At 39.2% G+C, this 1,153,433-nt stretch overlaps 4 protein-coding genes, 3 long non-coding RNA genes and 2 pseudogenes across 29 annotated transcripts; 3 read left to right on the forward strand and 6 right to left on the reverse strand.

Annotated features, from left to right (window-relative positions):
• Nucleotides 1-385: 385 nt before the first annotated feature.
• On the forward strand, nt 386-18,093 carry TMEM184C (transmembrane protein 184C). Its single transcript, XM_016952346.4, is given in 12 exon segments — nt 386-498; nt 767-898; nt 901-1,070; nt 6,827-6,957; nt 7,055-7,091; nt 7,795-8,000; nt 11,266-11,340; nt 12,511-12,604; nt 14,287-14,399; nt 15,799-15,898; nt 16,661-16,832; nt 17,065-18,093. Coding segments are annotated over 11 exon segments (1,410 nt in total). The 5' UTR covers nt 386-498; nt 767-852; the 3' UTR covers nt 17,331-18,093.
• A 3,142-nt stretch (nt 18,094-21,235) lies between these two features.
• Nucleotides 21,236-69,190, reverse strand: PRMT9 (protein arginine methyltransferase 9). 7 transcript variants are annotated; one of them, XM_517474.8, is made up of 12 exons: nt 68,739-69,178; nt 65,261-65,409; nt 58,701-58,937; nt 58,022-58,189; nt 55,711-55,813; nt 53,612-53,718; nt 43,730-43,922; nt 40,678-40,861; nt 36,741-37,455; nt 25,644-25,797; nt 21,823-21,945; nt 21,236-21,606 (listed from the first exon to the last, which is right to left on the reverse strand). In XM_517474.8, exons 1-12 carry the CDS (start codon nt 68,925-68,927, stop codon nt 21,391-21,393), a joined length of 2,538 nt encoding a protein of 845 aa, XP_517474.3. In that variant the 5' UTR covers nt 68,928-69,178; the 3' UTR covers nt 21,236-21,390. The 7 variants fall into 7 exon arrangements, with proteins under 7 accessions (XP_517474.3, XP_024212090.1, XP_024212091.1 ...); XM_024356322.3 differs by lacking the exon at nt 21,823-21,945 and having other exon boundaries at nt 68,739-69,190; XM_024356323.3 differs by lacking the exon at nt 65,261-65,409 and having other exon boundaries at nt 68,739-69,130.
• A 48,321-nt stretch (nt 69,191-117,511) lies between these two features.
• On the forward strand, nt 117,512-458,349 carry ARHGAP10 (Rho GTPase activating protein 10). Of its 13 annotated transcripts, XM_054683876.2 has the most exons (24): nt 117,518-117,849; nt 118,417-118,526; nt 208,306-208,401; nt 208,475-208,536; nt 232,990-233,061; nt 243,373-243,474; nt 250,660-250,770; nt 252,529-252,633; nt 261,127-261,256; nt 265,335-265,441; nt 267,986-268,080; nt 292,802-292,883; nt 295,900-295,945; nt 299,214-299,279; nt 324,062-324,136; nt 330,899-330,986; nt 339,622-339,680; nt 349,311-349,416; nt 350,967-351,126; nt 407,805-407,955; nt 432,535-432,694; nt 448,728-448,880; nt 449,996-450,087; nt 457,566-458,349. In XM_054683876.2, exons 4-24 carry the CDS (start codon nt 208,534-208,536, stop codon nt 457,652-457,654), a joined length of 2,052 nt encoding a protein of 683 aa, XP_054539851.1. In that variant the 5' UTR covers nt 117,518-117,849; nt 118,417-118,526; nt 208,306-208,401; nt 208,475-208,533; the 3' UTR covers nt 457,655-458,349. The 13 variants fall into 13 exon arrangements, with proteins under 13 accessions (XP_063665132.1, XP_054539851.1, XP_063665134.1 ...); XM_063809062.1 differs by lacking the exon at nt 232,990-233,061 and having other exon boundaries at nt 117,512-117,849; XM_063809064.1 differs by lacking the exon at nt 448,728-448,880 and having other exon boundaries at nt 117,521-117,849.
• LOC129143855 (uncharacterized) lies at nt 446,955-450,000 on the reverse strand. The gene is made up of 3 exons (XR_008547795.2): nt 449,023-450,000; nt 447,270-447,389; nt 446,955-447,041 (listed from the first exon to the last, which is right to left on the reverse strand). It is a non-coding gene; the product is annotated as an uncharacterized LOC129143855 (long non-coding RNA).
• Nucleotides 458,350-464,338: 5,989 nt separating the features above from the next.
• On the reverse strand, nt 464,339-830,511 carry NR3C2 (nuclear receptor subfamily 3 group C member 2). Of its 5 annotated transcripts, none has more exons than XM_063809057.1 (9): nt 830,427-830,511; nt 820,317-822,075; nt 645,105-645,256; nt 579,913-580,029; nt 539,747-540,097; nt 537,662-537,806; nt 505,678-505,808; nt 499,627-499,784; nt 464,339-467,063 (listed from the first exon to the last, which is right to left on the reverse strand). In XM_063809057.1, exons 2-9 carry the CDS (start codon nt 822,071-822,073, stop codon nt 466,908-466,910), a joined length of 2,967 nt encoding a protein of 988 aa, XP_063665127.1. In that variant the 5' UTR covers nt 822,074-822,075; nt 830,427-830,511; the 3' UTR covers nt 464,339-466,907. The 5 variants fall into 5 exon arrangements, with proteins under 5 accessions (XP_063665127.1, XP_009446676.2, XP_054539849.1 ...); XM_009448401.4 differs by lacking the exon at nt 830,427-830,511 and adding an exon at nt 829,723-829,891; XM_054683874.2 differs by lacking the exon at nt 830,427-830,511 and adding an exon at nt 829,723-829,808 and having other exon boundaries at nt 645,117-645,256.
• Nucleotides 750,985-753,791, reverse strand: LOC107974023 (uncharacterized). The gene is made up of 2 exons (XR_001716590.3): nt 753,575-753,791; nt 750,985-751,398 (listed from the first exon to the last, which is right to left on the reverse strand). It is a non-coding gene; the product is annotated as an uncharacterized LOC107974023 (long non-coding RNA).
• Nucleotides 830,512-862,686: 32,175 nt separating the features above from the next.
• On the forward strand, nt 862,687-871,161 carry LOC134809813 (uncharacterized). The gene is made up of 3 exons (XR_010156353.1): nt 862,687-862,768; nt 870,492-870,569; nt 871,114-871,161. It is a non-coding gene; the product is annotated as an uncharacterized LOC134809813 (long non-coding RNA).
• Nucleotides 871,162-907,131: 35,970 nt separating this feature from the next.
• Nucleotides 907,132-909,399, reverse strand: LOC741467 (argininosuccinate synthase-like; annotated as a pseudogene).
• Nucleotides 909,400-1,085,259: 175,860 nt separating this feature from the next.
• On the reverse strand, nt 1,085,260-1,085,566 carry LOC129143854 (ATP synthase subunit g, mitochondrial-like; annotated as a pseudogene).
• Between the last annotated feature and the right edge of the window lie 67,867 nt (nt 1,085,567-1,153,433).

The raw sequence follows: 1,153,433 nt of genomic DNA on the forward strand, positions 1-1,153,433 counted from the left end.
CTAGATTGAATAGGAGATGTTTTGTGTAGAGATGGGCCTTCTCTCTTCCAGTCCAACTCTGAAGTAACCGCCTCTTACCCAAGCTTTCTTTAAACTGGAATAACGCCAGCAGAAGAATGTAGTAGGTGTGCTTCAAGTGTCGTCAAATAATTCCCGCAGCTTCCAGAATCCTTGCAATAGCCCGCTGGACCATCTGCGGCAATTCCACCCACTTCCACGCACCTGCTCTTCTTTCTAACCCCAGTACGCAATCCTGCAGCCCCGCCCCCACAGCTGACCAATCAGAGAGCGCAAAGTGAGGCGGATGGGGCGGGCCCAGTTTGGCGCTGACGACGAATCACCTGCCTCAGACAGCAGGGGCGGAAGCGGAAAAGAGCTGAAAGTCTTGGTTTGGCCTTGGGTTCCGCTGTAGGGGAGGTCCCGTGCGAAAGAATGAGGAGATCCTGGGGCCTTACCTACTAGCGGAATCGGGTGAAGAGACGCCTGCCAGTGCGGGAGGTAGGAAGCTCGATCCCCAAAGAAAAGAGTGAGTGGGCAGGCAGCTGCGAGACAGAACCGGAGTGTGCAGGGTCCCTAGAGGCCGGTTCCTGGTCGGTGCTGCTCTCCTGGAAGCCATGGTACAGGCAGAGCTCAGGGCGATCCCCAGGTGAGGGCAGCGGCTCTGCCTGGGATTCCACCGCAGTACAACCGGGTAGATGCGGGGTGGGGAAGAAAGGATGTTGCCTGCACTGCTCGCCAATAGCACCCTGAGCGGCTACATTTGCAGGAGCAGCAGCAGAAGAAGACACAGCGCCGGTCCAGGAGGCGGCTCGAGCTGTTCGTAAAGTCGCCCGACAGCTTTTTCTCCGTAGTATGCGAGTTGACAAAACAGCCAGAGAACAGAGTTCCCCATTACAATCTTTTCGAGATCTTTTCCCTTGCTAACCGGATCTGATTTGTGCGAAAACATGCCTTGCACTTGTACCTGGAGGAACTGGAGACAGTGGATTCGACCTTTAGTAGCGGTCATCTACCTGGTGTCAATAGTGGTTGCGGTTCCCCTATGCGTGTGGGAATTACAGAAACTGGAGGTAAGAGGGTTCTGCACCATCAGCCTGTACACTTTCTTCTACCCATCTATGGTTGGGAAAGAGACACCCTTCCCCCATTTCTGCCCTGATAGTCCTGAAAACCATCTAATGTAAACGAGCCTACTCTTAGGATATAAACCTAATTTCTTGTTCACGGTTCTTCAAGTCATGCTACAGGTGGAGGTGGGACCGGGTCGAGAAAATAGAATATATTAATATAGCTGCTTAGAAGGGCACTGTTTTGCAAGTATTCATCAGTTCCCTGAAAGTAAGGTAATTTTATTGCTGAAATCTGATCTGTTCAGACATTGGACGAAACTAGGTCAAGTAAACTACCTTGAAAACCATGTATTGAATTTTATTAGCTTTTAACTAGCTTCCTGAATCAAAGCGTTCTAGTTGTTTTAACTTTGGTGTCTGTTTTTACTGTGGAAATTAGCTCTTACCCAACAAAGGTTTTGCAAAAAGTCCCTTATATGTATTTTTTGATGTCATATGCTTATTGTGACATCAGTAATGTACTACAAGCTGGAAAACCCCAAGGTAAATAACTCAGATATAAATATTATATAATGAACTTTAAATTCGGAGTTAGTAAAACCCACCAAGTACTTTTACAGAGGAACACCTATTACAAGAACTATAATAAGACCATGACTATTTTAGGCCCTTCTTTATTGTGGAAATGATTTTTACATAAACTGTATTTAATATACATTTGTGTTCTCTATTTACACTAAATTATTTTCTGATGACTTTCCCATACTAGCATAGTCCATATAGTTTTTTGTTTGTTTGTTTATGAGACGGAGTTTTGCTCCTGTTGCCCAGGCTGGAGTGCAATGGCGAGATCTCGGCTCACCGCAACCTCCGCCTCCTGGGTTCAAGCGATTCTCCTGCCTCAGCCTCCCGAGTAGCTGAGATTACAGGCATGCGCCATCACGCCCGGCTAATTTTGTATTTTTAGTAGCGACGGGGTTTCTCCATGTTGGTCGGGCTGGTCTCAAACTCCTGACCTCAGGTGATCTGTCCTCGGCCTCCCAGAGTGCTGGGATTACAGGTGTGAGCCACCGCACCCAGCCCCATATACTTCTTGTTGTTGTTGTTTATTTTTATTTATTTATTTTTGAGACAGAGTCTAGCTCTGTCGCCCTGGCTGGAGTGCAGTGGCGCAATCTTGGCTCACTGCAACCTCTGCCTCCCAAGTTCAAGCGATTCTCCTACCTCAGCCTCCCAAGTAGGTGGGATTACAGGTGCCCACCACCACACCCAACTAATTTTTGTATTTTTAGTACAGACGGAGTTTCACGGTGTTGGCCAGGCTGGTCTCGACTCCTGACCTTGTGATCCACCCACCTCGGCTTCCCAAAGTGCTGGGATTACAAGCATGAGCCACTGCGCCCGGCCCATATAGTTATTTTTAATGGCCATGTAATATTCTGCTACATTCAATATTTCCCATTTGTTAGATATTTAGGTTATTTCCACAATTTGTCTACAAAAACTTAGGTATAAGCATCTTAATACAAATGGGATTTTCTTACTTTGAAATATTTCCGTGGAGTATGGTATAGGAACCACTTTAAAGGTTAATTATATGCATAATATCAGTCCAGTTTTAAGACTTCTCTTAGTTGTTAGTTTCAAATGTAGTTTTTAGGTACCACTAGCTTTTAAGAAAAATTGGAATCTGTAGTCTGTACTTGTCCTAAGCCAAGTTCTCAACATGTCTTGCTTGGACTCTTCTCAACACACCAGCCAGAGTAACCAGTTAAAACTTGGCACATTATGTGTGTCATCTTAAATCACTTCTAGTCCTAGAGTAAAGGCCAATATTCCTCACTGTGGCCATCAAGGTCCAACATGATCTGACACCACTCCCACCTGATCCCCCTCTGACTTTTTCTCCTCAAGTCCTAGGCTTCCACTGCACGGCTTTGCTCAAAAATCCCAGGCATGCTCCCTCCTTGAAACTTTGCACGAAGTTTCCCCTTCACAGAATTTCCTTTCCGTAGATATTATTCTCATTCCTTTATGTTCTTCAGGTCTTTACTCAAATGTCACCTGACTACTCTATTTAACATTGTCAACTTCCCCCCCCAACTCTTCATATTCCTTTCTCTGCTTTATTTTTTCCATAGGACTTACCACCATCTACCACCATACATATTTTACTTTGTTTTCTTTCCCCCTCTTTCTGCCCAAATGACTGAGTCCCAGTGATGAATCAGGCTTTGTATACTATATGAGAGAACATTTACCTCCATAGAACTTAGTGGTGGAGACAAAAGGGACCAACAAAAACAAATCAATAAAAGTGTATAAAATGCTGTGGAAGAAACCAGAAAAGATCTGAGAAGTTACCATGCAGGGCAGTCTAATTGCATAACTTCAAAAGACCACTCTACCAGCTATGGAAAATAAAGCAGAAGTGAAGGGAAGTTAGAAAGCTCTTTATGGTAGTGAGAGGTGGTGGGTGCCTGGGCTATGATGGTTTATGGCCCCGGTAAGGATAGCAGGAGTGGAAATGGAAAACTGAATTGTAAGTATCCTTAGAAGTGAGCAAACAAGACTTAGCAGGAAGATTGGATTCCAGAGGAGAAGCAGTGAGAGAAAGGAACAAATCAAAGATGATTCTGAAGTTTTTTGTTTGAACAACTGTAAATGGTGGTGCTAGTTACTGAGATAGAAAATTGAGGGTTAGGAACAGGTTTGAGAGAAATTGAGTTCTGTTATGGACATTTAGTTTAATAAGAGACATTCAATAGGCATGTCAGATATGCTGTTGGATATGCACATCTAATGCTCAGAAAGATATGAGCTGCAGATACAAATATGAGAGTTTATCTTGGTGTCCCCAGGCTGCCGTGAGAAAATACCATAGCCTGAGTGGCTTAAACTACAGAAATTTATTTTCTCACAGTTCTGGAAGCTCATCCCATGCCCATGGTGGGGCATATACCCATTTATTGGAATGGTAGGGTGACCATCTGCACTGTTTAAACTATTTTTCCCACTCACTTGGCTGACCATGTATACCTGAAGTGAATGTGCATGCTGCTCTAGTCTTTTTACCTCAGCACACTTTTTTTTTTAACCTCAGCACATTTACCTCATGCCCTTAGGTCAGTTCTACTCTCTCCCCTCAGGAAGACCTGGCCCAGAAAGCACTCTCTCCTATTCATCTCCACTCTCTGTTTTGAAGCATTTTGCTGAGGGAGAGTTAACTTATTCTTGGATGCTTGTCTTTAAGGGTTTTTTCTTTCCTCTCTTCTTTCCTCAAGTTACCCTAGAAAAAAAATCTGTTTATCTCCTCCTCATTTCGTGAGCCCAAAAACTCAACTCATGGCTGATAAAGATTAAGAATAATATTACTGGTATCTATATCAATGTGTCTCAAATTTGAATAAATTATTTAGAGGTAAACATAAAATTAAAAAATTATATTGATAATTTCTGCAGATAGCTAGTGTTGAGTTATTCTATTACAATGTTACTTAAATATATACACACATAAAATAGGTTAAATTTCTTGTGCATGTAACTTTTATATAGCTCAAAAATCAAAACAACTGTAAAACCAATAATTAAAATTAATGACATTAATGTGGAGAGATGATGTTTTTCTGAAACTAAATTACCACTTGCACTGTAAAAATGATACTATGTGGTACAGGATTTTAAAATTTGGCCTGCAGTGACCAAGTCTCTAGTCACTTGTTTTATGATTGTTTAAAAAACAAAAACAACTTTCTTCTTTATAGCACACTGAGGACACTTGACCTTCATTAGTCACAAGCACATCATTTTTCTCTTAAGTGTACCACCAAGTTCTAGTTTTTGGAACTAAAGCAATCAAAATAAGCAATTACTTGGCAATACTTTTTTTTCTTTTTTTCTTTCTTTTTTTTTTTTTTTGAGCCAGGGTCTCGCTCTGTCACCCAGGCTGGAGTGCAGTGGCGCGGTCATGGCTCACTGCAGCTTTGACCTTCTGGGCTCAAGTGATCCTCTGGCACCCGGCTAATTTTTTGTATTTTTTGTAGAGATGGAGTTTTGCCATGTTTCCCACACTGGTCTCACACTACTGGACTCAAACCATCTGCCCTCCTCAGCCTCACAAAATGTTGGGATTACAGGCATGAGCCACTGCGCCTGGCCGCAGTACCATTCTTAACGATCACTTTATAATAAAGGAGATCTAGAATATGCTTATCCTATTATTATTTTCTTAGGTCATCACTGAAATTTCACTTCCCTTGGTTTCAGTAACCTGTTGTCCACCATGGTCTGAAAATATTAAATGGAAAATTTCAGAAATAAGTAATTTATAAGTTTTAAATAACTTATTACAATATATAATTGTTCTATTTTCTTGTTAACCACTTACTGTGTGTCCAATTTATGAATTAAACTTTATCATAAGTATATATGTATAGGAAAAAACATAGTATATGCATATAGGATTTGGGACTATCTACAGTTTTAGGCATTCACTGGGGGTCTTGGAACCTAATCCCCACATATAAGTGGGGACTACTGTACTCAATTTTAAATGAAATGGATAAAAGCAAAAAGCCCTGTAATATGAGTGCTTAGACATTCCTTTTAGAGTCTTCACCTCCATATATTTGCTTTTCATTTACTGTTTGATTAACGCCCCCACAATCAGTAAGACTTTGTATTAGCTTTTGGTTTGTTTTTGTTTTTGAGACAGGGTCTCACTCTGTTGCCCAGGGTGGAGTACGGTGGCACAAATCATGGCTCACTGTAGCCTTGACCTCCTGGGCTCAAGCAGATTTCCCACCTCAGTCTTCCTAGTAGGTAGGACTACAGGCACATGCTTCCACGCCTCACTAATTTATTTTTTGTAGAGATGGCATCTCGCCATGTTGCTCAGGCTGGTCTGGATGGAACCCCTGGGCTCAAGCAATCATGAGCCACCTCACTCAGCCCTTTTCAAGCTTTCTATACGTTTTAATGTGGAAATTTGTTGTTGTAAAAATGCATTTGTTCTCCATACTTTTGTTTTCTACCTCTTTTATCTTTGGCCTCTGGTAGAGGAAGAAAAAGTCCTGTTCAAACAGTGAAACTGGGCTGTGCACGGTGGCTCATGCCTGTAATCCCAGCACTTCAGGAGGCCGAGGCGGACGGATCACTTGAAGTCAGGAGTTCCAGACCAGGCTGGCCAACAGGGCGAAACCCCGTCTCTACTAAAAATACAAAAAAATTAGCTGGGTGTGTAATCCCAGCTATTTGGGAGGCTGAGGCAGGAGAATCGCTTGAACCCTGGAGGCAGAGGTTGCAGTGAGCCAAGATCGCACCGCTGTACCCCAGCCTGGGCAACAGAGCAAAACTGTCTCAAAAAAAAAAAGAAAAAGAAAAACAGTGATACTTAAGGTTGTAGACCTTAGTTCTATTTTAATTGTAAACTGCTCAACCCTTCAAGCATCAAAAATAAATGCCCACCTTTTCCCCTTAAAAAAAAAAAGATTCATACTCTTCAAGGCAAGATTACAAGTTAATATAAAAGTCCCCCCTCCCCCGCAAATTTTTTTCAATTTTTTAATTTTTTTTTTTTTTCTAGTGACGGGGTCTCACTTTGTAGGCCCAGGCTGGTTTCAAACTCCTGGCTTCAAGCGATCCTCCCACCTCGGCCTCCCCAAGTGCTAGGATTATAGGCACAAGGCACTGAGCCTGGCCAAGCTCTTTTGTTTTAATATCAGAATTTATACTAACATGTTATTTTGTTTCTTAAGGTTGGAATACACACCAAGGCTTGGTTTATTGCTGGAATCTTTTTGCTGTTGACTATTCCTATATCACTGTGGGTGATATTGCAACACTTAGTGCATTATACACAACCTGAACTACAAAAACCAATAATAAGGTACGTCTTAATAATTTTGATTCCACTACTGTTGTGTTGGCTTATTTCATAAATATGACATAAAATGTTTTAAATTTCTGTTTTCCTTTTCCAATAGGATTCTTTGGATGGTACCTATTTACAGTTTAGATAGTGTAAGTATGTTTCATTTTTATCTCATTAACTAAGAACTTGTTTGATGATACTATAATTACAGAATGCTTAAGATAATGAAAGTATGTTATTGACAAGGAGTCAGATTAATAAGTAAAAAGGTTCACTTGTTTCTCATGATAGAGAATATAAAGTATAATTAAAAATGTAAAATGTGATATTATAAATGTTTAAAAATCTATAGCTGTTTGCTTTCTTTTAAACTTTCAGATTGTTAAAGAATGTAATATTTTAAATTATATTACTACTTTTTATTTATTACGTCTTTTATTTGAATCAAAAATTTAAAAACCTTCCCCAATGGATACACATGAAATTGTTGTAGATGACTGCTTCTAATATGAGTAAATATTAAAGGAAATATCTTTAGCAGCATTATCTATGATCATATTAAGAAAAACTTCAGATTTAAGAACACAAGTACTTACTTTAGCTTCTCTCTTTATTCATTATTTACCCCTCAAACACTTGTTTTTGTTTACCAATATCTAAGATGTTTATTGCTTTTAAACATTCATTTCACAGATTGATAGCCCTCATAATGATAAATTTTAGAGAGTCCCATGTAAGCATATGACAAGACATCTCAAGCATAAAAATTAGCTTATTGTGAGTACCATGAATGGAGTGGTGATTCATTTTATCTTAGCTGCAACTATCTTTAACATCTGTGCTTTTTCATAGTGGATAGCTTTGAAATATCCCGGAATTGCAATATATGTGGATACCTGCAGAGAATGCTATGAAGCTTATGTAATTTACAACTTTATGGGATTCCTTACCAATTATCTAACTAACCGGTATCCAAATCTGGTATTAATCCTTGAAGCCAAAGATCAACAGAAACATTTCCCTCCTTTATGTTGCTGTCCACCATGGGCTATGGGAGAGTAAGTATGTTTGGTTTAATTCTTTTATGTTTTGGTTTTTCATTTAAGCAGAGTTTTTAAGTAGCAATCAGCTCTTTACAAGGCAGTGCATTAAGTATTAATAGCAGAACAATAAGTATAAGACAGCTCCTAATGCAGTTCATAGTTGTTTGAAGGCTAACAAAACAGTTTTGTAATCCCACATATATGTTAGTCTTTTTTACATTATTAATCCCAAATCCAAAAATTAAAGTATTGCAGGTAAAAGCAGTAATCATTTAATCAATATGCTTTTGCAGTTGAGAACCAAGGTCTGCAGATCTTATGTAAGAACACACAGCTAGTTAAAAGACAAAGACAAGATAATGTAGGTTGTAGAACCGCATATGATATGAAGTAGGAGCAATAAGTAACAGTGTTTGGTAACATAATACATCAGCTTGCCTTATTGTATGTTCATGTAGGACATTAAAACTTATGTCATTTCATTTTGAAAAATAAATTGAGTTTACAATTGCATTTATTATAGAAATGAACCACTTGGTATTTTTCAGCAAGCAAACATTTGGAAACAGTGTTTTAGAAAGATTAATTTTGCAATATCATAAAGGATGAATTGGAGGGAAGAAGATTCCAGAGATGGAGAAATAAATTAGGAGTTTATAATAATCTATTTGTGAAATAAAACTGAAAAGGGGGATGAGATTGGAATAGAAAAGAAAGGCAATAAGAGAATGCAACTGAAAAATCAATAGGACATGTCCACTAATGCAGCCGCCCAAGGGGTTCACTTTGCCAGCCACCTAGACAGAACCGATTCATCAAGACGGGAATTGCAAAAGATAAAGAGTAATTCAGACAGAGCCAGCTGTGCGGGAGACAGGAGTTTTATTATTACTCAAATCAGTCTCCCTAGGCATTCAGGGAGCAGAGTTTTAAGGATAATTTGCTGGGTAGGGGGAAGCCAGTGAGCCATGAGTGCTGATTGGAGAGAGGTGAAATCATAGGGAGTCAAAGCTGTCCACTTATACTGAGTCAGTTCCTGGGTGGGGGCCACAAGGTGAGATGAGCCAGTTTATTGATCTGGGTGGTGCCAGCTGATTCAACAAATGCAGGGTCTGCAAAATATCACAAGCACTGATCTTAGGAGCAGTTTAGGGAGGGCCAGAATCTTGTAGCCTCCAGCTGCATGACTCCTAAACCATAATTTCTAATCTTATGGCTAATGTTAGTCCTACAAAGGCAATCTAGTCCCCAGGCAAGGAGGTTTGCTTTGGGGCAGGGCTATTTCTATAGCTTTGGGAGAAACTATAAACTAAGTTTCTCTCAAAGTTAGTTCAGCCTACGCCCAGGAATGAACAAGGACAGCTTGGAGGTTAGACACAAGATGGAGTCGGTTTAAGTTATCTCTTTCACTGTCTCAGTCATAATTTTGCAAAGGCAGTTTCACTAATAAATGAGGAATAAGGTGGAAGTTACAAGCCAAGGTAAATGGAGGTAGAGTGATCAGTGTAGACATACAACATAAGAATGGGTGCATTGCCTCCTATGCAGTACAGGACCATTTGTACAACGTCCTGACAAATTTTGTCTCTATTTACACCCTTGAAATGACAGGGAGCTACCTGGCTTTTTAAAATAATAAGCTACTAATGTGTTCATTTGACAAATATATGTTGAGCACCAAGTACGTGCTAGTATAAAGAAATACCTTAGTGCACAGAACAGACATAGACCTCATGGAACTTAGTTTGGTTAGGAGAGTTAGGAATTAAGACACAAATATATAGTTAGTTATTTCAGGAAATGCAATGAAGGAAGAAGGACAGGAGGCCATGAGAGAATGGTAATGACAAATTAATATAGATTGGTTATCAAGGGAGACAGATTGTGCTCAACTCTGAAGGCAACAAGGACAAATGGGCATTTATAGCTAGAGCATGTTGAGGGGGTCAGCGAATGCAGAATTACGAAGAGGGGACATCAGGGCTAGGAGGATTCTCACTAAACTGAACAGAATTCTTGCTAAAGGCAGGTCAAGGCCTTAGTCATCCAAGGTGGGTGCTGAGGAATTTGATCGGATGTCAAAGGTGATCAGATATCAAAGGGGGCTGGGGAATGACTTAGCAAGATTCTTTTAGATTGACTGACACAGGACAAGGACAAGGCCCAAGGATGAAGCCAAGTTGAAAAGAGGCATCAGAGGCTTGTCTAAAGTTTGTCTAAATGAGAGTCTTTGTCAAATGAGAAACCATTTATAGGATATTATGCAGAGAACCGGTATCTAAATTTCATTTTCAAAGATTACTGTGTTTTTTTTTTTTGAGATGGTCTTGCTCTGTCACCCAGGCTAGAATACAGTGGCGTGATCTCAGCTCATTGCAACCTCCACCTCCCATATTCAAGCAATTCTCATGCCTCAGCCTCCCAAGTAGCTGGGATTACAGGCGTGCCCGGCTAATTTTGTTATTTTTTTTGTAGAGACAGAGTTTTGCCATGTTGGCCAGGCTGCTCTCAAGTGATCCGCCTGCCTCGGCCTCCCACAGTGCTGGGATTACAGGCGTGAGGATGGCTTGAGCCCAGGAGTTTGAGACTAGCCTGGGCAACACAGTGAAACCACATCTCTACAGAAAATTTTAAAATAGCTGGGTGTGGGGGCACATACCTACAGTCCCAGCTACTCAGGAGGCTGAGGTGGGGGCACACACCTACAGTCCCAGCTACTCAGGAGGATCACTTGAGCCCAGGAGGTCAAGAGTAGCCTGGGCAACAGAGTGAGACTCCCATGTCTATAGAAAATAAATTAGCCAGGTGTGGTGGTATGCAGATATAGTTCCCAGCTACTCAGGAGGCTGAGGTGGGAGGATCACTTGAGCCCAGGAGGTCAAGAGTAGCCTGGGCAACATAGTGAGACCCCATGTCTACAGAAAATAAATTAGCCAGGTGTGGTGGTATGCAGATACAGTTCCAGCTACTCAGGAGGCTGAGGTGGGAGGATCACTTGAGCACAGAAGGTCAAGGCTGCAGTAAGCCATGTTCACACCACTGCACTCCACCCTGGGCAACAGAATAAGATCCTATATCTCAAAAAATAAAAAAGGTATTTAGATAATTTGTTTCCTGCCATCCACATTCTTCTGCCACTGCTATTAAGGATGACTACATTGAAAGAATTAACTGTAAATATGGTATCATTCATCAAAGTGATTTTAATTTGGAGGCTTTGGGGAAAATCTGATGCTATTTAAATGAGTAGTTGAAATTCTAAGTTCTTTTTCTTTTGCAGAGTATTGCTGTTTAGGTGCAAACTAGGTGTATTACAGTACACAGTTGTCAGACCTTTCACCACCATCGTTGCTTTGTAAGTACTCAGATTTTATATGAACTTTTTTTTTCATCCTTGTGATCTTATGTGGGAACAACTAAGTAGAAAACATAGTGTTAATGTGCTTATTTATAATGCAGGTCTAGTCTGTTGTAAAAAAAAAAAAAACTATATAGAAACTCACTCTATTAAAATAAATAACATGACCATTTATAGGCAAAGAATCACCACAGGGGTCTTCTAAACATTTACATCCTCTCTAGAGCTAGCTTGCTGTGAAGCACTTTGAAAAAAAAAAATACTTTCTTTTTCAAATACACAGCTTTACAGAAACCCTATTGCATGAAGTTAAAGTATGCTACTTTAGGTTAATTACAGTTTTATTTTCTACATAGTTAATTTAGAATATATTAGAAGTACTCTAAGAAAGAAGCCATATTTTCTTTTAATACATTCTATCAAGGCTTAGAATTGAGGTAAAATGGGGTATCATTAAGCTACCTGGCAAAACTATTCCCTAAAAATTCAAGAACATCAAATACTTTAATGCCAATAGATTACATGTTTTATCTCCTAGTTGTTACTAACATTTTGCATGCTCACAGAGGAAAAGTGGAAAGAAAGACTTGTGAAAGAATTCTTTATTCTGCCTTTGAGCTAGCAATTATTTAGCCATTTAATTATGAAGGCATGCTTTATTTCCCTGCAGCTTAGAAATTGGGTAAGATTATAACAATACTGATGGTAATACTTACTTGAGGGGATCTGGGTCTTCATAAAATTTACCTCCAAGACAATTGAGGGGAAAAAATTAACAACTACAGTTATATACACCTGCATTATATTATGTTTAACAATCAAGCTTTCCCAAAATTAGACAGCATAGTTGGTTTTTTTTTAATTTAGTACTCTTTCTAGTTAAGTGTTATGTGTCTTATTTGGGATTTCCTTCAAGTTGAAGGAATACAGTAATATTTCTAGAAAAAAATGGGTTTTTCATTTTTGAACCACCTCTAGATCCAAAGTCAAGTGATTGTCAATGGATCTCTCAAATAAACTGACTTCTAAATTCTCTGTGTCCAAAGTCAAGTGATTGTCAGTGAGATCTCAAATAAACTGACTTCTAAATTTAAGTATTGCTATTGCTGTATTTTGAAGTACGATTTTGATTTAATCATAGAGATATCTCATTTTTACTATTTTTAGAATCTGTGAGCTGCTTGGTATATATGACGAAGGGAACTTTAGCTTTTCAAATGCTTGGACTTACTTAGTTATAATAAACAACATGTCACAGTTGGTAAGTAAAATGTTCACTTTTCTTAAAATGTACTAAATTTCGTATCTATAACTAAATTTCTTTAGACAAAGTTTCTTCTTAGGATAAGGCTTGCTTCTTTTTAATCTTCCTATAAATTAAATCTGAAATTTAATTTATAGAAAGACTTGAAAAAAATTTAATATATATCTTAATACATATATAAAGATATAATAACATCTTTATTATTTGGCAACTTATACCCTCACATGTTGACCATGTTTGTTCATTTATTTCTGTTGCTCATTGCATAGCTGTATGAGTATGTCATAAATAAAAGCACAGTGCTACATAAAAAAAAAAAATACACACACACGCCCACATATACTGAACATATTCAGAAGAGAAAATATCAAATTGGTATTTGATGGTACAGGGTTTGAATAAAAATGTGAGAATAAAATTCTCTGTTATCATATATTTGAAGTTAAAGGAAAATTGAGAATGCCAAGTTTAAAAAAATGGATGATGTTCTAGAAACTGTATGTTCCAAAGACCTATGATGTAATGTCCTATTTGATCTTACAAGCTTAAAAAAATGTGCATTTTATTTAAATTCTTTGACTAATGCTGTCAGCAAAATAATTTAGATGCAGTGGTATGCATGGTTGGTATTAGAGCTTTATAATAAAAATTAAATGTCCATGTAGCTAAAGTTTTCCCACATGTTCATCCTCTTTGGAACCAGTAATTCTGTTTCTGGGAATGTATTCTAAAGAAGTGTTCAAAAGTATGTTTGCCTAAAGTATCTTTGTATATAAAGCCTATTACTTGTAAATAACAAAAGGCTGAAAGCAATCCAAAACCCAATGTTAGGGACTAGTTGAATGCACTGTGGTCTTTCCATTGGCCAAAATATTAGGCAGTTACTAAAAATAAGCCTGATGAAACATATAGAAGTTATGTATTTTAAGTGGAAAAAACATTAGGCAATAAAATTTTATAATTAGTTCATGACAGTTATTTAAAAACTGGCTTATGTGTAAAAAGGATGATTGGACACCATGAATCACTTTATTCTTTCTTTCTTTACTGGTTTCATATTCTAAAATACTTTGAATTCGCATTTTATATGATTTTAATAGGGAATACTGAACTTTCAGGAAAATATTGTTATTCAGCACTACACTAGGTTATTACAGATTTCTAAAAAGTTAGTAAGTCTTGTTCATTTTAAAAAATAAATCTAGCTGAACTAATACACTGTTCTCAGGAAAAATTGATTCTTTACATTCAGATTTCATAGTCACAATTTTATTGAAATTGTACTTGTTTAATGGGTTAGTTACATAGGATAGACTAGGTAATAAGCTAAAGCCTCATAAAATGAGTGGTCATTTATGTTTAAAAGCCGTTACAGATGGATTTTTTTATTTTGGCTGAACAAGAGCCATTTCTTCCATTTATGTCACTCATTTGTTTATTGTTCCCTTTATGGAACCCAGGAAGTGAACACTTAAAAACATTTTTACGGAAGATGTTGTATGTAGTATATATTCATCTATAGTAAACTATGAAAGCTTGTTAATCTAAAAAATAGAATAATAAAGCCTAGAAAAGTTTGCCTGAAACATTACTCTGTACCAGGTCTCTGGTATGTAACTTTAATATTTCTATTACCATATCTATTACTGAACAAGTTTAAATGTTAATCTTGTTTCTAGTTTGCCATGTATTGTCTCCTGCTCTTTTATAAAGTACTAAAAGAAGAACTGAGCCCAATCCAACCTGTTGGCAAATTTCTTTGTGTAAAGCTGGTGGTTTTTGTTTCTTTTTGGTAAGTGTTACTTTTTTTAAAATGTTCTCATTTTTTTAAGGGCAGTAAAAACCGTTGATTAAGGAGGATTTTTAAACAGTCTTAATGCGGAAGATAGATTAAAATGTCTCTACTTCTCTTTTAAAAAGTTCATCTTTTTAGCCCTTCTACGATTTTCAAAAGAAATAATTAGATGGTCGCTGTAACATTTATATGAAGAAAATAGTTTGAGACAACCTAAATATGTCAATACTAGAATAATTATTAAAATAAATCATGGCCCTGTCATATAATAGAATACTATGGAGTTTGAAAGAAAGCATGATGTAGAATATTTAATTATATGGGAAAATAATCAGTAAATCTTTTTAAAACAGAAGGTAAAACTATACATAGTTCAATATAGTAAAGAGGGCCGGGCACAGTGGCTCACGCCTGTAATCCCAGCACTTTGGGAGGCCAAGACAGGTGGATCACCTGAGGTTGGGAGTTCCAGACTAGCCTGGCCAACATGGCTAGTCTCTACTAAAAATACAAAAATCAGCCAGGCATGGTAGCAGGCACCTGTAATCCAAGCTACTTGGCAGGGAAGGCAGGAGAATTACCTGAACCCGGAAGGCAGAGGTTGCGATGAGCCAAAATCATGCCACTGCACTCCAGCCTGGGCACCAGAGTGAAACTCTGTCTCAAAAAAAAAAAAAAAAAAGAATTTAGTAAAGAGGTGGGTAATAGGGGTCCTAGAAACAAATACACCAAATTTAACAAGCTAGAAACAATACAAAAAGGGAAAAAGAAAAATCCCTGAAATCCCACCACCCAGAAAAGAATGATTAACATCTTGGTAAACCTGTGTCACATATAAAACTCCAGAGAAAGTTTCATACTATAAAAATTTTTGGAATTCGACAATGTTCAGTAGTATATTGTAGATACAGTTCTTTGTCAGTAAACAGAAATATTATTTTGTTTTGTGGGGGGGGTGATTTTTATTTTTATTTTTTTTTTGCTTAGTATTCTTGTTATGTGGATATAACTTTTTACTAATCTCGTTTTGATATTCAGGTTGTTCCTAATTTTTTTACCATTATAAGAAACACTGAAGTGAATATTCTTATGTATACAACTATGAAAGCATGTCCATGTCATTATTTGCTGTTTAAATTTTACCTGGGGCCATTATCTCTAGATTTGCTTGAAATGCTCAGCTTGACTCCCTATCTTGAGACAAAACTACTAGAAAAATGAATTTGTAAAGCAAATTAATATATTTAACATAGAGTTTCTTCAGCAATATGCTGTAAAGGCAGGGTGGTGGTGGTACACAGGTTGCACTGGATTTTTTTTTAATGGCACATTTTTAAAACTACTGCTCATTTTATGCTTGATATAGATTTGGCGTTTACCTTTTCCTAACATATAGGCAAGCAGTAGTTATTGCTTTGTTGGTAAAAGTTGGCGTTATTTCTGAAAAGCATACGTGGGAATGGCAAACTGTAGAAGCTGTGGCCACCGGACTCCAGGTAAGTAGTGCCATCTCTGAATTCAATAGAACTTTACTATTTGTTAAGCATTTTTACATATCTCCACTAAACCTGACAACACACAGGGTATGGGGCTATTATCCTCACTTTACAGGTGAGAAAACAGGGGAACCCTAGAGAAATTGGCCATAATTACTAATTTGTAGCAGATCCATGAATAAAACCTGGATTTCATTATTCCTAAGTCCAATTCTCTTTCCACATTTCTCCTTGTAGTCCTTGGGTGGTGGAATGCAATATACTTGATGTGATTGAGAATGAAATGTACTTTGCTAAGAAATACTTGAGGCTGGCCTGGTGCAGTGACTCACGCCTGTAATCCTAGCACTTTGTAAGGCCAACGTTGGGGGATCACTGGACCAGGCATTCGAGATCAGCCTGGGTAACAAAGAGAGACCTCATCTCTACAAAAAACTAAAAAATAAAATACTTAGCCAGGCATGACAGCACATGCCTATACTCCTAGTTACTTGGGAGGCTGAAGTGGGAGGATTGCTTGAATGCAGGAGTTCAAGGCTGCTACTTGAGGAAGTGCAAAATAGATTCACATTTTGGCATTTTGTCTTTTTTTGAAGGGGTCAAAAATAATTATTTTAGAAAATGGAAAAATGAATATAATCTGAGAAGAAAAAACACAGCTGTTTATCTTAGCACTTTTGAAAAGCAAGTAGAGAAAGATAGCACTCTACAAAACTAGATTTAAATCCAAAGGTGGCTGTTATCTTATTGTTGTTCTCATAGGATTTTATTATCTGTATTGAGATGTTCCTCGCTGCCATTGCTCATCATTACACATTCTCATATAAACCATATGTCCAAGAAGCAGAAGAGGGCTCATGCTTTGATTCCTTTCTTGCCATGTGGGATGTCTCAGATATTAGAGATGATATTTCTGAACAAGTAAGGCATGTTGGTAAGTACCAGCTATTTAATTCAACCAAATAGGTTGGGTAGGATATTGAATTTCTCCTACTAGGGCAATTTATTATCTATTTAGAGATGAAAAGAGACTTTAAAGCAGTACCACAGTGCAGGCTCATCAACTTTGGGGAGTGGGAGAAGGGGAAGTGGGGAGCTTATTTTTAGAATGGTAAGTTTATAATGGTAAAAATAACTTTTGACTAACAGAAAACTTTATATTAAAGGACGGACAGTCAGGGGACATCCCAGGAAAAAACTGTTTCCCGAGGATCAAGATCAAAATGAACATACAAGTTTATTATCATCATCATCACAAGATGCAATTTCCATTGCTTCTTCTATGCCACCTTCACCCATGGGTCACTACCAAGGGTTTGGACACACTGTGACTCCCCAGACTACACCTACCACAGCTAAGATATCTGATGAAATCCTTAGTGATACTATAGGAGAGAAAAAAGAACCTTCAGATAAATCCGTTGATTCCTGAACAGTATGGAAAAGCAAACTGTGCAACTACTACATTATATCATTACCTGGTATCCCATGGATTTTGTGCTTGGGACAGACCATAAATGATGGAAAATGTCAACACAAAAATAGCTGAAAGCCAGGTACAACTACTGCATTTATATATGTAAGTTTTGTATATCAAAAATAATTGGTCTAAATTTCCTAGACTTAGACTTGATTTCTTAACATTAGGGTATCACATACTCAAATGGTAGACAATGACCCCAACTAAATCTTCCTGATGTTACACTGCTTTATCAAGAGGATGGACTTTTTTTTTTTTTTGAGACAGACAGAGTCTTGCTCTGTCACCCAGGCTGGAGTGCAGTGGCGCAATCTCGGGTCACTGCAAGCTCTGCCTCCCAAGTAGCTGGGACTACAGGCACCTGCCACCATGCCCAGCTAATTTTTTTTTTTAGTAGAGACAGGGTCTCACCATGTTAGCCAGGATGGTCTTGATCTGACCTCGTGATCCGCCCACCTCGGCCTCCCAAAGTGCTGGAATTACAGGCGTGAGCCACTGCGCCTGGCCAAGAATGGACATTTTTTAAAAAAACATCAGTACTTCCTACCACTGCTGCATGAGTATAATGCTCCGGAATTATCAGAAAGCATAATGCAGAAATACGAATTCGTGGAACTTAATCATGTGCCATATAAGCTTACCTAACAAACAAACAAACAGTTATATCCCTATTCCTCAACTGAATGTCTTTCAATAAATAAGAATTTATCATTTATTTTCTGCAACTTTTTTATGTCTCATTCTTTAAACATTAAAAACCCTTAATATTTTAACAAAAATTTCTTGATTAGAGGCACAGTGAAAAGTCAAAAAAAAAAGTACTACTTTTCATCAGTGCTATTAAAGGTGGCAGCAAATGTAAATCTTGGCTGAATGGTCTTAATTACTCATTAAACCACAGTCAGAAAGACATATAGGTGCTATTTGGGAAAACTTTTTATTACCTAGGATGGGGTTTCTCTAATTGCTAATCACAACCCCACTGGGTCATGTTTGACATTTTATAATGAAAATAATAAAACAGAAAGTGCCATAGTATGTTACAGAAAGCAAAGATGAGTATTGTTTCTCAAAGCCTTTGCTTTATGTATTTATACACATACTCATTCATATCTATCTATATATAGAGAGAGATATAGTGGTTCACAGTAATCATACAAAGTCTTTATTCCGTCCACTATTATAAACATTTCTATTAAAACTAAAACTGGGCTCTATGTAAAAACCCCAAAGATACACACACCAAAAAAATCTGTTAGAACTCAAGTGAATTCAGTAAAGTTGCAGAATACAAAATCAACATACAAAAAGCATTAGCATTTTTATACATAAATAATGACCTAACTGAAAAATTAAGATGCCATTTATGATAGCATAAAAAAAATACTTAGGAATAAATTTAACACCAAGGCAGTAAAAGATCTGTATGTACACTGAAAACTATGAAACACTGATGAAAGAAAAGAAAGACACAAATAAATGGAAAGATATCCCGTGCTCACGGATCAGAATAATACTGTTAAAATGGTCACACTACCCAAAGCAATTCAGAATCAATGCAATCCTATCAAAATTCCAATGGCATTATTTACACAAATAGAAAAAAATCCTAAAATTCATATGTAACGATAAAAGACCCTGAATAGGCAAAAGAATACTGAGGAAAAAATGTTGGAGACATCACATTTCCTAATTATAAATTATATTACAAAACTATAGTAATCAAGACATTATGGTACTGGCATAAAAACACATACACAGGCCAGTGGGACAGAAGAAAGAGTCCAGAAATAAATCCAAACATATACAGTCAACTAATTTTTGACAAAGACACCAAGAAGACACATCGGGGAAAGAACAGTCTTCATTAAGTGTTCTTAATGAAGATGCTGGGAAAACTGCACTTCCACATGCAAAACAATGAAATCAGACCCTTATCTTAGACCTACACAACAATCAATTCAAAATGAATAAAAGACCTAAATGTAACACCAGAAACTATAGAAGAGAACATAGGAGAAAAGTTCCCGGACACTGACCCTTGGCAATGATTTTTTGGATATCACACCAAAAGCTCAGTCAACAAAAACAAAAACAAATGTGACTACATCAAACCAAAAAGCTTCTGACAGTAAAAGAAACAGTCAACAAAATGAAACAATAGCCTACAGATTGAGTAAAAAATATATGTAAGGCATATATCTGAAAAAGGGTTAGTATCCAAAATTTATAAAGAATTCATACAACTCAATTTTAAAAATGGGCAAAAGACCTGAAAAGACATTTCTCCGAAGACGACACACAGATGGCCAACAGGTATATAAAAGGGTGCTCAACATAATTAATCATCAAGGAAATGCATATAAAAACCACTCGAAGTACTACCTCTCACCAGTTAGGCTAGCTGTTATCAAAAAAAAACAAAAGACAACAAATGTTGTGATGGTGTGGAATAAAAGGAACTCTGTGCACTGTTGGTGGGAATGTAGATTGGTACAGCCATTATGGAAAACAGAATGAAAGTTTCTAAAGAAAAATAAAACTACCATACGATCCAGCAATCCCTCTTCTGGGCATATACTCAAAGCAAATGAAATCACCACCTTGTAAATATATCTGCAGTCCGTGTTCATTGCAGCATTATTCATAGTAGCCAACATGGAGACAACTGAAGTGTTCATTGACAGATGAATAAAGAAACTGTATATATATGCCTACACACAATGGAATATTATTCATCCCTAAAAAAAAAAACCAACGATATCTTGCCATTTGCTACAACATGGATGGGCCTGAAGGACACTGTGCTAAATGAAATAAGCCAGACAGAAAAAAAGATACTGCATAATTTCACATATATGTGGAATCTAAAAAAAAAATTTAAATATATAAAGAGCAAAACTGGTTATAGGGGGGTAGGGAGAAATGGGGAATGTAGGTCAAAGGATTCAAGGTAGCAGATATGTAGGATGAATAAGTCTAGAGATCTAATGTACAACATGAGGATTTTAGGTAACAAATTTGTACTGTATTTGGGATTCATGGTAAATGACTAGATGTCAGCTGCTGTTGTCAAAAACAAAAAATATGTGGGTAACTGAGATGATGGATATGTTAATTTGCTTCACATTGTATACCTTAAATGTATGCAATAAAATTTATTTTAAAAATAAAGCTGGGTAGTATAATAATAGAGGTAACAAGAACAGGTAGTCTGGAGCAAAGATCCGTCTTATTTGTGACTTACAAAGAGCATGCAGTGTATAGGAGGCATAATAATGATCTTCCTTTATTTCAAAAGTTTGTAAAAATTGGATCAATTAATGTACTTATTGTACATCCAAATCAAAACTTTGAAAAATAGTATAGGATTAAGTCTTCCTTCAATTTAACTTTGTTTTGTTACCAGCTTTTAAATGTTCTTTTACCAAAGTAGACCAAGAAAAATGCTGCCTCCTGAAGATTTATTCCCTAACTCCTTTACTGTTTTAATTACATTTAGCTTATAGCTTAAATTCTTTTTCAAGCTTGCATTCTCAAAACAAAACCTGAGATGTTTCAGATGTACACTGAGTATTTAAAGGAAGCAAGATTGGAATTTACAGGTAACCATAACCCTCAGTCTTCAGTGGAAGCCTTTCAGTGTTTCCCAATTACAAGTTTGGATTTAAGAAAAAAAGGCCAAGATGCCTACAAAAGTAAAGTTTTGCTTTACTTACACATGTCAATAATGATAAGACTTTTAAAATCCCTATTCTGTAAAATCGAGCAAAAGAAGTTTCCTAATTTAAAAAACTAGTGATGTATCCTTTTCCAGAAAGCAAATCTGCAGCAGTATTTCTATAATAATGCTACCCTTTTATTTAGAATCTTTTAAAATATGCTTTATTAATGTCAATTTTAAAAAATATTTGACCATTACAAGGAATTTTTATATACCCCCACTAATTAAGACAAGAATTTTGTACTTGTTGACGCTCTATTTACACAGTTTTCATTGGAAAACTGCTCTTCATTGCTTTACTGTGATGCTGACATTGCTTTTGTGATGCTGAATGCTGAGTACAAGTTCCTCTCCCATTTCAACCTGGATGGGATTATCTAAAACAACTGCAGCTTGTTTCCAGTGGGAGGCTTCACTTGAAGTATCCAACCTAATCTCTTCATCAAGGTACATATGATACCAAAATGGAATAGCAGTCAGTCTTCCAGATTTACAAATGTATACCTATGAAAATAAAGAAATTAGGAAAATATCAGAGTGCATAGAGTAGACTTAGATAAGTCTTTCTCTTTTTAGTTACTTTTAAATACAAAAATTTAAAATACATTTCACTAGATTTAAATCTTTAAAGTAGCTAAAAGTATGTATAAAAGTATTACCTAATTTAAGATAATTATTCTAAACAATAACAAACGAAATCACTTTGCATGTTGTCCTTACCTTTACTTCTCTGTTAGAGGTGTTCAAATATGGAGTCATTAAATCTAGTCTTAAGAGTTCCACTGGCTTGCTTAAAGGTATACAGGGCAATGAGGATAGGTCCAAAAATACACGTATAGGTACCTAGAGAAAGTATAACTTTTTCACTTTCACTTTTTCTTTTTGTAGTCAGGGCTCAAGTTTTTCACTTTTACACATTCCTTTTGTGGTCAGGGATTGCTTTGTACTTGACTCAATAGTACTTGATAGAATACTTTTTACATTACCTCCTTTATATTCCCACATCAAGCTAAGGCTGGCTTTCATTAGAACTTTCATTGTTCCAGTACAAAAAGAATGAACAAACCAAGGTTTAGGCAGGTTAGATAATTTGCTCTGGTTTCCATTACCTGTAGATCTTTCATTTGGATGAGAGCAGATTAAATTTTTTCTTAAGCCAAACAGCTCTAAAATTTTTAACCCAAGGATTTGCTTATGAAATAATGGTACAACACTAATTGAATTGTCTCAGAAATGATGCCAGATTCAATCAAACAATAGTTGATTTCATTTGGAAAATAAGTTTATTTCCAGAAGGCAGTGGCTCTCAATCTTGGCTGCAAATTAAAATCACCTGGGGAGCTTTTTAAAAGCCCAACTGTTCAGGCCACACCCCAAACCATCTGGCGTTAGGATCCCCAGATGTTTCCAATGTACAAAGTTGAGAATCACTATTAAGTGTTCTATCAAGTTTAGTAGCAATTGAATGCTACTATTAATACTAATGATTTTTAGCCTCATCCTCATTTGAAACAAAGGAAACTGTCATTTAAAAACCACTTTTCCTTGTATAAGGCGAAACAGGACACAGATACATTCACCTCTCCCTGGGCATCCTTGAAAGCATCCAGCCTTTATTCCCCATAAAAACTCAACAGTAACCCCATACCATTTCTAAGACTCCTTGTTATGCCTTTTGTTCCTATTTTTACATCAAACCAGAAGAAGCCTTAGATTCTCATGTCACCTCTTATCACCTGCCTCCTAATCCCCACACTGCTGAACCCATACCTCATAGTCGGCCCCCACTTTTATTTCTCACACTAACTGGTCCACTCCTGTCTTTTTTTTTTTTTTTTTTTTTAAATATAGGGTCTCACTCTGTTCCCCAGGCTGGAGTGCAGTAGTACGATCACAGCTCACTGCAACCTCCGCTTCCTGGGCTCAAGTGATCCTCCCACCTCAGCCTCCCAAGTAGCTAGGACTACAGGTGCCCACCACCACACTTGGCTAATATTTGTATTTTTTGTAGAGATGGGTTTTTGCCATGTTGCCCAGGTTGGTCTCGAACTCCTGGACTCAAGCAATCTGCCCTCCTTGGCCTCCCAAAGTGCTAGGATTATAGGCATGAGCCACCATGCCCGGCCCTCCTGTCATCTTTGCCAGTTCCTTCTATATAACCAACCAAACCAAGCTCATAACTTTATGAGTTCTCTAGAGTTCAGTTCCCAGCCCTCTCTATCTACATGCCCCCAAGCTATTTCATCCAGTCTTATGGCCTTAAATACCAGCTACATGCTGCTAACTGCCAAATTTAAATCTTCAGCCCAGAGCTTTCTCTGAATTCTTACCCAGTTGCTCAGTGACCACAGCTACACACAAAGCCTGATCCTATTTTCCCCATTATCAGTATGGAAACTATTCTTCCAGCTGCTTTCACCTAAAAAAAAAAGGAGTCCTCTTTCATAGCCCACATCCAACTTATCAAAAATTCTACCTTTATTTATTTTTAGAGACAGGGTCAGTCTTGCTGTTGCCCAGACTGCAGTGCAGTGGCACAACCTTGGCTCACAGCAGCCTCAGCCTCTTGGGCTCAAGCCGTCCTCCCACCGCAGCCTCCCGAGTAGCTGGGACTAGAGGGGCACACCACCATGCCTAGCTAATTTTTGTAGAGAGACAGTCTCACTTTGTTGCCCAGGCTGGTCTTGAACTCCTGGGCCCAAGCAATCCTCCCACTTTGGCCTCCCAAAGTGCTGGGAATTCAGGCATGAGCCACCACACCAGCCCTACCTTTAAAATATATCGAGGATCTCACCATTTTTGCACTTTCACTGCTACCACTCCAGTCAAAGCCACTGACACCTCTCACCTGGATTACTACAATAATTTCATGCCTTTGCCTGGTCTCACCAGTGTTTTATTCCTAACACAGCAACCATAGCAAGCCCTTCAAAACATAAGTCACATCATGTCAAGCCTCTGTTCAATACCCTCCAGTTGTTTCCTACCCCTTTCAGAGCAAAAGCCACAGTCCTTACAAATGGCCAGAAGGTCAACATCTGGCCCCTAATACTCTGACTGCATCTCTCATCACTCTCCCTCTTGGTTGCTTCTTGCAGTTTTTGATGCTCCAATCGTGATCTTGCCTCTAGCTATTTACACTTGCTGATCCTTTGATTTGTGTGATTTGCTCCCTTATTTCTTTCAGGCCTCTGTTTATCACTTACCCATGAGTCCTTTCCTTAGGTGTAATCTATATAAAATAGTATATCCCATACGCCACACTCCCTTAACCTGCTTTATGTCCACAGCTCTTCTCACCATCATAGCAGTCTTTTTACTTGTTTATTGTCTCTTCCAATGTAAATGCTAAATCCACGAGATAGTAAACTTCTCTATTTCATAGCCCTATTCCCCAAATCTAAATGTACATGTAGTAGACATTCAGTAAAAATTTGTTACTCTATCACCCAGGCTGGAGTGCAGTGTCGTGATTTCAGCTTACCGCAACCTCCACCTCCCAGGCTCAAGCAATTCTCCTACCTCAGCCTCCCAAGTAGCTGGGACTACAGGCATGCACCACCACACCCAGATAATTTTTGTATTTTTTGTAGAGACGGGGTTTCCCCATGTTGCCCAGGCTAGTCTTGAACTTATGAGCTCGAGCAATCCGCCCCACCTTTGCCTCTCAAAGTGCCAGGATACAGGTGTGAGCCACCATGCCCAGCCCATTTCTAAGTCTTGACTCCTTATTTCCTAAACAGAGGCTAACCCCCTTTTCCTTGAGCTCTGTTTTCCTAGGCTCCTGCATTCCTGCTCTCTGCAGTCCGATTTCTTAGAAACTGAGCATTAGCTGCTGATACTTATCAGCTGCCAGCCTGAGGTCTCAATGTAAGGGTTCAAGTTTAGAACATAGATCTTTTTTGGACAAAGACCACTCTTTTTCATAAGATTAAAACCTAGGACCCTTCTTCCATTTATGACAGTGATTCGGAGGCGTATCTAAAAACTTTTTTTTTTTTGAGATGCAGTCTCGCTCTGTCATCCAGACTGGAGTGCAGTGGCACGATCTCGGCTCACTGCAACTCCTGCCTCCTGAGTTCAAGCGATTCTCCCACCTCAGTTTCCAGAGTAGCTGGGATTGCAGGCACGCACCACCACACCTGGCTAATTTTTTTGTATTTTTAGTAGAGGTGGGATTTCACCATGTTGGCCAGGCTGGTCTTGAACGCCTAACCTCAAGTGATCCACCCGCCTGGGCCTCCCAAAGTGCTGGGATTACAGGCATGAGCCACCACACCTGGCCAAATATCTATAAACTTTTATCAGCAGTCATGACAAAATTCCTTGGTTATTGTAACCTCTAGGTTGATTTTTACCTATAATAAGTTCCTTTGTTCTAGGAACTTATTATAGGTAAAAATCTAAGTGCTCTTAGTCACTGTGATTAATCCAGCTAAACTTTAGTCACTGTGTTTAGCTAGATTAAACAGTGACTAAAGAGAGAGCGATGGTAGACTGTTCAACAGCATCCTGGTTGAACTTCTCCTCTAGACACTTACCTGAAACTGGTTAATAAAAGGTGCTATATTTAATCCAAGAGTACGTTCTGTTCCTTGAACAGCATTCTCCTCTAGGAGTGTCTGTGATTCCACAAGCAACCCAAACATCAGCACATACTGAGGAAAGATCTTGCCTCCAGATTGTAGTAAACACCTAAGAAAAAAAGTACATATTTTAAAAAGCTCTTGGGGCAGGGTGACAGTGGCTCACGCCTATAATCCTAGCACTTTGGGAGGCCAAGGTGGGTGGATCACTTAAGCCCAAGAGTTCAAGACCAGCCTGGGCAACATGGCGAAACCTCATCTCTACAAAAAATACAAAAACTAGCCAACTAGATCCACAGGTGGCATGCACCTGTAGTCCCAGCTACTTGGGAGGCTGAGGCAGGAGGACTGCTTGAATCCAAGAGGTAGCAGTTGCAGTGAGCCAACATCCCGCCACTGCACTATAGCCTGGGTGACAGAGTGAGACTCTGTCTCAAAAAAACATAAAACAAAAAAAAACCCTTTGTAATCTCCTACATTGTATAAACATCAGTAACTAAGAATCATGATAAATTAGTAAAGAGCTACAGATTACATAGAGTCTAATGGACTTTCTGTTATTCATGGCTGGTATTTCAGAATAGTAAACCACTAGAAATAATTTCCCAAGTCAAAGTAACTACTGATCAGTGAAAGAGAAAAATGACAGGTTAGCTATTTAAATGGACATACGTCTTTAGATTCAGGAAAGAGTCATCAATGGATGCTAAAACTAGTAGGTCAAAGTTTGATTAGGAAAATATCCTTTTACAGTCTCCAAGTATCACCCCCACAAATGACTTATCACAAAGGGGGAAACAGTAACTTACTGAATGGAGAAATGTGTAGATACAACTTAAACCATGTGATTGTATTAACATCAAAAACAATGGGACAGGCTGGGCACGGTGGCTGATGCCTATAATCCCAACACTTTGGGAGGCCAAGGTGAGAGGATTGCTTGAGCCCAGGACTTCAACCCCTGCCTGGGCAACATAGCAAGACCCCATCTCTACAAATAAATAAACTAGCCAGGTGTGGTGGTGCACACCTGTAGTCCCAGCTACTCAACAGGCTGAGATGGGAGGATCGCTTGAGCCCAGGAGGTCCACATTGCAGTAAGCAGTGACTGCACCACTAAAGAGACATGAAAACTAAATGGAATATATGATCCTGGATTGGATTCCAGACCAGGAACAAAAAAGCTACAAAGGACATTATTGTGACAACTGGTGAAATCTGGATAAGATTTGTAGCTTAGATAACAGTATTGTGTCCCTGTAAATTTCCTGATTTTAATAATTGTACAGTGATTATATCAGTGAATGTCCTATGCATTCCAAGGTATTAGGAGTAAAGACACATTGTATCTATGGTTCAGGGGAAGAGCCTGAAATGTTTTTTCCTGAACAATTTAGCAGATGTGGCAAAATAGTAATAGTTTGTGAATCTGAGTGTAAGGTATATGGTAAGTTCTTTGTATTATTCTTTAACTTCTCCAAAGGCTTAAAAATTATTTCAAAATAAAAGGTTAAACACTCCAAATGCAAAATTAAAAAAAAAAAAAAAGTCCAAATACTCTAATACTGGAGGAGAGAGAGTCAAGGGTTAACAAAATCCTTTCTCTTCCTATGTTGACCTTGGGTTTACCTTCTCTTTCCCTGAAAATCTTATAAGAATAGAATGTCAGCTGTGTTTATCAGGAACACTGCTTTTGGTTAAAAAAAAAAAAAAAAAAAAAAAATGCCTCTTAATAGGTAGACTATATCTGGATGGAGAGAACTACAAACAAAGGATAAATGCCTGACGGGAACCCATACCACATGTGGGCTTCCCTGAGAGTGTAACCAGGTGTTCATATTGCCGTGGAAGCTGTGCCCATGGGAGAAGAGTTGCTATATGAAGCTAAGGGCTGTTAAGTCAAGGCAGCTTCCACACCTACCTATATAATCTTGTTTCCTCACACCTGAGCTATGTGCTATGTGGGAAGGGAGAGAAGGGTGGGTGGGCCACCTACTGACATCCAGTGAAATAGAGGTGGAGGATACTTTAAACCAAGTAATTATTTTCATTTGCCACATTTACAATCAAATGTCAAATCTACATTTTTACTGAATATTCCAAGCTTGTTCCTACTTGAATTTCTAGAACAGGATACTAGGCAGGTGAACTTTATATTATCATATGTACATTTCACAGTATGTTCTTACTCCTAAGTTAAATAGAGTAAGAATCCACTTATAAAAATACAGAACTAAACATTTCACCAACACATTTGTTCATATCTTAAAAAGTAATTCATATACATTTCCAAAATTATATACTATGTAGTCTCCCTAAATAGATCATTAAAACCTAAACAAGCTAAGCTATAAAACACCCCATTCCTCAAAACTACTTTGGCACTACTGCTCTTGAATTAGATTTAAATTAATTCTCTGGTCTCTTACTAAACTGATTATCTCAATTTTATAACCACTTAAAGATATCTAAAGCAAGGACAATTAAATTATAATGACAAGACATGGCAACTAAATGCAATGTAAGACTCTTGATTAGAACTAGACTGGGAAGAAAAGCAATGAAGAATATTACTGGGGTAATGGAAAATTTTAATATGCACTATATATTATATAATAGTGTTTTATCAATGTGAAATATCCTGAGTGATAATTTTATTGTGATATGTAGGGGAAAACATTTGTTCTTAGGAAACACATGCTAAATACTAAAGAAAATATGAAGTTTATGATGCCAGCAATCAACTATCAAATGGTTCAGTAAACTAAACAATAATCTAGTGTTCTCTGTTGTTATTCTTGCAATTTTTCCTAAGTTTGAAAATTTTCAAAATAATACATTTGAGGAAAAGTTAACAAGGAAACAGTCTGCTCTTGTAACAGCTCACTCTCTCCTAAAGACAAGCTAACCGGAAGCCATATCCCCAGCCGTGATGTGAGGAGCACAGATTCAGCAAGGAAAGTTAGAGATGACTCCTAAGTGTAATGGCACCAGACTGATAAAGATAAGTCATGTTCCTGAACCAGGATAATCTCTCTTCACCCACTAAATGTAACAACATGATCCTTCTGAGTTGTAATAAATCCTATATTCATAAATTAGCCTAAAAATGGACTCCACCCTGACCCCAGTGCTTTACTCATTGTTGCTATTCCTTTCCTATCAACTTTTTGTCATAATAGGTAGTCTGGTAGAAATTCAGTCTCCACAGTTAGTGAAATTTCACACATCTTAATAAAATTGCACAGCTCTTAACCAAATTCCTATCTATGCCTTTACCAAACTGGCTAAAATTTTATGTCTTCCCAAATCACTGGAAAAATCTTTTTTCCTCAAAAGGATCAAGTTTAATCCTGAAAACTCATGTTATTATCTGAACAATTGAAGTTATCTGCTAACTGTGATCCATTTAAGTGAAAATCAGATCTAATTTTCTTCAAGATCACAAAGGTCTCTGAAAGGAGAGACTAGCCACAGAACTTTATGTTGCTTGACTAACAACCCTCCACTCCCCAAATAGCCAAAGAGGTATCATTCTATGAAATTAGCAAGCTAAAAAAGCACACAGGTTAATAAAAGCTAACCTTGTAGCTATGTAATCTATGGGAGAAAGAGAGTTGGAGAACGATACCATGTGAGTCACTTAGGTAGTCTTAGGAACCATTTCTATTTATAAAACATAGGTTGAGCCCAGGAAGTCAAGGCTGCAGTGAGCCATGATCATGCCACTGCACTCCAGCCTGGGTGACAGAGTAAGAGCCTGCCTAAAAAAAATAAAAATAAAACTTCTGACACGAAGTGGTGGTGGGCGGGGGCGGGGGGGGGGGAAAGGGGGGTGCAGGGAGGAGGTTCCCACCCCAAAAAAATTCTCAGACACCTTTTGAGTGTACTACAATTCAAATCAATTCTGACACTACCTGGAGTTAGCATCAGGTGCTATACAAGCTCAGTCCCACATGAATGCCCCCAGTTCTGATGCCAATTGTAGGTCCTGGACTTTCAGTACTTTTGGCCATCTATAAATCTGAAACCACCTTTGCAAAAATTATGGCAGTGAAAGAAATCTAACATAGCTCACTCCATTTTGCTTCTAACCTCACAAACTGACAGACCCAGGCATAGGGTAAGCTAACTGTGGGAGAAATTTTAGTTTATAGTTTAAAGCATGGATGATAATAGTCCCTTCCTGAAATGAACCCCCTCCTTGTTCAGGGACCAAAACAGCCACTGTAAAACTAAGGAAAGGCCACAAGGTTAGGATTATGGGAGGAGCCTGAATTCTGCTAAAATGTAGGCACAGTTAAATGATACCCAGTCATTGTACCCTAGCTTGTTTTTCTATAATGCCCTACTGCTCAGGAATCATGGAGCCAGAGGTCACAAGATGTATAACTGCCCCAATTGCTCCTATAGATAACATCAGTACTGTAAAACCTAAGATTGGTCTTTGAGACATTTTTCAGACTCAAATACTTCTATGACTCCCACCCAGAAAGTTGACTCAGCACAGGAAGATCGTTTTTGACATCCCTATGATTTCATCCCCAACCAATCAGCAGTATCCATTCCCTAGCCACCAGTCCACCAAATTATCTTTTAAAACTAGCCTCTGAGTTCTCAGGGAGGTGGATTTGAAAAACATGTCCCATTCTTCCACTTGCCTGCCTTGTGATAATTACACTTTTCTTTTTTTTTTTTTTTTTTTGAGACGGAGTCTCACTCTGTTGCCCAGGCTGGAGTGCAGTGGTACAATCTCAGCTCACTGCAACCTCTGCCTCCCAAGTTCAGGCGATTCTTCTGCCTCAGCCTCCTGAGCAGCTGGGATTACAGGCACACATCACCATTCCCAGCTAATTTTTGTATTTTTAGTAGAGACGGGGTTTCACTATGTTGGCCAGGCTAGTCTCAAACTCCTGACCTCAAGTGATCCACCCACCTCGGCCTCCCAAAGTGCTGGGATTACAGGCATGAACCCACCTAAACTTTCCCTACTGCAACTCCTGCTGTTCTCACTGTATTGGCTTTCCTGGGCAGTGGGTAAGAAGAACCCATCAGGCTGTAACAAATCAAGGGTTCCCACAATGTCCTCTTTGAGTTCAATAATTTGCCAGAATGGCTCACAGAACTCAGAAAAACACTTTACTTATATTTACGGATTTATTACAAAGGATACAACTCAGGAATAGCCGAATATAAAGTATACATAGGGCAAATATGATATTGTGATTAAAATAAGATACATATATATCTGGTCTTCATCTTGTTTCCTGCCCCAGAACTCCTAACACCCTTGGAACCTACAGAATGGTAAGAGTGTCTTCTGTATGCTAATGAGATAAATGATGACTAAGGGCCCCTACCTAGCCCTAGGTTGGGGGCTAAAAGACCATGGCAAGATTAGAGGATTGGGACTTTCTATCCAACCCACTAGCCTCCAGAGAGAGGAGACACACTGAAGGTTGAGTTGATCACTAATAGCCAATGATGTAATCAGTCATGCCTACATAACAAAGCTTCCATAAAAACCCAGAAAGACAAGGTTCAGAGAGCTTCCAGGTAGCTGAACACATGGAGGTTCCTAGAGGGTGCCCAGAGAGGGCATGGAAGCCCCATGCCACTTCCCACATGCTTACTCTATGCATCTCTTCATCTGGCTCTTCATCTGTATCCTTTGTAATATCCTTCATAATAAATGAAATGGGCAAACATAAGTAAAGTGTTTCCCTGAGTTCTGTGAACCACTCTAGCAAAGTAATGGAACTCGAAGAGGTGGTCTCAGGAACTTCCGATTTACAGCCTGTAAGAAGTACAAGTGACATACTTGTAACTGGCATCTGAAGTAGGGGGCAGTCTGTGGAACTGAGCCCTCAACCTGTGGGACCTGACACTATCAACTAAGTGATAATCAGTTTAGTTCTCTGTTATCTATGCTTGCAATTTTTTTTTCTCTGTTATTATCCTTGCAACTCAACTTATGTATGTGAATGAGATGAATGGTGACTAAGGCCCCCTCCTACCCTTAGGTTGGGGGCTAAAAGATAGTGTCAGATCTTAGCTATGTTCAGATAAAATGACCATTGCCTTGAAACTCTGCTTATCTTTACTAACATTAAGTGTTTTGTTGTTACTTACATTACTGCAACTGCTAGGCTCCTCAGAAATCTTTTGCAAAGCTAAATGATACTTCAGAACCATCCATGCCTTCAGCAATGAAAAAAATAACGTTGTAACTCAAAAGTCTAACAAACTACAACAGACTGGGTAATTTATAAAGAAGAGAAACTTATTTGGCTGACTGTTCATGGCAGAGGGCAGAGAGAGAGAGAGAGAAGAGGGGGAGAGAGAGAAGAGGGGGAGAGAGAGAGAAGAGGGAGAGAGAGAGAAAGGGAAAGAGGGCTGACCTCATCCTGTAAAAAAAACCCACTCCCATGATAATGGCCTTAATTCACTAATGAGGGCAGAGCCCTCCTGACCTCATCCCCCCTTAAATATCACACCTCTCAACACTGTTGCACTGAGGATTAACTTTCCAACCCATGAGCTTTGGAGGAGACACTCAAACCATAGCCATGGTTTTTTAAAAAAACAAAAAACGAAAGAGCTTACCAAACCTTCAAGCTTTCATCTGTATTTTAAACTAGCATGAGTGAATAGAACTTAAGAATGAACATTTTTTTTTTTTGAGATGAAGTTTCACTCTTGTTGCCCAGAGCTGGAGTGCAATGGCGTGATCTCAGCTAACAGCAACCTCCGCCTCCAGGGTTCAAGCGATTCTCCTGCCTCAGCCTCCCAAGTAGCTGGGATTACAGGCATGCGCCACCACGCTTGGCTACGTTTTTTTTATTTTTAGTAGAAACGGGGTTTCTCCATGTTGGTCAGGCTGGTCTCAAACTCCAGACCTCAGGTGATCCGCCCGCCTTGGCCTCCCAAAGTGCTGGCATTACAGGCATGAGCCACCACATCCAGCAAGAATGAACATTTAAAAACAACTGCAGGCCAGGCACAGTGGCTCACACCTGTAATCCCAACACTCTGGGAAGCCAAGGCAGGAGCCCAGTTACTACACATCACATTAACAGAATGAAGACCACATGATCATCTCAATGGACGCAGAAAAAGCATTTGACAAAAATCACACTTTCATTATAAAAGCATTTGACAAAAATCACACTTTCATTATAAAAGCATTCAACAAACTAGGAATAGAAGGAAACTACCTCAACATAATAAAAGCCATATATGAAAAGCCCACAACTATCATGTTAACATCACCACACTTAAAGACTGACAGCTTTTCTCCTAAGATCAGATACAAGGGAAAGATGCCCACTCTTTCCACTTCTGTTCAACACAGTACTGGAAGTCCTCACCAGAGAAATTACACAAGAAAAAATAACATATCCAAATTGGAAAGGAAGAAGTATAATTATCTCTATTCATAGATGATATGTCATATATAGAAAACTCAAAAGAAAAACAACAACAAAAACCTGTTACAACTCATAAATGACTTCAGCAAAATTATGGGATACAAAATAAACATGCAAAAATCAGCTGCATTTGCATGTACTAGCAAAGGCTAAATAGAAAATTAAGAAAAGAATCCATTTATAATAGCATCTAAAAAATAAAATACTTAGGAATAAACTTACCTAGGAATACTTAGGCAATAGACTTGTTTGTACACTGAAAACTATAAAACATTGCTTAAAAAAAAATTTAAAGACACAGATGAATGGAAAGGCACACTGTGTTCATGGATTGGAACACCTGCAATCCATATCAAAACCCAAAGAGTGTTTTTTGTAGAAACAGAAAAATTTACCCTAAAATTTATATGGAATCTCAAAGAACTGTAAACCGCCAAGACAGTCTTGAAAAAGAACAAAGTTGGAGGCCTCACACTTCCTGACCTTAAACAAACTACAAAGCAACAGCAATCAAGACTGTGGTATGGTACTGGTATAAAGACAGACATACAGACCAACGGAATTAGAAACAAGAGCCCAAGGCGGGCATGGTGGCTCACGCCTGTAATCCCAGCACTTTGGGAGGCCAAGGCGGGCGGATCAAAAGGTCAGGAGATCGAGACCATCCTGGCTAACACGGTGAAACCCCGTCTCTATTAAAAATACAAAAAATTAGCCAGCTGTGGTGGCATGCGCCTGTAGTCCCAGCTACTCGGGAGGCTGAGGCAGGAGAATCCCCTTGAACCCAGGAGGTGGAGCTTGCAGTGAGGGGAGATAGCGCCACTGCAGTCTGGCCTGGACGAACTGGACAAAAGAGTGAGACTCCATCTCAAAAAAAAAAAAAAAAAAGAGACCATATAAACCCACAAATTATGTTCAGAAAACATATCCGAAATATGTTTTCCAAAATATACAAAAACATGTATATTTTTGTATACACCATATACAAAAATTAACTCAAAATGGATTAAACAACTGAATATAAGACCTTAAACTATAGAACTTCTGAAAGACAATACAGGAGAAAAGCTTGAGGACACTGGATTCAGCAATGATTTCTTGGATATGATATCAAAAGCTGTTTTGCAACCAAAGCAAAAGTAGACAAATAGGACTAAATCAAACTTTAAAACTTTTGCACATCAAAGGAAATGATCAAAAGAGTGAAAAGGCAACCTATGAAGTGGGAAAAAAATATTTACAAATCATACATGAAATAAGGGGTTAGTATCCAGAATACAGAAATAACTCCTACAACTCAATAACAAAATAACCCGGTTAAAAAATGGGCAAGACTTGAATAGGTATTTCTCCAAACTATGTACACATGGTCAAAAAGTGTATGAAAAGATGGTCAACATCACTAATCATTAGGAAATTCTGACACATACTACAACATGGATGAACCTTGAAGACATTATGCTAAGTGAAACAACCCAGTCAGAAAAGGAAAAATAAATACTGTATGATTTCACTTGTTTGAGGTCTCAAGAGTTAGTTAAACTCATAGAAACAGAAAGTAGATTGCTGGATGCCAGGACCCAGGGTGGGAGGGGAGTATGGGAAATTGTCATTTATTCAGTATAGAGTGTTTTACAATATGAAAGAGCTCTGGAGAAAATTTATGTAATGAGGTGAATATACTTCACACTAATGAAGTGAAAAATGACTGACTAAATTTTAGGAATATTTTATCATAATTTCAAAACAATTTTTAATAAAATAAAATGTGGCTATAAAGTGATTATACTGAATTTTTTCACACACATAGAAGAATTTGCAAATTCATGTGTCACCATTCTCAACAGTCACACTGCAACTACAAAAACAAAAACAAAAGAAGATCCCCAAAATGGTCCATTATTCAAAACATGTCTGAAATACATCTTTGGTACTAATTTAACCAATTTCTTTACTTTCTAATTTAATTAATTTAAAAAAAACTGAACTTACCAAATTTGAATAATGACATTATAAAAAGGCCTCCACAAAATTTCTGGCTATTTACCAAAAAATAAAAAATAATAAATAAAACCACCTTTGCCACTGCTGTTTCTCCTAATCAATGTATTGTTATGAAGGCAATTTCAAAAACAAACTTTTTGATAAAAATCACTCAATTAGCCGAGATCACGCCGCTGCACTCCAGCCTGGCGACAGGGCGAGACTCCATCTCAAGCAAAAAAAAAAAATCACTCAATTATCAAAACTTACCTAATTGTACACATAGGATTTCATCAGTATGTATACTTTAAAACCTATGAACCTATAAGCAGTGGCACATGCCTGTAACCCTAGCTACTCAGGAGGCTGAAGTGGAAAAATCACTTGAGCCCAGGAGTTCAAGACCAGCCTGGGCAGCACAGTGAGAACCACCACAACCCCACCCTATCCCCACCCCATCCCACCGGACCCCATTCTACCCTACCCCGTGTCTAAAAAAAAAAACGAAAAAACAAAACAAAAAAAACTATAAACTAATACTGAACTCTCGTTGGTAGTTTTGCTTTCCACAGTAGTATGTGTTACCAAGTTTGAAACAATGTTATGTGGATTCTCCCTATGAGCAAATGAGTAAGTATATTCATGTTAGTGAGAGCCAGGCTTTTATTGCTGGAGAAAGAATATAAACATGAAAAAAGGGAACACTATAATGTACCATGTGATAGTGGATTAGAACTGAAGGTATCAGTATTCACTCATGATTTTATATAAATAGATAAATTAAAAATACCTGTATGTGTGATTGTGCACATATATATGGATTCATGCGTGTGTACACGCACACAAAAACACACACATCCTCTTCCTAGCTTTTTCAACTCAGACAGCCTAAAAGCAATGACCAGTAGCAATAAGCATACAGACCTATCATTAAGATCTTGGTTTCAGCCGGGCGTGGTGGCTCATGCCTATAATCCCAGCACTTTGGGAGGTCAAGGGGTGTGGATCACTTGAGGTCAGGCGTTCAAAACCAGCCTGACCAACATGGTGAAACCCCGTCTCTACTAAAAATACAAAATTAGCTGGTGGAGTGTGCCTGTAATCCTAGCTACTTGGGAAGCTGAGGCAGGAGAATCGTTTGAACCCAGGAGGCGGAGGTTGCAGTGAGCCGAGATTGAGCCATTACACTCCAGCCTGGGCAGCAAGAGCGAAACTCCGTCTTAAAAAAAAAAAAAAATATATATATATATATATATATCTTGGTTTCAAAATATAGTTCTCCACTAAAAGGAACCAAAAGGAACCAGAGTCCCTTGGAGAAAGACTAATCCTAAGGCTGGGGTTGAGAAAAATTCAAGATGAAAGTAAAACATCTGGTTGCACCAAAGTAAGAACATGCTCAAAGAATTATGGGAACGTGTCAAAAAGACACAGGAACTAGTTTAGAGGACCTCCCACTGGCCAAACCAGCGATGATTTTAGCAGCAAATGAAGTCACACATCCTGAAAAGTAATGCTTGAGGAGCATACAGTGATCTTGACTTATTTTTACAGTTAAGCGATTAAAGAACTTAAGGAATTTACATAAAATCTGACCTCAAAAAAAAACAAAGCCAAAAGTTATTATTTTGTGTTTTACCTGGATATTGCAGCTTTTTCCATTATTTCCTGCTGAATGAGCCCAGATGGCTCAATGACATCCAATATAATTATGCTCCATAATTTGTCTGATTTTGGCCTTTGTAACATAGCAGATTCATCCTCCACATGTCTCAGCCAAAACTCAAGTGTTTCTTTAGGAAAGTGATTGGCTTCAGATATGAGGTCCAGAGCAATACGATGCTGGTCTTTCTCCACAGAACTGTATGGTTTAACCTGCCCAAGCGTGCCAGCAATAATAGGCAGAATAGAGAAGCCTTCGGACACATCTAACACGTAGAAAGGTTCAAGGATGTTCTGTACAGTATTACTCTGTCCAGTTCCAGAGCTCATCTCATTCTGACAGTGAGTATCCATGGTCTGATACAGTTTCTCTGGAGTCAGTGAAGACAAAACTTTGCTCATTGCCATTTTAAAGCCTTCATGATATGGGATGTTGTTAAGCAAAGCAATTTCTGTAGATTCCAATATACATGTCTGCTCTACAGCATCTGGTTTACTGGTCTGAAGGTTAGCGAGGGCACTACAAAGTTCAGCCTCATTTCCTAACGATAACAAGTCTTTATTCTGGGTAAAACTTTTTGCAACATCCATTTCACATTCCAAACCCAAGACACTAATACTCTGGATTCTTAAGTAACAGTCTTGACAAGATACTTCCATCATCACATGGTCTCCAGGCTTTATCCAGTAGTCTTCATTAAATAGTAAGAAAGAAAAAAAAATATGGAGTACTTATAAGCCAGAGGATCACATAAACATCTCCATCTAGCCCCCCATTCTTTAGATCACTATAGAAAGGATTACAAATACTCATTTAATATACAAAAAACTAGGAAAACTCTACCAGATTTACTTAGGGAAAAACTGAAATTTGAATACTCAATTAACCAGTAGCATAATGGAGACATTTGAGAGCTCCATTATTGACCCTGAGACTATCAGTATGATAATGTTTTTAATGCCATCACTAGGTCTCTCCATATCCCCAAATTGGGGTGTTGGTGGAGTACTGCAGGGGACTCTATCATCTTCGGTAATAAAGGCTAACAACAACAAAGATAAAATTCAGGGATAAATATCAAACCTCACTTTAGCTTAAAGGGACATTCTTTAAGAGAAATTTCCAAAAGAACAAGGTAACACTCAACAGAATCGTATCAGTTATATTTGTTAACTGTAAGTATTTTAGACATTCTTGCATGTCTAGGAACTTCAAAGTATAAGACAATAAAGACCATATGATACTCCCTTCATATATGGGAAAACTTTTGTTTGTTTTGTCTTTTGAGACAAGATCTCACTCTGTCACCCAGGCTGGGATGCAGTGGTGTAACATGGTCCCCTGCAGCCTCCAACTCCTGGGCTCAGGTGATCCTCCTGCCTCAGTCTCCCAAGTAGCTGGGACTACGGATACATGCCACCAGGCCCAGCTATTTTTTTTTTTTTAAATAGAGATGAGGTCTTGCTATTTTACCCAGGCTGGTCTTGAACTCCTGGGCTCAAGTGATCCTCTTGCCTCAGCCTTCCAATGTGTTGGGATTACAGGCGTGAGCCACTGTGCCTGGCCTACATGTGGTAAAATTTTAAAATGTAAATGTATAATCGCAATTCCTTCTCATTAACCCTGGAACCAGTTGAAAATACAAGTTGTTATACTTTTTTGGTTTTTTTGGAGACAGTGTCTTGCTTTGTTGCCTAGGCGGGAGTGCAGTGGTATGATCACTGTGGCCTCAATCTCAGGGCTCAAGCTATCCTCCCCACCTCAGCCTTCAGAATAGCTGAGACTACAGGCGCTCACCATCATGCCTGAATTTTTAAATATTTTTAGTAGAGACCAGGCTGGTCTCAAACTCCTGAACTCCAGCCATCCTCCTACCTCAGCAGGAGGATACCAAAGTGCTAGGATTACAGGCATAAGCCACTGAGCCCAGCCATAAATTGCTATTCTTATGCTTAAACATGTAAATGTCCTTTCTCTAAGAAGGATTAAAAAACAAAAGATCATCTGTCTAAGTTACTACAGGTATAAGAGAGTTAGAATAAACACAAGTAAAAAATGTCATTCACTGAGTGCCAGTCACTGTGGTCGGCATTTTATACCCACTATCTCTAAGAATCCCTAAAACAGTGCTGCAAGATAAATGGTATCATCCCGTTTTTATATATGATACAACAAAAGCTCTGAGAAACAAGTGGCAAGGATGGCCAGGAGGGAATGAATAAGTAGCAGAGACAAGAACTGAATCCAAATCTACCTAACTCCAAAAACAACATACTGGCTACAACAATATACTGATTCCAGGCCTTTATGACCTTGCCAAATTAGATCCTTGATTAAGAAACTAAACAGAAATAGATGTATTAACTTCCAGTTTAAGAAGGGTAGAGTTTTTCTGTGTGTGTGTGTGTGTGTGTGTGTGTGTGTGTGTGTGTGTGTCAGGATGTCCCTCTGTTGTCCAGGCTGGAGTGCAGTGTTATAATCTTGGCTCACTGCAGGCTCAGCCTCCTGGACTCAAGCGATCCTTCTTCTTCAGTGCCCCAAGTAGCTGGGACTACAAGCACTTGCCACCATCCCCAGCTAAATTTTTTCATTTTGTAGAAATGAGGTCTTGCAGCCGGGCACGGTGGCTCACACCTGTAATCCCAGCACTTTGGGAGGCTGAAGTGGACGGATCAAGAGGTCAGGAGATCGAGACCATCCTGGCTAACATGGTGAAACCATGTCTCTACTAAAAATACAAAAAATTAGCTGGGCGTGGTGGCATGCACCTGTAGTCCCATATACTCAAGAGACTGAGGCAGGAGAATCACTTGAACCCAAGAGGCGGAGGTTGCAGTGAGCTGAGATTGCGCCACTGCACTCCAGCCTGGGCAACAGAGCGAGACTCTGTCTCAAAAAAAAAAAAAAAAGAAAGAAAGAAAAAAAGAAATGAGGTCTTGCTATGTTGCCCAGGCTGGTTTAAACTCCTGGCCTCAAGCAATCCTCCCACCTGGGCCTCCCAAAGTACTAGGGTTACAGGTGTCAGCCACCATACCCAGCCTAAAAAGGGTAGTTTTTCTATATAATTCAACTACTTTAAACTTACTGAAACCCATCGAATCACTGTAAAAAAAATTTCCATACAAAAAAAAATCTTTATACAGAACTTCCCTAGGGAAGTTCAGATTCATGAACTCTCTAAAACTGAAAAATTTTGTGCTTATATGAGTGTGTACATTTTTATGATGCAGGGCTCCACAGACGTTATCGGCTTCTCTAAGGAGTAAGAACTCCTGCACTAAAAGCAATACTTTTCCAGTACTTTCCATGAAATAATGGAGCAGGATTTCTTTCATCTACTGATAACTAGAAAAATCAGCCGGGCGCAGTGGCTCACGCCTGTAATCCCAGCACTTTGGGAGGCCGAGGTGGGTGGATCACGAGGTCAGAAGATCAAGACCATCCTGGCTAACACGGTGAAACTCGGTCTATACTAAAAATACAAAAAAGTAGCCAGGCGCGGCAGCAGGCACCTGTAGTCTCAGCTACTCGGAAGGCTGAGGCAGGAGAATGGCGTGAACCCGGGAGGCGGAGCTTGCAGTGAGCCAAGATCACGCCACTGCAATCGGCCTGGGCAAAAGAGCGAGACTCTGTCGTTAAAAAAAAAAAAAAAAGAAAAGAAAAAAGAAAAATCAGAGCTGAAGAAATAATGATAGGTTTTTCAAATGCTATGCAACAGAGTTGTGTTTGTCTCTCTTAACCACAAATATTACCTATTTCAAAGTTCTTTTGAAAAAAAAATGAAGTTCTGAAAGATTTAACCAACCTCCTTTGACTGAAACCTTCATATCCAAAGTAATTTTTTTTTGCCACTGACTCGAATACTTAGAAGATTAAAGCAAGAGGTTAAAAAAAAAAAATGGACAAGACCTACCTGCAAGGTCCTGTACGGGGTAGACAGCCTGTTCCCAACATGTTTCCTCACTAGGACTTGTGGATAAACTATGTTCATCATCAAGCTGGAGCACAAACCAAACCATAATAGCATCTAGTATGCCTTCTTTAATAACAGGAATACCAATCTTATCAGGCTTTTTAGTTGCAAGACTTTTTAATTCCTGAGAAAAATGTAGAAGGAATGAAAGGGTTTTATATATTTCATATATACTTGCCTCAATATCTTACCATTTTCCATCTCTGGAGTTCTTAGTCCTGCCCAGCTCCCTTAGGGATTCAGTATCTTGGCACACCTATAACCATGTAAGGCCCACTGGTTGGGAAGCTCTGACCTATTTTATTGGAATACCATGCAGCTATTATTAAAAAGAATGAAGCAGATATATATTGCTGATATGGAAAGAAGTCCATAATATATTGTTGAATTGAAAAGGTTAAGTGACAAAGCAGTGGAGATTGTTTTGTTTAGAAAATAGAGGGGGATGGAGGGGGGTAGAGAGAGAGAGGGAGTAGTGAGAGAGAGTGTGTGTTTAAGAGAGAGAGTGAGAAAGAGAGAGAGTGAGTGTGTATGTGTGTGTGTGTACAGAAAAGAAAGTCTGGAAAGATGTACTTCAAACTAGTGACCTGGGGAAAGGGTTGAGATTTTAAAAAGGAAGAAAAATACTAGGACTTTTTCCTTTCTATCCTGTATTGCTTGAAAGTCTTAAACAGGCAGGCATGACTTTTGAAATTAAAACCTTAGTAAGATTTGTGTGTGGCTAAGAAAAATTAAAATTTTAAAAAGCCTTAAAATAATAAAAGGATAGTTCGGGGGTAAATGGCAGCTACAAACGTGTTACTTGCTATTGAAAGTCGTAACAGGTAAGGAATGCTCTTGAAGCTCAGAAAGCTCAGCCTCAGTAAGCAAGGCCAAATTGTTAAATTAGTTCCAGATCTCCTCAAGAACAATGTAGTAACGAATAATAAAGGAAAGCTTCTATTAAATTATAAAAATCTTAGGCTAGCTGGGCATGGTGGCTCATGCCTGTAATCCCAGCACTTTAGGAGGCCAAGGTGGGTGGATCACTGAGGTCAAGAGTTTGGGGCCGGGCACGGTTGCTCACACCTGTAATCCCAGCACTTTGGGAGGCGAAGGCGGACGGATCACGAGGCCAGGAGATTGAGACCATCCTGGCTAACACGGTGAAACCCCGTCTCTACTAAAAATACAAAAAAGTAGTCGGGCATGGTGGCGGGCACCTGTAGTCCCAGCTACTCGGGAGGCTGAGGCAGGAGAATGGCGTGAACCCAGAAGGTGGAGCTTGCAGTAAGCCGAGATCACACCACTGCACTCCAGCCTGGGCGACAGAGTGAGAGTCCACCTCAAAAAAAAAAAGAAGAGTTCGAGACCAGCCTGGCCAACATGGTGAAACACCATCTCTACCAAAAATACAAAAATTAGCCGCTCATGGTGGTGGGTGCCTGTAATCCCAGCTACTCGGGAGGCTGAAGCAGGAGAATCGCTTGAACCCGAAAAGTGGAGGCTGCAGTGAGCCAAGATCGCACCACTGCACTCCAGCCTAGGCAACAAGAGGGAAACTCTGTCTCAAAAAAAAAAGAAAAAAAAGAAAAAAAAAATCTTAGGCTAAAATTACCCTCACAAAGTCTTCTATCTCCAAACAGGTTTCACTTACAACATTTATGTACTTGAACATTTAATCTTACTTATTAAAGATCTTTAGAGAATTCTATGTAACTTTTCCAATTTCTTTGGGCACTTTCTTTTTTTTTTTTTTTTTTTTTTGAGACGGAGTTTCGCTCTTGTTGCTCAGGCTGGGGTGCAATGGCGCAATCTTGGCTCATGCAACCTCCGCCTCCTGGGTTCAAGCAATTCTCCTGTCTCAGCCTCCCAAGTAGCTGGGATTAGAGGCACCCGCCACCACACCCAGCTAATTTTTTGTATTTTTTTAGTGGAGACAGGGTTTCACCATGTTGGCTAGGCTGGTCCTGAAATCCTGACCTCAGGTAATCCACCTGCCTCGGCCTCCCAAAGTGCTGGGAGGACAGGCATGAGCCACCTCGCCTGGCTGGGCACTTTCTTTATACAGAACATCCTCACGCCATTCACTAACACACACACTAGAGTGATCAGCTTCTCTTGCTTTTCCTAGGAATGTCTTAGTTTCAAAACAGGAAGTCTCAAGTCTTGGAACCCCCTTCAGTCCTGGACAAACCATGAAGGCTGGTCACCATAATGCACATACAACCTAGAGATTTGGATTATTGTTCATTTTGTTAATTTGAAATGGCAGCATGATATAGAGATAAGTCAGAAAGACCTAGGTTAGAATTCCTGCCCCTGTATTCACATATTGAATAACTTGGGGGGAAATTATTTAATGTGAGCAACAATTTCTTCATCTGTGTAACACAAGGATAATTATAATTGTATGGCAGTATGTCATAAGAGCTGCCTAAGAACACAAGTGAAAGCACCTGGCACCCTATATATTCCCAACAATCTTAGGAGGGGTTTTCTCTGTATTTAAATAAGCAGGCTGGCACAGTGGCTCCTATGCCTGTAATCCTAACACTTGGGGAGGCCAAGGTCAGCAGATCGCTTGAGCTCAGAGTCCGAGACCAGCATGGGCAACATGGCAAAACCGCATCTCTACTAAAAATATAAAAATTAGCCGGGCACAGTGGTACATGCCTGTAGTCCCAGCTACTTGGGGGACTGAGGCAGGAGGATTGCTTGAACCTGGGAGGTCGAGGCTGCAGTGAGCTGAGATGGTGCCACTGCACTCCAGCCTGGGTGACAGAGCAAGACACTGTCAAAGAAAGAAAAGAAAGGAAAGAAAAGCAAGGAAACCAAGAAAGAAAGCAAATAATTTCAGGAAGAAATTCTAATTACCCTTTAATCATTTTCTTTACATACAATAAGTGGAATCTTCATGCAAACTCATAAAATAAAGACTGTCTGTCCTATATATTATTTTAAACAATGCATGAAATTTAATGCTTGAAAATAGTAACTGAATTTTTTTCACCTGAAGGTTGTTGAAATCTACTGTCATAATTTCAAAGCACTCTGTCAAAGCCAAATATCCTCCAGGAACTCGACTCATCTTTTCAGTTGTATAAGGTTCAATTGTTTCTTCAGTATCTACAGAAGAATAAGCCGGACTCTGAAATTTCACATTTGTTGGCAAATGGATACCAGCAATGTCCTTAATACCCACTCTGGAGAGAGAGAAAATAGGGGAGGGGTAGGAAGATGGATTTTTTTAGAATCAAGTAACATATCTAATACTGAGTCCAGAAAAAATAAATACAAAAATGAAATAAAACCTCATGAGCAAAGATTTCTTAAACATAACTACATAATACACACACATATAAAACCACTAACTATAAAGGAAAACAACTATAAATAGGTCTATAATAAAATTAAGAATGTCTGCTCACTAAAAAAAAAAACACCCTGTAATAAAGTAAAAAGCAAGCAACTAAGATATTTGTAATAACTATATTCAATAAAGGGCTCATGTCCAAAATATATTTTAAAATTCCTACATATCAATAAAAAACAAAAATGGGCAAAAGACTTAGACACTTCACAAAAGAACAATCCAAATGGCCAATAAGCACATGAGAAAAGGTGCTCAGCTTCAACAGCCACCTGGGAAATGGAGTTAAAATCACAATGCAGGCCAGGCGCGGTGGCTCATGCCTGTAATCCCAGCACTTTGGGAGGCCAAGGCGGGTGGATCACGAGGTCAGGAGATCGAGACCATCCTGGCTAACACAGTGAAACCCTGTCTCTACTAAAAATACAAAAGATTGGCCGGGCGTGTTGGTGGGCGCCTGTAGTTCCAGCTACTTGGGAGGCTGAGGCAGGAGAATGGAGTGAACCCGGAAGGCTGAGCTTGCTGTGAGCCGAGATCACGCCACTGCACTCCAGCCTGGGCAACAGAGCAAGACTCCATCTCAAAAAAAAAAAAAAAAATTCACAATGCATACTACACATCTGACAGAATGGAAAAAAACAAGTAGTCAATAGCAAGTATGGTAAGGATACAGTCTCATACACCATTGGAGTATAAAATCAGTAAGATCACTTTGGAAGACTACTTTGTAGTACCAATTCGAGCTGAGCATACCTATTCAGATTCATTCTTAATGTAGGAACCTCACAGTGTTTGGCATTTCCACTTCTGAGAATACAGTCAACAGAAATTAATATATTATCACCAAAAGAATGTTCAAGAATGTTTATAGCTACACTGCTTCTGATAGTGAAAAAAAACTGATATAACCTAAACATCTATCAGTAGTATAACAGACAAATCTAGTATAGTCATATAATGGAGTATGATTCAGCAATGAGAATAAACAAACTAAACACAAAAGAAGCTAGGCACGCAAAAACAAGTCACACTGTATGGTTCTATTTGTATAAAATTCAAAACAAGCAACACTAATCTACGGTGTTAGAAGTCAGATAGTAGGTGCTCTAGGGAGAGTGGGACACTGGTAAAGAGATGGGGTTTCTTCCTGCACACTTTATATTATATAGCAGTAATATTCTGGTCCTTGATCTCAGCACTGATTACCCAGGTCTATCAACTTCATGAAAATTCATCAAATCATAAACTTATGGCTTACACACTTGCTATAACAATGTGTGATGTCAACAAAAATTTACATTGGGCCAGGCATGGTGGTTTACACCTGTAATCCCAGTACTTTGGGAGGCCAAGGTGGGAGGATCACTTGAGTCCAGGAGTTAGAGACCAGCATGGACAACACAGCAAGATTCTTCTAAGTAAAATAAAATAAAATAGCCAGGTATGGTTGTGTGTGCCTAGAGTTCTAGTTACTTGGGAGGCTGAAGCAGGAGGATCACCTGAGCCTAGGAGTTCAAGGCTGCAATGAGCTATGATCACATCACTGCACTCCAGCCTAGGCAAGAGAGCGAGACCCTGTCTCAAAAAAACAAAAAAACAAAAAAGAAAATTTACAATGGGTGGTAACATTAGAACACCTCGGTGGTAGATAGAGCTCCCTCTCCCCTCTCCCCTCTCCCCTCTCCCCTCCCCCCCCTCCCCCCTCCCCCCTCTCCCCTCCCCCCTCCCCCCTCTCCCCTCTCCCCTCTTTCCACGGTCTCCCTCTGATGCCGAGCCGAAGCTGGACGGTACTGCTGCCATCTCAGCTCACTGCAACCTCCCTGCCCGATTCTCCTGCCTCAGCCTGCCGAGTGGCTGCGATTGCAGGCGCGCGCCGCCACGCCTGACTGGTTTTCGTATTTTTTTGGTGGAGACGGGGTTTCGATGTGTCGGCTGGGCTGGTCTCCAGCTCCTAACCGCGAGTGATCCGCCAGCCTCGGCCTCCCGAGGTGCCGGGATTGCAGACGGAGTCTCGTTAACTCAGTGCTCAATGGCGCCCAGGCTGGAGTGCAGTGGCGTGATCTTGGCTTGCTACAACCACCTCCCAGCCGCCTGCCTTGGCCTCCCTAAGTGCCGAGATTGCAGCCTCTGCCTGGCAGCCACCCCGTCTGGGAAGTGAGGAGCGTCTCCGCCTGACCGCCCATCGTCTGGGATGTGAGGAGCCCCTCTGCCTGGCTGCCCAGTCTGGAAAGTGAGGAGCGTCTCTGCCCGGCCGCCATCCCATCTAGGAAGTGAGGAGCACCTCTTCCCGGCCGCCATCACATCTGGGAAGTGAGGAGCGTCTCTGCCCGGCCGCCCATCGTCTGAGATGTGGGGAGCACCTCTGCCCTGCCGCCCCGTCCGGGATGTGAGGAGTGTCTCTGCCCGGCCGCCCTGTCTGAGAAGTGAGGAGACCCTCTGCCTGGCAACCGCCCCGTCTGAGAAGTGAGGAGCCCCTCCGCCCGGCAGCCACCCCGTCTGAGAAGTGAGGAGCGTCCTCCCTCCTCGTCCGGGAGGGAGGTGGGGGGGTCAGCCCCCCGCCCGGCCAGCCGCCCCGTCCGGGAGGTGAGGGGCACCTCTGCCCGGCCGCCCCTACTGGGAAGTGAGGAGCCCCTCTGCCCGGCCAGCCGCCCCGTCCGGGAGGGAGGTGGGGGGGTCAGCCCCCCACCCGGCCAGCCGCCCCATCCGGGAGGGAGGTGGGGGGATCAGCCCCCCGCCCGGCCAGCCGCCCTGTCCGGGAGGGAGGTGGGGGGGTCAGCCCCCCACCCGGCCAGCCGCCCCGTCCGGGAGGGAGGTGGGGGGGTCAGCCCCCCGCCCGGCCAGCCGCCCCTTCCGGGAGGGAGGTGGGGGGATCAGCCCCCCGCCCGGCCAGCCGCCCTGTCCGGGAGGTGAGGGGCGCCTCTGCCCGGCCGCCCCTACCGGGAAGTGAGGAGCCCCTCTGCCCGGCCAGCCGCCCTGTCCGGGAGGGAGGTGGGGGGGTTAGCCCCCCGCCTGGCCAGCCGCCCCATCCGGGAAGTGAGGGGCGCCTCTGCCCGGCCGCCCCTACTGGGAAGTAAGGAGCCCCTCTGCCCGGCCAGCCGCCCTGTCTGGGAGGGAGGTGGGGGGTCAGCCCCCCACCCGGCCAGCCGCCCCGTCCGGGAGGGAGGTGGGGGGGTCAGCCCCCCGCCCGGCCAGCCGCCCCGTCCGGGAGGTGAGGGGCGCTTCTGCCCGGCCGCCCCTACTGGGAAGTGAGGAGCTCCTCTGCCCGGCCACCACCCCATCTGGGAGGTGTACTCAACAGCTCATTGAGAACGGGCCATGAAGACAATGGCGGTTTTGTGGAATAAAAAGGGGGGAAAGGTGGGGAAAAGATTGAGAAATCGGATGGTTACCGTGTCTGTGTAGAAAGAGGTAGACATGGGAGACTTTTCATTTTGTTCTGTACTAAGAAAAATTCTTCTGCCTTGGGATCCTGTTTATCTGTGACCTTACCCCCAACCCTGTGCTCTCTGAAACATGTGCTGTATCCACTCAGGGTTGAATGGATTAAGGGCAGTGCAAGATGTGCTTTGTTAAACAGATGCTTGAAGGCAGCATGTTTGTTAAGAGTCATCACCACTCCCTAATCTCAAGTACCCAGGGACACAAACACTGCGGAAGGCCGCAGGGTCCTCTGCCTAGGAAAACCAGAGAACTTTGTTCACTTGTTTATCTGCTGACCTTCCCTCCACTATTGTCCTGTGACCCTGCCAAATCCCCCTCTGCAAGAAACACCCAAGAATGATCAATAAAAAAGAAAAAAAAAAAAAGAAAATTTACAATGAAAATTTAAACATTTTGTAAAAGGAAACTACTCCAACCTCATCTCACCTTACCTCATCTCAGTGGCACTTTTTTAAGAGAATTTGCCTTTATAAAATTTCAAAAGTTCAAATAATCTACTTTTACAGATTATTACACTCTCAAAAGATGAATCAGCAAATGGAACTACTAATGATTTTTTTTTTTTTTTTTTGAGACAGAGTCTTGCTCTGTCGCCCAGGCTGGAGTGCAGTGGCACAATCTCGGCTCACTGCAAGCTCAGCCTCCCCAGTTCACGCCATTCTCCTGCCTCAGCCTCCCGAGTGGCTGGGACTACAGGCGCCTGCCACCACGCCTGGCTACTTTTTTGTATTTTTAGTAGAGACGGGGTTTCACCGTGTTAGCCAGGATGGTCTCGATCTCCTGGCCTCATGATCCGCCCGCCTCAGCCTCCCAAAGTGCTGAGATTACAGGCATGAACCACCGCGCCCGGCCTACTATGATTTCAATAACTCAAAATTAAAAGTCACAAGTTGAAACAAAAAAGATGTGACAATTTTTTGTGTGTGAGACAAGGTCTCATGCTGTCGCCCAGGCTGGAGTACAAAGGTGTGATCTTGGCTCACTGCAACAACCTCCATCTACCAGGCTCAAGCAATTCTCCTATCTCCGCTTCCTGAGTAGCTGGGACTACAGGTGCATGCCACCACGCCCAGCTAATTTTTGTATTTTTTATAGAGACAGGGTTTCGCTGTGTTGCCCAGGCTGCTCTCAAACTCCTGAGCTCAGGCCATCTGCCCACCTTTGCCTCCCAAAGTGCTGGTATTAAAGGCGTGAGTCACTGCGCCCAGCCAGACAATTTCTTGCTAATGTATTATAAACTACGTGAATATATATTGTCAAAACTTCAAGCCATATGGTAAAAAGTCCACCTTCACAGTATTCGTCCTCTCATTTCTTCACTGTTAAAAGTTTAATGTGTATCCTTCCATACCTTTTTTTAATATTTGTATATAACACTCTATTTGTACATTACTGAAACATTCTGTATCATTTGTGAGTAGGTTATATTCATCATGCCTATTTATCTCTCAAAAGATACTTGTGTATCTTTATTAAAAATGAGAATATTCTCTTAATCACAGCAATCAAATTCAGTATTATCTAACCTACAGTTCATATTCTGTATTTGTCAACTGAATCAAAAATCAATAACGCAGGCAGGGCACAGTGGCTCATGCCTGTAATCCAAGCACTTTAGGAGGCTAAGGCAGAAGGATCCCTTGAGTCCAGGAGTTCAACACAGCAAGACAGCAAGACCCTGTCTCTATAAAACTTTAAAAAATTAAGCAGACATAGTGGTGCACACCTGTGGTTGCAGCTCCTCAGGAGGCTGAAGTAGGAGGATCACTTGAGCTTGGGAGGTCAAGACTGCAGTGAGCCATGATTGAGCCACTGTGCTCCAACCAGGGCAACACAGCAAGATCAAAATATATAGTTTTTTTCCCCAATACAGGTCATAGTTTCAATTTAGCTGTCCTGTCTCTTTAATCTCCTTTCATCTTAAACAGTTCTTCATCTTTGCTTTGTCTCTCATGTCACTGACATTTTTTAAGAAGGTAGGCCAATTGTTTTACAGAATGGTCCCAACTAGGGTTTGTCCAAGGTTTTCTCACAATTAGATTGCAGGCTGTACATTTTGGATGTGGTACTATATAAGCAATGCATCCTCAAAGCATCAAATCTGGAGCAATCTTACTGTTGATGTTAGCTTTAATCACTTGGTTAAGATGTTGTGTGGTCACCAGGGCCTGTTGGGGGATAGGGGCAAGGGGAGGGAGAGCATTAGGACAAATAACTAATGCATGCGGGGCTTAAAACCTAGATGATGGGTTGATAGGTGCGGCAAACCACCATGGCACATGTATACCTATGTAACAAACCTGCATGTTCTGCACATGTATCCCAGAACTTAAAGTAAAATTAAATTAAATTAAATTTTTTAAAAAAACAGGCCAGGCACAGTGGCTCACGCCTGTAATCCCAGCACTTGGGGAGGCCGAGGCAAGCGGATCACCTGAGGTCGGGAGTTCGAGACCAACCTGGCCAACATGATGAAACCCCTCTCTACTAAAAAAAAATACAAAAAATCAGCCGGGCATGGTGGCAGGCATGCCTGTAATCCCAGCTACTTGGGAGGCTGAGGCAGGAGAATCACTTGAACATGGGAGGCGGAGGTTGCAGTGAGCCAAGATCGCGCCACTGCATTCCAGCCTGGGAAACAAGAGCAAAACTCTGTCTAAACAAACAAAAAAAAAAAGATGTTGTCTGGCTTCTTCCCTATATACTTACAATCTTTCCTTTTGTAGTAATTTCAAAGATACTTTGAAACTATATAAATGCCCTGATCCTCATCAGATTTCCCTCCATTGATTTAGCATCTATTGATGATTCTTGCCTTCCAAAAACTAATTCTGCCTCATTTTTTCTATACTATTAGTTGGCATTTACTGTAAGGACGAGCTGTACTTTTATCCCCATTTATGTATTTATTAATCTGCTTAAGATACATAGAAATTCAGGGATTCTTATTCAGAGGGTTTCAATCCATTAGGGCCCTTATTTATTTTGGTGATTAAATTGTCCCAGATTTGGCCAGTGGGAGAGTCTTCAAGCATGCTGCTGTGTCCTTTTGCTCCCCTTTCCCCCACCAAATCCCTTTTTGAGCACTTCCTCACTTTCTAATACAGGATGCCCCAGAATCATATTGAATCTATTCCACCCCAGTACTGGAATCAGCCATTGCTCCAAGAAGGTATAATTCCTTTTGGTGAGAAATGGTATTTAAAAACCAAGATCTGAGTTCTATGTATGCTCACTGCTCCTAAGATTATGCCTTGTCTTTCTCACTTAATAGTATGCCATAAACTTCTTTCCTTGTCTATACATGTACCTTAACCATTTTTTTGCATAATACTACATTAGGTGACTGTTACATCATAATTTATTGAAATACTTTCTTATTAATATAAACATTCAGATAATTTGTTTGCTTTGATTTTTCCAATTACAGTATTATAGTGAACATCCTTGTACACACATCACTGCACACATGTATGAGTATTTATCAGGATAAATTCCCAGACACGGAAATGCTAGATCAAGGACTACAAACATCTTTAGTGTTGCTAGAAAAGGCCAAATCAAGCTACTAAAATGTTGCACTAACAGTGTATAAATTTTCCATAAACCTATGAGAAAATAAGATATCAAACAACTTTAATGTGCTAACATAAGCAGTTAGAAATTGTTATCCCATTGGTTTTAATTTCCATTTCTCTGATTAATAGACAATTATATTCATGCTTTGTTATAAAAGTTGCAAATATTTATCTCAGTCTGTCACTTGTTTTTTAACTTTATAGTATCCTTCACCAGATAGATTTTTTTCAATTGTTTTAAAATGTGGTCACATTTGTCAATGTTCTGTGGCCTCTGGGCCCTACTCTGTGTTTTGCTTTGGAAGGTCTCCATCAAATAGATTTTTTGACCCTCAGATGTTTAACTCACCCAGAATTAAAAGTAGGGATCTAACTTTTTTCCCCAAATGAAGCACACCATTTCCATTTCCTGAATAGTTTATCCCTTCCCCAATGATCTGAAATATCACACCTGTATCATATACTAAATCCACATAAATTCAAAGGTCTGTATCTAGATTCTTTATTGTGTTCCACTGATGTATTTGTCTTTCTGCATCAATACATTGCTGTTTTTTACTTCTAGGTTTTTATATCTAATAAGGCAAGTTTAGTTTCCTTGGATATTCTTAAACATTTGCTTATTGAGAAGAGCATTAAATTCAGCTGATTAGGTGCCAAATGGCAATTTTTCTAATAATGATTTATAAATGTTTCTACCAGGTAAAACAGTAGCACTCACATTTATTTTGTCAACACCTTTCTTCATAGTCCTCAACCCATAATGCTGAACTTTGTTTAAAAAAAAAAAAAAAAAAAAAAAGATATTGGCCTCATTCATCCAGACCTACACCTATTCAATCAAACTGTAAACCCTTTTTATTTTTACAAAAGCTCCTATGGTGCTTCTACTGTAATCAGGCACTCATTTGCTAAATAAGTGAGTCAATAATAAAGTTATTCTTTTTCAAAATGTAGATACCAGCCATTTAATTTCTCCTTTGCTTAGACAAACAATATTAGTGGTCTCCTAAAGAGGAACTATTGAGGGAAGGGGTCCAGCCATGTTACAGCAAGAAATCTCAGCAAGACACAATCTAGCTTTTCTGGTGGGCAATGCAGTAAGGCATCCCTACAGCCTGAAAACTGTACATATTCTTTAACCCAGTAATTCCTTATTAAGGAATTTATCCTAAGAAAATAATAGAAACAAGTCCACAAGACATAAGTGCAAAGATGTTTATCCTACTTCTTAAAAGCAGAAAAGTGGAAGCAATCCAAAAATTCTAAACTCCAGTAACTACAACACCAAGAAGTTGATTTTTTAAAGTCATGAACCAAATCTATTACATGAAAAGGCTCACAAAGGAAAAGCAAATATATTTACTGAGTTTTTAAAGAAAATTAAATTTACACACACCTACATTTACTTAAATGGAACTAATATTCAACCAGTACATTCTAATTCAGCCAATCTGCTAATTAAGTCCACTGTCTGGTTAGTGCCCTGTGTCCTACCAATCTCTAAACATTTTTACTATCTCCCTGTAACATACAAAGAAAAAGAGTAAAGGAATATATAACAAAGATGAAAAGTAGTTACTTACTGGTGAGGGGTTCACAGTGGTTTTCATTTTTTTCAAACCACTTATCAGTATGTCCTAAAATATTTATATGCTACATTTACGATTAAGTTATTGGTAGAAGCTTAGAAAGATCCTAAAATTCCATCCAGCCCAACTACAAATCATTACAGTATTAGTGAAATTATTAAGAAAAGGGAAATTGAAGTAATTAAGACCAAAATTTATTTTCACAGTGGAATCTTTCATTCCAACTTCACCTAAAATCAGTCAGAACTTAGTATTTTTCTACATGAATATATCACAACTAGAGTCCTAAGTTGTATCAAAATTAATTTTCCATTTTAAAAAAAAAACTGGCTTTAACCATGAAGTTTCATTTAAAATAGGCAAAAAAAAAAAAGAATAAGACCAGTGTAAGCAGCATGAATTTAAAGGTCACAAAACTACAAATCCTCACCCAAATACATATTTATTAACTAACCTCTGTAATATTCTCTTTACAATTACTATTTTTCAATATTTACTATTTAAATAGTCACTTACTGATATGGTTTGACTCTGTGTCCCCACCCAAATCTCATCTCAAATTGTAATCCCCACATGTTGAGGGAGGGAAGTGACTGGATTATGAGAACGGTTTCTTCCACACTGTTCTCATGATAGGGAGTGAATTCTCACAAGATCTGATGGTTTTACAAATGGTAGTTTTTCCTACACTCACCCACGTGGTCTCGTGCTGTCTCTCTCTCTCTCTCTGCCCCCAATAACCTGCCTGCTGCCATATAAGACGTGCCTGCTTCCCCTTCTGCCATGTTTGTAAGTTTCCTGAGGCCTCCTCAGCATTCAGAACTGTGAGTCATTTAAACCTCTTTCCTTTATAAATTACCCAATCTTAGGAGGTGCTTTATAGCAGTGTGAAAATGGACTAATACACTTACCTATGATGTCTTCTTATCTCTGCACATTCTACTGCCATCCCAAATATAACAGCACTTGCTGGTATAACTTTCCCATACTTTTCACAATTAGCACTTTCACCTTTGGTCTAAAAAAAATAACAATAAGAATTACGTTATCACATGTATGTAAAAATGTGTGTGCATAATGATAAGCTGTGAAAATATAATTTAAAAAACCTAAAAAGACAATAAGTAAGGATAAAGTAAGTTAAAGGTTTTTTTTTCTTCCTTAAAAAATATTTTTGGGCTGGGCACTGTAGCTCACGCCTGTAATCCCGGCACTTTAGGAGGCCAAGGCAGGCGGATCACGAGGTCAGGAGATCAAGACCATCCTGGCTAACATGGTGAAACCCCATCTCTACTAAAAACATAAAAAATTAGCTGGGCGTGGTGGCACGCGCCTGTAGTCCCAGCTACTTGGGAGGCTGAGGCAGGAGAATCGCTTGAACCCAGGAGGCAGAGGCTGCAGTGAGCCGAGATCACGCCACTGCACTCCAGCCTGGGCTACAGAGCAAGACTCCATCTTTTAAAAAAAAAAAAAGTATTTTTGGCCAGGCCTGGCAGCTCACACCTGCAATTCCAGCACTTTGGAAAGCCAAGGAGAGAGGACCACTTGAGGCCAGGAGTTTGAGACCAGCCTAGGCAACATAGCAAGACCCTGTCTCTACAGAAAAAAAAATTTTTTTTAATTAGCCAAGTGTGGTGACATTGTGAGGCTGAGGTGGGAGGGCCACTTGAGCCCGGGAGTTTGAGGCTGCAGTAAGCTAAAAAACGTGCCACTGTGCTCCTACCTGGGCAAGAGAGTGAGACCCCATCTCAAAAAAACAGAATAAGTATTTTCATTGCTATATATGTATGAATATATATTTTTTTTTCTCACAATACAAATGCAAAGGATACAAGAAAAGAGGGAGGATCGGGGGGAAAGGACTGTAAGTCTGCATAGAAAAAAAGACTTGGGTATGACTTTGATCAAGAAATCAGTATCAATACCTACTTAAAAAATAAATTGCTTGGCCAGGAACGTTCGCTCACACCTGCAATCCCAGCACTTTGGGAGACCAAGGCAGGTGGATCACTTGAGGCCAGGAGTTCAAGACCAGCCAGGCCAACATGGTGAAACCCTGTTGCTACTTCAAAAAAAAAAAAATTGCTCTTTTCAACCTTTAACTAGCAATTTTAAATCCAAATAATTTTCTGTTAATATTGAATTTTTATTACATATTAAAATCCTTTCATTGATAACACATATCATATAAACCAAGTCAATGATTTGTGGGCTACAATAGAGGATTTCAATGCAAAATATAATTTGGCAATTATAATAGTCCTGTCCAAGCCATAGCCTGGGTTCAACAGGTACCTGAAAACAGTACCAAACCAGCTATTACTATACTCCCTTCTGATAATTTGCCAAAATTCTAGGCAGTGAGGTCTGTAAGACTGAAAGTACCTCCGTTTTTCAACCCTACTCAAGAATTCCATAGTCAGTCCATCCATAAAGTAATCTCAATTCCTATGAATTCTTCCCTGGAGTATTTTTGCCTGTATATCTCATTCAGGCACATAATTATACATTGAATCATGTTGTTAGTAAATGTTTTTATGTTGTTTTGTTTTGTTTTGTTTTGTTTGAGACGGAGTTTCGCTCTTGTTGCCCAGGCTGGAGTGCAATGGCGTGACCTCGACTCACTGCAACCTCCACCTCCCGGGTTCAAGCGATTCTCCTGCCTCAGCCTCCCAAGTAGCTGGGATTACAGGCATGTGCCACCACACTCGGCTAATTTTGTATTTTTAGTAGAGATGGGGTTTCTCCATGTTGGTAAGGCTGGTCTCGAACTCCCAACCTCAGGTGATCCACCCACCTTGGCCTCCCAAAGTGCTGGGATTACAGGCATGAGCCACTGCACCCGGCCAGTAAAAGTTTTTTGCATAGATTTCTTTCCAACCACGCAGTATGTACACCTTGGCAATGGAAAATATATTTCATATTGTTTTGTAAATATACTAAGGATTCAATAAATCTCTGATGAAATAACGAATTCTTAATCAGTTTTAAGTATTTTCATACTGCTTACCTTTGGCTGTAAAAGTAAATGCTCCCATGCATGAATCAAACTCTCCACAATTCCTTCTCCAAATAAACCTGCATCGACAGTTTCTGTTACAACTAGGGACACTCTATAGAATGATTTTTTAAAGATATATGTAAGTAAAATATCATGCTATTATATAAAGATGTCAAAGCTGAGAGGAGAAAGGAAGAGTATATTATAGAAACAGTCCATATGTAAAATATCCTAATACATTTCATTTTTAAGATCTACTACTGAATCTTGAGGAACTTTACTCGAATGTTCCTTAAGCTCCTTTGTTCTCCACTGGCTCCTTCTCCTTGGTTTGGAAGATGGAGGGTGGGGGGAGGTGGGGAATGACAAACTTCACTTGGCCTTGTTCTCTCTCCAGGTTATTTTTTCATTGCCTACATCTTTAAGAGTGGTTCACACCCATTACCTTTATCAATCTCTTCCTTAATGCCAAGCAAGAAGACTTCCAACTCCAACAGTCTATAAAAATATTCTCTACCATCAATAACTCCCTACTTATCAAAATGAATCCTCTTTCTCAGTTATCATTTTTTTATCTCCAAATAACACTGATTGCAGGAGAGAGCCCTCCTTCTCAAAATCTATCTCTACCTTCTATGATACTGCATCATCCATGTTTGCCTCCTATATGTTGACTGTGCCTCTCTTATCACTTCTCTTGCTTTACCCACTGCCTGAGTCTTAGAAAAAGCCTCGTCCACAGAACTCTGCTCTTCTGTCCATTCTTTCTTTCTAGAAAATTTTACTCAAAGACATACGAAAATAGTTTCTCCCTTCTCTGAACTCCTTCAGCATTTATTGCCAGTATCACTCATTTATGTAGTTAGAAGATAAGAAAAGTTTCATGAATATTCTTTATCTTCCTATCTAGACTGTAAGTTCCTTGAGGGTAAGAATGACTTTGGTATCCTCCAGTGGCTAAACCCAACTTCTTATATACAGAAAATATCCAGTATTTATGACTGCATACACTTAGAATGTGAAAGGTGTTTCAAATCATCTGGTCCAATACCTTGAGGTCTAGACATTTGCTTAAGGTCAAAATAAATTAATAATAGTCTAATATGGAATCCATAGCTCCTGGTTCAAAACCAATAGATCTTTCTACAACATTATCTGTGAGAAAAATGTAGATTAAATTAAGGTAACTTTGATTCATGCTGACTCATGTCCCTCTCAAAATTCATACTGAAGCCCTTAACCCCGAAACTGACTATACTGGAGAAGGAAAGGCCGTGTAAAGACACAACAAGAAAGCAGAATCTGCAATCCAGGAAGAGAATCTTCACAAGAAACCAAACTTGCCAACACCTTGATCATGGTCTTCCAGCCTCCAGAACTGTGAGAAAATAAATGCCTATTGTTAAAGCTACCCAGTCTGTGGTATTTCGTTATGGCAGCCCAAGTGGAACAAGACAACTGAGGACAGTGTTTTAGTGTTTTTTTCTATAAAATGGGTATGACATTTGCATTAATCTAATAGAAATTTTTTCATGAGAATAAATGTAGAGACGATTGAAAAGTGTTAGGTACTATGTTAAGATAAATACTATTATATATATGGAAGAAAACTTTTTAAAGTCATAGTTGATATAAGGCACAAAAACATCTTCTTTCAATACAAACTGAATTGAAGTAAGATTGGAAGTTAAACCCAGAAGAGACAGGTAAAGTAAGTGCTACATAAAGAAAACTTTGTCTCTAAAATGACTAGTGTGGAACCAGATCATTTTCAAATTCCTTCTAGCTCTAAAATTCCATCACCCTTGTGATATGGATCGGAGTGAGAAAACATACTAAAAAGCCAAGACTTATATGACTTATATTCAAATCATTTAAAGGGCCCATGCCAAAATATACTGACAGCTGACATTTCCAAAGCTTTCATTTTAAACAAGTATATTAACACAAAATGTGATAAGTCCATTGAATCTGAACTGCTTGTGTTTTCTTTTTAAGTACAACTTTTAAGCAGTTATTGACCACACAGGATGAATTATCCATTTTTACAAATGAGAACACTGAAATTAACAAAGGTAAAGTAACTTGCTAAGATCAAGTTTATTTGATCCCTTGCCACAAATTTTTCTCAAGATCTTTAAATATTTTTAATAAAGAATATAATTTAAATATGTCTTATAATAAACTATCTTATCCTATATCCATATCTTTACAAAATAAGGGTTTTGTAGCATTTTGTTTGGACTGAAAGCTAGAAATATATCTTAGTTTTTTAAAAATAGAGAAGTATAAACACTAAAATTAGTTTACATGATAATACCTTTCGGGAATATGTTTTGGAATCTCTATGTCAAGTGACTTCGTATGTAAGAGTTTGATCCCTGCTTCCATCTTGTTTGCTGCCACGACATCACAGGCAAGTTCATACATGGTCTTGGATAACTCACAGGCATACACGGAATGTGCTCCAGCTTTTTTAGCAAACATGCTACAAGGGAAAAAAGTTCTCCATCAAGAAAAAATAATCTACTGTATTTTCTCAAATTTTAAGGAAATGATGATGCTAAAATGTGGGGTTTTTCCTTTTATTCTTTAACACAACCATTACTCACTCTGCATTAAAAAATAAACTAATATTCTTGTCTAGAAACAAATCATACAATAAACCATGGGATCTACTCTATTAAAGACACAACTGGCATTGTATCTTTAATGAATACTAATGGGCTTTAACTTAGACAACTGGATTCCATCAGAATGTTAACATAAAAAAGACTCAAATTCATTATTCAAAATTTCAATAATCCCAAATTTTTCTTAGCAGTTATGTCCAGTTCTTGATAAAAGTTATAGTAAAAAACATAATAGTTACATAAATAACCCTAACAAGATTATAAGAAATACTTTTAAATTCCAATGTTAAATTTTCCATATCTGGCAAAATCTTTAATTTACATTAGAATACATGTATATACCATTAAAATGCAATTACTACCAACCTTAGTATTCCAGTTCCTGCTCCAATGTCCAAAACACTTTTGGACCCCAGACAAACTGCCTTTTGGATTGCTGCATTATAAATTGTATTCCTCTTGGTGTCATTAAGCATGATAAAGTGCCAGCGTTCCACCAACCAGTTTGCAACACGATAAAAATTCTCCTTTGCATCACTGAAATCAGGGTTTAGCTTCACTGCTTTATGAAAATACCCAGCTGCTTCATCCCTAAAGCCCATTCTAGAGTAAAAAATGACAAAAGACAAAATATATTCAACTATATGCTACCAACTGCAGTACCTTTGTTTATGCCACTCACTTGGCCTGGGAATTCCATGCCAGCACCCCAAATCCTGCCAATCCAAGTGCTACTTCTTTTGGGAAGCTGTCTGTGAGGACTGCAAGCCTCAGTATTTCTTTCTTTTCTGAACCACTACATTTATATATTCCGGGAGACAAACAAGTACCTGAGTATAAATTACTGTTATACTAATGTATAGCAGAAGCTCTCACAGTCATCCTCCATTTAGCCAACTCCATTCCCTCTGTACAACACACTATTGCCTATGGCTTAGTAGGCTCCTCTTTGTGGGGGCCGGCATGCCTTTTGTCTCAGCAACTGAGTTGAACAGTCATCAAGAGTCAGTTGTATTTGCTGCCAGATCAGTTTATGTCAGTTGTACTTGTTATTATAATTACGTATTTTAACTAAATATCATACTAAGTAAATAAATATCACCGCAGAAAGGGAACCATTGTGCCTACAGACACTAAGCTAAATAAATGCTCTGGAAGAAAATCAAAGGCAAGTCACTTAAAATTAAGTACTATTTAATTATATGTGAGCAAATAAAAAATAAAAGGAGAAAAAAAAACCTATCCAACCCTCTAGAACAGTGCTTCTCAAACTATCTGTAACGAAGAACCTCTCCTCCCTTTTTTTCTTAATTTTTTATTTTTAAGACTAGTCAAGTGCAATACTGAGAAGGAGAGAATCCTCCCTTTCTTAAACATCTAATTGTTTGCAGACTGATATGGCTGTATTGCACGTGATTCATATGGAGCTCACGTAATATCAGATTTCAGCAGCACCCAAACTGATCTATATACTCTCTTCTGCATTAGAGTTTCCTAACCATATGCTTGGATTTACAGCAATGTCAAGTTGCTACACCCATTTCCAAACACTTACTCTCAATTTCTATACTTACCTGTCATTAACCAGTAATCTGTGGGTGAGCACCAATGTGTGGACCACACATGGAACAGAATTGAGCTAGTAGAACCCTCTTCATTCACAGTTCTTCATAAGTACCTTTAAGCATTCTGCCAAGTTTAGAGAAACTTTTTTTTCTTTTTTTTGAGACAGAGTTTCGCTTTTGTTGCCCAGCTAATTTTGTATTTTTAGTAGAGATGGGGTTTCTCCATGTTGGTCAGGCTGGTCGCAAACTCCCGACCTCAGGTGATTCACCCACCTCGGCCTCCCAAAGTGCTGAGATTACAGGCGTGAGCCACCGCGCCCAGCTAGAGAAACTTAATCATACTATTCATTCCAGGTATGGTTTAAGCAAAAGAGACATTCTAGAAGTCCAAACGGGACTGCACTCTAACAAAAAGCAATGGTCCTATGTCAAATAAGAGACATTCATGATTTAGGTGAAAATTTCAATGTTTTCAGTCAATATATGTTATTTTAAGTTATCTTGAAGGTAGAACTATCTTGTTCTTATTTGCAACTACCATTGTACATAGTATAGTACCATGTACATTGTATGTAATCATTATTTTTTGTGAGACTAATTCAGCAATGGGTATTAAACACACCCCTAATAATTTCCTGGGTTTGTGCTTCCCTTAGGTTTGATATTTAATACATTATCAATTTCCTTAAACTGAAACTCTAATCTAAAAAATATATAATCTACTCCATTAAAGCATATCTCATTGAAAGACCCAATATGTATCACTGATATGATACAACATATCAGTGAAGCATAAGAATGCCAGAATGCCCTTTTTAACTAGGAAAAACATTATCTTCTTGATTAGCAATTTAAATACATTTTGTTTAAATCTGATGCTACTGGACTAACAAAAGGTTGTGAAGTTGAGACACTCTAGACACATTTTATTACACAAATAAGTGTCAGGAGAAGCAGCTATCATTTACTTTGGAAATATTTTTCTCCTGGAACAGATTCTTTTGGTGGGGAGTAAATGATACGCTATTTTTGATGACAAAAGGAGTATAGAACAAGAACCATTGTAAGTCAAGAACAAAGGTAAATTCTATAGCAAAAGCCACATTCACACTATCCCGAATTCTGAACTGCTACCGTCCAAATTAGAAATTTTGCTTAGTTACATCTCCCCAAAGCAAACTAATACCAAGTATTTTTGTCTCAATGACTGATAACTGCTCAGACTAATGTCCTACAACAACAGGTCACCAAAAGTTACAATCTGTCAAAAGTATGTAGAGTTCCACTTTTCTGTTAAATTGAGTTTATCCTGAAACATAAGTCTTGGAATGTTATGATCACCGTACGTGTATAATCTGGAAATATAATTGAATCCTATAGAGTAACTCTCATTATATAAAGAACAAAAGAAAACTTTGGAATTAAAATATAGATTTTTTTAACTAATTTGAGGAGATTATTCATAAAAAAAGATTTTTAAAAATATTTTCAAACAAATTTCATTTAGGTGGAAAGAGGTTGCTAATTTGTAGAAAATGGATGCTGTAGCTGATCAGGTTAGCTGTTAACATGAACAAGTAACCCTCAGTTAATTATCTGCCTTATTTTTCTAATTATTAACATACTCTACAGTTAAAAACTATCAAATATTTGTTTTTTAAAGGAGAATTCATTGTCACTCCCTAGGCCATGTTAATTAAGACTATTAAAATGCCTTGCAGTTACATTACTGAGACTAGCTAATAAAGTTTGGCAAAGTGTTTCTTATATAGAACTTTTCATTGAATAAAACTTAATACAACTTGGCTGCACGTCATAGCTCATGTCTTTGGGCGCCACTTTGGGAGACCGAGGCGGGTGGATCACTAGAGGTCAGGAGGTCGAGACCAGCCTGGGCAACATGGTGAAACCCCATCTCTACTAAAAATACAAAAATTAGCCGGGCGTGGTGGCTTGTGCCTGTAATTCCAGCTACTCCAGAGGCTGAGGCATGAAAATTGCTTGAACCTGGGAGGCAGAGGTTGCAGTGAGCTGAGATCCTGCCACTGCACTCCAGCCTGGGTGACAAAGCAAGACTCCGTCTCAAAAAAAAAAAAAAAAACTTAATATAACCAAATAAGGAAAAGAATGATACTAGAGAACAATTACTGAACATGTAAAGGGATCTTTCTATATAAAATAGGACATTATAATCATGTTTCCTAAACAAGAATTCTCCCATTATTTTGTACAAGGCAGTGAAATTAGATGTATTAAAACAAACCCAAAACAAAAATTTTTTGTTTTCACCAGTTTTTCCTAACTATAAAGTTTCTATGGAGAGTACACAAAAATTCCAAAGGAAAAAAAGGCTGTTCTATGAAAAAGTTACATTTCATTTACAAAAACACTTATGTATACATAAAAAACTCACTACTACTTTGTTTATATTTTCAATTTATTAAGCAGCCTCAACAGAAAGTCATTCTGTCTTCTTGACAGGTAGAATTTTTTTTTTTTTTTTTTTTTGAGATGGAGTCTCTCTCTGTCACCCAGGCTGGAGTGCAGTCGCGCAATTTTGGCTCACTGCAACCTCCATCTCCCAGGTTCAAGCGATTTTCCTACCTCAGCCTCCCGAGTAGCTGGGACTACAGACACGTGCCACCACACCCGTTTACTTTTTGCATTTTTTTTAGTAGAAACAGGGTTGCACTATGTTGGCCAGGCTGGTCTCGAACTCCTGACCTCAACTGATCTGCCTGCTTCGGCCTCCCAAAGTGCTGGGAATATAGGCATGAGCCACCATGCCCGACCTAGAATTTTTTCAAATAAGCAATTGTTACAAAAAATTCTACACATCAAATCTCAAAATTTTTTCTGAGGAGAGACATACGATCCAAAATTGTAATAAATATTCATACAACTTATTGTGAATGACCATATAAAGAGTTTACATTAATTATCACAGGGGAGTACATTTGTCAGGTTAATGATCCATGTTCTTCTTAAAAGTTATTTATAAAACATTATTTCTCCACACTGAAAAAAAAAAGCATAATACTGAGTTGATTGCTCTATTAATTTAATGTCTTAAAACTGTACAGAGTACATACACTGCATTCCCAGAGCCCTAGCCCTGCACAGTCTAGTGAGCCACGCAAGGGCCCCATGGGCACCAGAGACAAAGGTAGCAGATTGATTGTTAAGAACTAATGAACTCGAGATACGTTTAATAAGAGAAATTCTGTGGTCACTTAGGAATTTTGTAGTTCATTATTCATAACATTAAGGTTTTTTTAAGCTGGATGTGATTTGAGGGAAAGAGAAAGCAATTAGTGAGGAAATGCATGAAAATACCTAAAAGGAACATTTAAAATGAGATTCATTAACTAAATTCCTACGAATGTGAGCAGTTGTCACTTTCAAACTTGGCAGAACCATGCTGAGTCCCCATCACTCTGAAACGTTCAAACTCAGAAGCAATGTTAACCATTCATTTTATTTCCTGTACTTTCACAGAATTCTTCACGCACATGTACTAGTATGCAGAGTTAACATAGCAGGCCTGACTGCCATCCTTTGAAAGGCCTGATTACAAAACTGTCCCTTGGCTGGCATCTGGGAATTTGGATTTGGGGAGGGTTCTCACTATCCTAACTGATAGTATTCCTAAACTGATTATACAAACAATGTGGTTTATGCTCAACAGCTGACCTGCTTTTCTTCTGGGAATCTAGGATTTTAGTATATGCCAGGCAGAGGGTACCCAAGTGTCCAGCTCCCAGTAGAAACCCTGGGCACTGAGCCTCTAATGAGTTTCCCTGGTTGGCAACATTTCACGTGTACTGTCATAACTCACCGTGGGAATGAAGTGCATCCTGCGTGACTTCACTGAAAAAGGAACTTTGGAGGCTTGCACCTGGTTTTCCTTTACACTTTGCCCCATACACATTTACCCTTTGCAAATTTTGCTTTGTATCCATTCACAGTAATACACAAGAGCCATGACTAGGACTATATGGTGAGGCCTGTGAGCCCTTCCAGCAAATCAGCAAATCTGGGAGTGGTTCCAAGACTCCCAACATGTAAGTTATCAACTTATTGCCAAATTCACCCTTTTTTGCCTGCTCTGTGAAAATTGTATCTGGCCCTTTAATATTCTCCCACCAGTTGGCACAAGGGTAAGCTTTGTTGGTAAAAAGTGCGGAGAGGCCGGGTGCGGTGGCTCAAGTCTGTAATCCCAGTGCTTTGGGAGGCCAAGGCCAGAGGATCGCTTGAGCCCAGGAGTTCCAGACCAGCTTGGGCAACAACATGACAAAATCCTGTCTCTACAAAAAAGACAAAAAATTAGCCAGGTGTGGTGGCATGTACTGCAATTCCAGCTACTGGAGCGCAGGTGGGGGCGCTGCTGAGGTGAGATCACCAGAGCCTGGGAGGTCAAGGTTGCCATGAGCCATGATGGTGCTACTGCACTCCAACCTGAGTGACACAGTGACACACTGTCTCAAAAAAAAAAAAGTGCTGGAGGCCAGGTGCAGTGGCTCACACCTGTAATCCCAGCACTTTGGGAGGCTGAGGCAGGTGGATCGCTTGAGGTCAGGAGTTCGAGACCAGCCTGGCCAACATGGCGAAACCCTGTCTCTACTAAAAATACAAAAATTACCTGGGTGGGGTGGCAGGCGCCTGTAATGCCAGCTTCTCAGGAGGCTGAGGAACGAGAATCACTTGAACCCAGAAGGTGGAGAGGTTGCAGTGAGCTGAGATCACGCCACTTCACTCCAGCCTGGACTACAAAGTGAGACTCTGCCCCCAAAAAAAACAGTGCTGGAGAGACACTGTAGCAAGAAAGAGTTTTGCTTCCTGCATAGGGCTTGTCTAGCACCAAGCTCCTGAAATGCATGGCAGCTAGCAGCATCCAAGGGTCAGCAGCTTCCCCAAGGCTTCTTACCCTACTATACGGTTTTGTAATGGAGTACCTCTGATAAGATACTTCCCCATGAGGCTTTCTCTGGCATCCCAAGAGGCAAAACTATACCCAGGTCCAGAAAACAAATTTACAAGAAGTTCCCTGGCAAGGCACTACAGTGACTTTTCTGCCATCCTAAGAATCACAGCTGTGCCCTCTCCAATAAGGGGTGGCACTCAGCCCAGTGAGGGGAACTCTTCCTTGGATATTCTGTCTTACTCCTAAGGGCAGTGGCTATTATGCCGTATATTACAAAATATTAAAACTGCTATGATATTATATATCTGCTATTCTTTTCAATTCTCCTTAATAATTCTCCATATTAAACTTTCCCTGTTAAAATTACAGTATGGTTTATCCCTATCCAGACTAATACAGAATAATTCTTAACAAGTAATACTAAAATCACTACAAACCTGAAGAGATGCTCCCCCATACTATTGCAAATCACTTCATCATCAGGAAACAGTTCCAAGGCCTGCTCATAGCAACCAAGTAAGTCTTGTATCCGACTGAGAGCATCAAGCTCTTCAGCCCATCTGAAAAGTGTGTACTGAAAAGTTTCCTTTACAAATAAGAAAAAAATTATGAATTAGTCAATAACATAAAAGATGAAAGAATATACATCATTAGTTGAAGATTCCGAGCAATCGAACTTAATCACTATTGAACAATCACCTTAAACTTCATTTAACTTTAGTAGGCACTGTTTTCTGAACAAGTGCACAAATGAATGAATTTTACCACCTACATGGCAATAATAAGCAGAATTAGTCTGACCACTCTCTAAACTCCCCCCATTCTTAGCTGCTGTATCACATTCTCCTTATTCTCCAGAACTGCCTCATTTTTGTCAGCTCTTGTGTTTTTGGAGTTTGTCCTTGGCCCTCTTCTTTTTTCACTCATCCATCCCTAACGCATTTATTATCACCCATGTGTTAATGGATGCTACATTTACATCTCTAGTCAAGACCTTCTCTTCTGAACCTCAGACTCATAGATACGGCTTCCTATTAGTCATTTCAACCCGGCAATGGATCTCCAGCCATCGCAAATATAGTCCAACTCAAATATTTCCTGAACAATCCTTGTGCAAAGAACTGAGGCAACATAAATCTTGTTCTTATCCTCACAGAGGCCCTATAGAGAGAAATTTAATTTTGGAAAAGTTCAAAATGTTCTAAACTGAACTCATCATACTCCTCTGACACAGGCTATAAGATTAAGACACCACTCAACCTCAAACCACAAAGTCACCTTATAATGGTACCTTAACTCCACATACACTGTTTCAAACCTAGCCAATGCTCTCTCAATATCTTTAAATCTGTTACCTCCTCTCCATTCCCACAGTTACAACCTAATCTGGCCCTTGTAACCACTTGCTGGACTACAGCAACAGCCTTAACGCTGTCACTCTAATTCCAATTGCATCTCCCTCCATCCACTCTCCATGCTGCAATACTGTGGAAAGAGGGAAAGCTTTAGTCATTAAAACATTTTAAATCATCTTCACATATTTTATACAAAAGCGTTGATACTTGGAACTGAATCTTGAGGGAGTTTACTAGAGAGACAAGGATAAGAAAGGAGATTCTGGCCGGGCACGGTGGCTCATGCCTGTAATCCCAGCCCTTTGGGAGGCCAAGGCAGGCAGATCACCTGAGGTCAGGAGTTCAAGACCAGCCTGGCCAACACGGTGAAACCCCATCTCTACTAAAAATATAAAAATTAGCCAAGCATGGTGGCGAACACCTATAATCCCTGCTACTCAGGAGGCTGAGGCAGGAGAATTGCTTGAACCCAGGAGGTGGAGGTTGCAGTGAACCAAGATCGCACCACTGCATTCCAGCCTGCGTGATACAGTGAGACTCTATCAAAAAAAAAAAAAACCTGCACAGATTATATGAAATGGATCAGAGGGTCTACAGATAAGTGGCTTGGTGTGGCCGGAGTTTGGGTATGGGGAATAGAGTAGCAGGCAATGAGCATTTTACAGGGGGCCCATACAAACAAACACAGACTTTGTTCAGCAGGAAACAGACTAGTTGCTTACCCTACTGAATGTCAGGCATTGCACTACAAATTTTAAATATACTTTTTTATTTTTTCTTTTTGAGATGGAGTCATACACTGTCGCCCAGGCTGGAGTGCAGTGGCACAATCTGGACTCACTGCAACCTCCGCCTCCCGAGTTCAAGCAATTCTTCTGCGTCAGCCTCCTGAGTAGCTGGGACTACAGGCACATGCCACCACGCCCAGCTAATTTTTTATTTTTATTTTTTATTTTTTTTGAGACAGAGTTTCGCTCTTGTTGCCCAGGCTGGAGTGCAATGGCGTGATCTCGGCTCACCACAACCTCTGCCTCCCAGGTTCAAGCAATTCTCCTGCCTCAGCCTCTCGAGTAGCTGTGATTACAGGCATGCACCACCACGCCCAGCTAATTTTGTACTTTTAGTAGAGACGGGGTTTCTTCATGTTGAGGCTGGTCTCGAACTCCTGACCTCAGGTGATCCGCCCGTCTCTGCCTCCCAAAGTGCTGGGATTACAGGCGTGAGCCACCGCGCCCGGCCTAATTTTTTAATTTTTAGTAGAGACAGGTTTTCACCATATTGGCCAGGCTGGTCTCAAACTCCTGACCTTGTGATCCACCCGCCTCCGCCTCCCAAAGTGCTGGGATTACAGGCGTGAGCCAGCACACCCAGTCTAAATATACTTTTAATACCCAGTAAACATTTTTAAGAGAGGCTGCGTCCCTGTTTCACAGAAGAGGAAACTAAGAAACAAGTAACTGAGGAAAGATCACTTGAGTTGATCCATTTTTCTACTGCTGCCTACCAAGGGAAGCAAACTGTATCTCAACATATCATCTCCTCCTCAAGTAGGACAGCTGGTCCTGAAATTTACACTAAGTTTACATGAACTACAAACATCTAGACGCTACTGACATTTAGTGGGTAGAGATCAAGGATGCTGCCAAACATACTGCAATGCACAGGACACCTCCCCTCCCCCATAACAAAGAATTATCCCATTCAAAATGTCAATAGTGCTGAGGTTGACAAACCCTCAGTCTAAATGAAGCAAAGTAATTGCAATTTTAAGTTAAATCATTTTTCGTAATTTAGATTCTAAAAGTACTTCAAAAAAGAACAGCATTTCAACAGAGTAATTGTTGCAAATAATCCAATAATTGAACTTTAAAGAACGCATCATTAAATGATAATCACTTTAGGCTAATTACACACTTTATTCAACTAGAGGCCCACTATATTCCTACTACACACAATATAACAAATCCAAAAGCCCTCAAGCCAGGGCATGCTTAAATTAGATATAAGGAGAAGAGGATCACGTGAGACCTCATTTCCAATTCGAGGGCCTTTAAATTTTTAAACGAGATGAAAGTTTTGAAACTGAGAAATGACAACATTTGACTTTTGTTGCAAAAAGCTAGCTATGTTGACACAGACTGCAGGAGAGAGCTCAGTTGAGAGCCGACTGCAACAGCTGGCAGATGACTGAAGCTCGAACCAGGGTACTAAAGGGGAAGATGGTGAGAACTGGTAAGATTCTGGACATATTTCGAAGGTGAAGACGGCAGGATTTTCCTCTGGGCTGGTCGTAGGTGTGAATAAACGAAAGGTGTCAAGGGTGAACAGTAAACATTAATAGCAAACACCCAACCAAGCACCCTAGCCCCTCCGCCTTTTTTCTTTTCTTTTTTTTTACGAGGACGTTGGATCGGCCAGCAAGTGAGAGAAAAGGGCCCTAAATATTAACAGCAACCACCCACCCAGGCACCCTAGCCCCTCCGTTTTTTTTTTTTCTATTTTTTTTTTTTTTTTACGAGGACGTTGGATCTGCCAGCAAGTGAGAAAAAAGGACCCTCACCTTCACGTCGTGTTTCAGCTCCGGCGCCAGGCTGAGCACGAGGAGGTAGTGGGCATAGGCAGTGCCGAAGTCCTGGACGCCCAGACAGTGCTCTGCGCTCTGCAAGGACCGCGACACCAGCTCGTCCCGGCCGGCTGCCCCAGCGCCACCCCCGGCGTCTCGGCGGGACCTGGGCCGTGAGTTCGACATGGCAGTCACCACTTGTATGGCCAAAGGGAAGATATTTTGTAAACGTAATTAGAAAACTCTCTCGATGCTACACTTCCAGGGACCAGACAACTGCTCAAAAAACAGTACAGCAAAGTTACCCTCCGCCGCGGGTGAACACGCCAACCCCAGCCCAGGCGGAAGCTCCGCCCCGTCCTGGCTCCGCGGGCGGCGCAGACCGTGACGCATACCCCACTATTGCGCACCTGGCCAGCGGCGCACGCTACGCGAACGTCAGCGCGCCCGACGTGGGCACGTCACTGCCGCCCATTCCCGCAGGAGCGACCACTGTGCGTGAGCATAGGAGAACGTCTGTGGCAGGACCTGTCCGGTCTCGCGCCCTTTTTTTTTCCCGGCTGAAAGCAGATCTTTCTCTCTCTCTTGCACTCCGGGAGTGTGTGGCTTTCGACTGCAAGACCCTGTTGTACAGACCCAGGCAGCGCGAAGCGCCACCCGCTCATGAGAGACGGTCAAGCATTTGTGATGATGCTTAAGACATTTTGGATCGTGATGCACAAAATTTCAAGACCTGAAAGAACCTGGAGATAACAAAAGCATCTCAGACGTGGTAGAGGAAATGCTTTCACAGGCATTTCAAATCATTCTCACAAAACCTGGCTAGGTGGACCTTTGGATCACACTCGTCTTAATGATGGCAAACGTGATATCTTGAGAAGTGACTTGCTCGAGGTCACACAACCAGCTAGTGGCATAGGCATGGTTCAAATCCAAGTTCTCTGACCACCTATCTGTTCAGTTATACGATGAACTTAGGGGTTATTTCACTGTTCCGTGTCTTATCACTGTATAGTGTTTACATTAATAAAAAGTTTTTCCACATTCAAGTGTGGCCTCTAAGATACAGATTCTAAACTCAAAGGGAGGGGAGCATAGTTATTACGGCTGAAAAGTTATTTTTGTCCCCATTTTCAAATTCATTAATGGATAATATCTGAAATCGAGCATTTTGCATATCACACTAATACATTTTGAGGGCTCCTCTAATTCTCAAAAACACGTCATGCATTTTTGCCTTCTCTTCTGATCCAATTATCTGAACTACCCTTTTTTCTGAGCACTCGCCTGTGTAAATCCTAATCCATTTTTCAGGTTCCAGCTCACTACATTGTGAGCTATTCTTAATCACTTTTGTGACCTTTGCACCTAGCGGATTATGATGCAAAGTAAGGACTTTGATTTTTTCTTCTTTCTTTTTCTTTTCTTTCTTTTCTTTTCTTTTTTCTTTTTTTTTTTTTTTTTTTTTTTTTTTTTTTTTTTTTTTTGAGACAGAGCCTCACTCTGTCGCCAGGCTGGAGTGCAGTGGTGCGATCTCGGCTCACGGCAACCTCTACCTCCCAAGTTCAAGCGATTCTCCTGCCTCAGCCTTCCGAGTAGCTGGGATTACAGGCATGCACCACCACGCCCGGGTAATTTTGTCTTTTTAGTAGAGACAGGGTTTCTCCATGTTGGTCAGGCTGGTCTCAAGCTCCTGACCTCAGGTGATCCGCCCGCCTCAGCCCCCCAAAGTGCTGGGATTACAGGCATGAGCCACTGCACCAGGCCAATTATTTGCATTTTTTCGTGGTTTATCTATAACTTCAAGATTTTCTGTACATAGAATAGGTCGTTTGAAAAAATGGAATGACACAAATAACATGGAACATCTGGTCACCTTAAGAAACTGGAATTGGCAACAGCCTTTCATGCTAAAAACTCTCAATAAATTAGGTATTGATGGGACGTATCTCAAAATAATAAGAGCTATTTATGACAGACCCACAGCCAATATCATACTGAATGGGCAAAAACTGGAAGCATTCCCTTTGAAAACTGGCACAAGACAGGGATGCCCTCTCTCACCACTCCTATTCAACATAGTGTTGGAAGTTCTGGCCAGGGCAAACAGGCAGGAGAAAGAAATAAAGGATATTCAATTAGGAAAAGAGGAAGTCAAATTGTCCCTGTTTGCAGATGACATGATTGTATATTTAGAAAACCCCATCATCTCAGCCCAAAATCTCCTTAAGCTGATAAGCAAGTTCAGCAAAGTGTCAGGATACAAAATCAATGTGCAAAAATCACAGGCATTTCTATACACCAATAACAGACAGAGAGCCAAATCATGAGTGAATTCCCATTCACAATTGCTTCAAAAAGAATAAAATACCTAGGAATCCAACTTACAAGGGACGTGAAGGACCTCTTCAAGGAGAATTACAAACCACTGCTCAATGAAATAAGAGAGGACACAAACAAATGGAAGAACATTCCATGCTCATGGATAGGAAGAATCAATATCATGAAAATGGCCACACTGCCCAAGGTAATTTACAGATTCAGTGCCATCCCCATCAAGCTACCAATAACTTTCTTCACAGAATTGGAAAAAACTACTTTAAAGTTCATATGGAACCAAAAAAGAGCCCGCATTGTCACGACAATCCTAAGCCAAAAGAACAAAGCTGGAGGCATCATGCTACCTGACTTCAAACTATACTACAAGGCTATAGTAACCAAAACAGCAAGGTACTGGTACCAAAACAGAGATATAGACCAATGGTACAGAACGGAGCCATTAGAAACAATACCACACATCTACAACCATCTGATCTTTCACAAACCTGACAAAAACAAGAAATGGGGAAAGGATTCCCTATTTAATAAATGGTGCTGGGCAAACTGGCTAGCCATATGTAGAAAGCTGAAACTAGATCCCTTCCTTACACCTTATACAAAAATTAATTCAAGATGGATTAAAGACTTAAATGTTAGACCTAAAACCATAAAAACGCTAAAAGAAATACTAGGCAATACCATTCAGGACATAGGCATGGGCAAGGACTTCATGACTAAAACACCAAAAGCAATGGCAACAAAAGCCAAAATTGACAAATGGGATCTAATTAAACTAAAGAGCTTCTGCATAGCAAAAGAAACTACCATCAGAGTGAACAGGCAACCTACAGAATGGGAGAAAATTTTTGCAATCTACCCATCTGACAAAGGGCTAATATCCAGAATCTACAAAGAACTTAAACAAATTTACAAGAAAAAATCAAACAACCCCATCAAAAATTGGGTGAAGGCTATGAACAGACACTTCTCAAAAGAAGACATTTGTGCAGCCAACAGACACAGGAAAAAATGCTCATTGTCACTGGCCATCAGAGAAATGCAAATCATAACCACAATGAGATACCATCTCACACCAGTTAGAATGGCAATCATTAAAAAGTCAGGAAACAACAGGTGCTGGAGAGGATGTGGAGAAATAGGAACACTTTTACACTGTTGGTGGGACTGTAAACTAGTTCAACCATTGTGGAAGACAGTGTGGTGATTCCTCAAGGATCTAGAACTAGAAATACCATTTGACCCAGCCATCCCATTACTGGGTATACACCTAAAGGATTATAAATCATGCTGCTATAGACACATGCACTCGTATGTTTATTGCGGCACTATTCACAATAGCAAAGACTTGGAACCAACCCAAATGCCCATCAATGATAGATTGGATTAAGAAAATGTGGCACATGGCCGGGCACGGTGGCTCACGCCTATAGTCCCAGCACTTTGGGAGGCCAAGGCAGTCGGATCACGAGGTCAGGAGATCGCGACCATCCTGGCTAACACAGTGAAACCCCGTCTCTACTAAAAGTATAAAAAATTAGCCAGGCATGGTGGCAGGCACCTCTAGTCCCAGCTACTTGGGAGGCTGAGGCAGGAGAATGGTGTGAACCCGGGAGGCGGAGCTTGCAGTGAGCCGAGATCATGCCACTGCACTCCAGCCTGGGTGACAGAGGGAGACTCATCTCAAAAAAAAAAAAAAGAAAAAATGTGGCACATATACACCATGGAATACTATGCAGCCATAAAAAAGGATGAGCTCATGTCCTTTGTAGGGACATGGATGAAGCTGGAAGCCATCATTCTGAGCAAACTATTGCAAGGATAGAAAACCAAACACCACATGTTCTCACTCATAGGTGGGAATTGAACAATGAGAACACTTGGACACAGGAAGAGGAACATCACACACCTGGGCCTGTCGTGGGGTGGGAGGAACGGGGGAGGGATAGCATTAGGAGATATACCTAATGTAAGTGGCAAGTTCATGGGTGCAGCACACCAACATGGCACATATATACATATGTAACAAACCTGCACGTTGTGCACATGTACCCTAGAACTTAAAGTATAATTAAAAAATAAAAAAACAGAGCAAACCAGAAACAGAAGAAAAAAAAAGAAACTGGAATTGGCTGGGTGCAGTGACTCATGCCTGTAATCCCAGAGCTTTGAGAGGCTAAGGCTGGAGAATCACTTCAGGCCAGGAGTTCAAGACCAGCCTGAGCAGCATAGCAAGATTCCACCTCTACAAAAAATTTAAAATAAAAAAGTTAGCTGGATGTGGTGACACACATCAGTGGTCCTAGCTACTCAGGAGTCTGAAATGGGAGGATCTCCCAGGAGTTCGAAGCTTCAGTAAGCTATGATTGCACCACTGCACTCTAGGAACAGAGCAAGACCGTGTCTCAAATAAGTAGATAAACTGGAATAGTAAATATATTTTGATTACTATTTTTTGTTCCTTTATTACCTCAGTACTGGTTGAGGCTGAGTTACTTAAGATTCTTCATCTTTATGAAGATTAACTGAATTTATTGTAATTACCTTTCATGCCTTTTGGAAGAGCCCTATATTCAAAGAACCCAGAAGTACAATGAAAAACAAAGGCAGAATGTAGGTTATACTTTTTTATTCTTTTTTTTTTTTTTTCGAGACAGAGTCTTGCTCTATTGCCCAGGCTGGAGTGCAGTGGCACGATCTTGGCTCACTGCAAGCTCTGCCTCCCGGTTCACGCCATTCTGCTGCCTCAGCCTCCGGAATAGCTGGGACTACAGGCGCCCGCCACCATGCCTGGCTAATTTTTTTTGTATTTTTAGTAGAGATGGGGTTTCACCGTGTTAGCCAAGGTGGTCTCGATCTCCTGACCTTGTGATCCACCCGCCTCGGCCTCCCAAAGTGCTGGGATTACAGGCATGAGCCATCGTGCCTGGCCTACTTTTTTATTCTAAATCAAAGATTTCTTTAGAGACATTGAAAGCATCACTTTTTTGTTGACAATAGCCGTTTTGCCCCTCACAACTATTATCTTTACCTCTGAGAGTCTATTTGGTTCCTTCCTTTGCATTTCCTTTTTACCCTCTTTTAGGATTCTAAGAAAAACCTCAATGATATAGAAGACCACTGCTGACTGGGAGGCAGGTCCAAATGTGGTTGTGTTTCATCATATTCTGGGCACCTTGTCAGCAAACCACACATGCCAAACACAGAAGTAAAACCAGCTGAAGGGCTCTTAGTCAAATTTCCAATGTGCAAAAGTTTAAGGTTAACAGGTGGGAAAAATGCTTGTAGAAAGTGTATTAAAAAGGAGCCGGGAGCAGTGGCTCATGCCTTAATCCCAGCACTTTGGGAGGCCAAGGTGGTCAGATGACTTGAGGTCAGGAGTTCAAGACCAGCCTGGGCAACATGGTGAAAACCTTGTCTCTACTAAAAATACAAAAATTAGCTGGGCGTGGTGGCGTGAGCCTGTAGTCCCAGCTATTCGGGAGGCTGAGGTGGGAGGATTGTTTGAGCCTGGGAGATGGAGATGGAGGTGGCAGTGAGCCCCAATCATGCCACTGCACTCCAGCCTGGGTGACAGAGCCAGACTCGGTCTCTAAATAAATTAATTAATAAAAAAGAAAAATATAGCATATTAACAAGGGACAAACAGCTTGTTGGACACAAACTATCCTGTGTTTATAAATGTGGAAGTTCTTTTTTTTTTTTTTTTTTTTTTTTGAGATGGAGTCTCACTCTGTCACCCAGGCTGGAGTGCAGTGGCGCGATCTTGGCTCACTGTGTACTCCACCTCCCATGTTCAAACAATTCTCTGCCTCAGCCACCCGAGTAGCTGGGATTACAGGCGCCCACCACCATGGCCTGCTAATTTTTTTTTTTTTTTTTTTTTTGTATTTTTAGGGGTTTCACCATCTTGGCCAGGCTGATCTTGAACTCCTGACCTCATGATCCACCCGCCTTGATCTCCCAAAGTGGTGGGATTTCAGGCATGAGGCACTGCGCCCAGCCTGATTCATTCTTTTTTTCTTTTTCTTTTTCTTTTTTCTTTTTAGAGACAAGGTATCTATCACTCTGCTGCCCAGGATGGAGTGCAGTGGCACGATTATAGCTCACTGCAGCCTCAAACTCTTAGATCAAGTGATCCTTCTACCTCAGCCTCCTGAGTAGCTGGGACTACAGGTCCACACCACCACACACAACTAATTTTTTAATTTATTGTACAGATAGAGTCTTAGCATGCGGCCCAGGCTGCCCTCGAACTCCTGGCCTCAAGCAATCCTCCCACCTCAGCCTGCAAAAGTCCTAGGACTGCAGGTGTGAGCCACTGTGCCCTGTGAGGTTTATACATTTTTCTGTGATCTGGTTTGTTTTATTTTTGGTTTGGAGCCCTGTTCGCAACCCTTTGTGCATTTTAGGATTATTTAGGGAGCTTTTAAACAGTATCAGTGCCTAGACCTCATCCCCAGAGATGCTAATTTAACTAGCCTGGAACAGGGCTGGGCATGAGTATTTTTGCTATGGTTATCTATAGATTTAAAGATGTGTGGTGGCTCATACCTGTAATCCCAGCACTTTGGGAGGCTGAGGCAAGTGGATCACCTGAGGTCAGAAGTTGGAGACCAGCCTGGTTCAACAAGGCAAAACCCCGTCTCTACTAAAAATACAAAAATTAGCTGGGCATGGTAGCACGCACCTGTAGTCCCAGCTACTTGTGAGGCTGAGGCACAATAATCACTTGAACCTGGGAGGTGGAGGTTGTAGTGAGCCAAGATCGCACCACTGCAAAAGAAGTCATTAAATATCTGATTAACCTGAAATGGAGGTGCTAAGGAGAACTAGAGAAAGGAAGAATTGAAAAATGTGACAAAAACAAAGACTACAGGACTTAAAACAACTACATGATAGGAGTAGCAGGGACATAAGAAAAAGAGACAGAGTGAGACTCTGTCTCAAAAAAAAAAAATTAAAGATACTCTCTTTAAGAGATATGTTATAAGACATAAGGCCAATGTAGGGAGTGAAAATATAATTTTTATGACCTGTTAGAATTGTGAGGATTCTCTCAATTGAATTATTTTGAATTTAAGTAATTATTATACGATGAGGAATAGAATGTTCATCTTACTGAATTACCTGTTGAGGAGAAAATTTTATAATTGGATCAACAAAATACTATGGCTACAGACCAACTGTTGGGATTGAAATTTACTTTGATACATTCTCACTGCTAAGTGTTTCCAGCTTATTCAATATATTTAACTAAAATTAGGATACTTTATTGTTTTATAACAGCCCTTTTCTAATTGTTCCATATGCAATTTCAAAATCTAGAAGTCAATTTAAATATAAAATTGTAATAATGGCCAGACCAATGCTGGGTTTGGAATCTGAGTGTTCTCAGTGTACAAGGTCCTATAGTAATATGACAGCAGAGTTCAGAGACGATATGAGGGAAAATCCACTTGAGCGCTACTCTGTACCAGGTCCATTCTCACTCTGCTATAAAGAACTACCTGAGACTGGGTAATTGACGAAGAGAAGAGATTTAATTGACACACAGTTCCACAGGCTTAACTGGAAGCATGACTGTGAGGCCTTAGGAAACTTATAACCATGGCAGAAAATGAAGGGGAAACAAGTACCTTCTTTACATGGAGGCAGGAGAGAGAACGAAGGGGGAAGTGCCGCACACTTTTAAACCATCAAATCTCATGAGAACGAGAATAGCAAGGGGGTAATCTGCCCCCATGATCCAATCACCTCCCACTAGGCTCCTCCCCTGACATGTGGGGATTACAATTCAACATGAGATTTGGGTGGGGAGACAGAGCCAAACCAGATCACCTGGTTTAGGCAAAGCATCCTTTTTAAAATTTCTCATTGTCCCCTGATCATAATGCTGTCTCAGCACTTAACCTATTATGTCCAAATGGTCTGTTTGTCCTCCTGACTAGAAAGTGAGTTCCTAGGCCTCAAGGAAGTATGTCTTATTCATTTTTCATCACTAGCATTCAAAATAATAACTAGAACAAAAGAAATCATTAAATATCTGATTAACCTGAAATGGAGGCGCCAAGGAGAACTAGAGAAAGAGGAAGAATTGAAAGATGTGACAAGAACAAAGACTACAGGACTTAAAACAACTACATGATAGGAGTAGCAGGGACATAAGAAAAAGGGAGAATTAGGCCGGGCGCAGTGGCTCACGCCTGTAATCCCAGCACCTTGGGAGGCTGAGGCAGGTGGATCACCTGAGGTCAGGAGTTCGACAGCAGCCTGACCAACATGGTGAAACCCTGTCTCTATTAAAAACACAAAAATTAGCCAGGCGTGGTTGCGGGTGCCTATAATCCCAGCTACTTGGGAGACTGAGGCAGGAAAATCGCTTGAACCCCGGGAGGCGGAGGTTGCAGTGAGCCAAGATTGTGTCATTGCATTCCAGCCTGGGTAACAACACTGAAACTCTGTCTCAAAAAAAAAAAAAAGAAAAAGGGAAAAATTGAAGATGATGCCAGTACTTTTGGCATAAGCAACCAGGTGGTGCCATTAACCAGGATATGAAGTGTAGAGAAGGGAGATGAACAGATTTGAAGAGAAAAATGATTAGTTATGTCAACCAAAATTAAGGCTGTTGAGAGAGAAATAATTTGATAAAGGTTTACTGAAAGCCAAATATGAAGATTGACCCAGGAAGACACATCAACAAAGTTGGGAGTGTTCCAGAGTCTGTTACAAGTTGGAAAGCTTTTATAAGACAGTATAGGAGAAGGTAGGGGGACTTCTCATACCAGAGTTGTGTTTTTTCATTGATGGGTGTAACACAGAGGTTATAATCATTGGCCACAGACTGCAACATATAGGCTAAAATGTCTGCGTGCAATACAATCAGTAAAACTTTATGATTCTGGCCAGGCACGGTGGCTCATACCTGTAATCCTAGCACTTTGGGTGGCTGAGGCGGATGGATTGCCTGAGCTCAGGAGTTCGAGACCAGCCTGGGAAACATGGCAAAACCCCGTCTTTACTAAAAATACAAAAAATCAACAGGGCACGGTGGGGCGTGCCTGTAATCCCAACTACTGGGGAGGCTGAGGCACAAGAATCGCTTGAACCTGGGAGGCGGAGTTTGCAGTGAGTGGAGATCGTGCCACTTCACTCCAGCCTGGGCAACAGAACGAGACTCTGTCTCAAAAAAAAAAAAAAAACTTTATGATTGAAAAATAAATCGGCATTCTTTTTAGTGTTAGTAGGTTATACATTAATCAGTAGGTCAACAATTTGAGGAAGTCATAAGATTCTTTATTCAGGGACAGATGTCACCATGAATCACAAGACCTTAAAGAAAACTAACAAATGCGACCCATAGCTTATCAGTTAAATGGCTGTGTTTGAGGTATCTGGACATCAAGTGAAGATGTCCAGTGGGCAGGTAAGAAAGTATGTTTAGACCTCACTGGAAATATCTGGTCTAGATATAAGTATTTGGATGGGTTTTGTTTGTTTGTTTGTTTTTAGAGATGGAATCTTGCTGTGTTGCCCAGGCTTAGTGCAATCATGGCAAACTGCAGCTTCAACCTCGCAGGCTCAAGTAATCCTCCTACCTCAGCCTCCAGAGTAGCCGAGACTACAGGAACACGCCATCACACCTGTCTAATTTTTGTGGTTTTTGTAGAGATGTGGTCTCTCCACGTTGAATGGGCCGGTCTGGAACCTCTGGGCTCCAGTGATCCTCTTGCCTCAACCTCCCAAAGTGCTGGGATTACAGGCATGAGCCACTGCACCCAGCTGGAAGTTTTAACTAAGTTGATAGGTTGAAGTTGTAGCAATGATTATAATTCTCCTGGAAAAGTGTGTAGAAGGAGGAAATATGCATCACAAAATGCAGAATGAGGAAAGAGTGGCAAAGCCTCCTCTGAAATTGCTAATAGAAGAAAGTAAGATATTGGATAAAATGAATAAGATTTTATAGAAATGAACAATCTTAAGAAATGGCCTATAAATGAGTTGCCAGTAGGACAAGGGTCTCTCATAAATCTAGTTAGAGCAATAGCATATAGAATAAATAAATATTAAAAATGTGAATAATTACATTTTTCTCAATATAGTAGTTCTCCTTATCCATGAAGGATACATTCCATGACCCTCAGGTGATGCCTGAAACCACGAATAATAACAAACTCTATATAGACTATGTTTTTTCTTATACATACATTCCTATGATAAAGTTTAATTAGGCACGGTAAAAGATGAAAATTAGGCTGGGCGCAGTGGCTCCTGCCTGTAATCCTAGCACTTTGGGAGGCTTAGGCAGGTAGATCATTTGAGGTAAGGAGTTCGAGACCAGCCTGGCCAACATGGTGAAACCCTGTCTCTACTAAAAATACAAAAATTAGCTGGGCATGGCGGTGCGCACCTGTAATCCCAGCTACTCAGGAGACTGAGGCAGGAGAATTGCTTGAGCCTGGAAGACAGAGGTTGTGGTGAACCAAGATCGCACCACTGCACTCCAGTCTGGGCAATGGAGTGAGACCCTGTCTCAAAAAAAAAAAGAGATGAAAATTAATAATAAAATAGGATAGTTACAATAGGGCGGGCCCGGTGGCTGACACCTGTAATCCCAGCTCTTTAGGAGGTCGAGGCAGATGGATCATCGGAGGTCAGGAGTTCAAGACCAGCCTGATCAACATGGTGAAACCCCATCTGTACTAAAAATATAAAATTAGCCGGGCATGGTGGTGCATGCCTGTAATTCCAGTTACTTGGGAGCCTGAAACAGAAGAATAGCTCGAACCCGGGAGGCAGAGGTTGCAGTGAGCTGAGATTGTGTCATTGCACTCCAGGCTGGGCAACAAGAGCAAAACTGTGTCTCAAAAGAAATTAATATTACTATTATAATAATATACTATAATAAATGTTATGTGCATATGGCCTCTCTTTCTCTCTCTCTCTAAATATCTTATTGCACTATATCATGGGTAACCGAAACCACAGAAAGGGGGGATCTACTGTATATTATAATTCATCTTTACGATAAGGATTTTTTAATGACTTGATAAAAGTAAAAGTTGGAAAGTTAGAATTTTGTGGTTTTTCTCCAGGACAGTCTGTGTTTTGATTCTAATAAAAAGTGCTAGTTATCTGTATAAAAATATAATTTAATATATTGATATTTATTGAATGCATTCTGTATAGTAGGCAATGTTTTAAGTAATTTAATGTTTGTTTTTTTTTTTTTTTTTGAGACGGAGTCTCGCTGTCGCCCAGGTTGGAGTGCAGTGGTGCGATCTCGGCTCACTGCAGGCTCCGCCTCCTGGGTTTACGCCATTCTCCTGCCTCAGCCTTTTGAGTAGCTGGGACTACAGGTGCCCGCCACCTCGCGCGGCTAATTTTTTGTATTTTTAGTAGAGATGGGGTTTCACCGTGTTAGCCAGGATGGTCTCGATCTCCTGACCTCGTGATCCGCCCACCTCGGCCTCCCAAAGTGCTTTCCCTCTTTTTCTGGGAACTGTTTACATTAGTCAGCTTTTATTAGATTATACTACATAACAAACAACTCTGAAAATTCAGTGCTGTCTTAGTCAATTGGTAAAAAATAGCTGAGACTGGATAACTTATAAATAATAGAAATTTCTTTCTTACAGTTCTGGAGGCTGATAAGTTGAAGATCAGACTGATGGCAGCTTTGGTGTCTGGTAAGGGCCCAGGCTCTGCTACCAAGATGGCACCTTCGATGCTGTATCCTGTAGAAGTGATGAACTCTGCGTCTTCACATGGCAGAAAGGATGGAAAAGGCCAAAAATGGCCTGGGTTGTTTCCACTGGCATTTTTTTTTTTTTTTTTTTTGAGACAGAGTCTCGCTCTGTTGCCCAGGCTGAAGTGCAATGGCACGATCTCCGCTCACTGAAAGCTCCACCTCGCGGATTCAAGCGAATCTCTTCAGTCTCCCAAGTAGCTGGAATTACTGGCGCCCCCCCACCATGCCCAGCTAATTTTTGTATTTTTAGTAGAGACGGGGTTTCACCATGTTGGCCAGGCTGGTCTCGAACTCCTGACTTCAGGTGATCCGCCTGCCTTGGCCTCCCAACATGCTGGATTACAGGAGTAAGCCACCGCACCTGTCCTCCACCAGCCCTTTTAAAGCATCACTAATCGTATTTACAAGTACAGAAGTCCTCATGACTTAATCGATCTCCTAAAGGCCTCAACTTTGAATACTATAACACAGGTGAGTGAATTTTAACATGAATTTTGGACACATTTAGACCATAACAAGTACCTTAGAAAAGAAAGGACTATTTCTTGCTTATATTACATGTAGACTACAAATTGCCTACAATGCTGCTCAGATTTTGAGAAGGCTATGACTCTGCACCATGTATTCTCTCATCCTGGATTGCAGATTAAAAAAGCAGTTCCTATGTGAAACCTGCTCATTCTCATGGCAGAGAGGGAAAGCCATGGAACTGCTAAAAAATCATGATGCTTCTTAAAGTTTCTGCAAAACTGTATGTATGTCATGTCCTCTCTAGGTCGGGTGCAGTGGCTCACACCTGTAATCCCAGCACTTCGGGAGGCCAAGACAGGCAGATCACAAGGTCGGGAGATCGAGACCATCCTGGCTAACACGGTGAAACCCCATCTCTACTAAAAATACAAAAAATTAGCCAGGTGTGGTGGCACGCACCTGTAATCCCAGCTACTCGGGAGGCTGAGGCAGGAGAAATGCTTGAATCAGGGAGGCAGAGGTTACAGTGAGAGGAGATCGCGCCACTGCACTCCAGCCTGGACAACAGAGCGAGACTCCATCTCAAAAAATAAATAAATAAATAAATAAATAAAATAAAAATGTCCTCTCACACTCTATTGGTGAAAGCATATTATTGTGGTTAAGTCCAACCCCAAAGGGAAAGGGATATACACTCTCCCTGCAAGGAAGAGGGCACTTCAGTTTGCATATTCATGGAAAGAACAGAGTGAATACTAGAGGACGATATTACAATTTACTACACTGTTCCTCTGTCAGCTTAAGCTCTGTTCTATCTCCCACTCCTCAGATCAGTAGTAGCATGAAAATAACAGCCCACATTCCTGGTACCAGAGGTGGAAATATGCACATCATGTACAAATTATCTGTTCTGACCTGTTTGGTGGCTCCCTGGAATACTGATTGAAAGGCTTGTCTTTATTTCACCTAACTTCTAACTAGCCTAGGGCTAAAGCTTCTTGCCACAGGGCATTTGCTGAAAATATTTAGTCTAACGTCTAAATATTTTCCTAAGATGTCTAAATAGGTTCCTGCTGCCTGTGGTAATAGACAATAGCTAGGTCAATCAATAGACTAATCAAAATGCTTGGGAGGGAAGGCTGGAGAATGAGATGGTCTATAAGGGTTTTCAAAAGTTCTGACAGATTCCTGAGAATCAAGAAGGTCAAATGCATGCTTAGGGCTATGCAAATGCCCTGGGAAAGCTGGAAAAGACCCTAAACTTACCCCTCCTCCTGACCATGAGGCTCTAAAAAAGTAGCATATGAAGGCTAAGGCAGAGTTATAAAATGCCTGGTGAGTATTGAAAGCATGTCACAACGAATACACAGAGCCCCACTGCAAAGACTGGAAGATTTTTTGGTTCTAGGTATTTAAGAAAATCTGTGTTCTCTCATCAGCTGACCAGTAAGCTAATGTAACAGAGACTTCAGGATCCACATGTAACAAAGAACAGACTATAAAATTAGTTCAGAAAAGTCACTAAACAAACTATAACTACAATACTAGCACAACAACACACCCCAGGGAAGGGGGAGGAGCTGATTTCTAGAATTGCCATATTATAATATTTAAAATGTCCAGTTTTCAACAAGAAATTATAAGGCATGCCAAGAAATAAAAAAAAAATATGGTCTATAAACAGGAAAAATAAATTTATAGAAACTATGCCTGAGAAAGCCTAGACATTTGGGCTTTTTTAGACAGACTTTAAACTGGCTATTTCAAATATGATCAATAGCTAAGCCATGTCTTAAGAACTAAAGTAAATATATGAATCATGTCTTGTCAAATTGAGAATATCAATGAAGAGATAAAAATATAAAACTGTCACGTCACAGTGATTTTTAAAAACAGGCTGGGCTGGGCGCAGTGGCTCACGCCTGTAATCCCAGCACTTTGGGAGGACAAGGCGGAAGGATCACGAGGTCAGGAGATTGAGACCATCCTGGCTAACACGGTGAAACCCCATCTCTACTAAAAATACAAAAACAAAATTAGCCGGGTGTGGTGGCGGGCACCTGTAGTCCCAGCTACCAGGGAGGCTGAGGCGGGAGAATGGTGTGAACCTGGGAGACGGAGCTTGCAGTGAGCCAAGATCTTGCCACTGCACTCCAGCCTGGGCGACAGAGCGAGACACCATCTCAAAAAAACAAAACAAAAAACCAGAGGCCGGGCTCAGTGGCTCATGCCTGTAATCCCAGCACTTTGGGGGGCCGAGGTGGGTGGACCACCTGAGGTCAGGAGTTTGAGACCAGCCTGGCCAACATGGTAAAACCCCATCTCTACTAAAAATACAAAAATTAGCTGGGTGAGGTGGCAGGCACCTGTAATCCCAGCTACCCAGGAGGCTGAGGCAAAAGAATCGTTTGAACCTGGGAGGCGGAGGTTGCAGTGAGCCGAGATTGCGCCATTGCACTCCTGCCTTGGTGACAAGAGTGAGACTCCGTCTCAAAAAAAAAAAAAAAAAAAAAAAAACAGAACCCAACTCCCAACTATATGCTATCTTCAAGAGATTCACTTTAGATTAAATACACAAATCAGTTGAAAGCAAAAGAATGGAAAATGTATTTCAGGCAAACAGTACTGATAATAGAGCTGTTGTGGCTATACTAATACCAGACAAAATAGACTTTAAAACAAAAATTGTTAGACAAAGAAGAACATTATATAATGGTAAAAGGGTCAATTCATCAAAAGACATAACAATTATAAGTATATATGCACCCAACAAGAGAGCCCTGAAATACATGAGGCTAAAACTGACTACATTAAAAAAGAAAAGGACAATTTAAAACAATAGTCAGGGGACCTCAATATCTTACATTTAATAATGGATACAACGATTAGACGGAAAATCCACAAAGAAATAGAAGATATGAACATCACTATATATCAACTGGACTTAAACATGTGTGTAATGATCCACTCAACAACAGAATACACACTTCTCAAGTGCACATAGAAAATTCTCTGCAATAGACTATAATTAGCTCATAAAATAAGTCTAAATAAGATTTAAAAATTAAAATCAGGCTGGGTGTGGTGGCTCATACCTGTAATCCCAGCACTTTAGGAGGCCGAGGCGGGTGGACCACTTGAGGTCAGGAGTTTGAGACCAGCCTGGCCAACGTGGCAAAACCCCATCTCTACTAAAAATGCATAAACTGGTCTGGGGCGGTGGCTCACACCTGTAATCCCAGCATTTTGGGAGGCCAAGGCGGGAGGATCATGAGGTCAGGAGATCGAGACCATCCTGGACAACATAGTGAAACCCCATTTCTACCAAAATACATAAAATTAGCCAGATGTGGTGGCATGCGTCTGTAGTCCCAGCTACTTGGGAGGCTGAGGCAGGGGAATCACTTGAATCCAGGAGGCAGATGTTGCAGTGAGCCGAGATTGTGCCACTGCACTCCAGTCTGGGCAACAAAGTGAGACCCTGTCTCAAAAAAAAAAAAAAGAGATGAAAATTAACAATAAAATAGAATAGAATTATTTATTAATAATAGAACACAAAAATAATAATAAAATAGAATAGACTCTACCTCAAAAAAAATAAATTTTAAAAACAAGAGCAAACTGAATCCAAAGCAAGCAAAAGTGTGGAAATAAATTATTTAGGAAATAGAAAAACAATAGAGAAGATAAATGAAACTAAAAACCAATTTCTTGAAAAGATTAACAAAACTGGCACCTTTAGCTAGTCTGAACAAAAAAAAAGAGAAAAGAGTCAAATTACTAAAATCGTAAATGAAATATGAGACATTACTACCAGTCTTACAGAAATAAAAATAATTATAATGAAATGCTAGGAAAAAATTGTATGACAACAAATTAGACAACCTAGATTAAATGTACAAATTCCTAGAAATACACAAATTAGCAAAACTGACCTATGAAAAAATAGAAAATCTAAATAAACCTATAACAAGGAAAGAGATAAAGCTAATTTTTAAAAACTTTCAGCAAAAAAAGCCAGGACTCGGCTTGGTACAGTGGCTCGTGCCTGTAATCCTAGCACTTTAGGAAGGCAAGGTGGATGTATTGCTTCAGTTCAAGAGTTTGGGCAACATGGCAAGACCCTGTCTCTACCAAAAATAATTTTTTTTTTTAATTAGCCAGTCGTGGTGACATGTGCCTGTAGTCCCTAGCTACTCAAGAGACTGAGGTGGGAGGATCACTTGAGCCCAAGAGGTTGAGGCTGGAGTGAGCCATGATCATGCCACTGCACTCTAGGCTGGGTGATACGGTGAGATCGTGTCTCAAAAAACAAATCCCAGGACCAGATGACTTCACTAGTGTACTCTATCAAATAGTTTAATAAGATTAACACAAACTGACATCAGCAAGACAGCCAAGAGTTGCCTGATGCTCATATTCCCCATAAAAATGGAATAGAACACCATCCTGGTTAACACGGTGAAACCCTGTCTTTACTAAAAATACAAAAAATTAGATGGGTGTGGTGGCACCTGTCTGTAGTCCCAGCTACTAGAGAGGCTGAGGCAGGAGAATCTCTTGAACCCGAGAGGCAGAGGTTGCAGTGAGCCGAGATCGCACCACTGCACTCCAGCCTGGTGACGAAGCGAGACTCCGTCTCCAAAAAAAAGGAATAGAACAATAAATAAACAGCACTATTTCAACTCAAGTGACTGAAGAAGTACACTGGAAAGCACAAGGCACCTTGCATCTACAACACTCTCTCCATCAACAGGATTGGCTCAGAGCCAGGGAAGTCTTTCTATGGGGAAAAGATAAGCTGGAGACTTCATTACCACCACAGATGTCAGTAGTCCTTCCTACAGGAGGGTCCCCCAGTTTTCACAGGTTCCATATCCAGTTTAGAGAGTTGCCAGGAATTTACATGGCTGCATTGCTCCAGAGTAGGAGCCCATATTGTGCACCCACATCCCCACAACCTAAAGTGCTACAGCATGGTGCCATCTTGAATATGGACCCACTGCTAAAGTGTGTCCTGCCCTGGAGGCCAATATCCACTGCCTCTCTCTATCCCTGAGGCCCTGTCATCATTCTACCACAAAAACACAGGTGCCTACAACACCACTACACCAGCTGCCTGGAGTCTAGGCCTGACAGAATGACTGAGACATGGGGGCACACAAACCCATGTTTCACCCCGCCCCGCAAAAGATGAATCTGCACAGTTGAAGGCTGGGCGCGGTGGCTCATGCCTATAATCCCAGCACTTTGGGAGGCCAAGTTGAGTGGATCACTTGAGGTCAGGAGTTGGAGACCAGCCTGGCCAACATGGTGAAACCCCATATCTACTAAAAATACAAAAATTAGCTGGGCATGGTGGCGGGCACTTGTAATCCCAGCTACTCAGGAGGCTGAGGCAAGAGAATCACTTGAACCCGGGAGGCGAAGATTGCAGTGAGCCAAGGTCACCACTGCACTCCAGCTGCGTGACAGAGTGAGACTCCATTTCAAAAAAAAAAAAAAGGAGAGAGTAGAGCAGTGGTTATCAGAAACTGGAGATGGGCAGGAAGAGAGGAGGGTAGGAAGAGAGGAGGAGGGGATGACTTTGGTCGAAAGGTACAAAGCTACAATTAGATTGGAGGAATAATTTCATAACTTCTGGTATTTTATTGCACAGTAGGGTAACTAGGGTTAACCATAGGGTATTGCATATTACAAAATAGCTAGAAGAGAGTGTTTAAATGTAATAAGCACAAAGAAGATCAATGCATGAGATGATGGATGTGCTAAGTACCCTAATGTAATAATTATATAATATATACGTGCATTGAACTATCAAATCATACCCAATCCTTATGTACAATTACAATGTGTCAATTTAAAAAAATTTAATATTAACACAAGTTTTTCTAAAAGTCTTCCAAAAAAATAGAAGGGAAAGGAACACAGAACTCAGTCTATGAGTCCAGTAATACCCTGATACTAAAGCCAGACACAATATTTGAAGAAAAGAAAATTAGAGAATAATATATCTTATGCGTATATACGCAAATATTCTCAATAAAAAGCTAGCAAACCAAATCCAGCAGCATATAAAAAGGATTATACATGATAATCAAGTGGGATTTATCCCAGGAATGCTAGGCTGATTTAACTTATAAAACTTAATCAATGTAACATATCAAAGAAATAGAATGAAGGGGGAGAAAACCCATGCAATCCTATCAATAGACCCAGAAAAAGTGACAAAATCTAAATCCTTTTTATGACAATAGCACATAAGAAACTAGAAATAGAAGAAAGCTTTCTAAGTCTGCTAAATAGCATCTATAAAAAGCCCAGAGATAACATATGTAATAGTGAAACATTAAAAGCATTCCTCTTGAAATCAGAAATAAGACAAGGATGTCAACTGTCACCATTCTATTCAACATTGTGCTGAAGATTCTAGCTAGGGCAATTAAACAAGAAAAAGAAATAAAAGGTATACAGATTTGAAAGGAAGAAATAAAATTATCACTGTTTGCAAGTGAAATAATCTTACATAGAGAAAACTCTAAAGGATCTACAAAAAAAAACTCTTAGAGCTACTAAACAAGTTCAAGAATGTTGCAGAATACAATATTTAGAAATCAGTTGCATTTCTATGCATTAATAATGAACAATCTGAAAATGAAATAATAAAACAATCCCACTTATGAAAGCATTAAAAGAATAAAATACTTGGGAATAAATTTAACATAGTAGGGTTGTACACTAAACACTAAAAAATATTGCTGAAAGAAATTAAAGATCTAAATATACGGAAAGCCATCTACTGTTCACAGATTATAAGACTTACTATTGTTAAGATGGTGATACTCCAAAGTGTTCTATAAATTCAGTGCAATGGCTGTCAAAATTCCAACTGTCGACCAGACACGGTGGCTCACACCTGTAATCCCAACTCTTTGGGAGGTTGAGGCAGGTGGATCACCTGAGGTCACGAGTTTGAGACCAGCCTGACTAACATAGCGAACCCCCGTCCCTAGTAAAAAATACAAAAATTAGCCAGGCATGGTGGCGGGCACCTGTAACCCCAGCTAATCGGGAGGCTGAGACACGAGAATCACTTGAACCCAGGAGGGTTCAGGTACCTCACTGTACCTCACTGCAGAGGCTGCACTACAGCCTGGGTGACAGAGTGAGACTGTCTCAAACAACAACAACAAAAATGCCAATTGTCTTGTTAAGAAATAGAAAAGTTGATCCTAAAATTCATATGGAATTGGAAAGGACACAGAATAACCAAAAAAAACTTGAGAAAGAACACAGTTGGAGTCCTCACTCTTTTTCATTTTGAAAGCTTACTACAAAGCTATAGCCATCAAGAGAGTGTGATACTAACACAAGGCTAGATCAATGGAATAAAACTGTGAGTTCATAAATGAACCCATGCTTTTATGATCACTTGATTTTTGTTTTTGTTTTTGTTTTGAGACAGGGTCTTGCTTTGTCACCCAGGCTGGAGTGCAGAGGCACAATCACAGCTCACTGCAGCTTTGACCTCCCAGGCTCAAGCAATCCTCCCACCTCAGCTCCCCAAGTTGCTGGGACTACAGGTGCATGCCACCACACCCGGCTAATTTTGTTATTTTTTATAGAGACAGGGTTTTGTCATGTTGTTCAGGCTGGTCTCAAATTCCTGGGCTCAAGTGATCCTACCACCTCAGCCTCCCAAAGTGCTTGAATTATAGGTATAAGTCACCATGCCCAGCCAGCGATCGCTTGATTTTTTTTTTTTTTTTTGAGATGGAGTCCTGCTCTGTGGCCCAGGCTGGAGTGCAGTGGCACGATCTCAGCTCACTGCAAGCTCCGCCTACCGGGTTCACGCCATTCTCCTGCCTCAGCCTCCCGAGTAGCTGGGACTACAGGTGTCCGCCACCACGCCCGGCTAATTTTTTGTATTTTAGTAGAGATGGGGTTTCACCATGTTAGCCAGGATGGTCTCCTCGTGATCCACCCGCCTCAGCCTCCCAAAGTGCTGGGATTACAGGCATGAGCCACTGCGCCCGGCCTGATCACTTGATTTTTGTCAAGGGTACCAAAACCATCTGGTGGGGAAAGAGTTGTCTTTTTCACAAATGCTGTTGAAACAAGTGGGTATCCATATCCAAAATTATTCTGAAGTTGAAAACTTGCCTTACAAATATACAAAACTTCAAAGTGGATCAACAATCTAAATATAATAACAAAAACTACAAAACTTATAGAAGAAAACATAGGTGCAAATCATCATGACCTTGGAATTGGCAATTTTTAAGACTTTATTCTTTAGACCAATTTTAGGTTCACAACGAAATTGAATGGAAAGTACAGAAAATTTTCACATGACCCTGACCCAGCAACATGCAGCCTCTTTTAATATCAACATCCCATACCAGAGTAATGCATTTGTTACCATCAATGAACCTACTGTAAAATAAATAAATACTAAATAATAAATAAATAAAAGTTTAGGACTTTCCAAATTTATTTTGATAAAGAGAAAAGTTAAACCCTAAAAGCTGACTCACATAACACGACTGTTTTTCTTCTCTGGTGCATGACCATTGCTTTCTAAACTTTGTGTTGAGACGTTATACATTAACCAGAATCCCTATTCTTAATTCAAACCTAGACTAAATGCTGTAAAAATAGAGACCCTATGACTGTTACAATAAAATGTTAAACAAACCTGTTAGAGTGTAATCAATAGTAGCCCATCAAATCTCATATCTATATGTTAGTCTTCATATAGAAAATGTTATTTTGTTCAACACCTCTATTTTGCCTATATAAACCATCCTCATTTCTCATTTTTCTCCACATCAGGTCACTAATCACCATTCTTTTTTTATTCCCCCCCAGGCTGGAGTGCAGTGGTGCAATCTCGGGTTATGGCAACCTCCATCTCCCAGGTTCCTGGGTTGAAGCAATTCTCCTGCCTCAGACTCCCAAGCAACTGGGATTACAGGGGCCCACCACCACACTCAGCTAATTTTTGTATTTTTAGTACAGATGGGGTTTCTCCATGTCGGCCGGACTGGTCTCAAACTCCTGATCTCAGGTGATTCACCTGCCTTGGCGTCCCAAAGTGCTGGGATTACAGGTGTGAGCCACGGCACCCAGCAACTAATCACCATTTTGTGTGTGTGTGTGTGTGTGTGACAGAGTAGTGCTCTGTCACCCAGGCTGGAGTGCAGTGGCGTGATCTCGGCTCACTACAACCTCTGCCTCCCAGGGTCAAGTGATTCTCCTGCCTCAGCCTCCTGAGTAGCTGGGATTACAAGTGCCAATCACCATTCTTTGGTGTAGCTCTGCTACCCAGATGGCCGCCCTCACACTTGGCTTTTAAATAAACTCTTTTAACTAGATCCTAAGCTTTTTGACTATTTTAGGTTGACACTATATTGCAAATCATCTCCTGCTCTGTTGGTTTCATCATACCTCAATAATAAAAAAAGACATCTTAATTTTAATTTTAATTTTATTATTTGTAGAGATGAGGTCTCCCTATGTTGCCCAGGCTGGTCATTATTGTTTTAAAATATCATTTTAAGGCCAGGTGTGGTGGCTTACCCCTGTAATCCCAGCGCTTTGGGAGGCTGTGATGGGAGGATCACTTGAGCCTAGGAGTTCAAGACCAGCCAAGGGGAAAAATGTGAAAGATCTTAAATTTCTGGCCGGGTGCAGTGGCTCATGCCTGTAATTCCAGCACTTTGGAAGGCCAAGGTGGGCAGATCACCTGAGGTCAGGAGTTTGAGACAAGCCTGGCCAACATAGTGAAACCCCATCTCTAATAAAAATACAAAAATTAGCCGGGCGTGATGGTGCATGCCTGTAATCCCAGCTACTTGGGAGGCTGAGGCAGGAGAATTGCTTGAACCTGGGAGGCGGAGGTTGCAGTGAGCCAAGATCACAATTGCACTCCAGCCTGGGTGACAGAGCAAGACTCTGTATCAAAAAAAAAAAAAAAGTTATGTTTACACTACCGTGTAGTCTATTAAGTATGCAATAGCATTATGTCTTTAAAAAAACGTGCATGCCTTAATTAAAAAATGCTTTATTGCTAAAAAAAAAAAAAGGCAAACCATCACCTGAGCCTTCAGCAAGTCGCAATTTCTGCTCATGGAGGCTCTTGCCTCAATGTTGATTGCTGCTGACTGATCGATCATGGTAGATGTTGCTGAAAGTTGGGGTGGCTGTGGCAATTTCTAAATAAGACAACAATAAAATTTGCTATATTAATTGACTCTTCCTTTCGAGAAAGATTTCTCTGTAGCACATGATGCTGTTTCATAGCATTTTACTCACAGTAGAACTTTAAAACTTGGAGTCAATCCTCTCAAACTCTGCTGCTCCTTTAGTAACCAAGTTAGAATATTTAGATAATATTTCATAAATATTCTAAATGGTTTGTTGTCATTTTGACAATGTTCACAATATCTTCACCAGGAGTAGATTCCATCTCAAGAAACCACTTTCTTTGCTCATCTATAAGAAGCATCTGTTCACGTTCTGTCATGAGATTGCAGCAATTCAGTCACGTCTTCAGGCTCCACTTCCAATTTTGCCATTTCCACCACATCTACAGTGACTTCCTTTAATGAAGTCTTGAACCCATCCCCCCAAAGTCATCTATGAGGACTGAAATGAACTTCTTTCAAACTCCTGTTAGTGTTCATATTTTGATCTCTTTTCATGAATGTCCAGGCAATAGCATGATCTCAGCCCACTGCAACCTCTGCCTCCCAGGTTCAAGTGATTCCCTTGCCACAGCCTCCCGAGTAGCTGGGACTACAGGCACGTGCCACCACGCCTGGCTAATTTTTGTATTTTTAGTAGAGATGGGGTTTCACTATGTTGGCCATGCTGGTCTCAAACTCCCAACCTCAGGTGATCTGCCCACCTTGGCCTCCCAAAGTGCCAGGATTATAGGTATGAGACACTGCGCCCAGCCTGAAATTTAAGATCTTTCACATTTTTCTCTTGCACATAGCAATGATCGGAATGACAGTGGGAACCAGGAGAATAATTTCTGTGCATTTCTTTTTTTTTTTTTTTTTTTTTTTTTTTGAGGCAGAGTCTCGCTCTTTCGCCCAGGCCGGACTGCAGCGGCGTGATCTCAGCTCACTGCAAGCTCCGCCTCCCGGGTTCACGTCATTCTCCTGCCTCAGCCTCCCAGGCAGCTGGGACTACAGGCACCTGCCACCACGCCCGGCTAATTTTTTGTATTTTTAGTACAGACGGGGTTTCACCGTGTTAGCCAGGATGGTCTCGATCTCCTGACCTTGTGATCCGCCCGCCTCGGCCTCCCAAAGTGCCGGGATTAGAGGCTTGAGCCATCGCACCCGGCCATTTCTGTGCATTTCTATAGGAAACTGGCTAAGCAAGTTCAGAGTCAAAATCCTTAAGCCACTTCATGGATTTAGGATACAAGAGGAACCTGAAGTTAAAGGACGGAACACCTAAACATACCTCCTGGTGAGACACCTTGCTTTTCTCCCAAACAACTCAGGCTGGACAGACACAAAGATGTCATGGGGCGGGGCGGTGTGGGGCAGTCAGGCTAGTCCCAGGGAATTGTGCAGAGGAAGAGTCAGGTCTTAGAAGTAAGCAAGTAGGACCTGATGCCTAAGCAGAGGGCCCTGGGGCTGTGTCCTATAGTAACATGGATGGGGCCAGAGACTGGAAAAGCCCCAGCAGAGAAGAATGTTTTTCGTATTTTTATCAGGGAGCTATTGACATTGTATATGGACTTGTTCTGCACATTTCAGTATATTTACTATCCCTGCCCTATGCCTACGAAATGCCACTAAATCCCGAAGTCACTGTGACTAGAAATGTCATGCACAGTTCCAAATGCCCACTAGGGGGCCTGTATCACCCTTGATTGCCATTTATCACATATTTGCTAATAAACACACTTCCTGATTAATGTAGTGGGATACAATCGGATATCATAATTAATATTTCTCTTCTTCACAGGTTTTACAGTTTCTCTCCCAACCACCAGGCATCCCTCTTCACCCACTAAATCAAAGCAATTGGTTGCTTCAGGATAAGGGTGACATAGCCAAGAACGAAGATGACAACTGCGTTTCTGAATGGAATTTTAAAATCAAAGGTGAAACAGTAGGCTTTTTATTATAAGAGCCAGGTTTTTGTTTTGTTTTGTTTTAAGAGAGGAAACAAGTTTTCAAAGTTCTAAATAAGTTAGAGCTGGGAGGACTCAGGGCGGAGTGATTATACCATAAACCACATCATCAGGAGGTATGAAGTTGTTTACCAAAAGAAAATAAAAGTTCAACTTGCTGAAAGAGAATCTGAGGGCATGTTGTCAGAGGCATTTGAACCAGAGTGCCTCCATCTTGAATAGGGGCTGGGTAAAATGAGGCTGAGAGCTACTGGGCTGCATTCCCAACAGGTTAGGCATTCTAAGTTACAGGATGAGATGGGAGGTCAGCACAAGGTACAGGTCACAAAGACCTTGCTGATAAAACAGGTTGTGGTAAGGAAGCTGGTGAAAACCCACCAAAACCCACCAAAACCAAGACAGTGACGAGAATGACTTCTGGTCATCCTCGCTGTTCATTATATGCTAATTATAATGTATTAGCATGCTAAAAGACACTCCCACCAGTGCCATGACAGTTTACAAATGCCATGGCAATGTCAGGAAGTTACCCTATATGATTTTAAAAGGGGAGGAACCCTCAATTCTGGGAATTGCCCACCCCTTTCCCGGAAAATTTATAAATAATCCACCCCTTGTTTAGCATGTGACCAAGAAATAAGGCTGGGAACAGTGGCTCACGCCTGTAATCCCAGCACTTTGGGAGGCCGAGGCAGGCGGATCACTTGAGGTCAGGAGTTTGAGATTTGCCTGTCCAATATGGCGAAACCTCCGTCTCTGCTAAAAATGCAAAAATTAATGGGGCCTGGTGGCGCGTGCCTGTAATTCCAGCTATTTGGGAGGTTGAGGCTCGAGAAGCATTTGAACCCTGCAGGCAGAGGCTGTGGTGAGCTCACTGCATTGCACCACTGCATTCCAGCTTGGGCAACAGAGTGAGACTCGAAAGAGAGAAAGAGAGAGAGAGAGAGAAAGAAAGAGGGAGAGAGAGAGAGAGAGAGAAAGAGAGAGAGAGAGAGAGAATAACCATAAGAACAGCCCAAGCAGCGGCCCATGGGGCTGCTCTGCCTATGGAGCAGCCATTCTTTATTCCTTTACTTTCCTAATAAACTTGCTTTCACTTTATGGATTTCTCTCGAATTCTTTCTTGCGTGAGATCCAAGAGCCCTCTCTTGGGGTCTGGATTGGGACCCCTTTCTAACAATGTGACTAGAATGTAGATGCTGGTAGGTGCCCAGGAAAGAACTGTACCCCCTTCCCACTTTCCTCAATCAGCTAAGAAGGCAGGAAATTCCCCAGGGGGATAGTGAAGACTTTAGAGCAGAGAAGGTCTTCGCCTTGCTTCCAGCAGGCCTCACTGAGAGGCCCCCACTCACCACACACGGAGGAAGGTGTCTCAAACAGATACTCCTCCCCACTCTCCAGGACACTGAACATCCCACAGTTTCAGGAGCCTCCCCACCAAAGCAATACAGAAGTGGGTAAAAGTGGGCAGAGCCTTGTGGTGGGAGTGAGGCTAGCAGACACGGAGCTGCGGGGAAAGGGGCTGACCGCCAAAGGCTAGCGGGAATGGCCCATGCCAGCACATCCTGAGTCAGATGCCTCTGAGGTCTATACAACATAAATCCCCAGGAAAAAAGAAGGAAAAGAAAGATGGGCGAAACCTTGGACCAACTGAATTTAAATATGTAAATTGCAAAGTTCTCATAGAAGGTTAAGTTTTTGTGGGAAAGGAACTGACTTAGTCCATTTTCTATGCTTAACAGAATACCTGAAAATGAATATCTTTTTTTTTTAAATAAAGCCTTTTTATAATTTATCTTTTTTTTTTTTTTTTTTTTTGAGGAGTCTCGTTCTGTCGCCCAGGCTGGAGTGCTGTGGCACGATCTCAGCTCACTGCAAGCTCCTCCTCCTGCGTTCATGCCATTCTCCTGCCTCAGCCTCCCTAGTAGCTGGGACTACAGGCGCCTGCCACCACGCCCGGCTAATTTTTTGTATTTTTAGTAGAGACGGGGTTTCACCTTGTTAGCCAGGATGGTCTTGATCTCCTGACCTTGTGATCCACCCACCTTGGCCTCCCAAAGTGCTGGGATTACAGGCATGAGCCACTGTGCCTGGCCTAATTTATCTTTTTTTTTTAAAGAGCCATCATATGGTGAAGGAGCTGAGCCAGCTCAGGTTTCTCTTCCTCTTCTCTTAAAGCCACTGGTCCCACTTGCATGAAAATCCATTAATCGATTAAGCCATGAATTTGTGAATTCATGAATGGACTAATCATTTCATGAGGGGAAGAGTTCTTAAGAGACTGTCACCTGTTAAAGGCCCTCTCAATACTGCCACATTGTGGATTACGTTTCACCATGAGTTTTGGAGGGGGCAAATATTCAAACCATAGCAGAGGCTTAGCAACCAAGAGCAGTACTAAGGACATAAAGAGTCCATGAAATTTATCCTCAATATACCAATGAGTATTTATACCATCTTTATTTTTTTTATTTTTATTATGACTATTTTTTTGAGACAGAGTTTCGCTCTTGTTGCCCAGGCTAGAGTGCAATGGCATGATCTCGGCTCACTGCAACCTCCGCCTCCCGGGTTCAAGTGATTCTCCTGCCTCAGCCTCCCGAGTAGCTGGGATTACAGGTGCATACCACCACACCCAACTACTTTTGTATTTTCAGTAGAGATGGGGTTTGTCCATGTTAGGCTGGTCTCAAACTCCCGAACTCAGGTGTCCCAAAGTGCTGGGATTACAGATGTGAGCCACCACACCTGGCCTATCCCCTCTTTATTTAAGCCCTTTAAATTCGCAGGGAGTACCTAATGTCAAATATCAGCAGTTTAGTTTGTTCAGGATTAATTATTTGTGTAGTTTTGATGACTATGTATTGAAAACAAGTGCTCCTTTTACTTCTGTGTGATTGCAAATACCACTGAAGTAGCCCCTAACTATATAGGGGCTGAAAATTGCCATTATCTAATCCATTGATCATCTAATCTATTGATAATGGCAATTTTCAGCCCCTATGTAGTTAGACAGATTGCAGTCTGTCCAATTTTATTTTTATTTTTTACACTTATTGAATTAGAAAAGCATGTCCATTTTTAAAGCAATGAAATATCTACTCCATATTTGTGCTAAGTATAGTTTTAAAATTAACTATCACAAATAAAACAGCAACAGCTTAGACTTCAGGGTAGTTTTCTTCCTAAGAAATTCCTAAATTTCTTAGGAATTCTCAATTCCTAAATTGCAAACCACAGTATAAATTCAGAAAATTCCACTTTAGATTTGAATACAGCTCCAGGAGAGGATGATTGTCTCTTTGTTATACTCTTTAGAGGTTTTTTTTTTTTAATCTGTCATTACATTCAGATTTTAAATTCAATAAACATACACGATATACATCTCTTTGGAGGTGACCAAAACAGGCATTCCTCTTATTTCACACACACCAAGTAAGCCTACAGTTAATGTTGCTTTGATACTGATGAGAAACTCGTATTTTATGTTAGCAATTTCTACTTTTCTGTCTCCCCAGAAAATAATAGAATTTTAACTTCTTTTCAAAGAATGCCAAAATAGTCTGGAAAAAAACCCAAAAATCCAAGAAAACAAAACCCCAAAAAACAACAAAAGTCTTAAGCTTTTGGCCGGGCGTGGTGGCTCATGCCTGTAATCCCAGCACTTTGGGAGGTGGAGGCAGGTGGATCACCTGAGGTCGGGAGTTCGAGACCAGCCTGACCAACATGGAGAAACCCCCGTCTCTACTAAAAATACAAAATTAGCCAGGCATGGTGGCGCATGCCTGTAACCCCAGCTACTCAGGAGGCTGAGGCAGGAGAATCACTTGAACTGGGAGGCAGAGGTTGTGGTGAGCTGAGATCGTGCCATCGCACTTCAGCCTGGGCAACAAGAGTGAAACGCCGTCTCAAAAAAAAAAAAAAAGTCTTAAGCTTTCATAAGCACATAATCAGATCTTTCCATCTTTCATGGGGACCGTTGATTGGTAAATTCTGTTTTATGTTACAAAAGAGCAAAGTGGCTGTGTTCTAATACAGTTCTAGTTTTGCAACAAAAGTCTTGTAAAATTTTATATTCTCATTATTAAACGTGGATTTTAAGGGGCAGCCTCCATGCCTTATGACAAAACTAAGTGATAAAGGAATGTGCTGGTCAATCTGTTTTATTGTATACTTGATACCTTTTATGGTTGCATTTCATTACCTGAAATTTGGGGAAAAAAGACTAGAAGCTTGGATTTTAGGTCACTTTTTTTTTTTTTTTTGAGACAGAGTCTTGCTCTGTCACCCAGGCTGGAGTGCGGTGGCACGATCTCGGCTCATTGCAACCTCTCCCTCCTGGGTTCAAGCGATTCTCCTGCTTTAGCCTCCTGAGTAGCTGGGACTACAGGCATGCACCACCATGCCTGGCTAATTTTTTTGTATTTTTAGTAAAGATGGGGTTTCACCACGTTGGCCAGGCTAGTCTGAAACTTCTGACCTCAGGTGATCCGCTCGCCTCGGCTTCCCAAAGTGCTGGGATTACAGGCATGAGCCACTGGGCCCAGCTGCTTTTAGGTCACTTCTGATAGCCTTGTAGTTCATTCGATTGCTTATGAGCTTTGTATTCTGCTTTTGTGTTTGTTTTACTTTTCAGTGAAAATAAATAAATAGCTTAAGTGGGATCTATGCTTTAGTTATGTAAAGAATAGATTGCAGCAACATGGAATCAGCTGGAGGCCATTATCCCAAGCGATTTAACGCGGAAACAGAAAACCAAATACAGCATGGTCTCACTTATAAGAGGAAGCTAAATATTGAGTACACATGGACACAGAGATGGGAACAATAGACACGAGGTTTATTTGAGCGCGGAGGGTGAAAGGAGGGTGAGGAGCAGAAAACTACCTACCGGGTACTGTGCTCACTACCTGGGTGATGAAATCTTTGTACATCGAACCCCAGCAACACACAATTTACCCACATAACAAACCTGCACATGTACCCCCAAACCTAAAATAAAAGTTAGGAGGAAAAAAAAAGAATAAAGAGAGAAGACTTCTTAGACTCCTTAATCATATTATTTTTGTTCTCTGGGTAAAGATGGCTGAGGCCTGATGGCCTGATAGACTGATAGAAAGACAGTTATGAATTTAGAATTTCTTCTCTTCTTTTGATCACTTCATTCAGCAAGTAACGAGAGACACATAAAACAAAATTCTAAGGACTAAGTTAAGCTCAATATTTAAAGTCCAAGAAAACTGTGAGTTAAAAACTGGATATTAGGCACTGAACAGGACAAGTAACATATTTCTTGTACTTTTAACTGCTTTTTCAAACAAATTAAAACGGATAGGAAGCTCTTGGGAAACTCTTTTCAGTCATTGCAAAAAAATAGCTCAACCTATCCTAATCTGGCAAAGATTTAGAGGGCTTAAATTCCTAAAAGCATTAGGGGATTTTTTTTCCCCCTAGTTCCCAAGTATGCTGTATAAGAGTAATTTTTGTGGCTGGTCACGGTGGCTCACGTCTGTAAATCTCAGCACTTTGGGAGGCTGAGGCAGGCAGAGCACCTGAGGTCAGGAATTTGAGACCAGCCTGGCCAACATGGCGAAACCCCGTCTCTACTAAAAATACAAAAATTAGCCAGGCATGGTGGCGCATGCCTGTGGTCCCAGCTACTCGGGAGGCTGAGGCAGGAGAATCGCTTGAACCCAGGAGGCAGAAGTTGCAGTGAGCCGAGATAGCACCATTGCACTCCAGCCTGGGCAACAGAGTGAGACTCAGTCTCAAAAAACGAAACAAAACAAAAGAATGATTTTTATTATACCAAATTCAGAGTTAAAACATCTTTATATTCATTTGATATACTCTATGAGTGCATTTGCAGCCTTTAAAAGAGACGGTTGCTTAAGCTGACACTGTAGAGCATTGCAGGAAGTGTTGATTAAAATCTCCACATTTGTTCTGAGTTTGTGAATTCCAAGGAGGTTGGCTAATAGCAAGTAGTGGCTCTTCCACAGCTACTCAGCCCTGGATCATGGCCACCTGTGTGTCATTCCTATGCAATGACTGTTGTTAATATTTTGGTGCATATCCTTCAAATCTTTTCCTTTCATTGTAGATATTTTTTAATTTGCAAAGTCGATCTCATAGCCTTACTTGCTATTTTATAATTTTTTTCACCAACAACATGTGATTGATTTTTTAAAAACCATGTTCAACACTGTAAGATTATTCATCATCTCTCCTAGTTATAACATAATTTATTAGTTTCCTGTTGTTGAACACTTAGGCTATTTTAAATTTTTGCCTAGTGTAAATATTGTTGTGATTCACATCCTTGAACTTAAATCTTTGGGTACAGCCTGATTATATTCTATAGATAAGTTTCTTGAAGTAATGTTACTGAGTCAAATGGCAAATGTTACCACCATGAGATAATCACTGGAAATAATCTGGTGCATATTTTTGCTCTGTTTTGAAAAATTAATGTGTATGTACACAAATGTAAGTTTATATAACCATTTATTTATTTATTTATTTAGAGACAGAGTCTCGCCCTGTTGCCCAGGTTGGAGTGCAGTGATACGATCTTGGCTCACCACAACCTCTGCCTCCCGGGTTCAAGCAATTCTCCTGCGTCAGCCTCCTGAGTAGCTGGGATTACAAGTATGTGCCACCACACACGGCTAATTTTTGTATTTTTAATAGAGACGCAGTTTCACCATGTTGGCCAGGCTGGTCTCAAACCCCTGACCTCAAGTGATCTGCCCACCTCAGCCTCCCAAAGTGCTGGGATTAGAGGAGTGAGCCACCATGTGCGGCCAGTTTATATAACTTTTATTTTATTTTATTTTATTTATTTATTTATTTATTTTGAGACGGAGTCTCACTCTTGTTGCCCAGGCTGGAGTGCAATGGTGAGATCTCGGCTCACTGCAACTTTCACCTCCCTGGTTCAAGCGATTCTTCTGCCCCAGCCTCCAAAGTAGCTGGGATTACAGGCGCACACCACCACCCCCAGCTAATTTTTGTATCTTTAGTAGAGATGGGGTTTCACCATGTTGACCAGGCTGGTCTTGAACTTCTGACCTCAGGTGATCCACCCGCTTCGGCCTCCCAAAGTGCTGGGATTGTAAGCATGACCCACTGTGCCTGGCCAACTTTTTATTTTTATTATTTATTTGGAGACAAGAGTCTCGCTCTGTCGCCCAGTCTGTAGTGCAGTGGCAGGATTTTGGCTCACTGCAACCTCCACCTCCTGGGTTCAAGAGATTCTCCTGCCTCAGCCTCCTGAGTAGCTGAGATTACAGGCGCATGCCACCACACCCAGCTAATTTTTGTATATTTAGTAGAGACCGGGTTTCATTATGTTGGCCAGGCTGGTCTCAAACTCCTGACCTCAGGTGATCCACCTGCCTCGGCCTCCCAAAGTGCTGGGATTACAGACGTGAGGCACCGCACCTGGCCTATATAACTTTTTTGAAACGTTGTTGTGTTATGTATGGGGGGCTGTATTGAAGGTTTTTAAGCAGAGGAATGACATGATCTGATTTTCATTTTAGAAGAATCATTCTGGCTGCTATGCTTCAAATAGACTGCAGGGAGCAAAGATAGAAGAAAAGATAAAAGCAGGGAGTCTATTTCAGTAATCCAGGAGAGAGATAATAGTGGCTTGCAGCAGGAGACAGCAGTGGTGGGAGTGAATGGTGGTCAGATTCTGGATATATTTTTGCAGGAAGACAGATTGCACGTGGGGTATGAGAGAAAGAAAGGAGTTCAGATTAACTCCAAGTTTTTTAGATTTGAACAATGAAGGATGATGTTGACATCAAGTGACAGGGAAAAGGCTAAAGATGGAGCAGGTTTGGAAAGAGAAAAGAACAAGAGGTCAGTTTGGAGATAATAAGTTTGAGATATCAATTAAGTATCCACATGGAGATGTCCAGAAGGCTGTTGAATAGATGAGTCTGGAGTTCTGGAGTGAACAGGCAGGCATTAGAAATATAAATTTGGAAATTATTAGCATATGGATGGTTTGTAAAGCCAGGAGACTGAGTGAGATTACAAAGGGAGATACAGACAAAGAGAAGAGGACCAAGACTCAGAAGAAGGAGCATTTCAACATGAAGAGCACTTACCATGCACCAGGTAAGGTTCTATGTGCTTTGCATAGATTCTAGGTTGACTCGTTTAATGTCTAAAAGAACTCAGTGAAGAGGTATAGTTTGGTATAGAGGTTCCATTTAGCAGAGGAAGAATCAGAGGCACAGAAAGATTGTCAGTAAATGGATAAATTATTTCATGATATGAGTTGATAAATCAGTTTTACCTTCCTTATTGAATAATGCAAAGTTAATCTGAAATAAGTCATGTAAAATTTTTTTGCACAGGTTTTCTTCAGTATGTTTCAAAAATCTTAGTAGTACTAGAAGACATTTCAGTTATATTTTAAATAATTAACATGACTAATCCGTTCAAAGTACTTTTCTTTCCAGCTGACAACACGTTTTAGGAAAGAAGATTGAAGGGGGTAAAGAAAAAATGCTTATGTTCAAATTAGAAAAAAGGAGAGCCATTTTTAGTGTTCAGCATTTCTAAAAGACACTGTCTTTAATTGCTTTCACATATATCTTCCTTAAGAACCAAGCATTCTCTAATTATATTTAGGGATGGGAGAGGTAAATCAAAAAAGAGAAATTGTCATTACTCCTACTACCTCACTCCATAATATATATTCAGAACTTTGCAAAGGGGCAGTTTCTAAGGCTATGACTTGTCCTTAACACAAATGTGCATTAGGCAGGGAAAGACAAAAAGCATGATGGTGGGGTAGTTCCTACAGAAGGCTTCCAGTTGAAAAAATATTTCAAATCATCCCTTTGGTACTATGGATATTTTTATATCTTGAGACCAAGATACAGGATACATAAATTTGCAGTGCTCTCTTCTACCTTCTCCTCTTCCTTGGGAAAAAGGTTAATGTGAAAGGGGAGGTGGAAAAGGAGAATCTGCAAGACATTTTTTCAGGCAGATCAATTTTGGGAAAAAGGAGAAATAGAAGTTGAGGATCTGGAAATAAATTACCCATACCAGTTGTCCTTGGAAAGTCTTTACATATATTTGGGGATTCCTATAACTCAGGTTAAATACTGTTGTCTTAAATAACCCCAATATGGAGGGAGAAAAAAAAAGAGAGTTATCTAAAAAAACCAGGAGTGACTGTAGAAGCATTCCTCTACTGAACACAAAATATGAGACAATGGACAGGTGTGTAAACTTACCTGATACTAGACAGCAGCATGACCCTTGAATAATAATACCAGGAAAAGCAGAATCCAGGATGAGTTTAGAGGTGTGAAAAATAATCAAAAATCCCCAGAAGAATCTTTTCAAGGTCATGCTCTTACAGAAGAACAAAAACAAAAAGACTCTGTTCAGGGAAAGATGATGTAATATTGAAAAGATAACAGAGAAAGCAGAACTAACATCTCTTTTTTTCTGTTCTCTCAGTAACTATCTTCAAATGGAAAGGTTAAAAGAGGAACGGTCAAGAGTGAAACTAAAGCCAAGGCAGGTAAGAAATAAGAGGAGCTTTTAAAAACACTTAGTTATTTTAATAATGTATTTAATTTATTCCCAGATAAAGTATATCCTAAGATATTGAGAGAACTTGGGTTGTAATCATGCAACTAATGTTAAGTCTTAGAAAGTAATTTTATGGGGGTTGGGTGTGCTGGCTCACACCTATAATCCCAGCACTTTGGGAGGCCGAGGCAGGCAGATCATGAGGTCAGGAGTTCGAGACCAGCCAGCCTGGTCAACATGGTGAAACCCCTGTCTCTACTAAAAATACAAAAATTAGCAGTTGTGGTGGTGCATGCCTATAATCCTAGCTACTGGGGAGGCTGAGGCAAGAGAATCCCTTGAACCCGGGAGGCGGAGGTTGCAGTGAGCTGAGATTGCGCAACTGCACTCCAGCCTGGGCGACAGAGCAAGAATCCATCTCAAAAAAAAAAAAAAAAAAAAAGTAAGTAATTTTATGAACAGAAAGTCAGCATAGATTCATTAAGAATCAATACTGTCAAACTAACCTTACATAAATCTAAGTAATAAAACTTAATAAACTCAACACCTAAGAACTCATTACTCAACTTAAGACCTAGGCTTTGTATCTTTTTTCACTAAACATTATATTGGAGCATTTCTCCTATGTCATTAAGTATTCTCCTACACTGTAATTTCAAAGATCCACATAGTGCCCAATTATATTAATATTTTCTAAGTTACTTAAGCAATTCATCTTGGTCAAGTCTAAACTGTTTCAAATTTTTGGCTTACAAAAATCAAGCTGGCAAGCCAAGCACTGTGGCAGGTTCCATAGTCCCAGCTACTTGGGAAGCTGAGGCAGGAAGACTGCTTGTGCCCAGGAGTTTGTGGCGACAGTGAGCTAAGATTGAGGCTATGACTGAGCCTGTGAATAGCCACTGCAGTCTAGCCCAACCAACATATCGAGACATGGTCTCTCTCTCTCTCTCTTTTTTTTTTTTTTTTTTTGAGACAGGGTTTCTCTCTGTCACCCAGGCTGGAGTGCAGTGGTGCAATCTCAGGTCACTGCAACCTCCACCTCCCAGGCTCAGGCGATCTTCCTGCCTTAGCCTCCCAAGTAGCTGGGACTACAGGTGCGCACCACCACGCTCAGCTTGTTTTTTGTAGAGGCAGGGTTTCACCATGTTGCCCAGGCTGGTCTTGAGCTCCTGGGCTCAAGCAATCCACCCACCTCAGCCTCCCAAAGTGTTAGGATTACAGATGTGAGCCTGTCATTAGTTTTTTTTAATCATGCAGGAGTTATGATCATTTTACATAAAACTTCGTAAATTATTTTTAGAAATTTAGGTTAAATTCTCAGAAGAGGAATAAATGAATCAAAGGGCAAAACATTTCAAAAGTCTTTTAATAAGCACCATCAAAATTGTCTCTAGAAAGATGTACCTATGTATAGTCTCACCAACAATATATGAGTGCCTATCTTTCTAACTCTTATCAATAATGGAAAACTTCGGTAGAAAAACCCTTCTTTGGTAATTTTTTATTGTGGTAAATACACATAATACATATTTTACCACTTTAACCATATTTAAGTGTATAATTCAGTGGCATTAAGTACATTCATAAGGTTGTACAACCATCACTACTATCCATTTACAGAACTTTTTCATTATCCCAGTAGAAACTCTATACCCACGAAACAAAGAAAAAGTTAAAAATATTTCTTCAATTTTGCCACTCTTTTGCTACATGTTCTTCAATCCCATCAGTAGTACTCTTCCCTCTTCCTAAGATATTGGAATTCGAATGAATTAGTCAGAATAGGAAAGGCTATTCTGTGGTAACAAACAGTTCTAAAATCTTCTGGCTTACACTACAGAAATCTATTTCTCACTCAAGTTACAAATTCTGTGCCAGTCAGTGAGTGTCTCTGCTTCACACAGTCTTTCAGAGTTCCAGGCTAATACAGGGTCCAAACATTTCATAGATTTTCTATTGGGAACCGGGGGATTTCATAGTTACAAAGGCAGGACAAGAACATACTGGAGAGCCTTGCACCAGAAATTAAGTGCTTCGGTTGAAAAATCACGCATTTCCCTTCCACTAGAGCCAGAAGAACACAGTTAAAATGAGTAACACAGCAGGGGCTAGAAAGTCTATCCCTCCCTTGGGCCCTAGAAGACAGAACTGGATATGGGTGAGTACCAGAAGTCTCTATATCTTCATTCACATCCGCATTATATAAAGCTGGCTTCATAACTCCTTAGAAAGTTCTCTTTTCTTTCTTTTTTTTTAAGACAGAATTTCACACTTGTTGCCCAGGCTGGAGTGCAATGACATGATCTCGGCTCACTGCAACCTCCACCTCCCAGGTTCAAGCGATTCTCCTGCCTCAGCCTCCCGGGTAGCTAGGATTACAGGCACGTGCCACCACACATGACTAATTTTTGTATTTTTAGTAGAGACGGGGTTTCATCATCTTGGCCAGGCTGGTTTCGAACTCCGGACCTTGTCATCCACCCACCTCAGCCTCTCAAAGTGCTGGGATTACAGGCATAAGCCACAGTGCCTGGCCCAAAGTTTTATTTTCTATTAATGGAGATCACACATTAATGTTTCATTTTTACCCAAGAAATCCTGGAATAAGAAGATAAAACAATTAATTTAGAAGAACAGCCATTTGACATAAGTGAAAAGTCACATTTCACAGAGTGGTATGTAAACATCCTGTTGTAGCTAAACATGTTAAATTGCCATCTTTGGGCCTAGCTTTCTTAATAACTTCTACTTTTTGAAGTAGATGCAGATGTTTTCCAGCAGCCTTGGACCCTCTGGTTTTCATGTGATTAGTCATGTCACAGAAGAAACCCCATGGTGGATGATAAATGTTAAAACTCATTTTAACGGTGGCTCATGCCTGTAATCCCAGCACTTTGGGAGGCTGAGGCGGGCGGATCACAAGGTCAGGAGATCGAGACCATCCTGGCTAACACGGTGAAACCCCACCTCTACTAAAAAAATACAAAAAAATTAGCTGGGCATGGTGGTGGGTGCCTGTAGTCCCAGCTACTCGGGAGGCTGAGGCAGGAGAATGGCATGAACCCAGGAGGTGGAGCTTGCAGTGAGCCGAGATCGCGCCACTGCACTCCAGCCTGGGCTTCAGAGCAAGACTCCGTCTAAAAAAAAAAAAACACAAAAACACAAAAAGCTCTTTAAAAATTCATGAGCAGCTTTTTTGAGAAATGGGATATCAGTACTTCATTTTTCGTTAAATATACACTCTTCCCTTTAACACATTTCTGCCAAAAGCTTTTGTTTTTGCAAAAAAAAAAAAAAAGTATTACCAAACCATAAAGCATTTTAATAGCTGTAGATTTGTATAATATAATAAAGGACAAATAGCTATAGTAATAGGGTTCTACCACTCTCTATGAGCTCTATGGCAGCTCTGCTCAGCCTCCATTTTCTTGTACATCTTACACTCAACCTGTAATTTTCTATGCTTCCTGTTGACCCTGCTGACTGGCCTGGCAACTTCGTTCATCATGCAGGTTACTGCCCGGGCCACTCTGAAACTAGGTACACCAAAATAGCCAGCAAGTTTAGCAGTATCAACTGCTTCTCCTCTGGCCAGTAATACTGCAAGGGGTAGCTGTCTCTACCCGATTGTATCTCAGAGAGCTTCATTTTATCAGCAAGTATCCTTCTTACTATTCTTAAAAATAAGTGTTGGTTACCTTGCTTCTGGAAACGTCAGAAAAAGAAAGATGGGTTGGCTGGGTGTGGTGGCTCACGCCTGTAATCCCAGCACTTTGGGAGGCTGAAGTGGGTGGATCACCTGAGGTCAGGAGTTGGAGACCAGCCTGACCAACATGGAGAAACCCCATCTCTACTAAAAATACAAAATTAGCTGGAGTGGTGGCACATGCCTGTAATTCCAGCTACTTGGGAGGCTGAGGCAGGAGAATCACTTGAACCTGGGAGGCTGAGATCACGCCATTGCACTCCAGCCTGGGCAACAGAGTGAAACTCCATCTCAAAAAAAAAGGTGTGAAATGGGTTATCCTTGGTCATCTGTCAGATTATCCACGTGTTAAAGTGAGAACTCTGTTCACTGCACATGTGTCTCACGCTACTACTAGATGTCACTACTAGATGAGACCATGGTAGGAGTTAAAAACAGAATGATGGTCCAGCAAACCCATCCTGGCCTCTTTTTTCTTTTTATTTTTTTTTTGAGACAGAGTCTCACTCTGTCACCCAGGCTGGAGTGCAGTGGTGCAATCTCAGCTCACTGCAACCTCCACCTCCTGGATTCAAGCAATTCTCCTGCCTCAGCCTCCCAAGTAGTTGGGATTACAAGTACCCACCACCATGCCTGGCTATTTTTCTATTTTTAATAGAGATGGGGTTTTGCCATGTTGGCCAGGCTGGTGTTGAACTCCTGATCTCAAGTAATCTGCCCACCTTGGCCTCCCAAAGTGCTGGGATTACAGGCATGAGCCACTATGCCCTACCTCTTTTTAAAAGCTTCTATGCATTATTTGTAGTAGAACCCCATTTAAAAATGAGAAATCCAGGCCAGGTGTGGTGGCTCATGCCTGTAATCTCAGCACTTTGGGAGGCCGAGGCAGGAAGATCACTTGGGCCCAGCAGTTCAAGGCTGCAGTGAACTATGGTTATGCCATGATACTCCAGCCTGGGCAACAGAGGGAGACCTTGTCTCTTAAAACAAACAAACAAACAAACAAACAAACAAACACAAAATCCAGGGGAAACAGGCCAAACGAAGTGCATGCCAGGACAATAGGTATAAAGCAGACCAGTTCCAAACAAAAGAGGATTTAAGGTCATGCTACTTAGAACTAAATAATCTAAGATGATAACTTAATGACTTGTTTCTCCAGTGTGTGCCATGAACCACCAGGTTCCCCTTTTAGAATATAAATGGGAGTGTTCTGTTTTCTGTTCAATCTCAGCCAGATAATCGATTCTAAACACCCCATGACTTCCCTGAAGGTCTGTTTCCTTCTACTACCAATCTAGGAGTCTACTAATCTCTGGCTGCAAGGAAGAAACACTGATTCTGTCAACTTAAGCAAAAGGGTATTTGATTTGAAGCATACGGAGGTGTTAAGGAAGTCTTTAAAAACCAGCTTTGGAAGAAGCCTGGTAGCCTCCCCAGCAGCAGGTCTGTTTCAACACTCCTGGCTGGAAAAGATGAACTCTGTTTCTTCTGTCAGTGCTTTACTACGTTCAAAAGTCAAAGTCTTGGGAAAGTCTGGTTGGCCAAGCTTAGGTCACGTGCCCAGCCCTTGGCTGTGGCAGGTCTGAGAGGAAAGATTTATAGAACAAACCTCTAGGGATCTCTCTGGATTCCCTAGCATGAGGCAGGCACAGGAATTTTACAAAGACTACATGTTATGTGGGAAAATGATTACCCCGGTGGAAATCATGGTAAAGTTGGGAAGTGGGAATGAATGCTGGGCATTCCAAAATGCCAGTGTCCATTATTTAGAGTAAAAACGATCATTTTAATGGCATCAAAGCACATAAACCCAGGATTCCTATTGAGTTAATATATACTGATTTATTTTACTATTTTCTAATTGTTAAGTGGCTGCTGCATTCTTTTTTTCTTTACTGCAACAAATAGCCTTAAGCATATACTTTTTTTTTTTTTTTTTTTTTTGAGATGGAGTCTTGCTCTATTGCCCAGACTGGAGTGCAGTGGCACGATCTTGGCTTACTGCAACCTCCGCCTCCAGGGTTCAAGTTATTCTCCTACCTCAGCTTCCCAAATAGCTGGGAATACAGGCGTCCACCACCACACCCAGCTAATTTTTGTATTTTTAGTAGAGAGGGGGTTGCACCATGTTTGCCAGGCTGGTCTCAAACTGCTGACCTCGTGATCCTCCCACCTCTGTCTCCCAGAGTGCTGGGATTATAGGTGTGAGCCACCACGCCTGGCCTTTTTTTTTTTTTTTAAAGTTTTTATTTATTTATTTATTTATTTTTTGGGATGGAGTCTTACTCTGTCACCCAGGCTGGAGTGCAATGGTGTGATCTCGGCTCACTGCAACCTCCGCCTCCAGGGTTCAAGTGATTCTCTTGCCTCAGCCTCCCAAGTAGCTGGGATTACAGGCACCCACCACCACGCCCAGCTAATTTTGTATTTTTAGTAGAGATGGGGTTTCTCCATGTGTGTCAGGCTGGTCTCGAACTCCTGAGCTCAGGTGATCTGCCCACCTTGGCCTCCCAAAGTGCTGGGATTACAGGCATGAGCCACTGCGCCCGGCCAAGCATATACATTTCAAAGATTATTTTCTGCTGGGTGTGGTGGCTCACTCCTGTAATCCCAGCACTTTGGGAGGCCGAGGCAGGGGAATCACTTGAGGCCAGGAGTTTGAGACCAGCCTGGTCAACATGGTGAAACTTCGTCTCTATTAAAAATACAAAAATTAGCCGTGTGTGGTGGCACTTACCTGTAATCCCAGCTACTCAGGAGGCTGACGCAGGAGAATTGCTTGAACCTGGGAGGCAGAGGTTGTAGTGAGCCCAGATCGTGTCACTGCACTCCAACCTGGGCAACAAGGCGAGACTCTGTCTCATAAAAAAAAAACAACAACACCTTTTCTTAGGGTAAATTGTCAGGTCTGAAATTACTGGGTCAAAGGATAAGTACACAAATTTTTATATTTTTTCACTTTCTATTTTACTGAGGTGCCAGTGGACTCTGAGAGTATGCCTCTAATAGTGGCAGGTTGAATTTCCAGTGGCTGGATATTTGCCTGGTTGAAAGTCACCTTGTGGAAACCTTTCTCTGGGTCATAGAACGGACATTTGGAGTGCCGCGAAAAACATTCTCTTTAGAGCTCTTCTCTTTCTCTCCATCATTTAAAAAGTCTCAATTGACATCTGAATAAAACAAACTGCAAGGTTCCTGCTTTGGTCTGTTGATCCACATGTCATAGGAAGGAGAGCAGCATTTGCCTCAGAGATCTATGGGCAGTGCGGAATACCTGCTGCTATATGCAGTGTGTGCTCATATATTACTGTATGTGATCTACCCAGCTCCCTCCTCTCCATGCCAAGTCTCTCCAAAAGCTGGGGGCGGGAGAAGCAGTGATTGCACTAACAGGAGACTCCACCTGGGGCAGGTACTGGTTGTGTGCCTTGACCCACATCTCCTTGAGCCAGGTTCTTCTACCTCCAAACTTGAAAAGATAGGAGTCCTAGATTTCTTCAGAGGATATGAATTTATTTTCTCCCTCCCTCCCTCCCCGCCCTACCTCCCTTCCTTCCTCCTTTCCTTCCTTCCTTCTTGAGACAGTCTCACTCTGTCTCTCAGGCTGAAGTGCCTTGGCAAGATTTCGGCTCACTGCAACCTCCACCTCCCAGGTTCAAGCGATTCTCCTGCCTCAGCCTACAGAGTAGCTGGGATTACAGGCACGTGCCACCACAGGTGTCTAATTTTTTTTAATTTTTAGTAGAGGCGGGGTTTCACCATGTTGGCCAGGCTGGCCTTGAACTCCTGACCTCAAGTGATCCACCCGCCTCAGCCTTGCGAAGTGTTGAGATTACAGGCGTGAGCCACTGCACCCAGCTGAGAAGATATGAATTTCAATGTGGGAGGACTGGAGAATCTCCCCCACATACCCACCCTCCCTCTTCCCCATCCCAGTTTCAGTAGGAACGCCCACTTCTCAACCAGGCTGTCAGGCTGGCTGGAGGAAGCAGCAGTGTGCTTTGTTTTAGAATTATCCTCTTGTCAGCTTATTCTGCATGGCTAGAGTATACCAGATTGTAAACGCTTGAGTTGAGGGACTTTTTCGCCTTAGCACTTGCTTACCACAGTGCTTTCCCCACCCCGTGTACTCAATCAATATTTGCTGACCAAATATCCCTAGTTAATTGTACTAGTTCTAAAACTTCCTTGAGGTCCTAAACTCTTCCAAGCTTTGATGCCCAGAAGTACTGGAAAAGGTGAGCTCTCCTGAGAAAAAAAGCAGCGAAGCCCGAGGCCCACGCTCAGTGTTCTCAAGGATAGAAGCAGGGCTGGTGCTGAGCAGGTAGGATGGGCCCTCACTCCCTCTTCAGCCTCATCTCAGCCCGTGCTGCTCCCGCCACATGGCCACAGTTTCAGCTACTTGTACTGGTTCTTCCACAAATCCTCCTCTGGGAACGCTTCTTCCCTCTGCACATCACATCCACTTCACCTCCGTCCATTCACTCTTGGTGCTTCAGGTCTCAGCTCAGTTGTCACATCCTCACTGACATCTCAGAATAGTCCAAAGTCCCCTGAAGAGCAGGCTTCTTCCTAGTGCTTACCAGAGATTTCACTTGACATTTATATTTGCAATGTTTTGATATATTTTCTTTCACTCTGATTGGAGGATATTAGTCCATGAGATCATGAATCATGCTAGGTTTTTGTTTGTTTGTTTGTTTGTTTGTTTTTGCTATTGCTGTCCCAGTTCTAGGATAGTACCTGGCACATAATGGGTGCTTAGTAAATGTTGGAGGCACAAGTAGTAGTTTCTTTTTTTTTTCTTCATGTCTTTTTTTTTTTTTTGGAGATGGAGTCTTGCTCTGTCACCCGGTCTGGAGTATAGTGGCCACGATCTTGGCTCACTGCAACCTCTGCCTCCCAGGTTCAAGCAATTCTCCTGCCTCAGCCTCCCAAGCAGCTGGGACTACAGGCGCATGCCACCACACTCAGCTAATTTCTGCATTTTTAGTAGAGACGGGGTTTCACCATATTGGCCAGGCTGGTCTTGAACTCCTGACCTCGTGATCCACCCGCCTCAGCCTCCCAAAGTGCTGGGATTATAGGCAAGAGCCACCATGCCCAGCACAAGTAGTAGTTTCTGCACACCACACTGCACTGGTGCACCCACTGCAATCCTGGAATATACAGAGATCCTGGGGTGACTCTCAGCAGAGCATACCCAGCTTAGTGTTCATAGCATAGCCTTTCTCAAATTTCATTACTCAGACTGCTAGTCACAAACTCTCAATAGAGGTGGTATGAAGAAAAAGGTTCTTTTAAAAATATAGGTGTAATTAAAATGTCAAACATATTTGGACCATTATTATTATTCTGTGAGACCATATGTCTTTAAGGAAAGGGTATGGCTGGGCGCAGTGACTCACGCCTGTAATCCCAGCACTTTGGGAGGTAGAGGCGGGTGGATCACCTGAGGTCAGGAGTTCAAGACCAGCCTGGCCAACATAGTGAAACCCCGTCTCTACTAAAAATACAAAAATTAGCCGAGCATGACGGCGCATGCCTGTAATCCCAGCTACTTGGTAGGCTGAGGCGGAAAAATCACTTGACCCCGGAAGGGAGGCGAGGGTTGCAGTGAGCCAAGATAGCGCCACGGCACTCTAGCCTGGGTGACAGACAGAGACTCCATCTCAAAAAAAAAAAAAAAAGAAAAGGTTATTATAGGAAGACGAGTGACATAAAGGGGGAGATGAAAGAGTCCTTTACTCTTCCTTCATTATGCTTTCTTTTTAAGCGTGCAGTTCAGTGGCATTAAGTATATTCACATTGTTGTACAAGCATCACCATTATACTTTTGTAGGTTACCAATTCACAAACTCGTTGTGTAGTATCCTCATATCTTGTTGGATCAGCCTGCCCCATGCTCAAAGGTGACCCCTTAATGGCCCAAGCTACTTGGCATTACCCCCTTCTTGGGCTCAGTGATCAATTGAGTGGCAGGCCTCCAGGTCCAAGGGACTCAGGGAATGGCAGTCTCCTGAAATGCTTTGATTCCCAGATTAAAGTAGTTGTGATAAGGGAGCAACTTTCTAGCTCAGGAAGGGGTATTGTCTCACCTGTAGGTGAGTCTGGAAATGTTGATGCTATTTGGTTCTCATGAAGGAAGCTTTCTGGAGGCTGAAGTCAATTCCTAGAAGGCAGGCAGAGCCAAGAGAATCATAGAGAAATGGAGCTGGAGTGCTGATAACTGCTTCAGAAGCTTCAACTACCTCGCTGTGGAGGTTTTCAGTGATGTGTTTCAATAATTAAGCTATTTTGGCATTTTTGTTTCTTTTTGTGTTTTGTTTTTAATACTTGTGAGAGAAAGCAGCTTTACACAGTCTGCAAGAGACCCAAATAATTATTTTAAATTTCTTCTATTTACATAATTTAGTTTTTGGCATAGCTGTAATTTACTTACCTCACTCACAAAGGTGTCAGCCTGCAGCAGAGACTGCTAGGTTCCTGCTCAAAATCTACTATCCCTTTTCTCTTTGTAGGAAAATTCACATTTCACTTATGTACCTGGGAAAAAGACCACATTTTTCATCTTCCCTTGCAGTGAGGTGTGGCCATTTGATTAAGATCTGGTCAATGAGATAAAAAATAAAATGTTGTGTGAGATGCACAGGAATGCTGAGAAAAGAAGCTGATTCAGTGAGGACAGGGGCCCTTCTATCCTTTCCCTTCTTTCCTCCCAGAAGGACCTCTAGGAGCCATCTTGTACCATGAGGTGACATTGAGGATGGAAGCCGGTGCTTCCTTGGGGACTCTGGAATCATGGACTCCTTTTTATGAGAGAGAGGGAAATCTAAACCCCTTATGGTTTAAAAACCAGTGATTTTGGATTTTCTGTTATAATGTGTCTGAACCTAATTCTGACTCACAACCTGAAACATATCCAAGGATTCAGTAGACTCATATTTAACTTTACAGGTAGGTACTTTGTGAGTCATCACAACACAAAAACTACAGTATCGTATGCAGCAGAACCTACATCAAGGGAAGGTTTCCTATATGTTAACCTCTATTTCATGTAGACTGAAACTTGACCAGCTTGCATTGATTCAAATCCCTAACTAATCCAAGCACTGAGTAAAGCATAAAAATGCCATTTGGGTGTCAGTGCCTACCTGACTTAGGTACTTGAATGTCTCCCAGGCATCTCAAACATTTCATGAGTTTATACTGAAACGCATCCTTCCAACCCAGTCATCACCAACACTGCCATGACAGCTTCTTACCTCATGTTATCCTTTCAGTAAGTGGCATATCCATCCACCTCACTTACCATGCCACAAGCCTGGGGGCCACCGCTGACCCCTTCTTCCTCATTTCCAATATCCAGGCTATTGTCAAGTCCCAGAATCTCCTTCTAAAATATACTTCATTTCTGTCTATTTCTCGCTGTTTCCTTGGAGGGTCACCTTGGAGGATTGAGCTATTCTATTTCTTGCCCAGACAACTCCAACCACATTCTGTCTGGATTTCCATTCTCCACACAGCAGCTAGAGAGAAAACACAATCCGGATCATTTTACTACATGCATAAAACTCTTTAAAGGCTCCCAACAGCGTTGGGATATAGTCCCAAATCCTAAATAAGACTTAGAGGCTCTGCACCATCTGACCCTGCCTATCCTCCACCACCTGGCATAGTTGTGAGCCAGTCTCTCTCACTGGGCTTCAGCCACCGACCTGTTCATCTCTTGAGTGTGCCATCTCAGGGGCCTGCACAAGCTGGTCCCATGTCTGTACTACTCTGTTCCTACCCCTATTTAACAGTTAACTCCTACTGATATTCCTGGTCATTGATTAAATTATCATTTTCATATCACTTCCTCAATGAGGCCTTCCTTGACCCAGCCCCAATCTCCATCAGGTGTTCCAACTATAATCTCTCACACACCCTTCACTTTAACTGCATGGTGCTTCAATTTTCAACTGGATATATATGTGTGTGATTTTTCTTTTTCTTTTTTTCTGGGATGAGGCCAGTCTCCCCCAGAGACCAAAAGCACAGTGAGGACTGTTTTGTGTGCTGCTGCATCATGAGCACCTAACATGGTGCCTAATACATATAAATGATCAGTAAATATTTGTGGGAATAATTGATTAATTAAGATGAAACCTGGAAACTCAGTAGCATCTGCTTTTGTGGCCACTTTTCTTGAGTTCTGTCTTACATGGTTTAAAACCATGATTTAAGGGCTCTCCTGCCCCGAAAATCTTTCCCACATTGATGGAATGTAATCTGTCTCCTCCTCTCCCTCATCCCTCTCTTCAGCCCATCCTCCACACTTCCTTCTTCCTTGAGTCTCATTATTATCATAATTTTCAGCAGGCACTTTACAAACACAATTTCATTAAATCTTCTCAAGCAACCTGCAGCTGCAATGTCATCATCTCCATTTCACTGATGGTAAGTCTGAGGTTTACAGAAAATTACCTTTGCTAAGGTTGCACAACTGTTAAGTAGTAAAGCTGGAGCTGGAACTCCTAAATATCTATCTTTCCACTGTCCACTGTACAGAGATTTCTCTTCAGTTAGTTATACTTATTCATTCCACATTTACTGATCACTTGTATACCAGACACTGCATAGGCATAGCTGAATAAAACAAAATTAATCGGGCCCCTCCACTCATGGTAATTATTGTGGACCTATTTGGTAATGAATTAAGATTCATATTCACTAGCTCTTTAACACTGGGTGTACATGTGTGTGAAGTGATAAGTAATATTTTTTATGATGTTTTGACATTGTTTTAAACAACTTTTTTTTTTCTCCAAATATCTAAAGAACTGGGCACACTGAATAAACCAGAGTTTTTACGGCTTGAAGTCTAATGTGGTAAAGGAGAAGCAGTTCTAGAGTAGTTCATCTTAAAAAAAAATTTTTATTGAGATATATTTCACAGACCAAAAGAAATTCACCCACTTATCACGTACAATTGTGAGTCTGAGTATATTCAGAATTGTGCAAACATTACCAAAATGTAAATTTAAATTGTTTTCGGCCAGGCTCGGCGGCTCACTCCCGTAACTCCAGCAATTTGGGAGACCAAGGTGGGAGCATCATTTGAACTAAGGTGTTTGAGAAAAGCCTGGGCAACATAGTGAGACCCTATCTCTATGAAAAATAAAAATATTAATAATTTTCATCACCCTGAAAATAAACTCCTGACTACATATACCCTCCACTCTATCCCCCAGTCTCTAGTAACCACTAATCTTTCTGCCTCTATAGATTTACCTGTTTTGGACATTTAATATAAGTGGATAGTATTGGCCTTTTGCAGCTGGGTTCTTTTACTTAGCATAACGTTTTCACCGTTATTGTGCCGTAGCACGTGTCAGTACTTCATTCCTTTTTATTGTAGATTAATATTTCATTTTATGGACAAACATTTTGTGCATCCATTACACAGCTGACAAAGGACATTTTGGTTGATTCTACTTTTTGGCTATTACGAATAATGCTGCTATGAATATTTGTGCGTAAATATTTGCGTGGACATATATTTTCATTTCTTTTGGGTATATATCTAAGCGTGGACTTGCTGGGTCACACGGTAACCTCCATGTTCAATATTGAAGAAGTGTCAGCAGCCCCTCTATGAGAAAAGGTTTGGGTTTCTGCTCTGAGGATTGAGTGTGGTCAGTGCTTGGCTGTTTCGCAAGGCCCTCATTTTTGTTTACACTCCTTCTCTTCTTGTCTTTCTTCCCCTTTATTTGCCTCTTTTATTCTCTTTTCTGTAGACTCCAGTCTCCTGCTGGTTTTAGTAGGAACTGAAGCTTTCACCGCCTAAAAGTTATTTGTAAAACACTTTGAACTCTCTGGAGGATGGACATTAGAGTAATAATGTTTATCTGCGGGTTAGGCACTCCTGGTGCTGTTTTGTAACAAAAGGGCTTATTGAGTAGGAGGCTTATTTAACTTGTTCGGGAGGGTTACCCTCCTACAACATGCTGTCCAAACAGATTCTTAATTACCCAGCTGAGAGTCTGAACGTCTTCAGGAATTACTTTGAAGTTTCTCGTTAATATTACCATCACATCATGTAAGTCTATATTGCGAGTTTGTAGATGTACGGAGTTCCTAGTGGGTGCCCGGCACATAATAATTGCTTAATAAATTGCGATTATGAAACGTTACTCTAATGAACTATTAGTGGTTTTTTTTTAAGAAATACTTTTTTTTTTTTTTTGAGACATTGTCTCGCTCTGTCGCCCAGGCTGGAGTGCAGTGGCACCATCACGACTCACTGCAACCTCCGCCTCTTGGGTTCAAGCGATTCTCCTGCCTCAGCTGGGACTACCGGCACGTGCCACCGCACCCGGGTACTTTTTGTGTTTTAAGTAGAGACGGGGTTTCACCATGTTAGCCAGGCTGGTCTCCAACTCCTGACCTCAGGTGATCTACCCGCCTCCGTCTCCCAAAGTGTTGGGATTACAGGCGTGAGCCACCACGTCCGGCCTAAGGTATACATTTCAATACTTTAAAATGCCTAACTTTTTTTTGAGACACACTGGAGTTGTTTCAGAACACACAAAATAGGCTTTTTGAGGGCACTGACATAAATTCTCATTGATCGTCACCCCCACGCGGTGAAAACCACACGTTACCTGGCATGTTTTCCGGTGGTTATTTTTAGAAAAATAAAGATCGTCTCTACCTACCCCAGCAAATTTAATGTGCTGAACACAACAGAAACAACTTTTCTGTGGTTTAGCCAGCCCTCTCTCTTCAACTAAGTCATTTAGTGCGGATACGTAGAGAAGTGTAATAGGAGCTGCTGGGCCACCAAGAAAACGCTCTTATAAGGCTTCGATCTCAAGCGGAGATTTACCACGCATCTCACTTTAAACTGGGAAAGGAACCGGGATAAGGAAAAGAGCCCTCTGTGCGAGTTCGTTCCCAGCTCGGGGTTGGGGGCGTCCCAGGATAAATGAGATAAATGAGTTAATCAGCTCCTCCTGCAAGGCAGCCACTTCAGAGTTATGTCGCCCGCCTGCGGGGACTAACGACTGCAATTAAGACGCTCCTTCTCGGTCCCGGTCGGGTTCCGTGCAGCGGGGAGCCGACTGTGAGTCACCCCGGCCCCGGGAGCCCAAGCAAAGGGGGGGGGGAGAGCGCCCGGGGTGGAGGGGAGCCGCGGGGCGAAATTCCAGCCCCAGGACGCCTCGGAAGGAAGAGGAGGGGCAGCTGCGCGTGGGGAAGAGAAGGAAGAGGCGTCCAGGGAAGGGAAGGGAGGAAGAAGGAAGGCGGAGGAAAGAGAAGGGGGCGAGCGGGAGCGCGGGCCCGGCCGGGTGGCGCCTCGGGGAGTGTCTGCCGCGCGGGGGCCGGGCGGGGCGGGGCCGCGGGCGCTCAGAGCTCGGCGGGGGCTGCCGGGATTGGGGCGCCGCAGCTAGCGCTGGTCTCGGTGGCAGCTTCTCCGCGCCGCAGGACTCGGCTCTACGGGACATGTCCGTGCCGCGCTCGCCGCGCGCCCGGGCCTGCTAGCTCCTCCGTGCTCCCTGAACGCGCGGCGCCGCACCTGGCAGCGGCCTTGGAGCTCGGCTCGGGCAGGAGCGCGCGGCCGTGCGCACCGCGCAGCGACCGCTGCCGTCATGGGGCTGCAGCCCCTGGAGTTCAGCGACTGCTACCTCGACAGCCCGTGGTTCCGGGAGAGGATCCGCGCTCACGAAGCGGAACTCGAGAGGACCAACAAGTTCATCAAAGAGCTCATTAAGGACGGGAAGAACCTCATCGCTGCGACGAAAAGTAAGCGGGGACGCGGGCGCGGACGGGCTGCGGCGTGGCGAGGCGGGGGGGGAGCCTCTCTCGGCAGGAGACGGAGGGTCTTGTGTCCGGGGCCAGCAGCCAGAGGAACGGGGAATTCATTCCGGACCAGCCCAGCTCTCTCGGAACCCCGGGGGGGTCCCTGGAATCATTCCTCCTCGAGGCAGCGCGGCGAGTCCCCATTCCCGCCCCTGCGGCTCTGCGGCGGCGGGAACGAGCTGCCAGCGGGCCCCGCCTGGCCTCCGCCGAACACCCCTCGCTGAATGCGCGCTCCGCTGGACCGACCCTAGGCACTCCTGGCCCGGAGTCAGGTTTCATTGCTGCCTAAAGCTACTCACAATCTCTTTCAAAACCGAGGCATCTGTTTGCCTAGTTTTGTTTTGTGACTTCTCAAAAGAAATTTCTTGGGGATTCTTTGAAACCCTGCGGGAGTGTTGAGTTTTCCAGAGTCCCCTTAAGCTTCACCTTTTCCCTCTCATTGTCTGATCTTCCCCGACAGTCCTGTTCCAGGTCCTTCACGTGCCAAACCAGAAAGTCCACCTGGCTTTATGCTGCTTCCGCACATTCCTCCCCTGCCGTGCTGAGGAGGGTTCAAAGATTGGGGTTTGGAAGGGTGAGCGGACAGCCTGCCCTCTAGCCCAGGCGGGCACTGCTTGCAAATAGGGAATTCCACCCCGGTTGGGCTTGGTGCCTTCCTCCCCTGAACTTCTGTCCTTAAACTCGGAAGAAGACACGAGATACAGGAGAGATAACTGTATTTTAGTGTAGTTGAGGAGAGTCTTTCTAGGAGAGAAGGGGCCAAAATTCATGCAGAAATACTGAGTTAGTGATGCTACTGGAAAATGGGGCGGAATTAGCTCCAGTGAGGAGCTGGGCAGCCTGACCATCCCTTGGATCCATAACCCCTTCGGAGGATGGCGGTGAATGTCCCCTTTCCCCTTTTAAAAGACCTGTCCATACAGCAGACAGGGACTTGGGCAGTATCCAGCCTTGAGGGGCTGGGTTCTTAGGGCCTTCATCACTCACCTAGATTCTCAGTTCAGTAATTCTCAGCCTTAGGTATTCGTCCCTTGTACATTTGTTTGTAGATACCACCTCTGGGGAAAATCCCCCATCTCACTGTTCTCCTGACCGCGCCCCGCCCCATTTTTCAGTAAGGGCGATTAAAACATATTGATTATGCTGTCTCGGGCACCCAGCATGGTGCCTGGTACAGTAAATATGCATTTAATGAATAAGTTGAAGTACATTTCTGTGGGAAGAATTTAGTGAGCCATCCCTGTAATTTTGGAGGCAAGTCACTCAACTTCTCTGGATGATCTCCAAGGTTCCTTTTGGTTCTCTGACCTCTTTGGTGTTGCAAAATCAGGACTGGGACTCACTTAGGGTTTTTTTTGTTTTAAGTCTCTGCTGCTTGAATCAGAAGTGGGACTCTGGGACATGTGACAAGTGGGCTTATTTGGTTGAGGGCTCTCCAGGCCCTTGGCATCTGGTATGTGTGTTGGGTGGGAAGTAGGGGGGCGCTATACATATGGAGGAATGAGCATAGAAAGGAGGAGTTGGGAGCGGGGGTGCAGAGTGAACACGAGAGAATGAGGACTGAGGACTCTTTCTGTAACTTGATGTTAACCAGAGTCAGTGGCCGGGAGAATGTACCTTCTCTCTCATTGGTTGTAGTAGTTCCCTCTGGAGCTAGAGAGGTGTGGAGAGAGGCAGAGGGCAAAGCCAGTTTGGCCACTGGTAGAAAGCTATTTCTGTGACAGCATATTAGCTTTCCTACCATCAGGACACATGCGTTAGGTTCCAGCAGCAGCCAGTGCATCTGGGGGGCCAGATGTCAGCTTTCCTCCAGACTGTAGACTTTCTTGAATTTGTGAATTGGTATCTTACTCATTTTGATTCTCGTCCTTTAGCATAAGAAACATAACTTGTAATCATGCTTTGAGAGTAATTGGGAAGTGTCTTTTTTTTCTCGTTATGTTCATTAAGAATTTATGTTTAAATTCTTTCCCAGAAGGTGACAGGAACACAGCTGTAGCTCACATGCCTTTTCCCGCTTGCTCCATAAAGTTTACTTCTAGTTCCTATCAAAGACTAAGAGCCTTGGACTAAAGTCAGGGGACCTGAGTTTAATTCTTCTTCACTGGTTAGGGCGTGGCTATAGGAAAATTGAGCAGGTCTTATTCTTTTGCGTCTAGCTTCCCCTGTCTACCTCTTAGGGGAACTAATAAGGTTCTGCAGCATTTGAAAATGGCTTGATGAGGTTATTTGAAACTGCAGTCTGGGTAAATGGTTCATCTAACCAGTTGAGCTTTTGTATAACATCAGAGAGTCAAGGGATGACATTGGGTGGAGGATCTACAGAAAGAATAAAACCCACTAGGTCAGATTACTTATATTTCCAGATATTTTATATTTTGTTTTACAAAAATGGCCTTTTGAGTATTTCGAGAAGTGTGTATTTAAGTGATTTCTATTTTTAATTGCCCTGCAGGGTGTCTCCTGTTTGCATTACATTCTTGGAAGATTTCAATATGTAATTTTGATGTCTTGATGCTTTGAAGTCTTCCATAAATATTGAGAGTTTTGAGGCCTATGCGACCTGAAGGCTTACTGCTGAATTCAATTAGATAGCAATCTGCAAATATTTAGCACCTACAATTTGCTAAATACTGGAATTAGATACGGATTTATAATGGGGTAGAGGCCCTTGCCCTTGAGTTTACTGTCCTGTAGTTGAAATTACTTCAATCTAAGGAACATTTTTGAACTCTTTCTTGCACTGTGCTAAATTCTTGAAGAAACAAAGGATATAGACACATACCTGTGACAAGGTTAAACATTTAGCGACAAGTATTCTAACTTTTCCAGGGACAAGGGTTTGTATGTTAGAGTGGAGGAGGTTTGTGAAAGTTTTGGAACTCACTGGTGATAAGGAGTAGAACCTTATCATATTGGAAACCAGAAGAAACCAGAACACTCGCAGTGTTTGAAGAGACTAGTTTGGCTGGAATGGTGGTTTTTCAGGGAGTAGTAGACTGGGATGGATGGAGAGGTCAGTTTTAGATTATGGAGGGCCATAAAAACAAGGTTAGGAATGTGGACTTTATCTTGTGGAGAGTTACTGAAGGCTTTTCAGCAGAAGGCTGACATAATAGCAAAGAGATGGTTTAGAGACAGTATCGCACATTTGTGTGTAGGGTGAAGTTGGGGATAGCGCTAGGGGTGGGGAGGAACTCCAGAGAGAAGAGCCAGTCATTTTAGTGGTAGATTTGGAGATTATTCACTCAGTTCAATGAATTCTTTGTTCAAATGGCTTTTTTAGTTTTCTTTTTAAAGTACTTTCTTTTCTTAAAATAACCAGTGTCTTCTTTAAGTGCAGTTTAAACTTTTGTAAGCCTTCGTGATGTCTATGTAGTTTCAGTTGCTTATGATTCATACAGGTAGATAGCACAGTTGCCAGAAACAGCAATAAACCATATATGCTTTTCTCATAAATTTTACGTTAGGCAGTCTTGAGAAAATGTATCTTGTTCTTTAGAGAAAATTTTTTAAAACTAACAGTCCTTACAGTTATTAAGCACTAATACAGTGATATAAAATGCTCTGTAGTAAACTTAAATTGTCTAGCTCTGTGTGTGTGTGTGTGTGTGTGTGTGTGTGTGTGTGTGAAGCTGAAGGGGCCCTCATTAATGAGTCTGCTGTTACTAAACATGCATGGAAAAGGATGTAAAGGGCCTTGTTAGTGGCAGAGCCTGGACAAGAATTTAGGTCTTCCGACTTGGTTTTGGTACTTCTAGCCTCGGCATTTTAATGGTTTTTGCTTTGTTCCTCTTAGGAAAAACATAAAAGTTCTCTTTGGCTGTCTTTATGTTTACTGTTTCAGAGAAATATTCTTTTGGGGAAATTTCTTAAGTTGCCATTACATTAAACCCACCGAGATTTGGAAGACTAAAAATAATTTTCCTATTTTGTAAACTTGAGCCTTGGTTTCCTTTTTTTTTTTTTTGTAAAATGGGACTGATACAGAAAGCCTTGAAGAATAAATAAAATGGTGTGAAAGTGTTTTGAAACACAAATGTAAAATGGTTGTGTAGACACTACTGCTGGTTCAGCCAACATTCCTTCTCCCCTCTGACAATCCAGATTTCATTCAAGTGTCTGCATCCTTTTCAGATGACTCAGGGGAAGGCATTTCAGGGTAATTCTGATTAATCTAACTCAGTGGTTCTCAATCGTAGCTGCTCAATAAAATCACCTAGGGGAACTGTTAAAGCAGTCAGGGTTAAGAAACTATAAGTCAGTTATGATAAACCCATTTTCTGGGTTGGTAATTATTATAAGAATGAGGTTGTATCCCAGTTCTGGCCAAGGAGACATGACTGGAAGTCTGGATACTTCAGGGGGAGGTTTCCTTTTGTCATAGGAGACTTGAAGAAAGATGGTTTTCTACTTTTCTGTATTCTCTCATGATGCCTGGGACTGCTACCCACTATCTTGGGCCTGAGGGTAAGTGGCATAGTGCGCTAACTGAATCTGGGTTCTTGGTGCTGTTGGGAGACCTGTGGGTTTTTCTATGCTTTGAATGTCTTGTTAAATGACATAAGACAGTTTTGAGTTGGGTTTTCTGCTACTTAATGCCCTAGGTTTTTTATTTATTATTATTTTTAGATTTTTAAAATTTTATTTGAGATGTGAGTCTCGCCCTGTTGCCTAGGCTGGAATGCAGTGGCGCAATCTTGGCTCAGGGCAACCTCCGTCTCCTGGGTTCAAGTGATTCTTGTGCCTCAGCCTCCCAAGTAGCTGGGATTACAGGCACGCGCCACCATGCCCAGCTAATTTTTGTACTCTTTTTTTTTTTTTTTTTTTTTTTGTAAAGACAGGGTTTCACTGTGGTTGGTCTTGAACTCCTGGCCTCATGTGATCCATCCACCTCGGCCTCCCAAAGTGCTGAGATTACAGGTGTCAGCCACTGCGCCTGGCCTTAATGGCCTAATTTTGATAAAGTGGTGTAATTGTAAATTTTGTGATTATGCTCCTATCAAGTGGAATTTAGAGAGATACAGAAAATAAAATGCTATTTTAAAAAGTTAATAAATTGCAGTGTAATTTTTTCCCGAATGGAAAGGAATACTCATCTACACTCTTTGCCTTGAAGAAGTTACCACAGAGCCCCTACAATTTGGGGCATCACCTGGGATAAGTCCAACTGTCACTTGGGGCTTTATTACAGTGGCTGGTCTCCAGTGTGAATGTAGACCGGCTGTGAAAATAATTACAATCAGACTTGAGCCAGGGTGGGGACCCAGACAGGCTTGAAAAGCTTGAAATGCTTTACTCACTGCAGGTGGTCTTTGACTCCATTTAGAGTTGTTCCTATTTAGAGCTTCCCACCAGGCCACCAGCTGAGCCATGGTTATTTAGAACAGATTTTTTACTAGCCAGTCAGCAATCTAATGTTCTCAGTGTCTTTTTGTCACATTGCCTTTCTCTGTCCTCCCATCTGCTGGGGTTCCTTTGACCAGCTCCTTGTCGCTGTGTTTTTTTTTTTTTTTTTTTTTGAGGGGACTAGGGTACATTGTAGACTTTTGGATAAAGAATACACAGAGGAGGGTATTTTTGTGTTTAATCTTTAAAATAGCTGATGGAATATAATATAGAAGATTAAGAGCATAAGCTGAGGTACTAGCCTGGCTGGGTTCATACCCAAGCTCAACCACCTGCTAACAGGGGATCCTTGCTCAAGCTGCTTAGCTTTTCTATATCTGTGTTCTCGTCAATAAAATAGAAATTGTAGGGCCGGGCGCGGTGGCTCACGCCTATAATCCCAGCACTTTGGGAGGCCGAGGCGGGCGGATCACGAGGTCAGGAGATCGAGACCATCCTGGCTAACACGGTGAAACCCCATCTCTACTAAAAATAAAAAATAAATTAGCCGGGCGTAGTGGAGGGCACCTGTAGTCCCAGCTACTCGGGAGGCTGAGGCAGGAGAATGGCGTGGACCCAGGAGGTGGAGCTTTCAGCGAGCAGAGATCGCGTCACTGCACTCCAGCCTGGGCGACTGAGCGAGACTCTGTCTCCCAAAAAAAAAAAATTATAATATGACCTACTATATTGGATTAAAAGTAGGATTTGTTAATACAAGTAAAGCATTTAGTATAAGTGCTCAAAGGTTAACAATTATGATGACATAACTAAATTACAGGCATATATTTTATTATCAAGACCCTGTTCTTGCCTCAAAATAGCTGTTCTGCACCCTAGACCAGGTATCTAACCTTTTAGTGTTTATTACCCCTAACAGTATATTTCTCCAAAGCACCATTACCAGTGACCAAGAAGAGAGACAAAATTGTCAAACCCTGGAAAGGCTTCCAAATTTTGTTTGTAGTTCGGGATGCTGGAAAATCTTGAAAACACATTGGTGGCTGGGCTCAGTGGCTCACGTCTGTAATCCTAGCACTTTGGGAGGCCGAGGTGGGTGGATCACTTGAGGTTAGGAGCTCAAGACTAGTCTGGAGAACATGGTGAAACCCCATCTCTACTAAAAATACAAAAAAAAAATTAGCCGGGTCTGGTGGCAGGCGCCTGTAATCCTAGCTTCTCGGGAGGCCGAGGCAGGAGAGTTGCTTGAATCCAGGAGACGGAGGTTGCAGTGAGCTGAGATCACGCCATTGCACTCCAACCTGGGCAACAGAGCGAGACTCTGTCTCAAAAAAAAAAAAAAAAAAGAAAATACATTGGCAAATCAGAGCTCAGTGATATCTTGGGAAAATATTTTCTAGAATTTATTTTTGATTCACAAAGATTTGAAGATAAAGTAGAATGTGTTGCTAAGGTCATTGCAAATCTAGTAAGCAATCTATAGTCGAGGTTCAGGCAGTCAGCAGCAGGCCTTTCCTCCAAGTGACTGATAAGGAAGAGTTGATGACAGAGTTCATCTCAAGGTATTGACATGGCAATATAAGTGACTGCAGCCTTCAGATACTTCAAATTACAGAGATACTTTTTGAGGACGTGAACTCAAAATTAGGGTTTCTAGCGTCTGACATGCTGGAAATCCTAACAGCTTGTATTTGCTATGGTAAATTCACAATAAAAGAAGACAACCAGGGACATCCCTAAGAGGGATTTTCCTAAGAGCTGTTAGGTAATCCTGTTCTCTACAGCGGAATACTGAAAAGTGCTCTGGACAAATTCCCAAAGAAGCTGTTTTGAATTCTGTGACTTCAATAGCTGTTTATCACCTTATATCTTGGGCTTTTTTTTTTTTTTTTTTGACGGAGTTTCGCTTTTGTTGCCCAGGCTGGAGTGCAATGGCGCGATCTTGGTTCACTGCAACCTCCGCCTCCCAGGTTCAAGTGATTCTCCCACCTCAGCCTCCCAAGTAGCTGGGATTACAGGCGCCTGCCACCATACCCGGCTAATTTTTGTATTTTTTGTAGAGATGGGGTTTCACCACATTGGCCAGGCTGGTCTCGAACTCCTGACATCAGGTGATCTAGCTGCCTCGGCCTCCAAAAGTCCTGGGATTACAGGTGTGAGCCACTGCGTCTGGCCTTACTGGGTTACTTTTTTTTTTTTTTTTTTTTTTGAGACAGAGTCTTGCTCTGTTGCCCAGGCTGGAGTGCAGTGGCATGATCTTGGCTCACTGCAACCTCCGCCTCCCAGGTTCAAGCAAGTTTCCTGCCTCAGCCTCAGCTACACACCCTGTAGCTAGTATTACAGGTGTGTGCCACCAGGCCTGGCTAAGTTTTGTATTTTTTGAAGAGATGGAGTTTCACCATGTTGGCCAGGCTGGTCCTGAACTCCTGACCTCAGTGAATTCAGAGAGATTAGTAGCTTGTCTAAATCACAATTTGTCATTGGTGGAGCTGGAATGTGAACCTAGGTTTGTCTTAACTCCAAAACCCTGAACCACAGTAATGAGCTGTCTCTGTAAAGGGGTGTAACCGTTGTCTTCTGCTAGGGAAGTGATAATCAATCTTGATTATCTAGAGTGTGTGTACATTTGATCTAGTTAGGATATTCTTTCTACCTTAGTATGATGACTGATTGAAATTTTGTTAAATTTTAAGACCCCTCTGGAGTCATTATTATAATTTAAACTGATTGCTAACTTGTATTATGAGTACAGTATAGACATTCCAAGGTCGGGTTGATTTAGTATCCATTACAAGACACAGACCTCCACTCTGTCTCTCAATCTCCACCTTCCTCTTTTCCTCCCCATTCCTTGTCGTACCCTTCAGTAGAGTAACTTTTAACTTATTCTTTTAGTATTAGGCTTGTTTTTCCTTTGAAAAGTTTGAGATACTTTAGAAATATAAAAAGATAGTCTCACAATAAATATTCATTTATTTTTTCCCCTCCCCCCAGCTTAATGAAAGCATCTTGTATACCCATTCTTTTCCCCAAGGGGTAGGACCTATCTCAGATCTGGTGTTTATTGTTCCTAGGCATTTTGATACAGTTGGGCACATCCATAAACAATATATAATGTGTTTGCATGTGTTTAGACTTTATGTAATGGTTTCATCCTATACTTTTTTCCCTCTGAATATATTTGTGAGATTCATCCAATTGGATGTATGTAACTTTCATTTAGTTCAACCTTTTTTTCCTACAAGTGACATTTAAAAGGACTTTGTTAATTGATGTTCTGTGATGATGTACCTTCTACCTATGCATTTTTTGGATGATAAAACTAAATATATTTAGGGAATATTCATGATGAAAGCCTTATTGAAATTAGTTTTATAAATTTAGGATACTAGCTTTCAAAACAGTCAGTAATTAATAAATCCATGAATCTTAAAGACATTTAACCCATTTTCTTTTTGATATTTTGTTACCAGCCCAGCATGGATAATCAGAGTAAGCCAGTTCATGTCTCAGGACTATATGAGAACCGGTTTGAGTCAGAAACAAAAAATCTTTAAAAGCCATTTTGCTTCATTGAAATTAGACTTCTGATTAGAAAGAGAAAAATGATGTTTGTATAAACACAATGTACATGGAGAATTCTGGTAACTGTCAAGCTAGTTGGGGCAGATGAACATGATTTTCAGGCAGGGACTGGATGGTATCTTGTGGTAAGCCCCAAAGCAAACACTGGCAGGTCTGCTTCCCTTACTTATCCTAACACAGGAATGTAATTGCCAGGGGGATGCTTTTGTATTGAGAAGGCCTTGATATTGTTCTCTTTATAAACACATACACACACACACACACAGAGAGAAAAACTCCAGACACTTTACATTCTAAAGGCAGGCATCTTGATATCGTTCTCTTTACACACACACACACACACACACACACACACACACACACACACAGAAAAACACCAGGCGCTTTGCATTCTAAAGGCAGGCATCTCTGTAAACTCTGAGATGGACTGGAGTCACACCCCAAGTTGCTGCCATAGCTAGGACTGACTCCCTGGTCCAACTAGAATTTCCTCCCTGTGTTTCCTCAGAAAGACATTATTCCAGTGCCACTTAATATTTCAACGGTGAGTGTGATTTCTCCTGACTTGTTGACTTGTTTACCCACAGGCACCTTCTACCCTCACTCTTGGTGGCAAGTCATGGTGAGGTGTGTGGCTGGAAGAACTCAATTTGGCCACAGCAGTGTCACCTCAGGTCAGAATACAGGATGTGGAATGGTCTCTTAAAAAAAAAAATGAGTGCTTTCTTTTCTGACTGTAAAGTTGGCCTCACCGTTTATTAGCTGTGTGACTTTGGGCAAGTTATTTAAGCCTTCAGTGCCTACATTTTTCTTTATTAGTAAAATGGCCCTAGTAAGAACTCTGCCTCACTGGTGGTGGTATTTAATCCTCACATTACATATTAAAAGATCTTAGGACTCTGCTTGGCTATGGTAGGTGCCTATTATTTTTATTATTATTATTAAAATAACTATTTTCCTTTGGTTGAACTTGAGCACAGTTGTGGCTTTACCCATAGTTACAGGAGAAATAGTCTGTGAACACTTTTTTTTTTTTTTTTTTTTTTTTTGAGATGGAGTCTCGCTCTTGCAGCTCAGGCTGGAGTGCAATGGCACAATCTCGACTCACTGCAACCTCTGCCTCCCGGGTTCAAGTGATTCTCCTGCCCCAGCATCCCGAGTAGCTGGGATTATAGGCACCTGCCACCATGCCTGGCTAATTTTTTTGTATTTTTAGTAGAGATGGGGTTTCACCATGTTTGCCAGGCTGGTCTTGAACTCCTGACCTCAGTGATCTGCCTCTCTCGGCCTCCCAAAGTCCTGGGATTACAGGCATGAGCCACTGTGCCCAGCGCATGTTTTTTTCTTCCAATCTAACCATATTTTGAAGCACAGAGCTGCTGAATATAGGCCTCTCATTTATACATAGGAGAAATCATCCATAATAGTGTTGAAATCTGATGTATTACTGAAAGCCTTTTTTTTTTTTTTTTTAAAGTTTTGGGGACAAAGCCAGAAGTACAAGGGAATACAGTGTCCTTGACATGACATTACATTTATTTGAGAATCGGGCAGATTCTCTGCCATACTGACCGATAGTTTTTTGTTTTTTTTTTTTTTAATTTTTATTTTTGGAGACAGTCTCACTCTGTCACCCAGGTTGCAGTGCTGTGGCGTGATCTCGGCTCACTGCAACCTCTGCCTCCTGGGTTCAAGCGATTCTCCTGCCTCAACCTCCCGAGTAGCTGGGATTACAGGCGTGCACCACCATGCCTGGCTATTTTTGTGTATTTTTAGTGGAGATGGGGTTTCGCCATGTTGACCAGGATGGTCTTGAATGCTTGACCTCGTGATCCACCCGCCTCAGCCTCAAAGTGCTGAGATTACAGGTGTAAGCCACCGCGCCCAGCCGATAGTTTTGTTTTTATTTTGTGAAATGCGAATCAAAGGCAGCACAGCAAACATACTAAAATAGATAGGTCTTTGAAACCAGGTTTACTTACTGTGTGACCTTGGGCAAGTTGTTTAACTTCTCTGTGCCTTGATTTCCTCCTCTCTAAAATGTGGATAATAGTCAGCTGGGCACAGTGGTGCTCGCCTGTAATTCCAGCACTTTGGGAGGCTGAGGCGGGCGGATCACCTGAGGTCGGGAGTTGGAGACCAGCCTGACAAACATGGAGAAACCACATCTCTACTAAAAATATAAAATTAACTGGGCATGGTGGTGCATGCCTGTAATCCCAGCTACTCTGGAGGCTGAGGCAGGAGAATCGCTTGAATCCGGGAGGCAGAGGTTGCGGTGAGCCAAGATTGCGCCATTGCACTCCAGCCTGGGCAACAAGAGTGAAACTCCTTCTCAAAAAAATAAATAAATACATAAATAAATAAAGTGGATAATAGTTACATGTTTAAAATGTTGCGAGGCTTAAATTATTTTTAAAGTACTTAGAAAAATTGCCTGAACCATAGTGAACTCTCTCTGTGTTTGCTAGGCGTAGAAAAAAAATTAAAAATATATTCAGTCATCACTAGAACAACCTTATTTATGACAGTGGTGGAGTGGTGTCATCTTGTCACTGAACTCTAGCTATGGTGGGCTAGTTGCTAGAGGTTTGTGAGAAGAAACGTGTATATTTGTGCAGAAGAGTTCTAGTGCAGGAGACAGCAAATTTATTTAAAAAGCAATTACATTCACATTGTTGAATCAGTATGGGATGTGATGACTATAGTTAACAGGACTACCTAGTTTGGGGGTTCCAAGAAGACTTCAAGAAAATAAAACTTCTAGGCTGAGACCAAAAGGAGGGATCAGAGCTTTCCCTGCTGAGAGTGGGGAAGAAGTATTCTCCAAGTGCAGGGAAAATGCATCTGAGAGGTCAGAGAGAGCACATCCTGTGGATGGAAAAATGGTGCTCAGGTGGGCCAGGGAATCTGCATTGAGGATAAGAATGGTGCTGTCGAGGGGGTGGGGGAGGGTCAAGAAGGCCCTTGGAAAGCAGGTTGAGGGCTTTACTCTAAGGACAGTAGGAAGTGATCAAAAAGTTTTGTGTAGGGGAGTGGTGTGAGTTGAATTGTTGTAGAAAGCTTTCTCGGAGTGCAGTTGTGCAAATGAATCGGAGGAAAGCAGGACTGGAGGTTGGGGGGTCAGTCATCCAGGCCAGAGACTTTGGTGGCAGAAGAGGAGTCAGGACTTAGCAGCTGCAGGCTATAGGGGGTGATTGGGTGTGGGGGCTGCCCTGACACCTCAGGTTCTGGTGTGGGCTGGTGAGTGCAGTTCACTGAGGTCCTGCCACAGCAGCAGCTTTTGTGGGAGAGAGGATGAGTTTTTGGTTTTGGATGTGGAGGCCAAGGTATTTCCTAGTAGCCAGGAGACATGTTCGGTAGTGTGTTTCTTTTATGGGTGTGTATTTCAGGAATGGGGAATACAGCTGGAGATAAAGATTCTGGAGACACACCATATGGATGGGAAACGATGCCATGCAGCTGAATACCGAGGCTGCCGAGAGAGAATGTAGAGGGAGAAGGCAGGGAGAGGGTCAGGGCAAATCCGGAGGAACTCCATCTTTTAAGGGGTAGGTGAAAGAAGAACTTGAAATCTGAGAAACAGTAGCCATTGACAGAGAGATGGAAAACCAGGAGAGGGTCTCAAACGCCAAGGAGAAAGAGGGTTCAGAAAGCAGGAGGGAGTAGACAAGGCCATGCCACAGAGAGGTCAAGTAGCTTGAGTCAAGGTGACATTGTGTTGGCCACACACTGTCATTGGTAATAGTGGGAGAGTAGTTTAGGTGGCCAAGCAGAACTGGGAGCCTGCTTGCAGAGGGCTGAGAAGGGAGTGTGAGGAAAGTCAGTGAACTTGGGTACGGATAGCTCTCCTAAATTATTTGGCCTGCCATCCAAATACTTCAAAACATTCAACCCTGTCTTCAAGCAGGCTTGACCCTGCTTAGCTTCTGAGATCAGACAGGGTTGAATGTGTTCAGGGTGGTGTGGCTGTAGACCCAAATTACGTGGTCAGTGGGAGAGGAGGAGATGGAAGATTCAGGGGTCCATCTCAGAGCACAAAGTGTTTGTTTGTTTGTTTGTTTGTTTGTTTTGAGACGGAGTCTCGCTGTGTCACCCAGGCTGGAGTGCAGTGGCGCAATCTCAGCTCACTGCAAGCTCCGCCTCCTGGGTTCACGCCATTCTCCTGCCTCAGCCTCCCGAGTAGCTGGAACTACAGGCGCCCACAACCACGCCCTGCTAATTTTTTGTATTTTTAGTAGAGACGGGGTTTTACCATGTTAGCCAGGATGGTCTCCATCTCCTGACCTCTTGATCTGCCCGCCTCGGCCTCCCAAAGTGCTGGGATTACAGGTGTGAGCCACTGTGCCCGGCCTTTTTTTTTTTTTTGAGACGGAGTTTCGCTGTTGTTGCGTAGGCTGGGTGCAGTGGCGTGATCTCGGTTCACGGCAACCTCCACCTCCCAGGTTCAAGCGATTCTCCTGCCTCAGCCTCCTGAGTAGCTGGGGTTACAGGCGTGCACCACCACACCTGGCTAATTTTTTGCATCTTTTTAGTAGAGATGGGGTTTCACCATGTTGGTCAGGCTTATCTCGAACTCCTGACCTCGTGATCTTCCCGCCTCTGCCTCCCAAAGTGCTGGGATTACAGGCGTGAGGCACCGTGCCCTGCCACAAAGTGCTTCTTATTTATTTATTTAATTATTTTGAGACAGAGTCTCACTCTGTCGCCAGGCTGGAGTGCTGTGGCATGATCTTGGCTCACTGCATCCTCTGCCTCCTGGGTTAAAGCGATTCTTCTGCCTCAGCCTCCCGAGTAGCTGGGACTACAGGCATGCACCACCATGCCCAGCTAATTTTTGTATTTTTAGTAGAGACGAGGTTTCACCATGTTGGCCAGGATGGTCTTGATCTCTTAACCTTGTGATCCGCATGCCTCGGCCTCCCAAAGTGCTGGAGTTACAGGTGTGAGTCACTGCGCCAGGCCTGCTTTTTTTTTTTTTTTTTTTTTGAGATGGAGTTTTGCTCTTTGCCCAGGCTGGAATGCAGCGGTGCGATCTTGGCTCACTGCAACCTCCACCTCCTGAGTTTAAGTGATTCTCCTGTCTCAGCTTCCTGAGTAGCTCGCTTGCCACCACGCCCCGTTAATTTTTGTATTTTTAGTAGAGACGGGGTTTCACCATGTTGGCCAGGCTGGTCTTGAACTCCTGACCTCAGCTGATCCGCCCACCTCAGCTTCCCAAAGTGCTGGGATTGTAGGTGTGAGCCACCGTGCCTGGCAGCCTGCTTCTTAATATAGAAGGTGGGATTCATATTCTAGGTGAAGAAGTGGTGGGAGGGCGTACCTTTCACCTGTTTCATGACAGAGGAGATGGTAAATGATGTCTACACACTCAAATTGTAGATTTATGGCAGGACATCGAGGAAACTGTCAACTGATGGATTTATTTTCCCTGAGGTAGATGACAAGATTCAGTAATTCTGTTTTAATCTCTCCCCCACCACATTCTTTTTCTGGTTGATATTAATACTACATGACTTGTAAGAGTGGTTTTCCTCATAGTCTGTTTGAACTGAGTGGGATGGCATACAGATGTTAAGCTGAGAAGAGGTAATGGGGTTAGGGGAGAAAAAGGAGTTAAATGTTTGGGTAAACAGCCCTCATGATACCAAGAAAGGCCGCTGTTTCAGGCTTTATTTCACACTTTGTTCTGTTGCACTTAAAAGACCCAAACGGTCCTTCATCTTTTTTTTTTTTCCCCCAAAGTATTAAAACCGATTTACTCTTTTATCTCACCGGAGTCATGCTGATTCTCTTTGGATGTCTACAGGGAATAAAATGCCTCTGGCAGCACCTGGGAAGATTGTAGGACTTCCAAGTGTCTGCCTCTTTGTCCAAGAGAAGAGGAGGAATAGAAATTGTAAGAGTTAAAAATGGAATAATTATCTATTATCTAAAAATATCTTCTCTTGCTCTTTTCTAGCTAACTACTTAGGTTCAACCTAGTTTAAGAAACAATGCCTAGAAGAAATAAATGCTTACAAAAGATACCCATCAGTGGGTGGTATGCAGATAGCCCTTGTCTTCCCTTCAGGGCTGGACACCCTGACCGCCGTGGAGGTGGCCACACAGCATCTCTTCAGGGATGTGGAGTGTGGAGACCTTCAGATGCTTCAGAGGGAGGATATGAGTGGAGAAGTTCTTTGCATGTGTTTCTAGAGCTAGAGTTGGTGTCCTGTTTTTTTGTGGAAAGGGTAGAGTTTAAAAATTAATCTGAACTTTTTCTTCCCCTTTCTTCAGATTATTGTTATAAAAATACTATGGATGCTCATTTATTTCAGCTGCCAGTGAGAGGAATCAGACTAAAACCTTGTTGAAGCAAAAGAGAAAAAAAAGGAATTTTGGCTTGTGGGTGAAGACTGAAGACTAAAGACCTTTCTTACTGCACTGGGAATTCCAGAGAATACTGACTCTTTTTCCCTAGACCAGTGGTTCTCAAATGGGTGATTTTGACTGTCTAGAGACAATTTTGGTTGTTACTTTAGGGAGATGCTATGGTTTCTAGCGGGCAGAGGCCAGTGATGCTGCTAAACACCCTGCAGTGCACAGGACAGCTCCCCTACAATGAAGAATGATCCAGCCCCAAATGTTCGTAGTGCTGAGGTTGAGAAACTCTGCCTTAGAGATAGGGAGCCCATGTAATCTAAACCCAGATACTCTTGAGAAGTACAGTTATGCTAAGACAATAACCATGAACTGGAATTGCTACAAGTATACCTGGACCTGTGGTTGCTCTACGTAAAGGCCTTATCAGTCCTGGGTCACTTGCCCGGCATAGACCAGTCACTGAGATGTGGTGGATGTTGTACTTTGGCCAGCCTGAATCATGTGCCTACCAGTCGGGTGAAGAAGTGGGCAGCAAGTGATTGCTTGGACAGAATGCCACAGCTCACAACAAAGGGTATAGAAACTAGTAGAAAAAGCTGATGTCTTGTACCAAGTTTTAGTTTTAGAAAATAAGATCTGGAGATCTGTATAATATAGAGCATATGATTAACAATATTGTATACTTACAATTTACCTAAGAGGGTAGATCTTATATTAAGTGCTCTTTCCACAAAAGGAAAAGAAAACAAAAACAAAATGATACAGGGAGTGGGAGGAAACTTTTGGATGTGATAGCATTGATAATGATGGTGGCTTGATGGTTTCACAGGTGTATGCTTGTCTGCAAACACTTCAAGTTATGTACATTAAACACACAAAAAGCAGTAGATAGGCTGGGCACTGTGGCTCAGGCCTGTAATTCCAGCAACTTGGGAGGCTGAGGCAGGAGGATTGCTTAAGGTTAGGAGTTTGAGACCAGCCTGGGCAACATAGATCCTATTTCTAAAAACAGGGTTGGGGCGTGGGGGCACACACCTGTAGTCCTAGCTACTTGGGAGGCTGAGGGGGGAGGATTGCTTGAACCCGGGAGATTGATGCTGCAGTGAGCTGTGATCATGCCACTGTATTCCAGCCTGGGCAGCAGAGTGAGACCCTGTGTCTTAAAAAAAGAAAGCTGATGTCCTATACATAAGAGAACTTTTACTTTTGAAACTCACTTTATTAGACCTGTTTTGATCTGGGCCTAGGGACTGCACGTGGCAAAACAAATGAGGACTATATGAAAACAGTGAGTCAAAATAAGTATGCCTTCTATTTTTTTCCCCGTTGCTTGGTTGATTAATTTTAACCATAATAGAGGAGGTGAGAGAGATGAAATTGGCGACAGGGTGGAAGTGAAGACTATGATTCCTGTAGCTTGCCTGGATACAAGGACAAGGTTGTTGGCACAGTGAGGTATCTATGCCTTATAATAGAACCCCTGACCAGAGGAAAAAATTTAGATTAAAATACTTAATATTTATAACACCTTAGCTTGTTGTAGGCCAAGAAAATATTTAAAGAATTAAATAGCAGTTTACTGGCTTAATTTAAATTTCTGACACTGATAGTTCTCCTATTTATTTTTGAAGAAACAAAGCATTGTTAAGAAAAACTAATTTTTGTGGGTATCATTCATCCAGCAGAATGGATTGAATAATTTTACATTCTTTTTCCCTTTAAACAAAGAAAACATTTCTTGAATGGAAATTAGAACATATGTATTTTCTAATTTTGCATGTTCTTGATTTAATTTTAAATTTGAAATCAATTGAGAAATCCTTTAAGCATCTAGAAAAGTTGTCTAAATTATTTTCTTCTAAAACTGTATTATAGTCTCTGGAAATATTTTCCATCTTTCGAGTTTATTGTGTATGCAGGATAAAATCCAACGTAAGGATTTGACAGTAGGTAGCTATTTGCACTATTTTCTGTTCATTGCAATAAGAGAATTGAGACGGTCAAACTAAATATTTGTTATGTAAACTCTGAAATCTTTTAGAATCGACTGTTGTGGCTTAATTGATACTGTCTAAAAGGCTTGAATGGCTATGCAAATTAACCTGTTGATGAACAGCCATGTATCCAGAAACAGAATGTATCACTTAACCACAGCGAACAGTGTTTTGTTTGCAATAAGATGGTTGAGTGCTTTTTGGCAGCGTTTACCTGAGTGTGGCAGGACTGATTTATCTTGACAAGCAAAGAACAAAAAGATTTTAAAAAGTGCTTCTTTGTCCAGAAAACAAAGAGGCAACTTTGTAAAGACCTTTGTATTTTTTGACCTTAAAATTTTCATTCCAAAAGCTTTAAATTTGAAAGTGTAGTTTTGAGTCAACACAGTTCCTCGGTTTAATGTATGCAGTGAGAACAAAATGGAAAGGAGTGGAGAGGGAGTTGGTACCATGGTGGAAGTGAATGCATCAGGGAGCATTTGACCTTTGGAAGGTGTTGGAGGGTCACCTAGAATGAAGGGAGGTGTTTAATTTCTTTCTGACTGTGGCGTCAGTTTAATGAATGCATACCAAAAGTCAGAGTGTACATTAGGAAGAAAGAATGGAACGGGATTAATACATAATTCAGCTTTGTGTGTGTGCATTGTGTTTGTGTGTGCATAATCTAATTGTAGTTTACATATAACTAAATTAAGAGGGATTGGTGATGATTTCTTTAAAGGGAATAGTCATCACCCAACCTATTTGTTTTGTGTGCATTAATATCCATTTTTATGTGTTGGATTTGCTTAAATGGAAGTACATATAAAATATCTTTTTTTTTTTTTTTTTTTTTGGGGTTGTAATCTCACTCTGTAACCCAGGCCGGAGTGCAGTGGCGTGATCTCAGCTCACTGCAACCTCCGCCTCCTGGGTTCAAGCGATTCTCCTGCCTCAGCCTCCTGAGTAGCTGGGACTACAGTCACGCACCACCACGCCTGGCTAATTTTTGTATTTTTTAGTAGAGATGGGGTTTTACCATATTGGCCAGGCTGGCATCAAACTCCTGACCTCGTGATCCGCCTGCCTCAGCCTCCCAAAGTGCTGGGATTACAGGCGTGAGCCACCGGTGCCCGGCCATAAAATATCTTCAATTTAAAACAATGAGCTTTGGTGGGCTCATTGTGGGCAGGTCGCGTGAGGTCAGGAGTTGGAGACCAGCCTGATCAACATGGTGAAACCCCATCTCTGCTAAAAAATATAAAAATTAGCTGGGTGTGATGGCGCGTGCCTATAGTCCCATCTACTTGGGAGGCTGAGGCAGGAGAATCTCTTGAACCCGGAAGGCAGAGGTTGCAGTGAGCCCAGATCTGGCCACTGCACTCCAGCCTGGGCAACCGAGTGAGACACCACCTCAAAACCAAAAACAAAAAAAACAAACAATGAGTAGATCACTATTGTTTTAGATTAGAGATGTTAGATTTTAATTGGCCTGATATATAAGTTTAGCTATTGTTAAACATTATCTGAGAAGTACTAAAACAAGTTTACTGGAATTAATGATAATAATGGTGGTGTTTGTAGTAGGAGTAGATAATAGTTTTTTTTTTTTTTTTTTTTGAGACAAAGTCTTGTTCTTCCACCCAGGCCAGGGTGCAGTGGCGTGATCTCGGCTCACTGCAACCTCCGCCTCCCGGGTTCAAGCAATTCTCCTGTCTCAGCCTCCTGAGTAGCTGGGATGACAGGCGCATGCTACCACGCCTGGCCAATTTTTTGTATTTTTAGTAGAGATGGGGTTTCACCATGTTGGCCAGGCTGGTCTTGAACTCCTGGCCTCAAGTGATGTGCCTACCTCCGGCCCCCTAAAGTACTGGGATTACAGATGTGAGCCACTGCACCTGGCCTTTTTTTGCTTTTTTGGAGCACTTGTGTTTCAGAGACTGTGCCAAGTGTTTTCACAGGAGTTAGCATTTCTCACAGCAGTCCTCTGATAGTTAATCTCGTAATAATTGCCATTTTGCAATTTAAGAACGTGGGTTTGGAGAGGTTGACATTTTCCCAAGGATACTCACCTAGGAAGCTGAGGCTCCTGCAAGTTATACACTTTCTGAAGCCTTTAGTTTTGTGTTTTTTTTTTTTTAAGATGGAGTCTCGCTCTGCTGTCAGGTTGGAGTGCAGTGGCGTGATCTCGACTCACTGCCACCTCTGACTCCCAGGTTCAAGCAATTCTCCTGCCTCAGCCTCCTGAGTAGCTAGGACTACAGGCATGCGCCACCACACCCAGCTAATTTTGTATTTTTAGTAGAGACAGGGTTTCACCATATTGGCCAGGATGGTCTTGATCTCCTAACCTCATGATCTGCCTGCCTTGGCCTCCCAAAGTGCTGGAATTACAGGCATGAGCCACAACGCCCGGCCAAGCCTTTAGTATTATAGAAGAGCATGCATTATTGTCATTGATATAGTATTTCACAGATCTGATTTGGGGTGTTATCTTGTGTAAAGTCGTGGGGTTGTAATGTCTGCAAAGCTTACTTTCGGGAAATTGAAAATTTTCTATCAAGTGATAGAAACTTCCTTTAAGCTATTAAAAGTTATAGGAAAGGAAGTCATTTTCATATAATCTGGAATAGTGGCTGTGCTATTTTATTTGCATTACAAAAAATTGAAAAAAACGCTGTTGTTTGCTTTTAAACAAAGCAGACTTTAAAAAGTAATGTTACTGTTAATGATTTAATAGAGGGTACACAGGTTTAATCTGTACTCACAGTTTGATCTTTTTTTTTTTTTTGGTGACGGGGTCTCATTTGTTGCTTAGGCTGGCGTGATCTTGGCTCACTGCAACCTCCACCTCCTGGACTCAAGTGATTCTTGTGCCTCAACCTCCCAAGTAGCTGGAATTACAGGTGTGCGCCATCATGCCTGGCTGATTTCTGTATTTTAGTAGAGACGGAGTTTTGCCATGTTGGCCAGGCTGGTCTCAAATTCCTGACCTCAAATGATCCTCCCACCTTGGCCTCCCAAAGTGCTGGGATTACAGGCGTGAGCTGCCGTGCCTGGCCTGCTTTACTATTAATGCTGATCTGGGCCCTTGATTAAATTTGCTGCTTATCTCATGCCTGTGTTGCCATTTTATTTTCTTCCCAAATAATAGCCATTCCTTTTATTTTTAGAGGTATTTTTATTCCCTTTGGTGATGGTATTCTCAATGTATTTAATCTGAAGTAAATTTTCTCCGGATTCACCTATGAGGAGCCTGCTACCCAGAAGGTTAAGAATTTTGTCCAAAGTCATATGGCAAAGTAATAGTATCAGTGAAGACACTGTAGTCAATTTTAAAACATTTCAGAGTTTAGCCAGTAAATACTGAATTTAGTAAACCTCAATTTGCATATGGAAAGCTGGAAATAAAACTCGTCCTGTTGGTTCAGGAAGCTCATTTCTAGTGTTGAGTTTACTCTGAAGTCAATTTTCTTTTCTTTTCTTTTTTTTTTTTTTGAGACACAGTCTGTTGTCCAGGCTGGAGTACAGTGATGTGATCTCGGCTCACTACAACCTCTGCCTCCTGGGTTCAAGCGATTCTCCTGCCTCAGCCTCCTTAGTAGCTGGGGCTACAGGTGTGCACCACCGTACCTGGCTAATTTTTTGGTATTTTTTTTTTTTTTAGTGGAGATGGAGTTTCACCATGTTGGCCAGGTTGGTCTTGAACTCCTGACCTCAGGTGATCTGCCTGCCTCAGCCTCCCAGAGTGCTGGGATTACAGGCGTGAGCCACTGCCCCTGGCCTGAAGTCAATTTTCTTATGTTTGTTTGCAGTGAACAAGTAATTAAGGAAATGAACCAGTAAATGAGAAAATTATATTTGAGAGAATGATTTTTTTCCCCTTTCGAAACTATTTTCATGATGCTCACGTATTCATGAATGTTGAAAATTTACATTGGGATGAGAGTGAGAGAGTATTGAGGCTGCACCGTTTAATAATTCCACATGTATGAGAGTCCTTCCTCTTGATGCTTAATTTGTGGTTAGAGAGATTAACAAATTGAGCAAAGATGATGTGACATTATTTCATAGTTTGGGGCTTCCATTCATCTGCTACTACTCGTTCTAAGAAAGACCTAACGTTCCTAAAAACTTTGATACCCCTCACCTTGCCTGTGTTCCAGGTTCCAGTAAACTCCTGGCTTACTGAGGGCAGTGTCTGTCTTTCGTCCTCCAGCAGTGTCTAGAACAGTGCCTTGCTTATAGGCACTGAGTCAGTACCCATCTGGCTCCTGGAATGTTTGAGTTGGAAGTCCCAGAAGTCTAGAATGTTTAGGTTCAGCTAAGAAGCAGATGCAAGTTGAGGGAATTCAGGGCCTTTAATTCTTGTTCTGTTTCCCGGTGTCATTTACATAAGGCATATGATGCCTTTTGTAAATAACTCCATACCATTTGTTGCTATTGTAGTTCCTCTTGCAAATTCCTGCTGAGTACTTTGATGAAAATGATCAAAATCTTAATGCACAGGAGGTGAAAGGGGCTAGAAAGCTGTTTTGGCCTTAGTTGAGTTGATGAAACTTCAGAACGTTAAGACAGGCTTAGAAAGGAGTCAGTGTTCTGGGGCACAGTTGGGATAGTGTTCAAAACTACTGAGGGCCCCAAACTGCCTCCAGATAGAAAGAAAAGCTCAGTGGGGGTTGTTAGAAATTTAGTTCCTTTGGATGAATTTCTGTTGTCGTTCCTTGATGATAGTTTATATTCAACATACTGAATGTAATTGTATTCAATTTTTTTTTTTTGTCTTTCACCAGCTAGAGAATTTGGGTGAAATTTTACTGTTACACATGTGCATTAGCACTGAATTTGTTTAACATAAAGCAAAATAACAGGAAAAAGACAAATATAAATGATTTTGCTACGTAAGTTGTACATTCTTCTGTTAGAATTATAATGAAGTCCCTGAAGAAATATTAAAATCCGGCTGGGCGTGGTAGCTCACGTCTGTAATCCCAGCACTTTGGGAGGTGGAGGCGGCTGGATCACCTGAGGTCAGGAGCTCGAGACCAGCCTGACCAACATGGTGAAACCCTGTCTCTACTAAAAAATGCAAAAATTAGCGGATGCCTATAGTCCCAGCTACTTGAGAGGCTGAGGCAGGAGAATTGCTTGAACCCAGGAAATGGAGGTTGCAGTGAACCGAGACTGCGCAGTTGCACTACAGTCTGGGCGACAAGAGTGAAACTCCGTCTCAAAAAAAAAAAAAAAAAAAAAATTCTTTCAAAATGACTGCTTTAAAAACATTCCAAACGATAAGGATATAATAAAAGCAAACTTATTATTTAAGTAAAACCAAAGATGTAACATTTGAAGTTTTTGTTATTTTAAGAACAAAAATATCATTTTGTTCTCATTAAAATTTTTACTTATTTTTACTTGTTAAATTTTCTCTTACATAACCAGTTTTTTGTGATCAACTCAGTCTGGGCATTCTGTGTTCATGGCATTTCTTCCCAGTTAATTTATTCTAGAAAACTGCAAGGTGTTTTGTTCCATCTGACTGTTTGTAAACAGGAAGGGACCCTAGCTACTCGGGAGGCTGAGGCAGGAGAATCGCTTGAACTCAGGAGGCGGAGGTTGTGGTGAGCCGAGATCATGCCATTTAACTCCAGCTTGGGCAACAAGAGTGAAACTCCATCTCAAAAAAAGGGAAAGAAAAAAAATACCAGTTCCATGTTATCAAGAAGAAAGAGAGGGCTGTTTTGGAAAACACTAACATCATTGGCCTTTTCTTTGGCGAGCTGCTGAAATATTTTAGGAAGTAGCTGTACTTTTGCTCTTATAAACACAGTTAAATAGATACTGCCTCTTGTCCTTCTCTTGCCCTTATATAGTGTAGGTGATATTTTTCTATTTGGCTCTTTTAGAAGCTGGACTATCACGAAAGAAGGTGGGGTGTGGGTGTGTGTGAGTGGTTGTGGGTGTGTGTGTGTAGTGCATTATGAGTCAGCCTCTGTGGCTGTTTGCTGTGTATTTTGTCGTTGTTTTGTATTATTTCACATATGTGTTGAGGAGCAATGCATCAGTAGTGAATGTAACAGAAGAGCTGCATGTAACAGAATAGCCAGTTATCAACTGGCTTTTAGACCTTGACCCTGTTGGTAATTTTTTTTTCTGTCACATAATAAGTCAATAGTAGGTGGTTGCTGGCTAGTTGTCAGTGGTGAGGATTCTAAAAATTTCTTGCCTTTTTCCTCATGGTTGCAAGATGGCCTAGTCATTACACCCACCCACTTACTAGGAGGCAAAAAAAAAAAAAAAAGAAAAAAGAAAGGAAGGATCTGTATCCAAGGCTTTCCCAGGACTCTCCAGTCCATGCTAATACCTCATGGGCCACAGTTCTTAATTGCTCTCCCTAGCCCCAAGTAAGTCTGGGAAAAAGTTGTTTGTGGTCCAGCCCTTGTTGTAGAGGAAGGTGTGGGTGGTGGGGGGAGTATAAAATATTGGAATGGCTGTTGAATAAACCAATTCTGGATCTTCTAAAAACAGTTACACACTCTAGAGTGGGCATCTCAGGAGTGTTTCTCCATTAACTTCAGTTAATCAGCAGGTCTTTGATGAGCACTGTTAATATGAACTATACCATAGTCCCCCTTATCCGTGGTTTCAGTTACCCATGATCTGAAAATAGTACATGAAAAATTCCAGAAATAATTCATGAGTTTTAAATTGTGTGCTGTTCTGAGTAGTGTGATGGAATCATGTGCTATCCTGCTCCATCCCACCTGGGATGTGAATCATCCCTTTGTCCAGGGTATCCACACTGTATGGTTGTATGTATAGGAAGAAATGGTGTATATAAGGTTTACAGTGCTATTCATGGTTTTAGGCATCCACTGGGGATCTTGGAATATATCCTCCCTGGATAAGGGGGGACCACTATATTGTTATTGGTCTTAGGGAGTTAGAGGGAGAGATGCAAATGTGTAATGTATTGTCTTATTAGAATTTACAGTCTGGTTATGGGAATACAACACAAAAGGTTGTGTAATTGTTTTTTTTTTTTCATCAGATTATAAGAAGAGGGAAGGGCATTCATGAATGCCTGGTATAATGGAAAAGGCTCACCTTGAGGAGAGGGGCCTTGGTTGGTCTCGGCTGGTGGCAGTGCAGTTGCAGAGAGAGTGAGAGAGAGGGAGAAATGAATGATGCCAGAGGGAACCTGGGCTATAGTGGCTTCTTTAAATTTACTGAAAAATATAAATCAAAGATGATAATCTTTTCAGCTTAGGAGATGAGGCAAACATTGGATATCAGAACCTGAAAGTTAATGGGAACACAGGACAGTCTAGCCTTTTTTTTTTTTTTTTTTTTGAGGCAGAGTCTTGCTTTGTGGCCCAGGCTGGAGTACAGTGGTGCCATCTGGGCTCACTGCAACCTCTGCCTCCCGTGTTCAAGCAATTCCCCTGCCTCAGCCTCCCGAAAGCTGGGACTACAGGCGTATGCCGCCACGCCCAGCTAATTTCTTTTGTATTTTAGTGGAGATGGGGTTTCACAGTGTTGCCCAGGCTGGTCTTGAACTCCTGAGCTCAGGCAATCTGCCCGCCTCGGCCTTCCAAGGTGCTCGGATTACAGGTGTGAGCCACCACGCCTGGCTGGGGCAGTCTAGCTTTGAGAGAAGGCTTTGTGACCCAGCTGGTCCTCCCAGTTTTGCTGCCATGTCCATCATCTAGATTTCCCTTTACCAGCTTTCCATCTGCTGTAGCATTGACAACTTCCATCCGTTCATAGCCTCTGCTTCCTCCGAACACTGGCTTACTCACGGGCCTCTACGGTGAGTGTCCTCAGCTTCACCTTCCACGACTGCACACCTGGATACTTAACCTGTTCTTCACTCACCTTCCTAAGAGAATCTGGTTGGCCCAGCTAATTACCGTTGTCCTTGTTTCGGAAGAGGCTGTCAGGCCTGGCTCATGCTGGTCATTGGCCAACCTGTGTTCACTTCCCTGGGATCTGGTGCCCATCCCTGTCCAGTCACCTGTGATACAGAACAGGTGTGCCCGAGACTGCTACCTCACCAGGGCCAGGGAGAAGAGGGGCAGGCACCATACAAATACAAGCCTGGTACGTGTGCCATAGCTTGCTTTGTGCACCCCTATTGGTTTTATAAACGTTACATTAGATAAAGGAACTGTTTTCCACCTCTATAAAGAATTTGGTGAGACCAGCCTGGCCAACATGGAGAAACCCTGTCCATACTAAAAATACAAAAATCAGCTGGGCGTGGTGGCACATGCCTGTAATCCTAGCTACTTGGGAGGCTGAGGCAGGAGAATTGCTTGAACCCGGGACGTGGAGGTTGTGGTGAGCCGAGATTGCGCCATTGCACGGCAGCCTGGGCAACAAGAGCAAAACTTCATCTCAAAAAAAAAAAAAAAAAAAGATTTTGGTGTAGTTATGTATGAATAAACCTAAACCTTTGGCTAATTTTTTTGATATTTTAATTCTTTTAGCAGCTTATTGAGATATAATTCACACACCACACAGTTCATCCATTTAAAATGTATAATCAATGGCTTTTAGTGTAGTCACAGATTAGTGCAGCCATCACCACAGTCAATTTTAGAACATATTCATCACCCCAAAAAGAAACCCTGTCCCCTTTTGGCTAATACTTTTTGATGCTGATGATAACAGGTCCATTCCTCAGTGTGTTGCTCAGGGAGGCCTTTCTGACCGTGCTGTTTAAATGTGCGTTCCTTCTCCATTCTTTGTCCCCTGTGCCTGCCTATTTTTCAGGCAGGTTGTTAGAATACAGGTAGTGTATTTTTAAAAAATTTATTATTATTATTATTTTTTAGGCTGAGTGTGGTGGCTCAGGCCTGTGATCCCAGCACTTTGGGAGGCCAAGGCAGGAGGATCACTTGAGGTCAGGAGTTCGAGACCAGCATGGCCAGCATGGTGAAACCTGGTCTCTACTAAAAATACAAAAATTAGTTGGGCGTGGTGGTGCGTGCCTGTAGTCCCAGCTACTTGGGAGGCTGAGACGTGAGAATTCCTTGTTCCTGGGAGGAGGAGGTTGCGGTGAGCAGAGATCGTGCCACTGCACTCCAGTCTGGGTAACAGACTCTGTCTCAAAAAAAAAAAAAAAAAAAAAAAACCACAAAAAACCCAAAAACAGGTGGTGTATTTTTTATGCATCTACTTTAATTATTGTCTGTTTTCTTCAATGCAAGGTTCATGGAGGCAGAGGTTTTTGTCTTAGAATAAGTAACACATGGTAGATACAAAGATAATTTGCTGAACAAATGGTTTATTACTTTGCTGATAGTAATAAACTATTGTAATAAAATAGTGATAACACTGTGTTACTTTGTTAAACTTCCACTTACCAGTTTTATCTGAGAACTCTGTATGTTGTCTCATTGAAGAACTGTTATCTCCATTTTACTCTTAGAGAAACAGAGGCTCACAGGTGAAATAACTTTCCCAAACCAGGAAACTGCCAGAATGAATTTATAAGTCAAAGTGTAGCTCATTGTTGTCTATGAATACAAATATAATGCAAGGCACATATATAATTTAAAATTTTCTAGTAACCCCATTAAAAAATTAAAAAACAGGTTAAGGTGTAATGGCATGTGCCTGTAGTACCAGTTACTTGGGAGGCTGAGGTGGGAGAATCCCTTTAGGGCAGGAGTTCGAGGCTGTAGTTTGCTATGTTTGTGCCTGTGAGTAGCCACCACACTCCTGCCTGGGCAGCATAGTGATACACGCCCCCCCCTTTAAAAAGGGAACAGGTGACATTAATTTTAATATTTTACTTAATCTGGTATATCCAAAATATTATTTCAACGTGTAATCAGCATAAAAATGATTGAGATATTTTGCATGCTCTTTTTTTCAGATAGTCTTTGGACTTCACTGTGTATTTAATTTAATTTGATTAATTTATTTTGAGACAGGGTCTCACCCTATCGCCCAGGCTGGAATGCAGTGGTGGGATCTCAGCTCACCGCAACCCTCGCCTTCCAGGCTCAAGTGATTCTCCTGCCTTAGCCTCCTGAGTGAGTAGTGGGGATACAGGAGCCTGCCACCATGCCTGGCTAATTTTTGTATTTTTTAGTAGAGACGGTGTTTCACCATGTTGGCCAGGCTGATCTCGGACTCCTGACCTCAGGTGACCCACCCGCCTCAGCCTCCCAAAGTGCTGGAATTATAGGCATGAGACACTGGGCCTGGCCTTTCACTGTGTATTTTATACATATAGTACAAATCCATTCAGCCCAGGTACATTTCAGTGCCTACTAACCCCATGGTCTTCCATCTGTAACCTTGCTGCTTCCCTGTATTCAGGCTGTCACTCTTCCAGTTTGGGAGGATAATATGCAGTATCTACACCTGACATTTGTAGAGGCTGACCATTTACAAAAAGCTTAGGTTTACACGCTCAGCTCATTAGATTTTCACAATAACTGAAGGAGGTAAGTGCGTTGGGTTACAATATCCAGTTAGTATAGAAATGTTTACAGATGACTATATCAATATCTAGAGAGATTAACCAGCTTGTCCAGATTTACCAGGTTTCTACTTGGCAAGGTCAGGGGTTGAATCCAGCAGCTCCCGTGAGTCCACATCACTGTGTGCTGCTTGTGGACAGAGCGGCAGATTGGGGAGAGGCAGAGTCTGGGTGGGAAGGTAGAAGGGGAGGGGCCATACTTTTCTAAGTGTGGGGTAGTCCTTCAGCATAAAGGGTTTGTCTGTCCCCCAAGTCCATACCTGGCGTTCTGATGGACTTACTCTGTTGGACATACACAGAGATTCCTTGTGCATGATTTTAGCCTTGGCTCATTTTGACCTCTCCCATTTTTCCCTCTTGTTTTGAACATTGCCCTTTATTCCCTACCCTAATTCATGTCTTATTTCTTCTTTCAGGCTCATTCAGGCTGGTTTCCCTAAGTCCCAGTTGAAGGGGGGCTATGTTAGTCTCCTCTGGGAGGGATAGGAAAACTGCTCTGCTGTGAATGGCCGGTGGGGCTTTCAGTGGCTGAGAGATGGTAGTTCCTGGGTGGCTGCCAGCCTGCCAGACTTGGGCAAACTATGTGTATTGGAACAAAAGGCTGAGTGTGAAATTAATAGCTCTCAACTGAGAACTGTAAAAGAGCTGGTTGTAGGTAAAAAGAGGCAGTTTATTTTATAAGTTAGAGTTAACTTTTTTTTTTTTTTGACACAGAGTCTTGCTCTGTTGCCCAGGCTGGAGTGCAGTGGTGTGATCATAACCCACTGCTGCGTCCACCTTCCAGGCTCAAGCAATCCTCCTGCCTCAGCCTCCCGAGTAGTTGGGATTACAAGCATGCACCACCATGCCCAGCTGATTTTTAAATTTTTTGTAGAGACAGTGTCTTGCTATGTTACCCATTCTGGTCTTGAACTCCTGGCCCCAAGCAATCCTCCCTCCTTGACCTCTGAACACTCTAGGATTACAGGTGTGAGCCACTGCACCCGGCGTAATCTCTATGTAGAGTTAAATTTGTTTAAAATTTTAAATATCTTTTCTAGGGTTTTCTCCTTTTAATAGTAATCGCTGTACTGACCACAAGTGGGTTCTGCGTATGTTTCACATTTGTATGTGGCTTCTTTGGTACTTTTGGGTGGCACCAACAGCATTCGATTTCAACCTTGTGGGTCTGAAGCATTATTTTAGTGGTTCCTCTCTGATTCTCAAAACTTGATATTTGAATTTATCTCTTTCTATTTTCCACAGGTGAAGGAGCAGTCTTTCAGGAAAGGAAGGAATGTTTTTGTTGAGTTAGCAATTATATCAGGCATTTAAATTTACTCTCCATAAAATATGATTGCCTGGAATTCTGTAACCAAATCACAGCAAACAGAATGAATTGGGAAATCTGCCCATTTGGAATATACGGGCTAGTTTACCTTTCATAGTAGTAGAGTTTTCTTAAGATTTTGTGCTGATTGGCGCTAAGTGACTTTGAAGGTGATTTTAAAGAAGGCATTACTAGGAAAAACGAAGGAGAAAAAGTTAAGTGAATTAAATGAGTAGCCACTTGCTTTGGACTTTATGTAGCAGTAACAGCAGCAACAGCATCTTTTCTTGTTCATTCTCTTGACTCTACTTTTCATGCTTACACCCAGATCAGAATCTGCCAGATTCTCCATTAGAAATTCATTCCCTCTTTTTTTATTTTTATTTTTTGAGACAGAGTCTTGCTCTGTCACCCAGGCTGGAGTGCAGTGGCACAATCTCAGCTCACCGCAACCTCTGCCTCCTAAGTTCAAGCTATTCTCCTGCTTCAGCCTCCCGAGTAGCTGGGATCACAGGCACGCGCCACCATGCCCAGCTAACTTTTGTATTTTTAGTAGAGATCTGGTTTCACCATGTTGGCCGGGCTTGTCTTGAACCCCTGGCCTCAAGCAGTCTGCCTTCCTCAGCCTCCCAAAGTGCTGGGATTACAGGTGGGAGCCACTGCGTCCTGCCCAGAAATTCATTCCTTTTGAAATCTAGGTATGCCACAAATTAATGTTATTTCTTACTGGTTATACTCTTTAGCATTGGTAGATCTAAAGAGAATTAGTTTTAGAAGGTATGGAATGATAGCCTAGTGGAGGTTTAACAAAAGGAAAACGAGTTGATTGGGTAGGTGAACTAGCAAAAAAAAGATAATTGCTTTTTTATTTATTTATTTTTTATTTTTATTTATTTATTTATTTATTTTTTGAGACGGAGTCTTGTTCTGTCTCCCAGGCTGGAGTGCAGTGGCGCAATCTCGGCTCACTGCAAGCTCTGCCTCCCAGGTTCACACCATTCTCCTGCCTCAGCCTCCCAAGTAGCTGGGACTACAGGTGCCTGCCACCACGCCCGGCTAATTTTTTTTGTATTTTTAGTAGAGACGGGTTTCACCATGCTAGCCAGGCTGGTCTCAATCTCCTGACCTTGTGATCCACCCGCCTCGGCCTCCCAAAGTGCTGGGATTACAGGTGTGAGCCACCACACCCGGCCGCTTTTTTATTTTTTAACTTGACTAAGTGGACTGTGATGGGGAGTGGGGTAGATTGTTGCTCATCAGAACATCTGTCGCCCTTATCTACTCTGGATCCCATTTGCTAGGGGTAATGAAGGATAACAAAAGACTTTTATGGTTAAGGAGACAGGACATAAACTTTGACAGGTCATAAACATAAGGAAAGTAAAAGCAGAATGAGCTAATTATATAATATGAAAACAGAAAACCCATAATAAAACTGTATAAGATTTATTGCAAGATGGCTACTAAAGAACAGTGGTTCTCAACTTTCATTATGTATTAGAATCACTTGAGAAACTTTTAAATACTAATGCCTTTAAGAAAATGGCTGAGTGATTTTTTTTTGTTATATTTTAATTGGTCTGATAATCTATAAGTTTAGCTATTGTTAAACATTATCTGAGATGTACTAAAACAAGTTTACTGGAATTAATGATAATGGTGGTGGTTGTAGTAGGAGTAGATAATAGTTTTTCTTTTTTTTTTTTGAGACAGTCTCGCTCTGTCGCCAGGCTGGAGTGCAGTGGCACAATCTCAGCTCACTGCAACCTCCGCCTCCTGGGTTCAAGCGATTCTCCTGCCTCAGCCTCTCGAGTAGCTGGGACTATAGGCATGTGCCACCATACCCAGCTAATTTTTGTGTTTTTAGTAGAGATGGGGTTTCACCATGTTGGACAGGATGGTCTCGATCCCCTGACCTTGTGATCCGCCTGCCCTGACCTCCCAAAGTGTTGGGATTACAGGTGTGAGCCACTGCGCCTGGCCTGGCCTGGCCTGGCTGAGTGATTTTATTCTGCTTGCTTTGGGATGAAGGCTGGGCATTGGTTTGTTTGAGAACCCTGCAGGTAATTCTAACATGTAGTCAGGATTGAGAATAATTTTTATAGACAGATGGTGATTCCTTTTTTTTTTTTTTTTTTTTAAAAAACAGAGTTTTGCTGTGTCACCCAGGCTGGGGTGCAGTGGCACCATCACGGCTCACTGCAGCCTCAACTTTCTGGGCTCAGGTGATTCTTGTGCCTCAGCCTCCTGAGTAGCTGGGATTACAGGCGTACGCCGCCATGCCTGGCTAATTTCTGTATTTTTAGTAGAGACAGGGTTTCACCATGCTGGCCAGGCTGGTCTCAAACTCCTGACCTCGGGTGATCTGCCTGCCTCGGTCTCCCAAAGTCCTGGGATATGATTACATGGTGAACCACCATGCCTGGCCCAGACAGTGATTCTTGATCTTTAGTGGGAATCAAAATCAGCTGAATAGAGTTGGATAGGTTTCCTGGAAGGTAGGACGTGAGCAAGTTTCTGAGTAATGTATAAAACTTGTGAGAAAACTGGGTGGGAAAATACAAGGTCTGTTTGGGGTATTGATCGAGCTAATTTTGGTGGGGGAGTAATGTGAGATGAGGGTGGGAAAGTACCCTTCAATACCACTTTGAGTTTAGATTTCATATTTTTAGACTTGGAGATAGGTGAGGCTGGAGACCCTAGTCTGAGCTTGCCAGGAGAGAGGTGGGTCAGTAAACAGCACCTGAAGACCAGGCACACCTAACACTGTAGGAAGTGCCTGTTCTGTGGGAGGTGACTTTGAAGTGTGGCTGATCTCCCATCGGCTCCCATGCAGTAATAGTGACTTTGAGGTAAAAAAAAAAAAAAAAACCTCCAAATCTGGAATCAATTAAAATTCAGCAAACATTTATTTTTTTATTTTTTGAGATAGAGTCTCACTCTGTTGCCAAGGGTGGAGTGCAGTGGCGTGATCTCAACTCCCTGCAACCTCCGCCTCTTGGGTTCAAGGGATTCTCGTGCCTCAGCCTCCCAAGTAGCTGGGGTTTATAGGCGTGCACCACCATGCCCAGCTGACTTTTGTATTTTTAGTAGAGACGGAGTTTCGCTATGTTACCCAGGCTGGTCTTGAACTCCTGGTGATCCGCGTGCCTTGGCCTCCCAAAGCGCTGGGATTAGAGGCATGAGCCACTGCACCCAGCCCAGTAAACATTTATTAAGTGTGTTTTATATGACAGATGTGCTGAGGAGCTGTAAGGTTATTTTTCAGTAACATGCTGAGAGTGTTTTTAAAAGTAATATTTTGGGCCATGGAACCCTTTGAGAAATAAAAGTAGGAGCTGCTTTTCCACAAAAATGCCCAAGTACAAGTAATCTTGCATAAGTTTTAGGGCTTTTGGATACTCTGAAGTCAACTCATAACCTCTGTAGGTGTTCATAGATTCCAAGTTAATTTTTAGAATAGACTGTGGACTAATGATGGACCATGTTGGACAGGGAAATGGGGAAATCTAGGAGTCCACGCTATTTTCAGTTTTTCTTGTTAGGCATAATTTATCATTGTGAGTCATTTAAGATCTATTTAGCAAATATTTTTGAATGAAGTTTACATAATTCACAGCCAGGTGTTTCCAATATCATACCTGGAAATATAAAGTACACATTAGAACAGGGATGGGTGTGTGTGCTGTGGTGTGTGTGTGGCGGGGGGGGTGTGTGTGTGTGTGTATGTGTGTGTATTTCAATGTGCCACGCCCATTTTCATTCCTGACAGACTGCAAAGTAATGGGTGTGTCTATTGTGTTACGTCTTCTGATTAAAACACAAGGTGGGATATAACTCAGCAATTCTGAGCATTTGCTGAAGAATGCTAGTGCTGATAGAAGTTTCATGAGGTTGGGTGTGGTGGCTCATGCCTGTAATCACAGCACTTTGGGAGGCCAAGGTGGGCAGAACACTTGAGGTCAGGAGTTCGAGACAGGCCTGACCAACATGGTCAAAGCCTGTCTTTACAAAAAATACAAAAATTAGCTGGGTGTGGTGGCACATGCCTGTTGTCCGAGCTACTCGGGAGGCTGAGGTGGGAGGATTGCTTGAACCCAGGAATTTGAGGCTGCAGTGAGCCATGATTGCACAACCGCACTCCAGCCTGGGCGACACGATGAGACCCTGTCTCGATAAAAACAAAAGAAGTTTCATGCAAACAGTATCTGAAGTCAGAATTCTTCTATAGCTCATGACATGTTCTATCCCATTTTGGAGATACACAATGCTGTGATTACAGTTATCCCTCCATATCCTCGGGGGATTAGTTCCGGGAACCCCTTGAATACCCAAATCTGCAGATTCTCTCAAGTCCCTTATGAAATGGTAGTATTTATTGGCTGGGTGTGGTACCTGTAATCCCAGCACTTTGGGAGTCTGAGGCTGGTGGATCACTTGAGGTCAGGAGTTTGAGACCAGCCTGGCCAACATGGTGAAACCCTGTCTTTACTGGAAAAATAAATAAATAAATAAATTAGCCAGGTGTGGTGGTGGGTGCCTGTAGTCCCAGCTACTCGGGAGCCTGAGGCAGGAGAATCGCTTGACCCTGGGAGGCAGAGGTTGCAGCGAGCTGAGATCATGCCACTGCCCTCCAGCCTGGGCGACAGAGCAAGACTCCATCTGAGGGGGGTAAAAAAGGTCGTATTTGCATATAACCCACCTATGTCCTCCCATATGGTTTAAATCATCTCTACATTACTTACGATACTTAATACAATGTAAATGCTATGTAAATAGTTATATTGTATTGTTCTGGGAATATAAGAAGAAAAAAGTCAGTATGTAAGCAACCATCAGTTTTTTCCCTCAAATTGTTTTGATCGCAGTCAGTTGAATCCATGGATGCAGAACTCATGGATATGGAGGGCTGTCTGTATAACTGTGTGTGGGTGTATGTGTATATATACACATACATATATTTATGTGTGTATATGTGTATGTATACACATATATATACGTATATACACACCCACCCACACACACTGCACTCCAGCCTGGGCTATAGAGCAAGACTCCATCTCAAAAAATATATATAATAAAAATATATATTATATATGTAACTATATTCATACATATATATTTTGAGCTCATATATATTCATATATTCATACATATATTCACATATATATATATATATTTATTTATTTATTTTGTGATGGAGTCTTGCTCTGTCGCCCAGGCTGGAGTGAGTGCAGTAGTGTGATCTTGGCTCACTGCATCCTCCGCCTCCCAGATTCAAGCGATTCTCCTGCCTCAGCCTCCAAAGTAGCTGGGATTACAGGCACCTGCCACCACGCCCAGATAAGTTTTTTGTATTTCTAGTAGAGATGGGGTTTCTCCATGTTGGCCAGGCTGATCTCAAACTCTTGACCTCAAGCAATCCACCCACTTTGGCCGCCCAAAGTGCTGGGATTACAGGTGTGAGCCACCATGCCCAGTCTACCTGTATGTTAAAGCAAATCCAGCAGCAAAGAAATCTGTTTAGCTTTGTTTAAACCCATCACTTCCTAAGTTTATTTAACCAGGGCCTCTCTTCTCAAAGCATTCTTTTCTTTCTCAAAGGACAAAGATTGGTAAATACTAGTTTAACTTCTAATTAAAGTTGGCTGGGTGAAACATAAGTGAAGCCTTAATATGTGTGGGCTGCAGAATTTATCCTTTTTTTTTTATCCACATGGCAAAAATCATATAGGGGTTCTGAGTGGTAACTTAGTTTTCCTGCATGTCTAGTATCAGAATTTTGAAAAACATTGTGAGGACTGAGATTTACCTAAATAATAACTTTAAAAAATAGCTGGTTTTGCTCCTATAAAGAAGACTGAGCCTATATTAAAAGATTATCAAGAATCGTCTTGAAAATCTAGGCATAAGCGTGCACCTGTAGTCCCAGTTACTTGGGAGGCTGAGGTAGGAGGATCGCTTGAGCCTAGGAGTTCGAGGCTGTAGGGTGCCATGGTCATGCCTGTGAATAGCCACTGCACTCCACTCTGGGCAATATAATGAGATTACATATCTGAAAAAATAAAACATGTTAGTTTTCTTCTAACCTGTGGCTTTTGTCCAACTGGAGTCCTTTCCCTAGCAAAAAGGCAAAATTGAAAATAATTGTGATGGCAGTGGAGGACCAGTGAATAACATATTTGTATTATCAAGGGAATAGCTCTTAAATAACAGGACAGACACATTAGAGCCCTTTAGAAAGGGAGCAAAGATATGAGATTATCAAATTATGAAATGTGTTATATATGAATATACTAGGGAGTACCTTTCCCTGCACCCATGGTGCAGTATAAGTCTTCAGGCATGAAACATATATTTGTTAATGGACTATTCCGGGATGACTTTTAAATATTTACACTGAATAAATACCTGTATCTGGTTGGCCCATGTCCTAGCTGCTGAATATTCAGGAAAGAATAAGGGATGGCTCCTGACCTTGAGAAGCTTAGATTTCTGGTGAAAGTAGCTTTCTCAGTGCAATTATACTGTGAGTGGCATCTTCTTCCTCTCTGGGCCCTCCCTCTGGTTCCTGCTCCCCACTACTATTGCCACAGCTGAGTGTCAGGCTGAATGAATCATGGAGCTATCTGAGGATGGCAGTACTTACATTACTTTATTACGTTGTAAAATACTTCCTGATAAGAACGTACTAGTGGTTTTTTGAGTGTCTGGAAACATTGTAAACCTGTCAAATAATTCTAAAGATTCCGCTGTTAACATCAGCTGAAAGATTTGTTAGTAACGTAACTTGCCAAATTCCTTGCCCCATCACAGTGGTCTCCCTAATTAAAAAAAAAAAAGTAATTAAAGGTTGAGATTTAATGAATTTTACTTACTAAATTTTCTCTGAAGCCAGAGACTTGAACATAATGAAATAATTGTTCATTTTTCAAAACCATAATATTTTTGTCCTTTTAAAGTAGAAATGGATGGTAGAAATTGTAGAAGCTGAATAAATTTGGTGACAACTTTGTTTTTGAGTTTGTTTAAACATTTAAATGCTTAAAAATGGGTGCAAATTTTCTTCTCTTTTTTTTTTTTTTTGACAGGGAATCTCGCTCTGTCACCCAGACTGGAGTGCAGTGGTGCCATCTCTGTTCACTGCAGCCTCCGCCTCCTGGGTTCAAGCGATTCTTCTTCCTCAGACTCCCAAGTAGCTGGGATTACAGGCGCACACCACTATACCTGGCTAATTTTGTATTTTTAGTAAAGACAGGGTTTCACCATGTTGGCCAGGCTGGTTTTGAACTCCTGACTTCAAGTGATCTGCCTGCCTCGGCCTCCCAAAGTGCTGGGATTACAGGTGTGAGCCACTGCGTCCAGCCTTCATTCAGCATATGAAAATTAAAAAAACATAAAAAAGGGCAGAAATGAATTATGCAGCGTGATTTCATTATTGCTGTCAGGAACTGGATAATGCTTTAAGGTAGGACTAATCTGTTTCAATGATGAGACATTTTCTCACTATACATAGCAGTTCTGGTCATTAGGGAAATTACTCAGTAAATGTTGAAGAAGAGGGAAAAATGAAGGTATCCATCATGATCCTAATTACCACCAATGAGGGTAATTAGGGAAATTACTCAGTAAATGTTGTTGAGGAAGAAGGAAAAATGAAGGTATCCATCCATAACTCAAGATGATCCCCTATTTAGAGAATAAGTATACATTCTATAGGCATCTAAGGTTTTCATGTTTCTCTGTTCTGTTTGGTTTTAATGGTATAATATACATTAAAAATTGTGCATCAAGGATTTTATTTCAGGTATGTGCTGCATTGCTTCTCTTTATGTAATAAATTCCTTGTTAACTGACATTGTTTCCTGGGGATTTCCATATGTTAACAAGTTCTTTCTACAGAGATGATTAATACTTACGGTGATCACCCTGAGGTTCCACAAAACCCTCTTGAATCATCAGAGATGACATTCTACTTATTGTAACTTTAATGCCATGTATTTATTGTCTTTTAATTGTTTTGAAAGTTGGGCATCTGTTTGAGATATTTTTTTCTTTTGGTTATAATGACCCGTTTCCTGATCTTTCAGATAAAAAACTATAGGATACTATCATGGAACCTGTTTTCTCCTGTACCCTGGTTTTAAAACCAGTGGCTGGAATTAAGACATGTGTTGAGGGAGGAAAAGGGAAAAGAGAGGAGCCTGAAGGGACTGCCGCTTTTCTCTAGCAGTGGAATAAGGAGTACTTCATTGAGCTAAGAATAATTAATGTGGAGTGTTGAAAGATCATTCTGTATTGTATGCACACGTTCCAGATAACAGCATAAGGGCCTATGAAAAGCAAGAAAAAAGTTTTCTGGGGCTGTCATCTTTGATCACATAGAGATGGAGTGTGTGTTCATACACCAGCCATTCCTGTCCATCCTTGTCACCACTGACTTCGACCAGGTGACACATGGGCCTTAGTATGAATGTTGTAATTGGAGAATCTGCCTCAATTTTGAGCTCAACTCCAGTCTGTAGACTTGCTGATACAGTAGTATTTGTCTATCACAGCACTTAGAAATGATAGCCTGTGGTCAGGTGCCAGTGGTTCACGCCTGTCTGTAATCCCAGCACTTTGGGAGGATCATTGGAGGTCAGGAGTTAGAGACCAGCCTGGCCAACATGGTGAAACCTGTCTCTACTAAAAATAGAAAAATTAGCTGGACATGGTGGTGGGCGCCTGTAATCCCAGCTACTTGGGAGGCTGAGGCATGAGAATTGCTTGAACCCGGGAGGCGGAGATTGCAGTGAGCTGAGATTGTGCTACTGCACTCCAGCCTGGTCAATAGAGCGAGACTTGATCTCAAAGAAATGATAGCCTGTATCCCATTGTTTTATGGCTATATCTCTGTATCCTGTATTTAACTTATAGTCATGTGGTGTTATGAAAAAAAGTAATCAGTATATATTGAGCACTTCTTTGTACCAAGCTAAGTAACTTGGAAAGACTTGTTTGTATTTTGACCTGGATTCAGATTCCACCTCTGCTACATACTGGCTTCATGACCTCAGTCAAGTTACTTAGCCCCTCTGAGCTTCGGTGTTTTTTTCTGTATGACAGTTGTATGATTCTGCTAGGACAGCCATAGCCGAGTACCACAGACTGGGCAGCTTAACTAGCAGTCTTATTTTCTAGTAATTCTGGAGGCTAGAAGTCTGAGATCAAGGTGTTGGCAGGATTGGTTTCCTCTGAGGCACCTCTCCTTGGCTTGTAGGTGGCTCTTGTCACATGGTCTTACCTCTGTGCCTGTATCTTTGTCCTAATCTTCTTTTCTTTTAAGGAGACCAGTAATATTGGATTAGGGCCCACCCTAATGACCTCATTTTAACTTAATTACCTCCTTAAAGACCCTATGTTCCCTGTAATCCTAGCACTTTGGGAGGCCCAGGTTGGAAGATCACTTAAGCCCAGGAGTTTGAGACCAGCCTGGGCAACAAGGCGAGACCCCTGTCTCTGTTTAAACAGAAAAAAAGGATCCCGTGTCTGAATATAGTCACATTCTGGGGGTAAGGAATTCAATATGAGTACTTGAGGGACATGTCCAGCAGCCTGTAACAGCAGTGAAAATGACATGTGCTCAAGTGGGTTTATTTTACTTTTTAATTTTTGTGGGTACACAGTAGGTATATATATTTGTGGGTTATCTGTAATATTTTGATACAGGCATGCAATGTGTAATAATTACATCAGGGTGAATAGGGTATCTATCACCTGAGGCATTTTTATTGTTGTTCTTGCAAACAAATATACTCTTTTATTTTAAAATGTATGATTAAATTGTTTTTGACTATAGTCACCCTGTTGTGCCAGCAAATACTAGGTGGCACAATTTTTTTGTACCCATTCAAGTGTTGTGTTGTTGTGAGGATTAAATGAAATAATATATGCATGTGAGCTTAGTGCATACATAATGTTAGCTTTCTCCTTGCTAGAGCGGGGTAGAATCTTGTTTTCTTTATATTCTATCCAAGTATAAACAGTAAATAAATGTCAGTGAAATTGTGTTTTAAGTATGTAGGTGCCCCTTTTCATAATTCTCATCTTCCTCGCCTCCACTCTTGCAACTAAATTAGTATTTTTTTCTTTTCTTGAGATGGAGTCTTGCCTTGTCACCAGGCTGTAGTGCAGTGGTGCTATCTCGGCTCACTGCAACCTCCACCTCCCAGGTTCTAGCGATTTTCCTGCCTCAGCCTCCTGAATAGCTGGGACCACAGGCGTGCGCCACCACGCCCAGCTAATTTTTGTATTTTTAGTAGAGGTTGGGTTTCACCATGTTGGGCAGGATGGTCTTGATCTCTTGACCTCGTGATCTGCCCTCCTCGGCCTCCTAAAGTGCTGGGATTACAGGCGTGAGCAACCGCGCCAGGCCCTAAATGAGTAATTTAATGCTAATTTAAGGGGATCTCTCCTGAGAAGTTCTCTCTACTTCTGCTCTCTGCCCACTGGGACGTGCCATCTCCACCTTTAAACTGCGCTAGGCCCTTGTTCCCTTCCCAGTTGGCAGGAGTATCTGAGACTTCTCTAGATAACAGCAGTGGACTTCAGCTCCCTCTCCCTAGGTGCCGTGTTTCCACCTGGCGGTAGTGTGTATCTACCAGTTGACACTTTACATCACACAGTTTGTGATTTTTAGGTCTGCTCTGCCTTTCTCCTCTCTCCTCTCTGCAGTTTTTTATCTTTTTTTTAAGCCACAGTTCTACAGACAGATGGGAAGTTTAGGGCAAGGTAGGATAGGCGAGTGAGAAAGCAACATGAGAGAAAAATGAGTATAGGCTTATTGACTTAATGTTCTAGCTCAGACTTGTACCACAGGCCTGTGCCTTGTGGCGAGTGAACTGTAATTCCTCTGAGGATGTCTCTCTTGAATGTTTGACAAGGCATTAGCAATCATCTGTCGCCCAGGGAATTCCAAACAAAAACAGATGAGTTTAAAATCCTAGGGTATAAACGGCCACAGAATCGTTTAACTTGTTGACTTCTAGGGGAAAATATGTATTCTACAAATGTTATTACAGAGTTTTTACAGGCATTTTTATTATTAATGATGGGAAGCTTCCTGGAGCATTCTCTTAAGTCTAGTGGGGTTACTAAATGTAGTTTTCCAACTGGAGCTTGGTTTCCTGAAAGCTATTCTTGGTGGGGTGGATGAGTGCAGCTGTCGTATCTCTTAGTATTTCAGTTTGAGTCATTGGGTGGGCGGAACTGATTAGAATTCCAAAAGCAATACATATAGGAGCTAGGTGGAACTCTTTTGGAATTAAGTAGGAAAGATTTTGACGGAACTCCTGCATTCCAGAGTTCAGTGGTAAAAAGAACACTTTATGTACAGAGTATTTGGGTAAATGTCTTCTGCATTTTGCTTCAGTTTTTTCTTTGTTGGTAGAAGGGACACTTTATATTAAGAAGCTGTTACAATGTATTGTCAAGATAGAGTTATTTGAAAATATTTAAAAATAGCAGATTTCCCTTCTAAACATGCTGACTTCTTGTAGGTTAATGTGACGTTACTTTCATTAATGTACATATGTATGTATATATTATCATGTCTTCTTTTAAACACTTTACGGAGCTTTATAGTAAGTTCACCCAGTTCATCACAAGTTAGAATTTTGCTGCATCCTATATGCCTCACGGGAAGAGACATTATCTTGTGGAAAGTGGCTTTAGTGCTAATAAATAAACATCCCTTGGAATGTTACCCTCCATAGCAAAGGGGCCATGGAAGGCTCTGTGTTTTAGGATTACAGCTGCCCAGAGACAGCTTGGGAAACAGTATTATGTTTTACAGTATCTATTAGAAATCAACTCGATATACACTTAAATATTGTATTCTGAGTTGTAACACAGCAAACTGACATTGTAATGTTTTCCAATATGTGATTTTCATTGTTGCCATGATGTCATAAGTAAGGATTTAAAAACAGTTATCTGTTTTTCGTGGGCAGAACTTAAAACAGTGTTAAAAAGCATGCACTCTGTGTACCAAAAGCCTTAAAGTGGAATGATAGGGAATCCCTATGGGGTAAAGAGAAGATTCTTGATTCTCTACCTTGGTTCTTTAGAATGTGAGTCAATACATTAAGAACCTGGACTGCTCTGAAACAGAGGCACATTTGAGAGCTCCTGGAAACCCCTTTATAGGATTATTTCCTTGTCTTTGTTCTTTAGTCCTTGATTTGTTGTCAAGTGTAGCTTGAGATATGTCTTGCAGCCATTTGAGAAGCAGCACATCTGGTTAGAAGCAGAGACTGGGGAACCTGATTGCCTGGGTGAGTCATTCCTGGCTCTGCCACTCCAGCTTTGTGATCTCAGGCAAGTTACCTCTCTCTGCCCCAGTTTCCTCAGCTGTAAAATGGGATAATAATAATATTCATAAGATAGTTGTGATAATGAAATGAGTTAATAAATGTAAGGCAATTTAGGATAGTGCCTGGCACATAGTTAGCCCTGTATAAAAATGTTGACTCTTATTATCTTGGTACATGTTAAATTCCTATATTTGACCATGTTCAGACCAAGTTGATATCCACTTCCATTTGTTCCACATTCCTGACCTAATTTGTCTTGGGGTCTCCAGCCAAAATCTAAGATTCCCCAGGCTAGGCAAGCATGAACTCTTGTTCTTAGTGGAATCTGTGTGGCAGAATTTATTTCTGCAGGTATCCAATGTTGTTGGATGGGTTTGGTTTGCCTGTAAGAGTGTGCAGGTGGAAAACATGACCTGGGTTTGTGTCTGTAGGGTTTAAAGTATGTGTTTAGGACAAGGGTTATATAAGTACAATTTTGAAGTCAAAGTTTTAATCTCTTTTTCTTCTCCTCAGTTTTCTTTATTCTATAACATATTTACTTATTTATTATAACCTTTAGGGCTCAGCCTCTTTATTTCCTGTGACTTTGTTTATTTCATGAGAGGGTGACCACCCAGGATTTACAAAGCTTCTTGTGTGTTGTGGAAGATAGTATAAAATTCAAATAATGCTTTTACCTGAGCACTAGTGTGTGTTTCGTTTCTTCCTTGAACTTGCTTAAAGAGGTAAGCAAGATTACCTCTTGGGGCAAAGAGAAGATTCTTGGCAGAGATGAGAAGAACATTTTGTCATTGACAGAGTCTCAACAGGACCCCCAGCTGACATAGAAACACTTGTTTTGCTGTCTTCTCCATGCTGATCCTTTGCCACAGCCCTTTCCTCCTTGATGTATTTTTTTTTTTTTTTTGAGACAGAGTTTTGCCCTTTTGTCCAGGTTGGAGTGCAGTGGCATGATCTGGGCTCCCTGCAACCTCTGCCTTCCAGTTTCAAGTGATTCTACTGCCTCAGGAGTACTCTACTTCTGAGTAGCTGGGATTACAGGCTCTCGCCACCACGCCTGGCTAATTTTTGTATTTTTAGTAGAGACGGGGTTTCACCATGTTGGCCAGGCTGGTCTTGAACTCCTGACCTCGTGATCCACTCGCCTCGGCCCCCCAAAGTGCTGGGATTACAGGCGTGAGCCACCGCACCGGCCTGATGGTCATTAAGTGCCCTCAGCATTCTCACTCCTGGAGTCCAGGCCTAAAGCTTGCATCCCTCCTCCTGGCCAGTCCCCAGCCTTTAGAAATAAATAGGCTTTAAATGAGTTCTGCTGTTTGCTGTTCTGCCCTAGGCTGAGGCTAATGGAGGTGGTCTGTCTGCATGAGCAGAGCTGTGTGTGAGAGGCTGCTAGGAGAAAGCAATACCTGTTGTCTTAGGGGCCAGCCTCAGGGGCCAGTGACAGTTAAGACTCTTCCTCAGAGTTGCATCAGGGGCCTTGCTCTCACATATGCAGAATAAGCACCTTGTAGCCTGGCCTGGTAGGAGAAAGGTGATTATTGTCAGTACCCCTGGTCCTTGTTTTCTTTTCACCCAGAAGGCAGAGTGGGTATATGGAAAGATCACAGGCTTTTTGGCTACGCTGACCTGGTTTTGAATTCTGGCTCTGCCACTCAGCCTATTAGTACAAATAAATAATGCACACTGAGTCTTAGTTTCCTCCTCCCTAGGCATGGGGGCTCTAAATCCTTTTGCACAGAATTATGGTATAAAACAGCATGTATGCAGCACATCTGGATAGTGGCAGGCTCTGATGATGATAATAATATCACTAATACTGATAGAATGCTTACTATATACCAGATATTGTCATGAGATATAATGTATGTTATTTGACCCTTCCCACAACAACATCTCCGTTTTACACACTAGGAAACTGAGGCATAGAAAAGTTCCGTAAGCTGGCTATGATGGCACTGAGCACAAAGCCCAGATTTAAATCCAGGCTCCGAAAAGTTAGCTCCACAGTTTTTCAGATGGAGAATTTTTTGAGATTTCTAAGACTTTTGATAATATAAAATACCACTACTTGCAATCATTTATGGCCTCTGCGTAATCATTAACTTGTAGCTGGTGTATTTATCTTGTGTAGACCTGCTAGTGGCAACAGATACAACCTACTGCTAATGAGGAAATTGCCCTTTTGCGGATGAATGATGGAAAAAAAAATTCTAAGACGGAGTCTTGCTCTGTCGCCCAGGCTGGAGTGCAGTGGTGTGATCTCGGCTCACTGCAACCTCTGCCTCCTGGGTTCAAGCAATTCTCCTGCCTCAGACTCCTGAGTAGCTGGAATTACAGGAACGCGTCACCACACCCAGCTAATTTTTGTATTTTTAGTAGAGATGTGGTTTTACCATGTTGGCCAGGCTGGTCTCGAAAGGCTGATCTCAAGTGATCCACCCACCTCGGCCTCCCAAAGTGCCAGGATTACAGGCGTGAGCTACCGTGCCCAGCCTGAGTGATAGAATTTTAATACTTGTTCTGGTTCAATGTGAAGCATATTTCTCCCTTCAGAGACTTACCTGTGGGGCTCCCCCAAGACAGCAAGCTGACTAGAAATCATTGTTCTAGAACTTTTGATAAATGTGCACAAGAGAGACTCTCCTATTCCCTTTGTTTCCTTGCCCATGTGACTTGAAGCTGTGCTGCTTCTGTTGGGTGAAGGTTTGATAGGGAACAGCTGCCTCGCTCATGGGGCAGCATTGGGAGCTTAGTGCACTGGGACTTGTATCGCAGCATGGACTTCAACTTGCCTGTAGGAGGCTGAGACAGCAAAATGCAGTTCGTCCAGATGCTGTGAAGAGTTTCGAGGACTTTCGTTAGGGCGATAGTACTATGGTAAAAGCTTTGGGGTGGGCTCTGTCCTACGAGAGAGCGTGTCTTTCCTTCCTGGTGGCCTGCAGTGACATTGACGCTCTGGAGATAAGTGGCTATATTCATCACTGATCTGAGCAACCTATGACTGGGCGTGTCCTGGCAGCAGAAAATAACTGCTATGCTGATAGCTGTTACAGTCAGTTTTCTTCTTGGACATAAATTTACATTAATGTTAAACTGTTTTAAGGTGCATATGCATGATTTGCGTTTCAGCTATGTATCTCTGGCCTTTTACCATTAGGAAATTTGGTTTTCTGTCTTTGCTAATTGAATTAGAGTCTGTGTGGCTGGATAGAATCGTCTGGGTAGGGTGTGATTTTCTTTTTTCTTTTTTTTTTAGGCGGAGTCTCACTCTGTCACCCAGGCTGGAGTGCAGTGGCGCGATCTCGGCTCACTGCAAGCTCCACCTCCCGGGTTCACGCCATTCTCCTGACTCAGCCTCCCTAGTAGCTGGGACTACAGGCACCCGCCACCATGCCTGGCTAATTTTTTTGTATTTTTTGGGTAGAGATGGGGTTTCACTGTGTTAGCCAGGATGGTCTCGATCTCATGACCTCCTGATCTGCCCGCCTCCCAGAGTGCTGGGATTACAGGCGTGAGCCACCACACCTGACCGGGTAGGGTGTAATTTTCAAAGTTGACCTCACGTTGAACCTAAGGCTTAAAGATATAACCTTCCTGTCAGACGGTCAGATCTCTTAACACTGGATCACACTGACTGACCTTTAAGGGTGACTCATGTCTGTGTCATTTCCAGCAGCATCTTTAGTATACCTCTGGAGGGATAGTTTCCTTCTCTAAGTAGTAAAAGGTGAACCAGGAGGTGTTGGGGGAGTGGACTCTGCTTTTTATTTCTTTGAATAATATACATGAAATTATACATTGTGGTCCTTATTGTGCCATCAATTTTGTGTTTTTAATAATCCAAGTTTCTAAAGACACTCTTTCCTATAGATGGGGAGATAAAACTTGAGGAATTGGAATCCTCATGCTAGAAAGGCACGTTGCAGGTCCAGCCAGTGTGTAGTTACTGTTCATTAGTCTGTGCATGGCACTCAACTAGATGACATGAGGATCCAGACAAGTCTTGCTTTCTGCCTTCAAGTTGCTTATACTTTAGGTGGAGGTATCAGTGATGTAAAAACTACATGGGTTTGTGACAGGGGAGATCCTGCTAGAAGTGTCGGTTTAGCGCTGAGAGGAGCAAAATGATTTGAAATAGATGGCATTTTTTCATGCCTGCTCAGACAGGATTTTTGCATGTGTGTGAATTTCCTCACCTTTGAAAGAGTGGGTGCTGCCTGTTGTATGATGTCTGACATAAAATGCCTCTTTTTGCCCCCCATATCACGTGGCCTAGTGTAACTGGGGGGTTATTCTGGGAAAACAATTAGAAATGCATTGTGTTTACAGTGTGCTACAACTCTTTAACCTAGGACATAACTTACCGAGATCTGCCATGACATGAGCTGCTTTCTCACAGTCCTGTTGGAGACCTGCCTGCCAAGGGCACAGAGCATTAAATGGTGGGCAAAAGTTATGCTAACTGAAGTCTGTTTTGTCTTAGGGTCTTTCACAGCCCTTTTTCATATTTCAGTTTTGTTAAAGCCCTAGAGCAGGGATGAGAAATTTGTAGTAAATATGCACGTGTTCTCTCCCTCATACCCCAAGAAGCTGCTCATAGGGGTGTTGCTAATCAAAATGTCCTATTCCTGCCTGGGTATAGCCTTAGAGTATTTCTTAACACATGCTTCCTGGATGTCACTCCTTTTTGCTCCAAACTGGCACATTTTATAAAATCTGTTTGTAATCTCCTTTGCAGTGTTATCCTCTTGCTCCATTTCATTTTAATAAGTGTTGAGTGAGTGGTACAGGGAATGAATTCTGTTGGAGGCCAAAAAATAAGAACACTAGAATGACCAGTAAAGAGTTTATGGTGGAAGGACTTAAACTGTAATTTGAAGGGTAGATAGGATTTAGGTAGGTGGCGGGGAGGAAGCTGTCCTGTGAACGTTAAGGTACTGAAAAGGAAAGTAGAAATCATGACGTGGGAATAGCGAATATGTGTTTGGTAGATGTGGAGGGTTTCTTCCGGGCAGTGGTTCCCAGGGTTTGTGTGTATCAGTCATCTGCTGGACTGCATCTTCAGTTTCCATTTCAGTAGGTCCTGTGGTAGCGCCCTGGAATTTGCATTTCTAGCAGGTTCCCAGGTGATGCTGATGTTGCTGGTTCAGGGGCTGCACGTGAGAACCACTGCTGTGGGGAGCATGTAAGCTGCGGCCAGAGGAGTCATGCTGGAGCAGAGGTGGAGGGTAGGACAGCCTGGCACCCACCTCCAGGGACCACTCTTGGCAGGTGTGCACTGCGTTGTGACTTGTATGAAGCAGTGGCCCTGGGCCCAGGGATCTTGAGTACCATCCTAAGGAGCTGGCACTCTCTTTAGGCAGTGGGAAGCCATTGACAAATTTTGATCAGGAGAATATTATTGGCATCTCCTTTCAGTTAATTTGGTAGATGGGGAAGGGTCCTGAGGGGGGAAAGCAAGCTGTAGCATAGTGCAGTGTCCCCCAGATGGATTATCTCAGGAGTGCATTTGGGAGAGAGAATTGGAAGGCTGGATGTTCAGTGAGGAAGGTAAGGAAGAGAGAAGAATGCAAAGGTGACCCAATATTTCCTTCAGTTTGGGAGTCTGGGGAATGGTGATCACATTGACAGAAAGGGGAAGTCAGAGCAAGAGCACAAATGATCAGTTACTTTAAAACTGAGTTTAAGTTACTTTCTTCCAAAGATGATTGCCTATCCTGTTTTCAGAAGGGTCTATGAATGTACCATGCCTTTTAATTGTTTTGTCTGTAATGTTTAAGCTTTTCATGATTCTAAATATGTAATCTGTTGACCCTGAAATTTCCTCTTATTCTGAGGTTTAAATGGAAGAATATTGTTTAAAAATGCACTAAGCCATTTCACTGTAATTTTCCCTAGACACTTACACCCTTATAGTCTTGCCCGAGTGTGAGTGGGACAATGTCACTTTTGCTCTTCGTACATAAGCCTTGTTACATGGGATTGCAGTATCTCTTTAATTTTTCTGGAAGTTACTAATTTCTAATTATCTGAACATTATGAACACTTACAGATTTGTTTATTTCAGTTTTCCCCTCATTTTCAAAGTAATATGTGCTCATTGTAGAAAAGTTGGAACATAATTATAAAATTAAAAATCTGTGAGCTACCCATAAATTACTCCTTTGATGGCTGCACTCGTTTCACTTCCCCTTTTCTGTGGCTGTGGGTGGATCTGGGAGCAGAGCTGGTCCCGTGTCTGGATCAGGGCCAAGGCTCAGCATGCCAGTGTGTGGAGTTAGGTGACAGATTCTGCCCTACCTCTCCTCTCCTACCCAGTATCTAGCTACACCCCAACTTTGCATGCGGTCACATTACTGGGAGTGACAGTAGCCCCGCTAAGGGTGAAACAAAATGGTACCATAGTGGAGGAGGGAGCCCGGCCAGCAGGCTTGAAGGAAAGAGGGCAGTGTTTATAGAGGTGATGAAATGCTGTGCTCAGCTTGGTCTCATTTGCGTGTCTTTTTGAGACTTTAGGGCCTTGGGAAGAAGGAGACTAGGAAAAAAAAGACTGAACTGTATTATCAGTGCAGGGAGCAGGCAGCCCTGTTGTGGGATTCCCCTCTTCTCCTTTGCATGGAGAGGGACTTGAGAAGGGGAAGTCACTTGCCTATCCAGAGAGAAGGAAATACCCAGATCATAACAAGCCTGCCTCATCTTGTGGGTGGTACAAGCAGGGCAGCAGCCATGAGGTGACAGAAAAGGCAAGTAGTAACAGAACTTGAGACACAGCAGGGTGAGCAGGTACCTGAAGGAGTGCTGCTGGCATGGCATCCTCTGAGAGCAAGTCCACCTAGGGTGGACTGGGCCGAGGGAAGATGCCTCACTAGGCTGGTAGCATCAATTTTGTGTGGGTTAAGCCGTTTGTCCTCCACCTCCCACTTTTGGGAGAATGAGAGAAGACGCTCCAGAGAATGAGAGAAGACGCAAGGGCTCAGATTTGCATTTGATGGTGGGAAACTTAACCCTATAGATTTAGGGAGTAACTGTTAGTGACCTAACCTAGGACTACTGGCGGGGCTGGGCACGGTGATTCACGCCTGTAATACCAGCATTTCGGGAGGCCGAGGCGGGCGGATCACGAGGTCAGGAGATCGAGACCATTCTGGCTAACATGGTGAAACCCCGTCTCTACTAAAAAATACAAAATTTAGCTGTGCCTGTAGTCCCAGCTACTCAAGAGGCTGAGGCAGGAGAATCACTTGAACCCGGGAGGTGGGGGTTGCAGTGAGCTAAGATTGTGCCAGAAACTACTGGGGGATAGGTAGGTGTGGCAACCGTTTAATTTTTGACCAAACTGGGACATGATTTCATATTTACATTGGGCTGGACCTGGCAAGCCAGGATGTAGGCTCACCCTACATATTGGGAATATGCAAGTCATATATACACATTTAAAAATACGGGGAGCTACTTTTACATCTTAAATACCTCCTTGTCAAGACCCTCAACTGTGTTCATACTATGACATTTTTGTTTTGTTCTCCATTTTTCAAAAAGGGTATAGTAGTCCTTATTATGACTATGTTGCCATACTAAATGTTTTACTAAGAATATCGTTAATGACTAATTGTTTCACCTTCTAAATGTACCAGTTTTCTTTCATTTTTTTCTTTTCTTTTCTTTCTTTCTTTTTTTTTTTGAGACAGTCTTGCTCTGTCGCCCAGGCTGGAGTGGAGTGGCGCAATCTCGGCTTAGTTTTCTTTATTAATTGCATACAATTACTAATCTAGATTTCTTTCCAGCTATTTGTTATTATAAGTGATAGCAAAGTACATCTTTACGCGTCAGTATTTCCATAGTTAAATTCTTAGTCAGATTTGTATAATTCTTGATACCTATTGCTAAACTCTAGGTATCTATTTTAAATCTGAGTTTCCACATTGGAAAACTGACAGTTGAGTTTCATTGATTTCTGAAATACGGTGAAATAAGTGGCTTTTAAAAAGTCGCTGAATAGTTTTACCGCTTAGTATATCTCTTGTGACCTTGCCTTGCAAAGGGGTAATAAAGCGAAGTAACAACTTGAATGAAGAGAACAGTTTTATTGCTAGTGCAGCATTTGCCAGATTGCCATAAGGTGAATGTCCTGCAGAGAGACTGAATCATACTGAATTTAATTGTGGTGGGTGTGTGGGGTTTAGGCATACAAATACTTGACTCTGAAAATTGACAGTTTGGCACAGTATGGTTGAAAGATCATGTATTGGGCGTGTTGAACGACGTTGAGTTTTCATGAGGAGCAAGACTCTATGTCTTTGAAGTTGTGTAGTGTCATGGAGTGCTGGTGGCATTTTCCACATGGCATATGCGTTTTATTATCAGCATGAAATTAATACATTTTCAGGAGTGGGTTCTTCCGGTATGAGTCATTTACTAGTTAGAGAATACTTTGTGGAAACAGTTGTCAGCAGAAAGAGTCGTCTTAACATCAGCAAGAACTAAAGCTGAGAAATCTGCTTTGTGAGAACTGTGTACATCGCTGGGTCAAATGACCTGAAGGTGTTTTGTAAAGCCCTGTGTGGTAATCGGTTCAGTCACTGCTAATATCTAAATGCAGCATGCCAGTCCTGAGATGCAGGGACTGGCATGCTGCATTTAGATATTAGCAGTCTGAGATGCCCAGTACTGACTGTGGTACAACTTGTTCTGAGGGGTCAGACCAGTTTGCAAACAGGAAAGAAGAGACTTCTGGAAAATTTATGTGTGTAAAGACTTCCTGGTTAGTTTGACAGCATTCCTGAGTTATTCACAGCTCAGCTAGTCTCTAAAGACTCCAAAGACCCAGGAAAAATTTTCATATATATGTAAAAACAACATAAAATATATATAACATATATTACATATTATATATAATATATAAAATTATATATTATAAATTACATAATATATAAAATTATATATAATATATAAATTATATAATGTATATTATATATAATATATAAATTATATAATGTATATTATATATAATATATAAATTATATAATGTATATTATATATAATATATAAATTATATAATGTATATTATGTATAATATATAAAATTATATATAATATATAAAATTATATATAATATATAAATTATATAATATATAAAATTATATATAATATATAAATTATATAATATATAAAATTATATATAACATATAAATTATAATATTTAAAACTATATATAATATATAAATTATATAATAAATTATATAATATATAAACTATATATAATATATTAAATTATATATTATATAAATTATATATATTATATAAATATATACTATATGTTAAATTATATATAAATTATATACTATATGTTAAATTATATATATTATATAAATTATATGTTAAATTATATATTATGTAAATTATATATTAAATTATATATTATATAATTTATATAACACATTAAATTATATATTGTATAATTTATATAACACACGTTAAATTATATATTGTATAATTTATGTAACACACGTTAAATTATGTATTGTATAATTTATGTAACACACGTTAAATTATGTATTGTATAATTTATGTAACACACGTTAAATTATGTATTGTATAATTTATGTAACACACGTTAAATTATGTATTGTATAATTTATGTAACACACGTTAAATTATGTATTGTATAATTTATGTAACACACGTTAAATTATGTATTGTATAATTTATGTAACACACGTTAAATTATGTATTGTATAATTTATGTAACACACGTTAAATTATGTATTGTATAATTTATGTAACACACGTTAAATTATGTATTGTATAATTTATGTAACACACGTTAAATTATGTATTATATTTATATAACACGTTAAATTATTATATAATTTATATAACATGTTAAATTATATAATTATATAACACACATTAAATTATTATATAATTATATAACATTAAATTATTATATAATTTATATAACACACATTAAATTATGTATTATATATTTTACATAACATTAAATTGTGTATTATATAATTTACATAACATTAAATTGTGTATTATATAATTTACATAACATTAAATTGTGTATTATATATTTTACATAACATTAAATTGTGTATTATATAATTTACATAACATTAAGTTGTGTATTATATAATTTAACATTAAATTATATAACTTACATAACATTAAATTGTATATTATATAATTTACATAACATTAAATTATATATAATTTATAAATTATATAATACATATTAAATTATACATAATTTATAAAATATAATATATACTAAGTTATATATAATTTATAAATGATATAATGTATATTAAGTTATATATAATATATATTATATAATTTATATTTATATATTTAATTTATATATAATATATACTGTAAAATGTATAATATAAAACATACATAATATGTATTTTATAGTATATATTATAAAATATATATTACGCAATTTATAAAATATATATTATAAATATATATTATATATTTAAAATATAATAAATATAATATATTATGAAATATATATTATAAATATATATTATATATTATGAAATATATATTATAAATGTATATTATATATTATAAAATATATGTTATAAAATATGTATATTATAAAATATATGTTATAAAATATAAAATATATATTATAAAATATATTATGAAATATATGTTATATTTTAAAATATATATTATGAAATATGTTATATATTATAAAATGTATGTAATATATTATATATATATGCAGTTGATTCCAAAATGATGAAATGTATGGACGACTATTTTCTAAAAAAAAAAAAAAAAAAGAATAACATCTAAGCTAAAGGGAAAGAACAGCTCTGAATATTGACTTGTTTAGCTTTCATTAGTACTTAACATTGAAACAGAGTTTTTGAATGTTCAGGCATCACTGAATCTAAAAATAAAATCACAAGGCTGTAGTTTTGCTTTTAGATTTCCCAGTTTTCAAGTGATGGCTTGTTGTGTTTTATTTCTTCTGTTGTGTCTCCAATCCAGTGCTCCATTTTTAGTTCTTTCTGTTCTCTGGTCCCGGATTTGACATGTATTGGTACAGATTCCCAGTTGCTTTCGAAAGGTGCCTTGAGAACTTTAGGCATAAGTGAAAGCTGTGTTATGCCCGTCAGATCAATAGTGTGTAACTTTTAGAACACAAATATTGCAAAGATAGTGTTTATGATACCATAAGTCCTGCCATGAATTCCCTGAGCATCCCATGGGTGTATGTATATGATATCTAGGACATAAATGACATGTAGTTTATGCTTTCAAACAGAAGTCATCCATTCAACCTTCCCTCCCCCTACAACATTAGCATGTCTGAGCTCTTTTTTCTTAAAATGAAAATACTAAGCTGCTTGAAGAAATGTACTGCTAAGAGGGCAGGCATTTGATTTTCACTCTTTCATTGTTAGCTGTGACTTTGGCCAATTAGTGTGGATTTTCAGCAATTATTTCATATAAGGAAGATTGTACTCTGAGATTTTAATATAATAGGTTTCTAAATAATTACAAAGGCATAGCTCATAGTTGACTTAAGTGATGCTCATTTTCTTTATCCTTTAGATAGGCCAACCACTCCCTATTTTCATAATTTGTCACCAAATACATTTTTCAAGTCTCTAGTAGTGAAAAACTGAATGTATTAACTCCTTTTACAGGTCAAACTTCTTTCTGATTTCGGGAAAATTGAGATTTGTGTGTTTATTGACAAGAATTTTTCTGAGGTAGATTGTTGAAAAGCTGTTGGTTTCCTAATTTCCAGGTGCATGGTTGCTTTTTTGGTTAAAAGTAAGACAGAGGGAGACCCTGGGCTGAGGAGCTGTGAAATCTCTAAAGAGGGCCGTGAAGTAGGTTATTAAGAGGAAGTAACCTTATTAGCTGGCAGCTGGAGAGCCTGGAAGCCTCTCTTAAGCAGCTGCATCATATCAAAGAACTGATTTGCATTCATGTTACTATGAAAACAGATCAAATTGTGTCTCTAAATGTGTTTGTTTTGTGAATCTGGAAACACCAACATTCAGGTTATGTGACCACCTGAGTAACTGCCCGGTGACACTGGGAAGTCTAGGAGCCTGCTGCGGCATCCTGAAAAGCAGCTTAGTTCTTAGCAATGGCAGGGAGAAGCGGCGTGAGTCTCAAAATCTGTAGGAAGGATTTTCTTTTTCCGCTTTTTCATTGATCTCTTTCCCTTAACCCAGATACTTTCCCATCTGCAGGAGCAAAAGGGGGGAAAATTCCATGAAACGTTGAGTTTCAGTGTACAGCAGTAGGAAAAAAGTTTTAATGTTTCAAAGGATAATGGAGGATAAATGGTAACTTAAAGCATTGGTAAATATTATGCAGGTTGTGCATATGGGATGGCATACATATGGGATGGCATAGATTAGTTTTTGTGTTGGAATTTATTCAATAGTGATTACTATCTTGAACCCGTTAAAGCTATTTGAGGGTATGGGTGGAGGAAAGGTGGGTTACAGAAATGAGTCTGTATTCAGCCTGTGCTGTCTTTCCTCCTGCCCTTTCTTTGTTCAACACTCCCTGCTCCACAGTTCTCTGCTGTCCTCACTCTTGTGACAGTGGCCTTCTCCAGGGTCACACCTCTGACCTCCCTGGACTCAATTTAGAGGATGCTTTTCATTTCTTATCTCCACCTCTTGGGAGCATGTGATATGTTGTCAGTCACTTTTTTGTTCCTGAAGTGCTTTCTTCTCTATTGTGAAGGGACCTGGAGTGCTCGGCCTGTGTGCTGAAGAATGTGCAGCTCTTCTCACTAGTCATATCTCCTCAGCAGATGACCAAGGTGGAAGCTAGAAGATCAGGGTTGTCACATAATCGGGTGCTGGAGGCTTTAGAAGCAAGGAGGGTATTTTCAGTGGGAGGATCAGGTGTGACATTCTGGTAGAAGTAGTATTTATTTATTTATTTTTTCTTTTCCTTGGGATCTGAGATGCACTTGGCACAGTGAGGGCTCAATATTTGAATGAATAAAGGCAGGGTTGAAACACACAGATGAGGGAGGAGTATTTTCAGTTTAGGAAACACATGAACACAACATCAGCAGGGGGAGAAGATGAAGCTCATGAAGGTGAAAATGAATCACTCTCTTGGCTGAGTGGAGTGATGGAAGCGGGTGGGGGAGGAGGCTCGCAAATGTGTTCTTGCCAGACTGTGGAAGGCTGTGAGGATCAGCTAAGGAATCTGGGGGACTCTGGGCAGGAGAGGTGGTTGGAATTGGGAAAACTAATCTGGCAGCAGTTTGTTGAGTCAGATGGGATTAGAATGAGAAAAACCTCATTTTGGTCTCAGCTCTGGAGGGGACCAAAGTCTGAGCCCACTGCTTTCGTGCTTCCCTGGCTCAGCCCTCACAACCAATTCCCCTGTTGTCCTTCTGATTTCACCTGGCCACCTGGTGCCATGACCAGTGACCACTGAATCCTGTCGCCTTGTGTGCACAGCCTATGGAGTAGTAACAGAACCTCATCTTTGGAAGTCATGATGCCTGGGGGGAAGACAGCAGCAGTGTGGCTGGAGTTAATGTGAGGCACCCGACCCGTGAGGGTTAGAGGGTCTGTGACTTAGAAAGTGAATGAGGAGGGTACCTTTGATAGGATTAGGAATTAGGGGCTTAAGGCCAAATCAGGGCTAAGAATTTAAAACCCAAATAGTTCCCGGATGTGAAAAAACTTCGTGAGAATTTACTTTAGGATTTATCATCCGTTCCTCTCCACATCTCTTTTCCTTATATCCACAAACCAAACACACCCCTGCCGTTCCACATGGACACCATAAATAGCTCCTTTTAAAAAATTTGATTTGGTTTTTTTTAAAAAGCGTTTCTGAAGGGCCAGGCATGGTGGCTTGCACGTGTAATCCCAGCACTTTGGGAGGCCTAGGTGGACGGATCACGAGGTTAGGAGTTTGAGACCAGCCTGACCAACATGGTGAAACCCTGTCTCTATTAAAAATAAAAAAAAATAAGCCAGGTGTGGTGGCATGTGCCTGTAATCTCAGCTACTCAGGAGGCTGGGACAGGAGAATTGCTTGAACCTGGGAGACGGAGGTTGCAGTGAGCTGAGATCACGCCATTGCACTTCAGCCTGGGTGACAGAGCAAGACTCCTTCTCAAAAAGAAAAAAAAAAGTGCTTCTGAGGTCCAGTGAAGGTATGAAGGAAAACTTGTGAAAGCACTTTTGTTTGTGCAGTCCTTGGTGAGATTAGGGGTGAGACCAAGGGTAAGGAGATCAGCACATGGGGCTGGGAAGGGCAGGTTCCTCCATTAACCTCTACCAGCCTGCTCTGTTCCTTTTTACACATTTGCGGTATTTGGTGTGTAGAATTTGCACAGTGGGTTATAAACAGTCTGATTATCTCAAATGATATCCATGCTTGATCTCTCTTGTTGGTAAAAATGGGGAACAATATTCTTGAGGTATTTGCTGAGAGCTCTAATTATCAGTACTTTAGCAGATTCCCATGACACCAGGAAATCTAGATATTTTCACATGCTTGAGAAAACATTCATGCTTTATTAAGCTACAAGCTGTACAGCAACATCTGGAAAGTCACTCAGATGGAATAAAACCAGGTTTTGGTTGAAACATCAGTTAATATTATGAAAGAATTATAAACATGATGTTGATGCCATAAACTTATCTGGTTCTTGCAGCAGCAGCTCTCCTCAGCTAATGAAATTTTCACAGAACTGATGATATCACTGAAAACTGCAAGGTGGTGACTGCTTTTGTGAGTGTGACCTCCCCTCTTAGCGTCTCCCACTGTCTTTGGGAGTGAGCACTGGGGAAGGAGGCTATTTTTGTGAACACTATCTGCTGCTTTCCATTCAGTTGTGGAGAATTCAATTCAACTGTAAGCTTAAGTTTAGCATGGCATAATTATTATTTAAGCAATATTTCATCAAGGTGCATTTCTATTTAAGTGGGCTGAGGGCCACTTGGTTGTGTTTTCCACATATTTTATTTATGTTTGAGTCAGAGTCTCACTCTGTCACCAAGGCTGGTGTGCAGTGGCACGATCTCAGCTCACTGCTACCTCCGCCTCCCCGGTTCAAGCGATTCTTGAGCTTCAGCCTCCCAGGTAGCTCGTATTACAGGCATGTGCCACCATGCTTAGCTAATTTTTTTGTATTTTTAGTAGAGATAGGGTTTCACTCTGTTGACCAGGCTGGTCTTGAACTCCTGGCCTCGGCCTCCCAAAGTGCTGATTACAGGCGTGAGCCACCATGCCCGGCCCACATGTTTTAAATGACATATTTTAAATGACATTCCTAACTAATGTAATATTCTGATTTAGAAACTGAAGACACTTTGGCCACCTGGCCAAATCTCACATTTTAGATAGTTTTCAGGTAAATGGAGACTAACTGGCCTGCCCAGTGCACACAGCTAGGTGGTATCAGAACTCCGACCTTTTGTATTTTCACTTCCTATTTGGGTCTTTACCAAATAAGCAAAGCTTCATCTGTAAAACAGATGGAAGTCATTAAAAATCAGAGCATTCCTGTTGGTCCAGGGAGACAGGATGCAGATGATGTGTGGGAGTCTCATCAGCTCCCCAAGGCAGGGATTTATGAGGGCTCACATCGGAACCTTTCCTATTAGCAATTAAGAAGGTGTGTTCGTAATGAACAGAAAGGTGTGTTGGTGTGTGGATTTTTTTTTTTTTTTTTAAATCCTAGTCTCTTAGCTCAGGCTGCCGTAACAAAATACCACAGACTGGGTGGCTCCAGCAACAGACATTTAGTTCTCACAGTTCTGGAGGCTGGGAAGTCCAAGATCAAGGTGCTGGTATATTCGGTATCTGGTGAGGGCCCACTTCCTGACTTGCACGCCACCTTCTTGCTGTGTCCTCACTTGGGACACGGGAAGAGAGAAAGAGAAAACACATGCTTGAGTCTCCTTCTCTTACAATAATTCCATAAGGTGGGCTTCACCTTTGTGACCTCAACTAAACTTAATCAACTCCCAGAGGTGCCACCTCACATGGGGGTTAGTGTTTCAACATATGAATTTTGGGGGAAACGCAAACATTCAGTTCGTAACACCTAGTAATACCTTTAAAAAAATGGGCTGTCTGGCAGAAAGTATGTTCTCAATTGTTGAGAAGATCCAGTGTATCAGTAATTATTATTCATACTCTCAAATATTCCAAGATGTAACAAAACATTTGAAAATATTCAGAGGTGACTAGATTAATAATTCGACTTTTTTCTACCTGCTTGTCCAGTTCATTAAGCAAATATTTACTTGAGCACCTCTTATGAGTCAGGCCCTGTGCTAGATTCTGTGCCAAAGGGATAATAAAAACCTGAGCTAGAGTAGCCCACATTTGGTGGCCAGTGTTAAAGTTATATGCTGTTATTTTCTAACTATCATATTCAAATAAGTTTTATCAAGTTTCCTTCTGGTCGTGTCTTTCCTTTTGGATGAAATATTGTAAACATAGTACATAGAGAATACTATACTGAATACTTCAGTACTTGCATTTGGCCTTATCAGATTTTAATATTTGAAGGAAACAAGTCAAAATATTTTTTAACATAAGTAAATCTCTGTGAGAGTTGAAGGCTCCTGTGACCCCTCCTCATCCTGTGTCCTTACCATTCTATAAGTAACCACTATTGTGGATTTGGGATGTTTCATTGCCACATATGTTTTTATATGTGTACATATTATACATATTATATATGTATGAGTTTATGAGTAATGTAAGGTATATTGTTTTGAAACTTTACGAAAATAACAGCAAACTGTACATATTCTTTACTTTTTTTTTTCTTTTGAGACAGAGTCTCACTTTGTCACCAAGGCTGGAGTGCAGTGGTGCGATCTCAGCTCACTGCAGCCTCTGTGTCCCAGGTTCAAGTGATTCTCCTGCCTTGGCCTCCTGAGTAGCTGGGATTACAAGCGCCTGCCACCATGTCTGGCTAATTTTTGTATTTTTAGCAGAGACAGTTTTGCTATGTTGGCCAGGCTGGTCTCAAACTCCTAGCCTCAGGTGATCTGCCTGCCTCAGCCTCCCGAAGTGCTGAGATTACAGGCATGAGCCACTGCGCCAGGCCTCTTCTGTACTTCAGGAGGAAAAAAAGCCACATTATTTTTTCCTTTTTGCTACATTCTGTAGTTCTTTTTTAAAAACCTAACATATAGCATTCCATTGAATGGTTATTCCGTGTGTGTGTATATGTGTGTGTGTGTGTGTGCGCGTGTGCGTGTATATATATATATATATTTTGTTTGTTTGTTTGTTTTGTTTTTCCTCCCTGTGGGGCATGGAGTTGCCCAGGCTGGAGTACAGTGGTGCAATCTCAGCTCCCTGTAACTTCCACCTCCTGGGTTCCAGCGATTCTCCAGCTTCAGCCTCCCGAGTAGCTGAGATTACAGACACCCACCACCATGTCCAGCTAGTTTTTGTATTTTTAGTAGAGATGGGGTTTCACTGTGTTGGCCAGGCTCGTCTTGAACTCCTGACCTCAGGTGATCCACCTGCCTTGGCCTCTCAAAGTGCTGGGATTACAGGCATGAGCCATCGTGCCCAGCCTGTCCTACAGTGTCTTAGTCTGTTCTGTTGTCAGATGTTTTTGGAGTGTTTCCAAATTTTCATTAATGTAAATAGCACTGCTGGTGAACATTCTTATACATGTCTCCTGACGCATGTATGATGTGTATGTGCGTTTCTCTGGGGACATCACGTGAGAGTGGAATTGCTGTGTGGTAGCACGTGAGCGTCTTTCACTCCAGGGTTGTCTTCACCTTTACTCGATGGTACACATTGCTTTACACAGTAGTCAGATTACATTCCCTCTGCATTGTACTGGTGATTTTGTTGAGCTGCATCTTTTCCAGTATTTTGTATTGTGAAACTTTTGAGTTTTTGCTCATCTGTTGATGTAAAAGTGATACCTTATTGTTTCTAACTTGAATGCTGCATTTTTCTGATTGGAGTGAGGTTGAATATCTTTTCACGTATTTATTGGCCTTTCAGGCTTTTTCTTTTTGAGCTGCCTATTTATAACATGTCCTCTTCCTTCCCTCCTTCTTTATTGGTGACAGGGACTCAGGTTCAGAGAAGTAGATTAATCATAATCCTTGATTCACAACCCATTATTATCATTTGTGTTTGCATGGCCCTTTTATTTGCTTTATTTATAATATAATGAACACCTACGAGCTCATCATGTTCTGAGACATTACCAACAACTTCCAGTGCTTCTCCTCACTCCGTGTCTCGGCCTCTTCCCTCTTTATATATGCTACCTGAGCTTTATTATTCCTTATCTAGTTCTCTTTGTGGTCCTCTGGGGCCTTGCTTTTCTTATTCTCCATTATTATGATTTATCCAAGTTGTTGTGTTGGCTTTGGTCTCATCCCTGTTCTTTTGTAGTGTCTGCTCTGTTTTGCTTATGGGGGATTTTTTTCTTTTGTGTTTTTAGTTTCACTCTGTGAACTCCTTTTCAGCTGAGCTTTCTCTGTAGGAGTCCTGGGGAATGTGGGTTGAAGGTGTATTAAAAATACAAGGTAGTTGGCCAGGCGAGGTGGCTCACTCCTGTAATCCCAGCACTTTGGGAGGCCGAGGCAGGCGGATCACTTGATGTCACCAGCCTGGCTAACATGGTGAAACCCGTCTCCACTAAAAATACAAAAATTAGCTGGGCGTGGTGATGCATGCCTGTAGTCCCAGCTACTCTGGAGGCTGAGGCAGGAGAATCACTTGAAACTGGGAGGTGGAGGTTGCAGTGAGCCAAGAGATTGCACCACTGCACTCCAGCCTGGGCGACAGAGTGAGACTCTCTGGAAAAAAAGAAAATGTGTGTGTATGTATGCGTGTGTGTGTGTGCATATATGTGTGTGTGTGTGTATATGTGTGTATATATGTATATATGTGTGTATATATGTGTGTGTATATATATGTATGGTAGGTGTTTCAGTTCATAAAATACTTAGCAATATTGGGGTAAAATATAACACACACATATATATATATATATATTTTTTTTTACAAATGTACAGTTGTGATTATAAATTCTGGGAAGAATACCCAGGATGTGCCAGTGAAGAAAGAACAGAATTTCAGAGCAATATCTTAGGAGTTGAACTTGCATCAGAGTGAGAAACAAAATGCCTGGAGCCTTAACAGTTATATCTAGAAAAAGAATGGGGCCTTGAAAGGAGGAGTTGGACCTGGGATCTCCCCGCATAGCTATTTAGCCAAAAATACAAAGAAGTTTGTCCATCTCAGCCTGGACTCAGAGTAGGGAATAAAAGTACTCAGATCCCCTCCTAAAATGAGAAAGTATCAGCCTGCCCTCACTTCTGAGGCCTCGTGTATACTGCTCAACTGTCCAGGAATCACCAAGTCAGGGAGTTAACATAATGCGGAGCCATGGATCCTCCTCTGCTGAGGCGCCTTGCAGAAACAAATCATCCGTGCCTGTGTACGTGCCTTCCCCCTTAACAGTAAGCTTCTTGACCTTTGTACATTGATACGTATTTGTGGAATGAAGAAGTGAACAAGTAGAAACACATAGGCATTCTTAACAGAATCTAAAGTTCCACCCGCAAAGTAGGTTCAGCACCTTAAAAAATAAAGTGTAGAAAGGACATTATTTTGCCCAGTAAAATGTTTAATTTTCAAACAGTTCTACTATTCTTAAAATGTTCTGCAGATCACAGACTGCAGTGATTGAGTAGCCTGCTGTTGTGTGTGTTGTGAAGGATACAAAGACTGCCAAGTGTTTTACCCTTAGGGAGCTGTAAGTGTAGGGGAGGGACAGGCTCGAACACAAATAATTATGGTGGAAAGTGCAAAGTAAGTGCCATAGGAAATTTACAGAGCAGTTATGGTTTTGCAGAGGTTGTGAGTGATTCATTTCACTTCAGAAATTTGTTCATTGAGAGAACACTTAGTAGAGCTTCTTGTGTTGTCAGCATTAGGAGGATTATAAGAATACCTAATATTTATTGTGCACTCACTCATGATTAGGCAGGCAACATTTTATGTCAATCTTTGCAACATAATGTTAATTCTCACAACATTCCTATGAAGAGGATCCTATAATTATCTCCATGAAATTTTTTTTATTGAAATGTACCACATATTTATGTGCACTTTTATGAGTATACAACTGGTTAGGTTTTCATGAGTCACATTCACCAGTGTAAGTAGCATCCAGAGCAAAACAGAACATATACACACTTGACAAGTGTCAGGGCTTCAAAGCCCCCAAGAACCATAATCTTGACTTCTAGTAGCAGATTTTTTGGGATTGGTTTTTGTGTTTTCTGGAAATTGAGTTATATGGTACATATTTTGTTATGTTTCATGCTATTGCATGTAGTTTGGGATTGTTCATTCCCATTGCCATTGAGTATTCCATTATCTCCATTTTACAGATGAGGAATGTTGAGACTGAGATGTTAAAGTAGCCCAGGATCATGCAGTAACAAACATGTTACAGTACCATTTAGTGTTTTTTGAAACATGATTTTAATGTTCTTGTGGTGTTCTATCATGTAAGTATAGGACAGTGTAACCAGTTCCCCTTCTGATAGACATCTAGGTTGTTTCCAACATGTTATCACTCATACTTTACCATAAAAATTCAATATTTAAAGTACGTTTTGAGGTTTCCAGCTGCTTTTGCAGTTGACTATAGTCAGTTCCATATAGTGTGGCAGCTAGTGAAATATTAATTTCCTTTGTGGCTTTCTTTGTAAGGTAGCAGCTGCCAGTCAAGGGTGGCCTTTGTAGTTTTTTTCCTTAGAGACAGGGTCTCACTGTGTCACCTACGCTGGAGTGTAGTTACACCATCATAGCTCACTGCAGCCTTGAACTCCTGGCCTTAAGTAATCCTCCTGCTTTGGCCTCCTGCAGCGCTGGGATTACAGGTGTGAGCCACCATGCTATGCCCATTTGAGTTTTGATATGTAATCTACTTGCCTTTTGAAAGTGCCTTGTAAGAGTACTGCTAGTGTGTTTACTTTTTTACCTTTTATCCCACGTTTGTCTTTTTATACCTCCTCTCCCTTTTTCCTACAAAACTTCCTGTAAGGAGATCTTGGTTCTGCTGCAGTCAAAAATTATATTTTTTCCTTGAGGGTTAGCTCTGCTCTTTGGCCTGCTAATGAGTCTTACAGGGTCTCTGTGGGTCCTTCAGAGGAGATAGATTTTTACGAAACATTCTCTGGTGCAGCAGTTTACAAACGCAACTTCTGGAGTGTGAGCTCTTTGAAGGTAGGAGCTGTGTAGTATTCACCGTGGTGCTTGGTACGTAGTAGGTGCTCAGTAAATGTGAGGTGACTGGATGAGGAGCTGCTGGAGCCTCAGATTTTTATTTATTTTTTATTTTTTAATTTAATTTAATTTAATTTTTTTTTTGGAGACAGTCTCACTCTGTTGCCCAGGCTGGAGTGCTGTGGCGTGATCTTGGCTCACTGTAACTTCTGCCTCCCAGATTCAAGCTATTCTCCTGCGTCAGCCTCCCGATTAGCTGGGATTATAAGTGTGCACCACCACCTCCAGCTAATTTTTGTATTTTTAGTAAAGATGGGGTTTCACCATATTGGACAAGCTGGTCTCAAACTCCTGACCTCGTGATCCGCCCACCTCAGCCTCTCAAAGTGCTGGGATTACAGACATGAGCCATCATGCCCAGCTTTCTTTTGATTGACCTTTACAATATTATGTTTTTTTGCTTTTGGGAACATGATTAATTTTTAGACTTTTCAAACAGAAATAGAAGACCTAGAGCTATTTGTTTATAAGTTCCCCCGCTTCTTGTAGTAGAGGAGGAATTATTTAGTAAGGTGATAGAAAATAAGTTTATAATAGTTTTGTAAAAATATTAAGTTTCTTCTGTTTTCTCCATTCATTGAACATTTGTTGAAACCTTGCTGGGTCCCATGCAATAGGGATAGAAAGATGAATATAATTAATCCCTACCCTTGGGGAATATATAATCTAGTGGGAGAGACAAACACAGGTGTACTTACCCATTGTGGTAAAATATATTTATATATCTGTGAGCATTTTTTAAAAAGCGTAGTGGAAGGAGACACCTGGGAGGTTGGGAGGAGGGCCCTCCTGGAAGAGACAACAACGGAACTTCTCTTAGTCCTCCTCAGTCTGGTACCCAAATACTGGTTCATCTCTTTTGTTCCTTATTTCTTTTTTTTTATTTTTCTTTTCTTGAGAAGGAGTCTCACTCTGTCGCCCATGGCTGGAATGCAGTGGTGTCATCTCGGCTTAACTGCAAGCTCCGCCTCCCAGGTTCAAGCCATTCTCCTGCCTCAGCCTCCCGAGTAGCTGGGATCACAGGCGCCTGCCACCATGCCCGGCTAATTTTTTGTATTTTTAGTAGAGACGGGGTTTCACTGTGTTAACCAGGATGGTCTCAATCTCCTGACCTTGTGATCCACCCGCCTTGGCCTCTTAAAGTGCTGGGATTACAGGCGTGAGCCACTGCGCCCGGCCTGTTCCTTATTTCTGGAATGCTAGTACTGGCCATAGTTATAACATTCTATGATTTCTAATGTAAAAACCTCGTTCCTGTCTTTTCCCTCATGCCGTAGAGCCCTTCCACGGAGCCTTGTTGATTTTAGCTCTGAAATGCTTGTAGGATGTAGTTTTCCTCTTTCTCTTCCCTTCTCTCTGCTTACATTGCTGTCTCCTTGGTTTGGAAGGACAGTGATGGAAATAATTTTTGTGTTTTAAGCATCCGGCCTGGAGCATGGCATATCATGGGGTTCAAAGTTGTTAAATCAAAAGGAACTGAATAGCCTGTAACTGGTTTTCTCTCCTCTAGTGCCTTTTCCTTTCATTTAATTCTATTCAATGTCCTCAAAGTTATTCAATTTTTTTTTCTTTTGGTATCACTTCTGTGTTTAAAATTCTTCCATAACTCCTTATTACCCTCCAGATGAAGATCCAACCTCTTAGCCCAGGTCTTTACACTGACCCCAGCCTGCCTTCTATGTTCCTCACCCTTCCACTGCCACCATTTTACTGTGTGCATGTCTGGAGTTGTTTGTTTTTCTCATGGTCCAACGTACCCTCCTCACTTTGTTTTGTTTTGGTTTTTTTGGAGATGAAGTAGGCTGGAGTGCGGTGGCGCTATTTCTGCTCACTGCAGCCTCCGCCTCCCAGGTTCAAGCGATTCTCCTGCCTCAGCCTCTGGAGTAGCTGGGACTACAGGTGCGCACCACCACACCCAGCTAAATTTTGTATTTTTAGTAGAGACAGGGTTTCACCATGTTGGCCAGGATGATCTCGATCTGTTGACCTCGTGATCTGCCCGCCTCAGCCTCCCAGAGTGCTGGGATTACAAGCATGAGCCGTTGCGCCTGGCCAGCCAACGCGCCCGGCCCCCTCCCCATTTTAAATTTGTCACTTCGGTCTGATGTTTTGAGATCCAGTCTTAACCCTGTGAAACCTTCTCTGCCTTTCCCAGAAAGAGTTAATTGTGCCCTCTGTTATGTTCCCTGAGGGTCTGTACAGTCAGTCTTTTTTAGTGGCATCCCATCTCTTCCAGCTTATCCCACCCCAACCCATCCCATGCCATCTCATCCCATCCCTCTCCTCTTTGTCCTGTTTCCCCATTTCATCTGTCTCTTACATTTTCCTCTGCATTTCTGATTAGATCGAGGACCAGGAATTGTGACTGATGCTTCTTTGTCCCCTGTTCAGGTGTTTCTTAAGTGGCAGATGAATAGTTCCTCCCTGTACTCTCCTGTAAACATACTTTTTGCTTTTACATCTCTCCAGTTTTGCTTTTACTTTTTTTTTTTTTCATAAGGGATACATTCTTTCAGTAGCTTTATTTAAATGTAGTGTGTGGACCGTTTGTTGTGACCTGTCTTTGAAATTTTCTCTGATCATGGCAGCCCAAAATATCGGTACCTGCCTCTGAACCATCTTCGTTGTCTCTGGCTGTGTTACTTATACAACACCTGCTATTATTATTTGTATTTTTGTTTTATATGTTTCATCCCTCCTTAGATTATAAACTCTGAAGTTAGAGGTCATCTTATAGACAATTTTGAATCTTCTGTGTTAAAAAATATAATTTTGGCCAGGCGTGGTGGCTCATGCCTGTAATCCCTGCACTTTGGGCAGCCTAGGTGGGTGGATCACTTGAGTCCAGGAGTTTGTGACCAGCCTGGCCAACATGATGAAACCCCGTCTCTACTAAAAATACGAAAGATTAGCCTTGGCTGGGTGCAGTGGCTCACGCCTGTAATCCCAGCACTTTGGGAGGCCAAGGTGGTACATTACCTGAGGTCAGGAGTTTGAGACTCTCTCTCTCTCTCTCTCTCTCTCTCTCTCTCTATATATATATATATATATAGACTTTTTACCCCCCCACGCTTGAAAAATGTGCTACTTCCTTTAGTCTCCATGGTTTCAGATGGGAAATCCATTGTTAGAATTGGTGTTCCTTACAGATCATGTATCATTTCTCACAGCCTGCTTTCAAGCAGATTTTTTTCTTCGTCTTTAGTTTTCAGAAGACTAGTTATTGATGTTTACCATTGATCCTAGCCTTGGCCTGAATTTCTTTTTGTCCTTTTTTTTCCCTTCGAGATGGAGTCTCAATCTGTCACCCAGGCTGGAATGCATTGGTGTGATGTCGGCTACTGCAACCTCTGCCTCCCAGGTTCAAGCGATTCTCCTGCCTCAGTCTCCTGAGTAGCTGGGACTACAGACGTGCATCAGTATGCCTGGCTAATTTTTGTATTTTTAGTAGAGATGGGATGGGGTTTTGCCATGTTTGCCAGGCTGGTCACAAACTCCTGACCTCAAGTGATCTGCCTGCTTTGGCCTTCCAAATGCTGGGATGGCCTCTCTTTGTTTATTCTGATCATAAATTTGCTCAGCTTCTTAAATCTGTTTATGTCTTTTACCAAATTTGGAATGTTTTCAGCCATTATTCCTTTGAATATTCTTTTAGCCCTATTCTCTTTTTCCTCTTGGGGCTCAATGATACAAGGCTGGACATTTTGCTGTTCCACAGATCTCTGAGGCTCTGCTTATTTTCGCAGCCTGTTTTCTATTGTTCTGATAGAGTGAATTCTGTTGTCTTTCCTCAAGTTCAGTGATTTTTTTTATCCTGTCATTTTCATCCTACTATTGAGCATATCAAGTGAGTTTTTGTTACTGTACTTTTCAGTTGTATAATTCATATTTGGTTTTTAAAATAATTTCACTTCTGAGATTTTCTAGTTTCTCATTTGTTTCAACAGAATTTATAATTGATTATTGAAGCACTTGTAAGAGGGTTGCTTTAAAATCCTCATCAGATAATTTCAACATCTGATTTATCTGAGGGTTAGGGTCAGTTTTTTGGCTAAAATGGGAATTTGACTTGGGATTTTCCTGGTTCTTGGTATGGTGGGTGATTTTTGACTGTATTCTGGACATTTTGCCTATCTTTTTTTGGGGGGTGGGGGTGGGCAGTGGGAATGTTCTGAATCCCATTTAAATCTTTTGTTTTAGCAGTCAGCCACCCAGTTAGTCTTAGCACACAGGTCCTGCCCTACATTTGTGGGCTGTGGTTCCAATGACAGTTTAACTTTCAGAGCCTTTGTGGTGTTCGTCTGCTTGGTGGTTAGATGCTGCTAGGGCTGCCGTCTCATTTCCCCCTGCTGTTATTGCTGGCTGTGGAGGCAGAAGGGATTTCCCTAGGCTGGGCTACTGGGTGTCTCCCAGTGGGGGAAACGTAGTCTCAGGACCCTGGAGACTGAGGGACTTTCCTGACTGTGGCATAGTCCCCCTTCCTGTGGGGGACAGAGAGCTCTTGAGCCAGACACTTGTTGAGATGGAATCTCTCTATCTGTGCCCCACGGTTTTCCTCATGTCTGTGTGCAATGGAAGGGCGTCTTAGGCCTATGTGACCAGAGAGGCTTCCTGGGCCAGGTCACTTGTGGCTGGGCGGTCTTGTGTCTGCCCTATTGCATATGTCGAGGCTCCCCTAGTTATTGTTGGTGGGGCTTTAGGTTGGTCTTTCTTTTGGATGGTGTAGGCCTTATCTGATGTGAGGGGGACTCGCATTTGATCTGGGTCGTAGGAATGAGCCTACCTGAGCTGCCTTTTGTTCTCATGTCATGGGTTGGGAAATGGTGGGTCTGGGTGACCACTTTGCATAGGGGGATGCAAGATACTGTTTCACTGAGCTCTTCTTCCATTTTTGGGGTCACAAACTGGTTTGTTTTCTTCTTACCATCTTTCAGAGTTCTCCTTTGGTTATCTCCTCTGCTATTTCCAGGGTTTATAGTGCTTAGTAGGGAGGAGCAGAGAGACGTAGTTCTATGCTGTCTTGTGCCTTGTCATTCATTATTTTTTTCCTTTTTCTTTTTTGACACAGCGGCTTACTCTGTCACCCAGGCTGGAGTGCAGTGGCACAATCTTGTCTCACTGTAACCCCACGCCTCGTGGGATTAAGTGATTCTTGTGCCTCCCAAGTAGCTGGGACTACAGGTGCCTGACACCATGCCTGGCTAATTTTTGTATATTTAGTAGAGACAGCGTTTCACCATGTTGGCCAGGCTGGTCTTGAACTCCTGGCCTCAAGTGATCTGCCCACCTCTGCATTTGAAAGTGCTGAGATAACAAGTGTGAGCCACCGTGCCCAGCCTTATTCATTCTTAGATGTTGGAATTTTAAAAAGCAATGAAAAATGTCAGCAAAATTTAGCATTTATTTTTCTACATTCAGTAAAACATCACTCAGGGGTCTTATGGAGGTAAGGAAACATGAGAACCAGTTAGGTTAAATGACTGGTCCTGGGGCTCTATTGGTCGTTAATTACAGAACACAGACTAGAGTTAGACTCCTCTTAATGAATCCACTATTTGTTTCTTTGTAGCAAACTAAGTTGAAGACTTCTCTAGAAGAAAAGAAAAGAGAACCATTGCTGTGCTGTAATGCTCTGGGCTTTATAATGTTAATACACAAAATAATTTATATATCAAGTGGAAAACCTCTCAGAATACAAGAAAAGAATCCAGTGTTCAGTTATATTAAGAGTGAATAACATGCTGTGTTTGTTCCAATTTTAGTATTAATCATTTTTTCTAAAGTCTAAAATAACATACCGTCTGTTTTTTACTATAAAATATTTGAATGGCCTTATAAAATGTTTCTTGCAAAAGAAAGTTCTCTCACTGGTTATCATCACCATTTGTATTATACTTCAAAGAGAGTAAAGAATATAATGAAGGTTGGTGGCACCACCCAAGCAAATTAATCTCATAGCTTAGCATTATGTGGGACTTTTCATCAGGTCATCGCTGTTTACTCCACAGACATCAGATACCTCTCAAAATTGTTCTCCATGAAGCTTTTTTTCCTCTGCTGCAGAGATGGAGAAATGGAGAAACCCAGAAGTTAAGTGTTAAGTTGTTTGTAATGTTTTTGAAGTCCCCAGGGATTTTACAGAAAGTGGAGCCGGAGTTGAACTCATCCCAAAACTCTTTGGATGTCTGGGATGGGAGGCATTGATTTCTCTCCCTGAGGCACAGCAAGAACTAGGCAGAGTAAATAGGACTAAACACTGGCCCTGTTTAATGTCACTTGAGTAATGATGCTTGAGTAATGATGACTGACGGGTCAGAGGAGTGGGGCGTATGAGGATGGACTGACTCTGTTTTTCTTCTTTCCATATGGACTTATTCCTTTTGCTTCTACTTTTGTTTTTCCTTCCTGTTCCCTACTTAATAGTCTTGCTGAAAAATATCTCTGACCTGTATTGAAGAATGGAATTAAACATACTGGGTTTTGGAGAACTTTTCCCGTCACTCATAGTAAAACTCCAACATAGGTGATCCATAGGCTAAAATGAGATGTTCAGGAGTTAGGGTGAAGCTTCTTAAAAAAGTGATAGTGTGATGATGGTTGATTTTGCAAACTTGTTTTCTCTAAAGCATAATATAGCTGAGCGATGATCCTAAAGGTAAGGTGTGGTTGGTAGTATTAATGCCAACAATGTACTGACTGTTTACTGGCTCAAACTCAAAGACTGTTAGCATTGGGCAGGGCCCCCTTTGGACCATGTTTGTAGCCTCTCTGTCCTCAGCAGAGTGTCTCTACAATATAAATAGTGGTATTTGTGTCTCGTAGTTACTTGTAATGAAGCAGCCTGTTGTATTGCAGGTGGCCAGTTCTGCTTTGCACTAAACCAGCTCTGCCTCCCTGTAACTTCTACCTACACTGGTTTTTTGTTGGGTCTCTAGGACCATGCAGGGTGAATCTAATAATTGTTCTTGTTAATATCTGTCAAAATTCAGAACAGATGTTGTGACTTTACCTTCTCAAAGTTGTTTCTCATCAATCTTGAAGACTCCTTATCCTGCTGTTTTCTGCATGTTCTGTTTTGCCGGTATCCCTTCAAAATGTGGTCCTCCAAATGAAACATGGCGCCCCCAAAGTTTTGGAGAACTCCTTTGCTGTGTGGAAGTGCGGACTGTGACATGTAAGAGTTTGGGGTCTGTAAATTCTATTTATCAACCTCTCTCCATTTTTTTTCCCTTAGTTTTGTTTATTGCTTTTTTTTTTTGAGATGGAGCCTTGCTCTGTTGCCCAGGCTGGAGGGCAGCGGTGTGATCTTGGTACACTGCAACCTCTGCCTCCTGGGTTCAAGCGATGCTTATGCCTCAGCCTCTGAAGTAACTGGGATTAAAGGTATGCACCACAATGCCAAGCTGATTTTTGTAATTTTAGTAGAGATGGGGTTTCGCCATGTTGGCCAGGCTGGTCTTGAACTCCTGGCCTCAAGTGATTCACCGGCCTTGGCCTCCCAAAGTGCTGGGATTACAGGCGTGAGCCACTGCATCCAGCCTATTTATTTTTCTTTTTTTATTGATACATAACTGTACATGTTTATGGGATACATGTGATATTTTGATACATGCATACAATGTGTAATGATCAAATCAGGGTAATTGGGTTATCTATTGCCTCAAACATTTATCATGTGCTTTGGGAACATTTCATATCTTTTCTTGTTATTTTGAAATATTTTTAATTATAGTCAGCCTTCTGTACTGTCAAACACTAGAAGTTATTCCTTCTGTCTAACTCTGTTTGTACCCATTAGCCAACCTCTTTATTGCCCCTCTCCCATGCTTCCCTGCCTCTGGTAACCACCATTCTTCTCTCTACCTCCATGAGGTCAACTTTATTGGCCCACACCTTTAAGTGAGAACATGTGATACTTGTCTTTCTGTGTGTGGCTTGTTTTACTTAATATAATGACCTCCAGTTCCATCCATGTTGCTGTAAATTACAGCATTTTATTCTCTTCTGTGGCTGAATAGTATTCCATTATATCTATCTATAGACCACGTTTTCTTTATCCATTCATCCATTGATGGACACTTAAGTTAATTCTATGTTTTGGCTGTTGTGACTACTGCTGTAGTAAACATGAGGTGTGCAGGTTTCCCTTTGATATGCCGATTTTCTTTCCCTTGGATAAATATTTGGTAGTGGGAATGTTGGATCATATGGTAGTTGTATTTTTAGTTTTTTTTTTTTTCCTTTCAGGTTCAGGGGTACATGTGCAGGTTTGTTATATAGGTAAACTATGTGTCACGGGGGTTTGGTGTACAGATTATTTTGTCATCCAGGTAATAAGCATGGTACCCAATAGGTAGTTTGTTTTTGATCCTCACCCTCCTCCTACCCTCCACCCTCAAGTAGCCCCCCAGGTCTGTTGTTCCCTTCTTTGTGTCCATGTGCAGTCAGTGTTTAGCTTCCACATATAACTGAGAGCATGCTATATTTGGTTTTATGTTCCTGCATTTGCTTAGGATAATGGCCTGCAGCTCCATCCATGTTGCTGCAAAGGACATGATGGTGTTCTTTTTTTAATGGCCATATATTATTCCATGGTGTATATGTACCACATTTTCTTTATCCAGTCTACTGTTGATGGACATCTAGGTTGATTCCATATCTTTGCTATTGTGAATAGTGCTGCGATGAACATAAATGTATGTGTGTCTTTATGGTAGAATGATTTCTATTCCCCTCTGGGTATATACCCAATAATGGGATTGCTGGGTCAAATGATAGTTCTGTTTTAAGTTGAGAAATCTCCAGACTGGTTGAACTAGTTTATATTTCCATTAGCAGTGTATAAGTGTTCCCTTTTCTCCACAGCCTTGCCAGCATTTGTTATTTTTTGACTTTTCGATAACCATTGTGACTGATGTGAGATGGTATCTCATTGTAGTTTTGATTTGCATTTTTCTAATTATGAGTGGTGCTGAGCTTTTTTTTATATGATCGTTGGCCACATGTATGTCGTCTTTTGAAAAGTTCTTGTCCTTTGCCCACTTTTTAATGAGGTTGTTTTTTGCTTGTTAATTTAAGCTCCTTATAGGTTCTGGATATTAGACCTTTGTCAGATGCATAGTTTGGAAATATTTTCTCCTATTCTGTGGGTTGTCTGTTTACTCTGTTGATAGTTTCTTTTTGCTGTGCAGAGGCTCTTTTGTTTAATTAGGTCCCATTTGTCAATTTTTGTTTCTGTTGCAGTTGCTTTTGGCATCTTCATCATGAAATCTTGGCTAGGTCCTCTATCCAGAATGGTATTTCCTAGGTTTTCTTCAAGAGTTTTTACAGTGTTAGGTTTTACATTGAAGTCTTTAATTCATCTTGAGTTAATTTTTGTATATGGAGTAAGGAAGGGGGTCTAGTTTCAGTCTTCTGCCTATGGCTAGCCAGTTGTTCCAGCACTGTTTACTGAATAGGGAGTCCTTTCCCCATTGTTTGTTTTTGTTGACTTTGCCAGAGATCAGATGGTTGTAGGTGTGAGGCTTTATTTCTGGGCTCTCTATTCTGTTCCATTTGTCTGTGTGTCTTTGTACCAGTACCATGCTGTTTTGGTTACTGTAGCCGTGTTGTACAGTTTGAAGTCAGGAAATGTGATACCTCCAGCTTTATTCCTTTTGCTTAGAATTGCTTTGGCTATTCAGGCTCTTTTTTGGTTCCATGTGGATTTTAGAATAGTTTTTCTAATTCTATGAAGAATGTCAATGGTAGTTTGATAGGAAGAACATTAAATCTGTAAATTGCTTTGGGCAGTATGGCCATTTTAACAATATTGATTTGTCATATCCCTTCTCTTCATTTTTTAAAAAACTAGTTCTTAGAAAACCAAAGCAAAATAATAATTTATAATTTAAATTAGGCCAGGCATAGTGGCTCACACCTATAATTCCAGCACTTTGGGAGGCTGAGGTAGGAGGATCACGTGAGATCAGAGTTTGCGGCAACAGTGAGCTATGATTGCACCACTGCATTGTGGGCAACAGAGCAAGACCCTGTCTCTTTAAAAAGATATAAAAAAGGTAAATTAACTATCTTACTCATGTAATATTGCATACAGTGTGGATAACACGCCGATGAAACTTTATGCTAACACAAAGGGCTAATAATGCCAAACTGTCTCAAATTTAAGATTATTTACTCTCCAACCCTGAAGGCTAAAAAGAAGCCCACAAGTTTGTACTTATACAATATTTCCCACCCAATGAGCCCTTTATTATAATAAAATTTTTATTTATAAAATCCATACTTTAAGCCTTTTGTTTATATTTATTTAACTCACAAGAACTACCATGCACACATGCTGACGGAGCTGAGTGACTGAATCCAGGCAGGGCAGATTTGCAATGCTGAGAGCTCTCCCCACCCATCTTACCACCTCAGTGTCCAGAGTCCAGGCGGCTTTCCAGGTCGGATCAAATTTACTCTAAATTTGTCTAAATCGGCTCTCCAGACATCATAGTTACGTATATCTATTATCTCACTTTTCATAATGTTAGTCTCATTTAGACTTTTGTGTTAGTTTGTCCAAAAGTGTTTCAATACCAGATTATAGTAATGCCAGATTATAGTAATCAGATAACATAAATTATTATATATGAATATTGTATAATTTATTATTAATATAATCTGGCATTATATAGTACCAGATTAAGTAATCAGGGGCTTTTTTTCTGTTTTTGGGGGGGCGGGGGGATGGAGTTGCTGCTTATAGATCAATGCCTGTCTGAAGACTGTTGCTTATGATAAGGAGTTTGCTGCTTTCATCAAGAAAGTATTGCTGTGGGAAAATGTTAGTTAAACAAAGGTGCTTAGTGACTTGGTTAATTTACATTCTATACAGATTCCTTGTCTGGCAGGGACCCTGTGACAAACCCTTCAGGCGCCAGCATATTATCTTTTTTGAGACAAGATGTCATTCTGTTGCCCAGGCTGGAGTGTGGGGATGCCATCATAGCTCACTACAACCTTGAATTCTTGGCCTTAAGTGATCCTCCTGCCTCAGCCTCCTGAGTAGCTGGGACCACAAGTGTATGCCATCCTGCCCAGCTAAAGGGGCCAACATTTTGAATAGCATTGCCTGTAGGTGCCACGAAACTGCCCCTGCCACCCAGTTCTAAGAAGTAGATCCATTGGTTTTCCAAGTCTCTAGTAAGCGTGAAACCCGGTGAAAGGATGCTACACCTAATTCATATGTCAAATTAAACCTAACAGCCCAGTGCCATTTAGTATGGGGGCAGGTAATTCTGCTGAACAGTTTGAGAATGAAACTTTGAAAATGGCAAGGTCATGAGTTAGGAATTGGAGAGACCTGGGTTTGATTCTGGTTTTACTGTGTGACATATTTTGCTTCCCTTGAGGTCTGTTCCCACCCCCCAATCCATGAAATGGAGACATAAGATCTACCTTGTAGGATTTCTAAGGATTAGGAATGATTTTTATATGAAATATCCTGCATAACAGTAGATGCTTACTATTGTTAAGAATTTTGAAATGATAATTAAAGCTCTAAAAAAGAAAAAATATAGGTGATTATATTAGGTAATAAAAAGTGTGACATGAAACTATTGTTCAAAAGGTGATACAAGAAGAAAAAGGAACAGAAGAACTTATATTCCAGAATTATTTTTTTTTAAATGTAGGAAAATTAGAAAATTAAAGAGAATTTTTCTGAAATGGTCAGGAACGTAAAGAGGTCGGTGTATTTTAAGTGTGTAAGTGACAGAAGGAATTGCCTTCTTCAAAATAATGGAAAAACATTTGACTACCTAAAAATAGAGAGTTCAAAAGCATAATCCAAAAAAAGGCCATAAAGAGGAAAATATTTGAAACCAAATTATTATATATCAAACTTGTAATAGAGCAAATAAAGACTGTATATCAATGGCATTTTATACTAGAGACATAATTGTAATCAAATAAGTAAAAAAGCACACAAAATCAGTTTTGAAAAAAGTTGAACAAATAGAGTAATGAACCCCATACCACTTGGTGACTAGAGGATGCTAGCAGTCTCCTGCCTAATGTCCTTTGAACTGGAGCCTGAATTGTATTAATGGTCCAGAAAAAGTTCATGAAGGTCCTCGTCCTCCTTTGGTTGTATGTGTGTATAGGGGAAGAGAGAATCAATGATGAAGTTAAATCCAGAGTATCAGTAATAAAAAGGTAACGGGAAAATGTGCTTTATAGGCATGTGGATCTTTGTTCAATGAATAATTATTTCTTACATGTCTTTGTGTGGTCTTTTCAGTAATCTACCGATTTAGAATCAAAGATAGTTGAAGTTAGAAAGTATGGATCGCACATCCTGCCACTGTGTGCATCTACTTTATATACAACTAACAACTGTGGGACCCCAGTTACAAAGGCTGTCGGAGGTGAGCCCACTTAGAGCTAGCCGGGGGTTTCTTATGCAGGTTGTATTTGGGTTTTGGAGAAGGTGAGAGAAGTGCATTCTAGGAGGAAGGCAGAGCATGTACAAAGACTGCAAGGAAGGAAAAAACTTTGGCATTTTTTTTCCCCCAGGAACAGAAGGGAGGCTGTTGAAGCTGGAGTTAGGTTAGCTTAGGGGTTGATGAGGCTGCAAAGTGAGCAGAGATCAGATCATGCAGGGTCTTTCAGGCTCTAGGAAGGAATTGGATTTTATCCTGAATACAACAGAATGATACTGAAGGTTTTAAGCAGGGGGGTAAGGAGATCCAATTCATATTTTAAGTTAAGTTTTGCTGCTGTGTGGGAGTTGGGTTGGAGGAAAGAGTGGGAGCAGAGTAACGTGTTCACAGTGGAGATAGAGAAGTGAGCAGATCCGTGGGATGTTTGCATGTAGAGTGGATGTGTAGGGGGTTAAGGGAAAGGCAGGAATCAAGCATGATTTGTCATAGAATGATTTCTTGCCAAAAATGACAACCTAAAAACATTTGGCATTTTGGAGCATTCTCAACTCTGGGCCCCCTCTGGTTCTGCACTCTTCTCGGACCTCATTTTAGCTGCCTTTTCTCCCTCTGCCCCCTCCCTTCTGTTCTGCTCTCCATTTGTGTCTCCTTCTTAGTTTAATTCTCTATTTTCAACTCTAGATTTCCTCTACTTTTTCCTTTTAAAAACTATTCTTGCCAGCTGCCCTGGTGGCACCTGTTGTCCCAGCTTCCCAGGAGGCCAAGGCAGGAGGATCTCTTGAGCCCAGGAGTTCCTGGCTGTAGTGTAGTGTGCGACGTTAATCAGGTGTCTGCACTAAGTTTGGCATCAGTATGGTGACCTCTTGGGAGCCTGAGGAGGAGCCAACTGGCCCAGGTCAGAAATGGAGCAGGTCAAAACTCCTGTGCTGATCAGTATAGCATCGTGCCTGTGAATAGCCACGGCACTCCAGCCTGGGCAACATAGCAAGACCTCATCTCTATAAAAAACAAAACACCATTCCTTATTTAATTTTAATCACCTTTCTTCAAATAATCGACAGTCAAAATTTCTGGCCCTGACCTTTATCTGCAACCGTTTGTGGAATTTGTGTAGTTAATCTGCTGCATTCTGAAATAGCTAACATGCATTTTTTTTCTTGACCTTAAATTAGCTTCCTCTCTTGACTTCCCTTTTTCTTTTCAATGGTTCCACCAATCTTTGTCATCCAGACAGGATAACTTAGTAATATTTGATTCATTATTTTCCTTCACTGCAATTCAACATGTAAACTCCAATATTGGTTCTAGGTTGTTGATGAAGAAACTAAAGCTCGGAAGCATTGTCACCTGCCCAGAGTCACACAGCTGGTCACTGGTGACACGGGTTTGTGAGCCCCACTCTGACTTCAGACCCACATTCTCAATCATTGCACTATACTGTACACCAGCAGTCCCCAACCTTTTCGGCACCAGGGACTGGTTTCATGGAAGACAGTTTTTCCATGGATTGGGTTGGGGGATGGTTTTGGGATGACTCAAGTGCATAACATTTATCATTAGATTCTCATAAGGAGTGTGCAACGTAGATCCCTCACGTGTGCATAGTTCACAATAGGGTCACGCTCCTCTGAGAATCTAATGCCCCTGCTGATCTGGGACCCAGGGGTTGGGGACCCCTGCTATAGGCCAAGGAGATTTAGGATAACGCTTTTCCAAAAGATACCTAACTTTACTTTGTTTTTAATATATGCTAAATTTTAAGGTTGAGACTACTGCTATTAACAACTGTCATACTATCATTTAGTATTTTCTCTATAAGTATGTCACATATAGTATCTCTTTATAGAGATTTTCAATTTCTTATAGCAGCTTATTTACATTCACCCTTTTTGAGCGGGAAGAAGAAAGGAGTGATATTGAGTGGTGGGCACAAGATTCTCCCTTTTTTCTTCCCTACCATTACAGGCAAGAGATCATTTACCCTTGCTCCTGCAAATACCATTTCATTGTTCGAAACATAGTTGGCCATCTGGCGAAAACTATTATTTAAAACTTGCATTCTTTTATTACTAGTGAAGTTGGAAACATTTTTTGGTGTTTACTAGTGATTTCTATTTATTTTGTGAATTGCATTCATTGTTCACAGTTAACATTATCCCCATTATTATCATTGGCCCTTAGCTCTGAAACTTGGTAGAGATGAATTAAAAGGTGCAACCAGTCTTCTAACTTCTGCATCAGAAATTGGGTTGAAGATGTCTTACATGAACCTGTGGCTTCTGAGTATTTAACAAACTTTTATATTAACCATCTGAACGTTTACATCTCATCTTTACAAATTCTGGAAGTGGTGGTGCAGAGTTGCCAGTCTGAGAGATTCAGGCTCAGCTGGAGAATGTGTTGGGCCTGAAGTAACACAACTGTAAACCTATTTGTGGAGAACCTAAATGCACATACAGTGCTTTGCCTCCACATCAGAGACCTCTCTGTAGTGCCTTAGGGTATGGTGAGGGCAGTAGTCCAGATAGAGGGCCCTCAGTGACTGTCCCATCTTTTAGAACAGAGCCCACAGGGTTGGGTTCTTGCAAGATCTATCTGGGGAATCTTCCTAAAGCCATCATGACAGGGTCTGTCACTTCATTAACTCAACAAATACTAATTGAGCATCTACTCTGTGCCTCATTTTGTTCTAAACCCTGTGGTTATGGCAGTGAACAAAATGAATAGAAATATCCCTGACCTCAGAGTTTCCCTTCGGGGACAAGTTTAGCTCCCCTGGGGGCTCTCCATACTTGACTTTCTCAAGTCTAACTCTTTCTTTGCTTCCTAGCTCCTTGCCTTAATCCTCTTTTTCCTGTGGCCCTTAGATCAAGCCTGGCTTCCTCTTCATTTTCAGTGTTCTGCTACTAAGTTCAACAGCTTCTGTTAATAAGGGACTTCTTTTATTCCTGGCTTCACCATGTCCTAGCTGCAACCCTGAGTCCCACCCAAGTCAGACTGGTAAGTGCGGGCCCCAGGCCCCCAGTGTCCTCTTGTGAGAATTCTCTTTGTCTTCTAGTAGCTCCTCGTTGGAATACTGGCCATTCTTTTAACACATTGGCTTCTGAAACAAGTGTAGAACATGTGTGAACCCACTGTGTATATTGGGGTTCACTGCTCCCTAGGGAGTTTGGTCTACCTGAGGCATGTGATTTGTGTAGATCCTCAAGTAACAGCCCAGGAATGACAATCTTGACTTGTAAGCATGGCCACATTATCCTGCAGCCCTGACTGTCCTGATAATTGGGTACCATCCATTCTTTTTGTTTTACTTAAAAGCAGTTTATGCTCAGTGAAGAATATTTGAAAAATACTGACAAATATGAAATGGCTTTTTTTTTTAAAAAAACAAAAAACAAAACACTGGTTAAGGTTTTCTTTTGGGGGGGGGAGCTTACCTTCTAAACAGCTGTTTTATGTGCAACTGCATACTTTTCTCCTGCTTTCATTGATGTTTTACAAGTTGACATTTGTGTCTTATCTGTAACCTGCTTGCAGATTGGTCGCTAGCCACTTGCAGAGTGCAATTAACAAGAGTGAGCTCCGATATAAAGACGGTGATTTATTTCCAAAGCTAGCTTAGAGGAAGAAGCACAGGTGTCCCACCTCCAAATGTACCCCTTAGCTTTTGGAGCAGAAAGTGGGCACTTTTAAAAGTCAAGGGAGGGTGTAAGCAGGGTGGGGGATACCTGTGTTAGCTTGGTGCCTTATCAACGAGGCGGCTGAGCTGGTGACTGCTGGGGTCTTCATGGGTGTGACTAGGCCCTAAACCCCTCAGGTGGGAGACAGTAGTGGGAATGTTTTTCGACTGTTCTCTCGAGGCAACCTCCTGATGGGTGAGAGTTCCATAGCAGGCATGCTTTGGTCTGTAAATTGACTAACTCTCGAGGACTTGGATGAACTTAGTAGGGAATGGCTGGTGAAGGAGGGAGTAAAAAGCTATTTTTTAGCATTTCTAAAAGGCTGCGTAGGAAGTGGGGAATGAAAAAAAGAAAACATCTCTTTGAAAAATGGGGTACTTGGTTACATATTTATGTAACACCTTCTCCCTCTTTGAACACAGCTAGTTTTCAGGAGGTCCAGGCCTGTGTCAGTATGCTCTAGGGTGCTGTGGATGGTGTTGATTCTGGGGTCTACCTTGACCTTGCTTGTGAGGAATACTTCACAGACCTCACTACCCAGCCAGCACATTCATTTTCTAACAGCCACATTTCCAGATTTCCTTTCCTTCCTTCTTTCCTCCTGTTGGCTTTGTGTTCCTCATTGTAGCTCTCCGTTTCCTTCCAGTCTTCCTGGGAACTGTTCCTTCCCCAGGAGCTGCCCATAAAGCCTTTTCCCCACCTCTGCTTCTTTCTTCTCTTCTAATATTTCAACATAGTCAAGATATTTTGATTATTCACATACATTTTACAAGGACATTGTAAAGAAAGGGCTTTGTGGCCCAACTGTGGTCTGAGCAGTGTTTGTTCCCCACACCAAGGCAGCATATTTTGATGGTTTAGACTGAGAACTGAACCCAGGACCCAAAGCCTGGCTTTACCATTTAATGTGATCTGACTTCTGTGCCCCTTCTTATGCTTGTCTATAAAATACAGTGTGAAAATGTCCACGTAATTTGTTATAGTGAGCATTAAATGCACTAATACATGCAGAGTACTCACTTGGAGCAGCGACTGGCACATAGGGAGTGCTAAATAAATATTAGATGGTTATTGCACATACTTAACCTGCTTGGAAGCACTGGTGTGAAACAATTTTCCAGTTAATAATGAGTGTTCAAATTTCTTTATGTTGAACACAGTTCCTTATGTTTCAGTGGCCCATCTCATGGACTCAGGTACTGCCTGTTGCAATTTTTTACATGGATTGGTTTCTGCCTTTAGGAGCCTTTTTTTTTTTTTTTTTTAAATAAAGGAATTGTATGTGTTAATGTAGTAAAGTCTTCAAACATAATTTTGGCCTTTAAGGGATGTTTTTATACTCACTGGCCTATACCCGAGTTGTCACTCACGGCCTCTGCTAGCTACTTCACAGCTCCTGTGAAGGACACTGCTCTGCCCACAGCCCCTGCTGGGGAGAAAGCTCTCTGAGGACTGTGTCCTCCCTCTTCTCCTTTTCCTGGGGTGGCTGATTTGATTGGGATGGGACACCAGATAGCTACCTCTGTCATGGCCTTCCGTGGGAAAAACATGAGCCAAGCCAATTTGATTCTCTTGAGAATTTTAATTTGGGAAATCAGAAGGAAAAAGCCGTGGGAGCCGAAATTGAAAGAATGCCATGAACTAATGGCATGAGGACAGGCCTGCCAGGCAGTGACATGGCAGCAAACCCAGAGTCTGACAGCAAGAATTAATACGAAGTAGAAGAGAAGATGTGACAATTGCACGCGACAGAGAAAACTAAACACACAGAGAGAAGCCAAGTTAGGTTAATGGCAGAGGCCCAGGGAGAAGATCTCAGACATAGCTGTACTGTGAGTTTTTTCTCAAAGCAAGTTGCTCACATGTTTTCCTGGTCTCTTCGTAATTGTATTCTCATTATTTGAGGCGTTGCATTCAAAAGGTCCTAACTTAACAGCAGCTATATAGCATATGTAGTCCTTTCCTTTCCCATCGAAAGGATTACTCTCATTTTGTTCTTATTGCCTTAATACCTCTTCTGCAATTTAAAGTGATGTAAATTGAACTCACTTTTTAGTACTATCTTCAAGTCTCCATATTCCATGCTGTGTTTTCCTGATAGCACTAATTTATTTTCTTCTTTTTTTTGGAATATGTCTTCTATTGCACTCCTGTGGAATTTGCAAATCTGGACCCCTCCATTCCTATGCAACACGGGCTGGTGATTTCTCTCAGATCTAGGGCATGGACTCCTTAGGGCAGCAGCCTCACCCTCTTTGTATTCGTACAGCACCATGGGCTGTGCTGAGCAAGTGATAGATGCCCAACAAGTCGTTGGTCGTTTCTTGTGGTTCATTTAGTTCTTATCATCGTGGCTTGTCTTGGATCACAAAAGAGGATGTTTTAGCCCTTTGCTAGGATGCATCTTTTTTTTTTTTTCCAAGCTTTAAATTTATTTGAAGGAAAATAAATATTAAAGAATTTGAGAGAAATGAGGGAGTTATACAGTAACTGTTGGCTTTGATTGGGAACTAAGTTTCTCATTTGTGCCGTGAATGTTGATACTCCAATGGCAGAGGAGTGAACAAACTCATTTGTTAAGCGAGATGAACACCTGACAACTAAATCCCTACTAATATTTGCTTTGGGCCCTAAGTATATTCTGTGGTTAACAAGGTAGCTTGTCTTGACATTACTCCCGCATGTGGGAGTGTTTTTCTTTTGGTATTCCCTTTCTTAGCATATTTGGGAAACCACTTTATTTGCCAAGTTACTATATTTGCTATCAAAATGTTTGAATAATGCTGTGTTTTGTCATTGAGCGTAACTTCCATGATCTTTAAAAACAATGCTTTGAAATAGTGTTCTCATCTGTATATTGTTTCTCTTGTGTCCTAATTTCTTCTTCTTATAAGAACACAAGTCATATTGGAGCAGGGCCCATTCTTAATGACCTCATTTTAACTGATTACTTCTGTAAAGACCCTAGTTCCAAATAAGGACACATTCTCAGGTTCTGGGGGTTTGGATTTCAGTATATAAATTTGGGGAGAACACAGTTCAACCCATAATACAGAGGAACCACCACCCTACTAATTACCATAGCACCCATTAAACCAGGCTTTCTTGGCGTTGAAGCCAAGAAGCTTAAAAGATTTGTTTGCCCCTAGAGTCCACAGTCATTAGGTTGAGACTTCTGAGTCTCACTAGGTGTTGGCATAGTTACCAGAAAATCCTTAAAGGACCCTCCTCATCTCTCACCTGGATCAGGACAGGAGCCTCCTAACTTGTCACCCTGCTGCCGCCCTTGTCCACCTTCAGTCTGCTCTCAACACATCTCTGGGTTCCACTACTTCCTGGTTGTATGACCTTGGGCAAGTTGGGTAACCTGTGTCTGTGTCCTCTTCTGCTGTAGTGATAGTTAACCGAATCTACAAACGTAAAGTGATTAGTAGAGTACCTGATGTTATAAGGTGTGGTAGCCAGAATGGTGGCCCTCCAGTGATGTCCTGTCCTAATCATCCCTGGAACCTGTGAATATGTTATTTTACATGGCAAAAGGGACTTTCAGATGTCATTAAAGACCCTGAGATTATTGGCCGGAGGAGGGGGGGAGCGGGGAGAGGAGGTTATCTTGGATTATCGTAGGGCCCATTGTAATCACAGTGGTCCTTGAAAGAGAGAAGAGATGTGATGACAGAAACAAAGGTCAGGCTGGGCACTGTGTCTCACACCTGTAATCCCAGCACTGTGGAGGGCCAAGGCAGGAGGATCACTTGACCCTAGGAGTTCAATACCAGCCTGGGCAATGTAGTGAGACCCCATCTCTACAAAAAATAAAAAAATAGGCGATAGGCGTGGTGGTGGTGGTTCATGCCTGTAGTCCCAGCTACTCAAGAGGTTGAGGTGGGAGTTTCTCATGAGCCCAGGAGTTCAAGGCTGCAGGGAGCTATGATAGTGCCACTGCACACTAGTCTAGGTGACAGAGTGAGACAGTCCTGCTGACACCTTGATTTTAGCCCCATGAGACTTCCCCCATTTTAGACTTCTGATGTCCAAAAACTGTTAGATAATAAATTAGCATTGTTGTAAGCCACTGCATTTGTGGCAATTTGTTATTACAGCAATAGGAAATGAATACATAAGTGTCAGCTGTTTTATCTGGTTTTCCTGTTCCTACTGTAAATGAGATTTTCTTTAAACAGAGGAATCTGTGGCCAAAGACAGTTGGAAAACGAGTGGGCTAGGTGGTTGCCAGCATTCCCGTCCTATCTCCCATCCTGATGTGGCAGGTACTCTCTCCAGACAGTGCCTAGCCCCAGTAGTTTCTCAGCATTTGTGGAATGTTTAGGGAAGGCTGGATGGTGGTCTCCAGTTTGGAGCTGCCTGTGGGATTCTCTCCAGTCCCCACATCACTCCTGAAGGATTCTTCATAATTATTTGGCTATTTTGGTGTTTGGTTGTCTGTCATGTGCAATATTGGCCTTGAGCTCTGTGCTCCAGGTTTACGGGTTTCTTTTGGGGCCTGTGCACCTTTGTGGGCTCTACTTGTTTTCCTTTTACTCCATAAATTTGTCACTTCAGGTCATTCAAGTGACTTCAGATGTTGTGTATTCTATGATAAGAATTCATTACACAGACACCCCAGGCAAGCTGGACTCAGAGTTAGGGCCAGGAATACTTTACCAGAATAGAGCCAGAGACAATGTTGGCCCATGAGCTGCTTCTGGAACAGCCTGTGATTTGGCCTTTAGGCCTAAACTAGCCCCGTGATGCATTCTGGGCTTATGAGTTGTTTGCAGCATTTTTAAAATCTAAAAAATGAGTTAGTTATTTGCTTTATTTTTTAACCTGTACAGAGAAGCCATAATGCCATTTTTGCATATAGTACCACTGCTGGTTTTGTAAAACAGGAAAACGTGAAGGAAAATATGAAGCTAGTCTACAATCCTAGAGGAATTTCATTTCACTTCCAAGTTACTTGGATTAATGTCAACATTATTTCGCTGGCATGAAGGGTACTAAATTCTTAGAGTCTGTACCCTGTTCCTCTTTAGATAAAACATGAAAGAATTTTGGTGCGTGTTTTGATGTGCAGAGTCAGGGGCAGCTCCCTCAGCAGACCTTTGCGTAGTTGATAATCTAATTATGTGGCTCTCTACATAAAGAATATGAGCTTCCAGGTGCAATTTGTCTATTTTAAAGAGGACTATGGAATCTATTATGATTTATAAAGAATCTTGTATTCAGATTTAATGAGTGACAAGAATATATTTATTGACCATACCCTTTTTCTTTTCAAGCCCAGGATTATAGAACATGCTGCATTTCTAAAAGCATCCCCATTAGTGCTTTCGTTGGTGGGGTGGGAAGTTGTAGGAGTTAGTAGTGACAACTTCATGACGAGGGCTCAGGCTTGTAACTTAAGGGGTTATCCTGCACTGACAGTGCTGCCTAGATGGGCAGTCAAGGTAGGGTGACCCAAACAGAGATGCTCCCCATCCCCCCAGCAGAGTGTCTGTTTGTCTAATATCTCATGGTCTTAACTAAAAATTGTTGATAAATAGGTGGCTCTGCTATAAGAAATAATTTTCTCAGTTGTAGAATCAAGGACAAGCAGTGGCAGTTCAGGCCAGAATCTGGAGGCTGTCCACACCTGAATTCAAAACGAGGTTGGCTCTCTCCATGTGGTATCCTACCTCTCAAACTTAGCACATCTCAAATATAACCCCTCATCTCTCAAACTGCTCCTAACCCTGGGAAGAATTAGATCACCTACATTGTCTCTCCTATTTGCCTGTAGATCAAGACACAAAAATTCAAGTCTGGAAGACTCTGAAGTGGCAAGTTCATTTGAAGGGTGCAGGTCACATTCATTCTTTTATGTTAGCTGTGCTTTTTGTGCACAGTCAGACTTGGCATTATCCACCAATATATAACAGCCTTGAGGGTATCTCAAGAGCAATATTAATTCACAATACTCAGGGATTAGCAGGCAGAAGAGAATAGGGGGCATGGAGTTACAAATAAATGATTTTTCCATTTAGTTGCAATTCTGCACTAGAGTCATTTAGAGAGCCTGATGGTTTCACACCAGTTGAGATCTGGGCAAAAGGACCTGGGAATAACGTGAAATCTCTTGAAAGATTGAATGGTGTAATGGAAAGGACATTGGTGGGAGTCTGAGAAACCAGGGAGTTGATCCTTTGCCTCCAGGACTTATTACCAGCAGTGTAAAGAGGTCTGTGACTTGATTGAGTCACTAAACTATCTCTGAACCTATTTTTTTTTCTTCTTCTTTTTCTTTCTTTCTTTTTTTTTTTTTTTTAAGGTAACAGCAACACCTACCCTGCTGGTGTATTAAGAATAATTGAAATAATATTTGTAAGTCAATTAGCGTAGAGCAGGCGCTCAATAAAGGTTAGTTGGTTAGGCTGGGCGCGGTGGCTCACGCTTGTAATCCCAGCACTTTGGGAGGCCGAGGCAGGTGGATCACCTGAGGTCGGGAGTTCAAGAGCAGCCTGACCAACATGGAGAAACCCCATCTCTACTAAAAATAAAAAAATTAGCTGGGGGTGATGGCATATGCCTGTAATTCCAGCTACTTGGGAGGCTGAGGCAGGAGAATTGCTTGAATCCAGGAGGCGGAGTTTGCGGTGAGCTGAGATCTTGCCATTGCATTCCAGCCTGGGTGACAAGAGTGAAACTGTCACCAAAAAAAAAAAAAAAAAAGTTAGTTGGTTAGTTTCCTCTATTCTCCCTGCCCTGCATCTAATCCAGGCAGAGATGTTGCTGGTCTTTGTAACTAACTTAGTCAGAAACTGCTTGAGTTTTATGTGCAATGATATTGGAAAGAAAATACATTTAATGCACTGCATTAAGTTTAGCAAACTGCCTTATGCTTTTGTTTTGAAAAGAAGAAGACATCTATAAAATATGAACTGCATGGGAAAATAAATTTAAAATGTATAAAGTAATGGAAAGGAAATTACATTTATAATTATTAAAATAAATAGAATATGGTGTGGTCAGATTTTTAACAGTGGAAATTTTGCATAATGAACTCTGGTAAAACCCTAAGAGGAGATCACCAGAAAGGGGAAAATGAGTGATAGAAATGCTTATATTTTAAAATGAAGAAATGATATAACTATAATTCTTAGCACAGGTACAAAGCATGCTCTTTACATAGGGAGAAATACATCAGATTAGTTATGCAAATGAGCCCCAATTTAATCTGTTACAAACATTTTCAACTAATGAAATGAGGCATGAAATGCTGAAAAATTGGTGCATTTCAGTTTTAACTTTCCAGAGAATCTACTATTCTGACCATATGAAACACCATCTTTAAAATAACCTGCAGCCTTTGATCTAGTGATTTTGGATAAAATAATGAAACAGCTCCAATGGAAGACTATATAGCTTACGCCAGTCTATTCATAGCAATATATAAAAAATACATAGGTAAGTAAATATAAACAAACATGTTCGTATATATTATGTGTAAATGTACACATATAAACAAGATCCTGTTGCAATCTGGCAAAGCAAACAGCAAAATAGAATAATGTGTATGTAACTACTAAAAATTATAAGCCCACAAACTATCAGTATTTGGAAATAGGTACATGAAATAAAATCATCCTATTATATCTTTTTTTGTTTTTATTTTTATTTTTATTTTATTATTTATTTATTTTATTTTATTTTTTCTTGAGATGGAGTCTCGCTCTGTCACCCAGGCTGGAGTTCAGTGGCGCTGTCTCAGCTCACTGCATGCTTCGCCTCCCGGGTTCCTCCCGGGTTCACACCATTCTCCTGCCTCAGCCTCCTGAGTAGCTGGGACTACAGGCGCCTGCCACCACGCCTGGCTACTTTTTGTATTTCTAGTAGAGATGGGGTTTCACCGTGTTGGCCAGGTTGGTCTTGAACTCCTGACCTTAGGTGATCCGCCCGTCTCGGCCTTCCAGAGTGCTGGGATTATAGGCCTGAGCCACCGTGCACAGCCTATTGTATCTTATTTACAGGTTTGGCTGCTGTTTCAGGGATGTAGAGAAGCATAAGACTGACAGCCGTCGCTTCAGGGAAATGAGGTTCCGGAGTGGGAAGATAGGTGACAATGCGCAAATATTGACTAAATAAGTTTGGGTGAATGAATAAGTGCTATGAAGGAAATAAGACGGCAGTAGAATGGAGAGGGCCACGGTGCCTAGGACTAGCCCTATCCTAGGAAGGCTGAGGTGGGGAGGATTCCTGAGCTGAGCCATGGTGTTGGAGGAGTGGGCTAGTAAAGATGTAGCCTCGGGGAATAGCAAGTAAAGGGTTTTCAAACTGGAGTGAGTTTGGCATGTGTGAACCAAGAGCAACCAGTGTGTCTAGATCTTAGAGAACAATTGTATGTTTGCCTGGTTTACATTAGGAACTAAGTTATTTTATTTATTTACTTTATTATTTTGAGACAGTCTCATTCTCTCACCCAGGCTGCAGTGCAGTGGTGTGATCCTGACTCACTGCAACCTTCGCCTCCTGAGTTCAAGCGATTCTCCTGCCTCAGCCTCCCAAGTAGCTGGGACTACAGGCAACCGCCACCATGCCCGGCTAATTTTTGTGTTTTTAGTAGAGATGGGTTTTCACTATGTTGGCCAGGCTGGTCTCCACCTCCTGACCTCAGGTGATCCACCTGCCTTGGCCTCCCAGAGTGCTGGGATTACAGGCGTGGGCTACCTCGGCCAGTTTTTTTTTTTTTTTTTTTTTTTTTTTGAGACAGGGTCTCCCTATTGCCTAGGCTGGAGTTCAGTGGCATGATCTTGGCTCACTGCAACCTTCTCCTCCTGGGTTCAAGTGATTCTCGTGCCTCAGCCTCCCAAGTAGCTGGTATTAAAGGCATGCACCACCATGTCCAGCTAATTTTTGTAATTTTAGTAGAGATAGGGTTTCACCATGTTGGCTGGGCTAGTCTCAAACTCCTGGTCTCAAGTGATCTGCCCACCTTGGCCTTCCAAAGTGCTGGGATGACAGGTGTGAACCACCACACTGGTCATATTTTACATTTTAACACAACCAAATTTTATTAATTTTTCTTTATCTTTTCAATTACCCCCAAACCTAATGGCTAAAATAGCAGCCATTTATTCCATTGTGCGCTTTACTCACTGGGCAGTTACATGTCCCTCCAAACGGCCTCATGCATGTACAGGGCTGGCTGGCTGGCTCGCTGGCTGGCGGGCTGCTGCTGCGGCAACTATACGGGGCCACTGAGCCAGGAGTCATTCATCAGTGAGCCGGCGAGCCTGGGCCTGTTCTCGTGAAAGACTGAGGGTTCCATGAGAGTGGAGCAGAGGTGTGTAACATTCCTTGATGTGGAGGCTCTGAATTGGCACAGTGTCACTTTCTCTGTATTCTATTGGCTACAAGACTAGCCCAGGTTCAAGGGCTGGGAAATAGATGAGTTTCCATGGGAGGAGCTGCAATGTCAGTGCACTGAGATGTGCCTGCAAGGAGGGCTGGAGGATTGGTCCATGCTTGCAATCCATCCCATTTCACCTTATGCTTGGTGCTTTTCTTCTATACTTTAGGTGTAAGAAATTAAAATCCTGTATGATCCAAAAGTTTTACAGTTTTGCCTTTTCATATTTAGGTCTTTCAGTGTTTACATATTATTTTTAAAAATTGCAAACAGCACGATAAACATAAATTAGAGGAAAAATGAAGTTTCAGAAACTTACAGTGGGGAATGTTGAACAAAAGGTTAGAGGCTGTGCACGTGGTGGAGCAGGGGCTATATGGGGAGCCTTTGTATCTTCAGCTCAGTTTTACTGTGAACCTAAAACTGCTCTAAAAATAGTCTATTAAACAATTTTATTACCATAATATGACTCAGTCTTCATTATGACAGTAATGTGTGAAGGAGACACACAGGAAGACAGCAGCTGTGTGAAGTGCAGAAATCAGTGAACACCTTCTTAGAAAGTGCTTTAAACCAGAGGCAGGATTGTATACTGCTCAGGCCGTGGCCTTTGGACCAGTGGTTCTGAAGAAGAAGCAAGCCTTTGCTGCTATTGTTTGTAGCTGTGCCAACCTTATGCAAATTACTAAACATCTTTGAGGTTTGGCTTCTTTGTTTGTAAAATGGTATAATAATCTTTATATATCTCTTGAGAATTTTTGAATGAAATGAAATGTGTATCACCTAGCATGGTGCAAGGCCTGTAAAATAAATGTTAGCCTATTTTAGAAGTAGAGTTTTCCACTATTAATCTCCAGTTAAGATGAGGACCTCTGTAGGTCTTTTGCGGAATTAATTCTTCCTACCATTTCTTCTTGGCCTTCAGTTACCTCTCTGATGCTGTTTTCTATGAACATTCTTTTTGAATCTTCTGGGTTTCTCTGGCTGGAGTGGTTATTTGGCAATTGGTTAAGAGCAGCTGGTTGGCTGACCTTGGGCTTTTGAGTTCCTTATGTCTGAAACCATGGCACGCAGCCAGATTGCATCAAGCCACTATCAGGTGTGTGTGTTCCTAATCACAGCCTGAACTTTAGAATTGGGCAAGTCCTGACTGGAGTGAGCAGAGAAAGGGAGAATACTTTAGGGAACAATGTGAAATAATCAGATCTGAGGAAGAAGGAGGTAGGGGAGGGAATAAACATTTTTTCAGCATCTGTTCTGTGGCAGGGTATAAACTAGAAGTCAGAGGCTACCCAGAGCGTGCCAGGTTGAAGATGGCGGGCCATTTGGCAAGGGAGTTGGGTCATGCCTTCTCATAGATTGAGTGGAGGAGAGCTCTACAGCTTTACCAATTTTAGGAGGAATAAATTTCTTTTATGCTTTGACTTAAAACAAGAACCCAAGTCATCATTATACTTTTCTTTCTAGGTCTGTCAGTGGCCCAGCGGAAGTTTGCTCATTCACTCAGAGACTTTAAGTTTGAGTTTATCGGTGATGCTGTGACAGATGATGAACGATGCATAGGTAATTAAACATGATATTTTGGTTTGTTTTCCTTTGCCATGGCCACCAAATAATCACTCCTTTCTTCTTACAGATGCTTCCTTACGTGAATTTTCAAATTTTTTGAAGAATCTGGAGGAACAGAGAGAAATTATGGTGAGTTGAGAGGGGTGTAAATTAATAAGTCAGCTTTCAAGGGGGAAAAAATCTGGATTTGAAAGCTGGTTCTGGTAGAAGTTGTGAAGCATTTGTCTCTGGGTACAGTAGTGCATTGTAATGGAAAGATGAGGTTTCCGGAGCCCTGATTTCTAGTTCCTTGAGGGTGCTGACCACGGTCAGAACTTGGAGAAGCTGCTGGGCCTCTCGACCAAGGCCTTACTTCTTCATCTGTAAAGTGGACAGTGGGACTACATCACTGCTTTCTAGCTTTTTGTTGCAGCAGAGCACTTTCATTTATGTAGGCTCTCATGCAGAAGCTTAATATATCAGGGGGATAAAAGCAGAAAAGCTTATGTAGAAACAGAGGACAGCTGGGCAATGTTAGTGCCTGACTCATACTCCTGTAGATTTCTAGGCTGTGTGGAAAGGGAGAGAACTTGGGCCTTGGAAGTCTTTGAGATCCCACTTTGCATCAAGATTCATGATCATAACAAGAATAAGAAGAACTACCCTTGGCCAGGCATGGTGGGTCATGCCTGAAATTCTAGCCCTTTAGGAGGCTAAGGTGGGTGGATTGCACAAGCTCAAGAGTTTGAGACCAACCTGGCCCACATGGTGAAACCCCATCTCTACAAAAATACGAAAACTAGCCAGGCATGGTGGCATGTGCCCATGGTCCCAGCTACTCAGGAGGCTGAGGTGGAAGGATCACTTGTGCCCAGGAGGCTGAGGTTGCAGTGAGCCGAGATTGTGCCACTGCCCTCCAGCCTGGGTGACAGAGCAAGACCCTGTCTCAAAAAAAAGAAAAAAAAAAAACAAAAAACAAAAAACAGCTGTCCCCCATGGGGTGCTCTTCGTATGCAGTGCTGTGCTGAGTGCCTTGAGTGTATGATCTCATTTGCACTCAACTGTAAATTTTGGGGTTATTGAATATTGTCTGCTTTTCTTAAAAGCTTACATTACCTTCCTAATGATATTCTTTAATTAAACCAGATTTACAGCAGAATTGCTACCAGGTTGTGACACACCATCTATTCTCACCATTTATTTCAGGCTTAAAAAAAAAAACACAGATTCAGGCTGGGTGAGGTGGCTCATGCCTGTAATCCCAGCACTTTGGGAGGCTGAGGCAGGCGAGTCACCTGAGGTCAGGAGTTCGAGACCAGCCTGGCCAACTTGGTGAAACCCCATCTCTACTAAAAATACAAAAAAATTAGCTGGGTGTGGTGGCATGCACCTGTAATCCCAGCTACTCGGGAGGCTGAGGCAAGAGAATCGCTTGAATCTGGGAGATGGAGGTTGCAGTGAGCTGAGAGTGAACCACTGCACTCCAAACTTGGCAACAGAGTGGGACTCTGTCTCAAAAAAAAAAAAAAAATACGGATTCTTTTTTCTATATTCTTGAAAATGAGTACTATCTAGAATTACGTTATAGTGTAAGTGTATGAGTGGGTTTAGATGTGGTAGAAATAATACTGGACAGATTAGCTAAGTTGGTTTACCTTGACTGTGTGCCAGTGTATTAGTCCGTTCTCACAGTGCTATGAAGAAATACCTGAGACTGGGTAATTTATAAAGGAAAGAGGTTTAATTGACTCACAGTTCCGCATTGCTGGGGAGGCCTCGGGAAACTTACAGTCATGGTGGAAGGCAAAGGAGAAGCTGGCACCTTCTTCACAAGGTGGCAGGATGGAGTTGAGTGCAGGCAGGGGAAATGCCAGAACCTTCAGATCTCACAGGAACTCACTATCATGAGAACAGCATGGGGGAAACCACCCCCATGATCCAATTACCTCCACCTGGTCCTGCCCTTGACATGTGGGGATTATGGAGTTTACGCTTTCGTGTAAGATTTGGGTGGGGACACAGAGCCAAACCATATCAGCCAGGAGCTGTTCTAAGCTGTTTACCTAATGCTAAGTCACTGAATTCTCACATCAACCCTATGAGAGAGATTCTGCTGTTGTTCCCCATTTAATGGATGAGGAAACTGAGGCACATTACCTTGCCCTAGATCACATGGCATCTAGGAGGTAGAGCTTGTATGTGTTAAGAAGCAGGCACTCTGAACTGCCCTCCCTGTCACTGCAGCTGGCTTCGAAGGTGTCACTCTAATTTCCTGGCTGGTGGCTGGTGGGGGTTTATGTTGGCTAGGGCTGCGGGAGGACACTGATTTGGATTTAAAAAGTGACAGAGGGCTGGGCGCAGTGGCTGATGCCTGTAATCCCAGCACTTTGGAAGGCTGAGGTGGGTGGATCACCTGAGGTCAGAAGTTTGAGACCAGCCAGGCCAACCTGGTGAAACCCTGTCTCTACTAAAAATACAAAAATTAGCTGGGTGTTGTGGGCACCTGTAGTCCCAGCTACTTGGGAGGCTGAGGCAGGAGAATCAGTTGAGCCCGGGAGGCGGAGGTTGCAGTGAGCTGAGATGGTGCCATTGCACTCCAGCCTGGGCGACAGAGCGAGACTCCATCTCAAAAAAAAAAAAAAGTGACAGAGACATATGTCCTCAAAAGCCCTAATATAATTTGCACTCATTCCTAAATTTTGCGGTAATTTGTGTGTATATATTGTAGATACTGTAGAGGGTGTGTGAAGACAGTGTGGTCCCATGAGGTTTTTCTGGCACACACTGACAGATACAATCATTATTCATGTGATCCTGTAGTCATCAATTTTTCAGCTATTTAGGAAAGACTAAATAAGATGGTGAATAAAAATAGTGCCATGACATCACCTTTCTAGTACATGGAGCAGATGTGTGGGCTGGTGAGGTACGTGTTCTTAGTTTATGTTAATAGTGTCATTTTTTTTTTCTTAACCCTCTTTGATAGTTGTACTTTCCTGGCATCCTGAACATTGAGCACATACCTATTGATCTCTTTTTTTTTTTTTTTTTTTTTTTTTGAGACGGAGTCTCGCTCTGTCGCCCAGGCTGGAGTGCAGTGGCGCGATCTCGGCTCACTGCAAGCTCCGCCTCCCGGGTTCACGCCATTCTCCTGCCTCAGCCTCCCGAGTAGCTGGGACTACAGGCGCCCGCTACCACGCCCGGCTAATAATTTTTTGTATTTTTAGTAGAGACGGGGTTTCACCGTGTTAGCCAGGATGGTCTCGATCTCCTGACCTCGTGATCCGCCCGCCTCGGCCTCCCAAAGTGCTGGGATTACAGGCGTGAGCCACCGCGCCCGGCCCTATTGATCTCTTTTTATGTTCCAGTTGCTGTTGAGAATCTCAGGACAAAGGTAAAGGCAAAGAAAGCAAAAGTCTCTGCCTTCATGGAGGTTAGATTCTAGGCGGGGGTAGTGAAGTAGAAATAAACCTGTAATCCATTGGCAGGCAGTGAAAAATGCTACAAAACAATACAGGGCAAGGAGCCAGGTGGGGCGGGGCTACAGCATATCTGGAGTGGTGAGGTGCTGACTGCCTTTTCAGTAGGATACTGCACAAAGGGCATCATCCTGGTGTCTGGAGGAAAAGTTCTGAGCAGAGTGGTGCTGGATTTTAGCTCTACAGAAATAGCGTGTGACCATTGTTAGGCTCAGTATTCTGTTTCTGTTTTAGGTTCCTTGAAATAGAGCGATGAGGTCCAAAAACGGGAACATGGTATTGGCTCCAGGCTGTGTGGAGTAGACAGCATGGTTTGCAGAGCTGTTGTTAGCCAACTGACTGGTTTAAGCTCCAGCTGTGATGGAGGTTGATAGGGTCTCTGTGTTAGACGAGGTTGGGTTCCCATGCAGGGTAGGAACGAGAATAGGGTGGTGTCTGTATAAGGCCATGAACCTTAGGAGTGGTGTGGTGTGTCATACACAACTCATTGTGGGAACATAAACACCTGCTGGAAAGCAGGACGCTGTCCAAAGCTGGGGTGGGTGGCAGCCACAGCCAACCACGGAATTAACAGGACACCTCCTAATGCTTTCTTCCTTTTTAGCTTGGAAAATTTCAAACATGTACCAAAGTCGAGAGAAATATACAATGAAACTACATGGACTCGACATCCAGCCTCAGACCAGTCTCGTTTCTCCTGTGATCCTTACTCCCCTTGACCCCCTGCTTTCCTCATTATTTTGACAGAAAGCCCAGTTTCATTCACAAATACTTCAATATATATCTCAAAAAGCAGACACTTAAAAAAACACAGTATCCTTATCACAATCAGTAATTTCTTAATTTTGTGAAAAGTTAGGTCATATTCAAGTTTTCCTGATACTCATTCAAATTCTGCCTCTTTCCCTCCCCAACCCCCGCCCTCAATAACAGTTGGTCTGTTTGAATCTGAGTCCAAACATATTACATTTGATTGATACATTTCCAAGTCACTTTAAATCTATAGGTTCTTCTCCTCATCCGCTTTTTTTCTCCTTTACAAGAATTCCTGATCCTTTTATATTTGCCTCAGAAACCTTTAAAATAGTACTTTCCTAAGTTATCAGTGAGTTGCAATAATGAAATTAGTAAAAGTTGAAAAGTTGGATTCTTAACCCATATTGACATTGTTTGGGTACTTCTCATCTTGATAGTCACTGATCACTTTTTTTTTTTTTTTAAAGTGGAATCACTGTGGCTACCTTTGTTTCTTTAAATACCTTTGAATGCTTACTAAAACATAACTGATGCATTACAGAACACTCTCCTGAAACTTTTGAGGAAGAATAGATACTTGCCTCAAGAAATTTCCAGTGTGATACTGGAGAGTAAGTGGTAAAGAGCTAATTAAATAGCCTATACTAAGTGCTTCAGACAAGGAATGGGAAAAGAAAACAATATACAAAGTGCGCCAGCAAAGATAATGTGGCTCACATGGAGTGGGCAGCCCCTAAGCTTGTGGCTGTTAGGAAAGGGTTTATGGAAGAAGTATTGGAGCTAGAGTTTGTGGGGTGGAGACACAGCAGAGGGCCTTTGTATAGTTTAGTAAGCCCATACCCCCAACACCGGGACAAGGAGAAAAGGAATGTCTTTAAGCAGCTAAAATGGTTGCCAGTACATTCTGAGAACTTTGAAAGACTCTTGTTTTACTTAAATTTTTTTTAACTTAAAAGTTTTACAAACCATCAGCATGTTAAAAGCCACAGATTAAGAAAGGAATGCAAAATGACTGTAAAATGGAGGTAGAAATAGTCTAAAATTGGTTCCAAGGATTTCATAGTGGTCACTTAATCTTTTTTTTTGTTTGTTTTTGAGATGGGGTCTCGCTCTGTCACCAGGCCTGAGTGCAGTGGTGCAATCTCAGCTCACTGCAGTCTCCGCCTCCCAGGTTCAAGCGATTTTCCTGCCTCAGCCTCCTGAGTAGCAGGGACTACAGGTGTGCGCCACCACGCCCAGCTCATTTTTGTATTTTTAGTAGAGATAGGGTTTCACCATGTTGGCCAGATGATCTCAATTTCTTGACCTTGTGATCTGCCCGCCTCCTTCACCCAAAGTGCTGGGATTACAGGCATAAGCCACTGTGCCCGTTCCACTTTATCTTTAAAAGCAATTAGTTTAGTATTTTCTGAAATCCTAAATTGAATAATGGTGCAGCATAATATTCATAATTGGATATTCATAATTAAGACTGAGTCATTAAAATGTTAAAACTACATATGTCTATTTTAGAAGGCAAACAGTAATGTCAACTATTTTAAAATGTTTTCTGAATCTTAAGGGTAAGATGAGACTTTAGGTTTTAAGGGATAAAGTCATCTGTGTGTATGCTCAGCAATCCCTGTTGGTTTTGAGCCACCAGTTATGTAAGTTCATACGCCTCATCTCTATGCTTAAATAGGCTGTATTAGGTATACAGTTCAACAAATAGTGTGTGCCTGCCACATGCCAAGCACTGTGCCACATGCTATAAAGATAAAGACATAAGTAGTGATTCATCCATTGGAGGAGATGGCTGAAAGAAGGCATGTAATTTCCAACATGCTTCGTGGTAATCAAGTGATTGAGAAATTCAGGGAAGGCATCTTGGAGAGGTGATATCTGGGCTGAGTTGAAGGATGACCCTTAGCTATGTCTGGTTTCCTCCTTGAGGGGAAACTGTTGAAATTTCGAAAAGAGGGAAGGATATGTTTGCATAGCCCCTTCCTTTTCCCCCGACAATGTCCAGCTTTGTTCCTACTAAAGTGAATTGTTGGAGAGAGAAGTAGAGCAATTGCCAGTCTAAGAAAAAAAGTCAGTGTTTCCCTCCACACTCAAAGAAGTGTAATTTCTATGAATACACATGCCTCACCCTTTAAAAAGTCAAGATAGTTTTTTTTTTTTTTTGAGATGGAGTTTCATTCTTGTTGCCCAGGCTGGAGTACAGTGGCATGATCTCAGCTCAGCTGCAACCTCTGGCTCCCAGGTTCAAGCGATTTTCCTGCCTCAGCCTCCCCAGTAGCTGGGATTACAGGCACCTGCCACCATGCCTGGCTAATTTTTTGTATTTTTTTTTTTTGAGATGGAGTCTTGCTCTGTTGCCCAGGCTGGAGTGCAGTGGTGTGATCTCAGCTCACTGCACCCCTGCCTCCTGGGTTCAAGTGATTCTCCTGCCTCAGCCTCCCGAGTAGCTGGGACTACACGCGGGTGCCACTATGTCCGGCTAATTTTTTTTGTATTTTTAGTAGAGACAGGGTTTCACCGTGGTAGCCAGGTTGGTCTCAATCTCCTGACCTTGTGATCTTCCTGCCTTGGCCCCCCATCGTGCTGGGATTACAGGTGTGAGCCACCGCGCCCAGCCAATTTGTTGTATTTTTAGTAGACATGAGGTTTCACCATGTTGGGCAGGCTGGTCTCAAACTCCTGACCTCAGGTGATCCACCCGCCTTGATCTCTGAAAGTGCTGGGATTACAGATGTGAGCCACCGCGCCCAGCCAGGACAGTGTTTTTGAGTGAGTAGTTTCTGCTGATCATGTTGCCACCCTTGACTGTGGAGGTGAGGAACTCAACCTGGGGAGTCAGATCTGATACAGTTAGTGGCTGCAACTGCTCTACTCACTTCTGCGCGTGTTCTCAGAGTAAAGGGCTGTGTGGTGTGTTGCTGCCAGAATTCCAGAGATGTTCTCTCTGGCATGGCAGGACATGTTGTACTTATCTGAGGTGGGCAGCTGTCCAGGAATCTAAGGACTTTTAAAATAGTGCTGTAGTGTTTATGTTGTTCTTTTAAAAGCCCTTCATATTGCGTTTACTTCTCTGTATGTATTCTTTTATCAGATCATTGAGTTTCATCCCTAGCCTAAAGTGGTTGCTCAGTTTCTCAGGATTCTGGCAAATAAGGGCAATTGGTTGAGACCCAGAGGTTCAGGAAAACTGCGGGGAAGCGGGAGTGCCAGGAGAGAGAAGGTGGAGCTTGCCCGATGGTGCACAAAAGGTGCCTGAGATGGAGCTGTTCCGCCTCCCTCTCATCCTGGGGGTGCTGGGGGCCGACTGGGCTGCTAAGCAGATGTGAGGAAGTGTCTTGTCCACGGCTGCACCCCTTTCCCCATTTGGGCAGGAAAGCCATTTGCCTATGCAGACTCTTCAGGCTTTTGAGACCCTTTTCTTTTTCTGTTGTTTTTCTCTACCACAGACTTTACCCTTGTGAAAATACCAGGCCAGGGATCACTTCCTGGGTGACCTGCCCTGAGCTTTTGCCCCTATAGGGAAGGTACTAAGCTGCTGCGTACCAAAGGCTTTTGTTAGCATTCAGATGGTCGGTCGCAGGCAAGACGTGATGCCTGCTCTCTCAGCCCTGGCCTGCGCTTTACTGCACCCCCTTCTCATCATCCTTTCATGCTCTCAAATCTCCTCCATTAAGTTTTTGGACTTTTGACATGGATTTTTGTTCCAAACTATTAGGTTGGTACAAAAGTAATTGCGGTTTTTGCCATTTTTTTTTTTAAATGGTCAAAACCACAATTCCTTTTTTTTTTTTTTTTTTGATGGGGGGAGCCTTGCTTTGTCTCCCAGGCTGAAGTGCAGTGGTGGGATCTTGGCTCACTGCAACCTCTGCCTCTCATGTTCAAGTGATTATCCTGCTTCAGCCTCTTGAGCAGCTGGGACTATAGGCACTTGCTACCACACCCGGCTAATTTTTGTATTTTTAGTAGAGACGGGGTTTCACCTTGTTGGCCAGGGTGGGCTCGAACTCGTGATCTCACGTGATCTGTGCGAATTGGTCTGCCAAAGTGTTGGGATTACAGATGTGAGCCACCGCACCCAGTTGAAACCACAGTTAACTTTTGCACTTACCTAAATATTTTTTAAAAAGCGTTTCAGAGTATTACTAAAAGAATATATGTTGGTTAAAATGAGTTAAATGCATTCCACCTTTTAGGAGCAAATATGCTATTCTTTCTTTAGTATGCCCTAGGGCACTTGTCATCAAAGTATGGTCCCTGGTCCAGCATCACTTTAGGAACGTGCAAGAAATGCACATTCTCAGGCCCACCCCAGAACTCTACTGAGTCAGAAACTCTGTCAGCTGGTCTTTCATGAAACTCTCCAGGTGATTCTGAAGCAGGCTGAAATCAGAGCTACTGGCTTAGGGTGCTAGTGAAATCTTGGCTGGCAATCCTTTCCTTGGGGTTAGATCTGTCTGGACGTTGGATACGCTCTAAATTGTTTCGTGATGACTGTGTCCCTGTCAGGAGGTTAAAATAGTGATGGAAAGCCTAAGCTTTGACTTCTCATTTCCAAAGGATTTGAGACTATAGCTGGTTTGTGTTAATGGAATAGGTTTAGTAGGATTTTTAGTGTTACTTACTTTGTATTTAATATTGCTTGTGAGTTCTTATAGGATAAGTACCTAAGACGTTAGATGCCATTAAAAAGATTATGCCTTTAGTTTCATCTTATTATATTTACAATATTTTATATGGCATGTGAAGCTTGTTTTAATCAGTTCTTTTACAGTTTATGTGGATTTCTGTTGGCAGGCACATTCAGAATGGAGGAAATTCATCTTGAACTTATTTGTGAGAACATTTCTCAGTTTGGTTTAAAAGTTGTCAGTGACCTAATTTTATGAAGACTTTTTCCTCCTTGAAACTGACCTTTACAATTGGACAGCATTGCTTTTTCTTACAATTCTCTTTTTCCCGTAAGCCTGTTATTCAGTCAGATAGGGATGTCTTTGTAAAACCTGTTTTTCAGGAATGTACTGTTTGAGAGTTTAATTTACTGACTCAGAATCCTATAGAGATCACAGTCAGGAATAACTCAAATCAAAATTCTAAAATGAGTGAAGATTGTCTTAGGCAGGAGGCCTGTCTCCTTCTTGGACCCCTTTCCCTGCAAGGCCTTGCCCTATGACTCAGTGTCCTCTCTGTTGGTGACTCATTATCATCTGTGGCCTTCCAGCCTTGTCATCATCAGATTCTACTTCCCTGTTGAAACTTACATTTCCTGAATTTCATATCCTTAGGGTGTATTCTCTGCTTCTGAGGAATCGGCCAACTCTGCTCTCTTCTTCCCCCTGACTGCCCCGCCCGACATACACACACCCACCCACACACACACAAGGGACCCTAGAATGTAACCAGCCCATTTAATTGTCTAGTCTAGAGGAGTGATTCGATTATTGGGAATGTGTGCAGCTGAGTCTACTGTTTCACTAGGGAAATATTTCGGGATGAGCCAAAGTACCTAGGATCAGCCTTTAGACCATGTCATGAAAATATTAGATGGTATAGCCTTGAAAACAAAGAACTGAAGAGAACTTAGGGAGACTTATATTTGACCACTTAATTTTTTTTTTTTTTTTTTTAAAGAGGAGTCCAGGCACGGTAGCTCACGCCTGTAATCCCAGCACTTTGGGAGGCTGAGGCGGGTGGATCTTGAGGTCAGGAGTTCAAGACCATCCTGACCAACATGGCGAAACCCTGTCTCTGCTAAAAATACAAAAATTAGCCGGTCGTGGTGGCGGGCACCTGTAATCCTAGCTACTCAGGAGGCTGAGGCAGGAGAATCGCTTGAACCTGGAAGGCGGAGGTTACAATGAGCTGAAATCGTGCCACTGCACTCCAGCCTGGGTAACAGAGCAAGACTCTGTCTCAAAAAAAAAAAAAAAAAAGAGGAAATTGGAGCTCATTGAGGGTGGAGTTTCTACATCACTAAATAAGGTCGTGACAGAGATGAAAATAGAATCTTTCACATCTTCTAGTATCCTAACGACATTATGCCTTGCCTTTTTCTCTTTGTAAGACATAATATTTTTCCTTCCACCTTTGAACATTAGTGAAATGGACATGTATCTTATAGTTGCTATCCACCAGGCAGCAGTCATGAAACGGACATGAGGTTACTTCTCTTTTACTCTTTGGACAACTTTAGCTCCTCAGTATTTCGGTCCACAGACCACTTAAGGAAGAAATATGAATCCTGGTGGTGGTTTGAAAACCTTCCGTTGAGACCTGGCTAGGTCAAGGAAGTGCTGGTATCAGTATCCAAAGAGTGGGTGCCTGCCATCATCTTGGAAGAAAATCCTGGATACAAGAATGGAGCTCCTTAAGAGCACCCTTTGAAGAAATGATGCATCTCCAGTATTTTCAGTGGCACAGAGGAAAAATATGTGTGGTGATACAGTTTGGCTCTGTGTCCCCACCCAAATCTCACCTTGAATTGTAATCCCTATGTGTTGAGGGAGGGACCTGGTGGGAGGTAATTGGGTCATGGGGCCAGTTTTCCCCATGCTGTTCTTGGTATAGTGAGGGAGTTCTCACGAGAGCTGATGGTTTAAAAGTGGCAGTTTACCCTGAACTTGGTTTCTCTCCTGCCACCATGTAAGACGTGCCCTTCTTTCCCTTCCCTTGTGCCAAGATTGTAAGTTTCCTGAGACCTCTGCAGCCATGTGGAACTGTGAGTCAGTCAAACATCTTTTGTTTATAAATTACCCAGTCTCAAGCAGTAACTTCATAGCAGTGTGAAAACAGACTAATTCATGTGGGAAAAACCAGATTTTGATGACTGAGATGAAAAGTGATTCAGAGGAGTTGGACTCTGAAGAAGTTTTGGAAATATCTTAACAAATGTAGTTTGCTTACTTCTTTATGCACAAGAGGGATACATGATGAAAACATACCTTTCAAAGAGCTTTTTCAATGTATATAAAAGTGCTAAGTGTTAAGCTATTATTTCAAGATTAGCAGGATTTTTTTGTGGTAGGATATAAAATAATGGAGTCTTTTACAGTTGGTGGTGATTAGATTCAATGATATATATATTAAGTTGGTGGTAGAGATTGTGTTAGAGATTCAAGAAAATGCCAATGTAGTGGGAAAATATGGTTTCGAAGCTGTGGCAGCCATAGGCACCTCTCAGATAGAGGAAGGAGGAGTGACATTGACTGTCAGGCCCAGCTGCTCTGTGGTACAATTGTGTTAGTGTGAAAGCCATGCCTCCCATGTTCTGCCTATCTTTGTCTGTTTTCTGTTGCTTTTAACAGAATACCTGAAACTAGGTAAATAAAAGGAATTTGTTTCTTACAGTTATGGAGGCTGAGAAGTCCAAGGTTGGGGGACTCAGGTCTCTCTTCCTTTTTCTTTCTATAAAGTCACCAGTCCACTCCTGTGATAACCCATTAATCCATTAACTCCTTAGGCTTGGAATGGTGGCTTACACCTGTAGTCCCAGCACTTTGGGAGGTGAGGCACGAGGATTGCTTGAGCCCAGGAGTTCAAGACCAGTCTGGGCAACATAATGAGACCCCATTTCTGCAGGGGCGGGGGGAAGCTAGGTGTGGTGGTGGCACGCATCTGTAGGCCCAGCTACTTGGGAGGCTGAGGTGCGAGGATCGCTTGAGCCTGGGAGGTTGAGGCTGCAGAGAGCTATTGTGCCACTGCACTCTAGAGTCTGGGTGATAGAGTGAGACCCCATCTCAGAAAAATTAATAAAATTCATTAACCCATTAATTCATCAGTGGATGAATCCATTCATCTTTTAAGGCCCCACCTCTCAATAATGCCAGACTGGGGATTAAGTTTCAACTTGTTTGAATGCCCCAAGCCTTCTAACGGCAGCCTTGTCAGACTTACCCCAGAACGGCACTGCAGCCTCACCCACACACACACACATCCACCCACCCACACCCACACCCATACACATACCCACCTCCACCCGCACACCCACCCACCTGCCCCCACCCCCACACCCATACACACCCACCCATCCGGCCTGCTTTCCTTCCCTGTCTCCTTCCCCTGGGTCAGACCTGCATCACTGTCTGATGGCCCCTCCAGTCTTCCCTGGCTCCCTCCCCATTTTCTCTCACAGATGTTTCCCCTAATAAATTTCTTGTGTGTCTCATCCTGTCTTGGTGTCTGCTTCTTAGAGGACCTGGACTAACAAAAATGAACCATTTGGAGTAAAAGATTCAGGGTACTTAGCATTGTCATTCATCGGTTGCTATTATCACTATAAGCAGAAAATGTTGCTTTTATGTAGAAATGCTGTTCTTTAAATTATCTAAATTTATAGGAGAATCCCACTTCATTTATAAATATTTTGAGTGCCTACTATGAGCCACCGTGTTCTCACACCTGAGGATACAATGAGGAAACCCTTGTCCAGAGTGCTCAGCTAGTGGCCACCTGGTAGAGAATGAGTTCCCAAGAGTCTTTCAGCCCTGCAGCCCTCGTTTTTTACTGTTGACTGCCACTTTTTTCTCTTAACCCGTGCATCACAGATGGGCTGGAAAGAAAAGCTTTTGTCATTGATTAAAGCCATTCTTTTCTGAATGTTTCTTTTCTTCTCTCACATTTTTTCTTTTTCTTTTCCTTTTCCCTTAAGTCTCGCTCTGTCGCCCAGGCTGGAGTGCAGTGGCAGGATCTTGGCTCACTGCAGCTTCTGCCTCCCAGGTTCCAGAGATTTTCCTGCCTCAGTCTCCCTGAGTAGCTGGGGTTACAGGCATGTGCCACCATGCCTGGCTAAATTTTGTATTTTTAGTATAGACAGGGTTTCACCATGTTGGCCAGGCTGGTCTCAAACTCCTGACCTCAGGTGATCTGCCCGCCGTGGCCTCCCAAAGTGCTGGCATGAGCCACTGCGCCTGGCCTATTTTATTTTCTTGATTTAACAGTTTATTGCCTTAGTATGCACGAGGTTCCATTTCTAGCTGTGCCACTGAGTCATACCATTCACTTCAGAAACTAAAATTTTCTCTTATGTAAAACTAAAAAAAAATTCAAAATTGCCTCCTGAAACTTTAATTTCTACGGGATTTTTATTTCCTCTCATAATAATATTCTTCCCAAGTATTTATTTTGTTTAAAATATCGAAGTGAGGTTCTTACTGTCCCTTATGCACAGAGGGAAGGAAGATCAAGTTTCAGCATCTGCTGCATATCCTTATTAGGCAGACTCATTCCTTAAATACTCAATAGCTTTTGTTTTACGATTCTCATTTTTTCCTAAGTGTACTTAAAAACAAATCTTTACAGGTAGATTGTGTTTGATTTAAATAATCTGAATAAGATTTCTGCTATCTTTTTTCAGTTAATGTCCTTCAGAATGGATGCTAGCTTTTCTTTTGTGGGAGGCAAACACACCCTAACATACTTGTTCATAGAAGATAGATACTAAGAGAATCGTAGACTTTGGTGATACATTGACCTTTTTTTTTATTTTTATTTTTTGAGAGAGCCAGGTCATAGGCAGATATTCAGGGAATTAAATCAGAGACCAGAAGTTGTCAGAATTTCAGCCTTAATCCTCTTTAATAGGACTAGGTTTCAAGTTTTTCACAGTTCAGGATTGAAAGTTGATAAAATTCTTACTGGGGACATTTTATTCTTGGATTATCTGTATGAAAGCAGAAGTGTGATAATTGCACTAGTCGATTTGGGATATATACTTTAAAATCATAGTTTCTAGCTTATTATGTGAGTCGTCTTTGGTCTGAAAGAATGAGGCATTATTCAACAGCCATTTCCTATTAATCGGCTCCTGATTTTCAAGTTTGAACCCTGTGGAATTAATTTCTAGCACCTGAGCACCTGTGTCCCAGTTAGAGCTTTGTGCGTGGGTTTATTAAATCTAAGTACTAAGTAAGCTAGTACTTAGCTAATGAGTTTGAGCTATTGCCATCATAAAATTGAATTTCCTTTTTACATTATTTTCTCTACTGGGAAAATTAGATTAGCTTGAGCTGTGCTTGAAAATAAAATACCATACTGGGATTTGTTGGGAAGTTACAATTGCTTCAAGTATGATGTGCCTTTTTTTTTTAAAATTGTTTTAGGTAGGGAGAAAGTATTATTCCTGGCTTTATAGTTGAGAATATTCAGGTAACAAAAGGAAATTGTTATTTTCTGTCATGTAAAAATAGAACTAGTTAGGGCAGAGCCAAAATGAAAACACGTTGGCCTCCTATTTTTCCCTGCTGGAGGGCCCTTGTAGCGAAATCGATTGTGAAACTTTTTCACTTTTTGTCAGCATTAGTCTTTTGACTCTTGTTCTTTCTCTTATGTCAGGTATTAAAGTGGGGGAACTTTATTGGCCATCTTAATCTTTCTATTTAAACTTGAGCCTAGAATGATGGGGAAGGTATAGGCCGGGGAGGCTGGATAGATGGAGAAAGAGGTACCAAAGGGTGAGTGTGGAGGGAGAGTGATGTAATTAATTGATAATGAATTGGTTTAATTAGGGGAACTCTTGTGTTAGGAGTATAGAGAAAAGAATACGAAAGCATTTTGTCAAGACTGTTTATACGGTTCTGAAATTCTAAAAAATACTAATCCTTTATTAGTCTGGATTCTCAATTGCAAGCACTAGCTAGTTTGAACATAAAGGAAATTCATTAAAGGGTATTGGGTTTCTTGTAGTATCTTTAAGAGATGTGGGGAACCAGGAATGATGCCCAGGTTGTACCACAGAGCTGGGCTTAGAGCAGATGCCACTATTGCTACTGAATGTGGACACTATAGTTTGCACCAAGAGCCTCACTGCCCTGTGGCTGTTGGAAGAATTTCTGCCTCTGGAAATTAGACTAGTTGCTGCCACCTCACTAGAATCTCTGGTCACTGTTTGTTTGTTTGTTTTAAAGCACTAGCTTTTGAATCAAAGTCTTGGATGGGAGCATCTGATTAGTGGAACCCTAGCTAGGTGTCATTACCTTACTGCAAGCCAGTGTCTGTCATTTTTGGCTTTTATGGTGGGAGGTGGACTTTGTTTCAGTGGGAAGGAGAATTCCTCAAACATAGGAAGGGGTTTCAAGTGCTGGGCAGCCCAAAAGGACTGATGTTCCTGTATGTGCCTGATTGTAAGACAACATTATTCTCCCAGAAGATTAAACATAATACAATTGTTTCAGACAACTTGAACATGTACACTTTTAGGTATGCATATGTACATCTGCTAGATAATCAGATGTCTCCCTTCATCATTTACTTGATTAAATATATGTCCATATTTAAAATCAAATAATAGGCAAAGTCAGCATATGTTTTAGAAATATTTTCCGCACTTATTTAATAAAAAATTTGTCCCAGCTCTTGGCACCTTTGAGATTAGTATATTCATCATGGATACATTCTGAATTTTTCAGTACAGCTTTCCAGAGCATTGATGGCCACATCTGCCTGAGTTCTTTGAGCTATAGCACCTTCTAAAATCTTTCTGATGCTTTCACTGGAAATTTTATCTCAAGCCAAAAGTATATGTTAGCAGCCCATTTGAACAGTCTCTTTAAAAAACTTATTCCTGAACCTGGCACAGTGGCTTGAATCCATAATTCCAGCTACTCAGGAGGCTGAGGCAGGAGGATTGTTTCAGCCCATGATTTCGAGGCTGTAGTGATCTGTTATCACACCATTGCACTCCAAGCCTGGGTGACAGAGTGAGACCCTTGTCTCTTAAAAAAAAAAAACACACACACACCAAAGACTTAACTCTGGAATATGTTTTCATGATTTCTCTTCCTCCTCCTCTTCTTCTTCACAGGGTCTAACTGTTGCTTGGGCTGGAGTGCAGTGGTGTAGTCACTGCTCCCTGCAGCCTCAACCTCTCGGCCTCAAGCTAGCCTCCCACCTCAGCCTCCTGGGTAGCTGAGACTACAGATGCATGCCACCCCACCTAGTTAATTTTCTGTATTCTTTATAGAGATGGGGTTTATGCCTTGTTGCCCAGGCTATGATTTGCTTAATGTAACCACTGATCTTATTCCTTTTAAAGTGAGCTTTATAAAATTACTGAATACAAAATTTTGAAGTCATCTCTGGAATTGTAACTAAATATCTTAAATTTCTTAGTGTCCCTTTGTTTTTGTAACTTAGTCCTGTTTGTAATCTCTAAGTATCTGAAACTAAATGTGATTAGGGCTGTTTTAGGCTAAGATTCCTCAAACAGTTGTTGATCAAAATAATGGGAAAGTCCACTCCTTTAGAAGACTCTTAAGAACTCTTACACGAGGCAAGTTCTTTTTTTTCCTAACAGATCATTTTGGGAAAAAGATTCCTTTATGTTTAGATCTATCTTATCTGTCTGTCTGTCTGTCTGTCTGTCTGTCTATCTATCTCTGTATATATAAAGTTTCTAGGCACCATTTAAGATTCCGTTTCAAGGAAAAACAAGAGCTGTGTTTTTGCTGAATGGTTTCTTTGCTGCTATTCTTGACATTAGAATTGGAAAACAGAATTTTCCCTTTAGTTTAATGAAATGGGAAGTATCTGGAAGGTCATGGGAGAAAATAGGGGAGATATTCCTTTGTTCTCAGATTATGCATTCCTCTGGGGTCAAAAACACTTGGAATCCAGGCTTAAAATAATGAGTGTTCTGGGGAACGGATGTAAAATTCCTTCTGTTTCACTATACTCAGCCTATCCTTGTTAGTACTGAGTGATTAGAAAGGCATGATTTAGTAGTTATACTGACTTATTCAGTTTTACCTAGACTGAGACTTTAGAAAATTGTTACTAAAGATACTATAGGATGTAGGTATGCCTTTGTTGTGTTTATACTGGGTATGGGGTTATAGCCCTAAGTCCTATTGTCTTTAGAATTTATGACATCAGAACTTAGACTTTGATTTCCAGTGTGGGGGAATGTAAAGTTGTTGGAGTGGTTCCTCCCCACAGTGGAGTCTGATTCTCTGCAGGTTGGTTGTTATTCTCAACAGATTTTTTAGCTCTAGCGTGGACTGTGGAGGATAGATTAAGATAACATAACTTTCCTTTCCTTTTTAGACATTTAAGATCCTTACATCCGAATGTCTGACGAAAAAGGATTTCAGACTTGAGTAATTGTGGGAAACATTTTAATCCTCCACACTGTTACATAATAATCTTTTTACTTTGAATTGTGAAGTTCTAATGGATTCTCTAGTTTGCTGTTGTAGCATGATTCTTAAAACTACAGCATGGAAATGTAGTTTGTACTTCTGTGTCTCCCAGCTCATTTAGAATCCCAGATTGATAGAGATGGATGAGGACCTCCGCTGTCCTCTTGGCCAGCTTTCTCCCAGTGCAGGCATGTGTGAGAGGGTATTCCTGGTCATGGGTCATCTAGTCTCTGCTTGGTTATGTGGAGGGAGCTGGAGGTCACCACCTTGCCAGGCAGCCTGTTTCATTATAGTTCTCTTGAGTCCCTATGATAGGAAACCCAAATCTGCTACTCTGCAGCTTCTACCCATCAAACCTGGCTTTGCTCCCTTTAAGCAAATCAGAATGATTTTTTTTCTTCTCTCATGCAGTACCCATTTAAATATTTAAAGACAGCTTTCATGTTTCCACTAAATGTTCTCTTCCTCCCCACTCACATGAAACATCTAGTTTTTTTTATTTCTTCCTCCTAAACCTTTTTAGCATTCTGGTTACATTCCTGCTTTACCCCAGTTGGAAATGGCTGTTTTAAAATGTGGTAACCATGCTATTGAGGTAAGCTCTAATCTAACGGGGGATGCAGTCGAGTGCTTACGTTGTTTGGATTCAGGCAGTATGTGTCATCTGTGTATGTTACAGGGTCAATTTGTGGCTCCATTGACTTATGTTAAACTTTCAGTTAAGAGAACATTTTAGGAGATTTGAGCCCAGTATGAAATTCACATGACCTGTTCTCGAGACATCTTGCACACCTGAGCAGTTGCCTTTCAGCATCCTGTAGATTGCTTATCCCAGGCAAATCCTAACGGCGCTACTTTTGAGTCCCTCTCTTTAGCTCGAGAGCTCCTTGAACTGTGATTCTTTTATCCAGCATTCCTTCTTCCTTCCCAACTTCTGATTGGCTGCAAATATTGTAAATGTATATTTTTAAAAAATACAAGATAAGCGTAAGAGCATTGTTTTGCCATGATACTCAAGATGATCCTCTCAGGCAGGGTTTGGCAAGCAGTGACCCAGGGGCCTGACCTACCTTGCTTCCTCTTTTTGTAAGTCAAGTTCCGTTGGAACACACTTGGACCCATCATTCATATGCTGTCTGTGGCTGCTTTTGTGCTACCACAGCAGAGATGAGTAGTTGGAACTGCAGCTGCATGGCTGCAAAGCCTAAATTATTTACTACCTGGTCTTTTATGGAAAAAGTTGGCTGACTTCTGCTGTGAGGAGAGAGCATCTGATTATTTTATGTTCAAGAAGCTTCCTTTTGTTTCCAAGCAGAGCTATCCAAAACCCTTTCCAAGGCTCATTAGCAAAGGCATTTTGCGACTTCTTTTCTTGGCTGGTTCAAGTATTTTATAGGAATATGATTATGTAATCTGTATGTGTGGTTATAAAATCACATTCTGTACTTGTTCTCTTATCTAATTTCTAATATGTTAGTATTTGAAAACTTCTCAATATTATTACTTCATCCATCTCCTTGACATTGGGAAACTGTCATCACTGTAAATTGCCTTTTAAGTTTTAGGGACAGTCCTAGATTTGATATTCATTTGTTGCTGGGGAAGAAGGATCGTGTTTCAGCATTAGGAAACATCAGTAACACTTACTACTAACAAATATTATATAATATTTCTGTGAAATTATAGCAGGAAGTGAGAGATTCCGCGGAGCTTCCAGTCTATTTTGAGAAAAGGAAATTCTTGTTGCTCAGTTGACATTGCCTTATTGAAACATTTATTGGCTTCTTTATTATTTTGTTCTTAAATATAATTTTTAGGTTCAGTTTAGAAGTTATAAAATCAGGCTTTGCTAAAGAAGGAAAATCATAATTTTAAGCTCTTCAAAGTATTTTTAATAAAAAAGTTTTTAATAAATGAGTTGGATATAGTGTTATTTGCCACAACTACTACTATCCTTGTTTTGGAAATTTGCTTACCGATCTGAAGATAGTAAGGCAGAAACCCTTATATTCTTCCTCCCACGTCACCCCCAAGATGGAGTCTTGCTCTGTCACCCATGGTAGAGTGCAGTGGTGCAATCTTGGCTCACTGCAACCACTGCCTTCCGGGTTCGAGCGATTCTTCCTGCCTCAGCCTTATGAGTAGCTGGGATTACAGGTGCCTGCCACCATGCCCAGCTAATTTTGTTGTATTTTTAGTAGAGATGGAATTTCACCATATTGACCAGCTGGTCTCAAACTCCTGACCTCAAGTGATCCACCCGCCTCGGCCTCCAAAAGCGCTAGGGTTATGGGGTGTGAGCCACCATGCCTGGCCGTGAAACCCTTATATTCTTTTTCTACTCTAGTGTTAGCCTTTGGGGCTCAGACGGATATTGCATTGAATTCTCCAAATGAAGGAAAAATATAATGACCTAAGATTGCTCTTGTGTAATCTTTGTAACCTGGTTCTTTTGGTGGAAGACAGTGTTTACTCCAGAGTATGGAGTTTTGGGGTTCTTATTTTAAAATGCCTTCATGAATCTATATTATTTATAACCTACCTCTACTTTCTGAGCATTTCCTGGGTCCCATTCTGATGGCTAATGGAGACCATCCGATATCTCTAGCCTTGTCTCGTGATCCTCTCTGATTTCCTCATCTGCTTTAGTGACACCGAGCTGCTTAGGTTCCATGCCCTGAAATTGCTGTTTTCCCCTCTCCACATGGAAGGCCTTTGCCTGGAGAACACCGTCCCTCAGTTTCAGGCTGAGCTGTGCATAATCTCCTTCAGGAAGTCTTCTCTTACCCAGGGGGCCTTCCTCCTCTGCTCCCCAGAAGCTCTGCGCAGCTTGCCAGCACTTTGTCTGCCACGTCATACTGTGCTGACGTGTTCACATCTCTTAGAAACACTCGCCTGGGATGAACTCAGCCACCCACCTTTTCCCTTCCTTGCTGGAGAAAATCCCACAATAAGGCAGATGATAACTTCATAAACTCCTCCTCACCTATCTCAAAAGGACTTCTTGTTTCTCTAAGAAGTGTTGTCTCATTTGTAATGATTCTTTCATTCATTGTTCGGTTAGTTGGGAGTGAAACTTCTCATGTCCAAACTCTCTGCAAGTGACCTTGTTTTGTACTTTATGGAAAAAATAGCCATTTGGTAGCAACTCTCAGCTTTTTGTCATGAAGCCCACAAACCCATTTGTACTGGCACCCCTTTTCTCCTTCTATCACAGGGAAGGAAGGATTTTGACTCGTATGACAGGCCAACCCTCCATGCATGCTCAGCATCCCATCTCCTCCCGTGTCAGAGATTTTGAACCATTCTTTCTGGATTCTTCACATGGGCATTTAGACATGCTCTCATCTCTTAAATACCAGCTGTCTTAAAAGAATACATGCCTTTACTTTATGGCATGTTCTCTTTCAGCAGTCATCCTCTCTCTCTACTGCCCCACCTGGTCATTCTTTGAGGAAGGGTTGTTCCCCATGTGGTCTCACCTGTCAGTCATAAATCAACTCCAGCCCGGCCCTTTCTGCCACCTTGCCATGGATATTGCTGAGCTCTCATTCTTTCTTTAAAACGTCTCTGCAGCCCACACAGCTGAACTCCTTTTTTTTTTTTTTTCTTTTTCTTTTTCTTTTTCTTTGAGACGGAGTTTCGCTGTGTTGCCCAGGCTGGAGTGCAGTGGCACGATCTCAGCTCACCGCAACCTCTGCCTCCTGGGTTCAAGCGATTCTCCTACCTCAGCCTCCCGAGTAGCTGGGATTACAGGCACTGCCCGGCTAATTTTGTACTTTTAGTAGAGACAAGGTTTCTCCATGTTGGTCAGGCTGGTCTCAAACTCCTGACCTCAGGTGATCCACCCACCTCGGCCTCCCAAAGTGGGATTACAGGTGTGAGCCACTGCACCCGGCCTGAACCCCTTTCTTCTTTTATCCAACACCTTGGTAGCTTTCTCCAGTTTCATTGCCATCGTTTACCTCTGTTCTTTCATTTCCTGATCTGAGTACTTGGTCTGAGACATTTCCATTTTTCTACCGTCCTACCTCTCTACTTGCATGACTTCAAATGCCATCTACTTGCTGATGAGGACAAAATTGGTATCTCTGACCTAGGGTCTCTTCTAGGCTGTGGACCTGTGTCTCTGACAGCTGGTTTTACTAAGATCTTGGGCGTTTCTCAGCATCTTGGATTTAACATGAGCCCTTAGTGTGTGCTCCCAGCTGCTTTCCCTCAAGATTTTCCCTGTTGCAGTAAATAGTGTCCTTTATTTTTTATTTTTAAATTTATTTTTATTTTTAGGATTTGTGAGTACATAATAGGTATATATATTTATGGGGTTATATTAGATATTTTGATAGAGGTGTGCAATGTATAATAGTCACATCATGGAAAATAGGGTATCCATCCGTTCAAGCATTTATCCTTTGTGTCACAATCTAACTATACTCTTTTAGTTATTTTAAGATGTACAATTAAATTATTTTGAGTATGGTCACTCTGTTGTGTTATCAAATACTAGGTATCATTCATTCTTTCAAACTATTTTTTTGTACCCATTAACCATCCCTACCTCCCCCCTACTATACTTCCCAGCTTCTGGTAACAACCCTTCTACTCTCTATCTCCATGAGTTCAATTGTTTTGATTTTTGCATCCCACAAATAAGTGAGAACATGTGATGCTTGTCTGTCTGTGCCTGGCAATAAGTAGAATTGTTATCTCTTCATTTGTTCATGCCAGAAATCTGGGAGGGATCCTGGAAATCTTCACCTTTTCCATTCGGTCAATCTCTCATTACTTTGACACCACCTGCAAATATCTCTCAAATCTGTCTACTTCTCTTTACTTCTGTTGTTGGTTGCCTTCATTTGAACCACCGCCATCTCTTCGTGTACCACTCTAGAAGCCTCCTAACGAGTCTGTCTTCCGGTTTTCTGTACCTCTCATCTCTCCCTCAGCAGCCAGAGTAATCTTGAAAAGCTCTAATTATCATTCTGTCAATTCACTGCTTGAAAACCCTCCTGTGGCTTTCCACTGTACCCCCAATAAAATGCTAACCTTTCCCAGAGCCCACAAGGCCCGGCACGCTCTGATCCCCTGCCATCACTCAGCATTACAGGCTCACTTCATTGCTCCTTACGCTTCAGCCGTTCTGGCCTTTTGACATTCCCTGTAATGCTCAAACTCCTCACCTCATCCTTTACCTCTGCTGATCTCAGCAGGAAACAATTTCCCTTGCCCTTTGCACCACGGATTCCTTCTCACCTTTTAGGTTTCAGCTTAAATGTCACTACTTTGAAGAAGCTCTCTTTGCACACATTTCTCCTTAGACCTCCTCTAATGCATTCCTCACTGTACTCCTACTTTTCTTCATTGGAAGGAATTACTAGAATGTGCGCTTATATATCTCCTTAGGTGTTCATGTATCTGGTTTACATCTTCTCTACTGAACAGTAATTTCCACGAAGGCAGGGGGCTGTGCTTGTTTTGTTCATAGCTGTATCCCCATCACCTGGCATTGCATGCTTAACAGCTATTTATCTCGTAAAATAGATAAATATTTAAAGTTTATTAAGATGGCAACTTTGGAGAAGCACCTCTTTGGTACTTTTATTGCCATGTTGCATGGTGGTTATGCCTGGTGGGCCCAGACCTACATGACTTGGAATCCCTATTCCTATCTTCTGTGAACTTGAGCAGTTGTCAGCTTCTGTGATCCCTGCAGTTCATTCTGGGCCGACTTCTTTCTTGAGTGTACCAGTTTCACAGAAGACATATTATATGGAGGTTTATTTGGGATCACTAGTTGGGTAGATGCAGATGTGGGAGCTTAAAAAATGACACAGGTGCTCATGTAAGTGTGCCTTAAGTTATCTATGAGACACTGTGTGTAAATTCATGCACCGTGAAAACGTATGCTAGCACTTCTTGTATCTGTACTCTCAAATGGAATGTGGGACATTCCATATTATTTGGGGAGTCAGGATTCCTGGCTGGTGGTGCTTTGTAGGACTCTTTGGTTTGCCATTGCTGTAGGTCACATGGTCTAAAATGTAGAGAGGATAAAATGATATTTTGAAAGATGATCCCTTTTCCCTGACTAGTTGTTGCTCTTAATTCTTTCTTTTAGAGCTTTGTTGCCCCAGCTATTTTACACCCAAGCAGCAAATTATCCAGGTGGGAGTGAGGGGAATCCAGGGGTCAGCCTGGGGTAGAAAGTTGAAACTGAGCATCCTGAATGTGGGCATAGTCGCTTATTTTGAGTGTTCCCTACCTTAGAGTATGAAGGTCTCTTTGGGAGAAACCCTCACATAATGAAACACTGCTGAGGAGCCTTTGGTTACATTAAGAATCTTTTTCTATTCCAAATCACTTATTTTTTCTGTAATGTTAAGCTTGGATTTTTGATCACCTTTCTAAAAAGAGGGATGGCACATTCTTAAATAGTGTTTCGAGATTTTCTTTTCTATTTTGGATATTTCTGGTCTCCTGGAAGCAGAGGGTGAGAAGCCACTACTCTCACCACTATGTTGTTACTAAGTATGTTTTCTTTTGATGAGTATTTTCTTTTATTTGCATTTTCAGCATTTTGTGGCTTAACATGAAAATCCCCAAACCAGCCAACATAAAAAATAAATGTGGTTGTGGCTGGAGTTTTTGTGTGTGGCTTCTCTCATGTGAGCTTCCCTGATGTCATGTTTGCTAGCACGCCCAAGCATTTGACTTTTTTGTGAGCCTCCAGTGACTCTACTTTGCTAATATACCTTAAATCCTTAGGAGGTTTCTGTAATGAAGGGCAGACTGGTTGTATTTGAACAAGTAGCTACAGTCCTAGTTCTTTACATAATGTAGTCTGATTATCAATAAAGGAATGTAATTGAATTTTAAATTTCTAAGGAGGGGGAAGGAAAAAAACAATCTCAAACAGAAGTGTTCTGTTAATGAATGTGATAGACCCCTTTGTTGTTTACAGACAGCCGTCTTGCTGTTTCGTGGAAGAGAGTTGGGGCTGTGTTGTACATTTCACTGGCAATCTGCCCACCTCCTCTTCCCTGAAAATATTTATGGAGTTCTAGTGCTTTAATAAGTTGAGAAGTGATTTAATTGTTGCATTGGCAGAGTGAGATAAAGCCGTTAAATACGTTCATTTTCTTTCTGGGTGGGGTGGAAGAGGGAAATGAAATACTAATTTTTTCCTTTTTGGAAACCTAATGCTGTGCTCTTTTGTTATCACTCTTGTTCTCTAGGCATTAAGTGTAACTGAAACCCTGATTAAACCCTTGGAAAAATTCAGAAAAGAGCAACTTGGAGCTGTAAAGGTTTGTGTCTAATTTGAATACACTCATAAACAGAAAACATAGATGCCTCTGCTGCTTCATGGTACACTTTATTCACATTTGGCAGCTTTGAAGGAGATGCCAGAGCAAACCATCTGTTGTTTTGTTTGAAATGTGCTTTTCCCCCTTTAGGGGATATGGAATTGAAAACAAAACAAAAACACCTGGACAAGGTGGTAAAACCTTTAGTAATCTTCTTGGGCTACACCTTTCCATATAGAGTTTTAAAAATACCTGTAACCAACCAACACATTTGCTCTGAATAGAAGGAGCTTATCACTGGGGGGAGTGTAGTTATTTCTGTGTGCACCTCAGTTTTATGGAGGAGTGTAGCATTACAGTAGGGTTTAAGATTATAGACGCTGCCACACTGTGATGCCATTGAAACTAGGAAGAGACTATTAAGTTACTGGGATGTAATTTCCTTCAATTTAACAAAAATTTATTGAGCCTCTATTATGTGCCAGTATTGTTATGGTATTGTGCATTATATTGTGTGTTGTATAGTACTGTGCTGGGGATTCAAAGGTGAGTGAACCACAGACTTTGTACTTAAGTATCTGGGATTTAACCATGATTTCCAGGAATAATGCAGTGGTTTTGCCACAAGGAGCCTGAGATATATTTAGCAACTTATTTAAAATGTGCAATCTGAGCTTTGAAATTACCCCAGAGAAATAATTTCCACCGGTCTTTCCTGAATTTTGTGTATGTACTTGAGAAAGAAAAAGTAACATTTGCATGCTGTTGACCATTTTTGGCTTGGCCCAAGGAGAGGGGAATTAACATCAATTTTAGGTAGGGAAGGGAGTTTTTATATTTGTATGTTTTCCCCCCATGTGGCTGGGGATGTGAGGTTTTTTTTTTTCCTCTTCCTAAAAGAAATGACTAAAATCCCTTGGTGGAAATAAACACTGTGGCCTCAGTAGCTTAACCACACAGATGAACCCAAGGAGTTCCAGCTCTGTAATTGCTGTTTATGGAATGAATTCTCATTTAAGTGACTTGTGAAAATATTAGACATTTCTTTTTGGCATACCATATTACAGTTTTTAATGAAGGGCTACGAATTGAGGCTCAGACCCTGTGAACAGTGGGAGATCATTGGGGGCACCACCCCAGTCTCCTTCCTTGGATTGTTTGCCGTGCTGCAGGCAGCTGGGTTGTCCCCTCTGGCTTTGCAGCAGGAGATCGGAGGTCAGCTTTCACTTCTGCGACCTTGACTAAGTAATTGGCTTTAGTTTCTTATATGTAAAATGAAGGACTTGGGGGATGTGACTACTGTTTTATAGTTTTATGATTTTGTTTTGATTGTGTCTCTTTAAGCTCTTTAAAGCTTGTTGCATTTTGGTTCATTCTCTTTTAACATTTCATTGGCAGGTATTCCGTGTAAACAACATCCATTTCTTATTTTTCTCATTTGAATTGGATGGTGCTATATGTGTGACGGTTATATTATGGAAATGAAAATTGAGTGCGAGTGAATATATTTACTTTTACTTGCCATCTATTCTACTGGAATTTAGAAATGTCTGACCTTGAATCTTCTATTGACTCATTTTCCCCCCTAAACTTTCCAGCTTCTGATGTTAACATTTGTTCAGAGTATATCCTGCAAAGCAACTTGCACAATAAGTAATCCTTTTAAAAGGAGAAATGGTTACAATAGTTTATTCTGTGCTTTGAGCTGTTTAATGACCAAATTCTTTCCTGAAGTCCTATTTCTGTATCCCTCCCTGTTCTTCTGGCTTCAAGTTTATAAAGAGTTTATGTTATGTGCAGTCTTGCTCAGTACAGTTTGTGTGTTGACTGTTGTACCTATGGATGTCACCTGTGAAGAGCCCGTCATTGTAGGTCATAGGGAGAAGCCCTTTTTCCTGGTAGTTTTGTGTACCATAATAAACAGTAGAGAAAGGTGGTTGTCTGTGTTCTGTAATGATATGTAAACTATGTAAACATCTGTCCTTTCCATTAGGTTGTTAAATCTTTAAAAGACTCTGCTTTTTTTTTTTTAAATTCTCTACCAGCCCCTACCCTGCCTTAATACATAAAGTATCTAATAAATAGCCTATCCAACTGATAATTCTAGAAGAAACAGGAAAGGGTTTAAGTTTGGGTATTTGAATTACTTTCCACATCTGTGCTGCCTAAACATTCAGTCATATTTTGGCAAGCACACAGTCTTGTTCCTCTGATTAAATCTGCTTACATGGGATACTTCAAAAAGACTTTACTCTCTTAGGTTAAAGAGCTTTTTGTAAACAGCATAAAACAGTTTTCACGTGGGGATTTAAGAAAAAGGTCTCTAAAAGTTGACCACATCAGAATTTTTAGATATGGGGGTCAACATTTTGATATTTCCCCGTCTCCTGTTTCCCATCTGATAGTGTTGTAGCCCTTGCCTGAAGCTCTTTCAGTTCCCTGTGCTTTTACCTTCTCCGGTTTCCAGAAGCCCAGTTCCATGTTTAACTGTGGTTTAAATCTATTCTAAGTGGCTAGGTGGTTTTTGTAAATTGGATTTTGAAAAGCCCCCAGGGATTGTCTACTGTTTTGCTTATATTTGGATATGCTCTCCTTGAGCCCTGTTTGGTTTGGACGTATCCCTCCATTTTATGGGTTCTGCTGCATTTTCTTATGTGCTTGCTAGCTTCTAGCTTTTGTTCAGAAAGCCCTTTTGCTATCACAGTGAGAGGTGAAGCTGGCTGGACTTCTGGGTCGGGTGGGGACTTGGAGAACTTTTCTGTCTAGCTAAAGGATTGTAAATGCACCAATCAGTGCTCTGTATCTAGCCAAAGGTTTGTAAATGCACCAATCAGCACTCTGTAAAAACACACCAACCAGCACTCTGTGTCTAGCCAAAGGTTTGTAAATGCACCAATCAGCACTCTGTAAAAATGCACCAATCAGTGCTCTTTGTCTAGCTAATGGTTTGTAAATCCACCAATCAGCACTCTGTAAAAATGGACCAATCAGCACTCTGTAAAATGGATTAATCAGCGCTCTGTAAAATGAACCAATCAGCAGGACGTGTACGGGGCCAAGTAAGGGAATAAAAGCTGGCCATCCAAGCCAGCAGGGGCAACGCTTGGGTCCTTTCCCATGCTGTGGAAGCTTTGTTCTTTCACTGTTTGCAATAAATCTGGCTGCTGCTCACTCTTTGGGTCCACAGTACCTTTATGAGCTGTAACACTCACCGCGAAGGTCTGCAGCTTCACTCCTGAAGCCAGGAGACCATGAACCCAGCGGGAGGAACAGACAACTCTGTTTGCGCCACCTTTAAGAGCTGTAACAGTCACTGCAAAGGTCTGCGGCTTCACTCCTAAGTCAGCAAGACCATGAACCCACCAGAAGGAAGAAACTCCGGACACATCTGAACATCTGAAGGGACAAACTCCGGACACACCATCTTTAAGAACTGTAACACTCACTGCGAGGGTCCGCGGCTTCATTCTTGAATTCAGTGAGACCAAGAACCCACCAGAAGGAACCAATTCTGGACACAACAGGACACAGGTTGTTGCCTGGTGCATCACGTCAAGAGTTTCTCCAAGGCCTAGCTGAGTTCTTGTTTTCTTTTGAAGCTCCTTCACCCTTTTTGAGCTTGGCACTTATTGCCAAATGTCCCACAGGACTTTGTGAGTAGCTACAGGAACCAGTACAGATCCTGAACAACTTAGGGGCCAAGTATGTTGAACAAAAACTCTGAGAAATACCAGAACATGATAAGAGTTAACATGGGATAAATTGCTTTTTTGGACATTAGACCAAGTAATGAAAATGTGGGTTTGGGCAAGCAGCAGCACACAGATGACAGGTGGATGCAACTAACTGGATTGAGAATAGAATCTATTCAGATGCTATCTTGGAAAGAGCCAATTATAATTTTATCCAATAGGAGAAGAATTTTAGGCAGAAAACTTAATAGATGTTCATTTCACAAATTATGACTTATCACCTAAGCTCATTACCAGACCTCTACTCCAAATTTCTTTCCAAGACTATGACTAATAATTTTTTTTTGTTTTGTTAAAGACAGGATTTCATTCTGTTGTCCAGGCTGGGCTGCAGCCTTGAACTCCTGGGTCAGATGATCTGAGCAGCCAGGACTACAGATGCCTGCCACCATGCATGGCTAATTTTAAAATTATTTTTGTAGAGACAGGGTCTCTCTGTGTTGCCCAGGCTGGTCTTGAACTCCTGGGCTCAATTGATCCTCCTGCCTCGGCCTTCCAAAGTTCTGGGATTACAGGCTTGAGCCACTGTGCCCAGCCTAATGAATACATTTTAAATACAGACTTCCAAAGATTCTATAAATTACTACAAAACATGAGTAAAACTTAAACCTGTCTGGATAATTTCTCATATTACATTGTATTTAATAGAGCAGAAACAATATTGATTTAGTTTAATTACATTTCTTTCATTCAGTAATAAAACACACTAGTGCCTATCATACAGCATAGTGTTAGAGGCCCTGAGATACAACTAGGAATTACAACACTGGCCAGCCTTCAGGAAGTTAGCAACTTTTTGTGAGACTGTCAAAAAAGCAATAAAAATATTGTGGAAAGTGCTGTAATAGCGGTAAGCATAGGTGCCCTGGGATGTACTCTACCATCTCATCTTTGGAGCACCAGAAAGTCTTTCAGGAAGAGTTAATTCTTCCTGGTTTGAATCCTCTTTCGGTGCCTTAATTAGCCATGTGATTTGGGACAAGTGACTTAAGGCCTCTAAGTCTCAGTTTCCTGGTCTGTAAAATGAGACTTATGACACTTGTCTCAGGAGGTTATTGTGAGAGTTAAGTGAATTTGATAATGTACCTGAAGTGTCTAGTTTGGGACCTGGTATCCATAGAGTAATTTTATTATCCCATTCATGGCTTGCTCCCCATCACCTTGCCAAACAGGAATTGCTCAGCTTTTTGTCCATTCTCTGCATTCAGGGTTTAGGGGTGACAAGCCATAGCATGTGGCTTATGACCTTTATGGACAAATAGTGCTAAGGCACTGGATTAGTGACTCTGGAGCCACCACTGAGGAACCGAGGTGGCACTTTGCCAGCGTTGGTGCTGCTGCAGTCCTGTGCTGGCCGTTCACTTGTGCTCTGACAGGTGTCTGCCGGGCACTCTTCTGGGTCTGGATTCAAGTGCTCCATTCTGTGAGGATGAAGTTGAATTCTCATCTCTTTAGAGAGGCTAGAGGAGCTTAAAGGAAAGGGGTGGGTTGGGGTAGGATAGGGCAAATGAAGTGTCAAGTAGGAACGAGTGACACTTGCCTTGGGAGTTAAGGGAGGGTGTGCCTTCTCCCTGCTGGAGTGGGGAGTCCTCACTTAACATTATCAGTAGGTTCTTGGAAACTGAATTGAAGCAAAGCAACACATAAGGAAGCCAGTTTTACCATGGGCCGATTGACGTAAACAAAAGATTTTATGTCATATTTCTGGTCTCAGAAACATCACCAAACTTTTTTTTTTTTTTTTTTAAATGGAGCGGAGTTTCACCCTTGTCACCCAGGCTGGAGTAGAATGGCATGATCTTGGCTCACTACAATCTCCACCACCCAAGTTCAAGTGATTCTCGTGCCTCAGCCTCCTAAGTAGCTGGGATTACAGACATGCGCCAGCACGCCAGGCTAATTTTGTATTTTTAGTAGAGATGGGGGGTTTCACCATGTTGGTCAGGCTGATTTCAAACTCCTGACCTCAACATCACCAAACTTCTCAATACCACAACACTTTTAATATTAAATATTGAAATAAATGTGAGCTATACATACATTTAAGAAAGATTAATGAAAACAAGATAATCATTTACTCACTCCTGTTCAGGGTCGCAGGTGGCTGGAGCCCATTTCAGCAGCTCAGAGTGCAAGGTGGACACCAGCCTTGGACAGGGCATGATCCCACACTCGCTCACACAGTACTATTTAGACATGCTGGTGAACTGACCTCAGAGATGTGGGAGGAAATAGTAGATACCCAGAAGGAATCCACACAGGCACAGGAGAACCTGCAGACTCCACACGGACAGTGGCCCTGGCCATGAATCGGTTTTTATTTTTCCCTTATTAATGTTATAATGAAATGATGCTATTCAAGGACCTGCCATATTTAAGTTCTTCTCTAGACGAGTCCAACAGTAAACATTATTTAATTTTATAGTTTGAAAATAAGCCTTTTCCATCTCCTCATCCTAAACAATTGGAAAATAAAGAAAATTCAAAAAAAGTCATCTAGTAACAAATTCTTTCCTCTTCTAAAGCAAAATAATCTGGTACCCTATAGAAAAATGGGCAATTCACAATTATGTTTAAACTTTTATGAATTCTTTGTGTTCTTTATCCATTTTTCAGTGGAAGCATTATTGTGTGTTTTTTGCAAAAAACTGCTTAATGAAGAATATATTTTGTGTTACAAATGTTTCCCTACGTTCTTACATATTGGTTGTAATCCTCCCCCCTTTGCTGTGTGCCCTTTGCTTGATTATTATGATTTTTTTTATATTGGCAAGTTCTTATAGCTTCTTTCTTTCCTTTTTTGCTTAGAAGATCCTTCTCTATTCTGAGATTTGTTGAAAATACTCTCTATGGCTTCGTTGTTTACTTGTGACTCTTTCAGTCCATCTGGAATTAATTTTGATATGAGATGAGGTTCTCTTTCTGCTTCCCAGTAAACAGTCATGCCAGCACCAATGGTTGAATCGTCTCTTCCTTTTTTTAAACCCAGTGATGTGTAATGACAAATTTATATAGTTTTTGACCTCTAATGGTATTCAGAAGATCTGGTTATTTGAATTGGGGTTCTTAGGTTCTTCTCTTCTACCATTTATATAACGTATGTCTTTTTTTTTGACCCAAAATGCTGTTCTAAGTAGTAGCTCTACTTTTAAAAAAGGTTTTGCATGTGCAATTTTATAACAGATTAGAAAGCTGACTTCTACCATATTCAACTTATAAATTTTGTTTGGCTTCCTCGTGTTGTTACAATTAAGAAAAAATGTGTTGCCACCATAAAAATCATTGGATTTTTCAGCAGTTGCAGAAAAATCAGAAGACACGGCCAACATACTGGGCCTGTGTTCTCAAGAGGCAAAAATGTTCTGGCGCTGAGTAATGGCTGCCTTCTTCTCTGGAGTAGACGAGGACTATCTGGTTTTCATTGCCTGCCACTCCTGATTGCATTTCTCTCCCAGCCTGTTTCACTCATTAGATTACTGCCTGGCCCAGACTCATTTCAGTTTTTGTAATGTCTGATTTATAAGAAAAGTTTTCATATTGTATTTAACTTGATCCTTGTTGGAACTTTTTGGATTATGCTGTTACATTTATATATTTTTTTCTGTAATGCAGTATTGGGGGGAAAAAAAAGCTCCATTCTTTATTGAATGCTACTTGAATAGTTTCCTTTGAAATTTGTATCATTTCAGCACAAGAAATCATATGAGCACAAAGAAACAATAATACTCTATAATGACATTAAGAACAAATGCAGGAAGAAATAATTACCTGCGTTTTAAGATTCAGAAACACAACACAGCAGCATTTGTATAATACCATACCATATATGGACGAAGATTTTCTATTCTAAGCTTGGTGGGTGTGATGTTGTTATTGTTGTTTCTTGGCTAAATTCTTTCTTCATAAAGGCTTGATGTCTCCTTTTTCTTTCATTCCCAACTTTACCCACATGTTGATTTTCATAGCCTTCTATTGCTGAGTGTGCTGGGTGTTTTGACTGCTGATTAAAGCGTCACCCCTTCCTCGGCCCCTTTCTGTGATTCAGATTAAATCAAATAAGGTGGTAAAAATGTTTTCCACGTTCCTGGTAAGTACTAGTCTGCAGTGATAGTGCTTCTTACTATGTGACCTTGCTTTGCAGCAGTCTTGTGGGCAAATGCAGGGGCCTGACTTCCATTTGTCTTTTGTTTAAATCTGAGAAACAGATGCTCAGAGAATGTTTGTGACCTTGTTACAGAGTCACAGAGTAATGAGTGGCTAGGACTGCAGCTTGGGTCTTCTGACACCTAATTCAGTGTGTACTTCACAACATCAACTTTTTAAAATAGTGGACATTTTTAGGTAATGGGCATCTGTTTGTTTCAGTTTATTTTGTGTTAGTTGTTAAAATAGTGGAAGAGCATAATGAAAAGCAGAAAAGAGAGTAACTATGTAATATCAATACGTTGGACTTAGTTGTAAATTAAAAAAAAAAACCAATGCGTAAAGAAAAATAAAGTCTTCTGATCCTCTGTATCAACAAAAGAGTGACTATTAAGTAAAAGAGGTTAAAATACAACTTCTGCTTTTTTTTGGTTCCATTTCTACACATGGGTGAACCATAGGATCACAGAATTTTAGGTCTCGATCTATGAGGCAGTTAAAGAAAAGTCCCTGATCTTTTTGGTAAGAAAACTTAGGTTCTATATTGTCAGATGGTTTTTTTTTTTTTTAAGTTGTGCAGCTAGTTGGTAATTAACCTTGGAGTAGAAAAGGGCAGAAACCTCAGTTCCTGAGTCTCTCCTCCTCCATCAGTGTGGGGGAGTTCATTGAGGGCTTTTAGATGACCTGACAGGGGACATACTGTCCTGGGTTTCCAGAAGAACAGCGTGTGGTCCCATGTGGTGAAAAAAGATAAATAAAAGAAGTAGAGAATTAACATGCTTTGTTTAATCTCTTTGCCTAACAGGAAAGAAGTCATACCAGAAAAGGCTGGAATAGTTCATTATTTTTGCTTTGGAAAATACAAGTTGGAAAATTAGGGAAGAGAATGTTCCTTTTTTAGGAGGTGTGGAGAGTTAGGGAGAATTTGAAATTAATGGAAACATTTTGACAGCATGAGGACATGGTGTGCTCTCATTGATACTCAAGAATGTTTATTAAAAATCTATCAAGTTGGCTGACAGCTTTAGGGGAGACAGCCCGTCTTCTCTGCATTTATAAATGTGTATACTTATTTTCTCAAAAAGCTTCTATAGCAAAAGGAATGCAAGTATGTCCTAATTCTAGACAGTACCTAAGAAATGTTTGTGATGTTAACCAAAGGGTGAGTACTGGTATATCAATATTATTTTAGGCCCTGTTGACCTATTGATACGTATTTTAAATAGCGTTACAGAAATCACTGGAAAGGTTTGGGAAAGTAGATGACATTTCTGGTAGACAATCTTATTGCTATACAGGTTGATCATCCTGAATCTGAAATCCGATATGCTCCAAAATTTGAAATGACACTACAAGTGGAAAATTCCACACCTGGCCTCTTGCTCTCTGATGGTTCAGTGTACATAAGCTTTGTTTCATGTACAAAATTATTAAAAATATTGTATAAAATTACCTTTAGGCTATGTATGATAGGTGTATACAAAACAGAAATGAATTTGACGTTTAGACTTAGGCCCCATACCCAAGATACCTCTCTTTGTATACACAGATATTCCAAAATTCAAAAATATCCAAAAATCTCTACCGCTTCTGGTTCTAAGCATTTCAGAGAAGGGATACTTAACCTGTATTCATACTGGACCATTAGGGAAGATCCCAAGATGTTTTTTTTCCAACACTGATTATGTATTATGATTTTTTGAAAATCTAGAGTAAAACATACTGATTGATTGAGACAAGAGTCTCACCCTGTTGCCCAGGCTGGAGTGCAGTGGGTGTGATCTCGACTCACTGCAACCTCCGCGTCTGGGGTTCAAGTGATTCTTGCGCCTCAGCCTCCTGAGTAGCTGGGATTACAGGTGTGTGCCATCACACCCTGCTAACTTTTGTATTTTTAGTAGAGACGGGATTTCACCATGATAGCTGGCTGGTCTCGAACTCCTGACCTCAGGTGATCCGCCCGTCTTGGCCTCCCAAAGTGCTGAGATTACAGGTGTGAGCCACTGGCCTATTATTCCATTTTAAACGAATTCCACGTCTGTGCCAAAATCTGGAGCAAGTTTGCTTTTTTAAGCTTTATGTTATTTTTCTTACGTATTTTGTTTCATTCGGTTGGTGAGGGGTGAGTGACATGGAATTAATTTTTAACACTGCTAAGTCTGAAGAACTGAAAAATAACATAGGCTTGGAAAAAAGTCCATTAAAGGAAGAAATAAAAGTGTCTCTTCTATCCTAATGCTGTCTTGATGATTAAGCAGTAGGCTTGGTACAGATATGTTTTTTTTAGATAGCTTTATCACATTCAGAGTGGTGCTTTGTTTTATTTTCAGATATTTTTCATAATTTGAGCTTCCCAGTGGATTAACCATGTGTATCCTTTTGTTTCTGTTTAATCATAGTTTTTTTTTATTTGTAGGAAGAAAAAAAGAAGTTTGACAAAGAGACAGAAAAGAATTATAGTCTAATTGATAAACATTTGAATTTATCAGCAAAAAAGAAAGACTCACATTTACAAGAGGTATAATTTTTTATTTTTCTGTTAAGTTTTCAAAATTTGATAAGCAATACATGTCTTTTAAAAATGTGCTTTAATTTGGATAACTTTTCATCTGGCATTATATAGAGATAAGAAAAAGTGAACAGGTATTGTCATAAATTAAGAAAAAAGTCCTTGTGAAACAAGACAAAATAATGAATACATCTTATAGTGATTAATGAGGTATGGATTCATAGTAGTAAAATTTTTGTTTCTGAGTATTATTTTACAGGAACATAACTTTAAACCAGCATTAGTGAAGAACAGATATATTATTTGCAGGAATAGATCAATTAATTGGCTTTTGGGAGTTCTTGAAGAAATGAATTGAATTTAATAAGCTCATATACCATTATGCATTTATGTGAAGGCAGCATTAATCTTATTTAATGCTGAGGATTCAGGAGGTTCAACTTAGTTGGAAAGAGAGCATCTGTTTTACTTGTATTAATAGACTCATTTATTTTGGAGGCAGCCATATGTAAGCAGGAAGGAATTTATATTTTATTTTTCATTTTCTCTTTGTTTACTTCTAAATCCCCTGCCATTTGTTTCTCTCACTCACACACTTGGATGGAAACTCAGTTGTTTACAATTCAAAACAAAATGCTTTTATTAAAAATAATGCTGTTTGCCATTGTTAGGATTTAGTCTCATCCCACAAAATTGTATTTTTTTTTTCTTGTTTTTTAACACATAAGGAATCTGGACATTATGTACTACTATCATAAACACTTATTGAAGTATTATCAAAATGACACAGTATTAAGTCTTGTGTAAACCTGGATTATATTTAAATGTTAGCTATTTAGTTACATACTCTGTGTGTGTATGGTTTGTTTGACATTATCCACATGTGACTTTTTCTTTTGTGTCTCTAATACCTTTGACTGACATTTGGATGGCACTTGACAGTTCATAAAAGAGAAAGGAGCTTTTACACCTCTTCGTCCTTACTGCAGTACTTTGGGTAGGGCTCTGTTCTCTCCTTGTTGCATATTATTGTGTGCTCCCTCATCTCCTGCCCTCTGTCAATTTTGAGATGACAGCTGCAGCTTTTACAGGCCCCCTTTATGCTAGCAGTTCTCTACCTGTGTTTGCTCTCACCTCCATTTTCAGGTATCCTAAAAAAGATCTTCATTCCCCAAGTAAATTTCCAAATCCACTTCACTTTCTCATTAGGTATCTCATTTTAAACTTTGCTTAGGCAACATCTTTGGAGTCACCTTGGCCCTTTCTCTTACACTCCCCATCTAGTCCATCAGTATGTCATCTTTAGTTCCAGAATATAATCAGAGTGTGTCCACTTCTCATGACTCGCTCTTCTCCAAACCCTCCTAATGGCTTCTCCAGAGGCCCCAGGGCCACAAGATCCTATATGTTCTGCACCCAACCCAGCTGGGGTCAGCATAGTATATACTCAGGGCCGTTGTATTTGTTTTCCTTCTGCCTGGTATGTTTTCAACAGGGATCCATGTGTCTCAAACCTTCAATTACTCTTCCAAATACTCTCCACTCAGAGGTCAGTTTATTAAAAGTTTTTCCTGACCTTCTTATTTAGAATGTCCCCTTTACTCTGCTTTATATTTTTTTCATATTCCTTTTTTTTTTTTTTGAGATGGAGTTTTGCTCTTGTTGTCCAGGCTGGAGTGCAATGGTGAGATCTTGGCTCACTGCAACCTCCACCTGCCGGGTTCAAGCGATTTTCCTGCCTCTGTCTCCTGTGTAGCTGGGATTACAGGCGCCCACTACCACGCCCAGCTAATTTTTTGTATTTTTAGTAGAGACAAGGTTTCATGATGTTGGCCAGGCTGTTCTTGAACTCCTGACCTCAGGCGATCCACCCACCTTGGCCTCCCAAAGTGCTGGGATTACAGGCACGAGCCACAGGGCCCAGCCTATTTTTTTTCATAGTCTTAAAACTGTTTGACAAACTGTGCATTTGTTACGTGGCTTCTTCCACTAGAATGTAAGCTTCTTGAAGGCAACAACATTGTCTTATTCAGTGTTCTATCTTCAGTTCCTAGAACAGTACCTGTTAGGGAGTAGGTACTTAATGTATATTTATTGAATGCACTAGTGTGGAGATGCTTGTACAGTGAGCTGGGGCTCCAGCAATTTATCAGTCCCAAGGATAATTAACCTCTAGAAACATGAAGAGATCCTAACGATGAATAATTTGTTTCATTTAAATTACATACACTTTTTTATCTTGCTCTGTTTGCTTTTTACAAACTTACATGCTCTCACTGAAGCAGCCTTCTATTTTAAGTGTGAAGCCCTTAATAAGGGGGATGCTTTTTAAAGGGGAAAATGTTAGGTTTGGATATTCATTACTTTTGGCAGTGGTTGATGTAATGCTAATTTTCAGTGAATTGAGATGCTCAAGAGATTCATAAAAGTTGCAGAGAATGATACTGAACAAAGGCTTAGAAACGTACATAATTCATTCTCTCCTCTTGCTTCAATTGAAAATAACAGGAGAAGGCCGGGTGTGGTGGCTCACGCCTGTAATCCCAGAACTGTGGGAGGCCGAGGCGGGTGGATCACGAGATCAGGAGATCGAGACCATCCTGGCTAACACGGTGAAACCCCGTCTCTACTAAAAATACAAAAAATTAGCTGGGTGTGGTGGCAGGTGCCTGTAGTCCCAGCTACTCAGGAGGCTGAGGCAGGAGAATGGCGTGAACCCAGGAGGTGGAGCTTGCAGTGAGCCGAGATCGGGCCACTGCACTTCAGCCTGGGCGACAGCTCCGTCTCAAAAACAAAACAAAACAAAACAAAACAAAACAAAAAAAACCAGGAGAAAATTGTGGCATACACCATGCTGGCTATTTTGGCAGTTCTCTGAGGCCTTGCTGCTATACCTCTATGTTTATTGGGCATAATAGCTTCTACCTCCATCCACACCCCTACATTCTACTTAATAGTTGTACTGTAACAAGTATTGGATATTTGAGAAAATTCCATTTCTGTTTATTTTTGAAGTCTATTTTTTCTTCCCAAGTAGCCAAATGATATTTCAGTATAATAATAATCTACTTGAGAAGCAGATTTCCTAAATAACTTTATGTGAGACTTGTCTACTTTCTTACATATATTTACAGCAGGAATGACTAGAAATTAGTTGATAATCAAATTGAAATTGTGTATTTGTTAAAAACTAGTGATTTGCTTGGAGTAGTAAAACGTATAGTGATTGCCTTTTAGATTTGGTCAGGCTGAAGGAAATCATTTTATGACCCTAGTTACAACTTGGACGTCCATGGCATTCTTGTAAGTGAGGGCTGTTGTCACGGAATTTTTAGGATGTCTCTTTTCCAGCCAGAAACCTCTGTGGCTGGTGATGCCTTTGCCCAAGTTTTGCTCTGGCCCGCTGGGCTTGTTCTGCCTGCTCTTCCTGGCAGGCTGCACTCGGCTTGTGCTACTGGCCTGGATCTCATGCCTGCCAAGGGCGAGCCAGGCACGGAGTGGCGAGGAGTTCGTGAGTGAGTTCAGGGTCCTCCGGCCACTGTGCACAGCCGGGCATGCCGACTGTGGTGGGGCAGGCAGCTCCAGGCACAGGCACTGGCTCTGTGCAAGGCTGTGGCTGGACCAGGCATACTGCAGTTCGCTTCCATTGTGGGCACTGGGAACACGGTGGCACCCGGAAACTTGGAGACACCAGGAACCGCAGAGCCCCAAAGAGGATGTCACAGCCCTGGCTTAGGGAGCCCCTAGGTCTGGGCTCCCCGAAGGGCCGCAGCTCTTCTCTCCTTCTCGTCGCCCACAATGTAGTGAGCAGGGGAGGGGGAGGATCACCCCTGTTTGTGTTACAGCTCTTTCAGTCTGGCCATTCCTTGGGTCCCAAGTTCTTGTCCCACATCCAAGAGGAATGAGGTATGGAGACAACTGGAGGGTGAGCAAGGTACAGGGGAACTTCATTGAGCAACAGAACAGTTCTCAGGAGACCTGAAGTGAGTAGCCTTTTTCTGCAGGCAGGTCGACGTAATGAGTGTCCAGCTCTCAGTGGAGAGGAGACCTGTAGTGCATAGCTCCTTTCCACAGGCAGGTCATCCTGACTAGTGGAGGAGACCCCCAGGGGGTTGCTCCTTCCAACAGCTGGTAGTCCCCATGTCTTTCTGAGTCTGGCTGAGTCCAGAGTTTTTCTGGGCTCAGAAGGGAGGAAGTGTGCTGATTGGCCCATGCGCAGCCATGAGTGGGCCTGGAAAAAGCACCGTAAGTTTTCATCCCAGGCTGCAGACTCGACCCAGAACTGGCAGCCCAGCGGCTCCCAGGCTTCAGGCCATCCCTGGCTTGAAGGTGGGGTTTCACCAGGGACCTGTCCCTTCCCACCTAGGAACTTGTCTCCCACAGCTGTCAACATGTCATCCATGGCGCCCAAGGTATTTGTGCCAAGAGGTGCCTGCAGGCCCCTGTCGAGCTGCTCTCAGCCCCCTGGCCTCCCTCCTGTTCTTGTTGGCATCCAAAGTCCAGAGGGGGCCGAGCTGGAGGTTGGGGTTACCAGGGGCGCTGGCATGTCAGAACCACCCTGTGTGCATGCATACCCGGCCGGGTGGCAACAGTACCTGGGCTTGGCTACAACTTTGCTCCACACTGCATCAGGCGCCGGGAGCCGGGAGAGGCCAGGGAGCAGGAGCAGGCACTTCTTGAGCCTGCTGGTGGGGCAGTGGGCCTTCGCCAGCCCCCAAGAGCACAGGGATGCCCTGGTCCAGAGCTGTGGCTGCACGGCTGCAGCTGTGTCTGGGAGCATGGGGCTCCTGCCCTGATAACTCTGTAGAAGTTGGGGCTCCTGCCTGTTTCTGGCCCCCGTGAGCACCATGGAGTGCGCAGCCCTGGCCGCACTTTGCCCTCTGCAGCTGGTGTCCTCACAGCGGCTGCTCCAGACTGGCCGCTGCTGCCATCATTGCCAGTAATCCCAGGGATTCTGGTGATTTAATCACAGAGCATGTGGCACAACAGTTCTGGATTTTCAGAACATTAAGGGGGTGGTGATAGAGGTTGACTGGTAATGCAAGGGTAATTACAGTAGCAAGAACAACCAGGAGAGAGAATTTACTAAAAGATAAAATCAAATTGATAAATCTGATGCTGGTATAAATTTCTTCAAGAGCCTTTGCAGTAATAACAAATGAGGAAATCACCCTTCTTATGTCTTTATTAAATAGTCAACAAAATTACAGTGTTTTTGCTGGGAGATGTGCCAACTAACTGCTGATGGCTGAACTATCAAACTCTGGTTATTGGAGGCACAAAAATATGATTCAGATGAGTGTTAGGTAGAAAATCTCATTTTAGCTTAGTAATATATATTAAAGTATTTGCTGAAATGTTTTTTATTACATTTTGAAATGTGTTTCAAATGTGTTAAATGCTTTTCAAAAACAACACATTTTTGGTTATAAAACGTGAATAAAATTTCAATAAAATGTATGATTTTATTTTAAAGTCTATGGCCCAGTGGTATTAAGTACATTCACATTGTTTTGCAACTGTCACCACCATGCATCTCCAGGGCTTTTTAAAAAATCTTCCCAGACTGCAGCTCTGTACCTATTAACAATAACTCTCCATTCTCCCCTGCTCCAGCTCCTGGCAGCCGCCGTTCTGCTTTCAGTTTCTATGAATTTAACTACTCTAGGTGTCTCATGTGAGTGGGATCATATAGTATCTGTCCCTTTGTGACTAGTTTATTTCACTTAGCCTGATGTCCTCAAGGTTCATCCATGTTGTAGTATATATCAGAATTTCCTTCCTGTCTAAGGCTGAGTAATATTCTGTTATACATATGGATTGGCTACATTTTATTTACTCATCCATCCATCCATGGGCATTAGGGTCATTTTGCCCCCTGCTGCTATGAACAGGGGTGTACACATATCTGTTCGAGTCTCTGCTTTCAGTTCTTTTGGGTATATGCCCAGCTGTTGAATTACTGGGTCATGTGGTAATACTATTTTTCATTTGAGGGAAAAATTTATTTTAATTTTTTGCTGGGAGTTGTGCCTGTTAACTGCTGGTGGCTGAACTATTGAATTCTGGTTAATGAAGCCACAAAAATATGATTTTGAGGAGTGTTAGGTAGAAATGTTCATGTTAGCTTAGTAACACGTTATGTTTCAATATTATTTTACTTAAAGCACTATTTTTCACAGTGCTTGTACCATCTTGCATTCCCACTAATGATGCACAAGGGTTTCAGTTTCTTGACATCCTCACCAACACCACTACTTTTCTTTTTTGTATAGTAGCCATCCTAGTGAGTGTGAGGTGGCATCTCCTTGTGAGTTTGATTTGCATCCTAATGATGAGCGATGTTGAGTGTCTTTTCACGTGCTTATTGGCCTTTTGTATATCCTGTCTGGAGAAATGCCCAGATAAATATTTTTAAGAGTAAAATTAGCTAAGTTAGGAAAAATATCACATGATACCTAGTAAGAATGATTTCTTGGACATGAGTTCTCTCTCCACTATTCTCTGTGGAGTCCTGCTCTTCTCCCAGTTCCTTTCTAGTTAGGCAAGCTAAGCTGGAAGCTTTTTTTGGAATAGCGTCCTGACCAGCTGGTGCCCCCTTCTGTCCCAGGGGATCAGACGTTGTGAGGGCCGCAGATGGGCGTCCAGCCCTGGCCCGCCTTTGAGAGCCGGGTTCTTGAGATGCTGCCATGGCTGGCTCCTTCTCACCTGCCGCCATCACTCCCTGAGCGCTGAGGTGCTGGGCCCTTTCTCAGGCAGACTTTATTCCTAGAGGATTTGTTCATCGAAATGTTTGTTGATTGTGATTGCATGTGGTTCAGCCTTGGGGCATCAGTTGTGGTTGGGGTGAGTTTTTCACGAAGAGAAGTCCCTTTGATCTTCAGTTCTTGGGGGTCAATCTCAACAAACAGAGTAGGAGTCACAAGCTTTTTCTGCGAAGAAACTGATAGTAAATATTTTAGACTTCTGTGGACCATAAAGTTCCTGTTGCACCTGCTCAATTCTGCTGTTGCAGCAGGAAAGTAGCTGCAGACAATACATAAATGAATTGTTGTGCCTGTGTTGCAATACTTTATTTACAAAATCAGGCAGCACACTGTATTTTGGCCCATGGACCACAGTGTGATGACCTCTGATGTAGCGTTTCACTTTTCACCATCTCCAGTTTGACTAACCTCTGTGATTTTAACATAGGCAGATATCCAAGTAGAGCAGAACCGGCAACACTTCTATGAACTGTCTCTCGAGTATGTGTGTAAGCTGCAGGAAATCCAAGAAAGAAAGAAGTTTGAGTTTGTGGAACCTGTGAGTATTATTGCCAAGTTGTTTGCTGGTGGATTTTTGCAATGTAAGATAAGTATTTATTTTCCTAGATCTGATTTATGGTTTATAGTTACTAGAGGCCATAGTGCATAAACATGAAAGAGACATATTAAAAAGGGCAGACACAGATAGCCATGAAGTCAAGGAATTGCCTCTAAATCAGTGGTTCTCAGCTGTATTTGCACTGATAATACACGTAATATTCCCATTGCTACATGATCTCAAGGAAGGCAACCATGTGCAATTTCTGCCACCTTAGCCTATAGCTCTATCTTTTAAAAATTTCTCTGAAATAATTTATACTAGAATGAGTGAACATGGGTTGTTTATACCGGTTCAAACTTTGGTACTTTAAATAATCGTTTGTAACATGACTTCAAACACAATTCACAATGCTTATGGCAATCTAAGTTTAGAAGCAGGATATGGAACATTTGAGATAATTTTGTGAGTTACTCTAACATTTCTTTTTACTTATATTAGAAACACATGATTTTTGTTTGTGATTATATAGATGTTTTCTAGTAGCTTCAGTTGTTTATATATGAAGATATATGCACATGAATGTATATATCATAATGTAAAGGATATTTCATGTGGATTTCAGCAAAAAAACACTGGAACTCATTCTCAGGATTCATTTTAATTTTAATATTGACTTATTGAATGGTTTCTTTTTCTTAAACAGCTTTATTAAGATAACATTCACACAGTATACAATTTACTCATTGTGAGTATGGTTTATAGAAACAAGAATAACCAAGTAATGATTAAAAATGAGCATTTGTGGAGCTACGGTTTAGTTGGAGCAACAGTCATTAACCTAAACCATTAGAGAAAAACTCAACCTCCTCAAAGCTTTCTTTTTAATGTGAAATAATAATAATGGCCTGCTTTTATTGGGCATTTATAATGCTCAGTCTCTGTTCAAGTCATTGTTCTAAGTGTTGTACCGAACTCATTATTCCACACTATAACTCAATGAGGAGATAAGGAAATAGAAGTAGAGAAAGGCTGAGTAATTTGCCTAAGGTCCCATAACAGGTCACGGCTGACGTTGGGAATGGAGCCTGCTGGGTATCAGAGCCCCAGATTCCTAACCACCCACGGTGTGGCATTTGGAAGAAAATGAATCTCAAGATTTCCTTAACTCTCTCTCCAGATCACTTCTCTTTACTTCTAGATTTATTGACTTACATGTGGAGCAGAGGCAACAGCCCTCTAATTCAGAGACAGGTTGGGAGTTGGTAGAAAAGTAAAGGTTTAATTACGGGTTTGAGGCTGCCCCTGGCAAGTCATGGAATATCTTTGTCAACAAAACACAGGGGTTGCAGTCTGCTGGATGTGGCTGGGGAGAGCCTGGAGCTCTTTGATTCTGTGATTTTACTTTCTTAAAGATTGTGTCAACCTATAGTGATAAGATTTCAATTACAAATATTGGGATTCTCCTGACTAAAGAGGACAAATGGATGACTTAATAATTCAATTTTTCCTGCAGAACATGCCATATAAGCTGTCTAATGGCTGTGATATTTAAGGGAAAAAAGCATCATTTTCTATAAAGACCAATTAATAGATAATATGTACTTGGGTTTACTTGAATATTAGTGACTTCCCTTTAATCAGTTTATTTCAGTGGAATAACAGTGAGATGGCGGGGGGAACACTTGGTTGTTTATATGATTCTTTTTTTCTCCTGAGTTTTTTTGTGCTAATATCTCTTTTCTTCCTGTGTCTTAGATGCTGTCATTTTTTCAGGGGATGTTTACCTTCTATCATCAGGGCCATGAACTTGCCAAAGACTTCAATCACTACAAAATGGAACTACAGATCAACATTCAGAATGTAAGGAAGTGAAAGCTTTCTTTATAAAAAGATGTTTGAAAAGTATTTTTCATTTGTGTGTTGTATGAAAAGCCTTAATTAAATGAAGACAATGCTGATCTGTTTGTACTGAGAAACTGAGGGTATGCTGCCACCTGCTGGTCAACTCTTGGTGTGACCAACTGCTCTACAGTTGGTTGAGGCTTGGGAAATTCTGCCACCTGGCGGCTTTTCCTGCAGTTTCTGGGTCAATTCTAAGGATAAGCTTTGTTATGTTAACTCTAAATCAGCTATGTCTGCTACAGACAAAAGAGCACTCCACTTTAAGGCATTGAATTTATAATGCACTACTTAACTGGGCATCTTGATTTTTGTTCCCAGATAGGCTTATCATTTGAGTAGAATTTCTTCCCTACATTTTATGCATATTTACTAATGCATTGGTGTTTACAGTTGCTATTGGTCTTGAATATTTTCCTTTGGAAAATGTGTGCTTTCTGCCAGGTCTCGCATAAAGAGATTTAGGAGAATGTTATTAAGCAGTATACTATATGTCATTTTGATCAGGTGGTATATGTTTTTCCTCTCAGTGCTAGTTGATCCTGGAAGCGTCCTCATTGACAAGCTGGTCAGGGTATGTTGAGTGTAATTTGAGGTCTCATTAGGAATGTAGTGAGATAGCTTTGTGACAGACTCACAGCACATAGTGAAAGACACACAGGTAGATGGATGGGAAGCTGTGGTTGTTGCCTGCTCTTCATTTCTTTCACAATTAGAAGTTGAGAGTGGGCCGGGCACAGTGGTTCATGCCTGTAATCCCAGCACTTTGGGAGGCCTAGGCGGGCAGATCGCGAGGTCAAGAGATTGAGACCATGCTGGCCAACATGGTGAAACCCTGTCTCCACTAAAAATACAAAAATTAGCTGGGTGTGGTGGAGTGCGCCTGTAATCCCAGCTACTCGGGAGGCTGAGGTTGCAGTGATCCGAGACCGTGCCACTGCACTCCAGCCTGGGCGACAGAGTGAGACTCTGTCTCAAAAAAAAAAAAAAAAAAAAAAAAAAGTTGAGGGTGAATACCTTTTGTGTAGATTTTGTTTCTAACTTTTTTTTTTTATGTACAGTTCCTTATACTAAGGAGTGTAGCTGATAAAACCTTATTTTTATAATTTATGTGTCAACTTGTATTTGAGGATTGTTTGGACATTCAGCTGGGCTAATGATAGAGTTCTGGAGTAGATTCTTTTTCTGCTGCTGTGGTCTCACAATTTGTGAAAACAGTTATAAAATATGTGGTATGACTATAATGTGACAAAACTTAAAAATCCAAAATGGGTATGTGTGGATTCATTCTAGTCACCCCAAAATTGTCCCTGCAGGTAGTAGAATATTGAGTCTAATGTTGTTGAGTTTTTTTTGTTTTTTTTTTTGAGACAGGGTGTCACTCTGTCACTGAGGCTGAAGTGCAGTGGCACAACCACTGCTCACAGCAGCCTCAACCTCCTAGGCTCAAGTACTCCTGCCTCAGCCTCCTGAGTAGCTGGGACTGCAGGTGCATGCCAGCACACCCAGCTAATTTTTTTTCTTTTTGGTAGAGATGGCATCTCATTGTATTGCCCAGGCTGCTCAAACTTCAGGGTTCAAGTGATCCTCCTTCCTCAGCCTCCCAAGATCCTGGCATTACGGGGGTGAGCCACCATGCCTGGCTGATGTTGAGATTATTCAGAATATTTTTGCAGGCAGCAGAAAACAGTTATGTAAAAAGAACACTAGATAGTTCACGTAAGTGGTCCCCAACCTTTTTGGCACCGGGGACTGGTTTTAAGGAAGACAATTCTATAGATGCAGTGGGGGTGGGAGAAGGTAGGGGATGGTTTCGTGATGAAACTCTTCCACCTCAGGTCATCAGGCATTAGATTCTCATAAGGACTGCACAATCTAGATCCGCGTGCGCAGTTCACAATACGGTTCATGCTCCTGTGAGAATCTGATGCCACCGCGGATCTGACAGAAGGTGGACTCAGGCTCACCTGCCGCTCACCTCCTGCCATGTGACCCGGTTCCTAACAGGCCATGGACCGGTACCTGTCGGCAGCCTGGGGGTTGGGGACCCCTGCTTGAGATTATAACTTATGTTTTCCCCTCTGCTTACTGGCTATATAATCTGTGGAAATTCACCTTGTCTGTCTGGACCTCATCTGTCAAGTGCAGGGCTGGCCAGAATGAGAACCTTCAGGCAGGACTGTATATACAACTTCTAGAATCAAGGTAAAATGAAGAAGATAGTGCCCCTTATTTAGAGATAATTAAGAGTTTCAGATCAGAGGCATTTGATCATTAAAGCAAGCAGAAGCTCTTCTGAGCGCAGGGCCCTGTGGACTGCATAGGTGAATGCCCTGAAGCCAGCTCTCTGCCTCAGACTCTGGGGTGAGCTGTGGGGAAACATCAGTCTCTTGGGATGTTGAGTGAAACTCCTTGCACGGCTTGTTTATTTGTGGAAGTGTGTTTATAACACACCTGTTGGGGGGGCGTCTGTTTACCTTATATAAACCAAAAAACTTTCAGAGGCGTTAAATATTTAGATGGGATTGAGCAATATTCTGTCTGGAAATCTTATGAGCAAACCTTGAAGCTAAGCTATCATTTGAAATGTTTCACAAAATGACCTGGTTGGAATCCTTAATATATTGAGAACTTACACAATTGACAACAGTAATCATTTTCTGTAGAGAAATGGGGAAATGACAGTTTATTGAAAAAAAAAAGCCTTTTTTGTATTCTCTGTCACTTAAGGATGTGGTCATCAGTAAATCTCCCTACATTCTCAACTTTTTCTCTAAATATTCCTCTCTTGATTTTATTTGGCTGTTTCTTAATAAACACTCTTACAACTCAGAGTTTCTCTCTGTGTCACCTTCAGTATTGAGAACACCTGATCTAGGTGGCGTCTTTGCTCTTCAAAATTTTAGCTTTTAGCTAATTTTTTATCAGAAACACAAGCACTTATGAAAAGCAGGTCACTCATTCTGTATCATCTGCTATACCTCAGTGATGTTGTAATTTGCTCATTTCTTGGCCATTCATCTCATTCCTTGATGTCAGTTTTTTATTATAATAAAGAGAAAATGCTGGATATATAAAACAACATATTGTTGAAAAAAGTCCCAGTTTTGTGTGTGTGTGTGTGTGTGTGTGTGTGTGTGTGTGTGTTTCATTCATTTATTTGTTTGTTTGAGAGGGAGTCTCGCCCTGTCACCCAGGCTGGAGTGCAGCGGCCCAATCAATCTCGGCTCACTGCAAGCTCCGCCTCCCGGGTTCATGCCATCCTCCTGCCTGTAGTCCCAGTTCATGCCATCCTCCTGCCTGTAGTCCCAGTTCATGCCATCCTCCTGCCTGTAGTCCCACCTGCCACCATGCCCAGCTAATTTTTTTGTATTTTTTGATAGAGACGGCGATTCACCGTGTTAGTCAGGATGGTCTCGATCTCCTGACCTCGTGATCTGCCTGCCTTGGCCTCCCAAAGTGTTGGGATTACAGGCGTGAGCCACCGCGCCCGGCCACATATATGTATTTTAGGAAACATAATCAAATGTTAACTGCCTCTGCATTATAACATCATAAATATTTTGGTCATCTTTTAAGTATTTAATTTTAGTAAAAAAGCAAAACTTTATAATCAGAAAAAGGTAAAAGGTATTTAAAAGCGAAAATCAATTTTTCCCCATCTGATAATACCTATTGTATTGTAAAAGTGGCTAGACTTTTTTTTTTTTGAGAAATTGAGTCTTCATTTTCTATAATCTAGAGTAATAAATGGAAATCAAGAAAGCAGCAAGATGGCTTTTAGGAAATGGGTTTTCCAGAAGAAATTTGGAAATTACCTCAAATTTAAAGAATATTTTAAGAAACTAATTTTGCACTTTTGTGATTTCTGTCTCCCGAAGAATGTGGGGAAGAAGAGACTAGAATAGAATTCTTCCTGGAAGGAAATACAGTGTGCAAAATTTTAGGATTTGTAAAGAGTCCCTAGAAGATAACAAGAATGGGTAGGAAGTATTTAAGAATATGGGCAAAATATTTTTGTCGCAATGTTCTAAGGAAAGTAGAATACCAAAACTACAGACTGTGTGTGTGTGTGTGTGTGTGTGTGTTTGAGATGGAGTCTCGCTCTGTTGCCCAGGCTGGAGTGCCGTGGCCCAGTCTCGGCTCACTGTAAGCCCCGCCTCCTGGGTTCACGCCATTCTCCTGCCTCAGCCTCCCGAGTAGCTGGGACTACAGGTGCCCGCCACCGTGCCCGGCTAATTTTTGTATTTTTAGTAGAGACGGGGTTTCACCGTGTTAGCCAGGATGGTCTCGATCTCCTGACCTTGTGATGCGCCCACCTCGGCCTCCCAAAGTGTTGGGATTACAGGCGTGAGCCACCACGTCCGGCCGTGTGTGTGTTTTTAAAAGAGATTAGAAATGGCCACATCAAAATATAACAGCAGTTACTTGAGGGGTGGGCTTGTGGTTAGCTTTAGTCTTACTTATCCCTTTTGTTTTTGCCCCCCAAATAGGACTATTCGTGTCCGTCTCTCTATTTTACAATGATACGGATTAGTTTCTATAATCAGAAAAAAGTTTTTTAAAGATGTTTTCTCTTTCAATCAGATTTAAAATACTAAAATAATAAGGCTTAATTTAAAGCTAGTTTATTTGGAGATGTATAATTACTAAAGGATGTAAAGAAAACAAGGCAGCAGTGATCTTTTATTGGAAAGATAGCATTAGACAGTGTCCTACCGTATAGATTATTGTGAGGATTAAAGAACCATGTAAATGCTCAAATGTTACCTATTGTAACATTTGGGGTCTAACATTATTGTAATTAGAAGATGCCTTCATATGTACTTGGAACTTATAATTGGAAATTGCAAGGTTTTAGCCATTCTGTTGATTTTATGCAAAGTTTTCAATTCATAATTTACCTAAAAATGGTACATTTAAAAAATAGTGGCTGGGGATGGTGGCTCACGCCTATAATCCCAGCACTTTGGGACATTGAGGCGGGAGGATCACTTGAGCCCCAGAGTTCAGGACCAGCCTGGGCAACATAGTGAGACCCTGTCTCCACAAAAAATAGAGAAAAATTAGCTGGAGGTGGTGGCACATGTGAGTAGTCCCTGTACTCGGGAGGCTGAGGTGGGAGGATCATTTGAGCCTGGGAGGTCGAGGCTGCAGTGAACTGTGATTGTGCCACTTTACTCCAGCCTGAGCAACAGAGTGAGACTCGGTCAAAAAAAAAAAAAAAAAAAAAAGCCTTCCATTCCCAGTGCAGAAAATAAACCTCTGAGGAAGTTGGGTGGTGAGGGAGAGGGGGACCTCATGGAGGCGTCTGCGGCAGGGATGGTGGAGTGGTGATGAGACAGAGGTGGCTGCTGGGGCATTTGGGAGATTGCTTATGCTGAGCAGAGATGTTAAGTGAGCACGTAAGCAGACATGTTGAGAATGAGAACCAGGCTTCTTACTGTCTGGGAAAAAATTCACAAATTTGGAAGGAGAGAGGCTGGAAAGAAACCTGAAGAACTGAAGTAGAATTAGATTTCTTGGTAGGAAGTCATGGGTTTTCAAATATATAGGTAGATAAAGAAGTAGTGATTGTGTGTTTATATAAACACGTGTGCTCTGTGTATACAGTTGACCCTTGAACTGCGTTGGGGTTAGCACCCCTGCGCTATTGGATGTCTGCGTGTAACTTTTGACTTCCCCCAAATTTGACTACTAATCGCCTACTGTTGATCAGAAGCCTCACCCATAACAGAAATAGCTGATTACCACACATTTTGTGTATTCTATGTATGATATACTGTGTTCTTACAATGAAGTAAGCTAGAGAAAAGAAAATGTTATTACAAAAATCATCAGGAAGAGAAAATATACTTTTCATTAAGTGGAAGTGGATCATCATGAAGGCCTTCATGTGTGTCTTCATAATGAGTAGGCTGAGGAGGAAGAGTTGCTGTCACAGGAGTTGTAGATGGGGAGGAAAATCCGTGTATAAGTAGATCCACAAAGTTCAAGCCTGTGTTAAGGCTCAACTGTATGTACATCTATTTCCTAAGGCTGTCTGCTGAGAAGTCCTTAGCTGTGAGCACACTGTGCCCAGATCTTGTCGCAGGAGTTGTAGATGGGGAGGAAAATCCATGTGTAAGTAGATCCACAAAGTTCAAGCCTGTGTTAAGGCTCAACTGTGTGTACATCTGCTTCCTAAGGCTGTCTGCTGAGAAGTCCTTAGCTGTGAGCACACTGTGCCCAGATCTTGTCGCAGGAGTTGTAGATGGGGAGGAAAATCCATGTGTAAGTAGATCCACAAAGTTCAAGCCTGTGTTAAGGCTCAACTGTGTGTACATCTGCTTCCTAAGGCTGTCTGCTGAGAAGTCCTTAGCTGTGAGCACACTGTGCCCAGATCTTGTCGCAGGAGTTGTAGATGGGGAGGAAAATCCATGTGTAAGTAGATCCACAAAGTTCAAGCCTGTGTTAAGGCTCAACTGTGTGTACATCTGCTTCCTAAGGCTGTCTGCTGAGAAGTCCTTAGCTGTGAGCACACTGTGCCCAGATCTTGGTTTCCAAATACTAAATACTCTCCACTAAAAAGAACAAGAGCTCCTTTCCAGGACTGGGGCAGGGAAAGTATAAGATGAGCCTAGGGTACCTTATTGGACCAGAAGGTAAGGAACTGGTTGAAGAATCAAGGGGACCAGTCAAAAGACAGAAGCCAGTTCGAAGGGACCTCCTGCTGCTCAAATCTAGGGCAATTTAAGCATGAACATAAATAATAGGATTATTGGCTTAAATAGAAGTGTGTGTACATGTTCACACCTGTGATAGCATCCATACATGTATGGCATGCACATATATGCATATGTGTATATATATTATACACACGGGGGGAAATGAGGGTTGATGAGGGTTGGAAGGAATCTCAGCAAAATGACCAAGGAGGGGAATAAAGTCAGGGTGAAATTATTACAAAGATGGGGATAAGGGTGGGGGATGGTGGCTCATGCTTATAATCCCAACAGTGTGGGAGGCTAAAGCGGGTAGATTGCTTGAGCCCAGGAGTTGGAGACCAGCCTGGGCCCCATAGTGAGACCCCTGTCTCTACAAAAAAACAAAAAACAAAACACACACACACACACACACACACACACACACTCTCTCTCTCTCTCTCTCTCTCTCTCTCTCTCTCTCAGCCTGGCATGGTGGTGTGCGCCTGTAGTCCCAGTTCCTCTGGAGGCTGAGGTGAGAGGATGACTTGAGTTCAGGAGGTTGAGGCTGTGATGAGGTATTATCATGCCACTGTACTCCAGCCTGGGAGACAGAGTGAGACCCTGTCTTTAAAAAAAAAAAAAAACGGAGATAAGAAAACTTGGAGAAATGGAAGGAGAGAGGGAACCTAGCCGTCAACAACTGAGTTCTACTTTCTTTGCAGGCTTACACTTTCTTACAGGACATAAGCTGATATTTCTCGCAGCTCTTAGTTTGTGTTTTAAAAACAAACCTCTGCAGACAGGTTTTCCCTTTTACAATCTACATTTATCAGACTCTCCATCCCTTTACAAAAAAGATGTGCCATTCTAACATTTTGCCATGCTTAGGACCCTTGGCAGCAGCCCCTTTTATTGTAGGGAGGAAAGAGGAGAAATTTCAATAATAATTTTCTGTCTCAGTTCCTCCACAGTTTCACATCAGCAGTTTTTCGGTGTTAATACAATTATTTTTGAGCCTGGATGAAAGAAGTGTCCAGGAACACGGTGGTGCTGACTCGTCACAATTGCCTTGCTAATTCTGTCACTTCACCTTGTATATATGTTTTCAGTGTAGCCGTTTGACAGATATTGGCACACCAAGTGTCCTGGGTTTCAGAAATGTGATTTATCTCTTCAGATATCAAAGACATTATTTGCGTAGGTGAGATTTTTTTTCCCCCCTTCTGTCTTCAGGGAAAAAATGTCATTTTCAAGTGCAATTGCCATGACCTGGAAAAACTGACACTTGTATTTATTAGTTTGCAAAGAAGAATTAAACTTTTTCAGATTCTGAGTATTTACAGACTGCTAATGTAACAGTAACAAAACAGATTGAGTCAGATTGGTTGTTGCAAAGGAAATTCTTCTCAGGTAGCTATATTAAAACCTAACTTATGTTTTAAACCTAAAATTTAGTAATAGTGTGAGACCTGAAGGCAGGAATTTTTATGTTGAATAATAAAATTATTAATGGTGTTAGAAAGCCTCCAAAGTAACCTGTAGTAACCTTGGCTTATACTCCTCTGGTAGCTATTTTACTGCTATTTTTTTTTCTTTGCACATGAATCTCAGGAGGCACACTGGAAAGAATGGGGGTATTTTGAGAAATTTATAAAAAAGTTATTTAGAGTTAAAAAATATAATTACATTTATGCAGAGACTTTAAAATGTTCATGAGAGAACTCATATGAGAACTTAACATTTATGTGTGTTTTTTAATCCATTTCAGACACGGAATCGATTTGAAGGAACAAGGTCAGAAGTGGAAGAGCTCATGAACAAAATCAGACAGAATCCCAAGGACCACAAACGAGCAAGTCAGTTTACAGCCGAAGGCTACCTGTATGTCCAGGAAAAAAGTAAGAGGCCCTCCAGCAGTGGCTGCGTGGCTGCTTAAAAATGCAAATTATTGAGAACTCTGCTATTCTTGCCATTACTGTGACATTTTGGGCAATTATTCCTACCTCTTTCTCTCCCTGCTCCTATCACCTAATGGGTGTATATTTCATGTTTAGGAGAAACACATTCCAGCCCTGGAGAGAGGGGGTACTGTGAGGTTAGGAGTGGCTGTGAGCACCCTGTTCTTCAGACACCCCACTAGCTTCTGTTTTACACTGTGTGCACCCCAGGAACATGCTTGTAAGAGAGTCAGAATTTGGTGTAAGGCTGAAAATGAGCCAGAGTTACGAGGGTATGATGTTTTTTCTCCTTCCCCCTCACCTCTACCCTCATCACCAATGCACACAGGCACACACATTCATTCATACATACGTATACGTCCTCTCCCTCCCATAACCCTGCCTCTCCGTCATCTTAAGGTCAAGAGGGACATATTAGTATTTTTCTTCTTCCTTCATACCATTTTTGTTCCCACCAATCTGAGAGAGCTGGTTCTTACTAAAATCATCAGGAAGATTGCAGATGGTGATAAAAGATATTCCTATGTGGCATCCTAACTTGTAGGCTTTTTAGTCTTTGTTGCTGTCTTAGCAAATATGCAGTGCATAGATTGTTCTCATTTTGAAAATTAAAAGACCTGTATTTCTTTCAGACTTTGAACATTTGGTCTTATTTTAACAGCTAAGTTCTTAACGTTTACTACTTCAACTGTACAACCCAATTGCTAGTTAGCAGAAGGGATGAGAATGTGAAATGTGTCTCTTTACTATTTCCCTCCCTCTCCCACCCTTAACTGTGATTAGGGTGTTTTACAGTTTTCACTTCATTTAAGTGTGGCTGATTTACAGGACTTTCAATCTGACCTAAAAATTTAGTGGTAGACATGACTCAGGGAACGGTTACAGGGTATCTGTGCTTTGAATAGAAGTTAATGTTCTATGCAGGCAGCAGGATGGTTGTGCCTTTTCCATTTGCCCTTATTTAATCTGGAATCTCGCAGCCTTCACCTTTTGTGAGCAGTTGTATGATATGGCAGAAGTCTCCATTTTTCTCATACAGTATCTTCTTAATCTCAGTTTTTAAAATTGAATTTGAAAGAAGTAAATTAAAACTCAAGATAGGGCTGGGCGCGGTGGCTCACGCTTGTAATCCCAGCACTCTGGGACGCCGAGGTGGGCGGATCACGAGGTCAGGAGATCGAGACCATCCTGGCTAATACAGTGAAACCCGGTCTCTACTAAAAAATACAAAAAATTAGCCGGGCTTAGTGGCGGGCGCCTGTAGTCCTAGCTACTCGGGAGGCTCAGGCAGGAGAATGGCGTGAACCTGGGAAGCGGAGCTTGCAGTGAGCCAAGATCGCGCCACTGCACTCCAGCCTGGGTGACAAAGCGAGACTCTGTCTCAAAAAAAGAAAAAAAAAAACCTCGATAGTCTTGAGAATGTTAGAATTATTTGTATTATATGCCCAACTGAAAATATGTGAAATGCCCACAGGAAACTTTAATTTTTAGATTCATCACTATTGCCTTTGAGAGAAATTGGACTGAAACAACATAACAGTAGTGGTAAAATTCTTTCCTCATTTACTGTATACCCAGCACTGTGCTAAACTCGTATACAACTTGTCTCATTTATCCATAAAACAGCCCTATGAAGTATAAGGTACTATTACTATTCCCCATTTATAAATGAAGATGGAGGCACTGAGAGGTAAATAATGTTCCCTAGGTCATACAACTACTAAATGCTGGAGTTGTCATTCTGAACCTGGAGTCTGTGTTGGTAATGTCTCCCGTAAATTGCTTGGTGCTTGAACAGGCGTGAAAGAGCATCATTAGTGTGTATGCCCAGAGCTGGTTGAATAGGCCCTGTTGGTTGTCAGAAGGGAATGGTGGCTTAAGTAGTGGAAAGACCTTGATATTTGGGGCCAGAGATTCTGATTTAAGGTTCGGCTTTGTCATTTTCCAGGCATTTGGGCTAAGCTTAAATTTTTTTTAGATTAAATAGACAGTATCATCCTCTCTGGGCAGTTATTTTTTTCTTAGAGTTAAATAAAATATCTGTGCAATATTTTTTGTGAACCATAGAACACAGTACAAATGCTGGTTCTTTAAAACACAAAGCAATGTTTCCCAAATTCAGGTCTTTGGACTGATGATGGTCTGAGATAAAATTGATAGTGGTCTGGTAACCCCTTTCATCTATTACCCCTATCCCAAATAATGTAATTAGCTTTTCCTAAAGCTAGCTAAAAGCATTCCTTTTACATGAGTTATTTTTCCCCTCCTGGGCTTTTTTGATTTTTAGGTGTAGAAACTTTGTTTGTTTGTTTGTACATGAAATTACGGTGATAACAGATGTTAATTGCTTTTTTAAAAATGTCTTGACTCAGTAAAGTAAGAAATTGTCAACTTCTGCTGGGCCTAACCTTTAATTTGTTATGGTTGGACTTTTATTGGCATGTGAAGTTCCAGATGCTAGAGGTCCCTCTGACATACAGCATTGTCCTGTGAGCCCTGATGGTGGTACTGCTGACTTAGTAAGAGTGGAAAAGGGGTTCAGAGAGTGTTCTGGGGCATACTTGTACAGTCACTCCTATTGAGTCTTAGATTTCTTATTCTTCATACTTTTTTTTTTTTTTTGGCTGAGATTACAGGCATGAGCCACGAGGCCCAGCCATTCTCTTGGTTCTTAAGATTTTTTAGACCTTACTGATTACAGTAATGTTAAGCCAGACAATACCAATGTTATTTTATTTTATTTTTTGACAGTGTTGCTCTGTCACCCAGGCTGGAGTGCAGTGGCACGATCTCATCTCACTGCAACTTCCACCTCCTGGGTTCAAGCCATTCTCCTGCCGCAACCTCCCCAGTAGCTGGGATTCCAGGCACACACCACCACGCCCAGCTAATTTTTTTTTTTTTTTTTTTTGAGACAGAGTCTCTGTCACCCAGGCTGGAGTGCAGTGGCGCGATCTCAGCTCACTGCAACCTCCGCCTCCTGGGTTCAGCCTATTCACCTGCCTCAGCCTCCCGACTAGCGGGGACTACAGGCGCGTGCCACCACACCTGGCTAAATTTTTTGTATTTTAGTGGAGACAGGGTTTCACAACGTTGGCCAGGATGGTCTCCATCTCCTGACTTCGTGATCCACCCGCCTTGGCCTCCCAAAGTGCTAGGATTACAGGCGTGAGCCACTGCGCCTGGCCCATACTTCATTTTTAAAGGCTAGCTTTCAATCATCAGTAAGAGCAGCTGCTTACCAGGATGCTGTTCATGGACTTAAAGCACTAGGTGGATTTTTAGACTAGATGCTTCTTAGCACTATGATTCTACAATTCTATCATTTTGAGAGGCCAGAATTAAATCCCAAACCATCTCATATATGGGATGGAACTTTTGAAACCCTTGTGAGCTCTTAATACCTAGAAACAAACAAAAAATAGAGCTTCCAATTAAGAGATTTTCAGATAGGACGTAACTGTTGATTTTTCTAGCAAACTATTTAAACAGTATGTCTTTAAATCACTTCTGTCTTGCTAAATCTTAGAGTTTTGTTTCAAAGTATCTCTTATTTTCCCTCTTTCTCTTTTTTTTTTTTTTTGGTCGGAGTCTCGCTCTGTTGCCCAGGCTGGAGTGCAGTGGCGCGATCTCGGCTCACTGCAAGCTCTGCCTCCTGGGTTCACGCCATTCTCCTGCCTCAGCCTCCCGAGTAGCTAAGACTATAGGCGCCTGCCACTATGCCTGGCTGATTTTTTTAGTAGAGATGGAGTTTCACCGTGTTAGCCAGGATGGTCTCGATCTCCTGACCTCGTGATCCACCCGTCTCGGCCTCCCAAAGTGCTGGGATTACAGGCGTGAGCCACTGCGCCCGGCCTCCCCTCTTCTTCTTAGAACTAGCAGTATTGCTGATTTGTTTCATTGATTCAGCTGTATTCGTTGCTGCGTTTTAGACGTTTCCTCTTTAGTAATGTGTTTATAGCTCTGCATATCTGCTTATTTATGAGGGAAAATATAAAGGGCTGTTTTTTTGTTGAAGGGCCTGCTCCGTTTGGTTCCAGTTGGGTCAAACACTATTGCATGTATCGAAAAGCAGCAAAGAAGTTCAACATGATCCCATTTGAGCACAGATCTGGAGGGAAACTTGTAAGTATTTGATTCAACATAGAATAGATTATAATCTGTCAGAGGTAGTGTTTGAGGGTGTCATTTTAATGGTTTATATTTTAATGGTTTATATTCATGGATGGTAAATAAATTGTTAGTATTAAAATCTTTGTTTTGTTTTTGAGTGAAATGGGCCAGAAGACAGAACAATATATATGTTTTCTGAATTACATGCATGGGTTTTAAACCACTAGATTTTTTTTTTTTTTAAAGTTCTGGGATACATGTGCACAACGTGCAGGTTTGTTACATAGGTATACATGTGTCATGGTGATTTGCTGCACCCATCAACCCATCATCTACATTAGATATTTCTCCTAATGCTGTCCCTCCCCTAGCCCCCAGCCCCCTCACAGACCCCAGTGTGTGATGTTCCCCTCCCTGTGTCCATGTGTTCTCATTGTCAGCTCCCACTTAAGAGTGAGTATATGTGGTTTTAACCACTAGATATTTTTTAGGTGAACAATAGAATCCTTTTTATGCCACTGTTTGGAAGATAAAGGTAACACTGACAGCAAGCTTTCATGACTCAGTGGTTCCTCAGCATTTATACAATGGAACTGACTTGCTGTTCATAGCCTGAAAACAAAGAAGAGTGATCTACGATAAATTTTACTGTTGTTCCGTTCATCTTACAAAGTTCTTACATAGGTATTCGCCATTTAGTTAACTGTTCCCCCGAAACTAAAACAGCAAAGCGTGATAGTAAGAAAAGAGCAAGAAGACCTCACAGAGTTGGCTGTGTAGGAAAGGTGATCTTTATGTGTATTTTAAATGGAATCTGCAGCTTATTACAATAATTAATGGCCTAGAGACAAAGCTTCCCACCAATGTTGAACATAATTGATAACACATTTTAAGAAAGCAGCTTAATTCATTGCTTACTGGGTGAATGGGTATGGTTTTGCTTAGGTGAATAAAAAAAGAAAAACCTATGTTCACTTCTATTTACTTGTACTATGCCTTTCCCTGAAAAATATTTAAAGCAGCTTTTAATAAAAACACATTTATATAATAATGAAACAGACATGGAAAATTAGTCATGGTGAGGAGAAGGAAGTGAGGAGATGGCTCTTGAAGCATCAGGTTTGAGACTGAGTTTCCTGTCAGAGCCAGTTCAAGTCCTAAGATATTTCTGCTTAGTGATATCTTTCTGTTTTAGCCTTCAAATAATAATGATAAAATATGTTATGGAATATAACTGTGAGATTTTGAATATTTGTGTATCTTAATGTTTGTTACTTAGAGATCTTCACGTTCTGGAAAATGTTAAAATGTTCAATAAGTGTGTACTCACACTTTATATAGTTGTTCTTTTACTGAGCACTTGTATTTCTGCATTGCAAATTAAGTAAAGATAAATTCAGGGTGATTCACATAGGGAAGAGAGAAATTGCATAGATTAAATGGTTCTAGCTTTAGATTATGAAAATATTTAATCTAGGGTTATTGGTGTACTTTTAGGCTGACCTGTATGGAATTGCAATTTTTATAGGCCAAAAATAGTCACATATTTTTTGTGACATGTGGTAAGAAATACATTTTTACACTAAAAAAAGAGTACAATAAGAGACTAACAGTATTCCAGTATCTTAAAACTGTACTGTTAATCTACCTTTGAAAATTAACATTTGGCCAGGGACACTGGCTCACGCCTGTAATCCCAGCACTTTGGGAGGCCGAGGTGGGCAGATCACTTGAGGTCAGGAGTTCGAGACTGGCCTGGCCAACATGGTGAAATCCTGTCTCTACTAAAAATACAAAAATTAGCCAGTCATGGTGATGCACACCTGTAATCCCAGCTATTTGGGTGGCTGAGTCACAGAGTTGCTTGAACCCAGGATTCGGAGTTTGCAGTGAGCTGAGATTGCACCACTGCACTCCAGCCTGGGCAACAGAGCAAGACTGTCAAAAAAAAAAAATAACATTGGTATTGTCTGGCATAACATTACCATAATCAGTAAGGTCTAGAAAATCTTAAGAATCAAGAGAATGGCTGGGCGCGGTGGCTCACGCCTGTAATCCCAGCACTTTGGGAGGCCGAGGCGGGTGGATCATCTGAGGTCAGGAGATTGACACCAGCCTGGCCGAGGCGGGTGGATCATCTGAGGTCAGGAGATTGACACCAGCCTGGCCAACATGGTGAAACCCTGTTTCTACTGAAAATACAAAAATCAGACAGGTGTGGTGGTGCATGCCTGTAATCCCAGCTACTCTGGAGGCTGAGGCAGGAGAATCACTTGAACCTGGGAGATGGAGGTTGCAGTGAGCCAAGATCCTGCCACTGCACTCCAGCCTGGGTGAAAGAGCGAGACTCCCTTCTCAAAAGAATCAGGAGAATGACAAAAATATTAATATTTTAGATTCTAAATAGCATTTAAATAAGCCAGTTTGAAAGAGGATAGGGTAAAGAGAAGGACTTAAGATCTTGAACCTTGCTCCCCTGCTCTCCAGTATAGAATGGCTGAGTGTGTATATACTTATCCTGTAGGTTTTGAGAATGTTCAAAATGATTATTTGCAGGGGGACGGAGAGGTGTTCTTTTTGAAAGAATGTACCAAGAGGCATACTGACTCCATTGACAGAAGGTTTTGTTTTGACATAGAAGCTGCTGATCGGTAAGTTATTGGAATTATTGGACATGGTGAAAGAGTCGTTTTAAAAAAATGATTTAAAAAAATAGAGGTTAGTTGCAACTGTGATTTCTGTGGCCTGGGAGAATGTTATCTTGCTATATTTCCAGGCTGTGTGTTTATTATAAGCTGTTTAGTCTTGATCACCGGATTTAGCTATGGGGTGATAGTTTCATCTTGATTTAGTTAGGAGTCATTCTAACCAGGGTTGTCACTTAAAAAATAACCTTGGAGGCCAGGTGCAGTGGCTCACACCTGTAATCCCAGCACTTTGGGAGGCCGAGGTGGGCAGATTATGAGGTCAGGAGTTCAAGACCATCCAGGCCAAAATGGTGAAACTCTGTCTCTACTAAAAATACAAAAAAATTAGCCAGGCGTGGTGGCATACACCTGTAGTCCCAGCTACATGGGAGGCTGAGGCAGGAGAACCATTTGAACCCAGGAGGCGGAGGCTGCAGTGAGCCAAGATGGTGCCACTGCACTCCAGCCTGGGCGACAGAGTGAGACTCCGTTTCAAAAAAAAAAAAAATTGCCTTGGAGCTTTTCATTGTTGATCCAAGCCTAATTTGTAGCATGAAGAGAACAATGGCGAGAGGAACTGGGTGACAAAGCTAAAAAGGGGTGATAGGTAGCTAGCTACTAATACAGAACAACATTCATTTGTGTGTGGGGGGGTTTTCAGTGTCTACATCCCGTACGTGATGGAGGGTCTTAGGCAAACTCCTTCTGTTTATTCAAAGATGAATTCTTTTTTTTCCTTATTGCATGACTTCCAGTTATTTAGTTGTAAAAGAATCTTTGCCAGAGAGGAAGAAGTAGAAGAGAAAATTTTGTTCATCAGTATGACTACTTGTCTGGCATTAATTTCTATGTCCTCCAGTAGCATTAAGGAAAATCCTAGTGTTCATAGAATATTTGCTTTTTAATGGCTGACAGTACAGTGATTCCTTGCCAGCCCTGGTTTTGGCAGTGATAGTTTTTAGGTAAGGCTGTTCTATGTTTGTATAATAAAAGCTTATGAGATTTGTTAAAGCAAAAGTTCAGGTCAGAACCCAGGAATACAAAAGTAATTAATGCTGCTTCCTCTCTTAGATGATATAGTTGAGTCTCTGGGGGTAGTGCAGAGAGGAAGGATTAGTGGTTCACTTTGTAATAAATGAATTGAAGACCATTTATTGTACATAAAACCAGGCCCTTAAGCACCATGATAAGTTTGGCACTACTGTGAAAAGGACAAGTGGTTAAATAAGCGTTTTGCCAAGATAGGAAAAATATGAACGAGAATGTCAGTGAAAAAGAGGTTGGGTCTTGCTATGTTGCCCAAGCTGGTCTCAAAACTCCTGGACTCAAGCAATCCTCCCACCTTGGCCTCCCAAAGTCATAGGACTACAGGTGTGAGCCACCATGCCTGGCCTAAATTTCAAGCCAGTAAGAACTCTTCCAAACTTTAAGAAGGGAATTAGTCAGTGTAACACAAGTCGAGCATACATCTGTGCGCACACACCCATGGGTGGCATTGGATTCCTTTCTGAGTGCCACTGTTCTAAATGCTTCTGTGTTTTATCTCAGCTAATTCCTTGCCATAGCTCTCTCAGGTAGTTGTTACTGTTTCCATTTTATGATGAGAAACTGAGGCACAGAGCATTTGAGCAATTTCCCCAAGGTCACGTAGCTAGTGGGTAGTTGAAGAGCTGAGATTTGAGCCCCTGCATTCTCCGCCTAGAGCCCCACATCTTACCTTTTTCTTTTTTCTTTCTTTTTTTTTTTGAGACGAGTCTCACTTTTTTTGCCCAGGCTGGAGTGCAGTGGTGCAATCTCGGCTCACTGCAACCTCTGCCTCCCAGGCTCAAGTGATTCTTCTGCCTCAGCCTCCTGAGTAGCTGGGATTATAGGGGCACACTACCAGACCCGGCTAATTTTTGTATTTTCAGTACAGACAGGGTTTCGCTATGTTGGCCAGGCTGGTCTTGAACTCCTGACCTCAAGGGATCCACCTGCCTCGGCCTCCCAAAGTGCTGGGATTACAGGCAAGAGCCACTGTGCCTAGCTTGAGCCCTACCTCTTAACCACTGTGCCATAAGTCTCTGCAGATTACCATATAATCAGAATGTTTTCTAAATAATTGACAAAGATGAGCTAGCAGTCTACTAGATAATATGTTAAGTGAGGTGAATCTGATTAGTTGTGAAAGCAGGGTACTTCTATAATGCAATTTAATCATTTTATTCATCCAGAGTCTCTGGTTTTCTCTGAGACCTTGATCATCCCCAATTTTCTTTTCTTTTTTTGTCAGCCATGATCCTCGCTATGATTGGAACCACTCTCCACCCCTCAAAGACATTGATGAGGGATTCCTATGGAGGTGCTTACACATACGAAGGATAATACCTGTAGGGAGACTCTTGGAACAGGGGACGACTTTAGGTCAGGGATCTATTCTAGTGGTTTTCAAGTACTTTATAGGGAGACCCTCTTTTCAAATGAAATTTCATGTTAATGTGTATATAAAGCAAAAAAAGTGGGTTCCCTTATTAAAGAGGCATAGGGGCCTGGATTCCTCCCCACCTTTTAGCTTCCGTCTTTTTTCTTGCAGAAGTCTCTAATTTACTTCCATTGAGGCTCACAGCTCCTTTCTGGGAGCTCTTGGCAGGGGGACCTAATCTAGTTTAGGTGGCTAAATAAAGGCACACAGAGGATCTGACATCTAAATTCATAAACTAAAGGGTTATCTGGAGTCAGCTGGGATTGAGAGTCATGTGCCAGGTAGAGTGAGTGTCACTTGTGGAGGCCTGGAGACAGGAGAGAGCATGATGTATTTGAGACACCTAGAGTCACTAGTGCAAGAGCCAGAGAGAGTGGGAGAAGAGGCTTGAGATGGGGCAACGGCCTGAACTTGAAGTTTTTGAACTTAATCCATTAAATAGTTTTAAGCAGGGCAGTGAGTGACAATTATATTTGTATTTCTCAAAGCTCACTCTGGCAGAGTAAGAAAGATTTGGAGGTAGCAAGAGGGGACAAGAGGAAGTAGTTTAAGGACAGGGTGAGAGGGCCAGGATTGGTGTGGTGGTAGTGGGGGTGGAGCAAAGTGGGGTAGATTTCTGGGGATAAACTGGATGTTGCAGTAGAGGGTGAAGGAGTGGGGAAGGTTTCTGGCTTGAGTAGCTAGATGGTACCATTTACTAAGGTGGGAAACAAAGTGGGGGCATAAGGATGGGGGAAGACAGTGAAATTAGTTTGGGTCATTGTATTAGTTCATTTTCATACTGCTATGAAGAAATACCCAAGACTGGGTAATTCATAAAGAAAAAGAGGTTTAATGGACTCACAGTTCCATATGGTTGGGGAGGCCTCATAATCATGGCAGAAGGTGAAAGAGGAGCAAAGGCACATCTTACATGGCAGCAGGCAAGAGAACATGTGCAGGGAACTGCCCTTTATAAAAACCATCAGATCTTGTGAGACTTATTCACTGTCATGAGAATAGCATGGGAAAAACCCATTCCCATGATTCAGTTACCTCCCACCAGGTCCCTCCCACAACATATGGGGATTATGGGAGCTACAATTCAAGTTGAGACTTGGGTGGGGACACAGCCAAACCATATCAGTCATGTTGAGTTAGATTGCTGTGGGTCATTATGAAGAGAAACCTGGGAAGAAATTGGGTACAGAGCTTGGCGGCTATGGCAGCATTTGATTTGTTATTCACGTTTGACCTCCTGAAACTCTCTATCCTTTTACTTCCATGACAGTTAACCATTCTGGTTCTCCCTCAGATCTCTTGGTCCTCTCCAGTTCAGCTGTTGCTCCTTTAAATGTTGCCATTTCCTATCGTTGTTTTTCTGTATCCATCCATTCTCATGGTTTCACACTTGAAAGTATATCTCTCTGTAATATGTAGTTTTCTTACCCTTTTCTGTGTGTTGAACTGCTTCTAGAATGTTTAGCTCCCTAATCCTAAAATCCGAGATCTATAATGCTTCCAAATGCAAAAATTTTTTAGCACTGGCATAATGCCACAAGTGGAGAATTCCATACCTGATCTCATGTGATGGGTTGTAGTCAGAACTTCATTTCATGCACAAAATTATTAAAAATGTTGTACAAAGTTACCTACAGGCTACAGGTATAAGGGGTATATGAAACGTACATGAATTTCTTGTTGAGATTTGGTTTCCATTCCCAAGATATCTCATTTCATATGTGCAAATATTCTAAAATCCAAAAAAAAATGAAATCCAGAACCCTTCTCATTGCAAGCATTTTGGATAAAGGATACTCAACCGGTGCATTGCCAATTCTGCTCTTTTTACAAGTCTTGGTAATTTCAGTATGGCTTCAGATGATGCTTTCAGCACTTGGCATCTTGACTTGTTAAGTTCCTCTCCTTCAGTGACCTTGTTCTTTACCGTACCTCAGCCGTTCTCTCCGGTGTTCATTCCTTACACCTTGTCATTGCAAGGAACTGCAGTCCTCCGCAATCCTGATTGCAAGACTTTCTCTTTCTACCACCTTCTTTCCTAATAAGTACCCTTAGATTCCCCAGTTAAGCCCTACAGTCTGTTGTTCGTCGTGCACTCACTTTCTTCCTTAACTAGTTGAAATTTCATAGTCACTCATCACAGTCCCTTTTTAATACCCTTCACTCCACTGCTTCTTTCCTTCTTTATTTTGCTTGTTTGCACAATCCCAACTTAAGATTCAGTTCTGCCTTCTCTCTTTCTAGAGAAGCAATTTCTACTGTATTCATGGGATCACTTCAAATACATGACCACTGTCCTCCAATAGGCGGCCATTCATGGTAGCCACTGATCATACTGTGTTTTCTTTTTCTTTTTTTTTTCTTTGAGATAGAGTCTCGCTCTGTCACCCAGGCCGGAGGGCAGTGGCACCATCTCTGCTCACCGCAACCTCCGCCTCCCGGGTTCAAGCAATTCTTATGCCTTATCCTCCTGAGTAGCTGGGACTACAAGTGTGTGCCACTATACCTGACTAATTTTTGTATTTTTAGTAGACGGAGTTTCAGTTTCACCTTGAACTCCTGAACTCAAGAGATCCACCTGCCTCGGCCTCCCAAAGTGCTGGGATTACAGGCGTGAGTCACCCTGCCCGGCCCATGCTGTGTTTCCTTAGTTGCTGTATACTCCCAGTTGAATATTTTATATTTTCCTCTCTCTCTTAAGCTCTGACACTGCCTTCCTTTCCTGATGACTTTGTGTCCTATTTTGTTGTGAAAATAGAAGCTGTAACAAGAGCTCTTTCCCGCTCTAGACACCCACCTCCACCCTCAGTGCCCAGACACCCTGCCTTTCCTCCCTGCCTGTGGGAGCTGCCTGTGTTCCTGATGGAGGCCAACTCTTCTGTTCAGGTGTTTCCATTTCCTCTTCCCATCTTCTCTCCACTGCTCCAGGATATTACTCAAGCAACTCTACTTTTTCTTTCTTATTAACATTAGTTTTGGCTCCCGGCAGCAAGTGAAATGCTCTTATTTCATTCATCTTAAAAAAACAAAAGCCACTACAGCCACCATCACCAATGAAACCACCCTTCCCTTTCATTTACTGCCCATTTTTTAACTCCTATAAACATAACAATTCTTCAAAAAGCTATTGTATTTATGGTCTCAAATTTCTTTCCTGGCCAGGTGCGGTGGCTCACGCCTGTAATCCCAGCACTTTGGAAGGCCGAGGTGGGTGGATCACCTGAGGTCAGGAGTGCAAGAGCAGCCTGACTGATATGGTTAAACCCCATCTCTACTAAAAATACAAAAATTAGCCGGGTGTGGTGGCGGGCGCTTGTAGTCCCAGCTACTCAGGAGGCTGAGACAGGAGAATTGCTTGAACCTGGGAGGCGGAGGTTACAGTGAGCTGAGATGGCACCACCGCACTCCAGCCTGGGCGACAGAGCGAGACTCCATCTCAAAAAAAAAAAAAATTTTTTTTTTTTTCCTATTTCTTCCCTCTTCTCTTTTGAGCTGTCTTTGCCCTTTCTCTCCACTGCAGTTTTTGTTGAAGTCATCAGTGGTCTCCCTGTTGGCTGTGCCTGGTGGTCGATTCCCAGTGCTCCTGGTCTTTTCCTCGCAGCATCCCTGACATTGCCCATCATTCTCTCCTCCATCATACACTTGCTTCAAGGACATCACACTCCCTCTCACATCACTGGCTTCTTCACTTTTTGTACTTCTTTGCCAGTTCTTCATTTCCCAGACCCCTGGATGTTGGAGTTCAGCCCTTAGATGTTTTCGCTCTTCACTCACACTTTTTTATGACCTTGTCCAGTCTTATGACTTTATGTGCCATCCGTATGTTGGTAACTTGCAAATTTATTATCTCTACCTGGATCTTGTCCCTGACCTCCAGCTTCTTATATCCAGCTGCCTACTCAGTATTGCTTCTGGGGTGTCTAAAAGGCATTTCAAACAGTGTCGATGTGGTGAATGGTGATTGTTTTTTGAAAGTTTTCCAATAAGTCTTGGGAGTGGGAGTGGGGGTAGTTACATTCCTCTAACATGTTATATAGGTAAATGAATTCATTCCTACCATATAAATACTAATATGTAAATCTTTATTTTTTCTTAAAAGTTATACATGCTTATTTTAAGTCCAAAATTTTCTAAAGCTCCTTGGTTAACTTGGAAAATAATTTTTTTGTTGTGTTCATATCCTTTAGTCTAAAAGATCAAGCTGCTTTTTAAAAACAATTACAGACCACCCGCCCTTTAATGGTTTATTTCCTCATTTCTAAACAGAGAAACATCTATTCTGGTTTGCTGTTACCAGTAGATACTGTTTGGGGTTCCTCAATTTCCTGCCATTCACCACCGTCTGTGTCTTACAGTTAGTCTCATGTGGAGCAAAATCTGCTGGCAGAAGGTGAATGTACTTTGAGATCTGTGATTTTGGGGCTTCGAAAGCATTATTTAGTGAAAAGTGTGAATGAGATAGGCTCTTCTCTTGTCTACTCTCCTGATTCCTAGGTAGAATCAGGAATCAGGGAATTATAAGAAATTTGTTCCTTGTCTATTAGATTATGAATTCCATGAGGGTAGGAACACTGTCTTAGTGTTACTTGGTATCACAATACCACATGTAATGCTTTATACATGGCGGACATTTAACAGATTTGTACTGGATTAAACGAAATTGAATTGTTGCTCAGAAGTGACTGAACTGTGATTAGATTCAATCAAGCAACTGTCAGTCAACTATCCTTTTCTTCTGCACCACACTGCTATACTGTGAGCTCTAGTGTCTTCATTCTGCTTCAAGAAAAATAAACCTAACTTGTTGTGGAGTTTGTAGGTATTATAAATGGATTTCTGATGCAGTTTGTACAAGGTTCGTATTGGGTACCTTCTTTTTTTTTGAGATGTTTTGCTCCTGTCACCCAGTGTGCAGTGCAATGGCACGATCTCGGTTCACTGCAACCTCTGCCTCCCAGGTTTGAGTGATTGTTCTGCCTCAGCCTCCCAGGTAGCTGGGATTACAGGCACACACCGCCATGCCTGGCTAATTTTTGTATTTTTGTTAGAGATGGGGTTTCACCATATTGGCCAGGCTGGTCTTGAACTCCTGACCTCAGGTGATCTGCCTGCCTCTGCCTCCCAAAGTGCTGGGATTACAGGCATGAACCACCACACCTGGCCCTCATATTGGGTACCTTCTTATAGCAATTTCTGAGTTGATTGTATATGTCTAATGTAAACATACTTTGTCTTCTTTACAAGTATCTGGTTTTGCTATTTTTTTTTATTTCCTGTGTTGGGAGGGCAGCTGGGTAGCATTTTGAAGTAGGTGATATTTAATAAACTGCACAGTGGAGGCTGGGCTTGCATTTGATCTGTGTAGATATAAATCAAGAGCTTTTACTTATTTGTGGTGTTATTTTAGATCAGATTTGGTTGCATGTAACAGAAAAAGTCAAAACAAAATGGCTTAAACGGGGTTAAAGTTTATTTTTTTCTCTTGTTTGGGAAGCCCAGAGTTTGCCAGATCACAGCTGATATAATCCTGCTCTCTCGAGCATGGTTTAGTTTTATCAGTCACCCGAGGCACGAGACAGCATATAGCACTGTTCCATTTATCACATAGCACTGTCTGTGGTTGTAGGGACATTTTCCAGTGGTTGCATAGACTACTTTTGCTCACAGACCATTGGCTGGAATGGAGTTATGTGGTTATACCTAGTTGCAAGGGAGGCTTCTAAATCCTAAGGTTGGGAAATTGCTGTCTTTTGTTTTCAGAGGTCCATGTGTTGTTTTAGTACTTTACTATTACTGAGAACCAATGGGAGAATGGCTAATGGAGGGTGGGGCGGAGCCCAGCTAGCCATTACTACTTTGATTATCAATGGTTAGATGGATGTGTGCTTCATTTTTTTCTCCCTCAATTTACCAAAGGGTTACTTTGAATTTTTCTTAGCTAAGAGACAGCATTTAAGACCACAGATTTGAAAATAATGTCTGATAAGGGACTTGTTTCTAGAATATATAAAGAACCATTGTAACTCAATAATATATAGACAAATAACAATGAAATGGTCAAAAGACCTGAATTTAGACATTTCTCCAAAGAAAATATACAAGTGGTTGGCTGGGTGCAGTGGCCCATGCCTATAATCCCAGCACTTTGGGAGGCCGAGGTGGGCGGATCACCTGAGGTCAGGAGTTCGAAACTAGCCTGGCCAACATGGTGAAACCCCATCTCTACTAAAAATGCAAAAATTAACTGGGTGTGGTGGTGGGTGCCTATAATCCCAGCTACTCGGGAGGCTGAGGCAGGAGAATCACTTGAACCCGGGAGACGGAGGTTGCAGTGAGCTGAGATCACGCCATTGGACTCCAGCCTGGGCAACAGAGCGAGACTCCATCACAAAAAAAACAACAAAAAAAACACAAGTGGCCAATAAACACATGAAAAAATGCTTAATATTGTTAGCTGTTAGGGAAATGCAGATCAAAACCCAATGAGATACCACTTTATATCTACTAGGATGGCTATAAATAAAAAGTCAGATAATAACAAGTACTGGCAAGAATGTAGAGAAATTGAAAATCCTCATACACTGAGAGTGAGAATTTAAATGGAATGCTGCTTTGGAAAACAGTTTGTCAGTTCTTCAGAAAACGAAACATAACATTGCCCTCTGACCCAGAAATTGTGCTCCTAGCTATACATTCAAGAGAAATGAAAGCATATGTTTACACAGAAACTTGTGAATGAGTGTTCATAGAAGCATTATTTATAATAGCCAAAAAGTAGAAACAACCTAAATGTCTGTTAAGAGATGAATGGATAAATAAAAGGTGGTATAGCCATATGATGAAAAATGAATACATGCTACTGTATGAATGACACTTGAGAACATAATGCTAAGTGAAAGAAGCCAGTCATAAAAGGCCATGTATATATGATTCCATTTATATGAAATGTGCAGGACAGACACATCTATATAGATAGAGAGTAAATGAGTGATTTTCTAGGTCTAGAGGTTTGGAAAGAAATGGGGAGTGATGGCTAATGGGTACAGGTTTTCTTTTTACTCCCTAGGGTGATAAAAATGTTCTAAAATTGATTTTGGTGATGGTTATGCAATTCTGTGGATATGTTACAAGCTGTTGAACTGTACATTGTCAGTGGGTAAGTTTTATGGTGTGACTTACATCTCAATAGAGCTATTTTAAACAATGGAACACAGCTGCAAATGAATATCTACCATAGCTAAAAGAAGGGTCTTAAATCACTATAAACTATCACTACATGACGTCAGCCACATTTCAGAGACCATGGGCTATGAAATGATTAGGTCTCTCATTTTTTTAGGTTGGAGACATTGTATTTTGTATGGATGTTTTCTCCATGGCAAGTTGTAGTCTGTCAGGAGGTGTAGCTTTCTTCCCTGAAGGGTGGAATATCACCCTTCCCCCGCCCCAACAATTGTGTTATATAACATGCTGTTAGCTTCACTGGCATGCTTGCCACATGCCACTTTGTGCTGTGACCCCCCCACACATTTGCTTGATAAATAATTACCCGTTCTGTGAAAGTTCTCCCACACATCACATTCAGGCACTGCTTAAAGAAAATGCTTCCCGTTTTGCTCTCATTAATCTGACATTTCGAATATTATATTTGATTTCATTTTGCCTGGTTCCCATATCACTCTTGAAAGGATGGCAAGATGCTTCTGACTTGTAGAATTCACTTATTTATATTTTTATGTTGAGGAAGAGAGGAGGAAATCACCTATGTATCTGAAGCATTGGGCGTTTTACAGTGATTTTATACCAGCAACTTTATTTAGTATCTGTTTGCATGATGCTGTACCGTTTCTCAATTTAAAAGAGTGAGTTAAGAGCATGTTGCTTTCAGAAGCCCATGCAATTTGACTGAATATAAGAATGTTTGTATAACACATTAACTGTACTAATATTTGTAAGCATTTTATAGAGCCTCACATCCAGGCACCTAGACAATTGTTGACTGTTTTTGGCACTGAGGATACAGCAATAAACTAGAAATTAAAAGACTTGAAATTGAGGGAACTCACAGACCAGGAGGATTTAGAAGCAAGTAACAGTTCAGAGGTCTAAGGTGCTGTGGGAGTTGAGCAGCATGGGGGAGTGTGGGGTTGGCTGGAAGAGCTTACTAAAGAAAGTGATTTTTAAAATTGACTCTTGAAGATGAGGTAACCAGTTTGGAGACTCAGAGGAGGGGGGGCCCAAGGCAAAAAGGAATCACAGGAAGTATGGAGAACACATGTTGAGATAATCCTTTAAATCAGAGGTTCTCAACTGTGGGCGATGTTGCTCCTAGGGGACACTGGGCAATATCTGGAGACACTGATGTAATGTATTTTAACTGTGTGTTTGGGGGCTGGGGGTTAGAAGAGGGCAGGGAGTTGCTACAGACATCTAGAGGGTAGAGGGCAGCTGTGCTGCTGAACACCCTCCAGGGCACAGGGCAGGCTTCTGCAACAAAACATCATCTGCTCCAAAATGTCAGGAGTGCCACTGTTGAGAAGTCCTGATTTAATGCATGTGATAAGATAGAGACCCCTACAAATACTTGTGGAATTGAATGGAAGTAAACTTTTTTTTTTTTGAGACGGAGTCTTGCCCTGTCCCCCAGGCTGGAGCGCAATGGCGTGATCTTGGCTCACTGCAACCTCTGCCTCCTGGGTTCTAGCGATTCTCCTGCCTCAGCCTCCTGAGTAGCTGGGATTACAGGTGTGAGCCACCATGCCCAGCTGATTTTTGTATTTTTAATAGAGATGGGTTTCACCTTGTTGGTCAGGCTGGTCTTAAACTCCTGACCTCAGGTGATCCACCTGCCTCAGCCTCCCAAAGTGCTGGGATTACAGATGTGAGCCACTGCGCCTGGCAGGAAGTAAACTTTTTAAATGTAAATTTTTTTTATGTAAGTGGAATTATACCTTTTTATTGAAATATATATATTTCAATATATATATTATTATTCTCTCTCTATATAATACTATTTAATATATATAGAAATACATATTTCAATAAAAAGGTATAATAAGAATATATATATTTCAGTAAATATATATCACATGTATTTCACATATTTCATATGTATTTCATATATATTTATATAATCTATATATAGAACTATATATATATATTTCAATAAAAAGTAACCATAGCTTAATTTGGTTATAGTATAAGCAATGAAGTAAAGCCAGATGGAAAGGGCTTTGTGTCTTGACTCTGCCATGTGATTTGTTCAGTGATGATCAGTTACTCGGGAACTACCAAGATACCAGTGTAGAAAGAAGAGCAAAGTAAGTTATTTTAACAGAATTTTAGTGGAACTGATAGAACATGGAGTGGGTAGAATTAGAAACAGCATTTCTAGTATATAGGTCTCTGTATTTTTCATAGAATGTAAGAATTTTCCCTAAAGATGATACTGTTGATGGTGATGTATTGAAAGACACATTTTATATGGGCTGTGATATTTAAATGGAAATCTGAATTGACATTAATATGGATTTATTTTTAAATTGTATGCTGAAGGATACTGGAGCATGGGCCATAGAAAAATTTTTAGCTTTTCTGAAAATAAAGCCAGAATAAAAAGTTTTCTACAAGAGTTTTTGTGGAGATATGTTTTTATTAATCTTGCATAAATACTTTGGTGTGGGAATTGCTGGGGTATGGTATATGTATGTTTGACTTCTCAGGCAATTAAGGTTACAAAGTAATTTTACCCTCCCATCAGCAGTGTATGAGAGTTCTATTTGCTCCACTTCCTTACTAACCTTTGGTTATGTTACTCTTTTTCATTTTAGCCAATTTTGACTAGAGATGTTGAGCACTTCTTCCTGTGCTTATTGGCCATTTATGTTTCTTCTGTCATGAAGTGTCTATTAAAATCTCCTGCCCATTTAAAAATTGTGTTGTTGATCTTTTTGTTACTCAATTGTAGGAATTATTTAGAAACAAATCATTTACCAGATATAATAATAGTGAATATTTTCTCTGATCTGTGGCTTGCCTGTCTTTTTCTTCAGTGTCTTTTGATGAGAAGAACATTTTAACTTGAAGTTGAATTTATCAGTTTAAAAACATTTTATTAAGGGCTTCTTGCACCAAGAAATATTTTTTTTACTCTATGGTTTTGAAGAAATTTTCTGATGTTTTCTTTTAAAAGCTTTATAATTAGTCCATGACTTATGAAGATTTTTGGGGTATATATGGTGTGAGACATGAGGGTTGAGGTTTGTTTATTTTTTCCCCAGGTGAATAGCCAGTATTTCCATCACCATTTATTGATAGACTTGCCTCTCATTTAATTGTTTTGGCACCTTCTAAAAAATCACTTGACTGTGCATCTGTAGATCTATTTCTAGATTCTCTACTCTGTTGCATCTCTTTGTCTGTTCTTTTGCCAGTAACACACTTACCTTGATTACTGTGTCATTAGTCAGGTGGTACAAGTCCTCTGTTCTTTTTAAAACAATTTTGGCTATTGTAGGTCCTTGGTGTTTCCATATAAATTTTAGAATTAATTTATTTTTATAGGAAAACCCCCAAAACCCATAGGTCAATATTGTGAATATAGAACCTTACAGTTCATGAACTTTATTATCCATTTATTTAGACTTTCCATTTATGCCAGTAATGTTGTACAGTTTTCAGCATAGAAGTCATGGGCATTTTTTTTTTTTGGTGTTAAATTTTCCTAAATATTTTATGTTTCTGCATGATAATTTAAAATATTTGTTTTACCTTTAATTTCCAACTGGTCACTATTAGCATGTAGAAACATACTTGGTTTTTGTATCTTACAATATTGCTAAGTGCACTTATTAGTTCTGTTAGTAACTGGCAGTTTCTTTAGGATTTTTAAATGTACACAGTGATTTTATATGTGACAAAAACAGCCTTAGGGCCAGGCATGGTGGTTGACACCTGTAATCCCAGCACTTTAGAAAGCTGAGGCAGGAAGATCACTTGAGTTCAGGGTTAGAGACCAGCCTGGGCAATGTCATGAGATAATGAGACCCTGTCTCAGGAAAAAAAAAAAAAAAAAAAAAAAAAAAATTAGCCAGGTACGGTGGTACGTGCCTGTAGTCCCAGCTACTCAGGAGGCTGAGGTGGGAAGACAGTTTGAGGCCAGGAGGTTCAAAGCTGCAGTGAGCCATAATCGTGTCACTGTACTACAGCCTGGGCAACAGAGAGAGACCCTGTCTCAAAAAAAAAAAAAAAAAAAGACAGCTTTATTTCTTCCTTTCTGATCTGTATGCTTTTTATTTCTTTTACTTGCCTGCCTACGCTGCCTGAGATTGCCTGTAAAACGTTTGGCAGAAGTGGTGTTATTGGCCATCTTGCCTTGTTCCTGATCTTAGTAGGAAAAGTGTTCATTATTTAAAGTGTAACATTAGCTGAAAATTGCTTGTAGATGCCCTTTTCATTTTGAGGAAGTTTTTATTCCCAGTTTTAAGCATGAATTGGTTGGAATTTTGACAAAATGTTTCTCAGTGTCTCTTGAAATGATCATTAAATATGTTTCTTTAATTTTTGGATGTGAATTACACTGAATTTTGTAAGTTAACCTCACATTTCTGAGATTAAACTCTACTTGGTCATGATGTACTAGCTTTTTGTACCTGCTTCATCCATTTTGCTAGTATTCGGTTAAGGATTTTTAAATTTATGTTCATGAGAGATGTGTGTGTTATGATCTTCATTTTTTATGTCCTTCTCTGGTTTTGGTACCAAGGTTAAGATGGCTACAGAAGAATTGGGAAGTTTTCCCTTCTTCACTGTTTTTTCATAAATGTGTGTGTCATATTGGTATTAAGTGTTTGAGGTAATTCACCTATGAAGTCATCTTTGCCTAGAGTTTTCTTGGTGAGAAGTTTAAAAATTTTAAATTCATTTTATTTAGAGGATATAATGATATTCAGATTTCCTATTTTTCTTGGGTTTTGATAAATTGTGGTTTTCAAGGAATTTATTTTCTCTAAGTTGTTGACTTTATTGGCATAAATGTCATATCTACTTGTTCCTTTCATATCTATAGGATTTATAATGGTAACTTATGCTTGGTAGGGATTTTTGTTTCATATTTTCTTGATAAGTCTTGCCTAGAGGTTTATTAATTTTGTTAATATTTTCAGAGAATCCATATTAACCACTTTTTATTTCATTTGTTTCTGAATTTATTTTTTTGTAACTTTGGATTTAATTTTTCTTTTCATTCCCTAAGTTAGAAGCACAGATCATTAATTTTACACCTTGCTTTTGAGATGGGCATTTGAATCTATAAATTTTCTCCTAAGGACTGTTTCAGCTGTTTTTATTATAATTCAGTTAAAAATTATTTATTTCCTTATGTGGTTAGGCTATAGATCGAAAACGTGATATTTAGAAGTATTTTTTAAAAATTCCAAATGGCTGGAGATATTCCACATGTAATATTATTGCTTTTTTTCTACTTAAGTATTCTTTTGGTCAGAGAAAACAGTTTATAGTCTATCAATATGTATTGAATATCGAAAGGATTTTTTTGCATATGTGCATATTGTCTTAATGACCCTTTTATGAAATATCTCTGTGCTAATAATTATCTTAAACTCTACCTTCTAACAGTAATATAGCTACACTTGCTTTCTTATACTGTTTGTACAGCATGTCTTTTTTCACCCTTTTCCTTTTATCTGATTCTTTATGTTTAAACTTTTTTTTATAAACAGCATATACTTGAGTTCTGTTTTTAAAAAATATGCTAGCCATTGCTTTTTAAGCAGAGTTTTAGTTTATATATAATAATTATTATTTTATTATTATTACTATTTTTTTGTAGAGATGGGGTTTTGCTATGTTGCCCAGGCTGGTCTTGAACTCCTGACTTCAAGCCATCTTCCTTCCTTGGCTTCCTAAAGTGTTGGGATTTCAGGCATGAGCCACTATGCCCAGCTGATCCATATATAATGTTTGATATGTATGGGCTTAAATCTGCCATCTCGATTTTGATTTCTAGTTTCCATGTTTGCTTTTCTTAGTTTTTTTGCTGTTGCCTTTTCTAATGATTTTTAGTTATGCCTTTTAATGTATTTTTTAGATAGTGTCTCAGAGTATAACATGCATTTTAAAATAATCATAATATCTGCCTTCTCAAAAATAAAGACCCTTAGAACAGTGGATGACTTCCAATCATCCTTTCGCTCTCTGTGCTCTTGTTACTATATATTCTAATTCTACATACACTATGAATGTGGGAATTACATAGCATTTGAACTACATATGTTATGAAGTAATTATACATGACTACTTTTATTTTATGAAATCAGTAATCAGTGGTCTTTTAAAGAAATTTACTGTTTATTTACATACAGGTATATGCATACATGTGGGTGTAACTTTTTTTGGCTATATGTGTATATATTTTTTTTTTTTTGAGACAGAGTCTCGCTCTGTTGCCCAGGCAGCGTGTTCTCAGCTCACTGCTAGCTCCGCCTCCTGGGTTCACGCCATTCTCCTGCCTCAGCCTCCCGAGAAGCTGGGACTACAGGCGCCTGCCACCACGCCTGGCTAATTTTTTGTATTTTTAGTAGAGATGGGGTTTCACCGTGTTATCTAGAATGGGCCATATTTTTTTTTAACACTAATGTATTTGTCCTTTATGGTTTTCTTTATTCTTTTCTGCAAAACTGGGTTTTTATCTTGTTCCATTTCTTTTAAGTTCCTTAGGCTGCCTTTAGTTTGAGCATTTCTTGTAATGCAGGTCTGCTAGAGAAGATTTCTTTCCTATTTTGTCTATCTGAAAATGTCTTTTATATTGCCTTCATTTTTGATGGATATAGAATTGTTTTCATAGATTTCCCCTTATACATCTTAAAGAAGTCATTTCATTGTCTTCAGGCTTCCGTTTATTTTCTGATGATAAGTCATCCATTTTTCTTATCAGTCTCTCCTCTTTCCTGTGTTGTCTTTCTCTCTTGCTGCTTTCCTTATTTCTTTTTAAATAATTTTTATGATTTTTTTTTTTTTTTTTTTTTGCCTTGCCCAGGGTTCCATTGAGGTTCTTGGATGTGTAGGTTTGATATTTCTTACTGCCCGGTTTAGAAAATCTTAGTCATTATCTCTTCAAATGTGTCTTCTACTCCATTTTCTGTTTATTTTTTGGGATTCGAATTACCTTATGTCAGAGCATTTGATACTGCCCCTGGAGATTTCAGATTCTCTGTTTCACTTTTCCCACCTGATTTCCATTTGTGTGTGTTTGGATCATTTCTGTCCATCTTCAAAACCATTCAGTAGGAAGTTTCAAACCTTCCCACATCTTCCTGTCTTCTTCTGAGCCCTCCAAACTGTTTCAGCCTCTGCCTAGGTTATCTTTAGAGAGAAAGAGAGATGGGGTGGGGTGGGATGGGTTGAGGAACTGCCAAACACTTTTAAACCACCAGATCTTGTGAGAACTCAATCACTATCAGGAGAGCAGCACAGGGGAACCACTCCCGTGATCCATCACCTTACACCTTACACCAGATCCCTTTCTCGACATGTGGGGATTACAATTCGAGAAACCCTCCAGGCAGGCCATGCCATCTCTGAGTAGGACACAGAGTAGGTGGATTAGGACCCCGAGTAGCCCATTGGATCCACCTCAGGGTGGTCTCTCAGTCCTGCTCTCAGACTTCCTCATGAGCGTTTGAGGTCCCACGGACAAGAGTTGGAGGGCGGGTTCAGACTCTCTGTGTCTAGGTCTCCTAGGAATTCTAAACATCACACCAGCCTGTGTTCTACCTTTGAAATTTTGTTAAAATTCCACTGTTTTCTTTGTCTGTGATGGTTTCCTCTTTGTCTTGCTGCTCCACCATGGATGAAAGCAGCTGGGGTGTGTGTGTGTGTGCATGCGTGTGTGTGTGTGTGTCTGTGTCTGTGTCTTTGTCTTCTGTCCAGGGAGTGGCTTGTCACTCTTTGGATTTTCATTCATTAGGTCTTTTTTACATCTTTGCTCTTAAATGAGTTTTTGAAAAACAATGGTTTCATAGGTTCTCCATCTTGTTCTTATTGGTAGAGTGGGAATGATGTTCTCTGATAATTTTTTACATTCCAGGTGGAAGCAACAGTTCTCTAATGATTAATTGCTTGAATTCACTTTCATTGGAACATACAATCTTCTGACTGTCATTGCTCGTGTGCTCTATTTGAAACTTTTTTTTTTTGGTGAACAGAAGAAAGAAGTTACTATAAAGACTTGACCTTGAGTAAAATTAGGCAACATGCTTTTATCATCTCTGGAAAAAATGCATGATTCATAGATTTATACTTTGTTTTTTTCCCAGAAACCCTATGAGAAACTGATTACATTTCTATAACTTTAAAAACTTTTTTTGGCTTCAGCAGTTTCCCCTTCTCATAATAAAATGTAGGGCAGAACTTGTTACGTGCTGGGTTTTTTTTTTTTTTTTCCTTTTCAACATTCCTCTTAGAAAAGCAATAGAATATTCCTGATTGTTACCATTATAAGTTTTGATATCTGCTTCTTTGTTTATTCACTTAAGAGCTACTCTGTTTACAATAATGTCTCCTTAGACTTGTGAATGTTTCTCTCTGCTTTTTTCGTTGTGTATTTTCTGAATTTATAAGCTCAGTAATCTGTCACTTAAAACACAAGGGTAAAGCCTGTCTTCTACATGGTTTGATAGAGCTATAGAACATGCAGTTGAAAGAGACTTAATAGATGCAGAGTGAAATGTAGAATACAGATAATAGGCAGTTTCTTATGCTTGGGCTGAGGGTGGTGCCTGATTGGTGATAGCATGTATTTGTATTTGTATTTTTTTTCTGAATGAATGAATGAAAGAAGTTGAGATGCTGATTTATGAATTTAAGAATTCCTTTAAAAAGAATTTATGAATTTAAGAACTTGTTTAATATTGTTTCTTCAGATTCCAATTCCCAAACTTAGGTACTACAGATAATAATTAGGGTTTTAGATAAAGATTATCCTGGCAGCTTGCCCTTTTTCACTTGGTTTATTTTTTTCATTCATGGAATTTATACTTTTGCCTGTGTATTCACCAGGAATCAGTTCTGACTTGCTGTATGTGATGAGTTATCCAGAGCTTAAAATGGTATCTGGAACTTAGTAGGTACTCAGATTGTAGTGTGGTTTAAGTGAATTATTAGGTGAGTGAGAAAATGGCAGTGTTCTCAGCTGAACCAGTAGAATGCATTGCAGCATTATGGCTCCAAGAACCCCCAGTCGGAACTTTCTCAGTTCTAATTCTTGCTCTAATGGAGTTACTAGCGTTAGCTTCTCCATGAAACAAAGATGTGATTGCTATTTTTTCCCTCCTTCCTCCCTTTCCACCCTTCTCTGTCTATAAATAAATTCAACAACAACAACAATAACAACAACAACACTCCTTGAGACAGGTTCTTGTTATTTTGCCCAGGCTGGTCTCAAACTCCTGGGCTCAAGCAATCCTCCTGCCTCAGCTTCCCAAAGTTTATTTTTTATTTAAATGCGAATAATCCAATATACTTTGTAAAGTTTTCTGTTCTTTACTATTCTGAGATTCACCATATTTCCTTTACATCCATTAAATTTTATTAATAAAATATGTCCTTTGTTTCAAAAACTACAGAATTTTTATATTTTGGTTTAACAGTGTGTTGCTATTGATTTCGGCAGTTTGAAATGTGTCCAATGTTTCTCAAAGTCTCATTCTTTCTTAGTGATGTCCTAAGCAATTGATTATTAGAAAAGAAAAACTTGAGAAATTTGAAATGGTTGAAACATGTTCTAGCAAACGTTTTATTTTTCCTACACTAATACTTTAGAGGCAGGAAATCAGTAAATAGAAAATGAATATGAGCAGTCTTTGTGAGAGGGTGGGAACCCAGCCTTATTTAATACTAGTGGCTGATCCCTTTAATGTTAAAGTAATGCGTTGCAAGTGTGAAGTGTTCTGAAGAATGTAGACTGTGATGAGTTAATTCTCAATAGTGGAACTGTTTTGAGTTATCATTACATTATTTGCCAAAATATAAACAAATGGAATTCTTTCCTTGTGGATGATCCATTTCTACTTAATCTCTCATCTTTCAACAAATTTGTTCTCTGCTGGCTTCCACAAAGGGCTGTGTGGCTCAAGTTTGAGTCGTTGTGCTTGGAGGCAAGACATATAATACTACTTTACTTTTTACGCTTCTTTGGATTTTTATCCAGAAATAATATGGCTGTTTGATCTGAAGCCTGATAATTGCTTTTTCCCTTACTTCAGTATTTGTACTTCTAGTCATAACTCTTTAAGCCGTTCATCATTCAACAGTTATTTCTGTGTTTTAGGTTACTAGAATCAGTCATTCTTCCTGTCCAGCATCTCTATTTGCTGCTCTATGTGTAACTGGTGAAGAATATACAACCATCTATCTTGAGTTAATATTATTTTTCCTCCACATATGAGCATCAGTGGAAAACTTTAGGGGAAAACAAAAAGGAACTAGAGAGGACAAGGAATTTCCTTAGGCTCATGGTCTGACTTTGAGAGTGTAAGTATATGTAAGTATATTAGGTCCTTACTTGCTGCAGTGGTTCGTGATTGTCACTGAATTCCTTTACTAGTTACTGATGGTATATTGTAGTTGATCTGTCTTCTATTTGTTATTCTTGGAGCAACGGCTTTCATACTCATCATTTTGTTGCCCATGACATGTAGAAGCACTTCTGGAATATTTCCCAAGCCCATTCATTGTTTCTTTTTTCATTTTTGCCATTTTGTATCATCCTTTTAGTCTTCTAATATGTTTTTGCAGTCAACTCTTGCCTATCTTCAGTCCATTCTCCACCCAGCAACCAGACTGTTCATGTGCAATTTTAACCTGATCTGGCTATTCCCCTACTAAAAACCTTTAGTGGCACTTAGGATAAATTAAATCCTTAGCATGGTGTATTAATTCATTCTCACACTGCTGCAAAGAACTGCCTGAGATTGGATAATTTATAAAGAAAAGAGGTTGAAGCCGGGTGTGGTGGCTCATGCCTGTAATCCCAGCACTTTAGGAGGCCGAGGTGGGCCGATCACCTTGTCAGGAGTGACCTGGTCAGGAGTTTGAGACCAGCCTGGCCAACATGGAGAAACCCTGTCTCTACTAAAAATAGAAAAATTAGCTGGGTGTAGTGGCTGTGCACCTGTAATCCCAGTTACTCAGAGGCTGAGGTAGGAGAATTGCTTGAGCCTGGGAGGTGGAGGTTGCAGTAAGCCGAGACTGCACCACTGCACTCCAGTCTGGGAGACAGAGCGAAACTCCATCTCAAAAATAAAGAAGGGGAGGGGAAGGGAGGTTTAATTGACTTAGTTTTGTAGGCTGTACAGGAACAGGAGGCATGGGTGGGGAGGCCTCAGGAAACTTACAATCATGGCAGAAGGCAAAGGGGAAGCCAGCATGTCTTACATGGCCAGATCAGGGGGAAGAGAGAGAGAAGTGGGAGGGGAGGGCGGGGGTGTGTGGGGCAGGCTATATACTTTCCAAAAACCAGATCCTGTGAGAACTCTCATGGAAGCAAAAGCAAGAAGGGGGAAGTCTACCCCTATGATCAAGTCACCTCCCACCAGGCCCCTTCTCCAACTTTGGGAATTGTAAATGCTACATGAGATTTGGGTGGGGACCCAGAGCCAAACCATCCCACATGGCCAGGGAGGCCCTGTGTGGCTGGACCCTAGTCTGCCTCCGCAGCTTTCTGTTGTGCCACTCTCCAGCAGGCTTATGGCGCCAGTGAGGAGGCTGATCTTAGCTCCTCCAGAGTGTGCTTTTGGTCTTCTATGCACCTTCTCAGCTTAGGGGACAACTCTGCATTCAAAAAAAACTTTTCTGAGAGACTACTTTTTAAAGAGTAGTTTTCAGTTCACAGTCAGAAGAGGAAGATAGAGATTTTCCTTATTCCCCCCAACTCCCACACATGCATAGCATTCCCCATTATCAACACCCCCACCAGAATGCTGCATTTGTTAGAACTGTGGAACCTACCTTGACATATCATAATCACCCAAAATTCATAGTTTACATTAGGGCTCACTCTTGGATTGTACATTTTATGGGTTTGCCCAAATGTGTACTGAATGTATTCATCATTCTAGTATCATACAGAAGATTTCACTGCCCTAAAAATCTTGTGCTCCACCTGTTCATCCCTTTCCCTCCAGTCCCTGGCAACCAGTGATCTTTTTACTGTCTCTGTAGTTTGACCTTTTCCAGAGTGTCATCTACTTGAATCACACAGTGTGTAGACTTTTCAGATAGGCTTCTTTCACTGAGTAGCATACATTTAAGCTCCCTCCATGTCTTCTCATGGCTCAGTAGCTCATTTCTTTTTAGCACCGAATAATACTCCATTGTCAGGATGTACTACAGTTTATTCATTCACCTTCTGAGGACATCTTGGCTGCTTCAAAGTTTTGGTGGTTGTGAGTCAAACATAATTTGGTAGTTGTGAATAAACATCCATGTGCAGGTTCTTGTGTAGACATAGTTTTCAATTCCTTTAGGTAACTTCCAAGGAATGTGATTGCTGTGTCCTATAGTAAGAGTGTTTTTACTTTTGTAAGAAACAACCGGACTTTGAAAGTGTACCATTTTGCATTGCCACCAGCAATGAATAAGAGTTCCTGTTGCTCCACATCCTCTTCAACATTTGGTGTTGTCAGTGTTTTGGGTTTTGGCTGTTCTAGTGAGTGTGTTGTATTTCATTTTAATTTGCATTGCCTTGATGACATCTGATAGGGTGCATCTTTTCTTTTCTTTCTTTCTTTCTTTATTTTATTATTATTATACTTTAAGTTTTAGGGTACATGTGCACAATGTGCAGGTTAGTTACATATGTATACATGTGCCATGCTGGTGTGCTGCATCCATTAACTCGTCATTTAGCATTAGGTATATCTCCTAATGCTATCCCTCCCCCGTCCCCCCACCCCACAACAATCCCCAGAGTGTGATGTTCCCCTTCCTGTGTCCATGTGATCTCATTGTTCAGTTCCCACCTATGAGTGAGAACATGCAGTGTTTGGTTTTTTGTCCTTGTGATAGTTTACTGATAATGATGATTTCCAATTTCATCCATGTCACTACAAGGACATGAACTCATCATTTTTTATGGCTGCATAGTATTCCATGATGTATATGTGCCACCTTTTCTTAATCCAGTCTATCGTTGTTGGACATTTGGGTTGGTTCCAAGTCTTTGCTATTGTGAATAGTGCCACAATAAACATACGTGTGCATGTGTCTTTATAGCAGCATGATTTATAGTCCTTTCGGTATATACCCAGTAATGGGATTGCTGGGTGAAATAGTATTTCTAGTTCTAGATCCCTGAGGAATCGCCACACTGTCTTCCACAATGGTTGAACTAGTTTACAGTCCCACCAACAGTGTAAAAGTGTTCCTATTTCTCCACATCCTCTCCAGCATCTGTTGTTTCCTGACTTTTTAATGATTGCCATTCTAACTGGTGTGAGATGGTATCTCATTGTGGATTTGATTTGCATTTCTCTAATGGCCAGTGATGGTGAGCATTTTTTCATGTGTTTTTTGGCTGCATAAATGTCTTCTTTTAAGAAGTGTCTGTTCATATCCTTTGCCCACTTTTTGATGGGGTTGTTTGTTTTTTTCTTGTAAATTTGTTTGAGTTCATTGTAGATTCTGGATATTAGCTCTTTGTCAGATAAGTAGGTTGCGAAAATTTTCTCCCATTTTGTAGGTTGCCTGATCACTCTGATGGTAGTTTCTTTTGCTGTGCAGAAGCTCTTTAGTTTAATTAGATCCCATTTGTCAATTTTGTCTTTTGTTGCCATTGCTTTTGGTGTTTTAGACATGAAGTCCTTGCCCATGCCTATGTCCTGAATGGTAATGCCTAGGTTTTCTTCTAGGGTTTTTATGGTTTTAGGTCTAACATTTAAGTCTTTAATCCATCTTGAATTAATTTTTGTATAAGGTGTAAGGAAGGGATCCAGTTTCAGCTTTCTACATATGGCCAGCCAGTTTTCCCAGTACCATTTATTAAATAGGGAATCCTTTCCCCATTGCTTGTTTTTCTCAGGTTTGTCAAAGATCAGATAGTTGTAGATATGCGGTGTCATTTCTGAGGGCTCTGTTCTGTTCCATTGATCTATATCTCTGTTTTGGTACCAGTACCATGCTGTTTTGGTTACTGTAGCCTTGTAGTATAGTTTGAAGTCAGGTAGCGTGATGCCTCCAGCTTTGTTCTTTTGGCTTCGGATTGACTTGGCGATGCGGGCTCTTTTTTGGTTCCATATGAGCTTTAAAGTAGTTTTTTCCAGTTCTGTGAAGAAAGTCATTGGTAGCTTGATGGGGATGGCATTGAATCTATAAATTACCTTGGGCGGTATGGCCATTTTCACGATATTGATTCTTCCTATCCATGAGCATGGAATGTTCTTCCATTTGTTTGTATTCTCTTTTCTTTCATTGAGCAGTGGTTTGTAGTTCTCCTTGAAGAGGTCCTTCACGTTCCTTGTAAGTTGGATTTCTAGGTATTTTATTTTCTTTGAAGCAATTGTGAATGGGAATTCACTCATGATTTGGCTCTCTGTTTGTCTGTTATTTGTGTATAAGAATGCTTGTGATTTTTGTACATTGATTTTGTATCCTGAGACTTTGCTGAAGGTGCATCTTTTCTTAACGCTCCTCTGCCATTTGTATATTCATATGTATATTCCATATGAACCATTAATTCCATTTCTTGATATATACCTGAAAGAATTGAAAGCAGGGGCCTAAACAGGTATTTGTACATCCATGTTCATAGCAGCACTGTTCGCAACAGGCAAAAAGGTGGAAGCAACCCAAGTGTCTGCGGATATTGTGAATGGATAAGAAAAATGTGGTATATACACACACAATGGAATATTAGGCTTTTATGTAGCAATTGAAAGTTATTGTTCAACAGGTACAGAGTTTCAGTTTTGCAAGATGAAAAAAGTTCTGTTAATGGATGGTGGTGATGGTTATGTAACATTGTCAACATATTTAATGCCATTGAACCCTACACTTAAAAATCGTTAAGATGATAAATTTTAGGTTACATGTATTTTACCACACATAAAAGTAAACAAACAAAAAAAATGGTTACAACAGTTAAATCTTAGGAAAAACTTGCCTTTTAGTGGCCAAGGGGTAACCTGATCTGTTACTGGTGTCTTTCAGGCCTGGCGTTTCCTTGACCATGCAGGCATTTTCCGAAGAGGAAAGGAAGCAGTGGTTGGAAGCTCTGGGTGGAAAGGAAGCTGTAAGAATAATCAATGGTTGAGTTTTATTTCAAAGCCTTTAGAGTTGACTTGCATTCATTTTTATGTTATTTTTGTGTAGTATTTGAGAAAAGTTCCCTTCTGTAACAGGTATTCCAAAAATCATCGTGGAAGCATTCAACATTCTAGTAATTTGGCTTGGGCAAGCAGCAGTACATATAAGACTGGTGTATCATTAGTTTTTATTTCTGTATTTTCTTGACTTGCCACTCTGATTTGCTTTGCTTGAGGAGGTCATCTAAATTCTCAATTTCATCTTTCCTACTTGACAGTACTTTGGATGATGAACACAATAAATGCCTGCAATGCATTTTGATCTCAGTGGAGATGGAACAGGAAATGTGAGATAGTGCAGGCAATATTATAGGTGACTGCTGTAATTGTTTTGCTTGATGTAACAATTTAAGGTTTCATCTAGTAGTTTACAGTATGCAGTATTATGTAGCCTTAGTGGATGGGCCTCGGTATTCAGAGTGCTTTGAGGAATAAATTGAAGGTAGTGGTATAGATCCAGAGGCACCAAGATTCAGTCTGTTGGCCACTATTGAAACACTACTTTCATTTTGATGGACTAGTGGCTTTTGAGAGTTGAGAATGTGGCAGATCATGTATTGGGGATTTAGTGAGGATAATTGTAGAAAACGCCACAGAACCAATTTAAATAAACTCTACTTAAAGTATTATGTATGACTCTAAATAAACTGCCATTGCAGGTACCAGGCAGGCTTATCTGGAAAGCATTTGCCAGTTCAGCATTGTTGAGGGAAAAAAAAAAAGAGAGAATGGTTTGAAAGTAGAGGAGGGATCATGTAGAGCAGAAACAGATTTCAGAATAGAGCTTATGAAATGGGCAAAAGCTAATGTTATCTTGTGGTAACAGAGAGCGCATTGGTGAGTGTATAGGAAATGAGAGCAAGGAGGCTGATCAGCAGCGCATGTGGCAATCTTGAAGTACTTGGAAAATGAAAACCTAAATTAACATAGTATAAAAATTGATGCTATATTGGGGAATGTATCACTCTTACACCACCCCCGCCAAAAACAAAGCATCCTTGGTCAGATTTGGGTGTCGTCTTACCATATTTGGGATGCATTTAGCCTCTGTAGTTTTACTTCTATTGATTGATTGATGGAATCTCACTCTGTTGCCCAGTCTGCAGTGCAGTGGCGTGACCTTGGCTCACTGCAACCTCTGCCTCCTGGGTTTAAGTGATTCTCCTGCTTCAGCCTCCCAAGTAGCTGGGATTACAGGTGTGTGTCACCATGCCCAGCTAATTTTTGTAATTTTTAGTAGAGACAGGGTTTCACCATGTTGGCCAGGTTGTTCTTGAACTCCTGACCTCAAACGATCCACCCACCTTGGCCTCCCAAAGTGCTGGGATTACAGGCATGAGCCACCACACCCAGCCTTATTACTATTTATTCTTAATTTGTTGTTGAAATTTTTAGCTGTGAATCAAGAGTATTTACAGTGTTTATGGTTACTGAGACTCCAAAACAGGTTATACTAGTCTTCTTTAGTAAAGACAGCACACTCACTGGAATGTATCGCCCCAGAGATGCAGGAAGTATATTGGATTTGCATCCATTAAAATACAGAAAAAAAATAATGGTACTTTGGAAAGTCAGTTTGCATAGCGAAAAGACTAAGTCATTGAAAAATGAGTCTGTTGGCAATGTCAGTGTAACCTTCAAGACGTATATAACCTCTCTTTTAGAGTCAGGAGCCAAGCAATTAATTCAGAGATACACAGACAAAGGCAAGTCTGCAGAAAAACAATATTCAGCTATGTATTTATATGGGGACACTGAAGGGACTGCATATTTTTGGTGGGTGTTGTAAGCCTTGCAAATAATTTGCCAGCCTTACAGTTCTTAAAGGTTGCCTAGAATTATCACCGTGCTATTTCTGCTGTACTTACTTAAATTATGGGCAGGAGTTATCTCTTTAGGTAAATACTGATTTTTTGATATATTGGTGAAAACATGAGCTCCATCTTAATGGTTAGAATACAGCAGTTTCCTTATCACTCCATAGCTGTACGGCTGAGTATTTCAAGTATACACAAATTTTCAATAAGTCCCTTTTAAGGACCCTGCCCCCTTTATCTTATTTTTGCTTATTTGGTATACCTCAGGGAGAGAAAAAGTAGTCTCAGAGATGTTCCTTTTTGTTATTTATCTTTGCATCTGAGCATATGATAGTGTGTTATTAACTGAGAAAACACAGCACACTATCTGCCTGAAGTTAGTGTTGGATCCCACATGTTTAGAGCTCACTCCCACAAGACTGCCTGAGTTCAGGTGCCCATCACAAGTCTGGACCCTCCCATACTTCTGGCTAACTGGCTATAAATTGGGGGTTCCCGTGAACCCCTCATCAGTTTAATAATTTGCCAGATTAGCTCACAGAACTGAGAGAAATACTTATATTAAGTAGTACATTATAAAAGTTACAACTCTGCAAGGGCCCAGTGGAAGAGATGCATAGGATAAAGTCTGAAGTGAGGTTGAGGTGGGTGCACGGAGCCCCCATGCCCTCAGTGGGTACACCAGCCTCCCAGCACTTCCTCATGTTCACCAACGTGGAAGCTTATCAGAGCTTGTTGTTTCAGAACTCAATTGCCAGCTCACTGCTGAAGAGATTGGTGGGTAGGGCTGAAAGAAATATCACTGGGTCTTTGTGGTATTCAGCCCCATCCTGAGATGTCCTATCCAGGGGCTCTATAAGAAGTCACCTCATTAGCATAAACTCACGTGTGACCAAAAGGATCTTGTTATGAATAACAAAAGATGTTCTTATTACTCAGGAAATCCCAAGAGTTTAGATGCTCTGTGTCAGGAAGTGGGGATGAAGACCAATTTCTTATTCTATCACATTAACCAGAATCAAGCTTATAAAAATGTATTTTTTTTGGTATGGTCCTCAGTGTGCCTACTTGAATAATTTTTGCTGATTTGATTAAAAAATTCTGTTTTTCCATTCTCTTTTATTAGCTGTCCCATAGTTTTAATACAGCCATCATCCCAAGACCAGAAGGAAGTAAGTGCTCATTTATAAAAATGATTGTATCCTCCTTTTCCATCTATTACTTTGTGTACATTATGCATGTCAAGCTGTTGCTGGGAGCTTACTCTCTGCACCCTCTATTAGACAGAGGGGTATTACGTGTAATAATCCTCTATTGCATGTATTCTGTTTTACTCAACGGGGACCTCCTCAACATTTCTTGGACTACTGTAGCCCTTGTTGATCTTTCCCATCTGTGGGCTTTTCTTTTCTTTTTTTTTGATACAAAGTCTTGCTCTGTTGCCCAGGCTGCAGTGCAGTGGCATGGTCTTGGATCCCTGCAGCTTCAACCTCCTGGGCTCAAGTGATCCTCCCACTTCAGCCTCCTGAGTAGGTGGGACTACAGGCATGTACCACCATACCCGGCCAATTGTTTTTGTTTTTAATTTTTTTGTTGTTGTTGAGACGGGATCTTGCTATGTTGTCCAGGCTGGTCTCAAACTCCTGGGGTCAAGTGATCCTCCTACCTCTGCCTTCCAAAGTGCTGAGATTACAGGCGTGAGTCACCTTGCCTGGCCTATGGGCTTTTTTGTGAGTCTTTCTCAAAAAAAAAAAAATTGTACAAAATACTTTCTCTACATTTACTTTAATGTTTATTAACAATCACATAAGAGTTTCAAGTATGCAACCTTCAACTTCTTGTCTGAGTTAACTCCTGTGGGTAAGAGCTGTTTATATCGAGGCCTTGTTTCCTAGCCTTGATATGCTTTATCTTTATAGTGTTTGACTACAGGCTATACAGATAGTTTATCAGTGCACCTTGGACAATAGCAACAACAATTAAATTTATTCAAATATTCGAGGACAACGATCTTCACATGCCACTGCTGTACTTGAAGAAAATGAAACATGCCCAGCTCTGTACCCTTGATTTTTTTTTTAACTTACATAAAAACGTGATCAGATCTGCTGGGTTCCTGATGAATTTACTTTTGACATATTTGGAAAAATTAAGCTACATTTATCAAATGTCCACAGTTTGTAAACACTGTGGTTATGTAACATAGGATTCCAATATAATTGTGATCACTTGAGCCAGTGTTTGAATAAAACACAACTCTTGTAGCCTGGCACTGGTGATGGACAGGATGCCACAAGCAGCACATCCCCTGAGGCACCTTCTTACCCCTCTTCCTTCTTCCCTTCTCCCTCTCTCCTTTGTTCTTTTCTTCTTCTGACACCTTTTCTTCCTTCCTCCCTCCTCCTCTTCCTCCCTTTTCTTTCCCTTTCCTCATTCCCTCCTCTCCCCTTTCTCTTTCCTTCTTTTCTCTTTTTTCCCTTATTACAGAGACGTTAAAACATGTCTTTTTTAGAAAACACAGTTTTGCTAAGCAGAAATAAATACTTCCATTTTATAAAGCTTTGTGAATAGTGAATTCTTGAGCAGAAAACCACTGCCCAATTCATTAAAATTCTCTTCAAGCTTAGCACTATGGGTTATGTATGAAGTTTATATTCATGGATTGTTCTTGTAACCCTTCTGAGAGCCAAGGATTAGTGTTACTGTTCCCTAGGTTCTAAATGCAGTGGCTAAGGGTACTTAACTTAATTTTTGTTGTTGTCGTTGTTGTTGGAGACAGAGTCTTGCTCTGTCGCCCAGGCTGCAGTGCAGTGGCGCGATTTCAGCTCCCTGCAAGCTCCGCCTCCCGGGTTCACTCCATTTTCCTGTCTCAACCTCCCGAGTAACTGGGACTACAGGCGCCCACCATCACACCCGGCTAATTTATTGTATTTTTGGTAGAGACGGGGTTTCACCGTGTTAGCCAGGATGGTCTTGATCTCCTGACTTCGTGATCCGCCCACCTCGGCCTCCCAAAGTGCTGGGATTACAGGCGTGAGCCACTGCGCCTGGCCTCTTAATTTTTGAAACAAGAATTGTCATTCATTAGGATATACAGATATGCCAGCCTAATCATAGATAAGCATCTATATTAGAAAAAGTATAAAAATTGTATTTCCAAAATAGTCTGCTCTGCCATATGAATCATCTGTTTTAAATTTATTATGAAAATAATAAAATATTATTTTAAAACCTTGGAGCATGGTGTAAAATATCAAAATTTTAATTCAAGCTTATTGCCCAAATATTTTTAAAAAGCTTTTCTTAAAATTTTTCCTCCTAGGTTTTTTTTTAAAGGATTGTGTTCTTAGATTCTCAAGTAATTTAAGAACATTCATATATATATATGTGTGTGTGTGTGTGTGTGTGTATGTGTATGTGTATATATATATATATATATATATATATAGAGTTTTCTTTAACTGAGCTGCTGTTGGAATTTTTGGCAAAATATATCTTAACTGTGTCTAGATAGCTTCCCTTAGAGATTTGTATCACTTTCTTTTTGACTTTTAAAATGAATTATAGTTATTAAATTTAAAATTATTTTACATTAGAAATATATATACTATTGGTAAATAGAGATTCTGATATTCCAGCAAGTGCTCTAAATATATGAAATTCCTTCCAGGCACAGTGGCTCACACCTGTAATCCCAGCACTTTGGGATGCCAAAGTGGTCGGATCACCTGAGGTCAGGAATTCAAGACCAGCCTGGCCAACATGGTGAAACCCCATCTCTACTAAAAATACAAAAAATTAGCTGGGCGTGGTGGCAGGCACCTGTAATGGCAGCTACCTGGGAGGCTGAGGTGGAAGAATTGCTTGAACCCAGGAGGTAGAGGTTGCACTCTAGCTTGGGTGACAGAGTGAGACTCCCTCTCAAAACAAAAACAAAAAACAAACAAACAAACAAAATATATATATATATAAAATTCCTGTGTATATTATTTAAATAGGAAATACATAGCCTTAAGCTTTTTTTTTTTTTTTTTTTTGGGGAGACAGGGTATTGCTCTGTCACCCAGTGCAGTGGTATGATCATAACTCACTGCAGCCTCTACCTGCTGGGCTCAAGCTATCCTTCTTCAGCCTCCTGAGCAGCTGAGACTACAGGCACCCATCATTAAACCTGGCTAATTTAAAAACATCTTCAGTAGAGGTGGGGCCTCACCATGTTCCCCAGGCAAGTCAGGAACTCCCAGGCTCAAGTGATCATTCTCCCTCGGCCTCCCAAAGTGCTGGGATTACAGCTGTGAGCCAATGTGCCTATCTGCCTTTAGCTTTTTAATAGTAATCTAAAAATTAGTTTGGATTTAAATAATTTTTCCTATTTTTAAAAGGAAGAGAAATGTGATAAATAATAATTGTACACTTAATGTTTTAAACTGTTTCTTGTAGATGCACAGTTGGATAAGATGGGGTTCACAATTATCAGAAAATGCATCAGTGCTGTTGAAACACGAGGTAATATGATTGAATCATTTCATTCATGAGAGGCTATAGGTATGTAAAATCTAAAAGTCATTAAAAATACTTCTTGCTTTTAAGTGTTACAGAATGAAACGTGTTAACACAAATGCTCATTCTGAGTATCAGAAGGATCAGTTATTCATTTACTATGACAATGAGGGATTTTCCTTTTTATTTACATATTTCTTTCCTATATTAAAACATGAGGTCAGTGTTGAAATGAGAATTGTCTTAGTCTGTTAGATCTGCCATAGCAAGATACCACAGATTGGGTGGCTTAAAGAATAGAAATTTATTTTCTCGTGGTTCTGGAGGCTGGAAGTTCAAAATCAAGGTGTCAAATTCAAGGTTTCTTCTGAGGCCTCCCCACTTGGCTTGCAGGTGGCCCCCTTCCCGCTTTGTCCTTAGATTGCCTTTTTTCCTTTGCACCCATGTCCCTGGTGTCTCTTTTACATGTCAAAGTTTCTTCTTATAAGGGCCTATTAGATTAGGGCCCACCCTAAAGGCCTCTTTAAAGCTCCCATCTCTAAATACAGTCACATTCTGAGAAACTGGTGTTTAGGGCTTCTACATAAGAATTTTAGGGGGATACAGTTCAGCCCATAAGAATCCTTAGAAGAATCAGTAGTGATGTACAACTCATCGTAATCACTTTTGGTTGAAGCACTCTGAAGATACTCTCCACCCTCCATTGTTGTGTGGGTCCCTGTTTAAAAAAATCAGCTTGCCAGACGCGGTGGCTCACGCTGGTAATCCCAGCACTTTGGGAGGCTGCGGTGGGCAGATCACCTGAGGCTGGGAGTTCGAGACCATCCTGGCGAACATGGTGAAACCCCATCTCTACTAAAAATACAAAAATTAGCTGGGTGTGGTGCACGCACCTATAATCGCGGCTACTCGGGAGGCTGAGGCAGGAGAATCGGTTGAACCTGGGAGGCAGAGGTTGCAGTGAGCCGAGATCATGTCACTGCACTCCAGCCTGGGTGATAGAGCGAGATTGCATCTCAAAAAAAGAAATCTGCTTTATTGAGGTATAATTTGCAGTCAGTACAATTCACTGATTTCAGCTGTACAAATGGAAGAGTTTTGAATTGAAAACATACACAATTGTGATACTATTACATACACAGAAAATTTCTGTTTCCCTCACTGAGTTCTTTTCTGGCACCTACCTTCCTCCTTTCCTGTATTTGCTGCGTTGCATTTTTATTTTTATTTTTATTTTTTTAAGATAGGGCCTCACTCTGTCACCCAGGCTGGAGTGTGGTGGTGCAGCCATAGCTCACTGCAGCCTCAAATTCCTGGGCTCAAGTGATCCTCCTGCCTGGGCCTCCCAAAATACTGGAATTATAGACATGAGCCACCATGCTTGTCCCTGAGCTATTTTTTAATCACGCATGTTCTGCGCTCCCCCCACCTTTTTTTTTTTTTAACATCTTCAGCATTTTTGTACAAATGGAATCATGCAGTTCATAGTCTTTTGACTCTGGCTTTGTCTGTGTAATGCTTTTGAGATTCATCGGTTGGGTGGATACTTAGCTCTGTAAATTTCTGTTTATTGCCTGGTAGTATTCCATTATATGGATATAGACCACAATTTGTTTATCCATTCACCTATTGATAAATATTTGGGTTGTTTGTGTTTCTGTTTTAAATTTAGGGAAAACTAATTCCTCCACTGACCAATAACCCAAAACATTTTTTTTTAAGTCTCTAAGCAAAAATTGGGCCCTTTTGCTATGCAGCCATTCCAGCAGACTTTGGAGATACTAAATATTAAACATTGCAAAACAGCCTATTTCTGGAGGTTGACATTCTCTTTGTTTAGCGATCTAGTGAAGTATGTATAAATGGAATATTTAATTCACTCTCATATATTCTGTATTCCAGTCCGACTTTGGATGCCTTAGTGGGGTGAAGTACTGCCTTCACATTCTCTCTCCAAACAAGGTCTTTGTTATAAAGACAGGACTGCCACCTGTGAAACTAGTGTGTAGGATATCGGCGGAGTAGGAGCTGTTGTATGATTTGGGGATTTGCCCATCAATAACAACAACGTATGCCACAGAAAGCCATTCTTCCCACATTCTCTTACAGTGGCAATTCACACTGGCAGGTTTTCATTCATTTCAATCTGCACTGAAGCTGAGCCGGCAATTTGTTTCTTATCCTGGTACCTCGAAAGAATTTCAGAAAAAATCCCTGCAATTTTAGTATCTTTCACTTGACACTCATGTTTCTTTTTTTCTGAGTTTCTTAAGTAGAACTTTGTGTCATTTGCATGCTTATTAATTTGGATAAATTCTTTCCCAAAAGGGCATGTTTTATACATACTTATTTCTGCCTGAATAGATGCAGATCTATCTAGAAGGCTTTCTGATTGGTATGTGTAGTTTTATGGAGTGTTACATACATTGAATGACATAAATATATATTGGAATCTGGAGGCATTGAATATGTTTTTATAAGTATATAGATGTTGAATAGGTCTACACATTTTATGTTAGCTTTTCTCATTTAAAAATAAGAGACAAAAAGCATATATTTTTCTTTTTGAATATTTTTCCCCCCAAAGGTCTTCCATTACTGAAACTTTTGCTTTCAGTGGAGTAATAGACTAAAAATAAGAGTTTAAAAGAATCAACAGAACTTATTATTAAAAATGATGAGGACAGCTGGGGGCACTGGCTCACACCTATAATCCCAGCACTTTGGGAGGTTGAGGTGGGAGGATTGCTTGAGCCCAAGAGTTCAAGACCAGTCTGGGCAACATAGCATGACCCTGTCTGTATAAAAATTTTTTTTAAAAAATTAGCTGAGTGTTATAGTGTTTGCTTGTAGTGACAGCTACTCAGGAGGCTGAGGCGGGAGGATCACTGGATCCCAGGGGTCGAGGCTACAGTGAGCTTGGAAAACAGGTAAAGAGATGGAAATAGTTGGTAAATAGCATTAATAACTATTGTACACTTCTCGAGTCTATGTGACTGATGACCAGAAGCATTTAATGAGATCTAATTGAAGAATTACTTCTAATCACCGTTTTCATGTTCTAAATATGATTATCTAAAAACTAGTATTTCATATGGTTTGGTTAAAGCCATTAGCCTTTTTCTTACCTTTTCATTTCATGTCTTTCTGTTTTTGATCTGACTGCTTAGAACATATTTATTGGAACATAAACATAAACTCAAAAGACTACTGTGACAATACTTACTATTTTATGGCATTTTTCTTAAGCTATCTATTCAGTATGTGTATGACTTATGAAATGTTCCATATTTTCCTCTTGTAACTTTGTCCCATGGGTTGCACCAACCAGAAAAAGTTTTTAGCTTTGAGCACGAAGTAATTTTTCTCTAATTGTTTTTGTGGCCAAAAGTTTATTTGCCTTGGCTCAGAATAAACTGGAGAACTGGCAGTGCCCAGATTATTCACAGGACAAATACTCAGGAAGCCTGAACATCATTAATTGCATTGACAGGAGCAATTTCTGTGGCTCTGTAGCAGAAACTTCAGTGAATGGTAAAGATACGGGATCCATTGCTGATGTTATAAAAGAAAGTGATTCCAAAAGTCCACATCCAGGAAAATTTCTACATGGTATAGCTGCGGGGGCATATCTAGAGGGTAAAGGCACAGTGTACTGCCTGAGAGGAGCTCTTTTCGCAAACCTGGAGCCTGGAAGCCAAGTTCTGAAGACAGTGGAATTGCCCCTTGTTAGTATAATTAACAGATTGTTAGCAAACACCTAGATTCCATTCTTTGCTTGCCCCTACATCTGCCTCCCAGTAATGGTGGCCAGAGGTGAACTGAGGGGAGCCAGGATACAGATTATGTGTTTGAATCTCTCAGCGTATTCTCTGTGATTCTTTTAGAAATGTCCCCAACAAACATACCTCTGGTCATCAAAAATTAGAAATTGATTGTTCCTGTGTCACCATCAAAGATCGTATGCACTTGGAACATCAGCATCCTTTGATTCAGGTGTAGGATAGCTCTCAGCTGGGGCTCTACTTCCTTTATTTGGAAACTGTCTTCCCCAGCTGGTAATTGGGCCTGATGGCATTCTTCAGAGTGACCACAGAGCAGAAGAGCCACAATGAACCTCCCCCATCAGGTTCCTTGAAAATTGAGCTAATGTATTGAAGGCAGCAGACAGAGCCACAATTTAGGGACATGGGTTTTTCAAGATACGATAAACAGACAACACATGTACATCTCTAAATTGTTCTGTCATAGCCACTTGTCTCCTCCACTAGGGTCTCCTGTGTCCTCCAGCTGCTTCCACTGACAGCTCGATTGTGAAGTGAGCTCCACTTACAAGAGGCTTGTATATAGAGGGTCCCTTCCCACTGTGTTCACATTCTACTAATCCTCCTTAATTCAATCAGATTTTGATTTAATTCTGCCATAAGTTAGTTTTTTTCTGAAGCCATAGACAGATTAGCATAAACAAAGGAGATCATTTTAACTTAAGAGTTTCAGAAAGTAGTATGGACAAAATATTATCTTATTCTAGATTAGGTTGTATATTTTATAGATGTTGATAGAAGAATAGGATTATGACTAAAACTTTTGAAATGAAATATTTGACTTTGAAATTAATTTTTATGAATGGAGCTAATTTCATATAGTTTTTGATCATGAAAATAAAATCTCATTTTGATTAATTTATCACATTTACTCAGAGGTCTTTCTTAAAGTTGCATTTATTAAACCAGTCATTTATTCAAAATGATGAATAAGATGATGAAGATACCCACTTAGAAGTTTATTGTAAAAAAATCATAAAACTGTTCACCTGCAATCAGGCAGCCTTAGGAGAGCCTGTATTTTGTTTGGTTTTGTTTGGTTACGGTATCAAAACCAAGATATTTTTATAATCTTACTGCTTCTACAACATATGTATATATAAAATGAGATACATTTATTTAAATACACTGGATTTTGGAGGCTGAATAAGAAAAATAATTTAAACTGTCTAAGATTTTTTTTTTTTTTTTTTTTTTTTTTGAGACGGAGTCTTGCTCTGTGGCCTAGGCTGGAGTGCAGTGGCTTGATCTCGGCTCACTGCAAGCTCCGTCTCCTGGGTTCACACCCTTCTCCTGCCTCAGCCTCCTGAGTAGCTGGGACTACAGGTGCCCGCCACCAAGCCTGGCTAATTTTTTGTATTTTTAGTAGAGACAGGGTTTCACCGTGTTAGCCAGGATGGTCTTGATCTCCTGACCTCGTGATCCACCCGCCTCGGCCTCCCAAAGTGCTGTGATTACAGGTGTGAGCCACTGCACCCAGCCCTCATTAAGATCTTTGAATAATGTTTTTATGATCAGTGTAAACCCATATTGAAAAATGATAACACATTTTGCCAATTGAAATCATTTTGACTTGGTTCCTTTTACTTTATTTAGTATGACTACTAGAAAACGTATAATTGCATAGGTGGGTCACATTGTCTTTCTGTTGGCCATCCCTGGTCTGGACTTAGGGGCCCTTCATCTCCCTAGCTGTCCAGCCTACCTGGGGCACAGACCTATCACGGCAGCTGTGAGGTTGAGTAAGCCAGTTGGGGAAATTTAATTCACTATCACTGGGAGTAGCCCAAGCTATGATTGAGTGAGAAAAGAAAGAATATGTCATGTCTCTCACATGGGTACTGAGAATCTAGTTCTGTCTGTAGCTCCTAGAGCAGAGGACCAAGCATCTCTGAGGACACACGTTGTGCCTGGCATTGAGCTGGCCTCACACAACACTTGCTCTATTAACTATTCAATTATTGGGACCGTACTCTCTCATACTTACCTTTTGTAGAAAACTAAGAATTAGAAATTACATAAGATTGGACTCATTTTTCCTCTTCTACTAAATTCTCTTCTGGCCTCCAATTGCTTCCGAAGGTGGCTCAGTTCTCCTTACCTCTTTCTTAACATGTTCTTTTGAAAATGACATTTGACGTTTTTATTAAAAACTTTATTTGTGATATTATTGCAGTATTTGCAAGGCTTCAGACAAATGTCTAAACTGTACTATCGTTCTCAGTACTCTTAAGATGACATTTTTAGTGTATAACATATCTTAAATAACAAATAATAAATATATGACCTATGGATATTAATATATTTTGGTAGGACTGGCAGTTACTTATAAATTATTCTAGTTTTGAGATAAGAAAAAACTCCATTTCGCTACAGTATCAGCATAAATTAACAAACCATACTTTTCCATAGAGTAGTTTGCTCATGATGTTTTGGCATGTGTGGGAGTCACATCAACTCGTCTTTCATCCATTTACCAAATATTTGCTAATAATACATACCGGCTGTACCACTAGGAAGTGACTGCTTTTTTACACTGAGCTAAAAGACTTCCTAAAGCAGTTGTTCCCAAACTTTGCTGCACATTGAAATTACCTGGGATCTTTTAAAAACAATTTTTTTTCTTTTTTTTTTTGTGGAGACGCAGTCCCTCTCTGTTACCCAGACTAGAGTGCAGTGGCATGATCTTGGCTCAGTGCAGCCTCCGTCTCCGCCTCCCGGGTTCAAGTGATTCTTCTACCTCAGCCTCCTGAGTAGCTGGGATTACAGGCATGTGCCACAATACCCAGCTAATTTTTTTGTATTTTTAGTAGAGGTGGTGTTTCACCATGTTGGCGAGGCTGGTCTTGAACTCCTGACCTTAAGTATCTACCCTCTTCTGCCTCTCAAAGTGCTGGGATTACAGGCATGAGCCACTGTACCTGGCCTTAAAAATGTTGATGCCAGGCTCTCATACCCTGTCAGCCTGACTTAATTGCTATTGGATGTGGACTGGGAAGTAGGATTCTTTAAATTTCCGCAGATGATTCTAATATGTAGCAAAGTTTGGGAGACCACTGTCCTAATGGGAGAGTTGCTTGTGTGCTGGAGAAGTGGGATACACCATTGTTATCTTCATGTTGATAGTGTCCTGCTTCATGGGGAGCTTTTCTCTGAACGTCTTTTAAAAAATAACACAACCTCGCTGGGCACGGTGGCTCATGCCTGTAATCCCAGCACTTTGGGAGGTCGAGGTGGGTGGATCACCTGAGGTCAGGAGTTTGAGACCAGCCTGGCCAAGATAGTGAAACCCTGTCTCTACCAAAAATACAAAAATTAGCTGGGCATGGTGGCGGGTACCTGTAATCCCAGCTGCTTGGGAGGCTGAGGCAGGAGACTCACTTGAACCCGTGGATGTTGCAGTGAGCCGAGATTGCGCCACTTCACTCTAGCCTGGGTGACAAGAGCGAAATCTGTCTCAAGAAAAAAACAAAAAAAACAACAGGCCAGGCGTGGTGGCTCACGCCCATAATCTCAGCACTTTGGGAGGCCGAGGAGGGGGGATCACAAGGTCAGGAGATCGAGACCATCCTGGCTAACACGGTGAAACTCTGTCTCTACTAAAAACACACACAAAAAATTAGCCGGGTGTGGTGGGGGGCACCTGTAGTCCCAGCTGCTTGGGAGGCTGAGGCAGGAGAATGGTGTGAACCCGGGAGGTGGAGCTTGCAATGAGCGGATTGCGCCACTGCACTCCAGCCTGGGGACAAGAGTGAGACTCTGGAAACAAAAACAAAAAACCCCAAATCCCTGCAACCTAAATCCAAACCAATCAGCAAAGTCCCAAAGAAAATAGCAGAACGTTCTTTTTGTTCCCTCAATAGCAGAAGACTTATCGTAGCTAAACCCTAGTTCTAATCAGAAGCCAGTCAGTTAACCAGTATTTATTAGCATCACAGGACATGCATAGTCATGCTCTAGGCCTCTGGGATACGTGTTCAACGTTGGTTACATACAATCCTTGATTTATTAGTGGCTGACAAAACAAAAGATTTGTAAGTAATTGAAGTGTACCAGATGATCAAAATGTTGCAAATTTGCACCGATTAAGAGAATATGAGTGCATGTTGAAGGATTGGGAAGCATGTGATGTTAATTGAGGACTGTCTTTGGGAGTAGGCTTCCTCAGATTTAAAGGATGGGAAAGTATATTTTGGCGTTTAGAGGAAACTCAGCAAAGATACAGAGAAAGGGTGACTGAGAAAAGACAAACTTGGTTGTGAAGGAAACATGGAGAAACAGTAAAAGCAGGTAATCAGGCTTATGCATTTGATTGTAAAGGAACTGGGTAAATACTAGAAGGTGATAGGTAGCAAAGAAACAGGCATTCAAAAAGTAAATATGAAAACTAATATTGGTAGTCATGCATGGGATGCCCCAGGGTTCTGCTTAGGATGCAGTATTTATAAGTGAGGTAACTGATTCTGGATAATAGGTTTGGCAGTGGGGTAGATAGTGCAGATACAGCCGAATGATTTTGCTGAAGTTGTACCAGTCACATTTAGCAGTTGGTTGTATATAGAGGATAGGAATTCTGCAAGGAATTTTACCTTGAAGTGTTAGTTTGGGTAACGAAGGATGTCAAGGAAATTGAGAGGTCCATGATCTCATAACATATATCAGGAGCACTAAGGGTGCTTCTTGGAAATTCAGATAACTGGTCTCAGTCCACATCTGTTGAATCAGAATTGTTGATGATTGGGTCTCTCTGCTTTAGACAGTGAGAGATTCAATAGGAGCAGTCAGGTGGAGAGAAGAATTTTCTGATCTTCTGCCTTTCGGGGACAGAAGATGCCACAGGGGCTTTCCTGAGAGAGTAGGGTTTATGAAGGCCCTGGGTCATGGTGCCATATAGCATTTGGGATAATGACAGAGAGCATGTGGATGTAAGGTAGAACTTCCATCCTAAAATGTGAGGTTGAGGGAAGAAATAACAAAATGGCTAAATGTAGTCATGTTTCATTGTGTCAGAAGCCAAAAGCAGTTACAATTTCAAATGTGTTTTAGGTGAATCCCAGACATACTCAGAAGTGTTCATGGCAGCTCCTGTTCACTCATCCCACCGTTTTACCTCCAGTCCCTCCCACCTGCCCTCTCTGTGTGACATCTGGCTTCTGGTGCCCCTGTAGTCGTTTATTCCTATGTGGGAAAACATTCCCTTATTCTCAAGTAGCTTTACACCACCTTTCCTCCACTGTCTTGGTCTTGCTGAAACCAACATTACTAACATTACTGTGCAGCCACCATGATTTGTAGCTCTCTCATGATGGAGTCATCTGCTCTGCCCACATCTCTGGAAAAAGACAGTGGGCTTGGCCTTCTCCCCTGCCCCTCCTGCACCTCCTGCACCTCCGACATCTCTCACTCTTGAGCTGAGTTCTGCAGGGCAAGAGGAATTGTCCAGGTTTGCAAGGATGTGGGGTGTCAGAAGGAAGGAATTTTGGCAGAGGGATGAACGAGGGTCAAAGGGTAGATGATGGAAACAGTGTGATGCATTTGGGACCTGAGGGCCATCAGGCAAGTTAGGAGGAGTGGTAGGAATGGAGAGTGGAGGGAGGGAGGGAGGCAGGCACTCAGATTACTCTGCTGAAGGGTTGCCTTGCCTTTGAGTGATAAGGACCTGTCAGGGTTAAGTTCCAAAGTGGTGCAATAAGATAAGCATTTGGAAGGATTCTTAACCTCTCAGACCCTTAGTTCCTTTAAAAAAAAAAAAAAAAGTTTATTCATACTACCTCCCACCCAGCTTTGTGAGGATTAAAGAGCGAGTCTTTGCACATAGTAGATATTCATTAAATGCCTATCTTCATTTCCTTCTTCATCCTTCTCCTGCATTGTTTTAATCTTGAAATGTGCATGTGCCTCATTTGGCAGTTATATTGCCTGGTATTTTAAGTTATATTTCCTATGTTTACTTTGTTTCTGGAACTTTACTGTTTACTCGGAGAAAATGTCTTATTTATCCTTTGCTTGCCTCTTCTGATTTCTAAATACAGGCATGCCTTGCACACATAGTAAGCACTCAGTAAGCATTTGCTTTTTGCTTCAGTATTCAGATTTGACTAAAATTCCATATTGGTAATATTATGTGTCTCAACAATTTCTAAAGTTATTGGAAGAATTTATATGTGGTTGGAATTGGTACTTTCACATAACATGTAGGATTGTTTTTCATTCCTTTATGAATTTATGTCAGCATCTTTCTGAACTGTGGGTAATATATTAGACGTAGACAAGTACATCATGTTATGTGTGAAAGAGTCTTATAGTTTCAGATATTGGAGTGTAATTACATCATTTCTTTGAGTAAGTACAAATGAGCCGCCCCCCATGAGCAGTGCATTGTCTCTTTCTGGGCCTGCATGACACCTAGGTGCATGTACTGTATGATATGCAAAAACAAAGTAACACTCTTTTGCTTAAAAACATCTTTTAGTTGCTATTTTTAAAATAGTCATTACCATTTAAAACTAAATTTGGATGCCACTTTTGTTTATGAAGTTTCTCTTAAAAAATCTTCCATATGTGGATAATTTGAATATTCACTGTAATTTTCTAGAGTATGGCATTAAAATGTCGATCTAGGCAAGCTGTCAGTTATCAAATTCAGCATTGTAACAAGCTGTGAATTCATGGGATAGAAGTAGGAAGCCACATACAAGATTTGACAATCTTTCATTTGTTGCATGTAAAAGCAAATTTATCTTCCTTTGCAAAGCAAAGTTTTAGATTTTTGGAAAACCTTACCGCTTGAAGATTGCTTTGCCTCCAGAGCACTTTGGAATTGTATCGGGTTCTCAAGATGGGCTCTGGTAGAAGATTACAATGTATAATTTCAGTATTAATTTCAGGGGTATGGAAAGGAAGATGTCCAGAGTGAACCTGAAACATATTTTACCAATTGTGCATTAATTTTAAATTGCCAAGGGCAATGAAGAAAATAAAGAACAGCTGTCCTCAGAAAATTTACAGCAAGTAAACTAGAGTTTCTCTCTGTCTCTGTTTTAATCAAAATGGGTGTGAGGTGAGTGTGGGTGGAAATAGAGGACAGTCTTCTGTGGGAGGGAGTTGAAGAGTCTTGTGGTGTCTGCAGAAATGCAAATGCAAAATTGAAATAATAAATCCAGGCACATCAGGACTGAATATTCATTTTCACAATTAGTAATCTTATTTGTTTTAAGGAAACTCTGAGAAACTATTTGTTTCCAAATGAATGGTCACATTAAATTAATAGGGGCAGATCCTTCCTCTGAGACGGCGAACCCCGAGTCCTTGCCTTTACCCCTCGCCCATGTGGTTTAGGGTTTGGTTTAGGACTGTTACTACTTTCCTGTTGTCCAGTGACTGTTTTTTTTCAGCCCATGAATTAAACCTTCTTTTCTCTTTGTTACCTATGGTTTTATACGTTTTCCTCCTCTTTAACGCATCCACAGAATAGAAACGAAGAAAATTAATAGGACTTTATTCTATCCTTACAATAAATCATCTTGCTTCTGGGTGTATTTGGGGTTGGAGGTTGGGTAGTTGTCAGAAAATGACAATGGTATATTTTCAAGTAGTGCTGAAGGTGTTTTTAGAACAGAAGAAACTTGGTGGAACTGTCTTGCTACAGAGTAGGCATGCTAGGCTTTGTTTTTGCATTACATTCTGATGAGGTCTGTGACATTTTATGGTACACTGTTAGCATAGTGGTGAAGAACATTAGCCCAAAAGACTATCTTGATTGTAATCTCAGTTTTACTCCTTATTAACTCTGCCATGTAACCTCTCTGTGTCTTTATCATCTGTGAAATGGGATAAGGATCAGATCTCCTTCATGGGGTTGTTGTGAGAACTAAAAGAGAATGCTTAGGACATTGGCACCTGTTGAATAGCCAGTAAGTGTGAGTTGCTTATTTAGAGATAAATCCAGTCATTGAGGCCAATTATAATTAAGTAGTCTCATTATTGATTTAAGGCTCTAGGAGATTGAAGAACTTTCTATTTTTTTTTTTTTAAATAGCAATTTACATTGGGAAATAAATCACCCAAATTCACTTTATCTGTTAATTTTATGTGGCTCTTAGAACAAACAGCAAAATTAACTGGTTTGGCTTTTAACCTCTTCCTCTTCAGTGATTTGTGGACATTTGAGCATTAAGATATCCTGAGCAGTAAAATAGCCAGAGGCTCAGGAAGAACACCACGGTTTTCAGATTATCTCAAGCTTTTCCTCAGAAGCCAAACAAACACCACAAAACACCCTGAAAACCAAAAGCAGGCATTCTTCCTCCTGGGATTTAGTACCTGCTGCTGCAGCTGCTCTGAGGTAGAGAGGCAGAGGGCAGCAGCGAGACACAACATTAGGCCTTTTCTGATGTTTTCCATCTCTGCAGCAGAGGAATGAAAAGGAATCTTGCAAAAAGCAACGGCCCACTTTTGCCTTGAGTTTGAGTCTCTTTTCTGATTTATTGTAGTAAAGTTTTGCTAGTACTTAAACCTGAGCTACATGAGTGATGAGCTTGAAAATTTATTTAGCTGTCCCATCCTTTCCAGCTTACTTTAATACTTACCTATGCCTGGGCACACACATGTTAGATGGATTTTAGTTGTAATTTTGGGGTATTTCTTACAGGGAAGGTATTAGAGGAAAAAATATTAGAAATATGGTTCCTGTTCTTAAAGATGAGCTTCAATCTAAATTCAAGACAGAGATTTTACTCTACTTTCATGTTAACCAGTTATCCTGCATAGTTCCACGGATACTAGTAGAAGACACAAGACTCCTGGATCTTTGACACTGGACAGTTTATTACTGTCAGTAGCTAGAGCAGTGCATTTTGTGCTCATTCCCTGAGCCCTGATTCCTCAGGGCACTGCAAAGATGGCCAGGTGATACTTAGGGATGATACAGTTGGTTGTGTTATAGGAGGAAAAACTCTGAATGCAGGAAACTCAGATCTTTTATAATGGCCAGCAAGGAAGCCTTTTGCTCTAGGAGACACCATCTCTATTTGCTAAGGCTGCAAGCAACCCTGCTCTTTGCTCCAGAGGGTAGATATTGGAACAGAGGGTGCTTCCACCATGCTGGGGTGGTGTTGGTAGTGGTGAGTGGGTGGTATGATGTGGGGAGATGTTTGTGAGCAGTTGTATCCAGAGGGTGGCAGATCCCAGGTGCTGTGCTGCATTGTCTGCCTTAACTCTTTCTGTAGGCTGTGGTGAGCTATTGACAGATTTGGATGGGAGTGTGTCTTGAGATCTTTGACAGAGAATAGAATTGGTGGGAATAGAATGGGGGTAAGATGGAAGGCAGGGCGGTTGCTTGAATTTGGGGAGTAATTCAGATAAGAAATGATGGAGGTTTAAACTAGAATATTTGCAGTGGAAAGAAGGGATGGATAGGAAGAGAGACTTCGCAGACAAACAGAATTTGATGACCTGCTGGATATTGGAAGTCAGGGAGAGGGGAAAGTGAAAACGGACTCTAAGCCTCCCAGACCAGGTGGATGAGACCTTTTAGCCAAGGCAGAATGCAAGATGAGCAGTAGGTTTGGGAGGGATAGAGACTGGTTTTAGATATTCTGAATGCAAGTGGCATGTTATAAGAAATAGAATGAAAGCAAGAGGAGAGATGGCAGGAATTATTTTTAAAGAGGTAAGGTTTTGAGTGTCTAAGTCAAGATGATAGTGGAGAAAAGGACAGAATCTTTGTGAATGCTTCTATTTTGATGATGAGAGGAAGAAGAATAATGGAGACATAAGACAGAGGGATAGGAGGCGAAGGAAGAAGGATGGTTGTAAGGGAATCCATAAGAGGGGAGATTCCAAGAAGGAAGAAGTCAGCTGTGCCAAATACTCTAGAAAGGTCAGGTTGGTGGAGGAACAAGAAACAACCATTGGGTTTAGTGGCTGGAAAGTCAAACTAGATAATAGCGAGGTTGTACTTGTTTTTTTCTTAGGTGTTATTCTTCTCACAAGAACCATGTGAGACAGGTGGTATTATCCCCATTCGCATGAGCCCCTGAAATGAAGAAACGTGATTTGATTTGTCTAAGTCTCAGAGGTAGAGAGCAGTATACTACAACTTGCTTCCAAGACTGTGTTTTAAATACCCACGCTCTTAACCACAGTGAGCATGAGGAGATGGAGACACTATAGTCTGACCTTTTTTTGAGGATGTTGGAGAGATGAAGGAAAGAAAAACAGAAGACAAGCTGTTAAATAACAAAGTTTAAAAGTTTGAGAGTACTGTAGGAAAGGGAAGTTGGGAGGGAAGATTTAAGTATCACCCACTGAAAGTGTTCATCTAGATTCAGGATTAAGCCATTCTAAAGTTAGACCTGCCTTTTTTCCATAACAACTGCTTCATGGATTCTGAAGGTGCATCCTTGGCCCAAGAGAGATGCGCTGTCTTTGCTGAGGATTGCTGCAACACCTCGGGAGGTCTCTTCATAGTAGACAAGATGTCAATACAGAATCTGCATATGACAATATATTAAAAATTTTAACGTATTGCATTTTATGTTTTTGGAGTATATCACACTCTCTCACACAGTCTCCATAAAACTTGGTAGCTGAGCAGATATATATTAATAGGCTCAGTTGCACATGTGGTATCAGAGGCCAGAACAAGGTAGGATAAACCTGTCACAGGTCACACAACTAGGCAAAGCTGGAGTTTGGAGCCTAGTCTCCCGACTCTAAGCCAGACTTATCCTATGGCAGCAGAAACAGGGTGAGAGGAAGAGTTGGTGGACAGTGCAACTTAGTGGTGATAGGGGAGCTTGATCCTAAGGGAAGGCGCAGAGGCTGTGAGATACTCCTTTTGCCAAGGTTCATGCTGTGAGGAAAAACTGAAGGGCACATTGAGTGAGTCACAGCCAGTGCCTGTATTAGATACTGGGATCGGGAGACCTCTGGGAGAGTGTGGGGCCCCAAAGGTTACTAATGAAATCAGAAACTCCCTGTTACTCCGTCGCTTTCCTCTAGGCCCTGTCTCGGCACTTTGCCAGTAGCTTGGGTAGAAAGAATAGCAACAAGTCTAGGGCATCTGGTCTGAAGCTAAAATGCTTTCTCTTGTGTTGCCTAGAAACTGAAAACAAGGCCAGCCACCTGTAGTATACAGTCCATTTTGACCATAATACAGAGGTTACAGCTGGTAAACTTTCTACCTTTCGTATTTGAGACTTGGATTCGGGAGGATGAGACTTAGCATCAAGCCTTAGGTGCATCTTTAGAAGCCTAAAATTGTCAGTACTTCCAAAAATACGGGTTTAGACCCAGAAGTGAGTATTTGCTTTGCACTTTTAAAAATATTTCTCACTTTTCTCCTGGGATGGGACAGTAGTGAGTGGATGTGACAGACAACCCCAGTGGGCACAGCCACCCTTACGTGCCAAACTGTCTGGTTTCTGTGTTGAGTCTCTGGTTTGTTTGGGAGTGGGAAGACTGTGGGAATGAGATCCTAAGACCTTTCCTAAAAGTGCCTGCTGGTGGGGAGGCTAATCATCACAATACAGAAATGCGTTTACACAAAGAGTAGGAGAAGGCGAACATGCCAGTGAAAGCAAGACTTATATAGGAAAGGGAAAAACAGATTAGTTGGTGGCAAATAATAGCTGTCTGTAATGTTTTTCTATCTGCTGTTCAAATAATTGTCATCCGGGGAAGAACTTACAAATGTTATTGGTGAGCAGGAATTGTATATTTTCCATGAGTCATTCTCGTTAAATAAATTTTGACTCTCTTCCCAGCATGTGCTTTATTTTATGAAAATGGGCTTATAGATTAAAGGCCTTGGTTAGGGCATTTATATGTATCGTGCCTGGCTATTTTGAAATTAATTTTGAGTTTTATACTACAATTAAAGCTTGTAATGATTGCTTGGTATGTGTGAAGCTCATGCACTTGCTTTATAAACATTATCTCCTTTAATGTTCACAGCAACCCAGTTCCCATCATTAACCCCATTTTCAGATGAAGAAGCTGAGCACAGAGAGGCTGAATAACTTGCTAGGTCACATAGCTAGAAGGTGGCAGAGTTGGAAGTTTTCAGGATGTCAGTAACCTTAACTTGTAATAATTTATATCTTGTAACCTTAACACATTTGTATTTCCAAGATCTGTTTGTTTTTTATTTAAATGGAGGTACCAAGGTCCAGAAAGTTTAAAATGTTATTCAGTATTATGTTGAATCTCATCTTTGTACAGCTCTACTTTATCTGCTGCCTCAATGCTTAGGAATTATCCCTTACCCTGCTGCTTGGCAGTATTTAATGCACTGTAAGTGTTACAAATAATGCATTCTTTTCCCAAAGCTTTAGAATTATGTAAATACCATATCTTAAATTTATGATGGTGAATATGTCCCTTTGATGGAATAGTGAGAATCATTCTTCTGTCTGCTTATATTTAAAACCATTTTAATATAAATACACATTTTTGACAGATTGTTATAATGTTATGAATTGCTGAGTATCTTGGAAGAGTATCTTTGTGTATGAACCTGTTTATTTTTATGTAACCCAGTGCAGCAGATAGCCTAGAAAGTGCTTACTATACTTAAACAGACATTTAAACATTAGTGCTTACTGAGGACTAGTTATAAATATATGTAAGGAACACATTATCACATTTTTGTAATCCACCTATGATCTGAAACAATATTCATGAGTCTCTTCATTGCTTTTCTTAATATTACCTTCATAATACATCATTCTTAGCCAGATTGCTAGGTGTTTCCTCACAAGTTTTTCTAATTATTTTATGAAGAGTGCGTTTTTCCTTCATTTTCAAGAATATTTCAAGATTAGCTAATGTTAGTAATTATATATGAAAATATATACATATAAGGCATCTAAAATAATGATTAATATTTTTATGTGCATAAAAGCATGTTTGTTTGTTGTATAACCCATAGAGAAATCTGTCTTTACAGTGCTAGAGGCATATGCAAACCTATATTTGCATTTGTGCATACACATGTGTGTATATATATATGCACATGTGCCTCATTAATAATGAAATGTTAGACTTTTGATGTAAATCCTGTGAATGCCAGTATGAACATTAATGACCTTTTGCCCCTGTTGTCAACACACGTGAGTGCAAATAAATGATTCAGTCCCTCCACAAATATTGATGAAGCATCTCATTCCATGCCAGGCAATCTGCTGGTTACTAGATGAGAGCTGAATGTTAGTTTACAGAACCATGAAATTTGAGAATGTATTTCTGTAGAATCATACGGCTGCAAAATCCTTTTTAATCATTTCATGCCTGTTACCATCAAAGGTGTTTATCTTTCACTTTGAGCCCTTCTCCTTTGTTGTTGTATCTTTTTCTGTCTTGTATTTTATTTCCGTATTTCCTTTACTGATTAATCATCAATATATTAATTGTTCATTTATTTTTCAATTCATTTGTTAAATGTATACCATAGGCTAAGGACAAGTTGAGGTATTAAGAATATGGAGCTATCAGGTATAAAAACTGCCCCTGAAGCTGAAAAGATAAGAAAGAACTTCTTGGCCTATTTAGTTTCAAGTTACTCTCTTTTAATTTTAATTGTCTCTTTAATTTTACCCTGTGTCTTCACTTGATTCCACCTCACTGCCTAAAATATAAGTACTCAACAATTCCTGTGAAATTAACAGGAAATTAAATGTTATGTAATTTCTAGCCTATCTTCTCATTTATTTCCAATTTTTCCTCCCTTTTATTTTGTATTCTCCCTGTTTACCATTTCTATTTTTAAAAATTACCTGTCTTTTCTCTTCTGCTTCCTTTATTCTAATGGTACTTTGTTTTCAAATTCATCACATTTATTTGCCAGTTGCAGCTACTCTAGCCTTTATCTCTACCTCTCTCGTTTACCTGCATTTCTCAGCCCTCTTAAGTTTTATTTTTCTTTTGCATCTGATTTTTTAACTATCCCAGAACATCTTATTTTCTGTGTTGCTTCTCCAGCCCACCTACAGGGACAGTGGATGCCTGCTAGTGCTCAGTAGTTCCATGCAGGTGTTTTCTGGAGCTGTATGGTCTCTGGCTCTGGTAACACCGTTTGGGTTTGAGAGGGAAACAGCTGAGCAGAGATGATGATGAAACTTGACTGCTTCCCACTTTTTGACCCTCTCCTCTAGGAAGATGTGGGTGATGTGAGTAGTGCTCTATGACAGTGTTGTGGGAGATTGGAGGAGACAGATGGTAGGAAGTAAGACACATTTGATTTTACCTTATCCATCTCGCCCAGAGACAGCTGTCATCAGCTGCTCATCACTCTAATGGAGATAAGCTTACCTTTTCTTTGCTAACTATCAGAACGAATCTCAATCTAATTTATTAAGAGAGAGAAAAAAAAAACTTCGGGCCTGTAAACACATTGACCAGGTTACAAATTTTTGTTAAAAGTTAGACAATATTGATATCAATATCATCACTGAGCATTTATATCTGAAAAATCACAATAATTTGGATATTTTAACTTTAATTTTTCAGTTCTAAATTGTGATGTCCATTTTGGCCCAAGTCTGTATCTATAGTTCTATATCAAATTCAAGTCAGATCAACCTAGCTATACCTATTCTGTGCCCAACTATTCTATACAAGGCACCATAAAAGCTATTAAAAGCAAAAACCAAGGTTGACCAAGTATCTTTCCAGGCAATACCTCTGTATTTGGAGAGAAGGTGGAATACAGGTTCACGATTCTTCATCTGAAAATTCCAAGGCTAGGTGTGTTTTGGAATTCAGACCTTTTTAATTAAAAAAGATAATAGATCATTCAGAACATAGGCACAGGCAAAGATCTCATGATGAAGATGCCAAAAGCAATTGCAACAAAAGCAAAAATTGACAAATGGGATCTTATTAAACTAAAGAGCTTCTGCACAGCAAAAGAAACTATCACCAGAGCAAACAGACACCCTACAGAATGGGAGAAAATTTTTGCAATCTATCCATCTGACAAAGGTGTAATATCCGGAATCTATAAGGAACTTAAAATTAAATGAGAAAAACAACCTCATTGAAAAGTGGGCAAAGGACATGAACAGACACTTCTCAAGACAAGACATACATGTGACTGACAAACATATGAAAAAAAAGTTCAACATCATTAATCATTAGAGAAATGCAAGTCAAAACCACAGTGAGATACCATCTGAAGCCAGTCAGAATGGCTATTTTTAAAAAGTCAAAAAACAGATGCTGGTGAGATTGTGGAGAAAAAGGAACACTCTATCGGTGGGAGTGTGAATTAGTTCAGCCATTGTGGAAGACAGTGGCGATTCCTTAAAGACCTAGAGGCAGAAATACCATTTGACCCAGCAATTCCATTACTGGGTATATACCCAAAGGAATGTAAATTGTTTTATTATAAAGACGCATGCATATGTTCACTACATTACTTTTCACAATTGCAAAGACATGGAATCAACCCAAATGCCCATCAATGATAGACTGGATAAAGAAAATGCCGTACATGTAATATACCATGGAATACTATGCAGCCATAAAAAGGAATGAGATCATGTTCTTTGCAGGGACATGGATGGAGCTGGAGCCCATTTTTCTTAGCAAAGTAATGCAGAAACAGAAAACCAAATATCTCATGTTTTCACTTACAAGTGGGAGCTAAATAGTAACACATGGACACATGGGGCTGTAGCCAAGTCCCTTGGAGGACTGGACCATTGTCAAGCTTGAATCTAGGAGCAAGCTTGTGGCACGTCAGCCACCTGGATGTTGGTCTGCACTCTCAAAGTGACCCTCCCAGGTCTTGGGCTCCACCAAGGTTTCACAAACTTTTACCTGAATCCTAAGATTCCCTCAGAGAGACTTTGATGGTGGATGGATGCAGAATTCTTACTGTCATATGGGGATATGAGCAGGTTACTTTCTGTGCCACCATCTTGGTGATGCCACTCCTCTATCCGTTAACGCTTTTGATTTTGGGAGTTGTGACTAAGATTGTGGACTTGTTTTAAGATGTACCCTGGTGGGTGCAGTGGCTCTTGCCTGTAATCCCAGCACTTTGGGATGCCCGGAGGCAGTAGGACCACTTGCACCAGGAGTTTGAGACCAGCCCAGGCAACATAGTGAGATCCGCTCTCTACAAAAAATAGATTCAGCCTAGTGTGGTAGCATGTGCTTGTAGTCCCAGCTAGTCGAGGGGCTGACATGGGAGGATGGCTTGATCCGAGGAGGTCAAGGCTGCAGGGAGCTGTTATCACACCACTGCATTCCACCTGGGTGACAGAACGAGACCCTGCCTTAAAAATAAAAAATTTTAAATGTAATCAAGTGTTAAATTAAAAGGAATCAATTATGAGTTATGTTTAGAAGAAGGGAGTATCACTGTGGGCTGGTGTCAAAAAGGGGATTTTTATCCGGTTTTGAAGGTTTAGATGGGAATTTTACTCACTGTCGAATCTTGGGCAACCAGAATAGCACCTGGCACATATCTGATGAATAAATATATGACAGTTGAATAAATCTGTGAAGAGAAGGGGAAGAGCATTCCTGCTGGGGAGACTTCAGCCTGAATGTAGCCTCAGAGGATGCAGTGAACTTGGTTATTTGTGGGTGATGGTCGAGCCGTCTGTTGTGATTAAGTTGAATACACTGCAGTCCCTGTAGGAAGATGAGGTGAGGCCCGTCATGGATGTGTGCGTGTGTGTGCATTACATACTTGTTAAGGCTAGAGGATGTGGGCTGGATCTGAAGGCTTGCTCTTAAATGGGGATCCAGGGGACATTAGATAATAATAGTGGTTTGAAAATAAAAAGATAGAAGACAGTGTTCAGAATGGATTATAGTTGTGTGTTTCTTTTTAGGGATTCCGTAATAAATGTGTGTGCATGAAATTCAGGACTGTGTTCAAGAGGCAGAAATTAGTCTGAAGTTTGAAGAAAGAGTGGACATTGACTTGTTGCATTTGGAAAGTGACAGGGAGGAAGTCAAAGATTTCAAATTTCTAATACTTGTTGATCAGAAATAGTGATCCCTTTGGTTGACGGGGAAATTTGGAAAAGAAGCTGGAAAAGGACATGATAAACTCACTAATATGCCTTGGCATATTGGTTGGTTTATATCCTTAAGATGTATTTGATGCCTTTTATATGAGCATATATGTGTTCATAGATAAAAAGTATGTTCCAGCTCTCATTTAGTTCAGAGCCTTTGAGAACAGTGTAGCAAGAAATAGAAAATCGAACAAGACTTGAGTGTATGTATTTTACGTGCTATTTCCAAGCTGCTTTTGTGCAAGGTTTATTTAAATTTCATTTAAAAATGTAGAAACTGTGTTGAGTAGCTTTAATTCCCCCTTGCACCTCTCAGTATGCATTAGCAATTAACTCTACTTCTCTCAGGTTGATGAATTTGAACTTGATCAATTATTTGATAGTAATTACTGGCACAGAGTGATTATTATTGCCGAAGTGACATTCTTATTTCATCTCTTCATATAATTCAGGCCGTTTTCACAGAGGCATGTTTGCTTGAATGCAGAGTATGATTTGCTCTTTTGGCTTCTACCACTGAGGTCAAACTTTTTAAGGTTTCTTAGCTAGAGTAGTACTGAAACCCTCTGGTATTTTAAACTATCTGGATGTGCCCTTCTGGCTTCCAAAAAGAAGGAAGGATTGAGGCTCAATCTTTTTTCCTGTATCAGGCTCAAAAGGTCTCTGATTTTTGTGTTTCTTGGCAACTTTCTTTTCTTTTTTCCAACTCCTGGTAGGGCTGTGCGGCCTCCTTTTCCTCTCTTGTAGTTGCTGAATGTTCACCCTCAGGAAGGTGTGTCTCTGATGCTGTGACTCCTTAGTGTTCTGAGTAGACTTAGGTAGACTAAGGGCTAGCCGTTGCTCTTCTGGTTCTTTAAGCTCTAATGAGATAGAGAGTAATTATTAGCTTGCTTGGGCTGCCATAATAAAGTATCACAGGCTGGGTGACTTAAATCAGGGGTCCCCAATCCCCAGACCATGGCCTATTAGGAACCAGGCCTCACAGCAGGAGGTGAGCAGCGGGCAAGCCTTATGGCCTCAGCTCCTCCTCCTGTCAGATCAGTGGCGACATTAGATTGTTATAGGAGTGCAAACCCTATTGTGAACTGCACATGTGAGTGATCTAGGTTTTGTACTCCTTATGAGAATCTAATAATAAATGTAATGCTCTTGAATCATTCTGAAACCATCCCCCCACCCCAATCGGTGGAAAAATTGTCTTCCATGAAACCAGCCCCTGGTGCCAAAAAGGTTGGGGATGGGGGCTGCTGAATAAACAATAGAAATCAATTTTCTCACAATTCTGGGGGCTACAAGTCCAATATTAAGCTATCAGCAGGGTTAATTTCTTCTGAGGCCTCTCTCTGGCATGGGGATGGCTGTCTTCTCCCTGTGTCTTCTCATGGTCCCCCTCTGTACATGTCTGTGTCCTCATCTCTTCTTACAAGGCCTCCAGTCATGGTGGATTTGTGCCCACCCTGGTGACCTCATTTTAATTTAATTACTTTTTTTTTCAAGACCTTATTTCTAAATACAGTCACATTTGGAAGTACTGAGGATTAGGACGTCAACAGATGAATTTGGGGGGATACAATTCAGCCTATAACAGAAGGAAAAATAGGACATTTGTAAAACTTAAAAAATAAGGAATAAAAAGCAAAGAGGATTTATATTCCTTTGGGTATATACCCAGTAATATAAATCGTCCTGTTATACACACACATGCACATGTATATTCATTGCAGCCCTACTCACAATAGCAAAGACATGGACTCAGCCTAAATGCCCATCAGTGATAGACTGGATAAAGAAAATGTGGGGTCAGGCATATTGGCTCATGCCTGTAATCCCAGCACTTTGGGAGGCGGAGGCAGGCGGATCACCTGAGGTCAGAAGTTCAAGATGAGCCTGACCAACATGATGAAACCCCATCTCTACTAAAAATACAAAATTAGCTGGGTGTGGTGGCATATGCCTGTAATCCCAGCTACTTGGGAGGCTGAGACAGGAGAATCACTTGAACCTGCGAGGTGGAGGTTGCAGTGAGCCGAGATTGCTCCATTGTACTCCAGCCTGGGCAACAAGAGTGAAACTCCATCTCCAAAAGAAACAAAATGTGGTACATAAAGTACCACGGACTACTATGCAGCCCTAAAAAGGAATGAGGATCATGTCCTTTGCTGGGACATGGATGGAAGTGGAGGCCATTATCCTTAGCAAAGTAATGCAGGAATAGAAAACCAAACACTGCATGTTCTCACTTATAAGTGGGAGCTAAATGATGAGAACTCACGGACACATAGAGGAGAACAACACATACTGAGGCCTATGGGAGGGTGGAGGGTGGGAAAAGGGAGGGGATCAGGAAGAATAATTAATGAGTACTAGGCTTAGTACCTGGGTGATGAAATAGTCTGTACAACAAATGCCATGACACAGGTTTATTATCTATGTAACAAACCTGTACATGTACTCGTGAACTTAAAAGTTAAAAAAAATAGTATATGTAACTATAATTTTTAAAAAAGCAAAGAGAAAAAGAAGGAACAAAATTTGACAAGGAAGAATGAATGCTTTTGTGTGTGCGCTGTGAGTTACAATCTGCAGGACATGTGTTAGTATCATCTCATTTCCCTCCCAGCATAACATAGGGTATAGGATGCAGTCCTTGATCTCAGATACAGCATAGAGACTCTGAGAGGTTTCCTCTCTTCCTCATGAGTGACTGAACTGACTTGAATCCAATTCTTTAGACTCTGACTAGTATTCTTTTCATCACTCCGAGCAGGGAGGTGAAAAGAAAGTAAACCCTCGTGGGCAAATTCCATGGCCTTTTGTTGTGTTATTCTATTTTGGAAACTTTGGGGATTAGAGGCATCATCTGCCTGTCAGCCAGTTGTGTTCTTGTTACCTTTAACATTCGTAGCGGAGAAAATAAACACACAGCCAGAAAGCTGCAACTCATTTGAGAAGTAAATATAAGTCACATTTTTTGGAAGTCATTATTATGAAAATTTTCAAGCATAAAAAAGTAGAGAGATTGGTATAATGAATTCCCATATTCTCATCCAGATTCAATAATTATTAAGATTTTGCCACAGTTGTTTCATCTATCCCTTTTTCCCTCTTAAAGCAAATGTAAGGTTACTTTTAACCCTTTCAGGATGCAACTTTAAACAAATGGAGATTTTCTTACCCTTAATGCTACTCAGTTTGCTAATTGCATCAAAAATGTCTTTTCGTCATTGATTTGTTCAGATCAGAATGCAAATGATAAGGGTATTTGTTCAGCATACCAAATTAGGTTTGACAATACATTTTCTTTTATATGTCTCTTGTTTTCAGGGACAATTTGTTTTCAGATCTCTGTGGAGAGAGAGGATGCATTGATTTGGTTCATTTTGCAGTATACTTTGTGGTGATATTGATTTGAAGTTTCACAGCTCCTCACTGGACAGGACATGTAACAACTTTTAAAAAAAATTACAGTTTTGCTTTAGTTTTGAATGAATTTCTATGGTTTTCAAAAATCATCCAAACAATGATTTCTATGTACTAATCATCACCGTATTTTTAAAAGGCTAAAACTTTTGAAGAAAAACGTAAACAAGTAAATACAGTAAACATAAAAGTTTTAGTGCATCTTTACAAATTGGATTGGTATTCATTTCAATGTATCCATGATACTTAACTAACTTACTAACATTGAGGCATTTCATTTTTGTCCACATGGAACATTGTTTGCTGAGATTATTTTTTTAACCACAACTTACAGATAAAAAGCTAGTAAAACAAGTTGTTAAACACTTGATTTTTTCAAAGGTTATTTTTATAGTTAACAGGAATGCTGCTAATGTTAGTTAGCAAAGATTTTGAATGCAACTGTTTGATGGCTTTTAAAATATGATAGTCTTCTATTTTGCTAATAGTTTGTTTCTTCCCATAGGTATAAATGACCAAGGATTGTACAGAGTTGTGGGGGTGAGTTCAAAGGTCCAGAGACTTCTGAGTATGTTGATGGGTATGCCTCTTTTCTAATCATTTTTCCATGTGTTATTTGTGTATGCTCATTGACTTCACAGCTTAATATTTCATAATAATGTAGAGAATACTTGTCATTCCATTCCTCTACTTTCTACAGGAGTTTTCTGCTGAGCAGAGACAATTGACCCACAGAAGTAGATTAGTATTTGCATCAGCATAGATTGTCTATTACCTCTTATTAAGAAATGAAAAAAGAAGGCACCCCCTGGTTGACTATCTTCCTGTGCTTGCTTCTCACAGGGAAGTGGCAGTCAGGCCTCTATGATTTGCGTGGCTCCCAAATAGCCTGTCCAGAATTGTGACAGTACATTTGGTTGGACAAGACCACTGGGACTCGCTCATTTTTATGGAGCTTCCAAAACTGTCATTTGACAGCAAGGGTCTGATTCTCAGGGATTCATTGGTATTCACAGTGGCTTGTTTGTAGTTCACACCAGGCTCTCCTCCAGAACCATGCATGCTCCATCTGTGCTGATAACACAGTGTTCTTTGGCATCGCAGACTAGAGGAAGCCAGAAAGTGAATTCATTTCATTACCCCAGACATTATGTGAATGACAAAGCGCTTTTACATTACACACTGCTGTCAGTTCATTGCCACCTGTAAGACACTCCACTTCTCCCCCACCCCAAAACAGGCTGCCTCTTGAAGAGTGATGATAACTCATCAGGCTAGAGGGCCTGTGTATCAAACCAATCTGTTATTATGATCTTGCTACATATTAATTTATTTGATACCTTACTTTAATTAATCAATATTAACAATGCCCTCAGGTGTGCTGTGAATGCATTCCAACCTGTCTGCATCTTAAAACATTACAGCAAAGAGTCATTTTTAGGAAGCATGAGCCAAGTTGAATAAAATCAACTGCCATGCTACAGATAGGATTGCTTGTTTGTCTATATTTGAATTAAGGATTTAATAAGCAACAATCTTTTGTAAGCTATTAACCACAGGAGAAATTGCCCGTCATCAGTTGGAGAGCCTTATTAGAATACATTCGCTTCCATAAGCTGTTTTCATTTTCTGCCTCTCTGGTTTAACTTGCGCGTGCAATTTTGGCAGTCAGATTTTCCTTTTTACCAATAGTGGTCTCCAAATTAAATAGACTCAGGTTGCCATTGGTTCAGTGGCAGCTGGAAGAATTTAATGGGAGTACAGCATCTGCTTTTACTTAATTTTAAAATTGGAAACACTTCTTTCATTTCCAAGATGGTGTTATGATGATTAGAACTGGAAGAGTATATTGATAACAGAATGGGAAATGTGGACTGAAAGGCACATTTTGCTGGTAAATTGGTCCTAAGGACCTGGCATTATTTTTATTATCATCTTGTTCCTGTTCAAGGAAAGTTTGAACAAGGGTTTTTCTGTGGTCACCTTGAAGTGCTAAGCTGTCTCAAAATTTGTTGGTCATCTCATAAAATTCTACGTGTACAGCATTGCTGAACTCAGCGTGGTAGTTTGCTCTGCTCATGGGAAATGTCCCAAGCCAGTCCTTAACTTACAAGGTGTTTTTAAATATCTAAACCCTCAAAAAATTCATGACGTGGAAAACTGTTTTTACTTTTCATGGGCCTCAGAGTAGAGAAGCCCAGGATATGAGTGTGACACAACCTCACACATGTTGCTGGCAAGGGAAATGCTTATGTTTTCAGTAATATCATTCTGCAATCAGAGGAAAGTTAGAGAATTGATGTGAGACAGATACTGATTTGTTACCTCCTCATTAAGCCATTCATTTAAGAGGGTTACACAATATACATTTGTTTTGAGTAATCTATAAATAATTCCTAGTGTGAATTTAAGATTATCAGTCAAAAACTTTGGATTTTCTATTAGCATTAATACCATTTTCTTATTACCTTATGCTACCAATACAAACCTTAGCCCTTGACAAAATATGTTTATTTGCTATTTCCTAATCACTTAAATGTTTCCTTATTTGTTTCCTTTTATCCTGATTGAGTGGACTTGTCTCTTTTTTTCTGGTGTGTTTTTTCCCTTCATATTGAACACTGATTGAGTGTTCAAATGGAAATAATTTAACACCTCTTCCAAAAAAAGGGTTTTAGAGTTTCGAATAGTCATGTCTACATAATCTTAGGGGTATTTTTTTCTCCAACTTTTCCCATTTTGCTCGTTGTTAGAGGGTTACATGTGTATCCTGAAGAGGAAAAAATTGTGTGGGTCTGCCAAGTTTTTAACTTTGCTTTTTTAAAGCAATTAGTGTTTATTATTATTCCTGCAGGTAATAGGTTTATTTCAAATTTGAATTTTTTCAAGGAACATTTTGTTTGTAATGCATTGTCTTTGTAGAAATGGGAAATAATTTAATTTTTAAGTATTTGAGAAACAGTCCCAAGCCATGTACTATTTTTTGAGGAGAGCTGCCATTTATCCAATTCTCTGTAGTTCTTGAGAGCTAATTATTTACTTTAGAATTTTTTATTGCCATTTTTACACAAAGTACTTTGTATTGTTTGTTAAAGTGTTTTAAGTCTTATTTAAATACTCATGTAAAAGTTTATAATGATTTCTAAAAGGTTATATGCTTAATCTCTTGCATGTTTTTTCACTTGTCTCTTTTTTCTGGTATGTTTTTTCCCTTCATATTTCATATTAAAATAGAAAAATGTTTCTATTTTTATAGAAACATTTCTATTTTTATAGAAACATATAGAAGGAAAAATCCTTCTCTCCGTCGTCCTTCTCCTGCCCCTTTCTTCCCTCCTTATCCTCTTTACTCTCTCCCCCTTCTTTCCTTCTCCCCTAATTCCCAGCTGGCATGAAATAGCAATGACATTGACCATAGAAAACTGTCTAAATAGAGAGGCAGTTATTCTCCTCGAGGCCAGGTAAAGGAGCAGGCAGCTGCCTTCCTCCATCCGGTGATGAGAGGGTATTCTTAGTTGTCTTCCCCTCTGGGAGCCTAAGGCAGCTATCCGCTGGATTTCCAGCAGCCTCTAAGCCTTTCCCTGGACCAAGCTTCTTAAGCTGCTGAAAGAACATGCCCATATAAGCAGATGCCTGCCTTTTTCTTCCCCTTTGCAGCCTCTAAGACAGGGCGCACAGATTTGGTAGAAGTTGTTATTGTTTTTGTAAAGTAGAAACTTAGCACGGTTTGGAAAGGCAGGGAGAAATGTCAGATGAGTTGTCTTTAGGTGAGTCATGGTTTTTTAGTAAATGGAGTGAGAATGTAAAATATCAATTACAATAGTTCATGGTAGATTAGAACTGATACGAGGTAGAATTGTTATGCATTCTTCCTTCTTCCCTACTTTAGTTTAAAACATCAGAGCGGAAGAAGAGGAAATTGTGAGAAAATGTGGTAGTAGTTTGTGTGGTCTGGTGAGCTCAGTGGTTAATTCTAAATCTGATTTGCAAGAAGGGCTGGATGACCTTATTTTCACACATAAAACCACAGAAAACAAGAAATGAGAAGAGTTTTACTTGAAAACCATTACCTTGTTTCCTTTGTAGGACAGCTTTGTCGCATAGATTGGGGAAAAAAGTGAACTAACGTAGCTGAAAAGTATAAAACATATTTTCAAAATTCATCCATTCACTGTGCTTTTTCAAGTACTTTAAAATTGGACCTAAGTCAGTGTTGAGTAGGGTGCTAGCAGCTGCATAAAATTGCACTTTGCATTTAGGTTGGGCTGCAGATTTTCAGTTTCAAAAAAATGACCAGTGGTTACGTAAGCGTGAAACGTTCACCCAAATAAAAAGTCAACTCTTTTTATCTGTGCTTGTTAGTTTAGATTTTTAACAAACCCGTGAAGTGTCCCTCCTTGGTCAGAAAGGAAGCAAATTGTTTTTATCTTTCTTATGGTAGAACATATATTCTGAATGAACCCTCCAAATGTATTTTCACATTTGAATCCCAAATAATTATTAAATTCTGCCTAGTCCCAGTGCATTCACTGATTGCAAAGGACTGCTAGGGATGATTGAGCTATTTGAAAACAGTGAAAATTTAAGAGAGAATTAGTAACATAGACACTGTGTAGTCATTTGCTTCTGATGTGACAGCTGCTTTTTATTCCATGAATTTAGAATGATGGCTTATTTTTCCATAGACAGAATATGATTCTCAAAATACGGAATCATAATTTGGTAGAAAGCTGGAAATAAAAGATTTCCTTTAGAAGCCTCTTGGATTTTAAAAAGGTGGTTTGCTGGTAGCAAGTTGATTGAAAATGTTATCTGACTTGTATGTTAAAACGAGATTTAAATAATTGATTTAATGAGAGAGAGAATATTCAGTTACTGAAGTAATTGGTTGGCAAAGCCTTTAGAACAGAATTATTTAGTCCTAGTTATAAAGGATTGCACCTTTAATCAGGGTGCTTAATTTGATTTCTTGAATGTATCTGTGGCTTGTCTGACAAGCTCAGTAACAAATGAGTTCAGAATTGTAGGAACTGATCAAAATGTAATCAGTGTCAATTGCCATTGTTGTAGTTTATTGCATATTGCTGTCAGTTGCTGTAATCAAGAAATGTTGAAGTGCTTTAAAAGTCTTCAGACCTTTGAGTAATTGACCTCATATGTATGATGCTATGCCTGTGAAATAACCATCACTTCCTGTTTTACTTTATCTTCAGAAAGTTTCAGCCCAACATTGAGTTGTCATCCACCCTTCATCATCCCAAGCCTAAAACTTTTTAAGTAGCATGCACGACTTAATGTGGTGGTCCCATTTTGACAGGTTTTTCTTTTTAGTGTTTTTAAAAAGGAAATGCTAACAAGATGTTTCCTTCTCTATGAAGACAAATACAGTATAAGAGAGGGAAAAAACCCTGAAACAACGAGGTTTTTTTTGGTCTTAGTTAAGACATCATCGTGGAGTGAGGGAGAAATAGTCTTTTCCATGAACCTCTTACTTTCTCCTTTGCATAGTAGGCGTGTAGAAAACCAGGCAAATTGATATTGATGGCTCAATATCATTCGTCGTAACCCATTTCCTGCCTCCTCCCTTTGGGTAGGTACCATCACTGCTTGCTTATACTTTTTAGTGACTCAGCAGTGGTAATAACCTGCTACGTTTAATTATTTATGGAAATCTGTATACGTTCTTCATTTGCCTTGATGCTCTCAATCGTTCTGTGAGAGCATTTACATTATCTCCATTGTGCAGATGAAGATCTGAAGTTCAGATAGGTTTGCAACTCGCTTGTGGTGGTATGGCTGGGCCAGGTTGTTAGAGGCATGTAAGCCCAGCTTTGTGATACCCATGCTGCATTCCTCCCTGCTGCCATGCCACAGCTGAGTGTACCAGCCCAGAGTTCTAAGAGTCAAAGATGCCATCATACTCCTTTGGGGTTTGCCTTTCCTGCCATCCTTTCATTTTATTTCTACCAGAATTGACACTTTCCTTTCCACAATTTACTAACTCTCCCATCTCCTTTTTTTTTTTTCTTGGTGCCATATACCTTTTCTTTAGAACTTACTAGCCATTTTGAATTTTCTTCTTTTACTTTATAAAGAAGCAACCCTATTAACTGACTTACCATTTGAAAGGATGTTTGTAAGAAACACATCATTACACGCTATTTGGATAAAGAAAACTAGTTTAAGTTAGAATGAATGTCTGGAGTGTTGAACAGAGGCTTCCAATAAATATTTCCCGGATGACTATATTATAGTGTTAATGTGAAAGGTTAACTGTAAATGACTTTTCAAGTCTCTGTGTAGTTATTTTCTGTTTTGGTTGATCATATGTTAATTTCAGAAAGATAGTCTAATGAACAGAAATCCTGAAAATCTGAGACCAAGTTTATCATCCTTTCACCAGTTTGTTGCCATTCTGATAGTCATTTTGCCATTCACGGTGCCACCCTCGGTTTTCTGTGTCATGATGATGCAGGATTTTTTTGCTCCTTGGTTCAGCTAAATCCGGGTTTTTGTGTCATCACCAGGAAAAATTAGACATGCGGACACAGTGAAGGGTGAGGAGAGTGGAACTTATTAAGTTTAAGGGGAGCGCTCAGCAAAGAGAGGGGGTCCCACCAGCGGGCTCCCACCTCTCATATTGAATGCAAGGCCACCACACATGAATTGAAGAGGTCTGGTTCCTCCTTTGCATAAGGCGGGAATTCCCAGTAGCTCCACCCTGTTCCCCCAGTGCGCGTGTGGGCCCTTAGTCTAAGCCACTCCACATCGATTTATTTCCCTTTCTAAGCATGTGTTAAAAGACCGAAATTTTCACCGTGGGCATGTTTAGGCAAGCCTTATGTGCACAATGACCTGGGTGGATCGGAGGTTCTCTGGGGACTCTACCCTACTTAGTTGGCTGTCTCCTGCCTCTGTCAGTACACAGTATGAGGGCAACAATGCCACCTAAAACACCTCAAACCATGTGCATACAACTGAAAGTGCCGCTTGCTATAAGCCAAGGCTACTGAGTGATACTGTTAACGATGATGATGATAATAGCTGTACATGAATTACATTGTGGATGTTGAAATAATATACTATGTCTAATTCTTCCTTACTCCCAACCCATCTCTTATTTTTTGCTTTGATCTCTACTACAGATTTTACGAAGTGCCCGAAGTGTCTAGTCATAGAACATAGCTTATAGTATTTTAGAGAAATCGTACATATAATGTTTTCCTAGGAAACTGCAGGATTGTGGTTTGCCCATTTAAAAATGGAAGCTTTGTGAGCTAGACAAGAGGACCTTTGATGATCAAGGTTTTAATTATTTTTTTCTTGTTTGCTTGCTCACTAGATGTAAAAACATGCAATGAGGTGGACCTGGAGAATTCTGCAGATTGGGAAGTGAAGACAATAACAAGTGCCCTGAAACAGTATTTGAGGTAAGCTCCTCTCAGTAGCAAGAAAGAAGAATGGACTATTTGGATCTGTAACATAAAACAGATGCCAATTGTGTACATAAATATCAATAGTTAAATTAAGCCTTATTTTAAAAAGGGAAAATTTATCAGGTGTCTCAGTGTCCCAGAAAGAAAGGTAACTAGTAGATGCACATCAGTAATTAAGTAAATTGCAACAGAACAGAAATTGACATAGACTTGGGTTTTGAAATAGACATTTTTTGTGGATGTACATTTTAGGAATTAAACACTATGAAACAACTCGTCGAGGCTGATGATTGAATGAAGGCTATTTATTGAATTCATTGTGTCTTTATATTTTATGCTGAAATGATTTTTTAAAGTTTAAATGATTTGAACTTAGGCTTATGACAACATGTCAATGCAAAGCTCTTTGAAAAAGAAGTTTACTTGGTGAGGTTTTAAGATAAAGTTGTTTTCTATTTATCATAGAAAACATTTAGGACTAGAGTTAGAGGGTAGCATTTTTTTATGAGTCACTGTCTTTTTTTTTTTTTTTTTAAAGAAAAGAACTTAATGATAAGCTCAGGGTTAGATGAAGAACAAGTATATAGACAGTTAAAAAAATAATGAAAAAAGATCACAACTGTAATTTTTTATATGCTGTGGTTCTGTTGGGGACTTAGATTTTCCATGACAAACAAATGGCCTAGGACCAGTTCTTTTTTTTTTTTTTTTTTTTTTTTTTAAGATGAAGTCTCGCTCTTTTTGCCCACGCTGGAGTGCAGTGGCACGATCTTGGCTTACTGCAACCTCTGCCTCCCACGTTCAAGCAATCCTCGTGTCTCAGCCTCCTGAGTAGTTGGGATTACAGGCTTGCACCACCACGCCTGGCCAATTTTTGTAATTTTAGTAGAGGTGGGGTTTCGCCATGTTGACCAGGCTGGTCTCAAACTCCTGACCTCAAGTGATCTGCCTCCCTTGGCCTCCCAAAGTCCTGGGATTACAGGTGTGAGCCACCATACCTGGCCTCAGGACCAGTTCTTTTTAACCATACATAGGGTTGTTTTTCAGGTAAAAGCTATTTGGGTTCCAGTGGATACATTCGAGTAAACTTATATGACGTATTTTGTATTTTTAAAAAATTATGAAAAATTTCAGATATATAAGATGAGAGTTTAGTGTAATGAACCCTCATGGCTCTATTATCCTGCTTCTTGAGTTATCAACATTCCATCCTTCTTAATTCATTAATCTTCCTACCTGCCACTGTTTTTTTTTTTTTTTTTTTTTTTGAGACAGAGTCTTGCTGTTGGCCCGGGCTGGAGTGCGATGGCACGATCTTGGCTCACTGCAACCCCCGCCTCCCGGGTTCCAGCAATTCTCCTGCCTCAGCCTCCTGAGTAGCTGAGATTACAGGCACTCGCCACCATGTCCGGCTAATTTTTTGGTATTTTTAGTAGAGACAGGGTTTCGCCGTGTTGGCCAGGCTGGTCTCCTGACCTCAGGTGATCTATCCGCCTTAGCCTCCCAAAGTGCTGGGATCTACCTGCCACTTTTTAAAGATAATACTTTGAAGATTTTCTGAAACATCATATTACTGTACCCATAAATACTTCAGTATTTATCTCAAAAAGTCATTTTTAAAAAGTCAGTCAAAATATAATTATTATGCACAACAAAATTAATATCCAGCATTCAGTCCATGTTCAATTTTTACCAACTGTCTTCAAAAAATCTTTTCATATTTGGTTTAAATCCTGCAGGATTTAAACTGTGCCAACATTTCACTTGGTTGATAGGTTTTAAGGCTATTTTAATCTCTACATTTCCTCCCTTCCTCCACCACTGGCATTTATTTGTTGATGAACCTGGGTCATTTTTGATTATATCTTCATGATAGCATTTAACATGTTTCTTTAGCCATCCTGTGTCCTGTAGATAAAGATTTTTCAAATGGGCTTTGTTAGAGTCAGGTTTTATTTTCTTTATTTCAAGAATGCATTGTAGGCCGGGCAAGGTGGCTCACGCCTGTAATCTCAGCACTTTGGGAGGCCAAGGCAGGCAGATCACAAGATCAGGAGATCGAGACCATCCTGGCTAACACGGTGAAACCCCGTCTCTACTAAAAAATACAAGAAAAAAAAAATTAGCCGGCATGGTGGTGGGCACCTGTAGTCCCAGCTACTCGGGAGGCTGAGGCAGGAGAATGGCGGGAACCCGGGAGGTGGAGCTTGCAGTGAGCCGAGGTCCAGCCACTGCACTCCAGCCTAGGAGACAGAGCGAGACTCCGTCTCAAAAAAAACAAAAAAAAAAAACAAAAAAACAAAAAAAACAGAATCCATTGTAGTGGTGGTATATTCTTTCTGTTGTTTCCCATCAGGTAGCCTGGGTTGTCTGGTTGTCCCACTTTTTAATGATATAAAATTTATCCGTGGGTGATAGTTATGTATTACCTATTTTCAAGTGCTTTGTGTAAAGAAGATGTTTTCAGCCACTGTTCTAAATTTTTTCTGAAACTGTTATGTGCACTATTGTTATTCCTGATTGATAAAGGGATGTATACTTATATCAGTATTGCCACTGATAGTGACTAACTGTGGTTTAGATGAGGATTATGGTAAAAATGAATCTTGTTACTCCCAACTCTAGGATAAGAATTTAAGTTCCCTGAAGATAGGCATCTTTTAAGTCTTGTTCACTGCAGTATCCCCAGCAACTTGGAGCTGTGGCTGAGAAATTAGAACAGTGGTTCTCAACTGAGGATGGTTTTGTCCCTCAGTGGGATGTTTGGCCATGTTTGGAGACATTACTGATTTTCACCATTGCTGGTTTGCAGTGCTCCTGGCATCTGGTGGCATCTGACATCCTGCAGTACATAGGACAGCCCACCCTCCCCCCGACAAATAATTATTTGATTCAAAATGTCAATAATTCTGAGAATTAGAAAGCTGTGTTAGACACATGAAGGAAAGAGTAGGTAAGGGATATAAACATATAATGAATTGCACATATTAACTTGACCAAGAGACGTACTGCCACTCTAGGAGATAGCTTTAAATCCATTTTACTGTTTAGTAGACTCAGCTAGTGCAGGTAAAGGGATTGACTGAGATGACTCAGTTATTGGTGGAAAACTAAGGGTGGAAATCCACCTGTTTGGCAATAAATTGCATTCTTTTTTCCTCCATTCCGTATGGTTCTTTTCTTTTGCTGTGTGGGAGGAATTTGTTTAATAAACTAGAGGCCCTTTTTATTTAGTACATAGGATTTCTTTTTGGATCTTGATATTCTTGGAAGCTGGTTCCTTATTGCCCCTGGTCTTGTGTTGCTTTTTCTGTCTTTTTATTTTATTACCTTGCTTCATCCTATGGAATTTCACTTTTAAACAAACATTGCCTATGGAACGACATTATGAAATGTTATTATTATATAACTTCACTTCTAACAAAATACACATTCTGCCTGAATGTGATAAAGTGAATTATCATAAGATGGCAGATGCCTTGGGAGATTTGAAAGTTGGGTTGCTGTTCTTTTCCCCTATGTTATTTTTAGTGATGGAAAATGCAGTAATTAGGATTTAATTGACCCTTTTTTTTCTCTAAATTTTGGTGATGCATCAAATGGGATAAAACTGGGTTTTTATCTACCTCCATTTTGGCAGCAGGGTTTTGGCCCAAGCAAGTGTATTTCTTTCTGCATGAGAGGTAATACAGTGTGATGGTCAAGAGCAGGAGGTCTGGAGCCAGCCTGCCTGCCAGGGTTGGAGCCCCAGCTCTGTCACTCACGGCACCATGGCGTGAAGCTGAATATAGCTTTTCTCACCCAAAAAAGCTCTTGCCCTTGAATTCTTCTCACTGCAAATAACCCAGCTATCTTATTGGATGGGATGTTGGAGGTGGAGGGAGGAAAACAGCCAAAGCCCCAAAGCACCAAACTAAAACAAGAAGCAGATCCTCCAGGGTCTTGGAGGAGGAAAAGTATGTGCAGTGGACCGATGCGTGGCATCCCTCTTTTTCTTCTACTGACTTGAGGCAATTTTTTTTTTAACTTCTCATGTTTTAGAGAGCTGAATACCAGCCCTCTGAATGATTTCTTATCTATGCAGACCATTATTTTGATTTTCAGCGATGTGTTCATTACAGCAGTTTTCTGTTGTGAGGGGACAAATGAGTGGTTTTGTGATGTTTCTAGTCAAATGATTTTACCTGGAGGAAACTTCTTTTAAGCCTGGAAATTGTAATGGGACTTTTTGGGAGGGAAATGCCAGCTTAGGTAAATATTATGATTTATGTCCCCCAACAGATCCCAACGAGTGGCAAAGAGAGGTGGCTCAAAAACATGTCGGGTGGGAGGCTGAGAGTTGCAGTGACTCAGCATAATACATTCTGTATGGGGAACTTGTCATTTTTATGGCTGCTTCCCTAATGTTAACAATATTTATTTTTTTATGCTGCATTGCCTAGCTAGACATATGGCAATGATATAAGTAACTTGTAGAAGATATTCAGATACAAATTCATTTTTATTGGAAAAGAAATGTATTTCTAAGGGTTCTCATTCCCCTCCTCCCTCGACCCCACTTTTCTTTTTAGCACCCTTTAACTTTCCTTCTCTGCTAGATAACCATTTTTCTTCTTTGTTACCTCCTGCTTGTCTATATTTTGAAACAAACCCCCTAAAGGCTTACTTCTGATTGGCCCTTCTTTCTCCTTATTTAGGCTGTGGTATAGTTGATTTTTTTTTTTTTTTTCATTTTCTTTGTGAAATGGGAATGTAGGGGAAAAAGGAGAGGGAGGGGAAATAAGAGCAGGACTTTTTCACTCATGCATTAAATTTTAGTTTATGGTTGTCATTTTGTGTTTGTATGTATATACTATAGCATCGTAAATTGTATGTAAGGAATATATGTACCTTAACATTTTTTTCTTTTATTTTTCAATTTTCTTTTCAAAACATTAAAAAAAAAATAGAAACAGGGTCTCACTTTGTTGCCTAGGCTGGTCTTAAACTCCTCGTCTCAAGTGATCCTCCCGCCTTGGCCTCCCAAAGCACTGGGGTTACAGGTGTGAGCTACCATGCTTGACCTATTTTTATTTGTTGTTTAAAGACAGCTTTATTGAAACATAGTTGACATACAATAAGCTGCATATATTTGTAGTGTACGTTTTGGTAAGTTTGATATATGTATACCTCTGAAACTATCACCATAATCAAGATAGTGACCCTATGCATTATTACCCCCCAAAGTTTCCTCCTACCATTTGAAATCTCTCTCACACCCTACGGAAGTAGCCTCATCCACTAAAATGTTACTTTGCAATTCCTGTAATTTTATATAAATAGAATTATATAGTATATACTTGAAATCTGTATTATTTCACTTAGAATAGATTCTTCTATGTTGTAGCACATACCAACAGTTCATTCCATCTCACTGCTAACTAATGGACCATTTTATAGATACACCAGCATTTTAAAAAATCAGTTCATCTGTTGCAGGATATTTAACTTGCTTGTAACTTTTGGCTGTTGCACATAAAGCTGCTAAAAGCATTTGTATACCTATATTTGAGTGGACGCAGGCTTTCATTTCTCTTGGATAAATCCCAGGAGTGGAATATTTAGATCATGTGGTAATTATGCTTAACTTTTTGGGAAACTGACAAACTTTCTTCCCAAGTTGATGTATTTCTTTACATCCTCACCAACAATATACAAAGGTTCCATTTCCTTTTCATTCTTGCCAACTCTTAAGCTGGTCAATCTTTTTCATTTTAGCCATCCTAATAGGTATTTGGTAATGTTTCATTGTGCTTTTAGTTTGCACTTCTCTAATGAATAGTAATGTTGAACTTTTTTCCATGTGCTTATTTTCCATCTATATATTTTCTTGGGTGAAGTGTCTGTGCATATCTTTTTCCCAATTTTTTACAACTTAGATTGTCATATTATTATGTTTTAAAAGTTAAAAAATATATTTTGAGTACAAGTCCTTTCTTAGATACCTGCTTTGCAAGTATTTTCTTCATTCTGTGATTTGTCTTTTTGTTCTCTCAATAGTGTCTTTCAAAGAGAAGTTTTAATTTTGATGAAGTCTAGTTCATCAGTTTTTCTTTTTATGGACTGTGCTTTTGTGGCTATATTAAGAAACCTTTGCACTTATTCAAGGTCACAAAGGTTTTCTTTTATGTTTTCTTCTGTAAGTTTTATAGTTTTAGGTTTTACAGTTAGTTCTGTGATCCATTTTGAGTTAATTTTTACATAAGATATGAGGTATGAATTCAAGTTCATTTTTGCATAGGGATCTCCAGTAGTTCTAGTACGATTTGTAGGAGTGGCTATTTCTCCTAAATTGTCTATTGATATGATCATACAGTTTTCTTTTCATTTGGTGAAGTACATTGATTTTTTTTTAGATATTATGCTAGTATTGTATTCCTGTGATAAACCCAACTTATGATATATTATTTTATTTATCTTGTGGAATTTGATTTAGTAACATTTTATTTAGAATAGTTGCATCTATGTTCATGAGTGATATTGGTCTGTAGTCTTCTCATAATGCCTTTCTCATAATGTCTTTAACTTTGATATTAGGATAAAGCTTACCTCACAGAATGAGTTAGAAATTATTCCCTCTTCTATTTTATGGAAGAATTTGTATAGAATCAGTAGTTTTTCTTTCTTAATTGTTTGGTAGAATTCATTCAGTGACATCATCTGGCCCTAGAGTTTTCTTACTGGCAAGATTTTTAACCACAAATTCAATAGGACTACTCAGGTTATCTGTTTCTTCTTGAGCGAACTTTGGTAGTCTGTGTCTTTTCAGACATTTGTCCATTTCATCTGAATTGTTGAATTTATGGGCATAAAATTGCTCATAGTATTTCTTTATTTTATTTTTAATATCTTTAGAATCTGCACTGATTCTGCAGTCACCTTTCTCATTCCTGGTGTTGTTTGCTTTCTCTCTTTTATTTCCTAATCATTCTGGCTGGATTGATCAATTTTACTGATTATCTTAAAAGATATGGTTTTGGATTAATTTATTTTCTTTATTTTTCTGTTTTCTATTTAATTGATTTCTGCTTGATTTTTATTATTTCTCTTCTTTTGCTTACTTTGGGCTTAATTTACACTTTTTTTTTTCCTCATAGCTCATTAAGGTACAAAATGAAGTGCTTGGTTTACCACCCTTCTTCTTTTTTAATATAGGTGTTTAGTAGCATAAAATGTCATCTTAGTACTGCTTTACCAACATCCCTCAAATTCTGATATGTTGTGTTTTTATTTCGTTCTTTTCAGAATACTTTCTAACTTCTCTTTCTTTTGAGTTTTCCAGATATCTTTCTGTTATTGATTTTTAATTCAATTTTTGTTGTAATCAAAAACAAACTCTGCGTGACTTAAACCCTTTTTATTTTTTGAGATTTGTATCATGGCCCAGAATATGGTTAATCTTGGAAAATAAATGGCCTGTATGCACTGGGAATGTGTGTTCTGCTTTTGAGTGGAGTGTCATTTAGGTGAAGGACATGCCAATTGGATTAAGTTGGTTGATATTTTTGTTCAAATCTTCTGTATCCTGATTTTTCTACTTGTTCTGTTACTGAAACAGAGAGGTATTTAACTCTCTGATTATAGTTGTGGATTTGCCCATTTCTCCTTGTAGTTCTGTCAATTTTTGCTTCAAGTGTTTTGGGGCTCTCTTATTAGATCTATTAACATTTAATATTGTTTTGGCTTCATGATGAGTTGACACTTTTGTCAATATGAAATGACCTTCTTTATCTCTGGCAATATTCTTGGCTTTGCATATGTTAAAAAATTTTGTTTCTGCATCTTTGATTTTTTTTTTAAACATTTGAAGCAGAATTTCTGAGTTAACAGGATTGTAACCTTTTAAAAGTTCTTAATATCTTGCGAGATTACCCTCCAGAAAGGCTGTACAGACCGACACTTGTCTAGGTATTCTTTAAGTGTTTATAAAGCTAGTTGCTCTGATCTTTTATAATTTTAAGATATGTAGCAAGGTGGACTGAACTGTAGCATTTCTGTTGATCACAGGATAAAATAAACTACCTTATGTAACTTGTTTTGTAGACTATGAAAATGCTGTGTATATTTTTAAAGTTGTCATCAATTTTATTTCATCTCTCATCTTATAGGAATAAAGATAAATTCTTATTTTTATAATATATTTAAGCAGAGAGGATTTGAGTTTGTTTAATCTTTTCTATGTATTTTGTGTGGAATCTTCAGCTAATATCTTAGAGATGAAGTTTCAAAATTGTTTGCTTACATTTGGTTAGATGGTATGTTTGGCTTTAAATACATTAATGTGTAGAAGGAAGTTTTATATATAAAACCAGATGTTCACAAAGGTACTTTCCGTGATTAGATATGAAATACTGTATGCTTAGGTCTAGTAGGGATTTGTGGCTGCCTAGGCTTTGATAGTGCATGATGCCAACAGCAGTTAATAAAGTGATCTGTTTATGTATCTTTTTTGATATGTAAAGGTATTCCCTAGGGAAGTTTTACACATTAATTAAGAAATGAATAACAAATTTAACATCCTTTCATAAAAAAACTCAGAAGTGACTTGTTTGGATTTATTTGATAATTCTGAGCTGTTCTTTTCACACAGGAGTCTTCCAGAGCCTCTCATGACCTATGAGTTACATGGAGATTTCATTGTTCCAGCCAGTAAGTATTATGTAAAGGTACATAGGAACAGTTTTGTAGTTGGTAGTGAGCATAAACGAAAAATTTCCATATGAAAAATTCAACTTGTTATTGCAGTTTGTGTTAAAAATAGAAATCGCTTTAAATGATGTTTGGTGCCTCCCCTCATCCTTGGGAGGTGAATAAAAGGGACAGTATATTCGTTCATTTGTTCACATACATTAATTATTTCCTATTATGTTACTGGATATGTAAAGCCAAGACAGGATTCTTGTCCCATGAGACAATTCTATAGCAAGTACTGGGGCATACTTCTCATTATACTACAAAATGTACAATAATGGCATGAGCAAAATGCTGAGGGAACACGGAAGTATTTAATTTGCGAAAGGTTGTGGAGATGAACAGATTTGGAGAGATTAGTAGTTTGGAGGTGGCTTCACATAGAAAGATACTCGGATCTAAATTACAGACAGAAGGAATATTATGAGATAATGCCAGAACTCCAAACACTATTTGATACAGACTGAATAATATACGATCAAATGTTAAATGAAAAAGGCCTATAGTTGGTAGAATTTTGTGATTGAATTTTTTGTGAGTCATACTCATTTGAGGCTTTGTTTTCTGTTATATGGCTCACTTTCTATCTTTGACACGTGTTGTTTAATCATCATAGTCTTCTGAAGTACAATGGTGTTAGGTATTTAATAGTGAAGGAAATGAAGGTTGAGACATGTTAAGTAACTTGCCAGATTATAGGGAGCCTTATTTAAAATTCAGAACCCTAGTTCTACTAGCTAAAACCTGCAGTATTGGTTTTCACAGGTGCACTGACAGTAGCTGTAATTGTATTTTCATTTCCTTTTATTTTCTCCTCTTGGATGTATTCCATAGTTTAATCTGTTGAAAAACTTAGAGCATTCCCTTTGGGACCAATGTTACCGCTGCCTGAACATTGCTTTAAATGTTACCTTCTTGTGAGGTCCTTGCTCCAGCCAGTGTAAAGGTTCCTCCTGTGTTGCAGGAAGGAGGAGTGTGTAGGCCCCATTAGACTCTACATATAAAAGAGGCTTTCGGAAAAGCAAAAACTGGTTCTATTCGTTTTTGTTTTCACATGGGGAGAGGATTTTTTAAAAAAGAGAATTTGTGAGATCAAGGGAGTGGGGGAAAATTTTCTCGGCAAAAACTCAAGTAAATGCTTAGTTGTTTTGATTTCTTCCCTGTGGCATTTTTGGCAAACTGGGGAAAGAGAAATTAAACTTAGTTGGAGGACAGTTGTTTCATGTTGTTTGCCTTAGAGACTGGAAAAAGCAGAAGAGTGCCAATTTTAATCTAGAATCCTTTGAGAATTAGAGAAAGATAAAGTGATTATGGAATAAGGTTTTTTTTTTTCCTTTTTTTTTCTTTTATTATTATACTTTAAGTTTTAGGGTACATGTGCACATTGTGCAGGTTAGTTACATATGTTTTAAATGACCACAATCATTAGTATTATTATGCCCCGTAACTGATGGCAGTGTTTTTGAAATTTGAATATCAGTGTGTTTTACCAAATGAAGAGGTTCCTAAGAGGTAGGAGCTTATATCTTAAGAGGTAATAAAATCTATGGTGGTAGAAAATAAGTTTAAAGAGTTTGTTGAAGGCATCTTTGAGCAGAGTGGTGAAAAGGATTGCAGAAATGCAGACAAGATCATCACCTGTTGGACCAGTACCTTGTGTTTTGCTTCCTGACTTTGTGGGAATGCTGTGATAGTCTTCACAGTGATTTGGATGACAGGACCGTCAGAAAGAAATACTGTTTCTACTGTAATCATTGGCATGGATTTGCACCTAAGTGCCGTTGTGGTTGGAATGGGACCTGTAGTAACTTGATTTAATGAGAAAAAGTACATGTACTAAATGGGTGTATTTTAGGGGCCAAGGTTTCCAATGTAGACTTTAAGTTTTTATTTTAATCTCTTGAGTACCCTTCTCTGCACTCATTGCCTCTTTTAGAGAGTGTGGGAACAGATCTCCTAATCTTTTGCATATGGACTTTTAAGTATCGAATAAAATAGTTACAGAAATCAGGTGGCCAAAATTAGTCTCCCCTTTTGAATGCTGTTGGAAAATCGGGATTGTGGTTAAGCTGTCATTTTCCGTGAACAGTGACACAGCTTACCTTGTTTTGCTCAAGTGTCTGTTAGCTGAGCTGACTGCTAAAATTACTAAGCATCACAGCAGTCTTTGTTACCACCTCTCACACCAACTTGAAAACTAATTTTTGATTCTTCTCAGTCATGTGCAGTGGTTTCCATCTGTTCTGCGGTGATGAGATAGTTTCTTCTCTTCTACCCTCCCTGCTGAGAGTTCTCAAGGTTTCTCCTGGGTCCCATTGTTTTCTCTCATCAGTTTCTTTCCTGTAGTTTCCTGTTGTGAACCTCCGTGTTAATTTCTAGGGTTCATGATACAAATATAAATTTCATTTCTATTTTGTCACCACAAAAGGCACATTTGTTTTATGTTCCTTGTTCTGAAAAAAAGATCAACTTACTTTTAAAGGTTGACTGCATTGGAAAAGTTAAAACATTTTTTTCTTTGAGAAAATTAAGAGAGTTAATGTAACTTTCTCCGTTAGCTGAATTCCAAACTAAACTTATAAAAGGAACCTAGTAGACGATCCATCTTGGGGGAGACTATAATGGACTTTTGACATGGAAATTTATAAGACGAAAATGTAGTTACCTAGTCTATGGGGAATACAAAAGATTGTGTCCACCACAGGCAGGCATCTAGCTGGATGTCTTACTGCGTGATGTCTGTTACCTTTGAGAAAGTTGTAGGCTATGATCTGTGTGTCAGCCTTTTGGCCTCAAAGTCCTTGCTGTATCATTTTGATAAGAGTGGACTCATGCCTCAGGGTTGGAGTCATGGTGCTTAGTACGAGAATGACAACTAAAGGCTGAATGCCTGTTGTATCAGAAGAAAAATCTCTTCACTGTCAGTTAAACCAAAACACTTGTGTTGCTATGTTCAGTGTATTTCTTCCTGTAGTCAAGTTAGTTGGGAAGCAAAATGATTACCACAAAGGTCTTTGGTTATTTATCATGAGAAACATAACTATAATCGGATCCAAGACATTGGTGTTTACCTAACCAGAATGTTCTATCGTTTTTGATAAACATATCTGGGAAGCAAGACAAAAATCATGTGATTCTTGCTGGGGAAGGGCTTAGGAACCCAGGAACTAAGGGAACTGAATGCTTAGTGGCATGCCTCCCTCTTAGCTTGATGTATTCATTTCACGGTAGATACGAATGCCACAGGAGAAATGCAACACTTGATGTCTGTTGACTGAAGCCCTTTATCCCTTGGGAAGTGCTTGGATGGTTACTGCTAATGCCTTTCTAAAATTACAGTATCATTGACTTTTGACATTTCAATATTGAAATAATTTAGCATTTATCTGCCTCTGTGTCTTCGATAAGCTCCATGATCACATCTTTTTCAGTTTCTGTTAGTTGGCACAGCATCATAAGCAGATGGACATTACAGTGTGGTAGATGCTGATTTGTAGTTACACAATTAAAATGCCTTTTCCACTACAGTAAGCTCCTAATTCCCTGGCATATTTCAAGAATTTGGTATTATGATTAATTTAGTATCCTAGTTTTTTTTTTAAGGTAGGCTGTTCATTCTTTGTCAATCAGTAGCAATTAAAATAAATTGCATTAGCATAAGCAACTTTAGATGATTTATCTTCAAAAACTTTTTTGGAGTACCTTAAAGGTATTATGTTGTAGCTACATAGAAATGATTGCGAATAGAAAGCTCTGATGATTAATGTCAAAACAAGATAGAGAAAAAAATGGTTTTATTTTAAAAGCCCAGAGTATTTTTTTTTGTTTTTGAAGAAGAGGGAAAAAGACTTGGCAGAAATGGATGTGTGATTTTAAAATAGATTAGGATGGGCTAGCAGGAGAGAGACTGAAGATAGTGAAAGGTTTTGACTCTATTTTTCTTTTTTTAAATTTTTTAAAATTATACTCTAAGTTCTAGAGTACATGTGTACAACGTCCAGGTTTGTTACGTATGTATACATGTGCCATGTTGGTGTGCTGCATCCATTAACTCGTCATTTACATTAGGTATATCTCCTAATGCTATCCCTCCCCGCTCCCCCCACCCCACGACAGGCCCAGGTGTGTGATGTTCCCCTTCCTGTGTCCAAGTGTTCTCATTGTTCAATTCCCACCTATGAGTGAGAACGTGCAGTGTTTGGTTTTCTGTCCTTGCGATAGATTGCTGAGAATGATGGTTTCCAGCTTCATCCATGTCCCTACAAAGGACATGAACGCATCCTTTTTTATGGCTGCATAGTATTTCATGGTGTGTATGTGCCACATTTTCTTAATCCAGGTTTTGACTCTATTTTTCAAAATCAATTCCACTATTTTAAGAAATGAAGAATGTAATTCATAGAGTGTGGGAAACTGTTTCTCTAGCTTCTGTTTCTAAATAATGAACCCTAAAGTATTTAAACTAGGTTTTCACTGGAAAAAGATTATTATTAATGGCAAGATAGACTCACAAGTTAGTAGGTTTTTAGTGCAAAGTTTTCCAGACTTTTTAATTTTTGCAATATAAAATTCTTATCCTCAGTAGTTGTCCTTTTACTCCTTTGGAATTTCTACTATTTTGCAGAGTCTCTGCTTTAAGTCTATTTTTAAAAATCAAAGCTGTGAATTGAAATTGTTATATTGTTTTTATTTTCTCTAGTGTTGATTAGTATCTTGTTTTTTATACCAGATTAAGAACTGGATTATAATTTATTACCTAACCCTTTAGACAGTTGTGTTTTTGTTTCTGGTGATAAATTTAGTTTGTATCTAGAAGTTTTTTTTATGATATAATATGATTTGGTTGTGTTATTTATGTGCCTTTTAATTTCTTAGCCTTTTTGCATCCTTTCTGTTTAGGAACAACTGTCTTAGTGTCCTCAGTTGTAAAATATCATTTCTCATTCTCAAATACTATCATTAGGGGTGTAAACTGGAACAAACTTGTCTTTACAAACATTGGAAACAATCTAAGTGTTCATAAAATCGATGGTAAGGTGTTCCATTTAATGACACTGAAAAATATCTGTGATACATTAAATAAAATATGTTGTTTAGGCATTTCATTACAAAAAAAAGGAAGGAAAACTCTGCAGGATTTATACTTAAAATTTACCAGTTTATTTTAGGATGAGATTTATTATGGGTAGCTTTAAGTGAACTTTTTGTTGAAATATAACATGGGCTCAAATAAGTATACAGCTTAATGAATTTTCACATGTAATCAGCCCCAGATCAAGCAATCAAACATCATCAGAAGCCCTTTCTCTTGCTCATGTGGTCATTATCCACTCCCATGAAGTGTGATCACTCTCTTGACATTGTAGGTTGAGGCTGCAGCATTTGAACTTTATGTAAATGGAATCAGTATATTCTTCTGTATCTGGTTTCTTTTACTCATTTTGTGAGATTCATCTCTGTTGTATGAAACGTTCATTCATTTTCATTGCATTCTGTTTGAAGAAGCCACAATAGATTTATCTGTTCTACTGTTAATGGACATTTGGGTTGTTTCCAGTTTTGGGCTAATAGAACGCTGCTGTGAGTATAGGAGTATGTGTCTTTTAATGAGCATTTATGTGCATTTTTCCTGGTTATATACCTACGAGTGGAATTTTTGGGTCGGTCATAGGGTATGTGTTTGTTCAGCTTTAGTAGATAACTGCCAAACAGTTCTTCAGAGTGGTTGAACCCTTTAATGATTACCATCTAGTTAGCATGTGGAAGTTTCAGTTGCCTCATGTCCTTGCCAAAGCTTAGTATTCATTTAAAGCCATTCTGGCAGGTGAGTATTACTCTTTCATTGTGTTGTTAACTTCTGTTTCACCGATATAGGTTTATTCTGTTTTCATAGGTTTTTTGGTCACTGGAATAAATATTTTGTGAAATTCCTGCCCCGGTCTTTTGCCCTTTTGTCAGTTGGATTGTCTCTTTTTTCCCTGATTGGTTTGTAGTTCTTTCTAATCTGATTGCATGCTGTTTCTTATGTATATATGTATTTCAGATATTTAGTACTAAGGTCATTTTCTCTGTGTTGTCCAAGATTTTAGTATTACAGGTATTTAACTTTTGTCATAAGGAAAACTATTATCCTTTTGAAAAAATAAATGCCCCTTTCTTGATCTGCTTTACCTCTCTTTCCCATTCTCTTGTTTTTTTTTGCTTTCTGAACAGGTGTTCTGAAATCCCACTCTTCTCCCCTTCTCCAGCAGCTCCCTCTTTGTTTAACCTCCTCATTTTAGTAGAAAGGGACTCTCAGTTGATAAACCTGGTGATACCCAGGGCCCCTTAATCCCAGTGTTTCCATTCCTTGACCTCTCCTTACCTCTCGAGTCCACTGGCTGTGCCCAGCCTTTGCAGATTTCTTCTCACTTGCCTTCCTGATGACATCGAACCTCCCTGGTCCTCCCACCTCTTCCTCCTCCTTGGCTGCATTGCCTGCTTGACTTAGCCCTTGACTTCACATCTCCCTGTACATCTTTGGAGCCCTTTTCCCCACAGTGCCCTCAGTTAGCTTTCTGTAGAAGTTCGGCAGCTTTGTCCATGAGCTAGTGGTCACACCTCCTGGAGAACATTTCTAGCCTTGATCTCTAAAGCCTCCTACTGTTTCCAGCTACTGCTAAATACCAGCCATTTGAATGTCACTTCCTCCATTCCCTCCACCATCATCTCCTTCCTCACGACAGCTTTGGCTGCTGTGTTTCTGTCTGTTGGTGGAATTGGCCCTGTTACCAGGCTACCCAGATGTGAAACACTGCTCGTCTCTGCCTTCTTCCTTCTGACCCACTGCTAGTCTGCCGCTAAAACCTGTCAGTTCTGCTTCTTCCATCGTAGCGCTCAAATAATAATAGTAACACGAACAACAACAGTACTAATGGCTAACAGTGATTGAGTGCCCACATGTGCCAGCCACAGAGGCTAAGTGCTTTATGTATGTTACAGCATTGAATCTCATAATGGCCTTTTAAGATATTGTTTCATTTTGCAGATGAGGGAGCTGAGGCACAGAGAGGTTAGTCAGGTAATTTGTTCAAGACCACTCAGCTATCAGTTAGAAGCAACGACTCCCAGGTGTAGCGACGGTCCTGACATACAATCTTTTGACTTTATGAGGGGCTTATTAGGATGTCCCCCCATCATAAATCATAGGGCATCTATATTTCTTTGTTCTACTTCCCTCTTTGTAGTTCTACCACCTACCTCACTCCCTTTATTTTTATTTTTTTGAGATGGAGTCTCTCTCTGTTGCCCAGGCTGGAGTGCAGTGGTGCTGCAACCTCCGCCTCCTGGGTTCAGGCACTTTTCCCACCTCAGTCTCCTGGGTAGCTGGGATTACAGGTGCGCACCACCACACTGGCTAATTTTTGTATTTTTAGTAGAGATGGTCTCACTATGTTGGCCATGCTGGTCTTGAACTCCTGACCTCAAGGGATCTGCCTGCCTCGGCCTCCCAAAGGCTGGGATTACAGGCATGAGCCACTGTGCCTGGCCGCCACTCCTTTCATTTCTTTTTTCTTATCTCCCACATAACTTTTCCCTCCTAATTAGTTCTTTTTCCTATTCTAATCCATCCTTTAAGAAAAATATCAGGCATACCTTCCCCAAATATAACTCTATTCATATCGCTTTCTTGCTTTGTTTTCACTTGACTAATTTAGAAGCCAACAGTGAGACAACTTCCTCAAACTGGCCTTTGCAGACCAGAGTTGGCCTCGGGCTACCTTTCTGTCTATACCCTCGAAGAGCTGTCTCTGCACAGGCTCTGTGCTTTTTGTCATGCTATTTACTGAATTTGGAATGTTCCCCTTGCCCCTCAGTCCTGCCTTTCCTTGAACCCTTCCCCGTTCTTCAGGACCCAATCTTCAAGGGCTCTCCATTATGAGACCCTTCCTGAGCTTCCCTGGCCAGCCCTAAGTGAAACTACAAAACTGTTTCTAACCTTCTTTTCTGTCAGCAGTAAATTTAGAACCTAATTCTCTTTTGTCACTTCTTTGACGCCTGTGAAAACTAGCAAAATCTTCAATAACAAACATTTTATTGATTTATTTGATAGTTTTCCAATCAAGAACACAATAAAGGGAATTGGGGTACACTGTTAATAAGAGCCACGTATAATAATTCCAAAGTTTGGGGGTTAAGGGAATGTGTTTTCCAGGGCTGTTGGAACAAAGTACTTACTACTAACCAAGTGGCTTCAAAGAAGAGGCATTTATTCCGTCACAATTCTAGAGTCTGGAGGTCTGAAATCAAGACGTTGGGAGGGCCGTGCTCCCTCTGAAGGCTGTAGGAGGGATCCCTCCTTGCCACTCACAGCTTCTGGTGGTTGCTGGCCGTCCTTAGCATCCCTTGGCTTGTGGGTCCTTCATTCCAGCCTCTGCTGTGACAGGACAACCTCTGCTGTGCTGCCTGTACACGGTCACTATCCCTCTCTTTGTTTTCTTGTAAGGATGCCAGTCATATTGGATGAAGAGGCCCCACCCTACTTCAGTTATGATCTCATCTAAACTGACATCTGCAACAGCTCTCTTCCCAAATAAGATCGTGTATTAAGCACACCTTTTTATTCTGATGTTTTGACATCTGGGGCCTCACTGACCCGAGGAAACTGCCCCTCCCAGGGCTGGCCCATTCCTGGAGATATTAAACTTCTGCAGGCTTTTCACATGGAACTCTCCAATCCAAAGCCCTGTGACCCGCCTCCCTACGAGCCTCCTCTGCGGGCCCTTACACTACAGGCTGTACTCTCCTGCCCTTGTCACTTCAGTCCCGAGTATCAGCAACTAGGGACAGCCCTTGGGCTGCAGTGCCCACTGAAGTAATTAAACCAGCTGGTCCTCAACCTGCGCACCCTGCCTTGCCCATTCCTTCCTGCAGAAACTACAGTAGAGGCTTTGCCCGCATTCCCCGTTCTTCCTCTGCCTCTTGATCGACGCTGGTGCTTCCCCACGTGGCTGTGCACAACATGCCATGCCGTCTGTTTCTAGGGCTCTGTGAGTCTAAACTTTTCCCTTCCTGACAGTCATTTTCATGCATGCCTTAGCATACCTGATGTCATTAAATCCCAAGTACAGTTTAAAACAGCCACACTGCGAGTTCTAAGGGCTAGAACTTCAACATATTTTTTGAGGGGGTTATCCTGTTCAACCTGTAACATGCAATAGCCTATTTGCTGATATTTTACTTGCATTCCATTGTGGCGTGACCCAGTGACTAGACCCCATCGAGTAAACGATGAACAGACATGAAACGCAGCATGTCAGAAGGAGAAGCTTAGCAGCTGTCCGTTCTGTAATATAAACCAAGGAAAAGGCACCGATTGCAGCCACACTGAAATTACCTCATTAGGGGAGGCATGAGAAGATTCATCATAAGGAGAAAGATTTTTTTTTTCCTTTTAACGGTGGCAAAATATGTTTACATTCTCCATGTTTGATAATCTTGAACAGAGGAGCTGTTGTCATTGTCTTGGGAAATATATTTGATTCTGAGTTCTCTATTAACTATTGTTTTCTTTTTCTTTATTTTTTTATTATTATTTTTTTTTGGAAGAAAGCGGCAGCCCAGAATCTCGTGTTAATGCGATCCATTTCTTGGTACACAAACTGCCAGAGAAGAATAAAGAGATGTTGGATATTTTGGTGAAACACTTAACAAAGTAAGCCTCTTTTTCTTTGTTTTAACTTTCTTCACTTTGCTCTAGGTGCTGGGTAGTGCTCTGGGATTTGTGACGGGTGGAACTGGGGACCACACCTGGAAGGGCAGGCTGGACGTTTGACTCATTGTGTGTGTTTTGGATAAGACTGTTGAAATATGCTTTCATGAAGCTGTATAATTATTTGCTTAACGTCTCTGCCAGCAACTCAGGGTTTGATTTGAAGTGAAAGAAGAGAATATTATACATTACCCTATACACAGATTCTGGAAGTGTGAATATAAGTTTGTTAGAATATTTAGCTTGGTTTCACACCTACCTACCTCTAAATTTGAACATGTCCTTTAAGTTGGCTTAATTCAATAATGGGTAGTTATTTTATAGATTTCATTCTCTTTTCCTCCTCCTTTTAAAAACCGGCAAAATCAAATCAGTGGAGAAATTAGCCCTTTCTTTAAGTATAGAGATCATTCTAACTGTAGAATTTTAGACGTGAAAGGAAGCTGAAGAACGCTTTATTTTAGAACCTTTCTTTTACATATAAAGAAAATGAAGGTCAGAAGATACTGTGATTTGCCAAGGGTCCCACTGCTAGTTTAGCCATTTATTCATTTGGTCAACAAATATTTAGTGAATGCCTTTCTTAGGTGCTAGTGGATACATAGTTGAATGAAATAGTCTAAGTCCCAGCTTTCATGAAGCTTACTTTCTAAGGGAAAATATGAAAAACAGATTACAAATAAAAATATAAAACAGCTTCAGATGATAAATAGCAAAAACACAAAGCAGAGTAAGGGGACAGAATATATTGAGTGTGAGACTATAAAATATGTTATGCAAAGGCTTTTTGAAGATGGTATCTTTGAATTGAGACCTGAATTAAGTTGCAGGGCTGCTGAGAACAGTTGTCTGTGTGATTCACTGCACAATGATACTGGGCTGAAAGAGTGATTGTGGGTGCTCTGACCAAAGTCTGCATGCTTTTACAAAGGTGCTACGCAGTCTAGTATTCCTTGGAAGCAAAAGTATAATATTCTGGGGAAAGAGTGAGTTTTCTAAGAAGAGGGGAACAGTAAACTAAGGCTTTTGGGGGAAGCAAGATTAGCACATACAGTTGGCTCTTTGTGAGTCCTGCATGGGCAGATTCAACCAGCTACTGATCAAAAATCCAGCATTCCCTGTGGACATGAGGGTTGACTTTTTTTTATCCATGGATTTCCTGGGTTGACTTTAGAACTTGCACATCTGCAGACTTTGGTGTCTGCAGGGATTCTGGCATCAATTCCCAGGGGATACTGAAGGCCAACTGTGCATGGAATTATTAAGAAAGCCATTGTGGTTAGACTAGAGCACCAAAGAGAGGGAAGTAAAGGAGTAGGCAGGAGCATCTGCATGGAGGGTTTCTCAGATCTGGTTATTTCAGAGGTAGATGTTGAGGGTGGTTAAGTCTCTTGACCCCTTGCTTTTAAGGAAATACAGAGTTGCAGACTATTTACAGTCCACAATTTTTGCTCCTTTGGTTAAACAGATTCCTCCCCCCTTACCAATTTCAGTGTTTCAAATCACTCCAAGCAGAACCTGATGACCGTGGCAAACTTAGGAGTGGTGTTTGGACCAACTCTGATGAGGCCACAGGAAGAAACTGTCGCTGCCCTCATGGACTTGAAGTTTCAGAATATTGTTGTGGAAATCTTAATTGAAAACCATGAAAAGGTAAAAAATTTTTTTTTCTTTAAGAGACTTTGTTTTCGGCTTGTCGCCATGTACTACACAACGATCCTCTTAGATTTCCCTTTTCTCTCTCTCTGTTTAAAAAAATTCTTTCATTCTCACTATGATGAGCTTGGTTCTAAGAAGTTCTCATTGAGCTTCTGTCTCCTGATGGAGTTCCATAAATCTGAAATTTATCTGGTCTTTTGTTATCTCGCTGGTTTAATGAAGAAGCATTTAATCCAGATATAAGTGAATATCAAGGCAATTGTGAACTATTTAGGACTTTTGTTGCTTTTATTCCCATCTTTGGATTTCTCACTCAAATTCTGTGTGGCACAGCAACCCTGTACTCTTGATAAAGTTAGGGCTTTGCAACTTACAAGAGAAAATAAGGCAAATAAGGTTGAAAGGATGTGAGATGGGGCCAGAGGACCATGAGCATCATTGAGAGTAGGGGTTGAGGGGCAGTGAAGCCAGCCCCTGCTCTGCACCTGGGAAACCGCCTGCCTTGCAAAGAGTCTTTCTGGTTACACCTAGCTGTTGTGAATGACAAGTAAAGGAGGAGAAGTTGGGGAAGGGTAAACTCTTCAAATATGCTTAGGCATTGCATCTGGGGAGCAGGGAAGGGTAAATATTCCTGGGGTGTGGTGGATGGGGTTGACTCAGGTGATCCACGTTGGGGTGAGCAGAAACTGCTTTAATATACTCTTCCCTCCCACCATGCCCACTCAGCATATTAACTACTAGAAATAAGTACTGTTCATGATTGTCACTTTGGGATCACTTTCCCAAATGACTGTTATTTTCTCCTTGATTACATATTGTCTATGGCTACTCTTATGATACAACAGAAGAGTCTGGTAGTTGCAACAGAGACCAGATAGCCCGCAAGGCATAACTATGTACTGCCTGGGGGATCTGCAAGGCTTTTCTGTAAAGGACCAATCTAGAGCAATAATTTTCAACCCCGACAAATCAGAATCACCTGAGGGTCTCTTGTAAGTGGCTGCATAGCCATGCGTATTCTGTTAAATTTTTGCCTTCCCAAGAATTATGATAAGTAGCCAGCAAGAAGAACTGCTAATCTAGGGAGGAAACGTCTCTTCTTTATTAAGAACTTAGGAGAGGACTTCAGTCTGGAACACGAAAAGAAGGTTTCATTAATATTTGAGAGGGTTTTGTTCATAAGAGTTAAAACAAGACCTGAGTATGGCATTTGTTGGTGTTAGAGCTGGCCCATGGCAGTTTGTGTTTGAATTCAGAATTGCAAGGAGCTGGTGTCTATTCAGTTTAGCTGGGCTTCGTTTATAAGTAGGGATGAGATAATCTATGGGGGAACATATGGAAAAAATGGTTTCAGGATGCTTTTGGAGTGCTGTTCTCAATAGGACCACCTTGAGGGCCTGCCTCTCTCCCGCTGTCTCAAGCCCCCTCAAAGTAAAGCTTCCACTTATTAAGAAAACTGATGCTGACTCATAGTTAAAAGTGTACCTTTATTTTTATAAGGATGTAAATACAGTTTTTAAAAACACTTATTCTTTAGGGCAGTACTTTTCAATCTTCTTGGGATCACAGGCTGCTGAGAAGCTGACAGAAGTTATTAACCCTTTTGTTAGTAACCCAGATAAATGCACATAAATCCTTCTTTCCCCTTAATTGTTCTAACAGTTTCAGTGGGCTCACCTGCATTCCTGAATCTGTGGACTGTAGGTTAAGTATTTCTGGTTTAAAATGAATAATCTCTTAAGTGACTTGCTTTCTTACTTGTTTCTCTGTAATCAAGGGAAAACATGATTTTAAATACCACATTATTTTCTTTCAAGAACTTTTAGATTTTTTTTTCTTCAGTCACCTGTAGATGAGCACTTTGCTAATAACGTTCCTGACTTCTGCCTCTAAGATAGGGAGCTTGAAAACTGTTAGAATGCTTGGTCACTCATTTGTTTATTAAAAAGATTTTTTAAAATTGAGATTGCATCATATGCCAGACATGTAGTAGGTGCCGGATGTGCAGATGAATATTCCAGCTCCTGTGGGAAAGCAGGTCGTCATCTGGGGGCGGAAGCCATGTTTTGGGACTCGGATCCTATAAACGTACCCCAGTCTAATATGTTACATAACTTATTTTCTTGTCTGTTTCTCTCTGCTAAGATCCTTGAGGCCAGAGATCTTTTTGTCCACTTATAGTAATACCTGGTACATATTAGGTGTTAATACTTATGGAGTGAAATAATGAATTCAATACATTTTGAGGGGGTTGAAGGACTGGGAAAGAGACAGGCAAACAGAAATGTAGTCCCTTTGGGGAAGGCATAGCAAGAGTATTTCTTGGGTACTTGTTGCATTGGCTGTTTGCTGGAGCAGTTCTAGCTTGTTGCTAATGTTGGGTTCTCATGGAAAAGATAAGCTTGAAAGCTGATTGGGGATTTTCTTTACCATTAAGGTAAAAGCAGCTTGTTTATGGATGTAAGAAGTTTTGTTTTGCCTTTTTTTTTTTTTTTTTTTTTTGCCAGTGGTGGTGAATTTATGCCTCCTTTTATGATCCTGTCAAACTGTCATTAAGCCTCATTAGTGTGCACTAAGCCATCCAGACAGCTCATGGAAAGATGGCTACTGTTCATTTTTAGAAAGAAAAATAATTAGACTACAAGCTTTGAGACAATGTTACAGTAGCTCAACAATCATTTGATTAAATCCTAAGTAGGAAACCTTTATGCAATTTATTTGTGAAAATACTGGCTCTGGGTCTTGCTCTTGGATAAAAGGATCTCCATTTCATGCTGCAACTGCCTGTTTTCTTCCCTTTTTGAAGCTGGGGAGATAAGTACATGATTTGTCTGCTGGGAAGTAGATAGCTGCTTTCACCTTGTTAATAAATCTTACAGGAATTTTCCAGTAGCGTCGGCAAGCCTGTTACAATAGTTACAGCAGACGAAAGTGGCCTCGCTTTCAGAGCTTTATAGAGCTAAGCAGAGGTCTTTCGGTTTTCCTTCTCTTCCTTTCTGTGGCTAGATAGTTCTATGAATGCACAACCAACGTTAATTAAGTGCTCAGGCTTTCTATTCAGAAGGGAGCAATGGACATCGAGTTTCAGATTCTTCACTGTGTGCTTGGGTTTAGGGTTGGAAGCAGGGTTGTGTGGCAGGGTTGGAGGGTTGGAGATGGGGGATGTCAGTTTGGATTAGTTAACGGTTCTGAGAACCTAAATTTCCCCATTACCTCGCCTTGTCTCTCCCATTTCATCTTTGAACACTTCTACTCCCACTCCTGGCTCTTTGTTCCTGCTCAGTTGGACTTCACTGCAGAGTCCAGGCTCTGCTATGAGGAAGAATATTTTTGCTGACAAGGGTGCTTGTGCAGGAAAACTTCATATGGATGCGTGGATCTATGTTAGCCACGGGTTTCCCTGGCAGCTGACCTAAGTATACCCTTCAGAGGATCCTAACATTTGACTGTAGAGTGGGGAGGGAAGGAAGGATCTAGTCCCTCTTAGTGTTTCAGGACAAGATGAAAACGAGAGAGGGAGTAAGGACAGGAAAAGTTGAAAAGAGTAGTCTGAGAAAGGAAAACATTACAGTAGTGGATGGCGGTGGGGGGAGGGGGTGCAAAAAAGGAAGGTTAAACTGGGGAGGAAAGGAAGAGGCCTATGTGTGTCACTGACAGTGGCTCTGACAGGCGAAAAATGGCGAGAAGGAAGTCATTTTCTTTTCCTCGGTTATTTGTTTTTCCTCCCTAGGAATGTGAAAAATGTTGACTCCAGGAAAGTCACTAAAGCAAAGAGGAAACTTCAACATGTAATTAAAGCAAGATTGCTCTAGATGAATTTCGGAGTTAGAAAAAGGCTCCTAGTTAATCTGCTTTGGAGATGACAATTTTTCCTAGCCTCCTTGCTGTTTTTATAAATCTGTGTATACTTTATAGGAAACTTAATCCATATGTTTTAGCTTTATTTACACATAATAAAGATGTAGACTGAGCATGGTGGCTCATGCCTGTAATCTCAGCACTTTGGGAGGCCGAGGCGGGCAGATCACCTGAGGTCAGGAGTTCGAGACCAGCCTGGCCAACATGGCAAAACCCCGTCTCTACTTAAAAAAAAGTACAAAAATTAGCCAGGCGTGGTGGCGGGCGCCTGTAATCCCAGCTACTCAGGAGGCTGAGGCAGAAGAATTGCTTGAACCCAGGAGGTGGAGGTTTCAGTGAGCTGAGATTCTGCCACTGCACGCCAGCCTGGGTGACAAGAGCGAGACTCTGTCTCAAAAAAAAAAAAAAAAAAAAAAAAAGTTCCTGGGCCAAAATATTATTAAGGTCTTTCTTCCTTTGTTAACGAGAAAATTTTATTTCCCAGGTGGCAAAGGGTGCTGTGAACTTTTCAAGGATTTTCAAATTGGGGTTGTGCCTTAGGATTTGTGAGTTTTGCATAAGTTCTGTTCTTAACAGAGTATACTTGTTATGCATTAATTTGGTGCATTTTTTCCCCCAGTGCCTGCTGTGAGTCATTCATGGTGTGAGATTTGGGGGAAGTAAAGACAGTCCAGTAGGGGAAAGAAGAAATGTCCAAAAGTAGCTACAAGATATGGCAGAGAATAAGTGCTTTGAGAGAGAGACAGAGAGAGAATGAGCGAGAAAGTGGCGGAGACTTCAGAGCAGAGTTTATGTTCAACTGCAAGGAATCTGGAAAGTTTCCCCAGTAAGTGTTTTGAATCAGTTTTATAATGGAGTTTGAACAGGTGGAGATGTTTTAAGAGGACATTTCGGGTATGGGAGACCATGTAATCAGAGAAACACAGAGAGGAGGTGCGTGTTCTGGGAATGCAGCTCTTGTTGGAACATGGGCAAATGGCAGGAGATGAGATTGGAAAGAGATTCGGGCCAGGTGTGGGAGGTTGAGAATGCCGCTTTAGGACTTTTGCATTTACTTTTATAGGTACTGGGGCCACTCATAGTTTTCAAGTAAACTGCTTCACAAAACTTAATCTGACAGCAGGATTTGCAGTAGGAAGTAGAGGAATGAAAGGCTAGGAGAGAGGTTATTTGGCATAGTCGAAGGGCATGGGAGTGAGAATGGGGAGTTCCAGGGTGGACAGCATCATTTGGTGAGGTGGAATAGGCAAAACCCGGGGACTGGGTTTGTAAGGGGTCTTGGGGAAGGTGTGATAGAGATTCAATCCTGGGACAATATGGGTGTCACTAATAAAAGGAAGGAACAAAGGGGTTTGGGGGAGGAGTAAGATGAGTTCAGTTTGTCACATGGTGAATTGTAGTTATCTGTTCAAGATGAGTCCATTAGACAGAGATTTGGTGCTCAAACTTATAAGTGAATTTAGGGGTAGAAAGTATAACGTAAGGTATAGTTAAAGACATGAGATTGGCATAAGAAAATATTTATTGGATGCTCATGATGTTACATGCTTTGGGTCTACTATAAAGGGTATTAATGTAATTCTAGTGTATGTGGATGCTTCTTTGTGTATCCATACACTTAAAAATATATATATAAAACATAAAATTCCCATTGCATAAATATATGTAATAGTATCCCTGTGTGGGTGAAAATTCTTATGTATATTATCTCTTTATACATCTGAGAGAAGTGAGGGGTGAGAGCTTAACTTGCTCATGAGCACACAGCTAGTAAAAGTGGCAGTGCTTGGGTTTGGACTGAGATTGACCCCCAAAGCCTTTGCTTTTCATCACTAGGAGAAGACAGTAATATCCTTGAGAAACACCAAGATTTTCCTGTTAGGGGTAATAGAGGAGCCAGAAGAAACCCAGGCAGGATCAGGTCAGTGCTAGTGTCAGGGTTGTCTAGGGCCTTGTCAAGGATGCCAGATACGTCCCATGAGATGGGTGAGTATGAGGACGGGCTAGTGATGTGAGCTCATGAACCAGTGGCGTGAGTGAGCTCTTTCAACAGTGACATTTCTTTTTTTTTTTTTGAGACGGAGTTTCATGCTTGTTGCCCAGGCTGGAGTGCAGTGGCATGGTCTTGGCTCACTGCAATCTCTGCCTACCGGGTCCAAGTGATTCTCCTGCCTCAGCCTCCCAAGTAGCTGGGATTACAGGCATGTGCCACCATGCCTGGCTAATTTTGTATTTTTTAGTAGAGATGGGGTTTCTTCATATTGGCCAGGCTGGTCTCGAACTCCTGATCTCAAGTGATCCACCGGCCTCGGTTTCCTAAAGTGCTGGGATTACAGGCGTGAGCCACCACGACTGGCCTAATGGTGACATTTCTGTTGAGAGCCAGAGTGCGGATCAACTTGTAAGGTGTATGTGAATGAGTGTTCCGGAATGAGTGATATTCAGTGTCAATTTTTTTTTTTTTTTTTTTTTTTTTTTGTCATATGACAAGAATAAAGCAGGAGGAAAAGCCAGAATAGACATGGAGGGGAAGGACAGAGCAGGACCACTAGTGCCTGAGTTTTACATGGCTCACTGGTCACCCTCAGAGTCTAGTGACCTGTTAGCTTATGTCTGAGGTAGGGAGTTCTTTAGAGGAACTTAAACAGGGAGTGAAACCTCTCAGGAGTCACTGAGTCTGTGTAGATTGAGTCTATTATTTATTTTTAATTTTTGTGGGTACATAGTTGGTGTATGTATTTATGGGGTACATGAGATATTTTGATAGAAGCATGCCATGGGTAATAATCACAGCAGGGGAAATGGAGTCTCCACCACCTCAAGCATTTATCCATTCTTTGTGTTACAAGCAATCCAGTTATACTCTCTTAGTTATTTTTAAATGTGTAAGAAATTATTGTTGACTTCAGTCATCCTGTTGTGCTATCAAATACTGAATTTTATTCTATCTAACTATATTTTTGTGCCCATTAACCATCCCTGCTCCCCCCGCCACTGCTCACTACCCTCCCCAGCCTCTGGCAACCATCATTCTGCTCTCTATCTTCATGAGTTAAATTGTTTCAGTTTTTTGCTCCCACAAATAAGGGAGAACGTGTAAAGTTTGTCTTTCTATGCCTGACTTATTTCACTTAACATAATTACCTTCAGTTCCATCCATGCCGTTGTAAATGACAGGATCTCATTCTTTTTTAAGGCTGAATAGTACTCCACTGTGTATAAGTATCACATTTTCTTTATCCATTTGTCTGTTGATAGACACTTAGGCTGCTTCCAAATCTTGATGATTGTGAATAGTGCTGCAATAAACATGGGAGTGCAGACATCTCTTTGATATACTGATTTCCTTTCTTTTGGGTATACACCTAGCAGTGGGATTGCTGGATCATATGGTAGCTCTATTTTTAGTTTTTTGAGGAACCTCCAAACTATTCTCCATAGGGGTACATTCCCACCAAGAGTGTACAGGGATTCTCTTTTCTCTACATCCTTGCCAACATTTTTTATTGCCTGACTTTTGGATAAAAGCCATTTTAACTGGGGTGAGATGACATCTCATTGTAGTTTTGCTTTTCATTTCTCTGATGATTAGTGGTGTTGTGAACATTTTCATATACCTCATTCTTATATTTTATACATTATAATGTAATAAAAACTTTTGTTTATAATTTGACTCCCTCCTCATCTCCCCCCACTTCCTAAGGGCCCTTGAAGATTCTGAAGAGCCTGTGAAAAGCATCAAAGATCATATTAATCAGGGTGGTTTTCTTTTAATATCTGTCTTAATACTGAAAAATTGGCAATTTATAAAGGAATATAATGTTACTCTCAGAATTACTTAATATAATAATACAATTCAGATTACATTGATCTTATTGAGGGTTTTAATTGGATTTTCAATGAGATATGTAAAATGTGCTTTGGTTGACCTTAGCTTTGTGTGGTACTTCAGTGTGCTCTGATGTTTCATTGATTTCCTGATGATCAGGAGGTTTTTCCCTAGTATTAGCCTGTATTAGTCTGTTTTCAGGCTGCTGATAAAGACATACCCAAGACTGGGAAATTTACAAATGAAAGAGGTTTAATGGGCTCACGGTTCCACAGGGCTGGGGAGGCCTCACAATCATGGTGGAAGGTGAAAGGCATATGTTACATGGCAGCAGACAAGAGAACTTGTGCAGGGAAACTCCCCTTTATAAAACCGTCAGATCTCATGAGACTTACTGTCATGAGAATAGCACGGGAAAGACCCGCCCCCATGATTCAGTTATCTCCCACTGGGTCCCTCCCACAACATGTGGGAATATGGAAGCTACAATTCAAGATGAGATTTGGGTGGGGACACAGCCAAACCATATCATAGCCTTTATGTATTACAGTTTTTGTGGATGACTTTGTGCCAAGGGACAATTACATTTCATGTACATTAAACATTTCCTGGACAAGGATTCTTTATAACTTTGTAATAAGCATTTTAGCCTTTGTAATAGGGACTGTGGTAGAATGTGTCTTTTTATTGGTGTGACAGTGGAGGCCATTGTGGTGGTCTTGCTTTGTCGAAATGGCTGATGGCCTTGTACTGCCCAGAGGTGTTTTCATGGCACTTTGATTTATCCTTGTTTGCAACATGTGCTTCAAAGTCCCCAAGTAGTGTGTGTCCTCCAGTCACAGAAGAACCTAGACAGAGCAGTAGGGAGAAGGGCATATGTGTTTCCCATATGTCTTAGTCTGTATTGTGTTGCTATAACAATACTTGAGACTGGGTAATTTTGAAGGAACAGAGATTTCATTTCTTACAGTTCCATAAGCTGGAAAGCCCAAGGTTAATGAGCTGCATCTGCCAAGGGCCTTCTTGATGCATCATCTCATGGCAGAAGGGCAAGAGAACATGTGAAAAAGGAGTGACAGAGAGAGTGCATGCGCAAGTGAGTGAGGGCCAAACTTGCTTTTCTAATGAACCTACTCTTGATTACAAACCTATGCCTGAGATAACGTGAATCCATTTGTGAGGGCAGGGACCTCATGACCTAATGACCTCTTAAAGCTCACATCTCTCAACACTATTACATTGAGGATTATGTTTTCAACATATGAACTCTGAGGGATGCAGTCAGACCATAGCAGTGTCCAGCGTAATCACCAGAATAATGTTACGTGCACATATAGAGGAGTATCACACTGTGTTGTTTTACTCTTGTTTACCCTGCAACCAACTTTATGACCTGCATCTACCTCTCTTTGCCACGATCAGTAGAATGCATTGGTGCTCCTAGGTTCATTGATGTAATTGGATTCCCATTCAGTCTCAACTTGCTGCTGTCCCAGTGACAGCCACATGTGGACTGTTTTTGATGAGGAGTATCCACTGCTCCGTTCCTGTGGCTACAAACACAATATACGTCCTATCCCTCTTACGTAGGTTGGTCTCTGTCATTCTTTAATATATAAAGAGACTGAGTGAGTGGTATCCAAACCGTTTTCCATCAAGTGCAAGAGTCTTTCAGTCTTACAGCATGCTTGCCATTTAATGGGAAAAAGAAATCTCTTTAAAAAACATCTAGCCAAAAATGCTTCTTGATTTAGCTTTGCTGGCACTGGGTTGCTAGGCAGCACTAGTTTTTATGTGAGAGAAAAATAAATGTCTTAAACAACAACAACAATAGCAGCAGCAATAATAAAGCTGCGAAGTTTCTAAAAGCTTTGTGTCTGCCTGAGTATTGACTGTTCAGTGTAGAAGTCAAAATCCCATAGCAAGAATATTTGACAAATTTTCAGACTCCCCCCCATCCCCAGTTTTCATGAATGTTGACTTGTTTGGCATTGCTATGAAAACTTTACTGTTTTGTGTGTGTGTGTGTGTGTGTGTGTGTGTTTTTTTCTTCTCAGCAGGGCTTTGCATTTTCTGGAGTGTTTAAAAAGAGACTTTAAAAGCACAGGAAACTTTCTGTCTTCCTTTCTCCTTCCTTTAAGGAGAGAAGGAAAATAATAATGACATTGTCTTCCTTATTCTGTTTTTCTTTAGCTGTGGCATTGGAAGCTTCTGCTGTCATGTGGCTCTGTAAATGGTAGATTGTATCTTCCCTTGGGACCAGAGTGGTTTGATAAGAGCAAATTTAGGAGAGAGTCATTCTGCATCATTTTAGTGCCCAGTATAGACAAAGCACTGGGGCAGTCTCCAGAAAATTGAAGGGCTCCAATATAAAGTGTGCATAGATTTATTTTGTGTTGTCTAAGAAAGCATACTGAGTACAAGTGAGCAGTACTTGCCAGGAGGTGAGTTTTTGATTCACTAGAAAGAAGAACTTCTTAATATTTATAATAATGAGAACATGTTCATGTTAGGGATGGGATTGAGGTGGAAGAAAGCAGGCCTCTGAGGTCCTGCCCACTCTGAAATTTTCTGCCCAAGCATCTGGAGATGCGGAGCTGCAAAGAGAGCTCCTCGGAGCCTAGCTCAGTGTTTAGAACTTGGCATTCAATCAGTATTTGCAGAAAAAAAAATGATGATGAAGAATATGACCCTATTCTTCATTGCATTTTTAGGTTGTTTATATTCCCAGGAACACCAAGAGTACTTGGAAGGGAAGATAGGAAGGAAAGAATGAGAGGGCGAGTGTGGTGGCGTATGTGTAGGTCGGCTCCAGGGAAGGCACCATCAGATGCCTTTTCTTGAGGGGAGAGGGTAGTTTGGGTATATATGGGCTTGGTTTTTTGCTTTGAGCTAGTGCTCACTATTTATTTTTTCTTTGCAAAGTAAAGCTTTTAGAGCTGTCTCTTTTGTATCTCTCAAGATAAAATTGGAAGCAATAATAATTATAATAGCTAACACTGATTGAAAGATGATTGTGTGCCAGGCACTAGGCTGGGCTCCTTATATGACATTTAATTGGACATTCCATAGACAGTTTAGTATAATATGGCATAGTAGGCTCTAAAGTGGAATTCCTTGAGTTGAAATCTCAGCTCCACTCAATTGTATGACTTTTTTTTTTCCATTTTATTTTAGATTTGGGGGTACATGTACAGGTTTGTTACAGGGATATATTACGTGGTGTTGAAGTTGGAGCTTTGATCCTGTCACCCATATGGTGAACATAGTACTCAACAGGAAGTTTTTCCACCCTTTCTCTCTCTCTCCCCCTCCCCCTCCCCTTTTGGAGTCTCCAGTGTCTATTACGTTCATCTTTATATCTGTGTAAACCCAAGATTTAGCTTCCACTTATAATTGAAAACATGTAGTATTTGGTTTTCTGTTTCTCCATTAGTTCACTTAGGATAACAACTTTTAGCTGCATCCATGTTGCTGCAAAGGACGTGATTTTGGTTTTTTAACTTTGTTGCTGCATAGTATTCTGTGGTGTATATGTACCACATTTTCTTTATCCACTCCACCATTGATGGGCACTCTATTGATTCCATGTCTTTGTTATTGTGAATAATGCTGCGATTAACATACAAGTACTACATGTGTCTTTTGGGTGGAATGATTTATTCATTTATTTTTTTGGATATATACCCAGTAAGGTATTGCTGGGTCGAATGGTAGTTCTATTTTTAGTTCTTTGAGAAATGTCCAACTGCTTTCCACAGGGGCTGAGCTAATTTGCATTCCCACCAACAGTGTATAAGCATTCCCTTTTTTTCCCACAACCTCACTAGCACCTTATTTTTTGACTTTTTAAATAATCGCCATTCTGACTGGTGTGAGATGGTGATATGGTTTGGCTCTGTGTCCCCACTCAAATCTCATGTTGAATTGTAATTCCCAGTGTTGAGGGAGGGACTTAGTGGGAGGTGATTGGATAATGGGGGTGGATTTTCCCCATGCTGTTCCTGTGATAGTGAGTTTTTCTCAGATCTGATAGTTTAAAAGTGTATGGCACTTCCCCCCTTGCTTGCTCACTCTCTCCTGCTCCGCCACAGTAAGGTGTGCTTGCTTTTCCTTCGCCTTCCACCATGATTGTAATTTTCCTGAGGCCTCCCAGCCATGCTTCATGTACAGCCTGTGGAACTGTGAGTCAATTAAGCCCCTTTTCTTCATAAATTACCCAGTCTCAGGTAGTTCTTTATAGCAGTGTGAGAATGGCCTAATACAGATGGTATCTCATTGTGGTTTCAATTTGCATTTCTCTGAAGATTAATGATGTTGAACAATTTTTTCATAGGTTTTTTGGCCATTTGTCTGTCTTCTTTTGAGATGTGTCTGTTCATGTCTGTTGCCCACTTTTTAATGGGGCTGTTTTTTCTTAATTATTCATTTCAGTTCCTTATAGATTCTGGAAATTAGTCCTTTGTCAGATGCATAGTTTGCAGATATTTTCTCCCGTTTTGTAGATTGTCTGTTTCCTCTGTTGAGAGTTTCTTTTGCTGTGCAGAAGCCCTTTAGATTAAGTCCCGTTTGTCTATTTTTGATTTAGTTGCATTTGCTTTTGGGGTCTTCATAAATTTTTTGCCTAGGCGACTATCTGGAAGAGTATTTCCTAGGTTTTCTTCTAGAATTTTTATAGTTTGAAGTCTTACATTCAAGTCTTGACTCCATCTTCAGTTAATTTATTGTATATGATGAGAGGTAGTAGTCTAGTTTCATTCTGCTGCATAGAGTTAGCCAGTTTTCTCAGCACCATTTATTGAATAGGAAGTCCTTTTCCCCCTTGTTTTTTTGTCAACTGTGTCAAAGGTGACTTGGTTGTAGGTGTATGGCTTTATTTCAGGGGTTTGTGTTCTGTTCCATTGGTCTGTATGTCCTATTTTTGTGCCCATACTATGCTGTTTTGGTTATTGTAGCCTTGTAGTATTGTTTGAAGCCGGCTTTGTTCTTTTTGCTTAGGATTGCCTTGACTGTTGAGGCTTTTTTTTTTCATTCCATGTGAATTTTAGAAAAGTGTTTTCTAATTCTCTGAAAAATGACATTGGCAATTTGATAGAAGTAATGTTGAATCTGTGGATGGCTTTGGGCGGTATGGAGATTTTAATGATACTGATTCTTCCAACCCATGAGCATGGAATGCTTTTCCATTTATTTGTATTGTCTGTGATATCTTTCAGCAGTGTTTTGTAGTTCTTCTCATGGACATCATTCACTTTCTTGGTTACATATATGCCTGGGTTTTTGTGTGGGTGTGTGGCTATTGTAAATGGGATTGCATTCTTGATTTACTTCTCAGCTTAGATGTTACTGATATAAAGAAATGTTGATTTTTATATGTTGACTTTGCATCCTGTATCCTGAAACTCTGCTGAAGTTGTTAATCAGATCTAGTAGTCTTTTGGCAGCATCTTTAGGGTTTTCCAGGTAGAGAATCATATTGTCAGTGGAGACAGGTAATTTGACTTCATCTTTTCCTATTTGGAATGCCTTTGCTTTCTCTTGCCTGATTGCTCTGGGTAGGACTTCTAGTATGTTGAATAGGAATGGTGAGAGTGGACACCCTTGTCTAGTTCCGGTTCTTAAGGAAAATGTTTCCAGCTTTTACTCATTCAGTATGATGCTGGCTGTGGGTTCATCATAAATGGCTTTTATTATTTTGAGGTATCTTCTTTCAATGCCTAGTTGTTGGTTTTTTTCTTTTTATCATAAAGACATATTGGATTTTATCAAATGCTTTTTCTGTGTCTATTGAGATGATCATATAGTTTTTGTTTTTAATTCTGTTTATGTGGTAAATCACATTTATTGATTTGGGTAGATGAACCACTGCTACATCCCAGGAATAAAGCCTACTTGATCATGGCAAATTAACTTTCTGATATGCTGCTGGATTTGGTTTACTAGTATTTTGTTGAGGATTTTTGCATCTGTGTTCATTGGAGATATTGGCATGTAGTTTTTTGTTGTTGTTTTGTCTTTTCCAGCTTTTAGTGTTAGGATGATACTGGTTTCAAAGACAGGGTTTGGAAGGATTCCCTCTTCTATTTTTTGGAATTGTTCCAGTAGGATTGGTACCAGGTCTTTTTTGTATGCCTGGTAGAATTTGGCTGTGAATCCATCTCATCCAGGGCTTTTCTTGGTTGGTAGGTTTTTTAAATTACTGATTCAGTTTCATTACTCCATTATCGGTCTGTTCAGGATTTCTCTTTCTTCTTGATTCAATTTTGGGAAGTTGTGTGCTTGTATGTTTCCAGGAATTTGTCTACTTCCTCAAGATTTTCTAATCAGTGTGCATAGAGATGTTCATAGTAGTCTCTGGAGATCTTTTCTATTTCTGTGGTATCGGTCGTTATGTCACCTTTGTTATTTTTGATCGTGCTTATTTGGATCTTCTCTCCTTTTCCTTTGTTAATCCAGCTAGCAGCCTATCAATCTTGTTTATCCTTTCAGAGAACCAACTTTTCATTTTATTGATCTTTAGTATGGTATTTTTGGGTCTTGGTTTCATTTAGTTCTGCTCTGATTTTAGTTATTTCTTTTCTTTTGCTAACTTTGGGTTTAGTTCTTGTTTTTCTGGTTTCTTTAGGTACAAGGTTAGGTTGTTAATTTGATATCTTTCCACTTGATGTAGGTGTTTTGTGCTGTAAACGTTCCTCTTAACATTGCTTTTGCCATGTCTCAGAGATTTTGGTATATTATGTCTACTTTTGTTTGTTTCAAAGTTTTTGATTTCTGCCTTAATTTTGTTGTTTACCCAAAAGTCATTCAGGAGTAAGTTGTTTAGTTTCCATGTATTTGTGTGTTTTTTAGAGTTGCTCTTGGTATTAATTTCTATTTTTATTCCATTGTGGTCTGAGAAGATGCTTGGTATGATTTCAATTTTTAAAAAGTATATTGAGACTTGCTTTATGATTCAGCATGTGTTCAGTCTTTGAGAATGTTACATGTGCAGATGAGGAGAATGACTACTCTGTGGTTGTTGGGTATTCTGTAGATGCCTATTAGGTCCAGTTAGTCAAGTGTTGAATTTAAGTTCAGAATTTCTTTGTTCATTTTCTGCCTCTGTGATGTGTCTAATGCCATCAGTGAAGTGTTGAAGTCTCCTCCTATTATTATGTGTCTGTCAAAGTATTCTCTTAGGTCTAGAAGTAATTGTTTTATAAATCTGGGTGTGCCAGTGTTGGCTGCAAATATATTTAGAATAGTTAAATCTTCTTGTTGAATTTAACCTTTTATCATTATGTAATGCTCTTACTTGTCCTTTTTTTTACTGTTGTTGGTTTAAAGTCTATATTTTCTGATATATGTATAAGAGTAGGGACCTCTGCTCTTTTTCAATTCCATTTGTGTGGTAGATTTTCCTCCATCTCTTTACTTTGAGCCCAGGGGCGTGATCATATGTGAGATGGGTCTCTTGCAAACAGCAGAAGGACGGATCTTGGTTTTAAAATTCAATTTGCCACCCTATGTCTTTTATTTTTAGTCTTTTTTTAAAAGACAGGGTTTTGCTCCATCACCCATGCTGGAAGTGCAGTGGTATGAGTATGGGTCACTGCAGCTTTGACTTCTCAGGCTCAAGTGATCCTTTTGCCTCAGCCCCCTGTCTCTTCTGGTTTATAAAGTTTCTTCTGTGAAGTCAGCTGTCATTCTGATGGGTTTCTTTTTATAGGTAACATGATCCTTTTCTGTAGCTACCTTTAAGATTTTTTCTTTTGCGTTGATCTTGGAAAGTCTGATGACTATGTGCCTTGGACTCGGTCGTCTTGTATCTCACAGGAGTTCCCTGGGTTTCTTTTCTTTCTTTTCTTTTTTTTTTTCTTTTTGAGACAGGGTCTCATTCTGTTGCCCAGGCTGGAGTGCAGTGGTGCAATCACGGCTCACTGCAGCCTTGACCTCCTCCCAGGCTCAGACAACCCTCCCATGTCAGCTTCCTAAGACTGTAGCTGGGACTACAGGCATGTGCCATCACACCCAGCTAAATCTTTTTTTTTTTTTTTGTATTTTGTGTTGAGATGGGGTCTCCCTATGTTGCCCAGGCTGGTCTCGAACTCCTTGGCTCAAGCAGTCCTCCTGCCTCGGTGTCCCAAAGTGTTGGGATTACAGGTGTGAGCCACCACACCTAGCCTGGATTTCTTATATCTGCATTTTAACCTCTCAAGCATGATTGGGGAAATTTTCCTGAATTTTATCCCCAAATATGTTTTCCAAACTGCTTATTTTCTCTTCTTTTCTCTCAGGAATGCCAATAAGGTATACATTTGGTTGTTTTACATAATCTCGTATTTCTCAAATACTTACTTACTTTCTTTTTTTTCTTGAATTTTCGAGACAGGGTCTTACTCTCGCCCAGGCTGGAGTGCAGTGGTATAATCACGGCTCATTGCAGCCTCAACTTTCTGGGTTCAGGTGATTCTTCTGCCTCAGTCTTCCTAGTAGCTGGACTCCAGGTGTGCATGACCATGCGCTGCTAAGTTTTTGCATTTTTTGTAGAGATGGGGGTCTCACCATGTTGCCTAGGCTGGTCTTGAACTCTTGGGCTCAAAAGATCCACCCGCCTCGGCCTCCCAAAGTGCTGGGACTACAGGCATGAGCCACTGTGCCTGGCTGCTTTGTTTTTTTTTTTTTTGAAGCAGAGTCTCACTCTGTCGCCCAGGCTGGAGTACAGTGGCACGATCTCGGCTCACTGCAACCTCCACCTCCCGGGTTCACGCCATTCTCCTGCCTCAGCCTCCCGAGTAGCTGGGACTACAGGCGCCCGCCACCACGCCTGGCTAATTTTTTGTATTTTTAGTAGAGACGGGGTTTCACCGTGTTAGCCAGGATGGTCTCCATCTCCTGAGCTCGTGATCCGCCCGCCTCCTCCTCCCAAAGTGCTGGGATTACAGGCGTGAGCCACTGTGCCCGGCCTGTTCATTTTTTAAAATTCTTTTTTTTTATTTTTTATTTTTGTCTGGGTTCATTTGAAGCACTGATTTTTGAGTTCTGAAATTCTTTCTTTTGCATGGTCTCATCTGCCGTTAAGACTTCCAACTGTATTTTGAAATTCCTATAGTGAATTTTTCAATTCTAGAAGTTCTGTTTTGTTCCTTCTTAACATAGCTATGTCATCTTTTGAATCTTGAGTCGTTTTTGTGTTGTTTCTTGTCTTGGATTTCAATTTTCTCTTTGATCTTGTTGCATTTCTTTGCTATCCATATTCTGGATTCTTTATATGTCATTTCAGACATTCATTCCGGTTAGAATCCATTGCTGGGGAGTTAGTGGGATCCTTTGAAGGTGACAAAACAGTCTGGCTTTTTCTACTGCTGGAGTTCGTATGCTGGTTTCTTCTCATTTGAAAGAACTGATGTTTTCTCTTTTTTGATTTTGTTATTGTTTGGATGAGAGTTCTTGTTTTTTTATTCTTTTTGCCCTTGGGGCTGTTACTGTGGTGTATATTGTGTGTGATTGTTTGGCTACGTTTCTGGGTATTTTCAGAGTTCCAAGGCTGTTTATGAGTTCCTTGGTTGCAGAGAGGTTCCTGCAGTGGCTTTCTCCTTTGTTGCTTGTAGGGGTTAATTTTGTTTGGTGATGTTGTTTAAGCTGCAGTCCAGTAGATGGCGCGTAAGAGTAATAGCTGCCTGGGGAATGGGCAGAGGGAGGCAACAGAGAAGCATGAAAAGCGCCCTCCCCCAGTGCACATTCGCGTTCAGCGGCTGGAGCCACTGGAGAAGCCCCAGGAAGCAGTTTCTTTCAGCCCAAACTCTCCAGGCCCCAGTAGGAGGACGCACTGCCAAGTCCGCCACAGCACATTGAGGAGGCGGGAAGGGAGTATGAGACGACCCTCTCTCCATGTTCGTTCCAGGGCTGTGGTGGTGCCACCTTTAGCGGCTAATGCCATGCCTGTGTTTCCTTTGACCCACGGTGGCCTTTGGAGGCTGTGCTCCCACCTCCCTTGTGGGAGGACCACACCAAGAGTTGGGTCTCCAGATCTGGCTGTTTTCACTGGCAAGGTGTCTGTTTGAGTTCTTTGGTTATAAATAGCATTTCTGTGGTGGCTTGTGAGCAGGCTCACTGCCTCCTGTAGGACCGGGGGGCAGTGGTCTCAGGAGACTTACCTCGTTCCTGAGTGCTGTGTGCTTATGTCTGGTTTCTTATTGTGTTGTGCCATTCAATGTCCAGGCCAAGAAGTGGCTTTTGGGTTAAGAGCCAGCTGTGGCCAATACAGTTGAGTAGAAACTTGATCCTTGTTTACTGGGGAAGCCCTCTGTTGCCTCAGGGCCAATCTGTGGAGTACACAGTGGTCTGAGCGCCCTGCTCCAACCTGGAGGAGGGCTTCAAGATGGGCAGGCCAGACCAGGCAGGCCCACCTACAGGTCCTCCAATGGCAGGTCCGAGCATCACCTTTGAGGGGGTGGTCCAATGGGTGGCTACTAGGCACATAGAGATGTGCCTAGGTGTGGAGCTGGGAGCCTCACCTGGTCTCAAGTTCTCTGCATGAGGCAGTGGAGCTGCCTAATCTCATCCAGGAGAGTGGGTCCTCCAGGTGCCAGGAGATCTGCTTGGGTATGGAGCAGAGAGGGCCCTGCTGCACCACAGTCTCTGCACAAGAAGGGAAGGGTAGCTCTGGCTGCAGATCCAGGCAAGTGGGTGCTCTGAATGCCTGGACATACTCCTGGGTGTGGGGAAGAGAGGGCCTTACTGTACCACGGTCTCTGCACAGGAAAGATGGGTGGCTCAGGCTACTGATCCAGGTGAGCAGGTGCTCTGAATGCATGGAAATCTGCCTGGGGGTGGAGTGTAGAAGGCCTTGCCGCACCATAACCTCAGGAGAGGAGGCTGGGCACCCAGCAGGGACACATGCCAACCAGTTCCAGGTCACCAAGCTGGCTCTGTCTGCATGCCTCATTGCCCAGACAAACCATGGCTACAGCAACTCTCCTCTTACTTTTGGACCTGTGATGGGGGAGAGCACAATTCTAGTACCTACTGTTGGGTTACTTTCTATATTTGTTGCTCACTTTTGGCTGTGGAGGCCTTTCCCCTGCTGCAGAGCAAATGCTGCAATATTTGATCCAAGACTAAATTGTCTGCATGACCACACTGCCAAATTGCTGAAGAATGACTGCCTTGTTTGAGCCTGGATTAAAAATGGCATCCCCTTGTCATTCCTGGTTCTGAGAAAATACATGCAGCTTTTCTCAGTGTGTCCGTCTCAGTGTCTGTAAGCTTCTCCCCAAGTTAGCTCCAAGGCTGAAGAGAAACAAAGTACTCTCCCTCGGCCTGGGTTGCGCGGATCCCTAGCAGTAAGGGAAATGACAGCGGGAGGTCCTCTGCCTCTTATGTATTGAGGCTTCACTCACTTCTACCAGCCAGATGCCATCATGGAGGCTGTTTGCCCACCTTCTCCTCTCTGGAGTCTGGGGTGTCCTTTGCTGTTGAAGTGAATTTCCGTTTTCCTGTTTGAATTAAAGCTCACAGAGTTTATCTTTATGCACTATTTTGTTATTTGCAAGTGGCTGAGGTATGCGGAAAGCCTCTCATCTGCCATCTTGGGAAAAAAAAAGGTCATGTGACTTTTGAGGGACTTAAGTGACCGGTTTAACCTCATTATCAGTTTCCTCATCTATGAAATAAGAAAAACGGAACTACCTCCCTGATGGAGTCGTTACAGGGATGAAGTGAGCTACTCCATGCCTCTCACTGCCATTTCCAAATGAGACACATGAAGCTCATGGAGGGTCATCAACTTGCTCGAGGTTGTAGAACTAAAAATGGCCGAACTGGGATTTGAGCCCACTCTGTTTCCAAAGCCTGTCCCTTAGCTCTTCCACTATTGTTGTCTGATGAAGTATATACAAATATATGCATTTAATATTAAGTGACTGCAATTACTTGTTTGCTTTTTGAGAAAATCAAGGGGTTAACTGATTTTTACAGCTAGAGGGTAATGACAGGAAAGCAAACTCCTCTTCCCTGGTCACCTACCCTCTCCTCATACTGCTTTTAGTGTGCTGTCTCCAGGGTGACGTACACCCCACAGCCAAGACAGTCTCTCTAGGATCTTCAGACAGTGTCAGGCCTCTCTGGTTACCATCTTCCTCCTCATCTTCATCACCATCAATATAATTCATATAGAATAAGAGTATGTCTCACATTTACTAAGTGCTCATATTCTGTAAAGTACATCATGATTCAGATCCTGCTCAACAACTCTGAAAGGTAGACATTACTTTCATCCCTGGTTTACAAACGGAGGAAACTGAAGTTTAGGTGAAGAATTTTGCCAAATTCACACAGTTGGTAAGTGGGGATTCAGACCCAGGCTGCCTGGCTTTGGAGGTGGATTCTTAAGCCCTAGACTCTGCTGCTGCTCCTTCCATTTGAAATGGCTTTAGGTAAAAACCTTTTGTCTTCACTGTGACTCTTTAATAGGCTACACTGATCCTCAGAAACAGCAGATAACGGGATTATTGCGGATTGAACTGAATCACTGAAAATAGAATATTTTGATGTCTCAAATATATTTTCAGAAATCTAAAATTACACTAGATTGACTAAGTGGGGAAAGATAAACATGGAGTATCACATAATATATGAAAAACTAACTTTTCTAAACTGTAAACAAATGTATTGAGAATAAGCTACATGCTTTCAGCAAAATCATTGTAATTAAGAATGATAAAGTATACATTAATACATATACTGTTGAAGCTTCTATAATCATATAGCCATTTACATCAGACTAGGATACTTGTAGAGAAGTTTTTAAAAAATTTTTTCTGGAATGATTTCCTTCCCCTTCTAGATCGGCAGGATTGGGAGAAGGGTATTTTTCTAGACTCTGAACGCATAGCCACTTCCTCTTTTTACCTTTTTCTGGGTCCCTCCTCAGTCTGTAGTGCCCTGTAGTCATTTGGTACAAGTATTTCCTTCAGGCGACAGCCCAGCAGCACTGAGAACTGCTCACTGTGGACATGAACCCCTCCTGCTGTGTAGTGAGGCTTGGTGCCTGTCTTCTCTGGGTCTGCCGCTGACACAGAGCTAAGCACATGAATGATCAGACTGCGATCTGAGCTGAGACAGATTCTCTCTGCTAGAAATTGAGAATTAGGATTTGGGGAGACTGAGCCAGTTACTATGAGGTTGTCTCTGGGCTTTGGGGCTGAAGACATCTCTGTGCTGGGTCAGGTGTAGGCAGAACAGAGAAAAGGCAGTGATGGGGAGAGAATCTGGCAGCTCCTCAGGAGGGAGAAGAGGAGTGGGTGAGAAGTGGAGACTTGCTGCCTTGACTCTTGATGGCCTCTCATTACTAATCCAAGGCAGTCTTGAGTCCCAGCTCTTGTTACTTCCTGCTGATTCCTTTTAATAAATCCACTTTTACTTATGCCGCTTTGGCAAAGTTTTGGTTGCAACCAAATCATCTCTCCAGCAGTGTGAGAAAATACAGAGTGTGAGGCACTTGCAGTTCAATAAAGTTACAGATACATAGTTTACTCAGTGAGTTTGGTTTAACTCAGTGTAGTTTTTATTTCCCTTACTGCAGGTGTCTCCTGCCTGTCCCTGAGGCTGGCTGCTTCTTAGGCCCAGTCCTTAGGAAAACAGATGGAGCGTGTGTGTCTGGTCAACATAGTTTTAGGTAGAAACTGGCTCTTTGAAGCCATTCAAACCTGAGCCTATTGGTTGACTCCCAAAATTTTATGGCTAAAACTTGTTTAACTTTATTTTTCAGTTTTCTCAGCCCACAGTTTAAACCAGAAGTAGCTTTCCTCTGAACTTCCACAAATTTCATTTACTAGATCATGTTCTGAGATCTTAGTCTCTATTCTGTGCCTTGCATTCTTCCACATCTCCTGGCTGGTCCTCTGGCCTGCCGTTCATTTGGTCAGGTAGCATTTTACAGTTCCCTCCTCCATCTGACAGCCTTTTCCTCTATCTAGCTCTGAAGCTTTAGTACATGAAGACCTACTTTAAAAATGTGATGAGAGCTTTGGGTTCTGTTTCCAGAAAATTGAATGTTTATATATACACACACACGAAAAAGTGTATACACTTTCAGGAATTTTGGGGACTTCTCAGGTTAGGAACCTAGAACCATGGGGAAACCAAGAGCTGCAGCATGATCCATAAAAAAATGGGGTCTAGAACATTTCTTCAGAGTCAGCCTTTGTGGCCTTTTAGTGTTGACTTTTCCCCCACACTTCTGTGTAGGAACTGAGAGGAGAGGAGGTAAAGATGCCCCTCACCTCAGATTCATGCTTTATTCTGTCAGTGATGCTGTATTCCTTTCCCCACCTGGGCCAGCCACCAAGGAAACCTCCTATTAAAATAGTCATTCCTGAGTTTGGCCATGGAAGGTATGAGCCTATACCAAAAGACGTTCTACTTAAATAATGTAAGATACCCACCTTCCATTGTTTTGGATGCTCCTTATCGGGGGACCTGCCCCGATAATCACGTAGGTTTTTCTCTATTTTCCTAAGTGTCGACTGGCTTGAGAAATAAAAGGACAGAGTACAAAAGAGAGAAATTTTAAAGCTGGGCATCCAGGGGAGACATCACACATTGGTAGGATCCGTGATGCCCCACAAGCCACAAAAACCAGCAAGTTTTTATTAGGGAGTTTCAAAAGGGGAGGGAGTATACGAATAGGTGTGGGTGACAGACATCAAGTACTTAACAGGGTAATAGAATATCACAAGGCAAGTGGAGGCAGGGCGAGACCACAGGACCACAGGATGGAGGTGAAATTAAAATTGCTAATGAAGTTTCGGACACCATTGTCATTGATAACATCTTATCAGGAGACAGGGTTTTGAGATCAACCGGTCTGACCAAAATTTATTAGGTGGGAATTTCCTCTTCCTAATAAGCCTGGGAGCGCTATGGGAGACTGGAGTTTATTTCACCTCTGCAGTCTCGACCATAAGAGACAGGTACGCCCCGGGGGGGCCAGTTCAGAGACCTACCCCTAGGTGCGCATTCTCTTTCTCAGGGACGTTCCATGCTGAGAAAAAGAATTCAGCGATATTTCTCCCATTTGCTTTTGAAAGAAGAGAAATATGGCTCTGTTCTGCCCGGCTCACCGGCAGTCAGAATTTAAGGTTATCTCTCTTATTCCCTGAACAATTGCTGTTATCTTGTTCTTTTTTCAGGGTGCCCACATTTCATATTGCTCAAACACACATGCTGTACAATTTGTGTAGTTAACGCAATTATTACAGAGTCTTGAGACGATATACATCCTTCTCGGCTGACAGGATTAAGAGATTAAAGCAAAGACAGGCATAGGAAATCACAAGGATATTGATTGCGGAAGTGATAAGTGTCCATGAAATCTTTACAATTTATGTTTAGAGATTGCAGTAAAGACAGGCATAAGAAATTACAAAAGTATTAATTTGGGGAACTAATAAATGTCCATAAAATCTTCACAATCCACATTCTTCTGTCATGGCTTCAGCTGGTCCCTCCGTTTGGGGTCCCTGACTTCCCGCAACACTCCTGATATTCAGCCTTCTGCCTGAATGAGGAGGAGGAAAGAAATTGATTGGAGGGCAGATTAAGAAGGCACCCTGTCCTTCAGGTCAGGTCTTCATGGTGCAACCTCATTATCTCATTTGAATTCTTACGAATGTCTCCCAAATTCAAAACATTCAGAAGCACAAATGCTGCATTTAGTTAGTGATAACCAGTAGGTAAGCGTTTGCACAAATCTCAGTTCCTGTATCTTTGGAATGGCAAACAGTAACATCCTACCTAACTAAACATTTTGACGAATGAATGTTAGCCAGAAAATGGCTAAACTAAGGGCTAACAGTCTTAGCTCAGGCACACTGGGACGTGACAGTTCCAGTTCTGCTAGACTTCAATTAATCTTCCAATTTCCAAGATAACTAAAAGTCAGAGTGGGCAACATGGCCACTTGATGAAGCAGGCCTCTACAGAGGGTCCTCCAAATAGGAGTCTTTCGATGGAATCAATCCAAATGCCCATGAGTGGTAGACCAGATAAAGAAAATGTGGCACATATACACCATGGAGTACTAAAAAGAACAAGATCATGTCCTTTGCAGCAACGTGGATGGAGCTGGAGGTCTATTAAGTGAATTAACATAAGAACAGAAAATTATCACATGTTCTTACTTATGAACAGGAGCCAAACATTGAGTACATAGGGACACAAAAAAGGGAACAACAGACACCAGGTTCTACTTGAGGGACAAGGGAGGTCGGAGCATGAGGATCACAAAACTGCCTATTAGAGCCTGGGCAACATGGTGAAACCCTGTCTCTACAAAAATACAGAAAAACGAGCCTGGTGTTGTGGTGCATACCTGTGGTCCCAGCTACTTGGGAGGCTGAGGTGGGAGGATTGCTTGGGACCAGGAGGTCGAGGCTGCAGTGAGCCATGATCACACCATGCACTGCAGCCTGAGTGACAGAGAGAGACCCTGTCTCAATAGAAAAACAAGAAAAACTACCTATTGTTTACTATGCTTTTCACCTTGGTGACAAAATAACCTTTACACCAAACCCCCGTGACACACAATTTGTCTATATAACAAACCTGCATGTGTACCCCTGAATCTAAAAAAAAAAAAAAAAAAAAAGAAAACAGATAGAAGTCTTTCCATTAGGTCTAGGGCCTGCTTCTCTGGGTATGTTAGCGGTCCTTAGGGCCACGTCTTTGTCTGGAGATTTACTGGAAGGACCCGTGAGACTCTGCATTTAGTTGCACTCACAGTTAGATTGAAGGCAGCCCTGTAGTGAGAATATGCAGCCAGATCATAAGAGAAAAAGACACAGGTGGCATCTGCAGCAATCCAAATCCACATCCCGGCTGCCTCATGTTTTTTCCCGGGAGGGGCCTTACGGAGCTTACTCTTCCCCAGCAACAAAAACGTAGCCCCAAGTGGATGATGTTTCAGTCCAAGAAAGCCCAGGTATTAGAGACTAAGTGCCCAAGGTTTTTGTTGGGAGATAGTCACATGCGCATCCTTTACCTAGTGTGTACCAAAATTCCAGGCTCCCAGAAGGCGAGGAGGTATTCAGCATGACAACTGCACATGCACATTTTTGTACAAACAGTTTGGGCACATGGGATACACCCTAACCATTTAGGGAATGTTTTATATCAGTTTATAGAACTGTGTACCAGCCAAGTTCCCAGTTGCCAAAACAGGTCCAAGTTTGCAGGCAGGCCTTTCTAAGGATAGTAGGCTCAGGCCTGCTGTGTTTACTCTTTTTCTGCACGCTGAGTACCTTTTAACTGCCGCAGTGAGGAACTTAGGAGCAGGGAAGAGGATGACATTCTGGTTCTCCTGCAAGGATGCTCTCTGTCATAAAGATTCATAGCCTTTCCTCTTTTGCTTTGGCAGCGTCTCCCCGTTCGATAGGTGAAGTGCGAATTGTCAGCCACATTCAAAAAGTGCAGGATTAACTTCAGTGTGGAGCCTGGGAATCCAGAAGAATGTGGCCATTACGGGTTAAGGAAATTACAAGCCATGCAGTCTTATGTCACTGGATTAATTTGGCACAGGATGAAAAGTCCCTCAAAAGTGCTCCTTGTTTTAGCTTTCCAGTTGGTTGATTTCTCTTTGAGAGTGACCCTGGAGGGCAGAATCAGCTCTGTGAGCTTTCTTTCTCCTTCCACCCCTAAGCCTGATTGCATGCTGTCGTTCGGTCCCCACATTTTTTGGAGAAGCCAGGTGTTGCCACGTTTGTCCTGCTCTCTCGTCTACATCTGGTCAAACTTCCCCCTTCACACTGAGTCACACTGACCACCCCTCCCAGATCTGCTCCCTCTATTTGTCTTTTGGATTTTTCTCTAAAAAGCGTTTTATTTTGTATTTTTAAATTTAATTTTTTTTGTGAAGGAGTCTCGCTCTGTTGCCCAGCGTGGAGTGCAATGGTGCTATCTCCGCTTACTGCAACCTCCGCCTCCCGGGTTCAAGCCATTCTCTTGTAGCAGCTTCCTGAGAGGCTGGGATTACAGGCGCCCACCACCAAGCCCAGCTAATTTTTGTATTTTTAGTAGAGACGGGGTTTCACCATGTTGGCCAGGCTGGTCTTGAACTCCTGATCTCAGGTGATCCACCTGCCTCGGCCTCCCAGAGTGCTGGGATTACAGACGTGAGCCATTGCACCTGGCCGAAAAAGCCTTTTAATAAAAAGGTTTAAAACAATTTCTAGACTTCTGCCATCCAGTATTAGTGCCATTTTCCTCCTCCCATGAGCCATCTTCAATTCATTTAAGATGGCCGTGGAAGGTATGAGCTTGTACCACGGGACTTTCTACTTAAATAATGAAAGACACCCATCATCTATTTTGCGATGCTCTGGTATTCAGCCTTCTGCCTGAATGAAGAAGAAAGTAAGAAACTGATTGGAGGGTGTATTGAAGAAGGCACCTCTGTCTTTCAGGACATTATTAGTCATTAGTCATTACTACTTCTTATGCAGATATTTGTAGAATTACCTTCTTTCTAATATCTTACCTATGCATACCTAATTCATAATGATTTGGGAGCAGGGTTTGGCTTTTGCTTTTGTTTATATCTTGTTCTTTCTTGACCAGATAGTGATGAATTCTTTTGATTGTCATGCAGTATTCTGTAAGTTTTTCTTGATATGACATAGATACATTTATCTAGAATTCTAGAGCAGAGTCAAACCTAATCACTGGAAGCTCTAAAGATCTGTACTCTGCCTGGAATTTGCTTCACAGTAATTTTAAGGGTGGGAATATAGATGAACTAAGATTGGTCATGAGTTAGTAATTGATTCGGCTAGGTGATGATGTATGTAGGAGTTCATTATATTATTCTTTTTCCTTGCATTTATGTCTGAAATTATTCATAACAATAGTTAAATGACCTGATACTTGTCGCTAGCATCCTTGTATACAATTATTAATTTATTCAGCAAACATTAAGCTGCTATGTGAACAGGTACAAAAGATTAAAAAAGCATGTCATGCTTTCTAGAAGTCCAATATTTAGTGAGAAAGTCAGCTGTGCAACTGTGACACAGTAGAAACCCAGTAGCATGGTCTGGAGATCGTCTGAGTTTGGACCTACAAGGAGCCTGTCGTTTGCTTTGTTCAAAGCCAGGTTAACACCATTTCTGCAATTTAAAGACTTCGTGTACTAAGTATTTATTTGTGAGTCAACATAGTTGTGTCTTCAGAAGATTTACCTATTCCATTCACAGTAGTAGGCCTGCAGAGGATATAATGGATATAATTATGAAATACAAAACTCTTTTTCCTAAGCATTCTAGTCTGCTTGGGGGAGAGGGTAGGCATTAAAGGCTCAGTGAGGAGCTGGTGTTTCAGACATGGGCAAGCTCTAGTTTATGCAAACCGTGAATCAACAGCCAACCCTGAAAGGATAGATAGTATTGATGTATCTGCAGTTTACAGATCAATGCAAGAAAATGAAGCTTGGAGAGCTGAAATTAACTTGCCCAAGGTCACACAGCTTGCTTTATTCATTTATAGCCTGACTTCTTCCAAAAGGGATTTCGGGCAGCTAAGCCACACAGTTAGAAAGTTCCTTGTGGTCTTTCTACTGTCCCAAGAAAAACAAGGCTGTATTTTTTTCCTTTTGAGCTCAAATGATGCATAGTGTTTCAGTCAACATTACTACATGGATGGCTTCAAGTTTAAATTGCACAAAAGTGCTTATGTATGTCTCTGTTGGAATGTGTGGGAGTAAGAAAGGAAATCCCTGTATTTGATTTCATAAAGTCATGAGCTTTATATAGTTGCTTGAGCCACACATGCCAGTGCCTGGCTGTGTGCACAAGAAAGTTCTTGTTAATCCTTGCACAGCTGGTGTGGTGTTTGTCATCATTATTACTTATTCTTAATTACCAAAAGTGCACATGGGCTACAGATTTTAGCCTGTGCCAAAGTAAATCTCTAAAGTAGTTGGATTAATAGGTTATGGGGAAGATTTATAATCCTTTGTGAATGATACTAATTCTATATATGTTCATATAAAGAAACAGTTGACATCAGAAACTCAAAATGTGAATCGTAATCTCAATGTTATTCTCAATATCCATCTCCTGTACTCTTTAATTTGTTGCTGAATCAACATTGCTTTATTCATAGATTGAAAATGGAATTTATTTGTAGGCTATCCCATTCTTAGGCAATTGTCTGTATTTCTCTGCCCCAGCAATACGTAAAAGTTGAAACATTCTCCTAGGAAAGGCTTCAAATACTTGATTTCTCTGGAATGTCATTTATGTTTAGGTGGAAATGGGGGGAAATGACCGCTAAGAGGATTAGTCATTATTTTCATCATTTAATGAAGGAATTAGATTATTTGTGCTTAATGTGCTAATAAGCACAGAGTAAGCTGTACTTATTGATGGGTCGACGTGGAAAGGTCCTCCGAATGAGAATTGTTTCTTGTGTGTAATCGTATTATTCTGTGGTTCCTGCAGAACTGTGTTTCTAGGGCCACAGACAGATCCACAGTGTAACTTTTTTGGAAGTCTATGTGTTTTTATCCACATTGTATGTAACTTAAAACCCTTTTACTTTATTTTATTATTGAGATAGATCCAAACTGTTATAAATTGTTTTTCATTCTCCATTGCTACCCATTCTTGGCAGCCTTCCCATTCGTTCCTCTAGGTCAGTGATAACCAGTTTTTATGTTTCACATATCCTTTTGAGAATTTGATGAAAGATAATCCACTTTCTGAAAACATACCAATGCGTATACACCATTCATATACGATTTAAGGGCACACAGTAACTCCAAAGTCTATGAATAGACTTGGTTAGAAACCCTGGCTCTAGGTGAAAACAGCAAGGGTGATATTAAAATACTGTAATAAAAATATGTGATCTACTTACAGTGTGGAGTGTGGGAGGAGTAGGGAAGCTTATCAAGTTAGAACTTGCCACATGTTACTGTATATTATGTTTTCCTTATGTATTTACCAGCATTATTTCTTGTCTACTTATTATTATCTAAAACAGATATCTCAAACATGTTTTAAGATGACAGAGTAAAGACAGATTTGTCAGCCTTACAATACAGACCACCAGTAGGTTAGAAGAAAAAATAGTAACCTGGTATCAGTCAGAGACAAAGGCTAGAGACCAGCAAACAAAATTTCCAAAAATTTGCATGGTCCATCTCTCTCTCTTTTTTTTCATGACGGAGTCTTGCTCTGTCACCCAGGCTGGAATGCAGTGGCGCGATCTCTGCTCACTGCAAGCTTCGCCTCCTGGGTTCACGCCATTCTCCTGCCTCAGCCTCCCAAGTAGCTGGGACTACAGGCGCCTGCCACCACACCCGGCTAATTTTTTTGTATTTTTAGTAGAGATGGGGTTTCACCATGTCAGCCAGGATGGTCTCCATCTCCTGACGTCGTGATCCACCTGCCTCAGCCTCCCAAAGTGCTGGGATTACAGGCATCAGCCACTGCGCCTGGTGGTCCATCTCTTTTATACTCCCAACTTGACCTTCCACAGGGGGCCTGTATGTGTGAAATACTCAAAAAGCTCTTCTTTAGAAGTAGGTGCAGGAGATGGTTTGGGCAGCTTTGGGTAAAGACTTGCAACTTCCACAAAGGTACAGGCTCCTCCTGATTGTCCTCCTCTTTTCAGAGAAAGGAGAGAATAGCTAGGATGTGGCCTATGGAAACCTCTATCATAAACACCCAGAGTTAGCCATCTCCAGCAATAAACAGAAAGGCAGTCGAAAACAAAACATCAAAATGGAAACTAAATAAAAAATGAATTGCCTCAGGAGAGGAAGGTGGGAAAGATGAACCCTGAGATAGAGGGGGATGTTTCGTTTCCTACCCTCATAACTTCCAATGTGATTGTCTTAACATGACCATCTCATACTCTGTCCATCTTGTGCCTTGAGAATGCTAGGAAGTGGATGATAAACTGGCCTAGACTGGCCATCTGAGACTGAGACTCCCTGGGGGACTGAAGGACCAGAGCTTCTGTTGGAATCGTGTACAGCCCAGTCAGGGGAGTGAACACAGCTTGAAGTGTGTTAGCAAAACCACAGCAATGAGGGCAATGACCAGGCTGCATAGATGCCTGGCTGAATCCTCATCCTCCCTGTACCCATTTGTTATGGACTAAACTGTGACCCCTCCCAAAATTCATATGTTGAAGCCCTGACTTTAACCATTGTAACTGTATTCGAAGGCAGGGTCTTGAAGGAAGTAATTAGGTGAAATGAGGTCATGAAGGTGGGGTCCTAACCCTATAGGCCTGGTGTCCTTAAGAGGTACATGCACAGAGCAAAGGCCATGTTGTGAGGGAACAGGGAGAAGCAGCCATCCACAAGCCAGGGAGGGAGGCCTCAGGAGAAGCTAGCCCTGCCAGCACCATGGTCTTGGACTTGCAGCCTCCAGAAGTGTGAGAAGATAAATTTCTGTTGTTACCCTGTCTGTGGTATTCTGTCATAGCAGCCCCAGCCGACTAATAACCATTCTCTCACGTGACAGAACACTGAGCAGGCAAAACTGTAGTGCACGGAAGAATAACACAGATATCCAAAACACGGGAAGAGATTCAAAAAGTTGTCACCCCTGGTGTAGTGGTGTGAATAAAAAGTGTTAACAAAGCTGTCCACTTAAAATATTTGTGTAATTGAAATTAACTAACCAAAATACCCAGTGTGGAATCTACAAACGTATTGCAGCAGGAGGGAAAAATGTAAACTGTACATCAATAATCTATTTTGGAAGAAACACTGATCTAAGAAAGAGAAGAAATGAACTTACTAAAATTAATCTCTATAACTATTCAGTAAAATGGGAATTCAAAAATAAAGTGACTAAATATGATTCTTTAGGGGAGCTTGCTGAGCTAAGACAACAGACATCCAAAACAACATTTCAAAACAAATGAACAATTTAAAAATGGAAATGAGTAGAATCAAAAGTTAAAAAATGATTGTTGATGAAGCAGTCACAGTGAATGAAAGGAGAAAGACAGATGAGAAGATGGAGAAAGCATTGGATGTGGAGGACAAAGATGGCCCATCAGAAGGCATCAACACAGGTATAGAACCAGACACTTAGAACAGAAATAACTTCAATGGTAAAACAACAGAATTTTTTTTGTCTGAATCAAAGAATAACTTAACCTGGTCAAAGAATCCACTAAATTTCAAGAAAGATTAATTCTGAGGTTGATAAGTCTTGAGTATCAATTTCTGGCCACAAAGGAAAATGCCAGATTTCAAAAGGCAGAAATAATCACTTTTTTCTCATCCATAATAGTTCTCAAATTTAGGAATTACCAACAGTAATAATAGCAAAAAAATTAGTCCCAGTAATAAGGAATTTTTAAAACTTTCATGTTTCATGGATTGAAGTAGAAACCTTAAAAATTATAGAATATCTAGAAAAAATATTACAAAAACAAGCATATCAAAACTGAAATGGCAGGGCAAAACTTACATTCCGAGAGAAGTTTATAGCCTTAAGTAACTGTATAACTGAGTCAGAAAAAAATGAAATAAGCATTCACCTACTCCCCAAATTAGAAGATAATAACACATATAAAAGCAGAAATTAATGAATTAGGAAAGAGAGAAAAAGTAGCATTTATGAATCCTAAATTTCGGGGGGGATTGGGAAGGATAAAAGAGAGAAACTGTGGGCTAGTCAAGGAAAGGGATGGGGAGAGAGGGCCTACATGTATAAAAACAAATACGGAAATAATAGATATACAGTGCATATATTTTTAAAAATCTGAATGAAGTTAGTGAAATACACTGAGAGAATTTTCAAAGAGCAATCATCTATTCCCCAAAAAGCACCAGAGTCAGATATTTTCACTGCTGAATGCTTTAAAACTCGGAAGAAACAGTTAAATCTTTGGATATTGAAACTGGTCTACACCATAGTGAAGGAAAACTGCAAATTCTTTTTGTGACGTCAGCAGGGCACTAATGCCAAGTCTGTGAAAGATAAAGTTGTAGATCAGTTTTACTTACCAATATTATATAGAGTTCTTAAATAATATATCAGCAAATAGAATCAATACTTGATAACATTTCAGTTTAGGTCGTTTTCATCCCTGAAAGGGGATGATATTGAGCCACAAGCATGGCTCAGTATTTGAAAATACATTAGTATATCCTACTATTAAGTGAAAGGAGAAAGTCAGCAGATTCCTAAAAGCATTTGAGAAAATTTACAGTAATTTGTGATACCGTACTTCAATGAAACAGAAATTGTAGCTACTTCCTAAATATATCTTAAAATTTGTATTTTAGCCCTTAATTTAGTATTCTGTTTAATTGTTGAAATGTTTATAATATTGACAACATGACTTACTATTTCTAATTAACTATTGCCCTGGAAGAACTAGACAAGAAAAGAGAAGAGAGGGAAACGAGGTGGTATTTAAAACCTGGAAGGGGAAAATTTTGCACTATCCACAGATATGATTGTGTACATAGAGAGCCCTGGAAAACAAATGGAAGAACTGTTATGCTAACATTGAGAGACAGGACTAGCTGGATTTCCTAGGTGGACTAAGAATCCCTAAACCTAGCTGGGAAGGTGAGGGCATCGACCTGTAAACACGGGGCTTGCAACTTAGCTCACACCTGACCAATCAGGTAGTAAAGAGAGCTCACTAAAATGCTAATTAGGCAAAAACAGGAGGTAAATAGCCAATCATCTATCGCCTGAGAGCACAGCAGGAGGGACAGTGATTGGGATATAAACCCAGGCATTTGAGCCATCGATGGCTACCCTCTTTGGGTCCCCTCCCTTTGTGAGCTCTGTTTTCACTCTATTAAATCTTGCAACTATGGAGCTGAGCTTTTGCTGGCTGTCCACCACTGCTGTTCGCTGCCATTGCAGCCCCGCCACTGACTTCCATCCCTCCGGATCCGGCAGGGTGTCTGCTGTGCTCCTGATCCAGTGAGGCGCCCATTGCCGCTCCGGATCAGGTTAAAGGCTTGCCATTGTTCCTGCACAGCTAAGTGCCCATGTTCGTCGTAATGGAGCTGAACACTAGTCACTGGGTTCCACGGTTCTCTTCAGTGACCCACAGCTTCGAATAGAGCTCTAACACTCACCACATGGCCCAAGATTCCATTCGTTGGAATCCGTGAGGCCAAGAACCCCAGGTCAGAGAACACGAGGCTTGCCACCATTTTGGAAGCGGCCTGTCACCATCTTGGGAGCTCTGGGGCAAGGACCCCTGCCCCGCCCCCCTCGTTTACAACATGATGGGGGATTAAAAGGAATTACCAGAACGGATAGCTTCCTTACTGCAAGAATCAGAAAATACAGTGGGAAAAATAGCTCCTATTACCAGTGGTTTTTTTTTTTTTTTTTAAATTATACTTTAGTAGGGTACATGTGCACGACGTGCGGGTTTGGTACATATGTATACATGCGCCACGTTGGTGTGCTGCACCTATTAACTCGTCATTTACATTAGGTATATCTCCTAATGCTGTCCCTCCCCCTCTCCCCACCCCATGACAGGCCCCAGTGTGTGATGTTCCCCTTCCTGTGTCCAAGTGTTCTCATTGTTCAGTTCCTGCCTATGAGTGAGAACATGTGGTGTTTGGTTTTTTTTGTCCTTGCGATAGTTTGCTAAGAAGGATGGTTTCCAGCTTCATCCATGTCCCTACAAAGGACATGAACTCATCTTTTTTATGGCTGCATAGTATTCCATGGTGTATATGTGCCACATTTTCTTAATCCAGTCTATCATTGATGGACATTGGGGTTGGTTCCAAGTCTTTGCTATTGTGAATAGTGCTGCAATAAACATAGTGTACCTGTGTCTTTATAGCAGCATGATTTATAATCCTTTGTGTACATACCCAGTAATGGGATGGCTGGGTCATATGGTATTTCTAGTTCTAGATCCTTGAGGAATCGCCACACTGTCTTCCACAATGATTGAACTAGTTTACAGTCCCACCAACAGTGTAAAAGTGTTCCTATTTCTCCACCTTCTCTGCAGCACCTGTTGTTTCCTGACCTTTTTAATGATTGCCATTCTAACTGGTGTGAGATGGTATCTCATTGTGGTTTTGATTTGCATTTCTCTGATGACCAGTGATGATGAGCATTTTTTCATGTGTCTGTTGGCTGCATAAATGTCATCTTTTGAGAAGTGTCTGTTCATATCCTTCGCCTGCTTTGTGATGGGGTTGTTTGTTTTTTTCTTGTAAATTTGTTTGAGTTCTTTGTGATTCTGGATATTAGCCCTTTGTCAGATGAGTAGATTGCAAAAATTTTCTCCCATTCTTTAGGTTGCCTGTTCACTCTGAGGGTAGTTTCTTTTGCTGTGCAGAAGCTCTTGAGTTTAATTAGATCCCATCTGTAAATTTTGGCTTTTGTTGCCATTGCTTTTGGTGTTTTAGACATGAAGTCCTTGCCCATGCCTATGTCCTGAATGGTATTGCCTAGGTTTTCTTCTAACTTAGGTTTAACATTTAAGTCTTTAATCCATCTTGAATTAATTTTTGTGTAAGGTGTAAGGAAGGGATCCAGTTTCAGCTTCCTACATAGGGCTAGCCAGTTTTCCCACCACCTTTTATTGAATAGGGAATCCTTTCCCCATTTCCTATTTTTGTCAGGTTTGTCAAAGATCATATGGTTGTAGATGTGTGGTATTATTTCTGAGGGCTCTGTTCTGTTCATTGGTCTGTATCTCTGTTTTGGTACCAGTACCATGCTGTTTTGGTTACTGTAGCCTTGTAGTATAGTTTGAAGTCAGGTAGCATGATGCCTCCAGCTTTGTTCTTTTGGCTTAGGATTGTCTTGGCAATGCGGGCCCTTTTTTGGTTCCATATGAACTTTAAAGTAGTTTTTTCCAATTCTGTGAAGAAAGTCATTGGTAGCTTGATGGGGATGGCATTGAATCTATAAATTACCTTGGGCGGTATGGCCATTTTCACGATATTGATTCTTCCTATCCATGAGTATGGAATGTTCTTCCATTTGTTTGTGTCCTCTTTTATTTCATTGAGCAGTGGTTTATAGTTCTCCTTGAAGAGGTCCTTCACATCCCTTGTAAGTTGGATTCCTAGGTATTTTATTCTCTTTGAAGCAATTGTGAATGGGAGTTCACTCATGATTTGGCTCTCTGTTTGTCTGTTATTGGTGTATAAGAATGCTTGTGATTTTTGCACATCGATGTTGTATCCTGAGACTTTGCTGAAGTTGCTTATCAGCTTAAGGAGATTTTGGGCTGAGATGATGGGGTTTTCTAAATATACAATCATGTCATCTGCAAACAGGGACAATTTGACTTCCTCTTTTCCTAATTGAATACCCTTTATTTCTTTCTCCTGCCTGATTGCCCTGGCCAGAACTTCCAACACTATGTTGAATAGGAGTGGTGAGAGAGGGCATCCCTGTCTTGTGCCAGTTTTCAAAGGGAATGCTTCCAGTTTTTGCCCATTCAGTATGATATTGGCTGTGGGTTTATCAGAAACAGCTCTTATTATTTTGAGATACATCCCATGAATACCTAATTTATTGAGAGTTTTTAGCATGAAGGGCTGTTGAATTTTGTCAAAGACCTTTTTTGCATCTATTGAGATAATCATGTGGTTTTTGTCTTTGGTTCTGTTTATATGGTGGATTAAGTTTGTTGATTTTTATATGTTGAACCAGCCTTGCTTCCCAGGGATGAAGTCCACTTGATCATGGTGGATAAGCTTTTTGATGTGCTGCCGGATTCAGTTTGCCAGTATTTTATTGAGGATTTTTGCATCAGTGTTCATCAGGGATATTGGTCTAAAATTCTCTTTTTTTGTTGTGTCTCTGCCAGGCTTTGGTATCAAGATGATGCTGGCCTCATCAAATGAGTTAGGGAGGATTTCCTCTTTTTCTATTGATTGGAATAGTTTCAGAAGGAATGGTACCAGCTCCTCCTTGTACCTCTGGTAGAATTCGGCTGAGAATCCATCTGGTCCTGGACTTTTTTTGGTTGGTAGGCTATTAATTATTGCCTCAATTTCAGAGCCTGTTATTGGTCTATTCGGGGATTCAGCTTCTTCCTGGTTTAGTCTTGGGAGGGTGTATGTGTCAAGGAATTTATCCATTTCTTCTAGATTTTCTAGTTTATTTGCGTAGAGGTGTTTATAGTATTCTGTGATGGTAGTTTGTATTTCTGTGCGATCAGTGGTGATATCCTCTTTATCATTTTTTTATTGCGTCTATTTGATTCTTTTCTCTTTTCTTCTTTATTAGTCTTGCTAGTGGTCTATCAATTTTGTTGATCTTTTCAAAAAAGCAGCTCCTGGATTCATTGATTTTTTTGAAGGGTTTTTTGTGTCTCTGTCTCCTTCAGTTCTGCTCTGATCTTAGTTATTTCTTGCCTTCTGCTAGCTTTTGAATGTGTTTGCTCTTGCTTCTCTAGTTCTTTTAATTGTGATGTTAGGGTGTTAATTTTAGATCTTTCCTGCTTTCTCTTGTGGGCATTTAGTGCTATAAATTTCCTTCTACACACTGCGTTAAATGTGTCCCAGAGATTCTGGTATGTTGTGTCTTTGTTCTCATTGGTTTCAAAGACCATGTTTATTTCTGCCTTCATTTCGTTACGTGCCCAGTAGTCATTCAGGAGCAGATTGTTCAATTTCCATGTAGTTGATCGGTTTTGAGTGAGTTTCTTAATCCTGAGTTCTAGTTTGCTTGCACTGTGGTCTGAGAGATAGTTTGTTATAATTTCTGTTCTTTTACTTTTGCTGAGGAGTGCTTTACTTCCAACTATGTGGTCAATTTTGGAGGAAGTGTGATGTGGTGCTGAGAAGAATTTATATTCTGTCGATTTGGGTTGGAGAGTTCTGTGGATGTCTGTTAGGTCCACTTGGTGCAGAGCTGAGTTCAATTCCTGGATATCCTTAACTTTCTGTCTCATTGATCTGTCTAATGTTGACAGTGGGGTGTTAAATTCTCCCATTATTATTGTGTGGGAGTCTAAGTCTCTTTGTAGGTCTCTAAGGACTTGCTTTATGAATCTGGGTGCTCCTGTATTGGGTGGATATAGGTTTAGGATAGTTAGCTCTTCTTGTTGAATTGATCCCTTTACCATTATGTAATGGCCTTCTTTGTCTCTTGATCTTTGTTGGTTTAAAGTCTGTTTTATCAGAGACTAGGATTGTAACCCCTGCCTTTTTTTGTTTTCCATTTGTTTGGTAGATCTTCCTCCATCCCTTTATTTTGAGCCTGTGTGTGTCTCTGCATGTGAGATGGGTCTCCTGAATACAGCACACTGATAGGTCTTGACTCTTTATCCTATTTGCCCAACAGTGTCTTTTATCTGAGTGTAAGCCTAAATCAGCAAGTGAAGAACACCTATGTGAAGAAAGCTGCAAAATTATGCTAAGAGACGTGAGAGAAATCTCCTTGAGGGGAGAAACTACGTGGTTTTCTGTACTGCTGGCGGGGGTGTGAACTGGAACATCCTTTCTGTGAGGGTTTGGCAGTGTCTGTCAAAGCTTGAAATGCACTTAGAGCCAGGTCCAGTGGTGCACGCCTGTAATTCCAGCTACTCAGGAGACTGAGGCTGGAGGAGCCCAGGAGTCTGAATCCAGTCTGGACAACATAGCATGACCCTGTCTCAAAAATCAAAAATTGACTTAGGCTTTTAAGGGCATCTCTCTGCTATCAAATACTCTACAGATATTCTCTGAAAATTTTGCAAAAATGCAAAGCACCTTCACTGCCACATTGTCTTTTAATGCAAAAGTCAGAAACAAATAGTCTTCAGCAGGTGGAAGAAACATTCTGTAGCCTTTTGAAAAGAATGAATAAATTTAAATAGTGATAGTGATTGTGGCAGACTCACCCTAAGATGACCTCCAGTGACCCAGGCCCTTGTGTGCAAGTACCTGTAACTTGATTCTACCCAGTAGAATACAGCAGATGTAAATCTTTTATTATATAAGATTGTCTTAGACCAGAGAGAGAAATTCTCCCATTTGCTTGGAAGTAATCAACCACGTGAACTGTCTATGGAGAGGGCCACGTGGCAGGAAACCGCAGGCATCCTCTAGGAGCTGAGGCAGCCTCCAGCCCATAGTCAGCAAAAGCCACGGCCTTTAGTCCTGCAACTGCAAGGAAATGAATTCTGCCAACAACCTGAATGAGCTTGGAAGCAGATTGATCCCCAGTTCAGCGTCCAGAATACAGCTTGGCTGACACCTTGATTATAGCTTTGTGGGCTGAGGACCTCCAGAACAGAAGACACAGTTTAGCTGTGCTTAGCCTCTGGACCCATGGGAACTTTGAGATCATTGATAGCTTTCTTATATAAAGCATGAGTCAGAAAATATAATAAGAGTAAGCATTTTGTTTTCAGCTGCTGAGATTATGCTAATTTGTTGCACAGCAATAGAAAACTAATACACTGAAAAATGGAACCATCTCCAAGACACTGGTATCCTGTCTCACTCTGCATTAAATTTAAAAAAAGAATCTCATGCCACTTGCTGATCCAACTTGCTCTTCATACCCTCACTTATTACACTTCAGGCACACTGGCCTATTTGGTATTCCTGGAACATGCTAGGCACATTTATGCCTCAGGGTCTTTGCACTTATTTGTTTATTCCCAGTGTCTATAACGCTGCATGCCCCATATTAGGCATTCAGTTAGTGTGTGAATAAATAATAAATATTTAAGTGTGGAACCGTATCTACTAGGATCCCTTGTGTATTCACATACATATATAAGCTGGGTGTGCTGGCTCATGCCTGCAATCTGATCACTTTGAGGGCTTGAGGCAGGAGGGCCACTTGAGCCCAGGAGTTTGAGACCACCCTGGGCAACATAGCGAGACCCCATCTCTATTTAAAAAAACATATATAGAAATATATATACAATAGTGAATTTTACAATATTCTGTATGTATCAGTATTATCAATTATTATGGCCCTTTTGTGGTTTTCTTCTTTGACTAAAAAGCCAACTAAATGGCTGTTAAAATGTATATTAAAAAACAAATGTTCTGTATCTCAGAGTGTAGAAATATGTCAATTTGACTAATCTGTTGGGTAAAACTAGAAGTTGCCGGAGGGACCAGGTTTTAATTTGAAGAAACTTTAAACAGTGAATCTGATTCTTCTTTGAGTTTGTACACCTTAAATTATTATGTCCTTTCTCTTTCATGATTGAGGTTCTTGTGTCTTGTCCTTCGATGACAAAAACGTGAAGCAGTGAGAGAAGTATTTACATGTGTAGGATCTATTTAATGTATTATGTTAATTGTGAAGCATTTACATGTTGAAGTTACTTTGGGAATGATTATTTTACTCATGCAAATTACCGTCTCATTACACAATATTAGGTGAAAGAAATACATGTATCTCTTAGTGCAGATTAAAAGTAGCCACAAATTTCTTTCACACTCCTTCCGCAGAGATATGGGGGTCTAAGTATCTCTTTCCCTTAAACCTGAGTAGAACTCGAAACTGTTTTGATCATTATACTATGGCAGGAGTGACTCTTAATTAAGGCCCTAACACTGGCAGCTGCCACTTCTTTCCTCCTGGAACGTTCTTTTCTGGAGGAAGCCAGCTGCCGTGTTAAAAGTTCAGCCACCCTGGGCCTGCCAAGCGTTGAGGAAGCCCATGCTCACCGTGTAGAGAGGCTACAGTGATGGGGAGAGATACCCGGCCTGCCCTAGCTGTTCCAGCTTTCCTGTCCAGGCACTGGACATGTGAAAAAACCTCTTGGTCATCCCAGACGTTAGCAGACATGACGTGGGGAAAACGGAGGCACCCAGCTGACAACGAAAATGGTGGGAATGTCAAATATATGACCCTTGTCAGCCTGTTCCAGCTATTTCCCGTCTTTTGCCTGACCCCAGCAGAGTCTGATCATTGTTGCTGTGCCATGCCCACATTCCCAAGCCAGAATATTCCTAGCATAATAAAATGGTGGTGGTCTGCCACTGTGGAGCATTAGAGAGCTCTTTCATCAACATACAGAAGCTATGTCCCACAGTTTCACTGAAAATGAATTTTGATTTTGTGAATTTGATTTCCCTGTTGACTTACTTCCTATTGACTTCCAGAAGAGAGTACTTTTAAGGGGAAAAAAGGGAACATTTTAAAAAGATTATGTGTTTAAAGAAGAATAACCATGTTATCTGCATCTTTTCATGTGATAAAAAAACTCTGACAGTGAGAATGCAGTGAGAATCTGCCAGGTGATTAGTTACCCTCTCTTCGTATTGTCTCACCCTATCAACAGCATTTGGGAGAGTCAGCTCCATGGCTAAGATTTCCATGCACCCTTTCCTTCCTCCCCATCAGCCCTCCCCAGCACACATGCTTTGCTTATCAGTGGACCTTTGTGGCCTTTTTCTGAACAGCACTCAGTAGTACTATACTACCTGGATAGCTTTTCTTGATTTACATATTTTTGCATAATAGGATGTAGAAAAATTAGACGAAATTGCCTGTAGGTGCGGTGGGAGTTAGCACACTTCAAGGAGGTTAATCATCCTATTCTTGGACAAAAATCTGTATAGAAGAAGAAAAGGGTTACTGTTTAGAGAGCTAAATAAGAATGACTTTAATATATGTGTTTATGAAATGGTTACAGTTTATTAACCTTTTTTGTGTACTTACTATCTGACACGCTTTTCTTTCGGAAAGAGAAAATCAGAATAAAAGGAATATTAAGATGAGATGTGATGACTGTTACAGGTCCTCCCTGAAATGATCAGGGCAACCCCATTGGCATGTTCACATGGTTACTCTGTGGATGTCATCAGGGAAGGAAGGGTGCTCGGATTCCAGCATGGTACAGGGAGTGTTTATCAGGGATGGAGGAAGAAGAGTGTGACAGGTCAGCTTGACAGGATTGCTCAGTAGCGAGAAGTATGAGTCACTTGGCTTACGTAGCTTGATGAGGATATCTTCTGGGGATGGGTATGTATTTTCTCCTTCAGCGATTCATGAGTCAGCTATTCAAGCCCTTCATTGCGGTGTGTGAACCTCTTTGGAAAGCTCCCAGTCTTAACCTTGTAAAACTTTGCTGACACAGAACTCGCTGTCTCCCAAGTTAACCTGCTCAAGCATTGTGTAACTTCAGCAATTCGGAAGGCTTTTCCCCTCCTTACATTCAGCTGAGATATACTTTCTTCTCAAGCTAAATTCCCAGTTTTAACCTCTGGGGTCAAATACAAGGTTTACAAGGTTATTCCTCTTCCACTTGATATGCTTTTGGAACTTAAAAATTGATACTGTGGGTTGCTGGGTTTCTTTCTAGTTCCTTCAGTTGCATGACTTAGCTTTGAATGTTCCTGGTCACAGTCTTCGGAGACACTTCTGTTTCTCAGTAATTCTCTTACTGCAGAACTGAAATGTAATGCCCTAGCGTGTCCCAGTCAATCAGGACTGCAGTTGGGTTAGCATCTTCCTCCTTCTGGATGTGCCCCGTGTTTGTTAATCCTGTCTAAAAGGTTATCAGCTTGCAATCCTGGCCTTTGGTGGCCTCATCCTAGGCTTCCTGTTTATGTTGACCTTTTGCATTGCTCCTCCTGAGGCATACAGTCTCCATTGCTTGTCTTGTGTAGCTGCTTTTTAAAACATAGGAACTGCTTGATAGTTTTTTTTGTTGAATCTAGTATTACTGGTCTCTTTGTTTCCAACCTGCTGAAAGCATCTTGGATGCACTTCTTGCTCAGGAAATTAATCAGTATCTCTCCCAGTTTCATGTCCTCTGCTGATGAAAACAAAGCCGGTGCTAACAGTTACTGAATTAGAGCTCTGACACATGCTATTAGAAACATTTTTGTAGTTTTAAAGTGGTGGATCTCAACCTCAAGCAATTTTGGCCTGAAGGGGACATTTGGTAGTGTCTAGAGACAGTTTTGGTGATCCCCACTGGGGGTGGTGTTACTGCTGGTATGTATCTAGTAGGTAGAGGCCAGGGTGATGTTGAACATCTTACAGTGCACAGGGCAATCCCTCCACAACAACGACTTAGCAGGCCCCAAATGCTAATAGTGCTGAGATTGAGAAGCCCTCAGCAGATTAATGTAGTTCTACTAACAGTGTCTGTTGGGTAGGATGTTTTTAATCTTGTTAATCAGACGTACTATATCAGCATGTAAGACTGAATTCTCAAAGTGTGAACTGGGGTCACCTGAGACCTTTTCAGGGCTCTGTGAGGTGAGAGCTATTTTTCTGATAATTGCCCTTTTCACTCATTCCTTACGATTGTAGTGTGGTGTTTTCCAGAGGCAATGATATTAAGACATTGAATTAAAACATTGAATGCAGAAGGAGACAGAGAATCCGCTGTCTACTGTTAAGTCGGACGTTAAAGAGATTTGCAAAATGTGATAAAATGCCCTTCTTCTCACTAAATTATTTTTGCTTTGGAAAAATCATTATGTTAATATGTAATGGTTTAGTATTAAATAATACATATATTTAAAAGTTTTTAATTTTTTTTACTGTCAAGATCAACAGATAATCCACATGATCAGAAGTTCTTTGGGGGAAAAAAAACAAAAAAGTTATTTGAGATCCTCAATACTTCTCTTTTTTCTCTCTTTTTTTTTTGAGATGGAGTCTCGCTTTGTCGCTCAGCTGGAGTGCAGTGGTGTAATATAGGCCCACTGCAACCTCTGGCCTCCCAGGTTCAAGTGATTCTCCTGCCTCAGCCTCCCATGTAGCTGGGATTACAGGTGCACACCACCATGCTTGGCTAATTTTTGTATTTTTAGTAGAGACAGGGTTTCACCATGTTGGCCAGTCTGGTCTCCAACTCCTGACCTCAAGTGATCTGCCCACCTTGGCTTCCCAAAGTGCTGGGATTATAGCCACGAGGCGCCATGCCTGGCCGAGATCCTCAATAATTTATAGGAGTATAAAGTCTTGAGGTAAAAAATGTTAAGATCCTCTGATCTAGGCTATATTTCTTCATTTTATGTGCAAGGATATAATGTGTTAACAATTTTAAAGGCCTTGTTAGAATGTAGATGTACAGAATTTTGATGTTTCCCAGTCTGGAAGCCCTGTACTGAAAGAAATTAATTCACATGTTTCTAGTGAACTTGTAGTAGTTTCTGGTTATCTTTTTCTACATTTCCAGATGGTCACCATTTTTTAAGTAATCAATCCAGAGCCTAATTTGGGATCTCCATCTAGTCAGATGGACTAACTCAGCTTCAATTTCCTCTCCTCACTTTGTGCATAATTTTTGTTGCAGTTAGGAATGAATGTTTGAAATTGCCTTTGGCCCTTTGAGCCGAGTTTCCTTTTGGGACCTCAAGTGTTGGAAGCATAGGTGACTTTATTCAGAACGTTGTGAAGGCTGCTTTTGTGAAACCTCAGTTTCTGGTATCTGAATAAGGAACAGTTCTGTTCCTTAGAGTGAATATATACCTTGATTCCCAAACATTTTTAATTTTTGAAATTAAATTTCCTATAGTTAACTAATCAAAACTTAATAGATGTCTGTGTTTTGGTCTTAGTTTAAGTATACAGTTTTTAGTTATGTTTTCCATTCCCCCCCACTTTTTTTTTGTCATGAGGTTGGAGGGAGAATGAAGTTCTGCCCTATGAATGAAGTAGGTGAGGAATATAGTGATTAAATGGTACACCTGTGTTAATAACATGATGTTGGAGATTCCGGATATCTCTGGTCTGGTGCACCCCTTTTAGCTGGATCAGGAGACTGAGCTATAGAGAAGTTAAGTTACTCTTTCAAGACCACAGTGCAGTTAAATAGCAATGAACATTATGATCTTGTGTCCTTTTATTAGTAATATTGTATACCAGTGTTTAATCCCTTTAACCATTGGTTTTTTCATCTATATCATTGGAATAAAACTATCAACCTTGTAGGGTTGATCATATTATCTTTCATACCCTTTTTTTGGTTGAAAAATTTTAGACCCACAGAAAGGTTGCAAGAATGTTTACAATAAACATTGTATACCCTTTATAGTATAATTCTATTATTGCTATTTTTGTTGAATAATTTGAGACTAAGTTCCTTTATATCATAACCCTTCATCCCTAAATAATTGAATATGTGTCTCCTAAAAACAAGGACAAATTCAGGAAATTTGACATGGTCACAATACTGTTATCTATATATCATGACTCTTAATTGTGGCCCATAGTCCAACACATTGACATTAACTGGGAATTTGTTAGAATTGAAGACTATTGGGCTGATTCAGAATCTGCATTTGAATAAGAACACCAGGTGATTTGTGTGTGTGTAAATGTTTGAGATGTACTGCTCTAATGGTAGTCCATATTTATACTTCCCCGTTGTCAAATGACATTTTTAATAGAAAAATTGCCCCAATCCAGGATCATACATTATATTTAATAATTGCCATGCCTTCTTAGTCTACTTTAACTTAGAATAGTTTCTCAGACTTAGTCTTTCATGACATTGGCACTTCTGAAGTGTACAGGACAATTGTTTTATAAAATGATCATTACTTTGACTCTTCACAATTAGATTCAAGTTACATATTTTTGGGACGTACATAGATGATGCGGATTGTTCTAAGTGCATCACAACAAGAGGCACATGACATCAGTTTGTTCCATTATTGGTGAAATTGATCCCTTGGTTGGGTGTTACTCTGGTTATTTATCAGAGCATAGCAAATCAACCCAAAATTTAGTGTTTTGAAACAATCTTGTTATTTTCATGATTATAGAGACAAATTCAGGCAGGGCAGGGCGAGTTTAGCTTGTCTCTTCTCCTTGATGTCTAGAGCTTCAGCTGGGAAATTTTGAATAGCTGTGGGCTGGAATCATCTGGAGGCTTCTGCACTCACATCTGGTGCCTAGGCTGGGCTGACTCACAGGCTGGGCTCCCCTGGGACTGTTGAGCACGGCACCTATGTGTGGCATCTTCATTAGCTTGAGCTTCCTCACAGACATGGCTGCCTAAGGGCTCCAAGTGAGTGTTCCAGCAAACAAGCTAGAGACTGTAGGGCCTTTCATGATTGAGCATCAGAAGTCATATATAGTTCACTTTCACATCAGCTATTGATTGAAGCAGTCAGGAGCCTGTGCAGATTTGGGAAATCTGGGGCAGGGAGATAGACTCCACCTCTTGACGGAAAGAGTGTCAAAGAATTTGTGGCCATGTTTTAAAATTGCCACAGGTAGTGACTGCTTTATTTCCTAATTGTAAATATAGCCATTTTCTCTTTGGAATTAACTGTAATCTATCAGGAGATACCCTGAGAATATTTAAGAATCCTGTTCCTTGGCATCTTTAGCCAGTTAGTTTTAGCATTAATTGTTGGCTCCTTTATGTTTATTAGTTGGGATTTGAATTACATAAAAATCTATGTGCTAATCCCCCAGTAACTAAACGCGTAAGAATAACAGATAGTGCTGGGTTCTTAAAATCCCTTCTTGGACAAAGATAAGCATGCATGACCCAATTTGACAGGTGGGCCATGTCTTACTGATGATAGTGCCAAACAATTATTAGCATGTCGACAGTAATACAGATGAAGGCATTCTACCTTCCTGTGTGTGTGGTTCTATGCCTATTATCCTGACTGTTCTCTCTCCTTTCAGTTAAGGGGATGTGCCTGACAGTGTGTCATTACTTCATTTATTATGATTGCAAACATTTATGTCAAAGCTGGTCCAAGGCCTAAGTGAAGTGATACCCATTGAGAGAACTCTCCCCCTGTGCTTTTGGGACATGGCTGCTATGTCTGAGAGGCAGTGAGTTCCAAACCAATAGGTCATCCAAGAATCTAAGCAGGAACATTTATACCTTTTAAGGTGCAGGAGCGAGGTAAAGATTATGCTTTGTCGTCATATATAAGACTTCTTAAACTGAATTGTGCAGTTCACACTGAAGGAGAGGCTGGTGCCTGGCACCAGTATGTGTGACCTCCACATAGACTTAAGTTGACAGGAGTGAGAGGGGGAACAGTGTGCTGTTTGAAATGTTTTTAAAATGTATTACTGCAGATTTTCTAAGCCCTTATTTAGAAACATTTCAGTTGGATGGTAAAATCTACCTGTGTCCTAATGTGTTTAGAAATTGAATCTTGCCTCAAAGTTTAGTCTTAATAGATACATTAAGTTGGTGTAAAAGTAATTGTAAAAACCACAGTTACTTTTGCATCAACCCATATATTGCAGAGGCCACGTCTCATGTATAACCAGGGGATGAATAAATTCTAGGAACCTGAGGTCCATATATAGTTGTATTAAATATATTGACTGTTTTCTTCCTTATGATGACAAAATGTTTTAAGAAAAGAAAAAGACCCTAAAGAATAGTCACCAAAATTTTGTAGAAATGTTCCTGTGTAGGGGATGGTGGGTATCTGTCTGTTTTTTTTCTTTTTTTTTTTAAACCTTCTTTAAAGAGCTGTTTTGTGTTTGCCAGCATTTCTACAAGGAATATAATGTGTATTATCACCTTTGTAACATGAATAAATTGTAATTTGGGAAAAAAATGTTTATCAATTAAAGCAAAGTGTTCCTATACATTTTAGAAACAATAATTCAGTATGAAGGCTGATACTAATCTGCCCCCCACCTTCAGGGCAGCCTGTCCTGAAGTGCCACCATTGACCACTTTCAAAACACGGATTTACTTTAGGCATTTTATTTTTATTAGAGCTGAAATGGAAATGGAAAAAAGAAAATATTGGATTCTCTCTTAAATATGTAAGTCGTTCCTGTAAACGTGTACTTGGAAAAGGTTTCAGATGATTCTGATAAATACATATACCTGCCTTCAAGGGATGTGTTCTTCATTGTGACTAAAATTCACACATTTCCTTTTGGAGAATGAAGAGGTCCATGGCTTATTTTTTCTTTCTAGGAAAAGTTATGCCTGTAATCCCAGCACTTTGGGAGGCTGGGGCAGGTGGATCATGAGGGCAGGAGATCGAGACCATCCTGGCTAACACGGTGAAATGCTGTCTCTACTAAAAATACAAAAAATTAGCCGGGCATGGTGGCGGGCGCCTGTAGTCCCAGCTACTTGGGAGGCTGAGGCAGGAGAATGGCGTGAACCCGGGAGACGGAGCTTGCAGTGAGCTGAGGTTGCGCCACTGCACTTCAACCTGGGTGACAGAGCGAGACTCCATCTCAAAAAAAAGGAAAAGTTACTCTAGCCTACCCAAATGACTAGGGGTCATGGCTTGTATTCCAAAAGAAAAATAGCATTCACGTTGGAAATTTCATGAGATGATGAGTCAGTTAGTTCTAAATGTGTTTACTTATACTCAGTTTAAAGTTTCACCAGTGTCATTTAAGGAAGACTCTTTTTTATCAGGGTTCTCACTAGCCCAGGAGAGGAAGTCCTCTTCTTGGGTATCCTCAGGTCTTTGGGACTGCCAATTTTACATTTACTACGTTTTGATCTTCTGTGCTGCTAGTAGCACCCAGTGATTTTTAAGGGAGGGCTTGAGGCTCAGAAAGAAGGGTGAAAAGAGAGGAGAAAAGGAACCTCAAAAGAAGTTGTAACCAACATCGAAGAAGGAGGAAGAAGAGGAGAAAAAAAGGAATGCTGTGTATGGACTATACCTTATAGTTGACATAGACTATATTTTATTAATGTTAGTCTAGGCGTTTATTACTGAAATGTAAACTTTTTGTTTGCATGTGAGCAAAGGACACATTCAAAAAAGGCTTTGGCTTTTTACTCAGCAAAGAGTATTTGTAGACATTTGGGTTATGAAAGTCAACATTACAGCTATATTTGGGGAAGTGTGTTCTTCTGACTTCAGAAATCGTATGCTGTGTTTTCCAAATGTTTGCAGGTGCAAATTGATAAAACTGCACCTGGAGTGTTTTTAAAGGTTTGCAAACCAGAAAACAACATTTTATAATTGGGGATATATGTTCACACCGTGAACATAACAGTGATGCAGCTTTGGCTTAATCAGGAGAGGTTCACCTGATATAGATGGGGAGAAAGTTTACGTAGTGAAAATTTCTTTAATGCCATTTGGTTCTGAGCATATTATCAAAGTTATTATTCCTTCTGTTGTTCTTTGTGAAACACTGGAAGAAGCAGGGCACTGATGTTGCGTCCCTAGTTAGTGGCACTGAAAATGCTATGGGTGCAATAGGTAGTTCTGGAATGTGTTGTACTTTATAAAGTCTGGTGGATAAAGATTGTCAATATGCTGAAATCTTTAATGCAAAAACCAAAGTCTGCTATGCATCACTCTATTTAGCATATAGAGTGCTACTGAAATCAATATGGTATGTCCCACTGGAACTTGGGAAAGGAGTCTAAAAATGTTTCCTGAAATAAAACGTAAACAAAATTAGAAAAACAGAAACTCTACCAATTTGATATATTGTAGAAAAGTACTTCTTTCTTCTTTTAGTTTTAGTTGTAAACCTAAGTTGAAGTTGTTTTTTGAAAAGCTTATGCTGAGTCAGGGCCTGAGCCTGTGGGATGGGTGACCACTGGCAGGGAAATATCTCCTGTTCCCTTATTCCCTCTCTTTTCTCCTGGCTGCCTTTCTCTAGTCTCCTGTGACATGGTAGAGAGGGCCTCATACTGATAGGTAGCAGCAGGACTCCAAACAGGGCCCTTCATTTGCCCTAATGTCAGCCTCTTGCATCTGTAATGCATAGGAAATCACTATGAGGGATTTCAGCTATTCAGCAAAATCTCCCCAGAAGAGGAAGTACATGCATGAGGGGTACTTTGTTGGAAAGAAGGGGTCAAAGCCGGCAAGATAGGAAGTAGCAGTTGGCTGTGAGGCCTGCTCTGGGAGTAAGGCCCGACTGCCACTGACTAGTGGTATGAATATGAGCAAATCTTTAACCACAGGGCCTCAGTTTGCTCAACTGTGAAATAATGGGCTTGGCCTAAGGGATAACTAGGATACTTTCCAGCTCCAAGATTCTGAGTTTTAGTGAACCAGAACAAACATGAAACTGTAGAATATTTCCAGCCTCAAGCCTGAACCCGACTGGTATTTTACTGTCAGACCCTGTCGTCAATTCTAGTTAAATTTTCTAGAAAAGACCCTCATGTAGTCATGGTGATTCAAGGACAGAGAGTCAGAAAAGGTTTTCATTGCTTTCTTTCTGTACTGTTCACTCTGAGGTTAAGTCGTAGGTCGAAGTTCAGGTTGCCTGGGAGCGAACCTAGTCAAACAACCCCAAGGTGATCAGGGTTTGCTTAAACCTGTAGACTCCAAAGCTCAAAGTAGTATTTGGCCATTTTGTAACTATGCTCTTTTAGAAAGAAGATTGGACATTTTATTTCTGTCCCTCCTTTCTATGTTAACTTAGGAGAGCCTGCGTTGATTTCTAGCTGTCTTCTGGAAGTACCTCTGTCTGCTTATGGATAAGTATAGTTCTGTGAAATAAGACATCAGCAGAGAGGACACACTGTGAATGGGGCTTGGTATGACTGGGTGATGTTGGAGGCAATGGAACACATTGGTTAAGACATGTACAGTGGAGTGAGGGAAGTGGGTTCAAATCTTTGTAAGTCAAGCACTTGGCATAATGTGAGGCATGTGGCAAGTACCCAAAAGTTGCAACTGTTATTATTTGAGATCATAGGAATATACAAACATAATCTTCTATCATAATAAAGACCAGTGAACGTGTTAGTAGAAACATCCTTTTAAAAAAGAATTACTGGAGCTGGATGCAGTGACTCATACCTGTAATCCCAGTGCTTTGAGAGGCTGGGGTGGGAGGGTCACTTGAGACCAGGAGTTTGAGATTAGCCTGGGTAACAAAACGGACCCTGTCTCTACAAAAACATTAAAAATTACTTGGTTGTGGTGGCACACGCCTAAAGTCCTAATTACTTAAGAGGCTGAGACAGGAGGATTGCTTGAGCTCAGGAGTTCAAGGCTGCAGCGACCTGCGATTGTGCCACTGCGCTCTATCTTGGGCAATTAGAGCAAGACCTTGTCTCTGAAAGAAAAAAAAAATTGAGGGAAAAAATGCAAATTGTTTTTTCCTCTGTTCTTATAACACAACAATCAACACAGAAAACCTTTGTGTCCAGATGTGTGGGGGTTTTTCCTACACACCAAGCAAGCAGTCAGCTCTGCAGCAAGCACCAGCTAGGTGTCCTCCCATTCAGTTCCAACACCGTCTACCTGGAGGTAGTGCCAGATGCCACAGATTGAGGGCTTAGTCCCCAAGACTGCCCCCTTTTCAGATGCTAGTCGCAGGTCCGGGCCTCCAGAAATTCTGACTGGCTTCCACTTGGGGTTCCCACAACCCCTGCTTTGGTTTTGATTAATTTGCTAGAGTGGCTCACAGAGCTCAAACACATTTACTGATTTGTTATAAGGGACATTGCATACTTTGGGAAGCTGCAGCAGGCAGATCACTTGAGGCCAGGAATTTAAGACCAGCCTGGGCAACATGGTGAAACCTCATCTCTATTAAAAAAAAAAAAAAAACAACTAGCTGGGTGTAGTGGTACATGCCTGTAATCCCAGCTACTTGGGAGGCTGAGGCAGGAGAATTGCTTGAGCCCGGGTGGCGGAGATTGCAGTGAGCCAAGATTGCACCACTGTACCCCATCCTGGGGGACAGAGTGAGCCTCTGTCTCAAAAAACTAAAAAAAAAAAAAAAAATTAAAGGATATTGCTAGGGATACAGATAAAGAGATGCATAGGGTGAGCTATGGAGGAAGGGGTGCGGAGCTTCCATGCCTCCCCCTTGGTGCATCACCCTCCAGGAACCTCTGTGTTCAGCTCTCCAGAAGCTTTTCATACCCTACCCTCTTGGGCCTTTTATGGAGACTTCATTGGATGGGCATGCTTGATCACCAAGCAGAAATATAATTGTACAAAAAGGGTCTGATCTAATGCTAATGGACTGAAAGAGAAACCCAGCAACGCCTGACTGTTCAGATTCTTCTTGGCCTCTCTGTGCAGCATTCCCTCCTCCAGAATATAGAGCATATAGAGCAAGATGCCTTCCGAAATGGAGGTCTTATGACCTAAAGTCAGACAAGGAAGGTCAGAGAATTTATTTTTTTAATAGAAGATTCCAAAATAAAATCTCTGATTAAATTTAAGTCAAAGCAACATCAAATCATTATACATCAAATAATTCATTCCAAAACTAAACAAGTAAAACTATGTTTACCAGGTATAGACAGTACCTGATACACCCTCACTTGTATCAAAGGTTGTGTGCTACTTTTTCTTTTAATATAAATAATTAATAGGTAAGCCAGGAAGGCCAGCTCTTTAATGCAGGGGAAGATACCTACTTTGGGGAGAGCAGAGAGAGATTCTGTTTTCTGAGGCCTGCTTCCAAGGCCTAAAGCATCCCAACATTATGATGAGAGCTGTGACAGTTATGAGCCAGTAACCATATATATATATATGTATGAGTATGTATGTGTATGTAAAGGAATTCAGGGAGAGGAAGTGTGTTATCATTACATAGATAGATAGATACTGTGGACTTAAGTATTTATTAATTCAGTTCAATCAAATGCAGCAGGTTTAAGTTGTGTGCTAAAGCAAAATTTGCAGAGACCATCTTATATCCTGTTATTGGCAAAGTATTTCTGGCAGAAGTGGTGTAGTCATTTCCACATATGGTCCCTGGTAGCAGAGCATGAAGGACTTGGGGAGGGATTTATATAAATGGCTGGGTCCCATGAGCATAAACATCCATTGTGTTGTGTCTGAGGAATCTGTCACTCTGAACAGCGGTGCCAGACTTCTGTTTGTGCTGGCACTCTTAGGAGACCCGAGTAAGCAAGCACTTCCTTACCTGGCATGCCTACGCGTGGAGTGTTTTTTGTCATTGGATTGTCAGACTTGAGTTTTTCTTATGTTGTAAATATGTAGGTGCTGTGAAGAAATTTTCACCCTGGGAGGAAAACGTTTTGAATAGATGTAATCTCTTGATTCTCAATATTGCTTAAGATGAGTTCATCTCTCTTAGAACAAAGGCAATGAGAGGTTTGATGCCAGGAAAGTTGGGAGAGCTGGGCAATCTTAGAAAGAGACCTGGGCACTAAGAGGAATTTGCATCCATGCAGTGGTTCCAGAATTGGCAAATCAGTATTATGTTTGTGTATATATTATATACACATCTTGGCAATGTAGAACAAGATAAGCTACATTTTCTCTTCTAGAATTCGATAGCCAAAATCACAGGTCAGAATTTTAAAAGTAAACAGTTTTACTATTTCCTCTTCTTGTAGATCTAAAAACAGTGTCCCTTTAAGTCATTCCTGGTGTTTCAGAGAGACCATCAGTGCATGGCTTTGTATCCAAAAAAAAAAAAAAGGCTTCAGAACTGGGGCACTGGAAGACAAAGTAAATGCATATAAAGGTAATGCATTCGTAGAACATGTAGAAGGGGATGGTGAATTTATGTAGCTATTCCCCATTTTACTCTTTCTAAACAGATATAAGACAGTACTAGCTGGTAGTATTTTTCCCTAAGAATTAAATGTTGTTTGTTTCAGAAACCTATAATATTTTTATAGTTTGGCAGCAGTGACTTTGGAATGAAAGCCAACTTCAGATGCCAACTCTACCATTTTGAAACCGTGGAAACTTGTGCTAATTGTTTAATTTTTGAGCTTTGTTTATTTGTAAAATGTGTGGAACAGTACTTACCTCAAAGGCTGTTGAGACTATTAAACTGCTTATGAGAAAGCTTGCTACCTAGTAGGTGTTTATTAAATGTTAAATGTATTCAATGAATTAGGAAGTAATTTATATCCAAAATTTCAGTGCTAAAGTGCAGAAATAAATACAGGAAACAGTTGTTTGATTCCAGGTTACTTGGGAATTTTGAAAAGGTGCTCCACTTGTTACTTTTCTTTAGCCTGTTACTTGATGTCCTTTTCCAGAGCACTTTAGAATAACTTGGCTCAGAGCACTGAATTTGGGGAATATTCAAGACTCCAAGAAATTAGTGCCCTCTAAAATAGCAGTTGAGTGGAGTCATGAGGTCTGAATTCATTTTTATAATTATTTGCTGTTACAATTATATTATGAATACAAATAGCTACTATTTATTTCTGGCTACTGTGTGCCAGGCACTGTACTGAACACTTTATAAACATTACGTCACTTAATCCCTGTAGTACAGGCATTATGGTTCTCATTGTGCACATGAGAAAATGAGATACACTGTGTTAAGAAATAAATCTGGCCCGGCATGGGCATGGTGGCTCACACCTGTAATCCCAGCACTTTAGGAGGCAGAGGCGGACGGATCACGAGGTCAGGAGTTAGAGACCAGCCTAACCAACATGGTGAAACCCCATCTCTACTAAAAATACAAAAATTAACTGGGCATGGTGGTGCGTGCCTGCAATCCCAGCTATTCAGGAGGCTGAGGCAGGAGAATCGCTTGAACCCAGGAGGCGGAGGTTGCAGTTAGCCAAGCTGAGCTGAGCCGAGATCGCGCCATTGCACTCCAGCCTGGGCGACAGAGTGAGACTCCACCTCAAAAAAAAAAAAAAAAAACGTCTAACCTAACCTTCCATAGCTGTTAAGATTTAAAAGCCAGGATAGTGCTGTCTCAGATGAGCATCTGTGATTTGCTACCTGTGTTAATCGGGATGATAGCTTAGCTTTCTGAAATGCTAATACAGGTTGAGTATCCCTTAATGGAAATGCTTGGGACCAGAAGTGTTACGAATTTCAATTTTTTTTTGAGCTTTGAATATTTGCATTATGTGTAATAGTTAAGTATCCCAAATCTGAAAATCTGAAATTCAAAATGCTCCAATGAGCATTTCCTTGGAATGTCATGTCAGCGCTCAAAAGTTTCAGATTTTGGAGTGTTTCAGATTTCAGATTTTTGGATTTGGGATGTTCAGCCTATACAACATAGAGCTTATTGAGGGTGTGGTGTGTATTTAGAATCTTTGACATATTTTATACCTCAGGACTTGGCAAGGTTCAAGGAATTGATTATATATGTACAGTGCCAGATTTTATGAAATAATTTTCCTGGTGTTTTTTTTCCCTTCAGCTTTTAAGTTCTGGGGCTGCATGTACAGGATTTGCAGGTTTGTTACATGAACATGGTGGCATGCTGGTTTGCTGCACATATCAACCCATCACCTAGGTATTAAGCCCAGCATGCATTAGCTATTCTTCCTGATGCTTTCCCTCCCCCTGCCCCGCTGACAGGCCCCAGTGTGCGTTCACCCCAGGTGTCCATGGGTTCTCTTTGTTCAGCTCCTACTTATAAGTGAGAACATGCGGTTTTTGTTTTTGTTTTTTTTTGTTTTTTTTTATTCCTGCATTAGTGTGCTGAGGATAATGGCTTCCAGCTCCATCCATGTCCCTGCAAAGGACAGGATCTTGTTCCTTTTTATGACTGCATAGTATTCTACGATATATATATATATATACACACACACACACACATATATACCACATTTTCTTTATCCAGTCTATTATTGGTGGGCATTTGGGTTGATTCCATGTCTTTGCTATTGTGAATAGTGCTGCAGCAAACATACTCGTGCGTGTATCTTTATAACAGAATGATTTGCGTTCCTTTGGGTATATACCCAGTAATGGGATTGCTGGGTCAAATGGTATTAATATTTCTGTTTCTAAATCTTGGAGGAATCACCACATTGTCTTCCACAGTGGTTGAACTCATTTACACTCCCATTTTCTGGTGTTTTGATTTTGACTTTTGTTCATCCAAGATAAGTGTAAAATAGCTGTAGAATACCTATATCTAAATCACTGTTTCTTAGTCTTGGCTACACAAAAGAATCACCTGAGGAGCTCTAAGATGTAAACCAAAGAAAACAAAACAGACTCCAAAGCCTGTTACTCATTCCCAGATATTCTGATGTGAGCTAAACAGTGCCTTAAGTCTTCTGGAGACCAACCCGGGTTGGACCCAGCCCTGAGATTTGGACTGAGGTGCTGGGAAGGACTGAGATGAGTCCTCTGCAGGGTCTCATTTTGCTTGGTAGTCTGGCTCTGGAGTTTGGGGTTGCCTCCACACCTCACCCCCCACACCCTTTCCGCAACACCCTCACTTCAAACTGGAGGACAGAGGTGGGGCAGTTTTCAGCATTTGCACTGTTCCAGTCAGTATGATCCTGTAAGAGGGTCTGTTTGGAAGGTTTTCATCTGTCCATCACCAGTTGTTGGGATATAACTTTTTCATTGCTAATTTATGCTTTGGATATACTGGCTGTGTGTATGGTTTGGTTTTCTATTCTGGTGACATCCTAGAGGCATCTGCCATATTTGTAAACATCAAACATATTAGTAGGTAAGCCAGGGAGCTGTTTTAAATGTCACAGGTGCCATTTTTTTTATTTTTCCAGTGGAGTCATATTTCCTGGCTTTTCTTCTCTCCTTCACTGTTATCGGACTTCTCAATTTAACTGCTCTCCTGTTCCCACCACCCCACAACCTTCTTACATCTGAACAATGACAGATGACAGTAAATCCAGCTGTGGATAATAGTCCAGGCAGCAGAGGATTTTTTAGGCAGATAAGTAGTTTGCTATTGGCCAGAGTGGTCTATTGGAACACAGATTTTGTGGAAACATGGTGTTGGCAGGTTACCAGTTGGAGCAATAAATTAAATTTTCACTAGCACATATTTGTCTACAGTAACTTAAATCATTTTTTAAAAATTTCATTTACACATGAGGGGGCAGTATGGGACTATAAAGCAAATGCTGTCTTTGAAGTAGCTTATTTTTATTGGTATATAATAGTTTTTAGGTGCGAACTTTTTGACTGTGCAATTAAAACTCCAGCATTGTTGTTAGTTGTTCAGCGATACACATATGTAAGTGATATACCCTCACTTGTATCGAAGGTTGTGTACCACTTTTAATATAAAAAATATAAAACAGTGAGACATTCTCACAGTGCTTTTTGTTTTTAAATTATACATGTGCAGAATGTGCAGGTTCTGGGATAGATGTGCAGAACGTGCAGGTTTGTTATATAGGTATACATGTGCCATGATGGTTTGCTGCATCCATCAACCCGCCCTCTAGGATTTAAGGCCCACATACATTAGGTATTTGTGGGTTTTATATTCATGTTTTGTTTAAAGCTGGCTGGCTTTCTTCCTGTTTTCTGCTTCCACCTGAGGAACGTCAGCCCTTTGGAGATGCAGCTTCTATTAGGTTGATATCTCTAATGTATTTTACTTTATGACTTTATTGAAGAATGAAGGACCTGCAGCATTGCTGGAAGGAAGCCTCTGAACTGGGGTCTCACAGCTATGGAGGGTCTATTATCAGTCACCTCTGTGTGATATGCTTTCTTTGTGGCACAAATCGCTTTTCTCAAAAGAAGAAATTTGCTAAGCAAAGGAGCAGCACATTTTAATTAATGTTGTTATTACTGATCTGTGAATGACATTATAGATAAATCAAGGTGCTAATATTCTAGGTTTCATAAATGAAAGGGGAAATAAAAGAGGGGTTAGAGGGTATTAAATGAATTGATAAAATCTAGAAAACATTTTATGAAAAATGTAAATGGGAAGCTAGAAAGGTAATTTCATAAGCATAGGCTATTTTTAAATGTGTAAAAAGTATTTGCAGTCATATGTTTCTGTTTACGTAGTTTGGAAAAAATTGAGGCCAACGTTTTGGTGTAAATATAACCTTCCATAAAATTTAATGGAATACTTGTTTTTAATGTTTTATCCTGGCTGCTTCCTTTGGAGATGAAGGGCTGTGGTACTGTCTATATCTGCTAAAGATAGTTTTACTTGTTTAGTTTTGGAATGAATTATTTGATGTATAACAATCTGATGTTGTTTTGATTTAAATTTAATCAGAGATTTTATTTTGGAATCTTCTGTTAAAAAAATAAAAGGCTATGACCTCTTCCCTTCATTGGAAGGAATGGATTTTGGGCTCTAGCCTGTCTTGAATGAACTCCAAATCAAATGTTGTGGTGCTGGTTTACTGGAGTAACACACAGGTTTCTGTTCATGGTAAATAATTCCTGTCCTTTATGCTTTGTTGGAAGATTTTTCGGACGCCACCCGATACTACATTTCCTGAGCCCACCTGCCTGTCAGCATCACCCCCAAATGCGCCACCAAGGCAGTCGAAGAGACAAGGCCAGAGAACCAAGAGGCCCGTGGCCGTCTACAATCTTTGTCTGGAGCTGGAAGATGGTAAGATGTTAATGATATTTTTTGCTTGATAGCATGTTGAGAGTATGGCGTATCATATGTCCTCAGGGCAGGCCACAGTTTTCTGTCGTCTGTGTTTTAATTTCTTCTTCCCTTAAGATTATAATTTTGAGATTTACAGGGAGGGTGAAGCTTTTTTGTAAGGGAGAAAATGCAAGTTTCGGTTTTGTGTTTGTCTTTGTTATGCATGGTTCTTTTTTTATTTTTAAAAGACAGCTTAAATTTCTTTTTTGGGAGACTTGTGTGACCTCCTGTGAGGTTACATAACCCTGAGACAAATGGAAGGGGAACTAAAATTAAAGCAGATCTTTTGTGAGAGGAGCGGATGGAGTCTCATGTTAAATGCATCTAGATTAAAGGCACAGTTCACCATCGCACTGGGGTTTATGGCTTGTGTGCCTTACTTGCCCCATTTTTCTGACTTGTTCATCAGGCAGAATGCTTCATCTTATGGCAGGGGTGGCAAGTTGACCTGCCTACCTGGGCCAGGCTTGTGGGAACTGGGCTGCAGTGGAACTCTGGCCAGTGGAAGTTCTCATGTCCCTTCCGAGCCACCCTGTTCAGCTAATCGTTGCCACGTGGCCCTGTTGTTTCAGTGTTGCCAGATTGCCCAGTTTTTACAAAGCCTAGAAATCTGAGTTTTCAACACTGATCCATACAAAACAAGACTGGGAGCCGTGCACACGCCTCCCATTGCTGATTTGTAATCATATGGTTATTGGTGTGGAGAATAAGATGATTCTGGTATCCAAACCTGCGTTTTCAGTATGCAGCCTGAAGCTGTGACTCGTGTTGTGAGGCCTTCCTCTTATTGAGAACATTTGCTGAATTTGAAAGTAGTCTTCATTCTTCTTCTAGTCCTCTTTTTCAAAAAAGAGAATCTTTCATTTATTAGCCTTGAGCTACCCAGGTTACCTTAGTTGGGAAGTGTGAGATTAGCAGAGTGAGGAAGGGGATGAGGATGGTGACAGATACCATGCCTTCATTGTAGGCAGCTGCATGCACACACCAGGTGGTTAATATCCAGAGATCCACGCAAGCAGGTGACAACTGTCTTCAGCTTACCTGACTTAGAGGTATCTCTAGGAAGACTGGGAATGCCTCCTGTAACGACACAGGGGGGCTAAAATGTGGGATTTTTTTATATTGCTCAAGACGTAGGTACATATGATACAAATGTTAGTTTTACAGTCGGATAGTTAATTTCCAGAGGAAGGGCATGAATCATTACAATTAAGCTATAATTTCAGAACTTCCTTTTAGACACTCATTTCAACTTCTGATCCTAGCTAACTTTTTTATTCGGTCTCTTTCTTACGTTCATTCTTTCTCAGCAGAGTTGTTGATAAGGAGTAAAACTGACTGGTTTGAATTGCACCTTCTCTTACATCTCACTTGTCCTCTGATGGAAGTGTTAATAAATAGTGAAATAAGCAAATGTTGGAAAGTAGGAAAGGAAAAAGAAATCAAGAAGACACAGAATACCTCAAATGGCTCATTGGCCCTTGAGCAAAATGGAATTGACTGTATTTCATGAGGTAGATGACTAAAGAAGGACATTTTGGTCTTAGGATCACGTCTACTATTTTGATGTTCTTAGCAATGGAATCGTAATAGCCAATCAAATTTATTTAGTGGATTAACCTTTTGATCATTGGATTGCTAAGTGATTATTAATGTTAAGAAGTTTCTGTAGTGGTATTTAACACATCTCTTATGGGAACACTCAAGCTAGTGTACAATCACAGCCTACCTAACTTGTAGGTTATAAAATAATTCGTTAAAATTACTTGATTTTTAAGGGAAAGGATTGTCAGCTACTTAACTTCTTTAGTCTGGTTTTTATGTTCATTATTTGTATGATGTTTTGTTCTACATTTTGTATTTCATGAAGTATTTTATAGCTTTATATTCATCCTTGGTTGCAACTTTGGGATTTTTTTTTTTAAGTTGTCAGAATCAGGAAAACTCTGAAGTTTGGTCATAGTGATTTAATCTTATGTTAGAGGTTATATGATAAGATAAAGCAACTTAAAACTATTATTCTCCCTTGCCCTCAGTTTTTTGTAGTTAAGATTTAGTTGTGTGAAAAAATAGTTATTTCAGATAGAACAGAGTAGGGTCTATATTTTGTCATAGGCTTTTTATATTTTACATATTCTAAAAAAAAAAGTGAATACATTTATTTGAAAGGAAGCATATAGGAAAAGAATACTAAAAAAACTTTCATGTTATTGAATGTCACTTAGCATATTGAAAACTTTACTGCCAAAAGAAGATGTATTCTTGTCATTACGACTTAATTTTTTTTTAAGTAGCTTGAATCATATAATTGTCAAAACGACTTGAAGGTTTCAAAAAGTTTAATTTTTTTGTATTTTTTTCTTATTTTAGTAGTGAAGTGACTTCCCATGTTAATCTAGTTTGGGTTAAAATATGCATTATTATAGACAACTTTGGTTGATTATTTTTCCAAATGTTCTAGTTTATATGGGACAGATAGAAAATGTGTATACAAATGTGCTTCTCTCTTCCCTGCCCCTGCCCTGTGACTCATTGTAGTGTAAGTTAATTTGACTTAATTAAATACAGGATGAATAGTTTTTGCTTATAAGTTAGGTGTAGACTATCTGCCAAGATTCGAGGAACTGCATTGGATGACTGGAGATGTTCTTCAGGCCTATGATTTGGTCAGAGATTTGGTATTTGAGTGAAGTGGTTTGTGGTATGTTATTTCTTCTTCTGCACTGAGTAGAGTATGAAACTGTGTGATGTCCCAAACAGCCAGTCTTGGAACACACTCGGAATTGGTTTCAGTTCAGCATCAGGCAGATCAAAAAAGCATCAGCGAAGAGTCAGCAAGCCTGTTAGCATGTGTCACAGTAGGATGGGCCTGGATGCAGAAAACCCAGCATGAAGCCGGAGGGGAGATCCTCTGCTGGGAGACATGTTTTCTGTTATGTTCATTCAACCTCACCCCCACTCCCAATTGAGAGATGACCAGTTTAACTAAATAAACCGAGTGTCTTTACTTTAGTAAAGACTTCCATCGGCATTGGTGCATCTAGCCATACTGTGTATGCTCATTATTTTTCTTTGCAATATATGATTAAATGATATTAAATTTATTTGCAAAAGACTGTAAAATTCTAGTTACTTGCTTAAGCTTCTTTATTGATGATTAATATGAACTAAAATGGATATAGTATCTGGCTAGTTTTCTTAAATTAGAGCAGCTGTTAAATCTTTGTGAGATTCTCATCTTTTATTATTTTGTTGAAGCCATATTGCTCATTTTTCATATAACATTTAATCTCAACATCAAAGCTGAGTAGATTTGGCTAAGTCAGTTATGAAAAAGCAAAATATGAGGTAGGCTGCTAAGTGCTGAAAAGATTAGAAATCAAAGGTTTGCTTTCATTTCATTTTCAAGTTATATCCCATGTTTTTATTTCTTTAGAACTACTAGTAAGATAACTCTAAAAATGTTAAATGTATGTTATGTGTTTGTTTTTTCCTGCCCCCACTCCAAGTGCGTGTCCTTACAATCTCTTACAATAAAGAGGGGCTGTTGTGTTTATTGTAATTCCCCCAAATACAAGGAAAGTTCAGGAGGCTCTATGAGATCAAAGTGATCTTTGTTATTTTTCATTCAAGGCAGAAGAAATTTTAAGCAAAGGTCTGGGGAGTTGGGGAGAAGAGGATTACCATCTGAATCTCTTTCTTCATGCTAGCTCTAATTTTAAACAAAACTAGACATTTACAGAACTAGGTTTTATATGTATCTTCTGGTGTAATTAAGTATTCTTTGCCTGTCTTCTTTTGTAACATGATACAGCAGCTTATTTAGGCAACTTAAAAAAATATGACTTATAGTGAGTTGAAAACAAAATCATCTTGCAAGCCAATTGGCAAGATTTAATAACATTTGAGTGTTGGTCTTACTTGGGTATCGTCGGGTTGGCACTTTAACATTTGGATCACGAATGTGCTAACTGCAGCACATTTTGTTGAGCATGTGTTATTGTAGTCCTACAGCGTGGTAGATACCGTGATGAGGATACAGAGCCTTCTCAGCAAAAAAATGAAAATACTACTGTTGAGCGGGGCAGAGATGGATAAACAATGACACGTGATCATTTCCTTGTATCCTAAGTAGGAACATATCTTGATCTAGGTGAGTCTCTAAAATCAGAGTAGGACAAATATGTCATATATAGATGTCCTTTCAACCTGAGTAATATCAAATTAGAACTTTGAATAATTAGCTAAAATTTAAATGTCACACGTCAACGAGAGCAATGCTGATGATATAAATTAGCCGTCTTAGGTAGGTTGAAAGAATTTGGTTTGATTTTGAGGCATGAGCAAGAGAACAGAAAACTAGAAAGCAGGCCACTGTGCGGTCTTTTTAAATGTAGATTTTTAATTCTAAACGATGGAATGCTGTTAGCCATTTGGAAGTTTTTTTTGCCTCTACTATTTATTAGTGGTTTTTATTATACTAGATATGAAAATCAGAATTATACCGCATATCAATTGAAGAGCTTTTATATGCTCCACATCCTGCCACATACGGTTTTTCCTTTCAAGGAGCTAATTTTCTGTTCCCATTCTGTTTGTCACTGCAGTGAAATAAGAAACAACGTGGCAATAAGTGCCCAGTGCTAGCTCTGAGGAAGGGAAGTCTGTAGGGGGTGCTTTCTGGTTTCCTTGAAATGAGCTGTTTTGGCAGTTGGGTGGGAAAGGGTTTCAGATAAGGGGAGTAGCATGACTGAGGCATGGCAGGAGCAGAGAGCTGGAGCCAGGTGTGAGGGTAGGAGATTCCCTGATTAGAAGGGGACAGTGTTGACAGTTGTGAATGATGGGCGGACCTGATGTGAAAGACTTAGACCCAGGAGAGACAGCTTAAGGGACAAATGGGTGGATTGGAGCCTGGGCTGGGGAATATGTATCCTGACTGTATACTCATGGACAAATTGCTTACCCTCTCTAAATCTATTTTATTAGCTACAAAATCAGGGTAATAGTAGTATCTACCACTGAGGATGGTTGAGAAGGTTCAGTTGTTAATGTGTTTAGCCTAACGTCTGGCACATAGTAAGCACTCAAACTCTAGCTGCTGCTGTAGGGTAGTATTCTTAAAGCCAGGGAAAGGTGCTTTAGGTTTAAAATGATGAGAGGAACCACTGAATATTTTTCAGCAAGGGAGAAGAGTTGTAACATTTTGAAAATAATACTTAAGAAACTTAATCTGACTTAATCTGCCATTAGAAATCTGAAAGGCAGCTATGGTAAAAGGCTGATGAAGTAATTTAGGTTGAGGTTGAAGTGGACTTGAATTAGCACTAGAAAGCAAAAATAAAATGGATATCTGGGAGAGATGTTAAAGTAAATTGGGGACTTCTTAACTGACTAGATGGCGAGATCAAGGCAGATAAAGTGGACATTATTCGCCACAGATTAGGCTCATAGGTAAATCTATCATTGTGTTTATGTTTTTGTTTTTATCTTCAGTTTCTTCCTTGCAGCTTAAAAACAGACCATCTTTCCATCAAAAGGAAGGAAACATGCCGTTTTGTTAGTGTGTTCAATATGTATTCTCATGTGTAACTGCTTTGAAAAATAGGTTTAGTAAAAAATGGTGTAGAATGTCTTGGTATAAATAGTGAATATGGAAATAGTGTATATGGAAAGTCAGTGGAAAGAGAGAAATAGTAAATAGTTACTAAAATGTTCCATGTGCTTAGAAAAAGAACAGTCCTATAACTATGAGCAAAGTACAGCTCATTTTTCTCCAATTTTTCCTCACAGGCACATATATCCACGTTCATCCATAGGCTCATATTAAGGGATGGGAGGCCACTCACTCTAGTGAGACCCTTCATTAGAAGCCAAGGATAGCTCACATTCATGGCAGCGGTGCACTCTGTAATCTCAGTTCTCAAGAGAGCATCTATAGAATGCCTCTTTATGAAAATGTGCTTTCATAAGTGAATTGTAACTACTCTGTATTTCCCACGATGTTAGCAGGACACAAACTATGTGGAGGTGTGAGAAGGACAACTGGAAAACCATTGTTGGCATGGATTTTCATTGACATTCTGTAGCTATAGATGTTTCCTTGTAAACATGTGATCAGCTTGATGCAGATTATAATCAATCCAGGTAACTGGACCAAGCAGATTTTTGCCTTAAGATGGGCAGTCTGTCTTTTCTCCGTGCTTACCAATTCTTTTTTGGCATGGCATTTCATGGGTGGGCTCTGGATAATAACTTCCCAAGCCCGGAAGCCCCTTGCCATCTCCTCACAGCAGTGTTATGATTCCTTGACATGGAATTACTGTGTTGTGAAGTTTAATCTAAGACCAGGCTTGAATGTGTGACAGTATATGTAGACAGATTATTTCTTAACTCACTTTTACAATGATGAGATCAATGGGTTGGAAAAGGCAGCCAGAAGATTCAGGGCTATAATTGAGTTGTGGCGTGCCTAGAAATTATGTGGGATGCCTCCCCTGCGTTGGTGTCTCCCCAGAAACCTCCCGTGAGGCTCAGCATCCCCCCCCCCCCACCAACCCCAATGCTAGTGACAAAGTGAAAGGCAACTTCTTCTATTGCTTCCTATGTAATTTTAACTGTGCTTCTGTGTGGGATGAACATTTCCCCCTTTCTCTGGAGGAGGAAAAGAAAAAAGCTTATTTAATGCCTTTAAAAAAAATACATAGCTGCTTCTGTGGTGAAAATAAGTTCATGGCAGGTAACTCAGATTTATAGAAGAGAGAAAAATTCTTTAAAGCTTCTCTCCCTGTGGAGTGGGTTTTTTCTTCACTTCTAATAGCTTTTATTTTAATTTCTAGTTCTGAATTCAAGCAGCTGTCACTCTCTTTATAGCCCCCTTTGAAACTCTTGTGGCGTAGGAGGTAGCTGGGCTGTCTAAGAAACATCTTTTCAAACCAACCAAAGTATTGTTTATCCTGAATGAAATGGAATTTTAAGGCTGTCAAGAGTGACTGATTTGAAACGTTTTCTTTGATAGCCAGGAAGATGAGCAGAAATCTAGAGGGAGAAGGTATTTCTCTGTGTAACCAATTCCAAGTGACTTCTGTTGCTCTGAAAACTCTATGGCCCATGATTAAAATGACCATGATCTAAGAGTGTTGTATACAATTAATAGAACAAAGCCAACCTGTGGCCAGTTCATTTTTACTTACTGAATTCTTACCAGCTGTTGAGGAAAAAGAAATGATGCAAGACTGAGACAATACCAGAGAACACTCCTTGTATTTATCATGAGTTGTCTTCAGTTGGCTTTTCTTAGTTCTGGGTTGCATCTTTGCAGCCTGGTTCCCCTGCATGCTCATTCTACCTTCCTTTGTGCCCTCCTAGGCTGTATTAAGAAGGAGTACAGGGTCACCTTTAGATGAAAGAAAAAAAAGAAAAAAAAAAAAACATTTAAGCCTATTAAAATGGAATTTGGGGCCAGGCCTAGTGGCTCACTCCTGTAATCCCAGCATGTTGGGTGGCCGAGGTGGGAGGATCAGTTGGGCCTGGGAGGTTGAGGCTGCAGTGAGCCGTGATTACACCACTGCACTCCAGCCTGGGTGACAGATCAAGACCCCATCTCCAACAACAACAACAACAAAAAAATGAATTTTGAGACTGGCATTTTGGATCTACTAATAGTCTTTAAAATCAGCAGCACAAGTTTTTGAGCATGAAATGTGCTTATGGTAATGGTTTTTATTTTTCTCTTTAAATAAAGAGAAATAGTGATTATTTAAGTCTGTTTATTATCTTGGCTATATTTTAAAAACGTTTTCTTAAAATCTTTAGTAGTTCATGCAGGAGTATGATACAAAATTCAGAGAGTAATAACTTTGAACAGTTACATATTAGCATATTATATACCAAGTACTGTTTTTGGCAATATTTATTAAACTTAGATAATATCCAGAACAATCCTATGGGTAGTATTATTATCCCTATTTTATAGTTCAGGAAACTGAGGCATAGAGAAGGCCAATAACTCACCCACATCTGTGACAAAGCTAGGATGGAATCCAGGCAGTCTGATTCCAGGGTCTGGGTTCTTAATCACTCTACTAGGGTGCTGAAATAAGGGCAACTGTGAACTTCTCTTCCCTGGAGTCAGCAGACATTGCCATTTGTCTTGTGGTTCCTTTCAGAGATACTCTGTGCATTTCTAACAATGCTATTTATTTTTTAATTTTAAGAATGATTCTTAGTTTTTCCATTTAAAAAAAAAATGGTTAGTGTTGTAAGGGAGTCACAGCTGTGGTCTTGATCCAGGAGATAAAGGAGAAGGAAGAGCCAGAGAGGACTATGATTTTCAATGTGGGACATAAAACACTGTAACAAGCATGGGCCCTCCAGGAGAAAAGTCCAGGCCTGTTTTTTAATGAGAGAAAGGGGAGGGAAGTGACCCATTTTATTTCAGTGATATTAAGTACTGCAAAAGCATTTTATTGTAATTTATGCCACCACTTACCTAAATGAACAAACATGTGGTCATGGATTGGTTGTAGTGAGGATATCTCAGGTACCTTATGCTTTAACAGGCTGTTAGAAAGTGAACACAATTTGGAATTTGATGCTGCCCAAATATATGAGATTTTGCTGTTGCTTTTCTGTTTTCTCCTCCCACTCCTCTCCCCTTCTTTATTAAAAATAATTTTAAAAAAATAAATAATATATTCCCATATTTGAAAACTCAAAAAGTATAAAAAGATACAAAGTGGAAAGATCTATTCCATCCCATTGACTCAGTGCCTGCGTCTGCAAGCCAGATCTGTAACCATTGATGTTCATGGGTTGAACCACATAAAATTGCCATCTTTTAGGTAAAAAATTATCTAATATCGGCAATTTCACCTGTTCCCCCCCTCCCCATATTGTAGACCAAACATTGTAATCATTGAGAATTTCATGTAGTTCAACTTGTGGTTTCTGAAATCCTTCTAGAGTTGAGATGTAAATTGGATTGATGATCAGTTATTAGCAAGTCTGTACCTTGTGAAACTGCTGTAGGTATATGCCAAACATGATTGAATATCATCATTTTTATATGGTTCAACCTATAGTTTCCTGTCCTTCTAGAATTCTTTATTTTTATATATAAGTGTATTAGGGTGCTCTAAAGAGATAGAATGAATAAGATAGATGTATATATGAAGGGGAGTTTATTAAGGAGTATTGACTCACATGATCACAAGGTGAAGTCCCACAATAGGCCATCTGCAAGCTGAGGAGCAGGGAAGCTAGTCCAAGTCCCAAAACCTCAAAAGTAGGGAAGCTGACAGTGCAGCCTTCAGTCGGTGACCAAAAGCCCGAAAGCCCACTGGTGTAAGTCCAGGAGTCCAAATCTGAAGAACTTGGACTCTCATGTTCGAGGGCAGGAAACATCCAGCTTGGGAGAAAGATGACGGCTGTGGAAGACTCAGCAAGTCAAGTCCTCCACCTTCTTCTGCCTGCTTTATTCCAGCTGCTCTGGCAGCTGATTAGGTGTTAATCTCCTTTGGCAACACCCTCACCGACACACCCAGGAACAATACTTTGCATCCTTCAATCCAATCATGTTACCACTCAATATTAACCACCATGATAAGCAAATATGAATATGGATTCTTATTTATTCTCTTCTGCACTGAAGAGTCAGTTTGGTACCTTTTTTGTTTTTTTCAAATTTTATAGTATATCTTGTGTTGCTTTTTATGTCAGTACAAAGAGAGCTTTCTCCTTTCTTCACTGCTGTATAGTACTCTCTGCATTCTATTGTATGGATGTACTTATAAGAGGACCTTGTATTCTACAGCCCAGCCAAACACAGTCAGATAATGCAGACGTCTTACTCATCACACATAGGCTTCCAGCCATCCTGGGATGATAAAGATTTGTCCATAGAAATAATGTACAGTATGCTTTTGAATGAAAAAAGCAAGTTTTAAGATGGAATTTTCAAAAATATTCTCACTTTAAAAGGAAAACCTATATATTTAAATATAAGCATACAAGTAAATCTGGAAAAATAATCAGTTATAACAATGGTTATCCTTAGGTGGTAAGAGTTGGTGATTTTCTTTATACATATTTGTATTTCCTATCTTGTCTATAGTGTATTACTTGTAATACATACATATAAATACACATATACACACATACTGCATACATTTATATGTGTTTAGTTTACAAATGTTTCAGCTTAACTCTGAAGCAAGCTGTGTTTCATGCTAGTGTGTTGGGTATATGTTTAATATTTTGTAATGGAAGGATTGAGAAGCAGAGTCTAGAAAGAAAGGGAATGGAGTCCCCTTAGCATGAGCTGGCCTGGAGAGACTTCATTGGCACTAACTGAGAATGACTGTCTCTCACTGCTTAGTGTTTTCCTGTTAGACTTCCCGTGACTTTCACCTTTTGCCCAGGCTGCTTTCTCATGGTTACGTTGTCCTGGCATTTTGGGGATCCCTATTACTGGAAATACTTAGGCAGCAAAGAGTTTTATTGAATGGTTGACTTGCTTGTGGTTAAGTTTGGATTTAAATTTCTTCCCTCCTCTTGATGTTGTTTATGATCTCAGCAAATCTCTCTCTAAGCCTCACAAGTTTGGACAATAAAACTTTGACATGGTTTTTGCCTGGAACAACTGAGTTAATGGATGTAAACCAGCCAATATATGGTAAATATTGAATAGTTTTCGCTTATATTTTCTTGAGAGCCTGATATCTGAAGCAGAAGAGCTTCAGATACGCTTTCATGTTTGGTATGCTTTCAAATAAAATGTAATTTAGTCTTTTATTTCTGGTTATTTTTGTCCAACATTATACCTAAGTTTGTTGGTAACTAGCATCTCCCTCTGGCAATTACTTATTTATTTTTTTGAGACCATTTCGCTCTTGTTGCCCAGGCTAGAGTGCAATGGCGCGATCTTGGCTCACTGCAATCTCTGCCTCCCAGGTTCAAGTGATTCTCCTGCCTCAGCTCCTGAGTAGCTGGGATTACAGGCCCCTGCCACCACTCCCAGCTAATTTGTTTTTTTTGTATTTTTAGTAGAGACAGGTTTCACCCTGTTGGCCAGGCTGGTCTTGAGCTCCTGATCTCAGGTGGTCCACACACTTCGGCCTCCCAGAGTGCTGGGATTACAGGTGTGAGCCACTGCCCTGGCCTCCATCTGGCAATTAATAATGAACTTTCCTTCTTCTTAGATGAGAGGAATAGGGGAGGACAGGTGAAAAGCAAGGAGTCTGGCAGCCCTCATTGTCTCAGCTGTACTGGAGGTTGTACTCTGAGCACAGTGCTCTAAATTTCCTGAGCTGTCAAACTGGCAGCTTCCTCAAAGTTTATGGAAGACAGTTAAAGTATCTGAGTAGTTTTGGGTTCCCAAGAATAATAACACATGGCTGTTATATTTTTTGTTTATATGGGCAAAAATTTTAGTCTTTAAACAATGCCCCAGGACTGTGATTATGACATAAAAATGCTCTTTGCTTTGTAGAGTAAAACAATTTGCTTTGACTTCTATTGACATTGCAACTGAACTGGTCTTACTTGCTTTATAATTGAATTGCTGCAGATTTCCATCGACCTTTGCAAGAGGTAGAGGTGGTTCCTGGAGTTGTAACCTGATGCCTATTAGCTGTTGCTATAACTTTATAATGGGGTCTTTATTTTTTGTCATGTGATTGGTTTTAACAGCTGATTCTCTCATCAGCTTTTCCTGGCATATACTTTTGGCATATTTTAGCTGTCATAGTAGCTTTTTGGGCAAGCATTATGCTTAATTTCTTTAAATCTTTGGGCAACAGAAAATAAAATGTACTTATTAAGTTTATGGCAATTTCATTACATCTTTTCATGCCTTAATGTGACATTTTAATTTATAGTTCAGGAGTTGCCTTTTTAGTTTTAGGGGGAATGCAGAGCTGTATGTAGTTTTGTTTCTGTGCTTTTGGGATTGGGGAGTAGGAAGCTCTTTTCTTGAGAAGTCACATTTTTCTTTTTCTAGAGAGAATTTCAGATACATTATATTAGCCAAGTGAATTATTATCTAGCAACTGACTGTCATTCATCTGTACATTATTTGGCTGCATTATAGTTCCCATTTTGGCTTGCCGTGTTTCAGAGGGAAAATGAAACGGGAGGAGCGAGGTCGTTCTGCCCCTTACCCTGGATGGCATTACTTGAGCTTGCAGTGTAACTGAGAATTGGGCTAAGTGGAACTTTAGGAAGCTCTACCATGCGGCAGTTATAACCTGTATCTCAGTGCACCTGCCCGTGCTGAGAAACACAGTTAGCTTCTTTCCTTAATGGGCAGTTGGCAGGGTTAATGTCTTAATCTTTCTCCCTTTTTCCCCCTAATGTAAGACTTAAGGAAGATTTTCTGATCAAAGAATCTGGACTTTTTTCTAGCAGTAATCGTGCAATACTTACTACTCTATGGACAGTAAAGAAGAATTTCCTTTGGATGGTAGGGTAGAGTTGATTTTCTTTTTTAAAAAAGATATCTCTAGGTTCACAGTTTTTAAAAGGTTTCATTTTAATGTCAAACTTAGTATTCCGTAACCTATCTTTACTATTCTAATTTGTTTAATAAAGGAACTGCCTCTGTGTGTGTGTGTGTGTGTGTGTGTGTGTGTGTGTGTGTATACTTTTCCAGTTAAGGAAAACTAATGTATAAGATAATACGATATAATTCTGTGACCTAGGTTTTATAGAGGATGAGAATAAATACCTGGGCTGAAAAATATCTCAATTTTAATTTTTATCTTGCTTTGGACTGTTTCTTTCTGTAGATCTTATCTGTTTGGTGCCTCTGTTGATAGTGCTTCATGAAGAAAATTATCTCACTCAATTCCTTAGCCATTTCAGTTGAATTTGTGATATGATTTGGTGTGTCCCCGCCCAGATCTCATCTTGAATTGTAGTTCCTATAATCCCCACATGTCGTGGGAAGGACACAGTGGGAGATAGTTGAATCGTGGGAGCAGTTACCTCCATGTTGTTATTGTGATAGTGAGTGACTTCTCATGAGATCTGATGGTTTTATAAGGGGGCTTTCCCCTTTTGCTTGGCACTTCTCCTTCCTGCCATCATGTGTAGAAGGATGTGTTTGCCTCCCCTTCTGCCATGATTGTAAGTTTCCTGAGGCCTCCCCAGCCATACTGAACTATGAGTCAATTAAACCTCTTTCCTTTATAAATTACCCAGTCTCAGGTATGTCTTTATTAGCAGCCTAAGAATGGACGGATACAAGTTGACTAGCATACGGATAGATGGAGAGGGAGTGCCAGGTTTTCTTTGGCTTGTTAGGGGTTGATTGGGTTTTGGACCTGACTTTGACCCTTCTCAGCCATGCTGCTCGACTGCTCTGTGTACACTGGTCATTCCATGTATAGATTACAACTTCTAGGTACATGAGGTCCTGGAACACCATGACATTTTGGTCCAGCCAAGCATCTGGGTAAGCTGTGAAGAAACAAGGCTGTTCAGTTTTCTTCAAAAACCGAGGAATGAGCTACTTGGAAAAAAAAACAGTCTTAGATAATCCAGCTAGGTGAGATAGGTGGTTTTTCTGTGTTCTTTGGTCATGATCTTTTTCAGTTTCCCTCAGTCTTATGGTAACTTTGGGGATCTGGTCACCCAGTTTCTGAAAGCTAATAATTATTGGAGTACTAGTGACAAGATGCAAAATCAAAATTTTGGACAAAACTGTAATCCTGCCTTTGGGGCAGTAAGAAATCATAAGCTGTTCTGGAAGTCATGCTCCTTTCCTCAGAATTGGAAGTCTTGAATGTTCCACTGTCCATGACAAACTGCTGCCCCAGTAGTTTCAAAACAAGTGGATGTTTTGATGTACTTCTAAGTCTTGGGTAGGAAGGAAGAGGCTGTGGACAACTAGAGCATCTTTGGATGTCCTTGTTAAAACAGAATGCCATACAAGATGAGTCATTGTTCTGATCCAATATGACAGTCTGAGATGTCTCTTTTTGCAGGGAGTAAGTAGTATACTTTGACCTGTATGTACCACATTTGAGGAAACAGTATGGTGCACTCTACTCTTCCCAGGCACTAGATCATTAAAGAATAGATGTTGGCCAGGCACGGTGGCTCATACCTGTAATCCCAGCCCTTTGGGAGGCCGAGGCAGGGGCGGATCATGAGGTCAGGAGATAGAGCTCATCCTGGCCAACATGGTGAAACCCCTTCTCTACTGAAAATACAAAAATTAGCTGGGTGTGGTGGCGTGTGCCTGTAATCCCAGCTACTTGGGATGCTGAGGTACGAGAATCGCTTGAACCCGGGAGGTGGAGGTTGCAGTGAGCCAAGATCGCGCCACTGCTCTCCAGCCTGGCGACAGGGTGAGACTCCGTTTCAAAAAAAAAAAAAACGAAAAGAAAAGAATGGATGTCAGCTATATCCTTTGATCTCTGTCAATCTTAAAATTCAATTGTTGGTTCCATCTCCTATGCTGGCTGAAGCTTTTCACCAGCTCCTAGACAGATTTAACTTTATTTATATAGGTCACCTCTGGATTCATTGTTAAGAATTAGGTTTTATTTACAACATCAAGTCCAAAAGCATTTGAACTGGGGTAGGAAAATACAAATTTTGGTTTATCTTAGTTTTCACTATTCAGTGTAGCATTAGGTACTACTTTTTGACATGGTATAGCAACCCAGACTTTATTTTAGCAGAGTAGAAATTATGCTAGAATATATATGAAATGAGTTTGGCAGTTCTGTTTCTTGGTACTAGACGCCACTCTCCTTTTCATTGCCCTAAATGTCCTGGGTAACATTAGGAGGAAAGGCTGCCATGGTTAGGAGATTTTATTGTCATAGTATTTGCCATGTGGTAGAAATTAGGACATGACTATCTCATGCTTAGTTCAAAGATTATGTTTTAAACAGGCTTATACTAATTAGCCAAACAAAACTCTCATCCTACTGCAGCATTTAATAATCCCCCCCATTTCAGGTTCTTCCTGTAGATTTTCTTCTCAGAGCTGTTAGTCAGTCTGCCACTGTGACTTTTACCCAGAGGTGTTGATTCTTGAGGGTATCCTTTCTCCTCCCCTACCTCCTGAACCCTCCTCTTCCAATACAGACATTCAGCCACATTGTGGTTGCTTTAGTCCTCCTTGGGTACAGCATCATTAGAGGAGACACATCATTTGGGCAGAGAAGCCATTGAAATACTCAAAGCAAGAGATTATTGGTTTTGATTGGGTGGCCCTATTTAAAAGATAGAAAATGCAGGGTGACAGGAGGATGAATTCAGGCACAAGGGGATATAGGGGCATGAGGTGGATGTTAATTGGAGCAGTTGTGCTCACCCTCCGCTGGTGAAAGAGTTCATTTAATTTTGGTTGAAGTCACTCTAAGTACAACAGATGATGTTTAGCCTTCAGATTTATTTCTCTGTGTTTAGAGTGAGCTTTTATATGTCAGATCACATTTCTCATCAATTTTCACTGTGATTTGGAGATTTATTTTCCTCAAAGTCTTACATCAAGTAAATAATAAAAATAATAATAATCGTTTTTCACTATTATGGAGTAAGGTGTGTATTATAGTGTACAAGTAATTCCTGTTGACTAAATGTACTGAAATAAAAGACATCAAATATATTTCAATAAATTCTAGTTTCATAGTCAACTTCACATTGAATTTAATTTCAGTATTTAAACAGTCATGACTTTTCTTTACCAATATTTAGGAAAATTGTCTGATTATATATGGCATAAAATGTTTTGAACCTTTCTTGTTTCCTAACAAATATTTTAAAGCCATAAAGCTCCATTTGGCATTTTTTGGCATGTTTCACAGATTTTTATATGAAATGTTTTTTATTATCATTGAGTTCTAAATATTTTCATTATGATTTTCTTTTTAATCATGTTTAGTTTACCAGTATATGGATTATTTTGCAATATTGGTCTGAGAAGAGAATTTATATACTATTTATCCATTGGAATTTGATAAGACTTTATAGCCTTCCTACAAAAATATTCCATGTGTTCTTGAAAATAATGTGCATCCTCTAATTATTGTGAATTGTATGCGTGTGTATAAAACATATCAGCTTTGTATTGTTGATTACAGATATCTCTATTTTTCTTTTTTGTCAACTTGATAGCAGTATCTGAGAGGAGTTTTAAAAACTGCAACTACAATTGTTGATTTTTCTCTTTTTCTTTGTAGTTGTGTCTTTTTTTGCTTGAGGCTATATTAGGTGCTTATCTTCTCATTTAACTATTTCTTTATTATTATAAAATGATTCTCATGTGGTTTATTAAGATCATTACCTTTCTTTTGGTTCATATTGGGTTAATATATTCATCTTTTGATCTTTTATTTTTTAACCTTTTTGTTTTAAGCATGTGTCTTGTAGTCAACATACTATTGGGTTTAAAAAATACATTTGGAGTGTCACTGTGTTTTAATTGGTGAGTTTAGGCCATTTATATATATATATTGCAATTACTGTCATATTAGGATTTCTGTCATTTTGTTTTTCCCTTAATGAATTTTGATACAATTGCCGTTTTCTGCCTTCTCTTCAAAGAAGCAAATGTTCTTCTGCTTTTTAAAATGACAGTTTTTTTTGTTTCTGAAGTGGTGCCTTTGTTTTGAAACTTAGTGTTATTTCTCTGTTACTTTCTTAAACTATATTTCTCTCCCCACTTCCAATAAGACAAATAATTTAATGGGCTATCAACTCCCTCTGATCTACCCACCCCCACCATGTTGGTATTTTCCGGAATTTCAGTTCTGGATTATTTTGGTTATGTTCTTTTCCTTTTCTTTTGTCTTAGATTTTTTAAAAGACAACAATGGACATGATCAAGTTAGCTGAACATCTTATATTGCTTCTTTTATTTAAATACTTAAGGAATTTCTCTAAGAGTGTTATCAGTACAGTTCTTTGTGTGGCCATCCTTTGGGGATTTTTATATCTGGTAATAGTTTTATTATGCCCTCACATTTGAAGGCAGTTTGAATATATAATTCTCTGCTCAAATTTTTTTTCTTTAATACTTTAAGAATACTACTTCAATTTTTTTTTTTTTTTTTTTTTTTTTTTTTTTTGAGATAGAGTCTCACTCTGTAGCCTATACCATTACAGGCACCCACCACCACGCCTGGCTAATTTTTTTTTTCTTTGTATTTTTAGTAAAGACAGGGTTTCACTGTGTTGCCCAGGCTGATCTCGAATTCTGGACCTCCAGTGATCTGCCCACCTCTACCTCCCAAAGTGCTGGGATTACAGGTGTGAGCCACCGCATCCGGCCTAGGATACTACTTCAATTTCCTTCTGCACTTAGCATTGCTATTGAGAAGTCTGATGTCAATCTGATTCTTTTTCTTTTTATATGATCTGCTTTTTCCATGTGGGTGCTTTTTTCTTTGTATTTGATGTTATTAAATGTTAAAATAATATGTCTTATGTGCAGGATTTTCCTTACTCCTCTGTTTGGCACTCTCAGTCCTTTATAATTGAGGTCTTTGATGTTTCTTTAATTTTGAGACTTTGATTATTATTTAAATATTTCCTCTGAATTTGTTTCTGGGATCTAGATTTTGGCAATTTCACTTCTATTCTCTATATTACAAATCTCTAAATCTCTGAGTTTTCTTATTCATTGAGTTTGCTGTCTTAGTTTTCTGTTTTTAGAAGTTCTAATTTACAAGTCCATGGTGAAGGAGGATTTTTTTGTGTGTATGCATGGTTAGAGTGTGTTGGATCCATCTTCTCCCCTTTCTTTTCACTCTCTGGCTATTGCCTCCACTGGGGTCACCTAGGTGCTGGTTCAGAATCAGGTGATATTATTGCCAGCACAATGTTCTTGTCCTTGGGATAGGCCAAATCATCCCCCAGGCAAGTGGGGAACTTGGTTATAGGTTCTTGGCCTCCATCTAGGGTGGAGGGCTTCTCCCAGTCCCTATTTCCACATGAAGAGCCTGGCTGTAGCCCCTCTGCCCCATGCTTGGTATATTATTAGAGATAATAGGAACCCTACAGGTTTTTTTGTTTTTTGTTTTTTTGGTTTTTTTTTTGAGACAGGGTCTTGCTCTCTTGCCCAGGCTGGAGTGCAGTCATGCGATCTCAGCTCACTGCAACCTCCACCTCCTGGGTTCAAGCGATTCTCCTGCCTCAACCTCCTGAGTAGCTGGGATTACAGGCGTGCACCACCACACCTGGCTATTTTTTGTATTTTTAGTAGAGACTGGGTTTTGCCATGTTGGCTAGGCTGGTCTCAAACTCCTGGCCTCAGGTGATCCACCTGCCTCGGCCTCCCAAAGTACTGGGATTACAGACATGAGCTGCAGCGCCTGGCCAGAACCCTGCAGGGTTTAAATGTCTAGGTGGTTCTGTTGGTTTCAGTTGGTCTTGGAACCATAAACCTTTGGCTAGTGGTCCCTCTGGTTGTTTCTTTTTTGTTTCTGTTCGACAGAAATGTGTAACAAGTTTATCAGGGAAGTTATGTATTTTTATTTATTAAAAAAGATTTGGGGGTGGTTATTTGGTGTATGTGTGAGGGAGAGGTAGGTTTCTCCTTAATATTCCATCTTGGCTGAACATTTTCTGAATGAACTTTATCACAAGAGTGTTTCTGTGTTATAATTGCAGTTACTTTGTTCTCAGCAAAACTTTCTTTTGATCCTATTAACTACTTGATAATTAGAAGTATCTGAGTTTATTCTGACCTGACAGGAAGAGTATTTGTATACCAAAGTAGGTTTCAGCGTCCCCCAGCTAGCCAAATGCATGACTGTGAGGTTTGCTTAAATTAAATTCAACTAATATATTAGATCTTTTCTTTTTATGCATTTTTCTTTCCTCTTTTCTGTCTTCTCCTTTTCTTCCTTACTCCTGCTAATACATAAGCCAGATGTTTAAGAATGAGGAGCATGGGATAGCTTTGCTGATGTGGGGACGGTCCATCTGTGAGGAATAACAGAAACTGTCTGTGATTTTATACCATGCCCAAAAAATCTTCAGCTACGTGGAAGAACAGCAGGGAAGGGATTTCAGGGGGGAACTATCTCTGACGTAACTGTTAGGAAATATATTTGAGAGGATACAAAGAAGAAATGAATGAAATGGCAGGGAAGCCCAAAGCTTTATTCCTTCCAACAATCCAAAAGCAGTTCTGTTCAAGTGAAATGACCAGAAAATGAATGAAGAGAACAGTTTGTCATCATCACAACAAAAAAAGTTAAACTACCTGAAGTGTAAAAGCTTATCATTAGATTAAAATAAGATATAAACATTCTCTAAATTATTAGAAATGGTAGAATTATCAAGCTCTTGTTTCCTCCTCTTGGTCTAATTTTCTGCCAATCTTTGAAGATTATTTTAGTCTGTCCTGAAAATAAAGCGCTTGTTCATGTGCTCAGGCTCATAAAAAATCAGACTAAGTGAAATATGGTAGCTATCACCAAAGACATGTCCTCTTGACCAATTGTGGTCAGTTTTTATGAGAATTGATGTTTGTTCAGGAATCCTAAATATTTGCAAAAGAACACTGTGTTGTATTTAAAACAACAAAACAACAACAATATTGCTTTAAAGAAAAGCCAGCTCTCTTGGCCAGGAGATCCCTCAACGTTCTTTTACTTTTCTCCATCTTCTTCCTTGTTCTCTCCATCCAGTGCTGTGACTTCAGCTCTCTGTGCGTGACTTTCAGATCAATAAAACTATCCCAGGCTTCTCTTCTGAGCTCTAGGGTTGTATAACCAACTCTCCCTTAGATACTGCCACGTGGATTTTTTATTGACACCCCAAAACCAACATGCCTACAACCGGTCTTATTATCTCCCTCACCCAGTATGCTCCTTGTTTTTTTATTCCCTATTTCAGTTAATGATTCTACCATACACCCAGTTCCTAAGCCATGAACCTGAGGCTCATCTTAAGTTTCTCTCTCACCCTTCACCTTTGTTCACTGAGTTCTAATGACTGTCATAACCGAATATCTTTTGAAGCTGTTCTCCAGATCGTATCACTTCCCTGCTTAATCCCTGCAATACCTTCCCAGTGTCTGCAGAGTAAATTCATATGCCTTTACATTAGATACAAAGTTCTTTACCCTACTTCATGCACCTGCTTTCTGCATTTGACCCTGTTCTCCAACAAAATCCAACAACTACTGTGGCTCTGAAAATGGCCACATGCTCTCCTGTTTCTTTTCTTTCAGTTTTGATACTTTCTCGACCAGAGGCTTTTTCCTTGAAACTGGCAATAATTTCTTCCTATTCCTGTTGCTGCACTCCCACCTCTCTTTTGCTCCTGACAATGGTAACTCTGAAAACTCCTTTTTCTGGGTCTGAAAGCTCCTTGACATAACCATATTACAGCAAACACCACCTTGTTTGTCTTTGCCTGTCTTCTGCATTATACTCTGGGCATCTTTGGGTTAGGGACTGCTTGTCTGCCTGTATAATTCAGCATCTGTGGTATGCCTTTGTACATAAGGAGAAGCTCAGTAAATGCTAGTTGGGTGAATAAAGTGGATTAGAGATGCTTGTGGCTCAAAACAGGAGAGGATGAGAATCCAAAACTGTGTGCAGGTTTTGTAAGAATATGTTGGGGTCTTCAGATTTTTTTTCCCTCCTCAATTTGTAGAGGCAGTGGCTCTCCATGCTGATGCTATTTCTTGTGGCAGTGGCAGTCCTGATGACTCCTGGATTGCCTGGCACTGCTTTGTGTTCTCTAAGGCTTCCCAAGACCAAGACGTGGTCTCCACCCTGACAAAATGTACAAGGGAAATGGGCACCTAAAACCAGGTTATAAAACCAGTATATGATGGCGAAATGCAAAATTGATGGCTGCAGACAGCTCTGAGAAAGGAGAAAAGAATCAGGAGAGGAGGGGTTTGGCAAGTACCTTGTGGGAGTTAAATCTGAGGATGCTGCAAGGAAGTCATTTTCTCTTCTAATCGGCGGTAGTTCATTTTCCAGGTGTCTTAGAGTCTGTTCATAAATCCTTTGGTACCATTTTTGTTCACTCACTGGAACAACCCTTTTACCCAGAGGTGATTTGTCTGTTTGTAGATGCCTGTTAAAGGGTAACACCTAAGGGAAGAGATTGTGTGATCACTCAGAAGAAATGATAGGTGAAAAATAATGAGTGTATCTGACTTTAATTCTCAATTTTAAGTTAGCTTTGTGGGATTTAAAATCTTTATTCCCAGCCAGGGGTGGTGGCTCATATTTGTAATCCCAACACTTTGAGAAGTCAAGACAGGAGAATCACTTGAACCTAGAAGTCCGAGACCAAGCTGGACAACATAGGGAGACCCTCTCTTTAATATATATATATATATATATATATATATATATATATATATATATATATATTTAGATATTTTAGATGTATAAATATAGATATGTAAGTATATAGGAAAAATGTATAAGGAAAAATGTAGATGCATTTTTCATATATATATATATATATATATGCATTCATTCCAGAAGTTGTTGAACATAGAATATTTTTTAAGTTTTATTATTTTCATACTAGTTAAAAAATGCTAATTTGATTTTTGGTGAACTAAAGTTTCAGAAATGGTTGTGAGTATTTAATGTTTGTGTACCTGATGATTTATTCTCCCTCAAATTCAGTGATTCTCTCAAGTAGGTAAGCTCATTCCTGAACAGTGAAGGAGGAAGGAACTCTATACACTTGGAAAGTAGGGTGAGGTGTCTTCTCCTTTGATCAGCCTGTGTCAACATTCCCTTCTACCAATATTATTTTCACTTGAGGGTTCAAATTGCCACTGTTTGGCAGGAAGGAAGAGAGAACTCTCTTAATAGAATGTGATTTAATATGTTGAATGACAATTTGTGCTGTGTCAGTCTGCTTGGGAAAAGGATTAGAGGCAGTGTAAATGATCTGCTGTATCTGGTTGTAAAAACATTTCAGGCATCTTTCAAAAGTAACATTAAACCCTGGTCTCCAGTTCCCCAAAGCTGCTTCTCATTGACAGGTTTCTCTCAGTAGGAGTAAGTCAGGGAATAAACCGGTCCCAGACTCTCCTTTGCTGCTTCTGCCATGTCATGCCTTGCCCAACTGTCAGGGCACACAGCCCAGGGAGGACTGAGGGCCTGGGTCCAGCCTCCTGCAGCCAGGGAGCTGCTGGCATCTGACTTGCTGTGAAGGTGATCCTGTTCTGCTTCAGAACTGATGACAGTTTGCTACGTCTAGCTGAGCACTGAGGGCAGCCGTCATGCCAGGTCAACGTTCAGGTTTACTCTGGACTCCGTGCTGGGGTTCCATGTGAGATTCTCTTAATTTTGAGGGGAGTCATTGCTCATGATGAATGAAAGACACAGGGAAGGGCTGGGGAAAGCTGGAGGCCAGCCCCTCGCGGCACTTGGGCTCTTTCGCAGAAAAGAACTGGACGGAGTTGAGCTCGCTGGGCACAGGGGATGACATGGTCTTTGTTCCAAAGTGGATGGATCCCAGAAAGAAAATACATTAAAAAGAAATCATAGCAGTGGTCTACCAGTGGGTTTTGGTCCATTTGCCTGAAAATTGGCCCTTCTATTGGCGCCGAGTTTCTCCAATTAGCTAAACGTTTTTTGTGGTGAAGCGCTGTGGAAAAAGTGGCTTCACTGAAAGAGCAATCATAGTCTTCTAGACTTTATACATAGACTCAGACAAGAAGAACTGCCCTGTGGAGATACGGTTCATCTCTTGCTCAGCCATCTCCCCCACCCTCCCCGGGAACACACTTATGAAAGAAAGAGCTCAGAAAACTCTTCCTTGGAGTTTCAGTGGTACAGTTGGTTAGTGTGCAGCACTTATACAGAAACCTCTTCTTAACAGAATGTTCTGCACAGTGTCCTCCAGGGGTCCCCCTCAATACTCACCATAAACAATTTCTTCTTCCAGCCATCACCACCATCTCTAACCCCTGCTTGTCTGGATTCAGTTGTTCTAGATCTCCATTTCTGAGATTTTCTCTCTTAACCCTTAGTTGTAAGCTGGGTCAGGAGTCAATAATAATTATTCTGGACAATCAGTTTTCAAGATTCCCCTGGAGTCTGGGGAGCTAGCTTAATCAGAGCCTGGAATTTCTCTTATGCTTCGTTTTTAGGAGAATTGAAATCCATCTGGCTGGGTGCAGTGGCTCACGCCTGTAATCCCAGCAATTTGGGAGGCTGAGGCAGGCGGATCACCTGAGGTCAGGAGTTCGAGACCAGCCTTAACATGAAGAAACCCCGTCGCTACTAAAAATACAAAATTAGCCGGGCGTGGTGGTGCATGCCTGTAATCCCAACTACTCGGGAGGCTGAGGCAGGAGAACTGCTTGAACCTGGGAGGCGGAGCTTGCGGTGAGCCGAGATTGCGCCATTGCACTCCAGCCTGGGCAGCAAGAACGAAACTCCATCTCAAAAAAAAAAAAAGAAATCCATCTAAGATGTTTTTTGAGAGCAAGGTCCTTGCTGTTGCTGGTGTTCTTGCTTGCTTTGTTTCTAGGACCTGGGAGTGAGGAAACCATGAAGCTTTAATCAGCTACAAGCTGTTGGGGGCCGGGGTTATGGACCTCTATGTGTGTCACATTTGCTTCCATAGCAGTTTAGGACCATCACCTATAAAATTAAGGCCAAGTCAGTGCCATCTTTATAGAACATTGCTGCCTCTGCAGGGTTGCCTGGAGCAGTTAAAATTTAATGGGGACTGAGGATTAGGCCAAAGGGCCAAGCCTTGATGGGTGCAGATCAGGTGCATTTTATGGTAGCTGGGAGGACTGTGAAAGCAAGAAGACCAATAGAGGGAAATTACTGCTCTTGTGAGCTCTCTTGTCCGTCTTCTGCATTTTCTACCCAAGCCCACAATGTATACAAATATTATACTAAACATATTTAATAAAATGGTCCCCTGTGAATGCATACATTGTGCAACTCATTTAAAAAAAAATTTAGCTTTGGTTTAAATTCATCGTGTGGCATTACCACAAAAGCCTAACTCTCCTGTAGTACCCTCCCTGATATCCAAAGGGAAATGGAAGTTTGTCTATGTGTGGGATTTTAATGTTGGGGTATTAGAAATTATAATCCAAGATACCAGCTCAGTAAGACAAGTCCCTTTCAGAGTTGTCTAATTTATTATGCACTAAGTGGCAACTGAGAATGACTTAAAGAACCAACAGGTGACCAGAAAGGAAGAGGTTGGACCCCACAGGGCTGGTGTGCTGCTTGGAGCTATTCTTGATTTCATTGGTTTATACCTGGACTCCTTATAGTGAGGAAGTCATTGTGGCTGCCATTATGCCTTTTATCTTCCATTATCTGATTTTGATCATTGTGTTTTCTTGTAAGGAAAACATTCCTCGCTGTGTATTATCTGTGGTTTATTTTAAGCATCTTTGATTAAAAAAATGTAAAGACAGGACACCCAGATACTGTCAGGCTGAACTGTAAATGTAATTTTATCATTTGATTGACTAATCAAGTAACGCCATATAATTATTAGTGGAGTTTTTTCTTCTCCGGGTATTTGTTTGATATTCAATGCTTTTTTTCCTCCTAGGTGACAATCCTTACCCTTCTAAGGAGGACACCCCTACCAGCAGTCTGGACTCACTTTCCTCCCCGTCTCCTGTGACTACAGCTGTCCCTGGGCCTCCTGGACCAGACAAAAACCACCTTCTGGCAGATGGAGGGAGCTTTGGAGACTGGGCATCCACTGTGTAAGTAACCGTGCTTCTGTTGGGTGCTGAAGGGAGAAAGCCCTGACTTTGTTCATTTTAAAGTTTCCATGAGCAGTGACCTGTGGGTGCTGAAGCCATTAGATCTAGGAGCCCTTGTTTTCTTATCAGAAGGGCCACCAAAGGGAGAAGGGTCCTTAAAACAGAGCCTTCCTTGAATACTGTCTGTGTTTCTAGTATGGAAGGGGTAGATGGATGCTATGTCAAATCTGATCTAAGTTCAATTCCTGGGCAGTTTTGGATTCTGCAACGGAAATTTGTTACTGTCCCACCCAAGATGTTTCCCCACTAGTTATGCAAACTTTAGAGATGTGAGAATGCATGCTGATGGACAGACTCTTGAAACTGTCTGTAGAATGATATTTTACTTACATGAATTTCTGAGAGCATTATGCTAGCATTCTGCTCTGTTTTGCTCCATAGCATCCTGCAGAGTTGAGACTTGATGGTTGACATATTTGATTTTATCTTCTCAGTTTGGTTTAGTGCCAGGCATGTGCAGATCAGCTCAAGTATATTAGGACAAATAATATTAATACAAATAAAGTACCTTGAACCTGTGAGGGCTTGTCTGGCTGTGTTGACCAAGGCTGTGGAGTAAAGGCAGGATGGTGGTGATGTGGAACCCAAAAGGGCATCACGTTTCAAACAAGTGCTCAGAGAAGAGAAAACTCCACTAATAATTACAAGGCAATACTTGATTAGTCAATCAAATTTTATCTAAAAATACATTTATAATTCATCCAGAGAATCTTTTTTTTTCTTTTTTTTAAAGATGGGGTTTTGCTTTTGTTGCCCAGGGTGGAGTGCAGTGGTACCATCTTGGTTCACTGCAACCTCCGCCTCCTGGGTTTAAGTGATTCTCCTGCCTCAGACTCCCAAGTAGCTGGGATTACAGGTGTCTGCCACCACAGCCAGCTAATTTTTGTAGTTTGAGTAGAGATGGGGTTTCACCATGTTGGCCAGGCTGGTCTCAAACTCCTGACCTCAAGTGATCCACCCGCCTTGGCCTCCCATAGTGCTGGGATTACAGGTGTGAACCACCATGCCCAGCCCATCCAGATAGTCTTCAAAAAATTTTGTTGAAGCCAAAGTTGCTTAAAATAAATTATAGATAATGGTGTCATCTGACCCTAGCTGGGCATTCTGGGGACTTTAAATGGACTGGAAAGTGTTCCTCAGATTACTTGGCTTTTTATAGTTACTGCTGGATTCATGTGAAATGATTATGAACTTATTAAGTATTAAGAGAGGCTGGGAGACATTTGGTATGCCAAAATTTGGGGGTAACCTGAAGACTTTGAAAATCTGAGACTCTAAGTATGGAAACACATTCTCCAGATGAGATTTTTCCTGCCAGTGTTTTCATCTGTGCATATTTTTTATGCTGAGGATTGTGGATTTAAATCGTACATTACTAGGTATGCTTGTCACCTTTACTCTTCCTTTTCCACAATAAAAATTCTGTTTCACCGTAGTACTACAAGCAACAATAACAGTAGTTACCTAGGCACGCAGAATCTATAATCCTGGTTACACTCGAGGTGGAATTTAGCATGTGTGTATGTTTTAGTGAAAACCAGATCTCTAATTACGCCTTTCAGTAAGTGAATATCACAGGCAGTGGAGTGCAGTTTAAGCAGTCATCTTTCTTCTGTAGCAGTTCTGCAGAAAACTGACATTAGGAGCCACGGTACAGCCAACACTCAATTCACAACACGTCCATGCCTGAAACAAGAAGGGCTTGATATTTTTGGTCATAAATCAAATGAGGAGTGAATTCCCCAGCTTCCTATTCATACGCATTTTAAAATGTCATGAAAAGCACTCCAACCTTGAGAGGCCAAAAAGGGGGTTGGGGGGAGTAGTTGAAGCAAGCCTGGAAAGGAGATTTTTTTTTTTTTTTAATGGAGACTTTCTTCTATTTCAGAAACTTGATTTTTTTTTCTGTGCCATGGATGGAATACATCTATGTTTCTCTGAAGTATATACTAAAATGTTTCTTATGTATCTTTTAAAGGATTTACTGATGAGTGAGTATCAGTCCAGATTTGTCATTATGTTAGGAAGTTTGTATATAGATGAGTGCCTCTTGGACTTGAGCATGCACCAGAACCCCCTTGTAGGTCTCACTGAGACCCACACTGCTGGCCCCACCCCGGAGCTGAGGATTCTGTAGGTCCGAGAAGGGTCCTGAGAGCTTGCCATTCTAAGGAGTTCCCAGGTGACGATGAATGAGCCTTGATATGGAAGACCATCCCCTGCTCCTCGCCTGCCTCCAGGGCTGTGCTGAGTATAAGCTGCTTCTCTGAGGAGTGTAATTAGGATAAGTGATTGCTCCACCTCTTTTGTGTAAAACACACTCTTCTAGGGTCATGCATTGCTGTCCTCCCAGTAGCCGGTGTGTGCTTCCCACATGGTCTGGTTCTCTTTGCCTCAAATATCTGTCCTGCTTTTTTGCTCAAGCCAATCCTGACCTATCTTAACGGTCTAATTTAATCTTCACCTCCAGGAAGTCTTCCCCGTGCTCTAATCTACAGGGAGCCTCTAAAGAGATTCCTTGTCTGTATTTCTGCTGACACTCATTATTTGGCGCCAAGAAATTCGAGTTGCCTTTGAGTGTTGTTTAATATTTGCCTTTTAGTATTATTTGATATTTATATGGAATAAATGTTTCTACCTATCTATCTAATCTTTCCCTTACCCCAAGCTAGATCATAAAATTGTTTGTTTTTTTTTTTTTTTGGGCGGGGAGGGGGCGGTGGTGGTGGCGGTGGGAGGGTGGGGAAGACTGAGTCTCACTCCGTCACCCAGGCTGGAGTGCGCTGGCATGATCTCGGCTCACTGCAACCTCCGCTTCCTGGGTTCAAGTGATTCTGGTGCCTCAACCTCCCCAGTAGCCGGGATTACAGGCACGTGCCACCGCACTGGCTACTTTTCATATCTTTGGTAGAGATGGGGTTTCCCCATGTTGGTGAGGCTGGTTTCAAACTCCTGACCTCAAGTGATCCACCCGCCTTGGCTTCCCAAAATGCTGGGATTACAGGCGTGAGCTACCGTGCCCGGCCATAACATTGTTAATGATAGGCATTAGATCTTATATTCTTTGAACTTTTTTGTGATATTGATGTAATTATTAGTGAACATTTAATTTCTTATTTTAATTATGTATTTATAAAAATGCTGCCTTTTGGAAATCTCATTTCTTTCTCTGTGTTACTGAATGTCTCTTAGGCTACTACATTTGGTTTCTTACTCATCATCTTTTTTTTTTTTTTTTTTTTTTTAAAAGATGTAGTCTCGCTCTGTTGCCCAGGCTGGAGTGCAGTGGTGCCATCTCAGCTCACTGCAAGCTCCGCCTCCTGGGCTCACGCTATTCTCCTGCCTCAGCCTCCCGAGTGGCTGGTTCTACAGGCGCCTGCCGCCACGCCTGGCTAATTTTTTGTGTTTTTAGTAGAGACGGGGTTTCACTGCGTTAGCCAGGATGGTCTCGATCTCCTGACCTCGTGATCCACCCACCTCGGCCTCCCAAAGTGCTGGGATTACAGGTGTGAGCCACCGTGCCTGGCTGATTCATCTTCTTTCTTATAAAGATTACAAACTCTTCCTCTAGGAATTCCACACAATTAATCTTACCATTTGCTCCTTACTGTGTTTTGTTTCCTTAGCATTTATAAGTTCTCATTGTATGTTCTCTTCTTGTCTTTTCCCCCTTTATCTCTGCATACCAGCTATACAGTATTAAATATCATAGGTTCTAAGTAAATGCTCATTAAGATTCCTTTTAACCAAAGTTGCTATGGAGTCATTGAAACTCTACTCTGGGCTCTTAATAGGAGGCAATGCCTTTACTGTGGTCTCAGGTCCTAAGGAATGGAGTCCAAATGTATGTGGATCACATAGGACCCCAGTAGACCTGTTGAACAAAAATGCTAAAATCTTGTCCACTGGGAAGCAGTTTGCAGAGGAAAACTTACAGCAGCCGTGGTTCTGACATAGGTGGTGTAGCTGTTGCCTCTGATAGGTAGAAAATAATGCAGCAGAATTGGATTCCTTGGATTTCTGCTGATGTTCATGACTTGTGGGTGTTATTCATTGCAGTCAATCAATCTGTAGCTCTTACTTACCTGTACCCTCAGTAAGGCGATGGGTGACTTCATTGCCAGTGAAGAATTGCTAGCTTAGTCTCCTTGGAGGACATTGCATCATAGGTCAAGGTATTTCGAATGTTCCAAAGTCATTTTTTCCCCACAATAAGGTAGTTTTCGCTAAACAGGTTTTCTTCTATTGTAATTGATGGAGCCAGGTCCTTGACAAGTAATCCTTTTAGATTCTCTGCCACAAAAGAAAATCTCTTTTAAGAAATATCAGGCATTGCTATCTGCTTCCTCTACAGATTTCAAATGAAAAGGAACACCTCCTTTTCTGCTGGCACATTCTCAAATTCAAGATGGCATGGTCTCAGAATAGCTCACTCTAGCTGGGGGTGCCGGCACCCTGAGATGCATCTCACTGTGTGCCCTGGCAGGCCAGGAGGGCAGTAGATTCCCCTCTCCCACCCACCGAGAGGCTTGGCTTTGTTTATCCTGAATGTTGATATCTCTAAAGCATCTATCCCAGCTAGTGCCTCAAGCTGTCGTTGTGCCACTGAGATTTTTGCCTACTCAGACTTGATGTCAGTTATTTAAAATCACTAGATAACACCTTCCTATTCCCATATACAGCCTTGTGCATGTCATCATATACTTTGTGTGCACTCACTGGTAACCATTTTTATTCTCGTCAATGCAATCACTTGTTTCCTTTAAATTGGGCAAATGAATGGGGGGTTTCTCAGAGACAGCTGCTTGGCATTTCAAATTACTTGACTGTTGGTTCCATGATTGCTTTTCAGGAAGTCAATAAATTTTGCTGGGAGATACCAGAGTACCCCCCCCCCCAAATATGATTTGTGGCTTAGTATACCACAGTAAACCGTGAATGATTTGCCTAAAGTTCAGAAAAATAATCATTTTAGATCATTTTTAATAGATTTCTGTGAAGTCTGGTGCCTACTGAGAAATTACAGGGTGGGAGTCACTGGCAAACCCTGTCTTCACTTCCTCCTTTCCTCTCTCTCTGTCTTTCCTTCTTCCCTCTCTCTCCTCCTTCAGAGAGGGCTTCCTCAACCCCAGCACTCCTTGAGGGCCAGGGCATTCAGTTCACCCTAGAAGTTGGTATCTTAATCTGATTATGTAAAAAAAAAATAGATTTATCTTTTAAAAGTGCTTTTTTGCACATTTGCTTTTTTTTTTTTGGGCTAATTGACCAAAATGAACATATACTGCTTTTGTAATAAGAAGTGGGAAGCTCTGTAAATTTCAAGTCAGGAGGGGTGATAAGTAACCTAAAGGAATGAACTTCCCATTGCAAAAACTTCCTGCATCTTTCTTGGTTAGTAGGGGGATGATTTCCTAATAAGATGAGCAGCTTTACTCTGTTTACTTGTATCTGGGCCCTGGTTACAGAATGCAGTGGGTTACACTGCGATCTCTAGTAGAGCCTAGTGCCTTCTTGTGGAAGGATGTGGTCTCTGATTCTGGGTACTGTGAAGAATGAATTGGCAGCCAGTACCTGTTACCATACCTAAGTAAACAGCAGGGTCACTTAGATAGTGGAGGTCTAAGGGAGCTCAAATCTAAGGAAGAACAGGGGCCAAATGAACAGGAGGAACATGCTGCCTTGCTGTGAGCCCACAGCAGCCTGTTAAATTCTGCACAGAGGTTAGCTCCTTCCCCTACCTCTTGGGGGTCTGGGGATTTGAGGGAGTAGAACCTTTTGCTTTAGCAGAGGCTGGTGGTTGAGGCTGCAGAAAAAGTATTAGATACCCTCTTGGCACTTCCAGGCTGAGAGACCATGGAGCATTTAGTATTATGGGCCACCAGACTTTGTTTCAGCTATTTTGTAGGTGACATTTCATCTTAATGCTTGCATCAACCCAGTGCGGTAGATATATCTTCATTTTTAAAAAGATTGGAAGGCACAAAGGACATAGGAAAATTGGCCCAAGCCACACAAGCAGTAAAGGACAGGTGAGTTTGACCCCTCATGTGTCTGCCCAGTGACTTGTTTTACTGTAGAAATTGAAATTGTGCAGTTGCATATGGGGACATTGCTTGAATTGCAGGTATTCTCCACCCTGCCCCGATTCTGAAACCCAGTGAAACAGCCATGGCTGTCAACTGGTCAGTGCCCTTGGTTTGAAGAGGGAGCACTGACCTTACATTAAGTCATGTGGCTGTGGTTTATAATTATCTATGGGGAATAAACACTTGAATCTGGTTGCTGCGCATTCATCATCTAACACCTTGGCTGAGATGCGGGCGGGAGGGCCTTCTCCCCCACAGCAGAGCTTGAGAGACTTGGAAATTTGATCTGTGCAACCAGGCAGCATCCATAATCTTTTTATGAGTAATATGATATTCAGTTGTCTCCCTTCAGCTTCAGAAACGCTCTGGAAGTGATTCTCAGGGCCTGTGTACTTGGCCATCTACCATCACATTGTCTATTCACATTCAATCTGGGGGTACAACTTTTGTCCTGTGTGTTTCCTTGAATTTCTTCTCTCCAGCTTTGTATAGAAATTATGCTGTGCCGACTGCCTGCCCCCTTACATGCTTCGATACACATCCATTGTGGCTTGCTGGGGTATTTTTGGTATCTGTGTTGTGTACTTGGCACTTGCGTGTGGCCTAATTCGTGCCTTCCTTTGCTGTGCTGTAGCTGCAGGTGCTGAAATTTGGAGGTTTTATTTTTAAGTCAGAATGTTGATAGTCCATGTAACTTTAAAGCCCTACCATGAAAAGATGACTTCCCAAAATAAAGACATGTCTGAATTTTGTAGTAGCTTTTCCACTGCTTAAGACTTAAAAACAATTAAGTCTTGCATCAGTCATTTTTGGTTTTTAATTTAACTGGTTTTTGTTGTTAAAGATTTTCTTACTTGATGCCATTGTTGTAATTTATTATTTGCTATTCATAAATTGGCTGTGTCTCAATATCTAAATAAAGTAAGGACCTCATGGGCTCTCTCCGTAAGTTCGAGACCGTTTACATTGGTAAGTCACTGATTTCAAACAGGCCTGGCTTTGCATCCACGTTCTTTTTCTTACAACCTTGAAGATCTTTTATATAAGTGATTTAAGCAAACCAGGGATTTAAGCAAACCAAGGCTTAGCAAGATTATCTGTAAAAGGGGAATAATAACATCTGCCCCTTTGGGCCGGGGTGAGGTTTCCAGATACCACATGTAATAAAACCCAATCACTGCTCCCCTGAGAGCTCGAGGCAGCCACCTGCTGGGATTTTCCTTTCCTCTGAGAATGTAATTTAATATTCTTAGTTTAACTTGACCCCAACTTCCTGGTTCATCAGTTACATAATCTCCTCACTGACTAGCTCAGAGAGAGAACCTTTCTAGCCTTGGAGAAGCTCTAGATGTTGACCTGAAGTTGTGTGGTTTTTAGCAGTTACTGTATTTATTCCCGGAGGACTCAGCTGGGGCTTCTCTCCTAGCCTCTTGCTTTGGGGATCTGCTTTGTCAGAGCCTCTGAGAATAGACCCTTGGCTATCACATGATCAAAGCATGGGGAGCCTACTGAGACCCAACCACATTTATAACTTATTCTGAGCCGTATACCCAGGTAGCTCACCCATTACAATAAGTAACCCATAAATCTCTTTGTAAGTGATTGGTGGATTTTTCTGAGCGGAGTATCTGTGCCCCTTTAGAGCTGTGCTTGGCCCTGTTGAAGATGTTCAGCCTTCACATTGGGTGGCAGCTGGTCGAAACATTCCTGTCAGTGACTGCAGGACTGTAACCTTCAGACCTCGAATGCCCCCTAATTTTCTGAAATAAAGTTACAGTTCCTTTTCTGTTCAACTAGCAAGCTAAAGTTCAGCCCTCTTACCTGATTCCACACTGATCATCTGGAAGGAAGGTAGGATTCAAGGAGAACTCTTTGAGTGGAAGAGCAGTCAGAGATGTAATTCTGCACCTGTTCTCTTATAGCAAAACCAAGAACTTTTGCTCTAAGAGAGTGGACTTTGGGAGTGAACTTTGTCAGATGATTAGATGGTGATGTCCTTTCTTGTTAAAGGAGGAAATCCATGTAGGAGCCTCAGGATCGCACAGGCTGAGGACTGAGTGTTAAACATGGCAGGCCTTCCTTCATGGGGCTTGAGAGATTTCCTGCAGTGCCCTTCCTCCTCTCCCTGACCGCCTACCTCCTGCAAAAGATATTTGTTCTCAGCTGGGTGCGGTGGCATACGCCTGTAATCCCAGCACTTTGGGAGACTGAGGCAGGCAGATCACTTGAGGTCAGGAGTTCGAGAGCAGCCTGGCCAACATGGTGAAACCCTGTCTCTACTGAAAGTACAAAAATTAGCCTGGCATGGTGGTATGCACCTGTAATCCCAGCTACTCGGGAGGCGAAGCACGAGAATTGCTTGAACCTGGAAGGCGGAGGTTGCAATGAGCCAGGATTGCGCCACTGCACTCCAGCTTGAGTGACAGAGCAAGACTCCGTCTCAGGGAAGCAACAAAATAAAGATATTTGTTCTCAAAGGTGAACAAGTTACTGCTTTTACGTGCTGGCTTCATGTATTGGCTGGCTCCCTGCTGCTTGAGAGGTGATCTTATACAGTTGAAGAAGGCCTCTGCTGCAGGAAAGCGCTGGGTATGTGTGGGTCAGCCCCAGGCACGAACAAGGGAGCCCCGCACCACAAAACCAGTGAAGATGGAGGGGATTCTCCATCCGAATTGTCTTCATATCCCCCAAACCCCACGTCCCTTCCAGGCTTCTTATCTGGTCTGTTTAATCCAGGGGTGAGCAAACTGTGGCCCACTGCCACCTGTCTTTATAAAGTTTTATTGGAACACAGCTACACTTAGTTGTTTACGTTTTGTCTGTGGCTGCTTTTTCACTGACAGTGATAGCAGAATTGAGTAGTTGCAGAAGGCCTGCCAAGCTTGAAGTATTTACTCTCTGGCCCTTTACAGAATAAGTTTGCTGATCTTGAGCTAATCAGTAATCAAAACAAGTCTGTTTGGAAGGGCCCACCTTTCTTAAAACCCAGCTTCAGGAAGTGCAGTTAACCACTGTGGTGGTAGATGGAGAGTGCAGGTGATTTTCAGTGTAAGCTTCACACATCTCTTCTTGTCATTAAACCAACCAGACATTTTCCCTATGGGTTTTGGATGCCCTCAAATGTTTATTTATAATTTCAGAAGGCTTTTAGTGTTTCAGTGACTGAAAAACCTATGTGGGGTTGTTGTTTTTATAATGTATCATTTAAAATAAATTTTTATTTTGGAATAGTTTAAGGTATGCAGAAAAGTTACAAAGATACTACAGAGCTTCCGTAGACCCTTCACTTCCCCTCTTCACTTCCCGCCCCCACCCCACCTCCGGCTCTTAGCATCTTACAGAACTGTGGTACCTTTGTTAAAAATAATGAAATTAGTGTTGATACAGTACTGTTAACTAAACCACAGACTTCATATGGACTTCACCAGTCTTTCCAATAATGTTCTTTCTCTGTTTCAAGCTCAAATCCAGGATGCCATGTTTCTATAAGCAACTTTAGATTTTTTAAATGATGACATATACTTAATATAGTCATACTTTTTTCCCTTTGCATAGCTGATTTGCTGTCTTTTGGTAAATTAAATGGTTAGTGATGATATAACCCTAGAAATCAGAGGTAAGATCTGACCCAGAAATATGTAATAGTAGTGAGGGCTTCGTTTATTGACTGCTTGCTATGCTTCAGTGCTTTACGCCTATCATCTCATTTAAACCCACAGTGACCCAGCTGATGAGTCATGACTCTCTTCACGTTAGCTGAGGGAGTTTAGGTTGCTCAGCCAAGTTTCAGTTGTGGATGACACTAAGTGCAGGCTAATGATGGCAACTGTGGGCCAACCTCTGGGGGGCACTCGTAAGTCATTCGCTTCCTTCTCAGCATAGCCTCTAGCTATTGACAAAAAGAGGAACAAGCCTAGGGGAGGAAGAAACTGCAAGCTGGCACTCAGCCAACAATGGTAGTGCCAGCTCTGGCAACCAGGTCTCTCTGCAGAGTGGCAGAGTCTTAGACATTTGTAATTTGCATGCGTACAATCCTTCAATGGCCCCTCTTTGCCTTTAGGTTATGATTGTGCCTCCTGAATATCCCGGTACTTGCATCTCTCGCCATTCTTTCCATATTCCATTCTAGTCACTGAAAAGGACTTGAGGGTCTGAGATCTGTGCTGTCTTGTCAAAACAGGGTTTACTAGAAACATGACCTTGAGTAAGTTGTTTTCACCTTTCTGAGATGGTCTTCTCATATGTCATGTGGAATAATAGGGTGGTTGGGAATAAGTGAACTAGTGCCTGCCTGTTGCATCTAGCACAGGGCTAGATTGCACAGTTGTGCCTCACATGAGCCTGGGTGTGGGGAGGTGATGACGATGTTGACTATGGTAGCATCAGTTTCAGCATTAGCTCCGCACAGATGCTGCCTCCTCCAGGAAGCCCTCCTGGCTATCCCCATGGTTATTAGGTGCTTCCTCCACTCTTCCTCTGAGGGACCTTGGGCAGATCGCTACATGGCTCTCAGTGCCTGTATTATGGTTATTAATTGGGCATTCTCCACTCACTTGGCTGCAGAGCAGGTGGTGTCACGGTTTCCTGGGTGTCCCCAGGGACTAGCACAAGGCCTGACAGGAAGTCCTCAGACTGTAAATGATGAGCCAGTGGGTCTACTCCGAACCTCCCTGATGGGCAGCAAAGGCCTTCTCCCCCAACCCCGTGGGTTATGGCGACTTGCATGTCACAGGCCTTTGTTTCTCTGCACTGCTGTTGTCCCTCGGTGTGCTCGTGTGGAGCCAAACAATGTGCTTGCGTGTGGAGTTCTCGCTCTCCTGGCACTTAAGGAATAACTGGCATTTATTTGAACAGAGATTTTCCCATAATATACAGATCTACAATATTTCCTTCTGTCTTTATTAACATTTTCAAACACTCTTGCCCAGGACAGCTGTTCTAGACTTATGCTGTATGTTTCCCAGACTGGCATGAAAGATCATTTCACTAATGTGTTAGCTTCTGCTCAGAGACCTGGCAAATGAGAGTTTAGAATCTTTCATTGCAGTGCAAACTTCTGATTTGATCTCGTATTGTATAACTGCAGTGAAATATCTTGGTATTTGGGGGATTTAGTCACTTCAAATAAGCATTCATTTCTTTTCTTAATGCGTATTCTCCTCGCTCTACCCTTTTGAATTTAGATTGCATTCAGTGCTTATACAGGCTGGAATCAGGGGCTTGTATCTCTAGTGCTGCCCAAAGCCTGACCTGTGTATATTATGCAAGAAATGTTTGTTAGATGCAGGAGTTCTCTGGTGATCAGTGCAGCTGGTGTCGAGTTTTTAACAGTTAAGGCCCCTACTCCCTTCCCCCTTTCTGAAATGTTTGTGATCTGCCGCTGCCAGAATGTTTTTAATATGCGTGGAGCGTAGAGTCTGGTACTGGAGGCGATTGGATCACAGTTTGAATCAGAAGCAGCATGGACTGCTGATCTGTTCCATTTTCTAAAAATACACTTTGTAAAGTAACCACATATACAGCACTGTCATAATTTCATGTTTTGGGGTTTGGCCCCACTGCTGCACGTGAAAGCTACAAGGTCTTTCCCCGAAATTCAGGCCCATGTTTCCAAGCAAGAGTGTTGACTCTTTTTAAAGAAGAGAGTTTCCTCATCCTTTACACAGATGCATATTCTTTCCCTGCTTACTGTCTTCCCAGCTCTTCCACCCACCCCACCTAAACACAAGAAATGCCTCCGTGGCGTCAGGAACAGTCAGGTAGACTTTCAGTCTATGTATTTTCAGGAACGTGTTTCCAAGTTAGCAATTTGAAATCTTCATGTGCTTTTGGTGAAACACTCTTGTTTCTGTTTGTCCCCTTTCTTTGAGAAAGAAGGACGGTGACGTGGGCCTTCCGTGCTGAAGATAGAGAGGAAGCCTGTTTTAGGAGAAGCCTTTTGCAGTGTAGTGTGTTAAGGTGGGAAGCTAGCGAGATACTAGCAGTTCTGCATATTTCTTCTGTCTTGGTAAACGCGGTTTCTGAGCTTTTTAGGAGCAGTTGACTTCTTCCTCCATTTTCGCAAACTGCAACTTGGCTTTCAGGAAACTTGTGGCACTGAGGTACTTTTTTGTACTTGGTCAGTAGCTTGGCATTAAACAGAATTGGTGGTTTGTGCTCATGCCAGTCTTACTAATCAAAAATCCATAGTTAAAGGGACAACAAGAAAAAAGGCAATAAATAGATTTTTTAAATGTTTAAATTTGGGAAATGGTAGGAAAGGACTCTCAAAGTATTTCATTATGTTCTAGCACATAATGAGCTTTTAATTATTATTTCACTAATCACCTTTGATCTCTTTCCCAAAGATGTTCTTTGGGAAAAAGCTGGGGCTCTCCCCTGAACCACAGAGTACAAAAAAAATGATCTGGTGAGTGTTTTAGTTCTCCCAAGGATGATACTGTCAAGAACTGTGAAGGATCTGAAACTGTACCCTGCTTGCGAGCTACCAAATTAGCCTACCATCGTTTCCGGGATGCTGGCAGAAGGCGTGGGACTCGCGGTCAGAGCCAACAGCCTCTACTAATCACAGCAATGACAGTATCAGTGTTTTCTTGTGCCAGTTCCCTGAGTTCCAGTTCCTACAAGGCGATGCAGCTTGGGCCAGGTCACACCTACATGCCTCAAGAGAGAAACCTGGAGCTTAGAAAACCCAGATCTTTTATGATGGGTAAAGCCCACTCTTAGAGAGAGAGAGAGAGAGAGAGAGGGGAGAGAGAGGAGAGAGAGGAGAGAGAGAGGAGAGAGAGATGCCTTAGGGCTCAGTTCTCTCTTGGAACCCAGGTTGAGGAAAAGCTGTTAGTCCTTTGCTTATGGGCTGCCATTCCAAAATGCCTCGTGTTCCTTCAAAATGTTTTAAATAAAAGAAGGGAAAGAGAATATCAGAAATTCTCTTTTAAAACTAATACTTTCCTCTACCGTTTTTTGAGAAAATGTAGGTATTACATTTTAAATAATATTAAAAAAATTTTTCGATTCTTCTTATTAAAAAGTAACCCAAAGTTTGGAAGGTAAGAGATGGTTACATAACGAAGCTCATGTTTACATTTTTTTTTTTTTTGGCCTTCCAAAAAATATGCACAGGTTGCTTTTGGGAGACACTGTGAAACATGGCATCATCTGACGTGTACTGGCTTTAGATGTGAACCCATTACACGACTTAAGTATATTTACTCACTTGCCTTACCTGATCCTTCCCGGCCGACAAGCCTCTGAAAAATTTCCTCTATCCAAGCAGCTACTGTGCTGGTTCCCAAACCTTGTTTGGCTGCACAGGTCTCTTCTTTCACAGGCTTCCAGTTGTCCACACATCTCATTGCCTCATCTCCATAGACACTGTCTCCAGCCTTGCACGTTGCCCCGTCTTGTGAATATTCCAGCTTACAGTGTGTCTGCCCTTGTGGGGTTCTGAAATCAAAGGAGTTACCTAGTAGAGGCTTCTGAGACACACCCAGGAAATCACATGCAGAAACTTAAGTCTACATGGGAAGTCTGGGAGGTAATCTTGGTGAACCGGTTAGTGCTAGATCACATAGCGCATGTGTTAAATAGCAACAGAAAGATCACAAAACAACAAAAAAGGTGAATGTGGAGAACTTGACCCTGGACAAGGACTGCTGATTCTGTGTTCCTGTTTTGGGATGAGATGGAGAAAGCCAGGGTGTTGGACAGGCAGGCTTTTCTGTTTCGTATCTGTCATTACAGTGGTTGTTTCACTTTCTAAAAACCGAGGGGTATTTTCCCTAAACAGACACACCCACCCACCCGCGGGTGTTTTCATGGAGGTTTTCTTTCTTTTTTTTTTTTTTTAAAGAAAGATGTGAGGATTAAGCAGACAATACCTGTAAGATTTATGCTCTTTATTTTTCAAGGGCCACATAAGTATAGTCACATAGTTACTTTATCTTCTTCCTGTAACTGTCCTCCCTCTAGGCAGATGGATGGCAGTCATTGACGATTTATGACTCTGAAGAGCTGATGGGGGGTGTGGCAAAACATCTCATCTTCCTCCATTCACACCCTCCAAGCACCTTGAATAATTGCTGGGAGATAACTTGGCAATTGTTTGGCTAACTGTGGCCTTAATTCCCTGCCAGGGCTTCACTCACACCTACCTGTCCTTTCCGTTCCTGATTAGTAAGACAACATTCAACGTTCCTTTTCTGCTAAAAAAAAAAAACGGAGTGACTTTTGTGACTGTTGATACAGATCACTTTAAGATTTATAACGAATCTTGCCTTGGGATAAAATAGATTTTATGACTCCCAGATGAATGGCTGGATAGGGGAATTGTAAATAAGCTCTTAGAAGAATAATGTGTTTTTTTTTTTAATGACCCCCTTTTTTTCCTGACCAAAGCATAGGAAAGCTTCTGTGTATTAAATACCTACCAAGTCAATTATGCACCAGATTTGTAAAATCCAGTTTTGGTTTTAGAGCTTTCTAATTTGGTTGCTCAGATGTTGGCTGATGGCTCCATGTCCCCGCCAATCTGCCTGGCTTCGTGAGATCTGGAAAAAGAGTTAAAGATCTTCCTGTGGAGGCAAGAGAAATACTTGAAGCCATCAGAGAACAACCAGTATCAGTGTGCCCTTTCATTTATGTCGCAGGCCTTCAGGGAAGGTGTATGGGTTAGAGAGGCCACAGGGGGAGTATTGGGGGAGGTGGAACTGGAGCTGAGCCAAGGAAGGGCAAGATTAGAGCAGGGCGGGGAGCTTGAGAGGAAAGGCAAAGCTTGAGGCAGAGGTGGCAGCGCCAGGAAGCAGAGCTGTGGCAGACAGGGTAGGCTGCTGGGGCGGGACGGCCCCTGGTAGGTGAGCAGGTGCAGGAGCGTCGTGTATAGGGAGACAAGTGGGTAAACTTGGCCCTAGGTTGCTGAGTGTCACCGTGTTGGAGGATTGCATCTAGGGGCTGGCCAGGAGACCATGCTGGTACTGAAGAACACGGTGCTAGTTCTCCGGCAGGGGAAACAATCTGAGAGCATGCTGAGGAGTGCAGAAGCCTCGGGAAACTGCTCGTGGAAACTGGTGTACTGGTTTAGCAGAAGACGGGGTATCTTAGGTGAAGAGCACCTGGGTGCTGCAGACAGGGAACACGTGTGTGTTCAAAATGTCACTGAATGAAACGAGACACTTCTCAAGGGAATGTCATAAACCATAGTCGCCTCCAGTTCTGAGGTCACTGAAGAGTAATTCAGATTAACACGCATGAATTATTTGAACTCTCCCTCTGTGCTTAGAGGCCATTCCAGGTGTCTGTTCACTGACCTGTTTACATTAACTTTAAAAAAAAAAGGGAAATATTAAGAAATGCTCTGGTCACCAGAAGTTTTTGCTGTTCATTGGTTTCTAAGTCTTTGGCCCTCTCTAGAGGAAGCCTGAATCCAGTGGCATTTTCTTCTGAATTGCCACACGTGTAGGAGCAGGTGAAAGATCTTTAAATGTTTAGCTGATCTTTTGCAGCTGCCGGTCATGTGCTTGATGCTAGATTCCTGTGGTTTTCCTTATAATTAGAAAAAGTGAATACCTTGAATGTCCCACTACTCCTTTGATCAATTAGATTCTGGTTTTCTAATTAGTGAACTCATAGGGTGCTAGCAGGTTGGACAGATTGGAGAACCTGGAGAAGGACAGTAAGACAGCTTGAGTTTGGGGTTGTGGCTGGTTTCTGGGTTGTTGGTATCCGTAGTTTGGGCTGCAGCCCCGGCAGGATGCAGAGAGGACTCTGTCCCTACTGGTCAGGCATGATAGGGGAATTAGTGACCTAGTCATCTGGGATTGGGATGTTGTGCATTTCGTGTTCTGTGGCCTTTCTGCTATTAATCCTGTCCTTCAAACTCCTACCCCTAGCCCAGGCCAGACCCGATCGTCTATGGTCCAGTGGCTTAACCCACAGTCTCCAACCACAACAAGCTCCAACCCAGCTGTGACACCTCTTTCACCCGGGTCGTCCCCTTTCCCCTTTTCTCCTCCTGCCACTGTAGCGGACAAGCCACCTGAAAGGTACGTGGTTTGGAGTGGAATGTGGAATATGGTGGCAGCACACACAGGGGGCTTGATGAACCTGAGCAGGTTCTTGTGTTCTCTGCTGGCAAAAGCTTGCCCAGATACCCCCAGCATCCCGGACTTCATGGACAGCACTTACCACCTTGTATCAGGGCGGTGCCTCACCCAGTTCAGTAGCAAGGACGTTCTTTGGAGAATTTGCCTTACATGAGACTTGTTTGAGCCTACTCTGTCTTTGTGGTGCTGGTTGTGTATTTATGAAGAAGTTCTTATTTTGGAAGAACTTCTTGCTCATGAGTATAAAGCACATTCTTCATTTTAAAAGTAGGCAAGCTGGCACTGGAAACTTTCGCTTCCATGGCATCCAGTGGCCAAGTCCATAGAGGACAGAGCTGCTGCCCTCCAGCAGCCTCTTCCACCTGTAGTGGCTCAGGTGCTTCTTCCTGTCAGTGGCTTCCCCCACGCCAGTGAGGTGAGGCGTTTCCTTTGGATTTGATTAGACTGGCTAAAAGCATGGTTTCTCTCCTTTCCACGCACGGACACAGAGGTTGCTCTAACAAATGGTGAGAAGCTGGGCCTGGTGTGCCTTTCTTGGGGCGGAGGCAGGGTGTAAATACAGAAGACTCAGGCAAGAGCAACAAGCCCCTTCCAGAGCGGTGGCCACCCGGAGTGGATCTGGGCCAGTGGTTTCTCACCTGTGGAGTGTGGCTGTGCCGCCTCCTTCCGCTCGCTGGCCGTGTGTCTCCAGGTGCATGTGCTTTTCCTAATAGACCAACTGAAGTGCTTGGAGATAAACATGTCCTGTGGTTCTAACAGTGCTGAATGGTAGGAAAGGGCATCCCACCAGGTAGGGAGGAGAATTAGGTGAAGTGGTTCAGTGACAGCTCCTCAGAGAGGCTCCCTGAGGAAAGGCTTGAATTGGAAACCCATCGTTTACTTGAAAATCAAGTACTGTTCTTAGCCTGATGTTCACTTCCACGTTAATTTCTTTTTTGGGAGGAGTTGCCCTACTGGTGACATCAGTGAGATTTGGGGAATGGGGGTTGGGGGGTGAAGTTTCTCTCTGTTTTCCACATTTTCATTGGTGTCTTTTGTATTCTCTTTCTTTTCAGCATCAGCAGTCGGAAGGCTCGAGCCGTGTATCCCTGTGAAGCAGAACACAGCTCGGAATTATCTTTTGAAATAGGAGCAATTTTTGAGGATGGTAAGTGTTAGTGGGAGCTTCGTCTGTTAATCCTGTCCACAGGATTAATAAGTCTGCAGCACGGAGTGAGCAGTCAGCGATGGTGCTGTTGTTGGGAGGGCGAGTCTCCCCCTTGATGCTTTGGACTGGATTAAGCGGCTGCGTTCGGCTCCCAGACCCCAATGCCAGGGGCCTGTTGTTGACGGCTGGAATGCCACTATGCTCGCTTCTTGATTACTTTCCGACCCATCTCATCTTGTGGGTCTTCATTCAGGTCATCTCTCTCCTGACGGGAAGAAGTTAGTGTCACTTGGACTTAAGAAATATTTCTGATTTGCACACTTTATTTTCTTTGTTCTCCCAGAGTTGCTAACCAAGTCCTTTAAATGCTTCGGGTTTACCAACTCTGAGTCAACAGAGGATACTACTGTCCTTAAAAATTTTTGATTTCTATTTCTCTTACCATTTCTGTGCTTTACGTTTTTGCTGATTTGAACAGTGTGTGAGTCTCCAGATTCGGGTATTGACTTTGCATATTGAAACAAGGGTGTAGCTTTTGAGGATTTAATATTCATACACAAGCATTTAGGAGCTATGCCTGGTTAAATATTTCAAAAAGTTCTCTTATGGCTCAGTGTCTTTTTTCTCCTGCTCTTGCTTTCTTCCCTCCCCAGTCCTGCTCATTATGAAATGCATTGGTTGCTGTGGAAACCGTGATGTCGTGTGTGGGTGGAGCTCCTCAGAAGAGTTCCAGGGAAGCAGTAGGAACCTTAGATGCTTGGAATGGAATGGTTGATTATCCAGAATGTTTGGGATATGTGGAATGTATCAACACGAGGCACAGTGGTGTACTGTCAGTAATGCAGCATTTGCCGACGATTGTTTTTTAGAAAGCAAGTTGCCTCATTTAGAATAGATTTCTATATGTGTGTGATATGTACTCTTCAGAGACAGAGACTCCTGGTAGTGTCAGAAAACAAACAACAACAACAAAACCCCACATGGAACAGAATTAGACTTTGTGGAGAAATTTTGTTCTTGGAATAGAAGCAAGATCATTCCTCCATCACCATAACATACATGCAGTTTTGCCAAGAGAATGTGGAACGTAGCTGCCCTGCCCCAGGCCTGTCTCATGTTGGCACACCATATGGCTGAAGGGGAGGCTGCGATGGTAGTATTGAAACGCACTCATTTGAGAAATGTGATGAATTTTTATTTTGTGTGATTGGATTTGTTTAGAAGACTCTGAACTCCCTCCTGCAGTATGGTTTGTGAGATAGTTACCTTGGTAGAAGGTGTATCTACTAGGATACCTTAGGCTGCAGGTAACAAAAATTGACACAACTGGTTGAATCAATCATGAAGATGGATTAAAGTCAGGTGCAGTGGTGCACACCTGTTGTGCCAGCTACTGCAGAGGCTGAGGCAGGAGGATCACTTGTGCCCAGGAGTTCGAGGCCAGCCTGGATAACACAGTGAGACCCCCATCTCAAAAAAAAAAAAAAGGGTTGAGGGGATTAGTTTACACAATAGTAAGTGTGGAAGTAGGGAGCTCTAATTTTAATTCATAGTCTCAAAGATGTTATCAAAGACCAAAGTATTTCCATCTCTCTGTGGAACTGCTCTCTGCTGGTGGACCTGGGCCTCTGTCTGGTTTCCCTGGCGGGAGCGAGATGACTGCCACAGTTCCATGTATCATGGCCACACTCTGGCGGAAGGAGGTGTCTCATCCTTGTGTTCCTTTAAGAATGAGAAAACTTTTCCAGGAATTTCTTCCTAGTTTACCCATCCTCACATCCCAGTATGCAGAACTGAGTCACATGCTTACCCTACATCCATCATTTGCAAGGATTTAGACCAATGAGAATCACACGGGGTATAGGATACCTGCTCTGGGCACACAGCCATGTGAATGAGGGTCAGTGCCTAAAGCCAATGCAGATCTGCCAGTTTGGATAAAAGAGGACAGCCTGGTAGGCATCTGACCCAGGAGACTTACGTTCTCCAGGTCTAAAGTCCCGAGATGATTTGGAGTCTTCCTAAAAAGAAAGTGTGCGTGTACACACGTACACATACATAGTCACACATTTGTACATATGTACACACATGTGCACACAAATACCAGTGTCTCCGTGTGTTTTGGAGGAGGAGAGCCACTGACTGCAGGCAACGTGGATTCTGAACTCTGCAGTTATTTTGCCTGGGCTCACACCATGGCTTTCTTATCTTCTGTGTGACCCGGGACAGGCTCCTTTAGGACTCTGTGCAGCTGATTCTTCATCCTAAGCGGCAGGGATGGCCACAACATTGATGTTGTATTAAGATAGCATTGGGGCTACTAGAAAAAGAGGTTTCTGAGTTGCTATAGACGTATGGGGGAGAGGCTGCTGACCACGATGCCACACTGGGTACATCGTAGTGTGCCACAGACGAGGCTACGCTTTGAGCCAGTTTGTGTCTCCCTCGGTTCTGTGCTCTGCGGTGCTGGTATCCAGCTCTGTCAGGACTTTGCTGGCCGGGGCACCCCGGGTGTCTCAGGAGCTCCTCATTCTGTCCCTCCCCTAAGGCTGGCTACTTGGAAAATACCTTGTGGATGTGTTGACACTCTCTCCCTACCCAGGGATGTGAGCGTCTCATTTAATGTGAGCTACTTGTCTTGTAGGTGCCGCCCTGATTCTTTTGTAGCAGGGCAGATAATAGTGGAAGGTGTTCAGAATCAACAGCATTAGGCTTGCTGCTTAATAGGAACACTTCTTCAAAGGGTACAGTAAGTTTAAAGCCCTTAAGCAGGGTTTATCTGTGTGTGTGTTTGCACCTTACATCTTCTGTGCATAGTTGATCTCTTAGCTAGTTAAAAGCAGGTGCTTGCCCAGAACACGTCTAGTGAAGCCCTTCCTTAAATGGCTATGGGGTCTTCCTGTCTGACAACTGACACTGAGAAGACAGACTGGCAGGTCATCTGACCACGGCTTCTGTGGAGCCAGGCAGTGCTCCAAGTGGCCACTCTAGACAGCTCAGCCCACAGGAGTACTGCCGGGAATGCTCCCTTTCTGCAGACCAGCAATACGTAGTGTCCCTGGAATGCCCAAGACATTTTTCCTGTGTTCACTTATCCATTTGGAGTCTTCCAGCCTCCATAGATGCTCTTGCAGTGCAATTCCTTTTTGTACCTCATGCAGGCAACAAAGGAAATTGGTTTATGCCACCCAGTGGCCTTTGGAGAAAACAAACTGGAGGTCAGAGTGACCCCTGGGCGGCCTCGTCAGTAGTTATGCAGTTTGGGATGTGTGCAGCTGTGAGATATCCTGACGCAGAGTGTGGTTGGCACAGGGGTCTTTAGCAATTGTGTAGCTCCATGACTATCCTTGTTCTTTGCTCTTACTGGGTGGGCCTGGACTTAAGTTATGAGTTCCAGTTCTAGGCGGAAGATGTGTTTCTCTAGTAGACTCACTAATGCCTAGCTGTTTCTCTGGGGCTATGCCTCCCAACTCCCCCGCCCCCCACCCTCGGGAGAGGGCTGTGTTTGTAAGGTCTCAGGGCAGTGACGTTCCTGTGATGGCCAGAGGGACCTTTCCCTTTTCTCTGGGCCTGGGGAATCCTGGAAATAGGTTTTGCTGGTGACCACCAGCCAGTCCTGCTGTGTCTTTCCAGACAGATGCGCTCCAGTTAGATGGGCAGTGGTTGCCTCCTCAGGGGCAGGGTTGGGAGGGGTGCTGAGGCAGGTGGTTTCCAGGAGCGACCCCACGTGGCGGCGGCAGCAGCAGCGGGACTGCTTTCCTGGCTGTCCCAGGCTCTTTGTCAACATCCACATGTAGATGTGGGGGAGCAGGTGTGGCCCAAATTAATCCTTAAAAGCCTCTGCTGATTAAACTTTAAAGGTCTCAGATAGACACAGAATAATCCCTGGAAAACAATTTGGCATTATCTTGGAAAGTTGATCGCATAGAGACCCCACAGCCCAGCGATGTGGTTGCCAGATAGATTCCTAGCACAGGGGAATCTGAGAAAAAAATATCGAGTGAAAAAATAAGTTCCATATGACTATGCGCTTCTGACTTATGTGCTTCTGGTTAAGCTCACATATATGCAAAATAAATAGGATATTATTAGGGATATGTGCTTGTGTGACAAAACTGAATTTTACCCATAGCCATGATAAGATAATGAGAAACACAACATTCAAGCTACTGGTTGCCTCGGGGTGGGAGATAGAACAGAGCCCAGGACGCAGCCTCCCTGTGGGTCCTGTGGCAGTTTTGAAGTTGAGTGTGGGTTCCTGGCACTCACCGTGTGATGATGACAATTCAGTGATTTCAGTACTTGTCACATACACTGTCTACATTATGCTGAAAACTGAGTTGGTGGAAGGGACCTGCCTCTCTTTGGTGCTACTTGGGGTCCCTGCCTCACACCCGTCTTGTTCCCTGTTGTGGTCTAAAGGCTGTGAGAACACCGTGGCTGAAGCAGAGTGAGGTTCCTGGACTGAGACCTGCAGGCATAGGGAGGGTGCGTGGGAAATGACAGACACTGAGACTGCCATGTTCTCCACCCATAAGAATGGAAAAGCAGAGCCCTGTTGTCCACGTAGACACTGCTCTGGGGAGGAGTGGTGTGATAAACTAGGAGAGGAGCCCCAGATGGGTATTTTGGGGTTCGATGCTACTGAGAGAGGTCAGATCTTCAGAGAGGGAGGGAGAGCCTGCCAGCCTTATCTGCAACTGCGGAGCCACTTTTCCTGTGCTTGGGGATGCCTTGCTGTTGGTCTCCAGACCCTTGTAGCCCACCTCGCCCACCGCTCAGCTGGGTCCACTTCCAAGGCTCTTGGATGTTACAGGATCCCCCTTGGTCGCCTCTGTAAAGCAGTGACATCTCTCTCCCTACTGGCTTCTGCCTTCCAGGGAGGGGAGGGCTGGGGAGGTGGTGAATGGGGTTGTGGAGGCGTCTCTCTGGTTTGTTGGTTGGGGAGGTGCAGGATTCCCGGCCTGGCCTTGGTTTCCCCAATCAAGCCTCCTTTCACCTCCAGCATTGTAGAAAATCACCTTTTTCCTCCTCTGTTCATCCTGTCTTTTATTAATACCGAGTCTGTGCTTGCGCAAGTGTGTGGTGTGTATAGGGTAGGAGGAGAAATAGTGAGCATGTGCAGGTGAGACTATATTTGAGACTCTCTTACTGCCTCCTCATAGCAGGTCCTGCAAGCTAAGTGCTAGTAACCCCGTATTGCAGGTAACAGCCGAGCAAGGCCCAGGGGTTAATTTCCCAGATGCATCTAGGTAGCCAGGAGTCTCCTCTAGGGCTCTGACTTCAGCCCTGGGCCCCTTGCCACTCAGGCCCCCACATTGTTACAACCCTGAGGGCCTGTTTTGCATAGAATCCAAAGCTTTTCCCTGATGGTGGCTGCACACTAGTAGCACTGCCAGCTGGGGTGTTTGGATGAAGTGAGAAGTCTCTAAAAATCCTGGTATGAAGAACAATGTCAGAGTCAAGGTCAGTGAAGGCATGAAGGAAGTAACTTGCTGCCAGATCGCTTTGAGAGCATATCTCTGAATTTGCTTATTCAGTCATTACACAGATAATCATGTGTCTGACACGGTGCTAGGTGCTGGGTCTCATGTTATATGTGTTACATGCTCTCATAGTCTGGACTAGAGAATGTCTCAGTGTGTCTCTCCTATATATACACGTATGCCCCTGCACACACGCACACAGAACATGTAGGGTGCATAACTGGGAGCCCCGACCTGGTCTGGAGCTAGGAGAGGAGTCCCGGAAGTGGGGGGATGCTGAAGCTGCTCTTTGAAGCATGAGTAGGTGCTGTCCAGGCATAAAGGCAGGGAATAGCATTCAGGCCCAAGGGAACAGCTCCACAGAGGCCTTGAAGCCAGAAGCTTACTGAATGTAAGGAAAGTGCAGGCGGTTAGTCTGCAGACAGCCGGAATGTGTTCCTATTCATCCAGGGGAGGGAAGAACAAACAGTTACCTTGTTGCAAAGGACAATTAGAATTGGATTGTCCCTGTCTTCCAAACTGTGGGCAGCTATACCTTAGAGGACCATGAACTCAATTCGCTGAGTTGCAATTAGCATTCAAAGAGTAATACTTTTCTACACAAATCTATGGGGAAAAAAAGAGTAGAATACAGAAAGGAAGGCATTGCATGCGCACAGTGAGGGTAAGAGTATTGCTTCATGAAACTTGTGTGTGTTACGGATGTGTATGCCTATACTTGGTTTTTGATATGAAATTATTCTCCTGGGTTGTGATCAGAAGCCACCTTTCGAGTTGGTCCGCTGGAGTAGCTCATGACTCCCCTTTCCTTTATGCCACGGCTGCCACGCCTGCACCTGACCATGGTTGGGGGTTTGAGCTGGGGCCTGCTCACAGCTGGGGGTTATGAAATGCTTCTGTATTGCATTTCCGAACACTGGTGAGGAGTGCTTGGACCTGTGCCCTTTGCTGTCCAGGCTGCAGTTTTCTCGTTGAGTATCACATGAATATTTATGAACAGTCCATTGTGCCAGGCACCGTGCCCAGATGTATAAGGCTCAGGCTGCCTTCAGGAGTTTCCCATACAGTGTGGGAGTCAGACGAGACTCTGAGAGGAGGAGGCATCCCATCAGGTCTCTAAACAGGAGGAACTACCTGGTGAAGAGGTGGGGGCAAGGCATTCCAGGCAGAAGCCACTGCACTTGGAAAGGCCTGGAGTTGCAGTTGGGATTTCTCTGGATGATTCACTGCAGTTGACATGCATGATGTGCCAGTGGAGTGTGAAGAGCTCCTGGAGGGGCGACTGGAGCCAGGTGCCCAGGGGCCTGTGTTACAGACCAGTAAGGAGCTTGAGTTTGAGGCTGGGAGTGGTGGCTCACGCCTGTAATCCCAGCACTCTGGGGGGCCAAGGCGAGTGGATCACCTGAGGTCAGGAGTTTAAGAGCAGGCTGGCCAATGTGGTGAAACCCCATCTCTACTAAAAATACAAAAATTAGCCAGGCATGGTGGTGCGTGCCTGTAATCCCAGCTACTCAGGAGGCTGAGGCAGGAGAATTGCTTGAACCCGGGAGGCAGAGATTGCAGTGAGCCGAGATCGCGCCACTGCACTCCAGCCTGGGCAACAGAGCGAGACTCCCTCTCAGGAAGAAAACAAACAAACAAACAAAAAACAAAAAGCTTGAGTTTGACTTTAAGCAGGGGAGTGATGTGATCAGCTCTGTGTTCTAGAGAGTTCACTGTGCATGTTTGTGCACAGTGGATTGGAAGGGGCCGGACTCTGGAAACTAGGACACTAGTTAGGAGGCTGCTTTGGGATTGTGTAGATGAGGATTGTGGTGGCCAGTGCAGGGAGGCAGAGCCTGTCAATGACCCTGGTGCAGACTTTGTGACCCAACATCCCAGAAGTGGCCCCTGTTCTCTACTGGCCACTCCCTGCTTGAGCTTTTAAGTGAACACCCAGGAGGCAAGTACTTGGGGGCATTTTGTAAAAGTGATTTTTCTCTTCCTTTTCAGTACAAACCTCCAGGGAACCTGGCTGGCTAGAAGGGACTCTGAACGGCAAGAGGGGGCTGATTCCACAGAACTACGTCAAGCTGCTGTAGCTCCTGGCCTCAGAGCCCCTGCTGACCCTGGCACCCAGGGACCTGCCTGGGGGCAGAGAGCTGTCTTCCTCCTCCGAGGCTCTGGGCTGCACCCACAGGTACCTCCACACTTGGGAGTTACCATCATCACAGTCAGCCTTGGGGGTGGGGGGTGGTGGGCAGGGATGGGACGCACCACACAAAACTGTGATTGTGGATCAGGAGGGGAATGTCAGGATTCGCAAAATGGACTTTTCATTTGTCAAGTATCGGGACTTGTGATTTTTAATTATCCAGCATATAGAATGAGAGGGAGGGCAGCCTTCTGCCACCTGTGTTGCCTCCACTGGCAGTCACGCCACCAGAGCCACCCTGGCTCCCTCTCCTCCCTGAGCACCTGCTGCTGCGATTTTAAAGGGAACTGTACTACTCGCAGTGATAGGTTTGCAGAGTGCGTGCTTGGCTGTGGCAGCCTAGCTTGGAGAGGCTGCTGTTGGTGCAAGGGAGATGGTCTCAAGTCAGAGGGAAGGAGAGACGCGCGTCTCAAGCCTGCCCTTCCTAGACGGCCACCTGCAGGACCCCACACTCACTGCACTGGCAGCGTGCACTGGCGTATTTGTAACAGGCTTCTCGGTGCTCCTCACCCGTGTGCTGTTTTCCAAACACCACCTTTTTGCCTCAAGGTCTCTGTAAATGAAATAAACTGTAATTTACTATTTGATTTGTCTGTCCTAAATGTGGGGAAGCGGTTGCGGAAGTCATTGCCCCGTCTTGATTTATGAATTGGCAGCCTACGATGGGGACTCGTCTCTCTCTGCTGTTGGCCTGCTCACAGGTAGAATCTGTTAGCGGGGAGCCTGGAGTATTCGGGGTGGGGCGTGTTCCTGGGGGCAGCAGCAGCCTCTGATGTGTGCAATCCTGGAAGGGCATTCACATCTCCTCCAGTGGCTGCACAGGCCTCTCTACCCTGGTGCCTGCAGGACCTGGAGCAGGGCTGGGGCTTTGGCCCTGGGTGGTTTGTGTGAGCCATCTCAGTGCCCTGGGACCAGCCCTCCTACCAGCACCATTGTATACCCCTCTCCTACACCACCCAGCATGCCTCTGCCTTCCAGGCCTCCCTGCTAATCTCTCCATCTGGATTAATTTCGACGTGGAGGGAGGAGAGGGAGGCAGAGCAGACCTTCCTGGAGGAGCCTTCACCCTTGACCCTGCCCTGCCCCGTGATGATGGCCACCCCCAGCCTGGGCAGGCCTTGCTCTGATGTTTCCTCATTCTCCTCCACCTCCAAGCCACAGGTGCAACAACCTCTTGGGGAAGAGGGGACTTGCCTTGGAATGTGGGGCTTAGTTTTAGTGGCCTCAGGATTCTGAAGCCAGCCCCATGCCCCAGAGGCTGCTCTGGGGCAGGCATGACTTTCCATGCATCCCCATGGGAGGTTCCTGGACCTGTCAGACTTCTCTCAAAACATTTATCAAAGGACGGATGTGTCTGTTGCCTCATCCCCAGATGAACTGACTCAAGAGCTTGCCAGTTAACAGCTTGGAAGTCACCTCATGTGGATCACATGAGGGTGTGGAGTTTGGGAGTTGTATGTGTATGGGGAAATGTGATTCTTGAAAAGTGTCCGTATTGTAAATAAAAATAAGGACAATTTCGATGCAACATAATTTAAAATAATCACGGGTCCCATGAAGAGCATTGAGACCACAGAGGAGCCCAGGGCCACCCTACCACAAGCGGGTCTGAGGTGTGGGCCGGGGCTGGCTTGGCCCTAGGGCTGGGGCAGCATAACCTCCAGTAGCCTGTTTTCTGAGTTGTCATTGCTGCCCTGACTCGTTGCTTGGGATGTAGAAAGGAAACTTGACTCGTGAGAAGAGGTTGCTGGCATGTTCCACTTCTGTGAGAGTCCCTCTGCAGGAAAAGGCAAACCTGTGGGCAGCTAGAGCAGGCTCAGGTTAGTGTTGGGAGTGGCTTCCTGGCAGATTCCTAACTGGTGTATCCCAGGGGCCATTAAAAATCTCCCTGCATCAGGCCTTGATTGATTTGTTTGCTTGCTGGAGATTCCTATTGTTAACAGTGAGATGCACCCAACCAGCCGTTCCCCTCAAAGTGCTTTTACCACCACTTAAAGAAATCACCACCAAGTCTGGCTATCTATGTGACCTTGGGCAAGATCGGTTACCCCCATGATTCTGTTCCAGCCTCCTAAAAATAAAATGATACTGAGAGGTTTGGGGTTGAAATGACCTAATAGAAGCAGCGCACCCAGTATGTGGAGAGGGCTTGGCTAACAGGAACTGCTGTTCCCGTTTTTCTTAGTTCTACGAATAAGAATAGCAGTATCTTGCATCTTTGTCATCAGGGTCTTCTGTGTTCCTTAGGGTGATGGGGTGACAAGTAGTGAAGTTCCACAGCTGTGCCCTGTGGAGGCTCCTGTAGCCTTAAGAGCTGAAGACCCCTCCTGTGGCTCTCTGGAAGAGTGGGGTAGTGCCAGAGGGGAGCAGGGGTGTTTCTGTCTGAGAATGTGACACGTGCACAGCAGTGTGGCCAGGACTGCCAAGGCCTCTGGGCAGGGAGCTTACCCCTGGACATGGCCCAGGATGTACTGAGGAATGGGATCAGGAGGTGTTTTCTTACTTTGGTGGATCATCTTCCTACCCCTAGAAGAGGAGTGGAGTATGTTTTGCTGTTTTAGCTGGATGGGTGCGGCTGCTCCCCAGGCTCTGCTAAGGCTGCCTGGACTTCCCTCAGCCCTACCTTGCTCAGCGACTGCAGCACCAACTGCGGCTGCCTAGACCAGGTCCATAGCCTGTGTTCATTCAGAGGCAGTACGGTGGTTTGGGGCAAAAAAGAGCACTTGGGCTATGTGTTTCTTGTTGACACTGGGGCTGCAGGCCTTGCATCTGATGGTGCCACCCACAGGGCCTTCCCTGGTGTTCCCCGCACCTGTAAAGGAGATGCTAGGTGAAAACAGAGCCAAAGGACTTGCAGGGGCTGCAGCCCCAACTTCCTTCCTTTGTAGTAGCAGCCACACATGCAGTTGGGGGTATGGAAGGGAAAAGCAATGGGTGTCCATGCCAGAGATGGATGTCTAACTCATTCTTTCCTTACAATGACTGCACAAGCCAGGAGATATTAGCCCATTTTATGGATGAGAAAATGGAGACGAGCACTTGCTTGCTCAGGTTCGATAAGCTAGTCACAGAAAGTTCTTTCTGCTGTGCCATCTTGTCCTCAGGGCCATGCTGTTATGAGTTGAATTGTTTCCCACTCCCCAAATTCACATGTTGAAGTCCTTAACCCCTAGTCCCTCAGAATGTGATGTCATTAGGAACTAGAATCTTTGCAGATGTTGCTAGTTAAGCTGAGCACAGTAGGGTTGGCCTTAATCCGATATGACTGATGTCCTTAAAACAAGGAGAAATTTGGACACTGAGACAGACTCACATAGAAGAAAGATGACATGAAGAGAAACAGGGAGAAGACAGCCATCTACAAGCCAAGGGGAGAGGCCTGGAATAGACCCTTCTCTCTCAGCCCTCACTGAAGGAACCAACCCTGCTGACACCTCCATCTTGGACTTCCAGCCTCCAGAACTGGGAGAAAATGCATTTCTGTTTAAGGTGCCCAATTTGTGGTCCTTTGTTACAGTAGCTCTACGAACGTAATACAGTGGTGAAAAGTGCGTGTTGCATTACAAACAAGCTGTTTTGAAATCCTATTTTTGCTATTTTATATCTTGGTGATCTCTGGTAAGTTACTTGACCTTTTTATGGTTCTGTTTGTGCCTGTGAAATGGAAAGAGGGAGAAGCAACCTGTGGGATGTGACAGTTAAATGAGAGTGAATGTCCTGTGCTGGATGGGCACATGGTAGGAAGTGGGGTTTAGTAAATGGAGAGGACCGGAGAAGGCAAGGCAGCAGGACACTGTGGTGGTTGGGGGTCGGTTTCTGTCCCCCTTCTCATCTGTAAATCACCGCCTGCTTCCTGCCAGCATCTCTTCTCCAAAAGCCATTCCATGCTCTTGTCCTTTGCTGACATTGCTCAGCCTCTCCCCTCCTTCCCAACGCCACTCCAGGCTCCTGCTCTCTTGGACTTGCCTTTGTTCCCATTCACCTCCAGACTGGGCATCTTCTCAGCTTCTTAGGAGTTCTCCCTTCCAGTCTCTCAAAGCCAGTTCTGGTTACTCCTTCATTGGCTAGATGTTTTCCATGACTTCTTGAATCTTCTTGAGCCACGTAGCTTTCCTCTGTCCACTCTGAGGATGCTATTCCAGGAGTGTGTCCTCAGACAGCTCTCCCACTCCTAGTTCTGCAAATGTCTTCTCAATTGCTTGTCAGCACTCTTCCTCCTTGACTGGCCTGAGCAGTAATTTATTGCTACCTCATTTGGGCAGCCCAGCTCATTCTGACACTTAAATGTCTAGCTAAAAGTATCTCAATCTATCGGTTAGAAGAATACCTTGGAAAACACTTTCTATCTGAAGATCAACTTGATTGGAAGGACTCCCTATTTTTGGCCCAAGAGACCTGCACTTTAAATTTGGGCAGTGAATGCATGGCAGCTCAGGGCCATGCCTTGGTGTCTGGATTCCTTCTTCCTTGTGGAGTTTAGCAACTAAGGAAACACTGCAAGGTGGAGCAGCTCCCATGCCCGGAGCAGCAGGATCAGACCTAGCCAGGCCAGTTTTCACAGGTGCTGCCATCCACCCTCGGTCAGGCTGGCTCAGGGCATGGAGATCCATATAAAGCGGTTTTTTCAGACTAGGGAAAACTTGGAAACCACTGTCTTGGCAACATACATGCTGCAGCAAAATATCTCAGTAACTACTAGTGTGGTAGACATTTAAAGATCCTGATCTTTCACCCCTCCCCAAACCCATGCCCTTTTGTGGAGTCCTTTCAGGCTGACTCAGGGCTTGACCTCACAACTTGCTTTGGCCAATGGGCTTGGAGCAAACTTGTTTCAGTCAGAGGCATGGAAAGTGTTATATGCCTTTCCAGGCTCTTTTTTAAAGCCCTGGCTTTGCCATGAAAATAAACCCAGACTAGCTTGCTGGAGGATGAGAGGCCACATGGAGCAGTGCCACCGCAGACCAGACAGCTGCAGGCTAACCACGGATATACAAACAATCCCAGCTCAGCCGAGCCTGGCTCAGGTCAGCACACCCTAGCCTGCTTCCCCCAGCCGACTCATAGACACATGAGAAATACTAAATGGTGATTGATCTAAACCAGTAAGTTTTGGGATGTTTTGTTATACAGCAGCAGCTAACTGCCTGCCACTTTGCCCCATCGTTCACTTTGCTTTGGACAGTCTTGGTCGATGATCAATGTTGAGATTGTGCCTTACCCAATCCCAGTGTTGTTTTGGAAGCTACTGTTTTATTTCCAAGAAAATTGCTACAGTAGCAACTGGCTGACTTGAAATTAAAGTGCCAGAGATACTTGTAATCAAGTCATTTTAATCTGTGTACATTTGCAGAGTTTATAAAAAATGTTAGAGCTGATTTGTACATAAAGGAACAATGTTTTCTATTTGCTTGGAGGGAATTCAGCATACAGAAGCAAACAAGCCTCTAAATACATAGGCATCACCGGGCACAATTTTTTCTTTTTTTAACTGCTCTGGCATATAGTGGCTGGCTGTCTCAGTGGCAGAGACACAGTTCTTAGCTAATGATTCCTAACTGTGGGCTGAATTCTTTGGGCCTGAGAGCACTTCTAGAGATTGTGAGAAATAGTCACACTTGACCCAAGAATGAGTCTGTTCAATTCAAAAAGGGCACCCCCTTTAGCCAAGGGTGCACATTGTAGGGGCCTCCTGCCAGCTTTGGGTGGGTTCCCAGCCCAAGATGGCTTTTGTTTCAAGTTAGGGGCTCTCTGTGAAAAGCCCTGTTCCCTAATAGGTCAAATTTCTGAAATTTTTAAATCTAAAATTGCACTTATAGTATTTTACACACCAAAAGTTTGTGCTCCCAATTTTCTTCCTGTGCTGTGTTCAGTGGGTATGCTGTGTTCCAGAAATGGATCTGTTGTGTTTCACAAAGCTGAATTTTACTATCAATCAAATAGTCTTCTCTTGCTGAAAGCAAATAATTTGAACAATCACCAGTTGAGCAACACACTAAAAATGTACTGTACTTTATCTTGTGGGAAATGTTTTCTATTTAAAAACCAGCTGGTGATTGCTTACTGCTCCTTTGTGGCCCATATTAATGAGTGGAATCCAGGGGACAAGCCTGCAGAAATGTCAGAAGCATCATGGCCAATGGGGAGCTGAGCTTCTTGGTGGTGCAAGGGTGCTGGGGGATGATAGGGTGAGACCATGTAGAAGAAGAACTTTGGAGTCATACGGGGGCTCCACTCACATTAGTCTCAAATTCTGCAGAATAAGTTTTCAAGTGGTTGTGAAGATAAATGAGGCAATGTATATATAGGGTTTAGCAACTACATGGCAATAGTTATCCAATGGTTACAGAGTATTTTAATGAACTAAATATCAAAAGTATTAAAAACAAGGTCTCTGATCAGTCCCCCAAAGAGTAGAATTAACATGTGGCTAACATAGGACTCTTTCTAACATGGAAAACCACGTTCTCCATCTTGGATGTAGGCAGAGTGCATACAATCAAGATTTGGGAGGGCACAAAATCCAGGTGTACCTACAGACATTGAAATGAATTTGCTCCAAAACAACAGGTGATTAAAGTAAAGGATTTATTGTAATCTGCTTACAGTCCTTTGCAAAGACAGACATATGTTTTTGCATAAAGATATAAATTGCTTCGTTTTAAACTAATTTAGTGTTTTTTTAAATTATATGAACTTTTGGTGAATTATGAACTGTACCAAACCAAGATTTTTAAGAGCAATATGGTACAAAAATAAGAGCAGACAGACAATTTGGACTGGGACAGGCATTCAACAGTGAATTTAGAATATGGCTTTGCTGTTTAATCAAGCAAAGTTACCTGGAGACACACAAAGAGCCAGTAACTTTGTTAATACAAAAAGCTGATGCAGACCATCTCCATCCCAAACCTGGTTAAGTCAGAATTCCCATTTTATAAAAACTAAGTCTGAACTAAAAGCTGCTTTTGTAAGTAAGCCATTTGTTTGCTAGCAACTCCCAGTCTGCATGCTGTGTATTTATTACCTTCAAAGTGTGGCTTTCATATTGCTGTGCATGTAAGTTGACTGTATTTAAAGATCTGCCTATAAATTAAATTCCTGAAATTGCAAATTATGTAAGAAAAACTCCTCCCTCTGAGTGCAGCTTTCACAGGTTTCCCCTTGCATAAGGCAGGTGTCTTTTGAAAGACAAGGTAATGTTGCCTGCATGGTGAACCCTGGAGAAAAGTGTTGATCTAATTAATTGCTGCTTCCTCGTGGCCATGGGCTTCTCCAGCTACAGCTTTTAGATTTTGGAAAATAATATGATTTCACTGAGTAAACCTGATGATTATCATCACTTTTAAAAGATTAATTTGGCCTCTATTCAAAGTAGTTTATTTAGTGCAATCATATTGTTAGTTTCCCCAAAGATACATATGTTTGTGATTTGGGGCAAGAGAAAAGCCATACATTGCATCAGTGCCAAACAAACAAACAGATTAATGAATTAAACATTTTAGTGCCACTGTCTTGCTTATATGATCTGTAATTTTTCTCCAAAACAAAACAACTGTTTATGTATAAAATTTATTTTTAAAACCTACCTTTTAAAAATCTAAAACCCCTCTATCTCCCGGTCTCCATGCCATTCAGACTGAACCTTGCCAAGATGGGCCGTCCCAGCGCATCCTGCATGATCTGTGCGTTCCTGTGACCGGTTCCAGGAGTGCAGAACCTCTTTCCAAGATCAGAAGGGAATAGCTGATCTTTAACAGAGAGAGTGCATGGAATTTTTTTTTCCCACAGGAGAAAATCTGATTTTCTAAAATGGGAGGAAAAGATGCTCTCTGAGCCATCAAGTTCCCAGTCTCACTCTCGTAGAGCTGGTTCTGCTTCTAGAGGAAAAGGGAAACGAGGCAGCTTTCCTAAAGCTGCAGCACTCCCAGGACCTCCTCTCCCACATGTGTTGTCAAATGACACCTTCCAGGAGCTGCAGACACCGCAGTGTGTCATTCCCCGATGGAGCAGGATGAAGCAGAAGCCAGAAAACGTGCTGGAGTCCCACAAATGCCCCAAGCGGGAGACCAAGAACAAAACAAAAAGTACAGAAAAAGTAGAAAGGTTTCAAGACAACCGAAGAGGTTTCAGTGTGGTTATTTACAACAGAGACTGTAAAATGGTAAATTAGATATGAAGCTAAAAAAGGCACAGCTTTCCCTTTCTTAAATACACTGTAAACGGTTCATTATGCATGCAGGACATTGCACTTTACAAAAAAAAATTACCTTGTTTAGACAAAGATAGTACTTAAATAGTCTCCAGCAAAATAGAATTCTTTCAAAAATACTTTCCCATTCATCCTATTAACCATTAAAGATTTTTTTTTGTATGTGTCTCATTTACAAAAGATCCTTATACCTTATTTCAGGTCCTTCATAATTTATACATACGGTAATGTACAGCACAGCAAAAGACTGCAAAAAATTGTAAAGCCAACACAATAGATACTAGAAATCAAACCAAGGCATTTGTTTTAACATCTTATCCATTCTAATTAAATAAGAAATGGACGCTAACGAGTGTGTATACCAGTGATGCAGAAGACCGTGGACGAGCGAGGGCTCAGAGGCAGCTGCTGCCCCACGCCACGAGTTCTGTTATTACACAACAGGAATCTGTATATATTTTTTATTTTTTTGTGTTTTTTTAATAACAAAAGAATATTAATGCCCCATATTGACTATACGTTTTATGTGCAAACCAAGGGTAAGCTTTAAAAAGTTCGTTAGTCCTTGAACCCTTTTAAAACAAGCGAACGATACCAGAAACTACATGGCATAGTTAAAACTTCTTCCATCTGTGAAAATATCAAAATCAGAGTTATTGACTAGATATGGCTTTTCATCCCGAGGAACAGGAACATGTTTCTAAGCGCTGGGGGATTGGAGGTGGGGAATCCTTCAGACTGCTCTGGTCTCGCCAAATCCACGGAAAAACAGCTTTCCTGGCTCCAAACCTCTGACATGACTTTAAACTTGAGAAACTGTTGAACAAGTGTGAATCAACCATCACATGTTAAAAACAGGTTTTCTTGGGTCCTTCTGGGTGTGGAACAACACAGGGAAACTTAAGGCAAAGTTCTTCTGGGCAGCGGGCAGTCACTTCCGGTGGAAGTAGAGCGGCTTGGCGTTCCCCGACTCCACCTTGGGCAGCTGGTCGCTGATGATCTCCACCAGCATTGCGGGGAACTCTACCTTCAGCGCATGGGACTCTCGGAAGGTGTAGAAGCAGAATTCCAGCAGGTCGCTCACCAGCTGTAACACAGACACAGGGGGCATGATACGGGGGCCTCGTTTCCGGCCCTGGATCCCTCTGCATTCTGACTTTGGTGGGAACTCAAAGGACAACATTTAGAAAGCCTCCCAGGAGACCATGTCTTCGTTAATTGAGCAGAGTCATCTGTCCTGGGAGAGGAAGAAGGGTGCTCACATCACCCATGTCATCTGCCTTTTATGGAAAACAAACGAATTCAGCTGAGAGCTGAATTTTAAGTGCTGAATGTATGAGCTGCAACAGGGACAGTGACAGAATTAACAGTGACTGGGTCACTGAACTGCACTCATCAAAATCTAATTTCTAAATGTGTGCCTACATGTGTATCTTTGTATTGGTGATGGGCCTTCCCAGGGTGTAAGGTGGGCTGGTGGGAAGGGGCAAGTGCTGGCCCAGGGTCTAAGCACCACAGATGCCCAGGAGGGTGAGGAGCAGGACAGAGCACTGCACAGGCAGCTGTGGTGTTCCCCTAACTGGGCCTGACAATGGAGCTGCCACCAAGGGGACAGCTGGCACTTCCACCTGCAGCCCCAGGCCCTCTTTCCTTCTTTGTGGGTGCCTGCCCTGTAGGGGCAGACCTGAGACTCCTCAGCTACTTCCTATTTCAGGCTGATTTTGAGAGTGAAAAACATCAAGGACAAGTTCTGAGGTGTCCCCCTAGCTCATGTTCCCTACTCTGTGAACCAAGAACTTTTCTCAGCCCCTCCAGACCTGACCTACTCCTACTTTACTTTATTAAAAAAAAAAATTGGAGGCTGGCAATACGGCCAAATAGGAACAGCTCTGGTCTGCAGTTCCCAGTGAGATCAATGCAGAAGGTGGGTGATTGCTGCATTTCCAACTGAGGTACCCGGCTTATCTCATTGGGACTGGTTAGACAGTGGGTGTAGCCCACAGAGGGTGAGCTGAAGCAGGGTGGGGCGTCGCCTCACCCGGGAAGTGCAAGGGGTTGGGGAACTCCCTCCCCTAGCCAAGGGAAGCCATGAGGGGGACTGTGCTGTAACGGTGCATTCTGGCCCAGAGACTACACTTTTCCCAGGGTCTTCACAACCCATAGACCAGGAGATTCCCTTGGGTGCCTATGCCACCAGGGCCCTGGGTTTCAAGCACAAAACTGGGCACTGGTTAGGGCAGACACTGAGCTAGCTGCAGTTTTTTTTTTTTCATACCCCAGTGGCATCTGGAACACCAGCGAGACAGAACCGTTCACTTCCCTAGAAAGGGGGCCGAAGCCAAGGGAGCCAAGCTGTTTAGCTCAGCGGATCCCACCACCACGGAGCCTAGCAAGCTAAGATCCACTGGCTTGAAATTCTTGCTGCCAGCACAGCAGTCTGAAGTCGACCTGGGATGCTCGAGCTTGGTGGGGGAAGAGGGGAGGAGCATCCACCATTACTGAGGCTTGAGTAGGCGGTTTTCCCCTCCCAGTGTAAACAGAGCCACCGGGAAGTTCCAAGTGGGTAGAGCACACTGCAGCTCCCCAAAGCCGCTGTAGCCAGACTGCCTCACTAGATTCCTCCTCTCTGGGCAAAGCATCTCTGAAAGAAAGGCAGCAGCCCCAGTCAGGGGCTTATAGATAAAACCCCATCTCCCTGGGACAGAGCAACTGGGGGAAGGGGTGGCTGTGGGCACAGCTTCAGCAGACTTAAATGTTCCTGCCTGCCGGCTCTGAAGAGAGCAGTGGTTCTCCCAACACAGCACTAGAGTTCTGCTAAGGGACGGACTGCCTCCTGAAGTGGGTCCCTGATCCCTGTGCCTCCTGACAAAGAGACACCTCATACAGGAGAGCTTCACCTGGCATCTGGCGGGTGCCCCATTGGGACAAAGCCTCCAGGCAGCGATCTTTGCTGTTCTGCAGCCTCCACTGGTGATACCCAAGCAAACAGGGTCTGGAGTGGACCTCCAGCAAACTCCAGCAGACCTGCAGCACAGGGGCCTGACTGGTAGAAGGAAAACTAACAAAGGAAGGGCATCAACATCAACAAAAAGGAAGTCCACAAAGAAACCTCATCTGAAGGCCACCAACATCAAAGACCAAAGGTAGATAAATCCATGAAGATGGGGAGAAACCAGTGCAAAAAAGCCTGAAAATTCCAAAAACCAGAATGCCTCTTCTCCTACAAAGGATCATAACTCCTCGTCAGCAAGGGAACAAAACAGGATGGAGAATGAGTTTGATGAATTGACAGAAGTAGGCTTCAGAAGGTGGATAATAACAAACTCCTCTGAGCTAAAGGAGCATGTTGTAACCCAATGCAAGGAAGCTAAGAACCTTGAAAAAAGACGAATTGTTAACTAGAATAACCAGTTTAGAGAAGAATATAAATGACCTGATGGAGCTGAAAAACACAGCACAAGAACTTCGTGAAGCATACACAATTATCAATAGCTGAATTGATCAAGCAGGAGAAAGAATATCAGAGATTTAAGATCAACTCAAAGGAATAAAGCAAGAAAAGAAGATGAGAGAAAAAAGAGTGAAAAAGAAATGAACAAAGCCTCCAAGAAATACAGGACTATGAAAAGACCAAATCTACGTTTAATTGGTGTAACTGAAAGTGAAGGGGAGAATAGAACCAAGTTGGAAAACACTCTTCAGGATATTATCCAGGAGAACTTCCCCAACCTAGCAAGACAGGCCAACATTCAAATTCAGGAAATACAGAGAACACCACAAAGATACTCCACAAGAAGAGCAACTCCAAGACACACAATAGTCAGATTCGCCAAGGTTGAAATGAAGGAAAAATGTTAAGGGAAGCCAGAGAGAAAGGTCGGGTTACCCACAAAGTGGGAAGCCCATCAGAATAACAGCAGATCTCTCTGCAGAAACCCTACAAGCCAGAAGAGAGTGGGGGCCAATATTCAACATTCTTAAAAGAATTTTCAACCCAGAATTTCATATCTGGCTAAACTAAGCTTCATAAGTGAAGGAGAAATAAAATTCTTTACAGACAAGCAAATGCTGAGAGATTCTATCACCGCCAGGCCTGCGTTACAAGAGCTCCTGAAGGAAGCGCTAGACATGGAAAGGAACAACTAGTACCAGCCACTGCAAAAACATACCAAATTGTAAAGACCATTGATGCTATGAAGAAACTGCATCAACTAATGGGCAAAACAACCAGCTAGCATCATAATGGCAGGATTAAATTCACACATAACAATGGCCTTAAATGTAAACAGGCTAAATCCCCCAGTTAAAAGACACAGTCTAGCAAATTCAATCAAGAGTCAAAATCCATCGGTGTGCTGTATTCAGAAGACCCATTTCACGTGCAAAGACACATATAGTCTCAAAATAAAGGGATGGAGGAAGATTTACCAAGCAAATGGAAAGCAAAAATAGCAGGGGTTCCAATCCTAGTGTCTGATAAAACAGACTTTAAACCAACAAAGATCAAAGGAGGGCATTACATAATGGTAAAGGAATCAATGCAAAAAGAAGTGCTAACTATCCTAAATATATATGCACCCAATACAGGACCACCCAGATTCATAAAGCAAGTAATTAGAGACATACACAGAGACTTAGACTCCCACACAATAATATTGGGAGACTTTAACACCCCACTGTCAATATTAGATCAATGAGACAGAAAATTAACAAAGATATTCAGGCCTTGAACTCAGCTCTGGACCAAGCAGACCTAATAGACATCTACAGAACTCTCCACCCCAAATCAACAGAATATACATTCTTCTCAGCACCTCATCGCACTTATTCTAAAATTGACCACGTAATTGGAAGTAAAACACTCCTTAGCAAATGCAAAAGAAAGGAAACAACAGTCTGTCAGACCACAGTGCCATCGAATTAGAACTCAGGATTAAGAAACTCACTCAAAACGCACAACCACATGGAAACTGAAAAACCTGCTCCTGAATGATTCTTGGGTAAATAATGAAATTAAGGTAGAAATAAATAAGTTCTTTGAAACCAATGAGAGCAAAGACACAATGTACCAGAATCTGTGGGACACAGCTAAAGCAGTGTTTAGACGGAAATTTATAGCACTAAATGCCCACAGGAGAAAGCAGGAAGGATCTAAAGTTGACACCCTAACATCACAATTAAAAGAACTAGAGAAGCAAGAGCAAACAAATTCAAAAGCTAGCAGAAGGCAAGAAATAAGATCAGAGCAGAACTGAAGGAGATAGGGACATGAAAAATCCTTCAAAAAAAATCAATGAATCCAGGGGCTGGTTTTTTTTTTTGAAAAGATCAACAAAATAGATAGACTGCTAGACTAATGAAGAAAAGAGAGAAGAATCAAACGCAATAAAAAATGATAAAGTAGATGTCACCACTGATCCCACAGAAATACAAATTACCATCAGAGAATACTATAAACACCTCTATGCAAATAAACTAGAAAATCTAGAAGAAATGGATAAATTTCTGGACACACACCCTCTCAAGTCTAAACCAGGAAGAAGTCGAATGCCTGAACAGACCAATAACAAGTTCTGAAATTGGGCAGTAATTAATAGCCTACCAACCAAAAAAAGTCCAGGACTGGGCGGATGCACGGCCAGATTTTACCAGAGGTACAAAGAGGAGCTGGTACCATTCCTTCTGAAACTATTCCAAACAATAGAAAAAGAGAGACTCCTCCCTAACTCATTTTATGAGGCCAGCATCGTCCTGATACCCAAACCTTGCAGAGACACAACAAAAAGTGAAAATTTCAGGCCAATTTCCCTGATGACCATTGATGCAAAAATCCTCAATAAAATACGGGCAAACTGAATCCAGCAGCACATTAAAAAGCTTATCTACCACGATCAAGTCGGCTTCATCCCTGGGATGCAAACCTGGTTCAACATACACAAATCAATAAACGTAATCCATTACATAAACAGAACCAATGACAAAAACCACATGGTTATCTCAACAGATGCAGAAAAGGCCTTTGATAAAATTTAACATGGCTTCATGCTAAAAACTCCCAATAGCTGGGCGCGGTGGCTCACGCCTGTTATCCCAGCACTTTGAGAGGCTGAGGTGGGCGGATCACTTGAGGTCAGGAGTTTGAGATCAGCCTGGCTAAAATGGTGAAACCCTGTCTCCACTTAAAAAAATAAATAAATAAATTAGCCAGGCATGGTGGCATACACCTGTAATCCCAGCTACTCAGAAGGCAAAGGCAGGAGAATTGATAGAACCCGAGAAGTGGAGGTTGCAGTGAGCCAAGATTGCACCACCGCAATCCAGCCTGAGTGACAGAGCGAGACTGTCTCAAAAAAACAGACAAAAAAATAAACTAGGTATTGATGGAACATATCTCAAAATATCTATTTCTGCCAAAACCACAGCCAATATCATACTGAATGGACAACAACTGGAAGCATTCCCTTCGAAAACCGGCACAATACAAGGATGCCCTCTCTCACTTCTATTCAACATAGTATTAGAACTTCTGGCCAGGGCAATCAGGCAAGAGAAAGAAATAAAGGGTATTCAAATAGGAAGACAGGAAGTCAAATTGTCTCTGTTTGCAGATGACATGATTATATTTAGAAAACCCCATCATCTCAGCCCAAAATCTCCTTAAGCCGATAAGCAACTTCAGCAAAGTCTCAGGATACAAAATCAGTGTGCAAAAGTTACAAGCATTCCTATACACCAATAATAGACAAACAGCCAAATCATTAGTGAACTCCCATTCACAATTGCTACAAACAGAATAAAATAACTAGGAATACAACATACAAGGGATGTGAAGGACATCTTCAAGTCTCAAGGAAATAAGAGAAGACACAACAAGTGGAAAAGCATTCCATGCTCATGAATAGGAACAACAAACATCATGAAAATGGCCGTACTGCCCAAAGTAATTTATAGATTCAATGCTATCCCCACCAGCTATCATTGACTTTCTTCACAGAATTAGAAAAAAACTACTTCAAATTTCATACGGAACCAAAAAACAGCCCGCATAGCCAAGATAATCCTAAGCAAAAAACAAAGCTGGAGGCATCCTGCTACCTGACTTTATACTACAAGGATAAAGTAAAACAGATATATAGACCAATGGAACAGAACAGAACAGAGGCCTCAGAAATAATGCCACACATCTACAACCATCTGATCTTTGACAAACCTGAAAAAACAATGGGGAAAGGATTCTCTATTTAATAAACGGTACTGCAAAAACCGGCTAGCCATATGCAGAAAACTGAAACTGGACCCCTTCCTTATACCTTATACAAAAATCAACTCAAGATGGATTAAAGACTTAAACATAAGACCTAAAACCATAACAACCCTAGAAGAAAACCTAGCCAGCCAATACCATTCAGGACGTAGGCATGGGCAAAAACTTCATGACTAAAACACCAAAAGCAATGGCAACAACAGCCAAAATGGACAAATGGCATCTAATAAACTAAAGAGCTTCTGCACAGCAAAAGAAACTATTATCAGAGTGAACAAGCAACCTACAGAATGGGAGAAAATTTTTGCAATCTATCCATCTGACACAGGGCTAATATCCAGAATCTACAAAGAACTTAAATTTACAAGAAAAAAACAACCCCATCAAAAAGTGGGCAAAGGATATGAAGAGACTCTTCTCAAAAGAGACATTTATGCAGCCAACAAACATTTGGAAAAAAGCTCATCATCACTGGTCATTAGAGAAATGCAAATCAAAACCACAATGAGATAGCACCTCATGCCAGTTAGAATGGTGATCACTAAAAAGTTAGGAAACAACAGATGCTGGAAAGGATATGGAGAAATAAGAACACTTTTATACTGTTTGTGGGAGCGCAAATTAGTTCAAGCATTGTGGAAGACAGTGTGGTGATTCCTCAAGGATCTAGAACTAGAAATATCATTTGACCCAGCAATCCTATTACTGGGTATATACCCAAAGGATTATAAATCATTCTATTATAAAGACACATGCACAGGTATGTTTATTGCAGCACTGTTCAAAATAGCAAAGACTTGGAACCAACCCAAATCCCCATCAGTGATAGACTGGATAAAGAAAATGTGGCACATACACACCATGGAATACTATGCAGCCATAAAAAGGATGAGTTCATGTCCTTTGCAGGGACATGGATGAAGCTGGAAACCATCATTCTCAGCAAACTAACACAAGAACAGAAAACCAAACACTGCATGTTCTCACTCATAAGTGGGAGTTGAACAATGAGAACACATGGACACAGGGGAACATCACACACGGGGGCCTGTTGGAGGGTGGGGGGCTAGGGGAGGGATGGTATTAGGAGAAATACCTAATGTAGATGACAGGTTGATGGGTGCAGCAAACCACCATGGCACGTGTACCCCAGAACTTTAATAAAAATTATAAATGCAGCACAGCATTACCATTGCACAGCAGGAGCACTGCTATTCCATTTACTAGGAACAGCACTTCAAATCAGAAAAAAATTCACTCTAATTTTTCTGTAGTTAGTTCTATATTCCATTATGGGAAAAATGATTTTTGGTCATTTCCAAGTGTATTACAGCTGGCAATATGAATGTCACCTGCCATAAAATAACTCTATAGTTTAATAGTCTGGTGAACTTGTATCTGTAACTTACCCTGATGATTTTAAAAAACACCCAATTAGCAAGCTTTAATTGAGTCAGATAGTAAATAACTGTTTGGTAAAGGCATCCAATACAAACCAGGAATCAAGAAAATCTCATCAGGGAAAAAACTGTCATGCTTCTGTTTGTACCTGTGTCACTGCCCTCAGTCTGCAGAGTGGTATTTTCCTAATCAGCTACCAAGGACTGTGGGGTTTAATGTGCTCTGCACCCGCAGGATGTTTGGGCCCAGAAAGCTGGGAAACAGCACCATGTTCACACACACATGCTATGCCTCAGTTTCCTCATCTGTATCCTGGGTATAAGAACAGTCTCTGAGCCTCAGAGTTGTTTCAGAGGAATGAATGAGTGACTCAGGTAAAGTGCTTCAAATTCCACCCGACATGGAGCAAGTTATTAAAGATGGGGAGAAGTACTGCTGGAGCAAGAGCGCTTTGATTCTGTCCTCCCTAAACTTCTTCCACAATAAAACACCATTTCCCTCTATGGAACACAGTTTGTGAAACCTGCTCTGTGCCATTCTGGTGGAACTTGGTCCTTGGGTCCCCCTTCTATAAAATGAGGGATGGGAGAACCTTGTTTTTTGCCTTTTCAGGAATATTTAAGAAACATGCCATCCCATTTCTGTTTTGTTTTTTCTCATGTGGCAGGACCATGGCTGTCAAAGCTACAGCTACACTGGGTGTGGCACTCCAGATGTGCCACCATGAGTCAGCAGTGCCAACTGCTGGGTGGGGATGCTTCCATCAGGCTAGCAGAGTCCTGCACACCCACCGCAGCGCTCGGGACCTCGATGCCCTGGAGTCCCTCCATGTGGGTGCCTGCAGGGCTGTGAGGGGGACTTTTTTTTCTTACAGTTTTAACCCGAGGGTAGACATCTTGGTTTCTAGGCAGTATCAACCACCACAAGGACGAGTGTCTGGTGGCCACACCTTTCACATTTCTAGAATTAAGCCTTGTTCTGGGGATAAAGGTTCCCTGTTCTCAGGCCACAGAGGGTTTGGGGAGGGCCAGCGTCCTTTATCTACAACTCATCCTCACCATCTATCCAGCTAAGTCCCCGAGCACCTGCTCTGTGCCAGGCACTGGGGAAGCTGCAGTGAACAGATCTCTCAAGGCGTCTGTGTTCTTTTCTACTGAGAAGAAATACACACAGAAAGGCAGGTGCTGCTAGTGTGACGAGGGAAGGGAGGAGGTGCAGTTCAGAGGGGCTCTCAGGAAAGATGGGCTTGGCACATGACCTGAAGGTCGCATGGCCATTGGGGGACCAGCAAGTGCAGGGTTACCTAGGGAGTTCCTGAAGAGTGGAGAGGCCTGCCAGCCTACCGACTGACATCCCCAAAAGTTATACAGCAGGGCCATGGAAGGGTTCATATTGGTACACAGGTGACAGCAACGCTGACACATATATACTAAGAAAAGGAACAAGTAAGTCGACCCTTGAACAAGAGGCAGCATGCAACCCAGGCACATCTGTGAACCTGCTAACAGGGGGAGGTCCTAGGCCCTCTCGGAGCCTCTGTCCCTATCACCCACATAAACATGTCCACAGCACTGAGCATCACCCAGGAGATGCTGAGATAACCAGAACGGAGAGGGGCTGGGGTTAGGGGCTTGGCTGTTTTTCCTCACAGGTTGGCTGGGGACAGGTGTCCCAGACACTACTCAATAACAATGCATATTAACCTGGGGTTGGCATTTCCCACCCACCTCTGTTCCGTGTTCCACAGACAGAGAAAGCAGCTCATCCCCAGTCATGAGGGCTTCTGTTTATGCCTCGGTCAGCTGCAGAGGGATGGGACCTTCGTGCATAACCTGGGCCTGGCATTAGAGCCAGCAGGTGGCATTGGCCTGGCAGCCGGGGGCTGGGCATTTGACTCTGTAAGCATGATGTCACCAGTGGATGGGGGTGGTGTCACCACCAACTACTACCAGAAAAGGGCTCAGCCTGTGTTGTTGGGGCGGCTAGGATGCCCACAGAGCTGGGTGTGCAGAAGGCCTCAGCAGCTACTGGAAGTGCTGGCAGCCACAGAAGCCCATCTGGCGCACTCTGCCCTGGGACAAGGCTGAAAACCTCTGCAGCCCTAAATCCTGAGCCATGACTGCAGTTGCTGATGTCAGGGAACATCTGTGAGAATCCAAGCGGGGGCCCCCAGTCACTGGGCGAGGAGAACATGACCAAGCTGGTCCGAGCTGCAGGTCCTGGGCTCCGTGTGCTCACTGGCCTGCACAGCCTTCCCCCAACCCTGGCCTGCTACAGCCAGTGGGCCAGGGAAGCCTTCAGGGCAGAACCCACAGATGCCTGGCCCTTAGCAGATGTTTAAGGTAGGGAGGCGCCGCAGTGCAGAGCCCCATCTCAACTGGAAAAATCCAGGTGCGTGAAGTTAGCAGCTGCAGGTGGTTAGCTCTCAAGGAGGTGGGGACAAGACCAGGAGAGCTGGGTGAGATTCACATATCAAACATCTGGGTCAGCATGGATACTGACCAGCCACAATAGACACTGGTTCCTGTGCCACACCGCTGTGTTACGGCAAAGCATCTAACAGTCACCCTGTACATTCGTGTGGGCACCTCCTGGGTACCAGCCTGGTGGAGTGCATGGGTACACATTGAGGAATACGCAGACTTGGCCCTTGCCTGAGCCTAAAAAAGCCAGGAAATGAGGATACAAATGCATACAAAGAACTTGTACATCATCAGACACTGTCCCCAGTACAGAGCTGATAGAGGCAGGGCAGGCTGAACTCACACCCTGAAAGGGGATGCTGGGCAGGGTAGGAGCCAGGCTGTGCATCTCTAAATAAGCACCGTTTCTAGTTGGAACCCAAACCACTATTCCCACTGCAAAGCATGAAACCACCAAGAAGAGTTCAGTTCATCAGGATGTGTCAGTTTTGGAATGGGGGAAAAAGCCAGACCATCCCAAAGGCCACCTTTCAAAGCAAATTACTTCAGAATGACTGTGTGCACAGCTCTCCCGGGGATGCCCCAGCAATTTCCTCAGACACTCACTTGGCATGGAATCATTTTTGGAAAATGTCATGCTCGTGGGCAGCAGCTGCTTCCCCAGTTCTTTCTCTGCAGTCACCTCTTCCCCGCAGGCCTTCCTGGGGCCCAGCCTGAAGGAGTCCTTTCTGGCCTCTCACCTCGCAGATGACACTTTTTTGTTTTTCTAATTTACTTAACAATTAGCCTTGGAGCCTGGTGACCCCACTTTCTCTTTAACCTGCTGTCCACATCTTTATGGGTTTAACCTGTCCTATTTACAGTGCAGCTCCTTAAACAGCGGCCTGCAAGCTCCTTGATGGAGGAATCACCTGTCTTATTCCCCACGGCTCCCAGAAGTGGCCCCTTCATGTTTCTGCTATGCAACCCTGGTGTGGGCTGAGGGCTAAAGGGATTCCAAGCTACTGTTGCCCAGATTCTCGCTCCTGGGTTTCTCTGACTTATTCCAAGCTCCCAGTGCTTGGGAATGACTCATTTCAACAGTATTTTTTAGGGTAGCATGTTGCTAGTTTTATTCATTGAGCCAAAACAAAAACTGGGCAACCTAAATGAGCATCTTCATTTTGTGGCACCAATATTGCAAAACTCAATACATGAAGCTAACCCCTTTCCATCTTTCCCTAGACTCCGGTTTCCTTCAGCCTGTTTATGCTGAGTTTTAACATGACTCCATCCGCGTGCCATGCCAGGGGTGCTAGGAGCCCCACTCTCTGCTCACTGTGGTTAGAGACCCTGGGGTCGGAGTGGGGAGGGTGGTCATAGCGACGAAGCCAAAGCTCTACCTTTACTTGTCAGCATGAGTGACTTCATTGCAATGAGTCAAATGCAATGATGGCCTGGCCTGCTGTCTCAATGCTGATGCCCACTGGCCTTTCCTGGTAGATCCCAGGCTAGATGGAGAGGCAAGAACCCTAATTACAATCAGCAATAAGAGTCCCGCACTGTTAGAAATCAGAGGAAGATTTGTGCATTGACTTTTCATTCTGTACAGAATCCATCTGCTGGGATCTCAGAAGTTTAGCAGATGCCCAGCATGATTTTTCCAGCCTGATGGGCCACAGCTGTCAGGGTGGAAGAGGAGCCTGGCAAGGTCACAGGGCAACTGATGGCACTTGGCTCCCTCTGACAATGAGGCCGTGGGGCTCAATCTGCCTTTTCCATACTACCCTCACAAGTCATTGCTGGGGCAGGCCAGCGGCCACTCCCCGCTCTCCCTGCTCGCAAAGGAAGGCTTCTCAGAAGGCCTTGCAGGGAGAGTCTCCTCCTTCCTGCACATCTGGAGCCACTGCTGCTGTTCTGAGGTTACACAATCACCTAAGTGGTGATGAAGCCTGAATGATACAGCCTCTCTAAAGTAGGTCCCACATGACTTCAATAGCGTGCTCATTTCTTATATGTTATCTGCTGACTCCAGAATGTTTACCTAATTGGAGTGAGCTTTTGCCTAAAATGAGCATTGGGGTGGGGGATATTGGAAACTTTATTTTCAAAGATCAAAATTTTAGTCAGCGATATGTTGGGGTTAGGGCAAAAGATACATCAACTCAACTATAAATACTCCAACGCTAGTAGTTTCACTGGACACAAATGACTGGCGAGTCTTTAGTCCAGGTGTTCCAGAAATAGCCTTGTGAATATGGGAAAATGACCTGCAGTGATTATATAAGAAGTTTGGCCTTTATCTGAAACAAAACAGTGTTATTCTTGGATATGGCACCAAAAACATAGGCAATGAAAGGAAAAAAGATAAATACGAGTAGATCAAAATTAAAAACTGTGCATCCAAGGCCACCATCAAGACAGTTAAAAGGCAAGCCAAAGAATGGGAGAAGATATTTTCAGTCATATATCTGAAAAGGGGTTAATATTCAGAATAGATAAAGAACAACTACAACTCAACAACAAACCAAACTGAATCAAAAAATTGATAACGGACTTGCCAAAGCCATTTCTCCAAAGAAGATACACAAATGTATCTTTACAAGATACAAGAAGAGATGCTTGACATCTCCAGTCATCAGAGAAATGCAAATCAAAACTAAAACTGCAATGAGATAGCATTTCACACCCATTAGGATGGCTATTATCAAAAAAGGGGGAAATAACAGGTGTTCAAAAAACAGTGGAAAATAACAAGTGTTGACAGGGATATAGAGAAATTGGAACATTTGTATGTCACTGGTGAAAATGTATAATGGTGCAGTGCTTTGGAGGACAGTATGACAGTTCCTAAAGAGATTAAACAGAGAATTGCCATATGACACACCATTCCACTTCTGGGCATATACCCAAAAGAACTGAAAGCAAGTGCTCAAATAGATATTTGTACATAAGTGTTCACAGCTGGGCATGGGGCCCACGCCTGTAATCCTAGCACTTTGGGAGGCCGAGGTGGGTGGACCACCTGAGATCAGGAATTTGAGACCAGCCTGGCCAACATGGTGAAACCTAGTCTCTACTAAAAATACAAAAAATTAGCCGGGTGTGGTGATGGATGCCTGTAATCCCAGTTACTCGGGAAGCTGAGGTAGGAGAATCGCTTGAACCCGGGAGGCGGAGGTTGCAGTGAGCCGAGATTGCGCCACTGCACTCCAGCCTGGGCAACAAGAGCAAAACTCCATCTCAAAAAAAACCAAAAAAACAAACAAACAAACAAACAAAAAAACCAAAATATGTTCACAGCAGCATTATTCACAATTCCGAAAGGTGAAAACAGCTCAAGTGTCCATCCACAGATTAATGAAATGTGGCATACACAGAGAGCTATTATTCAGCCTCAAAAAGAAATGAAATTCTGATACATGCTACAGCACCATGAACCTCAAAAACATTAAGTGAAATGAGCCAGATAAAAAAGAACAAATACTATAGGATTCCACTTACATGAGGTACCTAGAGTAGCCAAATTCATAGAAACAAAGCAGAATAGTGCTTACCAGGAGTAGGGGAAAGGAAGTTAGTGTTTAAGGGGCATAATTTCTGTGATGGATGGTGGTGATGGTTGCACAACTATGTGAATGGACCTAATACCACTGAATTGTACACTTAAAATGGATAAAATGGTAAACTGTGAGCTATGTGTATTCCACAATAAATATTAATTTTGAAAAAACAGATTCTAAACCCCCAACCTGCTCCCAGTGCAGGCTGAAAGGGAAGCTGCCCGCTTGTGCCCAGATGAGCTATGTGGCTCTGCTTTTTCCCTGTCTGGTTACGGCTCAGCAAAATGTGACGTGATATGAAAACTCCATCCCTTACCAATTTAGCAGCATTTGATTTGTTTCTATACCTAAGGAAAATACAACCTTAACAAGGTTATGCTACCACTCACTATGGGCTCCCTTCTGAAAACCCAGGCTCCACAATGCCATCGCTCAGCTGAGTGTTCCTGGCAGGCTCTCTGGGTGAGTTTTGGAGAGTCCTGAAGCCCTCCTAGATCTGACCAAGAGAGACCAAAAGGCCCTTCTTGGCCAAAAGTTTGTCAGTGAGCATGCTCGGTGCAGCAGCTAAATGCTAGGCATGTGAGAGGCATTTGGGGACCTTAGAGGGAAGCTTAGTGATGCTGATGGAGTGACAGAGGCAGGGTTGTCCCATGCAGCCTCCCAGGGCTGGTTCCAGAGTCTAGACTGGTGCAGGCTCAGGCAGTCTGGGTCTGTCCAGTGCCTGCCCAGGAATGGGCTGGCTGGGATGGGAGGGTGGAGGGGTGGAGTAGGTGCTACAGTGTCTCATGAGAAATCAAGGGCATTTCCGAAAACTCATCCCGGCCCCCATCCATTAGCATCTGATTGTTATCGAGACTGTGTTTTAATTTGTTCTTCATCCCCATTTTTATAACAAATTTAACACCAATCACTGATCTCTAGTCAGGGGTGAATATTAAATCCTTAAATCATGTTGTTTGGATGCTGTGCTAAGCAAGATGGGCTCAATTTACTTTTAATTTTTTTGTTTAATTTTATTTAATTTCCACCTTACGTTTCCTTGTATTAAAAGCCTCGTTCTAGACCACAGCTCTGCCTTCTTGAGAATAAGGTCTATTGTACATGTGAAAAACACAAAGAAAAATGACACAATGGAAAAGAAGAAAGTGGAGCTTACAGATAAAGGAGTAATTAGAACCTTGCTGAACAAAGGAAATGTAATGAAAGGGTGGTGTTTGAAATGCATTGGCATGTTACTGTATATAGAAGTATGAACTTTTCCTAATCTTGTTTTCAGTATTTCCTAGATCCTTCTTGCAAATGTACACTATGCTGAGCAAAGTACAAATCTGAGCTGACTTGTGTTTATATGTTACCAACTTTAACATTAGGTTTAATCTAGATTAGGCAGTTAAATCCTTACTTCAATCCCCCCAAAAAAGGAACACCAAGCAATAAGGGGCAGACCCTAGTGGCCAGAGGCAGCCTTAGGTAAGAACAGGTGAGATCAAGGTGTCTCAAGGCAATAGATAAGGACTGTTCTCTTCTCTTGATTCTATGATGCCACAAAAAGCAAACGGTCTGGCAAACTACAGTTGCAGGTCAAATCTGGCCTCATGCTTTTAAGTTTTTTCCATGTTTGTGTTTTTTATACTTTTAAATGACTGAAAAAAAATCCAAAGAATAATATTTTGTGACATGTTCATATGTTATGAAATTGTTTAGAATGCGGCCACACTCATTCATTCATTCACATATATCCTGTGACTGCTGTCATGCTACAGTGGCACAGCTGAGTAGCTGTAACCAAGACTGTGTGGCCCACAGAGCCTAAACTAGTTACTACGTGGCCCACTACAGAAGTTCGCTGACCCATGGATTGGAAGGCATCTCACAGATTCAATAACAGCTTTTGAACGAACAGGTTTTGTTTGTTAAAATATATAAATCAAGTATACAATGTCTCCATCTTATTTAGGATTTAGTAGTTTTCAAAACTACTAAAACGTTGGGGAAAAGAGGTCTCCAAATTAAGTGATATGGTGGTACTTAGATCTGGCTTTCCTGTTACCATACAGATTCTTCTAGCCTTTAGGAAACGCCTTAGAAAGAATCCTAGCACCTATGGGCATAGGGCTAGGTAACCGAAGACATCACGCAACTTAAAGGTTCCAGAATTTGTCATTCAAATAGACAACCTCTGTCATACATGTCTCACATTTTTGGCTGTTCCTTCAGGAGTCATTTCCCTTTAAGCCTGCATTTCCTGGGTGTTACATATATTCACAGTCGATCCTCGATATCCATGGTAGCTAACTATGTCTTACAAAGTCACCTGAACACTGATTTAATGAATACTGAACAATTGCTCCTAGGGGAAATACAGAGTTAGGTTCCCACAGGCTGCTGAGCTGCCCCTGTAGGGTTGACAAGAATTGCACGCCAGGTTCTGGAAAGAAATATAGTTATAATTAAGTATTAATCGTGCTGCACTTTGGCCCACTTCCTACTTGCTAAAAGTCACAGAGCACTAGATACTGACCATACAGACAGGATCTCTTGACACTAGAATCAAAGGCTTTTGTTTAAGGATCGCTTAAGACAAGCCTGTCCAACCCATGGCCCACGGGCTGTATGTGGCCCAGGATGGCTTTGAATGCGGCCCAACACAAATTCGTAAACTTTCTTAAAACATGATGAGACTTTTTTGCGTTTTTTTTTTTTTTTTTTTTTTTTAAGCTCATCAGCTGTCGCTAGTGTTAGTGTATTTTATGTGCAGCCCAAGACAATTCTTCTTCCAATGTGGCCCAGGGAAGCCAAAAGACTGGACACCCCTGGCTTAAGATGTTTTTCAGACCCTGAATTCCAGCAACCGGTTTGAAGACTCCCACAGAGGAACAGGATCAGCATGAGAATATGGCTTCTTCATCTCCCTGTTCAGCGACTTCCCCCTGTACTCTTCAACCAATCAATGACCTCCACACTTCCGCCCACTCCCAAGGCCTTAAAAACCCCTGCCCCAAACTCCTGGGGAGATGGATTTGAGGTTTCCTCCCATCTCCTCTTTTGGTGTGACTCTGATTAAACCTCTCTGCTGCAACCCAGTGTCTTGGTGTATTGACTTGCTGTGTGCATCAGGCAATAACCTATTACGGTTACATTGCTGGTTGCAACTTTTTCAACAAATGACCAATATATAACCTTGTTTTATGCATGTTTCTGTTTAAAGACATCTTATTTAATGTATACTGCCAATTCCCTAACATTGAACTCATGGCCAATAGCACTGTAACTCAGGCCTGAAGGATGCTTCTTTAACACACATATTTTCTCCATAAGCCACATCATAGTTTTCTTGCACTTAGGAACATAGACAGCACTGGGACTCTATGCTTGTGGGCCATCTCAACAGTAGACTCACCAACAAAATGCACAAAAATGCAAAAAAAAAACATGGCATGCAGTAGACCTCAAAAAGGATGAGTATTTACGGCATTAGAGCTGAAACGAGAGCAGAGTCACCTTGTTTGACCTTGCCAGGAACATGCACATTGGTGACAGGCATTTTTCACTGCTCTGCACATCTGGGAATGCCTGCAAAAGTGCCCTGAGCATTGATTTTAGGGCTACAAATACATTTTAGTGAGTAGGTGAAGTTGTAAATACAAAATCTGAGAATGATCAGGATTGACTGTCTGCAGTTTAACCCACATACACTTTCTAGTCCCTTTATGACCTTGATAAACTTAATTGGTCAATTGGCATCTTCCTAGCCTTTTAAATATCAATCATTTAAAACTATCTCCTCTATTTTATAATGACACTGACAATAACACTTCTCTATTGCTTAAGAGTGTCTCACTCCTTATGAAATTCCTTCACTATTTCCTTTTTGTATCAAATTAGGCCCTGGGTTTAAAAGTTCCTTTTTTATAGCATATCAGTGAGTCCCTTGTCTGCCTGAATTCTTATGTACTGCTCCACCCAAACTTCTTGTCTTTCCTATCTCTGCTATCTTCTTCCTTGGCCACACCTGCAAGGTGTTCTACCCATTGCAAGCTGTACTGCAGGCTGAATTCTGACAAACACAATCTTAAACAGATTATATTATGCCTAGGCCAGGCTGCGTAACTGCGTAATTGGTGGGGCCCTGTGCAAAATGAACATAAGGGGTCCCTCGTTCAAAGTTTATTAAGAATTTCCAGATGGGAGCAGCAGAGTATTATGCCAAGAGTGGGACTGCAAGGCCACACCCCCATGACACTTGGCCCTGGAGATGCCCACTTTATGGATAAGCCCAGAGTGACACCTAACCTATCAGCAATGGAGCTACCCAGGTGGAGGGCTGGGCTGCCACCCACAGGAGCCACCTGATGGCTCCCTCAGATGCTTCTTTCCCTCCTGCCTCATTTATGAGCCCGCGAAAATGCATTTAATCACCCCATCTTAATTCCTTTCTCTATAAAAAGGATAAAAATAATCCAAGTAAGCATTACTATTATTTTCTTTTTATAGAGAAAGGAATTAAGACAGGAGGGTGATTAAGTTTAAATAGTAATATTTACTCATCCTCGCCTCATGGAAACATTAGAAGGATTTAATGACAGGACTTAGAAAGAAAGACACTATGTAAATCCCAGGTATTACACAGTTATTATTATATTGTAAGAAGAGGGATTTGAGCTGCATAGGAGCGGGGGATTTATTGACACAGGTGTTAGACAATAAGATAGTTTCCCAAAATCTCCCCTAGATATATTTCAGATCAGGAAAAGATTCCTGTGTGTCAGGTTTGATTTAGATGTGATCTTCTAGAAACATAGCCTGTAGGACCTTCAGTGGTTTTTTTCTCCCTAAAATTTTTGTTTTTTCCAGAAAGATCACCCTGTGGCAGCACAAATCTCGCAGTCAGGTGGGAATGGAATGCCTGATTTCCTCCCATAATGAGGCAAGATCCTAGTTTTTCTGCAGTGTTCTTACAGAAAATTACTTGCTTGTAAGTCTTCAAAACTAGCTGTGAACACAGGCACATGTTCTATGGGTTTGTAACCTGTGAAATTTCAATGATGAAGCAAGAGGAGCTGGTGATCATAAGAAAAATACTTTTTTCCCTTCTTTAAATAAACTGAGATCAAACACAGCTTTTAATTTTTGCCAGTTAAGGATTAAAAGAAACAGACTATTTTCTGTTGTCATTATAAATTCATAAGAGAAAGACGATCTTGGCACCAAAACAAACGAAGTGAAAACAAACAAAAACAGAGAATGGGAGAAAATATTTGCAAATCATAGATTGGATAAGGGGCCAATGTACAGAATATATAAAGAACTCCTACAGCTCAACAACAACAAAAAAATTGATTAAAAAATGGGGCAAAGACTTGAAAGACATTTCTTCAAAGAAGACTTACAAATGGCCATTAGCGCCTGGAAAGGTATTCAACATCACTAATCAGGGAAATGCAAATCAAAACTACAATGAGTTACCACTTCACAAGCATGAAGATGAGCACTAAAAAGAAATCCCAGAAAATAACAAGTGTTCACAAGGATGTGGAGAAATTAGAATCCTTGTTCGCTGTTGTTAGCAATGAAAAATGGTGTATCTGCTGTGGAAAAGTTCGGTGTTTCCTCAAAAAAATAAATGCAGAATTATATGATCCAGCAATCCAGTTTCTGGGAATATTCCTAAAAGAATTGAAAGCAGAGTCTCAAAGAGATATTTATACATCCATGTTCATAGCAGCACTATTCACAATAGCCAAAAGGTGGCAACCCAAATGTTTCTTGACAGATTAGTAGGCAAACACAATGTGGTGTATACATACAATGAAATATTATTCAGCCTTATAAAGGGAGTAACTCTGACATCTGCTGCAACATGGAGGAACTTGGAGGACATTATGCTAAGTGAAATGAGCCAGTCATAAAAAGACAAATACTGTATGTCTCCTCACATGAGCTACTCCCAGTAGTCAAATTCATAGAGACAGAAAGAGGGGAAGGGGGAGTTTTAGTTTTGCATGACAAAGAGCTCTGGAAATTGGTTGCACAATGTGAATGTACTTAACACTCACACTGTACACTGAAAAACGGTTAACATGGTACATTTTATGCTTGTGTATTTTACAATTAAAAATAAAATAATAAAAAAGCATAAACTCCTATATGGACATTCCCCCTCCTCATTTCTGTAAAACATAGTACAATTGCATCTTAGAATGTTGCCTGGCTGTTGACCAACAGTTGGTAAGCACTATGAATTGTCTAAAAACCAGCCGCTGGGAAAACATTAACCTTCTTGAAAGAGGTAAGTATATTACCCAGGTTTTGCATTAAGTCAGCCACGAAAGCTATGATCAAGCACGAAAGACTGAAGAAGACAGAGGTTCTGTGGCTGCAAGTGGAAATGAACCATCATAATTAAGGTGTAATGTGAAAGTTATGGGAGAGGAAGGGCTCAGGACCTGCATCATTGAACTAAATCATGACTTAAAAAACAAGATCAGCTCAGAAGCCTCATAGCTGCCTTTGATGCTGAACTCTTCACATGTGTGATATATACACATCCTCACATATATACACATATATGCATACAGTACATAATAAAGCCAGCCATGGTCTGGAATAGAGTTTCGGGATTATTTACAAAGATAGGCTTGTTAAGCTGATGGGATTTCTTAGCCAGGCTTAAACATATAAACACAAAGACATTGTATATTCTCTCAACCACATTCGAACTGCTCACTTACATACATCCCACCATATAACAGAAAGAGCCATCATTCTCTTCTATTTATTAAGGCAATTTTACTAAGGAGCTTTGCTGGACAACTCTCAATATTAAAAAAAAAAATGGACTGCTGTCCCTGTTCGCTTTGTGGCTTCTAATATAGATACTGGAAACCCCGTGAGCATTACCATGCCTTGAGTCGATCCACTATTCTTCACAACCACCTCCCAGTTGCTATGGCTACTGAAAGTTGTTCAGGCCATTTGCTAACTGACCTTTCTGCAGCTTCTTCCCCTCAGGCCCCTCGTTGGCAAAATGGGGCACACACTCTCTTTTCTGGCTTGTCCTGAATGTCCCCATTCTGCCTCCTTTTCTTCCTTTAGCAGCAGCGCTTTCCCAGACTTTTTGCAGCCACCTCCCCATTTGACCACAGTGTTTCCTCTGGACCCTCTTCTGTTCTGTGCCCTCTTCTCGAGCTGCACCAACAGCTGGGCAGTTCCATCCACTCCCAGCTTCAGTGACCACTCAACATGCTGCCGCCTCCCACATCTGCAGCAGCAGGCTGCCTTCCTCACCTTGATCCACAGAACTCAGTGTCTATCTGCTATTTCCTCCAGAATGTCCTAAAGGTCTTTCAAATCCTGTACGTCCTAAACAAGCTCTTCATCCCCCCTCCCAGATCTCCTGGCCCTGAGCCCCCTCCTCTGGGCAGGTGCTACCTTGCCCAGCTATCTACTTCCAACTCTGGGGAGTTCTCTTTGACTTGCTCTCTCCTCTCTCAACCTCCCCATCCCTTTCATCACCAGGAGTCATCATTCCACCACCTGAACCTCTCTTGGTGCTCCTGCCCCAACTTGGCTCCACCAGCTCTCACCTGAACCACAGCACCAGCATCCCAACTGGGACGCTGCCTCCTGCCCCTCCTGGATCCTCTAGAATCTGTCAGACAGCACCATTCAGCACAACCTTCTGCACAGCTTTCTGTTGTCATTATAAACACAATGGTGGCAACTAGCCACATGTGGCTGTGGGGCACCTGAAATGCAGCTAGTGTGTTCAGGAGACTCCTTTTCCATTTTACTTAATTTAAATGTAAAGAGCCCCACACGACGGTGGAAATGGCGTTGGACAGATCAGCTCCAGATTCTCTACAGATGTGGTGAAAATGCCTCAACAGCTTCCTAGACCTGGCTTATGGATTCCATCACTGTCTCCCTCCTCATTCTCTCCATTCCTCCCATGGCTCTCTTGGATACAAGGACATTCTCTATTTCTCAAAATCAGCATGCTTCTCCCTCCCTTGGGATGTTAACTCCTTTGGCTCAGAATAGCTTCCATCTATGTGGCAAACCCCGACTTGACTTTTGGGTCGCAGCTAAGCAGTCTTTTCCCTGGCCTCATGCCATGGCCCCTTCTCTACCCTGCCACTTCCCTTTCCAGATACTCCACCCATGGTCCTGACACTCCGTATCACACCACCTTTCATGCCGGGTTTTCAATCCAGTTTACGTGTCTATATTCCCCATCAGACTGCAAGCTCTGTCCTCACAGAGGACACAGGCCCCAGGTCTCTCATGTGGTTGTTGTATCCATAGTGCCTGTGCTGTGCCTGGCATGGTAGAGGCTACCACGTGTGCCTCCCCTGCCAGTAGACTCACGGCCCAAAAGCCAGGCCCTCCCTCCGGGAAGCAGGGCCACTCAGTAGCCCTTTCTTTGCACATACCCATAGAGGCTGTTTAGAAGGGTAACTGACAGAGATGGCTCGTTTCACAGAGTGAATAACAACTGGACACTGAAAAATCTCTTTTTTAATGTAGTGTTCTGGTTATGAAAAGCCTCTTTCCAACAAGTTTGGGAGAAACAGTCACTGAGCAATTCTGCTGCCTCTCGCTCTATGAACCTATTCCAAACCCTAGGGGAGCTTCGAGAGATACAACCATGGCCACTGATTGATGCTGCCCTTAAACCATTAATGTGGTGACCGAAGAAGGAACACATAAGGATGCCCTTTCTATCTCTACGCGGAGTTACATATTCCAGTTGGACTCCACGGCCCCAGCTGCAGGCATGTAACAAACACCACTCCTTGGCTTGTCCAGACCTCCCCATACCACACCTCAAGGCATCTAGGCCATGCTTTTCCTTCACACTGAAATCACATTTTCACCTATTATTTCCTATTTACCACCCATTTTTAATTATATTTGTTGCATTTTCCGAATTATACAAATATAAAGATGCTTTATATGAAAATAAGCACCCATTGGCACAAGTCAGCCAGAGCAATGTATTCTGAACTAGGCTATCCTTGTGAAAGAAGAAATTTGTAAATGTAAATGCCAGCTCTTATCTACTTTAGGAATTCAAACTTGGCTCCGCCACCTCTCACTGTAAGCCCTTAGTAATCATTATAGAGATAATGTAAGCCCTTAGCAATTGTTCCATTACCCACTAGGCCATGAGTAAGATCTCCCATGTCAGTTATTCATTTAATTTGAAATCTTTACACCTATGAAGATGTCCTTTTCAAAAAGAGTGAGATTTGTTTGTTTTTTTGTGTGTGTGTGTTTTTTTGTTTGTTTTGTTTTGGGTTTTTTTTTGCATAATTTATGTCCTCCCCTCTCCCTTGGTGTCTTGGAAGAGAAGGCTTTGCTACCAGTTAGCTGACTATGGAATAAATGATTCTTCCTTTACTTAGAGCCTTCTTAGTCATGGCCTTGTCAAAGAAGAAAACAGCATAACACCGCTAACAATTATAATAAATAGTTTAGCTTGGTGAGAGAGAATGTGGCTTTGAATCTCGATCTCTCGATGTCTCTTACATACACATTCATGGTACTACCAGCTCTGGGTACTTTATTACAGACATAGAAGCAAGTAGCCTTATTTCATTGTCACCTGAGCAACAGGAAGAGAGGGTGAACATTTGTTCAGTGCCTGTTATGTGGTAGATGTCTTGGTTCTTGTGTTATTTCATTCACTTCCCCAAACTTCCTACAAGATGGGTATTATTACTGTCTTACAGTTGAAGAAACCAAAAGCCAAAAACTGAAGTAAAGCACCAAGATGGCTGAAAGAAAGGGCAACCTAGCACCAGAGGCCACACTCTTTCTGTTGTCCGCAGTGGTCTCATTTCCATGGCAGGCTCCTATTTTGGCCTCAGAACATTTCCTGAGGAGAAACTTTGCCTGAGTGGAAAGATATAAGACAGAATAAAATATGAAGTGAGTGGGCTATCCAAGTAAATGGTGGACATAGCCAAATGTGCAGCTTCCATTCTTCCATATGAGGTTTAAAGTAGGTTTGTGTCTCCCTCTAAGTCCCCTCTAGTGTGATCCTGAGGGAAATTACCGGGACCACAGCGAGATGCAAAAGCACCCACTAATTATATGAACTATGACTCTCTCAAAATAATGTGTGAATAAAAAATAATAAAGGGGATATCACCACTTATCCCACAAAAATACAAACTACCATCAGAGAATACTATAAACACCTCTATACAAATAAACTAGAAAATCTAGAAGAAATGGATACATTCCTGGACACATATACCTTCTCAAGACTATATTGAATCCCTGAATAGACCAATAACTAGTTCTGAAATTGAGGCAGTAATTAATAGCCTACCAACCAAAAAAAGCCCAGGACTAGATGGATTCACAGCCGAATTCTACGGGAGGTACAAAGAGGAGCTAGTACCATTCCTTCTGAAACTATTTCAAACAATAGAAAAAGAGGGAATCCTCTGTAACTCATTTTTATGAGGCCAGCATCATCCTCATACCAAAACCTGGCAGAGACACAACAAAAAAAGAAAACTTCAGGCCAATATCCCTGAGGAACATCGATGTGAAAATCCTCAATAAAATACTAGCAAACTGAATCCAGCAGTACATCAAAAAGCTTATCCACCACGATCAAGTTGGCTTCATCCCTGGGATGCAAGGCTGGTTCGACATACACAAATCAATAAACATAATCCATCACATAAACAGAACCAAAGACAAAAACCACATGATTATCTCAATAGATGCAGAAAAGGCCTTCGATAAAATTCAACATCCCTTCATGTTAAAAACTCTCAATAAACTAGGTATTGATGGAACATATCTCAAAATAATAAGAACTATTTATGACAAACCCACAGCCAATATCATACTGAATGGGCAAAAGCTGGAAGGATTCCCTTTGAAAACTGGCAGAAGACAAGGATGCCCTCTCTCACCACTCCTATTCTACATAGTACTGGAAGTTCTGGCAAGAGAAAGATATAAAGGGTATTCAAATAGGAAGTGAGGAAGTCAAATTGTCACTGTTTGCAGATGACATGATTCTATATTTAGAAAACCCCATCATCTCAGCCAAAATCTCCTTAAACTGATAAGCAACTTCAGCAAAGTCTCAGGATATAAAATCAATGTGCAAAAATCACAAGCATTGCCATACACCAACAATAGGCAAGCAAAGAGCCAAATCATGAATGAACTCCCATTTACAACTGCTACAAAGAGAATAAAATACCTAGGAATACATCTTACAAGGGATGTGAAGGACATCTTCAAGGAGAACTACAAACCACTGCTCAAGGAAATAAGAGAGGACACAAACAAACGGAAAAACATTCCATGCTCATGGATAGGAAGAACCAATATTGTGAAAATGGCCATACTCCCCAAAATAATTTATAGATTCAGTGTTATTCCCATTAAGCTACCATTGACTGTCTTTGCAGAATTAGAAAAAACTAATTTAAATTTCATATGGAACCAAAAAAGAGCCCATATAGCCAAGACAATACTAAGAAAAAAGAAAAAAGTTGGAGGCATTATGCTGCCTGAATTCAAACTATACTACAAGGCTACAGTAACCAAAACAGCATGGTACTGTACCAAAACAGATATATAGACCAATGGAACAGAAACCTCAGAAATAACACTGCACATCTACAACCATCTTTTGACCAACCTGACAAAAACAAGCAATGGGGAAAGGATTCCCTATTTAGTAAATGGTGCTAGGAAAACTGGCTAGGCATATGCAGCAAACTGAAACTGGACCCCTTCCTTACACCTTATACAAAAATCAACTCAAGATGGATTAAAGACTTAAACGTAAAACCTAAAACCATAAAAACCCTAGGAGAAAACCTAGGCAATACCATGCAGGACATAGGCATGGGCAAAGATTTCATGAGTAAAACACCTAAAGCAATGGCAACAAAAGCCAAAATTGACAAATGAGATTTAATCACGGTAAAGAGCTTCTGCACATCAATAGAAACTATTATCAGACTGAACAGGTGACCTACAGAATGGGAGAAAATTTTTGCAATCTACCCATCTGACAAAGGTCTAATATCCAGAATCTACAAGGAACTTAAACAAATTTACAAGAAAAAAAACCAAAAACCCCATCAAAAAGTGGGCAAAGACCCTTCTCAAAAGACATTTATGCAGCCAGCAAACATGAAAAAAAGCTCATCATCACTGCTCATTAGAGAAATGCAAATAAAAACCATGATGAGATACCATCTCACGCCAGTCAGAATGGCAATTATTAAAAAGTCAAGAAACAATAAATGCTGGTGAGGCTGTGGAGAAATAGGAATGCTTTTACACTGTTGGTGGGAATGTAATTTAGTTCAACCATTGTGGAAGACAGTGTGGTGATTCCTCAAGAATCTAGAACCAGAAATACCATTTGACTCAGCAGTCCCATTACTGGGTATATACCCAAAGGATTATAAATCATTCTACTATAAAGATGCATGCACACGTATATTTATTGCAACACTATTTACGATAGCAAAGACTTGGAACCAACCCAAATGCCCATCATTGATAGGCTGGGTAAAGAAAATGTGGCACATAAACACCATCGAATACTACACAGCTATAAAAAAGGATGAGTTCATGTCCTTTGCAGGGACATGGACGAAGCTGGAAGCCATCATTCTCAGCAAACTAATACAGGAACAGAAAAGCAAACACTACATGTTCTCACTCATAAGTGGGAGGTGAACAATAAAAACACATGGACACAGGGAGGGGCACAACACAAACCGGGGCCTATTGGGAGGTCAGGGACAAGGGGAGGGAGAGCATTAGGACAAACACCTAATGCATGTGGGGCTTAAAACCTAGATCACGGGTTGATAGGTGTAGCAAACCACCATGGCACATGTATACCTACATAACAAACCAGCACATTCTGCACATGTATCCCAGAACTTAAAGTAAAATAAAAAATAAAAATAATAATAATTTGTGAACAGTCTCCACTGCTTGTAGCAGTATCTCATTTGTGGTTATTGTGTCACTGACTGTTTTTTGTTTTTTGTTTTTTTATTTGAGACAGGTATTGCTCTGTCATCCAGGCTGGAGTGCAGTGGTGCAATCTTGTCTCACTGCAGCCTCTGCCTCCTGGGCTCAAACAATCTTCTCACCTCAGCCTCCCAAGTAGCTGGTACTACAGGCACGCATCACCACACCCGGCTAATTGTGTATTTTTAGTAGAGATGGGGTTTCACCATGTTGGCTGGGCTGGTCTCTAACTCCTCACCTCAAGTGATCTGCCCACCTCCACCTCCCAAAGTACTGGGATTACAGGTGGGAGCCACTGCACCCAGCCATGTCAATGATACTTAACGCCCTTTTGACCTAAAGAATGACATCTCCCCAGTGTGTACATGTAGTATTTTCTGTACCACCAGATTTCTGTTCCTCACACTACCCACCTTGCCCCTCTTGGAGCAGGGAAGCCATGGCTCCCAGAGCCTGGCTAGAGAAGAGACACGTCAGCTTCTAGCATGGCCCCTGGAGACACAGAAAGCAGCTATTCAGCAATGGGATCCTCAGAGGCCTTCCTTCTGTCGTGCAGAGAAGAGCATCTGAGTGACACACTGACCCCCACCCACTCCAGGGGTAGGTTCTTATCCAGGTCTAATGGTCGTACACAGAAGCAAACGCCTCCAAGCCAAGGCCTGCTCAGCTCATGTTGAGGCCAACTAACATTTTGTTTTGGGATCTGCTACACACACATGATGTTTTAATACAAAACAAGGTTGACTGCCTTCAAGATGTAACCCTGCACCTCACAGAAACGATGAATTCCAGAACGTGCCAGGGAAGATGCAAACAAATCTGGAGCGCCAGAGGGTGGTGCAGCTGTCCCTAACATTCCTATATGATGGTTTTCTGATCTCTGAAATGCAGCCCAGCCTAAAAACGAGCAGCTGCTATCAGCCACAAGTGTTCTCTCCTCATAATGGTAGTGTCCGGAGCACTCAGCATTGAGTCAAGGAAGTTCTGGCTGCCACCAGCTATCTAGGAACCTTAAGAAATCATTCTGTGGGGCTGTTTCTTCTTCCATTAAATAAGGATCCTCTGATGCCCCCTTGGAAGTTTTCCATGACTCCTGCCCAGCACAGCTCCTCCACGTTCTTCACAAGGCTTGGTACCAATGTAGAATAAATGTCAGTGAGCCCACAACTCCACCTCCTCGGAGGTCCCAGCATGCTGCCCTGTGACCTCCAGGTGCTGTCTGGCTGCCCTGTCTGGGGGTGTCTCCCTCCTATGACACTGCCTGGCACTTTTAGACACGCAAGTATTTGTTGAATGAGATGAATATCGTCCTCTATTGATTACTAAGGACAGACTTTCTGTTTGCATTGGCCCACTGGTCCTGGGAATGTGGCAAGGGCTCACCAACAGATCAGTATATAAACATACATGCTCTCAAGGGTCCCACCATCCAGGGAACTGGTGTGAACACCTGATTACTTTCTACCTTGCATTATGCTCCAGTCGCCTCTGTAAACTAAGCTTATTTACCATTCTACCAACACATATGCATACCATGTGGAAGAAATCCACGTATGTCCCGAAAGTTGTGTGCATGTGTCCTGAGGGCTGGCACACTATGCACACTATTTATCAGGGGTCAGGTTGGTATCTTATTTCTTGTTATCCTCTGCAGCACTGTCTATACTGCTAGGCAGGAGGCGCATTTTTACTAAGTGTGTATACTGACATAAAATTACAACATATGTTTAATAGGAAAAGGGCAATTTTTGCATCGAGGTACTATTAATATCATCTTTGTTACTTACTGTTCTACACAATGACCATAACATAAACAGTCCTTGATCTCTCTAAGAATGAATAGAAGTTAGCAATAAATTCATTAGAAATAAGCTTCTTTCCCTCATAGGAAATTGCTATCCTTAGTAAGAGCTAAAAAATTATTATTGTCAATTCTTTCTAGTAGAGTAAGGATTCTATATGCTTTACATATGACACCTAAACATTTACAATGCAAAAATACATCTACTCCTAGTGTCCTTACCACAGCTGCTTTGTTTGAAATATATTTTGGGGAAAGATTGACATTCAGAGGGCTTATGATTCATTAAAGTTGTTAACTGATTCAAACACTCAACTATCAACCTGTTCTTTCAGAGAATGTTCCTTTCACCCACCTTGGGACCATTCTTCCAGCACATATGTGTACCATGTGGAAGAAATCCACGTGTGTCCCGAGAGCGGCGTGGATGTGTCCTGAGAGCTGGCATACTACACACATGGTTTAAGCAGAACTTTGATCTACAGTCAAAGGTTCTTATGTGTGTGGCCCTTAGAAACAAATGCTCTTTTTTCCACAAGGCGATCAGAACTAGGCTCTGAGTATTGTGTAGTTCTTTGTTCCCTTGAAGAAAATTCCACAACTGTTGATTCACTAATTTACTCTAATGAAAAAGCTGTAGGCAGTCTCAAGTCTGAGTAAGTGTGAATGTTAGAAAGGTCCCTCTAGACTTACAACGCATTTTTCAATGTTCTGTTTGGAATAGGAATATAAATAGAGTATTCAAGATGCTTCTGTCAGGCCCCCTTTAAGATCAAACATTTTTGATATTTCAAAATAAAGCTTTTAGAATTAAAATGATTCTAATGATTCTAAAGAAGTGGTATTCTTCTTCCAGCCAAGGTGGAGTGAGATGAACTGAAACTACCCTTCCATTTGAAACAACCAAAAGTACTCAAAATAAAGACCATGAAAAAATGATTTCCAAGACACAGGCTATCAGTGAAGGATAGTAATGCTAGAAGGAAACATAGAGAAAAGTTCCATGACACTGGCTTACACTAGGGCTTCTCAGATACAGCCCTGAAAGCACCACCCATACAGAAAACAATCATCAACTGGACTTCGTTAAAATTACAAACTCCTGCTCTTCAAAAGACATTGCTAAGAGAATGAAAAGATCAGCCACGCTGGGAGAAAATACTTACAGTCATATATCTGGATTTGTATCCAGAAAATATAAAGAACTCTCAAAACTCAGCAATCAGAAAACAAATTATCCAATTATGAAAAATGAGCCAAAGAGTTGAACAGACACTTCACCAAAGAAGATATAAAGATAAATGAGCATATGAAAAGATGTTCACCATCATCAATCTTTTCGCAAGTGAAAACCACAGTAAGATACCACTATGCAGCTATTAGAATGGCTGAAAGTAAACCGACTAACCACGCCAAGAGTTGGCAAGGGTATGGAGCAATCTGAACCTCATATGCTTCTTGTGGGAACAGTAAATTGTTCAACCATTTTGGAAAACCGTTTGGCAGTTTCTTAAAATATGAAAATATACCTGCCATATTACCCAGGTATTCCACTACAAGGCATTCATCCAAGAAAGGAGAAAGTATATGTCTGTACAAAGACTTGTACATAAAGGTTCAGCATGGCTTTATTTTAATAGCCTCCAAGCTGGTAACAACCCAAACAACCATCAATAGGTGACTGCGCAAATTAATTGGGGGAAAATCCATACAACGGGAAACTACTTTGCATAAGAAAAACACGACAAATTATTTATATATGAAATGGAATGAGTGAATCTCAATGTTACTATGCTAAGTGAAGGAAGCCAGACCAAAAAAGACTACATACTGCATTGTTACATTTATATGTAACACCAGAAAATGCAAACTAATCTCGATTAACAGAGCGATATAGAAAGTAATTGAGGAGAAGGAGTGTAGGTGGAAAGATTGAAGGAAGGCTGGAGAAAACTTTTGGGGTGATAGATATATTCGCTATCTTGATTGTGGTGATAATTTCACAGGTGTGCATAGAAGTCAAAACTTACAAAATTGTGGACTTTAAATTTGTTCAGTTTATTCTATATCAGTTATACCTCAATTAAGAAACCCCCACAGACACTAATTTACTTTGCGAAACTTTGCATAAAATCAGCATTTATGATACAGCCGTTCAAAAAACTATTCATTGAGTTCCTATCTATGCCAAGCACTGTGCTGGTGGGGGAAAAAAAAAAAACTAGCAAAGGAGGTTTTGACCCATGGACCACTAGGTGAGGCCTTAGTGTTTCCATTGTGCTATGCTGCTTAAGAAAAGTCAATTCCAAAGGGCTTTTGAAAAACCAAGTTTAACTTCTGTTGTAAGCCTCATTACATGGAAATTGTTTCAGAATGTTTCATCTATAATCACATGAATTTTGATATTCCACTTGTGCCTAACTGTACAAATAAGAGAATTTAAGAAAGAACCACAAAACCTCCATTCTATTCTCTACTCAGAGGGCCTTTCAACGAAATTAACAGACGAAAGTAAATCTGCTATGTGTTCTCATGTAGATGATCTGTGGTTTCAACATAAAAGGAGTGGGAAGACTTTGCTCCAGTTCCCTGCATTTCCTTTTGTGTGAGTCATGAAGAGCATAATTTGCTGTGTTCCCCAAAGCCTTGCTTGCCATCATCTCCTATTTCTAAGATTTTCCACTAAGTCACACTCTTTAAGCCACTGACAATTAGCAAAACTATTTATCACTGAGTTCGCCTTGTGGGAATTTGACTTCTGTCATATGAAAAGTTCAGATAAAGCAGAGGTAAATGATATGCACAGGGTCTCAGTGTAAAACACTGGAAAGTGACATTCTTTTATCAATTAACCTTATGCCATTAGTTACCACAGAGAGATAACATTCCGCTGGCATAATGGAATTTCTAAAAGATGGACCATTATTTCCATAATAATACCATTATAATACTGGTCATCAAGCCTGTCAACATTTTCCTTAATAGAAAAATATTTTTAAGAGTTTACTACTCAGATCTTACAGGATGAACTTGGGCAATAAATTCTCCAAAAGAAAGTACGGAAACTTCACAAATGTGAAGAACTAAATTAGCATGACTGCGTACAACATCGTTTGAGCCAGAATTGGAGAAGCTGCTTGCAAAATAAAACAAGAAGCATATTTTAAATGACATACAAAGCAAGTTATCCAAATCAATATTTTGTAGAAACTGCTAAAACCACCTCGGCTATATCTATAATTGATTGAATTAGAAACAAGCTTAGAATCTCCTTTCTGTATTGACACAAGACAAGAAAGGTGACTCCTATGAAGAATAATGAATATAAGATTCAAAAGTTGGCAAAGATTGAGATGATCCAGGCTGGCCCTGAACCACTAATAATGTTTTTGAAAGATTGGGTTATTAGATTAACAGTTGTAGAAGATGGACACTATTTATGCAATGTTAAAGCAAACATTTTTATTAACCAAACATTTCCTAAATTGCAAGCAAAAATGTGAAACTCAATCTGACACCTGTAGCAAATCTGAGGGCCTTCCCTGGTCCAGGGCATACTCTCTGCTGCAAATGAGGTTTGTTCCAAAGGTTATTTGAAAAAAAAATTCCTTAATCAGTTTTTAACTCTTGCTGCTTTCTACCAGATGATTTACTCTGATTCTTCCCAAAGCCCTGTGTATGGCAGATGCACCTGACAGCAATAACTCAAGCATACCCTGAGAATAACCCTATGGTTTAAGAAGAATATGTGTTCAGAGTTCTAAGCTAAGGAATCTCAGAGTGGCCAACCTGGAGATTCACTCCTAATCTATAGAGGACATCCGAATCCCTGGCCCATTCTTTGGAATGCAGGTCGTCCAGGGGATCGAGGCCCTTTGTCATGGGTTACATGGAGGTTGCTAGGCAAAAATGCTATATAACCTGAATGCTTTTTATAAATGGGAGTGGTTTTCTGGCACTACTCTTGGCCCATCCTGTATGTAAGTACCCAATAAACCCTATGTCTCATTCCCTGGCTCTGGGTCTCTTCTTCAGCCCCTTGGACATGGTGATATTCTTAATGGAGTCAACAGAGGTCTAGCATGACACCCTGAAAACTCTCAGTCTCTGTTTCCTTTGGTCAGCAGTGTGTATGTGGTTGCTGATCCTTCACTTAGGAACCAAGGAGGGGCTCTACTCACGTCATGCATGGAGTCCAGCAGCTTGGTCAGTTGGTAGAACCTCTGCCAGCTCTGCCCAGAATTGTTGGGACACTTAGTTACCATCTTCCTCAGTTCTTTGATGTAATTTGTCCTCATTTCTTCAAATGCAGCCTGGCTTTTGAGGCCATCCTTTGGAACTGTGTTAAGGAAAACAGACATGTAAATTTCCAGGATGGAAAACAACTTTAGCATCTTGGCAGGTAAAGTCATATACTGATTTTGAGGTTAGATACTAAATCTCAATTAATTGCATTTATGAATAAATATGGCAGCTGTCTACTGGCAAATACTTGTACACATACATACACAAAGAACAACTATTTATCAGATGTGTCTTATCACACACTTTGCACAGACTAGTTCACTTAACCCTGACACCAATATTATGACATAACTGTTATATCATTCTCATTTTACAGATGAGGAAACTGAACACTGGAGGCTGAATCACTTGCCCATGGACACAATAAAAAAAGGCAGAGAAGGGGTGGTATTCAACTTAGGTCTGTCTGTTTCCAAAGCCTGCCTCTTAACCACAATGCCACATTGCCTTGTGGCTGGTCATCCAAGTGTTTATGAATCCTAACTTGCCAATACTTCAAGATAGTAAAATATATTTTGATTTTCCAGGATAACTGAAGAGCCATAGACAATCTAGGTTGGGGCTAGAATTAGAAATCAACATCCTCATTCTCAAGTTCAGATATTAAAGACATTCGGGGGAACTGGCCATCTACGAAGGGGAGGACGCTGCATACAAAGAAGCACTTTCTATCCACTTTGCACCAGGATCTCATGACCACTAAGGCACGTGACCTTCCAGCACAACCCCATAAAGCATCTGTACATCAAAATATATTTTCCTATCTCTGAGGTATTGGCAAGTTAGGATTCACGTACACTGGTTTATGCGTGTGAGGGGGGAACAACAACAGTGGCTCTGCAAGCAAGGCAAAATTTAAAACTTTCAAAGAGAATGAACCATGTTCATCTGTATCTTTGATAAGGTAGAAAACTAAGGACAATATTTTCTTCTTTCCTTTTATGTGGTGGCTAGCTTTCGTATGTTTTAAAAAAATTCACTTAAAAGGAATACTTTGAAATTCAGGACTTGTAAGCTTATCAAGTGCTTCCGTGACCCGCTGAGAAGCAGGTCCCAGGACATTTGTGAAAGTACTTTATTAAGAAATGAAGTCCAGGTTTAGGACAGAGTTTAAGCATTTTTGTTCTACTATAGCCAATAGTTATGTTTATGCCTTAACACTGAATAAGAAAATCAACTAGAATTTTATTTCTAGGTGATAAAGACCTAATGAAAATTCACCTTGGGATATTAACATTCTGATTTTGAAACTGCTCTTACTTTCACTTCTTAATTACCTATTTATTTGCTAATTTCCCATAACTGGTGTAAATAATTATTTACTTTGGTCATCAGCACTTGGAGATGGTGCTGAGTGTTGTGTGCAACCCTGGAAGCCAGGCATACTGCTGTTTCCAAATAAACCCTGTTATCCTACAAAAAGATATGGATTATCTTGCAAATTAGCTTCTACTATTATGTTAATAATCTTCTTGAGTTTAATTGTTGAGACTTTTGATTTGTCATTTATTTGAGTCTATTTTTGTGAGGGGAAAAATAAATCCCGAGTAGCAACTGCACAAATTCCTGAGGCTGCCACAGTATTAGTTGTGGTTTAAAATATTTGACATTCATATTAAATGTTAAATGCTATCCATTATATAACAAATAGTATTTTTTCTCCTGAAAACTTTATTTTAAAAGTAAAAAAACAAAAAGAACAGTAATAACCAGGATGTTAATAGTAAAATCCAATTTCTACCAAAATTTTAATGTTAACTTAAAACCTTCTAAAAGATAGGAAAAGTTTTCAAATATCTTACATTTCCCACCCACAGATTAGCATTTAAGTTATAAAACTGTACAAAGTAAATGTTTAGTTTTTCAGTATAGATACTTATATGGACATCACCCTATACATGAAAAGTTAACTAGTGGTAGAATAAATAAGTTTCACTATTATATTTCAGTACCATTTGGTACATCTAAGATTAACCAAATTTATATTTCTGATAGTGGTAGATCAAAAATTCTAAAAATTACAACAACTTGTCAAACAGTATTACTTATATATTATTGCTGTAACTGAAATATATTGTACCAGTTTCCCAGCCAGATTTTTTAGAAGTTGAAACAAACCCACAAATAAAGAGAACTTAAGCAAAACCTCAAATTTTGGAGTTCTGCCCAGAGTTTCTGAATTTACTTATTAAATGCAGCAGAGCTTTTGGAAATCATCCAAAATCTGGAGAAGAGCAAAGAGACAACTGGGGTAGAAGTCTGTCTGCTTTCCTCAAGAACATGAGAGCCTCTGATGTCAGTCCCGAAAAACTTTGATACACTGGATATCAGGTGTGCATCTGACATTCCTGAGATGAAAAATTTTCATGTGTTCTATCATAGATTAGCAAAACAAGCTTACTAACGCCTGCAGTTTTTATGGTTCATAAAATGCTTTACCTATGTTTTTTCCTACCTTTTTATTTTGCTTTTTCTGCATTGAAAAAAATCAGAATTCAAAGTACCGAGCTACTTGGGGGCTAATAAATTAATTCAAGTAGCTTCAAAATGGTATCAGAATCTATTACGAGCTGAGTGAATATGTAAAGAGATGTAAAAGGATAAGACATCAATTTAGATTGAGTAGTCAACATTCATGAAGAATTAGTATCACAAGCACTTAAAAAAATGTTTCACTTACATTCTATCATCCATTTGTCATAATTTTAAACATATTTTTCTAACCAGTAATGGTTAATAACCTAGCTTGGTAGAGGAGTAAAATCATTTTCAGTGAATTTAAACATTATAGTTCCAAAGTTATACTCCAGAAAGAATAAATCAGGAACAACAGAAACCTTGGTGAAGAGTGGAGCAGGAGGACGACCCTGCAGGTGAGGGGTTGTAAACACAAGAGCAGCGGGAGATGGGGCTGGGTGTAATTAGTGAGGAATGGTGGGGCCTGTGGCAAACTAGAGAGAACATGCCCTGCCCCGGGCAATTGAATTCAATGAAAATAAAACAAAAGGCCAAAAGCAACCCCAAAAACCTGTGCTGGCCAAATAAAACACAGCTGTGAACTGCTGGCCCCACCTCCCTACCAGGACTGCCGGTTTGCCCCCTCTGCTATGGAGTCTGCGATTCTGCCTTTTGGACACTCTGCCCTCGCTGCTGCCATTGTGTGCCACCTGCCATCGCCTGCCTTTCAGCCTCTTGGTGACTGCTCTTAGGGGAGCAGGAATGACGCTGGAGGTAAAGTTCCAAGCCATCGGTTTTAGTCCTAGCTCACAGAGGATACTCAACATATCACACTTATGTGCCTCCGTTTTGTCAACTTTAGAATAGGGCTATCAATCTCCCAGGGTAATTTTAAGCATTAAATTAGATAATATATGGAAAAACACTTTGCAAATTGCAAGGTGCCAAACACAGGTAAAGGAGGATGTTACCCATGTCACCACTGTGTCCCCTCTTCCTGCTTTGATCACTACCTGATTCCAGCTTACTTTCCGTAGACCCAGTCCTCTCTGCTGGAAACAACAGCTCTTCATACGCATTCAGAAATCCTGAGCCCCTTGGCTAGTCTTGGCCCTTTTCTCCAAATGACTTTACTGATCACTGCCCCTTCTCCCACACCTCTGTTTCAGGGGCCCATGGTAAGGGCTGGGCACAGACTGGATACTCCAGGTTGTCACTAGGCACTCTCTCCTCTGAAGTCCATACCACCTGCCACGGCATCCTTGCAGGCTCTTAACATCTGGAACATTTTTCAGTTTCCTCAGTGGCCATTTCATACGGCTCAGAGTTTTCCTCTCCACATTGTCTCCTGTCATCTTTCTGGGTCTCGCCCTCATCTGATGGGAGCTTCCTCAAATTCTTTCCCCTCTGTTGGAAAATGCCTGTGCTGTTGTCAAGAGTTAAACTGCCAGACATCCTTGCCAAAGCTAATCCTGTCCTCTCTTGTCTCCTCTGGCACTTTATGCCACTAACTTCTCTCCTCCCATACTTGGTTCCAGAAGCCCAAAACAGCTTCTCATCAATTTGCAAGTCCCTGGCATGCTGGCACCTGCCCGATGCCTAATGGTCAACTCCAGTGGCCTTCTGTCGGGGTTATCAACTTTCTCTGTGGAGGCCATGCTGTTAGTCACATGCCTTTTGAAAACTCTCACCTCGTGGCTTCCAATACCATACACTCTCCCAGTTTCTCCACCTCTCTGACAGTTCTGTCTCTGTCCCTGCAGCTTCTGCCACCCTCCTGTAACACAGCTCCACTGGCTCTCTCTGGATGATAGTAACCCCACTCACCATTGGAATTATACTACTATTTTCTATAAGGATAATTTCAAATTTATATCTCCATGCTCATACCTGTCTTCACAGTCCCAGTCCCCAGTTCTCCCCATCTTTTGGCTGTTTCTATCAAGACTCAGAGTTGGTATCAAAAAATTAACCTATCCAAAACAGAACTCATTTTACACGCCACACAATCTGCTCCAAGTCCTGATGTTAACATATTCCTACTAATGGCATCACTACTGTGGCTAGTCATTTCTCTGCGCTCAAAACCTGTGTCACTCTGACCCACAGCACTTTTATTTCCCTCCCTAGGCAGCTGCCAAGGCCAACTCTACAATGTTTCTGGACTCCACTTGCTCCTGTCTATCATACTACCAGTCATGGTAATGCCCCCCATTATTTCCACAGGCTCCCAGCAGGTCTCTGTGCTTCCAGCTGGGCTAAGTTCTCTGTCTCTGCCTCTCTCCCATCCTGTCTCTCTCCTCTTGAATCTATTCCGCCAGAGAGACCCTTATAAAGCCATACAATACAGCTTTGATCCTGTCATCCCACTGCTCAAAAGCCTTCAGCATTGCCCTCTTCTGCCCACCTAATGAAGTTCAGATTTCTTCAATGGACATTGAATATTTTGGTCTAATCCACACCCCAATCTTATTACCCACAACTCCTCCATCCAACATAACTTGATGCACCTTTAAAAAATAAATGAATACATAAATAAAATAAAGGATTGGAAGGCAAAACAACCCCTCCCCGCTAAGTGTTGTTACTGCCTATATAGACTTCCCCACAGGTCCACACTCATTACTGATGCTCATGGCAATGCCATCTCACACCTTCTATCCAACCTACGACCCTTGCAAAACCCTCCAAGATCCAGCTGCATCACATGTCCCTCCCAGATCCCCAGAACTGAATGTGCTCTTCCCTTCTTTGAACCACCATTACATTCCTTACCTCCATCATAGTAAATAATTACTTTCCATATGTATTAAAGATATCTTTGGCCAGGCGTGGTGGCTCACGCCTATAATCTCAGCACTTTGGGACACTGAGGCTGGTGGATCACCGGAGTTCGAGACCAGCCTGGCCAACATGGTGAAAGCCCATCTCTACTAAAAATACAAAAATTAGCTGGGTATGGTGGTGCATGCCTGTAATCCCAGCTACTCGGGAGGCCGAGGCAGGAGAATCGCTTGAACCTGGGAGGTGGAGGTTGCAGTGAGCCAAGATCATGCCACTGCACTCTGGCCTGGGCAACAGAGCAAGACTTCATCTCAAAAAAAAAAAAAAAAAATCTTTGAACTTTTCTTAGAGTATAAACTCCATGAGGATAAAGACTGTGCTTCATTAACCCTTGTGTTTCCTGAATTGCCCAATCCTACCATACACATAACAGACACTTTATAAACACTGAGTGGCTGGATGGATGAAGGAATGTTGGGGTATGCTCTTTCACATGCCCAAAGCTTCATACTTTGCAAGTAACTTAGTTCATCAAAGGTCAAAGCCTTCCTCCCATTTCTTCAATGTTTCTGTTTGGTTTCTTTTTGTTTTGGTACCAACTACCTGAATACAATAAATAGCCTACTGCCCTATGGGGAAGATGATCTGGTAATATAGAAACAGTGCCAGAATGGGCATCAATTTACTTGTGCTTAGTAGCAGCAAAACTTTCATGATGGTGTATTCTTCAAAGGTGAGCTGCAGTCGAACGAACTGAAGGCTGATTTGGTGCATCCCCTGGCATAGTTCATACATGGCAGACTGATGCATCTTCTCTCTGCAAAGGAAAAGAAGAAAATGTCTGAGAATGCAAGATTCATTATCAAACCCAGACTGGCAGCCTGAGGCAGCTTAATAAGAGATCTGAGTCAGAATTCTCCTTTTGGCTTCAACATGGAGCAGATGTGTATTTTAAAGACAAGTTAGATGCTTTTCATAGTGATTGGTAAATTGCTTCTAGACCAATACTGCTGGGCCGTTTACTTGTACCCTGTGAGAATGTGTCAGGAGCACTGAAACCAACCCTTTCAAAGTATGCCATGATTTCATTTTATGTCAAGAGTAATACTGACTGATGAGGATTTTAGTGTGTTACAGTGAGACCATCCACAAAGCAGAGAAGCTGCTGTGATCTGACTATTGTTCCTTCTCAGCCACAGATATCCAGCACTTATAGGAAAGGACTGGGCTAGATGCTACGAACATAGGATGGGGATGACCAATCTTATTTCTCCATGGGCCTTCCTTACAGAGGTCATGGAGCATGTTATTAACTATTTACAGCAACATGTTTTAAAAGGGAAATTAAAAAATACTTTAAAAGGTGAGAACGTCAAATGGAATTTTTCTGATAAAGAGAAAAAATGACAAGGGAGTTTGGCACAACATATACAAATACTTCCACACACACAACCAAACAATACCCTCACACCACTATCCAAATGCTTCCATAAAAATCCATGTTATCTAAAAACAGAAGTCATTATTTTCTCTTTGCTTGAGAAGTAAGCAAGCCATCACTATTTTTTTAGATGTTTTCCTTCAAAGTGATAAACCTTTTGTAAGGCCCTGGATAACTATTGGTTCATGGTGACCAGACCGTAAAAAGTGAAAGAGACACTATTGGTGAAAAATGGGAAAGGACTTGCCAAAGGCCAAAGAAACAGAAAACGAGGTCTGGATAGTGGATCCATTAAAGGATGACTGAAAGCAGGCAGCATCTGCAGGAAAGCAATGTGGGGATCTCTTTTCCAGGATGGATTCTGGGGCTCCCCTCAATTGGCAGAAATCTCTTGCAACTCAACTCTGAATGCCAATTATAAGGAACCCATAATGAAACACAGCACATGTTCTCTGCATTATTGTATGTCTTTCCTCTCCCCCAGTAAGATAGAAGCCATTTTAAATTAAGGAAATATTTTAAACACACACATGCTAATAGCATGAGCTTCCAAATCTACCATCCAGAATTAACAGTGTAAACAAATGCTACTATTTTTGCAATATGTGCACCGGATTTTTAAAAATTAAAAACGGCAGAGTTAAGGCCCACTCTGCCTTCTTCCCCGATCCCATCCATCTCTTCCTCTTTCAAGAAGAGAACTACCCAGTCTGGGTGATTATCATTTCCTCTCAGATGTGTCTATTTCACTACACATGTATGTATCTACAAAAACAGCATACAGTACTGCTTTATGTAAATTTGAAATTAGATATGCACATCCTTCTGCAACTTATTTTTATTGAACAGTAACTCTGAGATGTATCTATTTTGATACAGGTAACTAATTCATTTTAACTGCTTCGAGCTTCATTTGTTTGAATGTATAGCAATTTACTTATCCATTCCACTACTGATGGACACTTGGGTTGTTTGCTCTTTATTGCTATCACAAATGATGCCCAAGGAATATCCTTGTCATTTCTATAGGATACAGAATGAAAACAGAACTTCTGAGTCATAGATTTGCACATGTCACCTGCTTTCATTCCAACCAGTAGAGCATGAGCGTGCCCTTACTTCACATCCCCACCAATGCTTGCCATTATCCAATTTCATTTTTTTTCTATTTGATGGGAGGTTGAATGGACAGTACATGGTTGCTTTTATTTCCATTTCCATCATCACCAGTAGGTTCAGTATTTTTTTCAAATGTTTACTCATCATTTGGGGGTCTTCTTTGGTGATTTGACTATTCATATCTTTACCAATTTTACCCATTTTTTCCTTCTCGCACTGAGTAACACCATTTTTATTCCTAATAATTTTTTGCCTTAAAAATATCTGATCTTCACATTGTTTTTCTTTCTCTCTACCTCTTTTTCTTGCTCTCTTTAGAACTTGTCAGGTGTGCTGTCCACCTTTCTTTTGATCCCTTTGTTTCAAACTTCCCACGTAATTATATTTCACACATATTTTCTAAACAGAAAAGGCTGGAGTAAGAAATCGGAGAGTCTCTGTATTTTAATAACTCAGTTTAATCTGTTTTTAGTTATCATGATTACTGACAAGTTTGGATGTTCTCTACCATTTTAACTTACTTTCCTTCCTCTTTCCCTTCTTCCTCCTTCTCTTCCTTTCATTGGATTGACCTAGCTTTTTAGCCCCCTGTTGCTGGAAGTCAGGGACCCCGAACGGAGGGACCAGCTGGAGCCGTGGGAGAGGAACATAAATTGTGAAGATTTCATTTTAATATGGACATTTATCAGTTCCCAAACACTACTTTTATAATTTCTTAAGCCTGTCTTTAATCTCTTAATCCTGTTATCTTTGTAAGCTGAGGATGTATGTCACCTCAGGACCACTGTGAAAATTGTGTTAACTGTACAAATTGATTGTAAAATGTGTGTTTGAACAATATGAAATCAGTGCACCTTGAAAAAGAACAGAATAACAGCGATTTTTAGGGAACAAGGGAAGACAACCAAAAGGTCTGACTGCCTGCGGCATCAGGCAAAAAAAGCCATATTTTTCTTCTTGCAGAGAGCCTATAAACAGACGTGCAAGTAGGAAATATATCACTAAATTCTTTTCCTAGCAAGGAATATTCATATTAATACCCTGGGGAAGGAATGCATTCCTGGGGGGAGGTCTATAAATGGCCGCTCTGGGAATGTATGTCTTATGCAGTTGAGATAAGCACTGAGATACGCCCTGGTCTCCTGCAGTACCCTCAGGCTTACTAGGATGGGGAAAAACTCTGCCCTGGTAAATTTGTGGTCAAACCGGTTCTCTGCTCTCAAACCTTGTTTTCTGTTGTTTAAGATGTTTATCAAGGCAATACATGCACTGCTGAACATAGACCCTTATCAGTAGTTCTGCTTTTGCCCTTTGCCTTGTGATCTTTGTTGGACCCTTATTGGTAGTTCTGCTTTTTTCGCTTTGTCCTGTTCCCTCAGAAGCATGTGATCTTTGTTAGCCCCTTATTAGTAGTTCTGCTTTTTGCCCTTTGAAGCATGTGATCTTTGTACCTATACCCTGTTCTTACACCCCCTCCCCTTTTGAAACCCTTAATAAAACTTGCTGGTTTTGAGGCTCAGGTGGGCATCACGATCCTACTGATATGTGATGCCACCCCTGGTGGCCCAGCTGTAAAATTCCTCTCTTTATACTGTCTCTTTATTTCTCAGCTGGCCAACACTTATGGAAAATAGAAAGAACCTACATTGAAATACTGGGGGCGGGTTCCCCCAATATCCCCCCTCTGCTATGGCTCTACTGGATTTAGAAGCTATACATGCTGTTTTTACACCTTAAGTTATCATTGTTAAATCTAGTTTCTCTCATACACACACACTCCAGGTCTGCTTAGATTTCCCCAGTGTTTCTCTGACCACCATCACTTCTTGCACTTTACTCCTGAGTTCAGTTTCTTACTTATTGAAGAATGTATTTTAGTAATTCTTTCAGCAGTGATTAGTTGATAAATGTTCAGGGGCTGGGTGCAGTGGCTCATGCTTGTAATCCTAGCACTTTGGGAGACCGAGGCAGGCAGATCACCTGAGGTCAGGTGTTCAAGACCAGCCTGGCCAACATGGTGAAACACCATCTCTACAAAAATAGAAAAACTAGCTGGGCATGATGGCAGGTGCCTGTAATCCCAGCTACTCAGGAGGGTGAGGTGGAAGAATCACTTGAACCAGGAGGTGGAGTAATAGTGAGCCAAAATCTGCCATTGCACTCTAGCCTGGGTGACAGAGTAAGACTCCATCCCAAAACCAAACCAAACCAAACCAAACCAAACCAAACCAAAGTTCATGTCTCACGTCTTTTGGTCTCAATTTGTCTGAAAATGTCTTTATTTTATCTTCATTCCTGGATGATAGTTTAAAAAGCTATGGATTTCTAGCTTGGCAGGTGATTTACCACAGTACTTTGCAGATAGTATTCAACTATACCTGGGCCTTAATTGTTGCTTTTGGGAAATTTCCTGTTAGTCTAATTGTCATTCTCCTGAAGGTAGCCTGCATTTTTCTCTTTGGTAGCTTTAAATTTTTTTTCTCTATTTATATGATTGCCTGCAGTTTCATTATGATGTACTGAGGTGCAGACTGATTTTTAATTCTCCTGTTCAGGACTCAATGTCCTTATTCAACTTGCATATGTAAGTATTCCTTCAGTTCTAAAATGTTTTTAGCCATTGTCCCTTCAAATATCACCCTATCCTGTTCCTGTTATTTTTCCTTTTTAAATTCCATTTAGCAGTATGTTGGACCTTCTCCTCATGTCTTCCACATTAGCCTCTCTTTCATATCTTCTCGCTTTTTATCTCTCTGTACTGCATTCCTAGGTGATTTTCTCAGATCTCTTTTCCATATAATCTACTGTTTAATATCTATAGTGTTTTAATTTTAATGGCAGTATTTTTCATGTTGAGGAGCTGAGAAATGCTCTATTCAATTCTCTCTCAAACATTTCTGTTCTTTTCCATAGGTATTTTTCCTTTACATATCTAGATATTTAAACATTTATTTTATAGTTTCTTTCAGATGTTTTATTCAAATTTGGGGGGTGCTAATATGCATATCTAACATGTATTGTTTTGGCATGTATTGTCTTCTAGATGAATCCCATGGGTTCTGGCTTGTGGATGGGACACTACAGAGTTTTAGCATTTGCGACTGCCATGGGTATAAGCATTTTACTTGTTCTGGAGCAGTTTTTATGCTAATTTCTCAGCTTAAACACTTTTTGCAAGACTCATGTAGTTTAAATTTAGACTCCACACTTGATGTGGTGCAGGTTTTTGTTTCTTATTTCTTTCAGCTTCCTTGCCATGCTGGCTGGTTGGTTTAGTTTTATTGTCCTTGTTAGTAGACAGCGAAATCTTTGCCAAGCCCTGGATTTATGCAGGGAGCTCTATTTCAGGTGCTGGCCTTGTTGGAGTCTAGCTTCCTGTCACCTTTCTCTGTCTGTGTTCTAATACCCACTCCTCAAGCGCATATCTGTATTCAATAGTCAGTGGGCCATCTGTGGCATTAGTTCTGCTTTAAAGCACCCTGCCTATGAATTTCCTAGTTTTGTGCCTTTTAAAAACATTTCTTTTGAGCTTGGCTATATATTTAAGACTTTTTTTTTTAAATGCAGAATTTCTGTGTGTTTAGAGCCAAAAAAATAAAAAAATTTAAAAAGCTCAGTTTAGTTCCATCATTTTGATTGGTAACTGCAAACTTCTTCAAGACAGGATCCATGTCTAACTTTTGTAAATGTCAAAAAGAATATGATAAACAAGTGCTATGTGTCAATCTTTGCTAAGCATTTCTCATGAATGAATGATAGAGAGAAGGAAAGGAAAAAAGAAAAGAGAACAGTTAAAGGCTATGAAAACATACAGATTTGCATATGATGATGATAATTAAGGAAAATACTGGCAATTTATAAAAAGTAAGATTATCAAGTGGCCACAAAATTAGATATTGCATTTATGAAGTTCTACAAAATTTTTGAGAGAGAAAGACTGATTTAGATTGTGACATGGGTAAAGCAAATTGGAAAATCAGGATGTCTGTGGAGCATAACACAACATGCATTTCATACTGTGCGGCTTGAAAAATGTGCTCATATGCATTTGATTCCTTAAGGGGGCATCCCTGGCTTTGCCCCAGCAGGTCCTAGAGGGGCACAGCCCATCAGCCTTTCAGCATGCTGGCTTTGTGATCTGGTAGCATGTGATCTGGTAGCTTTGTGATCATGTACCATCTGAGATCTCAGGCTTATCACATATAAAATTGGAATACTAATAATAATTCCAATCTTGCAGGGATGTATGAACTAATTATATGGAAGCTCTTAAATTATACTTCACACATGTTAGCTTTATTTGGAAATCATGGAGAGAATACAATGCTTCTTAAGAGACCAATGATCATTTGGTTGAAACAAACCAAGAAGGAGTCAAGTCTTAAAATAAGTTTTCAGGAATACAGTATTATGTTATTATTTTAAATTATTTCTATATAGAAGATGGCAAATCTAGGGAAAAACCAGAGATAATGTAGGTTTTTAGAAGGTAGAAATAACTTGCCTAGAGTAGAACATGAGAACGGAACACCTCCATGTCAGAGTGTTTCTGTTATCAGATGTGTTAACAAAACATCCACACACAGATTAAAGATTAAAGAGAGACCTCAGATTCCACTTGAAAACAGATTAGAACGTTAATGTGTGACAACACACCTAAAGAAAGCATTTTTTTTGCCACTGCAGTATGAACAGCATCTCTTTTTAACTCTTTGTGAGGTATTAACTAAATAACCTCTACAGTCTCCATAGCTATCATTTATGGATTACCCGCCACACACCAGAGCTAAATTTCTTCTTGCTAAATCTCAAAATGCCCTGTGAGGAATTATTCTCATATTCATGATAAGGAATTTTAGGTACATGTGAAGCCAGGATCCAAACCCAGGTTTTTCACTTCAAAACTCAGGCCTTCTCCTTTCTCTGTGTGCCAAGCTGAGTAATCATTTTTGGCTCTTTTTTCCAGAGTCATACAACTCTATTCAGTACCTCCAGTGTTTTGTTATTACAATCACTCATTTGTTTATTCTTTGCTCACCATTATGTGGTAACATTTTGTGTTTTCAAATTCCATTGCTGTTTCCATTGCATGAAATCGAATTCTCTAAATGAAGAGTACTGAGCACTCAATATAGCTCGAAATTTCAAGAAAATAGGTCATCTTGAAAAAGCATTTTATATCACATCATTTTTGCACAATTTTTTGTGCAATTGTGCATTTTTTTGCACAATTAAATTAAATGTATAGAAATGTACATGCAAGGAAGTTTAAATAAGGACAATCTTTTGGCATAATATTGGTATTAATTTTGCAATATCGCTTTACAGAATATACTCTTTGCTACGTGCTTTTATTCATGTTATAATTTTACCTCATTTTGAATAGAATAATGTAAAAATATACTGACTACTTTGGGAAAGAGAAGCAAGCTCATATAATGCTTCTGTAAAACAAAAGTAAATCCATGACCAAAAGTCACCCTTGAACAGTGGACTAATACAAATGTGGTAATAGATTACTGATGTAGAAAACAGCCATATAGTGAACATCAGACCTGAGTTACTAACAGCTGCTAGTCTCTACTTAAGAACCGTGAATACTAATATACTTGCACATGTCAGCCATTTCTAAATATCTTCTTATTTGCAGGAACAGAATAAAAACTTTACTTTTGGATAAATAAACACAGCAGCCAAAGTGGGTCTAGAGACCCATTCCAGAGGTTGGGTTAAAATGAATAATAGTTCTAAAATATTTTTTAAAAAACACTTCAATAGTTTTGTAAACTTGAAATTTTCTCAAATGAGGAAGCCAATTTTATTTGTAGCTATAACTTCATCTGGTCTTCTCTTAGAACATCCATTGTACTAAACTAAAATCATATCATCATTTGGAAATAGTTTTAAAATAGTAAGTTAAAATTATCTAACTTCTCCAAATCTGATTCACTTGGGACTAAAGTGAATAATGAGAGTTAGACAATATTTTTTCCTTGCTTTGGAGAGAATTTGGGATTAGAAATGGGGTTTAATTCATGTAAGAATAGTGGGAATTAGAAAAAGCCCATTAAAATCCGAGTGTGAGTAGGGCTTTCAAAATTTAAATGACTTCGGTGCTGGCTGCCTGCTTTTAACTGAGCACCTAAACAATCTGAACAACTGTTTTATCTACAGGACCCACCCATGCTATCTTACCATCATTATGTCAACCGTGTTGCCCTATTTCACATTATGAGACTAGTCCATTGAGCCTATCAGCCAATGGCTGTCAGAAGGAACACTCTTGTTTTGCAGGTACTGGCTTACCATTCAGGTATCTGGAAGTCCTTCTAGAAGTAGTTGATTTGAGAAATTATTGCCCCAAATTAAATGTAATCGTAGAATCATATTCATGTTGTATTTTGACAGAAGTAGATATTTGACAAGCCCAAACTACAAAGCATTCCAGGCTATGAATGCCTGTAGAACTCGGGAGCTCTAAGTATGAGTCTAAACACCTTCACGGACACTTCATGCGGTGGCCATCCACCACAGTGAGAACACAAGCAAGGCTCTTCCATCTTCCACTGTCTAAATCTGTGGGATGGTTTGAACTTCCCACTCATTCCAGGTTCTCATTCCAGGTTCTCATCAGCAACCTCTATTCTGAGGTTGCCTTGATCTTGTCAAGGGCTCAGTTGAGTTCACCTTTGAGGTGGCTAGTTTTAGGGGCATGCTTACCACTCAACTCCTTAATGGTCTCCCAAAGTGTTACCCCTGAAATTCGGCTAGACCACTAGGAAGTCACATAGGCAGGCCTCCAAAGCAGTGCATTTTGCAGACATTATTTAACATTATGCCTCCACTGAACTCTGCCAAGAAATAGCCCTTTGCAGAAAAACTGCATCTTTGCAAGATGGCTTCTGAAGATGACTTCCATTTTTTGTTACTCATCATTCTTATTAAGACTCATGTGATACATGGACCTTGAACTTTAGGCCTGGAAAAAGCTTCTTTCTTGATGCTAACTTCTACTTAATGAATCTCTGCAGGAAGTGAAAGCAGGCCATCGAGGGGATATTTGTTGTTCATAGCAGCATTATTCACAATAGGCAAAAGATAGAAGCAACCCAAGTGTTCACTGACAGATAAATGGATAAACATGTGGTATATGTATACAGTGGGACATTATTGAGTCCTAAAAAAGGAAATTCTGACATATGCTACACCATGGATGAAGCTTCATATTATGCTAAATGGAATACGCCTGTCAGAAAAAGACAAATACTGCATGATTTCACTTATATGAGCTATCTAAAGTAGTCACACTCATAGAAACAGTAAGTAAAACGGTGGTTACCAGGGGCTGGGGGTAGGTGGGAATGCAGAATTAGTTCAGTGAGTACAGTTTTAGTTTTGCAAGATGAAAAAGTTCTGGAGACTGGTTGCACAACAATGTAATACTACTACTGAACTGTACACGTAAAAAGGGTTAGAAGGCAAATTTTGTTATGTGTATTTTTTTTATCACAACTAAAATATGTTTTGAAAATTAGAAAAACAAGAATCTCTACAACCCATAATCCTACCTGTTATAACTTTATTTATTTATTTATTTATTTATTTTTGATGGAGTCTCACTCTGTCACCCAGGCTAGAGTGCAGTGGCACGATCTCAGCTCACTGCAACCTTCGCCTCCCTGGTTCAAGCGATTCTTCCACCTCAGCCTCTCAAGTAGTTGGGATTACAGGTGCGTGCCACCACGCCTGGCTAATTTTTGTACTTTTAGTAGAGATGGGGTTTCCCCATGTTGGCCAGGCTGGTCTCGAACTCCTGACCTCAGGTGATCTGCCCCCCCGCTTCGCCTCCCAAAGTGCTGAGATTACAGGTGTAAGCCACCGCACCCAGCCTATACTTTGAGATCGATTAAGAAACTAATATTTGTGTTTAATAATGCAACTTCTGTTAGCATTCAGGTGATTCATTCTTTCTTCTTTTATAATATACAAAATGTCTGTCTTACTCTCTGTTTTAGCTACTTGCTTTTTGTCTTTTTGTGTCTTGAATAGTTTTTAGTTTTACTGTATCTGTGTTTTTATTGCAAGCTACACTCAATGCTTTTGGAAAGCATGCAGGGTAAAAATTATTTAATAAACTATGATTTCAAAAAGTCACTCAGAAACAGTTCCTCAAAGACCTTTCTGATATAGTTTTGGTACCCTAAAGGGGAAGGAAAATAGAACTACCTTTATCACTCTTTTCTCTTTCCACGAACTCACATTTAATAAATGTAATCCTTTCACATCAGCCGATTTTATAAATGCCAAAGCACAAAAGGTTCCCAACTCTTCCACCTATGGGAACCTATGAAAAGTACAATGACATTTTTAAACGTAAGATCCTTTAGTAATATTGCACTGAACTGTACCTTGTCAACTAAATACCTTTTAGGTATGTAAGACATCACTTTATTTAAGAAGGAACTACAAAAAGAAGCCTTTGAAATACTTCACATTAGCCCCTGGATTAAGCTCTACATAGCTCTCATCATTCTGAAGGTCTGTGTACTCTTCTGGATAGTGGGGTGCATATCTTTCTATGACTGATTTTTGTATGGTGCATAGGTCAACAATTATGTGAGTGATAAATAAATATCTGGCAATAAACAGGAACAGGTAAATCAACAGATTTCATAGACTTTCAGCTGTTCTTTTCTTTGTAGATATAAACAAAACAAAGGTTGTTTTGTTTTGCTCAATCAGGGTTGAAGTCTCTGGAATCTCAAGAGGAGGCCTCTCAATGAACACGTTTTTTTTGTTTTTTTTTTTTGAGACAGAGTCTCGCTCTATCGCCCAGTCTGGAGTGCAGTGGCACGATCTCGGCTCACTGCAAACTCCGCCTCCTGGGTTCACGCCATTCTCCTGCCTCAGCCTCCCGAGTAGCCGGGACCTGGGACTACAGGTGCCCGCCACAATGCCTGGCTAATTTTTTTTTGTATTTTTAGTAGAGACGAGGTTTCACTGTGTTAGCTAGGATGGTCTCAGTCTTCTGACCTTGTGATCCGCCTGCCTCGGTCTCCCAAAGTGCTGGGATTACAGGCGTGAGCCATCGCGCCCAGCCAAACATGTTTGTTAGCATACTATTTATTAGTTTAGTAAACTGCCTCTAGGAATGTGTGTGTGTTACATTGTCAGAATGTAGGCAGCAATAGTGTCAATCTCGCAACAGAGAGTTAAATAACTTGACTGGTGTGGTGCACAGACGTAATCACAGCTGACCTGAAAGACCAGACTTTATATCTGATACTGCAAACTGCATCGTGTCTGAATAAATCTAACATCTTGTTACATGGTCAGTATAACAGATGGTCCATGTCTCAGGCTTATTATATTCCTAAAAACAGCATGCAGAAAAACAGGTTTTTTCTTTCAAACCTCAATTAGAATAAAAATGACCCCAATTTGAACATTCAAATTATTCCAGTTTACTGTTAATTTTTTTCATAGTCTTATTAATTTTTCCTCAACTGACAAACAAGATGTATCTGTAGAAGGACCATTTTGCTAGTTGCAGTCCTGACACCTGTTCATTTTTATAGTACTTGCAGAGTTTATTTATAACCAGGATAGAACTCAACCATAAGGTCTAGAAATCACCTGAGAATGCTATTGTGGTCTGCCTTACTGGACTAATGTGTTAGAGAGACTAATGTCCCATTGGTCTCCACAACATTCATCCATTCTCTCTTAATTTTGCATGGTCAATTCTAGTAATAGTTAAAAGCTAATTCAGTATTTTATCACCTTAGTTGATGTTCCAGAAGAGATATGTTTTCATACAACTGCCCTTGGACTTCAACATCAAATATCCACTGACTTTAATTCATGATACACAGATCAGAATAACGTGACAATGTAAAAATCTAGAAGGGGCCTTGTTATATGGCAACTGTAATTTACCAATGATAGTCCTAAAAGTCTGGAAAAAAATTTTTTAAACTATAAATCCTATATATAGTATTCTTAAAAACATTCCTTTATACAGTAGATTTTAAAATAACTTATATAGTCAGCAGTTTCTTCAGGGTACAAGGATATATGTCTTTAGTGCAGGAAAGAAAACGTGTAGCCATAATCCACTGTAAAATTCAGATTTCGAACAAAGTTAAAATTGGGGGTATCTGTGATAAATCACATTACAAAAATGTTTTGCTTGACCAAAGGTTTAAGCTTAGTATTCCTTGAACTGTGAATTTCCCCAGGCAGACCAGTACCAATACAATTCACTTAAAAAAGTGATTTCTAAGCAACTTTTCAGGACTGCTTATTGTATCATGTGAGGCACATCTGTCTCTGAGATATGTGTCTAGACACCACACACTAAAAAAAGACAAAGAGCAAACTGTAGGAGATTAAAAAGGAAAAATAGTTTACTGGACATTATCTATACAGATACTAGGGGCCTTGGTACAGGGAAATCCATGAATACGCCTGGCACTTAATTCTTACTAGAAGAGCCTACTACCAGAGGCCATTCTGGTAGTACCAAATATCACTGGATATTTTAAGATTTAGTAAACTAAATTTTTAAATTCCAGGCTTTGCTAAGACAGTTTATATATGGCTTTGACAGAAGAACAGGCTCTAAGCGTCGACTAGACTATAATGATTTGCTTATTCCAAGAAATTTTTTGGAAAGGCAGTCAAACCTCACTGAAAACAGCATTCTAGGATTTGAATCCAGGCTGTCTTGTTTCAGATTCTGGTCTCCTAACTGCTGTATTAAGGTTAAAACACCCAACAGCAAGCTTGGAGACTCACGATCACTTAATAAATGCTATGTTAAGACTTATTGCCAGAGTTGCTACACCCATAGAAAGAATACAGAAGAACAACATTCTCAATGCCAGGTGCAGTGGCTCATGCCTGTAATCCCAGCACTTTGGGAGGCTGAAGCAGACAGATCACCTGAGTCCAGGGGTTCAAGATCAGCCTGGGCAACATAGTAGGACTCCGTCTCTATTAATAATGTAAAAATTAGTAGGGTGTGGGTCCTTATAGTCCCAGCTACTTGGGAGGCTGAGCTGAGAGGATCACCTGAGCCCAGGAAGTTGAGGACGCGGTGAGCCATGATAGGGCCACTGCACTTCAGCCTGGACGACAGGAGTAAGAACCTGTCTCAAAAAAAAAAAAAAGAAAAAATTCTCTAGTGAAGTATTTTTTTCACTATCAAGCCTCGTATTTGTAGGCTAGGCTATAGATTTTAATACTAAATTTCTGAAAATTTAATGGTATGCAGATCTCAGATGGTTAAACAGAAGACAGAAAACCTTTGGTGAGATATTATTGCTTCATACAGGGACATTTTGGGTATAAACGTAAAGACACTGCTTACTTTCAATAAATGACTATCGTTTCCTCACTTATAAAATGGGGCTGTAAAAAGGTAGGATTCCTTTACTTGATAATTTTGTTCACATTCTTGAAATTCAATAGTTAAATGCTAATTTAGAAACGTTACCAGACTATTGTTCGGGTAAAGGGTGACAGGAAATTACTTTTTCCTACTACAATAAAAGATTTGTATTAACCAACAACTCATGGGGTCATATTCTTGGAGTCATATTCATGGAGTCGTATTCTTCCTAAAGCAAAAGTCGCATTACTCCAGTAACCAGAAGCTGGCACAGGATGGTGTAGAGAAGGACGTTTACTCTGATAAAATCTGGGTGCACAATTGTGCCTCCAAGGCGACAGCAGAGAGTGGCTCACATGGGCAGATGTGATTTTGCAGTGTGCGAATGTGTTGGGGTGGGGACAAGGAAGGTAGAAAGCAGGTGTGCTCACTTTATAGGATCACCGATTCCTTTTTCTATCTTGAAGTCTATGATCCCATAAAGTAAGCACACTTGCTTTCTATCTTCTTACTTTGGAAGAAGAAAGCAGCTAAAGCTCCAGAGACTCTGTTATCATAGACACTATTAAATTCATTAATCAAATTATACCCTAGAAAACTTTTTGGATGCCACAATTCTGTAGGAAAGGTAGTTTCTTCTATTGGAATCATCTAAAAGCTGATACATCATCTGCCTGAATAGAAAAGAAGGGTGATGTCCAACTCAATTAATTTATTAGAGATTAGCCACGTGTCATTTCTTATTACTGATTCTGAACATCTGTCACAAAGCAGATTTTGTTCAGGACATTATGAACAACTGCATCATTCATTACCGGGTGAAATAAGTGTAACACCACCAAGGCCACTATACCACCAGTGACATTCATTTCCCACAAAACATCAACACTGAAACATACACTACACATGCACACAAAATGGCATGAATACAATGATTATTCAATGTATAGTCTAAATATTTCTTATCCTTTTAATCCACTTGTATGAAATTCCTTTTCAAGATAGATGAGGGGTAAAAGTGACATTTTCTAACCTTCTCCTCTACTTTGAAATTCTGTGAACTTCCTCTAATCAGAACTAAGTAGCGGTGCAGTTTCTCTTTAATGATAAATGATTTGTTGGTTTTTTGTGTTCATTGCTTAGAAGCAGTGAGTGTTAAGGACAACACTTTAAAAGTGTTAGCTCCCTGTGATTCTCTCTCTCTCTCTCTCTCTTTTTTTTTTTTTTTTTTTTTTAGAGGGAGTCTCGCTCTTATCGCCCAGGCTGCAGTGCTGTGGCACAATCTCGGCTCACTGCAACCTGTGCCTCCCGGGTTCAAGCGATTCTCCTGCCTCAGCCTTCTAAGTAGCTGGGATTACAGGTGTCTGCCACCTTGCCTGGCTAATTTTTGTATTTTTTTTTTTCAGTAGAGATGGGGTTTCCGCATGTTGGCCAGGCTGGTCTCGAACTCCTGACCTCAGGTGATCCGCCCCGCCTCGGCTTCCCAAAGTGCTGGGATTACAGGTGTGAGCCACCATGCTCAACCCTCCCTGTGATTCTTGAGTAAAGCACTGGGCTCTTGGCAATCTTGTGAAAGAAAGGCAAGTGCAGTCCAAGCCCTCCCTCACTGTGATGCTTTGTACAAAGAACTGGAGGGTGGCAGAATGTGAGAGGGAAGGAAAGGGGGCAGGGGCAGCCACTTGGCAGCAATGTTTTCTGCAACAAGGAAAAGGAAAAGCAGTGGTATGGTTTGAGTGTGTCCCTCAAAATTCATATATTGTCACTTAATTGTCAGTGTGCTAGTAAGAGGTGAGGCCTGTAGGAGGCTCCACTTCTCAATCACCCGCTACAATCACCTCCTGTAGGAGGAGATCAAGTAGTAAGAGCAGAGCCCTCATGGATGGGCTTAGGGCCTTTATAAAAGGGGTTGAGAGGGGGTGAGTTTGGCCCTTCTGTCCCTTCTGCCACATGAGGACAAGGTGTTCTTTTCCTCTGGTAGAAGCAGCAACAAGGTGCCATCTTGGAAGGAGATGGCAGCCCTTACCACACATTGAACCTGCTGGCACCTGCAACTTGAACTTCTCAGCCTCTAGGACTGTAAGAAAATAAATTTCTATTGTTTATACATTACTAAGTCTCAGGTACTTTGCGAACAGTGGCACTAACAAACTAAGACAAGCAGTCAGGGAAAAATAATAATAGTAAAGAAAAGTCATTCCTCTGAGTAACTTCTGCAACTGAAATTTCACTGATTTTAAGACCAAGACTGATGGAGCTGCAAAAAAAAAGTTTTCAATTTAGAGCAACCATCTCAAAGAAAAGAGCACAGAAGTTCATACTGAAGTTTAAAAACAAAAACAAAAAAAACAAAAAAACTTTGTCCAGTCTGTATTCTCTCTCTGGAAAAGTCTGTAAAAGCCTTAACATGCCTAATTTCAAAGACAAGACAATGGGATGTAGCATTTTTATTCAATAAAAAATGATACTGTCCCACTCACTCTACATGAGATAGGGAAGGGCTATAGAGCAAAAGGAAGGGAAAGAGAAAGGGTCAAGCAGAAACAGAAAAATGAGAGGAGAAAGAGTGGGGGACCAGTCATGGAGAGAAGGAAGGGAAGCAGAAATGGTGAGGGAACAAAAGGAGAGGGGGAAAGACACAGCCCCCTCCCTCTGAAGCTTAAGCCTGCAGTTCTTTGGGCCCTGTGGTTTGACAGCTTCAACTCTGGATTGCAGAGACCCACCCCCTTTCCTGCTCAGGTACAGCATCTCACGCCTGGATTGTACCACCCGCTTCACTATACCCATCCAATTCTAATCCTCTCGGAGGACAGCATGGCCTTTCAAGCTACACAGTTTTGCCCGGCAGCTTTCCTTGACCACTGTAGTCCAGAAGAATCACCTGCTTTTTTTTTTTTGAGATAGAGTTTCACTCTTCTTGTCCAGGCTGGAGTGCAATGGTGCAATCTCAGCTCACTGCAACCTGTGCCTCCAAGGTTCGAGGGGTTCTCCTGCCTCAGCCTCCTGAGTAGCTGCCACCTGCTTTTTAAACTCGAGTGCCCATCCATAACACCTGTCACCTGTTATTTGTCTTCACCTTGTTGGGCCACCATTTATGCATTTAGGTCTTACTTGTCCAGTAACTCACCAGCTACACTACAGAATTCTAGAGGATGGAAGTTATATGTTTCATTTCTTTTGATTCTGTACAGTAGCCACCATGGTATAGATAGTTTCAATATTTACTACTGACTGGCAAAATGCTGGTCTTTTAGCTAAATAGTAAAAATAAAGAGAATTTAATCTCACTTTAGGGGAAGTGATTAGGATATTCATTTATAATACTGTACTACTCTTTTTTGAACACATTCTAACCACACATTCTCAAAGCTATGAGAATAAGTTATCTCACTGGTATGGTAGCACTATATAATCATAACCATAGGAAGGTAGAGGGGACCTGTAAGACACTTCCATCTCCATTATTCTGCAGAGAAGAGAAATGCAGTATAACGAAAACAGCATGCACCGTGAGGGGAGTCCTAGGCTCAGACCTGAGGCCCATCTCTCAGTGTGATGTGATCTTAGGTAATTTATTGGATCTCTCTCTGCCAAGGCAGCTGCATCATTTATGAAAGAGTGACAATAATATCTGCTTTAAAATGTAATTGGTCTGTAAATAAGATGATTCATACAAAAGCATCAAGCAGAGTAAATGGCACGTGGTAGACTCTGTAAGTATTTTGCTACTAGACTATGAGCCCTTTCAGGGACTATGTTCTATCTAGCTTTGATTTTCCGGCATCTGATATATAGATTAAGTCTTTCTTGAATGAGGAAACAGATCCAGACCTTGAGTGAGGCTTCCCCAAAGCCAGGCGGAATTAGAGTCTGGATTGGGTTTTAAAGGTCATCTAGTCCAGTGGTTCTCAAAGTGTGGTCTGAGGACACCAGGGTGTCCCCAAAACCCTTTCAAGGAGTCTGTCAGATCCTCTTTTTTCCAACTAAGTATCTGGGTGAGGCTAAATTTTTTTCATATACCTCCCCCAAAACAACCCATCACAACAGACTAAATGTAAGAAGTAGAAGAGAGAATGCCAGATTAAAGGAATTTGCAAACAGGCAAAACAATGCCATTCTTCTCACTTTTTTTGAAAAAAGTTCTTTTTCATAAAAAATTCATGTTTTATATTATTTATAATAATATGTGATGGCTTTATGTTTCTTTTAAAATAAATTGATAAATCAATATTTTAGAAAAGTTGTTTTAATTTCTAATATGGGTAAATATCAATAGATATAACTTACATAAAGAAAAGCTCGTTAGGATTCTCAATGATTTGAGAGTGTAAAGGATCCTGAGAACACACTGTTTACAAACTGCTGGTCTGGGCTAATTCCCTCATTCTGTAGAAGGGAAATGAAGGCTCACTAACTCAACAACATGAAACTCATTAACGACAATGTTAGGGACCAGGGCTTATGTCTTCAACAATTGAGCTCTTAAATACTGTCATGATATCAGAAAGGAAGAAAAACAGATACGGAGAAATAATTTAAAATATGAACCAAAGTTCCAGTTTTTCTAAGAACACTTTATTTCCCATTTGTGTTGTTTATATATTGGGTATGTCTCTCTCACCTAGTTTATTTTTTTGAGACAGGGTCTTGCTCTGTTGCCCAGGCTGGAGTGCAGTGGTGCAATCTTGGCTCACTGTGGCCTCAACTTCCCTGGGCTCAGGTGGATCCTCCTACCACAGCCTCCTGAGTAGCTGGGGCCACAGACACATGCCACCACACCTGTCTAATTTTTGTATTTTTTGTAGAGTTAGGGTTTTGCCATGTTCCCTAGGCTGGTCTTGAACTCCTGAGCTCAAGCAATCTGCCCACCTCAGCCTCCTAAAGTTTTGGGATTACAGGTGTGAGCCAAGATGCCCAGCCATCTCACTTATTTTAAAGGATAATTCTTATGAAAGATGATACATGATTAGTGCTATGATTTGAATATGTCCCCCAAAGTACATGTGTTACAAACTTAATCCCAAATGCAACAGTGTTGAGAGGTGGAGCCTAATAACCGGTGACTAGGTCATGCTGCCCTCATGGATGGATTCATGTTCTGATAGGAGTGGGTTATCTTGAGAGAGGATATGTTATAAAAGCAAGTTTCAGCCCCATTTGTGCTCATGCACATTCTCTTTCTCTTTCTTTCTCGCCCTTCTGCCTTCTACCATGAGATGATGGGGCAGGAAGGTTCCCGCCAGATGTGGGCCCCTTGATCTTAGGCTTCTCAGCCTCTACAACTGTAAGAAATAAATCTTGGTTCTTTAAATTACCCAGAATCAGGGATTGTGTTATTGCAGTACAATATGGACAATGATGATTGGTTAGAGTTTCAAATATATATCATGTCTGAAACCATCATTAGGCTCCAAAGCTCTATACTGTGTGTAACTGCCTGAAAATCCAAATTCCATAGTAAAGGTAGAAGCCTTATGTAGCTGAAAAACTCTGAGCATTGGACAGACAGACACCTGTGTTCAAAACTTTGGGCTTTGGTTTCCTCATCTTTAAAAGCAGGATCATAAATTCCAACCTCACAGAGTTGTGAGGATTAAATAAAATGGAGTATTGGAGATAGTATTTAGCACGACACCTTCTATAAGCTTCCAGCATCAGCTCAGAATCCTTCAAATCTCCCTCTAAACTGATTATCACTTACTTTTGCACTGTAGTGCCCAGGTAAGTGGAGACTGACATACAGCTGCAGTGGACAGGAAGTGGGGAAGTTCTAAACTGCTAATTCCACTGCTTCTGTTGAAGTGATGTCTATTTCAAGGGAGAGGGGCACAGATGATGTCTGTGATGATGATGTTATATAAGGTTGTCACACCTGTAGGTATGTATGTTGGCTCGGGCAACACTCCTACTGCAGCTCCACTGATCCAAGTGCACAGTGCGCTTTAATAAGCAGGCCGAGGGTCTACAAATATGACCTTCTTGTTTGTTTCCCTTCATCCTCCACTTGTTTTTTTCAGAACAGTGTCAGCTGCCAGAACCCAGGGAAAATTAAACAACCTTTTCAGAGCCCTTCCCCACATGACCCTATTAAATAAGCTTGGGGTTCATGGGTGGAAAAGAGGAAAATTATAAAACCAAAATCATCTCTCATGTGATACAATAAAAATAATCGTGTGGTTCAATTTCAGTTCTAGAAATGTCTAAAGACATAAGTTCATAAAATGCTTTAAACAGCAAGACACATTCAAGTGTGTTTCCCTTCTTCAATCCAGAGCAGTGCCAGCAAAGCTACTATCTCTAGGTCTTGTGGCCTGTGTCAAGGGGGGAGTCTGGAGCCTTCCTTTGTTTTAGAGTTGACTGGCCCATTCCTTTCCACCTGCCCTATCTTGGAATAGAATCACTGCATAAAAATAATTTTTCTCCATTTACCAAATTTTCAATAAAGAAATCTACTCCAGGCTGGGCATGGTGTCTCACACCTGTAAACCCAGCTACTTGGGGGCCCGAGGTGGAGAACTGCTTGAGCTCAGGAGTTCAATGTTACGATGAGCTATGATCACGCCAGTGCACTCCAGCCTAGGTGACAGAGTGAAGCCCTGTCTCTAAAAAATACGAAGAAATTAGCCAGTTTGGTGGCACCTGCCTGTAGTTCCAGCTACTTGAGAGGTTGAGGCAGGAGGATTGCCTGAGCCCGGGAGATTGAGGCTGCAGTGAGCCGTTGTGCTACTACACTGCCTGGGCAACACAGTGAGACCACATCTCTACAAAAGTTAAAAAAAGAAAGAAATTTGCTCCAGGGACTTTATTTTATATAGAAAAGAAGAGTATTTTTAGCTGAAGAGACCAAGGCCCTTGAGCATGTTAACTGAAGTAAAAAGCAATATGCTAATATTAGCCACACTAAGCCTTTTGAAGATAATATATGATCTTAAACTGTTTTTGACTTTTATTAAAAATGAAAAATAGCTCCCTCTAGTTAGCCAGAATAAAGCTTGGATGTATTTCTTGCATCATTACTACTCTATCTGATCCCAATATAGTAATATATAGCTTAAACAGTTCATTCCATTTGCAGTCTCATATTTGTTTTGCTTTAATTTCATACTACCCTGGCAATTACCCAGCTTCATTAACTCCTTAGGAAATTTCTCAAGAATGCTACAAGAAATATCATACATGGAATATTAACATACAGCAGTACTCTTGAAGTAAAATTTAAAGAAGTCTGCAAAACTGAATCTTTTTCATTAAGTTTACATGTTAAGTCTCCAAAACATTGTAAGGTCAATCCACATCAGGAAATTGGATTCTGACCCATGTGCCAGAAAGAGCACATATTAACAAACCAAAAACAGTTACCGAGCGCCAGTGATATGTATTTTTGCGGCCAGGTGTGGTGGCTCATGCCTGTAATCCCAGCACTTTGGGAGGCCAAGGTGAGTGGATCACTTGAGGTCAGGAGTTTGAGACCAGCCTGGCCAACATGGTGAAACCCTGTCTCTACTAAAAATACAAAAAATTAGCTGGGTGTGGTGGCAGGCATCTGTAGTCCCAGCCACTCGGGAGGCTGAGGCAGGAGAATCACTTGAACCCAGGAGGCGGAGGTTGCACACACCAGTGCACTCCAGCCTGGGCAACAGAGTGAGACTCCATCTCTCTCTCTCTCTCTCCCTCCCTCTCTCTCACACACACACACACACACACACACATGTATTTTGCTAGACACTATGGATAACTTTAACAAGCATATTTTCTGTACTCTAGGTATTTACAGTATATCTGGAGTAAAAAACATATATAGACACAGTAAGTACCAAATGATTGAGATATAAAAGAAGTACTATAGAGCAGGGGTCCCCAAGCCTGGGGCCACAGACTGTATTACAGTCCATGGCTTGTTAGGAACTGGGCCACACAGCAGGAGGTGGGCAGCAGGCGAGTGAGTGTTACAGCCTGAGCTCCACCTCCTGTCAGATCAGCAGCAGCATTAAATTCTCATAGGACTGCGAACCCTAGTTGAACTGTGCACATGAGGGATCTAGGCTGCATGCTCCTTATGAGAATCTAACTAATGCCCGATGATCTCAGGTGGAACAGTTTCAACCTGAAACCATCCCCACACCCTGCCAGGTCTGTGGAAAATTGTCTTCCACAAAACTGGTCCCTGATGCCCAAAGGTTGGGGACCGCTGCTATAGAGTGTATGAGGGGAACGTCATTCTTTAATGGTAAGACAAGTCGGCAGCGAGAAAGTATGCTTTGGGTTGGGCTTGAGGGAGGGAGAAGGGAAGTATTAGGAGCAAAGGCACAGCAGTAGAAAGACCTAGGAAAGAGAAAGGTTAATTTGGCTGGTGTGGAGTATATGCAGAGAAGCAGCAGGAAATAATGCTGAAAATAGCATTTTAAAATTAATTAGTTTATCAAGTGCTTAACTAACACCAGGCAGCATTCTAGGAGCTGGCAATGCAAAGGTAAATCAGACAGGCCAGGTTCCTGCCCTCCCAGAGCCTACACTAATGGGGGCAGGAGGGTTACTAGGGAGAAAACAGAGATGTGATAAAATGGCGACGGAAGTGGCAGGAGTGTATCCCAGATCTGATGGACAGCTCTAGGATCTACAGATCCTAGATCATACAGTTTGGTTATGTGTCCCCTCTAAGTCTCATGTTAAATTGTAATCCTCAGTGTTGGAGGTGGGGCCTGGTGGGAGGTGATTGGATCTCAGGGGTGCACTTCTTTCTTCCCCACCCCCAAAAGGGCCTCGTTTTGCTCTGTCACCCAGGCTGGAGTGCAGTGGTGCAATCACGGCTCCCTGCAACCTCCACCTCCTGGGCTCAAGTGATACTCCCACCTCAGCCTCCTGAGTAGCTGGGACCACAGGTATGCACCACCACGCCAGACTAATTTTTTGTATTTTTGGTAGAGACAGGGTTTTACCATGTTACCCAGGCTGGTCTTGAACTCCTGAGTAGCAATCAAGCAATCCGCCTGCATGGCCTCCCAAAGTGTTGGTATTACAGGCGTGAGCCACCATGCCCAGCCTCAGGGGTGGATTTCGAATAAATGGTTTAGCACCACCCCCTTGGTCTAAATGCTGTCCTCCCGCTGACAGTGGTCATTTAAAAGTGTGTGGCGCATCCCCCTCCCCACTATCTCTCTTGCTCCTGCTTTTGCCATGTGATATGCCTACTCTCCCTTCAGCTTCTGCCATGATAGGAAGCTTCCTGAGGCCTCCCCAGATGCAGATGCCGGTGCTATGCCTCCTGTACACTGTAGAACCATGAGCCAATTAAATCTCCTTTCTTTATAAATTTCCCAGTCTCAGGTATTTCTTTACAGCAATGCAAGAACAGCCTAATATAGATGATCAGGCAAAATCTGTCTGAACAAGGAATATTTAGAGCTGAGACAAGAAGGCTCGAAAGAGCCATCTTCCTGCACAGAGAACAGACCTCCAGTTAAGAAGGAGTTTGGATCCTCAATGCAGCAAAAGGAGGCCAATGTGGCTAAGCAAGGGCACTAGAAAAGCTCTTGAGGAAATTCACTGAAACGACATATTATTTTAAGTACCACTTTTGCTGTTGTCATATACAAGTATCAGGGATGGGATCCAAGCCCTGCTCTCTAGCAGCACTGCAGGCAGGACTGTTTCACAATGCTGCCTTCACTTTTTCTGCTATGCCACCGACCTACACCTACCACTGGACTGTAAGCCCCATGAAGGGAGGGAATCTTGTTTTATTTACTGTTACATTCCTGCTGCCTAGAACAGTGCTTAATACCCTGAAATTGCTCAATAAATATCTGACAAATGAAAGGACACAATAAATATCACTTATTTCCTTCTCCCAAGAGTAGTCTAAAATGAGAGGTAGGGTCTTATAAAAACAAAACAAAACAAAACAAAAACAACAGGCTGGGTGCGGTGGCTCACGCCTGTAATCCCAGCACTTTGGGAGGCCGAGGTGGGTGGATCACCTTAGGTCAGGAGTTCAAGACCAGCCTGACCAACATGGGGAAACCCCATCTCTACTAAAAAAATACAAAATTAACCAGGCGTGGTGGCGCATGCCTGTAGTCCCAGCTACTCAGGAGGCTGAGGCAGGAGAATCCCTTGAACCCGGGAGGCGGAGTTTGTCGTGAGCCGAGATCGCACCATTGCACTCCAGCCTGGGCAACAAGAGCGAAACTCTGTCTCAAAAAAAAAAAAAAGAAGACAAATGAAGAACTGAGTTAGGAAGTGTCCCCTCAGTTCTCGTCTTAAGTTAATACTCCCCTCTTAGGTGTTTCCACCTTTCTCAGGTACAGGCAGTCCCTATCTTCTGCGTGCTCAGTCTCGGAACTTCTCTCATTATGATGTAACTCAGAAGCACCAATGCAGCAGGTTATCCATTTCTTCCAGAACTTCTCTCCTCTCACTTCCTCTGCTAAAATGTCTGGAAATGACTTTTCTTTTCTTTCTTTTTGAGACAGGGTCTTGCTCTGTCACCCAGGCTGGGGTGCAGTGGTGCAATCATGGCTCACTAGCCTTGAACTCCTGGTTGCTCAAGTGATCCTCCCACCTCAGCCTCCCAAGTAGCTGGGACCACAGGTGCACACTACTGTGTCTAGCTAATTATTTGTAGAGACAGGGTTTTTGTTGCCCAGGCTGGACTTGAACTCCTGGACTCAAGCAATCCTCCTGCCTCAGCTTCCCAAAGTGCTGGGATTACAGGTGTGAGGTACCATGCCTGGCTAAAAGTGACTTTCTACTCCAACTCTAATTCTTATCACTATGATAGATTGACAAAAAGGAATAAATGCTATTTTAAAAAGAAGTAGGGGAAAGGAGGGAAGGAAATAATTCTGGTTTTGGGGACTTGTATCTACCTCTCCTCTCTCCCTGTATATAACTGAATGACTGTTCTTGTTTCTAGCTTATAAAACCTCCTCCAGCCCCATTGCCCCTTCCCCTAGAGTTCACTCTGTCTAGCCTCCTTCAGGTGGGAAGATGGCCTCTAAACACTACTTTTGTAGTGTAAAAACACAATTTCCATTCTGGAGTGCTTCTGCCCTTTGCAGATAAGGATCGACTATTTTCTACTTATGATGTTGCTTTTCTTTATTCAAGAGTCTTGAGCTCCACTGTCTCCAAGGGCCAGGTAGGAATGAAGAGAGCCAGATGCAAAATAGGCAGTGGTGGTGTTATAGTAGGTAGTCAGGCAGACATGATCAGGGCAGGAGAGGTCCCTCTCACTGCCACCAGGAATGTCAGGCGACCCTCAGGTCAGGCAGTTGTTATACTGTTTCTCTAAAATAATAACTGGTGTCAGCCAGTGCCAGGGAAAGGCAGTCTCCTAATAGATAGAAAAACCTGAAACTGGTGATAAGCAGCTTCCTGATAAGATCTCAGGAGTTGGGTGAGTGGGCTCAAGCACGCGCATGAAGAGGCAAAATGGCGGCGTTCAGGTATGGTATGACCTAGGAATACTGGACTGGTAAGGGAGGAACACCTTAAGTGAGCATGCATAGAACTCCAGTAAACACATTGTGCATGCTCCCTCCGAAATGCTGGCAGGCCACCCGGCATGCGGACAGCCCACCCCAAGGGAAGAATCAGGGGAGAAGGGACGCAATCTCCCGGAAAGCATGCCAACGTGTAAGACCCCAAGTCAAAGGTCAAACTGCACACTTGATCTCCCAAGTCACAGAGAGAGTAACCCCTCTTCCAAGGTTACTTTACTTCCTTTCATTCCTGCTCAAAGCTTTTTAATAAACTTTCACTCCTGCTGTGTAACATTTGCCTCAGTCTCTCCTTCTGCCCCTCAAATTCTTTCTTCTGAGGAGGCAAGAATTGAGGTTGCTGCAGACCCAGACAGATTCCCCCGCTGGGAACAGTGGGGCCACAGTGAGACCGGCAGCACGTGTGCCACCTGCAGGGGGGTGCTGCTTTCATGCTCAGGCCGTCGGCTGCAGGCCTTGGCCCTCTAGCTACTGGTGCGAGGCCTGGTTTTTCATAGAGTCCAACGGAAAAATAAGGCACGGAAGGAAGACTTGTTTCCTTCTTTTAAACTTTATTCCCTCATACTTACCCAGAAATTAAAAAAACAATGGAAATCTCAGGAGGAGGTTTCTCAGTGGAAGGAAAAGGGATGTATGGGGCAGTGGGAGGTGGAAGAAGGAGAGAGAAGGGGAGAAGGAAGGAGTAAGAGAGAAGGGAAAAGAAAGGAAGGAGCAGGGAGAAGTGAGAAGAAAAGGGAGGAGGGGCAGACACTGGAAGCTGCAGAAATCACACAACAGTTTCCCAGTGAGCCAAGGAGAAGCAAGAAATCTTAACTTGAAAGAAGGAGAAGGGGAAGTGGGCTGGGGAGAGAGAAGGAAGAACAAAAGCAGCCATTGAAGGAGGAGCTGACCAGGTTCATCCTACATCCCTGACTCCTCACATCAGAATTCCTGTCCCCCAACCATCGCTGGCCCTAACCCTGATGGGGTGAGGGTTCAGGCACAGAAGTCACCTCCAGTGGCTCAGGAAGATCCACCACTCCCTGTGGGAAGGGACACTGGGGCTCGCCATACCTCCAACCACCCCTGGCCTCCATGAGAATCCTCTGATCCCAGCCTCCACCACGGTGGGACAGACTTTGGAACACACAACCCATTTGGAAGCCAGGCCTCCTGGAGCTTCAGAACATTCGGTACAGAGGGACCTCACTGGCACTGTGACATTGGCAGGATGGCCTGGGGAGAACTCTCACTGAGGACAACTGGACAGCGCCAGCACACTGACCCAGTGACTGGGGACACAAAGAAACAGGTAGCACCCCATGAAAACATGGTAAGAAGTAGCCGATGGCAACTGAGTTGTGTACTCGTCTAATGGAGCTGCCCTCACACAACTAGTGCTTCAGATGCAAGATGGTGTGGGTGGGAGTCACCTTCATCCCCGAGAGACACTCAGAGAATCCACAGAGGCATGTGAAGTGCCACTAAGACTTCAACCCTCTCTCACTCTCGCCAACAGTCTGTGAACCAAAACAATCCAAAGTTCAGATGCTGAGGACAGTAAAAGATCATCCAAAAACATTTTTTACTAGGCTACTACTTGAGGTAGTATAAGCAAGTCTTTAATATATGTTTAATTTTAAAATACCAGCCAAGATGTAAAAGAGAGTAATACTGAACCTTCATTTCAGATCTTATAAAAAAAATGAAAAAAAAAGTCATTACAGGCTTCAGTGGGAGTTTTAATATGTGTAGTGAATTGATAAGAAATTTGAATACTTGCAGCGATCTGTAGCAATATATGATAAGCTATTTCAAGGTAAAATTGAATAATTAATCATTTAATACATATTTGAAAAGTTTTGAGTTTATAATAAGAAAAGTTCTATGTTAATTTAAAGTATTAACTAATATCTTCACCCCAATGTTTAGTAAAAAATTAGAAAGAATGTTTCCTTTATTATTCCCTATTTCCCACCTTTCCTCCATCTCCAGTGATGCTAATACCGAAGAATAAGATCTTTGGGAACTTTCAGATCTGTGTCACATTTGAAGGCAAACCCAAAGTTTTGTTCCTCTGTTTTAAATATTGCAATGCCTCTGTTCAGAAAAGCCATGCTTCATCATATACTTCACACTTCATCATAAACTTCATCCTCATAATTAGAAATGTAAACTTAGGAAGCCCCTTCACACTGATTAATAGATTGTTTGGTTCATTTGTTCAATAATTCATTTATTCAGCACATATTTATGGAGTACCTATTATGACTGAGGCACAGTGCCAGCTGCTAGAGATTCAGAAATGATTAAGACAGAGTCTGTGACTTCAGTGAGGTATGCCAGTGAAATAAGGCAGAGATACACGTACTTAAGAGCTGGCAACACCAGGTGGGAGGTGGTATAAACAGCCAAGGGTTGGTGGGAGAGCAAGGGAGGACCACGTCAGTGCACTCTGCCCTCAAGTGAGCGGCATCACTACTGCTCTTTACACAAAATGCCAGACTGCTGCCTTTGCTGTGGTGGAAGGTAGGAAAGCACGGGTAATGGCTCAGGGAAAGCATATAGAACATGTTCAGAAGACAGGAATGTGTAAGGCATTGGCAGGCAATGTGTGAGGCATGCTTTGAGTTTTCTAGTTCACACCTCACTGGGATCACAACAACATATAGCATGATAGGGCAGTCGCATCTCCTTTCTTAAAGTCCTCTCTTTCCTTGCGATCCATGTGACGACATTTGTCCTTTAACCACTACCTCCAAAATGAGCTCAACATTTTTAACTTTAGTCAGGACACCTCTTTAGCTTCTGACCTGTAGAAATAACTGCCTATATAATATGTCTTCTTGGATAATTCTTCAAAGGCAAGTCAATCTTACCTTCAAAACTGGTCCCAGGCTCTCCCTTCCCCTGCCCTTCCAAACCTGAGTCTTCTTCCCTTATTCTCTATCCCAGTGAGGGGCACCAAATCCTTCCAGGCACTTATGGCAGAGGCTTGGAAGTCTTCCTAGACAGCTAATTCTTCCCCTGCTCCAGTCCTTGCCAATATCCAATTACTAGCAATTCTTGTTGATTTCACCTTACACTATCACCTGGATTCCCATCGCAGCCTCCTGTCTGGTCTCCCAACATCTGCTCTGACTCACTTCTAACCCATTTTCCATTCTGCATTTGGAGGGATCTTTTCAAGAAGCAAATCTGGAAATGTCACCCCATCACTTAGAACACTTCAATGGCTTTTCCACTGCTCTTAAAATAAAGAGCCAAGTCTCTCATGTGGCCTCTGAAACCCACAGGACCTGGCCTTAGGCTCCCCTCCAGCCACACTGTCTTGCTTTTAGTTCATTGAAGGCCCATGTTCCTCCCTGACACTGGGCCTTTGCACATGCTGGTCTCTCAGGCTAGATCAACTTTCCTCCTCGTATACTTCCTTCACCTGGGGAACACCAGTTTAATCATTCCCAAGGAAGACTTTCCTGACTAGATCAACCTCTCCCATTAACTGCTCTCAGAGCACTTTTCCTTTCAATACTTATCACAATTATATTTTACTTATAAAACTCAGTATTTCTGTCTCTCTCATTAGACTGTATGTTCTATGAGAGAGGGATTTTTTTTCTCTCACTATTCTAAAACTACTGCTTAGAATACTGACAACAGTTAATAAATATTCCGGGAATAAACGCCAAGATGAAGCATGTATGCATATGCATTCGGCCATCCTCTGTAACTTACTGATTTCCCTTAAAAATACAGGGTCTATCATGGTACCCAGTGATGGAGCTACCACATCAAGCTCTCTTTTTGATGCAATTTGACCAAAAGGCTTTATATAATTTCCAATTGTTTCCCCAGAATAGTATCCACCCTAGCCCCTTGAAAAACACAGCTTTGCTCTATTCTTTCTAGTTGAGAGAAAGAAACCCTACAGAAGTCTGGGTTGGGTTGAGGTCAGAAGTTTTAAGAACAGAGAACAAAATGTTCATTCTAATAATTACATCAATAACATTTAACTACTTTTAATATTAGAAAGCATTTATCTTTTGTTGTTTCCATTTTATCTGTATCAATATTTTCTAGAATAGACAAATACACAAAGCTTATATGACCTTTTCTTTTTTTTTTTGTTTCTTATTCATTTCCAAACCCCTTTAAGTACATTATTCCCAGCCTTCAAATATAAGGTGCTTTCCCCTAAGTTCCATTTATGAAAAAACATTCTTACAATTCTGTAATTGTTTGGAGCCCTTTGTACTCAGATATTTCCAAACAATTAAAAAGTAATAAGTAACACCAAAGAAAAGGCAACAAAAGAAGAGATTTTGACTTCACTACAATTATAAATGCTTGTGCATTAAAAGACACTTTCAATAGAGTAAAAAGGCAAGCCACAGGTTGAGACACATATTTACAAACCATGTATCTGATATGGGTTTAATATCCATAATATATAAAGAACTCCTACAACTCAAGTACAAAAAGACATACAATCCAATTAAAAAATGGGTAAATAACTTACATGAACAGTTCTACAGAGGAGATATACAAATGGCTCATAAGCATATGAAAACATGTCCGACATCATTAGCCATTAGGGAAATGAAAATGAAAACCATAGTGAGATACCACGTCATGCCTACTGGGATGGCTAGTTAATAAAAAGAAAAAAGTGCTGGCAAGGATGCAGAGAAATTAGAACCCTTGTACATTGCTGCTGGGAATGTAAAATGGTGCAACTGCTGTGGAAAGAGTGTGGTGTCTCCTTAAAAAGTTAAACACAGAGGCACCATATGCCTAGGGATTCCAATTCTAGGTACTGAAAGAACTGAAAGCAGCATCTCAAAGATATATTTATATACCCATATTCAGTGCAACGTTATTCATAATAGTCAAAGGTGGAAACAACCAAACTGCCCATTAACGGATGATTGGATAAAATATTTGCTGTAGTCATGTTCTATAAAGTCACAGCAAACACTGAATTAGCAAATATTCAACTATTCCTCCTAGGGGAAGTTTGGGGTAATGGTCCTTACAACCTCTGGTCACATTTCATCAACTGATCTATACCTAATTTTGTTTCATGTGTATTTCTGTTTAAAGACATCTTACTTAACATATATTCCTAGTTTGTTAACATTGAACTATAGCCAGCAGAACCATAACTCATGCTTCAGTAATGATTATCTGACACACCTATTTTCTCTGTGAGGCGCATCATAGCTTTCTTGAGCTAAAGAACACTAGCTAGCACTTCAGCACTACGTCTAGGGGCCAGCCATCTTAAACGGTGAAATCACCAAAAGGCATAAAAATGCAAAACATGTGGCAATAAATAGACTGTGAAAAGGATGACAGTTTATAGCATGAGAGCTGAAACAAGATGGCGGAGTGGCCCCTTGTGTGAGCTCAGCTGCAATGTGCTCTCTTGGCAACTCAAATTCTTTGTTACTCTGCATTTGTCTGTAAATGACCATGAATATCCTGTGAGTATTGACTTTGAGATTACAAATAAATGCAGTCAGTAAGCAAATATGCAACTACAGAATCCACTAATGAGGACTGACTTGATATATCTATGATGGAAAGTTATTCTGCCATAAAAAGGAATGGAATTCTGATACATACTAAATATGGATGAACATTGAAAACATTAGGCTAAGCAAAATAAGCCAGGCACAAAAGGACAAATATTATATGATTCCACTTATATTAAATATATAGAATAGGTAAATTCATAGACTAGAGGTTACCAGAGGCTTAGGGGAGGGGATAAAGGGGAGTGATTGTTGAATGGGTTTAGAGTTTGTTTGGGATGATGAAAAGTATTGGATATCGATAGTGGTGATGGTGGCACAACAATGTGAATGTAATTAATGCTACTGAGTTGTATGCTTAAAAATGAAAAATTTTATGTTATACACATTTTATGACAAAAATTAATAGATGTATTAATAAGATTAAATGGGTTGTTTTAATGTTCTGTTAAAATCAAATGCTGATGGCATTAATAGAGATTCTTATTTACCCACATGTCCTTTTAAAACAAGAACCCTCTTTAATATGTGTTTTCTTCTGGTTTATAGAACATATTTTAAAACGGGCTTACTATTCAATAATATCAGTTGATTATTGAGGAATACAAGTTAATTAAATTGTGCATGTCAGTCATTTGGCCTTACTTCATGCTTTTGGTGAACACTGATGCAGTACTAGAATTACTCTTTTTGATAAATTGCCAAAAGCAGGCCACCTCGAGAACCAACAACTGATGTTTCTAATTTATGTTTGGAATAAAATTGTCTTTGCAGTACATCACATGTGGGCGAACTGGTACTCTTAGGTAAATTACTACTGGTACTACTGAGGTGTGTTGGCACTATCTGTCTATACTTTTCATCTTTTGCATTACTTTTCTTGCTTTCATCACCAACCTATTTCTCATCTGCCTCCTCCCCTACTGAAACCCCTGTTTTCCTATTGCCAGAGAGAGCCATCTGTCAGAATATGGCTGTAGTTACTATCATAATTCAAATATTCCCTTTTAAGTATTTCTTGACCTAACAATTACAAAGAAGCACTGCTAGATACAAACATAAATAAAATGTGCTAATGAGGAATGCAAACAGTATTAAAATGTAAACTTAAAATAGGAAGGAATTTGTGGCCAAAGAAAAACCGATTACCATTCTTTCAGTCTTTTAAAATGCATCATAAAACTAAAAATGTTTCACTACAGAATAACAGTTTGGCTTCTTTTATGATGGCAAAGAAGGGTAATTACGATTGTCATGAAAACACATTGAGCAGCTGTATACTGTTAACAAAAGAACCATTATATGAGCTCGTAAAAGCTGGCACTTTATATATTCACATTTCCTAGAAATTAGATCGTCTTCCCAATTGGAGTCGATACCAAAAGAGACTGTTTTCTATTAATTGTGGCTTTGTACCAGTCAATTTTCAGAGCCAACTGGATCATCTTTCTTTTGGGATATATCCCACATATTATTATGTGGAATTTATATATACTGATTTATATATACTCAGAAGCATACAGTATAATGTTGCAAAGAGTAATTTTTTAAGTTCCCAGAGATCTGTAAATTTTTAACGTTAAAAAATGCCAGTTTCAGTAGATTCTTTCACCAACGTACATCTGTTTAGAAATTATTGAAAGAAATCATAACGCATAACTCTGCACTTTATTTTATGAAGGCTAATTAATAGGTACTTACTCATTAAAGACTAGGTCTGGTGCAAAATAGAGAAATTGGCTGTTCGTATGTTTGTACGATCTCCAGCTCAAGGCAAATGATGATAGACACATCCAAGAATACTGGATTAGGGTAATTTGGTCCTCAAGAGGCAAGTTTTTAAATCCTGAAGAACAAAACAATTAATCACAGAAATACACTTAGCATTTAAGTACATTCCAGGAAGACGCTTCTTAAGTCAACCCCAAACAGCCACCTTTCTTTCACTTTTCTCTTTTCTGACAGACTCAAATCAATTCAACAGTCATTTACAGAGCGCCCACCATTGGCCCAGCCCTGTTCCACATTTCACTTTAAATTCATCCTAAATTCTAGGTGAGGGTAAATTGCCAGGGCAAACTAAAATTGCAAAGTTCAGCAAGTTTCAGTGTGGATGACGGCCTAAAACCCTTGGTTAGATTGAGAGAATTTGTATTAACCTGTAAAACTTGCTTCGTCCCACCCACAATTAATAACACTAAAATAAAGGGTAATTTAATAACTGTCAACCCCTGTGTATCTGCAATAATGGTGGGAGATTTCATTGTTCATGAGTTTGTGGTGCTTAAAAAATGAGCATGTGGTGCCTCCTATGGTCCAGGTTAATACCAGACTTTGATAAAGTTCTATGGTAGAACATGTTTCCCTGGCACCTGTCCTCCCTGCCTGAAAGACTCAAGCTCTTCTTTTGTTCTTTATTTTATTTATTTATTTTTTAAGATGGAGTCTCATTCTGTTGCCCAGGCTGGAGTGCAGTGGCATATTGGCTCATTGCAGCCCAGGTTTCAAGCGATTCTCCTGCCTCAGGCTCACAAGTAGCTGGGGTTACAGGTGCCTGCCAGGATGCCCAACTAAATTTTGTATTTTTAGTAGAGACAGGGTTTCACGATGGTGGCAAGGCTGGTCTCAAATTCCTGACCTCAAGTGATCTGCTTGCCTCGGCCTCCCAAAGTGCTGGGATTACAGGCATGGGCCACTGCACCAGGCCTTCTTTTGTTTTTTATCACCTCCCCCCATCTCCAGGGGCATCATGTTATTTTTCTGCTTGTGGAGTTTCACTGGGCAAGCTCCTCTTCAAAGAATCAGTCAGTGGAGCTTTCCCCAACTTTTACAGCTGCTGTCTGACCACAGGTAATCTAAGAAACTGCTTTAGATTAATGAACTGGGACAATGTAATGGCAATTTCTAAGTGATGTTTCTGTAGATTAAGAGGGGCCTTATTAATTAAATCCCATGAAACAAAAAGATGACTAAAATAGGAATTCCAGGGACAATTTAAAGGGTGCTGGGGGCCAGGTGATTATTTTTTAGACAGAAGAGTCATTCCAGGTCTCTTAAAACTTACTTGCTAGGCCTTGCCTTACTTGGTCTACGCTTAGATTAACCCTCATTATGAGCCGCTAATAATGTGCTCAACTTGTGATTTCATGAACAGAATGTATTTTACCTTATTAATATTTTTGGATGAAATTTTCCATTTTGATCAACATAAGAAGTGTATATGTCATTTTTTTATTTTTAATTTTAATTTCTTTTTTTTTTTTGAGACAGAGTCTCACTGTGTTGCCCAGGCTGGAGATAGTGGTGGGATCTTGGCTCACTGCAGCCTCTGCCGCCCAGGTTCAAGCGATTCTCCTGCCTCAGCCTCCTGAGTAGCTGGGATTACAGGCACCTGCCACCATGCAGGACTAATTTTTGTGTTTTTAGTAGAAACTGGGTTTCACCATCTTGGCTAGGCTGGTCTTGAACTCCTGACCTCGTGATCCATCTGCTTCAGTAAGCCACCTGCCTCGGCCTCCCAAAGTGCTGGGATTACAAGCGTGAGCCACTGCGCCCAGCCATATCTGTCATTTTAACAATAAAATCCTTAACCCTGCATTCTCGGAAGAAATGAGCACATTAACCATATTTTTCCTATACACTTGATCAATTTGCTATCAATTTAAAAAATCTGATATCAGGATTTCATAGAACGCAAACTCCTCCTGCATGGTTGGAGATGGTGAAGTCAGTTGCCCAGATTTGTTAAGTTCAGGATGCAGCCTGTGAAAGGAGAGGCAATCCTACCTGGAAGTACCTTTGCCCACTTCACGACTTGGATCATCTGTTTGCCTGCTAAGCGGTTGAGCGTGGAGAGCAGATTTTCGGCTGTATCTGGTTTTGAGCTGTCATAGCCTGCATATACAATTTCAGGTTCAATGTTTTCAAGGACCATAACGGGGGAAGGTGTGAGCGCTCGTGAGATTGTGGAGAGCTGAGGAACCAGTGCTGTGTTGACCGAGGGTTCTTTTGCAGGAGCGATGTACGTTGTCCCTTCCTCTGGGCTTTGCGGGGGTGGGGGTGGGGGTGGGGGCTGCTGCTGCTGTGGCTGCTCCTCGTGAATCCCTTTTAACTTTCCCAACTTCTTTGACTTTCGTGCTATAAGAAACCATAAATGATAAGGCCAAATTAAAATTATGTTTGAAATATGCTGACTCACACTGGTTAAAGTACAGTTTTCCTCTAAATAGGTCTTGTTATGTCAATAGGAACATGACCGTTTATTCCACTAAGAGAAAATGTATAAAGCTCAATTATTATTACTTACTATTGGTATTAGGAGAACAAACTCCTTCCTTCTTTCATTCATTTTTACTAGTCTTCACTGCCTGTCTCCTATAAGAGACTGTATAAGCTGCATAGGAACCCAGCTAATATGTTCAGTATAACCAAGCCTTACCCGGTCCTCGACAAGTGTTCAGCCTAGTGGGGGAGGACTTAAGAAATGTACCACCAACTGTACCGCAGTGCAGGTAGAGATCGGTAAGGGTATTCAATTAGGAAAAGAGGAAGTCAAATTGTCCCTGTTTGCAGACCACATGATTGTATATCTAGAAAACCCCATTGTCTCAGCCCAAAATCTCCTTAAGCTGATAAGCAATTTCAGCAAAGTCTCAGGATACAAAATCAATGTACAAAAATCACAAGCATTCTTATACACCAATAACAGACAAACAGAGAGCCAAATCATGAGTGAACTCCCATTCACAATTGCTTCAAAGAGAATAAAATACCTAGGAATCCAACTTACAAGGAACGTGAAGGACCTCTTCAAGGAGAACTACAAACCACTGCTCAATGAAATAAAAGAGGATACAAACAAATGGAAGAACATTCCATGCTCATGGGTGGGAAGAATCAATATCATGAAAATGGCCATACTGCCCAAGGTAATTTATAGATTCAATGCCATCCCCATCAAGCTACCAATGACTTTCTTCACGGAATTGGAAAAAACTACTTTAAAGTTCATATGGAACCAAAAAAGAGCCCGCATCGCCAAGTCAATCCTAAGCCAAAAGAACAAAGCTGGAGGCATCATGCTACCTGACTTCAAACTATACTACAAGGCTACAGTAACCAAACCAGCATGGTACTGGTACCAAAACAGAGATATAGATCAATGGAACAGAACAGAGCCCTCAGAAATAACGCCGCATATCTACAACTATCTGATCTTTGACAAACCTGAGGAAAACAAGCAATGGGGAAAGGATTCCCTATTTAATAAATGGTGCTGGGAAAACTGGCTGGCCATATGGAGAAAGCTGAAACTGGATCCCTTCCTTACACCTTATACAAAAATTAATTCAAGATGGGTTAAAGACTTAAACGTTAGACCTAAAACCATAAAAACCCTAGAAGAAAACCTAGGCAATACCATTCAGGACATAGGCATGGGCAAGGACTTCATGTCTAAAACACCAAAAGCAATGGCAACAAAAGCCAAAATTGACAAATGGGATCTAATTAAACTAAAGAGCTTCTGCACAGCAAAAGAAACTACCATCAGAGTGAACAGGCAACCTACAAAATGGGAGAAAATTTTCGCAACCTACTCATCTGACAAAGGGCTAATATCCAGAATCTACAATGAACTCAAACAAATTTACAAGAAAAAAACAAACAACCCCATCAAAAAGTGGGCAAAGGATATGAACAGACACTTCTCAAAAGAAGACATTTATGCAAAGGATATGAACAGACACTTCTCAAAAGAAGACATTTATGCAGCCAAAAGACACATGAAAAAATGCTCATCATCACTGGCCATCAGACAAATGCAAATCAAAACCACAATGAGATACCATCTCACACCAGTTAGAATGGCAATCATTAAAAAGTCAGGAAACAACAGGTGCTGGAGAGGATGTGGAGAACTAGGAACACTTTTACACTGTTGGTGGGACTGTAAACTAGTTCAACCATTGTGGAAGTCAGTGTGGCGATTCCTCAGGGATCTAGAACTAGAAATACCATTTGACCCAGCAATCCCATTACTGGGTATATACCCAAAGGATTATAAATCATGCTGCGATAAAGACACATGCACACGTATGTTTATTGCGGCACTATTCACAATAGCAAAGACTTGGAACCAACCCAAATGTCCAACAATGATAGACTGGATTAAGAAAATGTGGCACATATACACCATGGAATACTATGCAGCCATAGAAAATGAAGAGTTCATGTCCTTTGTAGGGACATGGATGAAATTGGAAATCATCATTCTCAGTAAACTATCGCAAGGACAAAAAACCAAACACCGCAGGTTCTCACTCATAGATGGGAATTGAACAATGAGAACACATGGACACAGGAAGGGGAACATCACACTCTGGGGACTGTTGTGGGGTGGGGGGAGGGGGGAGGGATAGCATTAGGAGATATACCTAATGCTAAATGACGAGTTAATGGGTGCAGCACACCAGCATGGCACATGTATACATATGTAACTAACCTGCACATTGTGCACATGTACCCTAAAACTTAAAGTATAATAAAAAAAACCCGAAAATGGCTAAAATTTATTGAATGCTTACTAATGCCAGGCACTGTTCTAAATGCTCTATATAAATTAACTAATTTAATAATTTTATGAGTAGATTCTATTATGATTCTCATTGTAGAATAAGGAAACAGAGACCAGAAAGTTTAAGAAATATAAGATCACACATCTTGTGTATCTGAAATAGAGTTTAGAGGAAGGGTAAATTACTTCATATGCGAATATGATGGAGGTGGTGGGGGAGGTGGGAAGGTTGGGAGGTAGATGGGTAGATGGATAGATAATTGGGAAGACAGACGAATGAGAGAACGATTAAAAAAAAGTTAAGAAGCACCAAACTGAGCTTAGGTATGTGAGAATTACTTACGTTACAAATGGAACATTTCAATTTATTTAAAAATTCTTGAAGCAAACAGACACCTTCTACTTAACCCTAACAGTCATGAGAACTTACAGGACACAAATTTAACGCAGAGTAGGACTATGTTACACTGATTAACTTGATTTAAAAATAGAGTAATTTGTGTTTATAATTATAGCCATTAATGTTTATCACGTTCATCACAGAAAGTCTTACAATTCAGATAAAAGATAAGCTATCAAACAACAAAAGCTATATTAAATATTGGAACCAGGCTTAAAAGATGAATAAGACATAACTACTGGCTTTAAGAAGTTTAATATTAACAAAATTTTTAAACTTCAATAATTAATTTATAGGCTGTCTCTTTAATAAAAGATTTGAGGCACAGAAATCTGATTTTTAGAACTGTTTATCAAGGAAAAGCAGATGTATCATATTCACGTATGTTAATGGAAGATGCTGACCAAGAACTGCCCAGGAGTGCTGAGCCGGCACTAGTAACCCAGATACTTCTGATGAATGGATGAGTGAACAAATGAAAAATACTCAGCAAAGTGCCTCAAAAACTAGACAAAACAGAAAAGAACAAAGCACCCAGGTAATCTAAAAACCTCGTCAACTGACGACTCTATCAGAGCTTAAGAAAATCCTCAATAGCATTAATTTGTCTTTTGGGCAATTAGATAAACTCTCCTCTAAGTCTCAACTGATTCATCTGAAAAATGGGCATGACAATGTCTCCCACTCTTATCTCTCAGAGAACTAAATGGGTATGACAAATAAAAACATGTTGGAAATTATTATTAACATCTGAAATAACATGTCAATGTCACTTCCATTCTTCCCCCATAATTTTGTAAGCATTAAAAATATTCCAGCACATTAAGATGTTCTCATCCTTTATAGGACCACATCTGATGATAACCATAATTTATTGACTAGAACAGCCAAGGGTGATATTTTCAAATTTTATTAAAAGTGACTTTTTTTGCAAACTAATGATAAAATTCATATTGCTTTAGGCTTTCAGTCTACAATGCTGTGCTTATTCTCACGGCTGATTTAAGGTCAATGATAGGAAATGTCATGAAGAATACTTAATATTTTCTCCAGCACTTACACACAAGGCTGTGGTCTGTAGCATAAACCTAGGGAGCTGATTATCGACATCACATTTAGCATTTCAGGTACATTTAACTTTATACTGTGATTTTGTGAATATATGTAGGACACTTGGAATTGAGTAATAATGCATATTTACTCCAATAGTTCAAGGTAATAAATATCTCCAGTGTATCTTCAGCCATGCGTATTTACCCAATATCTTTTCTAAAAGGGCCAAAAATATGGTTACTTAATTCATTATATCAAAGTAATGTTTCTAAAATGCTTGAATATTTTATACTATTCTAAAACATGCTATATGGTAAAATTTAAGCTTTTCAAAGTGGGTAATAATGTCTTATGTATCCCTATAACATCATATCACTTCCCATGATGCTTATGGGTACTCAATAAAAATGTCTGTTGAATAAATTTACCTTAGTTAAAAATTTTAATAAACGTTAACAAACTATTACATATATAAAGTATTAGTTTACTTCCCTGTGGGAAATGTGGGCAAGCTTCTGAGATTTTATGATAAAATTTCTGAATTGTTAATTATTATTCCTTTTCAAAATTTCTACTGTGTAATGACCCACTTGTGGAGTTATTACTCTTAAAATACCATATCTAAAATAAGCTAAATGTATTTAGCATTTCATGTTCCAAGCACAGTTCAAAAGAGCTTTTACTTGTTTTTAGCATTCCAATGCTCACCATGACCCTATGATAGGCACTATTTTCATTTTTCAGGTGAAAAAACTGAAACACAGAAAGAATAACTACTTTTTCATATTGCAGAGCTAGTAAATACCAGGGTGAGGATTTGAATCCAGCTAGGGCTCAGAGTTCACACCCTTAACCTCTATGCTACACGCAGTCTCTCTTCTAAACCTTTTCTCTTTATCTAATTTGTACAATTTTTATACTTTAAGATTAGCTAGCATAAGCTTCAAATCCAAGTGTATAATTAAGATGTTTGCTAATTACACAGGAACATTGTTGGCTGAAGATACTTAAGGAACATGTTTCTATTAACCAAAAGCATCAGTGAACATACATTTGGGAGCTTACCACTATTTAGCACCTTACTAAATCAATATTGAGTTTATGGCCATTGAGCTTTGTGATCTCATGTTCCCAGGCGGCCAGACCCAAACAGCATTTTCTCCATTGCCAGCAACAGTAGCTGTGTGTGTATCTGTGTGTGTGCACGTGCAGGGTACATTAATGTGACTGTAAATGTCTCCCAGTCCCAATTAAACTCACTTAAAAGAGGAGTTTCACTTGTTCTACCTGGATATTATAATAACTAGTATGTGCTTAGTTGCTGCCCTCAGGTGCCTAGTCCTTAATTACTAGTAACATTTTGGCAGCCACTCTTTCCTGGCACTGCTGGGAGACAACTCCTTAGATTCTCATGAATTGTTCCCCGAGGAACTGGCACTGGGGAGGCCCTGCTTCCTATCCTGACCAACCTGCAAAAGAGCAGGCAGAGCACATCTTGGTGGGACTCTATTAAAACTGTGACAGATTTCTAATGAGATCTCAAGATTCACAAGAGCTTTGAAACATGACATGGCAAGATTTCCTTTTTTGCTTTGCTCCACCCTCCTGAGGCTGGTATGACCTGCTACATACCTTTTTGACAAGCCACTGTTGTGGCCGAATGATGGCTGGCTAGGACTTTCACCACGTAAAGATTCTTTAGTCTTAGAAATGGTAATCAGGACAACTTTCCCCCTCTGGAGTATAGTAAAAGAGTGATATATAGTAGAATATGGAATCTTGTTCAATTACAATATTTCATTAGAAAAAAATAAAGTGAGAATTCTGTGATTGCAGAAATGCTTCATGCCATGTCTCGAAATTTTAGGTCTTGGCAGTAAACATTAGAGCGGTTATATTGAGGTTATATTAAAATATATATATTTTCTGTTCACAGGCCAAATGTAATTACTGCCCACAAAACAGTAACAGCATTCTCTCCCCTTGCCCCCACCACCAACTATCTTCTTTAACAGACCATTTCTCCCGTCACCCTCATACATGGGGCATGAATTTCAGCCCAATAACCCTAATTGTTCTTTCCTCATCTCTTTATTTGCATGACTTCTCTTTGCCTTTCGACTGCCAGAGAAGGAGTACTCTCAAAGACAGGGGGCAACTAAGTAATCTGGCCATGAAACCAAAGGAAGCAATGTCATCCTTCTATAGGGTTAAGAACTAATTTGCACTAATAGGAAAAAGATCATCTAAATCAATCCCAATGCAATAAACACCAGTAGAACTGGGTCCCAGGGCAATAAATAATTAGCTTGTCAATTGATTATAAGGAAGTAGCATTTCAATTGTTTATAAATACTCTTAGAGTGGTTAAGAAAGTTGAATGGTTTTTTAAAACCACTTAAGAGTGGTTTTTTAAAAAGTGTCTTCAAATATTCTCAGATTAATCTACATAATTTAATAAGTTAACACACATTATTGATTTTGTTGATATGGAAAACATGCTAAGGCAAACACAAACCCAAACTTTGATCACTTTAAAAGATATTCCAAATGAGTGAGTATCCATATATTACACTTTTTTTTTTTTTTGAGATGGAGTCTCACTCTGTTGCCCAGGGTGGAGTGCAATGTCACTGTATCGGCTCACTGCAACCTCCGTCTCCTGGGTTCAAGCAATTCTCCTGCCTCAGCCTCCCAAGTAGATGGGATTACAGGTGCCCACCAGCACACCTGGCTAATTTTTAAAATATTTTTAGTAGAGGCGGGGTTTTACCATGTTTGGCCAGGTTGGTCTCGAACTCCTGACCTCAGGTAATCCGTCTGCCTTGGCCTCATATATTGCATTTTAATGTGTATGTAAAGCTATCCACAGATACCTGCATCTATATCTATAATAAATATAAATTTGTTGCAATTGTTGTATAAGTTTATTACTTAGCAAATAACTAATATCCACCCATTGTATAAGAAGTACCCAGTTTGTGAGCAATGTAATGCTGACTAACAAGATCTGAGCCCTGATAAGAGATTACAATCTTAGGGAAGTTGAATCGATATATAATAAAGTAATTAGGTTTATAAAGCTGGCCATGATAAGTTTTGGGTCACTGGCATTTACAAGATATTTGGAGAGAAAGACAATGGCAGAGAGAAGTTGTTTTCTCTCTCCATGGGAGCGCACACTATCCTGTCCCCTCTGTGGTAATTTCCACCAAGCCCTGGTTTGCTTTTGGTGTCAGGCAGATTACACCGAAGGCCTATGAGGACCAGGACACTTTGCTGTATGGGGATCCACCTGGAGTCAAGTGCCATTGACCCACCTAAGAGGAGAGTCCCTTAGGCCAGAAGCCAGAACTGGGCAGAGGGGCTCAAGGGAATCTGAGGGAGTCAGAATAGGGGTTCTCTGATTTTACAGAGACAATAACAAATTTCTGGAAGATGATTCCCCACAACAGAAATATACCACTGGAGACAGACAGGAAGTCAGATAGGGACAAAGCTGGGAAGATGCTTCTGAGGTTCTTCTGGGGCTAGACAGATGGTGAGCATGATTACTTTTATGGCATTTGTATTTTCTGTAGCTATATTCTTTTTTTCTCCTCTAATATGTACATTTTTCATCCCCCCTCCCCTTTTTAATGCCAATCAAACTCAGGAATGTGTGCACACAGAAGGGGTTTTCAAGGTGAGACAACATGTCTTCGAGGTCTGGCCAGGCTGGGGACCTCACCAGACCAAGAAAGAACCTCAGGGGAAGAGGAAACTCAGAACATCGGAGATTTAAATAGCTTCTGGTAATCATCTCTGGGCAATGGAGAAAGCTTCTGGAGCTTTCTTGTGCTCAAGGCCTGGCTGGTTTTGAATGAAAACAAGATAGGCCACTGCTGGACTGTGTCGCATGGGGCTGAGGCTGCCCTGTAATTCTGAAGTGCCCTCCGGCATCTCTTAGGAAGAGCTGCAGCAGTGGTGAGGCAGAGAGGTGGCTCGTGCCTCCCTGCCAGGGTGGGTGGACAGTGGATTGATTACGCCTGACAACTCCTACTTGGGCCCTGTCACTGTTGTGCTGATAGAGACCTTGAGGAGTATCAGAAGGGAGTAACAAAATGACAAATCCTCTACCCACATGTTTTACCCTCAGGACAAAACATGCTTCTGAAAGAAAAAAAGGTGGAAAAGACTGCGGTTGACTTATTCCAGAGTAGAGGATGAGGTCTATGAGAAGCCCAAAAACAGTTTCAAAAACTTAAAGAGACATTGGCTAAATCATGGGGAGCATCTATTTTCTATTTCCACTGAGGTCAAGATAAGATATGAAGGGTTTAAAGGGCATAAGAAGGGATTTAGATTAGACATTAGGAGAATTTCCTCCCAGCATTCTGGAATGTGTTATGGAGAAAGCTTGGAATGTACTACTCGCAAGAACATGTACTATTCTTTTCTAAAAATTCTAAGATAATAGGTAAGCAGGCACCCTGCTTGCCTGAGGGCAGTTCTGCCCTAAGGTAGAAGAAAGTGATTAAATGAGTTATTGAGATCTGGTGGCCCTACAATGCAAGTAAATAAGGCCCTCTGATGTACATTCCAGACTTACATTTGTCTGAAAGAAATCTCTCTGGCTCATACTTTTCTGAAAAACAGGAATAAATCCCTTATATTTATATGTGTGGTAAAAGATAATTTCAGAAATATGTTTCCAAAATATGCACAAAGGGCAAAGACTGCGACCTCAGAATGCCTGTTTGAGAGAATGTCCAGCACCATGGGAAAAAACCAAACACCTAACGTCCTCTGTGCTCTCTTCTCCGCTCTATCCCACCCCCACCCTCCTTTTTTTAAAAGTAGTTTTACCATTATAAAGCAAGCTGTTTGCTCAGTCCTGTATGTAAAAAACACTCTTTGGTTTCTTGTAATCTTGAGATTACATTATTTTATTAGTGGAGAAAATAGTAAAGAGCTATCATTAATGGAGAATCTATATGTCAGGTACTAAGATAACAGTTTTTAGAAATATCCCATTCAATGTCTTCATAAGCACACTATGAGGTAGGTACTGTGTTATCACCATGTACAGAGGGGTAAAGTGACTTATGCAATAACTGTAAGTAGCATTAGAGGGAAGTGACTTATTGTAATGACATGAAAAACTACAATAGAGAAATCCCATTACATTTGCAGACAACATCTAATGACATCTAATCAGAAGGTCAAAGGGGGTGAGAAGAGGATCGACAGCTAAAATGGCTTTTCTAAATTATCTATAAGGTCACCACTGGATCACCTCTGTTGACAGAGATTAGTCTTTTAAATAGGAGGCTTGTAACAACCTGTACCAATACACAAGTTGCTTTCATTTCTAACTCCCTGGGCAGCACAGTCAACTTCTTTACACTGGAAGGTTATTTTACTGTTACAGACAGTTCAGGCTTTTTGCTTTTGCTCCCTGTTGTGACACCTTGATTCTAACTGGAGGAGAATTACAATTTTATCTGACTAGATAGAAATCAATCTAGTCAGTCTGTATAAAAAATAGAACTTACTAAGGAAAGACCCTACTTCTTTTATTAAAAATAAAGTTCCTGAGCTCCATTGCAACTGGTAACTTCTTCAGACAAATATATCATTATTTAGATGTAAATATCTACATCAAATTTACATTCTTTAGAAAATAGAGTATCTGCTTTGTAAATTCTTATTCTTTGAGGATAACTATGCTGAAGACTGATGTATGTGCATGTGTAAAACAAACAAGCAAAAAAGAAAACCTTTAAGTAGTTTTATAATACATTTAAAATAAGAAAAATAGCACTATGATAGCTGTAGTCACACAGCAAATGGCCCCTCCCTCAGTTAAAAAGTTAATTCTTTAACAGCTTCAAGGGCTGCCTTCTTGGCATATGTCTCAGCAGAGAATTTATTACATGAAACACGATCTCATTGGGCATGCGAGGTAAATAGACTCATTAAGAATGTTTTATGAAGAAACATTACTGTTCTAACAAGGTCACAGGGGTGAATAAGTTATGAGAAAGAGACAAAAGGCAGTGACCTGGAAATGGACTGCAGCACCCAGCTTAGTTTACTAGGCCTTCCCAAGTTCTAGCATGATCTTCACTAGGCTTGGGCTGAAAATAACTAGTTAAACGCTGGAAGCTACAGTGGTAGAAATGTGCCAGGAAGGGCCCTATGCATACCTCCTCAAACTGTCAAGTCAACTCAAGCAGGGTCCACATCAAGCAAATATGATATACAAAAATAAGAGCTTACCAAACAGATAGATGAGGGGAACAGTTACACTAAGTAATAGTTTTTTAAAAAACAAAAATTTAAGCCAAAGATTCCTTGAATAAGCACTTAAAGAATATTTAAACTATAATACATGTACATTTGCTTGCACATCACTTTTTAGGGCTGTTTCAATTATTCTGTTCTCCCTCTAAACATGTGTTGCTACTTTAGTGCAGTGGTTTCCACATTTTGGTCCCTTGATTATACCCAGTGACTTGGAAGTACCCAAGACTTCTAAGACAGCTAAGGAAGTTGCCTAAATTTAATTTCAGAATTTTTTTTTATGATTAGTGTAATTTGTGTACTAAGAAATAAAAACTTTTAATGAGGAATTAAAAAATATATACACCAGGAAAGAGTTTTATCTCCAATATTAATTTTCTTCAAAATATTTCTTCCCTCTTAGTTCAACAGTCTTTCTGTGAAATAAATTACTTATGGCTACATCATTATAATTTTAATTATTTCTTAAAGAACTATTACTTAACAACATATATTATCAAAAACTACCTTAATTATAATCAAATCGTAAGTAATCCTTTACATTATTTATATGAAAAGAAAGCTGAGTTTTACTCAAGAATACTAATGCTGCGATTATAACGGAACCATTAAAAACTATTAAAATTGCTTAGTAAGAAAAAGAAATGATGAGCCAGATAACCAAACAAAATAACAATCCTGTGAATTGACACAAAAATATTTTTCACAATTGTTTTAACAGTCTGTATTTCTGAGTACCTTCACTCTATTATTAAGAACATTTTACAAATGCAAGACAAAAGAAGCTAAGCAGAATTTTTAAACAATCTTCAAGTCAGAAGCTAGTACTAACATAAAAAAGGAAAAGCATAGTAAGTATATATTAATGAGTTAACAGGATGCCATGCAAGTTGGAGGGCAAAATTAAATAGGCCCGAGGAAAGAGAAAGCAAACCTTAATAGTTATTGCTTTTATGCATTTAAATATTACTCCACATTTTATTCCACTGACATTATCAAAACTAGTCTAAATTAAGAATTAATAGTAGCCAATGATGCATGTACTTCAAAAAAAAGTTATTTTTCTAGGCTGGGATCTCTTCAGGATACAGACTGAATTGGTCTGGAAACTCCCAGATAAAGCAGAGCCAAACAAAATCGCCTTTTTTGAATAAGTGATTGTCTTGCAGTTGCTTCTCCTGTTTGGATTCCAGCTAGTCTCTGCACACAGGGTTGGTATTGCAGCATCTTGAGGCACTTTGATGATGTCTTGTGCCGTCAGGTCTCAGGGCACTGCCGAGGACCTGGTGGTGGGCAGGGCCACGCCAGAGTGGCCAGAATGGGGGCAGACACACAGGCCTGCCCTGCCCTGCCCAGCTCTGTTTACAAGACTAACTTCTGTTTTTTCATTTGGTATTCTGCCACAGTGTAAATTCCAGAGCTTTGGTGACTCTCTCGAAATCTAATTCTGCACAGCAGGCTGAACAAATGCCTCTTTAAAAGAATGTGCTTCCCATTTTAGTTTCAAAAGTATTCTTCGTATTTCTATCATTTAGTCATACCCTACCACCCTAAAGGAAAAGGGTCCAAGAGAGGATTTAAGAAAGTTCTTAATATGTAAGATACCAACTCATTGAAAATAAGCTTTTGGGGAAAGTTTAACTTTAAAGGTTTTTTATTTTTCATGATTCCTTATAATCTGTATTTTCCATTCATATGAGATTGAACAATAGACTTGGATAGAAACAGTCAGCCGTTATCCATCAAAGCTGTGAAGGACCCGTCCTGGGAGGACTTCCGGAAATTTTAATGGGTAGTTCAGGAAGGGCAGCTGGGTCATTTCTGAAAGTTTTTTTGGGGGGAGATTGGGGGCTGTAATTCACATTTAAATTGCTATTAATTTTTAAAGTAACATCACATTGATAGTACAGAAATTAAACAAAACAGTTTTCGTTTCTTCTCTCAAATTGTTTGCCACTTCCTTGTTACTATTCTGCTTATGTTCTAATGGCAGGTTTCCCTTCATTTAAAACAAAGTCTGCTGCATGTGGTGATTTTCACACTTATATTCCTAGATCCAAAGAATGATAGATCTTCAACAAATGATTTCACTGATGGCTTTGTTAGTGCAAGGACAAGCCTCTCCTGGGTCACAAGGTGGCCCATGGCTGTCACTCCAGTGAAGCTCTTGACTAGGATTGGTTCTTCACTGCTGACTTAGAATAAGGCCAACCTTGTGCTATGATTTTAAAATGGGTGATGTGGTTCTAAGTCATGTACTATGTAAAACTCTCTTTTTAACCCTCATAATAATTTCAACCCCCAAACTTAAATGGGGCTAACAAAAGCCTATATAATCTTCCCTTTAGAGCATTTTTATCCTTTAGTGATTTTTTTCGGACCCACAGTTAAGATTAGACATTCTCTTTTATAGTCAGATATTCTCCCTTCACAGATATGATCATAGAGGATAAAGATCATAAGGCCATGCCCAACATGATATACTCTATACTCGACTCGTTTGTTCAGTTTCTGAAGTATTACGCTTAGAACTTATCTAAGTATTTTATTGCATGGCACACAGTTGGCACTAAATAAGTGCTTACTGAACCAAGGGAAAGACAGAGCAAATAAACCAATAAGTGAATGCTTTGCTGACCCTCTATACCAGGTTACTTTTCTTGATGTGATAACCACAGCCACCATTTTCTAATAACACTGTTAAGAGAAATGGAAAGAGAGGATGTTGGGTTTCACCCCAAACCCCAATGAACTAGGCTAGTCTACCTAGAAAACAATTCCAGGCAAGGCTCAACCCAGCATCACGCTGATAACAAAAGTAAGTCAAGCAACCTCCAAGAAGCAAAGCCAAGTACAGGAGCAGAGGACCTGACAGCCCTGTGGCCAGGGGGACCTAATGCTGTTTTCTCTGGCTGGGCAGCAAACAAGCAGGCGGTCCTGCCACTTCTAACCTTGAGAGAGTCTGAAGAGAGAGGAAACAGGGAGAAGCCAAAAAGAAAAGAGGCCTTTAGCTTCATAGAACCATACTCCAGAAGTAGACTCCAGGAAAGAGGCAGTCTATATACTTAATCTTAGGGCCCAATAAACATCATTAAATGAGCCACAGCAGCATGGGCTCCTTTTTGTGGGTTGAATGATGGAAAGTGTGTTTGACCTTGACCCTCTCTTCCTTATGGAAGGGGCAAGTGATGCACAGAAAGACTAATCTCCCCCTGCCCCAAATGCCCATCATCAATTCAAGGTTTTAGTACCCAAATTGCAAGCACTCTAAGAGAATGAGAGCCTTCTAGACCCAGAAAGGACCTCACGAAACACCCAATTTAATCTATTTTAAATGAGAGGAAATAAAGTTCCAGAAAGATGAACTGGCTTGCCAGGGTTCCAGCTGATAGAGGTGGCATGTACACGGAGACTCACCGTTTCAAGTTCAGTGGCCTGTTAGCGGTGTCAGCACCAGAACTGTTATGTAGGAGGGACTTAGAGAAATGTGTGAAAACACATTTGCTTCATAAGACATTTATTGGTATTTATTTAGGATAGGTTGGAAGGCATTTGGTGAAAATTATGAGGGGAAGACTAAAAACCTCTCCCAAGGCCATCCAACAACCACTGTAATATCTGTTTAATTTGGCATAAACACAAAACCATCCAAATGGAATTTCAGCTTTTTACAAAATAGTTTCTTCAGAATTACCGTGAGAAGCTACAAGTTAGATGACAAAGTTATCCATGACTCTTGGTGACCAGCTCCTTAGCAGATAGCCAGTGAGTTGTCTTACCTGTGTGGGATGTGCCTATGTTTGTAATGTGCCTATGTTTAGTAATCACGTACCAAAAATATGCCTTCATAAAGTACCCAATAATTACCATGCATCACTCTAACTGTAAATTTCAAGAAGACACTAAAGAACTGTTGTAGACCTGACTATCAAAGCCCTGTGAATTGAAATCAATATACCATAACATGTGAATGTTAGATACAAGTTGAAGTCCCTGAAGGCAGGTCACTACGGTGGCATAAACATCAGTTTTTTCTAAGTACCAAGCAGCATCTGGATGAATAGATCTACGATGACCATATTGCCTTCACTATACATGGCCTAAACTCATCTCTCTGGAAAGTTAATCTTTCATAACATTAACATCAGTATGGTTAAGAAATCACTTATATAAATTATTCTCAATATTATCAGCTGTTATAGTCCACACTTTTTTTTTCTCACTTGGTTCCTATGCTTAAAAAGCTAAACAAAATTTTAATCTTGTATTTGCAGGGAGCTCTTGTCAAACAACTTCTTCTGAGAAACACATATGATATATTACAAAAAAGACTGAGAAAAGAAATTAGAAATTTGGGAAAGGAACCCTGTAAGATATACTATGTAGCTACTTCAACAACTCATAAGGATCAAATATGATTTATGATTTTTTATATATATATAAAATCATGTATATAAATATATATATTCATCTCTTTATCCTCAACTATGCTTTAATTTACTTACTTCCCAAAGTGTAAGTAACTACTAAAAGCTATGGCTATTTTAAGGGCTTAATAAAAGTAATGGGATATAACTGAGAAGTTCAAATGATAAAAGATCTAAACAATGATGAAACACATAAAGCCAAAGACTATGAAAACAGAGATGATCATACTTCTTCTCAAACTCTGGTCAATGGGTGATCTTCCTTATAATCGCCTCAGGGCTTACTCAAGATGCAGAATCTTGGGCTGCCCAAAGTACACATGGCAGAGTATCTACAAGTGGAGGCTGGGAGTCTTCATTTTTAACAAACTTCCCATGTGATTTTTCCTGCACTTTAGAATTGAGAACTATCAGCCTAAAGGTTCTGAATGAGATTACAGAAAGCAGGAGAAAGAGAGAAACTGAGAAAAGATTATTTGTTAACAGGAAGGAAGAGAGGGAGGGAGGGAAAGAAGGACAGATATTAAAAATTCGGTCTACACCATGGTTTCTCAACTTCATTGACATTTTGGGGTGGATAATTCTTTGTGTAGAAACGGTCCTGTGTATTGTACAGTGTTAGCAGCATTCCTGGCCCTCTACCCAAAAGATGCCAGTAGCAATCCCCAACCTCCAATTGTGACAATAAAAAATATTTCCAGACTTTGCCAAATGTCCCTTCCGGGGGTAAAATCACCCCTGGTTGAGATTCACTGGTCTATACTAAGGAAGTTGTTAAAGCAAGAACAGTGAACTAGAAAGATCATGAAATCTCTTGGGTATATAAAAAACAATCAAATGAAAACTGAAATAAGAAGCATGCTAATTCATTATGCTCCTAAAGTTAGTTTCCTTAATAACAGAAGTCATAAACTCAAAAGTGAACTCAGCATAATAAAAAAATTCATTTTCATCTTTCAAAATTTAGCACATTTCACACAAACATTTGCACTCCTGACACTGCTTGAAAAAAAATTTTTTTTGAATCTGGCAATACCTGCAACAAATAGGCCTAGGCCTGAAACTGGCCACTCCCTTTGGCATGGCAACAAACAGCTCGACCTGGACTGGCCACTCCCCTTCGATGGAGCATTCACTTCCTACCCCCATGCTTTATAGATGGGTGAATTCTATAAAAATATTCCATAAATATGTCATGGGTGTTGTAAGAGATTGGAATATGTTTTAAATATGTTTATTTAAAACTTACATTTAGTTTCCTAGACGCCAAAGTCTTAGTAGTAGGGCCACACTTTTAAACTACAAACATAATTTACAAGAAACACAAGCACAAGTACACAGTCCACTAGAGAAATATCCAAAGTTTAGTGTAATCATAATATCAGGTTTATTATCACAAGACATGGCCAAGTACCCTGCCACACCCAAAGGGTGTATGTACTGACTGACAAGCACATATCCTGAATGTTATTACACTCATAAAAAAATGAGTAATGACTGGTTGATCTCAACATTCACACTCAAATCAAAATTCAAACTGGGATTTCCACAACAGGCTTCCTTACTAGCCATCCATTAAAAAGAATATTTGTTCCTGTGACAGAACAGGGCTTCTCCTAAACGCACACTTCCTTCAGCTGTGTTGCTGCTACTGGTCCCCAAGCGTCGACTTCCTGCTGACACCACCTGGAGGTAAAAAGGTCCGCACCCCTAGGTTTACGGTCTATGTCTCATCTTTGAAAGTTGCACCTCTTTCCCTATTCCATGCCAATTTAAGTGCACAATTAAACATGACTACAATGTGAAGGAATTTCCAGGTATGAGCTCTACAGAGTTACTTCAATCACGAGTGCAGCTTCACACTCCCCAGTTATCTAGGCACACATTTTTATCAGGGATGAATGCCTTATAGCAGTGGTTCCCAACCTTTTGGGCACCAGGGACTGGTTTTGTGGAGGACATTTTTTCCTTGGACAGCGATGGGGAGGATGGTTTTGGGATGAAACTGTTCCACCTCAGATCATCAGGCATTATATTCTCATAAGAAATGCACAACCCAGATCCCTTGAATGTGCAGTTCACAATAGGGTTCGTGCTCCTATGAGAATCTAATGTGGCTGCTGATCTGACAGAAGGCGGCACTTGCCCATCACTCACCTCCTGCTGTGCGGCCCAGTTCCTAACAGGCCAGGGACCCAGTATTGCTGCCTTATAGGTCCTGCCTGATAATGCTCTCTTTTTTCAGCTGGAAGGCTTCTCTATTTCCCAGAGGTGGAGCTACACCACTGTCTTTGTGTTCATGGTCTTAAACACAGCACTGCTTATTTCCACTCTACTCAAGTGGCCACCCAGACAAGGGCTGAGGCTTCCTGTCAATCTTGAAGTTCCTGGGAAGACAGGTGTTCCTCCCACCTGAAATCAGTACAGATTCCTGACTCTGACCTTGGATTACATGTATTCTAGAAACTATGGAATCCAATAATAATTTAGTTGATAATCCCTGGGAGTTTACTGCACTAAGCTCCTCAACTAAACCTTTCATCTTAACCTACTCATGTCGGGTTTGCTTCATTCTTGGTTTTCTTTTCTTTCTATTACCTCTTATTCTTTGTGTTTTTACATTTGTCTCAGGGGCTTATTTGTCCCTCCTTTACTGTAAGTCAACTCATCCTAATTTTCTTTTACCTTAAACCTAATGAGGTTCAAAGTTCACTACAAACCATCAAACCAGGATTGAAATTCCTGCCTTAACAGCAGCAACAGCTATCCCAACACCCCATTGTCTTCCATTCTGGTGACAAAAATTTTAGTTAAGTAAGCACAATCAAGAAGTTCAAACAGTACTTAGAATTCCTCGCCAAGGACTGAAGAGATATAAGCCTTTCCTGCAGTATATTATCATTTAAGAAGTTGCCAAACTATGCTATGTAAGTCAACAATAAGGATCAAGACTTACGTGTTTTTTGGAAACTGCATTGTCCTGGTGCAGGGATGGAAAAAATAATATTACACTAAAACTTTGTTAAAATACCATCGTTTGGACTCTGTTATAGGACTAGTTTTATAATGAAATCTTTTGTGTCTTTAATAACTGTAGAGCCAAACCTTGTCGTGATTATTATTTTTTGGCCAAACAGGCAAGGTTTAATGGCATGTTTGTTTATTCATTCATTCATTCAATAAGCATTTATTAAGCATCTACTGTGCTAAGTGCTCTGAAGAGAAAGACAAAAGGACAATTCTGTTCTTGTAAGTTCAGACTATTTGGCAAGAAATAACCTATAAACAAACAATTATAATAAAATGTGATGAGTGCTATAATAAAGGCTCTGGAAGCACAGAGAAGGTACTAATCAACTCCATCTAAGGAAGTCATTAAAAGCTTTATAGGAAAAGTCTTAACAAATTATAAACATGTATAACATTGTAAAACTGTCTAAAAGGGAATGAAAGCTTTCCCCACTGTGTAAAGGTTGATCTCTGAGGAGTACACTTAACCTGGAGGTGATGAGTTGATTACAGAGATTTATTAGCACAGGGGGGGAATATGTAGGGGCTATCTCAGAACTGTGTTGACAAAGGCACAAACTAGCAAGAATACAGAGAGACTTCTTGGAAGGGAGGGATGGTGTCAGGGAGTAAGGACAGAGAGGGGAATGAGGTGGGTGACAGAGTGGCAACATGTTTTTGTTGGACATAGGTCATTACATAGTATGGTGGGAAGAATAACGAAGACTTCACCTCCCAATCCCTGGGATCTGTGAATGTGTCACCTTACATGGCAAAAGGAACTCTGAAGATTAAATCAAGGATTTGAAGATAGGGAAGTTATCCTGAATTGTCTGGGTATGTGCCATGTAATCATAAGGCTCCTTATTGGGGAAAGATGGAGGCAGGATCAGGAGAAAGGGAGATGTGATGATGGAAGCAGGGGTGTAAGTGATGCCTTTAATCTGGCTTTGAAGATAGAAGCGGCCACGAGCCAAAGAATGTGGGCAGCCTCCAGACACTGGAAAGGGTAAGCAAGTGAATTCTCTCATAGAGCCTCCTCTAAGGAACACAGTCTGTTGACACATTGAGTTTAGCCCAGGCTGACTCATTTTGGACTTCTGACCTGCAGAACTGTGAGATAATAAACTTGTGTTGTTTTAAGCCAATAAGCTTATGGTAAATTTGTTACAGCAGCAATAGGAAACTAATTCCCACAGGAATCCAGGGGGCTTCCTTCTTGGTCCTCCTATGTGTCTGGCACAAATGAGAGGCCCTTGTTGCAGCTGACAAAGAGGGCCCTGTTACTCAAACCAGCAGTGCTGACACAGCAGAAACTGCTTCAGCACTGAAGCGAAGGAGCGTGGGCGGGAGGAGCCCCCGACTGTGTGGAGAGGGCTGGGGAGGCAGGTATTAGGATCCCTAGCATAAGAAGATTCATGGGAGTGGCTCAGAACCTTTCAAGGGGTGAGGAAGAAGGCAAAGACAAAAATGGGTCTGTGTGTTTCTGGGTTGAAAACAAACTAGCATTGTGTTCAATGCTTTATGGTCAGTCATAGAATCCCATTCGTTTTGAATTTCAAGCAACCTAACGGAAGCTTCAGATTTTGTTTATTAAAAAAATAAGTCAAATGATTTGACAAAAGCAGAGCTAATGGATATGAAAGCCTGCCTGGGAATGGGACAGTTAGTGAGTCTCAGAGTAAATAAAGCAAATAAAGTCAACCCTTTAAAAATTTCCCCTTTGTTCTGGATCTGTTTTTCAACTCTAGAGTATTTTAATCGAATCTCTTATATAATACTCAGAAGTCAGATGAGGACTTTTCTTCACCCATAAAACACCTGGAAAACCAACAATAGCATCATCGCTCAGGTATTATCTAAAAAAGTTCAATGGCATGACCCAAATCACCTCTATGGAGTGACAACGAGGTGGTTCCAGAGGGTATTTCCTCTGAAGAACAAACAGAATGGTGAACACATCTACTTGGGGGCCTGAAGACACTAGCTATGCACAGACATTTCTGTCTGACTGTACTGATGACCAGCACGAGCAAAGGCAACCATGGCGGGAGCCTGGGGCATGGAGCATGTAGGGGGCAGGGCATAACCCCAGTTCCCTTTGCTCTGCGTCTCCCCAGGGGGTATAAATGTCTACATGCGTCCAGGGTCTGAGGTGGGGCAGATGAGTGGAAGTGAAGTAGCACTTAGGGTAGCATTTCCAGGTTGGTTTCCTCTCTCTTAATGAATCACAAGCCATGCCAGGGTCCCTCCTTCTCCTTCTCGGTTTTCATCCTAAGACTGTTCCCCACTCTTGACTTCCCAATACCAGGAAGTAGGGTCACTGTTTCAGTGCTTGTCCTCTCCAACGATATCGGACCTACCTTAATCTTCACGTTTTAAGTGCTCTACTCCAAATGTCTGTAGCATTTAAATGTACAGCTTATCAAATATATTTAAAAGTTACTAGTGAGATACAAAACTGGTAAAGTCAGTAGACTACAAAACTGGTAAAGTCAGTAGTCCCTTTGTAAGGCTATGTTAGGGTTGGCAAGGAAAATGCAAATACATTAACTTGAAACATCGTATTCAGGGACTTCTCCCAATGAAGAAATAGTTACAGAATGCTGATCAGTGATTTCCTCAAAAAAGATAAAATAACACTAAATCAAAAAACAAAACAAAACACACACAAAAAAACAACTAAAGGCCGGTTAAAAAAACCAATGAAAGGACCTTCTCATCCTAAGAAGAATGCTGCCAATGTCAGCAACCCTTGGAGCAGCGGTTCCTAGCCCTGGTGAACTGGTGCACAACAGAGACCTAGAAAAGGAAGGATGCCCGTGCTCCATTCAGATTTACTGTGCGAGAATCTCTAGGAGCAGGGCAAGGGTGAGTCTGTTTAAAAGACTTGACAGATGATTCTGAGCTGCAGTGAGAACTGTTCAACAGGATGGCTTACTTACAGCCTAGACGTCCCATCATTCTTCCACAAAAGCTTTTGAATTTGGCTTAAAATTTCTAATCTGACTCAACTTTATCTAAAAATATGAGTATATATAGGATAGAAAAGTGTTTTTAATGCCATGAAATTTAAGTTTTTTGCTTTAAAAATATATATTTATATGCATGCATTATATATCTAATTAACATATGAAAATGTTTCCAACATGTCTTTCATTTCTTGTTTTTCTATTTTTCTACTGTAGTATATTTTATGCCTTCATATGTAAATAAAGATGAAACAGTTTGAATTTTTACTTGTGAATTAGTCTAATTTTGGAATTAAGAATGGCTTGATTTGAAGACTGCTAGAGTAAGAAAACTGAATTGAAAGAAATCTGAAAGAATTAAAAAAATTTTTTTTAGCCAGGCATGTGCCTGTAGTCCCAGCTACTCGGGAGGCTGAGGCGGGAGGATCACCTGAGCCCAGGAGCTAAGACTGCACCACTGCACTACAGCCTAAGCGACAGCAAAATTCCATCTCTAAAATAAACTAAAAATAAAAATTTTAAATTGTTCATAAAGCTTGCCTCCCAGCTTCTCTAGCAGTTGCTGACCATCAGATGCGAAGAGTTTCTGGGGGGAAACAGTAATGTGTCAAGGTGGTTCCAGAGCTGAAGGGAGATGAAAGAAAGTCAGCTGCTAGAAAGAGGTTACCCTACTCTTAGCCTGCCTCCCAGGCATTTCCTAGTATCTTTTACAAGAGCTAGAAACCTTTACAGTAAAACTGGATTCATTTTTTTGGTAAGAATTTGAGGGGCCGATTTTCATATTCTGAGTTCAGGGAGCAACTCTGTCTACTGTAGATGTTGAAATTATAACTGAGGTGGTCTGCAGTTAGGAAGGTGAGTGGGCTTTCTGCAAGACTGCTTGAGGCAGAGCTGCTCTTTCCAGACAGCACCCATGCAAGCAACACAGTAGATAGCACAGGGCCATTTGATGGGATAGATGTACAAAGGGAGCATCTGGGATGAACCCACCAATGTAGTGAGGGACACAGTCACATGAAGCCATCCTGAGATGCCTCTACCTTTTCCCAGTAGATAGAAGTCAAGGAGTTGCAGATATCACTTTGAAGCAAAGAGAAAGAACTCTGGGGATTTGGGCCATTATCAACACTGAAGGCACTCTTTGAGTCTCTTTGCTAAATTTCCAATGCTTATCAGATCTATAATAAATTTCTTCGTTTTAAAGATTAGCTCCTAGAAAGAGCAAGGCCAGCACCTACCTTCTTATTATCACCATCACAGCATTGCATGGGATGCCTGGCATGTCAGAGGCATGTGATGGGTTTTTGCTGAATAAATGAATGGATTCATCAGAGATACACTTTTTAAACACTGTGATCCCCCTACACAAATTAATCTTAATATGAAAAATAATTATATGATAACAATATACGCTTATTTTCATTCCCATTTAAAATATTTCACATTAGTATGCTGAAGGAAGAAGAACAATTACATTTTGGAGTTTCTTATCTTCATGACCTAAATCAGAAACTGCCTTTATATTGTAGTTAAGTATTCTTTTCAAAATAATGAAGCAGCACATTCTAGTGAAGCCATTTTTATTAGCTCTACTAACTCGGCTTTTAAGAACCTCTCTGTCAAACTGTAAATCATTATTTTTTAAGCAGCAAATGAAGTGCTCAGCAAACACTTGACTCTTACTCCATCTTTATTGCAATTTATTACAAATAACTTTTACTCTCCTTTATTAATCATGGTAATGAGTACGCATTTTATAATTTGACAAATCAATAGTTTTAAAATATGTTAGAATTGGGTTAGTGCCTTTTAAGGTATATTATCTGTCCAGAAAAATCATCATCTGAAAAGATACTAATGATATTGAATATCATACATCTACTACTAAGACTGAAGGACTGTTAGCTGAAGGAAAGTTAGCTGAATGGTTTTCGGTACATTCTAGAGCTGAGAACAGAGGACTTTATTGTAACATAAACAGCTTCTCCATCTTCACAATAACATAATTCAGTGTGAAAATGGGGAAAATAGGATGTCTGTTCAGAAAGCCACAATAATCAGATCATTAGCCACTAGATTTGCAAATAAAAAAACATTAAGTTATATTCCTCAGTGGACACACCTATTCACAGAAAGTAAGTGAATGCAATGTTTACAACTTTGAGAAAAGTCTGAGGCGGATGACACCAGTCAATTCTCAGGGAGCAAGCAGATACTTTACCTAGGATGGCTGATCATCCCTTTCTGAGATGACTGAGTGTATTAACCTATGATGCTTGGTTATAAGTGGTCTGCCCTCCCTTCCCTAATATCTCCACATCCCTCATCTCATCCCTCACCCCAGAGCTTATCCTCAGTCTTAGGGCCTGGGGTCAGTGCTGGCATTTAGTGACAGAGAACAATTTAGTTATAGAGATAATGTTCTACAAGAGAATGTCCACCTTACACATTAATTAGTAATTTTTTAAAGCTTCCGAGATTTGCTTCATTTATGCTTTTCTGTCTTGTTTTGGTTCGTGTGTTTTCAAAGTAGGCATAAGTAAAACGTTTTCGACTCCAAAATAAAGCCTTCAGGGCTGGGCGCAGTGGCTCACGCCTGTAATCCTAGCACTTTGAGAGGCCAAGGCGGGCGAATCCCTTGAGGCCAGGAGTTAGACACCAGTCTGGCAAACATGGTGAAACCCTCATCTCTACTAAAAATTAGCTGGGTGTGGCGGAGCACACCTGTGATACCAGCTAGCTGGTAAGCTGAGGTATGAGAATCACTTGAACCTGGGAGGCGGAGGTTTCAGTGAGCTGAGAATGCGCCACCTCACTCCAGCCTGGGCAACAGAGTGAGACTCTGGAAAAAAAAGCCTTCAGTAGTTCTGTTCCAAGAAGCATGAAGCTAATATTTCGCTTTGATAATCTGCTTATTGAAAACTGATTTTTTTCACTTTTAAATGTATGGATAACATAAAATACATAAATAAAAATTAGGATATTGAAAATTTTGCCACGATTTCAAGGATGTTCTGCAATTAGCAGATGCCTGTAACTGTTATGGGTTTGTAGTAGAGATGTGTTTATTATACTCTGATTGTTACAGTCACAGTTCCTTTCTGAAAAATTGGGTCATAATGTTTCTCAAAAGGTTCTCCCGCTTTCTACCAAAGGGCCCTGTGATCTGACCATACCAGCCTGGGTGAGGAAAGGGCAAGGGGTCAAAGGCAGACATTGTCTATATTCTCTCAGCCAAATCGGAAGCCCTGTTCTGGGTGGTGACTGACCAGTTAATCTGGACCCTCCTCTTGGGAATTTTGAATGCAGGACACTCAGGTGTCAATGACACTGAGAGATAGGCAGAGAGAATATATTAAGTAGAAACCTGTACTGAAAACCACCAGGATGCAAAAGCAACATGTTAGGACAAAGAGAGGTAGAGTGAAAATAGCAGAAAGAAGCAGGTAAAAAAAAAAAAAAAAAACACAACAAAACAAAACAAAGAGAAAGTCCTAGAAATTGAAAGCCTCTTATATCCTGAGTGATATTCCAGCAGTTCACAAAGACTGTGCAATTATTAATACTGTAATAAAACTCCATTATCTGCAGTGACCTGAAATAATGTAACAATGTGAGGTGTCATGAACAAAAACCACAAAACGATTTTAACAGAGTTAGCAGTTGTGTATTACAGAAAATATCAGTGAGTGTGTGAAACTGGGAGGTTGCTGGGGGTCCTGGCCCAAAGAGAACTGTGTATTGAGGATGCTACTTGGAAAGAGAAAGGACAGTTCGGATTATAGGTCTCTTGAGACCACCGAGGACAAATGACAAGATTTCCTATGCCCAAAAAGTCTGAAATGCTAAGCTCTCAGGCCCTTTAAGGAAGGCTAGAATGACAATCTACCAGGACAGACTGCAGTGAAAAAGGTAAAGGAAAACTGAAAGCAACAGAGGGTATCCGTATACCCAATTTTTCTGACATCCCTGAATTTTATATTTAAAAAGACATAAGAAAAGCAGACTCCTTGGGTAAGCTCAGCAAGGCATGAGTGAGTTCATAAAACTGCATGTATTTCTGGGGAGGGATGAACACTGGCATTCAATGCCTGCACTGCTTCTGTTCTAAGATGTCATCATTCACAAAATAAGACACCAATTTAATGAGAGTTTTGAAGGAAACTAACAAAAATTAGATGTATATATTGAGCGCAAATTATAATCACAAGAGTTAAAATTTAAAAGAAAAAAAGTCTTTAAAAGAGATACAGCAAATTCTTTTAAATTCTATCTGCTTTAGAGCCAATCCTGAATTTCCTCCATGAAATTCTGCAGTGTAAAAACACCAGTTGTTTAATTCAACAGTTATATTACTATGACAATTAATATGGCTTAGTTAATATGTGAAGATGAAAAACCACACTTTCACTGACTTATAAAAATTTATTCTTTCCCAACTTTACTGTTCAAAAGTCCCATTGAAATTCTTATTGTCTATAAGCAAGGAGAATGGAAAGAAAAAAAATCTGAGGAATAGTATCTCTTTTATAAAACTCAATACACTTGGGCTTTCTAAACTTCTACAACTACTGCATATCCTGCCTTGGGAGACCCTTTAAAGACATAAAAATTGTTTCTCTTATTGGATTTCAGATATTAAACCTATTCTCTTGCTGGTGTTGATCCTGTAATTTCTCTCACCAGACCCACACTGTGAGTTTTGCAGGTGACCATGCCAACTAGTTGTAGCAAGTTGCTGGCAGGTAAAGCCAATTTTCTTCAAGTAAAAAGATCTCTCTCTGGGTTTGGTGTGGCAGTCATGATTCTTTAATTCTTTGGTCTCTGGGTCTTTTGTTTTCTGCTCACTTCTACATTTCAGTTTTTAAAAGTATTGCACAGCAGGTAACTTACTGATGGCTTTTTTAAAAAATATTTTTTCCTCCTTCCTGTTCAGGGATAACTCCTTTGGCCATCTGTGTGTCTTTACCTCTTCTGCTTACTAACACTGTTAGTGTTAATGCTTCTCTTTTTAGTTCAAAATTATGAGCTTTTTTTCTTTAAATTTCATAAAATATGCTCATATTATTAATAAACTAGAAAGGAGATAAGAAAAAAATGCAGTCATAATGTTACTTCACTAGCAAACCATCTTTGGTGTTCTAACATTTCCTTCTAGTCTTTTGACTCATGCAAACCTTTTAGTGTGGTCGTAATCACAGAGTAAGTAACCTAAATAACTTTGCATACTAATTTTGTATTATTAGTTTCTTTTTTCAGAGGCTGTTCTATGTTGTTATAAATTTTCATGGCCATAATTTTATTGGCCCGTTAATATTGCATTATGTGGATGTATTCTAACATAAGTATTTTCCCCGCTGTGGTTCCATTGTTATCAGTAATGTACAAGAGCATCTGTTTTAGTGAATGATTCCCAGTATCAGCGTTGTTTCCCTTCCCTCTTCCCCTAGTTGCCTTCTCTCCAACCCTCAAAAGCAACCATGATGTCTGCTGTTGCTCCTGCTTCCTGTGTCTTAGATCCTTCTCGCTTTTCCTGTGATGTGTCCCACTCTAAGAGGGAAAGGGGGACGCGATATGGCCACCTTTACAGGATCCTGCTAAACTCAGTGATTTCTGAGATTAAGGAAAACTACAGATACTTGTTCAAGTACATTGGAACCAGAATTAGGAACCAGTTTCAGAAATATGCTGTGGCTTGTAAAGTCTACCTTTTCAAAGTTACAGGAAGCATGATTTTAGTATTTTAGTGTCTTCACTAAAGGAATGTGAAAGAGGACTTCAAGTGCTATCGAAATGTGAAGTGAGAGGGGTAGTTTAGAAAGAAGGGAAGAGGACTAATTAGGATCCTTACACTGTATTTTTCAAGTATCTAATGATACTATCTTGGACTCCAAATTCCTCATCTGTAAAATGGGAGGACTGGAATAGGAAAAACTCTATGATCCCCTCTATATTCTATGGTCAGGGGGCAGTCAAGCTAGAAACCCTTCCAAGGACTCATTCTTGGTCTAAGGGCTGGCTAAATTTAGTGCTATGCTTTACATATTTTAGGAAAAGCTCTAAAAGGCATGTATAGACCACTCCCTTCAGAACACTGGTAAAAGTGAAGTGAATTAATTCCTTTGAAAAAAGCTACACAAAGCAGAAAATTCTCACGTACAGAGAGCCACGGGGCTTTTTTAGATCCACTAATATGGGCTATAGCAAGAGTGGCAGGCTCAGCTTAGGGCCAAAGAACTGTTATTTTCCTTTCAATTTCTCTGTTGACATTCTCACATCTTCTGCTGTATTTTCCTTTGCAGGCTGCCTCCAGCCCAGCAGGATTTTAAGGAAAAAGAATAGTACTAGTGGCAGGAGGGAGGGAGTGGGTCTAGAGAAATGCGAAGAGGCACATTCTATAGCTTTAATTTCTGAGAGATACAAATCTATGCACTCTTTATTCTTCCTTCCTCCCACATTGTAAAGGAGAGGCCAGTTTGGGGACATGATTAGGACTACATGCTAACCAACTAATCAGATAGGAAAAAAATATTCTCTAGTATTTTGGATTTTATTCCAGGAGTCATGATCATTTGCTAAAAGAAAAGGTCTTCCAAGTATTACACTATGTTGCCATATGCCTCAAAAGAGATAGTAAAGAAGAAGGCGGGTAAAAGAAACTGGACCACTTTGCTTTGTTAGGAAAACAGCGGTGAGATCGAAACATGCATAAAAGGGTTTTAATTCATGTTTTTAATTTTAGAAATTGCTTCACATTAGAAGTTAAACTTCACATTCTCTTTTTCAAGTGTAAGACTGCTGGTGTTTCTTTTTCCCAAATTGAAACTAAAAGCAAGACTTCGAAATAAATCATAAAAGAAAAAAAATTACAAAGTACACAACTGGACAACTAATAAAAGTTAATTATTTAATTCATGAACCAGAAGTGGTTAAATTATAACTTAAACCTAAAGTAAATATTGCTTTCATAAATACCAGTTTTCACTCTGCCCATTTTCGATTCACCTACTTTTTTAAAGGACCTCAAGATTCAGAGTAAGCTTTTTTCAGCAAGATTTTTTACCAAAACCCATAAAACCTATCCTGTATAGGCAGAAAACAGTAACAAATTATGTGAATTTTGTATCACATACCGTGCCAAACCTCACTTATAGATAACTGCAGAGGCCAGCTAAACACTTGTACCATGGCTGTCTTTAAAAGATAGCTGAGCCACTTTGCCTACAGGGGACCTGCTGAGTGAGGCCAGGCATAGGCTTTGCTGCCAGGAACAGAGATCTAGGTTCTGGCTCTGCTACTCCCTGGCTTGGTGGCCTTGGGCCAGCTTTTATTACCATTATTATTATATTTTAAGTTCTAGGGTACATGTGCACAACATGCAGGTTTGTTACATAGGTATATATGTGCCATATTGGTTTGCTGAACCCATCAACTCGTCATATACATTAGGTATTTCTCCTAATGCTATACCTCCCCCTCTGCCCCCCACCCCACAACAGGCCCCAGTGTGTGATGTTCCCCACCCTGCCTATGTCCAAGTGTTCTCATCGTTCAATTCCCACCTATGAGTGAGAACATGTGGTGTTTGGTTTTCTGTCCTTATGATAGTTTGCTGAGAATGATGGTTTCCAGCTTCATCCATGCCCCTGTAAAGGACATGAACTCATCCTTTTTTATGGCTGCATAGTATTCCATGGTGTATACGTGTCACATTTCCTTAATCCAGTCTATCGTTGTTGGACATTTGGGTTGGTTCCAAGTCTTTGCTATTGTGAATAGTGCCGCAATAAACATACGTGTGCATGCGCCTTTAAAGTAGCATGATTTATAATCCTTTGAGTATATACCCAGTAATGGGATAGCTGGGTCAAATGGTATTTCTAGTTCTAGCTCCTTGAGGAATCGCCACACTGTCTTCCACAATGGTTGAAGTAGTTTACACTCCCACCAACAGTGTAAAAGCATTCCTATTTCTCCACATCCTCTCCAGCATCTGTTGTTTCCTGACTTCTTAATGATGGCCATTCTAATTGGTGTGAGATGATATCTCACTGTGGTTTTGATTTGCATTTCTCTGATGACCAGTGATGATGATTTTTAACCTCCATGCCTCCATTAACTCGCTTGTAAAATGGACACATGAAGAGTATGTATCTCATAGTGTTGCTGTGAGGTTTAAGTGGGACAGTGCATATAATGGGCTCAGCAGAGTGCTCAGAGCACAGCAAGCCCTCAAAAATGCCAATTGTTTATTCATGTATTCAATCAATAGCCAGTGAACACCAAACTTTGTGCCCTGTACTGTTGCAGTCACCGAGGATAAGGCAACAAATAAACAAACAACAATTCCTCCTCTGATGGAATGTACAGTTCAACAGAAAATAATACCTAATACTTTCTTACTATTATTGCTAAACCAGTAATGCTCCATGGCCCCAAGGGGACATTTGGTAAAGTCTGGAGATATTTTTAGTTGTCACAACTGGAGGAGAGTGAACTGCCGCAGGTATCTAGTAGGTAGAGACCAGGGACACTGATAAACACCCTACTATGCACAGGACAGTCCTCTACAACAAGAACTATCAGGCCCAAAATGTCAACTGTGCAGACACTAAGAAATCCTGTTTTAAGTTACTGACTGAGTTAATCCTTAGAACACCCTATGAGGTAAGAATGATAAGGATAGGCTGGGTGCGGTAGCTCACGCCTGTAATCCCAGCACTTTGGGAGGACAAGGTGGGCGGATCACAAGGTCAGGAGTTCGAGACCAGCCTGGCCAACATGGTGAAACCCCAACTCTACTAAAAATACAAAAAAAAAAAAAAAATTAGCCTGGTGTAGTGGTGGGCACCTGTAATCTCAGCTACTTGGGAGGCTGAGGCAGGAGAATCGCTTGAACCCGGGAGGCGGAGGTTGCAGTGAGCATGCCATTGCACTCCAGCCTGGGTGACAAGAGCAAGACTCTGTCTCACAAAAGAAAAAAAAAAGAATGATAAGGATAGGCATTTTATTTTTATAGTAACCAATAGTAACCATATATTACAGCGTGAATAAGACTATACATTTCATATACATATTTACAATATTTATATATTTTATGTAATATATGCTATTATTTGTAAAGTAGTCCACACATTATATACAGATACATTAAAACATTCCTTCCTAGCAAGTGCTTTTTAAAAAAAATCAACTGATGGATTTTATAAAATAGATTGAGTTTACTTTACAACCAATGGCTGTACCCTTGTGTCATCTAGATTTTAAATTATTAATAATCTCTCCTGATTCTCACTCACATACTACAGAGGGTAATCTTTTGGGCCACATCTGCAATGATTCCAATATCAGACAAGGGGACACGGTGGTGCACTAGAGACACCAGAAAAGGAGCTCAGAAGTTCAAAATCTAGTTTAATTGTCTCACTGCCTGGGCAAGCCACTTAACTTCTCTGGCCACCAGAGGCCCACCATTACCAAAACATGGGGCCATAATGCCTTTGCTGGGGATTCAGAGGCTGGTAGGATAAAATGAGATAATGTGTGAAAGCACTACGGAAGCCACCACGAACCACCCCACATTCACCACCTCCGCCACTGCCAACTAACACACACTCAGTAATCGCTTTCTTCTCACCATACATTTACTCATCAAATCTCATCACAGTCTGAGAGGTAGGTATGCTGATCAATGCAATGTGAGGAAAAAGAAACTGGAGCACAAAGAAAGGATAACTTGCCTGAGGTTACAAGGTCAGTGAGTGGCAGAGCAATGGCTCCCACCCACACAGTCTGGTTCCAGGGCATGCCCCCTTAGCCAGTGTGGCCCTCTCTCTGATTTGGTGTTGGTACTTGGAGCATGTCCTCACATTAGCAGTAAGGCCAAGCTCACTGTTCTCTTGATTTCTAGGAGTTGCTCTACTCTGTAGGAAGTCCTGTTTACTCCCTGGTCCTGACCAGCCAGCCAGTTAATTCATTGATCAAAGCAAAGAAGAATGAAGTCTCATTTAATTAGTTTTTTGAACTACTTTTTTTTTTAAATAGGCAATATGGGTACACAACACATGCTTCCATCACAATACAAAATTCAAAGGCACAGAAGGATCTACAGTGACAATTAGTTTTCCTTATCGCATCTTCTAGCTACCCAAGTCCTCTCTGTAGAGATGACCACCACTACTAGCAACTCATACATCATTCCAGAAATGTTCTATACAATATGCTTTCTAAAATAGCATATTTTGTATGCTATGAGTTGTATATCTATTTTACAACCTGATTTTTTTTCACTAAATACTACTTGGGAGATCAGTCCATATTAGTATATACAGAGTTCCCTTTATTTTTATTAATGTCTGAAGAGTATTCTGTAATTTATTTAATCCATCCTCAACAGATGAATATTTAATAAATTTCTGATATTTAACAACACCACAATGAGTATTTAATGTAGAGATCATTTCTAGCATTGCAAGAATATACATAGGATAAATTCCTAAAAGTGGAATTGTTGAGTCCAAGGCATGTGCCTTTTAACATTTTATTGAAATAGCCAAATTGCTCTCCATAGGGGTTGTACCAATTTATTCTCCCACCTGAAATGCAGGAGATCATCAATGAGTTTAACTTTATTTCCATACTCTCATCAAACAGTGTCATAAAAATGTTTTATCCTTGTCAAAAAAAATAACATCTCATTACATTTTTAATTTGCATTTCTATTATAATGATTAGATTTAGAATCTTTTCATGTGTTTCAAGAACCAATTGTATTTCTTTTATCTGCAAGTGTTCTGTTCATATCCTTTACCTGTTTTTTTAATGAGTTGGGTTTTATTTTCTTATAAAATTATAGGAGCTCTTTATCTGTGAGAAAAATTAACCCTTTGTCTATAAGTTGTATTTCCTCCAGTTTCATATTGTTTAAGGCCTTTGCAGTAATATTTGATTTGTAAGTAATGTTCATTTTTCTCAATTTTTGCTTTTATAGCTTCTGAGTTTATTTCATATAGTCATCTTTCAGCATCCTCAGGGGATTGGTTCCAGGAAAACTTATCCCCTGCTCTGAGATACCAAAATCCATGAATTCTCAGGTCTCTCATATAAAATGGCACAGTATTGTACATAATCTATTTTTTTCCTCATAAGTTATCGGGGTACAGGTGGTATTTGGTTACATGAATAAGTTCTTTAGTGGTGATTTGTGAGATTTTGGTGCACCCATCATCCAAGCAGTATACATTGTACCATATTTGTAGCAGTCTTTTATCCCTTACCCCCCTCCCACTCTTCCTCCCAAGTCCCCAGAGTCCAGTGTGTCATTCTTATGCCTTTGTGTCCTCATAGCTTAGCTCCCACATACCAGTGACAACATACGATGTTTGGTTTTCCATTCTTGAGTTACATCACTTAGAATAATACTCTCCAATCTCATCCAGGTCACTGCAAATGCTGTTAATTCATTCCTTTTTATGTCTGCATAGTATTCCATCATATTGATGTGTGTGTGTATATATATATATAAAGAAACTGTGATATATATATATATGATATATGTGATATGTATAATATCACAGTTTCTTTATCCACTTGTTGATTGATGGGCATTTGGGTTGGTTCCACAATTTTGCAATTGTGAATTGTGCTGTTATAAACATGCGTGTACAAGTATATCTTTCAAATAATGACTTCTTTTCCTCTGGGTAGATACCCAGTAGTGGGGCTGCTGGATGAAATGGTAGTTCTACTTTTAGTTATTTAAGGAATCGCCACACTGTTGTCCATGGTGGCTGTATTATTTTACGTTCCCACCAGCAGTGTAGAAGTGTTCCCTGTTTACCGCATCTATGCCAACATCTACTGTTTTTTGATTTTTTGATTATGGCCATTCTTGCAGGAGTGAGGCGGTATTGCATTTTGGTTTTGATTTGCAGTTCCCTGATCATTAGTGATGTTGAGCATTTTTTCATGTTTGTTGGCCATTTGTATATCTTCTTTCGAGAATTGTGTATTCATGTCCTTAGCCCACTTTTGGATGGGATTTTTTTTTCTTACTGATTTGTTTGAGTTCATTGTAGATTCTGTATATTAGCCCTTTGTCAGATGTACAGAAGATTTTCTCCCACTCTGTGGGTCATCTGTTTACTCTGCTGACTCTCGTCTGTTTACTCTGCTGACTGTTCCTTTCGCTGTGCAAAAGCTCTTTAGTTTAATAAGGTCCCAACAATTTATATTTGTTTTTATTGCATTTGCTTTTGGGTTCTTGGTCATGAAATCCTTGCCTAAGCCAATGTCTAGAAGGGTTTTTTCCAATGTTATCTTCTAGAATTTTCATAGTTTCAGGTATTAGGTTTAAGTCCTTAATCCATCTTGAGTTGATTTTTGTATAAGGTGAGGGATGAGGATCCAGTTTCATTCTCCTACGTGTGGCCAGGCAATTATCCCAGCACCCTTTGTTGAAATGTCCTTTCCCTACCTTATGTTTTTGTTTATTTGTCAAAGATCAGTTGGCTCTAAACATCTGGGTTTATTTCTGGGTTCTCTACTATGTTCCATTGGTCTATGTACCTATTTTTATACCGGTACTACACTGTTTTGGTAACTATGGCCTTATAGTATAGTTTGAAATCAGGTAATGGGATGCCTCCAGGTTTGTTCTTTTTGCTTAGTCTTGCTTTGTCTATGTAGGCTCTTTTTTAGTTCCATATGAATTTCAGAATTGTTTTTTTCTAATTCTGCGAAGAATGACGGTGGTATTCTGATGGGGATTGCGTTGAATTTGTAGATTGCTTTTGGCAGTATGGTCATTTTCACAATATTGATTCTACCCAACCATGAGCATGGGATGTGTTTCCATTTGTTTGTGTTGTCTATGATTTCTTTCAAAACACTCTCAGCAGTGTTTTGTAGTTTTCCTTGTAGAGGTCTTTAGACTCTTTTCTTAGGTATATTCCTACACATTTGGTTTTTTTTTTTTTTTGCAGGTATTGTAAAAGGGGATAAGTTCTTGATTTCATTTTCTGCTTGGTTGCTGTTGGTGTACAGAAGAGTTATTGATTTCTGTACATTATTCTTGTATCCGGAGACGTTGCTGAATTCTTTTTCAGTTCTAGGAGGTTTCTAGGGGGGTCCCTAGGGTTTTCAAGGTCAACGATCATATCATCAGCAAACAGTGACAGTCTGACTTCCTCTTTACTAATTTGGATACTGTTTATTTCTTTCTCTTGTCTGATTGCTCTGGCTAGGACTTCCAGTACTATGTTGAAGAGGAGTGGTGACAGTGGGCATGCTTGTCTTGTTCCAGTTCTCAGAGGGAATGCTTTCAACTTTTCCTGATTCAGTATCATGTTGGCTGTGGGTTTCTCACAGAAGGCTTTTATTACATTAAGGTATATACCTTGTATGCCGATTTTGCTGAGTTTTTTTTTTTTTTTTTTTTTTGAGATGGAATCTCACCTTGCTACCCAGGCTGGAGTGCAGTGGCGTGATCTTGGCTCATTGCAACCTCCGCCTCCTGGGTTCAAGCGATTCTCCTGCCTCAGCCTCCCCAAGTAGCTGAGACTACAGTTGCGCGCCACCACCCCTGGCTAATTTTTGTATTTTTAGTAGAGACGGGGTTTTGCCATGTTGGCCAGGCTGCTCTTGAGCTCCTAATCTCAGGTGATCCTCCCACCTCAGTCTCCCCAAGTGTTGGTATTACAGGCATGAGCCAGTATGCCCAGCTGGGAGTTTTAATCAAAAAGGGATGCTGGATTTTGTCTAATGCATTTTTTGCATCTATTGAGATGATCATGTGATTTTTTTGTTTTTAATTCTGTTTATGTAACATATCACATTTATTGACTTGCATATGTTAAAGCATCCCTGCATGCCTGGTATGAAACCCACTTGATCATGGTGGATTATCTTTTCCATATGTTGTTGGATTCGGTTAGCTAGTATTTTGTTAAGAATTTTAGCATCTATGTTCATCGGGGATATCAGTCTGTAGTTTTCTTTTTTTGGTTATGTTCTTTCCTGGTTCTGGTATTAGGGTGATGAATTAGGGAGGGTTCCTTCTTTCTCTGTCTTGTGGAATAGTGTCAAAAGGATTGGTACCAATTCTTTGAATGTCTGATAGAATTCTGCTGTGAATCCATCTGGTCCTGGACTTTTTTTTGTTGACAATTTTTTAGTTACCATTTCAGTCTTTTTAGTTACCATTTTAATCTGTTATTGGTCTGCTCAAGGTATCTAATTCTTCCAGATTTAAGCTAGGAGGATTGTATTTTTCCAAGACTTTATCCATCTCCTCTAGGTTTTCTAGTTTATGTGTGTAAAGGTGTTTATAGTAGCCTTGAATGATCTTTTGTATTTCAGTGGTGTCAGTTTTAATATCTCCTATTTTGTTCCTTAGTGAGGTTATTTGGATTTTCTCTCTTCTTTTCTTGGTTAATGTTGCTAATGGTCTATCAATTTTATTTATCTTTTCAAAGAACCAGCTTTTTGTTTCATTTATCTTTTGTATTGTTTGTTTGTTTCAACTTCATTTAGTTCTGCTCTGATCTTGGTTATTGCTTTTCTTCTGCTGGGTTTGGGTTTGGTTTGTTCTTGTTTCTCTAGTTCTTTGAGTTGTGACCTTAGATTGTTTGTGTTCTTTCAGACTTTTTGATGTAGGCATTCAGGGCTACTTTCATCTCAGCATTGCCTTTGCTGTATCTCAGAGGTTTTGATAGGTTGTGTCATTACTGTCAATTCAGTTTGAAGAATTTTTAAATTGCCATCTTGATTTTGTTTTTGACCCAATGCTCATTCAGGAGCAGGTTAATTTCCATGTATTTCTATGGTTTTGAAGGTTCCTTTTGGAGTTGACGTCCAATTTTATTCCACTGTGGTCTGAGAGAGTGCTTGATATAATTTCAATTTTCTTAAATTTATTGAGGCTTGTTTTATGGCCTATCATATGGTCTATCTTGGAGAAAGTTCCATGCGCTGTTGAATAGAACGTGTATTCTGCAGTTGCTGGATGAAATGTTCTGTATACATCTGTTAAGTCCATTTGTTCCAAGGTATAGTTTAAATCCATTGTTTCTTTGTTGACTTTCTGTCTTGATGACCTGTCTAGTGCTGTCAGTGGAGTATTGACGTCCCCCACTATTATTGTGTTGCTGTTTATCTCATTTCTTAGGTCTATTAGTAATTGTTTTATAAATCTGGGAGCTCCACTGTTACGTGCATATATGTTTAGGATTTTAACCACTGCTGCTTTAAAGTTTGTTTTGTCTGATATAAGAATAGCAACGCCTCTTTGCTTTTGGTGTCATTTGCATGAAATGCCTTTTATACCCCTTTACTTTAAGTTTATATGAGTCCTTGTGTGTTAGGTGAGTTTCCTGAAGGCAGCAGATGGTTGGTGAGTTCTTATACATTCTGCGGTTCTATATCTTTTAAGTGGAGCATTTAGGCCACTTACATTCAATGTTATTGAAATGTGAAGTACCGTTGCATTCATCTTGCTCTTTGTTGCCTGTGTACTTTGGTTTTGTTTTTGATTTTTAACTTTTTTTTTTTGCTTTATAGATCTGTGTGATTTATGCTTTAAAGAGGTTCTGTTTTGATGTATTTCCAGAATTTGTTTCAAGATTTAGAGCTCCTTTTAGCAGTTCTTTTAGTGATAGTTTGGTGGTGGCAAATTCTCTCAGCATTTGTTTGTCTGAAAATGGCTGTATCTTTCCTTCATATGTGATACTTAGTTTCACTGGATACAAAATTTTTGGCTGATAACTGTTTTGTTTGAGGAGGCTGAAGATAGGTCCCTAATCCCTTCTAGCTTTGAGGGTTTCTGCTGAGAAATCTGCTCTTAATCTGATAGGTTTTCCTTTATAGGTTACCTGGTGCTTCTGTCTCACAGCTCTTAAGATTCTTTCCTTTGTCTTAACTTTGGATAACCTGATGACAATGTGCCTAGGCAATGATCTTTCCGTGATGAATTTCCTGGGTGTTCTTTGTGCTTCTTATATTTGGATGTTGAAGTCTCCTGCAAGACCGGGGAAGTTTTTCTCGATTATTCCCCCAAATATGCTTTCCAGGCTTTTAGAATTCTCTTCTTCCTCAAGTACACCGATTATTCTTACGTTTGGTTATTTAACTTAATCCCAGACTTCTTGGAGGTTTTGTTCATATTTTCTTATTCTTTTTTCTTTGTCTTTGTTGGATTGGGTTAATTTAAAGACCATGTCTTTGAGCTCTGAATTTCTTTCTTCTACTTGTTCAATTCTATTGCTTAAGACTTTCCAGAGCATTTCACATTTCTAAAAGTGTGTCCAAAGTTTCCAGAATTTTTGATTGTTTTTTTCTTTACGCTATCTATTTCCATGAATATTTCTCCCTTCACTTCTTTTATCATTTTCTGGATTTCCTTGGATTGGGCTTTGCCTTTCTCTGGTCCCTCCCTGATTAGCTGAATAACTAACCTCTTGCATTCTTTTTGAGATAAATCAGGGATTTCTTCTTGGTTTGGATCCATTGCTGGTGCACTTGTGTGATTTTCTGGGGTGTTGAAGAGCCTTGTTTTGCCATATTACCAGGGTTGGTTTTCTCGTTTCTTCTCATTTGTGCAGGCTCTGTCAGAGGGACGGTCTAGGGCTGAAAGCTGCTGTTCAGATTCTTTTGTCCCACAGGGTGTTCCCTTGATGAACTACTCTCCCCCTTTTCCTATGGATGTGGTTTCCTGTGAGCCAAACTGCAGTGATTGTTGTCTCTCTTCTAGCCACCCAGCAAGTCTACCTGGCTCCGGGCTGGCACTGGGGGTTGTCTGCACAGAGTCCTGTGATGTGAACTGTCTACAGGTCTCTCAGGTGGGGATACCAGCACTTATTCCAGTGGAGGTGGTGAAGGGTGCAATGGACTCCGTGAGGGTTTTTAGCTTTGGTGGTTTAACGCTCTATTTTTGTGCTGGTTGGCCTCCTGCCAGGAAGTGGCGATTTCCAGAAAGCATCAGTTGTAGTAGTGTGCTGAGGGAACTGTGATGGGTGGGGCCCAAGAACTCCCAAGAGTATATGCCCTTTGTCTTCTGCTACCAGGGTGGATAGGGAAGGACCATCAGGTGGGGGTATGGCTAGGCACGTCTGAGCTCAGACTCTCCTTGGGTGGGTCTTGCTGTGGCTGCTGTGGGGGGTGGGGGCGAGATTCCCAGTTCACTGGAGTTGTGTACCAAGGAGGATTATGGCTGCCTCTGCTGAGTCATGCAGGTTTTCAAGGAAGTGGGGGAAAGCTGGCGGTCACAGGCCTCACCCTGCTCCCAGGCAAACTGAAGGGCTGGTTTCACTCCCACCGAGCCACCCCAACAGCCCAAGTCTGTTTCCAGGGAGAGGGCAAGAGGGGCTTGAAAACTTGCCCAAGGCTATCTGCCTCCCAGCAGCCACAGAAAAGGGCTTTAGTTCTTCCCCTGCCTGTGAAGTCTGCAGGCCTGATTTGGGCCATCCCCCGAGTTCTGGCAAGGAGGCTTCTGGCCCTGTTCAAATTGTTACAAAGTTCAGCTAGAGAATTCCTTCTCCTTGTGGAGTTTTACCCCCTGCTCCTCTGGCCACCCTCCCGATGGATCCCTGTGGTGTCAGGCAGGAGTGGGCTGCTTGGGGACCCAGAGAGCTCCCAGGACCTTGCTGCTGCTTCTTCTACACCTGTATTTCACTGGGCTCTCTAAGTTGACTCAGCTCCAGGTGAAGTCAGAAACTTCTCCCACAAACAGACCTTCAGCTTCTCCAGTGGGGGTGTGTGTCCAGGAGAGGAGGGTCTCCCTTTCCCACTTCTGCAGTACACAGAACTCACAGTAACTGGGGTGTCTCCCAGGTCCTACGGGAGCAGTCCGCTTCCTTCAGAGGGTCTGTGGGTCCTCTCGGGATTGCTGGTTTGTTCTTGCAGTGGATCTGGAGCTAAAATTCACAATGCAAGCCTCCGCATGCTGCTTTTCCTGGAGCTGCAATCTAGTCCTGCCTCCTGTCCACCATGATCCCCTGAATCCAGTATTGCACATAACCTATGCACAACCTCCTGTATATGTTAAATCATCTCCAGATGACTTATAATACCTAATACAATGTGAATGCTATGTTATATATATATGTTACACTGTATTTTAAATTTTGTATTTTTGTATTTTTATCTTTTAAACCAAATGTTTTCAATTCATGGTTGGTTGAATCTGCAATATGAAACCCACAGATAGTGGGATTTGGAAAGGTCTTCTCTACTTGGAGAGTATTAAGAAAAATTCATGTTTTCTTTTAGTACTTCTGTGGCTATTTTTCTAAGTTTAAATCTTTGAAGCATCAGCATTTATTTTGGTGTATAGTTAAGAGCTGGTATTCAACTTTCTTGTTTTCCAGATGGTTATCTAATTGTCATAGTATTTTCTATTGAATAATCTCCCATCCCTCCACTGATCTTAAAAGCCAGTTTTATTGTGTGCAAAATTCCTATATTATTTGGATTTATTTCTTGACCTTCTGTTAATCTGTCTGACAATCGATAAGCAAATACCACAGACTATTTTAATTATTGTAGCTATAATATGCTTTCCTATCTGGTAGAGCTAGTTCCTCTCATTATTTTTCTTTTCTAGAATATTCCTGGCTCTTCTTTAGGAACTTAGAATAATCAATTGGTATTTTTCTTAGAATTATACTATATTTACAGATTAACTTAGGGAAAATTTATATCTTGAGGATGCTGAGTCTTCCTATCCATGGATGTTGTATACTTTCGCATTTGGTTCTAGTTTTTTACCCTCTCCTCCTCTTTTGATGAGCCTCTGTAACATTTCAAAGCTTTTTTCATATATATCTTTCTTTATTACATATACTTCTAAAGTTAGGTATGTACTCTATGTGGGTAATGTTATCACATATAGGTCTAATTTCTAAACAGATGTGGCAATAAAAACTATTAGCTATGGGTTTATATAAAAGTCATTCATTTTTGTTTTGTTTTTTGTTAAGTGCCTAGTTCTTGAAACTTAGCAAACTCAGGCTTGAAAAATTCACTAGAACTATAGCCATAAAACATACCTCTTTTTGACTCCAGCTAATAAATATTTCTCTCCTAAAATGTTTTAGCATGAAAACAGAACTCATCGGATTTTCAGAAACCTTTGCTCCCTGTTGGCTTCGTTTTCAATTTTGAGAGTACACCGATCTTAGTGCTGTTGCATTACCTATTAACAATTTTTATTAAACTAAAAATACAAAACTTACCTCCTAAATTCATTCCAGCTTGAAGACATTTCTGAAGTCTGCAAGCAGGACAATTCTTTCGTCGAATCTTATCAATGATGCAATCATTTCTTCCAGCACATAAATAGTTGTGTTGCCCTGATTAAAATAATAAAAAATAACTGTTAAAATGGAGTAAACTAGTACAAAACATTAATATGTATACTCAGAATATAAAACGACTTCTTTCCTGCCTTGAAATCTCTTTCTCAAAAAAGTAAAAGTACATGATTTGTGGATAATATAGAGGAGGAGATGGTCAGCTTAATGCAGCTGAGACTTTAGATTACATATGATAACATTACACTTATTTTCAAACATGTTCTCATATAAGTAGAGCCATATTTCTCCATTGTTTGAATTTTTTTATAGCTGCATAGGTTCAGACAATAGTGCACATTTCCTGCAGACATCACAACAGCACCAATCTAAACAAAAACCCTACTGCAGCTGTTTAAGCTGCTATGCCTGCCCACCATTTATACATGTGACTTCACTGGGATTTCATAGTAATTTCACTTTCAAATTACACAATTGGAAATGTTAAACTATTTCATTCTGTAAAACAATATGAAACTAAAAAAAATCAGATGTGGGCACAGCACAGGCTTAGAGAGTGGCATCTATTGGCAAAATATGAAATTGTAGCCTAGCTTTATTAGTATTTATTCAAAAATATTTACTAAACACCCACGGGTACTAGGCACTACTAGAGGCACTAGGGATACAGTGATGAACAAGACAGACAAAAGCCTCTGCTCTTAACTTTCATTCGATTTGGGGGAGACATAATAGACAAGGTAATTAGATAAAATGTGTAAGATGTCAGATAATAATAAGCACTAGGGAGAAAAATGAAGGGAACATGGAAGGTGATTTTTAAATAAAGGTCTATAGATCTATCAGTCCTATAGATCCTTCAATCTAACAGTGTGGACATCTGGGGAAGAACATATACCAGAAAGAAGGAAAAGCAAATGTGGTAGAGAGGAAGGTGAGGGCTGATTACCTGGCATGTTCTAGGAACAGCAGGGACACCAGGGTGAATGAGCAGAAGAGAATGAGTAGAGAGTAAGAAAAGACAGAGATAAAGAGCTAATGTGAGCCACATCACATAGGTCCTTAGAGGTGATATTCAAGACTTTGGCCTTTACTCTGAGATGAAGCCACTAGACTAGAGGGCTTTGAGCAGAGGAGTCACTTGATATGATTTACATTTCACAGCATCACTCTGGCTGCTGTGTTGAAACTGACTGCAGTGGACTAAGGACAGAAGTAGAGAGACCAGGGGTAGGAGGCAATTATTGTAACCTACGGGAGAGAGGAAAGTGGGCTGGGTCATTGTGGTACCAGTGGCAGTGGTGAGATTCTAGATGTATTCCAAAAGTAGAGCTGCAAGGGTTTGCTGACAGACCAGAGGAAATGAGGAGTTAAGAAGGCCTTAAGATTCTTGGGCTGAACAAGTAGAACAAAGGAACTGTCATTAATTAAAAGGGGAAGACAGAAGGAGCCAATGGTTTATGAGGAATGACCCCAGGTCAGTCTTGGACATGGTAAGTTAGAGAAGCCTGATCAGCATCCAAGTGGAGGTGTCAGGTCTGCGGTTAGAAAGAGGGCTGGGCTAGAGATGTAATCAGCTTATGGATGTGATTTTAAGCCATAAAACTGGGTGAGATCATATGGTGGGTGAGCATAGACTGGAGAGTGAAGCCTGAAGAGTCATGGGTTATTGAAAAGAAGAGAGGGAGGCCCACTGTTTACTGCAAAGTAGTGAACAGGCTCCAAACCACTCCCTTCAGTGTAGTACCATCATGTTCCCTTGATTTAAGAATTACTAAGTAAATTACAGTAAATACTCAATAAAAATAATGTGCATCACTTGATGTAATTAAAATAATTTAATCTAAAGTATATTCTCTAACATTATAGTAAATCTTAGTAATAATAATAACAATAAAACAATAGTAACAGAATAGGGAAATCTATCAAAGTGAAGAAATGAAACCCTGCCATTATAATAATCTAATGCCTTTTCTAAAAATGGAAGGCTCTTAATGAATATGGGTAGGGGTAGATAATTACACAAAGGCAATCAATATCCATGGTAAAAACGGTAACTGATAAACATAACCTTTCATGACGTTGTACAGCAGCTTAGAGAGGTTTCCACTTTTAAAATAAAATTTTAATGCCACATTAGAGTTCTATCTTAGTTAACCCACAGAACAACCCTATGACATAGGTGAGATTATTATTGCTGCTATTCACCAGAAGAAACTCATACTAGAGTTGATAAAGTGACTTCCCAAAAAGGTAGAGTTGGAAGAATAATTTAGAAAGTCTGATAATATTGCTGTGCCTCAAGGCCAGGAGAGGTTTTTCTAAATACTAATTTGCAATATAATTTACTGTTGGTCTAATAAGACATTGAAGATGCTCTTTGGAAATGAGAAGCAACAGAATGTTGAGAGAAGGACACTCTACTAGCCAGCATTTCTACTGACAACTGACATTATGTGCCTTTTGCATAGTATGAGATTGAATATAAAACCACAGGTTTCATCTTTAATATACACTGAACTGAATAAACTTTAAAGTCCAAAGAAATAACTAAATGTAATTTAAATTTGTTTTAATTCAATAAGTATTTATGGGGAACCTCCAATATGTTGCAAGGTCACGAATCATTTGCATAAGGGTTGGTCTGCTGTAGTCTAAGATTCACTTCTGTGAATTTTCAGTAAATGTAACTAAGACTTTTTAGATTGTAGGCATACAGAACGGAAAAAAATGGTCACTGTCTTATGAACACATTGGAAGATTTTCTTCTATGGGTGTTCAAAAACAGAGACTTTCAAATGCCAGGATTGTTCTAGAAGGATTTTAAAAAATAAATACCCTTCAAAAATTTGTTACTGTAACAACCCAGGATGATTTTCTCCCCAAAACAATACTTCATCTTCCACATATAGGATAGGAGAGTTGTAAGAGACTGTTGCAGATGTGTCATTTTCAGAAAATTTTGTCGTTTATATTTTTAGTTGTGTAAACATTAACAATTTAAATTACACCTACACAAATATATAATGTGTGTCTCATTCCTTAATTCATATTAAACCAACACAACACACAACGAAAATCTGTCCAGTAGGACTCAGGGAACTTTAGTCATCCATCCATCTGTGTACTCGAGTTCAGTGTACCTCCTGCTTGAGGTTGGGGCAGCTTTTTGGGCATAAGGAAGCCATTCTAGAAGACAGAAAGCTTCCAAGGTTAGGATAAACTTGAATGAAGTAGCAAGATGCTCAGGTCAGTTAGTGCACGTGTAAAACAAATTGAAAGACTTGTAGGAAAACAAGATGAACTAAATTAAAGGGAAAATAAAAGCAAAAATGCCTTATGGACTTAAAAAACAATAACAAAGTTGAGTTTAAAAATAAATCAAAGGTATCATTTTTTTCTAATGTTTTAAACTATAGTATTGCTTTTAACTGTAGAATAATTCAGTAAGTGTTTAAAAGTTAATCTCATTATTTTAAAAGTTACTGCATTCAATAAAAATTGTCTTACAATTTTCAATTATTTTGAAATCAAGAAGCAACTTTTTGTTATACTTGGCCTGGTCCCAACTGAGAAAATACAGATTATGTGACATGCAGGTCTCTAAGCATCAATAGCATAAGAACAGAAAAGTAGAAAAACGAAGGGCAGGGAGGAGAAAGCACAATGAAAAGGGGACCAGCTTCGCAACCAGGGTCCATCTGGGTCTCAATCCTACCTGAGTCAATAAGGAGCTATCAGAGCCTCAGCCAAGTGGCTCAATGTTTCTAGCATTGGTATCTTGATCTATAAAATGCAAAGAGTAATGCCTACTTTCTATATTATTAAATGGTTTCAAATGAATAATATACACATAAAGCAAGAAGCACAAAGCCTGGCCTGAAGAAAGAACTAAAAAAAAAAAAAGAAAAAACTAAAAAAAATTTAAAAAGGTGGTAGAGGTGGTAGTGATGACCATTTTGTTAGCTCACTTAAAAAAAAAATGGGGCCGGGCACGGTGGCTCACGCCTGTAATCCCAGCACTTTGGGAGGCCGAGGTGGGTGGATCACGAGATCAGGAGATCGAGACTATCCTGGCTAACACAGTGACACCCCATCTCTACTAAAAATAGAAAAAATTAGCCGGGCGTGGTGGCGGGTGCCTGTAGTCCCAGCTACTTGGGAGGCTGAGGCAGGAGAATGGCGTGAACCCGGGAGGCGGAGCTTGCAGTGAGCCGAGATGGCACCACTGCACTCCAGCCTAGGCGACAGAGTGAGACTCCATCTCAAAAAAAAAAAAAAAAAGCAGGATGAGAAAATCCAAAGAACAAAAATCAACTCGTAATGAAAGTTAAGTGAGTAAAGAGCGTCCTGTGGGAGCAGAATGTCGCCTTTGAGTAGGAAGGCCTCTAGATGAAAAGAGTCCAGCTGAGCCAAGACAAACGCCATTCAGCTCCGAACCCATCTTTAAGTCTTTAGTTTTTTTCTAAAAGCTGGCAAGGATATGAGCGTGTTGAACTATATCTTCAGGGTAAACACAGTATAAAAAGCCAGGACTGTCCTATCTGCAACTCAGCTAAGAATTCTAGATTAGGGCCCAAGACTACAGGCATGGGATAAGATTCTGGAAAGTTATAACTTCCTTGTATTATTTCTCTTGCTATCTCTTTTTTTTAATTTATTACTTAGTATCAAGATTCTTAAAAGTAAGTAGGCACATACACTCAGGGGCAGAAGCAAAGGTGAGCCTGGGAGACTGAATTCCATTTTGCCAGGAGCCTTGAGGAAAACTGTACCCCTGCAGATGAGAGAAGGCAGAGGTAACTGATATTTACAGACAGGCAGGTTGAGGAGCAAGGCCCTCGGAAAACAAGAAAAAGAAGTTCTAGGATTTAACATATGTTCCCAGACAATGAGTTAATTCCATTCCACAAGGATTTTTAAGGCAGAATATAAAAAGGTAAAACATAGTCCATTTCCTCCAAGACCTTATATTCCACGGGTTAGGAGTAGGTTGGGGAAATTAAAATGATTAAGATAAATCTCCCTATGTAACAAACCTGTACATATCATGTGTTCTTGATATGTTCTGACGTAAGGAAGGGACCATATTGGAGTTGGGGGATGAATTGGTCTTTAAGGAGAAGGAAAGCGTCTGGGGTAAGCCTTAAGGAATGTTCTAGAGGAATGTTCATACAATGAAACATGGAAAGGACAGATGTACAGGTGTTCCACACAAAGAATAAGCCCAAGGAAGGCTGAGACACAGTTAAGTGTTCAGTAAGCAACTGGTCTGGCAGAAGCACAGGCAGGATGGGTACAGAGGAGGAACAGACAGTGTCCACACAGTCTGGTAGCCCAGCCACTTCCAGAGGCCGCCAATGCCCTGCGGGCTCCAGTGCCCCTTCCTCTCTTCTGGGTTTCAGCCCCATGCATATACCTGTCCACTGAATGCTCCCACCTGAATGTCTCTGACACTTCAATCCCTCCTTGTTCACTAATCAAATGCCACATCCCCACCCCCCACACAGCCCCCTTCCCGCCTGCTATATGCCCAATTTTAAAGCTACAAGGAGTTGCATGAACTAGAAGCTACAAGTTATCCATGATTTACACCGCTTCTCCCCACAATCCTCTACATTCAACTGCTGGCAAAGAACTGATGATTCTCCCTTCGAAGTGTCTTCTGTGTCCCATCTATATCCATCAGTACTTTCCTCATTGCAGGATCTCTTGGTTAAACTTCTGAATCATGGAGTTTGAATCCCTGTTACTATCTGACTTTAGAGAAGTTACTTAGCCTTTTCATATATGTTTCCTGACTTGTTAAGAATTATAAAACTGCCTATTTCATGAGTTATCATGAAAATAATACACCACACAAAGCACTTAAAATAGTCACTGCTATGCAGTAAGGATAAAATGAATGGTAGCTGTTATTGCTGTATTTCTGTGATTATCATTATTACTATTATCATGTGCTACTGCATATTATCAGTATAATTTCAATGGACTTGTAGCTAGTCTACCTGCCTCTACTAATACACCACTTCTAAATCAAATGATTCTAACTTCAATTTAAAAGTTATTAAATTAAAAAAAAAAACTCTTACACAGACATCAATAGGTTAAAAAAAGAAAGAGAAACATTTTGGCTGAAATGAAGCTAAGGGGTATCCCTGGTGTTTCCCTCCATCTGTACCCGTCAGTGGTGTAGGGGGCACTCCATAGGAAACTGCGGCCTCTATGGCAGGCACTTAGGGCCCTGGGCCTCCTCAGAAGTTTCTCCATCTTCTGTAGAGCCTGCACAGTCATCCCCCTGAATCACAGATCTGATTATGACATCATCTGTTTAAAGGCCTTCTAGGGCCCTTCACTGCTTAAACTGTCAAGTCCGAGCTCTTATAAGCTCCATATTCAATGTGAATTGAGCCAGTGTGGCACAGGGAGGGGAGGTGGGCAGGCCAGAGCTCAAAGATGTGCTTAGCAAAACTTACAACCATTTCAGAAAAAGGAACCAAAGCTTGGTCAGAGGCATCTGACCTAATAACATTGGATTATGTTTATTGGTGGTTTTAGTTTCGGTGTTTTTATTATTGGCATGTATTGTTCCTATTATGGATGTGAAGGACAATATGCTTATGGTTTATTTTAACAAATAAAAGAACTCAGAAGATTTGTCCTTTGCCTGCTTGTATCTCTCTTCACAAGTACAGACATATAGGTTGGTCCTGAATCACAAACACAATTGCTACAGACATCCTCAACTATAGACAGTAGTCAGCATGCACCATCTCCTCTGCCTGCCAACCCTGGCTGATGTTTGGTCATGGGTGGTGGCAGGACTTCTGGCATATCTCCCCCATTACTTTTCTTTTAAGTCTTAGAAGGGAGTCTCATTTCTGTTTTTCTCTGGCTCCACTAATTTCATGTTCTATGACATCTACAGATCCATATACCCTCTTCAACTCCCCATCAGTGTCCCACTCCTCTACCTATATCTGGAAAACATTCTATCCCTTTATACACACGGCTGATCGTCAGGGTAGTACCCTTTTATCAAGCAAGACACTGCGGTTCTCAGGGAGAGTTAGATATGAGATATGAAAAGAACCAGGTTCTGGAAGCCCCCAAACCACAGCAGACACCTACAAATACTCTTGAGAATCTTTAAAGAAGGATTTGCAGAGCAGGAGGTGCTTCAATTACATCTTATGAACAGAATGCCCAAAATTTTATGTTTTAAAAAACTGACTTATCACACATTGGGAACATAGCCTTTTACATATGGGGGACTGAATATGGAAAATCAAAACATACTGAACATTGACATTTGCTCCCGCCCCAGTACCCAGATTCCTTCCCGTCCCCACAGAGATGTGGTGCTGGGGTCTCAGATTGAGCCTCCAGTGGCGAACACCTCTGCCCACCCTTGATCTTTTTTTCCAGGGGGAGGAAGCTCCAAGATGCTACACCACAGGCCTCTCTCCATCCCCTTTACTCAGTCTGCTTTCATTAGTACATTTGAGAAGAATTAATCTGGCTTGCCTGCCTCCACATTGGCTTCGTCCTTTTGTGGGAGAGCTCCCTCTGGGAGCAGGTGCTCAGCCTCCAGTCTTGGGGAGGCCTGTCCTGTTCCAGCTGTTCCCTTGCCTGTACCTAATCTGGGGGCTCAGATGACAGGCCCTTTTGGCTCTTATCACTAAATGATATATTTCAACTTATTTACTCCCAAATGTTGATGTTTTATCTTCCACCAGCCACTCCTTTGTTTTATAACTCAATTTGTTCAGAATCCGGGTGGGAAATGTGCTATTTTACAGGTCGCTTAGAGATGAAGAGAGACAAAGTTAACACCAGAGTCCCTGAGATTCAGATCTCACAAATACGGACCCATACAGAGTGAGCTCCTGAGCTTGAATCCTAAGAAAGGCCCTAAGGTTCACCCCTCATCCCCCTTCCTCTGTATCTTGCTCCTTAATTCCTACTTTCCCAGATCTGGAGCTCATTAAAAGGCAGGGAACCCAGGGAATGTGGTCATTATGGGAATCCAAATGTTGATGACAGTGAAGGCATAGTTTAAACCCTCTTCTGGTGTTTTTGTTTTCCTTCTAAAAAACATTCTTGAACAAATTTCACCACTGAATCTTGTTTTCCTTTAAAATCTTATTTTTATGCTCCCTATGTTATGTGAAATGTTTTCTTTTTCATATCTTGAAGATACAAAGTATTTAAATAAAAGGGACAATAACTTATAAAAATCATTTGATATTTATCACTCTCTGAATGATCTATTGCTTAATAATTTGTTATATGCCAGAGCCATTAATAAATCTGAGGGTTTGGTTGTTGTTGCTGTTCATTCAAACATGGGAACTATATGTTTAGTAGAGCACCAAACTGGCTGCAAGTACGTCTTCACTAACTACCCTGGTCGATACTCTAGAATAACCAGACCTTATGTACAATGTAAGTTTCCCTATTTAAAAAAAAAAAAAAATCATTTATTTTCAGTATCAAAAAGGCAATTTCTCCAAATCCTTTTTAAAATTAACTTTGTGCTTAAATCTCTTTCTCATTTTTAAAGATCCATTTGTTGTCCTGCTGCAAGATTTTTTTTTTTTTTTTTAAGCAGTTGACAACTGCCCAGCAACAGCAGCCTGTGTTTGCAGTCACTATTTTGGGCTACATCACATGTCACTTACATAACCTTGTTTAACTGCTCTTGAACTGGTTCGAACAACCTGGGAAACAGATTAGAGCAGCCCCAGCAAATTCCCGCATTGCAGATTCTGATGGGCGATTTCCCTTCCCCCATCCCTCCCCCCGCCCCGCCCCCATTCTTATAATGTCGCATGGTGAGTTAAGACGGTGTCCAACAAGAACTGGTTATTCATTGTTGGAGCCAACTAAAACATTCGATAATTAACTTCCTCTGCTCAGTTAAAACCAGTTTGGTCTGCCCATAATAAACCAATGAACAATGATCCCCTGCCGCTGAGGTTTATGAGTGGGCCTGGATTAACATGTTTTAAAATGCCAGGGGGAAAAAGAACTGACTTGAGAAGTAAGTACAGGTTGCCTTTGCCACCTTGAAGCACAAATCTTTTGAAATTATGTTTTTAGGATTCTAACATTTTAATTTAGAAGTCAGATTAGCATTATTTTTTTTTCCTGTGGTGTTTCAAGAGTTCTTCCCATGTGGATAAGCACAAAATTCCCACATAAACATTCTTCTTGTTGTGAAAGGTGTTCGTTTTTCATTTTTTAAAATGTACTTTTAATTATCATAAGAATTTTTATGTATATTTTAGTAAAAGATAATCAAAGATAATATTATATGACAAAATCCAAGTGATGTAAGATTTTAACCTTGAGAAACACTTATTATGGTGCGCAGTAAGAAAAAGCAAGTAAGTTACTGACAAGGAACAAGAAACTTTTTTTTCAGGAGGAGTGACTTACATCTCTCACACATTCAATACTAGGAATTTAACATAGCTGCACTTCACTTGCAAAAACATCTGTTATCTAGATAAACTAATAAGTTATTCAGGGCAGTGGAAAGGGAACTAGCATTTGTTGAATTCCTATTATGTGACAGGTGCTTTACCAATCATACCTAATTTAATCCTTTAAAAATCCTATGGGGGGAGTCCTATGAGATTGGTCATATTATCCCCATTTTGTTAATTAAGACAAATTCGGAGCGGTAAAATTATGTGGCTAGCTTAGCTGGGATTCATACTTACAGCACTTTCATTACAGCACTTACTCTGTCTACGGTCCATCCATGTTAGAAGTATACTTAAGATTCTTATACCAACAGGACAAAATGGTGCAGAAACAGAACCTCTGGAATGCAAGACATGTTTAGGCCACCTTAAAAAGGATAATTCAGACAAATACATCACTAACCACTCTGACACTGGGAAAAGAGAACCATATGAATTTGGTCGCACCTATAATTCTAATTACATCATACGTAGGATGCCAAATTTACATACTGCCTGATCCACCACTTTTTGCCTGATCTAAATATACCTCTAAACTCCAGACCTGGAAGCCAACATATGCACAGCCCTTGCAAGAATTTAAAAATCCTACATGCTGGGTTCTCAGTGATCAGATTTTTGCCCAACCAGCTAATCCCTCAAGACCTCAAAAGTAGAAATGAGGCCAGGATAGAGAGAAGGGACTGTTGTTCAGCCACTCTGGCTTCAAACTATTTGTTAAGATTTGAAGGTTTCAACACAGTTCAGTGGGTCCTTATTTGCCATCTCAGGCATAGCCCAGTTTCTGAACAACAATATAACTCTAGACCGAAATGAAACCCAGATGAGAGCAGATATTGGTAACAAAGGACAACTGAATCATAAACTTCTACCAACAATCTAAAATGTTTGCAAGAAAAGTATGAAATTATTTGATATGTGTTTGTTTTGCCACATGCACAAATATTAAATTAGACTAGTTTTGGGTCTATAATGCTATAATATATGCATGTGGTTCAAAATTCAAGATGTACTACAGGACATCTGGTGAAAAGGCTCTCTCTCTCCCCCTCTCCTATCCTCTAACCACCTAGTTTCCTTCCCCCAAGGCAAACCACTGTTATCAATTTCTCTGTATCCTTCCAGAGGTTTTTCTAGGATACATGTTTTTAACCACAGTAAATATGTTCTGTTTGTTAAGTTAGGCATTATTAATTCAATATGTCTGCTTGCTCTTTTATTAATTCAACAAATAATTATCGGGTGGCTATTACATGCCAGTTACAGCACTGGGAAGAGAGATGAATAAGAGATCCCTGTCCTTTAGGGACTCATAATCCAGTGTGGGAGAGTGGCTCCTAAGCAAATTAAGCCCTGGGGCAAGAACGGCACATGAATAAGTGCTAAGAGAATACAGAAGAGAAAGTAGCTATTTTCGCCTCAGAAATCAGAAAAGGCTTCACAGAAGAAATAACAATAGATTTGCATCTTGAGGACTGTTTTCTGGATGGAAAGGGAATTAGAAAGTCTTCCTACCCAGAGAAACATACTAAAAAAAAATGTTGTCAGAGGGCATCATATATTTTGGGATGGGTGAGTTTTGTGGCTGGTGCACAGTGGGGTGTGTGTGTAGAATTAAGAAAGAGCAAAACCGTGAGGACTTGTTAGACCATATAACACAGTCTGGACATGAATCTTAGGCAATGGTGAAGCCAGTCCAGGTCTAATTTGTGTTTTGGGAGTTCACTCTAGTAGTTCAGTGGAAGATGTCCTAGAGTAATGGCAAAGGGACCAGTGAAGCTCAGAATCCAGATGACTCTTTCCAAAGAAAGAGTCTTTGGGAAGACTTTGATTGGGAGATATAATTCCAATTAATCATCCTTGTCTCTGTTACTCTCTGGCTCCAAACTTGTTTTTCCATAGCTGAATTGCCTTCACACCCACTCATCCAAACGAGAAAAGCCAACGCCATCCTAAATCATTTCTTTGTGGCCCTCTATGCAAACACTCACACTTTTCTAATTTTATAACTCAAAGTTGTTTTCTACCTTCTTGGCCCCATCATTGTCTCAAAGAAGCAAATAATATGTATGTTTGAGATAAAAATGGCAGCCATCAAGTTACCTACTTAGCTTGTCAAAGCTGAGTAGATATTTTGTGCTTTCATATTCGAAACCTGCCAGTTTCCCCTTTATCCCATTATTCCCAGTAGAAATAACAAATTTCAGTCTGTTTGAACCAAAATTCTTATGCTTATGATGAAAAAGTGATACAAGGGGTAAAATCTGCATACGTTAGAACTTTGTATATGGTTATTTTATCATGTGGAGTTGAAGATTAGAATCTGATAAGAGAGTGGAAGGGAGAGGAACTGTGTGGGATATTGAGCTGCAAGCCTTTGTTCTCTGAAATAGGACTATCTGCTGAGACTGAGAAGGGCAGGGTTGGAGAAGGGACTAGATCATAAGTGTGCTGGAGCAGCCACGGAAATATGACAGCATGAGCTGAAAGGGAAGAAGACTCAGGCTTGTGGGCTACCAACTATGTTCCAGGTTACTGGGTTAGGCAAGTTACATTCTTATGTTTAATGTTTATGATAATCTTTTTTTTTTTTTGAGATAGGGTCTTTCTCTGTCATCTAGGCCGGAGTACAGTGGCATGGTCACAGCTCACTGCAGCCTTGATCTTCCAGCCTCCAGCACTCCTCCCACATAAGCTTCCTGAGTAGCTGGGACTACAGGTGCATGCGCCCATGCCTGGCAATTTTTTTTGATTTTTAGTAGAGACGTGATCTTGCTGTGTTGCCCAGGCTGGTCTCCAACTCCTGAACTCAAGTGATCCTCCCAAAGTGCTGGGATTATAGGTGTGAGCCACTACTCCTGTCCTTATGATAACCTTTTAAATAGGTGATACTATCCTCATGTCCTGAGCAAGGAAATGGGTAGCTGTCCATGGTGCTTCACAGGGCCAGCAGTGATGGCAGGATTCAAACTCAAGTCTGACAAAAGCCCGTGCTCACTAGAATCACCTGGCCAGTCAAACAGAAGCAGTACTGAATCTTCGCATGCATGAAAAACATCTAGTTCACAATTTCTAAGAAGGCTTTATACATATGTTTTAACCTTGTATATTTGATCATTTGGCTAAATTTGTTTAAAATCTCTTTCTATCTAAAAAATAGCTTAGTTCTTATTTACAGCTGAAACTCAGGACAAGAGAGGTTCCTAATGCAGTTCATAAGGCAGTAATGGGCTTTAGGGTCAGATGCAGTGGGTTATAGCAGACTGTGTCACTTAGCAGCTATGGAACACTGAACAAGCCATTTAACCTTACATTTTTTCATCCATAAAGTCAGTAACAAAAATTATCTCACAGGGGCTTATAAAGATTAAGTCAACAGTACAGTAGTCTCCCTTTATCCATGAGGGACATGTTCCAAAGACCCCCAGTGGATGCCTGAAACCACAGATAGTACCAAAATCTATATATACTGTGTTTTCCTATACACACACACACCCATAACATTTAATGATAAATTAGGCACACTAGGAGATTAATAACTAATAATAACACAGTAATTAAATAATAGACTGTAATAAAAGCTATTTGGATGTGATCTCTCTCTCTTCTCATAATATCTTATTGTACTACACTTACCTATTTTCAGATTACGGTTGACACTGTGGGGACCTGAAACCAAGGAGCATGAAACCACTGACAAACGGGGAACTACTGTACACTTAAAATGCCTAGAACCATGTGTGGAACACAACTGGTGCTCAACAAACTTTCTACTCTTCCCCAAGGTCACAGCCCTTGAGATCAGGAAGCACCTTAGTGCAATGGCAGAGAACTGTTCTGGGAGCAGATGGCTTGGTTCCTGTCTGGTTTCACCACTCACTGACTGTGAGAGCTAGAGTTAGCCTCACCAAGCTCTAGTACGTCCATCCGTAGAATGGTCACTGTAATGGTACCTCCCCGCAGGACTGTATTCAGCCCTGTTCAGGTCAATCCCAACTTTGGGCAGAAGGATCCAGTCCTTCTATTCCAAAGCTGGGATCTCTATGTTAAGTTACTTTTCTACCAATTATGCTTGCATGTTGGGCTCAATTTCTGTTAATAGGTTTTGTGCCTCATTCCCCTGTGTCCCATTCCTTGTGTTAATGCCTATGTAGTACCCCCGTCCTTACAGGACAAAATTCCTAACTCCCTGACTCCCTCGAAAGCCCAGTCCCAAGACTGGGGCTCTGACACCTGCCTTTCTTGAGAGCCCACCTGCTGAGATTTCTAAATGCAGTCTCCTCCTACACCCAAAGACTCTCATGATGTCCTACTCAGACCACCAGCAGTTTCTGCACTCTGCCTTCTGGGCTGGACTTCCTTGTGACACCTGTGCCCATACTCCAGATATTATCCCACCTTGGTCTGATTCATATCCTAGGCCTTTCCAGTTTGTCCCATTATTACCTTAATTTCCAAAGAAATATTTCCTGTCACCATTTCTTGTATATAGAAGGAAAATAATAATAAAATAATACAATAGGGAAAAATAATAATTTAGTTTATTTGGAATTACATGGTGTTTTTTCTCTCTCTCAAAAAGCAACAGCTTTTCATGAAGAATATGCAAAAAATGGCCGGGCGCGGTGGCTCATGCCTGTAATCCCAGCACTGTGGGAGGCCGAGGTGGGCAGATCACCTTAAGGTTAGGAGTTCAAGACCAGCCTGGCCAACATGGTGAAACCCAACCTCTACTAAAACTACAAAAATTAGCTGGGTGTGGTGGCATGCACCTGCAATCCCAGCTACTCGGGAGGCTGAGGCAGGAGAATGGCGTGAACCCAGGAGGCAGAGGTTGCAGTGAGCCGAGATAGTGCGACTGCACTGCAGCCTGGGCAACAGAGTGAGACTCAGTCTCAAAAAAAAAAAAAAAAAAGAAAGAAAAAGAAAAAGCCAAAAATGCTTTATGCAACAGGGTCTCATTCTGTTGCCCAGGCTGGAATGCAGTGGTGCAATCACGGGTGGGCTATCACAGCTTACTGTAGCCTCAACCTTCTGGGCTCAAGCAATGCTGCTGCCTCAGCCTCTTGAGTAGCTAGAACTACAGGTACGCAACAGCACTCCCAGTTAATTTTCTGATGTTTTTTGGGGGGTGGGTGGGAGGTAGAGACAGGGTCTGACTATCGTGCACAGGCTGGTCTCAAACTCCTGGCCTCAAGTGATTCTCCTGCTATGGCCTTCTGAAGTGTTGGGATTACAGGCATGAGACACTCGGCCTGGCCTAAGAAAGCATATAGATTTATAACTGATTGCCTAACTATCATTTCAGTCACTTGTAAAAGAGAAAGACTCATTGATTTTAGAGTGCTATATAACAAAACCACCAGCTGATTTTTAGCTTACCAGGAGAAGCCAATTAGGGCTAGGACGGTTGCTTCTCACCCTTACTTGCCTGCGCCTTCCTCTGCCCTTCCAGGTCTGCCATCTCCAGATCCCATCCAGCCTTAAGTCTTGGTTTAATCCTAATGCTAGAAGTTCCTAGAATGTTCCAGCCTTTTCCCACTCCCCTAATCCATGATACTGGCCTGATCAATTTGCTTAGGGCACCACTGCTGCGTTTCTCCCAACTTGCAGCCTGCCTTTGCTACAGAGCAATGTTCTCTTGCTGTCCAGGGTTTCTCAGGTGCAACTTTCCCTTGGGCCCCAAGTTATATGTCAGCAAGGTCCTTCCCTTCCATTCCCTCCTCTCCTGGGAGGAGGGTCTGGATGGGTCACATTCTAGAGGACAATCTCTTTTTGCTAATGAGAATAAAGGTGGGCAGAAAGAGGCCTGTTTTGGTGTGATACTTCACTAATTTTAGGTGGTTTTTTTTTTTGTTTGTTTTTGTTTTTTTAAGAGATGGAGTCTTGCTCTGTCACCCAGGCTGGAGTGCAGTGGCGCAGTCTTCGTTCACTGTAACCTCCACCTCCCAGGTTCAAGCATTTCTCCTGCCTCAGCCTCCCGAGTAGCTGGGAATACAGGCGCATGCCACCACGCTGGGCTAATTTTTTGTGTTTTAGCAGAGACGAGATTTCACTGTGTCGCCCAGGCTGGTCTCGAACTCCAGAGCTCAGGCAATCTGCCTGCCTCGGGCTCCCAAAGTGCTGGGATTACAGGCAGGAGCCATTGCACCCAGCCACTAATTCTGGGTTCCTAATGTTCTCTCCAGTGGGCTCCAGACCCAAGCCCAGTGAATTAAGACAAGGTAATTTCCTTTCCTACTTGTCAGTGTTCTTTTATGCATATTCCCAAAGGGGAAAAAAACCTGTGGTTTGAGGCAGGGTTGGGCCTTTGCTCCCATCCTGAGTTTCTGTCTGAGGAACCTGTCCTATATTGCTGGTTTGCCAATAAATTCTGAGACATAATAAGTGCAAAGCAATCATAATAAGTTTCAAAAGCCTTTTCTATCCACAAGTACCAATAAATTATTACACTAATATGTTAAACATTTTCATATACAAAACCACCACAATCTGTAAATCACTAACTTGCTGGGTCATCCTGTGAAATTAAAGCCTTTCTAAGTTTCTTCCCTCATCTGTACAATGTAGAGATGAGATTAATCTCTATTGCCCTGTGTGTATATCTCTTTGCTTCTATGGTCCTGAAAAGAGGAATGGTTGACAAAAAGATATAAAGTGATCATTAGAATGAATTGGTAGTAAATCCAGAGATGGCCTTGCCTGTGGCCAGGGTACACACCTATGAAGCCCAACTCAGAGCAAACTGCTGAAGACAGGAAAGGGAGTAATCACTGTCCTTATCCCACATAAGAGTCTTAAGTTGCAAACTAGTTAAAAGAATTCCAAAGCAGTCACAATGGTCTTTGATGAGAATGGCAGTCAAAGATAAGGGAAATTACTTACAAAAAAATACTTCTAAGGCAAGTACTCCAGGAGATAAATAAAACCCGAAAAATATAAGATTGTGTATGCATGTGTATAGATACCTATTGAAACACAAATTTTAAACAGCTCCAACAGTGCTGAAAGCCAAACTGTGATCACACGAGAATCTTTAAAAAGCTTTAGAATTTTTCATTAGGTGTAAGATAATAAAATGCAGACATGGAAGGCTCACTGCCCTTTTTCTCTGCTCACTGCAGTTCTAGATGTTTTTAAGGAGGCTACTTATGTATTTATTTTTATGTTGCAATTATAAAACTGAAAAAATATATTAGGAAAAAGCCTATAAGTAATATTTTAAGTCAAAGAAAAATTAGAGGAGCTTATTAAATTTGATAAACCATGGCGTCACTGGAAGAATATTAAAGAAAGAGGGAGTTTGGTTAACACCTCAGATCAAGTTACGTGAAATAATGTGCCTCTATGAAGCAGGATGGAGATAAACAAAATACAGCTTGCAGGCCAAAAATAGCCTAGTTTTCCCAGCTCTGCATTCCATCTGTCAAAACAAGGTGGATGCCATTCATCAGATACCAGCAATGTGTATATAGCTGGACTGATCCAATCATTTTCTGGTGGACTTAGTTTTATTATTTGTAATAATAATAATCAGCCATCAATTAATGGAATTTGTAAAAATGGTTACATAATGGAGGCTTTGTCAATTATCATCAGCTCATTCTTTTTTCCCTTCTGGAGACTAGAGTCGAAAATTTCACATCCTCACTACCAAGTCTAAGGCCCTCACTGAACCTCAACCTTCCTTCGAACCTTCCCTAACCCTGGTCAGAAATATCTCCTCTCTCTAAAATACCTGCACACTTGATTGAAACCTCAAGGAGCCAGCTAACACTGGCTGAGCACTATCACAAGTTGGGCCCCGCAGCACTGCATTATCTTAATTAAGCTTTGCAAGAACACCATCCGCTATTAAAAGTATTCCCATTTCACATTGTTCTTATTGCTTTGGCAAGTTCTTAGTAGCAATGATTGCTTTCTTCTCTATGTGAAGGTTGATATTTGCATGTCATTTCTTCTTATCTATATCACAGCCTCTCCAAGGTGGGGATATCTTATGCATCAATAGAGCCTCATGGAACCTACATGGCTCAAGTAGTTACACCCTTAGTGTCTGAAGTTAGGACTGAGCTACCCTCAGCAGTGTAGTCCTCTTGTTTAGCAACAGGCTAGTGCCTGGGGCAGGATCAGCTGTCCCTTCTCAGCTGAGGACTAATCTTGTGCTGTGACTCTGGAATTTACTCCCAAACCTGTCAATGCCTTGCCTAGCAGAGTAGTAGAAGTTACTGTTTAAAACCTTGTCCCAGAGGGGTCATTAGCCATTGTATCACCATATAACAAGGCAAACACATATAGGGAACCAAGAAAATATCTAAAAGTAAATGAGATGTTCATTTGAATAAAATGAAAATTTAAATGAAAAGTACATTTCAAATATTTTTACTGGTCTGCAACGGGCAGAAAAATAGATTCTCATTTAATCAAAATTTAATCGCATGATCCATTTGTGATAAAACAAAAGTAGTTTTAATTGTGTGGTTTTAGCCTCTGCCTCTTTATAAGGACCTACTATGTGATAGGCATCGTGTTTATTGTGCAGATGAAGGTTCGTAATAAAAATATTTGCTGCAAGAAGTTCACAGAACTACATACAATTACCTATGATAAAATGTGTTAAGTGCATTTTAAGGTATAAAAACTGTTAAGAGATCACAGAGGAAGAAGAAATTAATGAGGGAAGGAGAAGAGGACAGAAGGTAGTGATCACAAAAGTTTTGTGAAGAGGTCATCTGTCATCTGAACCTTAAAGGAGAAATGCAATTTCTCCAAAGTTGAGAAGGAGAGGAAGGACAATGATGGTTTTTTTTTTTTTAGACAAGACCACACTTCTCTAGGAGGAGTCACAGCTGCCTCAACACAGTGCCACAGCACACACAGTGCCTTCTACATATGACTCAGGATAGACATTAAATAGCTGTACAATAAAATTCAACAAAGCCATGGAAATTCATTTTAAAATCAGTATAATAAAAATCTTAGTAAAGACAATCATATCAGCAAACCCAAGGAAAAGTAGAAATCATTAGACATGGTGTTAAAGTCTAAGGAATGTCAAACAAAAGGTGAAAAACTGACCCCCAATAATGACGGAATTTTTATGTATGTTTAGTGTTACCTAATAACTTACTCACAATTCAGTTTTCTGCTTACATATTTATAGTATTCTGAACTGAATACGTTTATCCCATATGAAATTAAAGCTGAGTATTATTCTGCGGCTGTTCCAAAGGATATGGTCTTTCACATGTACTCAACCTTTAAGTCAATACAATCTAATAGTTAAAGAAGACATTACATTTCAGACAGCCATTCTGCCTAAAAACACTCTAAATTATTTAAATTGAATTCTGATTAAAGTTAAAATAAAATCTTCTTCAATGGGGCATGCAACGTTCTCAGAACTTTTGCAAATGACAGCTTTGTAATCTGATTCTGTTTCATCCAGTAAAGCCATATAATGAATACGCCACGAAACTGCAGTCACTGTAGCTGTCTATGGAATACTTTACAACTTACATAGTCTCCTTTTTCTTGAGCTCCAAAAGGCAGGGAAAAATGGTGCAAATGGTTCTCCTTGAAGCTTGAATATTAAATACTAACTTGAATTATTGAAAAGAAAGTTTCACTTCTTATGGAAGAAAATACAGGGGTTTTCATTCTAACTAGGACTTACCCCAGGTCACAGAGGTAATGGAGAGATGTCAGACTTTAAATCAGAAGACCTGGGGTTGAAATCAAATTCATCTGCTCACTAGCTATGACTTGGTGCAAGTTACTTTACTTCTTAGGGGTCTATTTCCACTTCTGTGCAATTGTAAAAGTATAGTCTACCTAGCTAGATTATTGAGAAGTGCAGAAGAAACATTTTCAGATGCCAAGGGCAGTGCTTAGCAGAATAGGTTGCTAAATAACTTAGCTATTAATATTGATTCTAAAGTTGGGCCTTAAGCTAGGAAAGATCTCCTGTTTGTCAGTCTACATACCATATTGTCTAGGCAGTTTTTATTGGTGTTTTTGTAGAGTTTTTTTTTTTTTTAAAGGAAACCAGAGTAATACAACAACTATGTTATATGCCCACTTTCCACAATTTGGGTTGTCTTTTCAACCTAAAAACAAAAATAAAAATTTTCCAAATCATGATCTAGGTCCCCATGAATGCATTTGGCTCCATGACCATTTAGCCATTCGGATGGACAACTGAAAATTACCTATAACTAAGAAAACAGGGAAGAGAAGACTGCTCCTGAGAAGCTACCTGAGCCGCATCTAGGAAATGTGGGATCCAGCATCTTGCCACAAAGCTGAACCATGAGATGATGAAATGAGTGAAGCAGCAGGAGCCTGCACGCCCTGGCTCAAGGAAAGAGCAGCTGCTACAGCTGCTGTTCAGGGCTTGCCAATGGCTGGCATGCTGGAATGCAGGCTCCGTGTTGCCAGACCTTTCACTACTTCAGGAGAGGCTGGACGTCGAGAGTTTTTATGAAATCTCCTCATTTTTAAATATTGGCAAATAATTAAAAACGTTAAAAAAATTATGCAGGCCAAACAAAACATCTTGGCTGGCCTGATTTCAATCTGGAGAAATCAGATTAAGAGCCTTGAAAGGACAAGAGCACCCAGGCATGCAGCCTTCAACAAGGGGATGGGGGCCTGGGTAAGGAGTACATTCTCCACCGAAGCCCTACTGGGCAGGATTCTAGCCTTCTATTTCCCTCCGTGTTTGGATTCTTATCTTTATGCCTAAGCACAAAAAACAAATCCTGGAAGCTGGCATTCGGATAAATAACACAAAGTCTGTTCGGGGTATGAAAAGGGAAAACAAGGCATCCAGAATACAGGCATGTCCCTGAATGGTGTTACCCTTATGTCCTTGGGATTCACAGCTAGATGCCTCTGGTGTTTCATAAAGTATCAGGAAAAAAACATTAAAATCAACACTCAGTTCTCTGGAAAACTATTCTAGTTCACTAAACTGCAATGTTATTAAATGCCCTTGAGGCGTTTATCCATGAACCGCTGCTGCATGCTGGTGGTGACTGCTGGGCAAGCTAACAGAAGCTGATCCGGGCCTTCCTTATGAGGAAGCAAATGCTGAGGATAAACAGTATGGAGAGCTGTGGATAAACAGTATGGAGAAGGTGGAGGTAATTCATTAAACTGCATCACAGCAATGCCACACGTGACCAAGGATATGCATTTGTAACACTGAGGTTAAAATAGCTATTGAATTTATGTGCCCTTCAACATACCCTGGAAAGTAACACTGGCACCAAAAACATGAGAACATCAAGTGAAAAGTCTTCCTCATTCTTTTGTCCATTTGAGAAAGGTGACAATTAACCTGTTAGGCTCTGAACACTGCAAAGATCTAGGAGATCTCCAAAGGGGTTAAATAGTAAATATTTTAGGCTTTTTGAGACATAGTTTTTTTTTTTTTTTTTTTTTGAGATGGAGTCTTGCTCTGTCGCCCAGGCCATAGTACAGTGGCTCGATCTCAGCTCACTGCAAGCCCTGCCTCCTGGGTTCAACCAATTCCCCTGCCTCAGCCTCCTGAGTAGCTGGGACTATAGGCGCCCACCACCATGCCTAGCTATTTTTTTTTTGTATTTTTAGTAGAGATGGGATTTCACTGCATTAGCCAGGATGGTCATGATCTCCTGACCTTGTGATTCAACCGCCTTGGCCTCCCAAAGTGTGAGACATAGTTTCTGTCACAACTACTCAACTATGTCATTATAATGGGAAAGCAACCATAGATGATATATAAATGAATGAGTATGGCTCTGTTCCAATAAAACTTTATTTATTAACACTGAAATGTGTATTTCATGTATTTTAACATATCACAAAATATTTTTGACTCCCCACCCCCCCCCCCCAACCATTTAGTTCCCAGTACAAAAACAGTCAGGGGGCCAGATCTGGTCCCTGATCTAGGATAATGACCAAAGAAGAAATAGCATTTCCTGGTCAACTGCCGAAGTCAAAAGTGTGCTTAAGCACTTTATTGGATCATTTAACTAAGATAACAATCCCATGAAACAGTCTTAGCATCTCCATTTTACGTATGAGAACACTGAGGCTGGGAGCAGTGAAGTAACTTGCCTAAGTGTTTGCCGAGAGTAAATGAAAGAGCCAAGATTTGAGCCCAAGCAGACAGGCTCTGGCACCCTTGCTACACTCTGAGGGCCACATGTGCATATAGCAGTTCTTAGCCTTGGCTGGGTGTCAGAACCTTACTGGAAACTTTTCAAAATACTTTCAATTTATTAAATCCTTTCAATTTATTAAATCAGACATGGTACCCAGGCATCTTTATACTTAAAAAAGACATTTCCCACAAATGTTTCTGGAGAACAGTTGGGACCTACTATATGCCCAGATCTTTGCTTTGTTGACTAAGTAGTATCAGACATGGTCCTACTGATAAACAACTTATTTATCTTGAATGTCAAATCACCCTGCTATCTGAACATGTTACCTAGCTCATGATCACAACCAGAGGTACGGTCTCCAAAGGTATCAAATTACAGATCAGACCCACAAGCAGCTAAGTCTTAGATGGTGGCCAAAGTCTTTTTTACCAAAGCCACATTTGCTGAAAGCCACCACCACAGAGCTGGGGATAAGCCAAACGTGAACTGAAACTGGAAGTTAAATTATATCAAGAGCAAAAAGTGGCAAGACAGCTAGTAAAGACAATACAAATGACACTGAAGAACTTTATATAGTATGTTTTAACAGAATAAGCATAGATAAACCAACCTGACTTGTGGCAAAGCACTTATTTGCATGACTGCAATGGGTTCCCTGTGGTCAGAGTTCCCCGCTACAGCTCTGGAAAGTATTTAAGTCTCTGGCTGGGAGAAAACTCACCATATGAAGCTTCTGTTGACCTCCCTTGCCAGACCTAACCTAGTGGAAACCACACAGGAAGGCAATCTGTCCAGAGAACTATGCTTCCATTTCAGAATACGCATACAGAAAACTCTTAGGACATGCACAGGAAAAATCTCTCATTTCCCACAGATCCCCACCTGGTACTTACACCTCAGAGATTTTCAGCCTTGGGACAGGGCCAGTCATACCTTCCTGAACTTCCCTGAGTAAGAGGCTACTTGTGCAATGGAGTGTTTGGAACTCACTGGAATGACATGACTGTCCTATTTAATTAAGTCTTCCCAAAACAGATCCACTCTGCTATTGTAGTCTCATCCTACCAATGGAGGTCCTTCCTCTTTCCATCTTTTCTTTTTGCTGACCTATGCTGGTTTGCCCCTGCTGTCTTTTGACCCCAGTTGATGTTTCTCTCCTCTTATCCATTTACATTTTTCTAACACCAAATGTGGATCCAGAATAGTGAATTCTGCGAAAAAGAATAGTCTAAAGTTTTCCACCCTCTGACTGGGCTTGAGTACTTGCTGTAAATCAAGTACTCAAAAAGCCTAGAGCTATAAACTGAGAAGACAAGGAGAAGAACTCTAAACAGCAGGCAGAACCCATGTGTAATGGACTGCAGCCTTCGTAATGAACCCTTGTAGCCACTAGTGAGAACTTTCAACAATGGTATCTTTGAACATAAGGACAATGAAAACCTTTTAAAACCAAGGCAAATCTACTATAACTACATGTCTATAATCGCTGGGAGGTTTACTCCATCAGATAAATAGTTTTGTTGTCTTGTTTTAATTTTCTAAAAGGTAACTTCAGCAGAGTAGTATAAAAGAAAAAGTTACCAACATTTGATTTCAACCTCTTAAGACACTAGGAGTCCAGTGTCTGCAGTGTGTTAAGGCTGTGAATTTGCTATAAGTCTAAGTACAAAAACAAAGGTAAATATCATAGCTACAGTTGATAGCTGTTACATTAATGAGAACAAATAGAAATAAGATCTTAGTGACAAGAACACCTTTGGCAATATCAGGAAAAAGTTGAAAACATAGTTCAAACAGAAGCCTTAAAAACCAACATATTATAGTTGAATAGTCTATCATACAAATGATGCAGGACTCTGCAAAATCATAGGAAATGCTACTGTCTCTATAGCCAAAAGGCTATAGAACATAAACACATATTATCTTACTGGCAACAAGAATCCCATATTCACCTAGTGGTTTTATTGTTTTGGTTTGGTTAACATTTTGGTGTACTTCCTCCATCTTATTTTTCAAGTACACATTTTTTTTTAAACATAGAAGTTATTTTTCCCCATTTTAAGTGCCCAATTAGTCAATTTACAGAGCTTCATAACCATTGTCACAATCCAGTTTTTTAGTATTGCCATTGCCCTAAAAAGGTCTCTTCTGCCCATCTGCAGTTAATTCCTGTTCCCACTCCCCAGTCAACTACTAATCTAGTTTCTGTCTCTTTAGGTTGGTCTTTCTGGACACTTCATATAATTGAAATCATATAATATGGAGTATTTTGTTTTTGGTGTTTTTCACTTAGCACAATGCTTGAGGTTCACTCATGTTGCAGTGCGTGCTGAACAGTATTCCATTATGTGGATATACCACGTTGTTTTTACATTTACCAATTGGCATCTGATTGTTCCCAAGTTTTTCTTGTATTGAATATAAATCTTTGTATGGGCATACATTTTCATTTTTCTTGGGTAGATATGTAGAAGTGGAATTGCTGGATCTTAGGTTAAGTGTATGTTTAATATTTTAAGAAACTGCCAAACCATTTTCCATGCTGGCTACACCATTTTACATTTCCACCAGCAATATATGACGTGTTTTTCCATAACCTCACCAAAACTTAGTACTGTTATTTAAAAAGTATTGTTATTGTAGCCTCTTAGTGTATGTGAAATTACATCTCATTATGGTTTTATTTTGTAATTCCTTAATGACTAAAGACATTGAATCTTTTCATGTGATTATTAGCCATTTATGTATCTACTTTGTGACATGTAGATTATGCACGTCTACTCAAATCTTTTATCTAAAAGAGTTGTCATCTTATTATGGAGTTCTAGGGGTAATTTATATATTTTGAATACAAGTTCCTAATTAATGTCTTTAACTTTGCCTGGAACTCTAAAATTAAATGATCTTTCATTTGTGAGCTAGAACAACGGTTCTCAAATTGTGGCCCAGGGTCTCAGGGACTGTTATGGGGGTTCAAGAAGTCAAAAGTATTTTCATAATTATACTTAGACATTAATTGCCCTTTTCATTCTCATGCTTTTATGAGTATACAATGGAGTTTTCTAGTGGCTACAAGAAGTGTTCACAATTATCTGAAAAGGCTCTTAAAATACTCCTCTCTTTTGCAGCTACATGTCTGTGTGAGGCCAATTTTCTTCATATACTTCAAAACAACAGAAGAATCCAGATGTCTTCTATTAACCAGATGTTGGAAAGGTTTGCAAAGATATAAAACAACGGCATTTTCTCATTATTTTAAAAATTTTATTTCAGAAAATATACGTTAACATGCGATGAGTTTTATTGTTATTTTTAAAGGAATTAACATACATTTTTAAAATGTCTTTTAATTTCTAGCACAAAAAATATCAATAGCTATAACTTACATAAATAAAACCTCTTTGGGATTTTCAATAATTTTTTCTTTTTTTGAGACAGAGTCTCACTCTGTCACCCAAACTGGAGTGCAGTGCTGCAAACATGGCTCACTGCAGCCTCAACTTCCCAGGCTCAAGCAGCTCTCACACCTCAGCCTCCTAAGTAGCTAGGACCACAGGTATACACCACTACACCCAGCTAATTTTTTTTTTCTTTTAAGACCGGGTCTCACTGTGTCCCCCAGGCTGGAGTGCAGTGGTGCAATCATTGCTCATTGCAGTCTCAAACTACTGGGTTCACGTGATCCTCCCACCTCAGCCTCCCAAGTAACTGAGACCACAGGCATGCACCACCAAACCCAGATAATGTTTTAATTTTTTTGTAGAGATGGGGTCTCACTATGTTGCCCAGTCTGGTCTTGAACTCCTGGCCTCAAGTGATCCTGCCACCTCAGCCTTCCAAAGTACTGGGATTACAGGTGTGAGCCACTGCATCCAGCCAGATCTTCAATAATTTTTAAAAGCATGAAGAAATCCTGTAACTAAAAGGCTTAAGAACAACAGAGGGAGAGAAACCATAAGTTAAGCAAATAGTGGACTGACTTCTGATTATAGAAACCATCAGAAAACATTTCCTGGCCAGGCATGGTGGCTCGTGCCTGTAATCCCAGCGCTTTGAGACGCCAAGGTGGGAGGATCACCTGAGCACAGGAGTTTGAGACATGCCTGGGCAACATAGCGAGACGCTGTCTCTACAATTAAAAATTAGCCAGGTGGTGTGCATCTGTAGTCTCAGGCACTTGGGAAACTGAGGGGGGAGGATGGCTTGAGCCCAGGAGGTCAAGGCTGCAGTAAGCCATGATTGTGCCACTGCACTCCAGCCTGGGTGACAGAGTGAGACCCTATCTCTAAAAAAGAAAAAAAGAGAAAACATTTCCATATGCCAAAGTCAATCAACCAATCTCTAAAAATCAAATGAAAGCTTCATTGTAGAATCCAAGGAGAGATGCAACACACAAGGTTTTTAACATCTGCTTCCTTAATTCAGACTCAACCAACATTTCTGAAGGCTTTGAGGCCCTTGCCATCACATGCTAAGAGGAGTAAAATGAAGAAGCTAGCAACTGAAACATGTACCAAGAATATCTGGGGGTGAGACCAAATTTCTGATGAGATTATTGTTGAAAATCTGTTAAACTCTGTACATTATATGGGGCTCAAACAGACCGCCTCTGTGATTATGTTTCCTTATATCTCCCTCAGTGTCAGCTTGCTCATCTATCTCCTGGGACATTTTTGTCAGAATACAGTGGCTGACGCGTTTAAAAGGTAAACTGTAAGCCTTTATTACTATGTGAACCTATCAATAATTTATTTATGAATATATCTGTTAAATCTCAGGATTTCCAGAGTAGTAGCTTTATAAAGTCACACAAAGTGGACGTACAACTCATAGAACAATTCTTTCTCATTCACTGTACTTCATTGTCAGAGAGAAGAGGACTCTTTAATTATCATAATAATGTCATGAAATATTACAAATGAAAACTGGTGGTAAAAAATGAAGCAGTAGGTTGAATAAACCTCTTCAAAAAATTGATGTACGTTTATCTTCTTTTCTATTTATCAAGACTAGAAACGAATAAAACCTCTACTAACTATAAGACTTAAAGGTAAAACATATCTTTATTCTACTGGGAAGTCAGTTTAGAATAAGTGCTACAGGCCAGGTGCGGTGGCTCACGCCTGTAATCCCAGTACTTTGGGAGGCTGAGGCAGGTGGATCACTTGAGGCCAGGAATTTGAGACCAGCCTGGCCAACATGGTGAAAGCCCATCTCTACTAGAAATACAAAAAATTAGCTGGGCGTGGTGGCAGGTGCCTGTAATCTCAGCTACTTGGGAGGCTGAAGCAGGAGAATTGGTTGAACCTAAGAGGTGGAGGTTGCAGTGAGCCAAGATCTCACCATTGCACTCCAGCCTGGGTGACAGAGCAAGACTCTGTCTTAAAAAAAAAAAAAAAAAAAGAAAAAGTGCTACAATCTTAATCTCTAATATGTAATAATTATAGTAACCTAACTTATAAATTTGTGCATACATGTCTGTGTATGTATGTGTGTATATAGTAAAATAGTTAATATAATATGTAAAGATCTTGTACCATATCTGGTACATAATAAGCAATAATTAAGTGTTAATTATTACTATGACTGTTATTGACACCAAAGCAAATTCACTGATACTAAATCGGATTTTCATTTATTTAATCTATGGAACACCAACATTGTATTGCCTTGAAATTAAATGAAGCCTCATTGGAATTCAAATATATCTTATGAAGAATCATAAAATATCATCCAAAATGACACATTTTCTATTATTTGCAATTATGCGGAATGAAGACAGCATGAAAAATTAAAATCCCCAACAGACTTCTTACTTAGGAGGGGGCCCTGTGCTAAGTACTCAAAAGCCTATTGATTTAATAAATGAGTTCAAAGCCCGCATTAGCCAATAATGTTTGCCTGAAAAAAATTCACCTTGGTTATCCAAAGCTACTGAAAAAGAAGATGAAAAAATTTGTACTTTCTTCAACAACAACTCTGCTCTCTGGTAAAAATGGCAATATAATTCCTGAAATTTTCAAAAGATGATAATTGAAAGAGAAGCAATACACCTAGTAATGTATACACTGATTAATTATTAACAACTGAATTGCTGGAAAATCATTTAGGAAATTAACAAAACATAATAAAAGCAATACAATTTAAAATGCGGGTTATATATTCTGTTGGATAGAGACACCTCATTTAATTCAGGTAAGTTTATACCTTGCCATTTGAAATGTTTACATTTCAGAGAAGGAGCAGAGAAGGTAAAAGTTTGCTATTTATTTTACTGAAATTCAATTAAACAAGTGTTTATTGATCATGTACTGTGTGCCTACCAGCTTTTTAGATACTACAGGATTACAGAGCCATTTCAGATAACATCATGCTCTTGGGAGCCGCATGAAGTAGATTAGATATAGTAAGACCTATATACATAAATGCATATATGAGAAAGAGGGAGAGGAGAAACAGCAAGATATTAGTGGTAAAAAAACAAAACAAAACAAAAATGTGGTAAAGATAATATGGGCAATGGAGCAAATGGAAACAATGTAAACTATAATTCTTAGAAATAATATTTTAAAAGCGACACAAATTGAATAGATGAACAAAAAGGACTCTGGTTCCAGCTCCACTTTCCAACCTTACCACCTACTTGGCCCTACACTGACACTCCCCTTCAGCAATATAGAGCTATGCAGCAAGCTCCGAATATTCCTCTCGTCCCCTTCAAATCTCAATGCATTCTTTCTCCCCAGCCTCAAATGCATCCCTACTTCTCCGCTTACAGCCAAGACTCAGCTTAATTAAGACACATAAGGAACCACTCGTTTGACCCTCCCTAAGCACTACCATGTATTGTTAGTGTTGTTTTCATACAGATTTTTTAATTCTCCAACTAGACCATAAACTGGCTGAGCACACAGACTGTGTATTATACAAATCTGTGTCTTTCCCACGGTGCCTGGCAGACTGTCAATAAATATCTGGTAGTTGATTAAGGTGGAAGCTGACTTAAGAGCAAAGTCAGGCTGTTACTGAGCTATGATAAGCTTTTATTAAAGGAAGACATAAAGAAAGAAGTATTGGTGAAATACCAACTGAGTAGTAGTATGGTTAGTTTAGGGATAGAGAAGAGTCTGTCAAGTGAAAGAGAAGAAACAACCTGAATTGGAAGAAAGAAAGAGGTAGAGCAGAGATATTTTGAATGAAGCATTAATAAGACTCAGAGGCTGATTTTTCATAAAGAACAAAGGTGAGAGATGAATCACAAATTACTTTAAGGTTATAAATGTTAGTGCCTGAAATAATCATGATGTTATCATTAACGGTGATGTGAAAGTTGGGAAGAACTGCCAAGTTTGCAGGAAGGCTTAGAAGTTAAATTTTCATCTTGTTATGTTTTAGGTACCTGTAAAATATAGGCATGGGAAGATCCTGTAGGCAAATGAACATATAGAACCTAAAAACTGAAGCTAGAGAGAACAAGATGTTGACGATGTTGATTTGGGAGACATTCACAAACATATGTTGACTCAATGTACTAAAGGGATTAAGTGAAAAAGGGAAAAGACCAGAGAGTCAAGAATCTCAAGTTAGGTGGGAAGAATAGGGATCAGAGAAAGAATGTACAAAGAAAAAGAAAAAAAAAAACAGAGGAAAAAGACCAAACTAGCATAGACAACACGCAAATCCCTAATCTCAGGAAGAAGCAGGTTATCTTGCAGTAAATAAATGAGCTAGAGAGTCAAGAATTTTATGACTAAGAGAAAAATGGAATTTTAAAGATTTTATAAAAGAATATCTATATACATACACACATTAGTCAAAATAGAATGTGTTACACTATTTCATGATATGACATTCAAAGCACAATGATTTTGTCTATTTCATTCCCTCAGCGCTACACACAGTAAAGCTCAAAGCAAGCACTAAATAAATGTTTGTCACATAAGTGTGCAGAATGTTTCTCTCCAGTTAGAAAGAGTGAGGCAGCATTACATTGTGGGGACACAGAAAAACGAAGCTCTCTCAAGTCTATGGCAAAGCCAGTATCAGTATTCCATAGCTGGAGATCATTTTACATTTGTTCACTGTTTACGAATTTCAGCAGACTCTAACCTTCAAGAAATAGTGTGGTGTGTGGGAAAATGTTTGGGCTTTGAAGTGGAACAATACGGGTTAGAATCCCAGGTCTGCCATGTCTTAGAAAACTGTGAAGCTTCTGAAAGCAACAACTTGAATGTCTTCATTTTTTAAATGGTAATACTGATAACAATATCTAACTTACAGGATTGTTATAAGGAGTAGAAGAAACATTACATCTGATAAGGCCTGACTGGATGAAGGAAATTAACAAATGTTTATTTTCCTTCTTATTTCAGGAAAGCTACATCCAGAAAAAACTCCTGGAGTTGGGATTTCAAAATCTTATTTCCATTTTATTCAAGTTATTTCCTCTTTCTGCTGCAGCAAGGCAAAACTGATGAACAAAGAGCAGCTTATTATTAGGAAGTAAGTATTAAGGAATTATAACTTCAGCGAGGATGCCATGTAAGAACTGGAACTTTAAATCTTCCCTGGACAAACTAGAAGACATGAAAATACTGCAGATGAACCATTTATTATTCCTCTCTTTCTCCTGTAGGCCTCCTGGCTTAACTAGAATGCAGTCTCTCTGACTCTCAACCCTAGCTTACTCAAGAAGCTAGAGAATCCTGTTACCAAATCTGTATGGTTCTGGCTGGACTACAGGAAACATATTGAGGTTTGGGAATTTGACGGCGCTTTCTGCTGAATGACAGGTGAAAGAGTGGTTTATAAAATTGTATGAGTTTTTAGAAAAGTTTATCTACCTCCTACCTATCAGAAAATATGAGTTAATGTTTGCTAATATAATTCATTATGAAACAACATAAAATCATGCCTCAGAAGACACATATAAAAACATAAATTCCCTCATCTTTAGAACTTTGTTTTCAAGTTTATACATAACAATGTTATGAATTCTGTAGGAGTTTAATTTTTTCTTTCCTGAAACTGACACAAATATTCATTTAGAAAATATTTATTCCCATCATCTCCTAATGAATTACAGATAATTTATGGATATTAAAATTTGAATAATTTTGAAATAATTAGAGCTTTTTTGAAAAGAAAAATCTCAATATCTCTTCTGTACTAGTAATGGAGTTACTAAGTTGCAGAAAAATGTCACTATAAAAACACAAGAAAAACATTTTTTATTAACAAAAACCACATTCCTAAGGAAATGAAATCAAGGCAAGGTACTTAACAGCAGATTCATCTTGGAGATTATAATCCTAATGTTTTCACACTCTTACTCAAACATCTGGCACTCGACTCTATCACTCACTGGGTCATTTTTCCTCTTTCAACAAGGACTTACTCATAAATGTCCTATCTTTATACAGAAGTTTACTTAACTAAGAGTAGACATTTTCAGATATCTGTAATGCATAATATATTAATAACATTTAAATAAAATATAAGCCTTTATGCTTTCCTAAGATATGTGTAATCAGAAAATAATAACACAGTACAATTTCCTTAAGGCACCTATCACAAAAAAAGTTGCTGAAAGCTTTGTACACATGAATGTTAACACCTCAAAATTTCAGTAAGATCTTAATCAAAACCAGACATTATGCTCCATTCTGGGCCTTTTGTTTAACTGAGGTAAAATGTATCGTACAATATAGTAAGTCTGGATAAATGTTTCCCTGAGCCAAGAAAGCTACCCTGTGCTCTCTCCAGCCAATCCCCACCCACCACTAGGAAACTACTATTCTAATTTCAGTCACATAGTTTGGTTTTTGCCTTTTCTTGAACTTGATGTAAATGAACCATACAGTAAGCACTTCTTTGTGTCTTTTTTCCCTGAAAGTTTTTAAGATCTGGGTTGTATGCATCAGTAGTTCATTCTTTTCATTGCTGAATAGTATTCCATTATATGCATATACATAGTTTACCCACATTATGAATAAAGATGCTATGAACATTCATGTGCACATATTTGTGTGGACATGTGTATTCATGTTCCTGGATAAATACCTGGGAGTGGAATTCCTGGGTCATAGCAATAGGTATGTACTAGGTAGGCCTAGGGTATATATACAGTGACTTTACAGGAAACTGACAAGCTATTTGCTAACGTGGTTGTGCCACTTTATGCTTCCCACCAGTGAAGCATGCGAGTTCCAGCTAATTCACATCCTTTCCAATATTTGGTGTTTTCTATCTTTATCATTGATTTCTGGAGGTATAAAATAGCATTTAATTCAGGTTTTAATTTGCCATTTGTATTTCTCTGACTACAAATGATGTTGAGCATTTTAAAAACGTGCTTATTGGCCAGCATCATTGGTTAAGCCTGTCTTTAAGTCTTTGGGTAGTATTTTTAATTTTTGATTTTCAAATAATTTCAGACTAACAAAAAAGTTTAAGAAAAGTACATAAAGTTCCTGTATAACCTTCACTCAGCTTCTCCAAATGTTATATAACATTATAAATCTTACATAAATATCTTAATCACAGCATAATGATCACTGAATTATAATTCAATACTCTTAACAAATCCACTTTTCTTATATTTCATCGGTTGTCCACCTATGTCCTTTTCGTGGTTCGGGGTCCAATCCAGGATCCTTGGTCTCCAACCGACAGTCTCTCAGTTTTTGTTTTCATGACCTTGACACTTTTGAAAAATACTGGCCCGTCATTCCGTAGAATGTTTCTGAGTTTGAATTGTCTGATATCACCTCTTGCTTAAATTCAACTTAGGCATTTTTGGCAAGAATTTAACAAGAGTGACGTTCTACCCTTCTCAGTGCACAATTCCAGGTGGTACATGATATTGACATTTCTCATTACTGGTGATACTAACTTTGATTACTTAGCTAAGGTCCCTGCCAGGTTTCCCTACTATAGTGTTATTTTTTCCTCTGTTCTTAATAAGTATCTTTTGGGGGGATATTTCAAGACTAGGCAAATATTCTGCTTCTTATATTTTCACCTACTAATTTAGCATCCATTTATCATTCTTATTTGTAACAATTATTACCATGGTGATGGCCAAGTAGTGTTTTTCTATTTTCCTCATTTCTTCTATATTTATTGATGGCATTGCACTGTAAGCTGTCCCTTTTTCACCATTGATAGATTTATTGTGTATGAAATTATGGATATTTAATGCATGCTATGGATTATAATCTATTCACCCTCATTTATTTATTTTGTTGTTCAAGGTATCCCAGATTTACCCACCAGGAGTTTCTTCAGATGGGTTCTTGTGTCCTTTTGAAATACCTCCATCCTTTTTTGAGACCTCCTTACTTTCTGGAGCCCCAGTATATTGCTGCTCCAAGATCATTTGTATTTTCTCTGCCCCTAGTCCTAAATCCAGCCACTGCTTAAAGATCCTGACTCTTTTTGGTGGTGAATGGTATTAAGAAGTCAAGATCTGGGTGCTAGCTATGCTTCTTGTTACTGGGTGTCACTGTATCTGGGCCTTCTCAGTAGACAGAATAAGGAAATGTAGATATGTTCACATAAAGAGACACACATAGGTATGTACGCATATTAAAAGCCAGGAGATCATAGTGCAATTTCCTATTGCAATCCAACATTACAGGGTTCATTCCTAATTTGCAATCAATCCCATTAGCTCCTGGCTGATCTTTCCTGTATTTCTTTGCACAAATATGCAGATATACGTGTATTATATATTTTCTTTTTTCTCACATGAATAGTAGCATTATTTATACACACACACACACACCCAAGTACTTTGCTTTTTCCAGTGACAGTACATCGTCCATATCAACTCAGAGAAACCTTTCTTATTCTTTTATAAAGCTGCACAGTACTCCATTGTGTGGATGTACTATGGTTTATTTAAGCATTATCCTAGGTTTGGGCACTTAGGTTCCTAATATTTTGCAATAAAAAAGCAAAGCTGCAATGATTTTTTTGCCAGCTTTTCATTGGGTAGTCTTTCTTCTTTTAAGCTATATATATAAATATCTCCATTACATATTATGGAAACAGGTCCTCTGTCAGATACATGCTGCAAATATTTTCTTCAGCCTATGACTTCCCTTTGCATTTTCTTAATGGTATCTTTTGGTAAGTGGAGTTTTAAATTTTAATGAAGTCCAACTGATTCATGCATCCAAATTTTGAAAACATAGTAAAGCAGAAGTCAAAAGAACTACTGAAATTTGAGTATCTATTGTTTAAAGTGGCTGGATATGCAAAGCAGGAGACTATTGTTTATGAAACATTATATCCAACCCCATATAATAAAGGTGTTCAGAAAAACATAAAATATCCTTCCACCACAGCCAGACTGTCGGCAGGAAAGAAAGGCAAACTATCCGCAGGAAAGAAAGGCAAACTCCTGTATGATGCCTATAAAAGAGCTGAGAGGCATAGAAGGGATGAACAATTATGGTGAAAGAGCTGATGACTAGTAGTAGAAAGATTCTTGCCCAGGTCCCATAAAGAAGGCAACTGAGCAAAGACACAAGGTCTAGGCCAAGAAACCATCTCCACAGCCTTTTGCTGAAAGGAGATTAAAGCAAATTGATAGATGCAGGAGGCAGATAAGGGAACCTGCACAGGGTCTTACCCAGGCATGCCCGCAATGAACTGGGGGCCCACATGCAAGCTTGGACAATAAAGTGGAACCACCCGAAATTCATGCCTTATGCACTGGGAGAAGCCTGGCCTCTTCAGCTTGTGTGTGATGGCCTGGTATTCAAACAGTGAGGTGGGAGCCTGTTGGCAGAACCCCCTCTTTCTTTGCTGAGAACTTTCTTTTTACCTAATAAATCTGCCCTCCTCACCCTTCAATATTTCCTCATGTCTATTTTTTCCTGGTCATGAGATCAGAACCTGGATTTTAGCTGAACTAAGGAGCAAAATATTCTGCATCAAAATAAGGTTATAGTCCTGTGTGTATGCCAATTTTGGAACTGGAAAGGGTACTGGATCTTAATTCTAAATAAATAAATGATATGTGGGCTCTGGGTTTCTTGGCAGAAGGAGATGAGATACAGTTAGAGAGTACTGACATTCTCAGCCCATAGATACATGTTACCACAGGCCACAGATACTCCTGTGATAGCCAGGTCTCCCAGTTCTAAGACCTGCTAAAGTAAAGCAAAAATACACCGAAATGAAAGTCACCAAATGTCACCTCTGGCCAAAGATACCAATTTAAATAGTCAGAAGATAGTTTACTTTTTTTATAAGCAGCTTAAAGTTAAAGGGACATTGTAGTGGACATTATTGTAGCCTACGTATCACTCATCTCCTTTCCCCCTTCCCTAAAGAACTCTAGGTCTGTCCCCTTTCCAACCCTTCCCCTACAGCTTACTTATGTCCAGGGTGCTAACTCCAATCTCAACTCCAGGGAAATGCTTTGTTATCTAAGGTGATACCAACCCCCTTGTCAACAACTGTTCACAAGTGACCACAGAACTCTGAGGTCAAAGGTTTCCTGAGACCTTCTGTGGGGGTGGGAAAGCTGTCCTTCTTTAATTGGGAGAATTCTCTCTCTCTTCCAGTACATAACTGAGAAGCCACATAAGCTCTAGTACTAGAAATTAGCTTTGGAGTAAAACAGGCACTTACAGGGGAGAACAGAGAGATAAAAAGAACGCACTTTTTGTTTGTTTGTTTTTTGTTTTAGAGACAGCATCTTGCTCTGTTGCCCAGGCTGGAGTGCAGTGGTGTGATCTTGGCTCACTGCAACCTCCGCCTCCCAGGCTCAAGTGATTCTCATGCCTTAGCCACCCAAGCAGCTGGGATTACAGGTGTGTGCCATCACACCTGGCTAATTTTTTTGTATTTTTTAGTAGAGACAGGGCTTCACCATGTTGGCCAAGCTGGGCTCGAACTCCTGGCCTCAAGTCGTCTGCCCACCTCAGCCTCCCTAAGTGCTGGGATTACAGGCGTGAGCCACCACACGTGGCAAGAACCAAGATCTTGACATCGCTCTTCTCTTGTATTAGCCAATCCTGATAGCTGCCTTCCCTCTGAAATTGCAATTATGTGAGCCAGTAATATTTTGTATTATTGAAGTCAATTTGTATAGGATTTTTGAAAAATTATAGGCATCCTAAATAATAGAATATCCTACTTAACATCCAATGCCTTTACCTTAGCTCTAAATTCTTCCTCTGTTTCATTTAAGCTTTCATGCTCAGTTATAACCATGCAGTGGGATGAAATAAGAGTAAGCGGAAGTTCAAGTTTCACACACAAAACAGGAGAATGTATTTATGTTTTAAAGTCTTAGTTCTAAATCCAACAGACCATGTGATTTCCTAGTATCACATTATAGGTTAACAACAGCTAAAGAACAAGAAAGATGCTCAGCAAATTCTCCAAATTTAAGTATCGATTACTGAAAACAAGCTCTTGTAATACAAACTCAAAATGAATTCTAAGATGTGTGTGGTGGTCACATGGCCTAACAGAGAAGACTGCTTTTTATTCTTAGTACCATCTAAAGGATGCTTAGGTCCTACTTGTCAAGGTAATTTTCACCCCTTGGTGAGTATTCCAATCTCTATGACAGATTAATCATTTCAAACAGTATTCTGTTAAAAGTGCAGTGCTCTAAACTGATGACTAAAAGTATCATTTTCTTAGAGAGATAAAATTCTCTAATGCATGTAAGGACCTAGATTCTAGGTCCAGATTAAAAACTAATGATGATATTTCACAACGAACCAAAACTTTCAATTCGGCCTTTTTGCTACAACCATTGATAAATTCTAATATATTCATTGTGAAGATCCAATAACAAACAGACATGCCTTAGAGATATTGAGAGCTCTGTTCCAGATCACCACAATAAAGCAAACATCCCAATAAAGCAAGCACATAGTTTTTTTGGTTTCCCAGTGCATATTATGTTTACACTATTACTGAAGTCTATAAACTCTGCAGCAGTACTGCATCAAAAAAAATCTACACACCTTAATTAAAAATACCTTATTTCTAAAACTGCTAATGATCATCAGCCTTCAGTGAGTAATAATCTTTTAGCAGGTAGAGTCTTGCCTCGATGTTGATGGCTGCTGACTGATCAGAGTGGTGGTTGCTGAAGGCTTGGGGCAACTGTGGCAATTTCTTAAAATAAGACAACAATGAAGTTTGCTGCAAAGATTTACTTTTCCTTTCATGAAAGGGTTCTCTGTAGCATGTAATGCAGAACTTCCTTCAAAACTGTAGGCAATCCTCTCAATCTCTACCACTGCTGTGTCAACTAAGTTTACGTAATATTCTAAATCCTCTGTTGTCATTTCAACAATGTTCAAAGCATCTTCTCCAGGAGAAGATTCCATTTCAAGAAACCACTTTCTTTCCTCATCCATAAAAAGCATTTCCTCATTAATTCAATTTTTATCCTGAGATTGCAGCAATTCAGTCACATCTTCACGGTCCACTTCTATTTCTAGTTCTCTTGCTATTTCTACCACATCTGCAGTTACTTTCTCCAATGAAGTTTTGACCCCTCAAAGTCATCCATGATGGATGGAAAGTTGGAATTAACTTCTTCCAAACTCCTGTTAATGTTGATATTTTGACCTCCCATGAATCGTTTATGTTTTGGACTGTATCATATTATAGAATGGTGAATTCTTTACAGAAACTTTTCAATTTACTTTGCCAGATCCATCAGAGGAATCACTATGCACGGCAGTGATTGCCTTACAAAATGTATTTCTTAAATAATAAGACATGAAAGTCAAAATTCCTCCTGGATCCATGGACTGCAGAATGGATGTGTGTTAGCAGGCATGAAAACAACATTAATTTCCCTGTACATCTGCATTAGAGTTCTTTGGTGACTAGGTGCGTTGTCAGCATGCAATAATATTTTGAAAAGTATCTTTTTGTCTGAGCAGTGGGTCTTAACAGTGGACTTAAAATATTCAGTATACCACGCTGTGCACAAATGTGCTGTCATCTAGCTTTATTGCATCATGTATAGAGTACAGGCAGAGTAGATTTAGCACAATTCGTAAGGGCCCTAAGATTTTTGGAATCCTGGCTTTAACATAAAGTCACCAGCTACATTAGCCCCTAACAAGAGAGTCAGCCTGTCCTTTGAAGCTTTGAATCTAGGCACTGTCTTCTTCTAACTATCAAAGTCATAGGTGGCATCTATCTTCCAATAGAAAGCTATTTCATCTACATTGAACATCTATTGTTTAGTGTAGCCACCTTCATCAATTACCTTAGCTCAATCTTCTGGATAACTTGCTACAGCTTCTCCATCAGCACTTCCATCAAGGTGAAGTGCTGCTTCGCCTTGCACTTGGAGACAGATTCTTTTCTTAAATTTCATGAACCAACCTCTGCAAGCTTCAAACATTTCTTCTGCTGCTTCCTGACCTCTTTTAGCCTTCACAGAATTGAACAGAGTTAGGGCCTTGCTTTGGATTAGCTTTGGCTTAAGAGAATGTTGTGGCTGGTTTGATCTTCTATCCAGACCACTAAAACTTTCTCCATATCAGCATTAAGACTGATACCAGCCTTAAAAGTGAGAATCTGTGAACATACAAATTAAACCAGCCACATGGTTTTCTTTCTTATCATTTGTGTGTTCACTGAATAGCACTTTTAATTTCCCTGAAGAACTTTTCCTTCTCATGTACAACTTGGCCAACTGGTGCAAGAGGCCTATCTTTCAGCCTATCTCAGCTTTCAATATGTCTTCCTCACTAAGTTTAATCCTTTCTAGCTTTTGACAGATGTGCAACTCTTCTTTTCACTTGAACACTTAGAGGCCATTGTTGGATTATTAATAGGAATAATTTCTTTAGGTTTTTTTTTTTTTTTGAAGCAGGGTCTCACTCTGTTGCCCAGACTGGAGTGCAGTGACACAACCACAGTTCACTGCAGCCTCAACTTCCCTTGGTTTAAATGATCCTCCCACTTCAGCTTCCCGAGTAGCTGGGACCACAGGTACATGCCACCACACCTGGCTAATTTTGTATGTTTTGTAGAGATGAGGTTTCACCATGTTGTCCAGGCTGGTCTCAAACTCCTGGACTCAAGCAATCCTCCCACCTCAGCCTCCCAAAGAGCTCAACTCAATTGGGCTAATTTCAATATGTTGTGTCTCAGGGAACAGCAACGTCTGAGGAGAGGAAGAGAGATGGAGGGAATGGCTGGTTGGTGAAGCAGTCAGAACACATACAACATTTGTAATTTATGCTCACTGTCTTACATGGTCATGGTTTGTGGCACCCCAAAGCAATTACAATAGCAACATCAAAGATCACTGATAACTATAACAGATATAATAATAATAATAATGAAAAAGTTTGAAATATTGCTAGAATCACTAAAATGTGACACAGAGACATGAAGTGAGCACATGCTGTTGGGAAAATGGCACTACTACACTTGCTCAATGCAGGGTTGACACAAACCTTCAATCTGAAATTAACAAATGCAATAACTGCAAGGCACAATAAACAAAGTATAATAAACTGAGGTATGCCCATATCTAAAGATCATTGAAATAAGTGGCCCATATACTGAATAATGATGGGGTGACCATCATCCACAAGCAATCTCCCAAAAGTAATTTCAATGTGCAAGTTTGGTTTCTGTCATGCTAAGCATCCTAACATAAAGCTTTCTGTCTACTGAATACACTGTACCAATATGTTCAGTTTCTCTATGCTAGGTGTTAGGAAGGTGACAACTTAAACAATTTTTTTATTTTGAGGAGAAATGCCATCAAAATTTATCAGTGCGCATCAGGCAGAATCACAGAGTGATTGCCCAACATTTCAATGGGTCTCCAGTACTTATATAACCTTATTTAAAAAGGGGAGGGAGAGGCTGGGGGCAGTGGCTCAAGCCTGTAATCCCAGCACTTTGGAAGGCTGAGGTGGGCAGATCACGAGGTCAGGAGATTGAGACCATCCTGGCTAACACGGTGAAACCCCGTATTTGTATTTTTTGTACTAAAAAATACAAAAAATTAGCCAGGTATGGTGGCATGCGCCTGTAGTCCTAGCTACTTGGGAGGCTGAGGCAGGAGAATTGCTTGAACCCAGGAAGCAGAGGTTGCAGTGAGCCAAGATTGCGCCACTGTACTCCAACCTGGGCGACACAGTGAGACTCCAACTAAAAAAAAAAAGAAAAAAAAAAAAGGAGGGAGGGATGGGGAATATAGGGGAATATAGGTAATTCTGCTGAAGGGCAATACATGGGTTACTAGGGAGAATGAATGGATTGCGGAACAGAGATTAACTTGGGCTTTCTCCCTCTATTTTCTTATTTTTTAACTTTTATTTCAGGTTCAGGGGTACATATGCAGGTTTGCTATACAGGTAAACTCATGTCATGGGGGTTTGGTGTACAGATTATTTTGGGTGATGCGTTTAAAACTTAAACTAGAAACAACTGCTAAACATGAAAATATTTTCACAATGTTTTGCACTAAACTATACCTGCTGTTTTATTATATCATGAAAATATTCAAAAGAGCTTTGGAATGGTCAATAAATCACATTTAAAATGACAACTCCTGGTTACAGGAGGGTCCTCATTAGAAACTATTTAGGACATTAAAATGTGTGGTGCTTCCTTGGTTCTTGATTTGTAAAAAGTGCATTGTAAACACTTATAAAAACAACTGTAAAAAGATCTTCATGAGATGATACTAAGGAAATTTTTGAAGATTATTCTTTTAATAATAGTATTTTAAAAATTTAAGTGGCAATTATATATATATATATATTTAAGATTCCTATCTCTTACAGATACATATGGAAGAATTTATCATTGAGTAGGACATGTCTTAAAATAATCCAGTGAGGCAGGAAAAGGGGATATGCCGCTAACTGTAGAAGTGAGGTTATGGATATTTGAGGGTTCATTATACTATTTTATCTTCTTTTGTGTGTTTGTAAAAGTCTGCATATTAAGTTTTAAAAGCTTTTCACAAAAATAAGAATTAAAAGCAGAATTGTTCGGTGGACTTTTCTTAAAGTTTAAAATATAACACAACCATTCTGAAATGTGATTGTATTTTTTTCACTTTTAACTGCTTTATTGGGGTATAATTTACATCTACACAGTTCACCTACTATAGGTGTACAGTCTATTGATTTTTAGTAAGTTTTATGGTTGTACAATCATAGAAACAATAATTTAATTTTAAACCAGGAGAATTTTTTTTAGTGTTAGGAGAAGAGTGTTTTGTTGTTGTTGTGAAACAAGGATCTACTTCAACAATGGTTAGGACAACAGCTTAGCTGTTTTAGAACCATGTCTATTTTTCTCTTCTTGAAATACCAAAATAATTCTAAAACAAAAGAATTTATCAGCAACTAGATTTTGTGACTAAAGCTATCTTTCTTCCTCCATCTTTACTGATATATTTCTTCCTTGCCAACATTTTTTCCTCTTTTCCATATATCTTCTCCCTTGGCAGACGGCCACTGCCAGCAGCAGCGGGCAGATGCAAGATCTGAATTGACTCTTCTGTGTTTCTAAAGCTAGGCCAGTGCAGCTCCAGGGAGGGATCCCACTACCCATCTGACGTCCCCTTGGGAATGGCAGAATTATAACTCATCTTTCCCATTTCTGAGGAAGTGGGAAAAAACCTGAATCCCTAAAGCAGGGCTGAATACCACTGCACTCTTAGCTAAACTGATTTTTGGCTGCTCCACTGTCATTTCTACCCAGGCTTCAAGGTAAGTGATCCCCCACCTAACAATGGCTTCTGGTATGTTTCTATAGGAACTGTTCTGTGTTTACTTCAGTGTCAGCTCTAGAAATCAGCATTTGTGCTTTCATTTTCAAATCTCCAGCCTCAATGGAAAAAGAAAAGTTGATTTTTTAATGAAATCCTATATGCTTTTCATATGGGTGAAAAGATAACTTTAGAATAATTCACTTTGGATGCATAACACTAATACATAATAGTATTAATATATAATAAATAAAATATACAATTAGCAATTGATATTCTTACACTTAAAAAAAGGTCAGAAAAGTTTTGTTTGAAGGTTTAGCATACCATAAATAAAATATTTGAGAATTTACAATCACTAATAATGCTCATATTTCAATGTTTTATGCACTTAAATCAAATACTTTGGGAAATTATATCTAGCTGGACACTCATGGTCGTCACTGATAAGGTATCACAATAGAATGTGCATCATACATAGAATCATTATCCAAACACTTTACAGTGTGTGAAAGGAGGTGATATTAAAAATTACGCCAGGACACAGGTGTACACCAAAACTTTCCCAGGCTAACTGGGACACAGGGTAACTCTAGTTATAAACACATCGATGCAAAAACATTTAAGATTAATGGGATTGAGGTACATTCCCAGTTCTTAAGGGGCTATCATCAATTCTTCAATTGTTCTTCCCAAGCTCCTACTTTTGGAAAGCATTAGCCACTAGTAAGGGAAAGAAGCCAAAGGATTCTCTTTTATAATTTTGTCCCTTGAACTGGGATAATATTTTACCTTTGTACCACAAACATTCTTATCTTTACATTTATATCTCACTGAACTATGAACTTTAATGAATACTGAATTTAGCAAAACAGATTACAATTCATCAAATGAGAATTATGACAATCACCAAACCGTGAAATTTGGGGGAAAAAATCAAATTCTAGGGAAGACATACCATCATTTGCAACTGGACAATTTAATTTTTTAAGAGACAGTGCCAAGAACCTTTATCACTATAAAATATCAACAATTTTGAGACTCTTTGATTATTGAGTAACTTAAATTAGAAATCCAAAATAGAAAGAGTCCACCTGGAGGTGCTCCCCAAAACTATTGATATCATTTAGCTAGTCCTAGAATTTAAATAACACTTCAATTTTCTTTAAGGTCTCTTCGCACTAAAAATGTCATAATTAAAATTCTCAGCAGTACTTACGTCTGTGAACGTTAAAACCAAAATCAAACTAAAAACTTAAAAACCACTGAAATTTATAAACCAGAAGGATTTTCCACTTTAGTAAAGAGATTATGATGAAATATGGCACAATTTTATGAACTTATTAGTCCAACTAAATGAATTTACATTCTGCAGCGCTTCAATAGTAGAAGTTGGAGCACTGCCCAAAAACAAAATGGTTTTTTTTTTTTTTTTTGGAAGCCAAAATGATTTACATTGAAAATTAAATTACTGAATAAAATACATGGTATGAAGCTAAAATGGTTTATAATAGGTGAATAGTAGTGATAGAATTTCCTTCTCAGAAACGAGAAATATATATGCTAAAACTATTTCTGAATGAACTTCCAAAACTATTAACATCATTCATTTAAATACTTTGATATCAAGATGACACCAACTTAAATACTGGTTCTGACAGTTTATTCCATTTATATAAGATATCACAAGGAGAAATTTAGAAACATTCTGATGAACCCAAATGAGAAACCTCAATATAGCTTTTCAACTAATATTTAAAGCAAACCATCTGAGGACACCATCAAATATGCTTCTTTTTTCCTAACTCATCACTACTATTACTACTATTTTATATTTTTATTTAAAATTAGCCACTCTATTTGCAAAAGTATCTATTTTCAGGCATCCTCGCTTAAGAAGCCCTCAGCAGGAAAGACTGTGCAACCACATGCAATTACAGATGGAAATGACACTCAAATTTATCTATGGTATTTGTTTCCCAAAGCCAAAACAATGTTTCCCTGAGCTATATTTCACCATTGGTTTGATCCTGTAAGACAAAAATAACTTCAGTTTCTTAATATCATCTGTAAGAATGGGAGAAATTTGAGCAAATCATTATTAGTCATGCTGGCAACAACAACAACAAAAAGTCATTTTGCCAGACAAACGAGAGGTCAGAGAAACCAACACAGAAATGGACCTGAAGTAAGCTATCAAAAGTATAAGAACAATTTAAAAATCGTAATAAATATAAATGGCATCAAAAGACTATCATTAAATGTTGAATTACAGTGCACCACAGAGACCCAATTCAAAAGATAAGAAGTTTCCATGTTTTCTCTCACTGTTGAGTTTTAAAATATTATAATCCCTAAGATTTGATAAAGACAGACATTTAACAACTGTCCAGCATCTACCTATGACTTTGAGGAGACTCTGTATCTGGGTTTACAGCTCATTCACTTATTCATTCACCTACAGTACACTAGGTACTATGTTATTTGTAGAGATTAAAGCCTAAACAAGATAGAGTCCCTCTCTGCTTTCAGGGGTCTGGTAGGAAAAAATAAATAGGAATTTTAATAAATCATGTTAAAACCTAAGATAGGGCAAATTCAGGTGCCACAGGACACACAGGAGTCAAGGAAGCTTCGGCCACCTCTAAACTGAGTACTGAAGTTCTAGGAAGAATTAGCTAAAGTGAAGATGGAAAGAAGAGTAATCAAACACAGGGAACTCTGAGTCCAAGGGCTGGAGGTGGGGCAAGCAGCCCAACAGACAGATGGGAGAGGCTGGCACTTTCATAAACCAAGTACAGCTGAAGAATAGACGTAGAGACGTGAGTGAAAAGTGATGAAACTAGAGAGGGACAGGCAGAATCCAAAGTTCGTATATGATGCTGAAGTATTCTGAGGAAGCTTGAAAAGTGAAGCCAAGTAAATGTGTGAATGCTGGGTGGGCTCATTTGTCTCCCTGATACCTGTCCCCTAGCATCATCCTCACTGCACAGTGATTCTAAGTGATGTATCAGCAATATTATTAAATGCCATGGGCCTTTCTCTTAAGGCCAGGGTCCCAGTCTGTAAAATGAGTTTGCTCAGCACAGTTGGTAACCCTGGGTTTCTGCAGGCCTATGCAAGGCATGGAGTCTTCAGTTCAGCACTGGGGCTACCTTTCCTTTGCCTGCTGCTTCTGGCTCTCTCACCTACCCACACTCTTGAAGAGTGTCTGCCCCTCTGCCTCTGGTTGAAGGCTATCTGACAGTAATGCCAGAATTAAATAGGGACCATTGGAGGCTTCTGCATACTCCAACTTTCTAAAATGTGAAGAGAACCACAACTACAAAGATGCAGAGGACAGGCAACTGGCGAGTTGCCAGGAAGTGCCTGGAAGCCACCAGGCCACCAGAAGGCACAGTTCTTAAAACTTGCTAATAAGCTCATTATATCTGGCTGTAAGAAGTGGTATGAGGTCCACAGTTTATGAAAACATTTTGTCAGTTTTTTGGTATATGGGAAGATGAAGAAAACACCATGTGAAAAATGAGGTGTGAGGAAAGACTCCCTGCTGTTTGGGAGAATGGAACTTTTTCGAAGTTTTTGTGGACAAATTTTCAAGTGGTTTTCCTTGGTGGTCAAACTTTGGAAGCTTCAGAGAACACATCATAATGGGGTCTGGTTTTCTCCCCTCCTCTTTCACGATGATGGGGTTTAGTTAGTGCACACAGGGCTGTGTGGTGAGAAAGCATAGCAAGAGGTCATGTGTGTGCGTGTGTGGGGGGCCAGAGGGGCAAATAACAGAAGAGCACAGAAGCAAATCATAAATTTCCTGGCACAGCCACATTAAAAAGTAAAAATAAGTAGGTGAAATTAACTTTAGTAGTATATTTTATTTAACCCAACCTAGCCAAAATATTAGCAATTTAATCTGTAATTAAATTTAATGTTATTAAAAATGTAATCAGTATAAAAATTATCAGATTATCAGATATTTTATATATTTATAAATTATGTATATATTTTATATAAATATATATATTATATATATTTATTTTTCATACAAGTCTTCAAACCCCAATGTGCGTTTTACACTTATAGAACATCTCAATGTAGATTAGCCATATTTCAAATGTTCAAAAGTCACATGTGGCCAGTGTCTACCACATTGGACAGTGCATGTTTCAAGTATTTTAACCAGACATTCCACCCGCCTTATATCATAAGGCCATCAGAATACATAGACATTTTTCTTGTAGCAAAAGCAGCCAGCCTAGATTAAGGGGAGGCTCTCATTGCTAGGAGATGCTAGTTTCAACAGGCTCATGCCAGAATGCCCAGGGCAGAGTATGAAATATACAGCGACAGGGGCGGGGTCAAGGGTGAGGTCAGATGGCAGAAGTGATGGACTTGTATCTTAAACCTACAGCTCCCCATTATAGGAACAGAACTATTCCTGATGTAAAATCTGTTGAGGTCTGCTTTCCAAAAACACTTTTTCCATCCACTCCTATTATTTCAGACTAAAGGTCTGGGAACAAAGGAACACATCTGCCCGTCCTTGCTGCTGTGAGATTGCAGGAAGCAAGTCTTCAGCCTTAGTTACCTCACCTGGGAAATGGTGGAAAATGCAGAGCTGCTAAGTGCTGTGCCTGGCCATGTGCCTTTGTAATCTTTCTCACTGCCTCCTGGATTTCCTGTTAGGATGAGGTGCCATACTTCTCTGGAACTATAAAGGATGAAAATCATTCCATGGCTTGCTTCCCAACGCCTTTAGAAAAAAATAAAATCCAGCTGGGCACGGTGGCTCACGCCTGTAATCCCAACGCTTTGGGAGGCAGACGTGGGAGGATCACCTGAGGTCAGGAGTTCGAGACCAGCCTGGCCAACATGGTGAAACCCCGTCTCTACTAAAAATACAAAAATTAGCTAGGCATGGTGGCGCACACCTGTAGTCCCAGCAACTCAGGAGGCTGAGGCAGGAGAACCACTGGAACCCAGGAGGCAGAGGTTGCAGTGAGCAAAGATTATGCCATTGCACTCCAGCCTGGAAGACAGAGCAAAACTCTGTCTCAAAAAAAAAAAAAAAAAAAAAAAGGAAAAAATAAAATCTAATCTCCCTATAATTGTCTTTGAGGCCCTACATGATCTAGTAGAACTTAAGTCTCTGCCCCAACTCTAATGTCACACTCATTTCATCTCCCTCCCATACCACATTAGCCATTGCCTTTTCCTCTGTCATTCTAGTCTCCTTCCTGCCCCAGGGCCTTTGCACCGTGCCAGGGCACACTTTAAGCTCTCTTGTGTCTCATATTCCAAGTCTCAAGCTCCTTTTCCAACTGGGCCTCTGCAGACCACACTGACTGACATAACCATTCCCTTGCACTTTACCTGCGCCATCGGATCATCTTTTCCTTCCCCCACCCATTCTATTTTACCTGTTTGCTTATTTGCAAATTGTCTGTCTTCCTCACTAGAACTTATTCTCTGTGAGGGCAGTGGTAGCCTCTGCCCCCAGTGCCAATGACAGCATCTGACACCCAGGAGATATTCAACAAATATTTCATGATTATGTGAATAAATGGATGCTATGAAAATACAGAGTTTCATCATTAACTACTACAGCAAATCATATTGTAGGGAGTTATTTTTCATCATAAAAATATTTTATTAAGAACATTATGCTAAGCTAAATAAGCCAGTAAAAAAAGGACAAATGTTGTATAATTTCACTTACATTAGGTACCTAGAGAAGTCAAATTCACAGAGACAGAAAGTAGAATGGTGCATGACAGGGGCTGGGGGGCAGAGGAATTAGGATTTAAGTGTTTAATAGGTACAGATTTTCAGTTTTTGCAAGATGAAAAAAGTTCTGGAGATGGATGGTGGTGATATGGTTGCATAACAATGTGAATGTCTTAATGCTGCTGAACTGTACATTTGAAAATAATTAAGATGATAAATCTAATGTGTATTTTATCACCATTGAAAACTGCTACAATGATATACACTTATCAAACAGGCACAAAGTAAGGAGATGGCGGCATCTGTTGCTGGTGGGGATGGAGGCAGGGTCCTCAAACTACTGGAAGAAATGTGAATTATTTCCATCTTTGGAAAGCAATCTGGCAACATTTCTTAAAATAATTTGACTCAGAATCTTAATCTAGAATCCTATTAAATGCAATAAATGTAGGAATATGCATACATATAAAGCATCTTCTGAGCAGCACTCTCTTTCCACTAAACTGTGAGCCACATGTGAGAGGGGTCCACAGCACACATATTTCTTGATTCCTGTGGGCCCCGAATTTACTGGACAAGTAAAGCAACATCACAGCATAATTGGCTGTCATATAATCCCCTGCTATGCTTAAAGGATAGACATTTTCTCTTTCTTCCTCATTCTTTTTCTCTAAAATTTTACAGAAAATATTTTCTCACAGAAGCAGGGGAAAGACCACTTACTAAAAAACTGGTTAACCAATGCAAATGTATCATCAAATCAACTTCTCTTTAGGATAAGAAATTTAAAATCTATTACAAAGAGAAACAGTTTGCATATATAAGAAGCTGAGGTATATCAGTGAGTGAACTGCTATCACATTAAGCTTCAAACATTTGATTTTCCAAGACATTTTGTCAAATCAAAAGTTTTATGTGTACTCAATGAGACTAACTTAACACACAAAAATACTATTAAAATGATTCTAATAAAGGTAGGAACGTTAATTGGTTACAGGACGGTTACTATTTTAGGTGGCAGGATTTCTTCATAATTTTCAGGTTTTGTTTTTTTTTTTTAATTTTTAGAGACAAAGTCTCACTCTGTCACCCAGGCTGGAGTACAGTGGTAGGATCATAGGTCACTGCAGCCTTGAACCTCTTGGCTCAAGAAATCCTCCTGCCTCAGCTTCCTGAGTAGCTAGGATTATGGGTGTGTGCTACCATGCCTGGCTAATTTTGGTTTTTTATAGAGATGGAGTCTTGCTGTGTTACCCAAGCTAGTCTTGAATTCCTGGCCTCAGGCAATCCTCTCCTGTTGGCCTCCCAAAGCACGGGGATTACAGGTATGAACCATTGTGGCTCAGCCCTAAAGACATTTCTTTAACTTTGGGAAAGACGGTCACATGATAAACAGGATCTCCACAAAGACCACTAATATGCTCTTTATTACAACTCAGACTGAAGTTAATTTTACTTTATTTGACTGCCTCAGTGATTACTTTTTAAAAGGCTTTCCAATATCCACCTAATATGCTTTCGAGTTCCATTTGAGACCAGACTTGCTTCACTGGATTTCAAAGGGCTCCATGACACTTCCTTATATACTAAGGAATATTATATGCCACTTGGAGACTCATTTAGTTAATTTTCATTTTAACAAATACAATTTCCACATAGTGGGTTTTCTTTAAATGGGGTACACTTAACAGCTCAGAACAGAGCTCATGAGTAGTTCCCTGCTACCCTGCTGTCAAAGAAAATATACAATGACACATTCATAGATTAAAAACGTGCAGCCGCTCTGATTTCTTACCATAGTATAGAGCATTTGGCACCCATGAAAAGAAAATCAGCTGTGGATTTCAACATCATGCCAAGTATGGCTTTGGTACCATTTCATTAAGAAAACTGCTGTATGATTGCTGCCATAATTTCTGCATCTGAAAAGCTTCCTGTGGTTAGGTCATTTGTAAGTGGTACTATGTACAAAGTTACCAAGACAGGTTGGCTTGAGAGGCAGACAATGGTTTAAGTAAGAGAATGAGTTTATATCACAGTAAATTCTGGCTAATATGTACCAGCAGTGACGTCCACGTACAGGTGGAGCTGGCAGTTAACTCCTGACAAAACTACCACTTCAACAGATGGTGCCTATGATCCTATCCTGAGACATTTATTGACTTCTTTTGTTTAAAACGCCAGTAACACGAAAGCTATCCTCAGTAAACAGTGCGCTCTTTATCTTAGTGTACATATTGGCTTCTTGAGGGCCAGACAGCTACATAGGTTTTGGGGTGAGAAGGGTGTCCATCCCAGGTATTTCTAGGAAAAACTGCTGAAAGTTTAAAAATATGTTTTTAGACAATGTAAATAAACTTCAATTTAAAATTGTTAACCGAAGGCACTCCCTCCCCTCCACTTTTCTCCAATATGCTACACTCGAAATTGTAGCTACTTTGTCAGGATACCAGCAATGGCTCTGAAGTCAGATTCAGGCTTGAGTGTAAGTTTTGTCATTTATAGCTGTGAGATCTTTCCTAAATTACTTACCTGCAAGTGTTTACTAGTATGACCACATGCACAAATACGACTGTGCATAAGGAAAGGGAGATGAGTTTCACTATGCAATTTCATCCTAGGAACACGCATGCAGGGTCTTAACTTAGGCTACTACAGGCTGTCAACAAATCTGGTTACTAAAGACCTGGCCTTGAAGGGAGAGGAAGAGCCTAGTATTTTTTTTAAATCAATTATTGCATTATCTTCTCTTCCTTTTAAAAGTTTTTAAGTATCCATGGTCAGAATTTTGGTAAACTTGTTGCAAGTTAGAATTTAAATTACTCCTTTTAGAAAAATTACATTTAGGACTTTTGATCTCTGCCCATGCCTAATATCATGCAGCGAATCTCTTCTACAAAATAGTGTTACAGCTTTTAATGTCATCCATCACCCTATTTGATAATACAACAGAGCAATCTGAGAAACTGGAAAAGCTGCCTGTGGACGTCTGCATCCAATTTCAATGATTTTTTTTTCTCACCAGGATTCGAAGCAGCCCCTTACTGATTTCAAATGCACATTTTATGTTTAGTGCTTGGAGGAGCCGGGTAGTGTTGGAATCTGACATAAAAATTATTATTCCCCTGACATTTTATATACTATTTCATCAAATAACAGCTTTGCATATTATGTGGCACATGTCCAGTCTGACAAGTAATAAGAGCACTGTGAACAGCGATCATTTATTTAATGTCTACAATGTGCCAGGTACTTGGCACACATCATCTCCAATCACTGAAGCATCTTGATAAGCTAAGTATTACTAGATCTTAATTTTATAGTTAAGAATCAGGGAGAGGCTGGGTATCTTGCCCAAAGTCCTAGGGCCAGGAGTGTCACATGATGAAATAAAATAAGAAACACTTTGAAGTCAGAAAAACCTGCGTGCAATTCCTAGCTCTGTCCTTCACTGTGTAACTATGGACAAACTGCTTAATTTCTCTAATTTCCTCATCAAAAATTAGAATATTGCTTAACTTCTACAGAAATTATACAGAAAATAAAATCACAGAATGTCCATTTTGGTGCGAGACTTACAGTAGCATTTAATAAATGCTAACTGATGACTACTGTAAATGGTGACACTGGAATTTGAACATAGCCTCCTAAAGCTATGATTCTGATGATAACCCAGTACATCTAAACTGAACCTAGGAAATGAGACACTATCCTGTAGTCTCAATTACTATTAAAATGAAAAAAAGCAGGTGTCAAGCAAAACCTTTAAACATTAAGCTTTATTAGACTGAACCTGGAAATACTGTCTTCGATGAAAATTTTGTATGTAGAAAGAATTTCATTTTCGATGGAAATTTTGTATGAAGAAAATTTTGTATGATCTACATTACATATGACAGAACTATTTTACTATAAGATTTTAATCAAATCTTAAGCAGTGGGAAGAATACTTATCTTAGGATTTACTTGTGTAAAATAAAATAAACCAGTGCCTGGGATTAATTTCCCACTGATTTCTTAATTAGCCATCCAATAAGAATGAGTGGGTACACACAATATGTTCTAGAAGCCTAAGTGTAAGAAACGAATGGTGTTCCCTGGTCAGATGCTATAACAACAACAACAACAACAACAACAACAACAACAACAAAACAGAGGGCTCTCTCCATGAGACTATATGAGGCCATTTCCATTTTTAAAAAGACTGGTCTACAACAGGTAGAATGACTGCATTTCAGGTACACACCTTTCTGCATAATAATATTGTCTTCAGTAATTGCTTTTCCTCAAGCAACAAAAAGTCCAAATCACCTATAATGCATAGTAGAATATCATAATACAATTACTAAAGAAAAAATTATTTACAAGGTGAAAATGTTTGCTAATTTTTCAACTTAAACAAATTTCAGTAACTGTAAAAAATATTTAATACAGAGTTGAGGATTTTAAAAAAATTCACTACTGAAGGTATCATATCCACAAGTATCTGAAATCACATTCTTCTTGTAGTCCAGTTAGCAACTGAGGATCTTCAAATAAATCCTAATCAGAAATGTTAGGAGTATGTTTAATTTTATTATTTTATTTTATTTTTTTGAAATGGAGTGTCGCTCTTGTTGCCCAGGCTGGAGTGCAACGGCATGATCTCGGCTCACCGCAACCTCTGTCTCCCGGGTTCAAGTAATTCTCATTTCTCAGCCTCCAGAGTAGCTGGGATTACAGGTGCTCACCACCACGCCTGGCTAATTTTTTGTATTTTTAGTAGAGACAGGGTTTCACCATGTTGGCCAGGCTGGTCTCAAACTCCTGGCCTCAAGTGATCCGCCCCGCCTTGGCCTCCCAAAGTGCTGGGATTATAGGCATGAGCCACCGTGCCTGGCCTAATTTTATAATTTTAAAAGGGAAGTTGCTTAAAGGAACTTTATATCTAAAACCATTTAGTAACGATATTTTATAAGCATTTCTTAATCTAGTCTCCTATAAAAACAGTGATTTTTATTAATGCCTATTAGCATTACTTTTATTACTATTCCTTTTTAAAATGTAATGTCAGGTCATCTTTGATAGTTAAAAAAAGGATAAAGAGAAAAGCACAATTAGTACTTATGTAATGGTAAGTTATGATAAAGACAGAACAGAAAGCCTACTCTGGTTTCCTGCATAAATGGAGAAACATACTTTCATGTTACTTTTCGATGTGCCTCCTCACGATGGGAAATGCAATTTGCTCAAATTTTCAAGTAACTTTAAAAATGCAATAATTTTCTGGTTTTACAGAGAATGTGTTAACGGCTCAATAGAGGTTAATTATTCCTACTAAAATCATTTCTTTTTTGTTCACATCTCATCCCAATGGGTCACTACTATAAATTACAACTTAGTCTGATAAAGAAACTAGCTACCCGTATCTGAAAACTCCAATTTTCTGCCTAGTGAACTGAGTTCAGTAGTGGGCAACTTTGTAAAATGGGAAATCTTTCCTGCTTCTATTTGACTTTTGTGCAATTTGTATTGCTTTACTGAAAAAGACAAAGTTAATTCCTAAGGCCCAATATGATGAGTCTGCTCTACAGGTAATTTTCAAGACACAGTAGATGATTTAAAAAATAGAAGCACACTGCTGAGAATAAAGTCAATTGTGGAATCTAGTATCCGTGGGCCTTTTTATTAGTCGGAATGGACCACAGCACATTCCTGGTGCCTAGTCCATAGTAAGCACTCCACAGCTGTTGCTGAATTGAATGAATGTGCCTGGTTTCTGCTGGCTCTGGACTTGAAGTGTTGCCCTTTCCATTTCCATTTCCGGTTACTGCTTTATCCCAAATTGGCTCTAGCCCTTTTGGTCCCTTACCCCATCACGTGTCTTCTCAGCACTTGCTCATGGGTTGATGTTCTAAGTTCTGAACCTGGTTTTTCATGATTCAGTGTGATCTGACCTCAGTCACTGCTATAGCTCTGGTCAGTCAGATGCCGGTTACATTAGGCAAAGGTCAGCTATTTCAATATTTTAGAGATGCAACATAAGTAATTTTGAATTTTAAGTATCACTAGTGATAACAACTTATGATTTTCAAATAAATCCTAATCTGATGTGTAATTTAAAAAATTTAAATGATGTGATATTTAATTTAAAAAACTGAAAGGGAGGTTGAAGGGATTTTTGATCTAATATTTAGAAATGGCATGACTATAACAATTTCATCGACCATTCTCCTTGGAAACAGTGATTTTTATTTAAGATTTCTAATTAATGGCTAATACTCTTATCATTCCAATTCTTTTTCAAATGTGCTTTCAGTTTATATTGTATTCTAAAAAACAAAACAATTAAAACTTATGTAATCTTAGCAATATCAAATTGCTGAGCCCAGTTCAGCTGGGAAAATGTGATGGTGCAGGCCAGATGAAAAATGACCAACCTAGACTAATCCTGCACTGGTTTTCCAATTAAGTTGTGGGAGGGTAAGAGAATGCAATATGTTTTAGAGATCTTGGTACAGTTAATTAAAGGGAAAAAAGGAAGTAAAAAGTAGTTGTGATCTTCTAAATTGTTTAAGATGCAGAAAGAGCGTGAAAACTATCTTTGTTCTTTGTCTGGTTCTGTATTGGGGAAACTAAATTTAAATCCTGATCTTAAATGCAACGGCTTTCTCAGTTGGCCCTTTAGCACAATATTCATAAACAATAGAGATCTACCTAAACCAGTGACAAGGAAGTAAACACTCCAGGTCTTCCCTAAAGTAACATATGTTTTTCTGCAATTTTTACTTTTTCCCCTTCAAATCAAATATTTAACATGTACATAAAGTAGCCACAGTTTAAATATTCCAAATTTTATTGAGAACCAAGGTGTAATATTACTTAACAAACTCTTTAAAATATAACATTTATAAAGCACTCCCTTGCTGTTTCTAAAGCAGTTTAAACGTATGTGTGTTAATTTTTATCTTTCTAACTCAGAGATGGGCAGGGCAGATACTTTGAAGATTTTCATTTTGTTTACAGACAAGGAAACAGACTTATTTGCTGAGTCTCTGAGTGGGCAGTATCATTCTGTATAACACTATATAAAAATGATATTGGAACCTACAATGGTGCCGCCTTTATTATACACCAGTGATAACGCTTACTGGAAAACTCTCAAAGCAAGGGTTCAAAATGTTAGGCAGCCTTTCACTAAATACTAGTAAATGGTCAGTACGGCTTCTAAGAGGGTGGTATGAATCTCCAAACTAAAGCCCTAGGTCTTCCTTTCAAATTGAAGAAGAAAATAAAATATAAAAAGGGACTGAGAGGAAGGAGGAGGTATTTGCTTCCCCCCGACCAAAAAAAAAATTCTATAGTTTTGATTCCACTGAAACAAGTAAAAAGAACTTAATGAGCCTGTACTAGATCTAGAGTACTGTACATAAGTATGAATTTATATCAGACTTATCAAAAATCTCATACCATCTACTTCTCAGCTGATTTGCTATAAGTGACTTTTCAATCTTGTTGATAGTTATGATGCCCTCCTAGATTTGTATTCTTTCATCTTTTGCTTTATTTCATGTTTTCGCTGTTAGAAAAGTAAACATTTTTATAAAGATGTATTCTGTTGTCGAATGTCAGTGATTTAATGAAGCTAAAGGCTCTAGTAAAGACATTAAAGACTCCACAGAGGTGTGAGTTTAAATGTCTTATACCTGTAAGGAGAAAATACATTTCTCTCTCTTCCTTGGGATTGTTCTTTGCTAGGTGAGGTATAAGAATTCACTGTTAATTAGCAAGACAGCACACACAGGAAGGTGACGCTTTTGTAAATGTAATGTTAGAGTCAACAAATTCTAAGAGCTAGCATTTATTAAAGAGCTTCAAATAGGGCCAACCTGAGGGCAAAATGGCATTGCAAGAGTTGTGAGCTCCATTCTTTGGTGTCAGCCTGTTCTTTTCTTGATGTGGATTTGGTTTATGGTATCGGAAAGATGAGAGGGAGAGAGACAATGTGAGCATGTGCAAAGGTAATTTTACAATAATTTCTGGTGGTTCTGAAGTCTTCTGGCTAACATTCAAGGTTTTGCCTCTGTTCCTTTGCCTCAGAACAGTGCCGAGTGTCTAAGTGGGGCAGACTCTGGAAAAAATGTATTTATATTTTACATATAACTACTTATCTCTAGAAAACTCATTATCAGCTTCTCTTTTTCCTATCTAACAAGTCAAGAAGGGCAGTATATATAGATATTGAGGAATAAGGTTAAAAGGAAAGAACTATTACACTACATGTGTATGTCTTTAAAGAGCAAAATATTACATGAAAAAACCAGGGGCCTTGAAAGACTGACATCTTTTTTTATTTGCTACACAGAAATTTTCTGCCTTCTCAATTATTAATAACTTCATATTGTGGCTTTATATGGTGTCATAAGCTGCTAGAATCATAATTTAGTAGCTCTAACATGAGGACTGACAACAGCACACAATTTCCAGTGATCACGACACCAAGCAGCCCTGTTCCATTGCTACTGAGGGCCCAACACCTTCCCCATGCTTTTAATTTCATTACGTAACTTCCCATACACTGCACCAAATGACCCCAAATGCCGTGGACATCTGGCTAAGCCAATCTACTGCCAAACTACCTAGTAGCTAACTATGTAGTTTCTTTATTTTAAAACTTGCAAGAAAACAACTCCAGGAAGAGGATAAACTTTTTCAAAGTTTTGTCTTTCTGCTCTTGTATTCCTATTTATCCAGACTGCTTCATCCCTTTTGGCAAACTAATCTCTGAAGCCTCAGTAGTTCTAAACCCCACTCATCTGCCCTATTCTTCAACTGTTTTCAGTGTTTTCTTCCTGAGTCTGTCAAAGGTTGCCATCATTCCTCAGAACTGATCCACCATCCAGTGCTGCCAATTCCTCCTTTTTCACAGAGCTGGGTCTGCTCAAGCAGGTGTCCTCAGCCTCCAGTCTCCATCACCTTTTTCTTTTTCTTTTTTTTGGGGGGGAGTGGGGGACAGGGTATTACTTTGTTGCCCAGGCCGAAGTGCAGTGGTGTGATCTCAGCTCACTATAGCCGCAATATCCAGGTTCAAGCAATCCTCCTGCCTCAGCCCCCCAGGAGCTGAGACTGCAAGCATGCACCACCACACCTAATTTTTTGTTGTTGTTATTGTTCTTTTTGTAGAAATGGGGTTTTGCCATGTTGCCCAGGCTGGTCTCGAACTCCTGAGCTCTAATAATCCACCCGCCTAAGCCTTCCAAAGTTCTGGGATTACAGGCGTGAGCCACTGCACCCAACACAGTCTCCATCTAATAGTCTTCCATCACCTGCCTCCTCTCCATGACAACCTAAATGCCCACCCATCCTTCCCATCCTGCCAAGCCTCAATGTTAGTATTTGATGACAGTCAATTTAGCAATTTCCATTTCTGGTGTCAAATCATTCTCAGTAACATCAAATCACACAAGTTATATGATCATAACTACACCACGAGTGCAAGTTCTCTGAGAGCAGCTTCATGTCCTAGGACTCCTGGGTATGGTTTCTGAGCCACTAGGCACAGAGCAGACATCAAAGAGCTGGAGAGCTAGTAGCGTTCAGCTTTGTATGAGGAAGGCCATTCTCCCAATGGTTCTCTGAGCCTGATAGGCTACATCTAATTTTTATCACACACAGGAAATGAAACACAGGAAGATAAAAATTTTAAATAAAGCTTTAGATTAATATCAAGATGTTAAAGAGGTACTTCAGGATAGTAATGGTAATTTTTTTTATATATGAAGTTCATTCCTTAAGAAAAAATAGAGATTACCCAATTTCTTTTCCATTAAGGCAACAGAAATTTAAATTAAGGTTTCAAGTTGGAATGGGTAAGAGTTAATTATTTAGAGTATAGCAAGATAACTGTTAAATTATAATGTGCTCTTCCTGAGTATTCTAAAGCCAGAGTTGTTGCCCTACTTTTTGATGGGTAAAAATAGTTGGTATCTGATATTACTCTGTGAGAGGCAATATAGCTGATGTGTTAAGTACATACAATCAGAAGGCCTGGGCTGCCTGGGTTCAAATCCCAACTGCGTCTCTTCCTTCTTACTGGGTGACCTTGGACAAGTTATTTACTACATGCACGACTCAGTGGATGGATCTCTAAAATGAGGATAGATCATAACCCCACACATTTGATAGAATTATCAAGAGGATTAACATGTGAATAGACAATCAAGTTCCTAGCGTAAAGAGCACAAACTCCTCAATAAATACTTATTATTTTTAAAAATTAAAGGATCATACCTTTAAGTCTTGTTAAGAAATAGTCAATGTTTTCCCTGTGACAACAATTGTTGAGGGAGTTTAGATTCAACGATATTACCTTTCCAAACTCATGAAACTTTGGCTTAAGAAGGCTATTATGAGAAATAAATGAGATAAAATATGAAGTACTTGGCACAGAGCCTGTACCTGGTAAGTACTCAGTAGCTATTCTTATAGGACCAGGTGGGAGACAGAACTAAGTATTTTCTCAAAACCACTACTTAAGTCTATACCAAATTATTCTATTAGTACCAATGGGAGAGTTACTTTTTAAATCTTAGGATACAAATCAGATGAAAAGAGCAGGCACATTAAAACCAAAGTAGTTCATGAAAATTTTCTTATAAACAGGCAATTCCCTAAACTAGTTTTTAAGAACATCATAAGTCAGGTGACTGTTCATTGGCTTTGGGTTGACTGCTAGAAAGCTGAGTGCCAAATAAGTGGCCAGCCTCGACAAAGGCCTTGAGACATATATTCTTTATATCATCTCCATTCTTGGCTCAGTTTTTCCCTCTCTTGCTCTAATCTTCCCTTCCTGTTGTTTTTTTTTTGTTTCACTTAAATTTCATTTTGACTCATGGAAATCTGTGAGCCACCTTGGATTATTTTCTGGAACAAGATGGGTTGTAAACAAACACATAAACTTGGGAAATAATTTTCAAAATTACATACTGTGCTCCTGACTTAGAGTTTTCAAATTTGCCATGTGAAGTTGTACCTTGATTTAAAATTTAAGCTACAAGCAGCTGTCTTTGGATAATACTAATTTACTTTTGGCTCACACATCCCTATTTCAAATCATTTTCTAATAAATTACTTCAACATATTTCCCACTTTGGAGAAACAAGTGGCATGGTGACAGAAACAAGGGCGAACCCCATTCACATAAGTAGTTACCAACAACACATCAACCAGTGTTCTCTGAGCACCTGCTGCAAGCTGGGTGTTGCCTCTGCACTGGTTTGCAAACCAGATTCCCTCAATATCATGTTTGGTTTGGGGCTCTGGGCTGATTAACATTCATAATAATCAAGGCATAATGATAAAGAATCAAACCTAGGATTGAAAACTGCATAGATTCAATAATGTCTGAAGTTCAGCAAAAATGGTGAATCATCAGAGACAAAGTAACTAAGACTTTTCTGTGTGCAAGTTGGAAATAGAAGGAGAGAGACTAGTTATTCACACACGTGTGCCATGCATGCACTCAATGTTCTAGACTTATGTTCTTTAAGGTTCTAACCTTGGCCTGCTCTGTCTCTCTGAATACTGATTTCTTGGCCATCTGCATCCACTTTCATGGATGATGATTCTGAAATCCTTATTTTTAATCTTGCCTTGTTTCCCAAGCTTCAAAATTAGATATCCAACTACCTCTTAGATATACCTGAATGTCCCATAGGTACTTCAAACTTGTCCTAAACCAAACCTCATCCAACTCCCCTTTATCCTAGCAATGGTTTTTTTCCCCCATAACCAATCACCTTTTCATATGTTACATAAATAACTCGTTTGTTATGCTTAATCTTTTCATCACCCCCTCACTAGAATGTAAGCTCTACCAAGGCAGGGATCGTTGTCCAAGATGTCTCCAGCTATGCTTAGAAAGGTACCTGGCATTTAGTAGGTATTGAGTAAATGTTTGCTGAGCAAATGAACCTTTCATCCCTTGCCCTCAAAGCTGCCCCTGCTCCAGTATTCCTTATCTCAGTGAACGGCGTTAGCAGCCAAGCCTGGGGAGTCATTCTAGATCTTTGCTTCTTCTCTTCCAATATAGAGCTGTCCATGCTACTTTTCAGATGGTCTTATTATCTGCCCGCCCTCTCAATCCCTGATAGCGCTGGTATAGGTCCATCCTAGGTCATTTCTAGCTCAAGTGATGAAAACAGCCACCATTTAAACAAGTATACCTCACAACAGCCAGATCCTAAATGCAAAACTGAGCTTATCGTTCTGCTGCATGAAAACATTCAGAGGTTCTGTTTTGCTTAAGGATGAATTCAGACCTTCCTTGGAGTCCAGGACCTGGTCCCAATCTGCTCATTTAATCTCACTTCCTATCACTTCACATATGAAAGTTTATACAGTGGTAACACAAAATTGCTTCTGGTGCCCTGTGCAACAACAGTCTGTTCTTAAGGTCCCTCAGCAAGGCCAAGTCTTATCTCTCAAGATTCAGCATGGGGGTCAATTGTTGGAGAAACCTTCCCTGACCTTTCAGGGTGGCCTAAATGTCATGGCTCTATGTGTTCCCATAACAACCAACTGAAGGGATATCACAAATCTGGGCAAACATTTGCCATTAGCACGACAGCCTTATGCTTATGGAAGGAGGAAAGGAGTGTTCATTAAAATCATAGATATAACCTACTGGGTAGGTATTTATTTAGGCTCTTACAGTAAATAATTAGAAAGAGTCAGGTTACCTGGTTCCTAAATTCTGAAAAAGGAGAAAAGAAAAAATATCTTTAAGGTGTTTCATAAGAAAGCAGTAAGCAGACAGTCCTTGGTTTCCTATATCTGACACAGCAAATATTGTGGTTGTGACAATAGGCTCAGATGCTCATAAGCTTCCTGTACATGATTCATGGAAACACCAGGGACTGTATCTTAAATCATTAATTTAAAACATCTAATAAATATACATTAAATTATTCCCCCTACTTTATCAGTTAACTGTACATTGCCAGCTATAAGGAGATAGCTATATTTGAATTATTATGTAATATTAATATTAATAACATTCTGATTTAGCTTGAGTCCACTACAATGAAGTTCTCTGCTTTGTGGCACAAATGCTCACTGCCCCCCGCCCAACACACACCTCCCACCTGCTGGCACCCTCACTTGTTCTTCCCTCTTGCTCATGAGTGTGTGCACACACAGCATTGACAGGGATAATGTGGTTTATGACACAGTGAAACACACTTTCCTCTGGAACTGTTCAGTTTACTCATTAATTTTAAAGAACCAAAGAAAACTAATGATTCATAAAGCACTACATTTCCTTAAAAATATTTTCTCCCATAGAATACACAATCATAAATTTAAAGATCTTTAAAATGTATGCTGTGAACTGAACTACATGGAAAAGAAATGAGGTACTCGTTCACAGGCTTGGCTGTCTGAAAATATTGCCTATTTGAAAAACCCCAAGATTAACTTGTAATTGTATCTTTTAAAGCCATTTAGTTTCAAGATATAGACCTAAGTCTCTTCCTTCAAGGGAAATGTGTGAGTGTGGAAACTGACATCATATAATTTGGCTGACCTTACCAAAATATGGACTCTTAGGTCTGCTTAAACAATTTAAATCCAGTTGACTTTACATAATAATGAGCTCTCTTTCTCTTTTACAGCCATATAACTATTTAGAGATTTGTGGTAGCTGTGTCTTCCAGACACTGCATACATACTGAGTCTTCAAAAAGGAAATTAGGTTATAAAATAGTGTGCTGAATCTAGACAACTCTGTTCACTGAGGAATCACAAAGTAAAAAACACAGATGAGATGGAACTAATGGCAATTTACAGTTGGAAAGAAACTAAGAAAGTCAAAATTCAGACAAAAATGAGAAATTACAGATTAGAAGTCAAAAGGCCTACACAAATTCTTCAGCTAATTCAATTGACAATTTACTGGGTGGGGGAAGTCATCCAACCTTGATTGCTCTTATGTCACATGGAAATTCATTCAAACATTTATTTGGTGGCTACTAAATATCCACAGCCTTGCTAGATTATTGAGATAAGACTCTGCCTTCTCTAAAAACTTCTAACAGAAGAGGTAAAGCCTGGTTGATGGCTCTCAGTATTTTCTCAACTGTGAGACTCCCAACTGTGGGACTGCCACAGAGGCTTGTTACAGGAGTAAATCTCAACAGTTCAGTCTGCACTGGAAAAGCCCCTCTAGGACATTTCCACAGATCCCCATTCTCCACACACAGCCTTTGAGAACTGCTAGTTTAGAAGGATCTTGCCACCTCAAAGGGCAGCTCTCAGGACAAAATAACATTACAGGAATAATGAAGATCTAACAAAGGAAAATGAAGGACTGAAAAATGAAGACCTAACAATGCAATGTGATTGTATCATTTACATCATCTCTCTACGTGAACATCACCAGGAACTTTGGCATTTGTTCATAGAGGATAGTAATAATCTAGTATTTTGGTGCTACTTTATAATTTATAAAATCTGTACAAACATTTTCAGGTAATTTTTCACAGCAATGTTCGGGTAGGGCAACACTACTTCTCCATTTATAGACAAAGAAACTGAGGCCCAGAGAAGTTTTAAATAACTTGCCTTAATCTCACACCTAGTGAGTGACGTAAAAAATTAAAACTAGGTTTCTGACCCTTGAAGCCAGTCTAGCTTCCAACACAAGGGAGAACCCTTTTTTTAAGTTATTATTATTTCTTTAAGACAGGAAGGTTCTGAAAATCTTCAAGGCAAATAAGTGATTCAAATTTAAAATAAACGTATAAACCATTTGTAAGGTACAATAATATGGCTACTAACTGACATTATTGGCAAATAAGTTATTTTGGAAGACAGTTCTAAGTGTTTTTATATTAAATGTTTAAGAAGAAGAAAATAAGAACACACATACATCCCATTAAACAGAGCACACACACACACAAATTTATACTTTAAAATCATAATTTACAGTCTGCATAGTCACTGCTATGCTATTATAGCAAGCTTTAGGGTGACACACTCTAGATCATAAAGCCTTAAGGACATCAACTCAAAACTCAGGCTGGTGTGTTTTTCCTCTTGTCTGCTCTCTAGGGATTATCTTCATGTTCTGTTCCTGGTGCCATTATTTCCTTTTAGCTTTAAATGACTTCCCTCAAATCAGCTCCCTCTACCCACTTTGCCCAGAATTCTCTGCTTCTGTAATCTAAGGAGGGGCTTAGGGATGTCAAGGGACATTGGAAAACAAACTTAGTAAATATTTAAATATACAAACATACATCCATACATATATATGTATATACATACAAAGTCACATATATACACACAGACTAAGACTACTAAACTGTGCCTTCTTAGTGCTTAGATCACTTCCTTTATTAGAGTCAAGGAGGCATGAATAGACTAACATATAGGGTATAATTTTCATGAACTCAAGAACTGATATGGCAAAATAGCAAGGCTATATTATGAGATTTAGAATCCAGACTTTAGGTTAGGTGTAGGTTTGGAGTCCTATGACTTGAGTAAGGGTCTAACTTTGGCCTTAGGATTAGGAATAGATTGGGTGGACTAAGTTTGATCCTAAATGTCTTCATCTAGAAAAGGAAAATAAAATGACACCTATATACCATTATTTTGTGAAATGAGTTTTACAAATATTATAAAGTTTTATAAAAATAATCTCGTTAATTAAAAAATATTTTATATAAAGATAGCCATCTTTTTCACATATTTAATCTCTCTCATACACACGGGATAAAAGAGTAAACTAACAAAAAATACAAAAACACAAAAACAAATAGGTCTTTACTCTCATGAAATTTAGATTTTAAATTAACAGCATTGTTTCAAGCAGGTGAATGATTAAAGTCTAATTCCCAAATCAATACAAAATAAACTATATTAATACAAGTCTTAAAAGGCATTTACCAAGTTTCATTATCCATGGATCGATCAGCTTTCCAATGAAGGAAAAAGTTGCACCTGCATTTAGGTTTTTGTATGTTTATAACTGAGTTATAAAAATAATTCCCTAGGTAATTCCACAGAAACTACTTAAAACAAGAAAAACTAAGCAAGAACTTCTAGAAACCTTTTGCTTCAGAAGTAGAGAAGGGGCAGATTCTACAAATAGCCAAAATGTGGGTTCTGACATGAAGGTGGATCTATAGGTAGGGCCAGCTGGCCAACTGCCTGCTCCAGAATGTCCTTCTCCACATCACTTTATTTTGACATACCACTTAATTTGTTTACTAATTAAGTGAGCCAGAAAGAGGAATTCTTACATTGGAAAGCACAAAGTGGCCTTAGAAAGATGCCAGATGTAAATTTCACCTATTTATCTTTTACTGAACCAATCATCTAATTAAGGAAAGAGAGAAGGAGGCAGGGGAAGCCTCACAAAAGCAAACTGACTTCAGTATTGTGCAAATTTCTTTTTCCTACTTTCTGAAAAATTGGCCTTCTGGTAACAGAACCCACATTTTCCTAAGGGAAACGTCCTTCCCCATTCTCGGTCTAGATGGTTCAGGTTGTCCGACTCCAGCCAGAACCAGCCTATCTGATCACTACATTTTCCAGCCACAGGCACTGGGGCAGAGGTGGGCATGTGAGCCAAGTTCAATCTGAGGAGATTCCACTGGGAGCTTTTATAGGAATTGCTAGGAACAGAAAACCTCTTTTTAATGGAGGTCTGGTAGCTGTCTCAGCACCATGAGAGAACGTGCATGAGAACAGAGCCAGAACAAAACCAAGTGACTGAGCGAGCGGGATTGAGTTCTAACGACCTGGCTTAAGACCATGGCTTGCCTGAAGCCAAGCCTACGCTGGGACTTTCCAGTATGTGAGCCAATGAATTTCCATTGGTGCTTAAGCCAGTTTGCTGTATTTTCTACCACCTGTAACCAAGAGCTCATAATCCTGAGAAAGAATTACTGAGCTCCTTTTACCAATTCAATGCTAGGTTTAAGGACTACCAAATAATTAATAGTGTAAATAATGTAAAAAATCATGTAATATCAATTAATGCAAAATCAATCTCAAGAGAAAGAATAATTACTTGGTTAAATTTTTCATTCCACAACTAAAGATATGACCTTGTGGTCTCTGGCAAAACACAGGGAAAACATTCAAGCCACTTATGTTTAAGCTTCTGAAGCACCAAGTCATCTCTAAGAAAACTTCTATGAGAAACAAACCTTAGGGAGTCTTCATGTGGAGCCCCTTAGTGAATGTAATTGTCCATTACACAATGAATCTTTTACTAATAGCAAAAATTCCACACTTTGACCAGACATAGTTTTCAACATCAATAAAACCATCTGGTCTAAGTCTGATGGTAACTAACTGCTTATAAGTGAGGATGGGGAAAGGTAAAAATAAATTAAAGACCATTTCTCCTTAAGGAGTACGATTTTGGGGCAGAAGCAAAAGCTAGCCTAACTGTGCATAGTGAATCTCAGTCAGGTTTTTCATTTAATATGCTCATTTGGAAACTTTCAGGAGGAATAAAGGTGAGACTCACACAGGGACCTGGAGCTTGAACCAGCTGGTAAATGAAATTATTCTGTATGAAACACAAATCACAGACTTGATTCTGATATTAACGTTTTAATTTGCCACAAACACATATTTATACAGAAACCCAGAAAAGGCAGAAATCATGTATTCTGTGTGTGCCTAGTAAAACTTCTATTCCAGATCACATAAATTAAATTTACGATGACAAGGAATTATTTTTCTGAGTCTTACTGAAAAACAAACTGTGACAAACAACAAAAAAACCTCTTTGGTTGATCCTTGCTCAGAATTTCAAATTTTGCTCATTAAATACTGCTCTGTGGAAAATCTCCAGGTGGTTTTTATACAAGGCACTATTACTGTTTATCACTGACAGATTAAATCAAAAATCTTTTTGAAGAATTCCCAATAATGCTATAGCATTAGCTGTACAAGTAAACTACACACTAGGAAAAAATATGTAAAAGGAACACCCACATGAACATTTACCTTCCACTGCTCTTTTGAAGAAAACTTTGCAGCTGCCACAGGTGACTACCCCATAATGGCATCCTGAAGCCTCATCCCCACACACCAAACATATTTTTGAAGGTCTTGAAGATCCAGTAGAAACATTTCGTAAAGTAGAGCTGGGGAAAGAAATTGAGATTTAAATAACTACACCGTAAAGGCACATTTAACATGCTGCACAGCTTAGCTCAAAATTTGTCAATAATCATGGTTCGATACAAGAATTCGGTGTGTAATGGCCACATACTATGTGACTTAGCAAAATAAAGGTAAAACCCGATGAGTGGAGCAATGCTATCAAGGTTATTGTGTAGCAAAGCCTCTTCTCAGTACTGAGAAATAAGAAATAATCAAATGTAAATCTCTTTCCTTCTTTTCCTATTTTTGGAGAAGGTTTATCAAAAAACCACATTATTTGCACTTTAAGTGGGCAGGGCAAAGAATCTTGAACCAAGTCATCAGGGATATATTTGCTGTCCTTTTATTTTTGCATCAAAGAGCTACTATAATATTACTCAACACTCTTCAGACTCACAGATCTCAATTATGCCAAAAAAATTTTAAACCTCCCCTTTCCAAAATAATCCACTAATTTAAAAAAATGTTATCTTGTCTCAACTGCCAGTAATTTTATCCCTCTAAGCTCCCGCATTTTTTCATGTTATCTTATATAGATGTGTTCTAATTATTTCATTTTGCTTTCTAATTTGAAGGGACACAGCCAATAATAAAACAAAAAACCAAACAGGGTAAATATCTCAGGTATCTTTCATGGTAAGAAACTGAAGGGCTCTCTGGGAAACAGTTTTTAGGGACAAATGTAACCCTTTAGGCAACAATCTGTTTGAATACTTTTTAAGGGGAATCTTCTCAAGATATATTATATAGTACTGTGTTAGTTGATGACACTCCCTAAACAAAATGTTTTAACTTCTGGTAAGGAATCATAGTTCAGTGACAGTTTACATATGTACCAAGCAGGCAAACAAGTTGATTTTTCAATTTGCAGTTCACATACATTTCTTGAATATTTACCTGCAGGTCCTGTGCAAGATACCAAGAGAAAAAATACAAAAATCCAGTCTCTGCCCTCAAAGTTGGTGGGGGCATAAACTATTATGAAGATCTAGTAGCAACACTTCATAAAGTAGAACTGGGGAAAGTGCTATGGTGCACTACGGTCAGCGCTATGGTGCGCTACGGTCAGCGCTATGGTGCGCTACGGTCAGCCCTATGGTGCGCTACGGTCAGCGCTATGGTGCGCTACGGTCAGCGCTATGGTGCGCTACGGTCAGCGCTACGGTGCAGGGTAACGGGGGCAGCACACTATGAATAAAGGAATTACAAAACACTTCCCGAAATGTGACAGCTAACCTGAGTTTTGAAGCATGACTAGGTGAGAGCCAGAGTAAGAAAGGGGGCAGAGGTGGAAGAATGTGCAGAAGGGGGCTCAGAGAAATGGGAGCTGGATGGGCTCAGAAACTGGATAGAGTTGCTGTATGTCACTTCTATCACCTTGCTGTCAAAGCTTTTGCCTCCAAGCCAAACAGCAGAAACATGGAAAAATGTCAATGAAAAGGCTAAAATGGTTATGTTACAGTGAAGATTTATTTTTCAAGTCTGCTAAAATGTGATAATAATGCGTTAATATTTGTTTAAAGTATTTTGAACTATACTCTCACGAAAAACAGAGGAAAGAACAAGCTATACAGCTGCTTAGAGCATAACTGCCTTTCTAGAAAATGACTTCTTAAATCAAGGACTGAAATAATGTTCTCCAAAGTTGTTTCTCCTTCTGAGAAAAGTGCTCTTTATTATTTTTATTGGTATCCTTTGACTTCTTTATGGCATTCAAAACATTCCATTTCAGCACCAGTAACTTCTTCAACATATTAGCCAGTAAAACTTAATCCATACCCTGTCTGACTCATCTTACACTTCACAAGAAAACGCCACGGCTTTGTAAATATTTAGAATATAACTTAAAATCATCATGAAAATGTAATTGCTTTTTCACAACTATAAGCATAAGTGGGATTTTTATTCGACATTTCTGTGGGCCTTGATCCCAGTACTATTTTATTGGGATCTTACCTTCAGTCTTTGGAACTCTCCTCTTTTTCTATCCCAACTTACTTTCTCGGTGATCTCATCTAGTCTCTTGGCTTTCAATATCACCAATATGCTGGCAACTTCCAAATATTTATCTCTAGCCCAGACCCCTCCCTGGAATTTCAGATCCATTTATTCAACTGCCCACGTGGTATCTCCACTTGGGTGTCTAACACGCACCTCAACCTTAACATGGGCAAAACTTTGCGGATTCCCTGCCTCCAAACGTGTTCATTTCACAGATATCCTCTTCTCAGTTAATGGCAACTACTATGGGTGGAACTGTGTCCCCCCAAAATTCATATGCTGAAGTCCTAGCCCTTAGTACCTTGTAATGTGACATTATTTGGGATTAGGGTTGTGCAGATGTAATTAGTTAAGATGAGGTCATACTGGAATAGGGTGGACCCCAATCTAATAGGACTGATGTTATTATATACAGGGGAAATTGGAACATAGACACCTGCATGAGGAGAACACCATGTTTAGATTAAGGCAGAGAGTCCGTGCTTGGGCTAAAAAGCACGGACTTGTCTCTGACTCTTCTCTTTCTCTCACACAACACCCCCAGCCCTGAATCTGTTACATTTTATTCGTTTTATCCACAGAACATATTCAGATTCTGATCAATCTCCAAACACTCCTCCAGCACCATCTACTTCGAGCTGTCAACACCTCTTACCTGGGATTCTGCAGAAGCTTCCTAGCTGATCTTCTGGTTTCTCTTTGCTCTGTTCCCCGCCACCATCTCCACTCCCTGACAGCCCCTGCCAGAATGACCCTTATGCATTCATTCCTTTTTTCTTATTTCTATACTCTATCCCTTAATGATCTCATCCACAATCCTAGCTTCAAACAGCTCGCTTGGTGAATGACTTTCCAAATCCTTACAGCCAGCTCCAACCTCTACCCCGTGTTCCAATTTCAAGTCTGCCTTATTAGCTTCTTGAGCATATCATGCTCAAAACAATATTTACTTTCTTTCTCCAGATTTTGATGTTGTGAAAGAGTGCTGCCATCTGCTAGTTACCCAGGTTCAAACCTTGTACTCTTCCCTCAACTATCCAATCTAATCAGTTACCACCACGTCCTGCTCAGTCCAGCTTTGCAAACTCTCACATAGCTTCTCTGCATCCCACTGTTGGTAACACTGGTTCAGGCCCTTGTTAATTCCCAAGGGTTCTTCCACAACTCTAGCTTTTCCTTCCAGTTCATTCTACAGTGACTGCTGACAAATGAATCTGAAGATAAAGGTTCTGACTGTATTACTTCCATGCTTAGAAATCTTCAATCATCCCTTCCGAATGCCACCATAAACAAAAATCTTAGTAGGACACTTAAAGTCTTTCTCCCTATTATCAGTCTTCTCCTTCAGGGTCTAATCATAATGCTTAACCTTATGCTCAGCACATGCCAACATCCCTGTTGAAGTGTTCTGGTCAACCACCATTTACAGGACCTAGCATTTCCTCTCCCTCACTCCCACTGGAAACCCTGTCCATCATTAAAGGGCCCTGATGTTCCCCCAGCATGAAGTACCACTCTCCCTTCTCGTAACTCCTTCACATTTTGCTAATCCTTCTCCTTTAGCAGTTACCACTCTTGCTCTTGTATTAGTGACTTGTGCACTTATCCTAATCCCTCGAGGGCAAAAATTTTATTGTATGCATCTCTGTGTTCCCAACGCCTTTAGCCCAGTGTTGGTACTATTTATTGAGGGAATGAAATCACACTCCTAATCTCATTACAGTAGAACATAAACTTACAAAAGGCAATTTTACAGAAGGTAAATTAATGAGGCCAAGGTTATCAGTTCAATTCCCATATGGTTCATTTAGCTTTGCACAGAGGAAAAAAAGAATCCAGGGACAGACTATTGTCAAAAGCTCAGCCAGCTGTCTTGCAAACATATGCATTATTAACACAAGAGACAGGTCACAAAAATAGATGGGTTTGGAAAACTCGAGTCTCTATTGACACACTATCATGTGGTTATCTTTGAAACTAAAAGATGGCACATGGTTGGAAAATTGTTTGCATCCAGTTTTAAGAAACACATTTAGATTATACATACCACAAAATGGGGGGAGGCAGATCTTGAACTCACCTTCTTCTTAGACACTGAATGTCTTTAAAATACAAAGCATGTTTAGTGATTTGTATGTCAAAATTCAACTTTAGAGAATAATAAATTTACCAAACATCTATACATAGCATGTAAAGCCCAAACTGAGGGCCAAACATGCAGGGATCAAAGACAGGAATGGAGGCTCACTAAGGAGGCCTGGGCTCTAGTTCTAGCTCCGCCATTAACTGGTGAAACCTTTGCAAAATCACCTCTCCTCTCTGGGCCATAATTCTCAGCAAAAAGAGGTTCAACAGATGATAGCTAAGATCCTTTCCAAGCTATCCTTTTAAGATAAAAGTATAAAAATAAATGGAATAGCCTGTCCTGATCAAGTTTAATCCAAATTGAGCTGCAAACTCAAATTAAAAACAACGTATTCTGAAACCCAGTAAACATTGTTTGATCTGGATCAAACATAAAAAATGTAATAAAATATTATTCTTTCTAAATCAGCTAATTATATGACACAAAATCTTTTTTACATTGATATAATATCTGTGCTGCTGATTTTGGTTAAAATGTCTGAATAAATGTAAATAATAGATGGTATTCTGCATCCCTCCAAACCATTTTAATATTGAAGAGTTAGAAAAAACTACGAAAACTCATCATTTTGGGGGTTAATAATCAAAGAAACATTGTTCACAGAAAGAAGTTTATCATCAGCAAAGGTAGTTCAGAGGATTTTATACAAATGTTAAAATATTATAAAGCAGAAATGAGTGAAAATTTTATTTCCATTTGTAAAGACAGTATTTCTCTTAGGGAAACACAAGAAAGCTGCAACTATTTTCAATACTAAATATACTCCATCTAAGGACTCAGTAAAGAGATAGAAAAGATTAACCAAAGGTTTATACTGATTTTGGTGACAGTCAGGAGGAAATACACTAGCCAATCATCAAAAACACTTAGTGGGCTATGTTTTTCCCCAAAAGGATGGTGCTTGGGGAGAAGTAACAAGAAGCTACGTAAGAAAAAAAATGATTTTTTACAAATTAAAAAATGCCTGGAGAAATTGGCTCATTGAGACTCTCTAAGGCACCGTGTTGTTCCAGGAATTATCATACGTAAAACTATCTTTCCCATCCTTACAGTAATTTCATAACAAAACAGTAGCGACGGATCCACTTTCAGTGATTAGAAATTCTTCATGTAAAAAATAGTCGTATTTTTTAAACTCACTTAATATGAATTAAAGAAACCTATCTTTTATACTATTACTTAATCAGATAAAAGCTTCTACCACCACCACCACCAGCTACAGTGTTTTCTGTTTTTCCATATGTAATCAATTCAAACATTCATTCACCTATCTTAGAGCACAGAGAGAATTTGGAGGACCATATAAACAGCAGATCAGTAAACATCCTCACATACTGATCTGAACATGCTGGTGTGTTTAAATTATTCATTAACTAGGCCAAGTACTGAAAGTCTACTGTGGGCCCCACTGTTCTAGGCACTGAGAAAAACTAGAAGGAGAAAAGTCCTTATCCTCATGGAACTTCTATAGTCATGGCGAATAGAGAGACAATACAGAAGTAAACAAATAATTTCAGATAGAGGGAAGTATTACAAAGAAAATGACAGACACTGAGATCAGACGGGGAGGGTGGGGGAGACAGGATCCATTAAATAAAATAGCTCCAGAAGGCCGCTTTTTTTTTTTTTTTTGAGACAAGAGTCTCGCTCTGTTGCAGGCTGGAGTGCAGTGGTGTGATCTCGGCTCACTGCAACCTCCGCCTCCCGGGTTCAAGCGATTCTCCTGCCTCAGCCTCTAGAGTAGCTGGGACTACAGGTGTGCGCCACCACACCCAGCTAATTTTTGTATTTTTAGTAGAGATGGGGTTTCACCATGTTGGCCAGGACAGTCTCGATATCTTGACCTTGTAATCTGCCCGCCTCGGCCTCCCAACGTGTTGGGATTACAGGCGTGAGCCACTGCACCCGGCCCAGAAGGCCTCTTTCTCTGGTGATACTGAAATGACAGAGTAGCCAGCCACGTGAAGGTGCCAAAGGTAAGGGCAAGTGCAAAGTCTCTGAGACAGGAATGAATGCAACACATTCCAGAGAAAAAAATGAGGGCAATGGGGCCAAAATGTAGTCAATAAGGAGGAAGGAAAGATGAGAGGGTGCAGGATGTGAGGTCCAAGAAGATGATGGGGCTGGATCCCATGGCTTTGGAAGGCTAAGGAGGCAGACTATTGTCCTGCATGCCATCAGAGTGCTGTGAACTCTGGAATGTTTTAAGGAGTCAGGTCACATGATCTTATTAACATTTTAAAATCTTACGGTGACTGTTGGGTGGAGAATGGACTGCAGAAGTGGGTGACCTTGGACATGGGCACACCAGCCAAAGAAGCTTCTGCAGTTGTCCAGGCAGGAGATAATAATGGTGTGAAGTAGGGTAAAAGTAGTAAAGACAGTGAGAAGTGGCTAATTCAGAGAAATTTTTTTAAAGTAGACAGTATCAACAGGACTTGCAGAAATACTGGATGGTGACACTATTAACTGATATCTAAGATGGGGGGAAGAGCAGTTTGGACAGTTATGGGGAATTTCTTTTGGACCTGATAGTTGCAGAACAGTATATAGAGGATGACATGTTCCTATTTTTGTAGATAACAGAATTATAGTCTACCCAAAGGAAAAACTAGGAGCCATATATGTCAGGTTTATTAACTGTGTGCCACACTTTCCTTACCTGTTAGGTAGTGATAGCAAAGGTCCTACCATATTGCATTGTTGTAGATTACATGACTCAATATATTCAAGAACACTTGGAACAGTGTCTGACAAATAGTGTTATTTAAATTCTGGCTATGATTAATTAGTATTTACCATTCCATCTATAATTCTTTTTTTTTTTTAATTTTTTTTTTTTTAAAGAGACAAGGTCTTGCTATGTTGCCCAGGCTGAATTAGAACTCCTGGGTTCCTGGGATCCTCCACCTCAGCTTCCCGAGGAGCTGGGACTACAGGCACATGCCACCACACCCAGCTAGATCTGTAGTTCTTAATGGTGACTGCCATAATAGTGGACCTATAGGTAATTCTACCATTCTGTATTATATTCTTCTGTATGGCTTTTAATTTGTAAAACAATGGTAAGCAGAAGAAAGGGTTTTTAAAAAAATAATTTAAAATAATACCACAATAGCCATATTGTTTACTGTATACAGTAAACAGAACTTTGTGTGCATATGGATTTCAACATTTCTTCTAAGAATTCTGGCTCCCCTGGTGTCTGCAGTGTATAGGCTGGGAACAGCCACATTATATCATTAAGATAAATAATTACTGAGATTCAAATATATACTCTTTTATATACAGAACACTAAATCTAAGAAACAGAAGGATTTGGAAACCACCAATATTTTAAAAAATACATTTAACAAACGTAAATCAACCTTTAACAGCTGTTTTACTGAAATTCTTATTTTCAATACACTTAAAACATATTTTAAAAAGCTCTTTGCTGCATTTCCTTTTGTTTTGAAAGGCTTATATTTTGAGTCACAGTGTTTTTGTTTTGTTTTTTTGAGACGGAGTCTCGCTCTGTCGCCCAGGCTGGAGTTCAGTGGCATGATTTCAGCTCACTGTAACCTCCACCTCCTGAGTTCAAGCGACTGTCTTCCTCAGTCTCCTGAGTAGCTGGGATTACAGGCACCCGCCACCAAGCCTGGCTAATTTCTTCATATTTTTAGTAGAGATGAGGTTTCACCATCTTGGCCAGGCTGGTCTTGAACTCCTGACCTTGTGATCCACCTGCCTTGGCCTCCCAAAGTGCTAGGATTACAGGCATGAGCCACTGTGCCTGGCCTTGAGTCACAATATTTAACCTGAAGTAGCTCCTTCTAATATTCTCATTATTTAGCGGGAATATTTGAGAGCTGTTTTATGTTATATTTTCTTTTATGATATTATCTTTGCTGACAAATGAATCATTTATGTTTGGAAGATACTTCCTAATTAAATAAGGTTCATCCTCTCAAGCCATGATTCACAATGCACTACAGATAGGAATTAAAGAATTGATGTACACCTTACAACCTGAGCTGTTTGAATAAAGTTACAGCTAAACTGAGAAAATTTGAGGAGATAAATACCTTGGAAAATAATTAAAAATACCTTGGAAAATAATTTAAAGCACAGTGATGACAATTAGTCTTCCACAATTTACTTTTTTGTTTGGGGGTACTGGTGCAAGATAAAATTGGAACTGGGTCAAGAAAAAATTATGCCAAGTGCAGATGATGGCAAAACACACTGAGATCCAAAACTCAAGGAGCTGTACCTTAGAGACAACCATGGAAAATGGCCCAAATCATGGAGGGTCTCTAATGTGAGATTAAGTGTTAATGATTCTAGGACAAAGAGTTGAAATGTCTGGTAAGCAACCAACAACGTGGCATGGAAAATGAAGAAACAGTTTTAAAAATCTACGACGTTAAAGGATACAATTAAGTGACTGATTACAACTTTTAATATGCACAATAGAGACAATGAATGAATAAAGGCCTAGTGAACTGAAAACTCCAGGGACCATTGGACAGGGCAAGCTTGAAAAACATGTTCGACAAGAGAAAGGCTGGAATGTAACTTAAAAGATAGGTTGTCCTCAGAGAGTAAGGACTCCATGTTCTGTTTGTGGAACAATGACTGACTGAGCCTACCCGAAAGCTGAAGTAAAGGGTAGAGAAGATCCTAGATAGAAATCTACAAAAAAACCAACATTTCCAGTTAGGCAGGGAAAGAAGAGCTTGCTAACAAACCTGAGGAAGAAAAGTCCAAGTAGGGGAGCAAGATAAGGCAGAATCTGGGAATCAAAGGGAGGAAAAAGCATCCATGGTGGACTGTGTGTAGTGTCAACTGCCAACAAGAGGACAAGACTGAAGGCTCACCATGGGGATGTGGTCATTGTTGATACTGTTGACCTTATTGACGGTAGTTTTTAAGCATATATGCACATGTATAAGATGCATATGTAAACTATATTAAAGTAAAAAAAAAATCACTCCACATCTTTTCTATTAAGGATTTTCCATACTCAGGGAAGTTGTCTTTGTCATAAAACCATATCCGATAGCATGCACTTGAGCATATACAGAATTTCTAAAAAGATCTAACATCAAATCATCTCCAGAAATATTTACCGAGCATGCATATGCCAATCAGTGGTTGCTGATACAATGACTATATCTATGTACAAAAAACAAACAGTAAAAAAACCCAACAAAACAAAACAAAACAAAAAAAAACAACAAAAAAAAACACCTGTCAGCACAATTTATTTGCCTCTGCAATCTGTGGCATGTGTGAGCATACTTATATTTATTATAAGTTATTCAGAATCCTCAGGGAAGGAATCATGAACTTACTGCCTCATCTGTAGATCAGTACTTTACAACATATATTTTAAGAAAATGACTACTAAATGCTTACTTGAATGTTTTTATTCACAAATACAGTGGCTTTGCTTTTGAAAAAGATTATATATGTACACATGTGTATGTGACATAATGTAACTTTTTCCCCTTTAATATTATCCTTACATTAAGATACAGACTTAGATGCTGATACAGATGGCATGAGATGCTGAGGACTGATGGGTACCGGACCTAATGTGAATCTTGAACACGAGTTATTTAGAGGTTACTGATTTCAGCATTTTTTTTTTTTTTTTTTTTGCTTACCACATTTTCAAAAAGTTGATGTAAAACATGCTTCATCATGCTGACCTTTCTCAGCAACAAAATATGGCTTCTTTCTATAAATGTAATTAACAAATCAAAGCTTCAAACATCTTTTTCCCCTAGTGTTTTTCCTCACATTGTAGAAATAATCATTTTCCTTGCCCTTGGTACTGCCCTCTCAATCCACCTCTTACTGATGCTGTGTGTGACTGAGACACAAGATCACAGACACTGTTCCATCGGTCCACTTGCACCCTCTCTTCTACTTCTCTTACACTAAGTTTTTCACAAAGGATAAAAGGATATCTTTTATTATTTCAGAAATTTACATGAGAACATGTTTACAGAAGCTCATTCTAAAAATCTATAAATACTTCGCAGTCATTAATGACAATTAATGGCAATGTTATAGTGCTTTTGCTGACATGACACCATGCCATATTTATTTCAAACCTACTATCTGACTTTGAGCGGAATTCCACTCCTCAAAATATTTAAAATGGTATGTTAAGATGACATCAAAGAATGTGTTCAAATAAATAATCAGTGAAGTCTTTGGGTATTTTTTCATTAAGAAATCCCCCAGCAGAAAACAGCAGAGGCTTTAAATAAGAGCAACAATAGGGCACTAGTCAGTAGATTTGGATGACTGACTCTGCAAAGAAATTCAGAGCCACCTTTTCTAGTCTAGCCCCAATATACTTCAGGACTGATGAATCATTGCTGCACTATTCCAAAAACGGTTTCCTATGCTCACTTTTAACTGAGCTGCCATAGGAAATAGTTGTTTCCTACCTGTTTTCAAATCCTAATTGCAAAATCAGGAATTTCTTATGGTTCATTTTAACACATTTCTGACCTCTGGCTTTAATGATAAAACAAGATTCTGCTATAGGATAGCATTTCCAATTAGATAAAAATTATTCTTTACTATTATGTGGGCAATAGTGCTCTACTAAGTATGGTGGTCATAGGTCTTCAAGGGTAAACATTAAAGTATGGAGGTGAAGTTGGAAACTGCTTCTTCCACTCCCAGACAGTAGAGTTCTCTTCCATGATCACATTCTCCACGAATTTGAGCTGTTATTTTTAAAATTCTTACTGTTGTTATTATTTTCATATGCTTTGCTTTTTTTTCTGATCCATTTCACTGTTTCCACTTTCAAGGGAAAATGCTCCTTTAAAAATGATTTTAATAAACCAAACTGAATGCTCATTTCCTGACTTGGCATGACCAGAACAATGAAGGAATCCTGAGTACTTTCTTTGGGTCTTTGTTTTTCTCAGGGTTTGAAGTTTGGGGTTGTTTCTTTGACTTCCTCCCTCCACAAATATTTGAAGCCTAAGGTTTCAGAAAGGCTGTTTTTTGGCCACTAAGATTTTCGGCACACACTGAACTAGTGCTGCTCCATGTGGCCACACAAAAGTACATAAAAATATAATATTTATTTCCTTAGCCACCATCTTTTCTAGATGTCTTGCACGCTACTCTATTTTTAAGGAAAATTTTTTTTAAAAAAAGCAAAAACTACCAAATACTCTACCTCTTTCCATCTCTGTCCCCTTTCCACCTGCCCGCATCCTCCTCTCATATATATTTTGGCTTTGAGAAAAAAACTATCACTATTAGCAGAGCCGTGGGTATACTTGGCCCTTATTAGAACAGATATTAAAATTACTTAAACATTTAATTTACATTAAAAGGACTATTTAGACATTTGCCAGTGGTTGGAGTGGAAGAAGAAAGAACTAATCAGGGCCTGGCTTCTTTCTAGCTCATTCATTAGCTAACTAGTACCTCCCTCCTCACCTGATTTCTGTTGCTGTCCTGGTATTAAAGAATAAGGATAGTTACTTCCAAATATCCAACTATTATGAGCAATAAGCAGGTATTGAAACAGTTACCTTCTCCCTCTATTCATTTATTCAACACAACTACTAAGCAACTAATGTATACCAGGCACTGTTCTAGGTCTCTTGATATGTATCAACTAACCAAACACACAAAAGTCCTGATAATTAGAACTCATATTCTAGTACGAGGGAACAGCAAGGGGTGGTGGGGGTTTGCAGACAAATCCCTCCTGGAAAGTAAAGGAATATTAATATATACATTAACTTCTATGACAATTCCTCATTACCTCCTCACTCTTACAAAAATGTATCAAGCCTGTTTAAAATTAGCTTTTCTTGAAAGAAAGAAAAATCAAAATGAAAGTTCCAAATTCAGTTAACTCAGTGTAACTTCTTTTTCTTACAAATGAGATAAAAATCATGTAGATTCAAGAAAGTGCTCTCAGGAGTACTGAGTGAGGATTGAATTAGATACCTTTATTATTTAAGCCTGTGGTGTGTGTGTATAAGTGTGTGAAAGGACCCCTGGAATTTATTTAAGTCTATATTCTAGTCTTTTCTTGCCTTCAGTGTACGTGGTAGTCCTTCAAATAAAAAGACATCCATATTTTTACTACTGGCTTTACTGCTCAATTTAAGTATTTTCCAAGGTTACAAAAATTTGTACTTAAAAACGATAACTGTTAAGTATACCAAAATAACTTTCATCTTTTGCCTAACACTCTTAAAAGCAATTATGGATGTTTTTTTCAGAAGTTTTTAAAATAAAAGTTAGGCTTTTGTCTTTGGCGCAGGTCTGAGAAAAGATGAAAAGGTTTTGAAAACAAGGCAAATGGGATACATATCAAAGCAAACATGATATTGTTTAGGGGTCAGAAGTAAGTAGTTCCACTGGCATTTGCAAAAAAAAGAAAAAGACTTCAGTATACCTATAAATAGTGATAGAAAAAGATAAAGAAGTTGAAGTAGGCTGTTTCTTTTGTTTTAACTGCAAGAAGGCAAGAAATAGTGAAGTCACTTTGATCCGTCTTGCTTCAAATGTCTTCCTGCCATGTACCGGGGCCAGATGAGAAAAAGAAGGACAGTCATCAATACCACCTGACCACCCACCACAAAGATATGAGTGAGCCTGGCCTTTCTCCCTCCATTTTATTAAATGGAAATACCTAAAGTCAGATGGATGAAATCTCCTATGTTTGATTTCAATGCCATTGGAACATGAAATTAGGATTGCTAGATGTTTGGACTAGATTTCAAGGACATTATATCAAGGACATTATATCTTCGTCTATTAAAACTGTACCACCAATGCCTGTTTATGATGAAGATTTTGAAATCTATGGCAATATTCCCTTTCTTGTGCTTGAAACAATGTATATAGAATATTTACTCTGTGAGAAAGAGATTAATATTTTGAAACATAAGTGACAAAACACACATGTATACACACGTATACCTAAGCAACAATTACCAAGCTTTAAAGATTATGGTCACCAAATATTTTATATATAGTAAAATAGTGTTAAGGGATCAGATGGCATGTTGGGTTTTTTTTCTTAATTTAGTAAAACTTACCCAAACTGAAATATAATTTTCAAAGAGCTACAAAAAACGAGGGAGTCAGCCCCAGGGGTGCTGGCTGTGTTCCCAGCACAGTGTATCACAAGGACAGGAGGGAACTTAGAAGAGCCAACACAGACACGAGAAGGAACACAGGGCTGAGACAGCAAGGTAGTCAGGAAGCAGAAAGACAACGAGAAGCAGAGAAGGTACACACCAGTTCAAGGCTAGGAACTAGCTAGAGCCAGTGGGCACAGAGCATGACTAAGGCAAAGCTCCAAGTTGGAAGGGCTATCAGAAACCAAGCAACAGAATCACAGCGATCCTGCAGTGGGCACAGGGGGGTCACGCTGTGGAGCAAGAGATAAGGCAGCTGGTGCAGCTGGGGTGGAGTTGGGGGACAGATGTGGATAACAATGTCAAGGGCAGATAAACTTTGAGGTCTGTAGAAGCCAGCTTCACACTAGGAGCACCGGAACCCAGCCCTGGCCACGTACACTCAGCAAAAGAGAAACCAGTGGGCTTGACAGGTAATAAAAGGCAGCTCATGAGAAAAAAAAAAGGTAATACAGGTGAGAAAAGAAAGGGAGAGAAATAAGAAATAATATCTTTGTAAAAATAGCAAGTAGCCAGAAGCAGCAAAAACTTTCCAAACATAGTAAGTGTTTTACGGGATCTCCTGTTAAGAACAAATGGTGTTCAAAAAGAAAAATGGCAAATAATTTATTGAAGTCTTAGAAAGACAGGTGTATATAGGTTTAGTCAGCAAATTTACCTCACAATGGCATGTATTTTCAAGAAAAATAATGGCACAGATAAATTTGAGAGTGATATGGTTTGGCTCTGTGCCCCCACCCAAATCTCATCTCTAATTGTAATCCTCATAGGTTGAGGGTGGGACCCGGTGGGAGGTGAATGGATCATGGGGGTGGTGTACCCTATGCTGTTCTGATGGTGAGTTCTCATGAGAGCTGATGGTTTAAAAGTGTTGGGCAGCTCCCCCCTCGCTCTTGCTCTCTCTCTCTCCTGCTGCCATGTAAGACGTGCCTTGCTTCCCCTTTGCCTTCTGCCATGATTGTAAGTTTCCTGAGGCCTCTCCAGTCATGCAGAACTGTGAGTCGATTAAGTGTGCTTAATGGACTCAGTCAATTATCCAGTCTCAGGTAGTTTTTTCTTTTTTTTTTTTTTTTTGAGATGGAGTTTCACTCTTTCACCCAGGCTGGAGTGCAATGGCGTGATTTCGGCTCACTGCAATCTCCACCTCCTGGGTTCACGTGATTCTCCCACCTCAGCTTCCTGAGAAGGTGGGATTACAGGTTCCCACCACCACGCCCAGCTAATTTTTGTATTTTTAGTAGAGATGGGGTTTTACCATGTTAGCTAGGCTGGTCTCGAACTCCTGACCTCAGATGATCCACTTGCCTCCGCCTCCCAAAGTGCTGGGATTACAGGCATGAGCCACCGCACCTGGACTCAGGTAGTTCTTTATAACAGTATGAAAACGGACTAATACAGAGATAAAGGGCAAATAATTCTAAAGTACACATCTAACTTCACTGTTTATCTTCTAAGCAGAGAAAACTATTTTTAACTTAAACAATTATAGCCTCACTAAATGGAAAGATCATTAGAAATTTGCTTATGACACAGTTGCAAAGGGTTACTTTAAAGTACACAGGTCAGTTGATGAATTTTTCTAATAAGTGTAAGGAATTAAATGTAGGAAATAGATTTGTTAGGGTGGAAGAAAACTTTCTACTGTACATTTGTAGGGTAAGAAAATCTGTTGAGGTCTAAAATTAAGTCTAAAAGGGCTTACTTTTATTTCCAAAATATAAATCAAAAAAGCAAAGAAGACATTATGAGGAATTCAATTTACTATAAAGTAGATAAGCCAATCTTATATTTTCTTTTTTTTTTTTTTGAGACAGAGTTTGACTCTTGTTGCCCAGGCGGGAGTGCAATGACGTGATCATGGCTTACTGCAATCTCCACCTCCCAGTTTCAAGTGATTCTCCTGCCTCAGCCCCACAAATAGCTGGGATTACAGGCATGTACTACCAAGCATGGTTAATTGTGTATTTTTAATAGAGATGGGGTTTCACCATGTTGGTCAGTCTGGTCTTGAACTCCTGACCTCAGTTGATCCACCCGCCTTGGCCTCTCAAGGTGCTGGGATTACAGGCGTGAGCCACGGTGCCCAGATGCCAATCTTATCTTATAAATAATAGAAAATATGAACCATAATGAAAATAACTAATATTATCATATGCTATACAACTATCAGGGAAAAAAACTGGAGTTCCCAAGAGTTAAGGGACATCAAGCGATTTTGAAGAAATTTCGAATTCATTTCCTGAAATAGGGAAAAGTATTTCAACTTAGGGTTTTTTTTAAACAAACATAATGTATGACACATTATGTATTAACATAAAAAGCCATCATAATAAAGATGGGATGATCTGGGTTACAAAATTCCATAGTACTATTTAAATATTATTCATAAGCCCCCTTACTCTTACAATGTGTTAAAATCATTCCAAAATGTACAGAGCACAGTGAGCCCAATGTAAGATTTTCACCTGACTCAGAATCTTGGAGTCCTTATTGCGAACCTTTTATGAGAGTCTTAATATGTTTGACCCTGAAAATTTCCTGGAATAGGAGAAGGAAGGCACGTGCAGTGGGGGACACCAGAAGAGTGAGGTGCTATTTTGTTGATTTCCTATTAAATACTAGAATTCTGCATATAAATTAGGAATTACAGGTTCTGATTCATTTGGATATATTTGCCTGTATGGTTTTTTCAATGTTATTTATATACCTACAACTCTGATGTGCATCTTATCATTTGCATTTTACAGATCTTGAAGTAGACTCAGAATACACTAATGAAAGACCAAAGGTAGGAGAGTTTGTCCTTACTACTCAAAAGAGTTACACGAAGTTAAAAGACTTAGTATAAAATTAAACAAATAGTGGTATTACAGTACCTTAGAAAGAGATTTCCTCTTTCTAATGATAGGTACAGTCCCAGCAAACTTTACCCAAAATCTAGAAAAAGGGCTATTGTCTGATAACAACAGTTACATAATGGTGCTTATTTAGCAAGTGGAACTGAATGAAAATAGGTAAGTATGGGCAACCTCCTTTTCCCACAATCAGTAATAGGCTGTTCCCAAGAAACAAACGTCAATCATTCAAATGTGTACTACAATCTCCTGTTGTTTGTTCAAGAGAAAAGTGCGGTAGCACTTCCAAAGTATAAGGGGAGACAATGGTTTTATTATTTTTCTTTTATACTATGAAATCCTTCATGGCTAATTTATAACATGAATACCATAACCTAGGGATAAATGTCTTTTATAAAGTTTCAAGAATATTGACAGCTGTCTTTTACTCCAGTTAAAATGCCTGATTACATTTGTTTATTATTTCAAGCAAACGCTGAACACAATTTACTGTGTGTTCAGTAACTTAGTAACATTTAATCACATTTATTTCACTTGATCTTTAGAAACAAAAGAAATCAAAATATTTATCAATATCTTCTGTACTATTCTTTAAAAATAAAATATTTTACAGGAACTGGATATATAGCAGCAAACTGAAGATCGAGATCATCTTTTTCTTTTGGTAAATGTTGGCATAAAATTCTACAAATCAGAATAGTCTCATAAATAAAAGCTTAAATTTCAGCTCTAAAAAAGTTCAAGTCTGTTACTTTGCAATACTAAGATAACGAATACCTGAACAGGACATTCATAAACTATTAAAACAACATGAATCATTGCTGTATAGAAAATAATGTACCTTCGAATCCTCATGGCTACAGATCATCCTCATAGGAAATATGAAGTTAAACTATTCAAATCTCCAGCAAATTGATCTACATAAAAAATATATGTAAGCCCAAGCACAGTGCTGCATGCCTGTAGCCCAGCTACTGGGGAGGCTGAGGCAGGAGGATTGCTTGAGCCCAGGAGTTCAAGTCCTACCCGAGCAACACAGCAAGACCCCATCTCTAAAAATAAACAAGTTCATGATCAGCCTGGGCAACACAGTAAGACCACATCTCTATTAAAACAAATTTTTAAAATAAACAAAAAATAGTATTAAATAAAAAGTGATGTGTTCTTTTATTTGCAATCTAAAGTTCAAGCAAGTAACAGGGAATAAAAGTTGTACACAAATGGTGACCAAATTTAAAATAATCTGTACCTCAGGAAGGTTGCTCCCATGACCCCACCCCACACCAGCATTCATGCCAGACACCCTGCTAGCTTTGTATCAAGGGCCATACTAGTCATCAGCACCCAAAGCCAAATGCACAGGCCAAGACCCAGAAATGCAGGAGACAGCTCTTCACCTATAGGGCCTCATGAAAAGAAGACCCAAAATGTGAGTCACGAAATGAATTATCCTCCAGGGAAACAACATGTATTCTCCAAAAGGAGAATACATTCCTAGCATCCCAAGATGGAATTCCATGCTATTAATAACATTATTTCATAAAGGAAATATTTTTAAGAATACATCTCAAAGAACTTACAGAGTCAAGTCTGGTTTTTTTTTGTTTGTTTGTTTGTTTTTTTGAGACAGGTTCTCGCTCTGTTACCTAGGCTGGAGTGCAGTGGTGTGATCTCGGATCACTGCCACCTCCACCTCCACCTCCCAGGTTCAAGAGATTTTCATGCTTCAGCCTCCCAAGTATCTGGAACCACAGGTGCATGCCTGGCTAATTTTTGTATTTTTAGTAGAGATGGGGTTTTGCCATTTTACCCAGACTGGTCTCGAACTCCTAACCTCAAGCGATCTGCCAGCCTTGGACTCCCAACATGCTAGGATTACAGGTGTGAGCCACTACGCCCGGCCCAGAATCACATTTTGAAATATAACCTATTTGTAAAGTAAACACAGCTCACATTCATATGTACTAAATGATGTGCAAAAAACTTTCCCAGGACCCTAGTCTGATTGCAAATGGTAACTCAAGAAGACTAAATAGGAATGCATGACCATAAACATAAATAAATACACGTGCGTGCACGCACACACACACACACACACCCACACACCCATTTTTAAGTTTTGGATAATGCCTGGTTCTTCTCCCCTACCACACTCCAAATCCCTTACCCTTCAAGAAAGCTCAGTTTTTATGGCTTTGTCAAGAAATTCCTCCTTAAGAAACTTTGGTGACAAACGTACTAGATTCTTAATTTTAAAACACACATATACCCACATTCGTTAACATATGCAGACTACTATATTTCACACTACTAGGTAAAGAGACAAAGTATGTATTTACTAAAATGCAAACTACTCACCAATAACCACCCTTAAAAAAAAAAAAGTGGCTGGGCATGGTGGCTCATACCTGTAATCCCAGCACTTTGGGAGGCTGAGGCGGGTAGATCACCTGAGGTCAGGAGTTCGAGACCAGCCTGGCCACATAAGTGAAACCCCGTCCCTACTAAAAATGCAAAAAATTAGCTGGGCGTGGTGGCAGGCGCCTGTAATACCAGCTACTCGGGAGGCTAAGGCAGGAGAATTGCTTGAATTCAGGAGGCGGAGGTTGCAGTGAGCCGAGATTGCACCATTGCACTCCAGCCCAGGTGACAGTTCAAGACTCCGTCTCAATAAATAAATAAATAAAGTTCTGGCTTTGAAACTAGTCTTGAATTTTGAACACAAGTACTGTCAAAGGGTGAAAAAAATCAAGATTGATTTCTTGGCTTGTGAAATAGGTAAATTTCACCCTAACATTTGGAGGAAAAATTGCGGAAGCTGTTATCTGAAGACAAAATAACGAGTGATTAAATTAGACTGAAACTTGGTGGAGGACAGAACACTAAATGAACGCAAGCTTTAATTCCTTTTCTTCACATTATTGGATGAGCTATAACTATCGAGAATATGCATTTTATGCCAGGCTTATGGAAAGAGGAAACAAGACACTAAAAATTCATGACTAACAATTCAAAATTAAAATATGAGCAAAGCCAAGCCCTAGGTCTTCCATTTCACAGTATCAACCAGAAAGGTTCAAAGTCTTTACATAAAAGCAATGCATATGTTAACAAATTTGAATATAAACATAAAATGCACTTATTATCCTTGAGGTAGGATGAAGAATTTAACTTTAATCAAATCAAGCACTGCATACATTCTGTACTACACTGTTTAAAGTAGTTATTTTATTTTATTTATTTTTTTGAGACAGAGTTTCACTTTTTGCCCAGGCTGGAGTGCAATGGCGTGATCTTGGCTCACTGCAACCTCTGCCCCCCGGGTTCAAGTGATTTTCCTGCCTCAGCCTCCCGAGTAGCTGGGATTACAGGCGCCTGCCACCACACCTGGCTAATTTTGTATTTTTAGTAGAGACGGTGTTTCACCATGTTGGCCAGGCTGGTCTTGAACTCCTGACCTCAGGTGATGCACCCGCCTCAGCCTCCCAAAGTACTGGGATTACAGGCATGAACCATCGTGCCCAGCCTTAAAGTAGTAATTTCAGTTGGCTTAAAACTGACAAAAATATCTTATTTTTACCCTAAAATAATCTGTTTGCATCAGGAAAATGTAAACTTAATAACAGTAAATAAACCTAGCCTTTAACAAAATTTCACCGAGCTCCTATGGGAGAATAAATCTAGTTTTCAACAACTGTTAAAAGAAATCTTAAATATTTTCATAATTTTTCTGAAGTGCACTTTTGGCTAACTACTATCAGACTTAATGTGATCCTATTTCCCTGGAGAAATAAAAATGACTTGTTCTGCAATTTTTCAATTTATAAATACAGTTACTTATTCACCTAGATGGGTTAACATGGGAAGAAAGTTACAAGCAATACTGAAAAGAATGTCAATTACAGTAAAGAAAAAGAAAACAGTGTACACAGAAATAACAAGAATGGGAGTTTTCACATTGCCTTAGCATATCAAGTATGTATTAATAATAAAATTAATTCTCTTACTTTTGAGACAAGATCTTACATTATTGCCCAGGCTGGAGTGCAGTGGTATAATCAGGGCTCACAGCAGCCTCAACATCCTAAGCTTAAGTAATCCTCCCATCTCAGCCTCCCAAGTAGCTGGGACTACAGATGTGAACCATCACACCTATCTAATTTTTTTATTTTTATGTTTTGTAGAGATAGGGTCTCACTATGTTGTCCAGGCTGGTCTTGAACTCCTGAGCTCAAGCACAATCCTCCTGCCTCAGCCTCCCACATGTGGGGATTACAAGTGTGCGCCACTGCACCTAGCCTAATTCCGTTTTAGAATGCGTATACACCTGTGCATGAGCTGTTTCCTCTGGTAAACTCTATATAAAGCTAACAGTCACAGATTAATGTGTGTACTAATTCCTCTTTTAGATGAATCTTTATTAAACCATGTTTGAGAGAAGAGTTAGAGCTTAGTTGAGAAAGCAAGGAGCAAAAAGAGAAACTGAGTCCCAGTCTCCGCTCCTTGGGCTAGAGCTGTGGCACCTGCTAGAGACATTTTCTTGAGAATTCCACTTAGTGTCTGTCCCTCCCTTCATCTCCTGAGACTTCATTCTTTTTCCCCAGTTCTCTAAGTTCACAAGGACCCCTCTCTGCTTTTTCTTTATCCCTGTTCTAATTATAACCTCAAAAGGAGAGGAGCAGACTGTGGTACTAAGAGCAGCAGACTTGGGGAAAAAGCGGGTGAAAGATAAGAGAAAGCATATTTTATTTTCCTCCACGAAACCAGTATCTGCAGTTATACGTAAATGCAGGGAAAACCGTTTGAACTATAGTTACTTATATGTAACTGAAACAAAAGTTTCAAATTATTCAAACATAGTTGAGCACTATGGTTCTAGGAACTAACACAGTGACTTACGTCCTTTCAATGAAAAACAAAATGGGCAAATAATGTATATTTCCATAATTTCAATCACTACCAAATATATTTACATTTCTTCCTTCACAAATTTAGCAAATTTGACTGCAAAACATTGAAATACTCATTATATATCTTAAAACTTCAAAAATCAGTGTTTCCTAAGATATACCCTGTACTTTGCGCTTTCTTATTTAAGGTCCAATCTTTGGCCTGAGCTTCACTGCTTCTTTTTGCCTCATGAGGAGATCTAGCTCAATAACCACATTCTCTGAATTTTCATTTTCTATACTCATTATACCTCTCGATTCAGTCTAGCAAACATCTGTGTTATGTTAAGTCAACAAGTATCCTTGCTGTGCAGGGCATCATGCTAAATGCTATAGGAGACGGAAAGATGCTCCTGTCCTTTGGAGGAACTAATAAGAAGTACAAACATATGTAAAGATAACCATGTATAATATTCATGAGTGCTACAAAACACATAGAAATGGAGTCATGGAAACAGACTGGTAAGAGATTAATTCATTGCAGAGGCAGTGATACTTGAAGTGGGCCTTGAAGCATTGGTAAGATTTTAACATCTAAAAGTTTTCATTAATTTTTATGAGTATCTCTTACTTATTCATATATTTATTTATTTTTGAGACAGAGTCTCGCTGTTGTCCAGGCTAGAGTGCAATGGTGTGATCTCGGATCACTACAACCTCTGCTTCCAGGGTTCAAGCAATTCTCCTGCCTCAGCCTCCACAGTAGCTGGGACTACAGGCGGGCACCACCATGCCAGGCTAATTTTTGTATTTTTAGTACAGACAGGGTTTCACCATGTTGACCAGGCTGGTATCAAACTCGTGGCCTCAAGTGATCCGCCTGCCTTGGACTCCCAAAGTGCTGGGATTACAGGTGTGAGCCACTGTGCCCGGCCATAATTTTTCTGAGTATCTCTTACAGATTATTTATTTCCTACATGGTAGGCTCAGAAAACAATTAGCAATAAACCCATTTTATGTAATAGGAAAATTAAATGGAAATTTGTTCAAGATAAATCCTACAGGCCAGCCTAATATATCTTACAGCATAAGAGTATGTGCATAAAAGTAGGGATAAAATTAGAAAAGTCAGTCTATTCCTGCAACAAACATTCATTGAACAAGTTGTGTTAGCAGAATGCAGAGAGGATGGTGACAAAGTCCCAATGAGAAAGAGCAAGAAAACAAGGAAGAAAGTCCCAGTTAAACACAGGGTGTGTGGGAGTGGGGGAGTTGGAGGGGGTGCAGTCCCAAGGGACAGAAATATCCTGATATTGCCTAAAACTCATTTGGCAAGAGCAGACTAAAGAATTCCAAGAGTGTTGATGAGAGAAGGAAAATAAGAGTGAAGAAAACATGAGAATAGGTAAAAAGGCAGAACACCAAGGAAGGGATATAAGAGAGGGACATAAGCAAAACATGGCATCAATAGGCAGAGTGGGCCTTACTGGACTGCAAAAAAGAGGCAAAGGCTATGGAGGGAAGAATACAAGCTAAAGGACTGGTAGGGAATATGAGGAATACAAAACACAATGAAATCAGAGATGAGGTTAGAAGGAAAGGGAAGGAAACAGAGCTGAGGGGGAAAAATCACATACAGCAAAACCACAAGGAAATGTTATTTAAAATAATCTGTGTGTTATAAGTGCAAACATATAGCACTTTGAAGAAATAAACAATCAGACTAATTGGGTCATTTTAAAGATAAGCAGCAGCAATCAAAGGAATAAGATAGCTTTCATAAAAGTAAGTAAAAATGAAAACAACCTTGCCTAAGAGTGGGGTCAGGTAAGCCAATTTTAGCCATTACAGAGAACTGAATGGATCAGGAAAAACATAAGCACCATTGGTTAGTCTTAAAAATTACAACATTACAAAATTGGTGAGGTTTTTCAAAGGATCACTAAACTTTTAAATAAATGATACCCAGTTACAACCCTCAGAATTTACAGTGTTCCCTTCATGCCAAGTTTATTTTCATAAAGTACCTATTGATAAAGGAATCACAAGAGCAACGGTGACCCCAATAACTCTCAGTGTTTTTCCCATGGTGATCACCAGGCTTGCAAGTGCTTTAAAAACCCTGAAAGGCTCAAGAAATTGAAAAAATGTTAAACAACAATCATCTGAACCTGAGGTTGTTTTCAGTTGAACTTCATTTATAGTCATATATTCAGTGCCTTATCTACCCTTTTCATAGTTCAGTTGGCAAAAGGCCCTTACAATCCCTCTATTGGTTTTTAGAATATGGTAAGAAAAGTGCTAAAAATTATGCAACCTATATAATAAAAAATAACATAACTCATTACTTGGTTAATTCATAAATGCTGCTTAGGCAACAAAGAATGTAGTACATTGTACATTGATTTATATTTGATTTCATCAGTTTCTGGCAAATTATTATTTGATGTTTACCAGTGGTTGCCACAGATTCAAAAGGACATGAACTCTTTCATATCACACGGGAGACAACTGAGACTGCGAGTGATTACCAGGCTCTCCCCACCCTCGTAATGACCACTTTCAAAGTATCATATACCAATTCGATTCACTTCAGGAAAGATTTTCTTGACCTTCTACCACATACCTTGTCCCACGGGAGAGATAAGTCTATAAAGAAGAAAGAGACACTGCAACAGCAAAGGGGTGGGGGCCTAATGGAGTGCGCAGGAGGTCTGGCCTGGATCTGCCTCTACCAACATGTATTCCTCTGGGTTACGTAGAGCCTTATGTATGGAACATAACTCTTTAGAGTAGAGCCTTATGTATGGAACATAACTCTTATGTATGGAATGCTCCCCCCTCTTGCTGGGGATTCAAAAATTAGAAGGCCAACCCTCTACTCTGAAGGAGTTGATAGGCTTATATACCTATAAATAGAGGGTTGGTCTTCTAATTTTTGAGTCTCCAGCAAAAGGGGTATCATATATTAATACTCAACACACATTTGCTGATGAAGGTGTGAATCAAAGGATAAAAGAACATGTCTGAGTGTTGATAGCTCACGACAGTGTCAAGACTAGGTACTCATGCCGTGTTCAGTAACACTAGCAATTTTACTTTTACCTATACAAATGATAGGTTTCTTTTTTTTAAACACATCAGGTAAAAGAATAAATACATTCAAGTTACTATAAAAACTCCTAATCATCCATTTTGCTGTCAAGAATCTCAGTTAGAGCCTTCTTACCAGCAAAGGAGGGTGAGAAAGGATCTATGACTTTGTATCTTGTGAGCCAAGCTTTATGTTACACTGACATGCAGAGAGATCCAATTAGTGCTTTCTGCCATCAGATGGCACACTGGCCCACAGCACTGTAATCCTACGCCACTGTCCAAATTTTCTGACCTTCAAAGAGAGACGAAGGAAATTAATATGTGTTGACCTGAGAGCACTGAGGGGCTGGGGTCTTTGCATGTATTATTTTACTTAGTCCTACAAAAAAGTCTTCTCACTATTGGTCATTGTTCTCATCTCATATACAAAAAACTCAGGCTAGTAAAAGCTAACTATAACTCCCCTCTAGTTACAGAGCAGGTACTGGCAGGGACAGACTTGAATCTAGGTTTGCTGGACTCAGAAGCCAATTCTCTTGGTATCTCTCTGGACTACAGCAACATATGGTTCACTTTCGGAGCCCACAGCTCTTGATGTGAGCTGCAGTTCTGAGGGTCCTACCCTACAACTGTCATGTGATTACACCATACTGAAAAAGTGCACTGGGGGTCTCATAAGAATATTTTCTGCCATAAGAGGAAAGTTATTTACCCCTTATTGCAGCCTTTATCATGGAAATGAAAATGCTAAAAAATATTTAGGGTCTTCTAATCAGTAACTTCTATTGTGAAAGACAGGAAAAACTGGCTCTTTCCCAAACGATGTTGCTGGAGTTGTATAAATTCTACTGGCATCAACAAGAGAAGAAACAAACTGGTTTATAGAAAAGTCCAGAAAATATACTTCTCCTTTTGAAATTTAAAAACTTCCTCCAGGCCGGACATGGTGGCTCTTGCCTGTAATCCCAGCACTTTGGGAGGCTGAGGCGGGCACATCACGAGGTCAAGAGATTGAGATCATCCTGGCCAACATGGTGAAACCCCATCTCTACTAAAAACACAAAAATTATTTGGGCGTAGTGACGTGCGCCTGTAGTCCCAGCTACTCAGGAGGCTAAGGCAGGAGAATCGCTTGAACCCAGGAGGCAGAGGTTGCAGTGAGCCAAAATTGTGCCACTGACCTCCAGCCTGGTGACAGAGTGAGACTCTGTCTCAAAAAAAACAAAAACAAACAAAAAAAACTTCCTCCATTGGCACACAATGCAACTGCTTCCCTGTCTTGTACATGTGGAGATGTGATAAAGTAACTTCAGTGACAGTCAAATGTACTGTTACCTTAAAAAGTGCGATGCTTTCTTGCATAATTACTATCAATGTTCTATTTCACATATGTGATACATTATAAAATACATTTATCTTTCACAGAATTCATTCTAGAGGGAAAATATTAACATGTTAGTTTTATTCAAAGAATGATTTTGCAATATGTGTTTTAAAAGACAATTAAAAACAAATGAAATTTTACACATCATTTGTTTTGTAATTAACATATGACTAGAACAGTCTGGAAGCAATGTATTAAATAGAAATAGTTGAAAAATGTTTGCTTTATCTAAAGTGATATTGCAGGACAAGCCTGGGTGTGTGGCACAAATCATTTTGTTATATAAACTTCTCCGGCAGTTACAGGAATATAATTTTCTGGGGATATGCTAAACCAAGCCCACTGATAAGAGTAACAGACCAAAGGAAACACTGTAAAAACCCAGCTATGTTATTCAACTTAGCTTTAAGCCAGTCTCTGCTGTCTTTTGTAGGACTTTATTTAATTGCTTCTGACTGTATAGGCTAGTAAAAATCAGGCTGTACAGAATTGAAAAAAAAATCTGATTAAATGGATCAGTTGTTTAGAGTCTACAGCAATCAAAATTCCCTGTGATTCACTTCTACAAATAATTACATGGATCTTCACAATAACCATATGGTCACTGCAGAAAGAAAATTCAGTCAAATCTGTTAATTCATTAAGTAAAATAGCCTCAACAGTCATTCTTGGCTCATCCAATGGAATCTGGATGAAGGAGAGATGCACCTCTTTCCTGAATAAATCCAAGAGACAATCACAGATCAGTTTAACCAGGATAAAGAAATCATACAACTTTCAGGTACAAAGATGTTTTCTAAATAGTCACAGCCTTTTTTAAGGCAAGGGATGAGATACAGGGTTAAAAAAATGCTTCTATGATTGTACACAGATTTCAATAAATTCAAACTCTAATTTTATATACATCAACATAACTATACCAACTGAACACAATAACAGCAAAAAAATTCTCATAACATGATTTGTGCCATTACTTTACAATCATGTACAAAGGGAGTCACAATTCTTTTCTGAATGGGAATGTCGTTAGAGAGTCAAGTCCTCTAAACTCTCCAGCGGCACCACATTCTTATTCTGCATCTGTATTTCCTGTTTGCTAGTGGCAGAATACTAATTTCAACTAATTTAAATGAAAGCCCCACATAATGTAGCACTCTAATTTTATTTAAACAAAAACTAGAGATAAGCAGCAAGTAAGGGATGGCCCATGAGGCTGCTCAACCCCAGCTTTCTACCATGTAACAGAATTATTAGCTATGCATGGAAACCACTTTTTTTCTCTACTGTTAACTATTTTTTTCTCTAATGTTTTTGAATTCTGATCAGAGCCATTACTACTGTTTCTAACTTTGTACCCTCTTTTGCAAGCATTCACAAGCCCCTTATTAAAGCTCTGGGAAGGCTTCCTATCTGATGCTCTGCCAGACACTGTCCTTTTGGACACAATGCATTCAGGTTATTAGCTTGATGTGCATCATTCAGCAAGCTGTCTTACAATTTCACTGATCATCATCTAGTAAGACTGAATTGCTGCCTTGCCCATGGCTTTTAGATTTATATAATTAACCAAAATTAGCTCGATGTTTAAAACACAATGCCAGCCTACTCATTTATTTTTGGAAGAACACTTTAGTGAATACAATGAGTGGGCTGATTTGGAATTGCCAACTTAAACTGTCAAAGTTTTCCTATAAATTACTATACTTAAAAAATTCAAATTCTATTAAGGCAAATACCATTAAAAGAAAACTATTTGATAAAACAATCAGGTACCATATTATTTTCATTTTGGTTCACTATTACATTCAATCAAGTTCTAGTAGGAAATATTTCACACAATGCCTTGAGTGTGTATTGTAAATATTTTTTATATATAGTAATTCCTGGACAAGTATATAATAGTTTTTGGTTAAATAACTCTACAAAAATATAGCATGAGCAAACTGTCTCGACTGCATCATTCAGAAGTTCTTAACGTCAGACAAAATAAAGGTGCCAACTACATGCTAAAGTAGATAGTAGATAATACCTACTGAAATACTTTTTAAAAACACTTATATCAAACTTACCCTCAAAATGATTCATGAAAACATTTAACTAACTATATTCTTCATAAAGAGACTGAAGAACAGAAAACCAAAATGATTTCCATAAAATCATTTCCATAAAAAAACAGTCTGCAAACAGCACATAGAAAATTAAAACCCAGCTCTCATTACTGCTGGCTATTTCTGGTCCCATTGATACCACGGTATAAGTGATACACATTTTAGAGGTCACTGGACCTTGTTTTGAATAATTTTAGGTAAATTCAAACTACTCTCTAGCTCCGTGTCTTTCTTGTAAGATTGTGACAATAATACCTACCTCATAAGGATCTAATACATGACTATTTTCTTATAAATTATGTGAGCAGCACAAAGCACAACTGATAGATGCTCTGTAAATGTTAGTTCACTCATAATTCATTTCTAAATTCATTCAGCCAGTACTAATTCTGCATGCCTAAATGCCAGGCACTGTTCTAGGCACCAGGGTGGAAAACCCACATAATGCCTCTACTCTCATGGAGCTGTCATTCTAGTAAAAATAACAATGAAGAGTTTGGCTGGTGACATAAATGCCAATGAGCGGTCCCTCAATCAACCTGTCCTCACCCCTCCATTGAGCACAGGGTTGCTGGGCGCCAGCCAATTGCTCTGGAGCATAGGAAAGGTTGTATTTGAATCCTGCCCAGCTGCTTTACTACCTCTCTCCTATATACTTTATCTGCTCCCTTTTTTTTTCCTACCGTCTTCCAGTCTCAACCATCTATGATTTTAAATAGTATGCTTCAAGTTGTGCCAAACGCTGGAATTCAGCCAGGAAGGTGGCTGGGAGTAGGGAGGCGGCAGGCATGGAAAAACAGTCACTCAGCCATGCCCAAATCAGAGCAGCTGTCTCTATTTTATCAGTGTTATGCCCCCTGCTTAATATACTTCCAGGCTTCCAGTGCAAGTTTCTGGTGGGAGTAAGTTTAGTGCTAAAGGAATGTTTGGAGGCAGAAAAGTACACCAGTTTAAGTATGCCCCATTCTTTAACAAGTTGATGCACAGAAAAAAGAACTGAGGGTGCAATAGGGGAATCCAGTATATTAAAAGAAACTTATGAGACATAAAGACCAAACAGAATATATGTGGTTTTTGAGTGGGTCTTTGTCAGCTATTAAAAGGCGTTTTTGAGACAACCAAGGAAAATTTTAAAATAAACTGGATATGCAATAATTGTTAATTTTCTTAGGTAATCACTAGGATAGTAAGTTATGTGGTAAGACATGCTTTTTAAACAAGATGACTACTGAAATATTTAGAAGTAAAAAAGTCACAATGTCTGAACTTTACTTTTAATATTTACAGCCAAAAAAAAAAACCATGATGTGAATATGACAGCCAACAACTCTGAAATCTTAGTGATAAGTGCGCATTATATACTTCTCTTGGCTTTCTGTATATTTGATGTTTTTCATCAAAGAACATTTTTAAAAGTCTGGTATGCTCAATACCTCTTGGCATTCACAGGCCTTAATATACCTTAAGCCTCCTACAGCGACACATTAAAACTATACACAGGTTGTTACATTTGTACTTAACTACATAATCCAATTATAGTATTTTTAAAATACCAAAATGATTAACAATCATAAAGACAATAGATGGTGTCCTAGTCTGTTTGGGCCACTATAACAACATACCTTAGACTGGGTAATTTATAAACAACAGAAATTAATCTCCTCCCCTTGAGAATTGGGTTGGGCCGAGAGATTCATTTCTAACTAATAGAACAGAGCAAAAGTTACCAGCTGTCACTTTGGATATCATATTATAAAAGACTACAGCTTCCTGACTCTGTCTCCCTTCCTCCCTTTTCTTTTCCTTCTTGCTTGCTTGCTCTGATAATGCGAGGGAACATGTCACATGCGAGCTGCCCTATGGAGTGGCTCGAGTGGCAAACAAAAGCTTATGAGGAAATGAGGCCTCAGTTCAACAGCCTGCAAAGACATCAATCCTGCCTCCAACCACAGGAGCATGCTTGAAGAAAAGGATCCTTCTGCAGGGAAGCCTTGAGTGACTTAGACTGTGAGAGACTCCATGTAAATTTCCTAGGGTTGCCATAACAAACTACCACAGGCTGGGTGGTTAAATCAACAATTTCTGGAGGCTAGAAATGCAAGGTCAAGGTGTTAGCAAACTGAGTTTCTTCCGGGGCCTCTCTCTGTCTTCTTGAGGATGGCTGCTTTCTTTCTGTGCCCCCACATGGTCTGCTCTATACACAGAGGATGCACATGGCTGTATCCAAATTTCCTCTTCTGCTAAGCACTTCAGCCATATTAGATTAGGGTCCAGCCTAACAGCTTCATTTTAACCTAATTACCTCTTTAAAGAGCTTATCTCCAAATATAGGTACTGAGAGTTAGGACCACAACATACAAATTTGGTGGGGAGGGGGCAAAGAGAGAAGCATAAATTCACCCCATGACAGACCCTAAAGCAAAGGACCCAACTAATTTGTTTTTGAATTCTTGAACTACAGAAAATGTGAGATAGTAAAGGTTGTTTCAAGCCACTAAGTTCTGAGGTAATTTATTCTGCAGCACAGATAACTAATATAATGTACCAGGTAAAACCGTTAATCACATTTACTTTCTGGGCCCAGGAAAAAACAACTTTATTACAATTTTTCAAATGAATGTACACACAACAACTCAAATTTTATTCCATATCTTCCTGCTTTTGAAGGCATATATACCTGAAATGGTCAATGTCCTTTGAATGCAAATAATTGCTTAGCTGTCATACATGAACCTGAAATATAACCATCTCATAAACACCAATTCTAAATTTCAAATACCTCTCTAGCGGGTTCTAGTCTATCATCACTTCTGATATTACTTCTCACACCTGAATCATCAACATGCAATATGTGGAAAACTATGAGGTTCATCAGTTTAAAGAGAAGATGGTCGTCATCTCTGTTCTATATTTGAAAAATATTTTCCAGTTTTAGATTTATAATCACCTGTTAGAATGAGCAAACCAATTAATTATCTGTTATCTATTTCCTTTCATTCACCTTTGTATACAAATTTGCTTCCATCTTCTGCACTCGTCTACTTAACAACCATATAAGTGAATTAGTATTCTTATTGCAAGATGGTACCCACAACACATCAGCTCTTTAGACTGACATCTATTCTTTATTCCACTTGTTACTTAAAATGAATGATCCACATTATTTAAAGGCCAAAAAGCATGTTTTCTTTCCATTTGGATTTCATTTCCCTCCTCCTAATTACAAACCTGTAATTAGACTATGACTTAGGATTTTTTTTTCCCTAACCATTCCAAGAAGGTCTTTACCACTTAAATCTTTACATCAAAGATTTTTAGTTTGCTATATAAGGGAACAAATATGAATGACATCACAAATTCAGCCACTTGATATACTGATTTCCAAAAATGTCTCTGTACTTAACGTTTTAGTCAATGAAATCTTAGAGAACTGCTTTGTATGTTATTTTTAATTGTATTGTTTTTATTGATATTAATTTGGAATTTGACAATTTATATCTTTTCCTCTTACTATCAGTATGTCAGTATGTTACTGAACATTAGTCAATGAAATCCAATTCTCTTTCATTCAGTTCCCACCAGTATTTACACACAGTGAAGAGATTCTGCTTGTATTCTTTTCTCTTTGACTTGTTCACTATACTATAATTGATGTCTGATTACTTTCTTAACATTGTTTTAAAAGCTGAGTTTCCCATTGAGCAAATACTACAGAAGCATTTCCATTCTCAACTTTACTCTCTTTTATTTCTACTAATGTATAGATGCCCCCTTCTTACAATGGGGTTATTTCCTAATAAATTCATCATAAATTGAAAACACTGTAAACTGAAAGTTCATTTAATGCATCAAACCTACTGAACATTATAGCTTAGCCTAGGCTACCTTAAATATGCTCAGAACACTTACATTAGCCTACAGGTGGGGAAAATCATCTAACACAAAGCCTATTTCATAACAGCATGTTGAATATCTCATGTAATTTACTGAATATTGTACTGCAAGTGAAAAATATGATGGTTTTATGGGCACTTGAAGTACAGCTTCTACTGAATGTATATTACTTTTGCACCATTGAGGTAATAAGTTGAAATTCTGTAAATCAAGGATTGTCTGTATTTCTTTTTTTTTTTAATCTGGAGTTGCCTTTTTTCTTCAAAAATACTTTCCTATTATGTCTTTTTTTTATGTTTCCAAATTTTTCTTCTTTTGGTCTTTATTATACTTGACTACCACTACCTCTGGGTGTAATTTATAGCACAGAGAGATAAACCACTTTATACACATAAAATCAGCTGTCATCCTGATATTTTCTGTAAGAAATATTCTGGTTCTAGATTTACCTCTTACGCTTTCTTAATTGAAATGCTACCTGGCATATATTAATGTCCACTAAATATTTGTTGCTTTATATAATTATATGGTAAGAAGAAAAATGTAGAATGTCATGTTAATATTGCTAAAACCCTTATGATATATAACACATATTAAAATAGATCGAAAAGAAAAATTCTAATATCTTATACAACATTTTGCTAACAATTTATACAGTTAGAAGGTAAAGACTTACATATGAAAGAAAACTAGTTCCTCTTAGTCCCTATCTGACCATCATTACAGTACAAAACAATCCATTCCATGTTGGTGGCCAGGTTATGAGGTTTCTCTCAGATTATGGTCTGACGGGGAGTAAGGAATCAGAATACAGAGTATTAATCGGGTCTTTAAAAAAGTCAAACAGCAAGGTCCTTGACTATCTCCCAACTATACCTGTCAAAGATCTTTGGACTACTCAGAGCTATTACCAGAACTAGGCAATAGAACCAGTCATCATTCTGATATGAGAGGTTAAAGTCTATAGAAAAATAGATTTGATAAATAACCTTCTAGAATGCATCTATTCTGTATACCCTGTTAAACAAGCAAACTATACTCATGGCCTTCTAGACACCAAGGCTAGCACAGGGAAAGGGGACACAGAGATGATATTGAGTAATAGCTGCACAGAACACTACAATACTTAGAGCTTTTGAAAAAATGCATGATACGAAACAAAGTTAACAATTAACTCTGGTTAGAAGACCTTGAAAAATCTTGAAGTAAGAACATCTGAATGCATGGCAAGCATTTGTCTCTTTAACTTGGAATTATATAAGGAAAGTTTTATGCTCCTTTCCAATAATATATATGTATATATAATAATATCAGAACACTGACCACAGGCAAAATCAAACTAGATATAAGCACCCACACAGAAGAAGCTAAGTCATTTTATAACCATTCATTCAGAAGATGAAATTTCTCACTTGGGCATGTGCAGGGAAATTATTTTGCTTTGGTAGTCCTCAGACTAAACTCAGCACCAGAATCAACCACGTTAAAGGGCATTTAAACAGATTGTTCTGTGAACGGTTTAAAAATTTAGAGACAGTAATTATTCAGAAACTCCCCGGCAGTGACTCTGCTATCTTATAGATGGGGCCTACAAATGCTAAGTTTGGTTAGTGTGGGTATGTTACCTCCTTCAATTCATTACTGACTAGAAATGCCTTAACAACAATATGTATACTCCTAAAATACTCACATTTTAATAGTTATTTTCTTACAATCACAACTGGTCTTGCTCTTCACTATGAGACATTTGTATTCCATGTGAGTGCTTTCTGTGTCATAAATCATTTAGGGTCTGGCCTACTGACTTAATAAATTTCAGAGGCAGAAGAGAAGCTGCAGAGCTCAGTCCTTGACACTGAACTTTCTCACTGCTTCTAAGGGTGGAAGAGGTCAGTTTGGTAAGCAACATGTTTGGTATCATCATTTCAGATTTTCCAGAGGTAATGGTTACAAAAGTCTTCCCAGAAACAAGATTTACCACCCACCAGTGACCTATGCATACATGACCACGGTTTGTTGGGTGCCTATAATTTGCTCTTTGCATCAGAGGGAAATTCTCTCTGTGGGGACAGGGCCCATCTTCCATGCAAAATCATAAAGTTGTCTTGTACTCAAAGCTGCTCTTCTCAACATATCCTTCCCAAGGGATTTGGCCCTATTGGGTATCCTCCTAGATACCTGCACATTCACTCAAACAGTGATCCTGAGAAATTACTGGTGAGTACAAGCACTGTCTCCATGGGCAAAAGGAGCTAGGTTCGAATTGCATTTTTTCCACTTAGCAATACGTGATCTTGAATTAAATATGTACTACCTCACAGCCACAGTTTCCTCATCTGCAAAATGGGGACAGTACTTGCTCATGGTTGTTTTGAGGACTAGCTGAGACAAATGCTTAGCACAGTATTAGGAACATGGTCAGTGCTCAATATTAATCCCGAAATCCATGTCATAGATTTTGACAAGTACTACATGGTAGTTCCATCCTTCATTTTTAATAAAATTCAGGTGATTTCATTTATATTAGACATTATTATATTTACATTTATACATTATAGGTTTTTTTCTGTATATATACAACCTATGTGTTACTATTTTTAACAGTATAGAATTTAAATTATCTGGAAACTTCTTAACCATAATCATTATCTACTCCCTCAAAAAACAGTTTTTTTTCCTATTTTCTATAGTAATTTAATGCAAGTACCTCAACTGCAGATAAACTAAATTTCACTCTGATATTGTAGTACCTGTACCTTCATTCTAGCTCAAAAATTCCTTCTAAAAGTCCTCATTGATATAAAAAAAAAGCATGGGCCAGGTGCAGTGGCTCACACCTACAATCCTAGAAGTTTGGAAGGCTGAGGTGGGAAGATCACTTGAGCCCAGGAGTTCAAGACCAGCTTGGGCAACACAGCAAGACCCTGTCTCTACAAAAAATAAAAATAAAAAATAAAAAGTCAGCAGGGTGTGGTGGCACATGCTTGTTGTCCCAGCTACTAAAGAGGCTGAGACAGAAGGATTGCTTGAGCCTAGGAGTTCAAGTTACAATGAGCTATGATCACGCCATTGCACTCCCACCTGGGAGACAGAGTGAGGCCCTGTCTCTAAAAAAATAAAAATAAAAATCTACTTTCTAGCACCATTAATCAGATGATGATGAAATAAGCATTCTCACCTTAAATATTAATAAAATATGACATTTAAAAATTTATTTAGATATATCTACCAAAATAATGAAAACTACAAAGGTAAAAGAGATGGGGAGGATTTTGTATTTTGCCTGATCTTAGACATTCTACAAAATGAAAGTTTTTCTTCAGAATAAGCTACACTGTCAGATCTTTTTTTGGAAGTCAATATTTAAGATATACTAATGTAATAAGAAAAGAAAACTGCAGAAAAATGAAGAAAACATAATGAATTGAGACCTACATTTAAGTATGTAAATAAGCACTGTCCTGAATAAAATTCAAAAGCCACAGCCAGCCCTGGTTGAGAACCCTCAAAATCAGGCTCCCTCTGCAATATCCAACTCCCCGCATCCAGTGCTACTTCTCTGTGTGCATGCTATACTCTAGAGACTAAATCCACAGATATTTCTGATATAACTGGTCTCTGGGCTGGTATGTATGTCATTCCCTCCATCTAGAATGTCTTCTTCTGCCATCTCTGCCCACCAAAACTCCTGCCTAGCCTGTAAGGCCATGCCTCACTGCCAGCCTCTCCACATGCCCATCTCTGTGCTTCCAAGATACCTGAGCTCATGCTTTCTCATACTCTCACCACTGGCATTACTGTAACTTTGTCTAACACATGTCTACTGCCTCCCATTAGAACCTAAGCTCAATCAGGATGGGAATTAATCCATATAGACTAATTCTTCTTCACATCACCACATCCCCCAACAGAGGCCCTTGCAAAAAGGGTGCAATCACTGAATCATGAAGATGTCACAGTGGCAGGTCACGTGATCCTGCCTACCTTACCCACACAATTTGGAACACATATAGACTGCAGCCCAATAGGAGCTCTAATAATTGCATTTTTTATTACAGAGTCAAACAAATTTCATCCAGAAACATGGCAAACATGGAACACAGAAGACAATTTTATTCAAGTCAATGTTTGCTTAATGCAGAGAGGTCCTTAATATGAGCTGAGGCCAAAAAAAAAAAAAAAAAAAAAAAGAGAGAATGTTCATCAAGACAGGGCTAGGCAGAGCAAGAGTGAACTTAGGAAGGCCATAAAATATCTCACTGGACTCACATCCTTCTTAAATCAATGATCAAAATGTATTTATTTAATGTCTATCATTTTAAAAGATTATTTTAAGAATGAAAGTAATTTTTTTTTTTTTTTTACTGTCAACTTACTTATCTGTGCTCCAGCATCACTTAAGGATGGTACCACATTTCTGGGAATTGACCCAAAAAAAGCAGTAGTCACAATTATTCTTTAAGATCCATAAAATATTTTAGATTGGGAAAAACAGAAACAAGTAATATTTTATTTTGTCCTATTATATTCTACAGTGAAAGAGAACACTGTCTAATTAGAATCTTTTGTTTTCTTTCTTCACACTGAGACATTATACCTTTCATAATCACGTAATCATTGAAACCAAACGACTTCATCCTTAAGAAAACTGGATTTCTAATGATTCACTGTCTTTGTAACTTCAATCTGCTCAAATGATCTGACCAATTAAAAAAAAAAAGCATGTACCTGTAACACAAATGGAACATGTGAGAAAGCTTTCCAATGCCATAAAGACAGGGGAACTGAATCAGCTGCCCATTTCATTTTATGCATAGCAACAAATGACCAGCAGAACAAATGTTTTTATGGGTGGTTATTATTTTAAATAATCTAAGCCTTAGACCTAGTCTACCAAAAATACAACTTCACAATACTCAGGATTTTTGTTTAAAATTCCAAATATCAAAAATTTAAGAGACATTAAAAGCAATGATTACAGCCAGGCTTGCACTTTCTAGTATATAAATAAGGAAAACACTTTCTTTGTTTTACAACAAAAGACCAGATAACACCTAAATATATTTATTTAGACATGCACTATCCAGTAAAGTAGTCACTAGCAATAATTTTTTAAAGAAATTTAAAATCAGTTGCTCAGTTGCACTAGCTACATTTCAAGTGCTCAAGTGCCCCATGTTGCTGGTGGCTACTGTACTGAATAACACAGAATGATCTTTCCATGAACACAGAAAGCCCTACAGGACTGTGCTGCTAGACAATCACAAAGAAAAAAACATATGTAAGTGAATGAATCAATGAAGAAATGACACACCACTGTCATTTGTTGACTAATCAACACATCTATTAAAAACATAAATTTCCATATTAAATGTGAGAATGGATCATAGTTGCCTAGTTATCTTTCAAAATTGATATTGTATTTATCAAATTTCTCCACTCAAACCAGAGAACAAAAATATTTCTGCACGTTTCAAAAGACTATGAATTTTCTTATTTAAAAATACCAAAATACATAGGTATAACTTAGAATAATTCATCACATTTGAATCAACCATAGAATTCTTTTAAACTACACCTATATATTTAAAAATCACACAGGCTGGGCATGGTGGCTCATGCCTATAATCCCAGCACTTTGGGAGGCCAAGACAGGTGGATCACCTGAGGTCAGGAGTTCGAGACCAGCCTGACCAACATGGTGAAACCATGTGTCTACTAAAACTACAAAAGTAGACAGGTGTAGTGGTTCCTTCTACATTATGTTTTCTTCATTTTTCTGCAGAGTTTTCTTTTCTTATTATATCAGTATATCTTCAATATTGACTTCCAAAAAAAGATCTGACAACATAGCTTATTCTGAAGAAAAACCTTCATTTTGCATGTCTGTAATACCAGCTACTCAGGAGGCTGAGGCAGGAGAATTGCTTGAACCTGGGAGGCGGAGGTTGCAGTGAGCCGAGATTGCGCCATTGCACTCCAGCCTGGGCGGCAAAAGTGAAACTCCATCTCAAAAAAAAAAAAAAATCACGTAGTATACATCTACTAAGATGGATAACACAAAATGCTGGTGAGAATGTTAAGTAAAAGGAACTCTCAGGCATTGTTGGAAGGAGTGTAAAGTGTTGTCACTACTTTAGAAAAATGTCCAGCAGTTTCTTCTTCTAAGACTAAACACTTATCTGCCTCATGGTCCAACAATTCCCCTCTTAGATATTTACCCAATAAAATGAAAACATTTTATTACATTTACAGAAAGACTTGTGGTAGCATTCAAAGAAGCAGCCTATAGACAATAAAAGACATATAAACTGTAGTATATTCAGACAATGGAATATTATGCAGCAATAAGAATGACTTTATAGATGACATACATACATCTCAAAAACATTATGTGGAAGAAAAACATACTACATGATTCAATTTACATGAAATTCTAGAACGTGAAAAACTAACCTATGAGATTAACCCAAGCAAAACAAAACCCTAAACAGTGATGGCTGCTGGAAGAAGGCAGGGGAGGGGAACAACTGGAGTGATGGAAATGTGTTGTGCCTTGATCGCTATTTTTAGAATTGATAGGTTTTGGGTTTTAACCAAAATAAAGAAGTGGCATAAAATAAGAACAAATTGCTAATTTACTTTCCTCTTTACCAGTGAAGTCACAGCTAAATTAAAAATCAATAATGGCAAATTAAGGAACTGAAATATGACAAAATGATCAAATGATTTATGTGGATATCTTAGAACAGACAGCTGAGTAATCACAAAAGAGTGCTTTCTGCAGAACTACTACTCCTTATTAGTCTCTTATCATCCACTGTTAGCCCTTGGGCTGATCAGAGTTCAACAACGCACACAAATTCTAGTTACCCTGCTTCAGAGAAATTACAAATGCTATTTCAAATATGCTATGTCTTGTATAAGGCTTTCATATTTAAAATATATACTTGATGAATAAGCAACCTGTACCTACTTTTCTATTTAATTTACCATTGATAGATGCAGGAGGAAGATAAGGGAACCTGCCCAAGGCCTTGTCTGGGTGTGCCCGCAACAGACCAGGGGGCCCACCTGTGCAGTGGGAGAATGGGATGGAGCCACCAGGAATTTGCACCTTATGCAAGGGGGAAGAGTCTGGCCTCTTCAGCTCATGCATGGTGGCCCAGTATTCAATACGTGAGGTGGGAGCCTATTGGTGGAACCTCCCCGCTTTTTATTTTTATTTTTTGCTGAGATCTTTCTTTTAATAAATTCTGGTCTCCTCACCTTTCAGTGTGTCCGTGTGTCTAATTTTTCTTGGTTGTGACACAAGAACCTAGATTTTAGCTGAACTAAGGAGCAAAAAAGCCTGCATCGTTTTCGTGGCCTGTACGGGGACATGAGGAAAGGTAAGTAAAATGCAGAACAAAAAATCTTTTTCCCTTCTTTTTCTGAGGCTTTTGTCCTTGGACTTCTTCTGAGGGTAGAGGAAACTGCATCCCCAACCCTGTCGCTCTGGGGGGTTGGAAATGTCGGCCTTGGTCCAACCCGGACTTTTCTATGGCATTGTCCTTCTCTTTTCGGGACTGTAATAGCACCACCTCACCCAATAGCCACAGACATGCGTGGGATGGATGGGCAAGCAGCGGCTCCCGGACCCCTCACCTCCTGGCTGGAGCTGGGGCACATGGCCCAAAGGCCTGTGTGGCAGGCTGGCCAGCATTCTCCAATACAAGTCCACAGAGTCTTCCCCTCCCCGGGCCAAGGAGTAGAGCTCCATCCAAGCCCCAGGGAAGAAACGGCAATTAGAAGTTCATCTCCCTGTTGGAGAAACCCACATGCATAAGAATAAGAGGTTCTTCCCCATGGCATCTTTCCAAACCTGCAGTTCGGGCTGATTTTTTTTTCTTTTCTTTTCTCCACCCTATCAGCAGTTAACACAGCCTTGCACTTATAGCTGTTTGTTTTTTTCTTTTCTCCACTGGGTCAGGAGTTAACTTTTATAAGAAAGGCCTTTTTTTCCCTTTTAGAAGCCGTTTTATTAGACCAGGACCCCAGCTATCACTGTTTATATTCTCTGTAAAGTTTTGATTATCAAAAGGGATTTATGAGTTGGCCTTAAGCTGTAGCCAATATGGTGTGCTTTCCATGTTTTACTGTATGGTTCTGTCAGAAAGAGGGGTAATTTAGGATGGGATGCGGGCCCAGGACTCTACAGGCCTACTGTTGAAGCTGGTCCAGCAAACTGGTCAGTGGCAAACTTTGCTGCAGGCCTCCATCTTGTTTTACGTCCTTGGAAGTATGACCTGTAACCACATGGCAATGCTTTGTTTGGCCTCCACCATTTTGCGATGGTGGCCCAGGTTCAGTCCTGGCTTAGAAAATGAGTCCTTTCTCGTTTGACATTCTGTGTGATCTTTGCCATTTGTTGATTCTCTTCCCCTCCACAAACAGCCCTGAATTTTCCTCTCTCTGAGTACCTGAAAGGTTACCTTTGGTAAGGTTCAAAAACCAGGAATATTGGCTGCTTGGCACAGCTAAAGTCAGGTAGAAAGGGATTTAAAAGGATTTTCTTAAAGACCGCTCAGCTTAATTAAAAGTGGATATCTAAGTTATAGGTATATTTAAAAGGCCTTTATGTTTTTCTCTTTTTGGATTTTCTTTTTTTGGAGAAAGGTTTTTTCTCAGTCGACTGAATTATTTTTCTCCATTTTGCCTTGCTACTCATTTTTTTTTTTTTTTTTTTGACAGAGTTTTGCTCATTACCTAGGCTGGAGTGCAATGACGCAATCTCCTCCACCTCCTGGGTTCCAGCAATTCTCCTGCCTCAGCCTCCCAAGTAGCTGGGATTACAGGCATGTGCCACCATGCCCACCTACTTTTGTATTTTTAGTAGAGATGGGGTTTCACTATGTTGGTCAGGCTGGGCTCGAACTCCTGACCTCAGGTGATCCACCCACCTTGGCCTCCCAAAGTGTTGGGATTACAGGCATGAGCCACCACACCTGACCTTGCCTTGTCACTCTTAATGCACGAATGAGAGGCCCTAAGATAATTTCTGATGGCCTGGGACTGCTTTGGAAGAACAGAAAAGGTACCACAGTTTCCATTTTGGGAGAGACCTGTTTTCCTCATGGAGCCCCAGAAATTACAGGCAGATAGATCCCTGTCAAAGTCTGTCTTTGTCAGCTATTCCTGTTTATTAGGCCCTAGAGACTACATGCTTTCCTACCCTTGCTCTTAAAGGGCTCCACCCGGAGGCCAATAATCCAATTAGGAGATGGCAAACAAAAAATCTTATAGCTACTGGATCTTCTGCCTGTCTGTGTAGTTATATATGTATTGAGTGTGTAATGTCTATTAAAAAAAAGAGCTCTAATTAACTGACTTAAAGAAGGATAAGCGCTTGGATCAAATATTTCTTAAAGGGAAGATAAAAGCTGTGGTACCTTCTGGCTCATGGGACTTTAATCTTTGAGAAGTAAAAACAACCTTAAGATTATGGGTAAAATGCATATCCCATCAAAATGTAAATTTTTGCCTAGAGTTAAAGGATTGTTTTGAAATAGTTAAGATAAAGCTCAAAGTTTAAACAAGTTATGGAAGGATTGTAAAAATTAATCTTGCAAAAGAAATTCCATGTGTGAACATACTGACTAAATTCAAAAGGGTATTATATGGCTTTTTGATAAATTGAGCATTGAAATAAAAGCACAACAAGTTTCTCTTAAGGCACTAATCTGCTCTTTAGCAAAATTGTTAAAGTGTTATAAAAAGTGTTTTGCTTTTTAAAATTTCTGAGTCATCATTTTGGCAAAATAAATAACTTATGGTAATCTGGAATTCTATTTCACAACATCAAGGGTTTTACACTTGTAACATATTTAACAGGCTTCCCAAAATCAAATTTCAGTTTCAAAGTTGTCTTTCTTAGCTTTTGGATGCTACAGAGGACCCCAGAGCACCATGAAGAAAAGTAAACAGGGTTACCTGACATGTTTAGGTACATGGGATTGGCAAAATCATGTTTAATCTTCTTCAGGCTATATTTTCAAGAATAATAATATATGTTCCAAAATTGTATGGTATTTCTAAAATTCTAATGTCTGAGTATATGCTATCAATCACAATTAAGATTGTTATGTTAAGTTATTGTAAACCACAGAGATAACCAGATTTCTTTGTCAATTTCTGATTATAACTACCATAGACATTTTGTTATTCAGATAATTGTTGTCTTGTTTTGATCTTCAAATGATGGTTTACAATCGCTATGGAACTTTGACAGGCACTCTCAAATGCATGTTTCTGATAACTTGGGAGACTGTGACATTGGAATAAAGAAAAAATACACAGGACTCATGGAGAGCTAAAATGTTCATGAATATCAAGCAAAACAAGAGTTAACCAAATGGACTGAACAACAGAAAACTTAAGTAATCTTTTTTACTTTTGCTTGGAACATTGCTGATCCTTGTTTTGTCTTTCAGAGTCAAGAAAACTTATTTGGAGCTATTAATGGCCTTTAATAATTGAGTAAGGTATACTCCTGTGAACAAAATGTGGAGCATGTTTGTCTCTCTCTGCCTGGCTTCTCCAGAATTTAGAAACTAGTTGTGAGTATTCTTAACTTATGGCAACATAGTTGTTTGCTTAAGTGAAATAAGAATCTGTTTTCTTTTGCAATAGGACACAACTGGAGAAACCAGTTGTTTTACTAAGGCTTTGACTGAAAGGGTATGCTTCCCTTTAAGGAATTAAGCTCAACTTGAAAAGCCGATAAAAATCCCCTTGGTAAAACTGGCCTCATACCTTGTCTACACAGTCCCCATAGGGTCCTAACCTGTGGTGAGTAAAGAATGACACTCTCCTAGCTACTTGGGAGGCTGAGTCAGGAGAACTGCTTGAACCTGGGAGGCAGAGGTTGTAGTGAGCAGAGATCACACCACTGCACTCCAGCCTGGGCTACAAGAGCGAAACTCCGTCTCAAAAAAAAAAAAAAAAAAAAAAGTTACTTTCCAGCAGGCCCAGGAACCACATGCTCTTGAGACCTCAAGAAGAGAGAAGTTTACCCAATTCACAGGTATTTGAGGGTAGAAACCCATGGCTGGGCTCAACTTTAGAAAGTCCTATCTGAGATTCCCTGTGAAACAGAGTTCCATCAAAGCCAGTCTAAAAGGCCTAAGTAGAAATAATTATTCTTGGTGCACTTTATGCAAATAATCAGGCCAAGTATAAGACTAAAGTCTATTTTGCAAACAACTCAGTGCTATCATAATTTTTTTTTAACAAAGATGAGGACTGGAGAGAAATTACATTTCAAAACTTTCACATTTGACATTAAATTCTAGACTCATTAGTTGTTTTTAAGTTTTTGCCTACATTTTAGACTAACCCTGCTTATTCCTGTGAACCAACCAACAATCTCCAGTTGCAGCTGAGAAGGAACAAGAGGGATGGGTAATGTAAATATCTGGATCAACATTCTAGTTCTGAGCAATTATCCTGAAAATCCTGCCAGGTGATGGGAATAAATAGGGTGCCTATCATCCAGAGGTTTCCTTTTTGGGAAAGTAAGACCAAGAGGGCTAACCAAAGCCAAGCCCCATGCACACAAATCTTACCAAGCATAACTATAGCCACCAGTTATCTGGGCGTGTCACATGACATCCTTTTCTCTCCTTTGTTGGAGGGACTCAATTCCACAGCTTCACCTTAGTATTCAGCTTATGATAAGGAGTCCATACAACCCCCCGAGATGCATTTTTGGTCCCAAACTCCATTCCAAGCTTCATGTTGAAGTCCTTGGAAAGAAAACTGGATCTGAGGGATCCAGAGGCAGACGATAATGGAAGTTAAAAGGCACAGCGCAAGTGATCATGACAAATTCCTGCCAATTAAGCCAAGCTTTCCATTTCATGGATAAAGGTCACGCTAGTATCCATGGCATAAATGAGGTCTAGGGAACTCGAAGGCTCCTGACACCAGGGAAGACAAGGCGTACATGGGTACGAGTGGATATTTCCACTCCCTAGATCCCCGTTAACATGGGTTAAAGGCGTGTTGACCCCCATGGGCAGCACCCCGTCATGGTCACCAGGACTCAGGGATGCGAGGACAGAAGAAAGAGGAATGTCTCACTTTCTCTCTCTCATGTAGCCTGGGTATTCAAGGGGAAGAGAAAAGAACCAGGGATGCCTGCTCCTCTCTTTCTAGATGAGTAGTCATTCATTTTCAGTCTGTACCCCTTTCCAATGCATCCTGAACTCCTGAGTTTCCTTTTTCCGCCTCTGTCCTCTCTTCACATATAATTGTGTTGCCATACTGTGGGACACTCCCCTCGGATGCATCCTCCAAACTGGGAAAAGTTAATTTCCCAAACCTTAAACTGGTTGGCTAAGGATTGAGTTCAGGAGAAGGGAACCCAGAAGCCTGACATGCTGGCAAAAGGGTAAAAGTTGTTGCTCTTTTTTTTTTTAACCAGTTGGGCTTTTGGCTTCCCTCTCCCTGTACAAACTGGTAAAAGGCCTCGGGATTTACCCCAGCTTGTTTCATTTTGATATGTGTTTTCTAATAACTCGGTTTGTTTCTTCTCGCCTTCAGGACATTAAACTCCAAAGTGTCATGGAATCAGAGCCTCAGACAATGGCCCCTTCTGCTGGGGACCCTTAGATAGGCCTTTCAGGGAGAACTGACTGCCATTTTCCCAAAACAGCACCTTCTGTCAGCAGGAAGCAGTTAAGATTGGTCTTCATCCTCTTCCTTATCCTTATTCTAATGGCAGTTAGATGTACTACTTTAGAGGGGGGAATGATAGATGCAGGAGGAAGATAAGGGAACCTGCTCAGGGCCTTGTCTGGGTGTGCCCGCAGCTGACTGGGGGCCTGCCTGAGCACTGGGAGAACGCGGTGGAGCCACTGGGAATTCTTGCACTATGCAGTGGGGAGGAGTCTGGCCTCTTCAGCTCCCGTGTGGTGGCCTGGTATTCAGTTTGTGAGGTGGGAGCCTGTTGGCAGGACCCCCTTTTTTTTTTCCCCCTGAGAGATTTCTTTTAATAAATTCCGCTCTCCTCACCTTTCAATGTGTCCACATGCCTAATTTTTCCTGGTCATGACACAAGAACCCAGGTTTTAGCTGAACTAACGAGTTAAAAAAAAAAATCCATCATCATCGCTTGAAGTTCTTAAGTGGTAAATGAAATGATAAAATAAAAACTTAATCATTTGCAAAATAATAGAAAACAAATGTAAAGCTTTTTGGTTTTACTGGAATAACAAAAAATCCTGGTACAAATATAATGAAAAGTAGGAAATCGTTCATTTTTCACCTAATAAATTCTGAATCTTGCTTCAGGTTTTCTCAATTTTTGTTCTAGATCAAATATCTTTTAGGTCCAGGAAGAAATAAATTTTTTCTACTCCATTCTCCTCAGAATAAAACACAATCTTCTTTTAAAGACAGTGAAAAAAGCAGCAACAGTCAGCCTTTCAGAAACTGAGGGTGCCACTTTTCTCAAGAGACGTAGAGTATTTTAGAGGGGACTCTGGGTCTCATCTGCTGTGATCCCACTTTCCAGGTCTGTATACAGGTGAGGCAAAGGGCACAGCACTGTGTTGCAGAACTAATAGAGTCCACTGGATCATTTTGCAAGGATCCCATTCTTTCTTAAAAAAAAAAAAAAAAAATCACGACTTGTGAAACTCCTCTGAAAACCTAAAAATTAAGAAAAGGCTACGCTTTGAGAGAACTTCAGGACAAATTTCTTCTGCAGTTGTGCACATAAAAATTCCTCTCTGAGCAAAGCAGTATATTGTGCATGCATTAAAGGTTATGACTTAGAGCTAGGAAAAGTTGGGACTTGCAGGCGTTAACTCGGTTTGAATTGACAACACAGAAGTGAAGAAACACTGCTACTATTAAAACAGGTGGACGTTCTCTCAGGAATAAGCATGTTTTATAAAAACTCATAGAAGTTATTAATTCAATATGTTTCCTGGCTGTTCCAGCTGCGTTTACTGTACGTGTCAAATAAGCAGCTGCTCCCAGAGTTCTCAGAAAAGAGACTCGCCAGAGCTAGAAGGCCATGGAAAGGATTCTGAGGACAGACTCATGGGGAGGACAAAAGTTGGTTCTATTTTGAAACAGACTATTCCATGATAGCCATCTGGCCAACAATATGTGCCATACCACTGCCTTATATTTGTTTGCATAGTACTTTACAGTTTAAGACATGTTTTCACAAACTGAATTCTCTCTCTGCAGCTTAGCAGGTGCTGTTCTAGGCAATCTTATCTCCATTTTCAAAAAAGAAATGGAAATAAATCAACTAACTGCCTAAGGAAGCAAGAGGTAAAACAGGGTCTTAGATGTACCCCTTTTTTGAAACTCATCATATCCCTCGGCTACAAATTATTATGCATATTTTACAGCTCTATTAGCTTCCTTGAAATCAGAGACACTGTTGTGTTCATTTTCAAATCTACCCCTCTTTCACCTTCTCCAATTGAGTGAATTTTCAGGTGAATCAATTTATCACTCCTATGTCGGAGGGTAAGTCTATCCAGTATATTATTCCAACATATCCCAAAGTTTAAAATACTAAACTACCACCAACTGGACAAATTTATTTCCTCCCTTAGTAAATCAGAAATGTTTATTTTTATAACACAACAATTCTGGAATATGCCAGACTACAAAGCAGTAAAGTTTGAATCCCCCTGTGGGAACACAATAGAACTCATTCTTCAATAATGTTTTTAATCTCTCAGTATGGACTAGGAAGGATAATATTAAATGTTTAAGTCCCCAAAATAGGAAAAAACATATTAATGAAGGAAGCTTCTATTTTCCTGTAAGTTCTAACAGATGGTTTCCAAACACAATCATAGAGTTAAATGCATAATTTCACCCTATAAATATGCTGTAAAACATTAAAAATAGATTATAGCACATATATCTTATGGGGCAAATGAAATGATAAAAGGAATTTTATAGTGGATAAACTCATAGTTAAAAGATAATATTGTTTACAACTATGTGTCTCTTTTAATAGAATTAATGGATTAAATGTGACAGCTTTATAAATAACACTTAAAACTATTTCCTTAATTTACATCTTAATATCTTAGCATAGTATAAGAGGAAAGGCTTTCTCTCCAACGTGAATATTTTTGTGACACTTTAGTGTTTTTAAATTTACTTTTTTTTTTTCTATTTCAGCCTCACTGATAAGAAACCATGTTATAATCAAACACTAAGAGAGTTAGCTATTATATTACATTATTAGGTTAAAAATGCAAAAAAAAACTTGGCAAAGAGAAATGACAACTATCATTCAAAGAATTTTTCCACTTAAGATAATTTTCTCTGTTGAATTCTCTCTGGGATCAGTCATTTTTGACGATTTCAGATCTAACTTACTATAGCAGTTAAAATGTGTTGTGTACTAGAAGGTGAAAATGAAATGGTGAGCTAAGGAAATCAGTTATTCTATTATATTTTAGGATTTTCAACAGAATCATAAGTTATGTTCAAAGTATTAACTCATAGACTCATATGAAGATCAAACGAGATTTGTAGGCTCCATCTGACAAAAGAAGAGGCTCAGAGAATGTGAGATGGATGCATGACACAGAGCAACTACTTAAATATCTTTTATATCTAAATCATGAGAACTTGTATTTTGTGAATGCCTTTATACACAAAGCCAAACATGCCCATGTGATCTTCATTCACGATTTCATATTTATATTTGTTTAACAATACATAATCATCTAGAGATGGTGCCAGCACTACCTTGGGGGTAGTCGGGAAACAGAACAAGCTTCTTCCCCAAAGGGAAGGGTAAAGTCACAAAGGATGAAAACAAGTAGGTCTTTTAAGGATGGTGGGTCCTACTGAATGAAGGAAAATGTTTTAGATAAGCTTACATATGGCAAAAAGAGGCAGTAGAAAGCTAAGCTCTGCATCATTAAACAAAACAAAACAAAACAAAAAAAGGGCACTTGAAGATACTCTAAAAGAAAAAAAGTTAGTACTGAGACAGAGAGGAACTAGAGAAGATGAGACCCCCAGGTGCAGGATCAGAGGAAAACACAAAGCAACAGGACTGAGCAGAGATGGTGGAGAAGGCAACTCTAACTGTGGATTTCTAAGTTTTGCTTATGAGGTTTGTGAGATACAATGCCTCTCTTTTTATCTTTACTACCAAACATTTAAGAAACTTCACATTGTTTGGGTTCTTTACCAGAACCCAAGGACATGTGAAGTTCCAAGTCTGGGTGTCTCTCAGGCTTGAGGGTAACATCTACGGATCTGTGGAGGTGAGCAGCCAGTCCTTTTTTTTCTAGAAAGCGACAAATATAAACCCATACAAACACATCAGCAGCGTCCGTATTAAGATCTGTGCCATTATGTATTATGGAGGAAAATTTCTAAAGAATAAACCTTCAAACATTTTGAATTCTAGCAATATGGTAGGAAAATTTGTTGCATATATGAATCCCAAAGATCTTAGTCTGTTTCTACTTGAAATCCACCAGCATATAAAGTTGATGTATTTACTCTAAAAAACTACATGATGAGTACCAACTTATGACAAGGGAACAGAAAGTTAAACACTGCATTACTCATATGTGGAAGCCAAAAAAAAAGTTGATCTCTCATAGAAGCAAAAAGTAGAACAGAGGATACTAGAGGCTGGGAAGGGTATGGGGAAGGGGGCAATTGGGGAGAGATTTGTTAAAGGATAAGAAATCACAGCTAAAAGGGAGGAGTAAATTCTAGTGTTCTATAGCACTGTGGGATGGCTATAGTTAACAACAACATGTTTCCAGGCCAGGCTTAGTGGCCTGTAATCCCAGCACTTTGGGAGGCCAAGATGGGCGGCTTGCTCGAGCTCAGGAGTTCGAGACCAGCCTGAGCAACACGGTAAAACCCCATCTCTACCAAAAATACAAAAAATTAGGCATGGTGGCACATGCCTGTGGTCCCAGCTACTTGGGAGGCTGAGGTGGGAGGATCACTTGAGCCTGAAAGGTGGAGGTTGCAGTGAGCTGTGATCATGCCACTGCACTCCAGCCTGGGCAACAGAGTGAGACTCTGTCTTAAAAAATATGTATATATTACATAGTTTCAAATAGCTGAAAGGAGGATATTGAATGTTTTCAATACAAAAAAAAAAGTTTGAGATGATGGATATAATTACCTGATTTGATCACTATACATTATACGTATCAAAACATCACTGTGTACCCTCTGAACAGGTATGATTATTATGTGTCAATTTAAAAATTTTTTTAAAGAAAAAGAAGAAAGAATAAGAGATGGACACCACCATTTATAACTACTGTGTGCTGGAAAAACAATACATGAAATAGAAAACAAACGTGATTTCAACCTGTTAAAACTATATTTAAAACTAAAGTTATTTAATAAACATTGACTATGTACTCTATAATTATGAACAAAACACAATTTTGCCCTTAAATAACCCACAATCTAGTAAGAAGAGACACACATGCACATGGATAAAAGATGCAGTGTTTTTATGAATAGAATTAGACTTCAGAAATCTTCATATTCTCTATATACAGTCATGAACAAAACACAATTTTGCCCCTAAAAAACCCACAATCTAGTAAGAAGAGACACACATGCACATGGATAAAAGATGCAGTGTTTTTATGAATAGAATTAGACTTCAGAAATCTTCATATTCTCTCTTTCTATAGTTATCAACAAAACACAATTTTGCCCTTAAAAAACCCACAATCTAGTAAGAAGAGACACACATGCACATGGTTAAAAGATGCAGTGTTTTTATGAACAGAATTAGACTTCAGAAATCTTCATATTATCTCTCTCATTTTACAGACCTTGAAAGATTATGGGGATTGTCCAAGTTCCCATGACTATAAGTAGCCATGTGGTACGTAAACTTAAATTATTTGACTCCTTATTTATCTCATCATAGTAACTATAAATTTCATAGAATGTGTTAAGTGAACAATTAGATGATAATATCTGATACATCATAAGCATTTAATAAATGATGGTGAATAAATAATAAATGAGCAAACAAAAAAATGAAGGCTCTCCAAGGGCGGGGGTGGAGGAAATAATGAGAAAAAAATCACAGGGCTTAAAAAAAACTATCCTACTTACTAAGGTCTGTGAATGAATATGATATAATTATTTCATCATAATAACTAGAATTATTTTTACAATGAAAATTAACAGAAAACTTTTAAGATACTTCCTCCTAAACTACTTACATAGACTTATGCTAGAATTTAGATTACTTCATTCCAGTGTATTTTAATCGCTCCACTTGCATATATCCTCAATTCCTCTAGCTACCTGGTGCTCATTTCATCATACTTTCCCAGCAAAATCCCACCTGTGCTTATACCCAAGGCTCCATGTACTCCACACCTGCATCTATACAGCTGAAAATGGCTAGATAAAACTCAACCAAGATTATGGGTCTCATTTTAAGATCAACAAATGCAAGTGAACCTTTAGTACTGCCTAGAAATCTCCCAGGCATCACAGTACATTTCCCTAGTCTATTTGCTGTCACATGGACCTACAGAACTATGTATATCATCTCCTTTAACCGAGAAAACAAAGGTGATTATAAGATCTTTCATAAGTCTCTACCAGCCAGCATAATTGCTCACCTGTACCTGCTGGGCCTGTGTATTCTGTTCCCTTGGGTTTCTACAGATGATCCAAAGATGCTTCTAACTAATGTCGACTCTTCGCCTGGTAAATCAGCTCCCCACATTCTCATGCCTGCTCATCAATGATGCTCCCCTTAAATTTGCTCCTTTTAATTATTCTGGTTAATTTCTATCAGCATATGAGCATGCCATGACATCTTTAAAATAATTTTTTTAAAAGAACACTTTGATCCCATTTCCCCTGCCAGCTACCATCAATTTCTGTTCTTTGCATCAAAACCACGGACAGAATTCTCTGTGCTCCCTGTCTCCAGTTTCTCTCCTCCCACACTCTCATGATCCCACTCCCTGCACATGGTCAGCCACAGCAAAACTGCTTAGCACGGTCACCAGAGACCTTCACAGTCTAAATCCAACGGATGACTCTCAGTTCTCGCCTTATCTGACCTTATAACCTGCAGCATCAGACACATTTCATCTCACTATTCTTGAAATATGTTGTTTGCTTTCCAGACACTATGTGCTTTTGTTTCCCTTCTAACACCTGGGCTGTACTTTTCAATCTCTTTTGCCAACTCCTCCTTATCTTCCCAGTGGGTTGAATTTCTCTTGGATATTTTCGTTTCTCCATTCTCTTGGTAACCTCATTCAGCTCTATTCTTATGACTCTCAAATTAATAACTCCAAACCAAACTTCTCCCCAAATTCTGAAATCCAACTGTGTACTCATCATATCCACGGAAATGTCTAATAGGCACCTCAACATAGCCGAGAAAACATACTTCTCACCTCCAAACCTGCAGCAATCTTCCCCATCTGGGTTAATGACAACTGCATTCTTGCAGCTGCTCAAACACAAGCCCCGGAGCCATCTTTTTCTCTCTCACACTTCACATCAGCAGATCCAATCAACTACCATCAAAATACATCCAGAATTGGTCACTTCTCACCACCTCAATCACTACCACAATGCTCCAGCAATCACCAAGTGAATTACTGCAAATAGTGTCCTAACAGGATTCCATACCTTGGCCCCTGTCCCCTAGAATCACATAGCAGCCAGAGTAATCTTGAGACATATGAGTCAGATGCCATTCATTTGCTCAAAAGTTTCCAACTGCCCCAGTGACAACTTAAGTCCTAATAGTGGCCTACAGAGGCCTACATGAAAAGGCCCTATTAATCACCTCACTGCCAATTACACTACACTCTTGTTTAGTCTGCACCAGCCATGCTGGCCTCCTTGATGATTCTGGAATGTGCCAAGATACTCCTGCTTAGGACATTTGCATCTGCTATTCACTCTGCCTGGAATGTTCTTCCCCCAGAAGTTGTACAACTATCTCCTTTACAATCTTCACAAGGTTGCTCAAACTTCTCAGTGAGGCCTCTACTGATCCCGCAGTACTCTCTAAAGCAGTACTCATACATGGGCATGCATGCACACACAGTGATGCTTCTGATTTATGCTGTATTTGGTGGCAATATTTATCACCACTTAACATATCACATTTTACTTTATTTTGTTTATTGTGTAGTGGTGTACTGGAGGCAGCTTATACTGGCTCGTGGAAGCCAATTCTTAACTTTTCAGGAATTCTGCGAGCTAGTCATTAAACTACAGCTATTATTAGCAAGTGTAGTCTGTAAAGTGACAATTATATAAAAGACAAAGGTAACAAATACTCAAAACTCATCATTTCCCAATTATTTTACTACATTTAAATTTATGTTTTTTAGGTTATTTACATTTACTTTATGAGTATGGTAGAAATGCTATATATATCTCTTTGCATTCAGTTCAACCACATTGGTAGCTTAAAATCAGTTGTGGTGGGAATATTTACACTATCAAAATCAGCAAATGCTAAAAATCAGGGCCTTTCTTTCCCTGCAGCCAGCCAGTTGTTAAGCATTTACCATTATCGAAACAGCACTGATTGTCTGTCTGACTCTGCTATGGATATATCCTAGCTTCTAGTACAGTATCTGGCACATAGTAGGTACTAAAATACTAAAGGAATGAAAGAATGAATTTCCGTGAAAGCCACCTGCAAAAGTATACTGAGAAGAAAGTACAAAACTATATCTCATTTGACAAGTTATATACAGTTGTATATGATACTCTCCCTGTTAAATAATGTCATATTAATTCAAATAAATGTCTCATAAAATAATTCAACTTAGCTATATTGGCATTTTTCCAAGCAAATAATCAGACTTTCTAAGTTGATACGTTCTTGCTTCAGAGTTATGTTTAGTTTTGCATTTCATTTATAAAAAGGCTTTTTTATGGGAAAAGCATATGTCTTTAAAGAGCAGTAGCCCAATTAAATATTACCAAAGAAAAACGCTTTTTACTTTGAGAATGATTCACCTTTGAACTACTAGAAGCTGTAAGCATAGACAATAAATGCATCATTAACTCACAACAAATAAAATTAACACTCTTCAAAGGCAAGAAATAGTAAAACAGTCCTTTTAATTACTTGTTTAAATGACCCAGGACTTTCTTATTACCAACTGCAGAGAATAAGCCATACCTAAATGAGATAGAACATGATGGATAATTTACCAGAGAAAGGAAACATCTGAGTATTTAGAAAGTCCTTGGGCTACAGTCCAACAGCATTCCTCCTGTGAGGATTATGCAGACTTATTCCAATCTATTAAAACACACACAAAAAACACAACCACTTTAAACATACTGAGTCCTGAAAAACTTCAAATTGTAAATGAGTCCATTGCACTCAGTACAAGTTTTATGCATAAAAATATTTTTGAACCATCCAATGTGTAATATTTGTGAGAAAATTTACATAGTAGAGGACTATAATACGCTTTGGTATGTTCCATAAGAGACCTTTTATCAATTGAAAAATCTCCTTTAATGTTTTGTAAGCTAAAAACTACTAATAAAATATTATTGTAAGTTTTGCAAAATGCTAAAATCTTTTTAAATCTGAGGACAATCCTATGAGGTAGATATTATCGGTCGTGCTTTAAAAATTAAAGAAAACTGAAATTCAGTGATATACTCAAGAACACAATTAGTAAGGTGGGAAAATGGGTCCCAGCTTTTGACTCTGAATTCTCTACCACTCCATTAACTGCTGAATTCTCAAAGGTTTTTCAGATATCATTTTATAAACTTTATTTGCTTAGAAGTTTGCTTTAACCTTACTTACTACAGCCTGGCTTTCTTCCTGCTGTACGTCTTCTGTCTTGCAAAGATGGTGAACACACCCCCAGGCAATTCTCTTGCTAAGTTCAACAGTATTATAAAACTAAGATCCCTAAATCCCACAGCAAGCTTTTCTTGCTAGCATAAACTTGTGAGTTTTATTATAATGGTTAATATAACCTATGCGTTACATCTTTTCAAGGAGGAAGGTAAGTGATGGAAGGGTCTCATTTATAGAAGCTGTAAATACTCTAACTTCGATTCGAAAGAGGAGGTGTATTTTATTATTAGAACAAGTACATGGCACTACAATTCCACATGTGACTAAGGAATCACAAACTCTATGGAGGGCAAGTAAGATTGGACTCAGTTAAAAGAAACCACAAAAGGACTACATGGGGGGAAAGATCTTCAAAAGCTATATGATCACATACTTTGAGGTAGAAATGAAAGAGATGAGTAAGTATGACAAGAGGGAGAGAAAGCACCCACCTTTCCTTACTTCACCAGAAATCCACAGTTGCTGATGCAAGTTATGCTATTTTTAGTACAGTATTAAACTCGGCCATTTTCTGGTTCTGTGAAAAACATTTTTTTTTTAGATATATAACTATGCTTAAAATATTAGAACTCTTTGCATTTGAGAGCTTTATTATCAGTCATCGGAAAGGTGCTGTGCATTTGCTATGCATAGTTTTACAGGTGTTCTTACCATTAAATGGCCTATTTTAAGTAAAATTATATTTTACATTTATATTTTACAATATATACAGTAATGAAAATTGAGTAAGTAAAGCCTTTAATACAGTATTTGAATAAAACTGCATGTATGTCCATATTTTAAATATGATCCTGATGTTATTAATAATCACTTGCAAACAGTTTTGTAATTTCCTAGAAAGGATAACTTCACTTGAAGTATCTAATGTCTACATTGGTTCTGAAGTGAAATGTAAATATCTGACTTCCCAATAATCCAGAAGATTTTAAAAGGAAAATTGAAATTGAAAGACTTCCATTACACCTCATTTATCACAGTTGCAAATTCTACATCTATTTCTGATATCAAAATAATCATAATATCCTCATAACTAAGAAAACACACATCCAATAATTACACAATGAACTTTAACATGATAAATATGTTTACAGTTTTATATCATGAACATGATGCAAAATCCTACCACTGAAAACATGTTCTACGAACATTATGCAATAAATGACATGTATTTTTAAAGTCAAACACTCTTATTTATAATTCAGGCAAATAGAAGTCTCAAATAACCAGTGTTTTGACAGTATCAAAGATGTTATAATAGTTCATTTTTTAAAAACAGCTTTTGCAGTATGTCATGGGACCAGAATAGTTTGGGCCAGCACTCCATCTCCTCCTACACTGATGGCTCACTGTTCAGCCACTTTGATCCGCCAGTTACTCACAAAGTCCAGTAGGGTCTTTCCATGGTTGAGCATACTCAGCTCTTAGTTACGTAGACATTCATTCCATGGCAAACCACAGCCACTCTTGGTGGTTGGAAGCTGTCACTGTGCCTGTACACACCTGTCATGCAAAATGATCTGTGGCATCAACTCCAAGGTACCATGTTAAGTTGTCTCAGTATTCCTAACTCCTAAATGAAACTTGAAGAAGATAAAAATAAACCTCTCTGAGAAACTCGGAACCCCTCACTCTCTGTCTAACCAAACCAATGTTTCTTCACAACGATGCTCTCAGGATGCAAGATTTTACACCCTCTGAATATTTTTCTTGATGTAGCCTATGAGAATGTTTTGCATTCACGTAACTCTGCAAATTAGTTTTTTTAGACTTAATTATCCAAAACACTTCTTCTGACAAACATTCTAAAGAAACAGAAGTATTTATGAACAACAGAATAAAACGCTGTTTGGCTTAGCTGGCATTACATACCCTAAAGACTTATGTATTCTGTTTGAAAAATTAGAATAAACCCTTTAGCCAAAGAATTTTGGAAATTTCCTTTAGGGGCCTTATATGAATCAATCACTACAATAAACCTTCAAGTTGCAAAATGTTATCACAAATTCCTAAAATTCATGAGAATATGGTAAAATACAATTTCTACAATGCTGACAGTAATGTAAATTGTATTGCAGTAATTAAAAGTTTTGTGATATATACTTCCAAAAATCTTTCTTACAATCTCCGTTTTTGGAATTCACCTTAAAGATTCAGAATTCAGACCAGACTTCTATAATATGCATATTTGCACATTATAGAAGTTATATGAGGGAAAACCAATAATGCCAACTAGAATGGTTAAAAGTAGAAAAACATGTTGTAAAACATGACATAGGATATAAGATTTTCAAATAATACAATTTTTTTCATATCGAAAATGCTTATGATATGCTAAGCAAAATAGCAGAAAATAATTGTAATATGAAACATGGTCTCACTTATATGCAATGTGTTAGTACACACACATACACACACAGGATTGTAAGGAAATACATATAATATAGTGGTCATCTGTGGTATAATTGAATAATTTTGGTTTGTTTATGCTTTCATTTTATATGCACTGTATAGTTATGTATAATAAAGTATATTTATATATTTATGTGGAACATGTATTATATTTATTCCCTGTGTATTATTTAAGGAGAAATTTAGATTATTTACTTTCCGAGAAGCCACAACCCAGGTAAAGGTAGCTTTGATTTGCTGAATACAACTTTCTATAAGGCATTAATTACGTACAAACACCAACTGTTATAGAATTTTGAGAAATAAGAATCAATAAGTTATCTGTGAACATTTTGAGAAATAAGAATAGGTATATCTGAAATGCTCTCTTTGCAATTTCTTTTAAGGAGGAAATTTTTATAATTAGCCAAAATTATGCTCAGTTATATAGCTTTTTATTCTATTTATAGATCTGACTCCAATTTTATACTATATATTTATACTTCTCATTATTTTAGAGAACATACATTTTGGTTTTGAACATTCCACTTAAAAATTAAATGCCCTCCATTAGTTGTTTTTTCTTTGTTTTTTTTTTTTTGTTGTTGTTGTTTTTTGTTTGTTTTCTGAGACAGGCTCTCGCTCTGTTGCCCAGGATGGGATGCAGTGGTGTGATCATGGCTCACTGCAGCCTAGACCTCCTAGGCTCAACTGATCCTCCTGCCTAGGCCTCCTGAGTAGCTGGGATGACAGGCGCACACCACCATTTCCAGCTAATTTTTGTAGAGACGGGGTTTCGCTATGTTGCCCAGGCTGGTCTCAAACTCCTGGGCTCAAGCGATCCACCTGCTTCAGCCACCCAAAGTGCTGGGATTACAGGCTTGAGCCACTGTGCCCAGGCCACCATCAGTATTTTTAATGGAAAATCACAGTTTCATTAACACTTATAAATGTATTAACTTAAGACACTAGAAGTTCAACCCATGCATTAGAAAGATTCTCATAAAAGCTAGAGTAGAAAAAAGACGTGGCACATGCCTGTAATCCCAGCTACTTGTGAGGCTGTGGCAGGAGAATCACTTTAACCCGGGAGGTGGAGGTTGTGGTGAGCTGAGATCGCACCATTGCACTTGAGCCTGGGCAACAAGAGCAAAACTCTGTCTCAAAAAAAAAAAAAAAGAAAAAGAAAAAAAAGAAAAAAGAAAAAGACTACCTTAAAATTTTTTAGCTATAAAAATTAAGACAATGCCATTTTGTTTTCTTCATATCCACAATATCCCAACTAAATATAACAAAACCCAGTTGCTTTGTACCTATTTTGAACAACTTATAAAAAGGTCAGAAGCTACATTAAAAAAATACAACTGGTTATGGTTATAAAGAAGATACAGAGAGGGAGTATGAGAATTTGTATGATAAATGCTGGAATAAGCCAAAAGATCTCAAAGAAGATGATGTTTAGTTTTAATTTTCCTTGAAAATACATCCTAAATCATGTAGGCATTATTTTAAATATATGTAGAAATGAAAGAAAAATATTATGGTCAAAAATAAAAACCTAATAGATCTGTAGAAAAAGCTTTTTTTAAAAGGAATGAAATTAAGTCTATCTTTTTTTTTTTTTTTTTTAGTGATTATATAAATAACCTTAAATTTTGAATATCTGTTCTAGTTAAGCTGTTTTTTTTTTTTATTATACTTTAAGTTTTAGGGTACATGTGCACATTGTGCAGGTTAGTTACATATGTATACATGTGCCATGCTGGTGCGCTGCATCCACTAATTCGTCATCTAGCATTAGGTATATCTCCCAATGCTATCCCTCCCCCCTCCCCCCACCCCACAACAGTCCCCAGAGTGTGATATTCCCCTTCCTGTGTCCATGTGATCTTATTGTTCAATTCCCACCTATGAGTGAGAATATGCGGTGTTTGGTTTTTTGTTCTTGCGATAGTTTACTGAGAATGATGATTTCCAATTTCATCTATGTCCCTACAAAGGACATGAACTCATCATTTTTTATGGCTGCATAGTATTCCATGGTGTATATGTGCCACATTTTCTTAATCCAGTCTATCATTGTTGGACATTTGGGTTGGTTCCAAGTCTTTGCTATTGTGAATAATGCCACAATAAACATATGTGTGCATGTGTCTTTATAGCAGCATGATTTATAATCCCTTGGGTATATACCCAGTAATGGGATGGCTGGGTCAAATGGTATTTCCAGTTCTAGATCCCTGAGGAATCGCCACACTGACTTCCACAATGGTTGAACGAGTTTACAGTCCCACCAACAGTGTAAAAGTGTTCCTATTTCTCCACATCCTCTCCAGCACCTGTTGTTTCCTGACTTTTTAATATGGCCATTCTAACTGGTGTGAGATGGTATCTCATAGTGGTTTTGATTTGCATTTCTCTAATGGCCAGTGATGATGAGCATTTTTTCATGTGTTTTTTGGCTGTATAAATGTCTTCTTTTGAGAAGTGTCTGTTCATGTCCTTCGCCCACTTTTTGATGGGGTTGTTTGTTTTTTTCTTGTAAATTTGTTTGAGTTCATTGTAGATTCTGGATATTAGTCCTTTGTCAGATGAGTAGGTTGTGAAAATTTTCTCCCATTTTGTAGGTTGCCTGTTCACTCTGATGGTAGTTTCTTTTGCTGTGCAGAAGCTCTTGAGTTTAATTAGATCCCATTTGTCAATTTTGGCTTTTGTTGCCATTGCTTTTGGTGTTTTAGACATGAAGTCCTTGCCCATGCCTATGTCCTGAATGGTAATGCCTAGGTTTTCTTCTAGGGTTTTTATGGTTTTAGGTCTAACGTTTAAGTCTTTAATCCATCTTGAATTGATTTTTGTATAAGGTGTAAGGAAGGGATCCAGTTTCAGCTTTCTACATATGGCTAGCCAGTTTTCCCAGCACCATTTATTAAATAGGGAATCCTTTCCCCATTGCTTGTTTTTCTCAGGTTTGTCAAAGATCAGATAGTTGTAGATATGTGGCATTATTTCTGAGGGCTCTGTTCTGTTCCATTGATCTATATCTCTGTTTTGGTACCAGTACCATGCTGTTTTGGTTACTGTAGCCTTGTAGTATAGTTTGAAGTCAGGTAGTGTGATGCCTCCAGCTTTGTTCTTTTGGCTTAGGATTGACTTGGCGATGCGGGCTTTTTTTTGGTTCCATATGAACTTTAAAGTAGTTTTTTCCAATTCTGTGAAGAAAGTCATTGGTAGCTTGATGGGGATGGCATTGAATCTATAAATTACCTTGGGCACTATGGCCACTTTCACGATATTGATTCTTCCTACCCATGAGCATGGAATGTTCTTCCATTTGTTTGTATCCTCTTTTATTTCCTTGAGCAGTGGTTTGTAATTCTCCTTGAAGAGGTCCTTCACGTCCCTTGTAAGTTGGATTCCTAGGTATTTTATTCTCTTTGAAGCAATTGTGAATGGGAGTTCACTCATGATTTGGCTCTCTGTTTGTCTGTTGTTGGTGTATAAGAATGCTTGTGAGTTTCGCATATTGATTTTGTATCCTGAGACTTTGCTGAAGTTGCTTATCAGCTTAAGGAGATTTTGGGCTGAGACAATGGGGTTTTCTAGATATACAATCATGTGGTCTGCAAACAGGGACAATTTGACTTCCTCTTTTCCTAATTGAATACCCTTTATTTCCTTCTCCTGCCTAATTGCCCTGGCCAGAACTTCCAACACTATGTTGAATAGGAGTGGTAAGAGAGGGCATCCCTGTCTTCTGCCAGTTTTCAAAGGGAATGCTTCCAGTTTTTGCCCATTCAGTATGATATTGGCTGTGGGTTTTCATAGATAGCTCTTATTATTTTGAAATACGTCCCATCAATACCTAATTTATTGAGAGTTTTTAGCATGAAGGGTTGTTGAATTTTGTCAAAGGCTTTTTCTGCATCTATTGAGATAATCATGTGGTTTTTGTCTTTGGCTCTGTTTATATGCTGGATTACATTTATTGATTTACGTATGTTGAACCAGCCTTGCATCCCAGGGATGAAGCCCACTTGATCATGGTGGATAAGCTTTTTGATGTGCTGCTGGATTCATTTTGCCAGTATTTTATTGAGAATTTTTGCATCAATGTTCATCAAGGATATTGGTCTAAAATTCTCTTTTTTGGTTGTGTCTCTGCCTGGCTTTGGAATCAGAATGATGCTGGCCTCATAAAATGAGTTAGGGAGGATTCCCTCTTTTTCTATTGATTGGAATAGTTTCAGAAGGAATGGTACCAGTTCCTCCTTGTACCTCTGGTAGAATTCGGCTGTGAATCCATCTGGTCCTGGACTCTTTTTGGTTGGTAAGCTATTGATTATTGCCACAATTTCAGATCCTGTTATTGGTCTATTCAGAGATTCAACTTCTTCCTGGTTTAGTCTTGGGAGAGTGTATGTGTCGAGGAAGTTATCCATTTCTTCTAGATTTTCTAGTTTATTTGCATAGAGGTGTTTGTAGTATTCTCTGATGGTAGTTTGTATTTCTGTGGGATTGGTGGTGATATCCCCTTTATCATTTTTTTATTGTGTCTATTTGATTCTTCTCTCTTTTTTTCTTTATTAGTCTTGCTAGCGGTCTATCAATTTTGTTGATCCTTTCAAAAAACCAGCTCCTGGATTCATTAATTTTTTGAAGGGTTTTTTGTGTCTCTATTTCCTTCAGTTCTGCTCTGATTTTAGTTATTTCTTGCCTTCTGCTAGCTTTTGAATGTGTTTGCTCTTGCTTTTCTAGTTCTTTTAATTGTGATGTTAGGGTGTCAATTTTGGATCTTTCCTGCTTTCTCTTCTGGGCATTTAGTGCTATAAATCTCCCTCTACACACTGCTTTGAATGCGTCCCACAGATTCTGGTATGTTGTGTCTTTGTTCTCATTGGTTTCAAAGAACATCTTTATTTCTGCCTTCATTTCGTTATGTACCCAGTAGTCATTCAGGAGCAGGTTGTTCAGTTTCCATGTAGTTGAGCGGTTTTGAGTGAGATTCTTAATCCTGAGTTCTAGTTTGATTGCACTGTGGTCTGAGAGACAGTTTGTTATAATTTCTGTTGTTCTACATTTGCTGAGGAGAGCTTTACTTCCAACTATGTGGTCAATTTTGGAATAGGTGTGGTGTGGTGCTGAAAAAAATGTATATTCTGTTGCTTTGGGGTGGAGAGTTCTGTAGATGTCTATTAGGTCCGCTTGGTGCAGAGCTGAGTTCAATTCCTGGGTATCCTTGTTGACTTTCTGTCTCATTGATCTGTCTAATATTGACAGTGGGGTGTTAAAATCTCCCATTATTAATGTGTGGGAGTCTAAGTCTCTTTGTAGGTCACTCAGGACTTGCTTTATGAATCTTGGTGCCCTGTATTGGGTGCATATATATTTAGGATAGTTAGCTCTTCTTGTTGAATTGATCCTTTTACCATTATGTAATGGCCTTCTTTGTCTCTTTTGATCTTTGTTGGTTTAAAGTCTGTTGTATCAGAGACTAGGACTGCAACCCCTGCCTTTTTTTGTTTTCCATTGGCTTGGTAGATCTTCCTCCATCCTTTTATTTTGAGCCTATGTGTGTCTCTGCACATGAGATGGGTTTCCTGAATACAGCACACTGTTGGGTCTTGACTCTTTGTGCAATTTGCCAGTCTGTGTCTTTTAATTGCAGCATTTAGTCCATTTACATTTAAAGTTAATATTGTTATGTGTGAATTTGATCCTGTCATTATGATGTTAGCTGGTGATTTTGCTCGTTAGTTGATGCAGTTTCTTCCTAGTCTTGATGGTCTTTACATTTTGGCATGATTTTGCAGCGGCTGGTACTGGTTGTTCCTTTCCATGTTTAGCGCTTCCTTCAGGAGCTCTTTAAGGCAGGCCTGGTGGTGACAAAATCTCTCAGCATTTGCTTGTCTGTAAAGTATTTTATTTCTCCTTCACTTATGAAGCTTAGTTTGGCTGGATATGAAATTCTGGGTTGAAAATTCTTTTCTTTAAGAATGTTGAATATTGGCCCCCACTCTCTTCTGGCTTGTAGGGTTTCTGCCGAGAGATCAGCTGTTAGTCTGAAGGGCTTCCCTTTGAGGGTAACCCGACCTTTCTCTCTGGCTGCCCTTAACATTTTTTCCTTCATTTCAACTTTGGTGAATCTGACAATTATGTGTCTTGGAGTTGCTCTTCTCGAGGAGTATCTTTGTGGCGTTCTCTGTATTTCCTGAATCTGAACGTTGGCCTGCCTTGCTAGATTGGGGAAGTTCTCCTGGATAATATCCTGCAGAGTGTTTTCCAACTTGGTTCCATTCTCCCCATCACTTTCAGGTACACCAATCAGACGTAGATTTGGTCTTTTCACATAGTCCCATATTTCTTGGAGGCTTTGCTTATTTCTTTTTATTCTTTTTTCTCTAAACTTCCCTTCTCACTTCATTTCATTCATTTCATCTTCCATTGCTGATACCCTTTCTTCCAGTTGATCGCATCGGCTCCTGCGGCTTCTGCAATCTTCACGTAGTTCTCGAGCCTTGGTTTTCAGCTCCATCAGCTCCTTTAAGCACTTCTCTGTATTGGTTATTCTAGTTATACATTCCTCTAAATTTTTTTCAAAGTTTTCAACTTCTTTGCCTTTGGTTTGAATGTCCTCCCGTAGCTCAGAGTAATTTGATCGTCTGAAGCCTTCTTCTCTCAGCTCATCAAAGTCATTCTCCATCCAGCTTTGTTCCGTTGCTGGTGAGGAACTGCATTCCTTTGGAGGAGGAGAGGCGCTCTGCTGTTTAGAGTTTCCAGTTTTTCTGTTCTGTTTTTTCCCCATCTTTGTGGTTTTATCTACTTTTGGTCTTTGATGATGGTGATGTACAGATGGGTTTTTGGTGTGGATGTCCTTTCTGTTTGTTAGTTTTCCTTCTAACAAACAGGACCCTCAGCTGCAGGTCTGTTGGAATACCCTGCCTTGTGAGGTGTCAGTGTGCCTCTGCTGGGGGGTGCCTCCCAGTTAGGCTGCTCTGGGGTCGGGGGTCAGGGGTCAGGGACCCACTTGAGGCAGTCTGCCCGTTCTCAGATCTCCAGCTGCGTGCTGGGAGAACCACTGCTGTCTTCAAAGCTGTCAGACAGGGACATTTAAGTCTGCAGAGGTTACTGCTGTCTTTTTGTTTGTCTGTGCCCTGCCCCCAGAGGTGGAGCCTACAGAGGCAGGCAGGCCTCCTTGAGCTGTGGTGGGCTCCACCCAGTTCGAGCTTCCAGGCTGCTTTGTTTACCTAAGCAAGCCTGGGCAATGGCGGGCGCCCCTCCCCCAGCCTCGCTGCAGCCTTGCAGTTTGATCTCAGACTGCTGTGCTAGCAATCAGCGAGACTCCGTGGGTGTAGGACCCTCCGAGCCAGGTGCGGGACATAATCTCGTGGTGCGCCGTTTTTTAAGGCCGTCGGAAAAGCGCAGTATTCGGGTGGGAGTGACCCGATTTTCCAGGTGCCGTCCGTCACCCCTTTCTTTGACTCGGAAAGGGAAATCCCTGACCCCTTGCGCTTCCCAAGTGAGGCAATGCCTCGCCCTGCTTCGGCTCGCACACGGTGCGCGCACCCACTGACCTGTGCCCACTGTCTGGCACTCCCTAGTGAGATGAACCCGGTACCTCAGATGGAAATGCAGAAATCACCGTCTTCTGCGTTGCTCACGCTGGGAGCTGTGGACCGGAGCTGTTCCTATTCGGCCATCTTGGCTCCTCCCCTCTATCTCATTTTTAAAGAGTCTTCAATCCCAAGCTTTTCTAAGCCTTATATAATCTAAAATGTTTGTATCTGTCTCCATTTCACAAATTTCTCACCTCTGCCCTCTACGTGGTTCCACCAAGAACAAATCTAAATCCTGGTGCAAATGACAAGCAGCTGGTGAGACCATCATCTACCACCATCACATTATCTTCCTATATGCTCCATGATTAACCAGAGAAAACAGCATCAACCTGAGAAAGACTATACATCCTTAACTGGATAAAGAGCCATACTACGTCTTTAGATTCCATATATAAATAAGGTCGCACAGTATTTGTCTTTCTGTGTCTGGCTTATTTCATTTTATGTAACATCCTCCAGATTCATCCATGTTGTCGCAAATGGCAGGACTTTTTTCTTTTTTAAGACTGAATAATATTCCTCTGTGTGTGTGTGTGTGTGTGTGTGTGTGTGTTCCTGTGTGTGTGTGTCTGTTTTGCACATTTTCTTTATCCATTCATCCACTGACCAACACTTAGGTTGTTTCCATATCTTGGCTACTGTGAATAATGCTGCAAACTCAGAGAGGCAGAGAGTAGAAGAGTGGTTGGCAAGACTGCAGGGAGAGGAAAATGGGGAGTTGTTGATCAAAGAATACAAACTTTCAGTTATAAGATAAATAAGTTCCAGGAACCTAATATACAGCATGGGGACTACAGTTAATAATACTGTATTATATACTTGAAATTTGCTGAGAGTAAATCTTAAGTGTTTTCACCACCAAAAAAACCCCAAACTGATTACCACATGAGGTGATGGATATATTAATTAGCCTTATTGTGGTACTCATGTCATATCAAAACATATTTCATATCTTAAATATGTACAATTTTTATCCATTATATCTCAGAAAAGCTGGGAATGGGGGGAAGAATCATCCTGCCTGCCTTAACAAGTATCGTAGAAATCTTTTTGTTGTTCACTGCCACAAACCAGTAAATTAAAGACATAGCAAAATATCTGTGACAAAAGTCAAACATTGCTTTACAAATTACATGGGCATGAGAGAGAAAACCAATATCATATTAGAGGCATATCTACAAATGACTGGATTATTAGTATAACCATAAATTTATCATGAAAATTCTCTAATACAAGCATCATGAGATCTGTTGCTATAACTAAACAAGGAGCATAGTGGAGAGAAAGAGAGAGAGAGAGGGAGAGAGAGAGAATGAGAGAGAGAGAGAGACAGAGAGTGTGTGTGTGTGGTGTGGGGAGAGTACAAAAATAATCACACATTTTCATCACTCAAAGTTCTCTCAGTTCTACTATCAAATAGCTTCATAACTTTGAGCAAGACATCTTTGGCCTTGTATCCTCATCTGCAAAATGATGTCCTTACATACTACATATTACAATTCACCAAAATTACAAAACGTGGGAGAAAAATAAGCAAAGTAACGAAAGTTGCAGAGCAGCCTCTGTGTATGTGTGTTTTAACTTCTCTCTTTTTTTAATCTCTAGTACTTTGTCCCTGTTGTTTGCCTCAACATCTAGGTAAGTTGTAGGTCAGTGAGAAAGAAATGGATGTAAGGCTAGCATGAAGTTATGACATTACATTAATGTGCAGTAACACTGCTTGAAATCTTAGTATTCTCTCCTGACAGTAGAGGTATTTCATACATGTGATTATCATCTACCAAGTGCGTTACTGCATAAAAAGGGTAAGATCAAAACAGATTTAAACATACATAATTTATTCACTAGGGAGAGAAAACCCAGACTTCTACTTTTACTGTTGGGTACACAGCCGGTAGCAAATGGTAAGTTTTTCCCCAATGACTGTATCAACAAAACCACATACCTCCCCTTACCTATGTAATCAAATGATTGATTATCCTTCAGTATATTTGGGGGTGAATCCTTACAGTAGATGTTATCCAAGATCTTGTTTTATTTTTTCCATTAAGTAGGAGATACACACAGACGTGTGCTAGTTTGGATGCATTTATCAGATTCTGTAAGTTTTTAATTTTGTTCACTGAATCACAAGATTGTTAAGATGTTTGGAGACAAAATAATTTGATCCCCAAAAATATACTTAATTGCTAACTTATTATTCAATTTTAACATGAAATTCAACCAGCAAGATCAATGGATCCAGGTTGGGGTAAAAACTACAGATGTTTCATTTTAAAATACTTTTTGGGCCGGGTACAGTGGCTCACGCCTGTAATCCAAGCACTTTGGGAGGCTGAGGCGGGAGGATCACAAGGTGAGGAGATCGAGACCATCCTGGCTAACACGGTGAAACCCTATCTCTACTAAAAATACAAAAAAAAAAAAAAAAAAAATTAGCTGGGCATGGTGGCAGGTGCCTGTAGTCCCAGCTACTCAGGAGGCTGAGGCAGGATAATGTCATGAACCCAGGAGGCGGAGCCTGCAGTGAACTGAGATCATGCCACTGCACTCCAGCCTGGACGACAGAGCGAGACTCCATCTCAAATAAATAAATAAATAAAATAAAAAATAAAAAATAAATATTTTTGAAGCATCTGTATAAGCTATTTGTAAAGTTTAAAGTTGCCCATGTTAGTGTTCCAAGGTGAGAGCTTTCTTCAGAGAAAAGGAAAAGGTGACACATAGCTAGAGGTGGTCCAGACTAGTGTTTTATTATTGCCCATTATTTTATTGTTTTAATAGTAGGCAAGTTGTCAATCTTTAAAAGTCCAACTCTTCAAGTTTTTTTTTTCTTTAGGGCTTGCAGGATTTTGACACCAACTGTTTACATAACATATAAATTTAAATGATACATTAGAGACAAGGACGACAGAGTTAACCTTTGTGATGGTAAAGCCTCACCACTACTAACAATGTCTTCCTTTCATGAAGGAAGCTTGTGCCACAGGGCTTAGGTATTCCATTGTCTAATTCTCACAGCTAAATATTTTTATTTTTTTCCAAAAAATTAATCTGCTGTGTAAATTAATAGAAAAGGAAAATTCAAAGAGCTCAGTAATACAAATACCACTAAAATATACTTTAAAAACATAATTTTAAAAGATCTAAAATAATACTTAAAATTCTTCTTTATGGATATACCATCCAAGAAAAGTCCACAGTTGAATAAGAATTATTTCTGATTATTCAGTTCTAGAGTTTCAGATCTACGTAAGTACACATTACATAATGGGGAGAAATTAAGATTAAATTGGAAAAAGATGTGAGAGGGGTTAGGGTATTAATCTTCAATAATTGGTATAGCTCAACAGGAATATAAATAAAAATATCTTATTTCCTCAATTCTAAGTCATGATTAGTGGTACAATGCAGCACTGATTTGTCTGGAAAAAAAGAAACCTATATTATGTTCTTATTGACAGAAAGAAATATTTCAATTTCTGAAACGTCAAAAACTGGAGGGGAGGTTTTAAAAGTACAGTTTAAAATTAAGGATATGTAACTACCTTGGTTGAGGATAAGTGAATCCTGAAATGCGAGTTCAACCTTATACAGTCTCAATCTAAAAACAAAAACAAAAAGAAACCCTAATCGGATCCTGGGGACAATTACTGTGGCAACTGTGTGTTCTGGAGCACCTCTAAAGGTATGGCAGTGACGGTTTCTGGAATGCCTGTTCTTCCCCATAGTCAGTAATCAGTTGATAACATCCAGGCACTGGAGCTCCCAAAGTCCCTCTGCAATGACCTCCTAATGATTTTACTAAAGGAAGTGATAAGAGTGATGGAACAGTAGTGCATATGCTTGAACAAAGGGCTTGAACAAGAGTGGGTGCATGCTGTCACAGCAATCAAATACAAATTGTTGTTCTTGCTAGTGGTTGACATATTAATACTACTACCAAGCTGAGATGAAATTGTTTGGTCTCATCTCTCAGCACAGACTTAACCTGCTTGGCTTTAATCTCTCAGGTTCCGTTATATCTGCCCTCTCACATACACCCTCTGACCTACATGCAGGGCTATACAGCTTAACCAGACAGCATCATGTGCACCTGCATATTAATGGCAAGGTGCTTTCCTATTCTTAGCCCTTAAAGCCTCTTCCTTTTCATGGGGGGATTTTAGTCTTTGCAGTTGTCTTTTGTTGCCTTAATACTATGCCCCAGCTTGTCCATTTCCAGATGCAACAGAGGGCCCCAGGAGCTCTGGGTTTACTTCAACACCGGCTTGCTGCCAGGACTCTGCCATTTGTAGCCAAGGCTCCATTTGCTAAACCAATGACTGCAGTGATGAGGAAAGAGGTGGCAGCAGCCGTGGGAGGAATGGATCCTTCTACTGCCCTCTTTGCCTGTAGCAGCATAAACCCACATAGTACAGTGGCATGAAATGGCTGCAGATTCTATTTCCCAATGCAGAGGAGAGGGGAAGGAGGTAGAGGAGGAGGAATCAGCGTGGGAAGAAGGTATGCATAGGGGAAAGAAAGGCATTCATGTGACACAAGACAGATCTGCTCCCCACATGAAAACTTCACAAATTCTCATTCTTACAAGGTGGACACAATTATGTTCAAAAGGGAGAAAAGATACAAAGCCAAAGCCCTGACTTTCAAGTAGATCCTAGCATCTTCCTTGGTCTTCCCCTGCCAAAGAAACAGAAATGGTAACCAACTCAGGTTGGCATAAAAGGAATCAGAGGAGACCTCACCATGCCCCCCTCAAAAGACCTCTCCTGAATAACAGCAACCAAACTTCTTGTCCTCTCCTCTGTATTCAGGAGTTATCTACCCAGCCAATCTAGATTCTTACATTGGTATCCTTTGGTCTAATTAGTAAAGAGGTCATCATTAATACAGAACTGTATTCAACTCTCAATTAACAAAGGGAAGAAATTAATAACAGGTTAAGTACCACCAATGAGCCTGGGGCTGTGCTGGCTTAAAGAATTTATTCAAAGCCTCGCAGCCAGTACATGGTGAAGGATAAATTCTAACCCAGGGCTTTCTGAGTCCAGATGAATTCTTGGTGATTTCAAAGCCAGACTTCAATGTGCAGGTTCACTGAGTCTCCAAATATACTTCTGCTAGATTTCTTGATGATAAAACTACATTATTTTCTCCCCTTTCATTCATTACCATTGTAGACATCTAAAACCTCTAAAACTATTTTAAAAACTAGAAAATAAGATGGTGTGAGGAAGGTCAATCATAGGTCAAAATTGCAAACGCCTTCAGGGGTCTGGAAGCTGGTCACATACATGATGAAACCAGCCTGAGTGTGAGACTCCAGGGCGCATGGGGGCCCTGGTGAATGGAGTAGCATGGTGATATCCCTCAACCCCCAAGGGCACAAGGTCTACAGAATTTTCCAATGTAAGAACCATGAGTGTTGTGTATTTATCCTTTATGCATCTTTCTTTTTCTGTTCTTTCTCTGCCACTGATTCAATCTCAGAATGCACTAAAGTGAATATATATGTATATACACATGCATATATATACACACATATATGCACATATATATACACAATGCACTTAAGCCCCTAACTCCTAATTTTATACAAATCATCTAAAATGGAACATCTTCATTTTCTAAGTCATTCAAAGAACAATTAGGATTTCTTTCATTTACATTATTTACAGATTCTACACTTTTTGTTTCCTTCTAAAACTTCACTGCCCTTTTTTCCACAGTACATATTTTTCATTACAAGAGTTATTTGTTAAGTGGTAATGCTTTTAAGTAATAAAAAAAGGAAAAAGGACAACTGCCATTTGCTAAACATCCACCATGTAGACATTCACATACAACAGCTTCATGCAACTCCTGCAAAAACTTTAAGTTATTAGGACTTTCTACATTTTATAGGTAAGGAAACTAAAGTTGAGAACGTTTAAGCAATTTGCCCAAGATGATGGAGGCTGGACTTGAATTCCGAACAATTCTAAAGGCAACAATTCGCCCAGTTAAAAATACAGAGTGATTTTTCCATGAACTTTAATCGTTAACTGGAGAAGTTATAACTAAACATGTTAGTTTAACTTGAAACCTAAGTCACAAGTAGGTGTTGAATGGGTTGTTCGCTCTAATCACTTGAGCAGTTCCATGTCTGGCCAATGATCCCCTGGTATCTATTTCTGACCAGCCAGGGAGGCTGCACTACAACAATGTCAACATTTCTGCAATGCTATTTTGGAGATAAGTACTTAAAAAATGAATGAGTTGAAAATTCAACTGGGGGTTTCTAAGGTTTAATCTCTCATCTAGAAAATATCTTGGTGTTAATGCAAGTAGAAAAAAATAACAGGCCTTTTAACACCTTGACACTGTTTTTGTCTTCATAAGACTCAGCAAATAGTAACTAATTAATCCTAATGAAAGCCCCACAATACACGTCAGGTTGGAATTCATTCTCAATAGGCATCTACAAACCACACAAGTTGAGGTTTCACAATTGACGACGCCTCTGGCCCACACACACTATGAATTACAGCCTTAGAAGCACAACTGGTCCATCCAAAGTCCTGATGAAATAACCAGCTCTATTTTATCGATTTATAGCCCAGTGATTCACAGAGGTCCCAGCAGGCTCTCTCCTTGCCAATATTGTAGCATCCTAGAAAACAACCCTCTTCCTGTGACAAGCAGGGGCAACCCAATTTAGACATTAAAATGTAGTCTTTTTATATCCTGTAAATATTTTTCTTTCACTGATTTTAGTAAATAAAGACTAAAGAATATGTCACACACTTTTAACCTGTAGGCCTATGTTTTGCACTAATGTGAAATACTCTAACACTGTTATTCTCCCATTTGACTTTATATTCAAAGGTTTACACACATTGTATATGATATGCTTTGGATTATCTGTCCCCTCCAAATCTTGTGTTGAAATGTAATCCCCTGGATTGGGGTTGGGGCCTGGTGGGAGGTTGTCTGGATCATGGGGGCGGATCCCTCATAAATAGCTTGGCACCATTCCCTTGGCAATGAGATAGTCCACATGAGATCTGGTTGTTTAAAAGTCTGGGTCCTTCCCCCTCTGTCTTGCTCCAGCTCTTGCCATGTGACTCACCTACTCCACCTTCACCTTCCGCCTTGATTTTAAGCTTCTTAAGGCCCTCACCAGAAGCAGATACTGGCATTATGCTTCCTGTGCAGCCTCCAGAGCCATAAACCAATTAAACCTCCTTCCTTTATAAAATTACCCAGTCTCAAGTATTCCTTTATAATAATGCAAATGGACTAATTCAGTATATAAAGGAAATACATATATTGTCCAAAATGGATCAATAGATCTAATCCCAAACTTTGTCATCCATAAGGTTACTTGACAAGTGCAAAAGGAAAAAAATATGTCATTTTGCTAGTAGTAAAAGTTATACCTAGAAATCTTTGACATTTTCTTCTTATAAGAAAAAAGCAGCAGGTGGGATAAACGAAAAACTAAAATGAATATGAAAAAAGATTTCCCAAGCATGAAAAGAATTTGCAGAGCAAGAGTTTAGGAAAAATCCCCTCACAGGGCTACATCCATCAACATAATGGGGCAGTATAAAGAGGCAACAATGCCTTTCAAGTGTAAATATTACATTTAATGACCAAGGTAATTCTCCTGATTCAAAAAATAAAGACACATCAATTAGAAAACTTACATATCAGAGGTATTCCCAGGATGAAAGTTACATAAAGTATATATCCACAAAGTACAGTTTAAATTGAACTTTCTCTTCTACACTTATGTAAAAATTCTACAAATCCTATGAAAAACTGCCATTTCCATAAATATATATGCATAGACTTTCATTTTGGAAACAGAAAGAAGCTTCCTAGTAAAGAGAAGTGGTGACAAGGTGAAGAGAGATAGTATCTATATATTCTGATGTTTCACATCCAGATGAACAAAGGGTGTGATAAGATGAAGCATAAAATCTTACAGAGGACAAGTGAACTTGTCACATACCAAGTACCATCTCTTATTACTGAATAATAAGAAAAACTCAAGTCTCACCTTGGTGCTCATTCATTCTTCTTCACAGCTCCATCTCACAAGGTTGAAGAGGTGCAGTAAGACTATCTGCTTTGTACATTATTTGTTTTAAAAAATTCTAAAAGTTTGATGGTTTATAAGAGTATTAAAAGGAAATTTAGGAGAATCATTCCATAAACTCTGAATTGGAAAGAATTTTCTGAAAGCAGAAATCCTAAAGATACTTACAAACTTGAAAATAGTATTAATACAAAATATCTTTATAAAACTATTAAAAAGAAGTATTGTGATAATCAACACACTAAAAATCATTGAATTGTATACTGAGTGAATTGTATAGTATGTGAATTATATCTAAATAAAACTCAGAAAAAGAAATATGTTCAATAAATCTATGCAAGCATATAATCATGGCAACAAATAACTGCAAATAATAACTACATCACTTTTTTTGCCTGAGATTATAGTACTTATAATGATCACTACCTCTGGTAATGTAAATGGATTCAGTCTTTTAGGAGGACATTTTTTGTTTTAAAATTTAAACCATTATAATATAACCTTTGATGTACAATCGACTGGGAATGTCTTTTTTTCCTAATACTTAGACAATATCTCTATGAATATACGTCCCTCCCATTTATCAAGTTTGGGAGAACATACACAAACATTTCTTAGCAATAGTTATCTCTGAGAGGTTTGTTTGCTTTTGCTTTTTTATTTGTGTCAAGATGCTCTGTACCAAAATGGCTACCAGACTGTCCTTGGTATGCTAACATCTGCAAAGCATCTTAGTCAAAACATCTCACATGCATAGCAAGACAAGGGTAATATTTCCATGTAACCTTAGAGCCTTGCCTCTCACACCAAGATACTGGTGTTACAAAGAGCACATGGTGCAATGGAGTGTTAGAGGTAGTCATGGGATACAAGTAGTACATCTTTATGGAATATCAATTTTATTTGGTTTTAGACAAGGTTTTGATTTTCTTCCGAAGAGTTCTTTTGGAGGGTGTGTTAGAGTGTGTATGTGTATGTGTTTCGACATAAGGCTATACATAAAATCCCTACTTTTCCATGTGTTTTAACTTTGTGTATTTTTCATTAAAAAATAACAAGACACACACTCTGGATAAAAAATAACTTTCTGGCTGGGCACAGTGGTTCAAGCCTGTAATCCCAGGACTTTGGGAGGCCAAGGTGGGCAGATTGCTGGAACACAGAAGTTCGAGACCAGCCTGGGCAACAAGGAAAAACCCCCTTTCTACTAAAAAAAGAAAAAAAAATTAGCCAGGCATGGTGATATGTGCCTGTGGTCCCAGCTACTCACGAGGCTAAGGTGGGAAAACTGCTTGAACCCGGGAGATGGAAGTTGCAGTGAGCCAAGATCACACAATGACACTGCACTCCAGTCTGGGCCACAGCAAAAATAAAAACCAAGAAAAGAAAACCTTTCTATGTTATGAAAAACTAGAAAAGTTCTCATTTTTGTATCATCAACTGATCTCTAATAACTAGTCTCCCATTCCTAGGAAAAACAAACAAACAAACCTCTGATTTTAAGCTGGGTACATTGCTGCCTACCTAAAAGACTACATTTACCAGTTTCCTTTGTAGCTAGATATAACCATGTGACTAAGTTCTAGCCAATAAGATATAAGCACAGCTATCTCCTGGAACTTCCAGAAAGTCTCCTTAAAATCTCCCTAGTGATTGCAGAATGAAAAGTTGGAAGGACCACGAGTCTCCAAAGATTATGCCAAGTCCCACATGCTAGTCCCACACAGTCACCTCCTAGGTTCTTCTACATGAGAGATACAATTTTTTTGTATCTATAACTGAACCTACCACTAGCTGATATAAAATCAAGAAAAGCAAGGCAGTATTAGTGCAAGAGTTGTTTCAAAGTGAGCCAGACAAGTTTTTGTCACAAGAACAGACTGTGTCTAGGACCCTGCCCGCTGGACCAGTTCTAGTCCCTGGGAATAAAAAAGCTGGAATTAGCCATTTCAAGGCTAGTCCTAGAAAGCCTGCAAAACTAGCTTTTTCTTAAAACTAGCTTGGAAAGACTGGACAAAAACCATGTTATTTCTACTTTCAATTATACAAAATCTATTTAAAAATAAATTTAAAATTTATTTTCAACTGAGAATATGGTTTGATAATTAGAAAACGAATTGTGAAGTTGAAATAACTTTGGAGAATATGACAGACAATAAGGTGGACTTCCCAACAACCAGATGTCATGAAGTACCGTAACTGACTTGAGCATAAAGATTACAGAAGTCTTCAGAAAAATTATGAAGAATACTAGGAACATTTATGGATAAAATGAGACAGGCTTTGATTTAGAGAAAGTACAAAAGCACACAAAAAAATTTGCTTAAAGCATCTTTGAAGGCTATAGAACTTACACAAATGGGCCAGGCGCGGTGGCTCACGCCTATAATCCCAACACTTTGGGAGGCCTAGGTGGGCGGATCACCTGACGTCGGGAGTTCGAGATCAGCCTGGCCAACATGGCAAAACCCCATCTCTTCTAAAATTACAAAAATTAGCCAGGTGTGGTGGCACTTGCCTGTAATCCCAGCTACTCACGAGGCTGAGGCAGGATAAATGCTTGAACTGGGAAGTGGAGGTTGCAGTGAGCGGAGATTGCGCCACTGCACTCCAGCCTGAGTGACAGAACGAGACTCCATCTCAAAAACAAACAAACAAACAAAAAAACTTACACAAATGAGGAAGTACACACAACAAATTCTGGCATTGATGTGGCCATAATATGTTCTAGATGGCAAAGAAAAGGAACAACCAATGTAAAAGGTTAAAAAAAGTGTCTGTAGCTATCAAACAGATTATCTTAAAACATTCTTGAACTAGTGTATTAGTTTGCTAGGGCTGCCTTAAAGAACCACAAACAAGGTGGCTTAAACTACAGGAGAATTTATTCTCTCTACTTTAGAGGCTAGAAGTCCGAGTTCGAGATGTTGGCAGGGTTGGGTTCCTTCTGAGAGTTATGGGGGAGAATCTGCCCCCTGCTTCTCTCCTCGCTTCTGGTGTTCTGCTGGCAATCTTTAGCCTTCTGGGCTTCTGCTGCATCACTCTAATCTCTGCCTTCATCTTTACATGACATTCTCGCTCCGTGGGTATCCGTGTCCCAATTTCCCCTTTGTATAAAGATTCCAGTTATATTAGATTAGGGGCCACTCTATTCCAGTATGACCTCATTGTAACTAATTATATCTGCGATGACTTTATTTCCAAACAAGGTCACATTTGATATATTAGGTGTTAGGATTTCAATCTATGAATTGGGGCAGGAGTCAGGGTGGGAGAAGATAATTCAGCCCATAGCAACTGGTAACAGACCAAGTGATTCTAATTCTTTCCCATTATAGCTGGATTAAAGCTGGTGGATGTTAACAATGTACCATTTAATTTTGATCATTGACTTCTGTATTTATTTATCAACATCTATGAGACATGTAAACTTACAAAGTAGATGATTGTGAAAGAACTGAAATAAATACTAAAAAATGTTTAACTAAATAGGAATTTCTCGTAATGAGAAAATTTCTAGACATGCGCAGATGGAGGCCACATCCCAAGCAGGTAAAACTACAGGAGTGATCGCCTGCAGAAGAACTACTGTTCAGTCTGGACACAACAGCAGCCATTGAATCATCCAATGAGAGCATCATCTCAAGTACTTCAGAGTGCTCAATGTGTTCGGCTAAATTGGTAAAATTTATTTAAAGTAATATTAGAATTGCTTGAATATTCATTATTTTTAAAAATTTGAAAAAGAAAATGATTTGACAGGCTGCCCTCCTCACTACACAGCTGTACCCCCTGGAATTTTCTAGTCAGTTTTCAATTTCAGGGTTAGAGAACATTTTGGCTATGTGTCTAAAAAGTAATTAAAAAAAAAAACTTTGTAACCTATAATGCTACTTCTGAGACTTTAAGAAAATCATAGAGAAAAATGTTTATACACAAAAATTTTCACTGTAGTGTTATTTACAACACAGAAAACAATGAAAAAAACAGTTGTCAGAGAAAATGGAATGGTTAGAAAACCATAGTATACCCAAGTATATCATGCAAAACCACAGTATACTATGCAACTGAGATTGAATAACGTATGAAGTTATTGATTTTTGTTTTGTGACCTTCCTCTAATTCCTTTTCTCCCTAAAGGCCAAGCATGCTATTTCCCTCTCTTGCCTTGAGTGACAGTGTCTCAGAGAGTCAGAGAGAGCCGTCCCTCACAGACAACCTGATTTCCCGACATCTTCTGGCAGCCTGTGCTCCTAGAAGGGATCAGAACAAGTGTTCCTATGGGTGGCAAGGGAAGCATGCCTTTGAGAGCTGCAGGATAATGGCAGCACTAAAGCGATCTATGTTAAGAATAGGGAAGACCTAAGGCAGTGGTGGCACTCTAGGAAAAAGGGCTACATGCTAGGATTATGCAGGCAGAGCCCCGAGCTCCAGAGGTCACAGATCTGACAGGATTCTCATGCCCAGGAGGGCTCCAAAGACATGGAGCCATCAAACTCCAAAGGATCTCAAGTACTTCAAAGTGCCCAATGTGTTCAGCTAAACTGGTATGATTTAGCCGAACTTGGATAAATGGGAACTTGGATAAATGGGATAAATGGCGGCTTGGACAATGGGGACTTTAGTGGCGAGAGCATAATTGGGGGCCTACACAGTGCTATGTTAAGACCCTCACATACACACACCATGGAATCTTTGCAAGGCCCCAGGAGAAGTAAGCTACAGCTGAGAAATTGAACATCCCTCTCCCTAACCTGACAGAGCAGAGTTTTCTAGATTTTGGATGAAAGCAAGTACAGGTATCTTACATAGCCTAGTTTGTGGATTAAGAATCATATGTATTACCTAATCATTAAAATGATATAAAAACATAATTACGCCAAGTTTTGTTTTGTTTTTTTCTTTTTCTTTGAGACAGGGTCACACTGTGTTGCCCAGGCTGAGTGTAGTGGCATGATCACGGCTCACTGTAGCCTCCAACTCCCAGGCTCAAGCAATCCTCCTGCCTGAGCCTCATGAGTAGCTGGGACTACAGGCATATGCCATTGTGCCTGACTAATTTTTTTTACATTTGTTGTAGAGATGGGGTCTTCCCATGTTGCCCAGGCTGGTCTTGAACTCCTAGGCTCAAGTGATCCTCCCACTGTGGCCTCCCAAAGTGCTGGGACTACAGGCGTGAGCCACCACACCCAGCCACGAAGTTTTCATACTGTAATATCATGGAGAAAAAAGGCAGAATACAAAAATATATGGAAATATGATAACACACATTGTTGTTGTTTTAAAGCACACAGGAAAAAAGTCTATGAGGAAATATATCAAATGCCAATACCTGCTGTTTCCTCTTTTTCAGTGGCATGGGAAGAGGTGACATTGTTTCTTTTTTCTACAATAAGGATATCTTACTTTTAAAAATGAGAAACTATTCAAAATGAACATGTGATTAGAATATTCTTCCCTTTCAAACCTAAGTCAAGTTGACTGTTGGTTTACATGGCATTCTGATTATTTTATTATTCCTGACATTCATAATACCACTTCTGACATAGAAGTTACAGTTTAGGATTGGTTTATCAAATTTTAAGCAGGGATGCTACAAAGTTGAAACATAAAGAAGAAAAGTTCTTTTTATTAATGCATTGAGTTTCAAATATATTTAACAATCAAGATTTGGTGCTAAGTTTAAACATTTATCTATTTTGTTAAAATGATTTAATTTGGTCTAATAAGCTTTGGCTTCAAGATGGGGTAAATATGCAGGTTTGGCTGTCTTTTAACAACTGAAAGGAATATTAATCTTAAAAATGTTTCTGTGGATGAGTAGAAATATATGGTTCATTTCTAAAATAAGCTAACATTTCAGGCAAAGAAAATCCATATCCTCATTAGCACACTTATAATGCGATGATTTCAGTATACAAAATGGGACTTCACTTTCTGTTTTTGTTTTTTTGGGAAAGGACGTAGAATAAAGGGTGTTTCTACTTTTAATTTTGGAAAAATGGTATAGATGTTGGTTAAGTGCTTATAAAAACAGAAAACCTGCACTTTGTATCTTGAATTTCTCACTAGTTTTGTGATCCAGTGTAAGGTTTCCTAAACTTTACATACCTAAGTTTTTCCCTATTTGTAGCATTGGGATTAAATAAAATGGGTCTCATTAATGTACTATGTGGATTAATGCTATATGTACAGGTCATAGAGAGTTAGCACAATACATGACTCTTCTATTATTGTTATTATTTAGGAATAGGATTTGTTCTCAAAAAGGAAAGCATCCCTTCATTACAAGGAACAGAAAAACTATAATGTAACTCACAAAACTCATTTTCCCTTCAGAAATTCCTGTTATTTCTACAGTGTTAATAACTACCTTAGAAGAAAATCACTAAAGTTATCAACTTTTTCCCCTTTATTGGACTATGTAGTTACAGACAGATAATCAATGGTAAAATATTTAAAGAGCTAAATGTTATGGGATTTTAAAAAATGTTATTTCCAAAAAAGGAAAAGTACATAATGGTTTTATTTTTAAATAGTAGAGATGATGAAATCTTACTATGCACTTCATTTTGCCAGTGGTGTAAAAGTTTTCCAATGATTTATCTAGGATTGGTTTATTCATGTAAAAATCAGGTCAAAAATCAAATGATTATAGGGGTTATGCAGCTAAAATACAGGAAGAAAGTTGTCAGGATGGAACAGGGTAAGCCCATTGCTGAATGGCAACAAACCCTTGGTCACGGCACAAAGGAGCAATAGGGAATGGGGTGAATGCAGTGAACTGGAGACATGAGCCCCAAGAGGGTATCTTCTCTGGACAAGCAGGAATTCAAATCCAATAATGCTGAAAGGAATAGTCTGATCCTTCCATCCTCCCAATAACAGAAATAACTTGGTTCTAAAAGTTAGGAATTAATTTAATTAACAATAAAAGCATAGGGGCCAAACAAAACACATCTCAGGGCCAAATCTAGCACTGGTGCCAGTTTGTAAACTACAAAATAAGTGTTTCCAAACACCTAAAATATTTTCAATAACATCCCTTTTGCAGTATTTGAAGAAAAAAAAATTTAATTTTAAAAAAGTCCTTTCACTTGTGACTGAAAAGAAAAAGCCATGAGAAAATATTCAGTTCCAATTCCTATTATTTTAGTATCTGTAAGAATTAAGTATGGAAGTTGATTTAGAGAATGCAGGATTCCACCAAGTTTTACAGCCTTTGGAGGTAGATGGGTAAGACAATCTCTGTCCTAAAAGAAAAGTTAAACCTGGCAGACGATCAGCCTGGAAGGGAGACACAGAGCTATTCCAAGCACCATGGACTTTAGCTTCCCAGGGTAAGAGGATGAAAGGACCACTGTTTTAAGTTCTTAAGTAGGGCTCAGTATGCTCTGTCAGAATTCAATGAATGGCTTGACTTAAATATTTAGATGATATACAACCACAACCTCCAGCAGGATGAGTAGGCAACTCTAAAATGATGGAGATGACATAATTCCTTTAGTAGCTAAACATTAACCCTAGAAAAATTCAGAATTAAGTACAGAAATGTCTAAAAGAATTAAAACAATCTTATTGATGCTTTTGGTCAAGTGCTATGTTCATATTTGGTAATTATAAAACATTAGTAATGTTTAAGAGAATTTGGCATATTAGAGATGAGCTGCATAATTACAACTTAAAATGCATAATGAACTAATTGATATAGACTTGTGATTTAAACTCAGATACAACGTCTATAAAAGCTTTGAAATATAAAAGAGAGAGGAAAAAAAAGTCCTTTCACTGTAAGTCCTAGCCAGAGCAATTAGACAAGAAAAATAAATAAATGACATCCAATTTGGAAGGAAGAAGTCAAATTATTCTTGTTCAAAGACAACATGGTATTTTTAAGAACCTAAAAATTAGATCAAAACATTGTTAGAACCAGTAAATGAATTCAGTAAAGTTGCAGAATACAAAGTCAACATACAAAAAAATCAGTAGCACTTATATAAGCCAACAGTGAACAATTTAAAAAAGAAATTAAGAAAGCAATCTCATTTACAGTGGCTCAAAAAAATTAAATTCCAAGGAATCAATTTAACAAAAGAAGTAAAAGATCTCTATAAGAAAAACTACAAAACACTGACAAAAGAAATTGAAGAGGACATAAAAAGGGAAGACAGCCCGTGCTCGTGGATGGAAATAACTGGTATCATTAAAATGTCCCTATCAAAACACCAATGACATTCTTCACAGAATTGAAAAAAGGCAATCCTAAAATCTGTATGGAACCACAAAAGACTCCGAATAGTCAAAGTAATTCTGAGCAAAAAGAACAGAAGGGGAGCGATCACACTACCTGACTTCAAAATATACTACAAAGCCATAGTAACCCAAACAGCATAGTACTGGTATAAAAACAGACACATGGACCAATGAAAAAGAATAGAGCTAACTCACTTTTGGACAAAGGTGCCTGGAACATACATCGGAGAAAAGACAGTCTCCTTAATAAACAGTGCTAGAAAAACTGAGTAAGTACATGCAGATGAATAAAGCTAGGCCCCTGTCTCTTACCATATGCAAAAAATCAACTTAAATTGAACTAACGACTTAAATCTAAGACCTGAAACTATAAAACAACTAGAAGAAACTATTAGGGAAATGCTTCTGGACACTGGCCTAGACAAAGATTTGTTGGGTAAGACCTCAAACGAACAGGCAACAAAAGTAAAAATACACAAATGGGATCCTATCAGGCTAAAAAGCTTCTGCACTGCAAAAGAAACAACAAAGAGATAACCCACATAAAGGGTTTTTTGCAAAGTATCCATGGAACAAGGGATTAATAATCAGAATATATAAGGAACTCAAACAAATAAATTTAAAAAACCAAATAATCCAATTGTTTTAAATGGACAAAACATTTGAACAGACACTCCTCAGGAGACATGGCCAACCAAAAGGTGTATGAAAAAATAGCATCATGTACATGCATCAGAGAAATGCACATAAAACCACAGTGAAATATCATCTCATCCCAGTTAAAATGGCTTTTATCAAAAAGACAAAAAAAAATAACAGTTGCTGGTAAGGATGAAGAGAAACGGGAACACTTGTACACTGTTGGTAGGAAGATAAATTAATACAGTCACTATGGAAAACATATGGAGACTCCTCAAAAAACTAAAGATAGAAATACCATATAATCCAGCAATGTAAAGGAAATCACTGTATCAGAGATATCTGCACTCCCATATTTATTGCAGCACTATTCACAATAGCCCAAACTATTCAATAGCCGTGATATGTAATCAATCTAAGTGTCCAACAGATGAATGGATTTTTAAAAAGTGATACTAACAGTGGAATATTATTTGCCCATGAAAAGAATGAAATCCTGTGATTTGTAGCAATATGGATGGAACTGGAGGGCATTATATTAAGTGAAATAAGCCAGGAACAGAAAGATAAATATCATGTGTTCTCACTCATATGTGGGAACTTAAATAAAAGTGGATCTCATGGAGATAGTTGATTGGTGGTTATCTAGGCTGAGAAGGGTAGGGAGAGGGAACGACGAAGAGAGGTTGGTTAATGAGTACAAATATACAGTTAGATAAAAGGAATAAGATCTAGTGTTTGAAAGCACAGTAGGGCAACTATAATAAATATAATTTGTTGTATAGCTCAAAATTGCTGGAGGAGAATTAGAATGTTCCCAATATAAAAAGAGGTGAATGTTTGGGGTAATAAATGCCCCAGTTGCCCTGGTTTGATCATTACACATTGTATGCATATATCAAAACACCACATGTACCCCCAACATAGGTACAGCTCTTATGCATCAATAAAAAAAATAAAAACAAACAAACATAAGCAGCAATGGCTACCCAGAAATAAACACCTTGCATTATATACATACAAACACCACTATTTTAATATATTCACTTATTTTTAAAGAACAAGTACTTGAAAACTAGGAAATAACTCATGCACTTATAATTGAGATATACCCAAACCCTGCCTATTTGCAACTTAGTCAAAAACAACTGACAAGCAAAACAGCTCCTGAGCAGAAAATATTACGGTCACAACTTCACACACTGGATTTACATAGTCTCTTCTGCTGCCCTCTTCTGACTTGTCTTACTCTGGTTTTACATGTTTAGCAACCAGCAGGGGGGATGAGGGAGGGGTTGCTGAAGACAGTCCCACTGATAACAACAGAGTTAATGATACAAAAGAAGATGGCTACGAGGAGTCAAACGTCAGAGCCTGAGACCTTTGATGAAGGGTCACATCGCCAGAGCTCAGTGGATAGCGAGGTACTTTGGTAAAAGGCCTTGGTGGCTTTTCTACACAGCACAATAGTTCAAACTAGTACCATAAATAACACACACACACACACACACAGAATCACGGCCCTATGTTCTCAGGACAAAGGTGCGTGACGGTCAGCATTACATTTCAGACAGATCTCTGTTTAATTCAACAAACATTTATAGGAAATTTGTAATGCGCAAGGCCCTGAGCCATTATAAACACCTGATAAGAATTGGTTCAAGAGCTGTTGTTTTTGTAGAGTGCTCCATACATGTATTGTGATAGGTATCAAGTGGCACAAAGTGAAACAATTCTGAGAATACACCTGTATTTCATATCTGATGAAGCTCTGGTTTGCTGATCCATAATAAGCCCCTTATGAGCTAAGCTGAGCTTTCACTATAATCCGTTCCCACATATCTGAACCTGCTGTGGGGATTTTTTTAAACTGCTATTAGCAGTGACTAAAACTTCTAATCCCCTGCTATGCCTTTATTATTAACACATACAATTATTGTGCAGTAGCATTAAAGAACTGTGAAAATTTTTTATCTTATTTCTAAATCTCACCATTTTTATAACAGTAAGATTTTCACAGAAATACTACTTCAGTCGTTTTGTCTGTATTTTTACTAGAAATTGCTTTAGCTATAAGGTTAATTGACATCTCTTACAGGGTATGAGAAACTTCAAAGTGCCTGGAATGACTCCATTACTAATGCAACTACTTCAGATATAAAGTAATCTTTCTTTAGTTTATTAAAGACAAGGACAGATTTTTAGCCCAATCCCGGAAAGAAAAATATAACCCATTTTGGAGATTAATATGGTAGCTGGATACAGAATGAAATTCATCTGACTCCACAATAATTATTAAATCAAATATCATGGCATCTTTTCCCTAATCAAACTCAGGAAAGATTACTAAGCAGCCCAAACTCTGAAAACTACAAAGCAAAGATAGATACTCATTATGCCAACTCTATAGGACTCAGGCAAAAACTGATGGCCTCATGATCAGGTGTAACTTAGCTGTCCTCCATTCTGCTGGTCCTTGTTATTTTATCTCAAGTTCACTTTCTGTGCCATTGAAAGAACTGCTAAGTAAGAGGGTTTAACCCTTTATTTTGGCCCAAACACAGGCTCACTACATCTCACGGATTCAAGTTTCAAGGCAGCAGCGGGATATCCGCCCCCCCAACCCCCCCTTTTTTTTAAATGTACTTAAACTTCAAGGGCAGAGAGGTTAGAATACTGGTTAACCTGTTCCCCAGGATGCCCATTCTGACTGGCATGCTTTTGGTCCCTGGGATTCATTAATATTATTAGGTTCATTCTTTTAAATCAATGTTTGAAGTGGGGTTGGAGGTTATGAAGCCTGGATTTCTCATTGTGATTTGCAGACAATTCAAACCTATGTTTGCTGAAACTAGAACTAAAATTTCCTTTAAATGGCAAACTAAACTCCCCCTAAGAATCATTTTAAAGGTATATGAGAAAGTTTAAAAGGTCAGATTAGGTAGCAAAAGCCACTCAGTGACAAACTCACACGCACAAACACACACTTGAAAAAAATTGCAAAGGAGAAAGAAGGTGTAATAAGTACTATTCTCCTTTTGAGGTCTGGACATTCAGAATCTTGGGGTTAAATTACAACTGCTCCATAGAAAGACAGGTTGCAGAGTGGCCTGTGGTTCAACTGAAAAAAATTCTGAGGCCAGTTGTATTATTGTTTGTTGATCCTCGAGGATAATAAGCAGGACTAATGTTGGTGACAATTCCTGACATAGCTTTAAATTAATTGCTAAATGGCAACTATTGCATAAGCTATATCTAGAGGAAGGGGGATAGACATATGTTTTATTCAAAATGTAAAGAATGGTTCTAAAGTCCTTATTTGTCTTTTTAGGACTGACTTAACTACAACAAGGAAGAGAAACTTCTACCCACTTTCTCTCTAAAATAACATAAATGGCCATTTGCAGGTTTATATTTTCAGAAATATTAATAGCTAGAGTTTTTTAAACTTTCTGAAAATACTCAAATGTATTCCTTATATTGAGGTCAACTAAAACTTGATTAGAAGTATATCTAACATAGTGAAATACTGGAATTATAAGTAACGACAAAGATAATAAATCTAAACAACATAGAGACAGGATGGCTGAAAAAAGCATGAGCGTTGAAGCTAAACATCAGGAATGGAGTTCAAACTCCACTGGGAGCTACATAAACTTGGCAAGTTACTCAACCTCTGTAATTTATAAAATGGAGATACCAATATCGTCCTCAAAGTTGAATGAGATAACATACCTAAATCACCCAGTGCATTGTTTGGCACCTGGTCAGCACTCAATGAATGTTAGCTGCTATTAGCAGGAGCTGGAATACAGCCCACAGCCAGCCAGGACTTGAGTCCACATCTGTTTACCTCCACTGCTTCTCTATTATTAGTGTGAGGTCAACATTACTACTATTGCTCAACATGCTTAACATTATCAAGAGGTTTTAGACATTCTAAAAATCAGACAATTACGTATGAATTATCTTGAGAAAAAACGGGAATGACACACATTATCAAGAGTTGCATCTCTGCTGGATTTGAATCTAATACTGTAAAGAAGAGTGATTAATCCATTAAACTATCCTGTTTCTTTAAACATTATTCCAAGGCCATATAGGATTAGCAATTCTGCTTGTTTACTTTCCACTGACTAGCAGGGGATTAAAGACAAATTCAAGTTGGTTTTCAGATGCACAAAATTAAAGGTTGAGAAAACTTGGTGTTTTCAAAGCATGCATCCATGAAGGATTTCTTTTTAACTGTTCTTTCCAAAACTTTTAAACATTCAACAAAATCTCAATTTGCTTTGCTTTGTTCTTTGCTTCCAAATACTGTAAATGGCTGGATTCCAGATAGAGTAGTTATCCTCAAATGCCTTCCAAAAAGGCCTGCCAGATTCTGTGGTTCAGAAGTAATTTAAAAGTAGAAATGTGTAACAAATGAGACCTAATGGAAAACACTGGATATTTTAGTTAGTTTTTTTTTAATTTCAGAGAGAGACAATACATATACACACGTGCACATGAACACATATAAACACAGACCCATGTAAATAAGACAGAAAATGAAAAATGAGGTGGCAATGTTGTATTTCTCTATTGTAGACAATAATTGGCAAGAGTAAAAAAAATACATTGTTTTTCAATGGAAAATAAAATTCATGATGCATCTATTAACCAAACTCAACAGTGACAAGTTAAAACAGAATACTTAGAATAATACAACCTCTATCTTACGGATTTATTTTTGAGGGGGGTAATCCTTTAAAGTTTACAAACCATTTTCTTACATAAGACATAATTTCTATGTATAATGAAGCAGCTTTTTAATAATGACTTGTTCGAAAGAAGAAATGTTCTTCTAGTTAGTAAACTTTCTGTCACTAGGTATTCAAGCAGAAGCTGGGATGTTCCAAAGGTTATTCATGTGCCGGAGTAAAGGTTAATTAAACCTGAGGACTTTAATACTGTGTTCTTTCTGGGTGTCTTCATTCACTCATCCTTCTAAATATTCACGAAATACTGACTACAGGCCAGGTACCTTACTACACACTACACATATGGTAGAGCAAAAGTTGGACCCAGTCCCTCCCTTCTCAGAGGTTATAGCCCAGTAAAGAAGAAAAACACAAGGCTTTACAAATGATGAGAGCTATGGAGGATGTGAGGAGACTGATCTAGGCCAAGGGCAGTGAAAGACTTCTCTACCAAAACCATCTGAGGGACAAAATGAATGTTGCTACATAAGAGGAGAGGGCAGAATGCTCCAGGCAGACAATAGTGAGAGTGAGAAGTGAAGGAAAGCAAAGATAGCTGAAATGGAGAGAGGGGAGGGTGAAGCCCAGAAAGGCAGGCAGGGAAGTGACCCTTGATGGATACAATAAGGCATGTTTGCACTTTATACTAAGGCAATGGAAACTATGAAAATATCTTGGGGAGACTATTTGAACAATGCAGGAATTGTGAGCAACATTGTGTTATGGCAAGAATGAAGGCAGAAAGAGCAGTTAGGAGGCTAACAACATAGCCCAGATAGAAAACGGTGGTGACATGGTCCATGGAACTGGCAATGATGGGGAACAGCGAACAGACCCTTTGTAGATGAAGGCATCTTTCATGGGATGCAAACACTGGAGGCTGAGCAGGCTGGGGGAAGGAAGAGAAGAGGATATGCTTAGCTGTAGACAGGCCGAGTCTGAAGTGCTTCCTAGGAAACTGGATCATGGGTTTAGAGCCCAGTGAAAGTTATGGACTAAAGACAAATACTTGGTATTTGTGAGCCTCAGACATACAGGTTCCCACTGTGGTAGCCACTAGCCACATGTTGTCTTTGGTGCACCTGGGATACAGCTAGGGCAAAGTGAAATGTACTATAAATAAGATACATGCTACATTTCCAAGACAGTATGAAAAGGGAATGTAAGATCTCAATTTTTATACTGATATGTTGAAATAATATTTTGATATACCAGGCTAAACAAATTATAGAAATTAATTTCTTCAGTTTTTCACTTTTGTAGTGTGGCTACTAAAAAACTTACAATTACATGTCAAGTTTGCATTATGACTCACATTATATTTCTATGGGGCAGCACTGATACAGATAGTAACTGAAGTTTGGAAGAGTAAAAAGAAGCACTAATGAGAGTTTGTCTCTGATAGAATTGTGGGGTTCAACACATGGAATGGTATGACGAGGAAGAGCTGAAAACAGGGAATAAGCCAATAAAGCCAGACAATGTGGTACAGTGGAAGGCAAGAAGGCTCTGAGCAACCAGGAAGTAGACCTAAGGGTCAAATTCTGCTGTGAAGCCACGTAAGAAAAGCACTGCAAAGCATATTTAAGCTAGAACACAGGTAGAAGAACAAATGGCTTCTGAAACAGGAATAAGTGAAAAATAACTATATTACTGCAATTTAATTTTCCTGCATTTTATGTATATTTTTGTATAAATTTCCAACTTTTTATTGCATCACCTTCCAACTGGCATGTTATTTTAAATCAGCGTTTTTCACCTTTTCTTAACCCACCCATGCTTCTTGCCAACCACCCAGAAATGTTCCTCCAGGATTATTTGAAATATCAAATAGATACCATGTCTGAAAACAAATTAAAGAATAGAAAAAGGGAATACTCTATCTTCAACCGACATCCCCTTTCACCCCTTCTATTGGGTCACGTTCGCTTACCACTATAGAATCTTGGATTAGATAATCCCTACAATTCTTCAAATTCTAAAATTATGTATGTCTAGTATTAATTTCCCCATAATTCTTCATTCCATACCCAATAAAATCAGTGTTCCCTCAAGATACGCTGGCCTCAGTAAATGCACCAGTGGGAATAAACATTTGCACACTGTTTCCCTACTAACTTTCCCAAAGCGTTTATTCAACAAATGTTTATTGAGTACCTACGCATGCCCCGATGGGGCTACAGCAGTGAACAAACCAAATTTCTTGCACTCTTTGAGCTTACAACCTCATGACACAAAAATAAATACCATTCCTTCATAGTAATAATAATAATAACCAGCCAACCACCACTGTACCACTGTAGCAGCAGTGGTTTATATGGCTTACAATTTCCAATCACTACATCCTTAAGCACTTCACACCAATTACTTCATTTGAAGCTCACAACAAACTCATGAGTTACAATAGGCCGCCCCTGTTTGCCTATTTTACAGATGAAAAAATCAAGGCAAAGAAAGAGAATACAGCTTCTAAAGACCTTGATCAGGATTATGAATTATCCCAGCACCATGCACTTCTCCTTTACATTACTTCCCACCCCAGGCGTTTCTGAAGAGAAGAGGAATGGACACTCTTGGTTGGTGTCTCTCTCTCCTTCCCTCTGGAGAATTTGAGAGACTGGAGCATGCAATGCTTATCTCAGAGCAGCCCGGTCTCAAGTCACACTCTGTTTTGGTAAGTCTAAATCACTTGGTTGGGGATTTAAGTTACATTCCCCCACCAGCCCTATCAGCCACAAACATGATGTTACAATATGCTCTGTCCTCCCAGAGCAGCACTTACCATGGTGGTAATCTACACTATGTGATTTATGTCCAATTCACCTACTATTCTGTACATTCTATGAAGGCAAGGATTGTATCTGTTTTTTATATCTCCAGCACTTAGAAACTATCTAGAGCATAGGACGTGCTCAGAAAATATTAGTAGAATAAATGAAAGTCAGCTTTCCAAATTCACGAAATTTATTCATGTACCTGCCCAAACTCTTATTTTTACCATCCAAAGAGAAATCTTATTCTTCTCTGCCTTTTTGTATAGCATGAGATAAATGTAATTACACCTTCCCAGGGTCATCATTATGAACTCTAATTTTTGTACTTGGTTGTAAACACAGAGGTGTCATTGGGGAGCTAATGAGGTTTATAGGATCCTTTGCCTGGATAACAGATAGCTCTCTAATTGCTGTGCTAAGTGCTTATGTCTACTTGTAAGGGTTTTAATATCCTATTCTACCACTTTCAGTATGTATGGTCTCAGCTTTTAATTTGCTCCTTCTAATATACAATAATCCAAGAAACCTGTTACTTGTTTATTGGCTTTATCAAAAGGGCCTTACTGCAGACATTTTCTTCTACCTATTTTAACTGCTTGAATGACTCTCCTCCCTTCTTCCGACTTTTCAACCATATTCAAGTGTTAAGGTTACCTTAAGTGTTACTCTATTTTTGCTGCAAATTAGTATTACCAAGCACAAGGAAAATAGCTCTAGAAAAAAGAGTAAAATAACTCAAGAAAGAAAATGAAACGATCATTAGACAGTTTTTCATTATTTGCTGAATTACTCAATTAATTTACCCATTTGTTTCATAGCAGTGGCAACAACATCACAGGCCTGAAGCAGATCCTTCCTTACCATTAACCCAGAACCTGACACAGATAAAACAATGGTTTCACATACTCTGTCACCTCTTGTTGAAAATTCCAGTACAAACAATGCAAAATGAGTCTTCACATTTCTGGTATTAAAAGCATCCTGTGTCACAAGAGTCCCTTTTTGTCAATGATCTTTTTATTTGGCTGACTCTCTATTTTTTTTTTCTAGTTTCATTAAGTCTCTTGTACTATAACCTGGGTCTGAAATGAAGCACTTCTCCAGGGACAACTCATAATTTTGCCTGTTGGAAATGCTGTCAAGGTCAGTTAGAAAACAAACCTAAAAGAAAAGAAATTGTACTCAGAGAAAGAAGGACATATAACCTTCTGCAGGGTAGCCCCATAAGGGTTCCTACAAAATAGATGACAAATACCTACAAAGACACTTCCTGGACTGACGACTAAGCAAACCTTCTTAAATGAGAATTCTCTCCTTTCTGCAAAGGTTCTGGTGGTGGCTTGGGGAAAAAAAATTCATAATAACTACTTTCCTTAGTGTTTATAACACATTTGATGTTTTGTTGTTGATGTTAATGTATGACAAACAGTATCACAGTTAATTTCATGACTTCCATTTCCCATTAGACAATTTTTTCATTACTTGTTAAATTTCTTTGAGTCTCCAGAAAAGTGTAAAAGAAAGGTTTATGGTCTATATTGTTGGTATCAAATAACACTACAGTTTACCGCTCCCAAGGTAATGTTATAAGGCTGCAGGAAAACATTTGGGGGAAAAAGAAAAGAAAGATAAACATAAAATTCAGTAAAAATGCGAAACAAGTGTCCTGTTATGCAAGTGGCAGAGTAAACCAAATACAATATAGTTTTCTTTTCTGAAAGTACCTTATTATAAACAAAAACAAATGGTGCTTAGAAAGTGAGCTAGTATTGTCCCAGGTGCTTTATGCTCAGTGCCTCATTTATCCTCACTAATTCTACAGGCCAGGGAATTCTGGCATATCTCCATTTTATAGATGAGAATATTGAGGTTGAGAAAGATTAATTGCCCAAGCCAATGTACCTAATTACAAAGTATAGAAGGAGGTCTGTTTTCTCCCAAGTTAGTGCCCTTGCAGGCTGGCCCTTTTGAAGTCATCTGTGTACTGACCTTCTGTTGCTGAATATGGGAATTTCCAAGACATTTCAGGTGGTAAGACTGAAACTAATGGGAATGCTATTCATAACATGTAAGACTTTTGATTAATAAGTACTTGGATAGAAAAGACAAACTAGATATCCTTTAATTTTTCAAGCAACTGATACTAATACATTAATAGAAAAAAATCTCAACATTTTAGAAATATCTCTAAAAGACGTTTTAAATCAGTTAACTAAATTTCCAAATTACACCCTGGTTCAGGTCATGATATTTTTTCAGACTACTAGAATAGTCTCCTAACCCATCTCCTCAAATCCATTTTTACAAAGTCACCATAGTAAACCTAAAACATAAATTTAAATGTGCTCCTCCTCTGCTTTTGGAAGCCTTCAGTTGTTCCCATCACATTCAGACCACACTCTAATCTTGTTGGCAAGGGATACAGAGAGAGCCCTTAGTGGCTGGCACCTGTCACAGGTGTCTTAAATGGCTGTGAGCTCAAGGGCAAGAAACAAGTTTTATTGTTCAATAAATGTTTATTGAGATGAAATAAATTAATAGCCCTCAATCTTGCATAAAATATCCTTCTATTATTCTTTTTCCCATCTTGAGAGAAAGAAACTACATTGTATACAACCCTGAATGCTAAAATATGCTTTAGGTGTTCAATAAAATATAATGTTGTTCAATAAAATACATGTTCATTTGAACATATAGGTGTTCAATAAAATATAATGGATTACCAAAAAACCCTTAACCAGCCTCATGTGTCTGTGTTTCAATTTTTAACACTTAAATAGTGTTGCATATGCAATCTAATCTTTTGTTCTAACATTGATTTCATATTCTAGGCTAATCTGTCTTTTCTTTTCTTTTTTTTTTGAGATGGAGTCTCGCTCTCTCACCCAGGCTAGAGAGCAGTGGTGCAATCTCAGCTCACTGCAACCTCCATCTCCCGGGTTCAAGCGATTCTCCTGCCTCAGCCTCCCGAGTAGCTGGGATTACAGGCGCAAGCTGCCATGCCCTAATTTTTTGTATTTTAGTAGAGACGGGGTTTCACCATGTTGCCCAGCTGGGTCTTGAACTTCTGAGCTCAGGCAATCCACCTGCCTAGGCCTCCCAAAGTGCTGGGATTACAGGTGTGAGCCACCGCATCCAGCCTAATTTGTCTTTTCTAATATGTAACATTTGCTTCTTTCTTCTTTCTGATCAGGACCATCTATTACTTCACCTTTCAGCAGATGCCCTACCATTGACCTTTGTCAGCAGTGGGATCCTGGAAAGAGCCCTCTACAGACCCCAGGCCTCATGGCTTAGTAACAGCCTTGGCAGAGATGTGAGCCACTTGAGAGCAGGGCGAGGGCAGCATCTTGTTCAATTTGCATCTCCAGCATCTTCCCAGGACAGTTGGCAAGTGATCAATCAGCAAATGCTTTTTGAGTAAATGAGTGAATAAAAGAGCAAATAAATTGACTCACAGTGATAAACTCAGAGTCTAGGTTTCATCAGTCATAAAAGGGTGATAAATGCCTACCTACAAGGTGACCCTAGATATTGTAGGTGGTATTACTGCCTCAAGAGTGACATTCTTAAAATGCAGTCCCCCCATTCTGTTCTTAAGCCTTGGCTGATTATGTGGAAACACCATGTGTTTCCTCAATATCCTAAACTCAGGATATTGAAAAAGTAGATAGATGAATGTGTGGTTGAAAAATGAGGGAATTCTGGAATATTATTCTTAAATAACCAATGGAAATATAGGTTTTTAATTTTCTAACTTGCTGTAGGGAGAAGGGCTGATAGAGAAATCAGATCTGTTCCCTTGCAGACTTCCTTAAACAATGAGGATGTATTTTGCAACATAAGTCCTGGGAGAACAGTGTACTACCCACTTTCCAGCAATGAAACATCTGTAAACATTTTTCTGGATTCCTCTCTCTGTTTTTGAAAGTCATCTTGAGAAAGGGTGATTTGTAGAGTAAAGCTTATGGGATATTACCTTATGCTTTATTTTTGAGGTCACTCAATATTTGCCTTCTCTTTTCTGTGTTAACTAAAATAATAAATCTTAACTCTACATACAACTCCTATCATCTATCTATCTATCTATCTATCTATCTATCTATCTATCTATCTATCTCCTTGTTCATCTAGCCAAAATGATGCTTGGCATCTTTGAGATTCTCTTCACCCAGGGGTTGCAAACTCACTGCAGGCTGCCACTCTGATGGAATTGAAAGACCCCATCTCAATGTGACACTGTGTATTTTCTCCTACTGGCAACAGCAGGGTGTTGGGAAAAGATGAGACATCATGTATATTTGGTCGCTGATCTCTATTTATCTTATTCCTAAAATCAATCATCTTCAAGTTTAAACAACAACGAACTCCCTCTACAATGAAACCCAGTAGAGAGCAAACTAAAGATTTTTCATAGTTTTAAAATCGTATTTTAATAAATGTTTTGGAAATGCCAACCATCAGGTTCTTTTTGTTTTTGTTTTTAAGTAGAGAGATGCAAATAATCTAACCACTAAACTCACAAAGCAAACCCCTAAAAATAAAGATTCTTATGTAATGTGATTTAAAGATGTAAAGTAGCTAACAAGCTATATAACACATTTTCTAAAATAACATAAAATATAAAGTCAAACAATGAATGAATAAACATTAATGAGAACACCAGAAGTGACAAGGCAGATCTTATTTTAAAAACTTCAAAAGCTGTTTGTATAGATTACAGATAGCAAAAAAAGTGAAGTACTTACTTTAGGGCAATGCGTCAGTTTTTACAAAATTAGAAGGATCTTATTTTTCTGTCTAAATAAGTAGACTCAATCTCAAAATGCTCCCAAGACATGATTAATCCAGATAATATAGTATTTTAGTATTTATTTATAGCCTGCTTTATTCTAAAAAATGTAAGAAGGCTTATAATTAAAACCCTACAGTTAAATTAATTTCAAAAACCCTGATAAAATAATACACTTGAAGTACCAATATATTTTCATTATACAAATTCATTTTAATTTTTAAATTATGGAAATCCACGAGTCTATGGTAAATTTAGTTTGTCAAAACCATCATAAGAAACCACCTAATAATAGAAGATTGTTTAAATACGTCAATATAATTTTGTCAACAATATACATCTTCCATATATACACACATATATACATTTTCTAGAACATATAACACTGGAAAATGTTCATGAGATACCGCAAATGCAAGTGGTTACTAAAGGCTTACACAAAAGCGTACAATTTTTCCTTTTAAAAATATGTATAGACAGGTATAGAGGAGTGAAAGCAAAAATTGGAATTGTAAGTTTTCTACGATGAATGAGTTTTACTTTTACAGAGTAGAAAACCATATTTTTAAGACAAATGCATATTGTTTTTATAATTATATTCCTATATGAAAAGACCATCACTGCTGCTCAGAACAATAGACTCTCTGTACGTGAGTCATATTAGAGGATCTAATATCATTCTTCTTACTGACTTACATGTTTTATCAAGATTTTATTGTTTTGTAGGACAGAGTTTCACCTTAGGCCAACCCACATAAATAAGAAACCATTCCTAGTGATGTCCATTGCATACCTAATGGATTCTACTTAAAGGCTCTTTAATTTAGGGATGAATACCTCTTTCACCAACCCTTAAAAATGGTATTACAGAGCCTGAAAAATTATTCTACAAATCACAGGTCCTAAGATATTATACTGCTAGACATGTATAAAATTACAGTTGACCCTTTAACAATGGGTTGGAACTGCAGGGGTCCTTATACATGGGAATTCACCTCTGCCACCCCTGAGACAGCAAGACCATCTATTCCCTTCACTCTCTTCCTTCTCAGCCTGCTTGACATGAAGATGACAAGGATGAAGACCTTTTCTGATGATCCACTTAATGAACAGTTAAGTATATTTCCTCTTCCTTATGATTTTCTTAATAACATTTCGTCTTCTCTAGCTTACCTTACTATAAGAACACAGTATATTATATATAAACATATAAAATATGAGCTAATTGACTGTGTTATCGGTGAGACTTCTGGTCAACAGCAGGATATTAGTCATTAAGTTTTGGAGGCGTCAACAGTTATATATGTGTTTTCTATGGTGCCGGGTTGTCAGTGTCCCTAACCCTTGCATTATTCAAGAGTCAACTGTATTTTAAACCTACACAATCCAATCCTGCAGGTAGCCACTCACCCAATGAAGATAAATAATTGAAAATATGTGTATATATTTTCCAAAGAATTGTATTAACAAAATGAATTTCACTATTCTTCAGAATGAATAGTTGTCAAGGCATGTTTTTGTTCAGGCCTGTACTAGATAGATATTCTAAAATAACAAGATCCTGATACAAAACAATAATGGAAGATTAATATTTAAAATGCAGATTTTTTCAATGACATTCGTGCATAAAGTATCTCCAAAAGAAACAAATTTCATGAAATTATTTTTATAAAAAATATAAAACTGCTCAACATTCAATCACGAAGGATATAGAATTATCTTAATCAAGGATATTTTCATTTTGGAGGTATAAAATTAAATGGATGTCTTGTAGCTAGGAGAAACATGAAATTAGAACAAAAACATTATACTCCAAATTAGCAATGGAAAGTAATAAGTGATTTCATGATTTTATGCCAATTTTATGCTATTTAAAAAAATAAATATAGCTCACAAAACTAATATCACTAAATTATTTCAATAAAGGGAGGACAATAACAGTTTTAACGGAATTGAACAAAATTAAATTACCACTTGTTTATATAACATTCCAAGGTTTAAAATGAGCTTTCTTATTGAGAAACTAAGTGTAAATGTTCTATGGTAAAGATTCTTCAACCTCTCCCACATCAGAAGGATACCTACTTATACATCAGGCTTCTCAAGGTGAGATCCATATATCTTCTGGGGAAAGTGAGTAGTGCCAGAGATTAGAGGCCCCAAGGAAAACTACAGCACACAACGTTAAGTTTATTTTATGGAATAGAATGCTTCAAAGAAAATCTGACACATAAGCACCAACATATACTTAACGGCCTTGCATTTATCATAATGTTTCTGCCTCTCCATCTTTGCTCAGTCTCTCTTTTGCCCAGAAGCCGCTACCCTACTCCCACTCTGAACCCTCTACCCCACTCCCACACTGATTCTTTTCAGACAGCTGACTGCTTAACTTCAATCCTGGTATAACATCCAGAAGAAAGCCTTCCTGAATTTCCCAGGCAGTGCCACCTCTGTACTCCTGGGGCACCTGGGAACAAAGCCAGCACCCCTCTCTCACTGGATGCTCTGGCATCTGAAGCAGCTCTCATCCCCTACAGGAAGGGCAGGGCCATCCCGTCAGTTGTTTATCATTAGCAAACAACAAATGTCACCGAAACTGAGCTAAAGCTAGGAGGTCCACTATGATCACTGGGAGGATACTGGCAAGTTATCTACTAACAAAGCTCAAAAACAATGTTAACAATAACACTTCGCATAAATAGGTTTCTTGTCAGAAATCTAAAGAGGAAAAGCAAAGTTTCGGTTTTGTAGAACACATCCTGGACCTGCTACCTGACCCTGGCCAAATTACTTAACCTTTCTGGGCCTGTCATTTCCTTGTTTTTAAAATGAGAACAGGGCTAGCACCCGCCACATTAGCTTAGTGAGTATTAAATCAGTCATGTGCATGAAGTTCTCAGACTAGTACCTAACAAGTGGCAAGTGTTTACTGAGTGCCACTATCAATCAAGATCTTGAATGTGAAAAATCACATAATTTTCACATGTAAACTTCAGATCTACAGAATAAAACTCTCATTATGCAAGGGAATGAAAAGAGACAAATTTAAAAAACATTTTATATGTTATATTAATCAAAGAAAGCCACATTGCTGTAATAAAGTATGATCTCTGCATATTTGAGAAAATGTTATTCAAGGTACTAAAAAGTAATTTGATGAACTTAAAATACTGATGAAAACTAAAATCTGTTGTCAATGTACAAATGATGTTGCTAGTTCCATCACATTCTGCGTGTGCCTCTACATGCACGTTATATAAATTGGAAGAAAACTATATGAATGTACAATCAGCAACTTCTCATTTGAAGAAGACAGACATCTGTGAAATAGACATCTGGGGGAGAAAAAAGTGACGTTTTTCTGTAGTGCCATTCATAAAGGTGTCACATCTACGCTATACTGTATTAAGCCACAATTTTCTACATGTAAACGTATCGGGAGCTTCATATAAAACTACTGTAAGTTGGAATTTGCTAAAGGAACACTTAGGAACCATATAAACCTATGAAATTATTTTTCACAATCAAAAAGACAGCTTCTTAAAGTAGCCTAATGTATATGGTACATATCCCAAGGGCGGACTAATTTACAAAAATGCTATCTCAGTAGCCTATGTATGTGTGTGTACATAAAAATAAGTCTTGTTACTAAAATAAAAATTCACTTTCCCACAACTCTCTGATGCAAGAAATCAGAGATAAAATGAAATAGTCATTCAAACAGTCTGTGGTAAAGGAGCCTTTCTCACATATGCTTATATTTTCAATGAACAAAAGCACACACTAAGCATGACTGTGTGTGTGTGTGTGTGTGTGTGTGTGTGTGTGTTACGGGATGCTTTTTGTTTGCAATCTAGAAGGCACAGTACTACAGAGTCCTCATAGGAACACCTGCTATTATGGGGGAGGGATTGATAAACCTTCAGTGACAATTTCATATAGGTTGAACATTCTGAATCAAAATGTTATATATACATAAATACTCTAAAAACCTATAATCTCATGGTAGATAATGGAAGGAATGGTGGGGTGTGTGTTCCAAGGCTGATCTGGCACATGTGGAGGAAAATCCTTAGCAAATACTTTTGAATCAAAAAATACATGTTCTTTTATTTTATAATGAGCTTACAAAAATGATTGTTAAGTCTTCATTTACAAACCTTTAAAATTAGAATCCATTCATTTCTGTAGTAAAAGTGTTAGTATAATCCAAGACAAACTCATTTATTCTACTGAAAAGAGTACCTATGCTTTTTAGTGTTATCCTCATCATTATCATCCTCTGTAGTCAGAGAATCAGATTCCTTTACATAAGGTATATCTCTCAATATAAATTCAGCACACTATGAAATGACTAGACTATACATCTCTTTTAATATGGTAAATATAACATGGAAGTCTCCCCCAAGTCATAACTTCAGTTATGCAAATATAATGCATACACATATTCCTCCAAATATAATACATTTCTGTGATATCGAAAACTTTTAAACTTCTTCCTAGAAGAATCTAGGAAAATACCAACATGACAAGCTTTTATGTTACATACAACAAAGCCTCCGCCAAAGGCCTTCATTTAACATTAATTATTTCTGCTAAATAATACCATATTATATTGATTTTTCTGTTTATCAATCTCCATTATATCTTTTCCTTTTCAGTTGACATTTTAAAAGAAAGTGCAACAGAGATGTCAGCCACTTTAGTTCCTGGCAATGTTAAAAGCAAGGCAAAGGTTTGATGAGGAGGGTTAAAAAAAATGAATAAACATCAGGAATAGAAGTTCTTACCTTTTGATTTATGCTGTTGTAAGACGAAAAAAATACAAATATCTTTAAATTGTGAAAATGCACTGAAAATATCTTCTTTCAAAGGACTATATTTACTTAACTACGTGTTCCTAACACAAGGTAAATCCCTTATTAAAATGCCGTATCTCACCATTGTGGAAGTCAGTGTGGCGATTCCTCAGGGATCTAGAACTGGAAATACCATTTGACCCAGCCATCCCATTACTGGGTATATACCCAAAGGACTATAAATTATGCTGCTATAAAGACACATGCACATGTATGTTTATTGCGGTATTATTCACAATAGCAAAAACTTGGAACCAACCCAAATGTCCAACAATGATAGACTGGATTAAGAAAATGTGGCACATATACACCACGGAATACTATGCAGCCATAAAAAATGATGAGTTCATGTCCTTTGTAGGGACATGGATGAAATTGGAAATCATCATTCTCAGTCAACTATCGCAAGAACAAAAAACCAAACACCGCATATTCTCACTCATAGGTGGGAATTGAACAATGAGATCACATGGACACAGGAAGGGGAATATCACACTCTGGGGACTGTGGTGGGGTGGGGGGAGGGGGGAGGGGTAGCATTGGGAGATATACCTAATGCTAGATGACGAGTTAGTGGATGCAGCGCACCAGCATGGCACATGTATACATATGTAACTAACCTGCACAATGTGCACATGTACCCAGAACTTAAAGTATAATAAAAAAATAAAAATAAAAAAATGCCATATCTCCGTTCTTTTTTGCTAAATTTAAATTATATGAAACTGTTTAATCACTGAGGTTTTAAAAGTAGTAGTCTTAGAATCTCAAGAAAAAAAAGGCTTGCATTTTCAACACACTTATAGCTATGCTTATAATTAATCCATTAGAATACCTGGCTAATAAGTTAATTTTTAATTTGTAATTTCCTTAAAACACAGTAATAACATACCAAGAAGAGTATTTCCATTAGCCAAGTTTGATCTTAGAAAAAGAAAACATCTACAAAAACACTAAGTGGATCACATAAAATAAGCTAAACCACAATTTACACACACGCACACACACACACACAGAGTGCAAGAATCATTTTTCAAGCATCATTCATTCAGATCATTTACCAGGAGAGAGCTGTAAAAAGAAAAAAATTCATGCTTGAATGAACTGATCATTGAAATGCTTCTGCTAATCTATGATTTTGGTCCAACTTCCCTATATAGTCCTCTCTCTTTTTTTTATTTTCTGATCCATTCAACTTAAATATCATCTGAAAAGATTATAAGTTGGCTTCCTTAGAACTACACCCAACATTTGACCAAATGTGTTTATTTCCTCTACCTTGCCCTCACCATGGGTTTTTAAAGGGGGAAAAAAAAGAAAGCTAATAATTTGAACATTTTGTAACCTAGATGTAATTTTTAGAATGTATCAGACCACATAGTTCTTACATGTTCCTGATAGAAGTTAGGATTTTTATCATCATATAGGTGATACACATCCACTTGGGTTAGATGTACGATCTATACCTTCCCCACAACAAAGGATTCTAGTGACCTTTGGTTTTACCGTTCACAAATGGCAGATATATCTACGAAACTAAGGGATAAACAAATGAATATCAATAAATTTTATATGTGCCAAAATAAACTAGTCATCAGTACATCTTTCACTGCTGTCCAAGTATCAGAGTTTAAAGAGTTTTGTTCTTTTAAAAAAGGGGCTATGGTGGTACAGGTGGAAATCTAAGAGTCACCTCCCACTTTCTCCATATTTTATGGTGTCCCAGACCCCTTTGAGAAACACGTGCAAGCTGTGTACCCAGACTCTCCCATGTAGTATGTATACAGAATGTTACGTGTCATTTCAAGAGGCTCACAGAAACCTCCAAGCTGATAATTTATAAACCTTAAGAATGGCAATGTAATGTACGGGAGAGCTAAATCTTTACACACGATCAGCTTATCCCATGTAATTACAGAGGCTGGAGCCAGGTGAGCATTCAGGATGAGAAAATAAGGCAGGAATAGGTGCAAATAAGGAATTGGTGCATAGTGGTGGAGGAGCAACCCCGGGGTTTGCTTTGTTTCCTTCTAAACAGGAAGAAAAGGTAGCAGAACAAAGTGAAAGGAATTTCTTAGTAAGAGTGGCTAAGAAGAAATGGAATTTTCTATAGCAAGACTGCTCAAGTACAAAAACATAAAAGGGATATCCTAAGCCATTTAGAAAATCTTGGCAATACAAATAAATACATTGCTCATCTGCCCCTACTTTATACTTTCTTATCATTTTGCTTATTTAGCATCAAGCACTGTAGAGAACTTTGGAAAAATAATATAATTGACATTATTAATTTATATATACATAAGCATGCTGTATACATGTTCTTTGTCCTACATGACACTATGTGCTTTCTGCTTTCTTCTTTAAACAAAACAAAAAAGCTCCAACTAAAAGTGGATCATAGCAACATAGTCCAAGATCTATACACTGTGTAACTGCCTTCAGTGTGCTCATTACTTTCCTACTCTATGCTCTGTGTATTAAAGGCTCTTACAGTAAAGCTAAAGTGCTTATAGGCAAAACAAACAACTCAGCCAAAAGCATCACAAAAACTATATTAGTATATATTCTTCAGTAACAAACCCATTTTTCCCTTAAGAACCTTTAAAAAAAGTTATAAGTATCTGACATATTAATATCATCCCTATTGGATTTAGGATGTGTTTGGATTATAAAAAGAATCATAATTTGAATCAGTTTGAAATATTTTGATTCTGACTGAAATTTTTCCAATTCACAGAGTAATTAACTCGGTTTATGAGAGAATTAATTAAAAATCTGTAAATCCTATATGCCAGGTATTTTAATAGATGCTTTCAGGTAAGTGTTCATCTTAATTATATAATGCTAACATCACTTATAACACAATATTAAGTATGGGTTGGCAAGAAACAGTAATGGTGAGTTACATGTTACACCCATGAAGTCTGGGGTTCCACGATAATAAAGTGTATGACTGGCCACAGCTGTCACCCTCATAGACTGCCTCCTCAGGATGCCACCCAAGGACCCTTGCAACATTAACACCCTGAATTGTAATTATCTTTGTGTTTTTTCCCCCACTAGATTGTAAGCTCCAGCAAGACAAAGACCATGTATTAATTATGGTGTATTCTAGCGCCTGATAATGAATCTCTGCTAAATAAAAACAGTGAAGTGTTTGTTTTCAGATAACCTTCCAGCAGAAGTTGAGGATTTTTAAAAATGCAAAAATTACACATCCAGTATAAATTTTAAATAAAAATAGAGAATCTCTAAATTGACAGCCCACATCAGTTACCCAGAATCAATTTAGACATAAGAATCCTCAACATCAGAATTAAAATGCTAAACCTTTAATCACTTTGAATAAAAATCTCTAGGCTATGATATTCTTTTCTTTCTTAAATGTAATATAATTTAACATTCTGTCAATGTCTCAGTAATTATTGCCAACATCATCATTAGACAGGACTTTGAAGAAGCCAAAGAATGAGAGTGCCAGATTGAACCTTGCCCAGAAGTAGCTCTGTAAGATACTGCCCTTAGGGGCCTCTGAGATTGTCCTTTTCCATTCTCCTCCAACATTATGTCATTAATAGGAAATTGTGGGCTCTGGTTTTAATCTCAACTCTGACACCTTATTATCTGAATCCTGGACAAGTTAAATCTCTCTGGTCCACCATCTCTCCAGCTGTTAAACTGGAGTTAATACCACCTGATCCGGGACTATCACAGAGTTTCACAGCCTTCAGGGTCCTCCCTTCTCCTTCCATTCTTACAAGGTGTACCTTACTTTTAATGGTTACTGAGGTATAGGTAACCATATTTTCTGAACCAAAAATTGAGGGACATAACCAGATAACTACCCTAAAGTTTTGTTGTTGTTGTTGTTGTTGTTATTGTTTTTGTTTTTGAGACAGAGTTTCACTCCTATCACCAAGGCTGGAGTGCAGTGGCACGATCTTGGCTTACTGCAACCTCTGCCTCCCAGGTTCAAGCAATTCTCCTGCCTCAGCCTCCCAGGTAGCTGGGACCACAGGTGCACACCACCATGCCCAGCTAACTTTTGTATTTTTAGTAGAGATGGGGGTTCACCATGTTGGCCAGGCTGGTCTCAAATTCCTTACCTCAAGTGATCCACAGGCCTCAGGCCACCCAAAGTGCTGGGATTATGGGCGTGAGCCACCACACCCAGCCCCTAAAATTTAATATACAGGTTTCCTAGAAAATTCAAGACATGTGGCATATCCCAAGATTTCAGGCTGTTTGCATTATTTCCTTTTAGGTAAGAGAAATAAGTTCTAGTGTTCTGTACCATTTTAGGATGACTACAGTTAATGATACTGTATTATACAGTTTCATATAGAAGGAGGATACTGAATGCTCCCAACACAAAAAATGATAAATGTTTGGGATGATGAATATATTAATTACCTTGATCTGATCACTATATATGTATTACAATGTCACTATGTACCTCATGAATAAGTACAATTATTTGTCAATTTAAAAATTTTAAAACTTTAAAATTTAAAAATTAACAATTTTAAAAATGAAATTTTTTGAAGTCTGAGCCTTTACCTTCACATTGGCTGTTCTATTATTTCCATTCACTTATGGAATTGTACATATTTACTCCCGCTTTCATCTGCTCAAAAGTTACAGAGTTATAGGGACTGTGTGCCGAGACTATACAGCAGTGAAGAAAATGGGCACAGTTCCCATTGCTATGGAATTTACAATCTAGACTCAAAGAAGACAGAGCCATTCAACCAAAAAATTCCCCATGTAAATAATTACAATTGTAATAACTGCTGTGGAGTATATGAGAGAGAATCTATAATAGGAAAACGTGACTGCAGAGGGGTGGGTAAAGGAGAGAGGGAAGGGCTGACTTAAGCAGGGAATTGTAGGAAGAGCGACTTAGGCCCTCCTCTATGGCTCTCATGGTGTTTCCGTTATGACATCTTTCTACATTCCGTTCAACCACTTTTCATTTATTCCATTTCTCTTTCTCCCATACTACACAACTATAACGGGATGCGGTTGAAAAGTGGTTAGATTTTGAATCAGAAGACCTAGCAGTGAGTGTCATCTATAAAGGTGACAACGTTGCCTTGCCTTCCTGTGCTCCATCCATAAAGTGGAGAGGACACTGCTTTAAACCACCACACCTCAGAGTTCCTGTGAGTAAGGACAATACGTGAAATGACAGATGCCGAAGCCCTGGGTGACCATGAGGGGCTAATCAAGAGTACAAATTTACTTTTCCTACAACATATTGCTTTTGTATTCTTTTCTGCTTTTAGTGATCTCTTCAGGGCTGTTGGCGTTGTCTGAAAAGCAGAGAGATTTTAAATATCCCAAGTCAAAGTCCTGTTTTCTTTCTAGTCAGAATTTGGACCTGTCAGAACACACCTTCCTTCCATTTTTCAGTCAATTATTCACTTCACAGACTTCAAAATATATTTATGTATCAAAGTCACAGGCATCGGGGACAGGATTTTTTACATGAAATTACAGCACTACTCGTAACCATTAAAGTCTAGACTTCTCATAGATCTCTTTTTTTTTTTTTTTTTTTTTGAGACGGAGTGTCGCTCTTTGGCCCAGGCCAGATTGCAGTGGCGCTATCTCAGCTCACTGCAAGCTCCGCCTCCTGGGTTCATGCCATTCTCCTGCCTCAGCCTCCCGAGTAGCTGGGACTACAGGTGCCCACCACCACGCCCAGCTAATGTTTTGTATTTTTAGTAGAGACGGGGTTTAACTGTGTTAGCCAGGATGGTCTCGATCTCCTGACCTTGTGATCCACCCGCCTTGGCCTCCCAAAGTGCTGGGATTACAGGCGTGAGCCACCGCGCCCAGCCGACTTTTCATATATCTCTACATCAAGTCTCACCTATCATTTCAAAGGGGTAAAAATACTCTTCTGCTCAAACTGTATTCAGTCTCTCATATCAATGGAAAATTGTGTGTTACAGATAGAAAATTCTAAAGATCTCACATTTCAAAATTAATACCTAATTTTACTCAGTAATTACATTTTATTTCAAACATATGCCCTTACAATTAGTCTTGAATTTGAATCTAAGTTTCATAACTTCTGGGTAAGATGACCATTTAGTAAACTGCCTACCAATTTTAGTTTACTTATCTGTTAAGCACCATAGTATTTATGATCTATATAAGATTGTAATGAAAACTACATTTTTGTAAAACACCATACATAGCGCTCAGTATGTTCTTCCCTCCTGCCATTTCTTATATTTCTTGATTAATACCTTTAAATAACTTGAGGAGCTTCGCCATACTACTACGCTTCAGTGTGTTGGAAATGAAACATGCGCTTTTCTCCCATGCTTTGCCTGACTGACACACTGCTTTAGGGAGCACTGAAGCCGTCAGTTTGGATTACAGAATTGGAGATTACAGGAATCAATTTTAGAAGAAATATTTAGAGAAAAGTAATCTTCTTTGCTTCCATGAATGGTAATGTTTCTGGAACTATATTGGAATTGGCTTGTTCCCGTAGCAGTTCCCTATAAAGAGTAATGATACTGAGCTACTCTCTGAAATTGTAGAGTGAATGCAGAATTCATATTAGATGCCTCTTAACAATCCTTAACAATATGTGTTAGGTCCTTACAAAGGCAAAAAACAATTCCATTTAATAACATCTTCTGCATGCATAATACTAAAATTTTTCAAAGCTATTTCCTTTGTTTTATCTTTATAATACTTTCCTATGTTGATGGGTGTAGTCATCATGTGGCACAATGTGCCATATGGCCTGACTGTCCAAGGTCACACAGTGAGATGACTGGTTGAGTATCCCTTATGCAAATTGCTCGGGACCAGAAGTGTTTTGGCTTTGGGTTTTTTTTTTTTTTTGGAATACTGGCACAAACATAATGAGATATACTGGGGATGGGACCCAAGTCTAAACATGAAATTCATTTATGTTTCATATACACCTTATACACAGAGCCTGAAGCTAATTTTACACAATATTTTTAATAATTTTGTGCATGAAACAAAATAACGTACACTAATCCATTAGAAAGCAAAGGTGTCACTATCCTGGCCAGCCACCCATGTGGACAATCTGTGGTTGTTTGAAATCACCATCATTCCTGACTCTAAATCTATATGCTACCAATAAGCAATCCTTTTCTTAACACTTATTTCCATGTAAGTACTTAACAATAAAAAATATGAGACACATATCTGGCATGTGCAGAAAAGATACATCACAGTTGAAGGGGGCTAGGAAAGCCTTTCTTCCCTTGGGGATGCTGAATATACTGTGTTGGGGACCTGCATTTTGACTGTGACCTCTCACATGAGGTCAGCTGTGAAATTTTCCACTTGTGACATTATATCAGGGCTTAAAAAGTCTTGCATTTTGGAGCATTTCAGATTTCAAATTTTCAGATAAGGGATACTCAACCTGTACTGGTAAAACCAGCTCTAGAATACTCATTTCCTTGGTTCCCCTACCCAGAATTTCTTAACCTTTTTTAGTGCCACGGATCTTTTGGCAGCCTGATAAAGTCTACATAACCTTTATCAAATTATGTTTCTTAAGTATCATAACTAGATTACTGAGAAATCAATCAGATTGACAGTTATCAAAATATTTTAAAATGTGATACAGTAATATGCTGCTTTATTAGTGTGGGAAATAACAAGATCCAGCTGTAATTAATAAATACTGTAATTTACAGTAGTGATGAACTTAAATATTTTGAGATCTCTACAACCATGTGATATGAAAATATCTATACTTTCTATTAGCAGCAAAGTCACAGTTTTTCTTGTTATTAATTTTTTTGCCTACATTCATAATTAAGGGAAATGATAAATTTCAATCAGATATTAGTGAAAATACAAGTATAACTTTTTCCCATCCAAGCTCACAAACTCCCGGAAATTCTAGGCACTGACCTCACTAAGACTCTTGTCAACTCTCCCAACAAAGCTCACCAATTTATAAGACAGCCACAGAAATTTTTTAAGTATTTCAATGTATAACAAAAGTTATCCTTAATATCAAAATCTAAAAATCTAACAAAAAAACCCCAGAAAACTGTACATCTCATAAATTCAAACCTTTTATTTCCCAACTTCTGCCAATCTTAATATTCCAAATCTTTGTATAAATTTCTAGAAAGATTTCAGGAAGTATGGAGTTATAAACACCTAATCTGTTGAAAATATATAATGTTAGACAAATTTACTTTGGTTTCCAAATCAAACAAAATAACAAAGCAGGTGTATCCACATACAAGGATATTAACAATTATGAAGAAAGATATATTTGTTTCCATGCCTTTCCCCAAATCCTTTTCCTTGGGACCTTCCCTCCAAGAATGTTGTGCAGTCATGGCTTGCTCCCTGGCTTCAGTAGAACCTGTCATAGCTCTACCAAGCGTACCAAGGTACCCCATGTCAGGAGACTTCAAAGCAACCCCAAATTCACTCCTTGCAGATACAGAGAACACAGTTTCTGAACCTGAAATATAAAGACATGATTTGACAAATATGAGAAGCTCCTGGAAAATGCAGAAGGGACAATCTAATGCACACACAGGTGAGTTCTTTCTTCTCCTAATGATAAGGCTGACCATTATGAATTTCAGTTGGTCTACATGCCCACTCTCCACACTGTGCACTAAAGGGAAATTTAGTAATTCTTCATCAACTGTATGACTGGAATGTCTAAGAATTTCTAAGGCAATTTCAGTTACTTTTAAAAAAGAATACTTTCTAAAAAGTACTTTTAAAAAAGAATACTTTCTAAAAAGTACTTTTAAAAAAGAATACTTTCTAAAAAGTACTTTTAAAAAAGAATACTTTCTAAAAAGTACTTTTAAAAAAGAATACTTTTTAAAAAGTACTCAGCACTTTTAAAAAAGAATACTAAGATATTCTAGAAGGGAAAAAATAATTGGCTCTAGAATTCACTTATAAATTTCAAGACACAAGTACCAATTCAACAAAGTCCAAATTGATAAATTCACACAAAATGAAACAACATGTCTCTATTCTCTCATCATTCAAAATCCTTGCATACGAAGCAAAAATAAGACCTGTCAAATAATCAAAAATTCTGCTTTATTTTCTCTTTCCCCACATACTTAAATCCAGAGGGACTACTCTCCATCCTGAATATCAAAAGCTAAAATTACCCCCCCAAAAAAACCCAGGCAAGAATCATAGCAGAAATTAATTTACTAGGCTATCATAACAATAACATGACCTTGTACTATATTAAGATTTTGTTCATAAGAGAATAGCTAGATGTATAATTACACTGGCAACATGACTTCAATAACACCAACCTACAAAAAAACTACTTCACTCCTATGATTTATAAAGGTTTGCTTATTTTCCATGGGGTATGCTAAGCCTGTATGCTATTTTAATAAGTAAGAAACATCCCTCATAAAGGCAGAAAGAGGTGGGTTACACTCTATAAACCCAGAACTGCATTTTATCACTTCTAGGTTTGCCCATTTAAACAAGTGTTCATGTCATCTGAAAAACACAAAAAGGTTTCAGTACCTCTACATTTGAGGCACTGTCCAAAAGAAACAAAATACATAATAAAGTGGATTTGTCATGAGATTGTGTGCTTTGCTACATTTCAAAAGCTGCCCCAAAATTAATAGGTGGTTTCAACGAATGCAATTGCTTGAGCCAATATAGCAACCCAAATATTATACATATACTTTTGGCATACGATAATTGCTCTATCGGTCTATGTCATATTATATAAATACAATCATAATGTTAAATCAACAATGCCATAATTTAAGTGAAAATCATAAAAGATTAAAAAGTTTAAAGGTATATTTAAATGAACTTTAAAAAGTCACGGTATTAAAATTCAGCTTGGGTTGAATATGAACAACGTTATCATACCTAAAGAATTCTAGCTAAGCAATCATGTATAAACATAGATATTAGCCTGAAATTTAAGACAGGCTGCTGGATTGAATGATGAGACCATCAGATTGAGTTCTTCAGTTCATTAGCTTAACCACAATCCCAACCTAATATCCATAAAATCACAAAGGCAAGTGTAATATACCTTCTAAATATAGAACTACACAAAAATTTGTCATTATTCAAGAAAGATTTATGCTCAGCATTACTTCAGTGACAGTGAAGGGGGAACTAGAACAGTCTTTGAGGAAGAAATCCAATTAAAAAAAAAAAAACATTGAAAACCTGTGTTTTTCCTAGGTTCAATGTAAACTTCTTCAAAAAGAAATACATTCTCCCTTTCAAAAAAAAAAAAAAAAAAAAGTCAAGGGGGATTTCTGCAAGTTACCTGCTATCCTTTCACCCAGAGATGCACCAGAGCAACCGTCTTTCACATCCGCCCTCCTGCTGTATTTCCTCTACAACCTGCCCAGGTGCACAAAACTCGTCCCCATATATCATCTTAAACTTCTTCCCCTCCCTTGGGCCCCACCATCCATCAGTTCCATATCTCCCTATTGATTCCTCCTAAATGTCTCTCAGATGCATCACTTCATCACTTCTCCTGATGCCGTTGTGAGGGTGGTGGACCCCTCTCTCTCCACACAATGCCAGTCACCTCTACCTCTTCCTCTCCACCACACTCCCTCAAATCCCATAGCCCCACAAACCCCAGCTGAGATTCTTGCTGTGTCTCTCACCTCTGAGCCTTTGTACACTTGCGGTTTCAGCTTAAAAATCCCTTAGTGTGGGAAGGGGATGCGTAATAATAATAGTTACTTAGTTCTTGGGTTGGGATGTGCTTCAATATTAAGTGTGTACAACCGAATTACTACCTCTTCAAAGAAGAAAATCGAATCGTGGGAAGAAAATAGCTTCCCCACCCTGTCTTTGCTATTGTTATTACATCATAATGACACATTATTGTCATTAGCAGTAACAAATGACAGTGGTATATTTTTATTAATAAAATGAACATGGTACTTTCATATATACAATCTTGTATTTAATCCTTCCCTGGCCCTAGCTATTGCATGCACAATAGGCGTCTGGAACTTTACATCAATATATAATGGTTCGCTGAATTTCAAATGTGGGGAGAAAGGAAGCAGCAGGAAGGTATCTGAAGACTAGATTGGTATGGAAACCAGCAATGGGGAGAGTAAGTCAAAGAAAAGATAGAACACTATAAAAGGCATAAATGAGTATTTATGAGATACCCACAGGGAGACCCCAGAAAGTGGTTAATCTCAATTCATAAATCTTCTGCTCTGTTTGGTCCAGCATGATTTCCCAAAAGACACAGCCATGTAGAGACAGAACTTGTTGACACTAGGCTGGAGACATTTTCCCTCAGGGTCCTCACCAGCTTTCCTTCTTGGCCTTTGTTGAGTTTGCTTCAGTGAGCTCCATTCTAGCTCCCCTCTTCTACCCACTTGCTGCCATTAACTACATTCTGTAAAAAACACCATTAACTACATTCTGTAAAAAATAGAGTATGTACTTTTAGAATTCCTGGGAAGAAGTGGGGCTGGGGCTGGTCACACTTGGCAACTACCTGTCAGCAGAGAAAATAATTATTTCCCTCATTCTGCTTCATGCAAAACTAATCCAGAATGGATTACCAGGGCAAATATCTAACTCATGATTCTGTACATGGCATTGCATTAGCGATTTTTTATGGCTTCAAAATGCTTGTTATAAATTGACAAAATGAAGATCTCTTTAGAAAGTTTGTTTCTTAAAGTACCCATAACATGAATTTCGGAGAAATTACAATACCATTTCATATTAGCATACATAAGCCCCTTCCAATATGTTTAATTTGTATTTCCCCAATGTGCTTTATGATGATAGCATTTGCCCACAGAAATAAATACCCCAAATGGTAGCATTATCAGAAACATATACTTCACTTTGAGGCATGACAAATTAGAGCTAGATTAAAAAATAAATAAAATCAACTGACAAACCTTAACTGCTAAGAGACCTGAAAAGTGATACTTAAATACTTCTTTAGCACTTTGAGTATAATCACTATGCTGTTTCTCTTAAATTCTTCATGGTTTATCTTCATTTTAAAGCATAATCTGCCATTTCTCTATAGCAAATGGATTGTGCCCACTCTGATTTCATTAAATCAACCCATATCCAGAGACATCTATGTGCCCCTCTGGCAGGATCTTAAAGAGGAGAACAAGACAAAACAAATACAACTGTTTTGTAGAAGGAAAGGCAGTGAAGGTGATAAAATAAAAAAGTGATATTGCAAAAGGCAACAAGACTTGATGCTGAGCTCAAGGGGAGCCATGCTGGCTGTCCCAGTCTCTCCATATGCTGCAAAGAACCGGGTGAAATTGATGGGCACTGAGGGGCTGGAACCAAGTGCCACCTTTTTAGAAGTAGTAACTTTCTAAATCAGTAATAACATGCTTTCCTGTATTCCGAGATGATGCAGCCAGCCCATCCACAGGAAGGCATGCACTTTGAAGTGTTTTTCTAGCGGTGGTGATGGATGGTAAAAGTTGTCCCATGGGGATAGATGGCCAGTGACAGGTGCAAGACAACTGGCCAGAGTCAGCCATGCAATGTGACCACAGAACAAAGCAGAGCTCCTGCTTCCTACGAAAGGAAACCTGAACTTTGGGCCCTAGGAGCCCCATTACTGACCTGGTCAAACATGCCATGGAAGATGCAAAAATGAAGGCAAGTGTTCAGAAGGCAAATTTTCTGTCTACTGAATATTTATTTTTCTACAGATAAGTATTTGGAGCAACCTCACTGCACATCAGTTAGGATAATTCAACAGTAAAAAAAAAAATACTAAGCAAGGAGACGGTTGCTATTCACTTTTATTTTGTTAAAGTTTTTTCTGTGAATGTAATCATGAAAGTGTTATGGTTAGATGAAACATATAATTAGCCTTCCTACATAACTTTTTTTCAAATACTGTATGTGCGTGTATTAGTATGTCTACATATGAAAGAAACAGATGTGTATTGTTAGGAGTAAAATTACATGAAATGCTGTCAAAATCAGGAGTTTTGGTTGGAGTTTCTCCAACTATGAAGTTTATAAGAAATTAAAATGGATGAATGGGAGGGGGTGCTAAAATATAGATATCTGGAAAAAGCACATGACACTCCCATAGTCTGGTTAACTATAAAATAAAGAGGGATCCATTTTACCAGTAAGTATTTATTTAGGAAATTACAAATGTAAGGTTCCTCTCATTACTTTTAGAAAAGTTTTCACCAATTTACACTGAGGGTCAGTATCTTCCTTCTCCTCCCCGCCCCCCAATAAGAGATGGAAGTTTCTCTCTATTCCCCACCCAGCCTGGAGTACAGTAGCTATTCACAGGCGCAATCATGGCTCACTGCAGCTTGGAACTCCTAGACTCAAACAATCCTCCTGCCTTGGCCTCCCAAGTAGCTGGGACTACAGGTATGTGCCACCATGTCTGGCTCCCTGTATTTAATTTTTAATTTTTGTAGGTATTTGGTAGGTATATATATTTATGGGTTATACGAGTTACTTTGATAGAGGCATGCAGTGCATAATAATCACATTGGGGTAAATGGGGAATCCATCACCTCGAGCATTTATTATTTGTGTTACAAACGATCCAATTATACTCTTTGAGTTATTTTAATATGTACAACTATATTTTACTACAGTCATCCCATTGTGCTAGGAAATACTAGGTCTTATTCGTTCTATTTTTTTTTGTACCCATTAACCATCTCCATTTCTCTTGCACCCCCTCTTGCCTTTACTTTTAATTCTTATAATCATATGATAGAAGAGACAGCTGATAAACATTTCTCCAGTCCTGTCTGCAGAATGAGCTAGATAAATGCTTGAGACCCCCTTGGGGTTTGATGACTTAATGATTCTACAATTCTGTAAATACAGAAACAGAGGAGGCTCTCAGAGACATTACAACACTTAATTAAATAACCATATCCCATGTTATTGAAAGTGAAAAATTTTATATCTAGTGACCTTGTGTGCACCCAATCCCTTTAAATGTAGTGTCTAATTCACTACAAGAGAAAAAAAAAAGGAGGAAAAGATATTCAAAAGCACCCGAAATTTGAAATAGATACCAAATTTACACTGTACACTTTCCTTAAATTTTTGATAAAATAAAAACAGTACCTGACTTAATCCTCACTAACCTGAGAGACAGGTACTGTGATAGAGATTTTACTGGAAAAGCTAAAAATTATATATATTACACACAGTTGTTGCTTAAAGTCATAAGCTAGTGAGTGACAGAGGCCAAACAGTATAAAATTAGAATGAGTAGAGGGAGACCGACAAACTTTCAACTGTTTTCAATGACAACGCTTATTTCTATGCCCTTGATTTTTTTCATTTATTCATTCCAGGAATATCTGTTACTATCATATACCAACTACAGTTGGCCTCCTAGTCAGAACAGAAATAACAAGGGATAAATTATTGCTCATGTATAAAAATCTCATGTCCATAATTTTAGCGGACTCTATTTAAAACTTGAAGTAAAATACACATGGATGAAGTTTTAGCAAATAAAGATTAGTCCTTTAAACTAGAATGTATTTAAAGTAAGTTCTATTCTTTGGTCAAACATAATAACATTAAATATCATCCTCTTTTCATTAAAAATGTTCTTTTTTGGATAAACCAAAAAAGAAAGATGTCTTAATTTTCTGAAAATGTTCTGATGACTTAATGACAATGACAGGAATAGAATTCTAGATACTATACTCTTATCTTGTTTTTAAAATATGTCATATTCCCTCTCATTTCTATACCCAGTTAATCTTCTCTTCACATAAAAGCCCTGATATTGACCACTGTTTCTCAGATCCTTGAAGGTGATATGACCGGCAATCTCAGCATCCCCAAAAATGAACAAATGAGGTCACAAACCAAAGAGGCATTCTTAACATGTTAAAAAAAAAAACCCACTCAAATTGTGAGAAAAACATTTCCTATTGGCAGCCAGAAATACAATGTGCCTACAAGCAATCTAGTTCACAGCAACTTTATTTTAAATAATACATTACGAAACATTATAAAAAGTGGCTTGTTTCCAAATGGAAGGCACATAAAAGGAAAAACCTGATAACTTCTTTATTCTTCAAAGACATTAACACTTGAAGTCAAACATTCACTGGATCAATTCTAAAGAAAACTTATTAAGTTATAGCATGATTTTAAGGGATAATAACCAAGATTAAATATGCTAATCCTTCCATTGATTTCTGACTATGCTTCAGATAGTTTAACCCCTTTTAAGAACTTTCTTCCTTTAATCAGTTCAAAAGCCAGGAGTGCAACCCTCTCTTACTAGCAGAGGAATTTATATACTGCTTGAAATTGAAAGATGTTTCAACAGTATCTGATTTATACACACACATACACATACCCAAGAAAGTAGATATCTCTGAGAAGACATTAGAGTAAACCAACACTTTATGTAAGTAGAATGAATTTCTAATGGAATTAAACATTACTTCTTAAAGCAATGCTATACTCTGATTTCCTCCTGAATAACTTTTCTTTGTTTGTCTTTCTAAGGGAAGCCAAGTTCCACTAAGATATTCAACCCTCCAATGCTGATGGCACTCTTCCTTCTGCTTAGAAGCCTCTCTTGGCTCTCTCTCCCCGCCTTCTCCCACTGGTAAAATCCTACCAATTGTTTAAGCCTTGCTCAACTCTACCTTCTTAGGCAGTCTTGCACAATCTCACCTATTGAAATCCATTGTTCCATCTACATCACACTCAGATTTTTCTGATTTACAACCAACTATCCTGTATCATGCCTTACATTCTTGTTATCCAGGTAGGTATACGCTTCTCCCAAGCAGGGTACCTTGGGTTCCCAACAAAGGTTTGCTGACTTGAACTAAAGGATGACTTTTTTTTTTTTTTTTTTTTTTTAGATGGAGTCTCGCTCTGTCACCCAGGCTGGAGTACAGTAGCGCAATCTTGGGTCACTGCAACCTCTGCCTCCCAGGTTCAAGCGATTATCCAGCCTCAGCCTTCCAAGTTGCTGGGGCTACAGGCACGTGCCACCATGCCTGGCTAATTTTTTGTATTTTTTTAGTAGAGATGGGGTTTTACTGTATTGGCCAGGATGGTCTCCATCTCCCGACCTTGTAATCCACCTGCCTCGGCCTCCCACAAAGTGTTGGGATTATAGGCATGAGCCACCGCGCCCGGCCAGGATGACATTTTTAATGTTAAAATTGAAGTTAAGTATAGTCACACACACAATCTAATTTAAACTCAGTTAATAGGATATATCTGTGAAATATACATCCTATTATCCTTATTCTAGAAGCAAGAAAATTCAGAATCAGAACATTTTGGTGAGTTATCCTAGGAATGAAAACTCTTGGACAACAGAACCAGGATTTAAATGCAGGTCTGCACTCCAAGCCTTGCACAGACCTCTGAAGCTGCCTTTTGAGATATGAAATGGTATCCTCCATCTAGATTTTATCTGTACTGGAACATCTTCAGAATTACCAAATATCCTAATCTGTAAGCCATTTTTACTCACATTCTCTCTATGAATGATATCAAATAACAATAGCCTATCATAAAAGAAAAATGATCCTAAAATCAGTGGGAACTAAGGATACAAGAAAAATTTCCTCAAGTTATGCAACACTCTACGCCTACATTCTTTGAATATAAATTAAATATTCACTACATTAGAATATCATGTTCTCATTATTCATAAATTCCAGTCTCTTAAAAAGGCAAAATAATCATAGAATTTTGTCTAGACTCTTCACATTGGAAGCAACTTCTAAGAAGGCCTAGTCCTACTCATTATTTCACAGATGAGGAAACCGGGCCCAGAAAGACTCAATATCCTCAAGGTCAGATTATTATTCAATGAAGGCCAGGGTAAGAAGCTTGCCTCTTAACTCTCAGCTTAATAACTTTATCCAGTATACAGGTGAAACTGTACAAGAAAATTCTAGAGAACATAGAAAAAATAACAATTGTTAATTATATATGTCAATGTATAAAAGAACTTCCTGGATGCTCAGACCTCAGTATAATAACCTAAATTTTCATTTGTGTAAGGGAACTGAGGCAAAGTAGCCAATATTTTACCCAAGTTTTAAAATTATTTTCAATCAGTCCAATGAAAATCCCCCTAAAATTAAAAATATATGACACTACTGAAAAATTCATCCCAGTAACTGATAGAGCAGCTTAGTAGAAGCAGGCTCCCTATCTCTGGTTAATCACCTGTGCTTTCTGAAATCCCCCTGTATCTCCCAAAAAGACTGACACGAAATCTGATTATAAACATAACACCCTCTACTTTTCATTATATCTGAAAACAAGACAAATATCCTTGTATTTACATCTAGTGAGATTTCCTTCTTAAAAGAAAACAGATTAATGAGTGAAATGAAAAAGTAAATATGTTGTCACGTGGCTACTGTATAAAATAATTTTAATGGTCAGTGCATTGGGTAAAGACAATAAATAAAATCTTATTTTGATGTTTTGAAAAAATAATTACAATATACATTTAATTTCTACTCAGACCTAGAAGTTTCCCTGTACAAAATTCATCAATAAAACTGCAAAATCAGCTGGATGCAGTGGCTCACGCCTGTATCCTCACTTTGGGAGGCCGAGGTTGGCGTATCACTTGAGGTCGGTAGTTCGAAACCAGCCTGGCCAACATGGTGAAACCCCATCTCCACTAAAAATACAAAAATCAGCCAGGCATGGTGGTGGGCACCTATAATCCCAGCTACTCGGGAGGCTGAGACAGGAGAATTGCTTGAACCCGGGAGGTGGAGGTTGCAGTGAGCTGAGACTGCACCACTGCACTCTGGCCTGGGCGACAGAGCAAGACTCTATCTCAAAGAAAGAAAAAAAAAACCCTGCAAAATTTAAAGTATTTGACAAGATGGTATTTATATCAAAAATTTAAAATATATTTGACAAGATGGTATTTACATCAAAAATGTATCTGCTGATTTCTGACATCTCTCTTTTTTGTGAGAGGCATGTCATTTTAATAATGCAGATCCTTGGTGTTTCGCTCGTCTATTTTAATACGCATAGCAAATAATTCTTTCAAAAAATACAAAATTTCCAAGCTTTTTCTTGAATTAAAAAAAACAGTTTCAAAAGAGACACACCCTACAGCTGAAAAGCAGAACTCCGCACCCTTCCCTGTGCCTCTTTTCAACTCAGTTGCAGCCATACAAATTCCAACACAAGGGGAGGCAAGTTACTAATGTCAGAAATAATGCAGGTGCATTAAAAATGAAATCTAAGACCAAAGTATTCTAAGATCACTATAAGTGAAACCAAGATAATATCTCTGACATTAACAAAAGAGAATTAGGAAGTCACCAATACAAAATCAATTTTTAAAGTAGCATGCTATTAACAAATATTATGAATTCAACTCAGTTCTCATCCCACTTTTCTACTTCAGTCCTTTACATTGGTCATGAAAGGACATAGCTCTTTTAAAATTTAAGAATAATAATGTTATTCTGCTTATTTTAAAAGAAATCTATTCAAGGTCAGGAGTAAGGCAAAAAAAAAAAAAAAAAACCCACGACGACTGGGCATTTTAACCACAACAACTGTTTTTCTCTCTTGCCATAGATGAAACTCTTTGGTGTAGAAGGAGAAAGTAAATAAAAGGAAGGAAGAACTGTAATTCTTGAGCCTGTGCCAGTTTACAGTATTTAAAAAAAAGAATCTGCGCCACAGCTTGGCAGTTGGCCATATTTACAGTAAGCTATCTAGTGTTTTGCCCAACAGGAAGAACAAAGGGCTCAGTGTAGTGCTGCTGGTTTTGTGTGTTTCAAATATTGTAGAAAGAAAGAAGAAATGTAGCCCCACATGCAATAGACCCTTTCCTTTTTACATTTCTCTGTCCTCAGTGACTCTCAAAATATGGCCAAATGAGTCTTTAAAAGGGTAAGAGAGAGCTCCAAGAGTTTTAGCTTAAACTTTCAGTAATCATTTATTTTACTTATAAAAATGCAACCTATGTATTAATTTAGTTTTAACTTTAGCATTTCAAAAGCTTAAGCATGATGTTTGGCAGTACAGGTAGTTCTGCCGTCCAAGGGCAGCTAAACCTGAAACAAAAGCTTTAACTAAAATTTTCTTGGTAAGATTTAATACATATCCTTACGTTATTAGAAATTTTTAAAAATAGACTAAATAACAGAAAAATTATGTTAGAGAGTCAATCAGTATTTTAATACGGGATATTTCTAATTTATTTTCAGTAATGAAAACTTAGTTTTATAACCAACATATTAAAATCAACAACAAAAACTCTTTTTCCTCAAAGTTATACTTTTTTTGAAATTATGCCCAAATAAAATGGAAATTAAAATTAAGTATACTAATATTTCAATTTCTTTACATATTATATCTGGGGTAACATATTTGCTTAGGTCACACTTTTTAAATCTTGACTACCAATATAAAAGACAACATATTCCTAATTTAACTTTTAGTTTTCTCGCTGACATTTTATTCTGGTAGGGAAGGAAGACAAAAAAAAGGTAAATACATATGATGTACAGATTATTAGATAGTGATTGTTGCTAAAGAGAAAAAATAAACAAGGAATGAGGGGATGTGATTTGGGGCAGGAAGAAGAGTATAAAATTTTAGATAAGAGTTCAAGGAAAGTGTCTCAGGAGGTGAATGTGGCATCCACACCTGCATGGTATGAGGGCACTAGCCTGTGGCTAATGTGGAGAAGAAAACTTAATGATGGTGTTTCCTATGGAATAAACATGTCTTTTCAATTATTGTGAAGCTCTTCCCAAAAGTAGGGGACAGCAAAGAGAGTTTTATTTAAAAATAGATGCTGTCCACAAACTGAGACAAGGGATTGGCTCAGTGGCAGAGGGGGCACAGCAACTGGCAAGAATGTGAAAGAGAAAAGGTAAGGAAAAAGCAGATGAATTTGGGGGAAGCAGCAAAGCAGTAGGCAGCTGGGAAATGATGCAAAGAAAAAAGGTTTTGAGGTAGTGTCCTATATCATAGTAACAATCATCATAACAGCAGGACAGTGAACATTTGTAAAGAGTAGATAAACTCTTACAGCCTGGAAGAGGCATCTCATGGGAGCTTGAATACTAAGTAGAGGAATCACCAAGGCAATGTCAGATACTTCTGCAGTAGAGTAGTTTCCTGAGACTTTATTTCTGTTCTGTTTCCATCGTTCTGTTCCTTGCCTTTGGTGGCAGGTGGAGAAGAGATCTTCTCGGGGATATAAGCACTAGGGCCTCCCAGTTCCCGGGAGACAGCAGAACCTGAGAAAGAAATGGGTGTGTGGTACAAATGAAGACCGGGCAAGCATGGCATGGAAGCCTTAGTGTCAATGCAAAGGGTTACCCAGACTTAGATAATAGGCATGCCAGATATACAGGGAGATAAGTGTAAACTTAAAGCCAGAGGGACCTCATCAAATGTTCCACTCCGATTAATCACTGGTTCCTTCACATGAGCCATAGAGGTTGTTATAGGAATATCAATGAGTATGAACCAGGAAGATTCAAATTCTCTACAATCTGGTTGCTGGGGGCTGGCGGGGGATCTTAAGAAAGAAAAAGTAATTGAAAGATAACAATAAGAAAACATTCATCCCCTTCAGACTAGCAAAAAATTAAATTAATAACAGTGTTAGCAAGAATGTGAAACGAGGAAGACTCATACACTTCTGGTAGGACTGTCAATTGCAGAAGAACTGGGCAACAGTGTATAAAACAATGAAGATATACACCCCACACCCACCTCCACCAAAAAAAAAAAAAAAAATACACACCCTGCACTGAATTGGTTTGGATATGGGTTCCCAGCCAAATCTCATGTTGAATTGTAATCTCCAGTGTTGGAGGTGGGGCCTGGTGGGAGGTGACTGGATCATGGGGGTGGATCCCTCATGAATGGTTTGGCACCATCCCTTTGGTGCTGTTCTCCTGATAGAGTTCTTAGGACATCTGGTTGGTTAAAAGTGTGTGGAACCTCCCCTGTCTCTTTCTTCCTCATACTTCAGCCATGTGAGACGTGCCTGCTTCTCCCTTTATCTTCTGCTATGATGGTAAGATGCCTGAGGCCTCCCCAGAAGCTGGGCAAATGCTGTCATGCTTCCTATGCAGCCTGCAGAATCGTGAGCCAATTAAACCTCTTTTCTTTATAAATTGCCTAGTCTCAGGCATTTCTTTATAGCAGTGCGAGAACAGACTCATACACTAGAGAAATTTTTTATCTTTGTACACAGAAATACATAAAAGTATACATTGCACCATGATTTAGAATAAAGATTACAAAGAATTTTCATCAAAAGAAACAAAATTGTGTTCAAATAATAGAATATTATATAGCAATGAAAACGAATTCACTAAGTCAACCTGTACCAGCAAAAACTTCAAAAGAAGGAAGAGCAAACAAAGCAAGTTACAAAAGAGCATACAATATGATACATGAAGATTAAAAACTAGAAGACAACACTAGCAAGAGATTAAGCACTACTAAAAAAGGACTGGAAATTAAAATTGATCTCATAATTATACGTCTAAATTTAACCCTCTAGAAAATCTAGATCTCTTTCAGAATGTGCATATTCTTAAGATAATTTTTTAAATAATTCAATTTAGGGATGTAAATCAAGTGTTTTTTTTTTTTTAAATACCAGAAATGCTCAAATTGAAGTCGTTAGAAATTCATCAATGAATCCTGTCAGGCATATAGCTAGCTGCTCCCCTACCTCCCCACTAGGATGAGAGGAAAGGATTCAAACCATGATATGCAAATGGTCAGAGCAGAACTGCACAGCAGAACGGCAACATGCACAGTAAGCTCACCCTCCCTTCCCAGAGTCCCACTGGGGACGAGCCAGGATATATCTGAAGAGAGAATCAAGGTTGTGGAGAAGCACCAACATGGAACCAGGAGATTTCCTAAGCTGAATTTCCAAAGGGGTCTAAGGAACCATTGATTTGTAAAAGTAAGCTTCTATTCAGAAACAGGAGTTGACAAGAGGTAATAGGCCAATTTTGAAATGAGAGAAAAACAAAATTGTATCATATTAGCTAATAAATAAGCACCTTCCATTTTCTAATGATGCCAATGATAAAGAGAAAGATGAGATGCAGTAAAAGGTTCAAACCATAATTAGAAAATATATTTTCAAAGCTTAACGATAATAAGAAGCAGGATAACATTAAACCTGGCCTCTGCTCTTGTTCTTCCTCACAGATGCTCACTTATTAAGTCCATATTTCAGTTTCAATACACTTTAATATCAACTAATCCTCTATCCCCACCTAATTTGGAAAACTAAAATTAAGGATTATATTAAAAAGTTCATAAAAATACATTTAAATGATTCTTGCATTATTCAAAAAGGTATAAGGGAAAGTTAGGTATATTTTAAAAAATGTAATTAGGGTAAATATAATGGTTGTAGTATTATAAATGCACATAGACTTTTTTGTTTTTTATTGAGATATAATTCAGATACCATAATATTCATGCCTTTAAAGTGTGTAATTCAGTGATTATCTGTATATTCACAAAGTTGTACAACTATTTTATAAGAAACTATGCAGTACTTCACATAAATGGAATCAGACACTATGTGGCCTCTTGTGCTTGACTTCTTTCATTGGGCATAATGTTTTCAAGGTTTATCCATGTTGTAGCATGTATCAGTACTTCATCCACTTTTATGGTTCAATAGTTTCCACTCTTAAAGAGAAGCCACATTTTGTGTATCCATTCATCAGTTGATAGACATTTAGGTTGTTTCCATCTTTGGGCTATTATGAATAATGCTGCTATGAACATTCGTGTGCAAGTTCTTGTGTGAACATATATTTTCAGCTCTCTTGCAATTGCTGGGTCACATGGGAATTCTATATTTAAACTTTTGAGGAACTGCCAGACTATTATCCAAAGCTGTTGTCCATTTTACATTCCCACCAGCAATGCATGAACATTCTAATTTCACCACATCCTTACCAATACTTGTTACTGTCTCTTTGATTATACTCATCTTAGTGGGCGCAAAGTGGTACCTCAGTGGTCCTGACTTGCATCTCCCTGTGACTAATGATGCTGAGCATCTTTTCGGCATGTAGATTTTTAGAAGCATAGTTCTTCTGTATAGTTTAGATTGACCTAACAAGTGCTATAACAATGATGAGTTTTTAAAACTCTTGTATAATTTTGCTTACATATTTAGACTTCATTAACACTTATACACAGTTAATCAGTATTTTGTGACCAAAAAACCATATTTAAAAATTATACACACTGATATAAAATTTTATACACATATAATACACATATACTTTATCCTGCATTACTAAAAACTGTTAATCAAGAGAACATTAGAACTTTGGGAAGCTGAAGTGGGTGGAATGCTTGTGCTCAGGAGTTTGAGACCAGCCTGGCTAACACAGCAAGACCCTGTCTCTACAAAAAAATACAAAAATTAGCCAGGTATGGTTGCACACGCCTGTAGTTCCAGCTATTCAGGAGGCTGAGGCAGGAGGATCGCTTGAGCCCAGGAGACAGAGGTTGCAGTGAGCTGAGATCACACCACTGCACTCCAGCCTGGGCACTAGAGCGAGACCCTGTCTCAAAAGAAAAAAAAAAAAAAGAGGAAGAACATTAGGATAAGAATAAATCTGGAAAAAGCAGTTCAATATCTTATGGCAAACGTAGTAAATGGTGTAAGTGAGCTAGCCCAGTTGTTCAAATGCCAGGTACTGTTTCTCTAGAAAAATGTCCTGATGCTAATCACTGTTTCCTCACTTGTTAAAGTTTCTAAATGCTTTAAAACCTACTTCTGTGACCCTTCTACTTGCTAGACCAAAATAAAACATTAACTTGAATTATATTCAGAAACATTTCATTATTAATTTAGATACCAGAAAGTATACTCTCCCATATGACAAAATATATTACTGTCCACACCCATGACGAACAAGACATCTGTGCAATAAAAGTTCATGTGTAGAGTAATCTTTAAAACATGGAAAATTCAATCAAAATGTTTTTATTTTTAAAAACACAAAATCAGAAATCAAAAGCTCAAAGTACTGCTTATGGCAACAGTAAATTCATTCAGTCTAGGATCACTAACTCACTCAGGGTATGCTCACTTTATCATTTAGTAAATGATACCATAGTTTTTCCACTGAAAGTACCAAACCCATTTGGTGAGCTCTGTTAACGCTTCTGTGTATTTTTCAGATGTTCTGGTCTAACCACCCCAATATACCTTCACCCTCTATGCATCTGTTCATGCAAGTCTCCTTGCCTAGAATTTTCTTTTCTCCAGTTTTCTTTTCCCACACCACTGTCATTTACCTAGATCCAATACAAATCTCCTATTTTATATAAACCTGGTCCTGACCATTCCCTCCACCCAATAGACACAGCATAGATCAGTGTAGGCAATTAAATTCACCGGTACGTAAAAGAAGCTTGATTCTGAAGAATCAAGCCCGACCCTCAGGCTTCCAGCATGGCTGACTGAGGACAAGGCCAAGCCCTTCTACATAAGCCTTTATGAAGTTAAGAGTCAAGTCAAAGAGAACAATCTCCAAATTAGAAGGCAGAAAAGTAGTGGCAGTCCTCTCTAGGATCTCTAATGAGTTAGTTATTATTTATTCATTCACTCATTCAACATTTATTTCACCTCCTCCTCAGTGCCAAACCCTGAACTAGGTGCTAAGGATAAAAATAAGAAGATGGTCCATGCACTTAATATCTAATATTAATCAAGCACTTACTATGTAACAGCTGTTCCACATGCACATTAATTTTAATCTTCACAACAAGACCCTAATGCTATTGTACTTGTCCAAGCTCACAAAACCAACCAGTAAGCAAGCCTAAATGTGAACACAGATCTGTTCAACTCCAAAGCTACCGAACCACAATGCTACAAGTAACTCAGTGGGAGTTATGAAAGGTATCAAATATATATTTTATAAATGCAATAACTGAGTGTTTATAGCACATAAAATTAATGTCTATAATTTCCATGACATCATACATTAAAAGGGCTAGTCTGGGTATTTTAATTAATAACATCTTTTCTTTAAAAAATGCTATATATAGCAGTAATCAATTTAATACTGAGTTTTACAACACAATCTATGTGTAGGTTACCTACTGTCAACTAAGAGATCTGTTTTGGAGAAAAAGAGTAAAGTAAAAGTCACTTTGAGTAATATTAAAAGGAAGAAACAGGATCTCACGAAGGAATTTGAGTTACAAATAAAGCAGTAGAATGGTACTATCTATCCCTTCTCTGCAATAAAAAATAGATCTGCCAGCACCTCAATCCTTAAAAAATGTAAATGGCTGATGCCTCAATTTCATCAGAGAAACCACTGAAAATAAAATCCAGTTTGCAACTATAAATAAATATAATTTATCCTTAGTGTAAGTAAGTCCTATAAATTAGATAAAAACACTCAAAATAATCTCAAAATAAACCTGAGAAAAATCAAATATTCACAACTTGGTATCTTAATTTGTGACATGTAGAATAGCATGAAATGTCATCACACTACATGTTTCATTATACTACATAAAAAGTAGCTATAACAGGATTTAAAGCTGCAATTTTGAATGATTTTTTAGAATTTTCCTTTCTGAGCTGGAAAAAATCAAGCATCAGGCATTAAGAAGAAATAAGTCTACAGTATTAAAGAGGTGTTTTATGTTTATATAAAATCAAGACAACTTACTTTATGTGTTTCCTATGCTCCAGTTTGTAGTACCCTAGAAATCTGGTAGATTTTTGCTTTTGTTAGAGTGATTTCATACTTTTGCCCTTGGTTAAAAATTACGGGTTTTTAATACTTTGAATGTACTGTATCTGAAATCAAACATGATACCTTTGCTGCAATTGTATGAAGTTTTAAAAATGTTAAACAACAGCTGCTTGAGTAGGAATTTACCATACCAAAATGTAAACTAACATTACCAGTGCAAATGGTCTAAGTTTACAACTTTAACACTATAATCCAAGGACACAGTTTAACTTCACAGGGTCTGTAAATAAGCACCTTTTGGACGGGCGCAGTGGCTCACACCTGTAATCCCAGCACTTTGGGAGGCCGAGGGTGGATCATGAGGTCAGGAGTTCAGGACCAGCCTGGTCAACATGGTGAAACCCCGTCTCTACTAAAAATACAAAAATAAGCTGGACAAGGTGGCCTGTGCCTATAATCCCTGCTACTCTGGAGGCTGAGGCAGGAGAATTGCTTGAATCCAGGAGGTGGAGGTTGCAGTGAGCTGAGATGGTGCCACTGCACTCCAGCCTACAGGGCACAGCGAGACTCTGTCTCAGGGAAAAAAAAAAAAAAAAAAAAAGCACCTTTTAAAATTGGATGGCAGCAATAAGGAACTACATATTTAGTAAAATAATTGGGTTTTTGTTGGTTTGTAAGAACCAAGATTCACTGGCAATTACCAGGAAGAAAAAACAATACATTTTATGTAGACTCTACTTGGCATCTAGTTTTCTACATATTCAAAATAGAATTTAAATGATCATTTATAATAAATGATTCATATTTTCTATTACCAAAAATATTTTTAAATTATAAATATTTTCTATACAGTAATAGGAACTAAAATTTTCTTCAATTTAAAATTGATAATTTTCAAATTATCAATATGAGAATACTTAGTAGTGATTTTATTTCTTATTCTTATATATGTCTCATACAGTATAAATCTTATTTATTTAACAGCACACTGGATTTTCTTTGTCCAGAAGAGAGTATCATGAGAATTGTATTACTGCTTTATTTTTTCTAAGAGAAAATACTGAACAAAGACACACTATATATTACAATCCACAAATAAGAATTTGTTTTTTTCAAATTGTACACATAAACCCCACAAATACTATGCATATCAACAACATATGGTTTTGAACTTAATACTCAAGTCTAAGATTCAGTACACATTCCAAACAAACAAGAAACTGTATTTGCTAACTTTAATTTCCCAATACGACAGGTTCTTCTTGTTCTATTTAGTGAAAATTACAGTTTTTTCCCATGTGTTTATCATTCTATAGCAGGCATGTTCTATTATCTGTCCTTCATAAAATACAATATAAATGGAAAAAAGTGAATTCAGTTAATACAACCTTGAATTACTGTTTACCATATATCTCTTCAAAATCAACTATAAAAAACATCAGTAACTAGGCTTACTGAACCACTCTGCAATTCTAGGTCCTGTAGTAGCTGCAAAGGAAGACTGAATAGTAACAAAGGCTACATAACTAGGCCATCAGCACAAAACCTGTACAACTCTACTCATGTAAGAATGATCTTCCAGAATACCATTTTCCTAAGAGTAGAAAGTATGTCCTAGATCTTCCCATGTCCATTTTGTCCAAATGGATAATTGCTCCTCTGGTGTTTGTGGACCATCAGGAGTCAGCAGTCACTTAAGAATGCATATGACATGAGCTCAGAAATCAGCATCACGGCTAAGGAGATCTTCCTGTAGTACAGCAACAATGATACTGCCAAAGAGGGGCTCTGAGAAATAAAATACCATCCAAATGAATGAATAAATTCCCAAGTAAACAGACTTATCACATCACCATTATATAATAGGAAGAAACTCTATGCATCATGTAGGTCATCTAAAATGCTTAGTGATCTCATTCTTACCATAACAAATTATCTGCCAGACAAGACCTTCAAGGTCAACCCTGGCAACAATTAAAAAATAATGAAAAGCATTCATCCCTGAGGCAGAGTTAGAATGTTTTAGTTTGAAGCAATGTGCTGTATATTTTATTAGCTATAACTTGCTTAATTATTCATTGCGACTCCTCTTATATTCCATACAGAAACCTCAGGTTGCTCAGATTTCTAACTGAAATCTTTTTTTCTTATTCAAGGGCAAATGCCTTAAGAGACCAAAATTTTTGTCCACCATTTTCAACTGAACACAAAGATATATCTCCTTAGAATGAAATACTAAATTAAAGCCTGAAAGAAAGTGCAAGGGAGAGAGGAAAGGAGGAAAGGGAGAGAAAGACAGATATACAATTTCATCATCCTAAACAAGAATCTCCACAGAGGTCCTCCTCCTGCACCTCAGCTGCACATACTCCCCCATGCCACCTGCATCCACAGACACCCCATGCTGCTCTCAGCCCCTAGGACCTGCTGCAACCTCGAAGGTTGACCAAAGTGTTGCTGAGGCAAGACCCCCACATTCCTTCCCATCATTACTCAGGATTATCTGAATTCACACCACCACTGCCTCCTTGAGTTACTTTCAGGCACATTTTGCCACTAAAGATGGAGCAATTGTCATCAGTTTAATCATCTTCCTATTTCAGATACGCGGGTGTGTCAGAGGTGCTCTCTGCTGGAGGCACAGACAGGGATAAGGGGAGGACCCAAGGTGGTCCTGTACTGGAATGCCAACACAAACAGAGGAATGCTATTGGTGTGTGCAAGATGGAAACCACTCTAAATCCCTCCTCCTCCCAGCCCCCAGGAGAGGAGCTACTTTAACACCAATGACAATGAACCTGGGAATAAACTCCCCTCACTCACATGAAATTGAGGACTCCTCTCCCCTCTCTCCACAGCTCTGAACATGAGGGTTCAGAAAATAAAATCCAACTTTAACACCAAAATTAACAGGGCCACTCCCTTGTGTGGTCACAGGTCTGAGCCACAGGCACATCTCAAAAGGGTAACATTCCTGAAAACGAGCATACCTCAGCTGTCCATACAAACAACTAAGGCAAACAAGTAACCTGATGGTAATTTTTCATAAAAATGGCCACAAACACTATGATTAACCAACTTCACATGTGGGGATGTCTAAAGAGAGCTGGATTTGGAGTCAAACCGAGTAAACTGTAAACAACAAACTGAGATAATCAAAAAGTCTTTACCTTGGAGGGATCACAGTGATGAGTTCAACGCCCTCATTTTAGAGCTGAAAGGAGGAAACCCTTATGCCAAGAATGAAGCGATTTGTTCAGCAGAAGAAAGTCAGATATTGGCAGATCTAGGGTCAGGCCCCGCGGTCGCCTAACTCAGGGTCTGCAAAATTTCTATTACACTACAAATTGCTGTAATTCAAGAATTCCCTGTGGTCAATTTCAAGAGAAAGGACTATAGAATGTTAACTTCTTTCTACCTTTTGTTCCTAATAGTAGAGTTTTGTCTTGCTCTTAAATCAGTGAGAAAAAAATGTCATTCTCTTATACATGCCCTCTTCCTGGACTTCATCTCGGCCTCTCTACTCCGCAGTCTCTGGCACACAGGCACTGTGGGATGGACTCTTCAGCCTCTGCCTGTCTAGTCTAGTCCTAACCTCCTTTTTTCTTAGTGACTTAACCCAGTTTTGTGCAGAGCAACATTTCTCAGCTAAGAAACTAAATATCTCAACCTCACTGCAGTTACGGATGGCAAAGAAACCTACTTCTGGTCAATGTGATATAAACGGAAGTTACCAGTGGGAGATTCCAGGAAAGCTCTTTAAGCGGATTTGACTTTTCTTTCCTGCAGAAAGCTTAAAGCAGGTTTTATTGGTTTGTACCTTTGACTTTTCACTGACTTTTACCTTCAAGGATCCTGGAGGTGCAGCAGCCAGTTTGTCACCATGAGGCAACAAGCATGAGGATGAAAGCTGAACAACCAAAAAGAAGGCTGAACAGAAAGTCAGAAAGAACCTCAGATCCAACGACATTACAAAGCTACCTACCTGCCCTGGGCTGCCTTCCTCTAAACTAGAGAAAGGGAGACCGCCATTTGATTAAGCCACTTTAGCCTGAGTTTTCTGTTATATACAGCTGGAATTATTTTTTATGGATATATCACATGTTAATAGATATCTCCAAGAACAACAAAAACAAAAAATCACAACTGTATACTCTCAATTGTATGCTTCAAATTGTTTTGGTCACATGTTTAGACCAAGCACTGACTGAATGCTAACTTATTTAAAGCAACATGACAAAATCGCTGAAAGGGAGGGGGTTCTGGAGGCGATAACAATATGTCTCCCTGTAAAATACACTCATCTCAACGCATAAAGTGTTAAAAATGGTTGTATCCTGAGAAAAGATGTGGCAAATTGTATCAGTAACTGTGGTAATCCCTAAGAATTTAACAGTGACAGCGTCATCCAATATATGAACTGGGCATGTTGTTTTCTCAGAAGGATATGTTTTTATTCTACACAACTGTGAATGTCTTAATTATGAAATGTGGAGCAAGCAGTATTTTACAGGTGGTACAAAGAACATCAAGACAACCTGCTACCTATTTACCATCAAGTATTTTGTGGCCAGAAACCTGGTCAGAATATGAACACATCACTGAAAATCTTGCCACTACACTGCATTTCTAATAAGTCAGTTTGTTTAGAGTCATTCTTGAGCTACCCAAGAATTCTGAACTGTCACCTCTTCCAGACACATTCCTCTCTATTTGTGTCTTGTTTGGAAATTCTAATAAGTTGAAATGAGAAAACGGCTTCGGAAAATAATTTACATGCTAGGGTAGCTTACTTTTTCCCTGAATATTAGACAAGTCAATAAAAATCCAGTATTTTAGGGAAAACAATAAAGTACAGACTGAACATGCTACATCCAAAATGCCTGGAAAAGAAATGTTTTGGATTTTACACTTTTTAAAATTTTGAAATATTTGCATCATACTTAATAGGTGAAAATCTTAAACCTGAAAAATCTGAATCCAAAACACTCCAGTGAGCATTTCCCTTGGGCGTCACATTGGCGCTCAAAAAGTTTTGGATTTTGGAGTATTTCAGATCTCCTATTTTCAGATTAGAGAGGCTCAACCTATGTGGAGAGAATGCATCTGCCTTAGTCACTCTCCTAAGTTATAAATTATGAACATTTCAATCTTCCAAAAGTATATTTACATCACAACACATCATCACATCAAACTATATCAACCATTTAACAATTCTAACATATAAAATCAGACAGAAAATTTTTTAAATGCTTAGATATAATAAGTTGGGGAGACTATTAAACACTTATTATTCAGAATTAACCAACCTATTTCTTAAAATTGTTTATCATTTAGTCACTGGAATGCCCAAATACTAATAAAAGGGTAATAAGTGAGAAGACACAGTAGGGGTGGCTGACAATTGGAAAGTACTCTTTAGTCGCAAGGCTTGCAGAAGACCCAGAGGAGAAGGTGTACTTTCCCTACTCCTCTGTAGATCAGCCAACCTCACTTAAGGGACCTGGGTAACATCTATCCATAGCAAGCAGGTTGGAAAGGGACAAATGCTCTCATACACTTTGCCTTTGCAGGACACCCTACAGCCTGCTAGCTTACAGGAGAAAGCTTTGCCTGGCTACCAGATTATACCTAATTGTGCTATGTATCAATTTTGTAAAGACACACGTTATACCTCAATTAACTCAATGTTCAACATAGAGGGCTATCTTTCATCTCAAATTTCCACTTTCATCTACCAAGGCATTACACTTGGCTCTTCTTAAGAGTAAAGGAAAGCCTCTCTCAGCTACACAACCAGGTTTTTTGAAGCAATCCAACTTGTAATTAACAGCAGTGAGGAGCCTGGTCAGGCCCTGCAGAAAAAGCAAGGCCCCAGGTTGAAAAAACAAAAATAAAAAAAAGGGACTCACTGCAGAGAGAACTTGGCCTACCTGTGTAGGAATAGAAAGATGGCAGGTGCTTTGCCAGAATGCTATAGGACACAGGTAAAAGGTGTTCAGCTCAGGATTCACCAGGTAAGAGTTTCAAAGGTAAATGCACTATTTTCGAGATAGCAATTTGGAAAATTTACCGTCTCTCCTCTTTCCAGTATATACAGTACTTAAAAACATACTGAGTTTTTTGTACTTTTAGAAGTCTTCTTGTCCTTTGCTCGTTTCTTTCCTCATTTATCTCCTAGTATTACTTTTGTGGAGTGAGATGGGGCTTTCATCTCTTAATAGTTACAGGAAAAAGCCCTCATTAAAAGAAGGTGCCAGTTTAATAAGAGAATCTGTGTAGAATTTAAAAACTAAACTGTACCAAAAAGCACTTTTTTTGACTGATAAAAATATATCTTATATCTTCTATACATTCCATAGGTGATTACACCGAGATTATCAAGTCTTACATATACATTATTTCATTTAAATTCATAAAAGGCATTCTTTTGGTTACTATAACAGAGCATTAAGGACAAAAATATTAATACTAAAGGCATAAAGAGAAACATGAATTGTGAGATCAAAATTCTAGAGAACATCAGACTATTGAAAAAATCTGACTGTAACACTATGCCTCAACTTTTAAAATCATTACCTTTTATATACACAAATTTAAGAGCGTGTAATACAATCGTTCAAACTGTTTGCGGATTGATAGGAATATGATAAAAGGATAAAACATAGACTGGGGAGGGACACACCAGAGGAGAGGTAACGTCTGGGCAAGGAGGGAAGGAAATATGATCAGGAACCCTTCAAGTATACATTCCTTAAAAAAAAAAAGTCTGCAGGAAATATGATCAGGAACCCTTCAAGTATACATTCCTTAAAAAAAAAAAGTCTGCAGGAAATATGCAAAATGTTGACAATTATATCTGAGAGATAAATGCATGAATGTTTGTTCTATTCTTCTCTAGTCTTTTCCAAACAGAAAAGTATCTTGGGGTGGAGTTATAATATTCTCAGGTGAAAACATGCCCAAATGGGGTTTGGGGTTAGGTAAGAAGTGTGAGACGGTAGCAAGAATTCAAATGTTCTGGGTGGTGGCAGGCAGGAAAGGTATTCACAAGGGCCAAAGAGTAGTTCCAGAATCACCTGAAAGGAGGGCAAGGTAGGGCTGCCTAGGGAGACAGTACACTACGGGCACTGTGTGAATGAAAAATACAACAAGGTTCTATTCAAGTAGCTGCTGTTTACTTGGTGATGTGTGACCCCAGAATTCAGCACTGTATACATCAGCTTACTATGAACCAAATTGGCATAAGACGGTTGATTTGTTGCATAAAATGAACCCTTAATCTTAAATACAGAGGAAACCACTAAAATAATGTTAGCAACAGCAATCCTGAACTCAGATTTTGACAGGCCCCAAAAATTGTTATAAAATACATGCTTACCTATAAAAGTAAAAAATTATGTCTGCTCATAATATGACTTTTAAGAGTGAAGTCGGGAATTTATTTTATCTGGTACACCACAGTAATTTGCTATAAAGCTTTATGAAACAGCTAAAATAATGTTACAGCCAGAAACCAATTGTTGCTAAAATGCATTCAGTTAAAATGGAAAGTATAGGGAAATAAAACACTGTAATTGTCTCTCAACCCACATTGTATATTATGTTGCTAAATTATATACCATTATATTTTCTACATTTTAATATGCTTTCCCATAGAGGAATTGATAGCATAAGGAAATGATTCTCTGCTTTTATTTCTGAAGACCTAAATAATATCCCACACATATTTATAAACCAAACAGGGTCTCAGCCTCTTGTTAGATCCCAAAGCTTATAAAATCTGTTTCACAGAACCATGACATGTAACAGTGCTTGAGTAACACAAACGGTTTTCTGTTCTATTTCTCATTGTGAGTCAGAATTGTACATCTCATATTTAAAGTGAGCTACAATAATATGAAAAAAATCAAGGTTTTCTTAATTTTAGAAAATCTTTTAATAGCATTTGTATAATTCTTACAAATACCGTCTTTGGCCTTGATACTATTTTGTTTAACCTCATCCATCCATTGAATAGTTGGAGCATGTAAAGTAGATATTTCTGCTCCCCAGAGAAAGGAAAGAAAGCCATGGCCTTGATCCAAATTTAGCAGAATGTTGACAAATCACATACTAATAAGTAATATGTGTAGTATTTAAATAAAAGATCAAGGACAGGAGTGGTGGCTCACGCCTGTAATCCCAGCAGTTTGGGAGGTTGAGGCTGGCAGATCACCTGAGGTCAGGAGTTTGAGACCAGCCTGGCCAACATGGTGAAACCCTGTCTCTACTAAAAATACAAAAATTAGCTGGGCATGGTGATGCACGCCTGTAATCCCAGCTACTCAGGAGGCTGAGGCAGGAGAATCACTTGAACCCGGGAGGCAGAGGATGCAGTGAGCCAAGATTGGGCCACTGCACTCCAGCCTGGGTGAGAGAGCAAGACTCCATTGCAAAAAAAAAAAAAAAAAGAAAGAAAGTCAAATGTCTCCTTCACTAGAGACTTGAGAATTTTTTATATAATAAATCATTACAAGTAATAACGTAGTAAAAAAAAAAAACCTTTGGAGAAATAAAAACTTTATGTATTTCAAGATAGTAAATTTTTTTTCAATACAAAATTAATAACTATTACCAAGTGCTTGGTTTAAACAGAAAGCACCACACCTGAAATCTGGGGCAATATTTCAAAGACCTGAAAAGAATCTGGTCAGCCAAATCTATTGAACGTACACAGCTTCCAAAATATACTTAAGATCTGACAGGACAAATAGATCCATTTACCAAATATTAACAAAGAAGCTTGAATTAGAAGAGATAGACCATGAGTAGAAATTCTAAAGAAACCATTTAACAATCATTTCACGTCATATTATCATTTCGGGTGTTCTATGAATGTCCTAAAATATGAAATAGAAAAGATAATAATGTGTTTACCCCCCTTTTAAGGTTCAGACTTTACTGAATTCACTATAGGAAACCAAGTGTCTCTGAAATATTTGCTGTAAGCAAGATTGAAGTTGTGTTTTTCCCACTGCCTTCTAGAGCAGTGACTCAGAACTCTCTCTTAGGGCATTTGCAGTGCACTGTAACTTTTCTCACTGTACCTTTCTTCCACGGCACTTGCACTCACTGAGGGCAGGCATGCTCTGCCAGTCCCCCAGAGCTAGCTCAGCTCTTACTTACTGCTCTATGAACGTGTATTGAACAGAGAGAGAGAACTGGCTACCGAGACTGAGAAGGCAGGTCAAGGAAACACGGTTCTTTCTAAAAAATCTCAAATTAGAGCTCAGTATATCTAAAAAACATAATTTTGACCACTGTAAAAGTATTTTACCAAAATAAAATACTGTAACAGAAGCTGCTTTCTGAGACATGTACATCTGCGAAAATACATGCATGTTTTCTGGTCCTTTTAAAGTAATGTAAGGCTTTCCCCTTGGTTTTGTGGTGAATGATACACCTCCCTAGTATCTTTCATAGGTAGTCAGCAGCTGCTAATGTTCACAGTTCTCTTCCATTTTTATATATATATCTTTCAGTAGGTAGACATTCAGGTGCTGGTAAAAGGATCATTACTAAAATGTATTGTTTCCATACAAGTTTCCTACAAGTGGAAGATCCCTCAGGCTGTAATAAATGCTGAAGTTTTGTTTTTGTTTGTTGAAATATGGAGAAGGTAGAGTTTCAGGAGACAAAATTAGATTTCCCAGCAATTCACAAATTAATTTCCTTATCTTTGTTTCATCACATGCTTTCCTCACAGAGAAATTGGGAAGGGAAATGAAATAAATGTGAACGCACCTGACATTTTTTAGTAGGGAAATAAGTTTAAAGTACAGTCATTTTTCAATGATTCACACTAGTCTGTGGGAATATTATCCTAAATCAGTGGTTCTTGATGACAGGTGTACATTAGAAGCACGTGCAAAGCTTTGTGAAAATGCGTACACCCAAACTGCGCTTGCCAGCAAATAGAACTCCAGAGGTCTTGGGTAGATTCCTGAAATGTGCCATTTTAAAAGCTTTGCAAATGATTCTGATTCACAGCCCTGATTAATGAGGAGCTGTCACGGGGCTCAGATACCTTGGGAGCTGGGTGGGGATCTTGCCCAAGTGAATGGGCAGTGGTGGGGACGGTGATGAACTAAAGAAGACACGCCCCACCTAAAGGTGGCAGCCTACTTAGCTCCAGCTCCTCAGGGACACAGGGATGGAAGCCCAGTATTACCAGGATTTCCATTTTCTTAATAAGAAGACAGAAATCAGGACTCAGCTTAAGGTAAAACCTCCTGATGCTGAAATGTTGGGTTAATTGTTTTTTAAACATGCCAATGATCACACTGAAGCATTCAGTTTGTGATCCCTGGTCTAGAAAATCAACATTATTGAATAATTTTTGCTTCTTGACTGGAATACTCTGAAGGTATGGAATAGTGGGGTGGTAGTTTTAAAACACATGGCCATAGAATTTTCAGCTCCTTCCATAAAGACGAGGGGTCTATTACCCACCCTTTGTGTCTTGGCTGGCCTTGTGACTTATTTTGGCCAGCAGGGCTAGGCAGAAGTGACACTGTGTGTGTCCAGAGACTGGGCCTCAAAGGGCATTGCAGCTCTCACCTTTCTGCTCTTTGAATACTCCTGCTGCCATTTCAGGAGCTTGGGCTAGGTTACTAAATAGTGAAAGAACACAGAGAGAAAAGGGCCTGCCTAGCAACTGCCCAGCACTGGGGCCCCCACCACATGAATGAGGCCATCTGAAACTCTCCAGCCCCAGTGAAGCCATCAGAGGACCAGAGCTGCCTGACTGGGCCCAGCTAAATCCAGAAAACTGTCCAGCCAAGCCCACCCAAAACTGCAGAATTACCAGCAAATAAATAGATGTTGCCTGAACCAATAACTTTGGAGAGTTTATTAAGCAGAAACAGAAAACCAATATAGAAATTGGTACCAGAAAGTACAGTACTATCTTGAAAAAAAAAAAAAAAAAAAACAGCCAGGCATGGTAACTCATGCCTATAATCCCAGGACTTTGGGAGGCTGAGGCAGCAGGAATGCTTGATCCCAAGAGTTCAAGACCAGCCTGGGCAACATAACCCCAACTCTACTCAAAAAAAAAAAAAAAAATAGCAGAGTGGCAGAGTGTGGTGGCACACATCTGTAGTCCCAGCTACCTAGAAGGCTAAGGTGGGAGGATCACTTGAGCCTGGGAGGTCAAGGTTGCAGTGAGCTGTGACTGCATCACTGCACTTCGACCTCAGGGACAGAGCAAGACCCTCAAAAAATAAAAATTAAAAACATGTAGCATCAGTTTTGGAACTGGGTACTGCACAGAAGCAGGAAAAATTATAGAAAGATAATCTGGGGAAAGAACAGTTTATTGTGGTGAAATAATTGGTAACATTTTTGCCTGAGATTACTTGAAAGATGGAAATGAACTTATAGATCTGGCTAAGAAGATTTCTAGACAGGATGCTGAAAATATAATCTGGTTTCTACCTATGATAAAGGCGGGAGGAAAAAAAGATCAACTAAAGACGAAATTGTTCAGTTTGCAAGCAGAATGTAGTGGGGGAAACAGTCCAGGATTTGGTGGGTTGGAAATAAACCTCTCTCTCATTCTCAAAGTTTTTAAAATGATAGGTAACCAATGTGTGTGTTGGGATGGGGGAGGTGAGAGTAACAGTAGAAAAAAAAATAGGATATGTACTTAAATACGCACGTGTGTGTATGTGTGGAGAGAGGAAATGTTTTCCCACTAGTTACTTAAAATATTGTTTTACATCAAAATAAATATTAATTCGTATGTATAGACTCTAAATTGGCATTAATTTTTAAGAAAGAACATACAACTTCAAAGAAATGTTACTCTTATGGCTTGTGGTTTAGGGCTCTGCCCCTAAATCCTCTAGAATATGGACTTTTTTGGGGCAGCAATGAGGTAAGCCATCTAGATGAATCCTCACTCTGGGTTTTGGAAACATGGCATCAGTTAAAGTTCCCAATAAGGTGGGGATCACGGCAACAAGGAGTCATAGTTACAACTGTACCACAAGGGTTATCCTAACCTGAACAGATGCACTTCTCAAAAGAAAAGGACTGAAGCAAATGGCAGAAAAATTAAGTAAAATAGACTTCTGTGATTGAAGCAGATAATACCAAATGTGTGTGCTAAACGTGTTCATACACAGATACCAAGTCAGGCTATTAGAGCTTATTTGCTCTCATTGTACATAATATTGAACCATACTCAATGAAATATTCCAAACTCATAACAGAGTAAGAAGGTATGTTATGTTATGTTGAGCTATACAAGCCAGACAAGATAACAGCCCCAAAGCAGGTAGCAGTGACAGCAGTCTGGTGTTATTTATTATGATGGCAAAGAACACTAAATATATCAGCTGATCCTAAGGGGCACCATATTTTGTCATAATGGTTTCATTCATTCAAGTAAAATGATTGACCATGTGTTGTGCTGGATGTGCCAGGAATTTAAAAATGTTAATCCTGCCCTCAGTGTACTTACAGGCAGCTAGAGGTGGAAGCTATACTTGGGACAAGGCATTCCACTATGCTTACAAAAGCAACTAAGCTCCCAGAGAGCTTAAAATAAACCATAGTGTGATCATTCATCAAGGAAAGGTTTTGGTCAGTACCATCTATTTAAGAAGACAGGAAAACAGGCAATTTATTTTAGACAGATTTCTATTCCAAATGTCTAAAACAAAATAGTCTTGAATTTTAAGCAAATGCTCAGCTCTCTGGAATAATCCCAACACCAAAGTTGTACTGAACCTATCATATGCAATATTTCATGATACATCACATAAATATAAAGCAGCACATAAATTTCATATATAAACAGACTAAAAATTCATATGTTAGTACTTATGAGTAATAAAACTTGAAATAGTTGTGTTTTCTCTGGGGCAAAGTTTCTTCACTTCATCCATTAAAATTTCAAGGCAATTTGAGAAAAATTTATATCCAACCATTCTGTACATGTCTAAATTACCATCAACTTTTTATAACAAAGCACCTCTTGTTAACAAAGACTTTAGAAAGGTAACTGAAGCTTTACTTGAATGTTTTAATTGCAAAAGCAATAAATATTTATTTTCCTTCTATAGTCAACCAAATAAGCTGAGGAGAAGAGTTTCATTAAACTATGAAAAACAAGCACAACCTTCATACCATGACTTGAGATGTTTTTCAACCTGAATAATAACATAGGGACAAAAATGTATGAGTCCCTGAAAACAGGTTCCTATAAAGTTCCTTAATTCATTTAAAAATCACACAACAGACCATTTTAATGTATTTCATGAAGTAAAATGATTAGCTGAAAACATTACACTCTAATAAACTCTGAATAATTCTAAAGCAATTTTGAATTATTTCATTAACTTTCTAAACTTTTCTTTACACAGTAAGTATATTACCAAAGGGAACTTGGTTCTCTCCAATCCCTACTTCTGCATATAAAGGACAATTAAATTTATAGAAGTTGATGTTTTGCTCTTTTTTTTTTAAAGATCTAAGAACCCTTCTTTTTCATGGATTATAAGACTAAGTATTAAACATTAACTTGTACAAATGTTCTCTGGAAAAATCAAAATTTGCCAGAGGAACCCTATTGAAATTTGAAGTGTAAATAGCTACTTAGGCATTATACACCATGGATTATATACAACAGCTGCTTTCACTCAACATCCTTTCTGGGTCCCCATGATGGGAAATGTGGGCAGCAAAGACCAGCCCCCACCATTTCCCCGTGACCTGCTGTTCTGACCACCAGGGAGGGCCCAGCAACCCTGAGGGGGAGGGTGGCCTCACTCCTGACACCAAGGCCTCTGCCTGGGATGTAGACCTGGGTGAGCCATGGGCTTTCTTCTTGATTGTCCTTTCATCGTGGCTGATTGTCCTTCAGGCAGCCTTGTGCAGTGAAAATAGGAAAGTGTCTACAGCCAGAGTCCTGGGTTTTAATCCTAGCTCTAGTGCCTAAGAACTATGAGGCCTTTGGCCAGTCAGATAATCTCTGTGCTGTGGATAAAATACACAGAGCCACCAATCTCTCAGACGGGAATCCTGCCAAAATGTATTATCACACCTTTAGCAAACACACACACAAAGTAACAAAAAGTCTTTCCTTATTGTTATTCTTCATTTTACTTGATAGCATTCTCATAATTCATTAACAATTCTAATACAAAAAACTCCTTTCCTTTTCCTAATCCCCTAAGCACCTTATTTCAATTTTTTAATTGAAGGAATTCTTACAGATGTGAATAGTTCTTCTGCTCTAAACTGAGAGTGAGCAGCTCATCATACATACAGCTAGAGCTCAAAAATGGAAGCTGTCACCTAAACTTCTTTTGGTTTTCAATAAACCTAAAATATCTGGGATACTGTATTCATTTCCCAGGGCTGACATAAAGTACCATACATGCATTTATTTAGTGGCTTAAGACAATAGAAATTTGTTCTCACACAGTTCTGGAGGCCAGAAGTTCAAAATCCAGTTGTCTGCAGAGCCACACTCCCTCTGAAGGCTCTGGGGGAGACCTTCCTTGCCTCTTCCAGTTTCTGCTGGCTCCTCCCATTCCTTGGCTTAACTTCAGTCTCTGCCTCCATTGTCATATGGTTTCCCCTGTGTTTCTCTATCTCAAATTTCCCTTTCCTTTCTCTTATAAAGACACCAGCTATTGGATTTAGAGCCCATCCTAAATTCAGGATTCCCTCATCCTGAGACCCTTAATTTAATTACATGTGCAAAAACCCTACTTCCAAATAAGGTCACATTCACAGATACCAGTAGGACGTGATCATATCTTTTTAGGAGATGCTACTTAACCCACTATAGGTGTTGCTCACAAAAGCTGCATAATTAATTCTCTAACAAGTTCAGGTTAACCTAGAATATTTTAACTCCAGGTCAGCTTTTGCAAATCAAGTAAGTATGAGAAATTGAAGGCAGTACATTCTTTTGATCAGTGTACCCTTAAAGTATCCAAGTAGATATATAAAATATCACTTCTGTGAAACCACTGGGGTGTAATTTTATTTGTAGTATGTGTATTTCTATACAATGATCTTGAATTTGTATACCACCTTAACTCACATTTTATAATCTCAGATAAGAAACTAAGGTATAAGTATCCCAAATTCATAAATGAGAAAACAGATTCAAAAGTAATTTGCCCAAGACCACACAGCACAGAATGGTGCTGGGGACAGAGTTCAAACTCCTGATTAATTTATTCAAAGACATTTACTGAATGCTCCGTATGTAAGACATATAAATCTGTAAACATAACAGATTACCCCTACCCTCATGGAGCTTACATTCTAGTAGAGACAAGAAGTTAAGAAATTCAAAATAATTACCAATTGTAATGCACTAAAAAAGAAGTACCCTGGGTAGTGAGATAAAGAGTAACGATTGTGTACATGTGCATGCGCATGTTTGTGTTTGAATGAGAGCGAGGGGTTCAGAGAGTGTGTTTGGGGAAGGCCTCTTAAGGAGTAATTGGTGAGCCATAGCCTGAGGAAGAGGCAAAGCAGTCATAAAAGACACTGGAAGAATATTTTAGGAAAAGTGAACAAGTGCATATTTAGGATGGCACAGACAAGACTCTTTGTAAACTATGTCCTGGTTATCCCTCCAGGGTCATTTCTCACCATTCTGCCCAACTTAAATTCTTCAGCCATCCATTTAGCATTGCTTTGCATCCCTTAAAACAGTGGCCTCTTGCCTCTGGCCTTTGTGTTAACTGTCTCAGTAGGCCTGCTTGTACTCAGACTCCAGAGATTGCATTCTGCTTCCATATATAGTAAACATTCTCTACACTTGCATGAATGTCATGATTGCATTAAAATGGCAACATAATATTCCACTGAATACTGTCATAATTTACTATATTATCATTCACATACTTTTAAATACTTAACATTGTTTTTCTATATTAATTATATATAATACACTACATATTAAATGACATACATATAGTGTATTATATATAATTAATAAGAACATAATTTTTCAAAACACTACATAATGATAAAACAAATATCTTCATTATGGCAAACTTTTAATTCCTGGAAGGGTTATCCATATCGAATTTTCAAAATGAAATACTAAGAGAAAATAAAATAATTTTAACCTTAGTTTGGAAAATAAAAATTTTCAAGATTAGCATATTTCAGAAAAATTTTATACACCTTACATAAACAAACACTACTCTCCATCATCGACAAAGTTTCTATATATACAGACACACACACACACACACACATACATATACACAAACTCACCAATCACAGATATTAATATTTTAGGCATCCTTCCATGGCTTTTTATTCCTGATTAATAATCTTAAAAAGCGTACTTTACTCAAGCCCATGGACAATCAACCCAGATATGAGTGCTAACACACACTAGGTTAGAACTGTAAATCTGGCACAGCTCACTGTGTGGCTATTGGAATACAGATGCAAACCATAAAGTTTTCTACTTTAATGTCTTCCAAAAACATCAATGAACGGTGATTTAACAGTGATTTAGAATGCAGCTTCTTTCAACTTATCTTAATTTGTCAAGAAACTCTTTGTATTTTAAGCCATACAATTTAAAACGTTTTATGTCTCTCTGTGTAAAGGAGAATTATACTGGCATTTGTCAGAAACTGACGCTTTTTCAAGCATCAAGGAATTCTTTGTAGCCCAATAGTCTGGGATTTGATTAAATGTCCAGGTCTACTTTTTTCACATTCTTAAGGCAAATATCAAAAATTCAAAAACCTTCAAGGGCTGAGCTAGCAGTGTATCTACATGAAGTGGGGAGCTGGGTTGGAAACACAATTAGACTGTTCTCTAGACTGCCTTCTACTTACAGTCATGTATACTAATAGTTGTGGCTTGGGAAGTAGACATTAGCTCTATTTAAAACCTAACAAAGTCAGAAAGCCAGTCTTGATTTTTTGCTCTTGGAGATTGTTCCCAATCCATAAGAGAGTAAGAGATCCAATCTTATATTTTCATACATATAGAGAGAGAGAGTTTACATTATTTTTAAAGACTGTGGCCAGGCACGGTGGCTCACACCTATAATCTCAGCACTTTGAGAGGCTGAGGCGGGCGGATCACAAGGTCAGGAGTTCGAGACCAGCCTAGCCAACATAGTGAAAACCCATCTCTACTAAAAATACAAAAATTAGCCAGAGATTGGGATGCATGCCTGTAGTCCCAGCTACTCGGGAGAATAGGCAGGAGAATTGCATGAACCTGGGAGGCGGAGGTTGTGGTGAGCTGAGATCCATGCCACTGCACTCCAGCCTGGGCGACCGAGTGAGACTCCGTCTCAAAAAAAAAAAAAAAAAAAAAAGAGAAAGAGACTGCTTTGGTGTAGAAATACAAGATAAATTTGCTTTAGCAATTACACAGAATTTTGGGTTCCTCTATTCTGTGATTTGGGGAATCTCCATCCCATAACATCATGTTGCATACCCTAAATACATAGAATTATATTGTATACATTTAATGTGAATGTCTAATATCACACTTTATTGCCTACCAAGTATTATTTACTGAGCTACTAATAACAACATCAAACACCATGAGTATTCACTATGTTCCAGGTGCTGGCCAGATGTTTTACACATTACTTCATTTAATTCCCACAACAAATTCACCAAGTAGGCATTATAATCACCATGGTGGCAACACACTGGTGAGACTCACAGTATACCCACCATGTGAACCAACTAGATGAGAAAATACATCTCTCTCTTTCATTGCATCTACTATGTGGAATCATCCTCACATGGTGCTTACCATCTGATGCGGAAGCATGGCAGAGGCTGCTAGGAGAATATCCATTCTCCTGTCTCCCTACGAGCAGAAGATCTGTTTTGTTCAGGGTGGCAATGTGCTAAAACACTATATTTCCCAGCTTCCCTCAGTGCTAGAGGTGGTCATATCACACAGTTTTGGTCTAAATGATGCAAGCAGGAGCTTACTAAAGACTTCTGATAAAGTTGTCTCTCTTTTTTTTTTTTTTTTTTTGGAGACAGAGTCTTGCTCTGTTGCCCAGGCTGGAGTGCAGCGGCGCAATCTAGGCTCACTGCAAGCTCCGCCTCCTGGGTTCACGCCATTCTCCTGCCTCAGCCTCCCCAGCAGCTGGGACTGCAGGCACCCGCCACCACGCCCGGCTAATTTTTGTATTTTTAGTAGAGACGGGATTTCACCTCGTTAGCCAGGATGGTCTCGATCTCCTGACCTTGTGATCTGCTCATCTCTGCCTCCCAAAGTGCTGGGATTACAGGTGTGAGCCACCACGCTCGGCCTAAAGTTGTATTTCTTGAAATAGACACCATCCTTTTCTCCATGCCTTTTTCCCTCCTAATGTTTGGGACCAGGAGGAAAAGGCCAAAGGGATCACAAAGACTCAGCCCTGATGCTCTTGAGCTTCTAAACCCATGCCAGCAACCAGCTTTTCATGAGTCAAAACCAAATAATCCTAAATCATGATTAAGCCACTGTAAGGTCTCTGTTACAGTCTGAGGTAGGTCCTAAATGGTATGGGGTAACTGTAAATACTTTAAAGGGCTAAATTAAGCAGAAAAATTGTGGTACATGATCTTCAGTATGGAAGTACCCAGATTGTAGGTTCCACAATGGGGCTCTGGTGTCAGGCCATGTACAGGTTTTTAATCTTAGCCCAACAGTGTGGTCAGTGTTATATTACAGTAACAAGCCTCACGGACAGTAGACAGACATAACAATTACCTTCTAGGCTTTGAATTCTTAGCAATAAACTGCCAGATCAAATTATGTTTCAGTAATTATTCTGAACTAGGAAAAACTGGAAGTAGGGGAAGGAGGAGAAGCTAATCAAGGTGAAGCACTTAATACCAAAGGCACTCAATAATTAATAAGGAAAACATCAGCAACTACAACTGCACTGTAGGCAGAGGATATAATGAAATATCTGACCCGGATATGTCTTGTTATATTCAAATCAAGCTGGTATTTACTGAGTTTCAGGTTTACTGTAAGACATAATTTCACACAAAGTATCTGGGAGTGAAATACTTCAGGGACTGGTATAGAGACTGATGAAGAGTCACTGGGCTCCTCTTCGGTATGAATTGCTAAATTCACAGTTAGAACAGGTCTTCGATATTTATATTATTTTTGTATATGAACACAACAATCGCTATATAAGTCCTTGAGGTAAGGAACTTCAATATCTTCATTTCAATATCCCTAGTACCTATGTAGCAAATGATAGGCATTCAATAAATATTATATGAGGCAAGAAATGCCTCAATTTTATTTAAAAGTCTTCAGCATTAAGATTAAAACATACACATACAATGGAAAGCAAAACAAGCTTAAAAGACACTCCCACCTGACATGAAAATAAGTCCAAAATATATTATTAAATTTAAAATGGCAAGCTGTAAACAAGTAAATTTATAGAAAAGTCTTAAGGGATACACAATAGTGGTTCCTTTGGTTTTGAGGGTGTCTTTTTTTGTAATGAGGAGCAATAGGAAACTTTTTAGTTTACATAAAATTCTATGTATTTCAAATATGCATATATATTTGTATGTGTATACATACATATACACATTCATACATTTTTAAACACAGATTCTATAAGGCACTTAAAATAATTGTTTAAATTACCTGATGAAAGTGTATTACCCAAATAGTCTAATTTAAAAAAGGAAATTACAAAAATAGTCTACAGTATAAAATCCTTACATTTCCCCTCATATTACTATAAAGCTTCAATTTTATGTTTCAATAAATTACTACTTGAGATCCAAACACATATTGGATGCTGAAAAGGAAAAAGAAGGAGTTCTCTCTATTCCACTAGCCCTTAATTTTTTACACTTTGTTATGGTCTGCTTTCCATTTGCTGGGTAATATCTTTATTACAGACTAAATCCCTCATGGCTTCAAAAGGAAATTTTCCATTAGAAAGTAGTCAAGTGTTGAAAGGAAGGTGATCAAGCCCATAGAAAAATACAAGTTTAGGGAAATGTTCTATTTTCTAATGACAGGGAGAAAAATATCTATTTCAATGCCTGCCCTCTCTACATAATGTAACTTGATTTTATTTCTGAATATTTTTTACAGATTGCTCCCATGCTTCAGAAAATACATTTCTATGCAGAGCCAGATACTGATTTTAAAATAAGGCAATAATATTAAGACAACCTTTTTCTTATGTTAGATTTGATCACAGTAATTTGCAATTTTAAATGTCCTAAATAATATAAAGAGGAAAGTAAGTACCAGTGTAGAAGTTCAAGATTCTAAAAATTATGAGCACTTTTTCACATTTCCTCTGATAACTAGTTTATGTTTTAAATGAAGGTATGTTTTTGGAAGTAATACCAAAAGTTTTCAAGTTCCCATTTATGTACTTTCTATTTTAAACATACCAGGAGAACTTGGATACCTAGAGATGGCAGTGATAATTTGTTAAATATGTAAAGTTTCACCTTCCACAACAAATGTTACATATGTTATTTGCCTTTTCTTTTTGATAGGTATTATCCCCATTTCTTGGATAAGGAATCTAACATGTCATAAGTTACACATTTTGCTCAGACAGAGAATCAAGTCATATTTTGAACTCAGATGTATCTGAGTTTAAAAGTCTGCTCTTCTGATGCTTTTTATTTGGAACTATTTTGTAAAGTAAAAATTCATGTCCAAGTTGGCTTCATTTCATTTCACAGATCAGGCTTAAAGCCTGGCACACCTGCATAAAATAACTGAAAACTCCAGTTTGAAAAACATTTCAAAACTGAAATTATTCACTGATTATTTATATTAGATAATATTTTTTGTTAGAACAGGATTCACTTAAAAGAAGTGTTCATCTGAATAAACTTGAATTATGACATGTGGAACAAAAGAAGAATAAAAATACATTTGTTAATTAAATGTGGTACACTAATAGTCAAAATTTTGTTACAGGTCAAAGACCATTCTAAGGTTTCCAGAGTCTTTATTGTGTTGTTTGTTTTTTGGGGGGAGTCTAGAGCAGGGACACGTTATCTGTGCACAAAAATGCAAACAAAATATTTTAGGTCTCCTCATAAGCATAAGTATAATGCTAGTGTAATGCTCTGTTAATTTCAAGCAATCACTTCCCAGCACTTATGATCTACCATCTCATTTAGAAATTCAAATTCAAACTAATAAACATGGATCTTGATGAATTTTTTGGAAGCAAAATGATAAAATGATTTTAAAACATAATATCAAAGCACAAGAAAACAATAAAAAAGGAGGAAATGTACTTAGGGGCATACTTTCGGCAATGATGAAAATCTATGTAATGTTTTTAATTTACATTCACAATTTATTTGTAATATTTGCCTCTGAGAATGTTACCTGAAGGAAAAAATTATAATTAAATTTAACTGACTTAAAATAACCAGAAATAAAAGCATATATTTAGGAGAATCTTCAAAGCTTATAAACTTCAATGCATGTGGAGAATTAGATGGTTCCAAACTCATGTATTAGATGTTTACCAAATTATGTCAGTATACAAAGTTACTGAACTATTAAATTTCAAATACTTTATATTCTTGAAGATTAATTTCTAGAAAGATTTTGGTGTTAAAATTGTCTTCTGCTCATATAACATCCAAAAAATCCAAAATAAACTTATTTTTCTTAAAGAAGACCCAATCGATGGAAATAGATCATAACAATGACAATTTGACATGTTATATGTCTTTGTATAGAAAGATACACTAGTCTCACCATAGGGCTACACAAAAAGAGCACTGGACATAGCCATAACCCTTTTCTCTCCAACTCTCAAGGGTAAAGATATCTTGCAAATATTTTGCCAACTATGCAGATGTGCAGCATGTGTACACACACATCTCTTTCTCACACATTCCCAAGCTGGGACTAGGAAAGGGACAGTAGGTTCAAGGCATACCTGTCCACCACCAGGACCACATCACCTCTTGTTATATCCACACTACACTTGTAGGGAACGCACAAAGACTTTGCTTCTCCCTAGGGAAGGATTTCACTTTTGAAAGTTACCAAGTTGAAAAAAATTCCACTGCAACAAGGAGTAAAGAAGACTCCTTGAACTACTTATACCTGAGTTTTACCCACACTAAGAACTGGCCTATTTCCAGCCACGTTTGAATGCTTTATACTGATAAAAATTTGAGAGACCTTTGGAATTTCAAAGCACTTTACAAAATGTAACCTCTCAGGGGAAGTTAGAGAAAATCTCCAAAGGGAAGTAACTGCTTCATACGCAAAGGGCAGGTGAACTGCTGTGGGGGACTCAGAGTCTGTCTGACGCACAGGTGCAGTGTCACTGGCCTTGCTGGCCTTGCCACTATTCTCCAACTCAGACTTCCTAAGTCTCAGTAAGAAGAGTCAACCAGGCGTAGTGGCTCACACCTGTCATTCCAGAAGTTTGGGAGGCAGAGGCAGGTGGATCACTTGAGGTCAGACGGTCAAGACCAGCCTGGGCAGCATAGCATGACTCTGTCTCTGCAAAGGGTTTTGGGTTTTTTAAAAAAATTTTTTAAATTTAGCCAGGTGCAATGGTACCTTCCTGCAGTCCCAGCTACTTGGAAGCCTGAGGCAGGAGGACTGCTTGAGCCCAGGAGACTGAGGCTGTAGTGAGTTGTGGTCACACCACTGTACTCCAGTCTGGGCAAGAGAGGGAGACTGTCTCAAAACAAAACAAAAAAACAAACAAAAAAAGTGAACAAGAGGGTAACAGCACTGTCTTCATGAGGCATGCATTCTAGAAGGGAGGAGAGTTAAACAAGTAATAATAAAATAGCAGTAGTAATAATAACAGTATTAAAAATATACACATTTTGATGGAGAAATATGAAGAGTGGTAAGTATAGAGAAGGGGAATTTAAGGTCAGAGTTTGGAATGCCTTCTGGATGGAGCAGTTTAAGCTGATCCCTGGAGTTCTAGCCGATAGGACGCAGACGTGAGCAAGGACGTTGTGGTGGTTAGGAGGTATGGAAAGATAATTACCCCAGGCAGAGAAAACTACCCACAAGTGAGAGTATATACATACTGCTGGAAAACCTGAAGAAATTAAGCCCACTTGGAACTAAGTTGTGAGAGAGGAGGTAAGAGATGAGACAAAGAGCTCCTCAGAGCCAGGCCAGGGTCTTGCAGGCCCTATTACAAGTCTGGTCTTTTTATCCTAAGAGAAATAGGAGGCCGGTGAAAGCTTTAACTAAGAATCTGACCGATAGGATCCTAAATATTTACATTTAGGAGTTTTCAAATACTAAACTCTAAGAATGTTAACATAAAACAATTCATTGCTGTCCAAGATAATTATTAAGAAAAAATCTGTTTCAATTTCTTAACCATCAGAATGTGTGGCCTAGAAAATGCAAAGTCCAGGATCAGTGTTAAAGTCTGACAGTCAATAGTTTCAGTGAGATGTGAATTTAAGCTGCGTAATTATTGGACTTACATGTTTTAGCCTAAGAAAATGTAACAGCAAGTATTAAAAATATGTCTTAATTAAATCATGACAACCATTTGCAAAGAGTTAACGTTTACAGAAGTGCCAGGCACTGCGCTAAATGTATCTGTGGGTATTATTCATTTACTCTTCACAACTACTGAGTAAATTAAGCATATTATTACAAATGGAGAAACTGAGGCTTATAGAAATTAATAACTTTTCCAAGATCAATACTAACAACTGTCCAGAGCCAGAATTCAAACCCAAGCAGTGTAATTTCAATCCAGTCACTACACAGTACTCAAAGTCACAGATTGTTACGAAGATGGCATTTATAATACAGGAGAAATGTGGTCTAGTAACAACAGAAACCCCTGTTACATGTAGGGTTCACTTGATTGTTTTATTCAACTAAAGAAAGTCTTAAAATCAGAGTCAATGGCCGTAAGTGGTTTATAAGATTGTAAAAATGTATCTTTTTCATGTGTTTTCCCATATAAAAATAATTTTATCATGCTTCTCAAACATATAATTAGTTTTGATTGGTTTACTTTTGTGAAATTTTATTGATCCATTCATTAAACAGCTTATTCTTCAAATAAAACAGTGTTAAAGTCTGTATAAATTACCACTGAGACAGGATTTCGGTCGACTTCCAAGTATGCCAAAAAGCTTTTCTCATAGTTCTAGAATATCATTTGCAAGCATACGCAGATAATGAATCTAAATGAATGTAAATCACTCAAATCTATCAGAGGCCCCACTTCATTAGGAATACATCCTTCTAAAGAAATTAGTTCATCATTCCATTTTTACATTAGTTAGGAGTTCTTTTAATTATTTTAGTCTTATTGAAGTACTGTAAAATGGCACATATCAATATCCTTGTCCTATCACTATTTACTACTGGAATGATGTTCAATCCTGACTTTGAACACTAATATTAGAGTATTTTCTTCCAATAATATATATTAGCAAGTTAACGTAAAGAAAGTCCCGATAACCTGTTAGCATGCTGTCAGTAAAATCTTCCTGGAAGTTAAAAAAGCAACAGTTTTTAGATTCGATTTTCAGAGCACACCAAAAGCAGAAACTACACACGCCCTTAGAAGAGCACTCCCTCCCACCTGCCTCCTCCGGCTATTGTGCTGAAGCAGGAGGCAACCCAACATGGGGCTGAATCAATACCCTTAGCTACAAAATAAAAAGGTTCTTTATTAGCGATCACATTTGAACTAGCAGGACACCACTACCTCTAAGTGAATGTGTTTCAAGTTTTCATCAAAACAGAGGAAAGGGGTGTTACATGTCACAGAGGGGCCAAGCCAGGCCTCAACGAATTAGAGAAAATGATCAAAATAATTAATTATATTGATCAGTGCTAGCCAGTTATCAGGTAACTGACAAAAAACAAATATATGTGCTAGGAACATAAACTAGATTTCCATCCTCTATTTTAAGGTGACTATAGAGGTAGGTTCTCTAAAATTCAGATATTTTATTTGTAGGATTTTCAGTAGAGTTTTATCTTGATTCCCCCACCAAGTTTTATATACCTGGAAGGTAGAGATCATTCTATGTTTCTTTATACTCCACAGCATCAAACTCAGGTTTTTAAACTCATTGAAATGATCTAGTCAACCACTAAAACCTTATAATTCAAAGATACTTTCTTTTACAAAAAATGCTGAACCACATTTCTTGATGATCAACAGGTATCTTTACCAATAGGCAACCATTTTAACTATTTAATTATCTATTTATGAAAACAGACAGTAGAAAACAGAAAATAAAAGTGTTAAGAAAAAATGAAATAACCCATAATATCACCATTCAGAGAAATATTTAGTGTATTTCATCTAATTGATCTATTAATACAACTAAGACTGTGTATTTCTGCATATATAAGAAGTACTGAGATCATGCTTATATATTGTTCTATACCCTGGTTTTTTTCACTCAGTATTATAAGAAACAGCATTTTCCTGTATCTTGAAAGTTATTAGAAATATTTAAAACATCTACTAGTCCTAAATAATAGCAACATACCAAACTTTGTTGAATAATTCTCCTATTAGCTGTTGTTTTCTAGGTCTTGCTAATACTGCAATGAATTTTTGTAAATGTTTGTCCAAATTTCTCATTATTCCCCTAGGATCGTTTCCTAGAAGTGGAGATATTGGGTCAAAGGGTAAAGAAACAAGGCTCCTAGCATATTGCCAAACGGCTTTCCAGAAAGGATATCCCAGTTTAGACTGTCATTAGGAGAATATGTGCATTCTCATTTATAAAAGCAAACTATTCTAAAAATTTTGTCAATATGAAAAGCAAGGAATAGCTTTTATTGTCTTAATTATGTCTTTGATATTGAGATAAAATCTTATGTTTATTAGCCTTTTATATTTTCTCTTCTGTCTCTAAAAATTCTTGGTGTTTTTCCTTATCAAATTGAGCCATGAACTATTCAGCACCTAATTTAAATAACCCATGACTTGCCACCTTCAAGGATAGTCACATGTTCCCAAGTCTTCATCCACTAGACTTAGGCCTTATCTGTCTTGTCATAATGTTATCTTTGTCAAAACTTTTAAACCTAAACTTCACCTTTTCTGATGGACCTTTCCTTAGGTGACAGAAAGCGTATTAGAAATGTTATTTTTCTTTTCCAAAGAATTAGCTACCTAAAAAATTATCTCCAATTATTAAGAATTTCCAAGTTAGCTGTTTGAAAATTGAGCATATAATGTTTATTGAAAATATATTAAAATGAAAATATATCCATATTTAAACTTCATGCAAAATATTTTTTGCCTAGCAGGTCCTTTTAACTATTATATCTCAAATAAGTTCACGGTACAATGTCCCAAAGTAGGTAATTTACTAACTCAGTCCTAAATTCTGTTTTTTAACCAGTGATTTTTCCTTAGGAATGTAAGGAAAATATACTTTATTTCTCTTCGCTAAAAATTCCCCTACACATAATTGAAAATTGGAGAATTTCCCTAAAATCACAAGAGAAGGATGAATCTAAATGACATAATGTCTATAAAGTCCTTTAAACTGTGTTTTTTTAAACTACATAAATTCCAATAACTACCATTATACATGATGTTTTCTATAAAAGCTATTAAGTACGTCACATAAAAAATTAGGTACCTTTAAAAAACAATGTTTATTTTTCAATGTTTGAATTGTTAAATTCAAAAACCATGTCCAACTTTTAGAAAATATGCTAATAATCTTGTATATACATGTAAATTTCCCATTGTTATGAAATGTAAGTTGTAATCAAATGCTATCTAAACTCAGTTCATCTCAAACCAGCTGGCTGCTTCTCACCCATACCATTCCAAGTCAAGTTACCTATGCTTTCAATGAATGAAACAGTGCTTAAGTTATCTAATAATAAAGTTTTGAATACAAGTGATTAAAATGAGGCAATGGACAGAGAAGTCTCCAAGAAACTACACCATCCTCCAAGAATTAACAAATCCAGATTTTCTCAAATCTTCAGTTCACAGTATATTCCCCTTTAGATAAGCAATAACAGTAGTTTATGGGCTTCAAATTTATGGAGACTTAATTCAGGGAACTGTTAACACTACATCCTAGTTTAATTGCAGAAGCTTAAATGAAAGTTTAAAATACAGAAATAAAATTAAAATACAACCTGGTGTCTTGTGACCTATGTACAATGGCCAGGGACCTTTCACTATAACTCAAAGAAGCAGAATCCCTAAAAGAATGTATTTTTCTTACCTATCCGCAAGTTAACATGAACATCTTAGACTGAGAGGGGAAAAAAGGTCACTCCAAGCAGTGAGTATTTGTATACTGGCCATTCAGATTTCTTTCTTACCTAAAATAATTGAGGTAATAATGCTATAATTCATGTGCCCACACAGTACAAGAGTATCACACATCATTTGGCCAGGAGTAGTGACAAAAATATGCTTTACAGACTACTGTCAGGGTTCAGATACACAGAACACATATAGTCACCGAAGACATAAGCCAAACTAAACCTTACGAGGAAACCTTAGATAATCTTCAGTACTCCGACCTTCAACTCAATGTCATCTTATACAATTTGGGAGACCTAAATTGCAGTTTCTTGCTATATTCCAACTACACATTTTTTAGTTGTAGCAAGAGCTTAATGTCTTTCATTTTGGCTGGTTGCATCAACTGCCCGTCCCCCACCCGCCCACCACCCACCACTGGCCCAAACAAAGAATCAAAAAAACTAGTTCTAGGTTCCAAACTATTTTTGTTTTGGGGCACAGCAATTGGTAGCAAATCATCCTGGCTATAACCACCTTTTGTTGTTGCTGTCACTTGGGGAAAAATTTCGAATGCAGAAGAGGACAGGCAATAATATAGCATCTAACAAAATATCCATATACTTAATATTTAGATTTAAAAGATGTTAACATTTAATGAAATCCAAATCCAATTCAAATATTTTTCAAAATAAAATTAAAATATTACAGACAAGGGTAATGTGTTTGTTCCCCTGTCCCTCCCTCTCCAGGGTCAAGCACTAATTAAATTTTGCTTGATATCTTTGTTCTGTATTTTTATACTTCCATTATATGCACACATAAACAAATGGACATATTCTATGTGGTTTTAGATTTTTATATAAACGGCATCACAAGGTCTACATTGCTTGACACTGGTTTTTCTTTCTTTTTAATTCAACACAATGCTATTGAGATCTATCCTTAAACCTTCTGGACAGTGTCGTCCTACTCACATCATCTTCAGACAATGTCACATCAAAAGATACTTATGTAAGGTGCCATATGCATAGACAACCAGAGCAAGCTCTAAGATTAACTACTAAGCAGGCAAAATTTAGTCTTCAGCATTGCTAGAATAAATAGTTTTCCTTTATCTTGCTTCCTCTGCAACACATACCAAGATGAAGGAACTCCAGGCCTCCTCTTCCTCTCCTTCCACATTCTTCCCAAGTAAAGAACAAGAAAATCCACTTATAAAACTTAACACTGCACATTTTAGGGAGACAGCATCAATTTAAAAAAGAGGGTTTCCGGGTTGGTCAGAGCTGGGCTATAACATATCCAGTTGTTGCATTTACTAATTGTGTCATCCTGGCCAAGCTACTCACCCTCTCAAAAGTGTAAGTTTCCTCATCAGCAAAGCAGGGTTATCACACCTGTCTCCTGGGGTCGCCATAGGGACTAATGCCTGGAAAGCACATCACGACTGAGACTCGGTGAACACAATAAACATCCAAGGCAGCACTGACCATTGCTGCACACACCCTCCGCTGCAGACATCAGTGGGTGGCTTTCATTCTTTGCAGGGAGGGGTGGGTGGAGCTGTGCCATTCTTACTGTTAGGAAAGCAATGTATCCCCTTAATCACTTATTTTCCTGGGACTGACTTATTCCTAAAATTACAGTGAAAATTGGTTAAATTTGAGAAGACTGAAACTATATTAGAATACATAAGTGAAGTAAAAAAAGATCAAGCTGGAATTCTAACTAGATTTTTGGCTAAGTATTCACAGTTTGGAGATTCAGATTTAGCCTTTCAATAATAAAATGCAGGCACTGTCTATTGGTAATTTAATTGGAAGAGAGATGCAGAAACAAGAGAAATGTGGAGAAGGAGTAAAAAAAGTGCTCCTTCCTTTATTAGGAACAAGAATTAGCTTCATCTAAGAGTCTTATAATGGCAACTTGAACTGTATTTTCAAAAACTCAACTGTCAGCACATTCTAGGCTTACATTCTTTTACTTATTTATATTTTCTAAAAGCACATAATTTTTATCTTTTAATCTGTGACTGAAATCTCCCTCTCTGACCCAGACCACAACACTGTGAATATGCACATACGTGCACACACAGGTGCACGTGCGCGCGCGCACACACACACACACACACCCCTTAGTTATGCTTCATCCCAAAAGGATGACTGAGTGTCCCATCACACCCCAGGTGACAAACTGTTGAGAGTTTAGAGCAGAAATACATATCACTTGAGCTTTTCCAGTCTGTGTGGCCTTGTATTTATTTTCAAAAGAAGTTTAAGACAGCAATCTCAATCTGCAATGAATAACTGATCAAAACTAGAAGCGTCCCCTATGTTATCTTTCCATACAAGCATAATATTTTCATAAATATTTGAACCTCAAAACCAAATAAGAAATAAACAGCCCCAACTTCTGTATTTTACCTAGTGTTTATTGAAAGCTTCTAAATAGCTATATAGCACTCACTCTTCGTAAGTCACAGGGTATAACTGTATTCTGTTCTTAGCCTCTTAAATATCATAGGGAATCATCCCTATCACTGTGAGGATTATTTTAGAGGATGGTGGTAGAAATGCATCATTTCCTAAAGTAACTACTATGTTTCCAAAAAATAAATTCTTTTATCAACTACTACATGAAAAGCTTTGAGACTTAAAGAAAAATAGAAATACAGCTGTAAGAATACATTGAAAAATGCCTTCATGAACTTAGAGTAGAGAGGGGTTTCTTAGGCAAGGGATATAAAGCACAAACCTTAAGCAGTAAAAATTGAAATTTTGATGACATCAAAATTTAAAGCATCTGTATGAAAAAGAACATTATAACAAAGTTAAAGCACAAGCAGTAGACTGGGAGAGCATATTTTCAACTCACATAACCAAAAGTTTAATGCGCAGATTAATACCTTTGACAAATCAATAAACAGACATTAACTCACAAGTAATATAGGTAAATAGGATATGAACAGCAATTTATAGAAGAGGAAACTCAGTCTGATAAACCTATGAAAATATGCCCAATTTTCCTGTAATGAGGAGATTCACATTTAAATTACAAATGATACACTACTTCCTACCCACAATACAAAGCGTAAGCAAGGATGTGGCAAATCAGTACCTTACACATACTGATGAGAACGTAAACTAGTACAAACACTTTGCATTATGCAAAGTTTATAAAATGCAAGATGTATACATTTCTTCATTACACAGAAATTCTACTTCTAATTATATATCCTAGAGAAATCTTTGCTCTTGGGTATAAGCAGACATTTACAAAATTTGTCTCTGCCGCACTACTTTTATCAGCAATAAAACTGGAAACAATCTAAATGTCCATTAATAGGGAACCAGATAAGCGATAGAATACTATCAGGCAATTACAGTAAAATAAACTACATCTAAATGTATCATCACACATAAAGCTCAAAAATCATTAGATGTTTTGCAAGGGTAAGATTCCATTTATGTAAAATTGCTGAATATACGCATACACCTATATATGCAGGATAAAAACATGGGCAGAAAATACATATGACATTCTTGACTTGGACTGCTTCCGCAAAGACAGGGAGGAAGTGAAAAGGGTGGGGAAGGGATCCAAATCTGATTTGAACTTTGTAATATTCTGTCTCTCATTTAAAGAAAGAAATGAACCCAATGAAAAATTAACATTTGTTAACTCTGGGGAGCAAATTATGAGTACTATAATTTTGCTTTTGTTAATTAATTTAAAAATAATAAAGAGATAAATAAGGCATCATATGAAAATTCCTAACCCCTGTCTAGATGATATGGCCTCTGTTCAGTTCAACTAATTCAACTTTCCAGTAGATAACTATAATCCACCTTGATTGTTACCGATCTCAAATAAATTGCATTTTGACCTTAATGTTATTTTTCAAAAAAAAATACTCAAAAATTATTACCAGTTGGTCAGACTTAAATACATTAAAGACTTGTGGAAAATAATTTGTCACTTATACTGATGTTAGACGTGAGAGCTTCTGAAAGGAAATTTATGTGATAATTATTTTTCCTTTACCTTTTGCCTTATAAAATATTTAGTTTTTACTATAAAAATACTACTTAGCAATAACAGCTGAATAAATCATAAATGTAAATCTAGATAAGTCACTATTTCCATGTCCAGAGACTCCATGAATATTCAGTCAGCAGGCCAATTACAAACCATGAAGTTATTAACAGTATTAGGGTTATTAACAAAAGTATTTTTAAAACAGTTTTTCATGATATGCATAAATGCAAATCTTTAAAATATTTTGCAACTGATTTGCCTACAGAAAAATCTGTTAGGCTCAAAATTTCCAGTGATTCACCTAATACCAATTAATAAATAAAACTCCTCCTATTTACTCAGTTAACTTTGCCTTATCTCACTAAGTGAAAGGATCATTATGTAAGAACAGTGCAACTTAAAATAATAAACAGAAAAGAAAAGAAAAAGCAAAGGATTGTCGATCTAACCTAAGAACCTGAAAGAACCATTCTTACAGGATCGCAGGAACTGAAGGAGTCAAATTTCAGGCCTGATAGAATGATGGAGCAGGAGGAAAGATCATTAATATAGAGGAGAAATAAATGTTAGAAATAATGATTTTTATGTAGTATTTTTATTCTGCCCTAATAGCTCTTTAAAGTTGCTCTATTCGCTTAGGAAATAAACTATACTATGAAAAATGTATTTTATTCATCATGCTTGCTTTTCAGATTATTATAAACAATTTCATTTGCTCTCAAGTGGTTTTAATAGATGTTACAACAAATGGCCCCATAACTTTAAAGAATCTAGAAGCAGGCAAAAACCTGCAAGAAAAAAAGCAGCATTCTCAGGGGGCATGTGCAGGGTCCATGCCTCCCTCCACCCGTCTGTCTAGGGCTGGTTTAGGAAGCAAGACAAATGTATCCATGAAGCCTAGATCCTAACTGAACAAAATGCTCATCAGCCCAGAACTCTCTACTTCTCTGCGAAAATGGTAGTGCCATCTGGAGGCAAAGATGATCTTGTTCTTACATGTGAGAGATTTATTACACTCTCAAATAAAATCATTACTGCTGCTCTTTTAATAATTTTTTGTCCTAGAAACAATACATTCTCATTGTAGAAAATTTGGTAAATACAAAAAGAAAAATTAACAAAGCAGTAATCCTATTACTCATAGACAAACATCACTGATTTCGAGGCATTTTCTTCCACTAAGAAAAAAATACATGCATTTCTTCCCACTGAGAATAAAATATACACATACATAACTGAGCAGATACAAATTCTGTCTATAGAGCTGCATATCATAATATTAAATATAAAAAATAAATTGTAATGATTTCCTATAAATTTTCTTCATAGACATAGCTGCATTTTTATATCATAATAAGAAAAAAATAAGTTTACCAAGATTTGGCTAATCGCCAATTCACTGGGAAAAAAGTTATTTAAATTTTTGTAAATTATGCTAAATTAAAATCATCATACATAAATCTTTTTCCATATGTATAACAACTTCCTGATGACACACTCCTAGAAACTGGATCTTTTGAGGTATATAAAGACAATGATAATAATAATATAGCAAATACATTTATGTAGGACTTACTATGGGACAAGCACTTTTCTAAGCACTTTACATATTCTAACTAACTGAGTCCTTATAACAATACTGTTTGGTACATTCTATCATCTCCATTTTACAGATGAGAACACTGAGGCACCAAAAGGTGAATAAATAATTTGCCTAAGATCACACAGCTGATAAAGTGGTAAAACTGAGGACACCTGGCTGAAGAGTCCATGCTCTGGAATCAAATTACACTACTTCTGATAGTGCATGCTGCCAAATTATTTGTGTCTCTTTCTACTCTCCACTGGATGCCATCCAAGAGCGATGGTCTCTATGCTCCCTATCCACCATTTGCTTTTTCTGAAAATCCAATTTAAAATGATACCAAATTGTTGCTTTCACTTCTATTTCTCTATTTAGTAGCATGATTTAACAGTTTAGAAGTTCATACACTCCATATGTATTTGCTTTTTTTTCTTTTTTTTGAGATGAAGTTTTGCTCTTGTTGCCCATGCTGGAGTGCAATGGCACTATCTTGGCTCACTGCAACCTCCACCTCCTGGGTTCAAGTGATTCTCCTGCCTCAGCCTCCTGAGTAGCTGGGATAACAGGTGCCTGCCACCATGCCCAGCTAATTTTTTGTATTTTTAGTAGAGACGGGGTTTCACCATGTTGGCCAGGCTGGTCTTGAACTCCTGACCTCAGGTGATCCACCCGCCTCCGCCTCGCAAAGTGCTGGGATTACAGGCGTGAGCCACCGCACCTGGCCTGTATTTGTTTTTCTATGAGCTGCCTGTTCATGTCTTTTCCTTGTTTTTTCCCTCCTCGCTTGGAAGTCTTCATGGTCTTCTTATTGATAAGTATTAGCTCTTATTATGGAGATATCAACCTACTCATCATTTCCCAAATTTTGTCTTAATTTTGTTTGGCATATGGGAATTTTGAATTTTTATATAATCAAAATGTTCAGTGTATGTATGCATGTGTGTATGCATGCGTGCACACACGTACTTCCTTCTACTGCTCTCTTCTTATAAAGACTTATAATGACTTCTCTATCCAAGAGTCAGATATGTGTTCAACTCAGTGTTTTTCTCAATTGAGGTTCTCTTTAAACCATCTGGAAATTATCTAGTGTATGGTGTTGGCATTATATCTTAAGCATAGTGAGATTGTAAAGACTTGATACTATAGATGGTTTTATATAATATGTTTTTATCTTCATGCAGTTTTTAGAATAGATGGCAACATATGCTAACTTATTACAACAGAATTACTCAATCTGAGAGAAAGTTATAATCTAAGACACTTCTATTCTGGTTACAGGCACATCAAAAACATCTCAAACACGAAATTTATTCTTACCTTTAAAAACCCACAGAGCAAAAGCTCTCATGGGCCCTTTCCCAAAACAATAATTCCAGCCCAGTGTTTAACAATAACATAAAATCAGATTTTTCATAGCTGATTTAAATCCCTAACAGGGTTTCTTTTGTTTTCATTTCTGTTGTCCAAAGAAGATACTATATATTTTGCAATCACCTGCTTAACAGTGCTTATATTTGAATAGCATTATATATTTAGTGACGTTTAATGTGTGGGGAAGAGGGAGAGATTTCTGACATTTTTACTGGCTTCTCAGGCTTTCCTCTAAAGCACAGGTCCCTATAATCAGAACACTAGACAACAGGGCATGATCAGTTTTGAGTTGTATGCCAAGTAATTTGTTAATAATATTGATGTTTGTGAATGACATACTGTTAAAACAGAAACACAGAAAGGGTCCATGATTCTTCCTATAATAAAGCCACTCTCATTTACATTCTGATGGTGTTCACAAGTGAGAAAAGAGGCGGAGATGAAAACCATCACAGTACATCACTGTGCAGCCTATCTTATCTATGTTATAGTCCATAATAAGCAATTCTTACTGAGTCATATTTCTATGCTGAGTATTGATTTTTATGAATATCACAAAAACAAAACTTGTGCTATTTGCTTTACTGCGCACACACACATACCCACACAATGCTTTTCAATCAAACCACCATGGAGCGTGTGATATATGTAAATGTTAATGTTCATTTGTATTGCTCTAAAAAAAGAGTTTAAAAATCACTAAGATATCTTCATGATAATCTCTATTTTTGAAGTTCAGAGAAGAATACAGTTCTCAATTAAGTTCTCACAAAGAACTAGAAGAATTTCCTCTCTCTACAATAATGTTAGAGGTTGAATTTATTAATACTACATTGTTAATTCATTTCAAAATGGAATCTCTTAGGTCATACTCTCATATGAGTAATTATTTACCCATTGTAGTTCCTATTTGTTCCTATTCCTCTATTTCAATTTTAATTGAAACTAATAACAATCAACAATAATAAGAACTAAGATTTGTATTGAGCACTCTCTACATGCCAGTACTTTACATAGATTAGCTCAGAAAATTTCCCAATAGCATAGGAGGAAGGACTGTTAGTGTCACTATTTTACAGAGGTGGAAGGAAACTCATTCTTAGAGAGGATAGGTAACTTGCTCAAGGCCATATGATGAGCAAGTGGAAGTATGACCTAAAAGTTGGCTTTCCACTCTTCTACATGTTCATTTCTTACATATTCTCCCATTTACCAAGATTACTCTGACTCCTGATAATATCCTCCCTAGAGGATGCTATCTCTTTACCTGCCAACATCTACACACTCTTTAACCCTCATCTTTTTCAAATGTATCTCTAGCCTGTTTACATGGGTCACCTTGCATTCTCTATTTCATGGTTGTTTTTTCTTTTTTTTTCTTTTTGTCTGGCTAGCCATCTTGCATAAATATTTACCACGTTATGAGATGTAAACAAATGCATAACTTAGCATCACTGGTGAACAAACAACTCGAATTGCATTTTCAACTATAAATGTTCTATTGGTAGTGGATCACAATGGTCCTCTTCCTGCTATGTAGTTATATTTTAACAACAACCAAGAGAAAGAGTTCTTAATCTGGGGCTCATGGGTTCATGAAACGGTTGGCGAAGGAAGGGCCCACGAATCTTCTGAAGCTATAAGCAAAATTACATGTGCAAGTATGTATAGCGTCCTGGTGAGCAGGTATAAATTTGTTAGTAATTCTCCCATATTCAGAAAAGATTATTTGCATCGAGAATGGCACAGGCCCTCAGTGAAAAGGCCAAAGAAGACATGATATAAAATACTTCTTACGTACTCTTAGGTGGATAATGATAATGAGCTGGATAGTCTAGAGCCATATTTATTCGTGGGACCAATTTAATGAGCTTTTTAGAATAATATTAATGGCAACATTCTTTACATATCAGTGACTGATGATCAATCTGCAGTGTACTCTTTTGGAAAACATTCTGATTACCATTAATTTTTCTCATTATTAAAGCATCTGTAAATGTACTTTGTAAAAGAAACTATCAGATCCTCCCTCCCAAAAACATGTTGCTTTTGCCCTTTCCAATCATTAATTTTCTGTTCTCCACCAGCTCACAATATTACCAGATAGTTCATTTCAATAATAATTAAGTCTTACTAATGATAATGCTTAGAAAAGCAATGTGACCAACCTATTTAAATAGGGAATAATTAATGACTGTGTGATCAGTTTTTGAAACTGATGTAGGGTACAGTTTTTGTTTGGCCAGACCCTTTGAAGACACATCTTCCTGTGTTCTTAGTACATGGGGTTGGGTGAGACCAAACCCCCACCACCTACATGCATACACGTCCACTCACGTGAGCACACAAGCAACACCCCTACTTAAGGCTGGATGAGTGACCCAAGCCAGATCAATCAGAATCTGTCGAGAAAGGTTATTCCTTTTAACCTGAACAACTAATGAAAATAAAAGCCCAGAGTGACGCTGGCCAGAAAATATAACTGAATAAAAAAAGTAAAGCCCTAGTAGATGCAGACAAAGAAACTATAGGATGACACCATTCGAAACCTAGGATCTAACCAAGCCTGAGGTGTACTTCCTGAATTCCCATTTGTTTAAGCCAAGAGATTCTATTTTCTTCAAGCTAATATGAGACGGGTCCTTGTGCTGTTTGCAAACCAAGAGTACTGACTAATCATATTACATTCACTTATAACTATCACATAATTTTATTAATGAAATTAGTATTTAATTTCTAACTGTTCCCTCCCTATGTTCTCAAAACATTATTTGGTACCTCCAGAATAACACCTACCACAACCTACTTTGTAACGGGATCTTGAATATTATATAGATTGGGTGTTCCTAAAAGTGAGGACTTCCTCATTTTCCACTCTGACCACATACCCAGTGACATAGTTTGGATCTCTGTCCCCACCCAAACCTCATGTCAAACTGTAATCCCCAATGTTGGAGATGGGAGCCTGGTGGGAGGGGATTGAATCACAGGGGTGAATCCTTCATGAATGGTTTAGCACCATTCCCTTGCTGCTGTCTTGTGATAGGGTTCTCATGAGATCTGGTTATTCAAAAGTGTGTAGCAGCTCCCCACTCCTTCTCTTGCTCCTGCTCCAACCATGTAAAATGCCTGGCTCCCCTTTCACCTTCCACCATGGCTGCAAGTTTCCTGAGGCCTCCTCAGAAGCCGAGCAGATGCCTCCATGCTTCCTGTACAGCCTGCAGAAGTATGAGCCAATTACCTTTCTTTATAAATTACTTAGTTTCAGATATTTCTTTACAGCAATACAAGAACAGACTAACACACCCAGGACTAGGCTTTGACCAAGTCAAGTGCTTATATAAATGCTTGCTGAAAGAAAATCAGTACTGAACAGAGCACATATATGACACTATACTTATTAGACAATGTAGCACCTCCCTATTTTTAGGACTCAACTACCTTTTTTATAACAAAATATACATAAAATTTGCCATATTCACCATTAAGTTAAGTGGCATTAAGCACTTTCACACTGTTGTACAACCATCACCACCATCCATCTTCAGAACTCTTTTTGGATTAAGTGCTTTTAATGTGCACTGTTGTTTGTTATAGGTTCCAGGGAGTTTACTGAGTAGAACTGGTATTTCACATAGCAGTGTATTCGTCTCTTTAAAATGTCCATGTTTTCTGTCTTAATATAGTCTTTCTTTCTTCTCTTGGGCAAGGCCCAGGGAAGGGCACTCCCCTTTTAAAGACGAGTAACTGAAATATCAAAAGTATCACAACATTCTAAGAATAAGTATGATGAGAAAACATTTACCATTCTTCATGGATTCAACGCCTGGAAATAACTCAGCTTGCTTAATATCAGTTACATTTCTGGAGGATACTGACAATGTACTGACTCTGACAGTCATGGACATCTAGCCATTTTCCCCATTAATTTCAACTTGTTTTATGTCTAGTTTCATTAAAACCCTCAGAATACTAGATTTATTTATTCCTGCTAGAGTAAAATTGGCAAGAATTTAACTTTTTAAAAAAGCATACTTCAGCATTATGAAATCACAGAGGCTAGGCCATGTTCACAGAATTCTATTCTTTACCTCTTCCATTCTCAGGTACTGGCAACAAATTCAGCCTTCAAAAAATGCACAGTTCATGAAATGCACAGTTCATGAAATTATACTCTCTCATAAAAATCTTTTGCTTGTTAAATGAAAATTAGCTCAAAAATAGAGGTATTTGCTAATAGACATCCAGTGGCCACCCATGGATCTGAATGTTTCAGAAGTCATACAAATGTAGGAGCTTTAGGTTTTCACAGTGAAAGGTTGCTATGCTCATAACTCCTCCTTCCTCTACTCTAGGAATCCATTAATTTCTTCAGTTCCCTAAAAAACAGTACTTAAGAGGGGGAAAAATGCTATTTTTCACCTTACACATAGCAACCAAGTCCAAAATACAGGGTATATGTCAATGAAATTATCATTTCTACCACATATAGAAAGCCCAGAATGCTTTTAGAAGTTTCAGGGGAATAACTCATGTATACTTACCCAGATCGGGTATGAAAATGACAGAGGAATTGAGGAAAAAAAAAAACCTTTGTATCATATGATCATAAATTCTTTAGTCATACCTCAAATTTCCAAGAACAAAAGCCTCTCAGGATATAATTTCCATTTCAAAAAAAATAGTGAGAATCCAAATTGGCATAAACTAAAGAATATCTACTCCCAATTCCATTTCTATACCCTGAAACTTTGCATCTAGAATTTCAAACATATCGGAAAAATATTTTTTAAGTAAAAACAAACTCTACCATGTGACGGAAGAAAATAAGCACATTTCTACTTCTGGAAAGAGTACTGTGAATTCAAACACCAGTTACTTGAGGACACAATTAATAGACTTCCAAACAAGCCTAGATCTTGTATGCATATCAAAATCCATATGTCACTATTTCTAATTCATTTACATAATCTTTCACCAGTTTGCTTTCCAACTCTGCCAAACCAGTAGTTGGCTCTTCCTGTTTCCATTTCCTGGGGGTATTTTTTTCTGTAGTCTAATAAAAGGTATTCCATTTTGGTACTGAAATTATCAAGTTTTACCTTCATTCAAACAAAACTATTCTGCTCCTCTTCTCTTACATTAGAGCCATAACTCTGCTTAAAGTTTCTCCTTGTTCCTATAAACTCCTGTGTTTTTCTTTCCTATACTCCTTGGCAATCTACTTTTTGTGGTGCTGTTAACACACACGGTTTAGTCATGTAGTTGAAAAGGAACAGGTTTTGGGTCCAATAACCTGTATTCAATGATTTCTTCCTTTAAATTGTCTCTAGTATTTACCTCTCGCTCACCATCCCAACCAGTTGGGCTCCTATCTGCCTAAATTACCAATATGACAGCCTCTACACTGTGCTTTTGTCTCAATCCTTATTTTCTCCTTCGCTTACCAGGTTAACCTTTCTACCCCCTTTTATGTCATTCCTGAATTTAAAAAAAAAAGTTTAATGTGCTATATTAACAGTGCCCAAAACTTCATTTCAGCATTCACCAATGTCTATAATCTAGTTTTCCCTAACTACCATTAAACCCATCCAGGCAAGTTTCATTTGTCCTGTCTAGCACTTGACTTGTGCTATTACTTATTCCTTGAATACTCTCCCGACTTCCCCTCAAGTACTACCAATCTTCAAACATCTACTGAAATCTTCACCTCCTGTATGAAGGTCTCCTTGACTATTCTAGCCCACATGGAACTCTTCCTTCTCTAATCTTTGGTGACAACTTTTATCTCCATCACACAATCAAACACATAATTGGTGAGGGGAAAAAAGCTGTATACACTCATGTGAGCTATCTTCCCCAACTAGATGGGAATACAGTGGGGACATTTGGTTTGTTTCATATTCATTTTTTTGTTCACCCACATTAAGGACAGAGTGGGGACTAAATAATTTGAAAATTGCCTATTATTATTATTATTTTTGAAATAGAGTCTCTGTCACCCAGGCTGGAGTGCAGTGGCACGATCTCAGCTCACTGCAACCTCCACTTCCCTAGTTCAAGCAATTCCCCTTCCCCTGCCTCAGCCTCCCGAGTAGCTGGGATTACAGTTGCACGCCACCACGCCTGGCTAATATTTGTTTGTATTTTTGGTAGAGACGGGGTTTCACCATGTTGGCCAAACTGGTCTCAAACTCCTGACCTCAGAAAATCTGCCCACCTAGGCCTCCCAAAGTGCTAGGATTATAGGCGTGAGCCACCACGCCCAGCCTGCCAGTACAGAATTTTAAATATCTATTGTACTCTTAGTTCTAGGTCTTCTATCAAAAAGTTTACAGTAAGGTACATTGATAATAGAACTCAAAAAGATGAAAAACACACAATAAAAATGGGCAAGAGTAAGCAGGCATGAAAGGGAGGCATATGAATGGCAAATAAGCACATGAGAAGATGTTTGGTGTCTTTAAGATATTAGGAAATGCCAATTTAAACCACAATGAGATATCCCTACACATGTACTATAATGCCTAAGCTTAAAAAGACTATCAAGTGTTGGAAAGGATGTAATGAACTGGGCCTCTAATACACTGCTGATGGGAATATTAAAATGGTACAAACACTTTGTAAAACAATTTGATAGTCTCTGAAAAATTGAAATTACCCCTATTGTATATTCTAATGATTCCACTCCTAGGTTTTTACTGAACAAAAAAAAACATATGTCTATGCAGATATTTGTATGTAAATATTTATATTGGCTTTAACTGTAGTAGCCAAAACTGGAAACAAGCCAAATGTCTACCAACAGGTAAATGGATGAATAAAATGTGATATAGCCATAAATGGAATAGTACTCAGCAATAAACAGAAACTACTGAAATAAGCAATAATATGGATGAATCTCAAGTGCATTATACTGAGTGAAAGAAGCAAGAATCAAAGGCTACATAGAGTTTATAGACAACATAGAAAAAAAAAACAAAATTATACCAATAGGGCATATACAGTGGTCACTAGGGTTTGGGAGTGAGGAAAAGGATTGACCAAGAGAATTTTAGTGAATGATAGAACTCTTCTGCATCTCAATTGGGTGGTGGTTACATGACTACACATTTCACAAAACATGTAGAACTGAACATCAAAAAGAGTGAATTTTATAGTAGGAATAAAAATAAGTAATCTCATTGTGCAGACTAAGAGTGTAAGTCATCAATTATCTTGGAATATATCATTACCAACTACTGTATTATACTGAGATGAGAAAAAGGAAGAACAGTATTTGTTAATTATTTTGTGGAAAATTCTAAAAATATGCTGACAGAAGTCAAAACAATTTTTTTTGCTGAACTCAGTAGAATTCTGTCATTTAATAATTTTATTAATATTACATAATCACCAATATTTAGTCATGCCAGATATATACCCACCCCCTCTGCTAGTCAATCCATCCATTCATTCTCTCAGTATTTACTGAACATGAACAACAGACCTGGCACTGTTTCAGGTATGGAAAATGTACAAGTAACAGGCCAGATGAGGTCCTTCTCTCAGGAGGCTTACATGCTAACTAGCAGAAATGAAGTAAAGAAAGATCATTCTGACAGGTACTGCTATGAAGAGAGACAAAGAAGGTGATGTGTTAGAAGGCAGGGGATGACCACTTTCAATAAGAAGATCAAGGAAGGCCTCTCTGGGAGGGTGACATTTGAACTAATCCTAAGTGACAAGAAAGAGGCAGGAAACCAAAATCTGGAGGCATAGCCTTCTCGGCAGAGGCACCAGTAAGTACAGAGGACCCCAAAAGGAAGGGGGCTTGGTTTGTGGAAACCACAGAAAGGTCAGTGTGGGGAATGAGCAAGGAGGAACAGATACGAAATATAGCAATCAGGGGCCTGGTAATTTAGTGTCTTACAGACCCTAAATTATTTTACTTTCTGCTGCTTGCAATGAGAAGCCACCAGAGGGCTTTAAACTATCAGCCACATAATCTGATTTACGTTTTTAAAAGATCCATCTGGCTGCCTATTATTTAGGATAGTCTGCTTTCTTCTTCTCTATCTCAAATACCTGTTTCTTCATTGGCCTTCACTATAGGGCCTTAGGCAAATCACGAATACTGTCTCCGTCTCAGTTTTCATATCTGTAAAATAGTGACGGCAGTCACCAGCAAGTGCCGAAACTCTCACAGTTAAATATTTAACTCTGAGGCTGACTGCAGTCTCATTTCTATTCTCACCTTCCCAGGACACTGCCTCATCAATCCTCTTGTCTCTCTCACATTTTCAGTCTCAGCACAAGTCCATTGCCCTCTTCATATTTCACCTGCCAAACAAAATCCTTACTCTGAACCTGCCATTTCTTTGCACTACCATCTCCTCCCTTTAACCACTTTTGCTGTCACCAAAACAGATGACACAGCAAATATACTCCCAAGAGTAAGCATTGTGCCTCCACCCCATGCCCCAGGTTCTCCTCTTCAATGTTCATTTACTCCTTAGCCAATCACAATCCAATCCAATCCCTTCTTGAAAATCACCAGCACCCATCTGTCAACGGCTCTTAGGTTCTATTCCTGGTCTTCCCAACCCTCTGATAGAAAACCACTATCTCCCACTGGAAGAAAAGGATAAGGTAACAAAGACAAAAAGGCAGGATTCTATTCCCAGCTGTGTTACTAGCTACTTTGTATGATACTGGAGAAGCCATGCTGTTTCTCTGGGCATTAGTTTCAGTATCCATGCCCATAGTGGGTCAGATTTCTAGATAGTCTTGGAGCCCTTCTACTGGAAATTCTAAGACTACCTGATTCTTCCCTTTGGCATCTATGACTTAAGCACGATCTTGGTTCTCTACATAATTCTGTCTCCTTCATTAGGAGGCGTTGTTCATCTTCTCAGTGGTGCACTATTCCTCCAAGTTCCTAACAAAATGCACTTTAAACTGTACTTGAGTCACTATATACATTCCCTCCCTGGGTAATATTACTTTTAACAGCAAAAACCACAATTACTTTTGCACCAATCTAACAGCATCCACATGGACTCCCTCAATTGCAATTTCTATGAAGAGGCCTCCCTGACCTCCAGACCAACATTGCCACCTATATAAAGAATGTTTCCAATCATAGGTAGGTCTGGCACTTAAAACTCATCTAGCCAAAGTAACAGTACTTCTGCTCCAAACCTATTCTTGACCTCTTCATTTCTTTTTCTTTTTCTTTTTTTTTTTTTTGAGAGAGAATCTCGCTCTGTCACCCAGGCTGAAGTGTAGTGCATGGTCTCGGTTCACTGCAACGTCCACCTCCCACGTTCAAGCGATTCTTGCGTCTCAGCCTCCTGAGTAGCTAGGATTACAGACACAAATCACCATGCCCTGCTAATTTTTGTATTTTTAGTAGAGATGGGGTTTCACCATGTTGGCCAGGCTGGTCTCAAACTCCTGGCCTCAAGTGATGTGCCCACCTTGGCCACCCAAAGGGCTGGGATTACACTGTGCCTGGCTGATCTCTTCATTTCTCTTACTCACCATTATCCATGAGAGTTAAGCTCATAACATGATGTTTTTGCCGATTTTCCACATACTTTACTATTTCTACTCAAATATCAACTCCTCCCCTTCCTCTTCCTTAACAATTTAGTCCTAAAATCATTACATAAGACACAGCAAAGTAGGTATCCACAGTGGAGAAAGGGGGTGGCCAACTGTGGTGGCTTATAGTTGGGTCTATTAAGCCCAAGGGTGGCTCAGAAATCTGATGTGGAAGGTCAGAGTCAAGCAGAGACAGGAGGGCACCTGTGTGTTTGTGTGGTCTAGTGGAGGGTGTCCGAACCCCAGCAGGGTGAGGACAGCCCAGCACGGGAGTCTGTGCCTGGGTGGGATAAGGAGGGCAGCCATAGAAAGGGGGGGTGTCCCTATGACCCAGAATGTGGCGTTAGACTGTAATCAGAAAGAGGAAAAGTGTCTTCAGGGATGGGAACCCTCCTTGAAGAAATGGCCAATTCCAGATCTGGGTCAGGAAAAGTACGAGATGGGCCTAAAGCAAGGATGTGCTCAAGGAATGATAGGGACAAGGCAAAGGGACACAGAAACCACTCTCAATGGGCTTCCATTGGCTTAATCAGGAATATTCTGACCATCAAAAATTAGGACAGTAACAGTATGTACGTAACTCACTTCACAAAACAAAAAACAATGACGCCATGCTGATATACATAAATATCTGAATAAACAAAGTCTGATGAAGAATGGGGTGCTTACACAGTTTCAAAGTACCTTCCACAAAATATATTCTAATAGCAAAAGGAAAAGAGTAACTTTATCATGGAGACACCCTGCAAACAGCACCTGAATCAAGTGGTCTAAGTATAGTAATAACCCAAACAGAAATCACATGCCACCTGACAGGATGCAATGAGAAGAATGCACAAAACAGAGCTGGGAGTAGAATCCTGCCTTTCTGTCTTTCTGTTACATTATCATTCCATTCCAGCGGGAGACAGTGGTACAAAAGCTGATGCTAAGGTTGGGGAGACCATGGTATTCCTGCCAAAGGTACATCTGTTGAATCTAATCATGAGGAAACATACCAGAAAACCCAATGGAAAGACTTTCTACCAAATAACTGCCCTTTAATTTTCAAAAGCAGTATCAAGTCATGAAATCTAGAAAAGACTGAGAACTATCCCAGACTAAAGAGACATGACAACTAAACACAATACATAATTCTGAACTGGATCCTTTTGCTATAAAAGGCATTATTTGGACAAACAGCAAAAGAGTAGATGCCAGTAACTTATCCATACTAATTTCTGGATTTTAATGGTTATATTCTCATTATGTAAGTGAATGTCCTTGATGCTAGGAGTTCTCTATAATATACTTTCTTTTTTGTAAATTTGTGATTATTTCAAAATCAATTTTTATACAAAAGATAGACGCTTACATAGGCTTTTTCTGTAATATCTCAAACCTGTCCCCTTCTATTACCCCCAACATCTTTACTCCAGAGAGCCTAGCTCTCATCCTTCTACACAGCTGAAATAATTTAACAAGGCTCTTTATACTCCTATCCACCCTACAAACACGCTGCCCAATAAGGTTTCCCCAAGTGCACTTCCTCTCCTGCCATGTCCTGCTCCAATACTTCCATAACAACTCACTACCTACCAAATTAAGTACAAATTTCTTAGTGTAAGTTTCAAATTCAACTCCCTTCTAGTTCCAACTAGCCTCTTCCAGGTTTTCTCACCCCCAACTCCGACATCACAGCCCACCACGCGGCTCAACCACACTCAGTGTTTTCTCCCCATCTCCAGGATTTTGCTCACAGAGCTCCCTCCTCCAGTAAGTACCCACTACCCACTCCCTGCAAGATTTTCAATGCTAAGTGTAAATACCAACTCTGATCATCCCCCACATCCCCATTTTCCAAGACTTGCCCATATAACCTCTCCCTGCCAGAATATCTAAAGTCAATTTTGCCACTTACGAGCCAAATTTCAGTTTCATATCAGAGTTTTCATATATTTATCTCAAAAACTCCTAATACATAAGGTGAATATTCGTTACATACCAATGAAGTATTCATCAGAAATGAAATTAAGTCATAGCCACAGTTATGAATCCAGATGGCCAGCTATTATCTCATACTCCCTCCCTAAGGTATTAACTTTTTAAGCATTCAAATTACTTTTTGTTTGTCCTGTTTCCTTCCTTAAACTACAGTTTTCTATTTCTAGCAAAAAATACAATTTCCACCACTTTTCTACATAAAAATTTTGGCCTTAGCCATAACACTAACAATCATAAATCCAGAAGTGTCTAGAGCATAAATTAACAAGTGCTCATATGTAATTACATTTTAACTTCATCACTACCTTACTATATAAGGAACAAAATAAAACTCTTAAAACTAAAAACAAATCCTATACTTCACAGTTTAAAACCAGAGACCCTAATGTTTAAAATGAAGACGCTATCCATTTAACATGCTTTTATTTTTCCTCGGTTTTCATTAATAAATGTTGGAATGTCATCAAAGATATCCAAGTTAATGGCTATATTTAAATGTAATCAAGAAGCTAATATTTTTCTCTCAATTTGAATTTAGTAAACGAAACAAAATGATATATTATTTAGCAGTGGGGGTAAATTTTTATCAGCAAATGAACAGTACAAAACTAAAGCAACAGCTGAAAGTGAAGAAAAAAGTATTACTTTGCAGAAAAACATAATGACATCAAAGTATGAAGAGAAGCAAAGTGTTGCTCCTAAATTAGTGGTGATCAATATAACATCTGCTATTACTGTAACATTCCAAGGACAGAAAAGGTCAGACACACCTAGAATTTCAATATTGCAAAAGACAACATGGAATATCAAATCTATAAGTAATATCTCCATAGTAAGAACTTTACATTCAAAAGTCTAAGTCCGTAGTATGTCACCGGTATGAAAATTGCATTAAGTGGAATAATTTGAGGTTATCTAACTGAAACCATGGCTTTTATCTCAGCATCATTTTTAAAGTATGATGTAAATAATAAACCAATATTTTAGATAAGAGGCAGACATACTGACATATAAACCTACGATATTTGTGATGTTTAAAAATGAAATTCACAAAAGTACACTGTACATAGTGATTTGTGTATCATAAAACACTTAATTTTTTTATTATCACCACTCTTCCCAGAAATACAAGTGAATGAAAAATGAATATCAGGAGAAACAACTCTCATTTTAAAATAACTTACAAAAATATTTAAAATATTTACCTGGTGAAATTCTAGGTACATTAGCAATTTCAAAATCAAAATATTATGAGACAAATAATAAGTAAAAGAAAGTTACATGTTTTCATTCCCAAATGACCTAAGCAATGCTGTAATGGATTTATGTATTAGAGTAAGCACCAATACACTCTCTCTCTCTCAGACACACACCCCACCATTCTTTCAGACATTGCATTACATGGAAATATTTCCTTCTCAACTGTTTATTCTGAAAGTTTAGTAAAAGGGCAAACTTTGTCACAAACTCCCCGAATTCTGATGTTTGGTTTGTCATATAATGTGAGTTTCAAGGAAACTTCAGGGGCAATTGAAAAATAAAAGAATAAATATAGGTTATTTACTAAACTGTTTCATTCTATCGTGAAAAAAAATCAGCACATATTAAGATAAAGCCTAATTACTGTTCTTGTAACCTACCAGAATATGCCCTTTGAAATAGTAAACTTTACATTTAAAAGTCTAAGTCAATGTTAGCCCTGTGTTATGATGCTATCAAAGTGACTATGACTATCGCCATAAACAGCCAGTGTTATGTCAACAGAAATGCCCTGTTTCCATGAGGAATTGTATAAATAAGAAGAACAAGGAATTCATAGTAAGTTTCAGAGTTTATTTTTTCTTTAAATCTGGTTTTAAAAAAACACAACTGCTCCTCTTTTCAAGTAAAATCATAGATCGCCCCTCCTCATTTTTACTTTAAAATGGTAAACGGAAATGATATTTTTCTCCCCAGACTACCCTGAAAACCATGAAGCTAGACTTGAGAATACAAAATACTTGAAACTAAATTAGCAAGTATGTTAAAGGATACTCTATTTTGATTCTTCAAAGGAAATTACACTGGCAGCTCTTGGGGCATATTAGTGATCAGCAAAATGATTAGTTCAACTTAATCACTTTAAAATGAAGAAACTGAGGCTCAGAGCGGTTTTGTTGATGTCCAAGCAGACAGGGGAGTTCTAATCCACCTGACACAACTAGGTCCGGCGTCCATTCTAAGGGCTTTACATTTAGCTTTGTCATAATTTACTTTACAATTTGGTGCTCAGACAATCCATTCACTGGAAATTATTAACAGATGACTTTCGTCACCACTCTCACTGAATGCCCACAGACTGAAATAAAGACAACACACACCTCACAGCCATTACTCATTTCTGTCAGTTTAAAAAATTAACCTGAGCAAGAATCATTTTTCCTATTTGAATAGAACACTTCTTCCTCAAAATAATATTCAGTAACACTAATACAAATAATGTAATATCTTCTTTCTTCATTAACCTCCAAAGGGTGTATAGAAGAGAACAGACCAGCAGTTCTCAGCTTCTGGATCTCAGAATTCCTTTTCATTCTTAAAAAGTATGAAGGATCCCAAAGAGCATTTGTTTATGTGAGTTACAGTTATTGATACTGTATTGGAAATTAAAACTAAAATTAAATTATTTAAATTAAAAATTAAAACTAATATTAAATTAGTTTAAATTAAAAATTAAAACAAATGTTTTAAAATCATTTAAAAATAAGTGATTGCATATTAACATAAACAATATGAAAACTGTTTATGAAACAATATTTCCCCAAACAAAAATCCTTAGTGAGAAGAGTGGCACTGTTTAACATTTTTGCAAGACTACTGTCACACTTAATAGAAGACTGCTGGATTTTCATTGCTACGTGTGGTGCTATGTTTTTCTTCAAGTACATAAAGAAAATCTCGTCTCATATAGATATGTTGTTGGGAAAGGGGAAGAATATTTTAATGGTCATTTCAGATAATTGTCGATATGAATCTTTGATACTATACTGAAAAGTAACACTGAATAGTTCCTTAAAGGTTAGTTTCAATGTGGAATCTGAAACAACATCAGTGAAATTTTCATACAAGATTATATCAAAATCCATTGATCTGTGTTCCATTTTGGGTGGATATTTTAACAAAGCATGATTTCTGACTGTGTGAACTTCCTTGAAAAGGTCTCAGGAACCCTCAAACCATGATTTGACATCTACCAGAAAATACTGCAGTTCAAGGTTCAACCTAATGATGAAGGATACTATTAAACCTAGAAGCAGTATACACTGCCTTGATCCTTTATGATATTTAATTCATTAACCTATTCAACATTCCCTGAAATGAGTTATCATCATATTTTAAGAAACAGGCAAAAAGGTTGGGTTTTTTGTTCAAAATAAGAGACTAAGGATGATACTTGGACAAGGTTAAATTAAATATTATAACATGTAGACTGAACTCTAGAAAAACAACTAAATTTCCTCTGATCCTTGAGCTTTTACTCTGATAATCATCAAAACAAATAGGTTTGGATAGTATTCACCAAGAAAAGCTGTAAAGAATCATTAATCTATAAGAGATATCAAATCATGTTAAAGCTTTAAAGTTTTTAGGAAATTTAGCTGGCACAAAACTAGTATGTATATAAGCAGAATGAATCCCTGTTGACTGTATTAACAAATACATAAGGAATTTTGGAATACTCAAGAGGAGACACAAGACAATGCTTCCTGTGCCTATGAATGCAGGATAGGCTCAAGGTCACTAATTCATACTAACATGTCTAAGGCTATGCATGGGTCATTGGACCATCAGGAGGGCTTCTTGAGTGGAGCATGAAAACTACATTTAAAATAGTAGAAATAGGGATATAGAACAAACATAAGAGACAATCATTTGAGCTTACTGCATCTGTAATATTTCTACCAGAAACATCATTACTCAAAGCAATAGTTTTCAAAAATAAAAAAGCATAAATAGAACTGTAATAACAAAGGTATAGTGCATAATCATTTTTAAAATATGAGTTTAATCATAAGAGATTATCAAATATTTACTTTAACAAGTGCTTAAATATTTTAAGTATTTCTTTATAAGATTCTGTGGAATTTCATACAATGAAGAAAAAGAAAACTAAAAATATGAAAACTAAAAATTATAAAACCATTTCATAATAGCAAAACATATACAATGCATACTAACATACTGGAAGGAATTCAAAGTATTTCTCATAAATTTACTCATTTAAATTGTCTTAACTACCTTTTAGATGGGTACTATTTAATCCCCTTATACAGTTGAGAAAACTAAACAATTAAGTAGCAGAGTTGGGATTTCAACCAGTTATGCTGTTAACTACCAGGCTATACTACCTCATACCAGCTCACTAAAAACATCATTTACAAAAATATTCACAACACATGAAAAAACGTCCTTCTCTAAAAGTAAAGCAAAGCACTAGCAGTAAAACACATGCTCAGTTTGGTTCTGATGGCAGCCATGCTATCTCATGACTTGTGTTAGAGCTTATAATTTAAGAGACAGCATTAGAATATGATTAAATAGTTCATGCTGTGGGGAAACTATAAAAATGTATCCTTTATGAAATGTTTGCTTCCATAAGCAAGAAAAGCAAGGTTTGAGGCAATGACAATGAAAAGAATACATGAAGTTTTTGCTTTTGGTTTGGAAAAAAATAGAATAAGAGATAGCCACAGCAATACATGTAAACCCTATATCCTGTTAATGGGATGGACATATTCCCCACAAAATAATTTTTAATGAAATAAAGGAAACTATCCACATAGTTCTGGATGCCAAAGGAATGAACTATACCAAGGAAATCTATTCTTTATATAGTCCATAAAGGAATAATTTATCACAACCATGTAATAAAAACAGTACTGAAGCAAAGTCCAATCCAAGTATTCACTGTAAAACTTAGAACCACCCTTTATAGTCATATCTAAAACCTCTTCCTTGTTTTTTCTAAATATATACAACATGCTATCTGCAACAAGGAAAGCCAAGAGATATTTTACAGTAAATAAAATATGTCTTCTTGCAGATCTGAAAAGTTATAAATATACCAATTCAAAACTGCAGTGACATATTTCACTTCCAATATAAGTAAGAAAGCAAGATTGTCCACTTAGTAATTTTAGATATGCTGAGTCTTTAAAAGCTCTCAACAGTTAAGGAAATGATTTATTTGTACTGAAAAACCACAACTTTCATATAATTAACCTACCTAGAAAAGGGCAGAAGGGAGGGAAGCCTGTGGGTAACAGATACAGGATTCAATTTTAGTTTTCACAACCGATGAAGTGATGATTAATAAAGAAAGCCATAATAAAAAAAAAGGACTAAGACCACAAATAAACTAACTTAAAGCAATTTTAGTAAACCGGCAAACAGCTAAAGGAAAAAAAATCTAGTACTAGTCTGCTAAATTACTGTATTTACATAGTAACTGGCAGTAAAACATAAATTTTCCGAACACCTAAAACAGGCAATGGGGAGTGGGGGACACCTACATATGCCCCTTCAAAATCAATGCAGATATTTTCTAAGACATTTTAAGAATGCTTTTTCCCTCTACTTCAAAAAAATAACATTATATCGACATGCAAAGGGGAGCAACATATGACCATCCTTAAAACAGTTATCTGAAATGTGTTTAAATTTATCGACTGTAAAGATAATGCTAACCTTCAACATGTATAAAGCCATGACTTCCAAAAAAATGGAGAAAACCAACTTACCTTGATACATTTTCTGGAATGTATTCTAAGACCGGATACCCATCACTTCTTCTAGACGACAGGTCGCCGTGTGATTTCCATGACTCCACTAAAGTATTGACAGGAGGAAAGGAACTCAGGTGTTGGAAAGATTGGTCTCTAGCCGATCGTGATAAAGATATTGTACCTTGAGCACCAATCCTGTAGTGGAAGGACTGTCCACCTGAATTCACCCCAACAATAGCAGAGGAAGGGATGCTGGCCTCTGGGTAATAGCTCCCGTCATCTGGTTCTTGTTTAATACCCACTGGGAATCCGCTGCCTTCACAGTTACCATCAAAGCCGGGCACAGGTGGTCCTAAAATTCCTGATAGGGAATAATAGTCTTTATCATCCATAAAGGAAAAATACGAGCCATCCATAAATGGAAACGGGTTTACTGTTGGATTCCCTTTAAAAGAGGTGCCTGAACATGAATGCTTGGTTGATTCTTGCTTTATTGGTACTGAGAATGAAGAATCCGAATTTATTTTGCTATTTCCTCCTAGACATGAGCTGCTAAAAGCTCCATCTGGTTCTGGTTTTATGTACTGGACAATATTAAGCTGGCCAGTCACACCATTTGAGATGGCACTCTCTACTTCCTCAGTCTTAGGAAAAGGGACCTCTTGAGCACCTTTCTCCTGCGTGTCTGGACTGGGAACCACATCCCGCAATGTACTGGATCCAGCAGAGGTGCCAGAAGCAGTGTAGCTGAAGGCATTGTTTACAGGGCTACAGATAGATCCCACAGTACTGGCTGCCGGACTGGAAAGCGTGGATCTGTTATTAGTGTTGGAAGGGCTGGAAACAGAGCACCTTGAGTTGTTAATATTTGCAGGGCTAGACACAGAGGATCTCAGAGTGACATTATTGGGACTGGAGACTGGAGATTTTACACTGCAGTGACTTGGAGGGCTGGAAATTGAGGATTTCATGCTACTTAACGGACTTGAGAGAGGAGAGCCCACATTGCTAGCATGTGCAGGGCTGTGCGACCTGGAGCCTCGATTTTCAACATTAGGGGAGCATGTCAGAGGAGTTCCCTGGGTGATTGGGCTGTGCACTGGAAAATTGCCAAAGCTGGCTGTGGTGGAGGACACAGAGTTGATTCCAGCAGGGCTGCAAACCGAAGATGTCATGTTCAGAGGGCTGCAAACAGACGGGCTTTTCTCATGACACATGATAGGGCTTTTAACAATGGCGCGCATGACGCCACCATTCACGGAGCTCCCAGAGTCAGACATAAATGATCTCAAGGGCCTGTTCACACAACTTAGAGTGGAAGGACGATGGCCATTTCCTTTGTAAAATTTCACCAGCTGTTCAACATTCTGATAAATCTTAGCTGGACTCATGCTTCCTTGTTGGTTCTGCTGCTCATAGGAATAGTCAGCATCTCTTACAGAATCCATATATAAACCCATGGACTCAGCTACAGTTGCTGAAAGTTCCTTAGATTCCAGCTCAGTTTTAATATCAGATGTTAAAATCCCAGGCCGATTGTTGTCTTGCTGAAGGCAAGGGAGTAGTTCGTGTTTTTCTTTGCTGCTTCCTTGAGTACTGTTGTTTGGAATAGCACCGGAAACACAGCTTACGTTGACAATCTCCATGTAGTTATTCTCATCGGTCCTCTCTGTAGGTCCCAGGGAAGAATGCTCCACAGCCTGAGAAACTTGACCCCACCGTCTTTCCATATCTAGACCTTCAGGGAGACTGTGGTAGCCTTTGGTCTCCATCGCTAACAAATAAATTTACATTAAAAAATTAGAGTCAGTTATAGCAATATTACTCTAAAAGACATTCTAAAATTGCATTTACTAAGCCACAAAACATATTCTACTTATTATGAGCAACATTTCTAGCTAATTTAAAACTGTTACCTTTTTGGATGCTGACATAACAGAGTATTGACTACAGCTTGTCGAGATGTCAGAACAAGAGAAGCGATCATATAAAACTGTTTTGGATCTAAATAAAAGTAACATGTTTGCTATAATACAGTCTTTAGAGTCTGCAAAAAATATTTACAAATGTTAACTTATTAGATATTCAAAGTAATCCTGGGAATTATTAAGGCAGGCAAAAAAAGGTAACTGAGGACTTAGTGAAGTGGGTGGCTTGCCCAAAGTCAAAGACATGGTGACAAAGTTGGGTTTAAATCTAAATCTTTTGACTCCAATGCCTTTGGAGTCTTTGGATCATATAGAAGCTGCCTTCCATATTTAATACATGGCCTTGTTAAAAACATATGGAAATGTAATTAAAGTTACTCTTTCCAAACATAAACATACCAAGTGAATTATCATAGGAAAAATAATTTTTGATTTTTTTAAAAGTAAGACTCTCTTTAGATTAGTGATGAAAATAATTTAATGTCAGTTCTGAAAAGATCTATACATTCTGATAAAGATGGTCCATATCTCAAAAGGGCTGTATGACAATTCAGGAATGTCTGGTGTCTTCTCTGTATTTCAGTACTGGCAAGGACTTTGACATGCACCCTGACCTGTGCATGGTACCAGTGGTACCTCTGCTAGAACGACTGCCAACAACCAGAAATGTTTACTCTCAATGGTAAATGGTGACTTTTGAGAGGAGCCCTGAAAATTTAAGCATTCATTCATTCATTCAACAATATTTACCAAGTGCCTGCTACACCCTTGGCCTTAGACCAGTCAGTGAATAGCCAGTGATAAACAAATGAGACACAATCCCCATCCTCAAGCAACCCACAAGGTTGTTTCAGATATATAACCATATCCATGCGCTCTATAGATCAATTTACTTCACAGACAGAATCTTCATAATAGGCTATATTGATATAATTCTTACCCATATAATTTAATGCAGTATTGCAAGCTTCTTGCATATATTAATTCATTTATCCTTACACACAACCTTGAATGACTGATAAAAGTATTATCCAAATAATACAAGTGTGAAAACTGAGGCACCAGACACACAACCAAGTGTTGGAGCTGCAATTTGATCGCAAGTCTCTCTCTACACAGTTTCTCAATCTTGGCACATTGACATTTTGGGCCTGATAATTCTTAGCTGTGGAGGTCTGCCCAATGCATTGTTAAGGCGTTTAGCAGTATCCCTAACCCCTACCCACTAGATGCCAGTAGCATTCCACCTCCCCAGTTGTGACAACTGAAAATGTCTCCAGACATTACCAAATGCCCATGGGGGGCAAAATCACCCTTGGCTGACAACCACCACTCTAAAGAAACATATCTTAAAGGAAATTAACTCACTCACAGTAAAATTTTATTTTTACATTTTAGTATTTTAAAACTCCTAAAATCTGTATTATGCATTTTTCAAACATTTCAAAGTCTGTAAACAATCTATGGCCCAATAAAAGTCCTGATCTAAAAGATGCTGTTTCTGCCATTCTATACACAAGTTTTATTTTTGGCCTCTCATCCTTTCCCCTCTTTGTCACTATCTCCACCCTGCCTACCTTCCCTTCATTTAAAAAAAAACAAAAAACACGAAGTCCTTTTGTTACAGAATATGTATTAACATTGAAAAATAATGCTACTAAATAAATTTGCATTAGATAAATCTTAGCTGGACTCATAAATAAATTTGCATTAGATAGCACAAAGCCCTATGAAGAAAATTAATGTCCAAATTGTCCAAGTATTATAATTACCTCTTACTTTTCTGTGTTTTACACTAGAGTTTACCTTCTCAAAGGGCAGAAATGATCAATTTCACTACAGTATCCCAAGTGGATACATTGAAAAAATTTTCAACTATTATAATATCAATACTCAATTTCCAAACATTAAAATCTACCAATTATGTAGTATGTTTTCACTTAAAGAACATCCTATGAATTCCTAATCAAAAATCAATCACAAAACAGTAGAAAATAAATAAAATTACAAAGGTTGAGGTAGTTATCTATTAATAGTAATTCCAGCCAAAATGTTTGGTGTGGATGAAAGCCAAGTAAAAGCTGATAGAAAACTAAACTAAAAAACAGTGAATTGGGATCCAAATAGCTAAGACTGGCCTTTTATGCTTTACTAAAAAACCATTTAGTCATAGCTATGTATTGAAAAATAGCAGTAAATATTATATGCTGCTTCTATTTCTACCTAAGAATATTTTGTCTTCCCCATACTAAAGATAAATGACTATATAGCTAAGGTATAAATGGTTCAGATCCAAATCCGTTAAACAACACAATAAATATGTCTATTTGTATTCAAAACTGAACACTTTCTACACATCTCCCCCCCCCCCACACCCCCAAATTCACATTCGCTTTCTTGGCAAACTGCACCACCATCTAACCAGATGCCTGGAAGTTACTCTTGTCTCAACAGCTTTACCTGAAGGCCTTCACTGGCACACTCTGCGTCACTCACATAGCCTCATTCTCTTCGTGGTCATAGTCAAGAGGGCTCTCTGTCCCGTGTCTGAAGGGGACCCCCACCCAGACCCCTCTCCAAAACCCATTCTCCAAATTGTCTTTTGGGAAGGGCGGTCCACTCTTGGCTTTTTTGAAATTTCCCTATATAAATTTGCATATCAAAACCTCTGGGAGATTCTGTTTACTTTTTAATCCAGCATTCCTCAAATAATTTGACCACTCCACCTTTTTCTCAAAGAACATCTACTAAGATTCTGCACTTTTCGGCACTCTGCCCTAAAGCAAGAACCATATCCCACATTTGTGAGGCTACGGAAGACCTGAAGAGAATCTATACTGGAGATGATGGGTACCAAAGACAGTCTTAAAGCCCTGGACAAGGTAGCACCTTACCAGCTAACATCATATAGCTGATCACAACTTTCCAAGTCCTGTTTGGCTAACCTTGAACTCCCTTAATAACATAAAATAGGCTGTGTTTCACCACATTATTGACAGGAGTCTCATTAAGGAATTTGCAAAAGGCTTTGCTGAAATCTAAATTACTTTGTTTAAGGTATTCTCATCTACCAACCTAATGCACCTCTCAGCAAAGGAAACTATACAGATTGGCAATAGTCAAACACAAAAGAATACAAGATATCTAGCATCTGCACGGCTTCTACACAAACTTTTTTTAAGATCAGATATTTTTCAAATAGCATTATTGAAATATTTTATGTTGAGTCTCCCTAGTATTTTAATTAGTCTTTTCTGTAAACAAATGGGTCCAGTTAGGAATTTATTTACTATGTCATCCAGGAAACAGAGGTTATCTTTTTGCAACTGGCACAATGACCATGGCTTGAGCAGAATTTCAGTCAACCTGTACTTACTAGTGAATACTGAAAGTACTAGTCGATGAATATGATCCTCATAGAACTTAATATCTAGAGGATAAAGAAAAAGTTTATGTTACTAAAGTATAAAATGAAGCAGATAGAGGTATACAAATCTAACTAACAAAAATCAGGCTTGCCTGCCTCACAATGGAAACCATACCAAAGATTCTCTTAGGACAAATGCAAAAAACATTATGAACTTTTAATTTTCATGCAAATGGGCCTCGCCCCGAAACATAAAAAAAATTCACTAAAGGAAAAGCACTGGTGGAGGTGCTACTTTAAGCCATACATATGCTCTCAAACACAAAAGAAATGCTGTTTTCACAAAGGAAAACCTTAAAGTTTTACGTTTTACAGTCTGTGTTAAATTGCCCTTTTCCATAAAGAAGTACTTTTTTCGGGAATATTAACAAATATCCTTGCGAATTTGTATTTTATCTGGAAACACTTTCACTTTTAGTAACCCCCAAAACCCAATCTCATCATGATGGAAATGATAGAAAAGGCATCATTTTTTATATTTATTTGGCTATAAGATGGCACTTTAAAGACTAAAGCTTAAGAATCTCACAATCATCTATAGACTGCATAGTTGTAAAAGTTCACTATATGTAACTATTTTTTGTCATTCCCCACTACATAACTATTATGTTCCTCTCTTTTATAAATGAGGTAAATGATAGAAATCTGCCCAAGGTCACCTAAGAGAGCGGGAGAACCAGTTAGAACTGAGCACACCTGATTTCTATTCACTCACCTAATTTACCGAGCCACCTGATCTTTCCAAAAATCGCCAAACAAAACTATGCCTCCCTTAAAGGAAAAAGCTCCACTTTAAATTATTTTTTAAAACTTCTCCTCTCAAGCTTTTCCATGATAGCTGCCACGATGTCAAACATAAAATTTAAACTTCACAGCAGGACTTCACAGATGGAGAATGCTGTTATCATTACTATGTAAATATCATCAATAACAGCACCTAGAGAAATGGCAATACAAAATGTTAGGAAGCAATTTGGTGCCTTTAAAATTCGGCGGTTTCAAAAGCTCGTCTGCTATCAAAAGTTTTCCTAACTCCTATGTCATAATAAATAATTAAAACTGATGGTGCCATAAACCATTATTATTTAAACCTGGTCTTTTTAAATTGAGTAGGCAAAGCCACGCACCTAAAATTCAGTAGCAGAGTAAGGATGCCACCAAAAGAAGCTTCGTCCCCTTCTCCCTTGCCCTTAAAATTCCAACTGATGCCATAGGAAGCGTAGCCTGTCTCAAGAGTTTCGCGAATGCTAGCGAACGGGAAATGCACGAATTTCCAGAGCCCCTTTTATACAGGATCTATTAGGATCTATATCTCCTTCAACTGCCCTTATGCGCTACACCTCCGGCTGAGATTTGGGAGCTTCCGCAATTGATAAAGGAAAGAAATATTATTCAAATGTCCTTTAAAAATTGTACAGGGAAAATGATCCGAAATTCATCTTTGGGTAAAGGGAAGGGTGGTAGACCTCCCACTGCCAAAGGCAGTTAAAAGCTGCTAGTTAGAGGGCATTTATCCAAAGTGGCCAAACTTTCCCAAAATAGTCCTCTGGCGGCCAAAGGGGGAGAAAAGTGGAAAACCAAAACAAAACAACAAGCACACAGCACCATACTGACTGTGCCTCCGGATTACGCAGCCACTTCTCCCTGCAAAGTGCACGCTCCCGCGCCGCGGCCGCACGCCGAGCAGGGCAAGCGGTGCCCCGCCGCGCGCCCCTACACACCTGCCTCGGCCGGGGTCCGTCTCTCGCCGTCTACCTGTTGCAGCGCTTGCCACCGCCACGAAACCCCTGCTGCGGAGCCCCCCTAAATCCAACCACATCCAGGCCAGCGAGTGCCGCTCTCCCTGCAGCGGGAGAGCCCGAGGCAGCAACGCTGTTGCACCCAGGTGACTGACTGCACGGGCTTCCTCTGAGCAGCCTGAAGTTGGCTCCCGTCTCCCGGGCCCAATGACACCCCGGGCGCGGAGGGGCTGAGAGGAGGGGGCAGGGGCAGGGGCAGGGCCAGGGCGGGCAAAAAAGGGAGGGAGAGAGGGCGGGCGAAAGCCCGGAGGGGGAGTGGGCCAGCTGGAGGGCTGGCCCTTTTAAAAGCGGGTCACATGTCCAGATAAAGTTCAGGTTGCTATCCCGCCCCCCTGAACCCTTCCTATTGGCCCGAAGAGAAGCAAGGCTCCACGCCGCACGGGTCAGGCGGGCTTCTTATTGGACAATCCAGGCTGTCAGTCACCAGGCGGGCGACATGACTGATACAAAGTTGCTGCGACACAGCCTGGACTCGGCAGCTTCCTTAAAGCCGCAGCCGCGGCGGGAGCTTGGGGTGCCGGGCGGTGGCTACATCAGGCGGCCTCCGCACGCTGCCCCCACCCCCATCGCTCGGCCGCCCCAAACTTGCTTACGTCCACCCTGCTCTCCTTCTGACCGACCCCAGGATATCTGGAGAGATGTGAAAAGTGTGCTGACGCGGAAGAAGTCGGTTTTTCCGCGAGCAAAGTGTCGTCCCCTCACGCTCTCCACCTGCAGCTCCAGGTGAGCTGCAGCCCAGACCCTGGCGCCGCCCAACAGCGTCCGCGCGCGGGGAGGACTCTGGGTGGGCTTCACCCGACCCTCGAGGTTCTTCTCCCAGCCCCTTTCCACTGTCTCCAGAGTTACCTCTCAGCAGAGCAGCAGCAGCCTTCGCTGCCAGCGAGCAAGACGATCACGTTCACTCGATTTGAATTTAGTTGTTTTAACCGTGCTGGAAAAACCCTTTAAACACAGCTTTCCTCCCATCCCTTAGACCCCTAACACCAAAAAAAAAAAAAAAAAGAGAGAGAGAAAAATGAAAGAAGTGCCAGGGTCAAGAGCTGCTCCTCTACTTCCTTATAATTTTGTCACTGTACTTACTACTTTAGTATTGGATTTTTCCACTAGTTCAATTTGAAAGCAAGCTTACCATCGAGGATATTCACGTTATAATGGGTGGAGGGGGTGGGTCACATAAGTGGGAGAAACAGACAGGAGGGGGGAAGGAACCAAACTGTTTTCTAAGGATCGGTTGTCTGCATGAAGAAATTTCGGTTTCCCTCCAACCGCCCCCTCCTCGATTCTCCTCCCGCCCACCCAAATGCTGCAGTTACTGAGCAAAAGGATGGGGTTCCTAACTTTGATTTCTAAGGACTTTTAGGCTTCTCATATAAGGCCCCGTTTTAGGCTCCCCGCTGGCCCGGAGTCAGCATCAGTGACGCATACACCTAAATCTGGTCCCCCGGCCCTCGGCGACCCGCAGCCCGGCGGCGGCAGCTGTGCGGCCTCCCGCCTCACCCTCGCTTCGCGCCCGCCAAAGCCCGAGGCGGGGGACTGGGGGACACCCTGTGCCCAAAGGCCCCTCCTCTCCTTAACAGTTAGTTAAGCTTCGGGATTCCCGACCCCTAACCCAGGGCTGAGACTTGAACTCTCAGCCGCTCCAGTCAGGAACTCCCTGGAGATAGGGGCGACAGCGGCAGCGCCGCGAGCTGGTCCTGACCCCAGACTCTAATGCCCCTCGGTCTCCAGCGTGGAGCTGCCCCCGGCGTCCCCGCAGCCAGGAGTCCCCGCCGAGCGTCCCAACTTTCCCGCGGGGCCCACCGTCACGCGCACTCTCCCGGCCCAGCGAACTGGGCATCGATCGCACGCCGGCAGAGCGCGGGCGGCGGGCGGGAGCAAGGGGAGTCCCGGACCTAGAGCCTGGGCACGCGAGGCGGCGGCGGCTCCGCAAGCGTTGCCGAATTACTCATTATTAAAGGAATGGACGTGTCTCTTTTACTAAGTTTTTATCTCCTTTGAGGAGGGCCGGTCTTGCCCTGGATCTCAGCTTCTTGCAAAATCTAGGTTAGAACCGTGCAGGGGCAGCCGCCGCGATCACTCGCCCGCCACCCAGCACCCTTGCCCCAGGGCCGCCAGCGGGCAACTCGTCTCCTGCCCGCATCCCACCTCCGCTCGCCAACCCGCGCCCTCTGCCCTGGGCGCGCAACCTGCCTTGCCCGGGGCCGCCCCTGCGCTCTCTGGGCCCCCTCTCGCCGCTGTCAGCGCAAAGTGACTGTCGCTGCACTCACCTTTTCTAGGACATGGTGGTGAGGCTGGGGCGGGGGAAGGGGAACGGCTAGACTCCCGCCGCCGCTGCTGCCGCCGCCACCAGCAAGTCCAATATTGGCTGATCGGCGGTGAGGATGGAGAGGATGATAATCCCGGCAGTGGCAGTCGCCCTGCTGACGGTGGGTAGAGCAATAGTGCTGTTACCCTACAAGAGGCGGCGAGGCAGCGGCGCCAAATCGCGCAGAGGGGGACGCGGGCACCCGCCCGCCCCCAGTGGCGGCGGCCGGGCCTCTGGCGGGCCCCTCTCCCGGGGCTGCGCGTCCGCTCGGCGTTGACAGCGGCGTCCCTGGGAGCCGGGAAGTCCGGCAGGAGGATCCCGCGCCCGTCGCTCCGCAGCGCCACTCTCCGCGCCCCCTCCCCGGGCCCTGGGTGGCCGGTGACAGCTCGGGCGGCCGAGCGCGTGTGTGAGGGGGCGGTCGCAGGGGGAGCCTGCGCCCCCCTCCCCGGGTCACACCCTCACGAGCGGGAGGAGGCGGCACCGCGTCCCGCCACCCGCGGGTGGGAAACGGGCAGGGGCGCCGGCGGCCGCCCTCCCACTACGGCCACTGACAACCTGGAGGCCAAAGGAAAACTGAGCCCAAATGCACGCACCCCCTTCAGCCCTGCCCGCAGCCCTCCAAAGTCCCGCCCTGACCTCGCGCCCGGCCTCAGGTGCAGTTCCCACCTGCGGGGGGAGGCGAGGGCTGGGGACCTCGCGCGGGGGGCGGGAGGGAAAAGTTTTCTTTTCCTGCTCCTCGGCTGCCCACCCCGCCAGGCTGCTCCTCTCCCCGCTCCTCTCCCCGCCCCTCTCGGGCTCGCCGCGCCTCTGCCCCACCCCCGCCGTGGGGGGGCGCCGAGGAGGGAGCGGGCGTCTGTGCGCGGAGGCGTGCGGGGAGCTGGCTGGGGCCCTGCGGTCGCGACCGGTCCCCTCGCTCTGACGGCGGCTCAGACGCCCGCGGAGGCGGCTCGGCGGGGCAAGCCGAGGAAGGGGCCGAGCGCCGGGACCCCTCCTCCTCCGCTCGCGGCGCGCCGCGCGCCCCCGCGTCTCCTGGCGCGCCCCCGCGCCCTCGAGCCCGCTTGGGCAGACACCTACGCAGACGCGAAAGTGAAAGGGGGGCGACTGGGCCCGGCAGGCGGGCGGCCGGCGGCGCGCGGGCACGCGGCGGGGGACAGAGGATGGATGGGTGAACCCGGATCCCGGGATTGTCCCGCGCCCGCTGCCCCTCTGCGGAGCCTCCCCGGAGTCCCACGCCCCCACCCCGGCCACGGAGATCACCACGTCAGGAGATATGTATGCGTGTGCATGTGTGTGCGCGCGTGTTCACGCGCGTGTGCGAGGTACGCTTCTGCCCCAGACTCTTCCCCCGCACCGTTACACACACCCTTAGATGGAAGATTGGGGGTTTGGGAGGGGGGAGAAGTGTGAGTGTCACTACCATTTACCGGCTCCCCTGCTGTGGTCCCTTTTGACTCAGTTAAACCCCACGAACTGACCACACACACACCCCTTTTCTGGCTTAACACTCCTTTTTCTGCAGGCTCTATTGCCCCCTTCCACCCCCGCCCTTCTTTGGGTTCTTTCCCGTTTTATTCCTAAATAGCTGTGAAAGTTGCTAATCCCTTCCCACATAGACCCGTGTTAAACACCGAGGTGCCCTGTTAAAACAATCACTGCCTTTCTCCTTCCACATTCCCACTGTCCTGACAGCGAGCTTCCCATTGCCTCCATCACCTACACAGTTTTGGCACGACTCGGTTCTTAGCTGGCTCAAGGTAACAATTTGGCCTCTAGGAAAACAACCTTTTGGCTTTTCTTATTTGTAGGAAGGGCTTCTAGGTTCATATTTACTGCATTCTTAAGGTATATCTTAAGATGGTGATCAAGAAAATATTTACGTATCAGATATTTTGAAAAATAACATTCAGTGAGTTTTAAAAAGAACCATTTGGAAGTGTACTGATGTCTGCAAACTAATTTGGAAATGCGTGCATCAAAAATAAAATGCAGCAACATTGGTGGATTGATAAAATGGACAGAAGGATGGATAGATATGTGATAAAGCATGTTGATAGTGCAATATTAATAGTAGAATATAAGTGCTAAGTATACAGGTGTTCACTGTAAAGTTCCTTCAGCTTTTTTGTGTGTTTGAAATTTTTCATAACACAATGTTGGATAAAAAGAACCCCCCCACTTAAGGTAACGTATATAATGTAAATTGTTTCCAAAACTTACAAATTGGGCATTGATTATTGTTTCCCCCTTTACAAAATGATTTTCTATAACAATTCTTAAGCTAGGTACTCCCACCACTATTTTAATCAATGATTTCAATTAAGGACAATTTGATCAAATTAGGGTGTACAGTGGGGTTATTATAACTGCAACATTTTAGGAATTTATAAGATTTCTTCCTGTGTTTCTTTCGTCCATTTTATACATACACACACACACACACACACACACACACACACACACACACACACACACAAACTGTTCTCAAATTTTCATCTTCCCTGCTTTTAAAACAGTTTGGTATTACAAAGCTAAGATTGAATTTTTAAGCAGATATGGATATTCTTTTGAAACTTTTTCACAAAATAGCTTGTGGGGAGTCCATTTGCCCTTATTTACAGTATCAGCTTATCTTACCCTTGGGAGAGATGTTAGGGGATCTTGCAATTATTAATAGGCAAAGCTTTATTTGTTTTTTGATATCTGAGTCTTTAAACATTTGCCCAAATATTTGAATGATTAAGTTTCCCCTGGGTAAACCACTTTTATATTTTCCTCTGCTGACTAAGAGACAAAAGGTGGTCCTGTGACACCCTGAAAAGTGAACAACTTTGGGATAAGATCTGAGTCTCCCTCATCTGAAGAGAAGGTGACACTGGTTTTGCTTGGAATCACCCCACAAGTGATGCCTCAGAGGGATCTCTTCAAAGAAGATGGGTTTTTAGAAGGTTAGGAATACTCTTCATTCCAATGCCCATTCATAGAGAGCCCGATCAACTCAGAAATATGTGTGCCTAGTAAATGTCAATATTTAGTTGTTTTCTGAGATGTCTCTTAACAAAGTTTGTTGCTTTCGTCTTTTTATGTAAGTGTATTTTTTCCTTGCAAAAGGATAGAAATTTTTTCAAGAAAAATAAAAAGAAAGGAGAATTATCGCACGGAAAAGGACGTTAACTTCGTCTCCTATGTAGCTGCCAAATAGCTGAAAGCTTGAAGCAGCATCAGACATCTCCCTTTTGACAATTGCTCTCCCTCTATTCACAGTCGCTGAACCTCGGGACACCTCCCTCCCCCCCATCCCATTAATGTCAAACTCCCTGAGGTTTGCCACTAAAGTGCACGACTCAGCGTTTGCAATTTACATGTGTGACATCACATCCTCTATTATGTAACTTCAGATACAAAGCCTAATATCATCTAAGTTTGTGTTGGAAAAAATCCTCCCTAGCTCTCTATTTCAGCTTTAGCAGAGCCACCCCTTAGTTCTCTGCTCCAAATCCATTCCTTCAACAGCTGACACTGAGGGGTAGGGGGAAAGCCATGGAGTTAAGCTGTAAAATTATAAGCCAAAAAAAAAAAATTGAACACGTATATGTTGAAATGTATTATGTACTTCTCCATTATCTATTTACTGACAAGAAAGTAAAGACCAATAGGTATCATATAATTTAATCATATTCAATAATTTTTAAAAGTTAAAGGCTAAGCATTTGGTCCTAGTTAACTTCATTAATAAGCCTAGCCATGCTGGCATTTTTTTCTTTCTTTCTTTCTAAAAAGCTGGGATTTTTTTTTTTCAGTCTCTTACCAGCTGTTGGAAAGAGTTGAGAAAGACAGGGAGAGTCAGAAAGAGAAAGGAGGGGGGTGTTGATGAGAGAGAGAAGATGAATAGAGGAATAATATAAGATAAAACTTCTTCTTTGTTTATTGCAAAGCACACATGTTACAGTTTATAAACACTGCAAGTAAATAAGAAATTGTAGACCAGAAGATAAATACAAAACATATCAGGGTTTTTGTTAATATCCAAAATAGCCCAAACTCAATTTTCTAGACTACTTGGAATATTTGTATTAGCTTTGGTTATTCATTAATTTCTGTATTTGTTTACCTTATTATTTATTCATCTGGCTACCTTAATTCCATCTGTAGTCATTTTAAATAGAAAATATGCAAACTTAATACATTTTTATGGCCAGATTTTGAGATGACAGAGCACCAAACAGCACATGCATCACAATTAGTATGCCATATTATTAGAAGCAAATCAGATTTCACTGTGCCTACACTGATGTTCTAAATTTAGAAATAATGTACAGTAGTTGAAAAAGGGGAGGAACTTAGAGCAGTATATTTTAATAAAAATAAAGACATTTTCAATTTCTCCTCTTTTTTTCATATATTCTTGATTTAGTACAAGAAATTCATCACCTTTAAATAACTGTGCTAATCTTACATAAATAATTGCATGATTTGTGTGCTCATTAAAATTATGCCTTGAAGCTGTTTCTGCAATATTATGTACAGTAACAACCACAAAAAAAGTGAGACAATCCAGTGGGTCAGGTGTGGGAAATGTAAGTCTCTGCTGAACTTGATGAAACACTCATTTAGAATTTCTCATTAGGACTTCACAGGAGCAGTTAGCTTTTCAGTAGTTGGCACTATATTTTTAGCAGCATTTTAACAGCTGTCAGTAGCAACTAAGACAACATCTTTGTCAACACTATTTTTTAAACTCTAGCAAAGATGATTGCAAAAAAATGCTTCAGGATTTAATCTTTAGCCATAAAAAAACTTAGTGTGATATAAAATGTTATTAATGCATTGCGGCAGGCAATAAGGTATCCACATAAAATGAGTCCACTTGAATTTTTATATTTTAATTTTCTCAACCCGGGCAACATAGCAAGACCCTGTCTCTAAAAAATAGTTTAAAAAATTAGTTGAGTGTGGTGACACACACCTATAGTCCCAGCTACTTGGGCAGTTGAGGCAGGAGGATAGATTGAGCCTAGGAGGTTGAGGCTGCAGTAAGCCATAATCGCACCACCGTACTCCAGCCTGGGCAACAGAGTAAGACCCTGTCTCAAAAACAAAACAAAACAAAAATTAATTTTCTGATGCCTAAGTATACATAAGAAAGATAATTTAAAAAGATAATTCTTAAAATGTGTGTTCAGTGTCAGAAACAGACACTATAATTCTAGGTTAAGAATAGCCATGTAGATAGCCAAAGTGAATAAAACCTTCTCCCTAACATTAGAGTTAATAGAGGGAGGTTATCACATGTCAGATATGTGACACTGGAAGCAGCAAACAAAAAATGTAAGAAGCTTCATGACAGATGTCATCTTTATTCCTAAAGATAGAGGTAAATTTGCTATGGGTAATGCATTACAAAGCAAACTAAAACTAAATATCTGCAAGTGTCAAATTTCCCTTTCACCTATAGTCTCCCCAAATCGAGTGATTTTTGTTCCAAGAGAAGTAGGGGTAATGGTATAAAATTAGAGAAGCCTACTGAATCCTCTTATTCATAGGTCATCTGCTCATTTCAAAGACCTAATCCAACTTTTGAGTTTGTCCCAAGTAAGGCAGCTGAGTATTTCCTACTTCATCTAACTGGCACAGTGGAGAGTTTATGCATTCTTATATCAAATGATATTTTTATTATATTGCATTTGTGTTCTCTAATCCTTTTGGGGTTGCTAATCTATTAGCTCTTTCAATATGAAGCATTTTTTAATTGCTTCTTGGGATTTTTTTTTCAAAAGACATGTACAGTTTTAGTAAAAGTCAAGGTTAGCTATCCCTTCCTCTAACCAGGTGCAAATCTTTCAATGCTGATAGTTTTTCACAGAGTACTATATAGTTTTATTAATATGTACATTTTGACATTGAATATCCGTGTTTAAAATGTTTAAATGTTTAAAATGAACACTTTCTATATGGAAGGTATATGACATGTCAATTCTTAAATATTTAAACTATAAGCTATTTTGAAGTGTTTAGTGCTAGTTATAACTAGACCTTAATATTTTATCAAAACAAGTAGACATGTTTAGAAATAAAACTAGTTTAGTACTTTAAAAAATTTCTTGCCGGGCATGATGGCTCACACCTATAATCCCAGCACTTTGGGAGGCTGAGGCAGGCAGATCACCTGAAGTCGGGAATTTGAGACAAGCCTGACCAACATGGAGAAACCCCATCTCTACTAAAACTGCAAAATTAGCCAGGCGTGGTGGTACATGCCTGTAATCCCAACTACTCGGGAGGCTGAGGCAGGAGAATTGCTTGAACCCGGAAGGCGGAGGTTGTGGTGAGCCGAGATCGCGCCATTGCACTCCAGCCTGGGCAGCTAAAGCGAAACTCCGACTCAAAAAAGAAAAAAAAAAAAAAAATATATATATATATATATATATATATATATATATATATATCTTTAATGGTGTTTACCATGAATGTGGTAGAACCATATCTCGTAAGCAAAGGCTGGGTAGACTTAACAATGCTAATGTATGATGATAGCGTGATAGTGTTGATTGCTTCCTTGTGTAAGGGACCAAATAAGTACCTAAAGGGTTGGGATTTTACTAGGACCATGTGTGCACGAAACATTTCCTTTTTTGTTTTTAATACAAGACACATAATTTTATAATAATTGCATATCTTAAAGAAGAAAAAATTCTAAGAAAATTATTTTTATAACTGATCATTTCGAGATGATCAGTTGTATACTATTACCTTTTCATTTATAAATTATGTTGTTTTTATTTTGAATTTGAGTACCACTGAATGGATGTTTTGTCTGAAATATAATTAACAGTTTTCTAATTACCTTTATTTGTAAACAAAATTATTGTTATAATTCAGTAACAACTGCCAAGGAACAAAATGCAATATCATATATACGTATCTTTTTATCTACTATGTTATTTCCATGACATCACAAGACCAGTACTAGAAGGCAGGTAATGGTACCTTAACAAACAAACAAGCAATAGACCCAAGAAGTAAATCAAGATAATCACAGCAAGTATACTCATGAAGAAACTCAACCAAACACTAACTTTTGCAGAGAATTCAAAAAGCCCAAGGTGCAAGAAAGGGTCCTAAGTCTAGGTCTTCTTAATAAAAAGTCTAAGCAGAAATTTTCAGCCTAGAGATGTGTTTGTTCTTTTCACAGGACAAGCAAATCAAGCAGTACAGTAGAGTCAGATTGAATGGCTTTGAATTCTGGCTTCGTCACTTACTTATGACCCACGTCAAATAACTTATTCTAAGTTTAAGTTTCTTTATTTGGGAAACATATTGATTTTTTTTTTTTTTTTGAGATGGGATCTCGCTCAGCCACCCAGGATGGAGTGCAGTGGTGTGATCTCGGCTCACTGTGACCACCATCTCCTAGGTTCAAATGATTCCCCCATCTCAGCCTCCTGAGTAGCTGGGATTACAGGCACTTGCCATCATGCCCGGCTAATTTTTGTATTTTAGTAGATATGGGGTTTCACCATGTTGGACAGGCTGGTCTTGAACTCCTGACCTCAGGTGATCCGCCAGCCTCAGCCTCCCAAAGTGCTAGGATTACAGGTGTGAGCCACCACGTCCAGCCATGTATTAACTATTGATACTACAATGGGATAAGTACTTACCACAGTACATGCATCTGGTTATTGCACTCAAAAAATCTTAGCTGTCTACCCCTGAAAGTTTATTACAGAAAACCAAGACCGTATTTCTCTGGGAAATACTTCTTTGGGAGATTGAAGATCACACTGCCAATTCAAAGGGTTTTTGAGGTCCCTTGAGAATCAAAGCCTGAGCTTGGGTCCTGAAGCACTTCACACATCTAAGAATCAAGAACAATGATTCTCCAATTTTAGCATGCATCAGAGTCTCCTGGAGAACATGGTAAAAGAGCATGCTGGGCCTCACCCCCTAGAGTTTCCCGTTCAGTAGGTCTTGGGTGGAGTCTAAGAATTTGCATTTCTAACAAGTTCCCAGGTTGATGTGGATGGGGCTGGTCTGGGGACTACACTTTGAGAACCGTTGCCCTAGAGTATAGCAAACAAAATAATTGCCCTTAAGTTGCTCGTTTGCAGAGTTTAAGTTATCACTGGCACCTTCTGCTGGGAGTCAGGGAGAAGCAGGAGTGAATAGAAGAAAGCAAGTGTCTTGTAGTGAAAAAAAAAAGCGGGGGGCTTTCACAGTCACATAATCATTGGCATAAGGGGACTGGCTAGCTGAACTTGAAGTTGAGGACTTCCCTCTCTCTTTCTTTACACAGCCCTCAGACTATATGTTGATTTTTTTTAATGACCCCTTGATTCTTTCCCCGAATTAGTATTTGGGAAGTACTTTACCATTTTCAGCCTCTTAAAGTACCTATTATTTTATTATATTTTAAGGCACTAATTAACTTTGAATTATTTGGAGAAGTTGAGAACTGATGAACTTCATTCCTTCAGTCACCTTTTTTTTTTTTTTTTTTTTTTTTTTTACAAAAAAAAGTAGGTTTTTTCTTTTGTAGAGACAGGGATCTTGCTATGTTGACCAGGCTGGTCTGAAACTCCTGGGCTCAAGCAATCCTGCCGCCTTGCCCTCCCAAAATGCTGGAATTCCAGGCATGAGCCACCACATCCTGTCAGCTCAATTACCTTTCCAGACAGTTCACTGTGGTCAAGTTCAGATCACTTTTCTCCCTCTGTCCTGAGTATGTCATAAAGATGGGCTCATTACTCTTGAGGTAGATTTTAACTAATGCTCCTTTTTCAGTTTTCACCTTATCAAAAGGGAGGCTTAGATCAATTAGATGTGATACTCTTTTAACAAAGCCAGTGGCCATTCCTAGCTTGTTTTCTTAATTTAGTAACACCTTTTTAAATTGTGGTAAAATACACAAAACATGAAGTTTACCACCTTTACCATTTTTAGGTGTACCATTCGGTGGTATTAAGTACATTCATATTGCTGTGCAACCATCACCACCATCCAATTCAGAACTCCTTTCATCTTGCAAACGGAACATTCCTAAGATTTGACCAACTGTTGTGTGAGAGGATTTCCATATTTATTCTCAGGTACCCAAGCCTGTCTTTACTTCTATAACAATTTTATCCCTTTATTAGGAAACAATGTTGACATCGTAGGATTTTACTTCTTTGAGAAGTTGACAAATGAAATTCAATCAAGATAAATAAAATTTGTTTTTATACAGGCAGACCTGATGAATAATCAAAGAAATTCAACAGAAATAAAATAAAGCTTCATTCCTAGTGTTTCTTAAAATCAAACTTGAAATGAAGTAAGCAGCATTTAAAAAGGAATGCCCAATATTTCGCTTGTGAGGAAAGTCAGTATTATAATTAGTAGTAATCTCTGATTGGAGCATTATCCAGAGATAATCCATACATTGTGGAAACAGTTCTGAGAGAAAGATAAACATCATTAACAGTTTTTGAAAGGAAGGCTTACTTGGAAAAAAAATCAGATTTCTTTAACGTGATAGTGACATCATAGAAAGCTAATTGTAACAAATCAAGTAGCCCATTGAGTTTTATTTTTTGCAATTGTAAAAGTCACTTAGAGTTTTTGATGGCTTCTTTACAAATATTGTTATATTCATATTTAATTACAAATATTAAGCATAAAATATCTCATACGTTTATAAATATTTTATAAAATTTCAATGTTTCAGGCACACAAAAAAATTGAAAAACCCACAGGCTCCAAAGTAGTCACCACCCTCATATTACCAGTTGTGAACATTTTGTCATATTTGCTATGGAAGTATAAAAACGCATAAAAGTGGCCAGGTGCAGTGGCTCACGCCTGTAATCCCAGCACTTTGGGAGGCCGAGGCAGGCAGATCACCTGAGGTCGGGAGTTCGAGACCAGCCTGACCAACATGGAGAAACCCGGTCTCTACTAAAAATACAAAATTAGCCTGGCGGAGTGGCGCATGCCTGTAATCCCAGCTACTCAGTTGCGGTGAACCTAGATCGAGCCATTGAACTCTAGCCTGGGCAACAAGAGCGAAACTCCTTTAAAAAAAAAAAAAAACGCGTAAAAGTGATACGTTCCCATTTCTTGGTGGGGGCTACTGTTGGAGAGGGAGGGAGCAAAAACTACAGCGGGTTAGGGCTTTCATCACCTGGGAGTTTATATCCTTTGTTATAAGCCCTGGGTATTGCAGTCACTCCTTGCCCCAGATCTTGAGGGAATCTCTTCTCAATATATCCAAAACGTGACATGACTCCAGGCATTCAGGTCCAAACAACACTCAGATGGGGACTGCTACATAATCCAGCTCATGGTTTCAGATGAGGGGAGGAATTTAAAAAGCATCTGTTCCCTGTGAGAACAGCAATGAAGATGACCTCAGGGCAAGGAGAACTGCCTACCTAGGGGAATACAGATTCTTAGAGCAAGTCAAATTCAGTGCATTCCAATGACACTCTTTTTGGATCACTTTCCAATCTTCTTTCTTCTTAATTGACTCATCTTTTAGTCAACCAGTGGCAGAGATAATGTAGATCATTGCATGCTGATCTGAAGTTATTAGCAGAACTATTCTGGTCAGCCCAAATTGTATGAATTGCTAAGTCATTTGACTGTCATCCTAGAAAAAAGTATTCAGTCCAGACTGGACAAGGCTTAGGAATTCAGTGAGTTTAACAACTCACTTTATTTGGCAATAAGCTAATCTTTTTTTTTTTTTTTTTTTTTTTGAGACAGAGTCTCTCTGTGATGCCCAGGCTGGAGTGCAATGGCACAATTTCGGCTCACTGCAACCTCTGCTTCCTGGGTTCAAGCACTTCTCCTGCCTCAGCCTACCAAGTAGCTGGGATTACAGGCATGCGCCACCATGCCCGGCTAATTTTGTATTTTTAGTAGAGACGGGGTTTCTCCGTGTTGGCCAGGCTGGTTTCAAACTCCCAACCTCAGGTGATCTGCTCGCTTTGGCCTCCCAAAATTGCTGGGATTATAGATGTAAGCCACCGTGCCCGGCCCAATATGCTGATATTTAACCTAGAAATAATACTGAAGTGTTTCATATATACTGATGTATTAGGTATGGATAAAGCTCCTGTGAAAAGAGACTCTCCAAAAACTACAGAGGCTCAAATAGGAAAAGTTGAATTCTATACCACATAAAGTGAGATAAATGAATGTGGGCCAGAGTGGGTAGGTGTTTCTGCTACATGAGGTCGTTCTCTTGTCTTTTCTTTTCTTTCTTTCTTTCCTTCCCTCCCTCTCTCTCTTTCTTTCTTTTTCTCTTTCTTTCATTCTTTCTTTCTTTCTTTTTCTCCTCTTTCTTTTTCTTTCTTTCTTTCTCTTCTCTCCTTCCTTCCTCCCTCCCTCCATCCCTCCTTCTCTCCTCTCCTCTCCTCTTCTCTTTTCATTTCTTTTGTTTTCTTTTTTTCACTCCTTGCAGAACTCAGTCTAATACATGAGGTCTTTAGGAAGCCAGGTTCCTTGTTGCTCCCCAGTTTCATAGAGTAATGACTTTATCTGTATGGTGGAGGCTGCCTTGCCAGCTCCATGGCCATAATTTTCTATTAAAAAGCAAAAACCTTGACTTGGTAATTTGCATTCGTTAGTTTTGCTTACATAGCATTAGCCAGAGCAAACCTCAAGGAAGATTGATTTGGCCATGTTCCCTAATAAAACTAGAGTTCTACTATAAAAAGAAAAAGGCAAGCATAAATACAGGAGGGCAATTAATGGCTTTTGCCATAAGTGCTGACCAGCTCTGCTGGGCAGATAGGTTTGAACCATGGCATAAGATCTAATGTTATAGCTAAGGAGAGGTGTAAGAAATGATGAGTGGAGGGCGGGATGCATTCAGGGACTTCAGTGCAGACACTGGGATCTGGATGTACAATCTCCAAATCAAGGGAGGCCATCATTTGCAATAAACAGAGGTAGTGGAATCAGGTAGCTAAATATTCTGGTGAAGATGAGCTGATCTTTAATTGAGCCACATGTTAAATTTGCAGGACAGGCTAGATTCAATTAATGGTTTTCTAAAGTGAGAAGAAACATACCCGATTCAAACCAGTCTCGAAAAATAATCAGTGAAAGATAACAAGAATTTCAGCTATATGAGATTAATCAGCAGGGTTTGATATGCAAGTAATACTATTCCATAAAGAGCCAAAAAAAAAAAAAGAAAACCCCACAGATTTTAATCTACACCTGTCACAGGGAGAAAGCAAGTATTTGGGCCTCTGACTGAGTGTATGTTAGCACAGGGGAGAGTGTGCAGGAGGTTACAGTTTCCTTTAGTGTGCCTGCTGCAACACCATCGCACAAGGTTAGGGGTGGGCTGATGTACAGTTGGTCAGTACTAGAACAGCCAGACTCTGTGCTTACAGCCAGTGTCCATTCTCATTGGCTGACACCCATACCTGGCCAGTCAGTGCCACCATACATGGTATTAAACATTGTCAACCTTACCCCAGCTTCCACGGGCTGTTCAGAATGTTCTTGAGAGGTGTCTGGACCACAAGTGGCCAACGAAAGAGTCCTAAGAAAAAAACTCGTAGTTTCTTCCCAAGATGCAAAAACTTGACCATTGGAATGGATACAAAGGAGAAAGAAAGAGACCACACCCAGATTTTTTTGTCAACCCCTGTTTGAGAGAAGTGTGAAAGGTCTGCAGAAAGCATACCTCATTCTGCTATTTTGGGTTTATATGCTATCCAGGATTTACTGGCCTTCCTGGAATTTTGGTGAATAATTCCAGATTTCCCATACATTCCAAATGTAGTGTATCTACTTTACTTGCAGAGTGCCAAACACTGATATAGGTTACAAAGGAAGTTATGAACTTCCTACTCTGGAGGAATTTAAAAGTAAGGTTTTCTTTGCCTGGAATGGCAAGGAGAAGAATGTGTAAGAAGAGTGATGGAGTAAGGTGTCTATCCATTTGGTTTAGCTTTTTAAATAATTACTTTACACAGAAGAAATGAGATAAGGAAGAAAGAAAGGGCCAATATAGCCAATAAATTGGCGGGTAGTAAAGTACATTGGAACTTGGACATTTTTTGAAAAGTTGCCTCTGCGTCATATACCAGGTATCAGATAAAAGAAGAAACCCAGCAGTGTTTGTCTTTTATAGTGGAAGTAAAGTATGAAGGTTAAAAGCATAGACCCTGGAGCCAGACTTGGCCTGGGTTTGGATCCCAGTTCTGCCACTGAGTAGCTGTGTGACTATGGGTCAATTACTTAAACCTTGTGCCTCAACCTCATCATCTGCAAAATCAGATAACACGGTTGACCTCATAAGGTTATTATGGAGATTAACAACCTATATAATGGCTGGCTTATAGTAAACAGTGTTAGCTATGATATTTTAAATATACTGTTAGTCCTAAACCATTTGCTCCTACAGCAGTACACTTTCCTATTCTCCGTTCACTTGGCATCTGACCTTATCAATAATTTCTTCTATTTTTTTTTTTGTATTTTCTTTATTGGGTTATTTGGTATTCTGGGCTATCTGCCTGGCTTCCTCTCACTAATATTCAGGCATATCCTCTTCTGATGTCTCAACCCACCCATTGCAAAACATGCTACTCTTATGGCACAGTTTTATTCCCGCAGTGTTCCATGACATGAACTTGACTTCAACTTTTAGATAATATATATAGGGTTCTTTTGCTATTTGAAGAAGTAAACTCTTAGGTGGTGTGAAACAGACAGTGCTATGGGTTCACCAAATTTGACTTCATTTTCCTCTTTTTGGGCACACAGGATGGCTACATATTTCACCCTTGCTTGCATTTAGGTTGTGTCCAAATGATTGAGTGTAGATCCTGTTGTTTTGGTGGAAGCGATGTGTTCTACTTCCTGGACTGGTCATAACCCGCCCCCACCCCGAATGATTGTCCAAGCTGTTTTCCCTTGTCATGAATGCCTGGGAGGCCTCATGTTTAGGATGGTAGCATCACAGTCTGAAATGGGATTGCACTCCTGCATCACCTCTTGGAGAAAAGCTACCAAAGACAGTTGCCTGCATTGCACTGGACTGGGATGTGAGTCAGAAATAAATCTTTACTGTGTGCACCCCATGAGACATTGGGGTTTACATGTTAATGCATTGCCCTGATTAATTTACATGATACAGAATAAGAAAATGGGGACAGAATGTAAGTCTATAGTGAGAGTATTATAGTGAAGTTCGAATGTATTTCTACTAGGAAACTATTACTGAGCACATTATGAAGTGTCAAGTAGCTGAGCAGTGTGTCGTAGAGAAAAGAATATGGACTGTAGAATCCCACAGAACCAGATTCAAATTCTGTTCCAAACATGTATAAGCTTTGACTTTCATATGTTCTGCCTCTAGAATCCAAATAATAATTTCTAATAGTATTATTGGATAAGTCAACTAAGACCCATTAGGTAAACTCTTCCATCTCCATGCACTTCCCAGTACCCCAATATTTCTAATCCAGTGTTTAATTTCCAATCCAGATTCTACATTCTCAACTACTTTTTAGAAATTTTACTTCATAGAAGCATGGAACTAAAGTCTTGAAAACAAAGGGTAGTAATTTGGTCCAGAAAAAGTACCCATATCCTTAATTTGTGCCCAAATGAAAGAAAATCATTATAAAATTTTATGTGTCGAAAACAGTACTTAGTAGAGAACAATTTTCCCTTTATTTACTGCATTATTCAGAAAGTTCCCGTTAAAAAGCCTATGCCATGCACCACAGCACAATTTTGAAAATATTGTATTTAATTAAAATGGGAATTTCTGAAATGATTACTATAGCATTTATCTTTCAAAACCTCACATACAGTTTTTGACCTATAAAATATTTATGAGTTAATTTGCCTTTTCCCCATGTTATGGCACACAAGAGCAGCTGAGACCCTGAAATTTCCTTTAACACGAGCTGCCTTTCTTTTAAAAAGTTGTGGTTTTAAGCAGCATATTTCCTCAGTACATATAGAATAAACTTCTCAGTTTTACTTACCCTGCCAGGAAGAGAAAGAGAGAAAGAGAAGAATCATGACCTGTAATATCATCTCAGCAATAAGAATAATCTCGATTTTAAATTATTGAGGGTGGGCCACTGGCAGAAACTGTGCCAACAAAGTTAGAGATACCTAGCGACCACTAAATTGTCAACCTTGCTGTTATACACTCACACAGTCACTTTCACCACAATATAAACACGGACTTCAAAAGCACACCTGCAAAAGCTGCCATTGTCACTTGCTGTTTAATATTTAAACAAAGTATTTAGAATTTATGGGATATACTTGGTAGCTTTTTAAATTAAAAAACCAAGTTAACATATATATTACTTAGTAAATTAACAGATAAATGTGCTTAGCTGCTAACATTTCACATTAGGCAAACAGAGAAAGAGAATTAACAATTCAACAGGTATTGCATTGTAAGTTTACAGACCTTGATTCTACACTGCACAGTAATATTTTTGAAAGATCAATACTGCAACCAACTAAGCTCTCTGTGGCACAGCTTTCCTTTTATAAAATTAGCAAACTTTTCAATTATCAAATAGATGTCCCTAAAAATTGATAAAGTAGCAATGTGATCTCTCAGTCCTCTTTACCTTTCTGATGCTTGCTCACCATTCCTTCTTTTCTCTTTCTTATCATCATCCCAGCCTGTAGTATCCCTCAAGGCTCTATCTCAATACCTCTACTTCTCTGCTACTCCCTCAGACCCTCTTCCCTGGTAATGTGGACTTGCATTTTACATAGAGTTTGGCCCTAAAATCATTAAGTGAGGTGAACATTCATATAAATTCAGAAATACCCTGGGGAAAAAAATCCCTTCATTCACTCTTAAAGTATAACATACATGGCTGTTTTTATGCGTCGTGTTTGAGGCTTCTATACCATCCAACTCAGCCAGTTTTTCCTCCAGCATTGGAACAGATTGCTGTTTTCTCAGCTAAACACCTGATAAAGTAGTTGGCTTGCATTTGGGGGCCATGTTGCACAAGGAAAAAAATGTATCTTTAAACACTTGAATCACACTCAACATGGTGAGATGCTCATACTATGAGAGCAATTCAGGAACTGAGACCAACTGAAGGAACATCAGATTCACATCTCCCTTCTCGCGCTCCTCTGGGGCATATGCTTTAGGGAACGTGGGACAGAATCACCCACACTATTTACATTCTCCTATTTCTCTCTTTCTCTTCCTGGCAGAGTTAGTATAATTGAGTATGGATGAGAACTTTATTCTATACGTATTGAGGAAATATGCTATTTAAAACCACAATTTAGAAGGGCAGCTCATGTAAAAGGAAGCTTTGAGGTCTCAGGTGCCTTTGTGTGCTGTAACAGAAATTTCCTTTGATAGAATGGAGGGGACGCTTCATAGGTGGAAAACATACAAAGATGAAGAAGACTGCATATCTGGGAGTATGGAGAATGGAGAGAACTGATTTGCTGTATATCATGGTTTTGCAGTCTTGGCTCTATTGACATTTTGGATTGGATAGTCCCTTATTGTGGCTGGCTGTCCTGTGCATCCTGTGCATTGTAGGATGTTAAGCAGCATCCCCAGCTTCAACTCACTAGATGCTTGTAGTAATCTCACCAAAGTTATGGCAGTCAAAAATGTCTCCGGACATTGCCGAATCACCCTTTGTCAGTGTGTGTGTTGGGGGCAGAGGGAGGTATCACCCATGATTGAAAAACACTGCTCATTATAATAGAGTGAAGAGTTTGAAAGTTTTCAGGGGAAATTCTAAATGGGAGACATGAAAAGGGGATATGGAGTTGGAGTTGGAGCAAGACTGGGCACTATGTTAGGTGAAGGGGCCTTGGAAAATCCTTTAGTCATGGGATGGTTGGAGGCTTATGTAATATATATGTCTAGGCTGGGTGCAGTGGCTCACTCTTGTAATCCCAACACTTTGGGAGGCCAAGGTGGGCAGATCACTTGAGGCCAGGAATTCAAGACTAGCCTGGGCAACATGGCAAAACCTCATCTCTACTAAAAATACAAAAATTAGCCAGGTGTGGTGGTGCATGCCTGTAGTCCCAGCTACTAGGGAGGCTGAGGCATGAGAATGGCTTGAACTGGGAGGTGGAAGTTGCCATGAGCCGTGATGGCACCACTGCACTCCAGCCTGGGTGACAGCGAGACTCTGTATAATAAAAAAGAAAAGAAGAAAGGAAAAAAGAAAAAAAATATATATACAATATATATGTCTAAAATCCCATTTGAAGCAGTTTCCTCTTATATGAACCACCTTCCATTTCTCAAACCTCCAGTCAAGTCTATTGTAAATACTAACATCATATGAGAGCAATTAACCTATGGCTATCAAGGAGGAGAATGAGTCCCCGATCTGGGCTGACATGATGTGGAACAAGGACCCACGTGGACAGTTTACTTAATTCAGATGAAATGGCATCTTGGACCCAACTACAACCAACAAGGATGACATAAAAGCCTTTGACTTTCCATGAGGCATGGATTATGGGTTTGAACGCTCTTATCTGGATCTTTGAGGTGTGGAGGCTTCTCAGTGACACCATGAGTGGTTTCATGACTCCATGACTTGTGGCTTCCATAGGCCAGGGGTCCCCAGGGGACTGGTACCAGTCCATGGCCTGTTAGGAACCAGGCCACACAGCAGGAGGTAGGCAGCGGGGGAGCCAGCATTACTGTCTGAGCTCCGCCTCCTGCCAGATCACCTGTGGCATGAGTTTCTCACAGGAGCATGAACCCTATTGTGAACTGCACATGCAACGGATCCAGGTTACTTTCTTCTTATGAGAATCTACCTAATGCCTGATAATCTGAGGTGGAAGAGTTTTATCCCGAAACCATCCCACCACCCCGGAAAAATTGTCTTCAATGAAACCAGTCTCTGGTGCCAAAAAGGTTGGGGACCACTGCCATAGACCATACAGAGCCACCACCAACCCCTGCAAGGGTTAATGTGGGAGGAAAAGAAGATGTTCTTCTCCTCTACCCGTATCTCTCATGGGATTAGGATTGGAATTTCTTCCAGAAATGGGAGGTGATCCCTTCTCATTGTGAGGATGATCTTTACCTTGTAAGGTGAATCTGCCCCAAGACACTGCTAATTTTCCTGCTCCTCACCCTCAAAATATTGCAGTCTCTTTGACTTCTTCAGCTTAGTTCTTCCTCTATTACCTTATAAACATTGTCCCATAAAGTTGTGTATAAAAAATTTAGAACTGTCCCTTTGTCACGCCGCCTGGCCACAGGTATGGCAGGGTTCCACTTCTCTTGGCCCACTCCTCTTTTAGTCCCAGATTCATCCTGTCAAATATGAACTGTTTCCTGAACACATTCTGCTCTTGAGCACTCCCACGCTATTGGCTCAAGCTGCCCCTCTGTATAGAAAGCCTTTCTTTGCCATATCTTCTGGTCTTAATTTGATCTATTCTATTCTACTTTAAAATATTGGTCCAATGATACTATTTCTTTTAGTAAGGTAAACTCTGAACTCACGGAATTTTATTTATGCCTCCTTAATGGCATTATCATTTTTCTCCATTGTAATAGCTATTTGTGTACATAGTGTACAGAAATAGCTCCTAGACTCAGAGCTGTTTGAAAACAAGAACTATGTCTTAACATAATAATTGGTTCATAACAGCTGTTATGTAGTTGATTTTAATATTTTTCTCTTTTTCTCCAAAAGAATTTAAGGTGGCTTAAAAGAAGGCACAAAATGTTGGGTAATGACTTAAATTAGGAAAAAAGTGAGGAAAAAATAAGGAAGATATAATAGAAACTTAAGAATAGTAGGTTGTCAGCTGGGCACACTGTGGCTCATGCCTGCAATCCCAGCACTTTGGGAGGGAGTGGTGGGAGGATCGCTTAATGCCAGGAGTTCAAGACCAGCCTCAGTATCAGGAAAACTTCATCTCTTAAAAAAAAAAAAATTAGTTGGGCATGGTGGTGCATGCTTGTAGTCCTAACTACTAGGGAGGGTGAGGTGGAAGGATCGCTCGATCCCAGGAGTTTGAGGCTGCAGTGAGCTATGATTGTGCCATTGCATGCCAGCCTGGGTGGCAGAGTAATACCCTTTCTCTAAAAGAGAGAAAGAATAGTAGATTGTCAACAAAAAATGCTTACTGAAGAATAAATAAATTTTCCTTATATAAATTTTGTCAGTGGGTCCAATCTTAGAAACAAACTGTAGTTGCTTCCTCATTCACAACTTTTCCCCTAGTAGTGATGTCTGGATTTGAGGAAGGGAAAACATAGGGAATAAAGAAGTGGAGTGAGATACTTTTTCACTCTCTATTTTCTCCCTTCCGCAGATCTGGTCGTGCTTTATTTATTATGTGGTCCATTAGGAACTGCTGTCTTTCTCCATGAACTTACCTTCCTGAATACCATGATGCTTTTAGGAATGGGCACTTGGTTCAACCAGGACAAATGGAATCTTTCTCTTGATTTTTTGGAGCTGAAGAACGAGGTAAAAGCCTTTTCCCCATGGATAGTGAGCCAGAAATCTGCTGAATCACTGCAGCCCCTGGGTAAAGAAAGCACATTTTCAGGAGAAGAAATTAAAACCAACCTATACAGAGAAGCAGAGATCAGAAACAGACAATTCTGATAGTATTTGGACCCCTGGTTCTTTTTTCTGAGACCACTCCCAAAGCTTCCTTGCTTTCCAAAGCATATTTGTTAGAGCATCTTCTGGTTCTTATTGGATAAAGTCCAAACTCTTGAGTCTGACAATCTGGCATTTCCAGCACCAGTCAGCCTTATCTTGCTTCTAGCTTCCCAGTCGAGAGTTGCCTTCTCCCAGATGCCACGCTCATTTTCGGTTGTGTGGTTTTCTTGAATGACTTCTTGCCTCCTCTCTCTGTAATACTAATTATTGCCTTTCTTCAGGGTCTAGTTCAACATCTATCTGCTCTATTAAAGCCCTTCTTGATTGATCTTTTCCTGCTCTGAACTATCGTAGCCTTTTCATTCCCAGCTTTTCTACATGGTCTGAAACATATTTATCTTTCTGCCTTGGTTTCTTTTGCTATGTATTTTGTGTGTAAGATTTTTTTCATGTGTTTATTTACTTACAAACTTGTACCAGTTATCAGTTATCTTGGGACATAGTACTAACTATAAATGCAATTAAAAGTCTGAGAAGAAAGATAATTGGAGATTGGAAGTCAAATAAGTTTCTTGGAGGAACTCTGTCTCTCACTAGAATTTGAGAACAAGCAGTATTTGGTAGGTATAGAGGAGAATGGAGGGTGTTTTAGGTGGGAACAGTGGCATCAAAAAGGACACTGAGATGAGACTCTCATCTGAGATGAGACCAGTTACTTATGTCTTGATTTGTTTGCGTATGACCATTTTGGGTGAGGAGAGAGGAGAATTGAACTGATCTACATAAAAAAGAGAGCAGAATATGAGACTCTTGTAAGCAATCCAGAAGGGAGAAATGACGACCAGAGTTGGAAGTTTGGGAGAAAGGAGGAGAGTGGAGCAGCGAGCACTGGGAGGTTGTGTATAGCCCAATGTGATCATTCTCCATGTTCCCAATACCTCAGGAAATTAAAGCAAACTCATAAAGTGCTTGGAGAACATGCATATTTTATGGAAACTGATAATAGAGTTTTGACTTGTCAAGGGGGAAAACTGAGGAGACACACATGAATGCAGGTGCTGTAGGCAGAGTGGCCATGAAAGATAGCTGCCCTTGGGGATCTGCAGAAAGCATGAGGAGAGTTTCAAGACTTAACTGTCTGGATTTGGGGGTTCAAGCCAAACGGCAGCATGTCTCAACAATCATCTGGGTTATAAGTGTTAATTCGTTTGGTAGTAGGCAAATTACTTTTGCCTTCCCATGTTGATGATAAGTCCCATGAGTAGAGTCCATGTTGTCTCTCCTGTCTCAAAGTCTCTCACACTGGGTCAAGCTCAACGTAACTGTTTATATACCCTGTCTCTCCACTTTCCATTGCTTCTCTATATCAATGTTGGGCCGATAACTGGTACAATTTTGCTTTTATCAAGTCGGTTTCCAGATCTATAGAAGAAGAAGAAGGAAAAAGAGGAGAGGGGAAGAGGAGGGCCCTGTAATTGCTCTCTGGATGTTAAACTCCTGATGGTGGCCAGATTCCTCCATTATCTGGCTTCATTCCATTTATCTAACCTCATCTGCTTTTGCCCACATGGTTCTCTTTTCCAGGAATATTGAGTTCCACTCTGTCTACTCACATAGCATGAAGAGTCTCATCTCAGTGTCCTTTTTGATGCTGCTGTTCCCACCTGAAACACCCTCCACTCTCCTCTCTACCTATCAAATCCTGCTTGTTCTCAAATTCTAGCGAGAGACGGAGTTCCCCTAAGAAATCTATTTGATTTCCGATCTCCAATTATCTTTCTTCTCAGACTTTTAATTGCATTTATAGTTAGTACTATGTCCAATGACATTCATTATTGTTCTCTTGGTGATTTTATGATGGCCAGTCTTCTCATAATCAGCTTGAGGACTAAAATAGTGACTTGTAATTTTCATGTAGTAGGTACTTAGTACTTACTCAGTGTTTCTAAGTCCCTTCCCTAAATGAGTTCACCAAGGACAGGGGATTTGTTTTGTTTCCTACTCTTCCCCCAAAGCCAGAACTTGCCTGGAAAATCGTGGGTACTCAGTGAATATTTATTGAATGAATTAATGAATGAATAACAGCCTGCCAACCTTTATGAGATCCAGCAGTGCAGAACAATCTGTTTTCTTTCCCACATATTATTTCAGACTTTTTCATCTCTCCCTTGACTCTATTACAATTCCTTTGTTGAAGTTTTCAGCCTTTTAGATAATTTCAAATGCCACTACCTAGCTCCTTCAGTGTGGCATCAGTCAGTCTTAAAGCACAGCACTTATTTCAAATCACATTTGTGCCAAATTTAATCCATTTATACTGAAAGAGAAAACAGGGTAGCCATGTAGATGCATAGCCTGCTCCTTCATGTCCACACTCCCTTGAGTGTATCACAATACAGAAAACATGGGACTTGGGCATGTATATAGCAATGGAATCTCTCTGGAGAGGTACCATTTTCATAAATGGAAATGTTCAATATCATAAAGATATCAATAATCCTCAAATTCATATATAAAAATCTGTTGCAAGTCCAATCAAAATCCCAACAGATAATTTTGTTTAGTGAAAGTTAATAGATTGATTCCAAAATTCACTTGGAACAGAAGATTGTGAAAAGCCAAGACAGTTTTAAAGAAGAATGAAGGAAAGGCAATTTGGTTTTTCAGATACCAGGATTTATTGTGAAGCCATATTAATTAATTCAAAGTGATGTTAGTGCAGGGATAGCAAACATACTAATTAAACAGAGGAGAGGGCCCAACATACATTTCTGTATCTACAGAAGTGACACTACAAATTAGTATAGGGCTGGTGGGCACAGTGGCTTTCGCCTGTAATCCCGGCGCTTTCGGAGGCAGAGGTGGGAGAATTGCTTGAGCCCGAGCATTTGAGACAAGGCCTGGTAAAGACAGTAAGACTTCATCTCTACAAAAAATAAAAAAGTTAGCTGAGCATGGTGGCATGCATCTGTAGTCCTAGCTATTTGGGAGGCTGATGGGAGGCTAGCTAGATGGGAGGCTTGAGCCAAGGAGTTTGAGACTTCAGTGAGCTATGATCATGCCACTGCACTCCAGCCAGGGTGACAGAGCGAGACCCCATTTCTAAACAAAAAAAATTAGCATGGAATAACAGGTTGGAAAAAATTGTGCTATAACAATTGGCTAAAAGTATAAAACAAAAGTATATCTACTGTATTATATACAAAAATAAAAAATTTCAGATGGATTAATTATGCAAATGTAAAAAGCAGAAACTATAAATACATTCGAGGAAAATACAGATTATTTTCAAGGTTTCAGATAGGGAAACATATTATAAACAACACAGAAAATGCATAAACCAAGAGAAAAAAGATGAATAAATTTGACTGCATTAAAATTTAAAGCTTATTTATAAAAAGACATCATAAAAAAAATTAAAAGGCAAGTCAAAGACAGAGAAGATATTTCAACCATATATCTGATGAAGAATGATATCAGGAATATATATATTTTTAAGCTCAATAAGAAAAAGACAAGAATTAAATAGAAAAAATGGGCAAGGGTATGAATAGGCAATTCACAGAAACAGAAAAACAAATCACCATTTATGTTATTCTCTGCTAGTATCCAGAGAACTACAACATCTAATAAAATTGAGAATACAGATCCCCTATTTTATTGCCATTCTTTTTTTTTTTTTTTTTTCAGAGACGGAGTCTTGCTCTGTCGCCCAGGCTGGAGTGCAATGGTGTGATCTCAGCTCACTGCAACCTCTGCCTCCCAGATTCTAGCAATTCTCCTGCTTCAGCCTCCCAGGTAGCTGGGATTATAGCCACACGCTGCCACGCCAGGATAATTTTTTGTATTTTTAGTAGAGACAGGGTTTCACCGTGTTGCCCAGGCTGGTCTCGAGCTCCTGAGCTCAGGCAGTCCACCTGGCTCAGCCTCCCAAAGTGCTAGGATTACAGGCGTGAGCCACTGCGCCTGGCCTGGCATTCTTTTTTAAGGTATATATGTGTATTAGAAAAGCTCTTGTATATGTGAACAAGTAGTTATATCTCTGGAAGACTGTAATTGTAAAAAATTGGGAAAAACCCAAATTCCCACTAACAAAGGAATAGATAAATAACTTGTGGTACTTAAAAAAAAAACAGTTAAAAGTAAACTAATTAGGGCTATGTGAGTCAATATGAATATACCTCAAAAAATATAATTTGAAGAAAGCAAATTGAGTGTATACAGCATTATGCCATTTACATAAAGTTTGAAAACACACAAAACAATATTTTGTATCATTGAAGGACATATGTTGTATAGTATAGCAGACTGGATTCCCAAAAAAGTAAGTTCTAAGATAGAGATTATCAAGGAAGAGGTTCTTTAGTGAGTGATTTTGGGAACAACATCTTGTGGAAAGGAGGTGAAAGAGGACTGCACAGAAGGGAGCTTGGGCCGTGATGCAGACCTAACAAAGACCTCAGTCAACCCCTCTACGGGCCTCTGAAACTGGGATTACCCTTCAGAATTGTCTTGAGTTGAGGTGAGGGCCCTTGCCTTTACAGCCCTGCAATGGTCACTGGATAATAGGAAAATGCATGACCTGGAGGAGGCAGCTGTCCTCTGTCTCTGTGTAATCATTAGGAACATTCAACACCAATATTCCATTACTCTCCTAGAAATGTGGTAGCATTATACTTTCCCATGTCCTTTAGGTTAGAGTTGGCCAATGGAATGGGAGCAGAAGTTGCATGGGTCATCTCTAGGGAGAAGCTTTTAATAGTCCGAATGTAATTCTCCAAATTTCCTTCCCACTACCATGGGATCTATGACATTCTAGGTGGTAGAAGCTCTTCCGGCTGTGTTTCTCAATGAAGATAATGTGGATCAGTGCATTCAGCCATCCTGTAAGCAACATGAGGCATGAGCAAAAAGGAAACATTTTCTTTTGTAAATACCTGATATACTGGGGTTATTTGCCACTGCAGCATAACCTACATGTTTGGACTGATACCACCTTTTGATTGCAAATGTCACTTTTACCATGTCTGATTTCTCTTCTTCTTGCCATATGTATTTACTTAACACTCTTTTTTGTCCTGTTCGAAAATCAGGATTTCACAAAATGTGTTCTGTAGAAAACTAGTCATGTGAGCTGCTCTCCAAAATCTTGGTTTTTATGGTCAACTAAGTAGGAAACCGCGTATTTTATCACTCTCTCAGGGATTTATAATTGCTCATTAGCATATTAAATTTCCTAAGCACTCTTTCCATTAAAAAACCTGTATTAATTAATTTTAATCTTCCATTTCACAAACTCATTTGACTATAGAATCCTAAAAATAACATCTATTAACATCTGACAGAGAAACACATTTTTGGAAAGTATGCCCTAAGCATTCTTCCACTTTCCGTTGCAAATTAAACACATCCAGCGGGTCTACTTGGAAGTGAAGAGAATGGAACTAGGACTTACTTACAATGGGTCCAAGAGCTAACAGCCTTTCTACAGGCATAAAATTTCAATAGAATTGACGTGTAAAGAAACTATTCAACTGGCTTCAAAATCAATCAACACACATGTAGAATATAGAGCATGCGAAACACAAATACGTATGTATTGGCTAAAGGGTCCTTAATTACCTAAGGCTGGCAATATGTTTGCAAAGATAACATGCAAACACATAAAAAGCAAAACAACAAACGTTAGAAAATAACCACTGCCAAATGAGTGGGTGTAGACAGAACATTGAGGTTGTCTAAGATCACACAGTGAGTAAAGGCCAGAGTTAGTAGTAACTACGTTCCATATATTGGATCTCAGAATCAAAGATTCACTGAGTCACACATCATTCTTTGATATTATTCTGAATCTCTTGAAGTGTGATGTATAAGAACTTAAATCTTAAGCACAACCAATTAGGATAATTAGCATCTCTGTATATTTCCATAATGGCATCAGACAACAAAAGGAAACTTGCCAATTTCCCAATCAGGCAAAGTCCAAAAAACGCTTTCCTGCCTGCCTGCCTTATTATTGCAGCAAATTATAGCACCACTTGCTGGCTGAGAAAATGGCTCACTCAGAATGAGGAGGCAGGGCAGACGGCTGCCTGTGCCTTTAGAAAATGTTTGTTGTTTGTTTGTTGTTTGTTTTGTTTTTTTAAGAATTTAGACAAGAGTTAAAGAATTACTTCTTTCTATTGAGAGCTCTATATTTTAATAAATTGGAGTGGTGGACAAGCTGGAATAGATGGAGCAGAATGTTGCATAATCTCTAATCTCTCCCCTGCTTCTTTTTATATGTTTTGAATGAAGAAAGAACTATTTTAGTTGACAGGAAGAAAAGACAAAAACTTTAAAAAGAACACAAAACTACCAAGGTTTTGTCTTTGCCTGTGTGCATAAAAGCTTGAGATTGGAATAAAATTCTTAGTGTAATGTATTAGAGACTCAGAATCTAGATATTTTGGGAGTAGATGGCTCAGCAAAAACACAGATTACTTTTAGACTCAATCTATTATTTATTATTTCAATTTATAAAAAATGCACCCAATGCATCTTTGGGATGAAGAGTTCAAAGTCATTGTGATTGTGTAGTTGGCTTATCTCTCACGTATAGAAATCTGCATATTTTATGTTGACTTGAAGTTGTGTTCTTTGAGAGACTGTCATGCCATAAAGACAAAAAATTAATTTTAAAGAATAAAATCACAGTGTCATCATAGATACATTACTTTTAAGTTATATATCACAGAATGATTTCTTGTCAATAGATGTTTTAGTTAAATTATGAGGAATGGCTGCTGAGATTTGGAGTGGGACATTATTTTTTATCTCTATAGTTAATCATTCCTATTGCCTTGAAGTCAGAATAAAAAAACCCTCCACAGAGTTCAAAGTGTGAACCCCATTATTTATAAAATGAAGTAATTACAGGTTTTTTACTATCTGTGTTTACATTAAATTACGATTTCTAACACTTCCCCTTCTTCCTCCCTTTAGTGCTTCCAACTCCCCTCCCTGACCCCACTTCTAAAACACTTCATTTTGGTCTGCCAAGTAGACTCAGTTTTCCAATTTGATAAAAGAGAAAATGGTTATGCTGAGCTCAAAAGATTCTTGTATTATTTTAGTTGGAGATTGATAATGACTCTTTAAAAGTTCTAATTTTGATTCTGAGACTCTCCTTCCTAAAATAATTCATAATGCTGGGAAACAGCATTTCTTATATTAAAATTTAATTTCAAGTGCTACATTTAATTGAAAAATTACTTTGAAATCAGTTTCTTACTTTTCACTTAAAATATACTGCAAGCAGATAAAAAATGACGCTGTCTTTAAAAAGCTGTATTATAGATATCTACATACATAAATATTCAAATCTTGAGTCAGGTTTTGTTTTTTACTTGATTTTTTGTTGTTTCTTGTGTAATTATATATATCTGGTGGGTTGCACCTATTTTCAATTAAAGTAGAAGCAATCAAAATCTAGCTATGTACTAAATACATTTTTGTATTGCTCTTTTTATTTTTAAAGGTGAAAAACATTAATACATTCATAAATTCATAAATCAGCATCATTTGGCAAACTTCTTATATTAAACTAGGCAGCATTTAATTATTAAGCTAACTAGTCAAATGAGTGAAATTCTAATTAAAGCCCCAGCAAACAGCCGCTCTCCATTCCTGGTTTATAATTCAATGTCCACCAAAAAAGTCAAATAAAGGTCACCATATCACCTCACATCTGAACATTTAGGAAAGGAATCTGCCTGTTCAATCAGCCTCATTAGATCTAAATCTGAATATTTTAAAAAGTATATAAAACAAACAAACAAATATGCTAAAAACTCCATAGACTGAGGTTTCAGAAATGACAAATATATAAGACAAGTTACTTAGAAAAGTACATTTCACATTTTTGTGCAAAAAGTAAAAGCAAAGCAGTATTTTCAAATAGCAGATAAATAGGCATTTGTGGTAAACAGAATTGTATTTCTTAAAATGTGTATTATCAACTCAACATTGCTGTAAGGCGTAAATAGGATGAATAAAGCTGTGTGGTACAGAAATAGATTCTTAAAATTGAGTTCAAGTTTTATCTTGCTAATCATATGAATGTGAATGAAAATAATTCAAATGCTTAATCTGAACAAACTACTTATCATGGAGAACTTAATGAAATACTGGTTTCAAACAGTTTTTAGGACATAAACTACAGAATAAAGAACCAGGGATCCTATTACCTATTACAATGAAGTGTTTCTGAAAGTACTTTACATCTTTCAACCTCCAGTTGATAAAGATGATTGGACCACCTTCCAGAAGGAGGCTGCCTGAGTTCCTATGAGGCTGTTCAATTAGAGATTTCAAGAGCCAAATTCATATCATATCAAACACTGCTGCTACTTTCTCTGCATTGCCTTCAGGAAAGCATAAAGCAACCCACAGGCTATTGTGAAATGCTTAACTGCCCAAAGTATGAGAAATGAGAATTGAAAGGACCAGGTACATTTTCTCTAAGATTTCAACTCTGTATTGTGTTTTTAAAATAGAATTTAATAGGAGTGAAAAATTCGATTAGTCTGTTTCACCTTGTTAATTAAGACAACCTTAGGGTAGAAGGGTTATTTACATTTATTGAATTAATTAGCCTGTGAAACACTTTTTCAGGGAAGCCAAGCACTATGCTAGGCACATACAATAGCCATGACAGTGAGTTCATGTCCCCTGTGTCCATGCTGTTAGCAATGAGATTTCACAGATCTTTTAATCAAGAAGTGGAATCTATCTCTTCATCCCTTTAATTGGGGTTTACTTTGTGATTTGTTTTGACCAATAGAATGTGGCAGAAATGATGATGTGGCAGTACCCAGACTAGCACTTAAGAAATTTCTCAGACTATTCTCTTGGGACTCCTTCCTCTGTCACTAGCTAGGGGATAAGACCACAAGGACCAGAACTAAGTCGGCCCAGTTATGCTAACAGAGGCCCCAGACACGTTAGAGAGCCCAGCCAAGATCAACAGACCTGACCTAAAGCTGATTTACAGCTGAGCATGGGCACATGCGGGAGCCCAGCTGAGATCAGAGCAACTGTCCAGCTGAGCTCAGCCTAAATTGCCATGAACTAAATAAATAGCTGATACAAGTATACCGTAATCTCATAATACTCCACTGTCCTCAATTAACACTGTGGTACCTGACAGGAGTCAAGAAATTCAAAGCCTGAAGACATGAACACATTAAGCCACATCCCTATATGGACTATCATCTTTAGATTATCTGTTGGACACATTACAAGCCTGTGCCTGAATCAAACTTCATAGTCACTGCCTTTCAGTAACTTTTAAACATTATTTATTATATAAAATCATTTACAGGCCAGGTGCAGTGACTCATACCTGTGGTCCCAGCATTTTTGGAGGCCAGGGCAGGCAGCTTGCTTGAGCCTAGGAGTTAGAGACCAGCCTGGGCAACATGGCGAAACCCCGTCTCTACAAAAAATACAAAAATGTTAGACATGGTGTTGCATGCCTGTAGTCCCAGCTACTCAGGAGGCTGAGGTGGGAAGATAAATTGAGTCCAGGAGTTTGAGGCTGCAGTGAACTGTGACAGTGTCACTGCACTCCAGCCCGAGAGACAGAGCCAGAACCTGTCTCAAACCATCCCTACAAAATTTACATTACTATGTAGAACTATACACAAAGTGTGTTTATGCTTGATTAATTGATTTTTTTAACCTGTTAAATAATTTAAAGTTGAGAACCAAATAGAAATGAACCTAACAAGATTCACATATTCACTAAAAACCAGACAATAGTGCAGGCTTTTGTACAACTAGTGATGTGTGTGTATATGATATTAGGAATGATCATCAATTCTCCCTTGTATCTGGGCATTTCAGATCGGTCAAGGATCATTATATCAAATTAGAGCTGTGGCCAACAATGAGTAAGGAGATTGAATTGGTAATAAAAGGTTTCACATCAAGGAAAAGACAGGACCTGATGGCTTCACTGCTTAATTTGACCAAACATTTAAAGAATTGATACCAATCTTTCTCAAACTCTCAAAGCATAATACCAAAGTGTAAATTATCCCTGGATGCAAGGATGGTTCAACACATGCAAATTAATATATGTGACACAACACATTCACAGAATGAAGGACAAAAACCATATGATCATCTCAATAGATGCAGAAAAAGCATTTGACAAAACTCAGCATCCTTTCAGTATAAAAACTCTCAACAAATTAAGTATAGAATGAATGCACCTGAACACAATAAAGGCCTTATATGACAAGGCCACAGCTAGCATTATACTCAGTGGTGAAAAGTTGAAGGCTTTTTCTTTAAAGTCAGGAACAAGATAAGGTTGCTCACTCTTGCCACTTCTTTTCACCGTAGTGCTGGAAGTCCTTGCCACAGTAACTAGGCAAGAGAAAAAAATGAGTCATCCAAATCTGAAATGAAGAAGTTAATTTGTCTGTTTGCAGACATGATGTTATATACAGAAAACCCTAAAGTCTCCAAGTTACAATTAATAAATGAATTTGGTAAAGTTGCAGGAAAAAAAGCAACATACAAAAATAAGTAGTGTTTTAATACACTAACAATGAACTATTTAAAAGGGAAATCAAGAAAGTATCTTATTTACAATAGCTACAAATAAATACTTACAAATAAATTTAGCCAAGGAGGTAAAAGAACTGTACACTGCAAGCTATAAACCATTGATGAAAGAAATTGAAGAAACAACTAAATAGAAAGATATTTTGTGTTCAATGATTGGAAGAATTAATATTGTTAAAATGTCCATACTATCCAAGGCAATATACAGATTCAGTCCAATCTGTATCAAAATCCCAATGAAATATTTCACTGAAATAGAAAAAACAATCCTAACATTTGTATGGAATCACAAAAAATCCTGAAGAGCCAGAGCAATCTTAAGCAAAAAGAACAAAGCTGGAGGCATCACACTACTTGATTTCAATGTATATTATAAAGTTATAGTAATCAAAACAGCATGGTACTGGCATAAAAACAGACACATCAACCAATGGAACAGAATCAGAGTAGAGAGGCCAGAAATAAACCCATGCCATTTACAGTCAGTTCATTTTCAACAAAGATGCCATGAACACACAGTGGAGAAGGAACAGTCTCTTCAATAGACAGTTTTGGAGAAACTGGATGTCCACATGCAGAATAATGAAATTAGACCCTTATCTCATACCATATACAAAAATTAACTGAAAATGGATTAAAAAACATCAGACCTGAAACTATAAAAGTGCTAGAAGAAAACAGGAGGAAAGTTCCATAACATTGGTTTTGCATAGGCAACAAAAACAAAAATAGACAAATAGGATCACAGCAAACTAAAAAGCTTCTGCTCTGTGAAGGAAACAACCAACAGAATGAAGAGACAACCTATAGAATGAGAGAAAGCATTTCAAACTATGCATCTGATAAGGAGTTACTATCCAAAATATATAAGGTACTCAAACAACTTAGCAGCAAGAAAACAAATAACCTAATTTAAAAATGGGCAAAGAACCTGAACAGAGATTTCTCAAAAGATGTACCAACAGCCAACAAGTATATGAAAAAATGCTCAACATCACTAATTATCAGAGAAATGTAAATTAAATCTACAATAAGCTATCACTTCATGTATGTTAGAATGGCTGTTATCAAAAAGTCAGAAGATAACAAGTATTAGGGAAGATGTGGAGAAAAGGGAACTCTTGCATACCATTGATGGGAATGTAAATTAGTACAAACATTATGGAAAACAGTAAGGAAATTCCTGAAAAAATTAAAAATAGAACTAGCATATGATCCAGCAATTCCACCACTGAGTATATATACAAAGAAAATGACATTAGTATATTGAAGAGATATCTGCATTCCCATATGGATTGTAGCATTATTCCCAATAACAAGATACGGAATCAACCTAAGTGCTGGTAAAGGATGAATGGATTTTTAAAAATGTGATATATATATATATATATATATATATACATACACATATAACATATCACATTCATACACACACAATGGAATGTTTTAAAAGTTTAAAAAATGTTCTATATATAATATACATATCACATTTATACACACATACACACATACAATAGAATATTATTCAAACTTAAATTTAAAAAAGAAGAAAATCCTGTCATTTGTATCAACATGGATGAACCTGAAGGACATTATGCTAAGTGAAATAAAGCACAGTAAGACAAATACTTCGTGATCTCACTTATTTGTGGAATCTATAAAATTTGATTTCTAGAAATAGAGAGTAGAATGGTGGTTGGGAGGGGAGGGAGAATTGAGATGTTGGTCAAAGGATACACAATTTCAGTTAGGAGAAATAAACTCAGGAGATTTATTGTACAACATGGTGACTATAGTTGAAAACAATGTATGATGTACTTGAAAATTGCTGAGAGAGTAGATTTTAAATGTTCTTACCACACAAAAAATAAATATGTGAGGTAATGCCTATGTTAATTAGCTGAATTTAGCCATTTCACAATTATGCATGATTCAAAACATCATTTTGTGCAGCATAAATATATACAATTTGTATTTATCAGTTAAAAAAAATCAACAATGACAAGGCCAAGTGGGGTGGTTCATGCCTGGAATCCCAGCACTTTGGGAGGCTGAGGCAGGCAGATCACCTGAGGTCAGGAGTTGGAGACCAGCCTAGCCAACATGGTGAATGAAACCCTGTCTCTACTAAAACTACAAAAATTAGCCTGGCGGTGGCGCACGCCTGTAATCCCAGCTACTCGGGAGGCTGTGGCAGGACAATTGCTTGAACCCAGGAGGCAGAGGTTCCAGTAAGCCTGAGATCACACCACTGCACTCCAGCCTGGGTGACAAAGCGAGACTCCATATCAAAAAAAAAAAAAAAAAAAATCAACAACAACAAAAAGTAGACATACAAAGTCTCCTCATCCCAAACCATTCACATTATTATAGCTGTAGGCCACTATATATTAATGTCCAAATTCATCATGAGCCATAGAGCAGACGAATGATAGAATTTGGAGTTGGAAGAATCTTCAGGGCTTACTGAATGTGGGGGCAAGAACAGCAACAGTATATAAAGAACCCCATTCTCTTCCTAGCTGTGCCACGCATACCTTCTTTAGCCTAAATTTTTTATCAGTAAAGTGAGAGTTGGGGTATAAATGACTTCTTTGTGTTAGAGGGCAATTTAAAAAATTAATTCCTCTCTGCATTCTAAAGGATGGTGAAAAAGAGCTGAATTACATAGGACAATAAGTTTTTGAGAAGCCAACTGGGAAACAGAAGAAGGAAGATGTCACCAGACAAAAGAAGTCTAATGGGAGGAATCCGTGGAATTTTCTTTTGCATGCTTGTGTGAGTGTCCCAATAAGCCTTGCCCATTCTTTGGGAGTTAGAATATTGGGACAGATTGGGAAGGTACCAGGGATGTATTGCAAAGTACAACTAAGTCCATCTAAGGGATCTAATATGCGCCAGGAGTGAGAAGAGAAGCTGTCCAAAAAAGGCCAGTTATCTTTGGGTTCCATGAGATTCTTTGCGTGTCTCAAAATCTCTGGCTGTGAAAGCTATCCCTCCTTCATAGCATTTATCTTAAATAATAGCTTGCTTTTTTTCTAAATTCTCTCAGAATTTTTGATGAGCCATTTGGAACCTGACTGATGTATATCTCTGTGCTATATATAAAGAAAGGATTTGTCCAAAAGAAAAAAAAAAATCACACAAACAGGACTATAAAAACGACACTCAAGAAAAAAAAATTGCTTGAAAGAGCAGTTTTCAAACACCTTAAATACTTTAAAACATGATTTTATCAATTTTCCTTCATGAAATACATTAAAGTTATGACCAATCATCTAAAATGATGTGTCTATATGTTTTTTCTAATTGTGCACAAAGATAATTGGAAGACATTTCCTTTTTAATGTGTAAATTGTAACAAGATTTAGGGAAGTTGGCTAATAATATGGCAGGCTGATTAGATGAATTAGTAAATTAACCCAAGCTGTTACTGTACATATGTAAGTCCTCTGAGATAGGAATTTTTAATTGATTCCTCAAGGGTGCTTGTTAAAGTGGCAAGATGGTTGCTTGACTGTTCATGTAAATAATGAAAAAAAAAAAACTAACATAAAAAAAGGAGCCAGTTAACCTCCATACTGGTGGTAATGAACTTCATACAGACGCCATAATCACTGAACATCAAAGTTCCAGTTGAAATGCAAGCCCAGATAATTTCATTTGCTCTCTTCCTGCTCCCCTTCCAACTCCCTCCATCTCGAGTCTCATCCATCAGCAAGGGCAGACCCCTCTTGTCACATACCCATGCCCACACTCCAGTCCCCTCCAGCTCAGTTGTCCTCTTTGCCTCTATCGTATACTAGGGATTTGTGCATCATTCTAATGCTCATATCCTATTTCCCCTATAAAGTGCTAAATACATCAAAGTTTCATGTAGTGTCATGTAGTAGAAAGGGAATGGGATTTCATCTGCCTGAGCTGGGTTCAAATCCTAACTACTCAATTTTATAAATGTGCAACTTATGGAAAGTGACTTAACTAAAGTCCATGTTTCCTCATTTGTAATTTGAAGATGGTAATACCTATTTTGCATGGTTGCTGTGGGAATTTAAGATGATGTAGATAAAGCTCCCAGGATTTAGCACTTCATTAGTAGTGAAAATTATTTTCTTTGTCTGTGTCCTTTTATTGAAATCCAGCTTTACTTCAAGTGACACTGCTTCCACCACAACACTCTGTTACTACTATATTTTGGCCTCTGTTTTAAATTTTAAAAATTAAAAAAGGAAACTTTTATTTTAGGTTCAGAGGTACATGTGCAGGTTTGTTATAGGGTAAATTGCCATGTCGTGGGGGCTGGTGTACAGGTTATTTTGTCATTCAGGTGATAAGCATATTACCTGATAGGTAGGTTTTCAATCCTCATGCTCCCCTCTCCCTCCACTCTCAGGTGAGCTCTGGTGTTTGTTGTTCCTTCTTTGTGTCCATGTGTACAAAAGGTTTAGCCCCCACTTATAAGTGAGAACATGTGGTATTTGGTTTTCTTTTCCTGTTTTAGTTCACGTAGGACAATGGCCTCCAGTTCCATCCATGTTGCTGCAAAGGACATTATCTTGCTCTTTTTTATGGCTGTGTAGTATTCCATGGTGTGTATATACCACATTTTCTTTATCTAGTCTGCCAGCAAAAAACAAATAACCTAATTAAAAAGTGGGCAAAAGACATGAATACTTTTCAAAGGAAGAGACACATGTGACCAACAAGCATATGAAAAAATGCTCGATATCACTAATCATTAGAAAAATGCAAATCAAAACCAAACGAGGGCTGGGCATGGTGGCTCATGCCTGTAATAACAGCACTTTGGGAGGCTGAGGCGGGCAGATCACCTGAGATCAGGAGTTCGAGACCAGCCTGGCCAACATGAACAAATCCTGTCTCTACTAAAAATACAAAAATTAACCGGGCATGATGGTGCATGCCTGTAATCCAAGCTACTCAGGAGGCTGAGGCAGGAGAACCACTGGAACCCAGGAGGCAGAGGTTGCAGTGAGCCAAGATTGCACCACTGCACTCTAGCCTGGGTGACAGAGTGGGACTGCATCTCAAAAAAACCCAGAGAAACAAAAAACCAAATGAGATACCATCTCTCACTAGTCAGAGTGGGTATTATTTTGGCTTCTTAAAGAGGACTCAGCATTATCCTGGTTCCCCAAAACTGCTTTCTGACAATTTTATGTAGTTTTCACCTAAAATGAAGTGTCCTGGACACTTGCATCTTTTACTTTCAAACACAAACATTTATGCAATTATTCTTTTATTTAATCCTTACGAGAATTCCAGGTGGTAGGGAGGGCCCATGTTATTATCTCCATGATATATTCAAGTTCTTGTTACTGTCACCCCTGGGTCATTTCTTCTTAACCCTAAGGACTTTGGAGCTTGGCTCACAGCTTCTCTCTATTCTAGCATCTACTGTCAACTTTAGTGACATCATGATATTTACTGATGAGCCATCAAATGGCCTGCCCTTACACGGACATTTACCTCCATTTCATTTTACCAATTCCATTTACAGAAGTATATTTTGGACTTTTGTATCACTTTTAACTGCTCCTCTGAAAATCTGAATTTTGGATTGACTTTGTCTGCCGGCAACCTTGTATTTTTTTCTCTTCTCAAACTTTTCCATTTCCATAAAACCTGTCCTTCTGCCTCAGGACACAGTCCTCCTTCTTGAATCCTTCCTAGTCCACTTCATTTCTTCCATAACCAGCCTGAATTTCCAGCATGTGCTTGTTCTTTCATTCGTTCACTTGTTCATTCATTTATTCCACATTTATTGAGTGTATTTTGTGTGTCAGACACTGTGGCAGGAACTGTGCTAAGCTCTCACCTCGATCCACAAGTAGCTAAGGGCAGGCTGGTCAGTCAGTTCTTTCATCATACCCTCTTTGACACTTTTGGATTCGTTATCCTCTTTTCTTTCCTTTGTTCCTAGCAGGCAAACTATCTGATTTATTTCTTTCTTTCCCTGTTCTTAGACCCTCTGGCTCTAATCATCTCTAGGGAACATCTTGTCTCCTTCTGACTCCTTGCCTGAGCTGAGCCTTCAGTGCAAATCTAATTACTCATATATCCCGGACAGTCCTCTTTCTCTGCAGCCTCCGTTATTCCAAAGCTTTACTTTCTCTTCAAACCTGTGGGCACCCTCCACATTCTAGTTCTCCAAGTGGATGACCCAGCCTGGCTTTACTAAGAAAACAAAGACCATCAGTTGTGAACTCCCTCAGTATCCCTCACCAGTTATCTAGACTTCTTCCATATTATTCTCCTGTTTTTTTCCCCTCCCCCACCAAAAGGTAAGATCAATGCTATGGTCTGACTGTGTCCTCCAAAATGCATATGTTGAAACTTGATCACAATGTGATATATAGTATTAAGAAGTGGAGCCTTGCCAGCACCTTAATCTTGGACTTTCCAGCTTCCAGAACTGTGAGAAATAAATTTATATTATTTATAAATTATCCAGTCTCAGGTGTTTTGTTTTAGTGGCAAGAACTGACAAAGACAATAAAGCAAGAGAAGACAATGTTTTCACAGGAAGCATCTTCATAGGTTCTTTGGTCCCATCTCCTGACTTCCACCTTGATTTCTTATATTATGTGTTCTTTCAATCTTCCATGTCACTTTCTTCAATAGATTCTTACCCTTAGCCTACAAATATTTTCAGAGTCTTCTTTTCAGCCTCCCTACTCCCCAAGCTTCCACACAAAATTCCATTAACAATCAGCAATCTTGAGGAAAATGTCTTCACTCATTGCCTTCAGTAATTTGCCTTTTCTTCCTCCAAAACTAACAAAATTGCTTCAATACCTACTAGCCAATTTCCAGTGGCCCTTCAGGCTTCTAGTTCCTGGAAACAATTGCCCACCTCTTGTGTTTATTCTGACCCAGTCTACCATCTGGCCAGAACTTGGCAAGTAGGAGCTCCAGCAAAAATCATAGACCTTTTTTTTTTTTTTCCCTTTTTCCAGTCTTGATCCTCCACCTCCGAGGTTCTGCATTTACTTGGTGTTTGACCTTTTGCTCCATCTTTGACTTCCAGCCAAAACTTATCACTTCAATCTGATGACAGGTTTGCATTCTCTGGCAAATCTTTGGAACATGCCTACAGTGCCTGACAGAGTTCCAGGCACTGTAACCCTACTCTGTGCCTAGTTAGCATATCTGGTTTCCCTGCGGGGTCTGGTCTGACCTCCTCGGCATAAGTGGGAGTCTTAAAATCTCACCTCCCTTGGTTTTCATGACACTTTCCTCTCCTGATGCTTTTTATACTCCTGTAACCACTCTTTCAAATATCTTGTGAAATCTCTTCTTTCTTCTCTTCTCACTCTATACTCTTTTCTTGGCAGATCTCATCCACTCCATTGGCTTAAATACCATCTCTACATTGCCAGCTCCCAAATTTATAATTCCAATTTTGATTTTTTTTCTAAGTTCTACATATGTAATGCAAAATGCCCACTGGATAGCTTCTGTAATTTGGACCTCAAATTCAACATAATTAAAAGCAAATTTATCATCTTTTCCTTCTAATCTGTATCTTTTCTGTGTTCCCTGTCTTGGTTAATGTTACTTTTAACTGATTGTACCAGGGGTCCCCAATCCTGGGGCCAAGGACCGGTATCACTCTGTGAAACTTCATCTGCATTTATAGCTGCTCCTGGTTGCTCACATTACTGCCTGTATTAGTCCATTCTCACACTGCTGTAAAGAACTATCTGAGACAGGGTAATTTATAAAAAGGTTTAATTGACTTACAGTTCTGCAGGGCTGGGGAGGCCTCAGGAAAGTTACAATCATGGTGGAAAGGGAAGTAGGCCCATCTTACATGGCAGCAGGTGAGAGAGAGTGCGAAGGGGGAAGAACCCTTTATAAAACCATCAGATCTTGTGATAACTCACTCACTATCATGAAAACAGCATGGGGAAAACCACCCCCATGATCCAATCACCTCCCTCCCTTGACATGTAGGGATTGTAGGTCCATCCCTCAACACGTGGGGAATACAATTTGAGATGAGATTTGGGTGGGGAAGCAGAGCCAAACGATATCACTGCCTGAGCTCTGCCTCCTGTCAGATCAGCAGAGGCATTATGTTCTCACAGGATTGCAAACTCTATTGTGAACTGCACATGTAAGGGATCTGGGTTGCATGCTCCTTATGAGAATCTAATGCCTGATGATCTGTCACTGTCTCCCATCACCCCCAGATAGGACTGTCTAGTTGTATGAAAACAAGCTCAGGGCTCCCACTGATTCTACATTATGGTGAGTTGTATAATTATTTCATTATATATTGCAATGTACTAATAATATAAATAAAATGCACAATAAACGTAGTGCACTTGAATCGTGTCAAAACCATCCTCCCCCACCCCAGTCTGTGGAAAAATTGTCTTCCATTAAACCGGTCCCTGGTGCCAAAAATGTTGGGGACCACTGGCTTACACCCAACAGCTACTTGAATATTATGGTCTCTTTTATCTGTTTTTGTATCAGTTTCTTCTGATGCAGCCTGAATCCTTCCTTGCATTGTCTCTTGCCTGGACTTTTCCAATAGTCTAATACTTGCCTCTTTCTCACACCAGCTTCCCTCTTCAAGTTATTTTCCACAGGGTACCAGAGTTTACCTTCTAATGGATAATTTTGTTTATGTCACTCCCCAGTTTTAAAGCCTTTTCCTGGATTCTGCTGCCTATAGGGTAAAGTCTAAATTCTTTAACTTGGCACACAAGCCTCTTCATAATCTTTCCACAACTCAATTTTTATCTTAAGTTTCAAAGCTTTGCCTGTGTTTTACTACATATGCCAGTTACTTTAGACAACTTGTTGTTTCTGAAATGTCATGTAATATTTTCACATCTAAAGTTCTATGTATGCTTTCTCTTCTGTCTAAGGTGACTTTGCTTTCTTTTCTTCCAATTTAAACCTTAATTCAGTGTCCATCTCTGCTACCAGAGCTTCTGGAAAGCCTTTCCTAAGATATTCCATTGTGTTTACATGGCACTTACATTCCTCTCCTGCACATGTGACTCAGGGACCCAGGCTCCTTCCACCTTGTGGCTCTGCTGTCTCCTGGAACTCTTAGAGAGTTTTACTAGATTTTCTGCATCTGGTTGGAAGATGAGGAAGGTAAATGGAGGATCACACACGGGAAAGTGTTATGGCATATATCACTGCTGCTGACAACCCAGGGACTAGAACTCAGTCATGCGGCCGTAGCTAACTGCAATGGAGGGTGAAAAGAGTAGTCTAGCTGTGCCTAGGAGGGAGAGGGAAATGGTTTAGTGAACAGCTAATAAAGGTTTTCTACACTGGCACATGGGAGTTGGTTAGTATATGTTTGTGAATTGAATGAATACATTATTATAGAATAGGCATTAGCTAAGGTAATTCTGTATCAGTGTTCTAGCCTTTCAGATTCCTTACTGGCTTCCGACTTTGTAATTCCAAAAATAAAAAAAAAATACCTTCAGGTTTGGTCAGAAAATTGATTGTACTGCTTGACCAAACATTTTCATTAATAACATTTATTATATATAATCTGTACTGACATTGTAAATTCTCAGAGATCGAACACTATCAAAGAACATAAATAGTGTAATGAAGATCATTTAATGTATGTTCCTCCCAATGATTTACAAATCATTCAGAATTACTTCATGGTGTTGCCAGGCTTCAAAGCCATTAAATTCAAATCCATCCAGTTAACGGTTTGCTGGGAATGGCAGACCCTGTGCAAAATGCAATCCTACTGTGTGCAGTAGAAAGAACATTGAGGGTGCTAGTCTGACTGCACTGCTTCCTGACTGGGTGTAACTGATAAGTTACTTAGCAAAAATTTCTTTTAAAATAATGGACTTTTAATGGATGATCTCTTAAGTGTCTTGCAACTTTAACATTCACTACTAGGATTTGTTTGAAAGTGCTGGTTAATAGAGGATAGGCTGGTTAATAGGCTAATAGGATGGTAGTCAATAGAGAGTTTACTATTTCTAAGTGAGTTAGGTTAAATTAAATTGTGTTTAGTATTAGAAGTGTGTTAGTCATCTTTAAAGGCCAAGGGAAAGTACTGCCTAAATTTACATGAGGACTTCTTTATTGCTATACTTATAATCTGATGAAAGCACAGCAGTTATTGGACCCATTTGCAAAGGCTGTTCCTCTTGCCAGTGTTCATGTGATATCGCATACCTGTCATACTGCTAAATGGTCCACTATGAGAATAGCCAATGGCTTTTGTTATCTTAATAGCATCATATCTCAAGATGCTATCATTGTGGAAGAAATCAGTTTGCTTATTGGCAAAGAGTGCTTTGAAATAATTTGCAAAAGGCTTATTTAGGGACCATGGAAGTAAGATTGACACCGAGGAAATGTGCATCGCTTCTTGGTGGGATGCAGATTGCCTTGCCTATGGCTCAGCTTATACGTTTTCCTACCATCCTATCTAGTATCAGTAAACGTGGCCTGCTTTCATTTTTTTCTCCAGGTAACACTCGTGAAGCAGCAAAAGAAGATCCACGTTATTCCAGAAATTAATGCCAGTGAAGTCAATCGTGTACATCAAGTTAGCACAATTTCTTTCTGATGGTCCTGAAAATATAGGGGGACTTAGAATTAACACCTGTGATGCAGAAACTAATCTGCCATTCATTTGATGTGCCATGTTGGTCAAATATCTTAAGCCCACACCTCCTGACTTGTTCTTCATGAAATGGGAATAATGCATTCATTTGTTTATTGAGCATCTGCTATGTGCTAGGTACTCTCCTGTGATTGGAGAAATAGTAGCAAACAAACTAAATTACCACCACCATGGAGTTTACATCCAAGTAGAGAAAGCATACAAAAGCTACATTTTGTCATATGGCAAAAGTGCTATGGGGAAAATTAAAGCAGAGTAAGGTGGGTGAGGGGGAGACTAGGAGATGGTGTACTATTTTTTTTGAGTAGTCAAAGGAGAATTCTGAATAGGTAACATTTGAGGGAAAACTTGAAAAAAATGAGGGAGGAAGCTATGTAGATATCAGAAGAGAGTATGTGTCAAGAAAAAGAGAACACACGTAAAAAAACCCTGAAAAAATAATAATTTCTTTTTGTCTACATTATAGGGTTGCTGTGAGGATCAAATGAAATAATATATGTGATCTGTATGTAGGTACGTGTGTGTGTGTGTGTGTGTGTGTGTGTTTATTTAGAGACAGGGTGTCACTCTGTTGCTCAGGCTGGAGTGCAGTATTATAATCTTAGCACACTGCAGCTCCAAACTTCTGGACTCAAATGATCCTTCCACCTCAGCCCTCCTAGTAGCTTGGACTACAGGTATGCACCACCATACCCACTTAATTTTTTAATTGTTTATAGAGACAGGGTCTTGCTATATTGCCCAGGCTGGTCTTGAACTCCTGGCTTCAAGCCATTCTCCCACCTCCTCCTCCCAAAGTGCTGGGATTATAGGCATGAGCCACCATGCCCGGCCTGATCTATATATTTTTAAGCATTAAATTCATTTTGCTGCTTTTGTGGTTACTATTTTTATAGCTCATTGTTGCAAAGTGAACTCTTTTATGTCTCATTAAAAGAGAGAAATTCTCTGACAGAGAACTTAAAGAATGTGTACCAACTGGCCATCATCTTAAGGTTCAGTAGTGAAAATACACTTTATCTGTACTTTCAGAGCACTTATAAATTACTGGAAGATGTCTGTGTAAAATAGAGCACAGTATAAGAGAAAATAACACAAAGCAAGTGTCAAGTTGATGCAGCAGTCTAGTGAATCTTCTCTGAGATTTGAGAATTCAGTGATTCTTATGACATAAGAGATAGATTTCTCTATTTAGGAATTCTTCTTACATCAGATTTTCCTCTCCCTGTCTCCTTCTCTTTCCTTTATTTCTTGCTTTCCTGCCTTTTACATGCACATTTTGTGATGGTTTAGAAGAAGATCACAAACAGTAAATGGTGGTTGAGAAAGAGGAGCTTGTAACATTGGCATGAATATAGCTAAGAACACATTTCTTAATGTTATATTCAAACACTATTAGATAATTACATGACAAGTTAAGTGACAGGCAACTTTTATAATTTTCTCAGATAAACAGGGATGGGGAAGTCATGGTTCTTTGCTTCTGTTCCTCTAATATTGGGGAACAGCTGACTTGAGTACGGAAACATTCTTGCCACCTATTTGTATTTGTTTTTTGGTTTGTTTTTGGTTTTGAGGCAAAGTCTCCCTCTGTCACCCAGGCTGGAGTGCAGTGGCATGATCTCAGCTCACTGCAACCTCTGCCTCTGGGGTTCAAGAGATTCTCCTGCCTGAGCCTCCTGAGTAGCTGGGATTACAGGCGTGCACCACCACACCTGGCAAATCTTTGTGTTTTTAGTAGAGACAGGGTTTCCCTATGTAGGCCAGGCTGGTCTTGAACTCCTGGCCTCACGTAATCTGCCTGCCTCATGCTGGGATTACAGGGATGAGCCACCGTACCTGGGCTGTATTTGTTTTCATATACAAGTGGAATAAATATTCAAAATCCTTTGTGAAGTAAGGCAGGGTATATAGAAATATATAAACAACACACTTTGGAAACAGGAAAACAGAACTGAAAGAATGTTTGTAAAGGTGCACAATGAAAGAGCAATTCCACAGAGGGATTGTTTAGATTAGTGAAATACTCATGCCTGGGGTAAGTGACATAATGCATGTTTGTGTATATGACTATTATGTATTTAAAATATCATTGAAAATTATAAATATATTCCCCATCCTTGACACTAACCCATACCATGATCTGAAAATCAGAACCTCTTTTGTAATGATTTGTAGACAGTAAGTTCTACATTCTTTCATTGATTCATTTATTTGTTACCTTAAGTTCAAGGCTTGCAATGCTTTCTGAGCATCTGCTGTATAACTTTGGGGTCATGGTTTTATAATGCCTGGGAAAAGAAACAGGGCTAGAGATATATAGAGCACTGGGGTTTTAATTGCTTTAGTTGGCAAAAAGAAAAGGATTTCTGTCTGAGTTCTCCTAGGTCTCTTTTCTCAAGTTTACACCAAGCGCTACATGCACTGACCTCCCATCCCCTTTAAATAATTCACAAGAGATTCATGATTTTTAAACACTGGGATGCTTAAGGCACATCTGGGGTGCTTGCTACAAATGCAGTGACCTTGATTCAGTATGTGTGGGGTGCTGCCCAGAATCTGTATTTTAAATAAGGACCCAGATGCTTCTGATGCAGGTGGTCTGTGGACCACACTGGGAGAAACACTGTTAAGACAAATTTACTCAAAGGTAAAGAAGTCTTTAGAGAAACTAAATGTTGAAGTGAGTGGCAAATGGTTGCAAGGTGGTTCTGCTTGAGCAGGAGACCTAGAATTCTGTGAAATTGGTGGAGGCAGAGGAAAGATTTTAGTAAAGAATTTTTATAACATTTTAATAAAGAATTATGAGCTGATTTAGTTAGAAGGAACTATGGTGGGTATTAGAGAAAAGAACATTGGTTGATAAAGTTAGACGGGCCTTGAAGGCAAGGGGACGATTTCTCCCAGGTAGATATGGGGCCCAGAGGAGGGACATTACTAAGAAATGGTTCTGGTTAGTATAGTGATACACCAAAGTACTCTAAAACTAATTAATAGTTGTTTACAGTTGTGCCCATGGATTAGGAATGTGGATTGAGCACATGGGGGTTAGCTAGTCTCTGCTATAGGATATTTGAGACCTCAATTGAGAAGACTCAAAGGCTAGGAGTGACTCAAAGGATGGGGTCTGGAACCATCAGCAAGCACCTTCATTGATATTCCTGACACCTGGGCTGCACTGATTTGAAAATCAGGACTGACGACTGCAGTGTCCACACATTGGGCTTTCTATGTGGTGTGGCTTCCTCAAAATATGGTGGCCTTGGGGCAGTTGACTTTTTACATGGTGGCTCAAAGCTCTAAGAGCATGAGTGTTCTGGTGAACAACATGGAAACTGCATTATCATAAGACTTATGGTCTAGTCTCAGAAGTCATACAGCCTCACTTCTGCAATACTCTATTGGTTGAAGCAGTCGCAAGCCCACCTAGATTCAAGGAGAGGGAAATTAAACACATCCTGATGGGGTAGTGGCAGTGTCACAAAGAGAAGAGCACATGGTATGAGGAATATTGTTGTGCCATCTTTGGGAAATGAAATTTTTATAGAATTTATAAATTTAGATAAATATTTATAAAATTATACAATTTTATAGAATTTATAGATTATAGAAGGAATCTGGAGAGTTGAGTGATGGGAAGAATGGGAAAAAATGGATCAATCAATTGTGGAAAGTATATTCAATGCAATACTATACAGCAGTGAAAATGAGTTAACTACCACTACATACATGAATGTGGATGAAGCTTAGAAGAAATACTGTGTGTTGTTAAAAGTTTCAAAAAAGTTTCTTATAAAAGCTACCAGTTTTATAAACTTCAAATTTGTTAAAATAAGCAACACAATTTTATCATTTAGGAATACCTATATATGAGGGGTTTTCAAAAAGGTTTTGGGGCTGGTTTACTCTTTCCAACTACACTTTAAGATAATCCCAGGGAGGATGCTCCTTTAAACAGTTTTTAGCCTGACATCTCTCTCTTAGGCTCCAGGATGATATTAGACTCTTCTATTGTGCTCCATTAGGTCAACCCAACATATCTAAAAACCAAATTCAAGAAATTCCTTCATTCTTCCAGTTCCTCAGGTTAGGCCTCTTCCCTCTTCATAATTTCAGTTCCTCAGGTTAGGCTTCTTCCCTCTTCATAATTTCTCCTGAATGTCTGCATCTATACTTTCTGTTTTATTCTCATTGTCATAGTCCAGAACAGATCCAGGTTTAGATCCAGGTTTAGACTCTCTTTCAGACAGTGGCACCATGCTTGGCCAGCGGTCATCTTTTGGTGTATCAAGTTGGTGAATGCTCATCTGCTTGCTTTCAAGCTTCTAACATTTTGTTGACATATCTAAGGTGCTGTTTTCTGTGCTCCTATTCTTTAAGCCTTAGGAGCTTTCTCCTTTATGACCCTGTTAATGTAATTTTGTAGAGTTTTCTAAGCAGGCAGAGGTAAATATATGCATTCAACTTGCCATCTTTAACAAAAAGTACCCATATACCCATATACTGTTTGAAATATTTTACAATATTATTAATGACTGCATAGTGACTCCTGCTCTTCTTCTTCTTATAATTTTTATTTTTATCTTTTAGTTCCATTTTCCGCAAGCTTTTTGAAGTCTCCTTGTATGTGGTATGACCCTTAAGAAAATGCAAGCCGATTAAATAAAGAAAACAAAGTTTGGGATATTGGTGATCTCTGGGGGATACGGATGGGAAAATGAAAGAACAGAGAAGAACACACGGGAAATTTGTAGGTTCCAGCAGTGCTCTGCTTTTTAGATGGGGGGTGGATTCATGGGTTTTCATCCCATTCTTTATTCATTTACTACTATTTTACACATGTTACCTGAGTGAGTAATGTACTTATTCATTCAACAAATATATATTGAGAGCCTAGTATATGTCTGACACGTGTTAGCCAGTGAGAATTGAACGATGATTAAAATAGTCATGGCTCCTGACTTCACAGAAGGGATTTATGATAAAGAAATACACAGGGGAGGAAACAAATAGGGAATGACACACAGTGAGATAAGTCCTTTCATAGGAGGACAACGGCGGTGAGAGGCACATGTCCCAGACTTGGAAGTCAGGAAAGGTTTCTGTAAGGAAAACGCATTTTAATCAAGACCTAAAGGATGAATAAAGAAATAGAAGAGTATGTTCAAGGAAGGATTTGAAGGTGAGAGGGGCCTAACATGTTTGTGGTATTGAACATAAAAGGTGAGATGGGAAATAAACAAAGATGATTTTGGACAGTAAAATAGGGCCCAAGTCATAAAAGTTCTTGGGAACTATTTGCATTCATGGGGACTCTCTGTGGCAAGCACCAGAAGCACACCTCAAACAACTCAAAAATATTTTAATCATAAATATGAAGCACCATCTATAGAGCCCTAGGACAGGGGTGGGGCTAGTTCACAGGGACATCTGACCTTGAATACCATCAGCACCTGCTCGTCTTGGTTCATCCTGTGTATCTGTTTTCTTTCTCTCTGCAGACACCTCTTCTTCTAAGGGTCACATAACAGGAAACATGACCACTGACTCTATTATTCCCAAGTCCTAAAATCCAGAAAAAGAGACTTGTCAACTATGACAAGATTAATAACACAGCTGTCATGGAAACCACATAGATAGATGGGAGCAACAGCTTGGGAAGAGATCCATGTCTCTCTGCTAAGAACTGGTATCTTTTCCTAAAAGCAATAAGAGGATGATAATATAACCTGATTTGCATACTAGAAAGATGACTTTGTCCAGAGTTTGGAGCATGTTTTGGGGTAAAGGGGTGGTGGTGATAGGGCCAAAGATAAGTTGGGAGCTTGCTGCAGATGATAGAGAATGCAGTGTGGGTAGTGGCAGTGGGCCATTGAGGGCATGTGACATTCATTTCATTTATTTTCTACTAGATGTGAGTATTCCAATAAAGTACAGTGTGTTTATTATTATAATGTGGTTATACAGTTATAATGTATATGCTGCACTGTCCAATAATATATTCCTAATGGGACAGAACATCTGTTTTTTGATTAGCTGTCAATGAAAACCAAATCATCCACTTCCAATGTTATACATCTGATGGTTGGAAGAATTTTCCACTGACTTGCTTATGGCTCCATACATTCCAAAATAGTTTTCTGCTTCTATCACCCATTGCCTTTGGGGCCTTGGTGTCTTAGGTCATGGTATGTTGCAATACAGCCTGTGCCTCTGCATCTTCTGGGAGTTGGCACTGGGGGTTAGGCATATTTCTGAAGCCATTTCTATATAGGTAAAGATAATAATAACCTAACTCTTCAGGGAAGTGACTGCAATCCACATAAACATACCCCGCTAAACCAGAACTAGATCTCTCTCCAACACAAATCCCACTAGCCTGATTCCCAAAGTGCTCACTGCCACTCCAGAGCACCAAAAGAGAAAAGTGATATTGAAGGAAGAACTAGGAGTGGAAAGAGACGGTGGTCTTAACCAACTATAGTGTCTTATTTTTGCAAATTTTACAAACCCTTGTGACTCTGAGGGTATGTCTGGGGTTTTTCTTCTGAGGCCTTGGAAGGGTCCCATTCAAGTTTCATGATACATTCATCTTTGGCCACATCTCTGGGATTAGCCCATAGCTTAGACCATTGCATTAACCTAATGAATTATCTGGATCAAGTCTTCCCTCTCAAACAGGTTGCATAACTGCTGCAATCATCTTTCCCAAATATTACTTTCACCATGACCTTCTTGGCTTAAACATTGGATATCCATAGAATAAAGTCTAAATCCCTTAGTCTGATACTCAAGGTGTCTACAATCTGGCTGTAACTTTGGTTTAGAAATTTTTATCCTGTGACTTCCTATACCAATATATATGTATAAAAAAGCAAACAATTGGCCGGGTGTGGTGGCTCACGCCTGTAATCCCAGCACTTTGAGAGGCCGAGGTGGACAGATCACGAGGTCAGGAGATCGAGACCATCCTGGCCAACATGGTGAAACCCTGTCTCTACTAAAAGTACAAAAATTAGCTGGGCGTGGTGGCGGGTGCCTGTTATCCCAGGTACTTGGGAGGCTGAGACAGGAGAATCTCTTGAACCAGGGAGTCGGAGGTTGCAGTGAGCCGAGATTGTGCCACTGCACTCCAGCCTGGCGACAGAGCAGGACTCCATCTCAGAAAAACAAAACAACACAAAACAAAAGCAAACAATCAGTGGGAACCTATGTACTTACAGGCATTTTCCCAAATGTTAATATTTTAAGTCTTTATAACAACCTTTATACATGAGAGAATGCAGGCTCAGAGATAACAGCTGGAATTGGAAGGCAGATAGATGTGTCTGACTCAGTTGTCTTTCTATTGCACTATGTGCTTCTCACTCAGTCCTTGAATTTGGATATAGTTAAAGCCTCCATTTACATCCCATCCTTTCTGTGAAGCTTTTCCAAATTACTTCCTCAACTATGGGCCCTTCCCTACTCTGAACTCTCACAATATTTGATACCTGTATTATTCAGTGGGCATATGTTCAACACTGCCTTGCATTTTTCACTTATTTCACCTTTATGTATCCTAATTATATCTCAGTTCCCAGCCCTCTAGGGGAAGAGAGAATGGCTGATACTTTTGCACATCCTTGTAACACCTGGCAAAGTTCCCTACCCCATTTAATAGATAATTCTGAAGTGAGTATATTTGTCCTCCAGTGGGACCCAGAAGATTAAGATAGCAAGAGGAGAGGAGCCAGCCTTGGATCCAGAAGATTAAGGATAAAGGAGGGGGGAATACCAGCATCTTTGCCTCTTGCTATTTATCTACCCCATTGTTAGATTATTAGGGTATGGAGAGTTGCCACTGGGGTTTGGTTTTCAATTCTTCCCAGAAGTGCAGCTGCTGATTGACAAGACCTTAGAGAATAGGAAAACAGCATGAGCACCAGTTGGCACTAGCTGCCACAGTGATGTTATTCCCCAAAGCACCACTTTGAGGGGTGACTGACACACCCATCAGCTTTCACAGTCATGACAGAAGAAGACAAAAGAGCTCAATTCCCTGGGGTTCTGAACGCTTTAACGGCAGAAGTAGTTGAAATTTTCCACATCACTCTGACACTTGTCCAGTGTTCTCAAGTAGTTATAAGTTGGCCTTTCTATCATATTTGTTGTCAGTCTTCATTTTATTTTTTTTAAAGGAAAGAATGATTTAATGACCTTATCAGAATTACTGTAAAGATTTCTGGTGCAATTTTAAATTAAAATGCAAATTGTGTTTTTTAAATTATACTTTAAGTTCTGGAGTACATGTGCAGAATGTGCAGGTTTGTTACATAGGTATACACGTGCCATGGTGGTTTGCTGCACCCACCAACCCATCATCTATATTAGGTATTTCTCATAATGGTATCCCCCCAAGAGGCCCCAGTGTGTGATGTTCCCCTCCCTGTGTCCATGTGTTCTCATTGTTCAACACCCATGTATAAGTGAGAACATGCGATGTTTGGTTTTCTGTTCTTGTGCTAGTTTGCTGAGAATGATGGTTTCCAGATTCATCCATGTGCCCGCAAAGGACATGAACTCATCTTTTTTTATGGCTGCAAGTGTTCCATGGTGTATATATGCCACATTTTCTTTATCCAGTCTATCATTGATGGGCATTTGGGTTGGTTCCAAGTCGTTGCTATTATGAACAGTGCTGCAGTAAACGTCACTGTTTACTGTGCGTGTGTCTTTATAGTAGAATGATTTGTAATCCTTTGGGTATATACCCAGTAATGGGATGGCTGGGTCAAATGGTATTCCGAGTTCTAGATCCTTGAGGAATTGCCACACTGTCTTCTACAATGGTTGAACTAATTTACACTCCCACCAACAATGTAAAAGTGTTCCTATTTCTCCACATCTTCTCCAGCATCTGTTGTTTCCTGACTTTTTAATGATCGCCATTCTAACTGGCATGAGATGGTATCTCACTGTGGTTTTGACTTGCATTTCTCTAATGACCAGTGATCATGAGCTTTCTTTCGTATGTTTGTTGGCTGCATAAATGTCTTCTTTTGAGAAGTATTTGTTCATATCCTTTGCCAACTTTTCAGTGGGGTTGTTTTTTTCTTGTAAATTTAAGTTCTTTGTAGATTCTGGATATTAGCTCTTTGTCAGATGGATAGATTACAAACATTTTCTCCCATTCTGTAGGTTGCCTGTTCACTCTGATGATTGTTTCTTTTGCTGTGGAGAAGCTCTTTAGTTTAATTAGATGCCATTTGTCAATTTTGGCTTTTGTTCTCATTGCTTTTGGTGTTTTGGTCATGAAATCTTTGCCCATGCCTATGGCCTGAATGGTATTGCCTGAATGGTATTGACTAGGTTTTCTTCTAGGGTTTTTATGGTTTTAGGTCTTAGGTTTAAGTCTTTAATCCATCTTAATTTTTGTGTAAGGTATGAAGAAGGGATCCAGTTTCAGTTTTCTGCATATGGCTAGCCAGTTTTCCCCAACACCATTTATTAAATAGGGAATCCTTTCCCCATTGCTTGCTTTTTTCAGGTTTATCAAAGATAAGATGATTCTAATGTCTGGTGGTATTTCTGAGGCCTCTGTTCTGTTCTGTTCAGATATCTATATATCTGTTTTGGTACCAGTACCATGCTGTTTTGGTTACTGTAGCTTTGTGGTACAGTTTGAAGACAGGTAGCATGATGCCTCCAGCTTTGTTCTTTTTGCTTAGGATTGTCTTGGCTATACAGACTCTTTTTTGGTTCCATATGAAATTTAAAGTAGTTTTTTTCTAATTGTGTGAAGAAAGTCAATGGTAGGTTGATGGGGATAGCATTGAATCTATAAATTACTTTGGGCAGGATGGCCATTTTCACAATATTGATTTTTTCCCATCCATGAGCATGGAATGTTTTTCCATTTGTTTGTGTCCTCTTTTATTTCCTTGAGGCGTGGTTTGTAGTTCTCCTTGAAAAGGTCCTTCACATCCCTTGTAAGTTGTATTTCTAGGTATTTTATTATCTTTGTAGCAACTGTGAATGGGAGTTCACTCATGATTTGGCTCTTTGTTTGTTGCACATTTATTTTGTATCCTCAGACTTTGCTGAAGTTGCTTATCGGCTTAAGGAGATTTTGGGCTGAAACGATGGGGTTTTCTAAATATACAATCATGTCATCTGCAAACAGTGACAATTTGACTTCCTCTTTTCCTATTTGATACCATTTATTTCTTTCCCTTGCCTGATTGCCCTGGCCAGAACTTCCAGTACAGATGTTGAATAGGAGTGGTGAGAGAGGGCATCCTTGTCTTGTGCCAATTTTCAAAGGGAATGCTTCCAGTTTTTGCCCATTCGTTATGATATTGGCTGTAGGTTTGTCATAAATAGCTCTTATTATTTTGAGATATGTTCCATCAATACCTAGTTTATTGAGAGTTTTTAGCATGAAGGGCTGTTGAATTTTGTCGAAGGCCTTTTCTGCATCTATTGAGATAATCATGTGGTTTTTGTCATTGGTTTGGTTTATGTGATGGATTACGTTTATTGATTTGCGTATGTTGAACCAGGCTTGCATCCTAGGGATGAAGCCGACTCGATCATGGTGGATAAGCTTTCTGATGTGGTGCTGGATTCAGTTTGCCAGTATTTTACTGAGGCTTTTCGCATCGATGTTCATCAGGGATGTTGTCCTGAAGTTTTCTTTTTTTGTTGTGTCTCTGCCAGGTTTTGGTAGCAGGATGATGGTGGCCTCATAAAATGAGTTAGGGAGGATTCCCTCTTTTTCTGTTGTTTGGGACAGTTTCAGAAGGAATGATACCAGCTCCTCCTTGTACCTCTGGTAGAAATAGGCTGTGAATCTGTCTGGTCCTGGACTTTTTTTGGTTGTTAGACTATTAATTGCTGCCTCAATTTCAGAACTTGTTATTGGTCTATTCAGGGATTTGACTTGTTCCTGGTTTAGTCTTGTCAGGGTGTATGTGTCCAGGAATTTGTCCATTTCTTCTAGATTTTCTAGTTTATTTGCATAGAGGTGTTTGTAGTATTCTCTGATGGTGGTTTGTATTTTTATGGGATTGGTGGTGATATTCCCTTTATCATTTTTTATTGCATCTATGTGATTCTTCTCTCTTTTCTTCTTTATTTGTCTGGCTAATGGTCTATTTTGTTGACCTTTAAAAAAACCAGCTCCTGGATTCATTGATTTTTTGAAGGGTATTTTGTGTCTCTATCTTTTTCAGTTCTGCTCTGATCTTAGTTATTTCTTCTCTTCTGCTAGCTTTTGAATTTGTTTGCTCTTCCTTCTTTATTCTTTTAATCTCTCAGCATTTACTTCTCTGTAAAGGATTTTTTTTTTCTTGATAGCGTCTCACTCTGTCACCCAGGCTGGAGTGCAGTGGCATGATCTTGGCTCACTGCAACCTCCGCCTCCTGGGTTCAAGCGATTCTCTTGCCTCAGCCTCCCAAGTAGCTGGGACTACAGGTGCGTGCCACCACACCACCACACCCAGCTAATTATTTTTTGTATTTTTAGTAGAGATGGGATTTCACTGTGTTAGCCAGGATGATCTATATCTCCTGACCTCGTGATCCGCCCACCTCAGCCTCCCAAAGTGCTGGGATTACAAGCATGAGCCACCCTGCCTGGCCTGTGAAGGATTTTATTTCTCCTTTGCTTATGAAGCTTAGTTTTGCTGGATATGAAATTCTGGCTTGAAAATTCGTTAAGAATGTTGAACACTGTCCCCTACTCTCTTCTGGCTTATAGGGTTTCTGCAGAGAGATCTGCTGTTATTCTGATGCGCTTCCCTTCGTGGGTAACTTGCCCTTTCTCTCTGGCTCTCTTAAAATTTTTTCCTTCATTTCAACCTTGGTGAATCTGACGATTATGTGTCTTGGGGTTGCTCTTCTCAAAGCGTATCTTTGTGGTGTTCCTTGTATTTTGTGAATATGAATGTTGGCCTGTCTTACTAAGTTGGGGAAGTTCTCCTGGATAATATCTTGAAGTGAGTTTTCCAACTTGGTTCCATTCTCCCCATCACTTTCAGTTACACCAGTGAAATGTAGATTTGGTCTTTTTACATACTCCCATATTTCCTGGAGGCTTTGTTCATTCCTTTTCATTCTTTTTTCTCTAATCTTCTCTTCTTGTTATATTCCTTTGAGTTGATCTTCAGTCTCTGATATTTTTTCTTCTGCTTGATTGATTCGGCTATTGATACTTGTTTATGCTTCACAAAGTTCTCGTGTGGTGTTTTTCAGCTCCATCAGGTCATTTATGTTCTTCTCTAAACTGGTTATTATAGTTAGCAATTCGTCTAACCTTTTTTCAAGGTTCTAAGCTTCCTTGCATTGAGTTAGAACATGCTCCTTTAGCTTGGAGGAGTTGTTATTACCTACCTTCTGAAGCCTACTTCTGTCAATTCGTCACACTCATTCTCTGTCCAGATTTTTCCCTTGCTGGCGAGGAGTTGTGATCCTTTGGAGGAGAAGAGGTGTTCTGGTTTTTGGAATTTTCAGCCTTTTTGCGCTGGTTTCTCCCCATCTTCATGGATTTATCTACAGGCGCGTGCACTTGGTCTTTCAAGTCGGTGACCTTTGGGTGGGGTTTTTGTGTGGATGTCCTTTTTGTTGATGTTGATGCTATTCCTTTCTGTTAGTTAGTTTTCCTTCTACCAGTCAGGCCCCGCTGCTGCAGGTCTGCTGGAGTTTGCTGGAGGTCCACTCCAGACCCTGTTTGCCTGGGTATCACCGTGGAGGCTGCAGAACAGCAAGGATTGCTGCCTCTTCCTTCCTCCAGAAGCTTCGTCCCAGAGGGGCACCCGCCAGATGCCAGCCAGAGCTCTCCTGTGTGAGATGTCTGTCGCCCCTACTAGGAGGTGCCTCCCAGTCAGGATACATGGGGTCAGGGACCCACTTAAGGAGGCAGTCTGTCCCTTATCAGAGCTTGAATGGTATGCTCAGAGATCTACTGCTCTATTCAGAACTGCCAGGCTGGGACGTTTAAGTCTGCTGATGCTGTACCCACAACCGCCCCTTCCCAGGTGCTCTGTCCCAGGGAGGTGGCGGTTTTATCTATAAGTCTCTGACTAGGGCTGCTGCCTTTTTTTCAGAGATGCCCTGCCCACAGAGGAGGAAATCTAGAGAGGCAGTCTGGCCGCAGTGGCCTTGCTGGGCTCTGGTGGGCTCCTCCCAGTTTGAACTTCCTGGCATCTTTGTTTACACTGTGAGGGGAAAACCACCTACTCAAGCCTCGGTAATGGCAGATGCCCCTCTGGGTGAGCTCAGACTGCTGTGCTGGCAGTGAGAATTTCAAGACAGTGGATCTTAGCTTGCTAGGTTTCTGGGGGTGGGACCCGCCGAGCCAGACCTCTTGGCTCTCTGGCTTCAGCCCCCTTTTTCCAGTGGAGTGAACGGTTCTGTCTCGCTGGCATTCCAGGCGCCACTGGGGTATGAAAAATAATCTTCTGTGGCTAGCTCAGTGTCTGCCCAAATGGCCACCCAGTTTTTTGCAGGAAGCCCAGGGCCCTGGTCGTGTAGGCACTGTAGGGAATCTCCTGGTCTGCGGGTTGGGAAGACCATGGGAAAAGTGCAGTGTCTGGGCCAGAGTGCATGGTACAGTCCCTAACGACTTCCCTTGGCTAGGAGAGGGAATTCCACGACCCCTAGCACTTCCTGGGTGAGGCAACGTCCCACCCTGCTTCAGCTCACCCTCTGTGTGCTGCACCCACTCTCCAATCAGTCCTGATGAGATGAACCGGGTACCTCATTTGGAAATGCAGAAATCACTGCCTTCTGCGTTGATCTTGCTGGGAGATGCAGACCAGAGCTGTTCTTATTTGGCCATCTTGCCAGCACCCCTCCCCCCCACCTAATTCTTAATTTTTTTGTAAGGAGTCCTAAATTCAATTTTGAAGTTTTACTTATTTTCAACTTCTATTGTAGAACAATTGAAACATATACAAAAATAGAGAGAGTAATATAATCAACATGTATTCATCACAAGCCTTGAAAATTAACATCCCATGGTCAGTCTTGTTTCATCTTCCCTTTCATTCCCTTCCTGTCCCAGCTCTGAATTATTTTGAAGCAAATTCCAGTAATCACATTATTTCATCCTTTACTTCTTTTAAAAATATGACAGAAGTTTTTGACAAAAGAATCTTGACGTGGGGAAATTTAATGATAACACTTTTAACATGACAGTTTTTAAAAATTATGACATTTGATTTATATTTTATTCAATTTTATGGAAAATAGTTATGCAAAGTATCTTTTTATTATAAGAATCCTGCATGTAGAAGTCCCGACTAATATCAAAGAACACAGTAATCAGTCTTGTCCATCTTGTTCAAACATTGAGAGCTAGCTAACAGGAATAAGATATATAAGGAATACAAATGTTGACCAGGTGTCTTAGCTAAAGAACATTTTCTACTCTGCTTATCTAACTCATGTATTTATATTTTCCCAATCCAATTTCTTAGCAACACATTTGCAGAATTTATTTGACTCCAGAATGGCTACTGGATTATTGAGATTTCCTGAAGTGAATAGTTTTGTAGAGCTTTGGATAAAATTAGAACAATAGAGTCATATGAAAGGGGGAAGAATATGTTGTTGGCAAAATTCACATTTCTTCTCATCTACTCTCTCCTGATATCAGACTTCCTCTTCCTGTGATGAAACTGAGGTTCGTTTTGACACTCCTAAGAAATTAAGAATGGAGGGCAGGTGAGGAAAGTAAAATAGAGACAACTTAAAAGACATTGAAAGAGACTGTAATGCAACTCATTCAATGTCTTTATCTCTGTAGTTTATGATGTCTCCCATTGTCTACTAGAAGGGATTTGTGCTCTCCTCCTGGTTGCTATGATGAGACAGATGTGGAACATTTCATTTTCCTGGACTGTGTAGACTTCAGCTGTCATCTCTACTGAGTAAGTCAGCCTACAAGGCAGCTCTGTTCAGGTCTTTTGTTATTTTTATTTTTTGTAATAGTGAGAAAAAAATGATGGATATAAGGAGAAACATGCATTTCTAAACCCCAATGAGGAGAGATTCTCAGGTAGAGGGCTACATGATAAGGGGAACCAGAAGTGGCCAGGCCGGAGGAAGGAGCCACACTGTTTGCTAAATCTGAGAGGGAGGTAAGCAAGTGGTCTGGGGGCTCCAAGAGTAGCAGAAATCTCTGCTGACTTCCTCCCTCTTATCTTCCTAGGGAGGTGGGACCCAAGGTGCTAGGTTCCCACCTCAGCAGAACCTCCACCCACCTTTCAGCCCTGAAGCCATCATGTGACTCGTACTAGGAAAGTCCACCTGTGATGATGATGACCAGTGAGGGCTAAACACCAGGGGTCTCCCAAATGTTCTCAGCCATATACGAATTTCAGGCTCTACACTGGACCTGGATGAAGAGGGGTGATGGAGCCCCAATAATAACCACAGTTGATTTTTCCACACCCCATTGATCAGATTAAATATAATTTAGAAAAATAACCAATGTGGCATTTTTTAAAATCTGAGATGTAAAATAAAATCCATGACAGCTGTACTGTATACTTTGCCTAATTTACTTTCTCAGAGGTTTGGAAGGAATGCTCAGAAATATTTAGAGGAGTTTCTTTCAGTGAGATTACTTATATTTATGATATTGAAGATGTCTTTTTTCAAAGTGTTACGTACTAAATTTCATCTCCCACAGCCCCCTTCCCAAATTCATGTATTGAAGCCCCCATCCCCATTGTGACTGTATTTGGAGACAGGGCCTTCAAAGAGGGAATTTAGGTTACAGAAGGCCCTAAGGGTAGAGCCCCAATTCAGTATGAACTGTCATTGTAAGAGGAGGAAGAAACACCAGAGATTCACTTGCCCAGAGAAAAGGCCATGTGAGGACAGAGTGAGAAGCTGGTCATTTGCAAGGAGAGAAGCGTCAGGAGAAACCAAACCTGCTGACACCTTGATCTTGGACTTCTAGCCCCTAGAACCGTGAGAAAATACATTTCTGTGGATTAAGCCACCCAGTCTGTGGTACTTTATTATGGCAGCCCTAGCAGACTAAGACACAGTATTTAAGACTTTCATGTATAGGTCTTTATTCTCTGAAAATCTATAATATTTTACTCTAGTAAAAATTCTCTTGCTATGTGGAATTTATGGGCACTCTACTAGCTAAAATCATTCACTTTCTGAAAAGAGTGTTGCGAAGGGCTACAGAACATACTGGATACCATTGACCAAACTAATTAGAAAACTAATGCTGCTCAGTGACTAAAAATAACAGGGGAGTGGGTGCATATGCAGGATGGGGCCCCACTACTGGAAGTTAAAACAGCAAGTACCTTTCCCTGATACCATGGTAATGCAAGCATCATGGTAACCTTTGTTAAAATAAACGTGTTGGGCTCACGCCTATAATCCCAGCACTTTGGGAGGCTGAGGTGGGTGGATCACTTGAGGTCAGGAGTTCGAGACCAGCCTGGCCAACATGGTGAAACCCCATCTCTACTAAAAATACAAAAATTAGCCAGGCATGGTGGTGCACATCTGTAATCCCAGCTATTCAGGATGCTGAGGCAGGAAAATCGCTTGAACCCAGGAGGCGGAGGTTGCAGTGAGCCGAGATCCTGCCACTGCACTCCAGCCTGGGTGACAGAGTGAGACTCTGTCTCCAGAAAAATAAAAATAAAATGAACAAAATAAAATAAAATAAAAGTGCTGAATACATGTTAGTTTACCAGGGAGATGATATTTAATTATAAAAGTTACTTTCCTACACCCATATACACCCCCGTTATAATTCTGCTTGAAATCTTTAAAGAATGAGAGTCAATCTGCTTTATATTCTAGAGGCCTCTAATATTTCTAGTTAAATTTCATATGCTGTCAAAAAATAAGGGAAAGCAAGAAAAACACAAAGACAAGGCATATATATTACTGAACTATAAGTTCCTAAAAATCGGGGATTTATTTTTTCCTTGAGATCATCAAACACACTGTTTTGCACATCATTGGCATTTATGATTGGTTTAATGCATTGTAACTCTGAGACATACAGCTTAGAAAAGAAAAGCATACAGCTAATATGACTGTAGAATAAAGATTAAATTTTGCATATAGCAAGAGAAATCAATTGTATCACTTTGCAATCATACATTGTATATGTGTAAAAATATATGAATAGATTTTAGTTTATTACAGTAATATGCTAACAAAAATCTAGATATTTCTAAATATCTAGACATTTCCAAATACCTATGGTATTAAATATTGTGAAGAACAGACATATTATTTGTCCCAATTGGTCACTTTTTATGCAATTTCCTTTTTGTAAAAATATCTGATATATAAAATTGCCTCCTATGTTTAAGAACAAATAAGAACAAACAAGAACAAAGATTAACAGTGTCCAAATTTTTTAAATAGATCAAGCTGGTAATGTGATAATTTCATCTGCAATTTATCATATGTTAGTCATTAAAACACACACACACAAAAACATTAGTTTTACATACCAGACACACATAAGATTCTACCAAAAGTCAGTGAGAGTAGAACAAAAGTATGTGGTTCTATGTTGTTATAACTAAGTGCATGGAAAACTTTCCTTCATTAATCTACCACTCCACCTCTCTGACACACACCACAAAGTATCCACCACGTGTTAAGGTATAATTGGAACATAGGGGAGGGAATAAAGAACCCAGGAGCCCGGGTGCATAGGAGTGACCTACCCTTGAGTGCTGCCACACAAGTCCAGTGTGTCTGTGTTGGCTGAGTTTTAGCTGTGCTCTCTGCGGGTTGTGCAACCTAATCATAATAACAATAATAACAACCAAAAGCATTTATTTTGTATAGACAAAACATATAATCTTGTGCTAGGTGGTTTAATTCATTATGTTTAATCCTAAGAAAAACTCAGGGCAAAAGAAAAGCAATGTCTAACTTGGTTTCTGCTCATAAGGAAAAGTCTAGCAATAGGGACTTCCTTAACCAGATGGTGTGAGGACTAGAATTGTCATGGTCATGGCTATCATGGATCAACTCAACCATTACCTAAGGTGACTTCCTTGAGGTGATTACATCAGAACTGGACCTTAAATGATGACTCTAAATTTGTTATGAGGAGAAATGCTGAGCACTTAGGACAGAGGGAACAGATGTTGAAAAGGATGTAAGCATGATGTAGCATGACACATTCAGGGATACAGCATGAAACAACATGACACATTCAGGGGTATAGCATGAGATAGCATGACACATTCAGCGATATAGCATGAGATAGCATGACACATTGAGGGATATAGCAAGATGTTGCATGACACATTCAGGGATATAGCATGGGATAGCATGACACATTCAGGGATATAGCATGAGGTAGCATGACACATTTCAGGGACACAGTATGATATAGAATGACACATTAAAGGATATAGCATGAGATAGCATGACACATTCAGGGATATAGCATAAGATAGCATGACACATTCAGGAATATAGCATGATGTTGCATGATGCATTTCAGGGATATAGCATGAGACAGCATGACACATTTCAGGGACATAGCATGATGTAGAATGACACATTCAAGTATATGGCATGAGATAGCATGACACATTCGGGGATATAGCATGGGACAGCATGACACATTCAGGGATATAGCATGAGATAGCATGACACAATCAGGGAAATAGCATGATGTAGCGTGACACATTCAGGGATATAGCATGAGACAGCATGACACATTTCAGGGACATAGCATGATGTAGAATGACACATTCAAGTATGTGGCATGAGACAGCATGACACATTCAGGGATATCGCATGGGACAGCATGACACATTTCAGGGGCATAGCATAATGTAGAATGACACATTCAAGTATGTGGCATGAGATAGCATGACACATTCAGGGATATAGCATGATGTTACATGACACATTTCAGGGATATAGCATGAGATAGCATGACACATTCAGGGATATAGCATGATGTAGAATGACACATTCAGGGATATAGCATGGGATAGCATGACACATTCAGGGATATAGCATAAGATAGCATGACACACTCAGGGATATAGCATGATATAGCATGACACATTTGAGGGACATAGCATGATGTGGAATGACACATTCAAGGATATAGCATGAGATAGCATGACACATTCAGGGATATAGCATAAGATAGCATGGCACATTCAGGGATATAGCATAAGATAGCATGACACATTCAGGGATATAGCATGATGTTGCATGACACATTTCAGGGATATAGCATGAGATAGCATGACACATTCAGGGATATAGCATGAGATAGCATTACACAATCAGGGACGAATTCAAGCAAGCCTCAGAGTTTGTCATATTCCCAGTATATCTCTTTGTTTTTGAAAAGAGAAAACAAAAATAAACACCTCACTAATGTAGTATGTTTTTTAAAAAATTTAATCCTTTCTCTCACCTGTTTGATGTGGTATTATCTTTCTCTGAGGCCTCCAGACGTTCTGGTTTGTAGGGCTGTTGGTGGGCAAACTCTTCTGTTCTGTCCCAGAAAGCCCTAGTTAAAGTTTTTATAAATCTGGTATTCTTATTTGAAAGTCTCTTACAGTCTACATTAAAAAAAATCAATATTTATACATAAAAAATAAACACAATTAGAGATACTTTTTATTCCTCTATATAGTTAATTTATTTTCATTCTGTAATTTGCACAAGTACTAAAGGATAATAAACTTTGGTCCCCAATCAGCTTTCTCATTTTTAACACAACAAGCAAAATGAAATGATAATTTGACTTCTGAGGAAGAAAGAAAACTGTTTTGTGGTTATGTGTATGGATTACTGGTTTTGTTTTTTAAATCCAACAGAGATAGTAGCATCCAGATTTAAACCCTTTAATATTAGCACACTAGCTGGATGTAGTGGCTCATTCCTGTAATTCCAGCACTTTGAGATACCAAGGTGGGTGGATCGCTTGAGCTCAGGAGTTCGAGACCAGCCTGGGCAACATGGTAAAACCCCATCTCTAAAAGAAAAAAAAAATTAACCAGGTGTGGTGGCATGTGCCTGTGGTCCCAGCTACTTAGGAGGCTGCTGTGGGAGGATTGCTTGAGCCTGCAAGGTCGATGCTCCAGTGAGCTGAGATCACACCACTGCACTCCAGCCTGGGTGAGAGAGTGACAGCCTGTCTCAAAAATAAAAAAAAAAAAATAAAAATAATATTAGTACACCATAAATAATGATGTGCATTTAATAAAGAATGTGATGACTCAAAGTTAAAACCAATAATTTTATTATTCTATATTAGAGAAATGCTCACCTTTATCCTAACTTTCCATATGAACAAGCCTCAATAACTGCAATTTTTATGTGAAGCCATACTGTTCCCAAAGCAAGTATAGGTTGGCAAAAGGCTGAAGAGAGAATAGTGGAGACTTGTTTCTTCTGCATGCAATGTGAGCATATCTACTGGTCTTAGACTGAAGCAGTGGGGTGCAGCTGCAGCAACTTTGCAGTATTTCGCTTCTTGGAAGAGCAGGTTTTTAGGGCACATGTCCCAGTAAGGAGTGGCTGGTTCAGTTAATTGCATGGGTGAGGTTTTGCCCACAGGATACTTTGTTTTTGACTCATTCTCTTTGGTCTTTAGCATCTTTCTCATCCCCAGAAGGCTCTGCCTGGAAAGAAGGTTACTGTAGGAACCACAGTGGACTGTACTTCCACAGTTCTGTTTCACAAAGAGCGTCAAGGTCAGTTTCTAGCTATGAAGTATAGAAGCTGACCTCCCAACCAAGAGGAAGTACTAGCTTTATAATTTGTCCAGGAAACTCTAATCTTAATATTTCAAAGATGTACGTGCTTGATAACCTTTTAAACATCAACTAGGTCAATGATGTGTTTAGTGGTAACTACTTTGCATGTTTCTACAATGCAGTGTGCTTTAAAAATTACTGAATCAATGGAAAGAAAAGATTACTATCATTTAAGGAGAATTTCATATTGTGCATCAGAATTCAAGACTGATTTGGCCCACAGGGAAAGGTCAACATATGTCCTGATTTCCCTAATAAAGTCTTGAAATGTAGCAAGACTATTAGTTTAAATAAACTTTCAGGTAAATACAGTTACCTAGGTTATGCTCCAAAAATTGTGTTTAGTTTTCTTGGCTTAATCAATTTCTCTGCTTCTACAGTTTATTTGTGGCTCCAACTCTACAAGCTGGAGAATGTATAAGTTATGCTATGGGTTTTTGCTGGGGAAACCAAGTCATTTCCAGAGTCACAACATGGCCTGAGTGATATGGATTCAACAGATACAAGCTACAAAGCACTTTTTGTGTTGTATATAACCATGTGATGCATTTATTGCAGAACTTCCCAGAGGCTTTTGGTCCTAACATGCTGAAAATTGTCTTGCATAGTAAACTGGAGTAAATGGAATAGGGTACACATAGTGACAGAGTCAGGGGCTCCAGCTTCCCCTTGCTCCTACCCAGAAGCCTGAAGGCTAAGAGTGTCAACATCTTGGGACACTTATAATCTATTCATAGGTACATGGTTGATTTATTTCAAGCTACTTCAGTAGATCATCTGCAGGCCACTAATTGGCCAAGTACTTATCACCTGCAGTCAATCACCATGTTAGAATTGAAGAGGACCTAAGAAAACCTTTGGAGTGACCATTGAATTCACAGATCAGACAACTAAGGGAGAAAGCAGTAACATGATAGAGTAGGGAAGGGAGGGACTTTGGAAAGATAACTACTGTTTCATTCATCTATAATCTTAGTCATGCTCTAAGCCACTCAAAGTCTCCAGGTCCTCACCTATAAAATAGAGATAATTATACCTATCTTGCTATATTATTTTAAGATTAGAGATAATGTATGTGAGTTGCATACCTAGTACAGTAATGGGATACATAATTAATTGCTAATTTGCTAAGTGACTTTCCCCATGTATAGAGTGAGAGTTTGAGCCTCAGTTAAAAATCTGTGCCTAGTTCCCAGTTCAGAGTATTGTTTATCTATTGTGTTATCTTGGATATTTCAAACTATTTTGACCCTTTAGTTCAATGTGCTTGAGCCTACTGATGTTGTAGCTTACCTCTTTAGTGGTTATCAATTGCCTTGCAACTTTATCTCAGCAAGTAAGTCTGGGGCAAGAGATTCTCTTGTAATAATCCTAAAAGCAACCAATATTTGTAGAGCACTTATAGTTACAGCGTGTTTTCACAGACTTGAAACCTCTGAATAACCTTGAGGAATTTCTACAGCCAGTGTTTTCAACACCCTTAATATACAGATGAGGCAGCTTCAGTCAGTTGTCTGGCCAAGGCCTATTGAGTCTATGTGATGAACGCGGAGATCTGCTGTTCTTGATCCTGTGTTTTCATTGCTCTGAGTGTCTCACTGCTGCATCTTGCAGTTGACTGTAGATGGATACGCTAATGGTTCAGACGCCTAACCATACTTATTGGATCAGGATTTTAAGTGATTAGAAAAGCAGGAATAAGGCATGAAGTGTTGGTGGAGAAGGTAGTTAAGAGGTGTGGTGAAAGCGGATGCAGGAAGAAACTGTAGTGCTGGGAGTTAAGAAGGCTTCTCCAGATGTTTTCAAGCCATCCAGCATAATTTTAATTTTCTAAAAAGAATAGTGTGATCTGAGGCCTCTCTAAAGTGGCAGGATGCCACCTAACAGTATCACACTTTACCTTAGGCACAGACTGAGTTTTCTAGTGTTTTGATAAGGTGAAGAAGTATTTTGCTAAGTATTGTTTAGCTCTTAAACTCTAAATAAAGTTGAAGTGAAATATACAAAAAAGTTGAATTGATCCAGTTCAACTAATACTGTGATAATCTAAATTAATATATGTTATAATTATTTGAAGAACTGATTCATCATGTAGGGTTTCTAAGTTTATTTAGCTTGTTTTGAAGACAGGAGCTGAAAAAAATATAAGAGGTTAAGATTGGTATTAAAAAGAGATTACATATTAGCTTTGTGAGGCCTAAGAAAACATATATTGAATTACACCAAAATCAATGTGCAATTAAAAATAGAGGATTAATCCTGTGAATTCTGACCTCGAATTCTTCAGTAGGAATTGATACAGACCCCCTCTCTCCTGGAAAGCATGACTTTTTGATCCTTCAACAAATCACTTGTTCTTGCTAGGTTAATTTTTTCCAGTTATAAGAGGTTGCACTAGTCTTTGGGTTGACATTTTATTTTAAACTTACATTAGTAGAATGGTCTAGGTAACAAATGGTAGAAATAATCTCAATTTATTGCACCTATAATATATATCAAATATTCTCCTGGACTTTGTGTTCAGGTGTGCGCATTTTCTGCAATCTACGTGAGGAGTCCACCCGTTATCTGCATCTTTGCTTTCCAAGGCTTCAGGTACCTGCAGTCAACAATGCCCCAAAATATTAAATGGAATATTCAATTCCAGAAGTAAACAATTCATACATTTTAAATTGCTTGCCATTCTGAGTAGAGTGATGAAATCTCCCACCTGGAATGTGAATAATCCTCTGTCCAGTGTATCCATGCTGTATGTGCCACCTGCCTGCTACTGTAGAGAAAAAAACCCAGCACATATGGGGTTTGAGTCTATCCATGGTTTCAGGCATCCCCTGGGAATGCTGCAATATATTTTCCTCTGATAAGGGTTAGGGAGAGGATTACTGTACATCCAGGCAAAGTGAGCATTGTAAGTCTCATTTTATGTAAGAGGAAACTGAGGCTCAGTTCATTGTGATTGGCTTAGAGTAGAACCCAGCCTTGTCTAACTCAAAAGCCTGTGAAGAAGGATCTTTCACCATTCACATGGTGTAGAGGGCTTGTAGAGATGTTAACATTCAGGAATCCAGTTTAAATACACAGTTTAAGTACACTCATTTATTCCACAAATACTTATTGAGATTTTATTAAGTTCCAGGTATTGTTATAAGAACTGAGTCTACGTAAATAAACAAAACCAATAGAGGGCCCCTATTCTCATGGAGTTCTTCTATCTTGTGGGGGGTACGTAGTTAACTACTCTTGTAAGGAGAAATACATAAATGCCTGTTATTGTAAGTCCTCAAAGTTTACTTTAAGAAAAGAAAAATAATAATTATAAAAAAATTAGAACAGAATGCAGCCATTTGCATTCTTGCATTTTGTCTCTAATGAATAGTTGCAAAGATATTTCTTATAGAGACATACTTTCAACCCCATCTTCAAAAGATAAAATCATTCCTCCCCAGTAGACTTAGTCCCTGAAGATTCTTTCTGAAGACTCACCAAAAGGCATCTCCTAACTCCCCTGTCTTGGAGTTAGGATCTCTGACTGCAGAAAATACTTAATTACACTGAGAACGAAAAATAGCTAAGACTATTTTCATCTTTGTAGTGAAGCCACTTAAAATACTGATTGCATGAGAAACAAAGGTATGCTATTTCCAGGAACTGACTTTTTTATGATTCATATTTCTAACATTGTTATTAGTCAGCAGAGAATTAAACATGATCTCTGAGTGTTTATCTATTTTAAGAAATGCAAACTAATGAAGAGTAACATTTATGTATCTAATTAATAGTTAACATTGCAGTCCCTCCTCAATATACGCTTTCTTTCATTATAAAACATAATTAAACCATCTACTATTTATTGTCCTAGGTACCAACTAATGAGACTTGTGGTACTTAATCTATACTTGATCTCATCTCTCTGGCAGCCTCTCTGCCTTATTCACATTAATTTTGGTTCCAACAGTCACTACAGATTCTTCCATTCATTAGTAACCCCAACTTAGCTTGGATGCACCTGTTCGTATTACAAACGCATCTCAAAGTGAAAGACAATCATACTCAATTTCCACTCTTCCTGAGAGTGAAATATCTGTCAGTCAAGTGGAGAACTTCACTGTGGAATTTTCAGTTTCCTTTAAACTAGGCTTAATGTAACTAGACTTGCCCAGATGTGCCTGAGAAAGAGTGTCAAAAAGAAAATACCAAAATACAGGCACTAATGAAGCCAAGAATAGTTGCTTATTGTTCTTGACTCTTAGATCCTTTTTTTAATGACATGACAGTCTGACAAGAATTTAAGTGCTTGCCTTTCTTGACAAAGGCTAACTCAGTGTGTTGACATAATTGTGCAAAAGTACCTTACTGAAGTGCCAAATACAACAACGAAGTATAAGACCCGATTGATGTTGCATTGACAAATACAATTCAATCTTTCTTAAGATTTGGCAGGTAATAAAAATTATTCCTGAGAGATTTTAGAAATTCACACCATGTGAGACAAATCTTGCCTTCATTTCACTTGACATTTTCATGTTTTATGCTTTCTGTCTTTTGGACATCATCTACTGTGGTATCAACTTTCCATTATTTACTCAACTCTTATTGATATTTTTATTCCTCTTTTTACTCTATTTTACTTATAGCCTGAGGTCTGTAGGACTGGAAGGAAGCCTCACATTCAGAATTTGCAAAAGAGAAAGGTCATTTAAATAAAACTTTCAATAGCCCAACTTCCTGACTTCTGGGTTGGAAGTTATTCTGCCAACTTTCTCCAAGTACAAGAAGTGACCTCAGATGGTAGAGACCATTGCCATCACATTAAATAGATGACTCATGCTTTGTGTATTTCCAGGATGGAGAGTTATTTCCTCCTGCGTTGCTTTCCATGTAGGCAGAGCAGAGAGGTCATCCTCTCACTACTCCCTGACTTCAAAGGAAATTCTAAATTTCAAAGTAAATATTATACATACACACACATATAAAAATTTATTTAGATTTCTGTATCTAGATTTCCATATAAATCTTATCTACATTACTACATATAGAAATTTAAATAAGAAATAGATATAGAAACTTACCTAGAGACATCTATCTATATCTTGAAATTTTGAAAAAAAATGGCAGTTATTCAATTCACAGTGTAGAAGAACAAATACTGAACTGTAAGTTAGAAAACCTGGTCACTTACTAGTCAAAGGTCCTTGAACAACACATGAAACATCACTAAACCCAGAGTAGTTTACTCATTGGTATAATAATGATAATAACTCCTGTCCTATGTACTAGGTTATTGCAATCATAAAATAAAGTAATTATATGTAAACGTGATTTAAAACCCTTGAAGCCCTCTGAAACATTAAAGTTGTATTATTTTTTTTCATTATACTTTAAGTTCTGGGATACATGTGCAGAACGTGCAGGTTTGTTACATAGGTATACATATGCCATGGTGGTTTGCTGCACCCATCAACCCATCATCTACATTAGGTATTTCTCCTAATGTTATCCCTCCCCTAGCCCCCTATCCAATGACAGGCCCTGGTGTGTGATGTTCCCCTCTGTGTGGCCATGTGTTCTCATTGTTCAACTCCCACCTATGAGTGAGAACATGTGGTGTTTGGTTTTCTGTTCTTGTGTTAGTTTGCTGAAAATGATGGTTTCTGGCTTCATTTATGTCCCTGCAAAGGACATGAACTCATGCTTTTTTATGGCTGCATAGTATTCCATGGTGTATATGTGCCACATATTCTTTATCCAGTCTATCTTTGATGGACATTTGGGTTGGTTCCAAGTCTTTGCTATTGTGAACAGTGCTGCAATAAACATATGTGTGCATGGGCCTTTATAGTAGAATGATTTATAATCCTTTGGGTATATACCCAATAATGGGATTGCTGGGTCAAATGGTATTTCTGGTTCTAGATCCTTGAGGAATTGCCACACTGTCTTCCACAATGGTTGATCTAATTTACACTCCCACCAACAGTGCAAAAGCGTTTCTATTTCTCCACATCCTCTCCAGCATCTGTTGTTTCCTGACTTTTTGATGATTGCCATTCTAACTGGCCATGGTTTTGATTTGCATTTCTCTAATGACCAGTAATTATGAGCATTTTTTCATGTGTCTGTTGGCTGCATAAATGTGTTCTTTTGAGAAGTATCTGTTCACATCCTTCACCCACTTTTCAATGGGGTTGTTTTTTTCTTGTAAATTTGTTTAAGTCCTTTCTAGATTCTGGATATTAGCCCTTTGTCAGATGGATAGATTGCAAACATTTTCTCCCATTCTGTAGGTTGCCTGTTCACTCTGATGATTGTTTCTTTTGCTGTGCAGAAGCTTTTTAGTTTAATTAGATGCCATTTGTCAATTTTGGCTTTTGTTCTCATTGCTTTTGGTGTTTTGGTCATGAAGTCTTTGCCCATGCCTATGGCCTGAATGGTATTGCCTAGGTTTTCTTCTAGGGTTTCTATGGTTTTAGGTCTTATATTTAAGTCTTTAATCCATCTTGAGTTAATTTTTGTGTAAGTTGTAAGGCAGGGGTCCAGTTTCAGTTTTCCTACATATAGCTACCCCGTTTTCCCAACACCATTTATTAAATAAGGAATCATTTCCCCATTTCTTGTTTTTGTCAGGTTTGTCAAAGATCAGATGTTTCTAAATGTGTGGCATTACTTCTGAGGCCTCTGTTCTGTTTCATTGGTCTATATATCTGTTTTGATACCAGTGTCATGCTGTTTTGGTTACTGTAGCTGTGTAGTATAGTTTGAAGTCAGGTAGCATGATGCCTCCAGCTTTGTTCTTTTTGCTTAAGATTGTCTTGGCTATACAGGCTCTTTTTTGGTTGCATATGAAACTTAAAGTAGTTGTTTTCTAATTCTGTGAAGAAAGTCAATGGTAGCTTGATGCGGATAGCATTGAATCTATAAATTACTTTGGTCCGGATGGCCATTTTCATGATACTGATTCTTCCTATCCATGAGCATGGAATGTTTTTCCATTTGTTTGTGTCCTGTTTTATTTCTTTGAGCAGTGGTTTGTAGTTCTCCTTGAAGAGGTCCTTCACATCCCTTGTAATTTGTATTCCTAGGTGTTTTATTCTCTTTGTAGCAATTGTGAATGGGAGTTCACTCATGATTTGGCTCCCTTTCTATTATTTGTGTATAGGAATGGTTGTGATTTTTACACATTGATTTTGTATCTTGAGAATTTGCTGAAGTTGCTTATTAGCTTAAGGAGGTTTTGAGCTGAGACGATGGGGTTTTGTAAATATACAATCACGTCATCTGCAAACAGACACAATTTGACTTCCTCCCTCCCTGAGAGAGGCAACCTTGTGAGAGATGGCATCCTTGTCTGGTGCCAGTTTTCAAAGGGAATACTTCCCGCTTTTGGCCATTCAGTATGATATTGGCTATGGGTTTGTCATAAATAGCTCTCATTATTTTGAGATACATTCCACCAATACCGAACTTCTTGAGAGTTTTTGGCATGAAAGGGTGTTGAATTTTATCAAAGGCTTTTTCTTCATCTATTGAGATAATCATGTGGTTTTTGTTGTTGGTTCTGTTTATGTGATGGATTGTGTCTATTCATTTGCATATGTTGAACCTGCCTTGCATCCCAGGGATGAAGCCGACTTGATCATGGTGGATAAGCTTTTTGATGTGCTGCTGGATTCAGTTTGCTAGTATTTTATTGAGGATATTCGCATTGATGTTCATCAGGGATATTGTCCTGAAATTTTCTTTTTTGTTGTGTCTCTGCCAGGTTTTGGTATCAAGATGATTCTGGCCTCATAAAATGAGTTAGGGAGGAGTCCCTCTTTTTCTAATGCTTGGAATAATTTCAGAAGGAATGGTACCAACTCCTCTTTGTACCTCTAGTGGAAATCAGCTGTGAATCCATCTGCTCCTGTGGTTTTTTTGGTTGGTAGGCTATGAATTACTGCCTCAATTTCAGAACTTGTTATTGGTCTAGTCAGGGATTCGACTTCTTCCTGGTTTAGACTTGGGAGGGTGTACGTGTCCAGGAATGTAACCATTTCTTCTAGCTTTTCTAGTTTATTTGCATAGAGGTGTTTATAGTATTTTCTGATGGTAGTTTGTATTTCTGTGGGATCAGTGGTGATATCCCCTTTATCATTTTTATTGTGTCAATTTGATTCTTCTCTCTTTTTTTCTTAATTAGTGTGGCTGGTGGTCTATCTATTTTGTTAACGTTTTCAAAAAACAGCTCCTGGATTTGTTGATTTTTTGAAGGGTTTTTTGTGCCTCTATCTCTTTCCGTTCTGTTCTGATTGTAGTTATTTCTTGTCTTCTGGTAGCTTTTGAATTTGTTTACTCTCGCTTCTTTAGTTCTTTTAATTGTGATATTAAGGTGTCGATTATAGATCTTTCCTGCTTTCTCCTGTGGGCATTTAGTGCTATAAATTTCCCTCTAACACTGCTTTAGCTGTGTCCCACAGATTCTGGTACGTTGTGTCTTTCTTCTCATTGGTTTCAAAGAACTTACTTATTTCTGCCTTAATTTCATTGTTTAGCCAGTAGTCATTCAGAAGCAGGTTGTTCAGTTTCCAGTAGTCGTGTGGTTTTGAGTGAGTTTCTTAATCCTGAGTTCTAATTTGATTGCACTGTGGTCTGAGAGACTGTTTGTTATGATTTCCATTCTTTTGCATTTATTGAGGAATGTTTTACTTCCAATTATGTGGTCAATTTTAGAATAAGTGCAATGTGGTGTTGAGAAGAATGTATACTCTGTTGATTTGGGGTGGAAAGTTCTGTAGATGTCTATTAAGTCTGCTTGGTCCAGAGCTGAGTTCAAGTCCTGAATATCCTTGTTAATTTTCTTTCTCGTTTATCTGTCTAACATTGATAGTGGGGTGTAAAGTCTCCCACTATTATTGCGTGGGAGTCTAAGTCTTTTTGTAGGTCTCTAAGAACTTGCTTTATGAATCTGGGTGCTCCTGTATTTGGTGCATATATATTTAGGATTGTTAGCTCTTCTTGTTGCATCAATCCCTTTAACATTATGTAATGCCCTTCTATGTCCCTTTTTTTCTTTGTTGGTTTAAAGTCTGTTTTATCAGACTAGGATTGCAACACTTGCTTTTTTTGTTTTTTTGCATTCCATTTTCTTGGTAAATCTTCCTCCATCCATTTATTTTGAGCCTATGTATGTCTTTGCATGTGAGATGGGTCTCCTGAATATAGCACACTGATGGGTGTTGACTCTTGATCCAATTTGCCAGTCTGTGTCTTTTAATTGGGGCATTTAGCATGTTTACATTTAAGGTTAATATTGTTATGTGTGAATTTGATCTTGTCATTATGATGCTAGCTGGTTATTTTGCCTGGTAGTTGATGCAGTTTCTTCATAGCATTGATGGTCTTTACAATTTGGTATGTTTTTGCAGTGGCTGGTACTGGTGTTTCCTTTCCATATTTATTGCTTCCTTCAGGAGCTCTGGTAAGGCAGGCCTGGTGGTGACAAAATCTCTCAGCATTTGCTTTTCTGTAGAGGATTTTATTTCTCCTTCGCTTATGAGCTTAGTTTGGCTGGATATGAAATTCTCAGTTGAAAATTCTTTTCTTTAAGAATGTTGAATATTGGTCCCCACTCTCTTCTGGCTTGTAGGGTTTCTGCAGAGAGATCTGCTGGTAGTCTGATGGGCGTCCCTTTGTGGGTAACCTGACCTTTCTCTCTGGCTGCCCTTAACATTTTTTCCTTCATTTCAACCTTGGTGAATTTGATGATTATGTGTTGGGGTTGCCCTTCTTGAGGAGTATCTTTGTGGTGTTCTTTGTATTTCATGAATATGAATGTTGGCCTGTCTTGCTAAGTTGGGATGTTCTCCTGGATAATATCCTGAAGTATGTTTTCCAGCTTGGTTCCATTCTCCTCGTCACTCTCAGGTACACCAATCAAATGTAGGTTTGGTCTTTTCACATAGTCCTGTATTTCTTGGAGGCTTTGTTCATTCCTTTTCATTCTTTTTTCTCTAATCTTCTCTTCATGCTTTATCTCATTAAGTTGATCTTCAATCTCTGATATCCTTTCTTCCGCTTGATCAGTTCAGCTATTGATACTTGTGTATGCTCATGAAGTTTTCATTCTGTGTTTTTCAGCTCCATCAGGTCATTTATGTTCTTCTCTAAACTGGTTATTCTAGTTAGAAATTTGTCTAACCTTTTTTCAAGATTCTTAGCTTCCTTGCATTGGGTTAGAACATGCTCCTTTAGCACACAGGAGTTTGTTATTACCCACCTTCTGAAGCCTACTTCTGTCAGTTCATCAAACTAATTCTCTGTCCAGTTTTGTTCCCTTGCTCTGGAGGAATTGTGATCCTTTGTAGGAGAAGAGGCATTCTGGGTTTTGGAATTATCAGCCTTTTTGAGCTGGTTTCTTCTCATATTCGTGGATTTATCTACCTTTGGTCTTCGATGCTGGTGACCTTCGGATGGGGTTTTTGTGTGGATGTCTTTTTTGTTGATGTAATGCTATTCCTTTCTGTTTGTTAGTTTTCCTTCTAACAGTCAGGCTTTTCTGCGGCAGGTGTGGAGGAGTTTGCTGGACGTCCACTCCAGACCCTGTTTGCCTGGGTATCACCAGCAGAGGCTGCAGAACAGGAAAGATTGCTGTCTGCTCCTTCCTCTGGAAGCTTCGTCTGAGAGGGGCACCTGCCAGATTCCAGCCAAAGCTCTCCTGTATGAGGTGTCTTTTGACCCCTGTTGGGAGGTGTCTCCTTGTCAGGAGGCACAGGGGTCAGCGAGTCACTTGAGGAGGCAGTCTGACCCTTAGCAGAACTTTAGCACTGTGCTGGGAGATCTGCTGCTCTCTTCAGTGCTGGCAGGCAGGAATGTTTAAGTCTACTGAAGCTGTGCCCACAGCTGCCCCTTCTGCCAGGTGCTCTGTGCCTGGGAGATGGGAGTTTTATCTATAAGCCCCAGACTGCAGCTGCTGCCTTTCTTTCAGAGATGCCCTTCCCAGAGAGGAAGAATCTAGAGAGGCAGTCTGGCTAGTGGCTTTGCTGGGCTGTGGTGGGCTCTGCCTAGTCTGAATGTCCGCTGCAGCTTTGTTTACACTATGAGGGGAAAACAGCCTACTCAAGCCTCAGTAATGGCAGACGCCCCTCCCTCCATCAAGCCAAGCATCCCAGATTGATTTCAGACTGCTGTGCTGGCAGCAAGAATTTCAAGCCAGTGGATCTTAGCTTGCTGGGCTCCCTGGGCATGGGATCCGCTGAGCTAGACCACTGTGCTTCCTGGCTTCAGCCCCCTTTCCAGGGAGTGAACGGTTCTGTCTCACTGGTGTTCCAGGCGCCACTGGGTATGAAAAAAAACTCATGCCGCTGGCTCAGTGTCTGCCCCAAATGGCCACCCAGTTTTGTGCTTGAAACCCAGGGCCCTGATGGTGTAGGCACCTGAGGGAATCTCCTGGTCTGCAGGTTGAGAAGACCATGAGAAAAGCATAGTATCTTGGCTGGAATGCACTGTTCCTTAGGGCAGAGTCCCTCGTGGCTTCCCTTGGCTAGGGGAGGGAGTTCCCCTACTCCTTACCTTTCCCTGGTGATGCAACGCCCCACCCTGCTTAGGCTCACCCTCCACGGGCTGCATTCACTGTCTAACCAGTCCCAATGAGATGAGCCAGGTACCTCAGTGGGAAATGCAGAAATCACCCGTCTTCTCTGTTGATCTTGCTGGGAGCTGCAGACCAGAGATGTTCCTATTCAGCCATTTTGCAGCCACCGGTAAAGTTTTGTTATTAAATATGAAAGCTTGTTTTACTTGCCTGCAGTGGTCACAGACTTAGTTTAAGTTCCTTAAGGATCTTGTCTACAAAATCCTATTGGAAGCCAAAGGAAAACATGATTTTATGTATAACAATATTTGTTTTATCTATAAGATACAGCTACAGGAACAAGAAATGCATTTGGGTGGATAATTATGCATAGAAGAATATTTATAAGTGAGGTTAAAAAAATGTTAGCATTATGCCCTAGTTGAGGGGGGGATTACACATTTCAGGGTGAAAAGCGTGAGCTGCAGGAGATCTCTGTTCGTTGGTGCCAGGACAGCTGTGTGTTTATCTCAGTAGTCTGGCCAACTGGTATCAGCTCTACTATCACTGATCCCTGCCTCTCCCTCTGCTGTTCTGTGAAAGCCATACAGAATCTCAGCATGGACTTACAGCAAACTGTAGTTTGAATCTTCTCCTACCAAATACATTGGCAATTGGAAATGACCAATTAAACCGAACACTGAGGCAGATTAAATCTGAACTGATTTGGGTTCACCCCTTTAAGACATTAGGATTAGTACCTATTTTCGTGCCTGTTAGTTCATGCCACACTTGATTCACTAGTAAACACAAGGCTCTGTCTCTTGAAATAACCAGCACACTCTGTGTTCAGCTTGGTTTAGAGCCATTCATCTTAGCTTTCCTTTTTTCCTACATTGGCGAAAGAGACCAAGGTATGTTTGATGGTATTTTTACATTTCCATAATCAGCCTGCACAAATGTGCACTGCCTACTGGCGACACTCTCACACTGGATGTTCCCAGATAATCCCAAACACCACCTACAATGATAAGTCACATGCCCTTTTTCAGGGCCTGGTTCAGAATGGCCAAGTGCTACTGTGCCTGTTAGTTTGTCCATGGCAGCTGGTTGGTGCTATGTTTACATGCTGGTGTGTTTGCTGAAATTCTGCCCAATCTCTGAAGGTGGTGTTTTTTCAATCATAATTTCTAGGTCATATACTATGTATATGTTTAGGGCTTGCAGCAGAGAAGAATTCTTGATATTTTTATAGTTCTGAACTACCTTCTCCAAAATCCAACACCATTTTAGTATTACTCAGTCACCATGTCTCCATTCCAAATATTTTGATATCTCTTTTTTTGAAAGGAGGTAGCAAAATCATTTCTGTCATAGGTAAGTGTGTAGAGACCACTGGAATAAATCTGCGACATGTTCCTGCCAAGATGTGGCATATTAAAAGTTTAATTGAGATTGAATGAAGTCATTTTAAAATGAAGAGAATAGCAGCAAGTAATAAAATTATGGTAGTGTTTTCACACATATTCTGGTATTCATATATTCACAGGTCTACCTTTCAGTTGCTGAAAAGGAAAATGGTGACTCTATCTGTGATGTATTAATTATATTTATGTTTCCTAGAACCACAAATTCAGGTTCAATTACACTTGGTTAAGTCTTACATCTTTGTTATAAATAATTTATATTTTCAAAAATTTCCTGGTTAGAAGTTTTGCATACCATTTGAAAGATGAACCTCTCGCTGTTTCATCCATGATTAAAATGCAGTGGAAATTTTCAGAAAGGTTGCATTCCATCTTAATGTTCATGGGTAGAGTTTCTGGAATGCTGCTAAATATCTTAAGAAGTATTTCTTACAACATATTTAACCTTGTACATTTAGAAGAATTTAGCTTAGTGGCAGTATTAAATATTAAAAAAAATCATAGCTATAAAAATGTACCTTTATGCAATACTTGCATTCTTGAAATTTTGCCTTTCCACATTTCTAGAAATAGAATATTTTTTGAATGACTTAAAACAATTTCAAAAATCTATTTTCTTACAGACTTATTTTTCAAACATTATAAAAGTAATCTTTCAGAAGGTGATGTCTCTTTTCTTCTTTGTGGATTTTTCTTCCAAACGTCTACAATAAATATGAATTGCTTTTGCTATGAGAAAACATTTAATTTCTTATAAATTTTAAAAATTTCAAGCAATCTAAATATCCAACATAAGACTAAACTGTTACATCTTCATACAGTGAATTAATATCCAGTAATTATGAGTTTTAATGGCAGAGGCTATTTAATGACACAAAATGTAAATAATATATCACATGATAAAAGCTTGTTGCAAAATAGGAAAAAACTAAATTTTGGAAAGAAAACAATACAAAGGTACACATAAATAAATAAAAAATACACAATGAATTGTTAACTGTAGTTGTCTCAGAGTGGTAGAAAGGTGGATGATTTTGCTCTCTTTAAAACTTTCTACATTTTCCTAATTTCTCTGAGAATTATGTATTATTTTACATATAGGAAATACATATTTTAAAATAAAACAGTATATATGTAGTGCTTATATATACATCTTTTTTTTTTTTTTCACCCAGGCTGTAGTGCAGTGGTGTAATCTCAGCTCACTGCAACCTCCGCCTTCTGGGTTCAAGTGATTCTCCTGCCTCAGCTTCCCGAGTAGCTGGGACTATAGGCACGCACCACCACACCCAGCTAATTTTTTGTATTTTTAGTACAGACAGGGTTTCACCATGTTGGCCAGGATGGTCTTGATCTCTTGACCTCGTGATCCGCCTGTCTCAGCCTTCCAAAGTGCTGGGATTACAGACATAAGCCACTGCGCCCAGCCATGTACATCTTCAAGAATTCTGTATTTTTGCAGGCATGACAAGGAGAGTGCGGCTGATCCAGGCACTGGGATTCAAACAAGCGAATTCACAGAAGTGTGAAAGAGGACATCACATTCAGTGAATGGCAAGCAAGTCTATATTGCTGAAGACACATATGGGGCTCGATCATATAAGAGGACATGAGCTATGCCAAGAAATTTAGTCTCTATGCAGGGTGACCATACAGACTTGTTTACCTCTCAGAGTCCCAATTTAGTCCTATTATGGCTGTATAATTGTTAATAACACCAAATTATCAAAATTGCCTGGATTCAGATGATAAATTAAGTGGTTACCTTATGTAGCCACTGGGAAACCACTGAAGAGTTATTACCAGGGGATTAACACAGCCAGACTTACATTCTGGAAAGAGATCTTGGCTGCATCCTGAAAAGTGCATTTGGGGGGCTGCAGGACTATAGGAAGGAAAATCAGTTAGGATACCGTTGCAAAGTTTATGGGAACTAAGGCAGTAGCAATAGAGTTAAAGTAGAGACAAGAAAGAAGATGCATATGGAAGAGCAGGTTTGGACATTCATATAAGATAAGTATGAGGCATTTTAAGGTAGAAATGAGTTGTTTTGATGCCGTTTGTAGAAGGTTCTAGAACAGCACTATCCAGTAGAACTTTTGGCATTGATGGAAATGTTTTATGTTTGTTCTGTCCAGTATGGTAACCAGTAGCCACATGTGGCTAGTGAGAACTTCAAATTAAGTTTTAAATTATATTAAGTATAATTAACTTAAATTTATCGAATAGCCATATGTGTCTAGTGGCTTTTGTATTAGACAGCACAGCTCTAGATATTTATCTGCTAGGATATGAGAGAGATCTGGGCTAAAGTGTAATTTTGTGAGGGATCAGTTAGGTGCCGACTTAATAGACGCATTGGCCAGCGGAGTTGGATATTGAGAAAAGAGCAGGGTACCATATTTAAGGGATTGACAGAGGAGGAGAAGATTGCAAAGAAAGGCTAAAGATTAGTCAAAGGGTTGGGAGAAGGCCTAGGAGAGGAAGCTGGTTTGGTAATCAAAGAGAATGACAGTGTCAAGGAGTGCTTAACAGTGATGAAAGATTTTATGCTGTATGTACTTATCAAGTAAGATGAAGACACTTTGGAAATATTGAAGTAAAGAGATTATAGAGGTAGAATTATATATATATATATATATATGTTTTCATCTTTTAATTGTCATTTTATAGTTCCCCACCGCAGCTGCCCTCCATCCTTACCTTTGATGATGACATCTGCAGGCTTCAGGGGAACCAGGGAACAAAGCTGGGGCCTGGCAGCCCCACTACACTGCCAGCTGGGGAGAGCAAGTCACACTTACAAATTCTCACAACAATTAGCGCCTGTACTTGGGGGATCTGCAAATATGAGGAGGCCCCAGCTCCTCATTGTACAGGGGTCTATTTGGCAGTGACCTTTCTCTGGAGATGATATTCCTTCAGCCTGAGGGAATTGATGTTGATGAACCCGGTGGAATCAATTGGCTCATAATCACCGTGCATGTTCATGCTCACCAGCTCCTTGTTGTAGAGAGACAGTGGGGACTCCCGGCTAAGGATGTACACCTGGCCCTTGAGGACAGACACCTGTACTTTCCCTTCCACTTGCTCCTGGGACTTGGCGATGCAGTGGTGGGCAAATTCACACTCAGGGCTGTGCCAGAAACCAGTATACATCAGCTCAGCAAATTTCAAGCTGAGGCCCGTTTGACTTTGTGCACTTCCCAGTCCATGGTGAAGACCTCGATATCTAAATAGGTGTGGTAAAGGATGGTGCCTGCTGGGGTCTCATGGATACCTCGAGACTTCATTCTAATGCAGCGGTTCTCCACGACGTCAGTACGGCCCACACTGTGCTTGCCCGTGACTTGACTCAGGTACACAAAGAGCTCCAAGGAGGTCTGGTGGGTGGTGCCATCCTTAACGTTGGTCATCTTCACAGGGACCCCTTTTTTGAACTCGATCTCGAGAATGTCAGGGGCGTTGGGGGCATTGGCCAGGTCCTGGGTCTTCATGTAGAGACCTGGAGGCGCTTGGTTCTTGGTATTTTGATGGGCTTCAGCGTTGACTAAGAGGAGATATTGTAGGTGAAAACTTTTCTCTGAGAGTAAAGTTATACAGACTCTATAAAGGTTGAAACATGAAAACTCAGCCTCATTCTGCCATCTTCTACCATGCCCAAATCCTTAAGGAACTGCATAGCTGACTTCTTGATGCAGCTATTTTCCTAAGAATTGATGGCTTGTGCCAGCCAGGAAGGAAACCTCCTTCACAGATGCAAGGAACTGGTTTTTTCCCCACCTTTGGTGATGTAAGACAAGAACCTGGAAGTTTGTTCACCATTTCAGTAGGGCAACTGTAGTGAGGGGCCAGCAATGAAAGAAAGGTGGAACCCAAGAAAGGCAGACAGAATCAAAATATCCTCTGCCCTTCCCATCGCCAAATAAGAATAATTATTGAAGCAAAACTTACAGATAAAAGTTTTTTTTAGGAACATTAGGACTGGAAAGATGCAAACAGTTCTGTGTTGATCTGTAAGCTTTCTTTTGGAGGGAGGGTCAATATGATGTGGTGGAATAAATAATTGAACTGGATTTCCATTCAGTAGACTTGAGTTCTAGTGTTGTTTCTATTGTTGATAAAGTAAGTGACCTCTGTATGCATGCCACTTAATTATTTGGATTACAGTTACTCATAAAAGTAGATTGGTGTTCAAGTTTATGTTTTTTTAACTTTAAAACTCTTTTAGGGTAAAGGCCAAGTTAAAATTATATCTAACATGCTAAAATAAATCTGGATGCATGAAACCCATGCCAAATTTTGTTGACCTGCATGATAAAATTTTACTCACTGTTTCAGTGGATGCATTTTAAATGGCTTTATAAGAAACCAGTGTTAAAATGGATAGTATGGAGATACACTGAGTTATGCAAAGTGAAGTAAAATACATAAGGAATTATTTTCAAATTATTTTTTTTTAAAGCCGCTCCACAAATAATGAGGTTGTTTCCAGGCTGAGAACCTGTATGACAAGTTTCAGTTCAAAGAAACTATTGAAGGTTTCTTAATGATGCCTGGAGGGGTAGACAGTGTAGTAGGTTAAAGTATGCAATATTTTTAATCTTTGGTTTCAAATTTTATTCCATTTTTTAAACAAGAAAGAAAAATATTAGAGTTTTCCAGAGAAACAGAACCAATAGGATATATAGAGAGATACATAAGAGGGGGTTTATTATAGAAATTGGCTCACAAGATTATGGAGGCCAGAGGTCCCATAATTGACTGTCTGCAAGCTGGAGAACCTGGAAAGCTGGTGGTATAATTCAATCTGAATCTGAAGGTCTGAGAACCAGGTGAGCCAATGGTGTAAGTCTCGGAGTCTGAAGGCTAAAGAACTTGGAGTTCTCATGTCGGAGGGCAGGAGAAAATGGACATCCCAGCTCCAGAAGAGAGAGTGAATTTGCCATTTCTCTACCTTCTGCTTCTATCTGGCTCTCAAAAGACTGGATCATGCTCACCCATATTGGTGAGGGCCATCTTCTTCACTTGGTCTACTGACTCAAAGTCTCATCTATTCTGGAAACATCCTCACAGATAAACACATAAACAATGTTTTACCAGCTATCTAGTTATCCCTTAACCCAGTAAAGTTGGCACAGAAAAAAAGATAAAGAAAGAAAGAGAGAGGCAGAGAGAGAGAGAAAACAGAAGGAAAGAAGGAAGGAAATTTGGAAAGAAAAGAGAAAAAATGAAAGGAGAAAAAAAGACAAGAAAAAGAAAAGGAAGAACGAAGGGAAAATAAATTAGTCGTGTATTGTTGCAAGAAAAGTTTGGCGTGGTAGAACACAATAACTAGAGTTTTAGTACTTAATCCTCCATTAACTGTGTGACCTTGTGTAAGTAATCACACATCTCCTGGCTTTTTCTCATCAGATGAGGGGTTTGAACCAGAATATTTTTAGAGTCCCTTCCAACTCTACAGTGTTACAACATTGACGAAGTAACTCATATGGCCCAAGACTGTTGATTTGTGTTGTTCAGAAAATGCCAAAAAATAGTACAGTTATATGCCACATAGTAACATTTCAGTCAACTATGGATGGCATATATAACAGTGGTCCCATAAGATTACAATGGAGTGGTAAATTTCTATTGCCTAGTGATGTCATAGCTGTCATAATGTCATCATGCAACACCTTACTCATGTGTGTAGTGATACTGGTGTAAACAAACCTACCATGCTGTCAGTCATATAAAAGTCTAGCACATACAATTATGTACAGTAGATAATTCTTGATAATAATAAACAACCATAGTACTGGTTTACGTATTTACTATGCTTTTTATTGTTATTTTAGAGTATGCTCATTCTACTTATATATAAAAAAGTTAACTGTAAGACAGCCTCAGGGAGACCCTTCAGGAGATATTCCAGAAGAAGGCATTGTTATCATAGGAGATGACAGCTCCATGTGTGCTATTGCCCCCATAGACCTTACAGTGGGACAAGTTGTGCAGGTGGAAGACAGTGATATTCATGATCCTGACCCTGTACAGGCTAGACTTGTGTGTGTTTGTATCTTAGTTTTTTAACAAAAAGTTTAAAAAGTGAAATGAAAAATTAATAGAAAAAAGTCTATAGAATAAGGATAAAAAGAAAGAAAATATTTTTGTATAGCTGTACAATGTGTTTGTGTTTGTTGTTGTTGTTGTTGTTGTTTGAGATGGAATTTCGCTCTGTTGCCCAGGCTGGAGTGCAGTGGTGTGGTCTTGGCTGACTGCAACCTCCACCTCCCGGGTTCAATCGATTCTCCTGCCTCAGCTTCCCGAGTAGCAGGGATTACAGGTGCCTGCCACCATGCCCAGCTAATTTTTTGTATTTTAGTAGAGATGGGGTTTCACCATGTTGGTCAGGCTGGTCTTGAACTCCTGACCTCGTGATCTGCCCGCCTTGGCCTCCCAAAGTGCTGGGATTACAAGCATGAGCCACTGCGCCCGGCCCAATGTGTTTGTGTTTTAAGCCAAGTGTTATTATGAGAGTTAAAAGTTAAAAAATTAGTTTATAAAGTAGAAGAGTTGCAGTAAGCTAAAGTTAATTTTATTGTTGAAGAAAGAACATTAAAAAATAATTTTACTGTAGCCTAAGTGTACAGGGTTTATAAAGTCTACAGTGGTGTAGAGTAATGTCTTAGGCCTTCACATTCACTCACTGACTCACCCAGGGCAACTTCCAGTCATGCAAGCTCCATTCATAATAAGTGACCTATACAGGCATACCATTTAAAAATCTTTCATCCTGTATTTTTTTCTTTCTCTTTTTTTAAGAAATAGGTTTGGAGGTTTTTTTGTCCTTCAGCTTTTAAGTTTGGGGTACATGTGCAGGATGCGCAGGTTTGTTACATAAGTAAATGTGTGCCATGGTGGTTTGCTGCACAGATCATCCTATCACCTAGGTATTTTAGCCCAGCATCCATTAGCTGTTCTTCCTGATGCTCTTCCTCCCCACAACCCCTCCTCTGAAAGGTCCCACTGTGTGTTGTTTGCCCGCATGTGTCTATGTGTTTTTGTCATTTAGCTCCCACTTATAAGTGAGAACATGTGGTGTTTGGTTTTCTGTTCCTGTGTTAGTTTGCTGAAGATAATGACTTCCAGTCCATGCATGTCCCTGGAAAGAACACAATCCCATTCCTTTTTATGGCTGCATAGTATTCCATGGTGTATATGTATCACATTTTCTTTATCCAGTCAATCATTGACAGGCATTTAGGTTGATTCCATGTCTTTGCTATCGTGAATAGTGCTGCAATGAACATATTCATGCAATGAAAATAGCATGTATCTTTATAATAGAATGATTTATAATCCTTTGGGTATATAACCAGTAATGGGATTGCTGGGTCAAATGGTATTTCTGCCTCTAGGTCTTTGAGAAATCACACTGTTTTCCACAATGGTTAAACTAATTCACACTCCCACCAGCAGTGTAAAAGCATTCCTTTTTCTCCACAACCTCACCAGCATCTGTTGTTGACTTTTTAATAGTAGCCATTCTGACTGACGTGAGATGGTATCTCAATGTGGTTTTGATTTGCATTTCTCTAATGATCAGTGATGTTGAGCTTTTTTTCATATGTTTGTTGGTTGTGTGTATATCTTCTTTTAAGAAGTGTCTGTTCATGTCCTTTGCCCACATTTTAATGGGGTTGTTTGTTTTTTTCTTGTTTGTTTAAGTTCCTTGTAGATTCTGGATATTAGACCTTTATCAGATGGATAGACTGCAAAAATTTTCTCCCATTCTGTAGGTTGTCTGTTCACTCTGGTGATAGTTTCATTTGCTGTGCAGAAGTTCTTTAGTTTAGTTAGAGTCGATCTGTCAATTTTTGCTTTTGTTGCAACTGTTTTTCGCATTTTCATCATGAAATCTTGCTCGTGCTTATGTCCTGAATGGCATTGCCTAGATTTTCTAATAGAGTTTCTATGGTTTTGAGTTTTACATTTAAGTCTTTAATCCATCTTGAGTTAATTTTTGTATAAGGCATAAGGAAGAGGTGCAGCTTCAATTTTCTGCATTTGGTGAGCCAGCTCTCCCAGCACCATTTATTAAATGGGGAGTCCTTTTCCCATTGCTTGTTTTTGTCAGGTTTGTCAAAGATCAGATGGTTGTCGGCATGTGGTCTTATTTCCGAGTTCTCTATTCTATTCCATTGGTCTATGTGTCTGTTTTTGTGCCAGTACCATGCTGTTTTGGTTACTGCAGCCCTGTGGTATAGTTTGAAGTCAGGTAGCATGATGCCTCCAGCCTTTTGCTTAAGATTGTCTTAGCTATTGCGGCTTCTATTTGGTTCCATATGAATTTTAAAATACTTTTTCTAATTCTTTGAAGAATATCAACAGTAATTTAATGGGAATAGCATTGAATCTACAAATTACTTTGGGCAGTGTGGCCATTTTCACGATATTGATTCTTCCTGTCTGTGAGCATGGGATGTTTCTCCATTTGTTTGTGTCCTCTCTGATTTCTTTGAGCAGCAGTTTGTAGTTCTCCTTGAACTTACCTTGTCCTTCACTTACCTTGTTAACTGTATTCCTAGGTATTTTATTCTGTTTGTAGCAATTGTGAATGGGAGTTCGTTCATGATTTGGCTCTCTGCTTGCCTGTTGTTGGTGATAGGAATGCTAGCAATTTTTGCACATCGATTTTATATCCTGAGAATTTGCTGAAGTTGCTTATCAGCTTAAGAAGCTTTTGAGATGAGACAATGGGATTTTCTAGATATAGAATCATGTCATCTGCAAACAAAGGTAGTTTGACTTCGTCTCTTCCTATTTGAATATGCTTTATTTCTTTCTCTTGGCTGATTGCCCTGGCCAGAACTTCCAGTACTATGTTGAAGAGGAGTGGTGAGAGAGGGCATCCTTGTCTTGTGCTGGTTTTCAAGGGATATGCTTCATGCTTTTTCCCATTCAGTAGAGTATTGGCTGTGGGTTTGTCATATATGGCTCTTATTATTTTGGGGTATGTTCCTTCAATATCCAGTTCATTGAGTTTTTAACATGAAGTGATGTTGAATTTTATTGAAGGCCTTTTGTGCATCTATTGAGATAATCACGTGGTTTTTGCCTTTAGTTCTGTTTATGTGATGAATCACATTTATTGTTTTGCATATGTTGAACCAACCTTGCTTCTCAGGGATGAAGCCAACTTGATCGTGGTGGATAAGCTTTTTGATGTGCTGCTGGATTTGGTGTGCCTACTGGCAATAAAGTACTTTCATTGAGGATTTTTGCATTGATGTTCATCATCAATCAAAGATATTGGCCTGAAGTTTTCTTTTTTGTTGTATCTGTGCCAAGTTTTGGTATCAGGATGATTCTGTCCTCATAGAATGAGTTAGGGAGGAGTCCCTCCTTTTCAAGTTTTTAAAATAGTTTCAGTGGAAATTGTACCAGCTTTTCTTTGTACCTCTGGTAGAATTCAGCTGTGAGTCCATCTGGTCCTGGGCTTTTTTTTTGGTTGGTAGGCTGTTTATTACTGCCTCAATTTTGGAACTCATTATTGGTCTATTCAGGGATTCAATTTCTTCCTGGTTCAGTCTTGGGAGGTATGTGTCCAGGAATTTATCCATTTCTTCTAGATTTTCTAGTTTATGTGCATAGAGGCATTTATAGATCTATAAAATATATAGATTTTCTAGTTTATTTGCATAGAGGCATTTATAGTATTATCTGATGGTTGTTTGTATTTCTGTGGGGTCAGTGGTGATATCTCCCTTATCATTTTTGATTGTGTTTATTTGACTCTTCTCTCTTTCTTCTTTGTTAGTCAAGCTAGCAGTCTATCTATTTTATTAAATTTTTCAAACAACCAGCTCCCAGATTTGTTGATTTTTTTGAAGACATTTTAACTTCTCTATCTCCTTCAGTTCAGCTCTGATCTTCATTATTTCTTGTCTTCTTCTAGTTTTGAGGTTTATTTGCTCTTGGTTCTCTAGTTCTTTTAGTTAAGATGTTAGCTTGTTAACTTGAGATCTTTCTAGCTTTTTGATGTGGGCATTTGGTACTATTCATTGCCCTCTTAACACCGCTTTAGCTGCATCATAGGGATTCTGGTAAGTTGTCTCTTTGTTCTCATTAGTTTCAAAGAACTTCTTGATTTCTGCCTTAATTTCATTATTTACCCAAAAGTCATTCAGGAGCAGGTTGTTCAATTTCCATGTAATTGTGTGGTTTTGAGCAAATTACTTAATCTTGAGGTCTAATTTGATTGCACTATGGTCTGAGAGACTGCTTGTTATGATTTCAGTTTTTTTGTATTTGCTGAGTGTTTTACTTCTAATTATGTGATCAATTTTAGAGAAAGTGCCATGTGGTGATCAGAAAAATGTATATTCTGTTGTTTTGGGGTGGAGAGTTCTGTAGATATCTATCAGGTCCACTTGATCCAGAGCTGAGTTCAGGTCCTGAATGTCTTTGTTAATTTTCTGCCTCAGTGATCTGTCTAAATTGTCAGTAGGGTGTTAAAACCTCCCATTATTATTGTGTGGGATTCTAAGTCTCTTTGTAGGTCTCTAAGAGCTTGCTTTATGAATCTGGGTGCTCCTGTATCTTTGTTCTCATTAGTTTCAAAGAACTTCTTGATTTCTGCCTTAATTTCATTATTTATGCAATATGAAATACTTTCATTATTTATTTGGTGAAATAAATTTACTCGAATGTAAAGTATTTCATTATTTATTTGGTGCATATATATTTAGGATAGTTAGCTCTTCTTATTGAATTGAATCCTTTACCATTATGTAATGCCCTTCTTTGTCTTTTTTGGTCTTTGTTGGTTTAAAGTCTGTTTTGTCAGAAACTAGGATTGTGACCTCTACTTTTTTTTTGCTTTCCATTTGCTTGGTAAATTTCCCTCCATCCCTTTATTTTGAGCCTATGTGTGTCTTTGCACATGAGATAGGTCTCTTGAAGACAGCATACCAATGGGTCTTGTCTCTTCATCCAGCTTGCCATTCTGTGTCTTTTAGTTAGAGGATTTAGCCCATTTACATTTAAGGTTTGTATTGTTATGTGTGAAGTTGGCCCTGTCATCATGATGCCAGCTGGTTATTTTGCAGACTTGTTTATGTGGTTGCTTCACAGTGTCACTGGTCTGTGTACTTCAGTGTGTTTCTGTAGTGGCTGGTAATGGGTTTTCCTTTCCATATTTAATGCTTCATTCAGGAGCTCTTGCAAGGCAGGCCTAGTGGTAATGACTTCCCTAAGCATTTGCTTGTTTAAAAAGGATCTTATTCCTCCTTCACTTATGAAGCTTAGTTTGGCCAGATATGAAATTCTGGGTTGAAAATTATTGCCTTTAAGAATGTTGAATATTGGCTCCCAATCTCTTCTGGCTTGCGGCGTTTCCACGGTAAGGTCTGCTGTTAGTCTGATGGATTTCCCTTTGTAGGTGACCTGGCCTTTCTCTCTATGTGCCCTTAACATTTTTTCTTTCATTTCAGCCTTGGAGAATCTGATGATTATGTGTCTTGGGGCTGATCTTCTCATGGAGTATCTTACTGGGCTTCTCTGCATTTCCTGAATCTGAATGTTTGCCTGTCTTGCTAGGTTGGAGAAGTTCTCCTGGATGATATCCCAAAGTATATTTTCCAACTTGTTTCCATTCTCCCTGTCTCTTTCAGGTACTCCAATCAGTCATAGGTTCAGTCTTTTTACATAATCCCATATTTCTCAGAGGTTTTGTTCATTCTTTTTAATTCTTTTTCTCTATTCTTGTCTGCCTGTCTTATTTCAGAAAGATAGTCTTCAGTCTCTGAGATTCATTCCTCCACTTAGTCTATTCTGCTATTGATACTTGTGATTGCATTGTGAAGTTCTCATGTTGTGTTTTTCAGCTCCATCAGGTCGGTTATGTTCCTCTCTAAACTGGCTAGTCTGTCTGTCAGCTCCTGTATTGTTTTATCATGATTCTTAGCTTCTTTGCATTGGGTTACAACATGCTCCTTTAGCTCAGTGAAGTTCAATATTACCCATCTTCTGAAGCCTACTCCTGTCAATTCAGCCATCTCAGCATTAGCTCAGTTCTGTGCCCTTGCTGGAGAGGTGTTATAGTCCTTTGGTAGAGAAGAGGCACTCTGGCTTTTTGAGTTTTCAGCATTTTTGCATTGATTCTCTCTCATCTTTGTGGGCTTATCTACCTTCGGTCTTTGAGGTTGCTGCCCTTTGAATGAGGTTAGTGTGTGGTGTTTTTTGTTGATGTTGTTGTTTTCTGTTTGTTTGTTTTTCTTTTAATAGGCCACTCTACCATAGGGCTGCTGATGTTTGCTGGGGGTCTGCTTTGGTTGCCTTGGTTTTTCCATACCTGGAGGTATCTTCAGTGAAAGCCATGAAACGGCAAAGATGGCAGCCAGCTCCTTCCACTGGAAGCTCCATCCCAGGAGGGTACTCACCTGTTGCTAGCCTGAACACACCTGTAGGAGGTGGTTGGAGACCCCTTTTGGGAGGTCTCACCCAGTCAGGGGAAATGAGATCAGGGACCCTTTTAAAAAAGCAATCTGGCTGCCTTTTGGTATAGCAGGTGTGTTGCATTGGGGGTGGAAGTGGGACCCTTCCTCTTCCAGACTGTATTCTCCAAGCCAGCAGGCTAGAGAGGCTGAGTCAACTGAACTGCTGCAGAGATGGCGGCTTCCACGCCCCACTCCCCTCTGTGCCAGGAGCTCTGTCCCAGGAACAGATCAGAGCTCTATCCATAGAACCCTGGCTAGAGTGGCTAAAGCTTCTTCATGAAGGTCCCACCCAGTGAGGAGCAATGGATCGAGGTCCTTCTTAAAGAAGCAGTCTGGCCATGATCTGGCAAGGCAGCTGTGGTGTGTTGTGGGAGACCCTTCCGTCTTCAGATGATTTGTATTCTTCATAGCTGGCAGGCTGGAATGGCTGAGTTTACTGAACCCCAGAGATGTGGCTGACCCTTCCCACCCCCTCCTTTTCTTTTGAGACAAGGTCTCACTCTGTCACCCAGGCTGGAGTGCAGTGGCACAATCCGGGCCCACTGCAGCCTCGGCCTCCTGGGTTCAAACAATCCCCCAACTGCAGTCCCCCAAGTAGCTGGGACCGTAAGCGTGTGCCACCACACCTGGCTAACTTTTGTACTATTTTGTGGAAATGGGGTTTCTCCATGTTGCTCAGGCCGGTCTTAAACTCGTGGGCTCAAGCAGTCTGCCTACCTTGGCCTCCTAAAATGCTGGGATTACAGGCATGAGTCACTGCACCTGAGCTTCATACTGTATTTTTACTATACCTTTTCTATGTTTTGATACACAAATCCTTACAACTGTGTTACAGTTGCCTACAGTGTTCAGTACAGTCACATGCTTTACAGGTTTGTAGCCTAAAAGCAATAGGCTATCCCATGTAGCCTAGGTGTGTACTAGGCTGTGCCATCTAGGTTTGTGTAAGTATGCTCTGATGTTTTTAACAAGGATGAAGAATGTATCCTTATCTTTAATTGATACATGACTGCATTAGGAAAACCTCTCCTACTCATAATTTCATTTTATACTTTCATTCAGTTATAGGAAACTATTTTTAGCAAGACTAAGGTATGAAAAAAGTTTTTACAATTGAAAACTTTCCACTATTCCAGCTAAGATGGAGTGGGGTTGCCTAGAATTACTAAATCTGTGCAGGGGAAGAGTTGTGAGGATTCACCTCACCTATTCCCTCTGCCACCCCTTCCCCAACAGCATGAGCTCTGGGAAGAAGACCTGCTCATCTCTGCTGCAGAGGACAAAGGCAAGACTCTTTTCTAGAGAAGGAATGTAAGGGGAAGCTAAAATGTATCCTGAGACACTGGACTGGTTGAAAGTCATTTGTTTTCTGAAATTAATGTGTTGTCAACAACGATTTTTAAAATAAATAGACTCTTTATATTGAAATAGTTTGATTATTCCTTTGAAGCACTAAGGTTACTCTGTAGTAACCTGAGAAATATCTTCATTGAAGAGATGGCTTGACCTGGTTTTTTGTGCCAATCTCCTTCCTTATACCAAAACAAAAAAAGATTTTCTTTTAAGATACTGCAAGTGTCCAAGACATAGAACTTTTTCCTGGAAGAAAGAGTCTTCTTTTAAAAAATCTCTTTTTGGTGAAGGATTGGGCAATAATTTCACTGTCAGAACCTTTAAACTTATTGAAGTGCTACCTGAGATTCTGGAATTAGGGTGGTCTTTTATCTTTGGTGTTCCCAGAAATCACGTAATGACGGAGTGAGGGTAATAGGAGTTCACTGTGCTCGGTTTCCCAGGGTACACATTACTTCTTTGTTTCATGTAAACATAGCTAAAATGATAGAGTATAATGACTCCTCTTAGAATTGTATTTTTCTTTTATTATAGAGATTGGTAAACACTTTAAGTGATACAAAGAGCCAGAAGAAAAGCAGTGCTTTTTTAAAAAATGTAAAGCCTTGTGGGACTTTAAATATCAGGTTGAAGGAAGACTGGGTTGTTGTTCAAATTGTAATGTCTGTGACCTTTGGGTGTTAGGCCTGGCTCACCTGAAACTGCTTGAATTGTTTATCCTTTTCACATCTTCATTGGTAAGGCTACAGTTTAAAACTTTCCCTTTTTTCATACAGAGACATTTCAACATCTCTTGACTACTTGGTACCACAGCTATTCAGTATGGGCGTTCCTTTGAGATCAGTAGAAACAGCCCAGTACCCACATTTTCTAACTACTTACTTCCTCATTAACATCTCCTACTTTACTGAAACTTCTGTCTTAAATGTTAAAGCCAATGATCTTAATCAGTACTCATTCTTCAAAACCGCTATTCAAATTGGGCATGGCTGACCAACTCTTCCCTCTTCAAACTCCCCTTTGACATGTCTGATGCCATCACTCTAGTTCTACCCCCTACTTTTCGCCTTTCGTATTTTATTTTTGTTGCAAGTTTTTTCCACTTTCCTCCCTCTTTAACTTGGTGCTTTTCACTTTCCATGTTTTTCTGAAATATGAGCTCTTTCTTATGGCTTTATCTACTATTTCCAATCTGGTAACTGAAAATCTAAATCTCTTGCTCTGATTTGATGTCAGAGTTGCACTCTAGAGTTTCCCAGTTGCTGCCTGTATGTTTATCACTTGTGTAATTAGTGCTAGGTGAAGTGTAAGTTGTGTTTCCCATGAGTGAGTTTTATTGTAAAGTTACTAGGAGCTTTTAGCTTCTAGTGGAGACAGACATTCACTTTGGAACAGATCTTTGCTTTCTTAAGTTATACAAATATAAGGCTGATATTTAATCTTGGGGTGGTTCTGAGTGATAGTGAAGTTATCTGTCACGGAGATACCAAGTGTTCTGCTTCAGAAGATAAAAATGTTCTTTTGCATCTGTGTGGATACTGCAGATAAAATTTTATGACAATAAATTTGAAAATTCAGATGAAATAAACAACCACAATTTATGAAAACTGGTGCAAGAAAATAAAGTCTGAATAGAATAGTTATGTTTAAGAAATTGAATCTCTCATTTAAAACCTCCTTGGAAAGAAACATCTAGGTCCACTGAATGCTCTAAATATTTAAGGAGGAAATATTACTAATAGCACTAATAGCCAATTACCAACCCCTTATTTAAAAAAGGATCAACAGGCTAATCTTACTCATGAACATAAAGGCAAAATCCTAATACAATATTAGTCACAAGAATCTCACAGTATGTTAAGCATACAAGTCATATCACCATACAAAAAATAAATTCAAAATAGATTGTGGGCCTAAATGAGATAGATGACCTGATAAACATCTAGAAAATAACATGCAGAATATTTTAATGACTAAGATATTCTTAAACAGGCAAAGATTTCTTAAATAGGACATAAAAAGCTCTAATCTTAAGCATATAGATTGATAAATTGGACTACATTAAATTTAGGACTTTTATTCACTAAAAGATAGCCTTAATAGAGTGAAAAAAGAATGTAAAGCTGTGGACTGTAACATAAAAATCATGAAGAATGGTGTAGAAAATATTTATGTTTCTATGACCCAATGTAAGAATAAATGTTTATATGATATATATTACATAGATAGTTACTGCCTGCTGTGTCTCTTGTTTACCATTCTCTAATCTAATTACTCGCCTCCTCTTTCTATCCCCTAGGGTTAAGCACTTTTCTCAATGTTGTGTTCATCTTTTCCCTGCAGGCTTTCATAGTTTTATAAGACATGTACTTCCAAATAATCTATAATAGTTTAGTAGTTGGGGTCCCAACAGGAAAGTGATGACACACTCAACTGGGTAAATGGAGAAGTGTTTATAAACATACTATTTGCAAAGGTGTGGTAAAGGTGTGGAAACACCAAAGGATAAGGTTAGACTCCAGAACTAGTGGCTTAGGAATTTCATCACCATCCCTATGTCTCAAGAGTAAGAAAAGGTACTTAAAGAAAGAATGTGGTGAGAAAAGCCTGCCTGGCAGGAGCTGGGACCTTTAGTCAGGATAAACATCAGTCTGCGAAACCTTGCAGGGAGGAAGTCAAAAGAATGGACTCTGATCTCATACTCTTGCCTTATAATGCTCTGCATTGGCAGAACTCAGCTGAAATGCAGAAAGCAGGTGAGCCCAGTGATGCAGAGGACAGAGTTCAGCCTCACAGAGCGCAGAGTATAGAGGAAGAGGAGGAGTGCAGCTGACAGAGCTGCACGCCTCTGTCAAACATCCAGCATTAATGCTGTTTGCATGTTATGCCATCATATTAAATGTATCATGCACTCTTTCTATCCTTTGGCCACTTGCTTTCTCCCTAATTTTCCAGAACTTCTTCTGGACTTAGTATTTTTACCAATATACTTTTTTTTTTCTTTTTTTCTTCCTAGACAAATAATGATTCAAGATGCACATTTTGCTCTAGTCAATCTGGTCTTTGTTAAGGTTTTTAGTTGCAAACAACAGAATCCACCTTTACTATTTTAAACAGAGTAAGACATTTTTTAGATAGTGGGTACATCATCAAATCTCTGCCGCCACGTGTGATGGATTGTGCTTACATCCCAGTAATGTGGGAGGCGGAGGTAGGAGGATCTTTTGAGATAAGAAGTTCACGGCTGGGCTTGGTGGCTCACACCTGTAATCCCAGCACTTTGGGAGGCCAAGGTGGGCGGATCACAAGGTCAGGAGTTCAAGAATATCTTGGCCAACATGGTGAAACCCTGTCGCTACTAAAAATACAAAAATTAGCCAGGCATGGTGGCGCACGCCTGTAGTCCCAGCTACTCTGGAGGCTGAGGCAGTAGAATTGCTTGAACCTGGGCGGCGGAGGTTGCAGTGAGCCGAGATTGCGCCACTGCACTCCAGCCTGGGCTACAAGAGTGAAACTCCATCTCAAAAAAAGAAAAAAAAGAAGTTCACAACCAGCCTGTGAAACATAGGGAGACCCTGTCTCCAAAAAACAACCTTAAAAAAAAATAGCCAGGTGTGGCACATGCCTGTAATCCAGGAGTTGAGGCTGCAGTCAGCTATGGTCACAACACTGCACTCCAGCCTGGTGACAGAATGAGACCCTATCTCTAAAAATTATGTTTAAAATAATAAAGTCTCTACAGTAACCACAGAATTAAACTTGCTTACTTACAGCTAGGAACAATCTTCAAATTCCAGTGTGGCACTACTGTACTAGACAGCTTGCTGCCAAATATAGAGGCTGAGAAGTTTTCAGAGGATACTAGAGCTCGGACTACTGTCACGGCAGCCTCTGGCACTGACTGTCCTTGCTGCCCTTGCTGGCATCAACTCAACACTGCACTTTCTCATTCACCTCATCTACTTCTGAACTCATGTCTCACGTCAGTGCATTGGAGAGGCCCAGGTCATGAGTTCCAAGAGAAGCTGGGAAAGCAATTTTTTAGCTTCTGCTTTGGGGAGGCAACAATTCTCCAACATAGGAAGGATTAGAAAGCTCCTGGACAGCCAAGGAAGTGTGACAAATGTCTATCCATCCCTGACAAGCCATCACTTTCAAGCTAATTCCTGCCTCGCCCAACTACAAGGCCTTGAGCCTGGGTCCACCTGTGTACTTCTGGTCCATTTTCTGAGAGTACTTGCTTTTGAGTGAAGCACCTGGACTTCTCAGAATACTTTTGTCTCTGGGTTTCTTCAGCACTAATTAGTGTTGCCATTCAATTAGCCATTGACTGGCTTTTAAATGATATTTGTGATTTTGCTAAACTAGTATAAGATAACATTTTATTATTGGCCCTTTCATATTTTCATTTTATTATTTGGTCTTATTGCTTCATAAAAGTTTTAGGGATCCTTGGCAAGGGGAGTGACTTTTCACAGGAATTAGCATACTGCTGTGAACCTAGGAGGCATGAAATAAGCACTTGGTTTTTATTGTTCTATGGTTTGAGCCTTGAGGGATAGAAATTATACTTAGGTAATTTTTAACAAATATATGCATGTATAATCTGCTGTCCAGACCATGATGCAAAGCAATTTACACAATCCCAGTTCCTAGTTCTCCAGAAGTATATGTATTGCTTATAAGTACATTTTAGAGTTTTCTCCCCCTCTCTTTCAACTTTGTCTTAGATTATACACAGGGTGAAGGCTGGCAATTATGTGGTATTTATAAAAATCTAAGGGGAAATGAAACTTGGATAATATAATATTTAACCTTTTTGAATCCAAATTTATAAAACCAGGAAGACCTTTTGTGGGAGAATTTATACTGAGCAAGAAATATGAAGTTGATTAGGTAGAATCTGTCAAAGAACTTTTGTGGTAGGAATCTATCAGTAGCTCTCTTTGGGATTCCTAAAATATAGTCTTGGGAATAACCAACTGACCAACAAATCTCTAAGATGCTTGATGCTTGATGTTCATTCCCAGAAAGTAGGCAAATGAACAACTGTGTTTACTACTCATCTTTTTTGGTGTCTTGCCTCTAGCTGATGTGGTGTGCTGATGAATATTGGTGTTTGAAAAGCACATGGAGAGAGTGAGCACGAGGCAGTGTGTCACGCCACAGACAAGCCTCCTAAAATCCATGCTGTGATCCTGTACCTGCACTCCTAGAATACATTTAGGGCACTCAGGAAAGATGCTAATGAAACATATTAAAAGCTTGGCAGAATAAACATGGGACCACAGGACTGTCATAAGTCTAGGAAGAGCAAAATCATATTCCAGCTTGCAGAAAGAAAGCAATGTAGCCAGTTATTTTGATTGGCAATAGAGAGCTGAAAGCAATCATGATTTTTGTTATGTAGGTCATGTGGAGATCCAAGAGATCCAGCAAGCAGGAGTGGGAATGGACTCAATCAGAAGTCCAGCATAAACTGAGGGTTTCCAGAATGCTGACCTGTCTATCAGCATTTGTTAAACACTTACTAGGTGCAAAACAGTGGTCTAGGTGATATTAAGGAAGAGATGCTATCCCTGCTCTGAAGTGAAAAAAGAAACATGCAACATGAAACAACAAAGTTCCACTGTGGCAGTGACTGTGTGTATTGCTATATTCCCAGCACCTAGAACAGTGCCTGGTGCTTCAATAAATAGCCAGTAAATATATGAACAAATTATTTCTTGAAAAGTTCTATTACATCCCCTTGTGAGTGATATTTAACTTTAAATAGGTAAGTCAGACAGTGAGGGCCTAAATTAGCTAGTGTGTGTATTTTCTTACTGAAGCACGTGGCTTTGAGACTGGGCAGGTGTAGAGAATGTATGACAATAGGATTCTCATAAAGTTGTGTGCTAAGTAAAGGATGGCAAGCAAAAATAGTGAGCAGAAGAAAAACTATAAAGAGCTCACAAAGTGAAACTTCATATGATTCAGTGTAATTCCGGAATTCCAAGTGAAAATAGGCAGAACAGGTTTACTTGCATTAGTTAGAAGTATAGCTATTTATGAATAATGGTAATGGGTAGAGTATTATTTTAAATAGTGCAGTTACAAATAGCTGTGGGCTCTGCAAATATGGCTACAGCTGCCAACCATAGAATACTCTTTATATGTGTATAGTGTGGAAAGAACAGTTGGTCAGGCAAAGGTTTTTTCAGCCACACCTGTTCACTCAGATAATAATCGCCACCAGTAGTGTTATCTCTCTATATAAAGATAAATGTATATTTTATGCAATCTATGTCTATAACTATACACACAACTTATAAATTATGTGGAAGTTAGATCAGCTGATTTTGTTCTTTTGAAAGAAGAATACAATCCATTTTAGATACTGGGAAGAAACTGACAAATTTAACTTGCACAGAGGGATCTCTTAGTTGAGATGAATCTTTCTGAGTCATTAGCATGGTTTCATTTATGAGTACAATACCAGTAGAACCTTGTTATGAAATGACTCATTAATTATATCAAGTCAGTTATCTCATGGTTCAAATCACATCTCCTGAAGTATAACAACCACATATAATAAAGCCTGAAACAAGGCATTTGGCCCATTAATCATTCACTCACTCAATAATGCATTCATTCACTCATTCAACAAATATATATCAAGAGCCTCCTAAACTGGAGGGATTATAGGCAATACAAAGATGAATAATGCATAATCTTTGTCTGTAATTATCCTATGAAAACTAGTTTTAACTTGTGAGATTGGTATCCTAGAAGAATCCTGTTGAATTTTTTGTGGCGATGTTAATTCTTTTATGAAATATTTTCATCCTAGGTTTTTTGAGAAACTTCTGTGGCATCCTTCTCAAAATAGTTTTTAGGACATCTAAAACATTTTATTAGCAAAAATAAAAGATCAGTAATAAGTATCAGTGTGCTATTTGGATTTAAAAAAATCTCATTATGTGCCTTCATTACAATTACCAAGTTTAAAGATGTGTAGCTTCAGGGTGAAAACTCATTAGAGCTGCTTGCTCTACTCAGAATTAATCCATGCTGTTAACTGTGATTGAAAATCAAGATACTTAATTGTTATGATTTAATATATGTCTGTTCACTCTAAAACATGCTTAAGTGTAGTATGTTTTTCTGAATAAAGTCACAGAAGAGGTAAAGTTTGCCTGCTGTGAGGTTCTCTTCATATATCAGATATATTAAATGATTTCTTATTTAATTCTAGAAGGTGGTGACACTAGTTACTTATTGTTGCATAACAAATCATCCAAAAACTTTGACTTAAAATAATAATCATTTAATTTGATGACAACTTTCTGGCTTAGTTGGGTAGCTCTTCTCTTCTGAGGCAGTTTTGTTAATATGTATAATCAGCTGGCAGCTCAAACTTTGCCTGGATAGTCTAGGATGATTTCATTTGCAAGTCTTTTGGATGGAAGATTGGTTAGATCTAGGGCCTTTAATCTGAGATGGCTCATTTTTGTCCCACATGGTCTCATTCTCCAGCAGGCTAACCTGGGCTTGTTCATATGGTGGTGGAAGATTTCCCAGCAGCAAGAGTGTCGGCTCCAGTATACAGCCCTTGTCAAGTCTCTGCCTGCATCATTTGCATCTTTGACCAAACCAGGTAAAAAACCAAAACAAAAAAAGTCCCTAAAATTCAAGAAAGGGGGTAAAGATTCTCTCGCTTTTTGGGAGGAAAAGTCACATCACATAGGCATATGCTTCCAGAAATATGAGGAATCTGTAGTAATTTATTTGTGATGTACCATAAGGTGTTCTACAATATTATACTTCATTCTCCTCTGTCAATGAGTGTCAATGAATATAATATCATGTAAATATTAGATGATCTGTAGATTGATTCAGGTTCTTGAAATTAAAGAAAAGAAGCAAATGTATTAATTTAGTTCCCTTAGGAGCTATTTTTGAAAACTAATATTTACTTACAATTAAGGAATAAGAAACATTCATCAAGACAAAATAATAAAACATTTAAAAATTATTTTGAGTGGAATAACCAGGGTGAATTGATAGGGATAAAGAAAGGTTGAATTCTACCTTAGCCTTACCCCTTTCAGCCCCACCAAGTAAAACACTTACTATCGTTTAGTTGGTATAATATGTACAGGTCTTTGTTTTGTTTTTGTTTCCCTTTTCTCTGTTTTTTCCTGTTTGTTTCACTCCCTGTGGGCTATGCCTTTATCTGCACCCGCTTATATTATCATGACTCCCAGTGAATATCTCCGGCTTTGATCTGTCTCCTGAGCGACAGACCAATTTAATTCACTTTGTGATGACCTCTATGAAAATATCTCTTAGCATGGCCACATAAGAACTCATTGTCTTCTGCTCTAATCCTTTCTTCTGGCTATAGTCTCTAACAGTGAGAGGTAATGCCAACATTCATTACGTGTTCAAACTAAAATTTATTTATTTACTTATTTTGATACAGGGTCTTGCTCTGTCACCTCGGCTGGAATGCAGTGGTGCTATCATGACTCACTGCAGCCTCTGCCTCCTGGGCTCAAGTGATACTCCCACCTCAGCCTCCCGAATAGCTGGGACTACAGGTGCATGCCACCATGCCCAGCTAATTTATTTTTATTTTTAGTAGAAATGAGGGCTCCCTATGTTGCCCAGGCCGGTCTCCAACTCCACCTGCCTCAGCCTCCCGAAATGGTGGGATTACAGGCATAAGCCACTGTGCCCAGACAAAAAAGATAGCATTTTATTATTATTATTATTATTATTATTATTTAGAGGCAGGGATATCAGTATTTTGCCCAGGCTGGTCTTGAACTCCTGGGCTTAAGTGATCCTTCCGCCTTGGCCTCCCAAAGTTCTGGGATTAGAGGAGTAAGCCACTGCTATTCCTTCCCATCATTGCTCTCCACTCACCAATCTCCAAATTTGTGTTTCTTGCGCCTTCAATATTTCTTGATATTCAGCTCCTCCAGTTCCACAGCTTCTATCTTAATCAGACTCCATGGCTTATTTATCTGCTTCACATTTTCCCCAAATTTCTCCAATCCATCTAGAGCAATTGTCTAAAATATAAAACTTATCATGTCATTACAAGTCTTCCATCAATAAATCCTCATAACCTTTAGGATATGATCCACTTCATTATCTTGGCATACAAGTCTCTCGACGGTCTAACCGATGATGTAACTCTCAGCCAGAGGAAACTCCTTTCTTGTGTCCATCATGATATCTCTCACCTCTTTGTCCAAAGTGAACCCCTGTTCTTATTATCCTTCCTGATCCTCTTCCTTCTCAATGTGGTTAACTCTTACTCATTCTTCCAGAATTAATACAAAAAAAATCTGCTTGGAAAGTATTCCTAAGTTAACACCAGACTTAGGTGAGCAGTCCACTACTTTCCCTTTTAGTATATAACTGTCCTAAATCACATTCCATAGTTTTTAACTGGTGATTTACTTAGGTCATCTCCGTCATTGCTCTGTGTGATGTTAGCAGTTAACTCCGTCCCTGACACACAGTAAGCTCTCAGGACTCGAATGATGACTGAGATTGAACAAATTGACTGAGTGAATGAGTGAGTAGAGGAAGGATGTGACAGGAGTGTAATCATATTACAGCTGGCCATGTGTCCTGGCTGCATCTTACTCAATGCATGCACATGGGGAACTGTTTATTACTGAGAAGTAATTTAGCTAAGTCTGGGTGTTGGAAGGAATGCACTTGGAGTTTAAGTCAAGTTTCAGCACAAGGTAGGAGTAAGATCTTGTTGACAACAAAAACAGATCTAGTTCTGAAAATTTAGGGCTCATTTATTTTTCTGTAATTGGAAAAAAAATCCTCTCTGTTAGAAGTTTGTCTCCTTAAGCCCAGGATTTCGAGACCAGCCTGGCAAGATAAGACCCTCCTTGCTCCCTAATTCTGAAAAAAAAAAAAAAGACAAAAAAGAAATTTGTCTCAATACCATTGTGGGGATTCATTTTCTTTGTCACTTGTTGCTAACTGTTAGTCTCTGGATTCTCTCTAAATTCTAATCATTTTCTAATCCTTGATATCATTGAGTATTTTGTCAGAGAATTTAAACTAGTTTTAATATTTGCATAAGTGAGGCCAATTAACAATGTAAATTTAATGTAAATACTTAATGTTTTTAAGGACCTAATTTAAATCATTTTTGAATATCTGCTGTTTGAGATTATTCAGATCAATGCTTCTAGCATCTAGCTGTGGATAATGGAATTGGAGATGATTAGTAAATTGAAGCTGATTCTCTGAATTTTTAAGGAGTTGAGTGGCAGTGATGCTTTTTCTAGATTCTCATTCTGGAGTATTCTGCATTGAAGGACAGATTATTCTAATATAGATGAAGTTCTCTTTATTTGAATTTTTATAATACATCAAAAATGTTGTTAAAAATATTTCTATCATTGGTGTGTGTATGTGTAATAGTGGTTTCCTATTACTTTAGGAATACTTACTCAGTGAAAAGAAGCACTATATCATTAATATTTTGTCCTACTTTCTTTCCTAGCCACAGTGATCTCCTAGTCAACTACCCTATTCTGTCCAGCAGCTCATTCCTTCACCACTCATCTTGTATTTCTGGCTGCTCTATTTCCCCCTTTATGTTCAGGCAGTTACTTTTCCTTCCTATTTCACAAGAGACCATCTTCTTGCACTTTCTACAGACCTCAGTAACTCTCCATCAGCATGTAAACACACTCAAGATTGTCCCATTAAAATCTCTTTTAAGAACTCAAACAATTCAATAGTAACAAACAACCTGATTAAAAAATGGGGAAAGAACCTGAATAGACATTTCTCAAAAGAAGACATACAATTGGCCAAGAGATATATGAAAAAAAATGCTCAATATCACAAACTATCAGAGAAATGCAAACCAAAACCACAATGAGATATCAACTCACATCTGATATCATGTTTATTATGAAAAAGGCAAAAGATAAATGTTGGTGAGGATGTGGAGAAAAGGGAGCCCTTGTGTATTGTTGGTGGCAATGTAAATGCATATGGACATTATGAAAAACAATATGAAAGTTCCTCCAAAAAAATAAAAATAGAACTGTCATATGATTCAGAAACCCCACCTTTGGATGTATATCCAAAGGAAATAACACCACTAACTCAATGAGATATTTACACCCTTATGTTCATTGCATTATTATTCACAACAGCCAAAATACGGAATCAACCTAAGTGCCCATCGAGGATGAATGGATAGAGAAAACGTGGTGTATACATGCAATAGAATATTATTCAAACTTAAAAAATATGGAACTCGTGTCATTTGTGACAACATAGATGAATCTGGAGGACATTATGCTAAGTGAAATAAGCCAGGCACAGAAAGACAAATACTGCATGACCTCACTCATATGTGGAATCTGAAAAAGTTGAACTCACAGAAGAAAGTAGAATGGTGGCTGCAAGGGCTGGGGATTGGGTGGGGTGGGAAAAATGGGGAGATGTTAGTCAAAGGGTACAAAGCTGTGGTTATGCAGGATAAATAAGTTCTGGAGAGCTATGGGGACTATAGTTAATAATACTGTTTTGTATACTTGAAATTTGCTAAGACATTAGATCTTAAATGTTCTTACCACACACACAAAAATGATAACTATGTGAGGTGACTGATATGGTTTGGTTCTGTGTTCCCACCCAAATCTCATCTCAAATTGTAATTCCTATGTGTCAAGGGAGGGAGGTGATTGGATCATGGGGGCAGTTTCCCCCGTGCTGTTCTCCTGATAGTGAGTGAATTTAAAAATTACCCACTCTCGGATATTTCTTTATAGCAGTATGAAAACAGACTAATACAGTGATGTTTATATTAATTAGCTTGATTATGGTAATTATTTCACAATACATACGTATATCAAAACATCATGTTGTATATCTCAAATATATACAATTTTTATTCATCACTTTTACCTCATAAAGCTGAAAAAAAGAGCTATAAGTTCTAAGGCTGAAAACTCTCGTCTTTTCTCTAGAGCCAGTTCCTTGAAAGGGTTGTGTATGTTCATTATTTCCATTCCTTTGCCTCTGTTCTACCTCCTATTTAGTCTACCACTAATTTCAATCTGGATTCTGACCCATCTCTCTACTTAAACTTATCAAGTTTCTGTTATCTTTGTGTCTAAATCCAGTGGGCATGTTGAAGTTTTCATTATATTGTCTTCTTGAGTATTCAGTACTGCTAAACATCCTCTGTCTGCAGAACCAGATTATCCAACAGGTAGATGAAGCAAATGCTTGAGGCTCTTGCAAAATCAAGAAAACCCTCCATAGGTACATCCAGATGATGGACTATTACTGAGTACTAAAAAGAAATGAGATATCAAGCCATGAAAAGACATGGAGGAACTTTACATGTTTAACATATTACTAAGTGAAATAAGGCAATCTGAAAGGGCTACATACTGTATGATTCCAACTATCTGACATTCTAGAAAAGACAAAACTGTGGAGACAGTAAAAAGATCACTGGTTGCCAGGGTTTAGAGGGGAGGGAGGGATGAGTAGGAACACAGAGGGTGTTTAGGGCAATGTAATTCCTCTATATGCTGTAATGGTGGGTATGTGCCATTATAAATTTGTCCAAGCCTATAGAATATACAATATCAAGAGTGAACCATGATATAAACTGTGGACTTTAGGTGATAATGATCTGTTCATGTAAGTTCATCGATTGTAACAAATGTACCACTCTGGTGAGAGATGTTGATAGGTGGGGAAGCTGTGCATGTGTTGGGGACAGAGGATAAATGGGAACTCTCTATACTTTTTGCTTAATTTTGCTATGAACCTAAAACTGCTGTGAAAAATGAAGTCTATTAGAAAAAAAACCCTCCAGGATCTGATTTCTCTATACTTCTTTAAAATAATATCTTCTTCATTCTATACGTGCTGTATTTTTTCATATGAAATTACTTTGATTCTTTGAACTAGCCATGTTCTTGTTCATCTCTGAGTCATTGCCCATCTTTTTTCCTTTACCTAGGATTCTCCGAGTTTTTCTATTCAGTTGCTACCTTCTTCTCATCTTCTATCATTTATTGCATTTTATTGTTACTGCGTTTTCACTTGTCTGTCTTTACCAGACTCTAAGTTGGGAGTCCACCTTTCTTACTGTAGTATCTCCAGTGTCTTGCATAATGCTGGGCAAATAAAGAACCAAATAAATATTTATTTATTTATTTATTTATTTATTTATTTATTTAATAAATAGGCGATTTAGGGTACGAAACAAATTTCTCCCAATCTTACCTAGACCTGCCTTGGTTTTGTGTTCAACTGCTCTGAGCTCCCACATCTCTAAAAATTAATAATTGCAGGCCCTAGGTCGCCAGATTTAAGAACAACAGAAAATACAGAGAATCCAAATAAATTTTAATTTCAGACAGATAATACATAGTTTTTTAGTACAATATAATCATGTCCCCAAATGTGCAATACTTTTATAATATTTAATTTATTATTTATGTAATATTTGGGAACATACACATAGTAAAATTTGATTCATCATCTAGGATTCAAATTTAACTAGGCTTCCTGCTTTTTATCCAGATCCTACTCAGGCTCCAATAACTGCTTCCTGGTTACTAGAATCACTTGTTTAAACACAGATAATAGAAGTGATAACTGCCTTCATTTTGAGTTATCTGCAGCAAATTTCTGCGAGGGAACCTCCTTTCCCTTTGCAAATTTTTATTTTTTAGGGCTGTGGCAGATCATTTCTATATCTGCCCATGGAGAAAGTGTTTGCCATTCCAGGAGGAAAAGCTTTCACCTTTAAGCTATTTCCCTTTCTTTTGAAATGGTTTTATTTACAGATAATTCACATACCATATAATTTGCCCATTTAAAGTGTACCAGTTGATGGCTTTTAGTATATTCAGAATTATGCAACTGCCACCACAATTGACTGACAATTAATAATTAATAGATTATTAATAATGCATAATTAATAGATTATCTATTAATAATGCATAATCAATAGATTATCTATTAATAATACATAATCAATAGATTATCTATTAATAATACATAATAGATTATCTATTAATTATGCACAATTAATAGATTATCATTAATAGTTAACAATTAATAGATTATTAATTTTAGCACATTTTCATCACTTCAAAAAGAAACCCTGTACCTATTAGCAGTCACTCCCCGTCTGCCACCCACCCTTAGCCCTAGGCAATGGCTAATCTACTTGCCTTCTAGATGGATTCACCTATTCTGACCATTTCCCGTAAATGGGATCAAACAAGATGTGGTCTTCTGGGACTTGCTTCTTTCTTTTAGCACAATGTTTTTAAGATTTACCCATGTTGTAGCATATACCAGTACTTCCTATTACTGAATAATAATCCATTGTATGGATATAGTACATTTTATTTATCCATTCATCAGTTGATGGACAGTCAGGTGTTTCCACTGCTTTTTTAAAGATTAGCATTCTAAAATTGATTTTTGTCAATTTTGTGTTTGGTCTGCTTTAGAAAAAGGAGAGAAAATATTCTCCTTGTTTTGATAGTTGTAGGATTTCATTTTGCTTTTGAAATTTCTATGGATCTCTTGATCTATATCTGATAGTATCTAAATCTTTTTTTTTCCACATGAGAATTACTTAAGCCAATAAAAGAATTATGTCAAATGCTGTGATATGCAGCTGCAGATATTGCCAGGCTGTACCATTCTAAAATGTCATAGAAACTTTAAATATGTGAATCCATGGTGCAACAGGTCTGTTCAATGTCACATTTCCCGTGACTACAGGGAATATCATAGATTTGAGCATCTGGAATGGATTATACTCTTTCACTGGCACACATGTGTAGGTTATGGTGGGAGGCTGGGGTTTTTATGTCATATAATGTTTTTAAGTAAGATATTCTGGGGCCGGGTGCCATGGCTCACGCTTGTAATCCCAGCACTTTGGGAGGCCGAGGCAGGCAGATCACTTGAGGCCAGGAATTCGGGACCAGCCTGGGCAACATGGTGAAACCCTGTCTCTACTAAAAATACAAAAATTACCCAGCATGGTGGTGCATGCCTGTAATCCCAGCTACTCGGGAGGCTGAAGCACAAGAATCGCTTGAATCTGGCTGCCAGAAGTTGTAGTGAGCCAAGATTGCGCCACTGCACTCCAATCTAGGCAATCCAGCGAGACTGTTTCAAAAAAAAAAAACAAAAAAAACAGGGATATTCTGATCTGGGCTGCAGATGACTGCACCCAGGGTGGCAAATCACAAATTTAAAACCAAAATGTATGAAAGCAATAAGGATGCTTGCATCTTCATAGGCAATGAAATGTCATTTTGAAAATAAACAGCCTCTTAGAGAAGGTGAATACATGACAGTCAACACTGATCATTGTGCTATTCAGACATATTAATTATGTTGTCTTGAGTCAAGTGGCTATGTTTACATTAACCCCAAATAATGGAAGCTTTGTAAAGTTAAATATAAACTTACTGTGCTTCTGTTATCACTGCGTGGATTTCTTTTTTTTCTAAAAAATTTTTTCCCTCACCCCAAAAATTATTAAAAAATGGTTTCTATCCAGTAAACTGTTTGTTGGGTAGAATGAACAGTTTAGTTGTTGTTTAAAGGAGCCATTATGCCCTGTGTATTTTTGCATAAATATACAAGGTAGTGAATACAAGGTAGTGATTTTCAAAGTCAGGCTTTGTGATGACCTAGAGAATATATAGTTATTTCAAGGTGTGTGACCAAATCTCAAAATACGGTGAGTATATATTTAATTTTAAAAAGTACATGCCTTAATGCTTGTTTAAAAATATCAAAAATTAGACTGAGCACAGTGGCTCGTGCCTGTAATCCCAGCACTTTGGGAGGCTGAGGCAGGTTGATTACCTGAGCTCAGGAGTTTGAGACCAGCCTGGGCCACATGGTGAAACCCTGTCTCTACAAAAAATATCAAAAAATTAGTGGGGCGTGGTGGTGCACCGCTGTAGTCCTAACTACTTGGGAGGCTGAGGCAGGAGAACCACTTGAACCTGGGAGGCTGTGGTTGTAGTGAGCTGAGATTGCACCACTGCACTCCAGCCTGGGCAACAGCGTGAGACTCTCTCAAAAATAAATAAATAATAAATTAAATAAAAATTAAAAAAATAAAAAAGTAGGCCAGGTGCCATGGCTTATGCCTGTAATCCTAACACTTGGGAGGCTAAGGGAGGAGGATCACTTGAGTCCAGTAGTCTGAAACCAGTCTGGACAACACATTGAAACCTCATCTCTATAAAAAATTTAGAAAATAGCCTTGCATGGTGTAGTCCCAGCTACTTGGGTGACTGAGGCAGGAGAATCCCTTGAGCTCAGGAGTTCCAGTCTGCAGTGAGCCGTGACATCGCCACTGCACTCCAGCCTGAGTGACAGAGCGAGACCCTGTTCCAAAAATAAATACGTAAATAAAATAAAAATATCACAAAGTGAAACAAAAACTGCTAGGATGTGAACTCTTTCAAAAGCTTGAGTGATATCTTCATCCATTGATATAACTTTAGAAATTGTGCTTTAAGCATTTGAAGCACCCTCTTTTTTTAATCACGCATACCTTGTTTATATCTGCCTTTATAAATATTATTAGAGTTGATGCTCAGGGACTAAACATCCAAGAAGCCAAATAGATCTCTGTGGTCCATTAAACTATGTACAGTCAGTCCTCCACACCTGTTGGTTCTGTATCCACAGATTCAACCAACCAGAAATGAAAAATATTTGGAAAAAAAGCAATAAACATAACAGTACCACCGTAACACACAATTTACCTATATAACAAACCTGCACACCTACCCTGAACCTAAAATAAAAGTTTTTAAAAAAAATCAATACAACCATTAAAAAATACAGATTAAAAAACTATATAGTATAATTATTTTCATAGACTTTACATTGCATTAGGTATTATAAGTAATCTAAAGATGATTTAAATTATATGGGAGGATGTGCGCAAGTTATATGGAAATACAACACCATTTTGTATAAGAGACAAACACTGAGTATTTTGGTATCTATGGGGGGCCTGGAACCAATCTCCCATGAATACCGAGGTATAACTGTACTTGTTGTCTGACTTACCATCAGAACATACTGAATAGTCATTGTCTAGAATTCAATATGTTACATTTCTGTGAATCTAAGATTGCATTGATTATGTCCCACCAAGTAAGAAGAAAGAGGCTAATTAATTGTAACAAATGGTGGGATGTATCCTGATGTCAGAGATGTGAGTGTGAGGGAAAACGTCTGTTTTAGCATCAATAAAAAGTATTGGCACTATGGGAAGTATCCAAATATACTCAGAAGGTAATTGCACACTAAAATATATAAAGTAGTGGTCTATTTCCTTTAGCTAAAAATTAAAGCGCTTAATATATGCCTAGCTCCAGGCTAACTCCTGGTCCAATAATTGTTTTGGAACTATTTGACTATCTAGCAATTTATATTTGTTAATCCTCTTCTGTATGCACCCCATTCTAACAGATATTGTAGGTAGCTGCTCATGAAATATAGGTTAAAATCTGCGCAAAAATTCTTTAATCTCAATATTGTCTTTGTGATGCAAGACAATTTCCTGTGTTGTGTTCCTTTGGACTCACATCCTTTGAAAATGTGGACATTTCTGGAAGCATGCATTGAGTATTTTTATCATAAACTTGCCAATATGGATTCATCGATTACATTTTCCTAATGTAATAGCAACCGAGTGTTTTTGCCTTTCTACTGATGAGAATCAGAGCTTCAGAGAGCTCATGTAACTTGCCAGAGACTGCACAGCATAGCTGGTTGAACTGGACTTTCAATTCTGCTGTTTACTAGGTCACACTGCCTTTCATGAATACCTCAACTACATAGAAATGAGGCCTGCAATTTAGCTGAGCTTTTGAAAGATAAAAGGATAAAGAGACAAATTGAGAGCTTAAGGTATTGCCTGAGAGGATCAACCTTAAGTGGGGACTGTATTGGAGGAGAAGATGGTTTGGGCAGTGAGTTGGGAAAATTTCTGAATGGGGAAGTAGAAAGATGCCAGAAATAAACTCATTGGTTCACAATTCCCCCACCTGTTCTGTGCTTATGCCGTAATTACTGATTCCTAGAACTAAGCTCAACCTACCTTTCACATTTGTTGGGTTTGCTTCAAATCAGTATTTTACTGTGATTCTTCAGAAAGACTTTAGGACTTACTTAGGCATCCTGGCAACATTTTTGTCTTGAACCTAGAGCTGAAATTGTACTTTTAACCCAACATCGAGTATTTAAGACTTTGGGGAGGGTGTCCTTTCTTCACTTTTTCTGTGATTGGGATGGGAAGATAATTGAGAATCTGCACAAAATGCTGGGGTACAAACATTGGAACATACTCCCACACCCACATATGTTTTGTAGCTGAATCTTAAAGGCAGTTTATAAAGATCATGGAAAGGCAAGAAATACTAATATCGTTTTTTCTTAACATAGATAATATGCATTGTCTCTTTGCCCTTCAACAACACTGAAGAGTAAGCCATAGCTTTTGATATAAACACAAGGATGACATGTACTATTATTTGTGCAATAGATCCTTGACATGCATAAATGGTACCCGTGCAAACCCTTAAGTTTAATCATCAGATTAGACTAACCAGAGTTCTTGGTTGGAAGCTCTAAGAGGAAAATAACAGAGCTGTTGACATTTGTTCATTCATTTCACAAATATTTATAGAGTTTCTATTCTATGCTACTGTATATGCGCTTTTCTAGGAGATGAATATATAGCAGTGCATTTTCAGACAAATCTGCTCTTACTCTAGAGGAGGCTAGACAAGCACAGTGAAAACAAGCCCATAGACTTAATTAATTAATTAATTAATAATGCAACATAGCCTTTGCATACCTCGGAAATGTCTCACCCAGACTTTCACTAATTCCTCTTCATCCTTTAGATCTCCATGTAGACAGCGCTTCCTCTGGAGGCAGTCCTTGACCACTCAGGTTAAATATACATGCCCTTCTGGGTACTTTCATGAAACTTTGCATTATTTATTTTTCAGCTCTTCTGCTACATTCTTTCCTTTGTGTATTTTCTCCACCAGATTATAAACTGAGACAGTAAGGACCATGACTGTGTGTCCTTGTTTGTCTTTGTACCCCCAGCTCCTTGCACTGTGCTTGGCACAGGATAGTAACTACTTATTTATCTTCTCAGTGAATTAATGATATAGTGAAATGTCTTGTTCCCAAACATCAGTCATAGAGTGTAATTTGAATTCATACTTCCTCATCTTGCTTATATTAGATGGTTGTTTTGGAAAAGTCAACCAAAGATGTGAGATTCCCCCTTTACCAAGTCTACTGCCTTGGGTTCCTAGTCAATGTTTTAGTGTGGTACAGTGGCTGACAGGATTTTAAAACATTCCTGCCTGACGTGTGTGTGTGTGTACATGCATGCATGTGTGTGTGTGTACATGTGTGTTTGAAGACAGTAACTCTGATTTACTACAATTTAGTAAGTTTCATTTAGTATATCAAACTTTTAAGTCAAAGTTTGACTTAGTATGTCAAACTTTGAACTGTACTTTATAATTTAATACCCACAAATATACAGCATAAAAACATTTAGGAATGACATGTCATAAGAAGCAGTGACATGGGGAGATGATAGTAACAATGATAGCATCATTCATTTGCTTATTCTTCCTATATATCAGACAGTGCTATAAACACTTCATATATATTCACTAATTTAAATTTACCCACAATTCTATGAGAAAACTGAGGTTCAAGAAGGTTAAATAACTTGACCACATAGTGAATAAACAGAAGAGAATGTGAACTCAAAAGCTTGACTCTGGAGTTCATCTTTTTAACTTACATATTCTACTCTTCTGATTTGAAGAAGAGATTTACTGATCTGAAAAAATCAAAATGAACACAATTAAAAGAATATAACAGCTAAAGAAACACCACTCATATTGGACCAAGTCATTCTCTTGATGTAGTAAAAACTGACATATTAAAAACTACCACTGATGCCTATTTATTTTTGTCAAGAGAATTAATTGCTTGTTAGACAGATGGAAGAGTTCAGGTTAGGGGGGAAGTGCTAAAGTATATAGCCTATGGGAGAGAAAGGGCAAGTTTTTCATGCAGTGATATGCCAAAAATACTTGCAAAAATATGTCAGCAAGATAGCAGGCAGGTGACTAGCATCCCAAAGTCCATATTATGAAGACCAACATGGGAAGTGAAGGGAAAAGAGAGATGACAGGTAAACAAAAACCTTTTATCTTTTACAAGAAGCCTTGTGCAATGAAATAGAAGAAATGAGTCACAGTGCTGTAATTAGATAGGTAGAACATTGTAAATCACAGATTATTGGTAGAATAAAACACTTTAATGACTTAACCAATTAATATCAAATGATATTTTTGAATAAAATAATTTTTGATGAGCACTTAACAACACTAAAATAGATGTATTAATAACCTAACGACGTATATTGAGGGCTTTTTCAAAGTCCAAGGCTAGATGAGGTTGTGGGGAAAAGAGGGGAGGTTTGTAAATGCCTTGGGGGTGATCTTAGAAACGAAGATGTATGATGTATTGAAGCTTGAACATAAGCAATGTGATTTTTAGAGTAAGGATGAAATTTTTTATTGAGAAAATCTAAACTAGAAAACAAACATTTTTTTCTGCTATAGTATGATGCATGCTTTTCTAAAAAAAAAAAAACCCTCATGTTCTGCAACATCATGTCTAAAAAATAACAGAATGAAAACAATAGAATTGGGATGGGCCACTCAAACCTGTACAACTTTATTGCCAGTGCATGACAAAAAAATTAAAATCCTAATTATTAACACGAATTCGGTTAAAAGGACGTTTACTGTGGTCTTATTTTTAAAAAATGTTCTTTTACATTTAAATTATTTAAAAAAAAATAAGGCCACAGTAAATTTTGAATTTTGCTCTTGGGGGGAAAAAGGTGAATGTAGTTAGATGATAGTGAATATGAGAGTTGAAGCTTCTGTCTACAGCCATACCACCCTGAACGTGCCCAATCTCATCTGATCTTGGAAGCTAAGCAGGGTTGGGCCTGGTTAGTACTTGGATGGGAGACAGCTGAAGCTTCTGAGTTAAGAAGGTAAGATAAGAGAAATAAGTTGCAGATGGAGGAAAAACAGTTGCAGACTTCGTATAAAATGCACAAAAGGAGAAAAACCTCCCTCTGAGCACTTCCAAGACAGTACTTGTTTCATTGAGGACAGGACTGTGTCTGTTTGCTGACTGCTGCAGTGAGCTGTGTTATTGTGTTGTGGTCAACTGCTTTTGCTCGATGGTGCAAAACATTAAGGCGCTAGAAAAATGCATGTATAACTCAAGGTGCCTTTTGCGTATTAGCTGCCACACTGTAGAGAATCATAATAATCACAACTTTGTTTCTTCTTCTTCTTCTTCTTTTTTTTTTTTTTCCAAGACAGTGTCTTGGTCTCTCGCCCAGGCTGGAGTGCAATGGCGCGATCTCAGCTCACTGTCACCTCTGCCTCCTGGGTTCAAGTGATTCTCCTGCCTCAGCCTCCCAAGTAGCTGGGATTACAGGTGCCCATCATCACACCCAGCTAATTTTTTGTATTTTTAGTAGAGACAGAGTTTTGCCATGTTAGCCAGGCTGATCTGGAACTTCTGAGCTCAGGTGATCTGCCCACCTTGGCCTCTCCCAAAGTGTAGGGATTACAGGGGTGAGCCACTGTGTCCGGCCCATAAGTTTGTTTCTATCTCTGTCTTTCTGTCTATCTCTCTAGTTAGCAATGGGGGATTGAGGCTGTTCCTAATGCACGTGACACTGCTTCTATTGTTAACTTTAGAGGTAAGAAATCATGTTGATATTTTTTGGATTCAAATATATAAAAAATTGATATTCTCAATTCAAAAATTGAAAAATCTTCACATGCTCCCAATTCCAATAAAATTAGTCTCTGAAATTAAAACAAACCTTTAAAAAATCTGTCAAATCTGAAATATAAAGTTATCCTATAAAATTAAAGTAAACACCAGCAATTGTCTCCATTGTATTGAACTAAATTGCTGTTAGTGCTTTTTCAGTTCTATTTTGGTAATGAATACTAGGTTATATGAATTTTTATTGCATGCTGCTTCCTTTGCAGGGGTAAAAATCATTTTGAGTGAAGAATTACTTCTCTCAATATAGGTTAATTATTTTCTGAGGAGTTGGCCGGTGAAACACATGACAGGAATATTATTGCTTGTGTTTAGCTTTTAGCATATTTAACACATATAGCTGAGATAATTCGAATGAAAAGAATGCTCATTTTATTTAATGAATTAATGGAAGGGGCATCCAGAAATTGTACTGCAAAAGTTCAACCAAAGCTGCTTAGACCTTCTTCCATAAATCAACTGAGTTGATTCAGTAATTTCATAGCCAATAAGACGATGTGTTCCTTTGTCTTGCTTTTATTTTTTTCCATTCAAGTTATATGCACACACTCACTTGATGTACAACTTTACTTTTTAAGTTTATATAAAAGATGCAACATAATTTTATTCTAAATATGCACTTGACAATATGGATTCAAATTTAATTCACTGATGTGCAACCTTGCGTGTGATATCTGAAACCAGAAATTGTCAAATGATGGATCAAAAAGGTAGATTAGCATTTGCTCAGTGCAACCTGACATGACAGATGGGTAGGAGGAGGGCTGTTATCCCTGAGAAGAGACTAAATATATTATAATTTGGATGTACACACAAACTGGATAAAACTTTCATAAAAGAATTTTAATGCAAAATCTATTTTTCAAACTCATAATAATTAGTTAAGTCCTCCCTTTACTTACTTTTTTCTGTGTGTCTGTGAAATGCCTTGCAAAGCATCCATGCATGAACATTATTTTATAGGGTTTACATTTATTGAAAACCTACTAATTTCAAGACACTATGCTAGGGTATTAGGCTACTACTAGTAGGAGCAATAATAATACTAATAATGGTTAACAGTTATTGAGCACTCACCATGTGCTAGGCATTGTTCAAGTGCTTTACATATAGCCTTATACTCTCTCTCTCACAGATACACACACACCCACACACACACACACACGTCAGCTAACAATAAATGACGAGTGATGTGGACAATATTTGTTCTTGAAGATTAGGAGAGGCTTAACCCCTACAGGGCCACATGGAGAAGGTTGAACTGAGGTAGGACCTAAAACAGGCAACGGTTGGATGGATAGCATGGGGAGGAGAAGACATTCACTTTGCTCTGTGAGCAAAAACTTAGAAGTAGGAAACTGTAGTCCGGATGAAGGAACAGAATTTGCATTTTATTATTAATTAATTTAAGTTGACAAATAATAATTGTATGTATTTGTTGTGGACAGCATATTTTGAAATATGCTTATATAGTGGAATGGCTAAATCGAGCTAACTATTAATAACATATGCATTCTCTCCCATACATTTTTTTGAGGTGAGAATGCTTAAAATCTACGCTCTTAGCAATTTTCAAGGATACAATACATTGTTATTAAATATGTTTGCAGTGGGTGAGGTGGCTCATGACTGTAATTCTAGCACTTTGGGAGGCTGAGGCAGGTGGCTCACCTGAGGTCAGGAGTTTGAGACCAGCCTGGCCAACATAGTGAAACCCCATCTCTACTAAAAATACAAAAATTAGCTGGGTGTGGTGGCTCATGCCTGTAATCCTAACTACTCAGGAGGCTGAGGTATGAGAATCGCTTGAACCCAGGAGGTGGAGGTTGAGGTGAGCCAAGATCACGCCACTGCACTCCAGCCGGGGCAAGAGAGTGAAACTCTGTCTCAAAAAAAAATATGTTTGCAATGTTGTACAATAGATCTCTTGAACTTAATCTTCTGGTCTAACTGAAATTCTATATCCTTTGGCCAATACCAAACTGGGGAATGGTTGAGAAGACCTTATATTAGACTGTATGTTTTTACTGATCACAATAAGTTGCTTGATCTTGTCAGTTGCTTATATTCTGATAGTTTTCAAGTAAGTTAGATTGTCTGGGAAAAAGTAATCATTTATGTCTCTAGGCTCTCAATAATGATATGGGCAATAGATAAAGAAGAAGGACATGACGCTATTGGGGATTCTTTATATTCCTAACTTTGAGAAACAAAATAATCTAAGAGGCCTAGATTTATTTAATAATCTGCTTAAAACTGCTTTTCCCAAGAAAGCCACAGAGTACACAGAGGCTGGTGTCAAACTATACATTCTGTTTTTGAGAAAAGCCTTCCTGTTCAAGAGGTTTTAGCTTTTGTTTGTTTAAATTCTTATAATTTTAAAAGGAAATATATCTTGTTTATGACTCTTGGGATATTAATAAATTTAAAAACATCAAAGTATTTTTATATACTAATAATTAAACTCAAAGTGGGTAACATTCAAGTACTAGTGTTTCCTAGAAAAATCCTATTTTGCCAATCTCAACCAAATAACAAAACCAAACGAAAAAAAAGTGTACTCTTAGGAGATACACCTTTAATTTCTGTGATAATTGGTGTTTCTGTGATAATTGGTGATGAAACTATAAGCCTGTGCAATAAGGTAGGAGGGAATAGCTAAATGTGGCGATTTAAATTTAAATTAACTAACATGAAAGGAAGTTAAAAGTTCAGTTCTTCAGTGGCCCAAGCCACATTTCAAATGCTCAGTGGCCAGCACAGATATAGAAACTCTCCATCACCACAGAAAGTTCTATTAGACAGCACTAGGATAAGCTATAAAACCATCGAAAGCACAGCCTGGTGTCATAACCAGATGTGGAGTGCCATATATAGATAATAATTTCATTTTAAAGGATCCAGCAATATTTCAAGACTGCTTTTGTGTTTGTTAAATCTTGTTACAATGGGGCTTATTTGCTCTACAGTCCAGGGTCAAGTTTTCTTTGATAGTATAAATTGATTTTGCAAATAGCTACAAGCAGTTTTCCAAACAACTGTGAATGGGAGTGAGGGGTAGAGGAAGTAGCAAAAGGAGATGTTTGGAGAACCTGAAAGCATTAATCCTGCGGGATAGAGCAGAGTATTGCTATGTCTGTTTCTCCTTCCAGCCCTTTTCACTTGAGTGCTCCCTGTGTTCTTCTTCTGTATGGAGAATGAAGGCTCCCTGTGAGCACTGAAGGTGAGTCTGTGCCTGGGAACCCCAGGGTCACCCCAGCACATTTTACAGAGTAGTTCAGTGATGTCATGGCATTGTGGATGGGAAGGAAGTAGGCAAGTTAGCATGAATGGAAGAAGCAGGGATGGGAGATGTAAGAACAGGGGTGTTGCCTATTTTAAAGCAGAGATTATTTTGTTGGGTAGCAAAAAGGGGGAAGAGCCTAGAGTGGAGCATGGATGTGACACAAAAGCCACAGCAGCAAAGTGGTGAGTGCATTTGTAAATTCTGTACTCCATGGTTGCATGAAATTGTGGAGTAACGGGATAATCTATATACGTAGCAAGCTACAAATCACAACGTAAATAGTACTGACTGAAAAGAAGATGTATAAAAGGGGGCATGAGGAATGGACATTTCATGAAATCATTGCATCTGACTTTCTAAAAAACTGCTTTCTGGTAATAGTTGTCTTGGTTTGGGTTCTCTTGAAAATAGAATCTGAAATGTGTCATTGGGATAGGTGGTAAATGGAGGGGTGATCTCAGGAAGCTGAAGATGGAGTAAGGAGTAAGATATTGGGGAAAAAGAAGACAATACGTACACTATTGTGGTTGCCACTGTGAGCAAGCGTTCTCGATCTGGTTAGAACCTCCACATTTCACCTCCCGAAAAAGAAGACACTGGCTGCTGTGCACCTTTTGTTGAGGTTGTCAGAGCTCTCACCTCTCCAGCATTTCTTGGCTGCACTTGTAGCTGGGCCAGCAGTGCTCCCAGGACCTGGGGCAGAATGCAGAGGTCAGAGGCGCATGCTCGAAATGGGATGCTGTCAGTGCATCTGAGTCTGAGACGTACAAATCTGGTCCACTCCATCTGTGGTAGAGGTGGGCCAAGCAGATGTGACTCAGCATACTAGAGGCATCTGCTACAGCTGCTGTTCACTGAGCACTCATTATGTGTCCAACACTGTGCTAAGACAAAGCACATATGTTTTCTCCTTTAGCTACAGAGCCACCCATGAAGAGGGTGTTACATATCTGAATTTCGTAGATGATATGGAGACTTAGAGAGGTTAAGTAACTTACCCTGTGTCAAGGACGCAAATATATCAAATGTCTCAGATCACACATTGCTGACACGAGATCCTCACCCTGGCCCATGTTGCCCATATCCTTAGCTCAACTATAATACTTCATTCTTCCTCAATGACTCTGAACTCTGCTGTCTTCTTTCTATCTTTTTGTAATGCTTCCTCCAACACTATATTTTCCCCCATTTACTTTTTTGTAGTGTAGTATTCTGCAAGCTTTGGCAAACATATAGCCGTGTAACCATAGCTACCACCGCCACCACCACCACCACAATCTAGAGAACAGTTCTAGCATCCCCAAACTCCCTCATGGCCCTTTGCAGAAAACCCGCTCCCCATTCCCAGCCTCTCACCACTGCTAGATTTGTTTTGTTTTGTTTGCATCCTTTGCAAGAATGTCATAAGCAAAATCATACCATAAGCCTTTTGTGTTTGGCTTATTTTCTTTACAAGATACATTGTCACCCAAGTTGTTTTAAGTACCAATAGTTCATTCTTTTAACTTACTGAGTGATATTCCATTGTATGGCTGCACCATAGTTTGTTTATCCATTCCCTAGTTGAGGGACATTTGGGTTGTTTCCAGTTTTAAGTAATTACAAAGAAAGTCGTTATAAGCATTTACAGAGGTTTTATGTAAATATAAGTTTTCATTTCACTTGGGTAAATACCTAGGAGTCAGATTACTGACTCTTATTTTAAGTGTATGTTTACCTTTATAAGAAATTGCCAAACTGTTTTGGCAATTTTCCATTCTCACCATTAATGCGTCGTCCCACATTCTTACCAGCACTTAGAATTTTTTTTTTTTTTAGTCATTCTAATAGGTGGCTAGTAAGATCTCATTGTAGGTTTAATGTGATTCCTTAAAGATAGATGATCGTGAATGTCTTTTTATGTATTTACTTGCAATCTGTGTATCTTCCTTGGTAAAGTATCTACCCATTTGTTTTATTGAAACTTTTGCTTTTTTATTATTAACTTTTGAGAGGTATTTTTATTTTTTAGGCATACAATTTAAAAAAAATCAGATATATGTACTGCAAATATTTTCTCCCAGTATGTGACTACTCTTTCCATTCTTTTCCTAGTCTTTTGAGAGCAGTTCTTAATTTTTTGGAGTTCAATGGGTCTATTTTTTTCTTTTATGGTTTGTGATTTTGGTGTCATACCTAAGAACTCTTTGGCTAATTGAAGTTCATAAAGATTTTCTTCTAAAAGTGTTAGAATTGTACATGTAGGTATATAATTCACGTTGAGTTACTTTTTTGTGGTATGTAAAGTATGGATCAAGACACTATATTTTGATAATATGGAAAGCTAATTGTTCCAGAATCATTTATTGAAAAGGCTGTCTTTTTGCCATCGAATTGTTTTGGCACTGAAAATCAATTGACCATATATATGTGTAGGTCTATTTCTGGGCTCTATTCTGTTCCATTGATCTATGTCAGTCATTTCTCCAGTGTCATACTATATTAACTACTGTATCTTTATAGAAAGTCTGGAAATAAGACAGTATTATTCCTCCAATTTTCAAAATTAATTCTGCTATTTTAATGACTTTGCCTCTTCATATACATTTGAGAGTCAGCTTGATAATTTCCGAAAAACCAATCCTGCTGGATTTGGATTGAAATTCTATTAAATCTATTATCATTTTTGGGGAAAACTGGTATCATAATAATAGTCCCCTTATTACCAATTAGTAGTCACATAGAGGGACTGTCCATAAGCACAATAATTAAAGGAAGGCATGTTTATTAAAGTGTGATTGCTAAGTAGTCAGGAAATTATGAATACTTCTGTCTCCTAAGTTTTCATATAATATAAATAACAACAAAATAATACTGCCTTGTGTTGTTGACTGGGAGAAGAGTACTAGTTGTGTTGATTTGGAAATAACAGTGATAGCTGAGGCTTGTTATAGCCCCCTCTAAGTTTTCTAGTTTCCCTTTTTGTGTGACTGAAATATGCATATCTGCTAAGGGTAATTTATATATCATTTGTAGGTCTTTAGGAAATCCCAAACGTTATTAAAACAATCATAACTTAAAAATATATTTTAAAAATGAAGTATTCTCTGATCCTAAAACCAAAAGTTGAGGTTTTTATAAGAAACAAATTCAGTTGTTTATTATTATTATTATTTTAAAGATATAGAATAGTCAAGCAGTGATCAGATTTAATGCAGGTCTCTAACACTGAGTATTTCAATATTTCTGGAGTCTACATATTTTAGTGCCAATTCTAGGGAGTTACTGAAATTTTCTGAATGTCTGTGCATAGTTCTTAATTGATAACTGAAAAAAGCATAAGAAATCAGCTGGGCGTGGTGGCTCACGCCTGAATTCCCAGCACTTTGGGAGGCCAAGGCGGGTGGATCACAAGGTCAGGAGATCAAGACCATCCTGGCTAACACAGTGAAACCCTGTCTCTACTAAAAATACAAAAATTTAGCCGGACGTGGTGACACGCACCTGTAGTCCCAGCTACTTGGGAGGCTGAGGCAGAAGAATCACTTGAACCTGGGAGGCGGAGGTTGCAGTGAGCCAAGATCGTGCTACTGCACTCCAGCCTGGGTGACTGAGCGAGACTCTGTCCCCCATAAAAAAAAAAAAAAAAAGCGTAAGAAATCATTTTGCTACATAAGGAGTAGCTTTCTTCAGTTGCCACCTTTACTTCTGAGCTGCAATTCTCTTTTCTGTTGTTCATGTCCCAAATTCAACTTGCAGAACTCTGCTATTTGGCAGCTCAGATTTTTAGCCTTCCACAGCCTATTGCTGGCTTCTTGGCAGAGTATCAAACCTGTCCAAGCAGGACATCAGACCAGTCCAGATTAAACTAGCTTGATCTAAGAAACAAGCCAGCGCAAAACAGCAAGATACTCGTTAATTTTAATTAACAGTTCCAAACAGAGTTGCACAACAAGGTCATTTTCCCTAAATGAATTATTAGAGATAATATAAGAAATAGACTTCTCCAAGCAGTATTTTTAAACTGCAGGTGTTGGCAAAAATTGTCCCAGAGAATATCTGCCTTTCTAAGTCAATCCACTTACAGAAGGTTGACGTAAATATTCATTGAAAATACTGAAGTCATTGCCTGTAGCTGTTGTTCCTCCCTTTTTCGTAAGATTCAAATTATAAAGTTCAAAGCCTTTCAGAGAATGATACTGCTTCACCTGGCAAAAAAAATCTTAGAAAAATCTAAATAGATCTGGTAATAAATTTTCCTATAAATTAAGAGTATCCCTGGAAGATCCAGGGAACTCTAAATAATGTCCTTTCTAGTTGTTTATGTGCATATTCATTTTATTGACCCTTTTGTTTATTAAAAGTGAATACGGTACATTTGTTATAAATTAAGGCCTTTGGTTTTTTCACTTGTCTTTCCTGTACTTGTGTGTGTGATACCTTAATACCCTCAAAAGGTAAACAATAGTATCTCTATGAAAAAGGCTTCAATTTATGATAAAATGTACAGAGAATAATATTTTTCTAAGCATTTGGGATCCCACTGTTATTGAAATACAATCCAAACATCAAAATAATATTATCGGTAAAAAATACTAAAAAAAAATCTAACTTGGAAATATAAATATCAATCTAGATTGTCAGTTTTTCAAATTTCTCTATAAACTGTCACACATCCTAATCATATACCTAGATAAATATAAATACACATAAATATTGTTGGCTTCTTTGGCAGCCTGATATTCTTTTGAAGAAATAAAAGCTCTTAGCTTAAAAGTTTATCTAAGAAACTCAGATTCAGAGTTACTGTATCAATTTTTGTGAAAAATCAAAACACTGCCAAAAGCAGCTAAAGCCGCTGACCTAGCAGGCTGATTCCAAAAGAGGCACGCACTAAAAGCTGTAGGGGTTGAACTAAACATATGGTATTGGATTACTATTAATCTAGAGAAACAGATCATCAGCAAATTGAGAAAATAATCTCTTATTGCAGTGATTTGTCAAGCCTTTGAGTTTTACTCCTCGCTCTTCCTTTCTGATTTGCCTTCTGGTGTTTGCCTTATTTTCACATAGGGATCATGGTTTTCATAATGAATGAGTCCCCATGCAAATGCTTATGTACATCTTCCACATCTTCCCAGCAATGAATGGTCAGATTTCAAACTGACACTGACATATATGCACAGGTATATACCTGTAGATATAAATATAGCTATGTACATATAATATTATATGTATAAATATATACATTTTTATGTGTATTAAATATTGAATATATTATACATTTATTTCTATATTTTATGTATGTATATAAAGATGCAATCTTTTTTTAACCTCACATCTAATTTATTTAATAATTTGTTAAAGGTAAATCGTAATAGTCTATACAAACTGTGATACAGTTTGGCGATCATGGTTGTTTCACCGTGCAAATTGATTTACTGATGTGTGAGTAGAGTAAGTTGATGATACTGTGTCTGTACTTCTGACTTGATTGGGTGCAAATTTTTGGGTAAGCTTTTGAAACACACAGATATATAAAGATGTAAGAAGAAAAGAACAGTTTGTTCACCTATTTTGGTGTAAGATGACTTAGAGAGGACAAAGGCTAAATTTTATTAAGAACAAAATAACCTGATCATTGGTTAATGTGGTTAAAAAAATCAAATCAAACCAAACCAAGTCAAACCAACAAATAAATTTGTCCCAATACATTCAAAGATCAATTCAATCAGAGTGGGTTCAACTAGTAACTCTGCAGAAATAGTTTCATTTAAATGTGAGATATTCTGACCTGATAATATGTGTCCATTCTCTAAACCATAATAGTATCCAAAATTTACATATCATATTCATTACCGTATTATGTTGAAACACACTGTTTTTGTGTTTGTGTCCCCCATTAGACCCTTGAAAGTAAGAAAAGCCTGTTCCCCCTTATGTTTCCAGTAATTATCTCAGTGCTTAGCACATTGCAGGAAGATTTTGTATAACTGGCCACTGAGAAAGGTGGCAAGTAGAATGAGCAGTGAGTTGTTGGAAGTGACTGAAATGGGACACGTGTCAAATACCAGGAGCTGCAACCCTGGAGGGATCCAGGTAATGCCAAGGCCTGCTTTTCCAGCAGGGCTTCTATACGAATACTGAAATGAAGTTCTTTGCTATAACTGTCTATGACTCCAATTCCCTCCACAATTCCCCTAGACTTATGAATCTCAGAACCTATGATGCAATTTTACTGTGAATATAATTTCTCTCTTATTCTTTTTTTCTATGCCTTAAACTATGCTCTTTGAAAATGTGAGAGCTTTGGCCGGGTGCAGTGGCTCACGCCTGTAATCCCAGCACTTTAGGAGGCCCGAGGCGGGCGGATCACGAGGTCAGGAGATCGAGACCATTCTGGCCAACACGGTGAAACCCCGTCTCTACTAAAAAAAATACAAAAAATTAGCCGGGCGTGGTGGCGGGCGCCTGTAGTCCCAGCTACTCTGGAGGCTGAGGCAGGAGAATGGCGTGAACCCAGGAGGCAGAGCTTGTAGTGAGCCGGGATCGCGCCTCTGCACTCCAGCCTGGGCGACAGAGTAAGACTCTGTCTCAAAAAAAAAAAAAAAAAAAAAAAAAAGAAAAAAGAAAATGTGAGAGCTTTAAGCAGGGACCCATACAAATTCCTATCAGTCTTATATTTGATTATAAGCCACTACTAAGTGAGCATACACTCTTCTCTACAGGATAAGTAAGTAGGAAAGTCATCTTACTTAGGGAAATAAATTGTTAAATCTCAGAGAGAAAGCAGAGGGAAGCCATTATGGAAGGGAGAAACAATCTATGATGTGAAAGTATTACACGCATATGGAAAACGTCATTGTTTAATTCATAAATAGAGGAGTTAAATAGTAGAAGAGAATCTGGTGAAAATTGAACTGATTTAGTGAAAGATTAAATGTGCTCACCCAGAATTCAGAGATTAAGACAAGAAAAATATGAGTGGCATAGATGACTCATCCACGAGATTAACCTACATAAAATAGGACTTCTATGAATAGAAAACAGGATGAATCAACAGCAGTGGTCAAAGGAAAAAGGAAAACACCACCTGAAAAGAAGGATGATTTCATCATGTCCTTTGCAGCAACATGGATGCAAACTGGCGGCCATCACCCTAAGTGAAGTAATGCAGAAACAGAAAACCAAAAATCCCATATTCTCACTTATAAGTGGAAGCTAAATCTTGGATATACATGACTGAGAACAACAGACACTGGGGACTCCAGAATGAGGAAGGGAGAGGGGCAGGGTCTGAAGAACTTCCTAGTGGGTACCATGTTCACTATTTGGGTGATGAGATCAGTAGATGCCCAAACCTCAGCATCATGAAATATCTTATTGCAACAAACCTGCACATGTACCCCTTAAATCTAAAATTAAAATTAAAATTAAAAAGAAAGGATAATTTCAGCCTCAAGAGCAAGAATGTACATTGAAGTAAAGATCAACTTTATAAAAACAGAACCACACCTAGACATGTCCTTATGTATGCCTTAAAAATCCAGCATCACCTGAACATCAAGAAAAACAAAGAACAGCAACAACAAAAAGTTCATCTAGGTTTACCGAGTTTCCAACAAAGGACATTGATTGTCTTTTAATTTTTTCACTCTTAAATGCTAGAATATAAAGGAAGAGGTTAATGGTCAAGATTATGGAGAGACTAGAGCCAGACTGCCCGGTTTCGAAACCTAGCTCTGCTGAATATTAGTTATGTAAGCCTGGGAAAAGTCCTTACCATCTTTGTGCTTCATTTTCATCAACAAACAGTGCAGATAATGAATGTACTTGCGTATCATTATTGTTAGATTAAATGAATTAGTGTATTTAAAGTACTAAGAAGAATACTTGAAACATAGTAAGCAAAACATATATTTTTTTAATTCTGCTTTTCCTCTTCCCTTTTTCCTCCTCCTCCTCATTGTTGTTCTTAATTCAGAGCTTTGAAAATGTTTTATACCAGCTAAGTTAACAATGTGTGAAGGCAACAGAAAGGCATTCTTGATACACATAAATTCAAAATATGCTATTCAGGCAACTTGAATAAAAATTGTTAAATACTGAGTTATACCAACACAAGTTGCATTGAGGATCAGAATTCTTGGCAAAGGAACTAGTGGCTGCAAAGGACCACTAGTTTAAATTATTAGTAAAAATTATATAGACCAACATTAGTCTACATAATTATTAAAGTACCACTTGGATTATAAAATTTGCTTTCCCTTTAAAATAAATGACTTTTATTTTTTTAAATATTAACAAATGAAAAATACAGAGTTGATATCCTAAATTAAATTAATGTCTAGAGATTGGAGTGGTTTCAAAAGCAAAGACACTAGCATTTTCTTTTCCATCAGTGGTGGCTGACAACAATTACTTTGCCCTTAACTCTTCTGGCTTGCTTAATATAGTATTAAGACTGTATTTGGAAAACTTTATAGTAGTCACTTAAGAAATAAATGGAGTTTTTTCTTTCCAAACTAAAGCTAATAAACAGTAGCAAAAAATCAAAACCCCCAAAAACAAACAAAAACAACCCAAGCCCTGCAAAAAACCCAAAGCACACTCCTCCCCCCGCTCAAGTAAACCCCTCTATTCTGGCAAAAAAGATAGGAAAAAGCCAGCCAGAAAATATTTTTAAAAGACAATATGAAAATACATATGAAAGCATGATAGAAGCATGATGAAATACTAGTTAGACTATCAAATGTATATTTGTTAAATACCCCAATGAAAGGACAAATCCAGAGATACACTACTTAGAGTTTCCTGATCTAAAACACATATGTTTGGAAATATGGGCAAGTAAATGCAAGGCAAATGCAAATTTTGAAAACTAATATTACTATTAGATAAAGCAGAATTTAAGGCAAAAACATTAAGTCCTATAAAGAGAGTCATTTTAATCAAAAGAAAGTAAAATCAGCTGGGAACAGCAGCTTACATCTGTAATCCTAGCACTTTAGGAGGCCAAGGTGAGAGGATTGCTTGAGGCCAGTGGTTTGAGACCACCCTGGGCAAAAAAACAAGGTCTCGTCTCTACAAAAAAATTTAAAAATTAGCTGGGGCCAGGCACAGTGGCTCATGCCTGTAATTCCAGCACTTTGGGAGGCTGAAGTGGGCAGATCACCTAAGGTCTGGAGTTCGAGACCAGCCTGACCAATATGGAGAAACCCTGTCTCTACTAAAAATAGAAAATTAGCTGGGTGTGGTGGCACATGACTGTAATCCCAGCTACTAGGGAGGCTGAGGCAGAAGAATTGCTTGAACCTGGGAGGCAGAGGTTGTGGTGAACCAAGATCATGCCATTGTACCCCAGCCAGGGCAACAAAAGTGAAACTCCGTCTCAAAAAAAAAAAAAAAAAAATTAGTTGGGCCTTATGGCACATGTGTTTAGTCCCAGCTACCTGGGAGGCTGAGGCAGGAGGATCGCTTGTGCCCAGGAACTCAAGGCTGCAGTGAGCTATGATCGCACCACTGCACTCCAGCCTAGGCAACAGTAATGAAGACAAAAACACTAAAAAATCCTCATATTCAGAATAATATAATATCACTAATAGAGAAGGTGAAAGCATTTGGAAATTCAAAGGAGTTTTAGGAAAATTTAGTTACTGTGAGATATTTTAACTACTGACTTAGCTCAATTAGACATATAAGTTATTAAAAATATGAATAATTAATTTCAGCATCATTGGAATGAAAATTAAATTAAAATGAGATACTTTTTTCCATCAATCAAGCAAAAAATTTTTGAACATATAATAACCAATGTTAACAAATGTGTGTTGAGATGGATGCTCTCATGGCTAGTAGTTGTGTAAATCAATACAATTTATGTAAAAAACAAGTTGGTCTTATCTTTCAAGAGCCGTAGTAAGTCTCATGTTTTTAATCAAAGTATTTTTGACTCTTGGAGACAGATTGTGCAAAGATTTCTATTTGTGCACATTAATTGCAGAATTATTTGAATAGACAAACAATGTAGATAAAATAAAATGATTAGATAAGTTATTTTGCCATATACTAAAATAGTGTGAGAATATAATAATTTCTTGAAGAATCCTTATTGATATAAGGCAAATGAAAAATAACAATATATGTTAGTGTTACAAAAGAGATTATTACATGGTTTAATAAATAGCATAGTCCAATTTTTGATTAGGAAGTGTATAGAAAATATTTAAAAATAAATATGACTACATGTTAATGGTATTTGTGTTTCGGTGGTGGTACAGATAATATTTCATGCCCATTTTTGTGTATTTTCTTTTTTTTTTTTTTTTTTTTTTTTTTTTTTTTTTTTTTTTTTTTTTTTGAGACGGAGTCTCGCTCTGTCGCCCAGGCTGGAGTGCAGTGGCGCGATCTCGGCTCACTGCAAGCTCCGCCTCCCGGGTTCACGCCATTCTCCTGCCTCAGCCTCCCGAGTAGCTGGGACTACAGGCGCCCGCTACCACGCCCGGCTAATTTTTTGTATTTTTAGTAGAGACGGGGTTTCACCGTGTTAGCCAGGATGGTCTCGATCTCCTGACCTCGTGATCCGCCCGCCTCGGCCTCCCAAAGTGCTGGGATTATAGGCGTGAGCCACCGCGCCCGGCTTTTGTGTATTTTCTAAGTTTTTCATTAAATATTACTGACTCATAATAAAAATAAATTTTAAAAAGAAAGAGCAAGGAGAGAAATGCCAAACAAATGTGTGGAATAGAATGCTTTGAAAAATACATTTTCTGAAGTTTTTTTTGTTTTTTGCTATGAAAGAAATAATATCTGTAAAAAAAGTTAATCTATTGTCTTCCTCCCGAAAACTGAGTATGACTGAAAAAATTGGAATATCAGCCAAATAAATTGAGAGATTTTTCTATTGTATTAATAAATATTAGTATTTGTATAAATTAGGAAATATTTTCATAGTCATTATCTTATTTAACTTTTGCAACTATTTTCTGAAGATGACAACGTTATCCCCAATTTACATATGGGGAAACTAAGAGTCAGAAAAAGTTCCTTGTCCAAGGACACATGGATGAAATCCTGAGCTCTTTCCAGCACTCCACCTGCATTGTTTATGCATACTGATACTTCAACGTACAATCTGGGGCCTCCTTCTCCTTGAGTTTTTATTAGGATCTTGGTATCCCTGTGGTATTGCCATTGTGTCAACCTAAGCTAGATATAGAAACATTTTATTCCTAGCAGTAACATGTTACAAAAAAGCTAACTTAATGAAATAAAATTATAGTTACCAAGAAAAATTAATAATAATTTTGTTTTCATTAGGTTACTAAAGGCACTAAAATAAACCTGTCATTACAGATTTGCACCTATGACCTTGATGTCTCCACATGCTGCAAGTCACATTGGACAGTTTGTAGTTTTGTGACTGAATCTAACATTAAGTTTATTAGGGACTTTGGTCTACATGTAAAACTCACCTGGATGTTAATGGAAGAGCCGCTGGGTATTGAAACAGAATATATTCAGCATTTTGTCTGGTCTAGAAGTCAATCAGAATGCAATTATTCATTAAGCCTCCTGCAAGCAATAGTCACTGTGCTGTGCCAACATTCATCAAGTTAAGGGCCAGGAAATGTGAGTGCCAGGGGCAGATCTCACAGAGACAGCACAAAAGTCAGCTCGTCTCAATTACAACGCGGCAATGGCCTTCTTCCTTGAAACTGCATTGTCAGAAGGGAATCTGAGAGGCAGTTCAGAACTTTTTCACTGGGCTCACTCTCAACAGGAATACCTGATAGGAAACAAACTAGGAGACTTATTTTCCTGTTCTCGATTTTCACAAGAATGTTTGGACTATAGTGCCGGTGACTGACTCAAGAAATTGAAGAAGCAAGAATTAAGAGGAACAGTGAATATTTGGTGCTACATGGAAGGAGAATATTGAAGTGGGAACACTTAACAGCTTTTTAGGAAGAAAGTTAAAATCTTAGCTGTATCTCTTGCTTTACATTTCTAGGCAAGTTCTTTAATTTTTCTAGATGTAAGTATCCTTATGTATAATCTGTCTACTCCATAGGGTTATTGTAAGAAATACATAAAATAAAGTAACTGAAAACAGTGCACAATAAATGAAGCTATTATGATGAAGGCAAAATATCACCAAGATTATAATATTCCCTTTCATTTGGAATTGAGAGGTAGATAGCTATGTTTTTAACAGTCAGATAAAGAGTTAAACTTTGGACGCAAATGACAGTAATCAAGAAGGTAAAATAAGACCTAAGAACTCCTTAGAAAATCTTCAATTCCCATAGGTCTCATTATCCGGTAAGAATGCTATATGCTTCTCACAAAAGCCTGGAAAAATGTTTGAAGCTCACTTGTCAGCATGGAGAGACATCCAGAATAATTACTGAAAACAAATGATGGTTTTGCAAGTCCAAGATGTTTCGAGATGTTTTGACAGTGGAGGAAATGCCTAGAAGCAGGTTTGACTCTTTGTAATACTCATTCATCTACATGGTTTTTCTCTCTCTTTCTCCTCCTCCCCCTCCCCGCTCTCTGTGTGTGTACTACTTAATTTCCCCAGAATAAATATAAATATGTTATAGTTCTTATAAATTAAAATTATGTAAATTTGATCATGTGAATGCTGTTATCAACATATTAACATACTTTGTATCTATTTTCACTGTGATTTACCATGTATTAGTAATTGGCAAAAGGCCCTGTATCATTCCTGGAACAGTCCCATTGCAGTGAGAATTCTAGTTGAGCTCATGCTGTTTCTACCACCATGTGTAAGGAAAGCCCACAGCATAATTCACCATCAGGGTTTCCTCTTTCACTCAGAAGCCTATGGCATGCAAGCCTGTAATTCTGGTATGCGTGACTCCATGGATGAGGAATTGGAGTCTTGCTTGAAGGGTTGGGCTCAAAGTTACTGTACGGCACATGGCCACTGTGTTACTGAGCAACTGGGTTTGTTTTCTCATTGCTGGGATTCCCACTTTGCTCTCATAGATGCATGTAACATAATTTATCTGTGTGGTGTGTTCTAATTCTGTGTAAGGAGGGCTGCTGACAGCAACCCAAGCTTGGCAAGGGTGGGACTTTGGTTATATAACATTTGCCTCTTTCAGTTTTTGTCATAATAAATTTTCCATTATAAAGATGAGCTATATTGATGCTATTGTCACACTTTTGCTTGCCACCACCTGTTCGAAAATCTTCTACCACTGGCCCTTGTCCCACTCTTCTGCTGATGTACTAAGTTTTAATGTCGAGAAGTCTGTGTGAAAGTAGCTGAGAGAGGATAAGGGAATGACGTACTTGCCAGTAAGGATGGCGCTTACTGGAAACGTATTTCAGACTAGTCTGACAGGAGGTGCTTACTGGTTCCACGTGGATGTGACAACATTCTTTAGGACATTGGTCATTTCAGCCAAAAATATACAAATCCACACCTACTTTCATACACTATCCCAGGGGGAACTGGAGCTATTTCTACATGCTGTGATAGAGGTAATTGTGGCTGGAGACAAAAATGATTAGAACTGCATACCACCCAAGAAAAGTAGCATCACATCAATGGAAAATTACCACAATTGTCTCTTCCTGCTGCATTGAATGTACTACTATAAATGTTTCGTTCTCCCCTCAGATTTCTATGCTTGTACAGCAACGTTAATAAGAGGTACCTCTAAACCTCTTTTACTTTCTCAACTTCTACTCTTCCTCAACCTTCTTTTTAGTGGTTTGAAAAATCTTTATGAATACATTTTAGTATGGCGAGATTAATAAAATCTTGCTTTGCTCATGCATTATGTATTAGAAATATAATAAATTTAAAGTTAGTTAGGACCACTAGATTCCAGCTAAAGGAAATAATCTAAAGCAGAATTTCTCCATGTCTTACGTAAATGCTGAGTCTGCTAAACTGTGGTGTGCTGGAAAATATTTCACAGTTGTCACTGGAAGGTAGGTCGTCTTGATTTGTAGTGATTGCTGATTTCCATAGTGTAAATAGTCCCACTATGGCTGATCTTAAGCTACCAACCTGATGTCACTGAACACAAAGTTGGGAGGAATTGTGCATAGGCAGATCTCACAAGCTGTACAAGCTGGCTCCAACACCATGGCTGCTAGATGGTAATAGGAATTTTGTGAAGAAAGCATTCATTCTTTAAAAAGAAGTTGGGAAACACTGGTGAAGTTAAATGTGAAATTTCTAACAACATTTAAAATACAAATTTGCATTTTGAAGTTCTATGATGTTCTTTATGTTGGATTGGTGCAAAAATTATTGCTGGTTTTGCTGTCACTTTTTAAAAATTATACTTTAAGTTTTACGGTACATGTGCACAATGTGTAGGTTAATTACATATGTATACATGTGCCATGTTGCCGTCACTTTTAATGGCAAAAACCGCAATTCCTTTTGCACCAACTGAATACCTTTATTTGACTACTAAACATTTTAATTGGAACACCTATGAACATTTGTGGAATACTAGTGTTCTGGGAGACACAATTTTTAAAATGCTTAAATGAAAGTCTTAGTTTTTGTGTTCTTCATCTTTTAAACTTTATAATTATTTTAAGTTACAAGAGCAATATGTAACTCAAATTAATGTCAGCAATACAAAAGAATTTTAAAAAGTTAAATTCTCTACCAAAGAATTTGAAGAAGTTAAATTCTTCCTTTTAATACCACATTCCTGAGTTAATCAATGCTAGAGATGAATGCCATTTTACACTTTCATTATATAAATATACAAAATGTATACATTATTATATATGTATAATGTATATATATGTATATAGTACATATAATATGTAACACATATATTATACATATATAACAGAAGTTCCTCGTCGCCTTTCTGAAAAACACATTACTCTGCACCTTTAAAAATGTGTTTTAACATTTTTTTTTCAAGAGATGAGGTCTTGCTGTGTGACTCAGGCTGGAGTGCAGTGGCACAATCATAACTCATTGCAACCTTTAACTCCTGGGCTCAAGTGATCCTCCTGCCTCAGCCTCCTGAGTAGCTGGGACTACAGGCATTATCTGGAAGGATTCTCAAAAAAGCTTGTTGGGCCCATCCTGAGAGTTTCTGATTCAGTAACACTAGACCTGGGCTGGGATCTAAAAATTTGCATTTCTAACATGTTGTTGGATGATGATGATGCTGCATAACTGGGACCACACTTGGAAAATCCCTAGCTTAATGAATTATTTCTAAGAGGAACAGGTTTATAAAGGCAATGCAGGTGAAGAAATAGGACTTTGCTGCCACTCTAGAAGACCTTTCCTGTGGCCCATTCCAATAAGAGTTCTCTTTCCCTTCCTAAGTAACCACTATCTTGACTTTTATAACAATCACTTCCTTGCATTATTTTGTGTTATCACTCAAGTGCGAATCCTTAGACACTGCAAACTAACTTGTATGTTTTTCTCCTTCCATTTTTAAAGTGTCTGTTGAAAAGTCTTTGCCATTTAATCTGCAGACTTTCCATAACCTGGATCTTGTTGATTTCATATTCCTGGAGAAGTTTACAGTAATTTGTTCTCCATCTTTCCTTCAAATTGGCAGCTGGATCCAGAGCCTTTACCAGACTCATATCCAATAACTTTGGCAAGAGTGTAGGTGATTTTCAGCTTCTTTAGCAGGAGGTACATAATGTCTGGATTTTGCTCTGTTTTTAAATCAGTTTTCTTGAAGTATGATTCATATATGATAAAATTTACTAATTTTAAATGTGATATTTGATGAGTTTTGATAAATACATATAGTGAAGAAACTGTCACAATAATGATATAGAACATTTCCATTACCCCCAAAAGTTCTCATATGTTTCTTTGTAGTCAATCTCCTCTTGAGCTCATCTACTATCTCCTGAAAACCACTGATTTCATTTTTATCACTATAGTTTTGCCTTTTCTAAAATTTCAGGTAAATGGATTCATATGATATATGGTCTTTTGTGTCTGGCTTCTTTCACGTTGCATACTGCTTTTGAGATTCACCTCTGTTTCTATATGGATTGGTAGTTTCTTCCTTTTTTTATTCCTGAGTGGTATTTCATCATGTAGACTTAGAACAATTTGTTAATCCATTCACCAGTTGATGCACATTTGGGTTGTTTCCAGTATTTTGCTATTATGAATAAAGCTGAATGTGTCTGGCTTTTGGATAAATTCACTGAAACAGGAACCCAATACATATCACTCCTTTCCTCCTACCATGGATTTCCCACCAGAATCTATCAGCCTCTGTTCACTCAGCAGTGCTTTAAAGTAGCTACTTTTTGTATTATATTCAGAATTTATAGTTGTTTCCTAGTCTATGAGGAACTTAGTTTCCCATTGCCTGAAGCACTTGTTCCCCATATAGTGATGTTATATTATTTTATTTTATTATTTTATTTATTTCACTTTATATTATTTCATAAGGAGACAACTCCCACATCTACTGTTCAATTACCCATAGGTACAGTTCATATAGGAAAGGCAGGATAAATGCTTCATTCTTTTCTTTTTACTTAGTTTTCAAGAAAATTATTTGGTGTCTAGTAATTTTTAGAAGGTGACCAATTAATGTTCTTAAAAAATGTAATTCTGATCAATAATTAACTACTTTCCAAAGCAGAGAGCAAAAAACTCAACTGGGTTCACTGGTGAGTTAGTTCTACCTAACATTAAGAAAGCATTTACGTCAATTCTTTATAATCTCTTCCAGAAGATGGAAACAGAGGGAATATTTCCTAACTAATTCTATGAGCCAGCATCACCGTGATAATAAAACCATACAAAGACATTTCAAGAAAACTACAGACCAATATCTCTGATGAACATAGATGCTAAAATTCCCCAAAAAACATTAGTAAGTAAAATTCAGCAACATATAAAACGAATTATATACTACAACCTAGTGGGATTTATCCCAGGTATATAAGGCTGGTTCAGCATTCAAAAAAAGAATATAATCCATCACATTAACAGGCTAAAGAAGAAAAAGCACATGATTATATAATATCGATAGATGTAGAGAAAGCATTTGACAAAATCCAACACCTATTTGTGATAGAAACTCTCAGGAAATTAGGAAGAGAGTGGAATTCCCTCAATTTGGTAATGAACATCTACAGAAAAACCCTACAGTGAATATTATACTTAGTGGTGAGAAACTAGACAGTTTCCTCTAAGGTCAGGAATAAGGGAAAGGTGTTCCCTTCTAGTGCTCCTTTTCAACATCATACTGGAAGCCCTAGCTAATGCAGTAAGAAAGCAAGAATATAATTGTAAAATCATGGATTCAATCATGCTGTATTTGTTGAGTTTTAACATGCTGTAATTATTATTCTTATTGAGGTTCAAAATTTTCATTTTTGGATTGCGAATTCTCTTGAAGCTTGCTTCTGAGTCTTGTTTTGTTTTTGTTTTTTAAAATATTGCCCTAAGAGTTTTTAATAGGTTCCATGACATCAGGTATGTCAAGGTATTTCATACTCATTTTGTTCATTTCCTCTTTCTCAGACAAGAATCAGTCATTGTCTCCAGGAAACACCCCTTCCATCTTCATCGGGAAATAGTATTTCAAGTCCACAATCAGATCTCTATGGATCTTCATTGCTATTGGATTTATCATTCTTTCTAGGCATTTTCTGTGTATAGAATTAGGATATAAACACACTTTATAAAGTACCTCATGTGTTCTTACTGATATATCCAGTTGAAGTTTAGAACTACTGGATTTTTACTTAACCTAGTCTTTATTACACTGCTGTGTCCTTTTTACATTCTAAGAATTCTTCCAAGGTATAGGAAATGTTACAATTAAAATATTTCAGGCCAGGCACAGTGGCTCATGCCTGTGAGAGGCTGAGGTGGGTGGATCACTTAAGGTCAGTTGTTCGAGACCAGCCTGGCCAACGTGGTGAAACCCCGTGTCTACTAAAAATACAAAAATTAGCCAGGCGAGGTGGCATGTGCCTGTAATCCCAGGCACTCAGGAGACTGAGGCAGAAGAATTGCTTGAACCTGGGAGGCAAAGGTTGCTGTGAGCAGAGATGGGGCCACTGCACTCCAGCCTGGGCGACAGAGCGAGACTCCATCTCAAAGAAAAAATTCATACTCATTAGTTTTATTCCACATTATAACAGTACCATAACAATACTATCACTAATTATAATTACAGAAAACAGCCAAAACATTTTAATATGCTACCCTAATCTATCCCTTTTAATGGTTTTAATATATCTACCTGTGAGATTGTATAATCTCTTTGTTTTTTATTTTTATTTTATTATTTCTTATTATACTTTAAGTTCTGGGATACATGTGCGGAATGTGCAGGTTTGTTACATAGGTATACAAGGTATACAAGGTGACTGGTGTAAGACAAATCTCATTGTGGTTTTGATTTGCATTTCCTAATGACCACTGTTGATGAGCTTTTCTTCAAATGTTTGTTGGCCCCATAAATGTCTTCTTTTGAGAAGTGTCTGTTCATATCCTTTGCCCACTTTATGATGGGGTTGTTTTTTTTCTTGTAAATTTGTTTAAGTTCTTTGTAGGTTCTGGATATTAGCCATTTGTGAGATGGATAGACTAAAACATTTTTCTCCCATTCTGTAGGTTGCCTGTTCACTCTGATAATAGTTTCATTTGCTCTGCAGAAGCACTTTAGTTTCATTAGATCCCATTTGTCAATATTGGCTTTTGTTGCCATTGCTTTTGGTGTTTTAGTCATGAAGTCTTTGCCTATGCCTATGTCCTGAATGGTATTGCCTAGGTTTTCTTCTAGGGTTTTTATGGTTTTAGATTTTACTTTTAAGTCTTTAATCCATGTTGAGTTAATTTTTGTGTAAGGTGTAAGGAAGGGGTCCAGTTTCAGTTTTCTGCATATGGCTAGCCACTTTTTCCAATATAATTTATTAAATAGGGAATCCTTTCCCCATTGCTTGTTTTTGTCAGGTTTGTCAAAGATCAGATGGCTGTAGATGTGTGGTGTAATTTCTGAGGACTCTGTTCTGTTCCATTGGTCTATATATCTGTTTTGGTACCAGTACCATGCTGTTTTGGTTACTGTAGCCTTGTAACATAGTTTGAAGTCAGGTAGCATGATGCCTCCAGCTTTGTTCATTTTGCTTAGGATTGTCTTGTCTATGCGGGATCTTTTTTGGTTCCATATGAAATTTAAAGTGGTTTTCTCTAATTCTGTGAAGAAAGTCAATGGTAGCTTGATGGGGATAGCATAGAATCTGTAAATTACTTTGGGCAGTATGACCATTTTCATGATATTGATTCTTCCTATCCATGAGCATAGAATGTTTTTCCATTTGTTTGTGTCCTCTCTCATTTTCTTGAGCAGTGGTTTGTAGTTCTCCTTGGGGAGGTCCTTCACATTCCTTCTAAGTTGTGTTCCTAGGTATTTTATTGTCTTTGTAGCAATTGTGAATGGGAATTCACTCATGATTTGGCTCTCTGTTTGTCTGTTTTTGGTGCATAGGAATGCTTGTGATTTTTGCACATTGCTTCTGTATCCTGAGACTTTGCTGAAGTTGCTTAACAGCTTAAGGAGTTTTGGGGCTGAGATGATGGGGTTTTCTAGATATACAATCATGTCATCTGCAATCAGAGACAATTTGACTTCCTCTCTTCCTATTTGAATACACTTTATTTTTTGCTCTTGCATCATTGCCCTGGCCAGAACTTCCAATACTATGTTGAATAGGAGTGGTGAGAGAGGGCATCCTTGTATTGTGCAAGTTTTCAAAGGGAATGATTCCAGCTTTTGCCCATTCAGTATGATATTGGCTATGGGTTTGTCATAAATAGCTCTTATTATTTTGAGATACGTTCCATCAATACCTAGTTTATTGAGAGTTTTTAACATGAAGCGGTGTTGAATTTTATTGAAGGCCTTTTCTGCATCTATTGAGATAATCATGTGGCTTTTGTCATTGGTTCTGTTTATGTGATGGATTATGTTTATTGATTTGTGTATGATGAACCAGCCTTGAATCCCAGGGATGAAGCTAACTTGATCTTGGTGGATAAGTTATTCGATATGCCACTGGATTTGGTTTGCCAGTATTTTATTCATGATTTTTGCATCAGTGTTCATCAGGGATATTGGCCTGAAATTTTCTTTTTTTGTTGTGTCTCTGCCAGGTTTTGGTATCAGGATGATGCTAGCCTCATAAAATGAGTTAGGGAGGATTCCCTCTTTTTCTATTGTTTGGAATAGTTTCAGAAGGAATGGTACCAGCCCCTCTTTGTACTTATGGCAGAATTCATCTGTGAATCCATCTGGTCCTGGGCTTTTTTTTGGTTAGTAGGTTATGAATTACTGCCTCAATTTCAGAACTTGTTATTGGTCTATTCAGGAATTCGACTTCTTCCTGATTTAGACTTGGGAGGGTGTATGTGTGTAGGAATTTACCCATTTCTTCTATATTTTCTAGTTTATTTGCATAGAGGTGTTTATAGTATTCTCTGATGGTAGTTTGTATTTGTGTGAGATCAGTGGTGATCTCTCCTTTATCATCTTTTATTGTGTCTATTTGATTCTTCTCTCTTTTCTTCTTTATTAGTCTGTCTAACAGTCTATCTATTTTGTTGATGTTTTCTAAAAACCAGCTCCTGGATTCATTGATTTTTTGAAGGGTTTTTCATGTCTGTATCTCCTTTAGTTCTGCTCTGATCTTACTTATTTCTTGTCTTCTGCTAGCTTTTGAATTTGTTTACTCTTGCTTCTCCAGTTCTTTTAATTGTGATGTTAGGGTGTCAATTTTAGATCTTTCCTGCTTTCTCTTGTGGGCATTTGGAACTATAAATTTCCCTTTAAACATTGCTTTAGCTGTGTCCCAGAGATTCTGGTACATTGTGTCTTTGTTCTCATTGGTTTCAAAGAACTTATTTATTTCTGCCTTCATTTTGTTATTTACCCAGTAGTCATTCAGGAGCAGGTTGTTCAGTTTCCATGTAGTTGTGCGGTTTTGAGCAAGTTTCCTAATCCTGAGTTCTAATTTGATTGCACTGTGGTCTCAGAGACTGTTTGTTATGATTTCCATTCTTTTGCATTTGCTAAGGGGTGTTTTACTTCCAATTATGTGGTCAGTTTTAGAATAAGTGCGATGTGGTGCCGAGAAGAATGTATATTCTGTTGATTTGGGGTGGAGAGTTCTGTGGATGTCTATTAGGTCTGCTTGGTCCAGAGCTGAGTTCAAGTCCTGAATATCCTTGCTAATTTTCTGTCTCATCGATCTGTCTAATATCCACAGTGGAGTGTTAAAGTCTTCTGCTATTATTGTGTGGGCATCTAAGTCTCTTTGTAGGTCTCTAAGAACTTGCTTTATGAATCTGGGTGGTCCCGTATTAGGTGCATATATATTTAGGATAGTTCTTCTTGTTGCATTGATCCCTTTACAAGTATGTAATGCCCTTCTTTGTCTCTTTTGATCTTTGTTGGTTTAAAGTCTGTTTTGTCAGAGACTAGGATCACAACCCCTGATTTTTTTTGCTTTCCACTTGCTTGGTAAATCTTCCTTCATCCCTTTATTGTGAGCCTATGTGTGTCTTGGCATGTGAGATGGGTCTCCTGAATACAGCACACCAATGGGTCTTGACTCTATCCAGTTTGCCAGTGTGTGCCTTTTAATTGGGGCATTTAGCCCATTTACATTTAAGGTTAATATTGTTACGTGTGAATCTGGTCCTGTCATTATGATGCTAGGTGGTTATTTTGCCTATTTGTTGATGCAGTTTCTTCATAGCACCAATGATCTTTACAATTTGGTATGTTTTGGCAGTGGCTGGTACTGGTTGTTCCTTTCCATGTTCAGGTTTTTTCTTTTTTTTGTAAATTATTTTTTTTTCTTCCTTGATGATTTAGAAGGACTATCTTCAAACCAGTACAAACATTTTATACATAATTCCTGGCCATATACTAACCAATTGAGTAATGTGTTGCACCGTAAAGGCAGGCCTGGTGATGACAAAATCTCTCAGCATTTGCTTGTCTGTAAAGGATTTTATTTCTCCTTCACTTATGAAGCTTAGTTTGGCTGGATATGAAATTGTGTGTTGAAAATTCTTTCTTTAAGAATGTTGAATATTGGCCCCCACTCTCTTCTGGCTTGTAGGGTTTCTGCTGAGGGATCCTCTGTTAGTATGATGGGCTTCCCTTTGTGGGTAACCTGACCTTTCTCTCTGGCTTTCCTTAACATTTTTTCCTTCATTTCAACCTTGGTGAATCCGACGATTATGTCTTGGGGTTCCTCTTCTTGAGGAGTGTCTTTGTGGTGTTCTCTGTATCTCCTGAATTTGAATGTTGGCCTGTTTTTCTAGGTTGGGGAAGTTCTCCAGGGCAGTATCCTGAAGAGTGCTTTCCAGCTTGGTTCCATTCTCCCCATCACTTTCAGGTACGCCAATCAAACGCAGATTTGGTCTGTTCACGTAGTCCCATATTTCTTGGACGATTTGTTCATTCCTTTTCATTCTTTTTTCTCTAATCTTGTCATCAAGCTTTATTTCATTAGGTTGGTTTTCAATCTCTGATATCCTTTCTTCCACTTGATCAATTTGGCTATTGATACTTGCGTATGCTTCACGAAGTTTTCACATTGTATTTTTCAGCTCTGTCAGGTCATTTATGTTCTTCTCTAAACTGGTTATCCTAGTTAGCAATTCTTCTACCTTTTTTCAAGGTTCTTAGCTTCCTTGCATTGGGTTAGATCATGCTCCTTTAGCTCAGAGGAGTTTGTTATTACCCACCTTCTGAAGCCTACTTCTGTCAGTTCGTCAAATTCATTCTCCGTCCAGTTTTATTCCCTTGCTGGTGAGTTGTGATCCTTTGGAGGAGAAGAGGCGTTCTATTTTTTGGAATTTTCAGCCTTTTTGCGCTGGTTTTTCCTCACTTTCATGCATTTATCTACCTTTGGTCTTTGATGTTGGTGACCTTCGGATGGGGTTTCTGAGTGGATGTCCTTTTTGTTGATGTTGATGCTATTTCTTTCTGTTTGTTAGTTTTCCTTCTGAGAATCAGGCCCGTCTGCTGCAGCTCTGCTGGAATTTGCTGGAGGTCCACTCCATTCCCTATTTGCCTGGGTATCACCAGCAGAGGCTGCAGAACAGCAAAGATTGCTGCCTGTTTCTTCCTCTGGAAGCTTCATACCAGCGGGACACCCACCAGATGCCAGCCAGAGCTCTCCTGTCTGAGTGTCTCCCTGCTGAGAGGTGTCTCCCAGTCAGAAGGCACAGGGGTCAGGGACCCACTTGAGGAGTCAATCTGTCCTTTGGCAGAGCTCGAGTGCTGTGCTGGGAGGTTCACTGCTCTCTTCATAGCCAGAAGGAAAGGACATTTAAGTCTGCTGAAGCTGTGCCTACAGCTGCCCCTTCCCCCAAGTGCTCTGTCCCAGGGAGATGAGAGTTTTATCTGTAAGCCCCTGACTGAGGCTACTGCCTTGTTTTCAGAGATGCCCTGCCCAGAGACGAGGAATCTAGAGAAGCAGTCTGGCTCCAGCGGCTTTGCTAAGCTGTGGTGGGCTCCGTCTAGTTCAAACTTCACTGTGGCTTTGTTTACACTGTGAGGGGAAACGGCCTACTCAAGCCTCAGTAATGGTGGACCCCCCCTCCCTCCACCAATCTCAAGCATCCCAGGTCAACTTCAGACTGCTGTGCTGGCAGCGAGAATTTCAAGCCAGTGGATCTTAGCTTGCTGGGCTCTGTGGGGGTGGGTTCCGCTGAGCTAGACCACTGGACTCCCTGGCTTCAGCCCCCTTTCCAGGAGAGTGAATGGTTCTGTCTCGCTGGTGTTCCAGGCGCCACTGAGGTATGAAAAATAACTCCTGCAGCTAGCTTGATGTCTATCCAAACAGCCACCAAGGTTTGTGCTTGAAACCCAGGGCCCTGGTGGCATGGGCACCCAAGGGAATATCCTGGTCTGTGGGTTGTGAAGATCATGGGAAAAGTGTAGTATCTGGGCTGGAGTGGACCATTCCTCATGGCACAGTCTCTCACGGCTTCCCTTGGCTATGGGACAGAGTTCCCCGACCCCTTGGGCTTCGCAGGTGAGGCGATGCTCCACCCTGCTTCAGCTTACCCTCCATGGGCTGCACCCAGTGTCTAACCAGTCCCGATGAGATGAGCCTGGTACCTCAGTTGGAAATGCAGAAATCACTTACCTTCTGCATTGATCTTACTGGGAGCTGCAGACCGGAGCTGTTCGTATTCAGCCATCTTGCCAGCCACCCAATCTCTTTGTTTTAATTCTCATCTAGAATTCGTTTTATGTGAATTCATATATTTATTTCTTACCGACTGATACTTATTCAAATGTCTCTTTGGTCATTTGGGTTGCTTTAAGCTACCTTTTTCAGTAGATTTTTCAAGAAGGACTCATGGGAATGCCATTCCCTAAATTATAATAGTTCATGCTTTTTATTCTTTAAGACCTGTTTAGCTGGTTAGAAAATAGTTGTTTCACGTTTTCTTTCCTTGCATACATTCAATATATTTATGTTCTTCTGGCATAAAGATATTATATCAAAAAGTCTGATGATAATATACTTTTATACCCTTTCTAAGTTATGTGTTATTTTATTTTAAGTACTAAGGAGTTTTTATTTTCCTTTATAGTCTAGCAATTTCACTAAAATAACTTGGTATTGGTCATTCTGAGTCAATTTTGTTAAGTACGCATTATGATCTTTCAATATTAGTTGTAAAAATTGTTTCTTATTATTTAGGAAAGTTTTAATAAATGTCTAGTTTTGTTACATGGTGATTTCCCTTCTTTGATTATCTATTTATTGGATTTTCTCTTACTATCTTTAATTATGTTACCCTCAAATCCTTTTATTTTTCATTTCTTTTTAAGAGGTTTGTTTTACTAGTTTTTATCACTTAATTTTTAAGACAATATATATTTTAAAATTTTTACTTTTTTTATTTCAATAGGTTTTTGGGGAACAGGTGGTATTTAGTTACATGAATAAGCTCTTTAGTGGTGATTTCTGAGATTTTGTTGCACCCGTCACCAGAGCAGTGTACCCTGTACCCAATGTGTAGTCTTTTATCTCTAACCCCTCCCACCCTTTCTCCCAAGTTCCCATAGCCCATTGTATTATTCCTATGCCTTCGCATCCTCATAGCTTAGCTCCCACTTGCAAGTGAAAATATGCAATGCTTGGTTTTCCATTCCTGAATTACTTAACTTAGAATAATAGTCTCCAGTTCCATCTAGGTTGCTGCAAATGCCAATATATTATTCCTTTTTATGGCTGAGTAGTACTCCATGGTATATATTTACAACATTTTCTTTATCAACTCATTGATCGATGGGCATTTGGGCTGGTTCCATGTTTTTGCAATTGTGAATTGTGCTGCTATAAACCTGCACCTGCAAGAATCTTTTTGGCATAATGACTTATACTTTCCTCTGTGTAGATACCCAGGAGTGGGATTGCTGGATCAAATGATAGATCTACTTTCAGTTCTTTAAGGAATCTCCATACTGTTTTCCATAGTGGTTGTACTAGTTTACATTCTCACCAACAGTGTAAAAGTGTTCCCTTTTCACACATCCATGCCAACATCTATTATTTTTTGATTTTTTTATTATGGCCATTATTGCAGGAGTTAGGTGGTATCACATTGTGGTTTCGATTTGCATTTCCCTGATCATTAGTGATGTTGAGCATTTTTTCATATGTTTGTTAGGCATTTGTATATGTTCTTTTGATAATTGTCTATTTATGTCCTTAGCCCACTTTTTGATGAGGTTGTTTTTTTTTCTTACTGATTTGTTTGAGTTCCTTGTAGATTCTGGATATTGGTACTTAGTCAGATGTATAGATTGTGAAGATTTTCTCCCACTCTGTAGGTTGTCTGTTTACTCTGCTGATTACTTCTTTTACTGTGCAGAAGCTTTTTCGTTTAATTAAGTCCCATCTATTTATCTTTGCTTTTGTTGCATTTGCTTTTGGGTTCTTGGTCATGAAGTCTTTGCCTAAGTAAATGTCTAGAAGGGTTTTTCTGATGTTATCTTCTAGAATTTTTATGTTTTAATGTCTTAGGTTTAAGTCTTTGATCCATTTTGAGTTGATTTTTTATAAGGTGAGAAATGGGGATACAGTTTTATTCTTCTACATGTGGCTTGCCAATTATCCCAGCACCATTTGTTTTATAGGTTGTCCTTTCCCCACTTTATGTTTGTGTTTGCTTTTTTGAAGATCAGTTGGCTGTAAGTATTTGGCTTTATTTCTGGGTTCTCCATACTGTTCCATTGTTCTGCATGCCTGTTTTTATACCAGCACCATGCTGTTTTGGTGACTATGGCCTTGTAGTATAGCTTGAAGTCAGGTAATGTGATGCCTCCAGATTTGTTCTTTTTGCTTAATCTTGCTTTGGCTTTTTGGGCTCTTTTTTGGTTCCATATGAATTTTAGGATTGTTTTTTCTACCTCTTTGAAGAATGATGGTGGTATTTTGATGGGAATTGCATTGAATTTGTAGATTGCTTTTAGCAGTATGGTCATTTTCACAATATTGATTCTATCCTTCTGGTATGGTTTGGCTGTGTCCCCTCCCAAATCACCTTGAATTGTAGCTCCAATAATTCCCTTGTGTTGTGAGACAGACCCAGTGGTAGATAATTGAATCATGGGGGTAGTTTCCCCCATACTGTTCTCATGGTAGTGAATACGTCTCATGAGATCTGATGGTTTTATAAGGGGAAACTTCTTTTGCTTGTTTTTCATTCTCTCTTGCCACAGCCATGTAAGAAGTGCCTTTTACCTTCCACCATAATTGTGAGGCCTCTCCAGCCACATGAAACTGTGAGTCCATTAAACCTATTTTTTTTCTCCAGTCTTGGGTATGTCTTTGTCAGTAGTGTGAAAATGGAATAATACAGTAAATTGGTACCAATAGAGTGGGGCACTGCTGAAAAGATACCCAAAAATGTGGAAGCCGCTTTGGAACTGGGTAACAGGCAGAGGTTGAAACAGTTTGGAGGGCTCAGAAGAAGAGAGGAAAATGTGGAAAGGTATGGAACTCCCTAGAGACTTGTTGAATGGCTTTGACCAAAATGCTGATAATGACATGGACAATGAAATCCAGGCTGAGATGGTCTTAGATGGAGATGAGAGACTTGTTGATAACTGGAGCAAAGGTGACTCTTGTTATGTTTTAGCAAAGAGACTGGCAGCATTTTACCCCTGCCCTAGAGATTTGTGGAACTTTGAACTTGAGAGCGATGATTTAGGATATCTGGCAGAAGAAATTTCTGAGCAGCAAAGCATTCAAAATGTGACTTGGGTCCTATTAAAGGCCTTCCATTTTAAAAGGGAAACAGAGCATAAAAGTTCAGAAAATTTGCAGCTTAACAATGCAATAGAAAAGAAAACCCCATTTTCTGAGGAAGAATTCAAGCTGGCTGCAGACATTTGCATAAGTAACAAGGAGCCAAACGTTAATCACCAAGACAATGGGAAAAATGTTTCCAGGGCATGTCAGAAACCTTTGCGGCAGCCCCCTACCCCATCACAGACCCAGAGGCCTAGGAGGAAAAAATGGTTTCATGGGCCTGGCCCAATGTCCCTCTGCTGTGTGCAGTCTAGGGACTTGGTGCTCTGCATCCCATCCACTCTAGCCATGACTAAAAGAGGTCAAGGTACAGCTCAGGCCATGGGCTTCAAGTGGTGCAAGCCCCACGCATTGGCATCTTCCACATGGTATTGAGCCTGCAGGTGCACAGAAGTCAAGAACTGAGGCTTCGGAACCTCTGCCTAGATTTCACAGGATATACGGAAATGCTTTGATTTCCAGGCAGAAGTTTGCTGCAGGGGCAGTGCTTTCGTGGAGAACCTCTGCTAGGACAGTGAAGAAGGGAAATGTGGGGTGGGCACCCCCACACAGAGTCACCACTGGGGCTTCCTAGTGGAGCTCTGAGAAGAGGGCCACCGTCCTCTATACCCCAGACTGGTAGATCCACTGACATCTTTCACTGTATGCCTGGAAAAGCCACAGACACTCAATGCCAGCCCATGAAAGCAGCCAGGAGCGAGGCTGTAGCCTGTAAAGCCACAGGGGTGGAGCTGCCCAAGACCATGGGAACACCTGGGACCATGGGACCTGGATTTGAGACATGGATTCAAAGCAGATCATTTTGCACCTTTAAAATTTGACTGCCCTGCTGGATTTCAAGCTTTCATGGGACTGTAGCCCATTTGTTTTGGCCAATTTCTCCCATTTGGAATGGCTGTATTTACACAATGCCTGTACCCCCATTGTATCTAGGAAGTAACTAACTTGATTTTGATTTTACAGGCTTATAGGCAGAAGGGACTTGCCTTGTCTCAGATGAGACTTTGGACTGTGGACTTTTGAGTTAATGCTGGAATGAGTTAAGACTTTGGGGGCCTGTTGGGAAGACATGATTGGTTTTGAAATGTGAGGATGGGAGATTTGGGAGGGGCCAGGGGCAGAATGATATGGTTTGGCTGTGTCCCCACCCAAATATCATCTTGAATTGTAGTTCCCATAATTCCCTCATGTTGTGGGAGGGATCCAGTGAGAGATAAATGAATCATGGGGGTGGTTTCCCCCATACTGTTCCTGTGGTAGTGAATAAGTCTCACGGGAGCTGATTGTTTTATAAAGGGAAACCCCTTTTGCTTGGTTTTCATTTTCTGTGGCTCCTGCCATTTAAGAAATGCCTTTCGCCTTCCGCTATGATTGTGAGGCCTCCCCAGCTGTGCATCACTGTGAGTCCATTAAAGCTACTTGTTTTCCCAGTCTTGGGTATGTCTCTATTAGCAGTGTGAAAATGGACTAATACAACATCCATGAGCATGGGACATGTTTCCATTTGTTTATGTTGTCTATGATTTCTTTCAGCATTGTTTTGTAGTTTTCCTTGTATAGATCTTTCACTTCCTTGGTTCAGTATATTCCTAATTTTATTTTATTTTATTTTTTGCAGCTATTTTAAAAGGGGTTGAGTTCTTGATTTGATTCTCAGCCTGGTCACTTATGGTGTATAGCAGGACTACTAATTTGTGCACATTAATTTTGTATCCTGAAACTTTGCTGAATTCATTTACCAGTTCTAGGAGCTTTTTTGATAAGTTTTTAGGGTTTTCTAGGTATATGATCATGTCATCAGCAAACTGACTGTTTGACTTCCTCTTTACCAATTTGGATGCCCTTGATTTCTTTCTCTTGTCTGATTGCTCTGGCTAGGACTTCCAGTACTATGTTGAATAGAAGTGGTGAAAGTGTGCATCCTTGTCTTGTTCCAGTTCTCTTGGGGAATGCTTTCAACTTTTCCCTGTTCAGTATAATGTTGGCTGTGGGTTTGTCATAGATGGCTTTAATTACCTCAAGATATGTCCCTTCTGTGCTGATTTTGCTGAGGGTTTTAATCATAAAGGGAAGTTGGATTTTGTCAAATTCTTTTTCTGCATCTATTGAAATTATCATGTGATTTTTGTTTTTAATTTTGTTTATGTAGTGTATTACATTTATTGACTCGTGGGTGTTAAGCCATCCCTGCATCCTTGGTGTGAAATCCACTTGATCATGGTGGATTATCTTTTTGATATGCTAATGGATTCAGTTAGCTCATATTTTGTTGAGGATTTTTGCATCTATATTCATCAGGGATATTGGTCTGTAGTTTTCTTTTTTTGTTATGTCCTTTCCTGGTTTTGGTACTAGGTTGATACTGGCTTCATAGAGTGATTTAGTGAGGATCCCTTTTTCTCTATCTTTTGGAATATTGTCAATAGGATTGGTACCAATTTTTCTTTGAATGTCTGATCAAATTCAGTTGTGAATCCGTCTGGTCCTGGAGTTTTTTTTCTTAGTAACTTTTTAATTACTATTTCAACCTTGCTGCTTGTTATTGGTCTGTTCAGAGTTTCTATTTCTTCCTGGTTTAATCTACTAGGGTTGTTTACTTCCAGGAATTTATCCGTCTCCTCTAGGTTTTCTAGTTTATGCATGTGAAGGTGTTTGTAGTAGCCTTGAATGATCTTTTATATTTCTGTAGTATTGGTTGTAATATATTGTTTCATTTCTAATTGAGCTTATTTGAATCATCTCTCTTCTTTTCTTGGTTAATCTCACTAATGATCTATCAATTGTATTTACCTTTTCAAAGAACCAGCTTTTGGTTTCATTTATATTTTGTATTTTTTTGTTTGTTTGTTCAATTTCATTTAGTTCTGCTCTTATCTTGGTCGTTTCTTTTCTTCTGCTGGGTTTGGGTTTGGTTTGTTCTTACTTCTCTAGCTCCTTGATGTGTGACCATAGATTGTCTATTTGTGCTCTTTCAGACTTTTTGATGTAGGCATTTAATGCTATGAGCTTTCCTCTTAGCACTGACTTTGCTGTATCTCAGAGTTTTTGATAGGTTGTGTTGCAATTATCATTCAGCTCAAAGAATGCTTAAATTTCCATACTGATTACATTTTTGACCCAATAATCATTCAGGAACAGCTTATTTATCATGTATTTGCATGATTTTGAGGGTTCCTTTTGGAGTTGATTTCCAATTTTATTACACTGTGGTCCGAGAGAGTACTTGCTATAATTTTGATTTTCTTAAATTTGTTGAGACTTGTTTTGAGGTCTATCATATGGTCTATCTTGAAGAAAGTTCCATGTGCTGATGAATAGAATTTACATCTACAGTTGTTGGGTAGAATGTTCTGTAAATCTATGTTAAGATGTTCCAGGGTATAGTTTAAGTCCATTGTTTCTTTGTTGACTTTCTCTCTTGTTGACCTGTCTAGGGCTGTCAGTGGAGTATTGAAGTCCACCACTATTATTGTGTTGCTGTCGATCTCATTTCTTAGGTCTAGTAATAATTGTTTTATAAATTTGAGAGCTCCAGTGTTAGGTGCACATAAATTTAGGATTGTGACAATTTCCTTTTGGACTAGTCCATTTATCATTATATAATGTCCCTCTTTGTCTTTTCAAACTGTTGTTGCTTTAAAGTTTGTTTTGTCTGATATAAGAATAGCTACTCCTACTCACTTTGGATGTCCATTTGCATGGAATATCTTTTTCTACCTCTTTAGCTTAAGCTTATATGAGTCCCTATTTCACAGATGAGTCTCTTGAAGACAGCAGATGCATGGTTGGTGAATTTTTTTTTTATTATTATTATACTTTCAGTTCTAGGGTACATGTGCACACCATGCAGGTTTGTTACATATGTATACACGTGTCATTTTGGTTTGCTGCACCCATTAACTCATCACTTACATTAGGTATTTCTCCTAATGCTATCCCTCCTCCATCCCCCCATGCCACAATAGGCCCCGGTGCGTGATGTTTCTCGCCCTGTGTCCAAGTGTTCTCATTGTTCAATTCCTACCTATGAGTGAGAACATGCAGTGTTTGGTTTTGTGTCCTTGCAATACTTTGCTCAGAATGATGGTTTCCAGCTTCATCCATGTCCCTACAAAGGATATGAACTCATCCTTTTTTTATGGCTGCATAGTATTCCACAGTGTATATGTGCCACAATTTCTTAATCCAGTCTATCATTGATGGACATTTGGGTTGGTTCCAAGTCTTTGCTATTGTGAATAGTGCCACAATAAACATATGTGTGCATGTGTCTTTATAGCAGCATGATTTATAATCCTTTGGGTATATACCCAGTAATGGGATGGCTGGGTCAAATGGTATTTCTAGTTCTAGACCCTTAAGGAATCACCACACTGACTTCTGCAATGGTTGAACTAGTTTACAGTTGCACTAACAGTGTAAAAGTGTTCCTATTTCTCCACATCCTCTCCAGCATCTGTTGTTTCCTGACTTTTTAATGATCACCATTCTAACTGGTGTGAGATGGTATCTCACTGTGGTTTTGATTTGCATTTCTCTGATGGCCAGTGATGATGAGCATTTTTTCATATGTCTATTGGCTGCATAAATGTCTCCTTTTGAGTAGTGTCTGTTCATAGCTTTGCCCACTTTTTGATGGGATTGTTTGATTTTTTCTTGTAAATTTGTTTAAGTTCTTTATATATTCTGGATATTAGCCCTTTGTCAGATGGGTAGGTTGCAAAAATTTTCCCCCATTCTGTAGGTTGCCTGTTCACTCTGATGTAGTTTCTTTTGCTGTGTAGAAGCTCCTTAGTTTAATTAGATCCCATTTGTCTATTTTGGCTTTTGTTGCCATTGCTTTTGGTGTTTTAGTCATGAAGTCCTTGCCCATGCCTATGTCCTGAATGGTAATGCCTAGGTTTTCTTCTAGGGTTTTTATGGTTTTAGGTCTAACATTTAAGTCTTTAATCCATCTTGAATTAATTTTTGTATAAGATATAAGGAAGGGATCCAGTTTCAGCTTTCTACATATGGCTAGCCAGTTTTCCCAGCACCATTTATTAAATAGGGAATCCATTCCCCATTTCTTGTTTTTGTCAGGTTTGTCAAAGATCAGATGGTTGTAGATGTGTGGTGGTATTTCTGAGGCCTCTGTTCTGTTCCATTGGTCTATATATCTGTTTTGGTACCAGTACCATGCTGTTTTGATTACTGTAGCCTTGTAGTATAGTTTGAAGTCAAGTAGCATGATGCCTCCAGCTTTGTTCTTTTCGCTTAGGATTGTCTTGGCAATGCAGGCTCTTTTTTGGTTCCATATGAACTTTAAAGTAGTTTTTTCCAATTCTGTGAAGAAAGTCATTGGTAGCTTGATGGGGATGGCATTGAATCTGTAAATTACCTTGGGCAGTATGGCCATTTTCACGATATTGATTCTTCCTACCCATGAGCATGGAATGTTCTTCCATTTGTTTGTGTCCTCTTTTATTTTGTTGAGCAGTGGTTTGTAGTTCTCCTTGAAGAGGTTCTTCACATCCCTTGTAAGTTAGATTCCTAGATATTTTATTGTCTGTGTAGCAATTGTGAATGGGAATTCACTCATGATTTGGCACTCTGTTTGTCTGTTATTCGTGTATAGGAATGCTTGTGATTTTTGCACATTGATTTTGTATCCTGATACTTTGCTGAAGTTGCTTATCAGCTTAAGGAGATTTGGGGCTGAGACGATGGGGTTTTCTAAATATACAATCATGTCATCTGCAAGCAGGGACAATTTGACTTCCTCCTTTTCTAATTGAATACCCTTTATTTTTTTCTCTTGCCTGATTGCCCTGTCCAGAACTTCCAACACTGTGTTGAATAGGAGTGGTGAGATAGGGCATCCATGTCTTGTGCCTTTTTCAAAGGGAATGCTTCCAGTTTTTGCCCACTCAGTATGATATTGGCTGTGGGTTTTTCATAAATATCTCTTATTATTTTGAGATACATTCCATCAGTACCTAGTTTATTGAGAGCTTTTAGCATGAAGCACTGTTGAATTTTGTCGAAGGTCTTTTCTGCATCTATTGAGATAATTGTGTGGTTTTTGTCTTTGGTTCTGTTTATGTGATGGATTACGTTTATTGACTTGCGTATGTTGAACAAGCCTTGCATCTCAGGGATGAAGCCAACTTGATCATGGTGGATAAGCTTTTTGATGTGCTGCTGGATTCGGTTTGCCAGTAATTTATTGAGGATTTTTCCGTCGATGTTCATCAGGGATATTGGTCTAAAATTCTATTTTTTGTGTGTCTCTGCCAGGCTTTGGTATCAGGATGATGTTGACCTCATAAAATGAGTTAGGGAGGATTCCCTCTTTTTCTATTGATTGGAGTAATTTCAGAAGGAATGGTACCAGCTCCTCTTTGTACCTCTGGTAGAATCTGGCTGTGAATCCATCTGCTCTTGGACTTTTTTTGGTTGGTAGGCTGTTAATTATTGCCTCAATTTCAGAGTCTGTTATTGGTCTATTCTGGGATTCAACTTCTTCCTGGTTAGGTTTGGTAGGGTGTATGTGTCCAGGAATTTATCCATTTCTTCTAGATTTTCTAGTTCATTTGCATAGAGGTGTTTATAGTATTCTCTGATGGTAGTTTGTATTTCTCTGGGATTGATGGTGATATCCCCTTTATCATTTTTTATTGCATCTGTTTGATTCTTCTCTCTTTTCTTCTTTATTAGTCTTGCTAACGGTCTATCAATTTTGTTCATCTTTTCAAAAAACCAGCTCCTGGATTCATTGATTTTTTGAAGGGTTTTTTTTGTCTCTATCTCCTTCAGTTCTGCTCTGATCTTAGTTATTTCTTGCCTTCTGCTAGCTTTTGAATGTGTTTGCTCTTGCTTCTCTAGTTCTTTTAATTGTTTGTTAGGTTGTCGATTTCAGATCTTTCCTGCTTTCTCTTGTTGGTATTTAGTGCTATACATTTCCCTCCACACACTACTTTAAATGTGTCCCAGAGATTCTGGTACATTGTGTCTTTGTTCTCATTGGTTTCAAAGAACATCTTTATTTCTGCCTTCATTTCGTTATGTACCCAGTAGTCTGTGAGGAGCAGGTTGTTCAGTTTCCATGTAGTTGTGCGGGTTTTGAGTGAGTTTTTTTTTTTTTTTTTTTCCTTGAGATGGAGTCTCACTTTGTTCCCCAGGCTGGAGTGCAGTGGCACAATCTCAGCTCACTGCAAGCTCCGCCTCCTGGGTTCACACCATTCTCCTGCCTCAGCCTCCCGAGTAGCTGGGACTACAGGCGCCTGCCACTACACCCGGCTCATTTTTTGTATTTTTAGTAGAGACGGGGTTTCACTGCTTTAGCCAGGATGGTCTCTATCTCTTGACCTCGTGATCCACCTGCCTCAGCCTCCCAAAGTGCTGGGATTACAGGCGTGAGCCACCGCGTCTTCAGTGAGTTTCTTAATCCTGACTTCTAATTTGATAGCAGTGTCGTCTGAGAGAGAGTTTGTTGTGATTTCTGTTCTTTTACATTTGCTGAGGAGTGCTTTACTTCCAACTATGTGGTCAATTTTGGAATAAGTGTGATGTGATGCTGAGAAGAATGTATATTCTGTTGATTTGGGGTGGAGAGTTCGGTAGATGTCTATTAGGTCTGCTTGGTGCAGAGCTGAGTTCAAGTCCTGAATATCCTTGTTAACCTTCTGTCTTGTTAATCTGTCTAATATTGACAGTGGGGTGTTAAAGCCTCCCATTATTATTGTGTGGGAGTCTAAGTCTCTTGTAGGTCTCTAAGGACTTGCTTTATGAATCTGGGTGCTCCTGTATTGGGTGCATATATATTTAGGATAGTTAGCTCTTCTTGTTGAATTGATCCCTTTACTATTATTTAATGGCCTTCTTTGTCTCTTTTGATCTTTGTTGGTTTAAAGTCTGTTTTATCAGAGACTAGGATTGCAACCCCTGATTTTTTTTGCTTTCCATTTGCTTGGTAGATCTTCCTCCATCCCTTTATTCTGAGCCTGTTTGTCTCTGCATGTGAGATGGGTCTCCTGAATACAACACACTGATGGGTCTTGACTCTATCCAATTTGCCAGTCTGTGTCTTTTAATTGGGGCATTTAGCCCATTTACATTTAAGGTTAGTATTGTTATGTGTGAATTTGACCCTGTCATTATGATGTTAGTTGGTTATTTTGTCTGTTAGTTGATGGAATTTCTTCCTAGCATCAGTGATCTTTACAATTTGGCATGTTTTTGCAGTGGCTGGTACCGGTTGTTCCTTTCCATGTTTAGTGCTTCCTTCAGGAGGTCTTGTAAGTCAGGTTTGGTGGTGACAAAATCTCTCAGCATTTGCTTGTCTGTTAAGGATTTTATTTCTCCTTCACCTATGAAACTTAGTTTGGCTGGATATGAAATTCTGGGTTGAAAATTCTTTTCTTTAAGAATGTTGAATAGTAGCCCCCACAGTCTTCTGGCTTGTAGAGTTTCTGCCAAGAAATCCGCTATTAGTGTGATGGGCTTCCCATTGTGGGTAACCCAACCTTTCTCTCTGGCTACCCTTAACATTTTTTCCTTCATTTCAACCTTGGTGAATCTGACAATTATGTGTCTTGGGGTTGCTCTTCTTGAGGAGTATCTTTGTGGTGTTCTCTGTATTTCCTGAATTTGAATGTTGACCTGCCTTGCTAGGTTGGGGAATTTATCCCGGATAATATCCTGCAGAGTGTTTTCCAGCTTGGTTCCATTCTCCCCTTCACTTTTAGGTACACCAATCAAACGTAGATTTGGTTTTTTCACATAGTCCCATATTTCTTGGTGGCTTTTTTCGTTTCTTTGTATTCTTTTTTTCTCTAAACCTCTCTTCTTGCTTCATTTCATTCATTTGATCTTCAGTCACTGATACCCTTTCTTCCACTTGATGGAATCGGCTACTGAAGCTTGTGCATGCATCACGTAGTTCTCGTGCCATGGTTTTCAGCTCCATCAGGTCATTTAAGGTCTTCGCTACACTGTTTGTTCTAGTTAGCCATTCGTCTAATCTTTTTTCAAGGTTTTTAGCTTCCTTGCAATGGGTTTGAACATCCTCCTTTAGCTCAGAGAATTTTGTTATTACCGACCTTCTGAAGCCTACTTCTGTCAACTTGTCAAAGTCATTCTCCATCCAGCTTTGCTCCATTGCTGGCGAGGAGCTGCGATCCTTTGGAGGAGGAGAGGCACTCTGGTTTTTAGAATTTTCAGCTTTTCTCCTCTGGTTTCTTCCCATCTTTTTGGTTTCAACTACCTTTGGTCTTTGATGACGGTGACCTACAGATGGGGTTTTGGTGTGGATGTCCTTTTTGTTGATGTTGATGCTATTCCTTTCTGTTTGTTAGTTTTCCTTCTAACAGTCCAGTCCTTCAGCTGCAGGTCTGTTGGAGTTTGCTGGAGTTCCACTCCAGACCCTGTTTGCCTGGCTATCGCCAGCAGAGGCTGCAGAACAGCAAATATTGCAGAACAGCAAATACTGCTGCCTGATCCTTCCTCTGGAAGCTTCGTCTCAGAGGGGCACCTGGCTGTATGAGGTGTCAGTCAGCCTCTACTGGGAAGTGTCTCCCAGTTAGGCTACACAGGGGTCAGGGACCCACTTGAGGAGGCAGTCTGTCCGTTCTCAGAGCTCAAATGCCGTGCTGGGAGAACCACTGTTCTCTTCAGAGCTGTCAGACAGGGACGTTTCAGTGTGTAGAAGTTTCTGCTGCCTTTTGTTCAGCTATGCCCTGCCCCAGAGGTGGAGTCTATAGAGGCAGACAGGCCTCACTGAGCTGCAGTGGGCTCCACCCAGTTCGAACTTCCTGGCCACTTTGTTTACCTACTCAAGCCTCAGCAATGGCGGATGCGCCTCCCCCAGACAGGCTGCCGCCTTGCAGTTCTATCTCAGACTGCTGCGCTAGCAGTCAGCAAGGCTCTGTGGACTTGGGACCCGCTGAGCCAGGCGTGGGACATAATCTCCTGGTGTGCTGTTTGCTAAGACCGTTGGAAAAGCACAGTATTTGGGTAGCAGTGTCCCGATTTTCCCAGTACAGTCTGTCACAGCTTTCCTTGGCTAGGACAGGGAAATCCCCCGACCCTTTGCACTTCCTGGGTGAGGCGATGCCCCACTCTGCTTCAGCTCACCCTCTGTGGGCTGCATCCACTGTCCAACCAGTCCCAATGAGATGAACTGGGTACCTCTGTTGGAAATGCAGAAATCACCTGTCTTCTGCGTCGATCACACTGGTAGTTGCAGACCACAGCTGTTCCTAGTTGGCCATCTCGGAATGGACCGGTGAATTCTTATCTATTCTGCTATTCTGTATCTTTTATATGGAGCATTTACGCCATTTATATTCAATGTTAGTATTAAGATGTGAGGTACTATTCTATTCATTGTGCTATTTGTTGCCTGAATACCATTGTGTTGTTGTCTCATAGGTCCTGTGAGATTTATGCTTTAAGGAGATTTTAATTTGATGTGTTTCAGGGATTTGTTTAAAGATTTAGAGCTCCTTTTGGCAGTTCTTGTAGTTCTGGCTTGTTAGTGGTGAATTCTCTCAGCGTTTGTTTGTCTGAAAAAACTTTATCTTTCCTTCATTTATGAAGCTTAGTATTGCTTGAAACAAATTTCTTGGCTGATAATTGTTTTGTTTGAGCATGCTAAAGCTAGGACCCCAATCCCTTCTAGCTTGCAGGGTTTCTGCTAAGAAATCTACTGTTAATCTGATAGGTTTTCCTTTATAGGTTATGTCATGCTTTTGCCTCATAGCTCTTAAGAGTCTTTCTTTTGTCTTGACTTTAGATAGCATGATGACTGTGTGCCTAGGTGATTATATTTTTGTGATTAATTTCCCAGGTGTTCTTTGAGCTTCTGGTATTTCTATGTCTAGATCTCTAGCAAGGCTGGGGAAGTTTTCTTTGATTGTTCCCTCAAATATGTTTTCCAAAATTTTAGATTGCTCTTCTTCCTCAGGAACACCAATTATTCTTAGGTTTGGTTGTTTGACATAATCCCCAACTTCTTGGAGGCTTTGTTCATTTTTAAAAATTCCTTTTTCTTTGTCTTTGTCTGATTGGGTTAATTTGAAAGCCTTGTCTTTGAGCTCTGAAGTTCTTTCTTCTACTTGTTTGATACTATTGTTGAAACTTTTCAGTGTATTTTGCAATTCTCTAATTGTGTCTTTCATTTCCAGAAGCTGTGATTGTTTTTTATTTATGCTACCTATTTTATTGGAGATTTTTTCACTAATAATCTGTATCAGTTTTTTTTCATTTATTTAAGTTGGATTTCACCTTCCTCTAGTGCCTCCTTGATTGGCTTAATAGTTGACTTCCTGAATTCTTTTTCTGGCAATTCAGAGATTTCATCTAGGTTTGGATCCATTGCTGGCGAGCTAGCGTGATCTTTTGGGGCTGTTACAGAGCCTTGTTTTGTCATATTACCAGAATTGTTTTTCTGGTACCTTCTCATTTGGGTAGACTATATCAGAGGGACAACCGGGGACTCACGGGCTGCTGTTCAGATTCCTTTGTCTCACACAGTGCTCCCTTGATGTGGTGCTCTCTCCTTTCCCCTTGGGATGGGGCTTCCTGAGAGCCAAACTGCAGTGATAGTTATTTCTTTTTTTGGTCTAGCCACCCACTGGAGCTCCAGGCTGGTACTGGGGAATGTCTGCAAAGAGTCCTGTGATGTGATTCATCTTCAGGTCTCTCAGCAGTGGATACCAGCACCTGCTCCAGCAGTGGCAGTAGGGGAGCAAAGTGAACTTTGAGGGTCCTTGGTTGCATTATTGCTAAGTGCGCTGGTTCTGTGTTTGTTGGTCTCCAGCCAGGATGTGGTGCTTTCAAGAGTGCATCAGCTGTGGTAGTGTAGGGAGGATCAGGCTGTGGGTGGGGCCATAGAGCTTCCAAGAGATTATGGTCTTTGTCTTTGGTGTTCCTCAGCCGTCCCATGGAGCCTGCAGTGGCAATTCACCTCCGTCAGAGGGTCTGTGGATTATCTTGGCTTTCCTGGTATCTTCCTGCAGTAGTTCTTGGAGCAGAAGTTCACAATGTGGGTCTCCACACACTGCTTTGTCCTGCTGAGTAGGAGCTGCAAGTTAGTCCTGCCTCCTATCCGCCATTTTCTTGTAAAGTCCCTAAGACAATATTTGTTATGCTTATTCACTCCTGTGTTTCTTCTAGCTAAGTCTTGATTTCTAAAATGATTTTCTCCCTTATTTCTAATTCTTGAGTTCCATTACCTCAGTTTTGAATTTTTGTAAGTTTAAGTTACACTGTTTTTTCATATTTTGTACATTTTCTTAATGCCTTTTAGCTTGTTTGGAAATAGTACTTTACACCTGTTATCTGTCTTTTGAATGTATCTTTCTGGTGTGTTTTATTGTATACAGATGTTGTCCAGGTTCTTATTCTTTTTCCTGCAGTAATTCTATATAGAATTTGATCTCAATACCTTTATGTTGCTCATTTAATATGATTTCTGTTTTAAATTTTCAGAATGATCTAGGTTTAGATAGCTTTCTGTCTTCACCAATTTTCTTTTTCTTTTTGTTTTTGTGTAGTGTTAAATATATGGCATACTGCTTTCTATGATTTGCTGGCTTTATTCACTTTGCCTAATTTTATTTGGCTTTTCTCTTTTCTTTGTTTCTTGTATACCAATCCTTCTCAGTTTTCATTTTGCTCCCAGAAGTTTCTTCTTGGTGTGTGACCCTGTCCTACAAGGGAGTTTCAAGAGTTCAGAGGGACTAGACTGCTCCAAACTCTTTAGCCTTACCGTGGCTCTTTGCCCTTAAAAACTATTGGAGGGTGCAAAACCCTTCCTAGATGCAGCTGCTGTTTTCAAATTGGTCTGCCAAAGTTTAAGATGACTATTTTGTGCTATCCTGTTCTTAGGTCAGTCAGGTATATGCTTGCTTCCCTCTGTTTTCTCTCATACAGATTTCAATAACATTTAGATCTTGTGGTTATTGGTACTTTGTCTCTGTTTGTATTTTAGGGTTCATGGTGGTACCCTGTTTTCAATTTTTGTTGTAAATATTTTGAATTTTCTCTCTAGTTACTTTGACTGTTTTTACATGAGGTTTCCAGAAGATCCAAAAGCTGTACTGCTGTCATTATCTTCCCAGAATATAGATTAACAAAATAATATTGGTCAATGACCAAAAAATGGTCATTTTTTATGTCAATGCATATAGATATAACTCATTCTTTTTAATAGCTGAGTAACATTTAGGTTTAAAACACAATTTATTCAGTCATTTTCTTTGATTTTAACCTTTGTTAAATATATTGCAAATCTTTTCTCCCAGTCTATCTTTAAAATTTTAAATGAAATTTTAATTTTTATGTAGTCAAATCTTTTGATAATTACGGCTTCTGAATTCCAAAATATTCTTCTTAAATCATCCACCAATCCCAAAGTTACACAAATATTCTTTTAAGTATTCTACTGATAAACTTAATTTTTGAATAGTTTTTAAATTATTGTGTGATTTATTTTTTGTGTGATATCAAATAGGGTATAAGTCTTTTTTTCTGAATGGGTAGCCAATTATGCTTAATGGATAGCTGAAAAATAATGTTATTTATTTCAGGATAGTTATTAAATATAGTTCATTTTATCAAACATATTGTAAAACCATCTTTATTGTATGTAAAATTTCTATGTACTTGAATTGGTTTCTAGACTCTATATTTTCCTATTTGGATATTCCTCTACCAACACATTGTATTAAAGTTTATAGTAACTTGATGGTAATGCATTGTATGTAGTAGGACAAGCATCTCTTTACCACTTTAGTTTCAATTTTTCGTGATAGTTGATTTTTAAAAAGTGTCTTTGTGCATAAACATAGTATAATTTTTACATTACAAAAACACTTTATTGTAATTTATTTGGAAGTGCATTAAGTTTTTATATTAATTTGGGGAGATTGGCATTTATATGCTATTGTCTTTGTATCGTGGAATATGCTACTGCTCCAAAGTTATTGAGGTCTCAATTTAATGACTGTGTGTGTATATAAAAAAGCATAGACTATACATTTTTTCTCTTAGTTCAGGGAATATTTTTAAAAGTTGTTCATGTTCTTGGTCACAATTAAAATTTTACCTTTCAAGAAGTACAGGTTCTGCAGAATATATTCTCCAAATATAGTCAAATAAAAATGGCAAACAACAATAAAAATAATCCAGGATAATTTTTAATACACCACTATTGATTGTATAAATTGTTTAAACAACCATAACTACTGTTTGACAGATTAAAACTGAGCACTGAACATACGTATACTCAATAACCCAACAATATCACAACTAGGTATAAACACCATTTGTAGATGTGTAACAAATGCAATGTAACGGTGTTTATAACAGTACTATTGATAATAACCCTAAACTGAAAACAATCAAATATAATTCACTAGTAAACAGAATAAATTTTAGTATATTCAAACAAGAGAATATTATAGAGCAATAAGAATGAACAAACTATTATTACATGGAAAAACTAAATGACATCCATAGAGACAATATTAAATAAAAGAAACCAGGTAAGAAAGAGTATATGCTGCATAATATTGTTTATATAAAGTTTAAACATAGGCAAAACTAACCTATGGAAGTGGGATAATGGTACCTTTGAGGGAAATAGTGACTGGGAGGAAGTATGAAGACAACCGCTGTACTGATGATATTCTTTTTCTTGATAACTTTGTAAAAATTTATTAAGCTGTACACTTATGAATTATGCCCCTTTTGTATGTATGTCACGTTCTATTATGGCTTGAATGTCTCCCACAACATTCATGTGTTGGTAACTTAATTCCCAGTGCAACAGTGTTGAGAGGTGAGAGCTTTAACAGGTGATTCGGCCAGGTGCAGTGGCTCACGCCTGTAATCCCACACATTGGGAGGCCCTGAGGTGGGCAGATTACCTGAGGTAGGGAGTTTGAGACCAGCCTGACCAACATAGAGAAACCCCATCTCTACTAAAAATACAAAATTAGCCAGGCATGGTGGTGCATGCCTGTAGTCCCAGCTACTTGGGAGGCTGAGGCAGGAGAATCGCTTGAACCCAGGAGGTGGAGGTTGCAGTGAGCTGAGATTGCACATTGCATTCCAGCCAGGGCAACAAGAGTGAAATTCTGCCTGAAAAAAAAAAAAAAAAAAAAAGGTGATTCAATCATGAGGGCTCTTCCCTCATGAATGGTCTAATGTCATTATCATGGGAGTTGGATAATTATCATGAGAATGGGGGTGGTGGGATTATTATAAAAAACAAGTTTGGTGCCCTCTTGCTTTCTTGCCCTTCCTCCTTCTGTCATGGGATGATGCAGCAAGAAGGCTCTCACCAGATTTGAGGCCCCCAACCGTGGACTTCCTAGCCTTCAGAAGTATCAGAAGTAAATTTCTTTTTAAAAATGAGGTACTCAATCTGTGGAATTCTGTTATAGCAACATTAAATGGAGTAAGACAGATAATTGGTACTGAGAAGCAAGGCTGTGGCTGTAACAAATAACTGAAAATGTAGAAGCAGATTTGGAGGTGGGTAATAGGTAGAGGCTAGAGGAATTTTGAGGAGCAGGCTAGAAAAAGCCTAGATTGCCATAAATGGAGTGTTAAGAGTGATTCTGCTGAGGGCTCCGAAGAAGAGGAGAGCTGTAGGGAAAGTGTGAAACTTTGTAAAGATTGCATAAGTGGTTATAATCAGAATGTTGTTAAAAATATGAACAATAAAGACCACTCTAATGAAATCTCAGATGGCAAAGAGGGGTATCTTATTGGAAACTGGAGTAAAAGCGATCCTTGTTATGAAGTGGCAAAGAATGTTGGTGAATTGTGTCCATGTCTTAGGGCTTTATGGAAAGAGGAATTCAGGAGCAATGAACTAGAATGTCTGGCTGAAGAAATTTCTAAGCAAAATATTGAAGGAGTTACATGGCTTCTTTTAGCTGCATACAGTATGATGCAAGAGGAAAGAAAAGACTTAAAGATGGAATTTACAATTAAAAGAGACAAAGAATGGAAAGATTTTGAAAATTTTCAGGCTGGCCATGTGAAGAACAAAAAAGTGTGTTCAGGAAAGCAAACCACAGGTGTATCCAAGCAATCCTATGCTAAAATTAGTGCAGACAGAAGGGACCATCAAGACTTTGGGTGAATGACCCTGAAGGCATTTTGGAGATATTTGAGGCCTGACCCCAATCACATGCCTGAGCTCTAGGAGGGCAGAATGGTTTTGAGGGATGGGCCTGAAATGCCCTCCATAGGCTTGCTGCCCACAAACCTTGGGTTTCTGCTCTCTGTATTCTGGCACAGTGCTCCTTGGCTACCCCAGCAATGGCTCAAGGAGGCATGTGTGCATGTTGACCCACTGATCTGGAAGGTACAGGCCATAAATTTTGGCAGCAACCATGTGGTCCTAATTCTGCAGGTGCATGGAATACAAGAGTTGTGGGGCTTCCTCCATCTAGATTTCACATGGTGTTGCAGACAGCCTAGGGGCCCAGGAAGAGGCTTGTTTTAGAGATGAAGCCACCACAGAGAGCCCTTTCTAGGGCAATGCTGAGTGGAAATGTGGAGTTGAAGCCACCACAGGGAGCCTCCACTAAGACAATGCCTAGTGGAGCATTGGGAGTGAAACTATTCCCAAGACCCCAGAAGTGTAGTTACCAGCTTGTAGCATCAGCCTGGGAGAGTGGCAGGCACAAGACTCCAATCCATGAGAGCTGCTGAGTGGACTGAGTCCAGCAAAACCATGCCCCCACAGCAGTGTGCCCAGAATGTGGAACATAAAATCAAAGATTATTCTGAAACTTTAAGATTTAATGTTGTTTTCCCTTTGGGATTTTAGACTTATTTGGGACCAGTTACCCCTTTCTTCTTTTGAAATGGAAATGTCTGTCCTATACCTGTCCTGCCATTGTATTTTGGAAGCACATAACTTGTTAATTTCACAGGATCACAACAGGAGAAGAATTTGCCTCAGGATGAATTGCGCCTTGAGTCTCACCCGTATCTGATTTAGATGAGACTCTGGACTTTGAACTTCTGAGTTGATGCTGGAACAAGTTGACTTTGGGGACAGTTGGGCTGGAATACGTGTATTTTGCATTGTGATAAGTATATGAATTTTGGGAGCCCAGGGGTGGGATGCTATGGTTTGCATGTACCCCCAAAGTTCATGTGTTGGGAACTTAATCCACAATGCAACAGTGTAGAGAGTGGTACCTTTAAGAAGTAATCAAAATGGATTAACGTCATTATTATGGGTGTGGGTTATTTATCACAAGAGTGAACTTGTTATAAAAGTGAGTTCAACCACCTCTTGCTCTCTGTCTCTCTGTCTCTGTCTCCGTCTCTCTCTCTCTCTCTTGCCTTTCCACCTTCCACCATGGGATGATGCAGCAAGAAGTTCCTCACCAAATGTGGGTTCCTCCACCTTGGACATTCCAGCCTCCAGAACTTGAAGAAATAAATTTCTTTTCTTAATAAATTACACAGTCTGTGGCATTCTGTTATAGTAACACACAACAGAGTAAGACACACTCTAATAACAAATTCACTTAACAATGTGTCCAGGATATATTGTTAAATGTACTTATTTCCTAAACAAACAAAAAGATACTCCCAAATCCATACAACCAAAGAAACACATATATCAATTCCAGCACACAAATAAACATTTCTCCCCAGATGCAACAGAAGGTTTTTGTTGTTATTCATCACTCTTTTTTATCTCATTTTTTTATAATCAAAAGTTTTGACAAATGGCTCTGGAAGAATTACAATGTTGAGAAAAGATGAATATTAATGCAGAGGAAGGCAGTGTCTGGTCCTGCCCATTTCTTTTAAAGTTATCGGGTTGATCCAGTGCCATGTAAACAGTGTCTATCAAGCAGAACTTCCAATCGCCTCACATTAAAGTTTTAAATCTGAATGCTTGGTCAAATCTATCTTTTTTTTACCTTGTTTCCCAATTTCCCACAAATCAAAGTAGCTTCTGACCCCATGATTCTTCTACATTCAGGACTCTTCATGCCTCTTGTACATCTTACTTCTTTTCTTGACCATTATTCATACTCTCCTACTTATTCTGCTTAGGGTCACCCAGAGTAAACAGACGCCTGCCTCTCAGACTCCCACATCTTGGTGCACCTCCCCTCATCTGCCTCTAGATTGCTCCTGATTCTGAAAGAAGTTTCTGAACCAAGGATGCAGCATTTTGTTTTGCTTTTAATCTTTAAATTTCATTGTAACATTTAGACCTAAAGAAAACCTACAAAAATAGTAGAAAAAATTCTTGTATAATTCTCTTCTAGATTTTCTAAATTAATATTACCACATTTGCTTTATCATTCCTCTCACTCTCCTTCTCTCTCTCTTTCTGTATTCTTGTTATTTGTCTTAGTTTTGTTCTTAAAAGCCACTGCAAACACTGAATTAGCAAATACCAAGTCATTGTTCCTAAGGGAAATACAGGGTTAGGTTCCCATGAGTCTCTGGTCACAACATTTTCCACAACTGGATTCAACAAATACAAAATTTTGTTTTATGCGTATTTCTGTTTAAAGACACCTTATTTAAAATATATTGTTGATTAACAGTGAACTCATGACCGACAGCACCATAACTCATGCCTGAACAGAGACTTTCTAACACATATATTCTCTCCAGAAGGCACAGCCTTCCTCCTCTTGGGAACACTAGACAGCACTTCAGCAGTATGTCTGAGGGACATTTTAAACAGCAAAATCACCAATACAAAGCATAAGCATGTGAAAAATGTTACTCTAAATAGATTGTGAAAAGGACATTTGTTTACAATGTGAGAGGTGAAACAAGAAGGCAGGGGATAGCTTGTTTGACCTCAGCTGGATTTGTGCTTATTTGGCAACTCATATTTTCACCACTCTGTGCGTGTCCACAAATGACTCCAAAAGTGTCACATGTATTGATTTTGTGATTACAAATCAATTTTAGTGAGGTATTGAATTTGGAAATATGGAACCCGTGAATAATAAGGATTGACTACATGTATGTATATATGTATATAGGTATATGTATTTAAATATACACTCATACACATGAATACACATATAGCTATATGCACGCAAACATATTTCTGAATCATTTGAGAGTAAGTTGCAAACATGATACTCCTTTAGTTCTAAATAATTTAATATGTGTTTACCAAAAATAGGGATATTGTTTTCCATAACCACATTACAATGATCACAATCAAGAAATTAACTTTAATAAAATGCTATTATCACAGTTAAAGATTTTATTTACCAAATATTTTTGGTAATGATTTTAGTTCACCAAATATTTCACTAAGGGCTGTTATATTTCAGAATGTAATCAAGAATCACGTTTCATTTTGTTGTCATATCCCTTCAGTCTCCTTTAATCTGTAAGAATTCCTTAGCCTTTATTTATTTTTCATTAGTATTGCTTTTTTGGTTGTGTCCAAGATGAAGATGTATTATAAGGAGAAAATTATAAAAATCGTATATTTTTTATATTTATATAAATATAATTTATATCCCAGCACTTTGGGAGGCTGAGGCAGGTGGATCACAAGGTCAGGAGATCGAGACCATCCTGGCTAATATGGTGAAACCCCGTCTTTACTAAAAATAAAAAAAATTAGCCAGGTGTAGTGGCACACACCTGTAGTCCCAGCTACTCAACATGATTATAGGTCATTAGATCTTTAGACTTGTTCATTCTACACATCTTCTAGTTTGAATCCTCTAACCTATATCTCCCCATTTCCACCCCACATCTTCCGTGCCCCTAGTAACCATTGTTTTGTTCTTTGTTTCTGTATATTTAAATTTTTTTTTTAAGATTCCACATATGAGATCATGCAATATTTTTCTTTCTGCGTCTGGCTTATTTCATTTAGTAACTTCCCCCAGGCTCATCCATGTTGTGGCAAATGGCACGACCACATTGTTTTTCAGGAATGAATAATATTCCTTATTCATGTGTCGCTTGATGAACACATAGGTTGTTTCCACATCTTGGCTAGAATAATGTTGCAATGAATATGGGAGTGGTAGTTCCAATTTTAATTTCTTTAGAAACCTCCATAATCTTTCCCATAATGGCTGTATCAATCTACATTTCTGCCAACAGCACACAAGAGTTTCCCTTTCTTCATACCCTCAACCAGCATTTATCTTTTTTAATTTTCATTTTTTATAGTAGCCATCCTAATGATGTGATGTAGTTCTCATGATGGTTTTGATTTGCACTTCCCTGATGGCTAATGATGTAGAACACTTTTTCATATACCTGTTGGCCATTTTTATGTTTTCTCTGGAGAAAGATCTGTTGGGGTCCTTTGCCCATTTTTTAATAGGATTAAAAAATTTGTTTTTCTAGTATTATGCTGTCTCAGTTCTTTATAAATTTCTAATACTAACCCCTTATTTGATAATATGGTTTGCAAGTATTTTTTTTGATCTGTAGGATATTGTTTCATTTTGTTGATTGTATGCAGAAGCTTTTTAGTTTGATGTAATCCGATTTATTTATTTTTGTTTTGGGGGCCTGAGCTTTTGATGTGATATTCAAAAAAATTATTGCCAAAGCCATTGTTCAGGAACTTTTCCCCTATGTTTTTTTCTAAGAGTTTTTATCGTTTCTGGTCTTACATTTAGGTATTTTACCAATTTTGAGCTGAATTTTGTGTATGGCATAAAATGTAAGTCAAATTTCATTCTTTTGCACGTAGAAATCCAGTTTCCCCAGCATCATTTGTTAAAGTGACTATGCTTTCCCCAGTGTGTCCTCTTGGTGCCCGTGTTAAAAATTAGTTGATTGTATGTGGTTGGATTTATTTCTATGCTCTCTATTCTCTCGTGCCTTTGTGTCTGTTTTTTACACCAGTACCATACTGTTTTGATTACTATCACCTTGTAAAAGAGTTTTAAATCAGAAAGTATAATACTGCCAACTTTTGTTTCACAGAATTGTTTTGGCTATCCAGGGTCTTTTGTGGTTCCATATAAATTTTAGGATTATTTTTTCTATTTCTGTAAAGAATATCATTGGGTTTTGATAGGAATTGCATTAAATTTGTAAATTGCTTTGAGTAGTATGGACGCTTTAACAATATTAATTCTTCTAACCCATTGGCATGGAATATCTTTCCATTAATTTGTGTCCTCTGTAATTTATTTTGTCAATGTTTTATTGTTTTCAGTGTGCAGGTCTTTTACCTCCTTGGTTTAATTTATTACTAAGTATTCTAATTTTTTGATGCTATCATAGTCTAGTTTTCTTGATTTTTTTTTCAGTTAGGCTGTTATTTAGGCATGAAAAAATGCTACTGGACTGGGTGTGGTGGCTCAAGGCCTGTAATCCCATTACTCTGGGAGGCCCAGGTGGGCAGATCACTTAAGGCCAGGAGTTTGAGACCAGCCTGGCTAACATGACAAGACCCTGTATCTACTAAAAATACAAAAAATTATCTGGGCATGGTAGCAGGTGCCTGTGATCCCAGCTATTCAGGAAGCTGAGGCAGGAGAATCGTTTGAACCTGGGAAGTAGATGTTGCAGTGACTAGAGATCATGCCACTGCCCTCCAGCCTGGGTTACAGAGTCAGGCTCCATCTCAAAAAAAAAAAAAAAAAAAAAGCTACTTGTTTTTTAATGCTGATTTGCTTCCTGCAACTTTACTGAATTTATTTATTAGTTTTAATAGCTTTTTTTGTGGAATCTTTGTTTTTTTTAACAGAGAATCATGTTATCTGCAAGTAGATATAATTTTACTTCTTTAAATATACATCCTAGTATTATTAAGATGGCATCCAGTGAAACATCAAGTAATCTTGTAAACTACATAACTGCTATGCTGTCTTTACTTTTTTCACACCCTAGCTTCAAATACAAAAACATAGAAACAATACAAGAAAAACAGAATGTGCTTTATCAAAACAAAAACATAAAAACAATACAAGAAAAACAGAATATGCTTTAGCAAAACAAATCCAAAGAGAACGATGAAAGCTTTTCATCAGAAGGAGGGCTAGAGGTAATTTCATTATTATTTTACCATTAGTATTTCCCATGGGTATGCATTTACTTTTATTGTTAATCTTGACTTTTAAGATTTGTGAAAAGCACTATTTACAAAGCTGTTAGCGGGATCTCCCTTAAGGTAGGAGATAAATGGACTTGATTAGTCTGTGTTCTCAGGCATGTTGGAAAGGGAGATATCCTGGGAGTTAAGTTTGAATTTAGGGACTGTAATTCCAACACAGAAAAGTCTATCTTCTTAACTAGAATACTTGTTCTTGTCCCGGCGGTGTAGTGAATATGCTGCATGGTCGAATTGGTTTGTACAAGTGGAAACTGACAATATGTGAGAACACCATGCTGCAGACGTGAAGTTTGGTGGCATTTGAGCTTCTAAATAAGAGCTAAGCAAGTTTCCCTGATTCTTCTGCCTTCATTTGGAAACATATCATCAGAAACATTGAACTGGAGGAAATGTAAGAAATCATCTTGCCTTTCTAATTTTTGAGGTTTTTTTTTCTATTAAAATAGATGTATATTTTTAAAAAGCTAACATTCACAGAGTCTTAATGATGTGCTAGATGTATTTCATTACTTAATTTTCACAACAATTGTCCCAGGTATGTGTTACTATTTACAACTTACAGATGGTAAAAGTGAAGTGCAATAATTTGCCCTAGATCACACAGCTAATAAGTGATCAATTGAAGTCTGAAGTCAGAACTAACGAAAAAGTTTCTGATGATCTCATTACATCACTCTTATTTCCCGGGTCTAATATTTCCATCTTCTCTGAGGGATTTGTTACTATGCTAATAGTTATTAATATGTATTAGTGGTCTTAAGAAAAATTATCAATTAGGTAAAATCTGCTCTTGGTACCTTCCTAGCCATCATCTTAAACAAGACATTTACGTATCTAGCTCATATGTCTTGGTCCAGTGTCTTTAAAGATTTATTTCCATTATCTATCACTCGAATTTTCTCTGATCTGAGGGTGTCACCTAGGTGGACCAATTAGTATTTGTAAATGTGAAAATGGGAAATAACTAGATGAGTACCTTTGGGAGACCATATGCACATTTTTTTCTAAGACAGTGTTAGTATTGGTGTCTGATTCTTTGAGGTGAGATTTTTCAGCCAGTCCATAGAAAGTAGTTTGGTGTCAGGTCTACTAATGAGGTAGAGAGGAGCACATCTGTAAAAATAGATTATTAATGCTCAAAATTTCTCTGTTATCTGTTTTACAACCCTTGACAGGTTAACAAAATCCATGCAGCAAATTAAAATGGTATATTAGGAGATTTAAAGGAGGTCTGAGTTCTGTAGGACCAAGCATGTTTTTATTATTAAATAATGCATAGAGAAGTTTAAGAATGTTTGTGAAAAGGTTTTCATTATTTTTCACCATGAAAAAAATGTAAAATGTAGTTGCAGAAATATCAAAGTTTGAATAAAACAGTTATGATTATTTCAATTGTAAGTTGAAATCATCCAGCAATCTCTAAACCTACAGCATTTCATGTATTTCATTGTGCAGGAGAGCTTCAAATGGCTGGAGAGTTTTACAATACCCTTAGCCAATACCCTTACCTTATGAGATGGAAACACAGAGAAGTTTTTGTTGCATTCAAAATGTCTGAAGATTATTGCATGTCAAAGGAAAATTCACTTCTGAGCTCTATGTGTTTAATGTTGCTGAATGAGAAAAAAATGAAAGATTTGACCAGTTTATTACAAAGCTTGAGATACAATTAGTCTACTAGTGAATAAAAACATGAAAACTTAGGAAATGAAGTGGAAAATCATCATTATCAAATACATGTTACTTTTTGCAATTTCAAAGCAAAAAAGCATACACATATACATATAAATATACATGTGCACAGAGTTTACTATCATCTAGTGCCAAATTAAGTTATATAATAGAGGGGAGGAGAGTCAAATAGCTGTAAGGCAGGACAGTGAAGGTAAATTGCTTTTTTGCTAAGAAAAAGTACTATTTCTGATTCTCCATACTCAGGGAACTGATAAGAAAATTTTGTTAAATAAATAAATGCTTATTAAATTCCAGAATCTGCATTGATCTGCTTCAGTAAAATGATTATATTTCACACAGTTACTGTGATTGGAGCTACCTCCTTGTTATGTTTATAGTACCCTCATCTGCCGTTGTTCATGTGATATTTGTGAAGGCCTAGATGAATTGATAGAGAAATGATGCATCACCACTACATCCTTAAATTCTTTGATGGTAGTAGGCATCCCTGCAATTCTTCATGAGATATGGTATTTCTTCTGATTTACTTACTTTGGATTATTTACCTTGGCCAGGAGACACAAATTTCAGGGACTTTCTACTGTATCTCCCATTCCAGCCAATGTGACCTGCTATATATATATATATATATATATATATATATATATATATCTGCATCAATTACACATTTGTAACCTGAGGAAAGAACCAGAGTGAGTTCAAGGACCTATGGATGTACTATCAGATTACCCTGGGCTATAACTGCATTGATTACTTGGCTTCTATAAGCCCTCTTTAAAATTAGAGGACTAAGATTGTATTTTGCATTGCCTTGGAAAATCTAGATATTACTTGTTCCTAAGTGGCCTTTACCCTGGCAAAATAGCTTAGGGTTTCTTTGGAGCAAGCAAGAAAGATAATTATCATATATTCCTCTGGTTTCATTGCAGGGTCATTCTTCAAAGAGATCTTATCACCCATTCAAACAATATTGACAAATGTAGATCTAGAAGCTGGATGAATATGGTGATTTTCCATTATGGTACCTGACATCAGTTTTCTGCTCACTGGGTCTTAATTTCTTTTTTTATTGCACCAATCAAACAATTTAGAACTTAGCTGTTCTTATATCTCAACTGTATGGACATCACGATTTATTCACCATCACTGGAAATCCCTGTGTGTTAAGCACGCTAAGTACCTCTCTGGTCTTGATGCCATGATATTAATTACATCTACCTTGCCTCTGATGGTTAGGTATTTCCAACAACCTTCTGCCAATCCGGAGGTCATTTCTATGGTAAAGGACAGTAACCAGTGAGCTTCTCAAAAATTCCAGTTCCCCATAACAACAAAACATTGATCCCTGGGCTTGATTCAGAGATAGACAAATAGATGAGAGAGGCCAGAAATAGACTCATATTGGAGAATTTGGTGTAAAACAGTAGTGACCTTACTGGCCAGTGGGGAATCAGTGAGGAAAAGATGTAATAAACAGGGCTTATAAAATAAATAACCAAAAAAAATTTGGCTTGCATTAAGGAAAAAATAATTATATTTCTGGTTATATCCATATCTCACACCATACAAAATTAAATTCCAGATGGAAATATCTTAAATATGGAGAACAATACTAAAAATGTTTTACAAGAACACATAGGATAATTTCAGGGCAGAAAAAGACTTTTTAAATAAGAATACAAGAACTAAAGGCACCACCTCTAACAGAAATGTTGATAAATTTGACAATTCTAACATTAAAACTATAATCTGAAGGGTAAGTCACAGATTTGGAAGAAAATATTTACAATCTTTCAGCACAAGATTCATTCCCAGACTATTCGAAGGCCACCTACCAGTAAGTAAAGATAAAATCTAGTGTGAAATCGGCCAGGTGCGGTGGCTCATGCCTGTAATCCCAGCACTTTGGGAGGCCAAGGTGGGCAGATCACGCGGTCAAGAGATCAAGACCATCTTGGCTAACATGATGAAATCCCGTTTCAACTAAAAGTAAAAAAATTAGCTGGGCCTGGTGGCGGGCACCTGTAGTCTCAGCTACATGGGAGGCTGAGGCAGGAGAATCACTTGAACCCGGGAGGTGGAGGTTGCAGTGAGCCGAGATTACGCCTCTGCACTCCAGCCTGGGGACAGAGAAAGGCTCTCTCTCAAAAAAAAAAAAAAAAAAAAAAAATCTAGCATGCAATAAGTAATATGAACAGTAAATTCACAGAAGAAGTTATCCAAATGGCAAATAATAAAAATTAAAGTCACAATAATTTAATATTTTACACATATCAGACTTCTATAACTTTAAATATCTTATACCTTCAAGCGTTGCAGAGGGTGAGGAGTAACAATAGTTTTATGCACTGCTATTGGTAAAATTCCTAATAATATCTAAGAAAGCTGAATGTGTTCACATCCTATGCTACAGCAATTCCATTTCTAGGATGATTGTAATGGGATTCACACAGAAAATGTCTTCCTCCCTAGCTTGTCATATTTAAAAGTCCTACAAACAGATACATGCCTTTAGATTAAGTTAGTGTTTATAAAAGGTTGTGATTGAAATGCAAACAACTTTCATTGGAAGAATAAATTATTAACCAACAACATGGATTATTTTATGAATGTAGCTTTTATCTCCTACAGAACAGTACTAAGGGAGTGACACGTGGGGGAAGGCCCAAAATAAACATCTTAAAAGTTAAAATTAATATTGCCTGATGGCAATAGAAACATTGACATCTTTCTTTGTTGTCCAATTTTTATTCAGCTATATCTTCTTAGTTAGGCCTCTACTGAGGTCTGTAGGCTCCCAGGTTCCGTGAGGTCTTCAGTTCTGTAGAAGCACCAGCAGAGACTACTAGTGAGGGGGTTTCCCCCATGAGTTCAAGAAACACTTGGAGATCTGCATGGGAGCATGGATGTAAGGATTATAAGGTGAACAATTCTAGAAAGCATCTTGATCTGTAAGCATTATGGATGAGCGTTGTAGGTAACATTGGCTCTCATGAATATTACTGGTCTTCCTGACTTCCAAAGGAAAATAAGTAACTGAGTCATTCCAGCCCTAAGCTTGGGAGACTATGAGGAAAAGGGAGGCTTCCTCAAAGTCAATAATCCATCAGAGGACCAGAAGGGACACTGCTGAGCTCTTAGCCATTTTAGGGAATGCTGCCTCTTAAAGAAATCCAACAACCATGAGTCCCAGTGAGCAGTCAAAAACAAAAACAAAAACACAAAACATCCAAAATCATCATCATCATCATCATCATCATCATCATCTTAGTGGGTCCAAAAGGCTGAGAAAAGTTATGTGATAAACAGACCACATGCGCAGTGAATTGCAACTAGTGAAATAGGCAGATGATAACATAAACAGAAAAACAATAATTGCACTTGAAGAAATTAAAATGGAATTAGAACTACCGAAATAGACAGATGACAACATAAACAGAAAACAGTAATCATACCTGAAGAAATTAAAATAGAGCCACATAGCAAAATGTGACCTAAATGCAGTACATAAGCCAAAAACATAAATTCATAACTAGATAAATCAATGGATAGACTTTATGCTACCAGCAATAATGTAGTAATTGGGCCTAACTTACCCTCCCACAGTAAAAAAAAACAAAAAAAAAACAAAACAGAAAATTGAACAACTATATGGAAAAACAGTTTTATGACAGTGGGCAACAGGCGGTGAAGGTTATAGTGGTCCCAGGAGAAGGCACACAAAAGAGGTGAGCCCTACACTTACAATCTATTAATGCAATTGATTTGTTGCCTGCAGGCATTTTCCAGATCATAATGCATGTATGGTCTTCCAAGCAGAATATAGTAATTTCAATGAATTGAGGAGACAAAAATAAGAATTTGGGGAGTTCAAGGCAGCTAAACATTTGGGCCTGAGTTCCAGAGGAGAAAAAACTATGCAGAAAAGAGATCCAGACATTTTCAGAGGAGTTCCTTTGAATCTGTTGCATTTTTGAGGTGAAACTCCATGACAATTCTTGAAAGCTTACATAGATTGTAAAGATATTTGAGTTCTGACTAGTCAGACCAGAGTGTGCTTGTTAAAAACCCAGACAATTTAGTGGAAATACTAGGAGAATCTTGCCTTAGTATTAGTACAAATCTAGCTCCAGCATAAAGACTATTCTAAATCCATCATAAGAAAGTTTAAAAACAATCTTCTGAAGGATCAAGTATGCATTTAATTTAAGTGAATTTCACAGCAAAGTTCACCACTGTTTAAAGGAAGAAAACATAATCCAGTATTTAACAGTATAAATTTCACAATATTCAGAATCCAATAAAATTACTAGATATGACAAGGCAGGAAAATATATTCATTATAAGGAGAAAAATCAGTCAATAGAAACAGACTTATAAATGCTAGACATAATGGGAATATCAGTCAAAGAAACAGCTATAGCATGTAAAGGGAGCTATTAATATAATGAGGAGAGAAATAGAATATATAAAAATGACAAATAGTATTTCTAGAAGTGAAAAATTGACTGCAAGGAATTAATAGATTAAATTCTGTAGAAAAAAATCTCAGCGATCTGGAAGATAGGGCAATAGAAACATTTTAAACTATAGCAGAGAGAGAAAAGAGGTTGGAAAAAATGAACAGAACAGAAAATAAAAGAAATCAATAACTAGGTCTTTGAGAAGATAAGCAAAATTGATAAACACTAGCTAGACAGATGGTGTAGGAAAGAGAAAAGACACAAATAACCAATATCGGAAATGAAAGATAGGAAATTACCACAGACTCTACAGACATTAAAAGGATAATAAGAGATATTGTAATAAACTCTAGGCCACCATTAGTCAACAAAATGGAAACCTGGATATTTTAATATCCTTATTCTATTCAGGAAATTGCATTAATTCGATAATTGAATTAACCCCCACCCCCAATCCAAGTAGATGTAGTTTCACTGGCTGATTTGATCAAACACTTCAGGAAGAAATAATACCAATGCTATATAAACTCTTTCATAAAATAGAAAAGGAAATACTTCCCAACTTATTTTAAGAGGCCAGCATTATCCTGATACCAAAAGTAGATCAGAAATTTTAACAAAAGAAAACTACAGACCAATATTTCTTACGAACATAGATGCAAAAGCCTTTAAAATACATTTGTAAATAAATGCAGCAAGCAAGAAAAAGGACACTATATTACTATTAAATGTGTTTATTCTCAGGAATGCAGATTGCTTTAATGGTCAAAGATGAATCCATGTATTTGCCAATATTAAAAGACTAAAAAGGAAAACCCACACAATCATATCAATAGATGAAAAAAATTAACAAAGTTTAGTACTCACTTATAATAATACATTCAGCAAACAGAAGGTAGCTTCCTCACCTAGATAAAGAGCATCTGCAAATGAATAAATAATATGTGGAAAAAGATGGCCACTGTTCAGATGCCAATTAATGCTTGGAAGGTTAATTGGATAAAAGATTTAAAAGCACAGAGCAAAAACATGAAGATTTGGAAATCATGAGGGAAAGGACAGAAGAGAATAGCTTCAGAACATCTAACATTAAAAAAATTGGCATTTTGGAAGGGTATGCGACAGAGCAAAACAAGCAACTATTTAACAAAATTTTTTTCCTAAGTGAAGCAAGATTGAATGCAGTATTCATGCAGTATTCATGTAGTATTGAAGATACTTATAAAAATAGTGAATTCTAAGTATAAAGATATGCTATAAATTTTCAAACAAAATAAGAATATTATTCAAAAAGAATGTTTTCTGCCCAAGAAAATGAATTGGAATATCATCAGCCACTTACCTGCAACACTAGAATGCAGAAGACTGGAATAATATCTATGAATTACAGAAAGAAAAAGAGTTATAATTCAGGAGTCTTCTATTCAAACTAGATGTCATGCACCTGTTAAGGAGAAAGAAAAGTATTTGAAGATGTCCAAGAAATTATAAAACTTTTAACATATTATTATAATGTGGATATTTCCCCCTAAACCTCATGTTGAAATTTGATCCCCAATGGTGTAGATAAGGCTTGATGGAAGGTGTTTGAGTCATGGGGGTGAATCCCTCATGAATGGCCTGGTGCCATCCTTGTGGTAATGAGTGAGTTCTTGCTCTAGTAGTTCCCATGATAGCTGGTTGTTAAAAAGAACCTAGCACCTCCCTCTCCTCTCTCTTTTGCTTCCTCTCTCACCATGTGATCTCTGCACATACCAGCTCCCCTTCACCTTCTGCCATGAGTGGAAGTAGCTTGAGGCCCCCATCAGAAGCAGATGCTGATACCATACTTCTTGTACAGCCTGCAGAATCATGAGCCAGATAAAACTCTTTTCTTTATAAAGCACCCAGCTTCATTAACCAATTTGACCTAATTGATATAAGGAAGAATATACACTTTCCACATGGCCATGGGACATTGAACAAAAAGAGTATATTCTGAGTCATGAAGAAGTCTTAAGAAATGTCAAATGATTGAAAGCATACAATATATGTTCTCCTACTAGATTGGAAGTAAGCCAGAAATAAATAGCAGAAACATAGAAAAAAAATCAAAATATCTGGAATTCTCAAATTTCAAATTTTTAATCAGTACTTTTCAAGATAACTCATTGCATCAAATAGGAAAGACCATTTGAAATTATGAGGTATTTTGAACAGACCGGTCATGAAAATAGGACACATCAAAACTTGTAAGACATAGGTAAAACAGTACTTAGAGTATACCATTAGCTTCAAATGTATATATTAGAAAAGAAAGGTTGAGAATCTACCATCAAAGCTTATATCTCATGAGAATAGAAAAGAACTACAAATTAAATAGAAAAGAACTACAAATTAAATACAAAGAAGGCCAAAAGAAGTATATGTAAATATAAAAGCAAAAATAAAGTAGAAAACAAACCTGCAGGTAAGAAAATTTACAAAGCCAAAAATTGTTAATTTTTTGTGTCAACTTCACTGGGCCATGAGGTACCCAGATATTTGGTTAACCATTTTTCTGAGTGTGTCTGTTAGGGTGTTTCTTTATGAGGTTAACATTTGAATTGGTAGACTGATTAAAGCAGATTGCCCTCCCTAATGTAGGTTGGCCTTATCCAATTTATTGACAGCCCAAATAGAATAAAAATGCTGTGTAAGGGAGCTTCATTCTCTCTCTGACTGCCTTTGAGCTGAGACGCCAGTCTTTTGCCTTCAGACTTGGACTTGGAGTCAGACTGGAATTTATATCATTAGATCTTCTGCTTCTCAAGCCTTCAGACTTAGATGGGAACTATACCAGCAGCTCTTCTGGGTCTTTAGCTTGCTGACTGAAGATCTTGGGATTACTCAGCCTATATAATTTTATAAGCAATTTCTTATAATAAATATCTTTTTATGTAGATCCTCTGTTGGTTCTGTTTCTTTTGAAAACCCTGACTAATATGATTACATCCTTGAACATTCCAATAAAATTTTATTAATAACTAGAAAGACTTATCAAAAATAAAAGAAAGAAGCCAATAGTTACTATTAGGGAAGAAAAGGTTTTATCACCATACTCCCTAAAGAAATTAGAAGTATAATGAATCATATTTTGTACAACTCTATGACAATAAACTTAACACCTAAGATGAACTTTTTAAAATCTTGAAAAATACACTTACCAAAACTGACACAAGAAATAATTGAAAAATCTAAATAATTTATATATATTAAAGAAATTAAATCCTCAAGTAAAAACTTTCCCATAAAGACTTCAGGAAGAGATGGCCTCACTGATGAATTCTCCAAAACTTTTAAAGAAGAAAATATATCAGTCTTAAAACAACTTTTTCAGAGACCAGATAAAGAGGTAATACTTCTTGTTTTATGAGACCAACATAATCCTAACATCAAAGCCTGAAAAGAATATCAAAAGAAGGGAAAGTTATAGGCTTATGTCTTTTATGAAAACAGATGCAAATTCTTAAACACAAGATTAACAAATTGAATCTATTAATATGTGGAAACTATAATACCTCATGACTAAATGAAGTCCATCCAAAAAATTCAAGGTTGGCTTAACATTCAAAAATCAATGAATTAAAAATATTAACCTAATTTATCACATTAACAGAGTAAGTGAAAGACAATTCCACATGATCATCTCAATAGATGCTGAAAAACCATTTGATAAAATTTAACCCATATTTATGATAACAACTGAGAGTACAAAAAGCATCTTTAACCTGAGAAAGAACACATATATGTATTTTTAAAAAAACAGCTAATGTAGTCAGGAGAACAATGCATGGGCAAAGTTAGAATTTCACCAAAAAGATATGAAAATAAAGAAGTGCTAAACAGAAATTTTGGAGCTGAAGGATGTAATAACTGAATAACAAAATTTAGTGGAGCAGTTCAACAGCCAACTAGATAAAGCAGAAGAAAGAATTAACGAACTTGAAGACAGGACATTGAAAATTATCCACTCAGAGGAGAATTTAAAAAGAGTGAAGAAAATTTAAGGCACTTATAGAAAAACATTAAGCAGTTAAGCAGACCAATCAAGTCCAGAGAGAAAGAGAGAGAGAAAGAGAGAGAGAGGACAGCAGAAAACTTATTCAAAAGCAATGTCTGAAAATGTCCCAAATCTGGGGAAGGAAGGGGACATGCAGATTTGGAAAGCTCAGTGAATCCTGAATAAGAAGAATCCAAAGTAATCAACATGGAGACACATTATAAGCAAATTGTCAAATGTCAAAGACAAGGAGTAAATTTTAAGAACAGCAAGGGGAAAGGGACTTCTCATGTACAAGAAAATCTCAATAGTATTAATGGATTTTGCAGCAAAGATCTCACAGTCCAGAAGTGAGTGGGATCAATGTGCTGAAATTAAGCAAAAAAAAAAAAAAAAAAAAAAAAAAAAGAAAAAAGGTCAATCAATAATAACATTTCCAGCAAAACTGTTCTTCAAAAATAAAGGAGAGATAAAGACTTTTCAAGAAAAACAAAAGCTGAGGGAGTTCACTGCCACTACATATTCCTTACAAGAAATGCTCAAGGGAGTTTTTCAGGTTGAAATGAAAGGATGCTGAACAGCCGTACAAAAGCCTATGAAAGTATAAAACTTACTGGTAAAGGTAAATATATGGAAATACAGAGAACGATAATACTCTAATAGTGATGGATAGGCCATTTTAAATTCTAGTTTAAAAGTTAAAAGACAAATGTATTTTAAAAACTGTCACTATAAAAATATCTTAATATATATTATAAAAAGATGTAAATTGCAAAATCAATAACATGAAGTAAGAATGTGTGAGAAGAAAAAGTATAAAATCTCTGTATGCTATTGAAGTGAAGTTGTTATTGGCTTAAAGTAGACTGTTATAACTATAAGATGATTTATGTAAACCCTATGGTAACCTTAATAATATACCTATAGGAGATAGATAAAAGAAAAAAAGAAAGGAATTAAAGTATATCAATTTTAAAAATCAAGGAAACCCAAAGGAATAAAGCAAGAGAGGAAATAAGATAAAAGAACTACACAACAGAAAAAAATTAACAAAATGGCAACAGTAAATCTTTCCCTATCAATAATTACTTTAAATGTAAATGGATTAAATTTCTCAATCAAAATACAAAGTAGCTTTGGAGGCCAAGGCGGGTGGATCAGAGGATCAGGAGTTTGAGACCAACCTGACCAACATGGTGAAACCCCATCTCTACTAAAAATACAAAAATTATCTGGGCATGGTGGCAGGCACCTGTAATCCCAGCTACTTGGGAGGCTGAGGCAGGGGAATCATTTGAACCTGGGAGACAGAGGTTGCAATGAGCCGAGATCGCGCCATTACACTCAGCCTGGGTGACAGGGCGAGACTTTGTCCAAAAAAAAAAAAAAAAAAAAAAAAGAAAAAGAAAAAAAAAAAAGAAGGAAACACACACAAAAAAACAAAAAGACAAAATACAAAGTAGCTGAATGGGTTAAAAAAAAAAGATCCAAGAACATGCTGTCTACAAGAAATTCACTGTAAAGTTAAAGATACTCATAGGCTAAAAGTGAAGAGATGGTGTGGTAAGATATTTCATGCAAATGGCAACCGAAAGAGAGCCAGGTATGAGTAGCTATACATATCAAACAAAATAGTGTTTAAGTAAAAAATGTCACAAGAGATAATGAAAGACATTATGTAATTATAAAAGGATTATTTACCAAGAAAGATATAACAATTATAGGTCAATATACGCCTAACATCAGAGCATATATATATATATATATATAGATAGATATTTAGATATATATCTATAGATGTATAAATAATAGTAGGAGATTTCAATACCAACTATCTATTTATAGTCTACTTTTATTGAATTACTATTTCTTCCCTCTGTTTAATCAATGTTTGCTTATGTATATAAACATATATAAATATATAGCAAACACTGATTAAATGGAAGGGAGAAATAGCAATTCAATAATAGGAGATTTCTATACCCATTTTCAATAATGTCTAGAATATCTAGAGAGAAAAATCAATGAGGAAACAGTGGACAATAATATAGGCCAAATGAACCTAACAAATATATAAAAAGCATCCCACTCAACAGCAGCAGGATATATATTATTCTCAAGTGCACATAAAACATTCTTCATGGTAGATCACATGTTAGGTCACAAGATAAGTCTTAACAAACTTAAGAGGACTGAAATCATACCATGTATCTCCTCTGACTACAGTGAAATTAAACTAGAAGTCAATGGCTAAGAAAAACTGGAAAATTCACAAATATGTGGAAATTAAACAGCACATTTGTGAACAACCAATGGGTTAAAAAATCAAAAGTTAAACCAGAAAATATCTTGAGATAAATGAAAATGAAAATTAAACATATTATAATCTATGGAATATAGCAAAAGCAGTCCTAAGAAGGAAGTTTATTGTAGTAAGGGACTTCATTAAAAATGAAGGAAGAACTCAAATTAACAATTTTACACCTCAATAAACCAGAAATAGAAGAACAAACTAAGTAATGGTTAGCAGAAGGCAGGAAACAATAAAGATTAGAGCAGACATAAATGAAACAAATAATGGAAAAACAATTTAAAAATCAATGATATTAAAAGTTGGTTTTTCAAAGGATACACAAAATTGACAAAACTTTAGTTAGATGGAGATAAAGAGAGAAGACTCAAATAAATAAAATCAGAAATGAAAGAGGAGACATTACAACTAATGCTTCAGAAATGTGAAAAAAGATCATAATAGACTACTATGTAAAATTATATGCCAACAAACTGTATGGCTCAGAAGAAATGGATAAATTCCTAGAAACATATACCACATGATCAAATCAGGAATAGAAAATATGAACTGATTGATAACTAGTAAGGAGATTGAGTCAGTAATCTAAGCCCTCCCAACAACAATAAAGAATTCCAGAGCCTGATGGTTTCACTAATAAATTCTACAAAACATTTAAGGAAAAAAATGATACCAATATTTCTAAAACCCTTTTAAGAAGTTGAAGAGTAGGAAATACTTCCAAACTCATTCTAAGATGCCAGAAATACTCTGATGCCGAAGCCAAACAAAGACACTACAAGAGAATAAAATGATAGGCCAATATGCCTGATGAACATAGATGTAAAATCCCTATAGAAACAAGCAAACAGAACTCAACAGCACATTAAAAGGATTATACACCATCACCACATGGGATTTATTCCTGGAATGCCAGGATGACTCAATGTGTAAAAATAAATTAATGTGACACACCACACTAACAGAATGAAGAATAAAAATCACATGATCATCTCAATAGGTGCAGAAAAAGTATTTGACAAAATTAAACGCATTTTTATTTTAAAAACTGTTATTCAACTAGGAATAGAAGGAAATTACCTCAACATAATAAAGGCCATATGTAAGAACTCCACAGCTAACATCATACTCAGTGGTAACAAACTGAAAGCTTTTCCTCTAATATCAGGAACAGACAAGAGTCCACTCTCACCACGTCTATTCAACATAGTTCTTATCTTAGTCCATTTTCTGATGCTGTAACAGAATACCTGAGACTGTTTAATTTATTATAAAAAATTTATTTGGTTCATGGTTCAGGAAACTGGGAAGTTCAAGATCAGGCAGCTGCATCTGGTGAGGTAACTTATGCTTCTATCACTCGTGGAGAGTGGAAGAAGTGTGCTCATGCAAAGAGACCAAACATGAGAGGCATCCTTGCTTTATAACCACCCTATCTCATGGTAACAAATCCTTTCCTGTGAGAGTGAGAACTCATTCTGGCAAGAAAGGCATTAATTTTTCTTAATAATCTAATCATCTCTTAAAATTACCACCTCCTAACACCACCACATTGGGAAGCAAGCCTCAACATGACTTTCAGTGGGGACAAATCATATTGAAACCATACCAGTACTGGAAGTCCTAGCTGGAGCAATTAGGCAAGAAAAAGAAATAGGTATCCAAATTGGATGAAGAAGAAGTAAAATTATCCCAATTTGAGGATGACATAATCTTATATGTAGAAAGCCCTAAAGACTTCACACACACACAAAAACTACTAGAATGAATAAACCAATTCAATAACATTGCAGGGTACAAAATCATCATACAAAAATCAGCTGTGTTTATATACATTAACAACAAACTACTCAAAAAGAAAAGGGAAAAAAATCTCATTTACAATAGCATTGAAAAGAACAAAATATTTAGGAATAAACTTAACTAAGTATGTGAAAGATTTGTACACTGAAAACTATAAAACACTGAAGAAAGAAAGAAGATAAAAATAAATGGAAAGACATATTGTGTTCATGGATTGGAAGACTTAATATTGTTAAAATGTTCATACTACTGAGAGTGATCTACAGATTCACTGCATTTCCTATCAAAATCCGAATGTCATTTTTTTTTCACAAAAATAGAAAAACAATTCTAAAACTTCCGTGGAACCACAAAGGACCCCAAAGAACTAAACATTCTTGAGAGAAAGAAAAAAAACTTAGAGCGTCACACTCCTTTGTTTCAAAATACAGTACAAAACTAGAGTAGTAAATTGTAGTTGCTGGTGTAAGGTGTTGCTGGTGTAAAAACAAACATATTGACAGTAGAACAAAATAGAAAGCCTAGAAATAATCCTTTGAGTTACAATCAACTGATCTTTGACAAATTTACTGAGAATACACAATGGGTAAAGGAGAGTCTCTTTAACAAATGGTCTTAGGTAAACTGGTTATTCACATGCAGATAAATGAAATTGGACGCTTATCCTACATCATTCACAAAAATCACCTACAAGTGTATTAAAGACATAAATAAAAGACTTCAAACTGTAAAGCCCATAGAAGAAAAAAATAGGGGAAAAACTTTATGACATTATTCTTGGAAATGATTTATTGCATATGACACCAAAAGCATTGGCAACAGAAACAAAAATAGACAAATATGAATATATCAAACTAAAATGCTTCTGCACAGCAAAGAAAACTATCAACAGAGTGAAGAGGCAACCTATAGAATGGGAGAAAATAATGGCAAAGCATATACCTGATAAGGGGTTACTATCTAAAATATATAAGGAATTCCTATAAGGAAATAGCAAGAAAACAAATAACCCAATTACAAAATGAGCAAAATAATTGAATAGACGTTTCTTCAGAGAAGACATACAAATGGCAAATAGGTGTATGAAAAGATGCTCAACATCATTAGTTATCAAGGAAATGCAAATCATAACCAAAACAAAATATCAGTGCACATCTTTTAGAATTGCTATTATAAAACAAAACAAAACAGGTGTTGGTGAGGATGTGGAGAAATTAGAACTCTTGTACATTGTTGGTAGGAGTGTAAAGTGTTGCCACTGCTATGGAAAACAGTATGGAGGCTCCTCAAAAAATTAAAAATAGAACTATCATATGTCTCAGCAATCCCATTTCTGGTTATTTATCAAAGGAATTGAAAACAGGATCTTGAAGATATATTTATTCTCCTATGTTCATTGCAGTATTATTTACAATAGCCAAGATGTACATACAACCTAAGTGTCTGTTGATAAAGAAAATGTGATATATACATACAATAGAATATTATTCAAACATACAAAAAGGAAGTCCTGTCATTTGTGACAACATGAAGGGACCTGGAGGACATTATGCTAAATGAAATAAGCCAGGCACACAAAGACAAATACTGCATAATCTCACTTTTGATGTGGAATCTAAAAAATTTGAACACATAGAAGCAGTAGAATGGTGGTTGTCAGAGAATGGGGATGGGGAGAAATGGGGAGTGGCTATTCAGCATGCTTAAAGTTTCAGCCATGGAGAATGAATAAGTTTGCTGTACAAAATTGTGCCTATAGTTAACAAGACTATAGTATACACTTAAAAATTGTTAAGAGGGTAGATGTTATGATCTTAACACAATGAAAAGTTCAGTCACTTAAGTGGAATAAATTTGGCTTTTAGATAAACTTACAATATTGTGTGTTTGTATTTCTGGTTTACTTGTTTAACTTTCTGTAAATTGTAAAACTTAACTATGGACCAGTATTTGCTAACCCTGCCTAATGCTATGTTCTTCCTTTTCCAAAAGATAGAAAAACTAGCAGCTTTGTCGAAAACTGAAACAGGAGATGACTGCAGGTTCCAGAAGAAGAAATGTTAACTTATCATCTGAAATACAATTTACAGCCTTGCTATATTGTTAAGATATTCTGGTACAGCAGCAGCCAAAAGACCCACTTGGCAATGAGTAAATTCATGTAGCTCTTTTAGAGCAAAGACATTGGTAACCCATTGAGCAAAGACAGAGTCATAAGAAATGACTTGTTCTAAAATGGTATCTAGAACTACAAAAATAAAACAGTCCTCCCATGCATCTGCCCATGTGGAAAAACTGTTTATCTCTCTCAGATTTTTAACCTTACCCACATACATGGCAAACAACTCCATTAGTAGTGTTATCTGTGAATGCAAACTACAACAATACATTATATATGTTCACTAACATATTTGTTGAATTTTAAAGTATTCAGCAATGCAAAAGCTGGAGTGAGGCTGTTGTTTATAACATATATCATGAAATGAAGAACAGATGATCTAAGAATGAACATTTGTTGGAATGATCTCTCTGGGCTTAAATATTTATTTTACTTCCTCCACCCCCTTCCCTTTTTGACAAAGTACTATGTTTTCCAAAATCTACAGTATGAAACCATGGAAAGTTTAAGACAAAACCACCTCAAATTGCTACCATAAATTATTACCTCCTACATAGTCTTTTTTTCTGCAATGTGCAATTAATCAAGGAAACAACTTATTCTTTCTAATTAAGGAGCCAGTTCTAAGAGTTTTATTTTAGGTGTGAGAAGGGATGTTCATTTCTGGGGAAAAGAATACATGGTTGCCCTATAAAATGTAATATATTTTCATTTCTGTACCCACGGTTTAGTATATGATGTTAGGAAGGGAAGCCTTTTGTCTTATTCATCAGGAAAAATGGGAACTCATAGCTATTAAAGTTCAAGAGTTTGAAGATAGTCTTGAAGGAAACAACATCTCAATGGATAGTTCACACAGCATATTTTTGGGAGAGACACTTAAAAGAGTTGTCAAGAACCAAGATGCAGACCTCATTAGAGGGGATAAAGAAGACTTTTTTTCTCTGTTAGCTTCTGCAGGGCATGGTGAGGGTTCCATGGCCTATTTTATAGGTTTCCTAGGTTTTTGTTTGCTCAGATAAATTATTTCACCCAGAGCTCACTTATCCTAGGGGTGCAATGATTCATCTGTTTATTCATCCTTCTATCCATTCATACATCCACTCACCCATCCATCCAACCACCTTCTGGTTAAAGAATAAGCATTTATTGAGCACCTACTGAATGTATGCAGTGTGAGGTCCTGAAAATTCACATAGCAATGAGATGATCTCTGCCACTGAAAAGCTCACGTCTCAGTTTAGATGTGCAAAATAACATTTCTTCACTCCTTAAATCATCTTTCTAAAACTGGATCATGTCAAGACATTTCAAAAACTCTGCATTGCTATCAGAATGAAATTAGTCAGTGGGCAATTTTGGATCTCTGATTTTGTTTCCAATTACTCTTGTAGCATCACTGCATACCAAATTCTTTCTCAAGGCCCACACTTTGGCCTAGTCATCTACTTTCCACTCATTACACATTTTGTCCTCGCATTTTTCTGCCTCCTTAACCTTATCCATGCTGTTCTGATAGTCCTAAATAGCCTTTCTCCAATTCCAGGGCCCAGCTCCAATTCTACCTCTTTCAGGGAATTGTACTATTTTTTTATAATCTGACAGTATGCTGTACTTCTACCAAGGGGCTCCAACCTCAGTCTTCTACAACAAATTTTCAGAATTATCTTTCTAAAGCACAAACTTGATCCTATCACTCCTGTGTTTAAAAGCAATTAATGACTCTTCTGTAGCCCTTTCGATAAAGCTCCAGTTCTTCGGCATGGCATTCAAGATTCTTTATGACTAGTTCTAGTGGTGTCTTGCTGCTATTCTGCCCCAGCTGTGCTGAATCGTGTGAAGTTTCGTGAGCACATGTCCTCCTGCATGTGTAGTCCTTTTCCTGAAATATACTCCTTACCTTTTTACCTTTTTCTACCTGATAGCTTCCTGATCTTCTTGCAGGTTGCAATTTTGATGTTACTTCCTCCAGGAAACCTTCTTGAGCCCCCGAGACTGGATCAGGTGTCTCTGAGGTGTTCACATAGTGTCTTCTATTTCCTCTAGCAAGGCAAGGCAGGTACCTTCCTATGTTCACATGCAATGTATACTAGCAATAGGTATCTAATAAACATTTGTTTAGTGAGGAATATTGAGATGAGCCACTGTGATTTCCCTCAGGAAATGCAAAGCTTGCTATTCAAGATTATGGTTTACCATATGGTCAAACTGCATGTGGTACCTGGAGAGAAGCAGATGAGGACTGAAGCTAAATATTCCGGACTCAATATGCATAGCCCAAGTTTTCTTATGCAACTTGATTTGTAGCATAGTTTTCCTGGGGTAAGAATAACAATTCTCTGTCTAAAAATACAGTGGATATAGATTCAATAAGCCAAATAAGAGCTACAAAACCAATTAATGCTTGGGGCCCAAGCAGTTCTTTTTTTATTTAGTTATTTGGGGTGAGGGGTGTTTCTCTTTATATCTCAAGAAACTGCTAAACTCTAGGTTCATCAACAGAACACTTCCTTAGTAGCTGTGCAGACAGCGAGCATGACTCTGGGGACGGGGTCATTTCTGTAGGATATTCAGGTTTCAGTAGTTACTGTTGAAGTAACTCATGGGAGCCATGATCAGCAGGCCAGCTTCTTTGGAAGGCAAAGTTGTGGAGATCTACACAGGATGTCTGACCCACAAGCCAGAATTTAAAAACCTGGAATCTTGCATAATTTGTGCACATGTATGGGGAAGGGGACACTATTATTAATCTAGAAATGTGGAGATTTGGGTCATTATATGTTGCATTTTAACAGCAATGCAACTAAATTTTGTAATCACAATTTGAGAAGGACTGGGGGCTTCTGGGTTGTGTATCATTAATTAAGCCATACCAAATTTTCCCTTGTTTTTAAACTAATTCACAGATTGCCCATTTAAAAAGTGAGTTAATGTAAAACTATAAAGCATAGGACCTTAAGAAATTACAGGTTGATTTCTCTGTGTCCAAGCATGTCCCCATTGAAGGACATGCTTCTGAAGATTTCTAAAAATCTTCAGAGAGGACAATTCCATAACTTCTTTTGGTAACTAGTTCTTTTGTCTTCCTGAAGTCATTTAGTTTACTTCTATAATAGTCCCTCCTGCAGCAATTTAAAATCTTACTTTGTTTTTGTGGTCTTGAATGAAAACAATAGCATTTGCTTAGTGTGCTGTGATAAATGAAATGAACTTCCAATTGTTAGTGTCAATGGGCTGGGCAAGTGCAGAAGGGCATAAATAAATGAAATCTAACATATTCTCCAAACCTCATTTTAGCCATTAATTTTGGCTTTTTCTCCCACAAACCTTTTGAAGAGTCTACTAAAAAGCAGCAAGCTGATTTGAATTTCATGCTTTTCTTTTTCACTCGCTTATTCTCTGGTTGAGGTGATAATGATCATTGAGATGCCCAAAGGAGAAGGAGATGGTGGGAGATGGAGAAGCCGGGGATACGGATAAATTGGAGGCTACATTCATGCATTTATAAAAGCTTTAGGTTTTTGGCTTACCAATCTGCTTATTGCTCTATGACTTCATTTAGCAATGTGAATTGTAAAGTCATTGTGCATGCTTGTCATTTTGGATGTGCAAAATGTATATTCTTTTAAACAGTATTCTGCATTGAGCAATGGAAATGTAGTTAGTTTGAGCTCAAAATCGATGAGTGACTTGACAATTAAGTGCTACAAATGAAACTTAACTTGCTATTGTGTAAAAATGGGACAATAAAATAATAGTTGCTCCCTAGTGATTAAAAATGCAGCCAATTAAAAGCAAGCAAATTTACATAAATGGAAGAACCTTAAATTTTGCATTTCCTGACTGATAGGATTAAACTTCCAAAGAAAGTGTGAATTAATGCAAATGTTAACATGGCATCTCCTAAATCCTTTTCTACTTTTACCACCAAGAACAGAATATAGAAAAGTAAAAATACATAATGATAGGCCAGTCTCTGCTTGTTTTGTCATTTACCCAAAGAATACCACGCATGCTTAGATGTCTTGAAAAACTTAGCAAGATTTCAGGTAGCAAACATAAATAAGGCCACAAGGCAGTCTGTAACCCTTAACCAAATTGTTCTTTGTAGAGAATATGATTAGAGGAAAAGTTGTTGATAAGTCTATGACTTGCAGGCTTATTTCTGAAAGAGCTCTTGTATGAAGCTGGGTTCCAAGGTGTTATGGTTTTAATGTCCCCTCTAAAACTTACGTTGAAATTTAACTGCCATTGTAACAGTGTTGGGAGGTGGAACTTTTCAGAGGTGATTAGGTCATAAGGGCTCTGCTCTCATGAATGGATTAATGCCATTATTTCAAGAATGAGTTCCTGATCCAAAGGATGAGTTCTACCCCTTTTCTCTCTCTGTCTGCATTGCTCTCATCCTCTCTCTCCATGTGGAGACCTTCACGCTCACAAGATGAGGCCCCTTGATTTTGGACTTCAGTCTCCAGAACTGTAAGCCAAATAAACTTCTCTGTTCTTTATAAATTACCCAGTCTGTGCTATTATGTTATAGCAGCAAAAAACCAAGAAACAAACATTTCCATGTCTGTGTTTCTGTATGCATGTATGTTTGTGTAAATATGTATGTGCTTATGTATGTAAGTATATATGAGTGTGTGTCTACACACATATATACACATATTCACATAAATATACATATATATGTATAAATATACATATATAGGAAGATGTAGATATACATGTATACATCCACATATATATCTGTATATACAGCCGTGTGTCCCTTAATAAAAGGGATACATTCTGAAAAATGCATCATTGTGCAAACATCACAGAGTATACTCACACAAACCTAGGTGGTATAGCCTACCACACACCTAAGCTGTATGGTATAGCCTGTTGCTTCTAGGCTACAACCTATACAGCATGTTACTGTACTGAATACTGTAGGCAAATGTAATACAATGGTAAGTATTTATGTATCTAAACATAGAAAACGTACTGTAAAAATACAATAAAAAAGATAAAATTGGTACACCTATATAGGTCACTTACCATGAATGGAGCTTGCAGGAGTGGAGGTTGCTCTGGGTGAGTCAGTGGGTGAGTGGTGAGTGACTGTGACATTGCTGTACAGTATTGCAGACGTTACAAACACTGTACAAACACTGTACACTTAGACTATACATTTATATAAAAATTTTCTTTCTTCAAAAATAAGCTAACTTTATCTTACTTTAACTTTTTTACTTTATAAACTTTAAAACTTTTTAAAAATATTGACTCATTTGTAATAATACTTAGTTTAAAACGCAAACACATTGTATGGCTGTATAAAATATTTTCTTTCTTTATATCCTTATTCTATAAGCTTTTTTTTTCTGTTAAATTTCTTTAAACTTTTTTGTTAAAAACAAACACACAAACACATACACTAGGCCTACACAGGGTTAGAGTCATCAATATCACTGTCTTCCACCTCCACATCTTGTCCCACTGAAAGGTCTTCAGGGGCAATGACAGCATGGAACTACCATCTTCTATGATAACAATGCCTTCTTCTGGAACATGTCCTGAAAGACCTACTGGGGCTGTTTTACAGCTAACTGCTTCTTTATAAATAGGAATACACTCTAAAATAATGATTAAAAGTATAATATAGTAGAATACATAAACTAATAGCATAGTCCTTTATCATGATCAAATGGTATGTACTGTACATAACTGTATGTGCTAGGCTTCTATACAACTGGCAGGATAGTAAGTTTGTTCACACCAGCATCACTACAAACAGATGAATACTGTGTTTTGCTGCAACAGACATTATGACAGCTAATAGGTGATAGGAATTTTTCAGCTCCATTATAATCTTATGGGATCACTATCATGTATCTAACCCACATTGACCATATCGTTGTTATGCAGTGCATGACTGTATATAGCAGGGACCTAATTCCATGAGACAGAACCATGAATTTCTGACTCTCTGATAGGAAATTTCTGACTGGCTTTCTCATTTCAGAGGCTCTTGTACTTGGTGGTCTCAGTCTGTCAGTGAGACCTTCCTCTCTGCTGTCTTACAGAACCTTTCTAGTACGGCTACCTGTTTCCCTCTGTCCCCAGCAGAAGGTTTCTTTGTTTCTTTCTTTGTTCTTCTGTTCCTTTTCTCGTGGGATCTAGGTCCTATGATGGCAATCCATCTTCTTCAGGCATCTCTTCTTTCTCACCGGGCTCTCAGTCTCATTGCCTTGGCCTGGGGAAGCACAGATCTCAACAGGCTGCCTTTGAGTGTCTCTGAAACTCTAAGGTGAAGCACGAGCAAAAAAATCATCCAGATTGGACCTTGAGCTCCACAATGCTAGGTTTATGGTGTAATCATGACTGTGCTGACTGTAGATTGCCTAGGACATTTGAACATTTGGATTCTGGATTGATGTTTATTTACTGGATTTTCTTTGAAGCTGGGTATAAGGAACAGCTCTTTTCTACTTTTCCCTGCCTTTGCTTGTTTGACACTGCTTAATAAACATTCGTGCATATTTCTTCTCAATTTTACCTGCTCATGTATTGAATATCTCACTGACATTAAATATTTCCTAACTGACAAATGCAAAAGCTTATGCTTATTTTTATGAAGATTCATTTAAGTTACAATTTGCAGAAGTGGTTTTGCATTGTAAAAACTGGAATCACCTGTCAGGAATAAATGCTACATGTGAAACCAAAAATAGAGAAAAACACAATGTTTGAAAAATGAATTTCCATAAGTACACAAGTTATAATGACCCATAAAATACAGTTCTTTGCACACCAGCATGTGCAAACTCTTCATTCAGTTTCAAATAACTTTTTAATAGTTTCTATGGCCCACCCTCTCCTACCAATAAATATATTCAAGTTTTTATTTCTCATAGATGAAAATCTCTTGCAAAATTCAGGGTTTTATGGTTCATCAATGTTGGGACAACTCAATGCTAAAAATAGCCATGGTTCATGTTCTATGGGTTCATGGTTGAGGGGTGTGTTCCCAGGTTGTGATCCTAGTTGGCTTGAGTTACCGCCAGGGTTTCTGAGCCCACAACCAATCAAAGCAGAACCTTCCAGTTGTATCCTCTTATGAAGATACGTATCTGTGGTCAGAGATGACTCAGTCTAGTGGCTGACAGGTGTGGAACAGCCTGGGAGCCTCAGGGTGCTGGAATCACAGCTTTTTAGGACAGGTCAATCCCTGTCCTTTTTCACTGACATGATAATGCACTTTTTTTGGGTTTTGTTTTTAAATATCCCAATGTAACTTCAGAGGAAGGTTTTTTTGTTTGTTTGTTTGTTTTTGCCAGCATTCAGCAGGTTTTTTGAGTTGTGAAAACCATATAGCTTTCTTTAATTTGAATAAGCCCCGGTCAATGTCTCAGGGGCATTTCTAACCTGCTACTATAGCTCAGTTCTCCATGCTTTGACATGGAGCCCACACCCACTGATTTTCCCTCAGCACCTTTCTTCAGCAGTTCTGTGGGCCCCATAAACCTCTTCTAGTTCTTTTCCATGTGGAGTGTTAGGGTTCCCCCAATTTTTCTTCTCAGAAGCTTCCCATCCAAAGGAGTCTGGTCTCAGGTTGGATCCTCCAGCAGCCGATGGTGATTCAGAGACTGGGAAGAAGAATGTACATTATGGGTCAAAATCTGCAGAGAGAAGCAGGATTGGGCAAGGGGAGAAGTTGAATTGCAATGCTGGGCAGTCCTCCTATGGAAGCTCTGGAGTGTATTTATCCCATCAGAGTTGTCCCATGGTGGGCTGAAATGGCCAGGCCTTTATGTCCTTGCTGCAATCAGTCATTGGTTGTGGTCCACACCCAGAAGGGCTTGGCCTTGGCTGAGGATGGTGTCTGCAGCTGAAGCAAATCTTGAAGCACCTGGCAACTAGAGGCTGTTTGATGATAGTATTTGCAACAGCTGGGATAGCAGTTCATTCCTTGAAGGTAGATCTTTGCATCAGATCTCTATATCCACACCAAGTTTATCTGGATCACAGGGTGTGCTGTAAGTATCCTATGCTTTCTCTAGATAGATATATGACCTTGAATAATGATCCAATGATTCTTTTGGAATGAGGCTTAGTGAGAAGGAGGAGACTGTCCTGTGCCTTGTAGGATGTTTAACAGCATCCCCAGCCTCTACTCACTAGACGCCAGTAGCAGTTGTCCCTCCCACAGGTTGTGACAACCAAAAATGTCTCCAGATATTGCCAAATGTTCCCTGGAGGACAAAATTGTCCCTGGTGGAGAACCACTGTGTTACATGGACAAAAGGCAAAAGTCAAATTTTGCTTTCATAATTTAAATTAGCTCATCTAATTTAGCAAAAAAGGGAGAAAAAATTTATAATATAAAGAAACATTCACAACTATAGTGCCAGAGGAATGATCACTAAAGTAGTTAGGTAAAAAAAGGAATTCTGTGCTTAGGGGTGGAGGTTACAAGGCATTAAACAACTTTGCATGTAAATAGAATGCTACATTTTTTTTTTCTCCCCAAATGTCTTGCAAATTCTCTAAGGTCTTCTTTTTCTTCTCTTTATTTCTCTTTTTCTTATGGATGTGAGGTTATGGCTTTCATCTTTTCCTTTGATTCTGTGACCTGGCTTTGGTACATCATGTGACCCAAGAAGTCATATTCTAGGTGAAGATATTGGGTGGTGGTGATTTCTAACTAACTAGTCTAGTTAACTGTAACTGAATGGAAAGAAAAAAATAAGCCCCCAAAATTAAAATAAAATACTTTTATTTCTAGCTTTTTGCTCATCTCTAGATGTGGATGACTTTAACTTATATCTAGGTATATTAGTCCATTTTCATGCTGCCAATAAAGACATACCCAAGACTGGGAAGAAAATAGGTTTAATTGAATTTACAGTTCCACATGGCTGGGGAGGCCTCAGAATCATGGCAGGAGGTGAAAGGCACTTCTTACATGGCAGTGGCAAGAGAAAAATAAGGAAGAAGCAAAAGTGAAAACCCCTGATAAACCCATCAGATCTTGTGAGACTTATTCACTATCACAAGAATAGCACAGGAAAGACCAGTCCCCATGATTCAATTACCTCCCACTGGGTCCCTCCCACAACAGGTAGGAATTCTGGGAGATACAGTTCAAGTTGAGATTTGGGTGGGAACGCAGAGCCAAACCATAACATTCTGCCCCTGGCCCCTCCAAATATCATGTACTCACATTTCAAAACCAATCACATCTTCCCAACAGTCCCTCAAGGTCTTAACTCATTTCAGCATTAACCCAAAAGTCCATAGTCCAAAGTCTCATCTGAGATAAGGCAAGTTCCTTCCACCTGTAAGCCTGTAAAATAAAAAGAAAGCTGGTTACTTCCTAGATACAATGGGGGTACAGGTATTGGATAAATATAGCCATTCCAAATGGGAGAAATTGGCCAAAGCAAAGGGGTTACAGGGCCCATGCAAATCTAAAATCCAGCAGGGCAGTCAAATTTTACAGCTGCAAAATGATCTCCTTTGACTCTAGGTCTGATATTCAGGTCACACTGATGCAAGAGGTGGGCCCAACATCAGCTCTGCCCCTGTGGCTTTGCAGGATACCACCTCCCACCCAGCTGCTTTAACAGACTGGCATTGGGTGTCTGCAGCTTTTCCAGATGCATGGTGACAGATGTCAGTGGATCTACTATTCTGGGTTCTGGAGGACAGCATCCCTTTTCTCACAGCTCCACTAGGCAGTGCCCCAGTTAGGGACTCTGTGTGGGGTCTCTGACCCCACATTTCCCTTCTGCACTGCCCTAGCAGAGGTTCTCCATGAGGGCCCCGCCCTTGCAGCGAACTTTTGCCTGTGAATCCAGGCATTTCCATATATCTTCTGAAATCTAGGCGAAGGTTCCCAAATCTCAATTCTTGACTTCTGTACACCTGCAGGTTTAACACCATTCCACCCTCTGAAGCCACAGCCTGAGCTGTACATTATCCCCTTTCAGCCATGGCTAGAGTGGCTGGGACACAGGGCACCAAGTCCCTAGGCTGCATACAGCACAGGGACCCTGGGCCTGGCCCACGAAAACATTTTTTCCTCCTGGGCCTCTGGGCCTGTTATGGGAGGGGCTTCCATGAAGGTCTCTGACATGGCCTGGAGACATTTTCTCCATGGTCTTGGGGATTAACATTAGGCTCCTTGCTACTTATGCAAAGTCCTACAGCCAGCTTAAATTTCTCCTCAGAAAATGGGTTTTTCTTTCCTACTGCATCATCAGGCTGCAAATTTTCTGAAGTTTTATGCCCTGTTTCGCTTTTAAAACAATGCTTTTTAACAGCATCCGGGTCACCTCTTGAATGCTTTGCTGCTTAGAAATTTTTTCTGCCAAATACCCTACACCATCTCTCTTAAGTTCAAAGTTCCACAAATCTCTAGGGTAGGGGCAAAATGCTGCCAGTCTCTTTGTTAAAACATAACAAGAATCACCTTTGCTACAGTTCCCAACAAATTAATCTCCATCTGAGACCACCTCAGCCTGGACCTTATTGTTCATATCACTATCAGCAGTTTTTTCAAAGCCATTAAACAAGTCTTTAGGAGGTTTCAAACTTTCCCACATTTTCCTATCTTCTTCTGAGCCCTCCAAACTGTTCCAACCTCTGCCTGTTACCCAGTTCCAAAGTCACTTCCATATTTTGGGGTATCTTTTCAGGAACACCCAACTCCTGGTACCAATTTACTGTATGAGTCCATTTTCGTGCTGCTGATAAAGACATACCCAAGACTGAAAAGAAAAAGAGGTTTAATTGGACTTACAGTTCTGCATGGCTGGGGAGGCCTCAGAATCATGGCAGGAGGTGAAAGGCACTTCTTACATGGCGGTGGCAAAAGAAAAATGAGGAAGAAGCAAAAGTTGATATCCTTGATAAACCCATCAGATCTTGTGAGACTTATTCACTATCATGAGAATAGCATGGGAAAGATTGATCCCCATGATTCAATTACCTTCCCTTGGGTCCTTCCCACAACATGTCGCAATTCTGGGAGACACAATTCAAGTTGAGATTTGGGTGGGGACACAGCCAAACCATATTACTAGGCATTATTTTAACAGTTGATCTAAAACTAATGTTGATATCTTATATATTTTTCCAAGGTTGCTCTGGGAAAGCAGTTAACATTTTTCTCCTTGTGGGATGTAGAAGAACAAAGTATGAGAAAATAGTGATTTAGGCATGTCTAAGCGCCAGACATTATGTTTCTGTGAGTGTTTCCTTCATGATTGTTGAGAAACTAATGATTAACAATACAGCATGTTTTAGGTATTTTTCAAATAATAGCATGAACGAGAAGCCAACACATTCTCCCAAAAGGGAAAAGACAAGATTTTCTCTGAATGGAAAATTCATATTTGAAATGTCTGCATGAAATATATAAGCTACAATATTTTCATTTTGGAGCAGGAGAATACCTGACAGATGAAGGAAAAGAAAAATGAGTTAAGTAAAATGAATACAAACAACTTTTAGTTGGCAGAAAAAAAATAGATTTTAATTATGGAAAACATACAAACAGACTAATGGCAAATTTGGAAACCTTATGTTTTTACAAATATTTAAAATTGCCTTTCAATCTTTGTCCCTTTACTTCTCTCTTTTAGTGATATGAGATTATTTCTTGGTATTATCAAAACCCATTAAATCAACAGGTATTATGATATAATTCAATGCTATGAATATAAGACTAATACAGAACACCTGATAAAATTATTGATCTTTTCTTTTCCCCCAAGTGTACTACTGCCAGAGTAGCAATTGTTCAAGAGATCTGATTGTAACAAATCTCTTTTAAGACTTCTCTGAGAATATACAATATAATCAGGCTGATAGAAACATCAAAACATTTTTTCCATTGCCTCAGTGTAATTTGGTTTGTTATGGCTGACACACAGTAGAAGTCACACACAGTCTTATTCATGGATAAAACAGGCAATTGCCCACAGTCTGACTGCATCGGCCCAGGGAATACACAACCTATTCACATGCCAGTGAGAGAGCCTGTCCCAGTGCTTTGCACCAGTTGCTTTTTTTAGGGAGATTAATTTGTGTCCCAGCCTACTGCGGACATTGTTACTGCAAACACAGTTGCTAAACAAAAAATTACGGTTACTGTTATGTGATAATTTGATAAGCTTTTTTTTTTAGATTGTAAAGGATCCTCCTATTGATAAAAGATTGGTACTCCACAGAGATTTATGTAAAATTAGGACATTATTAATTTAGAATAATAAATGTAATTTTGGTTCTCTCTTTATGGATGGCTTGCTAAGTATGAGACTCTGAACCAGGGGAATTGGATGGATAATCCAATCAACCAGTGGCCTCTGGCTCAAATTATCCAATTGAGCAATGCTTGCCCTCTTCACAGGACAATGCTAGAGACATTCTCTAACTCCTTTTCTTTAGACATCCCACAAAATCAAGACATTGAAAGCCAGCTTGAGGCTGGTGAAAACCTTTTAAAAACCATACTTCCCAGCAAGGATAGACTGGGAAAAATATTTGCAAGGAATAGTGTCATCAGATGTCATTCTGCTTTTTCTTAAAATATCTAGGTAATGTTGATTATGTTTTGAACTATTCTGAACTTCTTCGATCTCTTGCTTTGTATTATTCCTAAGGCCATTATATTCTATTTTAACATTCTCTTGATGTATTATACATACAATAAAAGGAACAATTAAGTGTATAGCTCACTTACTATAATGAATTTTCATAAAGTGAACATACCCTTGGAACCAGCAGTGGTCAACAATAGAAAACTACCAATACCCCGAAGCCCACCATGCTCACTTCCAATCACTAACCACCTACCTAAAGGTAAACACTATTTTGACTTCTGACAACACACACTAGTTTTATTGAGGGCTTAATAGTTTGGATCGTCAGAATTTTGTTTCTGGACAGGCATGTTGATTTTCACCTTGCTTTTCCCCATGTCCTACCCTTAGGTAGGACACTGCCCAAGGAAGCTCCACTTAAATGGAACTTCTCTAAGAGTGCAAGTGTGCTATGGGCCACCAAGATGCAGGTAGAAGCATGGAGCATGGGTGGCAGTGGGGATGTGGAACTCACAGGGCAAGGCTGAAAGAAGGACCTAGAAACAGTGAGGTCCTTGGTAGGTCGCAAAGAAAAACTTCCCTGTCTTCACGCTTTTGCTTAGGGAAAGCCCTGGGAGCAGAGTTCTCATTTCTTTTTGCAACTTTCCTCTTGAGACCTCTGTGGTTCTTATTGTTAACTTTACCATTAGTGCTTGTTGGAAAAGATTGAGTGTTGCTTTTATTACAAAATATCTTGGTGAGTATTAAAGACATACATACTGAGATTTATAAGATCATTGTGCTCATATGAGTATTTTATTTTAGTGCATTTCCAGGGAATGTCTTTTTCAGGGCTGGACAGGGCCTATATTTTCAATTCACCAACAGATCATTAGTCACTAACAAGAGGTATAAAGATCAGTCAAAGCAGAGTATTGCATCCTTAATGAGAGAGTGAAGGGTGAGTAGAAATTGATGTCTTCAGGTGTAGATTTCTGTCAACTAGTAAAAAATGCTGAGAAAAGACATCAAGTAACTTACAGGATCACCCACCAGCTCTGACTTGCTAAGGGCTAAAGTAATCCTGGTGATTATTTTTTTCTTCTATCTTGAAGGAATATCAGTCTAGAAGACCCCTTAGTAAACACAGGAATCATCAGAAGTACTGACTTACTCAACTTAAGCAAAGACTGACAGCAGCACCATTGCTCTTCATCCCCAGCATGGTTCTTGGAAGATCCAATTTATAGAAGATACATACTCAAGGAAATTCCTCAGTAGCCCCAAATGCTTTCTTTCCTTTTTATTTGAGACTGGGCCCACTCATCCAAACGTAATACTGGTCTCAGGGTCAGAACATATGGCTTGTTAAGGTATCTTAAGGGAGCTATTATGTCTTCTGTCTGTTCTACTTTTATATGGTCCCTGATCTTTCCAGCAGAGCTAGGTCTTGGATTGGAGCAATGGGATGGAGAACTGTGCAAGGCTGGAGACTCACCACTCTGTTCCTGCATGCATGGGAACAAATGGCCACCTCTGCCAGCTGGAAGTGGCTTTAGATGTCCTGTGAAGTTTTGGTAGTCTCTAGGCTGGAAATAAAAGAACTTTAAGATATTAGGTCTCAGAGTTTTCTTTTAGATCCATTCTGAACTCTTGGAATCACACTGGAATTCCCATAAAAAGAATGTTATGAGTGAAGTACATCCACATTTACAGCTTATTTTACATCGTACTTTCTTTTCTTGAACCTCAGTTCTCTTTGCTTTTTCAATTTTGATTCCTCTATGTATTTTTTTTTTCTATTTTGGCTCCTACTCAAATTTTTCTAACTCTTATGCCCAATAGTTTTCTTTTGATTTCTGATCTGATTATGTTCATCTGGTATTTAATTTAGCTCCCACTTTGTGAAGTTTGATCTACCAAGGCTACACTTTACTTGGCAAATCCTGGTTTCTATACCCAATTTACTCCTAAGAGGGATAGCTGAAGCCAGGGTTTATCTCTGGGCTCTTTCTCTTCCTCCTCCACCCCTCCTTGCATCTTTCTTTTTCCATCTGTGCCAATTTATTAAATTATAATGAGAAATACAAATGTCAAGTTTACTGCAGGGTTTATTTTGTTAGACTTTTTTTTTCCTCCAGAGAAAAGAAAATTTGCTTAGTGAACACAGACTCAGACACAGAGTAGTCAATTATTATTGGATTGTTTGATGGCAGGAAACTAAATAATCCATGCATCTTTGAAGCAGGAAAGTGCTTTCCACCCAGATGATATGCTGGTACGTGGGAATCTCTCTGCCATCTTGGATGGTACTGGTGTTACATGTGTTCTGTGCAGCTTGGGGTACCTCCTTTTCCAGACACAAGGCAGTTTGTATGGCTAAAACTTTGGCTTTTCTCAAAGTTTTGCTTTTTGTCAAACTTTGGTTTTTCTCAAAATCTTTTTTTCTCTGCTTTCCTTTTCTGTTTCTTAAATGATGCATCTTTGTACTTCTCTCTTTTTCCCTCATCTTCCTGTCTCTTGCTTTTCCCCTGGACTCTCTCTTACTGCACTCCAGATGCCTTGCTGTGTACTCCTGATGTTGTACCTTCACCTCTGTCCTCTGCTGCTATTTTCCTCTAGTGGAGGGACTCTTCATTTGCCACCAGAAACCAAATCATTGGTGAATATCAACAGATATACTGCAGGATCTATGTTTCTTTAGCATGTCCTGCAAATAGGACCAAGGTACATCAAAGTCTTTTGAAAAGCCTCAGCTAATTGCCAGCCATGGTAGTGACCCATAAAAAATACCACATTGAAGCTCTTAATGCATTATTATTTACAGTTTGGGCTATATAATAACATTTAGCTTTAAAAAACTTAACTGTATATCTCACCAGGTGTGGGGTGGAATGAGGGAGGAAGGGACATCTTATGATCTCTATTTAATTTATCTCCCTCAAATTTGCTCTCATCAGCATTTTCCTGTTTTTCTTAGTAAATGAATAAGTAAGTAAGTGGGGAGATCTCAAACATGATAGGAAAATGACTCAAGAAGAATTAAAGATGGATAATCGTATCACTCTCTTTTGATTTCAGATGTCCAAATTCCATGTTTGTTAATTAAAATGAAGGTTATATAAATGAAGAGAAACTAGAACGAAAAATTGGCACAGTAGAGTATTTTTTAAAGAAAACCTTTGTTTGCATTTTTAACAATGTGAATTAACTCCAATTAGCTGTTTACACCATCTTGCCAAGTAGAATTCCTACCACAACTGTTTCAATGAACAACATAGAGTCGTTTGTAAGTAGTCATTTTTCCCCAAAGGGTATTGTGAAAGTGTGCGTTTGTTGGTTGATCACTTCTTTTGCAAGCGACCTTGCTGATTTACTTGAATTCTTGATACTCAAAGCATGTTTTAGATCAGTAGCAGAAGTATCTCAATTAAAGTTGGCAGAAATGCTGAATCTTGGGGCCCACTGCAGAGCTACTGAATCAGAATCTGAATTTTAATGAGATCTTCTGGTGATTCCTGTGAACATTAAAGTTTGGGAAACATTGACCTAGAAGATCATTTCCCCCAAATTACAACAAGGTAAACTTTAGTGTATGCCTCATGAATCTTTCTGAAATTCTGAATTAGTGGAGTCAAAATTAATCAAATTGTATTAAATTTTTTTCCCATTTACATATTACATTTCACTAAGTTTATTTCACTCAAATTTTTATCTACTATCTCTTTTTCATAGACTCGAGTTATCCCTTTTAGAGGAAAACATCTATTAAAAGTTGAAATCATACCCAAATCCTCTGTCATTCTATTTAGCAAAGCTGAGCTGTATCCATAAGATTCTACTTGAGAGAGATTTTGACATCTTGGCACTTCCTTTTCTCCAGAGTATTGTATTATTTCTTTTAATTGGGTAATTTCCTCTAGCCCTCAGTAGACACTTATGTGTCATGTTTTTATTTCCTGAATTAAGAACTTCCAACAGACTTACAGAAGTACCTAGATATATGTTCAGTTGACAATATTTGGAACCTCTGTAATGAGGTAGCAATTTCTTATATATTATGTAAAACACACCAAAGACAAGTTTCAGCTTTTGAGTCAAATAGGTGTGAATTAATAGAATAGCAGGACAAAATCCTGTTGCTTTTCATGGTATATAGCTTACATTTCTTGTATTCACTTTGTCTTTTATCTTTGTGCTCTAAATAATAGCTTTAAGTAGTTTAAACACATACAAGCCCAAAACTGCAAGGCAAAATAAAAACAGCACAAGTCATATTTATCTGATATATCTTTAAGAGGACAATTTATTCATCAGTCTGTGAATCCATATTATTTATTTATTTATTTATTTATTTATTTATTTATTTATTTATTTATTTTTGAGACAGGGCCTCTGTGGCCCAGGCTGGAGTGCAGTAGTGTGAACATGGCTTACTACAGCCTCAGCCTTCTGGGCTCAAGCAATCTTTCTCCCTCAGCCTCCCATGTAGCTAGGACTACAGGCATGCACCAACATGCCTGGCTATGTTTTTGATTATTTGTTGAGATGGGGTCTCACTTTGTTGCCCAGGATGTTCTCTAACTCCTGGCCTCAAGTGATCCTCCTGCCTCGGCCTCTCAAAGTGCTGGGATTACAGGCATGAGCCACTGTGCCTGGCCTATGTCATATAGTCTCTTTAAATTTACATAATATCGAAGCTATCTGGATGGCATCCTAAATCTTACATATTTATAAATACTGAAGTTCAGGATTGACACCTTATAAAAAGAAGCCTTTTTGGAAATTAATTTTTTTGCAGATGAATCTTCATTTATCATAAAACTAGCATGTAAGCCCTCTGATAGCAGACACTTTTTTTTTTTTTTTTTGAGATGGAGTCTCGCTCTGTCACCCACCCTGGAGTGCAGTGGTGCGATCTTGGCTCACTGCAACCTCCCATCTCCCAGGTTCAAGTGATCCTCCAACCTCAGCCTCCCGAGTAGCTGGGATTACAGGCGTGTGCCACCATCCCTGGCTAAGTTTTGTATTTTTAGTAGAGATGGGGTTTCACCATGTTGGCCAGGCTGGTCTCGAACTCCTGACTTCAGGTGATCCACCCGCCTCGGCCTCCCATAGTGCTGGGATTATAGGCATGAGCCACCATGCCCGGCTGGCAGACACTTTTTATCTGTTTTGCTCACTGTCGTATCTTCCAGCACCTAGGTCAGTACCCTGCACATGGTATGGATAAATACTTGCTGACTGAATGAATAGATGAATGAGCTTAAAAATGTAAAATCTCTTCAGAATTAAACGGTTGGGATTTATTCTTTATCAGTAGGATTTTGCTAAAAGTGTCTTTGAGTAATAGATTCTCCCTGGAAACAAGGTCTATTTATAATCTTATCTAAACAACTAAATAATAGAAGGCAAGAATAATTGAAATTCTTGAATAGAAATGACCTCAACAATATGCCTAGTTTACCTGTGACTCATTTATTACGTGGCTTTGACCTGTGATGGTATCACAGTGAAGTGTTTTTTTCTTAAAGAGATCTCCTCTTCTCACTCTTTGATCAGGACCCACCACATTGACTTCTGGTAACAAAGCTGTCACTCAGAGGAATTTTCTTTCTGCCCCCCATCTGTCCTGGCCCTGAGAAGAAGCCTATTTCCCCTCTTAATCTTAACTCTGGTGCCCTTCTCTCTACATTGTTGGCTGGTGCCATGCCTGTCGCTAAATTTATCTGATAGGTTCATGATCCTGAACTTCTTCCCTCCCTTTTTCCTATGAGAGCACATAGTCTGTGTTGATTGTGGGGTGTATAGACAGGCAGATAGGAAACAACAGAACGCTATTTTCCCTTTGGGTGAAGCTTGAGGTCAGGCTCATTCCTGTTTTCTACTATTTCCTCTGTGTGTTTCCCCCAAAACTTCGCCTTCCCATACCTCTGCTGAGTTCTATAGCCTTTAAAAATTAATACAGATTATTTTAGAAATCTACGTTATAATCTTAAAAGCAAAATGTAACTCTGTTTTTTTCTCTACTGTACTACTAAGTCACAGTTTTCTGGGCATATGATGAGCAACTGCACATTTTTTGTGGACTGACCTAAGAACCTTACCACCATGTCTAACTTAATTCCCACAGACAAATACATCATATTCAATTAGCATGATTTGCTAATGAACTTCCATAAGTTCATAAGGTAAGAACTGTAATATATAGAAAAGCATGCTTATAATCCCAAATCATGGAAGTTATGGAGTGGATTTGAGTGAAATATAATCATTCCTTAAGCTATTTTAAAAGTAATCACTCATCTGACCATTAGTAAAGACAAACTATATGGAGCCTTTAATGTAAGTGCTACATTCACAAAGTGGATATGTGGAACAAAAATAGTAGGGTGGCAAGCAGTTGTGGACTTTGTAGTCGGAAGTCCAATTCAGCTGCTTATAAGTTATTACACTCCATCATCAACACAGACTATATTGTCCCATAGGAAAAAGGGAGGGAAGAAGTTGGGGATCATGAGCCTATCAGATAAATTTAGTGACAGGCATGGCGCCAGCCAATGATGTAGAGAGAAGGGCACCAGAGTTAAGATTAAGAGGGGAAATAGGCTTCTTCTCAGGGCTAGGAAGGTGACAGATGGGAGACAGAAAGATATGAACAGGTTATTCTGCCTCTTGGTGTCTCAGTTTTCTCATCTGCAATAAGAGACATAATAATATAATCTACTTCATAGAATTGTTGTAAGAATTAATTAAAATAGTTTATGTAAAATGTAAGCATAGATTACATGATATTTAGGGCTTAATGCATGCTTACATTGATGCTTACATGCATTAAGCCCTGAATATCAGTTTGAATAGTCTTATACATATCAACACTTTGTAAGTTTATCTATTTAAAAATTCAACTGCCTTGGGATTAATCTAAAAATCAACATCATATTAAGGCATGTTGAGACAGCATTTTATATTATGTGTCTGTGAAACTGGGGTATGAGAGTGAGTTGTTTAGCTAGAGAGGGAGCTTGTCCTCCGCTAGCATCCATCTCATTGCAATTTGTCCTTTTACCTTTGATGCCTGGTACAACTGAGAGCCCTGGAAAGGAAGTCAGGTGCTTTTGTAGGTGATAGTATTTCCAAAGATGCCATGGAAACATTCCTTATAAGTGCTAAAGATCTCCTGGTTATTATTCATTACTCCTAAAAGAATAGGCTACTAGTATCATTCTTATTTTGTAAGTAAATAAAATTCATGTTAAATAGTCCATAACTTGTGGCTATACTACATCAGTGGTGGATCAAACATCATGACTCAATTATTTCTGGCTGTGGTTACAGAGACAGATTCCAATAAGGACTGCTAAGAGATTCAAGGTATAGAAGTAGTTGTGGGGCCAGGTGCAGTGGCTCATGCCTGTAATCCCAGCACTTTGGGAGGCCAAGGCGGGCATATCATGAGATCAAGAGATTGAGACCATCCTGGCCAACATGGTGAAGCCCCATCTCTACTAAAAATACAAAAATTAGCTGGGCGTGGGCAGCATATGCCTGTAATCCCAGCTACTCAGGAGGCTGAGGGAGAAGAATCACTTGAACCTGGGAGGTGGAGGTTGCAGTGAGCCGAAATCGTGCCATTGCACTGCAACCTGGTGACAGAGCGAGACTCCATCTCAAAAAAACAAAAGAAAAGTAGTTGCGACATAATTCAGGCCAACATTGCTGTTAGAGCCAGGCCTAGAATAATAGGGTGCAATCAAAGGAAGGAACTCCACCAGTTATTTTAACAGTGAGAATTTAACATAAAGAATTTTTAGTTAATCAGTGAAGAATTGAAAAGGAAAAAGAGAACACAAAAAAATCTCCAAGTTAACAACTGTAGAAGGTGGCTATCACTCCCAGGGCTGGAAGGGGCTGAGGGCACAAAGTGGTTTGAGTCTTTAAAACTTAAAAGCTTGGAGGGGGCCTCCAAGAGGGCTGGATTTTAGACCTCTGAGAAAGAGTAGGTTGCTGCTTTGCTGCTATGGTGTTTGATGGTCAGAGGAGGGGCCCTGTGGGCCTAAGATCCATATTTCTAAAGAGGGGACACTGGCTACTGCTGGTGTCTCTGAGACAACATGATGTAGTTGAAAAATCTGCAACCTGGATTCAACAGCTAGTACTGGAATTAACTGACATGACCAGGGTGAAGAACAGGCATTGCTGGTCAGTGCTGCCAGGAACAGGAAGCCCACAGGAGTGAACAGAAAGAAGCAATCTCCCTCTAACAGCCCTATTAAAAGAGTCTAACAGAGCCAGCCAGCAAAGCTGAAATGTGATTTGTAGTGTCCCAGTTTCAGCATCACAGAGCAGAGTATGGAATGGGTTTGAAGTTGAGAGACCATAGGATAAGACCTTGCACACATAGGGTCTATATGTTGGTGTTTGAGGGTGGACGGATGATGCAGGATCAGTAATATCATGAGATCTGTGTGTCCTTCCTATGCAAATGAGGCACTACCAGGTAATATAGCCAGGGTGACCACCTCTTGGGGGAAACGTGAACCATAAGTGGTGCTGGGATTCAGAGGCAGTCTTGGAGTCACATCCCTGGAACTTAATGTTCTGGCTGGCAGCTTTATGGGATGCCAGATCCTGTTAAGTGTTGTGCTGAAGCTGTTGTAAATTTTGCTATCTCTGTCAATGACTCAGAAGCTGAGGAGGGTCTGAGTTGTGGGGCTCACCAGCGACGGCTATGAGCCAAGATACAAATGGAGTCTGAGAACCCATGTTGGTGCTTACAGTGTTCCACCATTATAATATTAGCTTTTCATGTAAACCAAGAGGCAGACAGAGGATATTTGTTTTAGTTTCAAGGAGCTGAAGGGGGAGGGAGGGAAGGAAGGGGAGAGAGAGAGAGAGAAATTTTTAGTTCTGTGTATCTTGCATGGAGATGGTAGTAGCCCTCAGGACACTGCATAATTTCATTATGGAAAATTAACACTCATTCAAGTCTCCTAAGACCCTTGTTCAACCAGCAAATCCATGGTGAGGGATGTGGCCCCAGAGCAAGTTAGTGCCTGAGTTTCCTTGGGCTGGCATCTGCGGAACTCTGCAATGTGACCCTTACTCATTCCTCCAGTGCTGCCTGCCATCATCACTGCAACATTCTAATCACCTATGGAATATTGGAGACAGTACTGGTGCTGGACCCTCCCTAGGCCAATTAAATGAGATTATCTTGAGATGGGACAGGGGCGTTAGTATTTTTTAAAAGCTTCCCATGATATTTTAATATTAGCTACAGCTGTGAACCATGAGAATATAAGAATCCTATGCCCCAACTAATCTGGTCTATTTTTCAATTCAGATCAATTCCATTCAAAATTTTAGACACTTACTGAGTACCTTGTATTATGCTAGTTTCTGCATATATAATAAATGAAACAAGATGAGTATCTCATGATTCAGTGTGAGAGACTAAGACATACACATATATGATTTAATCTGGTAAGTATTTTGGATAATTAGTTATTGAGAAAGAGGGTGAATAATTTCACTTGGGTGTGTCTGAAGAGAGAAGATGGGAAAACCTTCACAGAGCAAATGAGAACATGTGTTGAGTATAGATTAGTCTAGATTGAGTTGACTCTTAGAGGATGAATAGGATTTAACAAAGAGGCTAAAGCATAATAGCCTCATAGGTTCAGTCATGATGAATAATTTATCTAACTAGAAAATTTGTTGAATTGGGTGAAAGGCTAGAGATAAGACAGAAAAAGAAAGTAGGAACCACATTAGAAAGGATTTTGAATTCAACGTTAATTGAACATCCATGAGAATCTAAGCATAAGCTATGTTCTGAAGGTATAGAAATGAATAAAAGTCAAGATGCTTTCAGTTATGTGGATGAGTCAGATATGAGGTGGTGTAGGGAGGATTGCAGAAAGAGAGAATTGCATGAGCAAAAACACAGAGGCTTGAAAATGCCTGGTGATTTCAAGAAACAGTGATAAACCAGCACTGTTGGATCTGTGATAGGGCTGGATGGACATCAAGGTGTAAAAGGCAGGCTGAGATTAGATTGGAAGAGCGTTGTGTACTCTATTTAGAAGTTTCGCTTTTATACTATGATTTTAAAAATGGCTATGCAGATTTTAAAGTGAAGATTAATATTATTCATATCTGATTTATAATTGATAACTTTAATGGTATTACATGAATTGTGATTCAGTGGAAAAGTGTGAAGAGATTGGAAACCAAAAGATCAGATAAGGACTATTAAAGAGGTCCAGATAATAGGGTTTCTGATCTAAGGCAGCTAAGTTGGTTTTGTCATTAGTGGAGTTCTGTGTTTCATGGGGACTGGGAAGACAGGGAAGGATAATTTTCTCCTTTGCTTGTTTTTTGGTGAGAAGAGGGAGGACCCTTGAGTTTGAAGTATCTGGGTTATCCAGGTAGAGCAGTGAAGTGGACAGTTAAAAGTATGCACCTAGACCACAGAAGGCTAATTGAAATTAGAAAAGTTTATCTGGTGTCAGCAACTTGTGCAGAGTAGATCAAGCCCAGTAAATGGCTAGATGTGAACTGACTCAGAAAAATCAACATTTGGAGACGAACAAAAGAAAGGAGCTGAAGGAAATGAAGAAAAACAGGAGGAAGCCAGGAGGGATTAGTATTTTACATTGGTCAGCAGTGTCAAACCCTGCAAAGAAGTCACAAAAGGTAAAAAAAACCTGAGAAGAAAAACTTCTGGACTAAGTTCCATGAGGGGAGGAGGCATATATGTGTTTGACACATATTAGCTGCTCAATAAATATTTATGGAATGAATGGATTTACCTTGATTTTGGATTTGTCTTGAGGGACATATACTGCTTCTGTTCTCTAGTTTACTCTTGGTTGTATATAGGTTTACTTACTATTCAAAATGTAACCCATATCAGATATGGATTTTTTTTCTGGTTTCAAACAATAGAGACAAAATTAATCTAAAATGAGTACGATCGTGTTTTTCTAGTTAGAAAATGAACATCATTCTGCATAAAAAGATTTTTTCCCTGATTGTTTTCAAATAAATGATATACATTAAACAATAGAAAATGAAATAGCATGTACTTAATTTCCTATGTCATCCGAAATATGTTCCTTTTGACCTTTGTAAGTTAAATTCAAAAAGTTAATTCAATTTTCTCACTAAAGGCTATTAAGGTTCTGAGGCAAGGATTTAGGTTGGATTCAGAAATACTTTAATGAGTTGGAAGTGGGTCAAAAAACATTTACTACTCATTTTAAAAAATGCTGCTGATTTATCATGACTTTCTCCCTAATATTTTCATAGTTTGTCTTCTCTCAAAATTAAATCCTATTAGCTAAACAACTGCTATCTTAATTTGAAAGTAGACAAATCTCTCTGAAAGGGCATAAAGAAATAATTTATAGATCATTTTTTAAAAAGTTATTTGAAAGGCATTTGACTTAAGTTTTTTCATCAAAACATCTTCAAAACTGCTACAAAGCTAAATGTGATTTTTAAATCTCCACTAATTTGTGTTCTTCCAATTTTCAATTTGATATTCATATGCAATAGGGTGATATTTAGCTTTATATTCTCTTTGATGGAGAGATTTAGGAAGGTAATTAGTAAACTATGTGGAATTGAAGTTGATTAGTATAAACTAATTCAGAGAAAATTCTGTTTTGGAACAGTATAGATACACATACAGTACTAATTATAGATTAGTAGGGAATGCAGATGGTGTTGTTTTATCAGTTGCTTTCAGCTACTGTCTTAGGTTAGTTTCTCCAAAAGCAGGCTCAGAGAGGATTTGTGGCCATGTGATTTATTAAGGAGGAAAAGCTGGCAAGGGAGAGGGGGCAGGCCTAGCAAAGGTGGGATTTCAGATGACATCTTTCTGGGCCTTAGCCTGATCCCAAAGGGGAGGGCTGGGATATTAGTCACATCTCTGTATGTCTTGGCCCTAGGCAAAGAAACTGAGATGCCCACAGTCCAGCAACAGCTAGTCTTTTGCTAAGGGCTATAGTGAGGGTAGGGGGAGGAGGAGTGGGCAAGGAGAATATATTCCCAGGAACTTCCTTTTACCATATTTGGTCAAAGCCCTGCTTCCAGTTGCCTGGGGGCAGGTTTCTGAGAGCAGAGTAGTGGGGGCAGTATTGGCCATTAGAAGCCAAAAGGATGAATGTGAGGGGCGAGGGGTGGAAGTGGGTTGGCACAGAAATGGTACAAGGGATCCAAAGTGATCTGAGTGGATCACCAACAATATGCTACAGGTCCCTTGTGTAATTGAATTCTAACTTCGTTGAAAATACTGCAATTTCCAAATTTCTGTAATGTCAGTTCCAGTTCTGACCCAAAAGTCCACACAAACAATGTTCTATCCAGCTACTTACAGTACATTTGTTGCTTAGTTGGAAAGTTAAAAATGTCTTATCTCTATAGACAAAACCAGGTAGAAATGCATTTAGTGACATACTAGATGGCTAGAAGGAAATGTTCTTTATTGCTCCATTTTTATTTAGAGAGGCTCCCTTCCTGTTGTAGCACAAACTATTCCATGTGACGTGTTTCTCTAGTAGAAATAGGTATGTGATTCACCAAAATAACTTCCATATCACATTTGACAAGTGACTATTTTTCTCATTCAAAAGAAGTTTTCCAGATGCACACAAAGTTTTGTTTTTGTTATGGGTGGCCACTTTTCTTATCTTTGCCTTGCTAAGGTATGTGTTGGTACAAAAATAAAGAAGCTATATAAATGCATATGATAATGTTTTAGCTCAAAAATACTCACAGAAATCTCTAGATCATTAGTTTCTCTTTATCAAGAAAATGAGAAGTCAGTTGGTACCAAAGCTCCTTTATCTATTGGAGTAACTGCTGGGAAGATTAAGAGAAGTAGTTTAAACATGTTGGCTTTGCTTTTGTGGCAAGGTTTATATTCTGAGCTCCAGTGTCCTCTGAAAAAATTCAAATTTTGGTGGAAGAAAATATCATGCCAGAGATCTTAAGGTAATAGCTAGTATTTGTTACTACCACTGAAGGCACTTGTAGCTTCAAACATTTCACTATTGCATTGCCAAGCCATGGTCAACTGACAACCTGAATTAGAGCATGACAGTCATTTCCATCCTAGAGAGGCATGGTCATCTTCTTCTCCTGCCTTTAGTTGCACAAAAAAACCCCTAAAATCAGCACGGATTTACCTTTCAAAGCAGTTTGACAATTGCCTTGGGGTCTGGTGTTCTTCCCTTCCCCCATCTTCACTCCTTCCTACCTTGCTCACTGCAGGTGGAAGGGAAGAGAAGGAGATAAAATAGACTTACTTCTCCTGGAAACCTGACCTTGTCTTAGCTACCAAGAGATTTTTTTCTAGTTTGTTTTATGAGAGTAGTTTACTAACTTGAAGTGAGGTGACCATCACTTTCTCTCCTCTTTTGTCTCACTTTTCATTTCTTTCAACCCAAGCATCTCATTTCTCACCTTCTCAAGTGATTTTTATGGGAGATATTGAGATATTGTGGATACCACAATACCTACTTCTGCGGCCAAACTGCAGTTTGACATCAGGCAAGTCATTGTCTCTCTTGAGTCTGTTTCCGTTACTGTAAAGCAAGGAGGTTAGCCCTTGCCATCTTGCTGACTCATAAGAGTTTAAGGAGGATAAAGTGTGCACAGAATGTTCTAGACATCTAGGTCAAAGGTGCTGCATACCAACGGTTATCTACCTATCTCATGGGGATGTTAGGAACTGAGATAATATGTGAAATATTTCGAGTTCCAGAAACACAAACAGCAAATGCATTTGTGATATAATGATTTATGTTCTAGGTAGCTAGAGCAGGATTTTACTTCTTAATATATTTATTCACTTCATTAATTTCTGTAGCAGACTGCATATGGGACATAATTCGGCAGTGGAAAAAAGAGAAAGTGTTTAAACAATTTTTTCTTCAGAAAATATACAATCATCCAGTAAATATTGCACCCTTGTCTACATACAACCAGTACGCTACTGTGATTTATATTTTCCTTCCCATGAGGAAAGAAGTGGGAGAGGTGGTAGTGAAGGAAGAGAGCAAAGAAAGAAGTCAGAGAGGTTCACATTCAGGTAATTCCAGACCTCCTAACACTCAGCAATGCTGAATGTGCCTCCAGGCATTAGGATATTGAAATGTCCCTTTTGGAGTGACTGATCCAATGGATTTGAAATTCTCTGTTTGCTACAAAATAAAAAGCCGTAAAAATTATACTTTCATGAAAATCTGTTTTAAGAAACATGGGCCATCCAGATCAACCCCCAACACAGCCCAGTCACATTCCAAAGCACCATGAAAAAAATGACTGTTTATTGAATGTTTCAAGTTTATTGTAATTAGCATATTACATTTAGACAGGCTAACAACAACAAAGACTAATTTAATCAACAAAAACATTTTGGGGAGAGGCTGGGCAACCCACACAATCCAAGAAAGAGCTGAACTAGCAGACTTTGAGAAAGACAGGAACATCTGCTTCACCCATCTGATGAGCAGGAGTTCGGGGCTTTCTCTTTTGGTTGGGTCCATCACCCATATCAGTTTCTGTGTTCTGCTCAAGAGTCAATTCCTTGGGAGAGAGCATAATTAAATTAGCTTGGATTAGGTACTCATCTTGGTGGTTGTGGTGGTGGCTATGCAGGGGTTCCTGGGACCAGCAGTCCCCCAGAAACATATGAAGCTAGGGAAGACGAAGTCCCAAAGGAAAGGAGGTTGGGCAGAGAAAACCCAAGACATCCACTGCCCCAAATCTATGCTGTTGTTAAGTTGATTTAAAATTTTCAGCATACGAGACTCCTTGACAACTTTTAAGCTATAGTTATATCCCATTTCTTAAAGCTTATGTAAAGGAGGCAGTGGGGTAAAGTGGTCTGTATATTTGGCTTTTGTCTTGTTATGGCCACTAATTGGCTAAATGACCTGGGCAGGGAGCTTAATCTCTCAGGGTCTGTTTCCAGAGTTGAAAAATGAGAGGATTTATAGGTCTATATTCTATATCATTTTTGTTTATTGTTTTGGTAATTGATCTGAGTTACAGAATTGGGTTAACTATGCACCTCCCTGTGTAGTACTTCATAATATGCTTCCAAACAAGATCCTTTTGTTGTTTAATTTCATTTTCTATTTTATTCCTAATCTCTATTTCCATTCTTTTAATCCCATAGATTACCAATATAATACTTGGATACATGTTTTTGTATATGTAAAGTATATTGTATGATTTTATGTGTATGTGTACATATACATATATACATATACATACATACATATATAAATGTGTGTATATACATATATATACACTCAACTGTTTGCAACTGGTATTATGCTACTGATTTCATTCTGTTTTATTAAAAATAGTTTTCATGAAACATTATGTTTTGTACATGTGGGATCCCATAATACGCACCCATTATCATTGTATTTATTGATTCCTCTTGTGACAAATACATAAAGCAGCAATAGTGAATAGTCTGGTTGTACATGTTTCTTATAGGAGTTTTAAGAGTTTCTCTGGAAATTATTTTTATAGTGAGATTCATATATAAAAATTCACAATTTCATTAAGTATAATAGGATTGCTTTCCAGAAAAACCTTATGACTCTCATTCATATTAGTTTTGCATAAAAGCTCTTATTTCTCTATATTCTCTTCAAAACTTGGTATTATTCAACTTTCTCTCTATATACATATACATATATAGTTATATCTGGATATATCCCTATATATGTGTATATATGGATATACACATATATAGAAAAATATATATACATATTTTCTATATATACATGTATATATTTTGCCCTATGATCACCAAGATATTCCTCTACGTTTTCTTCTGTTTTCTTTGTTTCAACTTTCATACTCAAGTCTTTAACCCATTTGAAATACACCTTTGTTTTTCACTTTATTTTTCCATGTAAACTAATTTCTTTAAGACTATCTACTAAATAAGCCATCTTTCATCTTCTTTCAGTTTTCTTTGGTGTCAGCCTTATAATGTAGCAAGTCACATATCACAAGAATATTGGACTATTTTGAACTCTCTGTTCTGTTTCATTGATCTGTCTTTTTATCCATACTGCATTGTTTTAAATTCCTGTAGCTTTGTGGCATGCCTTAATATCTGAGTTTAAGTCCTCAGCTGTTTTTCTTTTTTTGTAAAATTGACCTAATAGTGAACTGGCTATTCATATGGAAAAAAAGAAAAATATGTTGACTAAAGACTTAGAAATAATAAAAATCTTTGCTAAAAATCTATGAGAAAACGTACACAGTAGTTGAATTTCTGAGATCTTCCTAGCAATACAGGAAATCCAAAATCTGTAATATGAGATAAAAATATTTGACTATATAAAAATTAAAAATTTTGTATGGAAAGACATCACATAAAGATCAATAGGCACTAATGGAACAAGAAAAGTACATTTTCAACTCAGATAACAAAGCATTAATTTCTACATTATCCCATGATGAACAACCCAATTAAAATGAATATAGATGTGAATCCAGAAAACAGCCAATAAATGTGAAAAGATGCACAAATTCAAAAAAAGACAGAAAAATTAACATTATAATAATGAGCTCATTGCACAAGTACGTAGAGGAAAGGGTAGTATGATACATATTACTGGTGAGAATGTCGAGATTTATAGTATTTTGGGAAGGAAATCTGGCAATATCTATAGAAATTAAAAATACATATTCTCTTCTACTCAACACTTCTATTCCTGGAAATCTCTCTTATAGAAATAAAAGTAGAGATCTTGTCCATAAAATTAAAGAAAAAATGTGTATGAATTTATAACATACAAGGATTTTTATTGCACCATTGTTTATAGTCACCAAAAACTGAAAGTAAAGAATATGTCTAATGAAGTGAATATAACAGACTTATGGTTCAAATGCTATGTAGTATTTTATAGCCATGAGAATGATTCAGAACAGTACACATATATGTGTGTGTAGGATATACGATTATAGAGAAATAGAATGTTAACATGGCTACATGGAATTGGGGAAGACAGTGGAGAAAAGGTGTCCATAATAAAGAGAGAATGTATGGTATGATCATACCTATGTAAAATTATGTATGGGCCTGTAGGCCCAAGTCCTAGGATTGCTCTGAGCCCAATCAGGCCTAAGGCTGCAGTGCACTATACAGCCTGGACAACATAGTGAGGTCCCTTTTCTTAAGAAAAAAAAAAAAAGAATAGATTATCACTATGTGTCAAAGGTGGGTATTATAGAGAAGTGTGAAATTCTGACTTCTTTATGTCTTTGTATATTGTTCTAATTTCTTACAAAGACCATGTTTTTCTTTTACATAATCAGGAGAAAGTAATGAAGATATTTTTATTGTAGAAATAAATACAAAAAATCAATTGTAAAAGGAAAAAACAAAACCTGACAACTATTTATAAATCTTTATTCTTCCATCAAAATACTAGAAAAGGTTTGCCAAATTTACAAAAAAAAAATCTTACTGGAATCTTGATTAGCATTGTGTTAAATGCAAAAAAAATTTTGTGCAGTTTTGGTATCTTTACAATCTTACATTGTACTATATATTTATTTAGTCCTTCTCACTTTACGTCCTTAAAAGAGTTTAAGCTTTTTCTCCTTAAAGGTCTTTTTTCATCCTTTATTAGGTACTTTATTGTTTTTGTTGTGTTTATACTAGATACTTTATTGTTTTTATTGCTATTACAAATGGTTATCTTATTTTCTAGTTTGTTTTGGAGTATAGAAGAACCTTTTTCATTTTTATAAGTTAATCTTTATTTTGTAATTGTGCTGAATTATTTATTAGCTCATGTGGTATTTTTATTATCTTAAGTGTTTACTTTTAAATTTTTAAAATAAAATATTTTTATTGTGGTAAAATACATATAACAAAATTTGTCATCTTAACCATTTTTAAGTATATAGTTCAGGGGTATTAAGAATATTCATATTGCTGTGTAACCATCACCACCCTCCATCTCCAGAACTCCTTTCATCTTGCAAAACTGAAACTGTACCCATGACACAATAATACCCCATCCCCCTTTCCCTGCATTTCTGGCAACCACCATTCTGCTTTCTGCCTTTAAGAATTTGACTCCTCTAGGTACTTATATAAGTGGAATCATATAGTATTTGTCTTTTTGTTACTGGCTTATTTAGCTTAGCATAATGTCCTCAAGGTTCATCCATGTTGTAGCATGTGTCAGAATTTCTTTTTTTTAAGGCTGAATAATATTCTGTTCTATGTTTATACCACTCTTTTTGTCTATTCATTTGTTGGTAGATACATGATTTGTTTCCATATTTTGATTATTATGAATGATGCTACTATACACATGGGTGTACAAATATCAGTTCAAGACCCTGCTTTCAATTCTTTTCGGTGTATACCCAGAAATGGAATTGCTGGATGATAAGGTAATTCTATTTTAATCTTCTGAGCAACTGCCATGCTGTTTTCCACAGTGGTTGCATCATATTACATTATCTACAGTACACAACGGTTCTAATATCTCTGCATCCTTGCCAATACTCGTTTTCTGTTTATTTGACAGTAGCCATCCTAGTGGGTGTGAGTGGTATCTCACTGTAGTTTTGATTTGCATTTCTCTAATGATTAGTGACGTTGAGCATCTCTTCATGTGTTTATTGGCAATTTGTATATTTTCTTTGGATAAATGTCTATTCAAGTCCTTTTCCTATTTTTGAATCAGGTTGTTTTTGTGTTGTTGGATTTTAGGAGTTCTTTGTATATTCTGGAGGTTAATATTTTGTCAGATGTATAATATGCATGTATTTTCTCCCATTCTGTGGTTTGCCTTTTTCTCTGTTGATAGTGTCTTTTGATGCAAAAATAGTTTAATTTTTTATTTTCTGAGATGGGATCTTGCTCTGTCACCCAGGCTGGAGTGCAGTGGCATGATCTTGGCTCACTGCAACTTTTGCCTCCTGGGTTCAAGCAATTCTCCTGCCTCAGCCTCTCTAGTAGCTGGGATTATAGGTGCCTGCCTATAGCCTGGCTAATTTTTGTATTTTTAGTAGAGACAGGGTTTCACCATGTTGGCCAGGCTGGTCTCAAACTCCTGACCTCAAATAATCCACCTGCCTCTGCCTCCCAAACTGTTGGGATTGCAGGTGTTAGCCACCATGCCCAGCGGAGTTTAAATTTTTATGAAGTCTAATTTGTATATTTTTCTTCAGTTGCCTGTGCCTTGTGTGTCTATACTTTACTCAGATTTCCTCAATGTTCTCCTCATATCCTTTTTTCAATCAAGGAATTCATCCAAGTTTAGTTACCATGTCTCCTTAGGTTCCTCTTAGTTGTGACAGTTTCTTAGACCTTACTTGTTTTCAAATACCTTGATTTTTTTGACGACTACTAGTCATGCATTTTGTAGAATGTCTCTTAGTTAGGATTTATCTGAGGTTTTCTTATGATTAGACTGAGTAATGTGTTTCTGAGAAGACCACGAAGGTAAGAGGCCATTCTTATTACATCAGATCAAGGGTACCTACCATCAATATGACTTATCAATGTTGTTCGTCTTGATGATTTGGCATATAGTAGTGTTTGTCAAGTTTCTCCACTGCAAAGTTTCTCTTTCTTTTTCTCCCTTTCTATCCTGTACTCTTTAGAAGACAGTCATTAAATGCAGCCCACACTGAAGGAGTGGAGAGTTATGTTGTATTTACTTAAGGCAGGAATAAGAACATACATTATTTGAAATTCTTCTGCATGGAAATTCTGTTTATTATCTCCTATTTGTTTATTAAATTATTTACTCATATCATAATGGACTGAGGGATATTTATACTTTGGGTTATAATCCAATATGCCTTTATTTATTTTGTTGCTAAAATTGTTTTAACTTTGGCCATTGGGAACCTTTTTAGTTGGCTCTTGTATCCCTTTGACATATTCCATCACTGTAGGGTTTTTTTTTTTTTTGTACTTTCTTACTTTCTAGAGCTATAAGATGCTCCAGGCTTATCTTGTATATTTCCTGCCTCATTCCTTAACCATTTCTCCAAGGATCTCTGGTTCCTTTGATGGGAGAATGGTATTAGGAACCAAGATTGGGTGCTAGGTGTTCTCAATGATGGCTATCATTGCTTCTAGGCCATCTCAGCTGACAGAGCAAGGAAACTGTGTACTAACCCATGCATATACATATATCTAAAATATTTCTATGTAACTAACCATCTGTATCTATATGCTAAACATGAGTTCAGACCGATGTCTCCCACTCTAACACAGTCCTTCCTGAATCATCCTAGAATCTTCCCCTTGCTTATCTGTAACCTCTAACAGTGAGAAACCTGGCTCCCACCATTGGCCATCTTTTGCCTTGCCTTGTAAACTTCAAAATCAGTCTGTCTATTAGGTAAGAAATGGCTTACCGAGATTTTATAGGATTGCATTATATCCATATAATTTATACATATATAATTTATAATTTGGATTGCATTAAATCTAATTTTATTTGCATAAATTACATTATGTAATTCATTTAAATCTTTGACTTTTTAAATTAGTTTTTTACAATTTTTCATATATAGGTTGTTTACATATTTTGTTAGATTCATACCTAAGTATTTCCATTTGTTAGGTACTGTTGTAAATAGAATATATTTAAATTTCAAGTTCCAATTGTTCATTGGTAGATTATAGGAAAGCAATTGACTTTTGTATTAACAATTTTCTATTAACCTTGCATCCTGTGACTTTGTTTTATTCTCTTAGGAGGTTGTTTTTGTCTGTTTTCGAGATTTTCTGTATAAACAATCATGTCATCTGTGAATAGAAAGTTTTATTCTTCTTTTCCAACTGATACTCTTTTTGTTTTCTTTCTTGCCTTGTTGCACTAGTTAGAAACTTCCAGTAGAATGTTGAATAGAAGTGAGAGAAGACACCTTTGTCTTGTTTCTGATCTTAGGGGAAACATATGCATTTTCTCACCATTAGGTGGAATGTTAGCTGTAGGTTTTCATGTATGTTCTTTATCAAATTGAGGAAATTTTCCTCTATTTTTGCTTTGCTAAGAACTTTTAATGATAAATAGGTGTGGAATTTTGTCAAATTATTTTCTCCAACAATTGATACGATCACATTAATTTTCATCTTTAATCTGTTGATGTAGTGATTTATGCTGATTGATTTTTAAGTGTTTAACCAGCCTTGCATACTTGGAATAAATCCCACATGGTTGCAGTGTATAATGTTTGATATACGTTGTTGAATTCAATTTGTTATGTCTGTGTTTATGAGATATATTGGTCTGTTGTTTTCCTTTCTTATAAATGACTGTGTCTAATTTTAGTAGTAAGGTAATGCTGACCTCATAGAATGAGCTAAGAAGTAGCCTTCCTGCTTCTATTTTCTGGAGGAAATTATGAAGAATTGATATCATTTCCTCCTTAAAAGTTTGGTAAAATTCATCAGTGAAACCATCTGGGCCAGGTATTTTCTTTTTTAGAAAGTGATCAATTATTAATTATTGATTGAATGTATTTAATATATAGAGAGCTATTTAGGCTATCTATTTCCCCTTTTGTGGGTTTTGGTCATTTGTGCCTTTGCAGAAATTGGTCTATTTCATTTAAGTCATCATATTTCTGAGCATAGAACTGTTAATAGCATTCCTATATTCTTTTAATGCCCAAGGGGTCAGTAGTGATGACCTCTCTTTCATTTTTTTTCTTTTTTTTGAGACAGAGTTTCACTCTTCTTGCCCAGGCTGGAGGGCAGTGGCATGATCTTGGCTCACTGCAACCTCTACCTCCCAGGTTCAAGCGATTCTCCTGCCTCAGTCTCCCAAGTAACTGGGATTACAGGCATGTGCCACCACGCCCAGCTAATTTTTTGTATTTTCAGTAGAGACTGGGTTTCATCATATTGGCCAGGCTGGTCTCGAACTCCTGACCTCAGGTAATCCACCTGCCTTGGCCTCCCAAAGTGCTGGGATTTCAGGTGTGAGCCACTGCGCCCGGCCTCATTTTTGATATTGGTAATTTGTGTATTCGCTTCAATTTTTTTCTTGGTTAGCTTGGCTAGGGTTTATTCATTTCATTGATCCTTCCAAAGAACCAGCTTTTGGTTTCATTAATTTTCTCCATTGTTTTCTTGTTTTCAGTTTCATAGACTTCTTCCTTTTTTGAGATGGGGTTGATCTCTGTCACTCAGTCTGGAGTACAGTGGTGTGATCTTAGCTCACTGCAACCTCCACCTCCTGGGTTCAAGTGCCTCCTGGGTTCTCCTGCCTCAGCCTCCTGAGTAGCTGGGATTACAGGTGTGCACCACCATGCCCAGCTAATTTGTATATTTTTAGTAGAGATGGGGTTTTGCCATGTTGGTCAGGCTGGTCTTGAACTCCTGACCTCAAGTGATCTGCCTGCCTCTGCCTCTCAAAGTGCTGGGATTATAGACTTGTGCAACTGTGCCAGGCCTTTCAATTTTGTAGACTTCATTTTTTTTCTGTATTGTATCAGATGCAGATAACAATTTTATTGGCTTTGGATTCAATTTTAATAATTTCTTTCCTTCTGCTTGCTTTTAGGCTTAAATATGCTTCAATTTCTGGTGGTAGAAATTTAGGTTACTGATTTTAAATCTTTCTTCATTTTAAAAATGTATGCATTTAATGCTATACACTTCTCTTTGAGCACCTTTTTTTTTTTTTTTTTTTTGCTGTATCCCACAAACTTTGGTAAGTTGTATTTTCATGTTCATTTAGTTAAAAAGATTTTAAAATTTCTCTTGAGATGTCTTTTAACTATGTGCTATTTTAAAGTGTGTTGTTTAATTTCCAGATATTTGGGGGTTCTCCAGTTATCTTTTATCAATTGATTTTTAGTTCATTTCCATTGTGGTCTGAGAACACACTTTGTATCATTCTTATTCTTTTAAGTTTTGATAGATGTGCTTTATGGCCCGGAATGTGGTTTATCTTGGTGTGTGCTCCATGTGAGCATGAGAAGAATGTGTATTCTGCTGTTGAGGGATGGAGTGATCTGTAAATGTCAGTAAGATCAAGTTGACTGATAGTGCCATTTTGGGTCAACTATATCTTTTTTTTTTCTGCTTACCTGAACTATCAATTAATGATGGGAGGGATGTTGAATTCTTCAAATATAATTGTACATTCGTCTACTCCTTTCAGTTCTATCAGTTTTTGTCTCATGTGTTTTGACATTTTGTTTTTAGGTATATGCACATTTAGCATTGTTATGTCTTTTTGGATAATTAATCTCTTTTCTATTATGTAGTGCTGCTTTTTATCTCTAATCTTCCTTATTTTGAAGTCTGCATTGTCTGAAATTAATATAGATACTCCAGTTTCTTTTGACTCATTTTATTTTCCCATCCTTTGCTTTTCATCTGCTGGTGTCTTTATATTTAAAGTGGGCTTATTGTAGACAATGTATAGTTGCCCTCTGCTTCCCCTTGGATGAGTCAATATAGTTTTTTTAATCCGTGATGACAGTCTTTGTCTTTTAATTGCTGTATTTAGACCATTGACATTTAAAGCAATTTATGGTATATTTGGATTTATATAAAACATATTTCTGTTTTACAGTTGTTGACAGAGACTTCTTTTTTCCTCTGGTTTTAATTGAACATTTTATATGATTCCATTTAATTTCTCTCATAGTATAATAAGTATAGTTCTTAAATTTTTTTTTTACTGGTTACCTTAAGTTTTACAATATACATTTTTAAGTAATCTAAATCTACCTTTAAATAACACTGTTTTGCTTCAAATACGATGCAGAAATTTAATAACACAGTATTTCTAGTCCTGCTTGCTTTCCTTCCGTGACATTGCTATCATTCACTTCATTTGTATATATGCTGCAACACGTTGTTACCATTATTAAACAGTTATTCTCAGATCAATTACGACAAATAAAAATATTTTATTGCCAGGCGCAGTGGCTCACGCCTGTAATCCCAGCACTTTGGGAGGCCGAGGCGGGCGGATCACGAGGTCAGGAGATCGAGACCATCCCGGCTAACACGGTGAAACCCTGTCTCTACTAAAAAAAAAAAAAAAAATACAAAAAATCAGGTGAGCATGGTGGCGGGCGCCTGTAGTCCCAGCTACTCAGGAGGCTGAGGCAGGAGAATGGCCTGAACCCGGGAGGCGGAGCTTGCAGTGAGCCGAGATCGCGCCACTGCACTCCAGCCTGGGCAACAGAGCGAGACTCCGTCTCAAAAAAAAAAAAAAATTATTTTACCTTTATTTTTTCTCTGATGCTCTTCATTTATTTATATGGGAATATGTTTATATTTATTTATATTTGAATTTCCTTCTGCTTGAAAACATTTTAAAATTTATAGGTGTTTTTGATATTTATTCTACTTTGTGTTCTCCGAGGATCCCATTATAACTTCAAATGTTTTTGCTGCTCTGCTTTCTCTTTGTTATCTTTCTGTAACCCAAGTCTGTGGTATTTTCTTCTGATTTGTTCTTGAGGCCTCTTTCTGGAAAATGGCTATAAACTTTAGCGCTGTCCTGATGGCACTATAGGGGATTTGGTTGTGGATGTCCACAATGTGCCTTTCATGCTATGCGTCGGTATCCTGGCTTATTGCCTAATGCTTGAATGTCTGACCTATGACCAGGCGTCCCTCTCACACTCTCACAGGAAACTTGTTTTTAATGACAGATCTCCTTGTGGCTCTTGTCTGACCTGTGTCCAGTTTATTCCTACTAAGACAGCCACTCTCTAGAAGAGACCTGATCGGGAAAGAAGTTAGGCTCTGGTGCGTTGGTCAAGTAAGACACAGAAGAAGCAACTCACTAAGACACATGCAATAACAGAAGCAGCTTATTACCTACATATCCCAGAGAAAAGAGGGTGCCACATCTCTCAAGTCTGATGGGAGAAATATGGAGCCAAGCATGACAAGCATGCTTGGTGGGAGCAAGGGAGAAGAACCTGTGCATTGAAGCCTTTACTGAGGTCCAAGGCATTATCCAAGCCGATTTCCTGAGGGAAGTTCTAATTGATGGGTTTAAAAGAAGAAGACGTAAGTTCTAGGAGGTCACACTGTGACCGAGAGGTGGCCATTGTGTTATATCTGCATAGTCCACATGGGATGTAGGGGTCAGTGGCGTGAGTCAACTAAGTACTATCCAGGTGTCCCATGGGCATGTGGTCACCAGGAGGTGGTTGTATAGGCCAGATGTCTGGAACGACCACACTGAGGAACTGATAGGAGGTAGAGAACTGGAAACTGTGTTCACAGTGACTAAGCCCTGCTTTGGTATGAGAAAATTCAATTTATATTCAAAATGGATGCCAAGGCAATATAAAATTATGGGAATTCACTACAAATTCCTTTAGAAATTGCTCCAATATTCTTGGGTGTTCCATCTTTTTCATTCATCTTTCTCTTTGCGTTTTAGTTTGTAAAGATTCTATTGACATATGTTTAAGCTCACTGATTGTTTCCTTAGCTGTGCCCAGTCTACTGATGGGTCCATCAAAGGCATTCTTCATTTCTCTTCCAGTGTTTTTGATTTACAGCATTTATTTTTAATTTTTTTCTGAGAGCTTCCATCTGTCTGCTTATACTACCCATCTGTTCTTTTATGCTGCCTACTTTTTCCATTAGAGCCCTCAACATATTAATCATAGATATTTTAAATTCCTTTTCTGCTAATTCTAAAATACATGTCATATCTCAGTCTGATTCTAATGATTGCTTTGTCTCTTCAGGCTGTGTTTTTTCTTGCCTTTTAGTGTGCCTTGCAATTTTTTGTTGAAAGTTGGGCATGTTGTAATTGGTTATAGAAACTTAAGTAACTAGGCCTCTAGTTTAAGGATTTATGTTCATCTGGGTAGGAGTTAGTCTTTGTTTAATGTTTACTGTAGCTATAGATGCCAGAGACTTCTGCTTCCTCTCATGTCCTAATTTTTATCTCCCGTTTTGACTTCTAGCTTCTCTAAGTATTCCTCATCAGAAAGAGTTTATTTCTTGCATTTATTTTATCTGTAAGACATTATCATGCTCCCGGAACCCTGTAGGTCTGGAGGTAAGGCGTGAGAACATTCTATAATATTCCAGTTCAATTGTAATCTTTTAGTAGTCTGGGTCTTTGGCTGGTGACCTTCACAAACATTTATTCTTTTTTTTTTTTTTTTTTTTTTTTTTTGAGACAAAGTCTCACCATGTTGCCCAGGCTGGAGTGCAATGGTGCGACCTCGGCTCACTGCAACCTCCGCCTCCTGGTTCAAATGATTCTCCTGCCTCAGCCTCCTGAGTAGCTGGGATTTCAGGCGCACACTGTAGTCACCCACTTAGGTGAGTTAAGAAGGTTAAAGGGGGCTGAAGTGAGAGGAATCTCCTCCCTCACCTCCATTGGACAAGGTCCTGATAAAGTATTTCTTCATAAGAGTAGGACTTTTCTTAATGGAGAGGGCTCTGGGTATATTTCTTAAAGATTAGTGTTTCTCTTCTGCTGTTAGACCTGCCAAATATTTGGGGATTTTCCAGTTATCTTTCATCAATTGATTTCTAGTTCATTTCCATTGTGGTCTGAGAACACACTTTGTATAACTCTTATTATTTTAAGTTTGGTTAGATGTACATTATGGCCCAGAATGTGGTTTATCTTCACCTTGGTAAAGTCCATGGGGCCCAGGTGATTCTTTCTTCCAAGCTAGTACACACTCAGCCTCCAGCAATTCACTGACATTGCCATTTAAGTATTCCTACCAGTTTATGGCACTAGTGGCTTTTGCCCCAGGTAGGTAGATCTTGGCTGTGAGTCTCTGGATTTGTCTCTCTAGATTTTCGAAAGGCAGTTTGCCTTGCAAACTCAGTTCTTTGATGAGTTCAAGAAAAGTTATTGATTTTCTCTTTGCTTGGCTTTTTCTTGTTGTGGGGATGGGACTGATGACATCCAGGCTCTTTTAAATTTGGGGCTGAAACTTAAGGTTCATCTTTCATCTTACGTTTTTGATACGTATTCCTCTGTTCTACTGTTTTTAGCTTTCCTATATCTGACTGCCCTTAGTGTACCTTCTATACTCAATGTACTGCTAAATCTTGTCCTTTTTAGTCCAGCCTAAAAGTCTTTCTCTTGGCTTGTACATTTACATCATTTACATTGATCATAGTTTCTGTGAAAATGTTTTAGGTTCTTTCACGTTATCTTGTATGCTATGTTTGCTTTATTGCTTCTTTTCCTGCTTTCTACTCTATTGGTTGCATTTTCTTCTGACTTTAAAGTTATACTTTCATTTTTTTTTTCTTCTGGAGGTTACACCAGGCCAATTAGGGCTCATAACGAAATTTATTTTTCTTTATTAATTTTTAAGTTTCTATAGCCTATCTTCCTTCTGAACTAAAGAAGTATTTTTGCACACCTTTAACCCTCAGCCACCTCTGGCTTACCATGACCACCTTCTACCCACCATCCCCTCGGTATTATGTGTTGGTATTCTCCAGGATTAAGTTCAGACTCGAGAGCCTCAAACCCTCCTGGTTGCCATTTTATCAGGTACTGCAAATCTTTGCTGTAACATTGTGTGGGTCAAAACTCCAATTTCTATTCCATGTGTCAGTTGATAGGGGAAACAATGATGCCTTTTGTATATTTGGAGTTCAAATCATATCATTTTGTGCAGGAAGTGGCCTTAGAGCTGATTTTGAATAGTAGTCCCTATTTATTATAGTAGATAAAGAATCATCCTCTCTGGTGCTCTAAGCGGGTTATTCCCATTATGCCCATGGTATGGAAAGGGAATACAGTTCATTAGAAAGCTTAGCTGCTCTACATAGTGTACCTTGAATGACTCCCATCTCCAAATGAGCCTCCAGAAAATTTCAGCTAAAAGGCAAATGTCATTTTAAGTGTAATAAGTGGCCGTCGATTTAATCAATTCCATACTTTTCACAGAAATAAAATTAGAATCAGCATAACATAGGTCCAGGTAATGTAGAGTGTTAGAAGCAGAGCATGTAGAGTGTTAGAAACAGAGTACATCCTGAGCTCTCTGATTGTGCTTGCAGTGCCCAGTCCCTGGAACCATAATAAACTGAGTTAGATTCTATTTTGTGTGGGAGCATATGAGGAAATAGCTACATTTGAGTATGTGAGAATTCCATATTACAATACAATGCTGTGTTAGATGGAGAAAGTAATTTTCATTATAAGCCTTTCCTTTCAGCCATTCAAAGCCTTCCAAAATAATCTGCTTTAGATTTAAATTATCCATGCTTGAAAAATGCATGGTTGAAGCCCAGAGGTAATTTTATTTTGAAAAATTTGGGCAGACTCTTTTCAGATACATCAGATTAGTGAAAAGTTAAAGAAGAAAAGAATGTGGAAAACTCATAGACTTTTTAAGCTTTCATTTAACCCTCAACCTGCTGAACTGGTAACTTAATTTAGTTCAAATTAAACTCCTTATTTTGTTGGGAAAACATATAAAATAGTTGAATAATCTAAATCAGGAGTTTCCAATCTTTTGACTTCCCTAGGCTACATTGGAAGAAGAAGAAATGTCTTGGGCCACACATAAAATACACTAAGACTAATGGTAGCTGCTGAGCTGAAAAAAAAAATAGCAAAAATCTCATAATGTTTTAAGAAAGTTTATGAATTTGTGTTGGGCTGCATTTAAAGTTATCCTGGGCCACATATGGCCTGCGGGCAGTGAGTTGGACAAGCTTGATCTAAACATTTTTGGCCAGTGAATTTTAATTTTTTTAATGGAAATCACCAATAAGCATCATGGCCCCGATTTTTATTGTTTCAGGTAGCATCATTTTTTCTTTTAAAATCGCACAAATACATACAAAAACGTAACCACACTCAGATAATTTAATTTCAAGGAAAGTTCAAACTTATCTTTAAATGGATCATTTGAACACTGTAAAGTCAGGAGTTTCCAAATTTAGGGCTCTTTTGTAAAATTGAACACAATTTAAATATTTCTTGCTATTTCTTTCTTCTTGCTAAATATTAGGCATTTTTGTTTTGGTTGAAAGGAATAGAGAACCACTCTAACAAAGCAGGCAATAGGGGCTTATGGGAAAGATAGAGGTTTTCTGGAACTAGAAGAGGAAACTCATTGAGCAGGAAAAGTTCTGAACTGCTTTTTCTTAATCTCACTCGTGGAATCTTAGCTTTTCTCTGGGTGTCTGTTTTGGCTTTCTTCCTTCTAGAAGATTTCTTCCGTTTCTTTAAAGCTTCTGCTCCCTCCTGACTTCAATGTCATTGCAGTGTCTCCCTACATGTCAAGACTTCATCTTCAGAGTATCTTTATGCAACAGAAACCACCCACCCATAGGTTGTGGTGATGTCTACCTTGATGCACCTGGTCTCACATAGGTGCCTGTGAGGTCACGTAGTACAAGCCATGGCTCCCTTGGCTTAAGGAGCTGATGGAGGCTATACAGAGCTCCTTATGTCTCTAGTACAAATATGCACTTTAGATACTTACATATTTAACTAGGGATAAGAAGTGGATATATATACACATTACCACTTTCTAAAGGTATTTACTGTAAATCCCTTAGCTGGATCTTATTATTATAATATATTTATGCAATCCAGTCACAGAATATGGATCTCAATGTATACAGTTGCTTCACATCACCACACCTAAGGAGGTTTCATTTACAGTTTTAGTGAGGGGTGTGAAGAATCCATGGTTGAAAAAGAGAGAGAGAGAATCAAGGAACTCCACTTATCAAATGCTTGTTGTAGTTGATCAAGGCATGTATAGAAATGTAGAAATTATTTGGTGAGTCTTATTTTCCTTGGGATTTCCTCCACCTAGTTAATTATTTTCAGTTGCCTAGATTGGAATCCCTAGCAAAAGACAACCTAAACACTGAGCTTGACCCTGGTGTTGTTGTGGACTTTCACTGGAACTCATGGACCCTCTTGTCCCAAACAGGCTGTAGAAAATTAATGAAAAGGGAAAAGAAGATCCTGTCCTTGACATTCTGTACCTTCAAGGGAACAGGGATGCAGGGAAGCAGGGCAAGAGGGAAGATACAGCTAGAGGCCCGGTTACTTTTGGAGTAGGGTTCTAATGATGGAACAGTGAAGGTCAGGGACCCGAACCATCAAGTCTTCGTCTTCCTGCTTTGAAGTTCCCACAGTCTGCCTAATTCACCTAGTGGTTCATGTGAAAACTGTAATACTATGGTTTGAAAAGCTCCATTAAGACGCTAATTTTATATTGACGTGAATGCATCTGGTATTTGTACATCTTCTGCAATAGCAGAGGCTTTGGGCTGAGCACATTTCTAGACAGCAGAAAGATTGACTGTAGCACATGGGGAAAACTCTGGAACAGGCATCAAAGCTTCGGAACCTGGATTGGTCCTGATGAGTTGTTTGATGGTCCCTTAAGAGACTGGGTTCTTTGAGAAATTTAGATGCCTCTTTTTTTTTTTTTTTTAAACAGTAGAACACTCTCCTTACGTTTTTTTTTTTTTTCCCAAATGAAATCATAAGTAGAAACCTAATATATATAAGATTTAATGCTGAGTTGGGACAGCCATTAAGCTCTCTTTTCCAGCAGTCCCTAAGCCACTTCTGCAGAGCCCCAGGACACAGAAAGTAGCTTGGGAATGATTAGATAATCTCAGTGGTTCTTGGACTGTGCCCCCAGAGACTGATTCAGCAGCACTGGGCAATGCCCAGGAATCTGAATTTTAAACTTCCCCTCACCCACTGAGTGATTCTGGTGTAGGCCTTGATGATTTAGTCATTTCTCAGAGTCTCTTACTCTAAGTTGCTTTAGCTTTCTGAAATTTCATTGTACTCATCTGCAGACATGATTAAAATATCCTACTTCAAAGGTTTTTAAATAAGATCAGATGAGATAATGTATACAAAATTGTGACTTTTAAAATGACATCTGTTGAAAGATGATCTAAATACCTGACAGACTATAGAATACTGCAGTGTTCTAAAAATAGCTTCCTGTTAAAATGCAGTCCAGAGAGTGTAAAAATGTCTTTAGCTACAAAACTTCTATGTTAAGATCTTCTAGAAAGAAGAACTCTTAATTTGGGTATTTTTCTTCTAACAAGAGGAAAGCAGTACACATGCAATCTGATTAAAGTAATATAGCTCTTAAAAGAATAGTACTTATTTTTACAAGAGTTCTTTTAGGAGTTTTATATATGACAGGGATAAAAAGGAGAATTTCTCTATTAGATATATACTCATCCAGCAACAGATCTCCAATTTGACAAGAGATTGAGGATCTGCTGCTAATTTTCATGGGATATAAAGAACATTGTCTCTTTTGGGTAAAAGACAGACTTGTACATATTTGAAGTTCAGTTCTAGAGTATGTTATGTTCACTTTGATGCTCAAAGCACTTGTTCATTTCAACATTCTCTGAACTTTATTTCCTCATGTATGAAATAAGCAGTCAGATGATTTCTATGTCTCTCTATAAGCATAAGATTTTGCAGTTTGTAAACAGCGCTCAACAGGGGATATGTTACCTCCAAACACCCATGCAGTCAGGAAGAAGGTGAAGCTATTGCTTGATTAAGTCATGTTAAATTTCATTTTGGCATCACCAGTATTTTCTGATGATTCTGTAGGATTTCCTGATTTAATATATTTACTATTAATTAGCCTACAATTGGAAGATACTCTAAGTCATTAGTCCCAAACCAGGCTTATCCCTGACCTACTGAAGAACAGAACTCTCTTGATTAGCCAGGTTTGAAAACCATTGCACAAGAGAACCATTTTTTGAAAAATTAACTTTTCCTGATGTGATATAATTAATCCTAATCAGTTGATTATTCTCATCTCTATGGACAGTGAGTTTGTTTTAATAGATGTGCTGTATCCACTGTGTGTGTGTCTGGTTTTTCAAAGGCATACGCACTGTTTGTAATAGTTTTAATAACTGTTCACAGGTGGGCAAAATACAATATATCTTGTATATCTTGTAAAGCAAAATACAATGTATCTTGCTGCAACATATACAAGATGTCACTTGCTGCTCTAGCAGTCTGAACTTTCATCATATAATCATGCCAACTTTATCTTTCCAATAATAATTTCCTTTTGACTTTTTAAAAATAAATGCTTTTTTATGATGTTATAGTTATGGGGAATTGAATGTTAAATTGAAGTATACAAATGAGTAAGGTCATATTCTACCCCAAGATAGAATCAGATGAAAATCCTGGCCTAACGGGCTTACACAGATGCAGACATGTGTTTCTATACATCTCCCTATGGAAGCCACATGATAGGCACTGAGGGGCTCAGTTATTCCCCTCAATTCTAGAATTTCTTTTGTGGATGAAGGGGAAAAATTTTAACGGAAGTGAAATAGAAAAATGTGGAGGATAATAAGCTTCTATTGAAATAATTTATTATATTATAAATAACAGCCCCTTTTAAGCCCCGGCACTTGAAAAAAGACTGACATAGGGCTTTTCAGTGAATAATTTTTAAAAATTGCCTTTGGATAGCTTCAACATTTCCTCCTACAGCCTGGACATCTTCCTTGCACCTGTGCTTTTGAATGTTTCTCACAACTGGCTTAGAAAACGTTTGTATTGGTTGTGAGACTGCCGGTAGCCTTAATTTTTACTTCATTATGTTCTTCTGAACTTTGTTTTGATTGCAACCAATGTCCAAGCTCTGTTATTCTGAATCCCATGCAAGCATATACAATATGCACTCTGATGATTTGGGTCCAAGCAATGCTAAGCTATAAAAGACTTCCCTGTCATAAATCTCATATCTGTTATCACAGGTAAAGGAAAAGCTTCAATCTGAAAATTTGAAATAGCTCTTTTCATAGCTAATTATCTTAGGGATGATGTTAGCATAAACAGAAACCCACTAAAACTAGCTTGAATAAATGGCGTGCATCTCATGATCTTTCTCTGGGAGCTGGAAAGTCTGATTTTTCCTTGTTTCCCCTCTCCCTGTCATTATAGGCAGAATGTCTTCAGTTAGTCTCCTTGGCTGCCATTCCCTAGGAGAGAGACTCTGATTGGCTCAGGTGTCATGTAATCAAGTCACCCTTCCTAGGGCTGGGGGTTGGTGGGGATAAGATAGTATAAGAAATGACGTGGAGGCTGGGGAGAAGTGACTGGTAGTTTGAATAAATGACTCTTGCTACTTTGTGAATTTGGGCCTTAATATCTACTCTGTGCTTGTCTTCTTTTTCCTAATGTACTGCCAAAGTTAAAGCATTTTAAAAATCAGATTAGCTAGCCTCGAGAGGCCTTATTCTTATATTTATTATTTGTGTGTGTGATGGCATGCTAGTCTTGGGACAGACGGCCCCAATCCTTTCCCTTCCCTTTATCCTACTCTGGTCTGCATCGCAGGGGCAGTCGATGCTGGCTGCCCATTGTCCAGCCTCCAATGATAGCATGGTTCACTAATAAACAGCACCTATGAGAGACTAAAAGGTGGATGGAGTGGAGAAACATGGTGCTTCTTTCATCTTTCGCTTCCTCAGATGTTACCTAGTTTGGTGTCAGTGCCTTGTCTGTGGCTATAGTTCCAGCTTTCTCTATGGCCCAAGTGCCTGGCTTTTATAACATGTCTTCCTCTCTTTGTCTTTTCAGCTTAGGGAAGTAGCAGCTTCCTCCTATCCTAGTTGGCCTGTCTGTATCTATTTGATTTCTCATCTTCCCCCTTACCTATGTAGCCAATTCTTGATATTAAATTTTCTCTGGTTTAAATACTTGCAGTGGTTTATATTTTCCTGTTCAGACCAAGATTGAGACAGATTGACAGATTATTATCAGTGGACAGTGTGATGTAATAGTATATAATTGATTCTATTTGTCTCTTGTATTTTTTTTAATTAATGAAGTTCATTTTTTTAGAGCAGTTTTAGGTTTAGAGAAAAATTGAGCAGCAAGTACAGAGAGTTTCCATATACCCCACTCCTCCACACACATATCGTTTCCTCTGCTATTAACCCTTTGCATTATTAACAGTAGTGTGGTACATTTGATACAATTGAAGAGACAATATTATACTTTTTATTATTATTATTATTAGAGACAGGGTCTTGCTCGGTCACTCAGGCTGGAGTGCAGTGGTGCCATCTCAGCTCACTACAGCCTTGACCTCCCCTGCTCAAGCGATCCTCCCACCTTAGCCCCACAAGTAGGTGGGACTACAGGAATGTGCCACCGTACCTGGCTAATTTTTGTAGAGATGGAGTTTTGCCGTGTTGCCCAGGCTGGTCTTGAACTTCTGAACTCAAGTGATTCACAAGCCTCGGCCTCCCATAGTATTGGGATAACAGGCGTGAGTCACCACACCCTACCTGATACATTATTATTAACTAAAATCCATGGTTTACATTAGGGTTTATTCTTTGTACTTTACATTCTCTGTGTTTTGATAAATGTATGATGAAGTGTACGTACCATTACAGTGTCATAGAACAGTTTCACAGCCCTAAAAATTCCCTGTCCTCCACCAATTCATCCCTCCCTCTTTCCTTCTGAACTCCTGTTCTGTCTCCATAGTTTTGCCTTTTTAGAAAGTCATATAGTTGGAATCATACAGTATGCATCATTTTCAAATTGGCATCTTTCACTTAGCAATATGCATTTAAGTTTCTTCCACATCTTTTTGTGGTTTGATGGCTCATTTATTTTTATTGCTGAATAATATTCCATCGTATGTCTGTATCACAGTTTGTTTATCCATTTACCTTGTGAAGGACATTCTTCATTACTTCCAAGTTTTGGCAATTATGAATAAAGCTGCTATAAACATTTATGTGCAGGCTTTTTTGTGGACATAAGTTTTGGCTCATTTGGGTAAATACCAAGGAATGCATTTACTGGATCATATGCTAAGAGTATGTTTAGTTTAGTAAGAAACTGCCAAACTGTCTTCCGAAGTTGTTTTATCATTTTGCATTCTCACCAGCAATCAATGAGTGTTCCTGTTGCTCCACATTCTTGCCAGCATTTCTCGTCAGTGTATTTGGATTTTAGCCATTCTAGCACCATTTTTCCACTACTGATGATAACCCAACCTTTTCCTTTTCTGGTGGTGAAAAGATTAGATCAGTGGCTCCATCATGACTATTTGTAAGTATGTTTTATTAATCATTACTATTTCTTAGGTCCTTGTCTGTTTTGAAAGAACCTGGTACCTGATTGCTTCTTTTGGTTCCCATTGCTCTTTGGAGTCATTGTTATTCTTTTATTTTGTTTTTTAATTGTAGTAAAACCAGGAATCAAGGATGCTGTGTGTGTGCTTTCATGCATGCTTGTGTATGCAATGCGCACCTAAGTGTGCATACATGAGGCAGGTGTAGAAAAATATTTCTTATATTTTCTACAAGTTGTTTTTTACTATGGTGGCTGATAACTCACAAAAGATGAAACGGAATTATGTTTTTCACTATTATTTTAGACAGTGTTTCAGGACTTAGCCTATTTTTGCAGTGTCTTTCGTGTCTACTCCCAATACTGCAACCTTAGCTCAAGCCTTGATCTCTCACTTGGTTCATTCCAATATCCTCCTGTCTGGTCCTCTTGCCTGCATGCTCTCATTCATTCACTGCATGAACAAAACATCACAATCTATTGTGTGTCAACATTGTGCTTAGAAGCAAGGATACACAGGCCAGTGAGGTACTGGTCTGCCATCAAGGAACTTACAGTCTAATAGAAGGAAGAATTAGGTAAATACATGATTACAACAGAGTTTGGTAGGTTAAGCAAGAAAGATATCACACAACAAACCATCTACTTATTTGTGTATACCCCCATGTAATTGGTTTTGGATGGGAGACTGCTTACTATACCAATAATTCCCACAAGCAATGGTGAGGACCTTAACTAATTCATAGGCAAAGATTTTAAAATCACTTGGTAGACTAAGCTTCGTAAAGCACAGTGCAGATCATGGCTGTTAAAATCCTTCAGTGGGTTTGCATTTACCATTAAACTACAGCCAAATGCCTTAGCTTGAAAATTAAGGTCATTCATGTCTTGACCTTTACCTCCCCCTCCAGCCTTGTCTTATTGTACTCCTGCAAATATTTTGTACATCCTTGTTAGACCAGAATATTCACTGTTCCCCCACGCAGGCTTCATGTCCCTTCTCTGCTCATGCTACTCTGACTATAAAATTTTCTCCTGCTGTCAAAAATCTTACCCATCTTTCCAGTTCAAATAGCAGTATATCTGTTATTGAGATATTGAGAGATCTCTGGATACATACAATCTCCTGCTTGCTTCAGCCCTGCTAGCCATATACTTCTCCTTTTATGTTTTACCAGAAGTTGATTATTTGCATAATGCACATACTTGGATAGTCTTCTTTAATAGAAGTTTCTTGAAAATTTTTCCTTAGGGCTGTGGACATAACATGACATATTTATTCAGTGAGTGAAAGGATGAGTTCTCCCTCTCTGTGAATGCCAGCTAGGTCTTAAGATTTGTAGTTGAGAAGATATAGTTCCCAGGGAAGCATAAATCTCACTGTCCTTCCAACCAAAAGACCCAGATTTAACTACGGAATAATAAAAAAACTCTCTGTTGTACAAAAAGGATCAAGTCACTGTTTCGAATATTGCTTGTTCTTCCCACAGGTTTCCATTAAGGTTGTATATTACACTCTATAAATATCCTGACCTACAATTGAGTGATAGTTGTTTTCCCCCTGTTAGGGTTCTATCCTGTGTCTAGAGATTCTTGGGATTATGAGGAGACAAGTCAGAAGTCTTCTTTTTTAAGGGGAAAGAAAAGAGGGCTCCCTCTCTGGGAGCTTCTGTGGGAAGGAAGCAGGGAAAATGTGGAGTCACCACTTGGAAATGGCAAAAACAGACACCCACCCACCATACCTGTGTGATCATACAACTGACAAAACTGTTCCTATGGTCTCCCCAAATCAACCTGGGATTGATACGGGGCTGTTATTCACCACTGTTTTTGTGCCTGGCAAAGTACTAGACACTTTTACACGTATTATTGCTTTGGAAAAAACAAGCTACCAAATTTGTCAGCAAGGAGATGGCTTGATTATAGTAGCTTTGGGGAGAGGTGGTTAATATATGGCTGAGTACACAGAAGGGACCCTGCAGTGAAGGCCGTGTTTGAGATAGTAGGTAACAGGGAGACCCAGAAGAGGGAAAGCAAACAAATAAAAGCAATGCTTTAGGAAAATATTCATGGCAGTGTTTCCTCCCATGCAGGGAAGTTGACAGGAGAGGCCAACCTTAGCAAAGAGGACCTGTACTTGGGATGAGCTCAAACATTCTTGGACCCCCCACCCCCAGCACGTTGCTCTCTGGAGCATATTATGGCTTTTGCTGTGTCTGGATTTTTGCATGCTTCACCTTTCCAGTTTGGAGCTCCAGTCAGCTCTGAAGATAGAGATGAAAGCATCAGAAACACAGGTGTGGCAGGTGACCCACGGGAGGCAATATGGTTAAGACAGGAGATGCAAGGATCGAGGACTAGAACTTGGGAAGAGTTGTAAAGAGACAAGAGAGATAGGAGTCAAAGAATCAAAGGGATTTGTGAAAAGTTTGAGAGAGAAACACTGAATCAGGCTACTGTAGTTGCAGCAAAATCAAGTGAGTTTTAAGAAGAATGCTCTTTGGAGTCAAAGGCAGTGGAGCCTGTTAAGAATCTAGGAAGCCTAAACTGCAGCCCTGGTTAAAATGGATTACCCTCTCATCTCTGCTCACGTTGTACAGCTACCACTTTTGGAAGGATCAAATATATAATTGGCACCATAACCTCCCTTACACATATTATCTATTTAAGTCATTACAGCAGGTTTATGAAACAGATATTGTCATCACCAGTTATTTATTTATTGCAGATGAGGAAGCTCTACTCAGTATAAATAACTTGCCCAAGTTTGCCTGGCTAGTAGAGCTGGGATTAAGTCTGAGTTTTTAGTGCTGGTATTATTTTATGCTACTTGATTGCGTGTATGTGTCTCCCCCACATCCCCTCCAAAAAAGCTGACCCTTTTTCTATGGTTTCTTTGGTCTTTATTACTTTGTGCATATAGTAGGTGTGTGATGCAGATAAACTGAAAGAGTGAAAGGAGAAGTGGAATGAAAAAAAGAGAACATCCAGCGGATGATAGAGAACTAATTGCTACCTTCTCAAGTCCAATTGCAAAAAAAGCTACCTCTAACCTAAGCTTGGTTTACTATTCCCTCTCTCCCAGGTGGTCTGTAGGCAGCTCCAGATCTCCATGTCTACTTATCTGACTGTTCTAAGAACTGTGCTGTAGCTACCCCATGACCATAATTATTAAGTGTAACATTCTAAATCTGTAGTAATTTTTGACTCACTGGCCCTTCCCATTTCCTGAACGTGCTAGCTGTGTAACAAAACTTCTATTTGCACAGTTTTCTATAGTTTTCCAAATGCACTGTGGGTTGATTTTGGTAAAAAGAACACTGAAGGAGTGTTGAGTGAAATGGGAGTATTTTGCTCACTCTAAATATAATATTTGATTTATCCCTCCCTGTCATCTGAAAAAGAGACTACCTACAGACTAAAAATACAGTAGAAAATAACTGCAGATCCTCAGATAAATATAATATGCAAAATGACTGAATAGTCAACTTTGTTTACAGACACTCCTGTGCACATCAGACAGATTTTCTCCTAGGTGAGTGAATGTTCAGGGACATGTGAAATACGGGTGGTGGATAGCATTGTATTAAAATAAAAAGGACCACATACAATAAAAGTTTAGAGTTTGAATGAGCCACAAGGATCACTGTATTCACATTGCCTCTCACAGATGAGGAAATGAAGATTAGCTAACTGGCCTTAAAGTCACAAAACTAAGAAGGAAGGGAGTCCATCTAGGCTCTTTCCATCCTATTCTCTGGTTACTGCAGCAAACTGCCACCCAAAACCTTTGCAATCCTCCCCCTCTAACTCTCCTGAAACCAAATACTGAGCTTTTCAAATGTTTCTAATCGTGGGTCTAGGAAATTTATTTTGAGATATTCATGCCAGTATCCATTTCTTGAGGCATATATAATAGAATAACTGGAAGGATAAAGAAAATGATTTCGGAGCTGAGTTGATTCATGGACTGAAGACATGTCTTGAGTGTGCCAGGCACCGTGCTGCGTGGGCAAGACCTAGGGGCTACCATGATGAGCCAGATATGGGCCCGGAACTTTAGGGCTTTAAGAATAGTGAAACTGGCTTCTTGTTCTGCCACTCAAGAACTAGACCTTGGGTTAGTTACCTAACTATTTTAGAGCCTCAATTTCTCCATCTATAATATGGGGATAATAATAACTCACAGAATTATTGCAAAAAGGTATACACAAAAATCCTAGTACACAGGAGCTCAGTGTATGGTAGCTGGTATTAGTCACTTCATTTTATAGGCTAGGAAAATGTGAAACTGGGATCCAGAACAGCCAAGCCATGTGCTGAGGTCCACTCAGGGGTCGGCAATGTGACTTGCCTACTGGTCCTTATTTAGCTGGCTGCGACTCTCTTCCCATGCTCAAGGATGTACCCTTCACTTAAATTTTGTTGAATAATGTCTTGTGTAGTAGCTGCTGTTTGTATTAATTTTTACATTGCAGTCTCTTGGAATGTGGAAGCAGATGAGTGAATGATCTAGCAGGTGTCAAGGGGAAAAAACCCCTGGAATTCTCAAATTGAATTCTTCATCTCTTACAATTGAAGGAACTTCAGAGGCCATTTAATGTATCCTCCACATTTGGTTATAAAAATAAAGTCTTTGCACTGGCTTTCCTAAAAGCTATCTGTTAATTTTAAAGGATGCTTATTATCATGGAATCATTTTATTAAAGCACACTCATGGTTATAGAGCTTGCCATTTTATAAGTTATACATTTTAGAAACTATTCAATACTGGGTCCCTTTCGGACTGGCATGGTGGGTTTACTATTGTGCAAAGGAAAGGAAGGTGAAGAGGCAAATTGGTGCCCATTCAGTATATTCACATTATTTCAGAGAGATTTAAATTTAAGGGCAAATGAAATTTTAATAAGTACTCATATTTTTTGTTATCTATACAAAGCTTCATTTTAAGAAAAAAATAAAGTCTGTTACCTCTTTCAGGGCAGAGTTTTAGTGTGCTCGCTCTGGACCAAGGCTAGGAAGAGTTTTCCTCTTCATTGAAGTTCCACCTCTTGTCTGTTTTTTCATCCTCATTAGCCATATTTTCCCTGGGGTTTCTCCTCCCTCAGGATCACTGGGGAGATTGTGGCAAATGTAGAGCCCTAGGCTCATCCAGATCAACTGAATCTGATCTTCTGGGGCTAGGGTGGGGTGGTTTTGGGAGAATCCACAATTTAAACAAGTTCTCCAGGTGACTTTTCCCTATAATAAAGTTTGGGAACAACTACAGGTGTGTCTGTTTATTGTCTCCCTCTGGTCTTTGCTTTAAACCAGCAGTTCTCAAAGCTGGTTGCATGTACAAACCACCTGGGGAGGCTTGAAAAAATACTGATGCCTAGTGATCCTGAAACAATTGGTCTGGGATGGAGCACAGCCATCAGCATTTCCTCTAAGTGATTTTCATTTGAAGCCAGAGTTGAAGACCAAGACAATCCTTCAAGGATCCCTGCCTGATGTTCTCAATGCATCCTCCCTCTGTCCCTGTATTCTGCCCCTGTTCTATCACTTTCTAATTTGCTACTTCCTTTACTTGCATTGTACATCTTTAATTCCTGACAGATGGGATTCATAGACCATTTGGCATATTAAAAGGGATAGTGTAAAGCACAAAAACAGGAAGTAAGTCAGAATTTAACGTCCGTATTCCTTGCTTGTAACATCCAGGAAGGTGTGTTCTAGTCACCATCCTATAATTCAAATGATGCCCTTTGCACCTGGCTCTGTGATTCTGATCATAGAAGTGACACACCTTAAAGATAAAACAAGAGAAAATGAGTGATCCTATTGCTGCTGATGTTTCAGTTTACTATTATAACATTGGAAAGGGTCCTGGGACACATATTACCATACCATTTCTTATATCTCTTGTTACTTTGGGGGATTCAGGTTGAAGATTGGAGTTGACCCATTTCCTTCATTTTGTGACAAGTGGAGACTTTTCTCCTCTTTTGGATTTTAGTGATTGTTGTTTCATTCATTATCTTCACTTAATAAATAATTATTGGGCACTTCTGCAAGGAAAATGCATGACCACATGCAACAATATGAATGAATCTTGCTGACCTAATGTTGAACAAAATAATTCAGACACAAAAGCAAATGTACTATATGATTTTTGTAAAGTAAAAGGAAATACAATTAATGTATGCTGTTATAAATCAGGATTGTGATTATCCATGGTGGTGTATTGCCTGGAAGGGACACATGAGGGGATTTCTGGGGTATAAGCAATGTTCTGTTTCCTAATATGGGTCCTAGATACAGAGTGTATTCAATTTGTAAGAATGGATTGACTTATTTTCTTATGATTTGGGCATGTTTTGTAGCTATTCTATATTCCAATACAAGTTTAAAAACTAAATAAAGAGAAATATTTACTGGGCACTGCAAGCCACTGGGGATTCAGTGGTACATGAGTCAGACACATACCCTCCCTTTATAATATATACAGTCAGTTTGGGAATACAGGCAAGTTAGAGCAAATACAGTATTACAAGGGTTTCTGGAGAAAATGACAGCTAAGATGAGCTTTGATGTGTGAATAGGAATTGACTAGTATAAGGGCTGGGGAAAGGAAGGGTGTTAGTGGCAGCAGCAACAGCATGGACATAGTTCTGAAGGATGAAAGGGCAGGTGGAACAGACAAACTGTGGTGTGACTGGGACATAGTGAGTAAGGGAGCAAGGGATGGAAGAGGAAAACAGATAGATAAACTAGGGCTCCTTTATAAGCCATTTCACAAAGTGGGCATTATGCTGAGGTCAAACTTTCATTGAGGGAGACATAGAAAAGTAAGTACAGTCTTTATCTGATGTCGCTTTAGAAGAATTACTGTCACAACAGACTACAAAGTAGATTGGAGAGGGCGAGTCTGAAGGCTGGGATGCCTGTAATCCAGGCAAGAGATCATGGGTCTCTAGCGATGACGATGGCAGTGGGGTGGGGAGAAGTATTGGGAGACATTTAGAGAGTAGACTTGCCAGGAGTTGGTGCTAGATTAGAAGTGAGAGAGAAGGAGAGGTCGAAGTTGAGCAGCTAGACAGATTGTGAACTCTGGCAGGAAGTTGATGAGTTCGGTTCCGGACACAGAGAGAATGAGACTGTCCCAACTCCAGCTGAGAACTCGTCTTACAAAGGTGAGTTTTCCTGCTCTGCCTCCAATCTTTCCTAGGAGCAAGAGCTATTTCAAAACAACCACATTAATGGTTAAATGAAAAGGTGCTGCTTGGTTCATTCATTGGGCAACACAAGACGAGTCTCTTAACCACTAGGTTTCTCAGCTTCTTTCCCTGTAAGATGGTGGCAAGCAGCATGCCCCACCTATCCACTGGGAAGTGAGATGACAAAATGGAATTCCAATTCTAATCATGTTACCTAAATGCAAGAAGTTGTTATACTTGTTATTATTGCATCACACTTAGTCTTGGAGAACATTTCCCAGTGTTTTCTTTTAAAACTGATGTTAGATAATGTAAAATGTCTACATCCTCTCTAACTTCATGTTGATATGAAAAGCATTTCTGATATTGGTGGAAAAAGGGGTGGAGTCAGCCCCTCCTTTATTTTTACCTTTGAATTGGGATCTTTCTGTTCCCATCTCTGTCATTTTGTCATTTTGGGTCATCGTGTGTTTCCAACAAGTTGCTCTTGAAGTTTATGTTCTTCCTGAAGCTGCATGAGGATGCTTTAGTTCTATAACTGATACCACCATCCCACAGGTGCGTATGTAGCCCTGTTCTGCAACCAGGAAATCACTTGGGAACCTCGGCCCCTAACTAAAGTCCAAATGACTACAACATGTCCCTTTCCTTCTCTCTGATTCCAATTTTTTTTTTTTTTTTTTTTTTTTTTTTTTTTTTTTTTTTGAGATGCAGTCTCACTCTGTCGCCCAGGCTGGAGTGCAGTGGCACAGTCTCGGCTCACTGCCACCTCCGCCTCCTGGATTCATGCCATTCTCCTGCCTCAGCCTCCTGAGTAGCTGGAACTACAAGCGCCCACCACCACACCCAGCTAATTTTTTGTATTTTTAGTAGAGACGGGGTTTCACCGTGTTAGCCAAGATGGTCTCGATCTCCTGACCTCATGATCCACCAGCCTCAGCCTCCTAAAGTGCTGGGATTACAGGCGTGAGCCACTGCACCTGGCCCCCAAATTTTCTTAGTTGTATGTCTAAGGAAATGAATGAAAATCTTTCTTTTATCATGTGTGCTTTAAAGTTTTTCCAGCATGAAAGGTCAAGTTTAATTATGATTTCTTCACAATTTACGCTAGAAATCACAAAGTGTAAGATTACTTATATGGTTGCCTAAAGTTTCTAAGTTATGTTCACTGTGTGATTTTGAGGTGGTCTGACTTAACCATATATCCTCCTGAAGTTCTGAAATGATTTTGTAATCATCATATATCATTATGAAGGTTTATTATTTTTAATATTAGGCAAAATATAAATAACACTTTCATGGAAATATTAGATGCTAGGATCAATTTATATAGTTCTGTTCCAGATACAATAAATAACCTGGTGGTTGTTGAATATGTAATATTACATGGTGTTAGAAAAGAATCAATCTGACTAGATAATTTATTACATATTTAATTTACTTTCAGCATGTCTGTGTATCCTACTGCCTTTCTGAGTATTGAAGTTGTGCAATGATCTTTATGCTTAGAGATTCCAGATATATTTCTGGTCATTTTCTTTCTTATATCTGTTCGACAGTTCATTAATTCTTTTTTTAACCTGTGCCCAAACCATTCTTTAATTTGTCCACTAAGATTTTTTATTTTACTGATTATAGTTTTTATTTCTAGTATTTCTGTTTAGTTGCTTTTTAAAATCTGCTTGTCTTATTTTTGCTTTACAAATTATATAATTTCATTGATTTAACTCAGCATTGAAAACACTCATAGGTTAATTTTTCCTGTAACTCTTAGGTTGTGAATTATGCTGTTTGCTGTATCAGCTGATTCATTTCTGTGCTGGTTTGTTTTCTTCTGCTGTAATGTCTGACTGTGACCTTACCTATTGTGAAAACTACCACATGCTTTGGCTAAGGGCCGCAACATTCAGGGGGACCCAGTTTCCCCAAGACAGACCTTGTCTTGTACCTTCCTATTTTCGGACCTGCCTTCCTCTCTACTTCCAGAAGTGCCTGGTGCTACTGATTTCTGAAACACTATCCCATGAAACTATACTCTTCTATTTTCATTTCGTCCATATAGTTGTGGATAAGAAACAGCCATATTTGAAAGCTTAAATTAAGAATATTTTAAAACATGAATGTAAAGGACTTTAACTATGACCAAGGGGTGATGGCTTTACTGTTCATACATTAATTAAGCACACATGTATGATCATATAATGGCCATTGGAGACACAAAGCTGAGCAGAGTTTATCTCATTGAGGAGATTGACAAAGGAACAGTTCTTTCACAATCTGATAAACATTATTGCAGAACAAAGTGTTCTGGGAGAACAGGAGATAATAATTATAGCAGCAGTTTATGAATATTTATTTTGTGCCAGGCACTGTGCTAAAGATCAAATTTTAATGAGAGCTCTGAGAGTCAGCTAACAGTGAAAGACACATGTTAGTATCCTCATTTGATAATTGAGAAAACAGAGTTCATCTGTCGAACAAGAGTTATACCTCTAGTAAGTGACAGAACTGGCTTTTCAAGCATACCTCTCTTGCTCTAAACCACTCTTTATGAGGAGAAACGGGGGAGGACTTCAGACGGGAGATGACAACTGAGCTGGGTCTAGGATGAGAAGGCATAGGCCAGGCACAGATGTTCTTGAAAAAAAGTCCTAAAGGCATATGGGGGTCTGAAAATGGGGAGCAGCTTGCAGTGATGGGGACATAGGAAATGTGGGAGGCAGGGTGAGTGAGGAATGAAGATGGGTCTGGAAAGGTAAAATGAGGGACTGGGTCCTCAAGACCTTACAGCCTATCACCATCCTGGCCAGCAATAGCACTTCACCAGGATTCAAGAGGAGTAAAAGGGTAAGGGATAAAGTCGAAGTTAGGGGTAAGTATACCATTGATGTACATTTAAATAAGAAAAAGGTAAAGTTAAGATATTGGCCTTCTGAATGAATTCTCTGTTACCGTTTGCTTCGTGGGAATTTTTCATGTATGATAGAGCTACCGTCAAATATGTAGGCTGCACCTACCATTCGGATGTGGTGTTTGCCCTGCAAACACTGATGGCCTCACTGCACTGTCCTTCCCTTGCTGCAAAGCATCTGTTTCAGTTTATTACTGAACTCCACCTCCGGATTTTCAAGCAGCAACTTCTTTTAAAAATGATTTGTTGTGGGTGAACTTTGCAAGAGAACAAAAACCCCAAAATAGCTGTGTTCTGAAGAGTATATGCCCTATGCCCTATTTAATGACTTTAGGCAACCAAGCTAAAGACATAGTAATAATTAACAATAATAAAACTTGTGGCAACGTTTAGAGTACTGCCAGTGATCTGTGGGGTTTTATCATTTTATTGGCATATGAATGTTTGGTTATCAAATAGGCAGAAACATCTCTCCATAATGTATCATCACTCAGGTATTGTGCTGTAGATTAGGGTTTTTTTCAATGTCACAGTGACAGTTTTTCAAATTTGTGTAGGAAAATCATGTTTTTTGAAGCATTCTTCCATATTCACAGAGAGATTCCTCTATTTCACTAGTGTATATTTTAGAAAAAGTGAAGACATATAAAGAGTTGCTATTTATTGCGGCACTTTGTTGATACAGATACTTCGTTTTCAGGGATGTGTGCAGATTTATTAAACAGAGGCTATCTGAGCACACTATTTCATTTGAAATCCCAATGAAAGTGTCTTGTCACTTGCACAAGTTTGGTTGAACTTGTATGCTTGGATTGTGCTTACTGTCAGCTGTTCCTTTCATTTCAGTGTGGGGCAATCACTAACTTCTTGTATTTATTTCCATTTTGCCAATTAACTTATTAGTGCAAATTTGTATGTCCTGGTTCTTGTAAGTCTTTGCCAGTTACTTTGGAACACTGAACACTTAACTGTGCTTGCTCTGGGGTACTAGCAATGAAACGGTAATTAACTGAGACAGTTGTATCTTTTCCTTAAAAGCTAGAGAATGGGATTACTCTCCAATAAACAGGCTGAAAGCAAAGTAATGATAACTCTTTTGATAACTCATAGTTAACATAATTTTTTACATTAGTTAAACACTACAGAAATTAAAACGAATGAAATTATGGTTTGTCAGATGTAATAAAATGCCAACACATCAAATCTGGCTTGGCTCAGCAATGCTCTAGAATTTATATGATGTTTTAAATGAATCATAAAATGTTAATTAAGCAGAAATCTTGACCAAATCCGAGTAATCTGATTCAGTTCGGCTGTAGCTATGAAGCAAATAGAATTTTCTTTTCTAATTACATTTTTGTTATCTTTAAAAATCCATTTATGGTTATTGAAGAACAGACTTAGAAGTAACTCTTAAAAGTGCTTTAAAATTAATCTCTTTTTTCACTTCCAACATTTTGGTCATTTTCCTTTGGTGAATAGTGAAATGGGGGATGAATTATCCCAAATGCCATCTCAATAGTTAGATTGAACTTCAGAGGCTCTTTGTAGCAATCAATAGATTAGCAACATATGCCAAGTCTCTACTGATGCATCTAGATAAGGATGCTAAGGAACTGAGTAGATACTAAACACACACCTAAGTGTGTGTGTGTGTGTGTATACTGTGTCTATGTGTGTGTGTGTATATATATAGTGTATATGAATATACATAGTTTGTGCATATATATGTATATATGCATATATACTGGTATTTGTATATGTATTGTGTATATGTATACATATAGTACAGGTATTTGCGTGAATGTTTATGTGTATATACATTTTTTCCAACCCATTATGATTTTATAAGCTGTTTAATATGAATCTGGTAATTTAAAAGTGTGAAATCCAGGGATGATATGAGAGGATTTTTTTGTGTAGTGTGACCTTCAGGTACTTGGTTTGGGGCACAGATGAAGATAGAGATGAGGAGAATCTGAGTTGGGACATTCTGAAAGTGATATAGAGGGAGAGATATTCTAGGTATACAAAGTTCTAGTGTATTCAATGGGAGCAGCAACCCCTTACTCATTCACTTCTTAAAAGTCTTCAACTCAGTTTACTGGGAGATCTTCTTTGAAAAAATGTCAATATATTATCCATTTAATTATGTAAATTTAAAATACTTATTTTTTTAAAGCTTACACAGCTATTTTTGTAGATATTATCTGGTTTCATAAAATCAGAGATTTTTAGGTAGTACTTTAATCAGCAACTTTCTTTTCCTGAGTTTGATTCAATTAGTTCTTCAGCAAGAGGTCATGGTCATTGCTGACATTTTCTCGGTTATAGCATTCTTTCTTTTAGAATCTGAGTCTCTGGACAATAAGAATCTGTGCAACCAGAGAGGGAAAATTAGCTTGTGTTAGATTTCCATATTCCCAGGGAAGTTCATGTCTTCGCTTTGTAAAAGCTCTCCCTGTGGTTCATAGTTTGTGCCTTTCTCCTTTAGGACTCAAGTGTCTGTTTCCTTCAAAATGTACTGCATTTCTGAAAAGAAAAGCTAGTACAACTATTTTTATGTGGATGTGTCCATACTAGACAAAAAGATTTTAACTTCATTCATATCAAAACCTAAGATATTTGCAGATCTTTTTCATTAGAAGGCTAATGGCTCATTTGAACATCTGTTTCTTTGTTTTCCTTTAGGGATTTCCAACTATTCCCTCACCTCTGAGTGAGTGTGACAAAAATTACTCTACTGCTCTGTGTTAATGTGATATAGCATGAAATGTATAATCGGATGCTCCTTTCTAATAGACATCTCAATCTCAGCGTATCCAAAGCTGAACTCCTGATATCCAAACCCCAGGCCACATGCCCTACCACCCCCCTCCCCTCCGGCAGCAACCTGCTATTTTCTCCGCCTTTTCAATACCAGTTGATGACAGCACCATCTTTCCAGCAATCCCCATATCACCTTGGCCCACACCATCCTGGTCTACCTTCTCTATCTTACCCTACTTGACTTTTTCTTTTCCCCATAGCACTTATCATCTCGTAACACACTATATGATTTACTCATTCATAATGTGTATTGTCTATTGTCTGTCTTTCTGAATTAGAATTTAAGATTTCTCAAAGGCACAAGGGCAAGGATCTTTGACCCAAAGGTCTAAAATAGTGCCTCCTTGGAGGGCAAACAATAAATATTTGTAAATAAAGGATGAAATAAGCAATGAAAATATTCCATAAGAGATTCTTGAGTTGGCTATTTTTATTGTTTAGAAGTAGCTAGAAGTAATCAATATCAAATAATCCCTTGGTGACTATCCAAGTTAGAATTATCCCAGATTTGCTATGATTTGGCTGTAAAAATAAGAGTGAGCTGAGTTCGGTTGGTTTCTAGGGACATCCAGCGAGTAAAACAAAGTGTAAGGACTAGAAGAATGCTTTCTAATTTACCGATAGTTAATTTTTGATAGATCTCTGATATGCAACACTTCGAGAACTGGTGCACGTAGAAAAAGACGTTCGCTATGGTCTTGAAAAAAATCCAGTTGATATTTTGCTGCCATTCTTCTAATTCAGTATGGTCACCTTATTCAAAGAGCTCTGCTCTGATCCTGACAATACTCAATACATTTGGATGATTAAATTTTTTTCTGCTTAAACTCTCTCATCCCAGCTGTAGAAATTAGAATTAGGTAGTTTTGCTTTGTTTCTGGCCCTAAGCAAGAAAATAAATTTGTTTTCATTAAAATTTTTCTTAGAACATGGGGGAAAAAGTAATGAGAAGAAAGAATTCATATTTCATTTTCTTTTCAGACAAGACAGAAGCCTATTATTGTTTATAAGATAAATTGTATAGAGAATTTGTGGGATGCCAAAGTTGAATTTTATAGTGAAAAGAATTATCATTTTGGTTTTTCCAGAGAGACTGGCTTTTACTTAATGTGTTTGATTAAAGAGTTTGAATGTCAGATACATTGTTTTGAGTGACATTAATTCATTTTCTATACTTTAGTTTGTAGGACCAGTATTTCAATTTATATGATGATCTGCTTCAAATTGACATAATAGAAATTGTTAGAGTTTTAGAACCAATGGGACAGGAATAAAATGATTAAACAACTTATATTCTGTGGTTCTATATTCTGATGGAAACCATCTGAAGATTTATACAACTTCAGAATTGGAAGGAACTTGAAGATCTATTTCAAAAAACTAATTTTATATTGGTCGGAGCTATGACTAAGAGACATTCCATGACTTGCCCAAAGGTTTCCCATCACACAGCTAGTTAGTGGCAGGACCAGAGCTAGACCCAAGCATGATGACCAATGGGGCAGAACTTTTTCATGGTGTAGTTTGCTTTATATGATTTTTTCCTTCTTAATTTCAGTTTAATTTTATTATTGATATTATCATTGGAATATGAATTCTGTCATGTTTAAAATTTCACTTGTTACTTTTGATGTTTTTAAAAAAACACGTTTAAAATAAGTTTTGTGAATATTTGTGCTTTCTTTTTCTGGTTCCTTTTGAAAAAAAAAAGAGCCCTTGTCTGAATATATATGGTTGCTGTTCATATATTCAAAACCAAGCCTTTCAAGAATTCGAGATATATCATAGTTTATTGTATTATTTTCCATTCGTGGGATGTTTGCCTCCTGGTTAAATTTCTCTTTTCATCTGTGGTAGTTATGCTCGACTTACCTTTTCAGTCTCTGCGTTCTGGATGGTGACTGAGCAATCGAAGGACAGTAGAGGTTTAAACCAGATTTAGGTGCTGTCCTAACGGTTGTGTCCATTTTAACTTTCCAGAAGCTGAATTTTGAGCTGAAGGATCTGCTACCTTGGAACCTGACTTTCTGCTTTAGCTTGGCTGTGGAGAACATTCTTGATTGTGGAGAAGTAATTCCTACTAGGAAGCAATTTGTATCCAAGAGCTATCATGTTTCAAACAGCATTAGTAGAAGCATTTAGCAGTGCTGATCAATTTGGATAAATTTGGAAGAGAAAACAGAGATTTGTAAATTATTATGGGAAACAGAATCTGCAGATTGGTGGGAGGAGGGAAAAAAGACTAGAGGAGGAAGGAAGCCATATCCTAAAAAGACAAGAGCTTGGTTATATACTGGCGGTGTTGTAGGGAGAGAGAAAATTGCACTAAGCTGCTCTAGTGTCCGGCTCCCTCTGGAAAGCACTGTGATTTGGGGTAAAATAGCCTCGGATGGGGAGCAAGCAGAATTAAAGCCCATCAACCCAGGAGCGCCTGGCTGACAAGTCCAGCAGTAATGGTGAGGAGAGACAGCAATTGATCTGGAATCAACCGAAACCTGGTTCCAGAGCTTGGTGGGTGCTAACTGCAAGGACATACCTTGAGGAAGGAGTTTCTTGCACCAAGAATTGGATCTTCAGGAGGGAGCAAGCTATGATAAGGAGGATGATGAAACATGGGAAGCTGTTAGGCCTGAGCAGGGAAACAAACATACTTTACGATCTGATAGGTCAGCCCGGGAAGGACATAACCCCAGAAATTGTGGGCGATGTAAACTGGCTTGTATATGTTAGGTCTCCCTAGACTTTTCAGTGTGTAGACACAGTGTATCTTGTTAGTATTAGATATGTTCATTATGGCAGGTGTCTGTTAGTAATCTGTCTATTGTCAATCCTTCTCTCTCTGGTTCCCTTTCCCTCATTAGATTTTGCTGGATAGAGGAGTGACTGTACTGCCTATTGTTCCACACTGTTCCATACCCTGCCCACCCAACTTAACAATTGCACCCCCACCCCCATCTCCACCCTCTAGCAAGCTCCCTACCTGGCCCTATTTCTATCCCCTTGGCATTTATCATCATCTAATATTCTATATAATTTACCTACATATTATATTTATAATTTATTATCCATCTTCTCCTCCCGGAATGTCAGCCCCATGAGGGTGGAGGATGTTGTCTGTTCTCAGTTTTTGTTTCCCGAATGCCTAGAACAGTGCGTGAGGGCTTAGGAAGTTATTGAATAACTAAATTTTGACTAAATTGTTGGGCCCCTCAATAAATATCTTGATTAGTGGCATACATCTGATGGTTCTGTCATTCTCTGTTCCTTGCAAGTAGGGCTGCAAAGCCAGATTTTAAAATTAGCATAGTCTCTTGTTTCTCTCTGAGTTGGGGGCAAGTACAACAGGATTGGCCTGAAAGGAGAGAGATAACATAAATTAAGATGGGAGTGGCCTGGGACCCAGAAAGACTGAAGCACAATTTAAAGGTCTTTCTGCTCGAGTTGACTCTAATTCGAAAAGTCCCAGAATTTCCCTCAGTGTCCAGCTTACAGTTAGGAGACCTTGCGTATAGTTTTGTTTCTGTCACAAATGTACTACTTGATGTTGAACAGATTACTGTATTTGTTTCATTGTTTATGAGATGAGGGTAATAAAAGTTTACCTTTTTGTGTTGCATAAAGCTTTTTAAGATAACTACATGAGACACAGTAAAATACTTTAAAAAGTTGAAGATGCTAAACATTTGTAAAACATTATTATTATTAAAGCTTTTATCTTTAAATCTTTTCCCTAAGATACCATATCCCAATGTGTAGGCCAAGATTTTAAGGCTTGATATATGATTGTTTTAGCTAATATTGTTTGCTTGGTTTCTATATGAGACATTTCCTGGTTTAGAATATCAATGAGTTTTTGTATGATACTTATTTTGTATCTTCTTCATTCAGATATGAACATAAGTTACTCCACCGGCAATCAGAAAATGATGTTTGACTATTTATGATCACTGACTTGGGCTGAGAAAATCCTGGATTTGAAGTGAGGAGTGGGATGGAGGTTGCATGGAGCGCCTGTGGGGGAAGCCTTGGCAGGTACCGAGGAATGAGTTTGGCAGGAACTAGCCCATCAGGTGCATGGGCCATAAAATGAGGCCATGAGGGACGCAGTGTTCCTGATGACAGTGTTAAATCCGTTTCAAATAAAGTGAACTGTTTGCTTAAACTTTCCTGTGTTCCCTCAGACCTTTGGCGCTGAGAACCAACTCAATATAGAAATTAGCTCACCCAGAGACTGCGGGGCAGAAAGACTCAAAGTACAGACTGTTGTGTCAAAATTGTGTTTAGTAACACAAAACTCTCAGGAAATATTTGCCGTGTTGCTTTTTAGAACTTTCTAGTGTGAACAAAATTTCCTCTTCTTCTGTTACAGCTCTATTATATCTTATCAATCATATTCTTTTAGCATAACATTTGAAACAAAGTTTTTACCTGATGAAATACATATGTATTCAGCTTTCTGACAAACCTCTGCTCTTTTAATTTTAATTTTTTGTTAAAATTATGCAAAGAAAATTGCATCCCAAGGAAGCATTGATTATACCTATTCTCATGGTTATTTCGTGTTTTATTTTTATTTTTATGTGAACTCTTTTTCGACGACCTTTTCTTCAGTGAAGATTGTTTCAAATAAAGCTGTCTGATATAGAGACATGGTTGCTAGGGAGACAGAGTCATGATGGCTGATGTTACCAGGGAAGGTAGAGCGGTGAGTCCCTGATTATGGAAGAGAACGATTTTTCATTCTCCTTGAAAGCGAGTCTTCTTTATACACAGATGACAAGTTCACTAACTCAGTAGAAATAAGACTTCAGAAAGAAATATTAAATTTTAATGTTTCCTCAGAGTGATGTAAACCTAAAGACTTTTTTTTAGGATGAATGAATGAGTTTATGCTCACCGATCTCTCAATCTGTGGTGAATATTCTTTTGGAAAAACCAACATGGTGCAAATCTTTTAGGTTTATAAAACTAGGTAAGCTCTCTAAGCCCTCGGTCTCATCATCTGGGTTGGATGAGGAATCTTTGTTTAATATTTCTCCCATATTCATATTTGGTTATGTGCAGATCAGTAAATACTGTGATCCACTATGTGCGAGGCATATTACTGGGGACTTTTCATACATTTTCTAATTGAATTCCATAATCCTGATGCAAGGTATTGTCATTTTAATAAACACTAGAAAGTGTTCTGTGCAGTGGAACAGGAGGGATCTGAATCCTGTTCAGTGCCACTAAGTTCTTTCTGTTGAAACATCTTGTGTAATTCTATAGCTAATGAAGAATTGAATAAATACACAAATATTCCAATTTCATGTAAGCAACAACAGCACAGGTCCTTTTTCTGTTAGTTTTACCAATACTTTTGAAAATCCATAAATGATAAAGTTTAATGAAATAATTTTAGGAGATTATCCTGGGTTTTGAAAAACAAAATGTGCTAAACCTCACTTAAATTTACCATTCAAAAGCTTGATTGCTTCCTTATTGTTTGGGTCTCCTTTAGAATGGTTTAAAAACCCTCACAATGTAACTCAACTGAAAAGAAAAACTTACTTAATATCTTGTATGTAATATTGTGCTAGAATGGGTAAAACTGCCATGAAGTTCTTTATTTATATAAAGAATTCAGTGGAGATATTATCAGATTATAAAAGGAAAGCATTTTTGTAGAAATGCCCCTTCAATATTTTAAATTGGCAAACAGTCAATCCTATCACCCATGTGTTGACCTTCAATTTCAGATGTCTTCATCTGCAGTACCCTAGAACTCTTTAGTGACGTTCCAAGGCCAGAGCCAAAGAGCATCTGCAGCTTATTCTGAGATAAGGGAGTTTTCAGATTACGGCATCTGACCAAAGTACATGGGATCAACCACTGTCCTTTAAGAAAAGGTTGCCACTGTTTTGCTTCATATGTGAAGAAGGCATGAGTCAAGCTGAAGAATAAATTGGCACCCCATTAGATTGAGAAGCCACATCTTGTAGCCCAGAATATCTTTTAGAAAGCAAAACTGGATTAAAAAAGAGAAAGAAATGTTCTTGGAGAGCAAGAATTGCTCTTGGAGTGCAAGTTGTATGACCTGAGTGAGATTTATTGAGGCAATTGTGTCTGGGTTTTCAAAAGTACTGGATAATTTTATGATCACCACTAGCCACTTAGAGCCTGGTCAGTGGAGATATGAGAGAAAGGTTATTTAAGGCTTCTGAATATGAGCTTATTGCCCCTGGGAATTAGGATTGAGAGTCTTTTCCATGCAGTGCTTTTTCCTACGCTATGCTATGCTATACTATTTTTTAAGAAGCAAAAAAGAAAAAAGTTAGATCCCTTCCTCTGAAATACCTTTTGCTGATTGCTATAAGGGGCAGGACATTTGATTAGGTGGACTAGCTCAAGTATAGCAAATGCCACCCTACTTTAATAGATGTTACTTAGAAACATAGTGTTTTGGGATCACTACCTTAATGGTTATCTACAAATTTAACACTGCCAATCTCTTATCTCCCAGAGGGCGTGGGCAAATTTTTAAATGACTCCAATTTTAGTGTTTGTGACACTGTGCATTAGATGTAAGCCTTTGCAGCAGACCTGAATCTTGAACGCAGACCGAGATAAGAGATTTATTTAAAAGACAAGACTTGTTTCTCCAACTGCTGGATGCTCATAAAACGTGGCAATCAGATAGAGCTGTGTGGGTTTTAAACAAGGAAGAGAGAGGAGGTATTCTTCCACATACTTTGTGATTTTTATCTATAAACCAACTTTCAAGAAAAAGCCTTATAGTCACAGTAAGATGCCATATCTACGCAAGTTATTAAGGGAAATAGTGACATTAATCTGTAAGATTTTGTTAAATGAGCCAGTTTTACTGTTTTAAGGGATTCAATTGATTTAGAGTCAAAATAGTCAAATTATTTGTGTAAATTTCCCATGTTGATATAGTATACGGATTATATGGGTATGTACACTTCACAAAGCATCCAGAAATTAAGCAGGAGGCCTTGTGTATAGTTTAATATGGGCCTCATATAGAACAGAAAATTATACATTCAATTCAATCCCAAGATATCTATTGAGTCTTTATTTTATGTCAGGCATTTAAGCTGTGACTATGGATTGGCTACGGAGAAAAACAATTCTACCATTAAAAAAAAAGCATATTTACTGAATACAACACTGCTAGTGAGACAGATTGTACAAAACAGATCAGGATTATTTGACCTTAGTTGCTATGTCAGCCTTCATTACCTATTCTAAAGCATGTAGAATATTGGTCTGTTACAGCAAAGACCCAAGAGAACTGCATATTTTTAGGTTATTAATCACAAAATTAAAAAAAATGATTTCATGAACATGTAAAATCTTCTTTGTTCTTTGGACACACAGAAATTATTATCGCTACATTTTTTCTTTTCTTTTTATTCTTTTTTAATAGGGAGTAGCTATAATTGATTCAGCACTACTTTACCAGAATAAGTAAAGGTCTATTTGCCTTGCATGATATTAAATTAAATCTGTTTCAGAGATAAACAACTTAAATTTTAATGCTTCACATTCAAGAGTGTGTCTGTGCCAATATTTAAATAACACAATACATCTATCTTTCAGACTTTGATTCAATGTTTTGGTCTTTGGTTTTAGGCTTTTATTGAAAGCTTGAAATGTATCTAATCCTTCTCTTTTCTGGAAAGGTGAGAGTATTGCTCCAAACTTTGCTCAATTAAAGAAATTGTGCAAATCTTATATCAGATTCTCCTACTGAGTTATTTATTTGACCAGTTTAGAGCAAGACTTAGTTTGCCTCATGATTAACATAAGGCAAATAATATAATATGGCGTTACTTGTATTGTTCTTTCAGTATATTTGATAGGAGTATAGATTGACCACAGCATCTAATATGTTCTTATAAAGAAATTTGTTTCATGTCCTTCCTCACCTATGTGAATCACTCCCATTCCCCAAATAACTGAAGGTGAGGCATTCCTTCTAGGATTTTTAAATGAATATAGTTATTTCTTTTTCACTTTTCATATATCAGATGAGCCAATGGAGTGTGACTAGAATACATTTTCCTTTTCAAGAAATTTTTTCTTCTTTATATTGGCAAATATTCCTGCTGTACTACCTCCTTCTTTATGGAAAGTGTGTGTGTGTACATATAGTTTGTATTATATGTATAATACGTAGATACTTTATGGAGAGAGAGAGGAAAAGTATGTGGGTGTCTATACATATATACATATATACACATATATGTATAGACACACACACACACACAGATTATCCTTGACATAATGAAGTTACATCCCAATAAACTCATTGTAAATTGAAAATATCATATGGCAAAAATGCATTAAATATGCCTAGCCTACTGCACATCATAGCTTAGCATAACCTACCTTAAATATATAGTCAGAACGCTTACATTAGCATACAGTTAGGCAAAATCATTTAACACGATAATTTATTATTTTATAATAATGTGTTGGATGGCTCACATAATTTATTGAATATTATACTGCATGTGAAAATCAGCAGGTTGTATGGTTACTCGAAGTATGATTTCTACGGAATGCCTATCACTTTCACAGCCCTTTTAATGTTGAAAAATGGTTAAGTTGAACCACCATAAGTTTGGGAACCATCTGTACATATATGTATGACACAAGCATTTTGCCTCATGAGACAAGGAAGTGTAAGGAAAAAAATTAGGAACCTACCATTATTTCTTCCATTTGGGTAAGTTTCTAAAGCCTAAAGATTTCTAAACTTGGGCAAGTTTCTAAACCTTTAAGAACTGCAGTTTCTTTATTTGCAAAACAGAGCTAATCGTATCTACCTATTTTGGGTTTCATGAAGTTTAAATTAATGTGCAAAGCAAATCGATTATGACAAATTGTAGAAAAGTGTCAGCCTTTTCCTCCTTAATGTTAGTTAGTGAGTATATTAGCAGGACAAAGCAAATTATTCTTTACTGTTTTCCATGAAGATCCGTGAGAAATAGTATGACTATGTGTTACATTTTTAATATATAAGATTGTCAATCTGAAGAAATGGGATGTAGTACTAGGAGATAATGATGGTATTGTTTAACATGTTTTCTCAGATGTAATCAAAGTACACTCATTTGAAATTTTATTAACCATTGAAACTACTCTCTAGTTTGACAAATTATTTCAGTGAGTGGAGTTGGTATTTTTCCCCCTGAAAATATTGTGTACAACCAAAATGTATATTTTTTACCATGCAAATACCCAGTTCATAATTGTGCCAGGAAGACTTCTTGATGAGTTTAAATACAACACAACCCTCAGATGTAGCAGTTCAAATTGTAATCTATTAAACATTTATAAGTAGCAGGCATTTGTGGTGGATAGTCTCCAGTGACGGTCACCTCAATCCCTCTCTTCCCTGTACATGTCTGCTGCTCTTCCCACCAAGAGATGGAGTCTTATTTCCATCTCCTTGAATCTAGGCTTGCCTTGGTGACTAGTGTGACTAATAAAATGGGGCAGAAATGATGCTCTGGAGCCTCCAAGGCTAGGTTATAAGAAGTTTCAAAGCTTCTTTGTTGATCTTTTGGGATGTTTCCTCTCAGAATCCATCTGCTGAGCTGTGAGAAATCCACACACATGAAGAAACCACGTGTAGGAGCCCCTGCTGGCAGCCCCAGCTGAGCCCCGGTTGGCCACCATTATCTACTGCCAGCCTTGGATGACCAGCTCAGTCAAGGCTGCCTGTGGCTATTGGACTGAAACCACATAAGAAACGCCAATCATAGAGATAATAATAAATTGTTGTTTTAAGCCACCAAGTTCTGGGATAGCTTATTACACACAATAGAACAGCCTTATAAGCAAATTACATGGTGACTTATACAAACATGTTCACATAAAGATGCAGTATGTGTTATAGGAAACCTCAAAATATTAAACAGTTTATGCCCTTAATAGGCCCAAATTCTGTTTTTTATTTCAATGGGATCAAGTTTCAAAAACATAGTGAATGTATGGTGTTAGATTTGAGGGAGAGAATTGAAATACAGCATTTTGGAACTCTAACCTTCGTATACATCCATCCATTCATTTGAATATTGATTATGTACATATGCAAAGCAATATACCAGGTGCTATGGGGGATAAAGGGATGAATCAGAAAGCTATACTAATATTAGCATTTTGGAAGCCCCTCCTTTTTCTCCCTGAAGACAATACAACAGCATTCAGATTTCCAGCTGAGTTTTCATTTGTTCATTTCCATACTTTTGACCATTTTTTCATGTTATTAGTTTCTTTGAGTGTTTGGAAATGTAAAAAGGAAATTGAAGAATGTGGCTAAATACACAATGACATAGTAACCTTAAAACAAACAAACTAGTAAGCAGTCTAGAATTTCAATGAAGATTTGTATGTTGTATTTTTTCCTCAAAAACATATTTTTTTCACCCCATAATCTTGCTGTTCTTTCAGCGAGATTTATATTCATGATCTGGTATAAATGACAGGATGGATCATAGATTATTTTGTAGCTCAGATGCTTTAGATGTTATAAACCAACTGCTTACTGCTTTCAAGTATTGTCACTTTGCTAAGAGCCTGAAATTTGAAGGGAGAGAAGTTGGACTCTACTTCTGACTCTGACAATTATTATCTTTTCACCTAGGGTAATCTGGAAAACTCACTAAGCCTAAGTTTCATTATCTATAAGTAAAATGTAAAGATGATATTGGTATCCAAATAGTATTGTGAATATTTGTTGTAATCATTCATGTAAAGTACTTGCAGGGGTTCTAGCACATACTGAGAGACACAATATTTTTTCTGAGATCATGGTCATGCGTGATTACATTACATTTTTTAGAACAGAAAAAGAAATGGTTGTTAAGAGTTCTGTGCAATTTTATTTAGGTTCCACAGTGAATCACTGGGGGCAATTTAAGAATTATTTAGACCTATTTACTTCTTACAAATGGTTTTAAAATTTAAAATAATCTTTTCAAAAGCAGCACAGGCATTCTTAAAATGCAATTCCATGCAGATAGACCACTTGTCTGGTTGAGGTGGGGATGGGGAACAGTCTTACTTTGCACAGTGGTTCTCTCACGACAAAACTCTAATGGCTTAGTGAAGTCTAGTTTAAAAACTACTACATGGGCCAGGCGTGGTGGTTCATGCTTGTAATCCCAGCGCTTTGGGAGGCTGAGGTGAGTGGATCACTTGAGCTTAGAAGTTTGAGACCAGCCTGGGCCATATGGTGAAACCCTTTCTCTACAAAAAATACAAAAATTAGCCCGGTGTGGTGGGGTGCATCTGTAGTCCCAGCTACTTGGGAGGCTAAGGTGGGAGGATCACTTGAGCTGAAGAGGTCGAGGCTACAGTGAGCAGAGATGACACCACTGCACTCCAGCCTGGGCAACAGAGTGAGACTCTGTCTCAGAAAAAATAGTAATGTATTAATATTGGCTCTTCAATTTTATCAAATGTACCATACTACTGTTAATAATGCAAAATGTTAATAGTAGGGGAAACTGCAGAGGTTGCAGTGGGCTGAGATGGTGCCATTGCACTCCAGCCTGGATGACAGAGTGAGACCCCATCTCAAAAAATGAAAACAAAAACCAACAACCAACCAAACTACTACACTAGGCTATTATTTCTATGTTTGTAGCTCCATTTCTTTCTAGTCCTGCTTTTCCATGTGTTTTAAGCATTTTGAACCACGTATTAGTTTAAATGTCCTCTGCCATTCCTTGCCTTCCTATCAGTTTTTATGTTACTATCTCCACCTGCTTAATCCTAACCTGTGCTTTTGCTTTTCAGCTGTAAACGTCATCACACCAGCTTGGAACTGAAAGGATGTCAGGGGAACATGTTTTAAGAAAACAACCTTAAAATGCATTAGCTTCCTATTACAAACCTTTTATCCCAATTAAAAAATGGAATCAAACATGTTTCACCTTAATTGCTCAAGCAGCCTGAGCTACATGTTCATCACATAGTTTTAAGTTGTATAATTTGGGGTCTCTCCAAATAGATTCTAGGGAAGTTGGTAAAGGCACTATCAGCTGGTGAACACAGATGCTATTTCATTAACATATTTAGCCAAATCTTGATGAATCCTAATTTATATTTGCTTAAACCGGAAGTCTAATCTTTTTAAGTTCATTTTCCCAGACTTTCAGAAATCCCCAGTGATGTTTACACATTCATGAAATTTGCCTAGTTATAGGTCTTACTTCAGTAAGTCCAGTCCAAACCCCACAGACCTTAGAGTTGTTCCCTAATTCTTGTGCTCTACCCTCAGGCTTGACCACTGGTGTCACTACTGAGGCTAGACATCCTTTATATTTGACATGGATAGCTTGAACCCTGCTTCTGCACCTGTAAAGTATAAATGAGAATGTCCCATGTGTACCTGGTTAGAGAGAGGAGCTGAGAGTTTGCTTTAACAAGGAAGTGCTATAATAGTGGTAAAAGCTCTTTTAATTAAAAAAATCAAGTTATAAGAATAAAGTAGGCACCACATTACCTGACTTCAAATTATACTACAAGGCCATAGTAACTGAAACAGCATGGTACTGATATAAAAAGAGACACAGAGACCAATGAAACAGAATGGAAAATCCAGAAACAAAGCTACATGTTTACAGCTAACTGATCTTCAACAAAGCTAACAAGAACTTACACTGGGGACAGTCTCTTCAATAATTGGTTCTAGGAAAGCTGGACATTCATATGCAGAAGAATGAAACTAGACTCTTACCTACCTCTCACTCTATATAAAAATAAATTCAAAATGTATCCAAAACCTAGATAAGACCTGAAACTATAAAACGACTAGAAGAAAACATAGGGGAAATGATTTAGTATGTTGGTCTAGGAAAATATTTTCTGAATAAGACCTCAAAAATTGTTGCTCACAGGAAACAAATGCAAAAATAAACAAATGAGGTTATATTAAATGAAAAATCTTCTGCATAGCAAAGGAAACAATCAACAAAGTGGAAAGACAACCTAAAAAATGGGAGAAAATATTAGTAAAGTATTAATCTGAGAAGGGAATCATACAAGAAACTTGGACATCTCAACAGCAAGAAAACAAATAAAAAACCAAACAATCCGATTAAGTAATGGGCAAATGATCTGAAGAGACATTTCTCAAAAGAAGACATACAAATAATGGTAAATATATGAAAAACATGCTGTTATTTTTAACTTTTCTGTTATGTTGTATCTCTTTTTTTTTATACTTTAAGTTCTAGGGTACATGTGTACACTGTGCAGGTTTGTTACATATGTATACATGTGCCATGTTGGTGTGCTGCACCCATTAACTCGTCATTTACACTAGGTATGTCTCCTAATGCTATCCCTCCCCCATTCCCCCCTCCCCCGGTGTGTGATGTTCCCCACCCTGTGTCCAAGTGTTCTCACTGTTCAGTTCCCACCTATGAGTGAGAACATGCGGTGTTTGGTTTTCTGTCCTTGAGATAGTTTGCTCAGAATGATGGTTTCCAGCTTCATCCGTGTCCCTACAAAGGACATGAAATCATCCTTTTAATGGCTGCATAGTATTCCATGGTGTATATGTGCCACATTTTCTTAATCCAGTCTATCATTGATGGACATTTGGGTTGGTTCCAAGTCTTTGCTATTGTGGATAGTGCCACAATAAACATATGTGTGCATGTGTCTTTGTAGCAGCATGATTTATAGTCCTTTGGGTATATACCCAGTAATGGGATGGCTGGGTCAAATGGTATTTCTAGTTCTGGATCCTTGAGGAATCGCCACACTGTCTTCCACAATTGTTGAACTAGTTTACAGTCCCACCAACAGTGTAAAATCATTCCTTTTTCTCCACATCCTCTCCAGCATCTGTTGTTTCCTGACTTTTTAATGATCACCATTCTAACTGGTATGAGATGGTATCTCATTGTGGTTTTGATTTGCATTTCTCTGATGGCCAGTGATGATGAGCACTTTTTCATGTGTCTGTTGGCTGCATAAATGTCTCAAAAAGTGGGCAAAGGAGGTATCTCTTATAACTAATAAATTGTTGGAATTTCAAAAATATATCATAATTTTTTATTTTTTAAATAGAACTATTAGTGCATATAGATGATGAAATTACTAGTGTTTCAAATTGTTCTGTCTTTTTTCTCCTTTCTTGCCTTTTTAGCAGTATTTTTGATTATTCCATTATTCCCCTTTAGTACTTTGAAAGTTGGACGTTATGTTTCCTTTCTTTTAGTCACTTTCTTAGAAATTATGATGTGAATAATTAACACATCAGACGTTAATGTCAAAAGATACCTTTACCTCTTTCCCAAGCAATACAAGTCTTAAAATGTCTTAATTCCATTACTCTTCTCTTGATTTATGTTATTTTGCTACACATCTTATTTTTACCCCCAATAATGCATTATGATTATTATTGGCTTTATATAGTAAAAATTAATTTATGTTTACTCAAATAATTCCTAATTTCTTTGCTGTTTTATTTTTTCTTGCTTTTCTGACATTCCACTGGGATCACTTTCATTTTTTCTGAAGAATATAATCTAAAATTTTATTAGTAAAGATCTGCTACTGGTAAACTTTCTTAATTTTTGTTTGAAAGAAAATGCCATTTTCCCCCTTTTGAAAAAATATAGTTTCTTTGGATATAGAATTCTAGATTGAAAGTCAATTTTTTCAGCCCATTAAAAGTATTATTCCATTATCTTTTGGTTTCCCTAATGTTCTTGAGAAGTTAGCTATCAGTCTAACTATTGATCTTTTGAAAGTAATCTTTTGTTTTTCTCTGGCTTCTTTAATATCTTTTCTTTGTCTTTGGTGTTGTTCTTCTTTACTGTAATGTGCCATTTCTCCTGGGTGGGGATGTATTAGACTTCTTTAATCTAAAGATTGATGTCTCTTATCACTTCTAGAATATTTTTCATCATTATCTTCCCAAATATTGCCTCTACCTCATTCTCTCTTACTTCTCCTTCAGGGACTCTGATAAAAAATTTATTATATGTGCTAACTCTAATTCTATCCTTAATTTCTCTTAACTTTCCTTTGTCTACCCCCCAACCCCCATTTACTTGTTTCTTTATGTTGCATAAGGAAGTTTTTATTTTGACACATTTTATTGAGATAGCAATCTGATCACACATAGTCCAAGAACACTCAAATAATAAATCAAATATAATTAAATGTTAAAGTTTGGTCTTTAAACATTATAGCCAATGATGCCGCACTTGCCTCTGATCTCTCCAATATAAAAGCACATCCACACCTCAGGGGCCACCAAACCATTCAGCACAGCTTCCTTAACTGTGAGCTGTTTGAAACTAACAATTTGAGCACTACTATTTTTTAAGGCGCTGAATAGTTCTAGGTATATTAGCAGGGGGTGGAGGAACCAGCTCAGCCTTGGTGTCATACCAAAATGTGGCCAATCAAGCCTTCAAGTAAGTCATAGCAGCATTCACCAGTGTTGAGGCCTTCACTACAAAGTTAGGGACAAATTGGGCCATCGTTCTAAGATGAAACGTTTGTCACCCCAAATGACCAGCTGAATCAGTTTCTTCTAATTTATTTTACGCTGCTTAATTTTCTGCTCAGCTGTGTTTAATCTGCTCATGAACACATCAACTGAGTTTTAAAATGTAAACAAAAATATTTTTTAAAATTCTAGAATATCTGCTTTATCCTTTCTCAGATTTGCTGGGTTACTTTTTATAACTCCTCATAGATATATTAATTCTCCTCTTTAATAAGCATTTTATAATATATACCTAATGATTCTAATATCTTAAGTCTCAATCTGTTTTGGCTTTTTTTCTTCTCATGGTGACTTGTTTCAGTGGGTACATAGTTTTAATTCTGAGTTGCTCATTTTTCTTGGGAAATTATTTGTAGGAATACTTTGAGTCCTTGGGATAAAAATGAAAATAAAGATAAAGTCCAGAGATGACTTTTGTTTCTCTCAAATATCCGAGGGAGCTGTGCCTAGGATCATTGTAAACTAAATTTGCAGTTTAAGGTCTTTTGGACCACACAGGTGATATGAATTAGAGCTATAAATCTATACCAAGGTTGGCTTATGATTATAACCTTTCAGGGAAGATTTATCCCTTTTGCTCTCTTTGGTATCACTGGTATCAAGACATGTTTCCTTGGAGCCCCCTATAGGTAGGGAAAATAGAAGGTGGGAAGAGCTTACTTCTGATTCACTTTCACTGAGTGTGTAGCCACTTGGGGTCTCAAATTATTGGTTGGGAATTGTCTCTTATAGGCTTCCTAACCTGGGTTAACTCTGCTTTGTTTTTAATCCACCTGAGTCCATGAGGCTGTGAAAATGGAAATCAAGTTTATTGGTTCAGAAACTGTGTCTATGACAAAAGCAGCTTTAGTCCTTTGTTCACTATTTAGATTCTCTCTTCCACTTAGTTTTTGATTGATAATACTTTACTATTTTTTCATATCATACATATTTTTAACATGACATTTTATATTTAACCCAGTATTTTAGTTGTTTTCAAAAGGTTAATTCATCCCTCCAAATTCCCAGCCACCATAATATCTGAAATAGAAATCTCCATTTCTTTCTATACTAGTAGTGAATCACTTAATCATATGCAGACTTGTCACATCTCTTGCTTTGTTATTAATAGTTATTGGATTGTATGACATTTTATGTGTATATGCCATCATTCCAATTGCATTGTAAAATGCCCAAAACAAGTTTGTTATGACCTGCATGGCACCTAAACAGTGCTGTTAACATCACCGTTGCCCAGCATATGTTGGCTGATTGAAAAAAATGGGTTACTATTTCTTCAAGGAGTATTCTGCTTTTTGTTTATCAGGATAGCACCAGTGACCCACTCGCAGTAAGTCATGCTCTTTAAGTTGTTCTCTATATCAGTGCTGATCTATCTCTACTCCTAGATGCCATTTGTCACTAGGGGATTACATTCATGAAAGGGAGGAGATTAGGAAATGTGAGTGTTACTTGTGAGTGTTTGTGAGATGGTAGTGGCAGAGATGGCTAGTTTTCTTCCAAAATCTGTTCTATTTTTCTTCCATTACGATAGGGTTTTTAGCTGGATATCCAGCTTCCTAGAAAAATAAAAATATACTGGCCAGCTTCCTTTGTAGTGAAGTATTAAATGTGGCTGTATTCTGGTCAATGGAATATAAGTGGAATTATCCTGTGACAGCTTCCAGGATCCTTCAATGTGAGTCAGTTTGTAGGTACCCATGAATGCTTGTTTCCCTTTTCCTCTAACTGGCACAGCATATATGTAAGGCTGCAATTCCATCTCAGACCATGAGTGAGGACAGAATCCATAGGATGCCAGAGCAGAAAGTTGGAAGGAGCCTGGGTCCCTAAGGGCTTTGTGAAACAGGGCTGCTCTACTGTCTTCCTGGATTGTTTACCTCTAAAATTGTGCCTGAAAGACAAACTTCTAGCTTGTTTAAGCCACTGTTATTTTGGGTTTCTGATAGTCACATCTGAACATTATTCTAACAAATCTAGGGAGTAAACAGTAAATCGCAGAAATTATGTAGCCAGGAAGTTTGTTTATAAATGTCTAGGGTCCATGATATAACATTTAGCCACATTAATTTAGAGATTTTATCAATCCTTAGACAGGTAGGATTGCATAGTAAATAGTGTAAGCTAATTTTATAATATGTTTTATACATTTAAATGAAATGTATAGTAATGTTACAGTTTTCAGTATATACTTTGAGTACCATTATTCTGTAATTTTAAAATTATCTTTTCAATATCTCCACATTAAATGCCTTTTCTGTAATATTATTGATAATTCTGTGGAGTAGATTAAACCACAGAGCAAGTATTCTCAGTCTTGGTTGAATTTCATGTCATAATGCAGTGAATGGCTCAGGAACCATGAGACATTTTTAAAAACATAACATGACTAGGTATTTGTGATTTATATTCATGCATATGAATTTTCCCACTAAAACAAAATAAACTGACCAGAGGCATTTCTACAATGTTAATTTTTTTGTTACACCATTGAAATATTAATATGATTATCATTTCAGCAACTTTGATTAATTTTATAAAAATAAGAGGGGAAATATAAAGATTTTACCAAATCTTTCAGAAACAGATAATTACCATGTAATATAGCTATTCTGAGACTTAGAACTGATTCACTCTTCAACTCATTCTATAGGATGGCAAAATGTTGCTGTTGCTTTCAAAAGAAGATAGCCTGCAAATGATAACTAAAGGCAATTTTCACTTATAGACAGGTACCAAAGTCTTAAATAAAATAATAGCAAATTGAAATGGCAGTATATAAGTCATCATACATCATGACCAAGTGAGTTTTCTTTTAGGTTTGCAAGTGTGGTTCAATATTAAGTGATAATGGTTTGGCTCTGTGTCCCCACCCAAATCTCATGTTGAATTATGAACTTCAGTGTTGAAGGACGGGCCTGGTGGGAGGCAATTGGGTCATAGGAGCAGATTTCCACCTTCCCCCTTGCTGTTCTCCTGATAGTGGGTGAGTTCTCACCAGATTTGATTGTTTAAAAGTCTGTGGCACTTCCCCCTTATCTCTCTCTCTTCTGCTCTGCCGTGGTAAGATGTGCTTGCTTTCCCTTTGCCTTCCACCATGATTGTAAGTTTCCAGAAGCCTCTCAGCCATGTTTCCTATACAACCTGAGAACTGTGAGGCAATTAAACCTCCTGTCTTCATGAATTACTCAGGTAGCTCTTCATAGCAGTGTGAGAACAGACTGATACATTAGGAAAGCCACAAAGCTGGGTACAGCGGCTCACATCTGTAATCCTAGTACTTTGGGAAACTGAAGTAGGAGGATTACTTGAGCCCAGGAGTTTGAAAAGCTACCAGGGTAATGCATTTTACTAATTTTTTTTTGGTGGGGGGGGGGGCGTTTTGCTCTGTCTTCCAGGCTGGAGTGCAGTGGCACAATCATGGCTCACTGCAGCCTTGACATCCTAGGATCAAGCAGTCCTCCCACATCAGCCTCCCAAGTAACTAGGATTAGAAGCACGTGCCACCACACCTAGCTATTTTTTAAATTTTTTTTGTAGAGATGGAGTCTCACTATGTTGCTTAGGCTGGTTTTAACTCCTGGTCTCAACAAGCAATCCTCCCACCTCAACCTCCCAAAGTGCTGGGATTACAGATGTGAGCCATGTAATTCCAGCACTTTGGAATTCCAAAGCACTTTGGAGTTCCAGAGTGCTGGAATTACCCAGCCCATTTTACTAATAAATTTAAAGGGTGAGGGGATGATAACTCAATAGATACTGAAAAATCTCTAATCCTAATACAATTTCCTAGAAAGATAGAAATAAAGAAAAAATCCTTTAACTATAGTGTATTTATGAAAGATCGTAAGTATGGATTATACTTAATGTTAAAACATTAGAAATATTTATATTATAGCTAAGCACAAGACAAGAATATTCACTATAACTGGTAATAGTCTACGTTGGAGAGAAGTCTTGCTCAATTCAATGAATTAAAAAATATAAATTATATAAAGTATATATTTTATAATATTGTTTATATTATACAATGTGTAATAATTTACATGTTTCTAATTTTTTTTTTTTTTTGGAGACAGAGTCTCGCTCTGTTGCCCAAGCTGGAATGCAGTGGCACCATCTTGGCTCACTGCAACCTCCGCCTACTGAGTTCAAGCAATTCTCCTGCCTCGGCCCCCTGAATAGTTGAGTAGCTGGGACTATAGGCGCATGCCACCATGCCCGGCTAATTTTTTTTGTATTTTTGGTAGAGACAGGGTTTCACCATGTTGACCAAGCTAGTTTCAAACTCTTGACCTCAGGTGATCTGCCCGCGTTGGCCTCCCAAAGTGCTGGGATTCCAGGCAAAGTGCTGGGATTACAGGCATAAGCCACTGCACCCAGCTACATGTTTCTATTACTTATATAAGAAATGGAAATATTATGTAAATATATATTAAATAGCAATATATATTACAGAGTTATATGTTATATATGTAATGTGAATATACATATATAATATCATTGAAGCAAAAAGAATAGAGCAATGAGACTCTAATGGAATCTAGAAATATATTCATGATTATATGAAACTTTAAAATGTAATACAGGTGGCATTCCAGTTTACTTGAGGAATGACTTCCTCAGCAAAGCAGAACTCCTGCAATCTAAGAAGGAAAAAACCTGAGGGATTTGACTCTAAAAAACTCAGTGAGACAAACAAACAAAAAAACTGGTTATGATAAAAGGTAAATTTAAAAGACAAGCGGTAAAGTAGAATGAATATGTGTATGTGTGTATAAAAAAGAATTATCCTAATATCCAAAACCATCTCCATGTTAATAATAAAATTAAACTAATAAAGAGAAGGGCAAAGAATATGAAACACTGATGCATGCACTTCTGAAATGATTTTAACTCCGTTATGAATACTGGGGAAATAAAATTAATAAAAATGTTTTCTCCCATAATTTAAAAAAAGTGAAAAAAATTAATAGTGTACAGGTTTGGTGAAACTGGGGAAATGGTAACTCTGAATATACTGTTTGTAGAAATACACATTAGTTAAGACTCTGGTTAATCTATCAGATTTTTAAAATGAGTTTAATTCTTGAACCAAATTTCAACTTCTGTGCACATGAGTATTGACTTACGTACTGGTGTAACCAAGTGCCCAATTTTTAAAGTTTTATCCTTTTTCCTTTTTTTTTCTTTGTGTTCACTTAACCACTAGGCACCTCCTCACATTGGTAGCATATCTGATTATACGTTTGCTTAAAAGTTCCAGCGGTTAAATCTTGAAACAATGCAAGCACCTGTGGAAATCTCCCGCACCAGGAGATTGCTTCAAGGCTACAGTTAATTTACAACCCTGCTGAGCCTAGGGTGATGCCAGCCCATTCACCAGATGGGGCAATAATGCAAGACAAGTCATTGAACCATGTCACAGCATAGACCAGCACTGCCTTGTCCCCTGCATATCCTCCCTTTCCCAAACTTCCCCTTTTCAAAATTCTGGCACTGAGCTTGGAAATTTAAAGTGGTTCCATGAAGGCAAGAGCCTGGACCATTTTCGCCATTGCTAGGTTTCGTTCATAATAAAGTTATTCTCCTTCTATGAATTGCTAATTGCTAATTGGTTGTCAAGCGGTGAGCAGGTGAACCTGCATTTGGTAACGCTAGGATATTCAGTGCGACAGAACTTATAATCAGGAGTAATTGAGACTGCCTAAATGTAAATCAATAATAAAATGATTAAATGGAAGTTTTATTTATTTTAGAGACAAGGTCTCGCTCTGTTTATCAGGCTAGAGTACAGTGGCACAGTCATAGCTCACTATGGCTTCAATCTCCTGGAATCTTCTTGCCTCAGCCTTCTGAGGTGCCAGGACTGCAGATGTGCCCCACTATATCCAGCTATTTTTTTAAAAATTTCACAGAGACGGGGTCTTACTATGTTGTCCAGGCTAGTGTCAAACTCCAAGCCTTAAGAACTCAGCTCTTTCCACCTCAGCCTCCCAAAGTGCTGATATTACAGGTGTGAGCTACCCCATCCAGCAAATGGAAACTTTACATAATAGATATTCTGCTGCAGTTAAAAAGAATTAGGAAATATTTATACACCATATTACTAAGTGAGAATAAAATAATGCTTCAGAACAATGTGAATAGCATAATTTTATTTATAAAAAATCTATACATATTTCTGTATGTAAATACATACACTAAAGCACGAACAAAATTTCCATTAATTACTGTTTGGGGAGGTTCAATGAGAGAGGTGGAGTGAGAGGAGGGCAACACAGAAAGTGAAATGTGGTATTTACTTTGTAACCTATATAGTTCTGTATTATTTGCATCTTTAAAAAAACCTATAGCCTGTACAATTTTTGAAACAATCACAAAGATTCAGTACTGACATTCTCTCTAGTTTAGGGGTGTTCCTGCACAAAATATTCTATTTGTTCATGAATAATTCATATAGCATTCAATGTAGCCATTTTAAGGAAAGCTTGATTGATTATTAGGAATTAAATATACATATCAAATAGTTTTGCAGGAATAAAAGTAGCATAAAATGTTAGCTATTTTTAGTATAATAAATATGTATGCATGATATGCAGACAGTGGTTTCACTCATAGTAGATATACAGTTCTAACAAAGCTATTCACTTAAGTGTAAATACAATTCTTTCAGAAAGTGAAGACCTAGGGTAAGATGTTAGAGCATTTCTGTTTATTTGTTTTAAGAGAATCTTAAAGTTCTTGAAAATTAGAGGAGAAAAAAGAGGTTCAACAGTGTTGACAGAGGCTGGGCACAGTGGCTCACGCCTGTAATCGCAGCACTTTGGGAGGCCGAGGCAGGCGGATCATGAGGTCAGGAGATGGAGACCATCCTGGCTAACATGGTGAAACCCTGTCTCTACTAAAAATACAAAAAATTAGCCGGGCGTGGTGGTGGGTGCCTGTAGTCCCAGCTACTTGGGAGGCTGAGGCAGGAGAATGGCGTGAACCCCGGAGACAGAGCTTGCAGTGAGCTGAGATCACGCCACTGCACTCCAGCCTGGGCGACAGAGCAAGACTACATCTCAAAAAAAAAAAAAAAGAAAAAAAAAGGTGTTGACAGAAAGAAATAAAAGGCTGTGAAATATTTAGAGAGGTTTATTCTGAGCCAATACGAGTGACTGTGGCCTGTGGGACAGTCTCAGGAGGTCCTGAGAAAGTGTGCCCAAGGTGGTCAGGTTACAGTTTGGTTTTATACATTTTAGGGAGACAGAAATTACAGGGAAAGACTTAAATCAATACATGTAAGGTATACATTGGTTCAGCCCAGAAAGACGGGACATCTTCAAAGGGAGTGTTGTGGGGGGGTGGGGGGTGTCTTACTGGTCACAGGTGAATTCAAAGATGTTTTTGATTGGCCACTGGTTGAAAGAGTTGAGCTTTGTCTAAAGACCTAAAGTCAGTAGAAAGAAATGCTTGAATTAAGATAAGGGAGATTTTGGAAGCCACGGTTCTCGTTACGTAGATGAAGCCTCCAGATAGCAGGCTTCAGAAAAAATGGATGGTAAAGGTCTTTTTTTCTGACCTTAAAAGATGCCAAAGTCTTAGTTAATCTTTCTTAGATCCAGGAAAGGATTACCTTCGTTAATGAAGATTCTCTACAGATGCACCATTTCCCCCACAAAAGATGGCTTTGCATGGCCATTTCAAAATGTGTCAAAGAAATATATTTTGGAGTAAAATATTTTTATTTCCTTCAGCATCTGCCATCTGTCATGTGATGCTATACCAGAGACAGGTTGAAATTTGGTATCTTATTGCCAAAGAGTCTTTTTTGTCAGTCTTAGACCCTCTATTTTAATGTTAATGGTGGTCAGTTGTGCTTAAATTCCAAAAGGGAGGGAGTATATCAGGGTGTATCTGACCACCCTTCCTGTCAAGGCTGGGAATTTAGTTTTTCAGGTTTCCTTTGGCCCACAGCAGGTCCATTCAGTTGGTTGTGGGGGACTTAGGATTTTATTTTTGGTTTACAGAAGATTAGTACAGGAGCTTTTCCTTGAATGTTTCATATTCTGCTAGCTCCAAAAATCCACCAGAAGGAACAAATTCCCTTCACTTACGGGCTGTTTTCATTAGGTTAGGAATAAGAAGCTCCAGTAAGTTCTGTTCAAGGAATTGTTGCTATTGGAATTCCCATTGTGTTTTTACTAATTGGTGGAAGCAGGTGTTTGTCATGTGAATAGGAACGGTGGCTCTTGTTTTTTGACACCATTAACTAATGTCCCAGAAAGTCAAGGTTTTCACTTGAAAGAAAATGCAACTTAAATTGGAGAATAGTAATACCCAGTGAAGCTGTTGAGACCTTTCCAAGTTACATGGAAAAAGAGGTAAAGGACTTTTAAAAAAGGTACTGTGATATACCCTGAGGGAAGCTGTGATAGGTCATTTGATGTTAGGTGAAGGCAAAACGTTTCTTTTTTTATGATTGGAGAGAACAAACAGATGAAATATGTGCATGAATTATATTTTCACTATTTACTGCTGGATTCAACTTCATGTTGATTCCACTTATGAAGCCTAAACCAATTTTCCCTTTTGTGACAAGAGCTCTGCCAGTGTGCAGTGGATCTAATAGCTCTTGGGGAGATAGATTAGTGTGTGGAATGCAAAATGAGACCATAATGTTGACTCAGGAAGACCTAAATTTTCAACATTTTGAAATTTCAGCATCTGTGAAAATTGAAGCCAGAGAGGCAGCACTGACTTTTTTTTTTTTTTTTTGAGACAGGATCTCACTCTGTTGCCCAGGCTAGAGTGTACGATGCTCATTACAGACTCAACCTCCCGGGCTCAAGTGATCCTCCCACCTCAGCCTCCCCAGTAGCTGGGACCACAGGTGCAAGCCACCACAACCAACTAATTTTTCTATTTTTTTGTGGAGACAAGGTTTTGCCGTGTTGCCCAGGCTGGTTTCGAATTCCTCGGCTCAAGTGATCCACCTGCCTTGGCTTCCCAAAGTGCTGGGACTACAGAGCATTGACTTACTGTAAAATGCTGTTAGAAGGAAGTCGATTAAGGAAAAGCCTCAACAAAATAGAAGAAAGTGAAAGCTTAGCAAGCAGAAACACACGTCTAGTAATTTTATTAAATGTGGGATTTCAGGTGAGGAGTGTGTGTATAGTACACTCTCAGAGACATATCATGGCTGTAAGATCAATGATAGCCATAAGGCCCACTAAGCATCTTGAAGAGCCTATACTACATGTCACTTAGCAATGTCATGCAATCTCACTTGGGGGTTTCTAACCCTGGCATGGGAATTTCCAGGAGACAAGGCCACCTCAGCACAGATGTAACTTTTATAAACCTTAAAACAATGCTTACCCTTACAAGAATGGTCTAAACTCCCTTTATGAAAGAAACACCTGGTAACTGACTTGCACTGAATATAGGTATAGGGTAGGGAAAAGGATCCCCCAAACCATGAGAACTGTCACTGGAGGGAGACTCTCCAGGTCAGTCCATCATCTGACCCCATGATGGTACCTGGCTGTCCCTGGCTTATGCCACCGGCCAGCTCCTGCTATCCATCTTTTAAGTGTGCTACCAAGAATAAACCACTTGATGCTATGAGCCGAGATCGCGCCATTGCACTGCAGCCTGGGTGATGAGAGTGAGACTCCATCTCAAAAAAAAAAGAATAAACCACCTGAGCATCAGATGTGCTCTAAGACTCGTCTTTGGTTCAAATCAAACTGAAAGGAAGAGGTCACCCCTGGGGAAGTGTGTTTACTAGTATCACTCGGAACCTCCGAACATGACAGTGTGAAACAAAGAAACAGAGAATCAGATGAGGAAACTGAGAACAAGGGAGATAAAAAAAAAATTAGCTCTTCCTTCATTGCTGATACTTCAAGGGCAACTTTCTGGCTCTAAGCACAGAAGCCTTTTTGCTACATCCAGTCCTTCTTTAGCATAAAGAGAGCACCTTCTCAAACGGGGCACTCAAGCAGGTCAACGAGGGAGTCTCTAAGAACGGAAACATGATGGGCAGTAAGGAGCATGGTAATACAATATGTTGATCAGCATGAGTGGTGAAAGTAAATTTAGGGATGGAGCATGGATAGAAGCTTCTTTTCTGGAACTGGGTGAAATAAAATTTTGAAAGCCATATCAACTAATATCAAGATAAAATCAGAATATTAAATAAATTGAGATGCAAATACTCATGACAGATTCTACATCTTGCAAAAAAACATTCTTCTTATAGAGAACAGTGGCTATTTAAATAATTTTCTGTGTTCCTGTGTAAGTAGTTTGATTGTAAGGAAGCATTACAAATATCCCTGGCCTATGTTAAATGCACATTTGGGCTCAAAATGTATTTGCCATCCCTTTTTGATAATCTTTGCTTTTCATTAATGGGCACAGAGAGATGGCTATTAAGTAGCATGGAAAAAAAACCCACACTTCTTCCACTTTAATTTTTATGGAAGGCGTTTGAACCTAATTATGTAGCTAATTCATAAATGAATTCAATATGCACTTGTTGAGTGCCTATTCTGTACCAGATACTGTGCTGGGGAAGGAGTGGTAAATAAGGCAATAATAGTCCCTCGTCATTATAGAGTTTTCAGTCTAGTGGAATTTAGTATAATAGTACAATGTCTCCTTATGAGAAGTTTTTATATAATTACTTGTACTGTATATAAAATGAATACATAGTGTTAATGGAAAATACAGGAAAAGATAAAAATATTCAAGGCATATGAAAATATTACATCTCTTAATACTATCTTTTGGAGATAACGATTGCAAAAGTTTTGACGTATTATTTTCAAATTATTTTTTTTGAGAACATGGAGATCTATACATTGAGACACATATACATTTATCTATCTTTCTATCTGTTCATCATCTAACCACCCATTTCTCAACACACATATGCAGACACACACAGGACACACACAGACACAACCATTTTGTTAAATGCATAAAATTAAAAGAATACAAAGAATATTCTTGGCTAGTTCGAAGCCTTTATGTACCTTCTCTATTATAATTATAGATTCCTTTTTGAAAAGTAATGTTCCCTTTCAGGTCCCAAAAGTCCACTAATGTCTAAATCAAAACTTCAATTTCTCATTCAAACCAAAGCTTCTCCCATCCACTCTACCTATTTTGACCCATTATGGCTCAAAGATGTCTATGAAAGGAGTCAAACTCTAACATGTTTGAAGAGATTTATTCTGAGCCAAATGTGAGGACCATAACCCATGACACAGCCCCAGGAGATCCTGAGAACATGTGCCCAAGGTGGTTGGACTACAGGTTGGTTTTAGGGAGACATAAGACATCAATCAATACATGTTACATGTCCATTGGTTGGTCCAGAAAAGTGGAACACTTTGAAGGGGAGTGGGGTTAGAGTGGTTCCAGGTCATAGGTGGATTCAAAGATTTTCTGATTGGCAATTGGTTGAAGAGTTAAGTTGTTATCTGAAGACTGGGAATCACTAGAAAGTTGTGTCTGGGTTATTATAAGGGACTGTGAGGACCAAAGTTTTTATCATGCAGAGGAAGCTTCCAGGTAGCAGGCTTCAGAGAGAATAGATTGTAAATATTTCTCATCAGACTTAAAAAAAGTGCCAGACTCTTAGTTAATTCTCTCCTGAATCAGGAAAAAGACCTGCAAAGGGAAGAGGATTCTCTACAGAATGTAGATCTTTTCCCCACAAGAGACAGCTTTGCAGGGTCATTTCAAAATGTGTCAAAGAAATATATTTTGAGGTAAAATACTTTGATTTCTTTCAGGGCCTGCCGTCTGTCATATTGATATCTTATTGCTATAAAGAGTCCGTTTTGTCAGTCTTAAGGTCTCTATTTGTGTTAATGTGGGTCAGCTGTGCCTGAATTCCAAAGGGAGGAAGGTATAATGAGGCATGTCTGACTCCTCCTTCACATCATGGCCTGAACTAGCTTTTCAGGTTAACTTTGGAATGCCCTTGGCCTAGAGGAGGTGTCCATTCACTTGGCTGAGGGGTTTAGAATTTTATTTTTGGTTTACAAGGACCTGGAATGAGGAAGGGGAGCATGACTTCATCGATCTCCTCTTCTCATCCTGTGCATCTTAGGATTCAAGCAAAGGAAGGGAGATTAGAGGAAAAGAGACAAAATCTAAGATGTCTAGTATTATTTTAGTTCTGTCTTGACTAATACTGGTTGTTAGCCATATTCTCCATTTTGGAAGGTGTCCACATATTGATACTGATTGGGATGGAATTCTGTTTCTTTAGAACCATTCTGCAACTGCATGTGTGTACCCACACACCTTTTCATGCACATATGCAGATAGACACACATTTTTAACTTCTGTTCTAATTTCTCCCTAATACAGACCTCTCTCTGGCTGACTTCTTAAAATGTCCTTCCTCTCTGCACCAAAGGCAGCTTATCAGAACCCCCAACTGCCTTGTACTGTCTCTCTTGGGTGGGGACAATCCACAGTACCAAGCAGCCCTCAGGAATCTCAGGCTTTCTTGCCTTGCTAAATAATTGAAGTACAGGCTATGCCCCATGACTATCCTTTGACCTTACTTTGCTAACTCAAGTGACTCCAAACCATTAACTGCTTTGTTTTCTGATTGGAAATCAGGCTCCAGTCACCTCAGATTCCAAGAGAAACACATCAAGCTCTGTCATGAACTTTCACTTTATTTCAGTCCTATGGCAACAATGGGGCCTACATTCCACAGGGTTGGGCCTCTGAGGGATGCCTGTCTCCCAGTCTTGTGGACATCCTGCCTCTCTATGTGTGTTTCTTTTTGGAGAATTTAAGGAAGGGCTTGAGGGGAGAGAAACTGCTATTGTACTCCCTTTAAAGTTGACTACTTTTCTCTCTTAAAGGTGCTCTTTAATCAACTTTTGAACTTTAGACTTCACTTAAGTAGGTTAGAGGTGGTGGGAGTTGATAACTGCTGGACCAGTTCTGCTCTCTTCTTAGAATCCTTCATGAATAGGTCTAACATCTCTCTTTAGAATACGGGTTATTTATAACCCATTGTTTTCAGTTTTGGGGTTTCAGCCAAAATTCTAAGACAACAGGAAGAGTTCTATGCAAATTCCTGTTTATATGTATATTTATGTATGTATATATATACACACATACAAAGTTGATTTCACATTGCTTATGATGTCATTTTTAACCCTTTTATACTCATAATTTTATCATGAGCACTTAATCATATCATTGTATCTTTTTGAAAATGTCATATTAAATCCTTACATATTATTTTATTACATAAAAGTGTCATAATTTATTTCCCCTTTTGCTTGTTTAAAATATTCATTTTAAAAATTTGATTGTAATGGTAATACACACGCATTATAGATATTTGGAAAAATACAGAAAAGTGCAAAGAAGATAATGACAATAATTTGTAATCCTATGAAAAATAGCTACTTGAATTTTGGTATGTTTCCTTCTGGGTTTTCTCCTCCTCAATAAATACAGAGAAATGGATAGATGTAGATATCGAGATAGTTTAATATATATATGTAAGTATATATATATATGCACATAAAGCACATTTAACCCCATTAATACTTCATATTATCATATATCAGCATTTAAAAATAAATGAGATTCTTACTGTATATAGTTTTGTGTCCTGCTTTTACTTTCTGTTATATTTTTATCTTTCTTCTTTTGATCTTTCTTTGATTTTTGTTCATATTTGAGGAAATGTTTTAAGAAACTAACTTTTTATTATTATAAAATAATATGTATCAATTATAAAAAAGCCTCGGAGATATAGATTGGCAAAAAAATATTAACTTTTTGATATTTATCTAGTCTGAATCTATCAAACACTGTTTGGATAGAAATGAGATTACAATAGTATCAACACCCAAATCTTATTAGCTAAAGAACACCAGACTTCTGCAAAGTTCTCTCTCCTATTCCTGCTCACTCTGATTATTTATAGGCATTCCTCGCATTGGAACATCGATAGATTTCACTTGCACTACTCGCTCATCTATTGGTAACAACTGTCTGGTGCACGCTTGCGATGAGAGGACCTAATAAGCCACGCTCCTCTAGAGACCCTGGCAGGTGGGGGTAACATTGGCTGCCATTATCCTTTAGGACCCAGAACCGCTAATTTTATCCAGCTGGGAGCCTGATCCAGTTTGTTTTACCAAGCTCCTTCTCTCTTTAGGGTTCTCTCAGGGATCCATACTCTTTCCCTGAAATCTGGACTTTGCATTATCACCCTTTCACCTCCTATAGTCTGAGAGTTATATCTGTACCTGTGTGCAACCCAATTGTAGACACAGTTCACAATATACCCCTTCCCAGAGGTGACTCCACTCTGTGGTAATTTACCAGAAGTTGTTAAGAGAGGGGTTGGCACAGACAGTACTTTGTCACACACACAAACACCCACACCTACTTATAATTATGGGATAATTTTTATAATATGTATAATGTTTATACCATGTATTTTTCTGGAAGTGTTTACTATACAAAATCTTGTATCTTTAAGTATTTTTATATGTATACATATGTGTATATGGTGGTTTTACAGATATATCCACAGATCCTTCTACACTCCTCCACCTGAGAGGTGAAGCTTAATTATCCTTCCCTTGAATACGGGCTGGACTTAGTGGCTTGCTTCTAGTAATAGGATGTCATTTCTAATATTAGATAATAAAAGGCTGTCCTTGTATCTTAAGCATGTCGTCTCTCTCTTTCTCTCTCTCTCTCCTCTCTGGGGAAAGGAAGATTGTAAACAGTCCTAGGCAAAGGTCCATATGGTGAAGAAATGAAGTCTTTTGTAATTTTCCTGGGTGTGGAAGAGGTTCCCTCATCTTCAATCACATCTCCAGGGACTGTAGCCCTGACCAACAACTTGACTGTAATTTCATAAGAAACCGTGTACCAGAAACACCCAGCCAAGCTATTCCCAGATTCTTGACTCAAAGCAACTGGGAGAGAAGAAATATTTGTTGTTTTAAGCTGCTTAGCTTTAGAATAACTTGTTTTACAGTAACAGGTAACTAATATAGGATAAATAAATGATAGATATGTAAGTTATAAAGAAGGTATCAATTACAAATCTGTGTCCTTCTACTCAACTTGTAACAAGCTTTGCCATTCAGTATACTATGAACACTTTTTTATTTCATTAAATTTATGCTGTAACATTCTTTTAAAATTAGTACTAGTATTCTATGGTATAAATATAATAAAGTTCACTGGACCCCAATACTATATGTTGGATGCTTGATCAACTTATAATTATTGTTCTTATTAACAGTACTGTGATGAATATTAATAACTGTATAGGCAGTATTTTTAGTTGTAAGCAACAGAAACATTTTCTAGCTGATTTAAACAGCAAAAGAATTTATTAAAGGTATTCGATAGAAAATTAGCTCAAATTAAAAAGTGAAAACCCTGAAAAACAAGAGAAAATATATTAGAAAATGGAAAAAAAGTACTATATGGCTCTATGGGGTCTAAATAGCTGTGGAAAGCATCAAAATAATGTTGTAGAATCTGTCCAAAGAGGAAAACAAATCCACCTCCAACCCTTAAATGCTGATCCCACAGCACCAACAGTCAGTGGTCATAGCGGCACCACTGCTGCAATTGCCCCAGGAACTATTCTTGTTTAAGAGACCGTGATTGCCAGAGAGGATTCTCTTGGTCCTGTTTCTTTCTGATACTGCCTCCTGAGTTTGGGGTTGGTGAGTATGACTGGTGGAGCCTTTGTCACAGGCTCATGCCCTGCAAGGGAGAAGGGAAAAGCGAGAACTTGGCAGTTTTCATTTCTATAATGAGAGATAGGTTGTGTCTCTCACTGAGAAGGCTCTTTGGATACTGAGAAGTGAAGAAGAGTGCCAGATGTCTGCTGCAATCCATGTTGGCATGTGCAACATCAACTCAAACCATTTTTTCAATAATTAAAAAAAATTCTTCATGCAAAGTAATTCAACTAACCTTCATGTATCCAAAATGCATTTGCCTCCTCCCTCTAAGGGGAGCAACACAAAATCTTACTCATCACTACATCCTGACAAGCTCATTTTTCTTCTAGTTAATTTGTAATCCGTTTTAATCCTATGGGCCAAATTGAAAAGTTGTTCAGCACCAACATGTCCTGCATAAAATAGTGAGAAAAAAGGATTGGAAAGAAGAGAGAAGTTAACTATATAAACACAAGAAAGAAAGAAAATGCAAGTTGTAGCAATCCTCTTTTCCGTAACTGGTCATAAAGCTGAAGTTGCTAAGTATAACTTTTCTACTCTATTATTCCTTTCATGTATCTATTTTTTCTATTCAGCTGACACCTCAACTCTTCAAGATTCTTTACCTGATGGAGTGTCCCAAACATTCATTCTTGACGAATCTTAACCTTTGGTTGTCTTTTCTACACAGATGCTGTGGTCTCCCAGTTAATTTTATCAATGAACACATTAGTACCCAGAAGCATCTCAGGGCATTCTTTGAGTTCCATCCATATTTCTTACTTTCCTAATTGCTAGCAGTACTTCTAATTTCTTTTGACAGTCAGGATCAATCTCAAAAGTCAACACCAATATTCCCTTTATCCCCTATTCACTTAGATGTATAAAGAAGCTGAACTGGCCAGGTGGCATTGTCCACTTACAATTCCAGGTTCCATTGTTGTATTAAATATCTCTGATATAAGAATTCCTGCCTTGGCTACCAAGACAACCAAACCCATCGCACCCAGAGTTTCATAGATGGAAAGCTGGATTTTTTTAGTGCCTGTATTTTGGGTAGAACCTTCTGTAATCCAGGATTTGCCCCTTTTCAGTCAATTGATTGTAGGTAGCTCTTCATGATACCTTAGGTAAAAATAGAGGAAGGGATGGTAATGAGCCTCCAAACTTAACTTGTGCCTTCAGAACCTAATCAGGTTCAGTTCTGTGTGCTCATTTCTATTTGAAAAGGGAACCCCTGGGGCACACCTGACTTTATAGACAAGTGGACTATATATCAAACTTATAATGTGGAGTTCCATTGTCCATGATCACATGTTTTCTTGTAAACAGGCACCTGGGAGAAGCCAGGATCTGTTATTCGAAATAAGCATGACACTTGAGAAAGTGGTAAAGATTTTGCTCACAAAGATTTATGGTTTCTGCTGTGATACTCCTATTGGAGCTGGCTGTCAACCATTGGAATATCACTGGGTTTTCTGGGCAGAAGGCAAAGTAGTGGAGCTGCTTCTAGTACAGTCTGATCAGCTGAAGCGCCTTCTCTTCCTCTGGGACCTTACTCAGTACTGGCACCTGTTAGCATATCTCATAAATGCTCAGATGGTATATGCAAAATAGTTATATTTTCTCTCCTGAAACTAAAATAGTCCAAGTGTTGTGCCCTTCTGTAGTGCGCACAAATTATTCCGCCTTGTCATTCCCTTTGCATGAGAGAGACCAAGTCCCCCTAAAAATATATTTTAAAGAAGTTAATGTGAGGCTTCTATTTTTTTTGGTTTTATCTCCAATCTTCTGCTAGATATAAATTTTACCCAGGTATGTCTTACCTAAGGCTTCTACTATTTTCCATTCTGTACAGCTTATAGTTATATTATTAATAGAATGAACCAGAATAATGTCTGTAGGATGTTGAGAGAATCTACCTCTCAAGAGGTAATTCAGCTTACCTGTTATCAAAACTCCTAAGAAGTGAACTTTCCCAAATGTAGGAAATCTCAAGAGAGTGACTCATGTCTGTTATAATAATGAACAATTCTGCTTAGGTCTGAACTTACAATCAGGGAGAAGTAACAACTCAAAGCACTTACTGGTTTGAAGGAAACTGAGCAATACGAGTACAGGCATATGTCAGGGATATTGCAGGCTCGGCCCCAAACCACCACAATGAAGTGAATATCACAATAAAGCAAGTCATATAAATTTTTTGGTTTCTCAGTGCCTGCAAAAGTTATATTTACACCAAACTGTAGTCTATGAAGTATGTGATAGCATTATGTCTAAAAAGTGTACAAACCTTAAATAAAAATACTTTATTGCTTAAAAATACCAATGATTATCTAGCCTTCAGCAAGTTGTAATCTTTTTGCTGGTGGAGAGTTTTGCCTTGAGGTTGATTGATGGCTGCTAGCTGATCAGGGTGGTAATTACTGATAATGGCGGTGATGGGGGTGGTTGTAGCAATTTCTTAAGATAAGGCAACAGTGAATTTTGATGCACTGATTGACTCTTCCTGTCCGGAAAGATTTCTCTGTAACATGTGATGCTGTTTGATAACATCTTCCTCTCATAAAACTTTTTTTCAAAATTGGAGTCAATCCTCTCAAACCCTGCCACTGCTGCATCAACTAAGTTTATGTAATACTAAATCTTTTGTCATCATTTCAGCAGTGTTCACAGCATCTTCACCAGGAGTAGATTCTTTCTCAAGAAACTACTTTCTTTGCTCATCCGAAAAGAAAACTCTCAGCTGTTCAAGTTTTATCATGATATTGCAGCAATCCATTCACATCTTCAGGACCCACTTCTAATTCTAGCTCTGTTGCTATTTCCACCCCATCTGCAGTGACTTCCTTCACTAAATTCTTGAACCCCTCAAAGTCATCCGCAAGAGTTGGAATCAACTTCTTATAAACTCCCATTAATGTTGATATTTTGACTTCTTCCCATGCATCACGAATATTTTTATGGCATCTAGAATGATGAATCTTTTCCAGAGGGTTTTCAATTTACTTTGCCCTGATCCATCAGAGAATCACTTTCTATGGCAGCTCTAGCCTTACAAAATGTATTTCTTAAACAATAAAACTTGAAAGTCAAAATTACTCCTTGCCCATGGGATGCAGAATGAATGTTATGTTAGCAGGCATGAAAATAACATGAATCTGCTTTTATATCTCTGTCAGAGCTCTTGGGTAACTAAAGGCATTGTCAATGAACAGTAATATTTTGAAATGAATCTTTTTTTTCCTGAGCAGTAGGTCTCGATAGTGGGTTTAAAATATTCAGTAAACCATGCTTTAAACAGACGTGCTGTCGTATAGGCTTTGTTATTCCATTTCTAGAGCACAGTCAGAATAGATTCAGCATCATTCTTAAGGGCCTTAGGATTTTCAGGATGATAAATGAACATTGGCTACAACTTCAAGACATCAGCTGCATTAGCCTCTAACAAGAGAGTCAGCCTGCCCTTTGATGCTTTGAAGCTAGGCATTGACTTCTCTTCTCTAGCTAGGAAAAGTCCTAGATGGCATCTTTTTCCAATACAAGACGGTTTTGTGTACACAGAAAATCTGTTGTTTAATGTAGCCACCTTCATCAGTTATCTTAGCTAGAGCTTCTAGATAACTTGCTTCACCTTGCACCCTTATGTTACAGAGACTTCTTTGTTTAAACCTCATGAATTGACCTCTGCTAGCTTCAAACCTTTCTTCTGTAGCTTCCTCCCTCTCTCAGACTTTATAGAACCTTAAAGAGTTAGGACCTTACTTTGGATTAGGCTTTGGCTTAAGAGAGTGTTGTGGCTGGTTTGATCTTCTATACAGACCAAACTTTCTCCATATCAGCAGTAATGGTGTTTCACTTTCTTATCATTCATACATTCACTGGAGTAGCACTTTAACATCCTTCAAGAACTTTTCCTCTGCATACACATCTTGGCTAACTGGTGCAAGAGGCCTAGCTTTTGCCCTGTATCAGCTTTCTATATGCCTTCTTCACTAAGCTTAATCATTTTTAGCTTTAGTTTTAAACTGAGAGATGTGGGACTTCTTTCACTTCAGCACTTAGAGGCCATTGTAGGGTTATTAAGTGGCCTTATTTCAATATTTTTGTGTCTCAAGGAATAGGGAGGCCTGAGGAGAGGAAGAGAGATGAGAGAATGGACAGTTGGTGGAGTGGTCAGAACACACACAACATTTATCAATTAAGTTTGCCATCTTATATGGATGTGAATTACAATAGTAATGTCAAAGATCACTGATCTCAGATCACTATACTAGGTATAATAATAATGAAAAAATTGAAAATATTATGAGAATTACCAAAATGTAACACAAACACAAAGTGAGGACATGCTGTTGGAAAAATGGTGCCAAAAGACTTGCTTGACAAAGGGTTGCGATAAACCTTCAATTTGTAAAAAATACAATATTTGCAAAGTACAATAAAGCAAAGTGCAATAAAATGAGGTATGCCTGTATATTTGACAAGCAGGTTCATAAAAAAGAGGTCCACTAATTAAGTGCACCAGTCAAATACAAAACCCAGCATACTTTTCCTCACCTTGAACCTACAGATAAGGCACCCTTCAAAGCTTATAGTATTGTTTTGTTATTGAAAACTGCAAATGTTCTCTTTGCACACAGATTCAAACTTTTTGAATAATACTAGGCTTCCATAGTCATTTGTCTTGGGGAAGATGTGGATACATGGATTTAAACCAGGATGGGCAAGAGACACCCACTACATTGAACCCATCATGTTTTTGATTCTTCATTAACGATGGAAAGGGGGCACAGTTCCAACATAGTTAATTTCTTCTTTGGGCAAAGGTGGGAAAAGGGTATCAGATTGGTCAGTTTGTCCATCCTTTTAAAAAACTCACTCTTTTTTTTTTTTTTAAATGAAGCAAATCCACTATCCTTTTTAAAAATTTGCCAACACAGTCATTTGGTGTTTCATTGTCTTTCTTCATGCGGATTTCTCTGGCTGAAGGCATTCTGAGGGTAATTACACAGCAGGATTTTGAACACAACATGATTTGAATGTAAGGAGTTCAAGATCAGGGCTCTGGCAGGCTCAGTGTCTGGTGAGGGCACTCTTCCTATTTTGCAGGCAGCCGTCTTCTTATTGTATCCTCATGTTGCGCTTCTTACAGTGGCATTCGTGTCTCTTCTTGTCTTTTTTTTTTTCTTCTGAGGCAGGGTCTTGCTCTGTCACCCAGGCTGGAGTGCAGTGGAGTGATCATAGCTCACTGCAGCCTCAATCTCCTGGGCTCAAGCAGTCCTCTCACCTCAGCCTCCCAAGTAGCTGCGATGACAGTTGCATACCAACACGCCCAGCTAATTTTTAAAAGTTTTTGTAGAGATGGGGTCTCCCTATTTTGCCCAGACGGGGTCTCCCTATGTTGCCCAGACTGGGTCTCAAATTCTTGGGCTTAAGTAATCCTCTTGCCTCAGCTTCCCAAAGTGTTGTGATTACAGGCATAAGCCATCATGCACCACCTCATGTCTCTTCTTTTAAGGGCACTAATCCCATTCATGAGGGCTCCACCCTCATGACCTACTTCCCACAGGTCCCACCTCCAAATACCATTACATTGGACATTAGACTTCAACATATGAATTTTAGGGGGAACACAAATATTTGGTGATAGCATTGATAAACAGTAAATATCGCTACAGGGCACTGGTATTTCAAGTTCTAAAGAGTATCTAATGGGTGAGTGTTAGATCGCTTTATATTATTTTTATAGATATGTACCTGTGCATTTCCATGATAATTTCAGGATAAATTGTTACACATGAAATTGCTGGGTCTAAGTAGGCACATATTCATAAGGAGCTGGAGCAAACTTGTTACCCAGAAAAAGATGAATTTATTTATAATTTTACCAACAATGTATAAAAAGCCAATTTCTTCACACTGTTGCTAAACTTAGGTATTACAAATAAATACAATCTTTGCCAATTTGTTAGGTGAAAAATGTTGTTTCCTTATTTTCTAAATGTACACTTCATTAATAGTGAAATCATATGCTTTTATGGGTTTTTTATAATAATTTTTGCCATTTTTAAATTGAAATTTTTGTCTTTTTGTCTTTGTATTGATTTCTAAGAATTTTTGAATATTAAGCATTTACTTGGCATTTATGTTTAAAATGTTTTTTCAGTTTTTAATATAGCTTTAGTTACAAAAACTATGTTTTAAATATATGTATAATAAATATATCCGTATTTTCCTTATTTTTTTTTGCCTGTATGAGTTGATGGCATGCCTAGAAAACTTGTATCTATGCTAAATTTATGTAAATATTCCCCTATAATAATAAACATCTTGTTTTATTACTTTAATATAAATTCTTAGCCAATCTGCAATGTGATTGGGGATATGGTTTGAGGATAGCAATTCAATTTTTCACCCGAATAATAGATTGCTTTTCCCAATTCCATTTATTAAATGAATTGTTTTTTCTCCACTACTTTGAAGCATCATTTTTATCGCATACTGAATTCTTATGTGTGTTAGCATTTGGTCTGTTTGCAGACACAGACACCCTTTCCTGTTTGATTTAATTCTATGCCTCTACACTGTTTTGATCACTGAAGATTTTAAAAACATTTTATACAATATATTCAGTTCTTAATTTGACTTTTTTATTTGGTTCGTGATAACATTGTTTTTGAGCAGTGCAATTTTCTAAAATAGCTCTATTTGTCAAAACTACTTAACCTGAACACTTATTTTTGGGATATAGCTATAAATTGTTTTGAATTGGTATTATATTCCCATTTCAAACATTTATTTATGGCATATGTATTCATCTCCATAACTATATCAGGAATAGTTATTTAGTTTTAATTATGTTTAAGTAGTTTCAAGGCACTATCTTGCCACAATAGATATCATATTCTGCATTCTAGAGGTAAAAGACTCTAGATTTTGATCTTTTCTTAGCGGACTCACAGTAGACTTAGAAGAATGTTTTATTTTGCAAAGGATCCATCAATAATTTTCTTAATTAGGTCCTGCACAGACATACACATAAACATAAATACACACTTGTATGTATATCTAAAGCTCTTGTCTATTGCTAGTATACAAATTCATATCTTAGCTGGGTATAGATTTTGGGGTGATATAAAACTTTTCCCTTAATATCTGTACATGTCACTTTTTAGTATAATTCTTAATTTTGGTTCATTACTCCAATGGCTCTAGTATACCATTTATCTTATCATGGAGGAGCATGTTTTTGTGTCTTATCTATTGCGTATCTTAGATTATTATTTTGTTACACCCCTGTAAAATGACTATTTTGATACATATACAATTATTAATTAGATCATTATTTTTGACATTTTCTGTCCCTGAATATACATCTGAGACTTGCCAAATTATTTTTGAGCATATTTTTTTCTGTTTGTATACCTGTTGTTTTTGTAATGCAAAACCTACAAGAGAGTTCAGATAATTGGCATCTTTTCGTTAAAATTTCCTGCAGCACTTAGAGTGATTGCATTACCACACGCTCAGTGTGCTTGCACCTCAGTTTCAAAAGATATTCTACAATTACATATATATTTTTTTCTTGTTTTAATTTTTTTCCTTGGCATTTTCATTTTTGATTCATTGCATTCGGAGTTATCTTTGCAGATTTGTGCACCTCATTGCTGATTTGATTTTTCTGTACTTTTCATTTCCTCCATACTGATTTTGATATGGATTTTAATTCTTTTTTGGAACTGCTAATTTCCCCACATGATTCCCTTATTTCATGCAACTCAAGGCTTATCCCTGGATCTTCTCTATCTGTACCTTTGAGATGTGCTCAGTTTTATTTCAGTTGATGTGGTATCATTTCACTTGTTTCTCTTATTTAATAGAGTGCATGCTTTCAGGAAATTTCTGATAACATGAAGCGATGCTTCCTTATACCTGTAAGTTTTCTGCCCTGTGAGTGTATTTTTTCTTCTTTCCTGTGTAGAATCCATTGAAGTTTTCTATTATTATTATTAATTCATATTTACCCATTCTTTTTTTTTTGAGTTGGAATCTTGCTCTGTCACCCACATTGGAGTGCAGCGGTGCAATCTCGGCTCATTGCACCCTCAGCCTCCTGGGTTCAAGTGATTCTCCTGCCTCAGCCTCCTGAGTAGCTAGGACTATAGGTGCACAACACTGCGCTTGGCCAATTTTTGTATTTTTAGTAGAGATGGGGTTTCACCGTGTTGGCCAGGCTGCTCTCGAATTCCTGATCTCAGGTGATTTGCCTGCCTTGGGCTTTCAGAGTCCTGGGATTACAGGCATGAGCCACTGCGCCCAGCCTTATATTTACCCATTCTTGAATGAAAGAGATTGATTCAAGCCCAATGTTTGTCATTAAACCATTTAGTTAGTTGTGATTAAATGTCTCTTGTTAGATCTTAAGCTAGTATTTGGATGATGTGCAAAAGTATTAGCCTGATTTTGGATTGTGGTAATTCAGGTAGCATCAACTCTGCTGAACTATAATCTCCTACTGTTTATACCGTGCTTAAGGAGGATAATTTTTTTCCTGAATAACTTGAGGCATTTTATATTTCTTCCTGTGTTAGAAACAGTGCATATAGGCAATAATAGATACTGGGGACCACTAGAGGGAGGAGGAAGAGGAGTGGGAAAAGGGTTGAGAAACTAATTATTGGGTACTATGCATCATTACCTTGGTGACAGGATCAGTGGTACCCCAAACCTTAGCGTCATGAAATACACCCATGTAACAAGCCTGCACATGTACTCCTTAAATGTAAAATAAAAGTTGGAATTTTAAAAAGAAAAAAATATAAATAGTGCACCTCAATGCCCTGAATTGCTCTTAAAGTTCTTATCGTCTCTGTCCCTCTTAGTGCTGGCCTTATATTCCCCTGTACCACTTAAATCTGACAATTGTTATATGTTACTGAAATTGTTGTTATGAATAGAAGAAATGCAGGCAGGCCTGATGTGAAAGGGAGATAAATAGATTCTCTTGGGTGCTAGTGAGGACGTTTGATGCGTACATGGATTAATATTCAAAATTATTATCCTGCCATGCTATTTGGTGTTACTGTTGCAATTTTGCACCTCTTTCTGTGGTGTCAGAGTGGGGACAGTGTTCTCAGAAGAGAGCACATGTGTATAGGCCAATGGGTGGGAGGGCCATTGTGGGCCCGGGGGCTGCTAGAAGATTGAATGTGCTGTGTATAGATGGGTATATATAGAAGGATGGGAGGAGTTGAGGCTGAGGAGAAGGTCAGGAGATTTGTCTCTATATATACCTGACTGTGGAGTTTAACTTTATCCTGATGGAGGTATTGAAATGTTTAAAGCAGGTTTGTGACGTGATGGGACAGAAAGATCTCTTTGACGAGAATGTTATTGGACTAGGGAGAGGCTCCAGGTGGGGAGACCACATAGGAAGTCATTGCAATCTTCTAGGCAAGAAAAAGATAACAGCCTGACCTAATAAAGCCACATCTGTAAAGTGGAGGTGCATACAGAGTCCAGAAATACTTAGGAGGAAAAATGAAAAAGACTTTGAGATTGGAATAGAGGGCAAGGGAAAGGGAAAAATTTAGGATGATTCTTACACATTTGGTTAAAGTTACAGAGTCAATGAGTGTGATAAACTGGTTTGTCCAGGCTGGGGTATGGAGCAAAAATCATGAGTTCAATTTTGGGATTTCATTAGTAATTTTGTGTAGATGATTTTCAATGTAGGCAATGATAATTTTAACTTTAGTGGAACAAAAATGTTTCCAAGGACAAAATAAGCTACATTTTTAGTGAGCATGCACTGCTGATTTACACTATTTGGGTTATGATATGCTGTTGTTAAGCGCAATGAAGGGGGAAAATTAACTACCAAGATTAGTATTTAAATCAGGGTTGAGTTGGCAGCACACTAGAGTGAGAAGAGCTTAGCTTTGGAAGACAGGAAATTAATATCTTTGATCGGATTGTACTCATTAACAGCAAGATTGGGGCAAGGCACTTAGTCATTTGGTTCCTAGATTCCCTGTTCATAAAAGATAGATAATATCATCTCTCAATTATTTCACAGGGTCTTAAGATGTGAACTAGATAGCTGATATAAAATTGCTTCCATATGCTGCTTTTGTATCTGAAATGATGAGAAACAAAATATTAGATATTTGTTGGCAACTGCAAATTTGGGGCAAAAATTTTCTGATATACTACCCTATGATATAAATAAGACTAACCTTTGGTGCATTTAATGTCACCTTTGAGTAAAAGTATGTTTAATTCAATTTTTTTCATATAATAATTTGGCTTCTAGAACATTGTAAATGTAAATTCTGACACATTACAAATAAAATAAAGCTAAATGGCAGTACTTAGTGCCAGAGAGGATATTTTTTGCAATCAATTTTTTAATTAGCATTTTCCTTTATTAAAAATACAAGAAGAGAGAAAAGAAAATAGTTTTGCATTCAATATTAATATAATTTCAACTCCTGGCTATGATTTCATCATAAATATCACAGCCAAACTTCTTACAGAACTGAATACAGAGCATTTCATTTTCTTTCAAACAAGTTCACATAATTAAGAAAGTGTTTTTCAAATGAAATAGAATTATCTCGTTTACTCTGCTGTATTTACATATGTCTTTCATGAAGAGCTATTTGGCAGTAAATCTAGCCTGTTCTTTAAATAAGCATACCAAAATACTTCTTCAGAGTCTAAAGTTTTGCTAAGAGGAAAAAAAAAATCCACACCAATTTTGCCTCTGAAAAGATATTATCACTGCTCTTTTTGTTGGGCTAGAGACAAAATATTGGAGAAAATGGAATTTTACCAAAAAACAAGCTGTGAATTCTTTTCTACAGAATCTTATCCTAAAGCTTTTTGTGAACCAATAAAAATTAATGGATTAGGAAAAAAAAAAACCCTACCTATTTGTCTCAAAGGATTTTGGAATAAAGAAACTGGTAATTATTTACCCAGTGGCAATCCTAGGTAATTCCCTTCAGGCAAAAATCCAAATAAAAGACTTAAACATTGTAAATTGTCCTTGTCACATGAAGCCCTACACATTCAAAACTCAAAACAAGTCGGCCCCAAATCTGATTGGTAGATATTATTAGCTAGTGTCCATTCAGTGCCTTAGTTTGGGTGGATTTCATTATCAAGTTTAAATTTTGGGGTGTGTTAATATCTTACAGAGATTCTATTTTAACTTTGTTGGTGAAAAAAATGGAAGCTATTTTAACAGTTGAATGGTTTTGAGAGTAACAACTTTTTAGCTTGTGTCTGGGTATCAAGTACATTCCTAAGGGTTCCAGGGAATTAGTCTAGTGGTTTAGAGCCTGTGTCTGGAGTCAGGCTGCCTGGGTTTCAATCCTGGCCCAGCCACTTAAGTAACCTGTGATCTGAAACGTATTACCTTCCTTCTGTGTGCCTCGATTTTTCTAATTAAAAGACAAGGGGAAATAATTATACTTATTTCATGGTTGTTGAGAGGATTATATGAGTAAATATATAAAGTGTTGAGAAACAGTTCCTGGTATATAGCAAGTACTCGGTACTTATAAGTTATTGTTATTATTATCAACTCAGACAGAATTGTTATTAAAGTATTAAGGTGATAAACAATGAAAAGAAATAGGTGCTGTTTGGCTGGTACCCTTGACATTGCAGGAATTTGGGGAAGGAATGCACGATGGATGGGGCTGTAACCAATGATCCCAAATGAACAGGAGCATCCCCTCCTGTTGCTTCGGGTTGATCTTGGAAAACCAAGAGGAGGAGGAGGAAGTGGAGGAGGAGAAGGGTGGTACCACTATGTCCTCATATGTTGGTAACCTAAACAGAAACTTCAGTTTTTTTCTTATTGGTTTCTCAGTTCCAAGTGAAGTCCTCCTCCCCCATCCCTGCCCCTGAAAACTTGTAAAACCCACATGCCTCACTGGAGAAATACATGTGCCAAGTTGGAAATTTTAAAATTCAAACTCTAATTTTTTGCATACACATAAATTCTGGCAAATTTTGATGCTGGTAAAAAAACCCGCTTTTGCTTGTTGGAATGTTATTATCACTCCAAACGATTGAACAGATTTCTTCAGCCTTTCTAAATATAATTTATTTTTGAGAAGACAATAAGGATGAAGAATTTCTTCCTCAAGGTCATGCTGGGGGATGCTTAGAAAGTACTGAGTTTGTGCACATGAGGAAAAGAAAAAGTTTCCTCTCATCCATAATTTGCTATTTCATGTACTCCTTTCAAAACTTCCAATGAGACAACTTAGCCTTGACAAAATGAAGAATGAGTTTCCACGAGAACCCATAGTCCTCACATAATCCTTTATGATGGGTAGTTTTATGTGTCAAATACAGCTGGGCAATAGTACTCAAACAATAATCTAGCTGTTGCTGCAAAGATGCTTTGTAGATGTGGCTAACATCTGCCATCCATTGACTTTAAGTAAAGGAGACTACCCTCAATCATATAGGTCCCACCCACTGAGTTGAAGGACCCTAAGAGCAAAACTGAGGGTTCCATGAAGAATTCCAGCTGTGGCCTGCAGTATCAGCTCCCATCCAGGAGTTGCCAGCCTGCTGCCCTGCCCTACAAATGTCAAACGTTGCCTATCCAGACCCCACAATCACATGAGACAATTCTTTGAAGTAAATCTCTTAAGATATATATCCCACTCGTTCTGTTTCTCTGGTGGAACCCTGACTGATACACCCATTATTCCAATTGTGTTATAAAATGCAAAGTGCATATTATGCTAGGCTAAGACTCTTTCCTTAAAATGCAGCAATGCTGGCTGGGCATGGTGGCTCACGCTTGTAATCCAGCTCTTTAAGAGGCCGAGGCAGGTGGATCATGACGTCAGGAGTTCCAGACCAGCCTGGACGATATAGTGAAACCCCGTCACTACTAAAAATACAAAAATTAGCTGGGCATGGTGGCACATGCCTGCAGTCCCAGCTACTCAGGAGGCTGAGGCAGGAGAATCGCTTGAACCCAGGAGGCGAAGATTGCAGTGAGCCCAGATCGCACCTGCACTCCAGCCTGGGTGACAGAGTGGGACTCCATCTCAAAAAAAAAAAAAAAAAAAAAAAAAAAAGCAGCAGTGTTATTTTCGGAAGAATTTGAACATCAGACATAGTTGTTTCTTAACTTTTTATTGAAGTATTACACACACATACAGGAGACACACATAGCAAATTGAACACACCTGTGTAACCAACACCCAGGTCAGGAAACAACATAATCTGCACATCAGAAGTTACCTTAGCATTCCTTCTCATCATCGACCCCGCCTCTGCCAAGGGCAGCCTGTATCCTAACTTCTAATAGCACACATTAGTTTTCAGGTGTAGGATTTTAAGTATGGTTAAGTAAATGTGATTTTAAGGGTAGGTGTGATTATCTGAAGACCTTGGGAGAAGCCTTGAAGCAAAGAGACAATCTCAGTACTCAGAGGTTGCTATTTGTTAGGGCCCATTAGAATTTGGACTAAATAATGAGTCTTTCTGACTATTTTACATCTTACCCACTAAACACTAAACAACTTTTTTTGTAGTATATATTATAGGTTTTACTCCAATTAATTGTTAAAGAAAGCTAAATCTATGGAGCAGAGGATTTAGTAGGCAGATATCTGCCCCACATTATTTAATACTTAATTCCAAAAAAATTAATTCCATAAAATGAAAGTTTATGCTCTATTCCAAACCTCAAGCCACTGGTATTGTTATGGCTTTATTGAATATCCTGGCTTGTCCATAGAGGCACATAGATCAGGTTTCTTTGAAGCAAAGGGACTTTCTATGATATGCCTTGTAAGAAAATTTCCCTATTGTTGACATTTGCAAGATCTATTATTGGGAGCACTTTATTGACTTGGTGACACTCCCCCAGCCTTCTCCAGCTGTTTCCCAGTATCACATATGCAACCAAGTCACAATTCTTCACTGGAGAATAAACTCACAGTAATTTCCAGCTTCATGCATGTTATGTAATTAAATAAGTATCAGAAGATTATTGGTGTAACTAATACCACTGCAGAACTTGTATTACAAACCCTCTAACTCAGTGGTGGGAAATGGACTCCCATACCCAGAATGGTTCATGGAAAGATGGACCCTAAGGAAATAGAGCCCAGAAAGGACTCCACAGTTTCTGTGTACACTCTCATGTCTACTCTCTCCTCTGGCCAGAAACCTCCCAGGCACCTGTTATAGTATCCACTCTCTTAGTCAATCTGAACACTCAATCCTATTTCTCTCTTGGAGGACATTACTGAGACGTAAATATATACCATTCCCTAAAGCCCTGAGGTTATAAAAAATGTTATGGCATTTGATTTATTGATGTGAAAAAAGAAGAAAGGGACCAGGAGAATGGAATGTTAAATACCTTGTTAAATACCTCGGCCATTCCAGCTCTCAGTGTGGTGATGAGAACAAAATCAGATTAACCTGACTGTTGACAACTTTTATCTTGAGAAAATATATGCATTTATATCATAGTTATATAGATACATGTCTTATCTTCTCTAATAAACCAAAGACTTCTTAAGGGAAATATATCTGACCGATAAATATTTGTGTTGTCTCCATAGTACCTACGGCAGGTGCTCAATTGGTATTTGTTACATGAATTAAAGCCGATAGTCATCATTTAGTTTTTAGCATAGAACCATTAAGAACAGAGCAAATTATCTATGTTTGAGGGTAAACACCGTTTCTCCTCCAAATGAAACTTGGAGTTCCTAATAATTCCCTGATCTTTTAAAGCAAGAATAAGTAGAACAAATCTAAATCAAACCTTGATATCTCAATACCTGGGATGCTGCACATTAGTCTGGTTATTTCATCTTGTGAAGCAGAAGATCAACAGAAATATTCAAGGGGACTGAATAGTTTCCTTATAGAAAAAGAGAAGGGAGATTGTGAAAGAACTCTCACATGAATGTGGGTAAATTCTATAAAATTCTTGATCTCATTTCTTCCTTCAGTTATCAACCTTTGTAATAAAATCCCTGAAAAGCTTTCCCATTCTACTTGGATTTAATTTCTCTTCTCTGTTCTCTCTCAAAACCTCTTTAGTCTACCTTTTGCCTGCACCAGATCTGATCTACCACTGACCTCTGGGGTCACACATCTCAGCCTCGTGTGACTTGACTTACCATTTGACAGAATTGATGACTCCCTCATTCTTGAAGTTCTTGGCCTGGCTTCTTGGACACATTCTTCAGAATCCTCCTTTGGCTGCTCCTTCTTAGCAGTTTTTGCAATTCTTCCTCATAATCATTCCTCAGACACCTTAGCGTTGGAGTGCACAGCGGTCAGTCATTGTCTCTTCTCTTCTCTGTCTTTATTGACCTTCTTGACCATCTTTTTCATCTCATGGCAATAGTTATGTTGATGACTCTCAAATGTATCATTGCAGGTTTAGCTCTTTCCAGACTCCTAGTTCCAGCTGCCTATTGAACATCTTTAAATGGATATCTAATAGGCATATAAAAAATGTGTCCAGCTGTGCATGGTGGCTCACACCTGTAACCCCAACATTTTGGGAGGCTGAGGTGGGAGAATTGCTTGAATGCATGAGTTGGAGACCAGCCTGGGCAACAAAGTGAGACCCTATCTCTACAAAAAAGTCAAAAAGTTAGCCAGGTGTGGTGGCATGCACCAGTAGTTCCAGCTACCCAGGAGGCTGAAGTGGGAGGAGGTTGAGGCTGCAGTGGGCAGCCTCATGACAGAGTGAGACCTTGTCTCAAAAAAAGAAAAAGTGTCAAGAATGACCTCAATTTTTTTTCCTAAACTTCCATTGAACTTTCACTCCAAATTTGTTCCTCATGCATTTTTCCTTATCTCACACTCCAGCCAAATCTCACCTTTAACTCCTATGTCTCACATCATACACCAAATCTATCAGCAAACCCTAGTGGCTCTACCTTAAAAATATTTCCAGAACTTAACCATGTCACATCAGTTCCCTGCTACTGTGATCTCTCTCTCAGATTGTTATGACTGTCTCCTAACAATAGGGCCCCTGATTCATCTTTGCTTTCCTATAGTCCTTGTCTCAATACAGCAGCCAGAGTGATCCTGCTAAAAAGTAAAACAGATAATGTTACTTCTCTGCTCGAAACCCTCCGTTGCCTTCCGAAAACATGGAGCAAAATCCAAACTCCCTATAGTGGCCTGCAAGAGGCAAGATGATCTGCCAGCCTCATTTCTCACCACTCTTCCTTCTCCCTGTTGCCATACTCGTCAGCTTGCTGTGTGCTCCAGTTTCTGCATTTGCTGTCCTCTCTGCCCGGACACCCCCCCCCCCCCCCCAGGTATCATTCTTTCACTTCCATCAAATGAGCTCCTCAGAGATACTTTCCATATCAGTCATATCTGAAATCGTCACCACCTCCTCCCTCCTTACCTCAACTTCCTGCTTCTCCAAAGCACTTATGAACACCTGACATACTATATCATGTGCTCATTTGAAACAAAGAGTGAAAGTTCCAAGAAGTCAGGAAAAATTTTTTTCTTTTTTTCTTTGGCTGTCTGAGAAATTTCTAGCACCTAGAATTTTAAGTACTGGAGCCGAATTATTTGTTGAATGAGTGTGTCTCTCCTCTCTTCTCCCTTTCTTCTCTCTCTCCTCCTCTCTCTCTTCTGTTCCCTTCCCTTCTCTTGTCTTCTCTATCTACATTTTCTCTTCTGATATTCTCTCCAGTTACATGACTTTAGTTACCACAGGAAGTATATTCCCAAACTTGTTTAATTCTTGGAATATAACATATATTTGGAGCCATCTGTTCCTATTGAGAAAAGAAGCTAGGCAACATAGAAATAAAGTGTTGTTTTAAATAATTGGTAATTACCATATGGAACTCATTCCTACCACCAAAACTTCATTCTGTCTCTCACCATTTTTTGCGTGAATTATCAGAATAGCCTCTTCGTTGTCATCTGTAACTTATGCGTGAATATCTCCAAACTTTTCTTTACAAAGTTGCCAGTGTAATCATATCACATGCATTTGAATATATTTCATCAGTTTCTTATAAAGGAGGAGAATGATAAACATGATGATGATAAAAGTGTAGAATTAAGTATTTAAAAACTGAATAAAACTTATTCTTTCTCTCAAAGTAAAATGTATGTTTTCTGTATGATTTAACCACATCAAGGAGTCATTAGAAAGAATGTGTACATCACGTATGTGGATAAGATCTCAGCTGCTTGGCATATACTGCCTTATTGAATGAAAAGGTCTATATTGCTATTAGAACTTTTAAACATTTCATTCTTTTAAAGAAAGTAGAAATAAAACAAAAGCCTATCCTGAAGACCATGATGTATTCCTATGAATGCCTGGACTGTTGTTTGTCACTGGGCTCCATATTGGTTTGGTTAGCATTTTCTTTGCTAATAAAGTCATCCATGAAACCCATTTTAGACTGACTCATTTCTCTGTGAAGCACATGTTATATTAGTTTTGCAGAATGTGGATGAGTTTATGTGCAGGAAACACAAAAGGAGAAGTGTTTTCCAAAACTTTCTATACTTGAGTGACATTCTTCACTGGCCCCAACTTCTTTGGCTAATTGATTCTCTAAACAAGACCTCAGCCAACCTTCAGAGCAGCTGTTTCTGGAATAACAGAGACTGGCAAGTGAGGGAATAACTGTGGCTTTAACAGGCATGTGCTTGCTCTCCACCACACTGAATTGCCCTCTCTGAAAGGGTTGCTTTTGATGACCAAATCCATCTTGTTTTCTCTTTGTTAAAAAAAGAAAAAGAAAAAGAAAATAAGCTTCTATTTTTTAGACCATGATAACAAAAAGCAGTCACTAGAACAATTGGCAAGAGGGAGGAGAGTTCCTAATAGGCTGGCCACTTAGACTTGGGATATTTTTCTGAGAAACCCAGTCATGCCTGTTTCATCTTGGAATAGATTCCTTTCCCCCAGTAGCACTCCAGAAGCCATGCTGTCTGTTTCAGTTATAAATCCCCAGTCTTCTCATTACAGACTCAGGGCTATAACCGACTTCAGGCAATTTATGTTCAAACCTAAAGCACTTAGCTAGTGAATTGTACCATTTGTTGAACATGTAAAAATCTCTAACACTTGGGGCCAAAATTAAAATGTCATTGAGTAAATGAGTGTGTTAATAGCCAAGGATTCTCATAAGACAAATAACTAGTGTCTTACTTAAAATCTTAGAATTCTAGAGCTAGAAAGGAGCTCACTCATCATTTACTCTAATCCTTAATTTTACATATGAGGAAATTGGAAACAAAGGAGTTAACACCTGGCTCAAGGTCATACCTGGCTTAAATAGAGCATCAGTTGCCTAATTCCTGCCAAGCGCACATTTCGTGACCCACGATTCTCTTCTCACTCTAGTTGGCTTTGTGAAAGAGCAAAATTGGAAGCAGATCAAAGATCTTAGATGCTAATTTTCCTGCCTTGATAGTTATCTTTTCACAAGTGGGTAGGGCAGGGTGGGCATGTGTTAGGGGATGACGTGAAAGTTGAGAAGCACCTAAGACAATATTACTTAATTATTGTATTTAGGGGTGTTTTTATTGCAGATTGAGTGAGACACGATGGTGATGAAATGAGCTTCCCTGCATATAATTACAAATAAATAAGTCTTTTGGGGTTTGTCTAATAGCAGGGGGCATGAGGTCATTTGGGATTGCTGTTTTTGGTCAGTGTGTTTGAACACATTGGGTCACTGTCAAGGGGTTCTAAGTGAGCCACGATATTCTGGGTTTTCAGCTATTTTGGGTTGGAAGACAACCATCAGGTAAAGCGTAAGTCTGAAAAACAAATTTAAAGACCCTTTGGAAAGACCATATAGACTGAATTTTTGGAATTAAACTATTTTTCATTTATGGCTGAGTCACTGGTGTTTGTAGACAAACTTGATAAGAAGTTTATATGATGTGGCTGTGTCCTCACCCAAATCTCATCTTGAATGGTAGCTCCGATAATTCTCATGTGCCATGGGAAGGAATCAGTGGGAGGCAATTGAATCATGGGGGCAGGTCTTTCCTATGCTGTTCTCCTAGTACTGAATAAATCTCATGAGATTTGATAGTTTTATAAAGGGGAGTTCCCCTACACAAACTCACTTGCCTGCTGCCATATAAGACATGACTTTGCCTTTCCTTCCAAATTGACAATCCTAATTGTTCCTTTCTCACAGGGTCACGGTGGCATGGCCCGCAGATGATGGGGATGAAGATTGGCTGAGAACAGATTAATATAGAAGTGGAGAGAGGAATATTTGTGCAGTATTATTCCTTCAGAGTTGATAGATGCAGAATCAATCTATCAAATGGGCTCTGTGGAGAATGGATGGGCCCAGAACTGCTGCTGTATGCTATTCTATCTCCTGGGGACCCTAGAACTCTATTAGGATTCCTGTAGTTGGCAGTGAGGTTGGCTCTGCATTAGGACTATATGTATCTCTCTGATGAGCCATATTTTTCCCTAACTAATCCTGAACATTCAAATTGGATTGTGTTTCATTCATGTCTTAATTATCAGGAAATCAGAGTGACTGACACATGGTTGATACTTAGATGTTTTTCAAAGGATTGAAAATGAATTATGAATTTGTATTTAATTCAGAGATGGACAGAGAACCAATGAAAGGTTTTGATATCAGGTGTAAGCAGGTTTGGGATTGGGCAACTACTCACATCACAACACTCAGAATTCACAGGTGTTACTCCTTCCTACATTTCTTTCCATTAAGTTTGGGGAAAAAACCCAGATTATCTATCAAATACCAAACAATGACCAACAATCTTCTGCAGTAGCCTGAGATAATATTTTGATGCATGTAAATTGGGAATATGAAAAATGTAAAATTGTTAGGGGTTGCGGAATCTTCAATGTCTAGTAATTTATCTACCAGGTTAATAAGTTCAGTTTTTCTTAACAAGCATTTATTGAATGTTCTGCTTTTTGTGAATTATTTAGCTAGATTCTATGAGGGACCCCAGAAGTTCCATACAAGAAAGTCCAAATTAGAATCTTGATTAAATTTTATTTTAATCTGAAAATTTATTTTAAAAGAGACAAGATAACCTGACTTCTTGGTACATTCACAAACTGTATATAAAATGATAAATTGATTCCTCTTTATTACTTTGAGTAGTTCTTTCCAATTGATTGATTATATTGATATGACTACTTGAAAATACCCTGAACCCAGTATGTTAGTATGGATGATTATGAAGGATTTAATATCCCGTATAAATGTGGTACAGAATGTTGATAATTTACATTATATATGTACCTGAAGTCAGCATTTAAAAGTTGATTTGTTAGAACATTTGATCTCACTGGCAGGAAGTGCTGATAAATGTAGAGAGTTTTCAAAGCAGAGAGGTATCAAGTTCAGTAACAACTCATTAGGTGCAAATGCTTTGTCTGCAGGGAAGAGAAAGTAATGATATCTCTACATCTTGCAACATTTGTCTTTGTAGTTCAGCCGTTCGAAAACCCTACTCTACTTTCAAATTCTCTGTAAAAATATTTTTTTGTGGCCATGATATTTGATCTTATTGTAGTGGGAGTCATTTTAAAAGTTCAAAATTGGAGTCGAGTCACAGGGAAACATTGCCAGTTCTATATGGAAAAGCAAATTGTCCATAAAAAGGTACAGACTGGGCAAATAGAGTGAGCAAAGTCCCTTGGGCTGGGTAAGGAGGCAGGTGGGCTGGCAGTGGTCACTGGATATACAAAGAATCTCTTCCAAAAAGTGAAAACAGTCTTTCTAGTAGATCTAATGATTTACATACTATGGGGGATAAGTAAATGTATTGAGATTTTCCAGTCCTTAGAAAACATTTAAAATAGCTATGGATGTCAAGAAAACACAGATGAGGGTATGTCGTTAAAACAATTAACTAGATTTTTAAAACTAAACAAGTATTATAATTAGCCAAGAAGGTGAACCAGTACAGGCTCTTGGATCCTTCCCTCAGATAAACCCAAACATGCCAGAGAAGATATAAGGAGATTTATTGGCCTTAGAACTGTCCTCAGACACAAAAAAAGAAACTTTAAGAAACCTGTGGGGAGGCAGAAAATAGTTGGGATCTGGTGTAGAGGTGGCAAATGTAGGGCTGGTGGAAGAGGCAGCCAGGGCCCTAGAAGGGTATTAGCTGAGAGAGAACTCCCAGGCTGTGACCTTTCTTATGACTCATGCTCCTCTGAGCAAGTCATTGCTTGTCTTGTTCCAAGGCCTCTCCTGTGCGACAGAAGAGTGGCTAGGCCAGCCAGGCACAGGGAGTACTATGGCCCTGGCAGTGCTGGGGCCTGGCTGGGTGAGGAGCAGCAGCACAGGCAGTGCAGGGCTGGGCTGCTGAGGAGCATTTCCTCCTTGCCCCACCAGCCTACCTACTCTGTGGCTGTGGCACCTACAAGAAAGGCTTCAACCATTATTCAGTTGTTTTTAAAAAATTGGTTAAAGAAAGGAATCATAAAAATTTACCTGTGTATCTCAAAGATATCATTAATTAAATACTCAAAGGTATATTTTGTTAAACCAATGTAGTGATACAAGATCAAGGCCTCTCCTTTGAGGAGGGGTGTCCAGCTTAAAGTTCCACCATTTTTCTTGAATAAATCATACTCTTATGCATATCTATTATTCTCATTTTTGGTTCTTTAAATTGGAGCTAAAATTGTAAGACATTTGAGAATCAATCTGAAAAAGATTCCTCCTAGATTTTTGTGATATTTTCCCATTATTAAAAACAGTAAACAGTGCTGGGGGCAGTGGTGCACACTTGTAATCCCAGCACCTTGGGAGGCTGAGGTGGGAGGATTGCTTGAGCCCAGGAGTTTGAAACCAGCCTGGGCAACATAACAAAACCCTGTCTCTACCCCGCAAAAAAAAAAAAAAAAAAAAAAAAAAAAAAAAAAGCCAAGCATGGTGGTAAGCACCTGTAGTCCTAGCTACTCAGGAGGCTGAGGCAGGGGTATCACTTGAGCCTAGGAGGGCGAGGCTGCAGAATGCTGTGATTGTGTGATTGTACTCCATCTTGGGTGACAGAGCAAGACCCTGTCTCTAAAGAAACAGATCTTGTCTCTTTGGCTGAATTCTTTTTTAAAAACTCAAAATTGCCTTTTTCCCCCCCAAAACTTATTTTCATGGGAATACACTTTTTTCCTTTTCTCATTTGTGTGTCGTCAATTTAAAAAAGATTTAACCCAATTATGTTCAATAACAATACCAACAGACACAAATAGGTTTGGGCACAAAGCAAACTGATGTTGAAAGTTGTGCTCCATTGGTGGCACCAGAAGTTTATGGGCATGAGAATAGCTTATTCGTTTTAAACACACAGCATGCTGTGGACACCTGTAAAATTTTCAGAGAAAATAGAGTGAAATTTTCAGGTGCTTTGTTTAAATAGATGTTGCCTATTATATTAGCTTGGGTATCTGGTTTTCCTAAGGGAATAAAAGATAAATGCATAGGAAAAAATAATGAAGCTTTTGTGGAAAGCAAGCATTGTTTAAAAAAAAGGCAATACACAGAATAACCTATAACAGAAGAAATAAAAATAATAAGATATTGAAAATGAACTTAATAAATACCCTGAGAGAGATAGGGAAGTATAGTAGATGCGGGAAGAAGAGTTATGTGAAAGAAACAAGTGAGAAATTTTGAAACGAAATAGCTTAATTTTCAGTGTAACACAAAAGATGGCTTGAATAACAGAATGGATATCTACAAATAATTAAATCTATGTAGAAATTTAAAGCCTCAATAAAGAGATAAAAGAAATGAGCTAAAGAATGAGAGAAAAGCTAACAGATATGGAAGATAAAATGTTAACATTTGTCAGAAGGAAAAAAGAAAATAAAGAGAATACAATATTTAAACAATAATACTGTTATTTCCCTAGAAACAAAACAACTTATGAAACTTCTGCTAGAAAGGGTACAGAGAGTGCTAAGTAGAATAGATGAGGGACTCCTTCTAACACATACACATTATAGTAAACTTTTTATACCATAAAGCATAAAGTAAAATTCCAGAGAAAGCAGATCACCTACAAAGAAATAAGAATCTGGCATCAGACTTCTCAATAGGAATATGGTATTAGTTTATATAATATTTTATCTTGTTCATGGCTAAGATATATTTGTTTATAAGCTTTAGCAGACCTATCTGGGTGGATCATCATGAGTTTTATGTTTATGGTGCCTGCCAGAAGAGTAAGAATAGAATGTATAAATATTAAAATAGAAAAAAATGGATTTAGCTAATGTAAAGTAATAACAGAAAAAGAAGTGCAATAAAAGTATTATAAAATGAAACATAAAGAAGATGGCACCAATAAGGCCTAATTTAATAGTAATTAAACTAAGTGTATATAGGTTAAACTTACTATTCAAAGACAAAGATTCAGATTAATCTGTGAAAACAAACCAAGATCTAGCAATACATTTCCTAAAAATAAGAAAAGAGAGAAAACTTTGAAACAATAAGTTTGAATATGAAAAAAATATAAAGGCAAGTAAGAATAAAAAGAAAGTGAAGTAGCAATTTTAGAAATGACGCATACAATTTAAGAATTAAAATGTAAAAGAAAATAAGAGGGATGTTATAGACAAGCAAAATAAGATAAAATGATAATGAAGATATATGTACCTATTAATATTGCCCCAAAATATGGACATCAACAAAATTATAACTAAAGAAATGGTCACACCAATAATTGTAGCTGGAGATTTTAACTGAGATCCAGAAGGAAAAAAAAGTATAGAAGATTGAAATAATAGAATCACATTATATGTAAATTCACATATGCACATATAAATTTTTTACCAACTCTGAATATATTGTTTTTGAGCATATGTAACAAAGTCACAAAAATTGAGAAGATACTAATTTGAAAGTTAAGTTCAATACATGTTCCAGAGAATTGTTATCACACATATATACTTCGAGAAGAATAAATTTTGAAACTGATAACAAAAAGATAGCTAAAATGTTTTATGTATCAGAAACAATTAACATACCATAAAATAACTCAATTTTAAAATCATGTAGAAAATTATGAAGTATGTAGATATGAAAATAGCACATATTAAAATTTGTGGATGTAGAGAATTCACTGCCAAAAGTAACATTTCTGATGTTAGATATATTTATCAAAAGGCGAACAAAAATATGAAAGCCAAAGAACTAAATATTCAACTTGAGCAGCTTGAAAATAGCGTCAAAATAAATCCAAAGAAAACAAAAAGAGAAGTAATAAAGATAAGGAAAGACATCAATAAATGAAAAACAGCAAAAGCAATCATAACAAGAAAGATTTAAAAAAATAGTTTTTTAAAAAGGCTAATAAAATTTTTGTCAAAAGCAATCAAGAGACATGGATGTAAGTTGCAAATTTAAAAAGTGGAAAATAACTTGTAGAAACAAACATAAAATTTTGGAAACAGTGTGCAGAACAATTATATGACAATAATTCAGAAAGTCTTGATAAAATGTTAATTTTTGATTTCCATGAACAACTTAAGTTTGTTCTTTTCTTTCTTTGTTTTTTTTCTTTCACTTGTTCTTTTTTTTTTTTTTTTTCTTAGTGGAAAGGTTAAATTGGTTGGATCCCAAAGAAGTCTTTTGCTTTGACCTAAGCCATGGCAATTTGACAAGCCTGCTTTGGGGAGTGAAGGAGCTCAGGTTTAGAGTTAGTATCCCTAATCTCTCTGGGTTTACAAGAGAAGACAGATGGCTGTAGTATGTTAAAACAGCTCTCAGTAAAATACTGTATCCAGGGGATACTAATCAAGGCTGGTAAATGAGTGAGAATGAATTATGTAATTATGGAACAAAACACAAACAAAAGCCCCACTGTCCTTGAGGGCTGAGGACTATCATCAGAAAGGCAAAGTTAACTCAGAGAAACCCAATCACATTCGGTCATCTCATGCTTGGGGGTGCTCTCCAGTGTTTTATTGATTCCTAACTAGACTGAGCAGAAGTGGCTGGGTACTTTGAGCCTGAAAGGGGTTTTCTGATTTTGTGGGACTCTTTGAACCATATCCTCAGGATTCATCTTATCCTTGGGTCATACTGTTTTTCATTTATTTATTTATTTATTTATTTATTTATTTATTTATTTATTTTTATTATACTTTAAGTTTTAGGGTACATGTGCAAAATGTGCAGGTTAGTTACATATGAATACATGTGCCATGCTGGTGCGCTGCACCCACTAACTCGTCATCTAGCATTAGGTATATCTCCCAATGCTATCCCTCCCCTCTCCCTCCACCCCACAACAGTCCCCAGAGTGTGATGTTCCCCTTCCTATGTCCATGTGTTCTCATTGTTCAATTCCCACCTATGAGTGAGAATATGCAGTTTGGTTTTTTGTTCTTGCAATAGTTTACTGAGAATGATGATTTCCAATTTCATCCATGTCCCTACAAAGGACATGAACTCATCCTTTTTTATGGCTTCATAGTATTCCATGGTGTATATGTGCCACATTTTCTTAATCCAGTCTATCATTGTTGGACATTTGGGTTGGTTCCAAGTCTTTGCTATTGTGAATAATGCCTCAATAAACGTACGTGTGCGTGTGTCTTTATAGCAGCATGATTTATAGTCCTTTGGGTATATACCCAGTAATGGGATGGCTGGGTCAAATAGTATTTCTAGTTCTAGATCCCTGAGGAATCGCCACACTGACTTCCACAATGGTTGAACTAGTTTACAGTCCCACCAACAGTGTAAAAGTGTTCCTATTTCTCCACATCCCCTCCAGCACCTGTTGTTTCCTGACTTTTTAATGATTGCCATTCTAATTGGTGTGAAATAGTATCTCATTGTGGTTTTGATTTGCATTTCTCTGATGGCCAGGATGGTGAGCATTTTTTCATGTGTTTTTTGGCTGCATAAATGTCTCCTTTTGAGAAGTGTCTGTTCATGTCCTTTGCCCACTTTTTGATGGGGTTGTTTATTCATTGTTTCAAACTCCCTAGGTTTGGTAGTCAGAAAGAGTTTTGACTGACGTTCTGCTATAATTAGTAACTTGAATAAACTACTAAGGGATTCAGTCTCTCTCTGTGAAGGTGGAAGAATTTATAATTTTTTGAGTGCATGCTTTTTTTTTAAACTCCCAATTTCTGAAGGGCATATCTTACACCAGTGTAAAACAGTATTTCTGAAAAAGGCTAGATTGTAAGCTTCTCAACATATTTGGGAACCATACAAAGAATTCTCAGGAGAGAAAAAGGTCTTTATTCTCTTCAAAAGCATATGTGGGAGTATCCATCCTTCATTTAATAAGGTGTTTGCCCAGATGGCACTATTATTTAGCATTTAGATGATATGCCAGTCGAATTAACCTCTGACACACTTATAAATCTAACTATTCAATTAGAAGAAGAATAGGACTATTTAATCTGAATTGAGGTAGCTAGAGATGGTAAAACGAGCTCTAGCAATAACTGGCTTTATTAGCCAATTGGTTCTGGCTACAAAATAGCATACCCTTTCCAAGAAAGGGATTCTTTAATTCTTTTAATTCTTACCTGGTTGTTTTCTGGGCTGATTCCAGTCTGGGTGCAGCACTTCTAGAGAGCAGTTATAAATATTTCCCTTATTTGGCTTGCTTGGATCTATGACCATTAGAGGAAAACCAGATGACAAATTGGTTCAGGGGTGGGATAGTCAGTTATCTCTAACTCATAAACTGTACCTGATAAACCCTGATTTATTTACAAGGAATGAAGTGGAATAAATTTTCTTGCCACACCTTGAACTTAATCTTCCATAACATATGACTTGGAATTCAAAGCCTAAAGAATTTGTTCATTTTTCTTTAAAAATAGAGTGCCATTCTATTTTGTATAGAGAGCCATTCACTCATTTATTCAATACTTAGAGAACATCAACTATTTAAGAAAGACTGGGTTGTCTTTTAATCCTCCGAACAATTTGTGAATTGGGTGCTATCCACATTTGAGAGTGTATGTTTCTATGTGAGTTCTTGCATTGTTTTGTGATGGGGTTGATCTTATTGATATTTTGTTTATTCAGTCTTTATTAGGATTATGATGCCCATGAGGCCGAGAGTTTTAAGTGATGTTGTGCCTTCCGTGGATATCTTAACATTCTCCAAGTACCCAAGTATGCATATACCCAATGCATAGAAGTTGCATTGGATTTAGTAGACATGAAAGTTGACCAAAAAATTGTGCAGCAGACAACAATGAATATCATGTATACTAGTAATTGCATGAGAAAATAAGTAACAAGAAAATAAGTAACTAGAAAATATTTCTTTAATATATTTAAAGACTAGCCAGGTGCTGTAGTGTGTGCCTGTAGTCCCAGTTACTTGGGAGGCTGAGGTTGGAGAATTGCTTGAGCCCAAGAGTTCAAGGCCAGCCTGGGCAATGTAACAACAAATCATCTCTAACAAAAAAAAAAAAACGCTAATACGCTTACCTGTGTGCTCCATTTAAAATTAAATTTATATCATTCAATCAGGTATTTATTGAGTAGCTTCTGTGAGCACTATCCTAGGGATTTTAATATAAATTCCAGTTATAGAAAATATCATTTGATTAGCTAGTTAGATTTCTATCATAGCAAGAGCCGCACTGACTGGTCTATTTGATCATCTCTTCCTCTAAACTGAGCACCTTCAGAGCATTTTCCTCTCTCCATTTGAGTCTTCCCAGCATTAAGCACACCACTTGGCATAATAAATATTAAGTTTTTTTTAAATTGATGAATGGCCAAATTATAGATCCATCAATCTAAATGTGCATACTTTGCTGCCTGTGGGCAGTACTATTCAGAAGTCATTATCTAAAAGGCTGCCTTTTTTCATACATACACTGGAAAAATAAAACTATTCACCTAATTGAACTTTAGTGGAGAAAATGGGTTGGATGCTTTAATTCCTCATATTTAATTCAAAGAAATCTCATTTCTCTGAAAAGAATTCCAAATTCTCAGTAAAGAATATTCCTAGAACTTAAAGTAAAATATAAAAAGAATATTCAATTACAAACAAAATAAGTTCATGGTAAGTGCATCATTTAATTACCAGGTTGGTGCTGACCACCGCCTTTCTTATCTTACTTTTTGAAGTAACTTCACAATGACCAAATGTAGACAGCCTATCACATGTCATCTTAAAATAATTTGCTAAAGAAAAAACTTTTCTTGGTTTGATGAAGTGAAGTGAGTGCTGAGTGGTCGGATGGAGAAACACTTCTTAAGGGCCATCCTCTCTGTTGTTCCCCTTAAAAAAGTCCTCAAGATCATAGATTCATAAGCACGCCTCACATTGAGCGAATACAACTGAAATATCATTTTCACTTTCATAATGGTGAGACAAGAAAATGCCTGAAATGATGTTGCTATTTGTATTCTTGCTTTTCCTACTTGGTTAGACCAGCATAATAGCAAGAACAAGAAATGATACTATTGCTAAACACAATGCATTTCTACAAAAATGTCTCAAATCTGATATTAATCACAAGCTATTTACTGATGCCTGGGTTAAAGGGGAAGACTTGTAATACAAAGGGTAGGTCAATTGTGAATCTTGTCAGCATTGTGCTAGTGACAGACTTTGTTACGTGTGAAAAGAAAAAAGCTTCAGAACATTTCAAATGTGTTGGCTAAACAGATATAAACAAAAAGAGATTGGCATTCTTGTGGATATCTTATGTATTCAAAAGCCCCTTTCCACTCATGGAAGAAAAAAACAGAGTTCATTATGTATTTATGAAAAACAAAATTACCTATTCATAAAAATCAAAAGCAATATGTTTTGCTTATATCAATGGGTAAAATTAATACAACTTTTCCTATAATAGTTCATTTGCTCTGACATAATTTTGAATATCAGAACAAAATGTCAGGGAGAGTTATATATTGGAATAAGAGATAACATCTTCAGATAAATTGCTTTTTTTCTATAGAGTCATAAGAATCAATTATTTATTATTCATGAAAATGTTAGCACTTCTAATTTATACAGGGGCTTTCAAATTTACTCATTGATTCACCTGCAGGGCATGCCTCTACTGTATACATCAAGGTACATTATTATTATTGCTGGCACTGCCTATTAATAACTGGATATTGGTGCTGTGCTTTCAGTGACATGTTTAATCTGCTTTTGATTAAACCAAGCCTTCAATTATTCTTGGATAATATTTTCTTGAATCATACTTTTGAATATTAAGAGCAACAATCTTAACTCTTCTTTCTCTCATTCACTTTTACATTTGTCCTAGTCTTGTAAAAATGACTGGAGGTATATTAAAGCTTCACAGTGACCAGTCTTCCAGACATCAGAGCTCCCTTCCCAGAACAGGTAGGGATGGGAAAGGCAACTTCCTACTGAGACTGCACTTGGTAGGATTATTCAATTTCTGAACTTGCTGCTGCTACCAAGGCTGTTAATTAGTATGAAGTATGACAGCTTGTAGCATGATTGGACTCTTGTACAACACAAATAATCATTAGTTGCTAATGACTTTAAATCACTGTGAACAAGGCAGAGATTGACCCTGTGACCTTAATGTTCCAAGGGATTCTTAGAAGCTATGTCATCTCCTATAATGAATGAAGCTGGCTGTCTGGATTGAGAGCTGGAAATTTTTTTTTCAGTCACAGAAATAATTTCTTTGAACAAATATATGATATTGAGGTCTTAATTTACTTGATCTAAAAAATGAATATTTTATCAGATTTAGTGTGTGTATGAAATTAGTGCCATATAAAAAAGCCACGTAGGACCAGACATGGCGGCTCACATCTGTAATCCCAACAATTTGGGAGGCTGAGGTAGGTGGATCACTTGAGCCCAAGAGTTCAAGAGCAGCCTGGGCAATGTGGTGAAACCTCATCTCTACAAAAAAAAAAAAAAAAACTAGCTGGGCAAGCTGGGCATGGTGGCATGCACCTGTAGTCCCAGCTACTCCGGAGGCTTAGGTGGTTGGATCATCTGAGCCCGGGGAGGATGAGGCTGCAGTGAGCCATGATCACACCACTGCATTCCAGCTGAGTGACAGAGTGAGACTCTGTCTCAAAACAAACAAACAGACAGAAACACATAGGAAATGCATAAAGTACTTTCTACAGATTTTGTTTGTATCTTTGTAAGCTTTAGGAAATGTCACTTACTTTTCTTTCATAGTGATAGGGATGATTAGTTCTCACCTATAATCTCAAGATAATGGGTTACTTAAGATTGAATTGGCTGAAAGCAGAATGGATGTAAAATCAAAAATGACACCTTGAAAACATTTCCAAGGTAAAAAATGATTTTGTGATGTAGTTTATAATGTCTTTACATATATTTAACATTTTGTATAACAATTAATGAATTTCCACATATAATTATATGTAGACATAGACCTATAAAGACTGATTTTAAAACATACACCAGAATTTAATACAACAGATATTTAACAAGTTGAAAGTTTTAAAATATAGCATAAGGATTATAAGGAATAAGAATAAAAGAAAATAGAAATATAGGCTGGGCACGGTGGCTCACGCCTGTAATCCCAGCACTTTGGGAGTCCAAGGTGGGCGGATCACAATGTCAAGAGATCGAGACCATCCTAGATAGCATGGTGAAACCCTGTCTCTACTAAAAAAAAATACAGCAAAAATTAGCCGGGCGTGGTGGTGTGCACTTGTAGTCCCAGCTACTGGGGAGGCTGAGGCAGGAGAATGGCATGAACCCGGGAGGCGGAGCTTGTAGTGAGCCGAGATTGCACCATTGCACTCCAGCCTGGGCGACAGAGCGAGACTCCATCTCAAAAAAGAAAAAAAGAAAATAAAAATATAATAAATCAATTATTAGAGACCTCTCAGTGCATTGCTGAATAACTTTATTATAGCATCAGTAGATGCTTTACTCTTAAATAAAATGGTAGAACACATGAATTAACATGTGTTCAATGTTTCCTGTCACAGGCTGGGGAGTTAGAGTCCTGGGTTCCATTTTTAAAAATTTGACAAATTCACCTATTGCATAACAGCATCCAAAGAGATACTCACACAGAAGCCCTCAGAAGCGGGTAATTATTCCTGCTCTACTAATGGTGAAATTGGAAACACATGGTTTTCACTAGCCCTGTCAGTGGCCACTGATGGTGTATATAAATGCCAAACATTACACTCACATTTTCTAAAATGGAACTTTACTTTTAAAGCATAATTGCTAGTATACTAAGATTTCCTTATAAATAAAATGTGCATTATTAAGAGATTATATATTAGGTTGGTTTAACAATTATTGTTCACAACCAGATTCACAACCTGGGACAAATAAAATTAAAAGGACTTGAAAATTTGCCTGGCTTCTTTTGGAACTCTCTTAGTGAGAGTTAGAGATGGGAAAAGGGAATTCTTAGGTTTGTTGGAGCTGAATGCATTGACTATGATATTCTTGGATGATTGTTTGGTTTTGATTTTTTTTTTTTTTTTTTCGAGACGGAGTCTCCCTTTGTCACCAGGCTGGAGTGCAGTGGTGCAATCTCGGCTCACTGCAACCTCTGCCTCCCGGGTTCAAGCCATTCTCCTGCCTCAGCCTCCCGAGTAGCTGGGACTACAGGCACCCGCCACCATGCCCAGCTAATTTTTGTATTCCTACTAGAGACGGGGTTTCACCTTGTTGGCCAGGATGGTCTCAATCTCTTGACGTAGCGATCTGCCCGCCTCAGCCTCCCAAAGTGCTGGGATTACAGGCGTGAGCCACCCTGCCTGGCTCCGGTTTCAAATTTTTATGGTAACATTAAGTGTGTGTTCTCAGCTTGAAATGTTTTATGCTAATTGGCTCAACTAAGCTTTATCTTTTCCTTATCAACTGGGTAAATTCTGCTTACGACAAGAAGATGCTTAACACAGTAGTAAAAACTTATATTTATTGGGTTTTTGCCATATCCCAAGAATTCAGCTAGGTACTTTCACATATATTATCTCATTTTCACAAAAACACAGTCCAAATTGATACAGAAATTAAAAGCCAAATGTAAATGTATCACAATTCTCATGAAGCGTGGGGCTGGTTCTTGGCAAAACTGTAGCTGTTTTTCTTTGGTCTTTCCAGCCTTCCTTTCTTTCTGTATCATTTCCTAAATTGTTGCCCATGAATACCTGCTCTAAGGAAAGAACATAATGTTGGTCATTTGTATCTTATGAATATTTAAGCAATTTCAAAGCCAAAAATCCAAAAAATTTTAATACTAATATATAAACAAGAACAATAGCTTGTTTTAAGATAGGGTACTGGGTCCTCCCTAACACACAGCAATCTAGAAGTCTCCAGGATACTAAGACTGAGAATCACAGGTGCTTGAAAAAAACTGAAGATTACTACTGGACTTGAGAAAAGAAAACATAATTTCTTCAGCTATAGGCAGAATTGCCAAATCATGATTCTAGAAAATTCTATGGAGATGATATATTATTATTACAATTCCTAGGACCAAAGAATACTAAAGCAAATATTTAAATTAGTGGCAAATCAAAGTGCAAAAACTGTCAGTATTTTATCCACGTTCATGGACTTTATGAAGCCCTAAATATGTATATGTGTGTGTGTGTGTGTGTGTGTGTGTGTGTTCACATGCATGGGGCCTTGTCTTTGCCCATGTCTGCACACCTGTGTCTATGCATTTGTGCCCATGTGTATGATTTTCTAGAAAGAAAAACCATACAAAAAGCAGAATACCATGATAGCTGTCACTGAGTAATGATATTTGACAAAACAGAATCAGAAATTTTATTCAGCTATAGCCTTTCTGTGGATAAATCTGTATCAGATTTGATTCACACAAGGGCAACAAAGCAAATGTCAAAATGAAGTTATGAGTGTGGAAGAAAAGGGAGGAAAAAAGAAGGAAAAAAATGTCCTAAAATTGTCAGTTTCAAGCCAGGGAAATGTGATAAAATATCCAACGTGTAACAGCCATGAGTCTCATGGATAACTAGATGTTCCATAAACTTGTTACATGACCTGGCTTGGACCCTGTTTCTGTCTGTGAATTGAGGATGATCTTTGAAGAGAAATGTAGGCCTTCTGACTGCTTAGATTCTTCTTCTAGGATCAACGTTATAATCCCGGTCAATTAGAGGAAATTGGCAAAGGTGCCATGGTGAAAACAAAAGCAGGTTTTCATGAAACGTTTGCTGTATGTGAAGTAATAGATTGCTGGCTTCTTGGGACAGGATGTTCTACCTGATGTGTGCTAGGTTCATTACAGAGGGAGCTTGAAGCATCCACCAGGGTTACAGTCAACAGTTATTAAATCCATTTCCTAGTTAAGTTCTCTAAGGTTCATCATAGGCCTCCTTCCTGAAGTGACCTGATTCTTCTGCAGTGAATGTATGGAGTGACTTGGAAAGCTTCTTTCAGTATAATAACAGTATACCCTTTTCATGATTGTCTTTTTCTCCAGGGCTGGGCATTTTTTCCAACTGGCTCTCATTTGACTCTTGAGAAATCAAATCCCCGTCCTGGCTCCGTGTATATCACCCTGCCGCTTTAGTGTTTTATTATCATTTAATATTTATGGATGTGATATCATAATCATTGTGTGCCCATTGCCAACTTCCTTAACCTCATTTTCATAGTCTGTACCCATAGGGCTTCAGATGCTCTATGAAAAAAAGTGCAGCTTTGTTTCAGAGAGCACTTCGGTGAAATATTGTTAGTGAGTTGCTAATTAGCATGTTTTCTCTGCATCATTTTGGATAGGCTCAGTCTTGCTGTCAGCTTTTCTGCAGCATTTATTATCTTTTTGCCTCTCTGAAAAACACACCATCAACTTTCACGTCATGCAATTACACCTGTAAAGAAAATATTAATCATTGTCCAGTAATTAAGTGTGGCGATTTCATTGCTGATGCACTATCTGGTAAACTCCCAAATTTCCTTGAGCATTATTCTAGAATCTAGCCTATGAGAAGCATTATCTCAGATATTTAAAGTTTTGTAGTAAACCTAATGAGATCTCATGATAATTTTGGTGGTACCTTATTAAAACTCCCTGTAGTATATTTAAACCCCACCATCCTGCTTTTAATTGAGGGGAGGAAGAGCCGAACTGTAATGTCAACAGCTGCAACCACTTTATCAAAATGTTAAGACAGTTAGCAAAGCCAAAACAGATACAGATTACTATTATGTAAATTATAAATTTACTCACAGACATACACACGTCTGCAGCAGATGAGGCTGTATGGAGCTGTACATAGGTGAAATTTACAGCCACCCTACCATCAAGCCTAATATATAAATGCCCACCTTCTCCACCCTCTTTCCCCTTCCGTTTCCTTTGCTGTGTAGGTCTATAGAGAGCCAACCCCCCCTCAGTTTCCCCATCTCTAATTGGCTTATTCCTCCAGCTACTATTTCCTTTGACATCATAAGTCTTGCCCTGTCCCTACCATAATACCTAGAAATACTTCTGCCTACATTTGAAGTCACAAGGCTATGAAACTTGCTACGGAGGGTTCTGGGGCAGCAGTAGTTCCACCTACTCTTAAGTCCAAACCACTCAGTCATGGAGCCAGCTTCTGAAAGTGTCAGTCTTCTTTCCTCTTCCATCCTTACCAGACATCTTGCCACTGAAAGCCCCCATCTAGCTGTGGCAGAGCCCCTTCTCAGCCTAGCAAGTGCTTCTACCAGTGGAGCCTCCTCTCTGGGGACTCACCTGCTTCCTGGGGTGAGGAAGACAGATACCTTCTTTCTTCTCTTCTTCTTTTTATCTTTCTGCTTCTCCTCTCCCCATTCTTCCCTTTAGTGAATGCAAAGCATGAGCTATATACTTGCATGACTTATCCAAACTCATTGTATTACTTAATCTTCCTCAGAATCCAACAAAGTAGGTGTTAATATCCTCCTTTATAGATGATGAAATTGAGGTTCCATCTGGTTAACAGATTTACCCAATATTACAAAGCAAGTGTACAAAGGGAGGAAAAGAAGTCTACATCAGTCTGATTCCAGGCCTGAGCTGAGATTTAAAATGATTATTTCTACTCAATATAAGTGCCTATTTTTAAATGGACACAATATGAAATTACCCTAGTCATATTATGATGACAAACTAATCAAAGTAGTAGACTTGACTTGCCATCAGGATCAGAAGGTGTAATATCATGAAAATTATGTCAATGAAAAGATATATAAACATGTTTTAAGAATATTATTATTAGTGTATATTTCAGATAACATTCTTTTGCAGATGAACATTATTATTATTTATTATTGGACTCAATTACTATGACTTTTCAACTGGTAGAATATTAAGTTACAATGTTGGCAAGGTATTTTATTTAAGCACTGACTAGACTTTCCTTTAAACTAGTTAAGGGTATGTTTCATCACTTCTTATTCCTACAACCACCAAAAATAGAGTTCCCTTCCAGAGATTTTGTGTCTTAATGCTTTATCCAAACCAAACTTACTTTCTTTCTTTCTTTCCTTCTTTCTTTCTTTCTTTCTTTCCTTTCTTTTTCTTTCTTCCTTCCTTCCTTCCTTTCCCTTCCTCCTCTTCTCCCCTCTTCCCTTTCTCTCTTTCTCTCTTTCTTTCTCTTTCTTTCTTTCTTTCTTTCTTTCTTTCTTTCTTTCTTTCTTTCTTTCTTTCTTTCTTTCTTTCTTTCTTTCTTCTTTCCTTCTCTTTCTTTCTTTCCCCTCTTTCAACAGACATTTGAGTGTCTCATGCATGCCAGACTCTATGCACAGGGAACACATGCCCCATAGCATCTAGGATTGTGTCTACCTTTGGTTCACTGGGTCTGTAGAGCCTACCAGCATAATGTGCACAGAGTGGCTGCTCATCTGTGATGAAATAAGTAAAATTATAAAAATCTCTGGATATCATTTTTAGTTGTAGATTCACATGTAACTGTAAGAAATAATACAAAGAGATCCTGTATACACTTTCCCTAGTTTCTCTGATGGTAACATTTTATAAGACTATAGTATAATATCACAGGATATTGACATTGACACAATCAACCAATCTTATTCAGATTTTCTCAGATTTACTTGTACTGTTTGTGTGCATGTGTGTATTACATTCTATACAATTTTACCATCTGTGTAATTTTGTGTATCCACCACCACACTCAAGATATTGACCAGTTCCAGCACCACAGGAATTCCATAACCACAACCACCTTCCTCCTTCCTTCTTATGCCCCATCTCTAACTCCTGGTAACCCTTCATCTATGCTCCATTTCTAAAATATCGTCACTTCAAAATGTTATATAAATGGAATTATACAACATATGAGCTTTTGTGACTGTATTTTTCCCCCCCACACCGTGTAATTCCCTGGACATTCATCTAAGTTGCTGCAGGTATCAATAATTCATTCCTTTTTGTTTCTGAGTAGTATTCCATAGTATGTATGATGAGAGTTTGCTTAACCATTCACTTCTTGAGGACAACTAGGCTGATTCTAGTTTTTGATTATTACAAATAAAATTGCTGTATTAGTCCATTTTCACACTGCTATGAAGCCATACCTGAGACAGGGTAATTTATAAAGAAAAGAAGTTTAACTGACTCACAGTTCCGCATGGCTAGGGAGGCATCAGGAAACTTACAATCGTGTCAGGAGAAACAGGAATGTGGTACATGGTGGCAAACCAGAGAAGTGAGTGTCGAGCAAAGGGGGAAGCCCCTTATAAAACCATCAGATCTCGTGAGAACTCACTCACTATCACAAGAACAGCATGAGGGTAACTGGCCCCATGATTTAATTACCTCCCACCAGGTCCCTCCCACAACATGTGGGGACTATGGAAACTACAACTCAAGATGAAATTTGGGTGGGGACACAGCCAAATGTTCTCAGTTGCTATGAACATTCATGTACTGGTTTTGTGTGAACATAAGTTGACAATTCACTGAGACAAAAACCCAGTAGTGCAATTGTTGGGTTGTAAGAGAGATGTGTGCTTAGGTTTTAAAGACACGAGAAATTGTTTTCCAGAGCAACTGCACCATCTTTTTTTCTCACCAGCAATGTGTGAGTGATCTGGTTTCTCCAGTTTCTTTATGTATTTGTCAGCATTTGGTTTTGTCAACTATTTTAGCCATTCTGATCAATATATAGTGATATCACATTGTGGTGTTAATTTGTATTTCCCTAGGTGCTAATGAGTCTTTGCTATAAAGACTCTTGATTAAAGAGTCTAACTCTTTAATATTGAATATATTTTCTTGCACTTATTTGCCATCTATATCCTTTTCAGTGAAATGCCTGTTAATTCTTTTGCTCATTTCTAATTGAATTGCTTGTATTTTTACTGTAGAGTTTTGAGAGTGCTTTATATATTTTAGATACTAGTCCTTTGTTGGATACGTTGCTTGCAAATACTTTCTTTCAGTCTCTATTTTGTCATTCATGTTCTTCACATGAGTTTTAACAAAGCAAAAGTTTTAAATTTCTGAACATAATTTTAACAGTGCCATGAGCGCAGTCAGAGGAAAAACATTGCTGTGTATGGTCTAAAGACCATCATCAAGCTGGCAGTTAAACTACAAAGTCTGTGGAAACCATAGTTCCCATATCTAATTCGGTGTACAGATAATGACACAGATACTAATAGCTGATGACAAAACAAGATGTTTGAGGGCATGTTGTAATAAAGTCATTTATTTATTCAACAAATAATCATCAAGTGACTCCTATGTGTTAGGCCCTATTCCTGTGATGCAGTGCTGATTTATATCACAAGAATGTCTAATTGAAACTGAGATAAGGACTCAGAAGTCATGCAATATTGTACGATGACAATAGTTAACAAAGGAACCAAACTCTTCTTAGGAAAGAATGCTTGAGTTGAGAGCTGAAGGGTGAGTAAGGGTTAACTCTGTAAGGGGGTGAGGATAGGGATAGGAAGTGAGGGTGGGAGATAGGGAGACATGTACACAGAGTGGGGCCGTAAGTGCAAAGACCCTGTCACAGGAGGGAGCATGGAGGGTTGAGGAATGGAAAGAAGGGCAACTGTAGGGGGTGTAGAGTAAGGAGAGAGTGACAAAAGAGGGGGCTAGAGTTTGGTTTTCACTCCAAGAACCATTCAAAGGTTTTGATAAGTTTTATAAGGGGGAAATAAGCAATGTGATCAAACTTGCATTCTGAAAAGCATTGTCCAAATGCTGTATAGAATGTGGAATGGAGGGGGCAAGGAGCGGCTGTGGGTTGAGAGTTAAGAGGCTCCTGTTGTCATCCAGGTGAAGGTCAATGGTAGTTTGAAGTGAGAGGTTTATAATATGCTCTCTGTAAAATTTTCTAAGGATTCCTGGTCAACCCCACACAAAGGTAATTGAAGGCAAAATTTGAGCTGTGTTTGCTTGTAGAGTTGGGTGGAGTGCCTTTTAGATGCATGATGAAAGGACCACTGCAGGAGCAGTTTCTTCTTTGGGAGAGAAAAGGACAACTATTGACATGCCTCAGGGATTGAACCCAGAAGCCTTGGTGCTCTGTCTTGCCATTAGGAGCTGAGGTGACATCCTGTTCCCATCAATTTGTGAGACTTCCCTTCAATCATACCAAAACCATTTTGTAGATCTAGGGCCATTTGTAAATAACAAGGAGAATGACAGGATCTCAAATGTCTTGAGTTGTTCTCCTAAGAAGTAAGGCATAAGAAAGGCAGTGTGTTAAAAAAAAAAAAAAAAGAAGAAAGAAAAGGCAAGAAAATCTAAAGAAGTAAGAGGAAAAAAATGGAAGGAAGGAAATAGAAACAATGTCTGTGATAAATAAGAATGAGAGAAGGTTCATGTGGTAGGGAGTGCCATCCATTATCAGTTGGCATCTCCTCACTGACAGAGCTCCCACATGTGTATAGCTCCCTTTCTTCAGCCATGATTGACGGCAGAGCTACTATTTTTGTGGAAGAAGACTGTGACTTCTTGGGTTGAAAGAGCCAGATTGAAGTTCTCTGTATGTGAGTCTTGGAAGCTGAAAAGGTGCATGATGAAAAAACAGCAATTATGTTACAGAAGCCAGTGGAGGAATCTGGCAGGAATGGGTATGGACATATCTTTAGCATGAACCAAGGATGAAATTTTACTCTGTATTTCACAGTCAGGTTTCCAAGTCTACTTGAGACATTTGGTGTCTATTCTTGTTTATATTGGCAAATCATAGTTTCCTTTGTGGGTATGCTTTAATAATGAACTTGAAGAGAAAACAGAAATACCTCTAGAGTTTTCGGATGGCAAATGGATCTTACAAAACATTTTTAAATAATCTAAGTATAAAGGATTCAAAAGCATATAGATTGAATTTCTCAAAAAATCAAGCAAAGTAAAAAGAAAAATAATTGTGTAAATATATTGTTATGAAATATTTAAAAATTTCGGATTAATATGCGGAAGGTCCCCAGGCCCAGCTGTGTTTACCTGTCTCAAGTATCAAAGCAAGGAAAAGGACCTCTCTATGACCTAATAAATAAAAATAATCTAATTCATTTTGGATACACAATTGACCCTTAAACAACATGGTGGTTGGAGCACTGAGTGCCCAATGCTGTTGAAAATCCATGTATAACTTTTGACTCCCCCAAAAGTTAATGACTAATAGCCTGCTGTTGACAAGAAACCTTACCAATAACAGAAACACTCAATTAACACATACTTTATATGTCATAGGCAGTATATATTGTGTTCTTACAATAAAGTAAGCTAGATAAAATAAACGTTGTTAAGAAAATTATAAGGAAGAGAAAATATATTTACTGTTCACTAAGTGGAAGTGGATCATCATAAAGGTCTTCATCCTCATTGTCTTGATGTTGAGTAGGCTGAAGAGGAGGAGCAAGAGGAGGAGGGGTTGGTTTTGCTGTCTCAGAGGTGGCAGAGGTGGGGAAGGTGGAAAGGGAGGCAGGAGAGGCAGACACACTTGTTGTAAATTTATGGAAATATATGGTAATTTCTATCTGACATTTTTGCTTTTTTATTTCTTTAAAAATGTGTCTATATGGTACCAACCCTTCTTGCACCATTTGCTTTAGTTTTGGTGCCCGTGTATTAGTCCATTTTCATGCTGCTGGTAAAGACATACCTGAAACGGGGCAATTTACAAAAGAAAGACGTTTAATAAACTTACGGTTCCACGTGGGTGGGGAGGCCTCACAATGATGGTGGAAGGCAAAGAGGAGCAAGTCACATCTTACATGGATGGCAGCAGGCAAAAAGAGCTTGTGCAGGGAAACCCATATTTTTAAAACCATCATATCTCGCGAGACTTATTCATTGTCACAAGAACAGCACGGGAAAGACCCCCCCCATGATTCAATTATCTCCCACTGGGTCTTTCCCAGAACACATGGGAATTATGGGAGCTACAAGATGAGATTTGGCTGAGGACACAGAGCCAAACCATATTAGCCTGTATCATAGAAAGATCTATGCTGTAAAAGAAGTAAAAAGCAGTGTTGAATCATCAGAACCCTTCTGCCAGATTTTCTAGTGTCAATTCGTTTTCTGGCATGGCTTCTTCTGTGTCTTCTTCCTTGTTGCCCTTGAATTTCTCCAAGATCTGTTTCATGAAACCCTTTGCCGACTCCCTTTTTGGCTGTATCCACAATCTCTTTCATGATTTCATTGATTCATTCTGGTAAGTCCTGAGAAGTCATGTACAACATCTGGACACAGTTTTCTACAGCAGGAAGTTATTGTTTCAGGCTTGATGGCTTTCACAACTTTTTTCTGTAACAATGATGACATCTTCAATGGTGTAATCCATCCAGACTTTCATCATGTTCCATGTTCCCTCAATTGGGGTTTTCTTCCACAGCATTGACAATCCTATCCATAGAGTATATGCGTAATGAGCCTTAAAGGTCCTATGATCTCCTGATCTAGAGGCTGAATTAGAGACATTGTGCTGGGGCAAGTAGACCATTTTGACACCTTTCCTGTTGAACTCATGGTGTTCTGGGTGGTCTGGAACTTTGCCCAATATCAAAGGAACTTTAAAAGGCAGTCTCTTACTGGCAAGCTTCTTCCTGACCTCAAGGACATATCATCGATGTAACCAATCCAGAAAGAGTGTTCTCATTGTGCAGATCTTATTGTTGAACAACAAAAAGACTGGAAGCTGGTGTTTATCTTTTTTCTTCAAGGCTCAGAGGTTAGTGGCTTTATAGCTGAGGACAGTCTTGATGATAAATTCAACTGCATTTGCACAAAACAGTAGAGTAGAGTTAGCCCATCCCTTCTTGTGCTAAATTCTGGTGCTCACTTTTCTCCCTTATGAATAATGTCCTTTGTGGCACATGTTTCCAGAATAGGGCACTTTTGTCTGCATTAAAAATCTGCTCAGGTATCCTTTCTTCTGTGATTTTCTTAATAGTGTCTAGGAACTTGTCTGCAGCCTCTTGCTTGGCAGAAGCTGCTTCTCTTGTCTTGACTTTTTTTTTTTCTTATACTTTAAGTTCTGGGGTACATGTGCAGAATGTGCAGTTTTGTTACATAGGTATACATATGCCATGGTGGTTTGCTGCACCCATCAACGGGTGACCTACATTAGGTATTTCTCCCAATGCTATCCCTCCCCTAGCCTCCCACCCCATGACAGGCTCCAGTGTGTGGTGTTCCCCTTCCTGTGTCCATGTGTTCTCATTGTTCAACTCCCACTTATTAGTGAGAACATGCAGTGTGTGGTTTTCTGTTCTTGTGATAGTTTGCTAAGAATGATGGTTTCCAACTCCATCCATGTCCCTACAAAGGACATGAAACCATCCTTTTTTATGGCTGCATAGTATTCCATGGTGTGTATGTGCCACATTTTCTTTATCCAGTCTATCATTGATGGACATTTGGGTTGGTTCCAAGTCTTTGATACTGTGAATAGTGCTGCAATAAGCATACGTGTGCATGTGTCTTTATAGTAGAATGATTTATAATCCTTTGGGTATATACCCAGTAATGGGATTGCGGGGTCAAATGGTATTTCTAGTTTTAGATCCTTGAGGAATCACCATACTGTCTTCCACTGTGGTTGAACTAATTTACACTCCCACCAACAGTGTAGAAACATTCCTATTTCTCCACATCCTCTCTAGCATCTGTTGTTTACTGACTTTTTAAAGATCACCATTCTAACTGGTGTGAGATGGTATCTCATTGTGATTTTGATTTGCATTTCTCTAATGACCAATGATGATGAGCTTTTCTCATATGTTTGTTGCCTGCACAAATGTCTTCTTTTGAGAAGTGTCTGTTCATATCCTTTGCCCACTTTTTGATGGAGTTGTTTGTTTGTTTGTTTTTTCTTGTAAATTTGTTTAAGTTCTTTTTAGATTCTGGATATTAGCCCTTTGTCAGATGGATAGATTGCAAAAATTTTCTCCCATTGTGTAGGTTGCCTGTTCACTCTGATGATAGTTTCTTTTGCTGTGCAGAAGCTCTTTAGTAATTTTGGCTTTTGTTGCCATTGCTTTTGGTGTTTTAGACATGAAGTCTTTGCCCATGCCTATGTCCTGAATGGTATTGCCTAGGTTTTCTTCTAGGATTTTTAAGATTTTAGGTCTTTCATTTAAGTCTTTGAACATCCTGAGTTGATTTTTGTGTAAGATGTAAGGAAAGAGTCTGGTTTCAGTTTTCTGCATATGACTAGCCAGTTTTTCCAACACCATTTATTAAATAGGGAATCTTTTCCCCATTGCTTGTTTTTGTCAGGTTTGTCAAAGATCTGATGGTTGTAGATGTGTGGTGTTATTTCTGAGGCTCCTGTTCTGTTCTATTGGTCTATATATCTGTTTTGGTACCAGTACCATGCTGTTTTTGTTACTATAGCCTTATAGTATAGTTTGAAGTGAGGTGGCATGATGCCTCCAGCTTTGTTCTTTTTGCTTAGGATTGTCTTGGCTATGCGGGCTCTTTTTTGGTTCTATATGAAGTTTAAAGTGTTTTTTCCAATCTTGGAAGAAAGTCAATAGTAGCTTTATGGGAATAGCATTGAATCTTAAATTACTTTGGGGAGTATGGCCATTTTCACAATACTGATTCTTCCTATCCATGAGCATGAAATGTTTTTCCATTTGTTTGGGTCCTCTCTTATTTCCCTGAGCAGTGGTTTGTAGTTCTCCTTGAAGAGGTCTTTCACATTCCTTCTAAGTTGTATTCCTGGGTATTTTATTTTCTTTGTAGCAATTGTGAATTGGAGTTCTTTCGTGATTTGGCTCTCTGTTTCTCTGTTATTGGTGTAGAGCAGAACTGAAGGAGATAGAGACACAAAATACCCTTCAAAAAACCAATGAATCCAGGAGCTGGTTTTTTAAAAGATCAACAGAATAGATAGACCACTAGCCAGACTACTAAAGAAGAAAAGATAGAAGAATCAAATAGACACAATAAAAATGATATAGGGGATATCACCACTGATCCCACAGAAATACAAGCTGACATCAGAGAATACTATAAACACCTCTATGCAAATAAACTAGAAAATCTAGAAGAAATGGATAAATTCCTGGACACATACACCCTCCCAAGTCTAAACCAGGAAAAAGTCAAATCCCTGAATAGACCAATAACAAGTTCTGAAATTGAGGCAGCAATTAATAGGCTACCAACCAAAAAAAGTTCAGGACCAGATGGGTTCACAGCCAAATTCTCCCAGAGGTACAAAGAGGAGATGGTACCGTTCCTTCTGAAACTATTCCAAAAAGTATAAAAGTAGGGAATCCTCCCTAACTCATTTTATGAGGCCAGCATCATCCTGATACCAAAACCTAGCAGAGACACAACAAAAAAAGAAAATTTCAGGCCAATATCCCTGATGAACATCATTGCAAAAATCCTCAATAAAATACTGGCAAACTGTATCCAGCAGCACATAAAAAAGCTTATCCACCGTGATCAAGTCGGCTTCATCCCTGGGATGCAAGGCTGGTTCAACATACGCAAATCAATAAATGTAATCCATCACATAAACAGAACCAATGACAAAAACCACACGATTATCTCAATAAATGCAGAAAAGGCCTTCAACAAAATTCAACAGCCCTTCATGCTAAAAACTCTCAATACACAAGCTATCGATGGAATATATCTCAAAATGATATGAGCTATTTGTGACAAACCCGCAGCCAATATCATACTGAATGGGCAAAAACTGGAAGCATTCCCTTTGAAAACTGGCACAAGATAAGGATGCCCTCTCTCACCACTCCTATTCAACATAGTATTGGAAGTTCTGGCCAGGCCAATCAAGCAAGAGAAAGCAATAAAGCGTATTCAAATAGGAAGAGAGGAAGCCAAATTGTCTGTGTTTGCACATGACATGATTGTATATTTCGAAAATCCCATCATCTCAGACCAAAATCTCCTTAGGCCGATAAGCAACTTCAACAAAGTCTCAGGATATGAAATCATTGTCTTGACATTTTTTAAGCCAAACCTCTTTCTAAAACTATCAAATCATCCTTTGCTGGCATTATATTTTCCAGTTTTAGATCCTTCACTTCCCTTTTGCTTTAAGTTGTCATGTAATGTCATAACTTTGCTTTTTCTCAAATTGTATTAGAGTCTATAGGTATGCCTTTCTTATAGCAATCCTGCACACACTTAAAATCTGCCTTTTCAATGCAAGATAAAAGATATTTAACAAGAAATGCAAAGTTTTTGCACCTGCTGGTGTAGCTGCAGCAACAGCTTTATCAATTTTCTTTCCTTACAGTGGCCCTTACATGGGATTCATTTATCTTGAAATGGTTGGCAACTGCAGCTGCAGGCTTCAATCTGTGGTACATATTAAGCAATTTAACTTTTTCTTGTATGTCCTGGCTTTCCTCTGCTTTTTTGGGGAGCACTTCCATCATCACTAGTGGCACCTCATATGAGTCCCATAGGGCTATTCAACATTTATGGTATTGCATTAAACCCAATGAAAAATACACGAGAACAAGAGATCACTTTTTACTGTGACACGCAATTTATTGGAGAGGTGAACTGCTCATGAGATGATTAGCATCACATGTGTTTTATGTGGATACTCAACAACACTTGAGCTCACTGCAATAGTAACAAGAGGTGGCTGCAAAATTATTTCAGTAGTACAGTATGTCCTGCAGTTAATTTTAAGCAGTTATGATTTAATACTGCATCTTTAATTTGTTTGCATTTCTCTCAACTGCAAATGGTGCCATGTGTGGTCTGTAAGTGTGTGCATAAGTGTTGATAAATCTTAACTTTTTTGTTTGTTTGAAATAGAGTCTTGCTCTGATGTCCAGGCTGGAGTACAGAGGCACAATCACAGCTCATGAGGCTTGAGCAATCCTCCCACCTCAGCCTCTCCAGTAGAGTAGCTGAGTAGAGTAGCTGAGACCACAGGCCTATGCCACCATGCCCGGCTAATTTTTTGTATTTTTGTATTTTTTTGTGTGTGGATATGGGGTTTCACCATGTTGCCCCTGCTGGTCTCAAACCCCTGAGCTCAAGCAATCCGACAGCCTCAGCCTCCCAAACTGCTAGAACTACAGGCATGAGCTACAGTGCCCAGCCAATCTTAACTTTTTATAGTAGACTTGTGTATTTTTTATGGTAGTAAATGATAAAATTGACTAGTATCTACACATATTTTATGCATTCATGTCATACCTTTTCTTATTTGTTTTGACATTTCTAGGGCATACAGTTCATCTGCAAGTTTTTTCAAATTGTCACAAATCTCCAAAGAAAATTAATAAATTTATTTTATTTTATTATTATTTTTATTTTTTATTATACTTTAAGTTTTAGGGTACATGTGCACATTGTGCAGGTTAGTTACATATGTATACATGTGCCATGCTGGTGCGCTGCACCCACTAACTCGTCATCTAGCATTAGGTATATCTCCCAATGCTATCCCTCCCCCATCTCCCCACCCCACAACAGTCCCCAGAGTGTGATATTCCCCTTCCTGTGTCCATGTGATCTCATTGTTCAATTCCCACCTATGAGTGAGAGTATGCGGTGTTTGGTTTTTTGTTCTTGCGATAGTTTACTGAGAATGATGATTTCCAATTTCATCCATGTCCCTACAAAGGACATGAACTCATCATTTTTTATGGCTGCATAGTATTCCATGGTGTATATGTGCCACATTTTCTTAATCCAGTCTATCATTGATGGACATTTGGGTTGGTTCCAAGTCTTTGCTATTGTGAATAATGCTGCAATAAACATACGTGTGCATGTGTCTTTATAGCAGCATGATTTATAGTCCTTTGGGTATATACCCAGTAATGGGATGGCTGGGTCAAATGGTATTTCCAGTTCTAGATCCCTGAGGAATCACCACACTGACTTCCACAATGGTTGAACTAGTTTACAGTCCCACCAACAGTGTAAAAGTGTTCCTAGTTCTCCACATCCTCTCCAGCACCTGTTGTTTCCTGACTTTTTAATGATTGCCATTCTAACTGGTGTGAGATGGTATCTCATTGTTGTTTTAATTTGCATTTCTCTGCTGGCCAGTGATGATGAACATTTTTTCATGTGTTTTTTGGCTGCATAAATATCTTCTTTTGAGAAGTGTCTGTTCATGTCCTTCGCCCACTTTTTGATGGGGTTGTTTGTTTTTTTCTTGTAAATTTGTTTGAGTTCGTTGTAGATTCTGGATATTAGCCCTTTGTCAGATGAGTAGGTTGCGAAAATTTTCTCCCATTTTGTAGGTTGTCTGTTCACTCTGATGGTAGTTTCTTTTGCTGTGCAGAAGCTCTTGAGTTTAATTAGATCCCATTTGTCAATTTTGTCTTTTGTTGCCATTGCTTTTGGTGTTTTAGACATGAAGTCCTTGCCCATGCCTATGTCCTGAATTGTACTGCCTAGGTTTTCTTCTAGGGTTTTTATGGTTTTTGGTCTAACGTTTAAGTCTTTAATCCATCTTGAATTGATTTTTGTATAAGGTGTAAGGAAGGGATCCAGTTTCAGCTTTCTACATATGGCTAGCCAGTTTTCCCAGCACCATTTATTAAATAGGGAATCCTTTCCCCATTGCTTGTTTTTGTCAGGTTTGTCAAAGATCAGATAGTTGTAGATATGCGGCATTATTTCTGAGGGCTCTGTTCTGTTCCATTGATCTATATCTCTGTTTTGGTACCAGTACCATGCTGTTTTGGTTCCTGAAGCCTTGTAGTATAGTTTGAAGTCAGGTAGTGTGATGCCTCCAGCTTTGTTCTTTTGGATTAGGATTGACATGGCGATGCGGGCTCTTTTTTGGTTCCATATGAACTTTAAAGTAGTTTTTTCCAATTCTGTGAAGAAAGTCATTGGTAGCTTGAAACTCACTCAAAACCGCTCAACTACATGGAAACTGAACAACCTGCTCCTGAATGACTACTGGGTACATAATGAAATGAAGGCAGAAATAAAGATGTTCTTTGAAACCAACGAGAACAAAGACACAACATACCAGAATCTCTGGGACGCATTCAAAGCAGTGTGTAGAGGGAAATTTATAGCATTAAATGCCCACAAGAGAAAGCAGGAAAGATCCAAAATTGACACCCTAACATCACGATTAAAAGAACTAGAAAAGCAAGAGCAAACATATTCAAAAGCTAGCAGAAGGCAAGAAATAACTAAAATCAGAGCAGAACTGAAGGAAATAGAGACACAAAAAACCCTTCAAAAAATTAACGAATCCAGGAGCTGGTTTTTTGAAAGGATTAACAAAATTGATAGACCACTAGCAAGACTAATAAAGAAAAAAAGAGAGAAGAATCAAATAGATGCAATAAAAAATGATAAAGGGGATATCACCACTGATCCCACAGAAATACAAACTACCATCAGATTATACTACAAACACCTTTATGCAAATAAACTAGAAAATCTAGAAGAAATGGATAAATTCCTCGACACATACACTCTCCCAAGACTAAACCAGGAAGAAGTTGAATCTCTGAATGGACCAATAACAGGCTCTGAAATTGTGGCAATAATCAATAGCTTGCCAACCAAAAAGAGTCCAGGACCAGATGGTTTCACAGCCGAATTCTACCAGAGGTACAAGGAGGAACTGGTACCATTCCTTCTGAAATTATTCCAATCAATAGAAAAAGAGGGAATCCTCCCTAACTCATTTTATAAGGCCAGCATCATTCTGATACCAAAGCCAGGCAGAGACACAACAAAAAAAGAGAATTTTAGACCAATATCCTTGATGAACATTGATGCAAAAATCCTCAATAAAATACTGGCAAAACAAATCCAGCAGCACATCAAAAAGCTTATCCACCATGATCAAGTGGGCTTCATCCCTGGGATGCAAGACTGGTTCAATATACGCAAATCAGTAAATGTAATCCAGCATATAAACAGAGCCAAAGACAAAAACCACGTGATTATCTCAATAGATGCAGAAAAAGCCTTTGACAAAATTCAACAACCCTTCATGCTAAAAACTCTCAATAAATTAGGTATTGATGGGACGTATTTCAAAATAATAAGAGCTATCTATGACAAACCCACAGCCAATATCATACTGAATGGGCAAAAACTGGAAGCATTCCCTTTGCAAACTGGCACAAGACAGGGATGCCCTCTCTCACCACTCCTATTCAACATAGTGTTTGAAGTTCTGGCCAGGGCAATTAGGCAGGAGAAGGAAATAAAGGGTATTCAATTAGGAAAAGAGGAAGTCAAATTGTCCCTGTTTGCAGACGACATGATTGTATATCTAGAAAACCCCATTGTCTCAACCCAAAATCTCCTTAAGCTGATAAGCAACTTCAGCAAAGTCTCAGGATACAAAATCAATGTACAAAAATCACAGGCATTCTTATACACCAATAACAGACAAACAGAGAGCCAAATCATGAGTGAACTCCCATTCACAATTGCTTCAAAGAGAATAAAATACCTAGGAATCCAACTTACAAGGGATGTGAAGGACCTCTTCAAGGAGAACTACAAACCACTGCTCAAGGAAATAAAAGAGGATACAAACAAATGGAAGAACATTCTATGCTCATGGGTAGGAAGAAACATTATCGTGAAAATGGCCATACTGCCCAAGGTAATTTACAGATTCAATGCCATCCCCATCAAGAAAATTAATAAATTTATTGAAAATAACCATGCATGAGTGGACCCTTGGTGCTCAAGGGTCTGCTGTATGTTAACAAATATGTGGCAAAGGGTCAATTCTGTTCTGGTGATTTAGGCTACTAATTGTACTTGCTTTGCTCATGGAGAAACTATCTGGTGACTCAAGTTCAGAAGGATTAATTTTTGATGTTGTTGGCTTTTAGAAGACTGACTTTTTCCCCCTTTTCGCCACCATATTTGCTTTGTAGTTCTTTAGAATTTGAGAAAGATAGGCAGTGCTGGCAGTCTGGGCTATGTGGCAGTAGGGGCAGCTGGCCTCAAGGAAGGAAAACTGGAATGCTTATGATGGGACTTAAGAAGTAATTACCATTGTGAATGGCTCTCTCAGGTAGTATCAATGCAGATTTACCTCCATGGATATAGCCCCTGGAAAACTTGGGAAAATGCTTAGTTTTCAACTGAAATAACCATATTTTGCACACTTCCTTTTTTCATTCGATTGCAGCAGATTCTGTTGGAAACTGTGTGCCTTCCAAGCCTTCACAGATGGGTGTTGGTCTAGTGGTTAGTTATTCCATCTGCAAACTGTTGTAGGGCCAGTTTTCTCTCTTATCCTATGGAGTAAAAGAAAGCAAAAAATATCTGAAGGTAGGAAAATCATAGGAAAAAATAGGTATGAACGAATTATATTTTTCTCCTCTATCTTACCCATGTTTTTGAGATGGCATTAGATTTACAAATCATTTTATTATTTGAACTCAGAATGCCTTTCTCACAAGGCTATTCTACTTTAAGGATTCTAATCTGTTTTGTAAAAAGTCATATGATTTGGAGGAATTTTCTGATAGCACAGTATCCTCTGTTTGTTGGTTGCTCTCAAATTTTCTCAAATGTGTGGTGTGCATCCAAAGAATGAAGTTGCCTGAGTGAAAATTTATCGATATGGTAGAACTCTTCTGGATAAAGGATCCTGAGAGTGAATGCCATAGTATTCTTGAGAAAAGCTTAGGAGGTTGAGAAAATGATGACCCACATTATGTGAAATAGAATGCCTGTGGAACCAACACTGAAGAAGGAGTCAAAAGGCTCAAGGAAGTAGATATACAATGTAAATCTGGAAAACCCACCTGATGACTATGTTCTAAAAGAAGATCCAGAGGAAGCCCCATCTATCAAAACAATAAGGAATGCTTAGGCAAGAGTGGTACCAACATCACAGAGAGGCCCCTTGGTGGCTGTGCTCCTCCATAGGCCAGAGTTGATGCTAGGAAATGCCTTTACAGAACCGGGTGCCCTGATAGCAAGCGGAATGACAAGATTCTCAAATAATAGAGGCCAATGGACATAGCTTAAATGTCAGAAGCCAGTTGGGCACACTTATTATAATGAGCAGAAAGGCTGGAGTGGCAGATGGGAGATGAGATGCAGAGGGCTCTCTCAACTTGGTGAATAGAACACAGCATCTCTAGGAGCAAGATAGATGGGAAGTCAACAAAGGTACCGCACAATTAAGATAATGAAGAGTAGGCAATCAATAGGCTAGGCAAATACAGTGTCGAAATCTCTTACCCTTTTTCTGTATTGGAGCCAGTTTATCGATCTAGAACCTACTCACTAAAGGAGATACCAGATCCCCCAAAGAAAGGACACAGTAAAATCATGACAAGTATATGTGGTAATAATCCCCCCAGTGCTTCCACAGTGGAATCTATGGGTGTTTACTTAATAACTATACAGTAGGGAAAGGTGAATACCCCACTATTTTGAGCAATGTTGGACACAGGTCTTATGAGGAATAGAAAATAAAATCCTGGCCTAGATTAGACTCAAGGGGTTCTGAGAGCCACCTGGTGGTTATTTCCCTAGTCTCCAAAAGTACAATTCAATGTAGTGGGTAGAAGCCCCACTAAGCCTGTGAGATAAGAGCAATCTTAATGAAGGATGCCAAGCAAAAGCCTCTGAAACAGCTCCCCATTTTCATTTCTCCTTCCTTGGACTGCATTTCTCATTCTCCCAGCTGTTTGGAGTGTTAGAGGCCAACAGTGCAAAGCTGGGCTCTATCTTTTCAACATTTGGGTCACTCCTCCTTCTGAGGGGAACCTGATCTAATGCTTGATGAGAAGGATAGAAAGGCTGGCTCCTTTGCCCCATTTCTGAAAACTCTGCTCTTGACAATCCTAACTTCACAGCTCCTGTGAGATTAGCTGAAGTCTTGGAGATTCCCACCTTCTCTCTTTGCTCAGTCCTACTTCTTTTACTATTCCATGGATGTTAATCCCAAGGGCACTCCCCAGTTAACTGTGTGCATTCAAATCTCAGTCCTCTCTGAGTCAGCTTCCCAGGATTAATGACATCATCATTTCCCATTTCAAAATAAAAGAATTATGGGACTTGCCCAGCAAAGTAAACCCTGGCTAGGTCAATTCATCCAAGATTATTGGTATACTAAATGATCATTTTTCTGTGGCTTTCTTAATATGAAAATTGTCTTGATTTAGTGAAATCAAGGTAATTTTACTTAGTGATCTTAGTAAATGAATAAGATGATTCTTTTGTGTGCGCTCAGCCTAGCATTCCTATCAGAATTTAACATTAAAAGATTCAAGGTGACGGCATGGTTCTTTCTTTGGGCAGAGTTGTTCATCCACCTTCCACTGTTGAGGAGCTCAGCCGCCCACTGAGCATAAAGGAGCCTCGTGTTGCAAAATGCTGCAAACCTTTGTTGAAATCCCTCAAACCTGAAATGAATACTTCTTTTTCTCCTTCTAGACAGTAATTGGAGCAAATTGTTGTTTTTGTAATAGTTACTCAGAAGCAATCTTCACCTCTCATTTTGATATTTTGAAATAAACTTCTATTTTAAGTGTTAGAGTTGAAATTGGCTTTTATTTATTGCTGTTAGAAGGCTATGCAGCAACCATGTTTAGGGTAGAAAACCTCAGATAAATGGGGAAAGGTAATATTTACTGAGTGTCTACTATGCATCCACACTCTGC

Source organism: Pan troglodytes, chromosome 3, assembly GCF_028858775.2.
Source record: "Pan troglodytes isolate AG18354 chromosome 3, NHGRI_mPanTro3-v2.0_pri, whole genome shotgun sequence".
Lineage (NCBI taxonomy): Eukaryota > Metazoa > Chordata > Mammalia > Primates > Hominidae > Pan > Pan troglodytes.

What these genes read in the sequence shown, in the direction of transcription:
- ARHGAP10 (XM_016951051.4), top strand. Translation starts at nt 118,373, where the DNA reads ATGGGGCTGCAGCCCCTGGAGTTCAGCGACTGCTACCTCGACAGCCCG. An exon ending in ACAGATCTGGAGGGAAACTT is followed by an intron (nt 265,442 to 267,985) that starts GTAAGTATTTGA and finishes GATTATTTGCAG; the next exon opens with GGGGACGGAGAGGTGTTCTT. An exon ending in GCCCTGAAACAGTATTTGAG is followed by an intron (nt 330,987 to 339,621) that starts GTAAGCTCCTCT and finishes CTTTTCACACAG; the next exon opens with GAGTCTTCCAGAGCCTCTCA.
- NR3C2 (XM_063809057.1), bottom strand. Translation starts at nt 822,073, where the DNA reads ATGGAGACCAAAGGCTACCACAGTCTCCCTGAAGGTCTAGATATGGAA. An exon ending in AGTGGAAGGTAAATGTTCAT is followed by an intron (nt 580,030 to 645,104) that starts GTGGGTGTTCCT and finishes TATTTTAATCAG; the next exon opens with GGCAACACAACTATTTATGT. An exon ending in GTGGGCAAAGGTACTTCCAG is followed by an intron (nt 537,807 to 539,746) that starts GTAGGATTGCCT and finishes TTTGTTCTTCAG; the next exon opens with GATTTAAAAACTTGCCTCTT.
- PRMT9 (XM_517474.8), bottom strand. Translation starts at nt 68,927, where the DNA reads ATGTCGAACTCACGGCCCAGGTCCCGCCGAGACGCCGGGGGTGGCGCT. An exon ending in GCAGGAACTGGAATACTAAG is followed by an intron (nt 58,190 to 58,700) that starts GTTGGTAGTAAT and finishes TTTCCCTTGTAG; the next exon opens with CATGTTTGCTAAAAAAGCTG. An exon ending in CCCCGTACAGGACCTTGCAG is followed by an intron (nt 37,456 to 40,677) that starts GTAGGTCTTGTC and finishes TATTTAATGAAG; the next exon opens with ACTACTGGATAAAGCCTGGA.